The sequence below is a fragment of the Leptopilina heterotoma genome, unplaced genomic scaffold (assembly GCF_015476425.1).
Source record: "Leptopilina heterotoma isolate Lh14 unplaced genomic scaffold, ASM1547642v1 Lhet_116, whole genome shotgun sequence".
Lineage (NCBI taxonomy): Eukaryota > Metazoa > Arthropoda > Insecta > Hymenoptera > Figitidae > Leptopilina > Leptopilina heterotoma.
Genome location: NW_025110835.1, coordinates 665715 through 1675804, shown reverse-complemented (window position 1 = coordinate 1675804; position 1010090 = coordinate 665715). Strand labels below are relative to the sequence as shown.

Genomic DNA, 1010090 nt, shown 5'->3' with positions numbered 1-1010090 from the left:
AATTATAGTGCTTTGAAAAAGATCTAAAAAATTTTTGCAAAAAAAATTGGCTAAAATTTTTAAGCGTTTTGTTTTTTGCCCAAAAAAATCCCGAAATCTTCATCCCAGCCAATTTTAACAATATCAGAAATGTAGAGCAACTTTCAAGCTTTCATTTGGTTCTAATTAGAGCATGATATCTAGAACAGGTAAAAAGTTATAGTGCTTTGAAAAAGATGTAAAATTTTTTGCAAAAAATAAAATTTGGACAGGTCCCCCCCTTTGAAGAAAAAAAAAATGGGTCAAATTTTTAACGTTTTGTTTTTTGCCAAAAAAATCCCGAAATCTTCATCCCAGCCAATTTTAACAATATCAGAAATGTAGAGCAACTTTCAAGCTTTCATTTGGTTCTAATTAGAGCATGATATCTAGAACAGGTAAAAAGTTATAGTGCTTTGAAAAAGATGTAAAATTTTTTGCAAAAAATAAAATTTGGACAGGTCCCCCCCTTTGAAGAAAAAAAAAATGGGTCAAATTTTTAACGTTTTGTTTTTTGCCAAAAAAATCCCGAAATCTTCATCCCAGCCAATTTTAACAATATCAGAAATGTAGAGCAACTTTCAAGCTTTCATTTGGTTCTAATTAGAGCATGATATCTAGAACAGGTAAAAAGTTATAGTGCTTTGAAAAAGATGTAAAATTTTTTGCAAAAAATAAAATTTGGACAGGTCCCCCCCTTTGAAGAAAAAAAAATGGGTCAAATTTTTAACGTTTTGTTTTTTGCCAAAAAAATCCCGAAATCTTCATCCCAGCCAATTTTAACAATATCAGAAATGTAGAGCAACTTTCAAGCTTTCATTTGGTTCTAATTAGAGCATGATATCTAGAACAGGTAAAAAGTTATAGTGCTTTGAAAAAGATGTAAAATTTTTTGCAAAAAATAAAATTTGGACAGGTCCCCCCCTTTGAAGAAAAAAAAAATGGGTCAAATTTTTAACGTTTTGTTTTTTGCCAAAAAAATCCCGAAATCTTCATCCCAGCCAATTTTAACAATATCAGAAATGTAGAGCAACTTTCAAGCTTTCATTTGGTTCTAATTAGAGCATGATATCTAGAACAGGTAAAAAGTTATAGTGCTTTGAAAAAGATGTAAAATTTTTTGCAAAAAATAAAATTTGGACAGGTCCCCCCCTTTGAAGAAAAAAAAATGGGTCAAATTTTTAACGTTTTGTTTTTTGCCAAAAAAATCCCGAAATCTTCATCCCAGCCAATTTTAACAATATCAGAAATGTAGAGCAACTTTCAAGCTTTCATTTGGTTCTAATTAGAGCATGATATCTAGAACAGGTAAAAAGTTATAGTGCTTTGAAAAAGATGTAAAATTTTTTGCAAAAAATAAAATTTGGACAGGTCCCCCCCTTTGAAGAAAAAAAAAATGGGTCAAATTTTTAACGTTTTGTTTTTTGCCAAAAAAATCCCGAAATCTTCATCCCAGCCAATTTTAACAATATCAGAAATGTAGAGCAACTTTCAAGCTTTCATTTGGTTCTAATTAGAGCATGATATCTAGAACAGGTAAAAAGTTATAGTGCTTTGAAAAAGATGTAAAATTTTTTGCAAAAAATAAAATTTGGACAGGTCCCCCCCTTTGAAGAAAAAAAAAATGGGTCAAATTTTTAACGTTTTGTTTTTTGCCAAAAAAATCCCGAAATCTTCATCCCAGCCAATTTTAACAATATCAGAAATGTAGAGCAACTTTCAAGCTTTCATTTGGTTCTAATTAGAGCATGATATCTAGAACAGGTAAAAAGTTATAGTGCTTTGAAAAAGATGTAAAATTTTTTGCAAAAAATAAAATTTGGACAGGTCCCCCCCTTTGAAGAAAAAAAAATGGGTCAAATTTTTAACGTTTTGTTTTTTGCCAAAAAAATCCCGAAATCTTCATCCCAGCCAATTTTAACAATATCAGAAATGTAGAGCAACTTTCAAGCTTTCATTTGGTTCTAATTAGAGCATGATATCTAGAACAGGTAAAAAGTTATAGTGCTTTGAAAAAGATGTAAAATTTTTTGCAAAAAATAAAATTTGGACAGGTCCCCCCCTTTGAAGAAAAAAAAAATGGGTCAAATTTTTAACGTTTTGTTTTTTGCCAAAAAAATCCCGAAATCTTCATCCCAGCCAATTTTAACAATATCAGAAATGTAGAGCAACTTTCAAGCTTTCATTTGGTTCTAATTAGAGCATGATATCTAGAACAGGTAAAAAGTTATAGTGCTTTGAAAAAGATGTAAAATTTTTTGCAAAAAATAAAATTTGGACAGGTCCCCCCCTTTGAAGAAAAAAAAAATGGGTCAAATTTTTAACGTTTTGTTTTTTGCCAAAAAAATCCCGAAATCTTCATCCCAGCCAATTTTAACAATATCAGAAATGTAGAGCAACTTTCAAGCTTTCATTTGGTTCTAATTAGAGCATGATATCTAGAACAGGTAAAAAGTTATAGTGCTTTGAAAAAGATGTAAAATTTTTTGCAAAAAATAAAATTTGGACAGGTCCCCCCCTTTGAAGAAAAAAAAAATGGGTCAAATTTTTAACGTTTTGTTTTTTGCCAAAAAAATCCCGAAATCTTCATCCCAGCCAATTTTAACAATATCAGAAATGTAGAGCAACTTTCAAGCTTTCATTTGGTTCTAATTAGAGCATGATATCTAGAACAGGTAAAAAGTTATAGTGCTTTGAAAAAGATGTAAAATTTTTTGCAAAAAATAAAATTTGGACAGGTCCCCCCCTTTGAAGAAAAAAAAAATGGGTCAAATTTTTAACGTTTTGTTTTTTGCCAAAAAAATCCCGAAATCTTCATCCCAGCCAATTTTAACAATATCAGAAATGTAGAGCAACTTTCAAGCTTTCATTTGGTTCTAATTAGAGCATGATATCTAGAACAGGTAAAAAGTTATAGTGCTTTGAAAAAGATGTAAAATTTTTTGCAAAAAATAAAATTTGGACAGGTCCCCCCCTTTGAAGAAAAAAAAAATGGGTCAAATTTTTAACGTTTTGTTTTTTGCCAAAAAAATCCCGAAATCTTCATCCCAGCCAATTTTAACAATATCAGAAATGTAGAGCAACTTTCAAGCTTTCATTTGGTTCTAATTAGAGCATGATATCTAGAACAGGTAAAAAGTTATAGTGCTTTGAAAAAGATGTAAAATTTTTTGCAAAAAATAAAATTTGGACAGGTCCCCCCCTTTGAAGAAAAAAAAATGGGTCAAATTTTTAACGTTTTGTTTTTTGCCAAAAAAATCCCGAAATCTTCATCCCAGCCAATTTTAACAATATCAGAAATGTAGAGCAACTTTCAAGCTTTCATTTGGTTCTAATTAGAGCATGATATCTAGAACAGGTAAAAAGTTATAGTGCTTTGAAAAAGATGTAAAATTTTTTGCAAAAAATAAAATTTGGACAGGTCCCCCCCTTTGAAGAAAAAAAAAATGGGTCAAATTTTTAACGTTTTGTTTTTTGCCAAAAAAATCCCGAAATCTTCATCCCAGCCAATTTTAACAATATCAGAAATGTAGAGCAACTTTCAAGCTTTCATTTGGTTCTAATTAGAGCATGATATCTAGAACAGGTAAAAAGTTATAGTGCTTTGAAAAAGATGTAAAATTTTTTGCAAAAAATAAAATTTGGACAGGTCCCCCCCTTTGAAGAAAAAAAAAATGGGTCAAATTTTTAACGTTTTGTTTTTTGCCAAAAAAATCCCGAAATCTTCATCCCAGCCAATTTTAACAATATCAGAAATGTAGAGCAACTTTCAAGCTTTCATTTGGTTCTAATTAGAGCATGATATCTAGAACAGGTAAAAAGTTATAGTGCTTTGAAAAAGATGTAAAATTTTTTGCAAAAAATAAAATTTGGACAGGTCCCCCCCTTTGAAGAAAAAAAAAATGGGTCAAATTTTTAACGTTTTGTTTTTTGCCAAAAAAATCCCGAAATCTTCATCCCAGCCAATTTTAACAATATCAGAAATGTAGAGCAACTTTCAAGCTTTCATTTGGTTCTAATTAGAGCATGATATCTAGAACAGGTAAAAAGTTATAGTGCTTTGAAAAAGATGTAAAATTTTTTGCAAAAAATAAAATTTGGACAGGTCCCCCCCTTTGAAGAAAAAAAAAATGGGTCAAATTTTTAACGTTTTGTTTTTTGCCAAAAAAATCCCGAAATCTTCATCCCAGCCAATTTTAACAATATCAGAAATGTAGAGCAACTTTCAAGCTTTCATTTGGTTCTAATTAGAGCATGATATCTAGAACAGGTAAAAAGTTATAGTGCTTTGAAAAAGATGTAAAATTTTTTGCAAAAAATAAAATTTGGACAGGTCCCCCCCTTTGAAGAAAAAAAAAATGGGTCAAATTTTTAACGTTTTGTTTTTTGCCAAAAAAATCCCGAAATCTTCATCCCAGCCAATTTTAACAATATCAGAAATGTAGAGCAACTTTCAAGCTTTCATTTGGTTCTAATTAGAGCATGATATCTAGAACAGGTAAAAAGTTATAGTGCTTTGAAAAAGATGTAAAATTTTTTGCAAAAAAAAATTGGCTAAAATTTTTTAAGTTTTGTTTTTTGCCAAAAAAATCCCGAAATCTTTATCCCAGCCAATTTTAACAATATCAGAAATGTAGAGCAACTTCCAAGCTTTCATTTGGTTCTAATTAGAGCATGATATCTAGCACAGGTGAAAAGTTATAGTGCTTTGAAAAAGATCTAAAAATTTTTGCAAAAAAAATTGGCTAAAATTTTTAAGTTTTGTTTTTTGCCAAAAAAATCCCGAAATCTTCATCCCAGCCAATTTTAACAATATTAGAAATTTAGGGCAACTTTCAAGCTTTCATTTGGTTCTAATTAGAGCATGATATCTAGCACAGGTAAAAGTTATAGTGCTTTAAAAAAGATATAAAAATTTTTGCAAAAAAACCAAAATTTGGAAAGGTCCCCCCCTTTGAAGAAAAAGAAATTCGCTAAAATTTTTTAAGATTTGTTTTTTGCCAAAAAAATCCCGAAATCTTCATCCCAGCCAATTTTAACAATATCAGAAATGTAGAGCAACTTCCAAGCTTTCATTTGGTTCTAATTAGAGCATGATATCTAGCACAGGTGAAAAGTTATAGTGCTTTGAAAAAGATCTAAAAATTTTTGCAAAAAAAATTGGCTAAAATTTTTTAAGTTTTGTTTTTTGCCAAAAAAATCCCGAAATCTTCATCCCAGCCCATTCTAACAATATTAGAAATGTAGGGCAACTTCCAAGCTTTCATTTGGTTCTAATTAGAGCATGATATCTAGCACAGGTGAAAAGTTATAGTGCTTTGAAAAAGATCTAAAAATTTTTGCAAAAAAAATTGGCTAAAATTTTTTAAGTTTTGTTTTTTGCCAAAAAAATCCCGAAATCTTCATCCCAGCCAATTTTAACAATATCAGAAATGTAGAGCAACTTCCAAGCTTTCATTTGGTTCTAATTAGAGCATGATATCTAGCACAGGTAAAAAGTTATAGTGCTTTAAAAAAGATATAAAAATTTTTGCAAAAAACCAAAATTTGGAAAGGTCCCCCCCTTTTGAAGAAAAAGAAATTCGCTAAAATTTTTAAGATTTGTTTTTTGCCAAAAAAATCCCGAAATCTTCATCCCAGCCAATTTTAACAATATCAGAAATGTAGAGCAACTTTCAAGCTTTCATTTGGTTCTAATTAGAGCATGATATCTAGAACAGGTAAAAAGTTATAGTGCTTTGAAAAAGATGTAAAATTTTTTGCAAAAAATAAAATTTGGACAGGTCCCCCCCTTTGAAGAAAAAAAAAATGGGTCAAATTTTTAACGTTTTGTTTTTTGCCAAAAAAATCCCGAAATCTTCATCCCAGCCAATTTTAACAATATCAGAAATGTAGAGCAACTTTCAAGCTTTCATTTGGTTCTAATTAGAGCATGATATCTAGAACAGGTAAAAGTTATAGTGCTTTGAAAAAGATGTAAAATTTTTTGCAAAAAATAAATTTGGACAGGTCCCCCCCTTTGAAGAAAAAAAAATGGGTCAAATTTTTAACGTTTTGTTTTTTGCCAAAAAAATCCCGAAATCTTCATCCCAGCCAATTTTAACAATATCAGAAATGTAGAGCAACTTTCAAGCTTTCATTTGGTTCTAATTAGAGCATGATATCTAGAACAGGTAAAAAGTTATAGTGCTTTAAAAAGATATAAAATTTTTGCAAAAAACCAAAATTTGGAAAGGTCCCCCCCTTTTGAAGAAAAGAAATTCGCTAAAATTTTTTAAGATTTGTTTTTTGCCAAAAAAATCCCGAAATCTTCATCCCAGCCAATTTTAACAATATCAGAAATGTAGAGCAACTTCCAAGCTTTCATTTGGTTCTAATTAGAGCATGATATCTAGCACAGGTGAAAAGTTATAGTGCTTTGAAAAAGATCTAAAAATTTTTGCAAAAAAAATTGGCTAAAATTTTTTAAGTTTTGTTTTTTTGCCAAAAAAATCCCGAAATCTTCATCCCAGCCCATTCTAACAATATCAGAAATTTAGGGCAACTTCCAAGCTTTCATTTGGTTCTAATTAGAGCATGATATCTAGCACAGGTGAAAAGTTATAGTGCTTTGAAAAAGATCTAAAAATTTTTGCAAAAAAAATTGGCTAAAATTTTTTAAGTTTTGTTTTTTGCCAAAAAAATCCCGAAATCTTCATCCCAGCCAATTCTAACAATATCAGAAATGTAGAGCAACTTCCAAGCTTTCATTTGGTTCTAATTAGAGCATGATATCTAGCACAGGTAAAAAGTTATAGTGCTTTAAAAAGATATAAAAATTTTTGCAAAAACCAAATTTGGAAAGGTCCCCCCCTTTGAAGAAAAAGAAATTCGCTAAATTTTTTAAGATTTGTTTTTTTGCCAAAAAAATCCCGAAATCTTCATCCCAGCCAATTTTAACAATATCAGAAATGTAGAGCAACTTCCAAGCTTTCATTTGGTTCTAATTAGAGCATGATATCTAGCACAGGTGAAAAGTTATAGTGCTTTGAAAAAGATCTAAAAATTTTTGCAAAAAAAATTGGCTAAAATTTTTTAAGTTTTGTTTTTTGCCAAAAAAATCCCGAAATCTTCATCCCAGCCAATTCTAACAATATCAGAAATGTAGAGCAACTTCCAAGCTTTCATTTGGTTCTAATTAGAGCATGATATCTAGCACAGGTAAAAGTTATAGTGCTTTGAAAAAGATCTAAAAATTTTTGCAAAAAAAATTGGCTAAAATTTTTTAAGTTTTGTTTTTTGCCAAAAAAATCCCGAAATCTTCATCCCAGCCAATTCTAACAATATCAGAAATGTAGAGCAACTTCCAAGCTTTCATTTGGTTCTAATTAGAGCATGATATCTAGCACAGGTGAAAAGTTATAGTGCTTTGAAAAAGATCTAAAAATTTTTGCAAAAAAAATTGGCTAAAATTTTTTAAGTTTTGTTTTTTGCCAAAAAAATCCCGAAATCTTCATCCCAGCCAATTCTAACAATATCAGAAATGTAGAGCAACTTCCAAGCTTTCATTTGGTTCTAATTAGAGCATGATATCTAGCACAGGTGAAAAGTTATAGTGCTTTGAAAAAGATATAAAAATTTTTGCAAAAAACAATTGGCTAAAATTTTTTAAGTTTTGTTTTTTGCCAAAAAAATCCCGAAATCTTCATCCCAGCCAATTTTAACAATATCAGAAATGTAGAGCAACTTCCAAGCTTTCATTTGGTTCTAATTAGAGCATGATATCTAGCACAGGTGAAAAGTTATAGTGCTTTGAAAAAGATGTAAAATTTTTTGCAAAAAATAAAATTTGGACAGGTCCCCCCCTTTGAAGAAAAAAAAAATGGGTCAAATTTTTAACGTTTTGTTTTTTGCCAAAAAAATCCCGAAATCTTCATCCCAGCCAATTTTAACAATATCAGAAATGTAGAGCAACTTTCAAGCTTTCATTTGGTTCTAATTAGAGCATGATATCTAGAACAGGTAAAAAGTTATAGTGCTTTGAAAAAGATGTAAAATTTTTTGCAAAAAATAAAATTTGGACAGGTCCCCCCCTTTGAAGAAAAAAAAAATGGGTCAAATTTTTAACGTTTTGTTTTTTGCCAAAAAAATCCCGAAATCTTCATCCCAGCCAATTTTAACAATATCAGAAATGTAGAGCAACTTTCAAGCTTTCATTTGGTTCTAATTAGAGCATGATATCTAGAACAGGTAAAAAGTTATAGTGCTTTGAAAAAGATGTAAAATTTTTTGCAAAAAATAAAATTTGGACAGGTCCCCCCCTTTGAAGAAAAAAAAAATGGGTCAAATTTTTAACGTTTTGTTTTTTGCCAAAAAAATCCCGAAATCTTCATCCCAGCCAATTTTAACAATATCAGAAATGTAGAGCAACTTTCAAGCTTTCATTTGGTTCTAATTAGAGCATGATATCTAGAACAGGTAAAAAGTTATAGTGCTTTGAAAAAGATGTAAAATTTTTTGCAAAAAATAAAATTTGGACAGGTCCCCCCCTTTGAAGAAAAAAAAAATGGGTCAAATTTTTAACGTTTTGTTTTTTGCCAAAAAAATCCCGAAATCTTCATCCCAGCCAATTTTAACAATATCAGAAATGTAGAGCAACTTTCAAGCTTTCATTTGGTTCTAATTAGAGCATGATATCTAGAACAGGTAAAAAGTTATAGTGCTTTGAAAAAGATGTAAAATTTTTTGCAAAAAATAAAATTTGGACAGGTCCCCCCCTTTGAAGAAAAAAAAATGGGTCAAATTTTTAACGTTTTGTTTTTTGCCAAAAAAATCCCGAAATCTTCATCCCAGCCAATTTTAACAATATCAGAAATGTAGAGCAACTTCCAAGCTTTCATTTGGTTCTAATTAGAGCATGATATCTAGCACAGGTGAAAAGTTATAGTGCTTTGAAAAAGATCTAAAAATTTTTGCAAAAAAAATTGGCTAAAATTTTTTAAGTTTTGTTTTTTGCCAAAAAAATCCCGAAATCTTCATCCCAGCCCATTCTAACAATATTAGAAATTTAGGGCATTATGTGATTTTTACAGATTAAAAATTTTCATTAGTACAAGTGAATAACAGTTCAGACTTTAATTTCCATTAACAGTATAAATCATAGAAAAATGTTCTGATTTTATAAAAATTAAAATCAATAGCAAAAGAAAAAAAGAAAACAAAAAAAGTCAATCGAAATTGTCAAATTTACAAATTTCAGCAGTACAAGTAAATTATAGTCAGACATTAATTTGCCGTTAACGTTATAAATAATAGAAATAAAGTATCAATTTTATATAAATTAAAATCATTATCAGAAGAAAGAAAAAGATAAAAAAAATCAATCGAAATCGTTAGATTTGAAAATTTAAGTAGTTCAAGTCAATTATAGTCAGACTTTAATTTATCGTCAACATTAGAAATAACAAAAAAAGTATTGTTTTTATAAAAAAATAAAATTAATAACAAACGAAAGAAATGAACGCAAAAGTACCAATCCAAATTATCAAATTTTAAATTTTCAGTAGTACAAATCAATTATAGTCAGACTTCAATTAAATAAATAATAGAAATAAAGTATCAATTTTATATAAATTAAAATCAGTATCAAAAGGAACAAAAATAATGAAAAATCAATCGAAATTGTAAAAATTACAAATTTCAGTAGTACAAGTAAATTATAGTCAGACTTTAATTTACCGTTAATATTGTAAATAATAGAGAAAAGTATCAATTTTATAAAAAAAATTGTAATCAAAATTAAAAGAATGAGGGGAAAAGAAAAAAAACGAACGAAATCGCCAAATTTCAAAACATCAGTAGTACAAGTCAATAATAGTCAGACCGTAAATTTATTATTATTTCTCACTGTCAATTTTCGTGGGTTTTTTGCACATATTTTCAATAGAAAATTTTGTTTTAATTTTCTCTTATTGTCACAAAATCCCTGTAAGTATTCTTTCCTATTTCTCAAGTGTATTACGGGTTGTATGTCAACAGGGGTTCGTCATCCACATATTTTTCGCCAAAAAAAATTATTACTCTTATTTTTGTGAATACTTATAACAATTACTTTTATATTTTCTGAATGTTATATAAGTGAATAACTTTTCGTCATTTTTATTTGTTTTAAGTATAAATTCACAAAAAAATTGTTTTGCAAGTCGTTATATATCGTTATAACAATAATAAGTCATTGCCGTTTTCTTAATCAATTTATTTATCTTTCATGAAGAAAAATATTATTGTGGATCTTGTAGAAATATTTAAATGGAAATAATAATTATTATGAAATATTACAAAATTATTCTTTTGAGATTTCGCAGGAATATTCTTGTGGAAAATTACAAGAATATTTTTGGTGAATGTTACAAAGATATTGTTTAGGAATATTGAAGAGAATAAGCCTCTTTTTATTTTGAAATATTTTTAAGAAAAATATGCAAATGTTAATTAAAATAATAATAATAATAATAATAATAATAATAATAATAATAATAATAATAATAATAATAATAATAATAATAATAATAATAATAATAATAATAATAATAATAAATATAATAAATATAATAAATATAATAAATAATAAAAAGATAACATTAATAATTATTATAATAAAACATAATTATTACAATAAACAATAAACGAATAATAAATATTTCCGGAATATTGTTTCGTACGATTGGAATTATTTCCAATTTCAATATTGCAATAGATGAAAAAATTGGTTCCCTACCGATTTTCCTAATTTTAGATTCCTAATTTTATAATTTCCTAAAAATTAATTTCCCGGAATAGATATTTTAGGAATACTCAATTAGGAAAATGGTTTGGGAACGGAAAAAAATTACTTATACCACAATCATTAAAGTTATTCTGATTCTGTGATATTAGAAAAATAGGTAAAAATATTTTCAATTGTTTTAGTCACATCTTGAAAAAGTGTGGTATCAACATTTTTTTCATTATCCGACAACATTTTACGACTATATATTCGATGTTCCGTCGTTGATGGTAAAGATTTATCATAAATTTTCTCAATACTCATCAGTGATTCTAAATTATTCTGGATTGCACTATCAGTTGTAGCAGCATTATTTTCCACAGATAACAAGTTTTCATTTTTCTCACTATGAATTTGAGGATTTTCGGTAGCAAAATTATTGTCAATTATTTTTTCTGTTGTAAAATCATCTATTCTTTCCATAACAAACTTATTATTTTCATTCATTGTTTCTGTAGTTAAATCATTGGGACAATTTACAGTTGATTCCAAACAGTTTTCCACTTTTGTCAGAAAATCGAAATCTGCATTTTCTTCATTTGTTTGTTTGTTAACTACTTTTTCTATCGGAATGGTAATTTTTTCATTTGTTTTGTCTGTTTTTATAATATTAGAGTCGAGTTGTCGACGACGACGACGATGTGGATATAACGGTAATGTGGAATAGTACGAAATTGGATTTTGATGATCGTAGTGAAAATTGTAATTAGTTGGTAATTCGTCAGGATGCTGAGAAATTCCGTGTGGGGGATAATTAAAAAATGTAGTAGGATAATTCCAGTAGTTTTGATTCTTCGAACAGTCGGCACAATCTGGATTGTAAAATGAATCATATTCGGGAGATTTATCTTTGTTCTTCTTTTTCTTGGACTTTCTTCTTTTTTCACTTTTTGAAGATTTTGAATTCGTGGTACTACTGCTTTCTTCTTCTGCGTCTCTTCGTTTACGGGAATATTTTTCTTCGTTTATTGGACTTTTGTTGATTTCATTGAGTTTGTAGGCTGATCTGGAAAATCGTCTATATTTATTCTTATTGTCCTTGTATTGCCAATTTTCATCTTCTTCGGATGAAACATCGTCGTTGCAGTTCCCTTCGTCGTAGTCTGCCTCTTCGTCCAGAATATTTGCCGATTCCCTAACGGTTGGATACAATTCCGAAGGATCATCACTACCAAGAAGTAGTAAAGGATAATTTTTTATATGATTCAAGAATAATTTTGACAAAGTTCGCAAAAATTCGACTTCTTCATTTGATGCCTCCTCTTCCTCTTCAGATGAATCTTCGTCATCGATATTTCCTTTTGCCAAATTTAGTAATTTTGAAACTATTTCTCCAGCTTCGTTACCGGGTATTCTCTGTATTCTTTCAAGTTTTATTAGATTCAACAATTTTGGTAATATTATTTCCCTCTTTGGTTTCTGGGGCAAATTGGAGAAAATATTCGAAATCTTCGCTGTGTTTATTCTGTTCATGAAATCCTTAACACTTGTGAAATCGTACTGCTTCTCATTGTTTGGTTTTTTGAAGAAATTCATTGATTTTGATTTGTAATTCTCGACGAATTCGTCATGTCTTGCGCGTAAATTGTTTCTTAGTTTATTCAATTGCTCTTCGCCTCTGGCAACAAATTCCTTGAGTTTCGCATTGTTTGCCATATTCTTGGGAGTCCTTGATGCTTGTAGTTTTTTTAGATTTTCAACAACTTGCCCAAAGTTTTGAATGATTTCAGCATTCCTAGTTTCTTGAGACTTTTGGAATATTTTAAATTTTTCCAAAGGTGACTGACCAGAAATTTCTCTTTTAACAGGAAATGGTCGAAGTAATTTTAACGGATTTGTCAGATCTTGAAAAATTGAGCGTAATTTTAGTCGAGCTTCGGCAACTCTTTGTTTTAGTTGATCGGCATTTGTGATCATCGGCGGAGGAATTATTTGTGGTAATTTTAGAGCTGGTATTGGATTTTGGTTTTTGATATTGAGTTTTGGCTCTAGTCCCATGGTGGCGAAAACATTTCGAACTCGTTTACGTGAAGGTGTCGAAGTAGAAGAGAAATTTTGGAATTGTTTTGCATTTGGTGAAAATTTCTTTGTGTCACGAGTGGTTATCATTTTTTCCGTAGACGATTTTGGTTCATTGATGAATTCGGGTCTTGGTCCAACTGGAGATCTTTCTGTTGTTTTTGAATATACACGAGGATTGTTTTCTGTATTTTTAAATTCTCTTTTGACTTTTATAAATTGAGTTGTTTCTGGTGTTGGCACTATTCCATGTGCTCCGGAACCATCTTCAATGGGAATTTCTTCCTCTGATGAAATATCTTCATCTGAACCGATGATAACAGCTCGTTCGGGATCGACTTCTAATTCTTGTTTCATTGCCGAATTTTTTGCTCTTCTGATTGTTCGATATTGTTGATTATTTTCAGCTTGAAGGAACATTTCTCGATTTAGGAGATTATTCATATTTTCAGCATTTCTTCTTAATCGTTTTGTTTCCTTTTCTTGATTAATTTGCTTCTCTTCGGAAATTGAAAAATCCGTTTGTCCCTTATTGTCCTTCAGGAAAAATTTCTTTAGTTCTGATGATAAATCATTTAGTTCTTCAGTAGCCAAATCTTTTTTTTCGTCACTTTGAAGAAGACGAGTCAATGTTTTCACCTTCTGCTTGTTGACGTTTTTTCTGCATGCCTTCAGCTACAAAGAAATAAAAACTTTTAGACTCGTTTTAATTCACTTAAATTAAGTATTTAAATAACTGTTTTAAATAAATAAATACTTAAAAATACTTCATTAGTTTGATTAAGAAAAAATCAAGTTGTCAAGTAACAGATAATAAATTAAATATACCTTTAAATTTGGAATCACCCAAAAACCAATTCCTCCAGATGGGAGAATTAATGGGACACCTTTTTCATTTCTTCTCTTAATTGGCTCGATGTCTGGTATTTCGTTTTCGTTCTTCAATGCCAAGGGCTTGTTGTTCAAAAGAACAGTTCTGTTTCAAAGGAGAAAACATAAAAATTATAAACTAAAACTAGTTGAAAACTGATTTTTTAGGAAATTTTAGATAAAAATCGAAAATAATAAACTTACTCAGCAAACATTTGGTTCGAACTGTCGAAACCTGGCAAAAGAATATAATCATCCGTCTCTTTAATTTTGAGTCCTTTCAAGTTTGCCACAATTTTATTAGGTGTAAAATTTATTCCAAAAATAGTGAGCGATCCTCTTTTGTATTTTGAAGAACGTTTTGTACACTGACAGAAGAAATTGATACGAGTCTCATTTCCCGATTGAATATTCAAATTAAATACCTCCGGACCAACCAAAGTTTTATGGAGCAGAGAAACCCAAAAGTCCTAAATTAAAAAATTACACATTGTTAATTAAAATGATTTTTACCTTTTTCCTCATTTGATAATTTTTAAAAATTATTATTTAAATTAAAAATTCAGTTTTCAATTTTTACTGTTTTGTACTTTTGAAATAAAATACTAGAAGTGTTTTAATCCATTTGTTAGTATGATAATTTATAATGAAGTTAATTATATGTTTGGATTTGATTTTGAATTTAAGTTGACTATTAGTTGAATAGAATTTAGAGCACGTTGTGTGTCTAAAACTGCGATTAATTTATTATTACCGGACTGGGTTTGAATAAATTTGAATTGTCAGGCTGCCTCATCAAAACTTGTGCACCAACTTTCGCTGCATTTCCAAGTCTTCTAGTCCAGACAAGCGCGCCGATAAATTGATTCTTGCATTTCTCATCTTTTGATTCGGCTGGAATTTTTTTTATTTAAAGTTGATTAAAAAAAAGTCAATTAGATTGTATTTGCTTCAAATATTAAGATTATTGATGCAAATAGATACAATTTATAAGACTTAAACAAAAATTATTTGATTCAAGTAAATATTTATTTGAGTAATCTGTTATTTGAATCAAAGAAATTTTTCTTTCAGTGTAGAATTACATATTTTAGAATTAGTAAGTAATTTTAATAATTACGTGTCCATGTAAAGTAAAAACAAATAACTACCTATCCAGAGAGGCTTTTCCAATATTGATTGTCCGAATGTTTTTTCTAAATTCTCCTTTTCTGTTGATAAGTTTTCTTCACGAATTACTACTTCGTTGTTATTTAGAGACACTTCATTGAAATTCCTGTAAATAATTTTTTAAAAAATCTCTAATTTCATTTTTCATCTTAATTCGATTCATTATTAATTATTTTTTATCGGATAATTAATATTATGTTAATTTTGTTAAAGTCAGAATTATTAAATCTAAAATTTAATAAATTATCAAAATTTAAATTATAAAAATTTAAACTAAAGTTATTAAAATTTCCATTTATTGAAATTTATGAAGATTAATAAAAAAGTAGATTTTCTTATTTTAACTCACGGGTGCCAAGTTACTAAGGAAAGTGCAGACCCAGCTGAATGAAAATAATCGAGTAAAAATTCTTCTTGATTCTCTGTTTTAAATTCAGTCACATCCGGTCCAACAATGAGACTCGTTGAATATCTTGGAAATGCATTAAGTACCCTTCGTAAATGTTTAATCTCTTGTCCTAAATTTTCCCCACGAAAATTGCATCTCGATTGAAATTCTGTTAAGGTGTACGGTCGTTAATTTTTATAGTTTGCTTTGTCATTAGAATTGCATAACATAGGATCAATCAAAAGACAAATTTTCCATTGACCAATATTACAAAATTTAAACACAGAATATTGTATATTTTGTAAATATAAAAGTAAATATCTAAATATTGATATTAAAAAAAAATAACATTTTTTTACCTTTGAAATATTTTTCTAAATACATAATTTCTTAATTTTAATTTCTATTCTATTTTCTTTCATTGAATTTACTTGTATTTACTTAATTTTTTATTTTCTTCATTTGTGATTCAATTTTAACTTTAAAATATTTCTAATATTTTTAAACTAATTTAAAAATTTCTAATTTTTTAAGATGTGTAATATTTTCTTCAGAATCTTTTTTTTCTCTCCTTTAATTTTCTCAAGAGATTGAAAATTTATCGAAATTTGATAAATTAATTATTTCAAAGAAAAATGTAGGAGAATTTTTTAGAAAATGTTTTTGTTTTGTGTTTTTACCGTATCCAAGTTGCCAACTTGTATTGTAACCCATTTGATCGGTGAAGGCAATTGCATTCCACAGTTGTGATGAATCGTCACTATTTTCAATGAATTCTTGTCCAATGCAGGTGATTAAATTCAAACCCGATTTTTTCGCCCATTGATTTATCAAATTGAGAATATTCTCTACAAATGTAAATATTGATTTGATAAGTTTTACAGAATAATCATTTTTATTAAATTACTAACGTCACAATTTCACTAGAGATAATTAATTATGATTAATAATTATAATTATAATATTCTCAAAAATTTTTCTAAACAATATTAATTTAGTTGATAATTTAATTAAAATTAAAATAATAATTTTTAGTAAATTTTTAAGAATCTTTTGGTATAAAGACTGAATTTTGTTTATTGTTTAATTTATTAGATTTAATTAAGTAATTTATTAAAACTTGCCAGTAAAATTATGTTTGGTAATGTTTTTACTGTCTTGAGGAAATTCTTTGTTCTCAAAATGAAAAGAATTACATTCTGGTCCAGCGAAACGAACATAAGCAGGCGAAAATGCTTTTGCTATGTTAATACATTTTTCCAAATTTGAGCTAAAATCAACAAAGAGTTCAAAATATTTTTTTATAAATCGTTAAAAAAACATTTAATATAAAAAAAATTACAGGTCAGGGAATTCAGGGAAAAGTCAGAGATTTTTATTAAAAATACTGGAAAAAATTAAATTTTTAGAATTTATAAGACAATTCTGAATTTTTATGTCTTTTTTGTTTGACTCATAAACTATAAAATTGCCAAGAATTTTAATACAAAACCTTCAATTTTTTCTATTTCTGACAATAATTTCTTTTTAAATAACTTAATTCTTGAAGAACTATTTTAATAAAATTTTCCAAAAGAATTCAATTAATTTAAGCAAAATTTTAATACAAATTTCACAGGAATTCAATTACTTACCAATTTTTTATAAATTTCTTCGCACCAATTCAATTATTTTTTATTTTTTAATGAAGTATCTCAAAAGAATAAAAATATATTCAGAGAATTAAAAAAAATAGTTCTAAGAAATTCAATTATTTCGAAAAATTTAAATAAAATTCTATTACTTAAAAAAATTTTGACCAAATTCTTTACAAGATTTAGTTAATAAAATTGAAATTTTAATAAAATTTTCCTAAAAAATTCAATCATTTTCAATACAATTCTTCTTAAGAATTCAATTATTTTCACAAATAATACATTTTTTTTATGGGAATACAAATATTTTAAAAAATTTGAATAAAATTCTTCACAAGAAATCAATTATTTTCATAAATAATAAAATTTTTCTCGAGAATTCAATTATTTTAAAAAATTTTCATTAAATGTTTTATAAATTTGAAAAATTATAATAAAATTGATCATAGAATACAATTATTTTCGTAAAATATAACATTCTTCCTAGGAATACAATTATTGTCAAAAATGTTTGTAAAAATCGTCGAAATAATTCAATTATTTTCGTAAAAGATAAAATTCTTCGAAGCCATTCAATTATTTAAGAAATTTTAATAAAATTCATCCCAAGAATTCTATTCTTTTCAAAAATAAAATTTTTCACAGGAATTCAATTATTTAAAAAAAATGTAATAAAATTCTTCGTCATGTTTCTACCTATTATTTTGAACTTTTAAATGAAATTTCTCCATAGAATTTAATTATTTACAAAAATTTTTTAAAAATTCTGAGAAATTCAATTATTTAAAAATATTTGAATAAAATTCTTCACAAGAAATTAATTATTTTCATAAATAATAATATTTTTCTCCGGAATTCAATTATTTTCACAAAGAGAATTCTTGACAGGAATTCAATTCTTTAAAAAAATGTTTAATACAATTCGTTGTAAGAATTCAATTTTATTCATAAACAACATAACTTATTGCAGAATTTCAATTATTTTTTATACAATTGTAAATAAAATGATAGAAAATTCTATAAATTAAAAAATTTTTGATAAAATTCTTCATAAAAATTCAATTTTAAGAAATATTCTATTATTTAATAAATTATTTTTTTTATATTTAGATAATTTTATTCTCGAAAAATTTTCTAATAAAAATTGATTAAAAAATGAATTTAACTAAAATGTTAATTTAACTTAAAAAATGTTAAATTATAATTGAATATTAAAAGCATTATAGCGTGAATTTTTAGAAATAATTGAATTTTGAAAAGGGTTCAAATTAAAAAAGTAGTTATTGATAAAATCAAATAATTTTACAATTAAAAAAATTCATAAATAAATTTTGTAATAGAACATTTTTGAGAGTATCTAATAATTTTTGGAGTGAATCAGAATATTTTTCAGGGTCAGGGTAAAAGTCAAAATTTTTTCTGGAAATGAGGGAAAACAAAATTAAATTTAATTTTATTTAATTAGTTATTATTACTAATAAATAAAAAATAGTGAGTTAAAGAAATAAAAATAAAAATTGTTTGCAGTAAAAATATGAAATTTTTTTTTATAAATTCAACCGAGTTGTATAAAAACTATTTTTCACAAAGATATAAATTTTTTAATAAAATTCAATAATATTTCTCTTCAAATAAATAATATCGTCTATATTTTTTGTTTACGTTTATCGTTAGAGAAAGTCATCTTTATCGTATATATCGTTATAGAGAAAATTTATATTTTATATTATTATTTACGTCTAAAATGTTTAATGACAAAAGTTGTAAAATTTAAAAGCGCGGTTTTTGCACAATTTATTGTCAAAATGAAAAGTGTGGTCAAGAGAAGGTTTGGGAAATATAAAATGGGAGGTATTTTCGGTTGTAAACGAGAAGTAATTCCTCCACACACAAAATTACCATGAGCAAGAGGTATGAGAGTTTTTATTGCCTTTCTTAATATTGGCTATGAATGTCAACATAAAATTTGTTTATTGCAAAATTTTATTATTATGTAAATTTATCATATCCGAAAACTCACCTTAAAAAATTCGATTTCAAATCATCAGAAAATATCGACATTGGATCCAATGTAAAACTAAGAAATTTCTCACTAGTCGTGAAAATTGGTCGTTTATCGTTTAAATTTAAAATCACTTCCTTTGCCAATGAATGGCAAATTAATGAGACGATGAAAATTATTCCGATTCCCATTTTTAATTTTTAATTGCAATTTTTAAAACAAAAATTGTAGTTTTACACTGCGTTGTTCGAAATTAAAAAAATTATCCTTAACTTCTTAAAATATCCATTCTCTATTTGTTTGCTTTTTATTAGTTTATTAAAAAATATCTTTCTTTTTGCAAGTTCGTTTTTTTTTGTTGCAAAAAAAAGAAGATGAAACACACACTTTATTGATCGGAGTTCTTTTTTGATCTGAGGATTCAAACAAAAAATTGACTCAATTAAACAATATTTTTAATATCGAAACTCAATTGTGTAATTGGATTCTTGTTAACGTTGTGCAAAATATTTTTTTAAATGGAATCTAGGTTACGACCTCTTTAGAATTGCAATATTCGCAGAAAAATATTTTCTGAACAAATGATTTTTATTTGAAAACTCGGTAATAATCGGATTTTTTAAGAAATTGTTTTTTAATTAAAAAAAAAAAGAATTGTGAACAAATTTGTAAATAAATATACAAATTTCATTTCTTTCATTTCTTATAAAATTTTTAAACGTAAAGTGTTAAATTAATATTTTTATTATTTTTAATATTTTTTTTTTTTGAACAGTAAAAACATTTTAAAAAAGTATAATTTAATTTAATTATTATATGACTAAATTAAAAAATTTCATAAAGATAACAATTTTTCCATGGAATTTAATTATTTTCAATACAATTTTAATGGAGTTTCTCAAAAAAATAAAATTATTTTTTAAAATGAATGAAAAACTTTTAATCTAATGAATTTTAATTCTTCAGGTATAAATTCAAATATTTTGAATATAATTTTAATGAAATTCCTCAAAAAAATTCAATTTTATTTTCAGAAATTTTCAGAAAAATTTAGTACAAGAATTAAATTTGAATTAATAGAGATTTTAACTAATAAAAAGAAAAGTGATATGAACTTTCTAAAAATTACTTTTTTTTTCTACATATAAAATACACTAATCTTGAAAACATTAAATTTTTAAATTATTCAAATTTTATGAAAGTGAATTGTAAACATGTGGATTTTAGTTTTTTTTTCTTTAAATAAATAATTTAATTCTCAACAAACTATCTCAAAAATTATTAAAAATAATTGAATTAAAGAAAAATTTTAGTTCAAAATTCTGAAGAAGTGAGTTTTTTTAAAAAATTATTAGTCAAATTTTCTTTCAAATTAGCTAAAATTATAAGAATATATATATTTAATGGAAAAATTTCCAAATTATTAAAATTTCACAAAATTGAATAATTGTAAAGAAGTGGATTACAAAAAAAATTTAAGGTGAACTTTTTTTTTCTTTGAATAAAAAATTTATTAAATTCTGAATGAAGGAATTGAATAATTATTAAAAATATAATTGATTTTCTTTTTATATAAAATAAAATGAAAATGAAATAAAGTAGTTAATAAAAAAATATAATAATAATTAAAAATATATTAGTAATAAATAAAATTTTTAAAATAAAAATAAATTTTTTAAAATAAAAACTTATATAAATTTTTCAAGTAAAGATTAACTATAGGAAGGGTATAAAGACAATAAAAAACGACTAAATTGGTAACATGATTGATTTTTTTTTTATTACTTTTTTTTCAGTGGTTAGAACTAAATAACATAAACGCATTATCCTCAGTATTCACTTTTTTTTTCTTGTTAATAATTATTCGTAATATTATTCTATATAGCTATAACGGTGAGGCGCGCCCCCGAAATTGGATTTGCCCTTTCGGTTTACTTTACACTTTGTGAGAGCCAAAAAAACTTCGTTTAAAGTATATTTTCGTAAAACGTAACACTTCAAGAAAGCTCGCTAAAATATGTAAATATTTTCTACTTTACATTCTTTTATTTTTTTTCTTTGAAATAACTTTTTTTTTTAAATAAAAGAAAACAAATTGTTTTTCTAATATTTTTTTTTTTTAAAGTGAAGACTAATCCGTTTGGAAAAGAAAGCACCACCTTTTTTTACACTTTCGTAAATTTTTTTTTTAACAAAATCTCAATTTTAGAGAAAAAATTGTAAACAATTTTCAAATTTCGGAGTTTTTTTTTTTTTTGAAAATTGAAGTTTGAGAAAATCTCGAAACCATGCCCAGGGGCGGTGACATTTGTACCCTTCTATAAAGGGCACTTCTACGAATTGTGTGATTTTTTTTTGTATATAAGCGTGTTCGCGTGTTAACGTGTGTATGTATATATTTTTGTGTCTTAGTGTCTAGATTATTCTTTTTTTTCATATTAATATCTATTTTATATATATTTATATAATATATATCTAACAACAATATAATATTATCATCGTTATCATCTTCGTCGATTTTCATCATTATTCTTACATAATAATATATTATGTTCAACAACAAACTCGTTCGTTTACCAGAACCATATTTTTTTTCCCTTATAATATATAATTACTATGCACGCACTACTTTATACAATATTAGGGATTTCATTTTTTTTTCTCGAATTTTTTCCACTAATTTTAAAAATTTTCATGGGAAGTGTGTGTGTATGTCTCTGTGTGTTTTGTGACTGAAGGGGGAGAAGTGCTTCTAAGGAGGTGCTTTTTCACAAAAATTTCTTTTTTTTAACACACATTTATTTATTTATTTTTTTTTTATTATTCTAATTTCTGAGCAAGTTTCGTGCGATTTTCGGACTCAAAAAGAGGCCTTAATGTATCTTCTTTTTCTCCTTAATCACTAATATTCTCTTAATCAGTGTGAGTTGAAATTAAATTTTCCGAAATAAATGAAATTTGGATTTTTGCAAAAAGATTTTTTTTTTAATCGGACTTTGTAAGCGAAAAATTGCAGAAAGAATGGAAAAAGCCCCTTTTTTGAAGATTTTGTTGGAAAAAGTATTTCACGAAAGTAAAATTTGCACAATAAGTGGTTAAATAAAAAGGAAAAATTGTTCGTTGCCATTTCTTTCCGTTTTGTAATTCTAATTGCATTATAATACTTATTATTTTGTAAAAATTATAATACAAAAATATTTGCGGAACACTTGTCCTTATTTTCATCTTTTTTTTCATTTATAAATTTTACATTGTAAAATTAATTATTATTATAGATTAATAATAATTAATTAATTATTTGATAGAAAAGAATTGTTTTCTATAAAAGTTTCTTCTATGTTTTCTTCATTGGTTTTTCTTTTGAAAATTAAAGGGGCGTTTATTATAATTATTATTATTACAGAAATCCTAAAAATCGCACTAGTCCGCTCGAATTTCAGAAAATTATTATAAAGTCGAAAAAAAAAAATTTTTCAACTACTTTAAAATTTTTAATTAAATAAAAAATTGTTTTTTCCCGCCGTGACATTTTTCTTTCAAGAATTTTTTTCACGCATACACACACATGCGCTCTTTCTTGCCAGGCTAGCGTTTTTTTTTTTTTTTTTTGCTTTTATTTCTCAACATTTTTCTGACACACATTTAGCTAAATTCTAATTACTTGTCCCTTTGTCATTCTTCAAATCTCGCTTATAGATATACTACCTTTTTATCCATACCTCACTATTTATTTATATATTTATATATTTATATATTTATTTATTTATAAAGTATACTGTTTTATTTATAATATTTATAATAATCGAATGCTTTTCGGCTTCACCATTCATTGTTTTTTTTAATCATATTCATCGTAATAATATATATATATATCAATAATATTAGGAATCGTTATCATTATTACTTTATAATGCGCTGTGTCGTTGTCTCTGAATAGTCATTTTTATGGTTCAGTTGATTCAAATCCGTCAACTCGAGAATGCCACCAAAAAACTATTTTTAACGAAAACTTGTTTTTTCTTATTTTCCTTTTTACTTAATTTTCAATTTAATGAAAATTTAATTTATTTTACATTTTTCAAATAATTATAATTTAATTTAATTTAATTTTTCAATTCAAATGTTTAATTTTGAATTGAATTGAATTTTTCCTACTTTTAAATTAAAATTTAATAATAATTTAATTACAAGAAAGTTCATAAATTATAATTAAGTTTTTAATTAATTAATTAGAAATTTAAAATAAAATGATTTTTTCTGTCCTTAATTTTAACAATGTTTTCAAATTCAAACATTTTTTTCTCTTTTTTAGTTAAAATCATTTTCTAATACAATTTATTATTCGGACCTTTTATTTATTTTTGGATAAATTAAAAAATTGTATCATTTTATTTCAAAATTTATAATAAATCTGGTTGTAAATTCAAAAATTGTATTTTTAAAATTTCTATTGCAATTTATATTTTTTTTTTATTTTTTAAATTAAAAATTATATTTTTTAATTTTTAAGTAAAATCAGTAAATTTTAATTTTAAGTATAAATCAGTAATTTTTAATTTTTCCCATTAAAATTAGTAATTTCTTTGTTTTGACGGCACTCGAGACGTGAAGATTTGAATTCATGTTTCTTTTCCCTTAATTTTATTCGAGTTCTTTTTTTTTTTTTTTGTTTCTTTTTGAGAATTCACTAAATTTTATTTTTTTGGGTTTTTGTGTTTAAATATATTTTTCACGAAAAAATCTAATCAGCACGTGCAAGTTTCTTGAACGCGTGCGAATTTTTTTGCATACATCGTGAGAACTATTTACATACAGAAAAAAAATTTCTGAACATTAGAACTTCTATGTTTTTTTTTGTTTTTTTATTTTAATAAAAACATATTGCACTTAGTTTTCATTTTTTTTTTTTTTGGTTTTCTTTTTTTTTAACAAACGACTAATAACTAGAATTTTTTTTAACAAAGTTTCTACAAATTAAATAAAAAAAGCTGCCACCCACTCAAAATGAATTTTTTTTCAATTAAACGATAAGAGAAAGAGAGAAAAAGAGAGAGAGAGAGAGAGAGAGAGAAAGATTTTTTTGCGAATTTCCTTTTATGAGAAATCGTAAATTTTTTTCATTATCACGTGCCACATTTGCCACATAAGCAAATTTTAGGGTAGCGTTAGTTATAGAATAGAATTTATAGTAGAGATCTTTTTTTTCATTCAATTTCTTTTTCCTGAAAATTATTTTTGTAAATTATTAATTTTCGTAATAATTTTCACTTCTATCTTTCTTCTCTTTTTTAAGTTTTTATTTTTTTACAATAATTGCGCCTAAAATTGTTAAATAGAAGTAAGAAAAGAAACATAGAGTAAATAATATCAAGTTCACCCAAATTCCAAAGTTCTTTTTTCGCGATTTTGCGTTATTCGATTTTATTTATATAGGTATTATTTTTAATAATTAAGAATGAAAAAATAATTTTTGAAAGAAATGTTTTCAAGTTTTTTCGATCCTGGACTGAAAATAACTCTTCATTGCATATTTTTCTTTTTTATAGGTACATAATATCAAATTTGATTAAATTTTTATTTATTTTATTTTAAGACAAAAAGTATTGAAAAAAATTAGAAATAAATAAAAATTTCTCAAAAGATATTATCTTTTTTTATTTTAATTTTATTTAATTACTAAATAAAACTTTTTTAAAATACTTAAATTTTAAATTATTTAATTATTTAATTTTTCAATTCTTAATCAATTAATTAATTAATTCTTCTATTTTCTTCATTTTATGTATTTTACTCGAAAAAATATTTTTTAGAAAACAGAATTCTTGAAAAAAATATTTAAGAATAATTTCTTGAATAACAATTTTTTTAAGTTTTCTTGGAGAAAAAAAGATTTATTTTCCAAACAATAAAATGAGTTTTAATCAAACCAGAATCTAATGATAGAATAATTTTTGTTTGTTCTGTTAATTTGAGAGTGAGACGAAAAAAAAATAGAATTTGTAAAAATATTGAATATCAAGAAACAACAACGACATACGACATTAATCAGCAGTAACAACAACAGCAAACGACACTGAGAATTTTTCTTCTTCTCATGTATCGTTTTTTTTTATTTTACATTGCTAAAGAGTATTTTTTTCAAGCGCTTTTGTGAACGCATTGCACATTTATTTACAACATTTAGAAGTAAAATATTAAACGAGTATCACGCCTAAAAGTTTTTCATAATATAATTTTCTACGAGCTTGCTTCTGTTTTGCTTTGTATTTTTTATTATTTTTTTTTGTTTGTTTGTTATTTTTTGTCAAAGAACAATAAATAAGAGAAGACACCTTTACGGACGTAAATTTAGATAAATGTATCGCAACGAGTTCTTTTTTTTCCTAATTATAATTTCATTCTATTTGCAGCACTCTAAAACATTAATATTTGTCAGCAGCTTTTGAGATTTCTTGACGAAAACGAGTATTAAAAAAACGACGTAAGTAAATACTAAAAAAAAAAAAAGAATTACAAATAATTTTTTCCTGCGCCTCAACTCTGGGACGTGGTTTTGAGAATTAGTAAAAAAAAATTTAGATCAATGAGATTTTTTGTTAAATTAGAATTGAATTAAAGTTTAATTATTATTATTAAAAAAATAAAGTTTTGTGTTAGTGAATTTTTCAGACATTGATTTATCAGAAAATAGTTTTTGTTTAACAGAAAAAAACTCGAAATTCGTCGCCGACAAAAAGGGGGCATTCTTTTTGGACTTTTTGATTGTTCGTTTTACAAAACGAAGAGTGTATTGTCTTCATTATTCATTTTACTCGAAGCTTCTCTGGGTCTCTCTACTTTTTTTTGTCATTTGTTTATTATTTTTGTTGAAAATAGCGTTCTATCGTCTTGCACTTTATCTAAATTTGTTCCTCTAACATTATATTGACAATCAGTGTAATTTGCAACAGTGGGCTAAAGATAGTCACATGCACGTAGAAACATCGATGGTGTGGGAGCAAAGAGAAGGAGAGAGGGGTTTTTTTTCAAAAAAGCTGTTTGGAAATAGAGTTTTTTTTTAAATCGATTATAAAGTACAAGAAATTGTTATTATTATTAAGATAAATGGTAATAATTATTAATTAGAGTGTTTCAGGAAATAATTTTAATAGCAAATCATTATTAGTAATTCAAGTATTAATAATTTTAATAGCAATTATAATTATTAGTAATTCAAGTAATAATAATTATAATAACAAATAATAATTGTTAGTATTTGTATATTTATTAATGATTACGACTCTGGATTTAAAAATTCAAATTATTACAATTATTAATAATCATTTTTGCCAATTTTCTATTTTTGCATTTTGTCATTTATTGATTTTGTCATAATTACCATTTCTAATAGTTATAATTAATAATTATTACTCTATGATAATAATAATAATTGGTTCGAAGGTTTTTCAGGATAAAACGCAGAGTGCTTTGAAAATGTCAAGACATATTCCCCGTAAATCAAAATTGTTGAATAAACAATTAATACAATAATCATTATAATATTTTGCAAGTGAAATTTTTCACTCTTCAAATCTGACACTTTTCGAAAAAGAATAATTTTTTCCTTTGTAATTGGCATTTTTTCTTCTTCTTTTTCTTCCAATTTAGTCAGATTTAAAGTTGAAGTTTTTCTTGAAACGATTTTTTTTTCTTCTTTAAACATTTTGTTACATACGTACATTATTAACAATAATTGATATATTGAAATCCATAGTTATTTATTGATAAATATTGCAATATTAGGGGCGGTCCTTTACATAGAGTTCTTTTTTTTCTTCTTTTTTTACTAATAAAATGTACAGCCTCGGATTATATAATTTGAGTAATTGACTTCAAGTTTATCGTGTTTGGATAATTAATTAATCGCGGATACTGGTCATATATTGGGATTTATAATATGGACGGGAATACATGTGGAGAGTGACAGAGAGGGATAGAGAGGGAAAGTAAGAGAGAGAGAGAGAAAGATGAAAGAGAGAAAGAGAGGAAATTTTTTTTTATTTTTGGATATTTTGAGAAAAATTTTAATTGGAAAGAGAGGGGGAAATTTGGAGAGTTTTTTTTTTGAAAAAAGAAGTCTTTCCAAACCTCCCAAAAAAGGTACATACGTTTAAAGCGTTTTCAAATCTAAAGAATTCTTACACCATAGAAAATTGATCATATAGAGAGAAAGAGCGCAATCCGGCGTATCCGGTCTCTCGTAAGTTATCCGCGCAATTATCATAATTATCTTGCCAAAGAGCCGATCTCTTTTAATCAGAAATTTGAAAATATTTTTTTTTTAATTTAAAATCTCTTTTAATTATCCTTTTTTCTTTAGATCGATAGATATTGTAATTCTTTTTTTTATATCGATTTTAATTATATGTTTAAAATCGATTTTAATTCTTTGTTGATGATTTTAATTTTTTCTTCAAATCGATTTTTTTATTCGTTTTTAAAATCGATTTTAATTCTTTCCTTTCTTTACATACATTGTAAGTGTTTTTTTAAAATCGAATATAAATTGTTATTTTTAAATGCGATTATTATTCGTTTTTACAATCGATTTAAGTTTTTTAAAATCGATTTTGAAATTTTTAAAATCGATTTTGATTCGTTTTTATAATCGATATTAATTGGTTTTTTTAAAATTGATTTTAATTTTATGTTAAAATTGATTTTGAAATTTTTAAAATTGATTTTGATTCGTTCTTAAACTTGATTGTAATAATTCTTCTTTAAAATCGAATTTTAATTTATTAAAATCAATTTTGATTAGTTTTTAAAATTGATTTCAAGTGTTTCAAATCAATTTTGATCAATTTTTAAAATTGATTTCAAATTCTTAAAATCAATTTTGATTAGTTTTTAAAATCGATTGTAATTCTTCTCCAAAAGTCTGTTTTAATTTTTTTTAAAATCGATTTTGATTGGTTTTACAATCGTTTTTAATTTTTTTAAAACCGATTATAATTAATTTAAAAATCGATTTGAAATTTTTAAAATCAATTTTGATTCGTTTTTAAAATCGATTTGTATTTTTTCTTTAAAATCGATTTTAATTTTTTAAAATCGATTATAATTTTTAAAAAAATGATTTGAAAATTTTTAAAATCAATTTTGATTCGTTTTTAAAATCGATTGTAATTCTTCATTAAAATCAATTTTAATTTTTTAAAATCAATTTTTATTCGTTTCACAATCGTTTTTAATTTTTTAAAATTAATTATAATTCCTCAAAAATCGATTATAATTCTTTAAAAATCAATTTAGAATTTTTAAAATACTTTTTTATTCGTTGTTAAAGTCGATTTCAATTTTTTTAAAATTGATTTTGACTCGTTTTCAAAATATTTTTTATTTTTCAAAATCGATTATAATTTTAATTTTGAAAATCGATGTTAAAGAATTATAATTCTTTAAAATCGATTTTCATTTTTCAAAGTCGATTTTAATTCCTCTTAAAAACCAATTTTAAATATTTTCTTCAAATTTTAAATCGACTTTATTTTCCTTTAAAAATCGATCTTAATTCGTTTTCAAAGTTGATTTTAATTTATTCTTTAATTTCTGTGTTTTAATTGGAATTTCCAATTAAAATTTCCCCTGTGTGTAGTTATTATTTTTTAATTTAATCTCCTTATTATTAGTTTCGAATTTGAGTCGTTTTTTAATTGAATTTTTTTGGTACATTTTTTGTACAGTTTCTGTACATCATTTTTTTTTGTACATTTTTTTGTGTGACAGTCTCATTAGAGGAGAAAGTATTAAATTAGAATATTCTCAATTATTTTGCATTGTAATATTATCCCTTAAATTAAATTGATTTAAAAAAATATATGTTTAGGAATTCAATTGACAAGAAAAAGAGATTAAGAAAACGGCTCTTCGTCACGGATAAACTTCTTTCTTTATCCATATAATAAAATATATATATTTTTTTTTGATTCTCTTCTTTTCGTTACTTTCGTGCTGATTGGTACGTAGTGATTTCTTTTTATTAAAGTTTTCTATATTTTCTTTTTACGTGACTATTGATATGACGAGAAGATGTGTCCAAGTGAATGGCCATCGCATGCGACTTTGTTCGTTTATTTCATTTTATTTATTATTTTTCTTTTTTTGCTTTTTCCGAGGTAACACTTTTTTTGTTTTGAGGTTTTTTTTATTACTTAGCGAGCGGCTGACGGGTCGGCTTTTTTTATTTTGTTTTTTTTAATCGGATAACTTTCGAGATCTTCTGACCCGAAAATTTTATTGCATTGAGAGAAGCTGCTCAACGAAGAGATGAGCGATTGAGAACATTGACATTGATAAGCACATTGACAGGCATGCAACACCGAGACACGAGAGAGGCTAGCAGATTGATTAAAACACCTTGTGTTACAGTAGAGGAGAATCTTTGTTTTAATTTGAAAACTTGATTCTCATATATTATGTTTAGCAAACATATTTTGTTTTCCCATCATCGCTGTTGAATTTTTTTTTATTTTTTATCAATAAAAATGAAAATTGAAATTAACATTTGGCTTTATTTTTATTTTTTTATTTTACTCCTAATAATTTGTCTTGAAAATTGGAATTCAATTGATTAATTCAGTAATCAAAGTGATTACGCATAAAAATTTGTTAATTGGCTGAGAAAAAAAATATTCGATGAATTTTTCCAATTTTATAAAAGGCATTTCAATTTAAAAGTTTTTCTTTTATTTTCACAATTTGAGAGCCGTTAATTTGTCGGAAACATTTTCATTTGGCCGAAAGTTTAAAATGTTTTTAATTTGTTTTCGAGTCTGATTAGTTTTTGCGGAATCTGGGAAATTTCTGTTCATGCACTTTTAGTTGCCAACTTTCATTTTTATTCTTTTCGCTTTTATTTACGTAATTTCGGAAACATTCTCTCTTGATTTTATTATGTTCCTTTGACTTTTCAAGCTTTGATGTTAAAGTTTTAAGTGCAACAGAGAATTCGCTATTCTTGTCCGAGTTTCTAAAGTGAGAATGACGAGAGAGAGAGAGAGAGAGAGAGAGAGAGAGAGAACTTTTTCATTTGAAAACAGTTTTCGAAAAAACGTTAACGAATAGAAATTGAAATTTCCATTTTTCAAATTTTTCAGAAAATTCTTTGATAATAAAATTTAATTAAATTTAATAATAAATTTTTTGTAAAATTCTTTTGAAGTAAAATTCTTTAATAATAAAAATTTAGACGTAAAAATTTCATGAATGAAAAATTTAAATATTCTGCACATAATTAAAGTGAATTTAGTGGAAAAAAATTTTTATGAATTTAAAGTGACGTTAATTCATCATTTAAATTTTATCCGTGACAACTGGGCATTAAAAACAGAGGCAAGTTTTGTATAATGACGGAAGGAAGTAATATTTTCCAAGAACTTGAAAACTGAATCTTTCTCCCTCTTTTCCCCTCCTCAAAACTTGGTTGGATGAGCTTTAAAGCTTCAAAAAGTTCGTCTATGGTAAAAGACGGAAGTAGCGATCTGCGTAAAAACTTTCTCTGGGTGTTTGTTTTTCACGAACAAACAAGCAGAGAAAGAATGGCAGGACGAATTTTTTAAAAACTTTTTTGTCCTTATTTGTTTTTTTGGAACGTGACGAAAAAAAAAGTTAACGATATCGATTCAAAAGTTTTCTTCAAGATAGAAAAAAAAGTATATTTTTTTTTTTGTAGAGGAAAAAAACAAGAATAGCGATTTATCTGTGCTTTAAGTTTGAGTGTTAGTGATGGATAAAGTGTTTAAAGAAACTTTCCAAGTACAACAAAAAAAAAAAACAAAAACTGTGTAATGAATTTTTTCTTTGTTTGTTGTTTTTGAAAATACAACACTGCATACACACCACATTGAAAGCTTTTATTTTTAAGTATTTTTTTTTTCTTTGAAACACTGAAAGAGAAAATTTGTCCTAAAATTTAATTTCTTTTTTATAAAATTTCTTGTACTCAAAGTTCGTTTATAAATTTGTAATTTTTTCAGTAGCACACGTACATACATACAATTTTCTTTTTTTTTTTTTGAAGGAAAAAATATTATAGATTTGAAAAAAAATTGTTTTTTTCAACTGCAATCGAATCGGATGAGAAAGTTCTCATTTTCGTTTTTCTTTTTTGCTTTTATTGAAATGCAGTTGGGAAAAAAAGTTCTATTCTTTGGAAAAATAGGTCGCGTCACGGAATTTGAATGAATGGTTCTTGTTCGTTGAGTATATAAGTTTTCAAGGTAGAAAAAGAAAAAGAGAATTTTTTTTGCGCGTAGATGTAGAAAAGAATAAATTGTGGTTTTTAGAGAAAAGCAAGTATTATATATATATATATATATATATATAGAGAGAGAGAGAGTAATCGAGAGGGTCGCAGTCAGAGTTTTCGAAAAGTGGCTGCGAAGAAAAATGAATTTAAAAATGAAAAAAGAAATATACACTTTCTCCTTCGACTATACAAAAACGGGGTTTTACATTTGAATCATTCGAAAATTTACTTTCACACACTCACATTCTCCCTCTCATTTATATAGATTCCTCTATTTCGCACACAAATTAATAATGTCGCTTTTTTTTATTTCCCCCACTTTAATACGTTTTCCGTTTTTTCAAGTCGCTTTTCCTTGTAATTCGATGGTTTTCTTTGTCCTTTTTTCTCCTGATGGATTCTTCGCATAAATTTACCATTCATAGTTTTCTTGTTATTATGTTACAACAATAATAATTTTTAATTTTTACAGGAAAAGTTATAATTAGAAAAATAGGAATTTTTCCTTCTTTGTTAAATTAAAGAAAATCGAAATTTTCCTTCTTCGTTAAAGGAAAAAAAATTGAATTCAAGAAAATTGCATTTTCCTTTTTTTAAACGAAAATTAAAAGCAATTGGAATTTTTCTTCTTTTTAAAAAAGAAAATTAAGAATTTTCTTTTTCTTGGGTAAATTAAAAATTAAAATTTTCCTTTTCCTTAATAAAAAATACAATAATTTTTGAAAGAATAAGTTTATTATTAACTTTATTGTTGCAACAAAATTGTTATTATTTATTGGTAAATTTTGAATGAGAATTTACAAGGTTTTCTATATTTTTTCCCCCGAATACGACGTGTGGTTTATTCAAACGGTTTTTTTTAAATATTGTAGATATTATATAAGGCATGCATCACCTGCCGGAAAGTTGGTGCTCTGGACCATCGTCCGACATAGTTCACGCATCGGAAAACTGTTAAACTATGAAAAATTTCAACAAACACTTCGGTGCGTGTACCACGTAGCGGGCATCGACGTCGTCGTCGCACGGCAAAAAAAAAGAGAATAATACTCAAGTTCCGGATTTTTTTTCTTTCTCCAAAAATTTTTATAAAAGAAAAATTTTTATTTTTTATTTTAGGGAAAAAAATGCAGTTTAAAAATTAATTCATAATTAAAAAAATTTACTTTTAAAATAGAAGAAAATGAAAAGCAAAGCAATTTTCAGTTGAATAAAATTTATTTTATTTTCTTCTAATTTTCTTTGAAAGAAAAATATTTTTTTTCAATCCAAAAAAATTCAATTTGGTAAAAAAAAAGTTCTTTTCTCTCAATAAAAATACTGTCAAAAATTTAAATATTTGACGAAATTTCACTTGAGATAATAAAGTAAAAACCATATTTTATCGCAGAACAAAAAATCTTTGGTTAGAAAAATCTCGAATGAGTCAATTTTATTTTTTAAACAAAAAATATTTTACTTTCCAAGAAAAAAAATATTTTTCTCCATAAAATTATGAACTATTTCTTCTTTAAAATAAAATAATTTCGATTTTATATACTTCAAAAATCACTATAAAATGATTAAGAATAATTTTAATACTATTCTTTAAACTATTTCGTCTTAAAATAAAAAATAATTTCAAATTATTATTTTAATTAATTATTTTAATTATTTTAATTAATTCAATTAATTCAATTAATTATAAAAGTAAAAATTAAAATATTATAAATATTTATAAAATTATAATGAAATAATTTTAAATTTCAATATTATAATTTTAAAATTAAAATTATTTTAAAATCGTGAAGATAAATTTTTTTACAATTTTTTTTCAAAGAAAATAAAAAAAATAGAGGGAGAGAGAAAAGCAATTCGGTACTCGCACAATTAGCATGTTCTAATCGACAAATATTTACACATTATGTATCACACTATATATTATAAAAAACCCCGAAAAATTCGAAATGAATTTTTTTTTTTTAAATTCTACATGATTTCACGGGATAAAATGGTGTTTGCGCACAAAACACAACAAACTAACGGTGCGGGCATTTTTCACACCGGGAAAATTTTTTCCAATAATAAATCGTCAACAATTGGTTTTTTTTAACTAGTATCTACGACCTTATATACGATATCACTGTGATTCAAGGAAATTTCATCGTTTTCCTTGATTCGTTCGCGTTTTTTTTTCATTTTTTTTTACTTAATATTCTCCGTGCGTCGACAATATCGAGCACGTGGTTTTTTTTTTAAATTTTTAATTCTCAAATTTTTTTTTTTATAATCGAACCGATGGAGAGCAGAAACCTACCGCGTTCTTAAAGATCGTCCTTATTAAAGTGTCATTATTATTTTTTTTTTTATAATATTCGTCCTTCATCTCCATCGACTAGAGCTCTCGAGATTCCAGGCGTTTACGAAACCTCCCCTAAATACAAATACGTTAACCCTGCGCTAGAGTAATATTTTTTTTTTTTTTAATTATTGAAACAGCCGTCGCACGTGTGTGTCTAGCAACTACATAACTTTTTTTTTTTTTGCTAACGTAAGTTCAGCTATTCGTAATTTCACTAGAAACTTACATGATAGATACTTTTTTTTTATTTTTTCCCCCACTTTCCACCACTTTTTTTTTATTTTTGGTCTCGTCAGTGTGGACGAGAGAATTTTTGTAATCAATGAGACTTGCGACTTGGTTTCTTAGGAGAGAAAAAAATTCCTAAGAGCTTTTCAAGGCCGAAGCTACTCAATCTCTCTTGTATTGCGGGGCAAATTGGGAGAGAGATTTGGATTCATTTGCGCCACGCGAAAGCAGACTTTTTTTTTTTTTTTTATTGTCGTCAAGTGCATTTTTTTTCCGTGAAATTTGATAAATATTTGCAAGTATTTTTTTTCGTTTTTTTGGGGGGGAGGGGAATAGAGCGTGGCGCAAATGAATTTTTTTTCTCGTAGAATGCTGGGTTTTTTTTTTTTTTTTTTTTAATAAGCCTCGTTTAATTTGTATATTTTTTTTGTGTGTATGATCTCCGTCCCCCGAATGAATTCCCGTCCTATCCTCTTGGTTTAAGTTCTTTTTTTTGCACGGTATCCTTGTACTTTTTTTCGCTTTTGCCCCATCGACTCGTCGGCTCCTCCGTGCCATTTCCTCGTTATTTCCCTGCGGCAATTTATAAGCATGCAGTAGCAAAGTCTTTGTTTCGAGGAAATATCCTTTGTTTCCCTCGACAATCTTCTCTTTTTTTTCTCTCTCTTTTCCTTTTTGTTTTTCGCTTTTCTTTCCAATTGGCACTCTCGTGACGCCCTGATTTTTTTTCCAAACCCTTTCCCCCTTCTTTCTCACTCTTGTATTTTTTTCTCACTCTTGTATTTTTTTCTCACTCTTGTTTTTTCTCTGTCTTTTATTTTCTTAGTTTTTTTCTATCACTTTTTCTCTCTTTCTCTCCTTTTCTCTATTTTCTCTTTTCTCTTTTTTCTCTCCTTTTCCCTTGTTTCTTTCTTTTCTTTTCTGTTTCTCTCCTTTTCTCCCTTTTTCTCTTCTTTTTTTCTTTTCTTCTTTTTCCCCCTTTTTTCCTTATTTTTCCCTCTTTTTCTCTCTCACGCCTGTCGATTTATTTTCCCTGGCATCAAGATTCTTGAAATTTACAAGTAATTTGCAAGGAGACATCCAGTTCGAAGGCACGGGTTGTTCTCTTTCAAGATTGTTTTTCTTTTTTTAAGCTTTTTTTGGGTGTGCTCTTTTTCTCTAACGCAGCTTCTTTTTTCAATCTTGATGCTGAGAGATCGATGAACGACTGTCGATGGATTGATTAGAACGCTACTCTCGTTGAACTTGTCGCGAAACTTTGGGGGCTGGAGGGGGGGGGGGGGAGGATTCTCGTTAAAGGGAAACTTTCCAGTTCTTGATAATCACGAGTTTTCTTCTTCTTGATATTTTTCATTTTTTCCTTTTCTTTCCATTTTTACGCTTCTATTTTGTTTTCTCTTCTTTCTTTCTTTTCTTTTTTGTTTTTCCTCTTCTCGTTTTCTTTTCTTTTCCGATTTTTCCTTTTCTTTCGCTTCTTTTTCTTTTCCTTTTTCTTCTTTATCTTTTTTTCCTTCTTTTTCTTCTTCTTCTTCTTCTTCTTTATCTTTTATTTTCTTTTTTTCCTTTATTATCTTTTTTTCCGTTTCGAGCTCGACGAACCTTGGAGGTTTAATCACTTCAACGAGGATCTCAAAGAACACCGGGGCTTTTGAGATTTTTCTATTGTTGTAAAGTTCTCTCTTGGTTTTTTTTTTTTTTTTTTTTTTTTTTTTTTTTCTAAGCTGCTAGTGGTCTTTTCTTCATTTCCGCGTGGACTTGCCATGCGAAAAATGATGTGGCAAAGCCGCAGGTGTTTTGCGTTTTTCTTTTACTTTTAGTTGCTTTATTCATTGATTTTAAACATATACAGCCATTTTTGTATTCTTCATTAATATTTTTCTTATTATTATTATTATTATTTATTTTTTCTGTTCGGCGGGAATGAGTGACGGACGCGATCTTGATGACTGACGACGCCATCGTAATCGACCGCATCATTGGATGAACTCATTGGAGGCTGCATTTACTTTCGATTTGTGTCTTGATTTCATTCACTTGCGTCTCTATCGTATTCTTAAATTCTGAAATTTAAAAAAATTTTGTTAATTTTTTTTTTAAAGATAAATAAAAATTTTAACTTAAATTTAAATTGAAAACTTTAAACTACCAAAAAAGAAAGGAAAAGAGAGAAATAGTAAAATATAACAATTTTAACGATACCAATTTACATTTCTTTTTACGAAACAAAAAAAATGTATAGCAATAAAATTTGAAAAATTAGCCAAATTTTATTCGGTAAAATGGGAAAGGATTTTTTTTTTTGCAATTTTTTTTTCCAATAAATGGAAAATTGGAATCGTTAAAATTCTTTGCTGTTTTATTTTTTTTAAAAACATTATTATTTTTTTGTAATTGTAGAACTTTTGGAAAATTTAGGTTTCGTTTAATTATTATTATTATTTTTTTTTTCGAAAGTTTATTTAGGGAAACATTTTAGTTATTAAATTGTAGAAAACCTCATAAAAAAATGGAGAAGAAAATATCGAAACTTACTGGTAAATTCATCTTCGTCTTCCGCTTCCGCTTCAGCCGCCAATTCCTCAGGCGTCTTCTTCTTGCGCATTAGCGGGTTAGGTTCTTCCTGTTGAATTTCTTGGACCTCTTCTTTCTTTTTTATGTTATACTGTAACACAGAAACATTGAAACTTCAGTCAAATTATTCCGATAATAATAATTAATTCATTATTAGTAATAATTCAAATTAATTACAATTAAAATTTAATTGATATTTAGTATTTTTTTAATCTAAAAGAATTTCTACAATTATTTTCAAAATCCGGAATATTATAAATTGATAAAAAATATTTATAATTGAATAATGTGATTAGTAAAAAAAATATTATAATTTTATTTTAAAGTTTTTTAAATTAAATTTCGTATGGCAAAGAAGGGCATTTTAGAATTTTTCTTCTTCTTCTATTTTTTTTGTGTTCTCTTTCTTTCAAAAGATCAAAATTAATATTAAGGTCATTTTATCTGCATATATATAGTACACTCAACGTGAATTAAATTGGATTTTACATTCTGCCGGCTAGCACAAAACCAATGCCCGTGACTAGTTTACCTAACAATGCTGTAATATTCATAAGAATGCAAATGCGTTAGGGCGTAAAAAAATTACGGTGCAAAGCGTGAAAGAGACACATATTCTTTTTATGATCAGTCCGAAAAGACTTTAACGTTCTCAGAAGATTAAAAAAAGAAAAAAAACGAGAGAGAAAATTAATTCTTCATGAAGTACACACACATACACATACACAAAAGTTATAATTTTTTTATTACACTTTTTTACGTTTATAGTTTTGATGAGAAATTGTTATTTCCTATGAAGTTTTCCTTCCACATTTTTCCTCTTGTTCCGTGATTGTTTCTAGTTTTTCGTATTAAAAACAAAAAAAAAGTTTTGCTTCCACATGTTAAAAATTTGTACGTAAAGGTCGAAAGTTTTCGCAATTATTTTTCAATTTTTTACTTCTTTTTTTAATAACCATTTTTTATTTATTTATTTTTATATATTTATATTTTTATATTTTTATATTTAGAAGTAGTAAATTTTTTATTTTTAGTATTAAAATATTAATATCTCTTTTTTAAAGAAGGGAATGGAGAAAAAAGTCAAATTCTCTTCAAAAGAATTTTCAATTCTGAATATCTCTTTTAAATATTATAATTATTATTTATATATTAATTACGATATATATATGCGATGTTATATTTTGAAAAGAATTTGACTTTTTTGTCAAAGAGTGTAATTAAAATACGAGTACTCAAAGGGAATACGATAATAGATGGGAATTATATGATGGATTTTAATAGATATTTGGCAAAATTTCAAAGAAAGAAAAAAACTGAATATACGTGAGTGTAATCGACGTATAATCTGGCACTGAAAGCATTTTGAATGCACATCTGTTAACAGAAAGAAAAAGAGAGCGAGAGAGAAAGAGAGAAGTTTCTGCAACGCGACGAAAAGAGGGTAATCCGATATTTATGCAAACTCAGTCATGAATGTATTTTATATCTAACTTTTCCATATTATACATCTTACAATAAACAATTCGCCGAAAAAAACTCTTATTACGTGCACTTTTTAGAAAATATTTCATATAGAAATGTGAAAATAATTTATTATTTTTACTGTGAAAATTAATTTTATAATTAGTTGTTTTTTCTACTTTTACAGCAATTTTAATATTCTTACTAATTTAACTATTTTATTGTTTTTAAAATTTTTTACTTATTTTACTGTTTTTACTTTACTGATTATCCGATTTTTACTATTCTATTGTTTTTATTATTTTTACTTACTATTTCTACTGATTCTACTATTTCTACTGCTTTTACTGGTTTTACTAATTTTACTATTTTTACTAATACTATTTTTACTATTTTACTGTTTTTACTATTTTACTGTTTTTACTAATTTTACTATTTTTACTGTTTTCACTAATTTTACTATTTTTACTGATTGTCCTATTTTAACTATTTTACTATTTTTACTGATTGTCCAATTTTAACTATTTTACTATTTTTACTGATTTTTCTATTTTTACTTATTTTTCTACATTTACTGATTTTCTTATTTTTACTATTTTACTGGTTTTACTATTTTTACTAATTTCACTATTTTTACTGATTATCCTATTTTTAATATTTTACTGTTTTTTTTACTAATTTTACTATTTTTACTGATTTTCCTATTTTTACTAATTTTTCTATATTTACTGATTTTCCTATTTTTCCTATTTTACTGTTTTTTCTAATTTTACTATTTTTAATAAATTTCCTATTTTTACTATTTTACTGTTTTTACTAATTTTACTGATTGTCCTATTTTTATTATTTTACTGTTTTACCCTAATTTTACTATTTTTACTGATTTTCCTATTTCTACTATTTTAATGTTTTTACTAAATTTATTATTTTTACTGATTGTCCTATTTTTATTAATTTTACTATTTTTAATCATTTTCCTATTTTTACTATTCTACTGTTTTATTATTTTTACTTACTATTTCTACTGATTTTACTGCTTTTAGTAATTTTACTGTCTTTACTAATTTTACAATTATTATTGATCTTTAATTTTAATATTACCTAGTTTAAAAAATATTTCATTGTTTCCTAATTAGTAATTAATAAATTGCATTAGTGGTAATATTTATTAAAGTTTAGCAAAAATCAATATTTTTTTAGTAGTCATCATTTTTTCACTAAAGTTTTAGTGAAAAATAACTAAATATTAGAAAAAATTCTTATTTTTTTATTTATAAAAAAAAAAATAAAAAAGTTAATAAATAAATTAATAAGAAAATTAATAACAAAATTAATTACTAAATTAATAGAAAATTATAAACAAAAAGTTAAAAAATACGTAATTGAGAATATTTTCAAAAATTAAATTCCGAAAGAGTATTCTCCACTCTTTCGGAATTTAATTTTAATTTTTGAAAATATTCTCAATTACGTAAAATCGCATAATTGAAATGATTGTATTCGAAATACATTGAAATTACATTAATTTCATAGAAGAAAATTTAACGGATTATTGATGGGAATTTCGTTTCGATTGATGCGTTGAATCAGTTTCACTGATCGATTTGTAAACGTGATTTATTAAATGGCATGGAATAATACGATTAGGATTGGTATTCACCGACTGAATATCAATTACATATTCAGTTGTTTGATCAATAACCTGGAAAAATTGTTTTGTTTCGCAAATATAAAAAACATCTCAATAACAATGTTATAACAAAAACGTTATATCGGCGAGCAACAAATTGAAAACATCGGGTAAAAAAAAATAAATTTTACAAAATATCATATATTTTCTTTTCTTTTTTTTTTATTCTAAAATTAAAAACCGAAATTGATTAATTATTAAATAACAATGTGTTCATGAAAGGCAATAAATATAAGCATTTTTCGCATAAATTTAATAGAGAGGGAAATTTTATTAACATTTTCCATAATTTAATTATCACTATTATATAAATTCATGGAGAATTCGAATTGGAATTGTAGAAACAAATTTATTAATTTATTTCATTGGAAAATTGTGATTTAAAAATAAATTCTTGTTTTCAATTTAATCAAATTGTTCGGTACATTTTGTAATTACTAATTTCCCTTTTTCTCTGCGGTCATTTATACTTAACGGACGAAAATAATTTTAGTTTCCAATTTAAATTATATTTACAAACGCTTTTTTATTTTATTATCTTGTTTTCCTATTTCATTATTTTCTCTTTATTTATTTCTTTATTTTCGCATTTCTTTGTTTTTTTAAATTCTAATTTTTGTACCTTTTTTGTTTTCTTTGTTTTCTGCTTTTTTATCGTCTTATATTCATATTTCCTTTATTTTCTTATTTTTTATTTTCGTGTTTCTTTATTGTCGTATTTCTTTGTTTTCTTATTTTTTTATTTATTTATTTTTTCATTTTCAACGAAATAGAAAATACTTGTTATTGATATTTGAATTATGAAATCAATTATTGAAATTAATAATATATTAAATTTAACATGTATTGAGAATTGGGTTTATTGGCATTTCCAAAGGATAACAATATTGTAATGACCGATAGTTAAATTCTACACTGCAGCTGCTCATTTATTAGTGCCAATGTCCTTAAACCTTTCATGGCTCACGTAACAAATGGTGACTTTAATAAACTTGAAATCTCCCATTATCTTGTCAATTGACTAGAAATCCTATCTTAGGGAGATTGTTAGGACAACCATTAGTCAAAATAATCTCCCATTGTTTGCTCCAATTTTGTACTAAATCCAAACCGTCACATACATTGAAAATAACATTTTTTTTTACAACTGTCATTCTTTGAACAATTTTAGAAATTAATAATTTATAAATTTATAATTAATTAAAATATATCATTAAAATATTATATATTTTAATTAGATATAAATAAGGAATTTAGTTTCGAAAAAGATTAACAAAAGAATAATAACAATTCTTTTGTTAATTTTTAATTTTCTAAAGTTCTTTATTCAGGAAAGTGGAAATTTTTTTTAAATAAAATATTCGCTCAGGCGGCATTATAAAATTCAATTTATACTATAAATAGCAAATCTTAATTTCGCAGCTAGCCTTTACCTTCACCTTTGTATTTTATCTGTTCATATCACCCTCAAGTCTTTCCTCTCTTCAAAGAAACTACTTGACCTTAATGCACTTAAGGTTATTTTCGTATAGCTACACATTTCGCCCTACCCACTTTATGACACCCTCTAAAAATATGGACACTTAAAATTACTTAAAATTCCCCCTAATTTCTATAGTGTCATTTTTCAAACACAAAAATTCACTTTTTTCATCACTTTATTATCAAATTCATTTTTTTTAAATTTATTAAAGTTTTTAAAATTTTTTCTAAGGAAAATATAGAAAAACTGTGAATTTATTTTAATCTCGATTTCAATTTAACTGCAAATGAAATTTAGTTAATTTTTAATTTAATTGAATATTACGGAAAGGAAAAAATGACTATAATCTGACTAATTAATTATCAAAATTTAATTACATCATGAATTCAATTAATTTTCCGCCTGAAATTGTGTAATGAATTTAATTAATTTGATAATATCATAATTAATCAAATATAATACGGACAAATTCCATTATTAATGCGAGTAAATTTGATCGATTAATGTAATTTTGCGAATTTTGGATTGATTATGAATTGAAATAATCTAAATATTATATAATGATATTGAAGTATTGAAGAAATTAAAGATTGGAATGAAAATGACTTGAAAGGGTGTAATGTTTCATTAAGGGTTAGATGTATAGTTAGAAGGCACTGGAAACGAGGTCATAGCTTATGTGGTGTCAAATCTGATACTTGTTTGAACTGAGGGTACCGTTAATTACTGCATATCAAATTACACATTGCATGTTAAATACATGTATGCCGAAGGATAAATTTAATCCGTTTATATACATATATAATCAAAAAGTTTGATGTTCAAGACTATTGTATTTATGTTTCAAAATGTTTGCAATTAGAATATATGTTTTTAGGTGTAATTTTAAATAATGTTTAAAATCGTAATTTTATATTATAATTAAAGTTAAACAGGGCTCGAACTAGGTCCGTAAATTTCGTAAAGGTCTGTAAATTTGCTTAAAGTCCGTAAAAGTCATTTTTTTTTTTAAAAAAGGTCCGTAAAGTCCGCAATTTGATAAAGAAAAGATGAAAAGTTCGTAAATTGTTCGATATAATTTGGAGAATTTTAGAGAAATTACAAATGAATGCAGAAATTCAATTATTTTCAAAAGTAATCAAATTCTTCGCAAAAATTCAATTATGTTCAGAAATTTTTTAAAATTCTTGTCAAAATTTAAATTATTATTAGAAATAACAAAATTATACTCCGAAATTAAATTATTTTCAAAAATTTTAATAAAATTCTGGGCAAAATTTCAATTATTTACAAAAATTTCCCTGAATTCAATGATTTTCAATATCTACTATTTGAATAAAATTTTCCAAAAGAATTCAATTATTTAAAAAACTTTTAATAAAATTCTACGTAAACATTGAATTATTTTTATAAAATAATAAAAATTTCACAGGAATTCAATTATTTACAAATTTTTTATAAATTTCTTCGTAATCATTCAATTATTTTCATAAACAATATAATTTTTCAAGGGATTAAATTATTTTCGTAAATAATAAAATTCTCTTTGGGAATTCAATTATTTGCATAAATTGCAGAATTTTAATTATTTGCAATACAATTTTCAAAGAATTACTCGAAAACTGTAATTATATTTAATAATTTTATTAAAATATTAAAATTAGTCAAAAGAATTTAATTATTTAAAAATTTATTAATAAAATTCTTTACGAGAATTTAATTTTTAGAAACATGCAATTATTCAATAAATTGTTTTTTTGTGTTTAAATAAATGAATTCTAGTTGAATTTTCTAATGAAAATTATGATTTAAAAATGAATGTCAGTTAAAATTGTAGATAATAATTAAATATTAAAAGCAATGTAGCATAAATTTTAAGAAATAATTGAATTTTGAAAAGGTTTCAAATTAAAATTTTTTAAAATCTGAATTTTTCATATTTTTAACTAACAATTCTGTGAAATTAATTTTTTTGGAGAAAGTTTAATTGAGGATTTCTTCTCAAAATTAATTGAAATTTTTATTTTCTAATATATATTTAATATTAAAGAATTTACGAATTAATTGAAATTTTTTAAAATTAAATTCTAAACAAATGAATTTGAACATTCTCAAAGAAATTTTTCAAAAATTATTAAAAATAATGGATTTATCGAAGAATTTTAGTTAAAAACACAAAAAAAAAATTTAATTTTGGAAAAGTTACAAATTATTGTAGAAATTCACAGGAATTCAATTACTTATCAATTTTTTTTATTAATTTCTTCGCACCAATTCAATTATGTTTTAAATTTTTTAATGAATTTTCTCAAAAGAATTCAAATATATATTCAGAAAATTGAAAAAAATATTTCTGAGAAATTTAATTATTTCGAAAAATTTAAATAAAATTCTTTTAAAAATTCTATTAGGTATTTAAAAACATTTTGAAAAAATTCTTTACAAGATTTTGTTAATAAAATTTTCCTATACAATTCAATTATTTTCAGTACAACTTTTACAATTTTACAATTTTACAATTTTTTTTTTTTTTTATTTTTTTATTTTTATTTTTTTTTACAATTTTTACAATTTTTTTTTTTTATAGCTAGTAATTCAATTATTTTCACAAGTATATTTTTTTATGGAAATACAATTATTTAAAAAAATGTGAATAAAATTCTTCGCTAGAAATCAATTATTTTCATAAACAATAAAAGTTCTCTCGAGAATTCAATTATTACAAAAAATTTTGATAATATGCTTTATAAATTTGAAAAATTATAATAAAATTGGTTGTAGAATAAAATTATTTTCATAAAATATAACATTCTTCCTAGGAATACAATTATAGTCAAAAATGTTTGTAAAAATCGTCGAAACAATTCAATTAATTTCGTAAAAGATAAAATTCTTCGAAGCAATTTAATTATTTAAGAAATTTTAATAAAATTCTTCCCAAGAATTCTATTCTTTTCAAAAATAAAATTTTCCACAGGAATTCAATTATTTAAAAAAAATTTAATAAAATTCTTCATCAGATTTCAATTTTTTAATGAAATTTCTCGATGAAATTTAATTATTTTCAAAAAGTTTTAAAAAATTCTGAGAAATTCCATTATTTAAAAAAATTTTTTAAAAATTCTTTACAAGAAATTAATTATTTTCATAATTAATAATATTTTTCACCGCAATTCAATTATTTTCACAAATAAAATTCTTCAAAGGAATTCAATTCTTGAAAAATTTTTTTAATAAAATTCGTTGCAAGAATTCAATTATTTTCATAAATTACAAGACGTATAGCAGAATTTCAATTATTTTTTAAAAAATTTTTTTTGCAAGAATTCAATTATTTTCATAAATTACAAGACGTATAGCAGAATTTCAATTATTTTTTAAAAAATTTTTTGAATAAAATGATATAGAAAATTGCATTTATTCTTAAATTTTTTTTTTTAAATTCGCCAAAAATTTTTATGCAATTTTTCATAAAAATTTAATTTTAAGAGACATTCAATTATTCAATAAATTATTTATTTTTGTATTTAAATAATTGAATTCTAGTAGAATTTTCCAATAGAAATTTATTTAAAAATTAATTTCAGTTAAAATTTTATATTATAATTGAATATTAAAAGCAATGTAGCGTAAATTTTTGGAAATAATTATTGAATTTTTAAAATTAATCTTTTTGAAAAGGTTTAATTGAATTTTTTTTTATATTATTTGAAGTTTTTATTTTCTAATATATATTTAATTGAAGAATTAACGAATAATTGAAGTTTCGTAAAATTGAATATTGTAAACCAAATGGATTTGAAAATACCTTTTTTACTCTTTGAAGTAAAAGTTATTCACTGATTTCAAAAGAAAAAAAAATTGAACAAAAACTCAAAAAAATGTAATTACAAAAAAAACAACTTTCAAAGTATACATAATTCCCTTTTTGATAGCTAGTAATTTTTAATTACTTTTGTATCTATTCACGAATTGATATAAAGCTAGCGATGTTTCAATAAAGAACAAAAGCACACACAGGATAATTACATTTTTCCTCGAAATGTTCACATTTCATATTAAGCTTTTTGACTGTAAACACTTTTTTTTATTTTTTTAAATGAAAATATACGTTTTCTCCCAGTGTATAGAGACAGCCAGGTTTTCTTAGCCTACTTGTAAAGATACACAACATACATATATATATTTTAACTAACGTGTCACAGTTTTTAATTAAAATTTTTGCTCTGTTTAACATCAATGCAATTTATTTAATGAGTTTAATGTGATTCATTAAATTTTCCACACTATGTATGAACAGAAATTGAAAATTGCATTTGAATGCAATAAGCGACTTTGGTGGGGATCTTTACTTATGCTGACCCAACTGCTTTTCACTGCATTGCGGATTTGGAGGAGCATTATAGATATATACATGCATATATATCTATATATAGAGAGAGAACGTGAAGTCGCAACTTAGTTAGATTTGGTGACATATCGAAAGTTTCATACGTTGAATTTAAAAGAGTTTTTTTTCATTCTTTGGGAAAAATAAGAAGAAAAATATAAGGAAAAATCTTTCTTAAAAACTTTTGTCTCAAAATGTGTACAACTTTCGATAAGTTTCTTCTTTTTTTCTCATTGAAGGTACTAAAAGAGTCCATTTGAGTAGATTTTCAGCAAAAAAAAAAGGAAAAGAGGGAAAAAGTTTGAAATTTGAGGAAAAGATTACGAAATTAAATACACAAGTCGAAGAAAAATGGTATTTAAAAAATTTCTCTAAATCTCAATTTAAATCAGTAAAATTTTACAATTTTACTGATTTAAATTGAGATTTGAAAAATTTTTAAAGTTATAATTAATTAGATTTCAATTAAATTTACACTATATCTACAAAAATTGGGTAAACGCTACTTTCTCAATGCTGTAAAGAATTTTTCATTTTCTAATTAATTAACACTTTTTCCCTTTAAACCACTAAATTGAAATTTTCCATTCCATCTTGGAATTTTTGAAAAATTAATATAAATTAGAATAAACAGATTATGTAGAATAAATATATAAATTAGAATAAACCGATTGAGTAGAATAAATATATAAATTAGAATAATTAGAATAATGAACAGAATTAATTAGACGTTTCACTCGCGATAAAAGTCAACTTTTGATGTTAAATAAATAAACAAAATTTGAAGGAAGAGAATTTCTTGAGAGAAAAGAAAAATTTACTCGTTTATAAGCGAAACGTTTAATTAAATCTGTGTACAGAGAATATTATTATTGAATTACAGTATGGCCTTTGTAAGTTGAGAATTATTATTAAATTTATTCTATAGCTATAAACTCTTGAGTGTATTCACGCGATGGTTGGTGAGCGTCTTAAAAGGAGTCAGCCTGACTCTATTAGGAAGTCGCCATATTGAATGCAGGGACTCCCTACTAGAGTCAATTTGACCCCAGTTAAGTTCAGTCTTCCCTCTTGATTCTTCTTTTTTCTTCTTTTTTCATTCTTCAATTTGACGAGAAATGCATTTTCCTTATAGATATTAATTCTACTTACCTTTTCTCATTGCAATTATTTTCTATTAATATTTTTTTAATTATTAATTTAATTAGGTAATTTCATTAAATTAATTGAATCAATTAAATTCATTACAGTATTTATGAACTATTTGCAATGAATTTTCTTATTTTTAAGCATAATTATTAACTATAATAATTAACTATATTATTCTCCGTATTCTTTTATTCATTCTGTCCGCAGTTTGTAGTTAGCTTCTGTGTATGCTTTTGTTTTTTTTTTCTTTGAAAAATACTGTTTGTTAAATCGAAAATATGCAGGTATTTTTTCATGATTTATAATAAAATACTATTACAAATTAGAAAATTTAAAAAAAATTATGATTAACAAATAAAAAATATACCTATTTTGTTTGTTATATGCTTTTTTCTATAACAAAATTCGTTTGACTGATTGCCATAAATTGTTATGCAAATTATTCAAATTTTTATTTATAAAAAATTCTAGAAAATTGTTAATTGTTATAAAAAATTTTGTATTAAGAAGTAGGAAATATACCAATTTTATGCATAATTTTTATTTCTCAATAACAATATTGTTTACAAACTCATTTTTTTGCTCTTGGGAAGAAAAGCATTAGATATTTCCTTTTTCTTAATATTTTTGTAGAAAATTCTCAATTTTCATAAGGAAATAATTTGCATCAGTTCTATTTCTTAATTTCAATTTCCTTAATAAAATTCAAAATTTTTTAAAAATAAAGAAAAAAAATTATTATAAATTATATTTGTCAGTTGAAAAATTTAATTGAAAATGAAACTGAAAATTTTTGAACTTTTAGAAAATAAAAGAAAAAAATATATGGGAAAAAATGTTCTGTTAAGTTTATTTACGAATAACTTTAATTGTAAAATTATTCGAAAACAATAATTTCTTTTTTAAATATTTTAAATATTTAATTATTATTACCTTTCCATAGAAATTATGATTTTTAAAAGTTTTAAATGCAAACCTTTTTGAAATTAATCAATTTTAAAAATATTGTTTTATAACATAAAGTTGTCTTCATGTTTTATAATAATTAAAGAGGATCAAGTGTTAAAGTTATTATTTTATATTATAAGTATATTTTTACTATAACTTCTTAAAAATTATTTTCATATTCAATTATTATCTAAAATTTTAACTAAAATTCATTTTCAAATCAATTTTTATTATAAAATTCTACGAGAATTCAATTTAGTTAAATAGAAAAGTAAATTATTTATTGAATGATTTGTTTCTTAAAATTTAATTCTAAAAAAGAATTTTAATAACAAATTTTTAAATAATTGAATTCTTTTGACGAATTTTAATAAAATTTTTTAGAGTAGTTACATTTTTTAAGGAATTCGATTAAAATTGTATATTAAAAATAATGGAAATTCTGCGATGAATTTTTTTTTATTATATGTGAAAATAATTGAATTATTGAGAAGAAACTTATAAATTTGTAAATATTTGAATTCCTGTGAAATTTTTATTATTTTTGAAAATAATTAAATGTTTCCGTACAATTTTATTAAAATTGTTTTTAAATAATTGAATTCTTTTGGTTAATTTTATTTAAATACTAGATATTGAAAATCATTGAAATGAGGAAAATTTGAATTAAAAATTTTTACGTTTTATTATTTTTAAAATTGCTAATTTTTTTTTTTAAGTGAGTGAGAAGTCAGCCGCGTGCGAATTGTTGATAGTTAGAAATTATTATTGTAGTTGTTTATTAATTATTCATATAATTAATAATACCTAGTTTTTAATTTAAATCAATTTTTCTTTTTTTTTCGAGCATTTCTTTTTCGTTTTCTCCCTTTCTGTTCTCTTTTTTTTTAGCCAAGAGATATTACTTTAGAATATCTATGAGAAATGAAAGACAGTACATGTGACAGTCACTTTTTTTTCTCTTTGAAACATTTTCAAATTTTTCCCCGACAGATGACAATATTTATTTTTGCCCCTCACTACATACGAAAATTTCAAACAAAGAATATATAAATAATAATATATTTATATAAAGAGAGGAAAAAATATTTTTTTCGCGAAGAATATCTATCTCCCTTTTTAATTTTGTGAATAAGGTAAATTTTTTTCTTTTTCGTTTTCTCTTTTTTCTTTGTTTTTCGTTTTTACGAAATATAGTAGAAATTTTGTTTATTATTTTAATATTTTGAAACTCTACAGATAATGCAAGAAGATAATATAGGGTTTTCAGAAAATGGAAAAGAGAAAAAAATTTACCCATTTCATCATCAAATTTCGCAGCTTTTAGTATAAATCGAAAATTCAAAGCGTTTATACTCATTAACAATGCTCTTAGTATTTTAACAATACGGAACTCATTATCCGCTTTACAAAAGTATTAAATTGAAATCTCATACAGTGCTGCATTTAATATTCGCTCGACTGATATTAAAGACATGTTATATTATTAAAAAGGCCTTTTTTACCAATTAGTAGAAAATTTACATTATTTTTTAGTATACTTAAAAATAGAATTAAAGTTTTTGTTTACATAGTAAATTTCATTTATTTATATTTATTTCTTTATACATTTATTACATTTATAATGTTTGTAAATTTTTGAACGTTCAAATTAATAATTTTTGTTTTGATATTTTGCTTGAATTTAATTCTATGTATTAGAGAAAATTTTTCTTCTTAGTTTGAAAAAAATTAGTTAAAATTAATTAAGAAAATAGTTTTGAAAAAGAAATTTTTAAATGTTTAAAAATATTTAAACAGAAACAAATTTTGTATTCATTTGTAGGTTCGAAACTTTAGAAAAATCCCATTTTTATTTTTTTACTTAATAGATATAAAAAATATTCAAAATTAATTTTCACGCATTGAGAAGAAATTTCTATTGTAATTAATAAAGTAATTATTGTAATTCTCTACTATTTCGGAGTATTAGAAAATTTTTCACAAAATATCTAGTTTTAAAGGAGAAAAAAAAATGTTTATAGTTGCTCTCCTTAGTCTATAGACGAAAATTTTCATCTATTCTACAATGACAGTCATGAAGCGTGAATTTTCCAAATGACTTCCTCCCTCGCCTTTGAAAGTTTGTCATATTTTTATTTATACATGCTATAAGAAAGCTCAAAGGGAAATTCGTTAAATTTGTAAATTTTTAATATCAGCAGGTGTGTCTTTTATTCGTGATAAACGACTTTTTTTTCTACATGAGAAGAGAGTGTGTGTAAATGAGAAAAGGGATTTCAAGTCAAATGAAAGATGTCTGTAAGCGCAAAAGATGAGAATGAAAATTGCAAAATTTAAATCTCGAAAACATTTTAATATATTAAATTTTTTTTCTGTATTTATATTTTTACATCGAGAGAATATATTTGCAGAAAAAATTTAATTTAAAAAAAATTTAATTCAACCAAAATTTTATTTAAAAAAAAAAACTTTTGATCAAAAGTTGAACGAAACTTTGTGATTTTTTTTACAAGAAAACTTAGTTTAAAAAAATTAATTTTAAAAATTAATAATAAAAAAAAATATTGTTTCATTATTTAAGAGGCCTTGAGGTTCAATTATAACAAAAAAAAAATATATTATTATTGTTAAATGTTAACAATTATTAATTGTTAGTTCAAGAGTTTATTATTAAAAATAATTCTTGTTAACAATTATTAATTATCTTAAGAGTTTATAATTTTTTTTGAAAACACTAAAAAAATTCAATTTTGGATAAATTACAATAATTGCAGAAATTCAATTATTTTCAAAAAAAAAAATTAAATTCTTCTTATAAAATTCAACTGTGTTCAAAATTTGAAAAAAATCTTGTAAAAATCCCAATTATCTTTATAAATAACAAAATTTTAAAAAAATTCTCGTCAGCATCCCAATTATCTCCGTAAATAATAACAAAATTTTTTCCCAAATTTCAATTATATTATCAAAAATTTTTCTCATTTCTATGATTTTCAATATCTACTATTTTAATAAAATTTTTCCGAAGAAAATTCAATTATTTAAAAAACTTTTTAGTAAAATTGTACGCAAACATTTAATTATTTTCATAAATAATAAAAATTTAACAAGAATTGAATTATTTCTTTCAAATTTTTTTCAAATTTTTTCAATTTTTCAAAAACCTGTAATTTCTTTAATTTCTGGAAAAAATTTCTTTTTAAATAACTTAAATCTTGAACAACTATCATAAAATAAATATGTAAATTATTTAATGAATAATTTTACATAAATATTTTAAAATTTAATTCATTTTTAAAAGAGTTGCGTTTATAATTTTCATAAATAAATGAACTTCAAACGGTTTCAATTTAAAATTTTATAAAATTTCAATCTTGAATGAATTTAATTAGAAATTTTAATGAGCTTAGATTTTTGAAAAATTTTAATAATTCAAAATCTTCTAAAATTAGTTAAATTTGTCAATATATATTTAATTAATTATTAAAAAACAATGGATTTATAGAAGAATTTTAGTTAAAAACACAAAAAAAAATTGAAATTTCAAGAAGTTGCAAATGATTGCAGAAATTTAATTATTTTCAAAAGTAATAAAATTCTTATCACAAAATTCAATTATGTTTAAAATTTACAAAAAAAATCTCGACAAAATTCCAATTATTATCTTTATAAATAAAAAAATTCTTCAAAATTCAATTATTTAAAAAAATTTTTAATAAAATTGTCTGTAAACATTTAATTATTTTCACAAATAATAAAAATGTCACAGGAATTCAATTATTTTCAAAAATAATAAAATTATTTTAAGGAATTCAATTATTTTCATAAAAAATAATTTAAAATTCTCGAAAATAATAATGGAATTAAAATGATGAAAATAATTTTTATGAAGTTACAATAACAATATTCTTATAATATAAAATAATGATTTTATCTCTCGGTCATCTTTAATTATTAGAAAACATGAAGAAATCTATCACTTCGAGTCTTCGACTCGGAGCAATCAATATCTTCATGTTTTATAAAAATACTTTTATAAGTTGTTTAATTTAATAAAGGTTTGAATTTGAAATTTTTGAAAATCTTAATTCTTGTGGAAAATCTTGTTTCAAAAATAAGATTAAAAATAGGAATTGTGCAAATATTTTTCTTCTCTTTCTAAAACAAAATAATAATTTTGTTAAAAAAATTGTGATTCATAAACAGAAATAATGCAAAATAAATAAATTTTCTATTTCTTAATCACAGCGTTGTTTAACAATTTTCTAATTTTCCTTAAAAGTAAAGAACAAAAAACTGTATAATTTCAATTTTGACAAAATAATAATTATTTAACAAAATTTTAGTCTTTTAATGAAAAGAAGTGAAAAAAATTCCGATGATTTCTATTTGTCATTTTACAATTTTAATTTAAGTGAAGAGTCTTATTAATATTAACAATTATCAGATATTAATTATTTATTTAAAAGTTCACTATTAATAAATTTTAATTATTAATTATTATATAGTTTAATAAAATTCAAATATAGTTTTTAATTGGAATTATTTTTTGATTTTTGTTTTTTCATCAAGAGTTTGTCTTTAATTAAAGAAGCCTCTTCAGTATATTCGATTCTTCAAACTATATATATATATATATATATATATACGAAACAATGATTCGAGAATAGTTTTCCACTTGAGACTCTAAATGGTTCAATTGCAAGTTTATTCATTAAAGTTGCATCACAATTGTATACTTTTCATCAAGCTTTTCTTTTTACCAGTTTTAATTTTCTCTCTGACCCCTGTACTTTGTTAAATCGTGACAATTTTAATTAGGAAGTTCGAGGACTCAAAAGTTTAGATTAAAGTTCGAGAGGAAAAGAGAGAGAAAGAGAGAGAAAGTATTGAATTCTAGATTTCAAGACATTTTAAAGGAGTTAATTAGAAAATTTTCAAATTTCTTCGAAATGCATTTTGACTCTGAAAACATTTTTCTTTTTAGAAAAGAATTTTCATTACATTTCCAAATACGGAGTTAATAATAAAAAAAAAAAATGTTATCTTTTTATTTATTTATTTAAATCTATTTTTTCGCCCTTGTAATAAATTGAATTTTTCAAAATAGTCAAAATTTCGAAATACTAATTTAGCGTTTTTTTAATAAGTAATTTTTTACGTCTATTTATTACGATTTGTAATAAAATCAATTTTTGAAAAATTTATAAATTTTCAAATATTTTTATTTGTTGAATTGTTAACAATTGTTTAAAATAAATAATTGTTTATTTCTCGGGGTTTTAGAAAATACAATTTTCTAAAACTAAATTTTGAATCACTAATTCACTTTTTATAATAAAAAAAAATTTATTTATTTTTTTTTTCAGCTTATAATAAATTCAAATTTTAAATAAATTTTAAAACACTAATTTAGTAATTTTTTTTATTCAATAATTGTGTTGTTTCATCTGCCATAGTCTTGTGTAATAAAGAACATTAAATTAAAAAAAGAAAAAAAAAAAAAAAAAAATTCGCCTCCATTACAAAATTTTCAATATAAATTTCTGAATATTCCATCCCTTTTATGGAGAAATTTGGTAAAATATTTCACGAGGGAAAATTTGCTTCAATGGTGAATTTTTAATTTAATGTGATCAAACTCGAGAGTCACATTTTATATAGACGATATACTATATGAAAATTGTTATTAAAAAAAAAAAAAAAATTCTAATGCAGTTATTCTTGTATAATATAGTTTGTAGATATAGCAAGTAGACTAAAATACGATCATTCAATTTTGAAGTTTATAATAAACTTTGTGGTTATGTTTTGGTAACACGAAAGCTTGCAAAACGTTGGGTACTTCAGCCTCATTTGTGCTTGCGAAAGTGTTGTCTGACTATGACTGCCGTAACTACTTGTTTTTCATGTGCTCGTAATCCGCAAGCAAATATTATGCTTTTTACGATTCAAATTCCCTTCATTCGATTTTATTTGTAAATTATTTCGCTTTTCGTTATATCTACATTAAATTATTATACACACATAAATGTTGTATTAAAAAAACTACAAAAAAAAAACAAAAATTGTAAAAAGATAATAAAATACTGAGGTTATATTTTTGAATCAGAGATTAATAAATAAAATGAGATAAAATTTACTAATAATAGCACGTAGTGTGAATAAATTTTTTCTGATAAACAAGTTGATATTAATAAATATAGTAATAAATAAATAATAAAAATAGGAGAACGAAATGTAATTAATTAATTTTAATAAATAAGTTAATTATTTATAAATAAAATAAATAAAAAAAATATAAAGTACATTAATAGCAATAACGGAATTAATATATTCTTAACTTTTGCATAAAGATTAAATTCTTTCCTTCTTGGGAATAATTTCTTTCATGAAATTAAAACCGTACATTTTTTTTTAAATGTCTATTAGTCGAAGTCGAAAGGAAAGTAGCTGAACTTAAATTGACAGGCTTTTGTTCCTTGTAGAATTACGACTTTTTATCGTTGAGAACTTCATTGCATACTATACTTAACTAAAAGAAAAGGAAAATTTACCCAGGGGAGACACTTCTTTTGTTCAATATCCGTTAAAAGAAAAAAAAAAATTTTTTTTTTCTTCTTCTTTTTAATAATTTAGCATTTGAAAAAGTAATGTGAGATCCTTTATATATGCCGCTTTGACTTGAAATATTTCTCTAGAGAAATACTCAAATATTGATTCTCTTTAAACTGGACTATATAAATAGATAGGATAATATATATAGGTATATATAAAATACGCGGACTAAATAAATATTAATAATATATTATTTATTCGCTGTTTTGATTTAATATTTATTAAAATTCATTCTAATGAATTTTCAGTTTTGCGAAACGTAAATATAGTTTATTATTTATTTATGAAAGGTATACATTAGAAAATGTCGAGAAAAATATATATACTATATCTCAGTTGAAAATTAAACCTTTTAAACAAACTTTATATATATGACATTTCTCTGTGTTTATTTATCGTTAATTAAATAATTATTATGTCCTCTGTTAAAATATTTGAAATTCGAGATTTAAACTCGCGAGTAAATTTTACATGAAGTTTAGTTAAGGAATCTAATTAATCAAAAGTCAGATTACAAAGTACTTTAATAATTACCTCCTTGGCACACTTGATATTGGTAACAAAATAATTAATTAGTTTTTTAAGTAATTAATTTGCCAAATAATTAATGACGCGGGAGAATAATTAATGAGGTGTGACAATTGTTAATTGGGACATTCATGTAATGATTGACAATCAAGATTATTATAATTATTGCAATTTTGATTATTATTATTATTATTATTATTATTATTATTATTATTATTATTATTATTATTATTATTATTATTAAAAACGAGTTAAAAGGATGCTTTTGCAACATTTTTGATTCATTTTTTGTCTCAATTTGATATCCTTAGAAATTCTGTGTGATTAATATTATTATGGCAATGTTATAATTATTTTTCAATACAATTAGCAATTTTAAAAATAATAGAATTAAAAAATTTTTATTTCAAACTTTTGTTGAAAGCACTAAAAAAATTCAAATTTCGAGAAATTACAAATAAGAGCAAAAATTTAATTATTTTCAAAAGTAATAAAATTCTTCTTATAAATTCAATTATGTTCAAAATTTTAAAAAAATTCTCCTCAAAATCCCAATTATCTCTGTAAATAAAAAAATATTTTCCCAAAGTTCAATTATTTTCAAAAAATGTTCTCATTTTAATGATTTTTAATATCTACCTACTATTTTAATAAAATTTTTTGAAGAAAATTCAATTATTTTAAACATTTAAAAAAAAAAATTGTACACAAACATACTATTTTTATAAATAATAAAAATTTCACAGGAATTCAATTATTTACAAATTCTTTCAATTTCTTCAACTTTTCAAAAACATTTAATTTTTTCAATTTCTGACAAAAATTTTCTTTTTAAATAACTTAAATCTTGAATAACTATCATAAAATAAATAAATTATTTAATACATAATTTTACATACAAATTTCAAAATTTAATTCAATTTTAAAAGAATTGCGTTTACAATTTTCATAAAAAAATTAACTTCAAACGGTTTCAATTTGAAATTTTATAAAATTTCAATGTTAAATGAATTTAATTAGAAATTTTAATGAACTTAGATTTTTGAAAAATGTTAATAATTCAAAATCTTCTAAAATTAGTTAAATTTGTCAATATATATTTAAATAATTATTCAAAATAATAGATTTATAGAAGAATTTTAGTTAAAAACACTAAAAAATAATTGAATTTTGAAGAAGTTACAAATGAATCCAGAAAATTAATTATTTTCAAAAGTAATAAAATTCTTATCACAAAATTCAATTATGTTGAAAATTTACAAAAAAGTCTCGACAAAATCACAATTATTATCTTTATAATTAAAAAAATTCTTTTTCAAAATTCAATTATTTTCATAATTTTTAATAAAATTATTGTCAAAATTTCAATTATATTCAAAAAATTTCCTTAATTCAATGACTTTTAAAGTTTTAATATCTACTTTAATAAAATTACCCGAAAGAATTTATTTATTAAAAAACAATTTTAATAAAATTGTAGGCAAACATTTAATTATTTTCAAAAATAATAAAAATCTCACAGGAATTCAAATATTTACAAATTTATAAATTTCTTCTCAATAATTCAATTATTTTTAGAAATAATAAAACTCATCGCAGAATTTCAATTATTTTTAATAAAATTTTAATCGAATTCCTTGAAAAATATAATTATTCTAAGAAATTTTATTAAAATTGGTCAAAAGAATTCAATTATTTAAAATTTTGTTAATATAATTCTTTTTTAGAATTAAATTTTAAGAAACATTCAATTATTCAATAAAAAATTTGCTTTTTTATTTAAATAATTGAATTCTTGTAGAATTTTATAATAAAAATTGATTTGAAAATGAATTTTAGTTTAAATTTTAGGTAATAATAGAATATGAAAATAATTTTTAGGAAGTTATAGTAAAAATATACTTATAATATAAAATAATAACTTTAACTCTCGATCGTCTTTAATTATTATAAAACATAAAGACAACTTTATGTTATAAAACAATATTTTTAAAATTGATTAATTTCAAAAAGGTTTGCATTTAAAACTTTCAAGAATCATAATTTCTATGGAAAGGTAATAATAATTAAATATTTAAAATATTTAAAAAAGAAATTATTGTTTTCGAATAATTTTACAATTAAAGTTATTCGTAAATCAAAACAGAACATTTTTTCCCATATATTTTTTTCTTTTATTTTCTAAAAGTTCAAAAATTTTCAGTTTCATTTTCAATTAAATTTTTCAACTGACAAATATAATTTATAATAATTTTTTTTCTTTGTTTTTAAAAAACTTTGAATTTTATTAAATCAATTGAAATTAAAAAATATAAATGATGTAAATTATTTCCTTATGAAAATTGAGAATTTTCTACAAAAATATTAAAAAAAAGGAAATATCTAATGTTTTTCTTCCCAAAAGCAAAAAAATGAGTTAGTAAACAAAATTGTTTTTGAGAAATAAAAATTGTGCATAAAAAGGGGTATATTTCTTACTTCTTAATCAAAATTTTTTGATGATTAACAATTTTCTAGTATTTTTTATAAATAAAAAGGAGAATAATTTGCATAATAATTTAGATCAGTCAAACGAAATTTGTTACAGAAAAAAGCATATAACAAGCAAAATGGGTATATTTTTTATTTGTTAATCATAATTTTTTTTAAATTTTCTAATTTGTAATATTATTTTATTATAAATCATGAAAAAATACCTGCATATTTTCGATTTGTCAAACAATATTTTTTAAAGAAAGAAAAAACAAAAGCACACACAAAAACTAACTTCAAAGTGTGGACAGACAGAATTAATGAATGAATGAAATACGAAGATTATTATATAGTTAATACAACAGGACCACAAAATTTTTTTCGGGAAAGTATACATTGTTGGCACTATGTGTTCTATACGTATTTTGATGCGCTGAATTCAAATCTGGATCTACTTTTACCCCAACACGTCACAGTTTCGAGATAAATTAAAATTTCTCCAAAAAATAGACCAAAAATAGGAAAATATATTTTCAAATTTCTATAGTGATACAAGTTTTTTCATAATTTTCTTCACATTTGTCAGAAATTGTATGTTTATTTGTAACAATTAACCCTTCATTGTTCTCTAAATATGTATTTAATGTTACAAATAGTGCAAGTAAATAAGTAAAATATATTCAATATATTAATGACTTACTTCAGAGGTTTTGAATACTACGAGACCTGATATTACTATCAGTTCTATTGAAATTAAAACATTTTGTTCATAGATACAAAAATCTCAAATATATTTAATTACATAGTAACTTTATATAAATCAAAGCAACCATCTACTTAAAGATTTTTTCCATTAATTTATTTAGTAATTTCTAGATTTTATACAAATTTATAGGGGTCAATTCTCACAAACAAACATGAAATTTTCAACAGATGTAAAGAAAATTATCAGAAAAATTTGTCTCTTTATAAACGTTCGAAAATAATGGTAAAAATGTCTATTTTTTGGAGAAATTTTAATTTATCTCGAAACTGTGACGTGTTGGGGCAAAAGTAGACCCAGATTTGGATTCAGCGCGTCAAAATACGTATAGAGCACATGGTCCCCTCAATGTGTATTATGCCGAAGAAAATTTTGTGGTCCTGTGTAATTAATAGTTTTTATGAAATGAAAAGTTAGTAATAATAGTTTTTGTATATTGTAAAATTATCGAAAGCGTTGATATTGAATTAGTAAAAAAGTATAAGACTGAAAAATAAATTATTTTCCGATAATGAGAGAAATAAAAAAAAAATAGAAACTCTCTCTTGCTCTCGGGAAGCAATACGTTGAAATCGGAATTGAATCCGGTTACGAGAGACTGAAAACCCCTTTGCGTTGGTGTTGGCATAACGAGGAGGTAATATTTCATGGATGAAGTAACCAAGCCACGATGCATCCACGAAACGAGATTGGAGTTGATGCAAATGGTCTCCGATTTTGCCGCGCGCGCGATGAAAATCCAGGCTTTTCGGGTACCGCGCACACACGTTCGTCGAGCTAATCTACTTGAGAAATGGCATTGTGCTGAAATGGTTGCCATTATTTTCATTTGGACGTATATACAACACTTGAATAATCGACTGGAACAATATATTTATCTCGATGAATGTATATATACACTCTCTCTCTCTCCCTCTTTCTCTCTCTCTCTATTGCGCGTTTATAAATCAATCTTTGAAAAATAATTAGCAATGTATCGTTGTCCATAGTTTGACATAGCACATTTCATTTTTTCGCACTGTGAGTTAAATTAAAAAAAAGGAGGAATGAAAAAACGAAAAATAAAAATTCTTTCTGATTGACGTTTTCATTTTTCGGGCCAAAGAGAAATTGATTGTCCGCTTGAATTTACAGCAAAAACGCGTCAATACGCTTTTTCAAACTATTTATTTCATTCCTTTATTATAAAACGTTTTATCTACCAGGACAAAAAAAAAAAATTACAAAGTTCTCCAAAGTCTATTTTTGAGATAATCAATCAAGTGAAATTGTTTTGAAATTTTGTTATTAGTTGAATAGTTAAATATAATTAGCTATATTTAAAAACAACTGATTAGAGTTTAAAAATTACTATAATTTCATTTAAATATAATTAATTTCAGTTAAAAATAATTAATTTCTGTTAATTAAAAATAATTAATTTCTATTAAAAATAATTCATTTCAGTTAAAAATAATTCATTTCAGTTAAAAATAAATAATTTCAGTTAAAAATAATTAATTACAGTTAAAAAAAAAAATATTTACCCCTAAATGGAGAGAAATTTTTTTTACTATTATAGGCAAATATAAAGAAAATGTTTGAAACGACACTTGAATTGCAATTTAGATGGATGCGATAAAAAAAAGCACATGCAAGCGAATGACGCTGAAAAGCTTTTTTTCGTTGTCGACTATTTCCTTATATATTCCCGGGTATTAATTTACGACAGTACTTTACTTTGAGTAGACACGAAACACATAATTCTATTTTCTGACAGAAGGAAAAATGTATATCGCAAAAAGAAAATGATTCATAGACTTGATAAAAAAGAAAGAAAATTATATTGCTCCTGAAGATCCGCAGGCATTTTCCCCACTTTTTTTATTGTTGAATTTGAATATATCAAAACAAAATTATTTTTTTAAATGTCAGCCCATTAAATATACTGACTGTCGTATATATATGTCTTCGACTATAATATATTAAGATTTTTCAAATTTATAATTACACCCAACTATAGGTGTTAATTTAAATTATTTTCTGATATATTTCGGATTATTATTTAGTAAATTTCAATTCTATTCTCACTATCTACAAAAATTGTGTAAAATGCTACTTATTTTTTTTTTATTTATATAAATATTTATATAAATGCTACTTTTTTAATGGTATAAAGAAGTTTTTTTCTAAAATGTATAAAATTAACATTTTTTTTTACCTCTTAACTACTAAAATCTATTGAAATTATTGAAAAATTAAATCTCAAATAAAAAAAAAATTTAATTAATTTTCTGAAATATCAAAAAAAATTGATTCAAGAAAATATTTATTTGATAGATAACTAATCGTTTATCTGAATCAAATCAATTTTATTTTCTGTGCCTAATTGGAAAGAAATAATCTTAAAAATAAAAAAAAAATAAAAAAATAAAATAAAATTTTAAATCATAAAATAATAATAAATAATAGAATTTGAAAAATGAATTCACAGTAGTTTGTATAATAATATTTTGTGTGAATTGGTATTTTTCCTTAAAATTCCGTTATCCTTATTAATAAAATCAGACTTTTGTCTGTACATTGCATAGAATTCAAAATTTCTATTATATTCCTTCTTTTTACACTCTAAGGAATGCGAAAATACTATTAAGAAAATTATGTGTGTATGTGTATATGTGTGTATGTGTGTATGTGTGTATGTGTGTATGTATGTCCGCAAATTTTCGACCGCGTATCACGGAAAAACGGTTCGATCGTTTGAAGTGAAACTTGGCAGTCTTTTAGGCATTAGCCTAACTTAAAATCCTAGCGATAGTAGATTAAAAAATATTAATATGGACGAAAGTTATGCCATTTTTTCAAAAATTCGAAAATTCGAAATTTTTAGTTTTTTCATATACTTTAGTGAATTGTACTTAAACTTAGTACAGGGTTAATTTTAGTGTTTCTTATGAAGATTTAATCGTCAGAATAATAAAATTTTGAATAACAAATAAAAAGTGTTAGATTTAAATATTGAAAAATTAAAAAGTTTAAAAATTGAAATTTTTTTGTAATTAATTTTTATACGGTTGTATTTCTTAGGTCAACAATAAAAATTTGTTGTTGAAATCATAAGTTTACTTTCTTAAAAGAATTCTATTAGGTCAGAATATTAACAATATCCATATAATTAATATGAGACTTTTGTCAGTATGTTGCACAGAATTCAAAATTGCTATTATATTTTATTAATTAATGATCAAAAAATGAAAAACTCAAATTTCATTCTGATGACTAAATTGTAATAAAAAATACTAAAATTAACCCTGTATAAAATTTAAGTAAAATTAATGACAATAATTATTTCAAAAGATAAATTTTGAATTTTAAAAATTTTGAAAATATATAGCACTAGCTGTCATGTCGTACCCGTCTTCGACGGGTTTTAGTTTCTACCAATACATTTAACAATGTTTCTACCAATCTGGAAAATCAAAAATACCCGGGATAAATTAATTAATAATTAATAATTAATAATTAATAATTAGTTAATTAATAATAATTAATAATTAGTTAATAATTAATTAATTAATAATTTGTTACCATTAGCTATTTCGGTAGTATAATTATACTATTTGAATAGTCTCCACCCTTTAGCAAAAAATTAAAAATTATCAAAAATTCGAGAAACCGAATTTCTTAAAATTTAACATTTTTTTCTTCTCTTTTATATCATTTAGCTTTATTATTTTTGGGCTCTTTGAAAAGATTTTACTTATTAAATAGTCTCCACCCTTTGGTAAAAAATCTAAAATTATGGAAAATTAGCAAAAATTCATAAAACCGAATTTATTAAAATTCAACATTTTTTCTTCTCTTTTATGGCTTTTGGCTTCATTATTTTTGGGCTCTTCAAAAATACTTTACCTAATTTGTTATCTCCACCCTTTGGTAAAAAATCTAAAATTATGGAAAAATAGCAAAAATGCAAAAAAATGAATTTCTTAAAATTAAACAATTTTCCTTCTTTTTATGGCATTTAGCTTTATTATTTTTGTGCTCTTAAAAAATACTTTACTTATTCAATAGTCTCCACCCTTCGGTAAAAAAGCTAAAATTATGGAAAATTAGCAAAAATTCATAAAACCGAATTTATTAAAATTCAACATTTTTTCTTCTCTTTTATGGCATTTAGCTTTATTATTTTTGTGCTCTTAAAAAATACTTTACTTATTCAATAGTCTCCACCCTTCGGTAAAAAATCTAAAATTATGGAAAATTAGCAAAAATTCAAAAAACCGAATTTCTTAAAATTCAACATTTTTCCTTCTTTTTTATGGCATTTAGCTAATTATTTTTGTTTAATGTAGCAAATTTTTTACTTTACATACTGATCTTTAAATAAAAAACTTTAATAACTTTTCCTGAAAAGCTTGCTTAAAGATTAAAAATCACTATTTTCTTAGAAAAAAGTTGATCTAAAAAAACGAAAAAAAATTTCAAAATACATCTTTTTTAAAAATTTTATCGTAGAAATGGGTTGTATTTATCTGAAAAAGTTAGCTAAGGATAGTTTTTTCATTCATTTTACAAAAGATAAAAAATTTGCATTTTTTTGTTTTTTTGAATTTTTTGGAAAAATGTCATAACTTTTGTTCAAGTTAATATTTTTTAATCGGATAAGGCTATGATTGTAAGTTACTTTAATACCTAATAGACTGCCAAATTTCAATTTAATTGGTTGAACCGTTTTCAATTGATGCGCGAACAAAGTTTTGCATACAGACAGAGACTGACAGACAGAAATTTTTTTTACATTTTTAGAATTCTAATGTCTCAAAACGAAAAAATATATAAAAATTTTCAAGTTTGGAGCAATGTACAGATAGTAATCTGATTTTATTAATATAGATAATGTTCGTTCACATTAATAACTTTTAGTTTACTATAGCTACACTAAAAAAAGTTATATGATTCAAGTAATTATAATTATTTGAAAAATAATATCTTATTTAAAAAGTTTTTATTTCGATCTAATAAGAATTTATTTCGTTTAAATAATTTTATTTAGTTGAATCAAATAAATCTTAATTGGATTAATTAAATAAATACTTGACTCTAATAAATAAATTTATTTAACACAAATCATTTCTAAATTTTATATTTTTTCATGGATTGCTTCTAAACTTTCTATAGTTGAGTATTACATGTTATTTAGTCACATTTTAGCATAATTTTTCAAAAATACTTTCTTATAACGAAGATGTAAGTATAAAAATGTTTTGAATATCAAAAAATTGAAAAAATTATCTTGATACCAATTGATATGAAGCTTAATTCAATAGTATTTGTGGGCTCTCTGATTTAACTTTTAGAGATATCTTGATCAATGTAAAGACAAAAGTTAAACACGGTGTTTATTTTGGTTTAAAACAATTTCCGGCTTTGTCCAAATTTTTCCTGGTTTACTGGACGGGTTTTTTTTAATAATACATTTAACAGGGTGTTTACCAACCAGAAAAGACGTAAAATATCAGGGAATTTAATGTAACCGAGAAAAACTGGATCTACTTGCTATACAATTAGTTCGAATTAGACTGTACTATAACTCAAAAAACTGGAGGAAATTTTAGATTGATTTTAATACATTATATTGATTGAAGTACTACAAATTGAGAAATATTGTTTTCTGCATTTGAATTAGTTAAAAATAACTAATTTGATAATAAAAAGTCGGTCACTGTTTCAAATGGTATTATTTTCCTAATGAAATAGACAATAGTAACTAATTATTATTTTTTCCCTGTCAAATCAAATTCCCGGCTATTTTCCGGTTTTCTAGGTTGGTAGATACACTGTTAAGTGCATTATCAGAAACTACAACCCGTCGAAGACGGGTACGACAGCTAGTATAGGTATATTATAGGAAGCATAAAATGCAACTATAGAAATATTTACGTTTATTCATTTTCCATAGAAGAAAAATATGATTTAATTATAAAAAGAGGGAAAAAAAGTATTTCATAACCATTAAACAGGATAAGAATGAGTCTATATGTTACCGGCAAAGTATGAAATCCAGGCATTTTATAAAATGCCTAGGCAGTATATAAAAAGCCTGTCCATTTCAGGCAATGTATATAATTAAATTATTTTTTTATGTATTGCCTAGGCATTTTATAAAATTCCTAGGTATTTTATAAAATGCCCATCGAGCATAAGGTAAAGTATATAATAGTCTCAGCAGCTTGAAACGTCTACCTTTTTCTATAAACACTTTCCACGATTTTTCTATTACAAATAGAACTTAAAATAAAAATAAATAAAAATAAATAAAGAAATAGAAATAGGAAATGTTTCGGTGACAAGGGATAGATTTTTTCCGAATTTTCTAAAATTAAAAATGCAATGGCAAAAAACAGTATATTTTTATCAGACGAACGGTATAAGCAGTTGATAAGTGATGTTAATAATGTTAAAGCTACCGAGAAAAAGGAACAGGCCAAGGTTTTGTAAAATGTTCTTGTAAAAAACTGTCAAAGCAACAAATATTTATGCATAAAAAATAAGGTCCAGTGTCAGTCGAAATGTCATTCAAGTATGCCGTGTTGTAACAAATAAATTACAAAAGAAAGTTAATATTTTTATAACAGAAAAATGTATATTATTTGAAATAAAACTAAATTTTATACTTTGCCTAAAGTCTAGTGGGCATTTTATATAATGCCTAGGCAATGTATAGAAAATCTTTTTTTTATACACATTGCCTGAGACAGACAGGCATTTTATATACTGCCTAGGTATTTTATAAAATGCCTGATTACATACTTTGCCGGTAACATATATATATAGTGGTACACGAAACTAATCTGGAATTCGATAAAGCGTATGCGAGGCAAGACAAAGGAATGAATGGAATTGTGATGAGACAGAGAAAGGATAATACAATCGGGGTTTTGCTTTTGCAAAAGCGATAAAATGAAACTGGACCACATCAGAGGAAATAACTAAAATCACTAACCGCAATGCGTTTTTCGAATTTTACTATAAATTTACCACCATTTTATTCTGATTTTATTTTCATTTTCAACAATTTGTAGCGAATGAATAAATATAGAAAGAAAACAAAGACCGAATATAGTAAGTTTGTTTAATACACTTTATTTAACTAATTTATGCTTTTTTCTGTAACAAATTTCGTTTTACTGATCTAAATTATTATGCAAATTATTCTCCTTTTTATTTATAAAAAATACTAGAAAATTGTTAATTGTTAAAAAATTTTGAAAATACCAATTTTATGCATAATTTTTATTTCTCAATAACAATATTGTTTACAAACTCATTTCTTTCTTTTGTGAAGAAAAACATTAGATATTCCCGTTTCTTAATATTTTTGTAGAAACTTCTCAATTTTCATAAGAAAAAAATTTGCATCATTTCTATTTCTTAATTTCAATTGATTTAATAAAATTCAAAGTTTTTTTTAAAAATAAAGGAAAAAAATGTTTATAAATTATATTTGTCAATTAATATAATTTTGAAATTATATATCAAAATTTAATTGAAAATAAAAATGAAAATTTTTGAATTTTTAGAAAATAAAGGAAAAAATGTTATTGGAAAAAAATCTTCTGTTAAATTTATTTACGAATATCTAAAATTATAAAATTATTCGAAAACAATAAGTTCCTTTTTAAATATTTTAAATATTTAATTATTAATATTTTTCCGTAGGAATTAAAATTCTTCAAAACATTCAAAATTAAACCTTTTTGAAATTAATCAACTTTAAAAATATTTTGATAAAACATGAAGATAACGATTTCGATTTCTTCATGTTTTATAATAATTAAAGAGAATCAAGTGTTAAAGTTATTATTTTATATTATAAGTATATTTTTACTATAACTTCTTAAAAATTATTTTCATATTCAATTATTATCTAAAATTTAAACTAAAATTGATTTTTAAATTAATTTTTATTAGAAAATTCTACGAGAATTCAATTTTTTAAATACAAAAGTAAATTATTTATTGAAAAATTTGTTTCTTAAAATTTAATTTAAAAAAGAATTTTTGTAACAAATTTTTAAATAATTGAATTCTTTTGACGAATTTTAATAAAAAATTTTAGAATAGTTACATTTTTCGAGGAATTCGATTAAAATTGTATTAAAAATAATCGAAATTCCACGATGAGTTTTATTATTTCTGAAAATAATTGAATTATTGAGAGGAAACTTATAAATTTGTAAATATTTGAATTCCTGTGAAATTTTTATTATTTATGAAAATAATTAAATGTTTGAGTCCAATTTTATTAAAATTGTATTTAAATAATTGAATTCTTTCGAGTAATTTTATTAAAGTAGATATTAAAAATCATTTTATTTACAAAGATAATAATTGGGATTATGTCGAGATTTTTTAGTAAATTTTGAACATAATTGAATTTTGTGATAAGGATTTTATTTCTTTTGAAAATTATTGAATTTCTGCAATCATTTGTAACTTCTTCAAAACTCAATTCTTTTAGTGTTTTTAACTAAAATTCTTCTATAAATTCATTATTTTTAATAATTAATTAAATATATATTTTGACAAATTTAACTAATTTTAGAAGATTTAGAATTATTAAAATTTTTCAAAAATCTAAGTTCATTAAAATTTCTAATTAAATTCATTCAACATTGAAATTTCATAAAATTTCAAATTGAAACTGTTTAAAGTTCATTTATTTATAAAAATTATAATGCAACTCTTTTAAAATTGAATTAATTTTGAAATATTAAAGTAAAATTATGTATTAAATAATTTATTTCAAGTTGTTCAAGATTTAAGTTATTTAAAAAGAAATTTTTGCCAGAAATTGAAAAAATTGAAGGTTTTTGAAAAATTTGAAAAAAATTTGTAAATAATTGAATTTCTGTGAAATTTTTATTATTTATGAAAATAATTAAATGTCTGCGTACAATTTTATTAAAATTGTTTTTAAATAATTGAATTCTTTTGGTTTATTTTATTAAAAAACTAGATATTGAAAATCATTGAAATGAGGAAAATTTTTGAAGATAATTGAAATTTTGACAAGAATTTTATTAAAATTTTAGAAAATAATTGAATTTTGAACTTTTGAAGAAGAATTTTTTTATTTATAAAGATAATAATTGGGATTTTGTCGAGATTTTTTTTGTAAATTTTGAACATAATTGAATTTTGTGATAAGAATTTTATTACTTTTGAAAATAATTGAATTTCTGCAATCATTTGTAACTTCTTGAAAATTCAATTTTTTTTAGTGTTTTTAACTAAAATTCTTCTATAAATCCATTATTTTTAATAATTATTTTAATATATATTTTGACAAATTTAACTAATTTTAGAAGATTTAGAATTATTTAAATTTTTCAAAAATCTAAGTTCATTAAAATTTCTAATTAAAAATTAAATTCATTCAACATTAAAATTTTATAAAATTCCAAATTTATTTAATTTTGTGTTAATTAATTTTAAAAAGAATAAAAAAAACTTCTTTCACATGTTTAGTGGCAGAGATAAACATGTAAATAAATAAATAAAATAGTGAAAAAAGGGTTCTTGTGCGAAAGTTATTTGAACTTGAAAGATTGATACTTGTTTCCCTTAGGTTTCGCTAATGCGACTTTTATTCAAGTTCAGGAAAGTTTACAATTGGAATTTCGAATTCTCCAGGAAAGCTTCCTTGTTCGCCTAAAGGGAATTGATCGTAAATTACAAGCATCATTTGGTCGACATTGTGGTCGTACATACATGACTAGTTGGAATAGGTACTATTAGTGATTGGAAGGTCGTTTTGAAGTTATCATTGGTCTCCATTAAGATTATCGTTCCCACTATCCTGTAAAATGAGACAGTACGTCATAATGACACTATCTTCGTTTCTATATATAATAATATTCAGCATATATTCACGATCACGTCCTTAACCCAACATTATCGATAATCTTCCTTTATACGTTCCTAAATTATTTTATTTAAACGCTTTTTGAAAGTATAAATTTTCAGAATTTTAGAAAGAAAAATTTTGAGACTTTTTTCAAAAAAAAAATTACTTCAATCGTTTTAATTCAAAATTGCGTTTTGATACTTTTTTTTCCATGTAGCCATAAATATCAATTTAATCGACTTTTTAACACTTAAACAATTATAATAGAAAAGAAAGTAATAATCTCAATTAAAGAGGTAATTTATGAATTTAATAAAGTACTTGAATTTAATATTAATGAATATGAATTTTTATCCTGCAAAATTATGGATTATATATAGAAAAATATTGAACAACAGGCAGGTATGAATTAAATAAAAATTACAAAGATCGCATGAGAATGGGTAATTTCTGTACGGGGAGAAAAAAATATCCTACAATTTTTTATTTATATGAACTATTTTGCATCGAGGTTTCGTGACTACATAATGGCATTCTTCAAACGTATTAACACTTATACAGAATATTATGCAGAAAATGTCATAAAAAAAGATTAAATGTTTAATAAGCACTCCTGCGATTTCATCGGTGATGTATTTAAAATGACTAATAAAGGAAAGTTCATAACTTTTTCACGCGTCGTCTCTTTATTTTCCTTTTTTTATTTACTATTCAATTGTTTATTCATTTTTAGCGTTTTATTTCAATTTTTGCTCATTCCTCTCTTTACGTACAATCTTTAATCTCGACTTTTATTGATTATAAACGATTTTATAGAATAATAAATAAATTTAAAAAATTTCATATCGTTTTTATAATAAAATTGATATTTATCGAATGGGAATACTAATTTTTTACTTTATTTTCAATTAATATTGCGAATTATTATCTCTGTCATTATTTTTTTCATTGTTATTTAGTATTCAATTGTTTATTTATTTTTCTGTTCTGTTTTGAATTTTTCTCTTTCGTTCTCAACGTATTTTTGACCTCGAATTTAAAGAAATAATCTATTAAGTAATTAATATTAAATATTCTTGCTTATTATTATTTAAAATTTTTAATAAAATTTGTCGCAAGAATTTCATTATTCTCATGAACAATAATATTTTTTGGAGCAATTCAATTATTTTCAATACAATTTTAATAAAATTTCTCGAAAGAATGCAATTATTTTTAAAAATATTAATTAAATTAGATTACTTTTCAAAGAATTTTAAAATAAATTCAATTATTTTCGAGAATTTTGATGAAATTCTTTCAAAAAATTCATTATTTCCAAAATTTTTAATAAAATTCATTCAAAAAATTTAATTATTTTCAAAAATTCAGATAAAATTCTTCGAATAAATTCAATTATTTTTATGAATTGTAAAATCCTTCACAAGAATTTAATTATTTTTATAAATAAAACAATTCTTCGCAAGATTAAAATATTTTCATAAATAATAAAATTCTTCAAAAAAATTTAATTATTTTCAATACAATTTTAATAAAATTTGACGAAAGAATACAATTATTTTTTAAAATATTATTCAAATTCAATTATTTTCAAGAGTTTTATTAAGAATTCAATTATTTTCAACAATTCTGATAAAATTCTTCGAAGCAATTTAATTATTTTTATAAATTGTAAAATTCTTGTCAAGAATTCAATTATTTTTGTAAATTACAAAAATTCTTCTGAGAAATTCAATTATTTTCAATACAATTTTGATAAAATTTCTACGAAAAAATTTAATGATATATATTCAAGATAATGTTAATAAAATTTCTCTAACAGGTTCAATAATTTTTATAAATTGTAATAAAATTTTTCTAAACAATTCAATTCTTCTCAAAAGTTTTGAATAAAATTCTTTGTAAATTTCAATTAAAATTATTTTACAAAATTACATTATATTTACAAAATTTAGTGAAATTCTTAAAAATAATGTAATTATTTACAAAAACGCTAATAAAATTGTTTAAAAGAATTCAATTTTCTAAGAATAATTTTAATATCATTTAGTAGGAAAGTTGTTAAATACAATTAATATTTAATAATAAACACGATTATTTTCAAAACCTTAAAGAAAATCTTCATAAAATTTAATTTGTTTCAAAATTTTCAGTAAAAATTATTAAAAAAAAACTCCATTATTTTCAAGAAAATTGAAATAAATTCTTCAAAACAATTCAATTATTTTAAAGAATTTCAATAAAAATCTTGCAAAGAATTAAATTATTTTCAATGTAATTTTAATTACTATTTCTTGAAAGAATTTTTTTATTCATTAACGTTACCTATTGCTATTATTTAATTATTAACATTATTATTAACATTATTATTATTATTATTATTATTATTATTATTATTATTATTATTATTATTATTTTTATTAAATTTCCAGTATAAATTAATAATCGTAATTGTAATTATGACAATTAATGATCATTTTCCCTGATAGAAAAATCCCCAACCGCTGGGAATCGAACGCACGACCCTAATATGCTCACAAGTCGAGACTCTTACCACTGGACCACGGATCACCCTATTAAAATTCTTATTTTTTTTAACACCAGAAAAAATATTTTGCTAGAAAATTAAGTTAAAAATTGCAACTTATAATTTTTTTTATCTCACTACTTTTGTTTAGAATTATTTTTTTGAATTTTAGTTCTATTTTTGAATTTTTTTTTTTTTTTTTGTTATTGTTCACACCACTACAGATATAATGTTTAATTTATTGCGCCGAGTATGGGAAACGAATTTAGTGGTCTCTAGAGTGACGTTATAAATTGACTCAAGACAAGGGAGGTTAATACATGAGAAATTAGATATAAAAAAAGGAAGAGAAAAAAAAATTGTACGCCCATAAAATTTGGCCTATCGTCTAATAAAATTAAGAAAAATGTGATAAAAAGCCTTTTGTACTTGAGGTGTTAAAAATGAAACGACTTTTTCAAGAAAAGAGGTATAAGAAAATAAACGTGTCTTTAAAGATAGTAATATTTTCTTTTTTACGAGGTCGCTAAAGAGCTTTTGGCATGAAAGATATGAATCTCGAGACGTTTCTTCGAAAAGATGCGATGTCATGACGATTTTTTTTTAAATAGGGGCATATATTTTAAATAGGCATATAATGTTATATTAGCATTACAGTCGATCGTTAATCGATCCCCTAATTGCAAAAGTACTCCAAACTCTCTATATCTCTCGTCTTATTTTTTTTTTTTAATGTCCATCGAAAAGCAGTTTTACGAACATCTCTCTTTTTTATTCTGCTATTCGACTCTAATTACATTTTAGACATAACTTTTGAGTGGTAACTTTTGAGTTACTTCGAGACATGTTTTTTTTAAATTTGTTTTCACTCTCGATATCTTTATCAAATAAATATTCTTCAGTTCTTTTTAACTTTTTTCTTAGAAGGAAATTTTTAATTTATAATGATTCGATTTGGGAATTTTTCACAAGGATCAAATCGTAGATATTTTTCTCTTTGATAATTGGAAGATTTTCGATGAATTTTTCTTTCATTAGTTAGATTTGAAAGTTTATTTAAATTCTCCCTTTGAGAATTTGTTTCTTTTTGAAATTTTTGTTTTCTTTTGCTCTCGATTTTTTTTTCTTTTTTGAAAATTTAATACTCATTGCGGAATTAAAAGTTGAGACGGTGTTTGATCAGAGCTGGTTAAAGGATTGACTGGGGAAATTAAAAAGCACTTGGCATGTGCGGCAGAAAGTTTTTATGGATATCGAAAAAGTAGGTGAAATAACGAAGATAAAAATTGGATGTTGTATAAGAAATAAAAAGTTTTGGTAGGGGGGAAATTATCTTTGTCCCTCTTTTGTCTTTGTCGCCTTCTTTTCTCTTAACTATTTTCTTCTTTTTGCCCTTTTTTTCTCATTCTCTCTTTTTTTCCTCCCTCTTTTTCTCTCTCTCTCTCTTATTTTCGAAAACAATATACGAAAAAAAAAATAAATGGTTTGAGTAAGAAAAAAGTTATTCTGACCTTGTCCCTGATCTCTTGTCGCATTTTCTCCCGTTCCTCTTCCATTTTGCGGTGCTTCTCCTTTCGTCTGTCCTCAGCCTCCTTGATGGCCTCCTGCCTCTCTCTCTCGGCCTCCTCCTCCTTTTCTTTATCATCTTCATCACCACCACCTTCACCACCAACCGCCCCTGTAAAAATAAATCACCAAATTTTTGTCAAATATTTTTCTAAAAAAAATAAAGACGTATGTTCTATTTTAGAATTTAAAATTCTGACCTTTTTATCACCAAGTCGAAAATGGTAAATCTATATTGTATTTTTTAATTGAAATAATCATACTTACTCCATCTCTAAATTTAAATCGAGAAAAATTTTAATTTATAACTTTTTGCTTTCAAATTAGTTCAAATTTGCTATATTTTTTTATTAAAATGAACATTTATAATAAAATTGAATACTGAAAAAAATTTTTCATACAATTTACAATTTTATACAAATTTATAAAATTTAGAATTTTTCTAAAGAAAAAAATGAAAAAGCAGCAATTTTTGTTTTATAATTACCACCATTGCGACAGAATAGTGCAGCTATTTTTTTTTGTGTCTTTTCTAAAAGAAGGAGTAATTAATTTGCCCCTCTTCTTATTTAATAAGATAATTTGCAGATAATTTGCATGCTTAAGAAGAGATTAAAAACTACATAATAAATAGAGTGAGAAAAAATTTTCTATTCTGATAAATATAAAAACGAGAAAAAAAAAATTGTGACAACAAAGCTTTGATTAAAATTTTACATTAGCTTTCATTGCGCAAATATATAGATTTCAACGCAAATGGAATATGTTAGAAATGTAAATTTCTTTTTTTTTTTTTTGTGCAAAGCAGCAGTGATTACATGGAAATAACAGGAAAAATTATATTTGACAAGATGTCGATAACCTGTCGGTATAATAATCAATATTATGGCTCACCTTCAATTCTTATTAGCCTTGAGTCGAATGGGGTCAATAAAATTCAAGGCCCCTGTGTTTTAAGATTAAGTATTGTTGAGGCACCTATGAATATATTGTACTTTACTCTGTAATATATAGAGCGGGGTGAAAAAGACACTTTTTAACTTTTTAATTTATAAAATCGGAATTAATTTTTTTTTTAAATTTCTAACTGGTACTAAAAGTTTAGTTATTATTTATTAAGCTTTAAAATCCAAAACTAAAGAAAAATTAAAACTTCTTGTACTAAAGATTAAAAAATCATTTTCATACATTATGGAATTTTTACATAAAAAAACAATTAAAAAATTGCTCTCAATAAAAAATTTAGTAAAACAAAAATCTGAAATAGTAAAAATTGACAGTGACTAGTTTGTATTAGTAGGAATTTTTAGTAATTTTTCCCTACAACTTTAGTAAAAAAAATTATAACTACTAAACCAAATGGTAATATTTTACTAACAATTAGTAAATATTCTTTCTATTGCGTTTAGTATTTAGTAAAAGTAAAGAAATATTAGTAACAATTTTTTCGTATCTTTAGTCATTTTTTACTGAAACTTTACTAAAACACAATTTTGAATCTCTCGTTAATTTAGTAAAATTTAGTAGTGAGTATAAAAATTAAAAATATCAAAAATCGGAAAAATAGCAAAACTCGTAAAAATAGTAAAATTAGTAAAAATAGTAAAAGTAGGAAAATCAGTAAACATAGTAAAATTAATAAAAACAGTAAAATAGTCAATTTTTATTCATCATTATTATTTAAATCTTATTATTTTAGTTATTAAAACCAGTTTCAGTAGTAAGAGTCAACCTTTGGTCAGACACACATTTGCCACTTGAAAAATCATGAAAATATTGTATTACTTTTTTTTAATTATAATTTATCATTATTATAATTTATAAATATATATTATTTGTATAAACTTATAAATTATTATCTAATATTGATTATTAGAAGGAATTCAATGGAATTATTAAATAGCAATTATTTGTTTTCATTCTTTTTTTTTTTTAGTTTTTTGATAAATATAAAGTATTTTCTTTTCTTTCTATTTCAGGTGAGTTATAAACAACATGTTTCCAGTCGAGTTCATTTCGTAAGTAAATATAAATTCAAAAATATATTTTATATACTACAAGTAAACTATAATTATCGAGGAATATTTAAAAAATTCTGATTCGTTTATTTAACGAAAAATATCAGCTGTACAGTATTTTTTATCAAATAGATAGTAAATTAAATTGAAAGAAAATTTTCGAAAAATATATATTCATTTTGCAAAATTTCTTTTTAAAATATGTTCACCGTGAACCGTCTGATATTTATAATCGATACAGACGAATTTAGATTGTCATTAATTTTGTCATAATTGTCTCGTAATTCGTGATGATTTTACTGAATTAGAAAAAAATTTAATTTTAATTTATTGAATTTTTTATTGTATTAAAAAAAATTTTTTTTTTTAACTAAATAGCGGGAAAAATAACGTCTATCTGTCTTTTACTATATAGTAAAGTGGGGTGAAAAAGACCCTTTTAACTATTTACACTATAAAATCAGAATTAAAATTTTTTTCAAATTTCCAACTGGTACCGAGAGTTTAGCTTCAAAATCCTCGTTGGAAATTTTTTGGAAGCCAATAAAAATTTTACGAAAGCACTGCAAGTGACTCTTTTTGCCCCACTTGGTGGGGGGAAAAAGCCACACTTTGCGATTTTGGCAAAATATTATATTTTAAATTTTTTCCTTAATTTTTAATAATGATTTTTATTAATTTACTTTTCTTTAATTCTTTCATTTGTATATAATATATTTAATGTTTATATATTTTTTTATATGTACTATATATTATATATAAATTTGGTGAATTTTGTGAATTTGGTGAATATGTAACGCACTACATCACCAGAGTAAAATCGACTTGGACAACGCCCTCGGGGGGAATCAAAAACATCGGACCTAATTTCGCGTTTATCGAACAAACGATGCTGTCTATATAGTTTATCAGTGAAGGCAAAAGAGCGAAATGCACTCGACTTTATATACCTATATAGTATATATATACATAGCGAAAAGGAGGAGAACGTTAAGGTTGAGTAAGGTCATTACTGGGTCAATCCCAAGGGGTGGTTCCTATTAGTAACAGCTTTCGCCAAGAAGCTGAATAAGCGAATTTATGAGAGACTATAGAAAATAAAGTCAAAATTACAATCTTTATGGTGAAATAAACATTTTAAGAGCGTCATGTATATATACACGTTGTATGATGGCATATTTTTCATGTTTATAATATACAGTTTGACAAATTGTTATGAGGGGAACGTGAAGATTTTGCTAATCTTTTTTTTTTCTTTTGCCTCGAGGCACTGGAATCCTTTTAATATTCTATGCTCCTGGTTTCCTTGCGATGTAAATGGTTGTAACTTGCACCATTATTGCTTTAATGTTTTGTATTTTTTTTAACTGGGGTTTTAAATTTATTGTTGTGCTGAGAAATTTTGGTGGTTTAAATTATTGGAGATTTGCATCGATTATTATTATTATTATTATTATTATTATTGTGGTTGATAAGTGGTATTTTTTTATTGTAGATTTTGTGTTATTATGGTATTAATTAATTATTAATTATTCCATATTATGGTTGATAATTACTACTAATTGCTCCCATTATGGTTGATAATTGCTATTAATTATTCATGTTAAGATTGATGATAATCTACTAATTGTTGAAGATTTTAATTGTCATCAATTGTAATTATTAGATAATTGATAATTGTTATTAATTATTCCAACTATGGTTGGTAATTACTACTCATTGTCCCTGTTATAGTTGATGATAATCTACTAATTGTTGAAGATTTTAATTGTCATCAGTTGTAATTGGAACAATTAATAATAATTATGGTTGATAATTATTACTAATTGTTCCTGTTATGGTTGATAATTACTACTAATTGTTCTTGTTATAGTTCATAATTAGTATTAATTGTTCCTATTATGAATAATAATAATTACTATTGGTAAGATTTTAAATTACATTAATTGTAATTCTTATGATTGTTAATTGATAACTTCTACTAATTATTTCCATTATGGTTGAAAATTACTACTAATTGTTATTGTTGATAATTAGTATTAATTGTTACTATTATTAACTATAGTAATCGTGGTGATTAAATAATAAATATTACTAATTGTTAAATATTTTAATCAGTTAATTAATTTGAGAAGTCAGATTTTTAATTAAAAGATGGTAGATTGCCGAAAAATTTTAGTTAGAGAATTACCAATGGTTTTAATATAAAATTTTCGTTAGAATTTAAAAATAAGAGAAATTTTTGTTGACAGTAACTATAACTACAACTATAGCTACTTGAAATACATCATCAAGTGTTACACTCATGGTTGGAAGCTATCCACTGTAATAATTATGGTTACAAATTGCCATCAATTGTAACAATTTTAGTTGAGGACTATCATTGATTGTGATAATTATCATTGGAGACTATTATCGATCGTATCCATCGTAGCGGAAAATTAACATCGATTCTAATAATTATATAGTTGGAAATTGTTTTCCAGAACAACCAGTAATTTCAATTATTGTTTAAATTGCAAATATTTTAATCCGAAATTAACATAGAATATTTTAAATCCAGATAAATTTTCATTTTTAAAGCAGTTTTTCTCCAAATAAATATTTTTATTAATACACAAAATACCTAAATATTTGCTTAATTAAAATTTTGTTTTAAATTTGAAAGCAATACTTGTTAAAAATAAATATTTTTTTTAATACTGAAAATAAATATTTGCTTAATTCAAAACTTTGTTTTAAATTTGAAAGTAATACTTATGTTAAAAAAAAATATTTTTTTAAGGGCATTTGAACCATGATGACGTCACAGATTTAAAACTAATGCTTTGCACAAACTGTGACGTCATCAAGGTTCAAATCCCCTTAATGCTCCAAATAAATATATCATCCGTAATAAAAAAAAACATTTTTTACATTTAAAAGATAAATATTTTTTAATTTAAAAATATATTTTCTATATTTAAAAAATAATTTTTGTTTAAAAATGAATATTTTTCTAATTAAAAAAAATTGGATAATCTACATTAACATATATTTGATTATTGGATTTTATTAAAATTTTTAGAAAATAATAAAATTCTTCTCAGAATTTTATTACAATTTTTGAAAATAATTTAATTCATTCCACAGAAATTTTATTAAAATATTGAAAATAATTGAATTCTTTCAAAAAATTTCTTTAAATTTTCGAATATATAATCGATTTTGTTAATAATTGTAATTACTAATTTTACTATTAAATTTCATTAAAATTATTTTGATAGAATTAAATTCTTTTAAACAATTTTCGTAGAGTTTTTGTAAATAATTAAATTCTTTGGAATAAGAACTTCTTTAAGGATTTTGGAAATAAGGTAGCTTTTTAATAATTTTAATTGAAAATTTTGAAAATAATTGAATTAAAAAAGGTAAAAAAAAGGTAAAAAAAAAATTAAAAATTAAAATTAAAAAAGGTTCAACCTTTTAAAATAATCGTTTTTCTTAAAAAATTATAGTCAAAAATTGGACTGTAATTTCGAGGAATTTAATAAAATTTTAGAATATAATTGAATTCGAAAAATATTATTACAAAAATTTTTAAATAATTGAATTCAAAGAATATAATTAATTTTTTTTTAAATATTTGAATTCGAAGAATATTATTAAAAAAAATTTCAAATAATTGAATCATTTTGAGAAATTTTATTAAAATTGTACTGAAAATACTTGAATTCTGTCAAAGAATTTTACTATTTATAAAAAATAATTGAATTCCTGAGAAGAATTTTAATTACAAATTTTTTAAAATAATTAAATAATTTTTTGAAATTTGATTGAAATTGTACTACTGAAAATACTTGAATTTCTGCAAAGAATTTTGCTATTTTAAAAAAATAATTGAATTCTTCCAAAGAATATTATTATTATTATTATTATTATTATTATTATTATTATTATTATTATTATTATTATTATTATTATTATTATTATTATTATTATTATTTATAAAAATTATTGAATTCTTGCAAAGAATTTTATTAAAATTTTCGAAAATAATAAACAATAATTAATTATATAATATAATTGAATTTTTAAAATTTTGATTCTAAAATTATTCAAAAATAAAATGAACAGTATCATTTATGTTAGTTAATTAATATTTTCTACTTTAAAAATACAGTATCGAAAAACAGTTATTGCTTATCGAATAATTTCAAATAGTGAATAGAAAATAGAATAAAAGAAAAAAAATGACACATTCTTTTCTTTTCTTTTCATTTTCATTCTTTCTTTAATGAATATTATTTCTCATCTCTTTTTTCATTTCATCCCAAAGGAATTGCCGCACGATTTCACTGAATTTAACGAAGTTTTATTAGTTGCCTGAAAGATTAAGCGCGGGGGGGTTTGGCGTTGTCAGCTACTATATGTTACTTATACTGAAAAGAAATGGGAATTCCGGGGGCTGTGTATTCGCTCATCTATATATATATATATACATATATATACCTACATTCGTGGCTCGTTATTTGAGTGTTGAAAGAATGCGCGCGAGAGTGGGTCGCAGCTGCATTTACGTGAATACGTTTAAAAAAATTTTCCCTGCGAAAACTTTTCGCATTCATTTCCTAAAATTTATCCTAGAGGCAAACATTGTGAATTCAACGAATATCTGTATATACGTTTATATATATATATATATGTATAGGCGAAAATAGTATCTGACAATGGAATGTAGGAGGAGAAAAAAAAATGAGAATAAAAGGAAACGTTCACTCGAGAGCTTATAGGGATAATTGAGAATTGTTATAGGTTTTTTCCTTTTAATTTCATTATAATTTATGGAGAAATATTTTTTAGATGAAGAGAACAAAAAAAAATTTGGTTTATTAGAGAAAAAAATTAATTCATTATTTTAACTTGAAATTAAAAAATTTTTCTTTGAATAGAAAAAGTTTTAATTTGAATAAAAAAAATGTTTAACTAAATAGAAGAGATGAATAAAACTTTGAAGTTTACTTTTTGATTTGTTTTTCGACATTTTCATATATTTCTTTAACAACTTGTAATCGAATTAAATGAAGATCTGGGAGAATGTAGAATTGTAAATATGTAAATTTTCCTCTCTTCTTTGAGAAGGATGTCTAATGCGTCATATAGGAAAATGAATTTACGCTTTATCCTTCTCATTTCCTCTTTTCTGTTTGCTTTGCTGAAAATTTGCACACCACTTTTACCCGAAAGTGCTTTGAAACTGACTAATATATATGTATAGGTGGATGGTAAAAGTCTTTATTGTTTCCGGAATTTTTTTCTTTTGCAGTAATTAGCGCAAGCTCCACGTGAACTTAATTGAATTATATTATTAGCTAGAAAGACTTTTTTACAATTAATTTAGAAAAATCAAAGGGAATTTTTTCCTTAGATTCTATTTATTTTGAATTTTTAAATCGAGATAATTCAATTTTATTAATAATTTACTAAAAAAAATCATTATAATAGGTATATATTATTAAATAGTAAATAATTTTATTTCTACTTCAATTTTCACTCTGACTTTGGCAGATTTTTATTTTCGCTGTCCTTATCACTTTCATTTTTTTATTTGCACTTTAAACAATTTTTATTTTCTAATTCATTTTCACTTCGTTAGGTTTTTATTTTCACTTTGACAGATTTTTATTTTCACTTTCTATCAAACTGCAAATGACAATAAAAATTTATCAATAAGCTCAAAGTGAAAATAAAAGTGAAAGTGAAAATAAAAATCTATCAAAGTCAAGATAATGGTGAAAATTAAAGTTTGTTAAAAAGAAGTGAAACTGAACGTCAAAGTAAAAATGCAAGTAAAAATAAAAATTTGTCAAAAAGAAGTGTAAATGAAAATAGAAGTAAAAGTGAAAATAAAAATCTATCAAAGTCAAGATGAAGGTGAAAATTAAAGTTTGTTAAAAAGATGAGAAAGTGAATGTCAAAGTAAAAATGAAAGTGAAAATAAAAATTTGTCATAAAGAAGTGAAAATAAAAATGAAAGTAAAAATAAATTTATAGAAAATAAAAAAAAAATAAATAAATAAATAAATAAATAATATACATAAAAAAATATAAAAAGTATAAAAAATTTTATTTTGTGAAAAATAATTAATAGTTAATAATCTTTTTCACATTAATTTCTTTATCAAAAAAGTTAATTTTGAATAACTTGTATAATAGTTAATTATTATTCATGAAATTAAACATTAAAATATAAATTCAAAAAAATAAAATTCGAAATTCTTTTAGTTTTTTTTTAATTGATTGTAAAATTTGTTGCTTTTTTATTTAGAATACAGGGAAATATTTTAATTATATGTATGATTTATTCGCGACACTAATTGCAACGAGTACAGAAGGTTGGAATAGAAAAAAAAGGTTAAGTAAACATGTTCAAAGAGTATATTGCATGCTCGTTGACATATAGGGCAAGTGTCATACAGCAAATAATTACAAGAAATGAAAGTGGTTTTGTTATTTTATATAGAAAATAAATAAATAAATAAAAGAGTCTTAATGACTACAATTTCAACAATTCCTTTACAATTCGCACTGCTATCGCATAACTACATCATAATTATTCTTTTTGCAACTTGAATGCAAATTTTCTTCAATAATTTCGGTATAAAATTTATTATATTACTTTTTTTTAGAATTGTTGTTCGAATTATTAATTATTTGATATCACTGACAATTAGTCAGTTTCTTTTAGTTTATTTTAATTACGTGTTTAATTTTTTTTACATTTCATTTTCTATTTTCAATTCTTTATTTATATTTCGTTTTTTTATTTATTTTCTATTTTCAGTTCTTTATTTTTATTTACTTTCTCTTTTCTTTATTTGTTTCCTTTTTTATTTTCTATTTTCTATATTTATTTTCATTTTTTTTTATCTATTTTGGTTTTTATTTGCTATTCTTTTAGTAGAAATGGAAAAATTTCTATTTTTGTTTTCCATTTTCTTTATTTTCTTTAACTTATTTTTCACTTTCGTTATTTATTTTTTATTCTTTTAGTAGAGACGAAAAATTCTAATTTATATTTTATTTTCTTTTTCTTATTTCTATCATCTACTGATGTTCTATTTTCTAGACTTATTTTCCATTTTCTTTATTCATTTTTCAATTTTTTATTTTCTATTTTTTAAAATTTCTTTTCTTTTCTAGTTTTTCTTCTAGTTTTCTAGTTTTAATTTATTTTCTTTACTTATTTTCCTCTTTGTTTTTTTAATTTTTCTTCTTTTAGTAGAGATGGAAAATTTCAATTTGTATTTTACTTTCTTTATCTTATTTCTATTATCTATTTATTTTTTATTTTCTAGACTTATTTCCGATTTTCTGTATTCATTTTCTTATTTTCTATTTTCCTTCTTTATTTTCTATTATCTCGACTTATTTTCAATTTAAAAAAATTTTTTTTTCTATTTTTTAAAATTTCTTTTCTTTTCTCTTCTTTTATTTGCTTTCTTTTTTGTATTTTCCTTATTTTCTATTTTCTTCGCACTTATTTTTCATTTTCCTCATTTATTTTCCATTTTCTTCATATTTAATTTCTACTTTTTTCATTAATTTTCCTTTTTTCCTATCCATTCTCTAATTTATTTGAAAAATTATAAATTTACAATATTGATTTCCTTTGTTAATTTATCAAAAAAAAAAATTTTCATTAATAATAGTTTTCGTCAATAATAGTTGCTGGTAAATTATTCTTATTTTTGCTCTTAATTATGCAATTGATTTAAAATGTAATTCTCAGAGATAAATACACTTATCGATTCGGTCTGGATTTAAAGGAATTGAATAAATGAGCGGACTCATCGGATTAAGAGCTTAAAAACCTAAAATTTCAATCTAGTCCTCCTTGCTAATAAGAATTCAGCTAAATCCTTTTTTTTGATCAAAAAAAAACTTTGAATAAATTGCAAATTTCGTTTAAAAACACGTATTCTATTTTTTTACGTAAAACAATTTTGCCCAATAAAGCACATCAGTTTAAGAGACCCACTAAATGTCGGGGTTTTCCTAAAATAAAACAAAAAGATGAAAAAATATTTTCTTGATTTATGAAAAAAAGCTCACAAAATAATTACTATCAATATTTGAAAAAAGGCCAATTCTTTAAAACTTTTCAACTTTCAAATGAAAAAAATTTTTTGTTACTTCCTTCAATTTTAATTAAATCGCAAAATAATTTTGTAGTGTACAAAAATTTTAATATTTACCTAAATATTTAATTTCTTTTATTTTTCATTTTAATATTATTTTTTTAATTTTATTTATTATTTTTTTTATTTGATTTGTTTATTATTATTATTATTATTATATATCATTGACATTTGGATATCAATTTCAAAAGACCTTCTTTCGTTCGAATGTTAAAATTTTTCCGCTAATGAAAAAAAAATAAAGTTGGAAAAGAATTTCCAAACTAATTTTAATTTTATAAATTAAAAAATGGTAATTATTTAATTATCTCCTCTTGTCGATAATTTTTTCTTCTTCTTCTCTTTTTTCGAGTATATTTCTCTTTTGAGGGCAAAGAAATTATTTCTCCAAAGGTATATATTCATATCTTTCATTCGCCAGCAGTTGACTGTTTAATTTCTTGATTAAATACGCGGATGGCGATAATTAATAAGTATTAGCGGGAGAGATTTTTTCCAGATTGAGAATTATGAGTTAAATTAAGAAAAAAAAAGGCAGAGAAATGAGGACGATATTTCTGGTTAAGGGAAGGAAATAACCAGAGGGATATTGTATATCCTTAGACTGTAAAAGGCTTAGGAGGACGACGAATATATAGTCGCAGGAGAGAAGGGAAAACTATGAGCCCTGGGGATGTCAAGGAAAGTTAAAAGCCTGTACCGAAAAGGAAAACAATGAAAAAGAAGGGAAAACCAATATATGGCAAAACGAAGAGGCAAGCCGAAGGGGGTTGCCAACCCTCTCAAGATTATTAATCAGGCATGCAATTGAGTTTGCGGAAGTTCAGGGCGCATTTCCGGGAAACTTGGAATTGGCCCCCTGTCTCAAGCATATTTTTTCCCTCTCGCTCTTCCTTTTTTCTTTCTCTTTTCCTCTTTCTCTCTCTCTTTCCTTTTTTCTCTTTCTCCTTTTCTCTTTCTCCTTTTCTCTTTCCTTTTCTTTTTTCTCTTTCTCTTTTTCTTTTTCTCTTTTTCTTTTTCTTTTTCTCTTTCCTTTTATCTCTTTCTCTTTTTGTTTTCTCTCCCTCTTTCTCTGTCACTCACTTTCTTTCTCTCTCACTCCCCCTGTAATAATTCAGTTATACGCTAATTGGAATAATCCACGTGCCAACGGAAAATCTGTTCCCTCTCTAAATATATATATATTCTCTTTGTCTCTTTATTTCCTTTTTCTGTTCTCCATCTTTAAATGCCAGTGAAAATAATTATCCGAGAATTTTCATCTGAATATTAAAGAATTACAAAAATTCTCCCAAGTAATAAAAAAAATAGAAGAAGAATTTTTGCCTGAGGGGAAAAAAAGGAGAATTAATTCTAAGGGAAATCCGTTTTAAAATAGAAGAATCCTCGTCATCTCTTGGAATTACTATTTCCTACGAGTATGAACTTCAAAATAACTTTTTTCTCTTTTTCTCTTATTTTCTAGAATTCTAGTGAGAAATAGAAAATTCCTTCACACAATTCTTTTCGAAAGTTTATGTGAAAATTGTCTTCTTTCTAGTTCGATGTCTGGCTGAACTACTTTTTGTAAAAATAGAATTTTTAATGGATCATTAATTGGTGATTGTTTAGTGATAATTTTCCAGCATTTTGACAATATTTTTTTTAACGATATTAATTGTTAACTATTATTAATATTAACTATAATAATCGTGGTATTCTTTCCTTCTGTCCACATTGAAAGTTAGTCTTTTGTGCATTCTTTTGTTTTCGTCAAGTTTCTATAGATTTCATTGTAATTATTTTTTTATTTTATAATAAATTCAAAAATTTTTAGTTTTAAACAATTTACTGTTTTTATTTATTAATTATTATTATTTTATTGAGAAAAAGGAAATTATTGCAAATATTTTCCATTTTAAAATAAAATTAAAACTTTGTAAAAAAAAATTGTAATTGACAAATAGAATTCATGCAAATTTTTTTTATTTCTTTTGAATAAGAAAATAAAGTTTCATGAAAAATTGTTGTTAATCAAATCGAAATTAGGCATATTTTTTTCTTTATTTATTTTACACAAAATTAGGATATTTTTAAAATGTAACGAATAAGAGATAGAAAATAATATATTTTCTGTTTATCAATCACAATTTTGCTCAAAAAGTTTTTAAATTTTAATCTTTGAAATTCTAATTACTGTGAAAGTATCCTAATAATTTGAATATAAAAAATTATTAATTTTATAGCTTCCGTAAAAATTAAAAGTTTTAAATAATATTATTCAAAAATTCTAAAAAATAATTTAATTTTGAATCAAATTTTCATAAAAAAATGTTTCCGATGGTTTTACATTGAAAGCATTTTGAAATTTTAAACAAATAAAGAAGTATTTAAATACTTATTTTACAAAAATGATTGAAATTTGAAAGATTTAATTTGAAAATACTGAAAAAATTAGGTTTTTGAAAATTAGTAACAATTGGAAATTTTGTAAAATTTTATATTTATATTTATTATATTCAAATATTTCTCGTCATTAAATTCTGATAGCAATTGATTTCAGTTAAAATTTTAGAAAATAATTGAATATTTATAAACAGGAATTTTAGGAATTAATTAAATTTCAAAAGGCTTTTAAATTAAATTCCTTGAAAATTTAAGGGAAGCAAAAGTATACAAATATTATAATTTTTATTTAAAAAAACTATTAATTACATTAATTTTCCTTTAAAAATACTTAAAGCTTTTCAATAATTTTATTCAAAAATTCTTAAAAAAAGAATTGAATTTTGGAAGAAGAACTGTTGCAATTTTTGGAAATAATTAAATTTCATGAGGTTTTTCATTTAAATTATTTTTGAATTTTGAATTTTTGTGAAAAAATAAATAAAAATAAGTTTTTACATTTTTGTTTAACAAAAATTATTGAAATTTTGAATAATTTAATTCAGAAATTCCGAAAAATTGTTTCTTGAAAAAATGTAATTAAATTGTTTTTTAAAATAATTGTATTTTCGAAAATAATTTTTAAAAATTGAAACAATTGAAGATTTTTTCAAATTTCATTGAAAATTCTTTAAAAAATGAAGAATTTTTATTAAATTTCAAAAAGGAAAATTTTTAAAGTAACAATTGCAACGTTAATTGCTAGTTATTAAATAATTTACTTTTTGTAATAATATTTGTACAATAGTACCTAATATTCGACAGGAAAATAAGTTTTATTAAAGAAAACAGCTTAATTGTCACGTGAAACATGACATCAGATAAAATGTCTTTTTCCTTTTTTTTTCTTTTCTTTGAAATCGAAACTATTTTGAATTCATGAATTATTTCACAGGGCTTCAATATTTAATAGGATTTCGAAGATTTACTTCAACTTAAAAGGATAGTAGTAGAGACAGAGAATACGAAATGAATAGGTTCTCGAGAGGAACCTCTCAAAATCATTCAATAATTCCCCTAAGCATGTTTGTTCCTCTCGAAACGAAGGAGAAATTAAATTTTAAGAGCGAGGTTAGAAAGTTAGATGTAATTTCCCGTTTGTCGTTCTTTTAAACATTTTATTTACTTTTCCATTATTGGGGTTATTGTTTGAAATTTTCTTTTTTCCAATTTCTAAAATAGAATTTTCACTTCTTCTCTGATCCGTATAGAAAAAATTTCAATTATACAAAAAGAATTATATGAAAAATTGTATGAAAAATTTTCATAAAAAATAAATTCAAGAATCAAGAGTAAATAAAATTTTATAATGATAAAAATAGAAAATCACTTGGCGTGAATCAAAAATTTTATGGAACATGATTCTCTATCAGAATAATAGTCCCATAGAAAATTGTGGTTTTCTATCGAAAAGGGAGGGTGATGAGGGGGGGTATATCGGAAGACCAACTCTCTGTCCCTGGAGAACTTTGAAAGTCTAGAATATGTTCTTGTGAATTTTGCAAACTCAGCAAACGATGTAAACTTTGCCTTTTATTCCGCCCAATCTTCTCCTTTTCATTTTGTTATATATATACCCATTCGTTATCAGTTCTTTAAGGTACATTATTCTCCTAGATTTGCAAAAAAAAGGAAAGTTTCCTCCACACTTTTTATGAATAAAAAAAATGATTTTCTTCTTTCTTGAATAGAAAATAGGTCAAGTGTTATAATTATAAATTATTTCCATCTATAATAATTATATAACTTATTTAAATTTCTGTATTTTTATTGTAAATTTAATTTATAATCATAATATTCTAAATTTAATTTATAATGATAACATTCTATAGGTGAATGGTGAATATAGTGAAAAGTTTTTAATTAAACTGAAATTTATGTACATTATACATTGCGATGCATTCATGTTAAATGCATCAATCACTGAAGGAATAATTAAGCTTGACAAGAGTTGAGATAAGGAATAAGTCTCTTTGTTTCGCTAATTTCAAAAGGCAATGAAATTGTCACAAGTTCCTTGGATGTAGAGAGAGAGAGAGAGAGGAAAGGAAAGACGAGATTGTCGAGATCAAAACTTGCCAGAGGAAAACGTAAAGTCTTCCTTGAAAGTTACTTGCGGAAATTGATATATAATAGATGCTAATGAGAACGAGAATTGTACATTTTGAATCGTTAAAACTGTTCTGCATCAACTGAAAAGGCAATTCTCTCTCACTTCATTATTCATATTGTTGGATAAATATGGACTAAATTACATGGATTTTACTTGGCAAATATATCAACTAATTCATTAAGTTTTCCCGAGAACATGCAATTTATATATCGCCCAACGTGATTCATGTTCGCGCTATTTAGAATTGAATATAGCCATGGAAACGATTTATTAAAATAATTAACGCTTTCTCAGTTTTTATTTACGTTCAGACAATAAAGAAAAAAAAAGAAAACGTTTCCTTCGAATTTATACACTAGCGTATTGAATTAATTTTATGACGAAAAAATAGTCGTTATAGTCAAACTACATATTTTTTTTTATTTAATACCTATTAGTAATATTTAAAAATTTTAACTTATAAAAATAATTAATAATTTTAATAAATTACTAGCAACAATTCGCAAACGGCTGACATCTCACTCACTTTTTTCAATAAAATTAGCAATTTTAAAAATAAAAGATCATACAAATTTTTAATTCAAATTTTTTTTTATAAAAGTAAAATATGAATTTGGAATATATTCATAAGAAAATTCTGAATTTTTGTGTCTTTTTTGTTTGACTCATAAACTATATAAAATTACCACGAATTAGAATACAAAACCTTCAATTTTTTCAATTTCTGACAAAAATTTCTTTTTAAATAACTTAAATCTTGAACAACTATCATCGAATAAATAAATTTTATTTAATAAATAATTTTACATAAATATTTCAAAATTTAATTCAATTTTAAAAGAGTTGCGTTTACAATTTTCATAAATAAATGAACTTCAAACGGTTTCAATTTGAAATTTTATGAAATTTCAATGTTGAATGAATTTAATTAGAAATTTTAATGAACTAAGATTTTTGAAAAATTTTAATAATTCAAAAACTTCGAAAATTAGTTAAATTTGTCAATAAATATTTAATTAATTATTGAAAATAATAAATTTATAGAAGAATTTTAGTTAAAAACACTAAAAAAAAAAACGGAATTTAGAAGAAGTTACAAATGATTGCAGAAATTCAATTATTTTCAAAAAAGTAATAAAATTTTTTATCACAAAATTCAATTATTTTCAAAAATTTCAATAAAATTCTTGTCAAAATTTCAATGATTTTCATAAATAATAAAAATTTCACAGAATTTCAAATATTTACAAATTTTTTATAAGTTTCTTCTCAACAATCCAATTATTTTTCAAAAATAATAAAACTCATTACAGAATTTCAATTATTTTTAATACAATATTTTAATCGAATTCCTTGAAAAGTGTAACTATTAGAAAAAAATTTTATTAAAATTTGTCTAAAGAATTCAATTATTTAAAAATTTGTTAATAAAATTCTTTATAAGAATTAAATTTTAAGAAACATTCAATTATTCAATAAACAATTTACTTTTCTATTAAAATAATTGAATTCTCGTAGAATTTTCTAATTAAAATTGATAATATATAAAATAAAGATATAAAATTATAATATAAAATAATTATTTTATCTCTGGAACATCTTTAATTATTATAAAAAATGAAGAAATCGATCACTCCGAGTCTTCGACTCGGAGCAATCGATTTCTTCATGTTTTACAACAATATTTTTAAAGTTGATTAATTTCAAGAAGGTTTGAATTTGAATGTTTTGAAGAATTTTAATTTCTATGGAAAAATAATAATAATTAAATATTATAATATTTAAAAAAAAATTATTGTTTTCGAATAAAATTACAATTAAAGACGTCGACGTTGAGTATCAAAAATAATTTTTTTCCACGAAATCCAAAAAAAAACCAATTTCTTTTACATGTTTTATGTTAAAAAGTGACCTAATGATTTTTTTATTCCCAAATTGAATGAAAAATGTGAAATTAATGACATTTTTATCTCTAAAGGTCCCAAGTAATAGTTTTTGTTGCTAACTACAGGGACATAAATTATTAATTATTGTTATAATTATTATAATTATTAATCATTAACTTGTGGATTATTTGTAAATTTTATTAGTTAAACTATTAAAATATTAAATTTAATATTTAAAATTTTAAATAAATTACAATAAAGTAAAAAAGTTGATTGTATATACCAAAAAAAAATAATTTTATTATTCGCTATCATTTCTAATTTTCATTGTCATCGAGAGAATAAATAAATACAAATTGCTTTTATGGTGGAGGATTTGTTATTTTATACACGTAATTTCGATGTCAGTAATTTGTGGAATGTCATGTTGAAAGACTGATTGATAAAAAATCATTATGAACATTTTTTTTCTCCTTTTTTCTTTTGCTTTTAACGTATGTGACGTGAATTGGATGAAATTGTGACAAACGCGTCAAAAAAAAGTGCGTTTCAATTCGAACAATTTTTGATCAATGCATTTTTTTCCACTTTCGAACGTTTACGGGGGGGGGGGAACTTCCGTCCTGCAAATATTGAATTGTCAATAAAATAAATTTTATTTGATCGCATATTTTTTTCTTGTTTATAAATAACTTCAGCAATAATAATATTAATATTAATAATAATAATAATAATAATAATAATAATAATAATAATAATAAGGTATTTTACAAAAAATTGTTCACAGAAAAAAGTGAGTGTTATTTTAACACTGAATTCGGTGTTAAAAGTGTCTGCATCAAACTTTAGCTCGGAAGTGTTATTTTAACACCGAAAATAAGGTAAATTTTCTATTATAGAAAATTTATCCTCACTAAAATTACCCTACCAAAATTTACCCGCATCAAAAACAACACTCGCTTTTCTCTGTGTTTTATAAAGGAAATTTTTCTTGATTGGAAAATATTTTACTAATAAAAAATTTGTTTCATAATAAAAGAAGAAAGAGAGAAAGAAAAAAAAAACAATAATAGTAATAATAATAATAACAACAATATTATTAAATATAAATGTTAATAATAAAAATAATGATATTAAAAAATAATAATCAGTAATAATTATCAAATAAAAAAAAATTGTCCACCGTTGAATAATAAAGAAACAAAATGAATGTTTCCTTAAGTAGTATAATCCGAGTACAGTCAGACATGAGATTCCGATTTTCCTTTGTTCAATACTTTTGAAACAATATTAAATAGTACATTTAATATTATGTGAATTAATGTGCAGAGTACGTACAGTAAATACTACTAACTTTTATAAAATAAACTAGAATTGAAAAAATTATTTATATAAATGAATATATGGAACAGTCGAATGTTAAACTAAGTAGTATAAATCGAGTGCGGTCAGACATGGTATGCTGATTTCCTCTCTGTTAATAAATACCATTTAATATAATTGCGCAAGGTAATAATTTGAAGTTTGTAATTATTATTAATGATACTCTATGCACATAAATTATTTTAATTCTATATAACTAGTTTTATAATTAATATTTGTTATAATTTAATAATTAATATTTAATATTTATTTAACTTTGTAATTAATAATTACAAATAATATTTATAATAATAATCATTATTATTATTTTTTCATTTTTTAATTGTTAACTTCTTCTACCTTTAATTATCATTATTATTGTTCTTATTGTTCTTATTGTTCTTATTCTTATTGTTCTTATTCTTATTCTTATTATTATTATTATTATTATTATTATTATTATTATTATTATTATTATTATTATTATTATTATTATTATTATTATTATTATTATTATTTTGTGATTTCTGTTTTTTGACAATTTTTTGTTTTATTAATATTATTAATTAATTTTTTTTTCCTTGTCTGTCGATAAAGGGAAAAGGAAAAATATATATAAATCTCGTGTTAAAATGCAGATCGAATTCCTCTTTTCTCCATCAATTTTAGTGAGTGGAGTGTGGTGCGAATGAAACAAGAAGTTCGTTTAAAGATTCGTTTGGATTCTATATAACGACGACAGCTTTTGCTTGCCACGTTCGCGATGTGTAAATTTGAATTCCACTACTGATTGAACTTCTACTACGGGAGGGAAAGCAATTTTCACAGAATCAAAAGAAACTCGATTACACTCCGGTACAATCCACAAAATTGAGTTCTTTTTTCTTTTAAACAGAAAATCAGTGTAGCCCATCATTTTTAATAGATTTATCAAGGTAATTTCTTTCATTGAGAATTGGAAGCTTTGACAATATTCAATTTGTTATTTTAATAATTTTACAAATTATTGACTAATAAAAATAAAAATTATTCATTAAAGTTCTATAAGAAAATAAAATTGTTCCTTAGTTTTTTAATTTATTTTAAATTAATAGTTATTTTTATTTAATTATTTTTTAGAATGAAAAAAAGCTCTCAAGTACAGAGACTATTTAATTTTCATTATTGAATAAATTTTTGATTATATGATCAAATAAATTGAGAAATTAATCCAATTAATTAACACAATTTTTTTTTCGGCGACATTTAAAAGGCAAATTAATTATTTGCAAAAAAAGCCTTTCAATATTCTGTTGCTATCGAGTAGTTAATATTATTGAATTTTAAAACTGCAACGAGGAATTTCATATTCGCTCGATAGAAAATTCAAAACATTCCGCTGTATACATGTGGAAAAAAAAAAGTTTTAATTAAAAATTTCTGTATCTACGTTAGTGGAGATTGTATTTTATGATGCATATTGTGTTTCAATGATGACGTGGAGAAAGTAAGTTGAGAAAAAAATTTTTTTTTACAACTTTCAATTTTTTAATAATTTTGAAATGAGAGCGCAAAAAAAAATTTATGCGAACAAAAATAGTTTTTAAAAATAAAATCATTGAGACACGAAAAAATCATGAAATCGTAAATAAATTTAAAAAAAAAAGAAATTGCACTCAAAACGAAATTGTAATAAAATCGAGAAAAAAAATTCAAAGTTGAAAATTTATTTCTGATTGGATGCATGAATTGTAAGGATCGTTATTTGACAGAAAGTACTTCTTCTTGTTCGGTTTCATCTCTTTTTTTCTTTTTCATCTTTTTTTTTTCTCCGAGAGAAAAAGAGAGGTACATAAATCAGTGGAACGCGATTTTATAGTTAATGCTCTTAAAATCCAGGTTACCACCTATTTTCGTAAATAGAACAAAAAAAGGAAATAAAGAAAAAAACTTTGGTTAGTGCTTCTGTTTAAAATTACACGCAAAAATACACACGGTTTTTTGTTTTTTGCAAAAAAGAAAAAAATAATAATAAAGCTGCTTATGTGTTTATGGAAATTATTAATGTGAGAAAAGTTCCATTAAAATATTTCACTCTTCATGAATATTTAACGTTTATTTTTTCACAAGGATAATTAACATGAAAAAAAAAATATTTATAACTTTCTTTTATTCTTTTCCAAAAACAAAAGTTTTATAATTCTACTTTGTTTTCTATTTATTACTATTTCTATTTAGTAAATTATTGATAAGAATTTTTTTATTTTACAAAAATTCGAAACTTTGTATTCAGCTTTTCATTTATCTTATCACTAGAAGAATTTTCTTCTCATCCCTTTTTTTCTCCTTTTATTTTATTTGATAATTTTTAAATTAAAATTCTTCAGTTGAAGATAAAAATAATTTTTTCCTACATATTCTATATTGAATAAAATGAAGAGAATTTCTTTAGAAAAGGTATGTAAAAAAAACTGTAATTTTATACTTTTCACTGTCTGGGTTGAATAAGTTTTTTTTCTCTCTCGATTCTATTTTTTCTTTTTATATAGTTGAGGAAAAAAACAGCTCTCTAATGAACATTAATATTAATTCTAATAAGGATATAAAAAACAGTGAAACTATGCAAACTTGCAGTTTGCCAAGATGTCACGCTCTAGTGTACAATTTCATGATGCTTTGGAAAAAAGAGGGAAAAAAAAGAAAGAAAAAAGGGGAAAAAATGTGAAAAAAGGGAAAAAACGAGAGAAATAGGAAAAAAACGAGGGAAAAAAAAGGGGAACGAGAGAAAGATATAGAACTCCAAGAGACGAAGGTGGACATTTTAAAAATTCATCGAGTTTGGTTGTGTGCGGGCTCATTTTACCTTGTTCTCGTAACTGAGTATACTCCTCTTTTTCACTCCAACTTAACTCCAATGCTTTGTAATTAACTCATTATAGTCGCACAAACGAAATAACGAACAGCAATAATTACTCGACAAATGTAGGTTGAAAATTGAGTCCATAAAAAGGTCGAAAAAAAATATTCGAACCCTACACGGAAAAAAATAATAATTCTCTCTAATCAAATAAATATTTACTTGAACAAAATAATTTTTATTCAGCAATAAAGACAATAAAAATAATAATTTTCTTTAACATAACAATAGAAATTATATTTAAAAAATTGCTTTATGGTTGAAAGGGGAAATCCTTGATTGACTCCTACACCTCGAGTCGATTTTATTATAATAATACATTGGAGAATTGCGTTTATTAGTTTCAGATTATTTACTCTGTATTATACTGCAAAATAATATGAATTGAGTGAAATTCATAAAATTCCAATAAAACGAAAATTTGTTTTAATTGCTTGTTATATGGCCAGTAGTGAAATATATACATATATACATAGTCAGTGAATAAATATTAATATTTATGCTAATGGAAAATATTAAAAAAAAGAGAGATACGTGCAAACATCATAACTACGGATGCAATAATAATAAAATGCAAATGCAATACACATGGGCAAAATTTAGTGTGAGGCAAATGTATAAATTTATGCATACGAGTAGAAATATTTTTTCCCCCTCTCAAAGGGTTATTTATGGAACAATAATTATTGTTCAATAAATTATTGTTTACCAGGATGTAGAAAATTTGTCATATCGAAACAATAGAGTTGAAAATAGATTGAAAAATATTTTTCAACTTTTAATAATAATTAATTTTTTTAGCTACTGAAAAAGCTATTTTGTAGGTATTTTGTGTAACTATTTATTGTTAGTAATTGTCTTCTTTTAGTTATTTTTGTAGCTATTTATTGTTAGCAATTGTCTTCTTTTAGCTATTTTTTAGCTATTTATTTTTAATTGCCTTGTTTTAGCTATTTTTCATCTCTTTAAGTTTAGTAATTTTGCCTTCCCTTATTTATTATTTATTTTTAGCTGTTAGTCACCTTTAGTTGTTATTTATTTTAAGCTATTATCAATTTTTAGCTTTTATCTATTTTTTCTACGACATAAACTATTATAAATGAGTATAAAGTAGCTAAAAGTACTTTTTAAATCTGAATTAGTAGAGAGTTACTAATAAAATGACGAGAAATCGTCAACAAAATGATTTAGAAACTAATTTTACTAACAATCGGTGAAAATTTACTAATTGTCACTGGACTTTTATTAATAATTAACAGAACTGTTTTATCAAAGATCATTAAAACAGTTTCATTAATTTTTACCAAGTGATAAATTCCATACATGACAAAAGTTTCACTAATTATCTTTAAGTGAATTAGTGAATTAGTAAATTCGTAATTAGTAAATTCGTAATTAGTAAATTAGCAATTAGATAGCTGTCAATTAGTGAAATCACAAAAAAAAAAATAAGTAAAATTTTACTAAATTCACATCTAAATTCAGATTTAGAGCGTAGTTAACTAATAAATAGATATTTATGCTAAAATTCTTGTAGTTTTAGTTAATTAATAAATAAGTTTTTTTAATTATCTATTTTTTAGTTAACTATTCCTTAGAGTTATTTTATCTCGTTTATTTACTTTATCTACTTTTTTCTATCTATATTATAAATTTTTTTATTCAACTATTTTGAACTATTTTATTTTTTTTCTTATTGTTATCTACAACTATGGACTATTAATTTATCTCTACATAGAAAGTAATTAAAATTTGAAATTCTAAAATTGCATGCAAATAAAATTTTACCACTCACGTTAAATATGTAACCAAACTCAAATTGGTATTTTCTTGGAGGAATTATGTGTAGTATATGTCGCCACAATCACGAAACACATTTACAAAAGTGTATAATAAATATATATTAATGACAGGAGTTTATTTCTGATTTCTTTTTTTATGTTTTAAAACGTCAAAATTGTGCGCCTTTAAAAGAAAATATCTGATTTCAAGTAAAGAATATTTTTATAAAAAATTGTGTATTTTTAAATTTAATTTATTTTTTTAATTATTTAATGAAATTATCGCAATAAAAGTTAGTTTATATCTTATGACATTGGTATTTCTGGATTTATAATTGTAGTGAATAATAATATAATAAATAATTGTAAATTAATTAATAATTGTAAAAAAATATATACTGATTGTGAATGAAAAAATTTATTTGATTCAAATAACCAATTACTTGTACATTATCAAATAATTTTTTACTTGAATCAAATAAATTTTTTTTTTTCGTTGAATATTTATATATTTATGTTTTGTATATATTTATATAGTATAAAGGGGAGAGGGGGGGGGTAATGGATAAGGGAAGTTAATCGGCGCGATTTATCGAGAGTAGTTGCATGTCGCAAAAAACTTTACACGCGATCTAACCAACTTATGTTCGAGAAATTTAACATCGATCTGCCTTTTATATTTAAAATCGCTTTATAAAAAATCGCTGTATAAAAAAAGAAATGAAAAATTGTATGATGAGAATTTATTTTTTTAAAATTAGCGCCGGGGAAATTATTTCATAATTTTATAAATAAAATTGCAATTAACGATATATTTTGCCAAACTATAAAAATTGGTAATTTATTTTTATTTTCTAATTTCGTTTAATTGTATTTTTAAACATTTAATTTAAAAATTTTATTTTATTTTTAAAAATTAAATTTAAAAATATAATATAAATGTAATAATATAATTTATAAAATATAATTATTTTCTTCAAAATAATTAACAGCAAAAATGTCTTATTAAAACAATTGTTAATATGCAATTATTTTCAAAAATGATAATTTTTGAAAACAATTTAATTTTTTATTTATTTTTTTTTTTGCAATATCATTATGAAATTAATGCAAAAAAAAAAAAAATAAATTTTGAAAAGAAATATTTTTTTGTGCGTTTTCTTCTTCTAGAATAGAATTTCTTCTTTTAAAGCCATTATTGAGAGATTTTTCTCGAATTTTTCTTATATATATAAATGTCCCGGTTAAGGGTGGAATTTTCCAAGGAAAACTACAACGTTTACGTTGGTGAATAGTTTTTCGAAATTGATACGATCGAATGGGAAATCCCATTTCTTGGATTAGCATATATCGTGTGGTTCAGCATGGGTCAGCGCAATGTCATTCTTTTCATTCCTTTCGATTTAATCCCATCGATTTCAGAATTGCAAAAATGGAGAATAAAAATAAGGGAATGCAATGCAACATAAGAGAATGAAAAAAGGAAAGAAAGAAAGAAAAGAAAAAAGGAAACAAGTGAAGTGAGAAATGGGGAAAAATAAATGGAGGAAGAGAAAAAATATAAATAAAAAATGAAAGAAGGAGGGAAGAATGAAAAAAGAATGAAAAAAAGGAATGAAAATGGAAAGAAAGAAAAAATAAAAGAAAAAAATGGAAAGAGGAAAGCAAAAATGGGAAAAAAGTAGATAAAGAAAAATTTTTAAGCAAAGAATTATACAGAAATTTTTTATTATTAATAAAGAAAGAAACAAAGAAAAATACATAAATTAACAAATAAAAAATAAAGAAACGAAAAAGGCAAGAAAAGGAAAGAAACGAAGAAAAATACAAGGGGAGAAGAAAAATAGAGAAACAAAGAAAAATACAGAGAAAGAAAAAAAATAAAGAAACGAAGAAAAAACAGAAGAAGAAGTAAAATACAAGGAAAGAAGAAAAATTAAGAAACAAAGAAAAATACAGACAAAGAAGGAAAATAAAGAAACAATGAAAAATACAAAGAAAGAAAAAAATAAAGAAACCAATAAAAATACAGAAGAAGAAAGAAATAAAGAAAAAAATAAAAAAAATAAAGAAACGAAGAAAAAACAGAAGAAGAAGAAGAAAAATAAAGAAACGAAGAAAAATACAGGGAATGAAGAAATATAAAGAAACAAAGAATAATACAGAATCAAAGAAAAATAAACCAAAAAAAAGGAGAGAGAGATAAAGTTGGCAAGAACCTGAGGAAAAATGAAAGACGAAAAAAGGAGGAGAAAAAGAAAACGATGAAAAAGAAGGGAAAGGGAGTCGAGGATTGGTCGTGTCAAGGAGCAAGAACAAATTGTCTAGACTTTTTTGTCTTCATGCATAAAACATGTCCCGGAGAGTCCGTCGTTAATGCAAACAGACATCGAACTTGCCGGCTTGAGCTTCAAGCACCAACCTCACACTCTCTCTCTCTCTATCTCTCTCACTCTCATCTCCCTCTCGTTCAAAAAGCGCGAAGCATCAATCTTATTATCTATAGGTATCGTCCTTGTCGTCGCCTCGCACTCAGCTATTCCATTTGATTTCGCTTCGATAAATGTTGCTTGTAAGAAAACAGACTTCACACATTTTCCCCACATTTCCTATATACACAAAATATATATAGAATCTTGTCAATTTATATTCCTATAACGATAGAATTCTTTTTAGTAATTTGTCATCTCCATTTTGCTCTATATTTAAATATTTATTTTTCAATTTTTATCTTGAGTCGATTGATATTTAAATTTTTTTTTCTAATAGGGGTTCTTTTATTCTCTGCACACTCAGAGTGTAGATTGAGAAAAATAATAGTGAGACTGTCAATAAAATAATTTCGTTATGATTTTCTCTCTAAATTCAAAATTGGTAGAAATTCGTCCAGTGGAAATTAATAATTAACTATAATAATTTTTGTATTTATTAATTATTCATTTTATTCTCTTTCATTAATTCCGTCTATTCACACTTTGAACAAATAGGTTTTGTGTCAAATAAAAAATTTTGAATATAAGACCTCGGACTGAATTTAGAAATAAAAAAAATTGTTTTAAATATTCGTAGCAGTTGCAAAAAGTCGCAGATTATTTATTTACAAATTGCAAATAAATAAATTTACCATTTTTTTTTAAATTAGAAAAGAGATTTTACAGGGATAAAATGGTGGTTTAATTTCTCCACTTGAGAACGTCATGGTCACCACCAGATGGCAGTAAAAATTCCAAGAATTAATTGAACTGCCACCTAGCGGTGACCTTGGCGTTCGCAGGTGGAGAAACTAAAAATATTTTTAACTTCACTCAAGATAATTTTGATACTTCCCGTAAAATACTTTTATACTTTCCCGTAAAACAAGAAAAAAAAATTTCTATATGGAAAATATGACAACGAAGTACGTTAAGTTCAAAAAAGAAAATTTAGGCCAAGTATCGAATATCAACAATTAGAGGTGATAATTAAGCGGCATGGTTGATAATAATCTCTCTCTCTCTCTCTTTCGTTTATAGTTATACCCGCGCGGTGGTACCCATTGGTAAATTTGAAATTTGGTCGTGTCAGTGTCGATGAGCACTTCCTCTATATGTCGAGGATTCATTACGCACAATCGACAGCCGTAGAGTAGCGCATCTATCAATAATGCTCCATTATTACGATTGGACGAATCAAATCAATTCTGATTCAAGCATCGTGAATTGTTTGACATGATGATTAACACACACACACAAACAAATTTCACTTACACAAATGTGTGTGTCGTCGGTTTTTTTTTCACGACCTCTCTCTCTCTCTCTCTCACTGGCCAATTAATTAGTCCACGGCGTTTGAGAGATGCGCGCAGCATTGAAAATACAGAACTGGAAAATGTTGTTAATTAATTTGTCGAGTGGAAAATAAAAGGAATTCCTTTTTTTTACCCATAGACAACATGTAAATATGCTCTTTAATTCATTCATTATTGGCTTAGAGGGAAATATTTATATTTACAAAAAAGACTACGGATTTCAAATACCATTAATTGAAGTTTAAAACTATAATTATTAATCGTAAATTAATTAATTAATCCATATTTTGTAAATTTGAGTTAAGCAAGAAATTTTCTACATAAAAAAATAATAGGTGACTTTCGTCCCATAATATTTTTTTATTTAATTTTTTTATTTAATTGTAAAATTATTCGAAAGCAATAATTTCTTTTTTAAATATTTAATTATTATAATTTTTCCATAGGAATTAACCAAAAATTTCTAAAATACTTTTTGAAATATTAATCATCTTTAAAAATATTGTTATAAAACATGAGGAAATCGATCATTCCGAGTCTTCGACTCGGAATTTTATTCAATTATTTAAATACAAAAGTAAATTATTTATTCAATCATTTGATTCTTAAAATTTAATTCTTATAAAGAATTTTATTAACAAATTTTTAAATCATTGAATTCTTTTGACGAATTTTAATAAAATTTTTTAGAATAGTTACATTTTTCAAGGAATTTTATTAAAATTGTATTAAAATAATTGAAATTCTGCGATGAGTTTTATTATTTCTAAAAATAATTGAATTATTGAGAAGAAACTTATAAAAAATTTGTAAATATTTGAATTTCTGTGAAATTTGTATTATTTATAAAAATAATTAAATATTTGCGTACAATTTTATGTAAATTGTTTTTAAATAATTGAATTCTTCTGGGTAATTTTATTAAAATAGTAGATATTGAAAATCATTGAAATGAGGAAAATTTTTGAAAATAATTGAAATTTTGACAGGAATTTTATTAAAATTTTAGCGAAAATAATTGAATTTCGAAGAAGAATTTTATAATTTATAAATAGGTATTGGAAATGTTGACGAGAATTTTTATTTAATTTTTGATCATAATTGAATTTCTACGATGAATTTTATTATTTTTGGAGATAATTGAAATTTTGCCAAGAATTTTGTTAAAACTTTTGCGAAAATAATTGAATTTTGGAGAAGAATTTTATAATTTATAAATAGATAATTGAAATTTTAATAAGAATTTTTTTTTTAATTTTTGATCATAATTGAACTTCTACGAAGGATTTTATTACTTTTTTGAAAATAATTGAATTTCTGCAATCATATGCAACTTATCACCAAATTCAATTTTTTTTAGTGTTTTTAACTCAAATTCTTCTAGAAATCCATTATTTTTAATAATTTGTTAAATACATATTAAAAAAAATTTAATTAATTTCAGAAAAATTTGAATTAATAAAATTTTTCAAAAATCTAAGTTCTTTCTAATATTATATTCATTGAAAATCCTTTTCGGTAATTTTATTAAAATAGTAGATATTGAATATCATTGAAATGAGGAAAATTGTTGAAAATAATTGAATTTTAAAGCAGAATTTTTTAATATATAAAGATAATAATAAGAATTTTGTCGAGATTTTTTTGTAAATTTGTAACATAATTGAATTTTGTGATAAGAATTTTATTACTTTTGTAAATAATTGAATTTCTGCAATCATTTATAACTTCTTCAAAATTCAATTTTTTAAAAGATTTTTTAACTAAAATTCTTCTATAAATCCATTATTTTTAATAATTAATTAAATAAATATTGACAAATTTAACTAATTTTAGAAGATATTGAATTATTAAAATTTTTCAAAAATCTAAGTTCATTAAAATTTCTAATTAAATTCATTCAACATTGAAATTTTACAAAATTTCATATTGAAACCGTTTGAAGTTTATTTATTTATGAAAATTGTAAACTCAATTCTTTTAAAATTGAATTAATTTTGAAATATTTAAATAAAATTATTCATTAAATAATTTATTTATTTTATGTTAGTTGTTCAAGATTTAAGTTATGGAAAAAGAAATTTTTGTCAGAAATTGAAAAAATTGAAGGTTCCTGACTTTTTTTCCCCCTGACTTTTCCCTGAATTCCCTAAACCAAAATATATGATTATTATTATTATAATAATATTAAAACTATATATTCAAATTCATATTTTATTTAAAAAAAAAAATTTTAATTAAAAATCTTTAGGTTCTATTATTTTTAAAATTGCTAATTTTATTTAAAGCGAAAAATTTTCTACATAAAAAATAATAGGGGACTTATTTTTTTATGTAGAAAATTTAAATATATTATTTATAATGAAAATTATATTTAAAAGAAAAATTTTAAATTAAGAAATAATTTTTTAAAAATAATAAGAGTGGTAATAAAACATTAGCAGAAAATTGAAAAATACAATTACTATTTAATCCTCTAACGAGGTACTGATTGAATAAGTAGATGAAAAAAAAGATACATTCCCTCACTGCTTATAAACAATATCGTACTCTAAATCCATCATTTAAAAGAATAATCCTTTCAAAAGTGATGAAGCATTATATGATTGGAGATAAAAGTGAAAAATAATCTGACCTAGTGAAATATTTTATTTGAATTCACACCGAATGAAAAATGTTTACCACGCATCATTTCAAATAGATAAAATGTTTCTTATGGAAAAAAAGCAGAAAAAAAAACGAATTGAATTAAACTCCGATATGCCTGACCATTTGTCTTGTTCTACTACTGCAAAGAGCAAAGGAAAAAACTTTCATATTATTATACACCTCGCTATATACAATTGGATCCGAACATCGTACATCAACGTTACCTAAGTTGATATTCGAAACCATTTCTAATTTACGTTCTCGCAATCCATCCATTCGTTAAAAATTCGCTTGCGAGTAATCTATCTTCTTTGTAAAACAAAGTGCGACATTTTCACAAAGCGACTCGCATTCACGTCTCGCAGAAAAACAAGAGCACTATGCCAGTAAAATGTCAAAGAAGAGGAAATTAAAAAAAAAAAACAAAAAAAAAAATTTATCATTATCTTTGCAATAGTGACACTTTTATGCGATCATGTTAAAAACTTCTCATATCAAAAAAAGGAAAAAAAATCTATTTCATCTGGTAACGTTTTTTTTTCCTTTTCTTTAGAAAATAATTTTCCTCTTTGGAAATCTCGGTCAAATGAAAATTTGACTATGTCTCGAAATTAATTCTAATTCTAGAATTTGATTAAATACCTAAGGATGAAAATTATTCGACATAAGAAATTACTTTAATGAAAATTCATTTTAAATTCGAGATAGTAAAGAAAATATTTAATTTAACTTAATTTTAATTTAATTGCAATTTTTTAGTTTAGTGAAATGAAATGAAATGAAATGAAATGAAATGAAATTAACATCAATCAATAGAAGATTTTATATCGACTTTCCAAACGGAATAAAAATTAATTTATTACTAGATTAAAATACTATGGACGATATATTAAATTATAAAAATTGCACTTCTTTGGGAATAAAAAAAAATAAATAGAGAGGAATAAATTTTCCCAGTGATACAGTGTAAAGGAAAAGAAACTAATCAGTTAATTAGTATTCGATTCGAAGGTGTACGCGCGTTTCACTTTAAAAGGTAATTTTAAGCATTGATGTATAATTTACCTCTTTACTAGCAATCCCCGTTACAAATTAGATAAATGTTTTCTCCCAAGTTAATTCAAACTTAACACGCGCTTTACGGCAATTACAAGCGAGTAAAGGAGGACTTGTGTAGTTCGAACTATACAAGAGTAAAACTATAAATCCCTCGTGAATTTCTCATCTATAATGTAAGAGGGTAAATTGTGATGTAAAACTAACGCACTAAGGGGTAAGAATTTAAATAAAAATAAAATAAACATGAATTAAAAACTTAATTGTTTGACAACTTGGAATTATGCAGCTATTTTATACATTTTTCTAAAAAAAAAATTAAAAAATTATTGGAAAATTAAAATTAGAAAGTACAAAATATTTTTGCATATTTTCTGCTTCTTAATTACAATTCATAAACTAAGTACAATTTTGAAGTATTTTCTAGAATTTTAAAATAAAATTCTTCTTTAAATCAATTATCTTTAATAATTTTTGAAAAAGTTTTTTGAGAATTTTCAAATCCATTTGTTTACGATTCAATTTTATGAAATTTCAATTATTCAGAAATTCTTCAATTGAATACGTATTAAAAAATAAACACTTTAAATAATTTCAGTTAAAAATTCCATTAAACTTTCTCAAAAAAATTTATTTTACAGAATTTGTTTCATAAAAATATGAAAAATTCAGATTTTCAAAATTTTTAACTTGAAACATTTTCCAAATTCAATTATTTCTTAAAATTCATGCTATAATGCTTACAATATTAAAATATTATTTGAATATTTGAATAATTTAAATAATAAATATTAAAACCTAAAATTTTAACTAAAATTCATTTTTAAATTAATTTTTATTTAATTATTAAAACATTTTTAAATCATTGATTTCTTTTGACGATTTTTAATACAATTGTTAATAACAATTACATTTTTCGAGGAATTATTGAAATAATTAAATTATTGCGAAAAAATTTATAAAAAAATTTGTATATAATAGAATTACATATGAAATTGAGGAAAAATTTTGAAAATAATTGAAATTTTGCAAAAAATTTAATTAAAAATTTTTAAAAAATTGAATTTTTCAAAGAATTTTAATAAAAATTTTTAAAATAATTGAATTTTGAAAAAGAATTTGATTACTTTTGAAAATAATTGAATTTATCCAATCATTTATAATTTTTCCAAAATTCAATTTTTTTAAGTGTTTTTGAGTAAAATTCGTCTATAAATCCACTATTTTTAATAATTATTTAAATATACCTATATTAAAAAATTTAACAAATTTCAGAAGAATTTGAATGATTAAAATTTTTAAAAACCTTAGTATTTAGTATTAAACACGTTTTAAAAAAATAAACACTTCAAATAAGTTCAAATAAAAATTCAATTAAACTTTTTCAAAATAATTAATTCTACAGAATTGTTGTTTAAAAGTATAAAAAATTAAGATTTTCAAAAAATTTAATTTGAAACCTTTTCAAAAATCAATTATTTCTTAAAATTCATGCTATAATGCTTACAATATTAAAATATTATTTGAATATTTGAATAATTTAAATAATAAATATTAAAACCTAAAATTATAACTGAAATTCATTTTTAAATCAATTTTTATTTAAAAATTTTATTAAAACATTTTTAAATAATTGATTTCTTTTGACGATTTTTAATAAAATTGTTAACAACAATTATATTTTTTGAGGAATTCGATTAAAATTGTACTAAAAATAATTGAAATTCTGCAAAGAGTTTTATTATTTACGAAAATAATTGAATTCCTAAAAAGAATTTTATTATTTTCGAAAGTAATTGAATCACCGTAAAAATTTTATTATTCACGAAAACAATTGAATGATTGCGAAGAAATTTATGAAAAATTTATAAATAATAGAATTATATGTATATGAAATTGAGGAAAATTTTTGAAAATAATTGAAATTTTGTCAAAAATTTTATTAAGAATTTTTTAAAAATTGAATTTTGCCAAGAATTTTATTAAAAATTGTAAAAATAATTATATTTTGAAAAAGAATTTGATTACTTTTGAAAATAATTGAATTTATGCAATTATTTATCATTTTTCTAAAATTCAATTTTTTTTAGTATTTTTTGAGAAAAAATTCGTCTATAAATCCACTATTTTTAATAATTAATTAAATATATATTAATTTTAGCTAGTAAGTAAAGTAAAATTACCTAAGACAAATTTTTTAAAGGATGACAAAAAATTAGAACAGTAAAAATTTTGAATTTCCACTGGAAAAATTAGCATTTTTTTGTTTCTGCTTTTGCAGTAGTTTATCTTCGAAATGAGTCTATGCGGTCAAAATCTATTTTAAAGTGCGGAAAATGAAAAGTCACGCGATATTCTTTTAGCCCCTTTTGGCACTGACCGATTGCTTTTAGTTCGTGCCGTTATGTCTTTATATGTGTGAATTGAAATATTTCCGAATGAATCTTTATTTATGAATTATGATCGATCATATTTCTTCTCCTGTTATGATTAAGTGAAGAGAAAATGATTTTAATTTTACCCTATGAACAAAAATTCTACTATGCAAAAATACAAATTATTTATTTTTTGTCAGATTAATGCGACACTATCAGAAGCTAATTTTTTTTTTTTTTGAAGTAAATGGAACTTTTATTATCATAATAAAATTTTAAAATAAACAATAAATCCGAATTTATAAGTAAAAAATTAATTTTTGATTTTAATTATTTAAATTTATTAAATTTCGGTAAATTTTCGAAATTTTTCGAGAAAAATCACTAAAACTGAGGAAAATAATTTTGAAAAAATAATTTTAAAAAATTATTTACGATTGGTGCATCAAGTAGTCGTTTCACGAATTTGTCATATATTTACATGTCAAGATCTCATGTTTAAGAGGAATCACAATTGAGAAAATTCTTTTGAATAATATATACGACAGAATTTTTCCTTTTTTTTTATTTTCTATTCCTTTTCTGTAGACATCGTTAGAGAGGAAGCAGGTCATTCTTTTTGGAGGAATCTTGTGGTTCACGAATATATAAAGTCTTTCAGTAGACACGAATCATGAAACTAGGGCAATTTATGCATGCGAAGGGTTTTTTCTCCCTCTCCCTCTCTCTCTCTCTTTCTCTCTCTTTGCCTAGCTTCTATAATATGTGCAACTTGCAAGTGAAACCTCATCTGTGTTCATCGTCGTTTAACACATAACGTGACACGTGGTTTGCAATTTCTCTAGTTACATAATCGATTTGTGTGTCACTTTCAGTTATATTGCTTTTTACCTTGTGGAAAATATTACACGAAAGAGAGAAATTATAATTTTTGGTTTATTCAATGATTTTAATTGTTAATTGCGATATTACAATTATGTGGTTTGGTTAAAAATTAAAATTATTGAATTTTTATGTAAGTTTTCAATTTCATTTTTTCGGTAAATTTCAATTTAATTTTTAATTAATTATAATTTAATTTTAACCAGGAACTAAATTTTAGTTCAACTTATATACTCTCTAAATTCGAATTAGTAAAAGTTTTCATTAATTTTAATTAGTGAGGGACTTTTTGCTTTTGATTTAGTAAATTTTACTAATAAATGGTAATGTCAACTAATTTATCAGTAAAATTTACTAATTCCACAGCAAAAAGTCAGTCACTAATTCAATTATTATCAAAAGTAATAAAATTCTTCGCAGAAATTCAATTATCTTTAAAAAATAAACATAAAATTCTTCTCTGAAATTAAATTATTTTCAAAAATTTTAATAAAATTCTAGGCAAAATTTCAATTATTTTCAAAAATTATCCGCAATTAAATGATTTTTAATATCTACTATTTTAATAAAATTTTTCAAAAGAATTCAATTATTTAAAAAAATTTTCTTCTCAATAATAAAATTATTTTGAGAAATAATAAAACTCATCGCAGATTTTCAAATATTTTTAATACAATTTTAATCGAATTCCTTGAAAAATATACCTATTTGAAAAAATTTTATTTAAATTCGTCAAAAGAATTCAATTATTTAAAAAAAATTTAATAAAATTTTACGCAAACTTTTAATTATTTTAATAAAATAATGAAAATTTCGCAGGAATTCAATTATTTTTATAATTGTAATAAAATTTCTTTAAGGAATTCAATTATTTTCATAAATAATAAAACTCATTGCAGAATTTCAATTATTTTTAATACAATTTTAATCGAACTCCTCGAAAAATGTACACGGAAAAAAATTTGAATTAACTTTTACTACTTTTATAGTAAAAATATTTCTGGTAAATCATTTCTGGTAACTTTGACTACTTTCGGAATAAATTTTGCTACGTTTTTGATAAAATTCTTTAATTTTTTATTATTATTGAATATTAAAAGCATTAGAGCGTGGATTTTTTAAAATATTTGAATTTTGAAAAGGTTTGAAATCAAAATTTTTGATAATCTGAATTTTTCATATTTTTAACAAACAAATTCTGTGAAATTAATTTTTTTGAGAAAGTTTAATTGCGTTTTTTTAAAAATTATTTCAAGTTTTTATTTTCTAACATATATTTAATTGAAGGATTTACAAATAATTGAAATTTTGTTAAAGTGAATTAAAAACAAATGATAGTTTGAAAATTCTCAAAGAACTTTTTCAAAAATTATAAAAAATAATGAATTAATAGAAAAATTTTAGTTAAAAACACAAAAAAAAAATTTAATTTTGGAAAAGTTAGAAATTATTTCAGAAATTCAATTTTTTTTAAGATTCTACGCAAAAATTAAATATTGTTAAAAAATAATAAAATTCTTCTTAGGGATTCAATTATTTTCACAAATAATAAAACTCATCGCAGAATTTCAATTATTTTTAATACAATTTTAATCAAATTTCTCAAAAAATGTTATTATTCTTAAAAATTTTATTTAAATTCATCAAAATAATTCAATTATTTAGAAAATTTATTAAAGGTGAAAGAAGTTAGAGCGAATCGGAAACAATTCGGAAAAATTGTTAACTTCTTTCACCTTTAATATTTAATTACCGAATGATAAATTCATTTCCTTTAATTATTTAAAAATTTGTTGATAAAATTCTTTATGGAAATGGAATTTTAATTTAATTACTCAATAAATTATTTGTTTTTCTATTCAAATAATTAAATTCTTGTAGAATTTCCTAATAAAAATTTATTTAGGAAATGGATTTCAGTTAAAATTTTAGATTTCGATTATTATTCTTAAAAATTTTATTAAAATTCGTCGAAATAATTCAATTATTTAAAAATTTGTTGATAAAATTCTTTATGGGGATGGAATTTTAATTTAATTACTCAATAAATTATTTATTTTTCTATTTAAATAATTAAATTCTTGTAGAATTTTTTAATAAAAATTGATATACAAATAGATTTCAATTACAATTTTAGATAATAATTAAATCTTAAAAGCAATATAGCGTGAATTTTCAGAAATAATTGAATTTTGAAATTAATTTTTTTGAGAAAGTTTAATAGCGGATTTTTTTTATATTATTTGAAGTTTTTATTTTGCAATATACCTACATATATTTATTTGCAGAATTTACGAATAATTGCAATTTCGTAAAAATGATTATTTTAGACAAATGGATTTAAAAATTGTTAAAAGAAGAATTTTAGTTGAAAATTCATGTTTTATAGTTATGAAAAATTGAATTTGTAGTTTTAAGTAAAATGTTCTTTTATTTGACTCTGATTGGTTATATTTTTGTCAGTAATTGGTCCGTAATTTTTCATTTTTGGTCCATAAAGTCCGTATTTTTAAATACTTTCACTGATTCGAGTCTTGATTTTAGAAAGTATGTCAGTTTCATAAAATTTTTATTGAAAAAATATATAAATTCCATTCTAAAAAGACTATTTTTTACAGTTTTAAATCCTTTTTGTCCAGTGTAATAAGTGAAAAACTGGTAAATATTTTCCTCAAGTACAATTCAGCAAAAAAAAAAAAAAAATTCTAATTCATATTTTTGACGCTATTTATATATATATAAATGTATGTGATTATTTAGGTTTTGAATGGAGCGTTAAACACACTGTAAGTGCACTTTGAGGTAAAATGTATGTTATTTGCAGTCTAGTGGTGGTGGGGGGTTTAATACCTTTAATGATATCAAATGTCGCATAAACGTGGAAAGGATGAGAGAGAGAGAGAGAGAGAGAGAGAGAGAGAGAATGGAAAGGGGGACGAAGGGGAGAAAGATGTTGCATAGAATGTTGAAAGCGAAGGGGTGCCAGGGAAAGATAAAGAGGGAAGGGGGGAACCCTCAGGAATAGGTCTGTTAATCTTGTAATACAGTAAAGCTTTCTGCACCCATTTAGAAGATCCTCCGATGTCCTTATTAACCAGCGAAGTGGTGTGTGGTAGACAGAGATTTCTGCGTGTGTATGTGTGTGTGTGTGTGCACGCGGCAAATGAATACAGATTCGCATGGTCGATATTTTCACTTCCAAGCTCAAACGAAGTCGAAACTATTCGTCGCTCATATCTCTATATTACTCTAATGCTCTAATATGGTAAATGGGTATTTAAGTCAAGATGCTGAATTTAAATGGATTGCAAGTGACACATTAGAGAGAGAAAAAGAGAGAGAGAGAGAGAGAGAGAGAGAGAGAGAGAGAGAGAGAATATCAAAAACACTTTTCTCTCTATTATTTAAATATTCCAATTTATTTACTTACTTTTATTACCTCAATGTGCTCCAAAAAGTAAAATTGTGCAAATAAAGAAAATATTTTTTTTACTCTCTAAAAAAGTCGAGGATTTTTAAAAAAATACTGAAAAAAATTAAATTTTTAAAATTCATGCAAGGAAATTCTAAATTTTTGTGTCTTTTTTGTTTGATTTATGAACTATAAAATTATCACGAATTCTAATACAAAACCTTCAATTTTTTCAATTTCTGACATAAATTTCTTTGTAAATAACTTAAATCTTGAACAACTATCATAAAATAAATAAATTATTTAATGAACAATTTTACTTAAATATTCCAAAATTAATTTAATTTTAAAAGAGTTGCGATTACAATTTTCATCAATAAATGAACTTCGAACGGTTTCAATTTGAAATTTTATAAAACTTCAATGTTGAATGAATTTAATTATAAAAATTTTAATGAACTTAGATTTTTGAAAAATTTTAATAATTCAAAATCTTCTAAAATTAGTTAAATTTGTCAATAAACATTTAATTAATTATTCAAAATAATGAATTTATAGAAGAATTTTAGTTAAAAACACTAAAACAATTGAATTTTGAAGAAGTTACAAATGATTGCAGAAATTCAATTATTTTCAAAAGTAATAAAATTCTTATCACAAAATTCAATTATGTTAAAAATTTACAAAAAAAATCTCGACAAAATCCCAATTATTATTATCTTTATAAAATATAAATAAAAAAATTCTTCTTCAAAATTCAATTATTTTCAAAATTTTTAATAAAATTTTTGTCAAAATTTCAAATTATTTTTAAAAATTAAAAAAAAAATTCTCGTTAAAATTTCAATTATTTATTTATAATTTATAAAATTCTTTTCCGAAATTCAATTATTATTCTTGCAAAAATTTTAATAAAATTCTTTGCAAAATTCAATTATATTCATAAATAACAATATATTCATCACAAGAATTCAATTATTATTCAGAAGTCATAAAATTCTTCGCAGATATTTCATTATTTTCAAAAAAATTTTTAAAAATCCCCGTCAAGATTACAAATACATAACAAATTTCTTCAATTATTTTCAAATATTCTAATAAAATTCTTGGAAAAATTTCAATAGTTTTCAAATAGTTAAATTATTCAATATCCACTATTTTAATAAAATTTTAAAAAAAAGAATCTAATTATTTAGAAAAAAATTTTGATAAAATTCTTGCTCAAACATTTAATTATTTTTTATAAATAATAAAATTTCGTAGGAATTCAATTATATACAATTTATTTTTTATAAATATCTTCGCAATAATTCTATTATTTTCATGAATAATAAAATTCTGCGTAGAAATTCAATGATGATCAAAACTTTAAAAAAAAAATCTCGTCAAAATTTTAATTATCTATTTATAAATTATAAAATTCTTTTTTGAAATTCAGTTATTTTCGAAAAAATAAAATTCTTGGCTAAATTTCAATTATTTTCAAAAAATTTCTAAAAATCCTTGTCATGATTTATATTATCCTTATAAATAACACATTTCTTTAATTATTTTCAAAATATTTAATAAAATTGTTGTCAAAATTCCAATTGTTTTCAAAAATTTTTATTATTCAATATCCACTATTTTAATAAAATTTTCAAAAAGAATCCAATTATCTAAAAAAAAAATTTGATAAAATTCTGCGCAAACATTTAATTATTTTTTATAAATAATAAAATTTCGTAGGAATTCAATTATTTACAAATTTTTCATAAATTTCTACGTAAAAATTCTAGTATATTTTTATTAATACCTAATGAAATTATTTTTAAAAATTCAATTATTTTGAGAAATAATAAAACTCATCGCAGAATTTCAATTATTTTTAATACAATTTTAATCGAATTCCTTGAAAAATGTAACTATTCTAGAAAATTTTTTAAAATTCGCCAAAAGAATTCAATTATTTAAAAATTTGTTAGTAAAATTCTATATGTGAATTCAATTTTAAGAAAAATTGAATAATTCATAAAATTATTTATTTTTGTACTTAAATAATTGAATTCTTGTAAAATCTTTTGATATAGAAATTGATTTAAAAATGAATTATAGTTAAAATTTTTAATTTAGATAATTTTTAAGAAGTTATAGTAACAATATTGTTATAACATAAAGTAATGATTTTATCACTCGGTCATCTATTACAAAAGTTGTCGAATTTCAGAAAGGTTAATCCACCAAAAAAATCTTTGAATTAAACGTATTTTTTTGATCAAAAAATTAAAATAAAACGTATTTAAAAAATTTTTTTTTTAATGAAATTTATAGATTTTATTACAGTAATGTTGTACAATAAAATTGAAAATACTTTCTTTTTAAATAAATTTCTATTTCTGGGGAAAAAATAGCTTTTTTTTATAATTGATTTTACATTAGACTTATGGTACTAATCTGGCATTAAAAATCATCCTTTTAGAGTACCAGATTTATTCAATATTCTCATATGTTTTAATATCTTAATCCCCCCTTTTACGGGAGCTTTTGTATAATTTAAGCTTTATTCTTTTCTTTCATACTTCTGCCTCTCATTAAATGATAGAAACAGGGAGTAAATTAAATGTATAAGAGAGAAAAAAGCGGTGAGAAAGAAAGAAAGGGGAAAAATAGAAAAAAAGGGAGAAAAAAAAGAAACAGGAGAAAGAAAAAGATGGGGGGAGAGAAAGAGACGAAATTGATTCAAAAAAACGGAATTTTCACTCAGACGAAAAATTTTCATTTTTAAGAAACTTTTCTCAAGTGTATATCGCCACACAAATTGAGTAATTATTAGAATTAGAACTTTTTTAATTTCTCCTGACTATGGAAAAAAAGGAAAGTAACTAAAACAGTGATTTTTCTCTTTTTTTTCTTGCACAGAAAAATATTCTCATTAAAAAAGAAAATATAGATGGGAAAAAAATTAAAAAAACGAAATATTCATTTTTAATTTAAAATTTCTTTTTCCTTTCTATTAAATTCAATGATAATGATAATTATTAAGTGAACAATTAACAGAAAAAAAGGACAAAAAGAATTGTTGATATAATGAACTAATTAATTTACCAATTAAAAGCATCGTCGGTACTTGGTTGCAGAGAGAATAATCTATTATATACGGAACCCACTCCTAAATGTGATTTCGAATTTTATGGGAAAGTGTGTGTGAGAGTATGTGTGATATATATAACACAATATGCAAATTCTGAAGCGATAAAACGTGTTGAAAATATAGTAATATATATAAGGACAATGTGTGTGAGGAAATACTGGCCTTCATGAATAAAAAAAAATCTACCTATACCAATGGATAGTAAAAAGAGAGAAAAAAAAAGAAAAAAAAATTTTTTTTTTCTCTAAACTATATTATAACTGTATTGGTAAATCTATATATACATTATAAAGAATTTAAAAATGCAGCTCGAGACTGAACTCTATTTTTCAATAATAAGCATTGAAAAAATGTTTGTGCGCTACTCAAACGAAAACTGAATGTATAGAGGGTAGTCTATTGAAAAAGCTGTTTCAAAGCCACTAAAAGTTCATTTCAAATATACTATACACAGAAATCAGTATCTAAAGTTCAGTGAATTTTTGAAAACAGAAAAAAAACTTCTCTTTTTTCGATTCTTTTTTTCGACTCGCTATTATTTTTCAAACACACAAGTGAAATATTTAATTAATTAATTTTCCATAAATTAATAAAAGTAATTTTTTTTTGCTTTTAATTATCTTTATTTTCATTTATTATTTTTATTTTTACATTATTAAGTACTTTTTAACTGAAAGGATTTAAATTCGTAAATCCCTTATAAATAAATAAAATATTTCACTTTCAAGGAGCTTATAAAATTTCGTTCACAATTTACTTCAAATAATCCCGTGTACTCCAATTTGAATTATTTATTATCATTTTTATTTCAATAAAAATTATTATTAACATTATTATTATCATCTTTATTATTATAATTATTATTCATTTTTTTTTAAATATATTTTTTCTGTTTTTCTTTAAATTTAATTACATGAAGATATTTCTATTACAGCAATTCTAAATTTTTTTAAAATTCAACATATTTTCGAAATTTTTAATTAAAATTCTTCAAAAATACGATTATAGGTATTTCAAAATAATTTTTAAAAGTAAACAAATAAAATTCATTAAATTTATTTCAATGAAAGTTGACAAAATTTTCAACTGTTTCAATTTTTTTAAAATTATTTTCCGAAATATTAAATTAAATTATTCAAAAATTCATTACTTTTTGTTAAACAGAAAATTTAAAAATTTATTCTTATTTATTTTTCGACAGGAATTAAAATTTCAAATAGTTTCAATAAAAAACCTCATGAAATTTAATTATTTCTAAAAGTTGCAACTGTAATTCTTCCAAAATTCAATTATTTTTTTAGAATTTTCGATTAAAAGTATTTTTAAAGAAAAAATAATGTGATTAATAATTTTTTTAAATACAAATTTTAATATTTTCATACTTTTCCTTCCCTTAAATTTTCAAAGAATTTAATTCAAAAACCTTTTTAAAATGTAACTAATTTCTAAAATTCCTGTTATAAACGCTTTAAATATTCAATTATTTGCTAAAATTTTAACTGAACAAATTTTTTTTTTCAATTGCTATCAGAATTCGACTACGAGAATTGAATTATTTAGATAGAATAATAATTTTTGTAAATCCAATTTCGAAATTAAATCTTTCAAATTTCAATCACTTTTGTAAAATAAATTAAAATTTGGAAATACTTTCAATGTAAAACCATAGGAAAAACTTTTAATGAAATTTTAAACTACAACTCTTTCAAAATTCAATTATTTTTTTAGAATTTTTCAATAATATTATTCAAAACTTTTAATTTTTAAGAATGCTAACAAAGTAATAAGTTTTTACATTTAAATATTATATTATATTTTTACAGCAATTAGAATTTTAAAGACTGAAATTTAAAAACTTTTTGAAATTTAATTATTTCTAAAGAATTCTACTTTACCACTTATTGTAATTATTTTCTAAAGTTTTAAATTCTTTTTCAAATCAATCCTTATCAGAATTCAGCAAGGAGAATTCAATTATTTAAATACAGAAATAAATAATTCATAGAATAATTAATTATTTTTAAAAATTGCAACTATACCTCTTTATTGAGTTTTTGAAATTTAAATTTTCTTACTCCACTTATTTTATTTATTTACAAATTATAAATTAACTGTCAAACTTTTGACATTGCAATTCGAACTATAAAACAAAAAATTTGAATAAAACAACACTAACTTCAGGTGAGGACAGATTATGTCGATTATTGTAATATTATTATTATTATTATTAGTATTAAAAATATTAAAAATTTAAAAAAATATTTAATTAGTTAATTAATAAATTTTAATAATAAAATATTAATATTAATATTAATATAATTCATATATTAATAAATATTAATATATGAATAGCTTATTGAATAATCAATAAAAAATATATTAATATTTAAAAATGAATACTTGGCAATTAATAAATATTATAAACACGTTCGAAAAATAATAAACTGAAACAATAAATTCGTGAATTTTGCAATATAAATAATTATCAATTGCAATGAAAATATTATATGAAGGGGATTTTAAAATTATATTATAATAATCTTTGTTTATTCGTGTGTGCGAGAATGGTTAAATTTATTTACGCGGATTTAAAATATTTTAACGATTCACTGTATATGAAACTGTTGATAAATTATAAATTTCATATAAACATTTTGAATTTATTAAATAAATGGGGAGAGAGAGAAAGAGGTACTTTATACAAAATATGAACCATATCTAGCTATTTGGGAAAGAGAGAGAGAGAGAGAGAGTGTGAGAGAGAGAGAGAGAGAGAGAGAGAGAGAGAGAGAGAGAGAGAGAGAGAGAGAGAGAGAGAGAGAGAGAGAGAGAGAGAGAGAGAGAGAGAGAGAGAGAGAGAGAGAGAGAGAGAGAGAGAGAGAGAGAGAGAGAAAAGACTTATGCGTTGAGTAATATGGTTTTGTCGAATGCGTTTATAAATTTGGGATTATCGAAAACGTGAATTTTGCGGCAAATCGAGAAATTCTCTCCTGGTTTTGACCAGTTTGACCGCTTTTCGTTGGGACGGATATAGAGATAACGAGGAACCGCCGCGGCCAGAGCTTTTGTGAACTTTGATGTCAGGGGTTTCCTATAGGTTTCGATTCAGGATTTACACTCTCTCTCACACTTCCCCCCCCCTCTCTGTCTCTCGCAAAGTTTGACTAAACTTTAGAACATTTCCTGTTTGCATTGTCTAAATTGAATACGTGTGCTAACTCCATAACATTTGTACATGACTTTCAATTATAGATCAATTAAACTGTTATAGATTGTCGGCAAGAGAGGGATTTTTTTCATGTAAAACAAATGTTTCTTTATTAATATAAAAAAATTTTTTCTTTTATTTTTAATAAAATTTTAATAACAATATTGTTTACAAACTCATTTTTTTGCTTTTGGGAAGAAAAACATTAGAAATTTCCTTTTTCTTAATATTTTTGTAAAAAATTCTCAATTTTCATCAGGAAATAATTTGCATCAATTCTATTTCTTAATTTCAATTGTTTTAATAAAATTCAAAGTTTTTTTTAAAAATGAAGGAAAAAAATGTTTATAAATTATATTTGTCAATAAGAAAATTTAATTGAAAATGAAACTGAAAATTTTTTAATTTTTAGAAAATAAAAAAAAAATTGTATTGAAAAAAATATTCTGTTACATTTATTCACGAATTTCTTTAATTGTAAAATTATTCGAAAACAATAATTTCTTTTTAAAATATTTAATTATTATTATTTTTCAGTAGGAATTAAAATTCATCAAAACATTCAAATTCAAACCTTTTTGAAATTAATCAAGATTAAAAATATTGTTATTAAACATAACGAAATCGATCACTCTGAGTCTTCGACTCGAAGTGATCAATTTCTTTATGTTTTATAATAATTAAAGAGGATCGAGTATTAAAATCATTATTTTATATTATAAAAATATTGTTACTGTAACTCCTTAAAAATTATTTCATATTCTATTATTATCTAAAATTTAAACTAAAATTCATTAACAAATATCAATTTTTATTATAGAAAATTCTACCAGAATTTAATTATTTAAATGCAAAAGTAAATTATTTATTGAATAATTCAAAGTTTCTTGAAATTTAATTCTTATAAAAATTTTTATTACAAAATTTTTAAATAATTGAATTTTTTTGACGAATAGTTACATTTTTCAAGGAATTCTATTAAAATTGTATTAAAAATAAATAAATAATTGAAATTTTGCGATGAGTTATTATTTATGCAAATAATTAAATTATTGAGGAGAAACTTATAAAAAATTGGTAAATATTTAAATTCCTGTGAAATTTTTATTATTTATGAAAATAATTAAATGTTTGCGTAGAATTTTATTAAAATTGTTTTTTAATAATTGAATTTTGAACAAGAATTTTTAAAATTTTTTTTTTGGTAAATTTTGAACATTTGAATCCATTATTGTTAATAATTAATTTATTCAATAAGACAAAAAATTTAATTTACGATATATTAATGTTAATAATATAAACATTAATATTATATAATTAATATTTATCAACAAAATCGTAAATATGATTAAAAAAAAAATAATTTTGCATTCCAAAAAATGCGTTTAATTCAAAGATTTTTTTTTTTTTGATTAACAAAAATTGTTACTGTAACTCCTTCAAAAGTATCTAAAATTTAAACTAAAATTAATTCTCAAATAAATTTTTATTAGAAAATTCTACGAGAATTCAATTATTTAAATACAAAGGTAAATTATTTATTGAATATTTGAATGTTATTTAAAATTTAATTCTAAAAAATGATTTTATTAACGAATTTTTAAATAATTGAATTCTTTCGACGAATTTTAATAAAATTTTTTAGAATAGTTACATTTTTCAAGGAATTCTATTAAAATTGTATTAAAAATAATTTAAATTCTGCGATGAGTTTTATTATTTCTGAAAATAATTGAATTATTGAGAAGAAACTTATGTAAATATTTGAATTCCTGTGAAATTTTTATTATTTATGAAAATAATTAAATATTTGCGTACAATTTTACTAAAATTGTTTTTAAATAATTGAATTCTTTCGGGTAATTTTATTAAAGTAGATATTAAAAATCATTGAATTGAGAAAAAATTTTTGAAAATAATTAAAATTTTGACAAGAATTTTATTAAAATTTTAGAAAATAATTGAATTTTGAACTTTTGAAGAAGAATTTTTTTATTTATAAAGATAATAATTGGGATTTTGTCGAGATTTTCTTGTAAATTTTGAACATAATTGAATTTTGTGATAAGAATTTTATTAGGTTTAGGAACACAAAAAGAAAAATTCGCTAATTCTTCTCCATTTATAAAATTGAACGCGAAAAATCGAAATAATTTTTCCTCTGAATTAAATTTCTATATATTCCTGTGTGTAGAAAAGGGAAAATATTTTTACATACGTAAAATACATGAATAAATACTCTGATCTATATTTATATATAAATACAATAAAAATGCGCGGGAATATAAGAAAAAAAAAGTCATACAGAAAAATATTTTTCATGAAACTAATATTTAGCGTATTATTTGAATTTTATACGTGATCGGATTGAAAATGGTTACATTATATTGATACTTTATGCAGGAATGAAAGTTTCTTTTTTTTTCTTCTCTCTGTCTCTGAATTTTGTTTCAATAAGATTAGCGTAAAATCGGATTCAAATTGTCGAACGTGACTATCCTTTCTTGAGTCAGCAAAAAGTGTCGAGAAAAAAAATGATCGTTGAAAAATATTCTTTTTTCTTTTGTTCTATTATATCATATATTTTAAAGAAAAAGGAAAATAATTCTCTTCTTCTTCTTCTTCTTCAATGCACTTCTGATAACTTTTCCACTTTTGAGATTCTGTATATTTAAAGTCACATTAGTGGAAAGTTTGAATTTTCCCTCTCTCGATAAGTAAAAAAATTCTCACTTTAAAGCAAAAAGTTAAAAAATATTTATAAATATTTACAAGTTTATGATATAAATAATAAAAAACAAAATTTCAAAATTTTATATCATTTGACATTAAAGAAGTGTACAACTTTTAACTAGCGAGTAACTTTAAAGTTATTTTAATGTTTAAAGAATTTTTAATTTCTTCGAAAATTAAAATATTTAGATTTTAAAGTCACGAAAAAATCCAAAAGCAGTGGAAAATATTTTAGAATTTCAACTGCTGAGAAATTTTTTCAGTTTCCCTTTTTTTTCGTGTAGTTAACAAAAAAAGAGAATATTTTTCGAATGAAAATTTATGGTGTTTGAATTTTAATGAAAAAAGAAAATCTGAAATTTTATCCTCTTTAATGTATGATTCATGAGAACCTCGTTAGAAAAAGTCTCTAGTGACATGGTTTACCAGTTCGGTTTGCCCGCAATTTTGATGTCTGATATTCCCCGTCTTCCCAAGGTATAAAAAAAAAGAAAATGATGATTTGTGGATACTTTTGCGTGAACTGTGTAAATTTTTATTTGATGCTTATACGTATACATCATGTGAAAATGCCAAAAGAAAAAAACTTGGGATCAGTGGCGTTATTAACTGTAAAAATTTTCGCAGAAAATATTATATATATATATAAGGAGAGGGAAATAATGATTTATTCCCGAGATGCTTCAGAAAAGTATTTATTTCACTTTGAAAAAAAAATGATATCCAATTAATGTTTTATAATTTATATATTTTTTCGTAATTCTATGCCGGGGAAAAATTTACTCAATTTGTAATAATTGAATATTACATTTCTTTATAGAAAATTATAACCATGAGAAATGTGATACATTTCAATAATTTTACGGGGAAAAAAAATTAATTGTGGAAATTTAATTAATGAGAATGTATTTATTAAATTTTTATTAAATAAAATATATTTTTCACTTAATGAAAATTCAATACTTGCTTGAAATTTGATTCAGAGAAAATATTTTCCTCTCTATAGAGAGAGAAAATTAAAAAAAAAAAAAAAAAAAAATTAATTATTATTAAATATTATTATTATTATTATTATTATTATTATTATTATTATTATTATTATTATTATTATTATTATTATTATTATTAATTATTATTATTATTATTATTTATTATTATTATTATTTTTTTAATTTTTGTAAATTGAGATTTTGTAAATTTTTTCTGATATTTTTAATATATCTTTATTTTAATTTCTCACTATTTAGTTATTTACTAAGTAAATTATTATTATTTATTATTGTTCATAAGTAAATTATTATTATTTTTAGTAATTAAATTATTATCGATTATCATAGTTCCCCTGTGTTTCTAAAATTCTGAACTTTAGTTTAGAGTTTAAAGTTTAAACAATTCGTTTATTTATTTTTCAATTTCAAATTTTATTATAAAAAACAAATTGGGTCACGTATTAACCTTTTTAATTGTCCGCATTAAGTTAATTTCGTTTATTGCTTAAATAACGAAAAAAATAAATAAATTATACCGATAATGTGAATGAAAAATCTCAATAATAAGGGAATTGATGATAATAATTTATAATGTGAAAGGAAAAGCTCTCGGTTGACAGAGAAAACACAATATTTTATTTGTTAGCAAAGAGAAAGGTAATAAATGGAAAAGTGAGTGTTGATTCGGTAAAAATAAGAAGAAAAAAAAGATTGATGTAAAAAAAAAGTGGAAGTAAATAAACGGAAAAAAGTATATAAGCGAAAGAGTTTCATTCTTATGTTCTTATGTTCAGTTGGAAGTGACAGTCAATTTTAAATGTAAATATGACGTCTTGAAATACTCACGTACGTTTTTTTCATCTCCTCTGTCAGCTCTCTAATATTTAAATTCTTTTTCGAATCAGTAAACGATTTAAAAAAAAATAGAAAATATATTTTTAAAAAAACGTTTTTTTTCAGTAAAAAATAAATTAAACAAATTTTTCTATTCCTATTCATCAATTTTTATTTATTCATTTTTATTTTTTCTTATATTCATTTTTATATTTCTTTTAGAAAAAGAAGAAAAACAATTAAATAGAAAATAGTTCCATTTAAAAAATATATTAATTAGCAAATGTTTTTTATTATACCTACAAAAATATGTTAAATTTTTACCTTTCAAAAAATGTATTCTTTAATGCTCATTTTAAAGAATCGAAAAAATTATTATTTAACAATGATAAATTGAACAATTATTTTTTCTTCTTTTCGTTTTGTATAAAAAACGATTAAAAATAAATAAATAAGTTTTGAAAGGGTGGAGAAAAGGAGAATTGCCGGTTTGAAAGGATTTCTAACTACATAAAAACGCTTCTCTGGAGAATATAAATGCCTTAACACGTTTTTCCAGAGGATGAAAAACTGAGAAAAGTAAAAAATAAAAAGAATAAAAAAAAACTCAAGTTAAGTGATACATGAAGGAAGCATTATTTCCACTACTTTCGAGTCATATTTTTCCACACTGACAATGTGCTAAGATATACTCAAAAAAAAAAAATGCAATAGAAATTTGGATTTTATTTTCTCTCTCTTTACTCTTTCTACTCTTTTTTTTCTCTTTTCTCTTTTTTCACCTTTTCATATATTGAAACGAAAAGCAAAAATAATTTCACAAAAATTCTGTTCAATTTTTTTTTTATATTATATACGTAATATATATATGCATGTGTATATATATTGTTTCCCCATTGAGTGGATATGTCATGTACAAGCAACATTTTTCGAACTTTATATCTATCGATAAAAATCTTTATCCAATGTACGTGTGTTGTGAATTTTTATGCAAAATATATCGAACACAATATGAATATATAGTAATGCATTTAATTCACATGCCAGGGGAGAAATTTGTATTTTTTTTCTTATTTTTTTTTTTCAACGAAAAATGGCAATTTATGTTTTTGATGATTAAACGAATTGTTCTGAACATATTTTTTTTAAAGAAAATATTGTTTTAGTATTTAACCAATATTGTGTATATATTTTTTAATATTCTTTTATTTTGGAAGTGGGACAAGCTCTTCTCTTATATTTTTTTATGGATAATATTACGTATTTTTTTCAATTTAAAATTAAATTAAAGATAAAAATATTTTTTTCAGATTAAAATGAAATTAGAGGGAAAAAATCCAGTTCAAAAGTTGAAAAATTTATATATTGTATTTTTCTTTAATTATTTATTTTAGTTTATAACTTTATATATTTATTTTTAACACAAGCGGTGTTTTTTACATGGAATTTCTTTAATTTTTTAATCACAATTAAATTAATTTTGAATCAGAGTTGAGAATTTAAAAACGAAAAAAGAAAACCATTTTGTTTTTCAGTTTCCTTATTTATTTTTTATTTCCTTATTATTTTTTTATTATTATTGCTATTTTTTCTCTATTATTCAACTCAGTTTTCATTTATTGAGTTTATCTTTAGTTGAATTTTTATCAAATCGAAATTTTACTTTAGGAAAATTTTTTTCACTTATTAATTAAAATTATTATTATTAGGTACTTGAGACACATTTTTCTTACTTATCAATTTAAATTATTTCTTTCATGTACCTACGATTATTTAATTTTTCAATTTATTTTTAATTTTTTAAAACAGAGTTCTAAATTTCAATAAAAGTCAGAAAAACAATATTGAATTTTTTTTATTTACTACCAACATTATAATATGTTTATGTTTTGAAAATACGTTTTTTACGAACTTTTTTTACGTTCTTTTTTAAAATTATTTAAATTTGTTTTAAATTTAAATTCAAATTTAAATTCACATTGAATTTGTTAATTAATTGATTTTTGAAATCAAAGTTGCATATTTTAAATACAAGAAAAATGTTAAAAATTATTTATTTTCCAAAGAAAGTAGTTTATTTTTTAAATAATTCAACAAATTTGAACACATTTGATTTTTTAAATAAAACTTAAAAATTCCAACAACAAAAATATTAAAACTGCTTTTTTAAATTATTTATCATTTCCTGGAAAAAAGAAGTTTTTTTTTATCTTTTAAATTACTTTTTTTTTAAATTTAAAAATTAAAACAAACGAATATTTCATAAGTTTAAACATGGTAAATTTATTTTGAAAACAAAAAAGTTTATTCCAAATGTCTCTTCTTAACTTTTGAGCTGCATTTGACTTTTTAAATCCAAAAGATTTCAAGAAAGAAAACCTGGTACTGTATTTTTAATATTATTTATTTATTTCACTGATAGAGAAATTTTTTCTAAGTATTTTTTTACCTTTAAATTAAATTTCGTTTTTCAAAGTTAATAAAAAAATAATATTCCATTTTCAGAATTATTTATTTACTACATAGAACAGGAAATGTTTTTTTCCAAACGTCCTTTTTCAACTTTCGAACTGCATTTGATTTTTGCATCAAACTATACAAAATTCCAAATAAAAAAAGTATTTTTTAAAATTTATTTATTTTACGAAAAGAGAAAATGATTGTTATTATTTTTTTCAAACTGAATTTAAAAGTTAAAAAATAATCAGATTTTTTTAAAGTTAACAAAAACTTTTCGACTTTAATTTATTTATTCTAAAATCAATTTTGTTTGTTAAAGGTGAAAGAAGTTAACAATTAATTCAATTTTGTTTGTTATTATTTCTTTTTTCAACATTTTCCCTTTTTTTTGAACTTTTGAATTGCATTTAATTTCCGAAATCAAAGTAAAAAAAGTTCGAAAAAGCAATTTTGCCTAACAAGTGTTGGACTTTTTTTAAAGTACATAGATATTTCGATTTAAAATGAAATTAAAGTTTGCAAATAACAAAAAGAAATAAAAACGATGTTAATGATCGATTTCCGTGTTCTCGTTTTTTTTTTCAACTCAAATTTAGTATTTATTTGTCCTTCTAGATTTTCCTTGAAGAAAGCTAATTTTTTTTTTTTTTGGCAAAGTGTGTCACGGTCAGAGAAAAAGAGTGAATAGGGGAAAAAAAGGGTAAACTGTATATATATATATACGTATTGTAACCAAAAAGGGATTAGTCCCTCCTGATTGGCCGGAGGGAAAGTTGGCAAAGGGTAGTTACACGACCTATCCCTCTGTATATTACTCGCTCATGGTCACTCACACGTTCTCTTATTCGAGAAACTGCACAGTTTGCATTTCTCTTAGCTAGCGTGTATTATTTATCACGTTCCTTTGATGTACAGTATAGGAAATCTAATAATGTTTACAACACGAATTATATACTTCGCATGCAGTATACACGAACACAAATATATATTTATGTAATGTGAATGTATGTATGTATGTATTTTAGACACATTGAGAAATATTTTACACACACAAACAATTTACACTCACTAATATATATATATATAGTATATATTTATAATATAGTTTACATACAGTACTATGCATACATTTCTGAATCTACAAACACGAGATATTTGTTGTAAGAACTCGATTAACTACGATCTGGTGTATTTAGAGAGCTTTTGCAATAGCAACATATGGAAATTTTAGATTATGAATCTTAATCATAACAAAACAAATTGTTAAAAAATTATAACACACTCTCTAGATCTGAATTAGTTAAAAATAACTAATTTATTAGTTAAATTTGTCTGACTTTTTGCTGCGGCAATTAAAAAATAATTAATTATTACACTACACTGAACAAAATTTATTTGAATCGTAGTAAATTACTCACGACTATTATTATCAATTAAATTAAATATTAATTAATAACTAAATTATAAATATTTACTTGAATCAAAAAATTTTTTATTTAAATTAAATGACTGTAATTAAATTTAATTTTTTAAAAGTGTCACTTAATAGCAATAATTTCAGAATGAAATTATTCCTTTTAAATGACACTTTTAAAAAATTAAATTTGATTGAAGCAAGTACGAATTGAACCATTTGTTTCAACTAAAAATTATTTCATTCAAGTAAATATCTAATTGCTAATAGTCAAGTAATCGGTTATTTAAATTTTAAATCAAATAAAGTTTCTCCTCTGTGTAAATTATTAGTAAATAAATGACTATAAAAAATAGTCGACTTTCACTCGATTTATTACCAAAAATCCCAGTTATTTTTTTATCCACAAATTTTGAACGTTCGAAAATGAAGGAAATATTTTTTATTAAACATATTTCGGTAAATTACTAATAGCAAAAAAATTATATTTTACATATAAAAACTATTTATGACAGTGACGCAAAAATAATTCTGATAAAAAAAATTCGAAATAAATTTCGTTCATTTGAACATTCGGAACTTTAGGATCGTCCTTTAAATAAATTTAAAATAAATCTAACTAATAATTGCTCGTTATTAACCATTTTATTAGTAAACTATCACTATTAAAATAATACTAAAATAATATAAAAAAAAATAAATATTAACAGTGGCTGACTTTTTACTTAGTTAATTTTAACTAATTCGAATTTAGAGATTGTGCGAAATGTAGAAAAATAAATGTGTAAAAGAAGGTTTAATTGATAAGAGTTGAAAAATGGGAAAAAGATTCATTCGATTCGTAAAATAAAAAAAAAATGATATAATTATATGTTAAAATTTTCATTGGGATTATATTTTTGAATATTGCTATTTAAAAAAAAAAATGTTGTGGAAGTTTCTAGTTGCGTGGTGCGGAGTTAATGAGGTAAAGATTGTTGAGTTTACCTAGAGTTCGAGATGGTTGGATTAAATTTATCACACACGGTAGTATTTTTTTTTCTTTTTAATTTTTAATTAGTTTGTGAGAAAAATAAAATGATAAAAAAAAGTATAAAAGATTAAACGATAGAGAGTAAAAATAATCCAAGAATATTTAAAAAAGTTAAAAAAAGAAATTTATATTTTTATAAATTTTTAATTTTATACCCTAAAGATATATAAAAAGATACAATTTTTATTTAACTCTACAGTTTTTTCGCTTTTTCTAGAAATTACACAATTTTTCTTGTTTGAATCTTTTAACGAATTTTTACAAACAATTAAAAGTGGGCAAATATTTAATAAAACATTTTTCTAAATTTTCATTTTTTTCACAACTAAAGTTATAAAAAAAAGAATTTAATAAATTTCGTATTTTTAAAATAAATAAAACTGTAGAATATTTTCAATTTTTATAAGATTTTTTTCCACTTTGATGTATTTTTTTACTATTTCATTAGTTTATATGATATGAAAATAAAAAAGTTTATTTATCATTTTTATAAAATTAAATAAAAAAATAGCAAATGAAAAATTTGATTTCGAAAATCTAATATTGGAATCGTTTGCCTTATGACAATTTTATTTATTTAAAAAGTAAAAAATTTTTCGAAATGTCAAAAAAAATATTCATGATAAAATGAAACGAAAAAAGAAATGCCAAAAGTATTTTTTTTTTTTTTGCTTCTGTTTTCTTCGGGAAAAATTTAGTGCTTTTAAGTTTTTATGTGATATATATGGATTATGTGTGTATATAAAAAAAATGATAGAAAAGAATAACGGCCATTTTTCAAAAATATTATCGGAAAACATATCAAAAGATTTATTTCGGAATTTTCTTTCTTTAAAATGAATAGCGTAAGGAGATGAGTTATAGTAGTCTGCTTGTAAAAAATTATTCCTCATTAAACTTCTTTGTGAGACTTTGTATTTTTTTCCACTTTTCAAATAATAAACATTTCCCGTAAATTTTTACAAGAATAAATAATAAATAACAAGGGTTTTTTTTTAGATTCAATTTTTTTTTGGAAAAACACTTGAAGTACTTTTTGATTCTTCCGGAAAATAAGGTGAGTTTTCGACTTTTAATTCTTATTATTTTTTCAATAAATTTAATTTACAATCTCAAAGTTTTGAACTTTCAAATGAATGAAATTTATTTTTTTACGATCCACAAGTTTTTAATGTTCAAATGACAGAAATATTTTTCAGAAAAAAATTTTCAAAAATTAATAAATGCAATAAATAGGTATTAAAAAATTTAATTTCACTTTCAGAAACTTGTTAATTTTTTTTAATACGTGAGAATAATATTAAAATTTTATTTTGAAGAGGAAATAAATAAATTTCGGTCAGAAATTTAGAAACTTTTTTCGAACTATAATTTTATTATAATGTCCTCTTCGTTTACAAATATACAGAACAAATAATGTCACATATTAAATAAATAATATAGAAAATTTCAATTTCTTTAATTTTACCTTTTTCTATTTTTACTGCAGTTATAAATTTTTGAAATTTATCGTTTGAAAAAATTTTCGCTAAAAAACTATTTCGTTCATTTGAACGTTTAGAACTAACGAATCATTGAAATTAAAATAAGAATAAGAAATTCTTCTTATAATTCTTTTATTAGAAAAATTTAATTTTTTAACTCGATTAAAATTTTTATCATTTATTTACAATTGAAATTTACTTTTTTTTTGGAAAAAAACTCTATTTTTCCTAGAAATTACAAAAAGAAAAATATACAAAAATCATTTTTTACAAAGTAAACTTCATCTCTTTACATTTTTCACTTTTAATAGCCATAAAAAAAAGTATACGTAGAAAAAAATCACATTAACAGAAAGTACGAAAAGTAACACAAAAAAGAAGACACAAAAGAGGAAAAAGAAAGAAAGCAATAGAATTTACCAAAAAATGTAGAGTGAAAGTCTTCAGATTGAAAGTGCGGCAGTAAGACGAGATTTCTATAAATATATATATATATATCTAACTCCGAAGGAATATATAATGAACGATTGTTAAGTTTACCGCAAAAAGTCCGGGGCTGATTATTAAATCCATCGCTGCTCCATATATCGTCATGATAACGAACTATCGCACATGTTTCGAACTTGTGAAGATGAAAGGGAATTTAATGCCTCGCGACTCGTTTTTTTTTTTTTATTTTAATCAAATATTTTTCCAGGGATTTTTTCATTTAACGCATTTTTTTTCCGCATTCACGATTAAAAATGTGATTTTACGTAAACAACAACGGAAAATAAAGGAAGAAATAGAAGGAAAAAATTTTTAGCGCACAAAAACTGATTTAGAAAAACTTTTTTTTTTTTTTTTTTTCATTAAAAAATGGGCGGTGGGGGGTGGGAAAAAACTTATGGTACGTTGTTATAGGTTAAGTGCATGCGGTTTTAACGGACATACCCAGTATGTCCATGGCGTCCTGTGCCTGCGCTCGTGATGGTGGCGACAGTAGTACTGGCGCCGTATCAGTCAGACTTGACTGCCGCCTTTAGAAACTAACATCCCCTTTCACGCCTGACACCCCCCTCTCTTGGTACACAAATCCCCCCCCATCCCCCACCCTCTCCACACTCCTCTTTCCACTTCTCTACCACCCAAAGTTATCCCCACTATTCTCTTAGCAGTTTTCGCAGTGGGCGTGCTCCACTCGACTTTTGTGGGGTGAGGGAGGCATTTCGCGAGAGGGGGTGGAAAAATGTGGAACTACCCCCATTTTCATCCTCGATCCCCCCTTTGCCCCCCTCTTTTCGTTTTACCTCTCTCTCTCTCTTTCGCTCCCTCTCTCTTTCTCATCCACTCACAATTTTCCAAGCAGCCCTCTCTGCGTTTTACACGATATTTCCTTTACCCCCTGCTTCCGCTTTTCGACCACCAAGCTTTCAGAACAAATAAACCACTCCTCAATTCACGAGATTCTTTCACTTTCATTGTACTTTTCAAATTGATCTCGATAATCGGCCAATCGGTTATTCGCTGATGAAAAATCAGGGACTGCATTCATAAAAAAAAAAAAAAGTTTTTCCCTTAATAATTTTCTTCTTTGGGTTTTTTTTTTTTTTTGCGTCAAGTTTTTTCGATATTCCAGACGGAAAATAATTGTTCTAATTATAGTGTTTGACGAAAAGTATTTTCAAAGTCGTTGAAAATAGAGAAAGGAAAAAAAAGAAGGAAAGTATTCCTTTTGAATTCTTGTATTTTTTTTAAGGGGGATATTTTTTTTATTGGCTCAGGAAATGTTTTTTATACTTATTTATCTTGACAAAAACATCTTTGATGCACAAAAAATTCGCCAAGTAAAATTTTTTGTGTCCAAACAATTAGTGAAATAAAAGTTTACCAAGAAAAATTTCTAACTAAAGTTTTCATATTGATTGATTTCATTAATTTTACTAATTACATTTCCGAATCAAATGTTTCACGTTATATTTTGAATTGAAACAAATATAAAATTTAATTTCATTAAGCAAAAAATGAAATTTAATTATTCGTTTGAATAAAAAATTTCTATTTAAGGAAACTTTAAAATCTTGACGTCAATAAAATTCTTCCAACTTAAAATTGATAAAAGTATTGAGGCCAAGATTTTAGAGTTGCCTTAAATAGAAATTTTTTATTAAGACGAATAATTAGATTTTATTTTTTGCTTCATGAAATTAAATTTCATATTTGTTTCAATTCAAAATATAACTTGAAACATTGACTCAATTCTTAAATGTAATTATAGTAAAATTAATGAAATCAATCAATATATTAAAACTTTAGATATAAATTTTGCTTAGTAAACTTTTATTTCGCTAATTGTTTGGACAATTTCCAAAAATTTTACTTGGCGTCATTTTTTGCATCAAAGATGTTCTTGTTGGGATTTTAGAACTTTTTGCATCATCTTAACTTTTTAATAAATGCATAAAGTAATATTAAAAGGGAAAGTATTTAGAAATTTCATTTCTTTTTCAATTTTTTTGAGAAAAATAAAAAAATAGGAAATATATTGAAATTTCTTGAAACCTATATCGAGATTTTAACCCAATAAATTATATTCTAGAATATTTTACAAATCCGTTTAGGGGTTTAGGCTCTATACGTTTGTCTAAATCTCAAAAGTCGATATTTTTTCAATTTTCTTTGCTTAAATTCTATAAAAGTATCAAAAATTGAATAACTATTGTTTATTATAATAATTTATGTTATCAATAACAATAAACATTATAAATAATAATAATAATGATTATAATGCATTCTCAAAAAAAAAATTTTTTTTCCTTGACAATTTTCTTCTCTGGGTGTTTTTTCTTCATTTTTTGCGTCAAGTTTTTTAATATTCCAGACGGAAAACAAAGATAATAATTTGTATTATTACTATTATTATTATTATTTAATAATAAAATATTTTTCAATCTTACACACAATTGTTTTTGTAGTAATTTTTTTGGTAGGAATCCAATGACTATAAAATACAATCGCTCAGAAAATGTTTTGACATTTTTCGAATTTTTATTTTTCTCCAAAGTTGGTAAATTTTGAAATCCATAATTTATTAATTTTGTGGAAAATATTTTTTTGCATTAACAAAAAAATTTCCGAATGAAAAATTTAGTTTTTACTATTTTGGAGAACTGTTTTAGAAAAAAAAATTGTTTTTAGGTTGAGAATGCCAACAAATACCATTGTTATTCAATTTTTTTTCACTTGAAAATTTATTTGTTTATTTTTTTAACTAATTTTAGTTAGTAATTTTTTTATATAAAAAATGAAGAACATAAAAAAATTATGAAATAATAGTGATTTGAAATTATAGTTAGAAAAGTATATAAAAGAATTAAAAAAAATAAATACAAATGGTATTTTTTGTGGAATTTTCAGCATAAAAGTAAAGTTTTTTTATTTTTTTTCAAAATAACGGTTCAAAAGCAGTAAAAATCAATTTTTTTATTTCGGCAATATTTTTCTGAATACAAAAACATATTTTCTATAAAATTACGCATGGATTTCGAAATATTCCAATTTTTAGGAAAAATAAAAATTTTAAAAAGGGTCAAAATATTTTCTCAACGATTTTGTTTTATAACCATTGAATTACTCCCAAAAAATTACAATAAAAATAATTTTATGGAATTTTAAAAATATTTTTTCAATATAGTTAAAAATATCGTTGATAATAATTACTAATTATAATTGACAATATTAATTATTGTTATTATAATTAATAATAGAGAAATTTTACTGATTGAAATCGTAATAATAAATTCACTGAAAATTAATCAAATTCTACTGATTCAGTTTGAAAGAGTAATAATTATTTTTGTAAATCTAAATATTAATAGCAATTATTATTCTAAATAATAATAATTTTGGTCCTTTAAATAAATTAAAATCTAAAAAATAATAGTAATTATTACCGTAATTAACCAAATTATTATTTTCATTATATTTAAAAATACTCTCTAAATATGAATTAGTAAAAATATTTATTAATTTGAATTAATGACTGACTGTTTTCTTTTAAATTAGTAAATTTTATTAATAAATAGAAATTTCTACTAATTTATTAGTAAAATTTTGTATTTACTAATTCATAAGCAAAAAGCCAGTCACTAATTTAAAATATTTAAATTAGAACACATTATTACCTATTGATATAAATTTAGTGATTATTGTGAATAAAAATAAATTTTCTTTTGTGTTGAAAATTTTTTTTATGATTGGAATCTAGATCCTTCGACCAATATTTAAATTCGAAATTTAACATTAATTTCTGCACTCGTAGATATTGGCGATAAGTGTACTTTAAATTGTTAAATGTCCACCGCAGCAAAGAATTTAATTTTAACTCGAGTAATTTATGAAAAATGAAATTTATAGTATTATAAAATTTTTCGACAAACATCTATTCATCATTTTCAAGTATGTCCATAATGTTAAAAATAATTTATTGCTCTCTTATATTAAAATGATATAATGCAAGTTTTATGCAAAGTTTTCTTTGTCTCGAATGATTTATACTTTAAACAAAACATCATTATTATTATTGTTATTAATGTCATTAATGTTAATGACCTTTCTTCCTATATAACTATTTCGATCGAGTGATAAATTCAAACTTATATATTATTGTTATTATTATTATTATTATAATGATTATTTTTACTGCAAAAGTAATATTACTTTTGAAAAGAAAAAAATATTCATATTTGATGTAATAGTATTTTTATAATTTAATTATTTATTTATAATCATTATGAAATGAATACTTTATGGAAATATTATTTGTGTCAACTATAAATAATAGTTTTGAAAAAATTTCAATTTTGTCATTACAGATATTGGGGAGAGAAAAAAAATTATTTTCATTTAAATTAATATTTATCTGGGTACACTAATAAATTTTCCTTTGTAATTTAAATAAACAAATTCCGTAATCGAAATAAAATTATTAATTGCAACATAAATTATTATTAACTAATATTATTAAAATAATTAATGTAATATAAAAATTTCATTTATTTATTTAAATTGCAAAATAATAATTGCAACAAATATTTTTGTTTAATTAAAAAATAACAGCTTCATTTCAACCTCTGTAGAATTTTTTTAGTTTACTTAAATTGCAAAAGAAAAAAAAAAGAATTGAACAAATTGAACATATCCCGTTATGAAACTAAATAAATAAACAAATAAATATTTATTTGAATATGGTGTAAAAAATAAATTTTTTTTTCTTTTTAATTTAAGAGGAAAAAATATTGTTTTTCTCGCACCAATATATTTATGTGTAATAGCTAAATTGAAAATTTTTTAGTCATTGCCTTGAGAGTTGTTCTCCTTTATGATGATAAGCTTATATAGAAATTGGCAAACAAGTTTTGCGAAAAGTATTATAGAAAGATCGAAAATTGAAATAGAGAATAGAAGAGAGGTGAATTTCACAAATAGTTCCTAGACTCGTGAATTTCTTGTAAAGAACTTGAATTGAGAAGACATTTCTGGAATTCATTGAGCAGTTTATGAAATTCCTCGAATTTTAGTTGTATAGAAATAAACAATGATTTTGCCCCTCTCTATACTATAGAAATATTTTATAAAATATAGTATTTGAAGAATGGAATTTTATCGTTTTTTTTTTAACGCATAATTTCCAGTTTAAGAAAAGAAAAATTTCTAAGTGTCATGAAATCTGTTTCATTTCTTTTTTTCCTTTTTTTTTTGTTAATAAACAATTCTTCTTCCTTATTTCTCCAATAATTTTGTATTCAATTTTTATACTTTTTATTATTATATTGGTTATTTATTGTTTTCTTATTTATTATTTTTTATTTTGTCTTTTTTAGTAGCGAATAATATTTTTTTCTAATAAATATCCTCTACATTAATTTAACAATGATTTTCTATTAAATTTTTATATTTTTTATTATATTTTTTGGTTTTTTTGACTTTTTTAATAACAAATAATTTCTTTTTTCAAATAAATATCCCCTTCCCTCCTTATTTCTACAATATTTTTGAATTATAAATGTTTATATTTTTTATTTAGTGTTCGTGAAATACTTAATTTCTTGTTTTTTTTTGGCTTTTTGAATAATTGTTTTGTTTTTAACTATTGTTTTCATTATTTTTTTAGTGGATTTTTTACTTAAAAGCAAGCGTGCTAAATTTTAAAACATGCAAAATTTACCTTTTTTTTGGGAAAAAGTTGAAGAATCAATTCGAATTCAAAAGTTTGATTGACTCACCTGTAACATAAAGAAAATATTTCGTTAATAATTATTGACAAGTATATTTAATATCAATATTAATAAATTTTATAATTAATATTACAAAATACATAATTAATATTAAAAAATAGACAATAATATTAAAATATTCCCCCAATTTTTTATGATTTTTTTACCTTAAAACAAAATTTTAAATCTTACTATACTGATAAAAAGGAATAGTAAAAAATTTATAGTGAGAATAGTTTTTATTTAAATATAATTGTGACTAAACAACACAAATCTTCTATATTAATATAATGGTTGTTTATTATTAATTGTAATTAATAATTTTCCTATTAAATTATATTAAAATTATTCATAGCAAATTAAATTCTTTTAAACAATTTTATTAGAGTTTTTGTAAATAATTACATTTTTTTAAGGAATTTTATTAAATTTCGTAAAAATATTGAAATTTTTTAAAATAATTTTAATCGAAAAGTTTGAAAATAATTAAAATTTTTAAAGGATTTTATTAAAAACTTTTGAGAACAATGAAATAATTAAAACAAATTTATTACAATTTTTAAAAATAATAGAAATTTTATTAAAATTGTATTAAAAATAATTGAATTACTCTGAAGAATTTTATTATTTACAAAAATAATTGAACTCTTGCAAAGAATTTTACAATTTATGAAAATAATTGAATTGTTTCAGAGAATTTTATCAGAATTGTTGAAAATAATTGAATTTTTAATTTAAAACTCTGGAAAATAATTAAATTTAAATAGTACCTATTTTTAAAAATAATTGAATTTCTCAGAGGAATTTTATTATTTACAAAAATAATTGAATTCTTATCAAGACTTTTACAATTTATAAAAATAATTGAATTTATGTCAAGAATTTTACAATTTATGAAAATAATTGAATTGATTTGAAGAATTTTATCAGAATTGTTGAAAATAATTAAATTTTTATTAAGACTCTTGAATATAATTGAATTTAAACAATATTTTTAAAAATAATTGAATTTCTCAAAGGAATTTTATTATTTACAAAAATAATTGAAATCTTGTCAAGACTTTTACAATTTATAAAAATAATTGAATACATGCCAAGTATTGATCAATTTATGAAAATAATTGAATTGTTTTGAAGAATTTTATCAGAATTGTTAAAAATAATTGAATTTTTATTAGAACTCTTGAAAATAATTGAATTTCTCCGAAGAATTTTATTATTTACAAAAATAATTGAATTCTTGCCAAGAATTTTGCAATTTATAAAAATAATTGAATTTTTATTGAAACTTTTAAAAATAATTGAATTTAAATAATATTTTTAAAAATAATATTTTGAATTCCTCCGAAACATTCTATTATTTATGAAAATAATAGAATTTTTTTAAGGAATTTTATTAAAAATTTTTTAAATAATTATTTTTTTAAAAGGATTTTATTGAAATTGTCGAAAATTATTGAATTTATATTAAAATTCTTGAAAATAATCGAATTTATTAATAATTTTAAAAATAATTGTATTTTTTCGACAAATTTTATTAAAATTGTTTTAAAAAAATTTTTAATTAATAATAATTGTTTTGAAAAAATTCTTTAAATTTTGAATCTGTATCATTTGTTAGTATATTTAATAATAATAATAATGTAACAGTCTTAGTAAATAATATTTAGTGAAAATATTTAAAAAACATCTTTCTCTGCAATTGGAGCGAATTATCCCAAAATCCATAAATCAAATACTGTCATTTTAATTTCAAAAAATTTCTAATTATCCCATCGAGAGTTAAAAACGAGAGAAAAAAACACACCGAAGAACTATATAATCGAACATACATTCGATTAAACATTATCAGACAGATCAAATATTTTCTCTTGTGAAGTTCACAAAATGTAGGAATAAAAAAAAAGAGAAGGAGAGAAAGAGAGATAGAGAAAGAAGGAGAGAGACAAAAAAATCAAAAGTCTCTTTGTCACTGGTATCGTTACCGCAATCGTTTTTTCTCCCGCGAGTATTGAACAAAAATTATGGGAATGGTTTGTTGCCTCGTAGATTTATAACATCAAATTCACATATCCCAGCGAGTGCTTGCCGGAGGTGGAATTAAATTGCTCTCAACTGGGATTAGAATGTGGGTGGTCCAGTGCTCGCACACACTACTATAATTCTACAGGAGTGTTTGAGAGGTGTGAATTTCATTCGGAAATGGGTAAAAGATGATGGTCAATTAAAACAGTATTATATAATATATTAATTATTGAGTTTTGGTTCGATTAGTAAGGGACTTAAACTTAATTTATTAAATCAACCCTCTCTCAATAATTGAGAGAGGGAATTATCATCCACTTGCGGTTACCGTTTAAGAGCTACGAATATTATACACCTACGTTTGAATATAATGTTTAAATTTATGTATAAAGCGTTCGAGGTCTGTTTATAGGTCACGGATTTTCAAATAGAAAGAATTTTTTAAAAAAAGTTAGAAGAAGTGAAAAAAAATGTTTAAATAATAAAAAAAGTTTTAAAAAAATAGAAAATTAACTACAATTAATTTACATTTAAAAAAATAAAAAATTTTACATATTTCTATTCAAATTTTCATTTTTTTGACAATTTTCAAGTCAAGAAGAAAAGACAAACGAATACAAATTAATTCATTAATTAATCAACTACAATAATTTGAATGTTCTTACATTCATTCACTTTTTCTGTCCCTCACACTCTGAAGTTGTGTTTTGTGTTTACTTTTGTTTTTTGTTATCTTTAGATAGATTGTATATTATATTATTATGCTATAATTATTTTTATATTTTATAATTAATTCAAAATTGTAATGACAAATAGAAATCATCAGAATTTTTTTCACTTCTATTCATTCATAATCACAAGTTTTTTAACAAAATTATTATTTTGTTTTAGAAAAAGAAGAAAAATATTTGCACAATTCCTGTTTTTAATCTTATTTTTGGAACAGGATTTTCCACAGGAATTAAGACATTCAAAACATTCAAATTCAAACCTTTTTTAAATTAAACAATTAATAAAAAAATTGTTATAAAACATGAAGATATCGATTGCTCCGAGTCGAAGACTCGGAGTGATCGATTTCTTCATGTTTTATAATAATTAAAAATGACCGAGAGATAAAATCATTATTTTATATTATAAGAATATTGTTACTGTAACTTCATAAAAATTATTTTTATCATTTTAATTCAATTATTATTTTCTAGAATTTGAAATTATTTTTTTATGAAAATAATAATTGAATTCCTTAAAGAAATTTTATTATTTATGAAAATAATTGAATTCTTGTGAAATTTTTATTATTTATGAAAATAATTAAATGTTTGCGTAGAATTTTATTAAATTTTTTTTTTTAATAATTGAATTCTTTTCGGGAAATTTTATTAAAATACCTAGTAGATATTGAAAATCATTGAAATTAGAAAAATGCATTTTATTTTTGAAAATAATTGAATTTAGGACAAGAATTTTATTGACATTTTTGAAAATAATTGAACTTTGGAGAAAAATTTTGTTATTTATAAAGATAATTGGGATTTTGACGAGAATTTTTCTTTAAATGTTGAGCATTATTGAATTTTATAAGAAAAATTTTGTTACTCTTGAAAATAATTGAATTTCTGCAATTATTTCTAATTTTTTTTTTAATTTTTCTAAATTTTTTTTAGTGTTTTCAACAAAAATTTGAATTAAAAATTTTTTAATTTCTATTATTTTTAGAATTGCTAATTTTATTTTAAAACTAATTTTTAAATAATTGATTTCTTTTGACGAATTTTAATAAAAAATTTTAAAGATAATTACATTTTTCGAGAAATTCGATTAAAATTGTATTAAAAATAATGGAAATTCTTATTATTTATGATAATCGAATTTTTAAAAAGAACTTTATTATTTATGAAAATAATTGAATAAAAAGAATTTTAACACTTAGAAAAATATTTAAACTATTGTGAAGAATTTTATAAAAAAAAGTTTTAAATAATTGAATTTCTTTGACGAATTTAAATAAAATTATTAAAGAATAAAATAATTACATTTTTCGAGGAATTCGATTTAAAATGGTAGGTATGTAATAAAAAGAATTTAAAGTCTGCGTAGAATTTAATTAATTATAGAAAAAATAATTGATTTCTTTGGAAAATATTATCAAATTTTTTTTTCTCATATTTCAATTCTTTTAGAAAGTTTTATTAAAACCGTAGATATGGAAAATCATTGAATTGAGATAAATTTTTGAAAATAATTGAAATATCGCAATGAATTTTATTATTTATAAATATAATTAACATTTTAACAAGAATTTTAAAAAAATTTTGAATATAATTGAATGTTATGAGAAGAATTTTGTTACACTTGAAAATAATTAAATTTCTGCAATTATTTAAAATTTCTCCAAAATTGAAGTTTTTTTTTTAGTGTTTTCACCTAAATTTGAATTAAAAATTTTTAAATTGTTAATTTTATTTAAAAACGTATATATATAAAGTATTTTATAATGAATATTATAATTTTTATTTTATAGTAAATATTATAATAGGGGAGACTGGGGCGAGAAGTTAAATTTTGCATAAATGATTTTTTTTGGCAATATAAGCCGCTTAGATGCAAATATTTGTATATAAAATATTGTAGGGCAACTTGTCCTCTACAACTTTCAATAAAAAAGTTCCTGATATTTTCGCAAAAAATACATGTTTTCTCCTTTTTTGAAAATTTTGTTTTTTTTAACTTTTCGCCCCATGCTGGGGCGAAAAGTTAAATTCTATTTTTAGCATACTAAAACTATTTTCTGATAGGTGATAAATAGTAGATAAGTTAAAGTATACGTAAACAAGTAATTTAGTAAATAAAAGATCTTTGTTTATTTGACAAAAGCTTTAGAATAGTTGTAAAGTTAAAAAATTGAAATTTCAAAAAAAAAAAAAAATTTTTTTGGTTTATTTCACGTGAACCGGCTTATTTTTTGACAGAGTACTTGCCAAATGTCAAATAAATAATGTTTAAACAAATAAACCCAAAAAAACGAAAAATAAAAAAAAATTTTTTAACAACATGTAAAAATACATTTAACTTTTCGCCCCACCCATTATTTAACTTTTCGCCCCAGGGTGCGTTTTTGGCTTTAACAACAAATATAAAAAATCTGACTAAAGATATTTAGCAAATACCTTCAGGTATCTCTTCAGGGGACCCAAATAATGAAGTAAAAAAATCGCGGTGAGAAAAAATGCAAAAAATATACTTAAAAGTTGATATTTTCTTTTTCGAAAAAATTTTCAAAAGTAGGTTGAAAAAAAACTTTTAATATTGACACCACAAAAATAAACAGAATTGCACACAACTCCGGACATTTATTTAGGGTGATAACACCCTTCTATAATTAAAATTGCAATGCTCTAACTATTTTCGTTCGAAAGATAATGAATTTTAACGGTTTTGGCAGTTTAACTTTTCGCCCCAGTCTCCCCTATTTATTATATTTAGGAAAGACTTATTTTGAAATAAAGAAAAGAAGAAAAAGTCTTCTACTTAATTAGTTTTAATTTAGTTCAAATATAATTTTGAAATTGAGTAGTAGATTTTTTCTTCTTTTTTTTCTTTTAAAAAAAGTCTTTCCTAAATATAATAAATATTATAATATTTATTATAAACCAAAAATATATTAAATATATATTTTTTAATTTAGTACTAAATAGAATTAATAAAATAAAAGAATAAATAAAATAAAAATAAGATATATTTTTCATTTTTAAAAAAAGCGTCATTTTCCTTGAAATTCCTTGACTAATTAAAGCTCCCAGTGTACCTATAATGGAGTGATGCTTGCTCGTTATATAAAAAAAATTAAAAATATAACGATTTAAATAAATTTTGAGAATAGAATAGAAAAAATACTAGATAAAATATAAGAGTACATGAACGATGAAAATAGAGGAGGATTGATTAAAGAAAACGAGTTCCGGATAATTCCCCTTTCGATAAGGTGTAAGAATAAAGTCATCTAAATTTAATGCTATTTGGATAATTTCCTCTTGTGTGATGTACCTTTTAGAACCCTTCTAACTGCAATACCACCTTCTTCTTCATTCTACTCTCGATTCATTGTCAGGAGCTACCTCGAGATTCACCACTCGACCTGTTCTCCACTTCTCTCTTTATTCTCTTTGACATTCTCACTTCTCTTCGTCGCTATTTCTTACTCTGACGCTTCTTCCTTTTTGCTATAGCTCACTCTATATACGTACATATATATATATAGTCTTTGTAGAGTTGGAGTTAATTTATCAGACCGTTTCTACGCATTCAACACAAGTGTGCGGCGAACTTTCTGTCCTCTTTTCTTCTACTCCTCTAGATTCTCTCATTAAATATTTATTTTTCTCTTGAACGAAACCTCAACGTTTCTCATTTGCAAGAATCATCAATGGCATAGATTACACGCGTTGATTGTAGTTGAACACACAAACTTTCTTGATCGATGTTGCCAATGGAAAACTAGATTTCACTTGGGAGAAAAGTATTATTTGACTCGGAGCTTGTTCATTTAGTAAAGTAGCGAGAGAGAGAGAGGGAGAGAATAAAATTCATTATTTTCCTCCACATTCTTTCAGTGATTTTTCTACTAGAGAATTATTAAATTATGGTAAAAATAAATTCCTTAAATTTTTTTTTAATTATAAAAAGAGAACATAAATTTATTCAAATTTTAGTTCCAGTTCTGAATTCCGATTCTCATATCACGTGAATATAATCTAATTCTAATTCTATTTCTAATTCTGACCTTAATTCTGATTCTAGTTTTAATTCTGATACCAATTCTGATTCCACTTCAAATTCTAATAGTAATTGTGATTAAAATTCTGATTCTAATTCTGTTTCTGAGGAAAGAAAATAAACTTATTTAAATTCTTGTTTCAGTTCTGAATTCTGATTTTAATTCCACGTGAAAATAGTCTGCTTCTAATTCTAATTCTACCTTTAATTTTTATTTGAATTTTAATTTTAATTCTAATTCTAATACTGACTTTAATTCTAATTCTGGTTCTAATTCTGATTCCACTTTTAATTTTAATTCTAATTCTGTTTCCACTTCTAATTTTTGTTTAAATTATAATTTTAATTCTGCTTATAATTCTGACTTTAATTCTAATTCTCGTTCTAATTCTAATTCCACTTTTAATTTTAATTCTAATTCTGTTTCCACTTCTAATTTTTGTTTAAATTATAATTTTAATTTTGATTCTAATTCTGACTTGAATTCTAATTCTGGTTCCAATTCTGATTTCACTTTTAATTTTAATACTAATTCTGATTCTAATTCTGTTTCTGAGGAGAGAAAATAAACTTATTCAAATTTTAGTTACAGTTCTGAATTCTGATTCTAGTTCCACGTGAAAATAATCTGCTTCTAATTCTAATTCTACTTCTAATTTTTGTTCTAATTATAATTATAATACTAATTCTGACTTTAATTCTAATTCTGATTCTATTTCGGATTTCCAAATTTCACTCAAATTCTAAATTATATTTCTTTTCTAATTTTTATTATCAAATTCTAATTCCAATTCTAATTGTATTTCCAATTTCAATTTTAATTTTGATTTTAATTTTTGTTCTAATATTAATTCTAATTCTGATTTTAATTCTGATTCTCCTGGTAATTTTGGGTTACAATTTTTTTTTTCATTCTAATTCTAATTCTAATTCAACTTGTAGATTCTCTTTTAATTTTGATTCTAATTGTGATTCTGATTTTTATTCTAATTTTAATTCTCTGCAATTCAAATTCCAAATCAGTTATTATCTTATTTATAGTATTATTGTTTTTAAGAGAAACTTGTAATAATAAAAATCTGGGAAATTTGAAAAATAATTAAATTCAACATCTGCTAGTTTTAAAATCTAGAATAAAAATTAGAAGTCGAATAAGAATTATAATTAGAAATAAAATTAGAACACTAATTACAACTATGGAATTAAAATAGAATAGAATTAAAATCATAATTAAGATTAGAAGCATTTAATTCTAATCAGAAACAATGAAAATTAAAAGGAGAGTAGAAATTAGAATTAAAATTAAAATTACAAATATAAGTAGTATTAGTACTTTTTAAGTCAGAAAAATTCTCAAATTTCCTTTTATTTCTGCATCAGAACTCTAATACGAATATTGGAAAGAACTATAATTTTTAAATTCGGCATAGGTGGTCACTTTTTCTAAAAAATATTTTCTAATCCCTTTGGTCTAAAAAAATCTATCTCTAATGAAATCTGTTTTGTAAAAAAAATTTTTTCTACCAAGTTTTGATTTCTAAAATTGATTATTATTACAAAAATTGAATATTGTTGTTAAAAAATTTTTGAATATTACCTTTATTAGAAAAAGAAATTTTTCGAAAATAACCTTTATTAGAAGAAAGAAAATTAGAAAATTACCTTTATTAAAAAAAAGTTTTTTAGAAATTCACTTTTATTAGAAAAAAAATTTTTTAGAAATTCACCTTTATTAGAAAAAAAATTTTTTAGAAATTCACCTTTATTAGAAAAATTTTTTTTTTAGAAAATACGTTTTAGAAAAACTGTACCCCAACCTTAAATTCATACTTTTATAAGTTTATTTATAATAACTTGTTACTAATAATTTCTGAAGCAAAAAGTTATTTATAATTTTTACTAACAATTATAGCTAATTCAGATTCAGAGAGTTGTTTATTTGCCTATTTGTTTATTTATATTACCCTATTTATATAATTGGAAAAGTGACATTAAAATATGGCATCAAATTTCCATTTATACGAAAAATGTAATTTTTTTATTCGCTTCGTTTCAGCATGAATTTATAAATCCTATATATATATATATATATAGATGAATCAAGTTTGTAAAGTAATTGACAAGCAACGGAAAATGCTTGCCATTTTGTTTACACTGAGAGTTGTGAATTCTCGAGCAAAATATATACGTATATATATATATATATATATATATATATATATATATATATATATATATATATGAATTGCGAAATATTGACAGAGTTTGCTTTAAACTGATATTGACAAGTTAAGTTTGCTTTATTCGCTTTTAGAGAGCTGCGCATTGCATTTGGGGATGTGAGGGAATTGGAAAGTTCAAGAGAGAAACTCATGGTATACATTGCGCGATATGTAGGTAGTGTGTGTTATATATATATATATATAGAGAGAGAGTGCCGCGGTAGATTTAGGTGAATCAGTATCCAAAACCAACTATATACACCCTCGGTATTATGTTACTTGTTTACTCACTAGTGTGGGGACGTTTACTGCATTATTCAACAACCTCTTGTATTTATCAAATAGATAGCCCCCCCCTCTTCCCCCTCCACTCTCGACTCCTTGTGCTGCTTCTGACACGCATTCACACGAGGTCACTATCACCTTCTCTCGAGAGTACGTCATATATATATATATATATATATATATATATATATATATATATATATATATATATATATATATATATATATATATATATATATATATATATATATATATATATATATATATATATATATATATATATATATATATATATATATATATATAATAGTACTGTGTCGAGAAGTTGACGGGAGTAAAAAGTGAATTATCTCCTTCACTTATCGATCAGAAACACTCTCCTACTCATCCCATCTCCCTTTCGTGTCTTGCTATCTCATCACTACTCTCTGATCATTGGCAATATGCTTTGCCATACATCGGGATAAATTTCTAGTTCATTTGATGCAGATAATTAATTTAGGAACTAGATACGCTGTAAAAGAAACATTTATATTCCCCAGGAGGAACTTGTCTCTTGGAGAAAATCAAATCGTCTCATATGATTTTTTTTTATTTTCTTTACTCTAAATTGACTCCTTTCATCTTTTTTGATATTGAAATAAGATCTTGTACAAAAATGTTAATCAGAGTTAGAATCAAAATTTATAAAAGTGCCTTTTACTACTGATAGTAAAATTAGAGAAGTGGAATTGTAATGTCTGACTGAAACTGTATTTTACTACTAAAAGTTAAAGAAAATGAAATTAAAATCCCGTCTGACTTAAAATGACTTATACTACTTAAATGAATGTATAAAAGCAATTTATTATGTAGAAGTAAAATTTATTTTAACCACTGGTAATGACAAACTTTTGGAATATCATGTCTGACTGATGTTGATCTTTACCACTGAAACACTAAAGTCATGTGTGTTTAAATTATTAAAAACAATTTGAAATTAAATTATTAAAAAAATCTATGAAATCGTTTGTCTGCGACTATAGAATTGATTTAAACTACTGATACTTGAATATTACACGAATAGCAAACATTTACTACTCAAATTTCGAGAATTTTGTTACGACTGACAGGTACTAGCAATCAATCAATCAATTTGTCAATAAACAACAATATATTGTTAATAAATTGATATATTAATAATACTTAGTTTTATGTCTGACTAAAGTCCGTTTTACTACTTAGGAAAAAGTTAGAAAAGATATTCTCTTCTACGTATGACTAAAATTATTTCTCTACTACTGAAATAAAAAAAATTAAGATCGATTAATAAAACTGTTTATACAACTTTAAATCAAGTTATAATAATATTAGGAAATTACAAACTATACTTAAAAAGTTTGACTAAATCTTTTTTCTTACTACTACTACTAATAAACGAATTACAAGCATATTAATTCAAATGTCTGACTAAAATTGTTTTTTACTACTAATTCTAAAAAATATTTATTGTTAGGTCTGATAGAAGCTTATTTTTTACTACTGATTATAAATTTATATCCATTTCCTTTAATATGTCTGACGACAGATAATTTTGACTACTTATAGGAAAAAAATTATTATCACAACGCCTGACTAAAGCTTTCGTTTACTACTGATGACTTTTATTTATTTATGATACTGATACAATTTTATTTTAAATGTCTGACGAAACCTGTTTTTTACCACTAATACTGAAAAATATCACAGTAAAAAGTAAATCTTAATTTAAGAGCTGCCTTAAATTCAACACTGTCTGCTATAATGTTAAAAGATACGAAAAACTTGCGTAAATTCAACATTAACTGTCTTAAAAATGTTGCATCTTAATTTAAGGCAGCTTTCGTGCCTTAAAATAAGATTTTCTTTTTACTGTGATTATTCGTAACGTCTGATTAAAGCTTTTCTGTACTAATCAATTAATTACAAGCATTTCAATTATTACGTCTGACGAAAGGTGATTTTTACTACTTATACGATAAAAAATCAACTCATAACGCCTGACTGAAGATTTCTTTTACTACCTACAATTTAATTATAAGGATATTTATTTATTTATTTATTTATTTATTTATTTATTTATCTAATAATTTAATTAATTACCATGTCTGGCCAAAGAGGTTTTCACTACTTAAAAGATCAAAATTCTACACACAACGTCTGACTAAAGCTTTTTATACTACTGATAATTTAATTACAAGCTTTTAATTTTTGTATGTCTGACCAAAGACGTTTTTCACTACTTGTAGAATATGAAATCAACTCACAACGTCTGACTAAAGTTATTAATACTACTAATAATCGAATTACTAGAATTTTTATTACTACGTCTGACCAAAAATGTTTCTACTACTTATACGATAGAAAATTTAATTACTACGTCTGACCAAAAATGTTTCTACTACTTATACGATAGAAAATTTAATTACTACGTCTGACCAAAAATGTTTCTACTACTCATACAATAAACAATTTACTTACAACGTCTGACTAAATATTTTTAATATAATTACGAGAATACTAATTTCAATGTCTGACTGAAAATAATATTTACTACTTATACGAAAAAAAACTCTACTCATAATGCCTGACTAAAGCTTTTTTATCAGTTATAATTCAATTACGCGAATAGTAATTAAAATTGTCTGACCAAAACGGTTCGAATACCGAAAAATTTCATTTGTAAGGTCTGACTAAAGATTTTTTGTACTACTAATTAAATTATTATCATGTCAATTACTGTGTCTGACGAAAAATGATTTTTACTACACTGTAAAAAATTTAGGGAGTTAACGGACTCGTGAGTTGGGAGTTAAATTTTTCGAGTTAAAAATCAACTCCAAAAGAGAGTTAATTTCTAACTCCCTTCATTCAACACCCGCGCGAGTTATTTTTTCTATGGGAAGTTAGCATTTAGGTGTGAAATTTTAACTCTCTTTATTTAACTCCCCCGGCATTAACTCCCCAATGGGTGCGACTTTTATAGACCCCCCGGGGGAGTTAAAATTTAACTCCCTTTTTTTACAGTGTACTTATAAGAAAGGAATTCTTCTTAAAAAGAAGAACTAAATTGTTTGACTAAATTTTTTTACTACTGATAACTCTATAACAAACATATTAATTAAAATGTCTGACCAAACCTGCTTTTACTACTAATACTAAAAAAATATAATTTGTAAGGTCTGACTAAAACTTTTTGTACTACTATTAATGCAATTATAAGCGTTTCAATAATTACGTCTGACGAAAAAAGATTTTTACTACTTAGGATTTTTACTTAGGATTTTACTTAGGATTTTTACTACTTAAATTATTCTCAACGTCTGACTAAAGCTTTCGTTTACCACTAATAAAATCAACAATCGACAATAATAAAAGTAGTAAAAGCAGTGTCTGACCAAAAATATTTTTCACTACTTATACGACAAAAATCCTATTCATAACGCTTTCGCAAAACTAAAATACTTAAACACTCGAAAAAAGAATTTGACTGTAAAAAACCGACTTTGCACCTGATAATAACGACGTTTGTTTGATTATTCTCCTAGTTGTCAAATCAATTAACTCCAGCGAGTCATAAATATTTGTGCATATAATGGTTTCCTGTACTATATTGATTCGTTTTCTATATATATTCAACTGTACAGTTGAATTGATGCAAACTGATAGAAATACATTTATATATATATATATATATATATATATATATATATATATATATATATATATATATAAATGTATATATATCACTTCCCTATTCACGTGGTATGCATATATATATATATATATACGTGTATACCTATATATTATGTGTGTGCATAAATTAGCTATTGTAATTATAGCGAAATAGCTTAATTCTGATTTCATGGTGGTGCCGGAGTGTGTACATACCTGGCAGGCTGATTCATCTATATAGAATACATCTGACTCGGAGATAAACTCAGGATTATCCCGTTAAGTAATCATCAAACTTTTGAGTACTTGCGCTTCCATTCCATACACAGAATGATCAATACTCTTCTACTTGTAAATAATGACTCTGCTTTATTGCTATTAATTGCTTTTATTCATTTCGCAGTAGAATTTTTTTCCCCCGATTTTAAACGCTCGTTGAGGGACCAAAAAAACATTAGACAAAGAAAAATTCTATTCTTACAAGTTTTTTATATTCTTTGTTTAATTTTTGCACCAGGGGTGCGATTTTGTAATTTTATTTTGACTTTCGATTCGATTTTGACTTTGACTTTGACTTTGACTTTGACTTTGACTTTGACTTTGACTTCGAAATTCAAAGTGAAGGTTAAAGTTCAAAATGAAAGTCAAAGTCAAAATCAAAGTCAAATTCAAAATCAAAGTCAAAACACAGTTTTTCTAAGGATATCAAATTAAGATAAAAAACGAATCAAAACGTTCCACGTTTTGATTTGTTTTTTGTCTCAATTTAATATCCTTAGAAAAACTTTGAGTGAAAATCAAGATTAAAGTCAAATTCAAAGTTAAACTGAAAGTAAAAAAAAATTTTCGCTTTTTAAAGTAAAAAAAAAATTGAGAAGAAAAACAGATTTAAAAAATCTAAAAAATTCATTAAAAAAATTGATCAAAAAAATATTGATTGAAAAAAAAATCCATCGAAAATAAATTATAATATTCTTCATAAATAGAAACTTGTGTATTAACAATAATTATAACCCGATAGAGCGTCGAGTAAATTGCTTAGTGATGTGCATTAAACATCATTATTAAATCGTTGATAATATTTAACATGTGAATTAATTAACAAGTTCAAAAGCCTGGGAACATTAGATAGCAATTTTCAATACATTTAACGAGTATTATGTAATTTTATATTTAAACCATGTGTTAGTGAGTGTCTCTACATAAAATCTCTCTCCCTCTATATATAACACTCTTTTCAATTTCTATGTCCAACTAATCCATAACACATGTGTTCATGTGCGTGCATTAATTATTATCATTATTACCAATTACTACACATTATCAAGTTCTCTATTCTCTTCGAGACTTAGAGGCATTATTACCATGATAGGAGATTCCATTTTACATTATTGAATTTTCAATGACGAGAGCGCCCCATCTACCAATGTCTCGTTGAAAATTTCATTTTATCACCAAATTATCTGTTAGAAAGTGGATTTTTTTTTATCTATTCAAGATGGTGAATAAAATTGTTTATTGAAGAAATTTTTGAGAAATATTTAAATTATCCTTATTAGTATGAAAGTATCAAATTAAAAACGAATTCATATTTAAAATGTATGTAAAATCAGAAAATTTATTCAATTCTAAAAATTTCGAATTATAAGGACTTAATTACCACGCCTGACCAAAGCGGTATTTTACTACTTAAAAGATAAAAGTTCTACTCAGAAGGCTTGATTAAAGATTTTTTAACTACTGATAATTCAATTATAAGCAAATAATTGCTATGTCTGACCTAAAATGTTTTTCACTACTTGTAGAATATGCAATCAACTCACAACGTCTGACTAAAAGTGTTTCTACTACTAATAATGTAATTAAGAGAGTGTATATGTCTGAAGAAAACTATTTTGTACTACTATTGCTAAAAAATTGTATGCGTAACGTCTGATTAAAAGAATATTGTACTACTAATAATCGAATTACTATTATTTTAATTACTGTCTGACGAAAGATGTTTTTACTACTTACACGATAAAAATTTTTGTTCACAACGCCTGACTAGAGATTTCTTCTACTACTGATAATGCAATTACGAGAATATTAACTACCATGTCTGACTAAAGAAGGTTTTCACTACTTAAAATATAAAAATTAATTACTACGTCTGAGCAAATATACTTTTACTACTTACACGATAAAAATTCTACTTACAACGCCTGACTATATATTTATTTTACTACTCGTAATCTAATTACGTGATTTATTAATTACAAAAAAAATGTCTGATTAAAGATTACCTTTACTACTTGTAGAAAAAAAAATTCTACTGATAATGCTTGACTAAAGTTTCTATTTACTTTATATTACAAGTACTTTTTTATGGTAAATAATTAAATAAGTAATTAAATAGAATTTTCTGTTACTTTTGATAAAAAAATTACAGCAGTAAGAATAATTATATGCCTGACCTAAATTCTCTGTAACCACTGAAACGGACTTTTGAAGAATATAAGGAATTGTCTGACAAAGAAGGTTTTTTACTACTGACACTTGATTCACGCAAAGCAAAGAGGTCTCTTACTCTTCTGAATTTATTTGTCGAAACTGTCTGACTGCAACTGGAGTTTACTACTGAAACTTTTACTACTACTCTGAGACGTCAATTTCAAGAAATGTTTTTATTATGAGTTTAGACATTTTGTAACTTATACTAATGTAAAAGAATCTAATTATTATGTCTGACTAAAGATGACTTTTACTACTGAACATGAAATTACGAGTATACTAATTTATAACATTCGAATAAACCTTACTTTTACTACTTATAATAAAACTAAAAACCGATTCCACTATTATTGTCAGTCTAAAATTGACTTTTACTACTTGTACATTAATTACTCGTATTTTGTCTATTTGTCTAACTAAACTCTTCTTTTACTACTCATACGAAAATATAAAAAAATTTAGTTATTGTCTGATTTAAAATGTCTTTTACCACTTTTTCTTAAATAATCCCAATAACAACAAACTTTCTCCTTACTGGCACCTTTTTACCACCACTTCTGTACCACAACAATACGAGACTTCTACCAAATAAAGAAAAATTCAAAAAAATTTAATCTAATCGAAAATCGATTATAATAAGAGTAAACCATTCTGTCTGGGCGAAATCGACTTTTACTACTGATACACAAGTTAGTCGTTCTGTCGTTACTTCATATTAATTTGTTACTTCTACGAAAATTTACACGAATTTTCTTCAAATTTAATTACACTTAAAAGTATAATATTCTTAATTTAAAAATACTATTTTATTATAACAGGCCTTGGATCGACTTTAACGAACCAAAAAAAAGTTGCTTTAGTCGATTGAAAATAGAAAAAAAGTCGAAAAAGTCGTTTATTCAATTCAGTGTTTTTACACAAAATTTTATTTTGTATTTCCCTGATTCTTCACTGATTTCTAATTTCAATTATAATCAAAACTCAAATAATTTTGCTTAATAAATATTTAAATACTTCTTATTTCTTTTTTCACTGGAAATAAAATTTTTTAAAATTTCAACTTTTGAAATTTATTAATTTCCAAAATTTACAACTATAACCCTTTCAAAAATAAATTATTTTCTACAATTTTTAATTAAACTTCATTTCTAAATCAATTACTTTAAATAATTTTCAGAAACTTCTTTAAAAATTCAATTATTTCAATACAAAAATTCAATTTTTTTATAATAATTTTTGAAAGACAATATTTATTAGAATTAAAATTAAAAATAAAATTTAAATATTTTTTACAATTACATATAATTAAAAACTGTCCAGAAAATTGAAATTTGATAAAATCTTTAAAAAATAATTGAAATTTGGTAAAATCTTTGAAAAATAATTAAAATTTGATAAAATATTTTCAAAATAATTGAGTTTTTAAAAAATAAACAAAAAAAATGTAATTTTTGAAGAATTTTAATTACAAATCATTTCTCAAAAATTTTATTAGACCTAAAAAAGTAAAATTTTAAAAAATTTCAATTTACTTTGTTCGAAGGTAATTGAATCTTAAAAAATTATAATAAAACAATTCGAAGAATTCATTTTTTATAAATATTATAATGGAATTTTTCGAAAATAATTGAATTTCTAAAAAATTAGTTTATTTAAAAATATGTTAATATTATATTTATAACCTAATTTTCATTAAATTTTCATTTTTATTAAATTTACGCTTGAAGCTTTTTCAATTAAAATTTTTGAGAATTCAATTATTTTCAAAATTTGCATTCAAAAATTCTTTAAAAGTTAATTTTCCAAAATTGTAATAAAATATTTAAAAAAAAAAATGATTTATTTTCAGTTAAATTTTACAAAATTTCAATTATTCAAAATCTTTTTAATTGTATATTTCGCGAAAATATAATAAGAAAAATTATTCAAACTGTGGTATTTTATTGGGAAATTTTCGAAGAAAAGTCGAAAAAGTCGCAATTTATCGAAAAGTCGATAAAAGTCGTAGGTATTATTCGAAAATAGTCGAAAAAAAGTCGAAAAAGTCAATATCCGAGTATTAATTCTTTTTGTCTAAAAAAAGCGATTTCTATTTAAATCTGTTTTCTAAAAAAAGTTTTTCTAACAAGTTTTGATTTCTAAAAAAAATTGTTCTAAAAAATTATGATTTCTAATATTTCATTTTCTGAAATTTGTGAGATTCTATAATTTTAATAAAAGTTAGAAAATTGTTTAAAAATATAAGATTTGGAAATAGAAACTATTTTTGCATATTTTCTGTTTCTCAATCACAATTCTATTCACAAAATTATGAATTTCCTTATGAAAAAGAAGAAAATTTTTTTTTAAATTTCTATTTCATAATTTTTTAACAAAATATTGTTCTTCTTTAAAAATAAGAAATAATACCTAATTTGCATAATTTTTATAACAAAATTTTCAAAATGAATATATTTATAAAATATTTTTTTAGAAAATTTTAAATATTTTTCGGAATAAAATTCCTATAATTTCTATTTACTAATTACGATTTTTAACGAGATTATTTAAAAATTTTATTAAAAAATTTGCATAATTTCTAATTTTTATTACAGTTTTTCAATGAAATCTCAAGTTTTTTTTTTAAACAATTGAAAAATTGTCATGATTTTCATTTTTTAATTGATCATCATTACAAAAATGTAATATTGTTAGAACAAAAAAAAATTTTTGTTTGAAATTATTTTTATTAGAAAAATTAATTTTTACAAAATGATCTTTATTAGAGGAAAGAAAATTAGAAAATCACCTTTATTACAAAACAGGTTTTTTTAGAAATTCACCATTATTAGAAAAAAAAAAAAAAGTTTTAGAAAATTGAAACATCGAAAATACGTTTTAGAAAAACTTTATCCCAACCGCCTGATAAATTTTCGAAAATTTCGATTCAATATGCAATTATAATTTTAGGTTATAATTTAACGTGGAAAACAGCTGAGAATTTCGATGATGCAATTATGCCAAAGTGTAATAACAATGTTAAACACGTGTCCTTAAATTAATTTTGTAATAATTACATGTACAGGAATCTACACGGTATTTTGGGTTGTATTCATAATGGTTTGTCATTGACGATAAAAGACAAATTGTGTCCTCCGAGAGAGAGAGAGAGAGATGGGAGAAATTGGTATAAAGATAGTGAGAGAGAAAAAGAGATGGAGTAAGCTTTACTGTGCTCTATTTTGTCACTAAGTCACTGGAATCTTTTACACAATTTCCTTGCGTATTTGCTTTTGCAACAAAGTGCAGTTGTGGTCGTAAACTTACATTATTAGGGACATTAATATTGGCAAATTAGTTGCGAACAACGATATATGCGACAGCAAAAGGAGGAGAGAAAAAGAAAGAGAGAGAAAGAGAGAAAAAAGGGGGGGGGGGGTAAAATCTATCTCTATTTCTCCCCCCTTTTTAGATCCTATATCTTTTTAGGAAAGAAAAGAAGAACGGGAGAAAAAAATAGAGATAGTGAGAGAATAGTAAAAGAGGAGAGAGAGAGAGAGAGAAACAGTGAGAGTGAGAGTAAAAAAGAAGGGGGGGGGGGTCAAAGTAAACTGGAATTTATGTGAGACAGACAAGAAGTCGTATAGCTCTATTGGATTCTAAAGTAACGTGAAGTTCCCATGAAGATGTACACATTGTTACATGGCCTGCAATAACGGCTGTAAAACAAGCATCCCATTGCCTTTCCTTTTTTTGTCCTTCGAACGCGTCCCATAGTGTGTAAGGAGGGTAAAGTAAATGGCATTATTTCTACCGTTACGATCCTGCAAACTGCTTCCTCTTCTTTTCTAAAGGTTGTAAATCGATTTTAAAAAAAAAAGAATCCTTGACACCACTCTCTTTTGCAGCATTTTAAACAAAAATAACTGCTTGTTTTTACATTTTCCTTAAAGGTCTTTTTACATTTTCTTCTAAATTGAATTGAAAATTATTTTCTACTTTAAACAAACGAATTTTTATTAATGAAATCAGACTTTTGCCTGTACATTGCTCTAAATTAACTTTTCCTAACATAATTTAGAGTTTTGAACAAATTATTTAAATTTGAATTCAAAGTTTTTCTATAAGAATAGAACTAAATTGAGATAAAAAAAAAAATATATCAAATTGTTGAACTTTTTTGTCTCAATTTAATATCTCTAGAAAATCTGTGTTAGTAAAAATATTTACTAATTTGATTTTTAATAATTTTACTAATTGTTTACTAATTTACTAATTTGACTTTGTGACTGGCTTTTTGCTTCTGAATTTGTAAATTTTACTAATAATTTAGTAGAAATTACTAATAATAATTAGTCAATCTTAATTCAAAAGCTATAAAAGTCCGCCACTAATTCAAATTAGTAAACATTTTTACTTGGTTAAATTTAAAGAGAAGGAAAATCTAGAAATGTCATTAAAAAAATTTTGTTCAATCTATTTTACTATCCATTTAGTAAATTGTCAACCCAGCTGAAAATAATCTATAGAATTTCACTAGAACCATTCTATATGAATTCTAGTGAATATTCTACATAATTTCACTAGAATGATTCTATAGAATTTCTACATGAATTCTACAAAAATTTAGTGATTTTTAATTAGATAGAGTTTAAATTCGTGAAATAATATTTTTTGCAACTTTATATTATTGTGTATTTAAATTTAAATTTTATATTTGATTTATATGACAAAATTTAGGCAAAAATTATTTATAACATTTAAATATATATAATTCATTTAACTTTAGTAATAGGGGTCAAACCAGTGAAAGTAGTTAAAAATCCGGATTTTACTTCTTCAAAATTATTTCCATCATTTCAATTCAATTATTATTTTTAAGAAATTTTCACTAAAATTTTTCTTTAAATCATTAATTTTCAAAAAAGTTCTTCTACAATTTTCAAAATCCATTTATTTACAATATTCAATTTTACAAATTTCATTTATTCATAAATTCTTCAATTAAATGTGTATTAGAGAATACAAACTTCAAATAATATTTTTATTACTCTCACTCTAATTTATTTTATTACTCTTGAAAACAATTGAATTTCTGCAATAATTTGTAACTTCTGCAAAATAAAATTTTTGTTTAGTGTTCATTAAAATTATTCTAGAAATCCATTATTTTTAATAGTTTTTGAAAAAGATTTTAGAGAATTTTCAAATTCATTTGTTTTTCATTGAAATTCATTTTTAACCCCTTCACAGTCGAGTGAAAATAAAATTTTTGTGCCATAAGTGTTCAAAAATTTTTTTTTTTTTTAAATCATGATATTGTCATATTTTATGTTTTTGAGGTTACTGATTCAAAATCCGTGGTCGAAAAGTCAAAATTCAAAATGGTGGCTTCAAAATATCGACCAAAAAAATTGAAAAGTTAAAGAATTCGTTAATTTAAAAATTTTTTTTTGTCGCCTTTTTAAAGCTGCAATTTTAAATTTTGAATTTTTGACCACGGATTTGGAATCAGCGACCTCGAAAACCCCCGAGTAGGCATTTTAAGGCATTTTCAGACAGATTCGTAAACTTAAAAATTTTTTTGGGCGCCATTTTGAAGCCGCCATTTTGAATTTTGAATTTTCGACAATGGATTTGGATTCAGCGGCCCCGAAAACCCCCGAGTAAGGATTTTTAGCCAGATTCGTTAACATTTAAATGTCTTTTTTTTCGATGGCCCTATAGAGCCCATGGACATACAGGGCACGACATTTTTATGGCTCTATAGAGTCCACTGACAGTGAAGGGGTTAAATAAATTTTTATTAGAAAATTCTACGAGAATTCAATTATTTAAATACAAAAAATAAATAAATAATTAAACAATCGAATGTTTCTTAAAATTCAAAATTCTCATAAAGAATTTTACCAACATATTTTTAAATAATTGAATTCTTTCGACGGTTTTTAATAAAATTTTTAAGAATTAAATTTTCCGAGAAATTCGATTAAAATTGTATTAAAAATAATTGAAATTCTTTTATTATTTATGAAAATAATTGAATTTCTAAGAAGAATTTTACTATTTTTTAACATAATTAAATTTCTGCGAAGGAATTTATTATTGTTAAAAACAATTAAATTTCTGCAATAATTTGTAACTTCTGCAAAATTAAATCATTGTTTAGTGTTAACTAAAATTTTTTTAGAAACCTATTATTTTTAGTAGGTTTCTAAAAAAGTTTTTTGAGAATTTTCAAATTCATTTGTTTTTAACTGAATTTCATTTTTACATCAATTTTTATTAGAAAATTCTACTAGAATTCAGTTGTTTAAATATAAAAAAATAATTTATTGAATATTTGAACGTTTCTCAAATTTTGTATTCTCATAAAAAATATAATCAACAAATTTTTAAATAATTGAATTCGTTTGACGAATTTCAATAAAATTTTTAATAATAATTACATTTATCGAGGAATTCGATTAAAATTTTATTAAAAATAATTTAAATTCTGCGATGAGTTTTATTATTTCTGAAAATAATTGAATTCTTGTAATAATTTTATTTTTTATAAAAATAATTGAATTATATTGCGAAGAAATTTATATAAAATTTGTAAATAATTGATTTTTTGTGAAATTTTTATTATTTCATGAAAACAATTAAAAATTTGCGTAGAATTTTATTAAAATTTTTTAAAATAATTAAATTTTGGAGAAGAATTTTATTGTTTATGAAGATAATTGAAATTTTGAAGAGAATTTTTAAAAATTTTTGTACATAATTATGTTCAAAAAATTTTTTAAAATTGAATTTCTGACAAGAATTTTATTACTTTTGAAAATAATTGTATTTCTGCAATCATTTAAAATTTCTTTGGAATTCTTCGAATTATATCGTACAATTTACGAAGTTTTCGTTCTTTTTTAATCAAATTACGAACTTTACGAACCTTTTTTCAAAAAAACTCATTTTTACGGATTTGAAGCAAAACGGATCTTTACGGTCAGTAATAATAGAAAACTATTAGCCAGACAAACAAACAGAATCATTTCTTAATTTCAGTAGAAAAAAAAACAATTTTGTTCAGACATAATATTTAATAAAAAACAAATTCTTTACACTACCGGGAATCGAACTCGAAAGATCTGGATGAGAGTCACTAAGCCATAGCACTTATTGTTAGTGTCTTAGTAATTAGTTATTATCTCTATTTTTATTAAATTTATTATTTATCATTTATTATTATTATTATTATTGTAAATTAATATATATTTTAAAGTCGGCGAGTGGTCAGAGAATAAATAAAAATAGGGGGCAAAATTAGAAGTGTTGGCACGACTTTGAATGCCGATTGGTATTTGGTTCTACAGGGATCATTGGGTTTTGACCAATTGTGGGCAGAGGGACAATCCGTAGCCTGCCAATCATTATCTCTCCGGCATGCAGACATACCATGGTGTGCGTCACGGGTATGCGAGCGGCGTGACTCCGAGGACGGGTTATAGCGATCCAGAGTGTTCCAAGGGATGAGAGTGGAATGACAAAGGGTGCTCACTATATTGGCATACCACTGGATATGAGAATACTTTAAGAGCAACTTTATAGTCAGCGGTTTATCAGACATCAATTTTCTCCCAACGCTAATTGATTTTTAATTCTCACAATTTTTATTTCTTCAAACACAATAGAAAAATAAAACTTCATCCCTTTTTGAATTATTTACATTTCTTTCATTTTTATTTAAATTTTAAAAGAAAATTTGAAATCCTCCGGGTTTTGTAATATTAGAATATCGGTAGTTCTAATTATATTAAAATTACAAACATAAAAAGACATTTTTCCTCAGACATACTAGGATATTAATCAAAAATAAATGTTTCAGTAGTAAGAGAAAATTTTGGTCAGACATAATTATTCGTGTTCGTATAATTTGCTTTCACAGTAAATCATAAGATATTAAAAAGTATTGCAGATTAAATTAACACCAAAAAAGATTAAAATAATCAATTTTGTTGTTATGTTTTACAATTAATGAAATAGTTGATTAAATTTTTTTATAACTATAAAACATGAAGATATCGATAACTCCGAGTCTTCGACTCGGAGTCATTGATTTCTTCATATTTTATAATAATTAAAGATGACCAAGTAATAAAATCATTATTTTATATTATAAGAATATTATACTTCTTCAAAATTATTTTCATTATTTCAATTCAATTATTATTTTCAAAAATTTTTAACTACAATTTTACTTTATATCAATTATTTTTAATAATTTTCGAAAAATTTATTTGGCAATTTTCAAATCCATTTGTTTACAATATTCAATTTCACGAAATTTCAATTATTCCTAAATTCTTTAATTAAATGCATATTAGAAAATAAAAACTTCAAATATAATATAAAAGAAAATTCAATTAAACTTTTTCAAAAAAATTAATTTCAAAATTCAATTATTTCTAAAAATTCACGCTATATTGCTTTTAATATTCAATTATAATCTAAAATTTTAACTAAAATTCATTTTTATGAAATGAAAATCAATTTTTATTAAAAAATTCTATAAGAATTTAATTATTTAAATGCAAAAGTAAATTATTTATTAAATAATTGAATGTTTCTCAAAATTAAATTCTCATAAAGAATTTTATTAACAAATTTTTAAATAATTGAATTCTTTTGTCGAATTTTATTAAAACTTGCATGAACATAATTACTTTTTTCAATGAATTCAATTATAATTGTATATGCAAAATAATTGAAACGCTACGATGAGTTCTATTATTAATAAAAATAATTGAATCCTTAAGAAGAATTTTATTACTCTTGAAAATAATTAAATTTCTGCAATAATTTGTAACTTGTCTAAAATTAAATTTTTTTCTAGTGTTTTTAACTAAAATTCTTCAATAAATCCATTATTTTTAATAATTTATACAAAATGTTCTTTGAGAATTTTCAAATTCATTCGTTTACAATATTCAATTTCACGAAAATTCAATTATTCGGAAATTCTGCAATTAAATATATATTGAAAAATAAAAACTTGAAATAATTTCAATAAAAATCCTATTAAACTTTTAAAATGAATTAATTCTTCTACAGAATGGTTTGTCAAAAATATGAAAAATTAAGAATTTCAATGATTTTAATTTGAAACTTTTTCAAAATTTAATTATTTCTAAAAAATCCACGTTATAATGCTTTTAATATTGAATTATAATCTAAAACTTTAACTGAAATTTATTTTTAAAACCATTTTTATTAGTAAATTCTACGAGAATTCAATTATTTAAATACAAAAATAAATAATTTATTAATTTCATGTTTCTTGAAATTAAATTTTCATAAAAAATGTTATCAACAAATTTTTTAAATCATTAAATTTTTTGGACGAATTTAAATACTATTTTTAAGAATAATTACATTTTTCGAGGAATTCGATTAAAATTGCATTAAAAATAATTGAAATTCTGCAATGAATTTTATTATTTATGAAAATAATTGAATTCCTAAAAGAATTTTATTACTTATCAAAATAATTGAATCCCTGTAAAAATGTTATTATTTATGAAAATAATTGAATTATTGTGAAGAAATTTAAAAAAAAAAATATGTAAATAATTGAATTCCTGTAAAAAATTTTATTATTTAAGAAAATAATTGAATGTTTGCGTAGAATTTTATTCAAATTTTTTTAATAATGGAATTCTTTTGGAAAATTTTATTGAAACAGTGGATATTGAAAATCATTGAATTTTAGAAAACATTTGAAAATAATTGAAATTTTGACAAGAATTTGATTAAAATTTTGTAAAATAATTAAATATCAGAGAAGAATTTTATTATTTATAAAGAGAATTGAAATTTTGAGGACAATTTTTTTTAATTTTTGAAGACAATTGAATTTAGTAACTATGTCACTAAGTTAGTTAGTAAGTTAGTAACTAAGTTAGTATAACTAACTTACTAAGTTACTAAGTTAGTAACTAACTTACTAACTTACTATTTTTCCTGGATAAGCTAAATGTGTTGAATTTTTACAAAGCGTTGACTTTGGTGTTTTATTCTTTTATTTAAAGTAAAATTTCATTCATAGTTAAAAATAACAGCAAAATCCATTCTGGTGTTATTTAATTATTTTAACACCTCACGTTTTACTGTATTTCAGTAGTATATAAGGAAATTTTATTTAAACACCAAAAATAGAATTTTTTAATTATTATTGCTAGAAAAAATATATTTCGTCAGATATAGTAATTGATATGTTTGTAATTGAATTAACAGTAGAGCAAAGAAGCTTTAGTCAGACGTTACAATTAATATTTTCCAGTATCAGTAGTGAAACACAGTTTTAGTCAGACATAGTAAGTAATATTCTTTTAATTAGATTGTTAGTAGTAAAACCACCCTTAGTCAAGTGTTGCGAGTGGAATTCATATTCAGTAAGTAGTAAAAAACGTGTTTGGTCAGACATATGAATTATATGATAGTAACTGGATAATCAGTAGTAAAAAAAACTGTAGACATTATTTAATTGTAGTAGCAGTACTAAAATACACTTTTAGTTATTTGGACATTTAAAAATTCCTGTCTTTCAATTTTCAGTAGTGAAAGTCAACTACAATCAGACAGAGTTTAGCTTCCATTAAAATCGGTAGCAGTAGTAAAACCCACTTTGCGTCAGACATATATAGTTCCTACTCTGTGAATTCGAAGTTTCAGTAGTAAAATTTAATTATAGTCAGACGATAATAAGTCCCAGTAGTAAAATTCGTTTTAAGTCAGACAATTTTCGAAACTTTTTTTTTTTTATTAAGTTTTACTGTCACTGTATTCCTTTTTTCTCAATATTTTTTCGAAAAAATGAAAATTTGAAATTTGAAAATTCGTATTTATTCAAAACAAAAATGAATAATGAAAATATAAATATTACAATAATTAAAATATAAATAATAGAAATAGAAATATAAATATTTTTCACATATCAGCAAGATTGTATGTAATTTCAAAAGCATAAAAAATGTATTCATTTCAAAGTTCACTGAGGGGAATGGATTTGGTCAACATTTTAAGTGTATATGTATACAAATTGCCTTATTTCATATAGACACGAAAACTTTTTCTCATCCAGTTTACATGAATTTTCAAGTAAGTTAACTTTAAACTTGAACAATTTACATGTAAAACTTCCAACGTGGAATTCTGTCCAAGATATATTCACTGGTAAATTTTGATACTCGCACAATTATCTTCACTGCATTTTTTTTTCATTATTATTTATTTACTTTCTTTTTCTTTTTTTAAAAAAGTCATTTTTCGCAGAAAATAAACTGAAAAATTTACTCCTCTCTCTTTCTTTTAACATTTTCTTCAAGGATATGAAAATGGAGACAAGGAAAACAATTCTAATGCTTATTTTAAAATTATTTTTATTATCGACAGAAATTTGATGAAAAAAGTCGGATAACTGAAAATTTTGATGAAAATCTAGTTCAAAGGGAGTAATGTATGTATTAGGGGATGTGTGTAAGTAACGCTTATTGCTTCAACTAAATCTGTTTTAGGGTTGAAGTGGTCTGATCATAGAAACGGAGTTGGAAATTCGACCGATTTATTATCCGTTAGTACAACGCGTATGAGTTTAAAGCACATGTGTTGTATGGGTGACATAACTATATTCCAATGTTGAAGCGACCGCTACGCTATATACCGAGTTACGTTCATGTGCAACCTGGCTGCGGTCAATTTGCCTGCATAGTCAGCGACATACGATACCTTTGGGAACATCCACATTGTGAATTGCTATTATATCGCAATTTCTAGCGCCACTACTGCTCTACATTACCGAAAATTATATTACAAAATTTCCTCGCATAATAATCACACACTTTCTATTTCTCCCTTTCATATTTTTTTCAAAAAACGTATTTTTAACTCAAATTTGAAAAAAAATCGGAATTTTTAAAAAAATTTTCGAATAGCAGACAAATGACAATAATATTTTTCTAAATAGAACTAATTTTCGTTTTTCCAAAGTCAATGACCTTCTGTTTTACACTTGATACTCGTTTGCTTCGAAACAGACGCCGAGAAGTGGAAAAATGGAAAATTTAGGACATGCTGAAATAGCTCAGTGGTAATGCACTCGACCGGTAGTAAAAAGAAGAGTGATGTTCGATTCCCTTCAGGGTTGAATTTTTTTCCTTCTTTCGAAATTTTACTCTTCAATAAAACGAATTTAGAGAAACGATTTTGAAACAATTATAAATTAATAAGGAAATAAATAAAATAATAATAATAATAATAAAATAATAAGGAATAAATAAAATAAGGAATAATAAAGAAATAATAAAAAAATAATAGAAAAATAATATAAAAGTAATAGGAAATAATATAAAAATAATAAAATAAAAATTAAAATAAATAATAAAAAACGATTTTTAATTAAAATCGACTCGTGCTCAATATTACAAAACTAGTCCATTTTCCTACTACTCGCGAACTGAGGATTCATTTTTCAATTAAATTTCCCCCTGATAGTAAAAAAGAAATTCCAGTGTCCTAATTTTTTTTCTTTTTTTATCACTTCATGCAGTAGACTCGTCAAAGACTTTAAAAGAAAGTAGCAGCTCTTGTCCTCAATGTAATTTTCTCCCTAAAAAAAATTGCACTTCCGACTATAAAAAAAAAGAAAGAAGAAAAAATGCTACTACTAAAAATTCCGAAAGTAAAAATTAACCCCTCCAATTAAAGTTTAAGCTCATAAAATTCGAAAACAAAAAATTCTCGTAAACTTTATAAAGTTTATAAACTTTATATTCTCCAAAACAATTGGGTAAACCAGATTTTCCTATATTGTTTTCAATTAAATTCATTTATAAGTTTATGTTTTCGTCTATTAACTTCAATTTCGAAATTTATTTCAGTCAGAGGAAGAAATGAATTTTCACGGTATTCTACACGAATATTGTTAAGATACTTTTACGACTAATATCGAGAGTTGAGATAATATCTTTTCATATTTGAAACGAATGGGAAAATATATATACATATACGTACACGTATATCTATCACGAGTACTATCGAGATTTGATCTTGAAATTGGAATCGATTTTATTGGAATCAGGGCTTGGAAGTTTTCAAGTTACCATCTCAAACTACCGTTATTGATTGCAATAAATAAATTTTTTTTTGGAAACATTTTTTAATCTAGTGTTATAAATAAAATTAATATTTATTTCTAGTGGAAATTATTGCTTTCAAGACAGAAAGAATCGAAAAATGACAATAAATAAATGGGAAACTTTTTGTGAGTCATCGTGTGAATTAAATTTTTTTATCACTTTTAATTTTTTTGGTATTTTAATTTTTAGTATTTTTATTTTTTTTTCTTGTATTTTTTAATTGCTTTATTTAGAAAAGAAATTTTTTCCCTGGATTGTATTTTATTTCCTATTAGTAGCTCTGAGAAAAAAAAGAAGAAAAAATTGAAAGTTAATCCCTTGATAGCTCAGTGGGAACTGGGAATGCACTCAATTGGTAGTAAAAGCAAGTTTGATGTTCGAATCCCAGAGGATTTTTTTTTATATTTCTCCTCTTTTTCGAAAGAATACTCTGAGGTTTTAAAAAAGAAACTATAAAAACTGATAATTAGGAAGGAAATTTCGGTTAAATTACGATTCGTTAGAGAGGAAAAATTAGGTCAAGACTGAATTTTTTCTTGAAGAAAAACGAAAAAAAATTGGATAAATAAATAAAAACATGAAAGAAATTTTAACTCTTTAAAAAATATTTCACGTCTTTTAAAGACTAAATTTTTCCATAAACAAATAAATAATAAAAATAGATAATTAATAAAAAATTGAAACCACTTGAAAAATATTTCACTGTTTTAAAGAGTAAATTTTTTCTTAAAAAATAGATGAATAAGAAAAAGAGAATCAAAATAGATAAATAAATAAATAAATTAAAAATTAAAAACACGAGAAAAGTATTTCTCGTAGTTGGAAGACTAAAATTTTTTTCCATAAAGCAAATGAATAAGTAAAAATAATAAAAATAGATGAATAAATAAATTACAAAAGTAAAACCACTTGAAAAATATCTCACGTGTTTTGAAGACTAAATTTTTTCCCAAAAGGAGAATAAATAAATAGATAAATAAATATATAAATGAAAAAAAAATTGAAAACATTTGAAAAGTGTTCCACGTGTTTTGAAGAGAAAATTTTTCCCTTTAAACATCAATAAATGAATGAAAATAACATAAATCGATAAATAAATAAATTAAAATGACTAGAAAAATATTTCACATGTTTGAAGAGTGCATTTAAAAAAAATGAATAACATAAAAATAATAAAAATGAATAAATAATAAAATTAAAAGATGAAATAATACTTTAAAAATATTCACTTGTTTGTAAGACTAAATTTTGTTAAATGAACAAAAAATAAGTAGATAAGTAAATATAAAAATAAAAAAATTGAAACAACTTGGAAAATATATCCCGGGCTTTGAAGTCCAAATTTTCTCACAAAAAATAAGTGGATAAATATAAATATAAAAAATTGTATCCACTTGAAAAATATTTCACGTTTTTTGAGAACTACATTTTTCTAAAAAGAAAATTACAAAAAGTAGATATACATATATATAAATGTAAAAAATTGAATCCACTTGGAAAATATTTCACGTTCTTTTTGAGGACTTTACAAAAAATAAAAGAAAATAAGTAGATAAAAATATAGAAATTTGAAAATATTTCGCTTCTTTTATAAGCAATAATAATTTATAATATTTATTACTTATTTTTCTATAATAATATTTCTGCTATTAAATTATTGATAATAGAAGTAAACTGCGTGTAGAAAAAATAACTATATTCATTATTTTATATTATAAGAATATTGTTCCTGTAACTTCATCAAAATTATATTCATAATTTTATTTCAATTATTATTTTCTAGAATTTTAAATTATTTTTTATGAAAATAATAATTGAATTCCTTAAAAAAATTTTATGGTTTATGAAAATAATTGAATTTCAATGAAATTTTTATTATTTATGAAAATAATTAAATGTTTACATACAATTTTATTAAAAAATTTTTTAAATAATTGAATTCGTTTTAGAAAATTTTATTATAATCTTAGATATTGAAAATCATTGAAATTAGAAAAATGCATTTTATTTTTGAAAATAATTGAAATTAGGACAAGAATTATCTTGACATTTATGAAAATAATTGGACTTTGGAGAAGAATATTGTTATTTATATAAAGATAATGGGGATTTTTATGAGAATTTTTTTTTTAATTTTCAACATAGTTGAATTTTATAAGAAGAATTCCATTTTTTTTAAGTAACAAAATTTTTGAAATTATATTTGTAATTTTTCCAAAATTGAATTTTTTTAGTTTTTTCAATAAAAATTTATTTTAGAAAATTAAAAAAAAAATTTGTTCATGCATAATATTGAATCTTTATATTAATAATAATTATAATATTCAATTTATGCAATTCAATTATTATATTGAATATTATATTCTTATATTATATTAAATTGAATATATTTTAATTATTATATTATATATAATATTCAATAGCATGTCTGACCGAATTTGGATTTTTCTACTGAATCTAGATTGTTCGTCTGACTATAATTTTCGATTACTACTGACAATAAAATTACAAGACTATTTATTTATATTAATTAATTTATAATAATTTGATTGTCAGTAATAACACTAAATTTGCCTCGAAAAAATAAAGTAAGTGGATAAGAAAAAAAAAAAAAAAAAGAAAAAAGAAAAGAACTTTAAAGTACTTGGAAAATATTTCACGCTTTCTTCTACAATTTCTTCGCCCCCCCCAAAAAAAAGAATAAGCAAAATAAGCAGCTAACAATAAATAAATAAATAAAAAATTGAAACCACTTGAAAAAGTATTTCACGTGCTTTGAAAGAAAATTTTTTTCACCCCAACAATTCTCTTCGCTTGACTCTTCCCCATTTTTAGGAAAATATAAATTTTTATTTATATATATATATATATAGATATTATTTTTCCATTTTCATGGCACTTTATTCCGACGAGGTTTGGCCAGTGCTAAGTACATTTGATTGTAAGCTGCTCGACGATTTAAGGTTGATTTACAGCATAACGCACGTTCCACCCATGGAAGGTTTGCACGTGAGTGGACTTCCTGTGTTAAGCCACTATTAGCCCCACCGCGAACTACAATACCGAGTTCGAAACCCACACTCACACATATATATCTACGAAAATGAAACCTACATCTTAGTATTTGTGACAAATATATATATATATATATAAGAGTCAGTGTTGTATATATATATTGGTACGTGCCAGTGTTGCACCTAAAAGAGTTCAACTGCGCCTTTTAGTGAAGTATGTACCAAAAGTTCGATCAATTGTGTCTTGAGAGTATCCTGTCAGCCGTAAGAAAGAAAGTAACTGCAATTAGTTGGACAATTGAGTTTCCTTTTTAAAGGGATCACGGGCCAATACTCTCAAGGAACCGCAGAGAGAAAGTCGAGAAAGAAAGAAAAAAAAAGAAGAAGAAAATAAAAAAAGCGATGAACACAAAACCGGACAGAAAAATCTGTAATGTTTTATTTACCCTTGAGAAAATTCAATTTTCTAATGGTGTCAAACTTTTTCTACCCGCGTATTTAGAAAATATCTCTTCGACCTTTTCTTATAAGGGGGAAGCACCATCTTTATTTTTATACCATAAAAAATTAAATGATACAAGAAAAAATATTACCTAGTTTAAAAATTTAAACTTCTTTCTCACTTTTGAAAATAAAATTAGCAAATTTTATAAATAATGGAACGTAAAAATTTTTAATTAAAGTTTATTTTCATAAAAATAAAATATGAATTGGAATGTAATTTTATCATTAGTATGACTATAATAATCATATATTCTGACTCAGGGAATTCAAGAAAAAGTCAGGGATTTTTATTAAAAGTACTGAAAAAAATTAAATTTTTTAAATTCATAAGAAAATTCTGAATTTTTGGGTCTTTTTTGTTTTCCTCATAAACTGTGAAATTACCACAAATTTTTTAATACAAAACCTTCAATTTTTTCAATTTCTGACAAAAATTTCTTTTAAAATAACTTAAATCTTGAACAACTATCATAAAATAAATAAATTATTAAATGAATAATTTTACTTAAATATTTCAAAATTAATTCCATTTTACAAAAGTTGCGTTTACAATTTTCATAAATAAATGAACTTCAAAACGGTTTCAATTTGAAATTTTATAAAATTTTAATTTTGAATGAATTTAATTTTTGAAATTATAGAGAACGCAAATTTTTGAAAAATTTTAATAATTCAAAATATTCAAAAATTAATGAAAATTAATTAAATTTGTCAATATATATATTTAATTAATTATTAAAAATATAATGAATTTATAGAAAAATTTTAGTTAAAAACACTAAAAAATTGAATTTTGAAGAAATATAAAAATTCTTCTTTAAAATTCAATTATTTTATGAAAATTCTTGGTAAAATTTCAATTATTTTCCAATATTTTCCACATTTTAATAATTTTTAATATCTCTACTATTTTAATAAAACTACTTTTAAAAGTAATCAATTATTTAAAAAAATGGTAATAAAATTGTACGCAAACATTTAATTATTTTCATAAATAATAAAAATTTCAGAGGAATTCAATTATTTACAAATATTCTATAAGCTTCTTCGCAATCATTCAATTATTTTCTGAAATAATAAAACTCTTCGCAGAATTTCAATTACATTTAATTTAAATAATTGAATTCTCGTTGAATTTTCTAATAAAAATTGATTTAAAAATAAATTTTAGTAAAAATTTAGATAATAATTGATATGAAAATTATTTTAAAGAAGTTACAGTAACAATATTCTTATAATATAAAATAATTATTTTATCTCTTAAATATCTTTAATTTATTATAAAAAATGAAGATATCGATTACTCCGAGTCTTCGACTCGGATCAATCAATATTTTCATTTTTTATAACAATATTTTTAAAGTTGTTTAATTTCAAAGAGGTTTAAATTTGAAATTTTTAAAAATCTTAATTTCTATGGAAAAATAATAATGATTAAATATTTATTCAAAAAAGAAGTTATCGATGTTTTCGAATAATTTTACAATTAAAGAAATTCATAAATAAATATAATAGAACAGTTTTTTGAGTAAAATTTTTTCCTTTATTTTCGAAAAATTCAAAAATTTTCATTTTCAATTAAAATTTATAACTGATAAATAGAATTTCCTTATGAAAATTGAAAATTTTCTACAAAAATATTAAGAAACGGAAATATGTAATGTTTTTGAAAAAAAATGAGTTTGTGAATAATATTGTTATTGTGAAATAATAATTATGCATAAAAGCATTTTTTTTATAAAAAAAAGAATATAATAAACAAAATAGGTATATTTTACATTTGTTAATCATAATTTTTTTTTCAATTATCTAATTTCTAATATTATTTTATTATGAATCATGAAAAAATACCTGTATATTTTCGATTTATCAAACAATATATTTTTTGAAGAAAAAAAAACAATAGCATAGACAGAAACTAACTTCAAATTGAGGACAGAATGTATGAAAGAATACGAAGATTAATATAGTTAATTTTAAAGAGTTCAAAATAAAAATGAAGTGATAAAAATTATTTAAGGGAAGACCCTTAATTATTTTTTCTCACTTTGTTTTCATAATTTTTTTTTCTAAATTTTTTTTTAATGCTACAAAAAAAAAGAAAAAAATTATTCGCATGCCAATATAATAGAAAATGTTAAATTTTTCTCTCCAGGGTAATATTAATAGATGTATGTATATGTGTAGAGGAAAGTTTAAAATATATTATGTGCGTTGGAAACTTTTTAAAATCGTTGCTTAAAAAAGTTTCGTAACTCTCGAGTCGATTATATAGTTGGCCATTTTTAATTTGACTTTTTATTCTGAGAGTGCATTTTGAAAAATTAACTTTCAAGGAACTTTATTTTCTATTGTGGGTATGGAGATAATTAAGGGAAAAGTTTTGACTAATTAACGGGAAATTATATAAAAATTTAGAATTTTAAATTAAAATTTTTTGTTCAAATAAAGAAAATTTAGTTTTTTTACTTGCTGAAAGGAATTTTTTTTGTATTAAAAAAATTTATCAGTGGAAAATTATTTTCTTATGTCGGAAGAAGGGATTTTTTTTTTATTCAATAATTTTGTCATTTTTAATAGACAAACAAATTGCTTTTTTCAAATAATTTTGGAATCAGTAGTGAAAGTAATTTTTAGTCAGACAAAATTATTAAATGTTCATGTTATGGCGAAAACAGTAGTAGATGTTATTTTTAGTCAGACCATTTATTCTGCTCCTCAGTTGTTTTGAAATCAAATACAAATCTTTAGGTCAGTGAATTTTTAAAATTAAAAATTTGATTACAGTAGTAAAATTGTTAATAATTAAATATATTATCTGTCATTAAAGCAAAAAAAAAAATTGTTAATAATTAAATATATTATCTGTCATTAAAGCAAAAAAAAAAAAAATCATTGCAAAAGTGTCAAAGAACCAAAAATGCCCCAAGGGAAATTTAGTAGTTAAATTTAAACCAATAGTCATCTACATAGAAATAGTTGGTCTATTTCCCTAACACAAAAAATAAATGCACTCAATTTACATAAATTAGCCTTTTTAATGTTTGCAAATCACCTCCGATAAGTTTCAACAAAAAATTAAATAAAATATCGCACTTTTGTGAATTCTTAAAGTCTTGGAAAGAGTGGAAAAAAATTATATCTCTCGCAAAACGTATCTTCGAAACAGTATTTTTTTAAGATAAGTTAATTACAATGATTATCTTAAAAAGACCTGTTTAAAGTTCCCTCGTTCCTTGACAATGCCCTCGAGAATGGAAAATTGGATAATGAAAATTTTTTGCCAAATGAAATAAAAATTAATCGACTAAGAGCATAAGAGTAGAATTCTCATTTTTTCACTTCTCTCTCTCTCTCTCTCTCTCTCTTTCTCTCCCTCAATTTTTTCTCTCAGAGCTCGCTCTGATTTATTGGAAAGATAAACAAGAGAAAACTATTTATCCTAATGTAGCTTCCTGCCCAAGGTTAAGGAAATGCCTAAATCGACAAGATTTTCTCCCAAAGATTTCAAGTTCCTTGTTGACAATTTCTATTGGTAGGAAATAGATAAGCTTTTATCTTGTATTCTACTGTCTTCCTGTCATCAACCCTCCAATTTGATTTCTCCTGAGAGAAACAAATTGTCACTGATAATTAAATTCGACTATAAATAAATCCTCCTTTGGGTATAAATTAATTTTCATTTCCAGCTGAGGAGAAAAAATATTGAGTGTTTTAAATATGTTACGTGTTATTTAAGAAACTAGTTGTTGCCGACATTTTTTTAAGAATTAAAAAAAATTTATTTTGATTATCAGTAGTCGAAGTAAATTTTAGTCAGACATACATAATTATTTTTGTTTCAGTAGAAAAACAGAGCTTTAGTCAGACATCTTAAAGAATTTTTTTTTGTAATGTAAATAAATATTCTTTTAATTTTATAGTCAGTAAGAAAACTATAGTCAAACGAATAAACAGAACTGTTTTTTTAGTTTCAGTAGAAAAAAACCATATTTGGTCAGACATTTTATTGAATTATTTTCTAAGAATGGCCCCTTTCTGTTAGCTATATTTCTTTTTCTGGTCAGATGTGAAAATAGAGGTTCCAAATAATTGAAAAATAATATGTTTGACTAAAACGATTTTAACTACTGATTTTTAAATTATTGAAAAATGTCTGTCTGATCATAATCATTTTTACTACTGATTCCTAAATTTCTTAAAAAGACCTGTCTGACTAAAATGATTTTAACTACTAATTCTTAAATTACTAAAAAATGTCTGTCTGACTAAAATGATTTTTGACTACTGATTCTTTAATTACTGAGAAAAGCTTGTCTGACTAAAATGATTTTTTACTACTGATTTTTAAATTACGGAAAAAGGACTATCTTTTTTATTTTTAAAAGCAATTTTTAAATAAACCACAGTTAAAAAGACGTTTCTATGAAAAAAATTATCCCCGAACCAAAAGTGAAAATATAATTTCACTCCTTTTTTTTCATTTTCAAAAAAGCTCGCTCTAAATGCATGACTTTTTGAAATGAAGATGCGCTCACAGGTTCCTGGCAAGGGATGAAATATGAAAGGTGCAGTGGTGGCACGCAATGCATCTCGTGTCATGGACTCAATATTTATGTTGGTCATTAGTTCGAGTGTCAGACTGCAACGGTCGATTGCCGATGCAAATGAATTTGTGTAAATAATGTCGAGAGAAAAAGCCCTTTGGGTATTTGGTTATTCCTTTTTTTTCTATTTCTCGTTTCACTCTGTCCCTTTAACTTCTTTCTTTTTTCTCTCTTTCTCTCTCTTCAAAAAAAAAAAAAAAAAAAAAAAATCAATAGTTTTTTTCCTCTATTTAAAAAAAAGGAAAACTGTGTAACAGTGACTCGAGTAATTGGGTTCTAACAAAGAATTGGGTTTTACTACTTGACCGATTCACTTCCTCATGGAAAAAGTGAGGAAGAATTTAAATTCTGTTCACTTAACTTGGTCGAGAGTAGTGCGATGAAAGAGCTCCTTTTACTATCGACAATTTATTGTGCGAACACAAAGGGTGAAACTTTATTTAATAGATATAAATAAATTCAATTTAAAAATCATGATTTTCGCTTTTTGTCTTTTGAAATTTCTCTCTCTCTCTCTCTCCTTCTTCTCTTTTTCTCTCTCTGGTCAAAGATTTTAATTTGAATAAAAAATAATTTTTGTTGTGTAAATTTTCGTTTGATTAGTATTGAATATATTTCAAATGAAACGAAAAAAGAAGAGTATAATATAAAAGCGAATGGAAATCTTTACCAATAGGGCACGAATAAAAATTTAAATAATTTCAAAAAGTTGAACTAACTTTTTTTCAGTAAAAATAGTATAATTTAGTAGTTTAAGTAGTAAAAGTCATCTTTAGTCAGACAAAAAGTATAAAGTTTCAGTTTTTTTTATGGAAAGTAGGAAAATAAACGTTTAGTAAGACAGACAATAGTATTTTTATAGTATTTCGTAAATTGGTGATGTTACTTTTTGTAAAAAAACTCCTGTCAAACAAAATGTTTTAATTAATTTCAAAATCAGTGGTGAAAGTCATTTTTAGTCAGACGAAATGTTTTTTGTTCGTAGTATTTCTATAATCCGTGATGAATTCATCTCTATTCAGACTACAATTTTCGATAAATTTTTTAAAAGTAGATAAAAGTATTACAATTTAGTACCATAATTTATTAGTAGTAAAAGTATAGTTAGTAATTTAAATTGAAGAAGGCATTTTTCGTTAAATCAATCAAAATTTATTGAACAAAATTTTCTTTTCTTAAAAAAAAATAAAAAAATGTAACCTATTTTCAGTCATTTAATAATAATCAGTAGTAAAAATTCATTTTCGTCAGACAGGTCTTTTTCATTAATTTTAGAATCAGTAGTAAAACTCATTTTAGTCAGACAGGACTTTAAATAAAAGTGTTGCTTCATAGAAATGGCGTTGCATTTATTTGACTAAAAGTAGTAAAATAACCTTTTTTTAAAATAAAAAAAAGTTCTATTAGACAATAAGTTTCGATAAATTTCTTAAAAGTAGTAAAATTTAGTAGTAAGAGTAGAAGTTTAGTTAATAATTAAGTAGTAGAAGTCAATTTTCGTCAGACTAATTAGAATTTTGTGAACTAAATTTTTTTTTCCTAAAAAAAATCAAAATAATTTAACCCATTTTCAGTCATTCAATTATCAGTAGTAAAAATTCATTTTATTCAGACAGGTCGTTTTCAGTAATTTGAAAATTAGTAGTAAAAATCATTTTAGTCAGACATGACTTTAAATAAAAGTGTTCTTACAGTTAAAAGTAATAGTATTTTAGTAAAAGTACTGAAGTAGTAAAAGTCATTTTTTGTTAGCCAAATAGGAGTAGCGTTGCATTTATTTGACTATAAAAGTAGTAAAATAACCATTTAGTCAGACAGACAATAATATTTTTTTAAGTATTTCGTCAATTAGTGGTAATGCTTCTTCTAAGAATACTCTGTCAAACCAAATGTTTTAATGAATTTCAAAATCAGTAGTGAAAATCATTTTTAGTCAGACCGAATGTATTAACTTTGTAATATTTCTTTTATTACTGAAAATTCATGTTCATTCATTCAAGTTTCGATAAACTTCTCAAAAGTAGTAGAATTTAGTAGTAGAAGAAGTTTAGTTAATAATTTAAGTAGAAAAAATCAATTTTCGTCAGACAGTAGTAAAAACAGACATCGTTGCATTTATTTGACTAGAAGTAGTAAAATCAACGTTTAGTCAGACACACAATATTATTTTTTTTAAATTTTTGAGTATTTTGTCAGTCAGTGATAATGCTTCTTATAAGAAAACTTTGTCAAATCAAATGTTTTACTGAATTTCAAAATCAGTAGTGAAAATAATTTTTAGTCAGACCGAATGTTTTTAGTTTGTATTTTCTAAAATCATTATGAATTCATGTTCCTTCTGACTAAAAGTTCGACAAACTTCAAGTAAGTTAAACATCGTAGAATTTAGTAGTAGTAGAAGATTAGTTAATCAATTTAAGTAGTAGAAGTCATTTTTCTCGTCAGACTAAGCACAATTTCTTAAAACGAGATCTTTTCTCCTTTGGAACAATAATTTTTTGTCAGACTAAACAAATTTTCCTGAAAAAGATATTTTCTCTCATTAAGAAAAAATTTTAAAAAACTACGAAAATTAAAAAATAAATTTCAGTTACTCTAGTTGTTAAATTCAGGAACAAAATGTCGTCTACTATTTTTTTTAACTTCTAAAATTCTGGTATTTTATTTTTTGGAACCTAAAAATTTCTACTCAAAAAAGAAAAAAAATAGAGTGAAACAATTCTTGGATTCGGATAAAATCAAGCTTGGAGGGATTTCACTGGTTGGAAAATGTGGGATATATAAAAGACGCCTTGGAAAATGTAGACTAACAGTGTTGGTAGTTGTGGGCCAGGGCAGGGCACCACCTACAATCATTGGCTTGATGCCAACCACGGCACTGCGGATGTCGAAGGTGACAGGGTGGTAGAGTGCAGCAATCCAAATACGTATTTGCTCTCACACAATGATACTCTCTCTCTCTCTCTCTCTCTCTCGCTTTACTACACATGTATTGAAACACGAGGATTGCCAGATAGTGCTATAATGTGTATATATATATCGATCGATCGTTAATTGTTAATCTGCACCAAAGTTTGCGCTCGCTATTCGTGAAAATTAATTCGCTTCATTTCAGAACTGAAGGATTTTGAATCGACCGAGATTTCTGACGAGAGTGAGTGTCGATTTTATTTTCCGCTCACGAGGATTCGATATCAAACATGGGAGAGAGAGAAAAAGAGAAAGAGAGAGGGAGAACGAACAAACGAGCTGGGGAAAGAGAAAAAGAGCGAAAAAGAGAGAGAAGGAGAAATAGAGGGAAAGATAGAGAAAGAGAGGGGAAGAGAGAGAGAGAGAGAGGGAGGAAGAGAACTTGGATGGTATCACGTTTTAAGGGTGTCTTCCTGATGACCCAGAAACAATGCAAACAATTCGAATTTCGAGGATATCTTCCAACATTCAGGAAGCGGCTCACGTATACCGGAAGTCTACACTTAATTTGACGAATCCGATTTGTGAATGAGATCATCCCTCTCTGTATATACTGATTCTCAATATGAATTTTTACTTTGCATTTTATGTTATGCATCTATGTAAATTTTATTTAAATTCTCCACCCACTGTTTAAATATTGTTCGTTAACAAGTACAAGGCAAATTCCACAAAACTATTATATGTAATTTTGAAATTATAAATAATTAATTGACTCTACAAAATTACGCCTAGTATAAATTCACAAATTTATGATTTTATTTTTACAGACACGCTGAAAAAACCGAGTTTAAAACCGTTTGCATTTTTAAAACCAAAATTATTAAAAAGTTTGCCTCTTTTTAGTCATTTAAAAATCAGTAGTAAAACTCATTTTAGTCAGACAGTGTAATTTTTCAGTATTTAAAGAATCAGTAGTAGAAAACATTTAAGTCAGACAGGCTTCCCTCAGTAATCAAAGAATCAGTAGTAGAAACCATTTTAGTCAGACAGGTTTTCCTCAGTATTTAAAAAATCAGTAGTAGAATATATTTTTGTCAGACAGGTCTGAATCAGTCATTAAAGCATCAGTAGTAGAAACCATTTTAGTCAGACCGGTTTTTTTCGGTAATAAAAAAAATCAGTAGTAGAAATCATTTTCGTCAGACAGATTTTTTTCGGTAATAAAAAAATCAGTAGTATAAATCATTTTAGTTAGACGTCCTTCATCAGAAATGAAAGAATCAGTAGTAGAACTCATTTTAGTCAGACATGTTTTTTTGACAATAAAAAAATCAGTAGTAGAAATCATTTTAGTCAGACAGGCCTTCTTAAACATTTTAAAGAGCAGTAGTTAAAATAATGTTAGTCAGACAAACCATTTTTTTACAAACGTTTTCTCGTAGTTTAGTCATTTATTTATTTATTTATTTATTTTTTTTTTTTGATAAGAAAAAGAAAAATTCCAAAATCTGGTATAATTTTTTTCAACTTGAGGTATATACTATACTGGGGTTGAAAAATAACCTTGTGTGAAATCACCTTTATCTTTATTTTAAAAAAAGACCATTAATTTAACGGCACTGGAGAATGGTGTTCTTTTTCAACTGACATACTGAATTGCACATTTGTTGCTTTTCTTCTATTTTACCACTTCCTTTAGAGTGACACCATCGTTTAATCACAGACTTGCATTTCTCTAGTGTAGAAAACATTTTACCGGAAAATAAAAAGTACTTTTATAAAGAAATGCTATCCAGCAAGACAAATTTTATTCTTACAGACCTTTTCTTGATTATAGAGATTTAAAAACAAGGAGAGAAAAAAGAGCGGACAAAGAAAAAAGAGAATAGAATGGAACTCGATGTAAATAATTTTCAAAAGGAATTCCTCGAATTTATTATAATTTATAATAGTTGAGAAAAAATGTTTAAAAATATTTTTTTTTTTTTAATGTTTTCTTTTTGAAACTTTTCTTTCAAATTATAATTGTAAATGCAAACAATTTTTTTTTTTAAATTGAAATATTTAATTGAAAAAGTAAATAATAAAAATTAAATAATAACGAATATTGAAGAAAAAAAGTAAAAGAGATAAAAAGCTCTTTTAGTAATTAATTTGCAGGCAAAAAAGAATTCTTCAATTGTCAATAATGTAATACGATAATAATTGGTAAAAAAAAAGTTTTTCGACTTTTTTCTTTTTTAAAAATCGATCAATATTTTCCGTCTACAATAAAGAACTTTAGTTTCAAGATACTTCCAATTAAACTCAATCTTGAAGAAAAATAATAATTAATTAAAAATAAAAGTTTCATTTACATTCGCAATAAAATGTTTAAATAAACAAGAAACACGAATTTATAAGTCAAAACTAAATTTTGGTTTTGAAAATTAAAATAAATAAAATTGAAAAAAAAATACTTAATAAATCCATTAGAATTTGTCAAAAAATTATTCTGAAGTAAAAATATCAAACTATTTATCATTTCACCAAAAAATTTTTCTCCAAAAAAATTATTTTCATTGTTTTGTTAAAATTATATAATATAATTCTGAAAATAAGTGAAATATCGAAGACTAGTAAGATGATAGTTATGAATTAAAATAAAAAAAAATGTATTTTCACTTTATCACTGTTAATAATAAATTGAAAATAGAAATTCAAGAAATTGACAAAATTTTTTTAGAAAAATTGAAAATAAAAAAAAATGCATACATTCAATTTTTCGAACTTGTCTAATTGAAGAAAAACTGTTTAACAAACATCTGCACTAATTGCTTCGTCATATCGAAACAACATTATTTATTTCGCTGACGAATAAATTACTCTTTTATTTAAATTTTAAATTTTATGAATAAATATTGAAAAAAGGAGGAGAATTTTTTTTTACTTTTTTAGCAATACAATCAAAGTGTATTGAATGGAGCTAAGTTTTGACAAAACGAAAAAAAAACGAAAGTATTCCAGTTTTCAAGTTGATGGTATTGATGACGTTAAAGAATGGATTCAAAAACGTAGAAACAAATAGAATGTCAATAAAATTTGTGATTCGATTCCCGGTAGTGCTCTCAAGCAATTCCCGCGTTACTTCTCTCTCTCTCTCTCTCTCTCTTTCTATATATATATTTTTTTTCTTGCTATATATATACATTTCTGTGCAGGACTGAAACTTTTACAGTTTTCTCAAAACTTTTCTGATTCAATACTGCTTATATTGGTCATAGTTGGCTGAATAAATATTGCCTCGCAGCGAATATAGACCGAAATCAACCTCCCATCGACAACCATTTATCATTTTTTTTTCTCCTTTTTATTTTTTCTCTGCTTTTTTTTTCTTCTTGTTAGAAAATGAGAGAAAAGAGAATCAAGGCCTGTCTTGTGCGACTTGAAAAAGGATTTCATCCTGAAAAATGTTGGCTGAGTTCCGAGGACAACAGAAGAGGAGAAGGAGGAGAAATGGAGAGAAAGAGTTGAAGGAGTCTGATTCCAATTAGGATGAACGAGGCGAAGAGAGGTAATTCAATGAATAGAAATATTGGAATAAAATTTAATCAAGGCAACGAACGGGAAAACGAAAATCATTGTTGAACAAATTTGTACCAATTTCCCGAATATAAAAAAAAACAGGTAAAGAGAGAGAAAAAAAATATTATTTGAAAAATAATAATTCACTTGCCTCTTTAATATTTATTCCAATATTTAGAAATTAAAAAAAAAATATTTCTGTTTAAAAAAAAAAATTTTTTGATGAATTTTCGCCTATTCAATATTAATTTATTCCAATATTTAGAAATTAAAAAAAAATATTTACATTTGTTTTTTTAAAAAAGAAATTTTGATTATATTTCGATGCTTTAAATTATATTGATTTGTCTAACAGTTTTCCAAAAAAGAAAATAAATAAAAAGAGAGAGAAATTAAAAATGTATAATTTAAAAAAAAATTTAATTAACATATTGAAATATTGTATTTAATTTTTTTCAATAATAATTATGTTATAGGTCGATTATTTTTTTTTTGGTAATATTTCCACTATGTTGATCGAAAAAAATTTCTTTTTTGTGAAAAAAACGAAGAATTATAATTGCATTGAGAAATACAGAGTAAAAAATCGGGTGAAATTTTAACATATCAAAAAGTTAACAGGATGGCTATTTTATGACAGTATATATTGTTATCCATTTTCACAAGCCATGATACATGGACCAATTTTTTTATTATGATGGAAAACTACATGCAGGTGTTCACTGTTTTTCGTCCCCGCGAGTTTGCTATATTATACTTTTGGCAAGAATTTTATTTCAAAAATTCAAACGAATGAATTTTTTTTCTTTTTGCACGAATGTTTATACGGGCAGAAATAAAAAAAAAAAACTTATCCGTTTTAATAAAAATGAAAAATTAAATATTTCTAAATATTAAGCCTTTACAATTTCTTTTTTTTTAATTAAACTATGAATTATATTTATGAATTAAATTATAACTATATTAATCTTCGTATTCTTTTATTCATTCTGTTCGCAGTTTGAAGTTAGTTTTTGTGTATGCTTCTGTTTTTTTTTCTTTAAAAAATATTGTTTGATAAATCGAAAATATGCGCAGGTATTTTTTCATGATTCACAATAAAATAATATTAGAAATTTGAAAATTTAAAAAAGTGTTGATTAACAAATGAAAAATACACCCATTTTGCTTATTATATACTTTTTTCTATAAAAAATTTCGTTTGTAAATTTTTCTCATTTTTATTTATAAAAAATAATTATTAAGAAATAGGAAATAAATACTGCATAATTTTTATTTTTCAATAACAATATTGTTCACAAACTCATTCTTTTATTTTGGGTAAAAAAAACATTGCATATTCCCGTTTCTTAATATTTTTGTAGAAAATTTTCAATTTTCATAAGAAAATAATTTACATAATTTATATTTTTTAAATACAATTATTTTAATGAAAATAAAAGTTTTTTAAAAATAAAGAAAAAAATTGTTTATAAATTTTATTTGTCAATTACAAATTTTAATTGAAAATGGAAATTTTTGAATTCTTAGAAAATAAATAGGAAACAATTTTACTCAAAAAAATGTTGTTACATTTATTTACAAATTTCTTTAATTGTAAAATTATTTAAAAACATAAATAACTTCTTTTTAAAATAAATATTTAATTATTATTATTTTTTCATAGGAATTAAGATTTTCAAAAATTTCAAATTCAAACCTTTTTAAAATTAAACAACTTTAAAAATATTATTGTTATAAAAAATGTTCCAGAGATAAAATAATTATTTTATATTATAAGAATATTGTTACTGTAACTTCTTCAAAATTATTTTCATATTCAATTATTATCTAAAATTTTAACTAAAATTCATTTTTAAATCGATTTTCATTTGGAAATTCTACGAGAATTCAAGTATTTAAATATATAAAAGTAAATTATTTATTGAAGAATTGAATGTTTCTTAAAATTAATTTTGTACAACAAATTTTATTACTAAATTTTTAAATAGTTGAATTCTTTTGACGAATTTTAATAAAATTTTTAAGAATAGTTACATTTTTCCAGGAATTCGGTAAAAATTGTATTACAAATTATTGAAATAGTAGATATTGAAAATCATTGAAATGAGGAAAATTTTTGAAAATAATTGAAATTTTGACAAGAATTTTATTCAAAGTTTTGAAAATAATTGAATTTTGAAGAAGAATTTTTTTATTCATAAAGATAATAATTGGGATTTTGTCGAGATATTCTTGTAAATTTTGAACATAATTGAATTTTGTAATAAAAATTTTATTACTTTTGAAAGTATTAGAATTTTTGTAATAATTTGTAACTTATTTAAAATTCAATTTTTTAAATGTTTTTAACTAAAATTCTTCTATAAATCCATTATTTTTAATAATTAATTAAATAAATATTGACAAATTTAACTAATTTTAGAAGATTTTGAATAATTAAAATTTTTCAAAAATCTAAGTTCATTAAAATTTTTATAATTAAATTCATTCAACACTGAAATTTTATAAAATTTTTAATTGAAACCGTTTGAAGCTTATTTATTTATGAAAAATGGAAACGCAACTCTTTTAAAATTGAAATAATTTTGAAATATTTAAGTAAAATTATTCATTAAATAATTTATTTATTTTATGTTAGTTGTACAAGATTTAAGTTATGGAAAAATAAATTTTTGTCAGAAATTGAAAAAATTGAAGGTTTTGTATTAAAATTCGTGGTAATTTTATAGTTTATGAGTTAAACAAAAAAGATACAAAAATTCAGAATTTTCTTATGAATTCTAAAAATTTAATTTTTTTTAGTAATTTTAATAAAAATCCCTGACATTTCTCATAATTTCCTGTGTCAGAATATATGATTATAATCATAATTATTATAGTTATAATAATATTAAAACTATATTCCAATTCATATTTTATTTTTTTAAAAATAAATGTGAATTAAAAATTTTTACTTTGTATTATTTTTAAAATTGCTAATTTTATTTAAAAAAGGAAGTAAAAAGGTTGCTAGTTTCGAATTAAATTAAAATTTTCTTTAACAGAAAATTCTTTCTACAAGAAGCCAATCTGTTCGGCAGTAAAACTCTTGTGTGTGTGTGTTATTAAAGATAACGATGAAAAATAATTTTCTCGCACAGGATATTGAAAATTCATTGAGGAATGAAATGAAAACTTGATATAATGATATATTAGTGACATTTTGAAGATGATAACCGTATGGGCAATAATATCGGATGAAAAAAAGGAGAGAAGAAATATGATTGAATATATCAGAAAGTTATCCGGTTATCTAGCGATTCGCAGGCCCTCTCGATACAATAAAGAATTCTTTACACTCGATGCGTATAATCCTATCGCGCGTTAACGGCCAGCGCACGTAGTCGCTACATTTATTCGACTAAAGTGGTTATACGTACCCACGTTCTGCATTATGTCGTTGGAGGTTTCGTTAGGATGGTTAGGTGTGCGGGCATTTAAGATGGTTTCGTTCACTCCTGCGGAAACGTGATATGCGCCGCATTGCTCGAGGTAAGGCGAGGAAAAACTGAGAGAAAAGGAGAGAAAAAAGAGACGGAGAGAGAAAGAGGAAAAAAAGGGTGAAAAAGAGAGAGAAACGGAAAAAAAGAGTAAAAAAGAGGAACACAAAAAGAGAGAGAGAGAGAAAGAGAAAAAAAGGAAGAAAAAGAGGGAGAAAGAAGGAGAAAGAAGGAGAAAGAAGGAGAAAGAAAGGGAAAGAAAAAAAAGAGAGAGAGAGAGAGAGAGAGGGAGGGAAAATATAGAGAAAGAGAAAAAAGAGTGTGGAAACACGGAGAGAGAGAGGGAAAAAGTGAGAGAAAGTAAGAAAGACAGGGTTCTCTTATTCGACTCGGACTGGTTATATTTTTGTCAGTAATTGATCCGTAATTTTTCCTTTTTGGTCCGTAAAGTTCGTATTTTTAAATACTTTCACTGGTTCGAGCCTTGCAAAAGAGAAAAATTTAGAAAAACGCTAGAAAAAAAGAAAAAGATAGAAAGAAGGAAGGAAGAAGTGGCTAAAGAGAGAAAAAGAGATAAACGATAGAGAAAACGAGAAATAAAGAAAAAAGGAAGCAAGAAGAAGAAGAAGAAGGCACATGTGTTCACACATGAGGAAAACTTTCTCGGTAGATGATGCTTTCCGCAGGCAACGCACACATAAATCCTATTTTCTTTCCGCCACTGACTCCATTGGCAAAGCCACTCTGTTGAGTATTAAAAAAAAAGAAGAGAGAGAGAGAGAGAAAAAAAAATGAAAAGGTCTACTGTGATTTGTTCCCTTTGTGCACTGATTTTCAACGAAATTGAGCTACTGAACCGGAAATTGGTTGCTCGTCGAAACACATACTCGGTTAATATGAAAACTGACAGAGAAAACCACGTGCGGCATTATATAGATTAGCGATCGACAAAATTGTTGTCTGAATAGGCTGTTAATAAATTTATATTCCCCAGCAGACTCCTTTTTTTTCAAAGAAGAGGATTCTCTTTATTTTTATTAAATTAGGAGCTTTTGTCAATATTTGATAATGCCAATAATACCAATAGTAGATAATAATTTAACTGAGTTTATTACAAATCTCATCAGTGGATTATGTGATCTAGTCTAATTTGCTCTACTATAATATTTAATCTAATGTAGAAAATTTAGTTTATTTCTTTTTTTATTCACTTATTTTGTTTACTTTTTTCTATTTAATAATTAATTCCTTTCATTTAATTTCTCTTCTGGACTTATTGTATCATTTTCAAATTTATTAAGTGACGAAATATATTTAAATTGTTGTAAAGTTGGGAAAATGTGTTCAAAATACATTCAGTGACAGAAACTAATTTTTGAGAATTGTTTAAATATAGTATAAATAAATAAATAGTAGAGAAAAAAAGATAACGAATCGATAATGTCCTTTTGTATTGAGAAAAGTTTCAAATTTCTACTTTGAATAGGCAGTTGTTGGGTTTCTTTTTTTTAATTCCAGTAGTAAAAGGCGATTTTAGTCAGACCATTTCGAATTTTCATTATTTTAGTGAGAAAAGTGTTCAGACAAATTTTAAAAGAGTGAAAATATTTTCAAAGTTCTTTAAAAATTCGAAAATAGTATAATTTTTTATCCTCTCTTTATTTATATAGTGTTGTTTTGAAAAAAATTTGAAAACTATTTTCGTGGAAATACTTTTGAAATTCAAAACATGTCAATCAATCGTATAAGAAAGTTTTGTACTTGAATGTTATACACTTCCGGCTATGGAAATTTGTTTGAAAACTATTTTCTAGTGTTAATAAAAAAACTATGTAAAAAGCTTTCAAAGTATTAATAACGTGAATTTTACTTTCTAACGAAACTAAAAAGTTTCAATTTTTCATAAAAAAAAATTATTCATTTGTCTATTGAAAAAAAAAAAATTTTTCAATGGAAATCAACTTTCTTGTTTCTTATATATTTTTTTTAAAGAATAAAAAGAAATTCGAAAAGTTATTATTTTTATATTATTCATTTTATTATAATATTTAAATAATAATTATAATTTCAAATTATTACTAAAAGTAAAATAAAATAAAAATGTAAAAATAAAAAAATTCTCGAAATATTAAATTTCTTTCGTTGAGTAAAAAAAAAGCGTCAGTTATAAAATATTTCTTTCTTTCTATCGCAACATTTTTAAATTACATTTATTTTTTTTTTTTTGCTTCCTAAAATTGCATAAATGATTGAAAAATAGAAAAAGCAGAAAATACGCGAATTCCTTTCGAGGAATATATTTTTCGGAGGGGATATATTTGACAATCGAAAATTGGTACTTGAAATGTAGAATTGAAGGTTTCAAAATCAAACGACAACTCTGGATTCCGAGGGAGAGACGAAAATTTTCCAAAGGGTTCGAATGCTTGTAGTAGCAACGCATTGACGATTGACGAGTTATTGCCATGGATAGATCTCGTCTCTCCCCCTTTCCCTATTATCTCTGCTTCGCTTCCGTATATTTCTCCCTTGTTCGATTTTTCATTCCAACACGCTGTGTCCTATAGTCGTGCGATATTTCAAGCCACAGCAAAATACACAAACAAACACACACACACATACATGAACACTCGCAATATTTTTTCACTTATTTGTTTGCATGAATGTACATACATACAAATAAATGAAAAAAATATTTAGTGTGTACTATACCGTACAATAAATTATAGTACTATATACATACTATAGAGTATAGTATAGTATATAGTAATTACTATACATTTTTTTGCTATAGAGTTTAGTATATTACTATATACTATACTATACAGTATAGTATAGTACTATATACCATACTATACAGTATAGTATAGTACTATATACTATACTATACAATATAGTATAGTATATAGTAATATACTAAACTGTAGAGTAAAAAAAATGTATAGTCACTACTTTATACTATAATTTACTGTATAGTATAGTATATAGTACTATAGTTTGCTGTATAGTATAGTATATAGTACTATACTATACTGTATACTATAGTATATAGTCATATACTAAACTGTAAAGTAAAAAATGTATAGTAAGTACTATATACTATACTATACAGTATAGTAAGTACTATATACTATACTGTACAATAAACTATAGTACTGTATACAATACTATACAGTATAGTATAGTACTATATACCATACCATACTATATACTATATACCAATTTATAGCACAGTGTAGTACTATATACCATACTATATAGTTCAGTATAGTACTATATTCTGTACTATATAGTACAGTATATTTATATATTGAGAACCAGAGGAAAAGAGAGTGAGAGAGAACCACAGAATCAGTAAAATGTCGCATAGAGAAGCTCTTTTTATCCAGGTACGATTGGAACTTTTATGGACGGTGACACACGTTATGTGGAAACTCGTTGAAGGAAATCAATTTATCGATACAAAGACTTTATCTCGAGACACTATTGTTGTCATTCGAGTGCATCCCATTGTAAACTTGTTTTTATAATAAATGTCTCAAAAAGTTGTTTTTTTATCTCCTTTCTTTCTTTCTTTTCTTTTTTCTTTCTTCTTCTTTCTTTCTTTTTTTTGTATATAAAACTGTGTAATTTTCGAGAAAATGAAGTTCGAGAATACCAAAAGATTCTTGTACATTCTTTTGTCATTGTCAATTGCACTTGCGCTTGATCCAATAATAATCTTGAAAATTGAAATCGTAAATTAAAATTCTTCATATACTGTGGAGTTTAATATTTTTACAATTGATTCTCATTTCTCAGAATATCAGTAATTTTGTACCATTTTCTTGAGGGAATTGAATTATTTTATTTATATAAAATGTTTTTTTTTTATTTTATCATTTTAATTTTATTATTATTTTCATAAATAGTTGAAAATTGAACAAATTTAGATGAATTATATAGAATTTTAAAGATAAAGTTCGCAATATTGAGAATCAACTATTTAAATGAAATATGTTTTTCAAAAGGAAAACAGTAAACTTTTCTGTTTAATATTTTTTCTTTTTGAATTAAAAAATAACAAAACTTTGTGAAACTATTGCTTAGAAAAAATTTTTTTTTCTAATTTGTTGATTATACAGGTTGTAAATGTCACCAAAATATATTTAGTGTTGCCACAAATTAGAAAAATCAGAGAAAAGTGAAGAAATTTTATCAAAACTATCGTAAAAATATCAAATTTCCAGAATTACTAAATAAAAATTCTTGTTTCTTCTGTCCTTGAATTTTTATCATTCTAAAAGCATTTAACTCAGAACGAATTTTAAAAGCAATACCTTAATTTTTTTTATTTTTGTTAAAAAATTTAATTTATTTTAAATAATATAATAATTTTATTAAAAAACTGTCAAATTAATTGGGGAAATCTTAAATAATTATAATTTTATTATTCTATTTTTGATTAAATATTGTCAAATTAATTACAATTTTGGTAAATTCAATTAAAAATAATTAAATTTGTTAAAGAATTTTCATAGAGATTTTGAATTGAATTTTAGATGCAAAAAATTAAATACCTATTTTTTAAATAATTGAAAATTCCTAATATTAGTGAAAAACTAATTGAAATTTTTTATAATTTTATTTAAATTTTTGAAAATCATTGAATTTTTGTTAACTTCATTGTTTTTTTAAATAATTTAATTTTTTAAAAATTTTATTAAAATTTGTAAATGCAATTAAATTTTTTAAAAATTGTCTTGAAATTCATTAAAAAAAATTAATTTTTTAAGAACTTTAATAAAATGTGATAATACAATTGAATTTTTCAAGAATTTTATTAAAATTTGTAAATAATATTAATTTTTTACGAATTTTATTAAAATTTTTCAATATAATTGAATTTTTTGAATAATTGTATTGATATTTTCTTAAAATAATTAATTTTTTAAAGATTTTTATTGGAAATTTTCATAATAATTGGATTTCTTAAGAATTTTGTTGAAATTTCTGAATAGAATTAAATTTTGAAAGAATTTTAATTAATTTTTTTAATATAGTTGATTTTTTTGAGAATTTAATTAAAATATTTGAAAGAAATAGAATTTTCTATAAATTTTATTTTATTTTTATTTACTCAAAAATAAGTTCCTAGGGCTAATGAGCCCACTGATTGTATTAAAATTTTTAAAAATACTTTAATTTTTTTTTAGAATTTTCATGAAATTTTTGTAAATATAATTAAATTTTTAAAGATTTTTATTAAAATTCTTATAAATAATTGAATTTTTAAAGAATTTCATTTTGAAAGTTTCAAGAATAATTGAATTTTTTAAGAATTGTATTGAAGTTTATTCCTAATTTAGTTTTTTAAGAATTTTCTTAAATTTTGTCAATATAATTAAATTTTTATAAAAATTACATTGAAATTTTTGAAAATAATTGAATTCTTAATGCAATTTATAGAAATTTTTTTAATTAATTAATTTTTTATAGAATTTTATAGAAATTTTTTAAATTAATCAAGAAAAAATATCCATATTAATTAATTTTGTTTCTAAAATAAAACACATTCAAAGTTTAAGGTCAAATTTTCATTTCTAAACATTATACATTTTTTATAATTAAATTTCTTTTGATTTTCTTTATAAAGACCAGAAATAAAAAATGAAGGAAAAAAGAATTCTGTTTGCAATCAGGAAAAATCAAATTTTTGTGTCAACTCTGATATTCCACACTGAAAATTCCTGAACTCTTGACAAAAATTTATTTAACTGCTTGAGAAAATTGGTAAAAATTTTTAAATTTGTAAGAAACGAAAAAATTGGTTCCAAAAAAATTAAAAAGCGTTTCATTATTTATTCAATCAACTTTTTGTCAGGAATGAATTTTTCATTTCTGGAACCAATTCTTATTATTATTTTTTTTTTGTGGTGAATTCGCGTCGTTAATGTCAAGTGATTGGCGAGCGCGTCAGAGTCTCAAATTGCCACTTCCGTGAAGAATCTTTCAATAACTTTCCGAGTAACGGCGAAATGTTCAGCGAAACGTAAAATCGACGTCAAGAAATGAGAAAGACAGCGCTAAAGGCGTAGTTCACGAATGCAAAGGAAAAAAAATCGTCAAGAAGTTAGAAAAAAATGAAGAAAATAGAAGAAGAAAAAAAGAAAGAAAAACCTGAGAAGTAAAAAAAAAGAAAAAAGATAGCGCAATGTCTGTTCGAAAAATGCTAGTCTTCCTATAGTCGATTGAACCCACTTAACTGACGCAAGTCGTCCTATCGCATGAACCTGGCTTTAAGAGCATTCTACAATTTTCAATTTTTCACCCCAGAGAACATCAAATAAACGTTGGCTGCCCGCTTTACGAAATATGGAAGCTATATATGATGGGAAAGAAAAAAGAAATGCCTAGCCAGAGAAAACCAAGTACTTTTTAATAATCAGTTTCAAAGTAATGAGAAAGCAATTTAAGCATTATTATTTATCCCCTTTGGAGGAAATTTACGAAAATTATAATACAAAACTGAAAAAAGAAAGATATAAAGTGAGAGAGAGTATTTTTTTCCAAAAGGGAATAAAATAATTAGAATTCTTTTTTTTCTTGCGTCGTTATTACTAATTTGAAAAAAAATCAATTTAAGAACATCATAAAAGAAAACTTGTGAAAATTTTTCCACTCTCTAGAATTAAAATAAAAATTAACTAGAATTAAAAAATTTTTTTGTCTGATTAAAAAAGATCTGTTCCACTTAGAGAAAAAATAATTAGAATGTGAAACAATTCTGTCTGACTAAATTGACTTTTTACTATACTTATTTCTCAAAGCAACTAAAATGTAAAAGGTTTTGTGTCTGACTAAAAACGACTATTACCACTCATTCCAAACAACTGGAATGAAAAGCATTTTGTCTCCCTTTTATAAAGTGTCTTTTACAGTAAATCTCTGAGAGTCCCACTAGTTTCGACCATTATTTATCTGATACCAAAATGTGCTCACGAATTTATACGTTTTGAATGGGTTTCGTAACTTAAGGACATCGTATATTCACATCGTATTTTCAAATGTCTGTTTCCAAGTGGTGCCACTCTTGTACGTTCTCTATCTCTCTCTCTCTCTCTCTTTCCCTCTCCTGAAGTAAACATTACTGAATCATTGACGTGATACGAATTCAATTGAAAACAATTTGACTCGAAAATCAAAATGCAAAAAAAGTTTTTTTCTGTAATGTGTTATAAAAAAAGAGTTCACAATCATAGTTTTTTTTCACGTTTGTTTGCTATTCTAAATCCGATATTTAAATTCTTCGTTCCTAGGAATTATTTGCAGTGAGTTTCTTTTAAACAAGAAAAATTTTTCGAACTCTTTCTTTCTATTTTCATAAGAAAATAATTTGCATAAATTCTATTTCTAAATTTCAATTGTTTTAAAAAAATTTAAAGTTTTTTAAAAATAAAGGAAAAAAATGTTTATAAATAATATTTGTCAATTAGAAAATTTAATTGAAAATGAAACTGAAAAATTTTATTTTTTAGAAAATAAAGGAAAAAATTTTATTGAAAAAAATGTTCATGTAAATTTATTTACGAATATCTTTAATTGTAAAATTATTCGAAAACATTCATTTCTTTTTTAAATATTTTAAATATTTAATTATTATTTTTCCATATAGGAATTAAGATTTTCAAAAACTTCAAATTTAAACCTTTTTGAAATTAATCTACTTTTTTAAAATTTAATTCATGTAAAGAATTTTATTAACAAATTTTTAAATGATTGTATTCTTTTGGGTAATTTTATTGAAATAGTAGATATTGAAAATCATTGAAATGAGGAAAATTTTTGAAAATAATTGAAATTTTGACAAGAATTTTATTCAAAGTTTTGAAAATAATTGAATTTTGAAGAAGAATTTTTTTATTCATAAAGATAATAATTGGGATTTTGTCGAGATATTCTTGTAAATTTTGAACATAATTGAATTTTGTGATAAGAATTTTATTATTTTTGAAAATAATTGAATTTCTGCAATCATTTGTAACTTCTTTAAAATTTAATTTTTTTTAGTGTTTTTAACTTAAATTCTTCTATAAATCCATTATTTTTAATAATTAATTAAATATTTATTGACAGATTTAATTAATTTTAGAAGATTTTGAATTATTAAATTTTTTTAAATATCTAAGTTCATTAAAATTTCTAATTAAATTCATTCAACATTGAAATTTTATAAAATTTCAAATTGAAACCATTTAATGTTCATTTATTTATGAAAATTGTAAACGCAACTTTTTTAAAATTGAATTAATTTTAAAATATTGAAGTAAAATTATTCATTAAATAATTTATTTATTTTATGATAGTTGTTCAAGATTTTAGTTATTTAAAATTAATTTTATTATTTATGAAAATAATTAAATTCTTGCGAAAGATTTTATAAAAACTTTTTAAAATAATTGAATTTCTAAAAAAAAATTTATTAGGTACTTTTAAAAATAATTGAATATTTGTGATGAATATATTGTTATTTATGAAAATAATGGAATTTTGCAAAGAATTTTATTAAAATGCCTCAAAATAATTGAATTTTCGAGAATAATTTTGTTATTTATCGATGTAATTGAATTATTTCGAAGAAATATTTATGCAAATAATTGAATTCTTGGGAAGAATTTAACTAAAATCTAAATCAATAATTGAATTATTTCTCAAAAAAAATTTAATTAAAATTTTATCTTAAATAATTGATTTCTTTCAAACAATTTTTAAAAATATTTGAAGAGAATTGAATTCCTGTGAAAATTCTATTTTTTTTCAATAATTGAATTCTACTAAAGATTTAAAAAAAAAATTTTTTAAATAATTGATTTTTCAAGGAATTGAAATTAAATTTTTTTAAATAATTACATTTTTTGAAAAATTTGATTAAAATTGTATTAAAAATAATTGAAATTCAGAGATGAGTTTTATTATTTATGAAAATAATAAAGTGAGTGAGAAGTCAGCCGCGTGCCTAATAAGCGCGCGAATTGTTGTTAGTTAATAATGAATGTGAAGTAACTATTAATTTTTAAAAAATTAATGCTAATAGTTAGCTATCAATTTCAAAAAATTAATGTTAAAAATTAGGTAGTTATTAATTTAAAAATTTTATTTTTAATATCTAACTATTAATTTAAAAAAAAAATGCTAATAATTAATTAAATTAGTAATTACAACACCGACAAAAAATTGTAATTATTCTATTTCCTTTCAAACAAAATACTCTCTTTGTACTTTACCTCTTTTACACTCGAAAACTAAATTAGTGCTTTCCTATTAATTAGAGAATGCGGATTCGTTTTTCAATTAAAAAGTAAAAATATTAGAAAAATGTAGGCCAAACTAAATCAATTTTTTACTATTGCGGTAAAAAGTTTTATTATTGATAAAAATTTACTGTGTTTTTTAGAACATAAATTGTTTTGTCTGACTAAAAACCGTCTGTTAGTACTGATACTAAAAAAAAATTTATCTCTCTAAATTTAAATTATAGTTAAAAATAACTAATTGTTAGTTAAATCTTGGTTGTATTTTTACTTTTGCAATTAGTATAATACTCATATTATATTTTTATAAATATTCTAAACATTACATTGTTATAAACTGATATTTGAAATTTTTAAAAACTTTAGTGCATTTCTATTAGATAAAATGGTTTTGAAAAACATTTTTTCATTTAGAGATATAACTTTCAATCAAAAACTGTAAAATTCGGAACAATGAAATTTTTTGATATTAATTCACGGGAAAAAGCGAATAAAGTAACTTTTACTACGTTTATATGGTAAAAGGATACCCAATGGGAAGTAAACGATTGGTTCAATAATGGGCCATGCTTGGCGAACTCCGTTCCATTATTGGAACATTAATGGCAACCATCATTGGACCACCAATGGTTTAAACTTGGGATGATCACGCTACTGCCAATGATCGGTAGCCAAGCATCGGGCCAATATTAGTTGCCAAGGAATTGCCAAGGAAACAAAATCGATTTTTAAAAGCTTGATTTTTTATTGGCAGCCAACAAAAAACCAAGGTTTTAAAAATTGATTTTTTTAAATTATTAATTAAAATATATTTTTCAAAAATTTATTTAAAAAAAAAAATATTTTTCAAAAATATATATTTTTTTTTAAATTGATTGATAGAACATATTAATTTAATTTTTCACCTCTGGTAAAACAAAGATGAAAGACTGATAAATTCCCTCACTTTATATCTTACAGTGGAGGGATAACTGTGAATGTCTTTGCGAGAGAGGAGCAGGTACTTATATAGAGCCAGTGAAACAGGTCACAAGCGAGAAGAAATCACTAGCATGCACTCTGGCGGCGCTTGTCGGAAGTGGCGCAACGTTGGTTGCCAAGCGCTGTGTCGATAACGTCAGGATATGCATGCGCGCCAGAAAACAGTTCCGACAAGCGCCGCCAGAATGCATGCTAGTGATTCCTTCTCGCTTGTGACCTGTTACACTGGCTCTATATAAGTACCTGCTCCTCTCTCGCAAAGACATTCACAGTTATCCCTCCACTGTAAGATATAAAGTGAGGGAATTTATCAGTCTTTCATCTTTGTTTTACCAGAGGTGAAAAATTAAATTAATATGTTCTATCAATCAATTTAAAAAAAAATATATATTTTTGAAAAATATTTTTTTTTTTAAATAAATTTTTGAAAAATATATTTTAATTAATAATTTAAAAAAATCAATTTTCAAAACCTTGGTTTTTTGTTGGCTGCCAATAAAAAATCAAGCTTTTGAAAATCGATTTTGTCTCCTTGGCAATTCCTTGGCAACTAATATTGGCCCGATGCTTGGCTACCGATCATTGGCAGTAGCGTGATCATCCCAAGTTTAAACCATTGGTGGTCCAATGATGGTTGCCAATTGTTTTGCCAAGAAAAAACCATTGGGTACCAAGCATGGCCCATTATTGAACCAATCGTTAACATTGGCAACTTCCCGTTGGGTAATAGCTGAACTGCATGAAATTTCTGCGGATTTCCACAGTTCAACTTTTACTATTTCCCGAGTTAATTTTACCATTTCTGAAGTAAAAATTTGTTTGGCAAAATTTAGTCCAAAGGTAGTAAAGTTTACTTAGGTTGTATTAAAACTTGACGCAGGAATTCCAAACACTATTTTACAAATTTTACTTCGTAAGTAGTGAATTCTATAATTTTTTAAGTTTCCAAGACAAATTTACTAAAAAGTTTTGAAATTTATAATTTTTTAAAGTTTTAATGTTTTTCAATTTCTTGAATTTTTCATTTAAACAATAACAATTTAACAAAAAAGTCCGAAAATTTATAATTTTTTATTCTTTAAATTTGTCAACTTCTTAAATTTTTAAATACGTTTAAGCTTCGAAAACTTTTAAAAGATTTAAATTTTTAAATTTTGAGTGAAAAAAATAAAGAAGGAAAAAAAGGAAACTACCGAATAAACAGAAAAAGAAAAAGTAAGATAAAAATTAAATAGGTAGAAAATTATTGAGACGATAGACGTAAAATAAATGGAATGAAAAAAGTGAGAAGGGCATTTTTTTTTTAGGGGGATACATTTTTGATATGGTTTTTTATGATCCTATCTATTGTGTATTGGATTGAATTCAAAGGTTGAACACGTTCTCACATTGTGCTTTCAAATATCTGTTGCAAATAGAGACACTTATAGGAAGGGAATCCTCGTTATTCGACGAGGGTTAACATCATTGAGTCAAGACGTGATTTGAATTCGATTGAGACAATTTGACTTAAAATTTAAAAAACCCAGAAAAATTTTCTCCCAACATACATCACTAAATATAGAGCACGAATTCCATATATTTATATCAGAAATCGTTCGTAAATTCTAATTCGAAATTTATAATTTAAAACTTTATAAATCATTTGAATTTTCGAAAAAGTAATTTTTTCATTGCAGAAAGAAACATTTGGGAAATTGTAATTTTTTATGTTATAATAATATTAATGATTTATATCTATTTTATGTTAACTATTTTCTTAATATTTAACTATTTTTTTTAATAATTTCTCGTGTATAAATTATTTTTTATATTTTGGGTGATTCTTCACTAACCTCTACACTAAATATTTTGAAATTTTTTATATAAGATTTGAAAAGATTTAATTTATCAACAAAATAAATTTTCAAGCTTTATTAAAAAGAACCGTAATTTGCGAAAGAAATTAATTTTTTTAAAAAGTAATCCTAATTAGTTTACTTTGTGAAAATTCAACCATATTCAAAAATTTTCCTCGTTGCAGCAATACATCAAAAAGGTGAAATTAATTCATCAAAAGTTAATTTAGTTCGTGTCGTGATTTGATTTTGTACTAACTGAAAAGTTGGTAATAACTAGTTGATCAACAAATTTTGTGTTGAAACTATATAATCTTATTGGTTGAAACTCTTGAGACCCCAAATTCATCTTCAATGCTTCGATCCTATGGGGGGATATGTTCAACTTTGCCTTTTCAAACTTCCCGCTTGACGGTGAATTGAATCTTGCCTGTATCCTCGGGTTAGCTTCAAAACAATGAGAGAGTATAAGCGTCCATTAGAAGATAATTAATTATCACTTTCAGTTTCAAGTTTCCCATAAGTCTACTATTATTTATTTCTCAAAACTTTGAAAATAACAAGAATTAGGATTTTACAAATTAAGTTACAGTTTATATATAAATGTGTGTGTGTGTGTTTATATAACCCTCTGAGAATTAACTTTGTAAATTTTCACATGGAAAATTCAATATGCCCAATTATGTGAACTTTATACCTTCAAATAAACAGTGTCGGAGACACAATGATAATGAAAATCAAGGCGTGGAATTTGTTTTTCATCTTGAATTGTATTTTCTTCTTATTGTTATTGTATTTATTATCTAGAGTTGGTATAATAATTTTACTGTCTTAGAAAAATGAAAAATACTTTTTGTTACTTTTTATCTTTTCCGCAACGAGTGAATTAGGATATAAATATATTTTAGAATTTTAGTATTAAATATTAAATACTTAGAGGAGAAGGAATAAAAGACGTTCCGTCTGACTGAAACAGGGTTTTACTACTGATATTACTTTAAAAATAAAAATAAAATTAATAAAACTCAATTAACAAGGGAAGGAAATATTTGCGTCTGACTAAAACGGAGTATTACTACTGATACCGAAATATGTTCGTCTGACTAAATCCATACTTTACTACTGTGGCATGAATTTTAATTATTATTGATAAAAAGTTACTATTATTTTAAAATATAAAAATAATATGTCTGACTAAGAGTAAATCATACTCCTGACACTATAGAAAAAATACAATGCCTGACCAAAATCGTCATTTACTACTGTTACTAAAATTAAAAACACTTTTTGTTTGACTAAAACGACTTTTACTACTTGCAACTAATTATATACTTTCTTATTAACTATTAATTTAATTTCTATATAATATTCCCCAAAAAACTCATAAATAAATTTAACGAAACTAAATCTCAAGGCTAAAACTGTCTGACTAAAACGACTTTTTACTACTTTTACCAAAACCAGATAATTACAAAAGTTTTTTTTTAATTTTATTGTCCTAACGAAACGTTAAATTTACTTGAGAAAAACTTTTCTTTTTGTTACTTTTCAAAATAGAATTAAAAAACAAAGTGTTTTGTCTGACTAAAATTGTTGTTTACTACTGCTTTTAGAGGAATAAAATTTTTTATTTTTTAATTGAAGTATCATTTTTTTATCAGTAGTAAAATATTCTTGTTATCAGTAGTAAAAGTTGTTTTTAGACAGACCTTTTAATTTTATAGACTTTTAATTAAAGTAAAACTTTACTGAAGTATTTTTTTTCAGTTAACTTAGTTTGGTTTCTAGTCATTCGAATTTTAAAACTAATATCAGTAGTATGACTCCACTATAGTCAGACAGAACATTTTTAAACTTTTTTCTACTCAGTGAAACGAATTTCTATAAACTAAAGTTTGAAAAAATAAAAATTAGAGTTTATTTATTCATTACTTTAGTAAAAAAAATTTTATTAAGTAGAAAAAGTTGTTTTTAGTCAGACATTTACTTTCAGTTTTATGCAAATCTTACTAAAAAATTAGGAGAAAGTAATGAAAGTATATTATTCCCATAGTTAATTCAGTACATCCTAAATCAGCAGTAATTCAAATTTAAAAAATAATATCAGTAGTATAACTCTACTTTAGTCAGACGGAACATTTTTTAAATTCTTTCTACTCGATAAACAAATTTGTATAAATTAAAGTTTGAAATATTTTAATTAGGGTTTATTCATACATTACTTAAGTAAATTTTTTTTTATTCAGTAGTAAAAGTTGTCTTTAGTCAGACATTTTTGTTTGCAATTAGTAGTAAAAGTCCATTTTAGTCAGACCTTTAGTTTTAATTTTAGTCCAACTTTACTAAAAAATCAGGAGAAAGTAATTATTCCCATAGTTAATTCAGTAAATCAGCAGTAATTCAAATTTTAAAAATAATATTAGTAGTATAACTCCACTTTAGTCAGACAGAACATTTTTAAAATTTTTTCTACTCAATGAAACAAATTTCTATAAACTAAAGTTTAAAAGAATAAAAATGAGAATTTATTTATACATTACTTTAGTAAAGATTTTTTTATTCAGTAGTAAAAGTTGTTTTCAGTCAGACATTTATGTTTTTAATAAGTAGTACAAGTCCTTTTTAGTCAGACCTTTAGTTTAAATTTTAGTCAAACTTTACTAAAAAATTTCGGAAAAGTATCTTTTTTCTGTTCATTTAGTCTCTGAATTAGTGAAATTTTGTGCTTTCAGTAGTATAAGGCATTTTTAGTCAGACCTTTATTTTGAATGATAATTAAACTTTATTACAAAAATTAGGAAAAATTATGTTGTTGACATTTTAAGTCAGTAAATCCGCTGTACTTCAACTTTTTCTCAAATCAGTAGTATAACTCCATTTTAGTCAGACTGAAAGTTTTTAAAATTTTTTCAACTCGATAGAACGTAAATTTTTCTAAACTAATGTTTCATAAATCAAAATTTGGGTTTATTTCCTTGTCTGAATTATTAAAAAAAATCTTATTAGTAGTAAAAAGCGTTTTTAGTCAGACCTTTAGTTTTAATTTTAGTCAAACTTTACTAAAAAATTGGGAAAAGTATTTCTTTTCAGATAATCCAGTTAAGTTCTCAAATTTTAAAAATTATATCAGTAGTACAACTTCATTGCCTAGTCAAACGTTTATGAAATTTTTTCTACTATAGTGTTTGTCAATTTCTATAAACTATAATTTCGAAAAATGAAAATTTAGTATTTATTTATGTCTCTTAATTAGTGAAATTTTGTTCTCACAGTAGTAAAAGACGTTTTTAGTCAGACCTTTATTTTGAATTATAATTAAACTTTATTACAAAAATTAAGAGAAATTATGCTGTTGCCATTTTAAGTGAGTAAATCCGCTGTACTTCAAATTTTCTAAAAATCAGTAGCATAACTCCATTTTAGTCAGACTGAACGTTTTTTTAATTTTTTCCCGTCGATAAAACGCAAATTTCTATAAACTTATGTTTCAAAAATCAAAATTTGGGTTTATTTCTTTGTCTAAAGTCTAAATTAATAAAAAAAAATTCTATTAGTAGTAAAAAACGTTTTTAGTCAGACCTTTACTTTAAATTACAGTTAAACTTTATTAAATTGAAACTTTATTGAAGAGAAAGTGTATTATTTTTTAGTTAATTCAGTAAAACCATTGTAATTCAAATTTAAAGAATGTCAGTAGTATAACTCAATTTTAGTCAGACTTAACCTTTTTTTAAATTCTTACTACTCGATAAAAGGCAAATTATATAAAGTTTCGAAAAATCAAATGTAGGGTTTATTCATATATCTCTAAAACTGTAGGAAAATTATTAATTCTAATTAATTCGTTTTTAATTTTCTCTGATAGCTTCAGTTATATAGTCTACTTTACTATAAAAGTTTTTTTTCTAGATGAAATAGACACTATATGAAACCATCATTCACGTTAATTTCTGGTGATAATTTTTTGATGAAAAAAAAAATGAACCCTTGTCAAATTTTGATGTCCATCAACACTGCGATGGTTTGACCAATTTGAAATTTTGATTACGTAGTTCTGGGATCTCCCTAAAGGGCAAAATTGCATCGCGAGATTAGCAGAGTTAGTCGGCTATGGAAGCTATAGTTTGAAGTGACGTTACTTCGGTTTATGGGTTCATTCAGGTTTCTGGTCGAAGATGAGGAACCCAAGTTTTCCTGGTTAGTTGCCCTCTCTTTCCTCTGTCCTTCTCTCTCTATTCTCTGTTTACTCTCCCTCTCTCTCTTTCTCTATTCTCTCTTTTCTTTACTCTCTCTCTCTCTCTCTCTCTCTCTCTCTCTCTCGTCGGCCCTTTCAATTTTCGATGGTAAGAGAGAGATTGAAATTTACATTGAGAGAGAAAGCGAAAAATGAGAGAGAGAGGGAGAGAGACCATCTAAAGTTGAAAGGGCAGACGAGCAATGTCGAATATCGATATCGAACACTATCAATAGAGTTAGTGACTGGTCAGTCCCTGGCCTGCGGGTTAGATGCTGATTTTGGCAATTTCTCCACGAGAGAAATGTTCCATCGAATGAGAACGCCTTCAAGCTTCATCTACATACACACACACACTCAACTATATATATACGTATAATTATAGAATATGTACGTATTTTCACGAAACTACATTCTCCCCAAGTTTCAGACCTGGATAATTGTTAGTGAACTCTCGTTAGTCCAAGAACCTTGCAACTATGCAAACAGTAGCAACCTAAACCCTATAATTCAGTTCAACTTTTAATAAGGCACTTTTATTTTATTCTGCATTCAACATTTCCAAGTATCGAGTTTCCAACTATTAAATTACTTAATACATTAATATATAGAAAAAAAAATCCATCAATTTAATAATGAAAGAAAAATTAAGGAATAGGGATAAAATTAGTGACAGTAGTAAAAGGTGGTTTTAGTCAGACAAAGAATCGCTGGTTCTAGTTTAGTTTAGTACTGAGTAAAGAATCGTAATAGAACGTGTTAAAATTTCTTTAAATTATAATTATAAATTTCTCTAATTTATATATTTCAATTTCTAAATACAAGAAAAGTTCTGCCGGACTAAATCAATTTTTACTACTCACTTAAATTCGAATCACTGAAAATTGAACCACTAATTCATTAAAGTAAGAATATTCACTAATTTTCAGTAAAATTATTACTATTTTCCTGTCTTTTACCTTCATTAGACCAGTTAGTTGTTTTTTTACTAAGGTGTAAAACTTACTTTCAAATTCCAGAATAGAATTTTATTGACATTGACTATTTAATTCAACTATTTACCAAAATTAAAATAAAAATAACTTTTTATTTATTTCTATCAGTAAATAAATAGTAAATACTTTTACTAACGTAGATAAGTGAGTCACTTTTTACTTATTCGGATTTAGAGAGTAGTAAAAGGCGATTTAGTCAGACAGGACTTTTCTTGTCATTCAATTTTAAAAGCAGTAGAGCAAAAAAAGTTAAGTCGGACAATTTTATTTATTTTTTTTTCATTCGAAATTCAGTGATAAAAGTTATGTTTGCCTCGGAAGAAATATTATAATCTTTTTAAACTTTTAGTGAAAGTAGTAAAAAACGATTTTGGTCAGACCAAATGTCTTTTCTCTTTGTTTCAAGCTTTTATAAAAAACTTTTATGAAAAATAAATAGTTAAAAAATAAAAAATGACTTAAGCTTTTTTTATTAAAAAAATAAACTCTCTAGGAATATTTCTACTAAAAAACGCCTTTTATTTTTATTACAAATTACATTAAAAAATTTTATTATTTATTCTTTTGTTTTAAAATATAAATCATTCCTACATTAAATATATAAAAATCACAAAAATTTCATCATTATAATCGCAAAAAAAAATTAAAATTAACTATAAATAAAAAGAACAATAAAAAAAGATCACCTTGGAAAAATGTGAGCATAAAATTATTCAAATTATTAAAATTTTGGTGTTTAAAGAAATTGTTAACTACAACTTTTAATTATGATTCATGATCGCTTGTTTGAAACCATTTTTTTTTTTGCCTATGAAAAATAAATACTTTGCTAAGTGGCAGAAACTTTTGTAATTGAAAACAAAATCGTGCTCTTTACCATATTTTTCATTGTTACGAGTGAACTGACTTAAATGACATTTAATTAATAGTATTTAGGTCATTTAATTAAAATCCCCCCCCCCCCCAAGTTATGTGTTGTTATTTATTCTCTTTCACAGGAAAAGAAGTTTTAAAAAACAATGCACAAAACAATTGAACAAAACAAATAAATGGAACGAAAAAAAGCAAACTAACAACGACAAACAAAATAATTAAAACATTTTTTTTTATTATTAATCATTATAATTATTAATTATTTTTTCAATTTTTTGCAATTTATACTAATAATTTAATTAATTCATTTTTTAATATTAATTATTCAGTTAATGAATTATAATTAATTAATTAATTAATAACTGACTCTAAATCTGAGCTAGTCTACCAATCTACTAATTTCAAAAAATCTAATTTTCTATTCACTTTTCACTAAAACTTTAGTAAAAAAAGAATTTACTGAATAAAATATAAAATTGTTTTTTTTTTAAATTTAGTAAAGAAAATTAGTGAATCTTTTTACTAATTTGAATTAGTGACTTAATTTTGTCTAATTCAGTTCTGGAGTATTTAGAAATAATTAATTAAATAAAATAATTCATGAAATAAACAATTCTTTACTCAAAAAATAGTTATTGCGAAGAATTTTACTATTTATAAAAATAATTAAAATGTTTCGAAGAATTTATTAAAATTTTAAGAAATAATTAAATTGTTATGAAGTATTTTTATAGAAATATTTTTTGAAAATAATTGAATTTTTTTGACAAACATATTATTTTAAAAATTGCATTAAAAGTAATTTAATTTTTATATAGAATGTTTTAAAAATATTTTGAGAATAATTGAATTATTTTTTGAGAATTTTTAATTCTTGTTGAAATTGCATTTTATGGAAATTTTTTTGAAAATAATTAAATTCTTTCATGTAATTTTATTTAAATTTGATTAAAAATAATTTAATTCCTGCAAAGAATTTTTGTATTTATAAAAAATAGTTGAATTGTTTCGAAGAATTTATCAAAAATTTTTGGAAATAATTGAAATTTAAGGAAAAATTGAAAAATATTTGAATTCATCCGAGGAATTCAATTAAAATTGTTTTGAAAATCATTGAATTTTTGTAAAGATTTTACTATTTAATAAAAATAATTGATTTGTTTAGAAGGATTTATTAAAATTTTAGAAAATAATTGAATTTTTTCGTGAAATTTTTAATAAAATTTTGAAAATATGAACAAGTAATAATTAATTTTGTATACTTAATAGGTAAATTTTTTAAATTTTGATTATAAAATTTAAAAAAAATTTATATTTGAAAATAAAAGATTTGAAATATTAAAAATATAATTAATTAAATAAAATAATTCATATAGAGTAAACAATTTTTTACTCAAAAAATAGTTTTAATTGTAAATATAAAATTTTAATATACGGTAAATTATTATTAATTATATTATAATCGCAGTAAATTATTATTTATTTATCATAATCTCAATTTAGAAAGAGTGACATTATTAAAAAATAAGAAGAAAGAAAATGAAACGAGGACATTTAAATTTTTTCCCTCTATATATACGGAAAATGACTTATAAATTTCTTTCAACCTACTTTTCTTATTTTCGTCGTATTTAAAGGGAGGGAATTTATTTGACGTATGAATGGTTTTTTTGGGGGGAGGTGAGGGAAGAGAGAAAGAGAATAGGCAAAAATTTTCCACGTATAGGAAAAAGACATAAATTTTAACGGCCAGCAATAAGATTTCCAGAAAGGAGGGATTTTTGGATCATAGCCAATGATTTGAACTTCTTACCCCTTTTTCGTATTTCTCGTTTTACCTTCTCTCTATCTCGATTTCCTTTAGCAAAGAAAACCGCAAAACTTTCGTTTCTCTCTCTTTCTCTCAGTCTATATATATGTGTGCAGAAAGTTCACTCGCGTCCCAGTTTTCAAGGACAAAAAAAAATGAACTTTTATAGTAGTAAAAGACAACTGAGGAAAAATCTTATGGGGGATATTCGAGCTTCGATAATACCGTGAAATTTATTCTTTCAAGGGACGATTTCACTGGGTTTTTGGTCTCTCTTGAAAGTTTTACTTGAACTTTTCTCTCTCTCTCTCTCTCTCTCTCCCTCTTTCTATTTTTCTCCTTTTGCTATTATTCTGCACAACTTAACAGACTTGTCTTTGGTGAAACCTCACTCTCTCTCTCTTTTTGCTTTATGATACGAGAGAGAAAATGTAAATCCTTCTATGAAACAAAAGGACGTGAAATATTATTACCGGGACATTCTTTGAAGATGTGACGTAAATTACCCTGTTCTATGCTCATCTAATTCTTTACAATGAACGTCTTGATTCTAGCTTTATTTTTTAAAAATTTTCTTTTTTGCTGTTACTTCTTTTTTGCACTAAATAATTTGCGACAAAGGGTAATTTATTAACTTTACAAAGTGATACTTTAATTAACTCAATTTTAGTTTCCTCGGTGAAATATTTTTCAATTTTTCCTTGAAAACATTCTTTATTTTATATTTTTTTTTATTATCTTTTCATTACTGTCTTAATTATTTTATTGTCTTTTATTACTTCTTCATTACTGTCTTATTTATTTTCTTTATTTTCTTTATATTATTTTTTTCCTTAAGGGCTTAAACTGTGACGTCATAATGGTTCAAATGCCCTTAATGAAATTATTAAATTATTTATAATTTATATAATTATAATTATATTTTTAATAATAATTTAATAATAATAAATTAATAATAAATAATTAATAATAATAAATTAAAAATCATCATTTTAATTACATTTTTAATAATTATTTACATTATATTAAAAATCATAATTAAAATTGTTGTTGTTGTTTTTATTAAAAAAATACACTTTTTTCTAGATATATATTTATACTTCTTTTTTATAAACTACTAAAATCTCTTCAATCTGACAATGCTCATCGATTCATTTTTATTTCGCATAAATTTTCATATTTATATGTGTACACATACACAATTGTACATAAAATTTTCAATTTCAGTCCACATCAAAGTTTTACTACTTTTAATAATAAACTCTCTTTTCCTTTTCATGTATATTATATATGTCTAAATATCTAAAAATACAAAAGAAATTTCTCAAAAATACGACTTTATATTAAATTTAAATAAAATGTGCATTTAATTTCATTCTATATTGTTATTTTTCGTTGTTAAACAAATTCCATTTTCTCTCTTGCACAAACACAAACACGAATTTTTATATTTAATGAAACTAAAAAAAAAACCCCTTCTGGATGTTTTAATTAAAAACTTTAATTTCCCCAGTTAGAGTATAACTAGAATTTTTTTTTTTTAATTAAATTTCGAACAATTGTGTTACACACAAAAAAAAATTTGTCTCGGAAAAAATGTTGTCTAGGAGAAAAAAAAAATTCTTAAGAAAATTTAATTATAAATATTCTGAGATATTATATTGAAAATAAATTCGAAGTTTTGGACTTTCAAATGAAGGACAATTATTTTACAATTTTTTTTTTGTTAAATATTATAATGTAAAATTACAAAAATATAATATATTATAAATATTATCCAAAGAAAATATGTTGAAAAAAGAGAATGTCTTTGGCTAATTTTTTCAAATTCGTGCGTCTTTGAGAAATTCGATATACGTTTTCTTCTTTTTTTCCTTTCCTTTTCTTTATTTGTAGATTATTTAAAAAAAATTCTATTTTCAAACTGTATTGAAATTTCACAATTCCTCAATAATATATATAAATATATATTTATGAACTCGTGCAGAATACTATTATACTTTCGAACTGCAGATCGACCATGCGAAACTTCAATTTGACCACATTTATATCACGACTGACTGCCTACTCTTTCAATGTCTGTATACGGAGTTTTTTTCCTTTTTTCACTCTAAATTGTTTCACAGTGAAAATTTCAATATTTCTCGAGATTATTTATAGATGTTTCCGTCTTCGAAGAATATAATTATTATTTAGCCAATTTTAATTAAACTATTTATTATTATAATATTATTATACTATTTATTATTATTTAATTTTTTGTAATGCTACTTTTTTAATGCTACAAAGAATTTTTTATTTTCCAAAACTGTATTAATTAACAAATTTTTCCCTCCAAGCCACAAAAATCTATTAGAATTTTTTAAAAATTCAACTTCAAACAAAAAAATTTAATTAATTTTCTAAAACAGGAAAAAAAGTCTCCATTTTGCCTTTTGTTAAAATTAACAGAATTTCTGAAATAATTACACAATTTAATGTTCTTTGAATGAAGCTGAAACTGGCATCTAGTTAATTTTTCAAAATTTTATCTTGGTTTTAAACAAAAAGAATATTTAGCTTTAAAATTTAATTTTCAAAATTAAGCGACTGTCAGTTTATGTTCTTTGACTTATTTAAATATATAACAGTTAGTAATGTGATAATTCTTTGAAAAAATATCCCAGTTTTCAAATTTAAAGAATTAAACAATATTCAAGCGAAAAATAAATTCAAAAAATTGTTAACAATCGAAAATTTGGTTTTGGCTTATAAATTCGAATTTGGTAAAATTTTATTTTGAAAAGGATTTTAATATTTAAAAAAATATATATATCGAAATAGAGCTTTTGTGCCACTCTCAACGAAGCTTTTAAATATTCTCTTCTTTGAGGGGAATCTAATAAGCTCCATTTAATCCGATCTAATGAACTCTAATTTAATGTGCGAGTCAATCTGATATTTTTTTTTCTTCTCGGTCTTTCGCCTACGCGAAAAGTGCTCAATGTCCCTTTATCTCTCTTATCCCAACCTTTTCACAAGAACGAATATTTCTTACTGACACATTTTTTTAATTACATTCTTTTAAAAAAAATGAGACATCCAATTCTTGAATACAATTTTAATGAAAAGTTTTCTTTTATCAAAGAATTATTTTTCCTTAGAAAAACTGTGGCTTTCTTAAATTCACTATAAAAATTAAATTCTAATTAAAAATTTTGTAAATTCCTGTTTTAAAAATTTGTAAATTAAATTATAATTTAAAATTTTATATAAATATTAAGTTCTAGAATTAAAATTTTGTAAATTAAAGTCAATAATGATTCTGTAAATAGAAAATAATATTTCATTAATAATAATAATAATAATTTTTATAGTGAAATATTTCTGGACTTATTTTAATTTACTAAAGTAAGCTCGTATTTTATAAATTAAACTTCTCTTTGCATATATGAATACAATTCAGTCGGTGAATTATTTATCATATATATCAAGAGGTAGGGGAATATATGTGAAATTTGTGTGCTAAACGATTTTTAATCTAATTAAAACGAACTCTGTATGCGCACAAAATTTGATACACTTTATATTAATTATTTATTATTTCACAATATGAATTATTTATACATAAAATGGATTAAATTAGAAAAGCCAAATGGCTTTTCATTATATTTCTCGGCAAAAAAGGGAATTTTTAAACATATATACGACAAAAAGTATCGTTCCAATTTAATCGTCAAAGAGAAAGTTATTTTATATTTTTTTTTCTATACATTGTCATTATGTGCTTTAAAAAAAAATTAAAAGAATTGAATATTAACAAAATTTAGAATAAACTTATTACCAGGAGTGTTTTACAATTTTTAGTTTACAACATTTAATTCCGTTTAGAATATTCCAAAATTTTGTGTCTATTATATTTCATCTACAAAACTAGACCAAAAATTTGGTGGTTTTAAAAGAAAAACAAATGTTTTTGGCTCAATTCAGGGCAGAATTAAATATTGTAATAGTATTACATCCCAAGATTCACATTAACCCTTTCTCTCACTCACTTACTCTTCTCTCTCTCGCAGTAGGTTAGTCTCGTGAAAGAGTTTTGTTTTTAGTAGAAATAAAACGAGAGGTAAAGGCAAAACTCGTGCGAGTTTTATAGTCGACCGCACAATTTCAGGCAGTGCAGATATATAGTGTCTATATAGAGTCTCTTGTGTTTGTGTGAGTATTTGTGCGCCAGAAAATGCTTGCACATGCAGTTAGTCTGGTCACACGTGCGAGAGAGAATCAGAGGGATAATCTTAAGTACGGCCAACAATGTCGGGTGTATAACATTCTCCAAAGGAAAATGAATGCACTTTATAGACAGTGAATTTAGAGCATGAATTCACAGAATAAGAGAAAGAAAGAGAGTGAAAAATAGGAAAATATGAAGAAGGAAAGATAGAGAGAAAAAAAAGAAAGAAAAAAAAGAAAGAAAAAAAGAGAGAGAGAGACAGAAAAGAAAAAAAATAAAGAAAAAGGAAAAGGGAAAAGAGAGAGAGAGAGAGACAGAAAAGAAGAAAAAGAAAAATAAAGAGAAAGAAAAAGGAAAGAGGGAAAAGAGAGATAGAGAGAGAAAAGAAGAAAAAGAAAAATAAAGAGATAGAAAAAGGAAAGAGGGAAAAGTAGAGAGAGAAGAAGAAAAGAAGAGAGATAGAAAGGAAAGAGGGAAAAGAGAGAGAGAGAGAAAAGAAAGAAAACTAAAGAGAGAGAAAAAGAAAAGAGGGGGAAAGAGAGAGAGGAAGAAAAGAAGAGAAATAAAAAGGAAAGAGAAAAAAGAAAGAAAGAGAAAAGAAAGAAAAATGAAGAGAGAGAAACAGGGAAAAGAGAGAGAGACAGAAAAGAAGAAAAAGAAAAATAAAGAGAAAGAAAAAGGAAACAGGGAAAAAGAGAGAGAGAAAGAAAAGAAGAGAAAGGAAAATGAAGAGAGAGAGAAGAAGAAGGAAAAAGAGAGAAAAAGAAAAGAAGAGAGAGAAAATGGAAGGAGGGGAAAAGAGAGAAATACAAAAATGAAGAGACAGAGAGAAAAAAAGATAGAGACCACAAAGAAGAAGAGAGAGAAAAAGAAGAGATAGAAAGAAAAAGGAGAGAGAAATATATATTATATATAAAGAAGAAAATGGAAGCGTGAGCCGCAATCGAAATTCCAAGACGTATATAAGCAAATCGAGAAAATAACGGGTGGATTTCGAGTTTATTTTGAGTTATAGTTAACTTACCAGTTTCGATATTTTCTCATCGATATATATGGTAATCGAATGGTATTTTTTTTTTACTTTTTTAAAAAATAAATTGCGCATTCTTTATTTCATTTATTACATTCGCTTCGTGGATGAGAGAAATAAAAAAAGTTAAATTGTGTGTCTTTGTTTGGAAAAATTTAATTAAAAAAGTGAAGAATTTTTTTATATAGAAATTTTTTCCCACGCGGTTTCAAATTTTCGTGACGGGAATATTTTAATATCTTATTAATGTTTTACATAATATTGTAAAACTCTATATTTACATTTTTTTTTGTTACTTACTCGAATGTATTTTATAGAGGAAGAAATAATAGGCTCACCTGAAACAGAGAGAAAAATTTGTTTTAATTAATAATTTTCCAAATAAGAGTATAAATTATTTTGTTTCTATTAAAATATTTCTGTTTATGAAATACAAAAAATAAATAAATAACAGTATCCATGTGTCAGAATTTTAAAAAAATTTCTTTTTGAAATTAAAATCTATTTTTATATAAAATTAAAATGTATTTATTTAAAATTAAAAATCTGTTTTACACAAAATTAAAATTTTTTTTTGTCTAAAATTAAAATATTTTTGACTGAAATAAAAATATTTCTTTCTAAAATTATAATATTTCTATTTATAGAGTAAAAATATTTTCATTTTTTAAACTAAAGTGTATTTCTATTGTAAAATTAAATTATTTCTTTCTAAAGTGAAAAATTTTTTCGTAAATAAAATTCTTTTTGTAAATTAAATTTTTCTCGTATATTAAAATTTTTTCTTGACAGGATTGCGACAAAAATTTAATTTTGTTTTTCTCCTGACTTTTCTCTGATTTTCAGACAGAATTTTGACTTTTTCTCTGACCTTTAAGAATATTCTGATTCACTCGAAAGGCTATCAGATACAAAAAAAAAAGTTTCTTTATTTGTGAATATTTTTAATTGCAAAATGAATTCGTAATAAGACTAATTTTTTTTATAATTAGTAATTATTTCAAATAAATTAAATTTCATATCAACTATAAATTCTGATTATTGTCAAAAAAGTAAAAATTAAAAATTTTGTTTTAAAATTCGTGGTGAAAAAAAGCCAAAATAAAAATTGAATATTTTTGATACCTTTAAAGGTTGCTGCACAAAAAATTTTTTTTGTCGCCCAGCAACCTTTAAAAGTAATTTAATTTCCTTAAAGTGTTGATGGTTCAAATGAACAAAATAATTTTTTGTATTTCAATGTTTTGAAAAATTATTAAACTGAAATGAAAAATATTGTAATTGAATATTTACAGTCGTCTCGCAATAAATTGAATCTCAAAGGACCTAGAAAAAAATTCAAACTATCGAGAGTTTCATTTATCGAATATTTTAAGTATGAAAAATTTTTTAAGTGACCAGGAAACAAATTCAATTTATTGAGAAATTCTATTTATCGAAAGTTTAATTATTGAGAGTGACTGTAGTTTTACCCTGTTTCCGACAATCCTGATTGTAAATATTTTTATTAAATAAATGATCATAAATATTTTCTACTATTGAAAAAAAATCCCTTAGTATCTTTTCTACTAAAAATCCCACGGCATAAAAAATTGCTCATTCATCTAAAGAATGTATGCATAATTAATGCAAAACTTTTTTAATTAACCATTAAAAATTTCATCTTCAAAAAATGCACATTTTTCTTTAAAGGGTACCCATAATTTTAAAGAGTACCTATAATTTTTAATTATTACATGAATAATCCATAATTTTTACATCCAATTTAAAAGAGGAAAAGAAAAAGCACAAAAAAAAAAAATTGGAAGCTGGGGTGTAAAATTTATTGAATCACAGATTGCGTATTATATCCTATTGAAAATGCATAAAACGATTGTTGAACATATAGTATACATAAATGAGCCGAAAAAGGAAAAAAAAAAAAATTGGAACACGTGTACACGGAGACTTTGCAATCAACTTATGCGAGCTGTGCGGCATTAAATTCTCGCACGGTATGCAAAAGGGAGGTGGGAAAGGTTTTATTACGAGATTCCGCTCTCCGACGAATGCTAACGAGAAAGAGGAAAACTGGCAGGGTGCAGAGGGCATCAAGGATGGAAAGGCTGCGAGTCTCGAAATTGCAATCTCGGCGGGTAATGTAAAGCCAACGGGGAGGAATTCTCCCTCTCTTCCCTCCCGGCTCGACGACCACACGGTTTGCCTTTTTTGGGTCACCTGGTGCGGTATATGAGGTTAATTTGATTTTTATCTCGCATGATATCCGGCTGAACTCTCTTTTTTTTTCTCTCTCTCTCTCTTATCCTTACTCTCTTTCTCTCATCGTTTTTTTCAGTTTCTCTCTCTCTCTCTCTCACAAACCCTTTTTCTCTCATCCATTTCTTTCTCACTTTGGCAATGTTTGTGTGCCAGAACATCCCGCACTTTTGTTACGCTTTTCAAATTCTAAAGCATCTGCGACGTGCTTCTCTTTTAATGTATATATATCGCGTCACCAATTTAGTTAAGTAGTCGGACAATTATTATATAGACATATTTCTCGACGAAATTCATGATCTACATTTCTACTTTAATTACTCTACTTTAATTAATAGAATTTAAAAATTTTCTAATTAAAATTTTTGTTGACAACACTAAAAAAATTCAATTTTGGAGAAATTACTAATAATTGCAGAAATTCAATTATTTTCAAAAAAAAATAAAATTCTTCTTATAAAATTCAACTATGTTTAAAATTTGAGAAAAATTATCGTAAAAATCCTAATTAGTAATTATCTTCATAAATAACAAAATTCTTCTTCAAAGTTCAATTATTTTCATAAATGACAAAAAATTTCTTGTCCTAATTTTAATTATTTTTAAAAAATTTTCTAATTTCAATGATTTTCAATATCTACTATTTTAATAAAATTTCCCAAAAAGAATTCAATTATTTAAAAAAAATTTTAATAAAATTTGTATGTAAACATTTAATTATTTTCATAATAATAATAAAAATTTTACAGGAATTCAATTATTTTCATAAATAATAAATTTTTTTGAAGGAATTAAAGGAAATCGATCACTTCGAGTCTTCGACTCGGAGCAATCGATATCTTCATGTTTTAAAACAATTTTTTTATAAATTGTTTAATTTAAAAAAGGTTTGAATTTGAATGTTTTGAATGTCTTAATTCCTGTGGAAAATCCTGTTCTAAAAATAAGATTAAAAATAGGAATTGTGCAAATATTTTTCTTCTTTTTCTAAAAGAAAATAATAATTTTGTTAAAAAAATTGTGATTCATAAAGAAAAATAATGCAAAATAAATAAATGTTCTATTTCTTAATCACAGTTGTTTAACAATTTTCTAATTTTGTTTAGAAGTAAAGAACAAAAATCTGCAGAATGTAAATTTGACAAAACATAATATTTAACAAAATTTTTGTCTTTTAATGAAAAGAAGTGAAAAAAATTTACGGAACAATTTTAGTTAAAAACATTAAAAAAATTGGATTTCAAAGAAGTTACAAATGATTGCAGAAATTTAATTATTTTCAAAAGTAATAAAATTCTTATCACAAAATTCAATTATGTTCACAATTCACAAGGAAATCTCGACAAAATCCCAATTATTATTTTTAAAATTAAAGAAGTTCATCTTCAAAATTCAATTAATTCAAAAACTTTTAATAAAACTCTTGTCAAAATTTAAATTATTTTAAAAAATTTTCCTCATTTTAATGATTTTCAATATTTACTATTTTAATAAAATTACACAAAGCATTCAATTATTTAAAAACAATTTTTATAATAGTGTACACAAACATTTTTAATTATTTTCATAGCTAATAAAAATTTCACATAAATTCAAATATTTACGAATCTTTTCTTAGTTTCTTCTGAATAATTCAATTATTTTTAGAAATACTAAAACTCATCGCAGAATTTCAATTATTTTTAATACAATTTTAATCGAATTCCTTGGAAAATGTAACCATTCTAAAAATTTGTTATTAAAATTCGTCAAAAAAAGTCAATTATTCAAAAATTTGTTAATAAAATTCTTTATAAGAATTAAATTTTAAGAAACGTTCAAGTATTCAATAAATAATTTACTTTTATATTTAAATAATTAAATTCTCATAGAATTTTCTAATAAAAATTGAATTGAAAATGAATTTTAGTTTAAATTTTAGATAATAATAGAATATAAAGATAATTTTTAAGAAGTTGCAGTAACAATATTCTTATAAAAATAAATTCTTCTAAAATTAGTTAAATTTGTAAATATATATTTAATTAATCGTTAAAAATAATGGATTTATAGAAGAATTTTAGTTAAAAACATTTTTAAAATATTAAATTTTGGACAAGTTACAAATAATTGCAGCATTTTCAAAAATGTCAATAAAATTCTTGTCCTAATTTCAATTATTTTCAAAAATTTTCCTGAATTCAATGATTTTCAATATCTACTATTTTGAATAAAAATTCCCAAAAAGAATTCAATTCTTTAAAAAAAATGTCATTAAAATTCTACGCAAACATTTAATTATTTTCATAAATAATAAAACTCATCGCAGGATTTTAATTATTTTTAATACAATAAAATTTTTATCGAATTCTTAAAAAAATGTAATTATTCTTAAAAATTTGATTTTTAAAATTCGTCAAAAGAATTTAATTATTTAATAAATTGTTTATACTTGTATTTAAATAATTGAATTCTCGTATTATTTTCTTATAAAAATTGATTTAAAAATGAATGTCAGTTCAAATTTTAGATAATATTTGAATATTAAAAGCAATATAAGATGAATTTTTAGAATTAATTTAATTTTCAAAAGGTTTCAAATTAAAATCTTTGAAAGTCTGAATTTTTCATACATTTAACTAATAATTCTGTGGAATTAATCTTTTTGAAAAAATTTAATTGAATTTTTTTGAAATTACATGATAATTATATTTTCGAATATATATTTAATTATTGAAGAACTTCTGAATAATACAAATTTCACGTAAAATTGAATTGCAATAAAATGGATTTGAAAATTTTCAAAGAACTTTTTCAAAAATTATTAAAAATAGTTGATTTAGAGAAGAATTTTAAAAATTCTAGAGAACAATAATTGATTTGAAATGATGAATTAATGAAAGAATTCTCGTTAAAATCACAATTATCTTTATAAAGAAATTTTTTTCGATTTTTGGAAGTTCTTTTTGAATTTTTCCATCATCTTCCAAAAATCGAAAAAAATTTCTTTATAAATATTATAATGTAAGGAAAAACTATTTCAAACACAATTATCTTTATAAATAACAAAATTCTTCTTCAAAATTCAATTATTCAATGAATGAGAGAATGAGATGCGAAGATTATTATAGTTAATTAATGTATTATTTTTTGCTGAATGAGACTGACAAAAATTGTTACTTTCTCTATAAATAAAACTACAACCAATTGTTACTAATTTTAAATTTAACAATTTAAATTGTTAGGTATAATTTTTCAAAGGATATAAAAATTGAGACAAAAGAAACCTATCAAAATTGTTACGAAGCAAAGTTTTGACACATTTTTTGTCTCAATATCATATCCTTAGAAAAATTCTGAAGCTCAAAGAATTAAAATAGTTAAAAACTAACAATGACACAACTTTGTCAAAAAGCAAAAAAAAAAAAATTTCTCCATCGACACGAATATTGTCGAGAGTGTGACGAATGAAACTTGGAATAATGCACAAGTTTCGAGCTCAGCACTCTTTAATTGTCAAATGACGTAGGTAAAGACTTGGAAGTCTTGCTTTGTAAATTGTGAGGTGTGAGTCACGTGGTATATAGGAGCGGAAGTAGGTCTGATGAGTTTGCAATTTGACTAGGGTATCAGACCACGTCAAACCCCGAAGTTCATTAATCATGCTCGCTTCGGGCAAACATCAACTTCAGTTCGTACATGCAGACATCCCTTCAAGAGAGTGAAATTCAAAACTTTCAACTTGTTGACTTTTAAGCCCTAACGCTTTTTTGCTGCCTTCATTTCAGATTGTAGAGGGTAGATTTTTTGTTTTGTTTTCTTTGCCATCGAAGCAAAAAAAAAGGGAACAAATTTTTATTTTTCAAAAACACCATTTTCATCGCTCGATGATTAATTGTGAATTTTCAATAAGGGAAAAACTTGTCCCTTTCTTTTCTTAATACTATAATGATAAATTAGATATTTAACGAAAATTATTTATTATTTAATTAAATTTTTTTTTAGTTTTTGATTTTTTTCCATTTTTTATTTTATCGAACGCGAAAAATTAAATTCAAGTGGAAAATTATATTTTTCTTTTCAAATCGAAATTGAAAAGTAAATTATAAATCTTTAAAATATTACAATTTATTGTTTGTCAAAAAGAATTTTTTTTAACTAACACCAGTGATTTTTTTTCCTTTTTCGAAATGAAAATTTTTACAAAGGATATCAAATTGAGACAAAAAACGTTTTTCGTCTCAATTTGATATCCTCAGAAAAATTGTGATGGTAAGAAATAAATAATAGAACTTCAAAATGTTAAATTCTATTTTTTGATTTTTATGGTAAAAATATAAAAATCAAAAAATAGAATTAAACATTGATCAAATAATATAATTTCGTTCACTTGAATATGTTCATTACTTGTGGGATCATGAGAACTATTTGAATTGATAAATTATCTCGGTTTTATTTCAATAATAAGATTATTTTTATTTTTCCCATCGAGACTTCTATTTTCATGAATAAAATTTTATAAGAAGATATCGAGAAGCAGTTTTGCATAGAATACATGGTTGGTAAAAGGTGATTTTATGAAGAAGTCATGCTTCTTGTGGATTTGCGTAAGAAGCCGTACCTAATGCTCTTTAGTATGTAACTGTGTCGTAATCTCTTGTGGGAAGACCTACCCAGTCCGACAGTCTGTTTCTTGAAAAAAATCCAAAAGATGCGCAAAATAAAAAAAAATAAATAAATATTAATTTTCCCCCAAAAGAAATAAATATTTACGAAAAAAAATCATTTCTGTACAATAAATATTTCCACACTGTGAATAAACAAAGTTTCCATTTCTTTATTTATTCAAATTCAAAATTGAACTTTGAATAAAACTTTAATTCAAATTCAAAATTATTTATTTATTTATTTACTTCAAAAGTTTATGGACAAGAAAATATAAAATTCCATTTAATTTGAAGTCTAAAGGACTTTAAATTACAATTTTAGTGAATTAAAAATTTTTTTAAATTAAAATTAAAATTTTAGTGAATTTAAAATTTTTTTAAATTAAAATTAAAATTTTAGTGAATTTAAAATTTTTTTAAATTAAAATTAAAATTTTAGTGAATTTAAATTAAAATTTGATTAAATTAAAATTTTTTAAAAAATGTAACTAAAATTCCATTTAGTTTTAAAATTAAAAAAACTTTAAATTAAAATTTTATTTAATTTTGAATTAAAAAAGAAATTTATTTAAAAAAAAAACATGTAAACGTCGAGTTATCGGAATCAAACGAATTCTATAAATTGCTTTTGATTGACAAAGTATGATTAGAAAATCGAAAAGGTATAAAAATCAAAAAGAATATAAGCAACTGGAAGTAAACCAAAGTAAACAAAAAAAAAAGCAAACAAACAATAAAGAAAAATTGTGAAAACTAGAAAATAACAGGTGAACTGAAAGTTCAAATCCCTAGTGTGCAGGCAAAGGGAAAAAATCCAATAGTCTAGTATATGTATATATACATGTATATTATTTCTTTGACAATGTGCAAGTGTTGCCTATATCTTTTTCCTTTCAGAAAATATGTTACCCGTATTTTCGGACGTGTTTTGTGTCAAATCATAAGGGAGCTTTTCTTTTTAAACTTATCTAACTGAAGAAAAATCTCGATAGTTTTCAATACAAAAAAACATCACTCAATTCTTCGAAATTTAAAAAAAAAACACGAATATCTCATTTTTTTTTCCAGTAGCAAATGTCAGGAAAATCTGTTTCTGAAAATAAACTCTTATATTTTAGTGTTTCTTTTTAAATTTAGCAATACTTTAGTTTTTTTAGAAAATTTTTAAAATACTTTAATATTTCTAAAAGATTTTTTTTTATAGACAAAATTAGACAAAAAAATATATTTGAGTATTAAACTTTTAGATTTGTTTCAAAAAAAAATTTATTTGGTTCAAGTACATTTTATTTGGATCAAATAAATATTATTTAGTTCAAAGAAAATTTTATATTTGTTCCAGCTAAATTTTATTTGGTTTAAAAAAAAATTGTATTTAGTTCAAATAAATTTTGTTTAGTTCAAGTAAATTTTATTTTCTCCACTCTTAATTTTATTTGTTTCAAAAAAAAATTTTATTTGGTTCAAATAAATTTTGTTCAGTTCAAGTAAATTTTATTTGCTCCACTCTTAATTTTATTTGTTTCAAAAAAAATTTTTATTTGGTTCGAATAAATTTTGTTGATTTGAAGTAAATTTTATTTAATCCAATTAAATTTTATTTGGTTCAAATAAAAATTTTATTTCTGCCAAATAAAAGATTCATTTAAAAGAAAAATTTTTTTTTTATGACTCAGAGGCAAATATGTTTTTTTTTAATTAAAATAAATCGTATTTGGTTTAAATAAAACTTTTTTCTTGGTGTAGTTTTAAAAAATTTCCTTTTTTTGAAACCAAAGAGGAAAAACAGTAAAAAAATTTATTTATTTGAAACTGAAGAGTAAAGAGAGTAAAAAATTCCCTTTTTTTGAAACCAAACAGTAAAAAATCTTTTTGTAACAAAAGAATAAAAGCAGAAAATTTAGATATTTTTTTAACTTATTTATTTTTCTGGGTTTTTTTTTTCATTTACGCCAAGGAAGTAGTTCTTGAAAGAAGAGCGGATAAGAAAGATTGGAATTAGTGAAAAGTCTTGTTAAGAGCAGGTTAATCCAATAACTCTGTCTGACTTCCTTTGTCCGTCTCGCCTTGCGTCTATCAATCGACTTTTCTAATTGAGCAAAGTAAACAGAGCGATACACATGAGAAAAGACGATAATTTCAACGTTGACTAACGTTAAAGTTCCCCTTTTTCATTGCTCTTCACAAAATAGAAAGAGAGAGAGTGAGAGAAACAAAAAAAATAAAATAAAAAAAAGAAATTTAATTACACTGAATTTATAGAAGGTTGTTAATCTTTTCAATTGTGATTTTTTGTTATTTTAAAATTTTTTATTCTATTTATTTAATATTCTTTTAATTTATATTTTATTTATTTAATATTCTTTTAATTTATATATTTTATTTATTTAATATTTTTTTAATTTTTATTTTTACTCCTTCACTTATCCGTTCAATTAATTAATTCTCCTTCCAACCAATTTAATATTTTTCCAACAAATAATTACCAGGAATTCGTACGAAATTCGCTTCGAAAATATAAAGAGAGCAGTTAAAAAAATATTTGCGCAAAATAGCAACTTTTTCGTGTCACATCCATTTAAAAAATATTGTCCACTCATGAAAAGGATTTAGAAACGTTATTTTTATATAGCTTCAAATCTCCCTGTGACTTTTTGACTTTAGGAAAAAAAGAAAAAAAAATTCGTTTCGTTTTTTCGTCAAAGGAAAATAATATTTAGCAATATTTATTTTCTCAATTTCTCGCTTTGCAAAGTTTGTCAGCTTTTAAAATAATTTCTTTCTATTTCTCGAAACAAAACAAAAAACAAGAACAAAACTCTTTAGTTTTTTTTCAACAATAATATTTTATATTGTTAAAAGCTTAATTGACGGAATATATTCTTTCTGGCAATTAATTTTTTTAGTTTGGAAAAAAAATTAATAACAGGGGAAATAAAATACTCTTTTTAAAAATATAAAAGTACTAAATTTATTTTTGTACTTTTTTTTGTATTTTTATTGTTCAAGGAAAAAGTATATGAAAATTCCTCTCAAGTGAAGAAAAAAGGAAAAAAACAACAGCTTTCGATAAATTCGATTCGTTATTTTAGGTAGTTTTATATATATATTGTACTGGAGCATTTTTGCAGCGATTTAAAGCATTATTTATGTGAGATGAAAAGCTTAGTTTACGGGAATTCGAAGGAGTTCTATAAGAGTGCAAAGTTCCAATTTTGTGACTAAATGAGGTAGAAGAAGTTCAACTGGCGAACACCGTTTACATTCTTTTTCATTGGTCAGTGACCTGGTTTTTACGCCTGACTAGTGTGATATATAGGAAGCTATATAATTCCTTCGACAATCGAAATTACAACACAAGTACTTGCCTGCAAAATTTATATGAACAGTCATAAAATATAATTTATGTTTTAATGCGAAATTCATTTTCTACGATCCGAAGCTATCGAAAAACTTGAACGTTACGTTCTTTATTATTAATAAATAAATTCATTCTTTCTCTTTCGACATTATTTTCTTATTCAAACAAATAAAGAAACAAACGAATAAACTGGAAAAAAATGAATAAACAAGAAAAAAAAGAGATAAATAAACAAAACAGTAAACAAACTAAGGAACAATTTAATAAACAAATAAACAAATAAACAATCAAAGTGACAAACAAATAAAAAAAATAATTAACTAAAAAGAAGAAAAAATGATAAACAAATAAAATACAAAAAATAATAAAACAAGGAAACAAACAAAAAAACAAACAAACAAACAAAAAAGTAAAAAACAAATAAAAATAGACAAACTTAGAATAAAAAAAAATAAACTAACGAACAAATAAAAAACAAATAAAATAACAAAGAAACAAGGAAACAAGAAAACAAAAAGGAAACAAAATAATAATAAAGAAACTAACAGAAAAGTGAAGAAACAAAAAAATTTAAAAAAAATAAAAATAGACAACATGAAAGTAAATAAAAAAAACAAACAAGTAAACAAATTAAAAAATAAACAAACAAGGAAGCAAACTAACAAGTAAACAAAGAAACAAGGAATCAAACTAAAAAAATCCAAACAAAATAATAATAATAATACACAAACTAATACAAAAATAAAAAAATAAAATAAAACACTTGTGGATTATATTCCACCAATTTTCTAAAAATAAAAATCGAAAAACTTAAAATAAATAAAAAAACAAACAAATAAAAAAAAGGGAAACAAGCTAACAAATTAATATATAAAATAATTGAATTAACAATTATTTTTCAAATAATTCAAAACTATTTTTATTAATCTAAAAAAATTATTAATGTTATTATTATTCATTATTTCTTTGTTTCTAAAAAAATTAGCATTTTGTAAGAAATATTTTAGGTAATTAACAAATGTAAATCCTGCAAAATATTATCCCTTTTTAATTAGGAAAAACTTAATTGTTTGACAAATCGTAATTATGCAGCTATTTTTTCCTTTTTTCTAAAAAAAAATTTTTAAATTGTTGGAGAATTAAAATTCGAAAGTAGAAAATATTTTCCACATTTTCTGCTTCTCAATTACAATTCATAAACAAAGTACAATTTGTAAGGAAAAAAAATGTTATAAATCAAATTTTGTTTAAGAAATATTAAATTTATTTTGGAAAAAATATTTACAAAATTTCTATTTGTTAAAAACGATTATAAAATTATTTGAAAACATCAATAACTTCTTTTTTAATAAATATTTAATCATTATTATTTTTCCATAGGAATTAAAATTCTTCAAAAGATTCAAATTCAAACCTTTTCAAAATTTAACAACTTATTTAATAAATTAAAGATAACCGAGTGATAACATCATTATTTTATATAATAGAAATATTTTTACTGTAATTTTTTCAAAATTATTTTCATCATTTTAATTCAATTATTATTTTCTAAAATTTTTAAATAAACTTCTTCTTTAAATCAATTATCTTTAATAATTGTTGAAAAAATTCTTTGAGAATTTTCAAATCCATTTGTTTACAATTCAATTTTACGAAATTTCAATTATTAAAAAATTCTTCAATATTGAATACGTATTAAAAAAATAAACACTTTAAATAATTTTAGAAAAAATTCAATTAAACTTTTTTTAAATAATTAATTTTCCAGAATTGTTGGTTATAAGTATGAAAAATTAAGATTTTCAAAGAATTTAATTTCAAAACCTTTTCAAAACTCAATAATTTCTTAAAATTCATGCTGTAATGTTTTTAATATTCAAATATTATTTAAATATTTGAATAACTTGAATAATAAATGTTTAAATGTAAAATTTTAACTGAAATTCATTTTTAAATTAATTTTTATTCGAAAATTCTACGCGAATTAAATTATTTAAATGCAAAAATAAATAATTTGTTTAATAATTAAATATTTCTTAAAATTGAATTCTCATAAAGAATTTTATCAAAACATTTTTAAATAATTGATTTCTTTTGACGATTTTTAATAAAATTGTTAAGAACAATATTACATCTTTTGAGGAATTCGATTAAAATTGTATTAAAAATAATTGAAATTCTGCGATGAGTTTTATTTATGAAAATAATTGAAATTCCTAAAAAGAATTTTATTATTTATGAAAATAATTCAATTTCTGTAAAAGTTTTTATTATTTATTGAAAATAATTAGATTATTGCAAAAAAATTTATTAAAAATTTGTAAATAATAGAATTCATATGAAATTGTGAAAAATTTTTGAAAATAATTGAAATTTTGCCAAAAATCATGTTAAAAATTTCTAAAAAATTGAATTTTGCTAAGAATATTATTAAAAATTTTTAAAATAATTGAATTTTGGAAAAGAATTTGATTACTTTTGAAAATAATTGAATTTATGCGATCATTTATAATTTTTTGAAAATTCAATTTTTTTAGTGTTTTTTGAGTAAAATTCGTCTATAAATCCACTATTTTTAATATATAAAAAGAAATCACACGCGCGTTATTTTTGGTTATTATATAAATAATAATAAATTTTAAATTATAATTAAACATAAAATTAATACCAACAAAAATTGATATTAAAATATTATACAATCAATTTCGAAGATCAGTGACAAAATAAAAATTGAATTTATTTATAAATTCCAAAATAGAATCAAGTGCGAAACGATAATAACAATAATAATTAGTTATAACATCGGAAAATGAAGAAATTGCCAATTAAAGTTTCAGGTCCATTTAGGTCAAGGAATAATTAAATCAAAACGTTAGATAAATTTTCTCATCTCCTGTTAATTTTGAATCATCTATTTAATCGAATTATAATTACCGAGTCCATTTAGAAGCGGACCGCACGCAATAATAGAGACAGCTACCGCGGTTGGGAGGTACATAATAAATTTATCACGCGCGTAAATGCAAGTTCGTAATGATAATGCCGACATCTCATATAATGCTCGTGGCATATGTTATGCAAGTGCATCAGAAATCGAGACAGAGACACAAAACGTTTTCATCTGTTCGTTTTCGTCTATTCGCTAAAATATACCTATATATAGCTATAGATGTATATAAACTGAAAGTTTCAACTGTCCCATCAATGTCGAATTTCATCACACACACACACACCCCCACAAAATATATCATCTACCCTGGCAGAGTACGTCCGGAGAAAACTTTGATTTCAAATTTTATTATCTTTGGTTTATAATTTTAATTATTATTCATTAGTTTTTCGTTTCCATTATCATAATTATTATATGGTAATTCTTCAAATTGTGTGGGAAATTATTTTGTTTGGAATTTTAATTTTGCAATTTTCTTGTTTAATTTGAATTTTATACATTTCATTTAATTGCAAATTAAATAGTTATATATTTTCTTCACTCTTTTTTATTTTTACTTTTTTATTATTTTTTCATTTTTTATTCTTTCAATTTTTTTATTACTATGTTATTATTTCAGCTTATTGCTTATTGTTTACTATTCTTTTGTATTTATATTATTTTATTTTTATAATATTTATTACTTGATTTGTTTTTATTTATTTTAACTGTTTTAGTTCTCTTTTTATAGTTTTATTTTTTACTACTTGGTTTTTTTTTATCATTTTTGTTTTTTTTATAATTATTTTAGTCTTCTTATTATAGTTTTATTTTGGTTTCTTTGATTATTATTTATTGCTTTTATAATTTTTTTTCTATTGTTCTAATTTTTTAAGTTTTCTTTTTATATTTTTACTTTCTTATTATTTTAATTTTATTTTTTTCATATTTTTAGTTTTAGTTTATTTTATTATCTCACTTTTTATTTGCTTATTTATTTTTGCTTTTTATTTTTTATTATTTTCGTTCCTTTTATTATTTTTACTATTAAGTTTCTCTCTAAATTTGAATTAGTAAAAATTTTTACTACTTTGATTTAGTGATTGACTTTTTGCTTTTGAATTAGTAAATTTTCCTAACAAATATAGTAGAAATTCTTATTTATTACTTCCTTATAGAGGAAGTATTAGTAAATTTTATTAATAAATTTGTAGAAATTATTCTTTCTTAGTAAATTTTATTAAAGAATTAGTAGAAATTACTTACTAATTTATTAGTCAAATTTACTAATTCAAAAGCAAAAAGTAATTAATTACTTAATTTTACTAATAAATAATAATTTATTTTCATTTATTAGTCAAATTTACTAATTCAAAAGCAAAAAGTCAGTTATTAATTTAAATCAGCAAACATTTTTAATTAAAATTTAGAGTTCTTTTATTATTTTTACTCTCTTATTCTTTTGTTATTTTAATTCTGTTTCTCTTTTACATATTTTTACTCTTTCCTATTTTAGCTTCCTTTTTAGTTTTTTTATTGTTTAATTTTTTTAGTCTCATTATTTTTTTTATTTCTTACTATTTAGTTTGTCTTATTATTTTTACTTTTTAATTTCCTTCCATTTATTTTAATTTTTTGTCTTTTTATGAGAAGTATATTTATATTTTTTCCTATTTAACTTTTTAAATTTTTTTCTACTTTTTTAGTTTATTTTTATAATTTTTCTATTTCTTCTTCTTTTTAAAGTTTTATTTTTTTCTATTTTAATTTTCTTAGTGTTTGAATTTTTTAGTCTCCTTATTACATTTTCATTTTTTTCTATTCGGGCCATATCAGGGAAAATTTTTATTAAAAATATTTTTCCCGAATTATCAAAAAAAACGTGATTCAAGAGTCTTCGGCTTTTGGAGAAGTTGAATTTAAAATAATCCCAACTTCCACAATTTTTATTCAGTAAAAAAATATAAAAATACCTGTTTCCTTACTTTTTTATTCAGAATTCGAAAAAAATTATTATAAACAAAAAAATTTTTAATGAAAATTCCACCTGGAATGCCACAATTATTTTTTTTATCTTTTAATCTTTCAATTTTTGTTTTAATTTTTTAGTCTCTTTTTCCTAGTTTTATTTTTTACTATTTTAATTTCTTTTATTATTTAACTTTTTTAACATTTTTAAATTTCCAGCTTCTTTTTATTATTTTAATTTTTAGTTCTTTCTTAATATTTACATTTTTTCACTCGCCTTCTATTATTATTATTTTCCAGTTTTTTTTTTTAAGTATTTAATAAATTTCTCTGCTTGGGAAAATTATTTCTAATTACGTTGGTTTACATTTAGAAGGAAAAAACTTTTTTTCAAAAAAAAAAAAAAAAAAAAAAAAAATTCAAAACAATGAAGAAAGAAGTATAATGAGTGTTGCGTGAATAATGCCTATGGTTAAAATCGGGAGTGGCGTTTCGCAGCTCGTTACCGCGAGTGTAATTTCGTCAGTGTAATTTGTCATCGTGGGGACGGGAAAACGCGTGTTTCTCGTGGGAATTTTTCCTATATATAAACAAGAAAGAATAGGTAAAAAAAAAATTGAGCCTGAATAGAAAAAAGAAAAAGGGAATATATACAAAAGGGAAAAAAAGAGTAAAAAAAATATTGTAGAGAGCTTGTTGTGTATGTGGCTTGTGATTAATTCGTTTCGGTGATGCTTTCGAAAAGCTGCTCGTCAAAGTTCCGTGATAACTCGCGAAAGCTCACTCACTCTCTCCTTCTCTCTCTTCGTGGACCAATTTACCTTGCACGCAAACTACTTCCGACACGGGACAGTCCTGAGTAAAAAAAAGAAAAAAAAACAGGAGAAAAAAATGAAAAATAGAGCTGTGACCATTTTTCTTCTATAGTCGATGTATCTACTTCATTATTATTTACCCAAGTGGCAATATATTTATGTAAAACACAGTTTTCCACTTTTCCCACGAAGGGAACGTTAAAAAATTTACCTGCATTCATGAAAATTGAGAGTGAAATTAATTTTCTCCATTTAGTGCAAAACAATTCAACCCGGTACTTATTATTAATCATTTTTCTTTCGCTTTCTTCGTTTTTCCTTGGAATTTTTTTTGATTAAAAAAATTATTAAAACTGAATTGTAATGAAAAAAATATTGACAATTTCGAATAAAATAATTTTTTTCTAATTAAAAATGTTGGGGGAAAATGAAAAAAAAATGAAAGAATAATGAAAGAAAAATGAAAGAAAAATAAAAAGAAAAAAAGTAAAGAAGAAAAGAAAAATAAAAAAATTCTGGAATTATAAATGTGTGGTAAAGGTAAATATAACGATATTTCAGAATATTAAAAATAAAAGAGTTTTTCCTTTTTTTTCGATAAAGAGAAGGTCAATTAGTTGATATAATGTTTAACGATGGATAAAAGATAAAAAAAAACTTGATATGTAATTGGAACGAGGTATAGTTTCCTATTTAATAGCGTTCATGGCGATAATCGCATGATCGGGTAGCAACTTGCACCAAATTCAATCACGATCCTTCTTGATACACAAAACTTCTATATATCCTTGTTATCCTTCTAAGGATGTTCATTAAACTAAATTACTCGTTCACTTGATATATGCTTTTAATAAATATCATTATAAAGACGATCCTGTTCACAATATTTTTCATAAACTTTATCAAATCGAATTATTACCTTATTACTATTTTCAAGATTATTTTATTTTCTCTAATTTTTTTAATTTATTATTTTTACTTTATTTTCACAATTATTATTTTTGTTATATTTTCACTATTTTTGTAAAATTATTATTTTCACTATTTTCGTAAATATTATTTTATTTTTAATTTTTCTCCAATAATTATAATTATTATTCTAATAAAAACTAAAAAATTCTAAATACTTTCAAAATTATAATAAAAACGAATAGAATATAATAGAAAAATAAGAATAGAGTACGATTTTCAGTAGTATAAGTCTCCTTTTAGTCAGACAGACAAAAAATAAATATTTGGCTATAAATTAAGGGCTGTGATTTAGATAACTAAATAATTAAAAATAAATATATAAATGGAAAAATTTTTTGTTGAAAATATTACAGTGAAAAATAAAAAAATAATAAATACGAAATTCCAATTCTCGGAAATATTACCAATAAAATAAAATATTGATTTTTGAAATTTGCTTGTGTTTATAGTGAGAGGAAATTTCTTGAGCTTTAATTTTGTGGTTTTGAGTTAGAGAGAGAGAGAGGGAAGGGAATAATTAAACCTTTTTGACCTTTGTATAACAGAATGCGTTGAATATATGTGCATTTCGATTATTCAGACTCCCACCCACAAGCATCCAAAATCAAATACTACGCACCCGAGAATTTGTAGGCATTGGTGAAACTCAACAATATCAAAAAGCACCATTGCCTTTGTTGCCTTCGATCTAATTACTGCGTGAAGGCGCACGAGAATCAGTTCAAGTCAAAGCTGTCCATTTTACAAAACTAAAACAACTTTTAACCTTCACGTCGCTAAATTTTTACTATTTTTGTACTTTTACTATTTTTGTACTTTTACTATTTGTGTACTTTTACTATTTTTGTATTGATACTATTTGTGTACTTTTACTATTTTTGTACTTTTACTATTTTTACTATTTTTGTACTTTTACTATTTTTGTATTTTTACTATTTTTGTACTTTCACTATTTTTGTATTTTTAGTATTTTTATATTTCTACTATTTTTGTTCTTTTACTATTTTTGTATTTTTACTATTTTTGTATTTTAACTATTTTTTATTTTTTTAACTCTACAATTTTTACTTCCAAATCCGGTGACCGTCAACTCGCTAAATTTTTTACAGTGTATAATTTTTTCTTCGTATTTATTATGTTTGTTTACTGTAATTTTTAAAATAATATTTTCATAATACAAATTTTTAATATTGTACTTTTGTCTGTCTGACTAAAAGGAGACTTATACTACTGAAAACCGCATTCTGTTCGTTTCTTTTATATTTACTTTAATCACAACCTCAATTAATAAAAATTATTTATTTTTTGTCTGTCTGACCAAAAGGAAATTTATACTACTGAAAATCGTATTCTATTCGTTTTCTTTATTCTATTTTTTTTTTCTATTAATTTTGAAAATTTTTATTAGAATAATTATTATTATTATTTTAAACCAAATTCAAAAATTATAAATAACTTTAAAATAGAATAAAATAGGAAAAACCGTAGAATTTAAAAAAAATACATAAAATACAATACAAACTTAATTTCTGACAAATAAAAGTAGAAAAAAATTTCTAATTCTTCATAATTCTGATCTTTTTGCATAGAGAGTTATTTTTTCAATAACCAAGAAAAAGATTTATACCTAAAATAATATTAATTATGAAATAAATATTAACTACGAAATAAAATATAAAACTTTAACTCCTAAAGCTCAAATAAAAACGATGAACGTTAATTAAACTCCTGCGATTTACCTCATAACTGAAATATGCGAATATTATTGAATTTTATGAAGTGTATAAAATAATAAAATTGCTCCAATTAAAATTCGTTTATCTTCTTTTTTTTTCATTTTTTTTTGTTCCAATTCACTTTATGTATATGTTATTAAAGACTTGTTTGAATATATATTTATATAGAAAAAGTAAAGAAAATATAAGTATGGAAGGTTTATTATTAGTTGAAATGAAAAGTCATGACATTAAAAAAAGAATATATTTAAATGAAACATAATTATCTATGTTATACAGTCAACATAAAAATTAATTTTGAATTAAACATACAATAATTTTGATTCAGATACATAATGAGTTTGATTCAATAAAAATTACGTTTAATTCAATTATAAAATATGTTTAATCAAAGTATGTTTTTTTGGATTGAATACTTAATTTTGGATTAAAAAAAAATTTTTTTCTCAGCATTGGATATAAATATAGATATATAATTTTTCATTCACTTAAAGAGAGAAATTTTTTAAAAGCCTTAAGTCAAAGCTATGACCTCATTAGCGGTGGCATATAAATTTTGTATTCTTTTTCTCCTCATTCTTATTAAATGAAAACTTACGCTATAAAAGAATATCGACAATTATAGTGCCATTATGAGATTCCATATTAAGATAAATAACTTTCAGGAGCTCTCAAAAACCATCAAACTATATAAGGGTTTTAACATTTTTTATTGCACATAAACCATTCCGGCTTTACCTGGGATTATAAATTTTCATCTTATATATCCAAACGTCTACTTCGTTCTGGAATATTGTTATTTCATTCGCGCGATAATATGAAACGAGAAAGTATTGTCTTTTAATCATAAAATTTCGATATATTCCATTTTTGTGATATGATGAAATTGGCAATTTTCAATTTTTATAAATGAGAAAGAAATGTCTTCTGTTTTGATAATTTATGTTATTTAAATAAAACAGACATTTTTCTATTGACAAAAAAAAGTTCAAAAGAATTTTTTCTTTTGTACTTTTTTTTTGTGTCAATAGGAAAATGTCTGACTGAAATTGTTTCATACTATACTCACTTTTAAAATCATGACATGAATTAAAAATTAGAATTTTTCTAACTGTGAAAAATAAAAAACATTTTATCTCCAAAGCATCGCCTCTACAAAGCGGAGAATTACGTTTGAGCACTATAAAGCTCATCAAAAATGTGTCTTCAAAAATTTTTTTACCACTGCTATGAAAAACAAAAGATAAGTTGGCAAAAATTGGGTTTATAACTATAGGACACACGGTTAAAATGTACGTTTAGAAGTACCTAGCTAGGAAAACACGTTTCTGGGTTATCTCAATGGCAGTTACCATAAATTTACAAAAAAAAAGAAAGAAAAAACAGAAAAAAAACTTACAACTATATTATGTTCTGCTAACTTCGTCCCGCCTGCGAAACCAGACGTAAAACTCATACTCCACTATGAAGTGCCTTGTTCTTTCATTCCCCTATTCTCCCTTTGTAAACTGTAATGTTTTTACATTAAGAAAATAAAAAAAGCAGTTGGACAAAAATAAAGCGGACAAAAACAAAAAGAAAACGAAAAAAATGAAAACGACAATACAAAAAAACCTCAAAAAAAAGAAATCAAAAGCATAACGAAGAAGACAATACAAAAAAAATTTTTTAAAAACAAAAGAAAAGAAAGAAAAAAAATACTATTATTAAAAGGTCAAATGCAAAATATTAATTCACCGAAAGTGTTAAAACAATAACCTTTTAAAAATTACCTGCTTTTTTTATTATCTTAATAAAAATCTTCCCCTGCTTCTTAAAATTAAAAAAAGATCTTAAAAGCTTTTTGAGTTATTACAGTATTCTATTATTAAATAACACTGCTTTTATTTTATCTACAAATTATTTCTTTTGTTTGTAATAATAAAAGTGGTTTGAATTTTTTATCAAAACTTAAAGGCGAGTAATTCTACTTACTTCTTCATTTTTCTTTTTGCAATTCAACATTTGTCTCTCAAGGATAATAATATTCAGTGCTTACAAAAGTTATTTTCGACTATTATACGTTTTCTTAGGAACTTGAACAGTCTTAGTGACGACTTAGGAGAAATTGCTAATCGCATTACGTGTAAGTTCAAGTTTTGTTTCGAGAAAACTTACTCTCTGCGCATCTCATAGTATACATATTGCACTTTAGATCTACATAAACTTTTGTGTATAAGTCATGAACACGTAAAGTTAATAAATTTTCAAAAGTTTGATATAAAAATGAAGAAGAAGTCGAAGAAAGCATCGAGAGAATAGAAAATTTGTGAATTTAGGTATAAATAATAATTATATGGAAATAATACAATAAAATAATAATAGTACTAACAATAATAATAATTTATATTTTACTTCCTTATAGAAGAAAGGTTGTACTTCTAATTTTCTATTTTTATTAATTTCTTCTATTTTTATTCACTTCTTCGATTTTTAAACATTTTTCCTACAGTTAATCATATTTTATACTTTTATTCATTTTTTTTACGTTTTTTTTCAATTTTGTACGAAATTATTCGTTTTATTGTTGCTTTTTATTTCTTATGGTTATTTTTATAGTTGCTTTTTAAATTTAATGATTTGTTTTATTTTCTTATACTTCTTTTAAAATAGGTTGGTAATACATATAATTTTCTATATTTTCGAGAAAAATTAGATTTATTTTTTAATACATAATTTATTTAATTAAATATTAACAATATTTAATTTAATTAACTATTAACAATATTTAATTTATTTGAGTATTAACAATATTTAAGATAATTTTATTTAATTGAATATTAAGAATGTTTAATTAAATTTTAATTAATTGAATATTACACCCAGAGAAAAATATTATTTAAACCAAATATATTTTATTTGAGTTAAATAAACGTATATTTGTCTCAGAACCAACTAGACTTTTTATTTCTTTTAAATAAAAATTTTATTCGACACAAATAAAACATATATTTGAGATAAATAAAATTTAATTTAAACCAAATAAAATTTATTTCAAACAAATAAAAAGTCTTGTTGGTTCTGAGACAAATATACCATTTCTCTGGGTGTAAGAATATTTAATTTCATTTTATTTAATTAAATGTTTAAAAAATAGGAATTTCGAGTAGAAACTGTAAGTTTTAAACGGACATATTCTCCTGTGCTATTAATATAAGTAGTAAAAAATAATTTTTGTCAGACATTCTACATCAAGTTTCATTAAAAACATTTTTCAAAATTAATTAAAAAGTAGTTGCACTAAAAAAATTAATATATTCCTGTTTTCTCGATTTCAGTTATAGTGGAAGTAATTTTTTATCAGACGAAACGTTTTTTAATTTCAGTATTTTAGCGTCAGTTCTTGATATGTTTTGTAGGAAATTTTTTTCCTTTTGATTCAATTTTTACTTGTTTTTAATCTTTTAGTCTTTTAATCAATTTAACTTGTTTTTAATCTAAACAAGTGTGTTTTACTTTTCTTTTATTTCTAGCATTGTTTTCCTTCTATTTCTTTAATTTTTTGTAACGCTATTTTTCTATTATTTCACATTTTTAATTTTTTAGTTTCATTCACTTTTCATTTTTGTATTTTTTTGTATCTATTTATTTATTTTCAGTCATTTTCTCGATTTAAGTAGTAGAAGTGATTTTTAGTCAGACGACACGTTATTTTTTAATTCTTGCATTTTAGCTTCAGTAATAAAGGTAAAAATTACGGTTAGACAAAAATATTTCGAAATCGTCAATTTATAGTAGACAGTAGTAAAAGACAGTTTTTGTCAGACAAATAATTTTTATTAATTACTGGAATTTGTAAAGCAGTAGTAACAATCAATTTTAGTCTGACCTAAGTAGAAATCTTACTTTTTAGTCAGACCAAAAAGAAAGTTATTTTATTTTTATTCAATTAGTATTAAAATTTTGTTAATAAAAATAAAATAATCTTAGTTGCAAATTGCAATAAGACAAAAATATTTCAAATTCAACAATTCATAGTGACAGTAGTAAAAGACAGTTTTCGTCAGACAAAAGTCTATAATTGCCTGTGAAATTAATGTCAGTAGTAAAAATAAATTGCAGTCAGACAAAGTCGTAAGAAAATAATAATTTCATATTTAAGAAGAAAATGTGATTTTTAGACAGAAAAAATTTTTTTCATACTTTTAATTTTTATGATTTTTTTTTATGATTTTCATCTTAAATTTTTAATTTCCAAAAATAAAGACTGTACCAAATAAAAAACAAATTTGCAAAATTTACATTTTTTTCAACTATATACGTATATTATTACACATACATTATTATAATGAATAATTATAATTCTATCTATCTAAGAATTTCTTTGTAATAAATTTTTAATTACTCTAATTACGTTAACATTGTGAGGTGTAAATTAAACTTTTTGTCTATTTTTTATCCCCTGGCAGTGTTTTCAAAACTCTGCATAACTCTCAACAATAAATTGGATTTTAGTATTTAAAACCGAGAACAAAGTATAAAAGTTTAACAAAATATGATTACATGCATGTGAATTTCTATTTTAGTTACTTCGTTTTTTTTTTATAAAATCCCAGTTGAATAATATTATTATTAAAGTTTTCAAACAAAACTTGTTTATATTGTACAAATAGATTTAATATTTTAAAGCGAGAATAATGGAAATTTTCGTTAAAACAAAAAAAAGTTCAGTGTTTATTCGATTCTTTTGTGTGTTGGAAAAAATTTTACTTTGAAATTTGTATTTTTTTAATAAAACACTTTTTATATTTTTGCATTTTTTACCTCGAAGCGAAGACGGTTTTTTTTTTAGTACAATTTTTTTCGAAAGATTAAAAATTAATGAGTGAATTTTTTCAGTGGATGAAAATGTTTGATGTTTTATTTAAAATGAACAATATTATTTTTCGAGTGGAGGGAATAATTTTTTTCTAAATTTCTATAAAAAAAATTATTGCAGATTGGAAATCTTTTTGAACTTTTTGAAACAAACGTTAAGTTTCTCTTAGATTCACTGACGGATTTAAATAAAAATTAAAATTTTCAAGAATTGTGATTTGGGTTGAATTTTTTTTTTTTTTTTTTTTTGAAACACTTTGAGTCAAAGGGAAATATAAAAGAAAGGTAGTATAATGATTGGAAGGTTCGATTAATGGAGCGAGTTAGCGCGCGAAACGGGAATCCTAGCTCATCCAACCGAGATAGAATCTCTCATTCTAATCCGATGATGCGATCGTCACATCCGCCGGTTTTCGGATATCCTGAGTGGAATATCAATCAGGCCATTCGCTTGCTCCAACTCTCCTTTTAACCCTGGCTCTCTCGTGCACACTGAACTAAAACGCCTTTGCATTTATATTGGTTTTTGTGAAGCTGTCTAAAGTCCCTTTTTTTCCCTCTCTCTCTCCCACTATAAGGCTCGATTTCGAAGCACGTGGCATTTTTTTGATTTTCAAAAGAGAAATTAAAAATGAAAGACGAACAGGATTTTATTTTTTTTCATTATAATTATTGTTTCTTTACTGATAGTAAAAATTATGAATAGATTGAAATTTGTCTGACTGTGAATAACATTTACTACTGATTAAGAAATAAAAGAAATAGCCATTTTTTGTCTCAATGAAAATCGCATCTTCTACTTGAAAATGATATTATCCCAATGGGAAATGACAGTGTAGTGCCGATGTTCACCACTGGCTTAGTACTCAGACGATTGCTCGGCGTAGTCTAGCCGAGCCTCGACAATTAGTGCTGGCGCAGTACAGAATTTTTGTTTCGCCAAAGCTTGGACAAGCCACGGCGGCAAGTGCTGGCTGAGTATAGAAAAATTGTTCACGACGCTCTTTGCCAACATTGCTTTTTTGACATAAACTTGAAAAAAATTATAAAAAAAGTTTATTAATGTTTATAAATATGAATATATTGAAAAAAATTAATATTTTACTTTTCAGTTGTTCATTTTTTATTCTTATTAAATTTAATAATAACAATTTAACACAATTGTCTAATTTTGTAAATAATAAATTATTTAAACAAATTAAAATTATAAACAAAATTTAAACTTTAATCTCAATAATAATTTGGTTCCTATTAAAATACTATTATACTTCTTACTATGAATAAAAAATTATTAAAAAATTACCACGTAATTTAAGAATTACGTAAAATGTTAAATGCAATAAGTAAAGTAATTTAATTATTAAAAATTTAGTTCAATTTATTTTATTTCAATTTATTATTTCTAACGTATCCCTATTTTTTTCTCATCTTTGACTCAATAATTGTATGTCTGAATGATACTGAGATATTAATACTTTACTGTACACATGTGTCGTTAGCATAGTGGTTAGAGCGTTAGTCTGTTAGTCCGTAGGTCGTAGGTTCGATTCCCCTCGTCAGCAATTTTGTTTATTTTCATAGGTTTGCGATATTTCTAGATTCCAATCGTTAGGTACTAAAGTATGAAAATCTAATGCACACTTACTGTAATTGTTTATTATTTAATTTTTAAATGTTATAAACAATTTTTTTCTACTTCATTTACTATATCCATTGTTAGTCTCCATCTTTAATACAATTTCTTTAAGAAGAGAAATATTTTATGAATAATAACTATTTATTAATATTATTTACCATTTTGTTGTTAAATTATTTATAATTATGAATTTACGACTAATTAATAGCAATACGGCATTTATTGCGGCAATATTCTCAGCCAGCACTGGTCCAGTGCTGCGCCAGCGCTGTCTGGCAGCACTGACAGACAGTACTTCGGCAGCGCCAGACGGCGTTATCATCCCAGTGCCATGCCAGTGCTGGCTCTCAGCCTTGCCGCCAGTGCTGCCAGTGCTGGCGCAGTACTACGCCAGTTGCAAATTTCCCATTGGGATTGTTTTACTATGACTTTGTCTGACTGAAATTTACTTTTACTACTGACACTAATTCACAGTCAATTATAAACTATAAATTAAATTTTCCACAACTATAAAACATGAAGATATCGATGACTCCGAGTCGAAGACTAATAATTAAAGATACCTAACCGAGTGATAAATTCATTATGAATTCAATTATTATTTTCAAAAATTTTTAACTAAAATTCGTCTTTAAATCGATTATTTTGAATAATTTTCAAAAAAGTTCTTCGAAAATTTTCAAATCCGTTTGTTTACAATATTCAATTTTACAAAATTTCTATTATTCGAAAATTCTTCAAAAAAAAAAAATTCAATTAAACTTTTTCAAAAAACTTAAGTTCAAAATTCAATTATTTATAAAAATTCACGCTATATTGCTTTTAGTATTCAATTATTATCTAAAATTTTAATTGAAATTAATTTTTAAATCAATTTTTATTAGGAAATTCTACGATAATTCAATTATTTAAATAGAAAAATAAAATTTTTCTAAATCTTCTCACATAAGAAAAATAAATAATTTATTAAGTAATTGAATAAAATTCCATTCCCAGAAAGAATTTTGTCAACAACTTTTGAAATAATTAAATTATTTCGATGAATTATAATAAAATTTTTAAGAAAAATTACGTTTTTCGAAAAATTCGATTAAAATTTTATTAAAAATAATTGAAACTCTGCGATGAGTTTTATTACTTATGAAAATAATCGAATTTCTACAATAATTTGTAACTTTTCCAAAATTAAATTTTTAATTTGTGTTTTTAACTAAAATTCTTCTATAAATGCATTATTTTTTATAATTTTTGAAAAAGTTCATTGAGAATTTTCAAATTTATTTGTTTACAATTCACTTTAACAAAATTTCAATTATTCGTAAATTCTACAATAAAATATATGTTAGAAAATAAAAACTCCAAATAATTTTACAAAAGAACAGCAATTAAACTTTCTTAAAAAAATTAATTCCACAGAATTTGTTAGTTAAAAATATGAAAAATTCAGATTTCCAAACATTTTAATTTTTAAACCTTTTCAAAATTCAATTATTTCTTAAAATTTACGATCTAATACTTATAATAATCAATTCTAATCTCAAATTTCAACTGAAATCCATTTTTAAATTAATTTTTATTAGAAAATTCTACTAGAATTCAATTATGTAAATATAAAAATAAATAACTTATTGAATATTTGCATATTTCTGAAAATTGAATTCTCAATTAAAGAATTTTATAAAAAAATTTCTAAATAATTGAATTCTTTTGAATTTTAATTGAATTTTAATAAAATGTTCAAGAATAATACATTTATCGAGGAATTCGATTAAACTTGTATTAAAAATAATTAGAAATTCTGCAATGAGTTTTATTATTTATGAAAATGATTGAAATTCCTATAAAAAAATTTATTATTTCAGAAAATAATTGAATGAATAGCGAAGAAATTTATAAAAAATTTGCAAATAATTAAATTCCTGTGAAATTTTTATTATTTTATAAAAATAATTAAAGGTTTGCGTAGAATTTTATTAAATTCATTTTAATTAATTGAATTCTATTGGAAAATTTTATTTAAATAGTAGATATTAAAAATTAGTGAATTGAGGAATATTTTTGAAAGTAATTGAAATTTTAGCAAGAATTTTATTAAAAAAAATTTATTGGGACAAAAATTAAGGTCCTTAAAAAAAATACCGAAATTAAAATTTTTGAAAATAATTGAATTTAAGAGTAGAATTTAATTATTTCTGTAAAGATAATTAAATTTTTGCGAAGAATTTTGTTACTTTTGAAAATAATTGAATTTCTGCATTCATTTGTAACTTTTCCAAAATTCGTAATTCGTTTTTAAATCAATTTTTATTAGAAAATTCTACTATAATTCAATTATTTAAAATTATTTTAAATACGACAATAAATAATTTATTAAATAATTCCATGTTTCTTAAAACTCAGTTCTCAATTAAAAAATGTTATCAATAAATTTTTAAATAATTGAATTCTTTTGACGAATTCTAATAAAATGTTTAAGAATAATTACATTTTTTGAGGAATTCGATTAAAATTGTATTAAAAAAATAAAAATTCTGCAATGACTTTTTTTATTTATGAAAATAATTAAAATTCTTAAAAAGGATTTTATTATTTCAGAAAATAATTGAATGATTGCAAAGAAATTTATAAAAAATTTGCAAATAATGAAATTCCTGGGAAATTTTTATTACTTTATGAAAATAATTAACTGGAATTCTATTAAATTTTTTTTTAAATAATTGAATTATTTTGAAAAAATTTATTGAAATAGATATTAAAAATTATTAAATTGAGAAGAATTTTTGAAAATAATTAAAATTTTGCAAAGAATTTTATTGAAATTTTTGAAAATAATTGAATTTTGGAGATGAATTCAATTATTTCTAAAGATAATTGAATTTCTGCGAAGAATTTTATAACTTTTGAAAATATTAGAATTTATGCAGACATTTGACCTAGTTCGAGCCCTGAATTAGAAATATTTTTGTTCAACTACAACTTACTTTTTTTATTTTTATAACAAATTTTTAATGATTGAAGAAATAAATTATTGAAGTGACCTACATTCTGGTCTGATTAAAAAGTAAGATTTCTACTTAGGTCTGACTAAAACTGACTATTTCCACTGATTTTTACCTTTACTACTGGGGCTAAAATTCAAAACTTAAAAGAAAAATCGTATCGTCTGACTAAAAATCACTTCTACTACTTAAATCGAAAAAATGACTAAAATTAAAAAATTAAATATGATATGAAAATAAATACGAAAATGTATAAATGAAGAATAATAGAGAAATGTAAATGAAGAAAACTAAAAAAAAAACAAAAATGTATAAAAAATAGAAAAAGAACATTACAAAAATCTAAAGAACTAGAATGGAAAAAATCCAGAAAAAAAATAAAAAACTCTTTTTTCGGATTAAAAACAATCTACATAAAAATTGAATCAAGAACAAAAAAAGTTTCACTACAAAACATATCATGAACAGTGTTTTCCTTTATCTCTCCTTTTTTTCTATTTATTTTCTTTATAAATGTATCAAGTGATGTTGGAATGTAAATTGCAAATAAGCATTCTACAAGAGGAAGCAGTCCTCTCTCGTGTACTTCAAATAGGCGTGGCTCCAATATGCACTGCTCGTTGAGCATAATATGGGTTTCGTTGTTGAAACGATCCTATTTCGACTATCACTGTAATCGTATGACGTGGACCAGTGAAAATTCAAGAGTAAAATTGCCCCCCTCCTACTTCCACACAACAAAATTGTCATTTAAAATCATAAATAACAAAATAGAAATTTCTATAGTAACAAAATTAAAATATATATTTTCTCATCGCTTATTATATTTTGCAAAATTAATAAATTTGTATCTCCACTATTTGTTTAATGGGTCGCTAAATCAATTGCGTATTATGCTATTACCTATATTCTTGTTTGTTTCATAAAATAAATTCAAATTACAATATATTTTAAATTCAATTATGGTCTGTTTAATCTGAAATTTCAATTCTCTGCGCTTTTACATTATTAATTAAATTGTTTATACCTCAGTAATTGGGTACTGATTATTTATACAGATTAATCATTTTATAAAAACAAATATCAGTTTTTTTTCTCAAATTTAGATAGTGAATAAATTTTATAATTTATTGAGATAAGGAAAAAAAAAGTGGAAAATGGTGGAGAAAATTTTTACGAGAGGAACTATTTTAATATGAAAAAGTTTATTTTAATGGCATTGTTTTTGAATAGAATTCATTATTGTCATTTCTATTAATTTTATAGCTAAATATAGTAATTCTATAGTTTCGTAGCTCCCCTTAATTAAGGTGCAAATAATCAGAGCATAAATGCATTTTCAACAATTAAGATTGCCAAACCAAGTGCAGATAATGGCATACGTGTCCAATTAGATAACTGGTAAATTTGAATAGGTAGCATTAAAAACAAACATTGCTGGAAATTATAATGCTTACAAAATACATTGAGAGAAATATATTTGTTTTTGAGAGGGGAATTTTTTTTGAGTGTATAATCAATGTTTTTTTTTTATTTTTTACTGTTACCAAAAAAATTTCTGTTGTACAAAAATTACTGGTAGAAAAAAATTGAATTTTCTAAATAAAATAATAGTTGTCTGTCAAATTTTTAATTGTGTCTTAAATATGGTTTTTTTATCAAAAAAAAAAAAAAAAAAAATTTACTATTGATAAAAAAAATTTACGTTTTTAAGTGATAATTCACAAAGCTCATTTAAAAGTTAGTCAATGATTAAAGCCAGTTTAACAGCTCATGATTGGTTGATTAAGGATTTAATTCTTTAAAAACATTTTTCAAAATTAATTAAAAAGTAGTTGCACTAAGAAATTAATACCTGTATTAATTAATTCCTGTATTCTCGATTTAAGTAGTAGAAATTATTTTTAGTCAGACGAAACGTTTTTCAATTTCAATATTTTAGCTTTAGTGCTTGATATGTTTTGTAGAAAACTTTTTTCTTTTTGATTCAATTTTTACTTGTTTTTAATCTTTTAGTCTTTTAATCGATTTAACTTGTTTTTAATCTAAAGAAGTGTATTTTACTTTTCTTTTATTTCTCGCATTGTTTTCCTTTCATTTTTGTAATTTTTTTATCGCTATTTTTCAATTTTTTCACATTTTTATTTTTTCAGTTGCATTCATTTCCATTTTTGTATTTTTTCATATCTATTTTTCTACTTTTAGCAATTTTCTTGATTCAAGTAGTAGAAATGATTTTTAGCCAGACGACACGTTCTTTTTAATTCTTTATTTATTTTATTCAATCAGTTTTAAAATTTTTTGATAAAAATAAACAGTTTGAAAATAAATTTGAAAATAAATAAATAAATTCTATTTGCAATAAAACAAAAATATTTCGTATTCAACTTATTCATCTCTCTAAATTTCTATTAGTAAAAATTTTTACTAATTTGAATTAGTGACTGACTTTTTGCTTTTGAATTAGTAAATTTTACTAATAAATTCGTAAAAATTACTATTTGGTAGTAAAATTTACTAATTCAAAAGCAAAAAGTCAGTCACTAATTTAAATTAATAAATATTTTTACTAATTCAAATTTAGAGAGATAGTGACAGTAGTAAATGAAAGTTTTCGTCAGACAGAAGTCTATAATTGCCTGTGACATAAATGTCAGTAGTAAAAGTAATATTCAGTCAGACAAAGTCTTCAAAAAGCAATAATTTCATATTCAAATAGAAAATAAATAAAAATATTAATCAAAATTTAAAAACTGTCAATATTATACCGTACGACAGCTAGGAATTTATAAAAAAAGTACTTTTATTATATAATTTTAAATCAGAAGATGATTAAAATTTCTTCATTTAAATTATGTCAAAATTGAATTAGTTAAAAAAAAAATTAGTTAAAATTTCCAAAAAGTATAACTTTTTTTTATAAAAAAACGTATAGAAAGTATAATTCCTTCTTTTTTATAAATAAAAAATTTTTTCAAATCCACCTCAAGCTATTGAGGAATTTTTCTATTTTCAAAAGAAAGAAGTTTTCGATTTCCCCTGACTTTTAAGAATTCAGACTCTCACGCTCACTCTCTCTTTTTTTTGTGAATAGACTGTTTAAAGCTAAAGAGGTTTTGTGGAAAATGTATGTGAGGAAGGTAACTTACTGACTTTTAATTTAAAAATCCAACTAACCTAAGAGCTGGTCCACAAGGAATGCAAGCGAAATCAGAGAGAGAAATCCAATACACCCTCTTCTGGAAAGAATATATCAGTAGTATTTTACACTTTCTCGCTATACTCTTATCTTATTTTTTTCTCCCTTCTTTATTTTCTTTTCAATGATTTCCGACACACACACACACACACACACATCAACACACATATATATATATAGAGAGAAAGCTCAACTGTCTATCTAGTGTTGGAAAAATTCAACAGTTTACCAATGAAAAACATGAGGCTATACAACGAAAAAGTAACAACGTGGCTGAGAAGAACAAATAAATTCAGGAATTACTGAGTGATGTTTCTCCGGCACAGGAAGAAAAGTTTATTCCACTGGAGAGAATATAAAAGAATCACCATTACAAATGCAATTGCGTAAGACGCTTGGCACCATAAAATTGCGGTGTTACCCTCTGTTACATGAGCGGATGTTTTACTATATCGTGAAAGTATATATATGTGGGTGGGTGTCTCTCACCGCATAGACTGTTTCTCATTACGAAAATGAAACGGCGTGGAAAACTTGGATGTACTAAGATGAGTCTCTTGATATTCGGACCTCTTAAGGTAATGAAAGTACACGAAAGACTATCTCTTAATTGAATTAAAAACAATTACGCGACACACTTTCTCTTTCTTTTTCTCTTTCATTTTCTTTCTCTCTCTCTCTTTATTTTCTTTTCTTATTCTTTCTCTCTCACTCTTTCTTTTTCATTCTCTCTTTCTCTCTCTCTCTCTCTTCCTTTCTTTCTTTCCTTTTCTTATTCTTTCTCTTTCTTTCTTTCTTTCTTTCATTCCTTTTTTTATTCTTTCTCTTTCTTTTTTCTCTCTTTTTTCTTTTTTTCTTTCCACATTTTTTCCTCCTTTTCTCTTTCACTCGTATATATAAAAATTCGGTATCGTTTTTAACAGGGACACTGCGCACGTTTTCACTTGGAATTCCATTTAGTTATTAGATATTTCACGTACGATGCCATCCCCTTTAACCTTAACCGAGTTTCTCCCTTTTCATGCTCTGTTTATTTCTGCAACAGTTTCTTATATTCATATATAGTGTTACAGAGTACATACCCTTCCTCGAGTGTATATAAGAAATTTTGGTGTGACCTATTTCACCAATAAGAAGATATTTGGCAAAAAAAAAAATTTTTTTTCTCCTTTAAATATGTTTTTTCTGCTTCTTCTTCCACACGAAACAAAAAATTAATAAATACTCTTTTTTTCTGGGTCATTGTCAAAAAAAAGAGAGAGAGAGAGAGAAGGAACATACCGCGCGATCGATATACATATATATATATACAGTTGGATATTTAATGTGTTAGAAAAAAAATATATTTCAGGAAAAAAAAAGAATTCTTTTATTCGAAAATTAATTAAAGGTCAAATTCTACTTTATTTTCTTTGCTAAAAATTGTGGGGTTTTCAATAAATTTCTGGAGGGGGGGAGTTTGATTAATTGAATGAAAATGATAATGAATAAAAGTGGAGAAATAGGTGAAATCTAAAATTAGGAACAATGGAGGAGGAAATAAATTAGTTGATGATATAAATAAAGGAGAAAGTGTGGGCTAAGGGAAAATGAAAATCAGAGAAATGGAAAAAAAGACAATAGGAAAATGTAGAAAAAGGAAATAGAAAAATATAGAATAAGGAGAAAAAATGAGGAAAGAGAAAATAATTGTTTCCCAAACATACAATTAATTTCCCAAAATTTTTTAGTTATAGATACAATAAACATTTTGTTTTTCGAAAAAAATTTCATTTTACATCGAAAAATTTAAATAAAAATATCCCCAACTTTAGTATAATAAATAATTTTTTTCCTCAACAGAAAAATGTCTTGATAGAAATTTTTTTTTACTTCTGCAATAAACAATTTTAATTGTTTTTTGAAAATAATTTCTTATAATTAACTTACAAAAATTTCAGTCTTCGACAAAAACAATTTCTTTTACATAACAAACAAAAATTTTTTTTTTTTGTTCCATAATAACTTTTATTTTTATTTAGTTGTACTTAATAACAAAATATTGTAAAATATCAAAAATTGACCAAAACAAAAAATTTAATTTAATAAAAAATTTACTTTTTTAAAAACAACAACTTTTTTCAACAAACAATTTTTTGCTCAAAAATTTTTTAATTTTGCAATAAGCATTTTTTTTGTTTATAAAAAAAAATTTATAGTCAACAAAAATATTATTTTCCCACAAAATGTAATTAATGTAATTAATTTTTTAGTTTTTACCCAAGAAAATAAAGTATTTTTCGAAAAATAATTATTCGTTTACCTAACAAAATGTTATTAAAGTAGAAAGAGTTTTTCATTATGTTCAAAAAAGAATTTTTATTTATCAAAGAAAATTTGTCAAAAAATTTTTTCGAATTTTTCTTCATATATGATTTCTTAAAGGTTATAAACTTTAAAAATTAATTTCACTCTCAAAAAGAAAATACGTCAAAACTGCGAAAAAAAATGTTTGTTTCTACAAGACATTAAAAGTCTTAAAAAATTCAATTATTTTCATAATAACGAAATATTAAAAAAGGTAAAGAAAGAAACAAGAGAAAAAAGAAAGTCTAATTAAGTAGGAGAAAAAGTAAAAAAGGAGAAGAAAGAAGGTAAAAAAAAGGAGAAGTTAGTAAAAAATATAGAAGAAAACAGACATATAAATAGAAGAAAGAGTAAAAAAAACTCTCTAAATTAGAATTAGTAAATATTTTTACTACTTTTAATTAGTGACTAAATTTTTGCTTTTGAATTAGTAAATTCAACTATAATAAATAAGTAGAATATTACTATTTTTAGTAAAATTTACCAACTCAAAAGCAAAAAGTGAGTCACTAACACTTTCTGTTCTTGCATTGGTAAATTTGACTAATAAATTAGTAGGAATTAGTATTCATTAGTAAAATTAAGTAATCAATTACTTTTTGCTATTGAATTAGTAAATTTGACTAAAAAATTAGTAGAAATTAGTATTGAGTAGTAAAATTAAATAATTAAAAACTTTTTCCTTTCCAAATAGTAAGTTTTACTAATAAATTAGTAGAAATTTCTATTTATTAGTAAAATTTTCTATTTCAAAAGCAAAAAGTCAGTCACTAATTCAAATTTGGTAAATATTTTTACTAATTTAAATTTAGAGAGAAGAGAAGAAAAAAATGTCGAAAAAAAGGAGAAAAAGTAAAAAAAAAGAGAATAAAAAAGTTACAAAACAAATAAACAAATAAGATGATAAAAAGCAAGAGAAAAAATGATGTATGAAACCATAAGACGATTAAAAAATATATATATATATATACAAGAATATAAAAAATAATAAACAAAATTGATTGTCAAAATATTTTCCATTCTTCGCCTCGTTTGATGGATTATATTTTATCACTCAAATGTTAAAAGATAAGTTTTTATCTTATGAACGTGTGAGTAAAGCTCACGAGTAAATTTATGGACTGAATCTAACCGAAAGTGCAAAACATGGAAACTTAGATTTATCGTTTCTTGTTGTATATATTGTACACATACACACATATAGTGTATCTATTGTTCTGTTACACTTTACGTTTAGGAATTCCCCCGCATTTACACTCACTCCTCTGGCATTGTGGTGTGCGCAAGTATATTTTCTGACCCTATATAGATAGCGCAAGAAGGAAACATCTACTTAATAGTTTCAGTCCCGCAGAATCCTTCTCTCTATCTCCATATATCTCTTCTACGTCATTCCCCCCCTCTCTCTCTCTCTCTCTCTCACTCTCTCTCGCCACCCACCCCTGACCATACATACTTCCCAGTTTCCTATATAACTCGTATCCCGAATATAAATGGTAATTCATTATCCTGACCAATATCTTCGAACTACTCCTTGCAATTAGTTCTCAATACTATTTCGAAGAGGAGAATGTAAATTGAAACTGGAACAGTGGGCGATCGATCTTGAATAATTTAGTTTGTCATTAACATTTACTTTTACTTTATTAAGAATAAAAGTTATTTATTGACTCGGATTATTAATTAAATTCTCGGAAATTTTATATGCTCTATATATATATGTAGAATGAGGGCGGAAGTAATTCATTTAGTTTTAGTCGTAGAAATAATTTAGCAAATTCTACGTTCGACAGATAAATTGTTCATGTGAGTAATGACTCTTTTTGCCATCTGTCGAACAGTTAGTTAAGTTTAACGGGGCGAAATTCAAATTTCAGGCATTCGACTCACCTGATTATTGATAAATAGTCTAAATTAAATGTTATTAAATATCTATTTAAATATTGCAACTTTTTTCACCTCATACAATTATTTGTCTAATATTTTTATAGATAAGTTACTAATTTCGTCAAAAACTCCACTAATGATACTAATTTCTTGATGTTTTTTTTTTATTTTTTTTCTATTTTCCAGAAATTATTTTTATTTTCCAAAAAAGATTAAAAATTCATAATAGTTTTTCCATATAATTATGTGTTAATAAAAATACTGTATTTTCATAATGTTTTTATGCATATTGCATTTGTTTAAACAATTTATTATTGAAAAATCATATAATTAACTATAATAATTTGAATGTTTTTTCACTCATTCACTTTTTCTGTCCCTCACACTCTGAAATTGTCTTTTGTTTATACTTTTGTTTTTTGTTAACTTTAGATAGGTTATATATTTTATTATGTTATAATTATTTTTATTTTATAATTAATTCAAAATTGTAATGACAAATAGAAATCATCAGAATTTTTTTCACTTCTTTTCATTAAAAGACTAAAATTTTGTTAATTATTATGTTTTGTCAATTTAAAATTACGCTGATTTTTGTTCTTTACTTCTAAACAAAATTAGAAAATTGTTAAACACCTGTGATTAAGAAATAGAAAATTTATTTATTTTGCATTATTTTTCTTTATGAATCACAAGTTTTTTAACAAAATTATTATCTTGTTTTAGAAAAAGAAGAAAAATATTTGCACAATTCATATTTTCAATCTTATTTTTGGAACAGGATTTTCCACAGGAATTAAGACATTCAAAACATTCAAATTCAAACCTTTTTTAAATTAAACAATTTATAAAAGTATTGTTATAAAATATGAAGATATCGATTGCTCCGAGTCGAAGACTCGGAGTGATCGATTTCTTCATGTTTTCTATTAATTAAAGATGATCGAGAGATAAAATCATTATTTTATATTATAAGAATATTATTACTGTAACTTTATCAAAATTATTTTCATCATTTTAATTCAATTATTATTTTCTAGAATTTTAAATTATTTTTTATGAAAATAATAATTGAATTCCTTTAAAAAAATTGTATTATTTATGAAAATAATTGAATTCTGTAAAAATTTGATAAATAACAACAATCATTTGTTTAAACAAATAAAAAATTCATTGTAACATCAAAATATATTATATTTATTGACATAAAACAATTTTACTGTAAAACTTTGATGATTTTATTTTTTTGCAAAATACAAAATAAACACTTGGGCAATTTTAATAGTCTCGTACATACATTTACAATTGTTATAAATAAATAAAAGGAAATGTAAAAAAAATTTTTTTTTTTTAATTTTCGAAAGTAGATAAAATTTTGTTAAGTGACTTAAAATCGCGATTCTTTACAGAAATAATTAAATTTCTAAAAGTTATTAAATCTCAATCTTTGTAATTCTAATTGCTGTAAAAGTAGAATAATATTTAAATATAAAAAATTATTTATTTTTTATCTTTTTAAAAAATTAAAAGTTTTGAATAATATTATTCAAAAATTCTAAAAAATAATTGAATTTTGGAAAACAAGTTTAAATTTTCATAAAAAAATTTTTCAAATTTTTTTTACATTGAAAGTATTTTGAAATTTTAAGCAAATAAGTTGAAAAATAGATATTTAAATATTTATCTTACAAAAATGATTGAAATTTGAAAGATTTCATTTGTAAAGTTTTCATTAATTCTGAAAAAAAATAGATTTTTGAATAATTTTATTTAAAAATTCGAAAAAATAATTAAATTTTTAATTACAGTTGCAATTTTTAGAAATAATTAAATTTCAATAGGTTTTTCATTAAAATTATTTAAAAATTTTATTTCCTGTGGGAAAATAAATAGGAATAAGCTTTTAAATTTTTATTTATCTGAAGGTATTGAAAAGTTTTAAATAATTTAATTTAGAAATTCCGGAAAAATTTCTTTCTTGAGAAAATGTAATGAAAATTTTTTTTAAATAATTGTATTTCTGAAAATAATTTAGAAAAATTGAAATAATTGAAAATTTTGTGAAATTTCATTTAAGTAAATTTTATATTTTAATGATTTCTTTTTTTACTTTTAAAAATTATTTTGAAATATAATCGTATTTTTGAAGAAATAGAATTCTTCAATTTGAATTTGAGTAAAAATAATTGAATTTTAAAGAAATAAAATTTAGGGAGAAACTGTTATAAAAATTATATTTTTTAAAAAATGAAGAATTTTCATTAAATTTCAAAAAGAAAATATGCGCCATTAACATAAAAAGAAAATTCTGGTAAAACTTACATTATAATAACTATATGGACTCAAAGTTGAAGTTGTTTCGCTTACCTGAAACATTAAAAAGAGAAAATACAAATTAGTTACAAAATAAATGGAGAAATAGAGAAAAATATAATTATATTAAAAAAAAATTATATAAAAATAAATAGAACAAAAAATAAATTACTTTCAGAGCAAAGTTCAAGGGAATTACTATGAAAATGAATTATCCAAATAATTACATTTATTATATTATGATTTTCACAATTTGAATCTTTGTATCTTTGTACATTCCATGTTTTCCTTGAAAAAAAAAAAATTTTTTTCCCCACATATTTATCTCGTTTACTTTTTCATTTTCCTAGTTTTATTGAAAATTTAATTTGGCCACTTGCCAACTCATGGAACTGAAATCTCGGTTAAATATTTCCGTGTGGATCGAGAATCATCTCCAAGGCTGTAACGAAGAACATCAACATATATTACATGAAAATTATTTCTCCAGTTATATTTCCTGTTGTTTATCTCTTTTTTCTTTCTCTCTTTTTCTCTTCTTTCCCTCTTAAGATAAAAATCACTTTACTAGCCAACAATTTCATGTTCTTAACTGTCACTAACTTTTAAAACTGAAATTTAATTTATTCTTTTAATTAAATTCCTGACGGCGTTGAAAAGCTTTCATCGTGATGACTCTTCATTATCTACCACTAAATTTTATTTTCACCGCATTTGTCGTGCGAAAAAAAAATCGTTCTTTAGTGGAAGAAAAAATTGTTACGAATATACATAAAAATGTAAATTTAAATATTCTCTTTTAGATTTTTAATTACTTTTCGAAATTATCGGGAAAAACTTAGTGGCTACTTTTTTAGTTACTCTTTTAATAATTATTTTTTAGTTCTCTTTTTAATTTCCTTTTTTAGTTCTTTTTTAATTCTTTTTTAAATTACTTTTTTAATTTCTTGTTTTGACATCTTTTTTTAATTTCTGGTTTCGATTTCGTTTTTTAATTTCTAATATTAATTTTTTTTTCAATTTTATTTCAATTTCTTTTTATAATTTTCTATCCATTTCTTTTCTTTCTATTAAATTTTTTTTTATTTCAATTTCTCTCTCTATAATTATGTTTTAATTCTTTTTTTGCTTTCTTTTAATTTCTCTTTCATAATTTTCTTTATATTTCTTGTTTTTAATTTCGTTTCAATTTTTTTAATTTCCTTTTTTTATTTATTTACCTTTCTGGAGAGACTATAAAGAAAAATTATTAAAATAAATTCGTTTTATTTACGTTTAATTATTCGATTCATTCAATAAAGACAAAGTAGGTCATACAATGTGGAGAACTAGAAAATGTCTAATGGACCAAAATAGTTGTGCAAGAATTGTAGAAAGAATCGATTGATGTTTTTTTTTGTTCTTCATGTGCTTCCCTCACTAGCCACAGTTGACAAAGCGATTGAGATAAAGTGGAAGTCATTGATTTCATGGGCTTCCTAACTACGATCACATTTCTAACGAGTTCCGTTAGACGCGTTGCAAATTTAGATTAATTAACAACATTTTTCCAATTTAATGAAATTACACGAAATTACTTTTCAACTGTTCTCCAATAAAAATTATTTTTGCTGCTTTCAAATTTTTTTTACATTAAAATTAAAAAAAAGTTTTTTTTTCATTTTTAGACAATAAAACAATTTTTTTTTCTATAACCAAATTTTTGTAATTTAAAAAAAAAAATAAATTTCTTAATCTATAATTTTAAAGAAATTGATATATTTAGTTTGTTTTTCTTAATTTTTTATGTTTTCTTACGATTTTTATTAATTTAGTTTTTTTATTTTATTTTTGTTTCGTTTTTCTTGGATTTTTATTAATACATTACAATTTACAATATTCCCTCTAAAAAAATGGATATAAAAAAATTTTACGACTAAAAGCGAAAATATTGAACACATTTCGAAAAAGTCAATTGTTATTACATTATTTTTAAGACGAAAATCCAATAAATCTGTGAGATTTTACTCTCACGTCTTTCTCTCGATACTTATTTGTTATTTTCTTTTTTATACACCCGTGGATTCGAGAAAATGTAGGTAACGAACTTTTGTATGACAGGTAATATGAAACGTGTTGAGAATTAGAATACATTTTTTTTTTTTTTGAAATATATAGAAATTTCCTGACAAAAAAAAAAAAGAAAAAAATTCCCACTGATAAATTACATTTCATCGATGTTTCTTTTTTTTATTTAATTATTTCATTAATTTAAAGCCCACAGGCGAATTTGTTTCTCTCTTCAAATAATACAAATACATCTATACAAATTTAAACTTTTGTGTTTCTTTGTGTGAGTAAATTGTGTTGAAATTTGTCATTAAATAATCAATTACTTCTTCATTCAATGTGCGAGTAATTGGAAAATATATAGCTCTGGTATATTTCCGTATATTTTTTTTTGAAAATATTGAATTTTTTTCTTCCTTTTTTTTGTAAGTAATCACTGGAAATAAATTTTCAGAATTTAATATCAAAGAAATGAAATTTACAATACAAATTGGTTTCATTTTCCTTTTATTCATAAAATATTTTCAACACTCCCGTTGGGAAATCAATTAAATATAATTGTTCATTGAATTTTTATCGTGAAAGTATTTTTTAAAAATATAATCAATAATATTTTTGGCGAGAACAATGAATTCTCTTTTGTATGTCTTTTTTTATATATAAAAATTGTAATAACTTTTTTTTTTCATCGACGCTTCATTTAACCTGACACTAAATTTTAATTAAAACTGGATCAAGTATTCGCAAAAAAAAAAAGAAGGATGGAAATTAATAACCTGACAATGATCGGGTTGAAAAATACGCAACGGTTATTGCGTTCCTGCGGTTTTGCTCTTTCATCGTTGTCACCCCTTTTTTTCTCGATTCTTATTCTCTCTGTCTCTCTCTCTCTCTCTCTCTCACTCTCTTTTCCTTTGCGGGGGAACTTTTTTTGTGCACAGTTTTTTTTCATTATAAAAAATTTTATCCTTGGGCTATATAATCTTCTTCAGTGAAAAAACAAAGAGAAACAATTGTGTGAAATAGTTTGTATCACAGTGAGGCTGATTTTTAATGATATTGGAAAATACTGTTTTTTTCGAGTTGTATTTGTTTACAGTTTTTTTTTCCGTCTCAAATTATTATTTTCTAATAATAGTTATTAGAAATTATATTTTTAATTATAAAATTTATTATAATATTATAAAATAGATTATATTATATAAATATATTACAAAATTATTATATTATAAATTATATTTATTGTAAGTTTATTAATTTATTGTAAAAAATTTTTATTTACAGTACTAGAAGACTCAAGAATTATAGGAATTTTTTTAATTTTTTTTTATCAGTAGTAAAAGACAGTTCAAGACAGACGAAAGTATTTTTCATTCTTATTTTTATTGTACGAGTAGTAAAAGTCGATTTAAGTCAGACAGAACGATTTGGACAATTTATATTGATTACGTAGAAGTAGTAAAGGTCATTTTAAGGCAGAGGAGACTTTTTTTTAATTTTTATTTTTATTACACAAGTAGTAAAAGTCAATTTAAGTCAGGCAGAACTTTTAGAAATTATTACAATGATTGTGCAAGTAGTAAAGGTCAGTTTAGATCAGTCGAAACTATTTTTAATTCTTCTCTTCATTGCACGAGTAGTAGAAGTCAATTTAAGTCAGACAGAACAATTCCAAATCTTATTTTATTTCTATCAGTGGTAAAAGACACTTCCAGTGAGACATAACAATGAAAATCTTCTACTTCTTAAATCAGTAGAAATGGACGACTTAATTTAGAAAAATTTAATTTAGAAAAATATTTTTAATTCATACATTCTTTATTGTAAGGAGTGGAAAAAAATTTAAGTCAGTTGAAAAGTAGTCAAATATTCTTTCTTGTATTTTAATTTCCTAATAAGTAGTAATAAAAAATTTAAATCAGACAGAACTATTTTTGAGTTTAAGAGAATTTCCAGTATTAGTAGTAGTGACAAATTTTAGTCAGACAAATTTTGAAATTTTAGTTCTATCATATTAGTAGTAAAAGTCAATGTAAGTCAGACGGTTACAAGTAGTAACAGTAAAGGTAAGTCAGACGGTTATAAGTAGTAAAAGTCAATGTAAGTCAGACGGTTATAAGTAGTAACAGTCAGTAAAGGTCAGAAATTGGTTTAAATTTTTTAATTTCTAGGGTCAGTAGCATTACTTTTGTACTTTTCGTTTGTATCTTTTTTTGTTTTGTTTGAAAATTATTCAAAAATACTTTTGTACTTTTAAATATTCCGTTATAATGACTTTCAAATGAAAAAAGAAAGAAATGTCTTTTTTTCCTACACGGAAAAAATAAGTTCAGCAGATTTTACGAAACTAATTTCGCACTAGCGGATATTTAAGATTCCTAGACGAAGTTTTTCAAAAACCCAGAAACTTTCACTACTTTAAGCAGAACAATTGTCGAGAAACTGCAACCAGTGTTGTAATTTATAAAACAAGCTTGAATGTAGAAATGTTTCGTATTTTCTGGTGAACATTTTATCAGAAAATGGTAAAAATGTTTCGTGCAATCTAAAAACGCGTGGTTTGAGTTTCCACTTCGCTGTCTATCGTGAATTCTCGAACACAAAGTTTCGTAAAATTCTATACGGGGTGTACTGGGTGTACCAAAAGTCGTGTTATAAATAGATATGTTGAAGCTTGTCTCTTCGCGTCGGTATTAACTTGTCTGCTGTATATAGATATAATATGTGGAAGGAAAAAGAGAACTGCTTTACCTGCCGGTAACATTTGGATAATTGTTTTCTTTTACGTATTTCACATTTCATTGTTCCAAATTCGTAACATTTTTTATGTGCTTTTGTAATCCAAACTTTTAATTATTATTAATTTCTTTTAATTTACAGTCCAATAAATTTTATAGTTTATCATAATATTTACCGATGACAATATATATATTAATTTCTCAAGTTTTAACTGTTATTACTTCAAATTTTAGACAATTTAATATAAACATTTTTTGAGTTTGAATTTAATTTTGAAAATTTTTTGTCAATTTATTTATAATTTAAAATTAAGAATAAAATTATTTTCTAAAAATTGAAAAATTTTATAGAGATTTTATAACTAATTATAATCAAAAATGTTATTTTAAAAACCATAAAATATTTTGTATAACTTTTAAAAAAATGATTTTTTTAAAAATTAATATTCAGTATATTGACATTTCTCACAAGCGCAGTTTTAATCTCCTCAGTTAGTATATAAAGAAACTCAATTCTTTCATCTACAAGTGCGAGTTATATTGTATGTGCGTTGCGTCAGAATTCGTTTATATGTATGCGTATTTCCGTTAAGTTAGTGTCAGAATAAAATAAGCCAATCCAAGCGAACCATTGCGTTGTAGAGTGCAGTCACATGTGTCGAACCAATCATCTATCTCCTATAGAAGACGAGAAAAAATGGTCTTGAGAGCTCATTGGTACATTAAGAAATTCTTTTTTCTGCTTTATTCGTTTTTTTCTCCGTGAATATTTTTTTCCGTGGCGCATGCGCTTCAGGCTAAACATTTTACAAAACTCTTGAATTAGAACGTCCAACCGATCATTTGTGAATTCCATAGAATTTTTTTTGAGTTTTCGAGAAACGCAGTCATCATATATTACTATTGATTCTGTTTTATCTTATACTAAACTCCTCTCCGTATCCGCTATTCCAAAATTAGTTTCGTAAAATGTACTAAATTAATTTTTTCCGTGTAATTTAAGCACCAGATGCAAGAAACTGGAAATTAGAAAGCGTTTGATCTGTCTCCACAATGGTCGTATCATAAATTAAAGTTGCTTTATCGATAGTCGTTTGTTTTACTAAAGCGATCGTGCAGATAGTTCAGGGCAAAATAGGTTAAAGATAATCGTTTAGATAGCATGGGGCAAACGTTTCATGAAAACGCGAGAACCCTATCTCTATTATACCACGACGCAATAATATACAAGTATATTTGAAAACTCTTGCATATGCAGACGCATATATTCATTTCTATATACATAGAAAAATAAACATACAGTTTTACCTCTGATACTAATTTTATATTTTTAATTCTTTATAATGTTATAATATTCATAATTTTGTGGGTAAATAATTAAATATACAAAGAAACCTTGCGTATTGCTCATGAAAATTTATATTACTCACGTGTCTGTAGATTATTTCAAGTCTAATCTCTATGAAATCACTAACGACCGACCTAATTTTCCCTCAAGTATTCTCTCCACTGTGAGATAAATGAGAATTTAAAATCTCAGATTTCAGATAATTCCAAGGCTGCAACTGTGCACAATTTTTTAATTAGTAATTAGTAATTAATGGCTCTTTTTTTCATACAAAAGAAAATTTCTTTTATTATATTATATACGTTATCACCATATATATAGTTTTTGTCAGAAAAATTCTCAGAAACCTTGTTGGAAAATATACTTATTTCTACTCTCTAAATTATTGAATTAGTGATTGAATTTTTATTTTTCAATTAGTATTTTACTAATAAATATACAAACTTTCTACAGGGAGAGAAAATTATATTAAATTTTGTAAAAGTATTTCAAAATTTGGGGAAAAAATGCGACAGAGTGAATTTTTGATATAAAAAATACTGAACTAATAAAACTTATCTGAAATTTGGTATAATCATATCAAATATAAGAATTTTAGTTAAATTTTAATATAACTTTACTAAATTTCATATTATTTCTTTCACTGTTTAGTATTTTTATTTTTTTGTCAAAATGTCGGTTTGTTGCACTTTTTCCGCAAATTGTAAAATACTTTTACAAAATTTAATTATTAAGACTTAATAATTAATTATGAAGAATTTAGAAAAAAAGAACTATCTAGAAAAACTAAAATTAAAACTTTTAATCGAAAACTACTTTTATAATTAAAAATAAAATAAAATTAAGAATAATCTGGAAATTAATTTAAAAAAAAAATGATTTAAAATAAAAAAATATTTTATGGGAAATAATCAAGAAAAGTGAATATAAAATTCACAATTTACTTTTATTGTAATATTATATACATATATGTATATACAAGTATCATAGCCAATCGAATCGAATTTTATGAATTCCTGAAAACGAGTTCAAAATGAAAAAGACTTTTAAATTGGAGTAAATTAAAATTTGTTTAATTTAAATTCCTTTTGAATAGAAATTATTGCAAATTGAAACGCTTTCATGTTAAAGTGCTTTTAAATACAAATACACTTCAATGTGAATTGTTTGTTATAATAATAATAATTGAAACACAAGTGAAAATGTATTCATCGTAAAGTATAGAATCATCCTCAATCGAAATCTCTCATCAGACAAAGTAATAATTTTTTTATAAATTTTTTATTTACTTATTTATTTAACATTTATAAAAATTTTAAAATATTTACTTATTTACTTATTAATTTATTTTATATTTTATTATATTTTCTTTACAAATTTCTTTATTAATTTTGTTTATTTCATTCATTCATTTATTTATTTAAAAATATTTTCTTTATCATTTTAATTTATTTATTTTTTAAACATTTTCTTTATAAATTTCTGTTTTTATTAATTTATTCACTTGATATTTTCTGCATAAATTTTGTCTATAATTGTAATTTAATTTGTTTTAATCCTTTCTTTATAAATTTAATTAATTTATTTGCTATTGCTTATGTATTTTCTATATAAAGAAAAAACAAATAAAGTTCAACGTTTATAATAAAAATTCTACTTGACATCTAAAATGAAAAAAAAAATGGATAAAAATGAGTAAATTTTTCCCCATCAAGAAATTTTTAGTTTTTATTATTTCATTTCAAATTAATAATTTAAATATTTTAAATAATATATTATTAAAAATTCTATTTTACCATCTGTCGTAAGTAACGAAAAAAGGCGTTAAAAGATGTAAATCATTAAAAAAATATTTTTTATACATTTCTATATAAATTAAATTGTTTAATATTTTCTTTACAATTTCGAAGAAATATAAAAAATAAAGTTCTATATTTTTTATTAAAAATTACACCTCACGTCTAAACGAAAAAAAAAAAATAAAAGAAATTGTACTTTAAATTTTAATTAATCATTTGAATAAGTAATACTTTTTTTTCAAAAATAACTTTTCCCCCCAAAAAAAAACTTCGTTCCCATCGGAGGAATATTTGACTGCTCGAAATACAATTTCGAGTGATAGTTTGGATTGCATCTCACTGGAATGTTGTCTCAGAACTTGAAAGTCAGTTCAGGAAGTGAACCTCTCTCGTGTGTGTACTACTTCCGGTTTTTGGTTTTCTTTTCGTGTACGACGAAGGTACAAGTTCTACAAGACGATATCGTCTGGCTCATGTCGACCTGACACGATGTTAAGACGAGGGATTGTTGGAATAAAAAGTCGTAAAAAAGGAGAAAGAGAAAAAGGAGAAACTGATAAAATAAAACAAAAAAAAGATATGAAGAAGAGGAGAAAACGTAGAGATAGTTTCGCTTCTGCTGACTAGATACAGTATATATATATACCAAAAAGACAGTATTTTTGTTTCATCTGTTTCCTTCATTTTTTTTTCTTACTTCTTGCTCTGTTATCTGTCGTATAGTTATATATATATATATATATATATATATATATATATAAGCTTCCTGTACGACACCTCTCAAATTCTTTGACATATTACTCTTCAAGCATCTATATTTTTTGTCACAATATTCTCCAAAAGAAAATGAACAAATTGGATTCAGTGCAGTATACAAGAAATTTCGAAAAATGGAAAACCATAATTCAAAGTAGAATATGGTAAAAGTAGGAGTGAAAAAATTATATTTTAACATTTGAGTCAAAATATTTGGCATATTTATAATTTAGTACTGAATATTTATTCACTAAATATTTTAGTAATATTTGTATAGTAAATATTTATAATTAAGGAAGATTTCGACTAAATATATTAAATAAAAAAATAAATATTTATAAATAAATATGTAAATATGTAAATATTTATATTCTATTTTAGTGCTAAATATTCTAATAATAAATATTTGCGGGTATTAAATATTTATTTGATAAGTAAATATTTATGTACTAAATTATTACTATTTTGAACAAAACAAATTTTTTCCACTGAATTTTTCCCCAATTTTGTACTAAAAAATTTCAAGTCAATTCTGACTAAAAGTTGAAAACACGAAAATAGTGCAAAAAATATTTATTATAATAACTTTGAAAAGTGCTACCAAGGAAGAAAAGAGAAGAAAAGACAAGAAAAAATTTTTACTCCTCTCAGACGATTTTCTGATAATTCTCAAGCGAATCTCTATAAAAAATGTAAGCGCCGCTTTAAAAAATTCAACGAGACAAGAAGGAATTACTTTTTTTTTTTTTTTTTTTTGGGTTTTATCTCGCGTATACTTTGAAAAAGGTATTTTAGAGATCAAGCATTTGTACGAGCGTGTAGGCATTACTTATCATTTTATAGCTTCGCTTCCTATTGCCTTTCCTATATCCTTATAGTTCTCTCTTTCTCTCTCTATATATATATATAAGAATGGCCATAGAAAATCTTTTGGCTACGACAGTTCGCGTAGTTATACGACTAACCATAAACCAATGATGACATTGCCTTTTGCCGCGAGCTTCAACTGATTAATTGTGATCGTCGTTATTTCTTTCGTCTCAAGAAGAAATGAATCATTCATTCTTATAAAGATCAACTGTCGTCTTTCTCTTTTCTTCTTTTTTTTATAGCCACAAGATCAGTCCCACAAAAATCCACGTCATAAAAAATATCCAAACTCAATTGTTATTATCAAAGTAAATTTTCTTCTTCTTCTTCTTCTTCTTCTTCTTCTTCTTCTTCTTTTTATAGTTTGCGACAAATTAAAAGGGGGATTTCTAATAATCTTCGAACTATTGGTAAATAGGAAAAAGAGCAAAAAAAAAAAATAAATAAAAAAAAATAAAAGTAAAATAAAAAAATTAAAAATACAATAAAAATAGAAGTAAATGCAAAATAAATAGTTTGTCCTATATTGTAAATAAGTAAATTATTATTAACTATATTAATCTTCGTATTCTTTCATTCATTCTGACTGCAGTTTGAAGTTAGTTTTTGCGTATGCTTTTGTTTTTTTTTCTGTAAAAAATTTTGTTTGACAAATCGAAAATAGGCATTTTTTCATGATTCATAATAAAATAATATTAGAAATTAGAAAATTTAAAAAAAATTATGATAAACAAATGAAAAATATACCCATTTTGTTTATTATGTGATTTTTTTTAAAACAAATTTCGTTTGACTGATTTAAACTATGCAAATTTTTCTTCTTTTTGTTTATAAAAAATAGAAAATTGTTAAAAAATTATGATTAAGAAATAGGAAATAAATAACCATTTAAAGCATAATTTTTATTTCTCAATAACAATATTGTTCACAAACTCATTCTTTTATTTTGGGTAAAAAAAAACATTACATATTCCCGTTTCTTAAAATTTTTGTAGAAAATTTTCAATTTTCATAAGAAAATAATTTACATAATTTCTATTTCTTAATTACAATTGTTTTAATAAAATTCAATGTTTTTTTAAGAATAAAGGAAAAAAATGTTTATAAATCTATTTGTCAATTACAAATTTTAATTGAAAATGAAAATTTTTGAATTTTTAGAAAATAAAGGAAAAAATTTTACTCAAAACAATGGTCTGTTACATTTACTTACGAATTTCTTTAATTGCAAAATTATTCAAAAACATCAATAACTTCTTTTCTAAATAAATATTTAATTATTATTATTTTTCCATTGGAATTAAGATTTTCAAAAATTTCAAATTCAAACCTTTTTAAAATTAAACAAATTTAAAAATATTATTATAAAACATGAAAATATTGATTACTCGGAGTCGAAGACTCGGAGTGATCGATTTTTTCATGTTTTATAATAATTAAAGATGATCGAGAGATAAAATCTTTATTTTATATTATAAGAATATTGTTACTGTAACTTCTTCAAAATTATTTTCATATTTAATTATTATCTAAAATTTTAACTAAAATTCATTTCTAAATCAATTTTTATTAGAAAATTTTCTACGAGAATTCAATTACTTAAATAGAAAATTATATTATTTATTGAATAATTGAATGTTTCTTAAAATTTAATTTATGTAAAGAATTATTGAGAAGCAACTTATAAAAAATTTGTAAATAATTGAATTCCTGTGAAATTTTTATTATTTATGAAAATAATTAAATGTTCGCGTACAATTTTATTAAAATTGTTTTTTAATAATTAAATTCTTTTAGGTAATTTTATTAAAATAGTAGATATTGAAAATCATTAAAATGAGGAAAATTTTTGAAAATAATTGAAATTTTGACAAGAATTAAAATTTTTGAAAATAATTGAACTTTGAAGAAGAATTTTTTTATTTATAAAAATAATAATTGGGATTCTCTCTAAATTTTTTTTGTAAATTTTGAACATATTGAATTTTGTGATAATAATTTTATTAATTTTGAAAATAATTGCATTTCTGCAATCACTTGTAACTTCTTCAAAATTCAATTCTTTTCGTGTTTTTAACTAAAATTCTTCTATAAATCCATTATATTTAATAATTAATTAAATATTAAATATTAAAATTTTTGAAAAATCTAAGTTTATCAAAATTTCTAATTAAATTCATTCAAACATTGAAATTTTAAAAAATTTCAAATTGAAACCGATTGAAGTTCATTTACGTATGAAAATTGTAAACGCAACTCTTTTAAAATTGAATTAATTTTTAAATAAATTATTGATTGAATTATTAATATGAGGAATATTTTTTGAAAATAATTGAATTTTAACAAAAATTTTATCAAAATTTTCTGAAAATAATTGAATTTTGAAGAATTTTATTATTTATAAAGATAATTGGGATTTTAACGAGAGTTTTTTTCAATTTTGAACAAAATTGAATTTTGTGAAAAGAATTTTATAAAAAAAAAGGAAATTTGATAAAATTTTAAATTGAAACCGTTTGAAGTTCGTTTATTTATGAAAACTCTAAACGCAACTCTGTTAAAATTTAATTAAGTTTGAAATATTTAAGTAAAATTTGCATTAAATAATTTATTTATTTTATGATAGTTGTTCAAGATTTGAGTTATTTAAAAAGAAATTTTTGTCAGAAATTGAAAAAATTGAAGGTTTTGAAAAAGAAATCGTGATAATTTTATAGTTCATAAATCAAACAAAAAAGGCACAAAATTTTAGAATTTCCTTACATGAATTTTAAAAATTTAATTTTGTCATTAATTTTAATAAAAATTCCTGATTTTTCCCTGAATTCCCTGTGTCAAAATATATGATTATTATAGTTATAATAATATTAAAACTATATTCCAATTAAAAATTTTTACGTTCTATTATTTTTAAAATTGCTAATTTTATTTTGAGAAAGTGAGTAAAAAGATAGCTGCGAGCGTGAGCGCGCTAACTGTTGCTAGTAAATAAATAAAATAAAAAAAATAGTATAGAATAGTAAAAATTATGAAGATAATAAACATAAAACAATAATATAAGGTAAATATAATAACAGAAATAATAAGAATATGAAAATAAAAATAAAAATAAAAATAAAAATGATTAAATTAAATTATATTTAAGAATTTAAAAATTGGAATTGACAGTAAAATTTTGTTTTTTTAAAAGAATAAAGTAGATTTTAATGAAAAGTATTAGAGACAATTATCAGACAATTTAGAGAGAAATTAATTAACTAATAAGAGGGCTCTCTCTCTCTCTCTCTCTCATTTTCGAGAACAAAAGTTATTTTATTCTCTCTTCTCTGTCGAATAAGATAACATCGATTTTAAAGGAATTAGTTGTGGCCCTAGAGAATTCGATATTGTCATAATTGGAATCTGGGTCGTCAGTATAACCATCGAAGCGTATATTCTGATATCCTATTTTACCAAGTTATAGCGAAACGTCATTGTATCCATTTTCATTGGTTAATCTCATTAGGTAAGCGGCATCCGTTGTTACTGCGATAACAACCAAATTTCCGAATGGACAGCGAGACATTTTGAATTTCAATCCACCCCATCATCTTTATTAGACAACTTCAAGAGAATCCGAGAGAGAAATAAACATTCATTTCATTCAATTTATCTATTCATAATTATTATATTGAAATTATCATTTCTTCAAAAATACTATTTTTTATTATATTCAAAATTAATAATAGGTAATAAATTAGTGAAAATAAAAATAATAAAAAAGAATAAAATAATTTTTTATCGCTCAATCGAAAATCTCGTTTTATTGTTTGAAAATCGAAATTTATAGGCTAAGTGACGTCAGAGGGTAAAAAAGTTGAAGACAGGGGAAAAAAGACTCGCGCAGCCGCTATGCGCCTGCGCGACTCTTTTTTCCCGTTTTCAATTTTTTTATTAATTTTTTTCAATTCAATACGAAAAATTAGAAAACACGTAGTTTCGCATCAATCTGTCAAAAAATTACATTCTTTCAATTTTCTTTTAATTAAAAATTTTTTTTTCAAATCATAACTACTTTTTATATTTTGATTCTCTTTTTTCTTATTGTTTTTGAATTTAATTCCAATTATACAATTCAAACAGAATTTTTTTTACTCTTCAATTAAAAATCCAATTCTCATTTTTCTTTGAATAGAGAAAAAAAATTTTTCAAATTAACAAAAAATCATTTCAATATCATTTTATCAGAAAAAAAACTATTATTACATTTTTCACTAGTAGTATTCTCTTTTTTTTTTATTCATTATTTCGAAAACGCGAAAACTTTTTCATTTAAAATAGAGAGAAACGATGCGGGAGGAAAAAAATATTGCCAATCGTAAATCCTTCCTCGACGATTTGCCCCTATCCTATTAAATAGGACATATCCAATTTTTACTCAGTTTCACATCGCTAACTTTCTCCCATGATAACCGCGAAACTTTGCACTTTCAAAGGCATAACGTGTAAAATTGAGATTTTTTTTTCTACCCCAACTCTGCTATTCATAAGCGAAAACGATAATTTATTATGAGATATAGAAAAGAGAAAAAAAAAGAAAATTGAAATTTAGTTCGCCTTAATATTAGAAGCAAAACTTGTAGAATTTTTTATTAATTATTATCTATTTTTTTGTCAAAAATAAAAATATTATGATTGATATTTAAATTTAAATGTAGGATTAATTTTTAATTTAGAAATTAGAAGTGACTGATTAAAAAAATCGTAGTGTATAAAGTTTGTCAATTGAATTTTTTTTTTTTGAAACAAAAAGCAAAAAAAGAAAGAGAATGATTAATTATAATGCGGACAGGAATGTAAAACGATTTCGAATTTCCAAACACCGTGAAAAGTCTAAGGATTCGGGGATAAGTCGAAGGACTTTCCTTTCGATACGGGTTCGTCTGTCAGCGCCAGGCTTAGTTTTTTCGGAATGATCCCCTTAGGGAATTCTCTAAAGCTCATCCTAGACTCGCGATAAGACAGAGTCTTCTCATTTTTCACACGAAAGGACTTTTGTTTTATTTTTCATCTTCAACAGTTTTTATACAATGAACGTATACTTTCTTCTTCTTCTTTTTATTATTATTATTATTATTATTACTATTATTATTATTTTCATTTTTATTATTACATTATTGAATTATACGTTTTCATTATTTTTATTATTTTATATTTGTTATATTAAGTTCATAATCAATTATTATTGTTTATAATTTCAAAAATTTTAATACAATAATTCTTCGCAAGAATTCAATTATTTTTATAAATAGTAAAATTTTTTGCAAAAATTGAATTATTTTTATTAAAATTTTAATAAAATTTCACAAAAGAATTCTATTATTTTCTTTTTTTTAATAAATCCCTCAAAATAATTCAATTTTTTTTTAAATAGTAAAATTTTTTGCAAAAATTGAATTATTTTTATTAAAATTTTGATAAAATTTCACAAAAGAATTAAATGATTTTCTTTTTTTGATAAATCCTTCGAAATAAATTAAATTATTTTTTTAAATAGGAAAATCATTGCAAAAATTAAATTATTTTTTTAAATATAAATATCTTTGCAAAAATTAAATTACTTTCCATAAAAAAAATTAAATTTTACGAAAGAATTCAATTCTTTTAATTATAATTGAAGAAATTTCTTTTAATTATAGTTATAAAATTTTTCAAAACAGTTAAATTATTTTCAACAAAATTTTAATAAAATTTTACAAAAGAATTCAATTATTTTCTAGTTTTAATAAATCCTTCGAAATAATTTAATTATTTTTTTAAATAGGAAAATCATTGCAAAAATTCAATTACTTTCAAGAAAAAAAAAATTAAAATTCACGAAAGAATTCAATCTTAATTAGTTATAAAAATTTTTAAAAGATTTCAATTAATTTTATAAAAAGTAAAATTATTTGCAAAAATTTCATTATTTTAAATACAATTTTACTAAAATTTCATAAAAGAATTCAATTTTTTTTATTTTTCAATAATATTTTTCGAAAAAATTCAATTATTATATCAAATTTGAATAAATCCTTCGAAACAATTCAATTATTTTTATAATTAGTTAAATTCATAGCAAGAATGAAATTATTTTTATCAAAATTAAATTTCTTCTGAGGAATTCAATTATTTTCAATACAATTTGAATAAAATTTCGAAAAAAAGTTCAATTTATAAAAATTGTTAATACTATTTTTCAAAAAAATTCAATTATTATATAAAATTTTAAGAAATCCTTCGAAACAATTAAATTATTTTTATAATTAGTAAAATTTATAGCAAGAATTAAACAATTTTTTTATCAATAAAAAAATTTTACTCAGGAATCCAATTATCAATAAATTTTTAATAAACTTGAATAAACAAATCTTTAATTAAAATACACTATTGTAAAAAGTCGAAAAAATTCTTTTTTTATTTCAATTAAAATTATTCGAAAAAAATACATTATTAAAAAAAAACTTAAAGAAATTCTTCAAAAGAATTTAATTATTTACAAAAACTCTAATTAAATTGTTTAAAAGAGTTTTATTTTCTATTAATAATTTTAATAAAATTTTAATAGTAAAATTATTAATTAGAATTGAAATTATTAATTATTAACAAAATCGGATTATTTATAACAATAAATTAAAGAAATTTTTGAAAAAATCCAATTATTGACAAAACCTTTAATAGCGTCTATAGACTTCAAAAGAATTTAATTATTTTCTATATTTTTAAAAAATTTTTTTAATGAATTAAAATAAGGCAAATAAAACAAAAAAATTCGGACAGTGAATAAAAATATTTATTTACTCCAATTAAATTATTTCGGAAAATTGTAATAAAAATTACTGAGAAGAATTCTATTGTTTTCTGAAAATTTTAATAAAATTTAAAAAATTAATAAAATTATTAGGTATTATTTACTACAATTTGATAAATTTTTTAAAATCGTTTACAATTTAATATTTTATAAAAAAAGGCAATATTATTTAAACGATAATTTTCCGAAAAAAAAATCGAAACATTATTAAAAAATATTGATGGAAAAACGTTGCATTCTTTAACAATAAAAATGCAATTTCCGAAAGAACATTTTTCATTTTATTTCTTTACTTTTATATGAAAAATAGGAAATATTGCACCAGATGTTTCCTAAAGTGTTGCAAGCTTATCCAGATGCATTTCAGGGTAAAAGAGAAAGAGAGAGAGAGGGGGAATGAGTGAGTCAAAAAGTATTTTTATTATCACAATTTTATGAATAGAAAAATACAAATAAAAAATAGAGAAATTTCTTTTTTTTTGTCATTTCGTAACGAAAAATTAATTATTACGAAAAAAGGGAATTTTTCTCTATTTTCAAAACAAATTCAAGTTTCTTTTATTCATTTTTTCTCGTTGCATTTTTCATTTTTTACTTCTGCACTGTCGAACTCTTTATTCTGATGTCAATGTTGGTCGCATCTTGACATTTTTTTTCCCTCCTCCTCCTCCTCATAGCATCGTTATCGCGATTATTGTATTCTGCGGCGATAGTCACGAAGTGCATATATAAGAAAAAAAAGACGATAAAAGCTATGCCTCGAATATGAAGAAAAAAAAGGGAGGTAAAAATTGGAAAAGAAAATCAGGGAAAAATGAAGAAAAGTAGCACGCCAGCTTTCAGGCACGAAGTCTTGGAAGGATAATGCGTGCGACATTGTCGAGTTCTAGTATTCACTTTTTTGCTCTATATATAAAAAAAAATATATATATAGAGATATAGATACAAAAAAATATATATATAACATATATATGCGGTTCCACTTTACAATTTCTTTCTTTTTAACTCAAAAGCCTGGTCTCTCTTCTACTGAAAGAATTACGGCGTAAATATACGCCTTAGAAAGTTTTAACGACTCTGTCGCGGAAGATCCGGACGTGACACTCGAGTTTTCAAATCAGTTCATGGCGCAAAAGGGTGAAGAAGAAAAAAAAAATTCAAGAGCGAAGACAAACACAAAAGAATTTCCAATTAAATACAACTTTGAAAAACTGATTCAAACTATGTGTATAATATATAAAACGTTAAGAATAGAATTTTTTTTTTCGTCAAAGAAGTTGCGGAAAATCGAATTCAATATTTTTATGTTTTTCTGGAAAAATAAAAAATAACTTTCTTTGGGAAAAAAAAACTTTTTATTTCAGATCATAAATATATTTTCTTTCACTTTAAGTTTTCTTCAATATTGTTCACAGTTTTTCTAAAATGATAAAAATTGACTAATTGAGACAAAAAATGAATCAAAATTTTTTGCTATGCAACAATTTTGATTCGTTTTTTATCTCAATTTTGATCATTTCAGAAAAACTGTATTCGTTTTTCCAAACAAAATATTTTTATCTCTAGTAAACTAAAATTCTATATAGAAAAAAAAATTCAGAATGAAATTACGATTAAAATAAAAACGAAATTAAAAATGAAATTACAAGTAGAAAAAAAGTTAAATTAAAAATAAAAATACAAGTAGAATAAAAATTAAATTAAAATTAAGGGCATTTCAACCATTATGACGTCACAGTTTGTCCAAAGCATGTATTCTAAAATTGTGACGTCATAAAGGTTCAAATGCCATTAAAGAAATTTTATTTAAGAATATAAATTAAGAATAATTTAATGTTTATTTTTTAAATAATAATCTCTAATATTATTTTAATACATTTTTAGTTTTTCAAACAAAATATTTTTACTTTTAATGAACTAAAATTCTATGAAAACGAAGATTGAATGAAAAATAAATTAAATTTACAATTAAGCTCAAAATTAATTTTTTTTTAAATTTTGTGTTAGATCATAAATTAAACTAAAAAAATAACGTTAAAAGAATATTAACTAAATTAAAATTAAAATTAGAATTAAAATTAGAATTAAAATTAAATTGTAATTAAATTGTAATTAAATTAAATTCAAAATCGAATTAAAATTGTAATTGAATTAAACTCAAAATTGAATTAAAATTGTAATTAAATTAAATTTAAAATTAGGTTAAATTGAAAATTAAATTAAAAACAAAGTCAAAAATTGTATTAATTACAAAAATTTAATTATCTATCAATTTAAAATCAAATTAAAATGAGAACGAAAATGTTTAAAACTAAATTTTAAAATATCCTGTAAAGGAATTCGATACAGAGAAATTTACGTTCAATTTAATATTTGAGAGAATTTGTTTTTTATTTGATGCATTGATAAAATTGAAGCTTTTCTTTATATTTGTTTTTATTTTTCTTATCTCGTGTCTTCGTCTTCTGGAACGAAAAGAATAAAATCTCTAATATGAGAGAAATATTTAATCATAATAAAATTTTTTTTTTTATTTATTTTTATTTGTTTTTAGATATAATTACGCGACTTCTGTACTTTTAATTTTCATTTTTAATTAAAAACAATATTTTTGTACATGTATGTGTTGCAGGAAAATTCTTATTGCTCTTACCTTTAATCTAATTAATTAATTAATCAATCAAAAAACTGATATTACTTTAGATTTTATAATAAAGTAAAAATAAAATAAATGATAATTAAATTGTTACATATCAAAGGGAAATAATAATTTCTATTCCAATGCACACAAAAAAATTTGAAAATAAAAATTGTGAATAAAAAATTACAGTCGAGAAAAGTAAAATATTTTTTCGAAAGTGTAATAAAAATTTATAAAAGTAAAAATTTTTGAATAATTCAAAACAAGGAAGTGTAAAATAATATTTTTTTTATTAATTAAAAAAAAAAGATGTAAAGTGGATAAAAATGTATTTTCAAAATGAATTTTAATTAAAACTAAAATTAATTAGTCAAATTATATTTTGTTTCTGCTCTCTAAATTTTTTATAGTTAAAAGTTTTAGTAATTTGAATTAGTGACTAACTTTTTGGTTATTTTTATTTTCTTTCTATTAATTTTTCATAATAAATAATAAAATAATTTGCATTAGTAAAATATAGCAATAATTCGCGCGCTAAAGCGCACCGCTAACTTCTTACAGCCATTTTTAAAATAAAATTAGAAATTTTAAAAATAATAGAATTTAAAAATTTTCTAATTTAAATTTTGTTGAAAACACTGAAAAAATTCAATTTTGAAGAAATTACAAATAATTGCAGAAATTCAATTATTTTCAAAAAAAATAAAATTCTTATAAAATTCAACTATGTTTAAAATTTGAAAAAAATTCTCGCAAAAATCCAAATTATCTTTATAAATAACATAATTCTTCTCCAAAGTTCAATTATTTTCATAAATATCAAAAATTTCTTGTCCTAATTTCCAATTATTGTCAAAAAATTTTCTAATTTCAATGATTTTCAATATTTACTATTTTAATAAAATTTCCCAAAAAGAATTCAATTATTTAAAAAAAAATTTAATAAAATATTTTATGCAAACATTTAATTATTTTCATAAATAATAAAATTTTTTTAAGGAATTCAATTATTATTTTCATAAAAAATAATTTTAAATTCTAGAAAATAATAATTGAGAGTAAAGAACAAAAATCTGCATAGTTTCAATTTGACGAAACATAATATTTAACAAAATTTTTGTCTTCTAATGAAAAGAAGTGAAAAGAATTCTGATGATTTCTATTTTTCATTTACAATTTTGAATTAATTATAAAATAAAAATAATTATAACATAATAATATAATATACAATCTATCTAAAGATAACAAAAAATAAAAGTATAAACAAAAGACAACTTCAGAGTGTGAGGGACAGAAAAAGTGAATGAGTGAAAGAATGAAAGAACATTCAAATTATTATAGTTAATGTTTACTACTTTTAAATTAGTGATTAACTTTTTGCTTTTGAATTAGTTCAATTAGTAAAATTTACTATAGTATTTTTTAGTAAAATTTACTAACTAAAAAGTAAAAAGTTAGTTACTAATTCAAATTAATAAACATTTTTACTAATGCAAATTTATAGAGAGTGTGCAAAAATTCTATACATTTTTCAGATAAATCTTTTTATTGCTAAATCGTAGAAAATAAATAAAAAGAAAAGAAAAGTAAGCAAATTCGTAAAAATCATAAATCGAAAAATTTAGTTGATGTAAAGCCAATAAATAACAAAATTGCAGAATTAAGATGTAATGTATTGCTGCAAAAATAAGAAAAATCCTCTTTCTATATATTGACAGCATCTTTCTCCTTTCCAATGCTGCAATTTTCTATCAAAAAAAAAAAAAAAAAAAATGCAAATATAAGAAAACTGCTGATGATGAGAAATATATACAAACACTTGAAATTTGATTATTATAATTTTGAGAAGATACAAAAATGAAAAACTATTGCTATATGACGGTAAAGTTGACAGGATGAGCTCAGTTGCAGGTTGATACACTGTACCGTGTATAAATTTGCGTTTGCCCTGTTTATTACACGAGTATTTTATCGAGTTTCTGTCACGTACAATGTACGAGAAGGCGTAGGATGCGAAGCTGCAATAAATCTTGTTCGTTCAGCAAAAAGATTCTGCTTTCTCGTTATATATATACATGTGTGTATATATGTATTTGTAATAAAAAGAAAGAAAAAAAGGGGTCTTTTCCCTTTAATATAATATACCTATGTATATGCATATACATAAAGGAGGCATTTCACTTGAATGCATTCGTTTTTACAAAATGTGATAAGCATACATTCTTGATTAATATAATTCACCATATTGAACTGATTGAACATTCTTTTCTTTTCTTGGTCTCGACGAGTCAGCATTTTTTTCTCTCCATTTTTTTTCTACTTTATTTTCCCCACTTTTTCTTTCTTTTCTCTTTATTTTCTCCCTCGTTTCTCTTTATATTCTCTTTCTTTTTTTTCATTTCCCTTTTTTTTCTCTTTATTTTCTCTTACTTTTCCGGCTTTTCCTTTTCCCTCTATTTTCTCCTTCTATTATTTTTCTCCTTTATTTCCATTTTCCCTTTTTTTCCATTTCATCACTTTAATATCGCATCTTCGATCTGTCGGAAATACGCCGACGATAATTTACCTTCGGTCAGAATATCTATTGTGAAAATCCAACTATTATTCAATTTAGCTTGACTGGACTTTTCCGGAGGATTGGTTTCTGCCCAGTCATTACACTAATGATTCAATGAAATCGACACAAATGGAATAATTATACTCGTTGAAAGTTGCTTTACATTATTTTTTCGCTTTATTTTATTTTTAATTGCTAATTATCAAAATTGTTCGTACTTAAAATTTAACGAACTTTTAAATTTACTCACAGTTAACTTTAAAAAGTATTAAATTGCAATGAATTGAAACAAAAAAATGTGGATAAAATAAAAAATTAATCCAAATTTTTTTTGCATCAATTTGATACTTTCAAAAAAAAAATTATGAGCTTGTAATTATTTTATTTTTCTTTACTATTTTCATTTTAAAACAACTATTCGTTTTTTGAAACATTAATAACACTGCTAACTTTAAAGTATTAAATTAGCAACTTCTAACTTACTATTTAAATAATTAGCAATTTTAAAATTACAAGAATTTAAAAATTTTCAATTCAAATTTTTTTCCATAAAAATAAATACCACAAATTCTAATACAAAACCTTTAATTTTTTCAATTTCTGACAAAAATTTCTTTTTAAATAACTTAAACCTTGAATAACTATCGTAAAATAAAAAAATTATTTAGTGAATAATTTTACTTAAATATTTAAAAATTAATTCAATTTTAAAAGAGTTGCTTTTATAATTTTTATAAATAAAGGAAAATCAAACGGTCTCAATTTGAAATTTTATAGAATTTCAATGTTGAATGAATTTAATTAGAAATTTTAATGAACTTAGATTTTTAAAAAATTTTAATAATTCAAAATCTAAAATTAGTAAAATTTGTCAATATATAGGTATTTAATTATTTATTTAAAATAATGAATTAATAGAAGAAACACTTAAAAAAAATTGAATTTTGAAGAAGTTACAAATGATTGCAGAAATTCAATTATTTTCAAAAGTAATAAAATTCTTATCACAAAATTCAATTATTTTCCAAAATTTTAATAAAATTCTTGTCAAAATTTCAATTATTTTCAAAAATTTTCCCCATTTAAATGATTTTCAATATCTACTATATTAATAAAATTACCCAAAAGAATTTAATTATTAAAAAACAGTTTTAATAAAATTCTACGCAATCATTTAATTTAATTTCATAAATAATACAAATTTCACAGGAATTCAATTATTTACAAATTTTTTATAAGTTTCTTCTGAATAATTCAATTATTTTATAAATATTAAAATATAATATTAGAAATATTAGAAATATTAAAATTCATCGCAGAATTTCAATTATTTTTAATACAATTTTAATTGAATTCCTTGAAAAATGTAATTACTCCAAAAAATTTGTATTAAAATTCGTCAAAACAATTCAATTATTTAAGAATTTGTTAATAAAATTCTTTAAAAGAATTAAATTTTAAGAAACATTCAATTATTTAATAAATAATTTACTTTTGTATTTGAATAATTGAATTCTTCCTAGAATTTTCTAATAAAGATTGATTTGAAAATGAATTTTAGTTTAAATTTTAGATAATAATAGAATATGATAGTATAATTTTTAAGAAGTTACAGTAACAATATTCTTATAATAAAAAATAATTATTTTAACACTCGATCCTCTTTAATATTCAAGTTTAATAAATATTCAATTATTCAATAATCTATTTATTTTTATGTTTTCCCAAAAAGATTTAAATTATTTAAAAAAATTTTTTAATAAAATTGTACGCAAACATTTAATTATTTACAAATATTAAAAATTCTACAAGAATTAAATTATTTACAAATTTTGTATAAATTTCTTCGACATAATTCAATTATTTTCATAAAAAATAATTAAAAATTCTAGAAAATAATAATTGAATTAAAATGAAGAAAATAATTTTGAAGAAGTTACAGTATAAAACATGAAGAAATCGATCACTCCGAGTCTTCGACTCGGAGCAATCGATTTCTTCATATTTTATAACAATACTTTTTAAAGTTGATTAATTTCAAAAAGGTTTGAATTTGAATGTTTTTAAGAATTTTAATTCTTGCGGAAAAATAATAATAATTTAATATTTTAAATATTTAAAAAAGACATTATTGTTTTCGAATAATTTTACAATGAAAGTATTCCGTAAATAAATTTAATAGAACATTCTTTTCAATAAAATTTTTCCCTATATTTTCTAAAAATAAAAAAATTTTCAGTTTCATTTTCAATTAAAGTTTCTAATATTGACAACTATAATTTATAAACATTTTTTTTTCTTTGTTTTTAAAAAACTTTGAATTTTATTAAAACAATTGAAATTATGAAATAGAATTGATGCATAAATTATATCCTTACGAAAATTGAGAATTTTCTACAGAAATATTAAGAAACGGGAGTTTTTAATTTTTTTTTTCCCAAAAGAAAAATATGAGTTTGTAAACAATATTTGTGAAATAAAAATTATGTATAAAATGGGTATATTTCCTACTTATTAATCAAAATTTCTTAACAATTAACAATTTCCTAGTATTTTTTATAAATAAAAAGGAGAATAATTTGCATAATAATTTAGATCAGTCAAACGAAATTCGTTATAGAAAAAAGCATATGACAAACAAAATGTGCCGTTTTTTTTTGTTAATAATAGTTTAAAAAAAAAATTTTATTCGTAATATTATTTTATTATAAATCATGAAAAAATACCTGCGCATATTTTCGATTTGTCAAACAATATTTTTTAAAGAAAAAAAAAACAAAAGCATACTCAGAAACTAACTTCAACCTGAGGACAGAATGAATGAAAGAATACGGAGATTAATATAGTTAATTTTTTTTTTAATAAACATTAAAAAAAATTATACAATTATATAAATATATAATTTTATTATATATAAAAAAAACCTTTTAATTGTTAATAAAACTAAGAATAGAAAAATTAACAATAACCGTTACTTGCGGTATTATCGTATCAGCGTGGATTTGAAATCTGTATATATAGCACGTCATCATTACATTTACAAGCGTAGAAAGGGAAAAGAGGAAAAAAAATGCATGAAATTAATTGCGTTCTTATCTCGATTAGCTCTCGATGGAACATTATCCGACGATTGTAAATGACGTAATCGGTCGAGGATCGACAGAGGGCTTACTGTTGTAACCCTACTTTAATAAATCTGCTTTCCCCGCAGTGTAACAGACAGGTAGCTCGAGCACGTCGGATCGAACAACGAGCTTCCAAGGCAGAGGTTGTACTAGCTCCTCGCACAGACAGTGAGCTTAATCCTTGTCGAATCATTGCCAACTATTCTCTTCCATGATTAACGATATTTGCCTTTGATTGCCGTCTACCCATAACTCTCTCTCACTTTCTCCTCTCCTCTCCTCTCTCTCTCTCTCTTATTCCCATAATTCTAATAAGACACCGCACACCAGAGATACCAATTCCCTTGGAAGTTAATTTTCAGTTCTCAGAGCACAATTATTTTCTTTTGATAAAACTTGATTATTGGCTCATTATACTAGTTGAATATACAGGTGAAATTATTTGCATGCAATAAATCAATCTAATTCGACATCTATAAATTTTCGTGCGAAATATATACCAATTGGAGTATGACGAGGTCATAGGTGAATAATCTCTATATATGTGAATAATGAGTTTGAATTTGAAATTATAGTAGGAAATTTGGTTGTTTTCAAAAGTAGAAAAAATTGTTACTTATTACTTAAAATTTTGATTTTTTTATGAGGATTTATTCTGAAAAAAAACGAATTTCCGTTTGTTACAATTGAAATAAGTGATAGTTTGTGCCAAAAACGTAACGCAATTTTTGATTTGATCCATATTTTTAGTATCAATTCGTTGTAATTAACTATAATAATCTGATAATTCTGTCTTTCATTTATTCATTCTGTCCGCAGTTTAAAGTAAGTTATAGTTTTTGTGTATTCTATTGTTTTTCTTTTTTCTTTAAAAAATTGAATCATTTTAAAGAATTTTATAATAATTTTTTGAAATTAAAATATTTAAATATTTAAAGATTTCAATTTAAACATCTTTTAAAATTTATTTATTTCTAAAAATTCATACTATACCGCTTTTATTATTCAATTATTATTATTTAAAAATACATGTAATTTTAATTAAAACTCATTTTTAAATCAATTCTTGCTAAAAATTCTAGGATAATTCAATTATTTAAATATAAAAATAAATAGTTTATTGAATAATTGAATATTTCTTAAACTTGAATTTTTGTTGAAAAAAATAAAAATGCATTTTTTGAGTAATTTCTTCAAAATTGTATTCAAAATAATTGAAATCCGGCAATTAGTTTTTTTATTTACGGAAATAATTGAATTTACTTTCAATTACATAATTTTATTCAAATTTTAAAAAATAATTGAATTCCTGTGAAAAATTTTATCATTTGCGAAAGTAATTGAATTTTTCGCTGAGAATTTTATAAAAATATTTTCAAACAATTGATTTTTTCGAAAAATTTTAAGAAAACTTTATTTTTTACGAAATTAACTGAATATTTTTGAATAAATTTTATCAACATTTGCTTTTTAAGTAATTGAATTCTTTTGAGAAATTTTATTATTTATGAAAAGAAGTTGAATCTTTAGGAATAATTCTAACAAAATTTGTTTCACATAATTGAATTCTTTTGGGAAATTTTATTATTTATTAAAATAGTTAAATTTTTACGAATAATTTTATCAAAAATTTGTTTTTGATTTTTAAATAATTGAATTATTTCTGGTACTTTTATTAAAACAGTTAATATTGCAAATAATTGAATTTCGAGAAATTTTTGAAAATAACGATTAAATCGTTTAAAATACAATTCAAGATAATTGAAATCCTTGCGATGAGTTTTATTATTTTTGAATATAATTTCAATTATTGGAACTAATTTTAATAAAATGTATTAAAAATTTAAAATAATTGCATTCTCGTGAAAAATTTTATTATTTATTAAAATATTTGAATTCTTGTCGAGAATTTAATTAAAATTTTTAGAGTCTTATTAAAATTTACGAAAATAATTGAATCGTTTCAAAGAATTTCATTAAAACTATTTATTTTTTATTTCAACTATACTATCGAATTTAAATTAGTGCAAATCCTCAAAAAGAATAGATTATTTATTTTTATTTTGACATGATTCAATTACATTCATAAATTTTAATAAAATTCTTTGAAATGATTAAATTATTTTAAAAAATTTCTCGAAATTCAATTGTTTACAATTTCAACTGTTTTAATAAAAGTTCCAGAGAGAATTCAATTATTTAAAACATATTTTTATAAAATTATTCGTAAACATTTAATTATTTCCATAAATAATAATATTTCCCTAATGAATTCAATTATGAAAAATTAATTTTGTTAGAATCATTTTTCATAGGAATTCAATTATTTTCGCAAATAATAAAATTTTTCATAAGAATTCAATTATTTTCACGAATAATAAAATTTTTCATAGGAATTCAATTATTTTCGCAAATAATAAAATTTTTTATAGCAATTCAATTGTTTTCGCAAATAATAAAATTTTTCATAGCAATTTAATTATTTTTACGAATTTTAAACAAATTCATGGAAAAAATTCAATTATTTTCACAAATAATAAAATTTTTCATATCAATTCAATTATTTTTACAAATAATAAAATTTTTTATAGCAATTCAATTATTTTTTCGAATTTTTAAAAAATTCATGGAAAAAATTCAATTATTTTCGCAAATAAAATTTTTCATACGAATTCAATTATTTTCACGAATAATAAAATTTTTCATAGGAATTCAATTACTTTTACGAATTTTAATCAAATTCATGAAAAAAATTCAATTATTTTCGCAAATAATAAAATTTTTCATACGAATTCAATTATTTTCGAAAATAATAAAATTTTTCATAGGAATTCAATTATTTTCGCAAATAATAAAATTTTTTATAGCAATTCAATTGTTTTTTCGAATTTTTAAAAAATGCATGGAAAAAATTCAATTATTTTCGCAAATAATACAATTTTTCATACGAATTCAATTATTTTCGAAAATAATAAAATTTTTCATAGGAATTCAATTATTTTCGCAAATAATAAAATTTTTTATAGCAATTCAATTGTTTTTTCGAATTTTTAAAAAATGCATGGAAAAAATTCAATTATTTTCGCAAATAATACAATTTTTCATACGAATTCAATTATTTTCGAAAATAATAAAATTTTTCATAGGAATTCAATTATTTTCGCAAATAATAAAATTTTTTATAGCAATTCAATTGTTTTTTCGAATTTTTAAAAAATGCATGGAAAAAATTCAATTATTTTCGCAAATAATACAATTTTTCATAGGAATTCAATTATTTTCGCAAATAATACAATTTTTCATAGGAATTCAATTATTTTCACGAATAATAAAATTTTCCATAGGAATTCAATTATTTTCGAAAATAATAAAATTTTTCATAGGAATTCAATTATTTTCGCAAATAATAAAATTTTTCACAGCATTTTAATTATTTTTACGAATTTTAATCAAATTCATGGAAAAAATTCAATTATTTTCACAAATAATAATATTTTTCATATCAATTCAATTATTTTTACAAATTTTAATAAAATTCTTATATAAAATTCAATTATTTCTATAAACAATAAAAATCATCGCAGAATTTTAATTATTTTCAATACAATTTTGAATGAATTCCAAATAATTGAAATCGTGCGATGATTTTTATTATTTACGAATATGATTGAATTCTCGTGAAAAATTTTAATAAAATCTTAAATAATTGAATTCTCGTGGAAAATTTTATTATTTATGAAAATATTTGAATTCTTGTAAAGAATTTTATTAAAAATTTTTTCAATATTGTTTCTAAGAATTTTCGAAAATAATTGAATCGTTTCAAAGAATTTCATTGCAATTTCTTTTTTTTTTTTTAAATCTACCAGTGAATTGAAAGTAGTGAAAATTCTCAAAAAAAAGGAGAAAGTAGCTTTTCTTGTCTGAAATTAAAAAATAAATATCAAAATAGTATCAAATTAAAAAAAAAAGTATTAAACAATAGTTTTTAGTAGATGACTGTTTTGTTCAGGAAATCTAAAATTGTTGAAATCATACGAAATTGCTGTGTGCGCCAATTCGCAGATGTTTCGATGTCAACTACATATGACACTATAGTGAGAAATAGGAATCACTGTTGAACTATGCTGCAAGTCCAGTGGTGGAGAGTTGAATGTGGCACGGGCAATTTGGTCAACGTGGATAAATAGAACATGACCGTATATAGTCCTGGCCTGGTTTGAATCTCTCCCCCTCTCGAACATGCACACAGATCCTATTAACTTGACGGTACACTTATATATATATACATATAAATACACCCACACACCCTTTGACATATGTAGGCAGCGCATATTCAATGTATATGAATTAACGCATCGAGAGCTGTTTCAATATTCCGAATAAGCTGACCAAAGTAATATAACCATGAAGCTCAAATCAATGGTGAAAGATAGCGTCCAATGCTAATTACTCGCTCGATTGTTTAACACGCTCATTTTGCTGGATAATACGATTGTATTATGACTTTCATTATAAATTCAAAATAATGGTTGCAAATTCTTTTTCAATTTCTGCGATTGCTATTTTTAGATGTTTCTGAAAATTTACAACTTTCATATATATATACGAACGAACTGTAATATTTTTCTTGGTTCTTTAAATTTTCAAATATTTTCAAGGCTCGAACCGCAGTGAAAGTATTTAAAAAATACGGAGTTTTATGGAACAAAAAGGAAAAATTAGAGAACATTTTACTTAAAACTATAAATTAAATTTTCCCTAACTATTTCAATTGTTTTAATGTTTTAATAAAATTCGAAGTTTTTTAAAAATAAAGAAAAAAAATGTTTATAAATTATAGTTGTCAACTGGAAACTTTAATTAAAAATAAGTTTAGAGGTGTGCAAAAATTCGAATTTTACATGGATTCTCAATTCTAACCGAATCGAACCCATGTTAATTCTTATGGAGAGAATCGAATTTTTGAAATTTGCACAGCTCTATTTAAGTTAGAAAATATAAGAAAAAAATTTTATTGAAAAAAATGTTCTATTAAATTTATTTACGAATACTTTAATGTAAAATTATTCAAAAACAATAATATCTTTTTTTAAAATATTTTAAATATTAAATAATTATTATTTTTCCGTAGGAATTAAAATTCTTCAAAACATTGAAATTCAAACCTTTTTGAAATTAATCAACTTTAAAAAGTATTGTTATAAAACATGAAGAAATCGAATGCACCGAGTCGAAGACTCGGAGTGATCGATTTCTTTATGTTTTTTATACTGTAACTTCTTCAAAATTATTTTCTTCATTTTAATTCAATTATTATTTTCTAGAATTTTTAATTATTTTTTATGAAAATAATTAAATGTTTGCGTACAATTTTATTAAATTTTTTTTTAAATAATTAAATTCTTTTTGTCTATTGAGAAAACATAAAAATAAATAGTTTATTGAGTAATTGAATATTTCTTAAACTTAAATATTAAAGAGGATCGAGTGTTAAAATAATTATTTTATATTACAAGAATATTGTTACTGTAACTTCTTAAAAGTTATTTTCATATTCTATTATTATCTAAAATTTAAACTAAAATTCTACGAGAATTCAATTATTTAAATACAAAAAGTAAATGATTTATTAAATAATTAAATGTTTCTTAAAATTTAATTCTTATAAAGAATTTTATTAACAAATTCTTAAATAATTGAATTCTTTTGACGAATTTTAAGAAATAATTCAAATTCTGCGATGAGTTTTAATATTTCTGAAAATAATTGTATTATTTAGAAGAAACTTATAAAAAAAAATTTAAATATTTGAATTCCTGTGAAATTTTTATTATTTATGAAAATAATTAAATCTTTGCGTACAATTTTATTAAAATTGTTTTTTAATAATTGAATTCTATTGGCTAATTTTATTAAAATTGTAGATATTGAAAATCATTAAAATGAGGAAATTTTTTGAAAATAATTGAAATTTTGACTAAAATTTTATTAAATTTTTTGAAAATAATTGAATTTTAAAGAAGAATAATTTTTTTTAAAAAAGATAATAATTGGGATTTTGTCGAGATTTTTTTTGTAAATTTTTAACATAATTGAATTTTGTGATAAGAATTTTATTAATTTTGTAAATAAATGAATTTCTGCAATCATTTGTAACTTCTTCAAAACTCAATTCTTTTAGTGTTTTTAACTAAAATTCTTCTATAAATTCATTATTTTTAATAATTAATTAAATATATATTGACAAATTTAAGTAATTCTAGAAGATATTGAATTATTAAAATTTTTCAAAAATCTAAGTTCATTAAAATTTCTAATTAAATTCATTCAACATTGAAGTTGTATAAAATTTCAAATTGAGACCGTTTGAATTTCATTTATTTATGAAAATTGTAAACGCAACTCTTTTAAAATTGAATTAATTTTAAAACATTTAAGTAAAATTACTCTTCAAATAATTTATTTATTTTATGATAGGTTTTAAAGATTTAAGTTATTTAAAAAGAAATTTTTGCCAGAAATTAAAAAAATTGAAGGTTTTGTATTATAATTCGTGGTAATTTTATAGTTTAGGAGTTTAAACCAAAAGACATAAAAATTAAGAATTTTCTTATGAATTTGTGATTGATAAGATTTTGTATTTTATTTTTAAGAGAATAATAAATTATCAATTTTTCAAAATAAAAATTTAAATATTACTATAGTTTCACAACGCAATTAAAATTTTTGAAGATTTTGAATTTAAACATCTTTTGGAATTAAATAATTTCTAAAAATTCATGCTTCAATGCTTTTAATATTTCAATTATTAACTAAAATTTTAACTGAAATTCATTTTTAAATCGATTTTTTATTAGAAACTTCTACAATAATTCAATTATTTTAATATAAAAATTAATAAAAATAAATAATTTGTTGAATAATATTTCTAAAAACTGAATTTTTATATAGAATTTTATCAATAAATTTTTAATTAATTCAAACCTTTCGAAGAATTTTAATAAAACTTTTAAGAATAATTGCATTTCTCTAAAATTGTATTCTTAATAATTAAAATTCTGTGATGAGTTTTATTACTAATGAAAATAGTAAAATTTCTAAAAAATTTGTATTATTTATGAATGTAATTGAATTCCTGTAAAAAATTTTATTATTCATAAAAACAATTGAATGCCTGTGAAATTTTTATTATTTTTAAAAATAATTAAATGTTTACGTAGAAATTTATTACAATCTTTTTTTTAAATAATTGAATTCTTTTGGAAAATTTTATTAAAATAGTAAATACTGAAAATCATTGAATTGAGAAGAATTTTTGAAAATAATTGAATTTCAGAGAATAATTCTATTATTTATAAAAAGATAATTGAAATTTTGTTCTCCTTTCTTGCATCAAAAAAAATTTTCAATTCTAAAAAAATCGAATAGAAATTGTCGATTGAATGATTGAAATTATATAGTTCACAGCGATAGATTTAAAACGAATAGACAAATTGTTTTAATAATCGCTTTACAAAATCGATTGTTTCACGTTAATTTCTCTCCCACCCCCCTCCATTCTCATCTCCGCAAATAACAAAAAAAAAAAAAAAAAAAAAAATTGAAAACGATTGTCTCTTTGATGTACTTTGAGAGAGGAAATTTCTTTTCAAGGAATTCTGTTAGAATAAAAGAGGAATACCCATACTGCTGGTGACAAACCTATTTTCCAGTGAGTTGTCAAAGTGAACTAAAAATGTTGAACGATAAAACAGTTTTTTAAAACCACTACCAATCATGATACACACGAACGTCACGTTCGTTTAGGTTTCTTGCTCATAGTTTTTGAAATATTTAAGCAATTTCATAAAGTATGTGTTCCCAATCGAGAAAGAAAAATTGTTTTCTGTCAAAATCTTTCTTTTTCACTGTTGGGACATCAAAAAGAGAATATTTTTCGCATATTTCAAGATATTTTTTCTTTTGGTGTTCGAATTACTTTTTTTTCAATATCTTCTTGTTAAATTTATCTTCAATCGTACGATGATAATTAATTTTCCAATTCAGAATTAATTATTCTCATTATTGATAGTATTGTTTTATTACTATTATTATTGTGATAATTATAATAATCATTGCAATAATTATTAGAATAATTAGAGAAGTAAATAATACAATAATTATTGGGACAATTAATAATAATTATTATTGTTATAATTATTTTAATAATTATTGTACTAATTATTATATTAATTGGTATAGTAATTAATATATTAATTTTTATAGTAATTATTATTATGATTTTTGTAATAAATATTATATTAATTGTGACAGTAATTATTATATTAATTTTTATAGTAATTATTATAATGGGATAAAATGATTATTCTAACTATTATTATAATGATTATTTAAATAATTATTTTAATGATTATTGTACCAAATAATTATAATAATTATTTTAATGATTATTGTACCAAATAATTATAATAATTATTTTAATGATTATTGTACCTAATAATTATAATAATTATTGCATTAATTATTATAATATTTGTCAAATATATATATTTAAATAAAATCAATACAAAGTCTATTGTAATAAAAATTAAAAAAAAGTTCCCTCACCCAAAATTAATTTATGCGCATATAATATGATTATGACTGGATTTACTCACCAATTTTCCAGTAAATATTGAAATATATTTGAATCAAATGAAGCTTACCTGAAACAAACAAGAAAAAATATATGATTATCAAAAAAAATTTTTTCGATGAAGAATTTATTTAATTTTTTTTTTGGAATCAGAGGAAATGTAAATTTATGTATATACAAAAATAATTATAATTATAAATAAATAAAAAATATAATATGAATATAATAAGCCCTCTAAATTTGAATTATGTAAAAATAACTGAAATTTGTGGTAAGTAATTCAATTATAGTAAAATTTGACTATTTTTGTAGTTATTTCTTTTACTAATAATTAGTTACTTTTTATTAATTACTGAAGCAATTAGTCAACCACGATTTTATTAATAATTAATTATTTTCAACTCATTCAGATTTGGAGAAATATTTTATAAATTTTATAAATTTATTTATATTTATATATTTATATCATTTACTTGTAGATAAAAAATTTATAATAGAAATGTATTCAAAGGGAAAAGTTGACTTCGTTTTGATGAATAATATTTGTATTATAAGGCGTAGGTAGTAAATCAAATTTACAAATGTGTAAACAGAGGGGTGAATGAAAATCGAAATATAAAAGGTGTGCCAGATCCTTGGATCTTTTTTGCGCATTTCGAAAGGGACGATTTAATATTGCCAATTTTCCATATTTCACAGTTCAAATGCGATTACAAGAGGGACCCCGAGGGTAAAACGACCAGAAACGAATTCCCATAACTTCATATAAGTATATAGGTATATATATATATATACACTGTGCAATTGCGTACATGGAAACACTTTCTGATATAGGATCACTTTTTGAAAGGAGGGCAAAAAAATTATATATCCGGTGACTTCTGATTTTGAATTTTACATCACACCTATTTTTTATTTTTATCAATTTAATACCGTTTTTCTAAAAAAAAACAATTTCAACTTTCAAGAAATTTATGGCAAAATTTTTAAAAATTCTTTAAAAAATATATTTTTTATTTCTTTAAATTTTATTCTATAAATTATCTTAATTTATTAATAATTAACCCGTTGACTGTCGCTGACGCATATATGCGCAAAACTAAACTGGCCAAAAGTGTTTCATGACGCATATATGGGTGATTCGCCAAAAACCGGTCACTTTTAAGTTGATAAAATTTTTTTTTTTAATGTTTAAAAATTGAACTTTCTTTTATTAATTACTATTCATTGGTATTTAAATAAACTATATTTGAAGTAGGTACGCTACAAAACTATTTAAAGTTTAAAAATATTAAAATTATTTAAATTTCACCAGGATCATTTTGAATTTTTTCACGTCGCTCTTTTTCGACATTTGCTTTTTTCTGTTTGTTTAATTATTCTTTTATGTTATACAATCCATATCAACTATATTTATTTTAAATTACATTTATTAATAAACATTAGTTTTCGTATAATTAGCACTTTTCGCGTAATTGAAATGAGATGTGAAAAGTAAACATGAAAACTAACCTCATCAGAGGCGTATCATCGAGGGGCACTGAAATTCATATTTCTTCTATATAGGTATTATTAATTGAATTAAATGACTTATTTTTATTATTTTTAAAATTATATTTAAAAATATATGAAAAGATTAGAAAAATTTCAACTTTATTACCTATTTTAAAAAAAGTTTTAGGCACGGGCACACTTTTTACTTGTTTCGCACCTACCACGTGCAAATGTTTTGACACGACAAAGGACTCCACGACAATGGAAATTTGTACAAAATCCATTAATACACATTTTAAACAAAAGTAAATAAAAAAATGGCTAGGTATACACTTTTGTCCTACCAAACTGTAAGTTTTCATCCGTTTTTTATTGATATTTATATTAAAATATTAAAGTTATGACAGCGCACGACAAAGGAATGAATAAAAATACGCAGTGTTTTTCTAGTGTTTTTTCTTAAAAATATGAAAAATATAATTTATTTTCCAATTTCTCTTGGAGATTTGAAAAGTGACATGTTTTTTCTTTAATTTCCAATTGATTTTGATATAAAAAGTGCACGTCTTATAGTTCATTTATACACGTTTATCCTTTGTCGTGCCAGCATGGAGATTTTTAAAGACACTTATATTTTAATAATTATCAATAACTATATTGATGTATTAAAAAATTTCATCGATAAAAATTGAAGCTTTTGAGTTAATCTTTCATAATATTTATTGAATAATTAAAGATAGTTCTTTTTTTATAAGTAATAGTACTTTAAAGTTTGGTACTCAGAGGTAAAGACATATTGAATTGCTGTTTTCCAGCTGTTAAATGTTGTTTTCCACTAAATTTGTGTTAAAAAATTATCGTTTTTTATAAAGGGTATAATAAGTGATGTTTAAATAATATGTTTGTCCAATGTTAATATTTAAATGTTAAGTTGTTTAGAAGATATAAGTCAAAGACATGAAATTGCCCACTTTCAGGAGAATCACCCATATATGCGCAACTTAAAAAAAGTGATTAAAAACTTCTTAAATGTTCCTGAAACCGGTTACTCGGGAGTTTTCGAGGTCGCTGATTACGAAAATGACATTTGTTTTCCAAAATTCAAAATGGCGGATTCAATATGGCGGACAACAAAATAAAAAATTGATCAGATTGACTTGAAACGTAGTACTCGGGGGTTTTTGGGGTCGCTGATTACGAATCTGACATCAGTTTTTCGAAATTCAAAATGGCGGATCCAAGATGGCGGAAATTTTTTTCAAAATTCGTCGCATTTGTTGAAACTTGTTACTCGGGGGTTTTAAGGGTCGCTGATTACAAATCTAACATTAGTTTTCCAAAATTCAAAATGGCGGATCCAATATGGCGGATGACTTTTTTAAAATATGAATTAATTCGCTTGAAAATCATTACTCGGGGGTTTTTAGGGTCGCTGATTACGAATCTGTCATTATTTTTTTAGGGTATTTATCGAAATTTGATTTCACCAAAAATTATCATACTGATGTCAGATTAACCAGTTTCAAACAAATTCAATAAATTTTAAAAAATTTTCCGCCATATTGAACCAGATATTTTGAATTTTGAAAAACTGTTTTTAGATTCGTAATCAGCGACCCCAGAAACCTTAGGGTACCAAGTTTCATAAAAATCCATTAAAATTTTTTTCAACACACTTTTGGCCCAAACAGTGGAAATCTCGTTGACAGCCAAGGGGTTAAGTTTCATGATTTCACGATATTTTTTAGCAAAATTTATTTTGTTTAGTTTCGTTCATTTATTTTCCTTTTGTTTATTGATTTATTTATTATTATTCACTTTTATTTATTTTTATTTATATTTCCATTCATTAAAACTGAAATTCCATTCTCTAATTTGCAAAAAAAAAAAAAAAAAAAAAATTTCCGTTAATTGAAATTTAGAGGGTCCTTTAGAAATGAAAAAAAAAAATATTTTGAGGAATATTGGGGGTTGATTTGAACTTTTTTTTTTTATTTTCAATCTGCCTGATCTTGAAAATCACGACGATCATTAGCAGACTAAGAGAGACGTTCATCCAGAACCAAGCTAATTGCAAGTTATCGATTATACATGGCATAATGGATAGCACTCACAAACCAGAAGCTATTGATTTCGGATTGCGGTAATAGGCGGCAGCTTTTGTTGAGAAGATTATAGTATACCTACTCTCTCTCTCTCTCTCGGCCCAATCGTAACTGCTATACCAATGTTGTTTGTCAACGGCAGCCAACATTAACCATTTTGGTCAAGTTCACCTCCTTTAAATTGATTCAATTTTCCCTCTCAGAAAGCAATCTTTATAATACAATATATATATATATATAGACGTTGTTCCATTAAATTCACAGTGAAATTCAATTTATTTTTTAACAAACTAAATTAGATCCAAAAATTAATAGAATTTTTCTTTTCAGATGAAAATTGACAAAATTCTTTTTTTGGAAACTAAATTAGATTAAAATATATTAATTTTTATCTAATTTAGTTTCCGAAAAAAAGAATTTTCTAATAATAATGATTTATTATATATTTAAAAGAATTTATCACTTGGTAAAAATTATATAATTCGAAATAAAAGGAATTTATCAATCTTCCAAGTCTTAAAAAATTGATAAATTCCTTTTATTTCGAATTATATAATGATTTATTATTAAATTTAATTAATTAAACTAATTAATTATTCTAATAACAACTTTATACATAATAATTTTTTGCAATAATTTTCTATAATCAAAATTAACAAATTTTGATCTTCTTTATTTTCCAAATCAACGAATTTTATTAATTTTGATTTTGATCTTGATCTTAATTTAGTTTTCGAAAAAGAAAAATTCTATTGAAAAAAAGACTTTATTATAGATAGAATTATTTTTCTATCATTTCCGTTTTTCCTTATGCTTTAAAATTTACGAGATTTATTATATATTTTTATTAAATCTTTTATTTTATTCAACATAGCTTTTAAAAATCATAAATTTCAGTCACAATGAAATTTATATTCAACCATAATTTCTGAAACTTTTTGCTTCTAAATTAGTAAATTTTACCAATAAATAATAATTTCTACTAATTTATTAGTAAAATTTACTAATTCAAAAGTAAAAAGGCAGTTTCTATTTCAAATTAGTTAACATTTTTTTACGAAATAAAATTTAGAAGGATATTAATAGAAAAAATTGTAATCATTGCAATAGAACACAAAATAAAAAATAGAACCCAAAAAAAATATTATCAAAATTAAAATTACTGAAATAATAATAGTTATTATCTTTAAAACAAAACTTTCCTATTTGTAATATAAATTATGTAAGAAAAATTCAGATAGAATATATATCACTAAAGTTAAAAGCCAAGTTTAACGGATTCGGTCATAAAATACAAAGTGAAGGAAAATTTTTCATTTTTTTACTATCACACCGCTTCTCTCTTTCTATATATATAAAATATATATATATATATATATATATATATATATATATATATATATATATATATATATATATATATATATATATATATATATATATATATATATATATATATATATATATATATATATATATATAGAAAAGCATTACCGTAAGAGTGATAAAAAAAACTAAACAGCCTCCCAACAGAACGATTCAGTTATGCCCATGGAGAGTCGACGCAGTCGAGTTATATTAAGGGCCGCACATAAAAATTGCTCGTTTTGACTTTTTCTTTTCGTTTTGGCTCCATAATTCTCAGATTATCAACGGCAATTCACAAACCGAATAAAAATTTTCTTCTCTTCTTTTTTCGTTTCTTTTTCTTTTTTCTTTTTTTTTTTTTTGTTATTTTTTATCGCCTCGAGCCGGGTCATTTCGCGAATTACGATCCGGCGTGCGGATATAATCCATCTCAGCAATAATCACTGCATTCACGTTTTATTCTATGTTTAACGCGCGGCACGTTTTATTAAGCTTGTTTCACTGATGATATATATTCACTGTGACCAAAAAACGAAGAAATAATAGAGGTCATTATAATATATTTATATTATATATTATATTTATTTTATTTTAATTTTTCCCTAATTTTTTTATTCTGTGTAACATTTATATGTTATTTACTTTCTTAATACTTTTTTAGTATTTTTAGTATTTTTCAATATTTTTATTTTCATGAAAAAAAAGGCCGAAGGAAAATATTATTTAAATTTCGAAAAATTTTTAAAATTATTATTGTATTTGAATTTTTAGTTTTTTAGATTAGTTGTCATTTTGAATATATTTATAAGTAGTAAAGGTTATTTTTTGTCAGACAATCATAAATACTTTCTATAAGTTGATTATAAAGTAGTAAACTACAATTAAAATATAAATCCATTTATATATTTATATAAACATAAATAAATCTTACTGAAAAAATAAGATGTAAAGATTGAAGAACTTTTTAAGTTTGAAATAAGTAGTAAAGCACATTTTTGGTCAGACAAAATAAAATATATTCGCCTTAAGCTCTTTATAAGTGGTAGAGTATCGTTTTAGTCAGGCAGAAGTAAAATAATCTCTGTAAATTCTTTTTAAGTAGTATAGTACCATTTTGGATTAAATATCCCTATAAATTCGAGATCAGTAGAAAAAGATATTTGTTGTCAGACAATGTCAAAAACAAGGACAAAAAAAATTCGACCGTGGTAAAATATATTTTTATATTTTAAATACAAATATATTATAGTGAACATAAATTCAGTAGTAAAAGTCATTTTATGTCAGCCAACAAAAATACTTTCTAAAGTTGTTTTTTAACTAGTAAATTAATATATAAAAAATTGATTGGAAAATCAATTAACATGATTCTAAGTAGTAAAGTAACATTTTAGTCAGACTTGAGGATTTAAGTTTCCCATGAGACTTTGCGGTTGGGGTATAGTTTTTCTAAAACAAATTTTCTAATTTTTTATATTCTAAAAATTTTTTTTCTAATAAAGGTTTTCTAAAAAAACTTTTTTCTAATGAAAGTAATTTTCTAATTTTCTTCCTTCTAATAAAAGTCATTTTCTAAAAATTTCTTCTTCTAATAAAGGGAATTTAAAAACAAAAATTTCTAACAATATTCAATTTTTGAAATAACAAATGAATTCAAAATAAAATTTACAAAATTTTTTTAATTCTTCAAAAAAAAGTACTTGAGATTTCTTTAAAAAATTATAATAAAAAATAGAAATTATGTAAATTTTTTAACAAAATTTTAAAATAATCTAGTTAAAAATCGTAATTAACAAATAGAAAAATGTTTCATAATTTATAAATAAATTAATTTTGGAAATTTTGGTATAAAAATGATGTAAATTTTTATTTTTTTGTGCAAAGAAGAACAGAATTTTGTTAACAAATTGTGATAATAAATAGTCATTTTAAAAAATTTTTTCTACTTTTTCAAAAAGAAACTTATAATTTTGTAAACAAAATTGTGATTAAGAAACAGAAAATATGCAAAATAGTTTCTATTTCTTAATCTTAATTTTTTCAACAATTTTCTAACTTTTATCAAAATTATGGAATTTTACAAATTAGAAATTGCCTTTTTTTTTAGACAAAAAGTATTAGAAAATATTTTTTAGAAAAAGTGACTACCTTCCTTTGCTACTCAAGAGTATAGTTGAATTCTTAGAACAAATTGTTTTTAGTGTTATAAGTAGAAAAGCACCATTTTAGTCTGAAGTAAATAATAAATATGCTTTTAAGTATAACGTCAGTAGTTAATGTCATTTTTCGTCAGACACTATTAAATATATATTCTTCATTCTTGAAATAATCTCTTATTAGTAGTTAAATACATTTATAGTCAGACATATAAAAGTAGTTTCTCGTCCGACAACAATAAATATTCTTGACTTTTGGTTTAATAACTTTATTATAAATAGTAAAATACTATTTTAGTCAGACGGAGAGATTAAACACTTCTATAAGTGTGACGTCAAGAGTAAAATTCATTTTTAGTCAGACGTAAAAATTAAACTTTCCTATAAGTATGACGTTAGTAAATAAAGTCGTTTTTCGTCAGACAACAATAAATATTCTTGATTTTTTATTTAATCACTTGATTTTAAGTAGTAAAGTACAATTTTAGTCAGACATTGCGATTAAATACTCCTACAAGTATGACGTAAGTATAGTAAAAGTCCTTTTTTGTCAGACAACAATAAATTTTTTTTGATTTTATATTTAATCACTTGATTATAAGTAGTAAAGTACAATTTTAGTCAGACATTTTACGATTAAACATTTCTATTAGTATGAAGTCAGTAGTAAAATTCGTTTTTCGTCAGACATTTCTTATTAATAGTATTAGTAGTAAAAAAAATGTTTTTATAATAGAAAAATTACCATTTCCTTCAAGTCATAACTAGTGAAAGGAGTAAAAGTACTAAAATACCGTTTTGAGTCAGACGGAAAAGTATTCCTACGAAACTTGGCACCAGTAGTAAAAGTCGTATTCTTTCAGACAACAATTAATAATCCTTTGAAGTTAACTACAAGTAGTAAATCACAGTTCAAGTCAGTCATAAAAGTTAAATAGATAAAAAAAACTATTAAAATATTATTATTATTAAAATATTTTTAACGTTAAATATAAAATATTCCTTAAAAATTAAATATTTCCTTATAAATTTGTCATCAGTGGTAAAAGAGAGTTTTCAGTCATACCTAAAGGATAAGAGACTCAACTAACCGTGAAGATCAGTAGTTAAAGACGGGCTTAGTCAGACACCTAAAGATGAACTATTCTTTCAAGTTATTTAAGTTGCTGTTATACAATTCTCTCATGTAATTTATAACAAAACGCATTACACAGTATAATTTACACGAGTCGAGTGGATTTTGTTTTGAGTTCAAGTACTTGATATACATGAAGTGAGGTCTTGAAACCGGGTCATTTCTGGTTTGCAGTAAATTCAAGTTGTAACTACTAATTATTTGCATGAAGTCGAGCCTGTGTTCGCGGCTTTTAGAAACGAGGTTAGACCTTCGTAGTTTGCGTCTCAATGTCTCCTGACGATGTTGTTTACCGGACTAGCAGTGATAACTCTGACGAGTCTCGTGGTTTTGTTGTGAAACATACACACTCGAGAATTTTGTTTAACAAATGCTTTTCCAACGAAAAGTAAAAATTAAAATAACAAACATTTATATTAAATAAAAAATAAAAACAGTAAATAAAAGTTAAATGTAGAAACTAGAAAATAAAAAATGGAAAATAAAAAATATAAAATGCAAAAAACACAGAAAGTAATAAAAAAAAGTACCGTCAAAAACACAGTAAAACGTGAAGTGTTAAAATAACACCACTCTCTAAATCTGAATTAATAAAAATGTTTACTAATTTGAATTAGTGACTGACTTTTTGCTTTTGAATTAGTAAATTTGAATAATTAATTAGTAGAAATAACTATTTAATAGTAAAATTTACTAATTCAAAAGCAAAAAGTCAGTCACTAATTCGAATTAGTAAACATTTTTACTAATTCAAATTTATAGAGCAGAAAGGATTGAAATAATCTATTTTCGTGTTATTTTTAACTATGAATAAAATTTTGCTTTAAATAAAACACCAAAGTCAACGCTTTGTAAAAATTCAACGAATTTAGCTTATCCAGGAAAAATAGTAAGTTAGTAAGCAAGTTACTAACTTAGCAACTTAGTAAGTTAGTTATACTAACTTAGTTACTAACTTACTAACTAACTTAGTAGCATAGTTACTAAATTCAATTGTGTTCAAAAATTAAAAAAAATTCTCGTCAAAATTTCAATTCCTTTTAATAAATAATAAAATTCTCCTCTGATATTCAATTATATTACAAAATTTTAATCAAATTCTTGTCAAAATTTCAATTATTTTCAAAAGTTTTCTAAAATTCAATGATTTTCAATATCTACTGTTTCAATAAAATTTTCCAAAAGAATTCCATTATTAAAAAAAATTTGAATAAAATTCTACGCAAACATTCAATTATTTTCATAAATAATAAAATTTTTTACAGGAATTCAATTATTTACAAATTTTTTTATAAAATTCTTCGCAATAATTCAATTATTTTCATAAATAATAACATTTTTACAGGGATTCAATTATTTTTGTAAATAATAAAATTCTTTTAGGAATTCAATTATTTTCATAAATAATAAAACTCATTGCAGAATTTCAATTATTTGTAATGATTGGGGTACAGTTTTTCTAAAACGTATTTTCTAATTTTTTATTTTCTAAAAATTTTTTTTCTAATACAGGTGAATTTCTAAAAATTTTTTTTCTAATAAAGGTGAATTTCTAAAAAACTTTTTTCTAATAAAGGTGATTTTCTAATTTTCTTTCTTCTAATAAAGGTCATTGTCTAAAAATTTCTTTTTCTTATAAAGACAATTTAAAAAAAAAAAATGTTTCTAACAATATTCAATTTTTGTAATGACGACCAATAGGTATAGGTATGATTAGAAAATAAAATTTACAAAAATTTTTTAATTCTTTAAAAATAAATACTTGAGATTTCATTAAAAAATTATAATAAAAAATAGAAATTGAATAAATTTTTTAACAAAACTTTAAAAAAAGTTAAAAATGAAATTAAAAATCGTAATTAAGAAATAGAAATTATAGGGATTTTTTCCTAAAGATATTTCAAATTTTCTGTAAAAGTGTTTTATAAATAAATTAATTTTGGAACTTTTAGTATAAAAATGATGCAAATTATTATTTTTTTTCCAAAAAAACAGAATTTTGTTAATAAATTGTGATAAAAAATAGTAATTTTATTAAAAATTTTTTCTTCTTTTTTAAAAAGAAGCTTATAATTTTATAAACAAAATTGTAATTAAGAAACAGAAAAAATGCAAAATAATTTTTATTTCTTAATGTTAGTTTTTCTTAAAATAATTTTCTAAATTTTATCAAAATTATGGAAATTTTCAAATTTTAGGAAAATAAATATTAGAAATCATAATTTTTTAGAAAATTTTTGTTTAGAAATCAAAACTTGTTAGAAAAACTTTTTTTAGAAAATAGATTTCATTAGAAATTGCTTTTTTTAGACAAACAGGATTAGAAAATATTTTTTAGAAAAAGTGACCACCTACCATTTTTAATGCAATTTTAATCGAATTCCTCGAAAAATGTTATTATTCTTAAAAATTTTATTAAAATTCGTCCAAAGAATTTAATGATTCAAAAAATTTGTTGATAACATTTTTTATGAGAATTTAATTTCAAGAAACATAAAATTAATAAATTATTTATTTTTGTATTAAAATAATTAAATTCTCGTAGAATTTACTAATAAAAATGGTTTTAAAAATGAATTTCAGTTAAAATTTTAGATTATAATTAAATATTAAAAGCATTATAACGTGGTTTTTTTTTAGAAATAATTAAATTTTGAAAAAGTTTGAAATTAAAATCATTGAAATTCTTAATTTTTCATATTTTTGACAAACCATTCTGTAGAATTAATTCTTTTTAAAAGTTCAATAGGATTTTTATTGAAATTATTTCAAGTTTTTGTTTTTCAATATATATTTATAATTGCAGAATTTCCGAATAATTGAAATTTTGTAAAATTGAATTGTAAACGAATGAATTTGAAAATTTTCAAAGAACTTTTTTTTAATAAATTATTAAAAATAATGGATTTATTGAAGAATTTTAGTTAAAAACACTAGAAAAAAAATTAATTTTAGACAAGTTACAAATTATTGCAGAAATTTAATTATTTTCAAGAGTAATAAAATTCTTCTTAAGGATTCAATTATTTTTACTAATAATAGAACTCATCGTAGCGTTTCAATTATTTTGCATATACAATTATAATTGAATTCATTGAAAAAAGTAATTATGTTCATGCAAGTTTTAATAAAATTCGACAAAAGAATTCAATTATTTAAAAATTTGCTAATAAAATTCTTTATGAGAATTGAATTTTGAGAAACATTCAATTATTTAATAAATAATTTACTTTTGGATTTAAATAATTAAGTACTTATAGAATTTTTTAATAAAAATTGATTTTCATTTCATAAAAATGAATTTCAGTTAAAATTTTAGATTATAATTGAATATTAAAAGCAATATAGCGTGAATTTTTAGAAATAATTGAATTTTGAAATTAATTTTTTTTAAAAAGTTTATTTGAATTTTCTTTTATATTATTTGAAGTTTTTATTTTCTAATATGCATTTAATTGATGAATTTAGGAATAATTGAAATTTTGTGAAATTGAATATTGTGAACAAATGGATTTGAAAATTGCCAAAGAACTTTTTCGAAAATTATTAAAAATAATAGATATAAAGTAAAATTGTAATTAAAAATTTTTCAAAATAATAATTGAATTGAAATAAGGAAAATAATTTTGAAGAAGTATAATATTCTTATAATATAAAATAATGATTTTATTACTTGGTCATCTTTAATTATTATAAAATATGAAGAAATCGATCACTCCGAGTCGAAGACTCGGAGTTATCGATATCTTCATGTTTTATAGTTATAAAAGAATTTAATAAACTAAAATTTTATTCATTGTAAATAATATCACCAAAATTGATTATTTTAATCTTTTTTGTTGTTAATATAATCTGCAACACTTTTTTTAATACCCCACGATTTACTGTGAAATACAAAATGAATATTTTTTTAACAATAATTATATCACAATACAAAATGATAAATTTTATCTATCATCAAGAAATGGTGCGAGGCAAAGTGCACTATAAGCGTTCCTTTTCAATTCGCATGGAATTAAATACATAATCCATTGTCTCTCACGGGCAAGTTGAAACGAAATTTGAAATTCAAGCTCCGGCACCTATTCTGAATTCCTTGCAAGAACATTAAAGCGACAAGAAATTAAAATGAAACTTAACTATATATATATAAAGAGAGTAAGAGAGTAAAAGAGAGAAAGTGGGAAAAATAGAGAATAGGAAAAATACGTTGAAATTCGTGATACGGACTCTTAACAACGCATTTCTAATTGTTTCAAGTAGTTGAGCGTAGAATAATAAAGTGAAATGGTGGTATGAGGAATAAAAGGTAAGTTCAGTGAGTGCCACCCATTCGTGAACGAGTCTCTTGTTAGCGTTGCGCGTGAGAAGAAAGTTGGCAATTTATTAAATTGCGACCACTGCAATCGTTACTTTAGCGTTTCGCAATTTCAAGTGCCCTGATGGTTTTCTAGACTCAACGTTTTATATACCTACGGTATGTTTAAGAAAAAAAGAAGTCATTACCGACCGGCAAAAAGAAAAAGATGTCTTATTTCTTTATACCAAATTGCAGGAAAAAAAAAATTTCTATAGAAAATAACAGAGAATTTAATTAACGAAATAGTGAATTAGTAGTGTTGGTATTATTTGGTCAGACATTTTTTTTACTTTATCGTAAAAGTTTTTACAAATACTATTGCAAAAAAATCAAAATTTTGAATATTTTAATTAACTATTATTATTATTAACTATATTAATCTTCGTATTCTTTCATTCATTCTGTCCGCAGTTTGAAGTTAGTTTTTGTGTATGCTTTTGTTTTCTTTATTTGAAAATAATATTGTTTGACAAATCGAACACTCTAAATCTGAATCAGTGAAAATTTCACTGATTTCAATTCAGTGGCCCAGTTTTCTTTAATTCATCAGTGGGATTTCACTGAGAATCAGTAAAAACCACTGATTGTCAGTGAAATTCCACTGATTCATCAAAGAAAACTGGGCCACTGAATTGAAATCAGTGAAATTTTCACTGATTCAGATTTAGAGTGAAAATAGGTATTTTTTCATGATTCAAAATAAAATAATATTTCAAATTAGAAAATTTAAAAGAATGATGATTTAACAAATGAAAAATATACCTATTTTGTTTATTATATGCTTTTTTCTATAACAAATTTCGTTTGACTGATCTAAATTATGCAAATTTTTTTCCTTCTTATTTATAAAAAATAGAAAATTATTAAAAATTATGATTAAAAAATAGGAATTAAATATTAATTTTGTGGATAATTTTTAATTTTCAATAACAATATTGTTCACAAACTCATTCTTTTATTTTGGGGAAAAAAATTACATATTCCCGTTTCTTAATTTTTTTGTAGAAAATTTTCAATTTTCATAAGGAAATAATTTACATTATTTCTATTTCTTAATCACATTTGTTTAAATAAAATTCAGTTTTTCAAAAATAAAGGAAAAAAATATTTATAAATTCTATTTGGCAATTACAAATTTTAATTGAAAATGAAAATTTTTGAATTTTTAGAAAATAAAGAAAAAAATTTTACTCAAAAAAATTTTCTGTTACATTTATTAATAATAATAATTTTATAATAATAATTTTTTTTGAATAATTTTTTATTAATTGCAAAATTATTCAAAAACATCAATGACATCTTTTTTAAATAAATATTTAATTATTATTATTTTTACATAAGAATTAAAATTCTTCAAAACATTCAAATTCAAACTTTTTTTAAATTAAACAACTTTAAAAATATTGTTAGAAAAAAATGAAGTTATCAATTGCTCCGAGTCGAAGACTTGGAGTGATTGATTTCTTCATTTTTTATAATAATAAAAGATGTTTGAGAGATAAAATAATTATTTTATATTATAAGAATATTGTTATTGTAACTTTTTCAAAATTATTTTCATATTCAATTATTATCTAAAATTTTAACTAAAATTCATTTTTTAATAGATTTTTATTAAAAAATTCTACATTTACAACAAAAGTAAATTATTTATTGAATAATTGAATGTTTCTTAAAATTTAATTCTTATAAAAGATTCTATTACCAAATTTTGAAATAATTGAATTCTTCTGACGAGTTTTAATAATTTTTTTAAGAATAGTTACATTTTTCAAAAAATTCGATTAAAATTGTATTAATTACGAAAGTAATTGAATTGGTGTAAAAATTTTTATTATTTATAAAAAACAATTAAATTCCTATGAATTTTTTATTATTTTTAAAAATAATTAAATGTTTACGTAAAAATGTATCATAATCTTTTTTAAATAATTGAATTCTTTTGACGAATTTTAATAAAATTTTTAAGAATAATTACATTTTTCGATAAATTTGATTAAAATTGTACAAATTATTGAAATTATGCGATGAGTTTTAATATTTCAGAAAATAATTGAATTATTTACAAGAAACTTATAAAAAATTTGTAAATATTTGAATTCCTATGAAATTTTTATTATTTATGAAAATAAATAATAATTGAATGTTTGCGTACAATTTTTTTAAAATTGTCTTTTAATAATTGAATTCTTTTAGGTAATTTTTTTAAAATAGTAGATATTGAAAATCATTAAAATGAGGAAATTTTTTGAAAATAATTGAAATTTTGACAAGAATTTTATTAAAATTTTTGAAAATAATTGAATTTTGAAGAAGAATTTTTTTTTTAATAAAGAAAATAATTGTAATTTTTATGAGATTTTGTTTGTAATTTTTGAACATAATTGAATTTTGTGATAAGAATTTTATTAATTTTGAAAATAATTGAATTTCTGCAATCATTTATAACTTCTTCAAAATTTAATTCTTTTCGTGTTTTTAACTAAAATTCTTCTATAAATCCATTATTTTTAATAATCAATTAAATATATATTGACAAATTCAACTAATTTTAGAAGATTTTGAATTATTAAAATTTTTCAAAAATCTAAGTTCATTAAAATTTCTAATTAAATTCATTCAACATTGAAGTTGTATAAAATTTCAAATTGAGACCGTTTGAATTTCATTTATTTATGAAAATTGTAAACGCAACTCTTTTAAAATTGAATTAATTTTAAAACATTTAAGTACAATTATTCAATAAATAATTTATTTATTTTATGATAGTTATTCAATGTTTAAGTTATTTAAAAAAAATTATTATCAGAAGTTGAAAAAATTGAAGGTTTTGTATTATAATTTGTGGTAGGTAATTTAATTTTCTTTCAAAAAAGACACAAAAATTCATAATTTTCTTATGAATTCTAAAAATTTAATTTTTTTCAGAACTTTTAATAAAAATCTCTCACTTTTCCCTGAATTCCCTGTGTCAGAATATATAATTATTATAGTTATAATAATATAAACTATATTCCAATTTATATTTTATTTTTATGAAAATAAATTTGAATTAGAAATTTCTACGTTGTATTATTTTTAAAATTGCTAATTTTATTAAAATTTTTTTTAAAAAGTGAGCAAAAAGTTAGCCTTGTGCGAATTGTTGCTAGTTTTTTGAATTAATACTCCTTCTATAAAATTAGTTATTTCTATTGATATATTTTATATATTAAATTTATTAAAATGTATTTTTTTTTCATTTAAAAAATAAAATCAAAGGGAAACTTCAGTTTAACCTAGAAATAATTTTCAAAATTCTTTGCATTCCGGATAGGAGTAAAAAGTGAATTAAGTCAGACAGTTTTAATTTCTTTTTTTATACATGTGTCAGTAGTAAAATACATTTTTAGTCAGACGCAACATTTATTTTATTCTTGTATCAGTAGTAAAATAAATCTTTGGTCAGACATTAATTCGCATTCTTTGAATCCTTGCAATAAAAAGAAATTAAGGCAAAGAAAATTTAATAAATCATTTAAAAAATTGAAAATAGAAAAAATTTTGCAATATGCAATTTTACAAAATTGGTTAATTTAAACACCAGGAGTAAAAGGATTTAAGTCGAACAAATTTTCTCAGTCAAGTACCATAGTAGTAAAAGGAGTTTTTAGTCAAGCAAAATGTTCTAAATTCGTATAATTCAAATTTCAGTAGTAAAACCCAGTTTCAGTCAGACTCTACTCTACATTCTAAATTCTTTGCACTTTGATGAAATATCTTTTTACGACAAAAGTAATAAACGACTGAATGAAAATTAACAACACTGTAATAAAATTAGCAGCAGTAGCAGCATTAAAGGAATTCATTAGCTAACAATATTCCCCCATACTATGTACATGAGAAGGAAAACGTCAATGACAAGTAAAACGCTATTGTCTTGAAAGTAGAACGTAAAGTCCCTCGAGGAATGAGGGTTTGAAGCTTGTCAAGATGTTCACAAATGTCAATTTATTAAGCCTCCAGTTTCTCCTCAAGGAATTTTTGTCGAGGATCACAAAATTCCTATCAATTTTCCCCACTACCACAAAGACGTCAAACTTGAACATTATACATATATTGTATGTAAAAAAAAACAGTAAAAAAAACACCTCCCAAATGATTTGGAAGCTTAAAATATTGGAAAAGTTGTACATTAAGTCCTGTAATAAAAAGTGTGACTATCTGACTTTTATTGCTTATATCTTTCCAACCATAAAGACTGAAACATTTTCTTAGAAAGCATTTTTAAGTTTTTCCTTCACTTTTCACGAAGATATATAACGTATTTTTTTCTTATATATATATATATATATATATATATATATATATATATATATATATATATATATATATAACTAGAAACGCGTTATTCTCCAACAGTATTATTTTAAACTTTTTTACTTCACTCAAACAGATAAATATTTTTTTAAAGTAGAATACAGTTGAGAAATGTGCTTTTATTCCGCAAAAAGAAGCTGTCTTTATCAAGTTTAACATGGTTTTTTCGAAAAATATTCATATAATGTAGTGAAATATAAATTTCGTCGTTTCGAAATGTGGAAAATGGATAAAAAAAATATAAAAAAGGAAATAGAGTATTTTATGGTAAAACTGCAATTTTATCTCAAGATAAGACTGAAATTACTTGAGTCTTAAAAGTACCGTTAGTCTTATAATTTAAAGAGTTCCAATTGTGTGAAAATAAAATTTTTATTTTTATCTTACTTTTATTACTATTATTTTCTATTTTTACTATTCTTATTATTTACAATTCTTATTATTTTTTACTAGGACATAACGCCTTAAATTTGGTCTTTTTTAATCTCAGTAGTACAAATCATTTTTAGTCAGACAGGATATTACTTGAAATTCAAATTAGTCAGTGGTGTAAGTAAAATTTATTCAAGCAGGCTATAATAGATTCTTGTAATCTTCTAAAGTAGTTAAAGGAAGCAAGACAGAACGCCTTCATACTCTTCAATTATCAGAAGTGCAATTTTTTGTAATCTAACAAAGGGGCCGTTCATAAACTACGTCACACTATTTTGCCTAATTTTTCCACCCCCCCCCTACCCACGTCACAAATTTTACATGCTTTAGCGCCATTTTTTCTACAGAACGTCACAAAAAATTAATTCCACCCCCCCCCCTCTAAGGCGTGACGTAGTTTATGGACGGCCCCAAACAGTTCTGTCTGACCAAAAATGACTATTACTACTTATATTCAAACAACTTCAAATGCAAAGTCTGCCTGACTCAAATTAGAGTATACTACTGATTTCTAGAGTTAAAACAATTTATTAATTTAATTAAATTTAATAATTTAAAAAATCTTGTCTGACTTAAAACATCATTGACTACTGATTTCTAAAGTGAAATCAACAATTAGTACTCATTGTCTGACTAAAACTGAATTTTCTACTTATATCCGAACTACTTTAATTAGAAAGAATCTGACTGACTAAAATCGTCGTTTAGTACTGATTTCTAGAGTGAAAACATTAATTAATTTCAATTTGTCTGGGAATTACTGATTTTTAGATTTTAAAACAATTTTATTTAAAAATTTAAAACATTAAAAAGAAAAATTATCAAAAAATATTGTGAAACAAAATAAATATAGATTTTTAAAATTCAATTAAATCATTAACTAGTTAAAATAACGCGCATTAGAAATTTTAAAGATTACTTGGGTTTCTAAAAATTTTAATAATTTAAATTCTTTTGAAATTTGTTAAATTTTTAAATATATATTTAATTAATTATTAAAAATAGTCGATCTATAGACGAATTTTACTCAAAAAACACTAAAAAAAATGATAAATGATTGCATAAATTTAATTATTCTCAAAAGTAATCAAATTCTTTTCCAAAATTCAATTATTTTAAAGATATTTTTAACAAAATTCTTGGCATAATTCAATTTAATTTTTGGCAAAATTTCAATTATTTTCAAAAAATTTCCTCAATTTCATATGTAATTTAATTAATTACAAACTTTTTATAAATTTAATCGCAATAATTTAATTATTTTTAATAAATAATAAAAATTTTTACAGAGATTGAATTATTTTCATAAATAATAAAATTCTTCTCAGGAATTCAATTATTTTCATAAACAATAAAATTATTTTTAAGAATTCGATTATTTTTATAAATAATAAAATTCGTTTTAGGAATTCGATTATTTTTATAAATAATAAAATTCGTTTTAGGAATTCAATTATTTTTAAAACAATTTTAATCGAATTCGTCGAAAAATGAAATTGTTCTTAACAATTTTATTAAAAATCGTCAAAATAAATCAATTATTTAAAAATATTTTGATTAAATTCTTTATGACAATTTAATTTTAAGAAATACTTAATTATACAATAAATTATTTATTTTTGCATTTAAATAATTGAATTCTCGTAGAATTTTCTAATAAAAATTAATTTAAAAATGAATTTCAGTTAAAATTTTAGATTTGAATATCTATTATTCAAGTTATTCAAATATTTAAATAATATTTGAATATTAAAAATATTATAGCATGAATTTCAGGAAATAATTGAATTTTGAAAAGGTTTCAAATTAAATTCTTTGAAAATCTTAATTTTTCATACTTATAACCAACAATTCTGTAGAATTAATTATATTCAAAAAGTTTAATTGAATTCTTTTCTGAAATTATTTTGAAGTGTTTATTTTTTAATACGTATTCAATTGAAGAATTGAATTGTAAACAAATGGATTTGAAAATTCTCAAAGAACTTTTCCAAAAATTATTAAAGATAATTAATTTAAAGAAGAATTTTATTTAAAAATTCTAAAAAATAATAATTGAATTAGAATACGTTGAAAATGATTTTAAAAAAATTACAGTAAAAATATTCCTATTAAAAAAAATAATGATTTTTTCACTCGATTATCTTTAATTTATTATAAAAAATAAAGAAAGCGATCGCTCCGAGTCGAAGACTGGGAGTAATCAATTTCTTCATATTTTATAATAAATATTCGTATAAGTTGTTAAATTTCAAAAAGGTTTGAATTTGAATCTTTTGAAGAATGTTTAATTCCTCTGGAAAAATAATAATGATTAAATATTTATTTAGAAAAGAAGTTATTAATGTTTTCGAATAATTTTTTACAATCGTTTGTTAACAAATAGAAATTTTGTAAATATTTTTTCCAGAATAAATTTAAAATTTCTTAAACAAAATTTGATTTATAACATTTTTTTTTACTTAAAACTTGTACTTTATTTATAAGAAACAATTTGCAACTTGATAGATCACTTAATGTTAATTTAAACAAAAGTTATTAACAAAAATGATTGGACGAATATATTCGTCTTTATCCGCAGGAGGGTTAAAAAAAACTTTTCTTTAAAGGATAATATTGTCGAAAGACTTGTGGTTTAACTTTAAGGAATAAATAGAATTTTTTTTATTCTTTCTATTTAAAAATAAAGTGTTTAAATAAAATTAGAATGAAAATGAAGACAATTGAGAATCGCCCATCTATGTATAGTTCAACGACGACAAATCTGGACAGACGACGATTTTACCGCATGGGAATTGCGGCGATGCTTCCACTGATGACAATGGGCTATGATGGTTGGAGTGCTAACGCTTTCTTGGAACCATTAAATGGGCATTCAACGCATTCAATTTCAACGTCTCAGGACGAGGAAAAATTCTCGACAACAGACTTGTTGTGTATGACGCTTTATTAAGTCTGAATTGGACTCGGAATAGAATGTCAACGACGCGTCGTGTCGCCATTGCCATCATATAATGCCAATGACCTATAACTATATCTATATAAGTATGGCTCTATAATATTCTATAAAACAGGAGATAAATGATGGAAAGGAGAGTGAGAGAGAGAGAAGGAGAAGGAGCAAAACTGCCAAGATCGAAGCTTTTGAAGGCTTGAGAAAAAATGTGCAGTTTGCGGTCGATTGCTTTGGCAAATTGCTTTTTTCTTCCACCCCCTTGTACTGCTCTTCAGATATGTCACCTGGAATTCGATGATTGCATGTTTAAATTGGTTATCGCGGAACGTCGGAGAATTTTTTCCCTGAGCTACTTCTTTAATGATATTGGTGAATTTTTATTTTTCTAAAAAAGTATTTTTCTCATCAGGAAAATGGTACTTTTTCTTTCTCTAATTGTATTTAAACGTGCGTGGGTTTCATTCTTATTATTTCTTTGACGATTATTAGAAAGTTTAAATATCTTTAGTGAGACGGAGAGTGGAAATAATTTCTTTATTTTTTAATTAGAACGAGTGCTTTTTATATTAAATTACTAAAAGACTTTATACTATCATCCAACCGTGGTACAAAGAAAATCGTATTTTCTTCGACTGACAACTCAAACTTCAAATTCAGATACTTTTTTTCCTACCTTATAATATTCTAATTTCTAAACAATTTTATTTTCAATATTACAATTATTTTCAGTGAATAAAATAAATGAAATTAAAAAAAAAACTTCTACTACTTTCAATATCATTAAAACTTAAGTAAAAAAAATTTTAACTACCAAGTGAAAAAATTAAATTTCCCTTTTAAAAACTAGTCCAAATTCATACTATACCTTTTGAATTAACTTTCAAAATTTTTACTAAATCAAATTTAAAAAGCAATAACTAAAAAAATATATTCTCCTTTCATTCTAAATACTTTGTAGGTCAACGAGAAAAAAATTTCATTAAAAGCAAAAAAGAAAAAAAAAAATGTTCCCTCACTGTATATATTTAAAATATTTTTTCTAATAAAAAAAGTAAATTTCAAAATTACTCGTAAAGGAATGTCTCTCGGAGGAGGAAGAGAGACAAATTTTTATAAGACTTATCTTGTTAAGATTTTCAACGAATAGAAACTTTCTTTTTTCCGTCAAGTATATATATTTAGTATAATCGTGAGCGCAGTTTGAAGAGAAAAGGAATTTCACTTAAAATACATACGAGATCTTTTCGTCTCTAAATGACACAGATTTGCCTAGGCTTAATATTATATTTAAAAGCATTTTCTCTTGAACGAAAGTACTAAAGGTGGTAATAAAAAGAAAAAGAAGGAGAAAAAAAATGCTCAGGACTTTTACTTAGCCTGGAATAATGCGTCATTATTCAAATACCTCCTCTACAATCTTCTTGGTGGGATATCCGTAATCACTATACCTAAAGGAATCCTTAATATAGTCCGAGTGGTGAGATCCGAGAATAAAGGAAGAGGGTTGAGGAATTATGTCGAGGGTGGATGACTGTACATATAATTATATATATATGTATATTGCATTAGGGTATATATATATATATATATATATATATACCCTAAGCGTCAGAATTCTAAGCTAAATACATATTTACAAGAGATTGTTAGATGCTGTGTGTGTGAGAGAGAGAGAGAGAAGACAGTGCTCCATTGAACGTAATAATATCAACCTTATCTCAATTACGACACCTGTCCCTATAGTTATTTCAAGAAACATTCCGGAAGAACAATAGAGTTATATTCAACAATAGTTGCTAACCCTTAGGTCAATTTTCATTATATAATGTTATTTTATGACATAATATTCCGTCTGACTAAAGCTGTCTTTTACAGCTGATACTAAACACACAAGAATATTAATTATTTGGCTGACTAAAACTGACTTATACTACTGACACTTTAATTATGCAAATTTAATACATATATTTTGTCTGGCTATAATAATTTGTATTTCATTTCTAACATGAAAAGAATAAAAGAATTGATGTCTGGCTAAAACTGACTTTTACTACTGGCTAAAAATTTCGAGAAAAAGTAGTTCAATTGATGGTCTGACTGTAAAGCACTATTACTACTTTGTTTTAAAATTCGAACAAATTATTCTAATTTCAGTAGTGCAAGTCGTTTTTAATCGGACGGGATATTTTAAATTTAAATTTCTAGCAGTAGTATAAGTGAAATTTGTTCAGACGGACTGTAAAGGATTTTTGTAATATTCTGCACTAGTAAAAAGAGGATTTAGTTACTAAATTTTCTTTAATTCTAGTTTCAGTGGTAGAATCGTTTTTAGTCAGACGAGCTTTTTTAACCTGATTTTTCTTTGCAGTAGTAAAACAGACCTTTTGGTCAGACTAAATTTAGAAATTTAAATTCTCCTAACTATCGTTTCAATACCAACAATTTATGAGGATTTTAAAACATTATGTCTGACTAAAGTGAAACTTTACTACTGGAATTTCAAATTTAATGAACGTTTTAAATTTTAAAGTTAATAATCAATTTATATTATTTATAAAATCTTCAGAATTTTTTTTTCTACAGTAGTAAAATATAGTTATAGTCAGACCTAAAGATTACGAATTGGTATCAGTTGTAACGAAATATTTTTATTTCAACAAACAATTTCAAATTGAAAACAGTCTGTCTGACCAAAAATGTCCTTTACTACTGAGTTTAGAGTTAAAACATTAATTCGTACTATCTGTCTGACTAAAATTGAATTTTTCTACTTATATCTGAACAATTTTAATTAGAAACAATCTGACTGACTGAAATCGACGTTTACTACTGATTTGTAGAGTAAAAATAATATGTCTGAACAAAAATGACTATTACTACTTATATAAAAACAAGCTTAATTGAAAACAGTTTTTTTATTCTAGTCTCAGTGATACAATCATTTTTTTGTCGGACAAACTTCTTCTACCTGTTTTTCTTAACAGTAGTCAGACCTAAAGATTACAAAATAAAATTATCAAAATTTTCGTATCAGTGAAGTTAGCTTCAAGATGTAACAATTATACTAAAATTTAATTCTTCCCTCAGTAGTAAAATAAACCTTTAGTTCAGAAATTTTTATTAGCATTCTTTAAAATCCACTATCTCAATGCAATACAGTAAAAAAATTTATTGAATCCGCAATTTCTAAAATATTGTCTATTTTAAATATCAGCAGTAAAAAAGCTTTCAGTCGTACAAATTGTGTCATTTTAAGTACCAGTAGTAAAAAATTTATTAGTCAGACAAAATGCTTTAAAGTCCACACTTTCACTGTGGAATTTGAATTTTTTCGTATCAATTTTATCCAATTTGGTATCAATTTGATACTTTTAAGAAAACTGTATACTAAAATTGTCTTTTACAGTCTATTTACTTTAAAGTATTTTTTTGCATATTTGTCTGACTATAAATGACATTTTCTACTGCCCTCTAATATTTAAGTAGGTACTAATTCTTAATTATATATGTAAATAATCTGAATTATTAAAAATTAGTACTGTCTGACCAAAAATTACTATTACTACTTATATACAAACAACAAATTTCTAGAGTTAAAAAATTAATTAGTATTATCTGTCTGACCAAAAATGACTAATACTACTTTTATTCCAACAATTTTAATTAACAACATTTGACTGACTTAAACCATCGTTTATTATTCAATTCCAGAGTTAAAAAATTAATTAGTACTGTGTGACAAAAACACGTTTTTACTACTTACTTTAATTAAATTTTAATTTAAAAAATCCGACCTGACCTAAACCATCGTTTACTACTGATTTCCAAAGTGAAAACAACAATTAGTACTGATAGTCTGACTAAAATTGAATTCTTCTACTTATATTCGAACGACTTTAGTTAGAAACAGTTTGACTGGCTAAAATCAACGTTTACTATACTAATTTATATAGTTAAAAAAATTAATATTGTCTGACAACAAAGACCTTTTGCTACTTAATTTAAAAAAGTTTGAATTAAAAAAATTCGGTCTGACTAAAAACATCGTTTACTACTGATTTATAGAGTTAAAACATTAATTAGTTGAAATTTGTCTGACCATTAATGACTATTACTACTTATATCTAAACAATTTCAATTGAAAACATGTATGTTTGACCAAAGTTGTCCTTTACTACTGATTTTTAAAGTTAAAACAATAATTTGAACACTATGTCTGACTGAAATTGAATTTTTCTACTTATATCCAAACAATTTCAACTAAAAACAGTTTTCCTTACTTAAACTACAATATACTACTGATTTGAAATGAATATTAGTTGTGTCTGACAAAAACAGTGTTTTACTACTTGATTTAAACAAATTTTGCATTTAAAATATCCCGTCTGACTTAAACCATCGTTTACTACTGATTTTTAAAGTTAAAACAATAATTAGTACTATATGTCTGACTAAAACTGAATTCTTCTACTTATATCCAAACAACTTCAATTAACAACAATCCATCTGAGCAAAGTTTTTCTTCTAACATCAAAAAAATTACAAAAATCTCATAAAAAAATATTCATTAAAATCATAAACTACGTAAATATGTTTTTTTTTTCTTTAAATAATAAAAAAATTGCAAAAACACAATTTTTATGTAAATAGAAAAAAAAACTGCTGAATCTACAAATTCACTAGCTGAGGTCGAATAAAAAAATTTCGAATTTTATTGAAGGGACATCGAGTAATGCAAGTTGGGGATTATGTCATCAATCTAAACGATCAGTGTAGTTAGCGTTAGATGGTTAATTAATTTGCCAGTGTCACTCATCGATCTCTACCGTTCGCCATGAGTAATCAGGGAATGAAAATGGACAGCACGGAGGCGATTGCGGTCGCCCCTCTAATTACCATAATCATACTATAAACGACAATATTTTTGTTGTCACACGCGAACCATCATTCAAGAATCAATTGTTCAAAACAACTCACATCTCCATTAAACCAACAATCATCTCAAAACTCCAAAATTCCAATCGCTAATTACAATCTCATATTTCCCCACAAAAAATGTTATACAAGGTATTTCGAAAAATATGTAAACATTTACTTATATTAAACAAACCAACAAAATTCCTGATAAAAACAAAACTTAATGATTCTAAAAAATGCAGCGAAAAGTTTTGATATTTTTGCTACTATATAGTTCTATTTTTAATGTTACCATATAAAATATTTTCTTTATTTTCTATAAAATGAATTAATTTTCAACTTGGTAATTATTGTTGACTTATCGCTTTTTCTTTTAATTCAAATTTGGAAAAATAATAATAAGTAATAGTAAAAAGTATTAAATTAAGTATTTTACGAAAATATTAAGAAAAAAAAATGTTTATGATAACATAAGCTCAGTTATTATGATTCCGTAATGTTTTTTGAAAAGAAAGTTTATAAGTTGATTCAAAATTCTTTATACAGAAACATTGTGATTATTTTTCAACAAGAGATGGAGAATTTTTATTTTCTTTTTCTTCAATTTGAAAATGAAGTCGTTCTTTTAACGAGGTGGTCTGGCGTCGCAGCTCGTAAACCGCTTGAATGCGCTTTTCCTACAATCTTCTCTTAACAGTTTTGTGCATTAATTCAATTCAAAGCGTTGCGTTGTTCGCGGGACAATTTGTATTTTTCGAATACGACAAAATAAGCTTTAACTTAATTAATCGCAAGTCCATAAACACTCACAATTATTTACATAATAAATTGTTTTTCCATTTACTTTATCAAATTTACTTCTTCATCGTTTAATTGCATAAGAATTTTCACTAATTTTCCTCTATTTTAGTCTAATTGTTTTTAATTTTCGAAAATAAAAAATATTTGGACTTAATTTTAAAAATTATAATTCGCATTTTTTTATTAACATTTAGGCTTAATTTAAAAAATTATTGTTGGAAATATTTTTTTAAATTTTGGATGAATTTAAAAAAAGTATTAATCGCATTTTTTTATTAACAATTGGACTCAATTTTAAAAATTATTATTTGCATTTTTTCCTAACATTTGGGCTCAGTTTTAAAATTTTATTAACTTTTGGCCTCAATTTTAAAAATAATTATTTACATTTTTTTTATTTATTTTTTTTTTTTTGCTTTTTTAATTTTTGATAATAAAATTTTTTTAATTGGTGATAAAAAAGTTTTTTTAGTTGATAACAAAAAATTATGTTTAATTGATAGAAAAGCATTTCTTTCAAATAATCAAATTTATAACGTTCTAGTAGTTTAATAATAATTGTCTTTTTTTACATTATTTTCTGATTTTTCTTTTTTAGTATTTTAGTTTATTTTCTAAATTATTGTTCTGAATTTACTTTGGAAATTATTTTTTACTAGCAACTTCTTACTGACTTTTTTAAAATAAAGTTAGCAATTTTAAAAATAATAGAATTTAAAAATTTTCTAATTTAAATTTTTCTTGAAAACACTAAAAAAATTTCATTTTGGAGAAATTACAAATATTTGCAAAAATTCAATTATTTTCAAAAAAAAAAAAAAGAAATAAAATTCTTCTTATAAAATTCAACTATGTTCAAAATTTGAAAAAAATTCTGGTAAAAATCCTAATTATCTTTATAAATAACAAAATTTTTCTCCAAAGTTTAATTATTTTCATGAATAGCAAAAAAATTCTTGTCCTAATTTCAATTATTTTCAAAAAATTTTCTAATTTCAAGGATTTTCAATATCTAAGATTTTAATAAAATTTCCTAAAACGAATTCGATTATTTAAAAAAAGTTAATAAAATTGATTGTAAACATTTAATTATTTTCATAAATAATAACAATTTTACAGAAATTCAATTATTTTCATAAACAATACATTTTTTTTAAGGAATGCAATTATTATTTTCATAAGAAATAATTTAAAATTCTAGAAAATAATAGAATTAAAATGATGAAAATAATTTTGATAAAGTTACAGTAACAGTATTCTTATAATATAAAATAATGATTTTATCTCTCGGTCATTTTTAATTATTAGAAAACATGAAGAAATCGATCACTCCGAGTCTTCGACTCGGAGCAATCGATATCTTCATGTTTTATAAAAATAATTTTATAAATTGTTTAATTTAAAAAAGGTTTGAATTTGAAATTGTTCAATGTCTTAATTTCTGTGGAAAATCCTGTTCCAAAAATAAGATTATAAATAGAAATTGTGCAAATATTTTTTTTCTTTTTCTAAAACAAAATAATAATTTAGTTAAAAAAATTGTGATTCATAAAGAAAAATAATACAAAATGTATAAATTTTCTATTTCTTAATGAGAGTTGTTTAACAATTTTCTAATTTTGTTTAGAAGTAAAGAACAAACATCTGCAGAATGTAAATTTGACAAAACATAATATTTAACAAAATTTTTGTCTTTTAATGAAAAGAAGTGAAAAAAATTACAATTTTAAAGTAATTATAAAATAATAATATTTATAACAGAATATTATAAAAAAATCTATCTAAAGTTTCCAAATAACAAAAGTATACACAAAAGACAACTTCAGACTGTGAGGGACAGAAAAAATCAAAGAATGAATACGAAGATTATTATAGTTAATTAATTAATTATATAAACTATTGTTTTTAATTTACATTATAAAATATTGTTTCTAATTCGATTTGTAAATTATTGCTTTTAACTTATTTTGTACATTAATTATTATCCTACACTAAAAAAACTTGTTTCTTCGATTGGAAATTAATTCTTCTTTGATTCAAAGAAAATTTATTTGTTACAAAAAAATTTGATTCAAAAACAATTTAGTTGTTTCAAAGAAGTATTTCTTTTTAAATTAAAGAAATATTTCTCTAACTCGATGTCAATGATAACATTTTTTTTTATTTAAACAACAAATTTTTAGAATTAAAAAAAAAAATTGTTTTAAAAAGGAAACAGTTTTTGTCGAATTATATGAATTTTCGTTTTAACTGTAAAAATTAGTAGTGAACGATAGTTTAAGTAAGTGAAATTGTTTCTAATTAAAGTTGTTTGGATATAAGTAGAAAAATTAAATTTCAGTCAGACATAGAGTTCTAATTATTGTTTTAACTTTAAAAAGCAGTAGTAAAAGACAAGTTTTGTCAGACATACATGTTTTCAATTGAAATTGTTTAGATATAAGTAGTAATAGTCATTAATGGTCAGACAAATTTTAACTAATTAATGTTTTAACTCTATAAATCAGTAGTAAACGATGTTTTTAGTCAGACCGAATTTTTTTAATTCAAACTTTTTTTAAATTAAGTAGTAAAAGGCCTTTGTTGTCAGACAATATTAATTTTTTTAACTATAGTGGTAAACTACGCATCATTGGTAAGCAATCAGTGGTAAACTACGATTTTAGTCAGTCAGATTGTTTCTAACTAAATTCGTTGGAATATAAGTAGAAAAATTCTGTTTTAGTCAGACAATGAGTACTAATTGTTGTTTTCACTCCAGGAAATGAGTAGTAAACTATACTTTAAGTCAGACAAGTTTTTTTAAATTAAAATTTAATTAAATTAAGTAAAGTAGTAAAAGAGGGTTTTTGTCAGTCAGATGCTGTTAATTAAAATTGTTTGGATACAAGTAGTATTAGTCATTTTTAGTCAGACAGATAGTATACTAATTAATGTTGCAACTTTATAAATTAGTAGTAAACGATGTTTCCGGTCATAAAGGATTTTTTTGTTTCAAATTTTCTTAAATTAAGTATTAAATAACAGTGTTTATCAGACCAATACTAATTGTTGTTTTAACTTTAGAAAATCAGTACTATACTGTAATTTCGGTCAAGCAGACTGTTTTCAATTGGTTCTTTGCATATAAGTAGTAATAGTCATTTTTGGTCAGACAGTACTAATTTTTGTTTTAACTCTAAAAATCAGTAGTAAGCAAGTGTTTAAATCAGGTCTAACAAAATTTTAAAAATGAGCTTCTAAAAACAAACTTTTTTTTATAGCGCCTCTCACAAATAGAAACGAAAATAATTTCAAAATGAAAAAAACATTATTCTTTTAAATTTATAAGCGCGACAGTTCATAGTTTAATCAATTTAGAAAAACTGCTACATGACAAATTCGACTCCCTCTCCCCTGTTATTAAAACCAATTTTTTAATTATAATATTAAATGTATAAATCATGAAAATCAGTGCATAAAAAATAATGATTCAGCATCAATTTCTTGCATAGCTGGTTATTAAAAAGTTTTGTGTATTTACTTCCCCCCACACATCCGTTATAGAAATAAATCACTTATTGGTTTTTGGGGAGGGATTGTGAAAAGAGAAAAATGATCTCTCTATATAGGGGTCTTTGGAAGAAAGTTCTGAGTGCCCCTTTAAATGAATTTACTCTTCCAATACTATTTGAGATCTTTTGCTTTCTACATCTATATATAGAAATACATATCTACACATATGTATAGATATATAAAAATACACCTATATATATAAAAATAAATATATAGATGTATAAAAACACATAGATAGATATATGTATAGATATGTATATATAGATATATACAAGTATGTAAAAGATAGGTTCTTAAGTTTGACGAAAGTTCGTAGAGGCGTCTCAATTTCGAGGCATAGAATGCATAGGGTTTGAAATATCGATGCGTATATCTTGCACAGAGAGAGAGAGAGAGAGAGAGAGAGGCCATCGATTTGAAAACCCCTCTTTGCCCCCTTTTTATCCGACATATCTTCACCACTGCCACCCTCACCCAATCGACCTTCCTTGATGCTCGCATTCCTGCAACATATTAAATACCTGCGGCGCGTCACCTGAATTTCTCAGCTGCTCGAGGAACTTCACTATATTCGATTTTCCATTTAATATTCACCAATCTATAGATACGAATTCTTTCACTCCTCCGATGCATCCGCGTATTTTTATTCCGCCTTTAATTAATTTTCCACTTCGCTTCAAAAGTTATCATTGATCCGATTATATATGCGCTCTCACATTTTTAACTCTTTCCCATCAAATTCATTCCTTCTATTAAATTGTCTAATTCTCTCCATTTTTCCAATTGATTCAATATAATTACTAATTATTTATTTTTTTTTCTCATAATGTAAAAAAAATTATTATTTCAAATTATATAATAATTTATTTTAGAAATTTAGAATAGAATTTATTTTTCTATACTTCTTCTTCTGGATTTATTTCAAAAAACAAATAATAATAATAATAATAATAATAATAATAATAATAGTATAATAATAGTATAATAATTTTGTTAATAAATATTTTTCTTATAAAATACGTATTCAGTTTTCTTGAAAGTATCAAATTGAAAAAGTGGATCAATCCGATGCCAGAAATTTGGATCAATTTTTGATTTGATCCGTATTTTTGGTATCAATTCGTTGTTACAATTTTGTTAGCAATTTGTTACTTTTAAGTTAACAATGTTTTATTATCATAAATTTTTTTTATTTATTTATTATTTTTTATTATCAAACTGTACAATATTTGACATTTTATAAAATTGTGTAACGTTTAAAATAATCATGTTTTATAATTACTCCTCTATTTACATCAAGTAAATTTAAAATTCACCACTCATAAAATTTGTGTACACGCTACTTTGCAAAAAAGGATCATTTATTCATTTTTTCAATAAAGTGAAAATGATGTGAAAAAAGTATATTTTATAATACAAATATTTGATAATAATATTATTAAAATAAATTATTGATTAGTAGCGCGCGCGCCTTCTCTTTCGCCATGTCTTTTTACAACATAACGATTAGTTTGAAGTGTGCTGCGAATTTTATATTCGATTAAAAATATTTTATGTAACGTTAAATATATATTTATATATATAAATATATATATATATATATCAATACACATTTTCCGCAGGCGATTTTATCGACTAAATCATAAAAGAAATTTTTTTTATTCGTCTAAGGAGTGAAAAGTTTAATAAAAAAAAGTGAACTTAAAATTTTAACGACCACATAAAGATTAATTTCTTTTTTCCAAAGAAAAGTGTTTTTCAATGAGGATTTTTATATAAATCACGTATTCCACTGTGGTTATACACCAGTGTTACATTCTTTTTATCATTTTGTCACTCTCAATCTTTGACATATACTAAAAGTGGCAAAATTACAAATTGAGAATAAAAAGTGAGAATAAAAATTTTAGTTCGCATTCTTAGAAAAGTTTTTTTCTTTTTTTCCTTCGAAAGATATTCGCTTTGTGTAATTTTTTTTCATACAATCATTCTTTGAATTCTACACAAAGTATTATATAGAAATTTTGATTTTTCAAATGAAACGAAATATTTTCATTAATTACTGATTGTCGATAAATATTTTGAAAAAAACTTAAATTCTACGTTTGAAAATTTTTTTAATTTATTTTTAAAAATAAATATTATTTGTTAGTAAAATTCCAATGCTATCATTTTTCCATTGTTTGAGTTTCCATGTAAATTCCAGCAAATGAAATTATTTCGAAACTTTGAAAATTGTTTGTATTTGTTATTCAAAGTATTCTCGGTAAATAAATGTATTTGAAAAACATTGTTTTATATTTTTCATTCTATTAAAAAAAAAAAAAAACGGGAGAAAATAATTTTGCAGTAAAAAAAGTCCTCTTTCACTAAGTTTTATTTTTATAAATTTTATTTTTATTCTGTATTTTTCCTTTTTATTATTTATTCTTCTAAATTTTTATTTATGTCCAAGAAAAAATTTATTAAACTCTCATTTACAATTAATAAAATAAATGTTGAAATAATATTTAATTTTTGTAAAATGTTTTTTTGTGTTAAATTATTTTCCGATAACTTTCGAATTATTATTTAGCCAATTTTAATTGAACTTAATCTACAAAATTATTGTTATTTATTATTATTATTTTTTATTTTAATTAAATTTTATTAACAAAAATTAATTTTGACCAATGTAGAGAAAAAAATGTATGTTTTTTATTAAAATATATAATTTTCTGAAAATGAGAATAAATAGAATAAATTTATGAAACTTTATTATTACTTTGCTTTAGGAAGAGAAAAATCGAAGAGAAAATATATTTGCTTGAAATTAAGGATCTTAAACCGAGTGGAACATTTATCCAGGAAATAATAGATAAACGTGGTCGGTTAACGATTTGAGAAAAAAGCCCCTCGTCTTTTCTATATCCCGTTCCTTCACTCTTGTCCCCCTTTTTCACCCTCCCATCTCTCTCCCTCTCTCCCACTTTCTCTTTAGTCCCGTGAAAACGATAGAGGTCGGGTAATTACCAGGAATTCCCGGAGTTGATTTCAGTTTCCAGGCTGTGGTCTCGAAAACTTTCAGCGGCATTAATTCACGACTTTTCCGAGTTTAGATGTCGGAAATTTCGTGCTCATGCATAATTAGGAAAATTTCGACTCTTCCCCCCCTCGTCCTTGTTCTTATATATAAATTTCCCTTTACAAACTCTCATTCCTATATTAAATATTATCAATTTTCTTTTATGTTTCCTTTATGCCTTCTCAATATTATTATATCTAAGAGAATAAATATTTGAGAATATTTCAATAAAACTCTAAATATATTAGGAGGAAAAAATCAATTTTTCAACAAAAAAAAAAAAAACATTTACGATTATTCTTTTTGAAAAAAAGTTTTTTTTTCATTTTTTCTTTTTCACATATATGTGTAGGTTATCTAAATAGAGAAGAAAAAGTAAGACCAAAGTCCCTAGGGAATTTACGTTTTCACGTCAAAAGTTTACTCTTAAACATGAAGAAAATCAAAATGAGGAATTGCAAGAAAAAAAGGTTTTATTAGCGTATTTTTTTTTTTAGTTGAAAAAAATTGCAATTATGAAATAATGAAATTGAGTGAAGGTTAGAAAGGCGAAGAAGCTTAATATTCGTTTTAATTTCTAGACAGAGATTATTTTTCCTGTCTCGTTATTTTTTCTGTCTTTTTCTGTTTTTTTTTTTTTTTTTTTTTTTGTAAACAAAAGTTTATTAGTTTCAAGAAAAGTAATAATATCCGTTAATATAAAGGAGTTATATATTATAAATGGCGTTATTTTCATTTTAGAAAAGATGAGCCAAGATTAATCGTCCGAGACAATTAAAGTTGAAATTTATGATTTTGTGCACATTTAAAGCTCTTGTTCTCGAAAGTGACATGAAGCTTAAAAGAGAGTCAACCGCAAAGTTAACATAAGCTTGGTGACCTAAATGAGTTCTTCCTGTCATTGTGTTCAACCTCCATATAATTAGCTCATTTGCCATATATGGACAAGCATTGAATTCAATTAGAATTTTTCGCCACCGACTTTTTCAATAAAATTTCTTTTTCTTAAACAGGATTGCCAAGCTTCATATAATAATTAAAACTTGAATTTTAAACTCAAATTCTTCTTTAAATCAATTTTTTAAAATAATTTTTAAAAAAGTTCTTTCAGATATATTTCAAATCCATTTGTTTACAATTTAATTTTACGAAACTTTGATTATTCTGCGACATTCTTCAATTAAATATATTAGAAATTAAAAACTTAAAATAATTAAAAAAAAATCCACTAAACTTTTTGAAAAAAATTATTTCTACAGAATTCTTAATTAAAAGTATGAAAAGTTCAAATTTTCAAAGATTTTAATTTAAAACTTTTTGAAAATTCAATTATTTCTAAAAATCCACGCTTTCAATATTCAATTATAATCTAAAATTTTGAACTGAAATACATTTTTAAGAATAATTTCATTTCGAATAATTTTTTATAATTTCCATGAAAATAGGATAATTATTATTGAAAATGTCTACATGTAAAATTTTAATGATAATAACAATAAATAAATGGGAAAATCGATTATAATAATAGAATGAATTAAATTCCATAATGTGGATAATTTTGATTATTCTGACATTCTTCAATTAAATATATTAGAAATTAAAAACTTGAAATAATTAAAAAAAAATCCACTAAACTTTTTGGAAAAAATTATTTCTACAGAATTCTGAATTAAAAGTATTAAAAGTTCAAATTTTTAAAGATTTTAATTTGAAACTTTTTGAAAATTGAATTATTTTTAAAAATACATCTAAAAATTCACGTTTTCAATATTCAATTATAATCTAAAATTTTGAACTGCAATTCATTTTTAAATCAATATTTATTAGAAAATTTTACGAGAATTCAATTATTTAAATAGAAAAATAAATAATTTATTGAATAATTGAATGTTTCTTAAAATTGAATTTTTATAAATTTTTGAACATAATTGAATTTCTGCGAAGGAATTTATTATTTTTTAAAACAATTGAATTCTTGAGACGAATTTTAGGAATAAAATTTCTTTTTAAATAATTGAATTCTTTTGTAAAATTTTATTGAAATAATAGATATAAAAAATAATTGAATTTTAACAAATAATTGAATTCCTAAAATACATGTTGTAATTTACGAAAATAATTAAATCCATGTAAAAAATTTTATTATTTATGAAAATATAGTGGAATTATTGAGAAATTTTTATTATTTATGAAAATAATTTAATTTTTGAGTAAAATTATATTAAAATTGTTTTTAAATAATTGAATTCCTGTGGAATTTTTATTATTTTTGAAAATAATTGAATTTTTGCGAAGAATTTTATTATTTATAAAGATAATTGAAATTTTGATGAGAATTTTTGTAAATTTTTGAACATAATTGAATTTCTACGAAGAATTTTATTATTTTTGAAAATAATTGAATTCTTGTGAACGAATTTTAGGATTAAAATTTCTTTTTAAATAATTGAATTATTTTGTCAAATGTTATTGAAATAGTAGATGAATTGTGACAAATTTTTGAAATTAATTAAATTTCTATAAAGAATTTTATTAAAATTATTTTGAAAAAAAATTGAATTGTTTTTATAAAGAATTTTATAAAATTTTTAAAATTAATTTCATGTTTTGAAGAAATTTAATTAAAACTGTATTGAAAATAATACCTACTTCAATTTTAATAAAAAAAAATTGTAGCAAAGGTTTTTAAAATAATTCAATTTCTTTGATAAATTTTAATATTTTAAAATTATTTAAAAATTTGTTTAACTAATTGAATTCTTTTGGGGATTGTTTTATTGAAGAAGTAGATATTAAAAATCATTGAACTGAGGAAAATTTTAGAAAATAATTAATATTGTGCTAAGAATTTTATTAAAATTTTAGAAAATAATTCAATTTTGTGATAAGAATTTTACTATTTATAGAAATAATTAAATTTCTGCAATCATTTATAATTGCTTTAAAATTCAATTTGTTTTAGTGTTTTTAACTAAAATTCTTCTATAAATTCATTATTTTTAATAATCAATTAAATATAATATATTGAAAAATTTAACTAATTTCAAAAGAATTTTAGTTATTGAAATTTTTTAAAAATCTACGTTTTTTATAATTTTTAATTAAATTCATTTAAAATTGAAATTTTACAAAATTTTAAATTAAAATCTTTTGAAGATCATCTATTTATGAAAATTGTAAACGCAACTCTTTTAAAATTGAATTAATTTTGAAAAATTTAAGTAAAATTAGATTTCAAGAATAAACGCAATAACTTTAGACAACAATTTTACAGAATTTCGATCAAAATTCCCTGACTTTTCCAGGTTTTTTCAATGTTTATAAAATTCCCTGACATTTCCAGGTTTTCGAGGTTTTCCTGAAAATAAAAAAAAAAATTTCTCCTCTTTTTTTTTTAGTCGAGAAAATATATTTTAGTAAGAAGAGAAAAACATTTTTTAAAGCCAACAAAGAATTTTTAATGTTAGAAAAATATTTTGAAAGACAACAAAAATATTTTCAAAGCTAAGAAAATATTTCCCTAGTTAAAATATTTCCATAGTTAAGAAATTATTTTCAAATCTATTAAATAATTTTTCTAGTTTATGTGTAGTAAGAATACAAATTTTTATTTATTTCAAATTTTAACCGAACAAAAAACTGTTTAATTAAACCAAATAATTTTTCAAATCCAATAAACCTTTTATCCAGCACTTTTTCCCCTGTTTCGAGCTTAATTGACAAACGAGCAAAAAAAAAAAAAAATACTTTAAAAATTAAAAAAATGGCATTTTCCCAAAAAAAATCTGTTTTCAAAATACATGAATATAAAAGGCAATTAAAAAACAAAGCTATCATTAATATGTCCAAAGTTAATTTTGTATATTTTGTGGACATTCGAGAGGAGCCAATTTGTTATCGCATGTGTTGCATAAACCATTTGACATAAATTTGTTTCGACTATAATTACAATCGACAAATGACAAAGTGATTTTGCTTACTTGCTTTAGATCATTACTAATATCGATTGCAAAACTGCCTGTCAAACTCATTAGCGCGCATATTCATTCAAATTGCTGTTTTCAAGGGAGAAATACGTGTTTGGAATTATATTTTACTCGATTCGTTAATGACATTGCATTCATTCAACTGCCTAAATTAATCGGTGCAATTGTCTATCACGTGGCAATAATAATATATCCGATGAAAATCCAATTATTCGAATATAAATGCAAATAAATAAATTTAATAATGAAAGTTTGAAAAGGAAAAAAACAAAAGAATTTCAATGAAATTTACCCAAAAAAAAACTGTTTTTTGTATCTTGAACATTAATTTCATTTTCTCTTTAAAGTCATATAGTCTATCTGAGGTAATTTATAGTTAAAAAATCATTTCTCCGATGTACTTTGTATTTTATATAATAATAAAGATGATACATGACGCAATATATTAGATTTTATGCCAAAAATGTCAATATTTTATTATTGTTTTCTATTGTGTAAAGGAAAATTGATTTCTATTGTGAAAATATAACCCTTCTACTAGCATAGCGAGAGAATTTTCAATTTTATAATAAAATTATTAACGCACATAAAGATTGTGTCAAAATTTTTTATTATAAAAATAAAGAAAATATTTTTCCGAAATTTAATTAAATGGAAATATGATTGTAAAAGTAATGAATATCTGACGGTTATTTCATTTAGTTTTACAATTTTATTTTCTAATCTTATTTTTTTTCTGAGGGTCAATTTGTAAAATTTTATTTCTACTTCGACTTTCATTTTCACATTCACTTTGAAAGATTTCTATTTTCTCGAACATTTTCATTTTCATTTTGACAGATTTTTATTTTTACTTTCATTATAACTTTTATAAATTTTTATTTCTACTTTCATTTTCACTTTCATAAATTTTTATTTTCACTTTCATTTTCATTTGCTTAGATTTTTATTTTCACTTTCGTTTCCACTTTGATAAATTTGTAATTAAACTTAATTCGCACTTTGACAGTTTTTTTATTTTCATTTGTTATCAAAGTGAAAATGAAAATAAAAGTTTATCAAGCTGAACGTGAAAGTAAAAAAGAAAAAACTTTCAAAGTGATGACAGTGAAAATAAAAATCTATCAAAGTAAAAGTGAAAGTGACAAAAACTGTCAAAGTAAAAATTAAATAAAATCACGGGGGGTGTTTGTAATTTTTTTATTTTTCGTTATTTTTGTAATTTTTAAACAATTTCAAATTTACTTTCCGAAAGTTATTTCTTTGCAAAATGTAAATTCCTTCACTTGTTTGAAAATGAATTTTGTATAATTTCCATGAAAATAGGATAATTATTATTGAAAATGTCTACATGTAAAATTTTCATGATAATAACAACAAATAAAGGGAGAAATCGATTATAATAATAGAATGAATTAAATTCCAAAATGTGGATAGAGATTAATTTTACATAATAATTACAAAGATATTAATTATTGATTGAACCTGGAATTCTCTGAAAAAGGGTTAAATTAACCCTCTCGCATATAGTTGTCTATATACTATTTCATTATAATATTCAATAATTAAATTTCACAATTGTAATGAGCATTTTCGACTCAATGAGTAAGCTAAACATATTAAATGATATACTCAAATATCATTGCATAAATATTAAATATATATTTACTCGAAATTATAATTATCTATCTCTATTCGTGTAATGGTAATTTTCTAAAATTTAATGTTTCCCTATTTTTGAAAACAAAATCCACTCTTTTTTGTTATTAACAATTTTTTAATTAACAATTTTCATTTAACAATTTTTCTTCTTGCTTTTTAAACATTTTTTTCTTTCGTTATTTTAGTATAATATTCCCTTGATTAAAAATGAAGCGAGGGAGTAAAAAAAAATTATTTTTAATAAAATTATAATTTTCTTTCAAGAAGAAATATTCGTTTGCGTATTTTAATAGAAATAAATTATTATTCTTATAAAATATTTAATATTATTTATCATTTTATATTTACTATTTTTATTTTCCTTCATTTAATATTTAAAATTATTTTTCATTATTTTTTTCTTTACTTTCATTTGATATTAAAAAGAATTTCATTTTTAAAATTAGTATAGATATTGTTTTACTTTTCCACGTTCAATACTTTAGGGGATTTTATTCTCGAGCAAATTAAATCTCTTGTGCGATACTTTACTTGCGATATCGAAAAGAGAATATAAATTTGAAAAGATTTTTTTTTTTTTTTTGAGAAATTAATTTTAGTTAGTGACCTTCGTCAAAAAATGTCCTTAACTTTTACGCCCTGTATGTTGGAAAATTTTTTCCGTTCGAGAGAGCCTTAACTCACTCAAGTAGAACTCCTCGTCGTTCATTTCTTATATATATATATAGAGAGATATCATTTTTCTTCCACACATTTTTATCGTGAATCGCTCCAATATCGATAACCCTCAGTTTTTGTGTGGACTAATAAATTTTTCAAGAATTGATATATTGACAAGGACCCTCATTCTTGATGTGTTATTAGAAAAATTATAAAACAACAGGGAACATTGAATACTTGTTGGATTTTTTATTTCACTAAATTAATATTAATTTGATCAATCAATTTTTATTACAATTTTCGACTAATTGAATAAAATACGTTACCTATAGTTAAATTGGATAAAAGAATTTTTTTTTATTTCTCTTTTCAGTGTTTCCACAAAAATTTCATTTTATAAATCCCTGAGAGCTTTCACCGACTTCTAAATTCAATTATTCAAAACTTCAATAATTTTGTTAAATAAATATTTAAATTCATATTTTTTATCCACAGAAGTTGACATTTTTTAAATTTTAATTTCAAACCTTCTGAAATTTAATTAATTCTAAAAATTAAAGTGAATTGTGGCAAATATGTAACCAAAAATATTAAAAATAATTGATTTTTAAAAAATTATAATAGAAAAATTTTTTAAATTAGTTTTTAAAGAATTTTTTAAAATCATTTTTAAAAGATAATATATTTTTTTAATATAGTTAAAAAATTTCCAAATAATTGAAAATTAGTTAATAAAAAATAGTTTCTTGAACATAATTAAAAATTTTCAAATAATTGAAATTCTTTAAAATTTTTTGAAAATGATTGAATTTTTAAGAACATATTAAAAAACAATCAAGTTTTTAAAGAATTTTAATTACAAAAATAAAGATACAACTCCAAAAATTCAATGACAAGTCTAAGAAAGTTGATTTTTTAAAAATTTTAATTTTTACGATTTTTAATATTTTTAAAAATTATAATGAAAAAATTTTGATAAATTGCTTTCCTATAGAATATTTTTAATCGAATTTTTTTAATCTAATTTTCATTAAATTTCATTTACAAATTTTTAATTGACGATCTTTTCATTAAAAAAATCGGAGAATTTAATTATATTTCAAAATTTACAATTAAAATTCTTAAAATTTTGATTCTCAAAAATTTTAATGATCTGCTTTGAAAAAAATTAATTAATTATAAATTTAAGTTAGTATTAAAACAATTTTTGGCCAATTTAGGAAGCTGATCAATTTTTTGAAGAATTTTATAATTAGAAATTTTTTAATTTATATTTTTTTGTGGAATTATAAAAATTTTTTTAAAATTTAAATTTTTTAAAACTGTATTTAAAATGTAACTATTTTTCACATATATTTGAATTGTCAGAAGTAAGTCATTCAAAATAATTGAATTTTATAAAATTAGAATAAACAAATTTTATGAATTGCTTTTCTAAAAAAATATTTTAATAGAATTTTTTTAAATTTAATTCTGATTAAATTTCATTTTCCAATTTAACAAATTTTTAATTCATGATTTTTTCATTATAAATTCTGGGAATTTAATTATTTTTCAAAGTTTGCAATTAAAATTCCACAAGATTTAATTTCCAAAACATTTTAATGAAATATTTGAAAATATCAATTAAGTATAATAAAATAAGTTTACCAAAATTTAAATAATTTTCAATTGTAATTAATATTTATTAGTTCAATTCGCATTTAGGTTATGTAAAGAAAGCTAATATTTTTGGTAACTAATTCAATTAGTGAAATTTGACTATGTTTTTGTAGCTATTTATTTACTAACATTATCTACTACAATTATCTACTAATAACTAATGATTTTTTGTTGAAAACACTAAAAAAATTCAATTTTTGAGAAATTACAAATAATTGCAGAAATTCAATTATATAAAAAAATAAAGTTCTTATAAAATTCAACTATGTTCAAAATTTGAAAAAAATTCTCGTAAAAATCCCAATTATTTTTATAAATAACAAAATTCTTCTCCAAAGTTCAATTATTTTCATAAATGTCAAAAAAATTCTTGTCCTAAATTCAATTATTTTCAAAAATTTTTCTAATTTCAATGATTTTCAAAATCTACTATTTTAATAAAATTTCCTAAAAAAAATTCAATTTAAAAAAAAATTGTTATAAAATTGTATGCAAACATTTAATTATTTTCATAAATAATAAAAATTTCACAGGAATTCAATTATTTTTATAAATAATAAAGTTTTTTTATGGAATTCAATTATTATTTTCATAAAAAATTATTTAAAAGTCTAGAAAATAATAATTCAATTAAAATGATGAAAATAATTTTGATGAAGTTACAGTAACAATATTCTTATAATATAAAATAATGATTTTATCTCTCGGTCGTCTTTAATTATTAGAAAACATGAAGAAATCGATCACTCCGAGTCTTCGACTCGGAGCAATCGATATCTTCATGTTTAATACAAATATTTTTATAAATTGTTTAATTTAAAAAAAGGTTTGAAATTAAAATTTTTAAATGCCTTAATTCTTGTGGAAAATACTGTTCTAAAAATAAGATTAAAAATAGGAATTGTGAAAATATTTTTCTTCTTTTTCTAAAACAAAATAATAATTTTGTTAAAAAAATTGTGATTTATAAACAAAAATAATGCAAAATAAATAAATTTTCTATTTCTTAATGACAGTTGTTTAACAATTTTTTAATTTTGTTTAGAAGTAAAGAACAAAAATCTGCAAAATTAATAAAATTTACTATTTATTAGTAAAGGTTACTAATAAATTAGTAGAAATTTCTATTTATTAGTAATTTTACTAAAAAATAGTAATTTCTACTAATTTATTAGTAATTTTACTAAAAAATAGTAACTTTTACTGATTTATTAGTAATTTTACTAAAAAATAGTAACTTCTACTAATTTATTAGTAATTTTACTAAAAAATAGTAATTTCTACTAATTTATTAGTAATTTTAATAAAAAATAGTAACTTCTACTAATTTATTAGTAATTTTACTAAAAAATAGTAACTTCTACTAATTTATTAGTAATTTTACTAAAAAATAGTAACTTTTACTAATTTATTAGTAATTTTATTAAAAAATAGTAACTTCTACTAATTTATTGGTAATTTTACTAAAGAATAGTAATTTCTACTAATTTATTAGTAATTTTACTAAAGAATTGTAATTTATACTAATTTATTAGTAAAATTTACTAATTAAAAAGCAAAAAATCAGTCACCATTTCAAATTCAAAAATGTTTACTAATTAAAATTTAGAGAGTATAGAGAGGAAAAAAAAATTGTTTAAATAGAAGAAAAATGGTGGATACGCAAAACTAAAGAATGCAATTTTAAGAGAAGTTGTTTGCAAAAGGAGAAATACATGTATGTGTGTGGGTTTGTATACAGAGAGAGAGAGAGAGAGAAAGATGCAAGAGGCAGACCTCAATTGAAACCCCGCGACCGCCAATGAAAGCCCGTCGAGGTTTTGTAAACCGAGTCACATTTAGAACTTGGAACTACTACAATTACTATTACTACTACTACTTCCACTAGTATTACTACTGCGACGACCATTCCTGCCACTAACAGTTTACTGCGACTCACTCATTTTTCGTTTCGAGTTAATTGAAATCCCTATGCGGATCAATCGACTTCGACTGGAATACAATCCATTAGGAACTGGATTTATAACGGATTCTCAATTAGAAACCGTATATACATTCTGACAATACGAATTACATCTCTTAGGTTAAGTCTTTCTCTCTCTTTCTCTCTTTCTCCCTTGGTGGATATTTCTATTTAGATATATTCACATAAGAATCACAATGTCCGGAGATAATTGACATTGACAGTGATGCAAATAAATAAAGCGAGACACAAACCGGTAATTGACATTCGCTCTCCAACGTTATACATAAATCAAACGGAAATGTTGATTTTTAAGGCAGAAAAAATAAATATATATTTATCTTTCTCTATACAATAAAGTGGAATATTATTTTCTATTTAATAGACAGGAATAGTTTCTTTGAATCATTTTTTCTTGAATCATTCTAATCCCCTATTGGGATTTAAAAGTAGTCCTTACCTTGAATACAAGGAAAGAAGCGATTATTTTTATGAAATAGATAGACAAATTAATAAGTGATGCGGAGAATATTTCCATAGAGTCAAAAAAAAATAATTTTTCCAATCCAAGGAGAATATTATTTTCGAAGGAAAAATAATATTTTCGAATAAAAAGAATATTTTCGTATAAACAAGAATATTTAAATATTTATTTGTTTAAATATAAAAAATTATACATTAAAATGAATAACATTCAAATAGAGTAAATAATTTTTAAATTTACCATAAAAGTTGATTTTCAGGACCAGTGGAAAAATATCAAGAGTATAAAAAAAATGATAAATAATTAAATATAGAAATTATATTTCAATTTTCAAATGAAAAATATGAATTGAATAAAAAATTTCAATTCTAAGAGGAAATATATTTTTTTATTCAACTCAAAAAACTAAAAAAATTTTCTAACCATTTTTTTGTAAACAAAAATTCTTTTTAAAAAGAAGAGAATATTTCGCTGTGAAAAAAAAGTAATTCTTTAAATTCAGTAAAATATTATTTAATTAAAATGTATATTAACAATCAATGAAGAGAAATATTTTCATTATGAAAAAGTGTGCTAAAAAAATTATTTGAATAAGAGAAATAAATTTTAAATTTATCGAAAAAATGTCTTAAAACTAAAGAGGATTTAAAAAAAATAATAATATAGAAAATGAAGAATTTTTTAAGTTACGAGAATACTTTTCAAGCTAAGAAAATATTTTGCAAGATTATGAAAATATTTAACAAAGCTAAGAAAATATTTTCAAAGCTTAAGAAAATGTTCTATCAAAGTTAGTATACAATATTTTCTGAAACTTACATTAAGAAAATATTTACACAACTAAAAGAATTTTTTTCAACATTTTAATATAAATATTTTATACATTAATTTGTTTATAACAGGGATATAATAATATTAAATATTATTACCCACCAAAGTAAATGGAAATTAGCAAAATTAGACGCAATTTTCGCTTATTAGAAGCAATTAACCTAATAGCATCATCTCAACGTAATTGTAAAGAAATTGTGGATGAATTTTTTTTTCAGAAAAAATAGAAAAGATTATTTATAAGAAGATTTTCAAAAATTTCAAATTCAATTTCACCTTTTTGAAAATCAACAACTTATAAGTTTTTTAAATTTTTAAATCCATTTGTTTACGATTCAATCTTACAAAATTTCATCGATTATTTAGAAATTCTTCAATTACACACTGGAAAATAAAAACGTGAAATAATTTACAAAAAAAAATTTTAGTTAAACTTTTTAAAAAAAAAATTAATTTTACAGAATTGTTAGTTAAAAGAATGAAAAATTCAAATTTTCAAATATTTTAATTCGAAAACTTTTTAAAAATTAAATTATTTCTACAATAATCCACGCTATAATGCTTTTAATATTCAATAACAATCTGAAATTCAAATACAAAAATAAATAATTTATTGAATAATTGAATATTTCTTAAAATTTAATTCTTATAAAGAATTTTATTAACAAATTTTTAAACAATTAAATTCCTTTGGTCGAATTAAAATAAAATTTTTAAGAATAATTACATTTTTAACGAATTCGATTAAAATTGTATTAAAAATAATTGAAATTTTGCAATAAGTTTTATTATTTATAAAAATAATTGAATTCCTAAAATAAATGTTATAATTTACGAAAATAATTGAATCTCTGTAAAAAATTTATTATTTATAAAAATAGTTACAAAATTATTGAGAAATTTTTATTATTTATGAAAATAATTTAATGTTTGAGTAAAATTTTATTAAAATATTTGAAAATAATTGAATTCCTGTGAAAAATTCTAATATTTTTGTGAATAATTGAATTTTTCCAAAGGATTTAAAAAAAATTGTTTTAAATAATTAATTTTTTCAAGGAATTGAAATGAAATTTTTGAAAATAATTATATTTTACGGGGAATTCAATTAAAATTGTATTAAAAATAAATAAATTCTGCGATAAGTTTTATTATTTATAAAAATAATTAAATTCCTAACAACAGTTTTTTTGAATTATTGCAAAGAAATTTTTAAAAAATTTGTTGATTGAATTTCTGTGGAAGTTTTATTATTTTTGAAAATAATTGAATTTTTGCGAAGAATTTAATTATTTATAAAGATAATTGAAATTATGACGAGAATTTTTGTAAATTTTTTAACATAATTGAATTCTTTTCTAAAATTTTATTGAAATAGTAGAAATTGAAAATAATTGAATGTTGACAAATTTTTGAAATTAATTAAATTTCTATAAAGAATATTATTAAAATTATTTTGAAAAAAATTGCATTGTTATTTAAAATTTCATTAAAATTTTTGAAAATAATTTAATTTTTTGAAGAAATTTTATTAAAACTGTATTAAAAATAATACTTAAATTCTAATAAATAAATTTAAGCAAAGGGTTTAAAACTAATTAAATTTCTTTGATAAATTTTAATCTAATTTTTAAGAACAATTACATTTTTCGAGGAATTCCATAAAAATTGTATTAAAAATAATTGAAAAAAATTGTATTAATAATCGAAACTCGAATTTTAATATTTCTGAAAATAATGAAATGTTTGAGTAGAATTCTATTAATAATTTTTTTAACTAATTGAATTCTTTTGGGGGTTTTTTTTATTAAAGTAGTAGATATTAAAAATCATTGAATTGAGAGAAATTTTTGAAAATAATACAAATTTTGCCAAGAATTTTATTAAAATTTTAGAAAATAATTGAATTTTGTGACAAGTATTTTACTATTTTTAATAATAATTGAATTTCTACAATTATTTGTAATTGCTTCAAAATTCAATTTTTTTAGTGTTTTTAACTAAAATTCTTGTATAAATCCATTATTTTTAATAATCAATTAAACATATTATATTAAAAAACTTAACTAATTTCAAAAGAATTTTATTTATTAAAAATTTTTTAAAAATCAAGAGGTTTTTTAAAATTTCTATTTAAATTCATTCAGAGTTAAAATTTTATAAAATTTGAAATTCTTCTTCTTCTTAAATGACTTCTGGCGTAACCAACTGTCAGAACGATAAAAAATTTCAAATTAAAACCCATTGAAGCTTTATTCCGTTTGTGAGAGAATTTTTATGCTATCTAGGCGGCAATTTTGTGAACTATTTTGGCGCGAAATTCAAAAAAAGATAAATTTAATTTTCTTATTTCTTAACTATTATTTTACTGTTTCTTCATTTCTTTCTGTAAATAAATTTCACCATTCCTTTATATAAATTTTACCACTTTTGTAAGTAAATTTTACTATTTCTTCCATAAATTTTATCACTTCCGAAGTAAAACAACTTGGAAGTAAATTTCAGTAAAATTAGTAAAATTTACTTTTAACGTAGATATTAAAATTTACTCCAGAAATAGAAAATGGTTTTTTTTTTAAAGAAAACTTTGAAAATGCTTCTCAACGTTTGGATTTGTTGTCTTTGTCTCAATTTGATATCCTTGGAAGAATTCGGTATTCTCTTTTCGAAAATATCGTCTACTGGATATAAACATAAAAAGTATTGATTTTTATGATGATTAGTTTTTCCTGATGAAAGTTTCTGTTCTTTCTTTTTTCTTTTTTGTAGACAAAAGTCTGTGTTATAAATATAGATTGCATTCTGGAGAATTTTGACGAGGCATGTATATGTATATACTCTTGGTGTGAATTTGTAGATATTCCCTAAACGCTTTTGGGGTACATTACCATATGCAATGCTCGACTCGAGGTTTATTGTGGTTCCACATGGTGAAATTGGTCAAAGTAACTTGGTTTCCGCTGTTTATGCGATTACGGACCAACTGTAATTGGGCTGCCAAAACCGGCGATAAAACAAAATTGAGAATTTCCACCACTTTCTAACTTTACGGCCATATAGTCTAAATTATGTGCTGGCTCATACATCTCAAACTAGTTATATACATATACATAAATTTTCCACTTTTCATGAAAATATCATCCCCCACATTTCACTTGTGTTCTCATTTCGATGTAATTTAAGTTTTAGTAGTTTCAGTCCATTAACTATTTCAATTTATAATGTTGAGTTTTCTATATTTATTTTTCTTTTTATTATCATAATTTTTCTAAGGATATCAAATTGAGACAAAAAACGAATCAAAAGGTTGCTACGCAACACTTTTGATTCGTTTTTTGTCTCAATTTGATATTCTTACAGACTTTGCATTCGATAATTAATTTTAAAAAAGTAGCTATCAAACTAAAAAAAGTAGTAAAAAAGTAGCTATCGAAAAATTAAACTTGACGACAAAAAAAAAACTCGTTTTAAAAACTTTACAAAACTGACAAAAATTCAATATATTCTATATTCTATTTTTCTGACTTTTTTTTCTAATTTTCATAAAAAATATTTACGTTTCTTTCTTATCCTGCTTATAAATTGAATTCCTGAAACGAATTTTATTATTCATGAAAGAATTTAAATATTTAATTCTTGCGAAGAATTTTATAAAAATTTTTAAATAATTGATTTCTTTCGACTAATTTTATGCAAATTCTAATTTAAATAATTGAATTCCTATGCAATTTTTATTATTCATGAAAAAAGTTGAATTCTTGCAAATGATTTTTACAAAATTTTTCTTAACCTCGTTATCCAACAAAAATCACTGAATTGAGCAAAGTTTTTCAAAATAATTAAATTTTACATTTTTTCTTTTACATTTTTACAATTTTTTTTTTTAATTTTTATTTTTAAAGAATTCTATTAACATTTTTGAGAATAATTGAATGTCTGTGTGGTATTTTATTAAAATTTTTTGAAAATAATTGAATTCCTAAAAAGCATTTTATTATTTATGAAAATAATTAAATTCTTGCGAATGAATTTATTAGAATTTATGTAAATAATTGGATTTTTAAGAAAAAATTTATTACTTTTAAAAATAATTGAATTCTTGTGATGAATATTGTTATTTCTGAAAATAATTGAATTTTGCAAAGAATTTTATTAAAATTCCTCAAAATAATTGAATTTTAGAGAATAATTTTGTTATTTATGACCATAATTGAATTCTATGGAAGAATTATTTATGTAAATAATTGAATTCTTGGGAAGAATTTGATTAAAATTTAAATCAATAATTGAATTATTTTAAAAAAATGTAATTAAAATTGCATCTAAAATAATTGATTTCTTTTGAACAATTTTATTAAAATATTTGAAGATAATTGTTTTTTTCGAGGAATTGAAATTAAATTTTTAAGAATAATTACACATTTTTAGGAATTGTTGTAAAATTGTATTAAAAATAATTGAATTCTTGTGATGAATATTGTTATTTATGAAAATAATTGAATTTTACAAAGAATTTTTAAAAAATGCCTAAAAAATAATTGATATTTGAAAATAATTGAATTCTTGTGAAAAATTCTAATATTTTTGTAAATAATTGAATTCTTTCAAAGAATTTTAAAAAAACATTTTTTTAAATAATTGATTTTTTCGAGGAATTGAAATTAAATTTTTAAGAATAATTACATTTTTTTGAGCAATTTCTGTAAAATTGTATTAAAAATAATTGAAATCAAGCGATGAATTTGATTATTTATGAAAATAATAAAATAGTTACAAAGAATTTTATTAAAATTTTCAAAAATAATTGAATCCCTGAGAAGAATTTGATTATTTATGAAAATAATGAAATAATTACAAAAAATTTTATTTAAGTTTTCAATAATAATGGAATTCCTAAGAAGAATTTTATTATTTATGAAAATAAATGAATTCTTGCTTAGAATTTTATCAGAAATTTTTTAAAAAATTGAATTTCCATGAAAAATGTCATTATTAGTGAAAGTAATTGACTTATTGTGAAGAATTGTGTACAAATTTTGTTAAATAATTGATTTTTTCGAAATTTTTTTGAAAATGCTATTCTAAATTAATTGAATTTTTGTAGAAATTTTTTTATTTATGAAAATAATTGAATTTTGGATGAATTTTATCAATTGTTTTTTTAAATAATTTAATTCTTTGCGAAATTTTATAAAAATAAAGAATTTTATTAAAATGACTAAAAAATAATTGAATTTTCGAGAATAATTTTGCTATTTATCGATATAGTTGAATTCTTTCGAAAAATTATTTATGTAAATAATTAAATTCTTGAGAAGAATTTTATTAAAATCTAAAAGAATAATTGAATTATTTCAAAAAAATTTAATTAATATTGTATTTAAAATAATAACTTTCTTTCGAACAATTTGATTAAAATATTTGAAAATAATTGAATTCCTGTGAAAAATTCTAATATTTTTCACTTTTGTAAATAATTGAGTTCTTTTAAAGGATTTAAAAAAAATATTTTTTTAAATAATTGTTTTTTTCGAGGAATTAAAATTAAATTTTTAAGAATAATTACATTTTTTGATCAATTCTTGTAAAATTTTATTAAAAATAATTGAAATCGATCAATAAATTTGATTATTGATGAAAATAATGAAATAGTTACAAAGAATTTTATTAAAATTTTTCAAAAATAATTGAATTCCTAAAAAGAATTTGATTATTTATGAAAATAATGAAATACTTACAAAGAATTTTATTTAAATTATCAAAAATAATTGATTTCTTAAGAAGAATTTTATTATTTATGAACATAATTGAATTATTGTGAAAAATTTTATTAAAATGTTTAAAAAGAATTGAATTCGTTTGAAAAATTTTATTATTTTTGAAAATAATTGAATTCTTCATAAGAATTTTATAAACATTGTTATAAATAATTAATTTTTTCTGAAAGATAATAAATATTATGAAAATTTTATTTTAAATATTTGAATTCTTGTGGAAAACTTTATTTGTGAAAATAATTGAATTTGTCGATTCATTAATTTAAAACAGTATTAAAAATAATTGAAATTCTTCGATGAGTTTCATTATTCATGAACATAATTGAATTCTTAGAATTTTATCAAAAATTATTTTAAATAATTGAATTGAATTTCTATGAAAAATCTAATAATTAGTGAAAGTAATTGAATTATTGTGAAGAATTGTATAACAATTTTGTTAAATAATTGATTTATTTGAAAATTTTATTCTAAATGAATTGAATTCCTGTGGAAATTTTGATTATTTATGAAAATAATTGAATATCATAATTTTATGAAAATACTAGATATTGGAAATAATTGTATTTCGAATATTTTTTTAAAATAATTGAATCATTTTAAGGAATTTGATTACAATTTTTTAGAATAGTTTTTAGATTTCTAGTATTAGCGAATTTAAAGTAGTGGAAATTCTCAAAAAAATAGTGACTAAAATCTAAAAAAAGTAACCAAATAGTAACACAATTGAAAAAAAGTAGTAAATAAGTAGTAAATAAGTAGTAGTAAAATTTCAATTAGAAATCAAAGAAGAAAAAATTTTCTCATTCAAATATAAAAATTTTGTTATTTCGATTAAATTTTTAATAAGAAATTATTCATAAATCCTAACAATATATTGAATTGACGATAAAAAACTAATGGAGGTTCACTTTCATATGTATACATACATGGAAAAGTTAACCGAATGAATGAAACTGTGGACATTCGAAATTGGTTTTGAAAATTTCTGAATAGTCATTGTCGTAAAAGAAGTACTTATTTTGGATGAGAGAATTTTCTATTTAAGGTCTCTTTATGTGTATTTTTGTGAGAGAGAGAGTGTGTGTGTGTGTATTTTCATGACAGTTGTGCACAACTTTTTGGAATAGTGCGCGTATGAGAAAGAACAATATATGTGCACATGGCACATTTTGTTTGGATGTTTTAAAGTTTATAACGTTATATCGCCACAGCAAGGGATTTTACTTGTGGATATATAGTTGCGCACAGCTTTATGATAATAACTCAGAAATATACAACTTTTATAACTATATATGTATATGCTCCAGCACAGATGTACGATTTTCACAGTTCTTTCATTTAGCCAAGAAATATTTGGACTATAATTTAAAGTATCTGACTGTCAATAAAAAATAAATGATTTTCAGTTATTTTTTTAAACTTATTATTTTGGACTAAAAATTTAAAAAGTTTTTATATAAGATGAAAAAAGAATTTAAGTTTCAAATATCAGCAAAATAATTAATTACCTATTAACAATAATTTTCAAGCTTTATTCAAAACCTCTACGTAGGAAATTTACAAAAAAATTTATTTTAAAAAAAAATAAGTTACCATCCTATTAAAAAAAATTCTACGAAATTTAACTGTTCGAAAAAGAATCACGTTTGTATAAATTTCATTTTTAAGACAGAGAATCTGACAGTAAAAATAAAACTTAATAGAATTGTACCTATTTTTTTTTCAATTTAAAAAAGTGAATAACGAATTTATTTTCAACATTGCGTTCGGATAAAAATATAAAAATATTCCATAAAATTCAGCTGTAATAACCAGAAAGAATTGGAATTTTTTTTCTTACTGTTTTTAGTTAAAAATAATTAAAAGTACAAAAATATACCATATAATTTTGATTCGTCTGTCAGTCATTCTTCTTTGCATGAAAAAAATTAGCAGAAATTAAAATTCAGCAAAACTGAAAATTTCTCTATAAATTTTACTACATCATAAATTAAAAATTGAATATTCACCTTCATTGTGAACTACTATATAAAGTTTCAAATAGAAAGTATATAAATTTTCATCTTAATTTTCAAAAAACGCCCGAGTCATAAAATATGTTATCAAAATTTCGATCGAATACGCTTATATTAAAAAAGAAAGGACTTTCAATGAAGTTGGTGGTTTTAAGTTTAAAAGGGGCAAGTTCTCGATTAACCAAGTCACGTTTGATAATATATGAATACCACAGCTAGTTTCCATATTAATTAGATATGCATTTTGCTGCTTACCTTTAACGGCGTTAAGTTTGTTTCCGACCATCTGCTTCGCCACGAAAGCCGCCATTTTGATGTCCTTTAGTGCTTTCTAGTTTTTGATTCCTCGAGATACTGCAAACAAAAAATAAAATATGAAAAAAAATATAAACAATAAGAAAAGAAAAAAAAACCACTAATAGGAAACAAATTATTTTTGTAAATAAATAAAAGTGAAATAATCTTTCTTTCCCCAACTTTATTTTCTCTAATTGTATCAATTAATAAAAATAACATACAATTTATTTATTATTGTAATTTATTGTAAATATTTTATTTTTATAAGAAACGCATGGCTAGAACTAGGTCCGTAAATCCGTAAATCCCGTAAAAATGTAATTATTCTTAAAAATTATATTAAAATTAATCAAAGAAATTCAATTTGTTTAAAAACTTGCTACAATTTATTTATTTGAATTTAAGTATTATTTTAAATAGAGTTTTAATTAAATTTCTTCAAAATGTTAAATTATTCTCAACAATTTTAATGAAATTCTTTATAACAATTCAATTTTTTTCCAAATAATTTTAATAAAGCTCTTTATAGAAATTTAATTAATTGCAAAAATTTGTCAAAATTCAATTATTTTTAATGTCTACTATTTCAATAAAATTTTACAAAAGAATTCAATTATTTCAAAAGAAATTTTAAACTCTAAAATTCGTCTCAAGAATTCAATTATTTTCAAAAATAATAAAATTCTTCGCAGAAATTCAATTATCTATGTTCAAAAATTAAACTAAATTCTCTTCAAAATTTCAATTATCTTTAGAAATGATTAAATTCTTCTCCGAAATACAATTTTTTTTAAAAAATTTTAATAAAATTCTTGGAAAAATTTCAATTATTTTCAAAAATTTTCAATAAAATCAATTCAATGATTTTTAATATCTGCTATTTTAATGAAATTTCCCAAAAGAATTCAACTATTAAAAAAAAAATTTAATAAAATTCTACGCAAACATTTAATTATTTTTTTCAGAAAATAATAAGAATTTCACAAGAATTCAATTATTTTCATAAATAATAAAATTTCTACAGGGATTCAATTATTAATTTCCGACATAATAAAAATCTTTTTAGGAATTCAATTATCTTCGTATATAATAAAATTCATTGTGGAATTTCAATTATTTTTAATAGAATTTTAAACGAATTCCTCGAAAAATGTAATTAGGACTTATTAAATTTTAAGAAACATTCAAATATTCAATAAATTATTTTTTTTGTATTTAAATAATTGAATTCTAAAAGAATTTATCATAATAAAAATAGATTTAAAAATGAATTTCTGTTAAAAACAAATTAATTTGAAAATTCTTAAAAAAATTTTTTCAAATATTATTTAAAATAATGGATTTATAGAAAAATTTTAGTAAAAAATACTAAAAAAATTGAATTTCGAAGAAGTTACAAATGATTGCAAATTGCAAAAATTCAATTATTTTTAAAAGTAATAAAATTCTTATAACAAAATTCAATTATGTTCAAAATTTACAAAAAAATCTCGACAAAATCTTAATTATTATCTTTATAAATAAAAGAATTCTTCTTCAAAATTCAATTATTTTCAAAAATATTAATAAAATTCTAGTTTAAAAATTTTAGTTAAAAACACTAAAAAATATTTAATTGTGGAGAAGTTACAAATTATTGCAGAAATTCAATTATTTTCAAGAGTAATAAAATCCTTAACAGAAATTTAATTCTTTTCAAAAGTAGTAAAATTCTTTTTAGGAATTCAATTATTTTTACCAATAATAAAATTCATCTCAGAATTTCAATTATTTTTAATACAATTTTACAGGAATTGCTCAAAAAATGTAATTATTCTTAAAAATTTAATTTCAATTCCTTGAAAAAATCAATTATTTACAAATATGTTTTTTTTAAATCTTCAGTAGAATTCTTTAATTAAAAAAATATTAAAACTTTTCACAGGAATTCAATTATCTTCAAATATTTTTAAAAATTGTTCCAAAGAAATCAATTATTTTAGATAGAATTTTAATTAAATTTTTTTGAAATAATTTAATTATTCTTTTAGGATTTAATAAAATTCTTCTCAAGAATTCAATTATTTACATAAATATTTCTTCGAAAAAATTCAATTATATCGATAAATAACAAAATAATTCTCGAAAATTCAATTATTTTGAGGAATTTTTATAAAATTCTTTGCAAAATTCAATTATTTTCATAAATAACAATATTCATCACAAGTATAGGTATTCAATTATTTTTAAAAGTAATAAATTTTTTCTTAGAAATTCAATTATTTTACCAAAATTTTTATAAAATTGTTCGCAAAAATTTAATTATTTTCTTAAATAATAAAATTCTTTTTAGGAATTTCAATTATTTTCATAAAAAAATAAAACTCATCGCAGAATTTTAATTATTTTTAATACAATTTTAATCGAATTTGTCAAAAATGTAATTATTCTTAAAAATTTTATTAAAATGCGACTAAAGTAATTCAATTATTTTAAGATTTGTTCATAAAATTCTTTAGGAGAATTCAATTTTGACTAAAATTCAATTATTCAATAAATTATTTATTTTTGTATTCCGATAATTAAATTCTAGTAGAATTTTCTAATAAAAATTGATTTAAAAATGAATTTCATTTAAAATTTTAGATTAATAATTGAATATTAAATGCAATATAGCGTGGATTTTTTTAGAAATAATTGAATTTCGAAATTAATTGTCTTGAAAAGGGTGCAGTTGAATTGTTTTTATATTATTTGAAGTTTTTATATTCTAATATTTATTTAATTGAAGAATTTACGAATAATTGAAATTCGTAAACTGAATATTGTAAATAAATGGATTTTAAAAATTGTTGATGAACTTTTTCGAAAATTAATTAATTGATTTAATGAAAAATTTTAGTAAAAAATTTTTAAAAATAATAATTCAATTGAAATGATGAAAATAATTTTGATGAAGTACAATATTCTGATAATATAAAGTTATAATTTTATCAATTTGCCATCTTTAATTATTATAAAATATGAAGAAATCGATCACTCCGAGTCGAAGACTCGGAGTTATCGATTTCTTCATGTTTTATATTTATGAAAAATTTAATTTATAGTTTTAAGTAAAATTTTCTCTTATTTGATCCGAACTGGTTATATTTTTGTCAGTTATCGTAATTTTTCATTTTTGGTCCGTAAAATCCGTATGAAATTCAAAAAAAAAATTAATTAATAATATATTTAGTACCTATATGAATAATATATAATTAATTAATATCTAGATAAATTAATATCTAGAGTAAAAATTCATGTATTTTCCGACTGGGAAAGAATATATTCTTTTTCTCCTTAAATATAGTTTTTTTTTATTTTTGCATTTTAAAATTTATACATATTTTTCCGTAATGAGAAATAAATGGGCGACAACAAGTGATAAGAAAAAATAAGAGGGTGAAAAAAGTGGACTGTATATCTATGTAATATTTAAGAGTGATTGTTGAGTGGTTATGCTTAAATGCGATGTTGAGAAAACATTTCATGTTCATTTGAAAAGGCGCCGAGACGTCTCGACGCCCATCGTCGACGTCTTCTCAGCCTCTCTTTCACAGCCTTTAGTTATTGATCTCATGGCCCAAAGAACGTCACCCGATCCGTGGCTTCACTATGTTTGTTTGCTATTTTCTTAACATACAAATTCTCATCTCGCATATATGAAAAATTCCCCCTTACATTTAATCCACTTGGTCATTATTTTTTTCTCTATTTCCTCTAATAATTTTTAATCCTTCATTTTTCATCTACATACCGAAAAGCTATTCTGCTATTTTGCTTTTTAAGAAAACTTTTCTAAAACTTTATTAGAAAGTGTATTTTTACAATTTTTGAATTTTACTTCAAAAGATTTTTATTTTCACTTTCATTTTCACTTTCATCATTTACCTTTACTTTTATTTTCATTTTTACTTGATTTTTAGTTCATAAATTTTTATTTTCCCTTAAATTTTTATTTTTATTTTCAATATCACTTTAATAGATTTTCTACACTTTCACTTTGAGACTGATGTTTTATTTTCACTCTCAATGAAAGTAAAAGTGAAAATAAAAGTAAAAGTTGAGAAAAAATTTATTAAAGTGACAGTGAAAATTAATATCTGGCAAAGTTAAAATGAAAATTCATTTTTTTTCTTTTAATTTCATTTAGATACAGTATTTATAATTTTAATTTTCAAAATTTCATTTACAGAAAAATATGACTAGATTTTTAATAAATTAAATAGAAATGAAATTAATAGATGAAAAAATGTGGGTGAAAAATTTAAGAGAAAAAATATTCCATTTGTGAATTAATTCGTTTGATGCCAGTAGTAAAAGAGAATTTATGGTCAGACAAAATTTTTCTGCCTCAGGACAAAAGTAGAAAAAGAAAATTTTAATCAGACATAATTTTTTCGAGTTGTAATTAATATTTTCTTAAAAACTTTTTTTCTTTTTGGTTTATTCTTATCACTTCGTTTATTAAAGATTTTCTGATGAGAAAAAAATAGAGATTTTTTTTTGTGTTTTTTATATATTTAAAGATTGTTATAACGCCATAGAAAGTAGGTGTAGATGAGATTAAAATTCTTTCTCTTGAAGTGAAATATATTTCATTTTAGACGCGTATAGAAAAGAAAAAAAAATTTATTCTATCCCTTTTTTTTCTCACTGTGTGAAATTACTCGTTTGTAGGTTGACGTTTATTCCATTCGTTCCAACCATAGAAATTTGTGAGAAGCTTGTTTATGGTTTTCAACTTTACGGCGTATATACTAGTGCTACACTCCATCACAATATTTGCGAACTTCCTGTTTTTCGTAGAGTCTATTTTATTGGATACTCTTTTTTTTAACCTAGAAAGCGCCAATAAAAAAGCCCTTACTCACGAAAATGTTTTCTTATAAACATTTTTGTTTAACGTCATTTTCAAAATGGATTCAATTTATAGAGCGGGAAAATGAGAAGATTGTACCTGTGATTTTCAATTTTTCCTATTTTACTATTGAATTTTTCCTTTTCGTTTCAAGTAAATAAATTCTATATAGAATTTCACTAGAATAATTTTATACTCATAGTTGAAAAATAAAGGAAAAAATTTTACTCAAAAATATGTTCTGTTACATTTATTTACGAATTTCTTCAATTTTAAAATTATTCGAAAACATAAATAACTTCTTTTTTAAATAAATATTCAATTATTATTATTTTTCCACAGAAATTAAGATTTTCAAAAATTTCCAATTCAAACTTTTTTGAAATTAAACAACTTATAAAACTATTATCATTATTTTATAATTTTATATTCAGAATATTGTTACTGTAACTTCTTAAAAATTATTTTCACCGTTTCAATTAAATTATTATTTTCTAGAATTTTTGACTAAAATTCTTCACTATATAAACTTTTTTTTAATAATTTTTGAAAAAGTTCTTTGAGAATTTTCAAATACATTTGTTTAAAATTTAATTTTACGAAATTTCGATTATTTAGAAATTCTTTAATTGAATATAATATTAAAAGATAAAAAATTCAAATTATTAAAAAAAAATTTAATTAAACTTTTTCAAAAAAATTAATTCTTCAGATTTGCCAGTTAAGAGTAAATAGAAAATTCAAATTTTCAATTATTTAGTTTGAAACCATTTCAAAATTATTCAATTATTTAAATACAAATGTAAATAATTTATTAAATAATTGAATGTTTTTTATAGTTTAATTCTTATAAAGAATTTTATTAATAAATTTTTAAATAATTGAATTCTTTTGACGAATTTTAATAAAATTTTTAAGAATAATTACATTTTTCGAAGAATTTGATTAAAATTGTACTAAAGATAATTAAAATTCTGCGATGAGCTTTATTATAATTATGAAAAAAATTAAATTCCAAAAAAAAATTTATTATTTATAAAAATAATTGAATTCCTTAAAAAAAATTTTATTATTTCTGAAAATAATTGAATTATTGAGAAGAAACTTATAAAATTTTTTTAAATATTTGAATTTGTATTTGCGTACAATTTTATTAAAATTGTTTTTAAATAATTTAATTCTTTTGGGAAATTTATTAAAATAGTATATATTGAAAATTTTTGAAAATAATTATTGAATTTAGAAGAATAATTTTGTTATTTCTAAAGATAATTGTGATTTTGACGAGATTTTTTTAAAATTTTGAACATAATTGAACTTTTTAAGAAGAATTTTATTACTTTTTAAAATAATTGAATTTCTGCATTTATTTATAACTTCTCCAAAATTCAATTTTTTAAAATGTTTTTAACTAAAATTTTCTTCTATAAATAGATTATTTTTAATAAAATTAATTAAATATATATATATTGACAAATTTATCTAATTTCAACAAGAATTTGAATTATTACCATTTTGCAAAAATGTAAGTTTTTAAAAATTTCAAAATAAATTCATTAAAAATTGAAATTTTATAAAATTTCAAATTGAAATTTTTTTGAAATTAATCAACTTTAACAATATTGTTATAAAACATAAAGATAACGATTACTCCGAGTCGAAAACTATTTATAATAAAAAATAAATAATAAAGAATAATTAAGAATTTTATTACTTTTGAAAATAATTGAATTTCTGCAATTATTTGTAACTTCTTCAAAATTCATTTTTTTTAAATGTTTTTAACTAACATTTTTTCATGAATCCATGATTTTTAATGAAATTAATTAAAGATATACTGACAAAAATTTAACTAAATTTAGAAGATTTTGAATTATTAAAATTTTTCAAAATCGTAAGTTCATTAAATTCTAATTAAATTCATTAAACATTAAAATTTTAAAAAATTTCAAATTGAAACTGTTTAAAGTTCATTTATTTATAAAAATTAGAAACGCAACATTTTTAAAATTAAATTAATTTTGAGATATTTAAGTAAAATTATTCATTAAATAATTTTTTTTATTTTATAATAGTTGTTCAAGCTTTAAGTCATTTAGAAAGAAATTTTTGTCAGAAATTTCAAAAATTGAAGGTTTTGTATTAGAATTCGTGGTAATTTAGTTTATGAGTCAAACGAAAAAGGCAAAAATTCAGAATTTTCTTATGAATTACTAAAAATTTAATTTTTTACAGTAGTTTTAATAATAATAATGCTTGATTTTTCCTTGAATCCCCTGTCTCAGAATATATGATTATTGTGGTTATACTAAAGTAATAATCTATATTCAAATTCATATTTTATTTTTATAAAAAAAAAATTTGAATTAAAAATTTTTAAATTCTATTTTTTCAAAATTACTAATTTTATTTAAAAAAGTATGTAAGAAGTTAGCCGCGCGCTTTAGCGCTTTAGAAAAGATAGTAAATAAATATATGAACGTTAAAAAAAATTAAAAGTACCTATTGTGGAAAAACAGAAGTACACATTTTTGTCCCACTCACCCCTATTGTATTATTATTATTATTATTGCTGTTAGTATTTTTGTCACAACAAGAGTGAGAAAAGGACTGCGGGAGGGGGGGGGGTGTAAGGAAAATTTAAATCGTTTTGGGTCAAGAGAATTCATCCAAACACCTTCTGGTTAGGAGGGATTGAAAAATTTCAAGGCTCAAGTCCGGAACCCATACCCAAGTATTTACTCAACCGAAAGCCCTGCTAAACGGAAACTTCATCTCTGTTTCACACGGGTGACTGGTCGATTGCACTTACAGGGCCGTATCAAACATAAAAGGACACACCACTCTTGGTACTGACCCAGATCTAAATTATATACGCTCTAATGCATTTTATACCACTTTTCTTTTTGGCACTCATCATTAACTCATTTTTTTTCCCCTTTTTTTCTCTCAACACGCTCATTTTTCCAATTTTAATGCACTGCAATAAACACTAAATAAATAATATACACTATAAATGAATATAATTAATAAAATTCACTTAATAATAAAAAAAAGACAATTGTTCAAAATTTCTGTACTTTTTCTATTTTGTCAATATATTTTCGAAACAAAAATATATTTCAAAATTTATTTTTATTTAACCAATTTTAATTGGTATTGAAGACAAAAAAAATGTATATCGAAACGGTAAAATTTTTTTTTTTTATTGGAAATTCTATATTTTGATTGGAAAAAATTTGTGTAGATTCATCATAGAGTTACTTTTTCATGAAAGTTTTATTAAATCAAAAATAAATTTTTGTTTATTTAAGTGAAGTGTAGGGAATTGAATCAATATATATGAGGAGAGTAAAAAAAAAATTCGGCACTTTTCAACGATATGAAAAAAATATAAAAGTTAAAATTAAAAGTATGTTTGAAAAAAAAATACGAAATAAAAATAAAAATTTATGTTATTAAATTTCTCTAATTAAATATTTGCTATATTTCGGAATTTTTTACAACATTTCTTTTTCTGGTCGAAAATAAAAAATATTTTTTTTGCTTGCTTTTGAAAATAGTTTTTAAATAGAAATTTTTATCAATAAGTGCACATGTAGACAATAAAAACGAGAAAGAAAAATATTAAGTAGATATACTAATATCGTATATTTACAAATTTGATATTCTTCAAGGTATATTATAAAAACATTCTAAAAATTCGTAAAGAATAGAATTGTTTTTAAAATTTTCTTTCTGTTTTTAAAGTATTTTAACTTCTGTTTAAAAAAAAATTGAGACCTTCGACTCTTTGTTTAATGTTCCCATCGAATGCATTGATGGGTGAAAAGGATTTAAAACTCTAAAGGCTCTTTTTTTCATGAAGACCAAATGAAAACAGAGGACTTGAGATTTCCTTCTCGATGGCACTTTCAAGGATCCTTTTGGGTGCTATACCGATTGGACTCAGTTCCCTCTTTTTTTTTTTTATTCCCCTCCAACACTACTCAGAAACCATCTTTTCCAGAATGTCTTGGTATAAAATTTCTGGCTGCAATCCAATGCTTTGTCTCAGCTTTTGGATTATGTTACCGTTCGTCAGTCAAGAGAGAATTCTATATTATTGATTTCTTCAAAAAGCTATGTCTCCAGTTTCCCAACAAATTATTCCTGCACGAAATTACTCTCTTCCGTGATTCCGTTATTCTCTCTCTCAAAAAAAAGTGTATCTTTAAAATCCCTTTAAAATCTTTATGAAATTCCTTTAAAATCTTAACAAATCTTAATTTTGATTTTTTCTTTTAAATATTGTTCGACAAATCGAAAATATGCAGGTATTTTCTTATTATTTATAATAAAATAATATTACAAATTAGAAAATTTAAAAAAAATTATGAATAATAAATAAAAAATATACCCATTTTGTTTGTTATATGCTTTTTTCTATAACAAATTTCGTTTGACTGATTTAAACTATGCAAATTATTCTCCTTTTTATTTATAAAAAATACTAGAAAATTGTTAATTGTTAAAAAATTTTTTTTAAAAAGTAGGAAATATACCCACTTTTATGCATAATTTTTATTTCTCAATAACAATATTGTTTACAAACTCATTTTTTTCTTTTGGAAAGAAAAACATTAGATACTCCCGTTTCTTAATGTTTTTGTAGAAAATTCTCAATTTTCATACAATGCATTTTCATCATGCATCAATTCTATTTCTTAATTTCAATTGTTTTAATAAAATTCAAAGTTTTTTAAAAATAAAGGAAAAAAATGTTTATAAATTATATTTGTCAATTAGAAAATTTAATTGAAAATGAAACTGCAAATTTTTGAATTTTTAGAAAATAAAGTAAAAAATTTTATTGAAAAAAATGTTCTTTTAAATTTATTTACGAATATGTTTAATTGTAATATTATTCCAAAACAATAATTTCTTTTTAAAATATTTAAAATATTTAATTATTATTATTTTTCAGTAGGAATTAAAATTCTTCAAAACATTCAAATTCAAACCTTTTTGAAATTAATCAAGATTAAAAATATTGTTATAAAACAGAAAGATAACGATTACTCCGAGTTGAAGATTCGGAGCAATCGATGTCTTCATGTTTTATGATAATTAAAGAGGATCGAGTGTTAAAATAATTATTTTATATTATAAGATTATTGGTATACTGTAACTTCTTAAAAATTATTTTCATAATCTATTATTATCTACAATTTAAACTCCAATTCATTTTCAAATCAATTTTTATTAGAAAATTCTAGGAGAATTCAATTATTGAAATACAAAAGTAAATTATTTATTGAATAATTGAATGTCTCTTAAAATTTAATTCTTATAAAGAATTTTATTAACAAATTTTTAAATAACTGAATTCTTTTGATACATTTCAATAAAATTTTTTTGAATAGTTACATTTTTCGAGGAATTTGATTAAAAATGTACTAAAAATAATTGAAATTCTGCGATGAATTTTATTATTTGTGAAAATAATTGAATCCCTAAGAAGAATTTTAAAAATTTATTTATTTTTTATGAAAATAATTGAATTATTGTGAAGAAATTTATAAAAAAAATTTAATAATGGAATTTCTGTAATATTTTTACTATTTATGAAAAGAATTATGTTTGAGTACAATTTTATAAAAAAAATGTTCAAATAATTGAATTCTTTTGAAAAATTTATTAAACTAGTAGATATTGAAAATCATTGAAATGAGGAAAATTTTTGAAAATAATTGAATTTAGGAAAATAATTTTGTAATTTATAAATATAATTGTTAGTATGTTTAGAATTTTTTTTTTACTTTTGAACATAATTGAACTTTGTAAGAAAAATTTTATTACTTTTGAAAATAATTGAATTTCTGCAATTATTTGTAACTTCTTCAAAATTGAATTTTTTTAGTGTTTTTAACTAAAATACTTCTATAAATCCATTATTTTTGAATAATTAATTAAATTTTTTTAGTTTATATTGACAAATTTCACTAATTTTAAGAAGAATTTGAATTATTACCATTTTGCCAATTTTAAGTTTTTAAAAATTTCTAATTAAATTTATTAAAAATTGAAATTTAATAAAATTTCAAATTGAAACCTTTTTGAAATTAATTAACTTTAAAAATATTGCTATAAAACATAAAGATAACGATTACTCCGAGTCGAAGACTCGGACTGATCGTTTTCTTTTTGTTTTATAATAATTAAAGAGGATCGAGCATTAAAATCATTATTTTACATTATAAGAATATTGTTACTGTAACTTCATAAAAAAAATAAATTATTAACAAATTTTTAAATAATTAAATTCTTTTGACGAATTTTCAATAAAAATTTTTAGAATAGTTACATTTTTTGAGGAATTTGATTAAAATTGTATAAAAATAATTGAAATTCTACTTTAAGCTTTATTATTTCTGAAAATAATTGAATTATTGAAAAGAAACTTATAAATTTTTTAAAAATATTTGAATTCTTTTGAGTAATTTTATTAAAACATTTGAAAATTAAGATTTTGTCCAGACTTTTTTGTAAATTTTGAACATAATTGAATTTTGTAATAAAAATTTTATTACTTTTGAAAATAATTGAATTTTTAAGAAGAATTTTTTTTATTTGTAAAGATAATAATTGTGATTTTGTCGAAATTTTTTTGTAAACTTTGAACAAAATTGAATTTCGTGATAAGAATTTTATTATTTTTGAAAATAATTGAATTTCTACAATCATTTGTAACTTCTTCAAAATTCAATTTTTTTACTGGTTTCAACAAAAATTCTTCTATAAATCCATTTTTTTAATAATAAACTAAATATATTTTAACAAATTTAACTAATTTTAGAAGATTTTGAATTATTAAAATTTCTCAACAATTTAAGTTTATTAAAATTTCTAATTAAATTTATTCAACATTGAAATTTTAAAATATTTCAAATTGAAACCGTTGGAAGTTAATTTATTTATAAAAATTGCAAACGCAACTTTTTTAAAATTGATTTAATTTTGAAATATTTAAGTAAAATTGTTCATTAAATAATTTATTTATTCTATGATAGTTGTTCAAGGTTTAAGTTATTTAAAAAGAAATTTTTGTCCGAAATTGAAAAAATTGAATGTTTTGTATTAGATTTCGTGGTAATTTAGTTTATGAGTCAAACAAAAAAGACAAAAATTCAGAATTTTCTTATGATTTCTAAAAATTTAATTTTTTGCAGTAGGTACTTTTAAGTTTTAATAAAAATTCCTGACTTTTCCCTGAATTTCCTATGTCAGAATTTATGATTATTATAATTATAATAATATTAAAACTATATATTCCAATTTATATTTTATTTTTATAAAAAAAAATTTGAATTAAAAATTTTTACGTTCTATTATTTTTAAAATTTCTAATTTTATTTAGAAAAGCGAGGGAGAACTCAGCCGCGCGCGTTACGCGCGCGAATTGTTGCTAGTAAAATATATTAAAAACAACATAAAATGAATTTTTGAAAATTTAAGACGAAAACAACTGATGCGGTGAATAGTTGGAAATTAATTAAATCCAAAGGAACCAAGAACTCTTCAAGTAGCAACTGCACTTAGAACGTGTTTCTAGCAATGGGAAGAGCTCGTTAGACGAAAGGTCCGGGGATATATATACCGTCTAAGTCCTTGATCCGCACTCTAATTAAATAGAATAAAGGGACGGGGATTCTGCGCCTTTACCTGGCAGATAAACTCATCGAGAAGTGTTGGAACAAGGGTTTCCAAAGTTAGGAAAGGTGTTGCGGACGAATGATGGTGTAAAGGTCTTGGGTCCCTCACACCCCTTGTATAACCCCTTCCGAATCTCCATTTTCAACGCCAAAGTGTCGTTAATTGTACTCCTGTCTTTACATTTCAACGACCCACTTCAATTCAATCCTGATTTTCATTAATTAATCTTTGCTACATCACGTCCATTGTATCTTTATTCCATTGTCCGTATATTTCCTTTCATTCTCAAAATCTTTATGTATACATTCATTCTCAAGAATATACGTCAATTTATATGTATAGGCGAAAACTGAAACTATTATTTATTTCGGAGGCGGTTCAAATAATATGGATTGTTAATTTTATGACGTTAAAACTCTACATGATAAACTGTAGGAGAACTTTGAGTTAGTGAATCATTAGTTAGTGATACATTAAGTAACGAATACAATAGACCTTGTTTCACTGTTTAATAACGAGGAGCTCTATTCAGATTGCAAAAAAATTCTAGTTCATAATAAAATGATTATTTTAAGTAATGAAAATTATGCTATTTAGTATTTTTCAATCTACTGTTAAAAAAAAAATATTAAATATTTTTTCATGACACGACTGTCTCATAAAATTAGGTATTTCAATTATTGAAGTCTCTGATTAAATTTTCCATTCTTTGTATTATTATTAATAGTAAATAATATTAATTATTCAATACTATTATATTTAATAAAATTTAATTGAAATTTAATTAAAATTAAAAATTTTTAAATTAATAATTCGATTTATTATTCAATAAATCATATAACTTACTCGTTACGCAGTCAGTCGAAGAAAAAGATGACGACAATTCTCAAGTCTTACCTGCAACAAAAAAATAAAGAATATTTTTAATTCTCTTTCCTTAAAATTTGAATAGAAAAATTTTTGTAACAAGAATTAAATTTTACGAAATTTCAATTATTCATAAATTCTTCAATTAAAAATATATTAGAAAATAGAAACTTAAAATAATATGAAAAAAATTCAATTAACCTTATTCCAAAAATTTAATTTCAAAATTCAATTAATTCTAAAAATTCACGCTATATTGATTTTAATATTCAATTATTATCTAAAATTTTGACTGAAATTCTTTTTAAATAAATTTTTATTAGAAAATTCTAATAGAATTCAATTATTTAAATACAAAAAAAAACAATTTATTGTATATTTGAATGTTTCTGAAAATTCAATTCCCATAGAGAATTTTATCAACAAATTTTTAAATAATTGAATATTTCTTAAAATTCCATTCCCATAAAGAATGTTATCAACAAATTTTTAAGTAATTGAATTCTTTTGACGATTTTTAATAAAATTTTTAAGAATTATTACATTTTCTGAAAAATTCGATTAAAATTGCATTAAAAATAATTAAAATTCTGCGATGAGATTTATTATTTATAAAAAGAATTGAATTCCTAAAAAAAAATTTTAATACTTTTGAACATAATTAAATTCCTGCGAAGGATTTTATGACTCTCGAAAACAATTGAATTTCTGCAATAATTTGTAACTTCTCCAAAATTAAATTTTTTTAGTGTTTTTAACTAAAATTTTTCTATAAATACAATATTTTTAATAATTTTTAAACTGGTTTCAAGAATTTTCAAATTTATTTGTTTTTAACAGAAATTAATTTTTAAATAAATTTTTATTAGAAAATTCTACTAGAATTCAATTATTTAAGTACAAAAAAAAATTTATTGAATATTTGAATGTTTCTTAAAATTGAATTCCCATAAAGAATTTTATCAATAAATTTTTAAATAATTGAATTCTTTGGACGAATTTTAATCAAATTTTTAAGAATAATTACATTTTTCGAGGAATTCAATTGAAATTGTCAAAAAAAATTTTTTTAAATAATTGAATTCTTTTGGGAAATTTATTAAAATAGTAGATATTAAAAATATTTGAAATGAGGAAAATTTTTGAAAATAATTGAATTTAGGAGAATAATTTTGTTATTTATAAAAACAATTGTGATTTTGACGAGATTTTTTTAAAATTTTGAACATAATTAAACTTTGTAAGAAGAATTTTATTACTTTTGAAAATAATTGAATTTCTAATAATAAATTTTGGTCATAATTGAACTTCGTAAGAAGAATTTTATTACATTTAAAAATAATTGAATTTCTGCAATTATTTGTAACTTGTCCAAAATTAAATTTTTTTTAGTGTTTTTAACTAAAATTTTTCTATAAGTTCAATATTTTTAATAATTTTTAAAAAAGTTTTTAAGAAGGTTTGCGTAGAATATTATCAAATTTTTTTAAAATAATTGAATTCTTTTGGAAAATTTTATTAAAATAGTAGATATTAAAAGTCATTGAATTGAGGAAAATTTTTGAAAATAATTGAAATATTTGCCAAGAATTTTATTAAAATTTTTGAAAAAAATTGAATTTCGGAGAAGAATTTACTTTTTTCTAAAGATAATTGAATTTCTGCTCTGAATTTTATTATACTTTTGAAAATAATTGAATTTCTGCAATCATTATTTGTAATTTCTCTAAAATTCTCCAAATTATATTGTAAATTTGACGAATTTTTCGTCTTTTCTTAATCAAATTACAGACTTTACGGACCTTTTTTTTAAAGAAAAACTGACTTTTACCGACTACAAGCAGAACGCTCCTTTACGTAATTTACGGACCTAGTTTGAGTCCTGATTTTATGAAAAAACTAATTTAAAATTTATCCTAAAATAAAAAAAAAAGATACACAATTAAAAAACAATTCGAAAACCCTTTTCACTAACATAGAGAAAATAACAATTTTTTTCCAAATTTCTCATTTTAGTTTTCAACGCTTATTTTTTACCATAGACTTTCCAATACAAGGTATTGCACTCTTTTAATTTTTTTTTCTCTCCTCCTCGCCCCTCAACAAAGTATCGTTTTCCTTCCTCTAGCTTTTCGATACTTTTCCGATAGATTTTCTCTCGTCGACCATTAGCAGAACATTTCCCGAAGATGGGGATTTTTTTTCTTCATTTTTTTTTTCTTTTTTTTTTATTCTTTTTATCGAGAATGAAGTTTTGCCAAGTCGCCGCGACTTTAAAGTTGAACGTTAAGAACAGCTGTTTTCCTCCCACGAAACGTATCAAAATATCTCTCTCTCTCTCTCGAATCTTTGACCATTCGATACTGAAAATTCGGTAAATGTGTGTACCAAAAAAAAAAAAAACCTTTTGAAAAAAACGAGGTCGAACGTGACGTTCAGACTTGGTACAATTTGCCCCGAAATTAAACGAAAACGTGAGAGAGTGTTTGAGTGAGAAGAAGATAAAAAAAAGAGATGAGTTGTCAGATTGTTGTAGAGAGAAAAAAAAGGATAGATATCTCACACATCAGTGGCTGTTGATTGAAGAAAATGAAAATTTCCGAATTTTTCTTCGGCAAGGGACAATTTTTTTTCTGTTAAGTCTGTGGCATGTTATTTTATAAAATAACGAAAATAATGTTTTCCTATTCTTTCTTTATTTCCTTTTCTTAATTTTACAGAATTGCCATAAAAATTTAATTTCTCCCTGATTTTATTTGAAAATTTAGCAAAAAATGTTTGCCGAAACAAAGAAAAAGCGTTGCATAATATTAAAAAAAAACTACACTCGTTAAAATCATTTAGAATTATCAACACTCGACCTGTCATAAAAAAATTTCGAAATTCGTCTTCATAAATAATTCAACGGTAATGTTTGGGATTTAAACTTTTAAAGCGATGAGGAGAGTAGAAAGAGTACTAAAAGCAATGTGAATTTAAGCTTAATGAAATGAAAGCAAAGTAAAAGCCTGTTATAAAGAAAATCGTGTACATGGGTACTATGGAGTGCAAAAATATGGTAAAAAAAAAAATTTTCAAGAAAAGAGACCTCAAGGCACAGTGAATGAAAAAAAATATACATTTCCTTGCTCTCCACGAAAAATTCCTCTATCGCGCGGTTAAATGTTGGAAAACTAAACCCTCCGGCTTTGAGATGTCATCTCAAACTTGACCTACAAGCAGAATTCATACTATATCGAATCTCCACGTGTCATACACGTCTTTAAGTATCGATCTCTATACTTTTCAAGAAGATGATGTCTCGTTTCTGGATAGGGATTTTTTTTCTCTCTCCTCCTTTCTTTCTTCTCTAGAATTCCCAATGATTAATGGCGTTTTATATATGGGGTGGGTAAATTTATTGCCGGACGAAATGGAATGGCTTTTGCGGCCTCTCTTTTTTTTTCAAGTTGATGCTATTGAAATTCATAAGTCTGCGAGAAGAGTTGATCTTCTCGTTTTCTCATGATAATAATCATCATCAGAGTAAAGAAAAAAAAAGAAAAGGAGAGAACAAGGGGATTCTTAACTCGTCGTGTTCTATTGAAAATAATGGTTCCTAAATTGACAAAAAAAAAGGAGGAAAAAAAAACGAGAGCGAAAAGACTATTTTATTTCAAAATTCGTTAATTTACTAATTACTAATTTGCTTCAGAGTTTCTACAAATTTTTCCTTATCAAATTCCATGATTTCCAGGTGATAAATAATAAAATTTCCATGACACATTAAAACAAAATTTTTGTCAGTTAAGTCAGGTAAATGTCACGAAAAAAATTTTTTGTCAGAAAAATTAAGAAAATTGAGACTTTTTTTACTTTTCTTCGAAACATTGCAACAAAATACAACAATCTTTAGAAAAAAAGTGCATTATTTTAATTTTTATAATGCAAAAAATAACTATAAACATATCTTTCTAAAATTGTATTTAAATAGTTAAAATTTTGTAAAATTTAATTAAAAATAATTAATTTACTATCAACAATTCGCGCGGCTAACTTCTTACTATACCTTTTTTTTAAATAAAATAAGCAATTTTAAAAATAATAGAATTTTTAAATTTTCTAATTTAAATTTTTGTTGAAAACACTAAAAAAAATTTAAGTTTGAAGAAATTACAAATAATTGCAGAAATTCAATTATTTAAAAAAAAATAAAATTCTTCTTATAAAATTCAACTATGTTCAAAATTTGCAACAATTCTCGTAAAAATCACAATTATCTTTATAAATAACAAAATTCTTCTCCAAAATTCAATTATTTTCATAAATGGCAAAAATATTCTTGTCCTAATTTCAATTATTTTCAAAAATAAAATGCATTTTTCTAATTTCAATGATTTTCAATATCTATTTTAATAAAATTTCGCAAAAAGAATTCATTTATTTAAAAAAAATTTTAATAAAATTGTATGCAAATATTTAATTTTTTGCATAATTATTAAAAATTTCACAGGAATTCAATTATTTTCAAAAATTCCACAGGAATCCAATTCTTTTCATAAATGTCAAAAAAATTTTCTTGTCCTAATTTAAATTATTGGCAAAAAATTTTCTAATTTTAATGATTTTCAAAATCTACTATTTTAATAAGATGTCCCAAAAAGAATTCAATAATTATTTAAAAAGAATTGTAATAAAATTGTATTCAAACATTTAATTATTTTCATAAATAATAAAAATTTCACAGGAATTCAATTATTTTCATAAATAATAAATTTTTTTTAAGGAATTCGATTATTATTTTCCAAAAAAATAATTTGAAATTCTAGAAAAAAATCTAAAACAAAATAATAATTTTGTTAAAAAAAATTGTGATTCATAATCAAAAATAATGAAAAATAAATAAATCTTCTATTTCTTAATCACAGTTGTTTAACAATTTTCTAATTTTGTTTAGAAATAAAGAACAAAAATCGGCATAATTTCAATTTGACAAAACATAATATTTAACAAAATTGTAGCCTTTTAATGAAAAGAAGTGAAAAAGATTCTTATGATTTCTATTTGTCGTTATAATTTTGAATTAATTATAAAATAAAAATAATTATAACATAATAATATAATATACAATCTATCTAAAGAGAACAAAAAACAAAAGTATAAACAAAAGACAACTTCAGAGTGTGAGGGACAGAAAAAAAATATTTAAAAAAAATTAATTGTAAGAATTTCTTTATTATAATTTTTTAAAAATATTATACCTTAATAACTGAAGAAAAAACTATGGAGGAGAGTCACAATTATTATAAAAAATTGAGTTTATGTATTTAAATAATTGAATTCTAGAAGAACTTTTGGAAAATTATTTAAATTAATTGATTCAAAGATGAAGTTTAGTTGAAAATTGAAGAAAATAATTAAATTCAGGAAGGGTTATAATTGTAATTTTTAGAAATTATTAAAATTCATAAATTTCACTCATTTTCCGTAAACATTAATATTTTCCTACTGTAAAAATAATTTTGTTAGGGAAAGTATGAATTATTATTTTAATTAATTATTTTAAAATTAATTTCACAATTCATTAATTTGATAATTTTTTAAATAAAATTTTCTTAAAAATTCAAATGTCTTTAAAAAATTGAGTTAAAATTTCTCAAAAAAGTAATTTTTTCAAATTTTTATTAAAATTATTTTAAAAAATTGAAAGAAATATTCTTAATTTGAAAAAAAATACATAAATACAATATAGAAGATTTTCTCTTTAATAAACAAATAAATGAATAAATTTGAAAAGGAACATTAAAAGTTGTTTATTTATTATAATATCCTCTTGGTTAATTAACAAAAATCCCCTTTACTTGTAGATTCAGTTTTTTAATTATATTCACGTTTTTAATTACTAATTTTATAGTTAACAATTTTGCAAAAAAAAAAATATTCAAAAACATTGAAAACAAATTTTAAACAAACTTTGAAGGTAGTAATTTTATTTCCCTTAATTTTTCATTTTTTAGAATAAATAATTTTTCAAAGAAAGTTAAAAATGTTAAAGAAATAAATAAAGGAAAAAAATCTCAAACTCATTTCAAAAGTGTTTTAACGGAAAGTTTGATAAATACTTGAGTAAACTTCACCTTAATTTTTACCTAACTTTTGAGGTTTATATTCGAGCGTTTATTCAAAATGTAACAAGTTCTACAAGACTTATAACATTTCCCATTTTTTTTTGTTCTACACTTTTTGTTGAGAAAACCACTTCAGAAAATTAAATTTTAAAATATATTTCGAACAATTTTTCATTAGTTACTGAAATTAATCAATTAATTAATTACTGATTAATTAATCAAAAATATATATTTAAAGTAGTATAACTAATTAATAATAAGTAAATAATTAATGAACATAAATAATAAATAAATAACTAATTAAATTAATTAATTTACTCATTGACAACTAATTAATAATGAGTAAACAAATAATTAATAAATAAATTAATAATTAATCAATTTTTCATTAAAAAACCACTATTAAAAGCCATCAACATCACAACAATTTTTAAAATTTATGAAAGTTTTGGAAACATCAGACAACATCTCCTCGATATATTAATTTTTCATTAGAGTCAAAGTATTTTACAAAAATTATTTAGAACGTGGAGAATCAACAGAAACTGGAATAAAGGAGAGGAACTGGAATTAAGAAACCACTCATTATAAATATGTGAAATGAAAGCATTTTTCTATTATATATTTTTCTTCTCTGGAAAAATTATTTATCTAGTTCAATAATTTCATATTACAGAAATCTTCAATATTAAATTCATAATGTTATAATTTTCATAAATGTTAATTTCACATTCCAGTTCAAGGAACATTTCAAATAGAGTGAAGGCTAATGTTATATTGGTTTTTATAAATAAACGTCTTCGGATTCAATATTTTTAGTTAAAGGTTAAACTTGTTAAATATTCCACGTGAGTGTTTTTATAAACAATTGTCTATAGTGATTCGTTAGCTTAACAAATGAAATCAATAGTTCAAAATTAAGTCAAAACATGAGGCGCATTTTTTAAATTTCATTAACTTTCATATTATTGAAAATTTTTAATTTTAAAAAAAAACCGATTAAAATTTTCAATTCTTAAATAAAAAATCAATTTTAAATAAATTTATTCTCTGCCTGTTCTACATTAACTTTCTATATAAAAATAATAATTGATTTAAACTTCTAAAATACTGAAAAAATATAAATAAATATAAATAAATATTTATTATCAAATAAATATTTAAACAAATAATTTTTATTTAAATCAAATAAATTGTATTTTAAAAAGAAATTTCAGTATTTAAATTTATTATTTAAATTTTATAAATAATTGATTTAAATATAAATATTTATAAATAAAATATTTGATAAAAATAAATATTTATTTAATAATAGACAAGTACTCGTTTTTTTATATATCAAATAAATATTTTCTTCAGTGTACATAAATATCAGAAGAATAATTTTTCTTTTATCGAATATTCTATTTTTTTAAAATTGCTCGAAATATATTGGAACGTCCGTAATTAATCAACAGAATTGATTACGTTTTAATTAGATATGCGCTAACGAGCACGAGCCAATACTGATGCAATCAATAGAGTAAAAAAATTACGTAAGTATTTACTTCAAATTCCAAAGTTAATTATTTCAATTTCAAATACGTCATGAAAATGGTATCTCATTACAAGCACGCATTTTAATCGTTAGAATATTTTTTCGAACACATTTTACAAATATTTTTTTTTTTAATAAATAAAATTCGAGAGGTAAAAATAAAATATTCTATTCAATGAAATATTGAATAAAATATTTCCGTAATCCATAATTTTCCATAAGCTTACAAAAAACAAAATGCTAACAGCAATCGGTTAGGTAATTGATAGACAACAAATTACATCATTCATGAAATATAACCGCGACAGTATCGCAGTGTACCATAATCTGAAAACCCATCTTTCGTCTCCTCTATAACACCCCTATCTTGTCTTTGGTTTCAATTAAATTACACCAGCATAAATATTAGCTTTACTAAAAGACTAAATCCTCATAATGAATTCCCTTATTCCTTGTCTGAAAATCCTCCAAAAAAAAAAAAAATTGTTTTTTTGTTCTCTTTATAAGAAACGATAAGAAGAAAAGGAGAAAAAAAATTTACAAAGAAATATAATATCTTCGTTCAATGTCTTCAACAGTTAAATTATATTCTTAAGATTTAATTAATTTCCCGTTAAAACGGAATTAAGTGCCCTTAAGTAGTGAAATAAATTCTAAGAGGATTTAAAAAAAAAGTTGCAATTCTTCTCTAGAGAAGACTGTTCGAAAAAAAGAAATTCTTTCCTCATTTGTACTAATAGAGTAAAGACACAGAAAAAAATTTATTTATTTCAACACAATTTTTCTAAGAATATCAAATTGAGACAAATAAACGAATCAAAAGTGTTGCTAAGCAACGATTACTATAACTATTACTATTTTTTAATTGTCAAATAAATATTTACTCGAATCAAATAATTATTGTCTGAAATTTTAAAATTATTCAAAAACAATAATTTCTTTTTTAAATATTTTAAATATTTAATTTTATTATTATTTTTCCATTTGAATTGAGATTTTTAAAAATTTCAAATTCAAACCTTTTTAAAAAATTAATCATCTTTAAAAATATTTATGTAAAACATGAAAGAAATCGATCACTCCGAGTCGAAGATTCGGAATGATCGATTTCTTCACAGCATGTGACTGTTAGAAATTCAATGTTAATTTTTTCGATCACTTTTCTCTTTAAATATTCAATAAATTGAGCTGAAATTTTGTAAGAAAGTATAAAATATTATAAAGAAAGGCACTGATGTGCAAAAGTTTTAATAATTCAAAAATAAATTATAATAAAACACTTTGAAATCGGTAAAGACGAGAAATTAATAAGAAGTGACCGTGACAACTGATAATTTTAAAGTAATTTGAAATAATTATTTTTAAAAATATTAAAACTTTTGCACATCACTGCCCTTCTTTATTGTATTTTAGACTTTCGTACAAAATTTCAACTCAATTTATTAAACATTTAAAGAGAAAAGTGATCGAAAAAATTACCATTGAGAACCTAACAATCACATGCTGTTCATGTCTTATAAAATTTAGATTATCATAAAATTTCTCAAAATAAAGAATTTTATTTACATATTTTTAAATAATTGAATTCTTTTGACGAATTTTAATAAAATTTTGAAGAATGATCACATTTTTCAAGGAATTTGATTAAAATTGTATCAAAAATAATTAAAATCCTGCAATGAGTTTTATTATTTATAAAAATAATTAAGTTTTATTATTTTTAAAAATAATTGAATTATTGTGAAAAAATTTATAAAAAATTTATAAATAATTAAAATCCTGGGAAATGTTTATTATTTATAAAAAAATTTTTTTGTTTGTGTAGAATTGTATTTAAATTTTTTTAAATAATTGAATTTCAGCGAAAATTTTTGTTATTTATAAAGATAATTGAAATCATGACGCGAATTTTTTTTTAATTTTTGAAAACAATAGAATTTCTGTGAAGAATTTTGATATTTATCTAGATAATTGATTTCTTTTTAAGAATTGCGTTAAAATTTTGGAAATAATATTAAATACAACATTAAAAAATTCAACTAATTTCAACAGAATTGAAATTAAAATTGTATTAAAAATAATTCAATTATTGAGAAGACATTTATAAACAATTGTAAATATAATTGAATTACTGTGGAATTTTAATTATTTATGGAAACAATTAAATGTTTGCTTAGAATTTTATTAAGATTTTTTTTAAATAACATTTTTAATAAAATTATTGAATTCTTTTGAAAAATTTTATTAAAATAGTAGATATTTAAAATCATTGAATTAATAAGGAAAATTTTTGAAAATAATTAAATTTCGGAAAAGAATTTTATTATTTATAAAGAATATTGTTACTGTAACTTCTTGAAAATTATTTTCATATTCTATTTATTATCTAAAATTTAAACTATTATTCATTTTCAAATCAATTTTTATTAGAAAATTCTACGAGAATTCAATTATTTAAATACAAAAGTAAATTATTTATTGAATTTTCACGAATTTTAATAAAAAATTTAGAATATTTGAATTCCTGTGAAATTTTTATTATTTATGGAAATAATTAAATGTTTGCGTGCAATTTTATTAAAATTATTTTTAAATGATTAAATTCTTTTGGGTAATTTTATTAAAATAGTAGATATTGATAATGATTGAAATGAGGAAAATTTTTGAAAATAATTTAATTTTGAAGAATTTTTTTATTTATAAAGATAATAATTGGGATTTTGTCGAGATTTTTTTGTAAATTTTAAACATAATTGAATTTTGTGATAAGAATTTTATTACTTTTGAAAATAATTAATTTTCTGGATTCATTTGTAACTTCTTCAAAATTAATTTTTTTAGTGTTTTTAGCTAAAATTTTTCTATAAATCCATTATTTTTAATAATTAATTAAATATTTATTGACAAATTTAACTAATTTTAGAAGATTTTGAATTATTAAAATTTTTCAAAAATCTAAGTTCATTAAAATTTCTAATTAAATTAATTCAACATTGAAGTTTTATAAAATTTTAAATTGTAACCGTTTGAGGTTCATTTATTTATGAAAATTGTAAACGCAACTCTTTCAAAATTGAATTAATTTTGAAATATTTAAGTAAAATTATTCATAAAATAATTTATTTATTTGATGATAGTTGTTCAAGATTTAAGTTATTTAAAAAGAAATTTTTTGTGTCAGAAATTGCTAATTTTATTTAAAAAAGTGGAATTGGAATATTTTTGATATCTATTATTATTAAATTATCCCTTTATTAAAATTAAATTAAAAGATTTATTTAATAATAGAAAAGTAATCGTTTCTACGAATCAAATAAATTTTATTCCCCAGTGTATAGTTAAGATGAAATGAAAAAAATTACATTAAAATATAAAACATTCTTAAAATCATTGTCTCATGAGATTGAAACAATAAGTGCAGCAATGGAAATTCTTTTCGAAAATTAATATTTGTTTTGAAGCTTTTAATAAAGGAATTAAAAAAAAAAGAAGAAGAAAAAAGTTCTCTCAATATGAAAGTACACAGAGCAGTCTTCGACTATAATAAAACGTTCCGTTTAAAAATCGAATTACTTCATTAATGCTTTAAAAGCTTCCTCTTGGACAAATAATTCAAGAAAGAACATTTTACTCGGAAATTGCCTCTAGACTTCTCAATGTAACTCAAATCTTCCCCTTTAAAGTCTCTTTTGATTTTTCTTCTTTTTTTTTCTAAAACTTTTTCTTTTTTTTTCTCCTTAGAACACTCATTGGCTACTAAAAAACCTTTTATCGCTCTTTCATTTATATATTTCAATCTCTACGTCTTTCTTGGACTGAGAAAGTAAGTATAGTGCACATTTTGTCCCTCAAACCAGCCTCTCAAGCTGATTGGGAAAATTGTATCCGCATTGATTGCAGAGAAATAATATTGCTGTAAATCCCTAGGCACTCTCTTCTCTCCTGATGTATACTGCAATTTCTATTTACTTTTATTCTTATTTTTCTTCTCACTCATTATTTTCCATTTCGTTTTATATAAAAAACTAGCTGTCGTACCTGTCTTCGACGGGTATAATATTAGAATTTTTTAAATTGTGAAAATTATAATTATAATACTTGTTTTTGTGTTTAAAATTATTCGCTGATAAATTTCGAATTATTATTTTGACAAACTTATTAGAATAGTAGGTAAAAAATTACACGAATAGAAAAAATTTAAATTAAATGCCAATTTAAAATAAACTTACATTATCTACAAAAATTGTGTAAATGCTACTTTTTTAATGCCTTAAAGATTTTTTTATTTTCTAAAATGTATTAATTAACATTTTTTCCCTCTAAACCACTAAAATCTATTAGAATTTTTTTAAAATTCCTCAAAATAAAAATTTATTGCAGTGAAAATAAAAGTGAGAGTAACTTTTAAATTTTAGACTAAAAAAATTCGAAAAAATTTTAAAATGTTGATGAAACATTAATTTAAATAATGTTAAAGTTTAAAAGAATTTAAATCATTTTTTCTGTTGCAAAAAAAAAAATCCCTCAAAAACACTAATGTAGTTTCCCCCCATTAAAAGCATTTGAACTATTATGACGTCACAATTTGTGTAAAGCTGTGACGTCATAATTGTGCAAATTCCCTCAAAGATTATAATTGAAAAAAAATTTTAAATTAATGACAAAATAAAAAAATAAGAATACTCGTCTCGAGATTTTATAAGATTTCTATAACGATCATGACAACTGTTCACGGGAGCTCGTATTTTATATCAGTTTAAGATTTCACATAAAAATTGATTTGTGACTTGCATTTCCTGAATGCTGTATTTGATACCAATATTGGACTTATATAAACATATATAACTGCAAAAAAAAAAATTCAAAATTTTTTAATCTTGTATAAAACGAATTATATCTAAGCAGTTATAAAAATCGTTTTCTTCATGAAATATTTTCATTTTCAAAATTGCAATAAAAAAATAATAATCGCTTATTGATAATAATATGTTAAATTTAAAATTCAAATTTAATTAAATTATTATATAATAAATAAAATAATAAATAATATATAATAAAATAGTAAAATAAAATAATAAAATAAAATAGTAAAATAAAAAATAAAATACTAAATAAAATAAAAATTATAAATTAATTTAAATTAAAAAAAAATGTATGTGGACAATAGATTTCTTCAAAAAATATTTCACTTTATTAAGAAATTTTTTATCAAATACATATGCTTATTAATGTTAAAAAATATTTTTGTTACAAAATTCCAAATTTGATAAATATAAAAATTTTTTAATGTCTAAACTATAAAAAATATTTTTCTACCTAAAACAATAAAATTTAGTGGAATATAAAATAAATGTTTATATCACGTGGAACCTTGACAATTATCAAGAAACCTGAAGTTGTAATAAACTTTTTTAATAATAAAAATAAATAAATACTAGCTAGCCTTTTTTTCCTTTTCTTATAAATTTTCAAATATTAAATATTATAAATGTTTTAAAATTTTTTCAATTAATTCTTAGAGGATATTTTTAATCATAATCTGTCAAATTATTCACTAATTTAAAAAAAATTTTCTAAACTAAAATAAAAAAATTTTAAAGAAATTAAACAATTTAAACTTTTTTTTTGGACTCTCTTTAGAAAGAATTATTTTTTCTAACATGCTTGTCAAAACTATTTTAACAATATCTTTTAAAAAATTAATTTATTATTGTATTTAATTAATTTTTAATTAATTAATTGTTAATTCATAATTAATTTGTAAATTTTAAATTAATTTATTATTATATCAATAATTTTTAATTAATTCATTTTTAATTCATAATTAATTTATTGTTATATAATTATATTTTCAATAAACTCATTATTAATTTATAGATTAATTTATAATTAACCCCAATTTTTTTAATGTGTGTCTAAAGAGTTTAAAACTTTAGTTTTTTTTTTTTTGCATAAAAATATAAAAAAATTTGAAAAAATAAAGTAGATTACACTGTAAAAAATTCGTGTGTCTTTAAAATGAAATAATTTTCTATTACTCTTTCACAAAAGAAAAATAAAAAATTATTTGCGTCGCATTCTTTCATAATAAAATATGTAAATTATCAGAAAACTATAAGTTTCCACTAAAAATACTATTTGTTCAAATTCAAATGCGCAATTTTAATCGAGACAAGAAAAACTCAACATATCCTAAAATAATAATCATTTTGTTGAAAAAGAAAATTTTCTTTAATTTAAATTTTCGTGAAATTATTTTTATAAAAATTAATTTTCAATATTCAACATGAAAGTTAAAATTTCAATAATTTTATTCGTTTTCTGCTCTATAATTGGTAATCATCAATTTATTTCGGCCTCGATCGACGTGAATAATGAAGCAACAACCGTTTCTGGACAAGAAAATAATGAAGATTTAAGTTTGTATTAAATTTGGAATGAAAATTATTGAAAAAAAAATAAATAAAATCTCAACTTAAAAATAAAATTTCTTTTTTTAAAAGAAATTTTTAATTTAAAACAAAAATGTTTCATAAATTTTTAGATTTACTTTTTTTAAATAAAAATTGCTCAATGTCCAATTAACAATTATCATCAATTAATTTCAGTCACTGACCACGAAACGTTTAATGCTGAAGAAGAAACTAATTCTACCCCGGAAAATACTAAAGGTATAAATGAATTTTAATTTAAAGTATATATATATATATATATATATATATATATATATATATGTAATAAAATAATTTCGTTAAATCGCACTTAAAAGCAGAACTAAATTTTTTTCATTAAAAACATTTAGACTTTTTTTTTGTAACTGTTAAAATAAAATTAAGAAAAAGTTAAGATAAAATAGTCTTTTGTGAAATATATTTATATTTTGTTCTTATTTCTGTTGAATTTTATTCCCTTCATGCGCTATAACTATTTAAAATGTTATTTTTATCAATTGATTTTAGCCGACGACGATGTGTTTAAAATTGATGAAGGAACAACTGTTTCTGCACCAGAAAATAATGAAGGTATAAATTTATTTTTATTTCTTTATTTAACACTAAAAATTTTCCAATTAAAATTACAAAATAAAATTTAAATTGCACTTAAAAGGAGAAATAATTTTTTTTTCCTGCAAAATATTAATATTATCTTTTGATTTCAGTCACAGACGCACAAACCAGTCTTAATGAAGATTCAACAAAACCTTCTACAGAATTACCTAGTATAAACATTTTTTTCCAATTTATAAAATATAATTGTTTTACAATAAATTTAATAACTATTATTAACTTTTTAAAATTAACCCTTTTTTTAATTACAAGTATTATAATTTTCTTTAGCATACTAGAATTTATTTAATTATTAATCAATTTCAGCCATGAAACTTAAAAATGAAGTTTTCGATTCATTTGAAAAAGCTAAAGGTAATTATATTTCTCATTTATTGATTTCCATTTTATTATAAATTACAATGTAAAATTTCAAGTGTTAAGAAAATTCTAATTATTTCTTTTAAATACTAACATATTATATTTTTTGAAAGAAAAAAATATTTTTTTTAAAGAAACTAATTACAGAATAATAATAATTATTATTATTATTTTAGAGAAGTGCGTCTTAACCTACGAGATAAAGATTCCTAAAACTTACAACTCAGAAGACTATAATATTTATTTATTGTACTTCTGCATAGACCAAAAATATAAATCTTCTAATTATACGACAGCAGCTGGTAAATAAACATTTAAACTTTATTAAATTATTATTATTATTATCATTGTTATTAAAATTATCAGTTGAAGAATTACTAAAAAATAGAAGAAAAAAATGAAAAAAATAGGGTAAATGCACTAGTAGTCGGACACTTAAGGATACAATCTTAAATTATGCTTTTTTTCTTGAAATAGCAAATATCTACTGTGTTTATAAGCACATTATTAATTAAATGAGTTCTTCAGGATTAAAAGTCATATAAATTTGTTACAAATAGTTGAGTATTTAATAAAATATAAACATTTTAATAAAAAATTACGAATGCTTTAGTAGTCGGACATCTGTCAGATATTTTGAATTTATAAAGTAAAAAAGATAATTTTTTAATTGCTATCTGCTGGAAAATGGAATTAAAGCATATTAGAAGTTATTAATATAATATTTAAACCCTATAAGTTTTAATATTTATGATTAATTATCAACAAAACTTTGTGCCACTCATCGCGCTACTCGAAAATGGTTGTATCTATAGTCGGACACCATGATTTTTAAAGCATTAAATAAAATATTTCTTGTTTAATTATTTTCGAAAATAACACTATTTTAATAAAATATAAACTTCACACATTCGTCTAGTATACTTTTTAAAGCAATTATCACAATGCATTATTATTTATTTGTCAAAAAACACGAAAGTGTCCGACTACTAGTACTGTCCGACTATACCCGCACTTACCCTATAATAAAAGAATTAAAAATAAATAATAAAAAAAATTAAATATAATTTTTAATTATTTCAATTTCAGAAAGTTGTATTAAGAAAACTTCAGATGGACACTACATTTGCACCTGGTAATCATTGTTAAATTTTAACTTGAATTATTTTTTAAGAAAAATTAACAGTACATTCTGTAAAAAACATTCACAAAATTCTATGTATGAATAAATAAAATATTATTATCAATTATAAAGTGGTCTATTAAATTAAACTTTCCTGGTCATTTAATTTTTAAACTACCAAAATTATAAAAAATAATAATAATAATATAGAGCTTAAAAAATTCTTTCGACATTTAACATATTTTTTAATAATAATTATTTTTTAATCTTAAAAAATTAATAAAACTAGATAATAATCAAATTTTACCATAAATATAGCGAAAATTACTTTATAATAATTATTATTTTTATTATTATTATTATTATTATATTATTTATTACATTATATATTTATTATTTTGATTATTTTATTTTTCTTATTATTACTTTTATTATTATATTGATCGATTTGCGAAATTTGTTGTTTCAATAGTTTTTAAACTAGTTTAAATTTTTTAAGATAGTTAATAAAAATTGTAAAAAAAATATTTCTAGAAAAATTTTGCTGAGCATTAGATTGAGATTGTATGAGATTAATATGTCACGAAGTTTTAATAATATTTTTATGCTAAGTCCAATGCAACGCTTCATAATAAATTAGATTTGGAGAAAAAATATTTTTCCATTGTAAATTTTTGAAAATTATTAAAAAATAATCTTAATATCTCTATAATGATACTTACAACTTATTGATTATATCAACTATATTCAATAATTTATTGGTTTAAATAAATAATTTTCAAAAAGAAAAAATCTTTCCTATCAAGAGAAGAAGATGAAAATGTAAATTTTAATTAAAATAAATTTAATTTAATATTTGCTTCTTCTCAAAAATGATTTTAAATAAAATTAGTTTTTCATTTAATTATATTACTGGAAATTTTTTTTTTTAATAAAAAGAAATAATATATTTTATAGATAAAAATTAAATAAAAGATGAAACTAAAAGAAATTGTTTTTACATTGAAAATAATTTTTTTTTTCTGATTTTGATACTGGAAAACTGTCAGGAATGTGAATCATTTGACGGTTGGCAGTGCAAAAAGTTCTATAAAGAAAGTAAGTAAGCAAAGACGTCTGCTTCGAATGAAGAAAACGTTTACAACCATCTCGAGGCGAACTGTTGCATATTTCATAAATAAAGGTATCTACTTTTATTTTAGTCAAACAACTGGCTAGCAAAAGGCTTTAAAACTGTTGGGGGAGGTTTAAAGTTCAGTAAACGACCAAACTAAAGAATAAAAAAAAACAAAGAAAAAACAAAATGCTCGTAACGAACCCAAAAAAGAAAAGAAAAACTATAACAATCTTGACCTCCTTTCTCAAGATTCAGTTCAAAAATTAATTTAGAAAAAAGAAAGAAGGAAAAAAATAACGCTGAATTATCGAAATTGTTGATAAAAAAGAAACAATTTTGTTAAAAGAATATTATATTTTATCATTTTTTACTTTATAGTATACTTGAATTTAAAGCATTTATTTTTAATAAAGAATATTTTTAAATATTCTTGTAGAAAGTAGACTAAGAAGGAGACAGAAAGTTTTCTGTTTAATTTAAAATTAATAGGTCACTAAATATTGTTATGAATAAATAAATGTTTCACTAACGTTCAAGTTTTTTTTATTTGTATTGAACACAAAAACCTTTTGAAGTAATAGAAAAAGACTGCGAACAGTTTCAGATTTTTAGTAAGAAATTAAAATTTGAAACTAAGTAATAAAACTTTAAAAAATTGAGAGAGAAATTTTTCTTTAATTTAACTTTATCTGAGTTTGTATGAAAACAAAAGATGACGTCATTGGTAGTAAACAAAGATTGAGCCTTTCTTGATATAATGGATCTGAATTTATATTATGAAAACAATGGAAGGGAGAAATTTCAAGGACAATGAAGGGATCACAATAGTAACGGAACGAAACAAAAACAGGGCAAAGAGAGGGAGAAAATTTCCCAGCAAAAATTATTAAAGTCAGTATCATTTCGTATGTCGAGTTCAAATATAATCTTAGTAATAATCAAAAGTAATAAAATTCTTATCACAAAATTCAATTATGTTTAAAATTTACAGAAAAATCTCGACAAAATCCCAATTATTATCTATATAAATAATAAAATTCTTCTTCAAAATTCAATTATTTTCAAAATTTTTTATAAAATTCTTGTCAAAATTTCAAATATTTTCAAAAATTTTCTTCATTTCAATGATTTTTAATATTCACTATTTTAATAAAATTGTACGCAAATATTTAATTATTTTCATAAACAATAAAAATTTCACAGTAATTCAAATATTTACAAATTTTTTATAAGTAATACTTCTCAATAATTCAATTATTTTCAGAAATAATAAAACTCATCGCATAATTTCAATTATTTTTAATTATTTTAATCGAATTTCTTGAAAAATGTAATTATTCTAAAAAATTTTATTAAAATTCGTCAAAAGAATTCAATTATTTAAAAATTTGGTAATAATTTAATTTTTTTTTTTAAAGTTACAGTAACAATATTTTTATAACATAAAATAATGATTTTAACACTATTTTCATAAAATTTTCCAAGAGAATTCAATTATTTAAAAAAAATTTAATAAATTTCTACGCAAACCTTTAATTATTTTCATAAAATAATAAAAATTTCACAGGAATTTAATTATTTTTAGTACAATTTTAATCAAATTTCTCGAAAAATGCAATTAAAATTTTTATTAAAATTCGTCAAAAGAATTTAATTATTTAAAAATTTGCTGATAAAATTATGTATAAGAATTAAATTTGAAGAAACATTCAAATATTCAATAAATTGATTTTTTGTATTTAAATAATTAAGTTCTAGTAAAATTTTCTAATAAAAATTTATTTAAAAATTAATTTCTGTTAAAAACAAATTAATTTGAAAATTCTTAAAAAACTTTTTCAAAAATTATTAAGAATATTAAATTTATAGAAAAATTTTAGTTGAAAACACTAAAAAAAAATTTAATTTTGAACAGGTTACAAATTATTGCAGAAATTCAATTGTTTTCAAGAGTAATAAAATCCTTCGCAGAAATTTAATTATGTTTAAAAGTAGTAAAATTCTTTTTAGGAATTCAATTATTTTCAAAAATAATAAAAGTCATCGCAGAATTTCAATTATTTTTAATACAATTTTAATCAAATTCCTTGAAAAATGTAATTATTCTAAAAAATTTTATTAAAATTCGTCAGAAGAATTCAATTATTTAAAAATTTGTTAATAATTTAATAAGTTATTAATAATTAATAATAATTAATAATTAATAATTAATTAATAATTTAATAAGTAATTTAATAAGAAGTTACAGTAACAATATTCTTATAATATAGATTTTAACACTCGTTCCTCTTTAATTATTATAAAACATGAAGATATCGATCACTCCGAGTCTTCGACTCGGAGTAATCGTTATCTTTATGTTTTATAAAAATATTTTTAAAGTTTGTTTAATTTTAAAAGGTTTGAATTTAAATGTTTTGAAGAATTTTAATTCCTACGAAAAAATAATAATAATTAAATATTTTAAATATTTAAAGAAGAAATTATTGTTTAGGAATAATTTTACAATTATTAAAAATATTCGTAAATAAATTTAACAGTTACATTTTTTTCAATAAAATTTTTTTCCTTTTTTTCTAAAAGTTCAAAAGTTTTCAGTTTCATTTTCAATTAAATTTTCCAATTGACAAATATAATTTATAAACATTTTTTTCCTTTATTTTTAAAAAGCTTTGAATTTTATTAAAACAATTGAAATTAAGAAATAGAATTGATGCTAATTATTTCCTTATGAAAATTGAGAATTTTTTACAAAAATATTGAGAAACGGTAGGTAATACCCAATATTTTTCTCCCAAAAGAAAAAAATGAGTTTGTAAATTAAAAATTATGCATAAAATGGGTATATTTCCTACTTCTTAATAAAAATTTTTTAATAATTAACAATTTTCTAGTATTTTTTATAAATAAATAGGAGAATAATTTGCATAATCATTTAGATCAGTCAAACGAAATTTGTTATTATAGAAAAAAGCATATAATAAACAAATTAAATTTTCTAATTTGTAATATTATTTTATTATAAATCATGAAAAAATACCTGCGCATATTGTCGATTTGTCAAACAATATTTTTTAAAGAAAATAAAAACAATAAAAGCATACACAGAAACTAACTTCAAACTGCGGACAGAATGAATGAAGGAATACGGAGATTAATATAGTTAATTAAAAATTTGAATTTTTAAATTATTTCTTTGATAATTATATTTTATTTATAATTTATACAATTACTTATATTTCAATATATATATATATATTTACTTACGAAATAAACTCGACAGGGAACATATGCTGTTTAACTCACCTGAAACAAATAGAAAAAAAATACTTTATTTATTTATTATTTATTACAACTATTATTGATATTGTAATATTAGTAAAAGAGTTCTTTAGAAACTTGTTTAAAATAATTTTTTATTAATTTATTTAACAGTAAAAACCGAGGTAAAAACAATTTTAAAAATTCCTAAAGAGTGCACTCTTATTCATGAATTATATTTATGAATACTTTTATTAATGATGTTCGTCAAAACACAATGAAAAATAAATTAAAAATTCTATATATGAAAAATATCCCTTTATTTGAAAATAGTGAACCAAAAAAAAAAAAAAAAAAATGATATATCCTTCGAAAATTGGATGTAAGAAAGTAAAATAGAACTGTGTAAGGAGGGGGGGTGTAAAATCGACGTCGCGATAAACAATGGTACATCGGCGATTGTAAGCAATGCTGAAGAACTGGAAGTCTCTTTTTTCTCCTTCTTCTTATCCTTTTTCTTTTTCTTACCTTTCTTCTTTCTAGGAACAATTCCTAGAGTCCCCAGGGACTTGAGTTATTACATCTTGAACTGGCACGGCACTATATAAGAAGCAACGCGAGAAAAGCGGAAGTATAGTGAAGCGACGTAGTTACAGGTACAGCTCTTGTTTAGAGTTTTCTTCTCCCTCTTTCTCTTTCTCAAAAAAAAAGAAGAAGCGAAGAAATATTAACGGTTGCACTCTCCTAATATTAGAAGATCCTATGGGACATATTGGTCGCGATTTGTTCTCTCCCAGTGTCTGGCAAACGTTGTGTCTTGAAACATTTTTCTTTGAATCCGTATTGTATAGAAAAAGGATCAATTCTTCCTCTTCGATATATAGTAGATCTTTGAGCATGCTCTTGAAAAATAGTCTCGACAATTTTTAAAATTACCTTGTATTTGATACAGATGGTTATTTATTTTCAAAGTAAAATTTAGAGGGTAATTCTTTTCTTCTGTCAGAATTTTCAAATAGTAGAAAATGTTTCAAATTTTTATTCATCAAAAAGATGCCAATATTTTTTTTTTTCAAATGAAAATCGACAAAGAATTTTACGGAAAAAAAATATTTCTCCCGTAAAAAATATTTGCGATTTAAATAGGATAAATTCTTAATTTTCAAAGCAATTCGAAATAATTCAATTTTTACCTGATTATCCAGACATGACTTTTTCCCAGACCCTAAAGAAAATTCTGATTTACTCTAAAAATGATTAGATACTCAAAAAAATGTTCTATACACCATAACTTTATTTATAAATAAATATTAAATCATTATTATTTTCCATAGGAATTAAGAATGTCAAAAATTTCAAATTCAATTTCACCTTCTTGAAAATCAACAACTTATAAGAATAATGATAAATTGACTAAATAAATAAGAAAATAAAAATTTAAAAATAAATAAGAAAAATGATAAATTCATTTTCTTTAATTATAAGAATATTATTATAAAACACGACCGAGTGATAAAATCATTCAATTATTATTTTCTAGAATTTTTATTTTTAATTCTTCTATAAATCATTATTTTTAATAATTTTTGAAAAAGTTCTTTGAGAATTTTCAAATTTATTTGTTTACAATTTAATTTTACAAAAAATTTCGATTATTCGGAAATTCTTCAATTAAATCTTAAATTAGAAAATAAATATACTTCAAATAATTTAAAAAAAAAAATTCAATTAAACTTTTTGGGGAAAAAAAATTCTTTCTACAGAATTGTTACTTAAAAGAATGAAAAATTCTAATTTTCCAAGATTTTAATTTAAAACCTTTTTAAAATTCAATTATTTCTAAAAATTCACGCTATAATGCATTTAATATTCAATTATTATCTAAAATTTTAACTAAAATTCAATTATTTAAATTTTAAATACAAAAATAAATAAGAATTTATTGAATAATCAAATTTATCTCAAAATTGAATTCTCATATATGAATTTTATCAACAAATTTTTAAATAATTGAATTCCTGAAAAGAATTTCATTATTTATGAAAATAATTGAATCCCTGTAAAAAAAATTTATTATTTATGAAAATAACTAAATTATTGCGAAAAAATTTCTAAAAAATTTCTAAATAATTGAATTATTTTGACGAATTTTAATCAAATTTTCAAGAACAATTGTACTTTTCGAAGAATTCATTTAAAATTTTATTAAAAATAATTAAAATTAAATTAATTAAATAATTGGATTTCTGTGAAAATTTTATTTTTTATGATAACTATAGTTAAAACTTAAAAATAATAAAATTTGTAAAAATACAAATTGAATTGTTTTGAAAAAATTTTTAAGTTCGTACGAGGAATTTAATTAAAATTGTACTGGAAATAATTGAATTCTTCTAAAGATTTTATCACAATTTTTAAAAATATCTAAATTCCATCAAGAAGTTTTATTCAAATTATATTAAAAATAATTTAATTCTTCCGAAGAATTTTATATAACTTATGTAATGATTGAATTCTTGCAAAGAAATCAATTAAAATTATTTTAAAATAATTCAATTCTTTTGGAAAATTTTATTAAAATTGATAGATATTGAAAATAATTGAATTTCGACAAATTTTATGATAATAATAAATTGAAATTTTACTAAGAATTTTATAACAAATAAAATAATTGAATTCTTGCAAAGAAATTTATTAAAATTATTTTAAAATAATTCAATTCTTTTGGAAAATTTTATTGAAATAGTTAGATATTAAAAATAATTGAATTTCGACAAATTTTTTAAATTAATTAAATTTTTATGAAGACTTTTGTTAAAATTTTATGTAAATAATTGAAATTTTACTAAGAATTTTATAACTAATAAAATAATTGAATTCTTGCAAAAAAAATTTGTTAAAATTATTTTTAAATAATTCAATTCTTTTGAAAAAAAAAATTTTATTGAAATAGTTGGATATTAAAAATAATTGAATTTCGACAAATTTTTGAAATTAATTAAATTTCTATGAAGAATTTTTTTCAAATTTTATGAAAATAATTGAATTTTTACGAAGAATTTTATTAAAGTTTTTGAAAATAATTAAATTCTTTTGAGAAATTTAATTGGGAAAATGTATTTAAATCAATTATTAAATTCGATATTAAATTCTAATAAATAAATCATTTCGAATTCTTTTTTAAATTGAATTCTTTTGAAGAATTTTAATAAATTAAGAATAATTAAATTTTTCGTGAAATTTATTTAAAATTGTATTAAAAATAATTGATATCCCGCGCTTTAAATAATTGAATTCCTGTGAAATTGTTATTATTTAAAAAAATAAAATCGAACTTTGAAAAGAATTTTATAAAAATTTGTAAACAATTGAATTCTTTTGGAAAATTTTATTAAAATTGTAAATATTGAAAATCATTGATTTAAGGAAAATTTTTAAATATAATTGAAATTTTGCAAAGAATTTTAATACAATTTTTGAAAATATGAAAATAATTGAATTTCGGAAACGAATTTTATTACTTTTGAAAATAATTAAAACGTTTCATGTTTGAATTTTAATACCCTTGGAAAAACTGTGAAAGAAACAGTGTTTTTTTTTAAATAAAAAAAAAAAAAAAAAATTGTGAAATTAATTATTTATAAAGAAACATTTTTTTTTTTTTGGCAAAGATTAATTAAAGATTTTTCGAAGTTTAATTTATTTTTAGGTCAGCAAATGTAGGTTTAGGGGTATATATGTATATATACTTTCGTTCAATTTTCACCCGCGGAAAAAGTAATCTATGCTGCATATCTCGCCTATCACTTTGATAGCATGAAATGTATAGGGAGCCAGATGATTTCAAAGGTGAACACGAAAATAAAAGGCCTTTGATCTTGCATGTGCGGCAGAAAAAAATACAAAAATCGGGCAATCAACCAGCTGCCACACTGTAAATGGGAATCATAGCAATATTTCAGTATCTGTAGTCAAAACACTGTGTGTGATGAATTAAAAACCTGGTTGTCTAAATAATACCATCAATCGATTTTTTCCCCCCTTTTTTCTGCAACGGTAAATCTCAACTTGTATGTATTACTAGCAAAATTATTCTCGCTGTTATTAAGAAAATTTTAAAGAAAATTTTCTTTAAAAATTATCTTTAAAAATTATCCTTATTAAAATAATTTAACTAGTAAAACTTAAAACTTTGCCAAAACAAAAAGAAATGAAGAAATTAAAATTTCCATTTTACGTTCCAATTGATTGCAATAAACTTTGTACAAAAGTTCTTTTATGATTTGTGTACGAAATAGCAGGAATAATATACAGATATAATAAAATAAAAATTTATACTCGGTAATTTAAAATGATCGTGAAGAATGTAAAAATTTTTAAAGAGGCAATAACTTACAAGGTACTGTGTATCGTTAAGAAAAATGAGCTATAGTTTTTAATCTTGATAGTCAGGGTGAGAGGAAATATTTTTGTGAAGCCTATTTCCTTGTATGATTTTAGAACGAAGTCGGAAGTAACTTGCGTAATATCCGTTAGTTCAACCGCACTATATAACGAAGTGAAACTCAGAATATTTGCGACGTCGTTTTAAACTTGAAGCTAGAACGCTGCCACCTCTTATTAACATCGTTTGTTTCACACCAGCAGCGAAATTTGCTTCCACTGATTCATCTTATCTTGGAAAATGTCGCAAGTCTCTCAAAATAATAACCAAAGAAATTTTACTTTCAAGAAAGTGGAAGAAAGTTTTTTTTTTATTATTATTCACTATTTTAATATTAAAAAAAAAAGATTATTATTATTACAAGCAAATGTTACGCGCGCGGAACGTGATATTTAATTTATTATTATTATTATTATTATTATTATGCAAATTACAAAATTTTTTATTTTCAAATATGAATATTTTCGAATAATTTCAGATTCAAACTTGAAAAAAATTTAATTATTAACTAATTTACTAATTAATTATTCTTGTTTATTAATTTCAAAAATTTTTAATAATGGCATTTTTTCGAAAAGTAATATTAAAAATTTGTTTAAAATTCAATTCTTTCGTGAAATTTTCTTGGAAATAATTGAATTTTTGCAAAGATTTTAAAAAAAATAATTAAATTGTTTCGAAGCATTCATTAATTATTTATTAAAATTCGTTCGTGAAATTTTATTAAAATTTTAGAAAGTAATTGAATTTTTACCAAAAATTTTACTATTAATAAAAATAATTGAATTCTTACGAAGAATGTTATTATATTACTTTCTAAAATTTTAATAAAATTTCACGAACGAATATAATTAGTTTTTAGAATTTTAATAAATGCTTCGAAACAATTTAATTATTTTTTTAAAGTCTTTGCAAAAATTCAATTATTTCCAAGAAAATTTCACGAAAGAATTGAATTTTAAACAAATTTTTAATATTACTTTTCGAAAAAATTCTATTATTTTATAAAATATTCAAAAATAGTAAAATTCTTTGCAAAAATTCAATTATTTTCAAGAAAATTTCACGAAAGAATTCAATTTTTTTCTTAATTCTTAATTAATAATATTTTTTGAAAAAATTCAATTACTTTCTAAAATTTTAATAAATCCTTCGAAACAATAAAATTATATTCAAAAATAGTAAAATTCTTTGCAAAAAATTCAATTATTTTCAAGGAAATTTCACGAAAAAATTCAATTTTTTTCTTAGTTCGTTGTAAAATTGAAAATTATAAAACATTTTTTTTAATTTTTAATAATATTTTTCGAAAAAATTCATTTAATTTCTAAAATTTTAATAAATTCTTCGAAACAATTCAACTATATTCAAAAATAGTAAAATTCTTTGCAAAAATTCAATTATTTTCAAGAAAAATTCACGAAAGAATTCAATGTTTTTCTTAATTCGTTATAAAATCTTTGCAAAAATTCAATTATTTTCAAAAAAATTACAGGAAAGAATTGAATTTAAAAAAAAATGTTTAATAATATTTTTCGAAAAATTCAATTATTTTATAAAATTTTAATAAATTCATCGAAAAAATTCAATTATATTCAAAAATAGTAAAATTCTTTGCAAAAATTCAATTATTTTCAAGAAAAATTCCATGAATTCAATTATTTTATACAATTTTAATAAATTCATCGAAAAAATTCAATTAATAAAATTCTTTGCAAAAATTCAATTATTTTCATATTCGTTATAAATTTTTTTAAAAGAAACAAGATTATTTTAAAAACTTGAAACAAATTGTTTATGAAATGCAATTATTTTGCAAAATTTTTAATTATGATCTGCGAGATCTCAATTATTTTCCCAAATAATAAAATGTTTCGAAGGAATTGTATTATTATGAAATTTTTTGATAAAATTTCTTGCAACAATTCTATGATTTTCAATACATTAATTATTATTAATAATGATATTAAATAATTATAATAATATATTATTAATTTTTTATATAAACATTTAAATATTATTATACTTATTTAAATAAATTATGAAATTATTGAAAACACTGATGCAATAAAAGTAAAAGATAAAAAATTCAAAAACAATTTTAAATTTACACAAATAATAAATTTTTACTTCTTCAGTTATAAAAAAATTATTTTTTTATTTCAATTTCGTGTTTTTCTGTTTCGTGAACGTCGTTAAATTCAAAATTAAATTGTTTGAAAATAAAAGTTACTTGAAGATATATATATTTTAACTGCTTTAAAATATTTGTAAATAAATTATTATAATAAATTATTACACAATTTTTGAAATTAAAATTAACTTTTGTTAAATTAATCAAATGATAATGTACAATATTATTAATATTATACAATATTAATATCAATAACTAATATTAAAAAAAAAATGTATTTAATAATTTAATATTTTAATAATTAAGTCAATAATAATAATATTGCATATCAATAATATTATTTTTAATACAAATTCAATAATATAATTAAAATATAACAATAATATGTAATTAATATTTTAGAATCGGAATATATTATTAATCTACTAATTTAATCAAATAATATGGAATTATGATAAATCCACATAATTACTAAATAGATTTTCTATTTTCTCATTTATAAATTTACCATGACAATGAACACTGAAATTAATAATTTTGATCTAATTTTAAAAATAATTAATTTTGATTGAAAATAAACATTTTCATGTACGAGAGAATTATTTCGTTATTTTTAACGTAAAGAATATATTGAGAGAAAGTCTCTATATATACAAAAGACGAATATTTAAATACGTAACTTTACTAAATGATGAGCTTACTAAAAAAGGAGAGAAAAAAAGAATAATAGAACTATTAAAAAAAAAAGAAAAGTTTCTGATTATAAACGAAAACATGTGCACTTTGTGTAGTGGTTTTATCTTTTTCCACGCTATTCGTGTGATTACTGCAAAAAAGAAACATTTTACGCGAAAAAGAAATCCTCGTGATCTTTCGCAATGCTCTCGTTTTTACGACTTTCCTCACGTACTTTAGCTACACAAAATTGGACAAAATAAAAAGAAGTTAATAAAAAGGAAATAAAATCCAGACTTGAGAAAATGACACGCTTACATACACAGTGTGCTTGCAGTTACAAAATGATAGCGACTTAACAATATGCATTTTTATGAGACAAAAAGAAAAATAAAAGCATTTACTTTGATAAAATATGAAACGTTCTCTATTTTCTCTGTTTAATATGTAAAAAATACATTTGAAAAAAAAAGAATTTTTCAATATAAAATGTTACTTGAGAGATAATCTCACAAGAAAAATCGTATAATATAAGAAAAAAAAATTTCAAAAATGCCAAATAGTAAATGTCAGTTTACTGAAGCAAAATATTTCCTAAAATAATTTTAATAAAAACTAGAAAAGATTAGTTAGAGTCAGTAAAAATATTTTTAAAATAATAAAAATAATTTTAAATAATCTTCAAAAAATTTAAAATAGTAAATGTCAGCTTTACTGAGGCAAAATATTTTCGTTCAAAAGTATAGAAAAGAATCAGTTAGAGTCAGAAAAAATAATTTTAAAATTCATCTAATTTAGATAGAAATAAATAGTACGAGAATGCTTAAGTCAGACAAAACACAAAGCATCTCAAAATTCCTACAATCTAGATATAAGTATTTTGGTGAATTTTGTCATCAGAGATAACAAGTATTATTCTTGAAATTTATCTAACAGTAGTAAAATTTAATTTTAGTCAAACCGAGCACTGAGAAATTCAGAATAATTTGTATAAAAAGTAGTAAAAGTCAGCTTAAGTCAGACATAATAATAATAAATAGTCTTCTAATTAAATTTTCAGTAGTTAAGACAGATTTGAGTCAGACGTGACAATTAATATTCTTGAACTTTATGCAATAGTAATGCAATATAATAAAAGACAGACGAAGCATTAAAAAAAGGATAATTTTAATAAAAAAAGTAGTAAAAGTCAGCTTTAGTCAGACAAACGGCAAAGTATTTAGAAATTTGTGCATTTCTGATAAAAAAAAAATAAAATTCTCTATAAGTCCCTCACAATATTTTTCAATTAACCATTAATTCAAAAAAGAATTTAATTAAAAAAATAATGAAAAAATAATTTTCGACTTTAGTCGAAAATAATAATAATAATAATCAGGGACTTTCACGAAAAATTCGTGTCGTGCCCGTGCCGTGCCTTGGCACGACACGAAGTACGATTTGTAATTCGTGCCGTGCCAAGGCACGACACAAAGTTCGCTTGGTAATTCGTGCCGTGCCTAGGCACGACACGAAGTTTGCTTGGTAATTCGTGCCCGTGCCAAGGCACGACACGAATTACACTTACTAAATCGTGTCGTGCCTTAAATATTGCTTTTGAGATTCTACACAATATTCCATGCGTGCCTTTAAAACGTGCCTTGGCACGACACATTTCAAAAATTTTATTTGTGTCGTGCCTTGGCACGGCACGAATTACCAAACGTACTTTGTGTCGTGCCTAGGCACGGCACGAATTACCAAGCGTTATTCGTGTCGTGCCAAGGCACGGCACGAATTACAAAACGTTTTTCGTGTCGTGCCAAGGCACGGCACGGGCACGACACGAATTTTCGTTTTTTTTTCGTGTCCGTGTCGGTCCCTGATAATAATAATATATTGTCTTTTAATTAAATCTTCAGTAGTAAAAACAGATTTTTGTCAGACATGCCAATTACTATTCTTGTAATTTATCTATCAGTAGTACAATTTGATTTAAGTCGCAGACAACATTATTGAATTATTGAATAATTATTGAAAAATTTTGATTCTTTTAGTAAAAAGTAGTAAAATAGACTTTAGTCAGACAAACAGCAAATTATTTAAAAATTAATAAAAATAAATGCAATTTTCAATTAATTTTATTTAAAATTGTAAAAAAAATAATTGAAATTTTGCGATAACTTTTGTTATTTTTAAAAATAATTTAATTCTTACAACGAATTTTAATTTTTTTAAAGAATTGAATTCCTGTGAAAAATTTTATTTACGTAAAAACAATTAAATTCCAGAGTAAAATATTATTATTTATGAAAATAATTAATTTCTTGTGGAGAATTTTATTGAAATTTTTTTAAATCATTGAATTTTTCAGATTTTTTAAAAACTTTTTAATAATACTTAAATTCCATCTAGAAATTTCATTAAAAAAATTGAAAATAATTGAAATCTGACAAAGAATTAAAAAAATTCTTTTTTAAATAATTGAATTCCTGTGAAAATGTTTATTTTTAAAAAGAATTGAATTCTTGGAAAGAATTTTATTAAAATTTCTGAAATAATTGAATTGCTACGAAGAATTTTTATTTTTTACGAAAAGAATTGAATTGTTTCAAAAATTTTTACAATCATTTCTGACAGTAATTGTATTCCTAGGATGAATATTGTATTTTACGAAAATAATTCTATTCTATGATTAATTTTATTATAATTTTTCAAATTTTTAAAGCATTTTATCAAAATCTTTTAAAATAATTGAATTCTCAAGAAAAATTTTATCATTTATGAAAATAATTGATTTCTAGCGAAGAATTTTATTCAAGTTTTTTTAAATAATTGAATTCTCTTAAAAAAAATGTATTATCTGTGAAAATAATTGAATTCTTAAGAAGAATTTTAATGAAAATAACTGAATTGTAAAAGGAAAATTTTATTAAAATTGCAATTTTATTAACTACATGTACTATAACTAAATCTAACAAAATTCTTCAGAATTTTGTCAACATTTTTTAAAATGATAGAACTTTTAAAATAATTTTATTTTAATGTTTCGAAATAATTGAATTTCTCAGAACTATTTTTTTCAATTCTCTGAATATGTTTGAATTCTTTGGAGAAACTTCATTAAAAAATTAAAAATAATTGAATTGGTGGGAAGAAATTTATAAAAAATTGGTAAGTAATTGAATTCCTGTTAAATTTTTATTAAAATTTTGTTTAAATAATAAAATTCTTTTGTTAAATTTTATTAAAATAGTAGATATTAAAAATAATTGAAATGTGGAAAATTTCTATTTAAATTCATTAAAAATTGATATTTTCTAAAATTTCAAATTGAAACATTTGAAGTTCATCTATTTATGAAGATTGTAAACGCAACTTTTTTGAACTCGAAATAATTTTGAAATTTTTAAGTAAAATTATTCATTAAATAATTTATTCATTTTATGATAGTTGTTCGAGATTTAAGTTATTTAAAAAGAAATTATTGTCAGAAATAGAAAAAATTGAAGGGTTTGTATTAGAATTCTTGTCAAGAATTTAATAAATAATTATTATTTATTGAATAATTAGCTAAAGTACCTTTAGTACTAAGTTCTAAGTAGTAAAAACTCTCTATAGTCAGACAAAGGATTTGCGTATTCGTTTTTCTTACGAAGTAGTATAGATCAGTTTTAGTCAGCCAAAAAGTGTTGAATTTAATTACTAAAAGACAAGTAGGTCAAGACTACTGCAGTCAGACACAGCAATTTTAAATTCTTCTAGTTTTGCCAAAAAAAAAGTCAATAATTCGTCGGAATAATCTTTTTGAAACTCTCACAAAAATTAAAGAACTACAAATCGATGTCTTGTCATTCGGTACAATTTTCAAATTTCCAATTCACAAATCTTATTGTAACTCCAAAATTCGATTCGGTATAGATTTTTTCAGTTTAAAATCCCGAAAAAAGAGATTTAAAATTTACTAAATTATTCATTTGTTTCGACTAAAGTTTATTTGGTTCGAGTAAATTTTATTTGGTCCAATTAAAAATGTTATTTATGCTAAATAAATATTTCATCTAAGAGAAATATGTATAATTTAATAGACTCATCTTTTATTCTTTATCTCTTCTTTATCTTTTCTCCTTCTATTTGACTCAAAGAAATTATAATTATATTTGATTTAAATGAAACATCTCACTGGATGGAAAATTTATTAAAATTCGTTTATTTCATCGTTTTATTATTTATTAAAAATAGTTGGAAAATGTTAAAAATATTTTGCTAGCCACAAAACTACATGTATTTTAAATTTAGATATAAAATATTAAACACTGAGTTGAACGATATTTAGATATATTATAGGTATAATAGTCGACTATAAATGTACATTATAATAATGACGACAACGGTAATAAAACTATTATTATCCAGTGCTACAAAACGAAAGATTCCGTATTATTAGAAATGTATGTTAAATCATTATTTTTACTCAAGACTATACTAGAATCAGACAATATATAGACACACTAGATAAATATATATATATTTATATACATGCACACCTTATATATATATATATACAACTCATAACCGCGTAATCTATTTTACTGCTCTTTAAATTGTCAACTATTATTTTGAATTTACCCTTTATATTGTGTCACCAAAATTTAGTGGATCGTTTATTTCATTGCAATTTATCACCAATGAAAATTTTCATCGTTACAAAAACGAGCTATCGATTTTGTAATTAACACAATTTTTATATTCCCTATTTTGTATAATTAATTTTTTTATTTTATTTTCAAGATTCACTGATTTTTATCTCATATATTATGTATTTTAATTCGTTTACATTTTACAATAATATTATTATAATATTATTATAATAATTTTATAATTATAATAATTAATAATATTATTGCAATAGTAATAATATTATTACAATAATTTGTTTATAATAATTTTTATTTGTTTATTTTTTATAATTATTTATCATTTTTTATTAGTTACACTTAGGGAACAGTGGGGTTAAGTGGCCATACAAAGGGTTTTTGCATTACAGTGATCAACAGAGTGAACGAATTTTTACTCATAGCACTGCATAAATACAATACAAGCTAAGAACACTAGGATTTAAAAAAAATTTAATTTCCTAAGTAAAACTAAATAATGAATTTTCACGATTATTATTATTATTATTGAGTAGAATCATTTTGTTCAATAATGCATTTTTGCGTAAAGGTCAAGAGTTGACCTATTCTAGACTTTAGCCATATAGATATATTTATATATATACGTAAAGCCACTCATAAACCACTCAATCATTTGGCTTATCATGAAGTGTCAAGCACACACGATCACTTCACATTCTTTCAAATCAAATGCAGTGAATATTAATGCACTGACAGTTTTTCTTTTTACTTCTTTCTTTTCATTTTGTTTTCTACTTTCTCCTTGTTTTCCATTTGACAGTGAAATCAATTCGATTTTTAAAAATGAAGAATGATTTTTTATTTTTTAAAAAATTACCAATCTGTGAAAAACTGAAAATACATTTTTTAATTTTGAATTCTTTGGGAAATGAATCGGGTTTATTTGTTTTAAGAGAGGAAACTCTAAATTGATTCTGTGATGAATTTTTCATCGTATGCTTTTAAATAAATAACTAGCAACAATTCGCGCTGACTTCTCACTCACTTTTTAAAATAATATTAGCAATTTTAAAAATAATAGAACGTAAAAGTTTTTAATTCAAAATATTTTTTAATAAAACTAAAATATGAATTTGAATATATAGTTTTAATATTATTAGAATTATAATAATCATATATTCTGACATAGGGAATTCAGGGAAAAGTCAGGGGTTTAGATTAAAAATACTAAAAAGAATTAAATTCTTAGAATTCATAAAAAAAAATTCTGAATTTTTGTGTCTTTTTTGTTTGACTTATGAACTATAAAATTACCACGAATTCGATTACAAAACCTTCAATTTTATCAATTTCTGACAAAAATTACTTTTTAAATAACTTAAATCTTGAACAATTATATCATAAAATAAATAAATTATTTAATGAATAATTTTACTTAAATATAAAAGACTTAAATAAATTTTACTTAAATATATAAGAGTTACGTTTACAATTTTCGTAAATAAATTAACTTCAAACTGTTTCAATTAAAATTTTATAAAATTTCAATGTTGAATGAATTTAATTAGAAATTTTAATGAACTTACATTTTTGAAAAATTTTAATAATTCAAAATCTTCTAAAATTAGTTAAATTTGTCAATAATATTGAATTAATTATTAAAAATAATGGATTTATAGAAGAATTTCAGTTAAAAACAGTAACAAAATTGAATTTTGAAGAAATTACAAGTGATTGCAGAAATTCAATTATTTTCAAAAGTATTAAAATTCTTAGCACAAAATTCAATTATGTTCAAAATTTACAAAAAAAATCTCGTCAAAATCCTAATTATTATCTTTATAAATTAAAAAAATTCTTCTTCAAAATTCTATTACGTAATTTCATAACATTTAATAAAACTCTTGTCAAAATCTCAAATACTTTCCAAAATTTTCCTCATTTCAATGATATTTAATAATATACTATTTTAATAAAATTACCCCAAAGAATTCAATTATTTAAAAATTTGTTAATAATTCAATTTTTCTTAAGAAGTTCCAGTAATAATATTTTTATAATATAAAATAATGATTTAAACACTATTTTAATAAAATTTTCCAAAAGAATTTAATTATTTTCATAAAATAATAAAAATTTTCCAGGAATTCAATTATTTTGAGTACAATTTTAATCAAATTTCTTCGAAAAATGTAATTAAAATTTTTATTAAAATTCGTCAAAAGAATTCAATTATTTAAAAACTTGTTGATAAAATTTTGTATAAGAATTAAATTTTAAGAAACATTCAAATATTCAATAAATTCATTTTTTGTATTTAAATAATTGAATTCTAGTAGAATTTTATAATAAAAATTTATTTAAACATTAATTTCTGTTAAAAACAAAAGAATTTGAAAATTCTTAAAAAACGTTTTCAAAAATTTTTTAAAATATTTTTATTAAAAAATTTTAGTTAAAAACACTAAAAAAAAATTAATTTTGGAGAGGTTGCAAATTATTCCAGAAATTCAATTGTTTTCAAGAGTAATAAAATCCTTCGCAGAAATTTAATTATGTTCAAAAGTATTAAAATTCTTTTTAGGAATTCAATTATTTTCAAAAATAATAAAAGTCATCGCAGAATTTCAATTTTTTAATACAATTTCAATCGAATTCCTTGAAAAATGTAACTATTCGGAGTAATCGTTATCTTTATGTTTTATAACAATACCTATTTTTAATGTTGATTAATTCCAAAAAGGTTTAAATTTGAAATTTTTAAAAATCTTAATACCTAAGGAAAAATAATAATAATTAAATATTTAAAATATTTAAAAACGAAATTATTGTTTTCGAATAATTTTACAATTAAAGATATTCATGTATAAATTTAATAGAAGATTTTTTTTAATAAAATGTTTTCCTTTATTTTCTAAAAGTTCAAAAATTTTCAGTTTCATTTTCAATTAAATTTTCCAATTGACAAATATAATTTATAAACACTTTTTTTCTTTATTTTAAAAAAAACTTGAATTTCATTAAAACAATTGAAATTAAAAAATAGAATTGACGCAAATTATTTCCTTATGAAAACTGAGAATTTTCCACAAAAATATCAAGAAACAGGATTATTATTATTATTTATTTTAAAGAAATGCGTCTTATTAAAAAATAAAGATTAAAATAATCTGTCTCATCTCATGACCCACAAGTTTTGAACGTTCAAATAAACGAAGAATTTTCTATTAAAAAATAAATATTTCCATAAATTACAGTTTGCAATATTTTTTTATTTATTTAGTTACATACACGGGTATCAAATATAAATTAAAAACTTAAATTATTGCATTTAGACCCTAAAAAAAAATTAACCCCTAAAACGTAGGAATATAAGGTTCTGTCCTCTGGGTCACGAAAAAAATTTCTTTTTGTGTGCCTGTGTAATCAAATTATTATTTTTTTTTCTTTGTTAAACTTTTTCTGTCAATTATTGATATTTTTTTTTAACTTTTTCCGTAGTCCGTAACTTTCTTTAAATTTTGTAATCAACATTTTTATTACAACGCTACTTTTGTTTAAAGATTACATGAATTTAACGATACACGAGGCAAATTTCAGAAAAAAAAATTAGTAAAATTAACTTTGGATTTGGAAAATTTTTTTAAAAATTGTAAAATTTAATATTAAAAATGGTTATTTTCGGAATAATTTTTACTTTAACTGAATGAAAGAATACGGAGATTAATATAGTTAATTTCTCTACTCTCTAAATTTGAATTAGTAGTTTTCTACTAATGAAATAGTGCGGATTCGTTTACCAATTGAATTAGTAACTGTTTTTACTAATTTCTAGTAGTTTTTTTACTAATTATTAGTAGAAAATTTACTAATTTGAAATAGTAAAAAATTCGTGCTACTAATTGAATTAGTAATTTTCTACTAGCAATTAGTAAAAAACTACTAAAAATTAGTAAAAAAAGTTACTAATTCAAATTGGTAAACGAATCCGCACTAATTCAGATTTAGAGAGTAAAAAAAAACACTGCAAAAAAGATGTAAATTAGAAGTAACTTTGTAGTGAATTCTAAGAAACTTAATGTTTAATTAATTATAATTTTGATTTGTTTTAATGTTGTAAAGAAAAAATAGAAAAATTCTATAAAAGTTGTCGAGGGAACTTGCTATATTGGTGGTTATTATTATTATAATTATTAAACTATACAGTTCGTACAGACACGTTATGCGATATTTGAATGTACATAATAGTCGCGCACAGACACTAAGTATCGATTTTCACTATTATTAGCTCCGCCTCGACCCCTATTAGAATTGTAATGATGAATATTTTTTTTTCTATAGCCATCATTAATAAACGTTCTCTATACACAGCGAACTGTGTTTATAGTCTTTGCGACTCAATTGTCATTTTCAAATAGTCATTCGTCTTGTATTATAATTACTTTGGGGGAGGGATTGGAAAATAAAAAATAGAGAATGAGAGAAAGAGAAAGAGAAGTCAGTACATAAAATAATGAGTGACATATAATACCAAGGGGTAGTAACATGTACATATATATATATATACAGATGTACATGTGCAAACATACATCTTGCTGATATTTACCTGTGCGTGTTTACCCACAGGCAGTAAAATAGTACCTTCTCGTAGAGGAAGTACTCTGCTTGATGGATATTACTCTCGTGTTGTAATGAAACTGCAAGTACTTTGTCCAAACGTTCGCAAGACACAAGTCTTTTGTTTTTGTATAATGCTTTCTGGAAAAATACCCCAACTAATGAAGAATTTTTTTTTTTTTTTTTTGCATTTTGCTCTTTTTCTTAAACTTTATTCACTGGCAAAACTTAACTGTATGGCTGATTCTCAAAAAAGTTGTAATTTTTTTGTAAAAAATTTGATTTTTTTGAAAATTTCGTAAGTACATCTTTTTAATAAAGCTTGAAAAGAAAACAATTATTATTTTATTGATATTTGTGCTTAAATATCTTTTTTAATGTTATATAGACAATTTAAAAATTTTTACTTCAGAGAATAAATAATAAGTTTAAAAAATTAAGTTTTATTCATTAATAATATATTTATATTATTTAGTGTAACAAAACAAATAAATCGAATTTTCAGCAAACTTACTAACTGACAATTAAGTATTATTTCGAAATCAATTTTTAATGATACATGGTAGAAAAAATAAATTTTCAAATAAACATATAAACATTTTCTTAGAAAATAGCACAGCATTTTCAAAATCAATTTTGATTGATTTTTCAAATCAAGCCTAAATTCAAATGTTATAAAATGTGTCAACAAAAAAAATTATCTACTATTTGTTTTCTTATTCTTAATTAATTTAATTAATAAATAAAAACTTATTTTTACACCTGTTCTAAAATTTTTTGGAATAAAATTTTCCAGAAAAATTCAATTATTTAACAAAAAAATTTTTTTGATAAAATTCTACATAAACATTCAAATATTTTCATAATTAATAAAAATTTCCCTGGAATTCAATTATATTTACAAATTCTTTTTATAAACTTCGCAATACAAATTCTATTATTTTCATAAGTAATAAAAATTTTTACATAGGGATTCAATTATTTTTCATAAATAATAAAACTCATCGCTGAATTTCAATTATTTTTAATACAATTTTAATCAAATTCCTTGAAAAATGTAATAATTCTTAAAAATTTTATTAAAGAAAGAAAATTAAAATTAAAATCGAAAGAATTCAATTATTTAAAAATTTGTTGATAAAATGCTTTATGAGAATTCAATTTTGAGAAAAGTTTGATTATTCAAAAAATTATTTATTTTTGTATTTATATAATTAAATTCTCTTAGAATTTTCTAATAAAAATTGATTTAAAAATGAATTTCAGTTAAAATTTCAGATAATAATTGAATTTTGGAAAAGTTACTAATAATTTACAATTTTAGAAATAATTGAATTTTAAAGAGGTTTCAAATTAAAATCTCGAAAAATCTAAATTTTCCCATACTTTTAACTAATAATTCTGTAGAATTGATGTTTTTGAAAAAGTTTAATTGAATTTTTTTTTAAATTTTTATTTTCTAATGTATATTTAATTACCGAATTTCCGAATATTTGAAATGTCGTCCGTGACTTATTTTTAAATTTTTAATCAAAATTTTTATTACAGCGCTATATTTGTTTTAAAATTACATGAATTTTATGATATACGAAGTAAATTCCACAAAAAGGCCTAATAAAATTAAATTGTGACTTGAAAAAATTTCCTTCCAAAATTGTAAAATTTAATATTAAAAATTGTTATTTCCGGAATAACTTTTACAATTTTCAAAAACAATTTCTTAAATAAAAATAAGAAAAATTTATTTCAAAAATAGTAAAATTTACTCTAAAAAATAAGAATCTTTGATAGCGAATTGTAATGTTCGAGGGAAATTTGAATAATTTTTATAAAAAAATTGACATTGAAAGTGGTAAACTTTGTTATTAAAAATCGTAAAATCATAATAAAAGAAAAAATCGTACAATAAAAAAAAAATGGTATTCGTAAATCGTAATTCTTATTTCCTGAGCAAATTTTTTAATATCCGTAGTAAATTTTATGTAAAATTTGTACACTATACTTTTTTTTTAATAAAATTTATTCTGAAATTAATACAATTTGTCAAAAATTCCAAACAATTTTAATTTATGTAGAAGTAAAAGTTATTTTATATTTGTTACTTTTAATGAAAAAATTTCTAAATTTAAACACTGAGAAATAATGTAAAAAGTAATTTAAGTTTCAAAATACTAAAAATTGTTTAAAGCTTGCGAAAAATAACAATTTTTTTAGCTAACAAAATATGACAATTTTGACAAATTTTTCTTAAAAATAATGGGAAAAGCGAGGGGCTTTTCACTCATGAAATAACGTAAAATTCTGGTTCAGATGTTGTCATACTCTGTATCAACAAAACTACAATTTTATTATGTTAGATTTCGTCAGATTTCGTCAGAGTCCGTCAAAGTCTGAAATTAGGACAAGAATAATTTTTTTATGTATTTATAAAGATAATTGGTATTTTTACAAGAATTTTTTTTCAAATTTTTAACATTGTTGAATTTAATTTTTTTTTGAAATAATTGAATTTCTGCAATTATTTGTAATTTCTTTAAAATTGAATTTTTTTAGTGTTTTCAACGAGAATTTAAATTAGCAAATTTTTAAATTCTATTATTATTTTTAAAATTTCTAATTTTATTTTTAAAAAAAGGTAGTAACGAGTTAGCTGCGCGAATTGTTGACAGTTATTAATTTATTATAAGAATTGAAATGAAAGAAAATTAAATATCTTTTTGTATATTAATTGAAAAAATTTTTTCGTTTAGCTTTTAATTAAACAGAAAAAATAATTACTTAAAAGTTACCAGGAACATTGGCAAATTGTTTATACCAAGGGGGATAATTTTGTAATAGGAATTTCTCATATATAGTTTTAATCAAATTCTACGGCACAGATAAACTTTTAACTAGAGAATATATATATATATATATATATGTATACATTGTAGTAATCCTCTTTATAAATTCTATACAGTTTAAAATTACATAAACTGTGTTATATTGATAACATATCGAGCCACAAATTGAGAATAGCTTCTAACCATACAGCAAGTGTTAACACTGTAAATACCAAAGTTTCATCGAAATTAATTGCAATATTCACTGGCTTCACTAAAACCTAAACTTCCTTCATTGTATTAAATTCCGATTCCCTTAAGCAATCTCAATCTATTCGTAATTCTTACAAAATTCCAAGATTGATAAAAAATTATTGAATTCATATTTTCTTGTATTAATTATTTCTCTTTTTAATTAATAGATATTATTCTTTAATATTCTAAATTTAAAAAAAAAATACTTTTTAGAACACGTTGATAATAATCGATAAAATGGAATTTTTAATAAACTTTTTTATTTCTTGATAACCTTTAACGGTCAAACATTATTGGATTTTGAAAAAAAAAATTTTCATTTTATAACTTTAGATAAAAAAAACAATTTTTTAAATTTCAGATTATTCACTCACGAACGAATTATAATATTATTTACGCATTTATTCCTTGAAATAAATGGAAAATTTTTGGAAAAATATTGTCAGTCTAATAGAAACAGTTGTGAAGCTCCTAAAACATTTAACGAACTTATTGAAAACAAAATTACATTTCTAATTCCTTACTTTTAAAAAAAACTTTGTTTAAAATTCTATTTGTACAGTAATTACAAAAATTAATATCAACGTCCAAAATGAAAATTATAATTTCTCTCATTTTATTCGTTTTGTGTGTTATAATTAACAATTATCATTTTGCTTCCGCCATGGAATCTTACAAGTCACTTGAGTCAAGTTATGATACATTGGAAGAAGCTGAAGGTGAGATTTTTATCTACACCATAAGAAAAATATAATTTCGAATCAAAAATATCGTATTTAAAATATTAAACCCATTTTTTAGAAATTATACAATTAATTATAAAGATTGCATCATAAATGATATAATTATAATAAATAGTATATAACAATATTATTATAATATTATAATAAAGTAATTTAATCAGTATAAATAATTAGATTGTCCAAACATATCTTTCTTCTTAAATTAAGTAAATTTTTTTTCTCTGTAATATTATTGACAGTAAATTTAAAATCAAAATTTAAAAATCAAAATTTGAATAATTATAAATCAATTTAATTTACTTAGATGATATTTCAATTATTTCAGCCAACTGTATTAAAACAAAACTGAAGTCTAAAAGAATTCGATTCTGGTCTTCTGGTCGTCGTCAATATCACGTTTATAGATGTGCAACAGATTATGAAAAGAAGTTTTATTCAATAGATTTGGCAAGAGGTGAATTAAAAATTTTATTCAAAAAAATACTTTATATTATCAATTAATAGCAAATAGAATAAAATATTTAGATTAAAAATTAAAATATTTAATGCATATTAGAAATAATAACAGTAATATTTTATTTAAAATTTTAGAAGGATGTATTGAGCATCGTGATGGTCAATTTCACTGCAAAATAACAACACAGAATGAACTATTAGACAGATATAATTTAGTTAGATAATATTCTGAAAAATAATATATTAGTTTTCCTGACCTCAGGAACTCAAAAAATGATATTTTTTAAAATTGTCATTCTGTATTTTAGTTTATTATACACGGAAAAAAATTTTTACCTGGAACAGCGATATGTTTCTCTAAAATAGCGAAAATCTTAACTAAAACAACTAAAAATTGACATATTATATTTAATAAATGAATTTTAAATCACATTTCGTGTCAATTAATTACCATTCATTGAAAATTTTCTTTTCATTCTTGAAATTAAAAAAATAATAAACTAAAGATTATTAAAAAATTATAAATTCTATTATTTATAAAAAAATTGTTTAAAATTATATACAAAAAATTATTTTACCCTTCAGCTTATTTTAATTAATATAAATTAAAATATAAATGAAACAGTATTTAATTCATAATTTTACGTTATAATGTTCCTTTAAAATTAATATTAAAATTTTTTTCGATTTCTTCATAATTATGAAATTTGTTAAAAATATTCTAAAGTAAATTTTGCAATTAAAATTTTTTTCTTATTCTGCTTTAGAATGAAATAATTTGGTATTCCTCTATCATGAAATAATTACAGTACTTTCTGAAAAGTATGTTTTTTATTTATAGAAATTAAAAACACACATAAAAGTTAGCCAAGAAAATATTTCTTCAAACAGCATTAAAATTTATTACTTTTCTTATTTTTTAACTAAAAATAGTAGTAATACGTATATAAAAAAAATATTTAATTTATGATTTTATTTATATAAAAAATTTTTTTTCGAAAACTTTGACAATTATCGGTAAAATGAAACTTTTAATATAATTTTTTATTTCTTGATAACCTTCAACGGTCAAACATTATTGGATTTTTTTAAAAACATTTAAATAAAGTTGAAATATAATTTGATATAATACAATATCTTTGAAAGATACATTAGACAATTTCAAAAAAATTCGTGGCCTAAAATAAAAGTTTATGTGCAGAAAAAAAATAAAATTTTCATTTTATGATTTCTTTGATGGAAAGCAAATTTTTAAATATTAGATTATTTACTGTCGAAATATTTTTTTCGAATCAAAAATATTAAATTTTAATTCAGTTCATCTTTTTGGAAATTATAAAATTAATTATTGACATCATACATAATACATAAATTTTTAAAAATTTTCTGTCATTTAAATAAAATTTTTTGAAAATTTTCATTTCAATCTTGAAATTAACAAACTAATAAAGTAAATAAACTAAAGATTCTTGAAAAATTATATATTCAGTTATTTAAATAAAAAATTATAAAAAATTATTTAATCCTTCAGCATATTTTTATTAAAATTAATGAAAACAATAATAATAATTATTAAATTAAAGAAAGGAATAATAATTATTATTGCTATAATTATTATTACTATAATAATTATTAATATTATAATTTTTAAAGGGTATTAAAAAAGAAAATAAATTTAATAAACTATTTCAATAACACCTTGTTTCAAAATAAGATAAATGAACTAAATTATAAGTAAAGTAGACGTTTGGTGTTATAATAAGATCTGCTTCACTAGACTTTAGATCTTATCAATCTAAGAGGAAATTAACTTGGCTGACAATCAAGCTTTGTGATAATAAATTGCAGATACTAATTAGAGTGTCGGAAACTCATGAGCCAAAATGCTCGAATAATACTCGAAACAGAGAATTGTCTCGATTATACATTTCTCTTAAATTCAAAAATTTTCTAATAAAACTTTACAAAAGAGGAAAAGAAATTTTATGAAAATAATTTTAATATGCATAAATAATTATGCCTATTTTAAAATTATTTTCATAAAATTTCCATTTCATTTTCTATCTATACATCATTTTTCTATCAAAAGGAAAAATTGTCTAATTCAAGAAAATTTAATGTAAACAACTTTTTTTTTCAAATAAAAATATTTTATTAAAAAATTCTTTTACTTAAAAAAATACATGAAACAATTTTTTCTTTCAAACTTGTTTATATTTGTTTTCAACTTCTTTTTATTTATACCACTATAAAGATAAATATAAAAAAAATGTCTATTTTGAAAAATGCTCAGTAAGTGATAAGATAAATTATCATTATTTAATTTGTTTTTCTAAAAAAAAAGAATGTTAACTAAATATAAGGAATAAGACATTTTCCGCATTTTAGCCCTAGCGACTTTTGACCTTTAAAGAATGATGATAATTTTCTCTTACGTCAGCTAAGCTGGTTCAACGTTTCACACCGAGCTTTTAGAAGGGAAGCTAGAACGTTCATTTCAAATTAGAACTCATAATGAGTGCTCACTTAATTGCGCTAATTTCTTCTATAAAAAAAAATATTTTATTAATTGCCCTCGCCTAAAAACCAGATTTATGAAAATTAATTACTTTCCAATTAATTAACATCTAATTAACTAATATCTAAATTTTTTTTATCAAAAAAATGTAAAATAAAAAAAAAATATTACCAAAATAGATACGAAGAATTTAAAAAGAAAATTGTGTTTGAATTGAGTAAATTAAAAATAAGTATATACAAAACATTTCTATTATTGTTCCCCGCTTTTAAATTATTCAACCCGTAATATAATTCATTTTTAGAACATATAATGGAAACCTCGTAAGCACCTGGAGGCTGAAATAGGTCAAATTTCTTTTGTTTTTCACACATTTGCATTTTGAGAAAAAATTGAGAGCCTTCAGTACGAGTGCAGAAAAATTTAATAATAAGGTTCAACTTTTCTTCTACTATTCATTTTTTTTTGTTTTTCTTCTATAATAATATAAAGTAATAAAAAAAATTTCTAAAATAAATTCTACTTTTATTTTAATACCGGGCGTTATTAAATTGATGCAGTATGTATATATATATGTATACAAGAAATTTATTTGCTCGTTATTTTCTTGACTCGCGACTATCAATCATTCATCTAATTTGACATATTAGTCAGCACATGACAAGAGGCAAATTTCACGATTATATAGCGAAATTTTATTTATATATGTAAATGAAATCTATTACGATGTTTCGTGTCTTGATACTTGTTTTACAAAAAAATAAATTATCTACATTATTGTATCTGTTTATTAAAATTTGTTTACTCATCTTTGAATATTTATTTTCTGTATAATATAGAATAAAAAATAAATTTAGGAATATTCAGAGATGAAAATTGATTTGTTATTGGCATATTGATGGAAAGTAAAAAATATTTTTTTCAATGAAATTAAAGAAAAAAGTTTCTAATCTATATATATACAGTTGGGATTTGGAAGTGTCGAAGAAGTTGAAAACCTTTTGACATATAACTTTTTACTTGAAAGTTATTACTCTCAAAGCGTCAACTTATTATTTTATATATATATACGAAGATAGAAACTATATATAGTTTAAAAGTTGTCAGGTTAATGAACCAAGGATTTTTAGTTTTCCTCTGGGGGCAGGGAGATAGCAATGTTTCAAAATTTCCTAAAGTATTTTCTCGTTCAAGTTTTTTTTTCTTCTCTTTTCCTCGAGGTTTTACGTTCATTTTTGATTTTTATTAGACTTTTTTCTGTCGCAAAAATATTAACTAGAAAATCAAGCATTTTTATTCGAAATAAATTTTAATTAGAAATAAATTTTTACACATAATAAATAAATAGAAAACAATAAATATTTCCATAAATTACAGATTGCAATAAACATTAAAATAAACTTAAATTATTGCATTTAGAAACTTAAAAATTAATTTTTTTGGTTTAAAAAGTTCCCCTTAAAAATAGAGTAATTTATAAATTAAGTAATAATAATTAAATTATTAGTTTTTTTTTTGTTAAACTTTTTCTGTAAATTATTGATATTTTTTTAAACTTTTTCCGTAGTACGTAACTTTCTTTAAATTTTTAATCAAAATTTTTATCACAACGCTACTTTTGTTTAAAGATTACATGAATTTTACGATACACGTGGCAAATTTCAGAAAAAAATTAGTAAAATTAACTTGGGATTTGGAAAATTTTTTTACAATAATTGTAAAATTTAATATTAAAAATTTTTATTTCCAAAATAACTTCTACTATTTTAAAAGACAATTTTTTTTATAAAAATTTAAAAAAATTTATTTCAAAAATAGTAAAATTTACTCTAAAAATCAGAATATGTAATAGCTAATTATAATGTTCGAGAAAAATTTGAATAATTTTTTTAAAAAGATTAACATTGAAAATAGTAAATTTTGCTATTAAAAATCGTTATTTCGAGAGTAAATTTTATTGAAAGTTAGTAAAGTATACTTTTATTTTAGTAAAATTTATTTTGAAATTAATATGATTTGTCAAAAATTCCAAACAATCTGAATTTTTCTCAGAAGTAAAAGTTATTTTATATAATAATATGTTTTATATTTATGAAAAAATTTTCAAGTTTAATGATTGAGAAATAAAACAAAAAGATTTTTAAATTTCAAAATACAAAAAATTTTCCAAACTTTTCAAAAAGTAAAAATTTTTTTCTACAAGCATAACTGAACATTTTTCTAGTTTAAAAAAAAATGACAATTTTGACAAGATTTTCTTAAAAACAAGAGGAAAAAGGGAGAAAATTGATTATTTTACGTGTCTGTTATAAAATTTTTAATATAAAAAAAAATAAAAAATATTACAGCTTATTCTTATTTCCTTTTTAAATTTTTAAAAATTACAATTTCTGTTTTATGATTTTTTGTACATAGAAATTTTAACATTTGAGATTACTTGACATTATTCTCTCACACGAAGCAATTACTATATATAGTGAGCATTTTTTTCCTATTGAAAACCTTTAAAAAAATAGAAACGACAACAGTCAACAAAAGCTCTAGTTGAAATTATCATATAAATCCAACAGATTTTAATTGTGATCGAAAATTATTGCATTTTATTGACAATAAAAAAAAATTTCTTAAATTTTCTCACGTGAAAAAAGAGGAAACATTCCTTAAAATTTTTTTTAAATTTAAAATCAAAAAATTAATTTCAATATCGAACATGAAATGTATCATTTCCTTGATTTTATTCGTGTTGTGTGCTTTAATTAATAAACATCAATTTTCTTCTGCCATGGATAATAATTACAATTTATTGGAGACTAGTTATGAAACTAAAGCTGAAGCTGAAAGTAAGTGTTTATTTATTTAAATATTTACGAGTATATTCAGTATTCACTCACATTTTTTCCCTCTAAGCAACTGAAAAAATCTATTGGAATTTTTTAAAAACCAAAACTCAAAAAAAATTTAATTAATATTTTCTAGAAACATAAAAAAAAAATTATTGAATGTGCCTTGTTTTATAAAAATTACCATAATTACGAAAATAATTCTACGCTAAATATAATTTAAATATAGAAAATAATTTAAAACCTTAAGAAAACTATAAGTCAAATAAAGGTATTAAGATATTACAATTATTCTAGGTTTCTGCATAACAGGAAAACACCTGTCTGGATGGAAAACACCTGCCAAAGACTCAATTACCGATTATTATGTTTTTAATTGCAAAAACAACCCTAGCAAAAAATATTTTTCATTAATGGTGCCAGATGGTAATTAAAGATTTTATTAGAATAATATTATAAAATAATAAGTTATATCATTAATATGTTAGTTCGGTGTTTGATTGTTGGATATAATTCAAAAGAAATCAATATATACCTAAGTGAATAAATAAATAATTTTACTTTTTTTTTTGGAAATTCAGAAGCATGTGTTGAGTTAAAAAGTGATGGTCTATTCTACTGCAGCAATCGAGAATATCAATTAAATTCTCGCAGGATGATAAATTATCGCATCAAGAACACTTTCTTTTCATCTGAACGATTAGCTAAAGGTTTTTATTTATAAATACACGCAAATATTTTTGAATCAAAAAATTATTTTTGTTATTGTTTAAACTTTTTCTTAAATCTATACTTTGCAAATAATACATTCAATTTATTTATATGGATAATTAAAATAAAAATTAAATTTTTAATTTCCACAAATTTTTCAACTAATAAAAATTCTAAACATGAATTCTAGATTTTCGTCCAGAACATAAAAATGACAATTGAATTTTAATCAGCCATTATAATTATTATAATTAAAATTATTGATAGTAAATAAAATTAGCGAAATAAATTTTTCTATTTAAATCAAGTGAAATATTTTTATCAGTGAGAATTTATAATGAATCAAAAATTACAAAAATTAAAATAAGTTGATGACTTGTAATTGAATTTAGCATATGTATTAAAATAGAACAATTATTTCAGATGGATGCATCATAATAAAAAAAAAGTTGAAAAGAATTTCCCTTTTCACCTCTGAGAAATGGATAAAAAGTACTTATAAATGTATAACCGATCCCAACAAAAAATATTATAACTGGAAGGAGGCAGGAGGTAAATTTAACAATTTATTTAAAAAAAAATATATAAAAATAATGGCAATGATAATTTGGTGATAAACTGAATTTTTTATTTTTAAAATTTCAGATGCATGTGTTACGAAACATGGGGATGCATTCATCTGTAATCGATTTTCTTAAATGCACTATCCTTAAACGCATTATCAAATAATTAATTAAAATTAATTATTTAATAAATAAATAAATAAAGTAATTTTTAAAAATTTTTTATTTGTTGTTAATTATTTTATTTTATTATTTATTAAACAAATTATTATAAACTTGATTTTACAAATGTGTTAAAAAATGAAAATAAAAACACTAAAAAAAATTTTACTACGTGAACGAGCAATATTGGGAATATGTATAATTACTACATAGTTTGACAATCATAAACTTTTTTTCACACAGAAAAAAACAAACTAGCTCAGAGTTTTAAAATTCAAAATGGCGTATCCAATATGGCGGTTGAGCAATATTGATTTTTTGAGGTTAAAAAACACTTTATAATTACTAAATTGAAAATTAACAGCATGCAACAGATTTTAATTTTACTTTTTTTAAAAATTTTTAATCGAAATTTTTATTACAACGCCACTTTTGTTTTAGAATTATATATAAATTGTACGATACTCGAGGGAAATTTCAGAAAAAATTGTTATTTTCAGAAGAACTTCTACTATCTTCAAAGACAATTTTTTTTATAAAAATTACAAAAATTTATTTCAAAAATAGTAAAATTTACTCTAAAAATAAAAAACTTTAACTGCTAATTGTAATATTAGAGAAAAATTTGAATAATTTTTATAAAAAAATAGAAAAATAGAATTTAAAAATTTGTAATTCTTTTTGTTGAAAACACTAAAAAAAATCCAATTTTGGAAAAATTACAAATAATAATTGCAGAAATTCAATTATTTTCAAGAGTGATAAAATTCTTCTCATAAAATTTTTAAAAAATTCTCGTCAAAATCCCAATTATCTTTATAAATAACAAAATTCTTCCCCAAAGTTCAATTATTATTTTCACATCAATTTCAAATTTCCAAAAAAAGTTCTACGCAAACATTTAATTATTTTCATAAATAATACTTTCCCAGTAATTCATTTATTTATAAATTTTTTATAAATCCCTTAGCAATTATTCAATTATTTTTATAAATAATAAAATTTTTCAATTACTTTCATAAAAAATAATTAAAAATTGTAGAAAATAATAATTGATCTGATAATATGAAAATAATTTTGAAAAAGTTACTGTAATAATATTCTTATAATATAAAACAATAATGGTTTTATCACTCGGTCATCTTTAATTATTATAAAACATGAAGAAATCGATCACTCCGAGTCTTCGATTTGGAACAATCGCTATCTTCATATTTTATAAAATTATTCATATAATCAAATAATTAATTAAAATCAATTATTTAATAAATAAATTTTTTTTATTTTTTTATATATTATTAATTATTTTGCTTTATTATTTATTAGAAAACTATTATAAATTTGATATTATAAACGTATTAGAAAATGAAAATAAATAAAATAAAAAAATACACGAAAAATTTAAAAAATTATAATTACTATTTAAATTACTCTGTGCGAAACCTTTCGAAATTCTTAAAAGGCAATTTTTATTCACCTTTAAAAATAAATTAAAGTTTAAAAAAAAAAAAAAAATTCATATGAGCAAGAAAATTTAATAAAAAATGTCAAAATAGAATAATATTAGAATTTAAATATAGTTTTATATTTGTTAGAAAAAAAAGTAGGGAACGGTAACAGCATGCAAACAATATTGATTTGTAACTTTGAATTGGTTATGATTGAAATCACAATATGAAAACAATTCCTGGCATGTAAAAATACGAAAATATGACATGTTATAAAATCTGCCGCCAGTAAAAAGTGCATGAAACGAATTTTCCCATGTTCGAAACTACTTTTTCCGTAGGAAATCAATTTTTCTGATGATTCTCATATTTTTCTGGAAAAGTAACGTTCAAAAATATCACCGGAAATAAAAATTGCCTATTAAAAGGAAAAAAAAAAGAAAGCCACTACTCACTTTAACCCAAAATAAAGAAAAAGCCAATATTCTTCTATATATATATTTATTTTAGAATTTATAATATATCGAAATAAATATATTTATTTAAATCAAATAATTTTTATTTTTTTTTTATTTTGTCAGATTAAAGAAATCGGTTGCACATTCTTCAATTTTTTTTACTCACGAAAAATTTTTTAATAAATATAAATGACAAGAATAATATAATTTAAAAAATTATTCCTTAAAATAGTTTTTAATTTTGTTTCTCTTTTTTAAAAAAAAGCAAATGTAGGTTGAATTATAAAATTTTTTGTTCCATTCGTAAATGAAAATAATGTACATATTTTAAAGTCTTGAGAGGATTAATTTTGTTTTTGAAGTAAATTTTTTTTTTTTTTTTTAAATTATGGGTGACTTCAATTTTATCAAATAAAGCGCTACTTGGATGAAGGAGAGAAAAATAGAGAGAGGGAGGGGGGAGGAAAAAGAGAAAAAAGCAAAGTAAGCGGTTAAGTAAAAAACATTTTTCCATTTGATTTGTATTTCTTTATCTCCCTTTTCTAGCACTGGCCTAGAAAATTATTCAACGCAGTGCCTCTTCACGAGCGGAGAGAGAAAAGTGGAAAAGAATAAAGCTGGCATCATTAATTTCTCCCTGGAGCGACCAACCGTCAGCATGAGCGCGTGCTTTTGTGTAATATGCGTACACATATTCACAAACAAATATATACATTTATATTGTATATTTTTGTGTACGTGTATATAACCTCGAGTAAAAAATTGTTGCGTTACTATGTGTGAGATGTGACTCGAGTACATATATGAGGCTCATTCCCCGTAAATGCAAAAAAAAAAAAAAAAAATGGTCTTCTAAACTGCTCGTAATTCACGAACTTGAATGGTAATGTTTCAGAGGAGGGTTTTTTTTTTTTGACTAAAATTTTTGTAATTACGTTTCCACTTCATGAATTCTTTTGAAATTATAAACAAAATGCCTTTAATGAAAATTAGAGAAAAATATTAATATTGTTAATAATAACTATTTTGATACTTTTGTTATTTTATTTTATTATTTATTGTTAACTTAATTATTAATTGATTTATTTATTATTTTATTTATTTATTATTAATTACTAAAAAGAAAAAGCAATTAACTATAATAATCTTCGTATTTCATTCTTTCATTCATTATGTCTGTCCACACTTTAAAGTTAATTTTTGTGTATCCTACTTTTGTTTTTTTTTTCTTTAGAAAATATTGTATGACAAATTGAAAATATGCAGGTATTTTTTATGATTATAATAAAATAATATTTGCATTGAGGCTTTGAATCTTAAAAGGATCAATTGCAAATTTTAATTGAAAATGAAATGAAAAATTTTTAAATTTTTAGAAAATAAAGAAAAAAATATTACTTAAAAAAAAATGTTCTGTTACATTTATTTACGAATTTTTTTAAATGTAAAATTATTCGCAAAACATCAATAACTTCTTTTTAAAATAAATATTTAATTATTATTATTTTTCCACAAGAATTAAGATTTTCAAAAATTTTTAAATTCAAACCTTTTTGAAATTAAATGACTTATAAAATTATTATTTATCATTATTTTATATTAAGAATATTGTTGCTGTAACTTCTTAAAAATTATTTTCATCATTTCAATTCAATTATTATTTTCCAGAATTTTTAACTAAAATTCTTCTCTAAATCAATTATTTTTAATAATTTTTGAAAAAGTTCTTCGAGAATTTTCAAATACATTTGTTTAAAATTCAATTTTACGAAATTTCGATTTTTCAGAAATTCTTCAATTAAATATATATTAGAAAATAAAAACTTCAAATTATTTAAAAAAAAAAATAAATAAAACTGTTTCAAAAAATTAATTGTTCAGAATTGCCAGTTAAAAGTATAGAAAATTCAAATTTTCAAATATTTTAATTTGAAACCTTTACAAAATTATTCAATTATTTAAATATAAAAGTAAATAATTTATTGAATGACTAAATGTTTTTTTAAAATGTAATTTTTATAAAGAATTTAGCAACAAATTTTCAATTAATCGAATTCTTTTGACGAATTTAAATCAAATTTTTAAAAATAATTACATTTGTCGAGGAATTCGCTTAAAATTGTACTAAAAATAATTAAAATTCTTCGATGAGCTTTATTATTTATAAAAATAATTAAATTAATAAAAAAAATTTATGAACTTAATTATATAATTGCGAAGAAATTTATAAAAAATTTGTTAATAATTGAATTACTGTGCAATTTTTATTATTTATGAAAATAATTAAATGTTATAATTATAATAAAATCTTATTATAATTGGTTTTACATAATTGAATTTTTTTCGGAAATTTATTAAAATAGTAGATATTGAAAATCATTGAAATGAGAAAAATTTTAGAAAATATAATTGAATTTTTGCGAAGAATTTTATTACTTTTGAAAATAATTGATTTTCTGCAATCATTTGTAACTTCTCCAAGATTCAATTTTTTAAAATTCTTTTAACTAAAATTTTTCTATAAATCCTTTGTTTTTAATAATTAATTAAATATTCATTGACAAATTTAACTAATTTCAAAAAGAATTTGAATTATTAACATTTTGCAAAAATCTAAGTTTTTTAAAATTTCTAATTAAATTCATTAAAAATCTTAGTTTTTTTTATAATTAAATTCATTAAAAATTGAAATTTCATAAAATTTCAAATTAAAACCTTTTGAAGTTGATCTATTTATGAAAATTGTAAATGGAACTCTTTTAAAATTGAATTAATTTTGAAATATTTAAGTAAAATTTTCATTAAATAATTTTTAAGTAAGAATTTTATGATAGTTCAAGAATTAAGTTATTTAAAAAAAAATTATTGTCAGAAATAGAAAAAAATTGAAGGTTTTGTATTAGAATTCGTGGTGATTTCATAGCGAAAAAGACAAAATGTCCAATTTTTCCTTGTATCCCCAGTCTCAAAATATATGATTATTGTGGTTATATAAGTAATAATCTATATTCCATTTTATATTTTGTTAAAAAAATATTTGAATTAAAAATTTTTAAATTCTATTTTTTTTAAATTGCTAATTTTATTTAAAAATTTAATATTTGTTCTAAAAATAATTTCTTGTCTATTGCATATTATCAGAAATGAGTATAGTTATAGGATTCGTGCTATTTTTTTTTATTAAAAAAAAAATAATATTTTATCGAACAGCTCTTTAGAGCTGCATATATAAAAATTTTTTGCAATATAAATTATTGAAATTGTAAAATAAAAATTAAAATACAACGACTGCGTAAAGAATTAAAAGATCGGAATAAATTTTAGAAAAAAAATAATAATTGAATATAAATTTCACTTATATTTAAAAATCAATTCAATGTCTGATAAAAAATAAAATCCGTTTAATAGACTATTAAAAGAATGCTGCATTGTCAGTTAAAGTGCTTTTGCAGAAGAGTTTGCTGAGATAAAAAATATATATATATATACATATAAATAGTGCTTCACTGAAAAGAGCAATCATTTTTCAAGTACTTCGTTCAAATATATATACATATAGACATAGACTATATATAGAACCATTGAAAAGTGTTGAATTTCCAAAAGGTGTTTTTTCACAGTTTATTGTAAAAAGTAAGCAAGCGCGCGGTGCCTTTACGATCCAACAATTTTCTTCTCTTCTCGTTTTTTTTCAAGAATTTCAACCCACAATAAATTTTGTTAGAGAGTTTTATGAAACTCTTCACATATATGGATTACCCATTATATTTATATAGAAAAGGGCGCAAAAATTTAATGAGCTTTCAAAACTGTTCATTCATGGCTTTTGTAACTATTCACCGAGGAGAGAGAGAGAGAGAGAGAGAGAGAGAGAGAGAGAGAGGGCCTTCCATATAAGTTGAACTACCTAAAAGTTAATAGTTAAAACGTGAAAGTAGTCTTTTTAGTAAAGTGCTTGTAGATTATATAAAGGATAAGAATTGAGAACTTAAACCGTTGAATGTGAATAAAAAGGGACCGTTAAATAAAATTCCTGACAAGAAAATCATTTTTGAATGAAAGAATACTGAGGGGAAAATGGAGTTTAAAATATTTTGTTCGCTGATCTAACGTGCGCGATATAAAAAAAAAAGTTTATCGAGTTACTCAACTCTTTCGCTAAATACCATTTTCAGTCTATAAAATCGTTTTCTTTTACTATTTTTTTCCATTCAATTTTTTTTTTGTGAATTGTTTCTCTTGTTTTCATTTCTCCGATTTTACGAAATTGAGATTTTTTTTCACGACAAATATTTTATAAACATGGCAAGCAAATATTTACAACTAGAAAATTAATTAAACTTTTTTGGTTTGAGTTTTAATTTTTAAAAAACCCTAATAGATTTAGTGCAGTTTGAGAAAAATGTTAATTAATACATTTTAGAAAATAAAAAATTCTTTACAGCATTAAAAAAGTAGCATTTACACAATTTTCGTAGATAGTGTAAATTTCATTAAAATTAACTAAATATTAAATAATAATTCGAAATTTATTGGACAATAATTTAACACACATTTTTTTAATTTATTATTAATTTATTCTGCAATTATTCAAAAATAAGAGGAATCATTGTCCTTGTACATGCGGGTAATAAGATAATATTATTGCTTACTATGCGGGCTGTAGAGGTTTTCACAAAGTAGTCGCATTTTTTAGAATTGTTTTTTTTTTAAGTCTAATTACAGTCGAACAATAATTTCCACTCTAAGAACAAATTCCGAAAAAAAATATATTCTGAAATTTAACAATGTACTAAAAACTCAAAATTATAAATAAATTTCGTCATTTGAAATAAGAACATTATAATTAGTTATAGAAAATGTGAAATTAAAATATACATTTTAGGGATCATAGTAATTTTTTCATGTAATATATTAGGTAAAAAAGGGATTCAGTTTAAATAAAGAGGAATTTTTAAAATAAGTAAAAATTATTATATTATAGCGAATAAAATTTTGTTTAAATATTTTTTTTTATTTTTTCTATTAACTTCAGCCTTTTTAAATCAAATTAATTTTTTTTGTTAAACTCTTTCTGTTAATTATTGATACTTTTTTTAACCTTATCCGTAGTCCGTAACTTTCTTTAAATTTTTAATCAAATTTTTATTACCGCACTACATTTGTTTTAAAATTACATGAATTTTACGATATACGAAGTAAATTCCACAAAAAGGTAATAAAATTAACTTGGGACTTGGAAAAATTTTCTTCTAAAATTGTAAAATTTAATATTAAAAATTTTTATTTCCGGAATAACTTTTACTATTTTCAAAAACAATTTCTTAAATAAAAAAAAAGAAAAATTTATTTCAAAAATAGTAAAATTTACTCTAAAAATAAGAATATTTGATAGCGAATTTCAAATACAATTTTTTTTAAATAAAAATTTAAAAAATTTATTTCAAAAATAGTAAAATTTAATCTAAAAATTAGAATATTTAATAGCGAATTGTAATGTTCGAGGAAAATTTGAATAATTTTTATAAAAAAAATAGACATAGAAAATAGTAAATTTTTGCTTTTAAAAATCATTATTTCCAGAGTAAATTTTATTGAAAATCAGTAAAATATATTTTTAATTTAGTAAAATTTATTCTAAAATTAATATAATTTGTCAAAAATTCCAAACAATTTTAATTTTTGTAGAAGTCAAAGTTATTTTATATTTGTTACCTTTTATGAAAAAATTTCTAAATTTAAAGACTGAGAAATAATATAAAAAGTAATTTAAGTTTCAAAATACTAAAAATTTTTCAAAGCTTGCGGAAAGTAAAAATTTTTTTAGCTAACAAAATATGACAATTTTGACAAATTTTTTCTTAAAAATAAGGGGAAAAGGGGAGAAAATTTATGATTTTTGGTGTTTCAGGGGATTTTATTAATTTAAGGGGTTAAAAAAGAGGATTAGGTAGAAAAAGGGACGAACTGTGATCCCTGTCATTTATTCAAAGTTCGAAAAACAGAATTAGGATTTGAGAACAATAGTAAAAAAAATAAAAATACAGAATTAGAAATTAAAAATAGAAAATTAGAGCTGAAAAATATAAAGTTAGAAATTAACTATAATAATTTGAATGTTCTTTCATTAATTCACTTTTTCTGTCCCTCACACTCTGAATTTTTCTTTTGTGTATACTTTTGTTTTTTGTTATTTTTAGATAGATTGTATATTATATTATTATGTTATAATTATTTTTATTTTATAATTAATTCAAAATTTTTAATGACAAATAGAAATCATCAGAATTTTTTTCACTTCTTTTCATTAAAAGACTAAAATTTTGATAAATATTATGTTTTGTCAAATTGAAATTATGCAGATTTTTGTTCTTTACTTCTAAACGAAATTAGAAAATTGTTAAACAACTGTCATTAAGAAATAGAAAATTTATTTATTTTCTATTATTTTTCTTTATGAATCACAATTTTTTTAACAAAATTATTAATTTGTTTTAGAAAAAGAAGAAAAATATTTGCACAATTCCTGTTTTTAATCTTATTTTTGGAACAGGATTTTCCACAAGAATTAAGAAATTCAAAAATTTCAAATTCAAACCTTTTTTAAATTAAACAATTTATAAAATTATTTTTATAAAACATGAAGATATCGATTGCTCCGAGTAAATTAATTAATTTAATTAATTTAATTAATTTAATTAATTAAATTAATTAAATTAAAAATTAAATTAATTGAATTAAATTATAAATTTTTTTTTTATTGATAATTAAAGATGACCGAGAGATAAAATCATTATTTTATATTATAAGAATACTGTTACTGTAACTTTATCAAAATTATTTTCATCATTTTAATTCAATTATTATTTTCTAGAATTTTAAATTATTATTTTTTATGAAAATAATAATTGAATTCCTTAAAAAAATGTATTATTTATGAAAATAATTGAATTCCTGTGAAATTTTTATTATTTATGAAAATAATTAAATATTTGCATACAATTTTATCAAATTTTTTTCTAAATAATTGAATTTGATTTGGGAAATTTTATTTAAATCTTAGATATTGAACATTGAAATTAGAAAATTTTTTAAAAATAATTGAAATTAGGACAAGAATTTTTTTGACATTTATGAAAATAATTGAACTTTGGAGAAAAATTTTGTTATTTATAAAGATAATTGGATTTTTTTTCAAATTTTGAACAAAGTTGAATCTTATAAGAAGAATTTTATTTTTTTTGGAAAATAATTGAATTTTTACAATTATTTGTACTTTCTTCAAAATTGAATTTTTTTTAGTGTTGTCAACAAAAATTTTAATCAGAAAATTTTTAAATTCTATTATTTTTAAAATTGCTAATTTTATTTAAAAAAAAAAGGTAGCAAGAAGTGTGTTCTTGGAAAAATTTAAAGTTTTCACTTTTGACGTAACAGTAACCAAATAAAAGTAAATTTTTTTTTAACATTTTCAAGTAAGCATTTTTTTTTATTCTCATTTATTGAAATCTAAAACAATAAGTTCTAAAAGAAGGTATAAAAAAAAGGAGAAAATAATAATACAAGGGCCCCTTCGGTCAATCTTAATTGAAACTTCCTCACGACATTAAGTGGAGAAAATGTAGAGAAGGAAGAGGAATGATGTGGTTTTCTATTGATTAACTTGAGAGTGCTTGCACTAATTTTGTACCATGCTCTTTGAAACCGGCGTGAAAGGTTTTGGGAGGAGGACTTGAATTGGACTGATGGTAGCGGTCTGTTTCAGTCTCAAGTCCACTTAAATAGATGCAGAGACGACTCGTCGTATTTCATAGAGGATTACTTCCTTGACGGAAATCAGAACAAACTGAAAGCCCCATGGGCTGCAATATGGCCCGTATAGATAGCCAACCTTAATATATTAATGTCTTTAATGAAAATTTCCTATGGCCTTTCACTATATACATGTATATAATGCATAATATCGGTCAATCTTACACCTCGCAGGCCAATTAAATTTTACTTATAATAATATTACCGCACTAATTAATAATATTATTTCCTTATAATAAATTTCGAATTATAGATTAAATAATTATATGCAAATTTATAATGTTCGAGAATTAGAGACGTTAGAAATATTTTGCATGTGTATGGTTAAGGGAAATGATGATAGCGATTATTTTAACGAGATCGCTCGCGTTTTATGTCGTTGCAGCAACCTTGTTTGGTATTTTATGTAAACAAACATAAACTTGCTTTATTGTGTGATAAAAAAATGACTTAAAGTAAACTTTAGAGAAAGAGGCGGATTTTTTTTTTAATGATAAACTGACCTAATTGACAAATGGAATTTTTAAAAATTATCCGAATAGATTTTTTTAATTTAAAAAGCCAATTAAAATTAATTACATTAGTTTGAAAGGAAATTATTTTTCTGAAAAGTCATCATTTTCGGAGTACTTCGAATAAAAAAAAATTTTTTCTATTGAAAAAAAAATTTTACGTTTTTACAATTTCTTTTGGTATTTTTAATTCAATAGAAATTTATTTTCTATTCGAAGTGAATCGAATAGATTTTCAAAATTGAATAAATTCTTTCTGAATAGATATTTAAATTTAAATTTTTTTTCGCGTAGATAGCGGCAAAGGTATCTCTGTGAGAAAGTAACACCCATTTTTTATGTCTAAAAAAATTTACTGTTTTCCTATAAAAGAGTTAAGGTGACGATTAGGAAAAAAAATTGAAAAAGAAAACTTTTCGAAATTGAAAAAGTATTTTTGAATTTTAAAAATCTCGGAATAGAAACAAATAAATATTTCAACTATAATGTTTTTCTAACTTATTTGTTACGAGTATAACGAAAAAAAATAAAACGAACAAAAAATTGAAAAGAAAAGAATACTAAAAAGGTGGAGAATTTTTGACATATTATATATATTTTTGCGGATGTGCCCTCACAAAAGTCATTTCATTCGCGACATAACGGGGTATAGTGAAAATGCGTTGTCAATTTATTATCCCTCTTGACTCAAATCATCATTTTGCAGGAAATGTTTTCCCAAACATATCCCCAACCATTTCAATCATAAATTTCAATTGCGGAGCTAAAATACAATTTCATCTAGAATTCAACGTTCATTTTCCAACCATATTTTGCATATAGTTTGTGTTTTTGTATTTATACTCACGTTTCACCGAATTGTTGTTTTCATGTTACATTATTTCATGAAACATTCTCGGATTAAACATTATTGAGTGCATATGTAATAATTTAAAAGCATTCAAGATTTTTTTATTTTTTACCTGAAAAAAAGTTGACTTTTCTCTGCCTTTGAAAAGAATGGGAGAATAACATATTTTTCAAACCTGTAACATTCTCTATTTCCTGTACAATCATCTACTTGTAAAATTTATTTTCTAGAAAAAAAGCTGCAGAAAAGTAAACTATTTTGAACTTTTTATAAAAAAAAAGTTGATAAATTTCGTTCAACTTAATATTTTTTAATTATTATATTTAATTAAATAGTATTAAAAATTACATCTAAATAACAATGATTAAAAATAATCATTAATTTTAATTCTATTTTCAAAGAATAATGACGACATTCGGTAAATAAAAGAAAAAATTGCTAAAGTTAAAAAATCAAAAATAAGGAACAGAATATGCTAATCGCCCTTACAAGTTACAATTAATTCAGCTGTTCGAGAAAACGCTTAAAAAGCTCACTTACGCGTTACTTTATGACTCCTTAAAAGGCCGAAGTTAACTTCTTTTACAAAGTGTCTGAACTTTAGCGAAGAAGGTTAATTTGATAAACTATTCAACTACTTTTCCAGACTTTTTCCTTCACTTTCCCTCTTCACTCCTTGCACACTCTCTCCTACCATTCCTCTCTTTCTCTCCTTAACTCCATAACCAGCATAACGATTAAAAAAATAAAAGAAAAAGAAAATCTCAACCTGAACGTTCGTTTTGTTCTCAAAAATTTTACAATTCTAATCCGCGAATATCTTTATGCAAGACTCGATGATAGCAGTTAAAAGGGAATTGAGTTTCTCATTTTATAAAAATTATTCAAATCCTTCAGGACAGATTGAGATTATTCGAGTAGAAAATTGCTTTCATGAATATAGTTGAGACTATGGAGAAATCACTATTTTCATATGTATATACCTGTAAGTCATAAGATGTATAAAATGTATTATGCAGAAATAAAACATTTGTTTTTATTCATATTTCATATATAATATGTAAATCGAAAAAAATGGCATTTATATTTTTATGACATTTTTCATCACTAAGAAGGAGAAGGGAAATAAATTTGAAAAAAAAATTAAAAATTAAGAAAACGTTATGCAAATTTTGTCTGACTACTTTTTGGTTCCACTACTGAAGAGAGTAAATTAAAACTTAGAAACTGTCTGACATAAAATGACTGTCACTACTGATAAGAAAATTTAAAAGAAAATTTACACCGTTTAGTCTGACTAATTTTCGATTTCACTACTGACAATAAATTATATGAAGTTTGGAAAATTGTGTCTGACTTAAAATGACTGTCACTACTGATAAGGAAATTAAACAAAAAAAAAAAATTTTAATAATGCAGGGTTGACACAAAATTTTAATTTTGTTTTTTCCTTACTTTTCCCTGATTTCCAGACAAAATCTTCACTTTTTCCCTGACAATAAAGAACATCAATAACTTCTTTTTTTAAACAAATATTTAATCATTATTATTTTTCTATATGAATTAAGATTCTCAAATTCAATAACTTATGAGAATATTATTATAAAACATGACGAAATCGACAACTCCTAGTCTACGACTCGGAGTTGTCGATTTCCTCATGTTTTATAATAAATTTAAGATGACAGAGTGATAAAATCATTATTTTATATCACAAGAATATTGTAACTACATAATATATAAATTCAAAAATTTTCAAAGATTTTAATTTTAATTTTAACCCTTTTCAAAATTCAATTATTTCTAAAAATTCACGCTATAATGCTTTTAATATTCAATTACAAATTTAAATTTTAAGTGAAATTCATTTTTTAATCAATTTTTGCAAGAAAATTTCCCGAGAATTTAATTATTTAAATACAAAAATAAATGATTTATTCAATAATTGCATATTTCTTCAAATTAAATTTTTATGAAGAATTTTATCAAAATTTTTAATAAAATAATTGAATTCTTTTGGCAAATTTAAAAAAAATTGTAAAAATAAATGCAATTTTCTATCATTCTATTTAAAATTGTATAAAAAAATAATTGAAATTCTGCAATAAGTTTTGTTATTTATAAAAATAATTGAATTCTTCCAATGAATTTTATTAAACAATTTTTTAAAGAATTGAATTCCTGTGAAGAATTTTATTTGTGAAAATAATTGAATTCCGGAGAAAAATATTATTCTTTATGAAAATAATTAATTTCTTGTGAAGAATTTTATTCAAATTGTTTTGAATAATTGAATTTTTCAGAATTTTTTGAAACTTTTTAGAAATAATCAAATTCCATTTAGAAATTTTATTTAAAAATTGAAAATAATTGAAATCTGACAAAGAATTACAAAAAATTCTTTTTAAATAATTGAATTGCTTTGAAAATGTTTATTTTTGAAAAGAATTTGATTAAAATTTCTTAAATAATTGAATTGCTTAGAAGAATTTCTATCAAAATTTTTAATAATAATTGAATTCTTTTGGCAAATTTAAAAAAAAATTGTAAAAATTAATGCAATTTTCTATCATTTTATTTAAAATTGTATAAAAAATAATTGAAATTCTGCGATAAGTTTTGTTATTTATGAAAATAATTGAATTCTTCCAACGAATTTTATTAAACAATTTTTTAAAGAATTGAATTCCTGTGAAGAATTTTATTTGTGAAAATAATTGATTTCCGGAGAAAAATATTATTCTTTATGAAAATAATTTATTTCTTGTGAAGAATTTTATTCAAATTTTTTTAAATAATTGAATTTTTCAGAATTTTTTGAAACTTTTTAGAAATAATCAAATTCCATTTAGAAATTTTATTTAAAAATTGAAAATAATTGAAATCTGACACAGAATTAAAAAAAAAAATTTTTTTACTAATTGAATCCCTGAGAAAATGTTTATTTTTTAAAAGAATTGAATTCTTGGAAAGAATTTTATTAAAATTTCTTATGTATAATTGAATTGCTTCGAAGAATATTTATTTTTTACGAAAATAATTGAATTGTTTTGAAAATTTTTACAAACATTTTTGTCAATAATTGTATTCCTAGGAAGAATGTTGTATTTAACGAAAATAATTGTATTCTCTGACCAATTTTATTATAATTTTTCATATTTATAAAGTATTTTAACAAAATTTTTTTAAATAATTGAATTCTCATGAAAAATTTTATTATTTATTAAAATAATTGATTTTTAGCGAAGAATTTTATTCAAATTTTTTTAAATAATTGCATTCCCATAAAAGAAATGAAATTATAATAAATAAATTATGAAACTTCTTATAAAAAACGATTAATTTCTGAGATGATTTATATTAAATGCAATAATTTTACTATTAACAAGAAGGAAGATATACAGTTTCTTAGTAATTCCTATTTTCCTTTGCTTAATAAATTGAAATAATGGTTATAATTCATAATATTTCGATTGCGGGTCATTGACCCCATCGACTGTATATAACGCGAAAATTGTCACCGGCTCAGTCAGTTTGACTAATCACTCGTTTTAATATGTTTGTGATTTGTAAATTTAAATATTTTATTTTTGTTGTATTGCGTTTATTTATGTTTTTAATTTATTGACGTGATGTTTATTTATTGACTTTAACTAGGTAAAAATTGTTTTTTATTTTTTGTTTAAATTTAAATTTTCAAAATTTTGTTGTATTAATTTTTTTAAAAAAATTTTTCTATTAAAGTGACCTGATGATGGTGGCGAACCTGACCACCGAAACGTCGTCTATTTTATAAAAAAGTAAAAGAGTGTTTTTCTTTTACCTTTTATATACGTCTTCCAAAAATCGAAAAAATTAATTTATTAAAGATTATTGAAATTTTGACGAGGATTTTAAAACATTTTTTAACATAATTGAATTTGTGTAAAGAAGTTTATCAATTTTGAAAATAATTGAATTTCTGTAGTCAGTTGTTCTTAAAATTTCCATTCAAATTCATTAAAAATTGATATTTTCTAAAATTTCAAACTGAAACCTTTGAAGTTCATCTATTTATGAAGATTGTAAACGCAACTCTTTTGAACTCCAATTAATTTTGAAATTATTAAGTAAAATTAATAATTAAATAATTTCTAAGTACACACTAAAAAAAAAGTTTTACTTTCAGCCTATTTTTGAGGTTGAATTTAAGGTGTAAACGGAGTCAGCCCCGTTAAACAAGGACAGACTTATGTGAAATACATGGGCTGAATTTAAGGTGTAAACGGAGTCAGACTTTTTTTTTCCTGTGTAATAATTTTATGATAGTTCTTCAAGAATGAAGTTATTTGAAAAGAAATTATATTGTCAGAAATAGAAAAAATTGAAGGATTTGTATTAGAATTCTTGTCAATTTCATAGTTTATGAGGCGAACTACTGACTAATTACAAAATTATTAGAAAAATTGTCTGACTTAAAATGACTGTCACTACTTATAAAAATATTCAAAAAATTGTTTCCACTTTCTGTCTGACTAATTCTTGATTTTTCTACTAATATCATATTACAAACAAGAAAAGAAAAAAAATTTGAAAAGAAAAATAAATAGATGGGGAAAATAAATTTTTTTTTTGAAAAGTATAATAAGAAATTAGGAGGAAATAAAAAAATATATAAAAAGGAGAAATTTAATTTTATATTTCTAAAGGTATATGTAGCCTAATTTCATGATCGCGTGCTTATGCCATGTCTGACTAAAATTGATTGTTCCACTGCACACTGAGAGATTGAGTCTGATGCATGAGGCAACTTTCTTCCAAACTTTGAAAATATCTGAAGTCCTAAATCATATTCGAAATTAATACTAATTTAGAAAAGAAATGTAAACTGATTTCTCTTATTCATAATAATAAAAAAGAAAAATACTTCATGTTCAGCTTTTTCTTTGTCAAAATTTCTTTTCATTTGAAAACTATTTATTATTATAATTATTATTATCGTCTTTCTCATTGTGGGGATATTTTAATAACAATAGCGAACAAAGGTGATAAAATAAATTTCAAAACTAGTTCAACTACACTACATTAAACTTCGAGTCTAAAAATGTCTGACAAATACTGTATTTTACTACTGATAGTAATGTATACACAATTAAGATTTAGTCTGACTGAAACTGAATTTTATTACTGATAAGAAAATTAAAGAAATGTTTATTGCAAACTTTTCTTTTGAGAATTATAAACTCGCTTTTACTTCTGAATTTGAAATTATAAAAAATGTCTGACTTACAATGACTGTTACTACTCAATCAGAAAAAATTTCTAAAGTTTTGTCTGATTATTCTTTGGTTTTACTACTGACAGTGAATTACAAGAAGTAGAAAAATTTTGTCTGACTTTAAATGACTATCACTACTGCAATAAAAAAATTAGAAGAAATAAAAAATCATGGTCTTGTCTGACTAAATCTCCAGTATTACTACTTAAAAACTTAAAAACAATCGTGAAAGATTATCTCAGTTATTTGTGACTAATTTTCTTCATTTTCTGTTGTTTTTAGGAAAATTTCTAATACAAACCAAGAAATAAAATTCAAAAAGTGTAAAAAATATTTTAGCAAAAAAAAAAAGAAAATTTTAATTAAAATCGAATTTATCCGTTGAAGAAGAAAACATGAAAACAGAAATATATCTAAAAATATAAGAAATATAAATAAAAAAAACGAAAGACAAGAAAAAAAAATGAAAAAAAAATGAAGGCAAAAAAGAAATGAAAAATTAAGTTAAGCAAAAAAACGAAGGTAAAAGAATATGAAAAATAAAGATAAAAAAAATCCAATAAATAAGAGTAAAAAAAATATGAAAAAATAAAGGGAAAAAAAAATACGGTAAATCTGGGTAAAAAAAATATGAAAACTAAATGAAAGGCTTTAATACGTAAATTTTTTTCACAGGCTGTCCGTTTATATAACAATGGCTTTTCTGTACCCAAGTTATCTCATCTATATCTTTTATGCATCTTTCCTTTAACGCAGATTACAATGGCACGAAGCTCTTTGTGTCGTTAAAAAAAACACCCCAACATATTTTCATTATTTTTTCTTTTCTTTAATGAACATTAAATTGAATGTAAAATAATAAAATTTAATAAACAGATTTTTTTTTCTTCTTTCAATTTTCATCATGATTAACAAGAAAAAAAAAATATAAAGCAATTGTTATAATATAATGTGTATTGCCTATTATTAATAATACAAGTGATAGTCATTAGTCAGTAGTCGAAATCAAAATTAATTGAAGTCAAGAGAATAGGAATTGAAGGAGGGGGAGTCGAGAAGTGATTCATCTTTGTCTTTGTAATACCTAATGATAAATGTATCTTTTGCTTCCGTTCTCCGTGTTTCTTGACAGTATTTCAAAATAGCGATACAGTCGCGCACACTATTTACTTCAATTTATTTCAAAACTTAAATTATCAAGATTTTCAAAAAAAAATAAATAAATAAATAAAATTATAGGTACTTTTTAATAAAATTTTTTTAAAATCAAATCAATCATATTTGAAATCAAATTTTTCTTTATACTTAGATAATGAAATTTTAATGTTTCTAAAGTTTTGTAAATTTGATAATTAATTAATTATATTTTATTTATAATATATAATTACTTATATTTACTTACGAAATAAATTCGATTGGAAAACTATGTTGTTTAACTCACCTAGAACAGAGAAGAAAATATTTTATATTAAAATTATTATAAATAAAAATAAAAAATTAAAACAATAATTTTTTTTTATAATTTATAATTATAAAATTATTATGAAAAATTTTTTTTAATAAAAAAATATCATATTTTTGGCTCCTAAAAATGTAAAAAAAAATAAAAGGATTTTCACAGGACAGAAAAATAAGTAAAGTAAAAAAATGTTATCCAAAGTATTAAAGAAATCTAATTATTGAAAATCTTAAGTCCATGAATTTTCTGTCTCAAATTAAAAAAAAAATTCATAAGTAGAGTTACTGTTACAATTTCTATAAATAATTATTTTATCACTTACTTTTGTATTTAAACAATTGAATTCTCATAGAACTTTTTGATAAGAATTGATTTGAAAAAGAATTTCAGTTAAAATTTAAGAAAATATTTGAAAAATTGTAAAAATTATTGCAGTTTGAATTTTTAGAAATAATTAAATTTCAAAAGGTTTTATCGAAAGTATTTTTAAATTTTAATTCCTGTGGGAAAAATAAACAACAATTTAAGAATTCAAATATTTATTGAACAAAAATTAATGAAATTTAAATTTATTTAGAAATTCTAAAAAAATGAGGTCTTTAAAAAATCGTAATAAAATTTTTTTGATACTATTTGACTTCCCGAAAATAATTGTAAAAAATTTAAAAAAAATTTCTTAAATTTCATTAAAATAAATTTTATATTTCTAAAAAATTTTATTTTCCCACTGAAAAAATGCATTTTTAAACATTATTGTATTTTTTGAAGAATTGTAACTAAAATTTTTGAAAATAATTCAATTTCACCAAAATTTTTTTAGTTAAATAATTCAGTTAACGTAGAATTCTAATAAAATTTAATTTAAAAGAGAATTTCAGTTAAAATTTTGAAAATTACGTAATTGAATACCAGAAGCGTTATAATAGGAATTTTAAGAAATACCTAATTAAATTTTTTAAAGGTTTTTGAATTGAAATCATTTTACTATTTTAATAGGTGAAAGTCTAATAATATTTAAATGTTTATTTAAAAAAATTATTAATATATTATTTTTCTTTAAAAATAATCAATTTGAAAACTTTTATTTAAAAATTCTAAAAATTATAATTGACTTTTGGAAAAAAAATTGCAGTTGAAACTTTTAAAAATAATTAAGTTTCAAAAATTTTTACATTAAAATTATTTGAATTTTTAATTAAAATAAATAACATTAAGGTTTCAAATATTTGTCTAACAAAATTTTTTGAAGTTTTAAATAATATAAAGTAAACATTTTTTTAAAAATTAGTTTTTTGAAAAATTGAAATTAAAATTTTTTGAAGTTAAGTGAATTCCTAAAAATAATGTTAAAAATTGAGTCAATCAAGTTTTGTCAAATTTTATTCAAATAAATTTTACATTTCATAGAATTTGATTTGATGGTTTAAAATAATTTTTTTTTGAAATATAATCGTATTTTTAAAGAATTCTATTCCAGAAAATCATATTTCTTAAAATATAATTAAATTTAATTACATTTCAAAAAAAATCATAATCTTATCGCTATTATTAAATAATAAGAAATATTTGTTTTTTTACCGCAGTTATTACTTATTTCTACTTAATTTTGAATTAATGAATTCAAAAAAAGACAATTTTAATTTCAAAAATATTGTAATAATTTATAATAATAATATTTATTTACAAATATTTTAAAGCAGTTGAAATATATTTATTTGCGAGTAATTTTTATTTTCAAACGATTGAAATAAAAAATAATTTTTTTCTCTTAATTTAAAAATGTTTACGAAGTTTTTATCATTTGCTTTTATTGCATCAGTATTTTCAACAGTTTCACAATTTGCCTAAATAATAAATGCAAATTTTTTGTTTGTCTGCATTTTTGATATAAAAAAATATTTTTAAATATGTCTCGATTTTGTTTTTCTTCTTGTGATCCTAGTTTTTGTTTTCTCTTTTTTTTATTATTAATGCAAATTTAGTAAAATGAAATTTACTTTACAGGTTGTAAATTTTATATTCTGGAAATAATAATATTTACGAAGAATATATTTTTAAGTTTCGAAAGACTAAAATTTTTGCAAAGTTTACAAAAAGAAATTATTTTCTCCGACATAACTGAAAAATTGTTCAACTTACAAAAAGAAAATGTCAATTTTTGTTAGTTTTTTCTTTAAAAATAGAGAAAAAATAGAAAAAAAAGTGAATAATTATTGAAATTATTTGTATTGAAAAAATATTTTACAAATTTGAAAGTTCAACTTTTTTTCACACAAACTTCTTTATACTAATAATTAATGAAAAAAATTCGAATAAAAAAATCAAAATTCATAATTTTATATAGTTTTTAGCTGAATTTTTGAAACTTAAAAAAAGATGTTACTCATTCAAAAGTTAATATACGAAATAATTGACGAAAGAGGCGAAATATTAATTTTATACAAAAATGTCAATGGTTGAAAATTTGTTATTTCTTTCGCTAGAGAAAGTGTTGAAAATATTTATGATATTGAAGTATCAATGCCTGCGAGCACACTTATTGAAAAATGGATCGCTGAAAACACGATGAAAGTCTGCCATGGCTAGCTTTGCAGTTCCCATGGGGAAGATGTAGAGTGCCGTTATTCAAAGTTTTTCCTTTTATTTTTTATTCTACACTCTCGAAAATAGAAGCCATTTTTCTACCCACAATAAAATCTGCCTAAGAATATATTTTCAAAAATGAACAAAAAAATTTCTATCAACTTTTTCTTTTTTTTTTCCTCTTTCAATTTAAAAATCATGTTAAAAATATGTTTGATATTAATTTTTATAGTTAATACATTTAATACTTATTTTTCAAAGTTTCATTTTTCTCTTCATAATAATTTTCTGAAATTGTAATATAATATTATATAAAAGGTTTTTAATTGAGATTTTTTTTTTAAATTTCCAATAAAAAAAAAAATAAATAAACCCGTTAAAAATACACAGCAGAATTAAATTCTTTTCATGTTACTCTAAATTATGAAAGTTTTAATTAATCACGCTTCATTTCTATATCAAGTAAAAATTAAATTTCTCATTATTTTCTCGATAATTTGAAGGAAAATAAAAAATACTATTTTTATTCCTTTAGAGAATATAAGTTCTCGTCGTATTTTTCTTTACTCCATTTATACAATCATGACAGAAGGTTTATTTAAAAATTGCTATTAAAAAAAAAAAAAATTCGAAAAAAAGAAAAGAAAACAAGAATAATAAAAAAAAAAAACTTAGTGGAGTAATTAGTCGGCTTCTTTTCTTTCAAGCTATTCGTTTCCTTCAACCAATTTAACTTTCCAGTTTTAAGCAAGTCCTTTTCGTTTTTTCTGGAAAGTAGTCCGACGTCCTTTTAGCATATTTTACCTAGGATTTTTTATGGGCTCTGATTTTCTTGGTAAAAATTTTTTCTTTTTAGCACGATTGAAAACTTTTTATTTTTCTTTGCCTGGTCGACTGATCCGTTGGATCGTAGCGAGCTCAACTTTATAATGATATTAATACTTGCGATCAATGTATGACAGCTTTCTTTCTTCCAAGAGAGAATAAAAGTTTTCAAAAAAAAATTTTGAATTTTTTGAATTGCTCTAGTTTTTTTTTTCTTTTTGAATTTCAATAAGAATTTACTATTTTTTTTTCTTGTTATGTGAATATGACCTATGATCGCATTTCTTTAAGTTTCGAGGGATTAAGAAGAAATGGATTTCAGAGCAATTTCAAGGGAGTCTTCTTCTTTGTCGTTTTCTCTCTCTCTCTCAAATCAAGAAACTGTTTTTAGTTGAAATCAAATTTCAAGGGTACTTTATCTATAACTATATATATCGTGCGCTTCGAAAATCTAATCTGCCAATCGTCTTAAAGCTTTGAGAATTCACTCTCTAAAAATGTTCCCTCTATATAAGGGACTTTTCGAAAATAAAGTTTTCTGTCAAGCATACATTAAATTATTTTCTGTATTTTTCTATTATCTTATCTTATATCTTATATTATATTAAAATGTTTATGTTTTATTTTAAAATGTTTTAAAAAATTTTTTGAAAAAAATTTTTTTTACAACCCCTTCCAAGGTTGAAAAATTGATAATGAAAGGGGTATAAAATTTATACCCCTCCAAGCTTCCATTAATTAATATATATATATATATATATATATATATTTGTTCTAAAAAATCGAAAAATTAGGTATAAATAGAGAAAAAAAATTGCAAAATTAGAGTTATCAATTGACCAAGGATTTTATTTTTGGTAATGGCTCCTAGTGAGTCTCCTAACATTCCTACACAATTTCAAAAAAATCGCTGCCCGGAAACTCTCAATTTTTAGACCTAAAAAATCGAAAATGGTTTCTTTTTTGCTATGAAATCACCACGAATTCTAACACAAAACTTTCAAATTTTTCTATTTCCGACAGTAATATTTCTTTTTAAATAACTTCATTCTTAAAAAACAATCATACAATTATTGTTATTTATAAATTATTTATTGAATAATTTTATTTAAATATTTCAATATTAATTGTCATTTAAAAGAATTGAGTTTACAATTTTCAAAAATAGATGAACTTCAAAAGGCTTTAATTTGAAATTTCATAAACTTTCAATTTTTAATGAATGTAATTAGAAACTTTAAAAAACTTAGATTTTTTCAAAATGTTAATAGTTCAAATTCTTCTTAAAATTAGTTAAATTTATCAATATATCGTCGGTTGGGTGCAGAAAGATGCCAATTCAGACTAATTAACAAATGAATTTTTTCACTTCGAATTAAAATTTTCTTTTAATAATACTGCGAAAGGAAGGAAAAAATAAATTATATAATCTCTAGGTGTTCAATTTACATTCCCAATTTTCTATTGCACTCGATCTCAATTTATTATTGAAAAATTAAATTTCTGCGAAGAATTTTATTTCTTTTGAAAATAATTGAATTGTTTTTTAGAATTTTATGAAAATTTATGAAAATATAATTGAATTCTTGTGAAAATTTTTTTTAAAAATAATATTCAAAAGAATTTAGTAAATAGGAAGAATTTTGCTATTTATGGAAAGAATTGAATTCTTGAGCAGAATTCTTTTACAGTTTCTAGAAATAATTGATTTCTTTCGACGAATTTTAATAAATTTTTTCAGAATAATTACATTTTTCAAGGAATTCAATTAAAATTGTATTAAAAATAATTGAAATTCTGAAATGAGTTTTAATATTTATGAAAATAATTGAATATATTGAGAACAAAATTTTTAAAATTAAAGTTATAATTACGGTGACTAACTTCCCTTGATTATTTTCGAAAAATTTAAATAAAATTCTTTAAAAGAATTTAATTATTTTTAATAGAATTTAATTTATTTAATAGAAATTTCAATTATTTAAAAAATTTTCAATTATTTTTGTTTATAAAAATTTAATTACTTTGAAACAATAGCATTGAAAAATTTTAAAAATCTTTTTTTTCAGAATTTTCAAAAAGACTTTGCGAAAATTCAATTTTATTAAAAAATTTTAAGTGTGTATCTTTTTTTAAATTTACTAATAAAAATTTTAATTATTAATCTTCGCACTAAGAAACGTGAATATGACTAATAATATGACTAATAATATGATAATATGACTCTTTATAAAATTCAATTATTTTTCAATTATTAAATTAAAATACTTTGAAAATTCGATTTGTTATAAAGTTTTTTATGAGATTCTTTAACAAATTTAATTATTTTCAGTTGAATTTCACAAAAATTTTTATTAATTCGATAATTTCTTTTTAATTTATTTACGAATTTATTTTTAATTTATTTGAATCAGTGACTAATTTTTTATTATCAAATTAATTATTTTTAACTAATTCAAATTTAGAGAACAGTATAAATATTTACAAAAATTGAAATAAAAAGCGATTTTTTAAAAACAAATTAAAATTATAAAACTTTTTTAATTTGTGCGAAAAAATTCCCGGTTTGGCATAAAATTCCTGGCTTATTCCCGGTTAGAGGACACCCTGAATTTCTAAAAATAAATACAATCCATAGAATTATTTATAACATGTTATGAATAATTCGAAGTATTTCTCAGCAATTTTTTAATTTTTCAAAGCTTCAAGAATAAAATGCATTTTTATTCTTAAATAAGAATTTCTTAATTTTAGAATAAAACCTTCCTTTACAAAACTGTATATGGCTAAATTATATAGAACTTGTTCTACTTTTAAAAATAAAAGTGTTTAAAAAGAAAAGAGAGTGAGAGAGAGAGAGAGAAAGAAAAAAAACGAGTTGACATTGACCCTCTATTTATTTCAAGTGCAAAAATTGTTGAGAAAAACAGTATTTTAGTAGCCATACAACAGACACTTTGAGGATGACTTTCTGTCGTTGACGTGACTCGTAAATGGAAAACAAGCAAGGTCGTCAAATTCTCCAGTAGAAAACTAGTCGGGTCACGCTATGCTTGCTTACTAGAAAATAAAAGCACCCACCGTTATTTTCTACTTTTCCACCGCACTTACAACCCTCTTAACAATTCATCGATTCCTGTGCAAATATTTTTACGATCCATTATTTTCGCCTCTAACTCTTTAAAGAAAAAAAAATCAAATACTAATTCCAGCCTGGTTCTAATTAGGATGCCTCGTTATAGTGTTAATTTAAGGATTTACAATTATAAATAAATAATTTAATTAACCCAAGAATATGTTTTTAATCTTTTATATAAGGATTATTCTTCACTCAATGGTCATTTTTTATTATTTTTATTATTATTATAATTTTTTTTATTTAGATTTCATGTTTTTCTGTTTAAAATAAATTAATTGTACTAAATAAATTAGCAATCATTATTTTTAATTCGTTTACAATTGTTTAAAAGCAGTTAAAATATTTATCTCCGATTGTTTCTTTTTTCAGAAAGTTGTGTCACGAATTTTACTAAAAATTTCGAAATAGAAAGACACGATGTTGATGTAAAAAAAATTATTATTACTTTTAAACTAAACACGTGTCAGTTATTTTAGGTACTTCGTGGATCATTTTCATTGGCTATAGATTTTTTTGTAAATTTGTTGTCCCTACTTATAGATATATACTAAAAAGTGTATTTAGAAGCAACATTGTCATTACAGAAATTCCATATCAGGGGTAGAAGAAAAGTAAAAATTTTCGTTAAAATAATTCTACAATTATTGTGTACCGTTTTCTTGATATGTATGGGATTCTTTAATAATTACAAGAAAGTAGTGACAGAAGCACAAGAGATTGATGAAAATTCAATAAATAATGAACAGGTAAATTACAAATTAATAAATTAAATTCTTTTCTGACGATCACACTGAAAACAAAAATTAAAAGTGTAGACGATGTTATACTACAAATGCTTTATTTTCCTTTTCGGGTATCCAATAGATAATATATTAAAAATTAGTAAATCCAATTTTCAAGATGTAATTGCTTCATTTACTGATACAGCAATGGTCATTTATTATTTACACCAAAAACAATACAAGTTTTTGTTACATTCGATGAATAAGAGTAAAGAAATGAAAAAAATAATGCTGTTAGATTGTGTGCCAGAATTAAATGGAAATAAAGAAACATTTGAAAAACTGTATATACATTTTTTGGCGTCTTAAAAAATTATTTAACAAATTTTGATCTAAATAATATTTTAGTACTAAAATCAGTACATGAAAAAGAAAATTTCTTTTCGAAATATATATTTTTACAAAATTTGAAAATTAAAATTGTTGAAGTGCTTTTTAAGAACAAATGAATAAATGACTTATAATAATTTTTTATTCTTAAAAATACACAAATGCCTGAAAAAATAAATAATCTTTAAAAATAAAATCTTTAAAAGTAAGTTGAACTGAAAAGAAATCTTTGTCAAATCGAAGAAACGAAAATTATGACATAAAATAAACTTTATCAACGAACGAGTTCTGAACGGAATATTAAAATAATAATAAAAAAAAAGAAGAAAAAAACCTGTTTTGTGAAAAAAAAGAGTTGATGTTTTTAAAAGAAAATTGTACCTAATTGTAATTTTCTTTTTGTAAGTTAAAAAATTTTTTAGTTAAGTTGAAGAAAAAAATTTCTACTTTTTATAAACTTTGAAAAAATTTTAACCTTTTGAAACACAAAAATATATTTTTAAATATTATTATTTCCAGAGTAAATTTCACGACTTCTAAAGTAAGTTTCATTTTACTAAATTTGTATAAATATACAAAAGAAAAATTAGGCCAGAAGAAAGAAAGAAGAAATCGTTTAGGTAAAGTATGAAATTATTCAAAATACTGCGATTCAGTGAAAAATAAATTATAACAAAACATTTGAAATTAATTCTTTTTTTAAATTAATGAAGTAATTTGAAATAAGTAAAAACCCGTCAAGAATGATAAAAAAAATTTTTTTATTATTAGATAAAATTATGATCAAATATTACCGAAAAAAAATATTCACTGATTTACATTTATAAAAAAAATTTATCCTATTAAATAAATTATTGAATTAAATTAATTACTAAAAAAATTAACAATTAATTATTTTCAATTCAGTTGCAATTGTTTTAAAGCAGTTAAAATATTTATCTCCGATTGTTTCCTTTTTCAAAAAGTTGTGTCACGAAGTTTACTAAAAATTTCGAAATACAAAAAAAAAAAATAATAATATTTTTTATTTAATAATAAAATTTCATGCGGACTAAATCATTTTGACGTTTGGAAGAATTTTTCTTCGAAATATTTATTTTTACAAAATTTGGAAATTGAAATTGGTTACGTGCATATTCAAGAACAAATTAACAAATGCTTTATAACAATTTTTTTATTCTTAAAAATACCCAGAACCCTCAGAAAACAGAAAAAAACTTTAAAACAGAATCTTTAAAAGTAAATTCATTTTAAAATATTCTCTTTTTAAAAAAAAACAAGAACTGAAGAAAAATCTTTGTCAAATCGAAAGAGCGAAAAAACAAAAATTATGACGTAAACAAACTTTTTCAACGAACGAGTTCTGAACGGAATATTAAAATAATAAAAAAAGAAGAAGAAGAAGAAGAAGAAGAAGAAGAAGAAAAAGACCTGTTTTATGAAAAAAGGGGAGTTGAAGTTTTTAAAAGAAGATATTAGCGGTAAAACGAAACGTTAAACCTCCCAAAAGACACTCTTATGCAAAATTCGTTTACCCAAAGTTTTGCCTCGAGGAAAACTATTCCAATTATTAAACGGTTCCTTTGGTTGGTTCTCAAGTTTCTGCAACTATGATTGCCAATCTCAGCTTTCCTCCTTCTTTAGCGTAAATAAGGAAATGTGACGACCGGCCCCAAGGGACAAGATAAAACTTAAAATAACACTCGAGAACTGGAGGAAAGATTTGTTTATATACTTCTCTCCAAGTGGAAAAAAACATTTTTTTTTACATCTACATCTGTACTTTATAGAATTGTTTGAAATATCTCTCATTAACCGAGAAATTTTTAAATATACATGCATTCACTTTGTAATTAAAATCGATATTATTCTCTGAATTAATATTTGTAAGAGCTTTTTGAATTTCCGCAAAATGAAAGTAATCTGATTTAACTGGATAAAGAAATAAATGAGGTTCTCCCTAATACTCATAATAACACAAAGCAAAAGGCACGGCTTAAAAAAACACAAAGAACGAAAATTGATTTAAAACAATTTTGGTCGTTACGATACTCTTTGTTTAAAATTGAATTCGAATTCTTATTTTCAGAGTGCTTCAATTTTGAATTCATTAATTTTTCTTCAACTATTCAATTCACTTACATTATCAGAGTTGCCACAAAATTTTAATTTTAATTTTAACCATCAATAACTTTTTTTTTAATAAATATTTCATCATTATTATTGTTCTATAGGAATTAAGATTCTCAAATTTAATAACTTATAATAAATTTAAGATGACAGAGTGATAAAATCATTATTTTATATCATAAGAATATTGTAACTATAAATTCAAATTTTCAAAGATTTTAATTTTAACCCTTTTCAAAATTCAATTATTTGTAAAAATTCACGCTATAATTCTTTTAATATTCAATTCCAATTTAAAATTTTAAGTGAAATTCATTTTTTAATCAATTTTTATTAGAAAATTTCCTGAGAATTCAATTATTTAAATACAAAGATAAATAATTTATTAATTAATTGCATATTTCATAAAATTGTATTATTATGAAGAATTTTATCAACAGATTTTTAAATAATTAAATTCGACGAATTTAAAAAAAATTGTTAAAATAAATGCAATTTTCTATCATTTTATTTAAAATTGTATAAAAAATAATTTAAATTCTACGATAAGTTTTATTATTTATGAAAATAATTCAATTCTTGCAACGAATTTTATTAAAACTTTTTTAAAAGAATTGAATTCCTGTGAAGAATTTTATTTGTGAAAATAATTGAATTCCGGAGAAAAATATTATTATTCATGAAAATAATTAATATCTTGTGGAAAATGTTATTCAAATTTTTGTAAATAATTGAATTTTTCTGAATTTTTTAAAACTTTTTAAAAATAATTAAATTCCATCTAGAAATTTTATTAAAGAATTAAAAATAATTGAAATCTGACAAAGAATTAAAAAAATTTTTTTTTAAATAGTTGAATTCCTGTGGAAATGTTTATTTTTGAAAAGAATTGAATTTTTGGAAAGAGTTTTATTAAAATTTCTTAAATAATTGAATTGATTTGCAGAATTTTCATTTTTTATGAAAATAATTGAATTGTTTCGAAAATTTTTACAAACATTTTTGTCAATAATTGTATTCCTAGGAAGAATGTTGTATTTTACGAAAATAATTGTATTCTCTGACCAATTTTATTATAATTTTTCAAATTTATAAAGCATTTTATCAAAATTTTTTTAAATAATTGAATTCTCAAAAAAAATTTTATTATTTATGAAAATAATTTATTTCTAGCGAAGAATTTTATTCAAATTTTTTTAAATAATTCAATTTCCATAAAAAAATGTATTATCCGTAAAAATAATCGAATTCTTAAGATAAATTGTATTGAAAATAATTGAATTATATAGGAAAATTTTATTAAAATTGCAATTTTATTAACTAAATCTTGTAAAGAATTTTGTCAAAATTTTTTAAAATAATAGAACTTCTAAAATAATTTTATTTAAATTTTTTGAAATAATTGAATTTCTCAGATCTATTTTTTTCAATTCTCTGAATATATTTGAATTCTTTGGAGAAACTTCATTAAAAAATTGGTAAGTAATTGAATTCCTGTTAAATTTTTATTCAAATTTTGTTTAAATAATAGAATTCTTTTGGGAAATTTTATTAAAATAGTAGATATTAAAAATAATTGAAATGAGGAAAATTTTTGAAAATAATTGAAATTTTGCCAAGAATTTTATTAAAATTTTTCAAAAAATAATAAAATAATTGAATTTCTGTAATGAGTTGTTTTTAAAATTTCTATTTAAATTCATGAAAAATTGATATTTTCTAAAATTTCAAACTGAAACCTTTGAAGTTCATCTATTTATGAAGATTGTAAACGCAACTCTTTTGAACTCCAATTAATTTTGAAATTTTTAAGTAAAATTATTCATTAAATAATTTATAATTAATAATTTTATGATAGTTCTTCAAGAATGAAGTTATTTAAAAAGAAATTATTGTCAGAAATAGAAAAAAATAAAGGGTTTGTATTAGAACTCTTGTCAAATTTATAGTTTAAAATGAGGTAAACAAAAAAGACACCAAAATTCAGAATTTTCTTATAAGTTCTAAAAATTTTATTTTTTCCAGTACTTTTAATAAAAATCCCTAACATTTCCCTGACTTCCCTGAATAATTCTAATTTCCCTGACTTCTCCCTGAATTCCCTGACTTGTGGCAACCCTGATTATTCGATTTTCCTTTCTTTGCAATATTTTTAATAAATATTATCACTTGATTAACAATAAAAAAATTTCGAATTTAAACTGTATTAATTTTTCATTATCATAGAAATATATAAGATTTTCCGATAAATTATTGTCACCATTTTTTTTTTTAGAAACAGTTCATAATTTTAAACAAACTATAATTTATTGTATTGTGCTGTTATTTTCTTTGGATTTATAATTTTAGTGTGATATTATATTGTTTGATAAAAATCCATAATCTTAATTATTTAAAATATAAAATATAAATATAAAATATAAATATAAATATATAAATATATTATTATGAATATAATTTATATAATATAAATATAAAATATAAATTTATTGTAATTATTATTCACAATTGTAATTATTACTAATACATTTTGATTAAAGTAATAAAAAATAGTTACATTTAGTAATAATAAAGATTAATTGTGCAAAAGTTTGAAGCGGATTTGAAGATAATTTTTGAAGTTATTAATTAAATAGGAAATAATGCGGGGAATAAAAAATGACCATTAATAAGGGGTTACGCCACCCTGAACGCATGAAAATCGGATGGTTTTTTAGGAATTTTTTTGATAAAACTGTTTCAGGTAGGACTTCTTTACATTTATTGATGCTTTAGTACATATATTGAACTTTATAAATATTTAAAAAAAAATTGTTTTTAATTAAAAATGGCGGAGATATAACTATTGGCGTGGATCAATTTTTCCGGAGCACTCCTTGATGGTGTACATGATTGCCCGTGCAGAAATCGCCACTTTTGTTCCCGATTACCGCCCTGGCCCCGGTCGGGATTTCATGATCTGGCCCCGACTTCGTGGCCCCGACCAGGACCAGGCCGGGTTTGCCCAAGGATCTACAAACAGCGCACAATGGGATTTTTTTTACAATTTACTTTTCAAAACTGTCTACAGCCTACAATTCTTAATCGGTTTCAGTATTCTTTATTTTAAATTAAAGGCGAATAAATTCTTAAGACATCCCTTAAGGTCAATTTTTTAGTTCTTAATTGTTTATAATTTTTATTTTCAATCGAAGTTAACAAATTAATACAATTTTTCAAAAAAGGAGGCTTATTTTCTTATTCCGTTGCTGCATATGATCTGAATCAGTTCAAATTAATACAATATGACCACCACACAATTAATAAAACAGAAAGTAATTTATATCAATTGTTATAAACAATATTAATTAACAAATAGTTAACTTTGATTTCTTTCCACTAAAAAATGTTTTTTTCACCTTTTCTTTTTAATTTAAGTTCATTTAAAGAATATTTGTCCTTTTTGATTATAAAATAACTTATTTAAATTGTTATAAACAATATTAATTAACAAATAGTTAACATTGATTCCTATTCCACTAAAAATTTTTTTTTCACATTTTCTTTTTAATTTAAGTCTATTTAAAGAATATTTGTCCTTTTTGATTAAAAAATAACTTATTTAAATTGTTATAAACAATATATTAAATAACAAATAGTTATGTAACTTATGTTCCTGTCCACCAAAAAAATTTTTTTTCACGTCTTTTTTTAATTTAAGTTCAGTTTAAAAATATGTGTCCTTTTTGTTTAAAAAATAACTTATTTAAATGGTTACAAATAATATTAATTAACAAATAGTTAATTTTTGTTCCTTTCCACCAAAAATTTTTTTTTCACGTTTACTTTTTTATTTAGATAATGTTAAAAGACCACGGAAAATAAAAAAACAAAACAAAACAAAATAAATAAACAATTAAAAACTCAAAAATTGGCCTCGAGGGATGTCTTAAGAATTTATTCTCCTTTAATTTAAAACAATAGGACAAACGCACCAATTGTCGAGGGTAAACCATTTGTCGATGTTATCATGGTGATAACCAAAAATATTGCCTAAAATGTTAAATTTATTTGTGGTTATAATATTAACATATTATTTTTGACATTTATAATTCTTAAAAACTCTTAATTATTTTTCACACTTAAATTGAAATTCCATGTTTAAGGCAAAAAAATAAATTATTATTAATTAATAATTTTTAGTATTATTTTGAATTATTAATAATAAAAAAATTTTTATTATTTTAAAAAATAGTTAAATTATAAATAATAAAGAATAAATAATTAAATTAATAATTTTTACCATATTATTATGATAAACATATTAATTTATATATATATATATATAACATACATTTTTAATAATTTTTCTATAAATAAATATGATACAGTCAATTTATTATGATAGCACTGTATATAACGGTCCCATGATTCAAAAGGAAGTTTAAGCGAGGTCACTTCCAAGCTTGCGTGGCTATGCGGTTAGTGTATTCGACTTGCGTCCTCGAGGTCTAGGGTTCGATCCCCCGTGCGTACGATATTTTTCCGTCTTAGTTTAAGTGTTTTGTGTATAATTCTTAATAATGTTACATAAAGTATAGGTTTAAATAATTATTAACAATAATAAAAATTATAAATAATTATTAATTTAAATAAGATAGTCTGTCTAAATTAATGAAAGAAAATAAGAAAAATATTTTTTTTAAAAACTTAGTTCAATAAAAGCAATTCTAATAATTATTTACATTTTTAATGACACTCATAAAAGTTTATTTACTACAAAAATATTAATAATAATTATTAATATTGAAGTAAATACTCCTCATGCTTTAATAATCAAATAACGAGCTTTAATATAATAAAATGCAGTCAGTATTAGATTTCTACCTGGGTAGCGAAAAGACCGGGGAAATTCCATGGCCCCGACCGGGTCCCGACAGGGCGGCCAGATCGGGCAAAGTGACATGGCCCCGGTCGGTTTTAGTGTTTCAACCAGGCCGGGGCCAGGTCGGGTTGCCAGATCGGGGCCCGGTTTGTCCCGATCTGGCCCCGACCTGGGCCCGGTCAAAATTTCTGCACGGGTGGCAGTTCAATTTTTGTCAGAAACAAGTAAAACAATATTTTTCTTAAAAAGTGATAAATTTTGAACAGAGTGACGAAGCCATTTTAAAAAAAAAAATTTTTTACGCAAATGGAAGCACTTCAAAAATTGACATTTTTTTTTTGGCTAAAATTACCGTATAAAAAATTGGATAAAAAATTTTCAAATTATTCAATCAAAAAAATCCCACGTCACTCTGTGGAAAATCTATTTAGGAAGATGTATATTTATTTTCAAGTCAATCGATTGAATAGTTTTTGAGTTATCGTGTACACCGTCTCGAAAATTGTGGTTTCGAGAAAAACGCAAAAGAAGAAAAAAATGAACTTTAGTGTATTATAACTTGAAAATTTTTCAATTTACTATTTAATCAGCAATTCCTGGGCCATAATTTTTTTTATTTAAGAATGGAAGGGATACAATGAAAAGGACCCTTCCTAAATCATGAAAGGGCCCCCTAGACCATTCGAAAATAGAAAGTCGCTGCTTCCAGCAGCTCTCGGCGCGTCCCCACCGCGCTGACTTCTAATGACCATAACTTTTGTAATTAGTGAGACATTGTCTTCGGCGACATCTCAAAATATTCGTTAGAATATAAACTTTGAAATTAAGCAAAAAAAAAAATAAATTTTTTTGAAAATTTCAGGGTGGCGTAACCCCTTAATAAAGAATCACCCAGATATACATATAAATAGAAAAAAAATAATTTTAGTTTTGAAAATAATTTCTAATAATACGACAAAAAACGTTAAAAGAGTTACAAAATTGGTTTATATTTATATATAAAATATACTAAAAGCAAATACCAGAAATAAAGGGAGGGATATTCCAACGTTAGGTCTTTGAACTCATAAAATATGCATATTTCACGGATGAAAGAGCTGAAACAGTTCACGCAACAGTCCTTACATTCATAAACAAACATTAGTATTAAAATAAATTCAATGACAACGCATAAAAATAGTTAAAGTAGCACACGAGTCTAATTTCACTTTCATTTTGACCGATCGAAGAACTAAAGGGGGATTAGTTGAACTTTCATTTTCTACACCTTTTCCTTTCTTTTCTATCTGTATGCGGGGAAAAAAGATACGTTTCTGATAACCCCTAGCGAACGAGTTTCACCCTTGTAATGAAATTACTAATAAAAAAAAGGAAGAAAAAATATCTTAAATTTATAAAACGATTTTTTTTCCTCTTTGAAATATCCTTATTATAATAACAAATTCGCAATTAAAATTTACAAATTAAAAATTAATACAAATTTTCAATAAATATTGAGAATAAAATAAAAATAGAAAAAATAAAAAAAAGCAATAAACACTTTCAAAAAATGTTGTTAATTTACTTTTGAAACGATAATTATACCTCTATGTACAAAAATGATGAACACTTTGTAATAAAATAATTATAGGTTATTCTAGTTTTATCATCATATAAAGTGAATAATTTTGATAAAAATAAAAAATATATATACGAATACTGTTCAAAATTTCCACCACGCACTTTGTTTTCATTTTTATAAAATTTCAAAGAAAATATTTTATCATCCACCCCCTAAAACTCGTCATCGGATTATAATAATAAAGGACATACAACTACAAAGAGAATATAAAACAAAACAAAAAAAAAATACTTTTTTTTACAGTACATAAAATATTTTCCATACGCTCAACCGATTTTTATTGTATACCAAAAACATCAAAGTGAATTTTAAAAAATAAATAAAATAAATTAAGGTCAGCTGGGGGTTACGTGCAAAAAGTAATTTCAGATTAATTTTAAATTTAAAAAATAAATACAACATGAAGATTTTAATCGTTACAAAATTCTCTTCGAGAAAAATGGAATTAAAATCTCTTTCATTTTTTTAACTTTTTCATTGAAATCTAATTTTTCGAATAAATTATCAAACGATAATTTTCCATTTTTTTAATTTTTGTTTTTTCTCTCTCTCTCTCCACTATATCAACAAACTTTAACTCTTGTTTCTTTTCACTTTTTTCTAATTCTATGGGGAGTTTTGACTGTTTTATTTGTCAGAATGTAAATGCACTTTACGCGTCGTAAAAGGAGTTCCATTTAGACTCGTTGAAATGCTTGTTCGTCTCATTTCAAGCCGTTTCCACTCTCATTTTAAAATTAAATGTAAATGCCATATTTACAAAGTAGACAGAGAATTTACTATTAGTTAAGAAAATGTGTATTTCAAGTCGAAATACGATACAGAAAAGTATTTTAAAACTTTCTTTTTCACAATTTTTTCATTGAAAAGCAAAAAAAAAAAAAAAAAGAAACTGAACAAATTTCATTCAAAATATGACTATCATTTTTATTTACATTTTTTTTCAAATGAAAAAACTTGTTAAAATTCTGAATGCATCATTCAAATAAATGAATCTTTTATAATAAAAATGCTTTTGAAGATTCACTGAACAAAATTATATTCCTGAATGTACATCTGTATTTTTTTTATGAAGAAAAGAAAATCTGCATTATTATTATTCTCAAAATTCTATAAGTATGTATCTTTTTTGAAAAATTAAAAAAAAAGGTTTGAGAATTAAATTTTTTTTAATGAAATTTATTGAAATTACTAATTATTTTAATTTTTCAGAATTAAAAAGTATTTTCTCAAATACTTTTGCACGTTTTTCATCAATTATTTTTTATATTAAGTTTACAGTAACGTTTCTTTTTTAACTTTCAAATATTTTGACTGAAAAAAATATATAAAATTTTATATTTCAGATTTTTTATTTGAACATTTTTCATTAATTATTATTATAAAGAAGTTAAATGTTAAAAGTTTGTATTAAAAAAAAGTTGAATGTTCAAATGAACGAAACACTTTTTCAATATATTTTTTCCCTATTTTCCCCCTATTTTTAAACAAATATCTACCAAAAATTGTAATTTTCTTTTTGTAAGTTAAAAAAATTTTAAATTATGTTAAATAAAAAAAAAATTTCTACTTTTTGTAAACTTTGAAAAAATTTTAATCTTTTGAAACTTGAAAATATATTCTTAAATATTATTATCTCCAGAGTAAATTTTACTACTCCTACTACTGTATAAATACAAAAAAAGAAAAAAAAAACTTAGGCCACAAGAAAAAAAGACGAAGTTGTAAACATTTAAAAATAAAATATTCTTTGCTATCAAAAATGTAGACAAAAAAAATTTGCATTTAATAATTAAGTAAAGTATGAAATTATTAAAAATGCGCTGGTGCAGTAAAAGCAAAAGATAAAAAATTCAAAAACAATTTTAAATTCACAAAATAAAAAAATTTTAATCTCTCAGTTATAAACGAAATTATTTTTTATTTAGATTTCATGTTTTTTAGTTTCGTAAACGTTGATAAATTTTGAAATTAAGTCGCTTGAAAATAAAAGCTACTCAGAGATATGTATTTATGTATTTAAAATATTTGTAAATAAATTATTAATTATAAATTATTATAAAACATTTGAAATTAATTTTTTTTAAATTAATGAAGTAATTGGAAATAAGTAACAACTGGTCAAAAAATTATTAAACCTTTTTTATTATTCGATAAAATTATGATAAAATATTACGGAAAAAAATATTTACTGATTTATATTTATAAAAAAAATATTCTATTTATGAGAAAGTGGGGCAAACCGTCCGATTTATGAAAATTTTGTCGACAAATTTAATTAAAATTATATAGAAAATAATTTTATTCTTATATAGAATTTTATTAAAATTTTATTGAAAATAATTGAATCTCGTACGAAGAATTTTATGAGAGTTTAATTTTTTAAAATTTTGTATTTGAAATTATTCAAAAATTGAAGTTGATATTTAAAAATAAAAAATTAAATTAAATTAAATAATTAAATATTATGTTTTGTCAAATTGAAATTATTTTTAATATTTATGAAAATAATTAAATGTTTGCATAAAATTTTATTAAAATTTTTTTTAAATAATTGAATTCTTTTTGGAAATTTTATTAAAATAGTAGAAGAAGAAGAATTTTGTTATTTATAAAGATAATTTTTGCAACAATAATTTTTTTTACTTCCTCTCTAACTATGATATAAAATTAAAAATAAAATTAAACTTTCTTCCAATTACACTACATAGCGAGTTAAATAGAATATGATTAGAAACAAATATTTGACGCACATTTATATAGATAATAAAAATTCTAATGCAATTCACAGCCAATGAAAATCTTGCACAAAGCAAAACAATTTATATGTTTACATAAATATTTTTTTTTATCAACTTCGTGTCAATCTGTAACGAAATTTTCAGTGAAATTAATAAAAAGACGTTTTGAAAAAAAATACAAAGATAAATATTTTAATTGCTTTAAAATATTTGCAATTGAATGGAAAATATTTTTTATTTACCTAATAGGGAAATTAATTGTTTCCTTATTTTAATTTACAGGTAAAATAAAGTAAACCGAATAGAAATATTTTTTCAAAATTCGTTTAATTCAGACCAATATTAATTAGAGAAATTTTCAGACTTTTATTCCAGGGCATAAAATTTAAAATCAAAATTTATAGATTTTTAAGACAAATCTTTTTATTTTTTTGTAACAATTAATTTTACATATTGATTGTTTTTTTACAATTGCGCATTATTTACTTAATTCTATCGAAACGAAAAGGCAAAAAACAAAATCGTGACAATTTGATATGACAGAAAAATGTACATAAAAATTGAGTAATTTTTCTGTCATAGTTTGACATTAAGAATAGATATTCTAAAATGTTATAGTACAACTGCGTCTATATAATTATTTTAATTCTTCACCATCGCAATTAATAAAATCTATTTTTCTTTTAAATTTAAATAAAGAACTGAAGGACCTAGCAGGAAATACATTAGTTTTGGAACCCAGTCGATTTTTTTTATAAATTTTGAATTTTAAGTTTTCATTCAGTCTGAAGAAAATGATTAAATTCAAAAAAACTTATAGAAAAATCAACTTTGACTTAAAACTAATGTATTTCCTTCGGGGTCCTTTGGAAGAAATTTACATTTTTTATTTAAGGAAATTTGAACCATTATAACGTCACAATTTGTGCAAAGCGTGCATTTTAAAACTGTAACGTCATAATGGTTCAAATATCCTTAAGGTAAGCGATTATTTTAATAATTAATATATTACGAAGAATAATGTGCTTTGAATAGTCACTAAACTACTTATAATTTAGAACAATGTTTTACATTTTCTATTCCTTTTTCTATATTGTTAATTAATGACTTTCTGGTAAAGTTATTTTTTTTAAATAAAAAATCACCAATTTTATCATCTATTAAATTCAATTCCAAAATATTCTTCAAATAGCACTTATTGTCAACAAAATTCTTTGAATATTCTTTTAAAAAACTGAAAAATTCATAGAGTTTTGCGAATGTTGCTTTATTTCTATTCAAATTTGGTTCACACTCTGACGATATTAATTTTTTCATTTCTTCACTTCTATTCCCATAAAATCTCCTAGAATAGAAATGATAGTTTTTATGTAAATAATAATTTTCCATTGCTGTCATAGTAAGCAATTCAACTATTTTCCCAAAATTGGATTTATTAATTTTTGGTTTATTATGCATTTGGATTTCTTTGCAATCATTAAGATTCAAAACTGTTTTAAAATAATTAATAACAATCTCCAAATTACTCATAAATAATTCATGTTTTTTATTAAGTTTATCAATGACGAATTCGGGGTCAACTTGAAAATTCGAGATAACGACTTTTTCTAAAACTGAATCGTTTTTCAATAAAGACACATTTGGCTGCAAGAATAAATATTTCAAGTTATAAATTAAATGCTAATTAAATGTTAATTAAATTCTTTTAATAATTTGTAAAATTACCCGTGACATAATACACAATTTCAACCGTTCCAATGTTGATATTATATCATAGTACATTGAAAGTCTGCTGCTGCTGTTAGCGTTTTTAAAATCGAAATGAGAAATTAATATTTTTATTTTTTCGAAACTCAGAAGACTATCAAAATAGCAGTCATCGTAATTAGGATTTATATGCATTGCAAAGAAATATTTGAAATATGTTTTAAAAAACATCGAGAGTGCTAAAAATATTTCTCCATTTTCTTTAGATGGTAATTCACATTTTGATGTCATTAATTTCAACTTTTCTTCATTTATCTTTTTTGACTCGTCCGAAATGGTAAAATTATAACCATTATAATAAAAATGAAAATTAATTGCATTTTCTACGATGAAATTAATTATTTTCATCAAATTCGATTCATGAATTTGAAAATCATCGATGTTCGAAATTGCATAGCAGTTATCATTTTGATTAATCCCTTCAAAATATAGAATAACTGATTTCAAATAACTTATGAATTGTAAATTTTTTGTTCCAAAGTTTTTATTAGTTTTATTCAAATATTCTATAAAATCTTTATCGTAAAAACTTTTTCGATTTGTTTGAATGTTATTCAATGATGCATTTTCCTTAATTTTTTTAAATACAAGAATACAATTATTTAAAATTTTTAGTATTATTCCTTAAAGCTAACAAAATTTATTTTTTATCAATACTAAAGTTTGAAATATTCAAAAACAAATTTTTTTCCTTCTACTTATAATATTATATATAAATCTCAACGATTGTAAAAATAATTTTATTTTACTAATTTATAATAATTTACCTTTTCATACAGCCTTAGATTTTTGTTAGACACTGTTTGTACTTTGGGCACTGTTTCCGAACTAATAGTAAAAAGAGGCGTTGTATTTTCATCGCTGTACTTAGTAGACACATTTTTTTCCTCGCCGACACTTTCCTTATAATAATTAAATATTCCCGTAATGAACAAGAGAACGATACCCAATAATTTCAGAATCCACGAATTAACCATTTTTAATTTTTCTTTTAACCGTGATGTGTGATTGCTTCAAGAATAAATTTGCTTCTAAATTCAAAAAATATCAGCTTGTGCAAAATGTAAAATAAGTTGTAAAAATAAAAACTTGAAATTTGTCATAAGCTTATTGCACATGACACACTAAAATTATTTTCAAGTAAAGAAAAAAAGTAGATAAACATATCGAGAAACTATAAATTAATGTTCTGCATTCACGGTCATTTGAAGGTTATACAATAATAAAATCTTTATTTCAAACAAAATTCAATACTTTTACATTTAAAATTATTCAAAATTAATTAAACTTCAAATACACCTCGCAACTCAACTCAATGAGAAATTTATCAAACGACTGTATATAGTTTAATATTTAATTAAAATTTTAAATGACACAAAGAAAATAATTAAAATTATATCAGCTTGGAAATATATATGTGTGTATAATTTTAAAGAAAATTTAATTAAACATTTTGTGAGCGAACAGGAAAAAAGTTGATTTTTTCAAATATCTTTTTTATAACAAAGCCTACAGATCGTTTTGAAGACACAAAAAAGTTTTTTATTTTATTCAAAGTACTAAAAAATTCATTGTTTACTTCATTTCACTGATTTCTAAATTTCATTATTCAAAACATCAATAACTTTCTTAAATAAATATATGTTTGAAAATATAATAAAACTCTTAAAATTAGTTTTTTTTTAATATTTTCAAATAATTTTTGAAAGATAATACATTTTTTAATTATACATAAATGAAAAATTTCCAAATAATTGAAATATGGTAAAAATAATTAAATTTTTTTATTAGAATTTTTGTATAAGCACTAAAAAAAAGAATTACAAATTTTATGCAGAATTTTAATCACGAACAAGAAAATGCATGATTTCACCAAAAATTTTAATGATAAGTCTAAAAAAATATGTATTTTTAGAAAAATTTTATAATTGAATTTTTAATAATTACGATAAAAAAAATTCTAAAAATTAGTTTAATAAAATTCTTCTCAAGAATTTAATTATTTTCAATAATTTTAATAAAATTCTTTTCAAGAATTCAATTATTTTCATGAATTATAAAATTCTTGTCAGAAATACAATTATTATTGAAAATTGTAATAAAATTATGTATAAAAATTCAATAATTTCCCATAAAATTTTAATTGAATTCCTGAAAAGAATTTAATTGTTTCCAAAAATTTTAATAAAATTCTTTCGGAACAATTCAATTATTTTCAAAAATTTTTATAATATTCCTCATATATTAAGACGATGAAAAAAAAAGATCGATTTTTTTCATCATCCTAATAATTTATCGACCGAGTGATAGCATCATTACTATATATATTCCTCATATAATTTCAATTATTTTTAAAATAATATTAATTGATTTTGTTGAAAAGGTTTCTTTAATTTCAAAAATTTTTTTTAAATGTTATTTTACATGAATTCAATTATTTTCATTAATAATAAAAATCTTTGTCAGAAATTCAATTATTTTTGAAAATTGTAATTAAATTTTAATAAAACTCAATTATTTTCCAAAAAAAATTTTTAATAAAATTTAATTATCCTAAAAAATTATTCAAAAATCATTTTTGAAAGATTTTACTGTATAGTTTTCTTTCACTGTATGAAAATCGAAAAAATTGCTTTTTTTTTATACGAAGAAAAAACACAGAAAAATACTGACATAACTAAAAAAAAAAGAAATATCTTATGACAAATAAAATACTATTGCTTTTGGAAAATTCAAAGACATTTGATACAAAAAAGGATCGTTTTAAATTCATAAAACGTGAATCTGATTACAGAGCCTTTTTGTCACATAAATGTTTAAAGTGCACGGCTATCATTGAAATAGTGATATAGGAATTTTTCTCCCATAATCCTTTGTGTAAGTGAAAACCCAGAAATATACACCGAATCTGCAACCAGTAATTGCTGATATTTATCGAATATTACAAATCGTAACTTCGAATATTTAGGAAAAATATTAAACGCATATAAAGATTTCTATTATAATTTACTGTAAATTTCATTAATTTTAAGTTTAATAAAAAAAATTTAGTAATTTTAGAAAAAAAAATTCTATTTTATTATAAAATTATTTATATTCTAGTAAAAAAAATTTCATTTCACTACAAATTGTTTTATTGCAGTAAAATATTTTTCGTTTCAGTAACAAATATTTGTCATTCTAATAAAAAAATTTCCATTTTAAAAAAAAAGTTTTCATTTTAGCCAACAAGTTAATTTATTGCAGTATAAAAATTTTTATTTTTATTTAGAACAAAGGATTTTATTTAATAGAAGATATTTCATTATTAAAAAAATATCTCATTTCAGTAAAAAATTTTCCTTTCAAGTAAAAAAATTTCCATTTAAGTACATGGAAAGAAAGTAAATACTTTTAGAAAAATTAAATAATTATTTTCCTTTCATAGACAAGATTTTTCATTTTAAATATCTAAATATTTAAAATAATCTAAATTCTAAATATATTTACTTACGAAAAACACTCGACGGGAAACTTTTGTTTTTTAACTCACCTGTAACAAAAAGAAGGGAAATTATTAGAATTAGAATTATTATAAAAAAATAAATAAAAACAAATAATTTCTTTTAATATTTATTTAATTATTTATTTAACAATTTATACGGGCTTACGAAAAGAAAAACGCACTTTTATTATTAAATTAAATTAAAATGTCTATAAAAATTAAAAAAATTTACATTAAAATATAGCAAGAAGAAAAAAATAAAGAATTTTTCCAAAGTTTGCAAAAAATAGATATTTTTTTCAACATAACGAAAAAATTTCCTATTTCAAAAAAATAAATAATTTTTGGAAGTTCTTAAAAAAAAGGAGTAAAAGAGGAATTTAATTAAAAATAAATATTATTTTATTCAAGTAATAATGAACAATAAATAATTTCCAAAAATATAAATTGTTTTTTGTAATATTGAAATCACAAAAATATCACGTTCAATATTTAAATTAAAATTATTTTTTAATAAATATTTTCATTCTTCAAGATTAATATTTTGAATTTTGCTCATTATTATCTTTAAATATTATTTAATATGTTTTACAAAAATACGTGTAAATACTTTAATTACTTAAAAATTTAAAAAAATTTTCTATTATTTTGAAAAATGAAACAATATTTAGAGAATATTAAAATTTTCGAAGCAGCTGCATTTATATTATCTTAATGTTATTAATATTAGTATACAACACATGAAGAATGAAGAAAATCATAAAATAAATGTGTTTCATGATGAAAAAAAAATCGTTTTTTCATGTAAATTAAATGTATTTTATGAACAATAAAAAATTGTTTTTCATATAGAAAAAATGTCACTTTTGCTTACTATTGCATAACTCAAACCGCACACAAAGATCTGATTATTTTTGACGTGTGGTGTAAACATTTTATTATCCTTAATAGCGACACATTGAAAATTGAGTGAAGTTAATTTAAATATATTTAAATATATAATTATTCATGATAGGAAATCTAAATTTCCAACGTGCTAAAAACATTATTACAAAAAAAAAGAAAGAAAAGAAAAGAAAGTGTTGCTTTTCTTTAAAGATGTTTACACCCTTCCCCCTTTATTATGAAAAATTACAATAAATCAATTTTTATCAAGATTATCATAATGACGGTATTTAAGCGTAGGAAAAATAATAAAAGACTTTTCGTGAAAGGAAGCAAAAAAAAGAAAAAATTAAAATCAATAAAATTCATTAAATAATTATAATTTTTTTATACAAAAATGAATTGTATGTAGTATTATACAAAAATAAAGATATAGGTATAATTAAAATTAATAGTATCAAATAAATATTTATTTATAGGAATATAAAAATACTTTTCTCGATATAAATTTCATTTGTCACTATTCTGGTTTGTTTTTATAGACATTCAATAGAAACTTTTTATATACAAAAATGACTTTTTTTTAGCTTTTACAGATTCACGAATGGTAGATTCTATAGTAAAGTTTAGCGCAAAGTTTTATAACAAAAGTCACAACAGAAAGAGGAACTAAAAGGCTTTCTATTGTTTTTCACTTTGCCTTTCATTATTTTCCCATCAGCGTGATTAAAGTTGTTTTTACTATGTTTTTTTAAATTCAGTTACTTTCTTCTTTCATTAAAGAGAATAGAAAAATGGAAAATCCACTCTTAATGTCATAAAACATGCCCTTGAAGTTTCAAATATTTAAATGATTTCAAAAAACTGTTTAATACTACAGTGAAATTTTCATTTCATTACAAAATTAATTTTTGTAAATTAAAAAAAACTAATTCTCAACAAAATATATATTTTTTTATTTTCTTAAAATAACTAGTAAAATAACTATTAAAATAACTAAAATAAATTCAATTATTTTCTATATTTTAATAAAATTCCTTAAATTAATTAAATTATTTTAGAAAATTCTAAAAAAAATTCTGAGAAGAATTTAATTTTTTTCTAAAAATTTTAATAAAATTCTTGTCAAGAATTCAATTATTATCATCATAAATAATGAAATTCTTCGGAGAAATTCAATTATTCTCAAATTTTTTGATATAATTCTTCACAAGAATTCAATAATTTTCAATTCTTTCAATCCAATTTTAAAAATATTTCATGAAAGAATTAATTTTTTTTTAAATTTTTAATAAAATTTCACGAGTTAATTCAATTATTTTTAAAAATTTTAATAAATCTTTCACAATTCAATTATTTTTTTAAATAGTAAAATCTTTGCAGAAATTCAATAATTTTCAATAAAATTTCACAAAATAATGCAATTTTTTTCTTAATTTCTTATAAAATTTTTCAAAAGAATTCAATTATTTTCTAAAATTTTTAAAAATCCTTTGAAACAATTCAATTTTTTCTTTATTTTTAATAAAATTTTTTGAAAGAATTCAATTATTTTCTATATTTTAATAAAATTCCTTAAATTAATAAAATTATTTTAGAAAATTGTAATAAAATTCTGAGAAGAATTTAATTATTTCCCAAAATTTTAATAAAATTCATGTCAAGAATTAAATTATTATCATTATAAATAATAAAATTCTTCAGAGAAATTACATTATCCTCAAATTTTTTGATAACATTCTTTGCAAGAATTCAATTATTTTCATAAATAATGAAATTCTTCGGAGAAATTCAATTATTCTCAAATTTTTTGATAAAATTCTTTGCAAGAATTCAATGATTTTCAATATATTAATTTTTAAATTTAAAACTAACAACACTTCTTGATAACTTCTTGCTGCCTTTTTAAAGTAAAATTCGCAGTTTTAAAAATAATAGAATTTAAAAATTTTCTAATTTAATTTTTTTGTTGCAAACACTAAAAAAATTCAATTTTGGAAAAATTACAAATAATTACAGAAATTCAATTATTAAAAAAAAAAATTCTTCTTATAAAATTCAACTCTGTTCAAAAATTGAAAAAAATTCTAGTAAAAATCACAATTATCTTTATAAATAACAAAATTCTTTTCCAAAGTTAAATTATTTTCATAAATGTCAAAAAAATTTTTGTCCTAATTTCAATTATTTTCCAAAATTTTTCTACTTTCAATGATTTTCAATATCTACTATTTTAATAAAATTTCCCAAAAAGAATTCAATTATTTAAAAACAAATTTAATAAAATTGTATGCAAACATTTAATTATTTTCATCAACAATAAAAATTTCACAAGAATTCAATTATTTTCATAAATAAAAAATTTTTTTAATGAATTCAATTATTTTCATAAAAAATAATTTTAATTTAAAAAAGGTTTGAATTTGATATTTTTGAATGTTTTAATTCCTGTGGAAAATCCTGTTCCAAAATAATGATTAAAAATAGGAATTGTGCAAATATTTTTTTTCTATTTCTAAAACAAAATAATAATTTTGTTAAAAAAATTGTGATTCGTAAACAAAAACAATGCAAAATAAATAAATTTTCTATTTCTGAATCACAGTTGTTTAACAATTTTCTAATTTTGCTTAGAAGTAAGGAACAAAAATATGTATAATTTCAATTTGACGAAACATAATATTTAACAAAATTTAAGTCTTTTAATGAAAAGAAGTGAAAAAAATTCTTATGATTTCTATTTGTCATTACAATTTTGAATTAATTATAAAATAAAAATAATTATAACATAATAATAAAATATACAATGATTGGACTGCTTTTTTTCTTTTTTTTCAATATTAAAATAGAAATATTTTCTTTTTTCAATAATAAAAAAAAATTGAAACACTTATTTAGCAGTTAAAGTATTTTCTGTTTTCAATATGAAAATGAAAGCAATTTCTTTAAAAACAAGTGAAGACACTTTAAGGGCGAAATTAACTGAAATTCTCTATGTATTTTTGGTGATAAAAGACAATGGCGTATCAGTAAACAAATGAAAAAAGAATATATATATATACTTGACTTTATAAACTGAAAGTTATCAAGGAAAGTTTGCTTGGTATATTAAGTGGTTGCATAAGGGGAAGAATTGAGAGAGACAGAGAAGAAAACATTGAAGGGAGAAGACAAGTAACATACAGCGAACTTGAAAGCACAAAGTCGACCTCGTTTTGAGCATGCAGGTCATGCTGAAACAGCGTTAGCATATATTGGTGAGTTTCACAGTCAGAAGTTTCATATACTTCTCTCCATTCTCTCTCTCTCTCTAAAAAGAGAGAGTCTCTCTTTTTTCTCCTTTTATTCTCAAAGCTCTGTGTCAATTACATTGCTCATGCATTACTCTTCTTACATTGCTTGCGTGCAGAAGCAACAAGCATGCAATCAGAGACTCCGATGAGAACTTTCAACTATTGCAATCAATTTCACATTTCTTGCACAGAGCCAAAAAAAAGGAAATTTTAATTTCATAATATTCGAATGCATTTTTTTAAATATCTATTTTTCATTTTTCTATAATTCCCGTGAAGATTCGTAAATTCTTTATTAGAATTCAATTTTAAAAGACATTCAAATTATTCTTTAAATTATTTATTTTTGTCTTTAATTTTTCCTTTTTGGTCCGTAAAGTCCGTGTTTTTAAATACTTTCACTGGTTCGAGCCCTGTAAAGCGGAGAAAAAAAATAGGAAGATAGGGTGGGGGGGGGAGTAATTTAGTTCAAGTCTCGTGACTGGATTGATGGATGATCCTGCGTTTCTGGTTTGCCATCACACCATCAGTGGTTACATTGACGTTTCTCTTTACCAGCTTCCGTTGGCCTGTTACCAACCAAGAGGAGAGTATATATACACGCATCTGAAACCACTAAAAGGGAAAAGAGAGAACGATTCGACCTACCCTTTTTCTTTTCTCAAACCAAACTGCCACTATCTCATTCTGAAGGACCCAAGTTAATGGGACGTAAAAGAATTATTTTCGTTGAAAGCCGGATCTCTCAGGGATATGGCGGAAAAATTGTCTTCAAATAAAATTCCTCATTTATATAACTTTTGAGGACACATTTCAAACGATCTTTTTACACTCAAATATATCGTAGCGATATAAATAGTTGAATTACGATTTTTTTTTCCACACCTAAAATATTCGCCTTATCAATTTATAATATATGCTTCTGTCTGTAAATTTAATAACCGCATGTGAATTTATATTTCTAAATTTATTTCCATATTTATCGAAAAAATTTTTATTTTACTGAATACTAGAAACAATTCGCGCCGCTAACTTCTTACTACCTTTTTTAAATAAAATTAGGAAATTTAAAAATAATAAAAATTAAAAATTTTCTAATTTAAATTTTTGTTGAAAACATTTAAAAAAATTCAATTTCAGATAAATTACAAATAATTGCAGAAAAAAAAAGAAAAAATTCAACTATGTTCAAAATTTGAAAAAAATTCTCGTAAAAATCCCAATTATCTTTATAAATAACAAAATTCTTCTCCAAAGTTCAATTATTTTCAAAAATGTCAAACAAATTTTTGTCCTAATTTCAATTATTTTCAAAAATAAAATGCATTTTTCTAATTTCAATGATTTTTAATATCTACTATTTTAATAAAATTTTCCAAAACGAATTCAGTTATTTAAAAAAAATTTTAATAAAATTGTATGTAAACCTTTAATTATTTTCATAAATAATACATTTTTTTTAAGGAATTCAATTATTATTTTTATAAAAAATAATTTAAAATTCTAGAAAATAATAATTGAATTAAAAATGATGAAAATATTTTTGATGAAGTTACAGTAACAATATTTTTATAATATAAAATAATGATTTTATCTCTCGGTCGTCTTTAATTATTAGAAAACATGAAGAAATCGATCATTCCGGGTCTTCAACTCGGAGCAATCGATATCTTTATGTTTTATAACAAATACTTTTATAAGTATTCTGAAAAATTCTGAATGATTTCTATTTGTCATTACAATTTTGAATTAATTATAAAATAAAAATAATTATAACATAATTCTGTCCAGTCTATACACACTTAAAGTTAGACTTTTGTGCATGCTTTTGTTTTTTTGATATGTTTTGATAGATGATATTATACCTACTTCTTTATTTTTTTAAAAATATTTTTCAATTTAATAATATTATCCTTATTTTGCAAATAGTTAAAAAATATCCTTTCCTTTTTTCTGAAAAAAAATTTAAAAATTGTTGGAAAATTAGAAAGTAGAAAACATTTTGCATATTGCTTCCTCATAGAGAAAGGATTGTATTTTCTGCATCTCAATTACAATTCATAAACAAAGTACAAGTTTCAAGTAAGAAAGAAAGGTTATAAATCAAATTTTGTTTAAGAAATTTTAAATTTATTTTGAAAAAAATATTTACAAAATTTCTATTTCTATTTTTTTATTTTTTATTTTTTATTTTTTATTTTTTTATTTTTTTTTTTCTATTTTTTTATTTTTTATTTTTTTTTTTTATTTTATTTTTTTCTATTTTTATTTTTTTTTTAAACGATTGTAAAATCATTCGAAAACATCAATAACTTATGTTCTAAATAAATATTTAATCATTATTATTTTTCCATAAGAATTCAAATTCTTTAAAAGATTTAAATTCACACCTTTTTAAATGTTAACAACTTATAAGAATATTTATTATAAAAGATGAAGAAATTAAGGATAACGGAGTGATAAGATCATTATTTTATATAATAAAAATATTTTTACTGTAATTTTTACAAAATTATTTTCATCATTTTAATTTAAAATTATTATTTTCTGGAATTTTTAAATAAAATTCTTCTTTAAATCAATTATCTTTAATAATTTTTGAAAAAGTTCTTTGAGAATTTTTAAATCCATTTGTTTACAATTCAATTTCACGAAATTTCAATTATTCAGAAATTCTTCAATTAAATACGTTTTAAAAAATATACACTGCAAATAATTTTAGAAAAAAATTCAATTAAACTTTTTCAAAATAATTAATTCTACAAAATTGTTGATTATAAGTATGAAAAATTAAGATTTTCAAAGAATTTAATTTGAAACCTTTTCAAAATTTAATTATTTCTTAAAATTCATGCTATAATGCTTTAAATATTCAAATAAGTATTATTTGAATACTTGAATAATTTAAATAATAAATATTCCAATCTAAAATTTTAACTGAAATTCATTTTTAAATCAATTTTTGTTAGAAAATTCTACGAGAATAATGAAATACCTATTTCTTAAAATTGAATTCTTATAAAAAATTTTATAAATAATAGAATTCATATGAAATTGAGGAAAATTTTTGAAAATAATTAAAATTTTGCCATAAATTTTTTGAAAGATTTAAAAAAAATTGAATTTTTCCAAGAATTTCATTAAAAATTTTGAAAATAATTGAATTTATGCAATCATTTATAATTTTTTCAAAATTCAATTAAAATTTTTAAAGACCTAAGTAATCTTCAAAATTTCTAATGAAATTCATTGAAAACTGAAATTTTATATTTTTAAACAGTTTTCTTAAAAGTATTAAATTGATATCAAAATGATTCCCGTATCAATTCATTTCAATTTGATAGCATTAAGTTAACAGTGAATTTCTTGAAATACAAAATTTCGAATTTTATTTTCCATATAATCAAATTTGTATTTTCAATAATATAAAAATTTGTTCTTCTAACATTAAAATAAAGTTGAATGTAATTTGGCAGGACTGAGGGTTAAATTTCTAATTTTCATGAAAGTAGCAGAAAATGATCCCTTCTACAGTTCATTGTCTAGTTTTCCTTTCTCTTAGCAATGACAATGAGCGTTATTTCCAGTACGATGAATCTATTAGCGTTGAAGGTTCCTGATCGGACGAGTACTGAAGTAGAATAGGTCACGCTCATGCCAGACCGAATAAGCAAAAGAGCAATGGTTTCATTAGTCTGTCAGTGACAAATTACAACTTCCACTGATTAACATCTTATGACTGCAAATTTTTTTTTCCTCTTCTTTATAAACATTTCTCTTTGTAATTTTTTTTTAAATCAATTTTTCATCTCTAATCTTTTCAATCAATTTTTCATATACATTATTTTAATCAATTTTTCATATATATTATTTTAATCATATTTTTCATATCTAATCCTGCAGGGTTGAGACAGAAAAATTTTATTTTGTTTTTCCCTAAATTTTTCTTGATTTTCACTTCTTTCCTGCGACCCTAAAGAATATTATAATTCACTCTAAAAATTATTAGATACTCAAAAAAATGTTCTATTACATTTATTTACGAATTTCTTTAATTGTAAAATTACTCGAAACCATTAATAACATCTTTTTCAAATAAATATTTAATTATTATTTTTCCGTAGGAATTAAAATTTTTCAAAACATTTCAAATCAAACCTTTTTGAAATTCAACAAATAAATATTTAATTATTATTTTTCCGTAGGAATTAAAATTTTTCAAAACATTTCAAATCAAACCTTTTTGAAATTCAACAAATAAATATTTAATTATTATTTTTCCGTAGGAATTAAAATTTTTCAAAACATTTCAAATCAAACCTTTTTGAAATTCAACAAATAAATATTTAATTATTATTTTTCCGTAGGAATTAAAATTTTTCAAAACATTTCAAATCAAACCTTTTTGAAATTCAACAAATAAATATTTAATTATTATTTTTCCGTAGGAATTAAAATTTTCAAAACATTTAAAATCAAACCTTTTTGAAATTCAACAACTTATAGAAAATTATTATAAAACAAGAAGAAATAGACCACTCCGAGTCTTTGAGCCTGAGATATTTCGGTTGCTCAACTTACCCCTATGCTCAACTAGCCCCGCTCTACCCTACATTAGAAAATAAAAATTACAAATAATTTAAAAAACAATTCAATTAAACTTTTTCAAAAAAAATTAAATCTACAGAATTTTTAATTAAAAGTATGAAAAATTTAGATATGTTCATCAAAGATTTTGATTTGAAAACTTTTTTACATTCAATTATTTAAAGAGAAAAATAAATAATTTATTGAATAATTGAATGTCTCTTAAAATTGAATTGTAATAAAGAATTTTATCAACAAATTTTTAAATAATTAAATTTCTTCGACGAATTTTAATAAAATCTTTAAGAATCAAATTGAATTTTTTTGAGAAATTAAATTAAAATTATACTGAAAATAATTGAAATTCTGTGATAAGTTTTATCATTTATGAAAATAATAAGATTCATAAGAATAACTTCATTATTTATAAAAATAATTAAATTCTTAAAAAGAATTTTAATATTTATGAAAATAATTGAAATATTGCATAGAATTTTATAAAAAAAAATTTATGCAAGTTCTGTTTTAAATAATTGAATTCCTGTGAAATGTTTATTATATTATAGCGAACAAGTCAATGTTCGTTTAGAATTTTATCAAAATGTTTTTTAAATAATTGAATTCTTTTGGTCAATTTTATTAAAATAGTAGATATTTAAAATCATTGAATTAAGAAAAATTTTTGAAAATAATTTAAATTTTGCCATGAATTTTATTAAAATTTTTTTAAATAATTTAATTGCGGACAAAAAATTTTCATTTATATGAGGATAATTAAAATTATAACGAGAATTTAAAAAAATTTTTTGAAAATAATAAATTTTCTGACAATAGTTTTATTAATATTATTGAAAATAATTGAATTTTTGTGAAAAATTTTATTATTTATAAAAATAATTGAAATCTTAACGAGAATTTTTAAAAAAAATTTTTGAAAATAATTGAATTTATGCGAAGAAGTTATTATTACTTTTCAAAGTAATTGATTTCTTTTGATGAATATTATAATTTACGAAAATAATTGAATTTTGAAATGGATTTTATTAAAATTTCTGAAAAATATTGAATCTTTGTGTAGAACTTCATCAAAATTTATTTTTAACCAATTTAATTCTTTTGGAGAATTTTTAAGAATAATTGAAATTCTACCAAGAATTTTGTTATAATTTTTAAAAGTAATTGAATTTTTGAGAAGAATTTTATTATTTATGAAGATAATTTAAATCTTAACGAGAATTTTTTGAAAGTAATTGATTTCTTTTGATGATTAATTATTATTTACGAAAATAATTGAATTTTGAAATGAATGTTATTAAAATTCCTGAAAAATATTGAATCTTTGTGTAGAATTTTATAGAAAAAAATTTTTAACTAATTGAATTCTTTTGGAAAATTTAATTAATATCGAAAATCATTGAATTGAGGAAAACTTTTTGAAAATAATTGAATTTTTTGCGAAGAGTTTAATTATTTATACAGATAATTGAAATTTTGACGAGAATTTTTAAAAATTTTTCAATATAATTGAATTTCTGCGAAAAATTTTATTACTTTTAAAAATAATTGAATTCTTGTGATGAATTTCATTATTTATAAAAATAATTGAATTTTTAAATGAATTTTATTCAAATTCCTGCAAATAATTGAATTTTTTGCGAAGAGTTTAATTATTTATACAGATAATTGAAATTTTGACGAGAATTTAAAAAAATTTTTCAATATAATTGAATTTCTGCAAAGTATTTTATTACTTTTGAAAATAATTGATCTCTTGTGATGAATTTTATTATTTAAGAAAATAATTGAATTTTTAAATAAATTTTATTAAAATTCCTGAAAGTAATTGAATTTCTGAGGAAAATTTTTATATTTATTAAGATAAATGAATTCTTTCAAAGTATTGCGTAAAAATTTTCGGAAATAATATTAAATATGTATTAAAAAATTTAGCCTAACTCCAATAGAATAGTAATTAAATTTTTTCAACAAAATTTCTTCAATTAATAATTTCTAAGTACGTACCTTTTGAACTCTCAAAAACTTTTTCAAAAATATTTACGTTTTTTTCAGAATTAATTTATTAGTAACGTCAAAAACGTTTGGAATCAACCCTTAAAAACAAAAAATTTCTTTATAGAACGGCACAAATACAAGCAAAAATCTGAAAATAAAAATAAATAGAATCCAATGTAGAAAATAGATACAAAGAAGGCAAAATCGTAATGGAAATATATCACACAGATCTTTCTTATTCAACGTTTGTAGATATAAAATGAAATCGGGTTAAAAGTAATGTCGACCGGAAGGGTCGCATGTTGCCAAAAGCAGTGTCTGTGTCGGACGCGTGTCTGACTCAACTGTAGAATCAGTACTACTTCATATAGCAACCTGTCTCCTTAGTAACAATATCTCATCTCCGGTGGACTCCGAAAATTCTACAATGTCGACCTTTATATACATATATATATGCGTGCAAAAGTTCCATTACAACCTTTATATATACGTAAAGGCGACAAGGGAACTCGTTCCGCGATGTCGGTGGCGAGATAACAGGTCGGAAACTCGTGAAACTGACAGTAGTCTACTGGTCTCACAGTAAACTGCCTAGTTTTACCAGTATAGCAGGTGGCACGAAAACCTCTTTGATTTTATAGTGCTCTGACCTATCTTTCCTATATAACGGCGCCACTTAAACTTATTGCTTCTGCACTCGATTAAGTGGAGCAACTTCGGGAAGACTAAAGGCTTTTCTAAATTGACGCTCAATTCTCCTTATGGGTTTAATCTTCCCTTTAACTTCTTCTGTTTTTAAGTTTTTCTCAAAACTCCCAAATTGCACTCATTATTTTTTTTTATTAACATTCAATTCTATTTTTTCGTTAATTGGATCTACTATTTAATTAATTTATTAACTATTTAAATAATTTATATATTCACTATTTAAATATATTATTACTATTTAAATTTATTATTTAAACTATTTACTGAATTTGTCTAATCAAGAAAAAAAAGAAATTTTAAAGTTACAACTTTTTAAAGATAGTCTCTTTGTTTACCTTTAAAGAGCTGGTTCTTTATTCACTGATCAGTAGTGAAGGCAAGTTACAGTCAGACAAAAGGTTTCTATTCTTGTAATTCAAGTTGCAGTGGTTAAAGTACATTTCAGTCAGACATAAAATTTCCAAATGCTTGTACTTTTCGTGGCAGTAGTAGTGGATATTTAAAGACAGACAATAATTGTTTAATTTCGTGTCATTTTAGTGCAAGTAGTAAATTTCAATTTTAGTCAGACAAAGGTTTTTTTAATTTTTCAAAAGCAGAACAATTTGTTTTTCCACTTTTCGTATTGAGAAATTTTTATAATCAGTAGTAAAGAAAACAATTTAGCCAAAATATTTCAAATCTGTGCGTTTTCAGTAGTAAATTATAATTTTAGTCAGACATGTATAATCCATCATTTCTTTCTCAGTAGTCGAAAATATTTTTACATTCAGAAAAATCGTTTTTTATTTTTGTAAATTTTAACATAATAGTGAAAGACAGTTTTAGTAAGACCAAACTTTTATATTTATTAGTAAAGATTTGAGTATTCTCAGATTTCAGTAGTAACAGTCAACGTTAGTCAGACAAACGTTTGTTTTTCTAAAAGTCGTGAGAATGATTTTTAAGGTCAGTCTTTAGATAATTTAGTAATTTTTTCAGTATAAAAACTCGATTCAAAAAGAATAATAATAGTCATAATATTAATAATAATAACAATAATGATAATAAATATTTAAAAAATATAACCTGGTAATAAATCACTCTCACGACATTTTGAAAGGCAAATGTTTGATTAAAGGTGACACTTACAACTAAAATCGATTTTCGCTATTAAAATAACAAAATTTATATAAATAAACAGCAACGATGTAAATACTTCTCGCAGTAGTGAAAGTAAATTTCAGTCAGACGGGATTTTTCCCATATCATTTCACTTAGTAATTTAGAATTAAAAATTTATTTTAAACAAGACGAAGTATTTGAATTCTTATATTTTTTTAAAAGTAGTAAGGACAATTTTAGTCAGCAAATCGTTTTGAACTTCTCGCAGTAGTAAAATGTAATTTTAGTCAGACGTTACTTTTCCCACTATTTATCTCTTCGGAATTTAAAAATAAAAGTAAATTTTTTGTATCAAAAAGATTTTTTGAATTCATAAAAACATTTTTTAAGTAGTACAAGACATTTTTGTCATCAAATTTTTTTGAAACTATCGTAATTTATTGTCAAGTAGTAGAAGTCGGTTTCAGTCAGACAAAACGTTATCAATAATGGAAATTAATTCGCAGGTACATTTCAGTCAGATAAAACTAAAACTTGTAATAGTTCAAAATAACTGTAAATTTTAATTCAGTAGTTACGTCCAGTTTCCGTCAGACAAAAATATTCTGCAGTTGTAGAGATATAAAAAATAAATGATATAATAATATAAAAATAAAAATCGAGGATGTAAATACTTCTCGTAGTAGTAAAAGTAAATTTTAGTCAGAAGAGATTCTTCCCATTAAATTTAACTTTGGAATTTAGAAGAAAGAATTAATTTTAAGCAAAATGGAAACTTTTAAATTTTGTATTTTTGTAAATAAAAAAAAAATACAATAAAGAATTATGGTAAGAAAATCGTTTTAAACTTATCGTTACTTTTCCCTATATTTATTATTTCAGACTTTTAAAATAAATATTAATTTCTTGTCAAAAAGAGTTTTTGATTTCGCAAATATTTTCTTAAGTAGTAAAATTTATAATTTTGATCATCACATAGTTTTGAAACTATAACGTAATTTATTTTCAAGTAGTAAAAGTCAGTTTCAGGCAGACAAAACTTTAATATTAGTCGAAATTCAGTCGGAGTAGTTATGGTATATTTCAGTTAGACATAATCGTAACTTTCAACAGTTAACAATACGATTGTAACTTTTAACTCAGTAGTAAGGTTCAGTTTTGGTCAGACCAACGTACTCCACTATTGTCAAATCGACATATTTGTTTTTAATACAATAATTATTGGTTCAAAAAAGTTTCTTTTGTTTTTTGTTATCTTTAGATAGATTTTATATTATATTATTATGTTATAATTATTTTTATTTTATAATTAATTCAAAATTGTAATGACGAATAGAAATCATTAGAATTTTTTTCAATTCTTTTCACTAAAAGACTAAAATTTTGTTAAATGTTATGTTTTCTCAAATTGAAATTATGCAGATTATTGTTCTTCACTTCTAAACAAAATTAGAAAATTGTTAAACAACTGTGATTAGGAAATAGAAAATTTATACATTTTGCATTATTTTTCTTTATGAATCACAATTTTTTTAACAAAATTATTATTTTGTTTTAGAAAAAGAAGAAAAATATTTGCACAATTCCTATTTTTAATCTTATTTTTGGAACAGGATTTTCCACAGGAATTAAGATATTCAAAAATTTTAAATTAAATAACTTATAAAAGTATTTGTTACAAAACATGAAGATCCCGTCTGACTAAAATTTACTTCTACTACTGCGAGAAGTATACACTTCGTTCATTTATATTCATTATTATTTATGTAAATTTTATTATTTTCGTATTAAAAATACGTTTCAGTAGTAAAAGTCAACTCTAGTCAGACAAACATTTGCCTTTCGAAGAGTTGAGAAAATTATTTAGTTCTTTTTATGCAAAATAGAAATTAAAAAATTTTTTGAAAATAATTGAAATTAGGACAAGGATTTTTTTGACATTTATAAAAATAATTGAATTCCTGTGAAATTTTTATTATTTATGAAAACAATTAAATATTTGCATACAATTTTATTAAAATTTTTTTTAAATAATTGAATTCTTTTTGGAAAATTTTATTAAAATAGTAGATATTGAAAATCATTGAAATTAGAAAAATGCATTTTATTTTTGATAATAATTGAAATTAGGACAAGAATTTTTTTGACATTTATGAAAATAATTGAACTTTGGAGAAGAATTCTGTTATTTATAAAGATAATTGGGATTTTAACGAGAATTTTTTTTCAAATTTTGTACATAGTTGAATTTTATAAGAAGAATTTTATTTTTTTTGAAAATAATTGCATTTCTGCAAATAAATTTGTAAATTCTCCAAAATTAATTTTTTTTAGTGTTTTTAACAAAAATTTAAATTAGAAAATTTTTAAATTCTATTATTTTTAAAAAATTGCTAATTTTATTTCAAAAAGGCAGTAAGAAGTTACCCGCGCGCTTTAGCCTTTCATTTTTTGCTTTTCATTTTTGAATTGTTGCTAGTAAAATTATTAATATGCAAGAAACAAAAATAGTAAAAATTCACTAATTTAATTATAGTTACAAAAAATGTTATATTTTTACTTTGGGTAAAAGTAAATTTACCTGCATATTAGTTACTATTAAGCTATTTAATTAGTAAAATATTACTGTTCAAATCAGTAACTGACTCTTTTTAGCATAAAATTAATGTTATTTTCAACTAATTCAAATTTGCAGAGTATATTTACATCAAATACATTTCCATCGACTACAATTTTTATTCAACAAAAGTTTCTTTTTAAAAAACCAATTGTAAGTAAGATGGAAGCTTTCATAAAAATAATTGCCTTCGTGAAAAAAAGTATATATGTACAATGGATTTACAACTGAATTTTCAAAACATAATTCAAGAAATAAAGTTTCAAGAAGAATATTGTACTCGTGAAGAAAGTTTCTCTTGATTTATAAAACGAACATGTACACTTGAGAGTCAGAGTTAATTTATATATATTGAAAAGAGATAATATAATTTCAATGTTGCTTTGAGTCTAGATTCTGACATTCTCATTTCGCAAGTACATGTCTTCGTCCTTGTCGTCAGCAAGAGAGAGAAAGAGAGAGAGAGAGAGCATTAGGAAACAGACCTAACAGACGTTTTATTAATAAAACGAATGTACCCTTTCTCCCCATTGAAAAGTTTCACCGGAGACATAATCTGACACACGCGCCTCCCCAAACTTTCCTCTAGTGTCATACATTCGTATTATTCTCGATTAAAACTTTACCATGAATAGAAACGGTTATATATGGAAATGGAAAACAGAGAGTTAGTTGAATGAGAATAGCAGTAAGGTTGTACTTTGAGCCATTTGCTTTTCCTCCTCCTCTATATATACAATAATATTGTTAAATTGATAGAAATCGTGCAGTGTTCTCCTTCCTTTTTGTTTTATGTTTTTCTGTTAACAAGAAAAAATTATTCTCCTATATAGAGAGGCGGAAATAAATTTTATTGTTTGTTTATGATCATAACCTTGCACCTTAAAAAAAAAGTAGGCTCACATGTAATCGTATGTAATCATTTTTTACCTTGCCCCCTGTAAAATTACACACTTAGCCCCCTAACCTACTTCCATATTCTTCGAATTTCAATAAAAACGTCTGTACAAACAATAATCAATAAATTATCCGTGTGACCGTAAACTTATACAGGAAAAAAAAAGGTTTACGACCAGACATTGAATTCTATCGATTATTTCACAATATTTCAAGGACGAGAGTATTTATCGTGTCCTTATTTTCATATGACCCATTTTCTTCTACTGTTTACTAATTTCTATTTTTAATTTTTATTTCAATATTTTCGACTTATTGTATAAAGAGGACTTCATTTTTATTGAAATGAAATCCAATTTATTTTTAAAATAAATGCAGGCAAATAGTTTAAGGAGGTTCACCGAAAAAAAAAAATGATTCACAAGTTTTGAACGTTCAAATGAACGAAAATTTTTTATGATATAAATATTTTCGAAAATTTCTGACTGTAGTAAAAATCAAAAAGAAAATACAAGAATTAAAAACTTTATATTTTCCTTTTTTGTCATGTGAGGCTAACGAGACTTTTTATTTGTTTTAATTTGGTTCAAATAACAGAGGATTACAATTTTTTTAGAATTTTTAACTAAAATTCTTTCTAAAAATAATTATCATTATTTTTGAAACAATTCTTTGAGAGTTTTCAAATCCATTTGTTTACAATTATTAATTTTACGAAATTTCGATTATTCAAAAATTCTTCAATTAAATATATATTCGAAAAGAAATACTTGAAATAATTTCAATTAAACTTTAAAAAAAAATTAGTTTCAAAAAATTTTTAATTAAAACTATAAAAAATTCAGATATGCAAAGATTTTAATTGAAAACCTTTCTAAAATTCAATTATTTCTAAAAATTGAAATTATCTGTACCTTTTTCAAAATTGAATTATTATCTAAAACTTTAACTTCATTTAATTTATAAATTAATTTTGAATAGAAAATTCCACGAGAAATATTTAATTTTTTAAATACAAAAATAAATAATTGTTTGAATAATGTAATATTTCTTAAAATTAAATTATTATAAAATAAATTATCAACAACTTTTAAAATAATTAAATTCTTTCGACTCTTTTTAGGAATACAATTACAATTGTACTGATAATAATTGAAATTCGATGATGAGTTTTATTATTTAAGAAAATAATTCAATTTCTCAGAATAATTTTATTATTTATGAAAATAATTAAATTCTTAAAAAGAATTTTAATTTATTTGAAAATAATTGAATTATTGCGAAGTATTTTACAAAAAAAATATTTTTAAACAATTGATTTTTTTCTTAAAAATTTATACAAAATCTTTTTTAAATAATTGAATTCTTATGTTGAATTTTGACACCTTTATAAAATAATACAATATTCGCGAAGAATTTTATCAAAATTTTTTTAAAATAATTTAATTCATTTGAGAAATTTTATTAAAATAGTAAATATTGAAAATCATTGAATTAAGAAAATTTTTTGAAAATAATTGAAATTTTGAAATAAATTTTATAAAATTTTTTGAAAATAATTGAATTTTGGAAAAGAATTTTGCTATTTATAAAAATAATTAAAATCTTAACGAGAATTGAGTTGAATTTGAATGTTTCTTAAAATTGAATTCTCATAAAGTATTTTGTCAACAAATTGTTTAATAATTTAATTCTCTTGATAAATTTTAATCAAATTTTGAATAATAATTACATTTTTTAAGAAATTCAATTAAAATTACATTAAAAATAATTAAAATTCTATGATTAGTTTTATTATTTATGAAAATAATTGAAATCCTAAAAAGAATTTTATTATTTACGAAAATAATTAAATCCCTGTACAAATTTTTATTATTTACGAAAATAATGGAATTTGTGTTGCGAAGAAATTAATAAATAATTTATAAATAATTGAATTCCTGTGAAATTTTGATTATTTATGAAAAAATTAAACGATAGCGTAGAATTTTATTAAAATTTTTAAATATAATTGAATTTTAGAGAAGAATTTTATTATTTATAAAGATAATTGGAATTTTGACAAGAATTTTTTTTTAAATTTTGGAATATAATTGAATTTTAGAGGAGAATTTTATTATTTATAAAGATAATTGAAATTTTGACAAAAATTTTTTAATATAATTGAATTTTTGCGAAGAATTTTCTTACGTTTGAAAATAATTAAATTCCTCCAATAATTTGTAACTTCTCCAAAATTCAATTTATTTTAGTGTTTTAAGCTAAAATTTGATTTAAATAATTTTTATTTTGTTCAAAGAAAAATTAAATTTATGTCAATCAAAATTTTTACTTAAAAGAAATAAATAATTTATTAGCTTTTGAGACAAATATACCTTTATATGTAACTCAAATAAATTATATTTCATTTAAATAAAATTTTTCTCTGAATGTAAAACTCAGAACAGAAAAAAAATTTGTGTTCCTTTGAAAGTTCAAAACTTTTTAGAGAAAATGTGAAAAAACTAATTAGAGTCGAAAATAAAGTTGATATGTGAACAATAATTGTGGATTATTGGAACTGGAAAATTGTGTGGGAATTAAATTTTGAAAGGCGCCTTTATACCCGTTAAATAACATTACCGTCAAAGGATCAAAAAAAAAAAAGAAAGAAGGGGGAGAAAAGACCGCTTGAATATTCCATGAGCTTGCAAAAATATATTCAGTCGTCGACAACGTAAAAATGTATAACGAAAAACCTTTTTTCAAAATGTCACTAATTGAGAAAAGACTTTTATCCATGAACGCTTTTTTGTTTATTAAAATACACACACTCTTACACACATTTTCGTTTATTAATAATGTGAGCGTGAAGATTTTGTATGAACTTGTGAAGATGAGGAAAAAAAAGGGAAAAATGATGAGGAATAGGGAGCAGAAATGAGAGAGAAAAGAGAGAAGAGGAAAAAGAAGAGAAGAGATAAAGTGAGAAAAAAGGAGAGAGAAAAAAAAGAGAGAAAAAAGAAGAGAGAAAAAAGAGAAGAGATAAAAAGAAAAGAGAAAAAAAGAGAGGAGATAAAGAAAGAAGAGAGAAAAAGAGAGAAAAGAAAAAAGAGTTAAAAGAAAAAAAAGGAAGAAGAGTAAAAAAACGAAAAGAGAAGAGAAGAGAGAAATTAGAAAAGGAATGAAAAAGAGAGAGAGAGAGAAATTGAGAAAAAGAGAGGAAAGAAAAATAGAGAAAGAGTGAAAAATAGAGAGAGAGAGAGAGAGTGAGAAGAAGGAAGGAGAAAAATAGAGAAAGAATGAAACAGAGGGAGAGACTGAGAAAAAGAGAGGAAAAAAATAGAGAAAGAGTGAGAAGAAGAAAGGAGAAAAATAGAGAAAGAATGAAAGAGAGAGAGAATGAGAAAAATAAAGGAGCAAAAAAAGAGAAAGAGTGAAAAAAAGAGAGGAGAGAAAAATAGAGAAAGAGTGAAAAAGAGAGAAAGAGAGAGAGAAAGAGAGTGAAAAAATAGAGAAAGAGTGAAAAAGAGGAGAGAAAAAGAAAGAAAGAGTGAAAAAATAGAAAAAGAGTAAAGAGAGAGAGAGAGAGAGAGAGAGAGTGAGAAGAATAGTGGAGAGAAAAAAAGGAGAGAGCGAGAGAGAGAGAGGGATTGTACGCTAGAACGAATTTAATCTACATTTAGACAGAAATTTTAACTGAAGGCACTGCTAGGTTGTATTAGTGCCCATATGGCGTTTATTGCATATCAACACTCACACGTAACTTGTAAAGCGTGTGTTGCAACTATAATGTATTAATGTGGTCGAAAATCTGTAATAAAGGCTTGTCAAACTTCGCTTAATTAAATAAACAAGATATACATACGTGAAATTCCTGTAAATTGCGCGGCAGTTAAATACTTTGTTTTCAGAACGTTAAATATAGTTTCGTAATATATCTACACCTTTAATATCACATTTACAAGTTTTGATAAAACTTTAATCACATCTACCTATATATATATTATAGTAATGATCATAAATTAATCTCAAATTAGGTGGATCATAAATTCAAAAACTTGAGGCATTTAATGTATACGCCTATATATATATAGAGCTCTTTAAATCGTATATAATTAATTTTCATATCTATTGTTCGTTTGCTATGAATTTTCAAAAATACGAAAAATTATGAATAATTGAATAATTTTAAATCTAAGGATATCAAATTAAGACAAAAAAAGAATCAAAAGTGTTGCATGCAACACTTTTGATTCTTTTTTTGTCTCAATTTATTGATATCCTTAGGAAAAATTGTGTTAAAAAATTTTTTAAATAATTCCCATTAGAAAATTAAGTCAAATAATTTAAAAATAAAAATTAACTTTTATGTTTATTTAATTCATTTATTATTAACAAAATCGCCGTATGATTTAAGATTTTTTTTAAATTCTTCCCCTCTGTTTCATTATACAAAACGATAGAACTTATAAATAAGGGAATTTTCAGTTACCACATAATACTCTCACAAACAATAGCTTTCAACAATGTCTATTTTGAATATAATAATAATAATAGAGAAAAATCTCAATTTTTAATTTTCTCGTAGAACAAAAAGTTGTTTTACCCCCCCCCCCCCCAAAAAAAATGTGTCAATAATACAAAAAAGTTTTATTATCGAAAACAAAGTTTGCTACACAAAAAGCTTTTTTGATTCAAAAAGAATTAACTACAAACAATTTTTTTTTCAAACAAATTTTGCTATACAAAAACTTGTTTTATTTAAAAAGAATTAACTGCAATAAATTTTTTTTCAAACAAGTAAATAAAAACTTAATGAAAAGAAAAATAATCATTGTGAAAATTTAGAGAATTTTAATTTTTTATGACAGAAATATTAAAAACAAAGGTCAGAAGCAAAATAATTTTTAGAACTTTTATTTAAAAATATTTTTCATTATTCTATTAAAAATAAATATTAAAAAAAAAATATTTAAAAATGTATTAAAAACATTTTATTAAAAATAAATATTAAAAAAATATTTTTAAAAATATTTAAAAATGTGTTAAAAACATTTTATTAAAAATAAATATTAAAAAATTTTTTTAAAAAAGTAGGGTAGAGTGGGGTAAAAAAGTCATGGTGTAAAAAAGCCATTTGAGTTTTATTTAAAAACTATTAAGCCGATTTATCAGCTGTTTAGAATATAAATACTATTAGGTAATACGCAACTTTTGAATCTAATTTGAATGTTGTACCTAGATTAATATTGTTTTTATTGTAATTTTAATTTTTTGTTGCTTTTTTGAAAACATTTTGGTGAACTTTTCAAACATATTACAACCTGATTAAGTGAACGAATAATAAAAGTAAATGTTTGTACACAAGGAGAAAAGTATACTGAAAACGTATACAATGTTAATTTTTGGAAATTGAACTGAATTAACAATTTATTTTTGCTTTTTTAATAACTGGTCTTGGGTGTAAAAAAGCCAGGGCAAAAAATCCATTGAATATTTTGTGAAATTCACTTGTTTTCTATTTAAACTAACCTTCTTATTTTACAAAATTTCTCGTGTTTATTTAATAAAATAAATTAAACACGACGAAAAAGTAGTTCAAAGTGCATTTAAAAAATAAACAATGAATAAACGGTTGCAACGAAATATGTTATCTGTGGTGAAACTTAAAGAGAACTTCTAAAAAAGGTACGAAAAATTGGCAGTGCAAATCGAAAACAGGTAAACTTAATATAATTTTCAATTTTGCTTGCTAAAAACTTTTTCATAATTATTAAAATATTTTTCAAAAAAGACTATTTGTCATATAAATAAAGGAAAACTATAAAAATACCTAAATTGATAACATGTTTTGCTAAAATCGTAGGGTGGCTTTTTCACCCCACCAGGTGGTGCAAAAAAGCCACTTGCAGTGCTTTCGTAAAACTCTTATAACTTAGTCCTTTCATGAGATAAAAATTATTTTCGTCAAGAATTTTCAAGCTTAATAACTAAACTTTCAATAACAATTGGAAATTTGAGAAAAAAATTTTAAATACAGATTTTACAGCATCAAAAGTAAAAATGTGGCTTTTTTACCCCACTCTACCCTATTAAAAACATTAAAAACATTAAAAACAATAATTATCACCACCAAATAAGAAAAAACCACTTTCTCTTATTTTAATCTCGTCTTTAAAAATTTTAGCAACATGTTAATTCCAAAGATTATCAATATTCAGTGCTTTTAAATTTCTGAAATTTCCACATTAAACTTTCGCTCTAAGCTTTTCACTATTCAAGGTAAAAAATAATAATCTTAACTTTAATTTGGAAAATAGAAGAGAAATTTCTATTATTATTTAGAAATAAAATTCATTTTTATTTCAAAATTTTCTAAAAAGTATAAGAGTAAGAAAAACAATTTTTTTTTGGTATTATTTAGTCACTTACTCACTTTTGACTAATTTAGTTAGCAACAAAATTAAATTAATTAGTAACCAAAATTTAGTCAATTTTGACTAATTTTTTATGAAAATTTATAATAATTCTGCTCGAAAAAAATGTTTTAGTGTCTATTTCTATTTTTAGTTTCCATTTGTCTCTTTTAATTCTCTATAAATTTGAATTAGTTAAAATGTTTACTAATTTGAATTAGTGACTGACTTTTTGCTTTTGAATTAGTAAATTTTACTAATAAATATTAATCTCCATTAATTTATTGTTAAAATTTACTAATTCAAGAGGAGAAAGTCAGTCACTAATTGAAATTACTAAACATATTAACTAATTAAATTTAGAATTTATTACTAAGAAAAATTACGAATTAAAACACTTTTATAACGAAAAAATTAACGCTTCAATTTTCAAATTTCAAAGTGATAATACCAACAATTATGAGAATTTTAAACATTATGTCTGACTAAAGTGAAATTTTTCAACTGAAATTTCAATTTCATAATTGTTTTAAATTTTAAAGTTAATAATCAGTTTATAATATTTATAAAATGTTCAGAAATTTTTTTTCTACAGTAGTAAAACATGGTTATAGTCAGACCTAAAGATTACGAATTGAAATTCTCCAAATTTTCATATCAGTTGTAACGAAATATTTTTATTTCAATAACGAAATTATAACAATATAATATAACGATAGTTAACTACTAACTTCTAGAATTAAAACATTAATTATTTTTAAAATATTAAATTTTAATTAAACTTTTTCAAAAAAATTAGTTTCACAGAATTTTTAATTAATTAAAAGTATAAAAAATTCAGATATTAAAAGATTTTAATTAGAAACCTTTTTAAAATTCAATTATTTCTAAAAATTGCAATTATCTGTAACTTCTCCAAAACTCAATTATTATCTAAAACTTTAACTTGAATTAATTTATAAATCAATTTTGAAAAAAAAAATTCCACGAGAATTTAATTATTTCAATTCAAAAATAATTAATTTATTGAATAATTAAATGTTTCTTAAATTTAAATTATTATAAAGAAAATTATCAACAAATTTTTCAATAATTCATTTCTTTCGACTAATTTTAATAGAATTTTTAAGAATAATTACACTTTTCGAGAAATTCCATTAAAATTGTACTGGAAATAATTGAAATTCTGTGATGAGTTTCATTATTTAAGAAAATAATTGAATTACAAAGAACAATTGTATTATTTATGAAAATAATTAAATTCTTGAAAAATTTAATATTTTAGAAAATAATTGAAATTTTGACATGAATTTTATTAATATTTTTGAATTTCTGAGAAGAATGTTATTATTTATAAATATAATTGAAATCTTAAACGAGAATTGAGTTGAATTATAAATGTTTCTTAAAATTGAATTCTCATAAAGTATTTTATCAATAAATTTATGAATAAATTGATTTGACAAGAATTATTTTTTTTTGAACACAATTGAATTTCTGCTAAGAATTTTCATAATTTTAAAAATAATTGAATTATTCTCCAATGATTTGAAACTTCTCAAAAATGTAATTTATTTTAGTGTTCTTAACTAAAATTTAATTCAAATAATTTTTATTTTCTTCAAACAAAATTTTTAGTTAAATAAATGAAATAAATAGTTTACAGTCATTTTTAGTCAGATGAACTTTTTTGACCTGTTAATTAAATTTTTTGAAATTTGACTATTTTATTATTAATAAGTGATTCTCTACTAATAATTAGTTATTTTTTACTAATGGCTAAAGCAAAAAGTCATTCACGATTTTACTAATAATTAGTATAATTAGTAATTAGTAATTCTTTTGACACATTTTAATAAAATTTTTAAGAATAATTACATTTTTCGAGGAATTTGATTAAAATATTGTATACAAAATAATTAAAATCCTGCGATGAGTTTTATTATTTATGAAAATAATTCAAATTTTCCCAAGAATTTTATAAAAATTTTTCTAAAATAATTGAATTTCGGAGAAGAATTTTTATTATTTATAAAGATACTTGAAATTTTGACTAGAATTTCTTTTTAGTTTTTGAATATATTTCAATTTCTGCGAAGAATTTTATTGCTTTTGAAAATAATTTAATTCTTCCAACGAATTTATTCAAGTTTATAAAAATAATTGAATTTCGGTGAAGAATTTTATTATTTATAAAAATAATTGAATTCTTGAAAAGAACTTTGTTAAATCTTTTTAAATAATTGAATTCTTGGGACGAATTTTATAAAAATCTTTTTAAATAATTTATATTTTTCGAAAAAAATGTTATGAAATTTTGTATTTTAAATAATTGAATTCCTGTGAAAGTTTTATTACTTATGAAAATAATTGAATTATTTCGGAGAAATTTATTAAAAATTTTGAAAATAATTGAATTTCTGGAATCATTTGTAACTTTTCCAAAATACAATTTTTTTTAGTGTTTTTAACAAAAATTTATCTATCAATCTAGTATTTATGAAAATTGTAAAAATTATTCATTAAATAATTTCTAAGTAGGGTCAATTGGGGTAAATGTAAACGGAATATCTATTTTTCACCATAAAAACATTAGTTTTTTTGTTAAAAGGTAAAACGGACGGATTTTCTTTGCATGAACTTGTTACTAGAGTTCCCTAAAAAAATTTTATGAGGTACAAAGAAATATTGATGCACCTGAATCGCCTAAAACTGACTGTTTACATTTACCCCGAGATTTTGAAATTTTCCTAAAATTCGGGGTAAATGTAAACACCACTGTAGTTAAGCGAGGTTTAAGAAACAAGTTATTTCAAGTATACTACTGTTTTAAGGGATGGAAAAACTGAAAAAAAATTCTTCGTAGATGTATAGTAAATCAACCAGTTGACTGATAATGTATCATATAAATAAACAATCAACCATTACAAAATTAGTAATGTAAAAACTTGAATAACTTGAACAAATTTTAATAGATTTTCATTCAACTTGGTAAAAAGAAGTTTTTAAGGTTGCTGAATAAGAATCTAAAATCGAATTTTTAAACTTCAAAATGGTGGATCCAATATGTCGGATGAACCTAAAAATAATATTTTTAAAAATTGATCAAATTTGCTTGAATCTGGCTACTAGGGGGTTTTTGAGGTCGCTGAATACGAATTTGAAGTCAAATTCTTAATTTTCAAAATGGCGGATGAACCTCAAAATATTTTTAAAAATTGATCAAATTTTCAAAAAAAAATTTTTTTTCTGTTTTATCAAATTTTTTTTTTAAAGATGACCTAATTTCCTTTTCTATGTAATTTTACATTGCCAAATTAATGAAATTGTGAAATAGAAGAAAATTTATTCAATTATTTTCTTTTAAAATGTAGTTCAAGTTCTGTTTACATTTACCCCGAGTTTTCGAATTCTCGGGGTAAATGTAAACACTTAATTATTTATTAACTAAATTGACGAAAATCAAAAATCAAAGTCAATTTTTGTTAGGGCATTAATAAGGAAGAATTACATATTTTTGTTTGATTTTTAAATTTATTTTTACGCAAATGCGAGGCAAAATACTGAAACAGTAAAATTTTGATTTTCAATCTTTTTTGCATTAAAAGATAACTTACACAATGGCATTGCAAATTGTCAAAATAAAATATGGGCAATACTCAGAACATCTTGTAGGTGAGCTGAGGTAAAAATATTGACGTCGTACTTATTTTTAAATTTGTAAATTTAGCTGAAACATCTACTGTTTACATTTACCCCTTGTTTACATTTACCCCAAATGACCCTAATCATTTTATGATAGTTCTTAAAGAATATTTTAAAAAGAAATTATTGTCATAAATAGAAAAAATTGAAGGTTTTGTATTAAAATTCGTGGTAATTTCATAGTTTAAGAGTCAAACAAAAAAAAACATGATACTTCAGAGTTTTCTCATGAATTTTAAAAATTCAATTTTTTCCAGTACTTTTACTAAAAATCCCTGACTTTTCCCTGAATTCCCTGACTTCCTCTCATTATATCTTTAAAAAAAACACTTATTGTTACATTACTCACTTGCTCTTCCAATATTAATTCCTTTGTCTTTCATTGAAAAGTTATACGAACTGCGCACTCTCTCTAGATTGGATATATCTAAAGTTTCAAAAGCAATTTATAACAAAAATGACAAACGTTCCGGGACAATGTGTGAAAACTTCTTGTTTCATTTAGACACTCTCAATATATATATATAAAAATAAAACGTTATAGAATACGTCAGGTTGCCTATAAGCCTTTGTGAAAGAATTCAACTTGATCCTATTAATTACGTGAGAGGAGAGAGAGAGAGAGAGAGACGGGGAAATGGGAATCACTCTAAGTTTTTGAGTATAAAGGTGAAGTTAAAATTTCATTGATAATGTGTCCTTTATGACGCGGACAGAGTACCTGATGTAATTAAGGTACGAGGCTGGAATGCAGGTAACAAAATCTGTAACGTGAGCTTTTCCATGAACCTGCGCGCTTTCCACCACACACTACATTCAATTCCTAGTGGGACACATGCAAGAATCCCCTCTCCCCCCTTCTCTTCCTTTCCTCTTCACTGTCAACGTTTCGCGTAAAAGCTGAAAACACTAAAAGCTTCGAGTCTCGTCAACTCACTCACTCTCGAAACAAGTATACATATATGTACATACGCTTAGATTTTCTATATACAAAGTTTCTGGTGTCTATGTTAATAGACTAGCTCGAGATTTTTCAATGATCACATAGGTACACAGATCGATGTCACCAATTTACATAACTGGCATGGTTTATATACTACTGGTTATTTACATCACTGGCATTCACTTGAGATTTTTTTTCACCTATTTTTCCCTTTCTTTTTGGATTTTCTCTCTTCTGTTTTTGATCTATTCTCATTTTTGTTATCTTTCTCACTCTTTTTTCTCTCTCTCATTCTCTTGCGCGCTTTCTAGCGCTTTGTTGGGGTGTAACGATTGGAGATACAAAAAAGCTTTCCTCGCGTTAACTTTTGTAAATAAATTGTTTTAATTTGATAGTGAGAAATTTTTAATTTTAACAGCCGTGAAAAATAGTCTCTAAATTTTCAGTGTCATTAGCTACTTTTTGTAATTTTCGTCGAATTTTTTTTCCATCAATTTGCAAAAAATGCAAAAATTATTTTGTAGCAACAACATAATTTTAAATAAATTAAAATATGTCACATTTGCTATTTCTCAGAATTTTCCTCAACAAGTTGCAAAATCATTTTTTTTTTGTAGCAAACAAATTTTTTCTAGTGGTAAAATTGGTAAATTATTATCTTTACTCTGAATTTAATGTTTGGCAAATTTAACTATTTTGTTAGTTAATTGTTAATGAAAATCATTTATTTTCTACTGATGACAGAAGCGAAAAGTCAGTAAGTGATTGTCAGTTAAATAATGATTTTTAACTGCTCTCTAAATTTGAATTAGTAAAAATGTTTACTACTTTGAATTATAGTGACTGACTATTTGATTTTGAATTAGTAAATTTTACTAATAAATTATCAGAAATTACTATTTATTAGTAAAATTTACTAATTGAAAAGCAAAAAGATAGTCATAAATTCAAATTAGTAAACATTTTTTCGAATTCAATTTTAAACAGTGATTCAAATTTAGAGAGTATTTCCTACTAATAATTATTTATTTTTTAATTCCTAAATCTGAATTAGAAGAAAGTTACTAATGAAATGATGAACAGTCGTACATCAAATGTTTTAGCAGGATAATTTTACTAAATTGTTTAATATTTAGTATTCAGTAAAATTTTACTAATTGTTAGTAGAATTTTTCTATCAATTACTACAATTTTATTAATTCTTAGAATTTTACTATAACAACTAATATTTTTTAACCCTCCGTCACACACCTAGGGAGGAATTCCCTCTACGGTTTCAGTATTTTTTAAATAACTTTTTGTTTTCCTCATTGCAAAATAAAATCAATTTCTATACCTTTCGACAATTTACTCCTCAACACATTTCTAAAAAAACATTTAGTTTAAACATAATTAATATTTAATTATGAAGCTTTAAAGCCAGAAAAAACTCGAAAAAGTGAGGTTATGTTAAATAAAAAAATCAAGTTTTCAAAACATTTTTTGTTCCACTGTTGGTTAATGACAAAATTATATTATAAATATAATTAAAATGAATTGTTTAATGATTTTTTTGCTTATTTGTTAATGTTACATAATTTTTACATGTCAAGTGGAATTCCTTCGAAGATGTGCATTCGTGTAATTAATTTTTATTTTTGAGACCGAAAATTAATTTTATTAATTTTATAATTTAGAATAATTTACTACATATTTGTAAGTTTGTGTTAAAACTAAATTTTTGTTGATTCCTTTGTTTATGTTGTAATTTTGATTTGTTTTACAATGTGGTGAGGGATTCCCTCTAAACGTGTGTAAAGTCGTAATTTTTTCCCATGTGTGTGACGGAGGGTTAAATAATAATAACTAGTACTTTTATTAAAAGTCAATAAAACAGTTTCACTAATTTATTTAGTAAATTACATAACTAGTAATTAGTGAAAATATATTTTAAAATTAGTAAAAATTTTACTAACAATTAATAACATTTTACTAATAAAAAAAGGACAATTTGCCCATTAAAATTACTAATTTTAATTAATACAATTTTATTAATAATCAGCCACTTTTTACTCATTCAGATTTAGATAATTTAAAAAAAATTTTTTAATCCCTTTATTAATATTTATTTTAAGTTATTTTGTTAATTTCCACATTTTTTAATTTTTTTAATTTACTTATTCATTGATTTACTTATTCGTTTATTTACTTTATTTATTTATTTATTTCATTACTTAGGAATTGTTTTTTCAATGTAGAAAAAAATCCCATTTCAAGAGAGAAAAGAAAATTTAAGTTACAACTCTTTAAAGATAGTTTTCGTTTACCTTTTAAAAGAGCTGGTTTTTTATTCACAGTAGTGAAGGCAAGTTACAGTCAGACAAAAGGTTTCTATTCTTGTAATTCAAGTTGCAGTGGTTAAAGTACATTTCAGTCAGACATAAAATTTCCAAATGCTTGTACTTTTCGTGGCAGTAGTAGTGGATATTTAAAGACAGACAATAATTGTTTAATTTCGTGTCATTTTAGTGCAAGTAGTAAATTTCAATTTTAGTCAGACAAAAGTCTTTTTAATTTTTCTAAAGCATGACAATTTGTTTTTCCACTTTTCATATTCTGGAATTTTTATCATCAGTAGTAAAAAAACAATTTAGCCAAAATATTTCAAATCTGTGCGTTTTCAGTAGTAAATTCCAATTTTAGTGAGACATGTATAATCCATCATTTTTCTCTCAGTAGTCGAAAATATTTTTACATTCAGAAAAATCGTTTTTTATTTTTGTATAACATAATAGTGAAAGACAGTTTTAGTAAGACCAAACTTTTATATTTATTATTAAAGATTTGAGTATTCTCAGATTTCAGTAGTAACAGTCAACGTTAGTCAGACAAACGTTTGTTTTTCCAAAAGTCGTGAGAATGATTTTTAAGGTCAGTCTTTAGATAATTTAGTAATTTTTTTTTCAGTATAAAAACTCGATTCAATAAGAATAATAATAGTCATAATATTAATAATAATAACAATAATGATAATAAATATTAAAAAAAATTAAACTAATAAATCACTCTCACGACATTTTGAAAGGCAAATGTTTGATTAAAGGTGACACTTACAACTAAAATCGATTTTCGCTATTAAAATAACAAAATTTATATAAATAAACAGCAACGATGTAAATACTTCTCGCAGTAGTGAAAGTAAATTTTAGTCAGACGGGATTTTTCCCATATCATTTCACTTAGTAATTTAGAATTAAAAATTTATTTTAAACAAGACGAAGTATTTGAATTCTTATATTTTTTTAAAAGTAGTAAGGACAATTTTAGTCAGCAAATCGTTTTGAACTTCTCGCAGTAGTAAAATGTAATTTTAGTCAGACGTTACTTTTCCCACTATTTATCTCTTCGGAATTTAAAAATGAAAGTAAATTTTTTTTTATCAAAAAGATTTTTTGAATTCATAAAAACATTTTTTAAGTAGTACAAGACATTTTTGTCATCAAATTTTTTTGAAACTATCGTAATTTATTGCCAAGTAGTAGAAGTCGGTTTCAGTCAGACAAAACGTTAACAATAATGGAAATTAATTCGCAGGTACATTTCAGTCAGATAAAACTAAAACTTGTAATAGTTCAAAATAACTGTAAATTTTAATTCAGTAGTTACGTCCAGTTTCCGTCAGACAAAAATATTCTGCAGTTGTAAAGATATAAGAATAAAACCAATTGCAATAAGAAATTATATTAAATTTGATAGAAAAAATATATAACTTGATAAAATAATATATAATTTGATAGAAAAGGTATGTAATTTAATAGAAATAATATATAATTCAATAGAAACAATGTAAAAGAATAATAAAATAATAAAACGCACCTAAATATAAAAAATTGAATTTTTTAAAAAATTTTAATTTTTATATTTATATAAAATCTTAAATCATCGAAATTCTTTTTGTAAATTTTTTCTTTCTTTTTTTTTGAGAAATATAATAAGCGCGTCTTTGCGAGAGAAAAAGAGACTTGTTTTTCACTTGGACAAATATTTACCAAACGCAAAATATATTGAAATTTGAAGCCTTTCCCTTTTTTTTCTCTTGAGGGGAGTCGAGGGAAATAACCTGCTAGATTACACAGAGGATGCTCTCTTAGAGTTTTGCGAATACCGACTATACACTATATACCATACTGAAGGACTCACGTGAAAGACATTTCGACATTTTATTCTGGCAGACGTCTCTTAGGAATTGGGGAAAGGTTAGAACTGTGATACGTGTGTTCTCAGAAAATTTACTTGTTGAAAACGTTTTTGGAATACGATGCGATATAAGGAATATATTATTGCAAAGGTTCATTTCCAAACTCTCTCTTTGTTTCTCTCTCTCTCTCTTTCTTTCTTTGTCTTTCATTTAGTCAAAAATTTGTTTGAAACAACCAAAGTTTGGTTAAATCAACAAAATATACCCTCTAAATCTGATCTAGTATAAAATAACTAATTATCAGTAAAATCGTTACTAACTTTTTGCTTCAGAAATTAGTAAAAAATAACTTAATAAACTAAAAATAAATAAATATTAATTAATAAATCACTAATTAATAGGTATAGTAAATAAATAACTAAAAAACTAGTCAAATTTCACTAATTGAATTAGTTACAAAAAATTTCAGTTATTTAGACATAACCTAAAAATAAATTTAACTAATAATTAGTTATTATTTACTATTTAATTAGTAAAATATTACTATTTAAATCAGTGACTGATTCTTTGCTATCAAATATGTTATTTTTAACTAATTCAAATTTAGAGATTATGCACTGCTATTTGATTCAATAATAAAAGGGGAATTTAGTTTAAAAACGGGATTTTTCAAATTAAATAAAAAAATAATTGTATTATAGTGTATTCATTCACGAGTTAAGGAAAAAAATTAATGACTTTCTAAATTAGAGTACGACGTCGCTTTATAAATATTCGCTCATAAATATTTGAATAGAAATTTTGCGAAACGAATAATATTTAATTCAAATATTTTCTTTTAATTTACTTAATTGTCAATTCCATAAAAAATATTACGGGCTGATATTTTTCGTTAAATAAACCAATAAATATTTTTAAATTATAGGTATATTTAAAAATAGTATATAATTTTTGATAAATATTTACTTACGAAATAGAATCGAAAAGAAACATATATGTTGTTTAACTCACCTGAAACAAAAAGAAAAGAAAATAATTAGAATTATTATTAAAAAAAATCTATAAAATGAAAACAATAATTTATATTTCAAAATTCTTATTTTCCGAATAACTTTTACTATTTTTGAAGAGAATTTCTTTATAAAGATTGAAAAAAATTTATTTCATAAAGTAGTAAAGTTTACTCTAAAAATAATACTATATTTAATAAGAATATATTTTTAAGTTTCAAATTTTTTTGCGCAAAGTTATTGCAAAAAGTAGAAATTTTTTTCTTAAACATAACTAAAAATAATAATAATAATAAGTTAGAATAAAAAAGAGCTAATTTTAATATAACAATCTTATATAAAAAAAATTAAATAATTTTCTCGACTTTTCGAAAGGCAAATGTTTGTCTGACTAGAATTGACTTTCACTACTAAAACGTATTTTTAATACTAAAATACTAAAATTTACATAAATAATAATGAGTAAAAATGAACAAAGTGTATACTTCTCGCAGTAGTGAAAGTAAATTTTAGTCAGACGAGATTAACTCGCAATTCAAAAATGTAGAAATAAAAATTAATTTTTATCGATAAATATTTTTTTAAGTTATAAAATATCTAAATTTGAGTTAGTACACTGAAAAAAAAATATATCTGAATCAAACAATTATATTTATTATACAGTCAACTAAAAATTATTTTTGAATTAAAGATAATAATTTTTATTCAATAAAAATTACGTTTAATTCAATTATAAACTATATTAGCAACAATTCGCTTTGCGCGGATAACTTTTTTTAAAATAATTTTATTATTGCCCTTTTTAAATAAAATTAGCAATTTTAAAAATAATAGAATTTAAAAATTTTCTATTTTAAATTTTTGTTGAAAAGACTAAAAAAAATCAATTTTGGAGAAATTACAAATAATTGCAGAAATTCAATTATTTAAAAAAAAAATAAAATTCAACTGTGTACAAAATTTGAAAAAAATTCTCGTAAAAATCCCAATTATCTCTGTAAATAAAAAAATATTTTCCCAAAGTTCAATTATTTCCATAAATGTCAAAAAAATTCTTGTCCTAATTTCAATTATTTTCAAAAATAAAATGCATTTTTCTAATTTTAATGATTTTTAATATCTACTATTTTAATAAAATTTTCTAAAACGAATTCAGTTATTTAAAAAAAATTTTAATAAAATTGTATGTAAACCTTTAATTATTTTCATAAATAATAAAAATTTTACAGGAATTCAATTATTTTTATAAATAATACATTTTTTTTAAGGAATTCAATTATTATTTTCATAAAAAATAATTTTAAATTCTAGAAAATAATAATTGAATTAAAAATGATGAAAATAATTTTGATGAAGTTACAGTAACAATATTCTTATAATATAAAATAATGATTTTATCTCTCGGTCATTTTTAATTATTAGAAAACATGAAGAAATCGATCACTCCGAGTCTTCGACTCGGAGCAATCGATATCTTCATGTTTTATAACAAAATACTTTTATAAGTTGTTTAATTTAAAAAAAGTTTGATTTTGAAATTTTTGACTGTCTTAATTCCTGTGGAAAATCCTGTTGCAAAATTAAGATTAAAAATAGGAATTGTGCAAATATTTTTCTTCTTTTTCTAAAACAAAATAATAATTTTGTTTTAAAAATTGTGATTCATAAACAAAAATAATGGAAAATAAATAAATTTTCTATTTCTTAATCACAGTTGTTTAACAATTTTCTAATTTTGTTTAGAAGTAAAGAACAAAAATCTGCATAATTTCAATTTGAGAAAACATAATATTTAACAAAATTTCAGTCTTTTAATGAAAAGAAGTAAAAAAAATTCTGATGATTTCTATTTGTCATTACAATTTTGAATTAATTATAAAATAAAAATTTTTATTACATTCAAATTATTTTAATTAATTTAATTTAAACATATTTTTTTGTTTAGCTACTTATTCTTGGATTAAAAGAAAATTTTTTGTGTAAAAATATTTACTAATTAGAACTTGTGACTGACTCTTATTGCTTTTGAGTTAGTAAATTTTACTAATAGATACTTTTTGCTTTTAAATTAGTAAATTTTACTAATAAATTAATAGAAATTAGTATTTATTAGTGAAATTTACTAATTCAAGAGCAAAAAGTTAGTGACTGATTCAAATTTACAGAGAAGTTTATTTAAATTAAATAAATATTTTATTTCGACTAATACTAAACAAAGATTATTTTTAAAACAATCATAAAATTTTTGTTTACAGAGAACAAAATAGAATATTTGATTGAAACATAATTTTTCCCTGACTGCACATATACACACAATCTCTGTCTCTCTTTCTCCTGGTAGCTATATAGTTTTAACATAAATACACTATATGTACATTTTGAAAACAGTTGCTATTGTACGTGATAACCCACTATGTATACATATATGTGTGTGTCACTTATGCGAAAATACATTATTCGGTACTTAAACGGATTTACAGCATTGTTCTGTGATAGACGCACGCTAGACGTCACGTATAAAATGGAACGTCATAAATTTTCTGTCGACCTATCACACTAAATCGAGAACGAAGTGTCTGGGAATTGCTCTTTCACAAAAAAAAGAACATAAATCCCTTTAAATTTAAATTTTAAAAACGGAAAACTCTTTCAGTGATTTTCTTCTATTTTATTTTTCTTGGCGAAATAAAAATAAACTTCTTCTGTTTCTTTATATTCTGCAAAAAGAAAAAAAATTCTATTTCTCCTATTTCACAATAATTGATACTACCGAACATGGAAAGTAATGAATTTCTATTTAATCGATTTTATTTTTTTAATTTCACTAATTTATTTTTATTATTAATATAATTCGTTCAAAATTTACACAATTTTTCTTAAATTACTAATTCGACTGCATAAAAAAGTCAATTATAAATATAAATTTAGAAAACAAAAATAGAAAGTTACTAAAAAGGGAGATTTGAAAATTGTTATTCTTATATATAAAATATAAATACACTCGGTATCAAATTCCGAAAATAGAAAATATGACAAAAGTTACATTCAGTCTAAAAAATAAGTTAAATATTATTTTCTCTCTGAATATGCCCCTCAATCTATAAAAATCTTTTTGATTCTTGATGAAAAGTAAATGCTTTTAATATCTTCCCTTCTATATAAACAGACTGCCTCTGTAAGTAACTATACAATTTAATTTTTTTTTTTTAATTTTCTACGTCTGTCAATAGTTTTATTTTGCTAACCAATATTTCAACAAAAATAATACTTGAAAAATATACTGACAAAATATTATGCCATCGGCATTTCTTACTTTAAATATTTCGCTCCAAGCAAAAAAAAAATTATAATTACTTAACTAAATTATTTATTAATAAAATAAAGAAAATAAATCCAAATTTAAATAATCAATCAATTTTTTTCGTAAATTAAATTAAATTAATTAGTTTAATCGAAATCATTCGAATTCATTTAGATTTCGAAACGTTGGAATGAATAAATATTTCTATTAATTGTCCGAATGTTTTCGTTCTATTTTCCTTATTTGAATTAAATTAAATTTATTTAAAACTAATTTAAAACAAAAATAATTAAATTAAATAAATTTGAATTAAATTAAATTACAGCAAAAATTGTTGAAAAATCAATTAATTAAAAAAAGAAATGTATTAATGGTGATTTTTCTTAATTTATCAAGAAACTAATCTGTAATTATAATATTAAAATAAAAATAAATTGACAAAAAAAAAATACAAACTATAGATGATGGAATTTTTCATTTTTTTTTTCAAAAAACAAGTGCGAAAGAACACGTTCGACCTACTTTCATTTTAGAAGCTTTTTGAAATGTAGTCGCGGTCTGAGCTTGCGGATTTTACGACAAATCCATTTCTGCATGCTCTTTTATTAAAATAAAAAGCAGATGTTTTAAAAAATAAAATATGTCGGTATGTAATTCAAACTATGAAGTTAAAATTTCCCTCTCCAAAAAAAAAATATCTATCCATCAGTACTTAAAAGATATATTTTTATTTTTCAACAATTTTCACGCATATTTTTACAATTTAACAAAAAATTTTTTCTTTTTTCAAAAAAAACTGTTTATTCCATTTTATAAATTTATTTCAAATTCTCTTCCATTTTATTCATAAATTTATCTTTACTGTTTCCTCAATTTTATAAATTTATCTCTACTGTTTATTCCTCTTTGAAAAAATTATTAAAGTTTGTTCCACTTTATTAAAAAAATAAATTTTCAAATGTTATATATTTCAATTCTTTAAGTATTTAATTATTTTATTGAAATAAACGGTTTTTAAATAATAAATGAAAAAGAGAATGAAAAATTTATCAAATACAAAAATTCAACAGAAGTAAAAATTCATTTAGAAAAAAAATTTTTTTTTTCCTTTCTGAAAGGGGAGAAAATGAAAATTGTAACAGAAGACACTGTTGATAACAAAACACACAAGAAAAAAATGGAGGTCAAAATATATGTAACAGAAGCTTTCATCAAGGAGAAGTATTTTTCTCCGGGTCTTGTGCCCCAAGGTAAATTTTCTTCTTTGTTTCAAGAAAAATGAAGAGAAACGCGTAGAGAACGATAAGAATTTGTATTGTCTATTTTTCTTTTTTCCTATTCTATTTTCTTTTCCTTTTGTAAATTTTAAGCCCAATGGATAGTAACTGCTATATATTGATTATAACTATTATAATATATTAACTATTAACTACTAAACTATTAAAATTCTATCAACTCGTATTTTCTATTTTTCTTTCTTCTTTTTTTATTTTATTTTAAAATTTTTTATAAGTTCTGAGTAAATCCATGTTTTGGAAAAAGCTTTTTTAAAACGAAAATTATTCAAAAACATCAATAACTTCATTTTTAAATAAATATTTAATCATAATTTTTTTTTTATAAAAATTAAGACATTCAAAAATTTGAAATTCAATAACTAAGAATATTATTATAAAATATGAAGAAAGCGATCGCTTCTTCAAAAATTATTTTCATCATTACAATTATTCATTTCTATAATTTTTAACAAAAATTCTTCTTTTAGTCAATTTTTTAAAAATAATTTTCGAAAAAGTTCTTTTTGAGTTTTAAAATCCTATTCTTTACAATTTAATTTTACGAAATTTCGATTATTCTAAAATTTTTCAATTAAGTAAATATATTAAAAATTAAAAACTTCAAATAATTAAAAAAAAATTCCATTAAAATTATTTTGAAAAAGATTGAATTGCTACGCAAAGAATTTCATTAAAATTTTTGAAAATAATTTAATTCTTTAAAGAAATTTGATTAAAAATGTATTAAAAATAATACTTAAATTCAAATAAATAAATTGTAGCAAAGATTTTTAAAATAATTGAATTTCTTTGATAAATTTTAATAAAATGTTTTTAAGAATAATTACATTTTTTGAAGAATTCCATTAAAATTGTATTAAAAATAATTGAAATTCAGCATTGAGTTTTATTATTGATAAAAATAATTGAATCCCTGTAAAAAATGTTATTATTTATGAAAATAATTGAATAATAATTTATAAAAATAATTTGTAAATAATTGAATTCCTTTGAAATTTTTATTATTTATGAAAATAATGAAATGTTTGCGTAGAATTTAATTAAAATTTTTTTTAACTAATTAAATTCTTTTGGGAATTTTTATTAAAGTAGTAGCAATTAAAAATTATTGAATTGAGGAAAATTTATGAAAATAATTGAAATTTTGACAAGAATTTTATTTAAATTTTTCAAAATAATTGAATTTTTGCCAAGAATTTTATTTAAATTTTTGAAAATAATTGAAATTTTGCCGAGCATTTTTTTAAATTATTGAACATAATTGAATTTCTGCAAACATTTGTAACTTCTCTAAAATTCCATTTTTTAGTGTTTTTAACTAAAATTCTTCTATAAAATCCTTGATTTTTAATAATTACTTAAATATATATATTAAAAAATTAAATAAAACTAATTTCAGAAGAATTTGGATTATTAAAATATTTCAAAAATCTAAGTTCTTTAAAATTTCAAATTAAATTCATTCAAAATTGAAATTTTCTGAAATCTCAAATTAAAACTTTTTGAAGTTCATTTATTTATAAAAAATTTTAAACGCAACTCTTTTAAAATTCAATTAATTTTGAAAAATTTTAAGTAAAATTATTCATTAAATAATTTACAAGGTAATAATTTTGTGACAGTTCTTGAAGAATTAAGTTATTTAATTTAAAATAAATTATTGTAAGAATTGTAAAATTGTAAATTATTCAAAATTTTTTTAGAATTCGTGTTAATTAAATTCATTTAAAATTGAAATTTTACAAAATTTCAAATCAAAATTATTTGAAGTTCATCTACTTATGTAAATTGTAAACGCAATTCTTTTAAAATTGAATTAATTTTGAAATATTTAAGTGAAATTAGATTTTAAGAATAAACACAATAACTTTAGAAAACAACAGTTTTCCAGGATTTCGATCAAAATTCCCTGACTTTTTCAGGAAAAGTATCAAATACAAAAAAAAAAATTTCTCACACAGGGAATAAAAATGCAAACTGTAATTTTCTCTAGAAGTAAATTCAGAGCCATATAGTTGCAAGCTCTTGAAAGCTAATAACTAATCTTTCTTGTTGTGAAGGTACAAGACACGTTGGTGTGTATGTTTGTCGAAAGATTTAAACATATATACAAATACACACATATATATACATATTCATACAGTTCTGTCTATTTGCCTTGAGCGAATAGAATGTTTCTGGCGTCAAGTTACCAGACGGTACATAATCGTCTACGTCTACATAAACGGATTCTCATTCTACAATTGTCGCCTTACGAGGATCCAATCTATTTTGCTTTCTGCATGTGAAGCTACAAGAGAGGTGACAGATGCCAAGTTTCTATACTGGTAATAGATTTACTGAGCGTAAGATTTTGTGCATTTCAAATGAATCGGGGAAACTTGCGAATTGTTTCAAGTTTGCTAAGGGAGAGAGAGAGAGAGGTTTACCGCGTATTTGGCGAATGCCAATGTGTCACACACGTATATAACGCCCCCCTAACAATATTCAAATCCGAGAATTGTAATCTAAATAACAAAAACAAATTGTTTGTTTGTTCAGAAATTAACTCCGCAGGCAATATATGTTTATCTTCATTTCATTCGAATCATTATATAATCAAATATTTACTACTTTTACTTCGTTTATATACTCTATTTCCACTAATTTTATCATTTCCTTTTTTATTATTTTCAACTATTTTCACTATTTTTACGTTTTTTATTTATTTTTATTTATTTTTATTTATTTTATTTTTATGTCTTACTATTTTTACATTATATAATTTTACTATTCTCTTGTTCCTTTTAATTCTTCTCTTAATGCAAATTATTTCGTTAAAGTTTATAATTAAAAAACAAATTCCAAAAATAAGTTTCTAAAACTTTTGTTTTCCAAACTTTGACATAATTTTTTAAAAAAAAAAGTCACTCTGATTCTTCATTTGCAAAAAAAGAAAAAATTCCAACAAAACTTTACAAGAATAAACAAACACTAGTTTATAAAAGTGAAAATTAAAAATTAAATATTCATTCAAGCTATATAGTGTTAACATAAATCGTGAGCAAAACTTGAGAAAAAAAATAATTAACTTTTTTTCATTAAGGAAAAAAAGTTCCAGTTCAAATATAATTTTACAATTCAGTAGAATTTAAAATAATTTTAAAAAATTATTTAAATTAAATTATTAATTATTATAATTTAAATTAATTATTTAAATAATTTTAAAAAAGTAACAAAAAGTAGCTATATCGAAAAATTAAATTCAATGACTCAATTACTTTTTCATAATTTCTATATTAAGTTACATTTTTAAAAAAAAAATTTTTTTGTTTAAATAAATACTAAAATACCTATTTATTTTTTCACACGAGTTAAAATATTTTAAATTATTTCAATGTCAATATTTTTTAAATTTAAATATTTCTAAAAATAACAACTGTAATTCTTCCAAGACACAATTATTTTGCTGTTTTAATTTTTAAATAAAATTCAATTCTTATTTAAAATTTTTACTAAAATTTTACTAAATCCAATTTTAAATTCTTATTAGAAACTTTTACGAGAATTCTATAAAGAAAAATTTTGTTAAACTTCTTAAAAATATTATTAAATTTATGAAGAATTTTTTCAAAATTTTTAATAATAATTGAATTCCTTCGGCGAATTTAAAAAAAATTGTTAAAATAAATACAATTTTCTATATCATTTTATTTAAAATTGTATAAAAAATAATTAAAATTCTGCGATGAATTTTATTAAAAAATGTTTTAAAGAATTCAATTCCTGTGAAAAATTTTATTTGTGAAAATAATTGAATTCCGGAGAAGAATATTATTATTTATGAAAATAATTAATTTCTTGTGAAGAATTTTATTCAAATTTTTTTAAATAATTGAATTTTTCAGAATTTTTTATAACTTTTTAAAAATAATTAAATTACATCTAAAAATTTCATTAAAAAATTGAAAATAATGGAAATCAGACAAAGAATTAAAAAAATATTTTCTTTAATAATTAAATTCCTGTGAAAATGTTTATTTTTGAAAAGAATTGAATTCTTGGGAAGAATTTTATTAAAATTTCTTAAATAATTGATTTGCTTCGAGGAATTTGATTTTTTACGAAAATAATTGAATTCTTTCGAAGATTTTTACAAACACTTTTGACAATAATTGTTTTCTTAGGAACAATGTTGTATTTTACAAAAATAATTATATTCTATGACCAATTTTATTATAACTTTTCAAATTTATAAAGCACTTAATCAAAATTTTTTAAAATAATTGAATTCTCAAGAAAAAATTTAGTATTTATAAAAATAATTGATTTCTAGTGAAGAATTGTATTCACATTTTTTTAAATAATTTAATTCCCATAAAAAATGTATTATCTGTGAAAATAATTAAATTCTTCAGAAGAATAAATTATATTGAAAATAATTGATTTGTATAGGAAAATTTTATTAAAATTGCAATTTTATTAATTAAATCATGTAAAGAATTTTATCCAAATTTTTTAATATAATAGAATTTTTAAAATAATTTTATTTAAATTTTTTAAAATAATTGAATTTCTCAGAATTCCTGTTAAATTTTTAATAAAATTTTGTTTAAATAATTGAATTCCTTTGGAAAATTTTATTAAAATAGTAGATATTAAAAATAATTGAAATGTGGAAAATTTTTGAATATAATTGAAATTTTGACAAGAGTTTTATTAAAATTTTTCAAAATAATTGAATTTCGTAGAAGAATTTTATATTATTTATAAAGATAATTGAAATTTTGACGAGGATTTTAAAACATTTTTCAACATAATTGAATTTATGCGAAGAAGTTCATCACTTTTGAAAATAATTGAATTTCTGTAATCAGTTGTTTTTAAAATTTCTATTTAAATTCATTAAAAATAAAAATTGATATTTCCTACAATTTTAAATTGAAACCTTCGAAGTTCATCTATTCATGAAGATTGTAAACGCAACTCTTTTGAACTCCAATTAATTTTGAAATTTTTAAGTAAAATTAATAATTAAATAATTTCTAAGTAATAATTTTATGATAGTTCTTCAAGAATTAAGTTATTTAAAAAGAAATTATTTTTAGAAATAGAAAAAATTGAAGAGTTTATATTAGAATTCTTGTCAATTTTATAGTTTATGAGATAAATAAAAAGAACACCAAAATTCAGAATTTTCTTATAAATTCTAAAAATTTAATTTTTTACCGTACTTTTAATAAAAATCCCTGACTTTTCCCTGAATTCCCTGACTTATGGCAACCCTGCTGTTGTTAACATGAAAAATTCATAAGAATTAAAAAGTTTTTATAAAATTCTTTTCAATTTATTTATCGCCTTAAAAAATATTTCATCTTCATGCATAAATTTTCCCTCGCGCAAGAAATATTAAAAAAAAAGTAATTCAATTTTATGATTTCCGACCAATAAATTCAGGGTAACCCAAGAGCGTTGTATAGGTGGTGGTTGGCAATCGATTTGAGGTCAAACTATTGAGTTCCATATATATCCGACGTGATAATCCAATAAGTATCGATCCCGTTTTGGAAATGATGCTCATTGCGGAAATCTTATATCAAAACTGAGTTTGCATTTCTAACCTGTCATTTTGACTTCTATATGGACTTACATTATATATATATGTAGAAATTTCAAAATCCCCTAAAGAATTCCATTTCATCGAAAGAGAGCAGAAAATCACGACTGTCACTGGTCCAAAAAATATGTCGCAGCACAGTGGCGCATAGTAATTTTTCTAAAAAAGATGAAATATATTTCAACGTCAATTCAATTTGTGCATGACATGAGCGAAAAGAAAAATCTACAATGTTTTAAACGAAAAGAACAGAAGAAAAAAATATTTCTTCGACAAGAACAAATGATACATTTCAAATGTAAAGAAGAAAATATATTTTTTAAACGAAATATAATTAAATAATTTATTTATTCCTATAATTTTAATAAATTCTGATTTTTATACCTGAAATCATTTTTTCTCTAACTGAGAAATTCTTTTTAATTTATTATACAATACAACTTGACAATTTTCAAACAAAAAAAGGAATTTACTTTTAAGGTAACACTCTCTTTGCCTTTAGGTACAAGTGGAAATTTAACAAACAAAAATTAATACAATTTATCTTGAGACACAAAGTTAGTAGAAACACTCGTCTGGGAATTATAAAATAATTCAGAAATAAATTGTACCAAAAAAATTAAACTAAAAGAAAAATTGTACCAAAAAAAAAATTCTACATAACAAAGAAAAAGATTCATTTTTTCAAAATATAAACTACACTCTCCAGAGAAAATAATAGAGAAAACTTGTGTGTGCTATTAAAAAATTCAACCAAAGAGTTACGAGAATTATTTATATTTAACCTCGTCTGTTAACTGAAAAAATAAAAAAGTAAACTACACAAAAAAAGATTCGTATTTAACTAAATCTTACAACTCGAATACAACTAGGAATTGAATTTTCAAGGAATAGTGTAAATTGAATTTTCGATTTGAAAGAATTCCCAATTTCCAGAGCTTTGAATCGGAATGGATTCGCATCTTGAGAACGTTTGTAATAAAACGTTTTTACTTAAAGGCGATTAAACTTGATACCCAGAATTTAAAGATATCGAAAATTTCAAGTAACGCCACACGGAACGAGAGAAATCAGAAAATAAAATGGGATTTGATTTTCCGCTATCTGAATTCAAATTCCTTGTCTGCTTAACAAAATAAAATCATACGATTATATAAAATACAAATAAGCCTCCTCATGACAAAGCGAAAAAAGAATTATCACACTCAGTGAAGATTTTACACAAAAATTACATTGGACTTGTAAAAAAAATTCCTGTTTCAAATCAAATGTAATTTTTTCAAACCTCAGGAAATTAAATTTTCCACAAATGAATAAAATTGTATTTTTTTGATAAAAATAAATAAAATAAAATAAAAAAAAAAGAAAATGGAGATATAGGAAGATTGCGCTTGAGTGATCGAGTGCGCAGAAAAGTGGCTACTTTACATGATCCACTTTTAGGACCCTTTGCACCATCCTCGAGGACATTCGCTCGTATTGGATTTGCAGAGAGTATCCACTCTGTCACTCTCCACAGGGAATATCCGGAGGCGAAAACAAGTACCTTTGGTTTACCAAACTGACCTTGAGTCTATCACCCTTCAACTTCCTCAACTCTGATATTCTCTAAGGTTTTCATTTTAATTTCATATCCGGCAACATATTTTCCTAATTTACATATTCAATGTCCTTGGATTTTGAGAACTTGACTAAAAGGATAATGGATTTCTTCTCTTGTAATTACATTATTATTTGAGCAGAAATTCTACCGGATTTCAATCCTTTCTCTTCTCTACAAGATTTCCACAAAAAATTAATTTTGTTTTTCCCTGACTTTACCTTAATTTTCAGACAAAATTTTCACTTTTTCCCTGACCCAAAAAAATATTCTGATTCACACCAAAAATTATTAGATACTCAAAAAAAATTTCTATTACATTTATTCACGAATTTCTTTAATTGTAAATTTATTCGAAAATATCAATAACTTCTTTTTTAAATATAAATATTTAATTATTATTTTTCCATAGGAATTTAGATTTTCAAAAATAACAAATTTAAACCTTTTGAAATTCAATAACTTATATTAATTTAAATTTCCATAAAATTGAAAAAAAATTAAATTATTTACAAAAATTTTAATAAAATCTTTCGCAAGAATTCAATTATTTTTACAAGCAATAAAATTTTTCACATCCATTTAATTATTTAAAAAAATGTATTAATATTCGTTATAAAAATTTAATTAATTTCATAAAAAAACAAGATTTTTCACAGAATTTCAATTATTTTTAATACAATTTTAAATGAATTCCTCGAAAAATGTAATTATTTTCTTAAATTTCTTGCAAGAATTGAAATTCAAAATCTATATTTTAATAAAATTTCTCAAAACAATTTAATTATTTAAAAAAAATGTAATACAATTCGTTGCAAGAATTCAATTATTTTCATGAATAATAAAATTTCTCAAAAGAATTCAATTATTTAGAAAAAATGTAATAAAATTCGTTGCAAGAATTCAATTATTTTCATAAATAATAAAATTTCTCAAAAGAATTTAATTATTTAGAAAAAATGTAATAAAATTCGTTGCAAGAATTCAATTATTTTCATAAATAATAATATTCTTCACAGGATTTCAATTACTTGAGAAAAAAATAAAAATTCGTCGCAAGACTTCAATTATTTTCTTAAATTATAAAATTCTTCCCAAGATTTCAATTATTTTTAATACAATTTTAAGTAAATTCTTTGAAAAATGTAATAAATGTTAAAAATTAACAAATAAGCAATTATCAATAATTTTTAATAATTTTTCACAAAAGTTCCAAGAGAATTTTCAAATCCATTTGTTTACAATTCAATTTGACGAAATTTTAATTTTTGGAAATTCTTCAATTAAATATTAACAAAATAAAAACTGGAAATAATTTTAAAAAAAAATCAATTAGACTTTTTCAAAATTCAATTACTTCTAAAAATTTTAAATTAAATATTCAAAGCATTATAATGCTTTGAATATTTAACTATTATCTAAAATTTTAATTGAAATTCATTTTTAAATCAATTTTTATTAGAAAATTCTACGAGAATTCAATTATTCAAATACAAAAATAAATAATTTTTTGAATGAATGAACTTTTCTCAAAATTGAATTCTCATAAAGAATTTTATCAACAAATTTTTAAATAAATTAATTCTTTTGACAAAGTTAAAAATAAAATGTTAAAAAATAATTACATTTTTCGAGGAATTCGATTAAAATTGAATTAAAAATAATTGAAATTCTATTATTCATGGAAATAATTGAATCTCTGTAAAAAATTTTATTATTAATTGAATTATTGGAAAGAAATTTATAAAAAATTTGTAAATAATTGAATTCCTGTGAAATTTTTATTATTTATGAAAATAATTTGATGTTTGCGTAGAATTTTCTTAAAAATTTTTTTAAATAATTGAATTCTTTTGGAAAATTTTATTAAAATAGTAGGTGGATATTAAAAATCATTGAATTCAGGAAAATTTTTGTCAATAATTGAAATTTTGTCAAGAATTTTATTAAAATTTTGGAAAGTAATTGAATTTTAGAGAATAATTTTATTATGTATTAATTAAGATAATTGAAATTTTGACGAAATTTTTTAAAAAATTTTGAACATAATTGAATTTTTGCAAAGAATTTTATTACTTTTAAAAGTAATTAAATTCTTGTTGTGATTATTATTATTATTCATGAAAGTAATTGAATTTCGCATATGAATTTTATTAAAATTCCTGAAAATAATTGAATTTTTGGAAAGAATTTTAATAAATTTCTTAAAAATAATTACATTTTTCGAGGAATTTGATTAAAATAATTTTAAAAATAATTAAAATAATGGAATTATTGTTAAGAAATTTATAAAAAATTTGTAAATAATTAAATTCCTGTGAAGATTTTATTATTTATGAAAATAATTTAAGGTTTGCTTAGAATTTTATTAAAATTTTTTTTCAAATAATTAAATTCTTTTGGGGGATTTTATTAAAATAGTAGGTATAGGTATTAAAAATCCTTTAATTGTTGAAAATTTTTAAATATAATTGTATTTTGAAGAAGAATTTTATTATTTATAAAGATTTTTTTGATTTTGAATTTATTAAATGAACATAATTGAATTTCTGCAATTATTTGTAACTTCTCAAAAATACAATTTTTTTTTTGTATAGAAATATTGAGAGCACTTCATCGTCTCATCGACAGAATTACAATACGAATTATTGACAGGCAAATTATTACCATTTACAATTAACCATCAGTATCATTATTACCATTATCGACAAAATAAAATAATTTCATCCACTTTTTATAGCTATTCAACGAAACTAAAATTCTCAACATTAAAACTTTCGTTTAAAAATAAAATTGGAAAAAAGAATTCCAAAGGACAAAAAAATATAAGAAGAAGCACAGTTTCCTAATAACTGGAAAGTTTTTTAAAACTGGTTAAAAATGTTTTAAAAATAAGTCAAAGGCAAAGATTTAAATCTGTCTTAAGTACATCAGAGGTAATCTTTTTCAAAGATTCTTATACTATCAAAAAAAGAAAAGAAAAAAATGCAAAAATTCTTTTGAGTCACATAAACACAAGTTCATATTCGTGTGAGAAAAAATGAATTTTCTCTCGAACAAAAGATAGTCAAGTGAGACCTAAATGCAGCGTGAAGAATAAAAAAAAGAGAGAAAAGAAGAAAAAGAAGAAGGAGAAGAAGAAGATTAAGCTGTAGAATTCGCTACTTTTCTCTTCTTTGAAAAAGAAACGGGAAACAAGATTATTGAAAAGCAAGTAAAATGGAGAGACGTAAAAGAGGATTCTTTCAATTAGATTATGAAGTGGTGATTCGAGTTAACCGAGTTTCCGAACAGAGGAGTACCTACGAAGTAATGATTACTTCAATATGCCAGGGGGGAAAGGAATGTTGCCCAGGATTCTCTATTATGCAGCAAGTTAAACACATCCATATTGATAAGCCACCAGTGCAGTTCCAATTCTCTCTCTCTCTCTCTCTTGAACAAGTTACGCCATTTTGAAAATACGATTTATCTATATCCCTCGCTTCACAAAATTAATGAAAACTGAATGACTCATATTGTAGCAGCTTTTCAATGTACCATGTTAATAGTTTTCTAGATCGAGAAATTTTTATCGAACATAAGAATTTTTATTCAATTATTTAAAGAAAAATTCGATAAAATTCTTCGCGAAATTCAATTATTTTCTTAAATAATAAAATTTTGTATCTCATCACTCGTATATCTTTAATTAATTACAAGTTGTTGAATTTCAAAAGCTTAGAGTTTGAAATCTTTAAAAATCCTAATTCCTATGGAAAAATAAGAATGATTAAATATTTATTTAAAAAAGAAGTTATTGATATTTTTGAATAATTTTACAATTTAAAAAATTAGTAAATAATTGTAAGAAAAACATTTCTTTGCATATCTAATCATTTTTAGAGTGAATCCAAATATTCTTTAGCTTCAGAAAGAAAGAGTCAAAATTTTGTCTGCGAGATCACGAGAAAAATAAAATAAAATTTTTGTGGCAACCCTATTTTAGTTTTGATTGCAATCAAAAATTGAGAAAAATATTTTTGATAAAAAATCCTTTGTTCATTTGAACGTTAAAAACTTGTGGACCACAAAAAACTTTAGGAACATAATGTTATATATTATCGAGAAAGTTCGTAATGAACAATTTCTTAATTTTCTTTTTCTTCTTGATTGTTGAATTCATGTCAAATGGAATACTTATTACAAGAAGTAAAACATTCAAGTTTACTGAGAAGTTGTACATATATATAGATGTATAAAATTTGGTGAATCCTAAGCTGAATTTGTACCACTTTCAGCTTATGCTTCCTATTACTCAGACTTATTTTCTGAGTGAGGATATTTACATTGTGATGTGATAAATGTTATCGCAGATATATTCAAAGTTTCAAAGTACTGCAAGAAGTAGTATTCTTTCGAGTAAAAAATTAATTTCCATTTGTCAATTCTAGTGATGGTTATATATTTTTATTCAGTATACGTGTCATCTTATATTAATAAAATTCCGAGGTCTGTAAAGATGGCTTAACTTTCATAAAAGTATATTGTTAATATGCCATTAAATTATAAGGATCACGATTAATCCCCTTGTTTCCCACTTTTCCCCTTCTTTATCCCCATAAATTAATAAAATCTCCTAAGACGCGTAAAATGAAGCAGATTCTCCCCTTTTTCTTCCTTATAAAAAAGCACTTGTAAAAATTGTTCTCTCTTTGAAAAACTGTAAAAATTTTAGTTGCCACAAAATTTTAATTTTGTTTTCCTCATGTTTCATAATAATTTTAAGATGACAGAGTGACAAAATCATTATTTTATATCATAAGAATATTGTAACTATATATTCAAATTTCTTAAAGATTTTAATTTTAACCTTTTTCAAAATTCAATTATTTCTAAAAATTCACGCTATAATGCTTATAATATTCAATTATAATTTTAAATTTTAAGAGAAATTCATTTTTTAATCAATTTTTATTAGAAAATTTCCCGAGAATTCAATTATTTAAAGACAAAAATAAATAATTTTTTAAATAATTGCATATTTCTTAAAATTAAATTTTTATGAAGAATTTTATCAAAATTTTTAAAAATAATTGAATTCTTTCGGCGAATTTAAAAAAAATTGTAAAAAAAAATCAATTTTCTATCATTTCATTTAAAATTGTATAAAAAATCATTTAAATTCTGCGATAAATTTTGTTATTTATGAAAATAATTAAATTCTTGCAAAGAATTTTGTTAAAAAAATTTTTAAAGAATTGAATTCCTGTAAAAAATTTTATTTGTGAAAATAATTGAATTCCGGAGAAAAATATTATTATTCATGAAAATAATTAATATCTTGTGGAAAATGTTATTTAAATTTTTGTAAATAATTGAATTTTTCTGAATTTTTTAAAACTTTTTAAAAATAATTAAATTCCATCTAGAAATTTCATTAAAAAATTGAAAATAATTGAAATTTGACAAAGCATTAAAAAATTATTTTTTTTTAATAATTGAATTCCTGTGAAAATGATTTTTTTTTTTAAAGAATTAAATTCTTGGAAAGAATTTTAGTAAAATTTCTTAAATAATTTAATTGCTTCAAAGAATTTTTATTTTTTACGAAAATAATTGAATTTATTCGAAAATTTTTACAAACATTTTTGACAATAATATTGTATTCCTAGGAAGAATGTTGTATTTTATAAAAATAATTGTATTCTATGACCAATTTTATTATAATTTTTTAAATTTATAAAGCATTTTATCAAAATTTTTAAAAATAATTGAATTCTCAAAAAAATGTTATTATTTATGAAAATAATTAATTGATTTCTAGCGGAGAATTTTATTCAAATTTTTTAAATAATTGAATTCCCATAACAAAAATGTATTATCTGTGAAAATAACTGAATTCTTAAAAAGAATTGTATTGAAAATAATTGAATTGTATAGGAAAATTTTATTAAAATTTTATTAACTAAATCTTGTAAAGAATTTTGTCAAAATTTTTTAGAATAATAGAACTTTTAAAATTATATTTAAATTTTTTGAAATAATTGAATTTTTCAGAACTATGTTTTTCAATTCTCTGAATATATTTAAATTCTTTCGAGAAGCTTCATTAAAAAATTAAAAATAATTGAATTGGTGGGAAGAAATTTATAAAAAAATTGGTAAGTAATTGTATTCCTGTTAAATTTTTATTAATATTTTGTTTAAATAATAGAATTCTTTTGGAAAATTTTATTAAAATAGTAGATATTAAAAATAATTGAAATGAGGAAAATTTTTGAAAATAATTGAAATTTTGCCAAAAATTTTATTAAAATTTTTCAAAATAATTGAATTGAATAATTGAAATTTTGACGAGAATTTTAAAACATTTTTGAACATAATTGAATTTATGCGAAGAAGTTCATCACTTTTAAAAATAATTGAACTTCTGTAATCAGTTATTCTTAAAATTTTTATTTAAATTCATTAAAAATTGATATTTTCTAAAATTTCAAATTGAAACCTTTGAAGTTCATCTATTCATGAAGATTGTAAACGCAACTCTTTTGAACTCCAATTAATTTTGAAATTTTTAAGTAAAATTAATAATTAAACAATTTATAAGTAATAATTTTATGATAGTTCTTCAAAAATGAAGTTATTTAAAAAGAAATTATTTTTAGAAATAGAAAAAATTGAAGAGTTTGTATTAAAATTCTTGTCAACTTCATAGTTTATGAGACAAACAAAAAAGACACTAAAATTCAGAATTTTCTTATAAATTTTTAAAATTTTTAATTTTTTACAGTACTTTTAATAAAAATCCCTGACTTTTTCCTGACTTTCCTGACCAATTCTAATTTCCCTGAATTCCCTGACTTGTGGCAACCCTGTCCTTGCAACTTAAAAATCTTTATGATTTCTTAGTGTTTTTAAACATAGACATTTTTTTTAACATAACAAATATAATGGTACTTCTACTATTTATAAAAGTAAAACACAAACTGAAAATATTTGTCAACTTGTACTAATTTGAGAATAAATTTTAGGGTAGATTTTGTATTTGTTGCGATGGTAATGAAATTTTTTTTTACTATACCTGTAAAGCTAATAATGAAGACGAACAATTTGAGCAAAATCTATAAAATTTTCAAAGTATTAGCTAATAAGAAAGTTATAAGCACCTTGAGGATTACCCCTAAGCTATTACTTATTTTTATGCACCATGCGTATATTTAAATATGATCTAAATTATTCCCAACCGCTTTGAGCTACTCACGTTTATTAAAATAAAAGAGTCATAATTTATAATTATACCCTGTATTTTTAAACACCTTTCTAAATTAAAATTAATTTTAAACTTATTTAACGAGGTTTTTGAAGACTATTTTCCCTGTTTTGTTTTGTTTTGTTGTTTTCCTTTTTATTCAAGTTAAAATTTTAATAAGCGCATTTTTCAAAGTTTTTTAAGAGTTTTTTTTTATAATTAAAATTTTTAATTAAACTTAATTTTTTGACGACGCATTTGGAAATATTTTTTACTTTTTTTTTACTAAAATGTTTATAGTAGCAGTTTTCAAGCTTCGAATGATTTGTCAGTAAAAAAAAAGTTGAATAAGATATCTTAATATTGATGACAATAGAGAAAAGTTTGTTTACTTAATAATGATATAATAATAGAAAGTAATATTTATAAAATTTTTGATATAATATTTATAAATAGTTTTTTTATTTAAAAATTCTTCTTTCTATAGTACAAATGAAAGGAATTCGAATTGAATTTAAGAGAAAAGGCAAAAGGACAAAGTTCAACTCTTTCATTTATAATGTGTATCTTTTATCTTTCGATTACAATTCTTAAGAGGGAGTGAGAGAGAGTGACAGTATTTTTGTCTATTTAAAGATTTTACTTTGATAAAAATGTCATTTATTAAGGTTTCTTTTCTGTTCACTAGTATAAAATTCGCTGCGAAATTAATTGAATTAAAAAAAATTAAATTCATTAACAATTGCTAAAGGCGAATTCATTCCGAAAATTAAAAAAAAGAAATATAAAGTTTAATAGAGTAATATAATAAGAATATATTTATAATTAATTTTCATTGACTCAAAATTATTGGGAAAAAATTTAATTTGACAGAAAAAAATAAATAAATTTCGTTAACTTCGAACGTGTTCTGAATTTTAGAAATATTTTCTAATTATATAATTATTATTTTATTCTCTGGAGAAATTGAAATTTTTAATGAATCCCTCCTTTTTAATCTTATAAAACGTGCCTCAATTAATAATCTATATAATCTTTTTTTTATTCGTGCATCGATATACAGAATCCAGATTTCATTACGTCAAAACGGAAATTGAAAAATTTCGAAACAGGCATACGACAGTAAAGGAGCAGTCAACTGTGTCGCCCGGTTTCTCAAATCGATTTCAACGAAAATTCGATTCGCATCAATCAGAGCAATGTTAAATCTGATGATAACACCGCGATCCGAGTGGAAAAGTCATAAATGTGGAAAAAATCACTAAAAAATAGTAGTGTTACTAAAAAATCCCATCCAATATTCAAGACGATAAAAAAAAGAAATCCGCCATTTGGGAGCATTTTTAAAATAAAATTGTTGTACATAAAAAAAAAGTGCTAAAAATTATAGTTATTAAGAATTTAAAACTGGACAAAAAAAATTTTTTCTCAATTTAAAAAGAAATATGAATAAATGTGCAAATTCATATTTTTCAGGAATTAATTCAAGAAAATTAAAATTAAATCATTTTTTAAAAATTTACGATGATGCAGCATTTAAGGAATGGAATTTAAGAATGAACATCAGTCTTTGTCAAGAGTTTTTTTTTCCTCTTTTTTTCTTACAAACTCAACTAATAGGATATATATTATTATGTTCAGTCTCAAGAAAACGAGTTTAAGGCAAAAAAAATGAAAATAATACGGACATAAAATCGGTGGAAAATATCCTTTTTTTTCCTCGAGCTTGAAATTGCCCTACATTATGTAATAAAAAAAGGAAACCTAAAGGGAAGCAATTTCAACGATTAACTTTTCCTGGCAACATAATGAAAGCTCACTACTCATTGGATTATGATTATCAAGGTTTGTGATAAGCCGCTTGTCAAAATTTATGTCATGTTCCTTTTACTATTATTAATAGCAGCAACTTGTGCTTATGAAGTCTTTATTACCTGTTTTTTTCTCTTTTATGTTATTATTTTATTCGATATACTTCACTCTATTCGCTCTTAAAATAAAACCTCATTACTATTCACATTGATAGGTGTCAAATTAAGAAATTAAAATAAAAATATTAATATTTTTGAAACTATTTGATAAAATTTTAATATTTAATGTTCAATAAAAAATATTACGGAGGAAAAAATTTTAATAACTTTTATAACTTTTTATAAAGTTTAATTCCACATTTAACTGATTTTACTAAACAATTTAGTAACGAGTACATTTTTTTTCACAAAACCGTTTTCATGTAAATAAATGAATATATGAATTTTAATTTTATTTAAATTTAATTCTCTTTAATTAATCTAATTTCCCAAGTTATATTTTTATACAATTTTTTTAGTTTAATAATTTTTAATTTAATTTTTTTTAAACTTTGAACGTTTTGAAAACTTTTTACTCAAACTAACGCAACTTTTAATTAATTTTTCTAATAAAATTTTACTTTGGACTGGAGAGAAAATTTACACCTAAATTAATAGTATAAAAATTTCAGTGTTCCGCAAAACTTGGTTTGGTTTTTTCTAAGAAAGTAATAAAAATTTATTCTTTTTTTCCACACAATATTTGTTTATAAATAAATTAAATTATTAAAAATTATATATATATATATATATATATATATATATATATATATATATTATATTATTAAATATTATTGTTCATGAAAGAATTTAGAATTTATAATTTTTTTTTATAAATAATTGATGAAAATTTTTATTATTCATGAAAAGAATAATTAAATTCTGTTTGGCAATTTTATGAAAATAGTAGATATTGAAAATCATTGAATTGCGAAAAGTTTTTCAAGATAATTAAATTTTACAAAGAATTCTATTAAAAAATTTAGTAATAATTGAATGTTTATGGGAAATTTTATTAAATTTCCTTGAAAATAATTGGATTATTCTGATGAATATTGTTATATATGAAAATAATTGAATTTTGAAAAGAATTTTATAAAAATACCTCAAAATAATTGAATTTTCGGGAGTAATTTTCGTTATTTATCGACATAATTGAATTATTTCGAAAAATTATTTGTGTAAATAATTATTGAATTCTTAGAAAAACTTTTATTAAAATTTTAAAAAATAATTTAATTATTTCAAAAAAATGTAATTAAAATTGTATTTAAAACAATTCATTTCTTTCAAACAATTTTATTAAATTTTTAAAAATAATTATTCAATCCTTTCAAAAAAAATATTAAAAAAAACATTTTTTTAAATAATTGATTTTTTCGAGGAATTGATATTAAGTTTTTAACAATAATTACATTTTTTGGAGCAATTCCTGTAAAATTGTATTAAAAATAATTGAAGTCCTGCTTAAATTTTATTATTTATGAAAATAATTGAATAGTTACTAGGAATTTTATTATAATTCTCAAAAATAATTGAATTACAGAAAAGAATTATATTATTTTTAAAAATAATTGAATTATTGCGGAAAAGTTTATTAAAATGTTTAAAAAGAATTGAATTTCTGTGAAAAATTTTATTATTTTTGAAAGTAATTGAATTCTTCATAAGAATATTAGGAACATTGTTTTAAATAATTAATTTTTTCGAAATATAATAAATATTATGAAAATTTTATTAGTTTAAATAAAATAAATTGAATAAAAATAATTAAAATTCTTCGATGAGTTTTATTATTTATGAAAATAATTAAATTCATGCTTAGAATTTAATCAAACATTTTTTTAAAAAATTGAATTTTCATGAAAAATTTTATTATTAGTAAAAGTAATTGAATTATTGTGAAAGATAAATTGCATAAAATTTTGTTAAATAATTGATTTTTTCGAAATTTTATTGAAAATTAACGAATTAAAAGTAGTGGAAATTGTCAAAAAAAAAAATTATTTAAATTGTTTAAATTTTACTTTACCGAAATACCAAAGAATAGATCGTATCATACCTGAAACAAATAAAAATATTTATTTATAGTAACAATCAATAAACAATTAATATTTATTTATTTCAATCTTAATATTATCTATTAATGAATATTAATTTGTAAATGTCATAAAAAATATGGAACAACAAAAAATGAGAAAATATATTATAAAAAACTATAATTATAATTTGAACAATAAACTACAGTTTATGCAGTTCTTAAAAACTTATAATACATAAAAAATGAAGCATGTAAATTGAGTTCTATGAACTGTAAATAATTTCCCTTTGGTTTACAGATTAGAAAATGAAATGCAAGCTTAATATTTATACACTCGAAAGCAGATATATATATTTGTTGTTTAGCAAGAGATTAATGGAGCAAAACAAATATAGTTATACACAATTCGAGAAGGATTTTAGGAAACTGCTCTTGATCCGCTTATGAAAACTTAGCCATCGGCTATTCAATGTGTTCATTCAGATACAATCGAATTATTCAACAGAGAATCTTCTTCCTTAAAAAAAATAAAAAATTTACAAAAATAAATTTTATTATTCAACTTTATTAAAAATAAATATTGAATGAAATTTTCACTACCTCTAAAAAGTAGAACAAGCTAAAATAATTGAGAAAACTTTTTTTTAAAAAAACAGTTTGAAAAAATAGTTCTAAAACAAATTTGTAACAATATTTTATAACAAAATTTGTTTTTCAAAAATTTAAATAATATATCTAAAAATAAATTTTACTAGTCAACTTTAATTAAAATAAATATTGAATAGCATGTTCACCCGTTAAAAAGTACAACGCGCCAATATAATTGTGAAAAGTTCAAAAAAAAAAGTTTTAAAAAAACAGTTGAAAAACAAATGGAAAAAGATAGAATTTGTTTTCCTGAAATTTAAATAGAAATACTAGTCTTATTTTTAAAATCCAAATATAAAAATATAACCTACTTTCACAATAAAATTAAAAAATTAAAAAATCCAAATTTATGAGCAAAAACCAAAATTTTGATTTTCAATTATATTGCATTTTAATTTATATAAATAAATATAAATTTGGATTTTTATTATTAAAAACACCTGAGTATTAGAATTAATTTCACTTATAAAATAAAAAATAATCCCATTTTTTGTCAGTTCTCCAAAATTCTAATAATCACAATTTTTCATATAAAAATATAAAAATAAACTAAGCAGAAACGATAAAAATAATAAAATGGAAAATAAAATCTTTTATTGTCACAGACTGACCACAATATTGAGAGTAATCCTGTATTTGTTTTTATTATTATTAAGACTATATATTTATTGACGTTGAAGGTCGAGGAAAATTGGAGGATTCCTGATTTATTTACCTTGCAAACGTCCTTGAAGGATATCTCACCATATAAATTGCAAACAGTTACTACACAAAACTACAGCCAACAGAGACACGTCTTGAATACAAGGGAAAAAGCACTAAAAATTGTCACACACTAAGGGAATTTAAAAATTAAATTAATTAAATCACTAAAAAAGCAAATTGAAACCTTTTTTTTTGCAAAGTCGTATTAAAATAACACCGAGTGAATAGAACAAAAAATATCAATAATTTTGCAGAGAGCTAGTGAGAAATAAATAACAGACCCTTTCATAATTATCAAACAGTGAAAAAATTACCGAAAATTACTCAAAAAATTATTTAGTTTTTTGATAATAATTATTACGATTACTACGAAATATAATATTAAAAATAATATAATAATAATAATTATTATCTATTAATTAAAGGAAGAAGATATAAAAATAAAAAATTATTATTATTATGATTATTATTAATAATTATAATATTTCCGATTTCTATTTTATTGTAAGAATTATTATTAATTAAAACTAAATATAATTAAATTATACGAAAATAATAATTATTACCGTATAAATTTACTATATTTAAAAAAAAACTTCATTTTTTATTTCTTTTCAAAGTATGAAAATTTAAATCAAAAGAAAACGAATATAAAATGATATTTCTATTCCAATTATTAAACTACTCTTAAAAAGAAAACAAAATTAATTAAAATTATACTCGATGAATATAATATTTTAAAAATCCATTATTAATTCTCACTATCACTGTAGGTTCAATTTAGAACAATACTCCTCGAGGTCAGACGGCTAACTAACACAAATGAAGAACTCGAATCTTGACTCCGACCATTTGTTTACTACTTCGATTGTATAGTTTGTTTTGGTGAACCCCTCAGAATAAATAAGGACATAAAAGGGAGAGGGAAACACTTAAAAGGTTTCAAAATCTATACAATTTTAATAAATTGCGTATCACTTATATTTGTAAAAAAGTGATAAAAATAATAATAAAATTGTAATAATTAATTTGTAATAATAAATAAAAAAAAATGGTATTAATTGACATATAATAATATTTATAATTATTTGAGATTCGTAACAATAAAATATCGGCAATAGTAATAATTAATTTATTTTATTATTAGGTACATATTTTTAATATATAATAATATATAATATTAATTATTAACATTATTGTTATATTTCATTATTCTTGTTATTATTATTATTATTAATATTATTATTATATTTAATTATATTTGATTATATTTCATTATATTTCATTATTATTAATATTACTGTTTTATCATTACAAAATAATTATAAAACTTTTTATATATTTCAATTATCATAACTTTTTTATTTTTATGTTACAAATAAATATTGCATTATAAAGTTGAATGTGAGTATAAAAAAGGTAGAAAGGGTGTCAAGTATTGACGCGACACTAACAATTATTAGTCTATTTACCCTATACGTTTATACTCTACTTCTCATGACCTAATTACTATTCATCAACAATACAAGGCCAATAAAAGACAAATCGATATTTTCACAGAAATTCTGAAAATCTTGAATTTTCAAAAATAATATTTTTTAAAGTTAAATAATGCAAGGAAATCTCAACAGAAGCTTCATTTTAATCCGAGAAATTATTATTAAAAAAGAAAGTCACTAACTCTTAGTCTCGCTCTTAGTAAAACAGTAATTATTTATTAGTCAAAAAAAAAAACACTCATTTCACCTTCTGTATAAAATTAATTTTTCACAAAAATTATTATTTTTTTGGAAAAATAAATTTTATAAAGAAGGTGAAAACCTTTTAAAAAAATTTGCCCATAATTTAAAAACAAAAAAAAGAGAATGAAATTACTTGAGAAAAAATTGTTCTAAACTCACATTTGTTAAAAAGTTTTTAAGTAGAGCATCGTGTTAGATTTAAAAGATTTTCAGATCCTGCTGGTGATAATTCAATGCGAGATGGTTAAAGTTTGTAAATCCCAGCAATGTTCAATTAAGTCTTTGTCTAGTCAGAAATCGTCTTTGATTGTTCTGAATGTTTGCATGAGAAGTCTATGGAGAAAGCGAAGTTGTGTCTGATTGTTGGGAAAGTTGTATGCAAGACCCCATCAAGGGCACTATACCTTCAGGGAACAGACGACAAAATCGAACATTAAAAAAAAAAGAAAAAAAAGGTCAAAAAACATTCCCTGCCAAGTCCTAAACGAAAAAAGTGCCCTAGGCATTTTTTGAAATCGAAAATTTCTCCTTTTTTCTTTAATGAAAAAAAGAAAATTAAAAACTTGTATACTATTTGTTTCAATAAAAACGAAAAATAAAAATTAGTAATTTTTTTTGTAATAAAAAAAGTTGAATAAAAATTTTACTTTTTTATAAGAAAAGAAGAGCCATGTATTTTTTGTTTTAATAAAAAAAGAAAATCGAAAATTAGTATTTTTTGATTGAGTAAAAAAGAAATTCAAACATTTGTACTTTGCATTTTTGTTTCTAGCTTTTGTTGTAATAAAAAAGGAAAATTGAGGAAAATGAAAAATTTGTGCATTTTGTTTTAATAAAAAATGAATATAAATAATTTGTACTTTTTGTTTTAACAAAAAAAAATTTCTCCTTTTTGTTTGAGTAAGAAAAGAGAATGAAACATTTTGCACTTTTTGTTTTGCTTGTATTTGTTGTAAGTATAAAAGAAAATACAAAGTTTTGTTTTTATAGAAAATGAATTTAAGAATTTGTACTTTTCGTTTTGGTTTTTATATTTTGTTGTAATAAAAACAAAAAGATAAAAATTTTACTTTTTTATAAAAAAATAAATTTAAACATTTGTACTTTTTATATTGGTTTCTAGCTTTTGTTCTAATAAAAAAGGAGAATTGAGAAAAATAAAAAATTTGAGCTTTTTGTTTTTATAGAAAATGAAAATTAAAAATTTGTACTTTTCGTTTTGGTTTTTATATTTTGTTGTAATAAAAAAGAAAATCAAAAATTTTTACGAGGTAATTTAATAAAAAAAAAATATATAAAATTAGTCTTTTTTGTTTTAATACAAAAAAATAAAATCGAAAATTTATAATTTTTGTTTTAGAAAGAAAATTTTTGTTTTAAAGAAAATTAAATATTTGTACTTTTTAGTTTTACATTTTGTTGAAATAAAAAAATTATTCTTTTGTTTTTATAAACACAGAAAATCGAAAATTTTAAAGAAAATAAAAAAATTATACTATTTTATAAAAAAAAAGGAAGTCAAAAATTTGTATTTTTCGTTTTAATAAAAAAAGAAAATAAAAATTTATACTTTTTTATAAGGAAGGGAAAACAAAAATTGTGATTTTTGTTGTATTAAAAAATGGAAATGAAAAAAATGGGTACTTTTTGTTTGAGTAACAAAAGCGAATGAAACATTTTTTGTACTTCTTCCTTCAATTTTTTTTGCAATAAAAAAGAAAAATCGAAGTTTGTAGTTTCTATTTTAATAAAAAAAGGAAAATAAATAATTTCAATCTCTTGTTTTGGTTTTTATTTTCTGTTGTAATAAAAAAAGAAAACAAAAAATATCTTTTTTGTTTATAAAAAAAAGAATATAAAATAATTTGTATTTTTCTTTTATTTGAAAATAAAAGAAGAACTAGGTAGTTTTTATTTTAATAAAAAAATTTCTAATTTCTAAGTTGCAGTGAATTTCTAAATTCACCTTCTTGACAATGAAAAAAAAAAAACTAAACACACACTTAAAAAGAAAACATCAAACAAAAAAACCATAATTGACTGGGAAATTGTTGTTTTTATTTTCCAAGGAAATTCGTTTCACCTAATCAATAATTTTTCAGTGTCACTGTCAGTAAATTGCAGTGTTCACTTTTTTTTACGTTCGCACGCAGACTTATTTGAGTGCACAAAAGGTAGGCTTTTAAATTATTGTGAGTAAAAGATATCCGTACGACCCCTGTTAGCATTGAATAGGTTTCAAATAATCGATACTGACAGGTATGTCTTCAGTACTAAAATATAACATGACATACTTTCGCAGGATGAAAATGATTAATGTCACGGTTGCAATAAAAGTTCTCCCCTTTTTTTCGCTTTTAAAAGGAGATAAAAAGCCTCTGAAAATACATAATAACAATAATAATAATAACATAACAATAATTTTAAATAAACAGCGGGAAAAATTACCAAGTTCTTCAAAACACTGATCATAAAAAATTTATGCTTAATAATTTTGTCATATAGAAAAAAAGAGCAGTAAAAATTGTTCATATAAAAACTTTTTACTTCAAACTTCAATAATGAGTTATAAAATTCTGACTAAGAAAAATTTTTTTTTCTCTCTACAGTAAATATTGTTTTTAACAAATTATTTTTTTCTCTCCGTATTAAATCAGTTTAACTATTTATCATAGTTTTATGTAATCACACAATTCATTTTTCATTACTCTTCCTCTAAAAGTTTAATTATTATAAAATTTACTACATTATTAATTTAAGAAGTTTAATTAACGAACTTTTTAAATGTTTTTAATTTCTAAAAAGATTGCAGATAATTAAAACTACTTTCAAAGTATCTCTATATATAGATATATATAAAATAAAAAAGTTGAAAGCAAAATTGTAACTTTAAGTTGCAAAGCAAAATTAGTTCGTTTGTGAAATTTTATAAAAAATAAATTGTTTACTTTGTCCAATCATTCGTATTGTGGCCAAAAAAATTATTTCTTCCTTCAACAAAGAAAAAAGAAAGTGTTAAATTTGTTGACTGTTATTTAAAACTAACGTTGTTTTAACACTTCACTACGATAAAAAATTTATTTAAATTAACATTTTTTTTAATTAAAATTTTTAATTGAAAGATTAAAACTTTAAATTAAAAAATTAATAAATTCAACCGATTACTTGCATCTGTTATCAAATAAATATTTACTTGAGTTAAATAATTTTCATTTGTATCAAATAAATTGTATTTGAACTAATAAATAATTAATAGAAGTTTAATTACTTACTAATTAGATTATTAGTAAAAAAATTAATTATTAATCCAAAAAACAGATTTTTTTAACACAGTTTTTCTAAGAATATCAAATTGAGACAAAAAACTAAATAATTATTAGTCAGAAAAATAAAGAAAATTATTAATTAATTATTAACAGAAAAATAATTTATATTTAGATTATTAGTAAAAAAAAACTGTAATTAATTATTAGTCCAAAAAACTTATTTGTCAGAAGAAATAATTAATTATTTCCAATACAAATATAAATAATTATTAGTTAGAAAATTGTGAAAATCGCTAATTAGTAACATTATAAAATAATTTATCCATAAACGAGAATTATCTACAATTTATTTATAATTTTAATTTATTCATTTTATAACAGAAGCAAACAATTTTGATTTACTCCATTTCGTTTATAAGCGAATTTTCATGCGGCAATTTAATTAATATATAATTAATAAATATTTATAAAAAAAACAATTGTGTAAATTTATATATCTAATATTTACTACAATGAAAAAAAAATTCTATTAAAAATCATCTTTCAAAAATTTTTTTTGAATCATTTATCAAGATAATTAAATTTTTCAAATATGTCTGATAATAAAAATATCTATGAGTGATTGAAATTTTTTTCAATTTAATTGAAAATAAATAATTTTTTTCAAGTATTTTGTTACAATAATTTTTAAAAATCAACTTTTGAAGAATTTTAATTGCAAATTCTGAAAATAATTGAATTATTAAAAATTTTAATAAAAAATCTTTAAATATAAACTTAAAAATGAAAATTAGGTAACTTCTAATTTTTTTAAATTAAATATTTTCATTATTTTTAATTATAATAATAATTTTCAAATACAAAAAACAATAACATTTTAGAATTATTTTTATCATTTTGGAGAAAAAAATCATGTTCAAAAATTTTAATTACACAATTTTAATAAGAAATTGAATTACTTTTAAAAAATTACATTAAAAAAGTTTTAAAACCTAATTCTCAGAATTGTTTTATTATAATTTTTTAAAATTCAATTATCTTCGAACAAAGTAAATAAAAATTTATAAAATTTTATTTTTTTTAGATCTAACAAAATTTTCGAGAAATCATTTGTAATTAAAATTCTTCAAAAATTTCATTATTTTTATTATATTTTTTTAAAACTCAATTATTTTGAAAATATTTTATAAAATTTCATTTTTCTGGACATTTTTTAATTATAGGGGAATGTAGTCAAGGTTGGTCTACTGTCTAGGTAGGCCACTCGCGTTTTTTTGTCAAGTTCACTAGCGCCACCTACGCGAATATTTGTCGAGGCTTGTCTTAGTGAAACCTAACTTTTTGTTCAATTACATTTTCGAAAAATCAAAAATTGTGATTTCTGTGACGTCGGTACAAAAAAAGCTCAAAAAAAGTTTTGTGCATCATGTGAAAAACCATTAATAAAAGATAAAAAACAAATTGAATCGTCAAGGCAAGTATGCAGAAAATTTGTGGGACTCATGGTTAAAAGGAAAACAAAGTAAAAAATCGAATCCCGAAACGCATTTCTTTATGGTTACAACAATTCGGTAATGTTACTTACTGTCAAGGTCGGCCACTATGTGTTTAAAATGCGCAAAGATGAGGACGAGCTACTTCATTTGCAAAAACTGCAATTCTGTATAACTCATAATATAATTGATCATCTTATTAATATTTTTATTTAATTTTATTAATATTTTAGTGCAAAATTTTTTTTTATTTATATTTATTTTTTTATATTGTTTATTTTTATTATTTTGTTATTTCATTAAGTTACAAACTGTAAACAATAAAGAATCAATTTTCCGTAACTCCAAACATGTTATTTTATTTTTTAAAGATTAATGCCCTTTGAATTTTAAACATGGCCGACCTTGACTGTAATGGCCAACCTGGACTACAAATTTTTTTTTTTTTTTAATCTTTATAACTTTTTCATTTTTAAACCTGTCAATTTACTTTGTACAGAAAAAATGTTCCTATTAAACAGGACTTTCCAACCGTATACTTCAATTGTCCAAATTCATTTTTAAAACAAAGTTATAAACAAAAGTCAAAAAGGTGGCCGACCTAGACTATGTTCCCCTATGTAATTGCAAAAAATATTTAAATTTTATTTTTAATTTTAAGAAATTTTTGAAAGACAATATTTTTACAATTACATATATAATATGTAATTGTAAAAATATTGTCTTTTAAAAATTTCTTTAAAAAGAAAAATGGACAGTTTCAATTATTATAAAAAATTGAATTTTTTTATTGAAATAATTGAATTTTTGAAGTAGTTTCGGAAAATTATTTAAAGTAATTGATTTAGAGATGAAGTTTAAGTTTAGTTAAAAATCGTAGAAGATCATTTATTTTTAGAAGGGTTATAATTGTAAATTTTAGAAATTAATAAATTTTGGAGGTTGAAATTTTTTAAAATTTTATTTCCAGTGAAAAAAGAAATAAGAATGATTATTTTTAAAAGATTTTATCAATTGTTTGGAAATCTTTTAATTTTATATAATTAAAAATCTTTCAAAAATTATTTAAAAATTATAGTTTAATATTTTAAAAAAATTAATTGTAAAAATTTCTTTACTGTAATTTTTTGAAAATATTATACTTTAATTAACTTAAGAAAATAACAGGGACGGTTCAAAATATTATAAAAAATAGAGATTTGTATATAAATAATTAAATTCTAGAAGAACTTTCCGAAAATTATTTAAAATAATTGAATTTAGGAAGAGTTATAATCTGTAATTTTTAGAAATTATTAAAATTTTAATTTTACTCATTTTCCGGAAACTTTCATATTTTCTTGTTAAAAGAATTTTTTCAGGGAAAATAATTTTAATGTCAAGTAAATTGTCAGGGAAATGTCATGGAAATTGATTAACTGAAACTTGTGACCACTCTGTTTAACAATGAATTATTTTTCGAAGAATCGAAAAAAAGAAGGAGATCAAATTTCACTTTATCATTTGACAAAAAACAAGTTTGAAAAACAAAAAAACAAAAAAAAACTAAAAAAAAAAATGTGAGATTAATCTCTAACATATGTCAGTGGTTTTAAGGTAGGACAAGGGTCGATTGCAAAAGGTATATATGGGATCAAGAAACGGCTTCGCATTAAATCCCGGTACAGTTAAGATAACGAGGAAATTCGTCAGGGTTGAATTCGAGAACAGCTTTTCGTCCTGCTTTTTGATTCCAGTGGAACTTTTTCGATTTATTTGTCTTTGCAGATTTCCTTTCTCCTCCCCCTTCACCCTATATTTTTCCCTAAACCTTCCACTACCCCCCCCCCCCCTCTTTACTCTTCTGTCCAAGTCTCTCTCTCTCTCTCCCATTTTTTGGTACAGTCGGCAAAACTACCAACTCTCTTGACTTATTGCTAACGTCGGTTTCTCTCGTCAGCGCATTTATTCAAGCAAAATGAACGTCCTGCTCACGATGGCCAAGCACGTGCACTTTAGTATATAAGCTGAATTGAGGACGAACAAAAAAAAAAAGAAAAAAAAAATTTATTATAATATCAAAAGCGAGTCTGGTCAGAGTGAATCCCACATACTCAATTTTTCACGGTATATACAAACGCAGAAAAAAAGGATGAGATTCGGATTGTCAAAACCTTTTCGCGTTCAAGCAAAAGAAAATAGACGAAATTCATACATCATTTTTTTTATTAAAGATATATCTTTCAATGGAAAATCGACTGACCCTAAGAAAAAAAAATATTAATCTCGCAGTTAGAGGAAAAATCATCTTGATTTTTCCTCTTAAAACCAAAGTATTCCATTTGGATGTAAAATATTTTTATTCTTTGGCATTTTTTGGCTTCGTTCTCGTTATAAATTTTAAAAAACTCTCAAAAAGTAGCTTTAAAACTAAAAAAAAGCCTCGTTTTAGACGATTTACAAAAATTTGTTTCTGTATTTTATTTTCCTCAATTTTACCTAATTTTTATCAATAATATTTACTTTTCTTCTTATTCTCTACTGCAGCTAATAACTACAAATCTAATTTTTTAAAAAATTCAATTATTTTCTAAGTTTTAATTTAAAATTCTTAAATTATATTTAAAAATAATTTTTAAAAGTAAACAAAGAAAATTCTTTAAAATACAAAAATTTTAATTATTTAAAGGCATAAAACTATCTTCACAAAATTTTAATTTCAACTTTTCAAAAGACCAATTTTTTTCATAATTCTAAATTAAATCACACATTCGAAACTAGAAGAATTTTTGTTAAATAAATATTCAAAAACTTATTTATTTTTCACATAAGAATTCAAATATTTTAAATAATTTTAATGTGAAATCTTTTTTAATTTTCATTACTTCTAAAAATTATACAACTGAAATTCTTCTAAAATACAATCATTTTTTTGGTGAAAATTTTAAATAAAATTATTCAAAACTTTAATAATTGTTTAGAAAGATAAATATTAATAAATTAATAATTTTTTAAACTAAAAATTCAAATTAAATTACAGTTTTGCAACAATTAAAATTTTCAACAATTTCAATTTAATAATCTTTGGAAATTTAATTACTTCTAAAAATTCGTACTATTATATAGCGCTATTGATATTCAATTATTATCTAAAATTTGAACTGAAATTTATTTTTAAATCAATTCTTATTAGAAAGTCCTACTAAAATTCAATTATTTAAGTACAAAAATAAATAATAAATTGATTAATTGAATATTTTTTTAAATTTAATTCTTATATGAAATTTTATCGAAATTAAAAAAAAATTAAATTCCTGTGAAAAATTTTATTATTTATGAAACTAATTGAATTCTTCCAAAGAATTTTGTAAAAAAAAATTTAAATAATTGATTTTTTTCGAAATATTTGATGAAAATTGTATTTTTTAATTATTCAATTCTAGTAAATCTTTTATTATTTATGAAAATAATTGAATATTTGCAAAGAATTTTATCAAAATATTTTTCTATATAATTAAATTCTTTTGTGGAGTTTTATTTAAATACTAGATATTAGGAATCATTGAATTGAGGAAATTTTTCGAAAATAATTTAAATTTTGCCAAGAGTTTTATTAAAGCATTTGAAAATATTTGAATTTCGAATAAAAATTTTTTTATTTATGAAGATAATTGAAATCCTGCATTCCTTTGTAACTTCTCCAATAATTGAAATTTTACCAAAAATTTTATTAAAATTTCTGAAAATAATTGAATTTTATTATTTGTAAAGATAATTGAAATTTTAAAGAGAATTTCTTTAAATTTTTTCACATAATTGAATTTCTGCGAAGAATTTTATTAGTTTTGAAAATAATTTAATTTCTGCAATCATTTGTAACTTCTCCATAATTCAATTTTTTAAAATGTTTTTAACTAAAATTTTACTACAAATACATTATTTTTAATTATTAATTAAATAGATATTTATAAACAATTGAAATTCTGCGATGAATTTTATTATTTATAAAAATAATTTAATTTTTGTGAAAAATTTTATTGATTGTTAAAATAATTGAACTCTTGCAAAGAATTTTATAAAAATTTTCTAAATAATTAATTTTTTTCCACAAATTTTTTGTGAAGTTTTATTAAAATGGTAAATATTGTATAATAATTGATTTTCAAAAATTTTTTGAAAATAATTGAATCGTTTCAAAGAATTTTACTACAATTTTTGAGAATAATTTTTTTTTTTATTTCAACTATTAGAGAATTTAAACTAAACTGCAAATTCTCTCATTTAAGAAAGAACGGAAATTTTTAATTCTTTTGCTTAAGTTTTCAATTATTTTTTAGTTGAAATTAGTGAAAAATGACTCAATTTAATATTTTTTTCTTTTTAATTGATTTCCAGTACAACTTGACTGATTCAAAGACTTTACTACTAAAATATTTTATTTTTATTATTTTAAACTTTTTTCTTGATTCAAATTTTTCAAATTTCAGTAAAATTCGATTGATTTTCGGTATATGATATTCTTAACTGATTCTTGATTTAAATCAATTGTAAAATTCATTTGAAATTTTACAAGTAAATATATATTCAGTGTTAAATTTAAAACTGATCTTAAATTAAGATTTTCCTTTTACTGTGAATATTGAATTTGTTTTTGTCACTGTATTCGATTCGCTGACGATCCTTTATTTCTATAATGAAACACTAGCAACATAAAGTTTAACAGCCACGCGCATAAAGTGATCGTTAAACTCTAATGAATCGTAGAACAGAATCTTCTTCAAATGGATAATTTTCATATCCAATAAAAAAATTATATTCCACACAAGAATTCTTTTAGATAAATGACAAAGGAAAAATTCCTTCCATTTTTAAAATTTTATATTCACAAATAAATAAACAAATGCAAATGCAAAATTTCAAAAAATATACTTTCAACAATCGCAAAGAGATGCTAATTCTCTTTAATTAAATTCACTCATTAAATCTGGTTTACCTAAAAATGTCATTAAAATCTTGTCTCATTTTTTACTACAGCAGTAATTAGTGAAAATAATTATTTGATGATTAAATAGATAATTATTTGTCAATAAAAAACACACGAAAACGGTTTATTTACAAAATAATTAATTCATCGAATTACTGTTTAATTATAATTATTTTTAACTCAGAAAATAAAGGAATTGAAAAATTTATACAATAAACAAAAAAATTAAAATGTAGTGTCAATAGATAACATTTTTCTAAGGATATAAAATTGAGACAAAAAACATATCAAAATTATAAAAAATAAAAAATATACCCATTTTGTTTGTTATATATGCTTTTTTCTATAACTTTCGTTTGACTGAATTTTGTGATAAGAATATTATTTTTTAAAAATTTTAAAATTTTATTAGAAAATTCTACGAGAATTCAATTATTTAATTACAAAAATATTCCAATTGACATATTTTATTTTTATAAAAAAAAATTGAATTAAAAATTTGTACGTTCCATTATATTTAAAATTACTAATTTTATTTTAAAAAAAAGTGAGTCAGAAGTCAGCCTATGAGTCAAAATTGTTGCTAGTAATGAAATAATTAAAATAGCAAGAAGTAAGTCACTGAAAATCAGTCCAAATTTATCTTTCGATGACATTACGTCGAATTTCAGTCATAGTTGTCAAAGAGTAATTTCAGTAAAAAGAAAAATATTCCAAACTAAAAGTTTATCAGGTCAAAGAAAGCAGTTTCATTGAATTTCCTTGGCCCAAATTTTCCCCGAAATAAATAAAAAAAAGAAGAGAAAAAGTTTGAAATTAAAAAGAAAAAAAAGAAGGAGTAAAATCCCTTTAAAGAATGACGGCAGGGGCTTTGTAAAGCAGGGTTTTTTTGGCGCAGTTTGCTAAAGGAATAGAAATAGGAAGAAGGTGGAGGAGGAGAAAGAAAAAGAGAAAGTGTAAAGTCAAGAAAAACGAGGTTGGAAAAGACGCGAGATCCAAATCGAACATCGGAAGTCTTTTAGTAGCTGCTCAATATTTTACAAACTTTTTCAAGGACCACGTTACAAGCAGGTTTTTACGTTGACGTTTGCGTTTATCCCCGACGCTTATCCTCTTACGACTTACATTTTCCCCCTTTTTTTTCTCTAAGCTGGATAAATTCCCCCCTCCTCTTCCCACTCACCATTTTGCATGGATGTTTAACTACATTTTTGCAACTCAATGTGGATTATCATCCCGCCATGTACCGCATATATATCGAAAACGTTTACTGAGCCTGACTAATAAGTTATGACTGTCCCTGGCTCACTTTGACTTCAATGCACTTTGATGATCGTTAATTGGAAACTTGTCACTTATGTGACATAATTGTGTTACAGTTTTCGTTCAATATAGACACCTTTGTCACTTCCATTAGTGAATTCCTAAAAAGGTGGAAAATTACTTTGCGAAAATTTCTTTATTTTAGAATTTTAAAAAGAAAGAGAATAAAAAAAATTTATAATGTATTTTTAAAGCATATTTCAACTGGGAATTTAATTAATTTTTCAACTTTCGGGGTAAAGAATTTCAATTTGTTTTTCCCTGACTTTTCCCTAATTTACAAAATTTTAGCTTTACCTAATCCTATAGAATATTCTCATTCACTCTAATAATTATTAGATACTAAAAAAAAAATTTTTCCAGTGTCACAGTGTTACTTTTTAGTAAATTCTAAAGAGCTAATCTCCATTAATTTAATTAAATAAAATTTAAAAATCTCTTTTGAAACTAATACTATATTTCTTTTGTGTCATTTTTTTCTAATTGTGACATTAAAAACAGCGTTTTAAGTTATCCACCAGATTGAAATGGATTTAGTTAGTGAGGAGCCTTAGGGGGGAATAGAATGTAACTTCTCACTATCAACATGATATTCAGTTTTGGAAAGGTAATTCGATTATAACTCCCAGTACAAGTTCTTGAGTCTTATGCAGAGACAGAAATTATCTCAATTCGATGAGGTTGAGAAGCTGGGCTTTCTATAAGAGACAATTAATCATGTCCCTTTCTGAATAGGAAACAAAACATTGTAGGAGAAACATAACGTGAAACTGCCTTTTGACCCTAGAAATAGAATTAGAACAATAATATTTATAATTACAATTATAATAATAATTTTAATTACCACAGGGTTGCCACAAAATTTTAATTTTGTTTTTCCCTGACTTTCCCCTGATTTCCAGATAAAATTCTTACTTTTTCCCTGACCCTAAAGAACATCAATAACTTCTTTTTTAAATAAATATTTAATCATTATTATTTTTCTATAGAAAATAAGATTCTCAAATTCAATTATTTATAACAATATTAATATAAAACATGAAGAAATCGACCACTCCGAGTCTTCGACACGGAGTTATTGATTTCCTCGTGTTTTATAATAAATTTAAGATAACAGATTGATAAAATCATTATTTTATATCAAAAGAATATTGTAACTATAAATTCAAATTTTCAAAGATTTTAATTTTAACCTTTTTCAAAATTTAATTATTTCTAAAAATTCACGCTATAATGCTTTTAAAATTCAATTACAAATTTAAATTTTAAGTGAAATTCATTTTTTAATCAATTTTTATTAGAAAATTTCCCGACAATTCAATTATTTAAATACTAAAATAAATAATTTATTCAATAATTGCATATTTCTTAAAATTGAATTTTTATGAAGAATTTTATCAAAAATTTTAATACCTAATAATTGAATTCTTTCGGCGAATTTAAAAAAAAATTGTTAATATAAATGCAATTTTCTATCATTTTATTTAAAATTGTATAAAAAATAATTGAAACTCTGTGATAAGTTTTGTTATTTACGAAAATAATTGAATTCTTGAAACGAATTTTATTAAAAATTTGTTAATGAATTGAATTCCTGTGAAGAATTTTATTTCTGAAAATAATTGAATTCCGGAGAAAAATATTATTATTTATGAAAATAATTCATTTCTTGTGAAGAATTTTATTCAAAATTTTTTTAATAATTGAATTTTTCAGAATTTTTTGCAACCTTTTAAGAATGATTAAATTCCATCTAGAAATTTCATTAAAAAATTGAAAATAATTGAAATCTGACAAAGAATTAAGAAAAGATTTTTTAAACAATTGAATTCCTGTGAAAATGTTTGTTTTTGAAAAGAATTGAATTCTTGGAAAGAATTTTATTAAAATTTATTAAATAATTGAAATGTTTTAAAGAATTTTTATTTTTTACGAAAATAATTGAATTGTTTCGAAAATGTTTACAAACATTTTTTACAATAATTGTATTCCTAGGAAGAATGTTGTATTTTACGAAAATAATTGTATTCTGTGACCAATTTTATTATAATTTTTTAAATTTATAAAGCATTTTATCAAAATTTTTTTAAATAATTAAATTCTCAAGAAAAATTTTATTATTTATGAAAATAATTGATTTCTAGCGAAGAATTTTATTCAAATTTTGTTAAATAATTGAATTCTCATTAAAAATGTATTATCTGTAAAAATAATTGGATTCTTAAGAAGAATTGTATTAAAAATAATTGAATTTTCAGCAAAATTTTATTAAAATTGCAATTTTATTAACTAAATCTTGTATTGAATTTTATCAAAAATTTTAAAAACAATAGAACTTTTAAAATAATTCTATTTAAATTTTTCGAAATAATTGAATTTCTCAGAACTATTTTTTTCAATTGTCTGAATATATTTGAATTCTTTGGAGAAACTTCATTAAAAAATAAAAAATAATTAAATTGGTGCAAAGAAATGTATAAAAAAAATTGGTAAATAATTAAATTCCTGTTAAATTTTTATTAAAATTTTGTTTAAATAATAAAATTCTTTTGTTAAATTTTATTAAAATAGTAGATATTAAAAATAATTGAAATGTGGAAAATTTTTGAATATAATTAAAATTTTGACAAGAATTTTATTAAAATTTTTCAAAATAATTGAATTTCGGAAAAGAATTGTATATTATTTATAAAATTAATTGAAATTTTGACGAGAATTTTAAAACATTTTTGAACATAATTAAATTTAAGCGAAGAAAATAATTGAATTTCTGTAATCAGTTGTTCTTAAAATTTCCATTCAAATTCATTAAAAATTGAAATTTTATAAAATTTCAAATTGAATCCTTTTGAAGTTCATCTTTTTATAAAAATTATAAACGCAATTCTTAAAAGTTAATTAATTTTGAAATATTAAAGTAAAATTATTCATTAAATAATTTCTAAGTAATAATTTTATGATATTTCTTCAAGAATGAAGTTATTTAAAAAGAAATTATTGTCAGAAATAAAAAAAATTTAAGGGTTTGTATTAGAATTCTTGTTAATTTCATAGTTTATGAGACAAACCGAGGCAAACAAAAAAGTCACCAAAATTCAGAATTTTCTTATAAATTCTAAAAATTTAATTTTTTCCAGTACTTTTAATAAAAATCCCTCACTTTTCTCTGTCGACTTGTGTCAACCCTGTAAAATAATAATAATAATAATAATAATAATAATAATAATAATAATAATAATAATAATAATAATAATAATAATAATAATAATAATAATAATAATAATAATAATAATAATAATAATAATAATACTAATAATAATAATAATAATAATTGTAATTACAATTCGAATTATAATGACAATTCTATTAAATTCTATTGTATTCTATTCTCCTCTTTTGAAAATAAATTCTATTCAAGCAAATTATACACAACATAAATACTTCTTTGATAATTAAATTCACATTTACACTGTTTGATTTGCAACTGTATCTGTTTTTATTTTTTTTTCTCCTTTCATTATGTTAAGAGATGAAGAACTCGTCTGATGCAATAAATTCCGGGGAACCTTTATATGATTTGTTTAGATCCCATTCTACGGCAGATTGTAAAAGATCTTGACGATTTAGTGACTATTTACTCTATTTTTCAACTTGGACTATTTTATACGTATGTCGTAAATAAGATCATGTAAGCCTGGAAGACTTTGATTTCCGTTATCGTCGTGCAATAAACTTTTTATACTCTCGTCAAGTATTTAAATGACACTTTAAACCCATTTTTCTCTTTCAATCGAAAAGTAATCTTAATATTAGAAAAAAAGTATCTCTCCCTTCTTTTCTGATAATATTTAAAGTTTAGAAGGAAAATTCTTCAAATAATTTCTTTTACATTTTTCAACACTTTTTATAGTATTCTCAGAAAATAGATAAAAGCTATTTTAAAATAAATTTATTTCAATATATATTTAATTTTTTGAGAAATCGTGATTTAACAATAAATAAATATTTACGCAATCTAATTTTGAAACAATTATCTTATTTTCCCATTTGAAACCTGAATTTCATTTCTATAGTATAATTTTCAAAAGTGTAATACTTTTTACTTTATAAATCTGTCGGAGTATGCCTTCAAGATAATCCAATTTGGGTTGTATTATTTTTTACCACCTGTATGAAAAAAAATACTAGTTTCAGGAAAGGTAGTATTTTTTAATGAAAAAAATCTCACATCACGTTGTAAAAAAAAAAGAAATTAAATTTAAATATATAGAATTTTTTCAAAATTTGAAAAATGTTATTCTTTATTATTTCAAAATGTTTTAAATTATCAAAGAGCGGAAAAATCTTTTCATTAAAAGAAAATTATTACATTTTTTTAAAATATTTCCACTGTGAGAAATTTTATATAATGAAAATATTTTTCAACCATATTATTTAAAATTCCTTGTTGAATTTTCGAAATTGTAATATAAAATTTTAAAACACAAAGTTTATACTTTGCAAAGTGTATTCATATTATTTTTAAACCATTTACTCTAATTAAAAAAAAATTCCGCACTCGCATTTTTCGAATGCAAATTATTTTCAAATAGTTGTTGCGATATTGCATTCTATATAGAATTTATATTCCCCAGTGAGAATTCATGTTTGTTTTTAATTAAATATACGCAAGTTTTTTTTTTATTTTTTAAACAAAATTCTAAATAGGAAATAAAAATATTGTAAAACATTTTTGCATAAGGAAAGAGAATTTGAATTTTTGAAATATTACTTGTCGCGCGAGACTGTGATATGTTCATTCATCTTAAAAATGTGAAAATTTTATCAACAAAAATCTCTTGTACGGAGTAACATAACTGGCACACTTTTCTCATCCACAGGGGGTATTTTCGCGACATGGAGGTGCACTTTGTGAAAAGCTTTCCATAGAAATGTTTTATTCTATAGCATTTTCTGACCCTAAATTCTTCCCTCCATCAAAATGTCGGTTCACTACTACATTATCAATAATAAGAAGTACATTATCAGCTTGTTACAAGGACACGTCTTGTGTAAATTTTCCTATATACACGTGTCATTTATATGTAAACATTTCGTGCAGGAATTTAAATTACACATTTATCAATTCTTTCAATAAAATAATACTTTTCTTTCCCTTCTTTATAAAAATAGAAAAAGAGGGAATAAAAATATTTAAAAAATAATAAAATGAAAAAAATTGCGATTTTTTAAATTCTGAAATTTATAATTACACCCAATTATACGTGCTTTTTGTGTATTAAATTATTCTCTGATAAATTTCGAATTATTATTTAGACAATTTCAATTCAACTTAAACTATTCATAAAAATTGTGTAAATGCAGGGTTGCTACAAAAAATTAATTTTCTTTTTTCCTGACTTTTCCCTGATTAGCAGACAAAATTTTTATTTTTTCCCTGACCCTAAAGAATATTCTGATTCACTCTAAAAATGATTAGATACTCAAAAAAAAAAAAATGTTCTATTACATTTATTTACAAATTTCTTTAATTGTAAAATTATTCGAAAACATTAAAAGTTTTATTTAAAATAAATATTTAATATTTTAATTTATAAGAATATTGTTACAATAACTTCTTCAAAATTATTTTCATAATTTCAATTCAATTATTATTTTCTACAATGTTCAACTAAAATTCTTCTCTATATCAATTATTTTTAATAATTTTTGGAAAAGTTTTTTGTACTAATTTTCAAATCCATTAATTAATTATATGTATATTAAAAAATAAAAACATGAAATAATTTTTTAAAATAATTTAGTTAAACTTTTTCAAAAAAGTTAATTCTACAGAATTGTTAGCTAAAAGCATGAAAAATTCAAATTTTAAAAAATTTTAATTTGGAACCTTTTCAAAATAAAATTATTTCTAAAAATTTACGCTGTAATGCTTTTAATGTTTAATTATTATCTAAAATTGTAACTGAAATGAATTTTATCAATAAATTTTTGAATCATTAAATTTTTTTGACTAATTTTAATATCATTTTCAAGAAATGTTTAATTAAAATTCAATTAAAAATAATTGAAATTCTGCAATGAGTTTTATTATTTATGAAAATAATTGAATTCGTAAAAATAATTTTATTATTTACGAAAATAATTGAATCTCTGTAAAAAATTGTTTAGTTTATGAAAATAATGGAATTACAAAGAAATTTGTAAGAAATTTGAAAATAATTGAATTATTTATAAATAATTAAATTCCTGTGATATTTTTATTATTTATGAAAATAATTAAATGTTTTCGTAGAAGTTTATCAAAATTTCTTTCAAATAATTGAATACTTTTGGAAAATTTTATTCAAATAATTGAAATTTTACAAAGAATTGTATTAAAATTTTTGAAAATAATTGAATTTTGGAGAAGAATTTTATTATTAATGAAGATTAAAGATAATTGAAATTTTGATGAGAATTTTTTTTAAACTTTTGAACATAATTGAATTTTTTCAATAATTTGTAACTTCTCCAAAAATGCAAATATTTTTAGTGTTTTTTAACAAAAATTCTTCTATAAATCCATTATTTTTAATATAAATAATTAAATATATATTAGAGAATTTAATTAATTTCAGAAGAATTTAAATTATTTAAATTTTTCAAATATCTAAGTTCTTTAAAATTTCTAATTAAATGCATTAAACATTGAAGTTTTATAAAGTTTCAAATTAATACTTTTTGAAGTTCATCTATTTATGAATGAAGTTATTAAATTAGAAATTATTGTCTGAAATAGAAAAAATTGAAGTTTTCGTGACAATTTCATAGTTTATGAAGCAAACCAAAAAAAAAACACAAAAATTCAAAATTTTCTTATGAATTCTAAAAATTAAACTTTTTTCATTAAAATTAGGATAATTTTTTGACATATTTTAATAGAGGAAAAAATTATTTATTTGTTTAATTTATTTACTATTTACTAAATTGATACTAAAATAAATATATAGTGATGATAATTTATAAAACTGAAGAAGAAAAAAGAAAATACAATTTTTACTTTATCAGGCCTTGCTAAATTAAATTCAGAGTTAACTAAAATTTTAATCGGTGGAAGTTTCAACAAATTAAAATTAAAATGTATTAAAATAAAAATTAATTAAAAACTTTCAAAAACTACATTTATGATTAAAAATATTGGAAAAATTTGCAAATTCGGCGAGATAGGTGGAAATTATAATGAAATAGGTGACAAAAATTACAAAGGGTGGAAAAAGTTAAAAAGTTCACAGTCTGTAATCCCTGACATATAAAATAAAATAAAAAAATTTATATAATATTATTTATACTATATTTCACGTAGCGTTCTTACAATAAACAATTTCGATCTATTGTCGTAAATAAATTTCAAATATTACGTGACCAGTTTAAAAAATTGGTGAATTTTATTTGTTCGTTCTACTTTTCAATAAAAATATAAGATGACTTTTTGTTTTTTATTGCATTTTTATGGGGAAGCACAGATCTAAAATTCCCGGTAAAAGTTGTGCAAGAAAAGTTGAATTTTTCTTTTTACAATGCCATATGATAAACACCTGAATGATGTTTGTTTTTTTGAAACAATTGAACTTAATAAAGTACATCTAGTAAAAGAGACATTTTTACGAGTCTTTATATATATATATACACTCTAAAGCGAAAATAAGTCAAAGTAGTTTAATACTTCATTTACTTGTAGCGATAAATTAATAATAGTAATAAAAAAAAATAATAAAAAAAATCAGACTTATTGTCACGACTTTTGTTTCTTTGAAACATGCAACGTGGAAAAAAAACGCAAATTACTTATTCCTCAGATTTAATTCATCCTTAATGGCGACATTTCGTTATTCATTTAGGTACACAATTTCCTTAATGCTTTCTGCATTTTTCATTCTTGATGTTTGCTAATATTTCATGAAAGCTTGAGTCTACAAGTAATAATTAAATTTTTTTCACTTTATATACTCGAAATTAATGTTTTCTCGTGATTTTTCTTTCTCGTTTTTAGAGTGTAGAAGGCATTATTTTAAAAGATAAATAATACAATAAAATTACGTTTAAAGCGAGTTAAAATTAGTCACTTATTTTTACTCATCTTTATTGGAAAATTTTATTCGATAAAGTCGCACAATCCGAGCCCTGCAATAATTATAAAATTATATTATAACAATATAATTTTTTATTTTATTCTTTACTTCAAAATAAATCTAGTTTTTTTCACAAAAAGAAAAATAAGAGATATTTATTTGATAAGCTAATATAAACGCAACTATTTGACACTTTTAAGTAGTATAAACAAAATTTGGTCAGGCATGTACACTGACTTCCGAACTAACGAACAAAATGTTTATACAAATGATATATTTACTATAATATGACGAAAACTAGTTCACCAAATGATTTAGTAATAATTTTACTATTTAGTCTTTTACTATTTGTTAATAGAACTTTACTAATTAAGATTTAGAGAGCACTGATTGACGAATTAAAAAAACAAGAGCAAATTTTTTTTTTTTTTTTTTTTAATTGGATAATCAATGGAAAATTATTGATAATTGAATCATTTTTCAAAACTATGATTTCCAATGGAAATTCAGAAAAATATAAGAAATGTGAAAAAGTAATCACTCTCCATTTATTTAGAATGACCGGGATCTGTAAGAAAGTACTTTGAATGCATTTTTACCCTTTGAAGTAGATGGAAAAATCTTTCACTAGAGAGTTTTTTTTTTCTTTTTTCCCCTCTAATATCGCTTTCGCAACTAGTGAAGCATAGAATGAGTAGACCGTTTTCACGTTTGAGCTTCATATTTAATTTTATGTTTTCGAATCAAATTGTGTATATAGGTATGTAAACTATATCACTAAATAGCTTCGAATAACTGCGTTCTCTCTTTTGATATATACATTTTTTCTATTTCTTATATAAATGTTGTTTTTCTCTGACTTTTCCCCGAATTCCAGACAAAATTTTCACTTTTTCCCAGACACTGAAGAATATTCTGATTCACTCTCAAAATTATTAAATACTCAAAAAAAAAAAAATGTTATATAATATTTATTTACGAATTTCTCTAATTTTAAAATTATTCAAAAACATCAATAACTTCAATAACTTCAAATATTTAATGATTATTATTTTTTGATAGAAATTAAGATTTTCAACGAAAATCAAAACTTTGGGAAATTCAACAACTTATAAATTATTAAAAAAAAAACCCATGAAGAAATCGATAACTCCGAGTCAAAGACACGGTATGATCGATTTCTTCTTGTTTTATAATAATTATAAAGATGAATATTTTTAATATTACCATTCAATTATTATTTTCTAGAATTTTTAATTAAAACTCTTCTTTAAATCAATTATTTTTAATAATTTTTTAAAAAGTTCTTTGAGAAGTTTTAAATACATTTGTTTATAATTCAATTTCACGAAATTTCGATTATTCGGGAATTCTTCAATAATAATTGAAAATTAAACATATATTAGAAAAAAACATCAAATAATTTTAAAAAAAAATTCAATTAAACTTACTCAAAAAAATTAATTCACCCTATAATGCTTTTAGCATACAATTATTAGCTAAAATTTTAACTGAAATTAATTTTTAAAACAATTTTTATTGGAAAACTCTACGAGAATTCAATTATATAAATACAAAAATAAATAAATCATTCAATAATTGAACATTTCTTTAAATTGTATTTTCTTTTCATAAAGAATTTTATCAACCTATTTTTAAATAATTGAATTCTTTTGACGAATTTTAATAAAATTTTTTAAAATGATTACATTTTTCGAGGGATTTAACTAAAATTATATTAAAAATAGTTGGAATTCTGCGATGAGTTTTATTATTTAGGAAAATAATTGAATTCCTAAAAAGAATTTTATTATTTATGAAAATAATTGAATCCCTGTAAGAAATTTTATTATCTATGATAATAATGGAATTATTGCGAAGAAATTTATAAGCAGTTTGTAAACAATTTAATTCCTGTGAAGTTTTTATTATTTATGAAAACAATTAAATCATTGCGTAGAATTTTCTTAAATTTTTTTCAAATAATTGAATTCTTTTGGAAAATTCTATTAAAATAATAGGTAGCAATTAAAAATCATAGAATTAAGGAAATTTTTTTTTAAAAATTGAAATTTTGTCTAGAATTTTATTAAAATTTTTGAAAATAATTGAATTTCAGAGAAGAATTTTATTATTTATTAATATAATTAAAATTTTGACGAGAATTCTTTCAATTTTTGAACATAATTGAATTTTTGAGAAGAAATTTATTACTTTTAAAAATAATTAAATTCTTGTTGTGAATATTATTTATGAAAATAATTGAATTTTGCATATGAATTTTATTAAAGTTTCTGAAAATAATTGAAGTTCTGGGAAGAATTTTAATAAAATTTTTAAAAATAATTGGATTCTTTTAAGAAATTCAATTAAATTGTAGTGAAAATAATTGAAATAATGGAATAATTACGAAGAAATTTATAAACTGTTTGTAAAAAAAATGAATTCTGTGAAATTTTAATTATTTATGAAAATATATAAATATTTGAGTAGAATTTTATTATTTATAAAGATAATTGAAATTACGAGAACATTTTTTTAAAAATTTTTGAACATAATTGAATTTTTATAAAGAATTTTATTACTTTTCAAAATAATTAAATTCTTGTTGTGAATATTATTATTTATGAAAATAATTGAATTTTGCATATGAAGTATATTAAGACTCCTAAAAATAATTGAATTTATGAAAAGAATTTTCATAAATCTTTTAAAAATAATTACATTTTTCGAGGAATTTGATTAAAATTATAATAAAAATAATTGAAATAATGGAATTATTGCTAATAAAATTATAAAAATTTTTTAAAAATAATTGAATTCTTTTAAGGAATTCAATTAAAATTGTAGTGAAAATAATTGAAACTTAAGTAATTGAATTTTTTGGAAAAATTTTATTAAAACATTAGTTATTAAAAATCATTGAAATAAGGAAAATTTTTGAAAATAATTGAATTTTGGAGAAGAATTTTATTAAAATTTTTGAAAATAATGGAATTTTAGAGAAGAATTTTATTAAAATTTTTGAAAATAATTGAATTTTAGAGAAGAATTTTATTATTTCTAATGATAATTGAATTTCTGCGAAGAATTTTTTAAAAATTTTTTAACATTATAGAATCTTTACGAATATTTTTATTACTTTTGAAAATAATTGAATTTCTGCAATCATTTGTAACATTGTAAATTCTCAAAAATTCAATTTTTTCTAGTGTTTTTAACTAAAATGTTTCTATAAATTCATTATTTTAATAATTAATTAAATATATATTAAAAAAATTGAACTAACTTCAGAAGAATTTAAAATATTAAAATATTTCCAAAGTCTAAGTTTTTTAAAATTTCTAATTAAATTTATTAAAAATTAAAATTTTATAAAATTTCAAATGAAAACCTATTTTGAATTTCATCTATGTATTCATGAAAATTTTAAACGCAACTCTTTTAAAATTCAATTAATTTTAAAATATTTAAGTAAAATTATTCATTAAATTATTTCTAAGTATTTTATGATAGTTCTTCAAGAATTAAATTTTTTTTAAATTAATTCTTGGTAAAAATAGAAGAAATTGAAGGTTTTTTTCTGAAAATTCGTAAATGTGACGCAGTATAAAGAAAGGGACCTAAGAAGGAAACGAATTATAGGTTATTGTTTACGACAGATTTACCGATTTACAGATTAAAAGTTTCTTTTTTAAATTAAAATACAAGATTATTGGCTTCTTATTCCCCTTTTTTATATAAATCCTCATAAATTTAGTTATTTCAATCTAAAAATCATATTTCCTATTCAAAAGCTGTCTGGATTGGAATCGCGCAGTAATTGCTGCTTTTACCCTAGTTTACAGTTATTTACATATAGTTATACAGTTATTTACGTATAGTTATTTATATGTACACGTACATTAGAGGTACAAAAGTGAATTCAAAGGAAGATATATACATTAACCAAGAAGCAAACGGGATTTCCTTTTGGTTCGAAACACACACACAGAGAGAGAGAGAGAGAGAGAGAGAGTGAGCCTATACAGTATTTTGTGCTTTGGTGCTGCTTGTGGTGGGAGAAGTAGTCAAGTGTACAGTATACAGTGTACACTTGACAAAGGTTCACCTCAATCACATTGTGTTCCCCGAGCGTGTTACAATGATGGATGTTGGTGGTCCATTCGAGACTGGCACAGTAATACAGCTGTCCAATTAACGTAATTAAAATTCATCTACTGCCAAGCGGGCTCCCTTATGCTATTTACGAAATACATTCAGAAACCGTGAAATTGTCACAAAATCTGATTACTTTCATCTAGTGGGAATTCACTCCACCACCCCTTCTCCATTTTCAATATAGTATCGATCAGTTTATCAATTTTTCCCCCCCTCACCTCTCTTATTCCTTTTTGTTCAAATAATTCAACATTTATATTCAACACAGAAGTAATAGAAGAAAAATATACCAAAGAATAATAATAAAAAGTACAATTTATGTTTAACTACAATGGTATATTAAAAAGGAGGGGAAAAAAAAGAAAAAACTCCATGGTTTATTAGCTGGTTCGTCGAAAGTAATGAATTTCCTTTTCAAAGAAATATAATGATAAAAGTACGAGAAAGAAAGTTGAGATCTAACAAAAAAAAAAAGAAAGACTTCTTCCTCGGGCTTTCTCACTTTCTTATACTTTGAATAAAAGTGCTAGTAAAACATTCTAAATGAAAATAATTTCTTCAATTTTATGTAAACTAGTTTCTCCCGTTTATTTTAATTATTTTAGATTCTTATTATTTGACAATATGCCGTACCGTTCTAATTGACGATTTGTGTTAGATTTATCTTGATTAGAGTTCTTTTTTAAATAAATCAGGGATCTTCCCAGAAATTCAATTATGTTAAAAAATAAAAAAAAATTCTCGTCAAAATTTCAATTATCTTTATAAATAATAAAATTCTTCTCTAAAATTCAATTATTTTCAAAAATTTTAATAATATTCTTGTTAAAATTTCAATTATTTTCAAAAATTTTAATAAAATTCTTGTCAAAATTTCAATTATTTTCAAAACATTTCTGTAAGAATTCAATTATTTAAAAAAAATTTCATAAAATTCTACACCAACATTTAATTATTTTCATAAATAATAAAATTTTCACGAGAATTCAATTATTTACACATTTTTTATAAATTTCTTTGCAAAAATTCAATTATTTTGAATTACTTAATAATTAATATTTCAATTATTTTCATAAATAATAAAATTCATCATAGAATTTCAATTATTTTTAATACAACTTTATTCGAATTCCTAGAAAAATGCGTAATTATTCTTAAAAATTTTATTAAAATTCGTTAAAAGCATTTAGTTATTTAATAATTTGTTGATAAAATTCTTTATGAGAAGCATTCAATTATTCAACAAATTATTTATTTTTGTATTTAAAAATTTAAATTTTTGGAGATGTTACAGATGATTGCAGAAATTCAATTATGTTTAAACATTTAATAAAGTTCTCGTCAAAATCTCAATTATCTTTATAAATAATAAAATTCTTCTTTAAAATTCAATTATTTTCAAAAATTTTAATAAAATTCTTACCAAAATAATTTTAATTACTTTCAAAAATTTCCAACAATTAAAGGATTTTTAATACCTATACCCACTATTTTAATAAAATTCACCAAAAGAATTTAATTATTTGAAAAAAATTTTTAATAAAATTCTAAGAAAAACATTAAATTATTTTCATAAATAATAAAAACTTCACAGGATTTCAATTATTTACAAATTTTTTATAAATTTATTAGCAATAAATCCATTATTTCAATTATTTTTATTATAATTTTAATCAAATTCCTCGAAAAATGTAATTATTTTAAAGAAATTTATTAAAATTCTTTCTAAAAATTCAATTATTTTCACGAATTTTAATAAAATTCATATTCAAAATTTAATTATTTTCATAAATAATAATAATCACAACAAGAATTTAATTACTTTTCAAAAGTAATAAAATTCTTCATAAAAATTCAATTATGTTCAAAAATTGAAAAAATTTTCTTAATTACGAAAGGGTTTTACCCGTCAACTTCTTGAATAAATAAATTAATAACTACATAATAAATTACTTCTCTAAAATTCAATTACTTTCCAAAATTTTAATAAAATTCTTGACAAAATTTCAATTATTGACAAAAATTTTCCTCAATGCAATGATTTTTAATTGCTACCTATTTTAATAAAATTTTCCAAAAGAATTCAATTATTAAAAAAAATTTTCTATTCTACGCAAACATTTAATTATTTTCATAAATAATAAAAACTTCACAGGAATTCAATTATTTACAAATTTTTTATAAATTTATTAGCAATAATTCCATTATTATCATAGATAATAAATTTTTTTACAGAAATTCAATTATTTTTATAAATATTGAAATTTTTTTTAGGAATTGAATTATATTCATAAATAATAAAACTCATTGAAGAATTCAATTATTTTTAATACAATTTTAATCGAATTCCTCAAAAAATGTAATTATTCTTAAAAGTTTTATTAAAATTCGTCAAATGAATTCAATTATTTAAAAATTTGTTCGTTAATTTCTTTATGAGAATTCAATTTTAACTTTTAAGAAATAAATTATTTATTTTCTTAAAGAACTTTTTCAAAAATATTAAAAATAATTGATTTAAAGAAGAGTTTTAATTAAAATTTTTTGAAAATAATTTAATTGAATTGAAATGATGAAATTAATTTTGAAGAAGTAATTGATAAGTAATTATTATAAAACATTTGAAGAAATCGATTTCATGAATTGAAATAAAGAAAATAATTTTGAAGAAGTTACAGTATAAAACAAGAAGAAATCTATCAATCCGAGTCTTCGGCTCGGAGCAATAGTTCAAAAAGGTTTGAATTTGAAATTTTTGAAAATCTTAATTTCTATAGAAAAATAATAATGATTAAATATTTATTTAAAAAATAAATTATTGATGTTTTCGAAAAATTTTACAATTAAGGCAATTCGTAAATAAATGTACTAGAACATTTTTTGTTTTTGGTATCTAATTAATTTTAGAGTGAATAAGAATATTCTTTAGGGTCAGGGTAAAAGTCAATTTTGTCTGGAAATTAGGGGAAAGTCAAGAAAACACAAAATTAGGTTTTTGTTGTGTAAGTTATGTAAATTTAAAACAACGTTAACAGCATGTGATTATTAGGTTCTCAATGGTAATTTTTTACACCAGTTTTCTCTTTAAATATTTAATAAATTGAGCTGAAATTTTGCACCGAAGTGTAAAATACATTAAAGAAGGGCAGTGATGTCCAAAAGTTTTAATATTTTTAAAATTAATTATTACAAATTACTTTTAAAAAATTATCAGTTGTCACGGTCACTTTTAATCAATTTCTCGTCTTTACCAATTTCAAAGTGTTTTATTACAATTTATTTTTGAATTATTAAAACTTTTGCACATCACTGCCCTTCTTTATTATATTTTAGACTTTCTTGCAAAATTTCAGCTCAATTTATTAAATATTTAAATTTCGGTATTTTTTTCAAGTGGTCGAAAAAATTACCATTGAATTTCTAACAGTGTCACATGCTGTTAACAACTTTTAATAGTATAATTGAATCTCTTTCTGTATTCTTACTCAAAAAATTATAAACAACCTAAAACTTCTTTGCTTCATAGGTTGCTTTCTTGGGAGCGCGAGCGCGACACATATTATTCCCAATTTTTTGTTTTCGTACAACATGTTTTCTGACTATATAGTGTCGGATCGAAGAAAACTAGATGACGCCGGAGGCTGACTAATATATATAATATATCCACACGAACTGGCGAATTCCAAATGCGTGAAAAGGCCTCTTTTTGTGAATTTCTCTCCAGCAAAGCAAGACTTCCGTCATTATCGGCGATCGATCGTTAATCCGCGCCCGCGCTATTCATCGTTGAATCTCTTCCACAAAGTTGGCGCGAATTCACCTGACTTTATATATACAACCAGCCGCAAAATTTCTCTTTCTATATATATATATATATATATATATATATATATGCACAATATTGGATTAAAGTATGTCCTGTGTTTCAGTGCGCTCGCTAAACAAGGTTCAAAGTTTCTCAATCATGCTCTCAACTTGTTTTCGACGCCTTTATATCACCTAAGAACAAATGTAGCGCAATGTTGGCAAACCGATTTCACGCATCGTGCAAGCTCGGCATAATTATTCCACGGTCATGCATGCAGTTGCATAATTAAGCGAGATGATACACGTAAATATCAAGGTTCGTGCTTAAACTTGAATTTTCAACTGACGAAAATGGCACGACTCGATGAAGCAAACAAGAAATAACCTTTGTAATGTGAAAATTTATTTTCACAAAATATTACACAGTCTCCGTGAATTTTTTTTCTCTTCTCTTTTAAACTAATTTAAATTCTGCTGATGTTTTGAGAATAAAAATTATCAACTTTCATCCGAATTACGAAAATTTTTCTCTAAACAGAGTAAAAACCAGTAAAAATAATATAAAGTATTTCAATCATTTCGTGTTTTCTTTTTTTTTATTTTTCCTATTCTTTTACATATTTATACTTCTTCGCTTTTTTTTCGCAAAACTCAAAAAGTATGAAAAATCAAATAAAAATGTTCATACCTTCAAATATACTTTTATTCTTTATTTACAAAATAATAAAAATGTCGCGATTAAAACAAATATTTTTCCCTCGCTCTTTTTTTTCGAAAAAAATAAAAAAAAAAACGTTCTTTGAAATTGGCGCCACTGCATGTGGGATTAAGTGAGGGATTTTATACGAGGAGAATGTCTGCTAGAGGAACAACCGATAAATGCAGGAAGCCCCCGAGTCCAAAGTAAACAGTAATATGGCTGACGATTTGCACCAGGGCTTCACGGAAGCTTGGCATCGAAAATCCAAAAAAAATTGTCTGTTCTCTCGTTGCTGAAACTCTGGGCTTTCGTATTTAAATAACGTGAAGCAACTACGGAATCGAAAAAGTCTTTCACTGTCGGGTCTCATTTAAATACACACACACACACACTCACTCACAAAAAAACTGTTACCCAGTAAAACTTTTCTAGCCTTCTCCTCCTTTTTTACCCTCTCCCATCACTATAATGGAAATTCAATTAATTAACACCAAAAAAAAAAACTTGGTATTAATTTTTCCAATTTTCTAAACGATATTACTTCATATAGAAAAAGGAAACTTTTTCAAATTAAAATACATACACACACATACAAACAGAAAAATTGAAAATAAAAAAATAAATATTCCAATTTTTAAAATAGCGAGAGAGCACTAACTGTGACGCATGGTGAGACAATGAAATTGGATGATAGACGCGATCGTCGAAGGAAACAATAACGACATTGTATACTTTCCATCCCACTAGAGAGGTGCCTGTCAATCTAGCGTCGGTGTCGTCCATTGTCTCGTTAATTAAACGGATAAGCTGTCAGATTGGACAGGCAGGTATTTCGGTAAATGTGGAATACGAATAGATAGACTACTTCAATAGAAAGGACAGTATTTCCGGAAAAGCAAAGGAAAAGTTGACTACATATGACAGTCAGCATCCAACAAAACATGAAATACAATATAGCCAGAGCGAGAGAACTGATCTCAAGAACAACAAATCCCACACCAAGAGAGAAGTACAGAGAGAGAATTTTTAACATTCCATCAAGAAAACGTCTTTTCGAAAGAAAAAAAAATTAACTATAAACCATTGGATAAATTACTTTAGACAGATTTCTTTTATCGACAATTACCGATTTTCAACGAAACTGAAAATCTTTCTGTCAATAAAATTTAATAATTGATTATTAACAGGGTTGCCGCAAAATTTTAATTTTGTTTTCCCTGATTTCCAGACAAAATTTTCACTTTTTCCCTGACCCTGAAGAACATTCTTTTTTAAATAAATATTTCATCATTATTATTTTTCTATAGGAGTTAAGATTCTTAAATTCAATAATTTATAACAATATTAATATAAAACATGAAGAAATCGACCACTCCGAGTCTTCGACTCGGAGTTGTCGATTTCCTCATGTTTTATGATAATTAAAGATGGAAAATTGATAAAATCATTATTTTATATCATAAGAATATTGTAACTATAAATTCAAATTTTCAAAGATTTTAATTTTAACCCTTTTCAAAATTTAATTATTTCTAAAAATTGACGCTACAATACTTTTAATATTCAATTATAAATCAAAATTTTAAGTGAAATTCATTTTTCAATCAATTTTTATTAGAAAATTTACCAAGAATTCAATTATTTAAATACAAAAATAAATAATTTATTCAATAATAGCATATTTCTTAAAATTGAATTTTTATCAAGAATTTTATGAACATTTTCAATAATAATTGAATTCTTTCGGCGAATTTAAAAAAAAATTGTTAAAATAAATGCAATATTCAGAATTGAATTCCTGTGAAGAATTTTATTTGTGAAAATAATTGAATTTCGGAGAAAAATATTATTGTTTATAAAAATAATTAATTTCTTGTGAAGAATTTTATTCAAATTCTTTTAAATAATTGAATTTTTCAGAAATTTTTAAAACTTTTGAAAAATAATTAAATTCTATCTACAAATTTCATTAAAAAATTGAAAATCATTGAAATCTGACAAAGAATTAAAAAAAATTCTTTTTTAAATAATTGAATTCCTGTGAAAATATTTATTTTTGAACAAAATTGAATTCTTGGAAAGAATTTTATTAAAATTTCTTAAATAATTGAATTGCTTCGAAGAATTTTTATTTTTTACGAAAATAGTTGAACTGTTTTGAAAATTTCTACAAACATTTTTGACCATAATTGTATTTCTAGGAAGAACGTTGTATTTTACGAAAATAATTGTATTCTATGACCAATTTTATTATAATTTTTCAAATTTATAAAGCATTTTATCAAAATTTGTTTAAATAATTGAATTCTCAAGAAAAATTTTATTATTTATTAAAATAATATTCAAATTTTTTTAAATAATTGCATTCCCATAAAAAAAATTTATAATTTGTGAAAATAATTGAGTTCTTTAGAAGAATTGTATTGAAAATAATTGATTTGTATAGGAAAATTTTATTAAAATTGCAATTTTATTAACTTAATCTTGTAAAGAATTTTGTCAAAATTTTTTAAAATAACAGAACTTTTAAAATAATTTTATTTAAATTTTTCGAAATAATTGAATTTCTCAGAACTATTTTTTTCAATTCTCTGAATATATTTGAATTCTTTGGAGAAACTTCATTAAAAAATCTAAAATAATTGAATTGGTGGGTAGAAATTTATAAAAAAATTGGTAAGTAATTAAATTCCTGTTCTATTTTTATTAAAATTTTGTGTAAATATTTTAATTCTTTTGGAAAATTTTATTTAAATAGTATATATTAAAAATAATTGAATTGAGGAAAATTTTTGAAAATAATTGAAATTTTACCAAGAATTTTATTAAAATTTTTAAAAATAATTGAATGTTGGAGAATTTTATTAGTTTTAAAGAGATTTGAGATTTTGACAAGGATTTTAAAACATTTTTTAACATAATTGAATTAATGCGAAGAAGTTCATCACTTTTGAAAATAATTGAATTCCTGTAATCAGTTGTTCTTAAAATTTCTATTTAAATTCATTAAAAATTAATATTTTCTAAAGTTTCAAATTGAAACCTTTAAGGTTCATCTATTTATGAAGATTGTAAACGCAACTCTTTTGAACTCCAATTAATTTTGAAATTTTTAAGTAAAATTATTCATTAAATAATTTCTAAATAATAATTTTATGATAGTTCTTCAAGAATGAAGTTATTTGAAAAGAAATTATTATCAGAAATAGAACAAATTGAAGGGTTTGTATTAGAATTATTGTCAATTTCACAGTTTATAAGGCAAACCAAAAAGACACAAAATGCATCTAAAATAATTGAATTTTGAAAGGGTTAGAATCAGAATTTTTAGTGTAATTTCAATGATTTTAAATCGCAAAATTTTATAGTGTTTTTTAGTAATATTTGTTTTTACATTTTAAAAAATTAGTATCTTGCTGTTACAGTTTTTATCTAAATCAAATTTACATGTTAATTATAAAAATATTGATTTAAATGATGATTGAAATTAAATTAACTATCATAAAAAGAATGTTTTGTTATAAAGAAAAGTTCTAATATTATATAACATTGGAGACAAATTTTTATGACGAGAGATGAATTTAGGTATTTCTTCAGAGAAAAAAGTGTTAAACTCTAAATTTATATTTTAATACAGATTTTAAAAAAAACTCATAAAAAAAAATTGTTGAATATTATACAAGTTATTACTCAAATTTTGTCAAATATGAGAAACGTCAAAAATAATTTCCAATTTTCGTTTCGTATATTCAAAAATTAAAATCTTCCCTACGAAATTTGTTATTTAGAATTTCAATAAATTGTACTCGATAGAAAATGAAATATATGAAAGTAATCAATACAACTAAATTCACAGATAAAAAATAAAGCATAGATAAAAATATTCATATTACTCACAGCTCATAAACTTTCAACTAAATTAAATTCTCTCGTCTCTCTCATATATAAACTCACCTGAAACAGAAAACAAAATAAAAATTAAATTTAAACACATAGAAATTTTATACGCTGAAAATGTTTTTAATATCCCGACGGCAATTTATTAATATAATATACACTATAAAAAATTTAGGGAGTTAACGGACTCGGGAGTTGGGAGTGAAATTTTTCGAGTTAAAAATCAACTCCAAAAGAGAGTTAATTTCTAACTCCCTTCATTCAACACTCGCGCGAGTTATTTTTTCCTTGGGGAGTTAGCATTTGGGTGTGAAGTTTTAACTCTCTTTATTTAACTCCCCTGGCATTAACTCCCCAATGGGTGCGACTTTTATAGACCCCCGGGGGAGTTAAAATTTAACTCCCTTTTTTTACAGTGTATTAATATAATTTAAATTAATATAATTTTCATATTTATATAAATTTGAAAATTGATTCGCATGTATATTTCGTACACACATACGCACAAATATAATGTGTATTCACCAAGTTTAATATTGCGAAGTAAATGCAACATTTGCCGAAACAGGCAAAATTGTATAAATAGAAAATGTCTGCATAAAGAGAGTATTTGGGTAAAGTACAAAGTCTGCAGATCAGTGATGCAGAAAGAAAAAGGAAAAAGTCAAACATGCATGCGAGAGTAGACACGGAGAAAAAAATGCTGTTGAATCAATGACATATGGGTTTGATTCATTGAATAGTGTCATAACGGGCTGCCTAACGTATATGCTGTTGTTTTGAAAGCACCGATTCTAATGATTCGATAGTATCACTTTCTTTGAAAGAAAAGCATATTTCTCAAATTGACAGTATACTATGTTAATTCGAAGGTGAATCCTTTTGAATCAATAAACAAAATTTTTTAATTTAACAGTATATGCTTTTGAGTCAATGACTATAACTTTTAAATTTAAAAGCATCATTTTTATGATTCAAGAATTTGTACTCTTAATTCTTTTAGTTGTTGCTATCGATTGAATAACACCATACTGTTAATTCAATTCTTTTATGTGGTTAAATATATACCAACGATAAATTGAAAAAAGGGAATTTTTGTTCACATGTTTTTTATATACTATAATTAATTCTCACACCTTTAACACAACACTTTTTATACACATCTTTTTTTCAATTTTTCACACTAACATATACATTTTTATTATTTTTTTCATTTTTTCCAACGGCTAAACACACACACATACACATTCAAACACACTTATCTTTTTTAGTCAGAAAAATACGGCTATTCCCAAGCAGTCACCCATCCATTTAGTAACCGCGACCAACGACGCTTAACTTCCGTGATAGACGAGAACCGCCGCGCTGCAATGTAATACATCCGCTTCTCAACGTTGGGCACTTACTTTGTGGTTAAATACCGTGCTCGAGATTTTTCGCGTATATAAGGAAATTTATATAGGGAATTTATATTTAACAAGTCATTAATTAATTAAAAGAATTTAAATAATACTTTTTTATATTGGAATCTCAAAAACGACAGATTTAATAAACATATAAATATATGTGGGTTAGTATTTCAATAAATTTAGTACCTGTCAATGTCTCAAATACATAGTGTTCTTATTTTTATAGCATATGCTATAGGCAGTCCGCAATAGCACCACTCATTGAAACGAAAGCATATGCTTTCGTTTTCAGAGCGCGCTTCTTTGGAGCAAACAATTTTTCATTTGATTTAAATTTACACGCATTTTCTTCAAATTTATCTATTAGATGCTTTAAATGAATAATGTCAAAGAAGCAATAAATTATTCTGTTTCTATATATAGATGAACTATAGAAACAATTTGCACAATATCATTAATTCTACAGTACCGTACTTTTAATTTAAACAGTTTCATTTTTTCGTTTTAAGCAATATACTTTTCGATTAAAAAATGTGTCATTAAATCAATGACGGGAAATTCAATAGCATGGAGCTATTTGATTCAACAGCACTTTTTTTTCAGTGGAGAATACCGAAAAAGATGAATATTTCTCGATGAGTTTTCTATATATCCAGTATGTATATATGTATATACAAAAACATATTCAGGAAAAACAAATTCAATTTCTTTTTATCTCTTTTCAAAAAATAGGTTACCAGAACTAAGTTCATTATTTTGTTTTCTATAATCACATTATCTGCATTGTTCTTTACAATAAACTGTTACACTTGCAAAAATGCATATTTATTTTCCAATCAAAATAATCAAAATAATTTCAAAGAAATTTTTCCTAACTTTTCAATTAATTCTTTTGAAAAATAAAATTTTATTTATGATTATTAAGATATATCATGTTTGATTTAAAATTTAATTGCACTTTTTATTATAATTCTGATGAAAATGTTGCCGGAATACAGAAATCCATTAAAAGTAACTTTTATGCCATTATATTGACTAATTTTAATTCTCCCATAAAATGTAACTTACACACAGTGCGATAATAACTTTTATCTCATAAGATATGAAACTAACACAGGAAGAGAAAATACAGCTTTTTTTTTCATTAAATTCCATTATTCCCTTAAACTTGGAAACTAAAGTCATTTTAGAGGTAACATTGAAATTCGTTAATCGTTACATTGGCTAACTAGAAACCAAGGGACTCTAAATTTTAAGCGACCTAATTCGAGAGTTTGTACATTAAATATCCCCCAGAGGATTTTTGTTCCCCCAAAAGAGAAATTCGACTTTAGTCGGTCGATTACAAGTTCATATAGTCTTGCATTCCTTAGTTACTATAAAATATGGAATTCATTCGACTTGCAAATTTTACACTGAAATTCAATTCTAAAATCCTCAAAATGAACTCTTAAATCATTACTATACATTTCCTTTTTCATGAAAAAGATGAAAATTATTTTTCCTCTATTTCTTTACTTTATGTCCTGATGAATTTTACATATAAAAAGTCGCATTTAATTTTCATTATTGTTTTATAATATTTATTTTCAACTAAATTTGAATCCAAATAAAAAATTTTTCCTACTTTGTACAATTTTTTCTTATTGAAATAAAAAGAAAATTATTTGAAATTTGAATTCATTCCAACACAACTTATTATTTAAATTCTGTATTTTAAAAAACAGAAGTTTAAACCGTATTTAGTTCTCTTAATGTTCTATTACATTTATTTACGAATTTCTTTAATTGTTAAATCATTCAAAAACATCAATAACTTCTTTTTTAAATAAATGTTTAATTATCATTATTTTTCCATAGAAATTAAGATTTTAAACAATTTCAAAATCAAACCCGCGTGGAAATGAAAGTACGGGCAAAGTCCAGCAAAGTCCATCAAAGTACAGAATAGTATGGGCAAAGTACAGTAAAGTGCGGCTAATGAGCGTTTCCCATACTTTGGAATGTGCATGGTTAACAACGATATTTAAAGTACGGGGACAGCTCGGCAAAGTACGGGATCAAGAAAATAGGTTTTTCGGGAATATTTTCGAATAGAGAACTACACCAAAGTATTTGAGGCCAGTTTTTTGGGAAATATTAAATCAGAAAATTCAAAATCTGAATCTTTAGAGTTCGGCAAAGTACGGGAAAGTACAGCAAAGTATGGGAGAGTAAAATAAAGTTTTTTTTGAAATATTAAATACAAAAATTAAAATTCTGAATTTTTGGAGTTCGGCAAAGTACAGAAAAGTACAGCAAAGTATGGGAGAGTAAAAAAGGGTTTTTTGAAAATCTTGAATAAGAAAATTTAAAATCTGGATATCGGAGTTCGGCAAAGTACGGAAAAGTGCAGCAAACTATGGGCTAGTAAATAAATGGTTTTTCGTAAAATATAACCTCATAAAATTAAATTTTGGAATTTTGGATTTTCGTAAAGAATATGTCAAAATGTAGAAGAATCTTATTGCTTGATAAAATGGTGTGTTAAAGAATTAAAATCAAATTTAAGTTTCCGTGTGTGCAGTATGGTCAATGTTTTACAAAGTACAGCGAGGTAAGGGTGTGAAATGAAATTTTTTTGTATATTACCGTAATTTGCCGAACTCCAAAAATTCAGAATTTTATTTTCTAATTTAATAATTTAAAAAAAAATCTATTTTTAAATCTCCTATAGTTTGCTGTATTTTCCCGCAATTTGCCGAACTCTAAAAATTCAGAAATTCAATTTTCATATTTAATATTTCAAAAAAATCAATTTTTTAAATCTCCCATACTTTGCTGTACTTTCCCGTACTTTGCCGAACTCCAAAAATTCAGAATTTTATTTTCTAATTTAATATTTTAAAAAAAACTAATTTTTAAATTTCCCATACTTTGCTGTACTTTTCTGTACTTTGCCGAACTCCAAAAATTCAGATTTAAAATTTTCTAATTTAATATATAAAAAAAATCTATTTTTTAAATATCCCATACTTTGCTGTACTTTTCTGTACTTTGTCGAACTCCAAACATTCAGATTTAAAATTTTCTAATTTAATATTTCAAAAAAAACTAATTTTTAAATTTCCCATACTTTGCTGTACTTTTCTGTACTTTGCCGAACTCCAAAAATTCAGATTTAAAATTTTCTAATTTAATATTTCGAAAAAAACTAATTTTTAAATTTCCCATACTTTGCTATACTTTCCCGTACTTTGCCGAACTCCTAAAATTCAGAATTTTATTTTCTAATTTAATATTTCGAAAAAAACTAATTTTTAAATTTCCCATACTTTGCTGTACTTTTCTGTACTTTGCCGAACTCCAAAAATTCAGAATTTTATTTTCTAATTTAATATATCAAAAAGAATCTATTTTTTTACTCTCCCATACTTTGCTGTACTCTTCTGTACTTTGCCGAACTCCAAAAATTCAGATTTAAAATTTTCTAATTTAATATTTCAAAAAAAAACTAATTTTTAAATTTCCCATACTTTGCTGTACTTTTCTGTACTTTGCCGAACTCCAAAAATTCAGAATTTTAATTTTTGTATTTAATATTTCAAAAAAAACTTTATTTTACTCTCCCATACTTTGCTGTACTTTCCCGTACTTTGCCGAACTCTAAAGATTCAGATTTTGAATTTTCTGATTTAATATTTCCCAAAAAACTGGCCTCAAATACTTTGGTGTAGTTCTCTATTCGAAAATATTCCCGAAAAACCTATTTTCTTGATCCCGTACTTTGCCGAGTTGTCCCCGTACTTTAAATATCGTTGTTAACCATGCACATTCCAAAGTATGGGAAACGCTCATTAGCCGTACTTTACTGTACTTTGCCCATACTATTCTGTACTTTGATGGACTTTGCTGGACTTTGCCCGTACTTTCATTTCCACGCGGGAATCTTTTTGAAATTTAACAAATTAGAAGAATATTATTATAAAACAGGAATGTTTCATGTTCAATTCAATAATTATTATCTAGAATTTTCTTCTTTAAATCAATTATTTTTAATAAAAATTTAAAACAAAATTAATTTTACAGTTTTGTTAGTTAAATGTATGAAAAATTAAGATTTTCAAAGATTTTAATTTGAAACCTTTTCAAAATTCAATTATTTCCAAAAATTCGTATAAAATTGTATTAAAAATAATTGAAATTCTGCGATGAATTTTATTATTTATGAAAATAATTGAATTTCTAAAAAGAATTTATTTTATAAAATTGAGTTTTTTTGAAAAATTTTATTTAAATAGTATATATTAAAAATAATTGAAATGAGGAAATTTTTTGAAAATCATTGAAATTTTGACAAGAATTTTATTAAAATTTTGGAAATCAATTGAATTTTAGAAAAGAATTTTATTATGTATTTATTAAGATAATTGAAATTTTGACGAAATTTTTTTAAAAATTTTGAACATAATTGAATTTTTGGAAAGAATTTTATTACTTTTGAAAGTAATTAATTTTTGTTGTGATTATTATTATTTATGAAAATAATTAAATTCTGCGTATAAATTTTATTAAAATTCCTGAAAATAATTGAATTTCTGAAAAGAATTTTAATAAATTCTGCAATGAGTTTTATTATTTATGAAAATAATTAAATATTTGCGTAAAATTTTCTTAAATTTTTTTTAAATAATTGAATTCTTTTAAAAAAAATTATTAAAATAATAGATAGCAATTAAAAATCGTTAAATTGAGAAACATTTTTGAAAATAATTTAAATTTTGTCAAGAATTGTATTAAAATTTTGGAATATAATTGAATTTTTGCAAAGAATTTTATTACTTTTGAAAGTAATTAAATTCTTGTTGTGATTATTACTATTTATGAAAATAATTGAATTTTGCATATGGATTTTATTAAAATTCCTGAAAATAATTGAATATCTGGAAAAAATTTTAATAAATTTCTTAAAAATAATTAAATTTTTCGAGGAATTTGATTAAAATTATATTAAAAATAATGGAAATAATGAAATTATTGCTATGAAATTTTAAAAAAATTTGTAAATAATTGAATTATCATGAAGTTTTTATTACTTATGAAAATAATTTAATCTTTGCTTAGAATTTTATTAAAAATTTTTTTCAAATAATTCAATTCTTTTGGGGAATTTTATTAAAATAATAGGTATAGGTATTAAAAATCCTTGAATTGTTAAAATTTTTTTTAAATAATTAAAATTTTGGTAAGAATTTGATTAAAATTTTTGAAAATAATTGAATTTTGAAGAAGAATTTTATTATTTATAAAGATAATTGAGATTTTGACGAGAACTTTTTTAAATGTTTGAACATAATTGAATTTCTGCAATCATTTGTAACTTCTCCAAAAATACAATTTTATAAATACAAAAATAAATAATTTCTTGAATAATATTTTCAAATTTAATTCTTATAAAGAATCTTATCAAGAAATTTTTAAATAAGTCAATGCTTTTAACGAATTTTAATAAAATCTTTAAGAATAATTACGCATTTTTGTAAGAATTCGATTAAAATTATATTAAAACTAATTAAAATTCTACAATGAGTTTTATTATTTATAAAAATAATTGAAATATTGAATAATTCAAAATAATTTAATTTTTGCGAAGATAATTATAAAAAAATGTGTAAATAATTGAATTTCTGTTAAATTTGTATTATTTATGAAAATAATTGAATGTAGGTAGGTGTAGAATTTAATCAAATTTTTTTTTAAATAATTGAATTCTTTCAGAAAATTTTTGAAAATAATTGAGGCCTTGGATCCAATAACTCGCCCGACGCTCGAAGGCACGCGCTAATACCAGTCGGGTAGCAGTGAGTGGCCCAGAGGCGCTCACTGCTCACTGACTGGCAGTTGCGCGTTCCTCCGAGCGTCGGGCGAGTTATTGGATCCAAGGCCTCAATTGAAATTTTGACAAGAATTTTATTAAAATTTTGGAAAATAATTGAATTTTAGAGAAGAATTTTATTATTTATGTTAATAATTGTAATTTTGACGAGAATTTTATTACTTTTTGAAAATAATTAAATTTCTGCAAATAATTTATTCCAAAATTCAATTTTTTTTGTCTTTTTAACTTAAATTCTTGTACTAATCAATTATTTTTAATAATTAATTAAATATATTAAAAAATTTAACTATGTAATTTCAGAAAAATTTTAATAATTAAAAAATTATTTAATTAAATTAATTAAAAATTGAAATTTTCATTAATAAAACAAAAAAAAATAAAACTTAATTATAATAGAACTATAAAATATTATAATTATGAAAAGTAATTTGAAATGAAATTTAAAATAAATTTGAATTAAAAATACATTTATTAAATTCTCCTACGTTGTTTCAGAATCTAATAAAGTATTTATATCAATTTTTCTTATTTTGACTCGTTTCCCCTAAACTGCAATACAATAATTAAAATTTCTACTTTTTGAAATGTGTTACCAAAATTTTTTACACATAACATTTTCCTTTAGTGTATCATTAGCAACCTTTTTTTTCAAAAATAATAGCTAAATACATAATTATGTATATGAGTTTGAAAGAAAGTGTCAAAAAGCATACATATAAAAAAAAAAAAATAGTCGCGTGATTCCAAGGGCTGAACTTTTTAAATTTTATTTTAATATATGTATATTATATATTTTTTCATTTCCCAGGTAAATTAAGGTTAATGAAATTTAATTTCCTAAATTTTATGCGGTTCAACCACCGTAAAGTCTAAATACGCATTAGAGAAAGGGGAAAATTCATCGCATGATATTGTCGCATTTTTCATTTCACCATAAAAGAAGTGTGATCGCGTAAAGAATAAAAATTCCTCTTTTAATCTGATGACATAAAATTTGTCGAAGGCACGTAGCCCAAGGGTAATAAAACTTGTAAGAAACTCGTCATAAAATGTCATTATCTTTTCTTTCAGTCCTATATATACTCTATATATACCCTAACTATACATATATTTGTCTGTACATACATAAACACAAAGTATAACTCGACAATTGAACAAAGACAAATTTTTCATATGCCGGAAATTTGTTAAATGTAATTTCATATAATAAAAATATTCCCATGAAGAAAAGAAGCAGTTGCTCGCGGGTGTTTGTCTTTAAAGTGGAGAAAGAAGTCGATTTTTATGAGTTTGCTACGATATAATCTCCCATCCTCTTACTTTCACGACCTTCTTTATACTATATATGTATATAACTTTAAAGAACTCTGTTAAGCATTTTCAAAATCCCCATTTTCAACTCTCACAAGGTTTGTTCCCCTTAAATTTTCCATCCCCTCTTTCTCTTTTTTTCACATCTTTTTTTTATCTTTCTCTTTAATTCCTCTCAAAATTGCTCATTTTTCTCTTGCTCACCATAAAACACTTTGTTGTTAATTAAAATGTTTCCTGACCCACAAATGAGTGTTTTTGTCGAAATACTTGACTCTTTTTGAAAACATAAAAGGGAAAAACAGTTGAAAAAAACACGCAAAGACCACATTCAAAAGGAATGAATTCACTTTTATTTTAATATATATATATATATATAAAGTACATAAAAGCTCAAATTATTTTACGCTTCTCCGTTCGAGGCATGCATTTTTCACAATTAAAAAGATTTGTTCAGAAAATGCTCTTAATTTTTTATACACTCTTATCTAATTCTCTACATTTTTATTAATTAAAAAAAAAATTTTTTTTGACGGGAAAATAATTATTTTTAATTTATTATCATAAGGATTTTATAATTTATGTTTACACCTGAAGAGAAGATATATTTGTCTCGAAGGCAAATGGAAATTTATTTGTTAGAAATAATTTTTATTTGTTTCAAATTAAAATGTATTTACTACCAATAAATTTTATTTAGTTCAAATAAAAATTTAATTTCCACCTAAAAAAGGATTTATGTATGACAAATAAAATTTCAAAATTAGTTAGTTGTGAGACAAATATATATTTATTGTTAACACAAATTTATTTTTTATTTGGAATACAATACAAAAGTTCTCTAGATGCGTATTTAAATATTATTTATTCATTAAAATTTCTTCCACTTTATTATTTTGGAAAATATTGTTTTTACAGAAAAATTGGATTTTTATTACAATATTAAGAACGTTCATTCAATGAAATGGAGAAATGAAAAATAGCAAATTTTTAAGAAAAAAAAAATTTAAAAACTACAATTTTTTTTGTAGAATTCGCTATACAAATTTTCTGTAAAATCGTTTCTATAGAATTTTTTTTTAATAATAATTACATTTTAATGTAATATGACTTATTTTCTTTAGAAAATGATTCTCTAGAACTTCACCGTACGGATTTTGTAAACAAGCACGTTGTTTTGAAAATATACTTATTTGTTTAAAGCAAGTCAAAATTTTCTTTTAAACAAATAAGCATATTTTGAAAACAACGTGCTTGTTTAAAAATCCGTAATAGTAGTAATAAAGTTCAAGAGAATTATTTTCTGAAGAAAATATGCCATATTAATTACAGTAGAATAGAATCATTTTTTAAATAATTCTATCTATAATTATTAGGTTATTAATTCTTAACTGAAAACTATCATCAAAATTTCAGGTATTACAGTCTTTTCTTCATGCATAATATGAGATAAAAAGGGGAATTTTAATTTTTAAAAAGGAGATTCAATTTAAAAAAGAGAAATTTTCAAATAAAATAACAAATTATTATATTATATAGCGTATACAGTTTGTTTTGAAGGATTTTTTAAAATTTTTCTCTTGATTACAAGTTTTTTGAATCTGATTTTTTTAATAAAATTTGTTCTGTTAATTATTGACATTTTTTTATCCTTTTCCGTAGTCTGAAAATTTTTCTTACAACGCTATTTTTTATAAAACTCCATGAATTTAACTATATCAGAAGTAAAATGCTGTAAAATTTAATAAAAATGTACTTCAAAAATAGTAAAATTTACTCTAACGATAGGAATTTTTAATAGCTAATTATAATATTATGTTGGAGGAAAATTTGAATAATATAGTAAAAGTTATTCTAAAAATATTAAAATTTAACAAATATCGTTATTTTTAATAATGTTTGAAAAAGTTCTTTGAGAATTTTCAAATTCATTTGTGAACAATTCACTTTAACAAAATTTCAAATATTCGTAAATTCTTCAACTAAATATATGTTAGAAAATAAAAACTTCAAGTAATTTAAAAAAAAATTCGCAATTAAACTTTCTCAAAAAATATTAATTCCACAGAATTGTTAGTTAAAAATATGACAAATTCACATTTTAAAAATTTTAATTTGAAACCTTTTCAAAATTTAATTATGTTAACAAATTTTCGTTCTAATGCTGTTGAATAAAAATCTAAAATTTTAAGTGAAATCCATTTTTAAATCAATTTTTATTATAGAAAATTCTACTAAAATTCAATTATTTAAATGCAAAAATAAATAATTTATTGAATAATTGAATGTTTCTTAAAATTAAATTCTCATAAAGAATTTTATCAATAAATTTTTAAGTAATTGAATTCTTTTGACGAATTTCAATAAAATGTTTAAGAATATTTACATTTTTCGAGAAATTCGATTAAAATTGTATTGAAAATAATAAAATTCTGCAATGACTTTTACTATTTATGAAAATAATTGAATTCCTAAAAATAATTTTATTATTTCCGAAAATAATTGAATGATTGCGAAGAAAGTTATAAAAAAATTTGAAAATAATTGAATTCATGTGAAATTTTTATTATTTTCTGAAAATAATTACATGTTTGCGTAGAAATAAAAAAAATTTTTTTAAATAATTGAATTCTTATGGAAAATTTTATTAAAATAGTAGGTAGCAATTAAAAATCGTTAAATTGAGGAACATTTTTGAAAATAATTTAAATTTTGTCAAGAATTGTATTAAAATTTTGGAAAATAATTGAATTTTTCCAAAGAATTTTATTACTTTTGAAAGTAATTAAATTCTTGTTGTAATTATTATTATTAATGAAAATAATTGAATTTTGCATATATGAATTTTATTAAAATTCCTGAACATAATTGAATTTCTGGAAAGAATTTTAATAAATTTCTTAAAAATAATTACACTTCTCGAGGAATTTGATTAAAATTATATTAAAAATAATTGAAATAATGAAATTATTGTTAAGAAATTTTTTTTTAAAATTTGTAAATAATTGAATTTCTGTAAAGTTTTTATTATTTATGAAGATAATTAAATGTTGGTGTAGAATTTTGTCAATTTTTTCTAAATAATTGAATTCTTATTTTTTTTAGGAAGTTTTTGAAAATAATTGAAATTTTGCTAATAATTTTATAGAAATTTTTGAAAATAATTGAATTTTAGAGAAGAATTTTATTATTTATAAAGATAATTGAAATTTTGACGAGAATTTTTTTTATTTTTTAACATAATTGAATTTCTGCGATGACCCTGATATATTTAAAAAGAAACTCTAATCAAGATAAATCCAACACAAATCGGCAATTAGAACAGTAGCGCATATTGTCAAATAATAAGTTTTAGGGGATTTTATTAATTTAAAGAGATAAAAAGGGGAAAAAGGGAATTAGGTAAATTAGGGGACTAACAATGATCCCTGAATTTTTTACCAAAAAACCAGAATTCAGATTTTTACTGTTAACTGTGTATTAAATCCAAAATTGATTCAAATTTTTAGCATTATTATATATAATTTGATCCCCTTTAGTATCAATTTGCTACTTTCAAGAAAACTGTATTCAAATGAAGAAATTCATATGAAAAACGTTATTAATTATTATAGTTTCCTAAAACGAAGAGTTATACAGAAACGTGAAAATTATGTAACAAACAGGGCTCCCAACTCATATAACTCGATGCTCATTTAACATTCACGAACAATTGAATAGTCTTGTTTGATTTTAGTCAATAATATCAAGTTCTCGGTCTGTACATTAATTTCTACTGTGTGGAGAACAATATACGTCTACATTGTGCGGTTACTGTAGAAGGAGTTCCCTAGAGAGTTGACGGAAATACACTGTGGCTCCTGACCTTCCCTTGTGGCGGGTTCGACATGGTTTGAGGGTCGAAGGAGAGATGAAAGCGCAAGAAAGAAACTAGATATAGGTTGAATAAAGAAAGCGTTTCTTGGAAAAAGACTTCTTTTTTTACAGAGTAAGAGAAAGAGAGAGAGAGAGAGAGAGAGAGCGAGAGAGGAAAGGGGTAAAACAGAAAGAGGTAAGAGACTCGAAAAGAGAGGAGATCAAGAGAGAAAAAAAGGAAGAGAGGAAGTCTTTGCGGGAGGAAGAATGCCGAGGTATCGGAAAATTGTGTGGAACGAAGAAATTCCGTAAGTGAAAAATTGATCGTAGGTTTGGTGGTGTCGGTTTGCCATCCCAGGGGAATCGTTCTTTCCTTCTTCTTGAAAAAGACACGTGCTCGAGTGAGAGGGAAAAAAGGAAATAAAATAGTAGAGAGAGAGAGAGAGAGAGAGACCATAGGAAGTAAAATCACCTTCCACCATTTTTCAAGAATCCCAAAGCCACACCTTTTCTTTTTTGTTTTTTTGTCCAAACATATTCTTCACGCTTTACACTTTTTTTCAAACTGAGATAGTGTGTGTGAGAGAGAGAGAGCTACTTCATTGCTTAAAGCGACTTTGCTGCGAAAAGCCATGCCAATGTTGCTATCACAATTTACTTGAATCGACAATAGGATATCTTATCATGCAAATTTCGTTTCATCATTTTCAAAATGATATCTTGTTGCAGCTTATAAACAAAAAATTCATGAGAAATTTTACAAAGTAGAGAAGAAATTTTCACAAACTTCCTATAATTCAAGGGCGAAATGTATCAACATGGTAAAAAATTTTTAAAATTCTAAATCCCAGAAACCAGTTCGTAGAATTACGAAAAATTGTACTAATAAACTTCGTAACTATTTAATAAAGTTTCACACATTTCCCCTAAACTGTAATACGTTTTGTTATAAAATTTCTACTCTATACGTACTGAAACTTATTTTTCTTTTTACACTTTTTCTAATGATATCAAATTAAGACAAAAAGCGTATTCAGGGTGTCTAATATTTTCGTTCAACAAAATTTCCGGCTCTGTCCTAATTATTCCCGATTTTTTTTCTCATCAAATTTAAATTATTTCGAACATAAATAAATCTAAAACTGACTTCCAACATTTTTATTAGAGTTTTTATGAATAATTAAATTTTTTTGACGAGTTTTTAAAAAATTTTCGAAAATAATATTTTTTTAATAATTTTCATTAAAAACTTAGAAAATAATTGAATTAATTGAATTAAGAATTTAATTAAAAATTTTTAAAAATAATTGAAATGCGGAGAACAATTTAAATATTTATAAAGATAATTGAAATTATGAGGAGAAATTAAAATAATTTCTAAACATAATTGAATTTCTGGGAAGAATTTTATTACTTTTGAAAATAATTGAATAGGTTTTTAGAATTTGATGGAAAATGAAAATAATTGGATTTTTATTAAAACTCTTGAAAATAATTGAATTTAAATATTATTTTTAAAAATAATTGTATTCTTTCGACAAATTTTATTAAAATTGTATTGAAAAGAATTGAATTTCTCCGACACATTTTATTAATTTTGAAAATAATTGAATTCCTTTGAAGAATTTTATTATTTATGAAAATATTTTAATCTTGTGAAGAATTTTCTTATTTATAAATATAATTGAATTCAAGGCTAAGGATTTTACAATTCATAAAAGTAATTTAATTGTTTCGAAGAATTTTATCAGAATCTTTGAAAATAATTGATTTTTTTGGATGTATTTTATTAAAAAATTTGAAAATAATGATTTTTCAAAGAATTTCATCAAAATTGTCAAAAATAATTAAGTTTATTTTAAAATTCTTGAAAATAATCGAATTTAATTAATATACTTTTAAATAATTCTAGACATTTTATTAAAATTGGATTGAAAATAATTAAATTTCTCAGAAGAATTCAATTATTTACAAAAATAATTGAATTCTTGCCAAGAATTTTACAATTTTTAAAAATAATTGAATTCTTGAGAAGAATTTTTTTACAGTTTCTAGAAATAATTGAATTTTTTCGAGGAATTCGATTAAAATTGTATTAAAAATAATTGAAATTCTGCAATGAGTTTTATCATATATGAAAATAATTAAATATATTGAGAAGAAATTTTTAAAAATAAAAATATAATTACGGTGACTAACTTCCCTTGATTATTTTCAAAAAATTTAAATAAAATTCTTTAAAGGAATTTAATTATTTTTAATAGAATATAAAGAAATTTCAACTATTTGTTTATAAAAATTCAATTATCTTGAAACGATAGAATTGAAAAATTTCAAAAATCTTATTTTTCAGAATTTTCAAAAAAACTTTGAGAAAATTCAATTTTATTAAAAAATTTTAAATGTGTATCTTTTTTTAAAATTAACTATAGATAATAATTTAAATGTTCTTTCATTCATTCACTCTTTCTGTCCCTCACACTCTGAAGTTAAATTTTGTTTATACTTTTGTTTTTTGTTAACTTTAGATAGATTGTATTTTATATTATTGTTATAATTATTTTTATTTTATAATTAATTCAAAATTGTAATGACAAATAGAAATCATCAGAATTTTTTTCACTTCTGTTCATTAAAAGACTAAAATTTTGTTAAATATTATGTTTTGTCAAATTGAAATTATGAAGAATTTTGTTCTTTAATTCTAAAAAAAATAGAAAATTATTAAACAATTGTGATTAAGAAATAGAAAATTTATTTATTTTTCATTATTTTTGTTTATAAATCACAATTTTTTTAACAAAATTATTATTTTGTTTTAGAAAAAGAAGAAAAATATTTGCACAATTTCTATTTTTAATTTTATTTTTGGAACAGGATTTTTCACAGGAATTAAGACATTCAAAAATTCAAAATTCAAACCTTTTTTAAATTAAACAACTTATAAAAGTATTTGTTACAAAACATGAAGATATCGACCACTTAGAGTCTTCGACTCGGAGTTATCGATTCCCTCATGTTTTCTAATAATTAAAGATGACCGAGAGATAAAATCATTATTTTATATTATAAGAATATTGTTACTGTACCTTCATCAAAATTACTTTCATCATTTTAATTCAATTATTATTTTTTAAAATTTTAAATTATTTTTTATGAAAATAATTGAATTCTTTAAAAAAAAATGTTATTATTTATGAAAGTAATTGAATTCTTGTGAAATTTTTATTATTTACGAAAATAATTAAATGTTTGCATCCAATTTTATTAAAATTATTTTTAAATAAGTGAATTCTTTTTGGGAAATTTTATTAAAATAGTAGATATTGAAAATCATTGAAATTAGAAAAATGCATTTTATTTTTGAAAATAATTGAAATGAGGACAAGAATTTTTTTTTGACATTTATGAAAATAATTGAACTTTGGAGAAGAATTTTTTTATTTATAAAGATAATTGGGATTTTTACGAGAATTTTTTTTTTCTCTTTCTCAAATGAATAAAATTTCATATAGAAAAATTTCAGAGACTCCACTATATAAGTAGATAAAGAAATACTCGTAAGGCAAAACCGTTAAAATTGTTCGCCGTACGTAAATTTTTCAGAATAATATATTCAAAGTGAATAGAAAACTACTTGCCCCTGTTGAAATCTTCGAATTACAGTGTCTATATCAAATAAGTTATAAACAACAAGAAAAAAAAATATTTTCAATTGCCCATAAACTTGAAAGCTCTCGAAAAATTGAAAGAGGCCGAAGAGTTAAAGAGCTCCCGAAAATGGAATGCTTTAAAAATTTAAAAGCACCTAAAATTGAAAAGCTCTAAACATTGAAAGCATCCGCCATGAAAAGCTTTACAATTTTAAAACGCCTTGAATCAGAAAGCTCATAAATTTAAAAGGATTCCAAAGTAGAATTATCATTTTTCACAACAATAGTGCAAATCCTATATATGATACATTACAGGAATTCAGAATAAGAAGCACAAGACTAACTTCTATTTTTTAAAATACATACAGTATAAAAGAAATTTTGATTTAATTTCTTTGAATTGTAGTATTATACAAGCGATGAAAATTTGATATAGATTTCTCGTGTACTAAAATTCCGAGAGATAATCCGATTTAACATTATATAGACGCGGAAATATCATTAAAGCCTCTCGCGAGAATGTGATTCTATAAAGCAGGAAGAGAGTACCTGTGTCATATGCCACGTTCTGTTTCAATTTTCCCCAGTATAACATTAAACGCACTCGAAAATTATGTAATGAGAGAAAGAGAGAGAGAGAGAGAGAGAGAGAGAGAGAGAGAGAGAGAGAGAGAGAGAGAGAGAGAGAGAGAGAGAGAGAGAGAGAGAGAGAGAGAGAGATATTACTAAAAGAACCCAAAAATCTCAAAAATGGTGTCATTTTATGCGACAAGAAACATTTCAAGATTAAAATCAACAATAAAAAACATCGAAAGTATTTTCCAAAGTCTTAAACCACTTCAATTTCTTCATAGCGACTTTTCATCATTTCTCTTTTTTTTTATTCTTCTTTTCTTTTTACTGGAGCACGACTACGACGACGACGACGACGAAAAAAAAGAAGAAAAGCTTCTATACTAGATTTTGAGAGCAGAGAAATTTCTTAAGGAACTTAGGTTAGATTGAGTCGTAAAATTGTCAACCCTTCTCACGTTCTTAATCCTACCTCAACCAGAGAAAATTTATTTTTTCCCACACTACTTATCCGCCCCTTTTTTCCTTTCAAATCTAACGGTATGATTAATAATTTATAGTCACGCCTGTGGACTTTAAAAAATACCGTCGCGTCGCCGTTTCCATTCTTATACGCGAATATTTTCTATCTAAATTGAAATAAATTAAAATTCAAGTGAACTTTAATTAAATAATTTTTCTACATTGTTTTCCTTTTGCTTTATACAAAAGATAATATATAGAAGAATTTCTGTTACTCAGGGAAAAATTATTCTTTAATCAAATTACTCTATTTTTTGTTATACAAAAATTAGTTTCAGGGTTATTTCTCAAACAAAGTTTTATCAATAGAGTTGCCAAAAAATTTAATTTTCTGTTTTCTTGATTTTCAGATAGAATTTTCCCCTTTCCCTTTTTGAAAATAGATTCAAGAGGAGTTCAATTACAAAAAAAAAAGAAAAATTTGCAAAAATATTATTAAAAAATTTAAGGGTGTTTACCTATTTAAAAAATAAAATTAATTAATTTGACCAACTTCCGTGGATTATTTTCAAAAATTTCAATATTTCAATATTTTTCAAAAATGCAATCACATAGCTAAATAGCTTTTCATATGTTTCATTATTTATTTTGGACGTTTTTATTTATTTTGAACTTTGTCTACTTTGGACTTTTTTTCTTGGACTTTTCGGTCTGGATTTTTTGGATTAGATTTTTTGTCCTATAATTAATCGTATAAATTATTTGATTAATATACAACTAATTTTTGGTTGTTTCAAATAAATTTTTTTCTAAGTAGTTTTTCAAAAAGTATAGTGCATAGTGAAAAGTTTCTATTTTTCATTTTTCAAACTAATTTAATATCTCACGATCTGCCAGACATAATGCTATCTATATAAAAATATCCACTTTGATCAGATCGCTTATCACGAACCAACTTTATTAGTTGGCAATAAGAGTTGCAGTCTCGCCTTAATTCCAATTCTCCTGGGGCTAAAAGGCAATCGGGTTGGGTTGCCTTATTTTGTTCAATCGAATATTGTAAAATAATTAACTGACTGACTTTTCTTTGTCTAACTTTTTCAAGAAAAAAAAAAATGAACGAAAAAAGTCAAGAAAGATTTTCCTTTTAGTTAGAGAAAAAGAATTTAATAAAAGTTGAATTAAAAATAACTCATTTCGTTGCAGAATACACTTTACAAAATATAAAAAAATTCAATTTAATATATCATTTTTCTTGATCAAGTAAAATAAAAATCATTTTTTAACAAATATAGTTTGAAATAGATTTTCACGAAAAAAAGCCAAGAGATATTTACCTTTTAATTAGAGGAAAAAAATTTATTATCAAAAATATTGGGTAGCGTTTTAAAAAATAATTTTTACACAGTTTCAAAATATTTAATTTGTGCGTCAAAAATTTGTTAAAATTAAAAACTATTCACTAAAATAAAAATCAAAGGATTTTTATTTTATTCGTGAAAATATTTATATTGAATAAATATTTCGTTCCCATGAACGTTCAGAATTTTTAAAAACATTTCGATATAAAGTACACTTTACAATATTTACAAAAAATCAAAAATTAAATACATAAGTTTTTTCTCGGTCCAGTGAAATAACAGTAAAATTTGTTTCAAACAATTATTAAAAATAGTTTTTCAAAAAAAAAAAAAAAAAACAAAGATAATATTTAATTTTAATTATAGAAAAAAAGTAATAAAATGATTAGTTAATTGAATTACTTTTATTTCAGTTTATTCAAATTTAATTTATTTCAACTTTTATTTAAAACTTTAATTTTCAATTAATTTAAAAACCAACTTCTAACAAATATCCTTTCACAAACAGAATGGAGATTTTTTTATTTAAAATAACCTTATAAAGAAGCAATAAACGAAGAATTTTATCCACACAAAGTTAAATTTCCAAGGAAAAAAAAATTCTACCCAAGTTTTTCATTTTTTTTTTTTATTTTTATTATGGAATATTTGAGTCACTTTTGAAGAAGAGAAATTGAGTTAAAAACTTTTTTCAAGATGAATTTTTATTTTATCATTTGCGGAAAATTCAAGAGGTCAAAGAACAAGTGAAATTTTCCAGAGTGGAATTTCGGGTGAACCTTTTGGGACATTTCCTGGATGTGGAGAGCCTGTCGAGAATAGAAAATTCAATTTTCAAACTATGTCTTGAGAAGGGACTTTACGAATAGTTCTAACTTTACGCTTTGGCGAGTTGGAGAGACAGTAAAACGCAAGAGAAGATTGGTACAATATTTTGATACGAGGAGGCGACACGTTACGTAGAGACTCTTTGGATTCATAACTTTTTCGCAATAAATTTACGTAAATGTGGAAAATCATTTTTCACGATTATAACATTTTTTTATTTTTAAATTAAATTAAGTTTATTTTTTTAATTTCTTTTTTAATTTATTTTTAAATTAAAAAAAATGATTCAGGTTGATAAAAAATCATAAACTTAATTTTAAAAAATTATTAAAAAATTAATTTAAAAAAAAAGAATTTTTATACAAAATCAATTTGAATTGAATTTTCAATTTAAACAAATATTTTTAAAAACTGGGTTGTCACAGAAACTGCTCCAAAATTAATTTCATGATTTCAATTCCAGGGTTGCCACAAAATTTTAATTTTGTTTTTCTCTGACTTTTCCCTGATTTACAGACAAAATTTTCACTTTTTCCCTGACCCTGAAGAACGTCAATATAACTTTTTTAAATAAATATTTAATCATTATTATTTTTCTATTGGAATTAAGATTCTCAAATTCAATAACTTATAAGAATATTATTATAAAACATGACGAAATCGACCACTTAGAGTCTTCGACTCGGAGTTGTCGATTTCCTCATGTTTTATAATAAATTTAAGATGACAGAGTGATAAAATCATTATTTTATATCATAAGAATATTGTAACTACATAATATATAAATTCAAAAATTTTCAAAGATTTTAATTTTAACCCTTTTCAAAATTAAATTATTTCTAAAAATTCACGCTATAATGCTTTTAATATTCAATTACAATTAAAAATTTTAAGTGAAATTCATTTTTTAATCAATTTTTATTAGAAAATTTCCCGAGAATTCAATTATTTAAATACAAAAATAAATAATTTATTCCATAATTGCATATTTCTTAAAATTGATTTTTTATGAAGAATTTTATCAAAATTTTTAATAATAATTGAATTTTTTCGGCGAATTTGAAAAAAATTGTTAAAATAAATACAATTTTCTATCATTTTATTTAAAATACTATAAAAAATAATTAAAATTCTGTGATAAGTTTTGTTATTTATGAAAATAATTGAATTCTTACATCGAATTTTATTAAACAATTTTTTAAAGAATTGAATTCCTGTGAAAAATTTTATTTGTGAAAATAATTGAATTCCGGAGACAAATATTATTATTTATAAAAATAATTAATTTCTTGTGAAAAATTTTATTCAAATTTTTGTAAATAATTTAATTTTTCAGAATTTTTTTTAAATTTTATTATAATTTTAAAAATTTATAAAGCATTTTATCAAAATTTTTTAATGTAATTGAATTCTCAAGAAAAATTGTATTATTTATGAAAATAATTGATTTCTAGAGAAGAATTTTATTCAAATTTTTTTTAATAATTGAATTTCCATAAAAAAAATGTATTATCTGTGAAAATAATTGAATTCTTAAGAAGAATTGTATTGAAAATAGTTGAATTGTATAGGAAAATTTTATTAACTAAATCTTATAAAGAATTTTGTTAAATTTTTTTAAAATAATAGAACTTTTAAAATAATTTTATTTAAAGTTTTTCAAATAATTGAATTTCTCAGAACTATTTTTTTTAATTTTCTGAATATATTTGAATTCTTTGGAGAAATTTCATTAAAAATTTAAAAATAATTGAATTGGTGTAAAGAAATTTATAAAAAATTGGTAAGTAATTGAATTCCTGTTAAATTTTTATTAAAATTTTGTTTAAATAATAGAATTCTTTTGGGAAATTTTATTAAAATAGTAGATATTAAAAATAATTGAAACGAGAAAAATTTTTGAAAATAATTGAAATTTTGCCAAGAATTTTATTAAAATTTTTTAAAAGAATTGAATTTCGAGGAAGAATTTTATATTATTCATAAAAAATAATTGAAATTTTGACGAGGATTTTAAAACATTTTCAAACATAATTGAATTTATGCGATGAAGTTCATCACTTTTGATAATAATTGAATTTCTATAATCAGTTGTTCCTAAAATTTCTATTTAAATTCATTAAAAATTGATGTTTTCTAAAATTTTAAAGTAAAACCTTTTGAAATTCAATTATTGATTAAAAATTGTAAACGCAACTCTTATAAAATTCAATTATCTCCAATAAAATTGTAGAAAATTTCAATTATTTCATACATTTGCAATTAATTGTTTATAAAAATTCAATTATCTTTATATGTAGAATAGAACTGAAATATTTTAAAAACCTAATATTTTTAGAATTTTAAATAAAATTTTTCGAAATTTCAATTTTCAGAAAATTTTTCATTTAAATATTTTTAAAGCTAACTAATTAATGGAATTAATAATTTTAGATGCAGTTTGAATCTGATTTCCGTGACCAATTTTACTCTTCCTGACTTGTGACAACCCTAAAAAATATAAAAAAAATATACAGAAAAACATTTCAAAAAAAGAATCGATACAGCAAAATAAAATAAAAAATAAAATCGAAAATTATAGGAGAAAAGAGGACAAAAATGAGAATTTACAGGTACAGACTACTAAAAATTTTAAAAGTTGCACCAGAATTCATTTGAAATTGAAATTTATCGATCCAAGAATGAAATAATTAAGTAACTAAAAAATTAAAAACTTGATGATAAATATTCCTTTCTCTAAATTTATTATTGTACTGAATTTTCTCTTTAAAGGGTAAATCATTTTAAAAAGAAAAAGAAATGAGAATAACAGTAAAATAGTGTATAGAATGATATGTACATCGATGCAATTATATAACATGTCCTACTTTTTATATTGTAAGTAAATATCTAAAGCTCTGCTGAAAAAGTTATTGGATGGGAAAAATAGCTGACGTTCATTCCAGAGAAATCGAGAGAGAGAGAGAGAGAAAGAGAGAAAGAAATAATTAAAAATAATGATTTTGTGTTCGATATTTTTATACGCTTGATGCTAAAGAAATGGATTTCTCAATTTACATATTTATTAATTACTACATTTTTTACATGAAAGACTTCTTGTAATTTATAAATAGATTTTTCTCTCGGTAAATTTTTCCTTTTTTTAACGCAGAAATGCTAAAAATCGATTTCTCTTATTTTTAAAGTACTGAATTATTATAATTAATAATTTTCAATTATAAATTATAATTTTTAAACAATAAATTTGTTCAGGTTAACAAGAATATATTTTTAATTTAAAAATAGCTATTTTTCAAATTATAAATTTATCCACGTTAACAAGATTATATTTTAAAATTAAAAATACTTATTTTTAATTTTGAAATATTCTTTGCCTCTCTTCGGAATTACACTGCAATAATTACACTCGATTCTCGTTATAACGACGATCTCGGGACTTCAAAATCTCGATATTACGACGAAAGGAGAGGATCCTACTTCACGTTCTATTCAAACGTCAAATACGTGCTAAATTTTTCGTAAAGTATGTTTATTTATATTAAAAGTTTTTGAATTATGAAATCAGTTTAAAGAAAAAGTAAGTATTTTTAATAATAATCGGATCACTAGATTCTTTAGGTTAAATAAATTTAAGAGTCGATTAAATTTGTCGTTTTTTTTGAGTTAACCAAAATTTTGGTTAAATTAAATTCTTAAATTCGTTCGTGTTTTTTTTGTCGTTGTATCGAGAGTTTTAATGTTCGTTATAACGAGAGAACGTTGTAACGAGATTCGTTATAACAAGAATCGAGTGTATTAACATATTCTACTCTTGAATATTTTCTAAAATTAAAATTACATTTTCCGTGCGCTTTTGAAAATTATTGAAACAATTTCATGGTTATTAAATAAATAATAAATAATTTTATTAGTTATTTATTTATTAACTTCATTAATTATTTATTTATTCATTAATTATTAAAATAACTATTTTTACTATTATTTACATTTTTAATATTCTTATTCCCAAAATCTGAGGTATATAATACAGATTTTAATTAATTTGTACGTATCAATTTTTATTTTAAATAGTTAAAATTTAAAAACCTAAATTGGTAGAAAAACGTATTTTATGATTCATTAGTAAATTTAACTGATTTTACTACTTTTGCAATTAATTTGCAAAAATTCCAAAGAACCAAAAGAAGTTTCAGAAAAATTGCCTACACAGTTCAGTTTTTACTTTGAAAATAGTAGAACTTTACATTTTTTTATTTCCCATTTTCAGAATAGAATATAAATTTCAAAAAACTACCATTATAAAATTTTATTCTGAAACAAAAAGCAAGACAAATTCCTAAATTCAGTAATAAACATTATTTTATTTGAGAAATAACTCAACAAAAAAAGGAAAAAAAAAGTGTAATAAACACACATTTTCAAATGTTTCCTTTCTCTGTACTAAAAAAAGAAACTTTTTTGAGTATTTTCCTCGAACTAGTCTGTTTATTTGGTCATAAAATAATTATTTATTAAAGATATTTCAGAAACAGGGAAAACAACTTGTATATACCTATTTTTTTTTCTTTCTGCGCTCTTTTCCGCAACCGCAGGGGGAGAATATAATTTGGTAATGTGATTTATTATAATGTTCTTTAAGTCGTTGAAAGTTCTAAAGTGGTTTAGCATTTCTAAAAATAATATTTGATACAAGAAGAGAAGTTTTTCTCACAGCGAAACATAAACATTTCTCTCCTTTTACCGAGGCAATTTTTCACTAAAACCATACTCCCGTATTTTTTTGAACCGCACCGCACACGCCGCGTCGCGAGAGAATACAAGAAGCAATTTTAAATTCGCGACGCGTGTTCTCTGTTAGATTCTCCTCTTTTTCTTTCCTTCTCTTTTTTTTACTTTTTTCTTTCCTCCCTTTATCTTCAAAAATGAAATGTAAATTATCGACACTCGGATAATAAGATTGTGACGTATTTGTCGATAGTGTGACGCACGAATAAAATCGATTTACAAATAACTTTTCTTTTTTCAAGAAATTAAAATATCATTTCACCGGTATAATATAGCCATTGTCAACTGTATATATAACCATACAAATTGCTTGTGTTTATGCGACAAGCTTTGGATAATGTAGATTTACAATTCAGAATATTCCCTCGTAAATTTTCGCAGACACGTCCGATCACAAAGTTATCTACACTCGACACAAAGGAAGTGCAGATTACTTCTCCGGTTATACAGTTTTCAGCCGCAACGAAAACAAATGACTTAATCAGCTTTTTTTTCTCTTGTAAAAATTTTCACCGTTTATTTTCTTGTTTTTTCGTTTTGTTTTTTCCCTAATTGTCAGCATTTCAATTTCTATTGTAGTGCATTTATTTGTTATTTATTTTTTTGTTTATTTATTACTTATTTCTTATTTCTCATTCATTTATTATTTATTTACTATTCATTTATTACTTCAGGATTGCAGCAAAATTTTAATTTTGTTTTTCTCTGACTTTTCCCTGATTTCCAGACAAAATTTTCACTTTTTCCCTGACCCTGAAGAACGTCAATATAACTTTTTTTTAAATAAATATTTAATCATTATTATTTTTCTATTGGAATGAAGATTCTCAAATTCAATAATTTATGAGAATATTATTATAAAACATGACGAAATCGAGTCGAAGACTCGGAGTTGTCGATTTCCTCATGTTTTATAATAAATTTAAAAAGACAGAGTGATATAATCATTGTTTTATATCATAAGAATATTGTAACTATAAATTCAAATTTTCAAAGATTTTAATTTTAACCCTTTTCAAAATTCAATTATTTCTAAAAACTCGCGCTATAATGCTATTAATATATTCAACTATAATTTAAAATTTTAAGTGAAATTCACTTTTTAATCAATTTTTATTGGAAAATTCCCCGAGAATTTAATTATATTTAAATACAAAAATAAATAATTTATTCAATAATTTCATATTTCTTAAAATTGAATTTTCATGAAGAATTTTATCAAAATTTTTAATAATAATTTAATTCTTTCGAAGAATTTAAAAAAAATATTATTAAAATAAATGCAATTTTCTATCTTTTTATTTAAAATTGTATAAAAAATAATTGAAATTCTGCGATAAATTTTGTTATTTATAAAAATAATTGAATTCTTGTAATGAATTTTATTAAAATCCTTTTTAAAGAATTGAATTCCTGTAAAGAATTTTATTTGTAAAACAAATTGAATTCCTAAGAAAAATATTATTATTTATGAAAATAATTAATTTCTTGTGAAGGATTTTATTCAATTTTTTTTAAATAATTGAATTTTTCAGAGTTTTTTAAAACTTTTTAAAAATAACTAAATTCTATTTAGAAATTTCATTAACCCTCAGGGTACTGACTGGGTTAGCGTAACCCAGGCGAATTTTGAAAGTTGCGCCATTTCTAAACAAATCGATGGAGGCGGCTCGGACCGGGGGGGGAAAAAACTTTGAGATTAGAACCGAAAGTAGCTGATTTGGCAGAGCCGGTCGGCACTTGCTGTTCAAGCTGCGAATTATTGAAATTTGTATTCGGGTGAATTACACCCAGTCAGTACGCTATGTTATAAAATCCATGTTTTTGTGAATTGTAAAATCTCATTAAATTAATCGAAAATTATTCATAAATTACATTTAAAAGTTCATAAAGTGTAAAGCGGAAGGATTTTGTAAATTTGGTGAATTTGGGTTTGTAAATTTTCGCGATATTTTTAATGAATTTATCGTTTGACTTTTTTTTACATGTCAAAAATAGAGCATTTTCAAATCTAAAAAAAAATATACTTTTTAAGATTAATTAAAAAACGGCTAACGCTATCTTAAAGATCAACTTTTCACCTTTCCAAAACACCTATATAAAATGATTTTATCTTTTTTTTCATAAAAATACGAGCTTTTGAAAAAAATATTTTTTTTCATGAAAATTTTTTGAAAACCATTTGTATTTTTGACAATAACTTTTATAAATAAAAAAATATCACTAATCCGACAAATCCGGCATATTCCTGTGGAAATTGTAAACAGATTACAAAAAAAAGAGTTTAAATTCATCAATTACAGCCCAAGATACAGGCGATCAAAGTTGCTGGGTTACGCTAACCCATGTCAGTACGGAACGTTACATTTTTATAGTCAGTACCCTGGGGGTTAAAAAATTAAAAATAATTGAAATCTGACAAAGAATTAAAAAAATTTTTTTTCAAATGATTGAATTCTTGTGAAAATGTTTATTTTTGAAAAGACTTGAATTCCTGGGAAGAAATTTATTAAAATTTCTTAAATAAATGAATTGCTTCCAAGAATTTTTATTTTTTACGAAAATAATTCAAGTGTTTCAAAAAGGCTTACAAACATTTTTGCCAATAATTGTATTCCTAGAAAGAATGTTGTATTTTACGAAAATAATTGTATTCTATGACAAATTTTCTTATAATTTTTCAAATTTACAAAGCATTTTATTATAATTTTTTTAAATAATTGAATTCTCAATAAAAATTTTATTATTTATGAAAATATGGAAAAATTTTTTAAATTATTAAATTCCTGTGAAGAATTTTATTTGTGAAAATTATTGAATTCCGGAGAAAAATATTATTATTTATGAAAATAATTCATTTCTTGTGAAGAATTTTAATTAAATTTTTGTAAATAATTGAATTTTCTAGAATTTTTTAAAACTTTTTAAAAATAATTAAATTCCATCTAGAAATTTCATTAAAAAATTGAAAATAATTGAATCTGACAAAGAATTAAAAAATTTTTTTTTAATAATTGAATTCCTGTGAAAATGTTTATTTTTAAAAAGGATTAGATTCTTGAAAAGAATTTTATTAAAATTTCTTAAATAATTGAATTGCTTCGAAGAATTTTTACTTTTTACAAAAATAATTGAATTGTTTCGAAAATTTTTGACAATAATTGTATTCCTGGGAAGAATGTTGTATTTTACGAAAATAATTGTTTTCTATGACCAATTTTATTAAAATTTTTCAAATTTATAAAGCATTTAATCAAAATTTTTAAAAATAATTGAATTCTCAAGAAAAATATTATTATTTATAAAAATAATTGATTTCTAGCTAAGAATTTTATTCAAATTTTTTTAAATAATTGAATTCCCATAAAAATGTATTATCTGTGAAAATAATTGAATTCTGAAGAAGAATTGTATTGAAAATAATTGAATTGTATAGGAAAATTTTATTAAAATTCCAATTTTAATTACTAAATCTTGTAATGAATTTTGTCAAAATTTTTTAAAATAATATCATTTTTAAAATAATTTTATTTAAATTTTTCCAAATAATTGAATTTCTCAGAACTATTTTTTTCAATTCTCTGAATATATTTGAATTCTTTGGAGAAACTTTATTAAAAAATTCAATATAATTGAATTGGTGCAAAGAAATTTATAAAAAATTGGAAAGTAATTGAATTCCTGTTAAATTTTTATTAAAATTTTGTTCAAATAATAGAATTCTTTTGGAAAATTTTATTAAAATATAGTAAATATTAAAAATAATTGAAATGAGGAAAATTTTTGAAAATAATTGAAATTCTGCCAAAAATTGTATTAAAATGTTTCAAAATAATTGAATTTCGGAGAAAAATTTTATATTATTTATAAAAATAATTGAAATTTTGACGAGGATTTTAAAACATTTTTGAACATAATTGAATAAATATAAAATAAAATACAATTTCCTTCTTTACTAAAAATATACATTTTCAAGGAAAAAAATAACATAAAATAAAAAAAATATAAATAAAAAAATAAAAAATACTCGTTTTGTCACTGAAAAATGCAGAACTCTTTATTGTGATTAATATCATAGCGTTCATCTTATAAATTTTTTTCTCTCAAAAATCCAATTGTCATAGGTCGAAATTCAACAAAAGAAAGCCACAAAGAGTCAGTAAAGATTTACCTTTGCTTCAGTAAAAAAAAAGAAAAAATAGAGGATTTAAAGTATATTTTGGTATTTTAGTTTTCCTTTACTTTTCTATATTTATATTCTATATATATATATATGAAATTTAGCAAATCCGACAATTGTGAATGCTTGCAACAATTGTTGGAGAGATAGTGTGTCGCAATGTACCCACAGAATTGTAGTGGATACACGGTCAAATATGCTGGATGGCACAGTGGTCTCAACGACAATTCAACCATTGTTTAACAACCGTTATATATATCTATTCTAAATCGGAATTCCCTCTAAAATCTGTTATTTTCTATTTCCGCCATTTTCATTGATTTAATAATAAAATAATAATGAGAAGAAAATACTTATTTTTCAACAAATTGCAAAAATTCATTTATATAATAAAATTTATTTCATTGGCAAAATTTGAATTAGTTCAAAAGTAATATCTCAATAACTAATTAAAAATAGTAAAAAATTTTACTAATTCAAATTTAGAGAGTAAAAAAGCTAATTTTTTTTAGCTATTTAGATACTACTCTCTAAATTGGAATTAGTAAAAATGTTTACTAATTCAAATTTTGAGAGTACATAATTTTTGATAATTATTCTATAATAATCTATAAAAATTAAAAACACTGCGGAGCTGATATTTTTTGTTAAAAAAACGAATCAGAATTTTTTGATGATTCATTTTATAATTATATTTTACTTATAGTATTTCAATATGTATTTACTTACGAAATAAACTCGTCGGGAAACATGTGTTATTCAACTCACCTGAAACATAAAGAAAAAACTTTTTAATAAAATTAATAAAAAAAATTAATAAATAACGAATACAAATAGTTATTTCTATTAAATTATATTAAATTACTTTCAGTTTTTCTAAGGATAACAAATTGAGACAAAAAGCGTAAGCGTAACAAAATTGTTGCGATGCAACAATTTTGTTACGTTTTTGTCTCAATTTGATATCCTTAGAAAAACTGTGCCTTCTATCATAATTATAATAATATTGCAAACAATCATAATATTTATAAATTCAGTCACATTCGACAAGAAAACATAATTAAATGAAATACAAAAATAATTTTATACACTAAGACTTCAAAACAGTATACACAGAGAAAAGGTATATTTTAGACTTTTTATTTGTTTCAAATAAATTTTATTTTGTATATTTAGTTTAAATAAAATTTTTCTCTGGTTGTAACATTTCCAATAATATCAACGCTAATAAATAATAACCATTAATGGTTACGAAACAATCTACGTTTGACGAAAATGAAGTGTATGATGCAAATGGTTGAACACGTGATCGACCGGAGGATGATGTGGCCAGAGGAGATAACCCGATAAGCCATTCGGTCGATAACCAAGGGGCTTGGCTCATGTGGTTTTCGCGTAGATACTTCGGGGCTAGTATTACATTCATTGCCGATTCTCCACGCTAAACGAAATTATCGAAAATGAAGCTACCGATGTTCAAACTTTTTTATATTTCCCGATATCCGATAAAAGACCAAAAAAAAATTACACAACCGTAGATTAAAGCATTACAAAAAAAACAATGCAACAGAAATCAATAATTTTTCAAGTGCCAGAATAGAATATCGAATAAAATATTACTTTTCAAAGATCATTATTTTTCTCATTAATAAAAAAGGGAAAAATCTTTTTCTCTCTGTAATTTAATATTTCTATATATGAGATTTCATTTTCTTGCTGTCAATTAATCTGCTAGTATATTTTTAATTCACTAGTGATTAATAATATTTTGATAATATATATTTTAATTTATCAGTATTAATTAATATTAATAATTAATAATATATTATTATATTAATTTATTTGATTATTATTAAATGAAACAAATTATTAATAATAATAATTAACGATTATATTTTTATATTTTTTTATATTAGTTTTATGTAAATTAATATAAATATTTAATATTTATATAAATATATAAAATCATTATTTTATATCATAAGAATATTGTAACTATAAATTCAAATTTTCAAAGATTTTAATTTTAACCCTTTTCAAAATTCAATTATTTCTAAAAATTCACGCTATAATGCTTTTAATATTCAATTATAATTTAAAATTTTAAGTAAATTTCATTTTTTAATCAATTTTTATTAGAAAATTTCTCGAGAATTAAATTATTTAAATACAAAAATAAATAATTTATTTAATAATTGCATATTTCTTAAAATTGCCTTTTTATGAATAATTTTATAAAAATTTTTAATAATAATTGTATTTTTTCGGCGAATTTAAAAAAAAAATTGTAAAAATAAATTCAATTTTCTATCATTTTATTTAAAATTGTATAAAAAATAATTGAAATTCTGCGATAAGTTTTGTTATTTATGAAAATAATTGAATTCTTCCAACGAATTTTATTAAATTGTATTGAAAATAATTAAATATTGTACATAATAAAATTTTATTAAAATTGCAATTTTAATTACTAAATCTTGTAAAGAATTTTGTCAAAATTTTTTGAAATAATTGAACTTTTAAAATAATTTTATTTAAATTTTTTGAAATAATTGAATTTATCAGAACTATTTTTTTCAATTCTCTGAATATGTTTGAATTCTTTGCCGAAACTTCATGAAAAAATTAAAAATAATTGAACTGGTGCAAAGAAATTTATAAAAAATTGGTAAGTAATTGAATTCCTGTTAAATTTTTATTTAAATTATGTGTAAGGAATAGAATTGTTTTGGAAAATCTTATTAAAATAGTAAATATTAGTAACAATTGAAATGAGGGAAATTTTTGAAAATAATTGAATTTTGGAGAAGAATTTTATAATATCTCCAATTAATATTGATATTTTTATGTAAAATTATTCATTAAATAATTTATAAGTAATAATTTTATTATAGTTCTTCAAGAATGAAGTTATTTAAAAAGAAATTATTGTCAGAAATAGAAAAAATTGAAGGATTTTTATTAGAACCCTATAATATAATTAAATTTTGAGCTGCTTCAAATGAATTTAATCCAAAATTAAAAAATTTAACATTCAATTCACTTACTTGATTAAAACTTTTCAATTAAAAGAAAAATTAATAAATAACAATCTCAAGTGTAGCTCGGAAAAAAACTAATTTAAAAATTTTTTCTTTTATCACAAGAAAGGATATTTTTCATGTAAACAATTCGCAGTGTATTTTTTCATAAAATTAAGTAATAAAGTTGAAAACTTTCATTTTGTAATATAATAATGCTGAGAGATTGCTTTCACTGAGAAGAGTATGACATAAAAATCGAGGTTTTTATAATAAAAAGAGGTTTGGTTACTCGAGAGAATGGATTCAATTAAGACAAGGCGACATCTACAAAGTAAGACTGATCGATCACACCCAGAAAGTTTACGACTTTTGCTATATAATATTATATAGTTTTTTCCATTTTTTCTTCTTCTTTTTCATTTAGATTCATCATGTTTAAAATCAATTAAAAAATATTCCCCAAAGAATGTGTTTTACAACAATTATAATTAATCATCTTCTGATTCTTAAATTTTAAAAATAACAAACTTTATTTGTGATAATAAATTAAATAATAGAATAATTTATTATAATAAATTATTAAACAAATTATTATAATATTATAATTACTGATTAATGTAATATTATATTACTATTTAAATTATATTCCAGATGATGTATTTTCTTTGTATTATTATTAAATTTTTTTTTTAAATTTAGTAAAATTTTAGAAAAATAAAAATTTTCTTTTTTCTAGTATATTTGACTAACCTAATTCTCTTTATATCTATAAACTAGTTCTTCAAATTACAACTAATCTCAATTAGTCATTGATTTCTCGTTTCAAAATTAGTTGATTGTCACTACAATGGAGGAATTTGATTAATTACTTAATGGTCTAAAATTTGACTAATCTCAACTGTTGAATTTAACTATTCTTGCCTATTAAGTATTTACCCGTTAACAATTCAATTAATATACATAGTTGATTAACAAAAGCGATCGAAATTTTAACTATAAAATATTACTACACTAATACTATTTTACAACTATACAATACTACAGTATATTCTGAAAAAAACATTATTTGATTCAAATAAAATGATTACTTTTATCAAGTAAATATTTATTTGTATCAAATAATTTCTATTTCTTTAATTTTTGTTGCAATTGCTGCAAATTTATTAACTTTAAATACAATTTATTTGTTACAGTTTGTTAAAATTTATTTAAATAGAAATTAATTGGCTCAAGTAAATAATTTATTTGATATATTCAAGTATTATTATTGACAATGATTATTCGCTGAGAAGAATTCTTTTTTAATCCAAAAATATATATAGCCGACCAAAAAAATGTTTGAATTAAACATATTTTATAATTGAATTAAACGTAATTTTTATTGAATCAAAATTATTATGTTTAATTCAAAAATAATTTTTGGTTGACTGTATAACAAAGATAATTATGTTTGATTCAAATCTTTTGTTTTCTCAGTGTTTGAATCAAATAAATTTTTGTCTTTCTCTGTAACTACACTACAATTGTATAACTATACAACTATTGTATAATAAATTAACTAATAAATAATTTCGAACACAAGAAGTTTTCTTTTTTTTTTACTACTCTGTTCCAGTGATTATCACTTTGAACTAATTTAGAAACTATGTTTTATTACCCTCTCGAGAAGAGATGTGAAAGAACAACTTTTAAAAACTTTTATATTATGCTTCGCATAAAAAGTTGGAAATCGCCAACTTTTTCAAATTGAAACAAAATATTTACTACATTTCACTTGATAGGCTTTGTATATATTGTAAAAAGTAGTAGTAGTAGTAGTAGTAATAATAATAATAAGAAAAAAAATTCATTTCACTGCTTTGGAAGAAAATTATATATGTACAGGTGAGCAATCGAATCTCATACTGCAAGTAAAATGAGTAGATGCTTAGTCGGACAAACTTCTTGATTGCAGCTTCAACTACAGGCTTGTGTGCACAAGTCAAGTAACTATACATCCCTGCCTTTTTAACTGACCTGGTTGAAAGATCGACATTCTAAAGAGATCGTAACAATTGTTTCATTAGACTTTTTCAACCGCAACAAAATGAAAAATTATCTTCTTTTCAAAATATTAATTCCAAACCGAATATTTTTTTCTTTTTTTTCATAAATTTTAACTTTTAGAGAGAATAAACACCAAACTTATCAGATTTAACAAAAGAAAGACAATCCAATAATAAATAAATAATAAATAAACAATGACTCAAAAATCAGGCCTCGGATTAACTTTCAGACGCAAAAAAAGTCGCTCTAATCGTTTAGAAATACAAAAAAGAGTAAAAATAAATCATTTATTTAATATTGTAACAAAAAATTTATTTTCAGTTTCCTGAGTTTTCATTGATTTCAAAATTCAATTAATTAATTTCAATTTAATTACATGTGTAATTTTGTTAAATAAATATTTAAATAATTCTTATTTGTTTTTTCAAGAAAAAAATTTTTTTTTTATTTCAAATTAAAACCTTACAAAATTTAATAATTTCTAAAAACTACTTCCAAAATTAAAATATTTTCTACAATTTTTAACAAAACTTCAAGTCTAAATCAATGATTTTTAATAATTTTCAGAAAGTTCTTCGAGAATCGAATAAAAAAATTCAATTTTTTATACACTGTAAAAAAAGGAGTTAAATTTTAACTCCCCCGGGGGGTCTATAAAAGTCGCACCCATTGGGGAGTTAATGCCAGGGGAGTTAAATAAAGAGAGTTAAAATTTCACACTCAAATGCTAACTCCCCAAGAAAAAAATAACTCGCGCGGGTGTTGAATGAAGGGAGTTAGAAATTAACTCTCTTTTGGAGTTGATTTTTAACTCGAAAAATTTCACTCCCAACTCCCGAGTCCGTTAACTCCCTAAATTTTTTACAGTGTAACTATTGTAACTGTAAGTTTCCATGTTCTTTTTTAAAACTCATTAAGTTACAATATTTTCAAAAAATTATAATAAACAAATTCTTCAAAACAATTTAAAAAAAAAATTTTTTTTAATCAATTTTTAAATACAATATAGTTTTTCAATTATTTACAATATTGAAAAATTTTCAAACAATTGAAATTTGGTAAAATCTTTTAAAAATAATCGAATTTTTGAAAAATATAAAAAAAAGTAATCAAATTCTAGAAGAATTGTCATTATAAATACGAACATGATTTTTCCGAAATTTTAATAAGTTTAAAAAAGTAAATTTTAAAAAATTTTTAATTTACCTTGTCCGAAGATAATTAAATATTAAAAAAATATAAAACAATTATTTTAAAAATAAGTTTTTTAAGAATTTTATAATGTAATTTGTCGAAAATAATTGAGTTTCTTAAAAAAAATTTTGTATAATATTAAAAAAGACACTAATTTTTTGACGAATTTTAATTTTTAAACATCATTGTTTTCTTCAAAATTTTAAAAATATTTGTAAAAAATTTAAAAGTTAGTATTTTTTGTATATTATGTATTTGAATTCTCGGAAATTTGTAATTAAAAATAATTGAATTTTTAAAAAAATAGAGTGAACAAATTCTAAGAATTACTTTTATCACAAATATTTTAAAACAATTTTCAGAAGATCTAATTTTCTTTAATTTTCATTCTTCAATTTTTAAACATGAATACTTTTCATTAAATTTTTCGGGAATTCAATTATTTTCAAAATTTTCAATAAAAATTCTTTAAAAGTTAATTTCAAAAATTGTAATAAAATACTAGTAGAAAAATAAATTATTATTAATTTCAGAATAATTTTTCAATTTAAATTTTCGAAATATACAATGGAAAAGATTTTGAATATCTAATAATTTAAATATTATTGAAATATTAATTATTTATTTATTTTATTCAAAAATAAGTTCCTAGGGCTAATGAGCCCTAATTTTGTAAAATTAATTAAACTTTACAAAATTTCAATTATTCAAAATTTTTTATTTGTATAGTAGCAACAATTAACTAAATTTTTACTACCTTTTTTTAAATAAAATCAGCAATTTTAAAAATAATAGAATTTAAAAATTTTCTATTTTAAATTTTTGTTGAAAACACTAAAAAAATTCAATTTTGGAGAAATTACAATTAATTGAAGAAATTCAATTATTTAAAAGACAATAAAATTCTTCTTATAAAATTTAATTATGTTAAAAATTTGAAAAAAGTTTTCGTAAAAATCCCAATTATCTTTATAAATAAGAAAATTCTTCTTCAAAGTTCAATTATTTTCATGAATGGCAAAAAAAAAATTTTGTCCAAATTTCAATGATTTTCAATATCTAAGATTTTAATAAAATTTCCCAAATAATAATTATTATTATTTTTATTATTTTCGTAAATAATAATTATTATTATTATTTTTATAAAAAATAATTTAAAATTCTAGAAAATAATAATAATCTCTCGGTCATATTTAATTATTATTAAACATAAAGAAATCGATCACTCCGAGTCTTCGACTCGGAGCAATCGATATCTTCATGTTTTATAAAAATACTTTTATAAATTGTTTAATTTAAAAAAGGTTTGAATTTGAAATTTTTAATTGTCTTCATTCCTGTGGAAAATCCTGTTGCAAAAATAAGCTTAAAAATAGAAATTGTGCAAATATTTTTCTTCTTTTTCTAAAACAAAATAATAATTTTGTTAAAAAAATTGTTATTCATAAACAAAAATAATGGAAAATAAATAAATTTTCTATTTCTTAATCACAGTTGTTTAACAATTTTCTAATTTTGTTTAGAAGTAAAGAACAAAAATCTGCGTAATTTTAATTTGACAAAACATAATATTTATCAAAATTTTAGTCTTTTAATAAAAAGAATTAAAAAAAAATTCCGATGATTTCTATTTGTCATTACAATTTTGAATTAATTATAAAATAAAAATAATTATAACATAATAATATAATATACAATCTATCTATTTTGAGATAACAAAAAACAAAAGTATAAACAAAAGACAACTTCAGAGTGTGAGGGACAAAAAAAGTGAATGAATGAAAGAACATTCAAAATAGTTTATTTCGAAAAAATTAGAAAAATTATTTATAAATAATTTTTGAAAGAATTGTCTATAGTTCTTTTTCACACTAAAAAATCGAAACTAATTGCATTTAAACTAAAAATGTGGTATTTTGTTGAAATATTTGGAAGGGAAGTCGAAAAAGTCGCAATTTTTGAAAATAACTCGAAGAAATCACATTTCTTGTAAATCGTCGAAAAAAGTCGAAAATATCATAATATCCGAGGCCAGAAAAATAAAGAAGCTAATAAACACCATAAATGTGTATATCGATTGAGAAATTCATTCAAGAAGTAGAACTTTAGTTTCTTATAATCATATCCTTGACATCACAATAGCCTACCTACATCCACATCGATCTAAAACATTTATTACACACATTTTTCTCACCAAAAAAGGCAAAGAATATAAATGCAAAATGAAATAAAAAGAAAAAGAAATTCTCTAATTGCAAAAAAATGCAAATGTAATTACATTGACATTTATTTTATTCCTTTGAGTATACATTGTTTGTCTACAGGAATAATCGCAAGAGTTTGAAATAGTAATCTTGAGACTTAAAGGTATCATCAAAGGTGGATAAGCACAGACTCTAAATGACGCGGTTTACCATTAACATGCAAACTAGTTTTAAACAAAAATAAAATGTCCCACATATATATTATTTAAAGAGAAAAAAGAATCTATTCGAAAATAATAAATTAAAAAGTTGAAAAATTTAAATTAAACTTTAAAAACTTGCAAATCTCCATTCTGCCAAATCGACCATTTAAGGCAATTTCTTAATTAATACCACTGAATTTTACTTCTCCTTTCAGCTTTTCTAAAATACACCTCTTCAAATGCGAAATTTAATTTATTATTCAGTATTTTATAAACTTTTGAACAATTCAAAAATCGATTGTTATTTTATTCCAAAAAATAATATTCATCTTCAAAGAACATTTAAAAAAAATGTGTTATAGAAACGAAATTTTCTTTTCTTCTTTTGAAATTTAAATAACAAAATATTTTTATTTCTTCCAAGAAAAAAATTTATTCTTTTTTACATTTTAACAATTTTATCATAGAAAAAAAAATTTCTATTATAAAAAATTCCCCGCACATTTCCATAAGAAACAATATTTTTTTAACAAACAAAAAATTGTATAATAAAAATTGTAATTAAATTTTAAATAAACATTTTTTCAATAGAGAATATTTTGTAAAGGAAAATCAAATAATATTACAATTTTCATTCTCGTCTTTAAAGTAAAATTCAACGAGAGAAAGAGGGAAAATGAGAGTTAACAAATATTAAACATCAAATGTTTAACTTGGAATTTATCACACGTAATTTTTTTTATCCTCTTAAAATTGAGATAAAACATATCCTTCCATATTTTCTATGTCGCAAAGATACAAAAAATATATTCTCAATTTCTCTTCTACATTGTCGCGCAGTAAAAACAAATTTTACTCCAAAATTCTTGCGCAAATTTATTGCTTACAAAAAAGATATAATAAAATATTGCCATAGGAATTATAATAATTTAAATAAGAGAATTATGTTAACAAAATTTATAATTTTATGAAGAAACAATTAGAATTTCTAATTAATTAAATTAAATTAAATTAAATTAAATTAAATTAAATTAAATTAAATTAAATTAAATTAAATTAAATTAAATTAAAAAAAATTAAAAACAAATTCGTGAGGAAAGTTTTAAGTCTACTGAAGAATAAATTTCGCATAAATTTAATTCTAATTCAATTTTAATTTTATTTGATTTGATTTAATTTTCATTTTATTTAATTTTGTTGTAACTTAAATTTTTGTATTTATTTTAATTTATAAATTTGATATTGAATTTCACCTCAAATTGTAGATTATTAGCTATATTGAATATCTTTATAAGACACATTAGAAGAAGACTTAGCAAAATTAATTGGCTACTATTAACAATTGGTGCAGGTAATTTGACTATTAATTAATTTCCTAATTGTTAAACACGATCCACAAGTATACTATTACCCATTATAGATCAAATTTCCCAACAAATAAAAACACATATTTAATTAAAAATACAATTTCAAAATAGAAATTTAAAATATAATTTAACAAATGCAATAATCAAATTTTTAACTACAATTATCAGCATAAACGATTATTTTAAAAATTTGAAAAAAACTCTTCATAAAATTCAATTATTTTCCAAAACTCTTAATTCTATATATTTAAAAAAAAACTCCATTATTTTCAAAAAATTCATAGAAATTATTCAAAACAATTCAATTATTTTCAAAAAATTTAATAAAATTCTTTGCAAGAATTCAATTATTTTTAAAAGTAATACAATTTTGCACATCAATTCAATTATTTAAAAAAATGTAATAAAATTCGTTGTAATAATTCAATTATTATTTCAATTATTTTTAATGCTATTTTAAATAAATTACTCGAAAAATGTAATTATTTTCAAAAATTTTTTGCAAGAATTCGATTACTTTTCACAAATAATGAAATTCTTCGCTGAAATTCAAATATTTTTAAAATCTACTGTTTTAATAACATTTCTTAAACGAATTCAATTATTTTCATAAATAATAAAATTCTTCACAGAATTTCAATTGTAAAAAAAATGAAATAAATTTAAATTTTTAATTTAAATAAATTTAATAAAATTCGTTGCACAAATTCAATTATTTTCATAAATAATAATAGTCTACTAAGGATTTGAATTTTAAAAAAATGTAATCAAAATCCGTTGCAAGAATTCAATTACTTTCATAAATAATAAAATTCTTCACAGACTTTTAATTATTTAAAAGAAATAGAAATGTAATAAAATTTGTTGCAAGAATTGAATTATATTCGTAAATAATAAAATTCTCCATTTAGTATTTCAATTATTTTTAATACAATTTTAAGTAAATTCTTCGAAAAATGTAATTAATTTTTAAAATCTTATTAAAATTCTTCAAAAGAAATAAATGAACAATTATCAATTATTTATAATAATTTTTGCAAAAGTTTCTAGAGAATTTTCAAATACATTTTTTTACATTTCAATTTTACGAAATTTTGATTATTCAGAAATTCTTCAACTAAATACTTATTAAAAAAAATAAATTTGAAATAATTTTAAAAAAAATTCAATTAAACTTTTCCAAACTACAATTATTTCTAAAAATTCATGCTATAATGCTTCTTAATATTCAATTATTATCTAAAATTTTAACTGGAATTAATTTTTAAAACAATTTTTATTAGAAAATTCTACGAGAATTCAATTATTTAAATACAAAAATAAATAATTCATTCAATAATTGAACATTTCTTTAAATTGTATTTTCATAAAGAATTTTATCAACATATTTTGAAATAATTGAATTCTTTTGACGAATTTTAATAAAAAAATTTTAAATAATTACATTTTTCGAGAAATTTGATTAAAATTATATTAAAAATAATTGAAGTTCTACGATGAGTTTTATTATTCATGAAAATAATTGAATTTCTGAAAAAAAATTTATTATTTATGAAAATAATTGAATTATTGCGAAGAAATTTATAAAAAATTTGCAAATAGTTGAATTCCTTTAGAATTTTCATTATTTATGAAAATAATTAAATTTTAGAGAAGAATTTTATTATTTTTAAAAATAATTGAAATTTTAACGAAGATTTAAAAAATTTTTTGAACACAATTGAATTTCTGCAAACATTTAACTTCTATAAAATTCAATTTTTTAGTGTTTTTAACTAAAATTCTTCTATAAATCAATGATTTTTAATAATTAATTAAATATATATTTAAAAATTAAATAAAACTAATTATGAATCATGCAAATTAAATTTTTTCCAGTACTTCAATAAAAATCCCTGATTTTCCTGACCTGTAGCAGCCCTGCACCGAAAAAAATTCATTTGATTCAAATAACCGATTAATTGACTATTATCAATTAAATATTTACTTGAATCAAATAATATTTATTGGAATCAATTATATGGTTTAATTCATATTTGCTTTAAATACTGAAATTATTGATTCAAATACCATTTAATTGACTCCAATAAATATTATTTGATTCAATTAAATTTTTAATTGATAATAGTCAGTTAATCGATTATTTGAATCAAATAAATTTTTTTTAGTGTGTTAATTGACTTAAATAAAAATTATTTGATTCAAATAAATATTTATTTGATAATTGACAAGTATTCAGTCATTTAAATGAAATAAATTTTTTCCAGTGCATCTTACGTGACAAAATGTTTCTCCAACCGTTCACTCTAAAAAAAACAATGTTCATTAAAGTAGGTAATGATTCATTACATACATAAGAACCTTGAGAAAAGAAACCCACTTTTTTTTCGACGATATCACTTGATACGATCACAGGCAGCACTCAAAAAAAAAGAGAAGGAAAGAAAGAAAACAAGCGAGCAAGCGTGCTAAAGAAAGTAAGAGAGAGAGTGAGAGAGAGAGAGAGTCGACGGGGTGAAGTATTTTCAATAAGAAACATCCAGCCTTGTCCCATTGGGGTAAAAATATCGACTCTCTCAGCAGTATACCTACTCTTTCGTATATCGAAGGTCGATGTCTAAAAATAATTCCGCAATAGACTTTGTGCACAGTGCGAACTTTAAGCTCTGCTTGACTCTCTCAAGAATGGATAGAGTAGAGTAGAGGAGAGGACCACCAAGTAGAACGGGTCGACGATTGATCCGACACGACCAAAGAAATTATACTCGCTTGCCGAGTAGAGCGAGTTGTGTGTGTGTGTGGCGCCAAAGAATCGATGGGGGAGAGAATGAGCGTAAACAAACTCGCTTAAATAAGACATAGTTGCTCTTTTCAAAGCACCCTTGTCGTCGTTAAATGCAAATAAGCACCCAGAGAACTGACTATAGTAATTCATTATGTATATATACATATATAACAGAAGGCCGACCACCCTACCGGTCTAGTCGCATAATCATATGGCGACGTGTTGTATCACACCGTTGCTCCTGCTCCTACTACTGCTGCTGCTGCTGCTGTTGTTGTTAATTACACTATACGCGCCAAGAACGTTTATCATGCTTTCTAACACTAGCCATCAAGAGTTGACAAATATAAATGTATATACACATATAAAGATAAATCACATATATATAAATATATTGAACAAAATTTATTAAATCAAATAAAATTAATTTACACTGTAAAAAATTTAGGGAGTTAACGGACTCGGGAGTTGGGAGTGAAATTTGTCGAGTTAAAAATCAACTCCAAAAGAGAGTTAATTTCTAACTCCCTTCATTCAACACCCGCGCGAGTTATTTTTTCCTTGGAAATTGATACCAAAACTGTGATCAAATAAAAAAATGATCCAAATTTTCGGCATCAATTTGATCCACTTTAGTATCAATTTGATACTTTCAAGAAATCTGTGAGTAGAAACTTACTAATTCAGATTTAGAGAGTATAGTAAAAAACTACTAATTCATTTGTTAAAATTATTATTTCAATTCATCAAATTGGTGAACATTTTTACTAATTCATAGAGAGTATTAACTAATTAACTAAAAAAAAAACTAATTCATTTACTCTCTAAATTTGAATTAGTAAAATATGATTACTAATTTGAAAAATATTTTTGCTTCAGTAATTAATTTGTTTGATCGAAATATATTTAATTTGTTTCTATAAAATAATAAATTAAAGTTAAATAATTGTGGTTGGCACAAAAATATAATTTTTTTGCATGACTTTTTCCTGATTTCCAGACAAAATTTTCCTAAAGAACATCAATAACTTCTTTTTTTAATAAATATTTAATCATTACTATTGTTCTACAGGAATTAAGATTCTCAAATTCAATAACTTATGAGAATATTATTAGAAAACATGAGGTAATCGACTACTCCGAGTCTTCGACTTGGAGTTATCGATTTCTTCATGTTTTATACTAAATTTAAGATGACAGAGTGATAAAATCATTATTTTATATCATAAGAATATTGTAACTATAAATTCAAATTTTCAAAGATTTTAATTTTAAACCCTTTTTAAAATTCAATTATTTCTAAAAATTCACGCTTTAATGTTTTTAATAATCAATTATGATTTAAAATTTTTAAGTGACTTTCATTTTTTAATCAATTTTTCTTAGAAATTTTCCCGAGAATTCAATTATTTAAATACAAAAATAAATAATTTATTCGATAATTGCATATTTCTAATTATTGAATTTTTTTGAAGAATTTTATCAAAATTTTTAATAATAATTGAATTCTTTCGGCGCGTTTAAAAAATTTTTTTTAAATAAATGCAATTTTCTATCATTTTATTTAAAATTGTATAACAAATAATTAAAATTCTGCGATAAGTTTTGTTATTTATGAAAATAATTAAATTCTTACATCGAATTTTATTAAAAAAATGTTTAAAGAATTGAATTCCTGTGAAGCATTTTATTTGTAAAAATAATTAAATTCCGGAGAAAAATAGTATTATTTATGAAAAAAATTAATTTCTTCTAAAGAATTTTATTCAAATTTTTTTTAATAATTGAATTTTTCAGAAGTTTTAAAAAATAATTAAACTCCATTTAGAAATTTCATTTTTTTTTAATAATTGAATTACTGTGAAAATGTTTCTTTTTGAAAAGAATTGAATTCTTGGAAAGGATTTTATTAAAATTTTTTAAATAATTAAATTGCTTCAAAGAATTTTTATTTTTTAAGAAAATAATTGGATTGTTTCGAAAATTTTTACAAACATTTTTGACAATAATTGTATTCCTAGGAAGAATGTTGTATTTTACGAAAATAATTCTATTCTATGGACAATTTTATTATAATATTTCAAATTTATGAAGCATTTCATCAAAATTTTTTTAAATAATTGAATTCTCAAAAAAAATATTATTATTTATAAAAATAATTGATTTCTAGCGAAGAATATCATTCAAATTTTTTTAAATATTTCAATTCCCATGAAAAGTGTATTATCTGTGAAAATAATTGAATTCTTAAGAAGAATTGTATTGAAAATACACTAAAAAAAATAATTATTTGATTCAAATAACCGATTAATTGACTATTATCAATTAAATATTTACTTGAATCAAATAATATTTATTGGTGTCAATTAAATGGTATTTGAGCCAATAATTTCAGTATTTGAATCAAATACCATTTAATTGACTCTAATAAATATTATTTGATTCAATTAAATATTTAATTGATAATAGTCAATTAATCGGTTATTTGAATCAAATAAATTTTTTTTTTAGTGTAATTGAATTGTATAGGAAAATTTTATTAAAATTTCAATTTTAATAACTAAATATTGTAAAGAATTTTGTAAAAATTTTTTTAAATAATAGAACTTTTAAAATAATTCTATTTAAATTTTTCGAAATAATTGAATTTCTCAGAACTATGTTTTTCAATTCTCTGAATATATTTAAATTCTTTGGAGAAACTTCATTAAAAAAATTAAAAATAATTGAATTGGTGCGAAGAAATGTATAAAAAATTGGTTAGTATAATTGAATTCCTGTTAAACTTTTATTTAAATTTTGTTTAAGTAATACAATTGTTTTGGAAAATTTTATTAAAATAGTAGATATTAAAAATAATCGAAATGAGGAAAATTTTTGAAAATAATTGAAATTTTGCCAAGAATTTTATTAAAATTGTTCAAAGTAATTGAATTTCGGAGAAGAATTTTATATTATTTATAAAGATAATTGAAATTTTGACGAGGATTTTAAAACATTTTTGAACATAAATAATTGGACTTTTGCGAAGAAGTTCATCACTTTTGAAAATAATTGAATTTCTGTAATCAGTTGTTCTTAAAATTTCTATTTAAATTCATTAAAAATTGATATTTTCTAAAATTTCAAATTTAAATCTTTGAAGTTCATCTATTTATGAAGATTTGAAACGCAACTCTTTTGAACTACAATTAATTTTGAAATTTTTAAGTAAAATTATATTCATTCATTAATTTCTAAGTAATAATTTTATGATAGTTATTCAAGAATGAAGTTATTTAAAAAGAAATTATTGTCAGAAATAGAAAAATTAGACTGTTTTGTATTTGAATTTGTGGTAATTTCATAGTTTATGAGGCAAACAAAAAATACACCAAAATTCAGAATTTTCTTATAAATTCTAAAAATTTAATTTTTTCCAGTACTTTTAATAAAAATCCCTGATTTCCCTGACTATTTCTACTTTCCCTGACTTTTTTTGAATTTCCTGACCTGTGACAATAATGCATTATTTGTATTAAATAATTATAGTTAACTTGAATCCATAAAATAATAAGTTACTTGGGTGTGTTTCAAATAATTCAAGTTATTTGTATGAAATGCACATTTTTTTAGATCAAAATGAAAAATATTTGAACCAAGTATAAATATAGCTACTATAGGTAAATAAATAGTTATCAACTAATTTCAATTAATTGAATCAAAACATTTTTTCTTCAGTGTCATATATAATATAGGTACGCAAATACAAATCATTAAATACATCATACACTATATATATATGTATAATATACATGCATTTTACATATATTACACACACATAGCTTTGCCATTCGCCAAATGGCTTTGTCAGTGTCAAATTCAACGTTCTAATGTCGCCTTGTCAAGTGCTGAATGTACTCGACAAAAGGAGTACAGTAGTTTCTCTGCGTTTAATACAGGCGAAGGGAAATCCCTTTGTACAATACTTGCAATTCATATCTCGTTAAAATCAAAGAGAATAATTCATATTTTGATTTGTCATATATTTCAATGTACTTGACACTTTTTGTTTATCAACAATCATTGCTAAATATTCAATTACACACTTCAAATACTGCTCATTGTCAGTTTTATGACTTCAACTCACGCTTTTACCATACAAATATCATTTTTTTTAAATCAAAAATCTTCATTTTAAATAAAAAATAAAAAAATTATTATTGGTTTTTTTTTGGTAGTAATTTTTATCTTTACGTAAAATTTATTAGAATTTTGGATATAAGATTCGAATAATTTACATTTTATACAACAAGAGCAATAAATAATAATCAAATAATTATTGAAATTCAACAAATTAGAAATATTTAGATACTCTGTCTTTGAATGCATTTTTGAGTCATATTATATTTATTTCTGCAAAAATAAACAAATGCGATTTGGGCTTTTAATAAAAATTCATTCCCAACTCTCCTTTGCGATTCCTTTGTCATATAATCCCATACAACAGTGCATTTGTCTGCAAAAGGCATTAAAAATTCAACATTGCACAATTTTCCAAAAAGGAGAGATTTTAATACCTGAATATAATTTACTTAGTCGCGTTTAAAATGAGAGGAAAATTATTACACTACTTGCATAAGTAAACGTATACTAATAAAATAAATAATTTTATAAAATATACACGTATATCATTTCCCTCCTCTACTTGAACTATAACGCAGGAAAAAAAATTTTCCCAACTCTATTAAAAAAAACACACACACACAAACGCAATTTCTCCATTTATACATATTCTCTTTTCTCGCGTTACAAAATTTTAATTTAATATACCAATTTAGTTTATAAATGAGAAAAACCACATTTTTATTTAAATAAAATCATATATTCACGATAGAACAAAGAATTTATGTTCCATCATATAATAATATTCGCGTGTATATGTATACGAAACATTTTTCATCAAAAGATTTACGAACCAAATTTATGAAAGTTGTTACACGTTGTAAAATGTAAAATTTCGGAAAAAAAAATTTCCAATATCAAAAAGGAAATTCATCGTCGAAAGTGCGGTAGCTTTAAAAAAAAAAAAGAAAAAACAAAATTGAGGAATATAAATCGCGCTTTTTTATCTTTAAAGTAACATCTTGCAGATTACGCAGCAACTGGTTCTATAAATGTGTATATAAAGAAATAGGAGGAGTGTCTGTGCGACTATAGACAAGCGAATCAAATTGTACCTGAAAAAACCTTAAACTTTTATCGACAATGTAAAGACTTATTCAGAATCGTGATTCATTTTCTTCGTTTTACGTGTTTCACTTGCAAATACGAAATACCAAGGGACGGGAAATTTAAGGGGCATGCCCAACGGGAATCGAGTCTCGCGAACGAAAGCTGATATTCCATCTGAAAGTTCAATCACCTTTCCCTTATCTTTACTGCCTCGGTCTTTAAAAAAAAAAAATCTAGTCTCCAAATCTACGCCTGCACCATAAATCAAATTCTTCTTTCATTGACAATTTATATTGCAATTAAAATCAATAATTCACTATTTTTTCATATTATTATAATTATTTACAATATTCATTTAGTAATTTCGTCATATACACTAAAAAAAAAAATTTATTTGATTCAAATTTAATAACTGAATATTTGTCTATATTGTCTAATCAATATTTAATTGAATCAAATAAATATTTACTTAAATCAAATAAATTGTATTTGAACCAATAAATTTCAATATTTGAAGTAAATTCACAATTTCATTGACTTGAATAAAAATTATTCCATACAAATAAATATTCACTTTCTAAATCTAAATTAGTTACCAAAAATTAAACTAATTCAACTTCAGGGAGTAGTTTGATAATAATAAATATAATAACAAAAAAATATATATAAAATAATAGAGCAAAACCATAAAAAATAATTAAATAATTAAATAATAATAATTAATAATTAAAATAGCAAAAAATTATAATTATATTTTAAACAAATGCGAGAGTAAATCCCTGATGGGAATATATATGAATAAACATTATCCAAATATCAGATCGTGAGAGCTGTCATCTCATTTCAGTAATAATTCCAAATTGTAATTAATACAGAATTAAATTATAATTAACATATTATTACAATTTTTTTAATTTTTCTTTATAAGATTCTTATTTTTATTATTTTATTTTTTTATTTTTTTATATTTTTATTATTTTTATTATTTTTATTATTTTGGACAATGCAAATTTTATTTTTTCAGTTATAAATTCTAAAAATTCTTTTTAAACAACTCTTGCAAATTTCGGAATTTGAATACTTTCACAATTGATTAATCTTTAACAATCGTAACTTCATTATTATTCCTCCGATACTGGCAATTTTACACTGTTTCAATATCCCACATTCCTTTTAAAATCCCGGAAATGAATAAATAAAATTTTATAAAACAATTTCTATTCAATAAAATTCAATAGTTTTTAAATTCATGAGAGAAAAATAATTTCTCCATTCATTTTTTTTTTTTTTTTATTGTTTCTGAAAACAATATTTGGAGAAATTAATTGTTTTTAAACAGAATTTCATTTTTTTTCAATTAAAAAAGAGAGTATTTTTAGTTTTCAATGTAAAAACTATATTTTTTTAAAGAAATCACAATTTTTGTTTAAAAAATCTGTTTTTTTGTTAGAAAAGTGTTTTTTGTTTTAAAAAAATCATTTTATGAAATAAAATACTTTTTTTAAAATGTTTCTTACAAAAAAAAATTTTTTATTTAAAATTTATTTTATTTATGTGAAAGAATGAGAATTGTAAAATAGATAGTACCATTTATAATTGAGATATGAAGAGTACACTTTAAATTTTAAAAATGGTACTAAATAAATATATTGTATCGTCTACAATCTGAGTTGAAAAAAAATACAATCCAAAGTGTAATGTTTACTAATCTGAATTGCAATGTTTAAAATCAATCATAAATGTTGTATAATCTAGATTGTATATGCAATATAAGTGAAAAAATTTTAATCGACACTTTTGATTTTCAATTTAGAATATAAAAAATTACAAACATTTTTTTTAAGAGAAAAAAATACAATATTGTTAAAAAAACAGTTGAAAAAAATTTGCAATAAAAAATATCTCAATGAATAAAAATATTCTTGAATACAAATTCCTATCTTATTTATAAATATTAAATTATTAACCATTAATTATAAAATTATTAATCATTGTTTTTCCCTGATTTCCAGACAAAATTTTTACTTTTTCCCTGATCCTGAAGAACATCAATAACTTCTTTTTTAAATAAATATTTATTCATTATTATTTTTTTATAGGAATTAACATTCTCAAATTCAATAACTTATGAGAATATTATTATAAAACATGACGAAATCGACCACTCCGAGTCTTCGACTTGGAGTTATCGATATCCTCATGTTTTATAATAAATTTAAGATGACAGAGTGATAAAATCACTATTTTATATCATAAGAATATTGTAACTATAAATTCCAATTTTCAAAAATTTTTATTTTTATTCTTTTCAAAATTTAATTATTTCTAAAAAATTAACGCTACAATACTTTTGTATTATTATGAAAATAATTGAATTCTTGCAACAAAATTTATTAAACACTTTTTTAAAGAATTGAGTTCATGTAAAGAATTTTGTTTTAATAATAATTGAATTCCGGATAGAAATATTATTATTTATAAAAATAATTAATTTCTCGTGAAGAATTTTATTCAAATTTTTTTTAATAATTGAATTTTTCAGAATTTTTTAAAACTTTTTAAAAATTATTAAATTCTATCTAGAAATTTCATTAAAAAATTGAAAAAAATTGAAATCTGACAAAGATTTAAAAAAAATTCTTTTTTAAATAAGTTAATTCCTGTAAAAATGTTTATTTTTAAAAAGAATTGAATTCTTAGAAAGAATTTTATTAAAATTTCTTAAATAATTGAATTGCTTCGAAGAACTTTTATTTTTTAAGAAAATAATTGAATTGTTTTGAAAATTTTTACAAACATTTTTGCCAATAATTGTATTTCTATATTTTATTATAATTTTTCAAATTTATAAAGCATTTTATCAAAATTTTTTTAAAATAATTGGGTTCTTAAGAAAACTTTTATTATTTATGGAAATAATAAAGAATTTTATTCAAATTTTTTTAAATAATTGAATTCCCATAAAAAACTGTATTATCTGTGAAAATAATTTTTTCTTAAGAAGAATTGTATTGAAAATAATTGAATTGTATAGGAAAATTTTATTAAAATTGCAATTTTTATTAACTAAATCTTGTAAAGAATTATGTCAAAATTTTTTTAAATAATAGAACTTTCAAAATAATTTTATTTAAATTTTTCGAAATTATTGAATTTCTTAGAACTATTTTTTTCAATTCTCTGAATATATTTGAATTCTTTGGAGAAACTTTATTAATAAATTAAAAATAATTGAATTGGTGCGAAGAAATTTATAAAAAATTGGCATTTAATTGAATTCCTGTTAAATTTTTATTAAAATTTTGTTTCAATAATTGAATTGGTGCGATGAAATTTATAAAAAATTGGTGAGTAATTGAATTCCTGTTAAATTTTTATTAAAGTTTTGTTTCAATAATTGAATTGGTGCGATGAAATTTATAAAAAATTGGTGAGTAATTGAATTCCTGTTAAATTTTTATTAAAGTTTTGTTTAAATAATATAATTCTTTTGGAAAATTTTATTAAAATAGTAGATATTAAAAATAATTGAAATAAGGCAAATTTTTGAAATTTTGACAAGAATTTTATTAAATTTTGTGAAAATAATTGAATTTTGGAGAAGAATTTTATTATTTATAAACATAATTGAAATTTTGACGAGTTATAAAACATTTTTGAACATAATTGAATTTATGCGAAGAAGTTTATCACTTTTGAAAATAATTGAATTTCTGTAATGAGTTGTTTTTAAAATTTCTATTTAAATTCATGAAAAATTGATATTTTCTAAAATTTCAAACTGAAACCTTTGAAGTTCATCTATTTATGAAGATAGTAAACGCAACTCTTTTGAACGCCAATTAATTTTGAAATTTTTAAGTTAAATTAATTATTGAATAATTTATAAGTAATAATTTTATGATAGTTCTTCAAAAATGAAGTTATTTAAAAAGAAATTATTTTTAGAAATAGAAAAAATTGAAGGGTTTGTATTAGAATTCTTGTCAATTTCATAGTTTATGAGACAAACAAAAAAGACTAAAATTCAGAATTTTCTTTTAAATTCTAAAAATTTAATTTTTTCTAGTAATTTCAATAATAATATTAAACATTAAACCATAAATAACAAATGTATAAAAATTCCAAAAAAATGTGTTACTTCAAAAATATTGCATTTCAACCACAAGATTAGAATTTAAAAAATCTACTTCTGCAATAAGAGCCAAGATATATTTTCAAACTAAAAATATATCAGCAATTCAAAATATAAAACGATAAAATCCATTGTTCTTGAGTGTTAGAAGCCAAAAAGAAAAAAAAAAAGAAAAAGAAACTTGGCAAATGTTCAGAAAACACATTTGTATAATGATTTTTAGTATCTAATGAGTTCTTACATAAGATAACTTTAAGCGGAAGTGACAAAGAGTTGTATAAAGTGCAAGTTCACTCGTGTGACCTTGAAAACTTTCAATTGACAATCCTGTATTTCTGTGTGAACGCAACCTGTCGTACATTTACTCTTAATGCTATCTCTCTTTCTATCGTTTCTTTCTCCCCGTTCCCCTTTCTCTTTCTCTCTCACTCTCTCACCCACAAACACATACACACACGAGTACAACGTTTACAGTGATTATCGATATTACCGACCATGGTCTAGTTTGCTAATGGATCGAGTACGACAATGTCAAGGAAATTTCACTGTTGTACTGAAGAAAACTAATAATATTTAGGCCCATGCAAAAAATGGATGACAATTTTTTTTTTTCACGTTTACTTTTTGATGCAATCTGTACTTTAAATTAAAATGACAATTTCCATTTCCTGCAGAGAGGAAAATATTATAAAAAGTAATTAAAATTTTTCTAGATAATTTTATGCCAAATCTACTTCAAGTAAAAACAACGATTTCTTTTTCCTGACGGAGAAAAATATTATAAAGATTAATTATTATTATAAGGACAAATTTTAATTTTTTGTAAATAATTTTATACCAAAGCTACTTGAATTAAAACCACATTTTTTATTTTCTAAATAGAGAAAAATATCATAAAGATTAATTATACTATAAAGACTAATTTTAATTTTTTATAAACAATTTTATCCTAATCTTCTTCAATTAAAACAAAAAATTTTATTTTCTAAATAAAGATAAATATTATAAACATTAAATGACAAATCAACTTTAATTGAAACAACAATTATTTTTATTTTCCAAATAGAGAAAATTATTATAAAGATTAATTAAAATTTTCATAAACAATTTTATGCTAAATCAACTTCAATTAAAACAATTTTTATTTCCCAAATAGAAATTCAATTTTCGATAATTTCTCAAATATTCTTCTTGAATTAAAAATGTTTATTTTTTTAATTAATAAAACTTCAAAACTAAAAAATAATTTTTAACCAAAACAGAAATATAAAAATTTCAAAAAGTTATAGAAACACGTTTGTAATAAAAATTTGATTTTTTCCCCCTAACTTTTCCTTGATTTCCAAACAGAATTTTAAATTTCTTCTCTGACCCTAAAATTACAATTTTCGGATCTTTCAAAATTCAATAATTTTTAAGAATTGCTACTGTAAATGCTCCTAAATTAATTTCATGATTTTAAAATGTTTAAAAAAAAAAATTTTACCTAAAATAATTCTGAAATCCACTTGTTTACAATTCAATATTAAATTTTGATTATTCGACAAATATTCAATAATTAAATAAATATATTTAAAATTTCAACTAATTTAAAAAAATATTTGGAAGAAAATTTTATAAAAAAACTACCTTTTTCTGAATTTCCAATTAAAATTATTTAAAATTCAAATTCTTTAATAAAATTTTTTTGATATTTCAATTATTTCAAAAAATTCTAAATACTTGTTTATAAAAATTCAATTATCTTTAAAATATAGAACTGAAATATTTTAAAAACATAATTTTTCAGAATTTTAAATAAAATTTTTCGAAATTTAAATTTTCAACGAAATTTAAATTTATTATTTTTAAAATTAACTAACTAATGAAATTAATAATTTTTTATTCAATTTGGACTCTCTAGTGCTGCTTTTGACTCTTATATGAATAAATTAAATTGTAACCCTCTAAAATTTAATTATTTACTAATTATGAAATTAAAATTATCGAATTTAATTATTTACTAATTATTAAATTTAAATTAACAAATTTAATTATTTTCCATTCGATTTCACAAAATTTCAATTATATATCCTATATATATATATATATATATATATATATATATATATATATATATATATATATATATATATATATATATATATATATATATATATATATATATATATATATATATATATATACTAGGGGGGCTTCGCCCCCCTGCGCGCTTCGCGCGCCAACCCCCTATTTTTAATATTTATTTTCATTTTTAAAATCATGTTATCTTAATATGATGGCATAGTAATGAGTTAGAGTAAATTATAACAGGAGATATTAAAAAAGATAACTAATAGAGAATTCTACTTTACGGAAGTGATTATAGTGTCAACTTTTTCAAGTTTGACACTCCTCATAGTAAATTTGATAATTCTTTTTTCTCAGTGTCAAAAGTATTATTGGGCCCCTTTTTACCTGCAGTTGACATAAATGTTGACGTAATGTAAGGGCCATTAGGGGCTGTCCATAAATTACGTAAGTCATTTTTTGGGTAAATTTGACCCCCTTCCTCCCTCGTAAGATATTTTACATACATTAGCGCCATTTTTCCTATTGTTCGCAAGATCTTGCTGACCCCCGTCCCCCTAAATGTCTTACGTAATTTATGGACGGACTAAAGATTTCGACGTAAAATAATAGACGTTTGAGGGCTTCATTTTTACCAGTAGGTCAAAACTGACCTTAAAATTGACCTAAATTTTGAGGAAACAGTAGGTCAGAAGGAATTTTCTTGTCAATTTTTGACGTGTAGGTCAAAACTGACCTTAAAATTGACCTAAATTTTAAGAAAATATCAGATCAGAGGGAGATTTCTGGTCAAATTTTAACTTGTACACTGAAAGAATTTTAGGCAGGCTGCTGGCTTTTCATGTCCGAAATTAGTGCCCCTTGCGCAGGGCTCGCAGCTCACCTCAAAAAAGCGAGAATCTACTCCAGAAAGGTGAGCAGCTGCCCCTGAGGAGTTGCTGCTTACCTTTCGGGAGTAGATTCTCGCCTTTTTGAGGTTAACTGCGAGCTTGAGGCAGCGAGCTCTAGCGGCACTCATGTTTACATGAGGCTTTACATGCAGGCTTTAGCCTGCAGCCTGCCCAAAATTCTTTTAGTGTAGGAAAAAACTGCCATTAAAATTAAAGTACATTTTGAGGACAGAAAAATAATTTTAATAGAATTTTAAAAAAAAAAATGTCAATTTATAACATCTTTTATTAATTGAAACTTAATATTGAAATTTAGGTCAAACTTCTTTTAACCAATAGGTCGAAAATTCCGTCAAACTTTAATATAAGGGTACGACTTTTTAAAAAATCTTAATTAATTTGCTTTTTTCATGTATAGGCTAAAAAATATGTCAAATTTGACCTAAATTTTAAGGAAAGGTCAGGTCAGATGAAGTTTTTTCGACAATTTTTGCGGTGTAGATGAAAACTGACCTTGAAATTGACCTAATTTTTGAGGGCAGGGGGAATTGTTCGTCAATTTTTTCCGTTAAGATCAAAACTGCCCTTAAAATTGACCTACATTTTGAAGGTAAAGGGAATTGTTTGTCAATTTTTTACCTGTAGGTTAAAACTGCCCTTCAAATTAACCTAAATTTTGAGAGCAGAGGGAATTTTTTGTTAATTTTTGACCTGTAGATTAAAACTGCCCTTAAAATTGACCTACATTTTGAGGTCAGAGGGAATTATTTGTGAATTTTTGACGTTTAGGTCAAAACTGCCCTTAAAATTGACCTACATTTTGAGGCCAGAGAGAATTGTTTGTCAATTTTTTACCTGTAGGTTAAATCTGCCCTTAAAATTAACATAAATTTTACGGGCAGAGTAAAACGCAATTTTTAACGCTTAGGTCAAAACTGCTCTTAAAATGAAACTAAATTTTGAAAGCAGAGCGATAAGTTTGTCAATTTTTAACTTTAAGTCATAACTACTCTTAAAATTGACTTAAATTTTGAGGGCAGAGGGGTTAGTTTGTTAGTTTTTTACCTGTAGGTTGAATCTGCCCTTAAAATTGACCTAAATTTTGAGTGATTTTGACCTGTAGGTTAAAACTGCCCTTAAATTGACCTGAATTTAGGTCAAATATAACTTGTTTCTGACGATGGACCTACCTTGACAGTGGGCCAACCTTGACTATGTTCCCCCTTTCTATAAGGGTCCCTTAAAACTTTCTGAAACAGCGGCGGCGGCGATATGATTTTATATTAATAGGGATAGATATATATCTTTAAAAAATGGAATTAAAATTTCTTAAAAACCATAATTCTTTTTAAAATTTTAAATAAAAGTATTTAAAACTTGAATAATGTTTTAAATAAGTATTTAATTATTACCAATTTTTCAGAGCCCAAAATATTTTTAGGCAATAAAAACCAAAATTATTGTAGTACTTTTAATAAAATTACCTAATATTTCCCTAACAAATTTCATTGTCTCTGCCTTTTCTCTAATTTCCCTTATTTGTGGCAACTCTGTATAAACTATTCAGATAAAATTACGTTGAGTTGAAATTTTAATAATTATTTTCGTTTTAATTCAGTCAAAACTTTTTTCAAACAATACCCTGTTTTACTCATTAAAATATTCCCTAAAAACATAACAATTTTAATATTTTTTTTCTCTTTGGTGAAATTCAGAACGTTTATAATCAACGAATTGAAAAAAAAATATTTTTCTACTTAAATTTCTAGCAAATTAATTTTAAGAAATTTCAATATATTTTAGATCGATAATTTAAGAAAGAAAAAATTCTAAACAAAAGATTGTATTGATTTTAGGTTGAAAAATATTTTTCAATTATTAACCATTAACATTGCAAAATATTCACTGTTTTTTAAAACATTTTTCTTAAAGGGGAAATACTATAATTTTTAAAATTATTTAAATTTATTCTTCATTTTATCATACAGAATTTCTTTTTAATAAATTTCTTTTTAATAAAATAAATACTTTCAATAAAACAAGTAAATAACAGTAAAGTAAAAAAAAAATAATTTCCAACTCCCCACAAAACATTTATTCATCGAATAAGAAACCTTTTTTTTTAAATCCACCCTCGCACTGCACAATATTTCTAAACTTTCAGTTTTCATATTTCCAGCTTTTTAACTCTATATAGCTACATATTCCCGACTAATGGAATTCAAATGGACCGTATACAAGGCGAGAAGATAATAATTGACGCGAATAATTATAAACTAAATGGAAAATAATATTCGCGCAAAATGCAACTATTATTCTTTACGTCCTCAATTGTTGGAGTGTCCCAGTTTTTAGATTCGCAAATCAGGTCACCTAGTCTTCAGTGGAACACTGCTGCCGCCTTCCGCAATTTTTTCCCCAAATTAGAACCAAAGGCACGTGAATGATAAATGGATAACAGCGCTTTTGCCGATATTGAATTTTTTTTCAACAATTCTTATATACTGTATATATATATACAATAAAACCTACTCGTCTTACTAATGAAAAAAAAATCTAGGAGGAAACACAATCCATTAGTATTTTTCACGTATAACTGATATCTCAAATATAACCAATCGTGTAGAAATGAAAAAAGGGTGAAGGGGAGTAGTACGAGATTGCGGGGTCATAATGAAGTAATGATGACTTGTACTTCCCTGCTAAGATTATAGAAAAAATCCATAACTATAACTCATTGGAGGCTGAGATTTTATTTATCAAAAAAAAAATTTATTTGATTAAAAAAAAAAACATTTATACGAAACTAAAATAATTTCATTCAAGAAAAAAATTATATTTGAGTAATTTCATTTCTGAGTGAATAAGAGGCAAAAAATATGCAGACAACACTTTATCGAATTGAACTTTCTTTTAAAAATTATATTCATACTGAAAATGTTCAAGTTTTCAAAATTATGAACCAAAGAATAATTACCGTTCAATCTGTACAAGTAGCTATTAAATACATATTGTACCCATTAATTAACATTGTGCTAATGGCTCTTTAATTAATGAATAAAATGTGCTTAGGTGACAAAATGTATTCATGTATTCCAAACTGTTGACACTATCGAAACTTTTCAAATTTCAGTAAAGTACCTTCAATAAGATAAAACATTTAACGCACTTTAATCAAAAATACTATTCATGCTAAAATATTTTTATAGAAAAAAACACCAAAAATTCGAAATAAATGTTAACATAGTAACAAATCAATAATAATCTAATTAATTATGATAATAATAATGATAGTGATAATAATAATAATGAAACCGATAATGATAATATTAATAATGATTACAATAATATTTATAATAATAATAATTATAACAATAGTAATAATGCTAATAAACAAGAATAACAATAATAAAAATAATAATCAAGAATAATAATAATAATAATATTCAAGACTAATATAATAATACTTTAATTACAATACAATAATAATTTAATTTACGTTCGAAACCGAAGGTTATGAATTATTTATAATAAATAAATAAATAAAAAAATATTATCATAATTGTTTGAACGTTAGTTTTAAATGAAAACAAAATAAATGAAATATTTTTTATTAAAAACATTTTCATTAATTACTGATTACGATAAAAATCAAAAACCCAAATTTTACATTTTAGGAACTTTATAATTAATTATTTTTGATACTGACGAAAAAAAAATCTAACTTGAAGAAGAAATAAATAAAAATTTCATTTATTTGAACGTTCAAAACTTTAGGATCATAATAAAAAATCATAATAAAAATTCAGCATCATAATAAAAAATAGTTTGAAAAAATGTACTACAATATCACTAAAATGTGGATTTATTAAAAGTAATTATATTAAATATTAATAATATTTATTTATAATAAAAGATATCTTTATTAGTGTTAATAAAAAACGACTTAAATATAAAAAAAGGAAAAATAATAGATATATAGAAACAAATGCATTTAATATATTTATATATTAGATGCATTTGTTCCTTTATCTATATTATTGTCATTTTCATATTTTTTGAACGTGAAATCTTTAAATTTACAAAATGCTTTCCATCTAAGGCATTTTATCTGTTTTGTTCAGTGGAAGTGCTGCGTCTTCCATTTTTAAAATTAAATTTTCACGATCCATAAAAAGTCTACAGAACAAAAACAACGAAAAAATATATTCCAAGTTTGAAAACTATAAGCTAAACTGGTTATATTTTTATAAAACACACGTGAGTAATTTTAAGAAAATTTTAATAATTTTTGACAGCACTCTAGAGAGGGGGGTGAAAGGAAACTTTTCCCACATTAAATTTTGTAGAATTTTATTTAAAAAATAATAATAGAAAAAAGTTATCACATATTCATATCATTATTATTTTTCTTTTTTTTTGAAGTCGGAAATCCACTGATTATTTTTATTATTCCTATTTTATATTATTTTTATATTTATTATTATTCAGTACCCAACTAAAAAATACGACTTTTAAAGAATAAATAATAAACGAATACTTTCAATGCTTTCAAAGCGATCTGAGTTCAAATTCGATATTATTCATCATTAAATATTATTTTTTTAAGAATAATTTTTCTCCACTATTTCGAGCTTGTATAACATAATAATTAAAATACATGGAAAATTTTTTATTTTTCCTATATTTCTTTATGTAATTTTTCCTATAGAAACAAGTATTAAAGTACATTTTGTTTCTTTGACGTTTGAAAGAATGCGGAAAGTATACTTTGTTTGCCGAACTTGGACTACATCCCCTTTAACTGACCCCTGCATATGAAAGATAACAAAAAAAAATCTTGTGTTTGGATTATTGTTAAGTCAATTTGATTTTTCCATCTCCATATATATAGAAAAATGACTGAATAACGAATAAAACTTTTCTCAGTTATATGTTATATAGAATATATATATATATATAGTGACAAACACAAACATTTAAAAAATTTTATAACTCTTATTTCTATATTTATGTATGCACAGTGTTCATATTTTTATTTTACAATACAGAAGATAATTTTTTATTGCAAAGAATGCAAATATTTTTACTCAATTATTTATAATTGTAATTCTAATTATTATTATTATTATTAATTTTTTTTTATTTTTCGTTTTGACTTATGTAGAAATATTTAATAAATTAAATTATTATTATTTACTATTACTTTTATTATTATTATTATTATTAATATTATTATTATCATTGTTAGTATTATTATTATTATCATCATTATTACCCATGTGACGAACTCCGAAGAAAGGTACCTAAGAAGCAAATCATTTTAAGGTTATGTTTGTGTTATGTTTACCTTAATTAAAAATTTATGTATCTAATTTCAAACTAAATTCAGTTTTTATTAATTATTTTAGATATAATGAAGACTTAAACGTCATTAATTTATATTGAAAGTTAATCCTTTTTGTGCATTTTCATTCCAAAAATTACAAACATAACCTAAAACTTTTTTTTTAAGTACTTTATTCTACGGAGCAAATCCTCTAATTTATTATTGTTATTATTATTTATAAATAGAAAATTAAACAGAAAAACTATAGTTAGATATAAAATATAAAAAAAAACTAATACGCAAGATGGAAAAATTTTGTTAATGTAATATTTCAGTGGAAAAAGCCCATTTTCATTTCCATTTTTGCTCTCATTATTTATATCTAGAAATAAAGTTTCTAGAGCTTTTATACAATATATATAATATGTATATAGTTATTGAGAAATCAATATGCCTGTGCATTAAAAATTTTGTTTCAAAATCTCAGACTCCATTATAATATAAAATGTTCTGTTAAAAGCTGAAACCAAAAAAGAAAAAAAAGTTTATTAAATCTTTTTCAAGCTCTTAAGTCATTCTCATTTATTCGACACATATATTTAAATGAGTATCTCTCCATTTTTAACATTATTCACTGCATTTCCAATATCATATTCCCATCAATTATTCGATTCAAGTATATTTCCATCAATTATTCCAAATCCGAATTTCCATTAAATAATATTTAAAAATATGCAGTCAGACATTTGGAAATGGGGGGGAAACATCAATATTGAAGTGAAACTTTCAACACCGTTAATATCGAAATCATTTTTCAAAAAAGGAAATACTCCCTCCGTGAGGAAGCAAAAACAAACAAAAATATACGACAAATTAAACAGTATAATTAAAAAAATCAGTTCTCAATTTATCAATTCAGGAAATGAGGAAAAGAAAATAAATAATAATTTGACGCGTAGCGAAGAAAGCGACCTAAAAAGCAAAATCTTAAAGGTTATGTTTGTTATGTTTCAAGTAAAAAATGCAAAAAGTGGGTCAACTCTCAATTCAAACTAATTGTTTAATTCTTTATTACATTTGAAATATTCAATAGGAATTATTTTTCATTTTGCAAACTTGAAAAGAATCCTTTATTCAAGATAAAATGATAACAAACATAACCTATAAGATTTTGCTTCTTACTCTCTAGCCATAAATTAGTAGAATTTTTACTAATTCAATCAGTAGATTTGGTTTTTTTTACATTTTTTTACATTTATTTTTAACTAATGAATCTGTTAATTTTTGCAAAATTACTTATCCAATCAGTGAATGTACTTTGTTGTCAAAGAAAAACAAACATAACCTTTAAAATTAACTAATAAATTAGTAAACTTGACGATAAATGTAATTTTTTTATGCAATTCATTGAATACTGATTATTTTACTAATTGAAACAGTAAATTTTTACTAATTATCAATAACTCAGTTCTGGCTATAACAATCAATAGAATTTTACTGATAATTAGTCACTGTTAACTTAAAAATATCAAATTGCAACGAATTGATACTTTCTAGAAAACTGTGAAGTGAACAAATTCCTTCTTTGAACGTAAAACTTATGATTATGAACCAAATGATTAATTAAATCAAAAAAATATTATTTTACAAATATTGAAAATATTATTAACGTTAAGCAAACATTGTCTAAAATAACCTAAAACTTACTTTTATACAACAACATAAAATTTTTCCCTCAGTGAAGAGAAGAGAAAATAAACAAAACATTAAACATGAAAAAGGAGAACAAGAGAATAAAAATATAAATTAACCCAAAACATTCTCTTCAAGAAAAGCCAAAATTAAGAGAAATTAGGAAAAGGAGAAAAATAACTAACAAACACAATGCCTTCTCATTATGACTGAAAATGTAGAAAATAAAAAAAAAAGTGAAAAAGTAGAAAATAAAAGAAATGAGAATTTACAAAAAACAGAAGAAATGAGCATCTAGAAAACAGAAGAAATGAAAATTTAAAAAACCGAAGAAAAGAGCCTGCAGAAAACAGAAAAAAATAAGAACAAAAAGAAAAACTGGAAAAATACCAAGGAAAGAAACATGAAAAATGACAATGAAAAAGGCGACGAAAAAAAATTACTAAATACCATTTCGAGAGAATAATTTGTCAGTCACTACATATCACAACATAACCTAAGTAGAAGCTTACGACCTGCAACCCCCTGAATGACGTAACCTCCCTCCAAAAAAATAATGATTCCCTGCAGAGTCTGAAACTTTCAGGATTCAAAAATATACTTTTCCCTCCGACTTTTCCCTATATATTGATGACACATTTTCTTTTAGGGTAGGGTGATTGAAGCGTGCAAGACTTTCCAGCTGAATTGAGTATGCTTCTCCATACACACTCACACACACACACACATACACTTGCACACATACACACGCACCCTACTCCAATAGCAAAAGCACGTTGGTAACCGATGCGTGAGTGGTGCAACGACGTCACACACATTCTCCAAATTCAAAACTTAAATGAATTACGCCTAATCCAAACGTCACGCGACCTTTGACCTCGTGAAAACTACGTTGCTGGTGCACCTGAGCGTGAGGAGAGACTCGACGAGATCGATGAAACCTGCGGGAAACTAACCTTCGCGTGGAGTTTGTGTATATATCGTAACAGGGAAGAAAACAAAACTCACCCGGCCTTGGTTTTTTTTCCATCTAAAACCCTGAATAAAATCAGGGTTTCGCTCAAAAAATAAAAATTCAACATTTAGAGAAAACAAAAATTTTCTACCAACAGTGAAATATTAAGTCATTCACTCACCTGGTGATCAAAAAGTGCGATGAAATCTCACAACGGCAAGCAAGTGACGAAAACCGGTTAAAAGCTGCGATAGAGTATTTTTTTTCTTTTTTTCAAAAATTTCCTCGTTACTTTTGATGTGTCGTCTTCTCCTCTCTCTCCCGCGTCTTTATGCTCGGCTGACCGCTGGTCTGTTGGCTCTGTGACGGAGACAGAGGGACAGAGAGAGAGAGAGAGAAAGGAAGGAAGAGAAAAAGAACGTGTGTGTTAGTGTGCGAGCTCGAAGTCTCGTGGCAAACGGTCGTGGACTGAGTGAACCCGAGTTCAGACTGAGGGAGAACGCTGGCGGTGTTTCCGAGGCGCCGGTGGCGCCGTGGGGACGATCGATTTGTTTGCGGGGGGTTAGGAGTTACCGTGAGCTTGCAGAGAGAGAGAGTGAGAAGGGGTGCAACAGAGGAGAACGAGGGTGGTAAAGCTCTACTGCTGCTCAGGTGGGAGACAGTGAGCGTGCGTGTCTATGTATGTGTGGCAGAACCAAGCCAGCAGCGACGAGGAGAACTGTTTGGCGCCGATGAAGGCGGGGCATATCAAATCCCCCCCCTCCTTTGCCATGTGCCTCTCCCCTTCTCTTTCTCGCTTCAACTCATTTCCATCTGAGACACACGAGTGCTGCTGTTTCATTCTATCTTATGTACTCTTTTTCTCTCCTGTAGCCTCTTTCTCCTATACACTTTTCCAACTATACTCCTTTTCTCCTACACTTTTATTCCCTTGTGCTCCTTTTCTCTTACACTTTTATTCTCTTGAACTTCTTTTCTCCAACAATTTTATTCCCTTGTGCTCATGTTCTCCTACACTCTTAATCTCTTGAACTTCTTTTCTCCTACACTCTTATTCTATTTTACTTCTTTTCTCTTACAATTTTATTCCCTTGTGATCCTTTGCTCCTACACTCTTCTTATCTTGAACTTCTTTTCTCCTACACTCTTATTCTCCTGTACTCTTATTACCTTGAACTTCTTTTCTCCTACACTCTTATTGTCTTGAACTTCTTTTCTCCTACACTTTTATTCCCTTGTGCTCTTTTTCTCCTACACTTTTATTCTCTTGAACTTCTTTTCTCCAACAATTTTATTCCCTTGTGCTCCTGTTCTCCTACACTCTAAATCTCTTGATCTTCTTTTCTCCTACACTCTTAATTTCTTGAACTTCTTTTCTTCTACAATTTTATTCCCTTGTGATCCTTTTCTCCTACACTCTTATTCTCATGTACTCTTATTACCTTGAACTTCTTTTCTCCTACACTTTTATTCCCTTGTGCTCCTTTTCTCCTACACTTTTATTCTCTTGAACTTCTTTTCTCCAACAATTTTATTCCCTTGTGCTCCTGTTCTCCTACACTCTGAATCTCTTGATCTTCTTTTCTCCTACACTCTTAATTTCTTGAACTTCTTTTCTCCTACAATTTTATTTCCTTGTGATCCTTTGCTCCTACACTCTTATTATCTTGAACTTCTTTCCTCCTACACTCTTATTCTCTTGAACTTCTTTTCTCCTACAATTTTATTCCCTTGTGATCCTTTGCTCCTACACTCTTATTTTCCTGTACTCTTATTATCTTGAACTTCTTTTCTCCTACACTCTTATTCCCTTGTACTCCTTTTCTCCTAAACTCTTTCTCTTTTATACTTCTTTTTTCCTATACGGTTTCTATCTGTTCTATAAATTTTTCTCTTATACTTTTTATATTCCAACTTCTTTTCTCCCCTATACACTTTTCTATCCTATACTCCTTTTGTCCTATACTTTTTCTATCTTTTACTCCGTTTCTATAATGTGTTTCTGCTATACTTTTTATATCCTGAATTCTTTTCTCCTACATTCTTTCTCCCCCACAAAAATTGTCTCCTACATTCTCCTTGTATGTTCTTGTCTCTTCTCCTTGATTCGTTCTATCCTTTACTCCTTCTTTCTTATAATTTTTTTCACTTAAAACTTTTTGTATTCCAAACTATTTTGTCCCACACTCTTTACCATTATATTTATCATTTTTATATCCTAAACTCTTTTCTTCCAACTTTTTTCTCTTACATTCTTATTCTCCTACACTCTTTCAATCCTTCACTCCTTCTCTGCTATAATCTTTTCCCCTTATCAGGATTGCTACAAATATTTTATTATATTTTTCCCTGACTTTCCTTGATTTCCAGACAAAATTTTCACTCTTTCCCTGACCCTAAAGAATATTCTGATTCACTCTAAAAATTATTAGATACAACAACTTCTTTTCTAATTGAATATTTAATTATTAGGTATACTCGGAGTGATGGCCTTCTTCATGTTTTGTGATAATTTAAATTACCTACCATAAAATTTTTCAAAAAGAAGTTAATTATTTACAAAAATCCTAATAAAATCCTTCGCAAGAATTCAATTATTTAAAAAAAAATGTAATAAAATTCGTTGCAAGAATTCAATTATTTTTATAAATAATAAATCAATTATTCAGTAATTCATTTTTAAATCAATTTTTATTAGAAAATTCTAAAAGAATTCATTTATTTAAATTAAAAAATAAATAATTTATCGAATAATTGAACATGTTTGTTAAAATTGAATTCTCATAAAGAATTTTATCAACAAATTTTAAAATAATTGAATTCTTTTGACAAATTTTAATAAAAATTTTAAGAATAAATACATTTTTTGAAGAATTCGATTAAAATTGTATCAAAAAGTAATTAAAATCCTGCGATGAGTTTTAATATTTGTGAAAATAATTGAATTATTTCGGAGAAATTTATTAAAAATTTTGCAAATAATTGAATTCCTGTGAAATTTTGACAAGAATTTTATTAAAATTTTTAAAAATAATTTAATTTTGAAGAAGAATTTTATTATTTATAAAGATAATTGAATTTTTTTTTTAATTTTTGAACATAATTGAAATTCTGCGAAGAATTTTTTATAACTTTTGAAAATAATTGAATTTCTATAGAATCATTTGTAACTTTTTCAAAATTCAATTTTTTTTAGTATTTTTAACAAAAATTCTTCTATTAATCTTGTATTTATGCAGATTGTAAAAATTATTCACTAAATAATTTATAAGTATTAACTTTATGATAGTTGTTCAAGATTTAAGTTATTTAAAAAGAAACTATTGTCAGAAATAGAAAAAATTTAAGGTTTTGTATTAGAATTCTTGGCAAATTTCATAGTTTGTGAGGCAAACAAAAAACCGCTGCCAAGTTGTACATTTTTATAATTTTGGTGTTCATTCCATGAACACTTTGCTTCCTCATAAAAATAATAATAATTGAAATATAAGAATTACTTTTTATAAAAGGGTTAAAAATCATTAAATCTTGGTCTAAAAATGTGTTTTTATATATTCTATAGGATGGTAATAATAGTTTAGTAATTACACATAAGTTAATAAACAAGATTGTCGAAAAAATGATATTTTCCACAATTCTTGATTTTTCAAATACCAATAATTTCATAATTTCTGCCCGAATCAGGTTAAAAAGTAGGTCAATCGAAGCGTTTTTTAATGCTCTTCAAGTTGGTAATAATTTTTTAAAGTTATACTTTTACATAATTTAAAAAATTTTTTATAAAAGTCTTATTTTTCAAAATTTTAGATTTTTAAAAGTTTAATATCTCCGGTTAATATGGACGAAAAATGTTCAATTGGGGCTCAAAAGATGCGTCTGAAAAAACTCTACAAAACTAAATACAAAACAAAACTTCTACATTTCTCAACAAAATTTTCAAAAAAGTCTTATTTTCTAAAATGTTTGATTTTTTAAAGTTTAATATTTCCGGTTAATATGAACGAAAAATATTCAATTAGGGCTCAAAAGATGCGTGTGAAAAAACTCTACAAAACTAAAGAAAAACATTTATAAGTGTCCTAACATTTTTTTAAGTTACGTCCAAAAAACGTTTTTTTACAAAATGAAAAATGCAAAAAAAAATAGTTAAACTTCATGAATCGGGCTGAAAATACTCTCATTTTATGTCCCCCGGAGAGACCTACAATTTAAAAAAAAATTGAGGCCTTTAGCTCTTTCTTGTTCTGAGATATTGAGGCAAATGTAATGTTAGTACACACACACACACACACACATCGGGACAAATTTTTAAAATCCGTTTTTTGGACTTCGGAGTTCAAAATACGTCGAAATTTTTTTTATTTATTTATAACATTTATACAGGGAGTTCCTGTGCATATATAAAGTACTAAAGTATTAGGCATAATAAAAAAAAATTTATAAATATGTCGAAAAATGACAATCCAAAATTTTGCTAATACAAAGCTTCCTTTACGAGGAAGCAAAAGACACAAAAATTCCGAATTTTCTTATAAATTCTAAAAATTTAATATTTTCCAGGACTTTTAATAAAAATCCTTGACTTTTCCCTGATTTCCCTGACCAATTTTACTTTCCCTGACTTTTCCCTGAATTCCCTGACCTGTGGCAACCCTGCTTATACTTTTTGCATCCTTAAATATTTTATCCTTCTTCTTTCTTTTAATTTTTTTTTATCTACTTTTTGCTGCCGAAAATCTTTTCTCCTAAACTCTTTCTATCCTATACTCATAATCCTCTATTTTATCCTTTTATCTCCTCCTGTACTCCTTCTCTCCTACACTCTTTCTCTAGAAAGAAAAAGAATATGTTTCTCTCTCTTGAATGGAAGGAGAAAATATATTTCTTTCTTTCTCTTACTCACAGAGACATTTTGAATAGTAATAGTAAAAAGAAAGAGAAGAGAGAAGAGGAAGAGAAAATTCGAAAAGGGAAGAAAATAAGAAGGGGAAAAGAAAAAAGGGAAAGTGTGAAGAAAAGAAGAGAAGAGGAAGAGGAAGAGAGAAGGAATGAAGGAGACGAAAGAAGAAGAAAAGTGAGGGGGGAGAAAAAAGGGAAAAGAGAAGAGAAAAACAAGGAGAAAAGAAAAATAGAATGCAAAGAGAAAAAAGAGAAGAGAAAGAGTAATGAGAAAAAAGAAGAAGAAGAGAAAATGGTAAAAGAAAAGAAAAACAGAAGGAGAAAATAAAAATAGAAGGAAAGAGAAAAGGTGAAAATAGGAAGAAAAAGGCGAAAAAGAAAAAGAAAGAGAGAAGGGGAAGAAAGAAGAGAAAAAGTGAAAGGAAAAAAAGAAGGAAAAGACGAAAGAATGAAGAGAACGAGAGAAAGAGAGGAGAGAAGAGAACTGTCGCATCTACAACACCCCCCTCCCCCCACAGTGCACCAGGAATCCACCCCCCAACCCCCTTCCTCAAGTTGAAAGGGCTTGACAAGAGAGTTGAGGGAATGCGGGAGGAGTTGACTTTTCTGAGAAGTTGGCTTCCTTTCTGACGAATTTCTGTCTTTTCCCATAGTCATGTCTTTCATCCATTCGTGTCTCTTCTTTGGTATTCTGATTCTTCAACTTCTATCACTAGCACGATGAATCCGGGGGAAGTGGGGTGGGGGGATGGAAAAAAGGGGGTTCCGTCCCTCCAAGGCAATTTCAACACCCTCGTGCCACGATGCATTTCCTTCTTCTTCTTCTTCTTTTTCTTTTTTTTTACCCCGCTTTCCTCATTTTAGACAAACGAATCGCGTGTCGCCTGCCGCCAACTCGCGCAATTACTGTCACTATAACATACTGATTCTTGGCCTAAGAATTTCCTTCGGTCGTTCATTTCGAACTAGAGAGTTGAGGAAGGGCGTATTGTCTGATGGAGAGAGGTGATTCTTTTTTTTTTACTTTTCTAGGAAGTCGCATGATGGCGTTTAAAAAAAATGAGAAGAAAAAAAAGTTAATTTAAATCTCTTCTCGGATGAATGGAACTTAATAGAGGTAATAATCGGAAATGGAATAAATATTACGGTGGTGACAGTTGATTAAAATTTGAATGACTTGAGATATTTCTTCTTTTCTTTTTTTGGTAAATTTTTCTAGTTTGGTTTCTTAATTCAACGAGCAGAGAGGGAACAAATTGAGTAATATTAAAAAATAAAATATTTAATTTAGTATCGATCAATGTTTGAAATTGTTAAAAGATAAAAAAAAATGTTTATATTTTAAAGAGATCTATTCTATCACTTTAAATCTGAATTAGTTACTTTTAATTAATGAAATAGGACATATTGTTTCACTATTATATGAGTTACTAAACGTTTTGATTAATTCTTAGTCAAAAACTATTAATTGGTAATGGAAACCTCTAAGTTATTTGTTAAGTTATTTGTTAAGTAAAATTACTCTTTGAAATAATAGTCTTAACAATTTATGAATAATAATAATAATAAAATTAATTATTAATTTTCTACTACCAATTAGTAGTTTTTAACCAAAAATTAGTCAAAACGTGATATAAAAATAAATAATTCATTTAGAAAAAAGTTAGTAATTGCATTAGTAACGTCAACTAAAAAATTAATAAAGTTCATAACCGCGAATAAAATTGTTTTGTTATTTTTCACTACTTTTGTTAATTTCTCGATTCTTCTTACACTGTAAAAAAAGGGAATTAAATTTTAACTACCCGGGGGATTCTAGAAAAGTCGCACCCATTTGGCAGTTAAAGCAAAGAGAGTTGGATGAAGGGTGTTAAAATTTACGCAGTAAAAATAAGAATCAACTCCCTTTTGGAGTTGATTTTTAACTCGAAAAATTTCACTCCCAACTCCAGTGACCGTTAACTCCCTAAATTTTTTACAGTGTATACTGTAATTCACTATATATTTTATTGTTTTAATTGTATTACAATCTTCACTTAACTCTTTATGATTTCGAAACGATTTTTAAATAATAAAAAATATTATTTGTCTAAAAGTATTCATTTTAATCAATCTTGCTATTTTAAAATAAATTAGGGTAAGTCCGGGGGAGATGGCCATAGTTTTTTTAAAGTAGTGTAAAATTTATAAAAAAGCTTTTTTTGTCTAAACTTTTATTGATAATTAAACATTGAACACTTAACTTGAAAATAAAGAAACATAAAATAAAATATTTTCATTGCAACAATCTTAAAATTTACATTTTCGAAAAAGTGCATTTGGCCATTTCTCTGGAATGTCCGGGTGAGATGGCTACTACCTATAATTTTTGGCTTTTATCTTAAATTTAATTTTTAATCGTTCACATCACTTTCCTCTTTTTCTGGTCGCATTTTGAAAATTTTTCATGGGGTTCAGAGCAGTTTTTATGTAGCCACAAGTGTCAAATTCTGCATTGAATTCAATCTTCAATTAATGTCGTTCGGTTGTAACTTTTAGCACAACCTACAAATAAATCTCCATCTCTGGTGTCAATTAGATCAATTATTTTGTTCTCAGACATTTTTAATTTGCTTTTCTTTAATATTTCTCAAGTATCTAACATTAACATAAAAAAATTTTAAATAAAAGTCATTAATGGCCATCTTACCCAAAAATTCATGATAAAAGTAAACATCAAAATATTAAATAAATAAAATAATTTTTCCTTTCATTTTTCGTTTATATCGAAGCGTGGGTTATACACTACTCAATAAAACTTAAATTTAAAAATTATGTTAACAAATAACAATATAGCAACAAGAAATCTGAAATTTTCAAATTATTTTGGACCCATGCCAAAAAAATAAACAAGGATTACACTTACAGCTTCATTATTTTTCATCAAATTATTGTTTAGATTTATTATTAATCACAAAAGGTTGAAGAATAACCCATAAAAAGTGATATTTCTTTACAAATTCTGTTAAATATTCGAACTGGCCATCTCTCCCATATGGCCATCTCCCCCGGACTTACCCTAAGTAAATTATAATATAAAATATATAATTTATGTAAACGTCATACCTTGTGATTTTGGCGCAGTAATGTAAGGAAAATGAAACTAATAAACTAACCTTTATTGTTGTTTGCAGCTGATGTTACGACGCTCTCCTCTCCGCATTAACTGAAAACTAAAAATAAGTAAAGATTAGTAAAAATTGTTCTTCATGCATAATTTTTAATTACAAAAATTAAATAAATATATTATTATAATATTAATCATCATATGTATATGTATATTTTGTAAAGTAAATACATAGTCAGGGTTGGCACAAAATTTTAATTTTGTTTTTCTATAATATTTAATTATAATTTAAAATTTTAAGTGAAATTCATTTTTTATTCAATTTTTATTAGAAAATTTCCTGAGAATTCAATTATTTAAATACAAAAATAATTTATTCAATAATTGCATATTTCTTAAAATTGAATTTTTATGAAAATTTTCAATAATAATTGAATTCTTTTGGCGAATTTAAAAAAAAAGGTTAAAATAAATGAAATTTTCTATAACTTTATTTAAAATTGTATAAAAAATAATTGAAATTCTGCGATAAGTTTTGTTATTTATGAGAATAATTGAATTTTCGCAACGAATTTTATTAAAAAATTTTTTAAAGAATTTAATTCCCGTGAAAAATTTTATTGGTAAACATAATTGAATTCCGGAGAAAAATATTATTCTTTATGAAAATAATTAATTTCTTGTGAACAATTTTATGCAAATTTTTTTAAATAATTGAATTTTTCAAAATTTTATAAAACTTTTTAAAAATAATTTTAATTAAATTACATCTAGAAATTTCATAAGAAAATTGAAAATAATTGGATTCTGACAAGGAATTTAAAAAAAATTTTTTTTTAAGTAACTGAATTCCTGTGAAAATGTTTATTCTCAAAAAGAATTGAATTCTTGAAAATAATTTTATTAAAATTCCTTAAATAATTGGATTGCTTCAGAGAATTTTTATTTTTTTACGAAAATAATTGAATTGTTTCGAAAATTTTTACAAACATTTTTGACAATAATTGTATTCCCAGAAAGAATGTTGTATTTTAGGAAAATAATTGATTTATAGCGAAGAATTTATTCAAATTTTTATAAATAATAGCATTCCCATAAAAAAATGTATTATTTGTGAAAATAATTGAATTTTTAAGATTAATTGTATTGAAAATAATTGAATTGTATAGGAAAATTTTATTAAAATAGTAGATATGAAAAATAATTGAAATGAGGAAAATTTTTGAAAATAATTGAAATTTTGCCAAGTATTTTATTAAAATTTTTCAAAATAATTGAATCTCGAAGAAGAATTTTATATTATTTATAAAGATAATTGAAATTTTGAAGAAAGATTATAAAACATTTTTGAACATAATTGAATTTATGCAAAGAAGTTCATCACTTTTGAAAATAATTAAATTTCTGTAAATTTAAATTATTTTAAAAAATAATTACACTGAAAAAAACTTTATTTGAATCAAATGAAGTTTTTTTAAATTTAAATAAAATTATTTGATTCAAATCAATTAAATGGTATTTCCTTCAAATATAGAATTTATTGGTTCAAATTTCAAAGGCAATTTGATTTGTATAAAAATTATTCGATTCAAGTAAATATTTATTTGAAAAAAGACAAGTAATCGGTTACCTATTTGAGTGAAATACATTTTTTTCCAGTGTAATAAAAAGAGATTAATTTTAACTCCTTTCATTAAAATTTATCAATTTCCTTGAATAATAATTTGAATGATTTTTTTCAATTTTCAATTGAAATATAAAAATTCTTTATTACGTGTATTTTTCCATAGCTTGAAAATAAGACCAAAATTATTAAATCTTCTAATGTTTTTCGCAAACCTATGGTTATTTGGGAGTTTACGAAAGAAACAATTCAAACAGATTTTGAACATCCTGCGTGTAACAATGGATCTTGTTTAATTGTTAATGGAAAATTAGACGGATTTTCTGACTGTGCACTTTTCAACAATAATTTCTCGGGAATTCTGTATTACTTCAGTTGGATATCTCACATCGTTGATTTCACAAAATTACAAGAGGCCTTTTTCATATATTTACTCAAAAAATAATTTAGCAATTTAAGCATTTTAAATATTCCCTTTTTACAAGTGTTACTTCGTTAAATTTTTCTCTACGAAAATGTATATTTTTAAATTTATATTGTAAACTTGTATTTCAGCGTATTTTACACTATATCAAGCTAAAACTGCCACCCAGCTATCATCACCCACTTAATTTTTCGGAAATGAAGTTTTAAAATTAAATATTTTTTTGGTTACAACCAACATCAAATTTTAAAAAAATAACTGGATGTCAGCTTCAATTTTATTTTTATACTGACGAAAAAAATTTCTTTGATTCAAATAATCGATTACTTGTCTATTGTGAAATAAATATTGTGCCTGAATCAAATGGAATTTTATTTGAACCAATTTTTTTCAACAGGTGAATATTCAAATTTACTATTTTTTATACCGTTCTACATCTTAATGTTATAAAAATACCCTTTCATTTTGACACTGTCTCCTATTGATATAAAAGAATAGAATTTATTTTACATTTATTTAACGTGGCACACGTGGTGCCACGCAAAACTTGCGTCGATAGAAAAGAAGTCCGCCGGGTCCAATGGAAATCAAATTTGTGTCAGCCGGTACCGTGTTGCCGGTTTCTGCGGTCACAATTCAGGAACTCTGATATCCATTCAATCGAACTTTAACTACTCACTCCCAATACATGGTAACAACAAAAACTTCTCTATATTCACTTTCATCAATAAAATTTTTTTCAATGCAATATCATTTTATATTATATACGCGCAGAGTTGCCGCAAAAAATTTCATTTTCATTTTTCCCTGAATTCCAGGCAGAAATTTCACTTTTTTCCTAATTCTGATCTCTTTGAATTTGAATTAGTGACTCATCTTTTGCTTTTGAATTAGTAAATTTTACTTATAAATAGTAACTACTAATCTATTAGTAAAACTTACTTAATCAGGGTTGCCACAAAATTTTAACTTTGTTTTTCCCTGATTTTCAGACAAAATTTTCAATTTTTCCATGACTCTGAAGAACATCAATAACTCCTTTTTTAAATAAATATTTAATAATTATTATTTTTATATAGGAATTAAGATTCTCAAATTCAATAACTTATGAGAATATTATTATAAAACATGACGAAATCGACCACTCCGAGTCTTCGACTCGGAGTTATCGATATCCTCATGTTTCATAATAAATTTAAGATGACAGAGTGATAAAATCATTGTTTAATATCATAAGAATATTGTAACTATAAATTCAAATTTTCAAAGATTTTAATTTTAACCCTTTTTAAAATTCAATTATTTCTAAAAATTCACGCTATAATGCTTTTAATATTCAATTATAATTTTAAATTTTAAGTCAAATTTATTTATTAATCAATCTTTGTTTGAAAATTTCCTGAGAATTCAATTATTGAAATACAAAAAAAAATAATTTATTCAATAATTGCTTATTTCTTGAAAATGAATTTTTATTTTTATGAAGAATTTTATCAAAATTTTTAATAATAATTGAATTCTTTCGGCGAATTTAAAAAAAATTGTTAAAACAAATACAAGTATCTATCATTTTATTTAAATTTGTATAAAAAATAATTGAAATTCTGCGATAAGTTTTGTTATTTATGAAAATAATTGAATTCTTGCAACGAATTTTATTAAAATTTTTTTTTTAAAAATTGAATTCCTCTGGAAAATTTTATTTGTAAAAATAATTGAATTCCGGAGAAAAATATTATTATTTATGAAAATAATTAACTTCATGTGAAGAGTTTTATTCAATTTTTTTTAAATAATGCAAGTTTTCAGAATTTTTTAAAACATTCTAAAAATAATTTTAATTAAATTTCATTAAAATATTGAAAATAATTGAAACCTGGCGAAGAATTTTATTAAATTTTTTTTAAATAATTGAATTCCTGAAAAAAAATTTATTTTTGAAAACAATTGAATTCTTGAAAAAAATTTTATTAAAATTTCTTAAATAATTGAATTGCTTCGAAGAATTTTTATTTTTTACGAAAATAATTGAATTGTTTCGAAAATTTGTACAATCATTTTTGACAATAATTGTATTCCTAGGAAGAATGTTGTATTTTACGAAAATAATTCTATTCTATGACCAATTTTATTATAATTTTTCAAATTTATAAAATATTTTATCAAAATTTTTTTAAATAATTGAATTCTCAAGAATAATTTTATTATTTATGAAAATAATTAATTGATTTCTAGCGGAGAATTTTATTCAAATTTTTTTAAATAATTGAATTCCCATAAAAGAATGTATTATCTGTGAAAATAATTGAATTCTTAAGAAGAATTGTATTGAAAATAATTGAATTGTATAGGAAAATTTTATTAACTAAATCTTATAACAACAATTAAAATTTTTAACCATTTCAATTTAATAATCTTTTAAAATTTAGTTATTGCTAAAAAAAAATTCGTACCATAACGCTTTTAACATTCAATTATTATCTAAAATTTCAACTGAAATTAGTTTTTAAATCAATTCTTATTAGAAAGTTCAACTGAAATTCAACTAATTAAATACAAAAATAAATGATAATTATAATGAACAATTGAATAATTCACAAAATTTGATGTTTATAAAGATTTTATCAATTTTTTAAAAAATAATTGAATTTCTCAGATGAATTTCATTATTTATGAAAATAATTGAATTATTGCTAAGAATATTTTAAATAATTAAATTATTGTGAAGAATTGTATTAAAATTTTTAAAAATAAAAAGATAATTGAATTCTTCAGAAGCATTCTATTATTTATGCGAAAATAATTGTATTCTTGCCTGAAATTGTATTTAAAGTTTTATAAATAATTGAATTTTCGTGAAAAATGTTATTGTGAAAATAAATGAAATTCTTGTGGTAGAATTTTATAAAAAGTTTTTAAATTGATTTTTTTTGAAAAATTTTATGAATTAATTAAAATAATTCAATTCCTGTGAAAATTTTATTACTTATAAATAAATTGAATATTTGCGAAGAATTTTATCAAAAATCTTTTGTATAATTTTATTAAAATTGTATGTATAGTTCAAATTTAGAGAGATGATAAAAATAAACATCAAGGGGTGTCAAATTAAATAAATTACTGATTTTAATAAAAATTTAAAACTTAAATTCTACGTTTAAAAGCTTTAAAAATTAATTTTTTTGATAGTGACTGGAAATTATTGTAATAAAAATTGAATTTGAAGAAGAAATAAATAAATTTCGTTCATTTGGACGTTCAGAACTTTAGGATCATCAAATCTTACAAAAGAAATTAGAATAATTTTATGAATTAACAATTTGAATATTAAAAATATTTACAGAATTTTCAAATGTTTTAATAGAGAATATGTATATGGCATTTTCAAGATACAAAAATAGTAGTAGAAATTGTAGAAATTTGATGCATTTTCGATACATTTGATAAAATTCCCTGACATTTTCCTGATTTCCCTGATCTGTGATAACTCATCTATACTATTTTATTATCGAAGGAGAATTAAAATTTTTCCAACAGTAGGGGAGAGTGGGGTAAACCGGGCCCCCTAACGGTTTTTTGACTCTTGTGACTAAACGAATCAACCGATTTCATTTTTCGATGGCTTGTTTGAAAGATCATTTAATTGCGCAACTTTTTCCCAGAGACACCTATACTTCATCTTTTATTGTTCAGTTAATGTGTTAACTTTAAAAAATTTTGCAAACGATCCGGTTTGCCCCACCCCCTGGGGTTAACCGGACCCCCCCATGGACAAACCGGACCGGTTGGTTTTTTATTTATAATATTGCATTTACATAATCTACAATAATAAAAAACATAAAGAATCATGTAACCAATGGTTGTAGTAATGAAAATAAAAATAAGAGATTTAATTTTATTTAAATAAATATTTTTTTTAATAAAAAAATAAAAACGTTTGTCATTATCAGAGAAACAATATTTAAGGGTCCAATTCTCATTGTAAGACAATTATTTTTCATTGCAAGTAAATATTTTAATGAAAGAAACATTTTATTTAAAAATAATTTTTATGAAACTTTAATTGAATGGAAATATCCTATGGCCGGTTTGCCCCACCGAAAACGGTCCGGTTTGCCCCACAGGCCCATTTCGAGAATAAATGTTTGTCAAAAAGAAACGCTTTGCAATTTCATCAAAGTTTTTGGTGGTAAATATTCCTGAGGTGTGTACCTTCAAAACCCAAGACCTAATATTTGGAAACATTACTCGATTTCCTCAGAATTTCCTTAAGAAAAAATTCGTAAAAGTGTAGAAAAAAACTAAAAAAAAAACTTTTGCTCCCTTCGTTGCACAAACGCAAGCTAAAACTGTCAGATTGAAAAAATAAGGTATACTAAACATGGTTGTTTTAAATTTGTAAACAACACTTTTTCCAATTTCGCCATTTCGGAAATATTGAGAGGGGTCCGGTTTACCCACCGGTCCGGTTTGCCCCACTCTCCCCTATAGATAACGAAAAAAGTTATTTTAAATCTAGATATAAAAAAAATTTTTAAATATGTTTAGAAGTATATTCTTTTATCTTAAATATTCAATATTTCTTCTTCTTTTAGCTAATAAATGTTTAAAAAAAATTTAACACTTAAAGTAAAAAATTCCTTTATAGAGATAGAAAGAGAGAGACAGAGAGTACAAAGTGAAAATTGTCTTTGGATTTCTATATCAGGCGGATGGCACATCTTGACTCGATGTCAGATGCAAAATATTAACTCATAGGACTCTTGGCGTCAAGAACACAGCGTTTCTGAACTGTAGTTAGAGGGAAACGGGAAATTACGTAATTTCCTCTGATTCTGGTCTCTCTGTCTAGATGCTTTTGTAAAAGAGTTTTGAGGCGGGCTTCACGAATATTGAATATAGGATTTCGTGTAATCGAATCAATTACATATACACGAAGAAATTATCGTCTTCTTATATGTATATGATGATTTTTTCTTCTTCTTCTTCTTCAATTTTTATTGAAACCACCACCCAATGAATACCTATACTATTCTAATATATTTTATACATAGGAATCTGAAATGGCTGTCTGTCTGTCTGTGACAGAAGAGCTCGTTGCAAATAGTCTCGGGGAAATAATTCAGGGAAATTTCGTTTCCTTTTTCTCATTCCGACGCTGATACGAACAGATAGAGGTAGTAAGAAGTGGAGAATGACAAAGGCGAACATATATTCACCTAAGTGCGTACGCAACGGGACACATCTACAACCTACAGGATCAAAGGACATACCTTCGGTTTCAGAAGGGTGTTAGTGATCACGTCGCAAGGTTAGCGAAGTGGAGAGTCATGTTACAGTCTCTAGCAGAATTATGAATTCTGTGATGGGCATACATTGCAATCCTTAATGGCACATCGTAATTCAGAATTTCTTTTCCTTTTTTTCTGCTTTTTCTAAAATATTACTCTCATCTTTCAATTGCACCGAGTAAGCTATAAAAATATGAGGAGTTGGCTCTACGACCAAAACGCAAAAACCACTTTTGAATGACATATCATTTGATCGCAATTTTTTAAATAATTTTGCAACAAAAATGCAATATTTGTTGTTGACTGATTTTTATTTTTTTTGAATTGTAGATAAAGAAATATTGTTACAAAAATTTTATTTTAGCCAAAAAAAATATTTTTCTAATTAATCGTTTATTATAATCGTTGTGAACTTCACCATAACGTTTGAACAATCTAAACTTTAGGAATATATTATTTTGAAAAATGTTAAACAAATTACACCTACGGAAAAAGTTTATTTCACTGAATAATCAAACTGTTGAAATAACCTACTTTACTTGTTCAGGGTTACCACAAAATTTTAATTTTGTTTTTTCCTGACTTTTCCCTGATTTCCAGAAAAAATTTTCACTTTTTCCCTGACCCTGAAGAACATCAATAACTTTTTTTTAAATAAATATATTCCCGTGTAGAAAAATTTCTTGGCGCTAGCTAGCAGTGCTAGATACATGGTAAATTTACATGCAGTCTAGCGCTGCTAGCTAGCGCCACGAAATTTTTCTACACGGGTTGAATCATTATTATTATTCTATAAGAATTAAGATTCTCAAATTCAATAACTTGTAATAAATTTAAGATAACAGAGTGATAAAATCATTATTTTATATCATCAGAATATTGTAACTATAAATTCAAATTTTCAAAGATTTTAATTTTAACCCTTTTCAAAATTCAATTATTTCTAAAAATCCACGCTATAATGCGTGAATTTAATATTCAATTATAATTTTAAATTTTAAGTGAAATTCATTTTTTAATCAATTTTTAATACACTGTAAAAAATTTAGGGAGTTAACGGACTCGGGAGTTGGGAGTTAAATTTTTCTAGTTAAAAATCAACTCCAAAAGAGAGTTAATTTCTAACTGCCTTCATTCAACACCCGCGCGAGTTATTTTTTCCATGGGGAGTTAGAATTTAGGTGTTAAATTTTAACTCTCTTTATTTAACTCCCCTGGCATTAACTCCCCAATGGGTGCGACTTTTATAGACCCCCGGGGGAGTTAAAATTTAACTCCCTTTTTTTACAGTGTAGAAAATTTCCTTAGAATTCAATTATTTAAATACAGAAATAAATAATTTATTCGATAATTGCATATTTCTTAAAATTGAATTTTTATGACGAATATTATGAAAATTTTTAATAATAATTGAATTCTTTCGTCGAATTTAAAAAAAAATTGTAAAAATAAATGCAATTTTCTATCATTTTATTTAGAATTGTAGGTATAAAAAATAATTGAAATTCTGCAATAAGTTTTGTTATTTCTGAAAATAATTGAATTCCGGAGAAGAATATTATTATTTATAAAAATAATTAGTTTCTTGTGAAGAATTTCATTCAAATTTTTTTAAATAATTGAATTTTTCAAAATTTTTTGAAACCTTTTAAAAATAATTAAATTCCATCTAGAAATTTTATTAAAAAATTGAAAATAATTGAAATCTAACGAAGAATTTTATTCAATTTTTTTTTTAATAATTAAAATCCTGTGAAAAATTTTATTTTTGAAAAGAATTGAATTTTTGGAAAGAATTTTTTTAAAGTTTCTTAAATAATTGAATTGCTTCAAAGAATTTTATTTTTGTTACGAAAATAATTGAACTGTTTCGAAAATTTGTACAATCATTTTTGACAATAATTGTATTCCTAGGAAGAATGTTGTATTTTACGAAAATAATTCTATTCTATGACCAATTTTATTATAATTTTTCAAATTTATAAAGCATTTTACCAAAATTTTTTTAAATAATTGAATTCTCAAGAAAAATGTATTATCTGTGAAAATAATTGAATGCTAGAATTGTATTGAAAATAATTGAATTGAATAGGGAAATTTATAAAACATTGGTAAGTAATTGAATTCCTGTTAAATTTTTATTAAAATTTTGTTTAAATAATAGAATTCTTTTGGAAAATTGTATTAAAATAGTAGATGTTAAAAATAATTGAAATCAGGAAAATTTTGAAATAATTGATATTTTGCCAAGAATTTTATTAAAATTTTTGAAAATAATTAAATTTTGCAGAAGAATTTTATATTATTTATAAAGATAATTGAAATTTTGACGAGGATTTTAAAACATTTTTGAACATAATTAAATTTATGCAAAGATTTTATGACCTGTGGCCACCCTGAAAAAATATTATCTTTTCTCAAAAAATACAACAAAATAATTTAATAACCACTAAAAATTAATTTTAAGATTTTCTTTAAATTTTAAACGTTGAAGTGAACAAAGTGAACATCCCAAAAGTTTCTAACGTTCACTTGAACGGCGACTATTAGCCCTTCTCTCGATTTGTAATTTTACAAAAAAAAAATTTCGTAAATAAAAAAGTTAATTTTTAAATAAAAGGTTTAATTTATATTATATTTCATTAAAATTTAGATATTTTTGAAAATATTTATACAGAAATTAAATTTTCGTTCTTGATCGTTCAAAACTTTTGAGAAATACTTTAGGAATATATTTTAACACAGAAAAATTAAAATAAATTGTTTATGTTACAATATTTTCTTTCTTAGATTTAAGATGCTGTGTTTTTAATTAAACTGTGTATTATAATCGTGAGATTTAAAAGTTTTATAATTATTCCTTCAAATATAAAAAAAATTATTCACCTTAATATTTTAAATCTACACTTATATATCTCCGCTTTTAAAAAAATGGATTTATCAACTTTTGAAAAATTGCTTCTCATTTAATTTTAGATTTTAAAAAAATGGAATTGCTCTAATCTTACTTTGAGATTCAAATGAAAGTTGAAATTTCAAATAACCAAATTTCTCAAGCAAAATTTTGATTTCAATTATGATAAGAAAATTGGAAATCATTTTTTCATTTGCATTCAATTTTGTCATTTTTCACATTTGAGTAACTAAATAACCTTATAATAACGTAAAAGAATTAATTAACAAATGAAATTTTGTTTCTAACTTTGAAATTATTTTCCTAACATTTCTAACCTTCAAATGAAAGAGGATATTTTTTAACTTCTTTATTTGAATCTCTTTTACAAAAAAAGTGTTTTATATATTATAAAAAAATTAATTTTTGAATAATGAAATGTTTCATTTTAGTTGGTTTTCTGTTTTGTACAGTAATTTTTGAAAATATTTAAACAGAAAAAATATTTCCTTTTTCTGAATGTTCAAAACTTTAAGAAACTTTGAAATTTAAAAACAAGATTTTTGATAATTTATATTTAACAATTTTTCCTTTTTTTGGCATTTCAATTTCAACTTTCATTTGAATCTAAAAAATTCCATAACCTTCACTTTTTTGTAGGTATTTATTGTAAAAACAAATAGGGGAGAGTCTCCAGTTGTGAGATACCTCCAGTTGTGAGACAGTCAATTTTTTTTAACATGCAATATTAAAAAGCCGATTGGTTTATATAAAAACATTTCTTTTTATATGAGCCAACTTTTTCGAGTACGCCGAAGCGGATATATAAACTGTTTTTGTTAAATACCAACACTGTGTGTGATAATCGACTAAAAAGCGTTTTTTCAATAAATGCAAAGTACTTTTTTTCCAAGTTAATTAATTGGAAAAGGTAAATGTAATGCATTTTCTTTTAGTGTTTTCCTTATATTTTGTGATGCAATATTGCATTGTTCCAATCTACGGTTGAAAATAATTTAATTTTCCTTTTTCAAAATAGCGCCAATTTCTAGGTGTGAGACACAGCATATCACCAGTTGTGAGACGGTGTCAACACCCATCTGGGCAGCATAAAAAATACGACTTTGCAGGCATACTATTTAAATGTTGTTTTGATCTTTTTTCTAATATTTTTGGGCATTTCAAGTGGAAAAAAGTCAATTGATTCAGAAGAAATCAATTTTATTGCTCTTGTTGAAGCTATTAAATTGTGTTTATTTGTTAGACATATTTTGGCGAATAAATATTATTATTTAGTATATAATAATATATATTATTAATATATTTAATTATTTCTACTAAACATAACGTTTTATGTCAAACTTATTAAATTTTAGCAATTTTTAATGAGTGTCTCACAACTGCAGACATTTTTTTTTTTTGAAAAAAGCGATGTGCTCGGAAAATGTATCATAAAATTTTTTGAGTTCATCGAAACACTATACTTTCTTTTAATAAAAGTTGCGTATTTCTGTTACCTTTCGAACGGTGTATTTTATTTACAATTTCGTTTACCCGTTTACAATTTACGGGTCAAAAATAAAACCCGTCTCACAACTGGAGACTCTCCCCTATAACCAAACATTTTTTGTTTTCTGATTTTTTAACATTAATTTTCTCTTTAAAAAATTGATAAGATAGAACATTTTTCTTTGTGAATTCGTAATCATTGTGAAAAAAATCCACTAATAAATTTTAATTAGGGGAGTATAGTCGAGGTTGGACCACTGTCTAGGTAGGCCACTCGCGTTTTTTTGTCAAGTTCACTAGCGCCACCTACGCGCATGCTTGTCGAAGCTTGTCTTAGTAAAACCTAACTTTTTGTTCAATTACATTTTCGGAGGATCGAAAATTGTGTTTTCTGTGACGTCGGTACAAAAAAAGATCAAAAAAAGTTTTGTGCATAATGTGAAAAACCATTAATAAAAGATAAAAAACAAATTGAATCGTCAAGGCAAGTATGCAGAAAATTTGTGGGACTCCCCAGTAAAAAAAACTAATTCAAATGAATTGAAACGAATTAACATTTTTGGTAGACTCCAATTCGTATTTGTCACAAAGCGGGATTCACTCAAGCTCTTTGTATATTCAATTGAATTTAATTCAATATGTACCAATCTGTCCAAACGAATTCGCATTCGAAAGAAATGGCCAAGGAATGCATTGAATTCGTGCTAACGAATTGAAAAAAAATTAAAGGCTCAAAACTTGTCCAGTGAATTGGTACGGATAGAAGGTTCGGAAGTTCAATACAGTTTCACGAATTCAGGAAAATTGCATCATGGCTCCAATTCGTATTTGTCACAAAGCGGGATTCACGAAAGCTCTTTGTGAATTCTTTTTAATTCATTTCAATTAGTTTTCGTTTACTGGGTCATGGTTGAAAGAAAAACAAAGTAAAAAATCGAATCCCGAAACGTATTTCTTTATGGTTACAACAATTCGGTAATGTTACTTACTGTCAAGGTCGGCCACTATGTGTTTAAAATGCGCAAAGATGAGGACGAGCTACTTCATTTGCAAAAACTGCAATTCTGTATAACTCATAATATAATTGATCATCTTATTAATATTTTTATTTAATTTTATTAATATTTTAGTGCAAAATTTTTTTTTATTTATATTTATTTTTTTATATTGTTTATTTTTATTATTTTGTTATTTCATTAAGTTACAAACTGTAAACAATAAAGAATCAATTTTCTGTAACTCCAAACATGTTATTTTATTTTTTAACGATTAATGCCCTTTGAATTTTAAACATGGCCGACCTTGACTGTAAGGACCAACCTCGACTACAAATTTTTTTTTTTAAAATCTTTATAACTTTTTCATTTTAAAACCAATCAATTTACTTTGAACAGAAAAGATGTTCCTATTAAACAGGACTTTCCAACCATATACTTCAATTGTCCAAATTCATTTTTTAAAAAAAGTTATAAACAAAAGTTAAAAAGGTGGCCGACCTCGACTATGTTCCCCTAATATTGTTCAATTTAAAAATTTTATTTTCAATTTTTAAATTTAATGACTTAATTTTCGCAACTTGTCTATTTATCGTGAGGTCATTGACTTTAATACCGACATTTATTTTCATCTTAACTTTTAAATTCATAATTATTCATCGATTCATATATTGGAGTTAAATAAACCGCGTTTATATAAAATTCGTGTGTAGTATGGAAAATATTTCTCTTTGTGAATTATGGGCTTCGATCTCATTTACATGCAGGATAAATAAATCTTTAGTTTCATAATTGAAATTAATTTACTTTATCAATATAAACTATATAGAGACACATATATTTAAAGTAAACATATATGTCTATTTTGGATTCATGTAGCATTATAATGAAATGAATTCATTTAATAGTTAAACTACATATTTAATTGAAATTAAATTATTAATTTAATTGAAGTACGACTATGATTTACCTTTTGCAAGACTCGATCAATAGTAACAAGTTCTACGAATACCACAACTAGTTAATATTGCTCATGGACATTCAAGTCTTGTTATAACTATAATTTGTATTGAATTTCAAATATTCAAAATTTAGTTAAGAGCTTAAGATGCTTAGACATTTGCAACGATATAATACGATATATAAAGTACGTTACATTTAATAATTCATTTAAAAAAAAAATATTTTAGATTAAATTTGTCCTTTAATGATGTTTCGTTTGATATAGTTCCTTTTTCGATATTATCTCTTTTCAATATATTTTCTGTCGAAGCGTGATGCACAAAATAAAACTGTATATGAACCTTCATTACAATTTTCTTCGCAGATATAGTTTATCTCTTCCGCAGCTATTAAGTTATGTCAAGGAAGTAATTGTTCCTGATGTCAAAAGATAATGAGAGAAGCTCACCTGCTTTTGCGCTATCAATTTCGTATATAATTCAATGCACTCTCATTACCAAACTAATTTATGATCCAAGTGTTAATGACGGATTTTCATAGAGCTCGCTTTCAAGCAGAAACTTCTTTGGTTATTAGTTATTATATAAAGTGCAAAATAATCGGAAAATTACTATATGACTTCGGATTTTTCTAAATCATAATAGAAATGTTAAAATATTATTAAAATAAAAAACTTGAGGAATTTCCGGGGTGTACTTCCATTCAAGACACTCATTTTTTCTGAATTGGAAATAAATTCTAAAAAATTTCTGACTACGTCATTGTTTAGGAAAAAGATTTTCTTTAATCAAAAAAGCTCCAATTTAATGAAAAAAAGACGAAATTTGATATTCAACTCCAAAAATTGTTAAATTAATTTTACAAGACCAGCATCGTTTGTCAAGATACAAATTTTCACTGACTTTTCCCTGATTTCCAGACAAAATTTTCACTTTTTCCCTGACCCTGAAGAACATCAATAACTTCTTATTTAAATAAATATTTAATCATTATTATTTTTCTATAGAAATTAAGATTCTCAAATTCAATAACTTATAATAAATTTAAGATGACAGAGTGAAAAAATCATTATTTTATATCATATAAGCATATTGTAATTAGAAATTGAAATTTTGAAAGATTTTAATTTCAACCCTTTTCAAAATTCAATTATTTCTACACTGTAAAAAATCCTTTCTGAATTTTCATGTGAATGTGTAAAATTTTCATTCGAATGTCGTATGAATATCACTAGATTAAAAGAATTTTAATTAGATAGTCCATTTAAATTTACCAACTTTCATTAATTTTACCAGAAATGTTTAATTTTCACAGGAGCAACGCTGTACATAAAGTTACAATCGAGCAACGTGTGAATTTTCAATAAAAACCTGGTTAAATTTCACATGGTAGGATGTGTAAATTTACCGGGAGTATTGAAAGTTCTACATATTTGTTTAATTTTATTACGCTTAAAAATTTTATTTCGGAAAAATATATTATTCTATTTTAAACGTATATATCATTAATTATATTATAAAAAAGTATTCATTTTTATAACTTAAACACATTCTAATAATTATTTAAAAAAATATTTATATAAATATTATAAACGTGCAAGAAAAAAAAGTGAATAAAATATATTTTAAGGTTATGTTCAGTATATGGTTTTCTGTTGAAATTTCATGGCAGACGGTAATTTTATAATCAAAATGTAAAATTCATACGATGGTCTGTTGTAACTTTATGTACATCGTGGGTCGTATGAAATTTCAATAAGAATTTCTTACAGTGTATTTCAATTATTTCTGAAAATTCACGATATCAATTTTTATTCGAAAATTTCCCGAGAATTCAATTATTTAAATACAAAAATAAATATTTTATTCAATAATTGCATATTTCTTAAAATTGAATTTTTATGAAGAACTTTATCAAAATTTTTAATAATAAATCAATTTCTACCAATCTGGAAAATCAGAAAATAGCCGGGAATTTAATTTGACCGGAAAATTAATAATTAGTTACTATTAGCTATTTCGGTAGTATAATATTACTATTTGAATAGTCTCCACCCTTTAGCAAAAAATCAAAAATTCGAAAAACCGAATTTCTTAAAATTTAACATTTTTTTCTTCTCTTTTATATCATTAAGCTTCATTATTTTTGGGCTCTTCAAAAACACTTTACTTATTTAATAGTCTCCACCCTTTGGTAAAATATCTAAAATTATGGAAATTAGTAAAAATTCAAAAAACCGAATTTCTTAAAATTCAACATTTTTCCTTCTTTTTTATGGCATTTAGCTTCATTATTTTTGTGCTCTTTAAAAATACTTTATTTGTTTAATAGTCTCCACCCTTTGGTAAAAAATAAAAAATTATCAAAATTTCGAAAAACTGAATTTCTTAAAATTCAACATTTTTCCTTGTTTTTTATGGCATTTAGCTTCATTATTTTTGTGCTCTTCAAAAATACTTTACTTATTTAATAGTCTCCACCCTTTGGTAAAAACCAAAAATTATTAAAAATTATGAAAATTTCGAAAAACCGAATTTTTGAAATTCAACATTTTTTCTTCCTTTTTATGACATTTAGCTTCATTATTTTTGTCTAATGTAGCAAATTTCTTACTTTACATACTGATCTTTAAATAAAAAACATTAATAACTTTTCCTGAAAAGCTTGCTTACACGGAGAAACTTTTAATACCACTAATTCTTAAAACTGGTGAGACATTTTAGTATGTTAGGTTAGATTCAAGGGAAAAACGACATAGGTTATAGAAATTGCTATTGAGACTATCAAAAACACTCATTCAGTATATATTTTACAGTTCTTCATAAGGAAACTAACGAAAATTAGTATGTTGTTTTAGAAAGAAAATAATAATTTTTGCAAAGTTGGGAAAGCCATGAATTAAAAAGAAACACAACAAATTAATTGTCTATAGATACTCATAGAGACGATAGTGATACTTGGATCTGATGGTAGATGGCATTAGTGTATGTCACTGTAACTGTAGGTAAATATATTTAAGGGTACAGTCACCAATGCATCTGCATGATGCATGCATGCACAAACATTTGACTGTTCACACCTGAATTTTTCGCTCTCGAAAAATCATTTTTCTGGCGGGATATTTAAAATTGATTAAAATTTAAAAATAACGTATTACTAATTATTACAATAAAAAATAAAAAAAATTGAACGTTTATTATAAGGAATCAATTGTAAATAAATTTCTCTTAATTTGTGGCATATTTTAAATTATAAAAATTCACAATATTAAAATATGCCACAAATTAAGAGAAATTTATTTACAATTAATTCCTTATAATAAACGTTCAATTTTTTTTATTTTTTATTTTAATAATTAGTAATACGTTATTTTTAAATTTTAATCAATTTTAAATATCCCGCCAGAAAAATGATTTTTCGAGAGCGAAAAATTGAGGTGTGATCAGTCAAATGTTTGTGCATGCATGCATCATGCAGATGCATTGATCGTGTGACTGTACCCTAAACACGACGTAAGAACCTAACCTATATTATTAACGCACACACGCACACGCAAGTAAAGACACGACGATTGGTCACGGAAACCGAAAGATCGCACGATTCGTTAGAAGTACACAGCTGAATCGTCCTTATATATTAAACGAGTGGAAAAATATGTGCCTTCGAGAGAGAGCATTTTTTAAAATAACTTACTAATCAAATTATGTAAATAAGTAAAAGTCGTGAAAAAAATTATGTTATATTGAGGAACAGTTCTTGAATTTAATTTGGCATGAGGAGACATTCACGTTTATTAATAAAAGGTTTTTTTCTTTCATACACGTGTGAATTTCATCTTCGAAAACATTAGGGTTAGTTCGCGACGTCAGGTGATGGACTCGGTGATGCTCGGGCGAAATCGGTTAAGTCCGCCCGCAGTCCTTCCAAAATTGGTATGTTACGTTAGAATGTCTGTTATATATTCTATCTATATGTGGAAAAAAGGTTAGAATTACCGTATTATTTCACAAACAAAAACTAGCATTTTATTCTTTTCTAAAGAAAAATAAGACTATTTCTAATGCAGATAGTAATTTTTGTACACCGAAGGTTGCTTAATATATAACGAACTTATCATATTTTCGTATTAATGTTGAAATTATTAGCACAACGCACGAAAAATCCTCACATTCTAACGTACTTTTAGAATAAAGATAACCAAATATATTCAATATTAGAAGAAAAAGTTTCTCCGTGTAAAGAATAAAAATCACTATTTTTAAAAAAAAAGTTGATCTAAAAAAACGAAAAAAAAATTCCAAATACGTCTTTTTTAAAAATTTTATTGTAGAAATGGGTTGTATTTATCAAAAAAAGTTAGCTAAAGATAGTTTTGCATTCATTTTACAAAAAATAAAAAATTTGCATTTTTTTTATTTTTCGAATTTTTTGGAAAAATGTCATAACTTTCGTTCAAGATAATATTTTTTAATCGGATAAGGCTATGATTTTAAGTTACGTTAATACCTAATAGACTGCCAAATTTCACTTTAATTGGTTAAACCGTTTTCAATTGATGCGCGAACAAAGTTTTCCATACAGACAGACAGAAATTTTTTTTTACATTTTTCGAATTCTTATGTCTCAAAACGAAAAAATATATAAAAATTTTCAAGTTTGGAGCAATGTACAGACAGAAGTCTGATTTTATTAATATAGATTGTATAAAAAATAATTGAAATTCGGCAATAAGTTTTGTTATTTATGAAAATAATTGAATTCTTGCAACGAATTTTATTAAAACTTTTTTTAAAGAATTGAATTTCTGTGACGAATTTTATTTGTGAAAATAATTGAATTCCGGAGAAAAATATTATTATTTATGAAAATAATTAATTCCTTGTGAAGAATTTTATTCAAATTTTTTTAAATAATTGAATTTTTCAGTATTTTTTAAAACTTTTTATAAATAATTAAATTTTATCTAGAAATTTCATTAAAAAATTGAAAATCATAATTGAAAATCAAAAATTGAAATCTGACAAAGAATTAAAAGAAATGTTTTTCTAAATAATTGAATTCCTGTGAAAATGTTTACTTTTGAAAAGAGATGAATTCTTGAAAAGAATTTTATTACAATTTCTTAAATAATTGAATTGTATTGAAAATAATTGAATTGTATAGGAAAATTTTATTAACTAAATCTTGTAAAGAATTTTGTCAAAATTTTTTAATATAATAGAACTTTTAAAATAATTTTATTAAAATTTTTCGAAATACAGTGGAACCTCGATTATCCGAACCTCTGTTATCCGAACCCTCTATTATCCGAACCGAAAATCATTTTATCCGAACTTCTGTTATCCGAACTTTTTTTTGGCCTCCCGAATCTTTCAAACCAAAATAACAACATTTATGCCAAAAAAATATTTAAAAAATTCTGAATTCTCTGTTATATTAGTATATTATTATTAATTAATGTATATTTACGTATATGTACTTATGCATATTTTTAAAAAAAGTATTAAATTAAATATACATAGTCCAACTATCCAATTTTTTTACTTTAATTATGAAGAAAAATTAAAATCTCTATTATATCCGAACTTTCGATTATCCGAACCTAGCCTTGCCTAGGTTAGTTCGGATAATCGAGATTTCACTGTATATAAATTTCTTAGAACTATATTTTTCAATTCTCTGAATATATTTGAATTCTTTGGAGAAACTTCATTAAAAAATTAAAAATAATTGAATTTCTGCGAAGAATTTTATTAATTTTGAAAATAATTGAATTCCTGTTAAATTTTTATTTAAATTTTGTTTAAATAATAGAATTCTTTTGGGAAATTTTATTAAAATAGTATAGATATTAATAATAATTGAAATGAGGGAAATTTTTGAAAATAATTGAAATTTTGTCAAGAATTTTATTAAAATTTTTCAAAATAATTGAATTTCGGAGGAGAATTTTATATTAGTATAGAAAAAGGGGAATATACTGTAAATAAAATTTTTTTTGTTTATAAAAAATGAAAATTTTTAAAAATATTTTTTTTTCTGAAAGCAAGAGAAGAAAATTTCTTTTGAAAAAAAATGTTTTTTATTTCAAATTGCACCAGTGTTCTATTAAGAAAATTTTTCATTTTTATACAGCATCCTCTTTATAAATGATAAAACACTTCAACAGAATAAATAATTAATTATTATCTTTATATATGAACAAAAATATTATACTAAAAGTGAAAATTTCAATTATACGAAAAAAATTGAACAAATGATGCAGATCTTTAGAATCTTCAAGCAAAGAAAGCCTTTTTAGACACATGAAGGGATGGCTGTAATAAATGAATGTCCTTCGACCGAATGTAAACCCGAACAATTCATTTTTTTCTCTATTGATTATATTTCTACTTGTCTAGCTTGACATATTATAAGCATTATGTTGCACGTGTTTTTCTTCTTTTTTTATTTTGGTCAAGATTAGATGAAAGCAAATCTTTCATTGCGTCATTGTCAGTAAATAATCTGAGACAGCAATGTTGTGAATACGTTGATCCTAGTGGATGGTGTAGAAAAGGGATTGCTCTAAGTAGAATATAACTCAGATCAGTGTCAAAAACAGGACAATCTTTTCGTATGAGAATGAAGAAAAAGTTAAAAAGAAAAATAGGACAAGTGAAAGAGAAAATAAAGACGGTTTCCATATATTTTCTCAATATCTCGATAATCCTCATGTTTGACAGATGCAAAACACTATTTTTATTCCTTGAAACTTCATCGCAATGAAGGTGTTTATTCAGTAGAATCAGTCGAAAATGATCAGACCTTCACCAAGAAGGGAGTTTTCTTACAATATTATGTAAGAACTATAAGGAACTTTTTCCAGAAAAAATTTACTTTTATGCACCAGGTTTTTGTGGATTCCCAAAATTTCTTATAAGAATATAAAATAAAAATTTTATTGTAAATTGTAAAAATTATATTGTAATTTTTGAATAACATACACTAAAAACAATTTATTTGATTCAAAATAACCGATTACTTGTCTGTTATCAAATAAATATTTCCTTGAATCAAAAAATTTTAATTTAAGTCAAGTAAATTTTATTTGAAACAATAATTTCTGTATTTGAAGCAAACACCAATAAATTGATTCAAATAAAAATTATGTGACTCAACGTAAATTTTTATTTGATCATAGAAAAGTGATTGGTTATTTGAATCAAATAATTTTTTTTCAGTGTACTTTTTAATAAATTTAACAAGTGCTCAATAAAAAATTTATATTTAATAAAATAAAATTTACTAATTAAGTAAATAATAATATTAATTAACATTATTATTATTATTATTATTATATTACTAATAATTTTATAAATATCATTATAGAATTATTATTATTATTATTATTATTATAAACAAAAAGAAAAATTAATAATTAATATTAATTGGTAAAATTTTTAATAATTATATTTTAGATTTCATCCTTTTATTAGTCTTGATTATTCTAATTAGAGAAAAAAGTAAAAAGTTTAGAAATATGAATTTTGATAGCTTTAATGTTTTTTTATATTTTAATTTCAATATTCAATTGTTTGACTATTAAATTATGCAAAACTAAAACTAAAACTTAATTTTTCTTTACACGTTATTATTCATTACTTTTAATTTTGTAGAATTCGTCAATTTTTAGTTAAAATTAAATAAAAATTTTATTTTTTATTTTCAAACTTAATTTCAATTTTTTATTCGTAAATATAATTTTTCTTTTTAATCTTAAATTAATTCTTAATTTATGTAATAAATTTAATTTAAAATTTTTAAAAAAGAAAGAAAGAATTTATTTTAAATTTCAATTTTCTTTAAATTAATACACTGAAAAAAAATTTAATTGATTCAAATAACCGATTAATTGACTATTATCAATTAAATATTTAATTGAATCAAATAATATTTTAAAAAATCAATTAAACGGTATTTGAATCAATAATTTCAGTATTTAAAGCAAATACCATTAAATTGTCTCCAATAAATATTATTTGATTCAATTAAATATTTAATTGATAATAGTCAATTAATCGGTTATTTGAATCAATTAAATTTTTTTTCAGTGTACTAATAAAATATCAATAATAAAAACAATGAATACTAGCATCTCAGATGTAGAATCGATTAAAATTCAGAATCAAAATCAAAATAATAACATTAGTAATGATAAAACCTTTAATAATTTATTATTTTGAAAACTGATTTTTATATTAAAAATTACAATAAATAATAATTTATAATTTGAGGTTATGAAATCAAATTTTATATATAGAAGGGTGACGTTATAAAAAATAAAATAATATAATAAAAAGTAAATGTACTGTAAAAATACATAGTACATTTACAAAGAGATACATAGGAAATTTACACCAAGAAATATGTAAATTGAAATATTAATAGTAAATTTACTACTTTAAAAATGTTGTAAATTCACTAAAAATATTTATATTGTGTTGACACAGTCTTTTCGATGTTTCTAATACTGTAAAAAATATTCTGAAAGCACTTGGAGGCAAAATTTAAATAAATTTTAGAAAAATGAAAATAAATAAATAAATACAAAATACAGCTGAAATTTCGTCAATTCAGACTATTTTTAGATTTTAAATAACAGAAAAAATCTGCAAACTTGGTAATGGGCGATGGGCGCAAAGTGCTCATTTTTTGATGATTTTGATAGACAGCAAAAATATTGTAAATTATCATAAAAAAATAAGACTCACGTATAAAAACTGTAGACAAAATACTTATTTTTCTCGACCAAACACGTAGAATCCAAAAACACTTCACTTTTCAAAGCAGATTTATGAATATCCGACAGTAATTGACAGTAAATAGTAGAACTTTTTGGTTAGACATCTTGTGAATTGACAAACATAAGTGGTGCCAACTGTAACAAACATGATCAAACTCCATGAGTGCCAACAACCGAAATAAAAATTGCTAAATGGCGCTAAATTAAATAATTATTGAACAAAACTGACCAAATTATTACAAAATTTAATTACTTTCAATATTTTTAGAAACTCTTTTTATATAAAAAATTTTTTATTTTATTATATACCTGAATTCTTTCATTCAGATTATTTTCACATTAGAAATGAGAGAAAAATGATATTATGCACAAACAACTCATTTTTATGAGCAGCAAAAATTGCACAAAAATGTGTAAAATATAGTGAAAAACTAACACTTACATATAATAACTATAGACAAACTACTTATTTTTCCCAAAAAAAGCACGTTATATGAAAAAAATTTCTATTTTTCTAACTTGATTCATGAAAATCCGACAATTATTGACAATGATTAGTAAAACTTTCAGGTTAGACATCTTGTAAACTGACAAGCATAAGTGTTGCCAACTGCAACAAACATGATGAATGCCAACCACTTAAATCAAAATTAACTAATGACCCTAAATTAACAAATTACTAGACAAAAGCGACCATAATATGAACAGATTTATATAAATTTCATTATTTTTATAAATTTTATTACTCTAAATGCTCCAAATAAGGGAGAATTATAAATATCCTCTAAATGCTAATAATATTGTCAAATTTACACCATATTCAGTATATTACTATATATATAGTACATATTAACACACATGTCATATTTAGTATTTGTAAAAATAAATTTAAGTGAAATAAAAAGATTAATTGATTAATTAAAGAAACACTGATGAAATTTCTCTAATTGTGGTTATTTTTACATTAGAGATGAGAGAAAAAACCAAGGGAACGAAATGATGTACATAAGCATCTCATTTCGATGAGCAGCAAAAATGATACAGAAATATATAAATTATCATTGAAATATTAATACTTACATATGTAAAAACTGTAGAGAAATAATTACTTTTCTTGAACAAACACGTAGCATCTAAAAAATTGGCACTTTTCGATGTTGATTTCATGAAAATTCGACATTAATTGTCAGCGATGCGAAGAACTTCCAGGTCAGACATCTTGTGAACGGAGAAGCTTCAGTGGTGCCACCTGCGCGAAGCTTAATCAAACTCCATGAATGCCAACCGCACTTAAATGAAAGTTCGTCATTGGCGCTAAATTTTAAAATTATTGAGCACTATTGTCTATAATATATGACAAAATTGATATATTAATATAATATTAATGAAAAAATATAACTTTTAATATTTTTAAAAATTTTATTATACAGCATAAGGGAAAATCATAACTACTCTCTAAATGCAATTAATAATAATTCACTCGGCATCTGGTAATACAAAGTCATGCAATGATACCAACACAGAGAATTAAAATGTTTAACAAAGCAAACAACTCGACAGTTGGCAATTTGCTCATTTGAATCACTTGAAGTTTGTCGTTTACTCATTTTTATTCTGGTTCAGAACTCAAGGACGACAGTTACAAAATTAACAAGCCAAGTTTTTTCTCCGTAATTTATAAGTAAATATTAATCAGATTATTACTCTTAAAACCTATTAATTAATCTTAATTAAAGCCTTTATCTGCAATTCAGTAAATATTTCAACCTGCATAAGCGATTTTTGCCAAAATCGCGAAACTTTTTTTACAGTGCGATACTCGGCGCACTTAACCTTAAAAAATGAAATAAAACGCCAATTGCACCAAAAGTTTAATGAAACATTAAAGTTACGCTATATAAATTTTGTAATTAAATCCATTTTAAATATTAATTAAAAAATTCGTACCAAAAATTAATTATTAATAGAAAGTATAAATGGTATAAATTAATTAAAAATTTTAATAATACCTCCTAAAAGTTGTTTTAGTCATTGAATCATGGAGAGTATGAATTATTAACATCCGAGTATATAGAGATGGTTTTAATTAATCGATAGTTATTAGTATTCCATAAAATGAATAATAATGCTAATAAAAAAATTTGATAATAGTTATAAATTACAGGTGGTAATAAAGAGAGAATTAATATTGTTTGGGTCAATAGTAAACGTGAGTGAACTCAAGAATAGATTAGACGTGAAGTGTAAAACTATTATTGATTTACGGTTGAGCCATTTTCTTTCATACTATGTGGAATAATTCAATATTTTATTTTCTAGCAATTACACGCTCGATTACTGGTTAGTAAGGAGAGAGAGAGAGAGAATATTTTCCATTTTGTGAGGTTTGCTGACCTTAGGATGCCACGGAAAGGCACTTTTACTCTCATATGGACATCAGAACGACAGTGAAAGTCACGCGAGGTAATATTTTTTACTCTACTTACTGACTTTACCAAAACTTGTACACAATTATCAAAAATCTTTATAATTTTTTCTAATTTGTAAAATTTTTAAATGTTTAAGTATTTTTGTATACTTTTTTTGTTTTATTTTCCAGAGAAAATATTTTTATATTCTAAACAAATATTCGAAAGTTTATTCAATTAAATATTTAGTTTCTAATTAAAATTTTCCTTTATTCTTCATGGAAATCTAAATACAAACATTGTGCACTGTACGAGCAATATAATTAAATCAGAATATAAATTTTGTCCAGGAAATATTTTACCTCGAATAACTAATTTAGCAGATAGTAAATAAAATTTCGAATTCCTTCTATTTATCCGCAAATAAATTTCTTTTAAATTAACGGTATAGTGAATAAATGCGTTTTTCGATCAGATGTCATGCAATCTCATCAGTTGTAAAGTAGGAATCACATCCCTTTTGGTAAAATTGCAGTGCAATTGCATTGACAACGTTGCTTTGAATTCAAAAAGTTCTCGTCAACAATGAATGGGAAAAAAAGTCCATTCTCATTTTACAGTGATACTGTTAACGTAACAAAAGCATCGAGAACATTCCGATACCATTTGCGCAGACAATTCATTTCATTCTATATAATTAATTGAACTTCTCATAATTTATTTTTTACGTACACAATAATTTTGAAAAAGAAATAATTATTTTCTATCTTTTTCATATTTGATGCAAAATTCTTTTTAATTATGTTATCAATTTTGTAAACAGAATTCATCAAATGAGACTAAAAAGTATTCTCTCGATTCTCTCAACAGAGTTGCCACAGGTCGGGAGAAATTTTCCAAAAGAATTCAATTATTTAAAAAAAATTTTTGATCAAATTCTACTCAAATATTTAATTATTTTCATAAATAATACAAATTTTACAGAAATTCAATTATTTACAAAATGTTCATAAATTTCTTCCTGATAATTCCATTATTTCAATTATTTTTAATACAATTTTAATCAAATTTCTCGAAAAATGTAATTATTTAAAAATTTATTATTAAATTTCTTTCCCAAAATTTCAACTATTTTCAGGAATTAAAAAAAAAAGTTCATTGAAAAATTTAATTATTTTCATAAATTTATTATAATATTCATGACAAGAATTTAATTATTTTCAAAAGTAATAAAAATCTTCGCAAAAATTCAATTATGTTCGAAAATTTTTTTTAAATTCTCTTTATAATTATCCAATTATCTTTTTTAAATAGCAAAATTCTCCGCCGAAATTTAATTATTTTTAAAAAATTCTAATAAAATTCATCGGCATATTTTAATTATTTTCACAAATTATTCTTAATTCAATGATTTTCAATATCCTACTATTTTAATAAAATTTCCCAAACGAATTCAATTATTAAACAAAAATTTTGATAAAATTGTACAAATTGTTTTTTTTTTCAAAAAAAAAAAAAATTACACAGGACTTCAATTATTTAAAATAGAATTTGCATAAATTTTTTCCAAAAAATCAATTGTTTTAAAATTTTGCATTAAATTATTCGCAGTAATTCAATTATTTTTATAAATTTTAAAATTCCTTTCAGGAATTTAACTATTTTTATAAATAAAATAAAATCATCTGGAGGAAGTCAATTATTTACATAAATAACAATTTTCATCACAAGAATTCAATTATTTTCAAACTTTTTTTAAAAATTAATTGCAAAATTTCAATCATTTTCAAAAATTTTTCTTAATTCAATAATTTACATATCTATTATTTTAATATAATTTCTCAAAAGAATTCTAGTATTTTAAAAAAATTTTAACAGAATTCTACACGAATATTCAATTATTATCTAAATTCATGAAAATTTCTAGAAATTCAATTATTAAAAAAATTTTAATTCAATTTTTATTAAATTTCTCGAAAAATAAAATTATTCTTAAAAATTTTATTAAAATTCGTCAAAAGAATTGAATTCAATGAATAATTGAATTCTCGTAGAATTTTCTAATAAAAATTGATTTAAAATTGAATTTCAGTTAAAATTTTAGATAATAATTGAATTTTGTAATGGTTTTAAATTAAATTCTTTGAAAATTTGAATTTTTCATATTTTTAATTAAAAATTCTATGAAAATTAATTTTTTTCAAAAAAGCTTAATTGAAATTTTTTAAAATTATTTTAAGTTTTTATTTTCAAATGTAGGTATATATTTATAATTAAAGAATTTCCGAATAATCGAAATTTCGTAAAATTTAATTGTAAACAAATAAATTTGAAAATTCTCAAAAGAACTTTATCAAAAATCATTAAAAATAATAATATTCTTATTTAAGTTGTTGAATGTGAAAATTTTAAAATCTTAATTCCCATGAAAAAATAATAATTAAATATTTATTTAAAAATGAAGTTATTGGTGTTTTTGAATAATTTTACAATTAAAGAAATTCGTAAATGTAATAGAACATTTTTTTGAGTATCAAATAATTTTTAGAGTGAATCAAAATATTCTTTAGGTTCAGGGAAAAAGTCAAAATTTTGTCTGAAATTCAGGGATAAGTTAGGGAAAAACAAAATTAAATTTTTGTGACAACCCTATCTCAATTCTTTCAAATAATTCGAAATTTTAATATTGTAACTGTCGGCGTAAAAAATCTAAGAATTTATATCTAATTTTGATTGTATATAATATAATTTGTAATTTAAACATGAAAAGTAAAAGAAAAAAATGATGCAGATGAAAAGGAAAATTCGATTAAAATTTGCATATTATGGGGGGTCTACTCTAATTATTTATTCGGCACATAATCCATCAAATTGTGAAAGTTCTTCTTATGTCAAGTATTACCTGTTTGTCTCTCGCGTGTGATTATGTAAACATAGAAAAAGTTCGCGACGTTTGATCTAAGAAAGTTTCTTTGCAAGATTCATTCGAAAGATTATTAAGAGACTAGTAAAATTAAAATAAATCTACATTTCATGATTTCGATAAAATAACATAGCATTTGTTTATATTAAACTGAATTGTAATAAAATAAATTCGACACTCTTTGAGTATATTATGAATTCGACGCACTCTTTGAATTTTATTATTTTCTTCGTTATTGCTGCGCTGCTTTATTATAATTTGACAAAAATTATTATTATACAGAGTTTGATTAATATTTCTTTCTTTATATTGCATCATTCTGCAATTGTAAGAGATAATTTCTTACGAAACATTACGCCCACTCAGTATGCAGATTGCTATAACCAAAATGATTAAAAGACTCCGCTAACAATACTCTCTTCCTTATAATACTTTCTCTCCAACTTAACCATATCCGTATATTTTTACGTCAGCTAACAATATCATCATTCCTCTGAATGCAAATTTTATCGCCACAATATCTCAGAAAAAAGAATTTTTAATTTAAATTTTCCACAAAAAAAAATGTCCACGTAAATTTTTTTCGTTTAAAATTTCAATTTTCTTAAATCATTTTTTGACAGAAATGAAAAAATAAGAAAATCTTTATTTTTAATTAAAAAAGGCATTAATTTTTCGAGTACGCAATTATTTTTCTCAAACAGTAGATAATAATTTTACATAATTATTTTGAAAATTTTAATTATTTTATAAATTTTATTAATGTTATTAATTTTTTCAATTTCAATAATTTTATTTATTTTACAGATTTTTGTACAACTATTAATTTTAGTGAGGAAAAATCCAAATTAATATTTAGTATTCAATTGGATAATTAACACAGTGAAACAAGTAGCAATGCTGATTATCCACAGATATAAAATAGAGTCACGACATTGTATACAAATATTGTGGGGGGATAAAAATTCCGTGAACTTATTAAAGCACAAATTATGCTGGGATAATTTATCTTGTAGTGCATCAAAGTGAAGGCAACTGAGGTAGATTGTTGTTGAGTAAAAATAAATAAAGAGAAAAAAAAATCTCTGTTTCAAGGATTCAAAGTTCTCTAGCTTCTTGATATAATAATTGTTGTCTTCATTCACACACAATTCTTACTTTCAAAATCCATTATGCTAAATTACTTTCTCTGCATAGTTACAAAATAAATATCGAAAAAAAGGCACAAACATTAACAAACTATTATTATTATTTTATTTTTTAATGATTCTTTTATTAAATTAGAAATTTTTTTTAATTTGAAAATAATTGGTAATTTCTGACAGTTTGTAAATTAAATATAATTAGCAAAACAATCGAATTGGAAATAACATTTTGTAATTCAGTATATAATCAGCAATTTTATTAACAATGATTAGCAATTAAATTCGAAAATCAAAATTTGAAATTAAAATTGAAATAAAAAAATTTTTAATTCAATTTATAATTATATATCGCAACAATATTTTATTAGCAATTATTATCGATTATTTGCAATTGAATTGAAAATACAAATTTTTAAAATTAAATTCACAAATATAAAATTTAAAAATGTTAAAAAACGAAAGCGGAAATAAATATTTTGGAAATTATATTCAAATGGAATTAATGTTTGATGCAAGTTGATCTTGGCCTTAGTAGACCGTGATTTAATCATACAAGGTCTATCAAATCAGTGGACCGATCAATCTTTTCCTTCGAACTCTAGTCAAAGATGATTAATAGAGACAACTTTGTAGAAAAAAAAGATACAAATCTAATACGATGACCATTGTTTTGAGAAAAAAATAAAAAATAATAAAAATGTTTACTGTAAAATAGAAAAAATAACTTGTAATCATAAAATCGCATTAAATAAATAGAGAGACGAATAAAGACATCGATCCGATTGGCAAATAAATCGAAAGTAAGAGATTTAGTGGATTATGTCATTAACGAGAACTTCGTTTTCGCATACTCTCCAATTTTCGAGTGGAATTTTTTTACACTCAGTAATTATTCTTTAACTCTATTAGAGAGATAATTGAGAATTTTCTATTAGAAAAAATTGTATTAATTATTATTATTAATTAAAAATTGTCTATTTTTATATTTCTTATCTTATTTAATTAATTTTAATTTATATGATAGTAATTAACAAATATCTATTTATTTGATTATCTACATTTTTTTAAGTAATTTTAATATTATAAATATTAAATAATATTAATATTAGTACCTAATAATTTAATAAATTAGAATTCTAATTTTTATTGTAATTTCAGGTTTCAAAAATATAAGAAAATGGTTCAAATTATCAATTTTCCAAAGAAAACGGATTCAACTGTCAATTCAAGGAGAAAGATGTCAACTCCCTGAGTTCTTCGATTCATCATCGCATTGGCTACTTAATTATTTTTTTTTACATGTAAGTACTGCTGGAAAAGATTCATAACAGTAATTATTTAATTATATATTTAATTTCAAAAGTTTTATAAAAGAGTAGACATCAACATTAATTTGATACTTTTAATTCCAAAAATTGATTTAAAATATTTAAATATTTATTAGGAAAAATATTAATGAATAATTTTCATTCAGGGTTGCCACAGGGAATTCAGGGAAAAGTCAGAGAAAGTAGAATTGGTCAGGGAAGTCAGGAAAAAGTCAGGGATTTTAATTAAAAGTACTAGAAAAATTAAATTTTTAGAATTCATAAGAAAATTCTGAATTTATGTCTTTTTTGTTTGCCTCATAAACTATGAAACTGACACTAATTCTATGTATAAAACCTTCAAAAATTTTTTTATTTCTGACAAGAATGAATTTTTCAATATTATTTAATTATTAAAGTTTTAAAGCAACTATCTTAATAAATAACAAAATTCTTCACAAAAAATCAAAAATTTTTAGGAATTTTAATAAAATTCTTTACAAAATTCAATTATTTTCATGAATAATAACAATATTTATCCCAAGAATTCAATTATTTTCAAAAGTAATAAAATTCTTCGAAGAAATTCAATTATTTTTAAAAATTTTAATGAATATCTCGTCAAGAATTCAATTATCTTTACAAATAGCAAAATTTTTCGCCAAAAATTCAATTATTTTCAAAAATTTAAATAAAATTTTTTGAAAAATTTCAATTGTTTTCAAAACTTTTTCGCAATTAAATAATTTTCAAAAATGTACTTTTTTCATAAAATTTATAGAAAGATTTAACTATTGAAAAAAATTTTTGTTACAATTCTACGAAATTCAATTATTTTTATAATTAAACAAATTTCATTTAGGAATTCAATTATTTTCATCGCAGAATTAAAAACATTTCTAATACAATTTTAAATAAATTCCTTGAAAAATGCAATTATTATTAAAAATTTTATTAAAACTTGAGGAAAGAATTCAATTTTAAGAAATATTCAATTATTCAATAAAATAATAAAATTAGTTGCTATATAATTTAAATGTTTTCATAAATAACATTTAATTCGTTGCAGAAAATCAATTATTTTCAAAAAATTTTCAGTAATTCTGCAAAAGAACTCAATTAGCTTGATAAACAACAAAATTCTTCCCGTAAAATCAATTATTCTAAGGAATTTTAATCAAATTCATTTCCAAAATTCAATTATTTTGATAAATATCAAAATTCATCACAAGAATTCAATTCTTTTGGAAAATAATAAAATACTTTGCAGAAATTAAATTATTTTCAAAATTCTTAAAAAATTTTCATCAAGAATTAAATTATCTTTATAAATTAATAGCAAAATTCTTTTCAAAAATTAAATTATTGACAAAAATTTTAATTAAATTTATTTAGAAATATTAAAAAATTTATAGATTTTTGAAAAATTTTATAATTCAAATTCTTCTAAATTTAGTTAAATTTTTGAGTATATTTAATTTAATAAAATTTTAGTCAAATTCCTCGAAAAATATCATTATTCTTGACAATTTTTTTAAAATTCATCGAAAAAATACATTTATTTAAAAATTTGTTGACAAAATTCTTTATGAAAATTCAATTTTAAGAAACATTCAATTATTGAATAAATTATTTATTTTTGTATTTAAATAATTGAATTCTCGTAGAATTTTCTGAAAAAAATGATTTAAAAATGAATTTCAGTTAATAATTGAATATTTAATGCATTATAGCGTGAATTTTTAGAAATAATTGAATTTTAAAAAGGGTTAAAATTAAAATCTTTGAAAATCTGAATTTTTCATACTTTCAACTAACAATTCTGCAGAATTAATTTTTTTGAAAAAGTTTAATTGAATTTTTTTAAAATTATTTGAATTTTATTTTCTAATATAACAGTTAATTGAAGAATTTCCAAAGAATCGAAATTTTTCGTAAAATTGAATTGTAAACAAATGGATTTGCAAATTCTCAAAAGTACTTTTTAAAAAATTATTAAAGATAATTGATTTAAAGAAGAATTTTAGTTAATAATTCTAGAAAATAATAATTGCATTTCAAATTTTTGAAAATCTTAATTGAGGCTCCGGATCTTAAAAGGGCACTTTCCGCATAGACTTTACATGGTGAAAGTGCCCTTTTAAGATCCGGAGCCTCAATTCCTATGGAAGAATAATAATAGTTAAATATTTATTTTAAATAAAGCTATTCATGTTTTCGAATAATTTTACAATTATTTTGAGAGTGAATCAAAAGATTCTTTAGTCAGGGAAAAAGATAGAATTTGTCTGGAAATCAGGGAAAAACAAAATTAAATTTTTTTGGTAACCCTGACATTGTTTTCCAATTTTTACCAACATTACGAATTTTGTATTTTTGCTTTAAATTAAATCGACACATTGTTGAAAAAAAGTAATAAAGAAATATTTGTTTAATAGCAAATATTGACAAAAAAAAATTGTCATTCGAAAAAGGGAATTTTTCATTAAAAATGAATTTGAATAGTTACTTACATATGTACATATATAAACAAATACATTTTTATAAATAACAGATTCATATTCAAATATTTATAATCCATTTTCAGAATTAAAAGCATTAAACAAATGTTGATATCCAGTAGATATAAAATGTAAAAAATCTTTTATCAATCTAAAACGGATTTTGCAAAAAAATATTATTGAAAAAATATTGAAATATGAAATATTATTAATTCAAAAGCGAGTGAAATTAATTATTGAAATAATTTGTAATTGTATGTAGAATTTATATTTTTTATTGCAGAAAAAAAAGGATTAAATTCTTTTACACGATAGAGATTTTGTTATACGATAGAGATATAAAATTTTCCTTGAAATATAAATCTCTGTGTCGACTCTTTGTAAATGTATCTCTCTTTTTCAATTATACTAGCATTGTCAAATTACAATGATATTAATTGCAATGATTTTGATGTCTTGAGGGTTACGAAATTTTTTAAAACCCTTTCTCACGCGTCAATAAGTGCGGTTTGAAGATGAAAAAGAAAAAAAAAGTATATATACGATTGGAAAAAAAGCAAAACTGTATAATTGTAATTGTATGCATGTTCGTGTTGGCATATCATTGGCACATGTTTTATACACACATATGTGCAATAATATTGTGCGCAGGTCAAGGAGTTCAAGTGAAAGTATTAAATATCAGCGGCCCGTGGATCGATAGATCTCCAAGCTCTGCGATGTTCTTTGCTCTAAACACGGAGCAGCATTGCATCGTATACAAGTGAGACGTTTGTTTTCCTTTTTACTCTCGCCAATTGGGATGAAAAAAATGAATTACAATTCTTACTTACGACAATAATTATTTGAAAAAAAAACTATTCAATGAAAAGAAAAGAAATTCTTTCAAAAGAATTTTGTTAATATTTGGTAGAAATAATTTTGTTGGAAAAGGAATCAAATGAAAAAAAATTGAACGGAAGACAATTTTCAATGACGAAGTAAATATTCAATCAAATTGAATAACGTGCACGTTTTGTTAATTATAAAAGAAATTTTTCCAACTTTTTTTGTGAATGGAAAAAAATAAGGAAAATAACGCAAAGAAATGATTGACAAAGACGTTTTCTTCGGGATCTGTTAAAAAAAAAAAACTTTAATGAAGTTTTTAATTGTGTCTTGAGAAAGATTACTACAAGAACAATGAAGAAGGCACTGAAGGAAATAATTGAAGAGTAAAACAAGCAGAAATCTTAACGCTTTACAAGATGACGTGACACATTCACTCTTCAATAAGAGTTCTTGTACGATAAAGAGATTAATTGACTTCTGTAACAGAAAACGGAACACGAAAAAATCCCCTGTTGATAATAAATAATCTTTGACATCAATTTCTTTATAATTAAATTAATTTTTTATCACTTGTGTAGTCATTTTGTTAAAATTAGAATTTTTCCATCACAATTAATTCTTTGACAGGGAATTTAAAGAAATTTTCATAATTTTTTGATTTTTAAAAGTGGTTTTTGTATTAAAATTTCTTGAAATAATTGCAGACCTCGGATATTATGACTCTTTCGACTATTTTCCAAAAATGAGACTTTTTTAATTTATTTTCGAAAAATTTGGACTGTTTCAACTTTTCTTCCAAAAAATTGCAACAAAATACAATAAATTTTAATATAAAATGCAACTTTTTTCGATTTTTATACTGCGTAAAAATAACTATAGACAAATCTTTCAAAAAATTGTTTTTGAATCATTTTTCTAAATAAATTTTCGAAATATACAATTAAAATGATTTTGAATAGATTGAAATTTTGTAAAATTTAATTGAGAATAATTCATTTTATTCAAGTATCTTATTTTAATTTTTGAAAACCAACTTTTGAAGAATTTTAATATACAAATTTTTAAATAAATTGAATTATTAAGGTTATGTTATTCAGTGGTCACGTGCCCCATGTACTTTACTATGGAAAAACGTCACACTGAATAACATGCCCTTAACAATTTTAATGAAAAATCTTGAAATGTAAATTTAAAAATAAAAATTAGCTTCCAATAATTGTGTACAAAATATTTTTGAAATAATAGAATCGCTATTGCCCTAAAAAAGTAATTCTTAGAATATTTTTCATTCTAATTTTTTAAAATTAAAATATTTTCATAATAACATTAGAATTTTTCAGAATTATTTTGAACATTTTAGAGAAAACTACCATGTCCAAAAAAAACTTTCAATAAAATTCTTCAAAAAATTAATACAAAAATTCTCTTGAGAAATTCAATTATGTTCAAAATTTTTTTAAATATTTCGTCCAAATTTCAAGTATTTTTATAAATAATAAAAATTTCACAGTAATTCAATTAAATTTACAATTTTTTAAAAAATTTCTTCTCAATAATACAATTATTTTCATAGACAAAATTTTTTACATGTAGTCAATTATTTTCATAAATAATAAAACTCATCGCAGAATTTCAAATATTTTTAATACAATTTTAATTTAAATTCTGTTGAAATTAGTTGAATTTTTAATATGTATTATTTATTATTATTTCCAACATTTTAACACAATTCTTCGAAAGAAATCAATTATCTTGATAAATATATCAAAATTCTTCCCAAAAATCAAGAGTACTAAAATTCTTTTCAAAAATTAAAAAAAAATTCTCTTCATGATTTTAATTATCTTTATAAACATCATAATTAATTCTTCACTGAAATTCAATTATTTAAAAAAATTTTAATAAAATTCTACGCAAACATTCAATTATTTTCATAAATAATAAAAATTACTCAGGATTTCAATTATTTACAAATTTTTTATACATTTTTTCGCAATAATTCAATTATTCTTATAAATAATAAAACTGTTTTCAGGAATTTAATTATTTTCATAAATAATAAAATTCATAGCAGGATTTTAATTATTTTTGATACAATTTTAATCAACTTCCTCGAAAAAAGTAATTATTCTTAAAATTTTTATAAAAAAATCGTTAAAAGAATTCAATTACTTAAAAATTTGTTGATAAAATTCTTTATTTTAACAAACATTCAATTATTCAATAAATTATTTTATTTTTAATTTAAATAATTGAATTTTTTTAGAATTTTCTAATAAAAGTTAATTTAAGAATGAATTTTTAAATCATCCATTTATTATTTATGAAAATAATTGAATTATTACAACGAATTTTATAACATTTTTTTGAAATATTTGAATTCTTTTGAGAAATTTTACTACTAGTAAAAATAATTGAATTCTTGTGAAGGATTTTATTAAGATTTTTGTAAATTAATTCTTATTTATGTTTTACAATAAAATTTTGATAAGTTGTTAATTTCAATAGGTTTAAATTAAAAATTGTTTAAAATCTTAATTTCTATGAAAAAATAATAATGATTAAATATTTGTTTTTAATAAAACTACTGATGTTTTCGAATAATTTTACAATTAACGAATTTTGTAAATAAATGTAATAGAATTTTGAGTATTTAATAATTTTTAGAGTGAATCAGAATATTCTTTAGGGTCAGGGAAAAAGTCAAAATTTTGTCTGGAAATCAGGGAAAAATAGAATTAAATATTTGAGGCAACCCTGATTATACTTTATTAATTTTAAAACAACGAACACTTACAGTTACAATTATTATAAAAAATTGAATTTTTGTATTTAAATAATTGAATTCTCAAAGAACTTTTCGAAAATTACTGAAAATAATTGATTTTGAGATGAAGTTTAGTTAAAAATTGTCAAAAATAATTGAATTTTTGAAGAGTTATAGTTGTAATTGTTAGAAGCTATTTAATTTCAGAAGGTTTTAAATTAAAATGTTTTTAAGTTTATTTCCTGTGGAAAAACAAGAAGTATTTAAATATTTATTTAACAAAATTATTCAAATTTTAAATAAATGAATTTAAAAATCAGTGACTTGTCAAGGAAATACAAAATAAAATTTTTATGACTACATTGGATGAAAGAAACGACTTTTTTCTATTTTTAATCGACTAAAGCAACTTTTTTCTGCCTTAAAATTGATCCAAAGCCTGTAATTGTTAAAAAAAAGTAAAAATCTTGCTAATTACTTAAAGTTATCTATTTTTGCCAACAAACAAAAAATTCAATTTCTTGATTTGATTTGAACTATTTTTTACTGTGCAAGATTTAAAAATATCTTTTCGTATTTAATTTTAATTCATAATTATAATTTTCTGTAATAATTTCAGATTCGAAAAATATGAGGAAAACACGATTCAACCATCAACTCAAATATCATCACTCCAAGGAGAAAGATATGTCAACTCCCATATGTTCTCCAATTTATCATCGCCTTGGGTACTTCTTTTTTTTACATGTAAGTACTTGCAAAGAAATTTTTCAAATTTACATGAAATTTTACAAAAGTTTTCCCCTGGAAAATACTTGGAATTGTAAATTCAGTTTCTTTTCTAGAAATCCAGCTATCTAGTTCTGTGAAAAAAAAAATTGTCTCATCATGTAATATGTTTCTCAACAAGATTTTTCTGGAGTAGCTGACTTTTTTCATTTTTCTATTCCCCAAGGAATTTGTCAACATCTTCTTTTATTCCAATAGAATTGTTTCATAACTCCTATAAATGTTAATCAGAGAAACTTTGCTGAATCAAATTGAGAGGAAAATGTATAATCGAGATAAAAAGAAATCAGGGAAAAAGAAGCGAATGGAAATATATAAACATGAAGATCGAATTTTTAAATTCAATTTCAAATCAATATCAAAGAGTTTCATTAATAAACAGGGTTGCCACAGGTCAGAGAAATCAGGGAAAAGTCAGGGATTTTTATTAAAGCAATGGAAAAAATTGAATTTTGGAGAAGTTATACAAATGATAGAAATTCAATTATTTTCAAAATTAATAAAATTCTTCTCAGAAATTCAATTATGTTCAAAAATTAAAAAAAATTCTCGTCAAAATTCAATTATTTTTAAAAATAATAAAATTCTTCTCCAAATTTCAATTATTTTCAAAAATTTTAATAAAATTCTTTGCGAAATTTCAATTATTTTCAAAAAATTTTTCTTAATTCAATGAATTTCAATATCTACTATTTCAATAAAATTTTTTAAAAGAATTCAATTATTTAGAAAAATATATTAATAAAATTCTAAGCAAACATTAAATTATTTTCATATATAATAAAAATTTGACAGGAATTCAACCAAAATTTACAAATTTTTTAAAAAATTTCTTCGCAATAATTCAGTTATTTTCATAAATAATAATATTTTTTTACAAAAATTCAATTATTTTCATGAATAATAAAACTCATCATAGAATTTCAATTATTTTTAATAAAATTTTATTATAATTCCTCGAAAAAATTCAATTTTTTTGTTAAATTATGATACTTCAATTTCGAGAAACATTCAATTATTCAATAAATTATTTATTTTTTTATTTAAATAATTAAATTCTAGTAAAATTTTCTAATAAAAATCAATTTAGAAATGAATTTCAGTTAAAATTTTAGATAATAATTAAATATTATAAATCATTATAGCATGAATTTTAAAAAAATTTTGATAATTGAATTCTTTCAAAAAATTTACTTAAAATTGTATTAAACATAATTGAAATCCTGTGAAGAATTTTATTAATTTATAAAGTAATTGAATTCTTGCAGAACTTCAATTATGTTCAAAAATTAAAAAAAATTCTCTTCAAAATTCAATTATCTTTAAAAATAATAAAAAATTTTAATTAATTTCAAAAATTTTAATAAAATTCTTTGCCAAATTTCTATTATTTTCAAATAATTTTTCTTAATTCAATGATTTTCAATAACTATTTTAATAATATTTTTGGGAAAAAATCTAAAATTATAGAAAATTATCAAATATTCAAAAATCTGAATTTCTTAAAATTCAACATTTTTTCCTCTCTTTTATGGGATTTAGCTTCATTATTTTTGTGCTCTTGGAAAATACTTTACTTATTAAATAGTCTCGACTCTTTGGTAAAAAATCGAAAATTATCGAAAATTATCAAAAATTCAAAAAAGCGAATTTCTTAAAATTCAACATTTTTTCCTCTCTTTTATGAGATTTAGCTTAATTATTTTTGTGCTCTTGGAAAATACTTTACTTATTAAATAGTCTCGACTCTTTGGTAAAAAATCTAAAATTATCAAAATTCCAAAAAACCGAATATCTTAACATTCAACATTTTTTCCTCTCTTTTATGAGATTTAGCTTCATTATTTTTGTGCTTTTGGAAAATACTTTACTTATTTAATAGTCTAGACTCTTTGGTAAAAAATTTAAAATTATAGAAAATCCGAAAAATCGAATTTCTTAAAATTCAACATTTTTTCTTCTCTTTTATGCCATTTAGCTTTATTATTATTTGAATTTCTATTCAAGAGAAAAAATGGAAAACAGAAAAAATTTAGAAACTTTTAAATATTCCAGGCCTTTTCCATGATTTCCAGAAGCCTTTTAAAAATTCCATACTATTTCCATGATTTCCATGATTTCCAGATTCTGTAGGAACCCTGAATTGAATTAATGTGAAAAATTTTATTAATTGTAAAAATAATTGAATTCCTGCAACGAATTTTATTACATTTTATTTTAATAATTAAATTCTTTTGAAAACTTGTATTAAAAATGTAAATTTTGAAAATTTTTGAATTTCAGCGAAGAATTTCATTATTTGTGAAATGTGCCTAATTTAATTCTTGCAAAACATTTTTGAAGATAATTTTATTTTTCGAGAAATTTATCTAAAATTGTATTAAAAATAATTGAAACCATGTGAAGAATTTTATTATTTATGAAAATAATTGAATTCTTGTAACGAATTTTATTATAATTTTTGTAAATAATTTAATATTTTTTTTGGAAAAATGTTATGGAAATTAAAATTTTTATAAAACATGAAGATATCAATTACTCCTCGGAGTGATTGATGTCTTCATGTTTTCTAATAATATTCTTATAAGTTGTTGAATTTTACAAATGTTTGAATTTGAATGTTTTGAAGAATTTTAATTCCTATGGAAAAATAATAATTCAATACTTATTTAAAAATTTAGTTACTGATGTTTGCAAATAATTTTATAATTTAAGAAATTTTAAGTAAATGTAATAGAATGTTTTTTTGAGTATCTAATCATTTTTAGAGTGAATCAGAATATTCTTTAGGGTCAGGGAAAAAGTTAAAATCAATCAGGAAAAAGTCTGGAAATCAGGGAAAAGTCAGGGAAAAACAAAATTAATTTTTTGTGGCAACCCTGATAATTACTTTTGGGGTGCGGTTTTTTTTTTTTTTTTTTTTTTTTGTTAATTTGTGAGAGAAGAGCTTCTGCAAAAGCGTGCGCAAACATCGCGTTCTCATGTTTATCGCATCACGAATATTGCCGCAAGAAATGTCTCTGTTACATAATATATCTTCGTTTTTGCAATAATGTGGTGTACCATCAACTAAACTGGTCCTTTTTGTTTATTCACACAAACTTTAAATTAAAACCATATTCTTACTCAAATAGAATGAAGAAAAATTCATCATAAACTCTGTCAAAATATTGACAACCGCAAAAAAATTTCGAAAGTGATTCCTAATTTTAGGCATCTTATTTGTAAATTCAAGTCGATGGAATTTTAAATAAGATGAAATTATTGCTAATATTTCAGTGTAATTTCAATATTCTGTTGAGTAAATTTTTTCCCTCCTGTCGCTTTTTTTACGTCTATAACACAGTATGCAGTAAAAGACAGTAGAATCAAGTGCGAATAGGAAAATTATTTAATTTTTATAAGTTCATAGAATTAAGAATTTAATCAAATGATGATGAGAGAAGATATTGAATTTTTTATTTTATGAACATAATTATAAATACTGCGCGAATGAATGAATATTTGAAATAATGAATATTTTAATGAACAATAATTGATGTGCGGCTAAATAGTCAGCAATGACAAACAATAAAATGTGAAAAACGGTGTTTAATGTCAATGACCGTAAATTTGAAATGGTGGTAATGGTAGCTTCCACCTTCTATCAGTGTGTCGTAAGAAAACGGGATTATGAGGCTTGTAACGCGAGACTGTTGTTAGTCACGGCACGGTAATATTATTACGTGTGTTTACTGATTGTGTATTCATAAGTTTCGCGACACATAATTCTCGCACTCGTCTCAATGAACAGATGACTTTCGCCCGGACATACAGACAGTAATGATGCCACTCTTTCCATTTATACATTTCTTGATTAAATTCATAAATGTTTCTCTCTTCTTTTTTTTTTAGATATAATATGTCTTTTAGTTCTAAACTTTTTTTTCTTTTCTAAAGAATTAAGAAATTCGATGAGAAAGAATTTTTAAATTCTTTTAGTTTAAAGAATTCTAAAATTCTCGATTAATTCTCGTTGGGGTAGATTACGAAGGGTTGCCACAAATCAGGGAATCCGGGGAAAAATCAGGAAAACTAGAATTGGTCAGGAAAATCAGGGAAAAGTCAGGAATTTTTATTCAAATTGCTGGAAAAAATTTAATTTTTAGAATTTATAAGAAAATTCTGAATTTTTGTGAATTTTCTGTTTGCCTTATAAACTATGAAAGTACAACACAAATTCTAATACAAAACCTTCAATTTTTTCTATTTCTCACAATAATTTTATTTTAAATATCTTAATTCTTTAAGAACTTAAATCTTTCAAAATTAATTGAATTTTAATAGAGTTGCGTTTACAATTTTCGTATAATTAAATGAACTTCAAAATGTTGTAATTTGAAATTTTATAAAATTTCAATTTTGAATGAATTTCATAATAATTTTTAAAGAACTTGGATTCTAAAATTTTTGGATTTTTAAAAATTTTAATAATTCAAATTCTTTTGAAATTATATACATTTTTAATATATATTTAATAAATTATTAAAAATAATGGGTTTATAAATGAATTTTAGTTAAAAACACTGAAAAAATTGAGTTTTGGAGAACTTACAAATTGTAGAAATTCAATTATTTTCAAAAGTAATAAAATTCTTCACAGAAATTCATTTATGTTCAAAAATTAAAAACAAATCTCGTCAAAATTTCAATTATCTTTAAAAATAATAAATTTCTTCTCGAAAATTTAGTTATTTTCAAAAATTTTAATAAAATTCTTGTCAAAATTTTCGTCAATTCAATAATTATTGTCAATATCTATTATTTTAAGAAAATTTTCCAAATTAAGAATTCAATTATTTAAAAAAAATTTTTGATAAAATTCTAAGCAAAAATTCAATTATTTTCATAAATAGTAAAAAATTTTCATAGGATTTCAAATATTTTTAATAAAATTTTAAATCAATTTCTCGAAAAATGTAATTATTTTCAAAAATTTGTTGCAAAAATTTAATTACATTTCACAAATAATGAAATTCTTCTCGGAAATTAAAATATTTTCAAAATCTACTATTTTAATAAAATTTCTCAAAAGAATTCAATTATTTAAAAAAAAAAGTAATAAAATTCCTTGCAAGAATTTAATTATTTTCATAAATAATAAAATTTTCACAGTATTTAAATTATTTTTAATACAATTTTGAATAAATTCCTCGAAAAATGTAATTATTTTCAAAAATTTTTTGTAAGAATTCAATTACTTTTCACAAATAATGAAATTCTTCGCTGAAATTCAAATATTTTCAAATGTATTTTATTTTTCCTTTTATTAGATTAGTTTTTAGAAACTATATTTAAATTGATAAAAAAAATTTCGTTCATTTGAACTGAAACTTTGGAAAAAGTTTTGGTTCGTAAATATTAGTTTTTCACGCCACTAAAGTTCACAACGTTTAGAATCGATGATTGAGAGAATAAAGTATTTTTCACGAGGAAGACAATAAAATTTTTTCTTTTTTAAATTATCCATCAAGAAAGTATGCAAAACGTTTTAAATATAATAGTAAAAATATATTTTCTTTTAAATATCTAAATTGTTGATTATAAACGTTGAGAATTTTAGTAACGTAGTTTTCTCCTTTTTCTAGAGATAATTTACACTTTAACCTTGTATTTCAAAAGGAACTCGACGCTGTTCGAAACTTTGGTGTCAATAAAGAATCTCAAAATAAGTGACCGGTATTATTTTCGCTGCTTATCAAAATGGAACCCTTCACACGCTGATCATTTGGAGTTGAGATTCCTTTTTTTTCTCTCTAACGGTGTACAGTAAAAGTGTGATAAAACTACGTACCTTTAATAGAGATTCAAGAGAGTGTGGACAGATGAAACCGGCTGTTGCGTGAATGGGTAATTGTTTATAATTGGCGTGCGATGAGGATAAGTTGCTATCCCGCGAAGAAGGCGGTTTCTAGGTTGGACACCTCTTGGTTTCTGTTCAAAGAGGAAAAAATACGGCCTGTATAGCAGCCGAGCCATGACAGAATAGAGAGCACATATATACGCATTCTATCGAGTATAAATACATTTTTACAATATTGTAGGCGATCAATGACGGGATGAGTATACAGAAAACATGTGAAAAAAAATTACTATCAACGAACATGAGAAATGGAAATAAAGGTTAAAAAAAAAGTCAGGAAACACAGGAATGATCTTTGTAAATATAAATACATATATATATATATTTTTTTTTTTAAACTCTGCGCTTTTTATATACATTTTATATAAAGGGTTGCAACAGGTCAGAGAAAGAAGAATTGGTCAGGGAAAAGTCAGGGATTTTTTTTTTAATTCTTCGCAAAAATTCAATTATGTTCAAAAAATTTTTAAAATTCTCGTCAAAATTTTAATTATCTTTAAAAATAATAAAATTCTTCTCCAAAATTTAATTATTTTCAAAAATTTTAATAAAATTCTTGGTAAAACTTCAATTATTTTCCAAAATTTTTCTTAATTCAATGATTATTAATATCTACTATTTTAATAAAATATTCCTAAAGAATTCAATTATTTAAAAAAAATTTAATAAAATTCTTCGTAAAAATTGAATTATTTTCATAAATAATAAAAGTTTCACAGAAATTCAATTATTTAAAAATTTGTTATAAATTTCTTCACAATAATTCAATTATTTTCAGAAATAAAAAAATTCTTTTTAGAAATTCAATTATTTTAATGAATAATAAATCTGATCATAGAATTTCAATTATTTTTAAAACAATTTTAATCGAATCTCTCGAAAAATGTAATTATTCTTGAAAATTTCATTAAAATTCGTCGAAAAAATTTTAATTTTTTAAAAACATTGTTGATAAAATTCTTTATGAAAATACAATTTTCAGAAACATTCAATTATTCAATAAATTATTCATTTTTTTCTTAAATAATTAAATTCTCGTAGAATTTTCTAATAAAAATTGTTTTATAATGAATTTCAGTTAAAATTTTATATAATTGAATAGTAAAATTATTATAGCGCGAATTTTTAGAAATAATTGAATTTCGAAAAGGTTGCAAATTCAACGCTTTGAAAATTTGAATTTTTCATACTTTTAACTAACAATTTTGTAGAATTAATTTTTTGAAAAAGTTTAACTGAAGTTTTTTTTAAAATTATTTCAAGTTTGTGTTTTCTAAATATATTTAATTGAAGAATTTCCGAATAATCAAAATTTCGTAAAATTGAATTGTAAACATATGGATTTGAAAATTCTCAAGGAACTTTTGCAAAAATTATTTAAAATAATTAATAATTGAATTCTTTCGAACAATTTACTTAAAATTGTATTAAAATTAATTGAATTCCTGTGAATAATTTTATTATTTAGAAGAATAATTGAATTCTTGCAACGAATGTTTATTTCATTTTTTTTAAATAATTGAAATCCTGTGAAGATTTTATTATTTATGAATATAATTGAATTCTTGTAACGAAATTTTATTAAATTTTTTTTAAATAATTGAAATCATGTAAATATATTTTATTATTTATGAAAATAATTGAATTCTTGCAAGGAATTTTATTACATTTTTTTTAAATAATTGAATTCTTTTGAGAAATTTTATTAAAATAGTAGATTTTGAAAATATTTTAATTTCAGAGAAGAATTTCATTATTTGTGAAATGTAATTAAATTTTTGCAACAAATTTTTGAAAATAATTACATTTTTCGAGGAATTGATTAAAAATTTTTTTTAAAATAATTTAAATTCTATGAAAAATTTGTACTATTTATGAAAATAATTGAATTCTTACAACGAATTTCATAACATTTTTCTTAAATAATTAAAATCCTGTAAAGAATTTTATTATTTATGGAAATAATTAAATTCTTGCGAAGGATTTTATTAAAATTTTTGTAAATAATTTAATTTTTTTTTTAATTTTATGGAAATTTAAATTATTATAAAACGGAAAAATATTCTTATAAGTTGCTGAATTTCATAAAAGTTTGAATTTGAAATTTTTTGAAAATCTGAATTCCTATGGAATAATAATAATTAAATATTTATTTAAATAAGAATTTATTGATATTTTCGAATAATTTTACAATTAAAAGAATTCGTAAATAAATGTAATAGAACATTTTTTTGAGTATCAAATAATTTTTGGAGTGAATCAGAATATTCTTTAGGGTCAGGGAAAAAGTCAAAATTTTGTCTGGAAATCAGGGAAATACAAAATTAATTTTTTATGGCAATTCTGATATATACATTTCTATTCGACTATTTAAATTTTGAAAAAAACATTATATTCCATATGATTTAATTAACTGTAAAATAAAATTTTACAGTTCGAACTGGAAAGCACACTTTTGATGTATTATATAATTTTAAAATACATTTTAATATTCTCATCTATAGATTGGAAAGTTTTTCTTTTTAAATGTTGACATATGAAAAAGTTAAGCTTTTAAATGAAATATTTTGTAATTGTATCGATAGGAACTTTGACATTTTAAAAGTATATAAAATATGATAAAATAAAAGAGTTGTAATGCTTCTTTAAATAGGCGGGTTTTTAAATCGACACTTTCATTTTCGATTGTATTAACTTTCCCATTTCGTTAATAATTCAATAAGTTTTTGAAAAATATTCTCCGCTGTTTTCAATAAATATATTCTAAATTTGAAAAAAAGAGAAATTAACTAGATTAGATTAAAATTCTAGAAATCGAAATATAAAGCATTGTTTTCTTAATTGTTCTTTTTATTATAATTTTTATTATATTGTTTTTGTTTTGTTTATTAAAATATAAACAGATAAGTTTTAATATGCATTTGAAAAATTGTATATATGCCATGTCCAGTTGTTATCATAAATCTCTTTCATGAGGCAACAGACAGAAGGTATACTGGCCATGAGAGAGTAACATCTTTGCACAATGTGAACACAAGCACCTACGCCATACATTATATATACATAATTATATTCATGTCTGATAATCGGACTGATAGATGAGAAAATGTTTTGTTTCGTAGGAATATACAAGAATTTATTTTATTATTTAAAAAGGTGTACGCAGAATCTCGGAAATGCAAATCTCAATTTCTTGTTTTTATATAGATATTTGATTCATTTTTAAATTTCTTAGAAAATATCACGAAAAAAAAATTAATTTCACGTTTCTTATTGTTCTCAAACTCTTCCTTCTTTTTGACAAACTTTTATTTTTATTATCGATGAAAAACGCATGGCCTACAATTCAAATGGAAAAGATGGTTTGAAAATTACTGAGTTTATATGTTAACTACCGACGTAATTCACGCGTTACATTTAACCGCGAGAGTTAAAACAAACGAAAATGACAACAACAACAACAAAAATGGTTAGAAAAAACAATGACGAGTTTAGAAAATGCAAAACAATGGGTCGTAACCTCAGGTTTATTTAGTTGCGTATTAGTACAACTTTGGAAAAGTATAAAGAATATAATTGATATTTTTATTTTAAAATTTTCAATGAGATAATTTTGCTAAGGGGAGAAACTTAATATCGTTTCATTTGTGTTTTAGTGAATAGAATTGATTATTATTCGTGTAATTAAATTAGTACGAAATATCGTAGAATTTTTAATGAAGAAACAATAATTTATATGAATTATTTTTCGCCTCATTATTAAATTTCTATAATTGCAAAATTATCAATAATTTACGAACGATAAATTATTCCTCGTATTTTGTGCGCTTATTTCCTGAACTCAAAATATATTATCAATTTCTAGACCCAGTTATAACTTGCTGAATTAAACCAACGAAATTCCCAGATGATTTCCGAGAGCTTCTCTCGCTATTTCCAAACTTGCTATAATGAACAACTTTTCATTGAGAAGAGAAAAGTTTCTTTTTTCGCAAAAAAAAAAAAAAAAACAAAAGACATAAATTTCTGTTTCGGCAAACGTTTCAATTAAAACTTTCAATTCCCACAAGTCTTTGTAAAAGCAAAAAAAAATAAGATAAACATATTCAAAGGACTAAATTATTTTCTTTTTAACAATAAAATTTCTTTTTCTAAAAATATTTGTGTCTTTTCAGCCAATGTACCGGAAAGGACGAACCCAGATTCCAGATCTTTCGATGACAAAATATGAGACAATTTTCAAATTTAAAAAAACAAGCCAAGATATGAAAAAAAATAATAATGAAGAGAGGGAGAAAGAGGGCAAGAGAATGGGCAGAGCAACATCAGGGAATAAGGTGAAGCATTGACAAGACAGAGAGATTGTGTAGTGGGATTGGTAAAGCTATCTGGATACCAAGTCGAAACTTTCAGTGACAGTAACCAAGAAGACATCATGACGCGATCATCTCCACCTTCAATTAGGTGCTGCTCTCTTGGTCTAGTCATTGCACTGTTCCTCGTCTTCGTTGCACGTGAGTGTTCCATTTTTATTCAGTTTAAAAAAAAAAAAAAATTTAATCTCAAAATATGAAAATTTTTCTCTTATCAAACGCGATGATCAATTACTTTTTGTGAAAATCTGGTGCTTAAAACGAGGAGTTTTTAATAATCAAAGTGATAAGGTATAGAGGGTGAAAAGAAACTTCAACGCCCAACGAATTCTATTACTGGATATATCATCAACTTCTGAGTATAAAAAAAAAATATCTATTCCCCCCTGAATTCACTTATTTTATTTCAAAGAAATAATGTTTTCTTTTTGCAAAAAAAAAAAAAAAATTATTTTTATAAACAAGTTTTCTTATTATAAAAATTATTTGTTAAAAAAAATTCCTTTCTATAAAAAAGAATTTACTTTTATAAATTTATTTTTATAAAATTCTTTTTATAAATTTATTTTTATAAATTTATTTTTATGAAAAGAAATTTTTTTTATTAAAAAAAAATCGTTTTCTAAAAGAAAAATTTTGAAAACCAGTGGAAAATTGTTTTGCTTTTTTGAATAAATTAAAAAATAAGACAAAAATTGATAGAAAGGAGATAAATTTCATGTTTACGGTTTCAATTAAAAGGTCACTGTTTAAATAGAAACAAAATTGAATTTTAATTTTTGAAGATTAATTATCATTATTTGCTTTTGTTTAATAATTACTAATTCCCAATGAGACAATAACCACTTCAATTAGAAGGAAATTTGATTATTGGGAGTTAAATTCGACAGTGTGATTAAATTGAACAAGTAATTATTTCCATGTAGAGTAAATTGTTCGCGATTAAAATTGAAAAAAAGAAATATTTTAATTAGAAATAATAAATTATAGAGTGCACAGAATTTCCACTTGTTGTTAATTCTGTTTTTCAGTTGAAAATTGAAAAACAGAATTCCGTAAATTGAACACGACAATATTAATCAAAAGAGACTAATTTACATTATAAAAAAATATTGGGAAAGGGAAAAAAGTAAATATAATTGAAATTAAACATGTAAAGAGTAAAATTAAAAAAAGAAATAGAAAAAATATAATTTAATTAATGATACCTAGTTAAAAAATTATTTTAATATATTCGGATAATATAAAACGTTTTTCTCACGTATTTATCAAATTGAAAGTAACTTATGTAATTGCATATTTTCTGAATAATTAACTTTGTTGATTAGGCAACTTAAAAAGAAATGCTCGTGCAATTATGATTGATAGTGTTATTACATATATGTAAATAAATATTGAAATTAATTAACTAAAGGATAGCTGAAAATTTAATTTACGATATTAAAGTGAATCTCTTCAAAGTTTTGAACTTTAGACTATTACATATGCTAACTTTTACCGTACCGGCACAAGATCCGGTTTTACAGAAAAATTAGATATTCGTTTCTTCTTCTTCTTCTTTTTCTTTCATTAAAAAGAAATATTTTCCATTATTATCGGGGTAAAATATTATTATGTTATTTTAACGGTCAATCAGAATTTCAATGTTTTTTTCAATCTCAATATAAACGAGTTTAAAATTTTTCTTGCAACCATTACTTATCCCGGACATACATATACATATTTATCTTTCTTTTTTATGAGTAAGGAAAAAAAAATAATTGATGATTCTAGAAGTAGGATTGGTAATACTCTTAAATAAAAATAATAAGGAAAAAAAATGGACCAGGAGCTACAATCCCAGGCACCTATATATATATATACATGTATACGCGTTCATAAATGCATTCATTCACCTCGAGTAATGCTCGAGCTTCTTAACTGAGCGTTAAATCAGCGGCAAGATTCGCATTCAACCTTTACGGTCCGCTCGATAATATCCTAATGCTCCTGGTAATGTGCAATTTTATCCGTATTCGTGCTGACGTTACAAGACACATTTCGATACAGATTTTTAAATTCACGCCTTTATTTTGACATATTTATCTCCCTTCTCTCTCTCTTTTTTTCTCTTATTTTTGAATCAAAATGAAGAAAACAATTTGAAACAAAAAATTGAAAAAAAAATTTTTATGGGAATTAGTTAAATGTATGAAACAGAATTATAAATGAAAAATATTTTTAAAATATTTAAATTTATTATTAAGGTCAGGAAATTTTATAAAGAATAATAATTATTCTATTATAATATATAATTATAATATTAATAATTATTATTATTTTATAAATATCAAAATTTTGTAAAATTGTTTTAAAAATTTCGATTTTTGATATCCAGTGACCTATGCACTGAAAGAAAAATTATTTGATTTAAATATACCGGTTACTTGTCTGTTATCAAAAAAAGAATAAACAAATAAATATTTAGTTGATAAAAAGAATTATTTAAATCAAATAAATTGTATTTGAACCTATAATTTTAGTATTTGAAACAAATCCCATTTAATTTATTTAAATAAAAATTATTTGACATGTACAAATAAATATTTATTTAATAATACACAAGTAATCGTTTATTTGAATCAAAACAAATTTTTTTCATTGTATATAAATATTAAAAATATTGAATTCTTCGTTCTGAACGTTTTAATAAACAAAATTTATTTATTTCGTTTCTAAATTCAAATTTAATTAAAATTATACACTGCAAAAAATTTAACATGGTTCAAATAAAACAGACAACCGATTAGTTGTCAGTTAACAAATAAATATTTACTTTAAACAAATAATTTCTATTCAAATCAAATAAATTGCGATTTGAACCAATAATTTCGGTATTTGAAGCAAATACCATTTAATTGATTTGAATACAAATTGATACAAATAAATATTTTTACTTATTAATAGACAATAATCGATTATTTGAATCAAAAAAAAAAATTTTTTGTTTGTAAAAATTCAAATTATATATAAATTGAATTTAAAGAAATAAAAATTTGATTTTTGTAAAGTTTTCATCCTTTAAATGAAGGAAATTTTCTTTTCATTTGAAAATTTTTTAAAATTTACTAAGTAAAATGGAAAATAATGGAAATGAAACATTTTCACTTATAACTAATTTTTTTAATATACCAGAATAATTTTTTTTAATGAAGTACAAATTAAATGAAGTAATAAAATTATTTTCCATCATTTGAACGTTCGAAACTTTAGGAATCAATTAAATTTGATTTAAGTTGTATATAAAAATTCAAATTATATACAAATCACAATTTTAATTACATAGAAATTTTAATTTTAATTTAAAAAAATGACTTGGAAGAAATACATATTTTTCTCTCTATAAAAAAAATTTCTCTCATCTAATAGAAAATTAAACGTCCATTATCCAATTTCAATTAGTGAATAAAAATCGTTTTTCACTATACGAGGAATAATAAAGAGATTTATATCAATCTGGCAGAAAAAAAAAATTAACACGTCCAGAATATAAAAATTGTTTCACCCATGAAAAGTGAATGTCAAAAGTAAAGTGCAGTGTAAACAGCAGGTTATAAATTATATAAACTTGGAAACAAATTTCACTGCGTGTGTGTGGAGAGAAAAAAACTGGTTGACGACTCTTTATCACTTTCAGGGGAGTGCGTGAAAGTGAACGAATGGGAAAATCGAAATTTTTCTATATATACAATCTTTAATACGAAACCGATTCCTAACAGCCTCTCTCAATGTCAATATTGCCGGTCTGTTTCTTCGACGATGAAAATAATTACTTTCGCGTAGAATATTTAAATTTTTTTCCTCTCTTCATCTCCCACGGTGAATGATTAATTAAATTTTTATACTTTTTAAAAAAATCATTTATCGTCTTCGTGGTATAAATTTTTTTCAATCGAAAAATTAAAATATAATGATAATAATAATAATTGTTACAATTGAACTGAAAAATTTTCTGATGAACTCAATTGCATGGACCATTGACAGTGGCCGAGATATAATTTCTCCTTTTAAATTCTTTATTCGTCACTCTTGGACGATCCAAGCTAGAACGATCAAGGAGGAAGTAAGAGCGTGAAGGCGAACGATCATTAGGAAAGAAAACACGATTTTTTAAATAGTTTACATCTACGTGGATTCCGTGCTGATTACTTGTTTTAATTAACCTCCATGTACACGCGAAAAAAGTGGATTAGCGCTCAAATTATTTTCATTTTTTTCAATTAATATAGTATTCAAATGATTATTCAAATTTTATCTCTCGTCACACCTCGAATTGAGAGGGGGAAAAATTTAAAGAAATGTATTTCTCTCATGCATAATTAATTATTATATTAATTATTCTATAATTTATATAATATAGTATAATCGAGATATTCTGTTTTTTTTATTTAAAATTTTATTAATTTAATTTTTTTATTTAAATTAATTCCTCTAGAATTTTGACAGTAACAGGATTTTCGTAGGACAGGGCAATAAGTGAAGTAAGGAAATTATATATAAAGTATTCAAAAAATATCATAAATTATTAAAAATCTTAAATAGTCTATGAATTTTCTTTCTCAAACTAAGAAAAGATCCATAAGCAGAGTAGAGTTACAGTTGCAATTTTTAGAAAAAATCAATTAGGTTATCATTTATTTTTGTATTTAAATAATTGAATTCTTTTACAACTTTTTGATAAGAATTGATTTAAAAACGAATTTCAGTTAAATTTTTTGAAAATATTTGAAGATTTAAAAGAATTGCAGTTCAAATTTTTAGAAATAATTAAATTTCAAAAGGTTTTGTATTGCAAGTATTTCGAAATTTTGATTCCTGATAAACAAATAAATAACAATAAGTATTTAAATATTTATTAAATAAAAATAAATGAAATATGTAAAATTCTATTTAAAAATTCTGAGGAATTGAGGTTTTTAAAACATCGTTATTAAAATTTTTTAACAGTAATTCAATTCCCGAAAATAATTTTTAAAAATTAGAGAAATAGGAAATTTTGTCAAATTTCATTAAAATGAATTTTATATTTCAAAGAATTTTATTTTCTCACTTTCAAAAATTATTATTAAATATCCATTGTATTTTTTTGTAGAATTTTAACTAAAAATTTGGAAAATAATTAAATTGTAGAAAAATTTTTGTATTTAATTAATTCAATTTAAGTTGAATTCTAAGAAGAATTTATTTAAAAGAGAATTTTGGTAAAAATTTTAAAAAGTATTTTAAGAATTACAGTTCTAATTATCAGAAATAATTAAATTTCGAAAGGTTTTAACATTGCAAGTATTTTGAAATTTTAATTCTTGATGGACAAATAAATAACAATAATAAGTATTTAAATATTTATTAAACAAAAATAAATGAAATTTGAAAAATTCTGAGAAATTGAGGTTTCTAAAACATTGTTATTAAAATTTTTTAACAGTAGTTCAATTCCCGAAAATAATTTTAAAAAATTCGAAAAATAGGAAATTTTGCCAAATTTTATTAAAATAAATGTTATATTTCAAAGAATTTTATTTTTTCACTTTCAAAAATTATTATTAAATATCTATTGTAGTTTTTTGGAGAATTGTAACTGAAAATTTGGAAAATAATTAAATTGTAGAAAAATTTTTGTATTTAATTAATTCAATTAATGTTGAATTCTAAGAAGAATTTATTTAAAAGAGAATTTTGGTAAAAATTTTAAAAAGTATTTTAAGAATTACAGTTCTAATTTTCAGAAATAATTAAATTTCGAAAAACATTGCAAGTATTTTGAAATTTTAATTCTTGATGGACAAATAAATAACAATAAGTATTCAAATATTTATTAAACAAAAATAAATGAAATTTGAAAAATTCTATTTAGAAGTGCTGAAAAACGAGGTTTTAAAAAAATCGTAATTACAATTTTTTGAAAATAGTTGAATTTCCAAAAATAATTTTTAAAAAAATGTGAAATTTTCTCAAATTTCATTAAAATAAATTTTATATTTCAAAGAATTGTAACTAAAAATTTGGAAAATATTTAAATTTTACAATATTGTTGTATTTAAATAATTCAATTATCGTTGTTTCTAATAAAAATTGACGTAAAAAAATTTCAGTCAAAAATTTAGAAAAGTAATTTAATATTGGAAGCGTTATTTTGAATATTTTTAATCGAAAATTCTGAAAAATAATTGACTTTTAGAAAAATTGCAGTTGTAAATTTTAAAAGGTTTTACATTGAAATTATTTAAAATTTCAATATAAAATAAATGACAATAAATTTTTAAATATTTGTTTAACAAAAATTATTGAATTGAAAATTGTTAACTACTTTCACCTTTAAAAATTATTGAAGTTTTGAATAATAGAAATTCTAAAAAAAATTAGATTTTTGAAAAATTGTAATTATATTTTTTTTGAAGATAATTAAATTCCAGAAATAATTTTAAAAATTGAAGCAAAAAGTTTTGTCGAATTTCATTGAAATAAAATTTATATTTTAAAGAATATAATTTTATCACTTTTAAAAATTGTATTGAAATATAATCGTATTTTTGAAGAATTATATTCTTAAAAAGAAAAATAATAAATTTCCATTTAATTTCAAAAAGAAAGTTTTTGTAACTAAAAATGGGTTTTAAAATTTCACGCGCGTGTAGTTATGCTACTTATACAATAATTTATTACTAATTATTAATTTTTGCTAAATGAAAAAATAATTTGATTAATTAACAGTGGGCTTAAAATTATTATTTATCTGTATTCAATATAACTCAGGGATTTTTCTCATCAACTGAAATTAAATTCCCTCGTTTTTATATGTATTCAATTGATGAAAATGTAATTTGATATGAAACGTAATTGAATGGGTATTTCCATTTTGTATCGTATTTAAATAATTATTTTGAATTCCAATCTTGTATTATCATATCACTGCCCTTCTCGCCAATCATAATAGTCGCGGCATTTGTATTGGCTCTCGGAACATTAGGCATAATAGAAGCATCAATAACTCTTAAACCATTGATTCCATAAACACGTAATCTCGCATCAACAACAGCCTCAGTGTCTTCTTCTGGACCCATTTTACAGCTTCCAACTGTATGATACAATGTTTCAGTGTAATGCCTCGCAACACAATCCCAATATAAATCGCTATTAAATTCTGATTTATTGCAAGGCGGAAGTGGAGTTTCATCAAGTTTGAAACCATTTTCTTTCAATGCAGTCGTATTAAATAGTTTAAGAGACATTCGAACTCCTTCAATCAAACGTTTCATATCAATTTCATCGGCGAAATATCGGGGATTTATTGTCGGATTTCCCCAAATTGGTTCCGTATCATTGAGTCGAATGTAGCCTCGACTTTTTGGTGTTAGTAAAATTGGCCCTAATACAAATCTCTCATAATAAGAGAGTATATCGCCAATTCCAAGAAATACCAATTGTATATCGGGAGTGTTTTCTGTTTTTTCGTATGATGTGGGAAAAAATGCTGCAACACCAGCAGCGCCAATTGAAGCAAGTGGTCCTTTCTGTTTAGTGAAATATTTAAATAAATCATTTAATTTTCCCAAGCATTTTGGATTTTTTGCTGTCTTTTCTCCCGCGATTCCAATTAATCCAATGAATGTCACATGATCGTGGAGATTATGACCGACAGATAAGTTTTTCACAAGATTGATTTGATGTTTTTTCAGTTGATCAATGGGTCCTATACCAGAGAGCATTAGTAATTTTGGTGATTGAACAACTCCCGCTGATAGAATCACTTCTTTTTTTGCCACCGCTTTCCTCGTGGGACCACGCATCGAATGTGCGTACTCAACACCAATGGCCTTCTTCGTCTTTGGATCAATCAAAATTTTCGTCACATGCGCTTGTGTTTTGATGAATAAATTGGATCTGTGCCTTCTTATTGGTCGAATGAAAGCGCTATTTGTACTTGCTCGTGATCCATTGTTTGACGTTGTTTGGACCAGCATTGTTCCCAATTGATGTTTGCCATTAAAGTCCGTGGGTTTGTGGCCAAGTTCCTGAAGGGCTTGATAGAGAATTTTTGAATTTGCATCGACGTAGGGTAATCTCTCAACTGATAGATAACCATCAGTTCCATGATATTTTGGATTTTCTCTTACTATCTAAAAAGTGAAAAATGGATTTATTCCTTTTGACAGGGGAAATTTGATATATTCGCCAGGACTCGAACTAGGTCCGTAAATCCCGTAAAGGTCCGTAAATTTAATTGAGACCGTAAAAGTCAGTTCTTTTGAAAAAAGGCCGTAAAGTCAGTAATTTGATTAAGAAAAGACGAAAAGTTCGTAAATTGTACGACATAATTTGGAGAATTTTAGACAAACTACAAATTATTGCAGAAATTTGCAATTATTTTCAAAAGTAATATAAGTCTTCGCAGACATTCAATTATGTTCAAAATTTTTAAAAAATTCTCGTCAAAATTTTAATTATCTTTAGAAATGATAAAACTCTTCTCCGAAATTCAATTATTTTCAAAAATTGTAATGAAATTCTTGTAAAAATTTCAATTACTTTTAAAAATTTTCCTCAATTCAATGATTTTCAAGATTTACTATTTTAATAAAATTTTCCAAAAATATTCAATTATTTAAAAAAAAAATTAATAAAATTCTACGCTAACATTCAATTATTTTCATAAAATAATTAAAATTTCACAGAAATTCTATTATTTACAAATTTTTTTACAAATCTCTTCTTTTACAGAGATTCAATTATTTTCGTAAATAATAAAATTCTTTTTAGGAATTCAATAAATAATTGAATTCCTAAAAAGAATTTTTTTTATGTAAATACATAAATAATAAACCTCATTGTAGAATTTTAATTATTTTTTATACAATTTTAATCGAATTTCTCGAAAAATGAAATTATTCTTAAAAACTTTAATAAAATTCGTCAAAAGAATTCAATTGTTTAAAAATTTATTAATAAAATTCTTTATGAGAATTCAATTTCAAGAAACATGCAATTACTCAAAAAATTGTTTCTTTTTTGTATTCAAATAATTAAATTCTCGTAGAATTTTCTATAATAAAAATTTATTTAAAAATTAATTTTAGTTAAAATTTTAGATTATAATTGAATTTTGAAAAGGTTTCAAATTAAAATTTTTCAAAATCTGAATTTTGCATATTTTTAACTAACAATTATGTGAAATTAATTTTTTTTTGAAGAAGTTTAATTGCGGATTTTTTTAAAAATTATTTCAAGTTTTTATTTTCTAAATATTTAATTGAAGAATTTCCGAATAATCGAAATTTTGTAAAAATTAAATTGTAAACTAATGAATTTAAAAATTCTTAAAGAACTTTTTCAAAAATTATTAAAAAGAATGCATTTATAGAAAAATTTTAGTTAAATCCACGAAAAAAATTTAATTTTAGAAAAGTTACAAATTACTGCAAAAATTCAATAATTTTCAAGAGTAATAATATTCTTCGCAAAAATTAAATATTGTTCAAAAGTAATAAAATTCTTCTTAGGGATTCAATTATTTTCACAAATAATAAAACTCATCGCAGAATTTCAATTATTTTTCATAAAATTTTAATCGCAAATTTCCCAAAAATCGTAATTATTCTTAAAAATTTTATTAAAATTCGTCGAAATAATTGAATTATTTAAAAAGTTGTTGATAAAAATCTTTATGGAAATTGAATTTTCAGAAACATTGAATTATTTAATAAGTTATTTATTTTTGTATTTAAGTAATTGAATTCTCGTAGAATTTTCTATAATAAAAATTGATTTAAAAATTAATTTCAGTTAAAATTTAAGATTAAAATTGAATTTTGAAAAGGTTTCAAATTAAAATCTTTGAAAATCTGAATTTCTCATATTTTTAACTAACAATTTTGTGGAATTAATATTTTTTGAGAAAGTTTAATTGCGGATTTTTCTAAAAATTATTTCAAGTTTTTATTTTCTAAATATTTAATTGAAGAATTTCCGAATAACCGAAATTTTGTAAAATTGAATTGTAAACAAATGAATTTTAAAATTCTCAAAAAAATTTTTCAAAAATGATTAAAAATAATGCATTTATAGAAGAATTTTAGTTAAAAACACGAAAAAAAATTTAATTTTAGAAAAGTTACAAATTATTGCGGAAATTCAATTATTTTTAAGAGTAATAATCCGTAATTTTTCATTTTTGATCCGTAAAGTCCATATTTTTTTATTACTTTCACTGGTTCGAGCCCTGTATATTTAAAAAAAAATTAATGTGGAAAATATAAAATGAATCTTTGATAATATTAATTTAACAATCAGATAAATTTAACGGAAATAATTTGGTTTTCGTTTCATTTTCATTTCAAACATTGTAATAGTTTGAAAAATTTAGTTTCACTTACATCTGGATCTTTATTGTTTTCTGACTTTATGAAATAGGGCAGAACGTCTTTATAACTCCAACCAGGATTTCCCAATTTTTCCCACGAATCAAAGTCTTCCGGATTGCCTCTCATGTATTGCATTATGTTTATTGCACTTGATCCTCCCATTACCTGTTTATAAATTAATGAATATGATTGATAATCCTATTTATTATTTGATATTCGTAATTAATAATTATGAATTATTGATGCACCCAGAAAAAATATGTTTGTCTCAGAGCCTACTAAATTATTTATTCGTTTCAAAAAAAATTCATTTAAATTATTTATATTTATTTATTCAATTAAAGTCTATTTGGTTCAAATAAGATTTTTATTTCATTTGTCTCGAAATCAAATATAAGCTGTGATAAAAATATAGTTTTATTCAACTAAAAATTAATTATATTTGATTTAAATAAAACTTTTCTCTTGGTATGGTTTAATTAATAAATTAATATTTCCACAAATCTTTAAAGGAAATTAGTTTTGAAAAGGAATTTCATATAATTTTTCGTATAATTACTTTTCCACTTGGCCAGGAACATCCATTGGCTATTAGACAAGAATTTTCATCTTTTTCTGTATGATAATTCCAGTCGACTTCTGATTTTTGAAGTTTCATGGCGTAACTGGGTATGCCAGTAACAAGAGGTTCTTCTTTGCCTTCCTCTAATAACAGCACCTTATTAAGAAAAATTAATAGAAATAAAAATTTTTCGAATATATTTATTCCACATTAACGTAGAAATTTATTTAAAATTTTTTATGTTTAAAAATTTCTTTAATCTTTGTCAAAAATTGACTTAAAATTTTTATATGTATTTGAAAATTTATTTTTAATGTTTGTCAATAATTGACATTATGACCAATCAAAATTTTTATACTTAAAATTTTTTTTTCATTTTTGTCAATATAATAGAAAATTTTTTATTTAATATTTCTTTCCTCTGTTCACCCAGACAAAAGATAAATTTGTCTCAAAACCAACTAGACTTTTTTATTTGTTTCAAATAAATTTTATTTAGTTTTTAAATATAATTTTAAAGCTCAAATATATGTTTTATTTATGTCGAATAAAATTTTTGTTTAAAACAAATAAATAACCTAGTTTGTTCTGAGACAAATATAATTATGTTTATTTAATTCAAATAAAATACATTTGGTTTAAACAAAATTTTTTTCTAGGTGTACAGAGGAAATTATAGGGGAAATATTAAATAGTAAAAAAATAAATTCAGTATATAGTTTAGGCTCAAGTAGTTAATTGAAAAATAAAATTATTCACTTGAATAGACTTTGAATAATATTTACTTTCCATTCCTTATTTTTTGATAATCGATTTGCGACCACACATCCTGCAGATCCTGCACCAACAATAATAAAATCATATTCCTTTGGTTCGCGATGAAATATCTCTAGTAACTGAAAATTATTTAAATATATTAAAACGTCATTTATTTTAAAGACGAATAGTGTTCCTAAAGTTTTTGAACGTTTAAATAAACGACGATATTTTTCTACTTTTTCAATTTGTATTTTTAAAAAAAAAAATTTTTTGTACATTAAAAAAAACTAATTCTCGAATAAATAAATGTTTAATTTTAATTATTTTTCTTTATTGTATATTTTAAAAATATTTAAAATTTTAAACATTAAAAAATTTCGTTCTTTTGAACGTTCAAAATTTTAGGAAAATAACAAATAATTACAATTAATTAACAAATTAGTTAATACAGGAGTAATTTTTTTTATTTTCTTTTAATATTTTTGCAACTTCTTTTTTCTCTTAAACCGACTTACCTTTAAATAATTATCATCGGCTGAATATCGAAATAAAAGTGATATTATTATTGTAGAGAGTAACGAGCAGGGGTGAATTAATTTCGATAAAATTGATAACATTTTGAAAAAATGTTAAATTTATCTGAAAATATAAATATTTAAAAATAAACAACTTGACAAGCTGACTATTAGAAATAAATTATTTTCAAAAAGTACATTTAGTAACAATGTATTCAAATATATTGTCTTTAAATTGTCAAAAGCTTATCTGTAGTTGTTCGCCTTTTGTTCGTCAACGTCATTCAGTTATCATTTTTATTTATTTTAATACAAGCCTTGTAAAAAAAACTGGTAATTAATTACTAATATTAAAAAACTTTTTAATGAACAAAAGAATGTAATTTAATTTTTTTTTCCAGTAAATTTTGTTCGTTTTTATTAAGAGAACAATTTTTTTGAATTTATAGAGTTTAGATGAGAATTTATGTATGAGAATGTGATTCGATGTGATGAGAATGGTAAAACTAGATAACTTTTTTTTATTAAAATTTTCTCTTGATTCAAAAGGAATTTGTCTATTGTTGGCATTTTTTATTTTACAATTTGTCAGTAATTGTTTTCAATTTATTTTCATTATTGACTCAAGATTTATATAGAATTTGCGAGTTGAATCTTTTTTTCTGACAATTATCGCACGCATATGTGTATATATATATTTCGATTTGTTAGATCTCGTACGAAGTAATTTCCTTTTATTCTATTGAATTTATTTCTTTCTCCATTGCCAATCTATTCTTTTTCAGAAAGCCATTTTATAATCGACTGTGGCTCTATTTTCCGCCACTTTTTTCTACTTAATTCTATTTTGACCCCATCATACTTTACTGCATTTCGTTTAGTCGTAAATCCGTTCTACTCTATTTCGCTCTTCTCTTTCTTTTTTTTTCTCTCTCTCTCGTCATTTCTTCTTTTTTTTAACTGTGATCAATTTTGATCAATTTCAAATTTCCTTTTATACAATTCTAATCGATTACTTTTCTGATTATCACTGATAATTAAAAGGACATTGAATTTATAGTGTAATATCCTTTGCAGTTTATTTAATTTTATTCTTTTTTTTGGTATTTTTTAATGTTTTTTTTATTGTTTAGTGGCTTTTTTTTATTTTTTAGTATTCTTTTTTATTTGTTAGTATTCTTTTTTATTTCTTAGTATTTTTCTAATTTTTTAGTATTTTTTCAGGTCCCTGAAGTTGGCGTCGATGTTGAGGATCGAAAAAAATTTTTTCATGAAACCAAAAAGAATAAAATAATTTTTCGAAGGATTTAGATTAAAAACAAAGTACTCGGGAAATTTTTTAACTTCCTTAATGAATAAAAAAGGTGATATTAGCTACATTTTCGTCTATAAAAAAATCTTAAATAATAGTCTTCGACGCTAAGTTCAGGGATTTTTTTCCTTTTTCTCGAGGGAAAAAGACTTTTTATTTAAAAAAAAATAAGGTAAATTGAGAGTCTTTATAAAATACACTTAAGGAATAGTTCCCTATTTAGATTTATTAGACTGTTTTCAAGGATAACAACTTTGCCTCTTTAGATTGTTCCTGACAGTTATTATGATTATTATAAATTAACCTGTTACTTTTACTTCTTCGCAAGATTGTGTCTATCCTTTTACTGATGTTCATTTCTCATTAGGCATATAATCCACTCGAAAAATAATAGTTTAACCTCGATTTCTGATTCACAATACACGATAAAAAAGAGAGGGGAAGAGAGAGAGAGAAGTTCATTTTTATTTTTATTCGAATAAAAATTATTAATTAGGATTTTTGTTAGTCCAATTTTTATTTCATAGCATTTTCTTTTAGCGAGATTTTATATTTTTCGAATTAATGTTTAAGACAAAATTTTTAAGTAAACAAAGTTATGCTTACATAACAGGAAAACTTTTAATTCATATATTTTTCTTTTAACGGGGGTTTCAATAACCAAAATTTATATTTCTCTCTTTTTTCACTTATAAAAGTGATTAATTTATTAATATACCTACCAAGAATAGAATTTTTTAAATAAAAAAAGAATTAAATAGAAATTTTGGTAATTGACAATTTATTTCTTTATAAAATTTTCATTGTTCGAATGCATGAATTTTTTCTGTTCAAATATTTTCTAAAAATTACTATACTTTACTAAAAAAATTATGTAAATTCTACATTTATTTAGTTTAAAATTATTTTTTAATATACACTGAATAGCAAATTTTTTTGATTCAAATAAATTATTACTTGTAAAAAATTTTTGTACTATAACGTATACAATTTATTTTAAACATCTTTTATCTTCTTCTCTTTAATTTAAATTTTAAATCAAATTTGTTTGTTGAATTTTTTTCTATTAATTCAATATAACAAAAGTTATTAACAGTCAATTCCAGTATTTAATTTTATAATAAAAGGTTTTAAATTTGAAATTTTTGAGTTCACCGGAAAAATTTTAATAAAAAAGAAATAATTGAATTAAATTAGTTTTTAAATATCATGAATTTATAGAAGAATTACATATAGTTAAAACACGCAATAAAAATTAAATTTTAGAGAAATTACAAATGTTTGAAAAAATTCAAATATGTTCAAAAAATTAAAATAAAATTTTTGTCAAAATTTTAATTATCTTTAAAAATAATAAAATTCTTCTTCAAAATTCAATTATTTTCAAAAATTTTTATAAAATTCTACGCAAATATGAAATTATTTTCATAAATAATAAAAATTTTTTATAGAGATTCAATTATTTTCATGAGTAAAAGAACTCATAATAGAATTTTAATTATTTTTAATACAATTCTACTGGAATTCTTTATAAGAATTCGATTTTGAAAATATTCATTTACCTATTGAACAAAATATTATTTATTTTTGTATATTATATTATATTATATTATTATTATTATATTATTATATTATTATATTATTATATTATATTATTATATATATTATATATATTATTATATTATTATTATTATTATATTATTATATTATTATATTTTATTATATTATTATTTTTATATTATATTATTCTCGTAGAATTTTCGCTGGTAAAAATTGATTTAAAATTGAATTTCAGTTAGAATTTTAGATAATAATTGAATATTAAAAGCATTATAGCATAAATTTTTAGAAATAATTGAATTTTTCAAAAGTTTAATTAAAATTTTTTTCAAAATTATTTCAAGTTTTTATTTTCTAAATATTTAATTGAAGAATTTTCGAATAATCAAAATTTCGTAAAATTAAATGGTAAACAAATGGATTTGAAAATTCTTCAGGAACTTTTATAAAAATTATTATAAATTATTGATAATTGTTAATTTACTTATTTCGAAGAATTTAATAATAAAATTTTTGAATGAAATGAATTTTAATTTTTGAAATTAATTAAATTTTTCGAAGAATTTACTAAATTTATCAAATTTTTTTTAAATAATTAAAATCCTGTAAAGAATATTATTATTTATGAAAATAATTGAATTCTGAGTTTTATTACATTTTTTTTTTTAAATAATTGAATTCTTTCGAGAAATTTTATTAAAGTAGTAGAATTTGAAAACATTTGAATTTCAGCAAAGAATTTCATTATTTTTGAAATATAATTGAATTTCTGCAAAAATTTTTTGAAAATAATTACATTTTTCGAGGAATTTATTTAAAATTGTATTAAAAATAATTGAAATCCTGTGAAAAATTTTATTATTTATGAAAATAATTGAATTCATGTGAAAAATGTATTACTTTTAAAAATATTCGAATTCTTGCGAAGGATTTTATTAAAATTTTTGTAAATAATTTAATTTTTTTTAAATTTCATGGAAATTTAAATTATTATCACCCAGAGAAATGGTATATTTGTCTCAGAACCAACTAGACTTTTTATTTGTTTGAAATAAATTTTATTTGGTTTAAATAAAATTTTATTTATCTCAAATATATGTTTTATTTGTGTCGAATAAAATTTTTATTTAAAAGAAATAAAATTTTTATTTAAAAGAAATAAAAAGTCTAGTTTGTTCTGAGACAAATATACGTTTATTTAACTCAAATAAAATATATTTGGTTTAAATAATATTTTTCTCTGGGTGTATAAAACATAAAGATATTGATCACTCCGAGTCGAAGATTTGGAGTGATCAATATCTTCATGTTTTATAATATTCTTAAAAGTTATTGAATTTCAATAGGTTTAAATTTGAAAATTTTGACTTTAAATTGAAATTTTTGAATTCACTTGAAATATTTTGATAAAAGCAAAATAATTGAATTTTAGAAGAGGTGCAGTTACAATCACTATAAATAATAGAATTTCAGAAAACTTTAAATTAAAATGTTTGAAATTTTTTAATTCACGTAAGAAAATTTTAGTGAAATTTTAAAATAAAAATACAAAAAAATTCTCTAGTTTTGCAAAAGTTACAGTTGTAATTTTTTCAAATAATTGTATTTCAGAAGGTTTTTAATTGAAATTTTCGAAAATTTTGTATTCTATAAAAAAATATAATAATAATGATTCCTAATTATTTATTTTTGAAAAAAAATGTTGCAAATAATTTTACAATATTGAAGATATTCAGAAATATTTGTATTATCATTTATGGTGTATCCAATAATATTTAGAGTGAATCAAAATATTCTTTAAATGTGGGGAAAAAATTTAAATTCTCTCCGAAAATGAGAAAAAAACCAAAGGGAATTTTTTTAGCAAAGAAAATTGTGAAAATCCTGTTTTACTTAAGTTCTAATTTATAATTTTGATGAAATATTCATGTTGCAGAATTTATTGAACTCGCAGTATAATTCAAGGCGTGATTTGCTTGGAGAGATGAATTTTCGTCGTACATATATAGGATGATGTTTAATTGTGTAGCAATCAATTCGTTCAAGTCGATAACCACAGATTAACGATCTATTTGGGAATTTTCTAATGTTCTTAACGAATCTGCGAAACGAATTGGAAAATCCCAGTGACCACGACTTTGCTTAATTCGAATTTGGTGTACCCTTAGTGACTCTGGGTGCCACACATCTCCTCTGTTACCGGACGCTTTGTCAGCACGATATCGAGTAGAGCTAGAAACGAGAGACGGATTGTCCTATTCCCTCGCGTTAATTGGGTTTCTGAGCAAATAGCATGGGAAAGATATATAGGTTCACTACTATATATATATATATAAACCTCTCTCTCTCTCTATATATATATAGTGTTACAATTTCCCCAAACCAAAATACATTTGATACAAACAAATAAACAAACAAACAAAAAAATTTACCGATTTCTCTCAGCTATTTGTGTTCATTAAAAAAGTTCCGTTTTTTACATACATCAATTTATCAGTCTGCCTATTTTCTTTCTAAACCAATTTCATGTTATGTGGAGTATAATCTACAAAAGTAGGTCAAAATTCAATTTTCAAAATAAAGGCGACTACGGATACTTTTTATTCGCTTTTTTTTTGCTTCAATTAAATAGAGAAAGAAATATAAATTTTAATATATATTATTATATTTTCTTTATGTATTTCTTTTCGAGTTGGTGATTTATGGGTCAAGTTTCATTTGGTATTTTAAATTATTATTATAACTTTATTTGATTTCAAAGGTGCTTTTTTTCTGTTTGTGCCTTCGGGCGTATATATGAAAAAGAAACCCCTATTTTCAATAAGTATTATATACGTCCCTATAATCCTTTTTTTTTTGCTTTGTTAAATCTGAAGCACTCAAAATGTTCTTTGAAATAATATTTATCTGGACCGAGATCTAATCTGAGGTTTTTTTTCCTCCGCGCGTGGTTGGTTGTATTTTATTTGAAAAAAAGGATAGATTTGGGGCAATTGGAAAAACAGTAGAATTGGTGTACGAACTATTTATTTATGATAAAATTAATCCATGAATCGTGTAATTGTGAATTGTGGAAATTTATTTTGCATAATAATGCAACGGAGTTTCGAGTAATAATTTTTCGGGTGACCTATATAAATTTCGAATTCAAATAGAGTTTTGTCCATGTATAATAGTTGATTTGATTAAAATTGCGAATAATTTTAGCTTCAATCAGTGGTTGGTTCAATTGTTGATAGCTTCATTCTAAATGGATGGTAGTTCAGATGTAGCTTCAATTATGGATAACATTAATCGATGGAAACTTCATTTATTTGTGGTTGTGAGTTCGATGATTTTGGTTAATAAAATATCTTTAATCCAAAGTAGAAGTTTAACTTTATCTTGGTTGTCATAGGACGGGAAAATCAGGGAAAAGTCGAGAAATTTAATCGAAGTCACAAATTTTCCATAGAATTTTACTCATTTTACACGAAAGATTCTATATGAAATCTACTGAATATTCTGTAGAATTTCACTAGAAGAATTCAATAAAATTTCAACAATTGGATTTTAGTAAATATTAGGTAAAAATTTATTTCATTTATAAAAATTTATTCATTGATATTGATTAACTAGAAATTGTTTCTCAGTATTCAATTTATTATTACTATGACAGTTACAAAATTTGTTATTTAAAAATTAAAAATTTTGTATTATTTTAAATTTTAAATAATTTTAGATTTAGAATTTTAAAAAAATTCATTCATTAGCTATTCTTTCATAAATAATAAAATTTTTCAAAAGAAATCAATTATTTTCATAAAAAATAAAATTTTTTAAAGGAATTTAATTAATTTGAATAGAATTTTAATAAAATTTCTCAAAAGAATTCAATTATTTTCAAAAGTTTTTAATAAAATTCTTTGCAGAAATTCAATTATTATTTTCATAAATAATAAAATTCATCTTAGACTTTGGAACTATTTTAATAATCCAAATTCTTCTGAAATTATATAGTTTTATTCAATTTTTTTAGAAAATTATTTCAAGTTTTTATTTTCTAAATATTTAATTGAAGAATTTTCGAATAATCAAAATTTCGTACAATTGAATTGTAAACGAATGGACTTGAAAATTCTCTAGCAACATTTGTAAAAATTATTGTAAATTATTAATAATTGTTACAATTTATTTATTTCGAAGAATTTAATAATAAAATTTTTAAATGATATTTGAATTTCTGAAATGTAATTAATTAATTAATTTTTGAAATCAATTACATTTTACGAAGAATTTACTAAATTTATTAAAATTTTTTTAAATAATTAAAATCCTGTGAAGAATATTATTATTTATGAAAATAATTGAATTCTGAGTTTTATTACATTTTTTTTTTAATAATTGAATTCTTTCGAGAAATTTTATTAAAGTAGTAGAATTTGAAAACATTTGAATTCCAGCAAAGAATTTCATTATTATTTGTGAAATGTAATTGAATTTCTGCAAAAATTTGTTGAAAATAATTACATTTTTCAAGGAATTTATTTAAAATTATATTACAAATAATTGAAATCTTTTTAAAAATGTTATTATTTATGAAAATAATTGAATTCTTACAAGGAATTTTTTTACATTTTATAAATAATTGAATTGATGTGAAAAATGTATTACTTTTAAAAATATTTGAATTCTTGCGAAGGATTTTATTAAAATTTTTGTAAATAATTTAATTTTTTTTTAAATATGCAAATTTAAATTATTGTAAAACATGAAGATATTGATCACTCCGAGTCTTCGACTCGGTTCGATATCCTCATGTTTTATAATATTCTTAAAAGTTATTGAATTTCAATAGGTTTAAATTTGAAAATTTAATTTGAATAGAATTTTAATAAAATTTCTCAAAAGAATTCAATTATTTTCAAAAGTTTTTAATAAAATTCTTTGCAGAAATCCAATTATTATTTTCATAAATAATAAAATTTATCGGAGAAATTCAATTACTTTGAGTATAATTTAAATAAAATTTCTCGATCGAACTGAATTTTTTTAATATATTTTTATAACATTCTTTATAAGAATTGAATTATATTTTTAATACAATTTTAATGAAATTTGTCAAAAAAAAATGCAAGAATTCAATTATTTTTATAAATAATAAAAGTTTTTAAAGAAATGTAATTAATTGAAATAGAATTTTAATCAAATTTCTCGAAAGAATTCAATTATTTTTTGAAATTATAATAAAATTATTCACTTAAATTCAATTTTTTTTTTTATAAATAATAACATTTTTCAGAGGATTCCAATTATTTTTGATATAATCTCCAAAAAAATTCAATTACTTAAAATTTTTTATAAAATTCTTTATAAGAATTGAATTATATTTTCAATATAATTTTAATGAAATTCGTCGAAAAATATTGCAATAATTCAAAAATTTCCATAAAATTGTTCAAAACAATTCAATTCAATTCAAAATTACAAAAAGTTACAAAAATTGCAAAAACTAACATAAAAATTAGTGTTCAATATCCTTATTTAATTTTTATTTCAGTCAGTAATTCCTTATTTTAGAAAATATTTATAGTAGAAGAAATATTTCTTTCATAAGAGCGTTCAGAAAATTCAAAATTGTGAAAATTTCTTCTGGAATAATTTTGTTCACCTTAAAAACTTTGAAATCACCATGAATTTTAAAACGAACCTTTGAATTGTTTTTCAATTTCTACAAATAATTATTAACATTAGAGAATTTGCAACTGAATTTTTTTAAATAATTTAATTCTCGAAGAACTTTCTCAAAATTTTTATTTGTATCGATTATTTAGTGAGAAATTCAACATAAAAATTCTGAAAGTAATTAAATTTTAGAAAAGTTGCAGTTCCAATTTTTATAATTAATTGAATTTCAGACGATTTTTAAAATTGAAATTTTTTAAAATTTTAATTCCTGTGGTAAATAATAATAATAATCACTTGAATTCTTATTTGTTTTTGTAAATCTTCTTTTCTTACTTTTTCTTTTTTTAGTTTATAAAAACAGTGAAAACAGTTTTCCTCAACCAATGAATAAAAAATGGTGATTTATTCCTTGATAAAAATCGTATTCTATACAAAAAGTTAATAATGTTATATTAATAAAATTGCAATTTTTTTTCCTTATATTTATATCGTTACTGGTAGAAATTCACTGGATATTATAAAATTTGTCATATAAAAAGTTACATAAAATTTTCAATCGACATAAAAGTGATAATAAAAAATTGTTTATACCTTCATTTTTTTATGAAAGGAAATCCATTTTTTTAAAAATATTTATTGAGTGATGCGAAATTACGTTGTTTTTCGTGAATTTATATGTACCTAATATTATTTATATTCCCCTTGAAAGTGTATATTTTTTTCAAGTATACATGCGTCATGAATTTGGGACATGTAGTATTAAATATTTCATTTTTGTTCAAAACTTCCTCTTCTGAATTTTGCTCCAGATTTCCAAAGCTAAGAGCATTCATGATATGAAAAGTCATTATTATTTAATACTAACAGAGAGGATATAATCCCTGAGATTATCATATTAAGTAAGACTGGAATTATATATGTTTGATAATGGGGAATATAAAAAATTATTTTTTAGAAAATATTGACAGGAAATTAAACTATTACGAATAGAAGTTGTTTGTATATACTTTTTGAATTTGAATTAGCGAAGTTATTTGAAAGTAAATATAAAAAAAAAATGAATTCAAATTAGTCAAAATGTCTTCTAATTTTTTGTACATTTTTATTTAAACTAAAAATAAATTATTTTAGTCAAATAAAAGTGTATTTTTCTCAGAGCCTACGAAATGAATTATTTAGCACAAATATAATTTTTATTTGGATCAAATAAAATTTATTTGAAACAAATAAATAATTTAATATGCTCTGAGTAAAGATACCTATATCTTTTCTTGGTGTAAAATATGTTATTTTTGAAAAAAGGCAACTTTTTCGATTTTTCTTTCGAATATTACAATAAAATTCCACTTTTTTGTTGGTTTAAAATGCAACTTATTTGGATTTTTATAGTGTGATAAATACAAGAGTCAAATCGTTCAAGAATTTTTTCTTAATTTCTTTAAGATAATTAAATTTCTGGAATATTATGCAATTAAAAAATTTTAAACAATTGAAATTTTATCAAATTTTATTGAAAATAATTGATTTCTTTAAGTATTTCATTATAATTTCTTAAAAATCGAATTTTAAAGAATTTTAATTGTAAATTTTAAAAATAATTGAATTTTCAAAAATTTTTATGAAAAGATTCGAATTATTATGAAAAATTAAATTTCTGTATTTAAATAATTGAATTGAAATTTATAATTAATAATTAATAATTAGTAACTAAATAATTTTGAAAAATTATTAAAAATAATTGATTTAGAGAAGAAGATTATAATTAAAAACTCTAAATAATAATTACATTTTAGAAGGGTTAATTTTTAGAAATAATTAAAATTCAGTAGGTTTGTCAAAATGTAATTTAAATAAAAAAATTTTAATTCGTATGGAAAAATCAATAACAAGCATTTGAATATTTATTTAGAAAAATTATTAAAGTTTTGAAAAATTAAATTTTGAAGTCAATAAGAGAAATACTAAAGGAATTTTTTTTTTGATAACACTGAATAGAATAGACTTTTTCTTTTTTTCGTATCGACCAACGGTACTTTTTTTTGTACCTTAATGACGATCCGAAGCCTGAATATTTTCTTGATATAATTTATTATCAATTATTAATATTATTGACTTATTAAATTTAAATTAAATTAAATTAATTGAAATTATTGAAATTTATTGAAATTAATTTTTAATAATAATTACAGAAAATATATTTTCTTATGAAATAATAAATTAAATTGAAATGTGTTTTAATGCTTTTCTCAAGTGATTAATCATAGTTAACAAAATCTGTCGGCAAATGGATCAGCTTTTAGAGCACAAACACATGCTTTGGAATGCTCGTCAATTTACGCAAACCACGTATTATACATATGCATACCGTCTGTGTACATGCAATTTAGGTATGTAGATATGACTGTAAATACAGTCTTGCATTCCTTGATGATCAAGCTTGTGGTTTGTTATATTCGCAAAATATAAAGCTCATTCATTATTATTAATTTTACTATTCAAATTTATTTTTACCGCTTTTGTTGTACCTATATATGTACCAACTTTTGAAAAATTAGCAACAATATTTATTTTCATTCGCAATCAGTCCGTATATTGGATAATGTAATTAAATAATTCATGCATCTTCAGTCAGGAAAATTTTTTTTCGTTTTTGTATTTTTTTCCCCTCTATTTTGATACAATTTTGAAAAAAAAATTTTTTTTACGAATGTGTCAGAAAAATGTTGAAAATTTTTAGAATTTTCTTTTTGAGAAATTCTTAGAACCTAAAATTATTTTAGAATAGAAAATTCTGAATTAGAGGATAAGGGATAATTAGGGGATTTTTTTTCTTCCATTTTTTCTTCTCTTTTCTCGCATTTAAAGGCTTTCAGTCTGTTCGTAAAATAAATAAAAGAAATAAATGATTATTTTGGATTTTGGTTATTTTGAAAATAGTTGACAACTTTTTAGTACTTTAGATTTGGAGAGTAGTATACCCGATAATTAGTGTTCTAATTAGAGGGCCAATTAACAGGTGGAGCTAATTAACAGAAAATTCTAGTTAATGGCAAATTTTATTTTTACTTTTGGTCGGTAGTATAATATTTTATTCGTTAATAGCTTTAATCGATAGTAACTTCAGTCGATTAATTTCAAACAATGACAATTATTCCAATTGTTTATAGTTTCAATCAATGAATTGAGATGCTTTCAATTTTTAATAGCTTTTACATGATACTTTCAATTTTTTGAAGTGTTAGTTAACAATTTCAATTATTGATATTTTTTTGCTTGATGACTTTATTAGTTTCAATTGAACTTTATTTATTTCATTTTTTCTCCTTTTTTTTATCAATACTTTTTTCTGCTTTAACTAATGGTATTTTTTATTTCTACAGTAATTTATTGGTTCATACTTTTAGCAGATAATTGGAATTAAATTCCGACGAAGAATTTTATTGTATTCAAAATAATTCAATTCTTATAAAGAATTTTATTACAATTTTTGAAAATAATTAAATCTCTGCGCAGAGTTTTATTCAAATTTATTGAAAATAATTTAATTCTTTCGAGAAATTTTATTGTAATTGTATTGGAAATAATTGAATTGCTGCGACGAATATTTATTAAAAATAATTGAATTATTAGAAATATTTGAAAAAATAATTGAATCAAGAAATTTTATTGCAAATTATATATTGAAAATAATAGAATCCCTCCGAGGAATTTTATTGTTTAGGAAAATAATTGAATTCTGCCAAGAATATTATTAAAATTATTGAAAATACTTTAATTCTTTGGTAAAATTTAAATAGAAACTTTTAAAAATTAAATTAAATTCTTTTGCAAGAAATTAAATTAAAATTGTACTGAAATTGATTGAATTCTTCTAAAGAATTTTATCAACATTTTTGAAAATAATTTAATTCTTTCAAAGAAAATTAAAATTCTTTAAAGGAATTTAATAAAAATTGTATTGAAAATAATTGAATTCTTTTAAACAATTCATCACAAATTTTGAAAATACTTGACCTCTTTTGAGGAATTTGAATAAAATTTAAAAAATAATTGAATTACACCAAGAAATTTCATTTAAATTATGTATAAAAAATAATTGAATTCTTCTTCAGGAAATTTGTCAAAACTTTGGAATATAATTGAATTCGTAGGATGAATTTTATTAAAATTGTTGCAATAAATTTTTTTTTTTAAATTGAATTTTTACCAAAAATTTTATTTTTATTGTATTGAAATAAATTGAATTCGTGACAATAATTTTATTATTTATTAAAATAATTGTACTCTTACAAAGAATTTCTTTAATAATTTTGAATCTAATTGAATTGATTGGAAGAATTTTATTAAAATTTTTAAAAATAAATATTTTTAAATATTTTAATAAAAATTTTATTAAAATAATTAAATTCTTTAGATAAATTTTATTGAAATTGTATTGAAAATAATTGGATTCCTCTGAAGAATATTTTATCATTTATGAAAATAATGGAATGTTGCGAATAATTTCATTACAATTTTTGAAAATAATTGAATTATTTTGAAGAAAATTAAAATTCTTTAAAGGAATTTAATTAAAATTGTATTGGAAATAATTGAATTCTTTTGAACAATTTTATCACAAATTTTGAAAATATTTGAACTCTTTTGAGGAATTTTAATAAAATTTTAAAAATAAATGAATTATACCAAGAAATTTCATTTAAATTATGTATAAAAAAATAATTGAATTCTTCATCAGGAAATTTGTCAAAACTTTTGAAAATAATAATTGAATTCGTAGGAAGAATTTTATTAAAATTGTTGCAATTAAATTTTTTTTAAATTGAATTTTTACGAAAATTTTTATTGTATTAAATAATTGTATTAAAAATATTATTGTATTAAACAATACTTTAATGGTTTTTCATGTAATTAAATTGTTTCGAAGAATTTTATTAAAATTTTTAGAAATAAATTTTTTCTAATAATTCAATTAAAATTTTATTGAAATAATTGAATTCTTTAGATAAATAATTGAATTCCTCGGAAGAATTTTATTGATGATTATAAAAATAATTGACGAATTTTATTAAAATTAAAAAACTGAAATAAAAATATTTTATTTGAAAATAAATAATAATTTTTTTCATTTTGTATATTAAAAAAGAAATTATTGTGAAATTAGTAAATGTAGAAATTACATTATTTTTCAATTAAATATAGTATTTTTTGAAAAATATTTGAACATAGAAAAGACTACGTTTAAAATTTAAAAATTTAATTAAAATTTAAAATTTTAGTGAGTTAGAGAGAAAGAGAGAAATTTAGTGTGTGAAGGTAGAGCACAACTTAAGAATATTATAATTAAATAATAAGATGACGTACGTATATATAAACGGTTGTATTTTTAGAGAAGACAGTTGTTTTTCATAGTTAATGAATTAAATTCATTTAGTTTTGTTGATTATCATACTAATTATGGTAACTATTTAGAAATAATGAAACTGAGGAGTCAGACATTAATTCTCGAGCGTGACAGAAAATATAAGAGAATGAATCAAGTGGAATATAATTCATTAAATTTAAATTGCACGTTACTGCTTCACTATCTCATTACTCTGATTACAAACCATTGTAGCTACATCTAACTTCCGTGGTTGTCGTCATTTTATGTCCCATATAATGAAATCCAAGCTGTTGGACGGTTTTTCTCTAATTATTATTATTCAACAATATCAAAATCAGACTTTTGAAATTTTAACCTAACACAATTCGTGTATTTTCTTCCTTGAGAATAAAAATTGAAAATAAATATTGTAAAATTGTATGCAATGTTGAAAATTTGTAATTGAATACATATTTAAAATTTTCTAAATTAGTAAATTGAGATAAAGTATAAAAATAGCACGTTTGTGAAATGTGTACGAAGATTGAAATTTATCTGTTATTGAAAATATTTCATTTTCGATAAACATAAAATTGCATTTTATTCGAAGTTTATAAATTGTAATTTTAAGTTTTATTTTTTTTTTCCTTTTTTTTAATGATTGGCACAATATTGGTAATTGAGAATTTTTCACGAGAACACGTACAAGTCCAGAACGCATATGCTGCATTTTGTTGCAATATTCAGTACTTTTTTCTGACTCTTGATAAATATTCATCATTCCAGATAAATTCCATTCATAATTAATTTTTTTGTCCTAGTTTTTCTCGTCTTCTTTTTTTTTACCAAAAAAGAAGCAAAAAAATTTCATTTATCTCGGCAAATTATATTCTCTATGTAATATCTCTGCATTTTAGATATATAAATAATTTCGGAGACGAATTTAATTAAATAAATTAATTTTGATTTATATTAAACAATTTTTTTTAATTTAACTTCTTTTATTTTATTTTTTGAATCGGATGTTAATTTCGAATTTAGATAGTTTGATTTTTTTTTTTTTTTTTTTGAAAAAGGTAACAATGAGAATATTATGTTTGAAAGTAAAGTGTAATTTTTGATATTTATTTTAGGATTATATTCGTATGAGTTTTAATGGAAATTAGTACAAAAGCGATGATTAAAGTTCTTTGCACGCACAATAAAAATTTGAAATTTGCAGCTGAATTGCCTGAGGTTAATTTATTTTTCGCAATGGTGAAAGTGGTTCACATTACGAAATTATACTGCGAACAGATTATATTCTCTCACGAGAAATCTTCTTTTTACCATTTTGTTTTTTCTCTCAATATAATAAAATATAAAAAGAAAAAATCTCGAGTGGTTTTGATGAATTTCAACGTCTCACTATAAAATCTTTTATTATTGAGAATTATGGGAAGTGCACTTTTTTTTAAAACGAAAAGAAAATTTTAATACATATATATATATACACAATCTTTATAATCTTGAAACAATATAAATTTTCATTTCTCGAAAATGTAAATTACGTGCATATAGAGAGAAAGAAAATATAAACATATATCAGAAAATATAAAAATATACCAGACAATATAAATATAAATATTCCCCTTTGTTAAAAATCTCTTTAAAAAAAAAATGTATAAAGCCATTAAATATAGTTTCAACATTTCCGAGAAGTTTTCATGAAAGCTGAGATTATGACAAAGTCATAAATTGCTAGACAGTCGTTAACAATTGTCGTAAACGATTTAAAGTGTCTACTTTGAATTTAAATAATAGTGCGTAAAATATAGTGTATTAGAAATATATTTTGCGAATGATATAATGATATTGAAAATTGCACAAAAGGCGATTAAGGTGACCAACTTTGATATGTCCTTAAAATAAATTTTTTCCATCAGTCTTTGTTGACCGACAAAACATGAACGTTATATACCATGCACTATATTGACCATTAGATGCAACCATTGTAGAACGCATCCTATTTCCATCAGATTTGCAAGCATTTTACAGACAAGAGGGCAAAAGACTTGAGAGAATCACAGTAACGATGCCTAATGGATTTTCCATTCAAAATATTCTTCTTCTGCTTGATATTTTCTTCTGCACATCAAATTGGAATATTCTATTATTTTTCGAAAATTAGATTTTACATGTAAATTTATTTTTCTTAAAATAATGATTATTTGAGTTTGTAATTTAATCTTATGTTTAAATAGCTGTCGTAACTGTTTTCGATGAGTTGAATATTGAGATTCTTTAAATTTTGGGATTTTACAATTACACCGAACGTGCTATGAAATTACCACGAATTCTAATACAAAACCTTCAATTTTTTCTATCTCTGACAACCAATAACTTAATTCTTGAAAAACTATCATAAAATTATTATTTATAAATATTATTATAATTTTACTTAAATATTTGAATTGAATTTTAAAAGAGTTGCGTTTACAATTTTCATAAATAAATGAACTTGAAAAAGTTTCAATTTGAAATTTTAGAAAATTTCAAGTTTGAATGAATTTAATTAGAAATTTTAAAGAAATTGAAACTTTTTGAAAAATTTTAATAATTTAAATTCTTCTTAAATTAGTTAAATTTTGTAATACATATTTAATTATTTGTTAAGAATAATGGATTTATAGACTATAAGAATTTTAGAAAAAACACTAAAAAAATTGAATTTTGGAGAAGTGATTATAAAAATAAAAAATTACTATTTACAAAAATTTAATTATTTTTAAAATTAATAAAATTTTTCGCAAAAATTCAATTATATTAAAAAATTTTTAAAAATCCTAGTCAAAATTTCAATTATCTTTATAAATAATAAAATTCTTCTCCAAAATTCAATTATTTTCCAAAAATCCTCGTCAAAATTTCAATTATCTTTATAAATAATACAATTCTTCTACAAAATTCAATTATTTTCCAAAAATATTGTCAATTTCAATTATTTATAATATCTATAATTTTAATTATAATATCTATTATTTTAATAAAATTTTCCAAAAAAAATCCAATTATTTAAAAAAAATTTTGATAAATTTCAACGCAAACATTTTATTATTTTCATAAATAATAAAAATTCCATTGGAATTCAATTATTTACAAACTTTTTTTTATAAATTTTGTCGAAATAATTCAATTATTTTCATAAATAATAAAAATTTTTACAAGGATTCTATTATTTTCATAAATAACAAAATTATTTTTAGGAATTCAATTATTTTCATGAATAATAAAACTCATCTCTGAATTTCAATTATTTTTAATACAATTTTAATCGAATTCCTCGAAAAATGTAATTATTCTTATAAATTGTTTCGAAAATTCTTGAAAAGAATTCAATTATTTAAAAATTTATTAATATTTTTTATAAGAATTCAATTTTTAGAAACAATTAATTATTGAATAAATTATTTAATTTTGTATTTAAATAATTGAAATCTCGTAGAATTTTCTAATAAAAATTGATTTAATAACAAATTTTAGTTAAAATTTTAGATAATAATAATTAACTTTATTAAAGTCTGTGGTTTTTCATTCTGTCCGTTCGCAGTATGAAGTTAGTTGTTAGTTATCATTTGCGAATTATTATCATGATTTTTTTGTTTGTTTATATTTTTCGTGATGTTTTGACATTTCCGATGTTATGTTATGCGGTAGTGCGGGTGTTTTTAAAAAACGTTAAATTGTGACAAGAATTATTGTGTTTGAAAAATCGTGGAAAAATATCTGGTATCAGGCGAGAGGTTACCGTTTTCAGTGGAAAAAAAACTGTAGATTGGTAAATTCTAATTATTAATTAAAATTTTCTTCTTAATTAAATCATTTATATTATTTCATTTTATTTTGTTAAATAAAAATCTCAAAATAACTTAAAAACAAATTTTATTCGTATATCTTATTATTATTATTATTATTTTTTTTTATTATTAACTTTATTAAAGTCTGTGGTTTTTCATTCTGTCCGTTCGCAGTATGAAGTTAGTTGTTAGTTATCATTTGCGAATTATTATCATGATTTTTTTGTTTGTTTATATTTTTCGTGATGTTTTGACATTTCCGATGTTATGTTATGCGGTAGTGCGGGTGTTTTTAAAAAACGTTAAATTGTGACAAGAATTATTGTGTTTGAAAAATCGTGGAAAAATATCTGGTATCAGGCGAGAGGTTACCGTTTTCAGTGGAAAAAAAACTGTAGATTGGTAAATTCTAATTATTAATTAAAATTTTCTTCTTAATTAAATCATTTATATTATTTCATTTTATTTTGTTAAATAAAAATCTCAAAATAACTTAAAAACAAATTTTATTCGTATATCTTATTATTATTATTATTATTTTTTTTTATTTATAATTATAATTGATAATATTTATTGTATTTTGATTTATTATTATTATTGAAAATTTTATGCATTTTTAAAATCTAAAAAAACTGAAATATCGAATTGTCAATAAAAGTTGTATTATTTTCAATTTTCAACGATTATTAATTTTAATTAAAAAATTCAATTTTCCTGAATCAATAAAAAATATCGTTCTAAATTTTATTACATTGGTCGTTTTCGTAAATTACTATTCAATAATATTAATTATTCAAAATAATTAATTTTTTAATATTTAATTTTTCAAAAATTTAATTAATCTTCAATTATTAACTTATACAGTGCAGGATCTAGAGTCTAAATTTTTTGGGAAGAGCGATCCCTTTAGTGTGTGCTTTTTTTGATTGCTATTATGAGTGATAATAGCTCCTGGTTCTTTTATGTTTAAAAAATTGTTCGAAATAATTAATTTTTCAAAAATGAAAAAAAAAATTCAATTGTTTCAAATTTTAATTAATTTTAAAAAAATGATTTTACACAAAAAATTTATTTATTTTTAAAAATAATTGCAATTCAAAATCTATTTGAATTTAGTATTTTAATAAATTACTTTTTTTATTATGTTAAAAATAAATTGTTTTTTTAAATATTTTATTAATTTTTTACAATATTTGAATTTTAAATAATTCAAAAGTCAATTATTAATTATTCAAAAATAAATCAAACAATTTTAATTAATTCAAAAATAAATTATTCTGTTTTTAATAAAAATTTAATTATTTTGAAATCATTGAAAAATGTAATTGTTCAAAATAATAATTAATTATTCAAATATCAAAAATACAATTAATTCAAAATTAAATTATTTCATTTTAAATAAAAAATTGAAATTAATTTATTGGCACTTACGTAAAAAATAAACGTATTTCTGTGTGTGTTTGTGTGTAGAATTAACTTATAAGTGCTTTCTTTTGCAAGAATTAAACTTATCGTTATCTTCTGTTCAAATAAAATATAAAATGTTAACGTTTTTTTTAACACAATATTATAGAAAATAGATTTTCTAAAAAGAAAAAAAAATAATGAACTTAAAAAAAATACTTTAGGCACCGCCTTTCATTTCAACTATTTAAATACTATCAAGTCTTTTAAAGACTATATAAAGTCTTCAAATCATGAAAAATACATAATAAAAAATTGAATTATTCCGAAATAAAATTCAAAAATCAACAAAACAATCAATTTACAATTAGGGCCATTTGGGGTAATTGTAAACAAGGGATAAATGTAAACAATAGATGTTTCAACTAAATTTACAAATTTAAAAATTAGTTTTAAAAACTTGAAAAAAATTGTTCATAAATTTAAATTACTTTAAAAATATCCAATTAAAATTATTAAAGAAACACAATTATTAAACAAAAAATAAAAAATAATTCTTCAGAAAAATTTAATTAGGGTTTCCAAAATTGATTTAATGATTTTTAGCGAAAATTGAATTATTTTCATAAATAATGACATTTTTTGAAGAAATTCAATGATTCTCAAATTTTTTGCAAGAATTTAAATGAAATTCAATATATTAATTTTAATTAAAGAGGCATTTCACGTCAGAAATATCACGATTTGCAAAGGGTATGCCGATTTTCGCAAAAGTTTGTGGGATTATAGTTCTATATAAGAGACTTCTTTCCCCCAAATTTTTTCAAAAAAAATTCAAAATTGTTGAAGATACGCCATTTTGAATTTTAATATTAATTTTATAAAATTTTGAATATCTCGGAATATTGTTTATGGATTTTTATGAAATTTACACATTTTTCAGGTAAAAGTATGTACTTTAAAATGCAAATAAAGTTAATAAAAAAAAAATTAATTTTTAAATAAAAAATTAAAAAAAATTTTTTAAAACAATTTTTTGTTTATTTACTCCTCTCTGAGAAAAATGTTATTAACATATTTGGATTCCTTATGAATTCACCTTTAATTTCATAAAAAAAAATTGATGGAGACTCAACTGGTTCCAGAGATATTGAATTTTTTGTAAAAAAATAGTCATAGTTACAGCAGCAATGCACGACTGCGGTAACGTACTACGCGACTTGTGCAGTATGGTGCTATGGCGCGGCGACGCTTTTTTTTACAAAAAATTCAATATCTCCGGAACCAGTTGAGTCTCCATCAATTTTTTTTTATGAAATTAAAGGTGAATTCATAAGGAATCCAAATATGTTAATAACATTTTTCTCAGAGAGGAGTAAATAAACAAAAAATTGTTTAAAAAAATTTTTTTTAATTTTTTTATTTAAAAATTAATTTTTTTTTATTAACTTTATTTGCATTTTAAAGTACATACTTTTACCTGAAAAATGTGTAAATTTCATAAAAATCCATAAACAATATTCCGAGATATTCAAAATTTTATAAAATTAATATTAAAATTCAAAATGGCGTATCTTCAACAATTTTGAATTTTTTTTGAAAAAATTTAGGGGAAAGAAGTCTCTTATATAGAACTATAATCCCACGAAGTTTTGCGAAAATCGGCATACCCTTTGCAAATCGTGATATTTCTGACGTGAAATGCCTCTAAAATTAAAAATATTGAAACATAAAATTATTAAAGAAGATAGGAAACAAAAAAGTAAATTACAACTAAATCAAAGAAGATAGAAGAAGAAGATATTAATATAGAGAGAAGATATAAAGATAGAAGATGTTAATTGAATAATTTTATATTTCTAAAAAAAATGTATTTTTCATTCTTTCCAGCATTTCCATTTTTTAAATTTATTTAAAACATTATAACGTCATAATAATAATTAAAATACCCTTAAAAATAATAATAATCATTTTAAAGAATTGCTATTTTAATAGAAAAAATATATTTATATATATATTAAAACATAAAATTATTAAAATATTAAACAAAAAAAAATATAAACTGCGAACAGATATTTTCAATTAATAAATAAAAATTTTAATTTATTTATATAAAAAAAGAAAATGCAAAAATATATTAATTAATAGAAGATGAAATAATTTCTTTAATGGCATTTGAACCATAATGACGTCACAATTTGTTCACAGCATTTGCTAAAAAATTGTGACATCATAATGGTTCAAATTCGCTGAAAAAATAAAGTTTTAATTATTTAAAATAAAACGTTGAAAAAAAAATGCACGCGCGCTCGCGCGCGTCAGTTTTTGCTAGTTGAATATTAAAGCAGTATAGCGTTCATTTTTAGAAATAATTGAATCTTGAAAAGGTTTTAAATTAAAGCCTTTGAAAATCAGAATTTTTCATACTTTTAACTAACAATTTTGTAGAACTAATTTTTTAAACAAAATTTTAATTGAGTTTTTTTCAAATTATTTGTAGTTTTTGTTTTCTAATAATTATAATATTTAATTGAAAAATTTCCGAATAATCGAAATTTCGTAAAATTGAATTCTAAACAAATGGATTTGAAAATTATGAAGAAACATTTTGAAAAATCTTATTTGCTTTGTAAAAATAATAATGATTATTAAATATTTATTGGAAAAAAAGTTATTGCTGTTTTGGAATAATTTCATAAATAAAAAAATTCGTAAATAAATGTAATAGAACAATTTTTTTAGTATCTAATCATTTTTAGAGTGAATCATTATTTTTCCGAAATAAATATTACCAATTTTGAAGCAAAATTTTCGAAATCTTTATAAAATAAATTTTCTTTGGAAACAGTAATAGTTATTTTAAAATTAAAAATTTTTAATAGTAAAGTTTAGTACCTATTTTTTTTAATATTTCTTTTTACTTTTAGAGAATATTTTACCTGTAATTTCGAATTATTTGTGACTGATTTTTTTGGTACTGCAATTTAGTTGGGATGTAATAAAATTCATTAAATTTTTAAAAGAAAAGTAAGATTGCAATAACAAAAAATTTAACACAAGTCTAAATTAAACATTTTTAAAGTTTATTATTTTTTAATTAATAATAATTAAATAATTTAATTATTTTTTTAAAACGTGGCGTAATATTTTTTTTAATTGAAAATTGAATAAATTTGTATTTATTGAGATTTGGATTAATTTATATTTTTCTCTGCATGATTGAAGATTAGAAAATTTTTTAATTTACATTTTTTTATGAATAAAAATTAGAAAAAATAAAATTTCGACCAGAAAATCATTTAATTTTAATTTGAAGCTGAAAAAGAAAGAAATAAATTTCGTTAATTTAAATTTCCAGTATACTTTAGGGGTCAAAAATTGCTCCGTTTTTCAAGGAATCTAAATTTCAATGAATCAAAATTTTATCCATTTAAAATATTTTTAAAAAATTGTCTGTCCTATCAATAAATTTATTAAATTTTTAATGTTCAATTATGAATGATAATAAAATTAATCGATATCTAAAAGTAATATTTTTTTAATATAGTTAAAAGTATTAGTAAATTATTAATATTTAATCAGTATTTTATTAATAATATTATAACTAAAATATTATTTTCTCATTACGAGAAACGAAAAAGTGAGAGTTTCGATATAAGTAACATTTGCCATGAATAAATTTTCAGATGAAAAATATTGTGAGTGGACCAAAATTTGTGATTGACTTGAAGTTTCCGTGGATCTTTTTCTTTTTTTTTGAATGAGAGGATTATTCTACATATATTTCCCTTTAATATATATATATTTCTGAGCGGGTACAACGTTCTGCCCTACATGCCATACGGTGGATCAATCCGGAGGGGGCGAAGCATTCAAGGAACCTAGTTTTGCATGCTACGATTTGCAGAACATGCACATGGATTGATGTTCATCGTGGAAATGGAATTTCTACCGTTAACCGCCATACAAGGCTGTCTTGAGACGGAACAAAGTCGATTATCAATATATATACGACGCACCAATTTATTCCAATCTAACGTAACAGACCCACATAGACTAATACCGGTTTAATTAGTTTTGTGCATATATAGAATCAGGAATAAGTAAATATTTCAGCTTTCTTTCGGATCCTATGAATTTTCACCACTTTTTTCTACTATTTTTTCAAAAAGTGCGAGGTTTATTGGTTTATTTAAAAAAAAAATTTGATATTAGATATTTTTGAGTTATTTTTCGTTTTAATACATTTTTATCAACTTCGACAATAAGAGAGTTGTCATAGGTCTGGGGAATAAGGGAAGTGAGGAAATTTTATCTAAAGTAGTAAAAAAATATCAAATTTCTGGAAATACTACGAAAATTCTGGTTTTTGATGTTCTTTGAAAATATTGAGTAGAAACCTGACATTGTCTTTGAATTTTCTTTTTTATCTTAAGAACTTTCAAGCACAATGAAAAATTAGTTGAAATTTTTGGAAATAGTTAGAATTTAATAAAATTCTTCGCCAGAATTCAATTATTTTCATAAATAATAACATTGCTCTCGACAATTCAATTATTTTTAAATGTTAATACAATTTTAATGAAATTTTTCTAAAGAATTCAGTTATTTTCAAAAATTTTGATAAAATTCTTCATAAGAATTCAAATTATTTTAAATACAATTTTAATTGAATTCCAAGGACAATTAAATTATTTTTAAATTCTTCGTAAGAATTCAATTATTTAAAAAAGTTTAAATAAAATTTTATTAAAGAATTTTCAATTATTTGCAGAAACAATTAAATTGTCCATGTACTGAAAATCACTGAATTCTTGTGAAGTATCTGTAAAAAAAATTTGAAAACAATTGAATTCATCTCAAGAATTTTATCAACATTTTTTTCAATAATTGGATTTTTTTGAGAAAATGTAATTAAAATTATTGTATTCAAAATAATTTATTTCTTGGCAAAATTTTTATTAAAATTCTTTAAAATAATTGAATTGTTTTGAAGAGTTTATTTCAATTTTCTTGAAAATAATGGAGTTTTTTAAATAATTTTTACTGTAAAAATCTTTATGAAGATTTTCTTTTAAGTTATTAAAATAATCGTGTTTGTTATTAATTGTAATTAACGATTTTCTTATTAAATTATTATATTAAAATTATTCATAGAAAAATTAAATTCTTTTAAACAATTGTATTAGAGTTTTTGTAAACAATTACATTTTTTTTTTTTTTGAATAATTTAATTAAATTTCGTAAAAGTAATGTAATTTTTTGAAGTAATTTTAATTCAAAATTTTGAAAATAATAGAAAATTACAAAGAATTTTATTACAATTTTTAAAAAAATTGAATCTCTGTTAGAGAAATTTTATTAAAATCAACTTGAATGTAATTGAATTTTATCCAAGAAATTAAATTAAAATTTTATTGAAAATAATTTCATTTCTCAGAAGAATTTTATTATTTACAAAAATAATTGAATTCCTGCCAAGAATTTTACAATTTTTAAAAACAATTAAATTGTTTTTAGGAATTTTATCAGAATTGTTGAAAGTAATTGAATTTCTTAAGAGAATTTCATTATTTACAAGAATAATTGAATTTTTGCTAAGAATTTTACAATTTATAAAAATAATTGAATTTTTATTAAAACTCTTAAAAATAATTTAATTTAAATAATGTTTTTAAAAATAATTGTATTTTTTTCGAGAAATTTTATTAAAATTAACTGAAACTAATTGAATTTTTCCCAAGAAATTTTATTAAAATTTTATTGAAAATTATTGAATTTCTCCGAAGAATATTTTATCATTTATGAAAATAATGGAATTATTTCGAAGAATTTTATCAGAATTGTTGAAAATAATTGAATTTTTATTAAAGCTCTTGAAAATAATTGAATTAAAATAATATTTTGAAAAATAATTGTATTCTTTCGAGAAATTTTATTAAAATTGTATTGAATATAATTGAATTTTTTCCAAGAAATTTTATTAAAATTGTATTGAAAATAATTGAATTTCTTAAGAGAATTTAATTATTTACAAGAATAATTGAATTTTTACTATAAGAATTTTACAATTTATAAAAATAATTGAATTGTTTCGAAGAATTTTATCAGAATTGTTGAAAATAATTGAATTTAAATAATATTTTTAAAAATAATTGTATTCTTTCGAGAAATTTTATTAAAATTGTATTGAAAATAATTGAATTTATCCTAAACAATTTATTATTTATGAAAATAATTTAATTCTTGAGGAGGATTTTGACAATTCATAAAAATAATTAAATTGTTTTGAAGGATTTTATCTCAATTTTTGAAAATAATTGAATTTTTTGAAAAAATTTTATTAAAAATTTAGAAAATAATTATTTTAAAAAAAAAAAATTTTATCATTTAGAAAATAATTGAATTTATATTACAATTCTTGAAAATATAAAATTTTTTAATTTAGAAAATAATAAGAAATGGAAGACCGCGTTCCACGCGATGGCACGCGTATCATTTGCCAGTTCAAATAGTATTTTTAAATAATCAAATTTCAAAAAGTTTCTAGTTGAAAGTTATAAAAATTTTAATTGCTTTGAATATTTGATATTTAAATATTTATTTTATAAAATTGTCTAGTTTCTAAATAGTTTTCATTAAAGATTCTAAAAAATAGTTTTCATTTTTTGGAAGAATTATAGTTGTAATTTTTGTAATTAATTAAATTTCAGAAGGTTTGAAAATGAAATTTTTGGAAATTTTAATTCCTAAGGAAAAATATTTATATTTTAAATTGAATAGAATTTTTTTTGCTCCTTAAAGTTGGTCCTAGGCCTAATATTGTGAATTTTGGAGAAAAAAGAAACATTCACTGGTCGTCTATGTTTGAGACATTTTCGTGGTCAATTTTAAGACACTATTTTATAAAAAATTAAAAATCGAACCACATTGATGAATTTGGTGCATTTTAATATTAAAAATGAAAATAAGAAAAAAAAATGAAGAGAGAAGGGATTCTAGATTCAAGGGATTTGCAATCTTGTAAGGATGCAAGGATTTAAGGTGCGATGCATATGCATAACGGTCATTATCTCTCTTGGAAGTGCAAGCGTGCAACTAATGCAATGTCTTCAGCCACTTTATCGTCTCGAACCCATGATCCAGACTTTGATGGAACTATAAACTATTTTTAATTAAGTTTTCATATAAGGAGTTGACACATAAATTTATCTTATAATGTTGACGTCACTATTGACCCAGATTTTCATTCAAAAGTTTCTTGACTTTCGTTTGGCTTTGCTTTTTAGATGAAAAATTTATTACATAATTGATAAAAATTATTAATTCAACGAATATTGAATATTTTTTTAACAGAAATAAAATATTTGTTTCTTCTCTTTCAACGAAGATATATATAGTTTTTTTTTTTTTCATCCAGAAATAGAATTAAATAGACAAGAGAAAATTTTTATTTTTTAAATTGTACTATAATTTTTTTTTTGACAAATAGATATTTTGTCGGAAAAAAAATTTATGTTAAAAGAATTATATTGTATAAATTTTAATACTGTATAAAAAATTAATAATTATTTGTTATTAATTTTGCAGAGATTTGCAATGCGGCTTATTATGGAAAACAATTAGGGAGATTATCTGAACTTCATCATGGTGTCAGTGGTGAAATCTATGCCGTTGATGGAAGAACCCTCTTTATCAAAGGCTTCAATTATGATGGTGAAGGTCCCGGTAAGTCGGCCTTTTTTTTCCTACAAATATATTTTACGATTAGAAGAAATCTGGAACGTGAATGATGATGAAAGAAAAATATCGTTAAATTCCAGAACGATAACTTTCAACAGTAGCTTATGAACAATTTCTATTTCATTGCAAAGAAAAAAAAAAAAAAAAAAAAACCAACACGAGGAAGAAAAATGAGAGAAAAGAGAGGAAACTTGACATTCAAACTTTCCCTGACCTAGCAAGATCAAATCAGTAAATATTTAATTATAGAGTACAAAATCAAAACAATTTTTTGTCATTTTATTTCTTAGTTAATTGATTTTTGTAATTATTGCAAAAAAACGAGATTGTTCAGTTTGTTTTAATCAGTTTTATTACTTAATTATCATTTTTATTATAGTATTTGAAAAAAGCCGGGAGAGTAAAATTTTTTTTCTACTGAAATTATAATGAATTTAAAACAATGTGTACGATGGTAGAATTTTTTTTTTTTTCATTTACAAATTTTCTATTGAACAAAATTAATGATAAAAAATTTTATTTTCAGCTGCATTTTTCTACGCTGGGAGTTCAAAATCTCCTGGTAATAATGGGTTCAGGGTCCGGGACGAACGAGGAACGTAAGTATACGATAATATTAACGTATACAAATTTAATAATGCATGATTAGCTTCAGGCTATTGACACTCCAAACAGGCTATATTATTATCTAGACGGTAATTTCGACAAAAAAAAAGCTAATAAAAACATCGATTCTTTTGTTTTTCACATAGACATATAATTATTTTGAATAAACTTTCCATTTTTATACTAGAGAAAAAAATTTACTTCAACAATGCGCATTATTAAAGTATTAATAATATAATAGAAATGGTAAAAAATAGAAAGAAATAACAGAAATTAAACCTATTTTTAGAAAATACAAAATTACATTTATTTTTCAAAATTAATTAAATATTTCCTTTTTTTCGTAGTTTTTGATAATATAAAAAAAATATATTTTTATTTTATACAATAATTATTTGAATTTTTTTAAATAAAATGATTTTCAATAATTAAATATAAAATTTTTTATCAAGAAATAAAATAAATAAAAATAGTATTAAATTTCAAAAATATTTATCACTCTATCATATACGAAAAATATTTTTATTGCATATCGATTATTACTTAAAATTTCAAAAACAAATTTTGACTTTCAAGAAAAAATAGAATTTTTTACCAAGGAATGAAATATTAATAAAAATAAATTATCTTAAATTTTCAAAAATAAAATTCGATTTTCAATAAAAGTAGAATTTTTTATCAAGGAATAGAATTAATAAAAATAAATTATGTTAAATTTTCAGATACGAAAATCGATTTTTAAAAAGAAATCTTTATACAAGTATCTTTTCTTTATTTTTGAAGAAATATTAGAAAATTATTAAAAAGTTATCTCAATGACAATTTTGTTCACAAAAGTATTTGTTTCTTTAAAAAAAAAAACAATTCGCATAATTCTCACATTTCTGAATCACAATTTTTGTTGAAAAGTATTAATTTAATTTTTAAGGAAATAATTAGAACCATTTCTATTTTTCAATACAATTTTTTAATATTTGAATCACTTTTGTTTCTTATTTACAATTTTTAAACAAAATTCTACTTCTTTTAGAAAGAAAGAAAATTTTCTTTTACAAATTCGATTTTGTCAATCACAATTTTTAATTAAAAATAAAATGAAGAATTTTTAAAAATTTCTATACAATAAATAAAAAAAATGCTTATAATGTTCATTTATTAACCGTATTTTTTGGTTACAAAATTGTAAGTTTCTTTTGGAAAAAAATTTTTGTAATTGTCTATTTTTAATTACAATTTCTAACGAAATTAGAATTTTTTTTAGAAATGAATAAAAAAAATTTGCATAATATCTATTTCATAATTACAACCTTTCTACAAAATCCTGTTTTTCAATTTTTTTTTTTTTTTTTGAAAAAGAAGAAAAGGGAAATAAATTTGTACCATTTATATTTTTCAATCACAATTTTTTTTAACAAAAACTTTCAGTTTTTCAGAAATAAATAAAAAAATTTGCATAATATTTTCAAAAAATGTTTATTAATTTCAAAAAATGATTTTATTTATTTATTTATTTATGTTTTTGCTTTGTCAGGCCAAGTATGAAATTGTTAAGAAATTGTCATTAAAAAAGAGAAATTTAATTTTTTCATTTTTTTTCTAGAAAAAAAGTTTTGTTAAAAAAATTTGTTTGGCAAATCGAAGTTATGCAAGTTTTTATATTTTTTTCTGTAAAATTCGAAAATTATGTAACTAAACAGATTTCAAGTAATTAAACATAATTTTTTTATAATTTGCAAAATTTCTTATTTTTTGATCACGATTTTGAAGGAAACTCTGATTATTTAGAAATAAATAAAAAAAAAAATGGTAGAATTTCTACTATGAACAGAATGATTTTATTTAGAAAGATTAAAAAATATTATACGAAAAATATATTTTTATTGTCCACAATTAATATACTTATAATAAAAAACAAAATTCGATTTTCAACAAAAAAAAAGTTTTTTGTCAAGAAATGAAATTAATAAAAATAATTGTGTTATATTCCAAAAATAATTATCACTCTCTTGAATTAATTAATTTAAATTCTCTCGTTTGTTTATTCAGCACGTTGATATAAATTTCGTAATTACGTGAAATAAATCATTTTCAATTAATATAATTAACTACAAAGCGATGAGAAAGATAGAAAGAGATAGACAGAAAATTAAGAAATTAATTAAGAGTTACATATTTTAGTGAATTAATTAAAATGACAAACGCACTGGGCATACATATAAAAGCACATTGTTCAAATGTTGAAAATTGTTAATAAAAGACAAATAAAAATGTTGAAGGGGTTTTTAGTATTAAAAAAAAAGAAAATTAAAGAATGTGTTTAAAAAAGTGACATGACTTTTTTATTTAATTTTTTCTTTTTGTTTTGTGATATATATGTATTTAATATATATAAAAGAAAGTTGGGCACTCACGTGTGTGTCCTTTAGTAGTCATTAATTAACTCGACACGTAGACTGGTTTCACCTCTGGACGAATGTGTAAAGCAGAAATAATACGCGCGAGAGTTCTCAAACGTTTCTCTATGTTGGCAATGTTAATTATGTTAACAGGACTAACGTTCTAAAGCGCTACAGAAATAAGGACATCACTTTAACGCTTCCGGAAGGAAAGACCTTGAACAACATCAAGTGGTTTTCTGTATATTGTGACGAATTCGCAGTAAGTAGACGCAAATTTTCCTAGTGACAAGATTTTTTATTATCTTTTCCTTTGTGAAACAATTTTATTTTTTTACCTCCAAGTGTTTACAATCAAATATAGGTATATATGTAATTTTAGGAGAAAAAATAATTTTTAAATTTGATTTTTAATTTTTTATTATTGGAATCTTTTTATTTTAGACTAAAAAAGATTTATTTGATTTCAATAAATGAGTTTATTTTTACGATTTTATTACGATTAGTTTATTAGCAAATATGTTTTTTTTATTATCTGTAGCTATCAATTTTAATTTATGTCAATTAAATAGTATTTGAAAATTACTTATTATTAAAATTAAAAGTTTTATTTTAAAAAAGGTTAATAATATTTTCCGTACTTTTTATTTATTCGTTTTTTATTTGTAGGTAAATTTCGGTGATATCAAAATTCCTCGCAGTTTTGATTATCCAAAGCCACAAAAATTAGGAAGTTTAAGTGGTATCCATGGGGTTAGTTCCGAACCTGTCGTAATTGTTGATGCTCAAACTCTTCTAATTCCAAGTTTCAGTTATGATGGCGAAGCTCCAGGTTAGAATAAATTTAAAATTATTTATTTATTTCTGAAAAATTAATTTTTAAAAATTTCATATCAATTTTTTTCTAATTAGTAGTTTGAAAATTTTTAGGTACTAATTCAGATCTATAGAGAATAAGAATTTTAAATTTAAGAGATAATATTTTTGTTTAAAAAAGCGTTATAATTTTTGTAACTTTTATAATTTTAAATCTGAAATAATTTAATTCTTTAAAGAAAATTTTTATTAAAATTTTTGTAAATAATTAAATTCCTACGAAGAAATAACTAATTTTTGGAAATAATTGAATTCTCGCAGAGAAATTTTTAGAATATTTTTTTCAATAATTGAATTCTATCGAGAAAATGTATAATTAAAATTGTATTGAAAATAATTTAATTTCTCAGAAGAATTTTATTATTTGCAAAAATAATTGAATTCTTGCCAAGAATTTTACAATTTATAAAAATAATTGAATTGTTTCGAAGAATTTTATCAGAATTGTTGAAAATAATTGAATTTTTATTAAAACTCTTGAAAATAATTGAATATTGAATTAATACAATAATTGAAAATAATTGAATAATTCTTCTTGCCAAGAATTTTCTTATTTATGAAAATAATTAAACTCTTGTGGAGGATTTTACAATTCATAAAAAAAATTGAATTGTTTCGAATTTAATTTTATCTGAATTTTTGAAGGATTAAAAATTTTGAAATTAATTATTTTTTTTAAAAGAATTTCATAAAAATGGTCGAAAATCATTGAATTTTTATTAAAATTTTTTAAAATAGTTGAATTATTTTAAAGAATTTATTCCAATTTTCTTGAAAATAATGAAGTTTTTTTTAATAATTTTTACTGGAAATTTTGAAAGTAATTGAACTTTATGAAGATTCCCTTTTAAGTTACATTAAAATAATCGTGTTTATTATTAATTGTAATTAATAATTTTCCTATTAAATTATATTAAAATTATTCATAGAAAATTAAATTCTTTTAAACAATTGTATTAGAGTTTATGTAAATACTTAAATTTTTTTTTTTAAATTTCATTAAATTTCGTAAAAATAATGGAATTTTTGAAAATAATTTTAATTGAAAATTTTGAAAATAATTGAAATTTACAAAGAATTTTTTTAAAAACTTTTGAGAACAATTCAATTGTATAGACAAATTTTATTACAAATTTTAAGAATAATTGAATTCTTGACAATAATTTTACATTTTTTAAAAATAATTGAATTCTTGCCAAGAATTTTACAATTTTTAAAAATAATTAAATTGTTTTCAGGAATTTTATCAGAATTGTTGAAAATAATTGAATTTTTCAGAAGAATTTTATTATTTACAAGAATAATTGATTTTTTGCTAAGAATTTTACAATTTATAAAAATAATTGAATTATTTCGAAGAATTTTATCAGAATTGTTGAAAATAATTGAATTTTTATTAAAACTCTTGAGAATAATTGAATGTAAATAATATTTTTAAAAATAATTGTATTCTTTCGAGAAAATTTATTAAAATTGTATTGAAAATAATTTAATTCCTTCAAAACATTTTATTATTTATGAAAATAATTGAATTCCTGTGAAGAATTTTATTATTTATGAAAATATTTTCATTCTTCCGAAGAATTTTCTTATAATTATGAAAATAATTGAACTCTTGCGGATGATTTAACAATTCGTAAAAATAATTAAATTGTTTCGAATAATTTTATCTAAATTTTTGAAGGACTTTTATTAAAAATTTTGAAATTAATTATTTTTTTAAAAGAATTTCATCAAAATTGTCTGAAATAATTGAATTTATATTAAAATTCTGGAAAATAATCGAATTTAAGAATAATTGTATTTTGTCGAGAAAGTTAATTAAAATTAATTTAAATTTTTTAATTTACAAAATAATAATAAATGGAATTGTTTGCTAGTAAGTTTTATTGTAATGTTTAAAATCAATTGAATTGTTTTGAGAAATTTTATTTGAAATAATTGAATATTTTTTTTAACGATAGATGCGAAATTCTGGACTGGAGCTGGACCACATCCATCGCCTCAAGGAATTAAAGTGCCAGATGAAAATGGAAAAATACAGCCATTACGTCGTTACGATCATAAAACGGTTGTTTTAACTTTACCGGGAGATTTAACGGTGCATCAACTTGGACATTTTGGCGTTTGGTGTGAGGCTTTTGCTGTTGATTTTGGTCACGTGCAAATTCCACAGAGTCTCAACGTTCCTCCATCCCTTAAGATGCTTGGAGTTTCTCCTCAGGTAAGCCAATGTCTCTTTATAACCCCTGGGCAACAGTGTAACCAGTCTCTAAGATCTTAACATCTAAACCAAATCCACCCACACTTTGCTTTCCTCCTTTTGGCATATCCTTCCTGTCTTTCTTAGTCACGGTTTTACGATCAAAGGATACCAGTAGTCACTCGAGTATACCCTTAGAAATATTACCCGCAGCATCAGAAAGTCCAAACTTGGAAACATTAATTCTCTCCTGAGAGAGATTCAAACGTATATTAAATATTTTTCAATTTAACGCGATTTTATTTTCAAAATGAGGATATTTTCAAAAAAGTTTGACATTTTTTTAAAATCCTAAATCCTATGGAAAAAATTTAATTTAATTTCCTATTGGAAAAAAATAATAACATGATTAAATATTTACTCAAAAAAATATTAATGTTTAAAAAAATAATTTTACAATTAAAAATATTTTTTGTGTATCTAATAATTTTTAGAGTGAATCAGAATATTTTTTTAATGTCAGAGATAAAATCAAAATTATATCTGAAAAGCAAGAAAAAGTCAGGGAAAAACAAAATCAAATTTTTGTGGCAAAGTCTAGAAAAATGTTTAGAGCAATAAAATTGTTGGAAGCTCTAAAAATGGGCATTTAATGTATCGTTTGTCCAAAAGCTATAATATTAACTCCCATATGACTTTGGAAAACAGATGAAACTACTCATCCAAGATAAAATACGATATCTATCAAAGGGTAATCAAAAAGTCGGCAGTGGGCTTTCAAAGGTTATAAAGCTTCTTCCCTTATTGACGCTGGGATATACTCTCTATTAGCCGAAAGAAAATGAACTGAGTAGAGAAAAAAAAGGAGGAAAAAAATTGGATACAGATAAAAATCAAAATGCAATAGTTGCAAAAAGAAGAAAAACAATTTATAAATTAGAATTTATATACACAAGAGAAATTCATAATAAATATCAAGAAAATTAATCAACGTCTACATTAAGATATTATAGAAAGTTTTATAATAACACACACACAGACAATAGCCTCTTTTTTTTAAGAGATAAAAATAACACTTTATTCATTTAATAGCCGTGAAATAGAAATGGTTGAAAAGTTTTTAACTTTGCCGATAATAAAGATTAACTTTATTATTAACTAAACAAAAATTACTTCATTTAGATACTATCGGCAAAATGTTTCTCAAATACGATAATGAGAAAAATTTTGCGATTAGGGAAAGTTTTCAATAAAAAGTACCTATAGGAAAAAAGAAGAAATAATAAAATAATAAGATAAAAATAATTAATTAAAACGGCAATAATGAAAAATGGTATGAAAAAAAGTGAAATACTTTAAATATTTTGCAATATTTCTCGTGGCTATTCAATTTTCAATAAAACTGACAAGAAGGAAATGCGATGATAAAGGTATTCGACGCGTGACCAATTTGTTCAAAAAGTATGCGGAGGAAATCGATTATATTTTTATTGTTTATTTAAAGCGTGTTTTTTATTTGCTTTATTAATTATTTTGTATTATTTATTGATGAAAAATAATATCATAGAAAATAATATAGAAAATGTAATTTTAAATAATAATTATTTAAATTTTTTATTATAATTGTAAAAGATGCTATTTTCGTTTAAAAAAATGTTATCCTAATTTTTTTTAACTTTTATAATTTCGAATCTAAAATAAGTACTTAATTTAATTCTGGTGTAGAATTTTATTAAACTTTTGAAAATTAAATTAGATTCATTCAAGGAATTAAATTAAAATTTTATTGAAATTATATTTGGATTCTTCTAAAGAATTTCATCAAAATTTTTTTAAATTATAGAATTTTTTCATGGAATTTTATTCAAATTTTTAAAAATAATTAAATTCCTAAATCAAGAATTTTATAACTTGTGAAAATAATTCAATTCTTTTGACTAATTTTATTAATACATTTAGAAAATAATAAATAATAATAATTTATTAGTTAGGAATGTGAATTTTTTTCTTTGAAATTATTCAAAAATTGAAGTTAATATTTGAAAATAAAAAAATTTTTAATTTGGATTCCGAGTCAGGTGAATAAATTAATAATAATTCATGAATAAAAAAATTAATTAATTAATGAAAAAAAGTTAATAATTAATTAAAAAATTAATAAAAATGTTTTAACTATAAATTGTTATAAAAAAGGGAAAAATTACGTTAGAAAGAAGCAACAGATCATAAAAACTTTTTCATGAATTATTTTTTTTTAAAGAGAGCCCACAATTCTCCAAATTATAAGAAAATAGAATTATTATTCGCGTGACAGCAATGAAGACAAAACAAATTTATATAGCAGATAAAACGCGTTATTTATTATTAGAAAAAATAGTCAACTTTTAGTAATGGTTCTACGAGCACTAGTCAAGCGACAAATATCATAAAACAAAAATTTTTTTAAAAATGGAGAAAAAAGTTATATTTTCCTATCTATCAAATTTTTTTAACTCGTCACCCAAAAGCACTCGTCAAAAAAAAAGCTGTGCTGACGAAAAGTATAGATTGCAAATATCTCCAATGTGCTTCGGAACAAGACAAAGAATATTTAGTTTATCTCAATTTTAAAAATAAAAAAAGGATAAAAAAAGATGAAAAAAAAAATTTTATAACAAAATGAATTAACTTAACAGGATAAGTTTTATCCGCAGAAGGGAATTTACACAGTGGTTTTTTTTTATTTTTATTACAACCGCATAAAATGTGTAAGTGTAAACGCGCGATGTTGTTGTTGTTGTTGAGCTGTAACCACAAAAGACGAGAGGGAAGTTTAGATAGGAATTCGTGAACAAGATTATCCGCAAAAATTTTTCTTTCCTTGACACGAAAATCTCGTAATAATAATACTTCTATTGTAAAAGAATAAAAGCCAGTTTATTAAATTTTCAATCGTAAATCTCAGCAGTTTATTTTTGCTCACGTCAAAATATTTTTTTTGTTTTTAATCTAATTTTAATTTGTTTCTTTATTTATTTGTTTCTTTTCTTTATTTACTTACTTATTTTTTTACTTCCTTCTTTATTTACTTATTAATTTTTTTAATTTCTTCTTTACTTTCTTAATTGTTTATTTTCTTACATATTCATTTTTTTACTTGCTTCTTAATTTACTTATTTATTTATTTACTTATTTGTTACTTGAATAAATAAATGAATAAATAAAAATTAAATATAAATCAACTCACTTGAATCAGTTAGTAGAGCAACTAATTTTCATGAAATTTTTTTTCCGCGCCCTATTTGCGCAATTTATAGAAAAAAATTACTGGTGTTAACAGAATACAGTAAAAGATTTTCGAATCGATTTTTTTCCCTTGTGTCTATGTATATAGTTTTCCTATCTGTAAAATTGAGAACGTTATATATAAACGCGCCTTTCAAAAATGTGCAATCGGCGGCAATATATAAAAATATTATAAATTTTGAATGCGTAAAATTGCTTTGCAAGAAATGGCAAGAATGAATAAGAGTAATAACATCAATTTCTATGCCGATCGCGCACATTGCGCGCTGAGAAAAAAACTTTAACACTGACTTTTCCCAATGCTCAGTTTCCCATCGACCTCTATACCTCGAAAATAAATCGCGAAAAATTTCCCTCCTACATAACGTATACATAAATTCAAATTTAAATCCAAGATCCCAAGGCACAATTGCGTCTTTCAAATAAATTGCAAACTTTTGTCCAACTGAAACTGACACTTGGAAAAGCATTGTTATTATTATTATAATATATGTTTACGAAACTCTCACAAAATGACGTTAATTACACTCGTCTTAGGAACTTTTTACTTAATTATGTTTAAGGGGTTTTAAATATATAAATTATCCTTTTTTTTTCTTTCTTTGTGTTTCTAAAGTTCTGAATGTTCAAAACGGAGGAAATTTTGTTTATTTCTTCATAAGAAATAAAAAATTTGATAACACAAATTTTCAATTCCTACGTAAAATGAGTAATTTTCATATTTTAAACAATACAAAAAATTTAGAAATTACAATTAATAAGAAATTATTTCGAAACGGCAAAAAAATTTTTTTAGAAAAACTTTTGACCATTCAGAAGAAAATTTCTTCGCTGACTAAATTAAATTCAACAGAAAAAAATTGTAAAGCTCAGAATAAAATGAAAAACAGTACAAATCAAAACGAAAAATACATAACAATGAACAGGAATAAAAATAGAAAATAGAAAATACAAATAAAAACAAAAAAAAATATGAAACAAAAAAATGGAAAAAAGAAAATAAAAAAAACGATATAAATAAAAGCAGAAAAATAAATAAAAGAAAAACCCATAAAACACAATAACCCTAATGGAGTAACAGAAATTAAACAGAAATAAAACATCAAACATAATGGATTTCCAAAAGTTTTTAACCGGATTGAGGAAAAACTTCAAACAACTACATTTTTTCTTTTATTTTTTTTACAAAACTAATTGAAATGTGAGAGAAATGCTCAGGAATGCGGACATTGACGTCAGAGTTTCAACAATTGTGCTTTTAACGCGGAATGGAGTGTAGCAGGCTGCTTTTTTTTCTCCACTATATTTTTTTTACGTTGTTGTAAATAAACGATATATTTGTTGTGGACAACAATGATCCGACTTTATGCTGGAAAAACTGAACACCCGAACAAGGGGAGGTTTGGTGTGATGGGAGAGAGAAAAAAAAATCGTTAAGCGCAACAATGAGAAAATGCGGCCACCAGTGACGCGTGTTACGAGAATTGAAATTCAGAGATGATTCGCTTTTGACGTATACGATGGAACTTGCTTTTGTGATAACTAGCGCAAAATTTGCAAGAAGATATTTGCATTTTGCATCCCTGTATATATATGGAACCGCTAGTAGTAAAGTGCAGTTACCTACTCAAATATTGACTCGGATGTCTCTCTCGCTACTTGGACTTTCTGCGCACAAAGATATGTTATATCTATATAAACCTTGGTAGATTTGAAGTTATTTTAAGAATTATGCAACAATTATGAAATATATCCCAGTATTGTGGTATGGAAATAAAAATTGTTACCTAAAGAAAAATAAATAAAATAACAAGGTGACTGCTGGACCGAGATACCGGGAAATGACAGTAAATTTTGATCTTGACCAGGATTTTGGAAATTTTTTTTTAAAAACACTGATTATTTTGTGAAATAAAATAGAAATATTTATTTTAAGTGAAATTTAATTTTAAATAAATTCTTACTAGAAAGTTCTATACGAGAATTCAATTATTTAAATATAAAAATGAATAATTTATTGAATAATTGAATATTTCGTAAAATTGAATTCTTATAAAGAATTTTATTAAAATTTTAAAGAATAATTGAATTATTTCGAAGAATTTTAATAAAATTTTTCAGAATAATTGGATTTTTCGAAGAATTCATTTTAAAATTGTATTAAAAATAATTGAAATTAAATTAACATAATTAAATAATATTGAATTCGTGTGAAAATTTTACTAATTATTTGAAAATAATAAATAAAAATTTGTAAAAATAGACCTTAACTGTTTCAAAGAAAATTTAAATTCGTACGAGGAATTTAATTAAAATTGTACTGAAAATAATTGAATTATTGAGATTAATTTTATTCAACATTTTTGTAAATAATTTAATTGTTAGAATGAATTTCATTAAAACTTTTGAAAATTTGAAAATTCTTTCAATTTTTTTTTTTCATTCTTTTGAAAATTTTTTCAATAAATTAAATTAATAATTTATTAAAAAGACTTTTATTACATTTTGATAAACAAATTATATTAAAAATTATTTTTAAATAATTTAATTCGTTTGAAAAAATTTAATAAAATTTTTAAGAATAAATAAATTTTCGAGGAATTCATTTAAAATTGTATTAAAAATAATTGAATTCCTGCAATGAGTTTTATTATTTTTTTAAATAATTGGATTCTTGCAGCGAATTATATTAACATTTTTAATATTAATTGAGGCCTTGGATCCAATAACTCGCCCGACGCTCGAAGGCACGCGCTAATACCAGTCGGGTAGCAGTGAGTGGCCCAGAGGCGCTCACTGCTCACTGACTGGCAGTTGCGCGTTCCTCCGAGCGTCGGGCGAGTTATTGGATCCAAGGCCTCAATTGAATTCCTGAGAAAAATTTTATTATTTATAAAAAATAATTTATTTCTTGCGAAGAATTTTATGAAAATTGTGTTTTAATTTTAAATAAAATTGAATTCCTGGGAGAATTTTATTATTTATGAAAGTAATGGAATATTTGCGAAGAATTTTATAAATTTTTCTTTAATTATTGAATTCTTTTGGAAAATATTTTATTAAAATAGTAGATATTGAAAGTAATTATTGAATTTCGAAAATGTTTCGAAAATAATTGGAACGTTTAAATTAAATTAAATTAAATAACGTTTCAATTTTAATTTTTTCTTTCATTTTTGTTTTATTGAATTCTTTCGGAAAATATTTTATTGAAATAGTAGATATTGAAAATAATTATTGAATTTCGAAAATGTTTTGAAAATAATTGGAACGTTTAAATTAAATTAATTAATTAATGTTTTAATTTTTTCTTTGATTTTTGTTTTATTCTGGGTTTTACAATTTTTTTTCTATCGAATTTAATTTAACCACAGAAGAAATTCTCTTTTGTGTAATACAAAGTTCTGTAAATTTATTTTTACCGTTTAGAACTATTTTTTTATTTCAAAAGAATTTTAGTTTATAATTCACCATAATTTGTAATTATTATTATTATTATTATTATTATTATTATTATTATTATTATTTTTAATTTAATTATTTTCAAAAATCAAATTTCTGAAAATAATTCAATTACTTTTAATAAAAATTTTTTAAATTGAATTTCTTGAAGGAATTTAATTGTTTTTAAAAATTGTAATAAAATGTATTCATTACAATTTAATTATTTACAAAAATTTTGATGAAATTCTTCAGAATAATTCAATTACTTTCAAAATACAATTTTAATAAAATTTCTTTTGACAGAATTTAATTATTTTTTAAAATTTTAATAAAATTCCTTGAAAGAAGTAGATTATTTTCAGAAATTTTATTACAGTTGTTTAGAAGAATTCAATTAATTTCAGTACAATTTTTGCTAAATTCGTTGAAAGAATTTATTTACTTTCAAAAGTTTTTAACTTTGAACATATTACCGGAATACACCGATTATTATATTTTCTCTTTAATTTCGCTTTATTTTGTGCTTTATTATTTTTTTGCTGTAGAATTTTATTTAGTTACGGAAGATGTAATTAAATGTTTTGTAAATAATTTTTAATTAATTTTTTTATTTTTCGAATACATGTGTGTAGTTAATAATTCACTGTATAATTAGTAATTTGTAATTTTTTTTATTTTTTAAAATGAAGAATTTCTCATTTTTGTGGGATTTGGAAATTCGTATTATTTAGATTTGATAATTATTGAATTGTCTTTTTTCTTTGATTTTTGTTTTATTCTGGGTTATACAATTTTTTTTATATTGAATTTAATTTAGCCACCGAAAAAATTCTCTTTTGTGTAAGAAAAAGTTTTTTTACCTTTAGAACTATTTTTTTATTTCAAAAGAATTTTAGTTTATAATTCACCATAATTTGTAACTTTTAGTTATTGTAATTTTTTTTTTTTTGTATATTTTGAAAATGGAGAAGAATTTCTCGTGTACTCTGGAATTGGAATTTTGTTATTTCGATTTGGTTATTATTGAATAGTCTTCTTGTATGGGTCTTGAATAATAGTTGTTGACAGGAGTTTCTCTCTTTGGTTGGTGTGGTTTTCAATGTAACAGCTAATCACAAACCGTGAGGAGTTCGAGTTCAGGTATTAGTCATGAACAAGAAGATGTTGAATTTCCCAAGCATCGAAACACGGTGGGATTCATGTTTGTTACTTGCTTTTCAAAGCACATAGACAAAGAGACATGAAATCGGGAATTAATCCCTTTTTGTTTGGAAAAAATTTCCGAATGCAGGAAAAAATAGTTTTTTCTACTTTCATTACAAAAATATATCCGAGAGGAAAAAATTCCTTTTTGTCGCATGGAAACATTTTTTGCATCTCTTAATCCCTTTTTCCAAAAAAGGCCTGAAATTTCTAAACAAATCTCTTTGATTTTCTCTTTTTTTTACAAATATGGATTTTTGAACAAACGAATAATTATTCTTTCAGTGGGAAATATTTTTTCGTTTTTTCTATTTTTAAGATTTTCATTAAATTGCTAATAACAAAACACATTTTCAGATTTAAAAATCGTGTGGCGAGTAGGACAGAATTGTAAGCCTAATTTTCTGTCTCTGTCCTTGTGTTGCAGAATGTGCGCGGAGGGCAGGGACAGAAAGCGGCGCTTTCACAATACCAAGAAACATACATTTCATCCACACCCTCATCATCATCATCCTCTCATCAACAACAATTTGGTAATTCATTGGTCCATCAGCATCATCGAGCAACGACCTATCGACCTATTCTTCGTCATGACGATCAGGTGCAAATCGTCCAATCGGTCGGTTACCGGATACCCAAAACACTTGAGCTTCATCAGGATTCCTTGGGTAATCCGTATCATCAGGCCCCAACTCCCTATCGACAAATTCAACAACTCCATCAAGAATCTCCTCGAATTGCAAACGATCCACTTTTGGGTTTCAATAATAATAATAATAATTTACGTCAATTAGGAAACGTGCACTCGGGTCAACTTATTTTACAAAACTATCAAGTGCCATTGGAGCAAGCACGTCTAAGAAATCCATCCTCAGCGCAAAGGCGTATCGATGAAAATCAAAATTCTCGATTCTCATCTAATGTACAACGCCCCAGGGAGATTGTGTCTTCTCAATTCTCTCAGCCGCAACAAACATCTTATTCTAAACTCGATCGATTTCCAGGCGACCAGAGACGCGACTCTTTTATTCGTTTCTAATAATGATGATGATGCTGATGATAAGAATAATAATAATAATAATAATAATGATAATAATAATATTCTTCAAGCTGGAAACTAGGATAAATACGAAATTCTCGTTTTTCGAGTTTGAATTCAAGAGTACATCTGTCAAATCTCAGGACGATTTTATTTTCGAGGAAAAATTTTTTCTGTGATGAATTTTTGCTCTAATCAATTTTAATGAAAAATTTGAATAGAAGAGGAAAATTGTTGAGAAAAGAACAGAATGGAGAGAATTTTTTGTTGAAATTAACAATTTTTCTGATTACTGCTATGATATGGATAAAAAAAAAAGATTTTTTGGGATATTTTCAGGAATTATAGAGGAAACCAAAAATTAACAATTACCACGCAGACTTAAATTAAACAACTAAAATTTCTGTATTAAAAGTTCTAGTCCCTTTGGCGATAAGAAAAATGAGAAACTATTTTAAATTTTGTTAAAATAGTTTTGTTTCTAAAAAATCGAAACAAAAAAAAATATGCTCAGGGTTGCCACAAGTCGGAAAAACCAGGAGAACTGGGAAAGGTCAGGGAAAATAAAATTGATCGGGGAAATCAGGGAAGTGTCAGAGAATTTTATCAAAAGTACAGGAAAAATATCAAAATAGAGTAACTGTAAAAAATTTCGATTTTTGGTGTCCAGGGAAATTTTTAAAAAACTTCAAAACTTAATTAACTTAATTAACTTAATTATTCTTCTTGAATTGTTCTTTTCACCTTATAAACTTTTCCATCACAATGACTTTTAAAACAGTACCTTGACTTTTTCTTATTTCTGTAAAAAATAATTCAATTTATTATATTAAATAATAATTAGTTTCAAGAATAAATTTTCTAAAGTTATTAATTATAATTAACCAAAAAAAGGATTTTATTTAAAGAAAAGTGGAAATTTTCAGAAATAATTTAATTACAGAAGGTTTTAAAAAATTTTTAAACTTTCAATAATTGTGACGAAAAGAAAAAATTATTTAAGTTTTGAATCAATTTTTTAAAAACTCACTTTAAATAATTAAATTCTAAAATAACTTTCTTATATGTAGTTATTAATTATTATAATTAACTTGGAAAAATTTTAGTTAAAAAAGTTTCAATTTTAAAAAATAATTAAATTGAAATAGGTTTCAATCAACAATTTTTGAAAATTTTAATTTTTATGAAGAAATGAATAATATTTAAATTTTTATTTAAAAAATTATTTAATTTTTAAATAATTTTATTTCAAATTTTGAAAAAATTAAGTTTTTGGAAAATTTTTAATCAATTTTCTTTTAGGAAAATAGATTTTTGATTTGAAATTTAAATTTTTGAAAAAATTTTATTAAAAAAATCGTGAAATTTATCAAAATTTTGTGAAATTAAATTGAAAATAATTGAACTTGTTAGAGAATTTTATTTCAGATTTTTAAAACTTTTAATTTCAATTTCTTTTTTAATTGTAGTTTTGAAGATTTTACTTAAAGTTTGAAAAAATTAGGTTTCTAAGAAATTTTAATTTAATTTTGAAGATATTTGGATTTTTATAAAAAAAAATTTAGTAAAAAATAATTGAATTAATGTAAATTACATGAAATTAAATTGAAAATAATTAAATTTGTTAAAGAATTTCATTAAGTATAGAAGCATAAAATGGTCCAAATTAAATTTAAAAGCTTTATTTAAAATTACGAAAAATTAGTTTCTTTAAATATTTTATTTTTTGTTTAAGATAACTAAATGTTTATAAACAATTGAAAATTTTTGAAATAATTGAAATTTTTTAAAGTTTCTATTAAAATTAATAGAATTTTTCTAAAATATAAAAAATAATTGAGTTTTTCCAAAATTCAATTATTTCTTATAGAATTTTGGAAAAATTCAATTATTTTTTATAGAATTTTAGAAGATTTCAATTAAGTTTAATAGAAACTAATTTTTGTAAATTTCTTTACAAAATAATTGATTTTTTTAAAAGTTTTATTGTAATTTTTAAAACTTATTGAGGGAATTTAATCGCAGTAATTAAGTTTATTTTTGAAATACATTAGTTGACAGCTTTAAAGTTTTGAATCAAATTTTTCTTTCTAAAAATTCTAGTTTTTTTTAAATTGTACTCCCTTTGAAATTTTTTTCATATATGAACCAGAAAAAAAGCCTTAATTCTGCCTGAAAGTTAGAAAAAAGTAAAAAGTAAAAAACAAAAAACAAAGTAAAATTTTTGTGGCAACCCTGATATTTTTGTTAGTGAAAGTTCAAAACAGGAACAATAATTTAACAGTTAAAAAAGAAATTTATAACGTTGGAGGATTATTTTTGAAAAATTGATTACTAATGAGAAAAAAAGGAAGACGTGGAGAAAGTAAGAAAAATAAGGAAGTGACTTTCAATTCTCTAAAAGGGATATTATTCTCGAAAGATTTTTCACATGTACGATCTTTTGTTAGTCGATTATATTAGACTTGCTAATTTTCAAGAATTGATTCTAAACATTTTCTTTCAATATATATAAGTACTTTCTCTGACTCTCTAAATTTTGTTTATTCAAACGAAAATTCAACACTCTTTGCCCGCAGTAAACAAATGTCTCGAAAAAATTTATTCAGGAATCAAATTATTCTCGAGAAACACGATTAAAATAATTTATTATACATGAAAATAAAAGAACTGTGCGGCATCAGGAAAATTATATTCCCCTCGAAAATAGAGAATCAATGAATAAATGATGAAAAAAACAAATAAACTTCCAATAATTAACTTGTTCATAAACAAAATTAATTTTCCGAGTCAATATATAAAGAGTCAATAATTATTCAAGAATATAATGGAAATAAAATTGGAAAATATTGGAAATATAATTACGCAATTTTAGAAGTTGAAAAAATATTTTGTGGATAAAAAAAACAAATATAGAGAAAAAGAAAAAGAAAACAATGGAATTAGAATGGAATACGGTTTCTGTACTATTGTGTCTGGAACGACTAAAGTTTTAACAAAATAAACTGATGGTCTTTTGTTAAATACGATCGAGTCGCAAAAATGTTGGGACGTGACACAGCTGTACTCTCAAATCCCAAACTTTGCCAAACTACTTTGGAAAACTTTCTGGAGGACAAAGCTTTCCATTCGATCTTGCTAGTAAATCCAGCTTTTCCTTATTTATTTTCAAGTTACTACTGGCAAGTGCGATATTTATTGTATAAGGAGAATTTAATATTGAGCTTTTTTAATAAATAGTTTCTATAAAGAAGAAAAAAAAAATTTATATAAGTAGAATGTTCTCCAAAAAAAGTGCACGCTTTTTATTTCGAAACAAAAAAAAAATACACGTGTCAGTATACCCGATGACTGGCAGTAGATTTTTTCCTTAGCATCTGCACATGAATAATAATCTGTGCCACTTGTTCCGATTCAAAGAAAGAAATATTTCTGATAGAATTAAAAAAAATTTTGTTGTGGAAAAATATTTAAGAAATTTGGAAGATTTAGAATTGGAATTTTTTCTATATTCAGGCTTTGCACTTATCTGCTAAAACCTAATTATTATACAATTATTCTCACAAATAGTGAAGTTCCTTGTTGAAATTCAATTATTTTCAATATTTACTATTTTAATAAAATTTCTCAAAAGTATTCAATTTTTTAAAAAAATTTTTTATAAAACTCTTTACAAAATTCCAATTATTATCTGAAATAATTAAATTTTTACAGGATTTCAATTATTTTAAATACAATTTTTATAAAAATTTTCGAAAGAAATCAATTATTCAAAATATTTTACTGAAACTCTTATTCGTAAAAAATAAATTATTATCAAAAAATTTGATAAAAATTGTTTAAAAGAATTCAATTATTTTCAATGTAAATTTTTATTGAACTCCTCGAAAAAATTTAATTATTTTCATAAATTTATAAAATTCTTCGCAAGAATTCAATTATTTTTAATAAAATTTTATTTAAATTACACAAAATAATTCAATTTTTTTTATTTTAATTAAATTCTTCGAAAGAATTTATTTATTATCAAAAATTATAATAAAATTTTCATAAAAAATATATAAAATTCTTCGAAAGAATTTATTTATTATCAAAAATTATAATAAAATTTTCATAAAAAATATATAAAATTCTTCGCAAGAATTCAATTATTTTTAATAAAATTTTATTTAAATTACACAAAATAATTCATTTTTTTTTTATTTTAATTAAATTCTTCGAAAGAATTTATTTATTATCAAAAATTTTAATAAAATTTTTCTCAGAAATTCAGTTATTTGCAGAAATAATACAATTCTTTGCAGTAATTCAATTATTTTCAATATCTACTATTTTATTAAATTTTCAATTATTTAGAACAATGTTGTCAAAATTTTCCAAAAGAAATCAATTATTTTTAATAATTTTGATAAAATTTCGTCTATATGAAATAAATTATTTACATTCTTCGGAGGAATTCAATTATTTTCAATAATATTAAAATTTTTCCTCGGAAATTCAAAAAAAAAAAAAAATTACTATATTTCTTTGCAGAAATTCAATTATTTTTATAAATACTAAAATTCTTCGTAGGATTTCAATTATTTTCAATAAAATTTTAATTGTAATCCTCGAAAAATTCATTTATTTCAAGGAATTTCATTAAAATTCGTCAAAAGAATTCAATTATTTTGAAAAATTTTGTTAAAAACTTGAAGCGAATTCAATTTTAGAAATGTTTAATTATTCTAGTTTTTTCCTTTTGTATTTAAATAATTGAATTCCAAAAAACTTTTCTAATAAGAATTGATTTAAAAATGAACTCAAATTAAAATTCTAGAAAATAATTGAATATTATAATTATTATAGTAGGAAATTTCAGATATTATTCAAAAGGTTTTTAAAATCAAAATCTTTGAAAATTTTAATTGTTGCAGAAGTTGAATATTTAAATATTGAAAAATTTTTTTTAGAAATATTTAAAAATATTAAGAATTATATTTCAAAATTAGAATTTAAAAAAATAAAAAAAAATTCGACTGGACTAATTCTTTTGTAAAAACTTTTGAACTTTAATTATTTTTCCTATTAAAAATTCGTTTCTTTGATCGGGACAAGTGAAAGTAGTATAAAATAGAATCTGGAGGACTCGGCGATTAAGAATTAAGGAACGACAGTGAGTGATAATGACTTTGACTGTGATATGTGATTAAATTTTAAAAAAGAAAAACAATTGTGATTAAATTAAGAAAGTATTTTTTTACCGATAAAATGGCTTTAAACGGAAATAAAAGTTCATGAAAATTGAAAGTATAATTAGAAATATTATTAAGGGTACGAAAAAAAAATCGAAAGAGATGGACGATTGCTTCAACGTCGATAAACAAATTAGTCTTTCCAGTGTAGGCCAGTTTTCTTGTCTTTCATTAAGAGCTTATTTACTCGTATTATTTTATTAAATTACTTGCACTCGCACACAGTATTATATTACGCTTACCATTACTAAATACAAAAAATGGTTTTTTAAATTATTTTCGTACAATTTTTTTCTGAATATATAGAAAAAATCGTTAAGCAATTAAAAAAAGAGACGAAAATGTTGAAATTAGACAAAGAAATAATAAATTAGTAAAAGAAATTTATTTTTATACCCGAAAAAATTTGTATTATTGTTAAAAAAGAGATTTTCTGTTACTCTTTCAATAAGACGTCATTATTTTCCATTAACGATTTTTTTATATTGAAGGGAAAAAATTTTACGAAATGAGTACTATTTGTCTAGTATTCTTTTTAGTAAGGGTATAATATATATTTTATAAGAATTTTTATACATTTTTTTGTACTTTTGTACTTACTGCTTTTTTATTCAATTCAAGAATATATATAAAAAGTTCCGAGTATTTTACATGAAGTGTTTTTTTTTTAATTGAAAAATTGAAAGTTGAACGACAGTCCTCGGATCGACTTTAAGGCGCAAAAAAAATTCGCTTTCGTCGATTGAAGATCGAAAAAGTTGTATTATCCGAGGCCTGGAATGACAATAAAATCCTCTTCCTTGTACACAATTTACCAATCCTTGAGAAAAAAAAAATTATTTCTAATTGAACTTTATTTATTAATATATAAAAATGTCAAAAATAGAGAAAATAAGATGATTTATTTTATTAATGATTTCAGTCGAAACTCAACTGCGAAGTTCTTGAGGACAGTCTGGCTTTTGAAGTTCGATGGGCCGTTGCTGGGGACAGTATAGTCATTCAACTTGTCGGCAAGCTGGGTAAGTTTTGGAATCTACTCTAAGAAAAGGTCGATGGGAGTTAGTTCGATTGACCTCTTGAAACTTCACGAATTCAACTTTAAACACGAACATGACATTTAGTTAATATAGTTCATTGAAATATGACCCCACAATGAGGAAATTTTATTTATTATTCATTTTTATTGTAATTCAATTGATTTAGCGCAAAATTTGTCTTCGATTATTACAGGGTTGCCACAGGTGAGGGAAATCAGGATAAAGTCAGGGATTTTTATTAAAAGTACTGGAAAAAATTAGGTTTTCAGAATTCATGAGAAAATTCTGAATTTATGTGTCTATTTTGTTTGACTCACAGGCTATGAGATTACCACGATTTCTAATACAAAATTTTCTATTTTTGCCAATAATTTCTTTATAAATAACTTAATTCTTGAAGAACAATCATAAAATTATTACCAATAAATTATTTAATGAATAATTTTACTTAAATATTTCAAAATCAATTTAATTTTAAAAGAGTTGCGTTTACAATTTTCATAATTAGATGAACTTTAAAAGGTTTTTTTGAAAAATATTAATAATTCAAATTCTTCCGAAGTTAGTTTTAATTATCTTTATAGGTAAATAATAAAATTCTTTTCTGAAATTTTATTATTTTCAAAAATTTTAATAAAATTCTTGGCAAAATTTCAATTATTTTCAAAAATTTTCCTCAATTTAATGATTTTTAATACCTATACTATTTTAATAAAATTGTCCAATAGAATTCAATTATTTAAAAAAAATTTTAATAAAATTCTACCCAAACATTTAATTATTTTCATAAATAATAAAAATTTCACAGGAATTCAATTATTTACAAGTTTTTTTTATAAATTTCTTCTCAATAATTCCATTTTTTTCATAAATAATAAAATTCTTCACAAAAATTCAATTATTTCCAAAAATAAGAAAATTTTCACAGAAATTCATTTATTTTTAATACAATTTTAATTAAATTTCTTGAACTAATTCAATTATTTTTCAAAATTTTTCATCAAAATTCAATTATTTTCTAAAATAGCAACATTTTTTCTCAGGAATTCAAATATTTAAAACTTATTTTTCAAAATTTTTAATAAAAAATTCTTCGTCATAATTCAATTATTTTAAAAAATAGCAAAATTTTTTCGCAGGAATTTAAATTTTTTAAAATTAATATGTTTCTGTCCAAAAATGCAATTATTTATAAAAGTTTTATTAAAATTCTTCAAAAAAATTCAATGATTTTAAAAAATGTTAATCAATTTCTTCTAAAGAATTTAATTTTTGAAATAGCAAAATTTTTTACTCAGGAATTCAAATATCTAAGAAAAATTAATATGTTTCTGTCCAAAAATTCAGTTATTTTCATAAATTCAAAAAAAAAAACCTTTGTTACAGTGTTGCACATGCACATCTACTTTCCAAAATAGAACGTGTTTTATAAAAGTTCTCTGCTTTCCCTCAATAAAGGAACTTCTAAATTTATATAGCTCATAATTTAATTAGAAAGGCCTTGAGAATACTCATTAAAATTGAATTGTTGCGAATCTTGACACACTTTCATCTCTCAACAACCCCCCCAAAAGATTTCGAAAAATTCACTATCGATTCGTTTCATTTATTGTAGTTTCACTTTATAATTTTATATTTATTTTAAAGTTGATTTTTGGTATATATTTTATTCAGAAATAACAAATTTTTTTTAATTTTAGAAGATGGACAGTATATGTCATTTGGTCTCTCCGGAGAAGCTGAAAAGAGTGTCATGATTGGAGGAGATGTAGTGGTTGCCTGGGTGGACAAGCAAACTCTTCAAGGATATGCAATTGATTACTTCTTGAACGCCAAATCTCAATGTTCCGGAGGACGTGGAAGTTGTCCGGACACTCGAATTCAAGTAAGAATCCCATTCAGCATAGAAGTTTTTCAATCAAACTTTTTAAATACACCAACTTTCGTTAAATTACTCTCTAAATTCAAATCAGTATAAATAAATTTCACTGCGCAAAAAAATTAGTGGTGAATTTTTCTTCTAAAATTTAAATTAAAATTTTTTTTCAACTTGGAAAAAAAAGTTTTTGTAGAACATTTTTTTGAAGACTTTTTTTGAAGACAATTTTTATAGATATTTTTTGTAAACTTTTTTTGTAACCTTTTTTTGTGAACTTGTTTTGTAGAAAGAAAATTCAATGTGATAATTATGTCATTCATGTTTTAGGATAATACAAATTCAGTGAGACTTTTGAATGCAGCGATGGTGAATGGTTATAGTATTGTGACGTATCAAAGACCCTTGAAGGCCAACGATGAATTAGATCGTCAGATTAAGACTAATGGATCTCAAGCGATCATCTGGGGAGTTGGTCCACTCAATGAGAGGAATGAGGTCAGCTTTCACAGTGATTACCTGAAAACTGATCAATTCATCGAATTTGGAAGACCACCTGTCTGGAACTGTCCCATGCCTGATCAGGAACCGTCTCGAACATACGGGGATAGTGTTGATAAAAGTCCTTCGAATCAGGTGATTTATTCAATTTTCTTTTCCGCTATGAGAAATTGAATACAGTATTCGCACTCATTTACTATAATCTACTATAATAATTACTACTTTCTTTACGACTGGACACTATTTGAATACTTTTTTTTTACTTTTGTGTTGCTAAAAAATATTCAGGGTTGCAACAAAAATTAATTTTCTTTTTCCCTGACTTTTTCCTGATTTCCAGACAAAATTTTCACTTTTTCCCTGAACCAAAAGAATATTCTGATTCACTCTCAAAATGATTAGATACTCAGAAAAATGTTCTATTACATTTATTTACGAATTTCTGTAATTGAAAATTATTCAAAAACATCAATAGTTTTATTTAAAATAAATATTTAATAATTATTATTTTTCCATAGGAATTAAGAGATTAAAAAAATTCTTTAAACCTTTTAGATATTCAATAACTTTTAAGAATATTATTATAAAACATGAAGATGGCGATCACTCATGTTTTACAATAATTTAAATTTCTATAAAATCTTTCAAAAAGAAAAAATTAAATTAATTACAAAACTTTTAATAAAATCCTTCGCAAGAATTCAATTATTTTTAATACAATTTTAAGTAAATTCTTCGAAAAATGTAATTAATTTCAAAAAATTTATTAAAATTCTTCGAAAGAAAATAAATGAACAATTATCAATTATTTTTAATTTTTTATCCGAAATTTATTTTTAAAACCATTTTTATTAGAAAATTCTACAAGAATTCAATTATTTAAATTACAAAAATTAAAAAATTGTTGAAAAAATGAATGTTTCTCAAAATTGAATTCTCATAAAGAATTTTATCAACAAATTTTTAAATAATCGAATTTTAATAAAATTTTTAAGAAGAATTACATTTTTCGAGGAATCCGGTTAAAATTGTATTAAAAATAATTGAAATTCTATGATGAGTTTTATTATTCATGAAAATAATTGAATTTTGGAGAAGAATTTAATTATTTTTAAAGATAATTGAAATTTTGACTAGAATTTTTAAAAATTTTTGAACAAAATTGAATTTTTGCAAACATTTGTAACTTCTTTAAAATACAATTTTTAAAATTGTTTTTAACTAAAATTCTTCTATAAATCCAAGATTTTTAATAATTAATTAAATATATATTAACAAATAAAATAATACTAATTATGAATCATGCAAATTAAATTTTTTCCAGTACTTTAATAAAAAGTCCCTGACTTTTCCCTAATTTCCCTGACCTCTGGCAACCCTGATATTTTCTTCTTTTTTCGCCGAGAATTTGCACTACTTTAAACTCGCTAATAGTTGAAGTAAATAAATTAGTATTTATTTTCTTCAAAATAATTATAAATTCAGGAATTTTTGTAAATTTTTTTAATTTTAAATCTAAAATAGTTTATACTTGCATAGAAATTTATTAACATTTTTGAAAAAAATTCAATTGTTTACAAGAAAATGTGACGAACAAAATTTTTTAATTTTTCGAAGAATTTAATTAAAATTGTATTTTTGTACACTTCTATATTATTTATCAAAATTTTTAAAAATAATTAAATTTTCAAAAATTTTAAAACATTTTTTTTCTGGAATTCAATTATTTTCACAAATAATCAAATTCTTTGCTGAAATTCAATTACTTTAAATATTTTCAATTTTATCAACTTTTCTAGAAACAATTCAATTATTTAGAAAAATTTTGACAAAATTTTCCAAAAGAAATCAATATTATTTTTAATAATATTGATAAAATTTGTTTATATGAATTCAATTACTTTCAATACAATTATAATTAAATTTTTTTAAAAAATTCAACTATTTTTAAAATTTTTAACAAAAAATTTTTTAAAAAATTTAATTATATTTAAAAATATTAAAAATTTTCCTCAGAAATTTAAATAATTAAAAAATTTCTTAGCAAAAATTCAATTATTTTCATAAATATTAAAATTATTCGAAGGACTGAAATTATTTTCAATACAATTTTAATTGCACTTTTCAAAATAATTCAATTATTTCTTAAAATTTTATTAAATTCTTGGAAAGAATTCTTCAATTATTTTTAAAAATTTTAATCAAATTCTTTATAAAAATTCAATTTTATAAATTTTTAAGTATTTAAATTGCTATATTTGAATTATTTGATTTCTATAAAATTGTAATAATATTAAAATATTTTTTTGAAATAATGATTAATTATTTTCCTAAAAATATTATTAAGGTTTTAAATAATTTTATTTATAAATTCTAAAAAATAATATTGAATTTTAAAAAATTACTTTTATAATTTTTAGAAATAGTAGATAAATAAATGACAATAAATTATATTTGAATTTTAGAAAAATTATGTAAAAATTGAAATAATACCAGAATAAGGAAAGAAGTTAATATCATTTCTGGAAATCAGTTTTTTTAGTCGTCAAATTTAATTTTTCGATAGCTACTTTTTTACTTCTTTTTAGTTTTAAAGCTACTTTTTTTTATTAATTATCGAGTGCAAAGTTTGTGAATACTAGAAAAACTTAACTTGAAATACTTGTAAATACTAATTTTAAAAGAAAAATATTTTGAAAAACTTGAAAATGTTTTCGCATTTTGAAAGTGGATTTTATTCTTTGGACTAAGGAATGTTCTTGAAATTTGTTATTCAGGAACTTACGGCAGTCACGAGGATACGACAGCCAGCAACTCCAGCTCCAGCACCTAAAACAGACGCTTGGGTGATTCCCGACATTCAATGCAACGAACCGGAAGACGGAGTCTTCTACGCTCAAATGGGACCCACAGGCGGAAAACACGGATATCCAGCAATCACTGGTATGTGATTTCGAATTTTTTGAATTCTTCTAAATTATTTTGTAATTTAGTAGGTACTGAACTATGTTAGTAATTTATCATTACTTTTCTTTGACCTAAAGGACACGTTGGATGGGGAATATCCTGGTACATTAATGGACTTTTAATTCCCGTGATTCATGTAGTGAGAGGTAAAAAATACAATTTTGTGGTAGAAGGAGGTGATGATGCAGATATTCCCGCTCGCTATCATCCATTCTACATCACTGATGATCCAGTCGGTGGTTATCTGCACAAAACTCCAGAAGAAAGAGCGGTAAATATTGTCTAGAATTTTCATTTAATTCATTGGTAAAAAAAAATTACACTGAACTTAAAAATGAAGTTCATTTGGGTTATTTTCTGGATCAGTACGACTTTTATTTTGTGTGTGTTTTTTAGAAAGTGAAAATCTTCGCCGGAGTTCGTCGACAAAGGGGAACCGTCAGGCCAACTGGAGTAGGTCGATTCTGTAATTGGGTTCCAGATCAGAATTCACCACTAGCCGATGATTTCGCGTCATTTGGCGCCTATCAACGAATTTTGTCCCTTATTTGCGATCCAGGCGAACCGGGAATTGTGCAATGGACTCCCGACGAAAATACACCCGACACTGTCTATTATCAGGTTTATAATCTTAAAAATATATTCTTTAAAACATTTTATTTTTGAATGAACTTTTTGTTAATGGAATGATGGTGAAATTTTAGTGCTTCACTCATCGCTATCTGGGTTGGAAGATCCAAGTGCACGACTCTTGCGATTTGAATCAAGCGGGCGCGGCGAGCGAGATTCGGGAAACATACGCAGAACTGGAAGCGGAGCCGGAAATGGAGGGCGATCTCAAGGGTGGAGCCAGTATTCGTGTCTCGAGCAAGGTAACACCAGCGCCAGAATTCTTCAAAGAACATCAAGAATACGGTCAAGCGTATGGTCATCGTCATTTCTCGCATCATTCAGCGACTAACCCGAGCAATTTAGGTTCACACATAAAGCAACTAACCCGTACGCATGTGCCCTATGATCATCATCGTGATACTTACGAGCGCTTGCAGTTACCATCATATACGAATCTAAAATCAACGTTCAATCCTTCCAGTGCGATGAATATGCCCCATTCCAAAGACATTCGCATTCACACACTCGCTTATCCCCGTCTCAAAGAAGAATCATCATTCCCCACCCCTCATCAATCTCCCATCGAGCCAATAATTCCTCCCGTTTTCTCTCACTCCCCCCATCCAATCATGGAACCCGAACAAGAGGTTCTCTCCTCTAACCAACAATCTAAACTCATTCCAGATTCAAAACCCGGCACATTCATGAGCTTTGGACCCGTGAAATATTCCTATCCCCTTCAGGAAGCACCGCCGCAGACCATTCTTTTCACCAGAACACCACAACACATCTTCCATCAACCACCGAGACCGCAACTGATGATCCTACGTAGAGCACCTCAACCCCGTCGACCAATGCCATCGCCAATGATCACAATGAACAATCCAATGATGTCCAGGCCGCCCGTATTTATCGAGAGGAAAAAATCCGTCTACCGTACTCCCATCGTGAAATCCCAACAACCCCCCCATCAGGTAACCAAATTAATAAAAATCGACAACAAACAGCAACGCGCGAAATTAGAACCAAAAGTCTCTGAAATCGAACCATCAGAAACAATTTCTCATCTAGCCCCCATGAAACCAGCAAGAAATACCGGTTTCAATCCCGACTCAATAGTCATCGAAGGTGGTTTCAAACCAATTCTAAAAAGCATCGAATCAATCCAAGATCGTGAAATCCCCCAATTTCGCTCTGTGGACAATTTCGAACCAATGTTCATTCCCACGGCCCTTGATCGTGACGGTAAAAAAAACAAAAAGAAAACACAAAATTACCCAAAAGTACGACTCGATGATCTCGATGACATGGAAATGGCCGCCGATCGATTAGACTCATACTATTTACCATCGAATTCAAAAAATGACGAGACTGTCATTACTTTTGATGGTAAACGAGTGAAGGACTCCAGTCTTGCGCGATCAATTCCCAAGAGTGTTGAACGTCCCAAAAAGAAATCTGATCTACTCACTCGAACACCACAATTTGGACGTTTTAGAGGTGATTTACCGCCGATTATTTCTCCTGATGTGCGAAATGATGAATTGGAACGTAGACGAATCACGTCGAAGGAGATTTCAGTGCCGGAATTAACATCAATAACTCACAATAATCATCGAGCGGGCAATACAAAATTGACATTGATTGAGAGAGCAAAGAGATCGGCAGCGCATGAGGAGAGAAATAATTCGAGTCATGGTGTCAATCATGATCGCAATGGACATACGTATGATCATACTGGTTATGTGCAAGATCATGAGGAATACATTCATCACAGTGAATTTGAGCATAATCATAGTAATCACGATCACAGTAATCATGATCATAGCAATCATGATCATAATAATCATTCGGATCACGATAAACATAGTCATGATCATAATGATGGAGGTTTGACCTTGGCCAGCACTGGACAAGTGATTATTGCCAATATTGAATATATTGTTTTAACAGCCATTTTATATTATATCATTTGATGATTCAAGTTTAAATTTCATCAAAAAAAAAAAAAAAATAAGAAAATTTGATGATTTCTTTAACTTTGAGAATTTGAGGATTCAATTTGAGATGATTCAGTGAAATTTATCAAGTTTTTCTTTGTAGAAACTTTCTTGATACTTTGACTATTATGTCTTCCAAGGATCAAAAGCCAAAATAGCCGGGACTGTCGAGATCATTGTTGAGCCTATTGGCAAAAATCATTTTTTAAATTTTTATTTCTTTACTTTACAAGATGTATTTTTTTATTTTATAATATATTTTTATATTATATATCATTAGGGTTGCCACAAGTCAAGGAAATCGGCGAAAATAAAATCAGAGGAAATTTTATCAAAATAACTGGAAAAAATATCAAATTTCTAGATTTACTAATTAAATATTTATTGAAAAAATTATTTAAGTTTTAAATAATTTTAAATTCAAATTTTTTAAAGAATTATGTTTCTAAGAAACTTTGAATGAAGTTTTTTAAAATTTATTTCCAATAATTAAATTCTAGAATAACCTTCTAAAAATTATCAATTATAATTAACTTAGAAAAATTTTAGTTAAAACTGTTGCAATTTTCAAAAATAATTAAACTTCAATAAATTACCATTCTTGAAAATTTTAATTTGTATAAAGAAATAAATAATAAATTAATAATTAAATGTTTATTTAAAAAACTAATTTCAATTTTAAAGAATTGTATTGCAAATTAAAAAAATTAGGTTTCTGGAAAAATTAATTAAATTGTTTTAAAACTTGAATTTTTAATAAAATTTGATTAAAGAACTATAAAATTAATGAAAATTTTGGAAAATTGAATTAAAAATAATTAAATTTATTAAAAAATTTAATTAGATTTTAAATAATTCAATTTACAAAACATTTTAATCTACACTGAAAAAAAATTTAATTGATTCAAATAACCGATTAATTGACTATTATCAATTAAATATTTAATTGAATCAAATAATATTTATTGGAGTCAATTAAATAGTATTTGCTTTAAATACTGAAATGGTTGGCTCAAATACCATTTAATTGACTCCACTAAATATTATTTGATTCAAATAAATATTTAATTGATAATAGTCAATTAATCGGTTATTTGAATCAATCCAATGTTTTCTCAGTGTATAAACATTAGTAAATAATTGAATTTTAAAAAAGAGTCACACTTAAATAAATTAATACGTTTGTTAGTAAGCATTAAAGTATAAAATAAAAAAAATTAAATTATTTTAATTTCTAAAGAATTGCAATTAAAATTTTTATTGATTACTCAATTTAAAAAAAATTTTAATTTAAAATTATTTTAAAAAATTAAAATTTCAGAAAATGTTATTCAAAATTCTGAAAAAATAAGGGTTCTTAGCAATTTTAATTTAATTTTAAAAATACATACTTGAATATTTATGAAAAAAACATTATATAAAATCATCAAATTAATGAAAATTTTGTAAGTCAATTAAAAATAATGATTATTTTCAAATGTAAAATTATTACATTCCTTAAAGAATTTCATTATAGAAGCATAAAAAAGTCTTAAAAACATTTAAAGCAAATAAGATTTTTTTAAAAACTATTGCAATTTTTAAATATTAATTGATTTTCAGAAGGTTTTAATTAAACTAGAATTTTTGAAATTTCAATTGCTGAGAAGAAATTATTGATTAAAATTATATTAAAAACTCTGAAAAAATTATGTTTCTTAGAAAATTTAATTCAATCTTTCAAACAATTTTACTACAGAATGAACAAATTTATAACGATTTTGTGAAATTAAATTAAAAATAATTTAATTTGTTAGAGAATTTTATTACATATTTAATCTAATGATCTAGTTAATTTTAGAAAGATTTAAATTAAATTTTTTTTCTAATTTGAATTTCCGAAAAAGTTAATTTGAAATTCTGAAAAATTATTGTTTTACAATTTTCAATTCTATTTTTAAAAGATAATTGAATCTTCTCAATTTATCTTTTTGTTTATAAATATAAGCAAAAAATTGAAAATTGTTTTAAATTCTATTAAGAATAACTGGATATTTTAGGAATTTTATTGAAATTTTTATAAATTTTTAAAAATAATTGAAGAAAGATAACCACAATTTCTTTTTTAAATAGATAGACAACCTTAAAGTTTTGAAACAAAATTGTTGCTTCTAAAAATTATCTTTTTTTCATAATTGAACTCCTTTTGAATTTTTTTTTTAAGAGGAGTCAGGGAAAAAGTTAAAATTTTTGTCTAGAAATTAAGAGAAAATCAGGGAAAAACAAAATAAAATTTTCGTGACAATCCTAATAATATTTTATATTTTATATAATATTTTATATTTTTGATATTCTAGTTTTCTCATTTTTATTTTTTGTTTTGTTTTGTAATTTTGTACTAAGTTTACATCGTTTATTTTTAATATTTATAATTAATTTACGTTTCTTTATTTTTTAATCCATTTGTTTAATTATAGTATTTTTTTAGTTTTTCTTTTCTTTTTTTATTTATTACTTTATGGATTTTATCGTTCTTGTACGTATTTTATAGATGCATTTGAACTTCGGTGAATCAAATTTCATAACTTTAAAACGCTCAACTTAAAACTTTAAAAGAAGTTTTTACTTTTATCGAAGTTCGACTGTATTCACATTTTTCGTATAAACCAGAATTTCTTTGGTAATAACTTTTTTTTTGTTGAATTTAAAAAATGATTTTCGCAAGTAGTATTAAAAATCGATAAAAATAGAGGAAAATTATTTTTATATAGTTTGCCTCTAGAAATAAAATAAGAATAATGATTTCCTTCCAAGGAGGATTAGAAAAGAAAATCTCCTGCATTTTTCCAAAGTATTTGGCAATTTATCTTCTCTTATCTTCCACTAAACTCATATTTATCCTTTTACCCCTTCAATATATTTACAATAGACTCTTTTTTTAATAATATGAAAATAGGAAAAAAAAACATTGAACGATGCGCTACACCTTAGCCTGCTGAATTTTTTTTTATACATCATAATGTTCAACACTCGTATAAATCTTAAAGAAAAGATTTAAGAACTGCCTTATTTATCAATCGTAGAATTTAAGTTATATTAGTTTTTTAGACAATCGACAAAAGAAAAAAAATTCTTGGTGCCCATGGGCAACAATTGCTCACTAGAAAAAAAAATATACAGTTGCTCACTCAACGCCGTGAGGTATTTTTACGTCATTAAAATAAATAGAATCACGTACAAAATAGTTCATGAAACTGAAAATTACAATGTTTAATTTTTTTATATTTATATTTTTTTTATTTTTATGTTTACAAAACAGCAGTTTGTTTTTTTCCATCACATATTTTTCTATTCTATATCGAAAAAATAATCATTTTCTTTGAAATAGAATAATTGAAAATTATTCCTCGGATCTTTTTATTATTCCTTTTTAATTGCTAACGTTTATATAATTAATATTTCTCATTTATAAAAGAAAAAAGTTTGGAATTAGTGAAAAATATGAAATAAAGGGAAAAAATTATTTTACTGATAAACTTTGCAATTTTCAGTTTCATTGTATTCTTTAAATGCGAATCAGTCAAAATTTGGACGAATTTAAATCATCGTAGACTTTTTAATACAAATCAATTTGTTGATTTTAAACATTTGTTATTTTAATATTAAAATTTGATTTATGATTGTAATTTTCAGTTTAATTAGGTTAATTATTGTTAACAAATTTTGTACTACGTAAATGAAACACATACAAATTATTTATTTGATAGATTGATTATTTAATACATACTCCGATTATATTGAATTAATTTAAAATTTAAATTAATTATTTATTTTATTATCAATTTAATAATTAATTTAATTAATAAAATATTAAATTGTCCACAGATTAAAAATTTGAGTTCAGAGTTTTGATAGTTAGCTTAAAATTTACATTATAAAAATGAGTCACGGATTTAAATTCGTTAAAAATTTTGGCAAATTTAGATTTAAAGAATGAACTTTTATTTTTAAGACGTAGTTCTGTAACGAAAAATTGTTAAGTTTGCAGAAGCACGTGTACATAGGTATAATGTATTGTTAATAAACGAGAAACAAAAACATTTTTTATTATTTTCATCCAAATGTCATTGAAAATGTGCGTCTATTTAATTAATTTTGAAAATTTAAAGAAAAAATACCAGATAAATAATAATACACTAAATTTAATTAATTAAATCAATTAATTTAATTACCGTATGATTACTCGATAATTAAATTAATTGTACTGTTAAAATACCGCCGAGTGATAAATTTAATTATTATTAAATTTAATCAACGTAAAAAGTAAAAAAAATTGAAGAAAAAAGCTAAATTCGTTATACACTGATAATTAAAATTGTGATTTTTTTTATAAACGATAAAGATTTTAATTCTGAAAAATATGGGAATTAAAATATTTATTCATCATTTCAGGTAAAATAATAACTATTCGTAATTTTGTTTAACGATTTTTAATTTTTATCACAAGCAAAAATAAAAATTATATAACATTATAGAATTGTTAAACAATGAGAATCCATTGAGGATTTAATCCCATTGTTGATAAATTAATTCCACCTCGTTTTGATCGGCATCACAATCTATCATTTTATCGCAATCATCATTTTTTGTTATTTTCAGTTTAGAAACAACTCTCGATGGATCGTCTAAATTCTCGTTTGTTTTGGGAGTGAAAAATTTATGTATGTTCCAATTACGATGATTGATTTGTAAAGTTGTTGGGTAAGTGAAAATTTGATTAATTGGAGTGAATATTACAGCTTCAGTGGTTGTTACACGATAATTTTGTTTACCATCGACAGGTGGTCTTGTAATTAAATAACCACGATTTCTACAGTATTTACATTTTCGAGAAACTGGAGAATAAATATTACAAATTATATTTTTTAAATCCAACCATATTTGTGGAAAATTTTCATATTGAATACAGTTGTGAGTTCTTTTTCGTTGGTTTTTGTATTTTTCATTTACAGATCGTTTGGAATTTCTCTTCTCTTTTTTAGGTGATTGATTCTGAAGTTTTTCGTTGTCCTTTTTTTCTAATTTGACAATTTTTTTTGGTAGATCTTTCGATGTTGGTGTTGGAGTCAAGCTTTTTGAAATTTTATCACCATTTTTTGAATTTGTGATATTTGTTAAATTTTTAGATAATTGAACTTTTTGACTAGGACGTGAAGGTGTAACACTTTTGTTAATTTTCTGTGTTACTGTCTTCGATTTTTGAGTTATTTTTTGAGTCACACTTTTTGATATTTCCATTTTTTTAGCCACGCCTTTAGATGTGGCATTTTTTGGAGTTGCAGTTTTTAAGGATGTACTTTTTTCAGTAACTTTTTGAGTCGCACTTTTCGTAGTTTTTTGAGGCACACTTTTTGAAGTTACAATTTTTTGATTCGCATTCTTTGTTGTTACAATTTTTTGTGTCGTATTTTTTGTTGTAACAATTTTTGGAGTCGTATTTTTTGATACTGTAGATTTTGGTGTTCTGCTATTAATAATTGTAGTTCTATTCGTTGTTTTTGTGTTGATTTTTTTTGGAGTTGTAGAAACGACGATTGGAGATTTCGTTGTCGATGGAATGCAATATGTCGAATGATAACTGTAAACTTTCAACGATTTCGATGTTTGATAAATTTGATCAAAATCTTCCGATTCAACGGTTATTTCAACGATGTCTTTATCTCTCCACGAACGATTCACAATTGCAGATCTGGAACTTCCCACGATTTTCATGATTGTTGTGAAATCATCGGCAGCAGGTATGAGAACAAATGTGTACCTCAATCTGTAAAAAGAAACAAGTTTTGATGAAGTCAAAAATTTAAAATCAAATTTCATACTTTTTTCCCCTCATATTCGGGTTTTTAGTAAAATAAAATTTATTATTTTAAGAAAAAAAGAGATTAAAATACTTGCGCTGATTTTTTGCACTTTGAGACGTTGCTGCACACGACTACATTATGATTAATGAAAAAGAATGTAATTAGAAATATTTCTGCAACTCGCATATTGAATTCTTACTATCAGATTCAATGAAAAATCATAAAATTCATATCAGCCAGTTATGGGCACTAAAAATGGCAATAAATTCCAAAGTCATGGCACCATTTGCGATATCACAAAATTCTTCGTAAGACTTAATCTTATCTATAAATAAGAAAATGATTATACAATATATTGTTTAATAAAAATCTAAATCATTTGTAACTTTTTCCACTGTTTTTTTTTCAAATTACTTAAAGGTCTAAATTTTTTTGGTTCAAAAGAATTACACAATTTGGCCTTTAGCATTTCTTTGTTAGAAATAAAGAACAAACAAATTTTTATAAAAACAACTTGTTAACAACTGTACACATCTTTCAAGATTCGTAGCGCACATGAGCAGCATATTTAATTTAATTGTTTAAATAATTCCATTATTTAAAATTAATAAATTTAATTAATCACTCTCAGTGAATATTAAATCTAAATAAATGAAATATCCTTCAGGGTACTGTAATATTTTTCCATTAAATTAAATTTACATCTATTACTCAATTTTTAAAGAAATCCCCTCCTCCAAAATAATGGGGGGGGGGAATAACATCAGCCTACAGATTAGTTAATTAATTAATGAAATGAATTATTTCACTTATTAACAGCGAATTATAATACTGAACATGAGAAAGAAAAAAAGGCGCAAAATGTCCAGTTTTTAAACAGGTAAAAAATATCAAATAAAAAATTCGCGACAAAATTACGCGTTTGGCAGTAATAAACAAAAATATTAAGTACATTTCAATATAAAATATCGAATTGAGATTTAAAAATAAAAAGAAAAAATGTATTTTGTCTCACGGAGAAAAAAAAATAAAAATATTGAAACGATGCCGCACTGATTTTTTGAATTTCACGAATCTTAGTAATTTTCATTTTAGAAGTGAATTATGCACAAGTTATTACTTATTAATTTGTACACAATTATATAAATTATACAATTATTATAATAGTGAGCTTAAGTTTCCTTTTTTTATATGTATATTTATATATATAAATAAAAGCTTCCAAAAAAAAGGTCTCACATTTTGTAAAATGAAAATCTTGTTTCAAAAGTATAGTAATCTAAAATAATTGGGTTCAAATCCTAATTCTCTAGATATATTATTTTTAAATTAACTTCTAACAATTAAAGTAGCTTAACAATAATAAAGCAAACTCACCTACTTTCTAAAATTCATACTATCAAAATCATCTTTAACAATAAATTACACCATTATCGAGAAACAGGACGAACCCAATTAGAAATTGTCAAAAAAAAAAAATATAGTAATATATATTTTTCATAAACGGAATCTTATTCATTTATACGGAATTAATAACACGTTTCCTGCATTCATAGCTACAGGATTGCCACAGATCAGGGAAGTCAGGGAATTAGATTTTTGAAAAATTTTCCAAAAGAATTCAATTATTTAAAAAAAATTTTTAATAAAATTCGCAAACATTTAATTTTTTCTATCAATAATAAAAATTTCATAGAAATAATTCAATTATTTACAAATTTTTTTACAAATTTCTTCGCATTAAATCCATTATTTTCATAAATAATAAAATTCTTCGCAAAAAATGAATTATTTTTAATAGTAGAATTTTAATTAAATTTTTTGAAATAATTCAATTATTTTTTAAAATTTTGAATAAAGAATTATTCGAAAAAAAAATGTTTTTGTCCAAAAATTCAATTATTTTCATAAATTCTAAAATTCTTCGCAGCATTTCAATTGTTTTCAATACAATTTTATTTGTGATTCTCGAAAAATTCAATTATTTAAAAAAAATTTATTGAAATTCTTCAAAAGAATTCAATTATTTAATAAAGTTTTATTAAAATTCTTTAAAAGAATTCAATTATTTTAAAAAATGTTAATCAATTTCTTCTAAATTTAATTATTTTCACAAATTTTGATAAAATTTTTTATGAGAATTCTATTTTAGAAATCTTTAATTATTCTATCAATTTTTTTCCTTTTGTATTTAAAAAATTGAATACTCAAAAAATTTTCTGTTCACATATTCAAGTTAGTTATTTGCTGTTTTGTTTCCTAATATTTGTAATAATTTTTCTTTTTGAATATTTTCAAATTTTCAAATTAATGTATTGAAAATCATTGAATTCTTGCAAAGAATTTTATCAAAAAATTTTGAAAATAATTAAATTCCTTCGAAAAATTTTATTATTTATGAAAATAATTGAATTCTCGCGAAGAATTTTACTATACAATTTTTAAAAATCCTATTTAAATTCTTTTGAAGAATTTCTATGAATTTTTTTTTTAATAATGAAGTTTCTTTAATAATTTTAATTAAAAATTTTGAATGTAATTGAATTTTATAAAAATTTTATTTATGAAAATTAATTTAATTTTTGCGATGAATTTTTATAAAAATAATTGAATTGTCTCGAAGGATTTATTAAAATTTTAGAAAATAATTGGACTCTTTCGAAAAATTTTTTTCAAAATTTAAAAAGAAATTAAATTGCTTCGAAGGATTTATTAAAATTTTAGAAAATAATTGAACTTTTTCGAAAAATATTATTAAAAATTAAAATGAAAAACTGAATTCTTTCATGAAATTTTATTAAAATTATATTAAAAATAATTGAATTTTTGCAAAGAATTTTACTATTTATAAAAATAATTGAATTGCTTTGAAGGATATAATTTTAGAATGTTTCTGGTTCCTAATTGAATTCTGTTGAAAAAATTTATATCGAATTAAGAAAAAAATTGAATTCTTTCGTGAAATTTCATTAAAAATAATTGAATTTTTGCAAAGATTTTTACTATTTAAAAACATAATTGAATTGTTTCAAAGGATTTATTAAAATTTTTTTTTAAATAATTGAATGTTTGCAAAAAATTTTACTATTTATAAAAATAATTGAATTCTCGCGAAGAATTATATTAAATTTTTTGAATATAAACAATAAGAATTAATTGTGTACTTAATAAGTCAATTTAAAAAATTTTAATTACGAAATTATTCAAAAATTTCTATTTGAAAATAAAAAACTTTCTAATTTGTATAATAATTGCATATTAAAAGCATTATAGAGTGAATTTTTAGAAATAATTGAATTTTTAAAAGGTTTCAAATTAAAATTTTGGAAAATTTGAATTTTTCATACTTTTAACTAACAATTTTTTAGAATTAATTTTTTTTTGAAAACGTTCAATTGAAATTTTTTTTTGAAATTATTTCATATTTTTATTTTCTAATATATTTCAAAAATTATTAGAAATAATTGATTTAAAGAAAAATTTTATTTAACAAAATTATTGCTGTTTTTGAATAATTTTATAATTAAAATTCTTTAGTGTCTGGATAAAACAAAATTAAATTTTTGTGGCAACCCTGAATAAAAATTGATCATCTGCTAGCAGTATCATAGAATTTTTCAGCAACATTATTTCAACAACGATTGCTGAAAAGTAATTTGATAATAATATTTTCAAACATTTTCTTAGAGAAAATTGTTTTCAGCCTCAGAATCAAATGAACTATTGCAAAAAAAAAGAAGATTTTTCTTATGAAATTAAACAGCAAGTTGTGAGACACAACTTTTTTTTGGGAATTAAACAACTGGCTGATGCCAGACAATTTTTCCACTCAAGCAACCTGAGACAAGGAGGCAGTGTCTTGGAGAAAATTTCGTACTAACAACGATATCCGAGTGACTGACATTAGTTGCCAATTCGTTTAATTGTACCGATTCATTGAATGCAGGAACACAGCCGGACAATTCTTGGCATTCGTTGGAAAATGCGAGTAGACGAACGCCATAACCAAACGGTGAACATATAACTCGTCCATCGGCCGAAAAGCACAATTCTTTAATGTAACCCGAACCAACATTTGGCTCCTCAATATAATGCGTGAGTCTCGGTATATTTTGATGGATTTTTTCATTTCTCGTCAAAGCGTACATTGGCTGTTGCGATTGGCAATTTTGTCCCGAGCCACGATAACGATTCTCGCCCGTTATCACAACTGTGTATGAGGATCGCGGTAAACTGACATTTATCGCATTATTAGAACGCGACGCAACCCATTCGCGCCATTCATTTGATGAATGCATTTCGCGTCCTCTTTCGCGTCGCGCTCGTGTCTCACGAAAAGCCACCAATGCTTCCCAAACATCTGCCGAACTCACGTGTAATTCAACACCAGTTGAGAAATTACGACGATCCGACATTATTCTTCGTCGGGTCTCATTTAATTGTGCGCCCAAACGTTCATCGTCTCTTGCTGCCGATGCTGCGGGCTCAGCTCCTCGTTGTGGTGGCCTCTCATCGTCGTCATTCTCTTCGTTTAATTCGTGATCCGATGCTTCGTGATTTGTCTCGTCGTGATTTGTCACACGATTGGCAATGTCGACAATTGTAAAATTATTCGATGCATTTCGCGTCGTTCGTAAATTGCGCGCTTGTAGACGAGAACTGCGTCTTGAGCCTTCCTGCCAGGTATTTGTTCGTGATGGGAAAACGGGTTGAGTGACCTCGGTCCTCACGAAGGATGTGGACCTACCCTCAGGAGTGGCTGGTGAATTTCTGCCACGATTCGCTCGATCGATCATGAAGGTCGACGTTATACCTGAACGTGAGGGTTGCGGCTGTTGAGAGTCATCCGATTCTTCGGACACATCGTTGAATGGCAAATTTCGCTCGTCTGCTTCTCTCATCAGTTCATCAACTTCTGATATGTCACGTTCTTGAATATCATGCACACACGTCCACTGAAAATTTTCAAGTCAATCCTTTAGTCTATCAAATCGAATAAATAAGAGATAATAGTACTTTTTCTCTTTTAAATAAGTAAAAAATGGTAAATTATTAAATAAATTATATTCTAAACAAGAAACTTTACGTTCATTACAGGGCTCAAACCATTGAAAGTATTTGATAATACAGACATTACGGAACAAAAATGAAAAATTACGGACCAATTACTGACAAAAATATAACCAGTCCGAGTAAAATTAGAAAACATTTTACTTAAATCTATAAATTAAATTTTTTATAACTATAAAACATGAAGATATCGATAACTCCAAGTCTTCGACTCGGAGTGATCGATTTCTTCATGTTTTATAATAATTAAAGATGAACGAATGATAAAATCATTATCTATTCAAATTACTATTTTCAAGAATTATCAACTAAAACTCTTCTTTAAATCAATTATTTTTAATAATTTTCGAAAAAGTTCTATGATAATTTTCAAATCCATTTGTTTACAATATTCAATTTTACGAAATTGCAATTATTCGTAAACTCTTAAATATTACATAATAAAAACTTCAAATAATATAAAAAAAATCAGCAATTAAACTTTCTCAAAAAAATTAATTTCAAAATTCATATTATTTCTAAAAATTACAAAATTCTACAATTCAATTATTTAATTATAAAAATAAATAATTTATCGAATAATTGAATGTTTCTTAAAATTCAATTCCCATAAAGAATTTTATTAACAAATTTTTAAATAATTCAATTCTTTCGACCAATATTAATAAAATTTTTTAGAGTAATTACATTTTTCAATAATAATTGAATTTCTTAATTATTTATGAAAATAATTAAAATGTTGGTGTAGAATTTTATCAAATTTTTTTTTTATTAATTGAATTCTATTAGAAAAGTTTTCAAAGTAATTGAAATTTTGACAAGAATTTTATTACAACTTTTGAAAAAAATTCAATTTCAGAGAATTTGATTATTTATAAAATTCAGTTGCTAACAATTCAATTTTACAAAATTTCAATTATTCGTAAATAATTATTCAATTGAACATGTATTAGAAAATAAAAACTTGACATAATTTCAAAAAAAAATCCGTAATTAAACTTTCTCAAAAAAATTAATTCCACAGAATTGTTAGTTAAAAATATAAAAAATTCAGATTTTCAAAAATTTTAATTTGAAACCTTTTCAAAATTCTATTATTTCTAAAAATTTACGCTCTAATGCTTTTAATATTCAATTATACCTAATCTAAAATTTTAACTGAAATCCATTTTTAAATCAATTTTTATTAGAAAATTCTACTAAAATTCAATTAATTAAATACAAAAGAAAACAATTTATTGATTGCATGGTTCTTAAAATTTAATTCTCGTAAAGAATTTTGTCAATAAATTTTTAAATAATTGAATTCATTTGACGAATTTTAATAAAATTTTTAGAAATAATTACATTTTTCGAGGAATTAGATTAAAATTGTATTAAAAGTCATTAAAATTCTGTGATGAGTTTTATTATTTACGAAAATAATTGAATTTCTGAAATAATATGTAACTTTTCCAAAATAAATTTTCTTTTCGTGTTTTCAACTAAAATTCTTCTCTATAAGTAATATTTTTAAACATTTTTGAAAAAGTTCTTTGAGAATTTTCAAATTGAATTGCTAACAATTCAATTCTACAAAATTTCAATTATTCGTAAATAATTATTCAATTGAACATGTATTAGAAAATAAAAACTTTAAATAATTTAAACAAAAATCACAATTAAACTTTCTCAAAAAAATTAATTCCACAGAATTGTTAGTTAAAAATATGAAAAATTCAGATTTTAAAAAATTTTAAATTGAAACCTTTTCAAAATTTAATTATTTCTAAAAATTCAAGCTATATTGCTTTTAATATTCAATTATTATCTAAAATCTTAACTGAAATTAATTTTTAAATCAATTTTTGTTAGGATATTCTACGAGAATTCAATTATTTAAATAGAAAAATAAATAATTTATTGAATAATTGAATGTTTCTTAAAATTCAATTTCCATAAAGAAGCGTTTTCAACAAATTTTCAAATAATTGAATTCTATCAACGAATTTTAATAAAATTTTTAAAAATAATTACATTTTTCGAGAAATTTTATTAAAATTTTGTATTAAAAATAATTGAAATTCTGCAATGAGTTTTATTATTTATGAAAATAATTGAATTCCTAAAAAGAATTTTATTATTTACGAAAATAATGCAATCTCTGTAAAAATTGTATTATTTATGAAAATAATTGAATGATCGCGAAGAAAATAAAAAATTTGTAAATAATTGAATTCCTGTGAAATTTTTATTATTATATAAAAATAATTAAAGGTTTTCGTAGAATTCTATTAAATTTTTTTTAAATAATTGAATTCTTTTGAAAAATTTTATTAATACATAGTAGATATTAAAAATGATTAAATTGAGGAAAATTTTTGAAAATAATTGAAATTCTGCCAAGAATTTTATTAAATTTTTTTGAAAATAATTGAATTTGGGAGAAGAATTTAATTATTTCTAAAGATAATTTAAATTTTGATGACAATTTTTAAAAAATTTTAAACATAATTGAATTTCTACGAAGACTTATAGTACTTTAGAAAATAATTGAATTTCTGCAATCATTTGTAATTTCTCTAAAATTCTCCAAAATTATATCGTACAATTTACGAACTTTTCGTCTTTTCTTAATCAAATTACGGACCTTTTTTCAAAAAAACTGACTTTACGGACTTCAAGCAAATTTACGGACCCTTTATGGGATTTACGGACCTAGTTAGAGCCCTGATTTTAAATAAGTAAACAGGTAAATTATATTCAAAACAAGACCCTTTACGCTCCAAACATTCAAATCAGTTTAATTGTTCAATTTTTTTGGTTCTTCATTCAAATTTGTATCTCATTAGGAAACAATTTTTCGTATATTAAAAAAATTAATACTGTTTAAAATTTAGATGAATAAATTAGATCCTCATCCTGATGATAAATATATTGAAGATTTATTTTTAATAAAAATAATTTTACCTCTGATTTCTCTCCGATACTAATATTCCGGGAAAGAGCACACCATCCTTGTGGATGGACTTGCAAACTAGATATCACTTCGGCGTCATTTCCATCAGGGAAATCTGTCAGGAATTCAATGCGATTGTGTTTGCGAGTATGTGAAAATAGATGAGTATAATTTGCTGCCATCGGAATGGTTGTTTGCGAGACTTGCATCAAACGATACATATTAGGCTGAAATTTTCAATCAAATTAAATTATAGTAAAATTAATCAAGTCTCTATATACCTAATTTAGTAAATAAAAATAATAATAATAATAATGATTTCATTGAAACAATTAATTACCTTGAAGCCTCGCAAGTCAGTTGCTAAAGCACTAAGCTTGAGATCGTGTATTATTATTAAATAACCGGAAGTTGTACAAATGAGCATTTTACTAGCATCAGGACTTAATCTCGTTCTCATCAATCCATTCGTTTGAAATACTCTAGTATACAAACAGCTACTTTCTGTAAAACTAAAAAGGAAAATTCAATTTAACGTTTCTAAGATTTTGGCAATTTTATTCTATAAATTGTAATTATAATTAGTAATAATTAGTCATAATTAGGTAGTAATAATCTATATTAATAATCGTTGTATTTCGGATCTCTGTTTAAAGTTATAGTTTTCTTTGTTTGTATTTTTGTTTCCTACTTTTTTGAGTAATTTTTCTTTTTAAATGTATCGAATTTTTAAAATTTTTCAAATTTTTAAATTTTAGTTTTGAAGATTAAATAATAACAAAAATTAATTAAACAAAATTGTTTGAATTAAAAAGCATAATTTAATGTGTAACTTCAACTCAACATTCTAAAACATTAAAATTGTTACTTATAAATTCTTAAAGAAAAATTCATTTTTATTAATGCAAAATACAGTTAATGTTATTCATTTTGTAATAAAAACTGGATTTTATTTATTTTAATGTCATGTTCTATGTATAATTAGAAAACTAATTTTCAGGAATTTCATAGCAGTTTCGATTAATTAGTTCAAATTATTATTAATTCAGATTTAGAGCAGTTTGTAAAACTATTTTTGCAAGAAAAATTTAGCAATAATTTTATTTAACAATAATTGGTGATTTTTAGCAATTTTAAAACAAACATTATTTTTAATTTTTTATAATTTTTGTAAATTTTATAATTTTTTATTTTTTATCTGAAATAATTCAAGTCATGTATAGAATTTATTATTTTTATTTATTATTTATTATTTATAAAAATAATTGAAACGCTGTGAAAATTTTTATTATTTATAAAAATAATTAAATTCTTAAGAAGAATTTTATTAATTACAAAAATAATAAATTTCTTGCATAAAATTGTATTCAAAATTTTTGTTAGTAATTGAATTGTAATGATAAATTTTATTCAATCTTTTTAAAAATAATTGAATTCTTTTGAGAATATTAAAATTTTATTGAAAGTAATTGCATTTATTCGAAGAATTTTATTAAAATTTTCAAAAATAATTGAATATCTGCGAAAAATTTGATAACATTTTTTTTAAATAATTGTGTTCTTGCAAAGAATGTTATTAATTACAATAATAATTAAATTCTTGCCTACAATGTAAAAAAAAATGTTGATAATTTAATTGTTTTGGAGAATTTTATTTTAATTTTTTTAAATAATTGATTCTGGAAAAATTTTTATTATTTGTAAAAAGAATCGAGTTCTTGGGAAAAATTTTATTAAAATTTCCATTGGGAATAATTGATTTCGAAGAATTTTGTTGGGAATTTTTGAACATAATTGATCCTGGGAAAAGTTTTATTGTTAAAAGAATTGAGTTCTTGGGGAAAATTTGATTAAAATTTGCATTAGAAATAATTGGTTTCGAAGAATTTCGTTGAAAATTTTTGAAAATAATTGATTTTCAGCAAAGAATAGCATTGAAATTTGTCAAAATACATAATTAAATTCTTTGGAGAAGTTTTATTAAAACTAAAATAAAAATAATTAAATTCTTGCGAAGAATTTTGATTATTTATGAAAATTATTGATTTTTAGAAAGAATTTTATTAATACTTCTTGAAGAAAAATTCAAGAAAAAAATCCAGGATGTTATAAAACATTGAATTGTTTTGAACAATGCTATTAAATATTATTGAAAAGTAATTGAATTTCTGCCACACAAATTTTATTTAAACTTTTTAAAAATAATTTAATTCCTAAGAATAATTTTCTGATTTATAAAAAAAATAAAATTCTTGGGAAGAATTTTATTAAAATTTTTGAGAATAATTGAATTATTTTCAAGATAGTAATTCATTATTCAATTAGTTAATGAATGAACTGTTTTTAATTTTGAAGCAATAATTAGTAATAATAATAGTTAATAAGTTTACTGTTTATTGTCAGATCTGTTCTTTTACTTACCTATTAATATCCCAAGTGTAAATACTACCATCGAAACCACTAGTCAACAATAAACCATCTTTAGGACTATATTCGACATTTTTTACCCAATTGGAATGTCCTTGTAAAGTTCTGATTCTTTGCTTCAAATTCCTCGCATCCCAAAGAGCTACCGTACTGTCGTCAGAACAAGTTGCAAATATACGTTGATCCAAAAATCTTTTGAGAAAAAAAATTAATGTATTCAACGTATTTATAATTTCTAAATTCTATTTTTATTTCAAATAAAATGTCAATTGTTACAATTACAAGTAGAAAAAAATCTAATTTTACATACCTTACACAATTAACACAATCAGTGTGAGCATTATCAATTGCATGAATCAGTCGTCGACTCAATGGATCAAACATTAAAACACTCTTTTTTTCACAAGCTGCCAAAAGAAGCGATCTACAAAAAAAAGCGGAAATATATTTATTTCTTAAATTTGTTGTTTTAATTGAATAAGCAAAAAAACAATTTTGCCTTTGTCAGTAATAGGTTGAGTGAATTTCTAGTTCTTATGATAAGAAAAAAAAGGACCTTTAACAATTTTTTCGACAAGTAAAATAAAAAAGTTAGACAAAGGCCAAAAACTGAAAGACAAAATAGATCCAAATTTATTTACAAGGAAAATGTATATATACACAAAAATAAAATTCAATTAGAGTATATAGGAAAATGTATAAATTATGAAATCAAGTTCACTTTATAAATATGTATGAATGCAAAAAATGACATTCGAGATAAAGAAAGAACTAAAGTAGCGTGAGATATACACACGTTACTAATAAGATAAATATTATTGAAGAATTTGCAATTTTTTCATTAAATCTTATTTCGAAAGGTAAATCTAATAATACTGGTAATATTTCACAAACTTATATACATTTAAATGATTTCATTGGTCGAATAGATTTACCTTTCTTTCGTCCTTTATTAATGCAATGATGCAATATATGTGTATTTTTTTAAGGTTAGAAATAAGATTTGTTCTACACAATTACACTCGTGTTAATTATATATGCATAAAATAAAAGCAAGCAGATAATTTTCTATTAACGGAAAAAAGAAACTCTTACCCATCAGGAGAATATTCTAAATTAAAAACTCCGCCATGAATTGCACTGACTAAATTTTCATTGTGATCCCATGATGTGACTGGTTGTACTGATGAATACAATGTTTTGTGAAAACGATCATTGTGACCCAAAGGTTGACTGATTCCAAGTTCTCTTTGTCTTAACCACATACTATTTAAATGCAATTTTGTTTTTATTTTCGGCATTTTCACCACCACTGTTTTTTTTGTCTTTTTTAGTCAATCGAAATGTTTAATGACATGCAAAAAAAATTTAGACAGCTCCAAAAAAAAGTGATACAATGATTGATTGTCACTCAAGTATCTTTGTTCAAATTTTCACCAAATAAAGAAAAGTATTGAATAATTTTTGTTTTTTTAAACAATTATAAATTAAATCTTCATATCACAAGATTTTTTTTATTCTATCACTCTTCAGTCATTATATGCAGTTCAAGGTTTTCAGGTAAAGGTTAGGTCATGAATATGACAAAATTCCTTTTTAAACAAGTCATTTGCTGGAAATAGAAGTAAAATTAATTTACAACAATGGAAAATGATTTGTACGGTTCGAATTTAAAGATAAATTAAATGTAAATTTAACTGATAAATAGGTACCTCCTTTTAAAAACTACACAACATGTTTGACATTTATATCGAATGTGGCGATACATACATATATTTAATCGATTCTTGTGTCGTCACACCGTTTGGTCACCGATGGCAGGCCAATGGTCACAATTGGTTATCACGTGGTTATCTTTTTTATATGGCATTTAATATAAAGTAAAGTTCACAATAGGCAATTTCTATGTGTCACTTTTGAAAATATTTATAAACTTAACATTATTTTTAGTTCGTTTAAAGAAACGATAAAAAGAAAGTTTAATTTCCTCTGATCATGATAATCCCCATTAAAATTTACATATTTATTAAAAGATGAAAATTAAAAATAAAATATGTAAATAGTTGGAGGTGTGAGAGACACTTTAATGCGATGAAAACAAAAACAGAGCTACCCAACAGTGAGGCAACGGTCATCGGCCTCATTCATTTTTTGAGGTTGGTTTGGTTGTCTCTATGGTCTTTTCAATTGGGGTTGAGAAACCTGATAAATTGAAAGATGGCCGATGTTTTGTTTGTAAAGAAAAAAGATGGATAGGTTGTGCTGCGACCGTGACTATGTTTAGATAGTTTTTCGGATTAATTAAAGTGACAAAGTCCTGTTTTTAGTGCAGGACAAAATGAACGCTACGAGCCTATATGTTTCGACATGTCGGCTTGTTTTGCAAGCAGACGCCGAAGATCCAAATTCATGGACCGATTTGTACAGGCTAGTTCCTTATTTAAGGCAAAGCCTCAGCTGTACTGTTTGCTCGAATCTTTTAATTGAACCGCATACACCAACGGAAACGAACTGTCAACATCATGTTTGTCGTGGTTGTCGAGGCGGTCGTAAAAAACTCAAACCTTCTTGTGGCTGGTGTAAGGACTATGAAAAATATGTGGAAAATGTGCAACTTCGAATTCTCCTTCAATGTTATAAAAAGCTCTGCGAGTACCTGACAAGCACAAACATTTATCGCAATTTGATATTATCAGTGTCTTCCAACAATACTAATATTGGATCAGTGACAATGGGCGCAAGTAGTTTGATGGAATTAATTCAAGAAGGTGCGGGTTTTAAGGACGAATTTAAAAGTACAGCCGGTTTATCGAAATCTGCATATAGCATTTTACCTTGTGTTTACACTAGTACAACATCAACTCAAACGCAAGGAAGTGTCCTTCAATCTCCTGATGTTGTCTCGCAAAATATTTCAGGTATTTATTTTTATTATTAACTGTTTGTTTTCACTTGAAAAAAAGGTAAAAACCGTCAATTGTTTATATAAAACAATTGACTAACAATGTCAACAAAAAATGGTAGATCATTAGGAAATTAATAAAATTTTTCGCCCGAATTTCATTATTCTCATTGAATAATAAAATTCTTTAGAGCAATTCAACAACTTTCAATACAATTTTTAAAAAATTTCTCCAAAGAATATAATTATTTTTAAAATTTTTTAATTAAAATCTATTAATTTCAAGAATTTTAATATAAATTCAATTATTTTTAACAATTTTGGTAAAATCCTTTTAAAAAAGTCATTATTTTCAAAATTGTTATAAATAATAAAATCCTTAAAAGGAATTAAATTATTTTCAATACAATTTTAATTACATTTTCTCGAAAGAATTCAATTATTTGAAAAAATGTTGATAAAATTCTTGTAAAATTGTATTTTTAAAAAAATTGAATTCCAGCGAAAATTTTATTATTTATAAAAATAATTGAATTTTATTAAAAGTTTTATAAATAATTGAACTTCTGTGAAAAATTCAATTGAAAATTTAAATAATTGAATTTTTTCGGAGAATTTTTACAAGATTTTAAAAATAATTGAAATTCTGATAATAATTTTATTATTTATATAAAAATAATTGAATTTTGTTCACGAAGATTTTTATTATTTATAAATTGACTTTATGCCAAGAATTTTATTACAATTATTGAAAATAATTGTATTCTTCATAAAATTCAATTACTTTTAAAATTTTCAGTAAAAATTATTTTTTAAAAACTCCACTATTTTCAAGAAAAATGAAATGAATTCTTCAAAACAATTCAATTATTTTGAAAAATTTTAATAAAAAATTTGCCAAGAATTAAATTATTTTCAATACAATATTAATTACATTTTCTCGAATGAATTCAATTATTTGAAAAAATGTTGATAAAATTTAGGAAACAAAAGAGCAAACTGCCTACAGGTTACCGAAATACAACGATTATTAATATAGATTTTATATTTTTCTCTCAGAACCTTCAACAATTAGATCGGTATCGAATGGAGCTTCGATATATTCAGTAATGTATGCCGGTTCTGGAAATAAAATAACAATAAAACGAAAGGCCGCTGCCACTGAAGGAACTGATATGTCACAACATGAATTGGAATCGTCACAACAAAGTTCTGTTGCAGGATCAGTTAAATGTATTTCCTCTCAAATGCCATACGGATCTTCTTCACAGAGAAAATCTTCAAAAAGCAGCAAGGTACTTATTATTATAAACGATAAAAATTAGAAAATTAATCACAAATTAATGTAAAATCATTTTAAAAGGCGAAGTAAACAATATGGATGTTATGTAAGCAAATTTTTGCAGAATTCGGGTAGTTTTAAAAAGCCACGATCTGGTTCGACGCGAAGTAAAAGAAAAGGATGTCGCTGTGGTAATGCGACTGCAATTCCGGGTAAATTGACATGTTGCGGTCAGAGGTGTCCATGTTATGTGGAAAGTAAACCCTGCTCTGAATGCAGGTGTCGAGGTTGCAGAAATCCCCATACTGCTGATGGTCTCAAGGTACGTTTAGAAAACAATTTCCAAAAATGCAAAATGGGTAAAATTCTAATTTTACAACGAAAAACTACATTTTTTCTTTCTTTTTGAGAATTTGGACTACTTTAAATTCGCTAATAGTTAAAATAAAAAAAAATATTCATAAACATTTTAATAAAATTCTTCGAAACGATTCAGTTATTTTGAAAATAATTATTTCAATTATTTAGAGAAAATTTTTTCCAAGAATTCAATTATTTTCACAAATAATGAAATTCTTCTTCTTCTCAAAAGTGTCAGGGTGTCCGCTGGACCGAGAAAACCGGGAAATGACAGGGAATTTTTTTAACCGGGATTTTGGAAATTTTTTTTTAAAAACACTGATTATTTTGTGAGATAAAATAGAAACATTTATTTTAAGACACATTAATTATATTTCATTAAAAAGGATTGAATGATCTTCTATAGAATCGTTTTATTTTGTCAGGGAGTTTTATCAAAAGTACTATAAAAATATTCAATTTCTAGAATTTATATAAGAAAATTATGAATTTTGTTGTCCAACGACAAAAAAAGAAAATATTAAATTTAATTTTAAATTCTTTCTATTTCTAACAATAATTAAACAAAATATAATTTTAATTAAATTCGTCGAAAAAATTTGAAAGAGAAAAAATTTCACATTCTATAAAATAGTGGAAAATAAATCAATTTGAAAATTTTTTTTTGCAATAATATTATAACAAAACAAATTTGAATTAGTAAAAATTTGAACTAATTGGAACAAAAGTGATACGAAATTTATAAAAATAACTTTTTAAATAATAAATAAAGTAAATGAAAAATAAAAATAAATAAAATTTCTTTTCTTAGAAAATAAATTTTTAAAAAACCGTATTTTGCATTAATATCAATTAGTTTTTTTTACAATTATTATTCATAAGCAACTATTTCTATATCTTGGAATGTTAAATTAATATTACTAATATTAATACAAATTGAATTTTAAAAAGTTTCAAATTTAAGTTTTAGAAAAGTTGAATTGTAAAAGTTTTTAATTAAAAATTCTGAATAAGTTAGTTTTTTGAAACATTTTTATTCACATCTTTTTCAAATTAGTTATATTTTTAAATATGTAATATTTAATTGAAAAACGTTTCAAATTATTTAAAATTTCATAAAATTGTCTTTTAAACAAGACTATTTTAAAGGATTTGAAATTTGAATTATTTTCAATACAATTTTTATTAAATTCCTCGAAAAATTATTATTATTTTAAAGATTTTGAATAAAATTTATTCTTCGCAAGAATTTGATTATTTTCATTTCAATTTTTATAAAATTTTTTGAAAGAATCAAATTGTTTTGAAAATTTTTAATGCCCATCTTCGTAGAAATTCAATTATTTATAAGATTTTTAATAAAATTCGTTGCAGGAATTTAATTATTTTCATAAATAATAAAATTTTTCGCGGGATTTCAATTATTTTTAATGCAATTAAAAATGTATTCCTCGTAAAATGCAATTATTCTCCAAAAATTTATTAAAATTCTTCAAAAGAAATCAATTATTTTATCCATTATTTGCTTTTGTATTTAAATAATTTAATTCTCGTAAATTTGAATTTTTAAAATAGTCGATTTAAAAAAGAATTTCAGTAAAAATTTTAGAAAATATTTGAATATTTAAAATATTAAATAAAATTTTATTAAATAAAATATTTAAAAGCATTATGATAGGAATTAATAGACATTGTGAAATTTTAAAATGCTTTTACATTGAAATTATGAAAAATTTTAATTTCTGTGGAAAAATAAATAAGAATAAGTATTTAAATGTTTATTTAACAAAAATGATTCAAGTTTTGAATAATTGAAATAAAATAAATAAATTTAATTTAGAAATTATGAAAAAAATTAATCTTTTGAAAAATTGTAATTAGAATTTTTTGAAGACAGTTAAATTTTTTTTAAACTGAATTATATTTGTAATTAATTTTGACAAAAATTAAAATAAATTTTATATTTAAATTTTTTTTAAAAATTCAAATTTTATTTTTTATTTTCCATAATTATTTTGAAATATAATCGTATGTTTGAAGAATTCTAACTAAAAATTTGTAAAATAATTGAATTTAAAAAGAAATGGAGTTAAAGTTATTCCCAGAATAAGAAACAAAGTTAATATTTTTAACAGAAATCAGGAAAAAGTCAGGGAAATACAGAATCAAATGTTTGTGATTTTTGTGAATCGAATAAAACGAGTTTTTTTAGTCGTTAAATTTAATTTTTCAATAGCTACTTTTTTTCACTACTTCTTTTCAGTCTTAAAACTAATTTTTGTTATTTTTAAAAAACTAATTATCAATTGCGAAGCCTGATATCGTTTATAAGAAAAATTTGAAAAACAAAAAACTATCCCTAATTTTAAAAATTTCAAAGTAAGTTATTTGAAACCAAACCCTCAAATCCTCTAGAAATAAAAAATTTCAAATTGCCTCTACTTCTTTCGCTTACTTAGAAAATTTACTATTGAAACAAATTTCTTTTACATAGTTTTATATTATTTAATTTCAGATTCGTCCACACATACCGGAACTTCATAATTTACAACTGCAATTATCAACGCCATTAAGTTGTGATAATTTAAATTCTGATCCATTAGGACCAGTTGAACAATGTCTTTCTCCGCCTTCAGCAACTATTCAAGTTTTAAACGTTTATTCAACGCCTAGATTAGATATTGATAATGTACCGCAAAATTTACCAGCCGCTTTATTAGTTGGTGAAGATGCGATGGTAAGCACGGGAAGTGAAGCCGAAGACAGCGATATACAAATAGATGTGTGACAAAATCTAACAAATTATAGGCAATTACATTTTAAAGAACTTTTACAACAATAATTATGTACTTTCACGTGTAAATAGTTTGAATTAATTACGTCGATAATAGTCGCGCAAGGAATTTGATTTCGCTCGTCTCGATATGGTGAGTGAAATTTATTTTGATATTACAATAAAAATTGCATCAAGTTTGTTTTATTAACAACCCATTTTTATTTGTTAGATATTCATTTTTTAATTTGTATGTAAATTTTTCTTTACTATATTATCTGAGATAGTAAATATTTATTTTTTTTCAATTTTAATCACCATTTTTTTTTTTTATTTATTTTTTACACCAAATTTTTTTTTTTGAATTTATTTTTATTGTTAAAATTTATTAATTTCAATATTTATGTCTAATTCATAATTTTATTTATTGAATAAAAATCTTTTAACTACTTGACTTAAATTATGTCATCGGCAATCTTATTATTTTCGCATAATTAAAGTTAAAACTTATTCGTCTAATAGAATTGAAAAATTAATCATTGTTTAGGTAAATTTAATTTTTCCGGTAAACTATTTATGAAATATTTTCCTCTTACAACAGAAATTCTTAAGAATGAAAGAATAAATTGAATAGCATAAATTAAAATTGTATTCGTCAGTTGTTATTATTTTATTTAAAATATGTTAGTAAATAATTGTTATTATAATTATAATTTTTCCTGTAAATAAAATAATTCAAATTATAATTGTTTTTACCTTCACTTTTTGTTCAAAAGGGATAAAAAATTGATAAATTTTTAGTACATAATTTAATTTCAAAAAAAGAAAAATAAGGAATGTAAAATTTAATCGACGTGAATTAATGCACCAAGAAAAGAGGATAAAATAATACGTAATGTAAATTTTTTAAATAATTTAGGTCTACATATTTTGATCTCGTAAATACTTTTGTTTTCTCACAAAAGTATGAGATCGACTGTTTTACTATATGCTTAAAATATTTTAACGACATCAAATTTATATATAAATATATATATTTGTCTAATGTTTAGACAAAATAAAATTTGTAAATATTAGTAATTTTATCATTGTATAAACGTTAATTATACTTTATTTTCTATAGGATAGAAAAAGAAAATCGCTGTAAATTGGTGTGTAGCGATTCTGAGTGAATTTGTTTGACATATTTATAGGAAATTCTTTCATTTATTTTTAAGTTTTTTCTATTTTTTGTGAATTTTTTTTTATAATTTTAAAGAACGGATTCAAATAAAACTTTTAATGTACTTTTTATTGAAGGAAAATACCAAAAATATAATCTGAAAAAATTAATTATAATTAAATGTAAATAAAAATTATTTATTTGTGAACTGCAAATTATCAACGAGACATATTAGAAAAATGGGTTTAATTAAAAATTTTATTTTCAAATAGAGAAATATTATTTGTTTAATGTTGCTTATTAATTGGTTCAAAAATTGTTTAGTTAAAGAATTAAACACTAATTTCTAAATTGTGTGCAATAAATTATTATTTATGAAGAAAAAAAATATTAGAACAAAGGACTTTATTTATTAAATTAAAAATTTCTCATGTATAACTAATATGTCTTGTGGAAAGAAAATTAAAGTTTACTTATAATAAAAATTTGTTAAATCACGATAAATTTGTAATTGTAAAGTACATTATTATTGTGAGAACAAAATCTTCAGAATAAAAATATTTTACATACCAAATTGCTTCTTTGTTTCCTAACATTTAAAAAAACAATTTTTTTTAAAATTAATGTAGGTATTAAAAATAATTCAATTCTTGCGAAATAATTGAAAATAATTGAATACCTTTGAAGGTATTAATATAATTATAATTAATAATTTTATTAGAATTATTGATAGAAAATTTAATAAAAAATCATTTTTTTAAAACCAAAAAGAAAGAAGTTTATAAACAGAACCAATAAAAAAATTATATTATAAACATTTCTTTTGGAAAATTAATTAATTATCCATTAAGCATAGGAAGAAATAAAAAAACGTAAATTTATTTTTGTTATTTAAGTCATTTTTGACTTTTTTTTATTATCATCATCATCATTTTATCATCATCATCATCACCATTATCGATTTTACCATTGAAAGTTGATCCAAAAGAGAAGAAATATTCTCAACTTTCTAATGCCTTTCAACAGTGAAATCGATAATAAAAATTAAATTGTTTAGTCACAATTGTGCACTCGCATTAAATTAAGCCTTTCGACTTTTTTTTTATTTTCATCATCATCATCACCACAATTATCGATTTTATCACTGAATATTGATAAGCTAACATTTAAAACTTAATTTTGTTTAACAATAAAATCGATAATTGAAATTAAATTATTATTACTCGGTACACAATTGTACAAACATTAAATTAAGTTTTTTCAGACTTTTTATTTTCATTCTCATCGATTTTACCATTGAAAGTTAATTGTAAAGAAAGAATTAAATTATACTCAAACTTTAAATTACTTTCAACGAATAAAATCGATAATAGAAATTAAATTATTTGGTCACAATATTGTACAAACAATTTTTTATTAGCCTTTTTAGACTTTTTTATTATTATCATCATCATCGTTTCATCGTCACCATTATCAATTTCATAATTGAAAGTTGACAGAAAAAGAAATGCCTTTCAATAATGAAATCGATAATAAATATTAAGTTATCGTTTGTTGACAATATTGCGCGAACCAAATAATATTTACTTAGATTATTTATTAAAGTCTTTTATTTAAAGACTTTTTTTTTTATTTTCATCATCATCATTTTATCATCATCATCATCATCGCCATTATCGATTGCACCATTGAAAGTTGATCCAAAAGCGAAGAAAATAATTCTTAACTTTTTAATGCCTTTCAACAGTGAAATCGATAATAAAAATTAAATGGTTTACTTACAATTGTGCAAACTATACAAACACTAGTGATATTAAGTCTTTTTAGAATTCTTTTTTCTTAATATAACGTCGTGAAACATTATTTTTTATCAATTTTACCATTGAAAGTTCATGTCAAATATGTAAATTATTCTATAATTTGGATGTCTCCTTCAAACGGGTAAAATGGATAAATAGAAATTGATATTTGATCACAATTGTGCAAACCGTACAAATTATCATTTACAATAAAAACCCTCCAGACGGCAAATATGTTTTTTTAAAACTTTTTTTGTCAATTTAACTCGTCGATATAAATTTTAGCAGTCTTTTAAAAGTATAAAAAAAATTAGGTGATTACAATTTTATTGTACGTATAGAGAATATTTTCTTTTATAATTGCACATTTAATTATTTTTCTCTTAATTGTTATTTGATATAAGTTTTAATTACTTTCCATTAAAAAATTGAGGGTTTTTCTCGTAAACATTATACAAATATTTAGTCTAAAAATTGCAAAATATAAGTGAATATAGTGAAATTTTATAAAAACACATATTTGTGTGATATTTTTTTTTTATATTTCAAAAACAAATTTTGAAATTTTTTTTCTTGAAGAGCTTTTTTTATCACCCAGTACTTTCTTTTGTTTTCAAGTAAAGGTAATTTTGTTTTATAAAGTCCGAATTTTTAGTTATTTACAAAATTGACAAAATATACATTTTATTTTGTCAAATTTGTAATATTTTTTTTTGTGTTCTTTTTTAAGTTTCTTAGAAACTTTTTTTCTTTTTAAAGTTTTTGTCTTTTGTTTCGGACCTTATTTGAATATTAATACCATTGCTTTTGTAGAAAAACGTATATATGATTAAAAAAATAGAGATGGAAGATTACAAATGACGTTTTTTGAATTTTAAATTACCGTTGATCAAAATGGTTTATATGATTTTGGATAGCGTGATGGTAAACTTGCACTAACGTGATTTGCATAATGGGTCCATCCCAATTTATGAGCAACAACTATGCACCTTTCGTCAATTTCTTTCACTGCTTTCTCTTCTAAAAATCTTGTCAATAATTTCAAATAACGGCCGTACTGTTTGTTGAGATGCGCGTGCCACAGATTGACAGAAATGGCCTGTAATTAAAATTAGTCAATTTATTAATTATCGTTTTATTCCGAATGTATTTTAGCAGTTTCAAGTTGGTCCAAATTTTTACTAATTCAGATTTAGAAAAAAAGTTTTGTGATACTATTTTTGAAAGAAATATTTAGAAATTACTTTATTTTCCATAATTTTGCCCTATTAATAATTGTATTGAAAATAAATGAATTCTTGTGAAGAATATTATTCAAATTTTTGAAAATAATTGAACTGTTTCGAGGCCTTTATTTATTATATAAGAGAATAATTTAATTCTTTTGAAGAATTTTATTAAAATTGTAATAAAATAATGAAATTCCTAAAAAGAATTTTATTATTTATGAAAATAATTGAAGAATTGTAAAGATTTTTATTTATAAAAGTAATAATTGAATTCTTAGGAATAATTTTACTATAATTACAAAAATAATGAATTTCTTGCATAGACTTTTATTAAAATTTTTGAAAATAAATGAATTTCTACTAAGAATTTGATAAAAACTTTTTTAAATAATTAAATTCTTGGTTTTATTATTTGTTAAAATAATTGAGTTCTTCAGAAGAATTTTATTAAAATTGTATTGTAAATAATTGGTTTCGAAGAATTTTGTTGAAAATTTTTGTAAATTATTGATTTTCTGTGAAGAATGGCATCGAAATTTGTATTTATTTTATATGAAAAAAATTGAGGTATTTTGAAAAATTTAATTTTAATTTTAAAACAATTAAATTATTTCTAGAAATTTAATTAAAATTGTATTGAAGATAATTGAATTATTTCAAAGAATTCTTTTAAAACTTTTGAAAATAATTGGATTTAGGCGAAGAATTGTATATTTGAATTCTTTGAAAGAATTTTATTAAAATTTTTAATAATAATTCAATTCCTACGTAGAATTTTGATTATTTATGAAAATAATTGAATTTTTTTAGAAGAATTTTATTATTTACGAAATTATTTGAATTTCTGCGATGAATTTTATTAATTACAATAATAACTAAATTCCTGTATAATTTTTTTTCTCAATTTTTGATAAGAATTGAATTGTTTTTATAAATTTGATAAAATAATTGAATTTATGAGAAGAGTTTCATTAAAATTTGTTAAAAATAGTTGATTTCTTTTGAGAAATTTTATTAAAAATTGTATTTAAAATAATCGATTTTCTTTAAACTTTTATTATTTATTAAGATAATTGAATTCTTGAGACGAATTTTATTTAAATCGTATTGAAAATAATTGGTTTCGAAGAATTTTGTCAAAAATTTTTAAAAATATAGAATAATAATAATTAATCAATTGATAAGTGAATTAAAATTTTTTTTTTTAGTTTAAAATGTAAAAAAATAATTTTATAAATTGGACAAATATAAAATGAATTGATAGTACTTGAAAGTCAAAATAAATTGTAAATAGAAAATAAATAAAAAATTTTAATTGTGATTAAAAATGGTTGATAATAAATTTTTCGTTAGTTTAAATGACTTACTTTGATATCATTTGGTTCGGAGAACTTTTGAACCTCCTTCCAAACATCCCAGAAGTTGTCTAGCAATTCCTTGTTGGGTCCTTCGCCCTCGACTTTTGTTCTACCGACATAAAGTCGCGATAAAGCACAGCCTTTTTTCACTAAAGCTTCAATTAAACAATTCTTTTGCTTCTCCATTGTTGATTTTGTTTTTGCAGCATCGGGTCCTTGATCAGTCTTTGAGCCAAAATATGCCAAAATTTTATTTTGATCAACGGTTCCAATTACTTTGTCAGCAACGCCTAACATTTGATTTGCATAATTAAGCGATGTGTCTGGTAAATCATCGTGTGGTACGTGACGTCTCGCCTCTGTTAAATCCAACGATGACAACATCGAAGTGTAAACTGGCAAATGATCCGGAAAATCTGACTTTAATTCCACGTATAATTTGTGAGTATGTTCTCCAGGTTCTGTTGAAAGAAAATACGAAAATATTTTAATTTTGTATTCCAAAAGAGAAAGTAACTAGAAATTTTAAAACAAAGGAATGGAAAAAAATAGAAAAAAAACATAAAAAAATAGAACCTTTCTATTTATGAAAATAACACTAGAAATTAGTCACTATTTGTAAAATTACATATTGTTTATTTTCGTGGAGTAAATCGATTCTTTTGATAATTAGTAATTCTACATTCTAATTAAGAATAGTAAAAATAGTCGTGCAAGATTTCAGGGTTTCCACATTCAGGTACTGGTAATCAACCACATGGGGAGAAATTACAAAAAAATTGTAACAAACCGACAATGGGACGTCCACTAGGATCCTCATACGGATAAGCCAATTTACTCTTAGATGGTACTATTAAAGTTGAAGAAATTCCCAGAAATAAATTAAAATTTATTCTACCATAAGCTAATGCTCATTATTTGCTAACAAAATAAATTTTCGATCTTTTTTTTTAAAGTAAATTTAATAAAAGTAAAAGACTCACCCAATTTTGAAAGCCAATTACACTTAAGATCTCTTAATGCCTCATTGTATTCGTCCCATTTGGATTGATCTTTATCTGATTTTCCATTGGAATTGGATTTTTTCGGTGGCTCACACAAAACGTACTTGAAAGAGTGACAATCGACTTTCTTTCCAATTTCATCCTTGCAAAATGTTATTGTTCCTTGTAGATATGAACCCAATGTTGCGCCTTTGAAAAGCCTGTAAAAAAGGGGGAAAAATGCAAATTTTAGATCTTTTTTTTAACTCAAATCTTTTCTAAGTTAACAAGACTCGAATCAGTGAAAGTATTTAAAAATACGAACTTTACGAACCAAAAATGAAAAATTACGGACCAATTACTGACAAAAATATAACCAGTCCGAGTCAAATAAGAGAACATTTTACTTAAAACTATAAATTAAATTTTTTCATAACTATAAACCATAAAGATATCAATATCAATATCTTCATGTTTAATAATAATTAATTTACGGGCCTAGTTCGAGCCCTGAGTCAATTATAATTCATAACGTTTAAAAAAAAAATTCTAGAATTTAATATTACAATATTATTTATGCACAACTTACTTGCTTTCGTTGCTCAAGGGGGCGATATAAAATGGCATTGTATGACCAGGTGGAATTGATGCCGATACCATTTTTTTACCTCCAACAAGCGCTTGCGATTGACTAGCATAAACATCTAGATTCACTTGTGTACCAAGTTTTTGAGTCAATAACATTGGCATTTCCGTTAGTCTGTCAAGTAATTCTCGCTTTTCGTGTCGAACGTGCATTTTTAGTGTATAGTCACCTTTCTCTATTTTTTGAACTGTGTACTAGAAAAAAAATAAGCTCTTGTTTATTACTTATAATAATTTACACTTTGCAATACTAATTTATACATTATAATAATTATAATTAATTAATATAAATAATTATAATTAAATAATAATTATATCGCACTTACTTTGCAAGGATACGCATCTCCACAACAAATAAGCTGTTTATTGCAATCGTAAATCATCCACAATTGACTTTCGTATTCATTCTCATAAAGTAGCTCACTAAATAATGCAGCGTTCGGAGTTATTTCAGTTGCTTTCGCTATGTGGAATGTGTAAGTTAGTTGTAGTTCATAAATTTGTCGAGCAGGTGGTATAACGTCACGTTTCTTTAATGGGAGAATTTTCGAATCCGTCGGCCTGGAAATTTGTTTTTTATTTAAAAAAAAACGAATTACTATAAATTACGGAACACTATTCGTATTTTAAATTTGTAATTGACAATTTGTATTTTTCTAACTAAATAAATTGAAGATTTAAATTACATACCTCAAGACTTGTACTGACGACTTTAGAGAACAACTTGGCACAACATCTTCATTTCTCAACGAGCTTCGTAATTCAATTCTGTGATAACCGTCTCCGGGTTGCATTGTGAAACCACCGCCTATCATACGAAGTCCATGGAATTCTATCGAGTAATCGATAAAAATGTCTCCCAAATTCGCCCAATATTTTGCCACAGCTACTTCCAAAATAATTCCACCCTTGAAAGGAAACATTTCGATAAGAAATTTTTTGAAAAAAAAGTAATTAGTAATTAATTTATGATAATATTACTTCTACTGCGAATCCTTGAACATTTTCTGCCTGCGATGAAACGTTAATCATTTTATTGACTTCGAGATTTTTACAAGACAAACGGGGCTTCAGCTGAACAGTGTGAGTCACAAATCGTCCATTCTTGTCTTTTTCGGTGCCTTTCAATTTTAGAACTATAAAAAATGTCAAATTAAAAATTGAAAAAATCTTTATCGTCTTTTTTAGATTCACATCAAATGGGAAGGTTTATTTTATTTAAAAGGTTAATATTTACCTGCCCAAGTTGAATCATCAGGTACGACAATAAAGTGTCTAATAATGGTATTTGGTTTGAATAAAACATTCGTGTAATTCAAATCCGGAAGAGTGGCAGCTTTCGAGAGAACAGTGGGTTGAATAAGTGTAACCGGAATGCGGAATACGGGTCCTTTATCGACATTAGTAACATCATAAGCTCGAATACTGCAAAGAAAATTTATATTCAATACAAAAACACTAAAAATTGAATATTAAAACGAATTCAACCGAAAAAATTGAATACCGAATAATAAATATTTCATTCTTAAACATTAAATTGAATACTAAATATTAAGGTATTCAATAATTATTTTTCTTCCAATAAATAATTTTATAATAAATTATTCTAATTTGTAATATTCATTTTTAATATTATTAATATTAGATTAACAAATATTTCTTAAATACCTGGTTGAATGAACACCCTCTGGCAAATTTGTACCGTCAACTCTAATGGCGAATGCTCGAGGCATATACATAAGATCGAAATGTGATGGAAAATGTACCCACGAAGCGTCCGAAACTAACGACAACTTTAAGTTGAAATTAATTTTACGAGAAGGATCAATATTCTCATTATCCATGAAAATTGGCTCAACAACAACGGCATAATCTTTCGCTCGATCTACAACGCCAGATCTTAAGAAAATTCCTTTTGCATTATTAACGCCACAGGCAATCGAAAATCTGACATCTCTCTCCGCAGACTGTGAAAATGAGACCAAATTTTCAAAGGCACGCTCCACCTGAAGTAAACCCGAACCCTGAGCAAATGGATCGAGATTGTCAACAAACATTGCTGTATTTTCAAGAGCTCGCTTAATGCTGTATGGAGAAAAGGGATATTTCTTAGCTAGAAGTCCTGAAATGAGAACGGCTGAAAAAAAGTAGAAGGAAAATTACTATTTTATTCTGAATAGAACGTTTAGATATTTTTCTAATTAAAATCCAAACAGGCTTCGCACTCGTTAATTGATTTAACAAAAGTAGCAAAAAAGCAGCTTTTTTATAATAAATAAATAATTTTTTAAAAGAAATATTTAAATATTCAACTTCTGCAACAATTAAAATTTTAAATAATTTCAATTTTAAAAACCTTTCGAAATTTAATTATGTACATATTTCTAAAAAGTTCCTACTATAACGCTTCAAATATTCAATTTTCTCCTCAAAAATATTAACTGAAATTATTTTTCAAATCAATTCTTATCAGAATTCAACTAAAAGAATTAAATTATTTATAAATAAAAAAATAAATAATTGATTATTTCTGAAAAAATTAAAAGCCAACAATAATTCACTTGTTACTAATGAATTAATTATGTATTATTTATTATTTTCAAAAATGTTAATAAAATTATTTCTAACAATTCAGTTATTTTCATAAATAATAAAATTCTTCCCAGGAATTTAATTATTTTCAATACAATTTTAATAAAATTTCTTTAAAAAATTCAATTATTTTCAAAACATTTTGAAAAAAATCCTTCGAACGAATTCAATTAATTTCAATGAAATTTTTTTTAAAATTTCTCACAGGAATTCAACTATTTTTAATGAATTTTAATGAAATTCTTCTCATAAATCCAATTGAAAACATTTAAAGAGAAAAATTGGCAAAAAAATTAGGAAACAGAGAAGTGAACAAAAACAAGTACCTTTAAACTGCTAACAGACATTTGGAGTACAATGATTATGAAAAATAAAATAATTTCTAAATTTTTCTTGATTGTAATTTTGATCAATTGTAGTTTTTTTATCAATACTTAAAGTTTTAATAGTTTAAAATTTGTATCGAGAAAACTTAGAATCGACTGAAGCTCAATTACAAAACTTTAGATTAATAAAATAAAATTTAGTAACAAAAATTTAATACATTATCGAAACGACGTGAATTCGTGATTTCTGAAGTTATCATTATTTTGAAGAAAATTAAATATTATTAATTTTACTATTTTAACTATTAGTGAATTTAAAGTCGTGCAAATTCTCAAAAAAAGCTTTTCGTAGCACAAAACTAAAAAAAAATATCAAAATAGAAGCAAATCATAAAAAAAGTAGTAAACAGTAGGTTTTAGTAGAAGAATGCGAAACCTGTTTAATATTTAATGTAATTAAAATTCAATACTTAATGGAATTAAAATTACAATGAAACATGAATTTTAATATTAATGAAATTAATTTTTTTTCTAAATTCGATTTTAGATAATAAATAATATTTACCAATTGCACCGGTTACATGAGGACTAGCCATACTAGTGCCATTAAGAAGTTGACTTTTTCGTAGTGTATAATTTGGCACACTGGTAATTGCTCCTCCTGGCGCACATACTGTAATTCCGAAACCACCGTCCATCGTTGGTCCTCGGGACGACCACGTGAATGGCATGCCTGGCATTTTTTCACGTAGGGAATATTCAGCAAGCATCATATCAGGCGAAACGTAGGCGCCAACACTAATAATACTGCTTGTGCATATATCGGGTGGAGTGGCTGAGAAAAAGAATCGATAAACGTCAATTTCTTTCCCTAATATCTCCGTAAAATAATTGAAATTCTCTTTCGAATAAAAATCAATCATTATTTTAAAAATCAACTAAATTAAAACTATATTCGACAAATTTGTCCAAAATTTAAAAAACAGTCTAGACTTTTTGTAATTTTATCACCTTCTTGCGAATTTTAGATTTAAAAAAGAATTTAATATATTTTCTTTTTAATTTCAATGGGAAAATATCCCAGGATAATAATTGAAATTATTAAGATGACTTGATGATACTCACTAACTGTGCATAGAGCTGGTCCTAAATTTCCAGCAGATGAAACCCACGTTACTCCATATTTATCAATAACTTCATTCATTAATTCTCCAATTCTACCGGAATTACACCAATTTGTATGCTCGCCATAACTCATATTGATAACGTGCACTTTTTCCTTATAACTCATTACTTTTATCATTGCTCGCACAATACCAGTTCCAGTTTCCATTGTGCCAATTCTTCCATCTCCTATTGTTAGTGAAATTATCTGAGCACCCGGAGCAACGCCATTCAATTCACCATGATCAGGAAAATTGGCAGCCGCTATTGATGCAACGTGTGTACCATGTCCGGCTGTTAAAATAAAACGTGTTTAATATTAATTCTTTAAATAAAAATAAAAAATAAAGCGACATTCTTTAGCTGAAAAAGAAAATTAAACTTTATATCGCGAAAAAAAATTAAACTTTCTTTCGCAAAAAAAAATAAAAATAATAAGCAAAGTAATAAACAATTATTAAATAGAGAAAAAATGATTATTTACTGCAATAGCAACTTACAGCATACATTAACTATTTCTAAAGTGTTTCCGTCGTCGTGAACGTTGATCGAAACATTCAATTGATCTTCCTGTGTTAGTGGTTTATATTCATGTGTACGCGAATATTCGCCAAGAAAAACTCCTTTCTCCAAATCGCCTTCTTCGGAAGTATCAATGCATGCCCTGAAAAAGGAAAATGAGATAAGATATTTTATTATTTATTTTTTTGAGAAAAAAAAAAATTTAAATACATACAGGATTACAACAAAAATTTTATTTTATTTTTCCCTGTTTTCTAAACAAAATTGTGCCTTTTTCACTGACCCTAAAGAATATTTTGATTCATTTTAAAAATGTTCTTAATACCTTTATTTAATATTCTTTAATTGTAAAATTATTCAGAAACAGTTTTATTTAAAATAAATATTTATTCATTATTATTATTATTTCATAGGAATTAAAACTTTCAAATATTTCAAATTCAAAACTCCTTAAATTCAATAACATAATATAAGAATATATTGTTACTGTAACTTCTTCAAAATTATTTTCATAATTTCCATTCAATTATTAATTTCTAGAATTTTAAACTAAAACTCTTCTTTAAATCAATTATTTATTTTTAATAATTTTTGACAAAGTTCTTTAAGAATTTCCTAATCCATTTGTTTAGAATTAAATTTTTTTAAAAACATTTTAACTAAAATTCTTCTAGAAATCCATTAACTTTAATAATTAATTAAATATTAAAAAAATTTACTAATTTAAATAGAATTTTAATTATCGAAATTTTTCAAAAAAAAATTAAGATCCTTAAAATTTCTAAATAAATTCATTCAAAATTCAAATTTTTTAAAAATAAAAATAATAGATTGTTTGCTTCAAAATTTATTAAAATTTTTAAGAGTAATTGAATTCTGATATTTTATTAAAATTATATTGAATTCTTGCAAAGTATTTAAAATAATTGAAATTCTGACAAGAAATTTATAAAAATATTTTAAGAATAATTGAATTCTTTTGAGAAATTTTAGTGAAAAAAATTGAATTCATGCGGAAAATTCAAAATAATTTCAATTCTGCAAGTAAATTTTTAAAAATAATTGCATTCTTGCAAAGAATTTAAAATAATTGAAATTCTGACAAGAAATTTATTAAAAAAAATTTAAGAATAATTGAATTTTTTCGAGAAATTGTATTAAATATAATTGAATTCTTGTAAAGAATTCAAAATAATTTAAATTTTGCAAGTAAATGTATCAAACACTTTAACAATAATTTGAATTATTTTGAGAAATTATATCGGAAATAATTGAACTCATGCGAAAAATTAAAAATAATTGAAATTCTGCAAAGAAATTTATCAACGTTTTTAATAGTTGAATTTAGTTATTTTATTAAAATTCTAATGAGAATAATTTAATTCATGCAAAGAATTTTAAAATAATTGAAATTTTGATAAGAAATATACATAAAACAAGTTGTTCATTTCATGATCATTAAGCTTCCTCAATATAATATATACCAATTGTTTAATTTTTCATTTTAGAATAATTATTTTAAAGTGTTAAGATAAATTGTCAAAAAATACAAAATTTCAATTTTTTGTGAAAATTTAAAATATTTATTAATTCTATAAATTTTGATAAAATATATACTTTATATACATGAATCGATTCGTTTTTATGTCAGGAATGCAATTTTGACAAGAATTAATAAAAATTTTAATATAGAAAAAAGTTATTTCAAAAAATCCAAAAATTAATTTTTTCAAAAATTAAAAAATTGTTGAAAAAAATTTTTTTTTTAGATATTTTTGAAAATCCTTCTGTCTGATTTTTGGTATTCATGATCGTAATACACCTACAAAATTTTATCAAAATCCATCAAGACGTGTAAGAGAAAATTTGTCCACAAGAATCGGTGACATACACACACACACACACACATACATACACACATACATCCGGACATTTGTTCCTCTCGACGAATTATATATACTACACTTGAAAATTTGTAAAAATAATTGATTCTAAAAAATTCGGAAATCGACATCACTATAAGGCTTCCTTTATGAGGAAGCAAAAAATTTTAAGAATCAATAATTGAATTCCTTCGATACATTTTATTGAAAATAATTGTAATTCTGCTAAGAAATTTATCAAAAATTTTTTTAATTATTTATTTCGAGAAATTTTATTGACAATAATTAAATTCATGGTTAGTTGCATGAATTTAAATATTTATAATAATAATTCTAATTAAATTCATTCAAAATTCAAATTTTCTAAATTAATTATTAAATAATTTATATCTATAATTTATAAGTAGGATTAATTTTATGATAGTTCTTAAAGATTTAAATTATTTAAAATAAATTAATGTCAGAAATTGAAGGTTTTTTTTTTGAGAATTAGTGTTTATTTCATAAATTATGAGACAAATAAAAAAAATTCCAAAATTAAAAAATTTTCTATTAAATTCTAAAAATTTATTTTTTTCTAGTACTTTTAATAAAATTTCCTGACCAATTCTACTTTCCCTGACTTTTTCTGAATTCCCTGACCTTTGGCAACTCTGGACTTACCTCCACATTTCTCCATCGTGAAACAGTACGCAATCATAAGTTGGTCCAACATCGACGTATTTTTTTTCTGCATTTGTTAATACTTCGACTCTAGCTTCAAGTTCCTCTTTTTCTAATTTTTCATCCCAAGTGGTCAATTGTCGATGTTTTGCATCAAATACCTAGCAAAAAAGTGAACAAAATTTTCGTAAACTTTTTGGTATTTTTTTTTGTTTTTGATTTTCAAAATAGACTTGAATTTTTAATTTCTAATTAAAAATTGTGAGTCTGCGGTTTAAAAATTTCTCTGCAATTGAGAACATTGGTTTGAAAAATGTGAATTGCATTCGAGATATTTGTGTTAACTGCATGGAATTTTTAGGACAGTTTAACTTGTGTCTGTGTGTACAAATTGTATTGGAAAAAAAAGTTCTCATTGGCACATTACATAATAGAGTCAATGTCTTCGTTCAATCAAACTGCCAACTATAAAGATAGAATTCGTCACAGCTATCGGATTCTGTTGTGAAATAGTTGTCCCAATTTATTTTCTATGTAGTAACTAAGTACAAAAGCTCAACAACTATCTTTGGACCACATGAACTAAAATTCTAATTGTTATGCAGTGTTTACGTTTTAATTTTTTTTTTTTATTAAAATCAAACCAAAAAATGCAAAATCAAATTTCTCTCCTATTTTAATTAAACCAAGAAGTGTAAAATACAACTTACAAATATTTTTCCCGAAACTGTAAAACTAAAATTCTGATTACCATAAATAATGATTTAGAGATTCTGTAAATTATTCTTTTTTTGTAAATAATTGCAAATAATTTATAAATAAATTTTATTGCTTTGATTTGATTAATAAATGAATGAATCTATGAAAAGTCTACGATCTTGTTTTCTAAATTCGAGACACTCACTTGTAGTTGCCGGGTAGCTTCTGCTAGCGCTGTTTTGTGCCCATCATCCCACAGACGTTTCTTCCGAGTAGCTTCGATTCTTTCCCGTAATTTTGTTGGATAAAGTGAATATGCATTTTTTACTCCTACATAATAATTTCCAGTCGGATTTCTCCAGGAAGTTGGAATCTGTTAATTTAAAAATATTTTATGTAAATCAATTCTGATAATTAAAAATTAGAATTCAAAATTAAAATTTTAACATAAGTGAACAAAATTTAGAATCGCACTTAAAAGAAAATTAAATTCCCATATAAATATTAAATGAATAAAGAACAAATTTTCAAAAGCTGATAAATCTATTTTTAAATGAATTTCACAAATCGATCTGTCTCTGTTAAAGTAAAAAGATATTAACAAAAGAATGATCAATTAAAAAACTTTTCGACATAATTTTCATTAAAAAAGAAAATTTCCGAAATCTATAAATTACTTAATTATGATAAAATTTAATTGAAAACAAAACAACTAATATATCGCAAAGTTAAAATCGTTACCGACGAAAAAATCATTTAAAATCATTTAAATGTCAAATATACAATTCGTTATGGAAATAAATTATTATGTTCTATCTTTAAATTAATTGTAATAATTAGATGAGAAATGTTTTAATTTCTCGAAATAAAAAAATACGGATTTATCCAGTTTTTGAAAACTTGCTCCATAAATTATATTTCTGATTGAAATGAATAAAAACAAAAAAAATAGAGTATCATAAAGTAAAATGACTCAGCGTTTAAATAAAAAAATCTAAAAAAAAAATATAATTCTTCAAAGTAAGTTACAGTTTGTAAAGATTAAAACTGAAAAATATATCGAATTTCGCATCCTCCTATAAAATAATCAGCTTATTTACTTTTAAATCTCGGCCAGTGAGACCTGCAATGGATCCGTCTGTTGCTTGTACGATTGTGCTTGTGTCAACATCTCCAGCTCCACTACAGTCAAATCTCTCGATTACTTTTGGTTTTCCATCAGACGTTACCTGTAAATAATCACGAGTTAATTAAACCGAAACACTATAAATTGTTATATTTCATTTCAGAAACAATTTTCCCTAGAAAATAAATTTTTTTCTGACCACGAAAGAATCTAAAAAAAAGTTCTTCTAAAATTTACTTTGAATGAATCATGACTTTTTGACAATCAAGACAAAGGAATAAAAGCAAACACAAAAGCAATAGTTTAAAACATTTTTTAAAATTTAAACAAAAACTCATTCAAGTTGCACAAGAAAAATAAATAAAACTAATTGAAAAACTCAAAATTATAGAGAAATTTGATAATGTAAATAGTATTCCTATTAAAGGGAGATTAAAAATGACGTTAGTGAAATATATTCAAAAGCCGTATAGGTAAAAAAAAAATGTCCTTACCTGCAAACCGGGTGCTCCAGGATCAACTCCAGAGTCGAAAATCGCGATAATAACACCTCGGCCATCATATTGAGGATATTTGGTGATGAACTGAGTAACTCCTGTTTCTTTTTTTGGCAAAAGACCCCAAACAGGAAAATTACAATCAACGACGTCTGCCATATTTCAAATGCTACTCAATAGCACTGGCCACCGGGGATTGAAAAAAAGCCTCTCGGTTTCTCTTTTGTAAAAAGAAACGCTTTATATATAATAAAAAATTCACTTGCGCATGCGTAAGTCATTTACAAATATGTTTAAAGGTGCATTCAAATGTAGATTGTAGCAGGGATGGGTAGCTATTGAGTTATAAGCAACGCCTCTGATTGGCTAGCAATATTATCCGGATATACAGCCGTCCAATGAGAACACTGGAGGTAATGAAAACTTTTCCTTTTATTTTAAAAATCTGTTGGTAGCACTGATTTCACAAAAGTTAAAAACCTTAAAAACTTAAAAGTTAAAAATGACAGAACTATTTAAAAAGCAGAATGTTTTTTATGTTATTAATAATTGAATTTTGGTATTTAAATGCTTAGAAACAATCGAAAAAACTGTAAGTACTTAATAATTTAGTATTCTGTTAAACTATTTCTATAATTGGAAATTTACAAACCTACAAAGTGATATTAATTTTGCATAAATAGTACAAAAACTTGTTTGTAAATATTGCTTTTAAACTTGTTCATTCCTTAATTCAATACTATAAAAAACTTTATTCTTTAAATCTTCTATTTGTATAAAGTAGAAGTAAATAAAATAAATTGTTAATTAATTGAAATATTAATAATTAAAAATTTTCTTTGTGAATTTGACAAAACAAAATTATTTTCAATTTGTAAACAAATACATAACCTCTTTTTTCAAACGTAAATTTGATAAGTTTTTTTACCTAAATTTGATCAGAGTTGCCACAAAAAATTAATTTTTGTTTTTCCCTGATTTCCAGACAAAATTTTGACTTATTCCCTGACCCTAAAAAATATTCTGATTCACTCTAAAAACGATTACAAGTAATAAAATTTTTTACATGAATTCAATTCCATTTCACAAATAATAAAATTCTTTGCTGAAATTCAAATATTTTCAAAATCTACTATTTTAATAAAATTTCTCAAAAGAATTCAATTATTTAAAAAAAAATGTAATCAAATTTTTCCCAAGAATTCAATTCTTTTCATAAATAATAACATTCTTTACAGGATTTCAATTATTTAAAAAAAAATTAATAAAATTTCGCTGCAGAAATTTAATTATTTACATAAATAATAAAATTCTTTCCAGGATTTCAATTATTTAAAAAAAAAATTAATAAAATTTCGCTGCAGAAATTTAATTATTTTCAGAAAGAATAAAATTCTTCACAGGATTTCAATTATTTTTAATACAATTTTAAGTAAATTCTTCGAAAAATGTTATTATTTTCAAAAAGTTTATTAAAATTCTTCGAAATAATTCAACTATCAATTATTTTAAATACACTAAAAGACTTTTTGTTTTTTTTCAAATCTATTTGTTAACAATTAAATTTTACGAAATTTCGATTATTCGGAAATTCTTCAATTAAATATTTAGAAAATAAAAGCTTGAAATAATTTAAACAAAAAAAAATTCAGTTAAACTTTTTCAAAAAAATTAATTCAACAAATTTGTCACTTAAAAGTATGAAAAATTCAAATTTTCAAAGATTCTAATTTGAAACCTTTTCAAAATTCAATTATTTCTAAAAATTAGAAAAAAATTAGAAAATTCTACAAGAATTCAATTATTTAAATACAAAAATTAATAATTTATTGAATAAACGAATGTTTCTCAAAATTGAATTCTCATACAGAATTTTATCAACAAAGTTTTAAATAATTAAATTCTTTCGACGAATTATAATAAAATTTTCAAGAATAATTATATTTTTTAAGGAATTCGATTAAAATTGTTTTAAAAATAATTATAATTCTATGATGAGTTTTATTATTCATGAAAATAATTGAATTCCTAAAAAGAATTTTATTATTTACGAAAATAATTGAATTATTGCGAAGAAATTTATAAAAAAAAATTTGTAAATTGTTGAATTTCTAAGAACTTTTCATTATTTATGAAAATAATTTAATGTTTGCTTAAAATTTTATTAACATTTGTTTTAAATAATTGAATTCTTTTGAAAATTTTTCTTAAAATAGTAAATATTGAAAATAATAGAAGTTTGCAAAAAATTTATTAAAATTTTTGAAAATAATTGAATTTTGAAGAAGAATTTTATTATTTTTAAAGATAATTGAAATTTTGACGAGAATTTTTTTTCACATTTTTTAACATAATTGAATTTCTGAGAAGAATTTTATTATTTTTGAAAATAATTGAATTTCTGCAATCATTTGTAACTTCTCCAAAATTCAATTTTTTCCAGTACTTTAATAAAAAAATCCCTGACTTTTTCTTAAATTCCCTGACCTGTGGCAATACTGTTGAAAAATGTTTCCAAAGATAAAACTTGAATTATTCGGTGTATGAAAAATGTTTACAAAGAAAAAACTTGAATTATTCGGTGTATGAAAAATGTTTTATTGAAAAATGTTTTCCACGCTACAACGTCAGAGTATCACTGTCTTTAACAGTACAAAAATTGCATTTTTACAAGTTGTCCAAGCTTACATGACTAAATATCCCAGTTAGCAACCTGATTATAAAAGCATAGTTGCACACACAATGAAAGCGGTTGCACTAAGAATCATAATTATAGTAAAAATAAATTGTGAACACTGGTTTGATCACTTCGCTACCTGGGTTACAATAAGATTGTGACGTTTTTTTTTTATTTTCTTGCTCGTGCATTCGCGTGATACTTAAAAACAATCATTTTTTCTTTTTTTTTTCTAATCGAACAATCTTTCCCTCATCAAGCATTTATAATCTTCTCATTTTTTCCGACATCCTTCTTTTACTTATATCAATTGCAAAAATATATAATTCCTAAAATTTTTTTTTTACCATTTACCTTGAAATTTAACAATATTCAATTTTTTTTATTACATATACAAAAATTAAATTACATGGCACATTGAATAGAGAATAAACTATAAATTGGAATGTTAAAAAAGAAAAAAAAGAAATAAAAATTAAAAAATAAACTAAATTATTTTGTTTTAGAGAGATGTATGTAAAAGGTGCGTGTCGGAATAAATAAAAAGAAACCTTTGAAGACAATCATTACAAAACATTTTGGAACATTACAAATTACAAATATATATTAACATTTGAGTGTTTTTTTTAGTTCCAACGCAAAAACTTACAATACAAGTACTGCAGAGCTTTTGTTGACACAGTATTATAGCTATAAGTACAATTTCACCAATGTTTAATTAATTGATTACTAGGAAAATTGCACAATCTGCAATACATGCGTCATTTTTTTTTCTTTGAAGAACATATTTCATCGATGCCTATTTTCTCCTTTAATAGCTTACTATACAATTATAAAACAATACTTTCAATGCATTTCCAAAAGTATGTCATATTTAAAACGAAAAAAAAACTATAAAATATCTAAAAATGCTCTTTAAAAAAAAATCTTTTTGACAATCTTCGAACATCAAAAAATTACTATAAAAATATATGTCCAATTTTTCAAGTTTGGAATCTTCAGTTTTTTCTTTTTCGTTTTTCGAAGTAATGCTTTTTTTAAATTATAGATTTTTAAACAAAAAAAAAATATTCTATTTTGCAAAAGAGAAAAAAATATATAAATTTTTTAAATTTTGATCTGAACTTGGTTTCATAATAATAAATTTAAAACACATAAATAGTAACAAAATAGAGCTAATTAATAATAAGTATAGAAAAAGCGATTGCTGAAGCATTTTATAAAGTCTTATGCAGTGCAAGATTAAAAATACAAGTGTCGCTTCAGCAATATAAACATGAACACCGATGGGATATATTCTTAATTTACAACATGATAAAAAGAAAGTGCTTTTTTTTCATTTGCTCTCGTGTGATTTTTTCTTTTCAGTAGTGTTCTAAAATTTTTCTTTTTCACACATTATTTATTTTTATAAATACCGATTCCTTTTTTTTTGAAAAATAAACTAACATAGATACTAACACACCTAAAGGAGAATGAAAAATTAAAATTTCGTTTACATTTAAACATTAAATTGCAAAAATAAAATTATGAATTTTTAGAACTCTACTGCTTTAGGTCCTGCCTTTCAATATTGGAGCTAATACCACAAATTACATCACGATTAAAATTTCTAATTTCATCTAAAGAGCAGTCTTTTTTTTCCTATTTCTCGAATGTTTTTTTTCAACATTTTTTCTTTCTTTTTGTCTTGCACCAGGATTAAATATTATCCTGTATTAATTATTAATATTATTATTTTGACGTTCTTATGCGCGAACCCACGTCGTGCACCTTAAGTATATAGAACAAAAAAAAAAACAAAAAAAAAATACGATTAAAGACTATGTAGTACATTAGCAGATAGACATTAAAACTGTATCATTTGACTAGCTTTCGATAATAATCTGTCTTGGGTTTCGCGACATTTCAAAAAAAATTCCTGTTTCCGATCGACTTTTTTTTGTTGTGATTTTTCCGTTGTTTTAAAATTATTTGAAGATTTATTACTTATTGGCGATTACTTAGTATAACTCGGTGCGAGCAAGCTCATAATATCAGCAGCCCCTGGGATACTTGGGTTCGGCAATCACCATGTAACCTTACATATTGATTATACTCTAGATATATATAGTGCTATTATCGTCGGGTATTCTAAAAAATTACAAGTACTTGCATTACTCGATACCACTCGTTAATTTTTTTTTTCTCTTACTTTGACAGGTTCTTTTCCCTTCGGCAGTCTTACCAATTTGCTTCTTTCACGCGCACGCGGAGCTTCGATATATAAAAAAAAGTTTCTCTACTTCTTTTTTTTTGTAAAGGTTTTTAACCCTTTCATTCTCTCTTCTTTTCTCTCTCTCTCTCTCGCTCTCTTTTTTTCAACTATCGAAACGCGTGAAATAGTCAGTCTTTCATTGTTTATTTTTTTTATACGATTAATTACTGTAGATTTCCGTTACGCGCAAAAATATTGTGAATGTCGCAGCGAAGCCATTTAAAATCACCCGACGTGCGTAAACGTAATTCTAGAAATTCAAGCCACGAATCTCGATGTCTTGAAACTACGCGTTCTTACGCTACTTCTTTTTCTTCATTATCATCATCATCACCTTCTTCTTCTTCTTCTTCTGTTTTCTTCTTTAATCTCGAAGTATTTTTTTCACAATTTTTTTTTTAAATTAACATTTTTTTTCTTTTGGTTTTTTACGAACCCTTGGTTTTTGTTCGTTTAAGGCCTTTTAAACTGTATAAATATTAATTTCTGAATTCACTGTCCGATTCAAAAAAAAAAAAAAAAAAAAAAATTCTGCCATGCGGAAAATAATTTAACACGATTGGCAGAGATGACAAAAATTATTGAACACTGTGTGTACCTTTTTTTTTTCTTTTTTTCTCATTTAATGTTATTCCTATACGTATAAGCCTATAAGAAAATAGAATTAGATATTCAAGCGTCTATCGAGAATCGACTCTCATTGATAGAGCAAATAGGGAGGTGAAAATCAGTTCGCTCGTTAAAATTAGAAGAATTCCATTTCCCGAAATGGATAACACAAAAACAATATTGCAAGTGTCACACAGCTTTCCCTTCTTTTTTTTCCATAATTTATACAAATTTTCTTTTTCTTTTTTTTTCTTTCTTCTTTTTTAAAAACCTAGCGTAATATAATTATTTATTCATTTTTATATGTATAATATATATATATATATTTTTTTTTTTAAGGAAATAGCATTCGATCGCAGTACACGACGAAAATCTTAAAATCAATCTCTATATCAAGTGCAATAAAAAGCTTTTTTTTTTGTTAAATCAGTCGCAAGTTTTCTTTCCTTTAAATTCTTACGTAAAAAAGAGATCACTTTTTTTTGTTTCAAATAATAAAGAACGCAGCCAAACATCTCAATTCTAAATAAATATCAACAAGAATAATGTTAATTTTATTAATAAATTTCTAATAAATTGAATTGAGCAAATTATGCATGTTTCACTTAATATCCTAAAAAATTTTTTGTTTATCAAAATAAAAAAATACGACGCGAATATCGTTATACGTCATCTTTTTTTTCTTCTCTTTTCTTTTGATTATTCACCTATTTACCGGTAATTAATCAAAAATTAAATATATATATATACAACGACATTCGTGGCTTGTAATAAAAAAAAAATAAGTAAATTTAAAATTAGAATAATAACATTTCAAATTGAGAAATGAAGGATTAAGAGTGAAATATGTATATGAATATATATATATATGTATATATGTAAACAATATAAATTGTAAAAAACTTTGTCCAATATTATGAAGCTTAAGTATTAAGAAAATAGAAAAAAAAACTTATTTTTTTATAAAGATTTGTCATTTATATTATTCGTATAGTCATTGACTACCGTCAGTTCAACTGTCGATAGATTAGTATAGATTTAAATTGTAATAATGTAATCTGAACATTGTTAACGTTAAAAACAAATTTCATTTCCCAATTTGTGATTTTTTTCAATATAGTTTTTTTTTAAATAAATTATTCATTATTCGCGGCGCACTGCGGTCGAAGAGAAATTGTTCTCTACTAAATACATAAATTGTAAAACCCAGTAAATAGGAAATTATAATCCATCTACCTATTATCATTTGGCTTGCCAAATTCTGTCAGTTCATAAATATATTTTACTGAGTGTAAATAAAATACGTTATATGTATACGCACATGACTGATCATATATGATCATTAAATCATAAAAAAAACGAATCACTTTTTTTTTCTTTCGTGTCATCGCATTAAACATTACATTATTAAAGAATCGTTTTATAAACGTCTTCTATAGTCAATTGTGTCCAATACTTTTTTTTTTTAAATAAAATTGAAAAAGTTAATCGAGGGATTTTCAGAAATATTTTTCACTGAACTTTAAGTTCAGCAACGTGTATAATTTAACATGCGATAATTGGCTTTTTTTAATATAAAAAAAAAAACAAATAAGAAATTTTATGAGATTTAGGCCTCACCAAAACCTCCGATTGCTTGCTCGGTCATTCGTAAGCATAAGGATTCTAGTTGAGAGTTTATTTCAGGTTCAGTCGTCTCTGATGTAATACTCGATTGGCCAAGAAAATGATCCCTTGGTGCAGAGTATGTACGTTGTAAAGTTCTTTGCAATTGCTGTAAAAATTCATTTTGTTTTGTAAATAATACAAATTTTTATGATTATTATACATATAAATTTTATTTTATGAAATTTATTTTCTCCGGTCTTTGACGCAAAAATTGAACAATTTAAAAAAAACAATTCACTTTACCTCCAAACTATTTTCCTGTAAGCTTGGCCGCTTTTCAGATGAGTGCATTGGTCTTAAGCTGTTTTGTGTATTGTTTGGACTTTGGTTACTCTGCATATACGGTGTAGATATACTGTTTCTGTGCGGGCTATTGAGGAATGAGTTATTATGTAGATTAACACTTGACACATGACTCGAATTCAAACTCGGCTTCCTATTGTGATGATTCTGTTGTTGAATGCAGCAATATCGCCTATTATTATAAGGATAATTATGTTGCCATCTGGAAATCAAATATTCGTATTTGAATTTTCCAAAATCATTTACATTTAATCAGCTAAACATTTTAACTCATTGACTGCCATTTAATATTGATTTCCATTAATTCCATTCATTATTATTATTATTATTACTTCTCTAAATTTGAATTTTATTGCAAAATATTGTTTATTTATATTTAAAAAAATCATTTTCATCTAGATAAATTTACAATTACAATATTTTTCATTTCAGATTATTCATTTAAAAAAAAAAATTGAAATACCAGGGCTCGAACCAGTGAAGTATTTAAAAATACGGACTTTACGGACCAAAAATGAAAAATTACGGACCATTTACAGACCAATTACTTACAAAAATATAACCAGTCCGAGTCAAATAAGAGAACATTTTACTTAAAACCATAAATGAAATTTTTCATAACTATAAAACATGAAGACATCGATAACTCCGAGTCTTCGACTCGGAGTGATCGATTTCTTCATGTTTTATAATATTTAAGATGACCGAGTGATAAAATCATTATCAATTCAATTATTATTTTCAAGAATTGCTAACTAAAATTCTTCTTTAAATCGATTATTTTCCATAATTTTCGAAAAAGTTCTTCGACAATTTTGAAGTCCATTTGTTTACAATATTCAATTTTACGAAATTTCAATTATTCGTAAATTCTTCAATTAAATTTATAAAATTACAAAATAAAAACTTCAAATATAAAAAAATCAGCAATTAAACTTTCTTAAAAACATAAATTTCAAAATTTAATTATTTCTAAAAATTCACGCCATATTGCTTTTAATATTTAATTATTATCTAAAATTTTAACTGAAATTAATTCTTAAATTAATTTTTATTACAAAATTCTACTACAATTCAATTATTTAACTACAAAAATAAATAATTTATTGAATAATTGAATGTTTCTTAAAATTCAATTCTCATAAAGAAATTTATCAATAAATTTTTAAATGATTGAATTCTTTTGACGAATTTTATTAAAACTTTTAGGAATAATTACATTTTGTAATAATAATCAAAATTCTGCGATGAGTTTCATTCTTTAGGAAACTAATTGAATTTCTGAAATAATTTGTAATTTTACCAAAATTACATTTTTTTTTCTTGTTTTTAACTAAAATTTTTCTATAAATGCTCTATTTTTAATAATTTTTGAAAAAGTTCTTTGAGAATTTTTTAATTCATTTTGTTTACAATTCAATTTTACAAAATTTCAATTATTAGTAAATTCTTTTATATTTAATATATATTAGAAAATAAAAACTTGAAATATAATTTAAAAAAAAAATCCGCAATGAAACTTTCTCCAAAAAATTAAGTCCACAGAATTGTTAGTTAAAAATATGAAAAATTTATATTTTCAAACACTTTAATTTGAAACCTATTCAAAATTTAATTATTTCTAAAAATTTAAGCTCTAATGCTTTTAATATTCAATTGTAATCTAAAATTTTAACTGAAATCCATTTTTAAATCAATTTTTATTACAAAATTCTACTAGAATCGCAGGGTGTCTAACAAGGATTGAGAAAATAATTCGCTGACTTTTTCCCTGTTAATAGTCTCCTCCCTTTGGTAAAAAATCTAAAATTATCAAAAATTCGAAAAACCGATTTTCTTAACATACAACAATTTTCTTCCCTTTTATGGCATTTAGCTTCATTATTTTTGGGCTCTACAAAAATACTTTACTTGTTTAATAGTCTCTGCCCTTTGGTAAAAAATTAAAAATTATTCGAAAAACCGAATTTCTTAAAATTCAACATTTTTTCTTCTCTTTTATGGCATTTAGCTTCATTATTTTTGGGCTCTTCAAAAACACTTTACTTTATTAATAGTCTCCATCCTTTGGTAAAAAATTAAAAATTATTTGAAAAACCGAATTTCTTTAAAATTTAACATAGAAAGAAACGATAATAATAATCTTCTAAGTTTTGTTAGATTAAAAAAATTTTTTATTCACAAAAATTTTAATTTTTGTATAAATTATTAGAAATTTTCCTGGCCTTCAATGAAATTCTCTGACATTCCCTGACTTTTCCCTAACTTCCCTGACCGTTAGACACCCTGCAGAATTCAATTATTTAAATACAAAATGCTTTTTAAAATTTAATTCTCATAAAGAATTTCATCAATAAATTTTTAAATAATTGAATTCTTTTGACGAATTTTATTAAATTTCTTAGGAATAATTGAATTTTTCGAGGAATTCGATTAAAATTCTATTAAAAATAATTAAAATTCTGCGATGATTAAATCCCTGTAAAAATTTTATTATTTAAATGAAAATAATTGAATAATTGCGAAGAAATTTATAAAAAAAATTTGTAAATAATTGAATTCTTGTGAAATTTTTATTATTTTATAAAAATAATTAAAGATTTTCGTAGAATTTTATTAATTTTTTTTAAAAATAATTGAATTCTTTTAGAAAATTTTATTAAAATAGTAGATATTAAAAGTGATTGAATTGAGGAAAATTTTTGAAAATAACTGAAATTTTGCCAAGAATTTTATTACATTTTTTGAAAATAATTGAATTTCGGATAAGAATTTAATTACTTTGAAAGATAATTGAAAATTTAACGAGAATTTTTAAAAATTGTTGAACATAATTGAATTTCTGCGAAGAATTCTATTACTTTTGAAAATAATTGAATTTCTGCAATCATTTGTAATTTCTCTAAAATTCTCCAAATTATATCGTGAAATTTACGAACTTTTCGTCTTTTCTCAATCAAATTACGGACCTTTTTTTTCAAAAAACTGACTTTTACGGACTTCAAGCAAATTTACGGATCTTTATGGGATTTACGGACCTAGTTCGAGCCCTGGAATACGAAAAAGTAAACAATTCATTCGAACATTCAAAACTTCAGAGAAATTTGAACATTTAAAATTACTTGCTTGACGAAGACTTTAATCAAGTCTGGGTCATTTATCTTAATAATTTTATTAATAAATCTTTTGAAAAGATAAAACTGAGGCAGTAGAATGAAGCAACAATTAAATATCGATAGTAATATAAGAATAGTAATTATTATTATTAAAAAAATGAATAAAAATCAAACAAAAACTAATTTTGAATACACGAATTGTAATTTGTTTGAGAATATAAAGATGAAGCTTACTTTGGAGTTGGTCTAGGATTGCCAAGACGACTGCGCCACTGTTGAACTTTTTCTTTTTGATTTGGCGTAAAGCAATCGTGTTGCAAAACCTTCTCCAAAACGTTGATGCACGTGCAGAGTATACCATCGTCTACACTGTCCAGAGCAAGTCTACTGCACACTGAAAAAAGAAAATATATTATTTATTCAAACGCAATAATAATAATAATTAATGTGGAAGAAGAAGTGAAAAATAATAATTATTATTATAATTATGATAATAATAATGATTGATTAGATTCAGATTGAATTGCTGTAAACCACAATAAAACTCACATTTGCCAAGAACTTTAGTAAATTGAGTGGGAATGTCCTGTGGATCATTCTCCTGACTTGGTTTCAATGGTGTGGTTAAAATATTTTTAAGCTCATCGAGTGTATTAACTAAAAGTGACGAGCCCTGAGCAAATGAAGCCGGTTGATTTCCATCGCGCGTCGGTTGCAATAGATTCTTTTCCAAATTGAGAAGTGTCGTATATCTTTGTTGCAATTTAGTGATGGAAAGTGCCAGCTTGTGTCTCGCACCTTTTGTAACACCTTGTTCCGCTAAACGATCCTCCGTTAATTGTAACATTTCACCGTAGCTCAATGTGGCAAATAAGTAACTGTATTTATGCAAACGAAGCGTTTTTAACCATCCCGGAACGTCTGGAAAAAAATTTCCATTCAATAATTTAATAAATTATTACTAATACCTTAAAAAATGTAATACTAATTTAATTAATTCGATATATTGCATTTTTAATAAATTTATATTTTTTTGCAGGGGAGAAATTTGGAGATATTAACGAGATATTAAAAAAGGACGAACCTCTCATTCCACTGGACAAAGGCCGTGTTGAAGCTTCATCTAAACGTCCCTCACTTCCACTACTTGTACACGAACTTTGTGGACTCAAAGGACCAAGTCCAATTAAAGCAGCTGTAATTAAGAAAATATTTAATTTTTCTTCTTTTGGTTTTTAATTATTTTCTTTGAAAAAAAAAATAATAAACTCACAAGTTGTATGATCTCCAGAAACACTGAAACTTCTTGTCTTGTGTCTGGTAGTGTTATTGGTATTACTACTCCGATCGACAACCTCCTGATGATGAGGAGGAGCAAAAGGAGGTGTCAAACTATTTGATCGACGTTGACGTGAGACTGGTGGCAAAAGTTGTGAATTAAAAGTTGTTCCAGGCTGTGAATTGAACATATTCGTCTGTTCCGTCTGCTGTTTCACATTTCGCTGCCATCCGGCATCCCATCTTTCAAAGGTAAACAAAACAAAATTATGTAATACAATTCGTTATATAATACTAGTTATAAAGAATTTTATACTTATATTTAAATTTTATATATTTCAGGCTTCACACTCGATAATTAATTTTTAAAGAATAGCAAGAAGTAACTTTAAAATAATATTATTTATTTGAGTTTTTAACTACGAGAATGATTTAAATACAAAAATAATTAATTGATAAAATAATTATTTCTAAAAAATAGAACTTTAAATCTTTATGGAATTTAAAAAATTTTTAAGGCGAGAAAGAAAATTCAAAAATAATTTAAGGTTACTTAAAATTTTAATAGTTGGACATTTGAATCGACTAAAATTAGATTAGATTAGTTAGGATTAATAAAATTAAACCTAAAGAAAAATATACAAATAGTAGCAAATTGCAAGGAAATTATAACAATAGGTGTTATTATAAGATGAGTGCCAAACCTGATTTTGTACCTGCTTTTGTATAAAATTTCAGGTAAACAAAAATTGCCTCCTACCTGGACGAACTGTTGGTGTACTCCTCCAAATTATGAATTGGTGGCGTCCCGCTGATTCTCTCCTCAAGATGTCTAAGCCACTGTGACAAAGATCGCCTATCATTACTTGTTATTGCTGGATGAATAAGTGTGTAACTGAGAAGTTGTTGAGTTTGCTCAGTAAATTGTCCAGTGGTAACGCAGTGACTAACCAATTCAGGAATAGCTACCAGATAACATTGTTTGCATTCAACATTTCCGGGTCTCAAAAGAGGAAGATGTGAGAGCAATTGATTAATAGCTACTTCCGTGGATTCTGAGAGGAGTGAATTGACGAAAGCTGTAAGAATTTTTTAGTTAATTTATTAATTATAAAACTCAATGTATTGACTATGAAACTTAATCTATTAAGTATCAGGGTTGTCAAAAAAAAATTTAATTTTGCTTTTCCCTGATTTCCACAAAAAAAATTTCACTTTTTCCCTGACCCTAAAGAATATTCCGATTCACTCTAAAAATTATTAGATACTCAAAAAAATGTTCTATTACATTTACAAATTTCTTTAATTGTAAAATTATTCGAAAACATCAATAACTTCTTTGTTGAATAAATATTTATAGATATTTATATATTTATTATTGTTTTCAGTAGAATGAAGATGTTCAAACATTTTAAATTGAACAAACTATTATTAATTAAATAACTTTTATTATTAAAGATGACAGAGTGATAAAATCATTATTTTATATCATCAGAATATTGTAACTATAAATTCAAATTTTCAAAGATTTTAATTTGAACCCTTTTCAAAATTCAATTATTTCTAAAAATTCACTCTATAATGCTTTTAATATTCAATTGTAATTTAAAATTTTAAGTGCAATTAATTTTTAATCAATTTTTATTAGAAAATTCTACTAGAATACAATTATTTAAATACAAAAGAAAATAATTTATTGAATAATTGCATGCTTCTTAAAATTTAATTCTCATAAAGAATTTCATCAATAAATTTTTAAATAATTAAATTCTTTTGACGAATTTTATTAAATTTCTTAGGAATAATTACATTTTTCCAGGAATTCGATTAAAATTGTATTAAAAATAATTAAAATTCTGCGATAATTAAATCCCTGTAAATATTTTATTATTTAAATGAAAATAATTGAATAATTGCGAAGAAAATAATTGCATATTTCTTAAAATGTGAAGAATTTTATTAGTAAAAATAATTGAATTCCGGAGGAAAATATTATTATTTATGAAAATAATTAATTTCTTGTGAAAAATTTTATTCAAATTTTTTTAAATAATTGAATTTTTAAGAATTTTTTAAAACTTTAAAAAAAAAATTAAATTCCATCTAGAAATTTCATTTAAAAATTGAAAATAATTGAAATGTGACAAAAAATTAAAGTAAATTCTTTTTTACAGAATTGAATTCCTGTGAAGAATTTTATTAATGAAAATAATTGAATTCCGGAGGAAAATATTATTATTTATGAAAATAATTAATTTCCTGTGAAGAATTTTATTCAAATTTTTTTAAATAATTGGATTTTTCAGAATTTTTTTAAAACTTTAAAAAAAAAATTAAATTCCATCTAGAAATTTCATTAAAAAATTGAAAAGAATTGAAATCTGCCAAAGAATTAAAAAAAATTTTTTTTAATAATTAAATTACTGTGAAAATGTTTCTTTTTGAAAAGAATTGAATTCTTGGAAAGAATTTTATTAAAATTTTTTAAATAATTGAATTGCTTCGAAGAATTTTTATTTTTTAAGAAAATAATTGGATTGTTTCGAAAATTTTTACAAACATTTTTGACAGTAATTGTATTCCTAGGATGAATATTGTATTTTACGAAAATAATTGTATTCTATGATTGATTTTATTATAATATTTCAAATTTATGAAGCATTTCATCAAAATTTTTTTAAATAATTGAATTCTCAAAAAAATATTATTATTTATAAAAATAATTGATTTCTAGCGAAGAATATCATTCAAATTTTTTTAAATATTTGAATTCCCATGAAAAGTGTATTATCTGTGAAAATAATTGAATTCTTAAGAAGAATTGTATTGAAAATAATTGATTTGTATAGGAAAATGTTATTAAAATTGCAATTTTATTAACTAAATCTTGTAAAGAATTTTGTCAATATTTTTTAAAATAATAGAACTTTTAAAATAATTTTATTTAAATTTTTCGAAATAATTGAATTTCTCAGAACTATTTTTTTCAATTCTCTGAATATATTTGAATTCTTTGGAGAAACTTCATTAAAAAATTAAAAATAATTGAATTGGTGCAAAGAAATTTTTTTAAAAATTGGTAAGTAATTGAATTCCTGTTAAATTTTTATTAAAATTTTGTTTAAATAATAGAATTCTTTTGGAAAATTTTAAATAGTAGAGATTAAAAATAATTGAAATGAGGAAATTTTTTGAAAATAATTGAAATTTTGCCAAGAATTTTATTAAAATTTTTCAAAATAATTGAATTTCGGAATAGAATTTAATTACTTCTAAAGATAATTGAAATTTTGACGAGAATTTTTTAAAATTTTTGAACATAATTGAATTTATTCTTGTCAATTTCATAGTTTATGGAGCAAACAAAAAAGAGACCAAAATTCAGAATTTTCTTCTTAATTCTAAAAATATAATTTTTTCCAGTACTTTTAATAAAAATCCCTGACTTTTCCCTAACTAATTTTCCTTCCCTTGACTTTCCTGATCTGTGGCAACCCTGAGTATGAAACTTAATTTATTAAGTATGAATTTTTTTTTTATTTTCTCTTTATTTTTCTTTTCTCAATGTTTTTTTTTCATTTTTTCCCATTTTTTCTACTTTACCTGGATTATTAGCGTTTAGTTCTTGTGAATCAAGCTCCGTAACTGAATGAAGTGAATGTTGCACGGCGTGTGCGAGAAATCGGGCTTGAACCGCTGGAATTCGACGTAGGAGAGCGTAGAGGACGACAGTTTGTTCACATTCATTCCATTGTGAAAATACACGTGTCAATTCACCAACTTGCTCGCAAAAAAGAGCTCCCGGTGACCACTTCATTATTTCTTTTGTTTTTTTTCTTTTCTTCTTAATCGGGAATACTATTGCAGTTAAATTTGTCTCGACACCTGAGTTTAGTGCGCGATTGCACAACAACTAGGTTCAACCTAATCTCACACTGATCCCAAAAACCAATTCTACACTGAAATAGAAATAAACATTTTTATTTTCATTTTCTGTTCACGAAAAACATTTACAGTTTATTATTTAAATTATTTTTCAATTCTTATTTCTCTCGTTACGAAAATATTATCTCTTTTTTTTTAATTAGATAAAAATAAATTTTTCATACACGAAAATATTTAGGAAGAATGATTTATTAACGACTTGGTAATTATTACCAATTTGAAAAAAATAAATATGGGGAAAAAATAGTTTCTTGAAAATGAAAATTAATTAGAAATCGGTAATTAAATAATTCGTAAATTCTTTTAATTGTAAAGTATGGGGACGTATTGATTTGCTCGTTAATAACACTACCACATTGTTGTCGATTTTCTATATTCAAAACGTAAACAATCCCGATATATCAACTAAACAAGAAACATTATGAAAATCTATTTATAATCGAAATAAATCAAAACGACTCCGTTTTGTAATGGAAATTTATCTAAAACACAAAACTTGGAAAATTCTTAAATTCTTAGCAAAATCATCTTCGTATTCCGATGAGGTCAAGTTTGTTTACCCCATACTGCGTGTGTATTTATAGCTCCCTCTCCTGCCATAATCCAATCCCTCGGTGCAATGGCATCGGCAAATTATACACGCTTACACGACGTTGAACATATATCTTTTCTCGCGACTCCACAATGCGAATTCCAAATAGCGCGACAATTTTTATACATTCAATTATTTTTATTGAAATTATCTACATTTAAATGTTTCATCAACAAAGGAATTTTCGTTATTTTTGCCAAAATTTGAATCCCTCTCACATATATACAGTAGACACGGGGGATGGGAGACAAGGAGTGAAGGGGGGCCGACAACACTGACAGATAAGCAATGGAAATCGTTGCGATGAGATTCGATGTTGTAGCATAACTTGAGAAAAAAAAAATTAATTACAATTAATTATTCGGTACATTGAGTTGTTGAATTTAATATAATTTGGGGTCATAAAATGCTTATGAATGCCCGCGGGGCGTTTCGGAGCATCGTAAACAAAAAGGAAAACAAACCACCACGAACGCCTTAACGAGTGCCACGGATAGGCTTCAGCCATTGAAAAGAACAAACAACATTCGATTGCTTTGTTTGTCCGGCAAGATTTCTGATGAAAATTGAAAAATCTGTTTATTGTATTTACCGTTTCAGCGACTGTAGACACTCCTCGAAAAACTGAGGACGCTTTTTAAAAAGATGATGCACAGTTAGATCATTTTTTAATCCCTGATTTGTAATAATATACTACCACCATGCGGTGCCCGTCTACGTGACACACACACACTGACTGATACTGCTTTTACATTACCGTTTTTAATACCAGGAGAGGGTAGGTTAGTTTTGTATAATAAGCTTCCCCTTGTCATGTGATTTAAACTTAAGGCATGTGACGCGCGAAGCCGGCAACTTTGTCCGAAATATGAACGGTACTTAAAGGTGGGAAAAAAATTTCGTAAATACGCAACACTACGTTACGTTAACTCTTCTGATTGGCTGTCAGGTTGTAGTGCGTAACCGCCATGTTTGTTGTTATTGTTTTTATGAATGACTTGTCCATTGATTATATTTTCATTCACATTTCAAAAAGTCACTTTTAACGCATAGCAGACGATACTAATCAATTAATCTAATCTTTCTTGAGCACATTGTGATGTGTTTATCAAGAGTAGAACACAATTGCACTCTAATTAGACGATAGTTTCACAATTTTAATAAATTACAACAACGAAATAAGTGTTATTACTAACGTAATTTTTAACCTCAAAAAACACGTTTTACTGTAAAAGGCCAGAATGCGTAAAATGTATTTTATAGTTGATGAAACTTTTTCTATTGTTTCACTGATTTAGTTTTATTATTTAAATATTATTTACAATATTAAATATTGTAAATTAATAAATAATTCATTATTTTAATGAATAATCTTTTATTGTTTCAAAATGAGTTACATTTTAAGAGGTTATCAGAAATTGTTATCCCGATTTCCTTTGGGAATGCAAGCTTTACAAGCAGGTAATTTAAAATTGTCTTCTTGAAATAAATATTGTTTGTATGATTTATTATACATTATTATAAACAATTAACAGGCACTTTAATGGCATTGGGAGATCAAATAGCACAAAATTTAGTCGAAAAACGAAGGTTTGATGAATTGGATTTTAAACGTACAGCAGGATTTGCAGGAATAGGATTTTTTATAGCTGTGAGTTAACTTTTTGTTTTGTAAATCATACAGGAAGGATGCCACAAAAGTTTGATTTTGTTTTTCTCTAATATCCAGACAAAATTTTGACTTTTTCCCTGACCATAAAGAATATTCTGATTTACTCTAAAAATAATTAGATACTCAAAAAAAAAAATTTCTAATACCATTGTATTCCATAGGAATTAAGATTTACAAAAATTTCAAATTCAAACCTTTTGAAATTCAATAATATAATAAATATTCTTCATGTTTTATAATAATTTTAAATGATTGAGTGATAAAATCTATTCGATTTTATAAGAATATTGTTACTGTAACTAATTCAAAATTATTTTCGTAATTTCCATTTAATTATTATTTTCTAGAATTTTTAACTTAAATTCTTCTTTAAATTTACTAAATATATGTTAGAAAATTAAAACTTTTAATAATTTCAAAATAAGTTCAACTAAACTTTTTCAAAAAAATTAAGTCTACAAAATCGTTAGTTAAAAGTATGAAAAATTCAGATCTTAAAGCTATAATACTTTAAATATTCAATTATTTTCTAAAATTTTAACTGAAATTCATTTTTAAATCAATTTTTATTAAAAAATTCTACAAGAATTCACTTCTTTAAACATAAAAGTAAATAATTTAATGTTTCTCAAAATTGAATTGTCAAATAGAATTTTATCAGCAGATTTTTTTAATAATTGAATCAACGCTATAATACTTTTAAAATTCAATTATTTAATAAAATTGTAATAAAAATTCCTGTCAACTTTTTAAATAATAGAATTCTTTTGACGAATTTAAATAAAATTTTTAAGAATAAATACATTTTTCGAGAAATTCGATTAAAATTGTATTAAAAATAATTGAAATTCTGCGACGAGTTTTTTTATTTATGGAAATAATTGAATTCCTAAAAAGAATTTTATTACATATTTATGAAAATAATTTAAATCCTGTAAAAAATTTTATTATTATTTATGAAAATAATTGAATTCTTACGAAGAAATTTATAAAAAATTTGTAAATTTTGTAAATTCACTTATAAGTGAATTCCTGTGAAATTTTTATTATTTATGAAAATAATTATGTTTGTGTAGAATTTTATTAAAATTTTCCTTAAATAATTGAATTCTTTTGGAAAATTTTATTAAAATAGTAGAAATTGAAAAATTATTTATTTGCGAAAAAGTTTTGAAAATATTTGAAATTTTGCGAAGAATTTTATTTAAATTTTTGAAAATACTTGAATTTTTGTCGAAAAATTTTGCTATTTGTAAAGATAATTGAATTCTTGACGAGATATTCGTTAAAATTTCTGAACATAATTGAATTTCTCCAAAGAATTTTATTACTTTTGAAAATAATTAAATTTCGGTAATCCTCCAAAATTCAATTTTTTAGTGTTTTTAACTAAAATTCTATAAAGTTCATCTATTTATGAATATTGTATACGCAACTTTTTTTAAAATTCAAGTAATTTTGAAATATTGAAGTGAAATTATTCATTAAATAATTTCTAAGTAATAATTTTATGACAGTTCTTCAATAATTATGTTATTTAAAACGAAATTATTGTTAGAAATAGAAGAAATTGAAGGTTTTGGATTAGAATTCGTGGTAATTTCATAAATTATGTAGCAAACAAAAAAGACATAAAAATTCAAACTTTTGTAGAAGATGTCCAAAAAAACTTTTCATCTTTTACTATAATTCAGAATTTTCTTATGAATTCTAAATATTTAATTTTTTTATTATTTTTAACAAAATTTCTTGATTTCCTTGATCTGTGGCAACCCTTTGATTGTATTCTATACTTGACAGGAAAAAATAATTCATCCAATTTTTTTAAGGGTCCGGCTACTAGGACTTGGTACGGATTTCTCGATAAGAATATCGGTTCTAAAGGAGGAATAGTAACGTTAAAAAAAGTTGCATGTGATCAGTTACTTTTTGCGCCATTTTTTCTGAGTATTTTAGTCGTGGTAATTGGCGTTTTACAGGGAAACGAAATGGAAAGTATTAAACAGAAACTAAAAAATGAATATCCTGACATTCTCGCTAGTAATTACAAGGTAGGATTATTGTGTCCATTTTAATCTCTATTTTTAAAATGTGTTTCAATTTTTATTAATACTAGGGAAATATTTCCTTTAGTTATGGCCTGCAGTGCAATTGCTAAACTTTGGCATCGTTCCACTACAGTATCAAGTACTGGTCGTTCAAACCGTAGCTCTTTTGTGGAATACGTATATTTCTTACAGGACCAACAAGGATTCAACCTTCAAATCTAAAAATTAATTATTCAGCTAATAGATTAAATATTTTAACTGCCTTCCAGCATTAGAATTGTAAGTGTACAATAAATTTATTTTTCTAATTTAAATCAATTTCTATTTACTAAAATAATAATTAATTTACAAAAAATTGTTTAAAAAATCGATCTAATAGGATTTACAAATACAAGAACCATTTTATTAATTATTCCAAGTTATTGCTAACAAACAACCTTTGAAAATTCAAATAATATTAACAGGGGGATGTTTTTTTTTAACTTTTTACAATTATAAATATTAATAAATATTGGAATGTTCTTTACAGATTGAATTATAATTTACTGTAGGTTAATAGAATATATGGAGAAGCACCCGTTTGTTATTTCTATAATTTGAATAAGTACAATTGTGGCATTCATTTGTTAAAAAAAATAATTATACACAATTCAGAAAATTTGCTACTCTAATAAATACGTGACTCAATTACAACACATTTTTTCGGCTTTCGCCACTGCTGTTGGAACACTTTCAGTGGTTTTAGATGTGATACAAGGCCCAAGTAATTCAGGACATGATAATTTGTTGCTTTCAATGTCGTGCACTTTTTTGAGCAAATCGTAATTTATACGTTGAGTAATTTTCGAGTCTTTTCTGTAATTAAACATTAAATTGAATTTAATTAGAAGAAAAAAGTGTATTTTCAAATTTAGAAATATTTTTGCAATCTACTGAATTTGTATGTATAATTACTGTGGCTAGAAAAGAATTACTAACTTGTACTCGGGATGAGTGGTGACTTCTTTTCGAAGCCAGGCAGCGGTGGTCAAAAGCTCTCCAGATGCTCGCCTTTGAATCAATTTCAAGTATCTTTGAACTGTACAATGTGTGTCAGCATCCGTGTCCATACTGGCGAGATAAGAATTGACCAATGGAATCAATCCAGGAAATGTTCCCTCCTATAAATTAGTAAAAACGAATTATTATTATTTTTGTTATTATTATAAATATTAGAAAATATTAGAAAAAAAACCAACTTTTCCGTTAATAATTTCATTGATAGTAAATTCTGTGTATTCTTCTTTATTATTCTCGTCTTGTTTACTGGAAACAATATCTCGTCGAAACCAAAATTTCTCCTTTTTCACAGCGTCCTTTTTCTGCGCCTTAATCATATTCTCATCAACTTTACTTATTGGGATCAATAAATTGAGTTTGTAGCTTAAAATGACTCTTGTCAATAATACAACAAAACAAACAATAGCAGCATTTTCAAAGTCTGTTATTTGAACTTCGCATGGTCGAAATTCGACTCGCCATCCGATTGGCGAATTTGGTGGTGGTGGTTTAAAACGCATCGTTTGCCAATTAGTCGATTGAATATTCTGCAAATTAATTAATTAACTATAATAATTTGAATGTTCTTTCATTCTTTTATTCATTCACTTTTTCTGTCCCTCAGAAAACGTGATATTCAATTTATTATTGTTATGCAAATTACAAAATTTTTTCTTTCAAATATAAATAATTTTTTTTAATAGTTAAAATCTTAACAAAAATTCAATGATTTTCAAAACAATTTTAATTGAATTCCTCGGAAGAATTCAATTTTTTAAATCAATTTTAATAAATTAAAATTTTTCGCAAGGATTCAATTAATTTTATAAACAGTAAAATTCTTTGCAGGAATTAAATTATTTTTAATTAAATTTAAATAAAATTATACGAAAGAATTTAATTATTTTCAAAAATTTCCATGAAATTCAATTTCATGAAGAATTTAAAATTCTCTAAAAAATGATTCAATTATTCTTAAAATATTTTTAAAAAATTCTATATAAAAATTAAATTACATACTTTCAATGCAATTTTTAAATACATTCGTGAAAAAATGGAAAAAATCCAATTATTTTCAAAAAATAATAAAATTCTTGTGATGAATTCAATTATTTTGAATATACTTAATTTTAATAAAATTCCTGAAAGAAATTCAATTATTTTCGAAACAACTTTAATTGAATTTCTCGAAAAATGTTCATTATTATCATATATTTCTATAAAATTCTTCATAATAATTTAATTATTTCTTAAAATTTTAATAAATTCTTTCGAAACATTTTCAATTATTTTTACAAATAGTAAAATTTTTCGCAAGAATTCAATTGTTTTCAATTCAATTTTAATAAAATTCTTCTTCATAAAATCCAATTGCTTTCAAAATTTTCAATTAAAATTATTAAAGAAACTCCATTAGTTTAAAAAAAATTCAAAGATTTAATTTGGATTTTTTAAAATTTTAATAAAATTCTTTGCGAGAATTCAGTTATTTTCTAACTTCTCTCACCTCAAAGTGATCAGTGTCTTCTGAGTCATTTTGATGAACTTTTTCGGAAAATAGTGAAACTGTGTCTCTAATGAATAAATGTGCAACGTGTTGTGCTAGTAATTTATCAATTCCATTATCCAATAATTGTTTATAAATCTCGTTGTCATAAGTTAAAGGCACATCATTGTATTTATCTCCTTGTTCACTGAGATATGAATCAATTGAATCGTATCGGGATTTACTAATTGTAAATTTATTCTCCTTCAATGGTTTCAATCCGCGTTCTTCCTGCGTTCGACAATCAACCGAACAGGATATTACATTCCATCTTGAATCCGCATCCGTTATGTAGCCGCGATAAAAAGGCGACGCTGCAGTTAGAGCTAACTGAAAATTATTCCATTCAATCAAATTTCATAAAAGGTCATTTTCCACAAATTTAGTCTCATCTTTTCAATTTAAAAATATTTTATGAAAAATAATATTTACAATTTTCAAATATATTTTAAATTTGCAAATAATTTTGTCAATTTTCAAATATTTTGTTCAATTTGAAAATATTAACTAATATTAAAAAATTGTTTTCCTATTGCTTACCATTATGGGACAAAGGGGAGTAAGTTGATCATATAATGTTCGAGCTTCTTGAATATTACAAGCTTGAAATGTCAACTGCAGGCAACAACAGCCCATTCCAAATCCCATAGCATCCATATAAACATGATTTTCCTTTGCCGCTTTCTCACTGGAGCCATCGTCGCCTAATGCAGCCAAATTTTCCTTAAATGGCAAAGGAGTATTTTCATCTTTATAGACTGAAAAAAAAATTCAAATGACAATTTCCACATTCGATAGGAATAAAAATTTAGAAAATAAATCTCTCATTTAGTAAAATTATTACTGGGAATGTTAATAGCAACTTTTTCTCCTCTTCTATGACGAATGTTTCTCGTGAGAGTTTTAAATCGTGGATGACCACCAAAAATTGCTTCATCGGGGAAAAATAAGCTTCTTGATGCTCCTGAGTCAGGTGTTGGTTGTGCTGCTGGATCTGTGAAATCAGGCGATCCCAATCTGTATTGCAATAGAAAATATAATAAATTAAATATAATTTAAATGAAATTCCTCCATAGAAATGTATTTTTTAATAAAATTTTTAGAAAGAATTCAATTATTTTCAAAAAATTTGATACAATTCTTTGTAAGAATTTCATTATTTTCCATACAATTTTATCAAAAAAGAACAAAATTTAATTTTCTTCGAAACAATTAAATTGTTTTTAAAAATTTTAATAAAATTTGTCAAAACAATTCAATTATTTTCAAAAATCTTGATATAATTCTTTGTGAGAATTTAATTATTTTCAATACAATTTTATCAAAAAAGAACAAAATTTAATTTTCTTCGAAGTAATTAAATTATTTTCAAATATTAAAATAAAATTCTTAGAAGGAATACAGTTATTCTTACATTTTTTTAAAATTCCTTTGAAGAATTAAATTATTTTCAAAATTTTTTAATAAAATTCTTCGAAACACTTCGATTTTTTACAAAATTTTTTTAATGAAATTCTTTGCATGAATTAAATTATTTTAGATTCTAATCAATAATTAATATTGTTTAAATTCATTATGTTAAAATAATTAATATAAATTAATTTCTTTAAATTAAATAAACTCAGAAATGGTGAAATTTAGAAGAAAAGAAATTAAAAACAATCTAAAAAAATTATCAAACCTGGGAAAATTTGTAATTTTCATCAAAACCTCGCCAGGTAGGAGCAATTTTGCAGCCTCTTGTCTTCTATACTGCATATTTGCCTCAACGACATTAAAATGTGCCAATAAACCTCCATACGGCTTTCCTGGAGTTCCTTCAATCATGTAAGCTCCATATTCTGGACGCCAAAGAGATTTAACTTTGCTGAAGAAAAAAATAAAAAACCGCAAATTATAATTATCAGAAATTAAATCAAATCTTTTTCTTGCCACAGGTCAGGAAAATCGCAGGAAAAGTAAAATTGATCAAGGAAAAGTCAAGGAATTTTATCAAATGATAAATATGACTGAAATTGTCTTCCTATCAACAAAATAAATAATTTTATCGAAAGTACTGAACAAATATTAAATTTTTAGAATTTATAAAAAAAAAATTCTGGATTTTCGGGTCCAGCAAAATTTGTAAATATTAAAAAGATTAAATTCTTTCATGAATTTTTTTTTACTTGCTTTATAAACTTTAAAATCACCATGAATTTTAATAGGAAAGCTTAAAATTTTTTTTTATTTTCGATAATAATTGAACTTTACAGAATATAAAATAGAATTTATTTAAAATAATTTAACTTTAAAAGAACGATCATAAAACTACTAATAAAATTACTAATAAATTACTTAATGAATAATTTTACTTAATTCTAAAATAATTGAATTTTAAAAGAGTTGCGTATACAATTTTTATAAATAATTGAATTTCAAAATGTTTCAAATTAAAATTATCGAAAATTGGAATTCAAAATTCTGAAGAAGTTAGTTTTTGAAAAATTTTTATTTATATTTTTGAAAAAAAATTTCGAATCATCGAAATTTTGTGAAATGAATTGTAAACTTGTAGTTTTGAGAATAGGAGCACATTTTTTTTTTTGAATAATTGAATTTTCAAAAATTACTGAAAATAATTTATGCAGAGAAGAATTTTAATTAAAAATTCTAGAAAATAATTGAATTGAAATGATGAAAATAATTTTGTAAGAGTAGTAATTCTTATAAATTATCGAATTTCAAAAGGTTTAAAATTTGAAAATCTTAATTCCATTGGAAAAATAATAGTAATGATTAAATATTTATCTTAACTAAAATATTGATGTTCTCGAATCTAATCGTCGTATCTAATCATTTTTGAAGTGAATCAAAATATTCTGTAGGGTCAGGGAAAATGTCAAGATTTTGTCTAAAAATCAGGAAAAATCAAATTTTTGTGTCAACTCTGGTTATGAATTGTAATTAAATTAGAAGAGATTTTAGTTAACATTTGCAATGTTAAGAAATAATTTATTTTCAAAGGGTTTTAAACTAAAACTTTGGAAATTTTCAATTTCTGTGAAAAAAAATTAATGATAGTTATTTCAAAAATTATTCAAGTGGCAACTCTGAGGAAATTACTAAAAATTTATATATTTTCAAAAAAAATAAATTCGAAACAATGGTTTCTTGGAAAATGCTTTTTCTTTCAAATGAATGTAAAACTCACTTTGGATTTTTTCGCTCTTCTTCTGTAAGTTGATCCAAAACTTCTTGGGCACGTAAAGAGACTTTTGCTGTTTTCGCTTCATCATCAAACTTTACTAAAATATACTCCACCTTCAATAAAAAAATTGCATATTAATTTTTTTCCTAAATTGATTGTATGAAAAAAAATTATCAAATTTAAAAATAAAACTTTAAAATTAAATTCAAGTTTATAGACATTTAAAAATCGATATTATTATTATTATCATAGCCGTTCAATTTTTCTCTAATTAATGGTCATAGTTGATCGTTTAATAATTGAGTAAAAGGAATGTAAAGCTGATGAGTCAGCAATAATGAAAAGTTTATTGGACTTGACATTAATATCAATCTTTGTTTCAAATTCTTTACTATGTTTAAGCACTTATAAAACCGCACTAACAGTGTTAAACGAATAGTCAATAGATTTTTATAGCCCCTTGTATGAAATATCATATTACCTTTAAATGCCAATTGTTAAACATTTATGATAGTTACATAGATCGATTTTATTTTATTCTCATTTCAAACTCTTATCTTATCGTTTTAATTTCCAAATCATTTTTTAATTGATTCACTTTATTTGCTGAGTAATACAATAAATAATCAACGCAGCTTCGATTTTAACTGAATATATAAAATTTCCACGATTTGATATTTTTATTTCCATTTCTTGAAATCGCAATGTGTGAGCTGACTTAAAGTTTAGAAATTGCAAATGAAAGTATAAATAAGTAGAAAGTAAATAAATGTGCAACAAAAGTGAATTGATATAAATAAAATACAGTGAATCTGTTCACTTAATAAAACGAATGTTGTAAAAATTAAACGATTAAATAATAATAATAATAATTTTAAAAATAGTTTTCATCATTTAAGTTTAAATAGTAAGAGAAGAAAAGTTATTTAAATTATTTAAATACGATAATGGAGAATTTTAAAATAGCAATAAATAAAATACAATTTTTTTTTGTAATATTACCTCATCACCCCATTTGAGAACGTCGCCTTGTCTGTCGCGAAGTCTTTTGTATAGGTTAATGAATTGAATAACTCCATGCTTTCTCACGTGATCAGCGAGATTTTTTGTTTCTTCCCAACTGAGAGGACTGCCCTCGGACAGTAGGCCCATTATTTATTATTTTTCACAAGATTATTCGAATTTTACAATTGGCGAGTAAAATTCTTTGTAAAACGATCCGATCCGATCGAATCCAACTGTTTTGTTCGATGAACATGCGAGAATAACTGCGAATTGAAAATATGAAAAAAAGAAAGAGAAAAATCGAGTTATTTATTAAATTTAAAGTAAATAATTAGAAATTTTGGGAAAAAAATCTATAAACAAATAATAATTTTACTTACCTCTCTCACTAGAAATTCTTCTTGTATTTTCTCGAAATTTTTTGCAATGTAAATTTATATTGTCGTTGGATTGTAAAAGTGTTTTGTTGTAATAAATTGACAATGTCAATTATTTAAACCAGCAGTTTAAAAGTTTAAAAATACCGTTTCTAGTGACAGACACGAGTGATGTAAAATCAAAAAATTCTCGTGTAATGCTTCTTACTGGTAATGCGGTTATCAATGTTGCGAATGGTAAGAGCAGACTAATTTCTATACAAACGTTCGACAGTAAAAATCAGGAGCGTCTCTTTAAGAATTTCTGAAAGGTGCATAAAACTCTCCTTCTCTTTCTCTCTCTCTCCCTTATTGAGTTTAACGATCTCTTCGTAAAACCTTAGAAGAAATCAAACATTTTTTTATAAATTACTAGAAAAAAAAATTATTTTCAATATTTAATTTGAAAAATTTTGACTCCGAAAAAATTGTTTCGAAAAATTAAAATTCGATCGAATCCAACCCGTTAATATTCAAAATAAATATATATTAAAATAATAAAATTATAAACAAAATAATAAAATATAATTATTGAAATAAAATTCACATATTGTAATTATATTTTATCGATAATTTTTAATTCTTCGAGTTCAATTTGTTTTCGCTCCAAAAATTTAAATAATTAAAAAAATTGCAATAATTTTTTCTAATTTTTCTATATTAAAGTGATAATTCCTTGTTTCATTATTTTTTGTAAATAAATATCGTTTCAGAGAAAAATGATTTATCTATTATTGATTATCCTTGCGTAGGTTTGCTTCATAAAAATCGATTTTTTTTTAATGATAAGGCAATCTTCAAGGATCGCGATTTAATAATGTATGAAATTATTTTTATGATTCTTTTTTCTCTATATTTTTATTCTCTTACAAGCTTGTATTACTTTGATGTACTAATTGCCATAAAGAAACCAATAATTTTGTGATGACGAAGCGAATTTTTTTGTCGCCCAAACCTATCATTTTAAAAAACTGGTTTTTATCTAATTTTACAGCTACTCCAATGACTTTAATGTCTCAAGGATAGCGAAATTTATTTTATTTATTTTAAATATATATTTTTATCCAGAATATTCTTTTTTTTAAGCGCTTTGAAAAATATCTTGAAAAGTTATCTTAAAAATTAACCAATTTTTAGAATAATTTTACTGCTTTTTAAAAAAAATAATTAAATTTCCTCTAATTTCTTTAACTTTTAAATTTTCTTAAATTCTTAATTTTCTAAAATATAATTAATGTAAGAATATAAAAATAATTGAGAATATAATAATAGGAAAAAGGATTGAATGGAAAAAACCTGAAATCACATCACAACTGTACTTTATTTGGACGTCGGTTAAGAACATTAACAGCAAAATACAGTCATCGTTTTCTGTAACAAAAAAAATAATTTTCGCCTTTAATTTCAAGTGTTTTTGAATTATTTAAATATTTCATTGAATGTTACTATAAATCAGACAGCATTTTTATGCTATGTTTCAACTGAGAGCCCGACGTATCAGTGGGTTCAGCTATTTCTAGCTCTGACACGTGGACCGGGTCTTCAGACGCGTTAGCTTTTCATCATTAATATCTCATGAAATAATAATTTTTCTAAAGTTTTAAAATTTCAAAATTAAATCAAATTTTTTCAATTTTTTAATTGAAATGATGAAAATAATTTTTGAAGAAGTTTGAATAAAAATATTCTTATAATATAAAATAATGATCTTATCACTCGGTAATCTTTAACTATTATAAAACATGAAGAAATCGATCACTCCGAGTCTTCGACTCGGAGCAATCAATATCTTCATGTTTTCTAACAAAATACTTTTATAAGTTGTTTAATTTAAAAAGGTTTGAAATTGAAATTTTTGAATGTCTTAATAATTCCTGTGGAAAATCCTGTTCCAAAAATAAGATTAAAAATAGGAATACAGGCCTCGGATCGACTTTAAGGTGCAAAAAAAGTCGCTTTAGTCGATTTAAAATAGAAAAAAAGTCGATTATTTAATTCAGTGTCATCACAAAAATGTTATTTTTTATTCTTCTGATCTTTCACTGATTTCTAAATTTAATTATTTAAAACTTGAATAATTTCGTTAAATAAATATTTAAATACTTCTTGTTTGTTTTTATACGGGAATAAAATTTAAAAAATTTCTATTTAAAACCTTCTGAAATTTAGTAACTTCTAAAAATTACAACTTTAATTCTCTTAAATTCAATTATTTTCTACAATTTTTAATCAAAATTGAACCCCTTGATGCAAGAACCAGACGCAGCCCATTTAATTTCAATGGTCTATGTCTGGTTCTTGCATCAAGGGGTTCAATTCTTCTCGAAATCAATTATTTTTAATAATTTCCCGAAAGTTCTTAGAGAATTCAATTATTTAAATACAACTCAGAATGTTTTCAGGATCTTAATTTTTGTCAAATAAATCTGTTTATAATATAAACCACAATATAAACAGATTTATTATTTAAATACAAAAATTCAGTTCTTTATAATGATTCTAACAGTCCCATGTTTTTTCAGTTATTAATTAATTTTCAAAAAATTATAATAAAGAAATTCTTAAAATTCATTTTTCAAAAATATTTTTCAAATAATTTATGAAAGATAATAGTTTTTTAATTATATAGAATTGAAAAATTTCCAACAAATTGAAATTTGGTAAATTCTATTAAAAAAATAATTGAATTTTTAAAGAATTTTAATTATTAATATATATAAACGCGATTTCTCCAAAATTTTAATAAATCTAAAAAAGTCATATGTTGTTAAAATGTTAAAAATAATTGTAAAAAATTTTAATGTTATTATTTTTTGTATATATTTGAATTTTTGGAAATTTGTATTTAAAAATATTGAAAATAATTGAATTTTAAAAAATTAGAATGTAAAAATTCTAAGAATTATTTTTATCAAAAATATTTTAATATCTATAATTTTTTTGTAGCTAATTTTCATTAATTACCATTTTTAAATTTACATTTGAAGATTTTTCATTAAAATTTTTGAGAAATCAGTTATTATCAAAATTTGCAATTAAAATTCTTTAAAAGTTTATTTTCAAAAATTTTTATCAAACACTTTGAAAAAAATCAATTATTTTCAATTAAATTTTAGAAAATTTCAATCATTGAAACTCTTTTTTATTGTAAATTTTGAAAATTTATTTAGTAATTTATAAAAATAATTGAATTGTTTGGAAGAAATTATTAAAAATTTTAGGAAATAATTGAATTTTATGGAAATATTTGAATTCTTCCAAGAAATTAAATTAAATATGTTTTTAAAATAATTGAATTCCTGTAAAGAATTTTAATATTTATAAAAATAATTGAATTCTTGCGAGGAATTTTACCATTTATAAAAATAATTGAATTGTTTCGAATGATTTATTAAGATTTTAGAAAATAATTGAATTCATTTGAAATATATTAATATTTTTTAAAAATTAAATTCTTCCGAGGAATTTAATTTCAATTATTTTCAAAATTTGCAATTAAAATTCTTCAAATGTCGATTTTCAAAAATTTTTAAAAAACATTTTAAAAAAATGAATTATTTTTAAGTAAATTTTACAAAATTTCAATATTTATTGAAACTCTTTTCAATTGTAAGTTTCGAAAATAAGTTGCATTTTATACTAAAAATTATTGCAATATTCGGAAAAAAAGTCGAAAAAGTCGTAATTTTTTAAAATAAGTCGAAAAAAGTCGCATTTTTTGAAAATAGTCGAAAAAAGTCGAAATATCCGAGGCCTGTAGATCACAAAAAATTTATTTTTTGTAAATTTATAGAAATTTCTCTGACTTTGAATAAAATCTCCTGACATTTCCCTAACTTCCCAGACCGCTGGACAACCAGTTAATAGTATTTTCTAAAAAAGACAAAAATATTAATTTTCAAGAAAAAAATTAAGTCTTTCAAACAAATAAACATATTTTCAAAACGGCGTGCTGTTGTAGATAATTATTTTCTGATAAAAATAAGCTACATTACATTAAAATCGAATCATTTTTAAAAATCATTGAAGCATGACAAAAAATTTGGATCATAGATGAAAACTGTATTTAAACAATTTTGTTGTAGGTTTAAAATTCTTTTTCTTGAAAATTAATGTTTCTTCTTTCAAAAAATACCATTTAATAATAAAATTCCAATTTCTTGAAATGTTAATTGACTATTTTTTCTTTCAAAGTCTGCATTTCTTTAGAAAAACGTCCCTAAAATGTCAAGATTTACTTACAAGTTTAGTCAAAAAGACCGAATCCCATGTCATCATCTTCTGATTCAGACTCTTCTTTCTTTTCCTCCTTCTTCTCTGCTGCGGGAGCGGCAGCGGCAGAAGTAGCCACTGGAGCAGCGGCGGCAGCGAATTTGCTTGGGTCCTAAAAAGGAAAAACAAACAATTTTATTAAAATCCCATTTCTTTTCATTATAAAGAACATGATCTAAAAAAATATATTCAATTCAGACAGCATTTTTATGCTATTTTTCAACTGAGAGCCCGACGAACCAGTGGGTTCAGCTATTTCTAGCTCTAGTTCGTGAACCGGGTCTTCAGACGCGTTAGGCTTTCATCATTATGAAAAAAATTCCAGTATCAGGAATAAAAACAAATTTACTTATATGTAAATTTGTAAAAAGAAAATTTACTTGGGTAAGATTGTTTACCTTGATGTACTCTTTGATGGTACGGGCTTCAGCGAATTCGACTTCGGTAACTGCGGCAATAGCCAACAAGTTCTTGAAACCATTGGCAATGCTGTGCGGTGCACTGGCAATTGTTGGATAACCGATAGCCAAACAAACTGAGGCCAAATTGGCAACTCCGGCCATGAACTTCTCGCGAAGATCCTCTGGCTTGATGTCCAAAATTTCTGGCGCGAAAATAGTGCCAGAGTCATAGACCTGCTCGACCAATAAACCATACGAGAAGGGAGAGATGTTCAACATGTTCAGAAGAGTTGCTTCTGAAGCTCCGACCTTGTCGCCTGGTTTCAGGATATGCACATCGTTCTGTAAAGAGAATTCAAAAAAATTATTTAGTTTTGAATTCGAAACTGATATAAATGCTGCAAAATCCTTTCTTCTTTTTAACAAAATTTAAATAATAAACTTACGATAATTTCAATGGTACCCTTTGAAATCTTAGTTGGAATGCTCAAAGCTTGGAAGAAGGAAGTTTTCTCAGGTCCCAAGCCGGTGTTTTGAGCGGGAATGATGACGCTCAATGGAGCAATGGCTCCAGCTCTGGCGGGAGCACGTACTTTATTTTCAACGAGTTTATCGCGTACTTCAACCAAATCTCCGCGAGTGAAAACAAAGCCAACGTTTCCCTTGATGTGAGTGAGGAGCTTCTCTAAAGCGGGATTACGCTCAATATGACCGCGAATGGCTTTGCGCATCATGGTGTTCTTTCCCATAAGGACGATGGCGCTTCCTCGCAATGACATACGAATTTGCTGCATTTGCTTTGAACCGACATTGTCAGCGCCCACAATAAAGCATTTGGGATAGTCGTCCAACAGTTGCTGCAAAGGAAAAAAGAAAACTATTGTAAACAAATTTTTTTTTCATTCAAGTGTTTTGTTAACATTTTAAAGGAATATATATTTTATTATTCAGACAGCATTTTTATGCTAAATTTCAACTGAGAGCCCGACGAACCAGTGGGTTCAGCTATTTCTAGCTCTAGCTCGTGAACCGGGTCTTCAGACGCGTTATGCTTTCATCATTATGAACAAATTTATTTTTACTAAAATTTTCAATGTTTAAATGAGAGAATTTCTTTTTGTTTAAATATTTTTAAAAATTACTCTACGATGAAAAAAAAATAATTGAAATGGAACATTTACCAGGGTGGTCACAAGTTTCAGTTTATAAATTTCTCTGACAATTTACTACCATTAAAATTAATTTCCCTGACAAAATTATTTTTACAGGAAAATATGCAAGTTTACAGAAAATGGGCAAAATTTATGACATTTAATAATTTCTAAAAATTACAATTATTTAAAAACAAAAACTCAATTTTTTATAATTGTAACTGTCCATATTTTTATCTTAAGTTATCAAAATATATTTTCAAAAAATTATAATAAAGAAATTCATACAATTAATTTTTTAAAAATATTTTAAAATAATTTTTGAAAAATTAATAGTTTTTGAATTATATACAATTGAAAAATTTCCAAATAAATTGAAATTTGGTAAAATCTATTAATAATAATTCAACAAAAATAAAATACTTTTCCAAATATTTTATTTTGAAAAAGTGAGTTTTAAACAAAATCAATTTACTAAAAGTTTATTATTAAAATTCCAGATATAGAAAGTACTTCAGTTAATATTCTATTTAATTAGGGATTTAATAAATATTTAATTAGAGAATAAAAATAACTTACGATGAGTTTGGTGAAGTAACTTGACTTCCAGGTAGCTTTGTCCTCTCTACCCATCTTTGTGATAGTAGAGACCTAATTGAGATTTAAGGACTGAAAGAAAATTTCTATATATTAGTAAATTTACACATCTTCAATAACTAAAAATTCTAAATTATATTAATTTACTATATTTTATTTAGTTTTAAAATTCTAAAATTTAGAAAAACGTTACAGAAAATTCAAACATTTCACGTTTTACTGAGAGGTTATGTTCCACGTGCTTCCCGTTTGACACAAAATACAAAAAAAATATTTACATCAACAAAAAATTTATACTCTAAATTTTATTTGAAATTAATAAACAATTGTATAATTATAATTAAACAATATTTTCAATAAAAAGACGCTTATCGACTCCGACTCGCACATGTCAACATAACCTAACTTTTCCATTTTCACGAAATTGTTGATAAAAAAAGTATTGCAGAATACAGAAGAATTAAAATTAATAAACTATTTATCTTACTAATGATATTAATAATGTTTTATTCTAAAGATTTTTAGTATTTAATAGTTAAAATTTATTATAAAATATACAGCACGGACACTCACCTTTAGCACAATTGTGGCAGAATGGAAAAAGAAACGGATGTCGTGGCACGCGACGTTGCAACTTTCTAACCGGAAGTAGTAAAACGCGTTTGCGCGGCGGCCATATTGAAAATTTTAAATTCAAAATTTTTGCCTTCAATATGTGGGGATTTTAATGTTAATTCATACATAAAATATGTTATGATATAAATAATTAGCAAATTTAAATATTGTGTAAAATGTGGTAAATTTATAAGAAATAAAAATCAAGTGATATATGACATTTTTGGTAAAATTGAATAAGTAACACAGGTTGTACACTTGTGTACAAAGAATAGTCTACCTAAAGGGGAAACTTAATGATTTGTAATTTGAAATTCCATTATTTTAATTTATTATTAGTCCAATATTCATGATTATTAATTGTTAGCATTCACTTATTGTTTATAAATTTTGTTCTTTTAATGTTACCATCAAATTTAATTAACTTTGGTAAATAACAAGACTTAAATAAATAAATCGTATGAATAAATTATTAAATAATAAATAAACAAATCTTGATATAAAAAATATTTAAATTTTATAAATTAAAATGTTATTTTAAATTTTAGATCAAGAATTACAGATATTTATTTTGAAATCATGACCCGACAAATGACGCTATCTTGTGAGATATTTGAGAATCAGTGTAGATGATTTTTTGTTTATAATGTTTATTTGGCATTATAATACAATTGATTTTATTAAAATTGAAATTTAATTTATTTTTTATATAAAAACTAATATTTATTACTTTTATTTTTTTAATTTTTCTATTTTTATTTATTTCTCGTTTTTTCAATTATTCTTCTGTTTTTTTATTTGTTATTTTTAATTTCATTATTTTTAACAATCTCATGAATAAATTTTACAAATTTAGAGAAATGTATTTTTAGAAAATAAAAATTCTAATTTTTTAATTACATTCTTAAAAAATTACAATATTTTTTATTTTTTAATTACAAAGCTTTCAAGTTTTAAATGATTTTAGATTATAAATTTATAAAAATCGATTTATTTAGTAATTAATTGTTATTTATTAGTTTCAAAAATTTAATAAATTGTTTCAAAAAAATTAAATTACATATTTTTAAAAAATTCAATAAACTTCAACCTGCAATAATTTTCTAAACTTTAAATTATAATTTCATTAATTTTAAAACTCAAGATATTTGAAAATACAAATTACTAAAAAAAAATTAAGAAACAAAAAAGCAAATTCAAACGATTAACTGTAAAATGCGGTTGTTCAATTTATTATTATTACTGTGAAAATTACAAAATTTTTTATTTTCAAATATAAACTTAAATTTTCAAATAGTTTTTCACTCCAAATTTAAAAAATTTCTTTTTATATTTTAATAGAATTTTCGAATGAATTTAATTACTTTAAAAAATTGTAATAAAATTCTGATAAGAATTTAATTATATTCTAAAAATTGAATAACTTTTGGAAATTTTCAATTAAAATTATTATTATTTTCAAAAAATTTAAATAAATTTTTCAAAACAATTCAATTATTTTCAATACCTACAATTTTAATAATATTTCTGTGAAGAATTCAATTATTTGCAAAAAATTTTAATAAAATGTAATCATCAAATTTTTTAAATTATAATTATAATTAATAAATACAATTATTTTTAAAAAATTTGAAGAAATTCCATATAAAATTCAATAACTTTCAAAATTTGCTATAAAAATTATTGGGAAAAATTCATTATTTTCAAAAAATTCAGAGAAATTCTTAAAAATAATTCAATTATTTTCAATACAATTTTAATAAACTTTCTGTAAAGAATTCAATTGTTTTCAAAAATCTTGATACAATTCTTTGTAAGAATTTAAATATTTTTATAAATAATAAAATTCTTGGCGAAAATTCAATTATTTTCAAAATTTTTAATAATATTTCTCGAAATAATTGAATTATTTAAAAAAAACATTTTTGTCAAGAATTCAATTATTTTCATAAATAAGAATATTCTTCGCAAGAATAAAAATATTTTCATAAATAATAAAATTCTTCAAAGGAATCCAATTATTCTCATAAATAATAAAATGTTTCGGAGGAATTCAATTATTTTCAATATAATTTTAATAAAATTTCTCGAGACAATACAATTATTTTTAAAAATATTATTTAAACTCAATTATTTTCAAGAGTTTTAATGAAAATTCAATTATTTTCAACAATTCTGATAATAAATTCATCAAAACAATTCAATTATTTTAATGAATTTTAATAAAAACCTTCCAAGAATTAAATTATTTTCAATCTTACTGCGTTTTTGAAAGAAAATTAGCAATTTTAAAAATAATAGAATTTAACAAATTTTATAATTTAAATATTTGTTGAAAACACTAAAAAAATCCAATTATCTTTACAAATAACAAAATTCTTCTCCAAAGTTCAATTATTTTTCTAAATTTAAAAAAAAATTCTTGTCCTAATTTCAATTATTTTCAAAAATAAAATGCATTTTTCTAATTTCAATGATTTTCAATATCTACTATTTTAATAACATTTTACAAAAACAATTCAATTATTTAAAAAAATTTTTAATAAAATTGTATGCAAACATTTAATTATTTTCATAACTAATAAAAATTTCACAGGAATTCAATTATTTTCATAAACAATACATTTTTTTTAAGGAATTCAATTATTATTTTCATAAAAAATAATTTTAAATTCTAGAAAATAATAATTGAATTAAAATGATGAAAATAAATAAAATTATAAATAGGAATTGTGCAAATATTTTTCATCTTTTTCTAAAACAAAATAATAATTTTGTTAAAAAAATTATGATTCATAAACAAAAATAATGCAAAATAAATAAATTTTTTATTTCTTAATCACAGTTGTTTAACAATTTTATAATTTTGTTTAGAAGTAAAGAACAAAAATCTGCATAATTTCAATTTGACAAAACCTAATATTTAACAAAATTTTAGTCTTTTAATGAAAAGAAGTGAAAAAAATTCTTATGATTTCTATTTATTGTCATTACAATTTTGAATTAATTATAAAATAAAGATAATTATAACATAATAATATAATATACAACCTATCTGAAGATAACAAAAAACAAAAGAATAAACAAAAGACAACTTCGGAGTGTGAAGGACAGAAAAAGTGAATTAATGAAAGAATGAAAGAATACATTCAAATTATTACAGTTAATTTTCGCGAAAGAATTCAATTATTGAAAAAAATGATAAAATTCTTGAAATAAATTAAATTATTAAGAAATTTTTTGTATAAATACCTTACTAGAATTCAATGATTTGCAGTACATTAATTTTTAAATTTAAAACATCTAAAAAGAAAAATTATTTATAAAGTTAGGAAACAAAAAAGCAAACAGCAATTAACTTGAAACTGCGAACAGATTATCAGAATACAACGATTATTAATATTTCATCTTCATCTAAAGTTTCATCTTTAAAAAAAAGCAAAGTTTCATCTTTAATAATTATTAATATAGATTATTATCGGAAATTGTGATTATACATTATTTATACATTTCTGCATCATTTATTGCAAGAATAAAAAAATTGTCCATCACATAGTATAAATTTCAACTCTTTATCATGATCGCAACTTTCGTCAAAGAGATGTGAATTCTATAAGAGAATAATCTGAAAGTAAACGCAACAGGTGATGCATATATTGTGTGTATGTGTACTGGTAACTGGTATATCAGAAACCACCAGATGCCCATTTCTTCCCGCCCCTAAAGCCGGACCTGCCCATACTCCAAAGGAGGATGGATGCTACTACTCCTACTCTCCTACACGAGTTGGTGAGATAAGGACGAACGGACAAACGGACTGACGGAATCAAAAGGTGGGATTCAGTCTTGCGGCCACGTGCTACACGAGCGCACGCCCCGCACACGTACCGGCCGGCTCACTGGTCCGGAATCTCTTCCGTTTCCTCTTTTTTTTTCTCCTTTTTTTCCCCATTTATTTATCTGCCAACAATTTCGCATCTTTGGAAATCTTCCATCATCAACATCATCATCATCATCATTATCATCATCAACGGAGATAATTGATGATTATCTTTAATTTGTAACTCTCTGTGTTCCAAGGATTTTAGAAAAAGAATTATTTTTGTGAAATGAACAGTTGTTTTCCTAGGTTTTTAAGTGATATATATATTAGAAGTGAATTTTTAGGATTTAGTCAGTGGACAAGTTTATCATTTAATGATATAATTGGAATTGTTTTCGGAAATATTGTTTTTTTTCTATTTGGTTCAATTATAATTCAATTATAATTCAACTACAATTGATTATTATAGAATATAATTGAATAGTTCAATTATAGTTGATGATTTAAGGAGAAAGGGAAGAAGAAGGAAAAGTGTAACTTGGTGTTGATTCAGTGAACATGATGGATTATTGATACACTTTTGAATTGAGTGAGTAAAAGTTTTTATATTCTAAAACGGAGAAAAATATAAAGTAACTTTTAGTACTTTTATAGTAAAACATTTCTGGTAACTTTTACTATTTTCGGAGTTAATTTTGCTACGTTCGAAGTAAATTTTACTAATTTTTTTACAAACATGTTCTTTGAACGTAATAAAATTTACTTCGAAAGTAGTCAAAGTTACCAGAAATGTTTTACTACAAAAGTAGTAACCTTTATTAATAATTGACAATATTTGTGGTGTCGTGAAATATTATTTGCGCGTTTTCAATTTTTCTTTTTTTCGGTGTTCCTGATGGTACCCTCATGGTACCCTAATGGTACAATTACTATCATTCTACCAAATGATGGTCCACTTCTTTTCGGGTACAAATGCAATTGTACTTCGTGCTGGTACCATTGGTACCAATAACTGTTAATTCTGTGGTATCGTTATTCTGATGGAAACATCGTTAATTTAGTAGTATGAATGCAATACTGATGGTACCATACCATTGTGCTAATGGTACCATAATATTGCACTACTGGTACCATTATAATATACTAATGGTAACATAACATTGTACTGATGGTACCATAACATTATTCAAAACTTTCCATTGTAATATACTAATGATACCATTATAATATATTAATGATACCTTTATAATATACTAATGGTAACATAACATTGTACTGATGGTACCATAACATTGTACTAATGATACCATAACATTATAAAAAACTTTTCATTATAATATACTAATGATACCATTATAATATACTAATGGTAACATAACATTATACTAAATGGTACCATACAGATTTTACTGCTGGTACCATAACATTTGACCAATAGTACAATAAAATTACACTAAACCATTACAGAATACTAATGGCAGCATTATAGTAATGGTACCATTACAGAATACTAATGGTACTATTACAGTAATATGGTAACATTATAATTTTCTAATGATTTCACCATATTATACTAATGGTAGCGTAACATTATATTAAATAGTATCATATACACTGGTATCATATAACATATATTACTAATAGTGTACAATAAAATTATACTAATGGTACCACTGAAATATATTAATGGTACCATTATATACCTATACTAGTGGTAGCATAACAGCATACTAAATAGTACCATTATACCTATTCTAATTATTACCATGAATTAATTATTAATTAATAGTGGTACCATGATGGTATCATTAAATAATGGTGGTACCATTAATATAAGGAGTCGTTAATGGCACCTTGACGATATGTTAATGGTAGCATTTTGTCATTGAAATGACAGCAATCTATGACTATGCTATTATTATCTGCTGATACTAATATTATTGCAACATTTCATGGCTTTTTTAACCATTGTCATCCGCAGTATTATCATGTTAGGTACCCAGACTATTAAAAGGTACGATTGTTACCATTTTTATTCTTCTCGTTTGCTGCTATTGTTATTTTTCAGTACTGATACTATTTTAATAAAGTTCCATTGTAGAAATTTTAAAAACTATCAATTTTTAATGAATTTAAATAGAAATTTTAAAAACAACTGATTACAGAAATTCAATTATTTTCAAAAGTGATGAACTTCTTCGCATAAATTCAATTATGTTCAAAAATTTTTTAAAATCATCGTCAAAATTTCAATTATCTTTATAAATTGAATAAAATTCTTCTCCGAAATTCAATTGTTTTGAAAAATTTTAATAAAATTCTTGGCTAAATTTCAATTATTTTCAAAAAATATCAATTTTTTATAAATTTCTTCGCACCAATTGAATTATTTTTAATTTTTTAATGAAATTTCTCCAAAGAATTCAAATATATTCAGAGAATTGAAAATAATAGTTCTGAGAAATCCAATTATTTCGAAAAATTTAAATAAAATTATTTTGAAAGTTCTATTATATTAAAAATTTTGACAAAATTGTTTACAAGATTTAGTTAATAAAATTTTAACCAAATTTTCCTATACAATTTAATTATTTTCAATACAATTCTTCTTAAGAATTCAATTATTTTCACAGATAATATATATTTTATAGGAATTCAATTATTAAAAAAGTTTGAATAAAATTCTTTGTTAGAAATCAATTATTTTCATAAATAATAAAATTTTCCTTCAGAATTCAATTATTTAAAAAACTTTTGATAAAATACTTTATAAATTTGAAAAATTATAATAAAATTGGCCATAAAATACAATTATTTTTGTAAAATACAACATTCTTCCTAATAATAAATAATAATACAAATAATAATAATAAAATAATAGTACAATTATTGTCAAAAATGTTTGTAAAAATTTTCGAAACAATTCAATTATTTTCGTAAAAAATAAAAATTCTTCGAAGCAATTCAATTAATTTAAGAAATTTTAATAAAATTCTTCCCAAGAATTAAATTCTTTTCAAAAATAAACATTTTCACAGGAGCTCAATTATTTAAATAAGAATTTTTTTTAATTCTTTGTCAGATTTCAATTATTTTCAATTTTTTTAATGAAATTTCTAGATAGAATTTAATTATTTTTAAAAAGTTTTAAAAAATTCTGAAAAATTCAATTATTTAAAAAAATTTGAATAAAATTCTATTTAAGAAATGAATTAGTTTCATAAATAATAATTTTTTTCCTCCGGAATTCAATTATTTTCACAAATAAAATTCTTCACTGGAATTCAATTCTTTAAAAAAATTTTTAATAAAATTCTTTGCAAGAATTCAATTATTTTCATAAATAACAAAACTTATCGCAGATTTTCAATTATTTTTTATAGAATTTTAAATAAAATGATAGAAAATTGCATTTATTCTTAACATTTTTTTTTAAATTCGCCGAAAGAATTCAATTATTATTAAAAATTTTGATAAAATTCTTCATAAAAATTCAATTTTAAGAAATATGTAAATATTGAATAAATTATTTATTTTTGTATTTAAATAATTGAATTTTCGGGAAATTTTCTAATAGAAATTAATTAAAAAATGAATTTCACTTAAAATTTAAAATTGTAATTGAATATTAAAAGCATTATAGCGTGAATTTTTAGAAATAATTGAATTTTGAAAATGGTTAAAATTAAAATCTTTGAAAATTTGAATTTTCAGTTACAATATTCTTATGATATAAAATAATGATATTTTACTCTGTTATCTTAAATTTATTATAAAACATAAAGAAATCGAGTCGAAGTCTCGGAGTGGTCGATTTCTTCATGTTTTATATTAATATTCTCATAAGTTATTGAATTTGAGAATCTTAATTCCTATAGAAAAATAATAATGATTAAATATTTATTTAAAAAAGAAGTTATTGATGTTCTACAAGGTCAGGGAAAAGTGAAAATTTTGTCTAAATTAGTGAAAAGTCAGGGAAAAACAATTTTGTGTCAACCCTGTTTAATAGTCTTTATTTGTAGAGAATTTTTATTTTTTTATAGGTACCAATACTATTTGTAGATGTTGTTAATCATTGCATTATTATCCATTGGTACCAATATTTCTTTAAAGTATTAATTGTTTTAATAATCGCTATCCTTTAGTATCTATTTTTTAAGGACCATTATTAGTTGGTACCATCTGTGTATTACTAATTACTATTATTTTGTGGTACAAATATTTCTGTAAAATATAATCATTAGTTGCTACCAACTGAATTATTAACCTTTGGTACCAATATTCTTGCAAAAACCTATTGTTAGTTGGTACCGATGGTATTATTAACAGTTGGTAGCAGTGTTTCTTTAAAGTACCATCGGCAATTGGTACCAATATTATCATCCTTTGATACCATTATTTTCTAAAAGTATCATTTTGTTATTTAGTACCAATTGCATTGTTATTCTTTGGTGCCAATATTTTTGCAAAAGCCCTTTGTCAGTTGGTACCGATGGTATTACTATTCTTTGGTACCAATATTTCTTTAAAGTACTATTTTTGGTTGGTACCAATTCACATAATATTGGTACCATCTGCGGTAACAGTAATTATTCTTCGGCTCATATCTTTAAATCGTAATTACTCAAATATTCAAATTCGAAAAATAGAAAATCCATCTACATGAAACCCATAAAATCGCATCTTCTCTCCTCATCATCATATTGTTACATTAAGTCGTAATTACAAGAACGTCTCTCTTCGTTATACAATGTATTGGTATTGGACATAATTTACTTTGAAATTAACATATAAGCAAAATATTGGTAAATGTACATGTATATAACTATAGATAATGAATTTAAAATTGATGATACTGGATCAAATATAGTTAGTGAAGGCACTTCATTAATTCGAGTCTTCAACTGGAATTAATGAAGTATTTGCCTGCTATGTATACCGACGCGCATAGATTCTTCCTTTGAATAAATGAATGTCCTGATTGTTTTTAAGTATATACGACTTATGTAAATATCTCTTAGTTTTCCTGATATGTCTTGACGCAGATCTATTGCTTCAAAAGACAATAATGTAGTCACGTTTCATGTCAAAAACAAAAGCGTTAAGTGGACAAATAGTTGAATAACAATATTTATCGTCGAAAAAAATACGATTAGTTTCAAATTTACTGATTGTTATTTTCAAAGTCTTTCAAAGTTTCCTTTCTTTTTTGAAATTATTACATGTTCTTTGTCTTTTTTTTTATTATTATTGTTCTCATTCTTTGTTTGAGGTTTTTTCAATTTTGATGAGGTTATTTTAATTTTCAACATTGGTCCATTCTTTAAAAGTTAGTATATCTTTCTTTTCGAAATTTAACATGAAAATTTATTATTTTTTGAAAAATGTAATTCTTCTAAGTATAATTTTCAAAAACATACGATTAAATTTCAAAACAATTTTTGAAAGTAATAAAATAAAATTGTTTTTAATATAAAATTTTTTTTTTAAAGAAATTTGACAAAACTTTCAGTTGTATTTTTAAAACTATTTTCGAGAATTCAATTCTCTTCAGAAAAATTTTAATTACAGTTTTTCAAAAATCTGCTTTTTTTTAATTTCTTCATTAAATTATTCAAAATTTCAATAATTTTTGTTAAACAAATATTTAAAAACTTATTGTTATTTACTATAATTAAAATTTCAAATAATTTCAATGTACAACCTTCAGACATTTAATTATTTTTAAAAATTACAACTGCAATTTTTTCAAGAGTCTATTATTTTTTAGAATTTTTGAATAAAATTATTCAAAACTTTAATAATTTTTTTAAATAAACATTTAAATATTATTATACTTTTACGGCGATTAGAATTTCAATAAGATTTCAATTTAAAAACTTTTTAAAATTTAATTATTTCTTAAAATTCCTGTTATAACGCTTTTAATATTTAATTATTTTTCAAAATTTCAAGTTACATTTTTTTCTAAATTAATTCTTAGTAGAATTTAATGATAATTGAATTATTTAAATAAAAAAATTTTGGTAAAATTAAATGATTTTCAAAAATTTTTATAGTTACAATTCTTTGAAATATAAAATTTATTTTAATGAAATTTGATGAAAATTTCCTACTTTTTCAATTTTTTAAAATTATTTTCGGGAATTCAAGTATTTTCAAAAAATTTTAATTACAATTTTTTAAAAACCTCATTTTTTTAGAATTTTTAAATAATATTTTTCAAATTTCATTAATTTTTCTTCTTTCATAAATAGGTATTTGAATACTTATTGTTATTTATTTTTTCTGCAGGAATTAAAATTTAAAAATTCTTTCAACGTAAAACCTTTTGAAATTTAATTATTTCTAAAAATTACAACTGTAATTTTTCCAAAAGTAAATTATTATTTAGAATTTCTGAATAAAATTATACTGAAAGTATTTTGAAATTTTATACAATAATTTAATGAATTTTAAAGGAAAATAATATATTAAATTAAATAATCATTTGAATATTATTATACTTTTACGACGATTAAAATTTTTAAATAATTTCAAGTAGAAAATATTTAAAGTTCAATTATTTCTTAAAATATTGATGTTATGCTTTTAATATTAAATTAATTTTCAAAATTTTAACTGAAACTCTTTTTTAGTTCCATTTTTGTTCGAATTCAACGATAATTGAATTATTTTAATATACATTTTGTATACAAAACTTTTTGTAAAATTTAATTATTTTCCAAATGTTTAGTTACAATTATTAAAAAAAAAAAATGATATTTAAAAATAATTTTTTAAAATGATAAAATAAAATCTTTCGAAATATGAAATTTATTTTAATGAGATTTGAGAAAATTTCCTCTTTTTTCAATTTTTAAAACTATATTCGGGAATTCAACTAATTTAAAAAAATTTTAATTACGATTTTTTAAAAACCTCATTTTTTTCAGAATTTTTAAATAAAATTTTTCAAGGTTCATTAATTTTTGTTTTATAAATATTTGAATACTTATTGTTATTTATTTGTCCAGCAGGAAATAAAATTTAAAAATACTTTCAGTGTAAAATCTTTTGAAATTTAATTATTTCTAAAAATTAGAACTGCAATTCTTTCAATTCTTCAAATATTTTCTAAAATTGTAACAGAAATTTTTTTTTGAAATCAATTCTTATCAAAAAGTTCTAAGAGAATTAAATTATTTAAAATTACAAATATAAGTGATAAATAATTGATTATTTCTAAAAATTGCAACTGTATCTCTATTTATGGTTTTTTTAAATTTTAGAAAGGAAATTCATAAATTATTTAAAATTTCCAATAATTTTGAATTTTAATTTTCAATTTGAATACCCACTTTGGATAAAATTTCCTTAATTTACTTATTTCCCTGTCCTGTAAAAATATTGTCATTGTAAAAATTCTAGGGCAATTTATTTCACTAAAACACTAATTATTCTATTTACAAATTAATTGTCATACCTTTGACATGAAAATTTGAGCTGTAAAAGAATTTGGAATAAAAAAAATCCCTAAATTCATGTGAGGACAGAATATCTCGATTATTATTATTATTATTATTATAAAATTATTGTAAAAAATAATTTTTTGAATAATTATTCCCGATAATAATAAATTGCTTTGCAACACACTAATTCACTGTAATTACTGTGTCTGAAAACAAGTTTACTCGAGAATTTCCTGTATAGACTAAAATATCAAGAGTTTGATCGCTTAACAAAGAGCTATTGAGATTTTGAAATATACGTGATTAACTACAATGAAAATTGAACATCGCAGAATAAAGAGTATATTGGGAATAATAATTCTGACACTTTGGGATCTTTAATGATTTTGATTTTGACACCTTCTTCTTTTTATATCAATTGATATTGGTTTTTAATACAGCGCGCAGAAATGAGATCATATAATATGTTGAGATAAATTATATCCAATATGGACACGAATTATTATTATACAGAATGCATATTGAATGTTCTTTTTTTTTTTGTTGAAGTTTAACGAACTAGCTATAGAGGAGTTTCTTTTTTTTTTTTTTTAAATATTCTATTCGTGCGCCAACGATTAATTTGTCACAGAGCCGTGAACAACAATTTTAACTGTCAGCTGTCGATGATATCTGAGTGACGTGCCGTTCTCAACCGGTTCATTAAGTTGCAGTCGCCATTCGATCGCTTATTGAAATCTGCAAAAGATCGCAGGAGAAGCACACAAAAATCGATTCAAATTTTTCTCTTTTCTGTCGCAGCTTTTTTCTTTTAAAGATGAAAAAAAAATTATTTTTTATTTAAACGTTCAATCATTACAATTCTTATAAGATTTTGCAACGTCTGTATATATATTTGCAGAGAGGAGAGAAAACAGTCTGTCAGGTGACTCAGCCAGTGCATTATTTTCGTTATACTTGTAAATTAAATTACGATATAAAATCAAATTATTTCCCCCCCTGAATGGGAAGGTATTTTTCATGAAATTTTAGTTTTGAATAACTAAAAGAAATGGACCTTCAAAACTTTTTTAAATCAAATAATTTATAAAAGTATTTTGTTATAAAACATGAAGATATCGATTGCTCCGAGTCGAAGACTCGGAGTGATCGATTTCTTCATGTTTTATAACAATTTTGATAAGTTTTTTAATTTCCAAAAAAATTTGAATTATTTATTTTACAAGAAATTATTCACTTTTCTCGAAAGCGATTAAAATCAATACTATATAAATTAACAATCAAGATATAGTAATTTCACCTTGGAATAATTATAAATATATTGCAATTTACTCTCAATTAGTGTTTCAGTAGTATGTATCGATAATAATTTTTCCTTATCTATAAAAGCCACTATCCAGGATTTAAATTTATATTTATTTTTTTCTCTACTTCATATTTCAACTATTTTGTAGAATTAACGATTGAATTTTTGAAAAATTATTTTTAAATTTCAAGAAATTTTGCAATTAAAGGGAATATTAAAAGAGTTTGAAAATTTTTCAATTCCACTCGGAACTAAAAACAACTTTATACGTTAATTATTATGCGATTTGTATTTAATTAAACTTGCATACAAATTAGTTTGTAATTTCGATTATAGAAATTATATTATTAGAATTATATTAAAATTAAATTTATTTATTAAAATTTATTTATCACAATTTATTTATTTAAATTTATCACAATTTATTTATTAAAATTTATTTATCACTATTTATTTATTACAATTTATATCAAATTATATAGAGTTCGCTATATAATTTGATAAATGATGGGACTATAAATGAACGAATAGTTTTAAATTATAGGAAAATTAAAATGAATCTGTTTATGTTTACCAATATAACAGGTTTTCTCTCTAATTAAATGTTCTGGATCAATATTACAATGATAAATATAGGACAGCAAAGTAATGGGTTTAATATTTTCGTAATTATTTGTATTTTTTCAAAAAAATTAATTAATTTATGAAACTAGATATTTATTAGAGTTAAACTACTGTAACTAAAGAAAATATATTCAATTTTTGTATAAATTAAATTATTCTTTGATAAATTTCGTGAATTATTATTTAGCAAATTTTAATTAAACTTTTAATTACAAAAAATTGTGTAAATGCTACTTTTTTAATGCTATAGCAATTTTTTATTTTCCAAAATTTCCAACCAATTTTTAACAGGAATAAAATTAAATTATTTTAAATATAAAATTATTTTCAATTAATTTTGACAAAACTTTTTAATGTTTCAATTAATTATTTTCGGGAATTCAATTATCCTTAAAAAAAATTTTAATTAGTTATTTAAAAATCTATTTTTTTAGAATTTCTACATTATAGTTATTCAAAAATTCAATAATTTTTGTTAAACAAATCTTAAAATTCCTGTTATAACGCTTGTAAAATTCAATTATTTTTCAAAATTTCAAGTTAAATTCTTTTCTAAAATAATTCTTATTAGAATTCAATGATAATTGAATTATTTAAATAAAAAAGTTTTTTTTTAATTTAATTATTTTCCAAATTTTTTAGTTACAATTCTTCAAAAAAATAGTCATGTTTGAAAATAATTTTTTAAAGTGAGAAAATAAAATTCTTTGAAATATAAAATTTATTTTTATGAAATTTGAAAAAATTTCCTTCTATTTTAATTGTTTAAAATTATTTTCAGAAATTCAACTATTTTCAAAAAATTTTAATTACAATTTTTTAAAAACCTCATTTTTTCAGAATTTTTGAATAATATTTTTCAAATTTCATTAATTTTTGTTTCATAAATATTTGAATACTTATTGTTATTAATTATTCCATCAGGAATCAAAATATCAAAATTCTTTCAATGTAAAACCTTTTGAAATTTAATTATTTTTAAAAATTAGAACTTGTAAAAAAATGTATTAAAAATTAGCAATTTTAAAAATCATAGAATTTAAAAAAATTTCTAATTTAAAATTTTGTTAAAAACACTAAAAAAAAATTCAATTTTGGAGAAATTACAAATAATTGCAAAAATTCAATTATTTAAAAAAAAAAATTCTTTTTATAAAATTCAACTATGTTTAAAATTTAAAAAAAATTCTCATTAAAATCCCAATTATCTTTATAAATTACAAAATTCTTCTCCAAAGTTCAATTATTTTCATAAATGTCAAAAAAATTCTTGTCCTAATTTCAATTATTTTCAAAAACTTTTCTAATTTCAATGATTTTCAATATGTACTATTTTATTAAAGTTTCCAAAAAGGAATTGAATTATTTTTAAAAAAATTTTAATAAAATTGTATGCAAACAATTAATTATTTTCATAAATAATAAAAATTTCACAGAAATTAAATTATTTTCATAAATAATAAAATTTTTTTAAGGAATTCAATTATTATTTTCATAAAAAATAATTTAAAATTCTAGAAAATAATAATAATTGAATTAAAATGATAAAAATAATTTTGATGAAGTTACAGTAACAATATTCTTATAAAATATAAAATAATGATTTTATCCCTCGGTTATTTTTCATTATTAGAAAACATGAAGAAATCAATCACTCCGAGTCTTCGACTCGGAGCAATCGATGTCTTCATGTTTTATAACAATACTTTTATAAGTATTGTTTAATTTAAAAAAGGTTTGAATTTTAAATTTTTGAATGTCTTAATTCCTGTGGAAAATCCTGTTCCAAAAATAAGATTAAAAATAGAAAATGTGCAAATATTTTTCTTCTTTTTCTAAAACAAAATAATAATTTTGTTAAAAAAATTGTGATTCATAAACAAAAATAATGCAAAATAAATAAATTTTCTATTTCTTAATCGCAGTTGTTTAACAATTTTCTAATTTTGTTCAGAAGTAAAGAACAAAAATTTGCTTGAAATATTAAAATTTTTGGTTCGAATATATGATTTATTTGATTTAAACAAAAATAATTTGAATCAAGTGAATATTTATTTGACAATAGACAAGTAATAATCGGTTACTTGATGAAATAAATTTTTTTCCAGTGTAATAAATAAATAAACAAATAAATAAATAAATAATGTTAAATTTAATTTAAATTCGCATTTAAGATAAAAATAAACTCATCTGCAGCTATTAATAAAGAAAAAATAGTAAATAAATAAAAAAATCGCCGATATAATCAAGGAAGCTCTTATTCTTCGCGAGGTCACGTGAAAGAATGTTATGCTCAACCTTTTAGAACGACAATAAATAAAAGCTGGTGCCTCACGTCACGAAAGCAACTCCCACACGTTTACAAAAAAGCGCTAGGAATTTCACTTTGCAATACAAATCAGTCCACGATAATTACTGGTCATTCAACATAAATTATTGCCGAATATGGTGATTATTATTAGCTTCCTGTCATCTTTTATTGCCGCATTTGCCAACATTTTTTCTTTTTTTCTTTTTTTTTTGCATCACTCTTTCAGAGCTGTTTAAATTTCACGCAAAAAAAAGTACATTGATGTTTCGACTAAAGACATCCTTATTTAACAAGATTATATAGTTAAGATGACTTTGAATGATATGAGATCTGCATCTTCATATGAAAATGTCTTGGGGGGGAAAAAAATTTATAAATTACAATAATATAAAACAAGATTAAAAAAGTCATTAATTTTTCAGGGAAAAAAAATTTATTGTATACTCTTATTAATCACTTGGAGAAAAAAATATATTTGACTCGGAGGCTGCTATAAATTATTTATTTGTTTCACATAAATTTTATTTTTATTTCTCATTATTATTTATTTGGTTCACCAAAAAAAATTTATTTTGAAACTATAAAAATATATACTTAGCAATATTTTATACTTAAATTTAGTGTATTTTATTCTTAAAATAAGAATATACTTTTACACTGAAAAAAAATTAATTTGATTCAAATAACCGGTTACTTGACTATCAATAAAATATTTACTTGAATTAAGTTTATTTTTATTTGAGTCAATTAAATCCTATTTAAACCAATAATTTCAGTATTTGAAGCAAATATGATTTGAACTATTTAATTGATAGAATTAAAAATTATTTTTTGTAAAACGAAAATATATTTTTCGGGTTCCTTTCAATTTAATTAATAGTTCTAAAAAAATATTGCCAAGCTGACAATTTTCGTTAAATAAACAGAATTTTAAAATTCTTCCTTTGAAAATTATATTTTATTTATAATTTAATTTTATTTCTATATATTTCAATATGCATTTACTTACGAGAAAAATTCGAGAGGAAACGTGTTGTTTAACTCACCTGAAACAATAATAAGAGAAAATACTTGATATTAAAATTATTAAAAAATAATTAGTAATGAAAACAAGTAATAATTTCTATTAAATGTAATTCTATTAAATTTCTTCTATAAATAAATATTAAATAAGTAATTTATAAACTTATACATTTCTAAGTTATATTTTATCAAAATTATTAAATTATTTAATAACCACGGACCGAATACATGGGAATTTGGGGTTCGGTGAAATATTTCGTTCAAATAAATTTTATTTGGTACAAATAAAAAATTTGTTTGCATCAAGTAAAATTCTTATTTTAAAGCAAATAAAAAATTTACTCTGAGACAAATAAATATATTTTTATAACTCTCAAATAAATCTCAAATAAATTATAACTCAAAAACAATTTTTCTCTGGGCATTAATTATAATTTTATAATAATATATACAAAAAATCATAATTAACTAATACCTATAAAATTTTTACTGTATTTTATTTTGTTTTTATTTTAATTACATTATATAATTTAATGATAATTATCCATTGAATTTAAATTCTGTAACATTTTTCGCATTCAAATCTAAATTTACGATTTACTGATTAGATATAGTTGTGTCCTTATCAGAAAGGTATATATTTAAAAGTAAAGCTCTCTATATCAACTTCTCTTGTGAACTAATTTAATTCCAAGTAAATATTTACATTTCTACAAATAATTTTGATTAAATCAGTAAACTTGTTTCTTTGTTTCTTTTTTTCTTCACTTGACATTGAATTACTCTAATTTATTGTCATAACGAATTCTTGCTTTCATTTGAAATTCATACATATTTATTATAATATTATACGAAATTGATCGAAAAATGGTTTTCAAATATATAATTTAAAATTTTGACACTAATCGTATCAATTTTTTTCCCCTTTGCTTTTTTTTAAATATATTTTATATATTCATTGAAAAAAAAAAATTTATTTCGATATAAAAGTAAATTAGTGTGTATTTTTATCATTTTCTTTTTTAAAAATGCCTAGGATTTTTTTTTTTTGGAAATTTAATGTAAATTTTTTTTTATTTTGAATACTCCCACTGTGAATGGGACAATTTTTATAAATCAAAATCGAATTTCTCGTGTGGTATAATTATAATCTAAATATGAAAATTATGCGTAAACTTGAATCAAATTTTTGACCCGGAAATATTTTCGTTTCTATGTATATATATTTCTCAACAATAAATAAATGAGGCATAACATTATTTTTGTTTGCGTCACACTCGTCTTTCATTCATGAATTAAATTTTTTATTTTTTGAGAAAGAAAAGAAGAAAATTATAAAACAGGAATTTGAAAAAAGAACTAAATTTTTTTTTAATTCAATTCAATGGTATTTGTTTCAAATACAGAAATTATTAGTTCAAATAATTATTGGTTTAAATTTATTTGAATTAAAGAAAAATTATTTACTTCAAGTAAATATTTATTTCATAATACAAAAGAAATCGTTTATTTGAATCAAATAATTTTTTTTAGTTTATATTAAGTACGAAATAAAAATAAACAATTTCTTCTTATCTGACAGATCAAAATGAAAAAAAATAATATTTTGCAGTTGTCTTTTGTCCCATTTTTTGTTGCATCAAAATCTTAAATGCGAATAATTTTCTAGAAAGTCGTGAATGTTGAATGAGAACTTATCAATCTTCTTAGCACATTATTCTCATTTTTTTGACATTTCTTCTTTTCACATTTAGTAATTTTTTTTCACTTCATAATTATATAATATCTGTATACGATAATTTGAAACATTTGTATAATTCGATTTTAATTTAATATAATAATAATTAATAATGAATAAAAAACATAGATAAAAAAAAAAATAAATAAAATAAATACAACCCATTTTCACAAACAAATTAAATAATGAAAAATATTAATTGTAAAATTATTCGAAAATATCAATATCAATATCAATTTTCAATACTTTTTTAAATAAATATTTCATCATTAATATTTTTCCATAGGAATTAAGATTTTCAAAAATTTCAAATTCAAACCTTTTTGAAATTCAACCACTTAGAAGAATATTTATTATAAAAGAATATTTATAATTAGTTTTATTATCTAAAATTTTAACTGAAATAATTCAGGTTTAAATCAATTTTTATTAGAAAATTCTACGAGAGTTCAATTATTTAAATACAAAAACAAACATTTTATTGAATAATTGAATGTTTCTCAAAAATTGAATTGTTAAATAGAATTTTATCAACAGATTTTTTTAATAATTAATTTAACGCTATAAAAATTCAATTATTATATAAAATTTTAACAGAAATTATAATGTTTAAATTAATTTTTATTAAAAAATTCTACGAGAATTCAATTATTTAAATACAAAAATAAATAATTTAATGTTTCTCAAAATTGAATTGTCGAATTGAATTTTATCAACAGATTTTTTTTAATATTTGAATTCACGTTCCAATGCTTTTAATATTCAATTATTTTCTAAAATTTTAACTGAAATTCATTTTTAAATCAATTTTTAATAGAAAATTCTACGAGAATTCAATTATTTAAATATACAAAAGTAAATAATTTATTGAATAATTTGATGTTTCTAAAAAATTAAATTCTCATAAAGAATTTTACCAACAAATTTCTAAATAATTGAATTTTTTTGATGAATTTTAATAAAACTTTTAAGAATAATTATATTTTTCGAGGAAATCGATTAAAATTGTATTAAAAATAATTGAAATTCTGTGATGAGATTTATTATTTATGAAAATAATTGAATTCCTGTAAAATTGTTTATTTATAAACATAATGGAATTATTGCCAAAAAATGTATTAAGAAATTTATAAATAATTGAATTCCTGTAATATTTTCAGTATTTATAAAAGGTATAATTAAATGTTTGCGTAGAATTTTATCAAAATTTGTTTTAAATAATTGAATTCTTTTTGAAAATTTTATTAAAATAGCCTATTCAAAATAATTGAAATGAGGAAAATTTTTGAAAATAATTGCAATTTTGACAAGAATTTTATTAAAATTTTTGAAAATAATTGAATTTCGGAGAAGAATTTTATTATTCATGAAGATAATTGAAATTTTGACGAGAATATATTTAAAAATTTTTTAATATAATTGAATTTCTGCGAGAAATTTTATTACTTTTGAAAATAATTGAATTTTTGCAATCATTTGTAATTTCTCTAGAATTAATTAAAAAATTTAACTATAATTTCAGAAGAATATTTGAGTTATTAAGATTTTTCAAAAATCTAATTTAAAGTTTCTAATTAAATTCATTCAATATTGAAATTTTATAAAAACGCAGTTATGAATTCTAATAATTAAATTTTTTTCCCCTGATTTCTGGGAACCCTGAATTAAACTGACACCCACCACTTTATTTTGAGAATTAAATTTTAAATCTAAATATTCTTAAACGTGTAGATTATTTTAGAAATTATGATAGTTTTATAACAAAACAAGACAATTTTAAGAATTTTTTTGTTTCTTAAAAATTACAATTTTTTTGTTCGAGGTCTGATTTTTAGAAAATCTAATAAATTTTAGTGACTTAGAGTAAAAAAAATGCCAATTAATACATTTTAGAAAATAAATAAATTTTTTATAGCATTAAATGAGTAGCATTTACACAATTTTTGTAGATAGTGTCAGTTTAATTAAACTGGCTAAATAATATTTCGAAATTTATCAGGGAATAATTAAATACACAAAAAAACGTAATGTTGAGTGTAATTATAAAATTTTAATATTTTAAGTACTAATATTAAATAAATATACAGTTATAAAAAAATTACAAAGTATTAAATTATTTCCTAAATGATAAAAAAAAAATGTTCAATAAAAATTCTCACAAAATTATATACTTTCTAGTTTCTATAATTCAGCAAAAAAGAAATAAAGATTCTTCGGAATTCTTCCACAAGAGGATAAAAATAAAAAAAAAAGTATATAATTCGAGGTAAATTGTTATTATTTGCCTTAATTTTTTCTGCAAATAGCGCTGGGCAATTCTGTGAAATTAATTTGTGTCCAACGAAGTAATTAGTGGTTGTATTTATGTGCCCCAACAAGTGGTGATCTTCGTTAAGTTGCTAATGGTGCTGTATTACCGTAAACACGGTGTTACGAGGGAAGGACGAGAGGGGAGGTAAGGGCCCTTTGGAGACGAGTCGATAAGTCTTCACGCGGGCAAAAAGATCGCGACTATACTCGCCAATCCTTATACTTCGAGAGACGGATTTTATTCTCATTTAAACTTCACTCAAGTTTATATTTACCCCATGGAATACTGCTTTTCATACTGCACGTCCTCACCCAGAATGAAGTTTATAATTCTCCGTGAAAAACTCTATACCTTTTATATTTTTATACAGCCATATATATACACATATAATCGTATATATATATTGTTAGTCATTAATCCTTGTGCGGCACTCGTTATACCACGCTTATGATTTCAAATGAGAATGAGTTCTCATTTCTTGTTCCATAAAAAAAAAGAAATTCCAACATTTTTTATAGAAGAAGAAAAACACTTTCGACAATTATTTCTTGTATTTTCTGAATTTTTATTCTTGTTTTCTACAAGGGCTCGAACAAGTGAAAGTATTTAAAAATATGTACGGACTTTACAGACCAAAAATGAAAAATTAGAATAATTAGAATTTTCAAATTCATTTGTTAACAATTTAATTTTACAAAATTTCAATTATTCGTAAATTCTTCAATTTAACATATATATTAGAAAATGAAAACTTAAAATAATTTTTTACGGACCAAAAATGAAAAATTACGGACCATTCACAGACCAATTACTCATTAATTCTTAAATCAATTTTTATTATAGATAATCCCACGAGAATTTCATTATTTAAATACAAAAGTAAATAATTTATTAAATAATTGAATGTTTCTCAAAATTGAATTCTCATAAAGAATTTTACCAACAAGTTTTTAAATAATTAAATTATTTTGTCGAATTTTATTAAAACTTGCATGAAAATAATTACTTTTTTCAAGGAATTCAATTAAAATTGTATGAAAAATAATTGAAATTCTGTGACGAGTTTTATTATTAGTAAAAATAATTGAATCCTTAAGAAGAATTTTAGTACCTACTCTTGTAAATAATTGAATTTCTGCAATAATTTGTAACTTCTCCAAAATTAAATTTTTTTCCTAGTGTTTGAACTAAAATTCTTCTTTAAATCGATTATTTTTAATAATTTTCGAAAAAGTTTTTTGACAATAATTTTCAAATCAATTTGTGTACCTACAATATTCAATTTTACGAAATTTTGATTATTCGTAAATTGTCCAATTAAATATATATTAGAAAATAAAAACTTGAAATAATATAAAAAAAATCCAATTAAACTGTTTTAAAAAAAAATTAATTTCAAAATTCAATTATTTCTAAAAAATTCACGCTATATTGGTTTTAATATTCAATTATTATCTAAAATTTTAACTGAAATTCGTTTTTAAAGCAATTTTTATTAGATAATTCTACTAGAATACAAAAATTTAATTACAGAAATAAATAATTTATTGAATAATTGAGTGCTTCTTAAAATTCAATTTCCATAAAGAATTTTATCAGCAAATTTTCAAATAATTGAATTCTTACGACGAATTTTTTATAAAATTTTTTAGAATAATTACATTTTTCGAGAAATTCGATTAACCACTTCACTGGCATGGCGTTCCAAATGGCGTTCCACGCGCCGAGGCCGAGACTGGCAAAAACACCGAAATGGCGTTCCTAATAAAACTTTATTTTTTAAGAGTGTAAACTACTTTTAACTTTTACAAAGCAATATTTCTATAGTTAAGACATCAGGTAACAAGATTATCACAATAAAAGTTTCAGTTTTTGAGATTTTCAATGTTTCTTTGAACGTTGAAATACTCAATTTTTACCACTTTTTAACAAATAGCGTTCCACTTTTTTTCAATTTTTATGCAGTAAAAGTCATATTTTTTATTTAAAAAAAAATGTATTTATATACAATATTATATTATAATAATAATAATGTAATAAATAAAAAATAAATATAAATAATTGATAAATAAAATATAATAATTATTAATAATAACAATTACTATTATTGTTATAATTATTATTATAATTATTGCATTATACTATTATATAATTGTATATTAATACATTTTTTTAAATAAAAAATATGAGTTTTACTGCGTAAAAATTGAAAGAAAGTGGAACGCCATTTGTTGAAAAGTGGTAAAAATGGAGTATTTCAACGTTTGAAGAAACATTGAAAATCTCAAAAACTGAAATTTTTATTGTGATAATATTGTTCCCTGATGTCTAAACTATAGAAATATTGCTTTGTAGAAGTTAAAAGTAGTGTACACTCTTAAAAAATAAAGTTTTATTAGGAACGCCATTTCGGTGTTTTTGCCAGTCTGGGCCTCGGCGCGTGGAACGCCATTTGGAACGCCCTGCCAGTGAAGTGGTTAAAATTGTATTAAAAATAATTGAAATTCTGAAATGAGTTTTATTATTTCCGATGATAATTGAATCCCTAAAAAGAATTTTATTATTTTTAAACAATATTTATAATTTTTGCGAAAAATATTATTCTTCTCAAAAATAATTGAATTTCTGGGCAATAATTTGTAACTTTTCCAAAATTATAAATTTTTTTTCTTGTTTTTAATTAAAATTCTGCTATAAATGCTTTATTTTTAATAATTTTTGAAAAAGTTCTTTGAAAATTTTCAAATTCATTTGTTTACAATTCAATTTTATAAAATTTTAATTATTCCTAAATTCTTCAATTAAATATATATTAGAAAATAAAAACTTGAAATAATTTTTAAAAAAATCCTGAATTAAACTTTCTCAAAAAAATGAATTTCACAGAATTATTAGTTTAAAATATGAAAAAATCAGATTTTCAAAGATTTTAATATGAAACCTATTTAAAATTCAATTATTTCTAAAAATTCACGCTCTAATGCTATTAATATTCAATTATAATCAAAAATTTTAACTAAAATGCATTTTTAAAGCAATTTTTATTAGACTACTAATTATTCTACCAGAATTCAATTATTTAAATACAAAAATAAATAATTTATTGAATAATTAAGTGTTTCTTAAAATTCAATTCCCATAAATAATTTTATCAACAAATTTTTAAGAATAATTACATTTTTCGAGAAATTCGATTAAAATTGTATTAAAAATAATTGAAATTCTGTAATAAGTTTTATTATTTTGTTAAAATAATTGAATTCCTAAAAAGAATTTTATTATTTTTGAACAATATTTATAATTTTTGCGAAGAATTTTATTCTTTTTGAAAATAATTGAATTTCTGCAATAATTTGTAACTTTTTTAAAATTAATTTTTTTTTCTTGTTTTTAATTAAAATTCTTCTATAAATGCATTATTATTAATAATTTTTGAAAAAGTTCTTTGAGAATTTGCAGATTCATTTGTTTACAATTCAATTTTACAAAATTTCAATTATTCGGAAATGCTTCAATTAGAAATATATTAGAAAATAAAAACTTAAAATAATTTAAAAAAAAATTCAATTAAATTTTTTCAGATGAATTAATTCTACAAAATTTTTTGTTAAAAATATGAAAAATTCAGAATTTCAATGATTTTAATTTGAAACCTTTTCAAAATTCAATTATTTCTAAAAATCCAGGTTATAATGCTTTTAATATTAATTATAATCTAAAATTTTAACTATGCAAATCATTTTAAAATCAATTTTTAATAGAAAATTCTACTAGAATTCAATTATTATTTAAATAAAAAAACAATTTATTGAATTGTTTTGAATTGAATTCTCATGATGAATTTTATTAATAAATTTTTAAATAATGAAATTCTTTTGACGAATTTTAATATAATTTTTAAGATTCGATTTCGACATTTTTCGAGAAATTCGATTAAAATTGTATTAAAATTAATTGAAATTCTGCAATGAGTTTTATTATTTATGAAAATAATTGAATTCCTAAAAAGAATTATTTTATTATTTACGAAAATAATTGAATCCATGCAAAAATTTTATTATTTATAAAAATAATTGGATGATTGCGAAGAAATTTATAAAAAATTTGTAAAATAATTGAATTCCTGTAAAATTTTTATTCTTTTATGAAATTAATTAAAGGTTTGCGTAGAATTTTATTAATTATTTTTAAATAATTGAATTATTTTAGAAAATTGTATTAAAAGAGTAGATATTAAAAATCATTGAATTGAAGAAAACTTTTGAAAATAATTGAAATTTTGCCAATTATTTTATTAAAATTTTTGAAAATAATTGAATTTCGGAGAAGAATTTTATTATTTATCAAGATAATTGAAATTCTGTCGAGAATTTAAAAAAAAATTTTTAATATAATTGAATTTTTGGCAGAGAATTTTATTATTTTTGAAAATCTTTTCTCAATCAAATTACGGACTTTATGGACCTTTTTTTTCAAAAAATCTGACTTTTACGGACTTGAAGCAAATTTACGGATCTAGTTCGAGCCCTGTCTCTATTATAATTCTCAAAAAAGTTGCAAAATATAAAAAAAAATTCCGTTTTTAAATAAATATTTGTGGCTGTTTTCTTCTTTGGGAGAAGCGACCCCCCACTTTGGGTAGCGAGTCATGGAGAAGGGAGCAGTCGCATGGTGGGGGGTCGCTTCTCCTAGCTGATTACTTGAGCAGACTTTTTGCAATTTAAGGGCTAATTAAATTTAAGTAGATAATAATTCAATAGAAATTTATTAATTAAAAAGTAATTAAATAGTATTTACTTCAATAGAAAATAATTACATAGAAATTAATTAAGTAGAAATATAAAATAATGAAATAGAAAATAATGAAATAAAAAATAATTGAATAGAAAATAATTAAATAGAAAATAATCAAATAGAAAATAATCAAATAGAAATTAATCAAATAGAAAGTAATCAAATAGAAAATAATCAAATGGAAAATAATCAAATAGAAAATAATTAAATAGAAAATAATTAAATAGAAATTTATTAGATAGTAATGAATGAATGATAATTTAATGAAATAGCAATGAATAATTGTAAAAATAATTTTCTGTCACAGGCGAATAAGGAAACGAATGATTATTATCAACGAGGATGTAAGTGTATATTGCACGAAAAAGAGAAAAGACAAGAGGGAAAAGATAGCGGGAGTGAAATTTTTTGGTGGATTGAGAAAAATGAAGGAGATTCTGTGGAAGATGAGAAGTCAACGAAGAGAGAGAAAAATGTTGACACAAAGTAAATAAACGAGATCGGATGGACGTGGGCGAATTGTCGAACGTGGCTGGATTGGCTGGAACTGGCAACCACTGTTCACCAGGAGTTGGCACTACAGGTTGGTGGACCTCTTCTCCAACAATTGCAACGACCCCGGCCAATACTGACGTAGTGAGTATTTTTTTGCTCTTCATTTTCTCCTTCTATTTTCCTTCTACTTTATAGCTATTAAACTTCCATAGAAATTTTTTTTTCAAATATTTTCGAAATTTCGAAACAAATATAGAAGAAATTTTAATAAATCCTGTATTTGTTAATTAATTCTAAGCAATTTTTCTAAGGATATCAAATTGAGACAAAAAACGAATCAAAATGTTGCTTTGCAACGTTGCAAAGCAACATTTTGATTCGTTTTTTGTTTCAATTTGATATCCTTAGAAAAAACTGTTAATAAATAAAAAAAATAAATAAATAAATAAAAAAAATTGAGAAAGTATTTAAAGAGTTTTAAATTCTGGACAATGCACTCTAAATATATTTAATTAAATATCTCGAGAGAGACCTCTATCATTTTAAGGACCTTGACCTTTGTAGTTCTTTGACAGTACTTTGCTTGGAAATATTATGCTAATTATTTATAGAAGCACTTAACTCACATGCGAATGAGTAATTAATGTCTTGTTAAGAATTATAATTATTATTTGCCGTGTATTGTTCATTCAGGTATGATTACTTACGTTAACTAGTAAACTTTATATAGACAATCTTGATGCACAATGGAATGCAATAAATAATATAAAAACAATTTTTTTTTCTCCGCTTTTTCGAGGCATCATATCAGTTAATTGCATTTCACTTCTAATTAGTAAAATTTAACGACCATTGGATAAGAATATTTCATTCTCGACGAAAATTTTTTTTTATTTTTTTTTAATTCATCTGTAAGGTGTATTAATCGAATTTGAAATTAATAATTAATAATTAATCATTGGTAATTAATAGTCAATCATTTGTAATCAATAATCAATAATTAATAATTAATTATTAATACTCTATAAATTTACTTTCTCGAATTAAAAAAAAGTTCATAAGTAGAGTCACACTTGCGATTTATAGAAATAATCAAATTATTTTATAACTTATTTTTGTATTTAATTTATTTGAATTCTCGTAGAAGTTTCTGAAAAGAATTAATATGAAAAATAATATTTCAATTAAAATTTTAGAAAATATTTGAAGAATAGAAAGAATTGCAGTTCTAATTTTTAGAAATAATTAAAATTCAAAAAGTATTTTGAAATATTGCAGGTATTTCGAAATTTTAATTCCTTCTGGACAAATAAATAACAATAAGTTATCAAATATTTATTAAACAAACAAAAATTAATGAAATTTGAAAAATTATATTTAGAAATTTTAACAAAATGTGGTTTTCAAAAAATTGTAATTGACATTTTTGGAAAATAGTTCAATTCTCGAAAATAATTTTAAAAAATATGAAGAAATGGGAAATTTTTTCAAATTTAATTAAAATAAATTTTATATTTTAAAGAATTTTATTTTCTCGCTTTAAAAAATTATTTTTAAATATTTACTGTATTTTTTGAAGAATTTTTACTAAAAATTTGGAAAATAATTGAAATTCACAAAAAATTTTGTATTTAAATAATTCAGTTACCATTAAATTCTATAATAAGAATTGATTTAAATTAAAAAAGAATTCAAGTTAAAGTTTTGAAAAATAATTGAATATTAGAAGCGTTATAACAGGAATTTTAAGAAATAATAAAATTTTAAAAGGTTTTTGAATTGAAATTTTTTTGAAAATAGTTGAATTCCCGAAAATAATGTTTAAAAATTTAAAAAAAAAAAATTTTCTCAAATGTAATTAAAATAAATTTTATATTTTAAAGAATTTTATTTTCTTGTTTTAAAAAATTATTTTAAAATATTTACTGTATTTTTTTGAATAATTTTTACTAAAAATTTGGAAAATAATTGAAATTCACAAAAAATTTTGTATTTAAATAATTCAATTTTATCGTTGAATTCTAATAAGAATTGATTAAAAAAATAACTCAAGTTAAAGATTTGAAAAATAATTGAATATTAGAAGCGTTATAACAGGAATTTTAAGAAATAATTAAATTTTAAAAGGTTTTTGAATTGAAATCTCTTTGAAAATAGTTGAATTCCCGAAAATAATTTTTAAAAATTGAAAAAAAGGAATTTTGCTGAAATTTAATTAAAATAAATTTTTTACTTTAAAGAATTTTATTTTATCGCTTTAAAAAATTATTTTTAAATATTTACTGTATTTTTTGAAGAATTTTAACTAAAAATTTGGAAAATAATTGAATTTTACAAAAATTTTTGTATTTAAATAATTCAATTATCATTGAATTCAAATAAGAATTGATTTAAAAAAGAATTCAAGTTAAAATTTTAAAAGTAATTGAATTTGAAAATAATTTGTAATTTCAATTATAATATATGTAACAAAAAGTTTTTAAATATTTTTTTAACAAAAATTATTGATGTTTTAAATAACTTAATATAGTAATTCTAAAAAAATTACTTTTGTGTTTAAATAACTGAATTCTCGTAGAACTTTCTGAAAATAATTAATTTGAAAAAGAATTTCAGTTAAAATTTTAGAAAATATTTGAAGAATTGGAATAATTGCAGTTCTAATTTTTAGATTTAGAAATTTTTAGAAATAATTAAACTTCAAAAGGTTTTACATCGAAACTATTTGGATTTTCAATTATAATATAACAACAATTTTTGAAGTATTTTTTAAACAAAAATTATTGAAGTTTTGAATAATTTAATGTTGAAATTCTAAAAGAATTCGGTTTTTGAAAAATTGTAATAAAAATTTTTTCTAAGCTAAATTAATTCCCGAAAATAATTTAAAAAATTGAAACAGTTAAAAGTTTTGTCAAATTTCATTGAAATAAACTTTGTATTTGAAAGAATATAATATTTTATCTTTTTAAAAAGTGTTGATATGTAATAGAATTTTTTGAAAAATTATATTTCAAAAAATTATATTTTTTAAAAAACAATTAATATTCATTAAAATTCAAAAAGAAGGTTTCTTTAAACTAAACAACGAGTTTGAAAATGTCATAGTGTAGTTATGCTATTTATTATAATAAATAAATAATTGAAACCCAGTCAACAGAGTTTTGTACAATTTTAAGAGAATAATTTATGAGTTTATTTTTTATTTACTTTATTTCATTTTATTCACCAGAACATTTAAATAGAATCTCTTCATGAAGTTATAATTTGATTCAAATAATCGATTAATTGCGACTATTATCAATTAAATATTTAATTAAATCAAATAATATTTATTGGAGTCAATTAAATGGTTTAATTCATATTTGCTTCAAATACTGAAATTATTGGTTCAAATACCATTTATTAATTGACTCCAATAAATATTATTTGATTCAAATACCATTTAATTGACTCCAATAAGTATTATTTGATTCAAGTAAATATTTAATTGATAATAGTTAATTAATCGGTTATTTAAATCAAATAAATTATACAAAATATTATGTAAAAAAAAAAAATTTTTTTATTGGAGAGAAATTTATTATATGCTATTAATATTAATATATTATAAATTATTCTCTAAATTTGAATTAGTAAAAATGTTTACTAATTCGAATTAGTGATTGACTTTTTGCTTTCGAATTAGTAAATTTTACTAATTAATAGTAATTTGTAGTAATTTATTAGTAAAATTAAATTCATTAAATTGCCGCCTAGATGGCATGAAAATTCGCTCATAAACGAAATGAAGCAAAATACGAATCATGCTGGAGATGTAAAATTAGTTTCAGTTACAAAATAAATATTATAAATTACAATAATTAATTAATTGTATAATTGTAATAAATAAATAGTTCTAATTAATGGATAAAATTAAAGAAAATAGGGGAAAAATAGGTTATTTTTCAAACATAAAAAAAACTTTAATTCAAAATAGATTTTATCGAATCTATCGAATAGTATCAAACAGAATCAAAAATATTTTTTCTGTTTTCCCCTCTTGTACGAATTTTAAGTAAAAAAAAAATAATAAATAGTTGTCTCATAGAAACACGCTTTTGATATTTTGAAATTCAATCTCCAACAGTGTTTCCCACAATTATTAAACACTCTTAGGAACATATCAAGCCGTTATGATTCCGAAATGTGTTTTAAGCGCAGAAAATCTTGTTATATATGCTTTTACGAGCCAGTATATTCCAAGGATCACGCTTGCACTTGAAACATTTACAAATTCTCATTCCTAATGCAATCACCTTTAGTGAGGATGGGAACTTCAACCATCATCTTTGTTAATCGCATCTGTGTGGGACTTAAGTTTATGATTCTTAAACGCATGTCCACTTGCCGTTATTTCCTTCAATTCATTCGCGGACTTTCCCAGAGTTTGTGCTTATATACAAGATTATTATTATAAAAGGGACGGTCACAATATATTGTTTAGAAAAAAAAAAGAAAAATATCATTTGTGTATAAAATAATATACCCTTTTTCAAATCTTACCAACAATATGTATATGAATGGAACAATAAGGAAATAGAAAAACTTGCGTGTGCATATATACACAAATTACACATGCCCTGAAAATATCAAGTGCTAAAATATATTCGCGGTCAGGTTATGGAATATTTAAGCGAGGTGTTTATATGTACTGTACAAAATTTTATGACTTTCAAACTGAATAGAAAATTCTTGCATATTAGATTTAATAATTATACATATTATTTTGGTATGTTATAAACGAAGAATAAATCCTTTAATAAATAGGTAATAAACAATTTAATAAATCAAAATTTCTAACAAGATTCTGTGGAGAGTGAGAGAATCTTTTTATGAGTTAGTGTAGAGAGAAATATTTTCATGGTCAATCAAGTACAGTTTTATTAATATAATAAAAAAGAAAATAGAATTTATAAACAATTTAAATTAAAAATTCAAAAAAAAATTTGCGCTTGCAATATATTTAATAATTACACAAGCCAGTGCTGACGAATTGGAAGATTTTTCTTCAAATCTGAGGAAAATTAAAGCAATCTGCAATATTTGAAGAATTTGAAGAAATATTGTAAAAACGAAGATTTTTTGAAAATTTTGCAAAGGTTGTGTATATATATATCAAGTAATAATGAAAATATTTATAAACATTTAAATAATATAAATAAACCGTTTTTCAAAAATAAATTATAATTCATGTTCTTTACATTCTTATGATTATAATAATAAATGTAATAATTATTAATTACTATCGTAAATGTTACTGTTCCATTTATTATTTTGCAAATTAAAATTTTATATTTTCAAATATATTAATTTCTGAATAATTCAGACTCAAAATTAAAAAAATTCACTTCGTAAATAATAAATTTTTTTTTAGGAATTCAATTATTTTCAAAAATAACAATATTCATCAGAAGAATTCAATTATTTTGAAAATTAATAAAATTCTTCGCAGAAATTCAATTACTTTCAAAAAATCTAAAAAAAATTGTAGTCAACATTTCAATTATCTTTATAAATGAATACGAAAATTCATTGCAAAATGGAATTATTTTCATAAATAACAATATTCATCACAAGAATTCAATTATTTTCAAAAGTAATAAAATTAATGGCAAAATTTCAATTATTTTCAAAAATTTTTCTTAATTCAATGATTTTTAATATTCTACTATCTTAATAAAATTTCCCAAAAGAATTCAATTATTAAACAAAAATTTTGATAATATTTTACACGAATATGCAATTATTTTCCAAACAAATAAAAATTTCAGAGAAATTCAATTATTTAAAATAGAATTTTGCATAAATTTTTTTGAAAAAATCAAATGATTTAAAATTTGTCATTAAATTCTTCGCAATAATTCAATTATTTTCATAAATAATAAAACTCATTGCAGAATTTCAATTATTTTCAATGCAATTTTAATCGAATTCATCGAAAAATGTTATTATTCTTAAAAATATTATTAAAATTCGTCTAAAGAATTTAATTATTTCAAAAATTTGTTAATAACATTTTTTATGAGAATTTAATTTTAAGAAACATTAAATTAATAAATTATTTATTTTTGCATTTAAATTGTTGAATTCTCGTAGAATTTACTAATAAAAACTGTTTTAAAAATGAATTTCAGTTAAAATTTTAGATTATATTTTAATATTAAAAGCATTATAAACGTGGATTTTTAGAAATAATTGAATTTTGAAAAGGTTTCAAATGAGACTCATTGAAATTTTGAATTTTCATATTTTTAACAACAAATTTTGTAGAATTAATGCATTTGGAAAAGTTTAATTGAATTTGTTTTGAAATTATTTCAAGTTTTTATTTTCTAATATACACCTATTTAATTGAAGAATTTCCGAATAATTGAAATTTTGTAAAATTGAATTGTAAACAAATGAATTTGAAAATTCTCAAAGAACTTTTTATCAAAAATTATTAAAAATAATGGATTTATAGAAGAATTTTAGTTAAAGACACTGGAAAAAAATTTAATTTTGTAGAAGTTACAAATTATTGTAGAAATTCAATTATTTACAAGAGTACTAAAATTCTTCTTAAGGATTCAATTATTTTTACTAATAATAAAACTCATCACAGAATTTCAATTATTTTTCATACAATTTTAATTGAATTACTTGAAAAAAGTAATGATTTTCATGCAAGTTTTAATAAAATTTGACAAAATAATTTTATTATTTAAAAACTTGTTGATAAAATTCTCTATAAAAATTCAATTTTGAGAAACATTCTCTTATTTGACTCAAACTGGTTATTTAATTATTAACATTCAATTATTTAAAAAAAATTTGTAATAAAATTCTTGTTAAGAATTAAATTATTTTCAATAATTTTAATAACATTCTTTGGAAGAATTCGATTCTTTTTATAAATAATAATATTTTTTGCGAGAATTCAATATTATTTTCAATACAATTTTAATTAATTTTTCTTGTAAGAATTCAATTATTTGAAAAAAATTTTGGATAAAATTTGTCAAATGTCTTTAATTATTTTCAAATTTTTGGATAAAAACTTTGCAAGAATTTAGTAATTTTCAATGCATTAATAATTAATTTTAAAAATTCAAAACATTGAAATAGAAAATTTATTAAAAAAGTTGAGATGAAAACAAAAACTAACTTTAAACTGCGAACAGATTCAAACACAACAATATTAATTTATTTCTTTAAAATTGTTTGTGAAATTTAATTTCATTTATCATATTTTAGAAAAAATTATAACCAAAATCTGAAGAAATTTTTTTGATTAGTTTAAAGATTTCTTAAGAGAAATAAGAAAAAATGGAAAATTGCTTTCTTAAAAGACTTTTTTAAAAATTAACTTAATTATTTTATTACTTATTTAACATTACAAAAAGTAAAATTAATAAGTTAGCAAACAAATTAATTATTTTTTAAATATTCGAACAAATTATTTACCATGTAAATTGAACACAGCAGAATGATATTTATAATCTGTCCGCTTCATCTTGTTTGTGAGAGAATTTTCATGCCATCTGGACGGCAACTTTCCGAGTTAGAATGGCGCGAAATTCAAATTTGAAACAAGAAAACAAGTCAAAGAAGTTAATAAAAAGAAAAAAGTATTAAAATTATTAAGAAGGGAAAAAAAGGCAGTAGGAGCAATTTTCTTGAACTTTAAAAAATTCGACGCCAATTCTTAAACACTGATTTTTATAATTCAAAGAAATATTTCACAAAGTCCACTATACAAAAAAATAGCAAAAAGAATAAGATTTAAAATTGCGTTCAATATATATAAAAACATATTGTGACTCACTCTCATAATATTTGATTGGTATAATTTCGTTCTGGTGATTGTTTCGCTATTCTCTCTCTCTCTCTCTCTTTTCCTCTATACCTCGACCTTTCTCATCTTTATAAGTCGTATATTTTGCCCCCTCTCTTTGGGGCATTGCAACCTGGTACACAACCGCGTTCGTAATCACTGACTAAATAGGTTTTAATAGGAACTCGGTCTCGCAACCGAATCTCATCATTCTTATACAAGTGACAGGTGAAGAGAGTGGAGAATTTTTTATTCTTTTTCTTCTTCTTCTTCTTTTTCTTCTGCTTTTTTTTTTAAGTACAATTTCATTTCTTGAGAACAAGTCAACGGTATCTAATGTATCATCAAGTAGAATTTTAATAATCACAAATTACACTCAAATAGGATATGTTTAAATAGATCTCTTACTCTTTCTCCGCGAATGATAAATTATGTTATATCTAATAGCACGTTCCTTGAACAAAGATAATTTTATTATTTTGTATTTTCTTATTCTCATTATTATTCTTATTATTATTTTTGTTATTACTATTTTTCTCCTTCTTCTCTCCTTCTCCGTTTTTTCCTTCTTCTTCTTCTTCTTCTTCTTATATTTTATTATTATTGGTATTATTTTGTTATTATTATGACTATGATAATAACAATTATTATTATTCTCCAATTTTCTTTTCATCTTCTTTTACTTTTTCCCTTCTTATTGTTAATATTTATTTATTTTTCTTCTTCTTATTCTACTTTTTCTTCTTTTCTTAATTTTTTCTTCTTATTGATATTAAAAAAAGGAAAAAGTAGAAAAATATTTCTACTCTTTCCTTTTTCTGTTTTTCTACTGTTTCTTCTCTTTTTTATTATTTTTATTAATATTATTATTGTTATAATGTTTTATTTCTATTATTATCATTGTCAGTATTATTACTATCATTATCATTTTTCTCTCTTTTTTTTGCACAAGCAGATGAATCAACTCTGCAGGGTTTGCGGAGAACCGGCTGCCGGCTTCCATTTTGGTGCTTTTACCTGCGAGGGATGTAAGGTAAGAATTTATTAAAATACTTCACTAGGATCATTAAATTTCACTAATTAATGACTTCCTGGTTTTTTCTCGCCTTTTTTTTGTAGATTTTATAATAGTCACTTTTAATTATCGCAAGAATTTGTTAAAATTACTTTCTAAAGTTTTAAGGACGTTGAACCTAGACTACAAAATAAATAGTAAAATTTGACTATGAATTTTGTAATTTTTTCGAAATTTTTTTCATTAACATTATGTGACTGTTTATCATACGATCATCGCAATGTTAATTTCCCGAATACTTTTTCTTGTAAAAAATATTAAATTGTTTCTAATTGCAAACAAAGCGTTTTAAGTGAAAAATAAATAATTTCTTACAATTTTTCAACATTAAAGTTAATTTAAATGGTTATGTGAGAATTGTTATTTGTTTCAATTTCTTGAAATGACAAAATTTGGATTAATCAGGTTTTAAAAACTTACTCTTCATATTAAATTTTTGCATTAATTTTTAAATCAAAATTTTATTAGAAAATTCTACAAGAATTCCATTATTTAAATACAAAAGTAAATAATTTATTGAATAATTGAATGTTTCTCAAAATTAAATTTTTATAAAGAATTTTATAAACAAGTTTTTAAATAATTAAATTATTTTGTCAAATTTTATTAAACCTTGCATGAAAATAATTACTTTTTTCAAAGAATTCAATTAAAACTGTATAAAAAATAATTGAAATTCTAAAATGAGTTTTATTATTAGTAAAAATAATTGAATCCTTAAAAAGAATTTTAGTACTCTTGTAAATAATTGAATTTCTGCAATAATTTGTAACTTCTCCAAAATTAAATTTTTTTCCAGTGTCTTTAACTAAAATTCTTCTATAAATCCATTATTTTTAATAATTTTGGATAAAAAGTTCTTTGAGAATTTTCAAATTCATTTGATTACAATTCAATTTTATAAAAATTTCAATTATTTGGAAATTCTTCAATTAAATATATATATTAGAAAAAAAATTAAATAATTTAAAAAAAAATTCAATTAAACTTTTTCAAATGCATTAATTCTACAAGATTTGTTGTTAAAAATATGAAAATTCAAAATTTCAATGATTTTAATTTGAAACCTTTTCAAAATTCAATTATTTCTAAAAATCCACGTTTATAATGCTTTTAATATTTAAATATAATCTAAAATTTTAACTGAAATTCATTTTTAAAACAGTTTTTATTAGTAAATTCTACGAGAATTCAATTATTTAAATACAAAAATAAATAATTTATTAACTTAATGTTTCTTAATATTAAATTCTCATAAAAAATGTTATCAACAAATTTTTAAAATAATTAAATTCTTTAGACGAATTTTAATAATATTTTTAAGAATAATTACATTTTTTCGAGAAATTCGATAAAAATTTTATTAAAAATAATTGAAATTCTACAATGAGTTTTATTATTTATGTAAATAATTGAATTATTGCGAAGAATTTAATGACAAATTTTAAATCATTTGATTTTTTCGAAAAAATTTATGCAAAATTCTATTTTAAATAATTGAATTTCTGTGAAATTTTTATTTGTTTGGAAAATAATTGTATATTCGTGTAAAATATTATCAAAATTTTTGTTTAATAATTGAATTCTTTTGGGAAATTTTATTAAAATAGTAGAATATTAAAAATCATTGAATTAAGAAAAATTCTTGAAAGTAATTGAAATTTTGCCATAAATTTCATTACTTTTGAAAATAATTGAATTCTTGTGATGAATATTGTTATTTATGAAAATAATTCCATTTTGCAATGAATTTAATTAAAATTCCTGAAAACAATTGAATTTTGGTGACGAATTTTGGTATTCATTTATAAAGATAATTGAAATGTTGACTACAATTTTTTTTTAGATTTTTTTAAAATAATTGAATTTCTGCGAAGAATTTAATCAATTTTCAAAATAATTGAATTCTTATGATGAATATTGTTATATTTATGAAAATAATTGAATTCCTAAAAGAATTGTATTATTTACGAAGTGAATTTTTAAAATTTTGTATATGAAATTATTCAAAAATATTGTTTATATTTAAAAGTATAAAATTTTTTAATTTGCAAAATAATAAATGGAACAGTAACATTTACGACAGTAATTAATAATTATTACATTTATTATTATAATCTTAAGAATGTAAAGAACAATAATTACAATTTATTTTTAAAAAATGGTTTATTTACATTATTTAAATGTTTATAATTATTTTCCTTATTACTTGATATATACACTGCCTTCGTAAAATTTTCTAAAAATCTTTAAGTTTTTACAATATTTCTTCAAATTCATCAAATATCGCAGATTGCTAAGATTTTTTCGTTTATTTATAATTCTGTCTTATTTATAATTTTTTTTATTTATGTTTTTTTGTTGTTACATGAACATAATAATACTAACAGATGAATGATATTTATAATAATCCGCCTGTGCCATCTCGTTTACGAGCGAATTTTCATGCCATCTGGACGGCAACTTTTAGAGTTATAATGGCGCGAAATTCAAATTTAAAACAAAAAAAACAAAGTAAAGAGGTTAATAAAAAAAATGATAAAATAAATTTAATATTTTACAAGAAAATTGATCGGTAAATTATAACATTGTGACGATATGAAAATTGAAACAAAAAACAAATTAAAAGTGTTGTTTGATTCCTTTTCTGCCTCAATTTGATATCCTTAGAAAAACTGTGTTGACATTCACATTTTCTTCCAATTTGTGAAGTACACTGAAAAAAAAGTTCTGGATAGGTTATATCTAACACGATATTCTAGTTAAAACAATCAAAATTCTGGTTAAATTAACTAGAATTCTGGTTAACTGAAAAAAATCTGGTATAAGGGCATATTTAACACGAAATTCTAGTTAAAAACAGGTTTTCTGGTAATTCCAATCCGAACTTATTTTTCAGTGTATTCTTTTTTTGAAAGATATTTATTTTTTTTACCATTTTTTTGGGGGGGGGGGGGGGAATGCAGAAGCAACTTTTTTTCATTAGTTTCATTTTTTTTCTCTTGCTATTTTGAATAATTCTACAATGAGTTCTTTTTCATCTTCTAATTGCAGTCCTTCTTTGGAAGAACCTACAACAACTTGAGCAGCATATCAGAATGCAAAAACGGAGGCGTCTGTGTGATAAACAAAAAAAATCGCACAGCCTGCAAGGCATGCCGTCTAAGAAAATGTCTAATGGTAGGAATGTCAAAATCAGGATCACGTTACGGTCGACGTTCAAATTGGTTCAAAATCCATTGCCTCCTACAGGAGCAAGCACATCAGCCACTCTCACGTTTCAAGGATCAAAAAGCCCTCTACGAGAAGCCCTTCTCCTCACTAGACGCCGCCAATAATAATAACAATAACAACAATAACACAACAACAGCACCCAATAATAGTCAAATAGTAAATAATTTCCCCGAGAGAATGACAAAACGCGAAGAGGTCAGTGCATTGAGGCCACAGGACGTGTCGTCTCATCGTCAAACGGACCAAATTCCCAGACCACAGGAGATGCTGAGGCCACCGGCCGACCTTGTGAGACCTCACGAATTACTGAGGCCGGAAGCAGCAAGATTTCCAATGTGGCGCGGTCCACCATTGTTTCATCCGGCTTTCAATCACATGCAATTATTGAACACACCCTTCTTCTTTCAACAGCGATTCATTGTGCCCTATGTGAATCAAGTGGGTGCGGCACAGGCTGCCGCTAGTTTATCGAGTTCATCCAGTGACAGCATTAGTTCGCGAACGACTCCATCGCCCAAGGAGCAGGATGAGGAGGATGAGGAGGAAGAGGAGGAGGAGGAGGATGAGACGAGAAACAATGATAATCAAGAGGCGGATAATGGTGACACTGGTGGTGGTCGACAATTGGAAATCTCCTACGATAAGAGTATTGCATTCCTTCGATCATTAGGTCCCGAGCAAGAGGAGCCAATTGATTTGAGCCTCAAGAATCATCCGCAGGATTTGAAGACGCAAATTATTCTCAAGGATGAGGAGGACAGATCGTCGGAAAGTGAGGATAATGATATGGACCTAGATCCTGAAACTGGTCCACCTCTGGATCTAACACGAAAAACTTGACCTTGAAAATAGCGTCAAATTTCCCCCCCCCCCTCACAATTCTTTGTAGTTGAATCTCTTCTGTGAAGTGCCTTAAAGAAAATCTCCGTTTGGAACTTTATATGAACCTTTCCTTATTTATAAAATTAAATCATTAAAATTTCTCTTATCGTGAAGAGATGCTTCTTTTTTGGAAAATGAATCGACACTGTTTAACTTAAAAGTATCAAATTGCAACCAACTGATCCAAAAATGTGGATTAAATCAAAAATTGAGACAAATTTTTGTCATCAAATTAAAAATTGATCCAAATTCTTGGCATCATATCAAAAATTGATCCAAATTTTTGGCATCAAATCAAAACTTGATCCAAATTCTTGGCATCAAATCAAAAATTGATCCAAATTTTTGGCATCTAATTAAAAATTGATCCAAATCTTTGGCATCAAATAAAAAATTAATCCAAATTTTTCGTCATCAATTTGATTCATTTCAGTATCAATTTGACACTTTCAAGAAAACTGTGGAAACATGACAATTTTTTTTTTATTTTTCTTCTTCTTTTTTTGTTCTTCATTCAAAAATCGGTGTGATGCGACCGAAGAAAATTGCTCAATTCTCTATTTGAACAATTGTGCGCGAAAAATAACGCCTGCAATTATGAACAGTGCCTTTTTTGAAAAAAAGTTACATATACCTTTTAGTGCCAGTAAAAAAAAAATGCCGTGATTCTTTCGTGAACACAGCTTGCGAGTATTTTATATACACTTATATTTCGATAGGAAAAAGTGAAATTATATTAAAAATTTAAAAAAAAAGACTCGAAAATAGTGTAAATATTTATATATAAACATATATAGAATATACGCTGATGATGCGATTTGTCAGTAAAAAAAAAACCCAAGGCCAGTCTTGCAATAATTTTTTGCCTATTTACATTATTTCTTTTTTTGTTTTTTTTTCTTTTATGAAGTTGACAAAACGTTCAATGGAGGTCTTATCGTATTTTTGTGAAATTCATTGATTTTTTTCAAAAAAGAATCAGAATTTTTTCTATATCTATATAGTCAAAAAATTGGAGAATCAAAAATACGAATATATTTTTGTGATGTTTGGTTTTTGTAAAATAAACTATTTTTCTACTTCTTTGTATAATAATGTAGAGAAATTTGCTTGTAAAACGATGAAGAAAAAATATATTTTTTTAATTTCAATAAATCTGTATAATTTTGAGAAAATTTGAACAGATTTCAATTTTTATACAGTGAATATTAAAAAATTTTCTGTGTAATTTTCAATGCCAATACTTGATTTTCGAGAAAATAAATTAACACTTTTCTAAAATAATTTTTTTCTTCATTTTTAAAAAATCTTTTGAGACTTCTTTTATTTTTATTTTATTCTATTTTTTACTTTTTTGAAAACCCATCTCCCTAAATTTGAATTAGTAAAAATCAGTTAATAAAATTAGTAAAATAGTTTACTAATTTGAATTTCAAATTTTACATAATTTATTGGAAAAAAATCTCATCTTTCGAATGAAAATGATATAAATAATGAAAAAAAGGTATTTTTTGTAAAAATTGAAATACAAGATTTACTTTTTAAAAAAAGGGATTAAAATATGAAGAAAAAGATGTCATTGGAAGTTTACGTGGAATTTCTCTATATAAAAATTATTTAAATATATCATGAAGATTATAAATAATAAATGTCTATAAATTATAGACATGAAGATATTTATATTTTTTGTTTTTTTATATTTATACTATTTTTTTCTTTTAAACACGAAAACATATTTTTCATGTTTATAACGAAATTTTATTATTTCCATATTTTAAGGAAATAATGAAAAATTAAAAAAAAATTAAAATTAAAAGTTTCAAAAATTGGAATAATATATAGAAAAAAATTGTTTTCTCCAGTACAATATTATTAGTAATTTACAAATTTACTTGTAAATGAAAAAAGACGAATAATTTACTATACTTTTTGATATATAGTAAAACCTAAAAAATATTTCGAAATTCGTCGCACTTTTTTGTGTAGTTTTTTAATATCCAAAGTAAATTTTACCATATCCGAACTAAATTTTAGTAAAAGATTAGAAAAATAAAAAGAAAATTCACTTCGGATTTAGTAAAATTCCCCGAAAATAAAAAAACTGTTCAAAAATGGAAAAAATCTTTTACTTATTTTTTTTTCCTCTTGTAAATTTATTGTAAGATTCTCAGCTTTATTGTTATTTGCCTTTTAAATCAATTAATAAAAATAAAAATTATTTTTTCGATTCATCAAATAAAAGATAGATTTTCATTAAAAAAAAAAAAAAAAAACCAAACAATAATTTAAAAACTAAGAGAAAAATCACTTCGGATATAATAAAATACTCCAAATTGAAAATAAAAATTAAAAAATAGTAAAATGATAATTTCCCCTGAAGAAAAAAAGAAACCCAAAAATTTTTTTTAATAATATAAAAAAAAATAAAATCTGTAAAATTTTAACAGTCATAGTCTCTTGGGAATTTAAATCCGTTCTTGAATAAAAATACTAATCATTGTTAAGCCAACGCCTATAAAGACTAATTTCGATAAAATTTCAAATTGTAAAAAAAAAAATTTAGAATAAGTAAAAATAAAAAAAAATTTTTGGAAAATTTTATTTATTTTTTTACCCAGTAGCTTTATTGAAAAAATTTAATTCTGCGAATAATATTTACCCTCCAATGAACGTTCAATCAATATAATGTGGATTTTGAGGTCTATAATAAATAAAATCTGCGTTCATAAAGTGGGTCAGTACAAAAAAAAAAAAAATTAATGAGAAAATAAATAAAACCAGAAAGATGTGATTTCGTATATGATGCCAGCTGATATTTTTTGTAAATATTTATAAAGTGTTGGACGATTTACATTTAATAAATATGGTGTATCTTATTTGATGATTTTTTTCCCTTATTCACAACATTCCATATTTTTCCTTGACACTTTTTCAAAGATGAATAATTTTTTCATTGTACCTATAATTTCTTTTCACTATATTTTATTCATTTTATTCACAATATTTTTTTACTGTATTCTTTGTACTGTATTTTTAATAATTATTCATTTCGTGGCTTACTGGAAATTTCCAAAAGGAATTTTGAAACCTCAATAACTAAACTTTCGAAAAAAGATTTTAAAATTACGATTTTTTAGCATAAAAAGCAAAAAAGTGTCTTTTTGACTCCACTCTCCTATCCACTCCTTTTTTTATTCCTTTAAATGAAAAATTTGCTAATAAAAATCTATTTCAAAAAAGCTTATCCCAGTAATAATTCTCCCTTTTTTAATTTAAAGTAAAACTTTATTTGCAAAAATTTGTTTAAATAATAAAAATCTTGTAAATTTATTAGTCTCTCGTATATACAATGATAGGAAATAATTTCAAACCGATCATTTTTAACGAGCTTGTGTGAATATAAATTACTCGTCAAACATTTATTTCCTTTCATTTAAAAGCACACATGTCCTTTTTTTTCATATAGAAACGTCATTTTTTAAAGATTTATTTTCAACTTTTTGACTTTAAGAGCATCGAGAATAAAAACCGGTTAATTAAAATGAAATCGATGAAAAAAAAAGAACGAGAGGAACAATGATGAAAGATTTTCTATACATAAATGCATTATTCTATGTAACAAAAAGAAAGAAAAAAAAAATTCTAGATAAATTTTCAATGATAAAATTATATTCTATTGCAAAAGATGAACTATAAATTCAATCATGAATAATCATCACCTTTCTCTCATTTTCTCGAAATGACCTTGTCAAGAACAATTGTGAATAAATTAAATCAAGCGAGTTTTTCACCCCCGCTGATATATAAACTATTATAGATTCTGATAAGTCAATGAAATAAGAATACGTTCGCGTTTCACTTGCCATTTCAAGAAACATTTATCAAGGATTCATATTGATACGTATCTGGTAAAATTTTTTTAATTTTTTTTTAATCTTTAAGTTGTATCTTCTGACTCGTCTCTTGATGCGCCTTGTTTTAAGATAATTATGTTTATGTCTTTCTCTCTCTCTCTCTCTCTCTCTCTCTCTCTTTAGAGATGAGGGAGAGAGAGAGAGAGAGGGACAAAAGGAGGATAATTGAATTACGCACACCTTGACATTTATAATATCCATGTCCCTTTCCGATGGAACACGCTCAATAATAATTTGTTTTCCATTGGAGAGACATCTTCGCGTGGAGAGCGGATCTTCTTACCGAGTCGTTATGTTTTTATCTCCGACAGCAATTAGAAGATGATTTTCTCGTTACAATATGCAAAACTAGTTCGTGACGCAGACACTTGACTTGTTCTTCAAGACCACCTTCGTATAATAAATTGTTCGTTATTTAGAAAAGAGAATCATTCAGTGATTTGCGCGACAATAAATTTTCTTTGAGATGTCTTATAGCTTTTTTTTTTCATTTTTTCTCTATCGTGAAGGACGTGGAAATATTGCATTATTATTTCGTTTTTGCTTTTTAAATTCAAGCGAATTTTAGTTCAATTTTTCTATTATATGATAAAGGGAGGAAAATAATTTCTTCTACTTCTTCACTTCATCTTTTTTTTTACTTCTCTATTTTTCGTAAAATTTTATTAAAATTTTTTGGAAAATAATCGAATTCCTGCGATGAATTTTACTGTTTATAAAAATATTTGAATTCTTCCAAAAGAATGTTTTATTAAAATTCTTGAAAATAACTTGATTCTTATCATTAAATACATTTTTAAATAATTTAATTCTTGCGAAAAATGTTATTAACATTTTTGAAAATAACAGGGCTCGAGTCAGTAAAAGTATTTAAAAATACGGACTTTGCGGACCAAAAATGAAAAATTACGGACCAATTACTGACAAAAATATAACCAGTCCGAGTCAAATAAGAGAACATTTTACTTAAAACTGTCAATTAAATTTTTTCATAACTATAAACCATAAAGATGTCGATATCTCCGAGTCGAAGACTCGGAGTGATCTGTTTTTTCATGTTTTATAATAATTAAAGATGGCCCAGTGATAAAATCATTAAGTTTTAAATCAATTTTTATTAGAAAATTCCACGAGAATTACATTATTTAAATACAAAAGTAAATAATTCATTAAATAATTGAATGTTTCTCTAAATTGAATTCTCATCAAGAATTTTATCAACAAGTTTTTAAATAATTAAATTATTTTGTCGAATTTTATTAAAACTTGCATGAAAATAATTACTTTTTTCAAGGAATTCAATTAAAATTGTATGAAAAATAATTGAAATTCTGTGATGAGTTTTATTATTAGTAAAAATAATTGAATCCTTAAAAAGAATTTTAGTACTCTTGTAAACAATTGAATTTCTGCAATAATTTGTAACTTCTCCAAAATTAAATTTTTTCCCTAAGTGTTTTTAACTGAAATTCTTCTATAAATCCATTATTTTTAATAATTTTTGATAAAGTTCTTTGTAAATTTTCAAATTCATTTGTTTACAATTCAATTTTATAAAAATTGCAATTATTTGGAGATTCTTCAATTAAATATATATTAGAAAAAAAAATTTAAATAATTTTAAAAAAAATTCAATTTAACTTTTTCAAATGAATTAATTTTACAAAATTGTTTGTTAAAAATATGAAAAATTCAGAATTTTAATGATTTTAATATTGAAACCTTTCCAAATTCAATTATTTCAAAAATCCACGTTATAATGCTTTTAATTTAATATTTAATTATAATTTAAAATTTTAACTGAAATTCATTTTTAAAGCAGTTTTTATTAGTAAATTCTACGAGAATTCAATTATTTAAATACAAAAATAAATAATTTATTAATTTAATGTTTCTTAAAAATAAATTCTCGTAAAAAATGTTATCAACAAGTTTTTGAAATAATTAAATTCTTCAGACGAATTATAATAAGATTTTCAAGAATAATTACATTTTTCGAGGAATTTGATTAAAATTGCATTGAAAATAATCGAAATTCTGCAATGAGTTTTATTATTTATAAAAATAATTGAATTATTGCGAAGAATTTAATGACAAATTTTGAAACATTTGATTTTTTCAAAAAAATTTATGCAAAATTCTATTTTAAATAATTGAATTTCTGTGAAATTTTTATTTGTTTGGAAAATAATTGTATATTCGTGTAAAATATATGATCAAAATTTTTGTTTAATAATTGAATTCTTTTGGGAATTTTTATTAAAATAGTAGAATATTGAAAATCATTGAATTAAGAAAAATTCTTGAAAATAATTGAAATTTTGCCATAAATTTCATTACTTTTGAAAATAATTGAATTCTTGTGATGAATATTGTTATTTATGAAAATAATTCCATTTTGCAATGAGTTTTGGTATCAATTTATAAAGATAATTGAAATGTTGACTACAATTTTTTTTAGATTTTTTGAAAATAATTGAATTTTTTTGAGAATTTTCAAATTCATTTGTTTACAATTCAATTTTAAGAAATTACAATTATTTTCAAATGAATTAATTCTACAAAATTGTTTGTTAAAAATATGAAAAATTTAGAATTGCAATGATTTTAATTTGAAACCCTTTCAAAACTCAATTATTTCTAAAAATCCAAGTTATAATGCTTTTAATATTTAATTACATTCTAATTTAACTAAAATTCATTTTTAAACCAGTTTTTATTAGTAAATTCTACGAGAATTTAAATACACAAATAAATAATTTATTGAACAATTGAATGTTTCTAAAAATTAAATTTTCATAAAAAATGTTATCAACAAATTTTTGAAATAATTAAATTCTTCAGACGAATTTTAATAATATTTTTAAGAATAATTACATTTTTCGAGGAATTCGATTAAAATTGCATTGAAAATAATTGAAATTCTGCGATGAGTTTTATTATTATTAAAAATAATTGAATTCCTAAAAGAATTTTATTATTTACGAAGTGAATTTTTTAAATTTTGAATCTGAAATTATTCAAAAATTAATGTTTATATTTAAAAATATAAAATTTTTTAATTTGAAAATTAATAAATGAAACAGTAACATTTACGATAGTAATTAATAATTATTACATTTATTATTATAATAATAAGAATGTAAAGAACAAAAATTATAATTTTTTTTTAAAAAATGGTTTATTTTTATTATTTTAATGTTTATAAATATTTTCATTATTGTTTGATAGGGGCCGTACACATAATACGTCACGCGATTTTTGACCCTTTTTAACCCCTCCCTCCCCCTATGTCACACTTCGTCACAAATCTTGAACCCCCCCTCCCCCCTACGTCACGTCACACACGTAAATTTCACTGTAAATTTTATACATTGGACAATATATATTATATCTTACACTCTAAATTATTGAATCGCAGTTAAAAATACCTGATTTAGAAGCAAAAAGTCAGTCACTAATTCAAATAGTCATATTTTTTTTCTGACAATTAGTTGAAAATAACTGATGTTTCAATACAATTGTTTTTGATTGATTCAATTAGTCATGTTCAACTACCTACATAGCACCGAAACTTTCCTAAAAATTTACTAAAGATTTACTCGCAAGCTTTGAAATATCTAAATGCAAAGTTTAGTGAAAATTGTGTAAAGATTTAAATATCCCACTTCAATAAATGTTTAGCGCGAAACTTTCCTGAAAACTTAAGTTAAATTTTCAGGAAAATTTTCACGAAAGTATAGTCGAAAATGCAATTCAAATGTTCAGGAAAGTTTCAAGCTATATTATTAAGAAAATTTGACGATAGACATTTATTGGAGTGAGAAATTTAAATCTTTACACAATTTTAAAATAAACTTTGCAAGTAAATTTTTCGAATTATGCAAGCAAATCATTAATATACAATATTTAGAAAAATTTCGGTGTTTTGTGGATAATTTTTCAGTTATTTTTAACTGATTCAGAAGCAAAAAGTCAGTCACTACTGATTGTCAGCTAAAACCATGATTTTTAACTGATTCAAATTAAGAGAATATATTATTTATCATCATATTATAAATATTATGCCAATAGATGTTAAACAGGTACATAACAGATATTAAATAGTTTAAAGCATTTTTAACTTGTTTTATTTAGAAAAAGTGACATTGTCACATATAATTTCTTATAAATCTTTGAATTTAAAAGATTGTGACGTAACACATGAGTTCACCCCCCCCCTCCCCCATGTCACACTTAGTCACAATTCTCAAACCCCCTCCCTCCCCCTAGACGCGTGACGTATTATGTGTACGGCCCCATATATACACAGCTTTTGCAAAATTTTTCCAAATATCTTCAAGTTTTTACAATATTTCTTCAAATATCGCAGATTGTTTTAATTTTCTTCAGATTTGAAGAAAAATCTTCCAATCTGTCAGCATTGATAAATATCACTGATCTCAATTTTTCATTAAAGAAGTACTAAATTGAAAATTCGTGAAAAAATTATTTCTAAAAATAAAAATTCAAATTTAATAAAAAAAGTGTGCACTGAAAAAATGAAGAAACTTTAGTTAAAAATGACAGAGAATTGAATGACTGAATGACATTCGTGCCACCCACGTTGGATGCAGTTCCGTGTTTTATGACAATCAAGCTACTGCATCTTCAGTCATTATTTCCTTCTTCTGTATAGAGGCTAGTGTCTATATCTCGCAAAAGATACGTCGCAAGGCGAGAAAATATCTCTCCTGCTCTTTCTCTCAATTTTTTTTCCCTCTCTTTTCTCTCGCGGTTTATTGCCTGCACCTGCGTCTACATCTATACTTGAAATACATTTACACATCCAGGGTAAATGCTTTGACTTCTCATATGTTGACTTAGGTATGGGACAAGAGGGAAGGGACTTTCGAGGCCAGCTAAACGAGCTCGAGTGCTTTTCTGTCAGATCGCTGCGCACAGTTCAAGTTTAAATTCTCCATCTACAAATATCAATTGGAATCCATAATTTTACCCAAGAGTCTTATGGAACTGAAGCAAAACGTCTTCATATCTCCTTCACTGATTCCTGGAAGCAGGAGCAGTGTGGTTTTTCGAGTATTTCTTTTTTTTAATTCCTCCAAATAGAATTTCTTATTTGAAAAAGCACAAATAACTTTTTTTTTGAAAATATAAACAATTTCTAGAAAACGGAATAATCTTTTTCTTTTCCAGAATAGTGAAATAATTTTTCTTTTTTGATAATTCAACTAAAGAGCGAATTTTCACATGCGCTGGTGAGCAAATATAAAAAATTGAGTATCATTAATAATTCTGACAAAGTGGAATATTTCGCATAGATGGTAAATTTTTATTTACCAATAAAGGGAATGTTTTTCGCACGCTTTACAATCTTGTTGGGATTGCGTTGAAAACATTTGAAATGATAATTTACAACTGTAATTTTCCAATTTCTAAAATGTCAATTTTCTGATTTCTCTAATATGCGCATTACTTGCATTATTGAGAAAGAGTACTATATATATATATATATATATATATATATATATATAAATGAATGAAAAAAAGGAGGGAAAAAAGGGGCGCATATAAAAAGTGCGGTGATAATGTAGTGCCTAATCTTAACGTTGGCACTGATCAATTCACATTTGTGGTCATAGCAATATGAACCGGTGTTTGAGGACTGAGATGGACCAACTGGTTTTCACAAGGGTATTGACAAAGAACTCAGTGTAAATATTGCACGACTTTACGAACGTTCTCTTATACAAAGTGGACTAATGTAAGAAAACGAGACTTGAAATGAATCACTTATCCGTATACGCAGGTATACTGCAACCGACACTTTGGTTCTTCAGTGTTTCCTTTCGCATACATCAAAAAAATTTTATATTCAATTTCATTCATTTTTTACTTTTGAATTTTAAACATTATTTTTCCAATTAAAGACAATATATTAGTGGTAAATATCAATTGATAATAATTGAGGGCTCGGATCGAAGAACCGACGCTTCGCAATGTTCTCTGCGTTTACAAGCGTCGGCTGACTTCTGCTTCACTTTTTAAAGTAAACTTAGCAATTTTACAAATAATAGAACGCAAAAATTTTTAATTCAAATAATTTATTATTTGAATTAAAAATTTCTACGTTCTATTATTAATAGAGAGAAAAGAGGAATTAAAAAAATGTACAATAAAGGGGATAAAGATAAGAAAATGAAGTAATAGAAGCAGTTTTCTTGTCTCTATCATAATACATAATACAATAATAAAAATGAAGACATGTTTTACTATGAATAAATTTAATGTTTTTAGCAGCCACGAGGAAGATAATTTGTTGAACGTTTTTCTGATTTTAAAATCATATTTGTAGAATTCTGATTCACGGCGTGTAAATATGAGCGTGATTCTTTGGCTATAGTAGACATTCGTCAAATAAACTTGACGCACATTTATATATGTGTGTGTTGGAAAAAGATATGTATTTCTGTTGACATTATGCAAAGTGGACAGTAGAACTGTCCATACGTAATATACATACTTATATATTTATAAATGTATGCATGTATATATAGTGGAACATCTCATTTGGAGATACTACGAGTTAGTCTAGAGAATAGACAGATCTTTTTTTTCCACGTATAAGTGCACTTATACACATATACATTAGGCTAATATGTCTACTCGAGAAACGACTTTGTTGTTGAAGCGTTCGACCCATTAATCATTTCCGCACCTTAGCCGTTTTCGAAGCAATCGTTTGGTCGCCATTATATTTTTTCTCTTTCTCTCTCAGTTTATTTCTCTCGTAGGTGGCTCTTTAATGGGTGAAAATACAATTCTTTTTGATTCTACTTTTTAAAGGAGGTTTCTAATTTGTTACTTCCTGTGTGAAACAATTTTGTGTTCTTACACTTTAAAATTGAATCAGTGAAAATTTTACTGATTTCAATTCAGTGGCCCAGTTTTCTTTGGAATTTCACTGATAATCGGTGGTTTTTACTGATTATCAGTGAAATTCCACTGATTAATTAAAGAAAACTGGACCACTGAATTGAAATGAATTAAATATTCACTACTTCAAATTTAGAGTGTATATACACAATAAAAAAGTAAATCTTATTTTGAGAACATTCTGAAATTAAACAGATTTCACAAACAATTTTAAAGAAATAAATTAATATTGTTGTGTTTGAATCTGTTCGCAGTTTGAAGTTAGTTTTTGTTTGCTTCTCAATTTTTTAAATAAATTTTCTTTTTCAATGTTTTCAATTTTAAAAATTAATGCACTGAAAATTACTAAACTCTTGCAAAGTTTTTATCAAAAAATTTAAAAATAATTAAAAAAAAATTTGACGAATTTTATTCCAAATTTTTTTCAAATAATTCATTGAAAATAATTTAATTCTTAACAAGAGTTTCATTAAAAATTTTTTAAAATAATTGCATTTTTTCGTGACATTTTATTAAAATTGTTTTGAAAATATAATTTAATTCCTGTGATGAATTTTACTGTTTATAAAAGTAATTGAATTCTTCCAAAGAATGTTTTATTAAAATTTTTGAAAATAACTTGATTCTTATCATTAAATACTTTTTTAAATAATTTAATTCTTGCGAAAAATGTTATTAACATTTTTGAAAATAACAGGGCTCGAATCAGTAAAAGTATTTAAAAATACGGACTTTCCGGACCATAAATGAAAAATTACGGACCAATTACTGAAAAAATATAACCAGTCCGAGTCAAATAAGAGAACATTTTACTTAAAACTATAAATTAAATTTTTTCATAACTATAAACCATAAAGATATCAATATCAATATCTTCATGTTTTATAATAATTAAAGATGGCCCAGTGATAAAATCATTAATTTTCAAATCAATTTTTATTAGAAGATTCTATACGAGAATTCGATTATTTAAATACAAAAGTAAATAATTTATTGAATAATTGAATGTTTCTCAAAATTAAATTCTCATCAAGAATTTTATTAACATGTTCTTAAATAATAAAATTATTTTGTCGAATTTTATTAAAACTTGTATGAAAAATTGAAAATAATTACTTTTTTCAAGGAATTCAATTAAAATTGTATGAAAAATCATTGAAATTCTGTGATGAGTTTTATTATTAGTAAAAATAATTGAAACCTTAAGAAGAATTTTAGTACTCTTGTAAATAATTGAATTTCTGAAATAATTTATAAATTATCCAAAATTAAATTTTTTCCCAGTGTTTTTAACTAAAATTCTTCTATAAATCCATTATTTTTTAAAATTTTTGATAAAGTTCTTTGTCAATTTTCAAATTCATTTGTTTACAATTCAATTTTACAAAATTTCAATTATTCGGAAATTCTTCAATTAAATATATATATTAGAAAATAAAAAATTGAAATAATTTCAAAAAAAAAAAAATACAATTAAACTTTTTCAAATTAATTAATTCTACAAACTTTTTTGTTAAAAATATAAAAATTTATTATTTTAATAATTTTAATCTCAAACCTTTTCAAAATTCAATTATAAAAATCTACGTTACAATGCTTTTAATATATAATTATAACCTAAAATTTTAATTGAAATTAATTTTTAAAACAGTTTTTATTAGTAAATTCTACGAGAATTCAATTATTTAAATACAAAAATAAATAATTTATTAATTGAATGTTTCTTAAAATTAAATTCTTATAAAAAATGTTATCAACAAATTATTAAAATAATTAAATTCTTTAGACGAATTTTAATAATATTTTTAAGAATAATTACATTCTTCGAGGAATTCGATTAAAATTGCATTGAAAATAACTGAAATTCTGTTATGAGTTTTATTATTTATGAAAATAATTGAATTATTGCGAAGAATTCAATGACAAATTTTAAAACATTTTATTTTTTCGAAAAAATTTATGCAAAATTCTATTTTAAATAATTGAATTTCTGTGAAATTTTTATTTGTTTGGAAAATAATTGTAATATATTCGTGTAAAATATTATCAAAACTTTTGTTTAATAATTGAATTCTTTTGGTAAATTTGATTAAAATAGTAGAATTTTTGAAAATCATTGAATTAAGAACAATTCTTGAAAGTAATTGAAATTTTGCCATGAATTTTAATACTATTGAAAATCATTGAATTCTTGTGACGAATATTGTTATATTTATGAAAATAATTGAATTTTGCAATGAGTTTTGGTATCCATTTATAAAGATAATTGAAATGTTGACTACAATTTTTTTAGATTTTTTGAAAATAATTGAATTTCTGCGAAGCATTTTATTAATTTTCAAAATAATTGAATTCTTATGATGAATATTGTTATTTTTGAAAATAATTGAATTCCTAAAAGAATTTTATTATTTACGAAGTGAATTTTTTAAATTTTGAATCTGAAATTATTTAAAAATTAATGTTTATATTTGAAAATATATAATTTTTTAATTTGCAAAATAATAAATGGAACAGTAACGCATTTGTCATAGTAAGTAATAATTATTTCATTTATTATTAGAATCATAAGAATGTAAAGAACAAAAATTATAATTTATCTTTCAAAAATGGTTTATTCATATATTATTTAAATGTTTATAAATATTTTCATCTAAAATGATTAGATATACTAAAAAAATGTTCTATTAGGTACATATACTTAAGAATTTTTTTAATTGTAAAATTATTAATGATTAAGAATTGTATGGAATCACAATAATTTACAGGAAAAATAAAAAAAAATACTGCGATAACTAAATATTATCTGTATTCCACTTTTCTTCACCTATGTACTTAGAGAAATAATATACAAAAATTACCATATTTTTGGTTTATCTAAAAAAAACACCATAATGCACTAAAGGAGTTAAAAGAAAATTATTTCGTAACATGAAATAATGATTAAAGTTTGGATCTAAATGTTCACATTTCTCTTTTTTAGTATCTTCGGAGATTTTTTTCTTCTTTCTGAAATGTGTTTGATTTTAATAGCTATAAATTTTATAAAATCACATAAAGATAAAGTGTTGTGCCTTGATTTAACTGACTCACATCTATTTTTCATTCATCCACGCATCTTTATCTCAGCATCTTTCTCTCTCTCTTTTTCTCGAGTATGCTAATATCTCGAAAGCATTATCGTGCGTGGATGTGGTCGTCAAAATTCACTACGTCGTCATAAATTAATAAAGGTATCTTTTTCTCGGAGACCGGAAGAAAAAAGGAGACCGGTTCATTGATGGAATGAGAAACTTGTTGAATGGTCATAGTTGTGACAAAAATTTGTCACGGAATTTAAATTTCACCGTCTACCGTTTTTAAAAATATTTTAAAGTTCATTTTATTTTTAAATTTTATCTCTATTTAAAATAGTATATAAATCAATTTTTTGAGACTGTAGCTTTTTAATTTTAATAAATTGTGTATTTATTCCGAAATTTTTATATATAAAATAAAAATAAAATTTTTATTGTAAAAAGGAGCTCTTTTCATAAACGTATGGTCTCAGTTTCATTTTTTTCTACTTTATTTTCTCTGATTTTATCCACTAATAAGAGTAAAATTTTATCGAATTTTTTTTAACTGTGGTGTATTTTAAAATAAATTTTTAATTACACAATTAATATTTATTTTATTTCAACTTTTCTTCGATTTGGTTTAAAATACAATTTTTCATCTTTTTCCATGTGTTTCTTTAACTATTAGAAAAAAAGGAAATCGATAATATTGTTATTTGTATTTGTGCATAAAATACATAGGATACATTCATGATTATTTCTACAAAAAGGTGTAAGAAGTTTTAACAAATTTTTTTAAATTAATATTTTTTATAGTAAATTAATGTTTCAGAAAGGTGACCAAGTGATAAAATCATTATTTTATATTCCAATATTAGAATATTGATACTGTAAATTCTTTAAAATTATTTTCATCAGTTCAATTCAATTATTATTTTCTAGAATTTTTAACTAAAAATTTTTTTAAATCAATTATTTTTAATAATATTTGATCAAATTTTTTGAGAATTTTCAAATTCATTAGTTTACAATTCAATTTTACGAAATTTCATTGATTATTCGGAAATTCTTCAATGAAATATACATTAGAAAATAAAAATTTGAAATAATTTTCAAAAATTTCGATTAAACTTTTTGAAAAAAATTAGTTTCATAGAATTTTTAATAAAAACTATGAAAAATTCCAATTTTCAAAGATTTTAGTTTGAAACTTTTACAAAATTCAATTATTTCTAAAAATTGCAATTATTCAATTATTTAAATACAAAAATAAATAATTTATTGATTGAATGTTTCTTAAAATTAAATTCTTTCTTATACATAATTTTATCAACAAATTTTTAAATAATTGAATTCTTTTGGCGAATTTTAATAACATTTTTAAGAATAATTACATTTTTCGAGGAATTCGATTAAAATTGTATTAAAAATAATTAAAATTCTGCAATGAGTCTTATTATTTATGAAAATAATTGAATTATTGAGAAGAATTTAATGACAAACTTTAAAACATTTGATTTTTTCGAAAAAATTTATGCAAATTTTATTTTAAATAATTGAATTTCTGTGAAATTTTTATTTGTTTGGAAAATAATTGAATGTTCGTGTAAAATATTATCAAAATTTTTGTTTAATAATTGAATTCTTTTGGGAAATTTTATTAAAATAGTAGAATATTGAAAATCATTGAATTAAGAAAAATTCTTAAAAGTAATTAAAATTTTGTCATGAATTTTATTACTTTTGAAAATAATTGAATTCTTGTGATGAATATTGTTATTTATGAAAATAATTGAATTTTGCAATGAATTTTATTAAAATTCCTGTAAATAATTGAATTTTGGTACAAAGAATTTTGGTATTCATTTATAAAGATAATTGAAATCTTGACTACAATTTTTTATAGATTTTTTGAAAATAATTGAATTTCTGCGAAGAATTTTATTAATTTTGAAAATAATTGAATTCTTATGGTGAATATTGTTATTTATAAAAATAATTGAATTTTACAATGAATTTTATTAAAATTTCTGAATATAATTAAATTTTAGCGAAGAATTTTGCTATTTATAAAGATAATTAAAATGTTTACAAGAATTTTTAAAAAAAATTTTGAAAATAATTGAATTTCTTGGAAAGAATTTTAACATTTTTCCAGATAGTTAAATTCTTTCAAGGAATTGCGTTAAAATTTTAAAAATTGAAACTAATTTTAACAGAATTGAAATTAAAAATTTGCAAAAAAATACTTCATAAAATGATTTATAATAACTTTATTTTTTTTTATTTTTTCACGAAAAAATTTAATTATTTGAAAAAATTTTTAATGAAATTCTTGTTAAGAAGTAAATTATCTATTTTCAATAATTTTAATAACATTCTTTGGAAGAATTCGATTCTTTTTATAGACAATAATATTTTTTTCGGGAATTCAATATTATTTTCAATACAATTTTAATTAAATTTTCTCAAATGAATTCAATTATTTAAAAAAAAATTTTGATAACATTTTTCAAATGACTTCAATTATTATTTTCAAACTTTTGGATAAAAACTTTGCAAGAATTTATTAATTTTCAGTGCAATAGTTTTTAAAATTCGAAACATTAAAAAAGAAAATTTAATAAAAAAGTTGAGAAAAATTAAGAAAAAATTATAACCAAAATCTGAAGAAATTGTTTTGATTAGTTTAAAGATTTCTGAAGATAAATAAAAAAAGTTTTGAAGATTTGTCGTTTTGATCATCTGGTAACACTGCTGTAAAGCAATTCCACGAAGAATGCAAAAATAGACACGGAATAACCAACAATAATAATAATAAATAATTTCCAGTGTATTTCTTCTAATTCAATACTTCTATTAAAGCAGGAAAAATCCAAAATTGCTGCATTTGTAGGAAACTTCCTGTCATACGAGTTCTTCCATTTTTCCGTAATTCCCGACTGAATTAATCTTCTGATCAAAACATTCACCCTCTTGACATACGGTGATCTTGACGCTATTACCGTTCCGCTTATTGTTCGAACAATATAATCATTTTCCAACAATTTCGCAATTGGCATACCACATCGATCTCTCTCCTCCTGCAATAAATATCTAGCGTACATCGAAAAAACAATACAAGTCACATTCTTATTCCTAAGTACTTGTTCCAGCATCCGTGTCGGATGATCCCTAAATTGCAGCACCTTTTGCAATAACAAATGACTCGTATCACTAAAGACATTTTTCAATAAACGAACAGTTGTTAAGTGTACCAATGTTGGGAATTTTGACGATAAAACATCATCCATTGTTTCAAAGGAATATGTCATTTCCTTATGTAAACCAACATCCGTAAGCGCTGTGTAAATCATTGAATTATACAAAGTGCATATAATCAACAATACAGCGAAAATAATTTTTTCCTTTGATTTTTCCGGTTCTTCAGTTGCCGACGCTCCTAGAGTGATGAGAATTAAATTCATTAATTCAAGACTTGCGGATTTTATGCGACTTAAACGTATGCATAACCAGATGATGAATGGAAAACTAGCCATGGCAAGTAATCGAAATATTGCCCACTTGTCATTTAGAACATAGGATTCTTTCGATAAAACTGGAACAACTAAAAGTAATTTTGTATCCACTATGCCCAGGGACCATTCATGAAATACTTCATCACATGCTAAAAATCTTTGATACTCCATGGCGAAAAATTCAATGTCTCTTCGATATAAAGCTAAATATGTTCCTGTACTGTTGTACTTATTTTTACAATCAATTTTCGAGTTAATTGCCGTGGCATTCTTTAAGTTCACAATAAGACGGAAATTCATCGCCTTTGATAATGCTTCAAATTTTGACCAACTTATTCCAGTTATTTTCTTATTCACATCCCTTTCTGTTGGTAGGAAAATTTCAGGGGGATAATTTTGAAAGAATACGTTTATTGGATATTGATACAAATTCCTTGTCTTATCGGGAAACAAATTGTATCTTAATTTTCTTGAAATTTCCATTTGATTCGTATGTGGATTATAGTGGTAAATGTCTGTTAGGTGGTAGTAATCAGTTTTAAAGAAAGAATTCGTTTTTACTGTCAAAATTGAAAGTAGAGTCACATCCAAAAAATCAAGAGACCACATTCGTCGAAGGAGTCTTTTATTATACTTTTCATTGTCGTTTTCATTTCTATTTTCATTGACAGAATAATTTTCAAAAGTGATAATTAGCAATTTTGGTCGAGATCTTGATTCGGAAATGTTACTCACAAAATTTATCGGTTCTGAAATTTGCGAAAAATTTGGATCATTATTTTCAGAATGTAGTAGAACAAATAATGCTGTTTGGGGTTCGTCGAGTGATAATTTTGAAATTTGATCTTCTACACTTTCCGATTCGAAATTAATGACACTTTTGGGAAATTTACCTACAATTCGATACAGAATATCATCAATTTGGCATTTTTTGTTATTTTCATTGTGAGACTGTAGAATAACAATTTGATGCACCGATTTTGATTCGTAATCGATTTGATTAGACAATATTTGCATCCACTCGAATTTTACACTAAACACAATTGGCAACAGCAAGACAATTATTTTATTCTTTAGAAGCATCTCGAGAATACTGATATTAAGTTTTTTAAAAATATTTTTTATATGTAGGTATTTCTTAAACATTTGATCATTCAATACTTCGACATATTGAACGAATTTTGAAGTACTTTGAAAAGATGTGCATAAGTAAAAATACAAACGTTAACTGTGTCAAATAAATATTTGATTGAAAAAAATATAAAATGTTTTTATATTTTTTGTATTAAATATTTAAAAATATTAAAATTTTTTTTCTACGACATTTTTATGCTTATATCTTACGAACAATTGCTCTAAATAACATGTTTTGTAAACTAGGTCACATTTCTTTAAGAATTTTCCTTCGGTAAAATAGTTTTACAACAAATACTTTTTTCTTTTTATTCATTTAGTTTGCTTTCTTGTTTTAAATTCAATTTTACGAAATTTCGATTTCTGGAAAATTCTTCAATTAAATATATATTACAAAAATTTACAATTAAATAATTGAATTTTTTGAAGAATTTTAATAAAATTTTTAAGAATAATTGCAATTTTCGAGGAATACGATTAAAATTGTATTAAAAATAATTGTAATTCTGCGATGAGTTCTATTATTTATGTAAATAATTAAATTCCTAAAAAAGAATTATATTATTTATGAAACAAATTGAATCTCTGTAAAAAATTGTGGTATTTATGAAAATAATTAAATTATTCCGAAAAAATTTATAAATAATTTGTAAATAATTGAATTTTTGTGTAATTTTTATTATTTATTTTTAATTTACTTTAATTATTTACTTTCGAAAAATACAGGATTTCTATAAAGAACGTTAAAGCAGACAATGAATATCCAATGATGACAATAAAAAAAATTTTCCACAACATTTCCTTTGATTCATTACTTTTGTTAAAGCAAGAAACATTCGAGTTTACAGTAACAGGCAATTTTTTATCTAACAAAAGTTTCCATTTTTCCGTAATACCCGACTCGATTAATCTTCGTATCAAAACATTAACCCTTCTGACATACGGTGATCTTGATGCCATTAATGTACCGCTCACTGGTCGAGCAATATAATCATTTTCCAATAATTTAGCAACTGGCAATTGACAACGATCCCTTTCTTCTTGTAACAAAAATTTAGCATTCATTGAAAAAGCAATACAAGTCATATTTCTCCAACTATAGACTTGTTTTATCATTTTATTTGGATGAATTCTAACTTTAATTACTTTCTGCAGCAATAAATGACTTGTATCTGTAAAAATATTCTGCATTAGACGAACCGTGTTCTCATGCACTATTGTGGGGAAATTTGACGATAAAACATCATCCATTGTTTCGAAGGAATATTTGGTTTGTTTATGCAGACCAACATCCGTAAGTGCGGTGTATATGGTTGAATTATACAAAGTGCATGTGAGTAACAAGACAGCGAAAATTGCCTTTTCCTTTCGTTTTTTCGGCTCTCGAGGTACTGTCCATCCTAGAGTTATCTGAATTAAGTATATTAATTGCAGACTTGTAGAATTCAGACGACTTAAACGTACACATAACCAGATGATGAATGGAATACTGGCCATGGACAGTAATCTCAAAATTGCCCACTTGTCATTTAGTACATACGATTCTTTGGATAAAATTGGAACAACTAAGACAAGTTTCGTGTCGACGATACCTAAAGCCCATTCGTACAGTGATTCATCGCATGTTAGAAATCTTTGGAATTCCATGGTGTGGAATTCAATTTCTCTCTTTACCAGGTCTAAATTATAACCTGTACTATTGTACTTGTTCTTACAATCCGCCCTTGAACGAGTCGTCTGACCGTAATTTGCTTTTGTCTTCATTGTGAAATTCATAGCTTCAGCTAATGTTTTAATTTTCCACCAGCTTATTCCTGTTATTTCACTGCCGTCTGATAAGTTTTTTGGTAATATCACTTCTGGTGGATAACTAAAAAAATATACACTCAATGGATACTTTTGCAAATTCCTTGTCTTATCTGGAAACAAGGTAGGTTTTAATTTTCTTGAAATTATAGCTAGATGCGTATGTGGATTATAGTGGTAAACGGCTGTCAGTTGATAATAATCATTTCTGTAGAAAGAATTCGATTTTACTGCCAAAGTGGAAAGTAGAGTCACATCCAAAAAATCAAGAGACCACATTCGTCGAAGGAGTCTTTTATTATACTTTTCATTTTCGTTTTCATTTCTATTTTCATTGACAGAATTATTTTCAAAACTGACAACGAGCAATTTTGGTCGAGACCTTGATTCTGAAATGTTACTCACAAAATTTATCGGCTCTGAAATTCGTGAAAAATCTTGGTCTTTGTTTCGATAATGTAGCATTACAAACAAAGCCGTTCGAGGATCGCTCATTTGTAATTTTGCAATCTGTTCTTCTACAGTTTCGAACTTGAAATTGATAATTCTGTGGGGGAATTTAGCCAACATGCCAAGTACATCATCATTTGTATTTTTTTCGTACTCGTTTATAGATTGTAAAATTATTATCTGGTTCAGTGATTTTGCATCCTTTTCGATATACTTTGTCAATTGTTGTACCCACTTAATTTTCTCGTTAAGCACAGTTGTGATTAGAAGAAAAATTAATGCCCACTTTTTAATCATTTTAGAAAATGTGGACAATTTTTTCTTCCGTTTGAAAACTGACAATCAATCAAAAGAGGAATTATTTTTTTAAATTGCGAACAAAAATTAATTGTTAAGTTCGAAACTAAACGATTGTATTAATGGAGAAGAACGTTTGCATAAATATTTGTTAAAGTGCGACAAAGAAAAGAATTGAATCAGAACTGTTTGAAAAATCCGTTCAAAGTGGTTGGAAATGTCGAGGAAATTTTTATGAATTTTTTAAAACAATTTTCATGATTATACATCCTACAGAGAAATACAATAAATCATAGGTTAAAGAAAGCCTAGGAGTTTTCAAATTTGTACCCTTCTTGAAAATAATAATTTAAGAAATTTGTTGTTTTATTTAAACGTCATTTAAACGTTTACGTTTAAAACGTACTGACCTTTAAAAAGGTAAGTATATGTAGTCTGCTTTTCATTTTTAAAATTTACCTTGAAAAGCAATATTAAAATTGATGAAAAAATTTATGTAAAATATTAATATTCGCATTTTTTTAGTTTAATCATTCTATTTTTCTTACTATACGCAATTTTTCTCATTTCCCTCAATACCTCTCTACATAATATTCGATTAAAATCGATTTTTCGTTTCTTCACAGTGAAATAAGTACAATCATGGCGCCTCTGATCGTAAATTTCACAACCGCGATGAGCGTAAATGGTGAACGGTTTAATGAAAATTTCTTCCACGACAATATTCTTGCTCGTATTATAATTTTTCTCATTTCTGACAATATTTCACAATCTATATAGGTAGAAGTTTATATATTGTTGGGGATAAAATAGATTTTCCTTATAGAGAGAATTATGTGCGTTATATGAAGTACAATAGAAAATGGAGAAGTTATTTACGATAAAATTTTTAAGTAGTGACATAAAATTAAATATAGTGTGAAAAATATGAATATTTTTGTTATTTATCGCTTTTTATTAAACATTTTTTTTTCTGACGATGAAAGAATGTTTCTTTTTCTTCACTATCTATATATACGCGAAGTTCTCGTACAGGGGCAAAATCTACTCCTTTAAAAATCGATATTTTAATAAAATTTCACAAAATAATTCAATTAGCTGGAGCGTTCACAAATGATGTCTCGTTTTTTGGGGAAGGGGGGGGGGTCTCTCCTAAACGTGACACAATGTATTTTTACATGCGAAATTGCGTGACAGGGGGGGAAGTCTAAAATCCCGAAAAATTGCGTGACATCATTTGTGAACGCTCCCTTATTTCAAAAAAATTTTAATAAAATTCTACGCAAACATTTAATTATTTTCATAAATAATTAAAATTTCACAGGAATTCAATTATTTACCAATTTTTTCTTCTTAAATAATCTTCTTAAATAATAAAATTTCTTACAGAGCTAGAATTATTTTCATAAGTAATAAAACTTATCGCAGAATTTCAATTATTCAATTCAATTGAATTATTCTTAAAAATTTTGTTGAAATTCGTAAAAATTTCAATTCTTTTTAAAAATAATAAAATTCTTCGGACGAAATTCAATTAATTCTTAAAAAAATTAATTAAATTCTTAGGAAAATTCTAATTATTTTCCAAAATTGTAGTCAATTTAATGATTTTCAATATCTACAATTTTAATAAAATTTCGAAAAGAATTCAATTATTTAAAAAGAATTTCGTTAAAATTCTTCGCAAACATTTAATTCTTTTCATAAATAATAGAAATTTTATGGGAATTCAAATATTTATACATATTTTAAAAATTTTTTTTCAATAATTCATTTATTTTTATAAATAATAAAATTTTTTACACCGATTCAATTATTTTCATAAATAATAAAAATTCCCACAAGAATTCAATTATTTACTAATTTTTTATAAATTTCTTCACAATAATTCAATTATTTTGCAATAACTACTATTTTAATAAAATTTCCTAAAAGATAAATTAATAAAATTCTTAATTAGAATTAAATTTTGAGAAACATTCAATTATTCAATAAATTATTTATTTTTGTTATTTAAATAATAATTGAATATTAAAACCATTACAGCTTGAATTTTTAGAATTAACTGAATTTTGAAAAGGTTTCAAATTAAATTATTTGAAAATTTGAGTTTTTCATACTTTTAACTAAAAATTTTGTAGTGGCAATTTTCTTTAAAATTATTTGAAGTTTTTATTTTCTAATATAATTATATTTAATTGAAGAATTTCCGAATAATCGATGAAATTTCGTAAAATTGAATTGTTAACAAAAATTGATTTGAAAATTGTCAAAGAACTTTTTTTAATAATTATATTAAAAATAATGGATTTAAAGAAGAATTTTAGTTAAAAATTCTAGAAAATAATAACTGAATTAAAATGATAAGAATAATTAAAGAAGTTACAATAACAATATTATTATATAATATAAAATAATGCTTTTATCACTCCGTCATCTTCAATTATTTTAAAACACGAAGAGTGAGTCAGAATATTCTTTAGTATCAGGGAAAAAGTGAAAATTTTTGTTTGGAAATCAGGGAAAAACAAAATTAAATTTTAGTAGCAACCCTGACTTAAAATTTGCTTAGTTCACAATTAATTTTTTATTTTTAATAATATAAAAAAAATATTTTGCAACAAAATCGAAATTGAAAGGAGTAATAAAAATATTGTCGTTAATTTGAAGGGTCAAAACTTTAGCGACATCTTAAAACAGCATGTGACTGATAAAAGAAAATGAATTTGGCAATTGCCTTTTTATATTGAGTAGAAATAGTTTTGCGCTTGTGAGAGAGAATTTTGCGCCATCTACATACACCCAGCGCGGGAATATTCGAAAATCCCAATAAATTTCCACGTACTGGATTTGCACTGAATTACATAATAAAATCGATAATATTGTACGAGCTGAATAAATTAAAAAGAAGAAGAGGTGAAAGGTTATTTAAATGTCAAATATCGTGTTACATTGAATAATTAAACGATATGTAAGAATGTAATGCAATAAAACTTTATTAACATCTTGCAATGAACCTTTTTCTAAAATGTAATTTTTTCCGAAATTACTTTTCAGACTAATAAAAATGTTAATCATAATTTACATTCTTCTTCTACTTAAAAAAGTAGATAAAATATTCTTTCTCCATTATCCTTTGGCACAAGATTCAACTTATTTATTAACAATATTGAAATTTTGAAATTTCTATTATAACCAGCTGTTACTTTGAAAAACATATTCTGCAAAAAAGAGAAAAAAAAGAAGAAAAAAAAGGAAAGAAAAAAAAAATGATAATTCACTTCCTGAGAGTGAAAACAATTTTCATTTTGATGAGTCCTCTTTTGAAAAACGATCCTACTTTGCTTATAGTCATAAATTCAACATAAAATCTAACTAACCTAGGAAGATAAGAAAGATGATTTATTTTACTCTGATAGGGAAGGTGTGAAAGCATTGGGCAATTCTGTTTTGACTCGTATTGGGTATCCTCTTATACGAGCAACGCACCCAATTAGCCTTCCCAAGACTGACCTCTTCTACTTGTTCTTTAATACGGCTTCTTTCCTTGATTCCATAGAGGCCTTTAAACATATACATATAAGCAACTCCAAGTATATTCACATTCGCAATAGTGTGTTCTTGCACTTAGAAAATGTGTCCCAGGCTCTTTAAAGTTGTCAGGGTCAAACGATCGTAAACTTATTATGAATTTCCTGTCGACCAATCCAATAGGACGTTTACATTTACTCGGTGACCCGAACTGTCAACCTTGTATACCGCCTCATTGGCCAAGCCCACTGACCACAGGTGCTGTAAACCTCCTTTTTACCCCATGCATTTTCTATTCGTTTCCATTCTATTCAAATTTCAAACTTAACCTTCATGACTGTTATTCAGCATTAAACTTTACCGGAAATTATTCACATCATTGGAATTCTTATTTTACTTCTAATTCGTTTTTAACCACTGAATGTTAACGTACATTCAAAAATTGTTGAGTGATGCTCTTTTTAAGAAATACTGCAATTTTCTCAAAAAAAGTTAATCTAAGATGTTTACAGTGTTGCCACAAATATTTTATTTTTCCTGACTTTTCCCTGATTTTCAGAAAAAAATTTTACTTTTTCCTTGACCCTAAAGAATATTCTAAAATTCACTCTAAAAATTATTAGATACTCAACAACTTATAAGAATATTATTATAAAATTTTTCAAAAACAAGTTAATTATTTACAAAAATTCTAAAAAAATCCTTCGCAAGAATTCAATTATTTTTACAAGTAGTAAAATTTCTCAAAAAATTCAATTATTTAAAAAAAAATGTAATAAAATTCGTTGCAATAATTCAATTATTTTCATAAATAATAAATCAATTATTCGGTAATTCATTTTTAAATCGATTTTTATTAAAAACTTTTAGAAGAATTTAATTATTTAAATTAAAAAATAAATAATTTATTGAATAATTAAATATTTGTTAAAATTGAATTCTCATAAAGAAATTTATCAACAAATTTTTAAATAATTGAATTCTTTTGACAAATTTTAATTAAATTAAAAAAAAATTTTTTTAACGTTATTGCATTTCTGTGAAGAATTTTATTACTTAATTGAAAATAATTTAATTCTTCCAACAAATTTTATTCAAGTTTATAAAAATAACTGAATTTCTGCTAAGAATTTTATTTATTATTTATTAAAATAATTGAATTCTTGCAACGAATTTTATTCAATTTTACAAAAATAATTGAATTTCGGTGAAGAATTTTATTATTTATTAGAATAATTGAATTCTTGAAAAGAAATTTGTTAAATTTTTTAAAATAATTAAATTCTCGCGACGAATTTTATAAAAATCTTTTTAAATATTTGATATTTTTCGAAAAATTTTATTAAATTTTGTATTTTTAATAATTGAATTCCTGTGAAATTTTGTTACAAATTTTATTAACATTTTTCTAAAATAATTGAATTTCGGAAAAGAATTTTATTATTTATAAAAATACTAGAAATTTTGATAAAAATTTTTTTAATTTTTGAAAATAATTGAATTCTTTCAACGATTATTATTAAAACTTTAAAAATAATTGAATTTCAGTGAAGAATTTTATTAATTTTAAAAACAATTGAATTCTTGAAAAGAAGTTTGTTAAATTTTTTTTCAAATAATTGAATTCTTGCGATGAATTTTATAAAAATATTTTTAAATAATTGAATTTCTATAAAAATTTTATTATTCATGAAAATAATTTAATTATTTCAAAGAAATTTATTAATAATTTTGTAAATAATTGAATTCCTGTGAAATTTTGTCAAGAATTTTATTAAAATTTTTCTAAAATAATTGGAATTCGGAAAAAATTTTATTATTTATAAAAATACTAGAAATTTTGATAAGAATTTTTTTTTTAATTTTTGAAAATAATTGAATTCTTTCAACGCTTATTATTAAAACTTTGAAAAATAATTGAATTTCGGTGAAGAATTTTATTAATTTTAAAAACAATTGAATTCTTGAAAAGAACTTTGTTAAGGGCATTTGAACCATGATGACGTCACAGATTTAAAACTAATGCTTTGCACAAACTGTGACGTCATCAAGTTTCAATTTCCCTTAAATTTTTTTTAAATAATTTAATTCTTGCGATTAATTTTATAAAAATTTTATTACTTATGAAAATAATTGAATTATTTCGAAGAAATTTATTAAAAACTTTGTAAATAATTGAATTCCTGTGAAATTTCGTTAAAAATTTTATTAAAATTTTTCTAAAATAATTGAATTTCAGAAAAGAATTTTATTATTTATAAAAATACTAGAAATTTTGATAAGAATTTTTTTTTAATTTTTGAAAATAATTGAATTCTTTCAACGATTATTATTAAAACTTTAAAAAATAATTGAATTTCGGTGAAGAATCTTATTAATTATAAAAACAATTGAATTCTTGAAAAGAACTTTGTTAAATTTTATTTTAAATAATTGAATTCTTGCGATAAATTTTATAAAAAATATTTTTAAATAATTGTATTTCTATAAAAATTTTATTACTTATGAAAATAATTGAATTATTTCCAAGAATTTTATGAAAATTTTGTAAATGATTGAATTTCTGTGAAATTTTGCCAAGAATTTTATTAAAATTTTTAAAAATAATTGAATTTTGAAGAAGAGTTTTATTATTTATAAAGATAATTGTAATTTTGACCAGAATTTTAAAAAAATATTTTGAACATAATTGAAATTTTGTGAAGAATTTTTATAACTTTTGAAAATAATTGAATTTCTGAAATCATTTGTAACTTTTTGAAAATTCAATTTTTTTTTAGTATTTTTAACTAAAATTCTTCTGTCAATCTAGTATTTATGCACTGAAAAAAAAAAAGTATTGAACCAAGAAAATTTTTCTTGGTTGAAGAAAATCGTGGGATTGAATACGGCCAAGACTATTAAAGTATTGATTCAAGAAAACGATTTTCTTGACATAGGATATTTGGGAGAAGAACATATATTCTTGATCCAAGAAAATATGGAATTCGACCAAGAAGTTAATCTTCTTATACGAAATATAAAATGTATTAAATGAATAAAATATTTTCTTGTTCTAAGAATATATATAGATGATTGAATTATTTTATTCGATTCATTCAATGTTTTGTAACGTTCGTTCAAGTAATTCAAGATTAAATGAAGAAAACATTTATTTTGTGAGAAGAACAGATATTCTTGATCCAAGAAAATATGGAATTCTACCAAGAAATTAAGTAGCATGTAAGAAATGCAGAATATATTAATTCAAAATCATTTATGTATCAAATCAAGAAAGTATGTTCTCTGTCCGAGAAAATATTTTCTTGATTTGAGAAAATTTATAGTTTTCAATCAAAAAAATACTTTCTCAATACAAGTAAATTATTTACTTAAATTACCCCCCCCCCTTACCTCCATTCCATCTTTTCTAATACTTAGGTCAAACATTTTTATTATTTAATTAATTAACATTTATATTTTTTATTTAAATAATTAAATAATTATTATTTTACATATATATTTACATTTAATTAATACTTAACACAAATACAACAAATATACCTTGAAAGAAAATTTTCCACGGTCGGAGGAATTGAACTCGGGTTGCACGCACCAGAAGCCGTCACGCTACCACTATGCCATCCTAACCTCAATGGACAGTTTTCAAAAACTGATATTTAAGTTGCATATACATTTGAAGAAAAATATTTTCTTGGATCAAGAACACCGGCATTGTGTTAAGTAAAAAAAAGTTTCAAAGCAAATAAATAAAATGATTCGATTCAAGAAACATGAATTCTCCAGACAATACTTTATTATTTCGCTTAAGAACATATATTCTAGATTCAATACTTTTTGGTACTTCGGAAAAGTAAAATATTTGGTTGAAATAATTACATATTTAGTTCCGCCAAATACTACATTCTTAATTCAAGAATTCTGTTCAATGCTAATAATTACTTGACACAAGAAAATGAATTTCTTTCTTCAAATAAATATGGGATTAATTGAATATAATTTTTAATCGACTTGAAACAAATATTTACTTATATTAAGATCTTACACTTAATTGAATTGAATAAATAAAATATTTCATTCCAGAAAATATAACATTCTCGCAAGAAATTAATGATTTTGAAACATGAGAATATAGAAATGCTTCAAGTAAAAGAAATGCTTAGATTAATTAATATTTCTTTGAAACAAAATAATTTTTAATTGAGTTGAAACAATTATTAACTTGTATTAATCTTCCCATTTTCTTGGCTCAAGACTATGGGTGTTGGATGAAATAAATAGTTGCTTTAAAGGAAATAAAAAAATTATTTGACTCAAGATACCAAATGACTCAAGGTAAATTACTTGACGTGAGAACATGATATTCTTGATTCAATACTTTTTCGAGACTTGGCGCATGTAAAACAGTTCGTTTGAAACAGTAAGATATTTACTTATGTCAAACCCATATTTTCTTATTCCAATAACTTTGATCAATGCTCAAAATTACTTGACACAAGAAAATAAATTTCTTCCAATAAGAAAATATGGGTTTGTTTCAAGTAAATCAGGTCAAGAAAATGCATTTACTTGATTCAATGAACTTTTTTTTTCAGTGTGAAAATTGTAAAAATGATTCATTAAATAATTTATAAGTAATAATTTTATGATAGATCTCCAAGAATTAAGTTAATTAAAAAGAAATTTTCGTTAGAAATTGAAAAAATTGAAGGTTTTGTATTAAAATTCGTGGTAATTTCATAGTTTAGGAGGCAAACAAAAAAAGCATCAAAATTCAGAGTTTTCTCATGAATTTTAAAAATTCAATTTTTTCCAGTACTTTTAACAAAAATCCCTGACTTTTCGCTGACCTGTGGAAACCCTGGTTTAGAAAAGAATTAAGGTGGATATTAAAGAAATTATTCATTCTTAACTACTTGTGATTGTTAGGTTCTCAATGGTAATTTTTTCGACCACTTTCCTCTTTAAATATTTAATAAATTGAGCTGAAATTTTGTACGAAAGTCTAAAATACAATAAAGAATGTCAGTGATGTTCAAGAATTTTAATATTTTAAAAATTAATTATTACAAATTACTATAAAATTATCAGTTGTCATGGTTGACCCTTCAAATGAACGACTTTTCCTTTCATTTTCCTTTTTGGAAAATGAAAAAATATCGTTCGCACTGCCTCTACAGATTCTGATGCAAAAAAAAAGGAAAAGCATCACTAGAAGAAAATTTTAATTATTTCTGTAATCTTTATACAAGAAGATCTTTATTACTAGAATTGTATGTATAAAAAAAATAGAAATAATTCTTTTCTCAAACGTAAAATGCCTTGGATTATTATTAATGGCATTGTTGAGGAAGAGAATAGATAGAATAGAATGGAATTTCTTTTATAGGAAGGATTGAAGGTTTGCGTTTGGAATTGTGCATACCATGGTCGAGAAACGCGGACATTAATAACACGATAAGGAATAAGGATGCGACCGATGCGGTGTGGCGCACGCGGCTCTTTGCTCGCTGGGAATTTCTTGCAGACTAAGGTAACTTATTCTCTGTCTTTGTGGAGGCTTTTTGCACACGCGACCGCTTCACAAGGGTTAAGTGGGTGTGACCTCAAGACGCTAAATAATATCGAGCTATGCCATCTAAAACCCAACATGAATAGTGAGCAATTCTGACATATTATATTGCACTCCTTTCATTTTTTTCAACTATCACGACCCATAAATGTAGGTGGCAATTAGAATTGTATTATTCTTTGTAGAAACTATACAGAATCATGTAAGATGTAATTTGAATAGAAATTTTAATCAGAGTTGACACAAAAATTTAATTTTGCTTTTTCCCTAGACTTTTCCCTGATTTCCAGACAAAATTTTCACTTTTTTCCTGTCACTATAAAGAATATTTTGATTCATCCTAAAAATTATTCAATATTCAAAAAAAATTTCTATTACATTTATTTACGAATTTCTACCCAATTGTAAAATTATTCAAAACTATCAATAACTTCTTTTTTAAATGAATATTTAATTATTATTTTTCCACAGGAATTAAAATTTTTCAAAAAATTCAAATTCAAACCTTTTTGAAATTTAACAACTTATAGAATATATTTTTATAAAATAAGAAGAAAAAGACCGAGTCTTCTTCAAAATTATTTTCATAATTTCAATTCAATTATTATATTCTAGAACTTAAAAATAAAATTCTTCTTTAAATGAATTATCTTTAATAATTTTTGAAAGAGTTCTTTGAAAATTTTCAAATCCATTTGTTTACAATTTAATTTTACGAAATTTCATTGATTATTCGTAAATCCTTTAATTGTATATTAGAAAATAAAAACTTCAAATAATTTTTTAAAAAAATTCACCTTAACTACATTTTTAATTATATCAAGAAAATGAATTAAATCTTCCATAAAATTATTTTTATAGTAATTTATGAGAAAAAACTAATGGTAATAAAAAAATAATAAAAAAAATTGAATTTTTTCAGAATTTTTCACGAAATAATAAAAAATTGATTAGGTACTACAATTTTTGAAACATTTTTTTAAAAATAAAAACATTGTTTTTAGGTTAAAAATGCTAAAAAATACCATTGTTATTCAATTTTTTTTATATATGAAAATTCACTTGTTTATTTTTCTGACTAATTTCAAATCATAATTTTTCTATATTTAAAATTTTTTATTTTAAAAAATTATAATTTGAAAATTAGTTAGAAAAATAAACAAGTGAATTTACATATTAAAAAAAAGGTATTTCTTAGAACTATCAACTTTAAAACAATGTTTTGTTTTTCAAAAAAAAACTGCTTCAAAGGTTGTAAAAATTGTAAAAATCAATTTTTTCTATTCGGCAATTTTTTGTAGATATACAAAAACATATTTTCTACAAAATTACGGATGGATTTTAAAATCTATTAATTTTTCAAGAACAATACAAATCCAAAAAAGGTTAGAATAATTTCTGACCGATTTTATTTTCTGACCATTGATTTCCTCTCAAAAAATTACTACAAAAATAATTTTATGGAAGATTTAAATTATATTTTCTTGATATACATAGTTAAAAATTTAGTGTAAGCCTCCCCTTAATGTTCACCTATTATCTACAATTTTAACTGAAATTTATTTTTAAATCAATTTTTATTAGAAAATTCTACGAGAATTCAATTATTTAAATACAAAAATTTACTAAATAATTGAATGTTTCTCAAAAAATTTAAATTCTCATAAAAGAATTTTATCAACAAATTTTTAAGTAATTGAATTCTTTTGACGAATTTTAATAAAATTTGTAAGAATAATTAGATAAATTTTTCGAGAAATTCGATTAAAATTGTATTAAAAATAATTGAAATTCTGCGATGAGTTTTATTATTTATGAAAATAATTGAATAAGTGCGAAGAAATTTATAAAAAATTTATAAATAATTGATTTTCTGTGAAATTTTTATTATTTTATGAAAATAATTAAATGTTTGCGTAGATTTTTATTAAATTTTTTTTTCAATAATTGGATTCTTTTGGAAAATTTTATTAAAATAGATATTGAAAATCATTGAATTGAGGAAAATTTTTAAGAATAATTGAAATTTTACCAAGAATTTTATAAAAAATTTTGAAAATAATTGAATTTCGGAGAAGAATTTAATAACTTCTAAGGATAATTGAAATTTTGACGAGAAATTCATAAAAAGTTTGAATACAAAATTGAATTTCTGCGAAGAATTTAATTACTTTTGAAAATAATTGAATTTCTGCGACGAGTTTTATTATTTCTGAAAATAATTGAATTATTCAGAAGAAATTTATAACAAATTTGTAAATAATTGATTTTCTGTGAAATTTTTCTTATTTATGAAAATAATAAAATGTTTGCGTAGAATTATATCAACAATTTTTTTTAAATAATTGAATTCTTTTGGAAAATTTTATTAAAATAGTTGATATTGAAAATCATTGAATTCCGGAAAATTTTTGAAAATAATTGAAATTTTGCTGAAGCTGTTATTATTTTCAAACATAATTGAAATATCGACGAGAATTTTAAAATATTTTTTAACATAATTGAATATCTGCGAAGAATTTTAGTATTTTTGAAAATAATTGAATTTCTCCAATCACTTGTAATTTCTCCAAAATTCAATTTTTTTAGTATTTTTATAATTAAAATTCTTATATAAATCTAATATTTTTAATAATTAATTGAATGTGTATTTAAAAAAATTGAAATTTTGAGATGAGTTTTTTTATTTATTAAAATAATTGAACCCCCGTAAAAATGTTATGTTCAGGTATAAATATAATTGAATTATAACGAAGAAATTTATAAAAAGTTTGTAAATAATTGAATCCATTTTAAATTGTTATTGTTGATAAAAATAATTGAATTATTGCGAAGAAATTTATAAAAATTGTTGTAAATAATTTAATTCCTCTGAAACTTTTCTTATTTATGTTAAATGTTTGCGTAGAATTTTCTCAAATTTTTTTTTAAAATTAATTAGGTAAATTCTTTTAAAAATTTTTATAAAAATAGTAAATATTGAAATTTATTGAAATTGAGGAAATTTTTTGAAAATAATTGAAATTTTAATCAAAATATGTAAAATTTTTGAAAATAATTGAATTTTTGTAGAAGAATTTTATTATTTATGAAGATAATTGAAATTTCGACTCGATTTTTTTTTTAATGTTTCAACATCATTGAATTTCTGCAAAGAATTTTATTACTTTTGCAAATATTTGAATTTCTGCAATCACTTGTAATTTCTACAAAATTCGATTTTCTTTAGTGATTTCAACTGAAATTAAAAAATATTTAAGTGAATTTTTTCATTAAATAATTTCTAAGTGATAATTCTATGATAGTTCTTCAACAATTAAATTATTTAAAAAGAAATATGTCCAGAAATATGGAAAAAATTGAAGTTTAGAATTCGTGGTAATTTAATAGATTATAAGGCAAAATTTCATGATTTTCTTTTGAATTATAAAACATTAATTTTTTGCTAATACTTTTAATAAAAATCGTCTGACTTTCGATAATGTTTAACATTTTTTTTGTTTCCTCATTAGACACTTGTAATTGATTTCTAACATTTATCGAAAGTAGAAATAATAATAAAAATAATTTCAAGTACAAAGTAAAAGCTAATTTTAATAGTAAGGGGGGAGGGGGAGGTGAAATAAATAGAGGCTTTCATTCTATCCTTGGAGAGTATTTAAACTATCGTTATATTCTCTCGCTGAGTCGTTATGTCTTCTCTTTAAGGACGCGGAGATCATTATTTAATTTTATAATTAAACTTAGGCAACTTTGTTCCAGAGCATAAAGTCTGTTTCCGTGTGGCCTTCATTAAGGTAAATTCTGTCCACTGTTAAGAATCGTGTAATAATTCTGCAATTTAACTGCGTACATACAAAGTTTAATAATTTCCCTTTTATTACAATCTCCATGCGCTGAATGGGGTACTTAAGTGAATTTTTGTCAATTAGTTTTCAATTCAGTTCATAATTTTAATGAATTGTTTTATTTTCCCTACATATAAGATATTTTGTCCTTCAAAAGAATTCACTTCTTATAATTTTTTTTTTGTCACATTTCTTCGTTTCAATAATAAATTAATAATATTTATATACGTGTGAGGAAAGAAGAAGAAGAAGAAAAAAAAATGGTGAAATTGTAATGCTTCTTCGGGTTGTGTAAATATGGGTGCGTTGCGATGTCTATAATATTTCGACACATTGCGACGCAAAGTTCTCTTCGGACTTTAAGTTTAAAAGTACATGGCCTCTCGCAGAGATGACATTTGAATTTCAATGAGTGACAGTGTATTGGAGTCAGAGTTTCGAGACGATATTTGATTATTCGGGCCACACTTCTATATACTATATATAGTCAGTGGGACTAGAGCGTGTCGGCTATTAAATGGCAGCTCAAACTTTGAGAAATCTGAATGAAACCGAGAATTAATGGTAATTTCTACGATTCCTTGAAAAATGGACTTTTGACATTTTTTCGGAGGCGAAAAAAGAAATTGCAAACGATCGACAATATTTTGTCACCAAATTGACGTTAATTGCGCTAAATGAAACTATCCATTTTCTTTCTTTACAAAAAAAAAAATAATAATAATTGAAGAACTATTTATTACTCACAGATACAGGGCTCGAAACAGTGAAAGTATTTTAAAATATGGACTTTACGGAGCAAAAATAAAAAAATACGGACCAAAAATATAACCAGTCCGAGTCAAATAATAATAATAATATAATTACATTATAAACCGAGTCCTCGACTCGGAGTGATTGATTTGTTTATATTTTATAATAATTTAAATTTCCATAAAATTTTTCAAAATAATTCAATTATTTACAAATATTTCAATAAATTTCTTCGCAAGAATTCAATTATTTTTACAAGTAATACAATTTTTCACATCAATTCAATTATTTGAACCCGTTTTTATGGTATTTTATGGTTTTTTACATTTTTCTCGGAAAATAATAGATTTTAGCAAATAATGATAAAAACATAAAATGTGTATTTTGGTGAGATCTATAACTTTTGTTTAAAAAGTTTTTCAAAATTTTTCGTTTTTTAAGAATTATTACGCAAAAAACCACAATTTTATGGTTTTTTTTATGGTTTTCACCATAAAGATGAAATTTGCGCCAAATTTCATTATCATTTTCGTAATCAGCGCATCAAAATACATTGGTATACTAATTTTTATTGAAATCGGAGGTCCCCCTTATTCGGAAGTACACCCAAAATTCGTTACAAGAATTCAATTATTTTCATAAATAAATTCTTTACAGGATTTCAATTATTTAAAAAAAATGTAATAAAATTCGTTGCAAGAATTCAATTATTTTCATAAATAATAATATTCTTCACAGGAATTCAATTAAATAAAAAAAATTTAATAAAATTCGTTGTAAGAATTCAATTATTTTCATAAATAATAAAATTTTTCATAGGATTTCAATTATTTTTAATACAATTCTAAATAAATTCCTTAAAACAAGATGTAATTATTTTCGAACATTTTTTGCAAGAATTCAATTACATTTCACAAATGTAATGGAATTCTTCGTTGAAATTCAAATATTTTCAAAATCTACTATTTTAATAAAATTTCTCAAAAGAATTCAATTATTTAAAAAAAATGTAATAAAATTCCTTGCAAGAATTTAATTATTTTCATAAATAATAAAATTCTTCACAGGATTTCAATTATTTTCAATACAATTTTAAAGTAAAATCTTCGAAAAATGTAATTAATTTCAAAACTTTTATTAAAATTCTTCGAAAGATGTAAAAGAACAATTATCAATTCAATTATTCCTTTCAAGAATTTTTAACTAAAATTCTTCTTTAAATCGATTATTTTTAATAATTTTCGAAAAAGTTTTTTGACGATTTTCAAATCCATTCGTTTACAATATTCAATTTCACGAAATTTCAATTATTCTTAAATTGTTCAATTAAATATATATCAGAAAATAAAAACTTGAAATAATTTCAAAAAAAATTCAATCAATGTTTTTCAAATGAATTAATTCTACAAAATTTTTTGTTAAAAATATGACAAATTCAGAATTTCAATGATTTTAATTTGAAACCTTATCAAAATTAAATTATTTCTAAAAATCTACGTTTATAATGCTTTTAATATTTAAATATAATCTAATATTTTAACTGAAATTCATTTTTAAAACAGTTTTTATTAGTAAATTCTACGAGAATTCAATTATTTAAATACAAAAATAAATAATTTATTAATTTAATGTTTCTTAATATTAAATTCTCATAAAAGAATTTTATTAACAAATTTTTAAGTAATTGAATTCTTTTGACGAATTTTAATAAAATTTGTAAGAATAATTAGATAAATTTTTCGAGAAATTCGATGAAAATTTTATTAAAAATAATTGAAATTCTACAATGAGTTTTATTATTTATGTAAATAATTGAATTAATGCGAAGAATTTAATGCAAAATTTTAAAACATTTGATTTTTTCAAAAAAATTTATGCAAATTCTATTTTAAATAATTGAATTTCTGTGAAATTTCTATTTGTTTGGAAAATAATTGTATATTCATGTAAAATATTATCAAAATTTTTGTTTAATAATTGAATTCTTTTGGGAAATTTTATTAAAATAGAAGAATATTAAAAATCATTGAATTAAGAAAAATTCTTGAAAGTAATTGAAATTTTGCCATGAATTTTATTACTTTTGAAAATAATTGAATTCTTGTGATGAATATTGTTATTTATGAAAATAATTGAATTTTTGCAATGAATTTTCGTATTCATTTATAAAGATAATTGAAATGTTGACTACAATTTTTTTAGATTTTTTGAAAGTAATTGAATTTCTGCGAAGAATTTTATTAATTTTCAAAGTAATTAAATTTTTTTAAAAAAATTAATTTAAAAATTCAATTATTTCTACAAATTCACGCTATATTGCTTTTAATTTTCAATTATTATCCAAAATTTTAATTTTTTTCAGTTTCAAATCATTTTTAGAGTGGATCAGAATATTCTTTAGAATCAGAGGGAAAAACAAAATTAAATTTTTGTGGCAACCTTGACATGCCTAAAAGAAACAATAATGTAGAGAAAATATTGAATCATCAGATATTGGAGTATTCACATATAATACCGGTCGCATTAAAAAAAACTATACGCACTCGAATTAAAATGTAAATATTGAATCGGCACAATTTTTTTCTCTTCTTTTTCGATGACATGACTATGCGTGGCTAAGTTTGTTTTAGTGACTCCTACGTTTGAGATTAAACATGGCGGGCGACAATAATGCGCGAGCACGGATTATATGGCGCGTTCGTTTTCCTAATGGCGAGCAATTAGAAGACGGGCAATAAAAGTGCCATTCGGAATATGCGTTTCGCGGTCTCACCAATAAAGATCGCGCTTTACAGTCTTGAAAGAGCACAACACGCCAACGGTCACCTTCACCTAAAGATAATCTTTAACCGTGAACCGACATTAAATTTGCTCTGTCGCCCCCCGCCAACTGGTTACTTTATATTAATTAAGAATAATTGCGGTAATTTATTATCATACTGTGCCTTGACTCGCGCCACGAGTCTTAAATGAGATCGATAATTTTTACCTTTATGAACCCAGGGAAAAAAAAATTTTTTGAACTCATTTTTGTTGCACGCAATTCTTTTTCAGATTAATATCAAAAAGTTCGTGTTGTGCAAAATGATTCCGATGGGGATGAATATTAATAAGATTTTGAAACTAGAATTAGAAGCTTTTGCTCTCTGCAGGGCTCGAACTAGGTCCGTAAATTTACTTCAAGTCCGTAAAATTCAGTTTTTTTTTTTAAAAAAAAGGTCGGTAAAGTTTGTAATTTGATTGAGAAAAGATGAATAATTCGGAGAATTTTAGAGACATTACAAATAATTGCAGAAATTGAATCAACTTACGAAATTTCGAACTTCTTCAATTAAATATATATTAGAAAATAAAAACTTTAAATAATTTAAAAAAAAATCCAATTAAATTTTTTTAAAAACATTAATTTTACAGAGTCGTCATTTAAAAATATAAAAAAAATGCAAATTTTCAAATTTTTTTTGAATTTCAAAAAATTGTATAAAAAAATTTTGTAGATATTTTTGAATTTTGGAGAAGAATTGTACTATTTTTTAATAGTAATCCATAGGCGCCGACACACATAGTAGCTCGGTGACTCTATACGGTTCAATCAACGCAAAAACAACGTACGCTAGAAAATTTTTTAAATAAATTTTTGATAACCAGCGTTCCCACCCGCCCGTATCGGAAAAACGAAAATTGGAAAAAAAATCGAAAAAAAATTCATAATTCGAACAATTTTAGACCAAATTATTATTTTTTGGTCACAAATTAAAGGGGGATTATTGCTCCTTAAAATGTGACAATTGAAAATTTTTTAAATAAATTTTTGATACCCAGCGTCCCCACCCGCCCGTATCAGAAAAACGAAAATTGGAAAAAAAGTTCAACAAAAATTCATAACTTGAATAATTTTTGACCAACTTTTTGTTTCTTGGTCGCAAATTAAAGAGAGATTATTGCTCTTTAAAAGGTGACTATTGCAATTTTTTTTCTATAAACTGTAATAGCTAGCGTAAGTTGTTTTTGCGTTGATTGAACCGTATAGGGGCATCGCGCTACTATGTGTGTCGGCGCCTATGGATTCTTCAGATGGCTGGCTGTGTTATACAATTTTTTGATAATTTGTGAAAATTGTCATCATGACCCTAAGGTGGCCACCATGCGTTTTTATGTTAAATCACTTTTGAATTTTTTTACGATATAATATTTATCAAAATATATTATGGAAAATGTAAATTTTATCAATTTGGAACATTTTATGATGAATAATAAAATAATTTAGTTTTTAATCTATGAAGTAGGATAAATAATTAACAATATTTTAGAATGGCTTCTTATAAGCAAAAAATAGAGTTTGCAACTATTGATTCTGTGATTATAAGCCAAAAACAAAACATTTCAAATATAATTACTTTAAATTGATTTTTGCCTAAGTTTTATTTTCCTTAGTAAAATAAAAATTTTTTTTGCTAAAAAGTTAGGCTAAGGAGATACAGGTTCAGGGCATATGTTATATAATGCCGTTTAGAAATTACAGTCGTTCAAAAAATAGGTGGCCACCTTGGGGCACCTTATCCTATATGAAAATAATTGAATTTTTTGTGGCAACCCTGACGCAGTATAATTTTTAAATTGTTTAAAAGAAAATGGAGAGCAGACAGAGGAAGGAAACAACAATATAGTTGAGCTCCAAGGAGAAATATAAAGACTTGGAAAATGAGCGGGACATCATTAATATTAAAAGAGACGATTCTCAAGTGCTCCTTGAGGAGTTGTGTGTATAGAGTCTTTAGACCTCGTATACATAAAGTTCCAATGCTCCAAGGATCCTATGAAGCAAGATCAGTGTCCTGAGTCCTGACCGATCGATCTTGCTGATCGTATGGTGGGCCGATGTATTGTATACGTACATCGACTGCATTCGATTCAAGACACCAGGTAGGCAGCAGCGAGAGTAAGGTTACAGCACGTATAAACCGTGGTTGAGACCACCCACGGGTTGAATCGATCAGCAACTGATACCCTGTACCGAGGAGTTACAGGTGTACGGGTTGCTGCTGATTCTACTGTTGTTGTTGCTGCTGATGCTGCCGTTGCTGCTGCTTATGCGCCATTCGTGAACGTCGCGCGCGCTCAATTCACGATAACAGCTTTTGAAACCATTCGCGTACATGTGCTTTGAACCTCGATCCTATCGTCGCGAAAATTATGATTCGTACCCTTCTTTCTACCCAGCCACGATATCCAAACAGCCCAAAAAACAAATCATCCGATTCAATTCGAACACCCACGCTGATTTCTATCGTTTTCACGTTTCATCAAAAAAACAATTTTCACTTATTGAGACTCACTGATTACTCCACTTTACTGCTTCACTTTTTTTTCATTCATTTCTTTTACTTTTCACATTTCTTTTTTCGTCTCAATTTGTTATCCTTAGAAAAAATGTGATTTCGTCAGAAACACAGATTCAGTTTCTTTCCAACAAATGCAACATTTCGAATAAATTTTCTTTTTCTAAAATCAAAAAATTTCTGTACCCGAAATTTTTGTTTAAATACAAAGACAAATTGCTCTAGGTATAACTGTTTATTCACAAAAGTAGAAATCTAAAAATATTCTTTTTCTCCCAAAAAAAGAATCTTATTAATCATTTCCTTTTCAGTTTTATACTCGCGATATCGAAATAAGATAAATTTCTTTAGATTAGATCTAATTTTTTTTCTTCTCACCTTCACATGTGACATAGAGAAAAAAAGATGAAAATATAAATTACAAAAAATCTCTTCTGAGATAAGAGTTACAAGAAATGAGATTGAGTGCAACATCATCGGCAGAGTTTAAAATTAATTTCTTATACATCTTTTGAGAACAGAGTAGGCCGTACACGTATATAATATGTATACAGTTTCTGGAGGATTGCGTAGGAAAAATGAGAAATTGGTTACTTCAATAGGGATACGATTCTGATCAGTACCACCGCAGGAACGTACGTTTGACACTGTTCAATGTATAAGATACGATGTAAAAGGTTCCAGAGACAAATAACGCACATGAGTGTCAACTAACAGCCTTCTGGTGATATCGGATCTGCCTCTCCATTTGAGAATAAATCTCTCCTAAAGGCAATTTTGCTTGTGCTTTCGTCTCTTCAATTGACGAATTTAAAATTATTCCAAACTTCAATATAATTTAATTATATTTTCTGTAATTAATTCATTGATTCAGCAACTAACTGTTAACTAATTATTGTAGTAACTGGCTATTAATTTATTGCTTCAGTAACTAGCTATTAATTAACTGCTTCAGTAACTATTAATTAATTATTGCAGTAGTTAATAATTAATTAACGAAATTAGTTATCGAACTCAATGACTAAAGAGCACTGCTGTCAGATGATTAAAACGACAAATCTTCAAACTTTTCTTATTTATCTTCAGATATCTTTAAACTAATCAAAAAAATTCCTTTAGATTTTGGTTATAATTTTTTCTAAAATATGACAAATGAAATTAAATTTCACAAACAATTTTAAAGAAATAAATTAATATTGTTGTGTTTGAATCTCTTCGCAGTTTGAAGTTAGTTTTTGTTTGCTTCTCAACTTTTTTAATAAATTTCCTTTTGAAATGTTTTGAATTTTAATAATTAATGCCCTGAAAATTACTACATTCTTGCAAAGTTTTTATCAAAAAATTTTTAAATAATTAGTCATTTGACGAGTTCTATCAAATTTTTTTCAAATAATTGAATTCTTTCGAGAAAATTTAATTAAAATTGTATTGAAAATAATATTGAATTCTCGCAAAAATTTTATTATTTATAAAAAGAATCGAATTCTTCCAAAGAATGTTATCAAAATTATTGAAAATAATTTAATTCTTAACAAGAGTTTTATAAAAAAATCTTTTAAATAATTTAATCTTTTTGTGAAATTTTATTAAAATTGTTTTAATATAATTGAATTCCTGCGATGAATTTTAACTAATTATAAAAATAATTGAATTCTTCCAAAAAAAAGAATGTTTTATTAAAATTCTTAAAAATAACTTAATTCTCAGCATTAAAATCTTTTTTAAATATCGTTTAATTCTTGCGAAAAATGTTAGTAACATTTTTGAAAATAATAAACTAAAATAGTTAATTATGTAGTTAATAGGTGAATTATTTAAATTTTGAATCTAAAATTATTCAAAAATTAATGTTTATATTTGAAAATATAAAATTACATTTATTATTATAATAAGAATGTAAAGAACAAAAATTATAATTTATCTTTAAAAAATGGTTTATTTATATTATTTAAATGTTTATAAATATTTTTATTATTACTTGATATATACACAGCCTTCGCAAAATTTTCAAAAAATCTTCAACTTTTTACAATATTTCTTCAAATATCGCAGATTGTTTTAATTTTCTTCAGATTTGAAGAAAAATCTTCCAATCTGGCAGCACTGCTAAAGAGTAAAATCCAGTTCTTAAAATTTTATGTTTAAAAATCCTTATGATTAAAATTGTGGAAACAATTTTTAATTTAAAAATGAAATTTCCAGGGAATGATCGATATCTTCATGCTTTATAATAATTAAAGATGACAAATTGATAAAATCATTATTTCATATTATAACAATATATACTTCTTCTTATACTTCTTCAAAATTATTTTCATCATTTCAATTCAATTATTATTTTTAAGAATTGATCACTAAAATTTTTCTTTAAATCAATTAATTTTGGAAAAAGTTGTTCAACAATTTTCAAAATCCATTCATTTACAATATTCAATTTAACCAATTTCAATTATTCGTAAATTCTTCAATTAAATACATATTACAAAATAAAAACTTCAAATAATATAAAAAAAATTCAATTACACTTTTTCAAAAACATTAATTTCAAAAAATTCAAAAATTCAATTATTTCTAAAAATTCACGCTATATTACTCTTAATATTCAATTATTATCTAAAATTTTAACTGAAATTATATTTTAAATCAATTTTTACTAGAAAATTCTACTAGAATTCAATTATTTAAATAGAAAAATAAATAATTTATTGAACAATTGAATGTTTCTTAAAATTCAATTCACATAAAGAATTTTATCATCATATTTTTAAATAATTGAATTCGTTTGACGAATTTTAATAAAATTTTTAATAATAATTACATTTATCGAGGAATTTGACTAAAATAAATTGTATTAAAAATAATTGAAATTCTGCGATGAGTTTTACTATTTATGAAAATAATTGAATCCCTGAAAAGAATTTTATTATTTAAAAAAATATTTGAATTCCTGTAAAAATTTTATTATTTAGAAATATAATTGAATTATATTAAATTTTTTTTTAAATAATTGAATTCTTTTGGAAAATTTTATTAAAATAGAAGATATTGAAAATCATTAAATTGAGGGAAATTTTTGAAAATAATTGAAATTTTTCCAAGAATTTTATTATAATTTTTGAAAATAATTTAATTTCGGATAAGAATTTTATTATTTATAAAGATAATTGAAATTTTGACGAGAATTTTTAAAAATTTTTGAACATAATTGAATTTTTGCGAAGAATTTTATTGCTTTTGAAAATAATTGAATTTCTGCAACTTATATGCATTTCTCTAAAATTTTCCACATTATATCTTACAATTTACGATAACATTTCGTCCTTTTTTAATCAAATTACGGAGTTTACAGACCTTTTTTTTTAAGAAAAACTGATTTTTACGGACTTTAAGTCCATAAAAATCAGTTTTTTATTTAAAAAATTTACACAAATTTACGGACCTAGTTCGAGCCCTGCAGTAACCATACAATAATATAATGATAAAAAAAATTTTTCTCGAAATTTATATTCTTTCTAATTAAAAACCACTAAAATTTAGTACCTCCAGTGTGCACGTTCTGGAACTGTTCTGTAACAGTTAATGGAAATAAAGAACAGTTATACAGAACGGTTCCGGAATAGTTCCGGAACGTGCACACTGGGTAGAATTCATGTAGAAATGCTATAGAATCGTTCTAGTGAAATTCTATAGAATATTCACTAGAATTTATAAAGAATGATTCTAGTTAAATTCTATAGGTATAATACTTTTTTAGCTAAGCTTTTGGCGAAAATATAAAAATAACGCATCGATTTTATTTCCGTGTTAGGAAAAAAATATCCGAAACAATTAATCATGCTATAGGTGTTGTTAAGAGAGGATTTTATATTCATAAATGTTGTATGTGTGTATTCACACATATACTTATATATATATACAGTCATGATATAGCTGAACGTGCTGTTGCATAAGAGTGTTGATGGCATCTGTGCGAAAGAAAAGTAGAAGATGCAAAAAGCGTTGCTAAACATGCGTTTACATGAATTAACAAAACGATGCTTGTTACTTGGCATGCAACATATATATGCACACATAAGAGTACATATATATACATGCGACTCCGCCCAGTCGCATGTGGTGAATGTTTTGCTAACCATTCGGTTCTAATTGGTTCGTTGCACGTATTAGCATCTCCTTCTGATCAACTTCTGTTCGTATATATGTACCTCTGGTGGGAAATTCGCTCCACCTACTCTCGTCAGTATATCATGTTATTCATGAAAGTTGAACTTTCCAAATGATATTCTTGATCTATTCTATTTTCTAGTTTCTGTAATATTTTTAATTTCTTACGTAAAGAAGAATTTTCTTTTAGGATATTTCTTCTTTCTCTGTAATAATAATAATTTCGTTGATTATTAATTTTCCCTCGGATGGTATTTCGTATTTTCAATTTTGACTCTCCACTTTTTGTTTCATTGTCAAAATTATAAATAAAAGTAAAGACTTAAAAACCTCGAAGGCAAAAGAAATAAATTTGAAATGCAAAAACATTTGCAGATACGAATTTTAATCATCTTTAATTCGCATTACTTTTAATTTGCTTCGGCAAAAATTCAAAAAATGAATATGAAGTGTACGATCATAAATCGTAGACTAAGATGATCTTAAAAAGTGGAATTATCTCAAGATTCACGATTGCGGGTGGTCGGCGCGCATGGTAGGAAAGGAAGAAGGTGAAATACTGTAGATTAAAATATAACGAGACTGGTAGCATTAATAAATTAAAGTCTCAAAGAATGATGCGATGCATTGTGAGATCTTTGCGCGTTATTCAGGGACAAAACGCCGCGTTCGTCTGACTTTATCAGGGTTTAGATCACGCGTAATGTCCAGTTATGACGCATTCAGCTCATTAATTTGCATATTTGCCACTCTCGCATGCTCTCTTGAGATCTCACTCCGATATATATGCAGAAACTTGTTGCGATACTTTCTTTTACTATATAAAAAAATGTTACTAAAATTAGTTCTTTCTTGAAAAAATACATTTCCAAAACTGCTTTTACTTGACAATTATTTTGAGAAACCGTTCACATCGAGTAGGGATTAGTCAATATTCCTCTAAACTTTTTTACCCTAAAACAGGAGTAACACAGGGCTTGACTTTTGGTTCAACTTTGTTTAATCTTTGTTTAATATTTGTATCTGAACAACACTATCAATTCACTTTTGTTTGTTTAGTTTGTTTTCACAGTTTTATAAAAAGTTTATTTGTTGATAGTTATTTATTGATAGGTTGGCGAAAGGATTAGCAATGATAAGATTCACTTCACATTAAATTTTAATATATTTCACAATTTAATAATTCGAAAGTAATACAAATATTTATTCAATTTACAGTTAATGTTTAAATTTCAATGAAAATCATTCCACATGTTTTCTTTAAAATCACAATAATTAATTAATAAAGTTCAAATTAAAAGTCTGTTGTTTCGTGTGCGAAGTTATATCGAGTACTGATAATATTTTCTTTCTTATTTTCTGGCTTCGTCTATGATTCATTCACACCTCGATAATGAGATTTTAATTGACCTTACACATTCGTCAATTTATAATAATATACATTTTGGTCTCTCAATTTATTATTCGCATTGCGACAGTATCAATGATATGTTTACAAATATTAATTCTATTATTTTATTTTTGACTTATGAACATTTTCAGAGGGTTTCAAAGTTTGTATTCTTTTCTATTCCTATGTTGCTACCGGATATCATTAAAACTCTAGTTATTTACAGAAAAATTTTTTTGGTGATGGAAGAATTTTTAGTGATTAATCGCCAATGATTGTGTGTCTCGTAAGGAAAAGAAAGAAAGAAAGAAAGAAAGTGACTTGGAGAAACCGATTCGCTTGTCATTGGTATATGATGGAAGGTAATTTTACACCTCACGGTTCGGGTCTTTGGTTGTTTTCTCACCTGTATGATGAGAGTGAGAGAGAACTCTCATCTTGCAAGTAACAGTGATACGCGAATGAGATACGACGGGAGTACGACACTTTGGTCATAATGTACGTTATGTATTCATGTTACGCGCAAGTGTAAATGCAATGGGGGTGGTCTCTCCTTTTTCTCTCTCTCTCTCTCTCCATCGACAAACATACTAACACTATTCATATTTAGACAATGCGTGTAGTTACGCAAGTGTCTGGAACGTTGACAATTCCCATTCAAGTTCAGCAAAAATATCTCCAGACAATTTCTTTCTCTTTATTTATTTTTCGAAAAAAATATTCAAAATGTCAATGCTAATTTTGTTTTGGTTTATTGTCAACAATTCTGAAACCGTTCTAGAAATGTTCTTTATTTCCATTAATTGTTCTAGAACAGTTTTAGAACGTGCACACTGGGTACGGACCAAGAATGAAAAATTACGGACCAATTGAGGGCCTGGATGCTATAATGTGTTACGTGCCATTTACTTAACATGGCGCGTAACACTTTATAGCATTCAGCCCCTCAATTATTGACAAAAATATAACCAGTCCAAGTAAAATAAGAGAACATTTTACTTAAAACTAGAAATAATATTTTTCATAACTATAAAACATGAAGAAATCGATAACTCCGATTCTTCGACTCGGAGTGATCTATTTCTTCATGTTTTATAATAATTTAAATTTCCATACAATTTTTCAAAAAAAAATTTAAATTATTTACAAAAATTTCAATATAAATTCCTTCGCAAGAATAATTCAATTATTTTTACAAGTAATACAATTTTTTACATCAATTCTATTATCTAAAAAGAGGAATAAAATTCGTTGTAAGAATTCAATTATTTTCATAAATAATACAATTTTTCATATAGGAATTCAATTATTTTTAATACAATTTAAAATAAATTCCTCGAAAAATGTAATTATTTTCAAACATTTTTTGCAAGAATTTAATTGCATTTCATAAATATAATGGAATTCTTCGCTGAAATTCAAATATTTTCAAAATCTACTATATTTTAATGAAATTTCTCAAAAGAATTTAATTTTTTTAAATGTAATAAAATCCGTTATAAGAATTCAATTATTTTCATAAATAATAATATTCTTCACAGGATTTCAATTATTTAAAAAAAAAATGTAATAAAATTCGTTGCAAGACTTCAATTATTTTCCAAAATAATATAAAATTCTTCACAGGATTTCAAGTATTTTTAATACAATTTTAAGTAAAATCTTCGAAAAATGTAATTAATTTCAAAACTTTTATTAAAATTCTTCGAAAGTTGTAAAAGAACAATTATCAATTCAATTATTCCTTTCAAGAAATTGAATTCCTGTGAAATTTTTATTATTTTATGAAAACTATTAAATGTTTGCATAGAATTTTATTAAATTTTGTTTTAAATAATTGAATTCTTTTGAAAAATTTTATTGAAATAATAGATAGGGTCATTTGGGGTAAACGTAAACATGGGGTAAATGTAAACAGTAGATGTTTTAGCTAAATTTACAAATTTAAAAATAAGTACGACGTCAATATTTTAACCTCAGCTCACCTACAAGATGTTCTGAATATTGCCAATATTTTATTTTTAAAAATTTGCAATGCCATAGTGTAAGTTATCTTTTAATGCAAAAAAGATTGAAAATCAAAATTTTACTGTTTCAGTATTTTGTCTCACATTTGCATAAAAATAAATTTAAAAATCAAACAAAAATATGTAATTCTTCCTTATTAATGCCCTAACAAAAATTGACTTTGATTTTTGATTTTCGTCAATTTAGTTAATAAATAATTAAGTGTTTACATTTACCCCGAGAATTCGAAAACTCGGGGTAAATGTAAACAGAACTTGAACTACATTTTAAAAGAAAATAATTGAATAAATTTGCTTCTATTTCACAATTTCATTAATTTGGCAATGTAAAATTACATAGAAAAGGAAATTAGGTCATCTTTAAAAAAAAAAATTTGATAAAAAAGAAAAAAAAAATTGATCAAAAAAAAATTTGATAAAAAAGAAAAAAAAATTTGATCAATTTTTAAAAATATTTTTAGGTTCATCCGCCAATTTAAAAATTTAAATTTTGACTTCAAATTCGTATTCAGCGACCATAAAAACCCCCTAGTAGCCAGATTCAAGCAAATTTGATCAATTTTTAAAAACATTATTTTTAGGTTCATCCGCCATATTGGATCCACCATTTTGAAGTTTAAAAATTCGATTTTAGATTCTTATTCAGCAACCTTGAAAACTTCTTTTTACCAAGTTGAATGAAAATCTATTAAAATTTGTTCAAGTTATTCAAGTTTTTACATTACTAATTTTGTAATGGTTGATTTACTATACATCTATGAAGAATTTTTTTTCAGTTTTTCCATCCCTTAAAACAGTAGTATACTTGAAATAACTTGTTTCTTAAACCTCGCTTAACTACAGTGGTGTTTACATTTACACCGAATTTTTGGAAAATTTCAAAATCTCGGGGTAAATATAAACAGTCAGTTTTAGGCGATTCAGGTGCATCAATATTTTTCTGAACCTCATAAATTTTTCTAGGGAACTATAGTAACAAGTTCATGCAAAAAAATCCGTCCGTTTTACCTTTTAACAAAAAAAAACTAATGTTTTTGGTGAAAAATAGATATTCCGTTTACATTTACCCCAATTGACCCTATTGAAAATCATTGAAAAAAGGGAAATTTTTTTAAAGAATTGAAATTTTGCCAACAATTTTATTTACTAAATTTTTTGAAAATAATTGAATTTCGAAGAAGAATTTAATCATTTCTAAAGATAATTGAAATTTTGACGAGAATTTTTTAAAAAATTTTGTACATATAATTGAATTTTTGCGAAGAATTTTATTACCTTTGAAAATAATTGAATTTCTGCATTAATTTGTAATTTCTCTAAAATTCTCCAAATTATAAGGTACAATTTACTAACTTTTCGTTCTTTTTCAATCATAAAATAAGGATGACCTGTTTTTAAAAAAAGATGACTTTTACGGACTTCAAGCAAAGTTACGGACTTTTACGGTATTTACGGAACTAGTTCGAGCCCTGAATGGTAGAGACAAATTTCATTTTTGGGATTTTGATATAATAATGTTTGTGTGATCGACATGAGAACATATATCAGACGAAAGGTGAAATAAAAAAGAACAAGAGAACATTGACCGTAAGTGCAAAACGCATTGGATAGGAACCAAAAGACTTTTGTCTTTTTGTTTGTGTCCATTGCGTTTTAACTTTCACTTGTACGCCTCCATCTGCAGGACGATAACTCATCACCAAACCAACTTTTTTTTTTATCGCATCAAAGAAACATGCGCCTAACCAGATAGTTTTGCCAACCAGGTGAGCAGCGAAGCGACGTTTGCAATAAATACGGTGCGCAGAGATAAATGAAATAAATCAAATTAAACGCATAGGAATGGATCGTCTACTCGTTCTTATGACGTTATTAATGTTACTATTATGACATCGAAAGAACAGTCTCTCTCTCTCTTCCCTCTCGTTTTCTTCGTCCCCATTTTCTTCTCATCCTTTCTACTTATTCTCGCGGCTTCAGCACGATAATCTATGAAGATAGACTGAACTCAGCTCTATGTAATGCACAAATAGATATACGAGTTATATGGTATTCGTGTAACCAACTATGTGACAGTTATTAGTCAAGATTAGCCGTTAGGGGCTCGCGCCCTCTCGCAGAGAGCGAGGCAGAGAGTTTGCCTGTATTTTGACAGGGATCATCTGGGAATTAATCGATGCTCATTTCTCCATCTGGGGATTATGATTTGTCTGTATTAGCTAACAGAAAATTGTGAATCTCTGTATAGGTGGGTATATGAGCATTTAAAGAGTGTGTCTGTGAGAGTGTGTTTTAAGTGCGCAAGGTGGCACACACAGGTTCTTCTGAGATTCTGAGAATTAAGATTTCTGCGCCGGCAGCGTGAAATCCACGCATAGCTTTTCACCGTTAGAACATAGTACACATCACCAAGACGTGTGTACTAGTCATGGATACCAGTTTACCTGCCCACCAATTCCCAGACGTTCAACTCATTTATTTTCTATTGTTGCAGACGACTTTCGTCAATTTTTATATTTTACAAATATCAGTGCTGCCAGATTGGAAGATTTTTCTTTAAATCTGAAGAAAATTAAAGCAATCTGCGATATTTGGAGAATTTGAAGAAATATTGTAAAAACTTGATGATTTTTTGAAAATTTTACGAAGGCTGTGTATATATCAAGTAATAATGAAAATATTTATAAACATTTAAATAATATAAATAATATAAATAAAACATTTTTTGAAGATAAATCATAATTTCTTTCTTTTCCAAAGGATTCAATTATTTTAAAAAAAAATTTAATAAAATTCTACGCAAACATTTAATTATTTTCATAAAATAATAAAAATTTCACAGAAATTCAATTATTTACAAATTTATTCGCAATATAATTCAATTATATTTCTAAATAATAAAATTTTTACATGGATTCAATTATTTTTCTAAATAATAAAATTCTTTTCAGGGATTCAATTATTTTCATAAATAGTAAAACTCATCACAGAATTTCAATTATTTTAAATAAAATTTTAATCGAATTCCTCGATAAATGTAATTATTATTAAAAATTTTATTAAAATTCGTCAAACGAATTCAATTATTTAAAAATATGATGATAAAATTCTTTATGAGAATTGAATTTTAAATAATTTAATTCTCGTAGAATTTTCTAATAGAAATTGATTTAAAAATTAATGTCAGTTAAAATTTTAGATAATAATTGAATATTAAAAGCAATATAACGTGAATTTTTAGAAATAATTGAATTTTTAAATTAGTGTTTTTGAAAAAGTTCAAATGAATTTTTTTCATATTATTTGAAGTTTTTATTTTGTAATATATATTTAATTGAAAAATTTACGAATAATTGAAATTTGTTAAATTGAATATTATAAAAAAATGGATTTTGAAAATTGTTGATGAACTTTTTCAAAAATTAATTGATTTAAAGTAAAAATTTAGTGAAAAATTCTTAAAAAATAATAATTGAATTGAAATGATGAAAATAATTTTAAAGAAGTACAATATTCTTATAATATAAAATAATGATTTTATCAATTTGACATCTTTAATTATTATAAAACATGAAGATATCAATCACTCCGAGTCTTCGACTGGGAGTTATCGATTTCTTTATGTTTTATAGTTATGAAAAAATTTAATTTATACTTTTAAGTAAAATATTTTAATTAAGTAGTTTTCAAAAATTTTAATAAAAATCTTTGGAAAAATTCGATTATTTTTAAAAATAATAATATTTTTTACGAGAATTCAATATTATTTTTAATACAATTTTAATTAAATTTTCTCGAAAGAATTCAATTATTTGAAAAATAAATTGAGAATAACTCTATTAATTTTCTTGATACTCTTATTTTCATCGAAAAGATTTAAAAATTGTAAATAATAATTTTGACTTTTTTCTCGTTTCTAAAGAATATTCTAATTCACTCTAAAAATTATTAGAGATTCAAAAAAGAAAGGTTCTAATACATTTATTTGCGAATTATTTTTAAAATTTTTAAAAAGTTTTTTGAGAATTTTCAAATCCATTTGTTCAAAGAAAATAGAAACTTGAAATAATTTCAAGAAAAAATTCAATTAAACTTTTTCAAAAAAATTATTTTTACAGAATTGTTAGTTAGAAAAGTATGAAAAATTTATATTTTCAAAGATTTTAATTTGAAACCTTTTCAAAATTAAATTATTTCTAAAAATTTACGCTATAATGCTATTAATATTCAGTTATTATTATCTAGAATTTGAAAAAAATTTATTTTTTAAACAATTGTTTAAATAATTGAAATTTAGCGATGAGTTTTATTATTTATGAAAATAATTAAGTGTTTGCGCAGAATTTTTTTTTAAATAATTGAATTCATTTGGAAAACTTTATTAAAATAGTTATATTAAAAATTACTGAATTCAGGAAAATTTTTGAAAATAATTGAAATTTTGACAAGAATTTTATTAAAATTTTTTAACATAATTGAATTTCTACAAATATATTTGTATCAGTTCTACGAGAATTCAATTATTTAAATACAAAAATAACTAATTTATTGAATAATTGAATGTTTCTTAAAATTTATGAAAATAATTAAATGTTTGCGTTGAATTCTATTAACATTTTTTTTAAATAATTGAATTCTTTTGGAAAATTTTTGAAAATAATTAAAATTTTGCTAAGAATTTTATTATTTACAAAGATAATTGAAATTTGGAAGAGAATTTAAAAAAATTTTTGAACATAATTCAATTTCTGCAATTATTTGTAACTTCTTTATTAAAATTCAATTGTTTCTAGTGTTTTCAACTAAACTTCTTCTATAAATCCAATATTTTTAATAATAAAATCAGAGTATTAATGTCTTTTAATATAATTTAATTCTTTTTTACAGTTTTTAAAAAATTATAGCATTTTCAATACCTATACTTGACAGCATGTGACTATTAGATTTCCAATGTTAATTTTCCAATCATTTTTCTTTTAAAATATAAAATAAATGAAGCTAATTTTTCTGTGAATAACTCTAAAATATGATGAGGAAAGGCAATGAGGTGAAAAGTTTTAATACTTTTAAAATTAATTATTTTAAAAAAACTTTAAAATTACTAGCTGATGCGGTCACTCAAACCCTCTCTTTTTATATAGGTATAGATTTTAAAATGTTTTTATAATTATAATAATTAATTTAAACATTTTCAAATTTTTTTTTAAACTTTTGAACATTACTGCCCTTTCTTATTATAGTTTAGATATTCTTAGAAAAATGCAGTTTATTTTATTCAATATATTAAGAGAAATGTGGTTGAAAAATTAGGATTGGAGCTCTAACAGTACAGTCACATGCTGTTAATAAACTTTTTATACATAAAGTAGAAAAATTTTCTTAAGAGGGTTTAGAAGAATGAAAAGAATTGATAAAAATGGACAGAAGTTATAGATGAGGGTTTAGAAGAATGAGAAGAGATCTTAATAAAGTGAACAGAGGTTTAAAAGAGGGTTCCAAATTTTTAATAAAAATTTGATAGAGGTTGAAAATAGGCTCAAAAAGAGAGTGTATGTGATTTATACTATACTGTTACTATATTTCCCTAAAGATACCAAAATATATAGTATACAGATGATACCCTAAAATAGTTACCATACACTTTTTCCCAAACAGTTTCTCACCATGTGAGAATATATAAAAATTTACAAAATAGCATCGTTTATTTATGAAAATGATTTCCAATATTGCACAATTGAATGTCTATTGGGATAAGGTGGCAGAGGGAGGATACAAAAAACTACACTATGAGAAATTTCCATATGGGATCAAACTATTAGACACGAGAAATATATGCGGTATATAAGCTGATCTCCAATGGGACATATGAAGCTGGAGAATACAGCACCACCCAAGGCGCTGATACGATCGACCGGGGACATATAAATGTGGGATAAGAATTTTAATCAACACTAATTATTAGATGAACATACAATATTTATTTAATATCACTGAATAAATTATAAAAAGACATATTGAAAAGAGACTAAATTATCAACGTTCTTTATTCCACGCCATCTTTTATACTCACTACTTCTTCTCACTTTCGTGGCGCTGTTAATCATATTTGAAATTATTCGCGGTAACAAAAAGATAAAAGTATAAACAGTCATAGAATTTCAGATCCTACACTCGGCCATCCTGGAAATGGTAATGCCTCATTACCAGTAGTTGTACTAATCATCAAGATCTTCATCCAAATTATCCTCAACATCGGTATTAAAGTCTGGATTTAGTCTTGTTGGCCATAATTTCATATGATCCGCAGAAGTACTTGTTCGAAAAGGTCCATCATGTTCTCCAACTTTTTCCACCAAATAGCGATCGTTCCTCAAAACTGAGATGATTTTGTAAGGTCCAAAAAATTGTGGATGAAATTTTAGACCTGGTCCTCGTTGAGTTCGTAAAATAGCCACAAAGTCGTCCTCCTTATATTTCGTAGCTTTTTTATTTTTCTGATTGCTGGTTTTCTTATTTTCATTTTGTATTTTAGTAATATTTTCTATCGCTGCATCCCTCAATTCAGAGCGGTCTTTCTGAAAAGCTTCAATCAATTCTTCCTCAATGATGGAACGGAGTTGTAAATCCTCTTTTAATTTCATACTAGTTCCTACTAGTAGCTCAAAAGGAGTCATGCCAATGCTCCTGCTATAAGATGAATTCAAATGTTGCTGAACTGTGTTGACGTGTCTGTACCAATTCTCCGGATGCGGTATAGACAACTTTGTAAGGACTTGGATGATAATTTCATTAATCCTTTCTACTTGACCATTGCTTCGTGGAACTCCAGTAGTAATCAAATGTAGCTGAATTTTTTCGTCGTCACAATAGTTCTTAAACACATTCGATGTAAAAGCAGTTCCTCGATCTGCCACGATTCTCCGAGGGTTTCCAAATACAGCTGATTGTTTTTTTAATCTATCTATCACCTCCTCAGAAGTTGTTGACCTCACTGGATATAGCCAAGAAAATTTTGTAAATGCATCAGTTACTACAAACAGGTGTTTGTAACTCTTCTTTGTTGATGGAATAGGTCCCAAATGATCAACATGGAATGTATCGAATGGTTTGGTTCCTTTCTCGATTGGATTAAGCAGTCCTTCAGGTTTCCCTTTCTTTCTCTCTGCCAGAATGCACTTAACACACTCACTGATCACTTTCTGGATTTTAGCTCTCATACCGGAAAACCAAAATTCTTGTCTAAGAGCATATTCCATTTTTCTGCATGCAAAATGACCTTTCTCATGCTCTTGTTTGATGACTTCCTGCTGCATAGAATTCGGAACAACCAAAAGTGAATTTCCCAAATCCTCTTTGTATAAAATTCCTCTCTTGAGTGTAAAATCTTGTTTTTCTCCATCTCTTACTGCTTTAAAGATTTTTTTAAGTTGTTCGTCCTTTTCCTGAGCTTTCAGAATTTGCTCAATTAATCCATCATTTCGTTCATGAATTAGATAAACCGTTGGATTTCTACTTAGCGCATCCACATGACGCATTGCTAAGCCTGGACGGTGCTCTATAGTATATTGAAATTCTTCGATTAGTAAAGCCCAACGCGCCACTCTAAGACACGTATCTTTTTTGGACAAAGTTTGCGCAAAAGCTCGACAATCTGTGACAATCTTGATAGGTATACCCAATAAGTATATCCTAAACTTCTTTAAAGATCGTATAATTGCCAAAACTTCTAATTCGTAGCTTGAGTATTTTTCTTCAGCCGGGGATGTCTTCCAACTTGCATAGTATACAGGGTGCAAGCAATTGTCTTCGGAATTCTTTTGAAGAATAATTGCTCCTAATCCAATTTTCGAAGCGTCTGTGTGAAGTTCGGTCTCTACCCCAATTTTATACAATTTTAGGACAGGTTCATGTGTCAACGCATTTTTTAATTTCCCAAAAGCCTCTTCTTGTTGGCTTCCAAATTCGAACTTTACACTGTCTCTAAGTAAATTAGACAATGGTCTCGCGATAATGGCATATTGAGGAATAAACTTCCTAAAATAGCCAGTCAGACCCAAAAAACTCTGGATGTCCTTTGTTGTTGCTGGTTTTGGAAAATCCATCACAGCACGGGTTTTCTCCTCTGAAGGTCGAATGGTTCCATTTTCCACTATGTAACCAAGGTATTCCACTTTAGTCACCAGTATCTTACATTTTTCCCAGTTTATAATGAGCCCATGCTCACTTGCTAATTTTAAGACTTGTTCGAGTTTCTCGAAATTTTCTTTTTCGCTTTTAGCTGGAATAATCAAATCATCTAAATACGTCAGCAACGTACGGTTTGCAATTAGATCTTTGAATATAGCCCTGATGCTACGCTGAAAAACTGCTGGTGAATTACATAATCCGAATGGAACTCGCAGAAATTCATAATGTCCATCAGGAACTACAAATGCAGTGTATTTAGTGGACTCCTCTTCTATAAATACGTGCAGAAATGCATCTTTAAGATCTAACGTAGTAAACACTTTGGCATCCTGTAGTTTGTCCAATAAATCTTCTATTAAAGGTAAAGGATGACGATCTCTGATAATCTTCTTGTTAATGCGTCGATAATCTGGACAAACCCGCAAATCTCCGTTTTTTCTTTTAGCTAACACCACGGGACTAGCGTAATCAGAAACACTGAATTTAATTATTAATCTTCTTAACCAGTCCACAATCACATTATTCACTCTATCATTATCTGTTTGTGATAATCTTCTTGGACTCTGATACACTGGGATATTATCCGTAAGCACAATCTTCATTTTTACACCGGAATCCTTAGTCTTATTAGGTTGGTAAGAATCAATCAATTCTTCAATTCCTTTTTTTAGAATCGGGTCTTTAATATGATGACTCAATGGTTTGAATTCGGGACTGTCATGTAAAACATTCACTCTCATCACTTCAGCTTTGGACACTTCTGTACTACTTTTTTCAAATTCTCCATCTTCATCACTTAAGACATCTTCTTCAATTCTAAAACACTTAGCTGTACGTCTTTTTAATCGAACTTCCACTAAATCTGACAATTGTCCACCAATCAACAAGTCATTATTAATAAAATTATCTGGAACGACATGAACTTGCAATGTAATCGGCATGTTATCAATGACAACATTGAGATCAAAACTTCCAAGAGTCTTATTCTCCTCAGTGCCTACTCCACCAAATGAAATATATTCAAAGTTGAGTGAAGGAGCACCTAACTTAACATAAAAACTTGAAGGACACAAATGCAAGTCACTGCCAGAATCGATAACTGCTTTAATTATTTGTTGATTCACTGACACTTCTTTATACACTTTTTGATCACCAGTAGAAACAGTATCACATCTAGTTTTTTTATTCGTCTCTTTAAAACCATCACTCTTTTTACTATTTGGACATTTACTAGACAAATGTCCAAACTCTCCACAGGCGAAGCACTTAGTACCTTTAGCTTTACTCGGACAATCCTTTCCCAAGTGATATTTATCGCCACAATTATAACACCTTTTCTTAGAGGAATCTTCTGTCGGTCGCGAAACACTTTTATTTTTCTCGGGTACAGCTTGTTTTGCCTTACTGCGATTCAACTGTGCCTCAAAGAAAGTAAATTTCTTTCTAAGTTCTTTTATAGATTCTGCACCATATAAAATTGACTTACTTCCTTCGTTATCAGACACTCCATCGATGATATATTGAATCTTTGCTTCTAATTCAATGTCTGCGTGACTAGCAATCTCGAGAACACGATAAATATACTCCTGATATGATTCATTCTGCTTCTTTTTCACTGAATTTAACTGACGATGAACCTCCTTGCTATTTAAAGTAGTTGAAAATTCTTCCAATAATGATTTTCTCAATTTGATCCAAGATTTTGCTTCACACTCAAAGTTTGCAAATAATTTTGCAGATCCTCGAAGAAGTCGTTTAGAGTATATAACTTTCTGAACATCAGTCCATCCACATAACACTGCAGTTTCTTCAAAATTTGTCAACCATCTCTGAAAATTTTTGCTGCCATCACCGCTGAAAGTTTCCAATGCATCTTCGACATCCTTAAACGTCAAAATAGTGCGTGGTATAGATATACCAGCAGCTGCAACTTCATTATCATTTTTAAAAGATTGAGAATCACCTTCACTTTGTGCCTCATCATCCTCATTTTCTTCTTCTTCTTCAGTCGATTCATCTTCCCTAATCTCTAAAGCTGACTTTAAACGAATTCGTAACTCCTCTTTTTTGCCTGTAGTTAAAAGGCTTAATTCGCTCAATCGTCCTATCAATTCTCTCTTTTTCATGGCATTAACATCTTTATTCGTCAATTTCTCGGTATTGTTGTCGTCCTCTAATTGCTCAGTAGCTCCGCGTAATCGTTCTCGTAATACCGCTCTAGTGCCCGTTATTGGAAGTTGAAGTTCCTGTAACCTGACCTTCAGTTCATCCACAGTCAACTGTTCCAATTCTTCCATCGTACTTATTATTTAAATCCTTTCTCGTTAGCAATCCGCAACACTGGCACTAAACAGATTGTTTTATTAGCACTCAGCTAAAACTGTCATCAATCAACTTTTATATTAACACTCAGTTCAAAGTTTTCATTAGTTTTATTAACACTCAGCTAAAATTGTCTTTACCAACTTGTTTTATTAGCACTCAGCTAAAATTTGTCTTTACCAACTCAATTTATTAGCACTCAGCTAAAACAGTCACTAGAAAAAAGTGTTGTGTTTATAAACACAATTCACAGCAGAAGTCATAACATTTCACACTATAAGTGGATAAAGCAGAGTTCCTTCTTCTCATAGGTGTAATTCTCCACACCAGATGGCATATAAAGTCTGAATAATCAGAATCTTTCGTCGATAAAGCAGAACACTTAACCTTCACAATATCGAACACTCAGCTCGACAGGACTAATGATTTGCACTCAGCTTTCCTTCTAATTTATCGATGAAACTCCAATACTAATCATTCGAACAACTAAAACATCACAAACACTTTTCTGGAAATAGTTTATCAGAAAGTTCTAAAGACGCCACGACATTACCGCTCCTTGTCGAAAGCGTCACTTCACCAAGCTCACCGAAATAATCGTATTGACTCAGACTCGATATCCCGGACGAGCCCCCAAATGTGGGATAAGAATTTTAATCAACACTAATTATTAGATGAACATACAATATTTATTTAATATCACTGAATAAATTATAAAAAGACATATTGAAAAGAGACTAAATTATCAACGTTCTTTATTCCACGCCATCTTTTATACTCACTACTTCTTCTCACTTTCGTGGCGCTGTTAATCATATTTGAAATTATTCGCGGTAACAAAAAGATAAAAGTATAAACAGTCATAGAATTTCAGATCCTACATAAATATATACATACATACATATAGAGGCGCCGATTCGTGGTAGTACATATTTCAGCGAACACTTTGGAAATAATCCGGATAACCGCGTGGAAACGGAATCGCGCCAGGAGAAATCTCTCGCGGTGTGAGAAAGCTTTTTGAACGCGAATAAAAGAGAGTTGAATATACCGCGCGCGCGAGAGAAAAGAGTGGAAGACGAAGAGGGTGGAAGAGGAGGGATCACGATATTCCCAAGGTGTCGGCAATGAGGGCCGTTTAACGAGTGGCTCGACTCCGGTGGTCCAGGGTAATGCCTTAGTTTCCATGCAAACTGACTGTACGCCTCCATACTTTACACATAACCGGATATTAACATGCGAATGGTCAATGCGCGGATAATACACCTTTCGCTATCGAGCACCTTCTCGCATCAACCTTGAACAAAATCAAAATCTCGATCAAGGCTTTTTTTTCCCCTCATATCGTCTTTTTCTTCTTCGAGTCTCATCGTTATGGAGCAGTCAATAAAATTCTATTTTTTATTTCATTTTCTTGAGAATTCTTGATAATTTTTGACCGAAAAGGAATTTATGTTGTTTGGTGTCAACAACTTAATTCTTCTTTTTCTTTTTTCACGAATTCTAAAGTGCAATTTTGAATTGATGATGATGGGTATTCTATTTATATAATGGGTTGAGATGTGTAGAAAATAGAGTTCCTCTTTGGAAGAAAGATCAATGTGAAAGATGTTGTATGATGTCATTTGGTGTTGGGTCGGTCACGTATCACAAGAAAACACTTGGATGAGAGAGGAGAACTGGCTTTAGCCGACACCTCTCGCCTTTACTAAGTGCCCAATTTTGGATTTAGAACAGGCCGTGATTCTACGTTTCGCAAATCGTTTGGTATTCACGTCGAGAGCTGTTGCAATCATCAACATAAATCCGAGCACGCTCCAACAACTCTTTTCTCGATGAAAATCACTCCTTTCTATACTCTACTCCTTTTTTTCGTTTAAACTTTTTTTCTTCTTCCTCTTCTTCTTCTTTTTTTCTTTCTTTCTTTAATACCTTTATGGGAATAACTTTGCATCTCTCGACAATCACGACTCTCACTTTGGTAACTGTCGATACACGCATCCACAGTTAGAATATGAGAGTCGTTACATATCATGCTGACATTAGGTGTTGAAAGGGTTTTGAATACCCCTTTCTTAACTATACATATATATAAGAAACCGTTACTTTATATTCCTCAGGAATATATTATATATGAGCAAGAAACATTTATACGCAATAAACAAGAAACTGAAGTGCAAATCGGGAATATTTTTTATCAATAAACTGTGTATTTTCTTTTTTATTGGGAATATTTGTAGGGATAAAAAATCTTTATCGATAGTTCTAATAAGGAATGAACTAGAGACTAATTTTTCTGGATAATAAAACAAATTCCCTGCAAGTGTAATTTTTTAGCTCTTGGAATCATTTTTAAAGATCTAACTAGAGAGTGGTGACTTTATGATGTTAATTTAGATTTTATCATTCAGGGTAGTTCACGTGGGATATTCAGTGAAAGTATTTAAAAATACGGACTTTACGGACCAAAAATTACGGACCAATTACTGACAAAAATATAACAAGTCCGAGTCAAATAAGAGAACATTTTACTTAAAACTATAAATTAAATTTTCCATAACTTAATAATTATAAAACATGAAGATATCGATAACTCCGAGTCGAAGACTCGGAGTGATCGATTTCTTCATGTTTTATAATAATTAAAGATGACCGAGTGATAAAATTTTTATTTTATATAAGAATATTATTACTCTAACTCCTTCAAAATTATTTTCATCATTTCAATTCAATTATTATTTCCAAGAATTTGTAACTAAAATTCTTCTAAATCAATTATTTTTCATAATTTTCGAAAAAGTTCTTTGACAATTTTCAAATAAATTTGTTTACAATATTCAATTTTACAAAAATTTCAATAAAATCCTTCGCAAGAATATTCAATTATATTTACAAGTAATACAATTTTTCACCTCAATTCAATTATTTAAAAAAAATGTAATAAAATTCGTTGTAAGAATTCAATTATTTTCATAAATAATAAAATTCCTCATAGGATTTCAATTATTTTTAATACAATTTTAAATAAATTCCTTGAAAAATGTAATTATTTTCAAACACTTTTTGCAAGAACTCAATTGCATTTCACAAATATAATGGAATTCTTCGCTGAAATATTAAAATATTTTCAAAATCTACTATTTTAATAAAATTTCTCAAAAAAATTCAATTATTAATAAAAAAATGTAATAAAATTCGTTGCAAGAATTCAATTATTTTCATAAATAATAAAAATATTTTTTACAGGATTTCAATTATTTAAAAGAAATGTAATAAAATTCGTTTGTAAGAATTCAATTTATTTTCCTAAATAATAATATTCTTCACAGGATTTCAATTAATTAAAAAAAAAAATGTAACAAAAATTCGTTGCAAGACTTCAATTATTTTTAATATAATTTTAAGTAAATTCTTGGAAAAATGTAATTAATTTCAAAACTTTTATTAAATTTCTTCGAAAGATATAAATGAACAATTATCAATTATTTTTATATTTTTAATAATTTTTGCAAAAGTTCTTTGAGAATTTTCAAATTCATTTGTTTACATTTTACAATTCAATTCTACTTTTAATTATTCGGAAATTCTTCAATTAAATATATATTAGAAAATAAAAATTTCAAAAAAATAATTTTAAGTAAACTTGAAACAAACTTAAAAAAAAAATTAATTCTTCTATAGAATTGTTAGTTAAAAGTATGAGAAATTAAAATTTTCAATTAAATTTTAATATGAAACCATTTCAAAATTCAGTTATTTCTAAAAATTCACACTATAATGCTTTTAATATTCAATTTTTATCTCAAATTTTAACAGAAATTTATTTTTAATTCAATTATTAAAATTAAAAAAAAATAATTTATTGAATAATTGAATTTTTCTAAAGAATTTTATCAACAAATTTTTACATAATTGAATTCTTTCGACGAATTTTAATAAAAGATCTAAAAATAATTACACTTTTCGAGGAATTCCATTAAAATTCAGCATTGAGTTTCATTACTTATAAAAAATAATTGAATTCCTAAAAAGAATTTTATTTACGAAAATAATTGAATCCCTGTAAAAATTTTATTATTTATGAAAATAATTGAATTCCTGTGAAACTTTTATTATTTTATGGAAAAAATTAAATGTTTGCGTTAAATTTTATGAAAATTTTTTTAAATAATTAAATTCTTTTGGAAAATTTGATTAAAATAGCAAATATTAAAAATCATTGAATTGAGGAAAATTTTGGAAAATAATTGAAATTTTGACAAGAATTTTATTAAAATTTTTGAACATAATTAAATTTCGAAGAAGAATTTTATTATTTTTAAAAATAATTGAAATTTTGCCAAAAAAAAAAAAATTTGAACATAATTGGATTTCTGCGAAGAATTTTATTACTTTTAAAAATAATTAAATTTCTACAATCATTTGTAATTTCTCTAAAATTCAACAAATTTTATCGTGAAATTTACGAACTTTTTGTTCTTTTTCAATCAACTTACGGACTTCACGGACTTTTTTATTTTAAAAAACTGTCTTCTTTAGTTAAATAATATAAATAAATCATTTTTTAAAGATAAATTATAATTTTTTTCTTTATGTTTTTATGATTATAATAATAAATGTAATAATTATTAATTACCATCGTAAATGTTACTATTCCATTTAATATTTTGCAAATTAAAAATTTTATATTTTCAAATATATACATTAATTTTTGAATAATTTCATATTAAAAATTTTTCAAATTCACCTATTAACTACATAATTAACTATTCTTGTTTATTATTTTCAAAAATGTTAAAAAAATTTTTCGCAAGAATTTAATTATTTAAATGAATTTTAAATGATAAGAATTAAGTTATTTTCAAAAATTTTAATAAAACATTCTTTGGAAGAATTCAATTATTTTTATAAACAGTAAAATTAATCACAGAAATTCAATTATTTTCAAAACAATTTTAATAAAATTTCACGAAAAGATTCAATTATTTTAAAAAAATTTAATAAAATTCTTTTTACGAATTAAATTATTTTCAATAATTTTAATAACATTCTTTGGAAGAATTCGATTCTTTTTGTAAATAATAATATTTTTTGCGAGAATTCAATATTATTTTCAATACAATTTTAATTAAATTTTCTCGAAAGAATTCAATTATTTGAAAACAATTTTGATAAAATTCGTCCAATGACTAATTATTTTCAAATTTTTTGATAAAAACTTTGCAAGAATTTAGTAATTTTCAGTGTATTAATTTTTAAAATTCAAAAGATTGAAAAAGAAAATTTATTAAAAATATTGAGAAGCAAACAAAAACTAACTTCAAACTGCGAACAGATTCAAACACAACAATATTAATTTATTTTTTTAAAATTGTTTGTAAAAATTTAATTTATCATATTTTAGAAAAAATTATAACTAAAATCTGATAAATTTTTTTTTATTAGTTTAAAGATTTCTGAAGATAAATAAGAAAAGTTTGAAGAATTATCGTTTTAATCATTTAGCAGCACTGCGCTGTACGTATGAAGATGGCGCAGCAGTCTCTCTCACAAGCGCTGAACTATTTTAACTTCAGATAAAAAGACAATTACCAAATATGAATATAAGCTTTTTGAAAATTGACATTTTCACTACAATTTAAAAATTGTTTAAATTACAAATTGTTTTACAATTTAAAAATTGTAAAAATTGTGAAAATAAAAGTTCTATTGTAGAATTATTCCATTTCTTTCTTAACTGGGTTCATGAAAATTATAGAGTAGATGACTTTTTTGTTACGGATATATTGTATATATGTGGGTGGTTGGCCTGTCCCTTTGGTACAGACAGTTCGATAGTCATACACACTTCAGAGACAAACGACGATCACGTAACAATGTGGCGTCACGGTTCTCAAAGGAATCACTGCAGTTATTGCTGATTGCCCCTCGAACGCTTTCAAGACAATGATTCTCTCTACACTCCTTCGAGAGCTCGTATTTCTCCCATAACCACCGTGAGGTGACTCTTACAACTTATAATATCGCTCCGATCAACCAGAACAATGAATCAAGCATTTTCTTTATTAGTGTCCTAATCAAGAACACGTGCCTTCTATTTTATTCGATTAAACAAGTAACTTTTATCGTTAAATTAAAATAATTTTTCTAATATATAATTTATTTATTTTTAAAATTCTACTGCTTCAGCTATATAATAAAAAAATTATCCTATACTCAAGATATTTCAAAAATTACAGGTCACGGATCACACGCATTGCAGAGATGTTGATGGACAACCCCTACAGCAGCGCTATTTTTTATTAAATAATTATAAAGAATTAAATTTTTACCCTTCAAATGATGTCAAATTAAATATCATGTTCCAATTTTAATTGCTTCTATAAATTCTGACGTTAAACGTACAATTACGCGACAACTTAAACGCAGGGTTGCGACAAAAATTTAATTTTGTTCTTTTCTGACTTTTCTGTGATTATCGCAGATTAAATTTTGACTTTTTCCCTGACCCTAAATTAGATACTCAAAAAAATATTCTATTGCATTTATTTACCAATTACTTTAAATGTAAAATTATTCGAAAACATCAATAGTAACAAGTTTTATGTAAATTTGAGTAATTTTGAAAAAAATGTCTGCCATATTGGATCCGCCATTTTGAATTTTCAAAATTTTGAAAATCTTATTATAACTTCACCAAAATTCCATTTTTTTAGTGTTTTTAACTAAAATTCTTCTATAAGTCCATTAATTTTAAAAATTATTGTCAGAAATAGAAAAAATTGAAGGTTTTGTATTAGAAGCGGTGGTAATTTCATAAAGTCCGTAATTTGATTAAAAAGTGACGAAATGTTCGTAAATTGTACGATATAATTTAGAAAATTTTAGAGAAGTGCAGAAATTCAATTTTTTTTTCAAAAGTAATAAAATTTTTAGCAAAAATTCAATTCTGTTCAAAATTTTTTAAAAATTTTTGTCAAAATTTTAATTATTCTTATAAATAATAAAATCCTTCTCCGAAAGTCAATTATTTTTAAAAATTTTAATAAAATTCTTGGCAAAATTTCAATTATTTTCAAAAATTTTCCTCAATCTAATGAATTTCAATATTTATTATTTTTATAAAATAATAAAAATTTCACAGAAATTTAATTATTTACAAATTTTTTTATAAATTTCTTCGCAATATAATTCAATTATTTTTCTAAATAATAAAATTCTGTTTAGGAATTTAATTACTTTCATAAATAATCGCAGAATTTCAATTATTTTTAATACAATTTTAATTGAATATTTCGGAAAATTTTCTTGGAAAATTCTTAAAAATTTTACTAAAATTCGTCGAACGAATTCAATTATTTAAAAATTTGTTGATAAAATTCTTTATGAGAATTGAATTTTAAGAAACATTCAAATACACAATAAATTATTTATTTTTGTATTTGAATAATTGAATTCTCGTAGAATTTTGTAATCAAAATTGATTTAAAAATGAATTTCAGTTGAAATTTTAGATAATAATTGAATATTAAAATCAATATTACGTGAATTTTTCGAAATAATTGAATTTTGAAATTAATTCTTTTGAAAAAGTGTAATTGAATTTTTTCTTATATTATTTAAAGTTTTTATTTTCTAATATATTTATTTAATTGAAGAATTTACGAATAATTGAAATTTCGTAAAATTGAATATTGTAAACAAATGGATTTGAAAATTGTTAAAGAACTTTTTTGAAAATTAATTGATTTAAAGAAAAATTTTAGTGAAAAATTCTTTAAAATAATAAGTGAATTGAAAGGATGAAAATAATCTTGAAGTAAGTACAATTTTTTTCTATTATATTTAATTGAAGAATTTTCGAATAATTGAAAGTAAAATTGAATTGTAAACAAATGAATTTGATAATTCTCAAAGAACTTTTGCAAAAATTATTAAAAATATAAAAATAATTGATAATTGTTCATTTACATCTTTTGAAGAATTTTAATAAAAGTTTTGAAATTAATTACATTTTTCCAAGAATTTACTTAAAATTATATTAAAAATAATTGAAGTCTTGCAACTAATATTTATTAAATTTTTTTAATTAATTGAAATCCTGTAAAGAATATTATTATTATTTAGGAAAATAGTTGAATTCTTTCAACGAATTTTATTACAATTTTATTCTTTTACATAATTGAAATCCTGTAAAAAATAATTTTATTAATTATGAAAATAATTGAATTCTTGCAACGAATTTTATTAAATTTTTTTTTTAAATAATTGAATTCTTTTGAGAAATTTTATTAAAATGGTAGATTTTGAAAATATTTGAATTTCAGGGAAGAATTTCATTATATTTGTGAAATTAAATTGAATTCTTGCAAAAAATGTTTGTAAATAATTACATTTTTCAAGGAATTTATTTAAAATTGTATTTCGAAAATTATTAAAAATAATTTATTTAGAAGAATTTTAGTTAAAAATTCTTGGAAATAATAATTGAATTGAAATGATAAAAATAATTTTCAAGGAGTTAGAGTAATAATATTCTTATAATATAAAATAATAATTTTATCACTCGATCATCTTTAATTATTATAACATGAAGAAATATAGTAGAATATAGTAGAATATATAGTAGAAATATAGTATAGCCACATCTATTTCTTCATGTTTTATAGTTATGAAAGAATTTAAGTTATACTTTTAAGTAAAATGTTCTCTTATTTGACTCGGACTGGTTATATTTTTTTCAGTAATTTTTCATTTTTGGTTCGTAAAATTCGTATTATTATTGCGGTGTCAAAGTCGATTGGATTTTTGCATTGAGCTTCAATGGGAAAATCGCATCGACTTTAAAATCCCCTTAAATACTTTCACTGATTCGAGCCCTGTTACTAAGTTAAATGAATTAAAATACAGTAGAATTTTAAAATATTTAAATGAATTTAAATACACAATAGTTGAAAAATATTATTTCACGAATTTAAATTCTGTCCAATTAAAAATCACTAAATTTTAGTAGAATTCATGTAGAAATTCCATAGAATTATTCTAGTGAAATTCTATAAAATATTCATTAGAATTTATATAGAATGATTTTAGTGAAATTCTATAGAACTTTTTCAGCTGGGACCAAAATTCAGAATTTTCTTTGTAAATTCTAAAAATTAAATTTTTAACAGTACTTTTAATAAAAATCCCTGATTTTTCCCTGAATTCCCAGACCGGAGGAAACCCTACTGTTATATATTATAAAAAAAAAAGATCCTCTATTTTTTCCGCCTGGACAGATTTTCCCCGTGGAGAGAGTCGTTGTATTGGGTGTGGATTAGTCGTGGGTCGTCGATTATGGGTTTAGGTGACCGCGTCGCTTCTCTCGCACGTGAGTATATGATGCGTGATTGTCTCTCACCCCCCAATAGTGTATATACATATATATATATAGCCACGTGCACACACAATCACGTATAGAGGAACTTTTCCCGTCGCGTATTAGTTTGGTCTCGCGAGGGTCTAAACTCAAGAGGCGCCCACACTCGGATCCTAGACCTAAAGAGGTTCAAAGTTCTCCCTGCGGTCGTTTACGCCTTATTTATTCTCGTAATTTACTCCCACACGCAAACCTTGCCGGTAATTTACTTTACGACGATCATATCTGGAAGTGGTCGAGCACTTTGGTCGCGTTCATATGGTGAGTGGCCTCTCTTTCTCTCTCTCTCTCTCTCTCTCTCTCTGTTTCTCTCAAGTCAGGTGGGGTTCACCGGGATTCCCCTTCACCATCCAAACTCACGAGAAATAAAATCGAAAGGTCTTGATGAAAATAAAAAAAAAGCAACGTTTCTCCACACAGGAAAAGATAAGCGATTGTACATTTCCTCGATAGCCAAGAGTTTATGGACTTTTGGCATTAAAAAAAAAAATAATAAAATAGAAAAAGAACGAGAAGATGTTTCTTTATGATTCTCTCAAGATCAAGAGGATCGTTTGGTATAACGTTTATGCGATCGACAATTATTTTAAGAATTTTCAAATTTATCATTTCTAAATAATTCTAAAAATTAATAATTAATACCTATAATTTTGTCATTGAAAATTAATTGGGAATTTATTCAATTTCTTATCAAGTTTGGAGGAATAATTTTAAAGAAACGACCTCTAAATATTTACAAAATAGTTGGAAATATTGAATCTGATCGTAATGAAATTCAATCAGACTTATCTCGTATATACTTGAATGGACTGTTCCTAATTTATTGCCTCTGAATATAGTAAAAAATGCACTATAATTTTAATTTCTAAACAGAAAAACATGGAATTATTTATAATAAAATTGATAATGTTGAATTAAGGACGATCAAGTGTATAAATATTTAGATTTAAAAAATTTTTACTTTATTTTCTCATTGGAATTCAGCTTTGCGAGACATAAACAAAAATTTAAGCCTTTCTTGAAAATAAGATAATAAAATTTAAAAAGTGGAAACAAAGTAAGAAAATTCAGAGACAATGAAAATATAATGACAATAGGAATAGGGACGAGGCAAAAACAGGACAAAGGGTGGAAGAAAAAAGACAAAAATTTCCAAACAAAATTTAATTTTTTTTATTGTTTCCTGATTTTTATATTTATATTTATAAATTAAGTTATTAATTAAAAATATTTCTTACTTATTAACTTATTTTTATTTTTTAAAAACTTTCACTTTTCCCCTGACACTGAAAAATATTTTAGTTTCCTCTAAAAATAATTGTAACTCCAAGAAATGTTTGTAATACATTTTCTTGGACACATCTTTAATTGTAAATATATTTGGAACTTCAACAGATGTTTTAAAATAAATATTTAATTATTAATTTTCCAGACAAAAAATTTCTAATTTCAAATCCTTTAAAATTGAATAATTTATAAGAATTGCTACTTTAATTAATTAAAAATTATTTTCAAGTTTTTACTTTAATTATTTTCTAGAAATTTTAACAAAAATATAAAGTTTCAAATGTTCAAATGAACGACGATATTTTTATTATTTAATTTATTTTCAATTTTATTACAAAATATTGTTATTTTATAATTAAAAAATTGATTTTTAACTAATGAATGTTTAGTTACAATATTTTTTATTGTGTCAACAATTTCATTTTTTTTCATTTTAGTTTAGTATTAAAATTTTTTTAAATATTAAAATAAAAAAAAGTATTTCGTTCATTTGAACGAAAAACTTTATGAAGCTTATTTCGAATTTTAAATTGAAGAAAAAAAAGTCTTTAAATTAATTTTGTTAGTAGGGTAAAGGAATTTATTTTTAATATTTTAAACAATTTATAGTTGCAATTGAATTATCTAAAATTAAAAATATTTCTTAATGACAGAAAATTATAATTTTCATTCAAACACAATCTGTAATTATTTAAAATGTTGAAAATTTGAAAGTTTCTCAAATTAAAAATAAATTAAAAAATTTAACTAATTTAAAAAAATTTTAATAAAAATGTTTCAAAAAACTAACTTATTCAAAATTTTTAATTAAAATTTTTTACAATTCAACTTTTCTAAAACTTTAATTTTGAAACATTTTGAAATTCGATCTATATTAATAATATTAGTAATATTATTTTTAATATTCTTAAATATAAAAAATAGTTACTTATAAATTATTGAAGAGAAACGAATTGATGTTACTGGAAAATACGGTTTTTTAAAAATTTATTTTCTAAGAAAAACGGAATTTTATTTATTTGTATTTTTTATTTCCTTTATTTATTATTTAAAAACTAATTTTAAAAAATTTCGTAACACACACACACAAAATTTCGTCCTATTACACCAATAATTAATCATTATTCTAAAGTTAATACATAATCTAATAAAATTATTCGATATTGTGTTATTATTAATTTACAATCAGATAAAAGAATTGTCAAAAATAAAGCTGTACCCAGAAAAGAATTTAATTGACCCGTAGTTTAAAACTTTCAATTTTTAAAAAATAAATTTTATTTACTTGCAATAAAAATTTTATTTGTAAGGAATAAAATTTTATTTGTGCCGATTGAAACAAATAATTTTATTGACTTTAAAACAAATATACTTTTATGTCAGTAGAATTATTTTTGGTACAAAAAAACTTTTTTCTGAGTATAGGAACAGAATTTTTGATTAGTTTGATATTAACAATCCAACTTTTTCTCTTTTCTTAAAAGTAGTTCACACATAAAACGTCAGTTAAAAAGTAAATAAAGAAGTACATTATTATTAACTTATTTATTAAATCTAAGTAAGTAAGTAAGTAAAAAAAATGTAAGAAATAAATTTCTCTTCAAAAATGAAATAAAATACAAGGAAGAGAATTTTAAAAGAATAAAATTGTTAAATATTGACACGCACCATAAAGGACAAAAGATACCGCAATCTCAAATGCAATGTGAGGACAAGTTGTATACAAATTTCATATCTTAAACGGAGTAATTGATTCACAATTGCTCTATTGATCAACGTCGAGTGTTATCATGGCATCGCATTACTCAGGAAACCGACTATTTCCTTTGCTCCGAAACATGGCTTTCTATCGAGACCTCGCCTAAAAGAGAAATGGTATCTGACAACGAGATCGACCGACGACAGAGTACGTGACATTCGCGAGGTATCACCGCGGCGAATTGCTTAAAAAAAAATTCTCCCATTCCAGCGTGAATAAATTCCACGCGAGTCTTATTACTTATCTCGAATAATTCTCTGATATTTCCACCGCGTAAGATATTGTTGCGGGGGCGAAAAACAAAAAAAATTCATGTGAATTATTATAAAACAAAAAAATTTAATATCCGCAATGAAACGCAATCAATTATTTTCTTATTCATTATATAGATTAATTTGTTGTTCGTTATAGGTACTCAAACTAATTATTTTTATTTCATGAACTTGTGTTATTAAGGAATTAAATGGATATTAATTGAAAATGATAAATTAATTATAAAAAAAGTAGAAGAAGAAAACTCTAGGGATAAAAAAATGATGTTTTCAATATGCAAGAGGAAAAATTTCACCAAAAAAAAAACGAAATCTCCAGAATGAAGATTACCTTTCTTCTGGGTGAAAAACGAGTTTCCATAAATATATTGCAAATTTTTGAATGTAAATATAGCGGAATACCGAGAGATATTCAGAAAAATCACTTGAAAAGTTATCGGGAGGTCTCGAAAAGGAATTAACGGGCGTAAAATGAATTATCGTTTATACATATATTGAGGAGAATAAGAGAAGGAGTGAGTAAGAGATTTGTGGGGGGAGACAAATTTGCATTGACGTAACTGCATGGTATTCAGTGAGGAGCCCCACTTTACACCTTGGGTCCAGTGGGCATCAACACTGTTTCACTGTCAGTTCATTATTTATTTGAATTCAGCTCGCTTTATGACGGGAAATTAGCGATGGACCATTGTGAATGGCATTGCCACTTAGAACGACTGGTGCATTCAAATACTTTTTTTATAGACACACAAACGACACGCCTTCCTTAGCGCCCCTTAACACTTGCGTCCTCAAGGAGCACGAGGCGAGGGGCGCCGAGGTCGTCCTTTTAGTTTCAAATCCTGAAAAAAATTCACTCATGTTTGTTCATTAAATTTACAATCGACCGAGGAGCGCTTCTGGTTCTTCCTTCGCTAAATGCCTTCAAAAACAAACGACTACTTTGCATTACAATGTATTTTATTAACTTGGAATTTTATCTAATTTTTTACAATTTTCCTCGCATTTATTTATTTAATTTGTATTTCTTAATCAGAGGTTTAGCCGGAGGGGGTGCGAAAAATAAATCACTTAAAATTTAATTGATTTTATCTAAAATTTACGATTCTTAAAGGGGTGACAATGTAGATGTGATTTTTCGGTTGAAAATTTGTGTATACAAATCTTTGATAACCTTGAAACGAAACAGAGATTCTTGATTATGTTTAATAATGTTGTTTTCTGTTGTAGTTTACTCTTGGTTACTACTGCTCACATTTGACAAATAAACATTTAATTTATATCATTTTTCTTCTCAGTGTATATCCACTGATCACTTTCCATAAATCCTCAAGCGTAACTTATTTCTGGCTATAAAATTCAACTATTTAGAAAAAATAGATTCAATTTTATAGGAACAAGTAACCTTTTTACCGTCTGGTGATGCTTAGGATTTCACCAATAAATACGATCAATGCAAGAGTGTATCCAATAGATAAAATGTAACAAACCAGTGGAAGCAATTTTTCCTTTGAGATTTCTTCCGGCGCAGGTGGAACATTAAGTGGCTTTCCACTAACAGAGTCAAACAATTTTGACAGTATACCAGATTGTGAGGCTCGTAAAATTATTTTGTTGAAGCGTCCAATGTATGGCGAATTATATCTAGTCAGCCATGTTGTGTAGTAATACGTCAAAGATTCCTCGAGTATTTTTGTGTTCTTGTTTCGAGTTTCCCATTCGAAATTCGCTACCCATTCTTCAGAGTCGGACATTATATAGGTAATGTTCTCATACCTAGACAAGTAAGTCAAGCAGTCAAATCGACTCCAGTAATCAGGATACATAACTGATTTTGTGCCTAATTTCTGAATTACCGAGATAGGACTAATCAACAAGTTATTTTTTATTGCTTGGCCTGTCATAGGTGTCAGGCTGGAATCAAGCAATTCTTTGAGTGTTGTAATTTCCGCTTGTGATCGCCAACTGATGTCCAGAATTACGGTGTAGAAGTAGCTAGAGTAAGCAATGCAACTCAGGATCAGCACACCAAAAATAATCCTTTCTGATAATGCTCCAGGCTCGTTGTCAGTTGACATTCCCATTACAATTCGACTGATGTTAAATGTTTGCCATGTTCTCCTGCTCAATTTTAACACGAAGGCTGTGATCCGAAGCAAAACAATCGCACCGATGGTTACACACACCATGGTAATGAATTCGTCCGACATTTCAATGGTCTTCTTTAATTTCGAATTTCTGGGAATCACAGCCTTTACAGATCCTAATGCTGGAACATGCATTCTGACATACTCAGTAGCAGTAGCGTTTACCATGAAGATATTGGTCCTTTCTAACATCATTTCAATACGGTTTTTATCTAGAAATGATTGAGATTCTAGTTCTGCCACTGTTGCATTGGTCCAGAATATTCTTCCCCTACTATTCAATCCTTTATAAAAGAGATTGGCAAACTTTCTAGAATTCTGTAAACGACCTTGAGAATCAAATCCGTTATAAAGCAAGTGTAAAAATTTTAACGTATGCCCATGCAGGTTTCTCAGTTTGTTTGGGAACCATTCAATGTCATCTGTTATTCTTCGAGCGGAATAGGTCCTTGAAAAACGATTCATCTGATGCAAAATCGATTCATTCAATTTGTCGCCTGTCAAAAATCTTTGGTTGTCGTTTGGTTGCGTCATTATAGAAATGTCAAGAAATTCATTCTGCCAAAAAGTTTTAAGCAATCTTTTTATTAATAAAGACTTCCTGGGTAGAAATAGGTGGATCAGACACTTCGGATGTGGATATCCCCTTGCCAGGCGTTTGAGTTGTGTACCTACAGTTACCTCTTGAATCTCAGTTTCATTCGTGTTGCCGCTGAGAAACAGAACAAATAATGTCGTTTTCCGGGGATTTTGCAAAGAAGAAGAGTAGTTGGTCTTGATAACTTCATGCCGAAATGAAGACAAACTCATTGTCAAGGTTGGAAAATTTTTGCCAACTTCTTGAAAGAGAGGATCTACTCTTGAACTTGAATTAATCGTGTGATCGCCAATGACAAACATTACCTGACAAAATAATAATAGTTAATAACTGAAATAACTAGATATGTCAAAATTATGAATGTTAAGAAATTATCAATCTTTTAAATCTGAGTAATGACAATTATCATAAATATATACAATAACCCCGCTTATAATAATCTTAGACAGAAGGGGGGACCGGGGCGCAGTCGATCATTTACCGCTTATTAATGTATAACTATGTTATTTCCACATTAAGTAAACATTGATCTTGATTGTAATTTACTTTAATATTTTAGAGGGTCGATTACGTGATTTGATTTCACTTTGATTTTGAATCGACTTTGACGCGAAAATTAAATTAATTGGTGTCAAAATCAATTGGATAACTAAATGAATCTGGCGCTAAAGATAATTCCAATTTGACGTCAAAGTCAATTCAAATTCGAAATCAAAATGAAATCAAATTACGGAATTGATACCAGATTTAATTTTAAAAAAAATTTTTGGGGTAAAGACCCCAAAAACGCTTTTTTGAGGATTTTCAACATTTTTTTTCTCTTTAACCTGACGTGCTAGAGACTTCCACAAGGTCTTAAATTAAAGCTTGTAATGTGTACTACAAGACCCATATCCATAAAATAAAAAAAAATAAAATTTTTTTTCATAAAATGGGGTTGAAGACACTAAAAATATGTGTTTTTGGATTGCTTTAATAGACTTCTTGCAATTGTTTGGATTCGATTGAAAACGGTTCCTTAGGGTTTTTGGGGTCACTGATTACGAATCCGATATTAGTTTTCGAAAATTCAAAATGGCGAATTCGTAATCAGCGACCCCAAAAACCCTGGAGTTTCAAGCGAATCCAAGCAATTCTTAATTTTTACATCTGCCATCTTGGTTCCGCCATTTTAAATTTTTGAAAACTAATATCGGATTCGTAATCAGCGACCCCAAAAACCCCGAGTAACCATTTTCAAGCGAATCCAAGCAATTGCAAGAAGTCTATTAAAGCAATCCAAAAACACACATTTTTGGTGTCTTCAACCCCATTTTTAAAAAAAACTTTTAATTTTTTTTTGTTTTATGGATATGGGTCTTGTAGTGCACATTACAAGCTTTAATATAAGACCTTGTGGAAGTCTCTAGCACGTCAGGTTAAAGAGAAAAAAAAATGTTGAAAATCCTCAAAAAAGCGTTTTTGGGGTCTTTACCCCCACTTTTCTCAAAATCTTGACGTGATGGGCAATTTTGGAAGTCGGGATCGTGTTCAGCGTCCAAAAATACATCAGAAACCATTCCGATATCTCATAAAAAAAAGTAAGTCTTTTTTTGTTGACCTGTGTTTTTAATAAATTGAAATGATTCGTTGCGCCCCGGTTTCCTCTAATTACTTATAAATTCAAACTTACCTGATACAATTTCGACTCATTTTGCAGATAATTTGATAATCCTTTTAGGTAATCAGTTTTAGGTAGACCCTCGAAACTGCACGATCCGATAATTATTAAAAATAGACTGAACTTTATAAACTTCATTTCGGTAATTTATTTAAAGCATATCAGTATTTAAAACATGTTAATAAAACGTATCTCTGTGCCAGCAGAAAAATATGTTCACTAGCCTTCTCAATTCAGAAGCACTTTTCAAAGTGGAAGTCTACTATTTATTCTTGTACGCTGGTAGTGATTTTTCATTATTTTACATAGATGGTATCGTTAATTGTGAGCTTAAGTTTTAAAAAATTTTCAAAAAATCGATTTATGCTTGTTAGTTTCCTAGAACCTTGGTTTGATTTTTAAGCATAAATTACATATTCTGGCTTAGTTATTAAAGCTACTTTGTTAGAATTCTTATATATTTTCAATTTCTTATGTTTTCAGCTTTGGATTCGTTTTCAATATCAACTTTTGCATTTATAAATTTTTTTATTGGAAAAGTTACAGAAGAATTTTTTTAGTTTGTCAATTTTCTATTTAACGAATATATAGGGTCAATTTACGATCCTTAGTAAAAATGCAAAATGGAAGAGCTTCATTGTATAAGTATTAACATTGTATTCTATTATAAAACAAAAAATCTCGCTTCATTTTATGAAAAATGGATAATATAAGGTTCAGAAAAAATATTGACTATAAAATTTCAATTCATAGTTTAGCATTTTATTTAAGTACAATAGTAAGAATCATTTTACATTTTTCAATTATTTCTAAATAATAATAATAATTTTGTTCTAAAATTATATTAAAATTGATTTTGTCCTGCTTGTACTTTTTTTCATAGTTTTGTAATTTTTCAAAACATTTTGTAATGTCCAATACCAAAATGTTGGAAATTCGACATTTAAATCAACCAGTTCGACTGTCGAATTTTTTATATTCGACATTTTGACGCCCCAAAACAGAAGAAAAAACTATTTGATTCGAATTTTTCACAGTTCTAAAAGGTAGTTGTTATTTTATTTATTTATTTATACATATATATTTTGTGAAAAATACGAAAACATGATGAAGGCAAAATATAAAAAATTCTCAACCTATACAGCATTTTTTATAAGATTGGTGTGCAAGTTAAATTTACGATTATCAACTGATATAAAAGGAAATATTTTACTTTTGGAATTTAATAACCTTCGAAGTAAAATCAAATTTTGGATATTTTTTTCTTTTAACTATTGCAACTAAGAACACACTTGTAAAACTACAAATCGATATTACTATCTATTTTTGAACGTGATTATTGAATTTTCATTATTTTACGTAGATGGTATCGTGCTCATGATAAACTTTATTTTTAAAAAACTTTCGAAAAAATGCATTTCAATTGTTTACCACTTTTTATACAAAAAAAAAACAGAATTTCTAGAATATGATCAAAATAACGCTTTAATCCGTCAATCGTTAAAATAATTCATCAAGAACTAAAATAATTCATAGATGAATTATTCTTTTAACATAATTACAAATAATTTATTTTTCATTTAGAGGCAAGTTTTTGTTATAGAAATATTAAATCCAAAAAGGGATTATTTTAATCTTTATTGGTGAGGAGAGGGATAATTTGTGTCTAAAAAAATTTTTTTAATAAGATGTTTTTCTAATTGTTCTATTTGTAGAGAACAGATTCAAATTTATAAAAACATTGTAAAGACATTTAGTGTGTAACCATAATCAAAACAAGTGACCTTTTTACCATTTGGTGATGTTTAGGATTTCACCAGTAAAGACGATCAGTGCAAGAGTGTATCCAATAGACAAAATGTAACAAACCAATGGAAGCAATTTTTCCTTTGAGATTTCTTCCGGCGCAGGTGGAACATGAAGTGGCTTTCCACTAACAGAGTCAAACAATTTTGACAGTATACCAGATTGTGAGGCTCGTAAAATTATTTTGTTGAAGCGTCCAATGTATGGTGAATTGTATCTAGTCACCCATGTTGTGAAGTAATACGACATAGGTTTCTCGAGTATTTTTGTGTTCTTGTTTCGAGTTTCCCATTCGAAATTCGCTACCCATTCTTCAGAGTCGGACATTATACAGGTAATGTTCTCATACCTAGACAAGTAAGTCAAGCAGTCAAATGTTCCCCAGTTATCAGGATACATAACTGATTTTGTGCCTAATTTCTGAATTACCGAGATAGGACTAATCAACAAGTTATTTTTTATTACTTGGCTTGTCATAGGTGTCAGGCTGGAATCAAGCAATTCTTTGAGTGTTGTAATTTCCGCTTGTGATCGCCAGCTGATGTCCAGAATTACGGTGTAGAAGTAGCTAGAGTAAGCAATGCAACTCAGGATCAGCACACCAAAAATAATCCTTTCTGATAATGCTCCAGGCTCGTTGTCAGTTGACATTCCCATTACAATTCGACTGATGTTAAATGTTTGCCATGTTCTCCTGCTCAATTTTAACACGAAGGCTGTGATCCGAAGCAAAACAATCGCACCGATGGTTACACACACCATGGTAATGAATTCGTCCGACATTTCAATGGTCTTCTTTAATTTCGAATTTCTGGGAATTACAGCCTTTACAGATCCTAATGCTGGAACATGCATTCTGACATACTCAGTAGCAGTAGCGTTTACCATGAAGATATTAGTCCTTTCTAACATCATTTCAATACGGTTTTTATCTAGAAATGAATGAGATTCTAGTTTTGCCACTGTTGCATTGGTCCAGAATATTCTTCCCCTACTATTCAATCCTTTATAAAAGAGATTGGCAAACTTTCTAGAATTCTGTAAACGACCTTGAGAATCAAATCCGTTATAAAGCAAGTGTAAAAATTTTAACGTATGCCCATGCAGGTTTCTCAGTTTGTTTGGGAACCATTCAATGTCATCTGTTATTCTTCGAGCGGAATAGGTCCTTGAAAAACGATTCATCTGATGCAAAATCGATTCATTCAATTTGTCGCCTGTCAAAAATCTTTGGTTGTCGTTTGGTTGCGTCATTATAGAAATGTCAAGAAATTCATTCTGCCAAAAAGTTTTAAGCAATCTTTTTATTAATAAAGACTTCCTGGGTAGAAATAGGTGGATCAGACACTTCGGATGTGGATATCCCCTTGCCAGGCGTTTGAGTTGTGTACCTACAGTTACCTCTTGAATCTCAGTTTCATTCGTGTTGCCGCTGAGAAACAGAACAAATAATGTCGTTTTCCGGGGATTTTGCAAAGAAGAAGAGTAGTTGGTCTTGATAACTTCATGCCGAAATGAAGACAAACTCATTGTCAAGGTTGGAAAATTTTTGCCAACTTCTTGAAAGAGAGGATCTACTCTTGAACTTGAATTAATCGTGTGATCGCCAATGACAAACATTACCTGACAAAATAATAATAGTTAATAACTGAAATAACTAGATATGTCAAAATTATGAATGTTAAGAAATTATCAATCTTTTAAATCTGAGTAATGACAATTATCATAAATATATACAATAACCCCGCTTATAATAATCTTAGACAGAAGGGGGGACCGGGGCGCAGTCGATCATTTACCGCTTATTAATGTATAACTATGTTATTTCCACATTAAGTAAACATTGATCTTGATTGTAATTTACTTTAATATTTTAGAGGGTCGATTACGTGATTTGATTTCACTTTGATTTTGAATCGACTTTGACGCGAAAATTAAATTAATTGGTGTCAAAATCAATTGGATAACTAAATGAATCTGGCGCTAAAGATAATTCCAATTTGACGTCAAAGTCAATTCAAATTCGAAATCAAAATGAAATCAAATTACGGAATTGATACCAGATTTAATTTTAAAAAAAAATTTTGGGGTAAAGACCCCAAAAACGCTTTTTTGAGGATTTTCAACATTTTTTTTCTCTTTAACCTGACGTGCTAGAGACTTCCACAAGGTCTTAAATTAAAGCTTGTAATGTGTACTACAAGACCCATATTCATAAAATAAAAAAAAATTAAATTTTTTTTCATAAAATGGGGTTGAAGACACTAAAAATATGTGTTTTTGGATTGCTTTAATAGACTTCTTGCAATTGTTTGGATTCGATTGAAAACGGTTCCTTAGGGTTTTTGGGGTCACTGATTACGAATCCGATATTAGTTTTCGAAAATTCAAAATGGCGAATTCGTAATCAGCGACCCCAAAAACCCTGGAGTTTCAAGCGAATCCAAGCAATTCTTAATTTTTACATCTGCCATCTTGGTTCCGCCATTTTAAATTTTTGAAAACTAATATCGGATTCGTAAACAGCGACCCCAAAAACCCCGAGTAACCATTTTCAAGCGAATCCAAGCAATTGCAAGAAGTCTATTAAAGCAATCCAAAAACACACATTTTTGGTGTCTTCAACCCCATTTTTTAAAAAAACTTTTAATTTTTTTTTTATTTTATGGATATGGGTCTTGTAGTGCACATTACAAGCTTTAATTTAAGACCTTGTGGAAGTCTCTAGCATGTCAGGTTAAAGAGAAAAAAAATGTTGAAAATCCTCAAAAAAGCGTTTTTGGGGTCTTTACCCCCACTTTTCTCAAAATCTTGACGTGATGGGCAATTTTGGAAGTCGGGATCGTGTTCAGCGTCCAAAAATACATCAGAAACCATTCCGATATCTCATAAAAAAAAGTAAGTCTTTTTTTGTTGACCTGTGTTTTCAATAAATTGAAATGATTCGTTGCGCCCCGGTTTCCTCTAATTACTTATAAATTCAAACTTACCTGATACAATTTCGACTCATTTTGCAGATAGTTTGATAATCCTTTTAGGTAATCAGTTTTAGGTAGACCCTCGAAACTGCACGATCCGATAATTATTAAAAATAGACTGAACTTTATAAACTTCATTTCGGTAATTTATTTAAAGCATATCAGTATTTAAAACATGTTAATAAAACGTATCTCTGTGCCAGCAGAAAAATATGTTCACTAGCCTTCTCAATTCAGAAGCACTTTACAAAGTGGAAGTCTACTATTTATTCTTGTACGCTGGTAGTGATTTTTCATTATTTTACATAGATGGTATCGTTAATTGTGAGCTTAAGTTTTAAAAAATTTTCAAAAAATCGATTTATGCTTGTTAGTTTCCTAGAACCTTGGTTTGATTTTTAAGCATAAATTACACATTCTGGCTTAGTTATTAAAGCTACTTTGTTAGAATTCTTATATATTTTCAATTTCTTATGTTTTCAGCTTTGGATTCGTTTTCAATATCAACTTTTGCATTTATAAATTTTTTTATTGGAAAAGTTACAGAAGAATTTTTTTAGTTTGTCAATTTTCTATTTAACGAATATATAGGGTCAATTTACGATCCTTAGTAAAAATGCAAAATGGAAGAGCTTCATTGTATAAGTATTAACATTGTATTCTATTATAAAACAAAAAATCTCGCTTCATTTTATAAAAAATGGATAATATAAGGTTCAGAAAAAATATTGACTATAAATTTTCAATTCATAGTTTAGCATTTTATTTAAGTACAATAGTAAGAATCATTTTACATTTTTCAATTATTTCTAAATAATAATAATAATAATTTTGTTCTAAAATTTTGTAATGTCCAATACCAAAATGTTGGAAATTCGACATTTGAATCAACCAGTTCGACTGTCGAATTTTTTATATTCGACATTTTGACGCCCCAAACAGAAGAAAAAACTATTTGATTCGAATTTTTCACAGTTCTAAAAGGTAGTTGTTATTTTATTTATTTATTTATACATATATATTTTGTGAAAAATACGAAAACATGATGAAGGCAAAATATTAAAAATTCTCAACCTATACAGCATTTTTTATAAGATTGGTGTGCAAGTTAAATTTACGATTATCAACTGATATAAAAGGAAATATTTTACTTTTGGAATTTAATAACCTTCGAAGTAAAATCAAATTTTGGATATATTTTTCTTTTAACTATTGCAACTAAGAACACACTTGTAAAACTACAAATCGATATTACTATCTATATTTGAACGTGATTATTGAATTTTCATTATTTTACGTAGATGGTATCGTGCTCATGATAAACTTTATTTTTAAAAAACTTTCGAAAAAATGCATTTCAATTGTTTACCACTTTTTATACAAAAAAAAACAGAATTTCTAGAATATGATCAAAATAACGCTTTAATCCGTCAATCGTTAAAATAATTCATCAAGAACTAAAATAATTCATAGATGAATTATTCTTTTAACATAATTAAAAATAATTTATTTTTCATTTAGAGGCAAGTTTTTGTTATAGAAATATTAAATCCAAAAAGGGATTATTTTAATCTTTATTGGTGAGGAGAGGGATAATTTGTGTCTAAAAAAATTTTTTTAATAAGATGTTTTTCTAATTGTTCTATTTGTAGAGAACAGATTCAAATTTATGAAAACATTGTAAAGACATTTAGTGTGTAACCATAATCAAAACAAGTGACCTTTTTACCATTTGGTGATGTTTAGGATTTCACCAGTAAAGACGATCAGTGCAAGAGTGTATCCAATAGACAAAATGTAAAAAACCAGTGGAAGCAATTTTTCCTTTGAGATTTCTTCCGGCGCAGGTGGAACATTAAGTGGCTTTCCACTAACAGAGCCAAACAATTTTGACATTATACCAGATTGTGAGGCTCGTAAAATTATTTTGTTGAAGCGTCCAATGTATGGTGAATTGTATCTAGTCACCCATGTTGTGAAGTAATACGACATAGGTTTCTCGAGTATTTTTGTGTTCTTGTTTCGAGTTTCCCATTCGAAATACGCTACCTATCCTTCAGAGTCGGACATTATACAGGTAATGTTCTCATACCTAGACAAGTAAGTCAAGCAGTCAAATGTTCCCCAGTTATCAGGATACATAACTGATTTTGTGCCTAATTTCTGAATTACCGAGATAGGACTAATCAACAAGTTATTTTTTATTACTTGGCTTGTCATAGGTGTCAGGCTGGAATCAAGCAATTCTTTGAGTGTTGTAATTTCCGCTTGTGATCGCCAGCTGATGTCCAGAATTACGGTGTAGAAGTAGCTAGAGTAAGCAATGCAACTCAGGATCAGCACACCAAAAATAATCCTTTCTGATAATGCTCCAGGCTCGTTGTCAGTTGACATTCCCATTACAATTCGACTGATGTTAAATGTTTGCCATGTTCTCCTGCTCAATTTTAACACGAAGGCTGTGATCCGAAGCAAAACAATCGCACCGATGGTTACACACACCATGGTAATGAATTCGTCCGACATTTCAATGGTCTTCTTTAATTTCGAATTTCTGGGAATTACAGCCTTTACAGATCCTAATGCTGGAACATGCATTCTGACATACTCAGTAGCAGTAGCGTTTACCATGAAGATATTGGTCCTTTCTAACATCATTTCAATACGGTTTTTATCTAGAAATGAATGAGATTCTAGTTTTGCCACTGTTGCATTGGTCCAGAATATTCTTCCCCTACTATTCAATCCTTTATAAAAGAGATTAGCAAACTTTCTGGAATTCTGCAAACGTACTTGAGAATCAGATCCGTTATGAAGCAAGTGTAAAAAATTTAACGTATTCCCATGCAGGTTTCTCAGTTTGTTTGGGAACCATTCAATGTCATCTGTTATTCTTCGAGCGGAATAGGTCCTTGCAAAACGATTCATCTGATGCAAAATCGATTCGTTCAATTTGTCGCCTGTCAAAAATCTCTCGTTGTCGTTTGGTTGCGTCATTACAGAAATATCGAGAAATTCATTCCACCATAAATTTTTAATTAATCTTTTTATTGATAAAGATTTGCTGGGTAGAAATAGGTGGATCAGACACTTCGGATATGGATTTCCCCATGACAGGCGTTTGAGTTGTATACCTACAGTTACCTCTTGAATCTCAGTTTCATTCGTGTTGCCGCTGAGAAACAGAACAAATAATGTCGTTTTCCGGGGATTTTGCAAAGAAGACGAGTAGTTGGTCTTGATAACTTCATGCCGAAATGAAGACAAACTCATTGTCAAGGTTGGAAAATTTTTGCCAACTTCTTGAAAGAGAGGATCTACTCTTGAACTTGAATTAATCGAGTGATCGCCAATGACAAACATTACCTGACAGAATAATAATAGTTAATAACCACCATAATTATATATTTTCCAATCATTATATTAAAACAACCCCGTTCATACCAATCTAATAGTGTAATTACCTGATACAATTTCGACTCCTTCTGCAGATAGTTTGTTAATCCATTTAGACAATCATTTGGTGGGTCTCCTAGACTGCCTGCTCCAATAATTATTAACAACGCACCGTACTTTAGTAACTCCATATTCGAAATTAAAAAATTTCATGAAAAATTATAATTTTAAGTTAACAAAGAAAAAGACCCGCACATCTTCACAACTTCAAATTACTTTTGTGAGTGAAAATTTTTCTTGACTATTCCTGTATGTCAGTTCTAATTTTCTCTATATTACACAGATGGTATCGTTTTAATTGAGAAAATAAGTTTTCTACAATATTTCGAAGTATTGATTAATTCCTTATGCTTTCTATGTCCTTGTAAATATTGAAGCAGAAATTTTACTTCTTATATTTGAAAGCATGTTTCTCATGTTTTTAAAATTTTTTAATTTTTGTTAATTTTTTTTTTTTGGTTTTGTACAATAATTTTTAGTTATCATTTTTTTAAGACACATTTTTCATCTAGGGCACGCATTTATATTTAAGTGAAAATATTATTAAGTATTTTTTTCTTTGCGTAATAAAAGAATTTAAAAATATTTTTAAAATTATTTATTGTTGAACAAAAATCACTTATTATAGTTATTATTCATGGAAATTCACCTTATCCTTTTCTTGCTCTGAATCATTTTTTCTCACAAAAGCAGGAGTCAAAATGAGTCACTTGCGAATCTCGAGAGTTAATAACCGCTTCTTTTAATTCCAAGAAGAGATAATTCGTTTTCGAGTTGTGAAAAGGAAAAATAAAACGAAGAAGTAAAATTGAGGTGTATTGATATCGGATGAAAATTGACGATGGAGATTTATGAAAAATGGGCGTCGATCACTGGTTTGAATGGACATTTTTGAAGTTTAGAGTTGTGAAGTTACTGCAACTAGCGCTTAACCTTTTGACACAACGAACAATGCATGGGTACTTCATAATTGTTATTTTAATAAGCTAATTTTCGCCGCACACGACCGACGCGAACAACGAAGAGGAGGCCATACGTCGCGTCAGAATTCTCGAGATTAACGGCCATACTTCCGAGCTGCTAAGAAATCCTCGTAATAAATGTAGGCGCGCAACATTCGTAAACTGTCATTCAAAACCATTCGCATCGATTTTACATCGATTTTCTTTTTCTTTTATTTTTTACTAGAAAAATTACCATTTTACAATTTTATTATCAAAAAAATTGTAATTAAAGAACTTTTTTGATTATTAAAATAAACTATATAGGGAAAATTGGAGTAAAAAAGTTTATTCGCAATGGTGAGTAGAAGAAGAAGGAGAAATAATGAGACAGTAACGATATTGAAAAGAATAATTTTTAATTTTCTTAATTAATGAAGGAAAAGCAGGGGTTACGCGAAGTTCAAAGGTCTCGGCTTGTTCAAGAAAAAGAAGAAAGGTCAAATGGGCGTTTCTTCAATTTGATGTAGAATCGATCCTCCTCCCGCTTTTCTGAATCGCATTTCTTCCTTGTAAACGAGAAATCTGAGAATTAAACAAATATATCTTTCTTATTCTTCTACCCCCGACCACCAACGAACCGCAGGTCGATTATTATTATCATGAATGAAATTGAGAAATGGTATTTAATGAATGAACAGACAAACAGGTGAAAAACACGCTTCGAGAAAATCAAAAGCAATAAAATTCATTGGTAAAAAGAGTCAACATTTTCTATCCTTCTTCGAAATTCAAATATATAATTTTGTTCCTAATTTTTTATTTGAAATTGATATCAAATTAACTGAATTTTATTTTTATTTTCTTTAAATTAATAATTTATAACTAAGATTTAATTCATTATAACAAGACTGAATATAATAGAGTCTCAAATGCTGAGATACTGATATACTTATACTCAGACGACTTCATCTCGTTTGCAAGAGAATTTTTTTGTCATCTTTGTAAAACTACATTTTTTATCAAAGAACTATTAAAATAATAAAATTAAAAATTTAGGAAAAATTTTTTCTTTTTACATTTTTAAAAATTTGATTACAAATATTATCCATTGTATTTTATTTTTATTTATTTTACTATCGCGTTAAACTTTTTTATTATTATATTTTATTCTCCTTTCTAGTTGTAGATTTTAATCTTTATTTCATCATTAATGACTTTCAAATCTGAACTACATGAAGCAGTTCTATCAACAAGTTAGAAATTCCGTCACAATATTTGTGGGAACGATGATAGAACAAAGTAAAAGACGTAAAGATAAAAACTTCAACAAGAAGAAAAAATTAATCTTGATCTGTAACGAAATTCCTAGACAACCTTCTCCCCCTCTTCTAAACATCCCTGGACCATCCCTCCTACGCATCCTTCATGCAACTGCGTTTAGGGAGAGAAGGCCCAAAAAGGGCAGTTCTAAACTAGACCTCGTTCGACATAGAAGTATACAAAGTTACGGCTTTGTATCCTTACTTTTATGTAACAATTAACAAGTATAATAAATAACTATTTTATTCACGAGTAAATTGTGTTATTAATTATTTTAACAAATAATAATTTAATTTCTCTCGAATAATAAATAAAGAATAATAAATTGCTACGTACAATTTATTATCTTTGAATATTTATTATTCGAAGTGAAAGATAATAAAAATCCCGTCACAAAATTGGCGATCCTGCCAGGATACGTGTTGAGTTTATTCTTTTTACGGAAAGTGATACTCTAAAACCGTATCTTGAAACGAACGTTTAATAAATTAACCGCGAGTGAAAAGTGACGGATGTATTTTGATTTTACAATCAACAAACAAGGAAAAAATTAAAGAAAAGAAAATTCAGCTTCATAATCTTTGTGATTTTTGAGTAAAACTAGCGGCTGAATCAAGTAGGTCCTATATTACGTAAACTTGAAATCTCAAAGATTATTTATTGGGAACGTAAATCAGTACGGTAAAACCCAGAAGAAACAACCAGGAAGGAGCTTTACCAGGACACTGGAGCGCATTAGGACAACAGGCATCGATTACAGAGGATAGCAGAGGCAAGTAAAAAAAAAAAAAAAAAAAAAAAAAAGAAAAAAAAATCGACGAAAACTTAGATAGAAATTTTGTAATTTAGACTAGGCGTTGGTATACTCCTGGTGTTCCAGAGCACTGCCATCGTTAATAAATCAAAAACTGAATCCGAATTAACCTTGTATGTACTCCATGTAGACGGATTGTACAAGTGAGGATTATAAAAAAAAAACACTTTTAGAAAATTAATTGTAACGCGTTCGGTATGCACACACCCGACACTCGAATTATAGTATACACAATTTAAAACTTAAAGATCAAACTGGCTTTAAATTCATATTTAAAATATTTAACGGGTTTCAACGAAAGTTCTCAGAAAAATTCCTTAAATAATAATCCAATTTCACCCTCTATAATAACTCCAAAAATGAACTCAACCACTGACGATATTAACCAAGAACAATCAACTTTACAGTTAATTTTAAACAAGTTAACCCTTATCGAAGAAAATCAAAAAATTCTTAACGACGAAAATACTAAAAGAGCGGACGAAATAAAATTTCTTGCCCAAAAACACAGTTTACTACAATTGACAGAAGACGATGAAACAGATTATACAGAACAAGATAAAGAACAGAAACCGAGAAAATTCCTTTCCGAGCACGGAAGAACATCAAAATACATAGAAACGGACGTCGATGAAGAATTTCAAGAATTACATAATGCAGGGACCCATTCACAACGGGCGATCGGCGACGAAAACGGCATCGGCGCGCAGTCCATATCCCAGCGTATGGTTGCAGACGCAACTATACCAGCAAAGGACATGATCCGAACAATAGAGACTTTAAACGGACAAGACGACGTGGGGGTCCAAGACTTTATTTTAAACGTTAAACGTGCTGTTTCTAAATGCTCGCAACCTGACCTTCTTTTAGACATGATAAAAACCGAAAAAATTCTAGGTAACGCTAAACGTGCTATTCGACATTGTCCCGCTAACAATTTCGAAGACCTTTTTAAATCCCTCAAAATTAACCTTTATTCAGAAACTTCCGTAGAATTATGCAGGACTAAATTAGAAAGTTGCAGACAAAACAACGATTCAGTACAACTGTATAACCAAAAATATAGACAGGTTTTTAACGAATTAAAATATGCCATTCAAGCCAAACACTCGGGATCGATAGCCAGAAAAATTGCCCTTCAAATAGAAGAACAGGCAGCTATAAAAAGGTACATAATGAACCTTCGCGACGAAATCGGGAGCCAGGTTCGGCCTTTAAAACCTGTAACTATTACCGACGCACAACAGGAAGCATTGGAAGCCGAAACTTGGTACCGCGAGAAACTAAAAAATAGACTTCTAACTACTTCTAAATCGCAATTCCAATCAAATCTTCAGAGACACGAAAATGTAAACCGGAGAACACCTTCGTATCAAAGTGCTAATAATAAAGGAAATCAATTCGAGCCGCCTAACCACAACTTACCACTAGCTCAACGTTTCACAATGTCATGTACCAACTGTAAAAAAATTGGTCATACTGAAAATCAATGCCGGTATCAAAAACAAAATACAAATTTTCACGGGACACAGAATCAAACACGACCCCCTCAGAGAGTTCATTACACAGCGGAGGCCTTAGTGGAAGAAGAGACAAGCGACAAAGAGTTAGAAAACGTAGAAACAATAGAGAACAAGTCGATCGAATTAGTTGCATATCCGGAAGATTGCAATCAATTATTATACAACCCATTGGATTCGAAAGAGACATTCGACTCCTCGTGGATACAGGATCTTCCATAAATTTAATAAAAGAATCACACCTTCCCCAAAATTTCCCTAAAGAAGCATGCGAAAAAAAATTTCAAATGGGCAACGATACACAAACCGCTAAGTACAAAGCAGAAATAAATTATATTAACAAAAATCATGTTGTATACATAGTACCCAACGATTTCCCACTACCAGAAGATGGTATATTAGGATTACCGTTTTTGCAACAATACTTGTATAGACTATCCAACACAAAACTGCGATTAAACGAACAAGAACACGAATTAATAGAGGATGGAATCTTAATACCTCCCAATCAAATTAAATTAATTCGCATACCGGTTACAAAAATAAAAGGGACTGTAGGGATTTTTGATAACCCTTTTATACCAGATTCAATCTACACTATTCAAGATAAAACTGTGACTGTTCCCATTAGTAATAATTCTCCATCATCGAAACATCTCAACTTGAATGATATTAAATATCAATATATTACATCCAATGTCCCAGAACCAGGAGTTATGTATATACCTGCTAATGAATTAGCAAAAAGAATACAATTGCTCAATGATAATACGCGGATTAATCACGTGGAAACAGGTTTTAAGGAAAATATTCTAAAAATCATTCACTCATATCACGACATTTTCCGATTACCAGGCGACCCATTACCGGGTACAAATCTCGCTCACCACAAAATTACTCTCAAAGAAGACAAGATAATTAATACGCGTTCATATCAACCACCAAAAGTCCATGAAACAGAGGTATCCACCCAAGTAGGAGAAATGTTTGGAGCAGGTGTTTTACGGCATTCCAATTCACCTTATAACTCACCAGTGTGGATAGTCCCCAAAAAATCAGATGCATCTGGCAAGAAAAAGTGGCGAGTTGTTATAGACTTCAGGAAAATTAATGAGATTACGGATCAAGATTCTTATCCAATACCTGTGATAGATGACATTATTTATAACTTGGGAAATGCTAAATTTTTCTCCGCTTTCGATCTTAGTTCTGGTTTCCACCAAGTGCCAATGGAGGAAAGCTCTAAGAAATTCACCGCCTTTTCTACACCTGACGGACATTTTGAATTCGAAAGAATGCCTTTCGGTTTAAAAAATTCCCCAGCAACATTCCAGAGAATGATCAACACTGCATTAAACGGTCTTATTAATAAAGTTTGCATGGTTTATCTGGACGACATTGTAGTTTATGGTTCGACAGTTGAAGAACATAATAAAAATTTAGTGATACTTTTTGAAAGATTGCGTCAAACTGGATTAAAACTACAGCCAGATAAATGCGAATATTTAAGGCCTGAGTTAGAGTACTTAGGGCACATAGTAACTAAGGACGGAATTAAACCCAATCCTAACAAAACAAAAGCAGTATCCGAATTTAAAACCCCACATAATTTGACTACTCTAAAATCATTTTTAGGTCTTTCGGGATATTATAGAAAATTTATAAAAAATTATTCTACCATTGCGAAACCACTTACCGAACTAACCAAAGACTCAAAGGAATTTCTTTGGACTTTAAACTGCCAAACAGCATTTGACAAACTAAAAACATCCTTGTGTCATGCACCCGTTTTAAAATATCCAGACTTTGCGAAAGAATTCACTCTCATTACGGACGCTTCGAATGTCGGCTTAGGAGCTATCTTATGTCAAGACGGTCACCCTTGTTACTATATTTCAAGAACATTGAATGCACCCGAATTAAATTACACTACTACGGAAAAAGAACTTCTTGCCATTGTATGGGCAGTTCAAAGATTTAGGCAATATTTGTTAGGCAAAAAATTTAAGATTCTTACCGATCACCAAGCCCTAAAGTGGTTATTTAATGTAAAGGATGCTTCTTCTAGACTGATGAGATGGAGGCTTAGGCTCGAAGAATATGATTATGAAATAGAATACAAAAAGGGTTCTGAAAATACTGCAGCTGACGCTCTTTCTCGTATATGTCATATTAACAACAATGGTAATGTAACGCAATCTAAACAAAGTGATTTTAACTTAGAAGAAGAGTTACCCGATATCGAAATTATTGATACACCTTTGGAAAGGGATCTTACAACACCAGAACCTCTAAACAACGAAGCACAAAATCCATCGAAGGTACATTCATCGGACATGAATGAATCTAATACTTTAGACTTCGAAGAACTATTGCCGAATATAGATTTACGACTTAACACAGAAGACTTACCACAAATAATAGACCCTTCACCTACTAGAACAGACGATCAACAACTTGTTAAAGAATATTATAAATGGTTTACGAATCGAACCGAAAGTCGGGAATCTGAAAAACCGAATGCAAACGGAAAATTATGGAGGGAATTTAACAAACGATTTACTAACAATCCAAATATTAAAGTGTTACCACCATACAATGAAAAAGATTGGCTTCAAATACTCGACAATACAGCACGTTGGACAATCTCGAAAAAACTCACTATCTTAAAAATGCATTTTAACGACCCCACTTTCACATCGACCGAAAGAGTAAAGTTGAAAATTTTGATATCTTTTATCAGTCATAAGTACCCACAACTTAAGATTCATACCTGCTACAATTCTACCTCTGAATTATCAGAGAAAGAAAAGAAACAAATTATCGCCGAGAGCCATGGATCCATAATGGCTCAACATTTTGGCGAAAACAAATCGATTCAAAGAGCACGTGAATTAGGAATTTGGAAGAACATGGAGAACGATATAATAGACTATATTAAAAAATGCGACACATGCCAGACTCAAAAACTAACGAGAATTAAGAGAAAATCGGAAGCAATAATTCCTGACACTCCAACAGAACCCAACGAGAAAATAGCAATGGATATTTTTGGCCCATTACCGGTAACTTCTGAATCAAACGAATATATACTTTCGATTCAAGATATGTTGACAAAATATCTTATATTAATACCCTTAGTGAATACCCAATCCGAAACAATAATCGAAAAACTTTTTGACCATTACATCTACATTTTTGGATCACCGAAGCATATTTTGACAGATCAGGGACAAAATTTAGTATCGGAACTTATGCAAAATTTTGAAAATTTGTTCAGAATTCAACATATTAAAACTACGGCTTTTCACCCACAGAGTAATGGTAGTTTAGAGAGAGCTCATGGCACGATTAAAGATCTAATTAGGACAGCAATGACAGATTTACATACTGAATGGGACAATACACTTAAATTCATATGTATGGCTTACAATACAATGCCACATGAAGGGACTGGATTCAGTCCGTTTCAACTTACATTCGGGCGCAATGCAAATGTACCTTCTGTGTTAGCAACAACTCCCAGTATAAAATACTCAGAACTAGTGAAACTCTGGCAAGAAAGACACGAACGTTACATCGGTAAAGCTCGAGAAAAGATCCAAAAATCTAAGGAAAAGTACAAACGAATACAAGATGCGAAAATTATTCTACCTCAAAAACTGTTTGACATCGGAGACCTTGTAATGATAACCAACACAAAAGAAAATAAGCTTAGCCCCGATTGGAAAGGTCCGGCGACAATCATTAAACCGCTACCTAACAATAATTACGAAATACTTTTTAATAATCAAAGAACAGTTATTCATGCCGATAGACTCAAATTATATAACTATTGAACTTATTTTTAGGTAATAAGAAAAATGCAGAGGCTAGTTTTTATCATCACATTCATATTGGGCATCGTCTACTCTGATGTAATTTTCCAACCTGTTATGAATACACCAATCTTTGCTGAAAATTTGGGAACCACAAGTCTCTACCACCGGACATGGAAATTAATTATAGGAGTTGACACCAGTAGCATTGAAAGCAGATTGGAACAAATACGAACATCTTATTCTAAAGCAACTGAATTATGCAATCATTGTGCCGAAGAATTTGAGATCAATATTCTTAATAATCGTATATTAAGAGTGACTGATCTCCAAACTACATTACAACAGATATTAGGATTTTCCCGTACTAAAAGAGGACTTTTAAACATCATAGGGACAATATCAAAGACTCTATTTGGTACACTCGACGAACATGATATGGATATTATAGATAAGGAGTTTGACAAAGTATATTCCGACCGAAAAATAATTACAGAAACAATAGGAAACCAAACTAGAATTATTAAAACACTTCTGAATACTGCCTCTCATGATTTGCAACTTCTAAATAAAGAATCGGGTTCTTTAATTGAGCAACTTAATCAGCTAGCTAATTCAACTAACGCGAACGCAAGAAATATGATAATTGCTAATATACTTTCCATTTGTACAATAGCAGTTAGTGAATACAGCGAAGATATTAATCTAATAATAAATGCTATAAATGATGGGAAGCATGGCATTGTACATCCCCAAATCCTCACACCAAATATGCTAATTGGAGAATTACAACGCATCGAAGAAGATACTAATTCTAAATACCCAATTAAATTAATCCCACAAAACTACCAGCACATTATTGACATCTCAGAAATAACTGTAAGCATTGTACACAAAAATTTAATCTATATCCTCAAAGTCCCAGAATTAGAAGAACCAACTCTTCAAACTCTACATCTACTCCCTATACCTATTCGCCATGGAACAGGGTTCATCGCACCCATCCCATCTCATGAAATTATCCTTATAAACCAAGAGAGAACTTTCTTTGTACCCTCAGATACAACAACACTTAAAAACTGTAAAACACTAGAAGATACATACATTTGTAAACGATTGCAACCATCTTTTCTAATCAGCGAAGTCGAAAATTGCGAGACAAGTATTGTTAAACACAGATATAAGACCATTTCTGATAAAGTATGCGATTTTTCTGTATTTAAAATATCAGAAATGGCATTTATACCTCTTCACGATCCAAACCAGTTTCTTATCATCCCAGAACACGAGATGGAATTAAATGCTTTATGTGACACGAAAAATCAAATTATAACCATTAAAGAGCCGAGCTTAATTCATAGTAATTCAAACTGCATACTACATACACCAAAATCCATTCTCAAACTACATAACTCCATAGAACATAAATTCGACATTAAGTTCAAAAAGAACTTATCATTTTCAATAAGTCAAACTGATTTGGATTTATTAAGTCACCAGTTACCAATAATACAAGAATCCATACACAGGGAAAAGTTTAACTCCTTAAAACGAAGTATCGATACTATGGAAGTATCGATCCAAAGTATAAAAAATATTCGACGAACAAAATCTTGGGTAGAAAAAAGCACCGATATATTAACATATTTAGGATACACATCTTTAGCTGCAGTAACAATGTACCTTCTATATAAATCCGGAATTTGTAAATTATTTTCTAAGTTACTACCAAAAAATCTATGTATTAATTTACTCTGTGTTAAAAACAATGTTACGACGACACCAACAGTACATTACACGAGCGCACCTACAGCGCCACTACAATTAGATGAACATTTAAAAATCGTCCCTCAAAAAATAAGGTTTCGACCTTAGGGACTAAGGTCAGTCTAAGTTGGGGGGTGTAACGAAATTCCTAGACAACCTTCTCCCCCTCTTCTAAACATCCCTGGACCATCCCTCCTACGCATCCTTCATGCAACTGCGTTTAGGGAGAGAAGGCCCAAAAAGGGCAGTTCTAAACTAGACCTCGTTCGACATAGAAGTATACAAAGTTACGGCTTTGTATCCTTACTTTTATGTAACAATTAACAAGTATAATAAATAACTATTTTATTCACGAGTAAATTGTGTTATTAATTATTTTAACAAATAATAATTTAATTTCTCTCGAATAATAAATAAAGAATAATAAATTGCTACGTACAATTTATTATCTTTGAATATTTATTATTCGAAGTGAAAGATAATAAAAATCCCGTCACAGATCAATACTCCTTTACTAACTCAACAAAAGGAGATTTGAATCTCGCATTCGTAGGACAAGTTAAAAGTAATATTTCCTCAATGAACATGTCCTTTAAAAAAAACCCAATTACTATTTTTTGTTTCGATTTCACAATATAATTCAACTTCATTTTTAAAAAAATATTTAATTATTATTTTTCCTTAGGAATTAAAATTCTTCAAAAGATTCAAATTCAAACCTTTTTGAAAATAAACAATTTATAATAATTAATGATGACCGAGTGATAAAATCATTATTTTATATTATAAGATTATTGTTACTGTAGATAACTTCTTTAAAATTATTTTCATCATTTCAATTCAATTATTATTTTCTACAATTTTTAATTACTTCTTATGAAAATAATTGATTTCTATAAAAAAAATTTTATTATTTATGAAAATAATGAAATTATTGCGAAAAAATTTATTAAAAAATTTGTAAATAATTGAATTCTTGTGAAATTTTTATTATTTATAAAAATAATTAAATGTTTGCGTAGAATTTTATTAAAATTTTTTTTAAATAATAAAAAAATAATAAAAAAAAAAAATTTTTAAATAAATAATAATCAAACCGATTATTCGATTCATTTAAGTATTTTTTTGTGTTAAAAAATAATTATTACGATTAAAAATTGTTTTTGTGTCTCATCGTCGGCTAATTTGAGTAGCGTGTCAAATTTTTCGATTGACAACTCTCGTTCTTCTATTGTGAGAAGAAAAAAAATTCAAAAAGGAATGTATCGATATGAGTTTCACGATGAGCCGGAACCTATCGTCACCTTTCATCTCACTTTCATCTTCTTTTATTATTATTATAAACTTTTATTCAATCGCTTGATGACCGTGCTTAATTTAGTTTGAAAGAAGAGTGAGAAATGAATCTCATATGGTGCTGTATCAATAGCCATCTAATCTGCATAAAGGAATATTTGCGGATCTCTAAATCGAATAAGGCAAACAATGCAAAAAAAATAACATAACTATAAATATTAAATAAATCGCCAAAAATCCAACAGAATGGAATATTTTGTTTTTATTGGTTGTTCCAAAGATACAAATTTTTCCATTAGAAAAAAACTTATTATTTAACGTCATTAGTGTTTTTCGTAGGCTCGGTGAAACTAGCGACCCGCCGGACGCCAGCCATCAGAAGAATCCATAGGCGCCGACACACATAGTAGCGCGGTGGCCCTATACAGTTCAATCAACGCAAAAACAACGTACACTAGCTATTACAGTTTATAGAAAAAAATTGCAATAGTCACATTTTAAAAATCAATAATCCCCCTTTAATTTGCGACCAAGAAATAAAAATTTGGTCTAAAATTGTTCGAGTTACGAATATTTTTTCGATTTTCTTTCCAATTTTCGTTTTTCTGATACGGGCGAACAATTTTAAACCAAATTATTATTTTTTGGTCACAAATTAAAGGGGGAGTATTGCTCCTTAAAATGTGACAAATGAAAATTTTTTAAATAAATTTTTTGTAGCCAGCGTCCCCACCCGCCCGTATCAGAAAAACGAAAATTGGAAAAAAATCGAAAAAAAATTCATAACTCGAACAATTTTAGACCAAATTATTATTTTTTTGTCACAAATTAAAGGGGAGTATTGCTTCTTAAAATGTGAAAATTTTATAAATAAATTTTTGATAGCCAGCGTCCCCACCCGCCCGTATCAGAAAAACGAAAATTGGAAAAAAAATCGAGAAAAAATTCATAACTCGAACAATTTTAGACCAAATTATTATTTTTTGGTCACAAATTAAAGGGGGAGTATTGCTCCTTAAAATGTGACAAATGAAAATTTTCTAAATAAATTTTTGATAGCCAGCGTCCCCACCCGCCAGTATCAGAAAAACGAAAATTGGAAAAAAATTCATAACTCGAACAATTTTAGACCAAATTATTATTTTTTGGTCACAAATTAAAGGGGGAGTATTGCTCCTTAAAATGTGAAAATTGAAAATTTTTTCAATAAATTTTTGATACCCAGCGTTCCCACCCGCCCGTATCAGAAAAACGAAAATTGGAAAAAAAATCGAAAAAAAATTCATAACTCGAACAATTTTAGACCAAATTATTATTTTTTGGTCACAAATTAAAGGGGGAGTATTGCTCCTTAAAATGTGACAAATGAAAATTTTTTAAATAAATTTTTGATACCCAGCGTTCCCACCCGCCCGTATCAGAAAAACGAAAATTGGAAAAAAAATCGAAAAAAAATTCATAACTCGAACAATTTTAGACCAAATTATTATTTTTTGGTCACAAATTAAAGGGGGAGTATTGCTCCTTAAAATGTGAAAATTAAAAATTTTTTCAATAAATTTTTGATACCCAGCGTTCCCACCCGCCCGTATCAGAAAAACGAAAATTGGAATAAAAATCGAAAAAAAATTCATAACTCGAACAATTTTAGACCAAATTATTATTTTTTGGTCACAAATTAAAGGGGGAGTATTGCTCCTTAAAATGTGACAAATGAAAATTTTTTAAATAAATTTTTGATACCCAGCGTTCCCACCCGCCCGTATCAGAAAAACGAAAATTGGAAAAAAAATCGAAAAAAAATTCATAACTCGAACAATTTTAGACCAAATTATTATTTTTTGGTCACAAATTAAAGGGGGAGTATTGCTCCTTAAAATGTGAAAATTGAAAATTTTTTCAATAAATTTTTGATACCCAGCGTTCCCACCCGCCCGTATCAGAAAAACGAAAATTGGAAAAAAAATCGAAAAAAAATTCATAACTCGAACAATTTTAGACCAAATTATTATTTTTTGGTCACAAATTAAAGGGGGAGTATTGCTCCTTAAAATGTGAAAATTGAAAATTTTTTCAATAAATTTTTGATACCCAGCGTTCCCACCCGCCCGTATCAGAAAAACGAAAATTGGAAAAAAAATCGAAAAAAAATTCATAACTCGAACAATTTTAGACCAAATTATTATTTTTTGGTCACAAATTAAAGGGGGAGTATTGCTCCTTAAAATGTGACAAATGAAAATTTTTTAAATAAATTTTTGATAGCCAGCGTCCCCACCCGCCCGTATCTGAAAAACGAAAATTGGAAAAAAAATCGAAAAAAAATTCATAACTCGAACAATTTTAGACCAAATTATTTTTTTTTGGTCACAAATTAAAGGGGGAGTATTGCTCCTTAAAATGTGAAAATTGAAAATTTTTTCAATAAATTTTTGATACCCAGCGTTCCCACCCGCCCGTATCAGAAAAACGAAAATTGGAAAAAAAATCGAAAAAAAATTCATAACTCGAACAATTTTAGACCAAATTATTATTTTTTGGTCACAAATTAAAGGGGGAGTATTGCTCCTTAAAATGTGACAAATGAAAATTTTTTAAATAAATTTTTGATAGCCAGCGTCCCCACCCGCCCGTATCTGAAAAACGAAAATTGGAAAAAAAATCGAAAAAAAATTCATAACTCGAACAATTTTAGACCAAATTATTTTTTTTTGGTCACAAATTAAAGGGGGAGTATTGCTCCTTAAAATGTGACAAATGAAAATTTTTTAAATAAATTTTTGATACCCAGCGTTCCCACCCGCCCGTATCAGAAAAACGAAAATTGGAAAAAAAATCGAAAAAAAATTCATAACTCGAACAATTTTAGACCAAATTATTATTTTTTGGTCACAAATTAAAGGGGGAGTATTGCTCCTTAAAATGTGAAAATTGAAAATTTTTTCAATAAATTTTTGATACCCAGCGTTCCCACCCGCCCGTATCAGAAAAACGAAAATTGGAAAAAAAATCGAAAAAAAATTCATAACTCGAACAATTTTAGACCAAATTATTATTTTTTGGTCACAAATTAAAGGGGGAGTATTGCTCCTTAAAATGTGAAAATTGAAAATTTTTTCAATAAATTTTTGATACCCAGCGTTCCCACCCGCCCGTATCAGAAAAACGAAAATTGGAAAAAAAATCGAAAAAAAATTCATAACTCGAACAATTTTAGACCAAATTATTATTTTTTGGTCACAAATTAAAGGGGGAGTATTGCTCCTTAAAATGTGACAAATGAAAATTTTTTAAATAAATTTTTGATAGCCAGCGTCCCCACCCGCCCGTATCTGAAAAACGAAAATTGGAAAAAAAATCGAAAAAAAATTCATAACTCGAACAATTTTAGACCAAATTATTTTTTTTTGGTCACAAATTAAAGGGGGAGTATTGCTCCTTAAAATGTGAAAATTGAAAATTTTTTCAATAAATTTTTGATACCCAGCGTTCCCACCCGCCCGTATCAGAAAAACGAAAATTGGAAAAAAAATCGAAAAAAAATTCATAACTCGAACAATTTTAGACCAAATTATTATTTTTTGGTCACAAATTAAAGGGGGAGTATTGCTCCTTAAAATGTGACAAATGAAAATTTTTTAAATAAATTTTTGATAGCCAGCGTCCCCACCCGCCCGTATCTGAAAAACGAAAATTGGAAAAAAAATCGAAAAAAAATTCATAACTCGAACAATTTTAGACCAAATTATTTTTTTTTGGTCACAAATTAAAGGGGGAGTATTGCTCCTTAAAATGTGACTATTGCAATTTTTTCTATAAACTGTAATAGCTAGCGTACGTTGTTTTTGCGTTGATTGAACTGTATAGGGCCACCGCGCTACTATGTGTGTCGGCGCCTATGGATTCTTTTGATGGCTGGCGGCCGGCGGGTCGCTACTTTAACCGAGCCTTTTTCATATTTTTATTTTTTGTTTTTTTTTTTATTTTTGTTTTCTCTATTATTTTGTAGACTCTATGAATAGGAAATTGTATTGATTTCGAAACGTTGGAGTAATTTTAATATTAAAAAACCACTTGTTCGAATGTATTAGTGTAAAAAAATTTTTACCTACTATTCCAGTTTAATTTTCTCTTTCCCTGACTTTTCCCTGATTTTCAGACAAAATTTTCACTTCTTCCCTGACCCTAAAGAATACAATTTAATTTTACGAAATTTCGATTATTCGCAAATTCTTCAATTAAATATCAGAAAATAAAAATTTCAAGTGATTTTTAAAAAAATTCGATTACACTTTTTCGAAAAAAATTGATTTTATAGAATTGTTAGTCAAAAGTATGAAAAAATAAAATTTTCAAAGACTTTAATTTGAAACCTCTTTAAAATTAAATTATTTCTAAAAATTCATACTTATAATGCTTTTAATATTATGTTATTTAAATAAGTAATTTATTGAGTAATTGAATGTTTTATAAAATTGAATTCTCATAAAAAATTTTTATCAACAAATTGTTAAACAAATTGAATTCTTTTGATGAATTTTAATAAAATTTTTAAGAATAATTACATGGCTCGTGGAATTCGGACAAATAAAAAATTGTAAATAATTAAATTCCAGTGAAATTTTTATTATTTACGTAAATAATCAAATGTTTGCGTAGAATTTTATTATAATTTCTTTAAATAATTGAATTCTTTTGGAAAATTTTATTAAAATAGTAGATATTGAAAATCATTGAATTGAGGGAAATTTTTGAAAATAAATTGAAGTTTTGACAAGAATTTAATTAAAATTTTTTTAAATAATTAAAATTCTGCGATGAGTTTTATTATTTCTGAAAATAATTGAATTATTGAGAAGAAACTTATAAAGAATTTGTAAATATTTGAATTCCTGTGAAATTTTGTATTATTTAGAACACTAATTAAATGTTTATGTACAATTTTATTAAAATTGTTTTTAAATAATTGAATTCTTTTGGGTAATTTTATAAAAATAGTACATATTAAAAATCAATGAAATCAGAAATATTTTTGAAAATAATTGAAATTTTGACAAAAATTTTATTAAAATTTGTCAAAATAATTGAATTTTGAAGAAGAATTTATTTATTTATAAAGGTAATAATTGGAATTTTGTGGAAATTTTTTTGTAAATTTTGAACATAATTCAATTTTGTGCTATGAATTTTATTACTTTTGAAAATAATTGAATTTCTGCAATCATTTGGAACTTTTCCAAAATTCAATTTTTTTAGTAATTTTATCTAAAATTCTTCTGTAAAACCATTATTTTTAATAGCTAATTAAATATATATTCAAAAATTTAATTTATTTCAGAAGAATTTGAATTATAAAAATTTTTCAAAAATATCATTGATTGGTCTAATATTACAAAAAATATCAAGATTGTGAAAATGGAATATTCCTGATTATTGGGGAATATCTTTAAAGGAAAGTATTTTTTAAATATATAAATTTAACTTAATAAAATAATAATTTAACTTAATTAAATGTGCAAAAGGAATTAGTTAAAATGTTTACTAATTGGAATTAGTAACTGACTTTTTGCTTTTGAATTAGTAAATTTTACTATTATATTAGTAGAAACGACTATTTATTAGTAAAATTTACTAATTCAAAAGCAAAAAGTCAGTCACTAATTCAAATTAGTAAATATTTTTACCAATTCGAATTTAAATGAGTAAAAAGTAAAGGTAAAAGTGACAGTAAAAAGTAAAAATTTCTTTATTACTAATAATTAATATAATTAATTTAATAATAATTTCTTTCGGTTTTATTTAAAAAATTAAATTTTTTTAAAAGTATAATTTTCAAAAGAAGTGCATAGTGTCATTAAGAAGTTAATATTGTATTTAAAATGCAACTTTAACTATATACATGGTGAGAAGATTTATGTCTGGCGAAACAGTACTTTTTCTACTTAAGATGCGAATTTTGTCTTATCGAAGAAACTTTATCTACTTAAAAGTGTAATTTATGAGAAAACTATAAATTTTCTTATTAAGAGGAGTTAATGTTGTCTAGACAAAAAGACTTTAACTATTGAAAACAATAATATTGTTGTATGTCATTGCTAACAGACGCTCACTATGTATACAATTCTACTCGAGGAAAAATGAATGTTGTCTGGTCGGTAAAAACTTTGTCTACTTCAAACTAAATTATGCATTTTCAAATTTTTCTCGTCTTTTTCAATTTAAAACAAAGCTTTCACTGCAATATTAGAGAAAATTTTTCATAGGATCATTTAAGGGATAAAAAAATTTTTGGTTAAAATATTAAGAAAAGATTTTATAGTATCATCAAGAAATATTATTTGATTCAAGTAAATATTTAACTGATAATAGTCAATTAATCGCTTATTTGAATCAAATAAATTTTTTTTTCAGTGTACAAAATAATTGAGGACAGCTATTGCCAGAATATTACAAGAAGCTGTTTTAAAATCATTCTGAAAAGCTTTCATAAACTAATAAAGGTATAGTATTTTCATTTCTAATTTCAATTTAATATTTTAAATATATCCAATTGTAAAAAAAATAAAAGGGCATCATGAAACATCATGAATCACAATATAAAAAAAAAAATTCAAGAGTAATGGAAAAATTATTTCCATAGAAGTATAAAAAATCGTCAGATTTATATAAGATATAAAAAACATTTGAAACATTGTTAAAATATTTAATTGACTTACATTGAACTGCGCTCTGCTGTAGACAATCTCCTCCAGGAACAATTTCGGAACTCACAATACTGTTCTGTAAGCAAAAAAAAATTAAACCGGGTTTTGATTAAAAAAAATAGATGAAGAAAGTAGTAAAAAGTTCCTATCGAAAAATTAAATTTGACGACTAAAAATTTAACTCGGCATTAAATTTAATCTTTACAATTTATTTACAGGAATTTAACAATCATCAAAAAATTTTAATTACAATTTTTCAAACGACTAATTCTTCTTCATAATTTTCAAATTTCAACACTAGTACAATCTCTCTTGAACAAATAATTCAATACTTTAATTGATTCTAAAAATTACAACTGAAATTCTTGCAAAATTCAATAATTGTCTTTTTAAATTTTTAAATACAATTATTCAAAACTTTAATCATTTTTTAGGAAATTTTTAAATTAGGAATTTGTTACATTACATTTATTTAAATATTATTACAGTTTTACAACAATTGAAACTTTCAAAGACAGAAAATTTAAAATCTTTTGAAACTTAATTACTTCTAAAAATTCATAAAAATCTTGGGTACAAATTTCTTACGATTTTTGAAAATAATTGAATCGTTTCAAATAATTTTATTAAAATTTTTTAAAATAATTATTTTATTTTAATTATTATCGAATTAAAGTAGTGTAAATTCTGAAAAAAAGAGAAAAAAGTAGCTTTTAGTGTCACAAGTCTAGAAAAAAATAATTATTTTCAAAATTTTTAATAAAATTCGTTCAAAAAATTCAAATTACTTTGAACAATTCTGATAAAATTTATAGAAACAATATAATTATTTCTATAAATTGTAAAATTCTTATCAAGAATTCAATTATTTTTGTAAATAATAAAATTCTTTTTTTTTCTTTTTTATTTCTTTTTCTTTACAATTATTTTCAATACAATTTTAATAAAATTTCTAGGAAAAAATTCAATTATACTCAAGAGAATTTTAATAAAATTTCTCTAACAGAATCAATTATTTTTAAAAATTGTAATAAATTTTTTCTAAACAATTCAATTGTTCTGAAAAGTTTTTAATAAAATTCTTTGTAATTTCCAATTATTTTGAAAATAATTGTATTTTCACTAAAATCGTACATTTTTAGAGTTTATTGTAGAATGTAACAAAATATTTTTATGAAAATTATTTTATTTGTAGTTTTTTTTATTTGCAATGAGACACAAAAATAATTATTTCTTTCGTTTTTTTAACACCTTTGTCAATATAAGTAAAAAATACTACATCTGAGCGAATAACTGACGATAGAACGTAGTTTTTTTTTATTATACGATGAGACACAAAAATAATTTTTAATCGTAATAATTATTTTTTAACGCAAAAAAATACTTAAATGAATCAAATAATCGGATTAATTATCATTTATTTAAACATTTATTTTTTTTATTATTTTTTTATTATTTAAAAATATTTTTAATAAAATTGTACGCAAACATTTAATTATTTTCATAAATAATAAAAATATACACAGGAATTCAATTATTTACAAATTTTTTAGTAAATTTCATCGCAATAATTTCATTATTTTCATAAATAATAATAAAATTTTTTACAGGATTCGTTATGGAGTACAGGATTCCTTATGGAAAATTGAGAATTTTCTACAAAAATATTAAGAAACGGGAATATGTAATGTATTTCTTTTCCAAAAGAAAATAATGAGTTTGTGAAAAATATTGTTCTTGAGAAATAAAAAATTAAAATGTGTATATTTCCTATTTCTTAATCATAATTTTTAAAAAATTTACAATTTGATTTAATATATTTATAAATAAAAAGGAGAAAAATGTTTGTAATTTAGATCAGTCAAAAGAAAATTGTTATAGAAAAAAGCATATAATAAATCAAATGTATTTGTTAATCATAATTTTTATTAAATTTTCTAATTTCAAATATTATTTTATTATAAATCATGAAAAAATGCCTGAATATTTTCGATTTGTCAAACAATATTTTTTAAAGAAAAAAAAACAGAAGGGGTCAGAATTCGTGAAATTTTCACAGAAAATAAAAAGTATTTTTTTTAAATCGAAATGTTGAAAAAACATTTCTATTTAGTCTTAAGAATGTGTCCACCAAAAAACAGAAAAAAAATTATTTTTTAAAAAAGTTATTGCAAAATTAATTTTTTTGCAACTTTTTAAACAAAATGTTATTTCTCCTAAATAAATGAACCGATTTAAATGAACCAAGCGGGAATATAAAGGAGAGAAAATATACTTTTGTTTCAAATTAGAAAATGTTTAAAAAGTTTATTTTTTAATAATTATTTAATAAATTTTTTATAAACAATTAATTTTTTTTTAATCTTTTGCGCCTTTTAAAAATTTTTAAAAAATATTAACATTCACTTAAAACTATAAGAAATCAAAATCCGTTGAGAAAATTTTGGAGCAACAATTATTTTAAAAGTTATAATGAAAATTATATTGAACGGAGATGCGATTTTGATGATTTTCAGAATAAAAACATTATTTTTAACTACGAAATGAACAAAACACTGTCAAATTAACATTTTTATTTAATTATAAAACCATAAAGATTGATAAAAATGATCAAAAACTAATTTCAGCGTTGATGCACTACACCGGGCCAATATAATTTTCATTATAACTTATAAAATAATTGTCGCTCCAAAATTTTCTCAACAGATTTTGATTTCTTATAGTTTTAAGTGTATCTTATTATTTTTTTCAAATTTTTAAAAGGCGTAGAAAATTAAAAAAAAATTAATTGTTTATAAAAAATTTATTAAATAATTATTAAAAAATAAACTTTTTAAAAATTTTCCAATTCTTAACGAAAGTATATTTTATCCCCTTTATATTCCCGCTTGGTTCATTTAAATCGGTTTATTCATTTAGGAGAAATAACATTTTGTTTAAAAAGTTGCAAAAAAATTAATTTTGCAATAACTTTTTTAAAAAATAATTTTTTTTTCTGTTTCTTGGTGGACACATTCTTAAGGCCACATAGAAATGTTTTTTCAACATTTCGATTTAAAAAAAATACTTTTTATTTTCTGTGAAAATTTCACGAATTCTGACCCGAAGCTAACACAAAAACTAACTTTAAAGTGTGGACAGATAGAATTAATAAAAGAATGAAATACGAAAATTGTTATTTAGTAGATAATAGTAGATAATAGATAATAAATAATAGATAATAGATCATTTTCAAAAAAAGATTTCTGCTATTTAAAATTTGAGTCAAAAAGTAATTGAAAAATTGGAAAAAAACGAATAGTCGCATTTACTCAAAAAAAAATATGGAAAAAGTCGATTAGTCGCATTTTTCACAAAAAAAGGGGGCAAAAAAGTCGAAAAAGTCCCACAATCCGAGCCCTGCAGTTCCCAAATTTTCAAATACAAGAAATAAAGAATTTCAATAAAAGCATTATCTACCTCTTTAAAAATAAAATTAAAAAAAATTGAATAACTTAGAATATCTAAGTCGGGAATAATTGATAAAAGCTGATATTAGTCGTTGAATATAATGAAATACTGATTTAATTATGTATTTTATAATAAATGTGTGCAATTTGAAAGAGACTGGTGAGGCGGCTACTAATAAGGATAGGGTATATTATCAGCAGGGTGGATTCTCTCAGAGGTCCTTTCGGATCCATAATTTTCCCCGAGGGAGTCGTGTAAGTATTCCCACTGCGAATTGCGGCAATTAAAGTCTCCTAACCTTGAGTCCATTAATTCGCAATGAGGGACAAACTGAGAGAAAGACCCGGGTGCTTCTCTGCGGGGTTTATTCTCCCTTCTCCTTCCTCATCCTCCACCTCCTCTTCCTCCCCCACGTTTACTCAGCTACATTCACTCTCTTCTATTCGTGCCGTTTTAAAAATGAAGAATAAAACTGAGAAATATCTGCGTGAAAAAGAAAATAACACGAGTTTCGTGTCACCGAACCGTCACGACGGGTGGGTATATAGGACTCTTGTGTGTTCGCTTTCTTGTCTCATGAGACCTTTGTAACTCGTCTGACAATTCTCGAGTTCGGCGAGGAGAGGCCGCAAGAAAAATTTGTATTCCTTTAAAAGGCAGATGAACAGTTTTTTAATTGGGAGAGTGTTTGCTTTTATGGTTGCATATATGCTTTATAAAAATGCGAGTTGCCATTTTTTTTTTTAATTCTTCATTCTTTATTCATATATGGATATGATGTATAATTAGATTAAGGCGCCGGAACAGTAAAAGGTGTGTTAGTACAATTTTGAAATTTTCTTCTTCTTTATAAACAATTCATTTTATCTAAAATGTATTATACAAAATAACATTGTAATAATGTACTTCAATTTATTCGCGAATTATTTTCATTCTAAAGACTGCAAATTTTCTGGAAATTATATTATTCGATAATATATTTTCATTTATGTTCTTAATTATTCGCTAATATATTTTCATTAATGTTCTTAATTATTTATCATATATTTCCATAAATGTTCTCAATTATTTACCATTTATTTTCATTACAATTTTTTAAATATTACTTACCATATATTTCCACTAATGTTTTAATTATTCCCCAGTCTATTTTCATTAATGTTTTTAAATTATTGTAATAACTATCTCCATTTGCTTAAAAAGCAAAAAGTTCGTTTAAATAAGTAACAGAAATATTTGATTAAAGAAGAAAATAATTGGTAGAATTAATTAGACAGTGTAACTTTATTGAAAAAATAATTAAAGTTTTTTTTCAAAGAGAACTTCTATTGGGAAATCAAGGACAGTTTACATAAAGTATCCTCAAGAAATGTTTTAGTTGTAAAGTATCAAGAATAGCTTTTTTTATAATCCTTCTTCATTTCAAAAATGAAAATTTTCTTTCTTCATTTAAAAAAATGTTTATTGAAATATTAAGAACTAATTTCAATAGAACTTTATGAAGGGCTTTTATTAAAATATTAGAGAAATATCTTGTGAGATCATCAGGAAAAGATAATTAATCATTAATCATCATCTTCAATTAATGACGATTTTTGCTAGATCAAAGGAATAACTTTAAAATTTAACCCAAAGAATTTTTGTGTTAAAATAACACTCCTTTTTTTCTGTGAAAACTCGCTTCATTTTATAAAAAATGGATAATATACGGTTCAGAAAAAAATATTGACTATTAATTTTTCAATTTAAATAAAGCATTTTATTTAAGCACAACAATGAGAATTATTTTACATTTTACAATTTTTTTCTAAATAATTGTTCATAAAGTTTGCTCGCCATGCACTGCTCTATTGACTTTTTTCGTTCTAAACTTATATTAAAATTGATCGTGCCCTGCTCGTACTTTTTTTAGTGTCATAAAAGAAGTGTATAAAAAAATGGCTATGAAAAATAATTAAAAGTACAAAAAAATTTCAAATTTTAATTTTTCGAAAATTTTGAGTTATTAAAAAGTACAAAAGTCTTTTAATTTTTCAAAGTATCTTGTAATTTAAAATACCAAAAATGTCGAAAATTCGACATTTAAAACAACTAGTTCGAATGTCGAATTTTCGATATTCGACATTTTTTGACGCCACAAATCAGAACAAAAAAGGATTGGATTCGAATTTTACACAATTTCAGAAGTTAGTTTAATATTTTTCAAAAAACAAGAAAACATGGTAAAGGTAGAATATAAAAAATTCTCAACCTATAGGTACAGCATTTTATAGTAAGATTGATGTGCAAATTTATGATTATCATCTGACGTAAAAAAGGAATATTTTATTTTAAAGAATTTAATAACCTTCGAAGTAGAATCAAATTTTGAATATATTTTCCTTTTAACTATTGCAACTAAGAACATTTGTAAAACTACAAATCGATATTACTATCTATTTTTGAACGCGATTATTGAATTTTCATTATTTTACGTAGATGGTATCGTGGTCATGAAAAACTTTATTTTTAAAAAACTTTCGAAAAAAATTCATTTCAATTGTTTACCACTTTTTATATAAACCATAAGAATTTATAGAATGTGCCCAAAAGAAATTTTTATAGATCCTAAAGCACGTTGAACATGGTTTCGATCAGAGCTGGATAAAATGGTTTTATAAACCTATTTAAAATGGGATTTTAAACAGTTTTTTTTCCATTTGGATACATACACAGAAAATTTTGAGGTATTATTTTAATACCAAAATGTATTAAAATAACATGTAACGCTTTAATCCATCAGTCGTTAAAATAATTCATCAAGAACTAAAATAATTCATAGATGGATTATTTTTTCAAGATGGTTACAAATAATTTAATTATGATTTAGAGGAAAATTTTTGCTATAGAAAAATTAAATCCAAAAATGGATTATTTTAATGTTTTTAGGTGTAAATTTAAGCTGCAACGCTTTTTAATACCTCATAATTTACTGTGTAGGATTGAAAAATGATTCTACACGAAGAGAAAGAAGCATGGTTGAGTAATATCCGGAGAGGAATAGTTTGTGTCTAAAAAATTTTTTTAATTATGTGTTTTTCTGATTATTCTATTTGTGGAAAAAAGATTCAACTTTATAAAAACATTTTAAAGACATTTAGTGTGTAACCATACATTATTAAACAAAACAAGTGATCTTTTTACCATCTGGTGATGTATAGGATTTCACCAACAAAGACGATCAATGCAAGAGTGTATCCAATAGACAAAATGTAAAGAACCAGTGGAAGCAATTTTTCCTTTGAGATTTCTTCCGGCGCAGGTGGAACATTAAGTGGCTTTCCACTAAAAGAGACTAACAATTTTGACAGTATACCAGATTGTGAGGCTCGTAAAATAATTTTGTTGAAGCGTCCAATGTATGGTGAATTGTATCTAGTCACCCATGTTTTGAAGTAATACGTCAAAGATTCCTCGAGTATTTTTGTGTTCTTGTTTCGAGTTTCCCATTCGAAATACGCTACCCATTCTCCAGAGTCGGACATTATACAGGTAATGTTCTCATACCTAGACAAGTAAGTCAAGCAGTCAAATGGACTCCAATGTTCAGGATACACAGTTGATTTTGTGCCTAATTTCTGAATTACCGAGATAGGACTAATCAACAAGTTATTTTTTATTACTTGTCCTGTCATAGGTGTCAGGCTGGAATCAAGCAATTCTTTGAGTGTTGTAATTTCCGCTTGTGATCGCCAACTCATGTCCAGAATTACGGTGTAGAAGTAGCTAGAGTAAGCAATGCAACTCAGGATCAGCACACCAAAAATAATCCTTTCTGATAATGCTCCAGGCTCGTTGTCAGTTGACATTCCAATTACGATTCGACTGATGTTAAACGTTTGCCATGTTCTCCTGCTCAATTTTAACACGAAGGCTGTGATCCGAAGCAAAACAATCGCACCGATGGTTACAAACACCAAGGTAATGAATTCGTCCGACATTTCAATGGTCTTCTTCAATTTCGAATTTCTGGGAATCACAGCTTTTACAGATCCAAATGCTAAAACATGCATTCTGACATACTTGACTTCAGTGTCGTCTTTTGAGAGAAGATTGAACATTTGTAATATCATTTCCATACGGCTTTTATTTATCATTGAATAAAAAGTTATCACTTTCTCTGTGCTATTGACCATATATATTTTCCCTCTACTATTCAATCCTTTTGAAAAGAGATTGACAAACTTTCTAGAATTCTTTAAACGTACTTGAGAATCAGATCCGTTATAAAGCAAGTGTAAAAATTTTAACGTATGCCCATGCAGGTTTCTCAGTTTGTTTGGGAACCATTCAATGTCATCTGTTATTCTTCGAGCGGAATAGGTTCCAGCAAAAGGATTCATCTGATGCAAAATCGATTCGTTCAATTTGTCGCCTGTCAAAAATCTCTCGTTGTCGTTTGGTTGCGTCATTACAGAAATATCGAGAAATTCATTCCACCATAAATTTTTAATCAATCTTTTTATTGATAAAGATTTGCTGGGTAGAAATAGGTGGATCAGACACTTCGGATATGGATTTCCCCATGACAGGCGTTTGAGTTGATTACCTACATTTACCTCTTGAATCTCAGTTTCATTCGTCTCGCCGCTGAGAAACAGAACAAATAATGTCGTTTTCCGGGGATTTTGCAAAGAAGACGAGTAGTTGGTCTTGATAACTTCATGCCGAAATGAAGACAAACTCATTGTCAAGGTTGGAAAATTTTTGCCAACTTCTTGAAAGAGAGGATCTACTCTTGAACTTGAATTAATCGAGTGATCGCCAATGACAAACATTACCTGACAGAATAATAATAGTTAATAACCACAATAATTATATATTTTCCAATCATTATATTAAAACAACCCCGTTCATACCAATCTAATAGTGTAATTACCTGATACAATTTCGACTCCTTCTGCAGATAGTTTGTTAATCCATTTAGACAATCATTTGGTGGGTCTCCTAGACTGCCTGCTCCAATAATTATTAACAACGCACCGTACTTTAGTAACTCCATATTCGAAATTAAAAAATTTCATGGAAAATTATAATTTTAAGTTAACAAAGAAAAAGACCCGCACATCTTCACAACTTCAAATTACTTTTGTGAGTAAAAATTTTTCTTGACTATTCCTGTATGTCAGTTCTAATTTTCCCTATATTACACAGATGGTATCGTTTTAATTGAGAAAATAAGTTTTCTACAACATTTCGAAGTATTGATTAATTCCTTATGCTTTCTATGTCCTTGCAAATATTGAAGCAAAAATTGTATTTCTTATATTTCAAAGCATGTTTCTCTTGTTTTTAAAATTCTTTAATTTTTGATAATTTTTTTAAAATATTGATAAAATTGTTAAAGAAAGCTTCTGAAATATTAAAAGAAAGCTTCTCCAGAATCATCAAGAGAAGTTTCTGCTAAAAAAAAAATATTTTCATAATAGTGAAGGCTTTCATAAATACTTTAAAAATCCTATAAATATCAAAGGAAATTTTATAACATTCTATTGTACTTTTTACCTTTTTCCGTAAAATTCAGTTTTTAGATTCAGCTTTTGAACTTTCCAGAAAGTCACATAATATAGTTGAAAATTTAAATTTTTAAATTTAAAATTAATATTATTATTTTCTAGAATTTTTAACGAAAATTCTTCTTTAAATCAATTATTTTTAATAATTTTTTAAAAAGTTCTTTGAGAATTTCCAAATCCATTTGTTTACAATTTAACTTTACGAAATTTGTATTATTCGGAAATTCTTCAATTAGATATAAATTAGAAAATAATAATTGAGTTCTTTTGATAAATATTAATAAAATTTTTTTAGAATAATTTCATTTGCCCAGGAATTTGATTAAAATTGTATTAAATATAACTAAAATTCTGCAATGTGCTTTATTATTTATGAACATAGTTACATACCTAAAAAGATCAATCAAATAATTTATTTATTTTTATAAATAAATTGTGTTCGAAGTAAAATTAAAAATAATTAATTGATAATAATTGATTTGCATATATTTATTTGATATAAATAAATATTTATTCATAATAAACAAATAATAATTGTAAATTTGAATCAAATATTGAATAAAAATTTATTAAACTATACATTTATTAATTACACAGGAAAAAAAAGTCTGACTCCGTTTACACCTTAAATTCAGCCCATGTATTTCACATAAGTCTGTCCTTGTTTAACGGGGCTGACTCCGTTTACATCATAAATTCAGCCTCAAAAAGAGGCTGAAAGTAAAACTTTTTTTTTAGTGTGTATGATTTGTCAATTATGATTGTAAAGTTATCTATGACTAATAATTTATAAATTTATGAATTATAATTTCAGGGATCACAGTGATTTTTTCTTCTAATATTAGGTAAAAAAAAACATTTTTCCAAAATTGGCAAAAAGTAGTAATTTTTTTCTTCAACGTAACTAAAAAATTTTCTTACTAAAAAAAATGACAATTTTAGTAACTTTTTTCTTTCTTGAAAAAGTGGAAAGAAGGGAAAATAGCAGATGAGATAAATAAGGGTATTAACTTTGATCCCTGGAAAAGAAATAATTTACTAGCCTCCGAGTCAAATATATCCTTCTTCTAAATGTATATATATACACACAAACTACATTGTAATAATATACTTCAATTTATTCAAGAATTATTTTCATTCTAAAGACTACAAAGTTTCTAGAATATTTAAATTATTCGCCATATATTTTCAATAATGTCTTAAAATTATTGTAATAATTATTTTTTGTTTATTTAAATAAGAAAAAGAGAAATACGTTTAAAAAAAAGAAGAAAAGTTTAAGAAAAAGAAAATAATTGGCAGAATTAATTAGACAATCTAATTAGTTTTGAAAAATTCTACTGAACACAATTTACATAAATTCCTCGGAAATTTATCCATAGAATATTTCAAGATAAATCGAGTCAATTTTCAATAAAAAAAAGAAGGTAAAAAAATGATCGAAAATATTGAAAGAGTATTGCGTTTTTGCACTTCTGGTTAATCGGTATTAATGAGGCAGTCAATCGTTTTTAGAGCCAGGTGTATAATAAGATTCTTGAGTTATGTCTGTAAGGTGCGCAATGGTTGAGTTGACACCGACAAACACGGAGTTGAAGACGTAAAGTGAAGCGTCTATAACATAAGTGAAGGGAATACATTGCGACCTCATTAGCGTTTAGCATTTGTTTTGTTTTAACTCTTTCTTGCACTTTGAGGATATAATACTACTACTCCTCGCTTTAATATCAGATTACACTGCTTAGGTAATAACGGTCCATTCCAACACGATTTTAGTGTTCGCGAGTAATATAGGCGTGGTAATTGTCCATTTATATAGTAATATAATCGTAAAAAATTAATATCATTGTCAGTGAAATGCAAAGTGAGTAATTCAAGTATATTCGTTTACATTAACCGGTCCAGTTATATTGTAGAGGAAGAGAAATTTTACATTGTTTGGGAAAAGTTTACATTGGCTTCTGGTAGAAATCAATTTTTTATGCAAGTATTTCTTTGTAAATGAAAACTTATTCAAATTCAAGTATTAAATATTATTTTCTTACATGGATTTCTTCTTCTTTTTCTTCTTCTTCCTCTTTTTCTTTATCTTCTTTTTATACTTTTTCGATTTCTTCTTTTTATTATTCATTAATATTTCTTTAGTTACGCATCAAATCAAAAAGCAAATTGCAGAAAGAATTCAATCGTTTCAATTAATACCCAAAAATATTCTTTATAACTTCCAAAATATCTTCAGTGTTTCCAATTTTTTAAGAAGAAATAAATCTTTCTATGAGGAAGCAATTTTTCAATAGAAAAGAATACTTCTACTAGAATTTGAACCTCTTCAGATCAAAAACATAAAATATTCTCCAATTTTTTCAAGGAATTTATCTTCAATTATATTTAATGAAATGAAAAAAATTGCGACTTCTTTAATCTTTCTTCAGTGCTCAAAATAAGAAAAACAAAAAATGAAGGAAAATAGAAGTTTTTGTTTATCTTTATCAACGAAGATATGTGATCATCAATACCAAAAGTTTCCTTCAAAAGTTCTCAAATATCTTCTTTTGCTCTTTCTTCAATGACTTTTTTAAAAAGAAATTACTTAAAAAATCTTAACTACATAATAAATTCACCTTATAAAGTGTTTTTTTAAATAAATAAAGAATAAACTTAAATAAATAAATAAAGATAAATTTACTTCAAAACTAATAGAACTTCTTATTTTATATTTCTTCAGTATTAAGCTTATCTTTTTTGTCTTCTTACGAAAACAATTTTAAAAAAAGATTTTTTAGTTTAAATATCTTTGTGCAAAAAAATAACAAAATAATAATTTTTATATTAACTTTTTTCAAGAACAATATTTTTCACAAACTCATTCTTTTCTTTTGGAAAAGAAACATTACATATTCCCGTTTCTTAATATTTTTGTAAAAAATTCTCAATTTTCCATAAGGAAATAATTTGCATTATTTCTATTTCAAAATTACAATTGAAGGGCTACATAAAATAAGGGGACGAACGCGAGGCTTGGAAGGGATAGTACCAGTCGGGTAGCAGTGACAAGCCTTGAGCCGCTCGCTGCTATACCTGACTGATATTATCCCTTTCAACCACGCGTTCGTCCCCTTATTTTATGTAGCCCTTCAATTGCTTTAATAAAATTCAAAGTTTTTTAAAAATAAAGGGAAAAAATGTTTATAAATTCTATTTGTCATTTACAAATTTTAATTGAAAATGAAATTGAAACTTTTTAAATTATTAGAAAATAAAGGGACAAAAATTACTCAAAAACATGTTTTGTTACAATTATTTACGAATTTCTTCAATTGCAAAATTATTCGAAAACATCAATAACTTCTTGTTTAAATAAATATTTAATTATTATTATTGTTCCAAACGAAATAAGATTTTCAAAAATTTCAAATTCAAACTTTTTTGAAAATTAAACAACTTTTAAAAAATTGTAATAAAACATGAAGAAATCGATCACTCCGAGTCTTTGACTCGGAGCAATCGATATCTTTATGTTTTATAAAAATTAAAGAATGACCGAGTGATAAAATCATTATTCTATATTATAAGAATATTGTTACTGTAGATAACTTCTTCAAAATTATTTTCATCATTTCAATTCAATTATTATTTTTTACAATTTTTAATTAATTTTTATGAAAATAATTGATTTCTTTTTAAAAAAAATTTATTATTTATGAAAATAATGAAATTATTGCAAAGAAATTTATTTAAAAATTTGTAAATAATTGAATTCCTGTGAAATTTTTATTATTTATGAAAATAATTAAATGTTTGCATACAATTTTATTAAATTGTTTTTTAAATAATAAAAAAATAATAAATTAAAAATTAATGAAAAAATTAAATTTTAAAATAAATAATAATCAAACCGATTATTCGATTCATTTAAGTATTTTTTTGCGTTAAAAAATAATTATTACGATTAAAAATTATTTTTGTGTCTCATCGTATATAAAAAACTATACGTTCTATCGTCAATTATTCGCTCAGGTGTAGTATTTTTTACTTATATTGACAAAGGTGTTAAAAAAACGAAAGAAATAATTATTTTTGTGTCTCATTGCAAATAAAAAAAACTACAAATAAATGATCCCCAAGTTTTGAACGTTCAAATGAACGAAATATTTTTTATTGAAGATATTTTAATAAATTACTAATCACAAACAAATTTAAAAACTGAAATATTTACGTTTAGAAATTCAGTAATTAATTTTTTGGATAGTAACGCAAAATAATTGCAATAAAAATTTAATTTGGAGAAGAAATAAATAAATTTCGTTCATTTGAACGTTCAGAACTTTAGGATCTTACAAATAAAATAATTTTCATAAAAATATTTTGTTACATTCTACACTCAATTCTAATAATACCCCATTAATATTTTGCCATTTTTTAATACAAATTTTACAATTTTATGCCCAATCCCTCACCACATTGTAAAATAAGTGGCATTACAACATTAACAAAGGAATCAACAAAAAAATTTGTTTTAACACAAACTTACAAATATGTAGTAAATTATTCAAAAGCATAAAATTAATAAAATTAATTACACGAATGCACATCTTCGAAGGAATTTCACTTTACATGTAAAAATAATATAACATTAACAAATAAGCAAAAAAAATCATTAAGTAATTCATTTTAATTATATTTATAATCTAATTTTGTCATTAAGAGGGACTCTTTCCAACACAAATGAACACAAATATCAAGTGTGTGTTTGTGCTGTATTCCGAACACAACACATTTCGAATATTGAAATTGTGTTCAGAACACAACACAATTCAAAAAATTGAAATGTATTGTGTTCTGAACACAAACAGATTTCAATAGTAAATTGAACTCGCCACATGTGTTTGAGCAAATGTGTTTTTTCGAACACAAACACATTTTAAAATTTGAATTGTGTTGTGTTCTGAACACAACACAATTCCAATATTCAAATTGAGTTGTGTTCTGAACACAACACAAACTCAACACAAATGTTTGGTAACTGTCCCTGGCCATTAGCCAACAGTGTAACAAAAAATGTTTTGAAAACTTGATTTTTTTTTACTTAAAATTTCCTCACTTTTTCGAGATTTTTTAGGTTTGAAGCCCCCTAATTGAAGATTAATTATTTTTATTTTTTAAACTAAATGTTTTTTTAGAAATGTGTTGAGGAGAGAACCGTCGAAAGTTATAGAAACTGATTTTATTTTGCAATGAGAAAAACAAAAGTTATTTAAAAAAATACTGAAACCGTAGAGGGAAAGTAGGTGTGTGACGGAGGGTTAAAGTCGATCCGAGCCCTGCAATTTTGATAAGTTTTTTTTTCTCAATTTTAAATCCTTAGAAGAAACTGTATTCGTTATTATTTTGAGAAAAAAAATACATCATTCATTTAAAAGTATTTTTTTCCACCTAAAGATATCAAGTATTATAATGTACTTTTCCACCGAGTAAAAGCACTTTCCTATCCAGCTTTCTAAAAAAAACGGAAACAAAATCCAAGGAGATTTACGACAACAAATTTCCAAGATTGAAAAAGAAGCAGATGAGATGGATACAAGGTATCGTAATGTGTAAAATGTGTAGAACAGATGTTGGTATCGCGTAAAATGACATTTTATTAAATTGACATTAAGTAAATGGATGCGTGCCTGTCAAACGTTACATACATATATATGTATAAATACAAATATGTGGGTAGATGCGAATTATATTCCCTTACTACGGCAACTATGAGATTACATATACATATGTGACACTCCACGAGAAAAGGGACCTTATGACAAGAGTAAATAAGGTCCCTTTTCTCGTGGAGCGTCACATATGGACATCCAAGTATCGGAGGTCCCTGGGCCTAACCTGTGACCCGCAGGCAGGTGAGGCGCAATTTTTAAATGATCGTACGCGCGATCCTTTAAGGACAGAAGGTGAGGCTAGTTCTGTTTGCCCATTGGTCGACTGGATTTGTGCTCAGCCAGTGACGAGAATGGAGGCCATTCGGACCCACTCCCACCGCACCTACTTATCTTTTTCCTCTCCTCTCTTATTTTCCCTTACCTTGCCGTTATACTCTATGTTTCTTTAAAACCGGGCGGACGATTCCGCGATCGCGGGAAGATAGTTGTCTTTTACCATGGCGTCTTCGTTGTCGTCGTTGTCGTCGTCGTCGTCGTTTGCTGCAGTGTAACTTTCCCGGGTATATTATAAACGTCAGCAATATATATTGACAACGCGAGAGAGATCATCCAACCAACTGAGAAAAAATCATTCACCAACCATGCGCTTGCTCCAGGCTTTAATTGCTATTTAAGATGTTTAACTGATTTCCACTTTCAATTGTAAGCGAATCGATGCGATTGTTTGTGTAAGAGAGTGGTGTGTATGGCTTTATGGGTAAATTCTTATCCATCTTTTTGCCGTATAAAATAAAAATTTATTCCTAACGTGCGCCTTTTTTTTAACTGCTATCTCTGTTTCAATTAAACGTTATCTTACAATTTCTATCGTTTGTTTACTTTTCTTATTATTATATTAGAAATTGTTAATTTTTTTCCAGAATGAAGGAATTAATTTTTACTGACTTCATTAAAAAATTTTTGTCAAAATCATACACACCAATAGCACTAAATGTTCCATTCACATTCCTGGAAATATTCCATTGGAACAATGGAAATTGAATATTTTGAATGTAATAAAGACTCGAAGATCAATAATTGATTCTCTTTCTGTATTTCTACTCCAAAAAAATTAAAAATATAACGTCAAATTTTTTGCTTCTTAGGCACCTTTCTTCGGAGCGTGAAGAAAGTATCAAAGAAAGTATCTTGAAAGTATCAAATTGATACCAAAAATTTAAGTCAATTCTTGAACTGATCCACATTTTTGGTATCAATTCGTTGTAATTTGACACTTTTAAGATAACAGTGAATAGTTCAAATTTAATATTTTAAATCAAATACCATTTTTTTCAAATATCTCCCGAAAAGTATTTATTTCTCTTTCAAAAAAGCAAATTGTAGAAAGTCAATCATTTCAATTAATAGCCAAAAATATTCTTTATAAATTCTAAAATATCTTCAGTCATTCTTTCTTCAGTGTTTTCAATTTTTTAGAAAGAAATAAAGATTCCTATGAAGAAGCAATTCCAGGGTTGCCACAAAAAATTAATTTTGTTATTCCCTGATTTCTAGACAAAATTTTCACTTTTTCCCTGACCCTAAAGAATATTCTGATTCACTCTAAAAATTATTAGATAATTAAAAAAAAAACATTCTATTACATTTACTTATGAATTTCTTAAATTGTAAAATTATTCGCAAACACTGTTAAGAATATTATTATAAACATGAAGACAACAATCACTCCGACTCTTCGACTCGGAGTAATTAATGTTTTCATGTTTTATAAATATTTAAATTTCCATAAAATTTAAAAAAAAAAAAATTAAATTATTTACAAAAATTATAATAAAATTCGTTGCAAGAATTCAATTATTTTCAAAAATAATAAAATTCTTCACAGGGTTTAAATTATTTTTAATACAATTTTAAATAAATTTCTCGAAAAATGTAATTATTATTGAACATTTTTTGCAAGAATTAAATAAATTACACTTCGCAAATAATGAAATTCTTCGCTGAAATTAAAAAATTTTCAAAACTTACTCTTTTAATAAAAGTTCTTAAAAGAATTTAATTATTTAAATAAATTGTAATAAAATTCGTTGTAGGAATTCAATTATTTTTACAAGTAATAAAATTTTTCACATGAATTAAATTATTTAAAAAAAAATGTAATAAAATACGTTGCAGGAATTCAATTATTTTCATAAATAATAAGATTCTTTACATTATTTCAATTATTTAAAAAAAAAATTTTTAAAAATTCATTGCAAGAATTCAATTACTTTCATAAATTAAAAAAAATTCTTCACTTGATTTCAATTATTTTTAATACAATTTTTAAAAAATTCTTCGAAAATGTAATTATTTTCAAAAATTTTATTAAAATTCTTCAAAAGAATTCAATTATTAATTATTTCTAAAAATTCATGCTATAATGCTTTTAATATTCAATTATTATCTAAAATTATAACTGATATTCATTTTTAAATCAATTTTTATTGGAAAATTCTACGAGAATTCAATTATTTAAATACAAAAATAAATTATTTATGAAAGAAATTAATTTTTCTCGAAATTTAATTATCATAAAGAATTTTTTCAACAAAATTGATTTTTTTCGAGGTATTTTAATAAAATTTTCAAGAATAATTAAATTTTTATAGAGAAATTCAATTAAAATTGTATTAAAAATAATTGAAATTCTATGAGTTTTATTATTTATGAAAATAATTGAATTTTTGTAAAAAAATGTTATTATTTATGAAGATAATTGAATTATTGCGAAGAAATTTATAAAAAATTTGTAATTAGTTAAATTCCTGTGAAATTTTTATTATTAAAAATTTTTATTATTAAAATAATTTAATGTTTGCTTAGAATTTTATCAAAATTTTTTTTAAATAATTGAATTCTTTTGAAAAATACTATTAAAATAATAGATATTGAAAATCATAGAATTGAGGAAAATTTTTTGAAAATAATTGAAATTTTGCAAAGAATTTTATTAAAATTTTTGAAAATAATTGAAATTTAGAGAAAAATTTTATTATTTTTAAAGATAATTGAAATTTTTATGCGAATTTTGAAAAATTTTTGAAAATAATTGAATTTCTGCAATCATTTGTAACTTCTCCAAAATTAAATTTTTTCCAGTACTTTAATTAAAATCCCTGACTTTTCCTTGATTTCCCTGACCTGTGGCAACCTTGAATTCTTTAATAGAAAAAATACTTCCACTAGAATTTGACCCTCTGCAGATCAAATTAATTATAAAATTATAAAATATTCTTCAATTTTTCCAATTTTTTTTTTTTCATCTTCAAATATATTTAATAAAATGAAAACAATTTAAAAAAAATATTTTTTAGTTCTTTAGCCAGGGTTTTTCCAGGGTAGAGACGGTGATGACTTTGCTAGAGTAAAGACAATGTTATCTTTAGCTATTATTTAGCCATGTTTCTGTTTGCAATAAAAATTAAAAGTTCTTTTGCTTCTCCTTTTGCCAGGCTATTAAACATTTTATTCATCATTATCCGATATTAAATATTTATTACCATTCAATTTAAATAATCAATTGAAATAAATTTTTTTAAATTAATACAAAGTCTAGATTGAATATACAAAAAAGTAGACTTGCAAGAAAAAAAGTGGAGAAAAAATTAACGCTTTTATTTATCGATGACACGCAAAAACTGTTTGGTACTTAATGTCATAGAATTAAAATTTTCAATACCTGATTGAATGTGCAATCAATAACAAGTTTGATGACTGCAGTGAAAACGCATCATTGTTGTATTTATACATCATTAAATTTGTTGTTGCTATTATAGGTAAACGTTCAATTTTCCACTGTAGGTAATAATTCTTGTCAAGAAGCGCAAGTCTTTATTTTCAAATTTTAACATCACATTCAGAATACTACTACTACTATTATTATTATTATTACTCGAGAATAGTTTGTTGAATTTTTTTTCGCAAATTTCACACACTTTTTTTGTAAAAAAAGAGAATAAGAAAAAAATGTCCTTTTGGAAAAATAAATATTATACCTTCTTTCAGTTTTTAGTTGCGAAATGAATAATTATGTATTTACAAACCGCACGTGCGAACGATGATTAGTTATGACACACTAAAGAACGATTTCCATTTGATGGAAAATTAATTACATTCCTTCGCATTAGAGACAAGGATATTATTGTATTAATTTTCTTACTGCCAGTTTAGTTAAGTTTCATCAAACATTGTATATCTTCTTTAGAGAATTTCTCTTTCAAGTTACATATATATATATATTGAGATTATGAAAAATATTACCATATAGGAAAATATTTTCATATAAGAAATATTTTAATGGAAACGAAATTTTTTCTTGCTATAAAATAAATTCAAATTTGTATAATAATTTTTGAGGTGAGAAACTGATTGAACCACTTTTATAAAAATGAATTATTAATATGCCATTAATAAAAATTAGTCCTTATTTATTATTTTTATTTATTAGTCACTGATTCAGAAATCTGATGTCAGATTTGAAAAATTCAAAATGGCGGATCCAATATGGAGACAAAGATTATTATAAAACTCGAAAAAAAAAAAAAAAAAACTTATTCGACTCGGAGTGATCGATTTTCTCACGTTTTATAATGAATTTAAGATGACAGAGTGATAAAATCATTATTTTATATCATAAGAATATGGTAACTATAAATTCAAATTTTCAAAGATTTTCATTTTAACCCTTTTCAAAATTCAATTATTTCTAAAAATTCACGCTATAATGCTTTTAAAATTCAATTATAATTTAAAACATTAAGTGAAATTCATTTTTTAATCAATTTTTATTAGAAAATTTCCCGAGAATTCAATTATTTAAATAAAAAAATAAATAATTTATTCAATAATTGCATATTTCTTAAAATTGAATTTTTATGAAGAATTTTATCAAAATTTTTAATAATAATTGAATTCTTTCGGCGAATTTAAAAAAAAATTGTTAAAATAAATGCAATTTTCTATAATTTTATTTAAAATTGTATAAAAAATAATTGAAATTTTGCGATAAGTTATGTTACTTATGAAAATAATTGAATTCTTGCAACGAATTTTATTAAAAATTTTTTTTAAAGAATTGAATTCCTGTGAAGAATTTTATTTGTGAAAATAATTGAATTCCCGAGAAAAATATTATTATTTATGAAAATAATTAATTTCTTGTGAACGATTTTATTCAAAAATTTTTTAAAAATTGAATTTCTCCAAATTTTTAAAAACTTTTTGAAAGTAATTAAATTCCTTCGAGAAATTTCATTAAACAAATGAAAATAATTGAAATCTGACGACGAATTTTATTAAATTTTTTTTTAAATAATTAAATTCCTGTTAAAATGCTTAATTTTGAAAAGAATTGAATTCTTTATAAAAATTGTATTTAAATTTCTTAAATAATTGAATTGCATCGAAGATTTTTACAAACATTTTTGATAATAATTGTATTCCTATGAAGAATGTTATATTTTACGAAAATAATTTTATTCTATGACCAATTTTATTATAATTTTGCAAATTTATAAAGCATTTTATTAAAATTTTTTTAAATAATTGAATTCTCGAGAAGAAATTTGTTATTTATGAAAATAATTGATTTCTTGAGAAGAATTTTATTCAAATTTTTTTAAATAATTGAATTTCCTTAAGAAATATATTATTTGTGAAAATAATTTAATTTTTAAGAAGAATTATATTAAAAATAATTGAATTTCTCAGAATTTAAAAAAAAAATTTTTAAATAATTAAATTCCATTTAGAAATTTCATTAAAAAATTGAAAATAATTGATTTCTAGCGAAAAATTTTATTCAAATTTTTTTAAATAATTGAATTCCCATTAAAAAATGTATTACCTGTGAAAATAATTTAATTCGTAAGAAGAATGTATTGAAAATAATTGAATTGTAGGTATAGGAAATTTTTATTAAAATAGCAATTTTAATAACTAAATCCTGTAAAGAATTTTGTCAAAATTTTTTAAAATAATAGAACTTTTAAAATAATTTTATTTAAATTTTTGAAAATAATTGAATTTCTCAGAACTATTTTTTTTAATTCTCTGAATTTATTTCAATTCTTTAGAGAAACTTCTTCAAATAATTAAAAATAATTGAATTGGTGCGAAGAACTGTATAAAAAATTGGTAAGTAATTAAATTCTTGTTAAATTTTTATTAAAATTTTGTTTAAATAATAATAGAATTCTTTTGGAAAATTTTATTAAAATAGTAGAGATTAAAAATAATTGAAATGATGAAAATTTTGTAAATAATTGAAACTTTGACAAGAATTTTATTAAAATTTTTCAAAATAATTGAATTTTGGAGAAGAATTTCATATTATTTATAAAGATAATTGAAATTTTGACTAGGATTTTAAAACATTTTTGATTTTAATTGAATTTATGCCAAGAATTTTATCATTTTTGAAAATAATTGAATTTCTGTAATCAGTTGTTCTTAAAATTTCTATTTAAATTCATTAAAAATTGATATTTTCTAAAATTTTAAATTGAAACCTTTAAAGTTCATCTATTTATGAAGATTGTAAACGGAACTCTTTTGAACTCCAATTAATTTTGAAATTTTTAAGTAAAATTATTCTTTATTAAATAATTTATAAATAATAATTTTATGATAGTTTTTCAAGAATTAAGTTATTTAAAAAGAAACTATTGTCAAAAATAGAAAAAATTGAAGTGTTTGGATTAGAATTCTTGTCAATTTCATAATTTATAAGGCAATAAAAAAAGACACAAAATGCAGAAATTTTTTACAAATTCTAAAAATTTAATTTTTTCCAGTACTTTTAATAAAAATTCCTGATTTTTTCCTGATTTCTTTGACCACGTCTAATTTCCCTGACTTTTCCCTGAATTCCCTGAATTTCCTGACTTGTGGCAACAATGAAAAATATTGCCTCAGATTTTCAATCGCTGAGGAGGAAATTTTTTCAAAAAAAAAAAAATTTTAAATCACTTTTTTCTCATTAAACCCCTGTCATGTAAATTCCGATTAGAGGACGTAATACACATCTAAAAACCAGATAAGAGGTTTTATGCCTCCAGATTAATGCAAGGTGCGCGCAGCACGGACAGCAGGTGTTGCGAAATAATTAACCGGAATTGAGTGTTGTTGTAGCCCCTGACATAAATGTGACTAATAGTAAAACCATAAAAAAAATCACATCTCTAATTAGAAATTTTTACTCTCATTACTCTAGTCTTATGTACAATTAGTTACGTGATTGAAACTGAAGAAATGATAATTTTCAATAAAGTGCAAGTTGAAAGTAATTTGACTGTCACTTTTGGAATCATTAGTTGTAGAGCTCATTAAATTTCAAATTTCATGGGTTTGGCAATTAAAGATCCCGAAGGTGGCAGTCAAATAATCGATATTTAAGAAATGACCTGAAATTTCATGAGCTTGCAATTAAAGTTTCCGAAGGTGACAGTCTAGTTAATTTCCACTTTCGGGAAACTTTCGGTACTGATTGATTAATAATAATAATCCGTGTCACCAAATGATAAAAGTTCAAATGCAGTTTATTAATAAAGGTTGGTGTGTACACTTTGACGATGAAGAATTTAAACCTAACAAAGAATAAAGACGAAACCTTATCAACAAATCGTTTATCCTCAACTTAACACCTCGCCCTCGCTGAATGACCACTATTACGACGCAGACGGAAAAAATATTAATTACACATTAAGTATGAACTTTAAGTGCCAAGGATGTGTGACCAATGGATTTTTCACCGCGAATCTATACACAGAATGAAAAACAGAAAAAGAAAATAATCATAAAAATCGTCAAAAGAATGCCGCAAGACGATAGTCGAAGTTCGCGGTCACAAGAAATGAAATCGATATAGGAAGGTAACGATGTTTTGTTCCTCAAGTGAATTACGTGACCCATGTGACCCGGCACCAGCTCAACTCAGCAGTGTCACTCAAAGTCACGTGGACGACATAAACGTGACTTGCCGTGAAATACCCTCCTAATGGTTCAACGAGTATTGCATTCACGCATATAAGGCCAATTCAAAATGACGTCAATAATAAACGGCGTCGATGCTTTTTAACCCCCTTGAAATTGATGAATATTTCACATTCTTTCATTCACAGGAACGAAACTTGAAAAAGAATTCCCGATTCGTTCTCGACATTTTTGCGCGAAAAGAAAATTCAGTACGTATAGTATAGAAGAATTACATACTGAGAAATTATATTTTGAAATAAAAAATATTTTTATTTCCTATATATATATTCGCAGGACTCGAACCAGTGAAAGTATTTAAAAATATACGGACTTTACGGACCAAGAAGGAAAAATTACGAACCATTTATTAAGGACCAATTACAAACAAAAATATAACCAATCCAAGTCAAATAAGAGAACATTTTATTTAAAACTATAAATTAATTTTTTTATAACTATAAAACATGAAGAAATAGATAACTCCGATCAATTTCTTCATGTTTTAGAATAATTAAAGATGACCGAGTGATAAAATCATTTAAAATTCAATTATTATTTTCAAGAATTTTTAACCGAGTGATAAAATCATTATCAATTCAATTATTATTTTCAAGAATTTTTAACTAAAATTCTTCTTTAAATCCATTATTTTTAATAATTTTAGAAAAAGTACTTTGACAATTTTCAAATTCATTTTGTTTACAATATTCCATTTTACGAAATTTCAATTCTTCGTAAATGCTTCAATTAAATATATATTAGAAAAAAAACTTTAAATAATATAAAAAAAATCTGCATTTAAACATCCACAAAAACATTAATTTCAATTTTCAATTATTTCTAAAAATTCACGCTATATTTCTTTTAATATTCAATTATTATCTAAAATTTTATCTGAAATTAATTTTTAAATCAATTTCTATTAGAAAATTCTACTAGAATTCAATTATTTAAATGCAAAAATAAATAATTCATAAAATAATGGAATGTTTCTTAAAATTCATTTCCCATAAAGAGTTTTTGTCAACAAATTTTTAAATAATTGAATTGCTTCGAAGAATTTTTATTTTTTACAAAGATAATTGAAATGTTTCAAAGATTTTTTACAAACATTCTTGACAATAATTGTATTCCTAGGAAGAGTGTTATATATTTTACGGAAATAATTGTATTCTATGACCCATTTTATTATAATTTTTCAAATTTATAAAGCATTTTATCAAAAATTTTTTTAAATAATTGGGTTCTTAAGAAAAATTTTATTATTTATGGAAATAATAAAGAATTTTATTCAAATTTTTTAAATAATTGAGTTTCCATAACAAAAATGTATTACCTGTGAAAATAATTTAATTCGTAAGAAGAATTGTATTGAAAATAATTGAATTTTATGAGAAAATTTTATTAAAATTGCAATTTTAATAACTAAATCTTGTAAAGAATTTTATCACAATTTTTTAAAATAATAGAACTTTTAAAATAATTTTATTTAAATTTTTCGAAATAATTGAATTTCTCAGAACTATTTTTTTCAATTCTCTGAATATATTTGAATTCTTCGCATAAACTTCATTAAAAAATTAAAAATAATTAAATTGGTGAGAAGAAATTTAGAAAAAATTGGTTAGTAATTGAATTTCTGTGAAATTTTTATTAAAATTTTGTTTGAATAATAGAATTCTTTTGGAAAATTTTATTAAAATAGTAGATATTAAATATAATTGAAATGAGGAAAATTTTTGAAAATAATTGAAATTTTGCCAAGAATTTTATTAAAATTTTTCAAGATAATTGAATTTCGGAGAAGATTTTCATATTATTTATAAAGATAATTGAAAATTTGACGAGAATTTCAAAACATTTCTGAACATAATTGAATTTATGCGAAGAAGTTCATCACATTTGAAAATAATTAAATTTCTGTAATCAGTTGTTCTTAAAATTTCTATTTAAATTTATTATAAATTGATATTTTCTAAAATTTCAAATTATAACCTTTGAAGTTCATCTTTTTATTAAGATTGTAAATGGAACTCTTTTGAATAGCAAAATTTTATTAAATTAAAAAAATTAAATTAAATTGAAATTTTATTAACTAAATCTTGTAAAGAATTTTGTCAAATTTTTTTAAAATAATACCATTTTTAAAAAAATGTTATTTAAATTTTTCGAAATAATTGAATTGGTATGAAGAAATTTATAAAAAATTCGTTAGTAATTGAATTCCTGTGAAATTTTTATTAAAATTTGGTTTAAATAATTGAATTTTTGAAAAATTTTATTAAAATAGTAGATATTAAAAATAAGTAAAATGAGGGAAATTTTTGAAAAGAATTGAAATTTGGCAAAGAATTGTATTAAATTTTTTGAAAATAATTAAATTTCGGATAAGAATTTTATTATTTCTAAAGATAATTGAAATTTTGACGAGATTTTTTCAAAATTGTTAAACATAATTGAATTTAAGCGAAGAAGTTTATCACTTTTGAAAATAATTGAATTTCTGTAGTCAGTTGTTCTTTAAATTCCTATTTAAAATTCTAAATTAATTAAAAATTGATATTTTCTAAAATTTCAAATTAAAACCTTTGAAGTTCATCTATTTATATATGATGATTGTAAACGCAACTGTTTTAAAATCCAATTAATTTTTGAAATTTTTAAGTAAAATTATTCATTAAATAATTTACAAGTAATGATTTTATGATAGTTCTTCAAGAATCGAATTATTTAAAAAGAAATTACTGTCAGAAATAAGATAAAAAAAATTTTACCTATTATTAAATTTTTTTAAATTTTCAAATAATTGAATTCTTTTCAGGAATTATAATAAATTTTTCAAGAATAATTACATTTTTCGAGGAATTTGATTAAAATTGTATTAAAAACAATTGAAATTCTGCGATGAGTTTTATTATTTGTTAAAATAATTGAATTCCTAAGAAGAATTTTATTATTTAGGAATATAATTGAATCCCTGTAAAAAATTTTATTACACGGAAAAAAATATTCACCTGGAACAGCTATAAATTTCACTAGGTTAGTCAAATTTTTAGTTGTTTCAGTTAAGACTTTCGCCATTTTAGAGAAACTTATCGCTGTTCCAGGTAAACATTTTTTTCCGTGTATTTTCAAAAAAATTGAATGATTCCAAAGTTTATAAAAAATTCATAAATAATTGAATTCCTAGAATATTTTTATTATTTTATGAAAATAATTAAAGGTTTGCGAAGGATATTATGAAATTTTTTTAAAATAATTGAATTATTTTGTCAAATTTTATTAAAATTGCAGATATTAAAAATCATCGAATTGAGGAAAATTTTTGAAAATAATTAAAATTTTGCCAAGAATTTTATTAAAATTTTTGAAAGTAATTGAATTTCGGAGAAGAATTTAATTATTTTTAAAGATAATTGAAATTTTGATTATTCTTAAAAAAAAACTGACTTTTACGGACTGTGACATGGAATAATTGAAGAAATAAATAATAAAATAAACAAAAGGTGAAAGGGAAAATAATTATTCAAGTTTTTGAAACAATAAGGCGTCGTCGCTAAGTTCGCGATGGCAAATCTGTTCAATGGCTATAAGTACGTAATTAACTTGAGATCAATAAATTATTCCATGCTCATCTCCCATATAACGTTTGCACAACTTGTTGAGAGATGAAATTAAAATAGTACATTCTCTTAATTATATGCACAGCAGAGATGATTCTTTTGTGAATAATAACTCGGAGGCTGTTTCTTGGTCTTAATAGTCATTTCATAATAATTCCCTCCTATAATGAGATTTGATAAATGATAATTAAAATATTATTGTTCACGCTCACAATGAATATAACATTCAAAAGGTTTGTATGCATTTGATAATGAAAACATTTTTTCATAATCATAGGAATATGATTATAATTAAAATGGTATTTTACCAGTTTAATATTTATTTTTTAGCCAAAAATTGGCTACTATGTTGATTTTTCGATATGTTGGAATTCAAAAATAAAAAATAAATTATTTATAACTTAAATTAGAAATTTTTTTAAAATTTAATTATTTTCCCAAACTCCTAGTTAGAACATTCAATTTTTTTTAAAAGCAAAAGAAATATTTTTTAAATATTAATTTATTTCAATTAAATTTGACAAAATTTTTAATTAATTGGAAATTTAAATAAATATTTGTAAAAAGTTTTTGACTTGTTTCTAAAAAGAATTTTATCAAAAGTTTTGAGAATAATTGAATTGTTTCAAATAATTTTATAAATAATTTTTGAATTGTTTGTAAGGAGAATGTTATTAAAATCTTTGAGGATAATTTTATTTGATCTATTGGCGGATTGAAAGTAGTGCGCAAATATTGAAGAAGAAAAAAAGTGTCCAAATAGTAGGTAATTGTAAAAAAAAGTAGTAAATAGTAGACCTTAGTAGATGAGTGCAAAGTTTGCAATAGTAGAGGGAATTTTTTCGCAAAAAAAAAACAATGACAAAAATTTTCCATGTTAATATTATATTTTATTCTGAATGCAGCATGACGCTATGTCCATTATTATTGTCTTCCTCATTTTGCCATGGCAATATATGGAGAATTTTCAATCTCGTATGTGTGAGAGGAGCATATAGACACGCTAAAAGTTCAGTTTCAATTAGCGTTAGATAAGAGCATTTATACACGCTATAGAGCACACCGGTTAAGCCGATAGTTTCAAGCGTTTAGTAAATTACACTGTACTTTATGACAAGCGGCAAAAGAACAATTTATACCAGCGATAAAAGGATTCTGATAGCGATCAAAAAAGGAATTTTATAAACGAATATGGCGTTTCGCACGAATGTCCTAACATTTATGACATTGGTAATGAAGATTAGCGGCGCGTATGAGTGGAGAAATGTACATGAAATATATTTAAATAGTTATATTCAATTCTCAAAATCGAAAAAAGGCAATTTTCATTACACAGAGGATTCCTCTTTCTTTTCTTATAAAATTGTTTCCTCTCTTACATTTAGTATTTAAAGTTATTAAAATTTTTGTACATTTTTGAAGATTATCCTCTCACGTTGCTGCATGTTCGCAATAACCATAAGAAACAAAAATTTTCTTTTATAATACATAACGAATTGTTGAAAAAAAATTGTAAGTTTTTCAAAATATCTTTAAAAATACAGATAACATAAAGCATAAATAAAATTTGTCATTATGTTTATGATTAGTAGGAAATGCTACTATTTGAATCAGTAACTGACTTGTTGATAACTATCAAATTATTTAAATTTGAAATTTTAGAAAATATTAATTTTTAATGAATTTAAATGGAAATTTTAAGAACAACTGATTACAGAAATTCAATTATTTTCAAAAGTGATCAACTTCTTTGCATAAATTCAATTATGTTCAAAAATGTTTTAAAATCCTCGTCAAAATTTCAATTATCTTTATAAATAATATGAAATTCTTCTCCAAAATTCAATTATTTTGAAAAATTTTAATAAAATTCTTGTCAAAATTTCAATTATTTTCAAAAAATTTCCTCATTTCAATTATTTTTAATATCTACTATTTTAATAAAATTTTCCAAAAGAATTCTATTATTCAAACAAAATTTTAATCAAAATTTAACAGAAATTCAATTACTTACCAGTTTTTTCTAAATTTCTTCGCACTAATTCAATTCTTTTTAATTTTTTAATTAAGTTTCTCCAAAGAATTCAAATATATTCAGAGAATTAAAAAAAATAGTTCTGAGAAATTCAATTATTTCGAAAAATTTAAATAAAATTATTTTTAAAGTTCTATTATTTAAAAAAATTTGGTCAAAATTCTTTACAAGATTTAGTTATTAAAATTGCAATTTTAATAAAATTTTCCTATAAAATTCAATTATTTTCAATACAAATCTTCTTACAAATTCAATTATTTTCACAGGTAATACACTTTTTAATGGGAAATCAATTATTTAAAAAAATTTGAATAAAATTCTTCGCTAAAAATCAATTATTTTTATAAATAACAAAATTTTTCTTGAGAATTCAATTATTTCTGAATATTTTGATAAAATGCTTTATAAATTTGAAAAATTATAATAAAATTGGTCATAGGAATACAATTATTTTTGTAAAATACAACATTCTTCTTAGGAATACAATTATTGTCAAAAATATTAAAATTTTAATAAAATTCTTTCCAAGAATTCAATTCTTTTCAAAAAATAAACTTATTCACAGGAATTTAATTATTTATAAAAAAATTTAATAAAATTCGTCGTCAGATTTCAATTATTTTCAATTTTTTAATAAAATTTAGGGAAGGAATTTAATTATTTTCAAAAAGTTTTTAAATATTCTGAAAAATTCAATTATTTAAAAAAATTTCAATTAAATTCTTCACAAGAAATTAATTATTTTCATAAATAATAAAATTTTTCTCCGGAATTCGTCAATTATATTCACACATAAAATTCTTTACAGGAATTAAATTCTTTAAAAAAAAATTTTAATAAAATTCGTTGCAAGAATTCAATTATTTTCATAAATAACAAAACTTATCACAGAATTTCAATTATTTTTTATACAATTTTAAATAAAATGATAGAAAATTGCATTTATTTTGACAATTTTTTTTTAAATTCGCCAAAAGAATTCAATTATTATTAAAAATTTTGATAGAAATTCTTCGAAGGAATTCAATTATTTGAGAAATTTTAATAAAATTCTTTTCAAAAATAAACATTTTCAAAGGAATTCAATTATTTAAAAAGAATTTTTTGTAATTTTTTGTCAGATTTCAATTATTTTTTAATTTTTTAATGAAATTTCTAGATGGAATTTAATTATTATTTTTAAAAAGTTTTAAAAAATAATGAAAAATTCAATTATTTCAAACAATTTGAATAAAATTCTTCACAAGAAATTAATTATTTTCATAAATAGGTAATAATATTTTTCTCCGGAATTCAATTATTTTCACAAATAAAATTCTTCACAGGAATTCAATTCTTTAAAAAAATGTTTAATAAAATTTGTTGCAAGAATTCAATTATTTTTATAAATAACAAAACTTATCGCAGAATTTCAATTATTTTTTATACAATTTTAAATAAAATGATAGAAAATTGCATTTATTTTGACAATTTTTTTTTAAATTCGCCGAAAGAATTCAATTATTATTAAAAATTTTGATAAAATTCTTCATAAAAATTCAATTTTAAGAAATATGCAATTATTGAATAAATTATTAATTTTTGTATTTAAATAATTGAACTCTCGGGAAATTTTTTAATAACAATTAATTAAAAAATTAATTTCACTTAAAATTTTGAATTATTATTGAATATTAAAAGCATTATAACGTGAATTTTTAGAAATAATTGATTTTCGAAAAGGGTTTAAATTAAAATCTTTAAAAATTTAAATTAATAGTTACAATATTCTTTTGATATAAAATAATGATTTTATCACTCTGTCATCTTAAATTTTTTTATAAAACATGAGGAAATCGACAACTCCGAGTCGAAGAAAAATATGATTAAATATTTATTTAAAAAAGAAGTTATTGATGTTTTTCAGGGTCAGGGAAAAAGTGAAAATTTTGTCTGGAAATCAGAGAAAAGTCAGGGAAAAACAAAATTAAAATTTTGTGGCAACCCTTTAATATTTAAGTCAACTGTATAACTACTTGAAAGAAATACAAGTTTGCAAGAGAAATGGATGTTGTCCGACGATCGTAAAATCTATAACGTATTATAAAAGTGAGTGTACTATAAAAGTTGGATCAAAGAATTATAAAATTGTTAAATCAGCAAAAAGAGAATATGCTAGAAGAAACACGCCGACGTTGTAAAGATAAGACAAGTCAAGAATATCCCCAAGTGATATCCGTCGGTCACGGTAATTAAATAAACACCACTCAAAATTCTATTCTCCATTTTCCTCTTTATATTTAAAATTCTCTAGTTATGGATAAAATTTGTTATAAAAATTATTGTGACCCGACAATCAGTTGAACATAATTTCCTACACATATATAAGCGAATTTCGAGATTTTGTCGCATCTCTTGAAACTTGATATGCCGATAAAGGTGACGTTGAATATAATAGAGTGAGGGGTCAAAAGAAAAAGTCCAACTGTGATGTGAGGGAGTAGAGTATATACATACGTACACAGTATGAAAAATAAAATAAAATAAAATAAAATAATCGATCAGCCAACTCGTAAAGTTGTGCAAGACGCAAATGAGTCGTTAAAAGAGTGACTTGTACATCCCGCTGAGAGAAGGATCCCACTTACGAAAAGTTTAACCAAATTAGAATATATCTTGCTGGTCCTCTCCTGTCAGCCGGATCCACCACCGACAACAACTCGTCGGCGCCTCTTGACTCCTGAGAATAAGAGACCTGAAGAAAAGTCCACTTCAGTCATATATCATGAGCAAGCGGGTGTCTGTGTCTAACGTCCAACCGTTTACTGCTAGAAAATAAGGAAGCGATATGACGATTATCATAGTATATTGCCTGCCTTCAAAACCAAGTAAAAACTCTTGTTTGTAATCGGAAGTTACGGCCATTGCCTCGTGTTTTATTGAAACGTTGATCATTTGTTTTCGAGAGAAAAGAAAAGAGAGAAAACTAACAGGATCGACAATTTTCACCTATTAACCATTTTATTCTCCAACGATTTTGTCATTTTGAAAATTTTTATACCTATGTGGATGATTCTTCACTCAACGATCACTTTTCATTCCCCACTGTTCCCCATTTTAATAACTTTCAAAATTATTTACAAATCTGCTTCAAACTTTTGCACGATAAATCTTCACTATTTTTAGAAATCAGTGCTGCCAGATGATAAAAACGACAAATCTTCAAACTTTTCTTATTTATCTTCAGAAATCTTTAAATTAGTCAAAGAAATTTCTTCAGATTTTGGTTATAATTTTTTCTAAAATATGATACATGAAATTAAATTTCATAAACAATTTTTAAAGAAATAAATTATTATTGTTGTGTTTGAATCTGTTCGCAGTTTGAAGTTAGTTTTTGTTTGCTTCTCAATTTTTTTAATAAATTTTCTTTTTCAATGTTTTGAATTTTTAAAATTAATGCACTCAAATCATTAAAAATGTAAAAAAAATTATCTATTAAATACTGAAAAAATCCAAATTTGAAAACATACGCAATGACAAATGAATCAAGATTCTAACAAAGTATCTTTAATAACTAGCTACAATGTGCAATGTGTAATTTATGCTTCAAAATCAAACCAAGGTCTTGGAAACTAACAATCATACATTGATTTTTCGAAATATTTTCAAAACTTATGTTTGCAATTAACGATACCATCTATGTAAAATAATGAAAAATCACTACAAGCGTACAAGAATAGATAGTAGACTTCCACTTTGAAAAGTGCTTCTGAAGTGCGAAGGCATAACATATTCTTTCAGTGCTCTCAAAGAGTTACGATGTTATTAAAATGTTTTAAATGCTGAAATGCTTTATAAAATGCAGACGTCCGTGAAGCTGGCCGGACATGAAATTGGTAAAATTCAGTGTGTTTTTAATAATTATCGGAACATACAGTTTGGGGAGGTCACCAAAAAAGAATTACCTAAAAGGATTAACAAACTACCTGCAGAAAGAATCGAAATTGTATCAGGTAATTTCAAAATTTATAAGTAATTACTGTTTTAGATTGATATAAGCGGGGTTGGTGTCGATATTATATGATAATTGGTAAATATAAAGTTATTATGGTTATTAACTATTATTATTCTGTCAGGTAATGTTTGTCATTGGCGATCACACGATTAATTCAAGTTCAAGAGTAGATCCTCTCTTTCAAGAAGTTGGCAAAAATTTTCCAACCTTGACAATGAGTTTGTCTTCATTTCGGCATGAAGTTATCAAGACCAACTACTCGTCTTCTTTGCAAAATCCCCGGAAAACGACATTATTTGTTCTGTTTCTCAGCGGCGAGACGAATGAAACTGAGATTCAAGAGGTAACTGTAGGTAATCAACTCAAACGCCTGTCATGGGGAAATCCATATCCGAAGTGTCTGATCCACCTATTTCTACCCAGCAAATCTTTATCAATAAAAAGATTAATTAAAAATTTATGGTGGAATGAATTTCTCGATATTTCTGTAATGACACAACCAAAGGACAACCAGAGATTTTTGACAGGCGACAAATTGAACGAATCGATTTTGCATCAGATGAATCCTTTTGCTGGAACCTATTCCGCTCGAAGAATAACAGATGACATTGAATGGTTCCCAAACAAACTGAGAAACCTGCATGGGCATACGTTAAAATTTCTGTTCGTGCATCGTAAAGGATTTGATTCTCAAGTACGTTTACAGAATTCTAGAAAGTTTGCAAATCTCTTTACAGAAGGTATGAATAGTAGAGGAAAAATGTATATGGTCAATATCACTGTGATATTTTTCAAATATCTGTTAATGCTAAATAAAAGCCGTATGAAAATGATATTACAAAAGTTCAATCTTCTCTCAAAAGACGACACTGAAGTCAAGTATGTCAGAATGCATGTTTTAGCATTTGGATCTGTAAAAGCTGTGATTCCCAGAAATTCGAAATTGAAGAAGACCATTGAAATGTCGGACGAATTCATTACCATGGTGTGTGTAACCATCGGTGCGATTGTTTTGCTTCGGATCACAGCCTTCGTGTTAAAATTGAGCAGGAGAACATGGCAAACATTTAACATCAGTCGAATTGTAATGGGAATGTCAACAGTTAACGAGCCTGGATCCCTATCAGAGAGGATTCTTTTTGGTTTGCTAATCCTGAGTAGCATTGCATACTCTAGCTACTTCTACACCGTAATTCTGGACATCAGTTGGCGATCACAAGCGGAAATTACAACACTCAAAGAATTGCTTGATTCCAGCCTGACACCTATGACAGGCCAAGCAATAAAAAATAACTTGTTGATTAGTCCTATCTCGGTAATTCAGAAATTAGGCACAAAATCAGTTATGTATCCTGATTACTGGAGTCGATTTGACTGCTTGACTTACTTGTCTAGGTATGAGAACATTACCTGTATAATGTCCGACTCTGAAGAATGGGTAGCGAATTTCGAATGGGAAACTCGAAACAAGAACACAAAAATACTCGAGAAACCTATGTCGTATTACTTCACAACATGGGTGACTAGATACAATTCACCATACATTGGACGCTTCAACAAAATAATTTTACGAGCCTTACAATCTGGTATACTGTCAAAATTGTTTGACTCTGTTAGTGGAAAGCCACTTAATGTTCCACCTGCGCCGGAAAAAATCTCAAAGGAAAAATTGCTTCCACTGGTTTGTTACATTTTGTCTATTGGATACACTCTTGCATTAATCGTCTTTATTGGTGAGATCCTAAACATCACTAAATGGTAAAAAAAATCCCCTTGTTTTGCTATATTGTAATCTTATACACTAAATATTTCTACAAGATTTCGATTGAAGTTGAATATTTTTTCTGCGAATAGAACAACACATAATCAAAAGTAAGTTTTGAACGGAATTTTTTAAAAGGAGATTTATTGACAAGAAAATGGTTTATTGATTAATGTTGTATGGTATAGATTGAATGATTATTTTACAAATGTATATAATAATCAAGATTAATCTATTTCAGCAAACAACATTATTAAACATTTCTGCTAAAAATCTCTGCTCTCGTTAATATCATTCTTAAGGGGTTTGTTATCACAAACACCTTAAGAATGATATCGTTCGCTCCAAGTGGAATGTACGTATGTTTAAAGAATATTTTAGAAGTTACGTAGTTTTTGCACGGAACAGAAAGATACGTGGTTTCTTCACTGAACGTGGAAGGTACGTAACTTCTAAAATGTTCTTTAAACATACGTATATTCCACTTGGAGTGAACGATATGTATAAACTATGAATCAGATTTAAAATATTTAACATTTTGAAATTCAATTATTTATAAAAATTGCAATCGCAACTTTTTCAAAATCATCTATAAATAATAATTTTACCAAAAGTTTATTTTCCTAAAGTTTTCAACGTTTTTGCGTTCAAAAAATTAATGAACGCAATATTTTTTGTGCGTCGATATATTAATCACAGTATTTTTCAAGGATATTAAATTGAGACAAAAGTGGTATGAAAATGATGCATCGCAACAATTTTGATACGTCTCTTGTCTTAATTTGATATCCTGAGAAAAACTGTGTCTCAAAAAAAATTACTAAACCTAAATAAAAAAATTTATAACTGAACGTTTATTTTGTTAAAATTACAAAGAATAGAATTTTGGAGATAAAATTAAAATTAAAAGAAGTAATAAATATATTGTCGTTCGTTTGAATGTTCGAAACTTTAGGGACATGAGAGTTCTTTTGGAATTAAATTAGTTTAAATAAATTCAATTATATGTGATCCAAAGTTTGATAATGTGTTCTAAATCATGTTCTCTAATGATCAATTATTATTGTTAGAATCAGAAAATATTGGGTTCTCTTTTGAAACTCGTGGCGATTTCGTAGTTTATAATGTGAAAAAAAAATTTTTCAAAAAGGAAATGTGTTTAACCCTCGGAGGACACATCTATTTTTTGAACAAGAAGCACACTCCAGGGTCATTGTGACTCTGTTCACTTTTCAAAACTCTACCAATTAAAAACTTATCATTAAATGTACGTAAAAAAATTGTTTAAAATTCTTTAAACATTGAAGAATAAGTTTCTATATAAAAAGCATTTCTTGCAAGTTGATGGAGGTGACTTTTATCTTTTGACGAAATCTAGACGACAACTGACTGGAGCATTATACTCGGGGAGAATTGGAACGTGTTATTAGAACCTAAAACAATTACTTTTAGGTCTCAGGACCTCTACTTGTTACAGTTTTTTTAAGAAATTTAAGTTTAAACTAAAAGACAGGGTCACACAGACCTCCGAGGGTTAATAGATATATGTTTCTATGTGTGTTAATAGAGTAGTATTTAGAGTTTAGAAGCTCTAATTTATTGTATGAAACGGTTTGTTCCCTTTATTCTTGTAAATGAATAAAATAAATAAATATTTTCAAAAGTTGCTTGACACAGAAAACAAGATTATTCTTATCAATTCTAGAAATTTAATACTTTTCCTAGAATCACTTCTTTTTGGGTACTTTCGACAAAATTCTTTGATTTCTTCCTTGTTTCCCTTAACTATTTTTAGTTTCCCTGACTTTTCCTTGAATTCTCTGATTCCTTAATGATTACAATAGTCCATATTACAGTTCGGATATGTCACCACTTTTTGTAATGATTGCAATAGCTGTTGGAATGTGCACAAGCACTCTTTACAATAGTTGTTGTACTCCTTACAATAGCTGTAGTAATAACTCCTATACTCAATTTGTAATACATTACATAGTTTTCGTAATCGCATAAAAAGTTGTCTCATGTCCGAACTGTAACATAAACTATTGTAATCATTAAGAAAAAATTTGTCTTCTTGTGAGAGACAGAATTTAGCAAAATTCAAGTTTTGCTAAATTCTGTCTCTCACAAGGAGAAAAATTTTTTCTTAATGATTACAATACGAGAAAGAAAAGAACAAATGCATACAAATCTTGTATCTTCACTCATTTCCTCTGGAATTTCCATTCGTTACAAATTAGATGTTCAAATATTTACGGAATTAAAGAACGGAATTATAATGTTGTAAGCAATCTTGCTTTGGAATTAGCTAAAGCGTCTTAGCACTGCAATCTAGGAAAGATGCTGCGCATAAATTATCATTTAGAAAGACACCAGAAACGATGACAACGATCACTTGTTCGGGCATATATTATAAAAGCGATAAAGAATCCACACGGTCAACTTTAAGTTTGAACACTCAAGTTTCGATTTCTATGCAGACAAATTAGCGAGTACATCTCAAATCTTTTTCGCAAGCAAAAAAAGGAGGTGTCTATCTAGAAAGTACAGACTTACAACAGCGAGTTGTGAATATAATATATATATATTCACAATATGAAATCCACAGCATCCGTATGGACAGACAGGTACGTACGCAGCTTGAAAACTCGTAGCTAACACAATATTATATGCGCGCACCCCGTGAATGCACCTGCCAGTGATCATCATTCAACAGCTTCATTGACCTTAGGGATCAATTGGGATACAGAGATTCTCAACTCTCAATATATATGAAGACGTGATTAAAGAAATAGATTTCTCAAAGGAGGTATTTTCTGTATGTACGCAAAAGTGGCAGGCACTGCTTGGATATAGGGGGGGTTTAATGAGACGCGTTGATTGGCTCTCGCAAGATTCATCGGAAGGCTGACGTTGATCAATTTTTTACCCATCTTATTTGCATACAACCAATGTCGAGAACCAATGGCGTAGACACAAATATATGTGTGAGTGCAAACTCTGCAGACGTCATATTGCGAAAATTGTGATATATTACTCACGGGAGAATGTGTATTCTTCTATGTTAGACAACATGTTTTCCATTATTGAAATTATCTATTCAATACAAAAAAGAAGCAGCATCATTTTGTTTACTTTACGAGCTTGAGATTAATCATTTTTCTAAAAAAGAAAAATTACTTATTGTTGAATAATAAAAATTAATGTATAGAGAAATTTCTTCTTTTTACCATTTATTGAAATGTGTACCGCGAGGAAATATTCGCCGAGAAAATTCCTTTTTTTTTTACTGTTTTTATAGGAGAACTTTGTTTATATTTATGTCTAATTTAACAATGTGTTAAATTATAATTGCAAACTATGGAAGAGTGTTATCGATATATTGTCTGTGGATGACGTAACGTTAACACTTACGAAGTCAATTCATCATAAAATCATTTGCTTAGTGAAGATTCATTTATATTAATGAATGACTTTATTAATCACAAGAAGTTATATGAATTTACTGGTTTTGAACTTATTGAATATATTAATTATTAAATTTCTCCTTGTTTTTAAAATTTGAAATCTTTGTTTTTTGGGAATAAAATGTATTGTTCTGAAAAAATAAATTAATATAAAGTCTAAAGCCTGAGTATTCTGGAAAATTTCGATAATTTAAAGATGAAAAAAGGCTGAAAAGTGCACCAACTATTTTTCCTGTATCCAATAATAATTTTCCATTTATACTCGAAAAAATGGCACCTTCTACACATTATGTACTTCAAAATCATTAGATTTTTAAAAAAAAATATAATTAAATTCAAACTGAAAGAGCGCTCATATAGACAAGAAATTAGACGATTATAAACTAAGTCTTGATAAATCAGCAAACTCATATACTGCTGAGATATAAATGATGATATTATCAATCTCACAATCTGCATCGTGGGAGTCGGTCGAAGGTGAAGTCGATCTTTTCAGCCTGGAGTAATTAAGATCTTAATTAGGTATTCAGTCGTAAGTTGTTCGCTTACAAGTCCAACCTTCCACCTGAGCTTTCCTCTTCTTGCAAAGCTGTTGTCAGTGACATGTGGAAAAAATCATTCCCGAGACGATTCAAACAACCAGAATGATAATATCATTTCTCCCTTCCATTATATATACAAAGGATCATTTACTTTCTCAAATATTATTTTTGCACATGCTTGACCATGAGGTTTATAATTATCCTCGCGGGTCCCTTTTTTAACCCTTTTTCAGTCCAAAAAAAAGCGCGGTCTTCGTGCCAAAAAAACGTAACAAAATTTTTTTTTTTGAAAATGCAGTATTTGTATACTTTTTGCGTCTCCGATTTTGAATATAGAAACAAAATTAGAAAATCCAAAATGGCGATCGTAAAGTTTGGAAACTTTACGGTCGACATTTTGGATTTTCTAATTTTGTTTCTACCATCAGGTTCAGATTAATCGAATTTAAATTTCTTTCGCGGTCACATTATAATTTACTTATAATATAATATTTTGTGTATTTCAATGTATATATTTACTTACGAAATAAATTCGACAGGAAACATAAGTTGCTTAACTCACCTGAAACAAAAGGAAAAGGAAATACTAAATAATAATATTTTATTTATTTTCAAAAATAACTAAAAAAAATTTCTAACCTAGAAAAAAAACAACTTTTGTAAGCCTCTCTTTTAATAAAAAGAAAAGGGAAAGAATATGCTCTGGAAAAAGCTTTTAAAATTTAATTATCAACTCGGAATAGTTCTGAGAAGGAAGTCTTTTTTTTTAACAATCATTAGATCTTTCTATTGCTAATTTGAATTTCAGGTCCTATTTGACAATTAAAATATGTTTGTTATATTATAATACGAAAGGTAAAATTAGATTCTTGAGAAAGAGACCAATGTCTCTTGTAATACGACATAAACAATAAACTGGAATGCGATCTTATCGTGATGACTTTTATGCCTTCTTACATTGACCGCACTATTCTAAGATCAACATGGGTCCACATCATTCCAAGGAGTCTCGTAAGTAAACCAATCCGGGAAGAAATTTATTTGAACGGATAGTGACACTAGGAGGGTAACTTTATACCTGGTGAATCTTTGATCATCGAAAGATGCGGGTTAGATATTTTTATATAATTATAAAAACTCTCCGAGATATTTACTTTTGCGACTGAAATAAATATTTATTACGAAATATATAGTCAGGTGACTAATAAAATGTTTTTTCCACTTCCACCTTTAGAGAAGAATTTTCATTTACTATACTAGATGTCGCATCCAGTCTATAATATTGAGAATTTTTTAATTTATTATCACATCCAACTATATACATGTTTTTATGTAATAATTTATTCTTCTGATAAATTGCGAATTAATATTTAGCCAATTTCAGTTACACTTACACTATCTGCAAAAATTTTTCATTATATATTAAAGAATTAACACTAAATTTTTTAATGATACAGACTTCGCAATCGATAATTAATTTTAAAAAAGTAGCAAAATGTTTAAATAATTGAATTCCTGAGAAATTTTTGTTGCTTATAAAAAGAATTGAATTCTTGCGAAGATTTTTACAAAAATTTTTTTAAATAACTGAATTCTGTTTGGAAATTTTATGAAAATAGTAGATATTGAAAATCATTGAATTGCGAAAAATTTTTAAAAATAAGTAAATTTTACAAAGAATTCTATTAAAATTTTGGGGAATAATTGAATGTCTATGTGGCATTTTATTAAATTTTTTTGAAAATAATTGAATTCCTGTGAAATTTTTATTATTTATGAAAATAATTGAATTCTTGCGAACGATTATACTACAATTTTTAAAAATAATTGAAATTCCAAGCAAAAATGTATTACTTTCAAAAATAATTCAATTCTTCTGATAAATATTGTTATTTATGAAAATAATTGAATTTTGAAAAGAATTTTATTAAAATGCCTCAGAATAATTGAATTTTCGGGAATAATTTTGTTATTTATCGACATAATTGATTTCTCTCGAAAAATTATTTATGTAAATAATTGAATTCTTGGAAACAATTTTCTTAAAATTTTAAAGAATAATATTGAATTATTTCAAAACATTTAATTAAAATTGTATTTAAAATAATTGATTTCTTTCGAACAATTTTAAATATTTCAAAATAATTGAATTTCGGTAAAAAATTCTAATATTTTTGTAAATAATTGAATTCTTCTAAAAAATTTTTAAAAAAAACATTTTTTAAAATAATTATTGACTTTTTCAAGGAATCGAAATTAAATTTTTAAGAATATTACATTTTTTTGAGCAATTCCTGTAAAATTGTATTAAAAATGATTGAAATCCTGCGATGAATTCTGTTATTTATGAAAATAATTGAATTGTTTCAAAGAATTTTATTAAAATTTAATTAATTTATAAAAATAATTTAATTCTTGCGAAGAATTTTATAAAAATTTTTAAATAAATGATTTCCTTCGACTTATTTTGTGCAAATTCTAATTAAAATAATTGAATTCCTAAAAACCGTTTCATAATTTATGAAAATAATTAAATTTTGCAAAGAATTTTATTAAAATGCCTCAGAATAATTAAAGTTTCGAGAATAATTTTGTTATTCATCGACATAATTGAATTCTTTCGAAAAATTATTTATGTAAATAATTGAATTCTTGGAAACAATTTTCTTAAAATTTTAAAGAATAATTGAATTTTTTCAAAACATTTAATTAAAATTGTATTTAAAATAATTGATTATTTTCGAACAATTTTATTAAAATATTTGAAAATAATTCAATTCCTGTGCAAAACTGTAATATTTTTGTAAATAATTCAATTCTTCCAAAGAATTTTAAAAAAACAAATTTTTAAATAATTGAAATTCTGCGATAAATTTTATTGTTTATGAAAATAATTGAATAGTTGCTAAGAATTTTATTAAAATTATCAAAAATTATTGAATTCATGAAAAGAATTCTATTATTTATGAAAATAATTGAATTATTGCGAAAAATTTTATTCAAATGTCTAAAAAAAATTGAATTTCTGTGAAAAATTTTGTTATTTTTGAAAATAATTGAATTCTTCATAAAAATTTAATAAAAATTGTTTTAAATACAGTCGGGCCGCAGAACTGTACGGTACCCCAGAAATAACCCCTCCACTTGATTTCAAACTGTACGCTGACGAACTCATCCCCACTATTTAATTTTCAGGACTGTACACTTATATATTTAAGGAGCAAGTTTTCAGAAGTTAATAAATATATTTTTTTTAAAATCGAGATAAACATAAATTTAAGAATTTAAATATCTCACAAATCGTCATGTCCCTGTTAAATTTAAAAAAAATTTATTAACAGCGAATTTTCAATTTAAAAACTTTTTGACATAACCAAGTTGACTTTTAATTTTTATGTTTGTTATTAGAACAAATTACCAAAACCTTTAAGTTACTTTATTATGTGAAAGTTTTATTAAAAACAGAACGTATTAAATATAAAAACTTTGTTACAAATATTAAATATTACAAATTTTTTATTTTGAAATTAACTGAGTGGTTATATCAGGAAAGTCATTTATTTCGATTTCTCGAAATAATAAGAAAATAGGAATTTATCAAGTTTTGAAAACTTGCTCCTCATTTATCGTCTGGGACTATAATATACATAATTTTAGATTTAAAATTAATTAAAATCATAAAAATATATACTAGTATTCTTAAAATTATAAATGTTAGAAAAATCAACATTTTTTAACCAAATAATGACAAATAAAAACAATAATGAATTATTTAAATAACATAACCTAAAATTTAACAAATGTTTCTAATTAAACTTTAATCGTTTTAAATATTCAAAATTAAATTCTTCACCTTTCCAACAAGACGAATTTAAAATTTAATTTGTTTTTTTAAATTACGAAATTATGACATTGGAATAACTTTTGATTTGACTGTCCGTCAGATTCTTCCTGGCAACATTTTCAAATATACGGCACTGAATTTAGTAGCGCCACCGTACACTGTGGAGCACTTAAAAACTAAAGCCAGCGTACACTTCGGCGACAGCGTACAGTTTGAAAGCGTACAGTTCGGAGGCCCGACTGTATTTATTTTCTCAAAATATTATATAAATATTATGAAACTTTTATTTTAAATAATTGCATTTTTCGATTAATTAATTTAAAATATTAATTAAAAATAATTAAATTTCTTCTATGAGTTTCAGTATATTTATGAAAATAATTGAAATCTTGCTTAGAGTTTTATCAAAAATTTTTTTTAAAAAATTCAATTTCCTGTGAAAATTTTATTTTTTATGAAAATAATTATTTGGATGAATTTTATCAATTTTTTTTAAATAATTGAATTCATTTCCGAAATTATATTGAAAATAATTGAATTTCAAATATTTTCTGCAAATAATTGAATCGTTTTAAGGAATTTGATTCTAATTTTTAAAAATAGTTTTTTGATTTTTAGTAATAGCGAATTTAAAATAGTGGAAATTCTCAAAAAAAACAAGAAATAGTAACTTTTAGTGGCTAAAATCTTAAAAAAAATGCCCAAATAGTAGCATAACGTAAAAAAAGTAGTAAATAGGTTTTAGTATTTTTTAGAATTTTTTATTTTCTAAAATATATTAATCAACATTTATTCCCTCTAAGCCATAAAAACCAAAAAATTTAACTAATTTTCTAGAAATATTTTTATCGAACTTTTTCTGTTTATCTTAAAATTGTTTTTCTATTTTATAAGTAACCAATTGTTTTTATAAAATACGTGAAAAGTGGCAAGCGAAGACTATCAAAAGGACATGTTCGACAAAGAATGGTTGTCAATTTTTTTTTCATTTTTTTTTTTTTTTTTTGTAACACTTTACTGTAATATCTATAATCTCTAGATGAAATGAGCAGCGAGTGACGTGATTCAAAGATAGTGATTATCGAGTAACGCGAGGAGTCATTAATTATAGCCGATTCCTATACTGATTCCTCAAGCCTCTCAAAGTCGTTTAATCCATCTCTCCACGACCCATTTCTTCAACAGGTGGTTATCGTCTTCCATAATGGACATGATTGCATTCATCTCGCTTTAAATTTATAAATAAAAAATTGTTGCCGCACATTGAGATTAATTTTCTTATCAATTTTTATGGCGTTGCTTTTAGAAAATTAATTCTAAATTAATGCGCACTTTGAATAAAATATTTTAAATTTAAATATAACAAATATTCTCTTTCTTCGAATTTATTGAAAGAGGACTAAAAAATTTGTCAACAATAAAAATTTGAAATAAATAATATTCGAGGCGATTTTAACTTTCATTTAATTAAAATTAAAATTTGTGGGAATTTAATATTTATATAGATAATGCTGAAAATTTGTAATTTTCATTTCTTCAAGTTAATGAAACCTTAGAGGGTCGATTAAGTAATTTAATTTCTAAATTGACTTTCATTTTAACTTTCACTTTGAAAGATTTCTTTTTTTCACTTTCATTTTCACTTTCACAATTATATATTTTCATTTTCTTTTTCATTTTATTAGATTTTTATTTTCACATTGATTGATTTTGAATATTTTTGGACAAAACAAATTTCAAGTAATCAAGACGTCTTGCTAAGAGAGAAATAACTGTTTTAAGTAGAAAAACTACAGTTTAGTCAGACAATTTTTTCAAGTTATCAAACTTGTAACCATTGCAAAAGCATTTGAAGAAACAAGGACCTTATTTTTTGTAGATAGAAAAAAATAGGTGCCTCTGAACAAAAAAAGTAAATAAAACTATTATTAGAAAATACAGGGTTGCCATAAAAATTTAATTTTGTTTTTCCCTGACTTTTCCCTGATTTTCAGACAAAATTTTGATTTTTTCCCTGTCACAAAAGAATGATCTGATTCATTTTAAAAATGATTAGAACCTCAAAGAAATGTTCTACTACATTTATTTACAAATTTCTTCAATTGTAAAATCATTTTATATTTTATATCAATTATTATTTTCTAAAATTTTTAACTCACATTTTTCTTTAAATCAATTATTTTAAATAATTTTTTAAAAAGTTCTTTGAAAATTTTCAAATTTATTTGTTTACAATTCAATTTTACAAAATTTCGATTATTCGAAAATTCTTCAATTAAATATACATTAGAAAATAAAAACATCAAATAATTTCAGAAGAAATTCAATTAAACTTTTTCAAAAAAAATTAATTCTACAGAATTGTGAGTTAAAAGTATAAAGAATTCAAAATTTTTTAAAGATTTTAATTTGAAACCTTTTCAAAATTCAATTATTTCCAAAAATTCACGCTATAATGCTTTTAATGTTTAATTATTATCTAACTTTTTAACAAAAATTAATTTGTAAATCATTTTTTATTAGACAATTCTACGGGAATTCAATTATTTAAATACAAAAATAAATAATTTATAGAATTATGGAATGTTTGTTCAAATTCAATTCTTTCCATAAATTTTGTAAACATTTGAATTCTTGCAAGGAAATAAAAAAAATTTTTTTTAAATAATTAACTTTTTCCGAAATTTTGTTTGCAAATTCTATTTTAAATAATTGAATTCCTTCGAAATTGTTATTTAACAAAAATTTTTAAAAATAATTGAAAATTTGTCAAGACTTTTATTAAGATTTTCAAAAATTTTAAATCAAAAACTTATCAGAATATTGTTACTGAAACTTCTTCAAAATTATTTTCTTCATTTGATTTCAATTATCAATTTCTAAAGAATTTTCAATAATTTTTGAAAAAGTTTTTTTGAGAATTTTCGAAACCATTTGTTTACAATTCAATTTTACAAAACTTCGATTGTTCGGAAATTCTTTAAGTAAATATACATTAGAAAATAAAAACTTAAAATAAATAAAAAAAATTTTTTTTTAAAAATATTTTTCAAAAAAAATTAATTCTATAGGATTATTAGTTAAAAATATGAATAATTCGCAAATTTTAAGGATTTTAATTTGAAACCTTTTTAAAATTCAAGTATTTATAAAAATATACACTAGAATGCTTTTAAAATTCAATTATTTAAAATTTTAACTGAAATTTATTTTTAATCAATATTTATTAGAAAATTCTACGTGAATTGAATTATTTAAATACAAAAGTAAATAATTTATTGAATAATTGAATGTTTCTTAAAATTTAATTCTAATAAAGAATTTTATGAACAAATTTTTAAATAATTGAATTCCTTTAACGAATTTTAATAAAGTATTTAAGAATAATTAAAATTTTCCAGGAATACGATTTGAAATTGTATTAAAAATATTTAAAATTTTGCGATGAGTTTTATTATTTATAAAAATAATTGAATCTCTGTAAAATATTTTATAATTTATTAACATTATTGAATTATTGCAAAGAAATTTGTAAAAAATTTGTAGATAATTGATTCCTCTGAAATTTTTATTAATTATGAAAGTAATTAAATGTTTGCATAGAATTTTATTGAAATTTTTTTTTAGATATTTGAATTCTTTTAGAAAATTTTATTAAAATATAGTAGATTTTGAAAATTACTTAATTGAGGAAAATTTATGAAAATAGTTGAAATTTTCCCAAGAATTATATTAAAATTTTTGAAAGTAATTGAATTTCAGAGAAGAATTTTATTATTTATAAAGATAATTGGAATTTTGAAGAGAATTTTAAAAAATTTTTGAATATAATTGAATTTCTAGGAAGAATTTTATTACTTTTGAAAATAATTAAATTTCTGCAATAATACTTGTAACTTCTCAAAAATTCCAATTTTAAAGTGTTTTTAACTAAAATTCTTCTATAAATTCATTATTTTTAATAATTAATTAAATACATATTAAAAAATGTAACTATAATTTTAGAAGAGTTTGAATTATTAAAATTTTTCAAAAATCTAGGTTCTTTAAAATTTCTAACAAAATTCATTTAAAATTGAAATTTTATAAAATTTCAAATTGAAGTACCTTTTGAAGTTCATCTATTTATAAAAATTGTAAACGCAACTCTTTTAAAATTGAATTAATTTTTTAAATATTTCAGTAAAATTATTGGTTAAATAATTTAAAAATTGTAATTTTATGATAGTTTTTGGAGAATTAAGTTATTATATAAATTATTATAATTAAGATATTTAAAAAGAAATTATTGTTAGAAATAGAAAAAATTAAAGGTTCTGTATTTAAATTCGTGGTTATTTCATAGTTTATGAGGCAAACAAAAAAGACACCAAAATTCAGAAATCAGAATTTTCTTATGAATTCTAAAAATTCAATTTTTTCCAGTACTTTTAATAAAAATCCCTGACTTTTTCCTGAATTCCCTGACCTGCGGCAACCCTGAAATAGTAAAAATGCTCAAAAATAAAAACGATACCAATTTTCGATGTGAACAACATCAGTGAAATCTTACGAGATGAAATTTGATTTTGAAGATAGAGAGTATAAGACAATAAAAAAAAATCCCAACTGGTGCCAGATCGCGTAGGTGTGGAATATATCTTTTGAGTGGTACCGCAGCGAAGATAGTCTCACATTATCTTTGCCTATCGTGCGCACGATCCTTAGATTTCACCCTGAGATATGATCGAGGGATCGCGAGGTTGGTCGATTCCATTACCATCATATCCACGGGTCTCTCATTCCGAGAGCTACCAAACATTGATCCTTCGTCGCCTCATGATCGTTGATCGCAAATATTCATGCATCATCCAACTCTCTGTGCGCCGCGAATTAAACTGCCTAATAAATTCAATCGAACAAATGAGAATGAATTTCCAAGCGAGCGTGTAATATAACATTCAAAACGAGCCAGGTGGGAGAAATTCTTATTTATATAAACAAGTATACGAATGAGAAAATTCATATTTCATGATATCATAATATAAATGAAGAAATTGATGCTTCTTTTTATGATTATAATATATTGTGACTAGAAATAAAATAGGGCTATGGTTATAATATTTTATAACGTTTCTCTCTCTCTCTCTCTCTCTCTCTCTCTCTCTCTCTCTTCTCTATAAGCTATTACGCTCCTGTCATTAATCGTTATTGATCCCAATAAAAAATTAAATTGCTGTTTATTGTGAAAATGGCTTTTAATCCTTAATGACAACAAGTTTGAAAACAAATTTATAACTTTTATGCCACACTTTTTTATTACTGTTCAACTGTACGTTCTTTTATGGATAATTAATACCATGGTAATAATTACTACCAGTAATAATACTATAATCGATAAAACATGGAAATTGTTTTTCAATAAAAATCACGACAATGGAAAATTTCAAAAAAGTTATTTTTCTCTTAATATTACTTATTCTCTTAATTTTTATTTTATTTTATATTCTTTTTTTTAAATTTATTTTATTATACTTAATTTTATTCAACTTTTTTATTTTGGTTTCTTTTCATTTTATTTTAATAAAAAGTTTCCTCTAGCAATTTTTTCACCGCATAAATCAGAATGAGTGTTGAACTATTTAATTAAACGTTTTTTACTAAATAAAAACGATGCTATTATTTGAAAAAAAAATTGGAAATTCAATTCTTTTCAATATCTAGTATTTTCATATAAAATTTCGCAAAAGAATTCAATTATTTAAAAAAAAAATTAATAAAATTCATCCAAAATTCAATTATATTCATAAATCATAAAATTTTCACAAGAATTCAATTAATTTAGAATGGCATTTTCAAATTCTTTAACAAAATTTTTATACAATTCTTCACAATAATTCAATTGCTTTTACTAATAATAACATATTTTATGGAAATTCAATTATTTAAAAAAAATTCTTGATAACATACTAAGCAAGAATTCAATTATTTTCAAAAATAACAAAATTTTTCACACAAATTCAATTCTGTTTAAACATTTTAATAAAATTTTTCAAATAATTAAATTATTTTCATAAATAACAAAATTCTTCTCTGGAATTCAATTATTTTTCAAAATTTTAATAAATTTCTTTGAAACAATTCAATTATTTTCATAAATAATAAAATTCATCGCAGGATTTCAATTATCTTTAATACAATTTTACAAGAATTGCTCGAAAAATGTAATTATTCTTAAAAATTTAATTTCAATTACTCGAAAAAATCAATTATTAAAAAAATGTTTTCGTTTTAATTCTTTGGAAGAATTCAATTATTCAAAAAAATATTAGAATTTTTTACAGAACTTCAATTATTTTCAAATATTTCAATAAAATTGTTCGAAAAAAATCAATTATTTTCGATACAATTTTAATTAAATTTTTTTGAAATAATTCAATTATTCTTTTATTAGATTTTAATAAAATTCCTCCCAAAAATTCAATTATTTACATAAATAATTATCTTCGAAAGAATTCAATTATGTCGATAAACAATAAAATTATTCTCTAAAATTCAATTATTTTGAGGCATTTTAATAAAATTGTTTGCAAATACTCAATTATTTTAATAAATAACAATATTCATCAGAAGAATTCAATTATTTTTAAAAGTAACACATTTTTTCTTGGAATTTCAATTATTTTTAAAAATTCTAGTAAAAGCGTTCGCAAGAATTCAATTATTTTCATAAATAATAAAAAGCTTTTTAAGAATTCAATTATTTTCAAAAACATTTAATAAAATACCACACAGACATTCAATTATTCTCAAAAATTCTAATAGAATTCTTTGTAAAATTTAATTATTTTAAAAAACTTTTAGCAATTCAATGATTTTCAATATCTATTAATTTCATAAAATTTCCAAACAGACTTCAATTATTTTTAAAATATTTTTTGTAAAAATCTTCGTAAGAATTTAATTCTTTTCATGGACAATGAAAATTTCTCAGGAATTCAATTATTTAAATTAGAATTTGCATAAAATTAGTCGAAAGAAATCATTTATTTAGAAATTTTTATAAAATTCTTCGCAAGAATTAAATTATTTTTATAAATTAATTAAATTTTAATAAAAGTCTTTGCAACTATTTAATTATTTTTATAAATAAGAAAAAATTCACAGGAATTCAGTTATTTACCATTTTTTTTTTATAAATTTCTTCGCAATAATTTCATTATTTTCGTATAAATAATACAATTTTTTTTAAGGAATTTAATTATTTTCATAAAAAGCAATTAAAAATTCTAAAAAATAATAATCATTCGGTCAGTTGTTTAATTTCAAAAAGGTTTGAATTTGAAATTTTTGAAAATCTTAATTCCTATGGAACAATAATAATAATTAAATATTTATTTAAAAAAGAAGTTCTTGATGTTTTCGAATAATTTTAAAGAAATTCGTAAATAAATGTAACAGAACATTTCTTTGAGTAATTTTTTTTCCTTTATTTTCTAAACATTTAAAAAGTTTCAATTTAATTTTTAATTAAAATTTGTAATTGACAAATAGAATTTATAAACATTTTTTTTCTTTATTTTTTAAAAAACTTTGAATTTTCTTAAAGCAATTGTAATTAAGAAATAAAAAATGATGCAAATTATTTCCTTATGGAAAATTAAGAATTTTCTACAAAAATATTAAGAAACGGGAATATGTAATGTTTCTTTTCCAAAAGAAAAGAATCAGTTTGTGAAGAATATTGTTCTTGAGAAATAAAAAATTAAAATGTGTATATTTCCTATTTTTTAATCATAATTTTAAAATTTTTAAACAATTAACAATTTGATTTAATATATTCATAAATAAAAAGGAGAAAAATGTTCATAATTTAGATGAGTCAAAAGAAAATTGTTATAGGAAAAAAGAATATAACAAACAAAATAGGTATATTTTTTATTTGTTAATCATAATTTTTTTTCAATTTTCTAATTTTTTAATTTCAAATATTATTTTTTGTCCTACATGCGCGATAAACTCGACTTTCCGTGCATGCATAGCGGGCGGAAAGTAAGCTTTTGCCGCCCGACTACCAACAGCGGGCGGAAAAACTACTTTTCCGCCCGCCTCCGTGGCCTTAGCGGGCGGAAAAACGACTTTTCCGCCCGCTGCTTTAGCAGTATTAAATAAATACTACTAATTATTATATTATCACTTTCTATTACTTCAAATCAAAACGGAGTCAATTTTTAAGTAAAATTTTATTGTTAAATTTATCAAAAATATTCGGACTCGCCTTAGGCTTAATAAAAATGTTTCATACACATTCAATAATTAGTGCATATTCATTTTTGAATTTACGGATGCGTCTTGTTTATCGCGCATTTGGACAAAAAATATCGTGTGCAACTCGGGCGGAAATGTCAATTCTGACCTCGTACGATTGCCGCCCTCGCTTCGCTCGTGCGGCAAATTTCGAACTCGGTCAGGAATTGACAACTTTCCGCCCTTGCCACACAATATACTATTATTATAAATCATGAAAAAATACCTGCATATTTTTAATTTGTCAAATAATATTTTTTAAAGAAAAAAAAACAAAAGCATTCACAAAAATTAACTTTAAAGTGTGGACAGACAGAATTAATAAAAGAATGAAATACGAAAATTATTATTTAGTATATAATAGATAATAATTAATAAATAATAGATAATTTACAGAAAAAGATTTCTGCTATTTAAAATTTAAATTAAAAAATTGAAAAATGTGAAAAAAGTCGAATAGTCGCATTTTACTCAAAAAAAATCTGGAAAAAGTCGATTAGTCGCATTTTTTCACCAAAAAGAAGTTTCCTCTAGAAAAAAGTTTGTTTCATCACCATAAATCAGGATGTGTGTTGAACTACTTAATTAAACGTTTTTTTACTAAGAATATAATTTTTTTTTCCAAAAGTATAACAACACGTCTTTTTTAGATGTTTCTATATATGAAAACTCTCTTCTTAGTAAAAAGTTACATTACCAATTTGATTAGTTTATCGACGTACTAATGACAGGGTTTTTAAGTATTTTATTACCTCTTAAATTTAGATTTCGAAGTTTCAAGCATTCACCATAGTTTTATTACTCCATTAAATTTCTTTCTAACACGGTATTTTTTAATATTCCGGAAGATGCATAAATTATCAAAATCTGGAACCATTAATTAATTTCATTATAATTTCGATTTATGGACCTACTCCGATTTTTGAGATTTAGGTAACGGACGCAGGAAGATATAATATATTACAACGTAGAAAGGAAAATAACATTTCATTTATGAAATCAGAGTCTCTTTTAAAATGTATTAATTGGAGGATTTAATGAAGTTTCTAAATTTATTTTAAAGAATGATTGCATCATTTTCTATTTTTTTTTAACGGAAAATTTTTAATTTATTAAAGTTCGTAAATTTATCTTAGATTAATTTTATAGTAAAAAATTATTTCGATATTTGACCAATCAACTGAATGGGGTACACAAACTTTCCGCAAAATGAAGAAAAATTTGACCACACAAAAATTGAGAGAAAAAAAAGGAAGTCCACTCACTTTTAGGTGTTAAAATATATTTTTAGTACAATGAAATTCATTTGGCGAGTAAACTTATCCGACAGGTTCGACTAATTGAAAAAAAATCTTCATTGAAATCGGCCCAATCACGGGAGTTTTACTACCTGACAGGTAAATTTATCGAGACTTGGATCGACCGAGACTTAATCTGTGCAATCCAACACTAAAAACACATAAAATTTCTTTCATAAAAACACAAGCGGTCTCGTAAAAACAGGTTACGCCAATGATCCGGTGAAGATCATCCTTAGGGTCAAGTGAAACCCAACCGATTTTTCAATAACTGGTGGAAATAAACTTTTTTATGAGTTCTTAAAATGTTCGATCTGCCCATTACTTTGATAATCAATGGTACCAATAAAATAATCTGTTAGTGGAAATAAATCTTCTTACGAAACTTTCTTCTTCTTCTTCTTCTTTTTGTATTTTTTTTTCTTCATTTTAAGCACGAATTCAGAAAAAAAAATCTGAGAATTTTGTCGCCAATTTCATATAAATATCTCGATTAAGAGTTTTATTGCGTTTTTTGTTTTTTACTTAAAAACGTAAACTAGCAATTTTATGATTCTACGATTAGAAGATTTAGTATAATATACTTTTGGGGATAAATGAAATATTTTTGATTCTAGTCTTCTTTTGGGTTTCTTTTTAAATTCGGAATAATTTGCATTTTTTTGTCGGCGCATTAAAGGCAATTTTAAAATAATACACAGTGGAAAAAATTAATTTTCGATATAATGAAATTAATTTAAATATGTGTAGAAAAAAATAGGTGGATTATTATTGATCGAAGTCATTTTTTAAAATGACAATTTTGAGTAAAGACATTGACTTTTGGAGAGTTGTGAATATCGTGAAAGGATATCTTTTAGGAATTATTCTTAACAGACTGTTTATAGAAGATTCAAGAAGACTTGGGGGGTTTAAATAGAAGGAGATTCGTAACAGATCGAATGCGTTACTCTCTCATGGGATCGAATCGAAACGAAAGCTTGAGCAGCCCTGGGAGAGCACGTAAGCTCAGAGACCAGCAGTAAATACACGGGGGAGCAGTGTTCGATATATATTTGATAAGGTGGTACACGACCGTTCGAGCGCTGACAAATCGTTCGAAGATCGGCGAGCAGATATCCCAAGAGGAGAGACGACTGATGCATCATGGCAAATCGAATAAAATCCCTTCTCTTAACAATTCCTTGAATTCGCCACGAAAATCAACCAATTCGATATTTTTTCCCCATTAACGTTTTCTTTTTCAAAATCTTTTTTTTTTTTTTTGTTCTTGCATATTTTACTTATATATAATTACTTTTAATGTCGTTTATCAGAGACTTTTCACCATCATAACATTTTCAAAAAAATTTCGAAAAGTCAATTATTTAACAAAATTTTTATACAATTCTTCACAATAATTCAATTGCTTTCACTAATAATAACATTTTTTATGGAAATTCAATTATTTAAAAAAAATTCTTGTTAAAATTCTATAAGCAAAAATTCAATTTGGTACATATTTTCATGAATAATAAAACTCATCGAAGAATTTACATTATTTTTAATAATATATTAAATTAATTAATCAAAAAATGCATTTATTTAAAATAAAATTTTAATGATAATTATTATTTTCAAAAAAATTAATTATTTAAAACGATATTTATAAAATACTTATGAAGAATTCAATTATTTAAAAAAAAATGATAAAGTTCATTCAAAATTCAATTATTTTCATAAATAATAAAATTTCCACAGGAATTCAATTAAGAATAGCATTTTCAAAAAAATTAATTATTTCACAAAATTTTTATACAATTTTTCACAACATAATTCAATTACTTTTTCTAATAATAATATTCTTAATAGAAATTCAATTTTTTGAAAAAATTCCAAGCAAGAATTAAATTATTTTCATAAATAATAAAACTCATTGAAGAATTTCAATTATTTGAAATAAAATTTTCATAATATTTATTATATTTCAAAAAAAATAATTATTCAAAACAATGTTTATAAAATTCTTATGAAAAATCCAATTATTTTCAAAAATAACAAAATATTTCACAGAAATTCAATTCTCTTTAAACATTTTAATAAAATTTTTTGCATTAATTGAATTATTTTTATAAATAATAAAATTCTTCTCAGGGATTCAATTATTTTTAAAAAATTTTAATAAATTTCTTTGAAACTCTTCAATTATTTTCAAAAACAATAAAATTCATCACAGGATTTCAATTATTTTTAATACAATTTTACAGGAATTGCTCAAAAAATGTAATTATTTTTATAAATTTAATTTCAATTACTCGAAAAAATCAATTATTAAAAAAATGTTTTTGTTTAAATTCTTTAGAAGAATTCAATTATTCAAAAAAATATTAGAATTTTTTACAGAAATTCAATAATTTTCAAATATTTTTAATAAAATTGCTCGAAAGAAATCAATTATTTTCGATACAATTTTAATTAATTTTTTTTTTTTGAAATAATTCAATTATTCTTTTATTAGATTTTAATAAAATTCTGCCCAAAAATTCAATTATTTACATAAATAATTCTTCAAAAGAATTCAATTATGTCGATGAATAACAAAATTATTCCCGAAAATTCAATTATTTTAATGCATTTTAATAAAATTCTTTGCAAAATTTTAGGAAATAAATTATTTTTAAAAAATTTAATAAAATACCACACAGACATTCAATTACTGTAAAAAATTTCAATAGAATTCTTTGTAAAATTTAATTATTTTAAAAACTTTTCGCAATTCAGTGATTTTTAATATTTACTGTTTTCATAAAATTTTCAAGCAGAATTAAATTGTTTAAACAATTTTTTGTAAAGATCTGCGTAAGTATTCAATTGTTTTCATGAACAATAAAAATTTCTCAGGAATTCAATTATTTAAATTAGAATTTGTATAAAATTAGTCGAAGGTAATCAATTATTATTTAAAATTTTTTATAAAATTCTTCGCATTAATTAAATTATTTTTATAAATATTTTAATTCTTTCATGAATAATAAAATTCGTTGTAGGAATTGCTTTTAAAAGCTATTTTTTGATACTTTTTTAAAATTAATTATCCAGTGCGAAGTCTCCATTTTATTTATTTAATTAATTTTTTGAGCGCAATTAAATCAATTTTTCCTAATTTAGATAAAAAAAAAATGAAAGTTACAAACTCTGGTATAAAACATGGATAAAGTATTGGCGAAGAAAATAAACTTTTCCCACTTTTTGATCACAAAAATTTAATTTTTTGAAATTTAGCAAAAACATGGGCAAAGTATGGGCGAAAAAAATTGACTTTTATTAATTTTTTTCCTTGGAAAATTATTTATTTATAAATTTTGGCGAAAACATGAGTATAATTTTAAGCGAAAGAAACAACTTTTCCCTATTTTTGATCGTAGGAAAATTATATTTATCTAAAGTTTGGCAAAATCATGCGGGTATAGTATAAACGAAAAAAATACATTTTCTCATTTTTGATTACAGGAAAATTATTTATCTAAAGTTTGGCAAAAACATTGGAAAAAACTATCAGCGAAAAAAAATTGACTTTTTCATATTTTTCAAACTTTAGAAATAAAAATTTTCGTATTATAAAAATATTGAAATGTGGATCTTTTCCCTCTCATACTTTGCACATGTTTTTGCCAAATTTCAGAATTCTAATAAGAAGTCCAAGTCCAATATTTAAATTGAAAAGTTTCTACATTTACATTTAGATTATTATTATTATTATTGTTCCGATCATGAGAATATATGACTTTTCAAAATTGGTCCAATCTGGCACTATAATAGTATATTTTTCCCACTGCATAAGAATTAGAATCTTTTAAAATTTATAAAGTCAGGATTTATTTACCATTAAAAAGAAGAAACAAAAGCAAGTTTCGTTAAAACTGATATAAATCACAAAAACCGTTTTCTCATATACGTATATTAAAAAGACGATTCGTTTTTCATGGTCTTTTTGAAATGCTAATGAATAGATTTCAGAATATGTGTTTTATTACATTTTTAATCTAGATTTTAAAATTTCGTTCAATGACCCTCAAAAATTCATTGACCTGCATTCTATTTTTTATCGTGGTTTTTAATACACCGAAAGATTCATATAAATTTCCGAGATCTGGAACCATTAATTAACTTATAAAATTTTAGAGACCCCCCTTTGGTTTTTATTTCGATCGCAGTTATAACGGACAGGACTTGTCTTATTTTTTTATACACACTTAAAAGAAAGATTAGAAAAGATCTTTATAAGTATAATATATATATAGTTGTTGAGCACTCAGTGTTGAACCATATTACCATAACAATTGACAAATTTTTGGAGACTTTAATCGAGATAAGTTTGATTTAGGGAGTATATCAGTTTCAAAAACACCGTTAGATCCTTTAAAGGAAAAAAAAAATGTTGGTGGCTCAATTTTTTGTTGACTACAGAGAATATTGTGACAGCTACCTGTTGTCCCCTTGGAAATTCTTGGAATTAAAATCTGTCTGTTGTACTATAAATACGGAAACAGCTATTAAAAAAAAGAAAACCCTACATTGTCTGGTACTTAGGAGACGAGTTAATGCTTCGTTGAGTCAGTTGAGTAGGTGCGTGGCTCTTTCTGAGGTCACGCACAGAACTCGCTATTACTAAAGATAACTGTGAGAACACGCGTTGAGTTTCGAGGATGTAATTTGTTTAATCGGTAATTACACGGTTAACAGAGTGGAAAATCATCCGAAGAAACTGATTACCATATAGCTATCATCACACATCTCAACATGTCCCTACGTGGTCATACACTAATCTAAACTAAGTCACTTTTCATTATCCGTGAAAGAATATTTATCTTAACAAGCAATTCAAGATATGTATTTTTCATTTTTGTATATTTTTCATTTTAATTTATACGTATATATTAATCTTTCGTAATTTTATATACTATAGTCTTTGATTAAATTTATTGAAATTTCTCTCAACAGTTTAATATTATTTTCTTATATCAATTTACATTTATTTTACGCCACTCACGTGATATTCGTTTTCAAGTGATTTACATTTATTGGTTACATTATAATTAATAAATTCAATCAAATTTGAGATTCTTTTTTGGTGTATTATTTAAATTTTTAGAAAAGCGATTTTTTTGTCGATGAAAAAGCAATTGGAATTCTTTCCAGGGTTGCCACGCTTTTGCTCTTTTCAAATTCTCTGACTTTTCTAGGTTTTCCAAGTTAAAAAACGGAATTTTTCCCGGTTTTTAAAATGAAAATTATTGAAAAACACCAATAACTTCATTTTTAAATAAATATTTATTAATCATTATTATTTTTTCATATAGAAATTAAGATTTTCAAAAATTTCAAATTTCATTTTTTGTAATAATCAAAACTTGCTACTTTGTTACTGTAACTTCTTCAAAAATTATTTTCATCATTACGATTATTCATTTTTACAATTTTTGACTAAAACTTTTCTATAAAGCAATTATTTTTAATAATTTTTTAAAAAGTTCTTTGAAAATTTTCAAATTTATTTGTTTACAATTCAATTTTACGAAATTTCGATTATTTGTAAATTTTTCGATTAAATATATATTAGAAAATAAAAACCAAATAATTTCAGAAGAAATTCAATTAAACGTTTTCAAAAAAATTAATTTTACAGAATTGTGAGTTAAAACTTAAAAGTATAAAGAATTTGGAAATTTTCAAAAATTGTAATTTGAAACCTTTTCAAAATTCAATTATTTCTAAAAATTCACACTATGATGCTTTTAATTTTCAATTATTATCTAACATTTTAACAAAATTTCATTTGTAAATCATTTTTTATTAGACAATTCTCCAAAAATTCAATTACTTAAATACAAAAATAAATAATTTATTGAATTATGGAATGTTTGTTTAAATTCAATTCTTTCCATAAATTTTGTAAACATTTGAATTCTTGCGAAGAAATTTAGAACATTTTTTTAAATAATTAATTTTATCTGAAATTTTTTTTACAAATTCTATTTTAAATAATTAAATTTCTGCGAAATTTTTATTACTTATAAAAATAATTGAATGTTTCGTAGAGTTTTATATCAATTTTTTTAAATAATTGAATTTTTTGGAAAATTTTTAGGAAAATGGAAAATATTAAAAATCGTTAAATTGGGAAAAATTTTTAAAAATAATTGAATTTCCGGGAAAAATTTTAATATTTAAACGAAACTGAATTCTTTTAATGAATATTGTTATTTAAAATGAATATTTAATCATTATTATTTTTTTATAGAAATTAATATTTTCAAACATTTTAAATAAAAAAATTATAAGAATTTTGCTACCTTCTTTGAAATTATTTTCATCATATGATTTCAATGATCAATTTCTATAGAATTTTCAATAATTTTTGAATAATTATACGATTAAACGAACTTACCTATGTGAAGTTCAATCGTAATTATACGACCGCCTCGTTCGAAGGGATTACAATAAGTAGATTTTTAGAGACGACAATTTTTCTGAAACTATTTTTATTTATTTATTTTTTATAAACAAATACCTCGATTAAGTAAATTAATTACTGATTATAACATTAAGGAAACTTAGTAAATTAGTTGTTGATTACAACATTAAAGAAACTTTCAGATTCCATGATTGGCCTGTTGTAGAACTTAGCAAACGTCGATGAGTTTTGTGACCAACCTACGGTATTTTGAATTACTCTTATATCTAGACCTTTCTCGAAAGCTTTCGAGGTGGACGCGTGGCGGGTACTATGGGCTTTGAAGTTTCTATCAACGCCACATGAATGAAGTACCTCCTTTATCCAACGACTTATCGTTTGTGTCCCTACTGCTTTATGTGGTTTTTGAAAACTAATAAATAAACATTTTTCTTCTCCTCTTAAGGATTCTGTTCTCTCGAGATAATTTCTTAAAGTTAAAGCAGCACAAAGTTCGGGTTTTTCAGTGAAAAATGGAAGAACTAAGCAGGGTTGACACGCACCAGGTCTAGATGTTTTTACAAGGCTTTCGATTTTTATCTCAACATCATTATTCGAAAAAACAATAGCATCTAACGAAATCAGTGAAAAAGTTTGTACTCGATGACCGGTTCCTAAAGCCAAGAGTATAATTAGTTTTTGTGTAAGTGTTTTTAAATCTAATTCGTCGAGTGGAAACCATTTTGCTATTTTGTCCAAAACTGAAGACACATTCCAAGTTCTATTATATTTTGCTCTACTTGGTTTTAGTTTAAATATCCCTCGAAAAAATCGTTCCATTACAAGATCTGATACTTTTTTGTTAGATATGAGAGATATAGCTGAACGAATGGTGTTTAAAGATCCGTATGAAGATCCGTTGTTAAACTCTTCTGTTAAGAAACTTAATATGCTATTCGAATCTTGATCGAAAACGTCTAAGTTTTTATTTTTGCAATAAACCCACCATTTTCTTAACGCGCAATTATATTGTTTAAATGTAGAGTCACTTAAAGATGCTAATAGAACGTCTATAGTGTTTTCCGGAAGCTGTCTTCTTGCGTAACTTTCCCTGACAAGAGCCCTGCAGCCAGGGAAAGCGTTTTGGCTAGTGGATGCGCTCGAGTTCTGCAAGGAGATATTACAAGGTTAAGAGTAGGTTTAAATATTATAGGTTCTTGAACTAACAGTGATCGAAACACAGGAAACCACGGCTGTGAGGTCCACATAGGAACTATAACAATGCCTTGTGCTTGATCAGTTTTTATCTTTTTTAGCGTTCGTAAGATCATCGAGAAAGGAGGGAACGCGTAAAATAATTTATTGGACCAAGAAATAGTAAAAGCGTCCATTGCTATAGCGTAACGTGAATTTTCCCAGGAGCAAAATGCGCGACATTTAGCGTTGTTATCTGTCGCGAAAAGGTCGATTTCCGGTTTAAAAAACGTTCTAACAATTTTATTGAAAGCAAAATCATTTAGCTCCCATTCTGTGTCCAAATTCTTTAACCTTGATTGTTCGTCTGCTATACAATTCTCTTTTGAAGGAATATAGGATGCGAAAACCCAGATATTCCTTTTTTCGCACCAATTCCAAATTTGTTTACTTAGATCATTAAGATGGGGAAATTGAATTCCTCCCATCTTGTTGATATACGCAATAGCCGTGGTATTGTCCACCCGTAGTAAAATTTCACAGTTAGACAGATCTTCTGCAAATGATTTTAATCCCCAAAATACGGCTAATATTTCTAAGTAATTAATATGATTTAATTTTTCTGTTTCATTCCAAAACCCGTGAATCTTTTCAGATTCGTACGACGCTCCCCACCCTGTTTTTGAAGCATCTGTATAAATTTCCCGAACAAACTTAAACTGTCTTATCTGATTTATAGAGTAAGGTAGCCGATCCATCCACCAATGAAATTCTGAGAATGAAGAATCAGGGATTTTCATTCTTTTATCGTAATCGCCATTTGTCAAAGTTAATTCCAAAAATTTTGTTCTTTCTAAACTCTTAGTGTGAGCCATACCATAAGCTATTGCTGGACAACTTGCTACCAAGCGACCTAAAATCTGTGCAAATTCTCTTATGGTGCATGTTGTTTTCGAACAAAATTTATCAAGTTGAGAATGTAAAGATTTTCTTTTTTCAGACGGTAATTCAACGGTTAAATTATTTGAATTTATCAAAAAACCCAAAAAAGGACAAATTTTTGAAGGTGTTATATGACATTTTTTGTAATTTATTGAAAACCCTATAGATTCTAAAAATTCTATCGTTGTATTGACATTAATGAGACAATTCTCATAATTATTTGCTAGGAGCAGAAAATCATCAAGATAGACAACCGATAGAAAACCCTTATCTCTCAAATAATTTACTACTGGTTTTAAAGTTTTTGTAAATATATACGGACTAATGTTCAACCCAAATGGCAAGCAAACAAATTCGTATATGACACCTTCGAATATAAACCTTAGAAACTTTCTGTGTTCTGTGTGAATGGGTATATGAAAAAATCCGTCTTTTAAATCTAAATGACACATATAATAGTTCTTGTCTACTAACTTACAAGCTGTTCGTAAGTCCTCGATTTTAAAATGAGGCACTTTGATAAACTTATTTAAGGATTGCAAGTTGAAAATAAAACGTTTAGTTTTGTCTGGTTTATCGACTAAAAAATAAGGCGACAAAAACTGATCTTTTATTGGAGAACTAATGACTATTGCACCCATATTTCTAAGTTTACTAATTTCAGACCTCAAAGCTACGGTTTCCTTTTCTGACCAATTCCTTTCTACTGGTTGAGATGATTGTATTGGAAGATTTTCGAAAGGTATTTTAAACCCTTGTATACAATTAAGGACAAACTTGTCGTGCGTAATAATTTGCCAGTTTTTTACAAAACCTTTAAGCCTACCGGCACTACATACCTCTATTGTTTCTGACGCGTTGCAGGTTTCAGGAACTTCGGGTAATTCGAAGTGGCTTGATGACGTCGCGATGTTGGTGCCGCTGTTGACTTGGATCTCTTGTAGTCCGGATGGTTCATTCGAGATAAGTATCCCCTGCTCATCCGCGAAGTCTCGGGTTTCCTCAGGGATGAGCTCCTGGAGTTTAAAGGCTGCCTCGAAGAATTATTTTTATTTCCTTGTATGCCTTTCATATCTCTGCCCAGTTTTTCGAAAGTTTTCGCTTCCGTTACTTTTTCGTTTAATTTATCGCCGAAAAGAAAGGCTGGATTATCTGTTGCACTCTCCAATATATCTCGTACTACTTTTGTGTATCCAGGAGTAATAAAGGCACGCCTGGCCACTGAAATTGAATGAAACATCTCTGTGAGAAGTTTTCCCGCATCAGAAAGTAGTTGTAACTGTTTAAAAGGATCGAATTCCTCTTCTCCGAGCAAATCTGAAATCGCAAGTCCAACTGAGGACAAAGCAGAACCGACCAAGCGTTGCAAGTCTTGGAAATGATCATCCCTCTTTTTTGCAACATCAGTCATTGGAGTTTTTATTTCGGGATTTAATTGAGGAGGCTCTAATAAGCAGTCTCCTTTTCTAGGATAATTTTTTAATAAATCGTCTTTAACTGATTCGGTTATTCCAGAAGACATCCAATGTTTCCATCTAGCCACGAGGTCCGGATGTAATTTAATTTCTTTTTGTTCATTAGAAGAAGGATTCTCTCCAAGAATATCCAGCTTTTTTGAAACGGAAGCGTTAGTTTGTTTGGACTGGTCTTTTTTGTCATTTCTAACCTCTTTGTCTGAAAATAATAACATTATTTGGATTAGTCCTGCACTTATGTGCAGGCTTTTAACCTCACTTTTGTTACATATATATACATATATACAAGTTGTGTGATCTGGATTTGTCCTGCACTTGTGCGCAGGCTCACCAGTCAAGAGATCGGCTTTTTCTCACCTTTAGAATGAGCTATACCGTCTAAATATGTATTATCAATTACTAAAATTACCTGGTTGACCAGCACTGTGAGATGCGACTCGAACTGATGCGGAACAGGAACGGGAACGTGAACGAACTCTATTCTGTCGATTGTGTATTTGTCCTCTCGATTCAGAATGAGAAGAATGCTCCGAACTACATGACGCTCTTCTCAATTTTGCAGACGGACAGCTGCCCGAATAATCTGACTCCGATGACGAAGATGGACGTTTTCGTCCATTTATTCTTCTTCTCAGACGTTCCACTTCCCTTTCTAAACGCTTATAATCATTTTTCGTTGATTTTTTTGAACGGTGTTTACCTGATTTTCCCATTTTGTGAAAATGTGATGTGACGACGCGAAGCACAAAAAAACGAATGAACAAGATGGCGAAGGACCGATAGAGGGGCGAGAGGAACAGTCCCTTTTTGCTTTGACTCTGAATTGTGGCGGCGCGAGTGAGTAGAAACGATACTACTACTTATTGTAATCCCGAGAACGAGGCGGGAAGTATAATTTCTTCATGAATTTTCGAATTCATTTGTTCACAATTCAATTTTACGAAAATTGTTCGGAATTTCTTTAATTATAATTATACATTAGAAAATAAAAACTTTAAATAATTTTTTTAAAAAAATTCTTTAACTTTAAAAAAAAATTAATTCTACAGAATTCATAATTGAAAATATGAAAAGTTCAAATTTTCAAAGATTTTTATTTGACACCTTTTGAAAATTCAATTATTTCTAAATATCCACGCTATAAAGCTTTCAATTTTCAATTATAATAATTATAATCTACAATTTTTAATTGAAATTCATTTTTAAATCAATATTTACTAAAAAATTCTACGAGAATTCAATTATTTAACAACATAAATAAATATTTTATTAAATAATTGAATGTTTCTCAAAATTGAATTTTCATAAAGAATTTTATCAACAAATTTTTAAATAATTGAATTCTCTTGTGAAATTTTATTGAAATAGTAGTCATTAAAAAATAATTGGATTTTGACAAATTTTCGAAATTAATTAAATTTTTACGAAGAATTTTATTCAAATTATTTTGAAAAAAATTAAATTCTTACAAACGATTTCATTAAAATTTTTGAAAATAATTTAATTCTTTAAAGAAATTTAATTAAAAATGTATTAAAAATAATACTTAAATTCCAATAAATAAATTCTAGCAAAGGTTTTTAAAATAATTGAATTCCTTCGATGAATTTTAATAAAATTTTTAAGAATAATTACATTTTTCGAGGAATTCCATTAAAATTGTATTAAAAATAATTGAAAGTCTGCGATGAATTTTATTATGTATTTATGAAAATAATTGAATCCCTATAAAAAATGTTATTATTTATGAAAATAATTGAACATTAATTTATAAAAATAATTTGTAAATAATTGAATTCCTGTGAAATTTTTTATTATTTATAAAAATAATGAAATGTTTGTGTAGAATTTTATTAAATTTTTTTTAACTAATTGAATTCATTTGGGAATTTTTATTAAAGTAGTGTATATTAAAAATCATTGAAATGAGGAAAGATTTTCAAAATAATTAAAATTTTGCCAAAGATTTTATTAAAATTTTTGAAAATAATTGAATTTATGAGAAGAATTTTTCTACTTTTGAAAATAATTGAATTTTTAAGGTTTATAAAATTCCCTGACTTTATCTTATTTGCGAGAGAGTTTTCATGACATCTGAACTTGAACTTTGAGAGTTAGAATGGCGCCAAATTCAAATTTAACAAAACCAGAAAGCAAATTCAAGAAGATAGTAAAAGAAAATATATAACAAAAAATAAATAAAATTTCTTTTTTCCCTAAAGAAACACCTGATCTGAACTGAAATGGGGTTTACTCTGTTCCCAATCAAATGCCAGTTAAAATTTCTATACGAAGAGAATGGAAAATAATTTTTTCTACTATTATAAACGTATTCGATGAGAATATAATAGTGTCGATGGGGGCAATTAAAAAAAATTTAATAACAATTAACGCAGTGTCTAGGAGAGCAATTAATCTTGGTGAACTTGGTCCACTTGGCCAATGGGGTCGAATTAAGCGTTGTGTTACGATCTCGATAAGATCAATGCCAAGCAGCACCGCCTTCTAAATACTGGTAATGGCACTTAATATATCGTCGTCAGATAACAATCATTGGAGAAAAGTTACGTTATACACGCGCCTCTACACTTTTACCCGCTTTTATCTTTTTTCGAGTCTTAACGATCGTGCGAGAGAGTTTCAAGATTGTTATAAATTTTTTCCCCTAACCCTTCCTCTATTATATTCTTTCCATTTGGAAATTATTTAACAATTATTCAAACCGTACTTATACTTTTTTTCATTCATTTAAATTTAGTATTAATTATATTTTCCTTTTACAAATAATAATAATAGTAAATAATTTTTTATTTATTTATTTTTCCTTCTAAAAATATAATAATAATAGTAAATAATTTTTTTATTTTTGGAAAATATGTACTTTACTTTTTTCACAAGATGACATTTCGGTGAATCTTTTAAACTCATTCAATATTTCAATTCATTTAATATCATTAATTCAGTTAACTATATATACAATTTCGAAAATATTTAGATAAATTTAAAAATTACGAATTTAAAAATTATAAATTTCAAATAAAAAGAAAAAATTAGTAGAATTAGTTCGGAATACATTCCTTTAAAAGAAGATTATTGAAAGGAAAGTCTCTTTTTTTCTAAAAGAAAAGTGTGTTTATCACACTATTTTATTTAATCTTAAATTCATATGTAAATCCGTACGATAATATTTTGTCGATTGTAAATTTATGTGTCGTTTTTAACGATAGAGAAAATTTATTGTCGATTGGCGAGACATTGAAATTCAAAATTCTATTCTAAATTACAAATATTTCCCTATTTTTTTTCTCCCTGATTTTTTTTCAATAATTCTTTCTACATTTGAATGGGAGAAAAACGCATTAAGGAAAGTTACAAATAACCTGCGGGGTATTTATCTAATCCATAAAACACTCTCAATATATATATAGTAAAGTGTTTGATCCAATATAAGAAACGGGACCTACGGATGAGTAGGTAACCTCCTCGCACCGGACCCTGAGTTTGGACACACCTTAAAGAAAAGACATGAGCGCCGAAAAGAAAACAATTCGAGAAATTAGGATTTTTTTTAGAAAAAAAGTAAAAAAAAAGAATTTTTAATTTAAGGAGTATTTGAAAAATGTTTAAAAGCACATAGATTTTTTTTTCGTTTAGAAATTTTTATGTTAATTTTGAAATTCGCGCCATTTTAACTCTGTGAGTTGCCGTTCAGATGGCATGAAAACTCTCTCACAAGCGGTATGAAATAAACTTGTTAATTCCCTTTCAGGAACTCTTTATCTTCAAATTTATGAAGTTAACATTTACGATTAACGATTGAAAGAAAAAATATACTTTTAACCCCAAAATCAATAGAATTTTTTAATTTCAAAATTTCTCAGGGTGTCTATTATTTTCGTTCAACTAAATTCCCGGTTCTTTCCTAGCTTTGTCCTAATTTTTCCCGGTTTTTTTTCTCATTAAATTTAAATTTATTTGATTTCGAACATAAATAAATCTGCAAATGGCTTCAAAAAATAATATTAGAGTTTTTATAAATAATTAAATTCTTTTGACGAGTTTCTTTAAATTTTTTGAAAATAATGTCTTTTTAATAATTTTAATTAAAAATTTGAAAAATAATTGAATTAAACAAAGAATTTTTTAAATTTTTTAAAATAATTTTGTCTGTTCATAATTATAATTGAAAATTTAATTAATTCAATTTTATTAAAATGTACTGATACTAATTGAATTTCTACAAAGAATTTTACAATTTATAAAAGTAATTGAATCCTTCCAAAGAATGTTATTATTTATGAAAATAATTAAATGTTTGCGGAGAATTTTATTCAAATTTTTGAAAATAATTGAACTGTGGAGAACAATTTAATTATTTATAAAAGTAATTGAAATTTTGAGAAGAATTAAAAAAAATTTTTAAACATAATTGAATTTTTGCGAAGAATTTTATTACTTTTGAAAATAATTGAATTGTTTTTTAGAAATTTATGGAAATTTATGAAAATAATTCAATTCTTGTTAAGAGTTTTTTTTAAAATAATATTCAAAAGAATTTAGTAAATATGAAGAATTTTGCTATTTATGTAAATAATTGAATTCTTGAGAAGAATTTTTTTAGTTTCTAGAAATAATTGAATTCCTTCGATGAATTTTAATAAAATTTTTAAGAATAATTACATTTTTCGAGGAATTCGATTAAAATTGTATTAAAAGTAATTGAAATTCTGCAATGAGTTTTATTATTTATGAAAATAAATGAGTTCTTGCGAAGAATTTTATTAAAATAAAATTATAATTACGGTAACTAACTTCCCTTGATTATTTTCGAAAAATTTAAAAAAAATTTTTTAAAAGAATTAAATTATTTTTAATAGAATGTAAAGAATTTTTAATTATTTCAAAAATTCTCAATTATTTGTTTATAAAAATTCAATTTCTTGAAACAGTAGAATTAAAAAATTTCGAAAATCTTATTTTTCATAATTTTCAAAAAAACTTTGCAAAAATTAAATTTTATTGAAGAATTTTAAGTTTGTATCTTTTTTTAAATTAACTAATAGAAATTTTAATTATTAATTTTCGCACTAAGAAACATGAATACATTAGAATGTGACTCTTTATAGAATTCAATTATTTATCAATAATTAAATTTAAATACTTTGAAAATTCAATTTGTTAAAAAGTTTTTAATGATATTCTTTTACAAATTTAATTAATTTTAAGTTGAATTTCACAAAATTTCTATTAATTATATAATTTTTTTAAAATTTATTTACATACTATATTTGAATCAATAACTGAATTTTACTATCAAATTAATTATTTTTAACTAATTCAAATTTAGAGAACAGTATAAATATCTATAAAAATTGAAATAAAAAGCGATTTTTTAAAATCAAATTAAAATAATAAAACTTTTTTCAATTTGGTGAAAAAATTCAGAATTTGGATGTTCTGATTTCTTTCAAAATGTTTAAAACTGATTGTGAAAATAATATCTATAATAAAATCATTTTTCAAAAAAATTTCAAAACTTCAATTATTTTTAATTATAAAAACAAAGGTATTATATATTCTAATAAACTCGTCTGCTAATTATCTTGTTAAGTAAAAATTAATTACTTATTAATTTAAAATGATTTCTTTTTAATTAAGATTCATTTCAAAAGCCAAAAAACAATTATTCAAAAATAATTTAGACTAGTTTGAACTTTTACTTTTACACATTTTCGATAAAAACTAACGAAATTAAGAAACAAACAATATAATATTCTCAATCTATCGAAACTTTAATTGTTTAATTACCCATAATTGTAGGTAACATATTTTTAATTAGAAATCCAATATTTAATTAAAAGTATGTTAACTGAATTATTATTCAAATTGCGATTACAAAATCAATGGAGAAAAATAAGAATAATAACGAAATAGAAAGGTAAAACAAAGGCTCCATTAGTAAACAAATTAAATAAGCAGTAAAATATGAGAAAAACAAAACAAACACAATTTATATGTAAAAACGAAAAGGTTTTAAAGGAGAAACCTGATTTTTGGACTTAATATAAACAAATTGCTCGCATGAAAACAATATATTCAATAAAATCGTTGAAATGACGTTAATGCATTCACACAGGTGTCCACGACTCGTATCCTTCGATCTGACTTAACTTAAAATGTAATAACTGCAATCATAACTTGTACTAAATTGATAAAAAAAAAGAGAAAAAAGATTTTTTTTCTTCATTTCCCGCCTTGAGTGGTATGACCTCCACCCAGCGAATACCGGTTTTTCGTTTTATTGGATCTAGAAATACGACAATAAAGGGGAACACATGTGAACCAATGGTCGTAAACGATTTTGTCATAAAAGATCGTATTCAACATGAAACTCGACTGTATAAAATCTCGTTCACAAGTATCGTCAATTTCCTTCATATTAAGATGAACATAAATTATATCCGTATTTTTCCCTTTTGATAAAAAAATATTTTTTTTAATTTTTTAATATTTTGAAAAAAATTATTAACAATTAACTGAAAAAAATTGTATTCAGAAGAATACTCTTTTTAAATTTTATACTTGAATTAAGAATATTAGGAGAGTATTTTTTTTAACTCGGCGAGCGTAAGGTTAAAAATTGCAACACCAAACGTAAGGTTTGTGTTTTCCACCCAGTAATGATTTTTTATTTATTAAAAAAAAAGACTTGGAAACATAGATAATTAATTAATTGATAAGAAATTGACAATTTGATAAAGTATAATTGCTTTTTATATATAACACTAAAAAATTATTTGATTCAAATAACCAATTACTTTTGTCTATTATCAAATAAATATTTACTTGATTCAAATAATTTTTATTTTAAATAAAAATAAATAATAATAAATCATATTAGAACCAATAATTTCAGTAATTGAGGAAAATTTTTAAAGTCAATTTAATTGACTAAAATAAAAATTATTTGATACTAAAATATTTATTTGATAATCGACAAGTAATGGCTTATTTGAATCAAATAAATTTTTTTCAGTGTAACAATTTGTTATTGTTAATTATTAACATTTATAAATAAAACCAGAAATTAGGATTTTTTTTATAAAAATGTAAACTTTCATTAGTACTACAGTACTACATTTAATACTGAATTAATAATTTTAATAAGAGATTAAATCAAATTTGTTGTAACTAATATTCGTAATTGTTTAAATAAATTATTATTGTTATTTAATAACCATTAATGCAGAATTCAATTATTTTCAAAGTCATAAAATTCTTAGCAAAAATTCAATTATGTTCAAAAATTTTTAAAAATTCTTGTCAAAATTTCAATTATCTTTATAAATAATAAAATTCTTCTCCAAAATTCAATAATATTGAAAAATTTTAATAAAATTCTTGGCAAAATTTCAATTATTTTCGAAAATTTTCCTTTATTTAATGATTTTCAATATCTATTATTTTCATAAAATAATAAAAATTTCAGCAGAAATTCAATTATTTACAAATTTTTTTAATAAATTTCGTCGCAATATAATTTAATTATTTTTCTAAATAAGAACATTTTTTAAGGTATTCAATTATTTTTCTAAATAATAAAGTTCTTTTTAGGAATTGAATTATTTTCAATTTTTCATAAACTGTAAAACTCATCTTAGAATTTCAATTATTTTGAATAAAATTTTAATCAAATTCCTCGATAAATGTAATTATTATTAAAAATTTGATTCAAATTCGTCAAACGAATTCAATTATTTAAAAATTTGTTGATAAAATTCTTAATGAGAATTCCATTTTAAGAAACATTTAAATATACAATAAATTTTTTTTTGTATTTAAATTATTGAATTCTCGTAGAATTTTATAATGAAAATTGATTTAAAAATGAATTTCAGTTAAAAACAAATGAATTTGAAAATTTTTAAAAAACTATTTCAAAAATTAATGAAATTAATGGATTTATAGAAAAATTTTATTTAACAATAAAAAAAATTAATTTTGGAGAAGTTACAAATTATTGCAGAAATTCAATTCTTTTCAAGAGTAATAAAATCCTTTGCAGGAATTTCATTATGTTAAAAAATAGTGAAATTCTTCTGACGAATTCAATTATTTTCATAAATAATAAAACTCAATGCAGAATTTCAATTATTTTTAATACAATTTTAATCGAATTTCTTGGAAAATGTAATTATTCTAAAAAATTTTATTAAAAGTCGTCGAAAGAATTCAATTATTTAAAAATATTTTGGTAAAATTCTTTATATGAGAATTTTGAATTTTCAAAAGCATTCAAATTGTTCAATAAATTATTTATTTTTATATTTAAATAATTGAATTCTAGTAGAATTTCCTAATAAAAATTGATTTAAAAATGAATTTCAGTTAAAATTTAAGATAATAATTAAAAAATTAAAAGCAATATGTGAATTTTTAGAAATAATTGAATTTTGAAATTTAATTGATTTGAAGAAGAATTTTAGTTAAAAATTCTTGTAAATAATAATTGAATTGAAATGCTGAAAATAATTTTGAAGAAGTACAGTATTCTTATAATATAAAATAATTATTTTATCATTTTGACATTTTTAATTATTATAAAACATGAAGAAATTGATTACTCCGAGTCGAAGACTCGGAGTTATCGATATCTTCATGTTTTATAATTATGAAAAATTTAATTTATACTTTTAAGTAAAATTTTCTCTTATTTGACTCGGACTGGTTGTATTTTTGTCGCAGTAATTGGTCCGTAATTTTTCATTTTTGTTCCGTAAAATACGTATTTTTTTAAATCGTTCTTGTAAAATTCTATATAGAATTGCACTTTTTGAAAATTTACGTAACACTTAATTTTTGTTTTCACTTCAAATAATTTTATTGAAAATATTTTGAAAATACGGAAAGAGATTCACATATGATATTTGAAAAAAGGAAAAATAGGAACGAAAAAGGAGGATTGCAATATAAATCTTGACGCCATTTGAAGTGAGAGAGGTTGGTTGTGAGTAAAGAAGAAGGAAGAAGGTTATGCGGAGGTCAAGAGGCTGCTGGGGACCGGCATATGGGGTTGACGGATAAATATAATGATTTAATGACCATTTCGTCCATAGGAACGACACAAAATTCTATGATCACGGGCCTTTAATGACACGGCACTTGCCACGAGGCTGCAATTATTTTGCGGCACGTTGGATTCGAATGACGTCATTGCCAGTACCTTCTCACGCCCTATGACCGTTCGGCGGGAAAAGTACACTCCGCCCTAGAAGCGGTTCTCCATATATCGCCTTGTTTCCACACCTTTTCCGGTATCATTTCAACGAGATAGTTGATTTGCAAACAAATAAAAATCAAAATATATTTTCTCTTTAAAACTGGCGAGAAATTTCATTACATATATATAGTTGCTGTAGGTTAAGGGAAATCGGAGAAAATTCAGGAAAAGGGTCAATTGGCAATTTTATCAAAAGTGCACGAAAAAAGGGATAAAATAACTTTTTACTAGTTTTAAACCCCAAATAATTTTCATACAGAATTTCGTATAGAATTCTAAAAAAATAAATGTTAATTTCACTAATGTGAAGATGAAGAGTGCTTCAATAGAAAATTAATTTCACATCGCTTACGAGAGAGCTTTTGTGCCATCTGGACGGCAACTTGCAGAGTCATAATGGCGCGAAATTCAAAATCAACGAAACAAAAAGTAATAAACTAAGTAAAAATAATTCTTGGACTAATATTGCTCCAATATTTAAATTTAACACAACGCCAATTATAGTTTTCCTCATTGGAAAATATAAAAAGAAAAAATAATTGAATAACAATAATAATAATAACAACTAGAAACAATTTGCGCGCTTACGCGCACGGCTAACTTTTGCTCACTTTTTTAAATAAAATTAGCAATTTTAAAAATAATAGAATGTAAAATTTTTTAATTCAAATTTATTTTCATAAAAATAAAATATGAATTGGAATATAGTTTTAATATTATAACTATAATATATAAATTCTGACGCAGGGAATTCAGAGAAAAGTCAGGGATTTTTATTAAAAGTATTTAAAAAAATTAAATTTTTAGAATTTATAAGAAAATTCTAAATTATTTGTGTCTTTTTTGTTTGGCTCATAAACTATAAAATTACCACAAACTATAATACAAAACCTTCAATTTTTTCAATTTCTGAAAATAATTTCTTTCTAAATAACTTAAATCTTGACCAAATTTCATAAAATAAAGACTTATAAATTATTATTAAATGTATAATTTTACTTAAAAATTTCAAAATTAATTCAATTTTAAAAGAGTTGCGCTCATAATTTTCATAAATAAGTGGACTTCAAACGGTTTCAATTTTAAATCTTATAAAATTTCAATATGTTAAATAAATTTAATTATAGAAATTTTGAAAAACTTACATTTTTGAAAAATTTTAATAATTCAAAATCTTTTAAAATGAGTTAAATTTGTCAATATATATTTAAATGATTATTAAAAATAATGGATTAATAGAAGAATTTTAGTTAAAAACACTAGAAAAATTGAATTTTGAAGAAATTACAAGTGATTGCAGAAATTCAATTACTTTCAAAAGTAATAAAATTCTTATCACAAAATTCAATTATGTTCAAAATTGAAAAAAAAATCTCGTCAAAATCATGATCCTCAAGTTTTGAACGTTCAAATGAACGAAATATTTTTTATTGGAGATATTTTAATAAATTACTAATCACAAACAAATTTAAAAACTGAAATATTTACGCTTGGAAACTCAGTAATTAATTTTTTGGATAGTAACGCAAAATAATTGCAATAAAAATTTAATTTGGAGAAGAAATAAATAAATTTCGTTCATTTGAACGTTCAGAACTTTAGGATCTTTCAAAATCCTAATTATCTTTATAAATAATAAAATTCTTCTTCAAAATTCAATTATTTTTAAATATTTTAATAAAATTCTTGTCAAAATCTCAATTACTTTCAAAAATTTTCCTCATTTCAATAATTTTTCAATGTCTACTATTTTAATAAAACTCATCGCAGAATTTCAATTATTCTTAATACAATTTTAATGGAATTCTTAAAAAAATGTAACTATTCTTAAAATTTTTACTAAAATTTGTCAAAAGAATTCAATTATTTAAAAATTTGGTAAAAAATTCTTTATAAGAATTACATTTTTAGAAACATTCAACTATAAAATTTACTTTTGTATTTAAATAATTGAATGCTCATAGAATTTTCTAATGAAAATTGATTTAAAAATAAATTTTAGTTAAAATTTTATATAATTGAATATGAAAATAATTTTGAAAAAGTTACAGTAACAAAATTCATATAATATAAAATAATTATTTTATCTCTCGATCATCTTTAAAATTATGGTAAACAATTAAAAAATCGATCACTCCGAGTCTTCGATATCTACATGTTTTATAACAATTTAAAAATATTTTTAAAATTGTTTAATTTCAAAAAGGTTTGAATTTGAAATTTTTGAAAATTTTAATTCCTATGGAAAAATAATAATAATTAAATATTTATTTAAAAAAGAAGTTATTGATGTTTGCGAATAATTTAAAAGAAATTCGTAAATAAATAATAAATAAATAATAAAATAAGGGGCCGTTCAAAAAATACGTAACGCTTTAGGGGGGAGGGGGGGGGGGTCAAGCTATTTGTTACGGTCAGCAGAAAAAATGGCGCTAATGTATACAACATTGCGTTACATGGGGGGAGGGGGGGGGGTCCAAATTTCCGAAAAATAGCGTTACGTATTTTTTGAACGGCCCCTAAATAAATAAAATAAATATAATAAATAAATAATAAATAATAAACTTGTTTTTGAGTAATTCTTTCCCTTTATTTTCTAAAAATTTAAAAAGTTACAATTTTATTTTCAATTAAAATTTGTAATTGATAAATAGAATTTACTAAACATTTATTTCCTTTATTTTTAAAAAACTTGCAATTTTATTAAAGTAATTGTAATTAGGAAATAGAAATGATGCAATGTTTCTTTTCCAAAAGAAAAGAATCAGTTTGTGAAGAATATTGTTCTTGAGAAATAAAAAATTAAAATGTGTATATTTCCTATTTCTTAGTCATAATTCTTAAACAATTAACAATTTGATTTAATATACATATTTATAAATAAAAAGGAGAAAAATGTTCATAATTTAGATCAGTCAAAAGAAAATTGTTATAGAAAAAGCATATAATAAATAAAATATATTTGTTAACCATAATTTTTTTTAAATTTTCTAATTTCTAATATTATTTTTTTATAAATCATAAAAAAATACCTGCATATTTAAAAAATATTGTTTGACGATTTTGACGAATCGAAGATTCGTCAAAATCGTCAAACAATATTTTTTAAAGAAAAAAAAACAAAATCATATACAAAAACTAACTTTAAACTGTGGACAGAATGAATAAAAGAATACGGAGATTAATATAGTTAATAATAATACGAGGATTAATGTAATTAATAATAATAATCTGAAATAGGAAGAAAAATACATAATTTTTCAAACATATATTCAAGTACTTTATTCCAGTCACTAATAACAATTCCCACAGTAAGTTTTCATTATACATTTAGAGTAATTACATTGAAGTTCATCATTTTCACGCAAACCTACTCAGGCACCTACACAGTGATTTTTCATAAACAGTAAATATTTCATTTTAACGCTCAAATGCAGAGCTGTGAAAAAGACCGGAATTGCACACATAAAACATGGGGAAAAAACCCCCACTGCTCCAATGTACTAATACACTCAGAGAATTCTCACTATTTAATACTCGTTTCTCATCTCTCACAGCAAGGGTCGATCGCGAGTTATCGATCGAGCCATTTTGATTTCGTAACTTTTTGATTAACGTCTCATTCACATACATATATATTGAATAACTTCTGAATATTTAAATAAAATATCAATTAACGTAATATTCTCACATTAGACATATTTAATCTTTGCTTTGCCATTTTCAAGAGTTTTTAGCATATAAGTTTTATACACACATTGCAATATACACCTGGATCGTGTTCAATATAAATTAGATTGTATCGTCCAAGTGCTTTAGTTATCGCATTAAAGAATCTACTATGGGTTCTCTTAGGCAATTATCGCCGATATATCGACGCAGAAAAATGATAGTGCACGAACTTAGCAGTTCTTGTCTTTCTTTTTTGACGTTGTTGTCCTTATAAACGTTAGTGTTGTCTTCGACGTTAATTTCCGCGATAATCTGACAAGAAATCCAACTCTTATCCAGGATCTTGGAATCGAGGAAGAAATACTCGAGAATATCCTCTATTCATTTTAGAATATCGAAAAATTATTTATGGATCTTTAAATTTTACAGAAATATTTATTTAGAAAAATATTTTTTGAACAGAACAAATTTTTTATTTTTTTCGGAAAAAAATGTAATAGCTTTTCGCGTGGAAATAGAAGTATGGGTAAAATATGGCAAAATGTGGCTTCTTCCCATATGGTTCGACATACTTTTGCCTATAGTTTCAAAATAAATACATTTTTTTTCTTCCTATGGTTTGAAAATGAATATGAAATCAGTTTTTTTCTTTTGATGGTTCGCCATACTTTGCCCACAGTTTAAAATTCTAATAGTAAATTTTTTAAAATCCCCAAAAAAATTTTTTTCCTCAATTTTGCTTATGGTTTAAAATTAGAAAAAATTGAAAGGTTTTGTTTCCCATAGTTGCATACTTCCATTTCCAAGCGGCTTTTGAGAAAAGAAGAAAAATTACCCAAGGCTCGAACCAGTGAAAGTATTTAAAAATACGGACTTTAACGACAAAAAATAAAAAATTACGGACCATTTTCGGACCAATTATTACTGAAAAAAATATAACCAGTCCGAGTCAAATAAAAGAACATTTTACTTAAAACTATAAATTAAATTTTTATATTATTATATTTTTATAAATTAAATTAATTTCTTCATGTTTTATAATAATTAAAGATAGCAAAATGATAAAATCATTATTTTATATTATAAGAATATTGTACTTCTTAACAATTATTTTCATCGTTTCAATTCATTTATTATTTTCTAGAATTTTTAACTAAAATTCTTCTTTAAATCAATTAAGTTTCCAAAATATTCTTTGACAATTTTCAAATCGATTTGTTTACAATTCAATTTTACAAAATTTCATCGATTATTCGGAAATTCGTCAATTAAATATATTAGAACATAAAAAATTTCAAAAAAAAATCAATTAAACCTTTTGAAAAAAATTAATTTCACAGAATTGTTAGTTAAAATTTTAATTTTCAAAGATTTTAATTTTAAATCTTTTTAGAATTCAATTATTTCTAAAAATTCATGCTATAATGCTTTTAATATTCTAGAAAATAATTAATATTCTCTATTTAATAATCTATAAAATTTTAACTAAAATTCATTTTTAAATCAATTTTTATTAGAAAGTTCAACAAGAATTCAATTATTTAAATACAAAAATTTATAACTTATTCAATAATTGAATGTTTCTTAAAATTGAATTCCTATACATAATTATATCAAAAAATTTTTTAAATAATTAAATTCTTTCGACGGATTTTAATAAAAGTTTAAAGCATAACTACATTTTTCGAGGAATTCGATTTAAATTGTATTAAAAATAATTGAAATTCTACAATTGGTTTTATTATTTATGAAAATAATTGAATTCCTAAAAAGAATTTTATTATTTCTGAAAATAATTAAATCTTTGTAAAAACTTTTATTATTTATGAAAATAATGAAATTATTGCGAAGAAATTTGTAAATAATTAAATTCCTTGTGAAATTTTTATTATTTTATAAATATAATTAAATGTTTGCGCAGAATTACTTCAAAATGTTTTTAAATAATTGAATTTTTTTGGAAAATTTTATTAAAATTGTAGATATAGAAAATCATTGAATTAAGGAAAATTATTGAAAATAATAGAAATTTTTTCCTAGAATTTTATAAAAAAATTTAAAAAATAATTGAATTCTTGTAACAGATTTTATTAAAATTTTCAAAAATAATTGAATTCTTGCGAAGAACTTTATTAATTTTTTTTAAAATAATTAAATTCTAATGAAGAATTTTATAAAAATCATTTTATATAATTGATTTTTTTCGAAAAATTTTATGAAAATTGTAATTGAAAATAATTAACTTTCTGTGAAAATTTTATTATTTATGAAAATAATTGAATTCATAAAAAGAATTTTATTATTTACGAAAATAATTGAATCTCTGCAAAAATTTTGTGTTATTTATGAAAATAATTAAATCGTTGCGAAAAAATTTATAAAAAATTTGCAAATCATTGAATTTTTGCAAAGATTTTTATCAAAAAATTTGATAATTGAATTTCTTCGAAGAATTTTATTATTTATGAAAATAATTGAATTTTTGGGAAGAATTTTATTAAGATTTTTCAAAATCCTTATTAAATTCTTTTGCAGAATTTCTTTGAATTTCTTTTAAAAAAATTCAAATTCTTCTTTCTTTAATAATTGCAATTGAAAATTTTTAAATCAATTGAATTTCATATGAAACATTTTTTTTAAGTTTTTACAATAATCGTCTTTCTTAATAATTGAAATTAAACATTTAATTTTTGAATTTTATTAAAATTTTTAGAAAATAATTTAATTCTTTCGAAAAATGTCTTTAAATTTATTAAATACAATCGAATTTGTTGATAATCGTATTGAAAAAAATTGAATTCCTGAGAAAAATTTTATTATTTATGAAAAATAATTTAATTTTTACGATGAATTTTACTACTTTTAAAAAAAATTGAATTGTTTCAAAGGATTTTTAAAAATTTTCAAAAATAATTGAATTTTGAAGAAGAATATTATTATTATAAAAATAATTGAAATTTTCATCTGAATAAAAAAATTTTGAACATAAGTAATTATTTTTAAAAATAATAAATTGAATTTTTGCAATTATTTGTAACTTCTCAAAAATTCTCCAAATTACATCGTTAAATTTACGGATTTTTCTTGCTTTTTGAATCAAATTAGAAATTATGGACTTATACGGGCCTTTTTTTTTAAAAATGACTTTTACGGACTTTGAAGAAATTTACGGGCCTATAGTTCGAGCCCTGATTACAAAAATCTGTTGCACAACATTTGGATCAAAGCCGCTCTATAAATTTTCAACCATAATTGTCGTGGTAACTATTAAATATCCGAATACAATTAACATACATTTCCAACGTCTGATAAATGCTGTTTAATGGAGTAAAGTTTCTTCTTTTACCAAGAATCCACCGCATGTGGATCAAAGACAATTTTTTTTTTTATTTATCGATAACATTTAATTTAGTCACACCTGCTCGATTGAACGTAGAGTTTTTTTTATTCTCCTTTCTAAGTAAAAAAATTTTCAAGAAACGCAGAAAGACAAACGATCTAATATGAAATCGAGAAAAAAAAAGAATAAGCGATCCCGATTGTGAAATCTTGTGGTTTGATAATTCTAAAATTTGAAAGGAACATGAGGCGATTCTTCTTTTTCAAAGTTCCCATAAAGAGTGTGTGGCACCTATGGGCGGATCGTAAAAACCAAGCAAGCAACGCTTTAAAGTACTAAATTTATTGAAACGCTCGGAGCGACGCGAGGGAATTAGAAATCGACCTCCATCTACTGCGCTGGTCGTTATGATAATTCGGTGAAACTGGAATTGGAGTATCGAATCCCCACAGCCTCACCCAGCCCCCCCCCTCCTCCTCCTTTACACACTCCTCTTTGAAATAAAAACTTTGTATGTAGATCTTTCTCACATAATCGCTAAAAGCCATTCATGGGGACCCACCCGAGTTTACGTTGCGAGAGCAACTAAATTTATGTTCTCGATGGCCCATCTTCGATATAGCCTCGCCGACTAGTAATTTGACTTTTTATAGAGGCCATAGTCGAATTAAACGTCCCTCCAACTCCGTTAAAAGTGCTTTCAAATTCAATTCTTTGGAAATAGCTTTCTGTGGAAATCCATTATCAGCTAATCCAAAATTACTTTATGCTTAGTCCAATGTTGTCTAATCGTAATGACAGATAATAGTGAAATTTATGAACGAAAGCTATTTTTCAAGGTGCATTAATGCCATAGTTATACTTTTTTTTGAATTTAAATAAAATATTTTTCTTTATTTTTACTTAATTTTGTTTTAAGGAATACGTTGAAAGTTTGGTTACATCAACAGACAGAAAAACAGACATTTTTAAGCATAGCTCAATCCAATCAGTATCTTATAAGTAATTTGTAAATTAACATTGTTGAATGATCATGTGACCTTAAAGTAACATGTTGTTAATATAAAATATTAGGTTTTTTCAAGGAAAAAACCACTGCCAAGTTTTATACTTTTGTAATTCTCCTTGCATTCATTTTATGAACAGTTTCCTTCTTCATAGAGATAATAATTTATTTATAACTTTTCATAAATATAGGTTAAAAATTGACCAAATCTGCGGGTCTAATAAATTCTATTTTTATATACTCTGTAAGATGGTTATAATAGGTTAAAGTTACACAAAAATTAAAAAACAATTGAGAAAATGATATTTTTCACCAGCTTTGATTCTTAAAATACCAATATTTTCGTAATTTTAGATCGAATTAGTTTCAAAAAAAGGTCAATCGGAGCATTTTTTGAAGTTCTATACAAGTTTGATGCTAAACAAGTTGGTAATCTAACAAAAGTTTCAACAACGGTTTATTTAAACAAAATTTAAATTGTCTGAAATTTTTGCGTATTTCCACTTTTACTATTTTTGGAATAAATTTTTCGAAGCTCGAAGTACATTATACTAATTTTTACAAAAATATACTTCCAACGTTGCAACTTCTATTCCTAAAATAGTAAAAGTTGTCAGAAATGCATAAAACCTGATATTACTTAAATTAAATTACAATCAAATACTTTATGCAAAATGTTTTAAACAATTAAAAATACAAAGATGAACATAAATCCACATAAAAGATATAATTTCTAAAAATACATAAATAACATGTAGTATTTTACGAGAAAAATGATGTATAAATTAACAATATGACCATCACCTGATATCAAAGAAAATATTCTACCAAAGAAATTCTATCCCTTTGAAAAAAACGTCAAACTTTTAATATATTTTCCTTTTAACAATTACTATAAAAAGCAATTTTAAAAGTGAAAATCGATATTAATATACCTATTCTTGTACGCAAGTATTGATTTTTCATTATTTTACGTGGGTGGTATCGTATTAATGGTAAACCGAAGTTTTAAACAAATTTCACAAAAATTGTAATGAATTGCTCACTATTTTTTTATATACATTATCATATGAAGAGTGCATTATAACAAAGCGTTAAATTATTATTGTGTGAAACTAAATGAAAATATTGAAATTAGAAATGAAATTTATATTTTTAGAAGAGTTATTGTCTACAGACCTGTTGTAAAATTGACAGAATATAGCGTCTAACGCTTTGCTATAGTACTGAGTTGTCCATTCGAAATACGCTACGTTTTTCTCAGTGTCGGTTATTACACAGGTATTATAGAGATACAATATAGAAAAGGATCAATCCATGTATTTTTTTACAATAGTGATCATAGACATTGCGACTATGATCTGATCTACAATCAAATATTTTATAAGAAAAACCATAACCTTCGAAAAAACGTTGACAAATTTTCAAATATTTTTCATCTGCTTTTCACTTGAAGCTTTTTTGAAAGTAGATATCGACTTTTCAATGTATTTTTGTACTTGTGTATTAAATTTTCATTACTTTTCGCAGATGGCATCATGTTCTTGGTAAACATAAGTTTAAAAAAATTTTGAAAGAAATAATTTTGATTATTCGTTACTTTTTAAATGGCATCGAATATAGTACGAATAAATAGAAAATGTTTTGAAAAAATGTAGAACCAACAAATCCGACTCAGGACTTCTCCAATGAATACGATCAATGCGAGAGTGTATCCAATAAATAAAGTGTAGCAAACCAGTGGAAGCAACTTTTCCTTTGAAATTTCTTCCGGCGCAGGTGGAGCTTTATGTTGCTTTACAGTATATTCGCCTATTAATCTTGACAGAATGCCAGATTCTGAGGCCCGCAAAAGTATTTCATCAAATCGACCAATGTATGGTGAATTAAATCTTGATGTCCACGACTTGAAATAGTATACCAAAGAATCCGGAAGTACTTTCAAGTTTAGTTTTTCTGTTGTCAATTCAAAATAATCTAACTCTACCTTAGGATCGCCTATTACACAAGTCACATTTTCATACTCCGACAAGAAAGCCAGACAGTCAAATCGACTCCATTGATCAGGAAACAAAGCAGATTTAGCGCCTAATTTCTGAACATCTGAATTAGAACTGATCAACAAGTGATAATTTACTATAAAATCCGACATAGGTTTCAGATCGGAGTTTACCAACTCTTTTAGTGTTGTTATTCCAATTTGTGGACGCCAGTTAATGTCCAGAATCACAGAGAAAAAGTAACTAGAGTATGCAATGCAACTTAACGTTAGAACACCAAAAATAATTCTTTCTGATAATAATACTTCCCAATCGTAGACAGTTGATATTCCTAAAAAAATTCGGCTTATGTTTATCGTTTGCCATGTTCTCCTACTCAATTTTAACACGAAGGCTGTTATTCGAAGCAAAGCAATCGCACCAGCGGTTACATACAGCATAATATAGAAATTCTGTGACATTGCAATAGTTTTCTTTAATCTCAATTGTTTTGGAATTACAGCTCTGATAGCATCAGTTCTAATAACTCGCATTCTCATAACATTTAGATCATTCAAATTCATTACGAAAAAATTAAAGGGCGTTAAAACCATTTCCACCTTAGCTTTGTTGATAAATTCTCGAACTTTGAAAATGTTTGAATTTTTGACATCAACTATTTGTCCATGGCAATTCAAACCTTGCGAAATGAAATTGACAAACCTCTGAATATTATCTTTTTGCTTTGGAGTTTTAACCAAATTATTGATACTGTTGTACAAAAATTTTAGCGTATGGCCATGAATGTTTTCAAGTTTGTTTGGGAAACATTTTATGTTATCGGTCATTCTTTGAGCAGAGTAGGTTCCAGTAAAAGGATTCATCTGATGCAAAATCAACTCATTCAATTTGTCGGCTGTTAACAATTTTCGGTAGTTGTTTGATTGTGTCACTATATGAACATCCAGAAATTCATTACGCCATAAGCGTTCTAGTAATCTTTTTATTGATAAAGACTTGTTGTAAGGAAATAGGTGGATCAGACATTTCGGATTTGGATGTCCATTTGACAGACCTTTCAGGTGTTTAACTACAGTTGTCTCTAGAATCTCAATCTCGTTCTGGTTTCCATTAAGAACTACAATAAATAATGTCGTTTTCCTGGGATTTTGTAAAGAAGACGAGTAATTAGTCTTGATAATTTCATATCGAAATGAAGACAATCTGATATTTAAGATTGGAAAATTCTTGGCAACTTCTTGAACAAGAGGATCTACTGGTGGACTTGAATTAATCATTTGGTCGTCAACGACAAACATTACCTGACACAATAATAATAATAGTTAATTATCAAAATAACTATGTATTATAATACCTACAATATCATTGCTTATACTAATCATAGACTATAATTACTTATAAATTCTAAATCACCTGATACAATTTCGACTCTTTTTGCAGATAGTTTGATAATCCATTTGGGTAATCATTTTTTGGCAGGTCTCCTAAACTGCCCGTTATAATAATAATTACGAACAAACTGTTCTTAGCGAACTTCATGTTAGAAATTACAGATTAAAGAAATTATAAATTTTATCCACCAAAAAAGAATCATAGACGTCTTCACAATCGTATGTTTTTCTATGAGTAAAAATTTTCTAAACTATGTCCTTTATGTTAGGTTTGATTTTTTATCCTTTCCATAGATGGTATCGTTTAAATTGTGAAAGTACTTTATGCACAACAGTAAAGGTATTGATTTATTTAAGTAAATTTTGTATGACCTTGCAAATATTAAAGTAGAATATAATAATAGTAAGGTAGGGTGGGGCATTACTATTCGCGGGGCGTAACTATTCTTTGTCCTGGAGAGAAAACTATTCATCCGATTAAAGTTCTTTTTACACTGGATACTTGTCATGTGAAATGAACATTGTACGCCACATTTGAGCTTCTGGCGCCATCTATCATAGGAGTTAGGTACCCAAATGTGATTTTGATATACTCGCTTACTTGCTTTCACTCACTTAGTCTGCCATTGTAAATAGTGATAAACGGTCGGAAAAATTATTTCTAAAGTCAAATTTGGTGCTGAACACAAATATCATAATGGATTTTTGATATTCTACTGTTCAAAAATTTTACAAGTGTTTTTTCAAAAAATGAGCGGATGGGGCGTAACTATTCTTCCACTGATGACAGCGAAAACTACAAAACAGTGTATTTTTTTTTATTTTTCTTGTTTCTAGGTTAGAATGGTAAGAAATTGGAAGAAGAAAACCAGAAAAAATCCTCCAATTAACAAATTAATTTTTATATTTTTTTTTTAGTTTTATATCATTATTAGCTGCAAGAAAAGTTACGTCCCTCGTTTTTTTCGACATCAAAAAAAATTTTTTTTCGTAAAATCGCTGTAGTTCGGAACAGAATCGAGTTACAGCAAAATGATACTTGGCAAAATTGTAGCTAAGAAGTCAAGCTTTCAAACGGTTCTACTCATTTTTTTATTTTTTTTAAAATACATTTTCTAGACTCAAAAATCCAAACAAGAATAGTAATACCCCACCCTACCCTATTATCGTTAATTTCACAATCATTTTTTTGATAATATACGAAATGAATTTACAGGGTGGCCACTTTATTCATAAAAAAATTCACAGTCATTTCCCGGTTCATTCCCGGTAATTAAAATATTAATTTAAAAAATGTGAACAAAAATGTTTCAAAAAACTAACTTATTCAGAATTTTTAATTAAAATCTATTACAATTCAACTTTTTTAAGACTTCAATTTAAAACTTTTTAAAATTTAATCTATATAAATTAGTAATGTTAATTTAACATTCTAAAATATAAAAATAGTTACTTATGAATAATAGTGAAAAAAATAATTAATATTAATGAAAAATACGCTTTTTTAAAAATTTATTTTCTAAGAAAAGAAATTTTTTAAAAAATTTTTTATTTACTTTATTTATAATTTAAAAATTAATTTTTTATAAATTTCGTATCACTTTTGTTTTCATTAGTTTAAATTTTTACTAATTCAAATTTGTTTTGTGATAATATTATTGCAAAAAAATGTTAAAATTTATTTATTTTTCACTATTTTATAGGATGTGAAATTTTTTCTCTTTCAAATTTTTTTTTGACGAATTTAATTAAAATTATATTTTGTTTAATTATTGTTAGAAATAGAAAGAATTTAAAATGAAATTTAATATTTTCTTTTTTTAAGTCTGTTATGTTGGACAACAAAATTGATAATTTTCTTATAAATTCTATAAATTAAATATTTTTCCATTACTTTTGATAAAATCCCCTGACAAAATAAAATGACTTGATTTCAAAAGCATTCAATCTTTTTAAATGAAATATCTATAAATAATAAGTCTTAAAATAAATAATTCTTTTTTTTCTCACAAAATAATCAGTGTTTTTAAAAAAAATTTCCAAAATCCCGGTCAAGTTCAAAATTCACTGTCATTTTCAGATTTTTCCGGTCCAGCGGCCACCCTGTAATTTAGCTGTTATTTTGTAATAAAGTCGAAAATATGGTACAGATAAAATATAGAAAATGTTCAATCTATGTCGTTTCTTTTACAAAAGTGATATTGAAGTTCACATTACGACTATCATCTGACCTAAAATCGAACATTTTATTTAAAAAATTCAGAACCTTTGAAAAAACGTTGAGAAATTTTCATATAATTTTCATTTGCTCTTGACTAGAAGCATTTTTAAAAGTGAAAATCGATATTACTATCTATTTTTGTACGTGTGTATTGATTTTTCATTATTTTACCTAGATGTTTTCGTGCCCTTGGTAAACCCAAGTTTAAAAAAAACTTTCAAAGAAATCGATGTGATTGTTCGTTACTTTTTCTATGACATAGAAAAAAGTTAGGATGAGCAGAAAATGATTTAAAAAATCGAGAAGCAATAAATCCGATAATAGTTATCAAAGGAGATTTCTATAAGATTTAAAAATAATTCTAATTGAGTTATGAATTTTTCTATACTACTATCTGTTTAAAAAAGGTTTAAATTTACAGAAAACTTATAGTCATGTAACGTACAACCGTAAATATTATCATACAAAATAAGCAAATTTTTTAAAATCTAGTGATGTTTAGAATTTCACAATGAAAACAATCAATGCGAGAGTATATTCAATAGACAAAATGTAATAAACCAGTGGAATCAATTTTTCCTTTGAGATTTCTTCCAATGCAGGTGGATCATTAAGTTGTTTCCCTTTATCGAAGTTTAACAATTTCTTAAGTTAGCCAGATTCTGTGGCCCGCAGAAGTATTTGATTAATTTGATCAACGTATGGTGAATGCAATCTTGAACTCCATGACTTGATGTAATATGGCAAAGGTTCCTCGCGTATTTTTATGTTCTTGTTCTGAGTTATCCATTCGAAATGCGCTACGTATTTCTCAGACTTGATTATTACACAGGTAACGTTCTTATATCTGGACAAGAAAGTCAAGCAGTCAAATTCACTCCAGTGATCAGGATACACAGTAGATTTTGTTCCTAATTTCTGAACCTCTGAGATAGGACTAACCAACAAGTTCTCTTTTATTACTCGATGTGTCGGATGTGGATATCCTCTTGACAGGTTTTTGAGTTGATTACCTACAGTTACTTCTTGAATCTCGGTCTCATTCGGGTTGCCGCTGAGAAATAGAATAAACAATGTTGTTCTCCTGGGATTTTGTAGAGAAGACGAATAGTAGTTAGTCTTGAGAAATTCACAACGAAATGAAGACAAATTGATGCTCAAGGATGGAAAATGCTTGACAACTTCTTAAGCAAGAGGATTTACTCGTGAACTTGAATTTAATCATTTGGTCGTCAATGACAAACGTTACCTAATACGATAATAATGGTTAATAACCAAAACTGCATACATTAAAATTATTATATCAACAACAAACCCTCTTTATTTTTGTACTTGTGTATTAAATTTTCATTACTTTTCGCAGATGGTATCATGTTCTTGGTAAACATAAGTTTAAAAAATTTTGAAAGAAATCATTTTGATTGTTCGTAACTTTTTAAATGGCATCGAATATAGTAGGAATAAATAGAAAATGATTTGAAAAAATGTAGAACCAACAAATCCGACTCAGGACTTCTCCAATAAATACGATCAATGCGAGAGTGTATCCAATAAATAAAGTGTAGCAAACCAGTGGAAGCAACTTTTCCTTTGAAATTTCTTCCGGCGCAGGTGGAGCTTTATGTTGCTTTACAGTATATTCGCCTATTAATCTTGACAGAATGCCAGATTCTAAGGCCCGCAAAAGTATTTCATCAAATCGACCAATGTATGGTGAATTAAATCTTGATGTCCACGACTTGAAATAGTATATCAAAGAATCCGGAAGTACTTTCAAGTTTAGTTTTTGTGTTGTCAATTCAAAATAATCTAACTCTACCTTAGGATCGCCTATTACACAAGTCACATTTTCATACTCCGACAAGAAAGCCAGACAGTCAAATCGACTCCATTGATTAGGAAACAAAGTAGATTTTGTGCCTAATTTCTGAACATCCGAAATAGGACTGATCAACAAATGATGATTTACTATAAAATCCGACATAGGTTTCAGATCGGAGTTTACCAACTCTTTTAGTGTTGTTATTCCAATTTGTGGACGCCAGTTAATGTCCAGAATCACTGAAAAAAAGTAACTTGAGTATGCAATGGAACTTAACGTTACAGCACCAAAAATAATTCTTTCTGTTAACAATACTTTAAAATCGTAAGCAGTTGACATTCCGAATAAAATTCGGCTGATGTTTAACGTTTGCCATGTTCTTTTACTCAATTTAAAGATGAAGGCTGTTATTCGAAGCAAAGCAATCGCTCCAGCGGTTACATACAACATAGTATAGAAATTCTGTGACATTTAAATAGTTCTTCTTAATCTCAATTGTTTTGGAATTACAGCTCTGATAGCATCAGTTTTTATAACTCGCATTCCCATAGCATTTGAATTATTCAAATTCATTGCGTAATAGTTAAAGGGCGTTAAAACCATTTCCACCTTTGCTTTGTTGATAAATTCTCGCACTTTGAAAATGCTTGAATTTTTGACATTAATTATTTGTCCACGGCAATTTAAACCTTGGGAAATGAAATTGACTAGCCTCTGAATATTATCTTTTTCCTTTGGAGTTTTAACCAAATTATTGATACTGTTGTACAAAAATTTTAGCGTATGACCATGAATGTTTTTAAGCTTGTTTGGGAACCATCTTATGTTATCGGTCATTTTTCGAGCGGAATAGGTCCCTGCAAAACGATTCATCTGATGCAAAATCAATTGATTCAATTTGTTGTCATTTAAGAATTCCTGGTTTTCGTTTAGTTGTGTCATTACAGCAATATCGAGAAAATCATTTCTCCACAAAGAGAGAAGCAATCTCTTTATTGATGAAGAATTTCTTTGTGGAAAAAGGTTGATCAAACATTTCGGATGTGGATATCCTCTTGACAGGTTTTTGAGTTGATTACCTACAGTTACCTCTTGAATCTCGGTCTCATTCGGGTTGCCGCTGAGAAATAGAATAAACAATGTTGTTCTCCTAGGATTTTGTAGAGAAGGCCAATAGTTAGTCTTGACGATTTCATAACGAAATGAGGACAAACTGATGCTCAAGGTTGGAAAATGCTTGACAACTTCTTGAACGAGAGGATTTACTCGTGAACTTGCTTTGATTATGTGGTCGTCAAAGACAAACGTTACCTAATGCGAGAATAGTAGTTAATATCAGAGTAACTAAGTATTACAATTAGTATATCAACAGAAAACCCGCTTATACTAATCTGATAATGTAATTGAGGAAAACCGGGGCGTGTGGATCATTTCAATTTATTGAAAAGCGCTGAGTTGAAATAATTTCGTGTTATTTTAAATTAATCTCCCCTATTTTCTGCAATAATGAAAATTATTGTAAAAAATATCAATAAACTAAATTTATTTCATTCGAGATTCGGTGAAATTTGCTACCACAACACAAAAAACATCAAAATAATATGAACTGTCACAAAAAATTAAATGTCTGACAAAAGCAATTGAATGGCGGTCAAAGTCAAATTTCATAATTGACCCCCAGATGTATTCTATACTGAAAAAAGTTCTGGTTAGGGTATATTTAACACGATATTCTAGTTAAAAACAGGTTTTCTTGCTATTCAAACCAGAATTTACTTTTCAGTGTACAAATATTTTTCAGTGAAAATTTCATGTTTAAACAACTTTTTCAACAATTATTTATAAAAAATATGCAAAATATCGAGAATAGCTCTAGTCAGGGTACCTTTCTCTTTCGTTTCAAAAAATCTCAACCTCCGGGCCTATAGAGGATTTTGAATCACCTTGCACAGCCTTAAAAAAAATA

At 23.5% G+C, this 1010090-nt stretch overlaps 19 protein-coding genes and 1 long non-coding RNA gene across 34 annotated transcripts; 9 read left to right on the top strand and 11 right to left on the bottom strand.

The window, feature by feature from the left end:
* Positions 1–10640: 10640 nt before the first annotated feature.
* Positions 10641–19314, bottom strand: LOC122509586. Its single transcript, XM_043623761.1, has 9 exons — positions 18924–19314; positions 16394–16539; positions 15950–16117; positions 15231–15438; positions 14863–14987; positions 14466–14605; positions 13916–14181; positions 13670–13817; positions 10641–13516 (listed from the first exon to the last, which is right to left on the bottom strand). Exons 1-9 carry the CDS (start codon positions 19094–19096, stop codon positions 10910–10912), a joined length of 3981 nt encoding a protein of 1326 aa, XP_043479696.1. The 5' UTR covers positions 19097–19314; the 3' UTR covers positions 10641–10909.
* A 15966-nt stretch (positions 19315–35280) lies between these two features.
* LOC122509526 (complexin) lies at positions 35281–613206 on the bottom strand. Of its 8 annotated transcripts, none has more exons than XM_043623695.1 (6): positions 613059–613206; positions 590656–590712; positions 327457–327555; positions 71773–71939; positions 36296–36425; positions 35281–35823 (listed from the first exon to the last, which is right to left on the bottom strand). In XM_043623695.1, exons 3-6 carry the CDS (start codon positions 327509–327511, stop codon positions 35750–35752), a joined length of 426 nt encoding a protein of 141 aa, XP_043479630.1. In that variant the 5' UTR covers positions 327512–327555; positions 590656–590712; positions 613059–613206; the 3' UTR covers positions 35281–35749. The 8 variants fall into 8 exon arrangements, with proteins under 8 accessions (XP_043479630.1, XP_043479620.1, XP_043479610.1 ...); XM_043623685.1 differs by lacking the exons at positions 590656–590712; positions 613059–613206 and adding exons at positions 340919–340969; positions 582783–583102; XM_043623675.1 differs by lacking the exons at positions 590656–590712; positions 613059–613206 and adding an exon at positions 582783–583102.
* LOC122509520 lies at positions 354706–357264 on the top strand. The gene is made up of 7 exons (XM_043623662.1): positions 354706–355002; positions 355192–355254; positions 355543–355605; positions 355743–355802; positions 355957–356004; positions 356187–356312; positions 357100–357264. Exons 1-7 carry the CDS (start codon positions 354870–354872, stop codon positions 357147–357149), a joined length of 543 nt encoding a protein of 180 aa, XP_043479597.1. The 5' UTR covers positions 354706–354869; the 3' UTR covers positions 357150–357264.
* On the top strand, positions 381498–382703 carry LOC122509570. The gene is made up of 3 exons (XM_043623738.1): positions 381498–381793; positions 382143–382271; positions 382409–382703. The coding sequence occupies exons 1-3, from the start codon at positions 381667–381669 to the stop codon at positions 382495–382497; spliced, it is 345 nt and encodes a 114-aa protein (XP_043479673.1). The 5' UTR covers positions 381498–381666; the 3' UTR covers positions 382498–382703.
* LOC122509511 lies at positions 387243–389125 on the top strand. Its single transcript, XM_043623650.1, has 5 exons — positions 387243–387631; positions 387929–388057; positions 388213–388341; positions 388766–388894; positions 388988–389125. Exons 1-5 carry the CDS (start codon positions 387502–387504, stop codon positions 389038–389040), a joined length of 570 nt encoding a protein of 189 aa, XP_043479585.1. The 5' UTR covers positions 387243–387501; the 3' UTR covers positions 389041–389125.
* LOC122509577 lies at positions 413885–415906 on the top strand. Of its 2 annotated transcripts, XR_006302372.1 has the most exons (4): positions 413885–414156; positions 414275–414923; positions 415042–415142; positions 415804–415906. It is a non-coding gene; the product is annotated as an uncharacterized LOC122509577 (long non-coding RNA). The 2 variants fall into 2 exon arrangements; XR_006302371.1 differs by lacking the exon at positions 414275–414923.
* LOC122509507 lies at positions 426308–428767 on the bottom strand. The gene is made up of 3 exons (XM_043623637.1): positions 428413–428767; positions 427604–428215; positions 426308–427522 (listed from the first exon to the last, which is right to left on the bottom strand). The coding sequence occupies exons 1-3, from the start codon at positions 428620–428622 to the stop codon at positions 426926–426928; spliced, it is 1419 nt and encodes a 472-aa protein (XP_043479572.1). The 5' UTR covers positions 428623–428767; the 3' UTR covers positions 426308–426925.
* A 1506-nt stretch (positions 613207–614712) lies between the features above and the next one.
* LOC122509448 (protein Skeletor, isoforms B/C) lies at positions 614713–706778 on the top strand. Of its 4 annotated transcripts, XM_043623568.1 has the most exons (18): positions 615255–615299; positions 615410–615553; positions 620725–620867; positions 627592–627719; positions 637839–638177; positions 677004–677141; positions 677683–677755; positions 680312–680420; positions 680828–680990; positions 682999–683258; positions 698365–698464; positions 700183–700367; positions 700689–700994; positions 703637–703802; positions 703904–704097; positions 704223–704447; positions 704531–704698; positions 705123–705280. In XM_043623568.1, exons 5-18 carry the CDS (start codon positions 638099–638101, stop codon positions 705144–705146), a joined length of 2190 nt encoding a protein of 729 aa, XP_043479503.1. In that variant the 5' UTR covers positions 615255–615299; positions 615410–615553; positions 620725–620867; positions 627592–627719; positions 637839–638098; the 3' UTR covers positions 705147–705280. The 4 variants fall into 4 exon arrangements, with proteins under 4 accessions (XP_043479494.1, XP_043479510.1, XP_043479503.1 ...); XM_043623559.1 differs by lacking the exon at positions 615255–615299 and adding an exon at positions 614713–614771 and having other exon boundaries at positions 704531–706778; XM_043623550.1 differs by having other exon boundaries at positions 704531–706778.
* A 4105-nt stretch (positions 706779–710883) lies between these two features.
* LOC122509422 lies at positions 710884–712655 on the bottom strand. 2 transcript variants are annotated; one of them, XM_043623488.1, is made up of 2 exons: positions 712373–712655; positions 710884–712241 (listed from the first exon to the last, which is right to left on the bottom strand). In XM_043623488.1, the coding sequence occupies exons 1-2, from the start codon at positions 712462–712464 to the stop codon at positions 710984–710986; spliced, it is 1350 nt and encodes a 449-aa protein (XP_043479423.1). In that variant the 5' UTR covers positions 712465–712655; the 3' UTR covers positions 710884–710983. The 2 variants fall into 2 exon arrangements, with proteins under 2 accessions (XP_043479423.1, XP_043479433.1); XM_043623498.1 differs by having other exon boundaries at positions 712369–712653.
* Positions 712656–715760: 3105 nt separating this feature from the next.
* LOC122509491 (DDB1- and CUL4-associated factor 10) lies at positions 715761–724529 on the bottom strand. Its single transcript, XM_043623613.1, has 7 exons — positions 724426–724529; positions 723809–724325; positions 723024–723137; positions 722708–722905; positions 720627–720798; positions 720298–720513; positions 715761–717233 (listed from the first exon to the last, which is right to left on the bottom strand). Exons 2-7 carry the CDS (start codon positions 724012–724014, stop codon positions 716073–716075), a joined length of 2067 nt encoding a protein of 688 aa, XP_043479548.1. The 5' UTR covers positions 724015–724325; positions 724426–724529; the 3' UTR covers positions 715761–716072.
* A 326-nt stretch (positions 724530–724855) lies between these two features.
* Positions 724856–730223, top strand: LOC122509500 (E3 ubiquitin-protein ligase MSL2). Its single transcript, XM_043623623.1, has 4 exons — positions 724856–725631; positions 726675–726910; positions 727022–727219; positions 729773–730223. The coding sequence occupies exons 1-4, from the start codon at positions 725052–725054 to the stop codon at positions 730043–730045; spliced, it is 1287 nt and encodes a 428-aa protein (XP_043479558.1). The 5' UTR covers positions 724856–725051; the 3' UTR covers positions 730046–730223.
* A 2416-nt stretch (positions 730224–732639) lies between these two features.
* On the bottom strand, positions 732640–746902 carry LOC122509429 (tripeptidyl-peptidase 2). Its single transcript, XM_043623526.1, has 16 exons — positions 746676–746902; positions 746156–746284; positions 745261–745428; positions 744357–744517; positions 741789–741952; positions 741250–741582; positions 740690–740959; positions 738875–739343; positions 738444–738631; positions 738188–738342; positions 737897–738114; positions 737533–737767; positions 737151–737401; positions 736562–736782; positions 735588–736039; positions 732640–734090 (listed from the first exon to the last, which is right to left on the bottom strand). Exons 1-16 carry the CDS (start codon positions 746835–746837, stop codon positions 733881–733883), a joined length of 3786 nt encoding a protein of 1261 aa, XP_043479461.1. The 5' UTR covers positions 746838–746902; the 3' UTR covers positions 732640–733880.
* A 4174-nt stretch (positions 746903–751076) lies between these two features.
* On the bottom strand, positions 751077–763871 carry LOC122509406 (protein Smaug homolog 1). Of its 2 annotated transcripts, none has more exons than XM_043623449.1 (9): positions 763716–763871; positions 762190–762545; positions 759347–759665; positions 758582–758829; positions 758393–758503; positions 757858–758229; positions 757543–757702; positions 754133–754394; positions 751077–753995 (listed from the first exon to the last, which is right to left on the bottom strand). In XM_043623449.1, exons 2-9 carry the CDS (start codon positions 762401–762403, stop codon positions 753831–753833), a joined length of 1851 nt encoding a protein of 616 aa, XP_043479384.1. In that variant the 5' UTR covers positions 762404–762545; positions 763716–763871; the 3' UTR covers positions 751077–753830. The 2 variants fall into 2 exon arrangements, with proteins under 2 accessions (XP_043479384.1, XP_043479393.1); XM_043623458.1 differs by having other exon boundaries at positions 754133–754364.
* Positions 763872–764122: 251 nt separating this feature from the next.
* LOC122509418 (protein Mpv17-like) lies at positions 764123–767157 on the top strand. Its single transcript, XM_043623473.1, has 4 exons — positions 764123–764584; positions 764659–764774; positions 766625–766846; positions 766929–767157. Exons 1-4 carry the CDS (start codon positions 764512–764514, stop codon positions 767070–767072), a joined length of 555 nt encoding a protein of 184 aa, XP_043479408.1. The 5' UTR covers positions 764123–764511; the 3' UTR covers positions 767073–767157.
* A 67-nt stretch (positions 767158–767224) lies between these two features.
* LOC122509400 (glutamate--cysteine ligase catalytic subunit) lies at positions 767225–774262 on the bottom strand. Its single transcript, XM_043623438.1, has 10 exons — positions 774003–774262; positions 773620–773885; positions 772621–772730; positions 771109–771294; positions 770272–770444; positions 769968–770185; positions 769389–769757; positions 768082–768429; positions 767822–768003; positions 767225–767698 (listed from the first exon to the last, which is right to left on the bottom strand). Exons 2-10 carry the CDS (start codon positions 773767–773769, stop codon positions 767527–767529), a joined length of 1908 nt encoding a protein of 635 aa, XP_043479373.1. The 5' UTR covers positions 773770–773885; positions 774003–774262; the 3' UTR covers positions 767225–767526.
* A 1078-nt stretch (positions 774263–775340) lies between these two features.
* Positions 775341–781107, bottom strand: LOC122509481 (60S acidic ribosomal protein P0). The gene is made up of 6 exons (XM_043623602.1): positions 781033–781107; positions 780442–780531; positions 779158–779568; positions 778709–779053; positions 778281–778422; positions 775341–775409 (listed from the first exon to the last, which is right to left on the bottom strand). Exons 2-5 carry the CDS (start codon positions 780493–780495, stop codon positions 778285–778287), a joined length of 948 nt encoding a protein of 315 aa, XP_043479537.1. The 5' UTR covers positions 780496–780531; positions 781033–781107; the 3' UTR covers positions 775341–775409; positions 778281–778284.
* Positions 781108–784863: 3756 nt separating this feature from the next.
* On the top strand, positions 784864–821367 carry LOC122509469 (hormone receptor 4-like). Of its 2 annotated transcripts, none has more exons than XM_043623588.1 (4): positions 784864–785486; positions 806766–807094; positions 815764–815844; positions 818941–821367. In XM_043623588.1, exons 2-4 carry the CDS (start codon positions 806963–806965, stop codon positions 819958–819960), a joined length of 1233 nt encoding a protein of 410 aa, XP_043479523.1. In that variant the 5' UTR covers positions 784864–785486; positions 806766–806962; the 3' UTR covers positions 819961–821367. The 2 variants fall into 2 exon arrangements, with proteins under 2 accessions (XP_043479523.1, XP_043479527.1); XM_043623592.1 differs by having other exon boundaries at positions 784867–785486; positions 815767–815844.
* Positions 821368–905948: 84581 nt separating this feature from the next.
* Positions 905949–914171, top strand: LOC122509439. Its single transcript, XM_043623538.1, has 2 exons — positions 905949–906669; positions 912083–914171. Exon 2 carries the CDS (start codon positions 912095–912097, stop codon positions 913922–913924), a length of 1830 nt encoding a protein of 609 aa, XP_043479473.1. The 5' UTR covers positions 905949–906669; positions 912083–912094; the 3' UTR covers positions 913925–914171.
* A 65778-nt stretch (positions 914172–979949) lies between these two features.
* LOC122509600 lies at positions 979950–981463 on the bottom strand. Its single transcript, XM_043623786.1, has 2 exons — positions 981062–981463; positions 979950–980948 (listed from the first exon to the last, which is right to left on the bottom strand). Exons 1-2 carry the CDS (start codon positions 981461–981463, stop codon positions 979950–979952), a joined length of 1401 nt encoding a protein of 466 aa, XP_043479721.1.
* Positions 980836–984105, bottom strand: LOC122509594. The gene is made up of 3 exons (XM_043623772.1): positions 983802–984105; positions 982757–983591; positions 980836–980948 (listed from the first exon to the last, which is right to left on the bottom strand). The coding sequence occupies exons 1-2, from the start codon at positions 984103–984105 to the stop codon at positions 982759–982761; spliced, it is 1137 nt and encodes a 378-aa protein (XP_043479707.1). The 3' UTR covers positions 980836–980948; positions 982757–982758.
* Between the last annotated feature and the right edge of the window lie 25985 nt (positions 984106–1010090).

Coding starts and splice junctions, on each gene's coding strand:
- LOC122509511 (XM_043623650.1), top strand. CDS start 387,502: ATGAAATGTATCATTTCCTTGATTTTATTCGTGTTGTGTGCTTTAATT. Junction 387,632..387,928: donor AACTAAAGCTGAAGCTGAAA/GTAAGTGTTTAT, acceptor CAATTATTCTAG/GTTTCTGCATAACAGGAAAA. Junction 388,342..388,765: donor ATCTGAACGATTAGCTAAAG/GTTTTTATTTAT, acceptor CAATTATTTCAG/ATGGATGCATCATAATAAAA.
- LOC122509570 (XM_043623738.1), top strand. CDS start 381,667: ATGAAAATTATAATTTCTCTCATTTTATTCGTTTTGTGTGTTATAATT. Junction 381,794..382,142: donor TACATTGGAAGAAGCTGAAG/GTGAGATTTTTA, acceptor CAATTATTTCAG/CCAACTGTATTAAAACAAAA. Junction 382,272..382,408: donor TTCAATAGATTTGGCAAGAG/GTGAATTAAAAA, acceptor TTAAAATTTTAG/AAGGATGTATTGAGCATCGT.
- LOC122509439 (XM_043623538.1), top strand. CDS start 912,095: ATGCAGAGGCTAGTTTTTATCATCACATTCATATTGGGCATCGTCTAC.
- LOC122509429 (XM_043623526.1), bottom strand. CDS start 746,837: ATGGCAGACGTCGTTGATTGTAATTTTCCTGTTTGGGGTCTTTTGCCA. Junction 744,518..745,260: donor AAGCTACCCGGCAACTACAA/GTGAGTGTCTCG, acceptor CTTTTTTGCTAG/GTATTTGATGCAAAACATCG. Junction 738,632..738,874: donor GAGGGTGTTCATTCAACCAG/GTATTTAAGAAA, acceptor TTTTCTTTGCAG/TATTCGAGCTTATGATGTTA.
- LOC122509520 (XM_043623662.1), top strand. CDS start 354,870: ATGAAAGTTAAAATTTCAATAATTTTATTCGTTTTCTGCTCTATAATT. Junction 355,003..355,191: donor AGAAAATAATGAAGATTTAA/GTTTGTATTAAA, acceptor AATTAATTTCAG/TCACTGACCACGAAACGTTT. Junction 355,606..355,742: donor TGCACCAGAAAATAATGAAG/GTATAAATTTAT, acceptor TTTTGATTTCAG/TCACAGACGCACAAACCAGT.
- LOC122509507 (XM_043623637.1), bottom strand. CDS start 428,622: ATGGTTAATTCGTGGATTCTGAAATTATTGGGTATCGTTCTCTTGTTC. Junction 428,216..428,412: donor ATCTAAGGCTGTATGAAAAG/GTAAATTATTAT, acceptor AAAAAAATTAAG/GAAAATGCATCATTGAATAA. Junction 427,523..427,603: donor AATTGTGTATTATGTCACGG/GTAATTTTACAA, acceptor TTATTCTTGCAG/CCAAATGTGTCTTTATTGAA.
- LOC122509406 (XM_043623449.1), bottom strand. CDS start 762,403: ATGAAGTGGTCACCGGGAGCTCTTTTTTGCGAGCAAGTTGGTGAATTG. Junction 758,230..758,392: donor TTTGTCCAGTGGAATGAGAG/GTTCGTCCTTTT, acceptor ATTTTTTTCCAG/ACGTTCCGGGATGGTTAAAA. Junction 753,996..754,132: donor TACAGGAAAATAGTTTGGAG/GTAAAGTGAATT, acceptor GAATTTTTACAG/CAATTGCAAAGAACTTTACA.
- LOC122509526 (XM_043623695.1), bottom strand. CDS start 327,511: ATGGCGGCTTTCGTGGCGAAGCAGATGGTCGGAAACAAACTTAACGCC. Junction 71,940..327,456: donor CAAACTTAACGCCGTTAAAG/GTAAGCAGCAAA, acceptor TTATTTTTACAG/GGGCGGTTGGTGGTGAAGGT. Junction 35,824..36,295: donor AGACGAAGATGAATTTACCA/GTAAGTTTCGAT, acceptor TTTAAATTTCAG/AATTTAAGAATACGATAGAG.
- LOC122509600 (XM_043623786.1), bottom strand. CDS start 981,463: ATGGGAGGAATTCAATTTCCCCATCTTAATGATCTAAGTAAACAAATT. Junction 980,949..981,061: donor CTGATCAAGCACAAGGCATT/GTTATAGTTCCT, acceptor ATCTCCTTGCAG/AACTCGAGCGCATCCACTAG.
- LOC122509469 (XM_043623588.1), top strand. CDS start 806,963: ATGGACGTGGGCGAATTGTCGAACGTGGCTGGATTGGCTGGAACTGGC. Junction 807,095..815,763: donor CCCCGGCCAATACTGACGTA/GTGAGTATTTTT, acceptor TTTTTGCACAAG/CAGATGAATCAACTCTGCAG. Junction 815,845..818,940: donor TTACCTGCGAGGGATGTAAG/GTAAGAATTTAT, acceptor TTCTAATTGCAG/TCCTTCTTTGGAAGAACCTA.
- LOC122509400 (XM_043623438.1), bottom strand. CDS start 773,769: ATGGGCCTACTGTCCGAGGGCAGTCCTCTCAGTTGGGAAGAAACAAAA. Junction 769,758..769,967: donor CTCCCCTTTGTCCCATAATG/GTAAGCAATAGG, acceptor AATAATTTTCAG/TTAGCTCTAACTGCAGCGTC. Junction 768,430..769,388: donor AAGACACTGATCACTTTGAG/GTGAGAGAAGTT, acceptor ATTAATTTGCAG/AATATTCAATCGACTAATTG.
- LOC122509586 (XM_043623761.1), bottom strand. CDS start 19,096: ATGGGAATCGGAATAATTTTCATCGTCTCATTAATTTGCCATTCATTG. Junction 16,118..16,393: donor TACCAAACATAATTTTACTG/GCAAGTTTTAAT, acceptor TTACATTTGTAG/AGAATATTCTCAATTTGATA. Junction 14,988..15,230: donor TCCTTAGTAACTTGGCACCC/GTGAGTTAAAAT, acceptor AATTATTTACAG/GAATTTCAATGAAGTGTCTC.
- LOC122509422 (XM_043623488.1), bottom strand. CDS start 712,464: ATGCGAGTTGCAGAAATATTTCTAATTACATTCTTTTTCATTAATCAT. Junction 712,242..712,372: donor TCAAAGTGCAAAAAATCAGC/GCAAGTATTTTA, acceptor TTCTTTTTACAG/ATTGAGGTACACATTTGTTC.
- LOC122509500 (XM_043623623.1), top strand. CDS start 725,052: ATGAACGCTACGAGCCTATATGTTTCGACATGTCGGCTTGTTTTGCAA. Junction 726,911..727,021: donor AATCTTCAAAAAGCAGCAAG/GTACTTATTATT, acceptor AAATTTTTGCAG/AATTCGGGTAGTTTTAAAAA. Junction 727,220..729,772: donor ATACTGCTGATGGTCTCAAG/GTACGTTTAGAA, acceptor ATTTAATTTCAG/ATTCGTCCACACATACCGGA.
- LOC122509491 (XM_043623613.1), bottom strand. CDS start 724,014: ATGCCGAAAATAAAAACAAAATTGCATTTAAATAGTATGTGGTTAAGA. Junction 723,138..723,808: donor TTAGAATATTCTCCTGATGG/GTAAGAGTTTCT, acceptor TTTTTTTTGTAG/ATCGCTTCTTTTGGCAGCTT. Junction 717,234..720,297: donor GTATCGGAGAGAAATCAGAG/GTAAAATTATTT, acceptor GAAAATTTTCAG/TGGACGTGTGTGCATGATAT.
- LOC122509418 (XM_043623473.1), top strand. CDS start 764,512: ATGAGTTACATTTTAAGAGGTTATCAGAAATTGTTATCCCGATTTCCT. Junction 764,585..764,658: donor AATGCAAGCTTTACAAGCAG/GTAATTTAAAAT, acceptor AACAATTAACAG/GCACTTTAATGGCATTGGGA. Junction 764,775..766,624: donor GAATAGGATTTTTTATAGCT/GTGAGTTAACTT, acceptor AATTTTTTTAAG/GGTCCGGCTACTAGGACTTG.
- LOC122509594 (XM_043623772.1), bottom strand. CDS start 984,105: ATGGGAAAATCAGGTAAACACCGTTCAAAAAAATCAACGAAAAATGAT. Junction 983,592..983,801: donor TCACAGTGCTGGTCAACCAG/GTAATTTTAGTA, acceptor TATTATTTTCAG/ACAAAGAGGTTAGAAATGAC.
- LOC122509481 (XM_043623602.1), bottom strand. CDS start 780,495: ATGGGTAGAGAGGACAAAGCTACCTGGAAGTCAAGTTACTTCACCAAA. Junction 779,569..780,441: donor GTTACTTCACCAAACTCATC/GTAAGTTATTTT, acceptor TTTCCTTTGCAG/CAACTGTTGGACGACTATCC. Junction 779,054..779,157: donor AGGGTACCATTGAAATTATC/GTAAGTTTATTA, acceptor TTCTCTTTACAG/AACGATGTGCATATCCTGAA.
- LOC122509448 (XM_043623559.1), top strand. CDS start 638,099: ATGACGCGATCATCTCCACCTTCAATTAGGTGCTGCTCTCTTGGTCTA. Junction 680,421..680,827: donor TATATTGTGACGAATTCGCA/GTAAGTAGACGC, acceptor TTTTATTTGTAG/GTAAATTTCGGTGATATCAA. Junction 704,448..704,530: donor CCGACACTGTCTATTATCAG/GTTTATAATCTT, acceptor GTGAAATTTTAG/TGCTTCACTCATCGCTATCT.